The 1,153,433-nt window shown below is 42.3% G+C and overlaps 1 protein-coding gene across 4 annotated transcripts; it reads right to left on the minus strand.

Annotated features, from left to right (window-relative positions):
• Positions 1-168,023: 168,023 nt before the first annotated feature.
• On the minus strand, positions 168,024-971,569 carry LOC126412724 (uncharacterized). 4 transcript variants are annotated; one of them, XM_050082449.1, is made up of 4 exons: positions 971,424-971,569; positions 971,208-971,303; positions 443,509-443,610; positions 168,024-171,137 (listed from the first exon to the last, which is right to left on the minus strand). In XM_050082449.1, the coding sequence occupies exon 4, from the start codon at positions 171,112-171,114 to the stop codon at positions 168,583-168,585; it is 2,532 nt and encodes an 843-aa protein (XP_049938406.1). In that variant the 5' UTR covers positions 171,115-171,137; positions 443,509-443,610; positions 971,208-971,303; positions 971,424-971,569; the 3' UTR covers positions 168,024-168,582. The 4 variants fall into 4 exon arrangements, with proteins under 4 accessions (XP_049938406.1, XP_049938408.1, XP_049938409.1 ...); XM_050082451.1 differs by lacking the exons at positions 971,208-971,303; positions 971,424-971,569 and adding an exon at positions 654,058-654,188; XM_050082452.1 differs by lacking the exons at positions 443,509-443,610; positions 971,208-971,303; positions 971,424-971,569 and adding an exon at positions 246,573-246,632.
• Positions 971,570-1,153,433: the final 181,864 nt, after the last annotated feature.

The following is a 1,153,433-nucleotide window of genomic DNA, read 5'->3' on the forward strand; positions in this document are numbered from 1 at the left end:
GCAACACCTCTAATACCAGCCGGAGGAACACCCCGCAGCTGACGTACTGGGCCTATTAGTTTAGTGAGAAAAAAGGTTGTCGGGTTTTGCAGCGTTCAGCTGCTGCCCAACAGACGCGCCTTCTCGTGGAACAACTGCGTGACCGTACTGCTTGGCTGCGCTCCGTCAGATGCCCACACCCGCGAAGTCGCCGCTGGCTGGTGAAGGCTCCACGAAAACTCGCGTTGACTTCCGAAGGACTCTTGATGTTTTGTTTCGTACCTGTGTGCCTTAGTTGCACACAAGTCCTGTTTGTAAGGTCGCCACGGTGTAGTGTAACGACGTATTAGTTTTCGTTTGATATATGTATGACCATGTGCAGACTTCGTCACCTACGTCAGTTACAACCCACTTCAAAAATGATTCATATTCTTTTAAATTGTCATAGGATGGTTCTTGAACGAAACTGTAAAACATCCGTTGAGTCGTGTGCAAAGAATTACATCACTTGGGCCAATTGGTTTTTGTAACTTTTCCGAATTTAAATTTCGTTTGTTTCTCCTCAGAAATTATATTGACACACGTTATCTTGATCTAATCGATATCAGAATCACACATTAAATAAACTTTTTAGATTCAAAGTTTCGGCGAACGCCGTAAGAATCACGAATCTTGTCAAATATATTATTAATCCGTTGACATAATTCTTCATAAATAAATCTTCAAGACACGTGTTTCAACTTTAGTAGCATACACTATTTTATTAGCTTCCTACACATACAGATGTGAACTTGAGCGTTGAGAGTTAGTGACTGACATTTCAATAAGATTAAGCTCTATATGACGTCATTGTTGTACAAAAAGAGTATAAAACTTCATTTTTAATTTTAGAAGCACGACGCAACAACTCGGTTCCAGGATCTTCTGTTGCTCCTTGGCTGTCGACCCGCGACGTATAGCGGCCAGCAATTTCCTCTCTGGTCGCGGCAACGAAGATGCTGTCCCCGTTCGTTGCGCCGCCCTCTCCGTACATGAAACACATAAAAAAATACAAAACTTTTAGATAATTCACATCTATTACAAATAATAAGAAAACACATAAACAAAACTAAATTAAACTTATAGTCACCTGCAAACTGGGCTGACTTTGGTGGATGGGTGACGCTTAATTTCGTCCCACTACACTGTGTGAACGAAGTGTTGCGTTCCCACATCATCCGTGTTAGCGGCAGTCGTAGTTGTTTTGATATACTGCTTGGACCACACTGTAGAAATGACGTTGTGTCAACAGCGTGCTTTTAGTCTCAGTCCGTGGCAAGGCATAAAAAACGAAGACATGTGGTAGTAGAATTCACAATACGCTCACTATTAATTCTTAAGCGCTCTTTCTTTCTTGTTTTTGTGTTTGATCAGCTTTTGTGCCCACTCTGTTCCTCTACCCTTGGTGGGGCCCTGTCTCGCCATGCCCTCAGTACGACCTAAGGATGGGAAAAAACGAGAAATTTTAACCGATACTGGTATTTCAGTTCTGAATAACCTAAATATTAATTAGCCATAGGAGCAGTGCTAAAATGTTTTGTTTTTGAATAAACCATTTTTTTTAAAAAATCAGTCACTGACATCTGTAAAATTTCCATTGCTTTGAAATATTCTGTTATTGTATAAAATGGTAAAACCGACCAGAGCTATTTCAATAACAATGCCTGTAGTGTTGACAGATTGCCAACACTACGCACATTATTTAAGGTAGGCGGCCATTAAGCAAGCAGGCGGACTTGATGGTCTGAAACAGGATACTTCATAAATGCTATAAAGAAAAGTATGTTGCTTTGGGAATACTTAACTTTAATCCATCCTTGTTGTATACGTCGCAGTTGAGTCGCATAGTGCTCAGAGCCATTTGAACCATTGTATACATCGTTCTTGTTGAGACATGCTTTAGACGATAATTATCAATTGCTATGTAAGGCTAATGGCGCCTTGCTAGGTCGTAGCCATGGACTTAGCTGAAGGCTATTCTAACTATCTGCTCGGCTAATGAGCGATGCTTTGTCAGTTTAGTCGCTAGCAATGTCGTCCGTACAACTGGGGCGAGTGCTCGTCCGTATCTCGAGACCTGCCTTGTGGTGGCGCTCGGTCTGCGATCACACAGTGGCGACACGCGGGTCCGACATGTACTAAATGGACCGCGGCCGATTTAAACTACCACCTAGCAAGTGTGGTGTCTGGCGGTGACACCACAATGCCCTCGGAAACAGGCAACAATCACATGGCAGAGTAAGGCTGCTTCGGCCGGCTTGTCGTGAGTTTTTGTCGTGATATTTCACAAGGACATGCTGAACCACTTAATAATACAGCCACAACAGTGTCTAAATCATTCACAATGCGTTACGCTTTCCTAAACCGCCAATGTACTTGTTTACTGTAATGTCAGCGCGTATTTCCGATAGCGGCCACGGGACGCCAGTTACAACAATATCGTAGTCGGGTAGTACAGCACTGCTGAGACAGTTATACAACTATATCTGTTACCATGTGGCGTGACCTACTGGATGTTTCGTGTGCACATGCAGTGTGTGAGGCTCACCCCATCTAATCTATATGGTGCTTTCTTGCCGTTGTCCTCGGACATTAGTTGCATTATGTAATGGTACCATCCCTAATCTGGAAGTATTTTATGAAGCATGGTATCAATGAGGTACGTTGCCCTATTTGCTTTAAGAGATTAGAAGGAGGGAGCCACAAAAATCTTGCGACATCATATAAGGAGAAAATTTAAACAAATCATGCATTCATTCATAGCTTACAATAAAAACAAATATATGTTGCCTGAGTCTAATATGCATTTATCTGCTGGTACCTTTTGAAAACGGACAAATTAATATGAAAAACAGAGTTCTTCAACGTTAGTTTTCACCTTTAAGCCCAAATAGTGATATTGACTGAGGCGTGGCTCCTTTATATCGCTCCTGTCTGGAGCCTGTTTACCGGGAGGGTGACTCATGCGTGCACGGGGGTGAAGCGGGTTCAGTCGAGTACGCTTTTCTAATTTTCTTCCACCAGAGTATAGTAGCGGACAGAGACATTAAGAAACAGGTCAAGAGAATGTCTTTGTGGATTGTTTTGTTTACTTCTTGAAGGCTTTTTTGTTTATTTATGTTTGTACAGTTTTGTTTATGTCTTTTAGTAGTGTGAATGATGCGTGAATGTGTTCTAAGGTAAACGTGTAGATTATTGTTATACTGACAAACGCTGTACTCACTAGCGTGAGAAGCGTTTAAGACAGTGTGAATGCAGACGATGGGGAATTTTCTATCATAATATGTTAAGTAAGTTTATGGTAAAAGGAAATCTAATTCGAGTGCAAATCAAAATAGTTAATAAAGTATAAATGAAATATCGGCATTCTAAATATTTATTTCGGAAAAAAGCACCATTCGAAAGAGTGTTATTTGTTGATTGGTTAGTCATGAAAAGCGTGGACTAACCAGGGAGAATAATATTTTTCTATTGGTCTTAAAGAAAACTGACCGATAAGAACGGAGTATTCTTCGCGCGTCTTTTCTCTTGGAGATAGAGAATGCTTACAGCGGTCTAAAGTAGTCGGAGCCCAGCCTCTCAATGGTACGGTCGTGCGTAGTATGAGCTCGGAAAGAAGTTATAGTCTGCCAGTTTTAGTTGTGCTACCTTCCTCAAAAGTGCTTTATACTGAAGACATATATATTCCGATGTGTTTTTTTAAGTAAGTGCGGATTTTTTAAGTAATTTTGCGTGTGAGAAAATATAGTAATTCCGCGTGGCATTTTGAGCAGATCGGTAACTTAAAACTTGAGTGAATTAGACACTGATAAACTGAATAGTATGGCAAGCATTTTCATTTAAGAACAATCCGTACTTAGTAGCTGCTCAGATTTCAGGAAATACGATAGCATAAACTTTGCTAACGATAATGAAAGTGTTTATGCATGACTATGTTTGGATTAGGACGGGCTTGGCAGTGAACTTGTAATTCTAAACTTCACAATATACCGAAGTTTTTCCAGTTATTCCATGTTTCATTCAAAATGAAGACCTTTTCCCGATTATTGGAATAGCTACGTTGTACGCAGCCTGGTGCGAATCCAAATACGGTAGGTTTCTGCTCGGCTTTCCTACCGGCGATCTGCTGCTTCACAGGTAGGTGCTGGTAAAAACACAAAAAGGAACCGCGCCGCGTCTTCTGTGGAAACATGATTTTTGAGCAGTGTTTCAAAAAATTTGCATTAAAAGGAGAATACTGGTGATTTTTTTGTAGTATTCAGCCACTTACCACTCGTCGAGAAAAGCAGCGAACGGTGGATGGACTGAGTTTTCTTATATTTGTCTAATTTAATATACTGACTCTATGTGTCTTGAAATCAAGGGAGCCAAAATTTTTCATTCTTTGCCCGATTTCTACGTTTATTACTTGAAATAACAGCGAAAAACAGAAAATGGTTATTACAGAAACAGTTTATTTTGAGATGTTTTAATACTCAGGTTAAACTGACATTGAAAAAAATTACGTTTAACAGAAAACCCGTTGTTTCAGCGGTAACTCCCATGCATATACGGCCCTGAAGTTGACAAGGGAGGGAGGAGCGGTGTGCTGATTCCACGCCCCTACACGCCATATGCAAATGACGCCGTACGGCAAAGGATGATACGGCTCATGGTCTCCTCACGAAGTTCTCTGGGCCTGATAGCCGGATTACGGTTAGAGATTTTGTGATTGACTGGAACTGTCAGATCATCTTCTGTCGTTCTCCGGGTTTTTTCGATATATCTTTCGGTCGAGCTGTTCTATATTAAGTTATTTCACTCACTTATGATCAAGTACTACTAAATTTATTACAGGCCTCACCCTCGATCTTTATTTTCGGTCTAAACAAGAGAGATCAAATGAAATAATAACGCTTCGGTCCGTTATCTTTGCTTCCTTACCTCATATTTCAGATTCTGGCGCAATTAAAATCGTCTGATTGTAGGGAACTGTAAAATTTAATTACAGTACGCGAGAAAACAATCCTACTTCCTCAAGATGAACATTTTTTCTGGACTGAATACTAATACACAGATATTGATCTTGAACTGTACACCAGTTTCGTTAACATGTCAGTCTTCTTCATAATATGTTCGTAAATCTTACGTTTAAGTACGTTCACTCTGCAGATATAACAAGTTCTAATGTTAGTTCACAGATAACTACCTTCCCAATATCACCCGACAGAGAACCCTGCAATTACTGAACACTTCTAACAGCGCACCCGGATTTTCCATTGGCGGCACTCCAGTCGAGGGAAACGGCGAGAGAAAGTTAGCAGACGCCCGTAACTTCTCCGCCCACGTTGTTAGCTTTGGCGGTTGTCAACTCCGTCGGTCGATGAGAAAGTCCCGCCAACATCGGAGGCGTTTCGCTCTAAATACGTGTCGGCCAACGCCTAGTTGGTTTAGCGCCGGTACTCTCTCTCGGTGAGCTGGACCCAAAAGTGGCACTTGCGTAAACCCTGCACTCTCGTCATTCTGGCGTATTCAACTATTTTTCTCAGAATGTCTTTCTGTAGATGTGGCGTGCCTTTCATGCTGAAACAACTGAAATTTCATTTTAAGAAGCGATGTTGAGCAAACCTGTAAACAATCTTTAAGCTGACGAATTGAATCGGCAGGAATTACTAATTGACGGAAGTTTCAGTTTTTTCCATAAATGTGTCCTTAACACTTGATAAAGTGTTCTTGCGCTGCTAGTATTTCGAATATTACCATACACTCATGAGGAAGACGGTATGGAGACTACGACAAAACGATTCCGAGAGAAATTTTTCAGTACTGCTTCAATTCTGACGTTGTCAGTTGGTACTATTAGTCTGCCTCTGACAGTTATGCATGTAACATGCAACTTCAATTCATCTGTACAACTCGATGTATCCGATGGTAGGTTATCCCAAAACGCGTAATATTAAAGTCATTCATTGATCGGTTGGTGACATTTTACTAAATGACCTGTTCAGGACTTGTACAGTACTGTTCAAATTGTGTAACCTGGTCGCACACTTCCTGCACGGCTTCTTGCAGCTTCTCCAAATACTATTGAGAGATTCTATTGTCGTTTCCGTGACCAATTCCAAGGTTGAAAACTATCACCATCATTACAGCATAGCTGTTACATCTTGTATCTTCAACCACCTGCCTTACATACTCTCTTCAGTTAATTCTCTCCATCATTTCCCCATCATTACAGCATAGCTGCCTTACATAGCCTCTTCAGTTAATTCTCTACAACTCTTCTCACGTTGACTCGTCACAGGACACTTTCACTCCTTCCTCAATAAATCTCTCTCATTTTCAGTTGATTCCTACAATATTGCTCTTCTCTCACCTCTTCTCGCTTGACTTATGTCCATCCTGACGCTCACATTCCTTATCCGTTCAGTAATGCGTACTAAAGAGATTCTCAAGGATCTAGGTTCCGGCGTGAGCTGTACAACATTTCGACGTATAATACACATAAACCGCAGTAAGTATACCTTTAACAGCTGAGTTTCCGCCTTCCATTCCAGCTAATTAATACACAGGGTGTCCGGTGAGGAATGGATAAAACGACAGGAATGATCATTCGGAGCAAAAAAAGTCTAGTAAACATGAGCTGTAAAATGCATATCTTAAGACTTATGAGCAGTTCTTCATCTCGATTCTGTGAAACAAATCTCTTCGACAGCAAGCTTCTTGCTTTCCATTGCAAGGTGGATAGATCATTTGGTTTTTTATGTCTTAGATGTGAACATCAGAGAGAGAGCAAGTTACGTTACTGTTAACAAATCTTTGGTCATGTCGCGGGGCAGTCTTTGCCTCTGCTCGGTCTCATACATTCTTAGTTGAAATGTGGTAGGCGATTGACGTATTCAGTAGTGCTATGTTAAAGTTTAGTTGTAGCTGCTAGATCAAGAATACTGTAAAATTCAGCAAGGATGAATACGAAAACTAGAAAACTAGAAAGTGAAGAGAATTTAAATTTTGAATAATGGTGTTTTTCGAAGAGAAGGAGTTTGAGGTACAACTGCAGCACTGCGCAGCTGGGGATGATTACTGTTAGCTAGTTAACTTGCTCAGAGTTGAGAGAAAGACTACTCCAGTTCCCTGAGTCATGCATTAACATAGTCATTGATTAAGCTGTTTGATTTTTATATAAATTCTCTGTTACCATTCTACCCTTTTTTAATCAGTGTTCACTCTGCTAAGCAAAGTACAGTATTGTTCTGGGCAATAATATATGTGAAGAACGCATGAAGTTTTACTCTGTCTTCTTTAATACATACTTCAATCCAAAATCGTTCTCTTGGGATATCATTTCACAGCTATAGTTGTAAGTAGGCTGTTTAGGTTCTATATTGGTAACGCCACGTAGCGCTCTGTATGAAAATCACTGGCTGTGGTGTGTGCAGTCTGTGGCTGGTTGGCATTGTTGTGATACTCGCCATTGTAGCGTTGGGCAGTTGGCTGTTAACAGCGCGTAGCGTTGCGTGGTTGGAGGTGAGCCGCCAGCAGTGGTGGATGTGGAGAGAGAGATGGCGGAATTTTGAGAGCGGACGATGTGGACGTGTGTCCATCAGAAAGAGTAAATTTGTAATATTGGATATCATGGACTGATATATATATAGTAGTAGTAGTAGTTAGTGCCTTCAGTAGTTGTAATCTTTTATTTAGCTGGCAGTAGTGGCGCTCGCGTAATTGCAGTAGTTCGAGTAACGAAGATTTTTATGAGGTAAGTGATTTGTGAAACGTATAGGTTAATTTAGTCAGGGCCATTCTCTTGTAGGGATTATTGAAAGTCAGACTGCGTTGCGCTAAAAAATATTGTGTATCAGTTTAAGCACAGTCATGTATGATTTTTCTAAGGGTACGTTTCATAGTTACTCTCTCCACACCATTGTTTATCATAATGCATTACCACATGCAACAGTTTGAATACTATGTATTTAGAATCAAAACCTACCTAGGTCGTTACATGCTTGCTGTATGGTTTTGTGCTTTCCGCCGGCAGAGTCCGCAATCCACTTCCACGTACTACTGCACACCAGATTTAAATTATTTGGTGACTCACAAGTTGTCTAGATTTTGAATATTATTTACACACCTGAATTGGCTCCTCGATATTTACGCCACTGAAGATTGTATTTCTTTCCAGACAAACCAGCGAGCTGGATCCGGTAATGCGGATGCCTCAGCTCGTTAAGGTCGTGCCCTAATCATAGGCAAATCTGTTTTAATTAACAGCGAGAAATAATATATCCGATTTAGGTAACATAGAGTTTCATTTGCAAAACTGTTTGGTTACGGACAAAACGCCGCGTAATTAAATGTCAGTTTGCCTTTTAGGCAGTGTCTTTAGTTTATTGGCAACACACGTCGATACCGAACAGAAGAAAACAATGAATTCTGAAAACAAATATTTACTTACTACCTCTCTGGCGAGTCTGCAAACTGCGGATGTAATAAAGTCTGTGGTTGGACTCACCATTAGCCACTGCCCCATTTCTTTGTAAGACAGTGATGAATGGCACATATCACTGTTTTAAAACACTCGTTCAACATTAATTCTGCCTGACTCCACAGCACTCACACAGTTCACACTCCTTCTGCTATGTCCACTGGTCAAGGACAGAAAAAAGAAGTTCCAAGTCACTTACAAAGATTTCATTAAAAATCTAACTGCCGACCACAAATTTTCCTCAGACGCACAAAGTAACCATTCTACTAGTCTGTTCTGAGTCCCTCAGTAAAGAAGTTAAATTTAAAAATTGTTCCAGTTCAAACACAAGCTACACCACTACGCAAGTCGTAAATTCGACCTTGCCGTAAAAGTTAATCAATAAAACAGCTACTCGAGTAAGCCTGGATGAGCACCTTCGGAGATTGCTTAACCGTCTGGGATACCGATGATGTGATGACTTTCAGGGGCCTACAGTTCGGCGATCTGCGGACTGGGGACGGCTGCTGCAAGGAGTGGCTCACTTGATGTGAACACCTCCAGTGCCTCAGCACTGGCCTGTGCGCGGAAGGAAGTTGAACCGTAGACGCAGCCACCTCAATGGCGCTAGTGAGGCCGTCTAAAGGCCGCCGGTGAGAGTTGGATCGGCAAAGCTAACACCTACTCGGTCCGGGCCCCGCTTTACAGGTCAGTTCCACGGGCTGTCAGTGTTGCAGGTGCTCGGCGTAGACACACTACTTTCAACGTTAGGAATCCTTAAAAGCAAAAGGCGCAGTACAATTAAAGGGCTACTCTTCCGAAATAACTGTCTCCCACTGCGATACAAAAGTTTGACATTTGGCTCAAAGGTGCCGACAACTTTCATCATTAAACGTGCAAAACCATGCCACCCTGCGACGTCACCTTTTGGTGGGGCGACACTTCAGACAGCTAGGAGTCGACACAAAGCTCAGAAGTTTATAAGAGGTATAAGTTGGTTTAACGATGTCACATTGACACCAAATTTCACCATAATTCTGTCCAGCGCCACTGTCGACGGGTCATACGATGGGAAGATCGTGACAACCCCTATTACTCCCAGTCCACCCCTTCTTTTGACGTCTTTGACGTATTTAGAATCGCAACACCCAGAGCTGAAGTCCTTTGGGTGGCCAAGGACATCACGTCAGGCACCCCGGCGCTCAGAATCGCCACGGGAAGTCCTCGGTGGGTGGCATGAAGGGCGTCAACGAAACCACTCCTTCCCTTGAAATGTCGATTCACACAAATTTCGAGGTGGAAAACGAAACTTCACAGTGCGACGAGCAAGTGTATGACGTTCTTGACCTCCTCGGACACTGCTGACACCACATGGACAATTCAAAGCTTCTCTAAGAACATCATGAGCCTCTAACTCCATTGAACATGATGTCACTCCTTTGCAGTGTAGTGTGACCGCAGTTCTTGCTCCAGTGTACAGGTCGGAACCATTAGGGAGCGTTCAGAACCATTCGAAGAATTTTGAATGTGATCCGAAGTAGCAAAGGATGTTTATGCTTCTCCAGCCTTCCTATTTAACCCTCACGTCGCGTTTTCACATGTCTAGGTGACAATGACGCATGCTTGAAAAAGACAGCAAAAAGAACCCTTGGGACCTCCCAGTTTGGGAACACCGTCGGTACCACCCGCGAACCTTTGAGCACTTCAAAAACGCACATGTACGTAGACAGCCAGTCACTGATTCCTAGTAGGCACTTTGACAGACAACAATTACCACACTCTTCCTACAAGATTTTAAGTTCGGTTTTTCAACTTCCTGCATACGATCGACCATTAATCCACATGGTGGCTTTGTTTAATATTTTTAAGTGTGAAGGGTACACGTGGTCTAGGGGTAGCGTCTTTGATTCATACTCAAAACGTCTTCGGTCCCGGGTTCGATCACCGCAACTGGCTAATTTTTGATAAATAATCAGCATTGGCGGCCGAAGACTTCCGGCATAAGAAGTCACCCTCATTCTGCCAACGGCCTTGTCAAAGAGGGCGGAGGAGCGGATAGAGGTTCAGGGCACTCTCTTGTCCTAGGGGTGGGAAATTGCCCCTAAAGGCGGAAGAATCAGCAATGATCAACGACATGAGGATGCAGAAGGCAATGGAAACCACTGCATTAAAGACACGTAACGTATATCCACAGCACATATGGCCTGTATTTGCAGAAGTGTCATGACGATCTCTCCATTGGCAAAAGATGCCGGAATAGTCCCCCATTCGGATCTCCGGGAGGGGACTTCCAAGGGGGACGTTACCATGAGAAAAAGATTGAATAATCAACGAAAGGATAACGTTCTACGAGTCGGGGCGTGGAACGTCAGAATCTTGAACGTGGTAGGGAAACTAGAAAATCTGAAAAGGGAAATGCAAAGGCTCAATCAAGACATAGTAGGGGTCAGTGAAGTGAAGTGGAAGGAAGACATGGATTTCTGGTCAGATGAGTATCGGGTAATATCAATAGCAGCAGCAAATGGTATAACAGGTGTAGGATTCGTTATGAATAGGAAGGTAGGGCAGCGGGTGTGTTACTGTGAACAGTTCAGCGACCGGGTTGTTCTAATCATAATCGACAGCAGACCAACACCGACAACGATAGTTCAGGTATACATGCCGACGTCTCAAGCTGAAGATGAACAGATAGAGAAAGTGTATGAGGATACTGAAAGGGTAATGCAGTATGTAAAGGGGGACGAAAATCTAATAGTCATGGGCGACTGGAATGCAGTTATAGGGGAAGGAGTAGAAGAAAATGTTACAGGAGAATATGTGCTTGGGACAAGGAATGAAAGAAGAGAAAGACTAATTGAGTTCTGTAACAAGTTTCAGCTAGTAATAGCGAATACCCTGTTCAAGAATCACAAGAGGTGGAGGTATAGTTGGAAAAGGCCGGGAGATACGGGAAGATTTCAATTAGATTACATCATGGTCAGACAGAGATTCCGAAATCAGATACTGGATTGTAAGGCGTACCCAGGAGCAGATATAGACTCAGATCACAATATGGTAGTGATGAAGAGTAGGCCGAAGTTCAAGACATTAGTGAGGAAGAATCAATACGCAAAGGAATGACGAGATACGTTTGAAGTTCTCTAACGATATAGATACAGCAATAAGGAATAGCGCAGTAGGATAGTACAGTTGAAGGGGAATGGACATCTTTAAAAAGGGCCATCACAGAAGTTGGGAAGGAAAACGTAGGTACAAAGAAGGCAGCTGCGAAGAAACCATGGGTAACAGAAGAAATACTTCAGTTGATTGATGAAATGAGGAAGTACAAATATCTTCCGGGAAAATCAGGAATACAGAAATACAAGTCGCTGGGGAGTGAAATAAACAGGAAGTGCAGGGAAGCTAAGACGAAATGGCTGCAGGAAAAATGTAAAGACATCGAAAAAGATATGATTGTCGGAAGGACAGACTCAGCATACAGGAAAGTCAAAACAACCTTTGGTGACATTAAAAGCAACGGTGGTAACATTAAGAGTGCAATGGGAATTCCACTGTTAAATGCAGAGGAGAGAGGAGATAGGTGGAAAGAATACATTGAAAGCCTCTATGAGGGTGAAGATTTGTCTGATGTGATAGAAGAAGAAACAGGAGTCGATTTAGAAGAGATAGGGGATCCAGTATTAGAATCGGAATTTAAAAGAGCTTTGGAGGACTTACGGTCAAATAAATCAGAGAGGATAGATGACATTCCGTCAGAATTTCTAAAATCATTGGGGTAAGTGGCAACAAAACGACTATTCACGTTGGTGTGTAGAATATATGAGTCTGGCGATATACCATCTGACTTTCGGAAAAGCATCATCCACACAATTCCGAAGACGGCAAGAGCTAACAAGTGCGAGAATTATCGCACAATCAGCTTAACATTTCATGCATCGAAGCTGCTTACAAGAATAATATACTGAAGAATGGAAAAGAAAATTGAGAATGCGCTAGGTGACGCTCAGTTTGGCTTTAGGAAAAGTAAAGGGACGAGAGAGGCAAATTCTGACGTTAGGCTAATAATGGAAGCATGGCTAAAGAAAAATCAAGACATTTTCATAGGATTTGTCGACCTGGAAAAAGCGTTCGAGAATATAAAATGGTGCAAGCTGTTCGAGATTCTGAAAAAAGTAGGGGTAAGCTATAGGGAGAGACGGGTCATGTACAATATGTACAACAACCAAGAGGGAATAATGAGAGTGGACCATCAAGAACGAAGTGCTCGTATTAAGAAGGTTGTAAGGCAAGGCTGTAGCCTTTCGCCTCTACTCTTCAATCTGTACATCGTGGAAGCAATGATGGAAATAAAAGAAAGGTTCAGGAGTGGAATTAAAATACAAGGTGAAAGGATATCAGTGATACGATTCGCTGATGGCATTGCTATCCTGAGTGAAAGTGAAGAAGAATTAAATGATCTGCTGAATGGAATGAACAGTCTAATGAGTACACAGTATGGTTTGAGAATAAATCGGAGAAAGACGAAGGTAATGAGAAATTGTAGAAATGAGAACAGCGAGAAATTTAACATCAGGATTCATGGTCACGAAGTCAATGAAGTTAAGGAATTCTGCTACCTAGGCAGTAAAATAACCAATTCCAGAGTGAGATTTTCACTCTGCAGCGGAGTGTGCGCTGATATGAAACTTCCTGGCAGATTAAAACTGTGTGCCCGACCGAGACTCAAAAGCAGACTCGCTATGGCAAAAAAGGCATTTCTGGCCAAGAGAAGTCTTCTAATATCAAATACCAGCCTTAATTTGAGGCAGAAATTTCTGAGGATGTACGTCTGGAGTACAGCATTGTATGGTAGTGAAACATGGGACAGTGGGAAAACCGGAACAGAAGAGAATCGAAGCATTTGTGATGTGGTGCTATAGACGAATGTTGAAAATTAGGTGGACTTATAAGGTAAGGAATGAGGAGGTTCTACGCAGAATCGGAGAGGAAATGAATATGTGGAAAACACTGATAAGGAGAAGGGACAGGATGATAGGACATCTGAAAAGACATAAGGGAATGACTTCCATGGTACTAGAGGGAGCTGTAGAGGGCAAAAACTGTAGAGGAAGACAGAGAATTCGTGGTGGGCCGCATCAAACCAGTCAGTAGACTGATGACAAAAAAAAAAAAAAAGTTTTTTAGTATTTGACAGTTATTGTATGAAATATAGACTACAACACCCTTGTTTCACTCGTTTTCTGGATACGAGGGTCGTACCTAAGTCATGGCAACAATGGTATATCGTGCATTACCTAACCGCAGTAAATACATTCTAAATCCCGCGGCAAACAGAGCCGAATTCTAACGATAGATTGCGACCACATACGAGGACGACTCATACAGCAGCGCCTAAAACATTCCGTGTGAACTAGGCCGCGCTAGAAGATGAATGTAATCAGAGTGGAACAGCGGGCATATGTGAATATTACCTTTCTCATTGCCAGAAATGCTTCTGTCACGGGGTACTGCGAGCAACAATGGGTGAAAGGACTGTCTGTCAAACAGTTGCACGCTGGGTGCAGGCTTTCCGACGCGGACGCGCAGCAACGACAAACCTGTGCATGGCTGTTACTGAACAGAGTTTAACCTCAGTCCTTCCGACTTCGACTTCATTCCACAACTGAAGAAAACATTTTGTGGAAGACACATCAAAAACAGGGCGGATATCCTGACGGTATGCCGCCGGGCAGGTGACATTCATTCATGGAAATGCCAATGGCACTCATCTCCTTCCCCACCGCTGGCAACGCTGTGTGGATGCACTGAGGGACTATTTAGAAGGACAGTGGTAGATTATGATTCATATTTGTTCCATTTGCACTCGTGCACAACAAATTTACTTGATTCAATCTCTCCTACAATTTTTACCGTCCACACTTCCCTCCATACCGAACTGACAGTATTCGCAGATGCTCACGATCGACTCGAAGAATCTTGTGTTCCACAGCCATTCTCTCCCCATTTCGTTTCAGTACCTCTTTTTATATTGAATCCATTTCAAACCAAGACAGTCCTGTTGCAGCGGGAATTGCCTATATTTTAATGACAGCCACCCCAATTAGTGTACCATATACTGAAACTCTCTCCCCTACTTTTAGATAATACAAAATGTGCTGTCCTTGTTTCTATCTGATGTGAATCCAACACCACACAGCAGTACTCAAAGAAAGGGCAGACAAACATAGTGTAATCAGTCCCTTTAGTAGACCTGTCGCATTTTCCAAGTGTTCTTCCAGTTAATGCCCGTCTTCGGTTAGCTTTCCCCACAACATGATTACATTATTCGTAATTGTAAACCCTAAGTATTTAGTTGAATTTACAGCCTTTAGATTTGTGTAGTTTTTTGTGAAACCGAATATTAGCAGATACTTTTTAGCACTCATGTGAATGACTTCACTCTTTCAATTATTTAAAGACAATTGCCACTTTTCCATCATACAGATATCTTTTCCAAATAATTTTGCAATTCGTTTTGAACATCTGATGACTTTACTAGAACGTAAGTGACAGCATCATTTGCAAACAATCTAAGGGGGCTGCTGAGAATGTCTCCTAAATAGTATATGTAGGTGAGAAACACCAGAGGGCCTATAACACTTATTTGTGGAACGGAGGACATTACTTCACTTGTACTTGACGACTTTCCTGTACGTTTCTGACGGGTAATCACAAATTCACTCACTCAACTGAGACGACACACCACTGGCACGAAATGTGATTAGAAGTTGCTGTGAAGAATCGATGTCAAAAGCTTTCTGAAAATCGAAAAACATGAAATCAATGTGACAACTTCTGTCGATAGCATTAATCAGTTCGTGAGTAAGCCGGTGGCCGAGCGGTTCTAGGAGCTTCAGTCCGGAACCGCGCGACTGCTACGGTCGCAGGTTCTAATCCTGCCTCGGGCATGGATGTGTGTGATGTCCTTAGGTTAGTTAGGTTTAAGTAGTTCTAAGTTCTAGGGGACTGATGACCTCAGATATTAAGTCTCATAGTGCTCAGAGCAATTTGAACCATTTTTTGAAGTTCGTGAGTAAAACGAGTTAGTTGTGTTTCACGAGAAAGCTTTTTCTTAATCCGTGCCGGCTTTTTGGCAGTAAATCATTTCCTTCAAGGTAATTCATAACGTTCGAACACATTCGTTAGTTTTCTAAAGTCTAACCATTCTCTCGTTTGAGGCTGCGCTTTCTCTGTATTTATTTACTATTGCCTGCTTCTTTCTCTGCAATGTTTAAAACTACACTAACCAAATGCGAGTTAACATCCCAGAGATGTTCGGGCTCACATGCGGTTCCTCTTTATCGAAATGTCTTGGCTCAAACTCGTCTAGGAGTTGAATCGCACGTGTCACATTACACGCCCTAAATTAGGGACTTGTGACCCTTTGGTTAAATTGTCTGGCTGATGGCAAGTTTGTGAAATGTTATGAAACATACAAAGTTAATATAACATACAACAACAGTAGTAATAACATCGGGAGCTAAATTAACGACCAATAAATGATGTGGGTCACACAGTTGCAATTTAGTTAGAATAATGTTTAATCAGAAAGCAAACAAATAGTGAAAGTGGTCGTATTTAGAGTTACTGTTACACTCGAGTGCATATCCATTTGACACAGTTCGATCATTGACAGGCTCATAGCGAAATACAAGTCCAATACTCCACCTCGTTATCCACGCGAAAAGTTAAGAGTTCACACCAGGCGGTCAGCTGCTCACCGCTCAGAGACTAAGTCCGCGATACGACACAACGCGAAATTTTCTAAGTTGTTTCACTTTCTAGCTATCTAAAGGCCGACTGTCGGCTTTCACATCTCAACCCGAGCTGTACCCTTTGGTGTGTAGACCAGAACTGTCCGCTTTGTGTTTCCAACCGAACTGTCCGCTTTCGAGTCTCCACCAGCACTGTTCCTCTGCCCGTCTCTGTCCGCATCTCCCGTGTGCCGAACATCGTCACTCAACTGACTAGTGCAGTTCCCTTCCCAGAAGCCGTCGATGTGATTGGCTACAGCTTATTCTTTATTATTTTAAATTTTAACATATTTAAAAAATCAGAGCTTGACCTCCTTCACGTTCTAAATAAAGTAACAATAACATCCATTATATAATAAAGGCTAAATTATATTGCACAAAACCAATACAATTTCCTTCTTAATTTTGAATGTCACATCAAGTAACCTTGCACCAATATGCTTTCTGATGAATAAATAAAGAACAAAAGCAACTATTGTGCACTAAACGTTACAACAAATATTCTATTACTTAATGATTCGAGCGGTTCTAGGCGCTTCAGTCTGGAACCACGCGGCTGCTGCGGTCACAGGTTCGAATCCTGCCTCGGGCATGGATGTGTGTGAAGCCCTTAGGTTTCAGTAGTTCTAAGTCTAGGAGACTGATGACCTCCGATGCTGTCCCATAGTGCCTAGAGCCATTTGAACCTAATGATTCAATAAGGTGTTATGCTGTCATCGTTCAATGTGTTTTATGCGGAGAAAATGATGATCTGATGCTTAACTGAAATTACTGATAGTTTAAATTTACTATATCCTTTAAACAAATGAATTTACGGAGTTGATATTTACAACATTTGTCATTTTAATGATGCGCTTTTATATGAAATGTCTATCGTTAAGATCGACCAAAGCGTTCAGATTTTAGCATTCAAGTCTTTGTTACTACACTTGTTAATATCACTTTGACAGTAAATCCTAGATATATATATATATATATATATATATATATATATATATATATATATATATATATATGAGATCAGTATTCAAGTTGTATTGGGATCACAACGAAAATTTAAGATAGATGGTAGATTAAAATTAGTGGCTTCATTCCCTGAATTACTACAGAATTAAATAGTATTTATAAATGATTCCCTTTATCGCCGACCTTACGTCCGCCATGTTAAACACAGGTACACCTCCTTGGGCACAAACACCTCCTACGGTGTTTCTCTATGACATAGGTTCTCGTCTGTCTCACTTGCACGCTACAGCGCTTAGGCCTGATTAGCCTGGCCCTATTCAGCACAATAGACGGTTGTGAATTTTCCCATCACGTGGCGAATCTGTCCTCTTTGTGGCACGTGGTCCTGAACGAAAGGATTCGTTTCACAATTCCCGGAAGGCTGTCTCTTTCGGTCATATTCTTAAATGAGAGCGAAATGCACGTTAACTCACACAGAGAATGATTACTCCGCTTAAAGAGTAGAGGTGGCAGGAGGTTCACTGATTTTTAAGTGAGCAACCACTTTCTTGCTTGAGGCTTTACTTTATTCCAGCTTTCTCACCACCTAATCACTTCACTGTCGTATCCAAAACGACGGTGTCTATGGAACGATCCCTCTGTTTAATAAGTAGAGGTCTGACGAATCATTTGCTTTGAAACTTCCACCGAAATCCCGTGCCTGTTTTCGCGCGTTCCCTTCTCTGTCTTTATGGTACGTTAATTTTTAAACACCCACACAATCATTCATGGGACACAGAATAAAGGAGATAAATAACAGCATCCATAGAAATAAATGAAATTAAAAATTTACAATAAAATGTTTAGCTCGGTGCGACCTTTCCCCAGAAGATTTAATGCCTATTTCCGTTCCCTCCACTTGCCCGTTATACTGTCATTGACTACAATGTTTCAACCGTTGTTTTCCAGTTTTTTACGTTTAAATTCACAGTATTTTTTCTGATTCATTTATGTGGTTAATTAGTTTATTTCCAATTATCTGCCACCCACAGACATCATGCTGTACCTCGACTATAAATTTACCTCAGTTCATGTGAGCCTTTCTGGTTATTTTCTTGGGAGTTGTTGTTTTCGCTACTCGTAGGATATATATGTTTTATTTTGTAAATATGTGTTGTAAGCTTTCAGTTTCCTTCAGTTACTTGCTTTATTTCTGTGTTTTGTATTCTCAAACCCTTTATACATCATATCTTTATCCTCTTTCCTAAAATTTCATATGCAGTTTTATAGATTGCATGTATTATATTTTCTGTTCTTACGTCTTCTTCTTTTGGTTTTTCCGTTACGTATTTTATAAGCATGTAATCTACATCTACATAGATATTCCGCAAGCCACTGTACGGTGCATGGCGGAGAGTACCCTGTACCGCTAGTAGTTTTCCATTCCTGTTCCACTCGCAAACAGGGCGAGGGAAAAGCGTCTATTTATATGCGTCCATAACAGCCCTAATTTCTGGTATCTTCTCTTCGTGGTCTTTACAGACAATGTACGTTGGTGGCATAGGAGTCGCTCGGCTCCCAATGCCTGTTCTCTAAATTTTCTTAATAGTGTTCCCCGAAAAGAACTCTGCCTTCCCTCCCGTGATTCCCATTTGAGCTCCCAAAGCATCTCCATAACACTTACGTTTTGTTCGGACCTAACTGTAACAAATCTGGCAGCCCTTCTTTGAATTTCTTCGTTGTCTTCTTTCAATCGGACCTGGTACGGATCTCAAACACTAGAGCAGTACTCAAGATAGGTCGCACCAGCAGCCTGTATGCGGTCTCCTTTACAGGTGAACCACTCTTTCCTAAAATTCTTCCATTTAATAGAAGCAGATCATTTACCTTCGATACCATTGTTTTCACATGCTCGTTCCACCTCACATTGCATTGAAACGTTATTCTCTGATATTTAAACATCTTAACTGTGCTAAACTGGACACTAGTAATACTGTATCCTAACATTTAAAGGGTTTGTCTTCCTACTCATATGAATTAATTTACGTTTTTCCACATTGAGAGATAGCTGACATTCATCACACCAACTGGATATTTTGTTCAAGTCGTCTTGCGTCATCTTGCAGCCGCTCAACTTCGACACCTTACGGCACACCACGGCATCATCAACAAAAAAAGATAGATTCTGCCCTCCCTGTCAGCCAAATCATTTATGTATATAGAGAACAACAGCGCTCCTATCACCCTTCCCTGGGGCACTCCTGACTATACCCTTGTCTCTGATGAACACTCGCCGTCGAGGGCAACATACTGGTTTCTCTGCTATTTGAGAATCGTCGAGTCACCCACGTCTCTGTGAACTTAATCCACAGGCTCGTACCTTCGGTAACGGCCTTTGTTATATACTGGAGTCATCTTCGCTTTTTGCCAGTCGCTTGGGACTTCGTACTATGCGAGAGATTCGCGATGCAATCTTGGTAAACGATAAATTCCGTAGAATACACCTTGTAAAATCGAACTAGGTTTCACTCCGGACCTGATGGTTCACTTGTTTTCAAATCTTTCAGTTGTTTCTCTACGCCTGGTATGCTTATTACTATGTCGTCCACATGGGAGACTGTCCGGTGGTCACATGAAGGTATGTTCGTACGATTCTCCCGTGTGAATGATTTCTTGAACGTAAAATTTAAAACCTCGGCTTTCGTTATGCTACCTTCAACTGCCGCTCCAGACTGGTCAGCAAGGCACTGCTTAGCGATTTTACGTACGACCATAATTTTCTCGGGTTGTTTACAGATATTTTACTTAGGTATTACGGTATAGTTGTTGTATGCTTTAGATCTTTTCGCAGACACACGAATCTCTGCTACCCTTCGCTTGTCGTCATTTATGCGTTTCCTTTTGAACCGAGAGAGCAAAGTTATTAAATCTTGAACAGTCACAACGGAATCAGATGGCCGATAAAAACATCCGACAATTAACGTTGTTTCTCCCACACCTGTTATACGCGACCAGATAATTTCACTGTGAAATTCAATTTCGTCCTAAATAAAGAAAATATTTTTGTTAACTGCAACGAACTCTCCCTCTCCTATGGTCTCTAATCTGTCTTTCCGAAATCCGTTCCACTACTCGTTAAACATTTCAGAGATTTCCACTTCGGCTTTCACCCAGATCTCGGTCCCAAAAATAATTTGAGCGTGAGCACCTTCCTGGAGAGTAATAAATTCGGGAACTTTATTACGAATACTTTGACCTTTTACTGATAAAATTGTGACAGTAAAATTGTCTTTATTCCGAACGCGATTTTGACTTCCCTTGCTGCATACCAACTGGTGAGTGTTCATCAGAGCACCTCAAGGTACTGCCTAGCCTAAAATACCTTCATGTGCACTCCACAAGTACTCTGCTACCCAAATAGTTGCTTCCTTTGTTTAGTGCACCCCTGACTTATCACGGAGAATCCCACACATCCCCATACGACAACGCAGGTCTAGAAATCTGCAGACAAGGCAGTCACATAATCGACGAAGCCTTTGGTTGCGACAGATCACACGGCTCCAAACGAAAGGAACACTATCGACTTGGAAACGATGCTGCAATTTACGAGCTCTACCTGCAACCCGCGGGCGAGGCCAGCAGTCTCTGCCACCTCCGCCAGCCGCCTGTACGAACTGAGGGTCACCTCAGAACCAACGCAACAGGCGTCGGGAGCAACAACATGCAATCGACTGCACCCTGCACGCTCTATAGCCACAGGCAAGGTCGCCACCATGTCTCGGATGAGCGCCCTCGGCAGACATACCGAGTGCACATTGGCTTTCTTTTCAGCCCTGAACGTTGCCTGCCTAGGGGGCTCCATAACGCGCTTAACATTGGAGCTCCCTAAAACAACTAAACCCCTCCCACCCTTGTGCCTGCTGCGACTTTGCTAAGGGAGCAGCCACCAGTACCCTCACAGGGTGAATGGGCGAGGCCAGGTGGCTAGTCCCCACATTGGACCTGTACCTCGAGCGACGAGTACGCGATACCACCCGCCACTACCCTTACACCTTACATCTTCATATTCTTGTTTGTTGTTTTTTTTCTTCTCCATTTTTTTTATTATTCTTTTCTTTTAATTAACAGAGAATAAATTATATACGAGGGTTGCGACATAAATAGTGGCAACTATTTATCCACAGCCGATACAAAGGAATTACATGTTTGCACCTGTTGCTGTCCTCCAAAGTAGTCACCAGCATTGTGTAGAACCCGTTTCCAGCGATGTGGAAGGCTTAGTATAACTTTAGCAGAGCCTGTTCTGCTGACGGTGCGAATGGAGCTGTCTGCTGCCTGTCGAATCTTTGGAACAGATCTGAGGTGAATGCCGCGAAGTGGTTCCTTCATCTTCGGAATCAAATCAATGTCACAAGGACTTAAGTCCGGGGAGTATGGTGGATGGTTCAGTACTTCCCAGTCCCATCGACCGAACAGAGCAGCCGCAGCTTGTTATCCTAACGCCTTACGTTCCTCCACGGCAGATCGTCAGTGCACAGTATTACTGCCCGTTTTTGGAGCATCACCTGCGACCAGCTTTGCGAAAGAAACGGCGACACCTTCTGCGCAACCCACCCATCATTTTGCACGACAATGCGCGGGCGCATACAGCGCAAGCTGTGGCTGCTCTGTTCGGTCGATAGGACTGGGAAGCACTGTACCATCCACCATACTCCCCAGACTTCAGTCCTCGTGAGTCTGATTTGGTTCCGAAGATGAAAGAACTACTTCGTGGCATTCGCTTCAGAACTGTTCCAGATATTCGACAGGCAGTAGACCACTCCATTCGCACCATCAACAGAACAGGCTTTGCTAGCGGTATACTACGCCTTCCACATCGCTGGCAACGGTTTCTACACAACGCTGGTGACTACTTTGAAGGACAGTAACAGGTGCATACATGTAACTCTTTTGTATCGGTTTTGAATAAATAGTTGCCACTATTTACGTTCCAACCCTCGTAGCTGCGTAGGATTCCGCGGCTCTTGTGTTGGTGATTAAAATCCTTGTGTGTGTTTTACAGCATCATTGTATAAAATACTTCAGCTTTAAACTTAAAGTTTCAAGCTGTATGTGAGATCTTCCAAACAACTTTTAAAAATAAAGTTGTTAAGGAAACGAAAATGAAACTTTATGAAAGTAGTGACTTTACCTAAACTGTTTTACGGCATGAAAGCCTGGGAACGACTCAAAAGCAACTGGGGTTACACACAGTACAGTCGGCAGTAATGAGACTTTTAAAGAGTGGTAAAGGATGTACAAGGATGGATATGGTACGAAATAAAGATACTAGGAAAGAATTAAATATAGAAGCAGTAGATAATAAAATATTAATTAATAAGCAGTGCTGAATCTATCACTTGCGAAGAATGAAAAATTAAAGACATATATGCGGAGGAGAAGAGATCGAGCATCACCCAGGATATGCTAAACTGTGAAGCAGGAACGGGCAAGACTGCCCAATCCATGAAGTCTAGAAGAAGAAAAAGAAAAAGGAGGAGGCGAAGGAGAAGACTGTTTCGAGAAGAATCGTACGACTGGTTTGTGTGACTAGTTCTAGACAACATAAATTTTGATATCTGCTTCCTGTCAGCTTTCCCATCGTTACTGCTGTCATGTTCCAGTAGCTTCAGTTGCCGGTCTTGGTCTCTTATTATTAACGGGTCGTTGATGTATTTAACAGAAGACATTATGTAGTTACGAGGGGCGTTCAGAAAGTAAGCTCCGATCGGTCGCGAAATGGAAACGACTATGAAAATCCGATAAAGCTTTGCACAGATGTGTTGGGTAGTGTCTCTAGCATAACCCCAGTTAGCATGACGTCGCTCTTCTCATTTCTGAGCTCGCAGTGAGTGCGTAAGGATGTCTAGAAAATAGTGTCTGCCGGCAAGTACGAGGGCCTGGTGAGAAATTTCGCCTGAAGCTATGCAGCTAACATTACATAACTGTCGTGCTGTTTCTTCTTCAAGACAATTCTCAGCCGCATTCTGCAGGGGCAATGAAGATGCCCCTGCATCGTTTTCAAATGGAAATGTGAGATTACCCACAATACAGTCCGCAATTGTCTCCCCCTGAGTTTCATCTCTGGTCACATGAACCGCTGTCTTCGAAGACAACATTTTGACACAGACAACGAGGTGTAGGCCAGCGTGGAGAATTGGCGGAAAGCACTGGCGGCTGCCTTCTATGATGAGGCTATTGAAAAGTTGGTACAACGCTATGACAAAAGTCTAAGTCAGAACGGCGACTACGTAGAGAAGTAGCTGAAAGGTGTAGCTAATTGTTACAAGTAAAACATTTCTGATGTTCACTGTGGTTTCAATTTGGCAATCAATCGGAGCTTACATTCTGAACAGGCCTCGTACAAGTAACGGTAATATACTCCTAAGAGACAAATATGGTTAGGTTAAATATCTATCCATAGTACTACTACAATACAGAATGAGAGGACTGTGTCTTTACTTCTTACTTTACGGCTATCAAATGGAGTGTGGAAGCAGTCACCTGTCAACATAGGCTCCGTTTAAGAGTCGTGCCTATCTTGAATCCTGTTGAGAGCACGGGAATTTACCCTGGCGTGCATGTTAACGGCGAGCTCTCGGACTAACTTTAAATGGTGGGCCATTTGGTGGTGGAGCTTTCGGATGTGATTGCTATGTGAAGCCACTTTGATTTTGGCTAGTCATTCTGTAAATCACTTGGGCGAGGGGCCTGGGGCCGGGTTACTTGGTATTGCAAGTCCATGTAACTGCGCTGTGTCCTGGTTCAGTTGCATTAGAAGTGCGTCCGTCCGCCCCGACAGCTGAGTGGTCAGCGTGATGGATTGCCGTCATACGGCCCCTGGTTCGATTCCCGGCTGGGTCGGGGAATTTCTCCGCTCAGGGACTGGGTGTTGTGTTGTCTTGATCCTCATTTCATCCCCATCCGGCCCGCAGGTCGCCCAATGTGGCGTAGAATGTGATAAGACCTGCACCAAGGCGGCCGGACCTGCCACGTAAGGGCCCTACCGGCCAATGACGCCAAACGCGCATTTCCACAAGTGTGGCCGATATTTGGCGATTCCTTTTTTTGCTATTACTGTTAATACGTTAAGTGACCAATTTTATGAATCAATGTTTATTCTCTGTATAAAACTTTACCTGCCAATTTAAATTGGATCTACCGACTTCTTTCTTGTTGGCAGCTATAGTACCAACGATTTTGCGGCGACAGACAGTGCTTTGGTATTTAAGGTTGTGTGCGGATTGTCTAGTCATTATCACCCTGAGCTAGTTGTGGTTTATAAATTTATCAAGTGAAATTTCACGTCATTCTCAGTCCGGAACCGGGGGACTGCTACGGTCGCAGGTTCGAATCCTACCTCGGGCATGGATGTGTGTGATGTCCTTAGGTTAGTTAGGTTTAAGTAGTTCTAACTTCTAGGGGACTGATGACCACAGATGTTAAGTCCCATAGTGCTCAGAGCCATTTGAACCATTTGAACCATTTCACGTCATTGGAGATTGTTTCATGAACTATTGCTTTAATAGTAACTGCGGTTGTCACACTATGACGTTTAACATCTCTTCCTGCATTTGGCGCTACCCAGTGCTTGGTTGTTGGTTTAAGTATTTTAGTGAACTGTGTATCAATACTGGGTTTGTGTGTTATTGGTGTGTGCAGGACTTCCTGCCTGTTGTCGTCATTTGAGCTCTCGAGCACGGAATTCAGACCCGCCACCGACGTGAAAGCCAAACTTCGAGTATGTGCTGATTGCTGCGTACATCTTTCAGGCTATCATAACATCATATTGCCGAATGTTTCCATACTAGTAAATTCACATATTTATGAGATCCTGCTATTTGAGCATTTTTTTAGCCTAATGGCATATACAAATTGCTATTTTTCATATTCACTATATCCGACAATTGACTAGTGGGTTCAGTTATATTAAAGTTATATTTACGTACAGTAATTATTTATGAGTTTAAAGTTTCTGCAATTTTGGAATACTAATACTAATTAATCATTGTGTTGTTACCAGTCCTCTGTTTAATTAACGTGGTAAAAATACTTTTTTATCCTCAAATGGGTTCACCTTTCCATTCCAGCAGCCCATGTGCCCTACTTACCAACCCTATACTTTACCACATATCTGCCGTAGAGAAACAACTGAAAGATTTGAAAGCAAAACATCACCAGGTCCGGATGGAACGATGATTCAATTTTACGAAGATTAATCTACGGAATTGATCCCTTACCTACCTTTCACCGTGAATCTCTCGCCCAGCACGAAGTCACAAGCGACTGGCAAAAAGCGCAGATGATGCCAGTATATAAGAAATACAGTTACCGAAGGTACGAGCCTGTGGAATAAGTTCACAGATACGTGGGTGACTCGAAGTTTCTCAAATAAGAAACCCAGAATGTTGTCCTCGATGGCGAGTGTTCAACAGAGAAACGGTATCGTCACGAGTGCTCCATACAATTGTGACACAACCGCTGTTATTCTGTGTGTATACATAAATGACTTGGCTGACAGGGTGGGCAGCAATATAAGGTTGTTTGCTGATGATTCCGAGGTGTACCGTAAGGTGTTGAAGTTGACTGACTGTAGGAAGATGCAAGACAATTTGGACAAAATTTCCAGTTAGTGCGATGAATGTCAGCTAGCCCTAAATGTGGAGAACCGTAAGTTAATGTGGATGAGTAGAAAGACCAAACCCGGAATTTTCGGATACAGTATTACTAGTGTCCAGTTTGACGCAGCCAAGATGTTTAAATATCGGAGTATATCGTTTCAGTGCGATATGAGGTGGCACAAGCGTGTGAAATCAGTGATAGCGAAGGTAAATGGTCGACTTCGGTTAACTGGGAAAATTTTAGGAAAGAGTTGTTCACCTGTAGAGGAGAACACATATAGGCCGCTGGAGCGACCTATTCTTGAGTGCTGCTCGAGTGTCTGGGATCCGTACCAGGTCGGGTTGAAGGGGTACATCGAAACAATTCAAAGGAGAGCTGCTATATTTGTTACAGGGAAGTTCTAACTAAACTAAGTGCTCTGGAGATGCTTTGGGAACTCAAATTGGAATCCCTGCACGGAAGGCGGCGTTCGTTTCGGGAAACACTATCAGGAAAATTTAGAGCACAGGTAATTAAAGCCGAACTATTCCACTGCCACCAACGTACATTGTTTGTAAGGACCACGAAAAGAAGATACGAGAAATGAGGGCTGCTATGGAAGCATATAGATAGTACTTTTTCTCTCGCTCTGTTTACTAGTGGAACAGGAAAGGAAAATTACTACCGGTACAGGATACCCTCCGCCACGCACCTGACGGTGGATTGCGGAATCTCCATGTAGCTGTAGAATATGTGCTCATAAAATACCTCAAGAAAAAATCAACAGATAAAGTCATAAGAATAGAAAATATAATACATGCAATTTATAAAACTGAAAATGAAATTTTACGTAAGAAGAGAGAGATATGATATATAAAATGTTTGAGAATAGAAAACACAGAAATAAAACAAGCAGGTGAAGAAAATGGAATGCTTGCAAGACATATTTACAAAATAAAACAGATATATCCTATGAGTAGCGAAAACCAAAGCTTCCAAGAAAATAACCAGAAAGTGTCGCAGGAACTGGGGTAAATTTATTGTCGAGGTACAGCATTGGGGGGGGGGGGGGGGCAGCTAATTCTAAATAAACTAATTAACTACATAAATGAATCAGAAATAGATACTGCGACATCAGACCTAAAAACCGGAAAACAACGGATGAAACATTACAATCAATGACGGCACAACCAGAAAGTGAAGGGAACAGAAATAGACACTAAATCCTCTGTGGAAAGGCCCCACCAAGCTAAATATTTTATTCTAAACTTTTTATTTCATGTATTCCTACGGATATCGATATTCATCTCCTTCATTCTGTGTTCCAGTGACAGTTGTTGACTGATTGTGTAGGAGTTTGAAAATTAATGTAGCATGAAGAGAGAGAGGAGAACACGTGAAAACAGGCACCGAACTTCGGTGGGAGTTTCAAAAGAAATGAATCGTCACACCTCTACTTATTAAACAGAGGGCACGTTCCATAGTCACCGCCGTTTTAGACACGACAGTTAAGGGAACAGGTGGAGGGAAAAATGCAATAAGGCAGAACTTCAAGCGAGAAAATCGTTGCTTACTTCAAACACAACGAACCTCCCCCACCTCTACTTTTTAAACGAAGGAACCATTTTCTGATAAAAAATGTTTTAGACACTACAGAGAAACAAAAAGGTAATAAGAACTACAAAGAAAACGTTGCCTCATGGGAGAGAATGTTGGGACACTACAAAACTAACGAATTTGTTCGATTATTATGAATAACCTTTAAGGAAACGATTTATTGACAAATAGCCAACACGGATTAAGAATATCGTTCTTATGAAACACAACTAGCTCTTTATATTCACAAATGAATGAATGCTACCGACACGGAATGTCAAATTTATTTCATGTTTTTAGATTTCCAGAAGGCTTTTAACATCGTTCCTCGCAGTGACTTCTAATCACATACGTGCCAACGATGTGTCGTCTCATTTGTGTGAGTGAATTTGTGGTTTAGTTTCAGAAAGGCACAGTTCGTAATAATTGAGGGAAAGTCATCAAATAAAACTAAAGTAATATGCGGCCTTTTTCAAGAAACTGTTATAGGTCCTCTGCTGTTTCTGACCTACATAAACGATTTAGGAGGCAATCTCAGCAGCCCCCTTAGATTATTTGCAGATGATGCTGTCATTTATCTTCTTCTAAAGTCTTCAGATGTTCAAAACCAATTGAAAACTTATTTAGAAAAGATATCTGTATGGTGGAAAAGCGAAAACTTACTAGCCGGCCGCTATGTTCGAGCGGTTCTAGGGGCTTCCGTCCCGCAACTGCACTGCTGCTACGGTCGCATGTTCGAATCCTGCTCGGGCATGGATGTGTGTGATGTCGTTAGGTGGGTTCTAAGTCTAGGGGACTGAAGACCTCAGAAATTAAATCCCATAGTGCTTAGAGCCATTTTAACCATTTGAAAATTGACTCTAAATAATTAAAAGTGGGAAGTCATCCACATGAGTGCTAGAAGGAATCTGCTAAATTTCGATTACAGGATAAACCATACAAAGCTAAAGGCTGTAAATTCAACTAATTACTTATTATTTACTTCAAAGAATCTCTCCGTCCACTCTTAAGGACAATGGAGACTTGACTAGCTACGGTGATTTCGAAACACTTTTGGCTGAATTGGGTAAGTCAGTGGACGTGCTCGTCATATCATATCTGTCTGGTGTTAAGAGAAAGGTATCAGAATGTGTTAGTTTTATGATTCATCGTTTCCAATTGCGTTTACCTTAGTTCAGTTATAATAGGGGCATATTTTGTGTTATTGTCACGTCTCACAGTGGTTTTTAGATTTAATAAAAGTTTCGTACGCTCTCAGTTGTGCGTTAGGCAGTGACACTGCCCTATTCTGAAACCAGTATTTCAAAATTATTAACGTTAATTAAAGACATGCTTTCCACGTGCATCTGTAAGAAATGCAATTAAGTAATATTTAACATTTATTACTAAAGGCTACCTCAGTTCCTCTACAAATGAGTGCATCTTTGAATCTTAAACTGTTGCCTATTAGGGGACCTCTTGTAACGTCCTGATTTTGATTCCTGAAAACTCACGTTGAACCACTTAGCTTTGTCTTGAGAAATAAAAGATTGTCATTGCAAATTATGAAATTATGGAAGCACGTCCCCATTTATGGAAAGAGAACCCGAACATTACCGAGGTTTTCGCGACACCATACCTTGAGTGATGAGAAAATGTAAGGGAAACCTTTCAGTGTTGCATCACGTCGGAATTAAATTATATAGGCCGTATCAGAATGCTATAAGCGCTCCTTCCAGCTCACTTTTCAACCTCTATTTGCTAATAAGTTGCTATTCCGTTAGGCAATATTACATCATTGTTTACAGGACCGTAATTTAATTGTTTCATCCTAATTACTGAAAAACAGGCAAGAAAGCTGACGCGAGGGAGAAAAGTAAAAGAAAGGAATGATGGTTTATGAGTTTAGGAACCTTCGTACAAGCGGTATTCTCTCAAGAAAATAAACATAGAACAATTAGGCTACACCGAGAAGCAAATCTGCGCGTTGTTCGATGTGTACAAGCGAGATGTGGGCCATAACACGGTAGGGTTAGAGAAGCCTCGAGCTACCGACATGGATTTATACGATGGTGCTGTGTCCAACAGGATCGGCCGCACTATTGCGAACCCTCAGATGTGATGAATATTCAGCCCATCAGCCAAATTTAAATCACTCCTGAACAGCGTAAAACACAATTTGTGTCTGTGCTAGTCACACAGCAGTTTTGCGGTCACCGATACTGGCTCAGATCGGAACTTTCCACGAATTTTGTCCGCCAACTTCTAAGATTCGTGAAATAATTCACTTAATTGAAACAGAAGTTACAGTGAGAGTTTTTATGTAAAATTTGCTAGTGATACCTACAATAATGAGTCGAAAAATTATGAACACCTGATTAACATCGAGTTGGTCCACTTTTGAAAAAAAAAGTGTAGTGGTGGTTCTGAATGGCATGAATTTGATAAATTCTTGGTAGTTTCCAGAAGGTATGCTGTTTAATCAAAAGCATCCGGACACCTGGCTGAAAATGACTTAAAACTTCCCTTAACCCTCCATCGGTAGCGCTGGAATTCAATTGGTGTTGGCCCAGCATTACCCTTGATGAAAGCTTCCACTCACGCAGGCATACGTTCAATCAAGTGCTGAAAGATTTCTTGAGGAACGGCAACCCATTCTTCACGGAGTACTGCACTTAGGAGAGGTATCGATGTCGGTCGGTGAGGCCTGCTCGAAGTCGACGTTCCAAAACGTCCCAAAGGTGTTCTCTAGGATTCACGTCAGGGATGTTATTGTTGTGTAACCACACCGCCACGGGCCGTCCCTTATAAATAGGTGTTCGATCGAACTGAAAGATGCAATCGCCATCCCCGAATTGGTCTTCAACAGTGGCAAGCAAGAAGGTGCTAACCATCAATGTAGGCCTGTGTTGTGATAGTGCCAAGCAAACCAACAAGGGATCCAAGCCCCCTCCATGAAAAACACGACCACACCATAACACCACAACCTCCGAATTTTACTGTTGACACTACACATGCTGGCAGATGACTTTCACCGAGCATTCGCAATACGCACACCCTGCCATCGGATCGCCACATTGTGTACCGTGATTCTCCAAACAACATTTTTTCATTGCCCAGTGGTGCAATGGTTACGCTCCTTACACTAAGCGAGGCGCCAGCGTGATGTGTGGCTTATGAGCAGCCGCTCGACCATGGAATCCAAGTTTTCTCACCTCCCACCTAACTGTCATAGTTACTTACAGTGGATCCTGAGGCAGTTTGTAATTCCTGTGTAATGGTTTGGATGAATGTCAGCCCCTACTACACATTACGACCCTCTTCAACTTTCAGCGGTCTGCCAGCCAACAGACGAGGTCGGCCTGTACTCTTTTGTGCTGTACGTGTCACTTTTCCACTTCGCTATCACATCGGAAACAGTGCACCTAGGGATGTTTAGGAGCTTAAAAATCTCGCGTACAGACGTGTGACACAAGGACACCCAATCACCTGACCACGTTCGCAGACCGTGAGCTCCGTGGATCGCCCCATTCTGCCCTCTGACGATGTTAAATGACTACTGATGTCGCTGATACGGAGTACCTAGCAGTAGGTGGCAGCACAAAGCACTTAATATCAGAAAGTATGTTTTTTGGGGTGTCCAGTACTTTCGATCGCATATTGTGTGTGGTACCAGCTGCCTAGGGGCATATTTTGGAGTTCCCCGTAAATTACGTGCCAGTGGTTTTTGGGTGCGGAGTTGGCGCCAGACAGCATCTCAGTTCTGCTCATGTTAGGCGAATCTGGTGGCCAAGGCGGCAACGTGAGTTGCTTACCACATTCCTGAAACCACTCTAGCACGATTCGTGCCTTGTGACGTGGACAACTATCCTACTCGAAGATATCATCGCCTTCCGGGAACACATCAAACATGAAGAGATCCAAGTGATCCGCAATAACCTTCACATAGTTCACAGATTTTCGATTAAAACCACGTTTCCCATGGAGGCCCAGGTGAATGTCCCGCGTAGCAGTGAATATTTTCAGTAGCAGTTCGCCGGGCACGTCCATCGACCTGACGTAGTAAGAAATGTGATTCATCCGACTAAGCTACAGGTTTTATTTATCCACCGTCCAACACCGAAGATCCTGAAACTACTAAATCGTAGTTCGTGACGCCTTTCGGTCAACATGAGTACACACAGGGATTGTCTACTGAGAAGCTCGTCGTTCAACAGTATTCGCTGCATTGTGTTCTCCGAAATACTTACGCCTTCATCAGAATTGTACCCAGTCATCATATCTGCCAAGGATCGTCACCTAACCTGTTCTAAAGAATGGAAAAGCGCCCATCCTTCATGTTCTTTGATGTGGCGTGAATGTCCAACACCTGGTCAACTATGCCAGGGTTCACCGCCCCTCGACAGTTTTACACAGCATAGCACACGAACAGACGACCAGCTTGGCTGTTTCCCGATGTTCGATCCTAGGCAGCAGGTCAGAATAATCCGCCCCTTGCGACAGTCGCTTATGTTAGTGGATTTACCCGTTTACATCTCGCATCTTTGCTAGCATGATTCCGCGTTTGTCTCTGGTCTCCTTATTTTACTATCTGTACCGGCTAAATGTCAAAATCACCAGGCGGCTTCACTTTCACTTTGCGTGGTGATCACAATGTTTTGCCTCATCAGTAGTTGCCTCTTGTGAACAGACACCAAAATATTTAAGAGGAAACATGAAGCGTAAATTGCTTAAATGTGGTAGCAGTAAGAACCTCAAAAAAATTGACTTCCGCCACCATAATCGCTCTAGAGGAAGTACGTACGACGTAAGAACATAATCGTTGACATTCACAAACTCATGAAGCGTCTTTCATGTTCGTTACCAAGTAATGATGAGTACAGGTAATATACATTGACTAAATAATGAATAAATCATAGAGCTATTGGCACATTAAAAAGTTATGTGCCTTTTATCATTAATCTAAGCCAATGTGTTTGAACATACAGCATGCGATAACAGAAAGCGCAAAGTTCAGGAAAATGATTTTGCTTCGAAATTAAACTAAGTTAGGAATCAAAACGGGAAGGGTGCCACATGTGTCTCGTAGGAAGAGGAAACCATTCTTGTGGCCCAGCGTCTGTCTGTGGGTCTTGGAAGTGGACACTGCTGCAGGAGTGTATCCGAACCTGAAGAATGTTGCCACTCTGACACGTCTGCAATTCTGCAACGATAAACAGCTGGGCGAGTTCCCAGTCGTCCTAGTGGCAGGCGTTAGAGTCTCCTCGGGGAGAACTTCAAGCTCTTCATGCGATGGAGAGAGGGAGTGACAGAAGCGGATTACAGACTCTAATATTAAGATATTGAACGTGAGTCAGAAACTTACTTATAGACGTCACAACAAAGGAGGTAGCGTAGCGCAACGTTGTCACATTCAGAAGGAGCCTAGTTGAGAACCCAGTCAGTCCATACAGATGTTGTTCCGTTGAAGAAGATACGAAAGCATTTACAATGGTGATAACACCAGCGTCATTCTTGATGACCGAAAATCTCATCCAGTAAACAACAATCAGTCAAATGCGTGTTAGACCAACGAATTCGTATAATAATAATAATAACAATAACAATAAAACTGTATGTAGCCTTATAGTAACCTTTACGGAGTTACTATTGTGTCGTGCTGTCAGTTAATTCATTGATCTGTTTCGAAGTGAGTAATAAAGCCATTTCTGGACTACTGCAGGTACTATCTACAACTTGGGGATAACATTTTCTTGAGACATTCAGTATTTGTTACATATATGTCTCACTTTTATCATCAGTGATGTACGGGACAAAGCACAACCTATATACATAAAGGGTGGGCTATGTGATGAACCTGTAATCTCCACTGCGTTAATGCTACTAACTGAGAAAATATTATCATGGATAACTTCTGTAATCAGTATTAGTGTCTTACAAACCATAATGATCTTCTGAAAATAATTTAGTTCGTGACTGAAAAAGAATCTAATCTCTTAGTTTTTACCTCTCAGAAAATTTCATTTTACCCCTCAGGGTGTAATCACCGTCAAGTTAGGGAACTACTAGTCTCGACGTTGCTTCCACTTGACGATGACGATGACGATGGTCATAATGATGATGATGATAATGGAGACAATTATGCTGAAAAGTTGTCGTAAGGCACTGGTGCACTCAGCAGTTCTGTACATTTGCAATTTTTCAGTGCTGCTAGTAGAATCAAATATTAATAAAAAAAATACGCTACCTTACCTGTATCATGATATTTCAACTGGTCTTGTTGTTAGTAGTAGATTCTGTAGCTGTGCGTGAGAGGAGGTGATCCTAATTCACATCTGACGAGTTGTTTTGTTAAAAAGGCCTAAGGTCCTTCTTTCCCCTATGCCTGTCCAACTAAACTAGTAGTCAGAGAAAAATGCTCGCGAATAACGGAACCCTTTCTACTTTTTTATAGAATCCTGCATTTCGTATTCCTCCTTGTATTATTTTTACTAGTAGTGCTCGTCTTTCTTGAGTCGATGTGGATGCTAGGTAAAATATGGCAAACATACAGAGAGAAGAAAAGCAACAAACAGACAACACTACACAAATTAATGAGTTCTTCAACAACAAAACAGAGAGAGACTCTTTGAAAACTGAAACGTAAAGGCTAGATACTGAGGTGAATATACCATTTAGTTCGTGACTGAAAAAGAATCTAATCTCTTAGTTTTTACCTCTCAGAAAATTTCATTTTACCCCTCAGGGTGTAATCACCGTCAAGTTAGGGAACTACTATCTAAACCACTTTGACTTGTTGACTTCCTTCCACACCAAAACTCAACAGCGGAACTCTCTCTCTCTCTCTCTCTCTCTCTCTCTCTCTATATATATATATATATATATATATATATATATATATATATATATATATATATATATATTGCTCTCACTCTCTCTCTCTGCGCCGAAAGAAAAAGGGGCTCGATTCTCGACAGGATACCAAGTGTTATATTTTATGAACCACAATGGAGCACCTGATGTGAGTCGTAAAATACTTATGGAGAGAACATAGGTTGTAAAGTTTTATAGCGCCACGTGCCACTATCCCCCTACACTCAGCCACCGGTATGACGGGATGGAACAAAGTTCTACCACCACAGAGAGGACGAAAAATACAAGTATAAGAAATATATTTAAAACGATGTGCGGAATGCATTCAAGCAGTTGCTACTGGCAGGCACCTGAAGTAAGAATAGAGTTTAGCAAATATTTGAAGCGATAGAACTAGACGAACACAAGCTGCACATACAGAATGTGACGTCCATAGAAAACCCCTCAATGCGTCACTGTAGCCACTGCACTCTAATCCACTAACATAGTTTGTCGACTAAGCAATCTTGACTCACTTGCTGTCTGAGATCAATTTCACCTTGATAGAAATGCATAGTACTCGCTTGTCAGTATGACCACGAAACAACTTGACAGATTAAAACTGTGGGCCTCGAACCTAGGATCCTTGATTTCGTGGGTAAGAGCTTTACCTACTGAGCTACCCAGGCAAGATTCACGACCTGAGAAGTTTGGAAAGTACGTGATGAAGTACTGGGGAAATTAAAACTATGAAGACAGGTCGTGGGTCATGCATGAGTAGCTCAGTGGGTAAAACACGTACCTGCGGAAGGCAAAGGTCGCGGATTCGAGTCACGGTCCGACACACAGTTTCAATCGGTCATGAAGTTTCATATCAGCGCACACTCAACAGCAGAGGAAAAACTACATTCTGGTAACTGACGAAGTGACGAAGCCCAGCCCCCCCCCCCCCTTAGTTCTCTAGGGTACCGTAAGTTAGATGAAAACAGCATTCCTAGACAAAATATTTCCGAGGGCAACGGCCTTGCCGCAGTGGATACACCGGTTCCCGTCAGTCTTCTGACAGGTTTGATGAGGCCCGACACCAATTCCTCTCCTGTGCCAACCTTTTCTTCTCAGAGTAGTACTTCCAACGTATGTTCTCAATCATATGCTACATGTATTCCAATCTCCGTCTTCGTTTAAATATTTTACCCTCTACAAGCCCAGATAGTACCATGGTAATTGTTCCCTGATGTCTTAACAGTTGCCCTATCACCCTGTCCCTTCTTCTTGTTAGTTTTTTCCACATACTCCTTTACTTGTGGATTCCGCCAAGAACCTCCTCATCCCTTATCTTACCAGACCACTTAATTTTCAGCATGCTTCTAAATTGTATGCGTAAAACGGAATCAACAACTCAGTTAAAGACCTGGAATTATACTATTAGGAAACACATGTATAGGCGAAGTATATCGATTCTGCTACCTCGGAAATAAAATAAAGCAAGATGAACGATGCAAGGATAACGTAATACAGAAGAAGACCAACAAAAGCAATTCCATAATACCTATTTTAAAAAAAAGAAAACCTGTTGGTACAAAATACAGGTATGAACTTTAGAAACAAGTTTCTGAAAGTGATGTTTGCCTGGCTGCGAATAATGGACTCTGGGAACACTAGAAAAAAAGAGAATCGATGCTTTTGAGAGTTGAGGTAACAGGACGTTACTAATCAAGTGAACCAATGAGAAATTTGGAGGTTCCCTTCAGAATCGACACAGAACGAGATGTGTCGAAAACACTGTAAGGTGGCAGTATAAATGAAGGTCAGACTCGCACCTTACATGAGAGCTTTATACATGGCAATGGAAAAGTGAGTATGACACCAAACTTAATTTGGTGGTAATGAGCAAAGTTTCTTATAGGTATGTAATGCAAAAAGGGATGACACTCAATCGACAGTAATTAACACTCTGTTCCTGTTATGCATGTTTGAGTGGAAGGTGAAACAAGGAGTGACTGGCGTTTTAGTTTGGAATTCAGAGGAACGAGCGCAGAGGCAAGGCTGCGGTGCAGGGGGTACCACAGAAAGCACTTAAAGGGGTGTCCCAGGCAGAAAATCAACGAACGATCAGGTGACTCGGACGGGCAGAGCGAGTATAATTGCCCATCTGAGGGAGGACAAGAAAGAAAGCGTTTAGAAAACTGCATTTCGGAATTCCAAAAGGATACGAAACGAAACCAGTGACGTATTTTTGATCACGTATCTAGCGAGTGGTACACACGTGAGAGAGTCAACGTTTACATTTAGGCGTCTGTAACGGGCACAAAACGTCCGATTGGCGGAAACGGATAGAGCCAAAGTTTCGACGCAATTTAATGATAGGTACCTTGCGATGGTTAGAGCGAGTTTTCACAAAATAAGAGAAATGCTCCTATTGGTCGAAGAAAGCCATGGCATGAAAAACGAAAGAACTCTGGTGGGGAGACAGTTCGGCTATGAGTAACACAAGACGGAAATTTTGTGGACTCTCCCCTGAACTGGCGTCAAGTGCAGAATGGAGCGCATAATGCTCTGTACGATGCAGAGGAGTAATTTGTGTGAACACTGCATTCACGACGGCTAATATCCCGCTTGAAATTAGCTGTAGCACCGTTTAGCTCCAACTGTGGAGAACCAGGCAATTAGTTAATAGTCCTTGTGAGAACTGAGAGAGAATTATAATATGCACGCTGCTCCAACCATGCATGTGTATATCGCCACATTCTAAGACTAGGGATGAGTACATGTTCTCTCGCATAACGAGAAACATAGGGAAAGTTTCTGCTGGAAAATTCAGCACAGGTGTAATTAGTTTTATAGGAATTTCAGCGGAAGAGAGTGGCCTGGCAGACGACAGCTCATCGCAGCTTAAGGTAAATACCGTGTGCAGAGGTGTAAACCTGTTGGTTCACCAGCTTGCATCCACTGTAAACTCGCGCGACCTTGGGTAATCTTTTGCTCAATTTGTTACATAACTAATCATCCACCGTACACTTGATTGTCATCCTAAAAATAGTACCGAACATCGAACCAGAATCGGTCAATTTTTGTAGTACTGACCAACATCATAACGTAAGTGTAGGAACAATTTTGTAGAGGAACTTCTAGTTAAACTTTAATATTGTCGTGTTTAGGATAATTTAACCTTCTAAGAGTTAATATTTATTATTTTTGTGTTTAGGATTATTTCACTTTTTGATGTTGACGAGATGTGTTATCCTGATAATGGTTTTTTGCTGTCACATTGAAAACTGTGTAAAACCGTGTATTTTTGTGTTAATATTGCGACATTAAACACGTCATTTCAACTTACACAGTTGTCTTCAATCCTAGAATAAGGAAACCAAAAAAATTGGACCTTACAACACTAACACGATGACGAATGGCACTGCAGGTGTTAAGACATCAGGTAAAAAGATTCATCTTCTGGAGGTAACCATGAGGGGAAAGAATTGTCGGTAAGTCGAAGACTGGAAAATGTTTATGATAAATCGCTTACTACGGTGGCTGTTCGTGCTGCTCTTCTTTAGAGAGACTGGCGCAGGACATACACTGATGGAAATAAAAATCTCAGCTCCAAGGAGGAGTTGTGAGTTATACACAAAAGTTAGTAGGCGTGTTCCTACATGTGACAAATGATGTATTTTCACATTTCTTGCCAGTAGCATAAGACTTTTGCTAGCAACACCACTATGAGGATGCATTCCAGGTTTACTTTAAACACACGCTGTGACGATCCTGAACATTAGATATCTTTCAGACGGGACGTGCTGAATTGATGTTAATCCAGAATGTATTTAAGGCGACAAAGACGCCATTATCAATACCTCACTGAATTTAAATGAGGTGATGTAGCAGAGTTACGACAGGCTAGAATATCCTGCAGCGATATTGCAGAAAGACGTGGCAGGAATTTAATCACTTCATATGAGTGTTGGCAGCGATGGTCACGATGATGTACGGTGGAAACAAGCCGGGCTCCCGAGAGGAAAGTCCGTCGTGTTCAACCTATGGCTCTGGCACGTCTTACTTCATCCGCAGCAGCAATCTGAGTAGCAGTTGGTACCACAGTGACAAAACAAACTGTTACACATCGGTTACTTCCAGGACAGCTGCGTGCCAGACTCCCTGTAGTATGCATTCCACTGACTCCAAACCACTACCATTTGCGACTTCAGTGGTGTCAAGCGGAAGGGCAAGGTGCAGATCTGATGAAAGCTGTTTCTGCCTCGGTGCCAGTGATAGGCTTAAATTTGCTACAATAAGGTCAGTTAAGGACCAGCAATCAACCTTTCTGCGTGCTGTGAAACACTGGACTCGCAGCTGGAGTTATGGTCTAGGGTGCGATTCTTTATGACAGTCGTTACCCCATGCACCCTGACTGCAGAAGTGTACACGGTCTGGTGTTTCGATCTATTTTGCTGCCATTCATGAACAGCATTTCAGGGGCTGCTTTCCAACATGATAAATTTCGTACACATGCCTCTGTTGTAACCCAACATGCTCTAAAGATTGTCGATGTGTTGCCTTGGGCTGCTCGATCACCAGATCTGTCTCCAGCGCAACACGTATGGGACATAATCGGACGACAACCCACCAAGTGCAACAGGTATAGAACTCCATCCCACAAACTGACATACAACACCTGTACAACACAATCCATTCACGCTTTCATGCTTGCAAGCAACATTCTGGCGGTTACACCAGTTATTAATGAACCAGCATTTCACATTGGCATTGGCTTATCTCGCTCTTTCATTAAGCTGTGATCTTGCAGTGTTAATCACTTTCACATATTATCTAGAAAAATATATTCCATGTTAATTATTTTTTGGTGTTGTGATTTCTCTGCCGTCAGTGTATTACGCTACCTGTTACCTGTTATGTGAAAATGTTAGAATACGTTCCTTGTTACAAATAGTTTGCTTAGAACGTGGTCAAAACTACGAAGGCTAGTCATTATTTTTTAGGGTCCAGTGCCTCAATCGGCAAAAACGGAACCGTTATAACACCATTTTATTGTCTGCCTGCCTATCTGTTTGTCCGACTCTGAAAGACACTTCTTCTCAGGTACGGCTGACGTATCAAGTTGAAACATATATAATATACTGACATTTACGGTCGCTTGGTGGTGTAAAAAAAATTAATATTTTGCGTCAACGCAATCAAAAGATACTAGCATTTATGTCACATTTTTTATATTCGCAAACCGAATCATCAAAACCTATAAGGTTAACGCAAGATGCAATTTTTATAGCACAATTAAAGGAACAATCTGAAAATTGTTAATTTTTAATTATATCACAAGATTTTTTAACAAAATTTCTGACTGTCTCGAAACCTTTTTGTCGGGAATTGATAGACGTATCTAGTTGAAATTTATGTCACGTACTAAAGTGTGAAATTTAACCTAAGTCAGTATGTCACCTATTTCGATACTAGGAAACTCACTCATCAAACGTAGAGTAAATAAAAGGCCGTAACAAGGTTTTACAATGCAATCAGGGTGAAAAATCCGAAAATGCTCAATTTATAATCATATAATACCTAAAAATATTTTTTTCTGTCATTTATTTTCCGAGTGCCTGTCTGTCCATATATCAAGACCAATTTTCCTCACGAATGGGTAGAAGTATATCTTCCCCATATCCATATCGATAACAGGGAAAAATCGTCTAGATTCTCGATTCCAAGAAAGGAAGAACCATGTGTATACGTAAATACGTTTATACAGAACTTTCGGTGCAAGAGACCTGATAGCCGTTATCTGGATTTTTTCAATTATCACCTCAAAAACATCAAGCTGAGACCATGAATCTACATTAAGGTTTTACTCCTTCTCTGCACATCGACATTTTTCTTACGTGGGCCTTGGTTGCAGAAACCCACATTTTGGCTGTTCAGGACATGTTCTAAGTCGCAAATCTCTTCGTCCACCTTCTGGAAATGGATGCCGTGAAGTGGTTTCTTCACCTGAGGAAAGTGGAAGCGGACACAGTGTGACCCCATATCAGGAGAATGCGGCCGTGGGGTGTGGAGTGATAAAACAATTTGATAGCTCACACGTGCTGCGTTATTGCCCTAAATTTGTTGGAACGTTGGTTCCCCTCAAGCCTAGAAAACGAACTGCCGTCCAGCACATCTCTTTACCTGTAGGCTGCTACATTCTCTTTTTGGTTCTACTACCACCCTGCTATGGGACTGGGGTTTGGGGTTTAAGTATGTACCAGGAGTACAAGCAAGTACCTGTGAATGAACGTACAACTTATTTAACTTAGCTTTTCTAGGTGATAATTAACTTGATTAACACCCTCGTAATCAGCTGCTGCCGCAAGTGCTAGAATGTACTTCTGCAGAATAGTCAAAAATATTTTCGGTTGGTTGACTTTAGGTTAAAAGTCCACAGGTTCACAATTTAAAGATTACTATTCTCTGGTTATCAAGTCGTTAATTTAAGGAACAGTCAGCTCACTACTTTTTTAGTTTCGCAGATATGTATTCATTTTCAGTACAAGCCAACATAAGAAACATGGTTCAATTTGAAATTAGTTACAAATAAGACGTAGCAGACAAACGTTTAGTTCATTAAAGGGCTTACAAAGGACACATGGCCTGTCTGAAGCGTCATGTATTACTACTCAAGAGGATATTTGCCTAATATTATTGTTGGCTAAACATCGTATACAGACCTATTTCTTGAAAAAAACATCAATTAAAATCAGAAAAGAAATTTTATTTCTTTACCGGTGTCAGACACATACTGTCCTTCTTCAGAATGCTGTACAGAAAAATATACCACAAATAAGCAGAAGTCAGATAAGAATATTAAAATTTAAGAACGAAAAATTTTAAAATTCAAAGATAAAAAATGGTAAATCTTTATTATTATCACATTATTTGCGAGCGTCAAAAGTAAGCTGTATAAAGCATATTGTGCCATCCTAGAAAATACACAGACAATATCTAATACAATAATTGACTCATTAATGCAAAACAGTTCATAATTGCTTTCATGTGTTCCATAGAGCGTGTACAAAAATGGTCGAAGGAAACCAAACAAGTTCTGATATCATGCCATAACTGAAGGTAATCAGTTAATGACATGCATAACTTGATGTTGGTCTCAGAGCGAGGATAAAGATACGATAAAATAACAAAACATAAAGTTACGTAACTGTAGTTGCAGATCAGCATCAACGAAAATATACGTGCGCGTAAGCAGTGTAGTAAGTACTATATAAAAACCTAATGATCAATAAAATAAATTAATACAAACGACAAGTGGCGCTATGGATGTGAAATTTGGGAACTAATCTCCGAAGCAGCTGTAGTGCAGTCAGAGTGGCATGCAAGTAAGGGACCTTACAACCCCATCAGCGGAGTACATTTTAAAGCGGGATCGTAGATACTTTGAATGTCAGATGCACACCCTGGCTCGCTACTGACTACAACAAAATTCCGATTCTGCCTGCTTCCGCCCAGTGGCGTGACGTCACATGTTTTGAATACGCGAGCGCAATTGGCCGTTATCGACAGCCGTCGTCCGCTGTTGCTATCATCCCATGGTGGAAGACTGGTACACATCTTCTTCAGCAACGGAATCGAGATGTCATTCAATTCCATGCCCTCCTCCTTCCTACTGAAATTTCAATCACGTTCTACAAGCCGTTGGCCTCTCTGTAAAACCTTCCATGCTATCCACTTGTGACTGCCACTAGCAGAACCATAGTGAATAAATTTTCCTTTCCCTATCCACCAACATTTTTATGATACCTCGCTTTTGTTTTGGATGGTGGTTCGAATCCCGGCGTGGGTAACGGTCTGTGTGCGTGGATTTTCGGTAAACAGTGTGGCCCAAGCTACCATCTTCCGCCTCCTATCAGAATGAATGTGGTGGTCTCCTGGCTGCAAAGCATGTTCCGCAACAGCTGAACTGTCAGTTCCCCTTCTTCTGCAATGGCACGTGTGCTGTTCTAGTCGTTTTTTGAGCATTCTATTTGTGATACCCACGCACACCTCCCCACAACTACATGGAATGCCATAAATTCCTGATTTTTTTCAGCAGTTTGCAAGCACCCATGCCCGATTTTAAGTGACGTTGTACCTTCTGGGTGCTTTTTCAAGATTTTTTTTTCCTGTACGGTTGTTAACGTCCTGAATGAAAGGCAGGAAAACTTTCGATTTCACCGGAGCTTGAGCGCTACTATGATTTGTACGCGGTGGTCTTAACTCTCTTTTCACCATTCTTGAGCAATGCTTTGGTGAGATGCTTTCATCCTGCGTCAAGCTCTGGTTCGCTGTTTTCCTTGCTCTATCCGCCAACGTTTTTATGATGCCTCGCTTTTTTTGTGGGTGGTGATTCGATTCCTAGTGCGGGTAACGGTCTGTGTGCGTTGGTTTCCGGTAAACCGTGTGACCTAAGCTACCAACATTTTTCTTGAAATCTAGCACATTAATTCGGCACATTTTATCAGTAAATTTAATTGTATGGTGGTACAGGGAGTGAACATATTAGTTAGTTTTATGTGGGTATCGCTGTTCGCTTAGTTCCGCTCAGTGAAGTGTTGCACCAGTTGAACCAGGTTTTTCCTCCCGAAGTTGCAGAACTGTTTAAATATTGCCTCAAAGCCTCGTATTTCAAAAGTAAAGATGAGTTCTATGAACAGACGGATGGTACCGCTATGGGGAGCTCCTTAATCCCGGTTATAGAGAACTCCTTTATGGAAAAATTAGAGGAGCAGGCACTGAAAACCACAAGCAAGATACCGAATATTTGGTTGCAGTACGTTGATGATATGTTTGTTTTGTGGGCGCATGGCAGGGAGTAACTGGATCGTTTTCAAGAAAATTTCAGCCTGATGAGCCAGAGGATTCAGTTTACCATGGAGGATGAGGCAAGGGAAAGGTTAAATTTTCTTGATGTCCTAGTTTTCAAGAAAGATGATGGTAGCTTGGGCCACAGGGTTGCCGAAAACCCAAGCACACAGACTGTTATCTACACCGGGATTCGAACCAAAGTCCAAAACTAAAGCGAGACATCATAAAAATGTTGACGGATAAAGCAAGGGAAATTTGCGAACCACAGCTGCTTGACGCAGGATTAAAACACCTCACCATCATATTGCTCACCGAATTGTTATTCGTTCGCTGAGGTGTAAAGAGGGTACAAACCATACTGATGCTGAAGCTCCTGTGAAATCGAAAGTTTCTGCCATTCATTCAGGATGTAAACGAAAAATATCTGGAAGTTTGTTGTAAGCTTTTGTGGCACCAAACTGCTTAGGTCATCGGTCCCTTGGCTTAAACACTACTTAACCTAACTTACGCTAAGGACAACACGCATACCCGTGCCCGAAACCCGAAGGAAGACTCGAACCTCCGATGGGGGCATCAGCACGAACCGTGGCAAGGCGCCCAAGACCGCGCGTCTACCCCGCGCTGCAGCCGTATAGGAAAAATCTTGAAAAAGAGTAACATCGTGGAAATATAAAAACCATCCGGAAGATAAAAGATCACCTAAAATCGGGCAATGATGCTTCCCAACCGCTGGAAAAGCGGAAATCTATAAGATTCCTTGTAGTTGTGGAGAGGTGTACGTAGGTACTACATAAAGAGCGGTCATAAAACGACTAGAAGAGCACAAGGGAAACTGCAGAAGAGGGGAGAATGACAGATGAGCTGTTGCGGAACATGCTTTGCAGCCAGGAGACCACCATATTCATTCTGTTAGGACTCAAGTAAGCCACAAGCGGATACCACGAAAGGATATGCAGGTAGGCGACAGAGATTGTAAAACTTCCTGGGAATTTCAGTAGAAAGGAGGAGGGCAAGGAATTGAACGACGTCTGAATTCCGGTGCTGAAGAAAATTTGTACTAGTCTTCAACCATGGGGTGATAGCAACAGCGGACGACGGCAGTCGACAACATCCAATTGTACTGGCCCATTCAAAACATGTGACGTCACGCCATTGGGCGCAAAAAGGAAGAAGCGGGATTTTGTTGAATCAGGTGGAAGCCAGGGTGTGAATCTGATATTCAAAGAAGCTAAGATCACCCTTGAAAACGTCCTCCACAGTTAGGAACGAATCGGTGGGTTCTAATGTGAAATCCATTCTACCGCGGTATAATAGTGCGGAACCTTTTATTAATTGTGACTCCTCCGGCCGTGAAAGTTTACATTTTACTGGTAGAAAACCTATTGACAAAAACAACGTATGAAGCTCATTATGGGGCTGGAACCTGCATCTTCGTTCAGTGCAGAGGCAATTTACAATCGGAGGCTAATATTAAATGTCAGAAAGTACGTACGGAGGAAAGGAAGACTGGGCAATGTATTATTCTGTTGCAATGATGAAATAGTGACCGTACATATGCTGATCGAAAATACAATTCGTGAAAGAACTGTAACTAGTTGCTTTCGTACCAATTTTATGCTACCGTAAATTTTAAAATATATCACTGAACTGGTGCACAGAAGTGTTCAGCAGGACACGCGGCCGCACATACAGCGCGTGATATGCACCAGGAGGGACCAGCAATAACGGGAGTAAGTGGAGAAGTATGTCCTAGTCAGTAGTCAAAACGAAGGATCAAAGGAAACTTCGGCATCGATGTATACTTATATTACAGTACAATAACTAGTTCAGCCGGCCGCGGTGGTCGTGCGGTTCTAGGCGCTGCAGTCCGGAACCGCGGGACTGCTACAGTCGCAGGTTCGAATCCTGCCTCGGGCATGGATGTGTGTGATGTCCTTAGGTTAGTTAGGTTTAAGTAGTTCTAAGTTCTAGAGGACTGATGACCTGAGATGTTAAGTCCCATAGCGCTCAGAGCCATTTCAACCAATAACTAACTAGTTCAGAAATGTATACGAAGTCCTAAATAGTCTTCGTGAACTGAATGTAACTAGCGAATTCGTATTAATTGCACAAAATAACTTCATTAGGTTTCACTGCCTGACCCTTAATGTCTAAAAGTGTTTATTACCCGTAAACGCCTCGTACTTGTAACTGTAAAGTAGAGCATCTGTAACCTTAAGAATAAAATGTCTATAGGCTATTCAAAAATGGTTCAAATGGCTATGAGCACTATGGGACTTAACATCTGAGGTTATCAGTCCCGTAGAACTTAGAACTACTTAAACCTAACTAACCTAAGGACAGCATACACGTCCACGTCCGAGGCAGGATTGAAACATGCGACCGTAGCGGTCGCGCGGTTCCAGACTGAAGTGCCTAGAACCGCTCGGCTACTGCGGCCGGCTGTAAGCTATTGTTTAGGTAGCTAAATGAATCACCACCTGTAAATTGTAAATGGCGTCGCTAACCACTCACAACTGAAAATGCTTCACTACTTGTAACTCTGTATGACAAACAACCTGTCACTATAATTGATCATCTTATTAAGAAGCTGTGTAATAAAGATAATGAGAAACCTGTCTGTACGTAACGAATGTAACAAATGGCAAACGGTTGACTAATTGCAGCTGTGAGCAACTGTTTAAATGTCACCATTTAGTGCTAACTAACAGCGATTAAACGCAACATTGTATGGAAAAGCTCTTTTTTTAGATTAATAAATTCATTATTGCATTGTATCTCTTCTTGCATTGTCTAGGAACACAGAAATATGCCGCAATCATCTTACTTTTAACTCTCTACAATAATACAATGGTTATACACTCCTGGAAATGGAAAAAAGAACACATTGACACCGGTGTGTCAGACCCACCATACTTGCTCCGGACACTGCGAGAGGGCTGTACAAGCAATGATCACACGCACGGCACAGCGGACACACCAGGAACCGCGGTGTTGGCCGTCGAATGGCGCTAGCTGCGCAGCATTTGTGCACCGCCGCCGTCAGTGTCAGCCAGATTGCCGTGGCATACGGAGCTCCATCGCAGTCTTTAACACTGGTAGCATGCCGCGACAGCGTGGACGTGAACCGTATGTGCAGTTGACGGACTCTGAGCGAGGGCGTATAGTGGGCATGCGGGAGGCCGGGTGGACGTACCGCCGAATTGCTCAACACGTGGGGCGTGAAGTCTCCACAGTACATCGATGTTGTCGCCAGTGGTCGGCGGAAGGTTCACGTGCCCGTCGACCTGGGACCGGACCGCAGCGAAGCACGGATGCACGCCAAGACCGTAGGATCCTACGCAGTGCCGTAGGGGACCGCACCGCCACTTCCCAGCAAATTAGGGACACTGTTGCTCCTGGGGTATCGGCGAGGACCATTCGCAACCGTCTCCATGAAGCTGGGCTACGGTCCCGTACACCGTTAGGCCGTCTTCCGCTCACGCCCCAACATCGTGCAGCCCGCCACCAGTGGTGTCGCGACAGGCGTGAATGGAGGGACGAATGGAGACGTGTCGTCTTCAGCGATGAGAGTCGCTTCTGCCTTGGTGCCAATGATGGTCGTATGCGTGTTTGGCGCCGTGCAGGTGAGCGCCACAATCAGGACTGCATACGACCGAGGCACACAGGGCCAACACCCGGCATCATGGTGTGAGGAGCGATCTCCTACACTGGCCGTACACCACTGGTGATCGTCGAGGGGACACTGAATAGTGCACGGTACATCCAAACCGTCATCGAACACATCGTTCTACCATTCCTAGACCGGCAAGGGAACTTGCTGTTCCAACAGGACAATGCACGTCCGCATGTATCCCGTGCCACCCAACGTGCTCTAGAAGGTGTAAGTCAACTACCCTGGCCAGCAAGATCTCCGGATCTGTCCCCAATTTAGCATGTTTGGGACTGGATGAAGCGTCGTCTCACGCGGTCTGCACGTCCAGCACGAACGCTGGTCCAACTGAGGCGCCAGGTGGAAATGGCATGGCAAGCCGTTCCAAAGGACTACATTTAGCATCTCTACGATCGTCTCCATGGGAGAATAGCAGCCTGCATTGCTGCGAAAGGTGGATATACACTGTACTAGTGCCGACATTGTGCATGCTCTGTTGCCTGTGTCTATGTGCCTGTGGTTCTGTCAGTGTGATCATGTGATGTATCTGACGCCAGGAATGTGTCAATAAAGTTTCCCCTTCCTGGGACAATGAATTCACGGTGTTCTTATTTCAATTTCCAGGAGTGTATATACCATTTTTATATTTACATTTTTTTTAAATTTTGGTCCTTAAATTTAAATATTATTATCTAACTTCTACTTATTTGTGATATATTTTTCTGTACAGCGTTCGGAAGAAGGGCACTAGGTGCCTGAAACCGGTAAAGGAATAAAACTTCTTTTGTGCAATTGGTTGCTCATATTTCAAGAAATAGAAATACAGTTGCTAGTAATGGAAAATGTACTAGATTCAGACATAATAAATAGACCGGTTTTCAGTTTTTCATGCTGAATGCTAAAGTTTGTTATGTTTCATCTCACTACTTATTATTACTTCACCCAACTAGGTTTTTCCAGAAGATATGCGTGTCACATATTAATAATAAAGATAACTACTTCTTATCTAAAATTTAAGATACTAAAACATACACCCACTCACGGATCTTGCCGTAAGTCCATTCCGAGTGGTCGACTGCTGCTTACAAGACATTACGAGCAGCCATCTATGATGGTGGGACATGTGATTAGCATGCTGCAGACCCCGTCAGCCATTATCACCAGCAGATGAAGCTTGATGATGCCGCTCCTTCCTTATCCAAGCAGCTCCTCATCTCAGCTCATGACGCTGAGTGATCCCCCGTCCCAGACCTAGTTACCTCATAAAATTCGAGGAGGTACCAGGAATCTAACCTGGGTCTTCTGTACCGAAGATATCTAAATTACCCATTCGGCTACTGTATAAATGATAAACCGAACCCTGCCATTCACTTGCATTCTGCGTTTGAAGTTCGTTTGTGACATCGTCTGTGATAAATGTTCGTGAGGTAATTAATGTTTCACTGTGACAAATTAATTAAGTCAGCTGTATTTAGACTACAGCCATGTACTGGCATACCGTGGTAGTTTGACAGCCCGTGTCGTCTGTAATAGTCCTCTCTCTGATATGAGATGAAATCAGAGTGATACAGTGCGATCTACGGAAATAATAATCTTACTCGTGTGGTGCTTCACTTTCATGAAGCAGTCCCCACATAGTCTACGGTATCCTGTCTCCCATTAATTGCATGATAATTTGAATTGTACGCAGAAAAATAAAACTGGTCAGGTATTTTGGATTCACTCACCGACGTTCGTACGAGAAAATGTGTTTACTTTGTCTGATTTCAAATAAAACTGAAAATTACAGGCAAACCTGACATGGTGTGGGAATCTGATGCGTGCAACTGATATTTAACCGATGTGCTACATCAATCTAGTAAGCCGAGGACATCCCACTCTGTCGTATCAGTCACTTATCCTAATGTTATTTTCAGTAGGTAGGTACCTCGGGTTACATCACAATATGTACAGGTTTTCTCGATCTGTATAATTAGTAGAATGTTTAAGAAATCATGTCAGTCGTGGTGAAAGTCAGTCATACAAAAATTTATTTTGCAGTTTTTCATCTCACACGCACTTAGAATATTCGAATTGAAATCATTGTTTTGAATGACAGGAGAAAAGAAGCCTGAAAGCACACTGTGTCTGCTATGTGAATGAAGCCATCTTTACAGAATGAACACCCTTAAGCGACGCACACAAACGAATGTAGCCTTTCCATTTGTTGTGCCGATAGTGCAAGTACACGAAATAAGACGACAAACAGATCCTCTTGAAGAACAATTTCTGGGTCCTGTAGCCTGCTCAGGTTTCAATGCAGTTCTGTAATCGTAAGCGAGTATGATGCCAAACGTTTCAAATGAAGTCTTTGGGGACACTGTAAAATGCTACTTCCACAGTTTGTCAGTACTGGTCCACACATGTCACCAGTAATAAAGGCTAGCTGTCATCAGCAGTTCTCAGACATGATAAACAGAGGAGAGGCCTGGTTTTTGTACTATCCAGAGGTGATTCATCAGCTTTTTACTGAGCATTTTGGATGATGAACACTCAAAAACAGAACACCTTGAACGACTAATGATAGGACGTTCATACGCACAGGACATGCACATTAATACGTTCTACAGGAATGATTAGTTCTTCAATCACTCAGTTGCCTAGTAGGCACAGGGTCCGCCTTGAGTCCTGATAACTTGTTTCATGCCTGGGGGAATCGAGACCTGTACGTCGCGATGTCTTCCTGCTGTATAACCATTCACGCTGCATTCGGCTGGTTCCACAGTGGTGGTTGCACTGGGTCACAGCGCTGCGCTCCTAGTATTGCCATATCCCACACACTTTCGATTGACAAAAAGTCTGGTTGTATGGTGGGATAAGGCAAAAGGCTGACATCCTGTAACACACTGAAAATACGAGTTCGTGCAGAAACATATGGTCGTGCATTGTCTTGCTAAAAATGGCGTCTGGGGTGTTGTGCAGAAAGAGTACGGCTACGGATCGCACGATGTAACTCACATAGGTCACACTGGTCTCAGTGCCCTGGACACGCACCAACTGTGATTTCTGGTTATACCCAACAGCACCCCACACCATGAGACCTTCAATTGGCGTTATTTTTCTTGTGCGAATGCTGTCACTGTGATGCCTCTCCCCCTGTCTGCGGCGAATCAAAATGCAGCCGTCATTTTGAAACAGACAGAACTTGACATCGTCCAAAACACACCATCTGATGCCATTCCTGTTCCCTGTGACCTCGTTTCATACACCATTGCCTCTATCATTTTTCTGCACATTCGTAAAAGATAGGGAGAGAAGTGGGCGACTCGCATGTAACCCACGTCGTAATAAACGGCGATGGACTGTGTCACCCCTGATAGTGTACAATGTGTTACAATGTTCCACTTTGCGCCAGAGACGAGGAGAACGCAGATCTGTCCTACAATGGCGTTTGGATGAGTTGTCGATCTTCTCGGGGTGGGTTTGTGTCGTGCGATCTGACCCATCTCATCGTGTTTTATGGCCGTCCGTGAATCATTCGGCACACACCTGTTCCACTACCGAAACACATCGTCCCACACGAGCAGCAATTTCCCGGATGACTGCATCACATTCTCTCACGCCAGTAAAGCGCCCTCTTTCAAACCTGTTTGACAGTAAGGTTCGCGCATACCTGTGCTCAGGTCACACTGATCCATTACCTACTGTCTATAGTGACAAGGAGAGGCACATTTTACCGGTAGGTGGTGTTTTGCAGCGATATCTATATTGACCTTGAATCCGCCGGCCGACATAGTAAAAATGCTAATCATTTCTGCAGAACATACTAATGTGCATGTCCTGTGAATATGAATGACCTATCTCTAGTCGTCCAGGGTGTATAGTCTCCAAGCCGGTTTGTGGTGTGTCGTGGGGGGTACATCGGGTACGAATGTAGCCTCCTCCATTTGCTGTACGAATCGCGAATATCGCGTGAAGAAGAACGACCGTTGGTAAACCTTCATGTGAGCATGAACCTCCCGTCATTTCACCATCAGGGGTACTTTTGCGGTATATATATACAGGGTGGTCCATTGATCGTGACCGGGCAATATATCTCTTGAAATAACTACAAAGAACGAAACTCGTCTAGCGTGAAGGTGGAGCCTAGATGGCGCTATGGTTGGCCCGCTAGGTCTCGTTGCCATAGGTCAAACGGATATCAACTGCGTTTATTAATAGAAACCCCCATTTTTATTGCATATTCGTGTAGTACGTAAAGAAATATGAGTGTTTTAGTTGGACCACTTTTCTCGCTATGTGATAGATGGCGCTGTAAAAGTCACAAACATTTGGCTCACAATTTTAGACGAACAACTGGTAACAGGTGGGCTTTTTAAATTAAAATACAGAACGTAGGTACGTTTGAACATTTTATTTCAGTTGATCCAACGTGATACAGATACCTTTGTGAACTTATCATTTCTGAGAACGCATGCTGTTACAGCGTGATTACCTGTAAATACCACATTAATGCAATACATGCTCAAAATGATGTCCGTCAACCACAATGCATTTTGCAGTGCGTGTAATGACATTCCTCTCAACAGTAAGTAGTTCGCCTTGACAATGCTCTGACGCATGTTGTCGGCCGTTATCGGCGGATCACGAAAGCAAATATCCTTCAACTTTCCCCACAGAAAGAAATCCGGGGACGTCAGATCCGGTGAACGTGCGGGCCATGGTATGGTGCTTCGACGACCAATCCACCTGTCATGAAATATGCTACTCAGTACCGCTTCAATTGCTCGCGAGCTATGTGCCGGACATCCATCATGCTGGAAGAACATCACCATTCTGTCATGCAGTGAAACATCTTGTAGTAACATCGGTAGAACATTACGTAGGAAATCAGCATACATTGCACCATTTAGATTGCCATCGATAAAATGGGGGCCAATTATCCTTCCTCCCATAATGCCGCACCATACATTAAACCGCCAAGGTCGCTGATGTTCCACTTGTCGCAACTACCGTAGATTTTCCGTTGCCCAATAGCGCATATTACGCCGGCTTACATTACCGCTGTAGGTGAATGACGCTTCGTCGCTAAATAGAACGCGTGCAAAAAATCTGTCATCGTCCCGTAATTTCTCTTGTGCGCAGTGGCAGAACTGTATACGACGTTCAAAGTCGTCGCCATGCAATTCCTAGAGCACAGAAATATGGTACGGGTGTAATCGATGTTGATGTAGCATTCTCAACACCGACGTTTTTGTGATTTCCGGTTCTCGCGCAGTTTGTCTGCTACTGATGTGCAGATTAGCCGCGACAGCAGCTAAAACACCTACTTCAGCATCACCATTTGTTGCAGGATGTGGTTGACGTTTCGCATGTGACTGAACACTTCCTGTTTCCTTAAATAACGTAACTATCCGGCGATCGGTCCGGACACTTGGATGATGTCGTCCAGGATACCGAGCAGCATACATGGCACACGCCCGTTGGGCATTTTGATCACAATAACCATACATCAACACGATATCCCCTTTTTCCGCTATTGGTAAACGGTCCATTTTAACAAGGGTAATGTATCACGAAACAAATACCGTCCGCACTGGTGGAATGTTACGTGATACCACGTACTTATACGTTTGTGACTATTAAATCGCCATCTGTCACAAAGCGAAAAAAGTGGTCCAACTAAAACATTCATATTTCTTTCCGTACTACACGAATATGTAATAAAAATGAGGTTCCTATTTAAGAAAACGCAGTTGATATCCGTTTGTCATATGGCAGCGCCATCTAACGAGCGAACCATAGCGCCATTTGGGTTCCCCCTTCAAGCGAGACGAGTTTTGTTCTTTGTAGCTTTTTAGTTTGATGCTTATTTCGCGAGATATTTGACCCGGTCACTATCAGTGGACCACAATATGGGGAAGTAAAGTATTTGACGATTCTTTTAGAAACGTATTCTGTCGGAATTTCAACAGTTAACCTCCCACATAGCACGACAGTCGTGCAGCGTCTGGCACAGGAGTTCGATGAGTAACATCTGAAGTATTCGCGCTTACTGCGTGCAACAGCGATGAAATGCGTTGCTCTTCTTTGGACCGTCTCTATAAGTCCTAACTGACAAGTGTCCTAATAGAGGTGCAATATTCAATATCACAAAGACTAGCAAGCTCTTGTAAGCTTCTTCCTCCGCGTGTGAATTGCACTTCCTAAGGTATCTCAGCCAGGTGTCTGCCTTTCCTACGTTCGTATTAAATCGCTTTTTTCGCATACTCCTGGTTATTTAATGGATATGTCTGTTTCCAGTGACTGTTCGTTAGCCGTTACGCGAAAACGGTTACATTTTGTTTAGAATCGTCAGAGCGTTTGCATGCCATGCAAATGACCCAAATTCAGTTTCTGGTATTATCAAGGATTTTCTCTGGAATGGAAGGGAGGGAGGGGATGGGTTTGAGAGGATTGCAATGTTGTACACTCAGCTTCGTGAGGCTATTTGAGTACTGAGCTGAACCAGAAGAGAGAGAAAGAGAGAGAGTTGAAACTGTTTCGTTTTATTGTTGATTATTCATTGTTGTTGTTATACTTTCGTGTATATCTGTGTTGTAATGTAACCTGAAGAATGCAAGTGATGTGCTTACATAAACGTTGTCTGAGGAAATGAGTCGACAAATCCATCTGCGGTGTGTAACTGTATTCTAATTAATCTTTACTAGAAATAATTAGAGAAGTTAAAACTCTATACTAAAGGCGCTGTCCTACGAAATTCCATACTGTGCAGTGGAGTGACAAGTCCTAGAAAGTGTGGTGTTACACAACGTGTCTGACAGTTCTAACATACAGAAATAACAGAGCAAAAATTTTGCATAAATTTAGGAGGTGAACTTCGAAATAATGAATGTCTGAAATGCTTCTGAGAAAATTTCCGGCAAATTTACGACGCAGACTGGCTAAATAAGTTTCCGAACATTAAATGCTATGGCCTATATGTTGTGATAACTGAAAGACCGTGCTGCTCGAAATTGATGAAGCACATCAGTAAACGAGCTAAAGAAAAACAAACCTTGCCCAAGTGCAATGCAAGGAAATGCAGCTATGCTAAGCCTATTATACTTTTCTGTAAGCAGTTGTGTTCCGCTCAGAGGCAGTGCCATGACACACAATTTAAAAAAAAAAATTAGCGAGGGGTCTGTGGAAGGACCTTAACTCACTGAATAATTTATAAGAGACTAAAATTCGAAACTGTATTATGAAGATCTGATTCCTCAACAATTACAACAATTTCTGCAAAATACACTTCTTGCTAAAATACGCTATTATGCTGTGAGACAAGTTCAAAGAATGGTAAAGAAGTGCTGAATTTGTAACTCTGAGTATGAGCCATGTGAACAGGCATATAAATTTGATGTCTTCTGGAAAATCAAACTGACTGACCTGAACCAATAAGGAGAAATCGTGATTAAAATTTACTTTTTATCAAACCCATAATAATCTGTGCGTGAGCGAGCAATGCAGCTACAACATTACCTTAATAATATCACACTTCTCAAATCAGTCTTAACGAAATCTTATTTCCAAAAATTGACATTGTCTGCATTTACATCTTAGTGCTCTGCTAGCTACATCCAGATCGCTCTACAGTGTAACCAACAACCGATCTTCGCACTTGCTTTTCTCTGAATGCTGCATTGGCAGTGACAATACTACTGACAAACAAATATAACATTTCTTGTACTCAGAACCACAGTGGTGCAACGTATCGACTATTCATGAATTCTGTTTGAAAAATATCCTACATACAAATATGAAATAGAGCACATCAAATAAAAAGACAGCTCACATCACTTTCATTGAATATCAAAAACAAGCTAGTAACCATACAGTGTGCGCGTGTGTGTGTAGGTGTCTGTGTGTGTGAACAGTAATTGTCCTACAGTTTGAGGTACGCCCGGAGCTATTGAAATGTGTCTCCGTTATGAATGGCATTTTGTGGTCTGTTTACTAGGAACTCTTGAATCCATTCCCAAAAATGATCTCATAGTCTGTGTGTTCCTATTCTGTTCGTTAGACGACAGGACAGAATGATAAATAACGATTTTAAAGCTGTGACTTCCCACGCTTTGTAACTTGGACTTAGTCACGTACGTCGCTGTCTCAGACAGTAGCGTAGAAGCTGCTCTGATCTGCGCAACACAGCCACTGCTAACGCAAAAGCAGAACATAATCCCATCACTAAGCATATCTTGATGACAGTCTCGACTTACACTATGCTATGCAGGGCTGTACAGTCATTAGGTTTTACACGAAACGGGGCGAGCGACCAATAAATTATGATGGTGCTAGTTGGCACTGTGCGTACAGTACTGGCGGTAATTTGGCTTCCACGTATTGGAGGAAACGTTCAGGCTCCTTGCTCGGGTGCCTACAATTATACTGAAGAGCCAAAGAAACTGGTACAGCCGACCGTTGTGACCGAGAGGTTCTAGGCGCTTGATGCCGGAACCACGCTGCTGCTACGGTCGTAGGTTCGAATCCTGCCTCGGGCTTGAATGTGTGTGATGTCCTTAGGTTGGTTAGGTTTAAGTAGTTCTAAGTAAAGGGGACTAATGACCTCAGATGTTAAGTCCCATAGTCCTTAGAGCCATTTGAACTATTTTTTAACATACACCTTCCTACTATCGTGTAATGCACCCGCGACCACACAACGTGGCATGTCTGAAATAGGGCTGGAGGGAATTGACACCAGTAATCCTGCAGGACTGTCCATGAATCCGTAGTAATACGAGGGGGCCGGAGATATCTTCTGAACAGCACGTTGCCAGGTATCCGAGATATGCTCAATGTCTGTCTGGGGAGTTTAGATGCCAGCAGAAGTGTTTAAACTCACAAGACTGAGTTGCTTTACTTATCGAACCACACTTGTAATACACAAACACGAAGTGTGTTCAAAAGTTATACGAGAGACTGTCGAAAGCTACACAGGGCAACAGTCTGTTACACCAAACTTTTTGCAAACGGGAATGAGATGCGCATTCCTCAAACAGCTAGGAACACTTCGACGTTCCGGTGAGCTACGATGGACTGCTGCCAGAAGAAAATACTATTCAGTCTGACGGCGACAGGCGTAACAGCAACTCAAAACTAGTGGAAGCTTCCGTTTTAAATAATAGATCACATAGCTCACGCATATGCTGCAGGCTAGGCATGGCGATTGATAGTCTTTATACCAGTAGGTGCTCGATGTTTCTGACAGATCAACGCAGAGAAATCTCTTTGCCTGCGTACGAGCTGCGCATTCAGTTTGTGACAGGGTACATCAGCTGTGATTTTACAGGGACGTCACACGGCTACGCGGTGGCAGGTCTCGCGCGGCTGTCCACCTGTTCCGTGCTGTGCCGACGGCGGCCTGGGCGTGGCCGTGTTAGTGGTCGTGGTCGCTGCGGCCGCACCTCGCGGGTCAGCCGCCGGAGCCGCGCTTCCCCCGTGAGTGCTTCAATGCAGCGAAATTAAAGTGTAGCCTAGCGTAAAATGAACGAAACCTGTTCAATAACAGCTCGCTGCACGTGAAAAGCCGAGTTTCACGCTGGCGTCGGGTTCGTTATTACCGAACACAGCCAGTTAGCACCAGTTAAAGTCCGAGAACAATAGTCCCGCGCGTCGTACAGTTTACGTCAAACGGGATATTTCTGTCGTTGCAGGGACTTCCAACTGCAGACGGGTTGAAACTTTTTAGAAGATGGTGTCGTACAGCGGATAATATAGGAAATAAGGAAACTGTGCTGTACAGATATGTGGCCAGAAATATTCCTTAAGAGAGTCATCAAGCCAAACGGAAGAGAGAGCAAATATTACAAAGGTCCTAGCCTCATCTTTCATAAGCCAAGCCTGCCTAAGTTATTAAATGTATAAAACGGTAAAATGGAAGACAATATTGAGAACAACATGTCAGAGGATCAGTTTGAATTCAGGGGATGAAAGAGAACAAGACACGGCATTTTCTATGCTATGAAGTTGACGTAAAGCATTATAAATGTTATCAGAGACATTCTTCGTTTCCTCGTTTATACATTTGATCTATGTAACTTTGATTCTGTAGCAGAGGTTAACGAAATACTACACACACCAAAAAAAGTTTTGCATCATTCCGGTTCCCAGAACTCCTGAAGACAGACGTTGACTCTGAATATTGTATCATAGACACACTCCCTTTAATTGTTCAGACATGTCACTAAACCCGCCAAACATGTAAACAATAACGCATGAGCACCGCCTATTAGAAGGAGGGGTCCGTCAGCCGATCAGTTCCAGTCATTCCATCGGGAAGGAGGTACACGGCTCGTGTTGTCTGTAGTTCAACCATGCCTAGAAGGTCAATACCGTGGTTCGGCGTCCGCAATGTCACTTTGTGCCAGCAAGGGCTCTCAACAAGGGAAATGTACAGGCATCTCGGAGTGAACCAAAGCGATGTTGTTCGGACATGGAGACACAGAGAGACGGAACTGTCGATGACATGCCTCGCTCAGGCCGCCCAAGGGCTACCACTGTAATAGATGACCGCTACCCACGGAGTATGGCTCGGAGGTACCCTGACAGCAACGCCACATGTTGAATAATGCTTTTCGTACAGCCACAGGACGTCGTGTTTCAACTCAAACTGTGCTTAATAGGCTGCATGATGCGCAGCTTCATTCCCGACGTCCATGGCTAGGTCCATCTTGGCAACCACGACACCATGCAGCGCGGTACAGATGGGCCCAACATCATGCCGAATGGAACGCTCAGGATTGGCATCACGTTCTGTTCACCGATGAGTGTGGCATATGCCTTCAACCAAACTATCGTCGGATACGTGTTTAGAGGTAACAGGTCAGGTTGAACGCCTTAGACATACTGTCCAGCGAGTGCAGCAATTTGGAGGTTCCCTGATGTTTTGCGGTCGCGTTATGTGGTGCCGACGTACGCCGCTGGCGGTCATGGAAGGCACAGTAATAGCAGTACGACAGGTGAATGCCATCCTCAGACCGATAGTGCAACCGTATCGGTAGCATAATGGCGAGGCATTCGTCTTCATGAACGGCAATTCGTGCACATCTTGTGAATGGCTTCCTAAAGGATAATGACAAGGCTCGACTAGAGTGGCCAACAAGCTCTCCAGACATGAACCCTATTGAACACGCCTGGGATAGATTGAAAGGGCTGTTTATGGACGACGTGACCCACCAACCACTCTGAGGGATCTACGCCGAATCTCCGTTGAGGAGTAGGACAATCTGGACCAACAGTGCGCTGATGAACTTGTGAATAGTGTTCCACGACGAATACAGGTACGCATCGGTGCAAGAGGAGGTGCTACGGGGTATTAGAGGTACCGGTGTGTACAGCAATCCGGACCACCATCTCTGAAGGTCTAGCTGTATGGTGGTACAACATGCCGTGGTTCAAATGGTTTTGAGCACTATGGGACTTAACTGCTGTGGTCATGAGTCCCCTAGAACTTGGAACTACTTAAACCCAACTAACGTAAGGACAGCACACACATCCATGCCCGAGGCAGGATTCGAACCTGCGACCGTAGCGATCGTGCGGTTCCAAACTGTAGCGCCTAGAACCGCTCGGCCACTTCGGCCGGCAACATGCCATGTGTTGTTTTCATGAGCAATAAAAAGGGCGGAAATGATGTCTGTGTTGATCCCTATTCCAATTTTCTGTACAGGTTCCGGAACTCACGGAGCCGAGGTGGTGCAAAACTTTTTTTGATGTGTATGTTATATTGACATACAGAGAATGGAGCAAGTCTTACCTCTGATCAGTTGGCCGCCAGATGTCCCAATTCATGTGCCAGTACGTTTTTACCCTCATACGTGCTACGTTATAGCCGGTCCAGACAAGCTTGTGTCAGTACCTTAATAGAGAAATAAAATGATGTGTTAAATTCGTTATCATATAATATTCCGATTCACTGTATGTCCATCTGTTTTCATTATGTCTAAATTCAATTTAACTTTTTGCATAGTACGCCAAGCTCCTTCGTGTTTACCATTACGTAATGTGATGAGCACTTGTATTCTAACCCAAATAGGCTTAATGCAAATGGAACCTGCACCAGAGAAATAAGAACCATAGCTTAAGAAAATGAACTCTTTATATAAAATCAAGGCTTACTATTAACAAGAGAAGTACGTGTGGATCTATGACAGAAGCATACAAGCTATTTTATTCAAAACGCACTTAAATTTGACTTGGGCATTAACGGAGAAGGAGTAGAAATGTTTGAAAGTTTTAAAATCTGGCTGTGCTCAACAATGGAAAAAAAAATTAAATAGATACACAGCGTAAGGAATGGTGATGTGTTGGAAACAGTAAAGGTAACAAGAAGTTCCGTGTAACATAACAGAAAAAGAAAGCAATCTATAGCGGAGACACACTAAGGAAAAATGATTTGCACGACTTAATTACTAACGGAGAACACAATAGAAAAATGCAAAGATACATGAGGATAAGTTAGCTTTGAGTCAAGGTAAACGCTTTTCAAGTATGAGAAAGCCATTAACAGGATAAAGACATAACTGAGCTGAAAGCCGTCAGCTGCCATATTTATGTATTACGCCGATGATGATGGAATTAGACACATGAAACACACTGACTTTTGCGCCGATAAGACTGGCCAGTATTAGCTTTGGGTGACTCTTAGTTGTGGGAAAACCTACTTGTTATTCTAGTTGGAACAGTTACGTGTGATGTTTCCCTTATATAACATAATGAGATACAGTTCTTAAATTACTATCATAAGTACTGAAAGGTATATAGGAAGGTTCTGATTACTGCAAGTCGTTCAGTGACGAAGTAATATAGATGTAGCACATAAAATTGCAGTATTCTAAGATGTCCCAAAAGACGAAACAGACAGAAACAAGCAAAAGCATAAAAACATACTGATAAGAGAGAGGTATAAAGTAATAAATGATCCACACCACTTAGCAAACTATGTGAAAGAGCCTATTCAAGTGTTGCGGAGAAGTTAGAGTAAAAATTCTCACAAACAAATATAACATGTGTAAGTAATTATGCATTCAGTAAAATTATGTTACTAACAACTGACGAGCAATGGTAAGTCATAAACTGGACAAAAACTAAACAACAGTAACTGAAGTACCAATGTCTATGCTGAAACAACACAAGAGAAGGTACAAGTCCTCTTATCAAACATAATAAACAAATTTTCTCATCAGGTATGTTCCAGAGTATTTAAAATAGTAATAGTTGTACTTCTGCTAAAGAAAGCTAATGCAGGGGACACAGCAAATTACTGCGTCATTTCCATGTTGTCACCATTCTCAAAAATAATGGAATTAATTGTGATAGACGGATGTTCATCGTTTCTCGTGACAGGAATGAGTGCATTACGTTCTTATTTTTAGATCTCTTTAAGGCTGTTGATACTGTTTTTACCATTATATTCTGTTAAATAGGCTAGAAGCACTAGTAGTAAGAGGTGTTGCTAATGACTGGTTCCGATCGCGCCTGACCGATAGGGTACACAGAGATAACACGTACCTCAATAAATCTAAACTTTTAGTAAAGCAATTCTCAGAGCTAAAATACATTGACATAGTAATTCCTCAGGATACCATTTTAGGGCCAATACTGTTCCTATCAGTGACTTTTCCAGAAGTGTCCGTCATGGAGGGAAAAATGTCCTTGGTGGTGAAACGAAATGAGTGTATGTCACTGTTGGCCGGGAGGCCCCATTCGGGGAAGTTCGGCCGCCGAGTGCAAGTCGACGACACACTGGGCAACTTGCGTGCCGGTGATGAGGATGAAATTGTGATGAGGACAACACAACACCCAGTCCACGAGCGGAGAAAATCCCCAACCCAACCAGGAATCGAACCGGGATGCGCTGCGTAGGAGGCAAGCACGTAACCACCCAGCTAAGCAGGCGGACACCTTGGTGATGGCAGCAATATTATAGTTGCTGAGAAACAAGACAACTCCTTTTACAAAAAGCAAATGAAATCCTCAAGAAAGTTTACAATTGGTCAACAATCAGCGAAATGTCATTGAACGTGAAGAACACAAATGCCGAGAGCTCCAGTTTGAAGAGGGAAAATGACATTTCCAAATTAAATGTAGATGGTACATCTATGGATTGTGTACTAAATGCAAGATTTCTGGGAATTAACATTGATTCTCAGCTGAAGTGGTGTGAACACTCAAGGATACTTGCAAGCAGAATGTCATAAGCATGCTATGCTTTTAGAGTCCTGTCACTGCTCTGCAACAGCCACACTGAACACTTATCTGTGGTATTCTTTTCCGGAAAACAAACGCACAAAATACGACCACAATTTTCATATAATAGAAAAGAGCCAAAAGAATGATAAACAAATATAGTAATCCATCTCAGTATAAAGATCAAAACACTGAGGATATTAACTGCAATTCATGAGTACATTTACCAATCAGTTGTACACATAAAAAATAATTTATCTAGAATGACATTACATTACATAAGACTCAAAACAGCATTTTCTGACAAGGAATAAAACTGCACAATAAATTACCAATCGAGAGTAAAGAGGTTTGATAAAACATGTAACATTAATAAATAACAATAATAAAACATCTAACATTCCACATAACAGTTTCACACCAAATTTTTCCTTATCTGGAAAAACTTATTCCCAACGCTACACAGTGTTTAATACTAACACCTCATAGTCTTCCTTAGCTCAACATCTCACTCGTTATAGAGCAATGCAGATTCAGTTTTTCTCGCCGGCAAATGGAAAGCTGCACTGCCCAAAATGGGCCTGACATGAGCTGATAGTGCGTGTAGTGTTACGAAGTAATATGTGTATAGTATGTGTAGTGCGTGAATTATTTGGGAGTGAGAAAGGAATTAACAGTGTATCATTTGTCTTTTTAATATTAAATAACTTATTTGTAAAACAGAATTTTACACTAGGATTACACCGTGGGAGGTCACGTTGATTTTAAGCAAAGTGGTTCTGTATTTGGGCGGCTGGTGGCTCCAGTGTTCATTCAGCCATACTGATTTACGTTTCCTGTGGTTTCCCTAAATTATTTCTGGCAAATGCCGAATTGGTTCCTATTATAAGGCCACGACCGACTACCTGTCCCGTCCTTGTCATACTGCATTGTAAGTTAGTAAATGTCTGTAAGTGTTAATTATTTTATTTTTGCTGTTCTTAATTTGTAATAACAAGAGAGGTCCAGTATCCTTGTAAAAGAAATCTACAGATGAGTAAAACTGTTTCTACTACAATTTTGTTCTGCTTCTGAATACTGTTTCTACATTCTTCTTCTTCTCCTTTCGAGCTGCAATGACAGCAGTAGCAATGATCTGCCACCATGTCTTACACTATTTCGAAAAATAGTAATATCTTAAGCATAAATTTACTTCTCCTCCTTTTGCAGCGATGTCCTCGAATGTTTGGCACAATATTTCTGACCTTGTTGAAACCTGGGGTGCATGCCAGGAGGCACAGTTGAACCCTTTGGCGAGTGTCCAACAAGGGTTCACCAGGGTGGCGGCACTTAATGGAGTATTAAAGAGCCAAGTAAGCTAATGGCGCTCCTCGCCGCACACTGAGGTGTCTCCGAAACCGCACTTAGTGGCAGCCGGTGGCTACTTCTCACGAAGCGAGCACTCGCCTCTGCTGCGCGAAGTCTTAGGTGTCCTGCGACCGGCTTAGACCGCTTGGTAACGTTGTCATGCTATGCGACTAATCTAGTAATAAAAGTAACTGCAGTTACTTACATTCATGGTAATGTATTAAGTTAAAATCGGGTGTGTAGGTGCACGCGCGCGCGCGTGTGTGTGTGTGTGTGTGTGTGTGTGTGTGTGTGTGTGTGTGTTGTAACTTAGCTCAGTATACTTAGAGTAATTTTCATCAAAACTGGTGCACATATGCAACACTACGGGGAAACAGATTGTGTCGCATTACTCATAGCTCCATCTACATACTGATGAACCAAACCTTTATGACTAATGCCCCCGCCGCCATATTGAATGCAGCTTGATGCCAAAGTGGGCACGTGGTGCGGTAAGGAAAGCATTCAAGATGATTTCGTGTTGATATTTAAAGTTTTCAGAGATAATGGACAAATGTAAATTTATCAGTTTGAGGTAAAGGACCCTGATCAGGAAACGATCGAGTTGAAAGTTATAAGCGAAAATCGTTTTGATAGACTGACACTGGATTACGTGCACCGGTACTTTGGTTGCTGAGTCTGTAGGTTAGGTAATTTCAGAGGTGGTAGGATGTACCAAAATAATTAAAATTGGCCAGTAAGTATGGGCTTTAAATGCATACCTTGAAAGTTGTGACCAGTTTTTCTTCTCCGATAGTACGAGTATTTAACACGTTTTTCTCTTCTGCAAGCTCTTTGGTTTCCATATTTTTGGCTCTAAAGCGCACACCTTATGTTGTGTGATCACTCGTTCATCTACTCTGGTCTGGAGCACATCCCTTCTACTGAAGTGTCCATAGCTCTTAAGGTATGCATTTTAGAGGCAATGATTACTAGACTTTTTTCCTTCTTTTATTCCATACTACTAACTCTAGAAGTTGTCTACCTTACAGTCTTAGAAACAACAATACCGGTATATGTATTCCACTATCAAAAGTATCAGAACCGTTTTCCCTTAGCCTTTCGACTAGATCGTTTACGTACCAGGGTCCCTTACCGCAAACTGATTCATTTACCCTTCTCCATCATCCCTAAATTTATCTTCTTTTTGGGTGAACATCACTACACTGATGTCATAGTCATTCTGTGGTCTGGAAAAACATTAACTTTGTTGCTCTGAATGTAGGAATTCCTTCTGGAATATGTATGCTAATTCTGTTCCATGTATATTGTCCCATTACAAGTGTCACTCAGCTACAGCAGTTTCAAAACCGTGTAAACGGAATTTCTGTTGTAGCAGCACCACTATGTCAGGCCACTGTCAGCGACACCGCCACGACACCAGCGCTGGTGCAAGTCGGCATGCTAAACCAGCTGGACATACTGGGTAGAACTGGGAGTGCGAGTGAGCGAGTAACACGAGAGGGAATCCTGGGGTGCTACCCACCAGCTAAACAACCGGATTTGAGTGGACACCTGGGTACCCGTGGTATAGTCAGTGGCCAATAAGAAGAATGTGCTGTCCGATCCGTGGAAATAAGGCACGGACAGTGCTGTTTGCTATGAAGCAACCTGTTCTTGGAAAATCCTGGAAAGCACGAATTAGGTTAGAATCTTGAGCTGTGTTAATGTGTTGTTATAGAGTGCTTCCCTCAATTCTGGAACGAGCTGTTGTTAACCCTCCCATTTTATGATCTATGTTGTTCTTATAGGAAAGACCAGACAGTGTTATTGCTCCATATATAAGTTCTTATTCAGTTTAAGGGTAATTATTGAAGACTGCGTGGCTGTTAAGCACTTTTGTAATCGATTTCCCATAATTGTGAGTTCTTACAATCACCTCAGACAGTTGTGCAGTAGTAGTCAGGGAATCACTGGGTTCTGTTATTGTATATTTCATTAGGTCATGTAAACACGCACAAGTAAAGCAAATTCTTGACATGTTTTGGTCCCTTTAATCCACTGTCGTCGTTACCACTGTGGTTCCTTTTGTAATGAATGAGTTATGGACCTAGTGTGTTCCTGTTAATGTTATTGTCTACAGTGCCTGTTTTAAATACAAGGACTAACGCTATTTTGGCAAGTTATCTGGAAACGTTCTCTCATCTTGCTGTATTTTTTAACAGTTTCGAAATTCTTACACCATGATATATTTCTGACTTCCTGTTACTGTGTTATTTGACAGACACTGTGGGCACGATAATTCAAAGCACATTTTCATACACACATGTTCACCCTGTTATAGTAAAACTTTACTGGAGGATCTGGTCCAAGTGCAGTCAGTAGTAGAGCTAGGAGAGAACGTGGGCATTTTGTCAGTGCGGGTTGCCTACATCAGGGGCAGGTATGCAATCAGGCGGACAACCTATTGTTCTACTTTAACAGGTCCTTAACCTGTTGTTCTGTTAAGTTAGTGCGGGTTGCCTACATCAGGGGCAGGAATGCACTCAGGTAGACAACCTATTGTTCTCCTTTCATTGACAGGTACTTAACCTATTGTTCTCCTTTGATTAACAGGTCCTTATCCTGTTTATCTGCTACATGGTGTTCCATTTCACCACACTTAACCACCCTTTCCCACTCCTCTCCCCCCTCAGTAATCCACCCCTCACCACTACAGGTACACTTTCAGGTCTGAGTTATTGTAATATCCCCTGTCACTACTATCAGTTTGATTGACTTTTTAATTAAGTTCATCAATTAATTAATCTCTCCCCTCTAATAAAGCCCATCCCCTCCCGCCCTCTCCTCTCTCCTTGGAAATGGTGGGAGAAAGACTTCGTTGTTCGGTCATTAGGAGGGAAATCGATTGCTCTGTATGGTATATTGTTAAACAATTTTGACAATATATGGAATATATGGAAACAGTATATTGTTTATTTATAAAAAAAATTCAGTTTGTGGGGGTTGTATTTCACTGGATCATCATTCTCTGGTGTTCGGAAACATCTAGGTTTTACAAGAAGCCATTATATGGAGCAAACATGTTGCATAGCCTAATGTTTGGCACTGTACTCTGGGTGTCTTAACCTAAGCTTTGGGTCTCTGTCGGCACTTAACCTATTGTTCTGGTAAGTGGTTTTTCATGTCACCTCCACTTCCATAAACTATTGTGGCAAGTTTGAAGCCAAATTAAGTGATTAGTTATCTCCTCCCACCATTTTCTGGTGCACTTTCCGAACTTCACATGCTTTTGAATGCAATTTCTCGCGCATTCTTCTCTGTCATCCACCCCTTAAACTATTGTACTGCATTTTACGTAAAAAATATTGAAATTAACTTAGTGTTATGCACTTAACCTGCTGTTCTGCTCCATTTCACCCACTCACACACAGCCCCCCTTAAATTTTGTACCGCTAATACCATGCTTATATATTTAAAAAATTATGAAAATTAATTAAATCTATATTCTTCACATGTGTGGGGTAGTTTTTTTTTTTAATTCCCATCATCCTATTGGTTTTATTGTATTGTTTGTCTGTATGGGGGCCCTTACCAGTTGGGACTGATTCAAGTGATTGAGAAGGTCCAAAGAAGAACTGCAAGATTCATGCCTGGTACATTTAGCCATAATGAGTGCATTACAAATCTCATTGAAAGTATGAAATGGGACACACTTGCAGATAGAGCTCTTACTGAACCGTTCAGAGAGTCGTTTTCCCCTCACACAATCTGCAAGTGGGGCAGAGGGGGGGAGTGGCGGCAGAAATATGACATTGGCGCGAGTATTGCACTCCACCACACACCGCCTGAGGGCTAACGGAGTATATATATACGTGTAGGTGGAATATAGTTTAAAATAAAGATCGCTAATAAAAGCACATCCCACCAGCCGACACTAACACTGGAGTCGGGTTGCATCGACAGTCCCCGCAAAGCTACAACGCGTCCGTTCGGGTCCTGCAAGGATGTGGCGCCGGAATCTGTTTCATACTTGACACCTGAGAAATTCCTGTCGAAATACATACTCATCCAGGTTCTGTTGCTGGCGCGATGACGCATAGGATCCAGTGTGGAAAGCGAGAGATGTCGCAATACACTTTAGAATAGCTCAGGGTGCATTCCTAATGGTACAGCCCCTCTGTCACTGAACTTACCCATCAAACTGCCACTGATACCGGTGTGGGAGCACCATACGCCCTTTTCTTTCGGCAGATGAGGCTTTCAGTGGCAAAATTATTTTGCACAGGTCGCTAGATTGCACCGACAGTTAAATCCGCAAAAGTTGGCTACAGGTCAGCAAATACATACAAGACTCACTAGAATATTGGAAGCCAGGAACATAATTAACAGTCCAACTACAATTAAATATTACGATTGCTGCTGCAGTCTGACACCGATCAATGTACAGGTAATGTCTCCTCTTGATTGCTGTGGTTCTGAAACCAGTCTCGGTATCTATAGTGCACGTAATTATGCACATAAAAAGAAATCTCTCTCATACCCTTGTGGTTATCGATGTCCTGAATCTTTACATCCCTCACGATAGGTCACACACTCACCTTCTCTGGTCATGCCACAACATAAGCCTCGGTAACCTTATACTGAAATATACAGGGTGTTACAAAAAGATACTGCCAAACTTTCAGGAAAAATTCCTCACACACAAAGAAGGAAAATATGTTACGTGGACATGTGTTCGGAAACGCTTACTTTCAATGTTAGAGCTCAATTTATTACTTCTCTTCAAATCACATTAATCATGGAATGGAAACACACAGCAACAGAACGTTCCAGCGTGACTTCAAACACTTTGTTACAGGAAATGTTCAACATGTCCTCCGTTAGCGAGGATACATGCATCCACCCTCCGTCGCATGGAATCCCTGATGCGCTGATGCAGCCCTGGAGAATGGCGTATTGTATCACAGCCGTCCACAATAAGAGCACAAAGAGTCTCTACATTTGTTACCGGGGTTGCGTAGACAAGAGCTTTCAAATGCCCCCATAAATGAAAGTCAAGAGGGTTGAGGTCAGGAGAGCGTGGAGTGGAGGCCATGGAATTGGTCCGCCTCTACCAATCCATCGGTCACCGAATCTGTTGTTGAGAAGCGTACGAACACTTCGACTGAAATGTGCAGGAGCTCCATCGTGCATGAACCACATGTTGTGTTGTACTTGTAAAGGCACATGTTCTAGCAGCACAGGTAGAGTATCCCGTATGAAATCATGATAACGTGCTCCATTGAGCGTAGGTGGAAGAACATGGAGCACAATCAAGATATCACCAACAATGCCTGCCCAAACGTTCACAGAAAATCTGTGTTGATGACGTGATTGCACAATTGCGTGCGGACTCTCGTCAGCCCACACATGTTGATTGTGAAAATTTACAATTTGATCACGTTGGAATGAAGCCTCATCCGTAAAGAGAACATTTGCACTGAAATGAGGATTGACACATTGTTGGATGAACCATTCGCAGAAGTGTGCCCATGGAGGCCAATCAGCTGCTGGTAGTGCCTCCACACGCTGTACATGGTACGGAAACAACTGGTTTTCCCGTAGCACTCTCCATACAGTGACGTGGTCAACGTTACCTTATGCAGCAGCAACTTCTCTGACGCTGACATTAGGGTTATCGTCAACTGCACGAAGAATTGCCTCGTCCATTGCAGGTGTCCTCGTCGTTCTAGGTCTTTCCCAGTCGCGATTCATAGGCTGGAATGTTCCGTGCTGCCTAAGACGCCGATCAATTGCTTCGAACGTCTTCCTGTCGGGACACCTTCGTTCTGGAAATCGGTCTCGATACAAACGTACCGCGCCACGGCTATTGCCCCGTACTGATCCATACATCAAATGGACATCTGCCAACTCCGCATTTGTAAACATTGCACTGACTGCAAAACCACGTTCGTGATGAACACTAACCTGTTGATGCTACGTACTGATGTGGTTGATGCTAGTACTGTAGAGCAATGGGACACATGTCAACACAAGCACCGTCCGCAGCTCGTGGTCGTGCGGTAGCGTTCTCGCTTCCCACGCCCGGGTTCCCGGGTTCGATTCCCGGCGGGGTCAGGGATTTTCTCTGCCTCGTGATGACTGGGTGTTGTGTGATGTCCTTAGATTAGTTAGGTTTAAGTAGTTCTAAGTTCTAGAGGAATGATGCTCATAGATGTTAAGTCCCATAGTGCTCAGAGCCATTTGAACTAACACAAGCACCGAAGTCAACATTACCTTCCTTCAATTGGGCCAACTGGCGGTGAATCGAGGAAGTACAGTACATACTAACGAAACTAAAATGAGCTCTAACATGGAAATTAAGCGTTTCCGGACACATGTCCCCATAACATCTTTTCTTTATTTGTGTGTGAGGAATGTTTCCTGAAAGTTTGGCCATGCCTTTTTGTAACCCGCTGTATACGTATTTTACACAAACGGTACAGTTATCTTTTATATCTGTACAGCACCCGAAAAAAACATGGTATACCTACACTCACACGGGCTATATGTCTCGATTCTCCTGAGTCCTAAGAAATTATCTGACAAAGTCGACGAATCAGCACTTCTGGAAGGTGCTGCATCCTGCCAAGATTCTGTCTGAAGGACAGGCGCCCGTTACTGTGTGATAATGAACACCGCACCCATGGATGTGATGCTTGGAAAGGCACACATAGCGGATCCACACTCAAACGCTAACTATGGTCTACTACGGGTCCTGGGAACCATCCACGATACATATATATACACAGACATACAGAAAACAGAGCAAATGTTCTCCAATGTGGAGGTGACTGGACACAATCTAGAACAGTTCTATACTACACCCCCCCCCCCCCCCCCAATCAGTGAATTTGTGCTAGATGTTGGCAGCTGTGCTATATTTACAAGCAATTTCAAAACAGAGAATGAGAGATTATGTCATGATCGCATGGATAGATCTGACATAAAATCGATAGAATTGCGAAAAATGATTAGGGAATAAGTATAAATTGATCGAATGTACACAGAAATGCGGGGAAATTGAGGAGGTTCTGATTCATGTAGAACAGTTAACACATGGGAACAAGTATGTGGTAGCAAGAAGAATCCGATAAAACGTCGCCATGGAAGCGAAGGGAATCAGAGAAGCAGTCAATTGTTCTCGATCGAGGTGGCATTATACTGTATGTCTATTGAGGTACCAGTGATACACGCGAGTTGACTACTGTATTTGCCGCTTTTCAGGAAGACAGAGAACCATCGGCCTCCATACTTACATACATGTGTGTTAAAGAATAACAGAGTCGACAGGGTGATCGATTGAGATGGAGCTGTAATGAGGTATGGTTTAATGGAAGTTGCTGGAAGTCAATTTTTCCACTGTTCTGACAGGATGCATCGGTCACGTGACATTGCCTGCACTCGACTCGTGTACAGTCATGTGTTCTGTGTGTGGTTTAACTCACTGTCTGCTTCTGATCATTAATTGTAAACCTGTCAGTCATCAGAAGACTTCCATCTCATTTGTGATGAAACGTGACTCAATCCTCTAAACGAACTATGATTTATGTGATTTACTCCATCCCCCTGTCGCATTTGGGGTGTAAAATAATGGTTCAAAAATGGCTCTGAGCACTATGGGACTTAACATCTATGGTCATCAGTCCCCTAGAACTTAGAACTACTTAAACCTAACTAACCTAGGGACAGTACACAACACCCAGTCATCACGAGGCAGAGAAAATCCCTGACCCCGCCGGGAATCGAACCCGGGAACCCGGGCGCGGGAAGCGAGAACGCTACCGCACGACCACGAGCTGCGGACTGTAAAATAATGACTTCAGCTTCTTAACTAACTTAGCGATGGGTGCTTGTGAGGCACTGCAATCCCCGTGTATACATTTAACTGACAGATCTGCTGTTGACAGAGTTAGTGACGGAATAACCTGTAATTTTCACATGTCAGACACTGCTGGTAGTGTTTATCTGTTTGCTTGTAAGAGGTGTTCCACATTACTAGTGATCATTTTATATAGGACTGAGGCATCCATAGTATAATTTCTGAACTGTGATCGGATGTGAACAGTGGATGCTATACATCTCTGAAAATCTATATTGTGCTCATATCACACAGAGCCGATGTTTTAAGGCAATAGTTTTTTTCGTTTTACGGTTCGATAACTTAGTTTATCGTAGAGAAATGGGGAAGAAGGGTGTATGTCATGCGCTTGAAATATATTTCTTACATTGTAATATTAACAGCGCCATATTCCATACGGCTGATAGGTCGGAATCGCAAGCAATCTAACATTATAGCCTTTTTTAAGTGCGGAACATTGTAGCCTTAGGAGTGCGTGTGTTTATGTTCTCTCTTACCAGTGCCTTCCAGGTACTGACCCTAGACTCTGGAATCATACTTTAAAATTGGTAACTTGGTTGATTTATGTAAAAATGCTTCAAACTCCATCCATCTGGAGCTTCATCACGCACAAAAATCACCAATTTCTTGTTCTTCTTCACCGTCTGCTATTATATCAAAACACTTTTAGATCTGTTACTATACACCAATAAGGAGTGTTAACCTCCTCGACATGGGCGCATCTCGAGAAATCTTGCACACTTGTATGGGTGATAACTCGGCAAGCTCCATTCCTTCTAGAGACGTGGAATGTAGCGGGCCACTTCAGGTCAGTTTCAGATTAAATCAGTAATGGTACTGCAGGGCTGGTTGGTTAATGACAGTGTGAGAGGGGTCTTTCAGTCTCTAATTTTACCTAAGGCTGACAGAATGCTCTGTGACTCCCATCAGCATTGAAATAGATCCTAAATTAAGCACTATGCTCGAGGTGTTAAGAATATGTGGAGTACTGTCTGATATACTTTGATGATGGATGTGCTCAATAATTAACAATGCACAGTTATCTATCCATATTCGCAATGATACTTGCAAAGTGGGGGAGAGGGTGGCTTAGCTATGATACTGATATTGAGAAACATGCCATCACATCTTTGTTCGGTGTTGAAATTACTGTTAAATTGGTAAAATTGTTCACACAATCAACTGCAATGCTTACTATTTCAGCACATTGGGGGTGTCTTTTCCATCCCATCCATCCATTGGTACACGGTTGTTTACTACCTAATGAATGACTGACATCGCTTGTTTGAGTAAGAGTTTTGGTGGAGGGAAAACTCCTTCTGGGGATGGACAGCACCGAAACAGTGATCGCATACATGACAGCAATATGGGGAATCAGTACAAATGGAACGCAGAGCTATCACCTATTCAGTCAATGTGACAGACGAGTTTAAATGCATTTTGGAAACCCACGCCAACGCTGTAAAACTCTTCCAGTTTCCTTACGTTGTAACTGTCTTGTATTTAAAATCAGCCAGTGTGTGCAGTGTGTTATGATAGGTGCAGTATTAACATGATTGGCACCGCATTATGTCTAATTTTCTGTGAGAGGCAACGGATCAGAGCGTGTTAACGTCAGTTTACAACATGATACTGACCTCGAAGTCGTGGCGGAAAGACAAAATGTATGCGAGTGTGCAAAGTGTGTCACAGAAGAAAAAAACAGTGTTTCAAACAATGACACAGGGCCACAGTTAGTGTCTCTTGCCACTTACAGTATAGTCTGTGCAATACAGTCATCCTCCTACAGTATAGGTGATGAAACGTTAAACTGGTCTGTGCAGTGGATCAGCACCTGTATATTTAATAGGATTGTCACATGTGCTCAAAGCCGGCACACATGCAGTATTTGTTTTCGATATATGTGAGGAGAGTGATGCGGTAAAAATCTTATTGAGTTCTCTACTGGATGAAGTTAGTGGAGCTTTTATAGTTCGAATTTTTTTCTGATGGATGGAACAGAACAAATATGATAGAATATTGGAGTGATAGATGTGAGTGGGCCGTGAGGGATGTGGATCTGTAGTACATGCTTGTAGTTTGGAGACGCGCCACAATGCAGCAGGAAAATCCATGTCCTTTCCCTACTTCCCGTACCATGTTTTATACTACGTCGTGTTGCAGGAGCAGGCTTCGTTTCTGTTGAATGGTCAAAACACAGTTCTGTCGCAGCAACTCAACTTCTACACGGGTTGCCAAAGGTGGTAGATATAGCTTTCTCCGACTTCTACTCAGTTCCGACATACATTGGAACAATCACATGCGCAAAGCTGTAGGGACGGTAGTGCAGAGTCTGAGGGGCAGTTGCATGTTGCATAGGGGCTACCTAAAACCATGTTGCAATTTTACTGTTGCAGAAAGGCTCGAGAAAGGTGGCTCGTTTCGAGATATGAGAATGACAGAAATATGATATGGCATCGAGACAAAATGCGTTGCAAATACTGGAGAAATATCTAGTCGCGGTGGCGTGAGGGGGTTGCAAATATCTGTTTCATACCACACTCCTTAGCCAAATAACTCTCAAAATTTGACAATTTTATTACGAGGGTGCACCGTCGGCGACCTGTAACCGCACTGCTGGTGTGATAATATACACTCCGGCGATCACTGTCTATATTCAATGTCATGGTATGTGTCTGGAAAAACCACGTCATTCATAGGTAATGCCACACGTGTGTTTATAAAGCAGGTATAGCTTTTAACATGAATACTTTCGTGAACCTGTAGAACCAAGACCGATTGTGATGGTAGTATGGTTGTCTTTTTTTTAACATATGGTGATTTGTAAGACGATTACGCCTCTCTTTCTAAGACACAGTGGTAGCACTAGGAAGAAAAACTAATGAGACATGTACACTGATCGTTGCTTTTCGGTCTGTATTATATTGTATCGTCTGCAATCATTTATTGGTGAAGTATTATAATAGTAGGTGGTGCATGGTAGGTTCGCCTTGAGCATCAGTCTTACAAAGTAGGTGTTTGCGTTCCGACATGTGTAAAGGAGCCGGCCGGGGTGGCCGAGCGGTTCTAGGCGCTTCAGTCTGGAACTGCGCGACCGCTACGGTCGCAGGTTCGTATCCTGCCTCGGGCATGGATGTGAGTGACGCCCTTAGGCTAGTTAGGTTTAAGTAGTTCTAAGTTCTAGGGGACTGAAGACCTCAGATGTTGAGCCCCATAGTGCTCAGAGCCATTTTTTTGTGTAAAGGAAATGACTATGTCCAGTCATAAGTAAGGTGCAGATATTTCTATTTCCAGAGCCACAGCAGACACCAGGATGTATTTCCGATATTTCGCTCATTGTCAAATTTCATTCAGCTGAAACCACAATCGCTACATTTAAATGTAAGTATAGCGATCAAATATATATGTGACCGATTTTGTAGAATGATTCCGTTTATGCGTGGCCTGTGGTGAGAATGATTCACGTTTCCGGCTAAAGGCAGAGGCCGTCTGAATGGAGACTGCTGAATAGCGAACTAACACTTAGTATGTGTTGGATAGCTTTCACGATCGCATGGAAATGTGAGAAGATTGAATTTGGTGGTCTGTTTGCGCTGGAGAGATATTCCCTCCGATGTAAATTATTCAGTTCATTGCTTCTGCATATTTCGCGCCTCTATTTAGTTGAGAGATGATCGATTGTGGTGTGTGCATCTAGCATGTGGAAGACACGTTTCTCGGTTCTCTAGACGTGAGAAACACATTAGTTGACTTTGTAAATTATAGGGATGATTTGGAATTTGCTTCATCACCGACATCGTTATTCGCGAGTGGAAACATGAGTTTTCTCCATTTTTTATCGAGTGCCTTGGCAGACTTGACTAGTTTTTAGTTAGTCGGTGGTTCACAGCTCGCCGCACCAAGCTAAATCTTCGGGTTTGTAGAGAAATAATTTCAAGTCTATATCTTCCAAATTATGTGGCGCGAGCAATCGGTAGGATACTGCTGTGTGCTTGATAAAGAGAAATACCGTGAAAATTGTATAATATTATGGTAAACCATGCGAAAATACATGTGTTCTTGTAATCCCAGAGTCTGGAGATGGGTGTAGAAGAGAAAGCAAGCAAGTATGTCTGGACCAGAAACAGTAACGCTTTTGTGCCGTGGGGGCAAGAGTCCAAATTTGTAGAACAGTTCTGGGAGTGACTTTGGTCCGCTGAGGGCGCTCTGGTCACCTGTCAGGGATGGATGACCGCCGATCTTGCAGAGAAATATCTAGTGCTGCGAGGAGTTATACGGTGCTGTCTGTCTTAGTGGTAAATGTACGAATCATGTAAAAGGACTGATTTTTTATGGCGTAGGATACGAATTGTATGTTTACTACGTCGACACGGTATCCAGTGATATGTTGCTGCGTTGCAGAACTGTTTCGTGATCTAATATTCAAGCTGCTGTCCTCAGTGGGAGAGCCATGTAACTGAGTAAGAGTCTTTCCGTATTTGATGATTTGTAGGGCATATTTGCAGGGTTTAATTGTCGGTGCAATATGGTTATCAGTGTAAAATGGTTTTTTGCCGCTGAAAGTCTTGTCTGCAGAAAAAAAAATTCGGTCGGTGCTTCCAAACCGGCGGCATCAGTAATTCGGCGGGTAAATTCGATAAGAGCCAGTCATTATCCGCTATTCATTCACAAGATAGCCTTTATGCTGTGATATACGAGTCTCTACATAGCGGTGAGAACGTTTGTGTATGTTGAAAGCAGGAAGGGTGACACGTGATGGACGGGGTGCCACGTTAGGACCGCGAGGAAAAACGAATTTTCCTTGTTGTTCTATCGATACTGATAATGGTTATAGTACACCAACCTGCGTTGGTGATCCCTTTCCAAGCATCATGTCTACGGGTACCGTATTCATAATCACACATAGTGCCAGACGCCTGTCCATCATAACACTCGTTAGAGAAAAACTTGGCGGGATGCAGCACGTTCCAGAAGCGCTTATTCGACGACTTTGTCGGATAATTTCCTAGGGATGAGGAGAATCGAGACAGAAAGCCTGTGTGAGTGTAGGTATATCATGATCTTTTCGGGTGCTGTACAGATACAAAAGATAACTGTACTGTTTGTATCAAATGTGTATATTTTGCAGTGTTAAGTTGCTGTGGCTTATGTTGCGGCATGACCAGAGAAGGTGAATGTGTGTTCTATCGTGAGGGAGTTAAGGATTCAGGACATCGATAACCACGAGGGTATGAGAGAGATTTCTTTTTACGTGGTAAACTACGTGCGTTACTGGTTCTGAGACTTGTTCCAGAACCACAGCCATCAAGAGGAGACATGACCTGTATTTTGCACGAGTATCTAGACTGCACTGACAGTTAAACCCGCAAAAGTCACCTTGAGATCATCAAATACATACAACACTCACGAAAATATTGGAGGCCCGGAACGTATTTCCCAGTCTAATTACAATTAAATATTACGATTGCTGCTGCAGTCTGACACATGACCGAAAGAACAGACACCATATCCATATAACTACACTACTGACCATTACAATTGCTACACCACGAAGATGACGTGCTACAGACGCGAAATTTAACCGACAGGAAGGAGATGCTGTGATACGCAAATGATTAGCTTTTCAGAGCATTCACACAAGGTTGGCGCTGGTGGCGACTCCTACAACGTACTGACATGAGGAAAGTTTCCAACCGATTTCTCATACACAAACAGCAGTTGATCGGCTTTGCTTGGTGAAACGTTGTTGTGATGCCTCGTGTAAGGAGCAGAAATGCGTAACATCACGTTTCCGATTTTGATAAAGGTCGGATTGTAGTCTATCGCGATTGCGGTTTATCGTACCGCCACATTGTTGTTCGCGTTGGTCGAGAACCAATGACTGTTGGCAGAATATGGAATCAGTGGGTTCATAACTGTAATACGGAACGCCGTGCTGGATCCCAACGGCTTCGTATCACTAGCAGTCGAGATGAAAGGTATCTTGTCCGCATGGCTGCCCTGAGTCAACAGATGGGGACGTTTGCAAGACAACAACCATCTGCACGAACAGTTCGACGACGTTTGCAGCAGCATGGACTATGGCTGCGGCTACCCTTGACACTGCACCACAGACCCTGCGAAGGTATACTCAATGACGAACCTGGGTGCACGAATGGCAAAACGTCATTTTTTCGGATGAATCCAGGTTCTGTTTACAGCATAATGATGGTCGCATCCGTGTTTGGCAACATCGCAGTGAACGCACATTGGAAGCGTATATTCGTCATCGCCATACTGGCGTATCACCTGGCATGATAGTATGGGATGCCATTGGTTACACGTCTCACTGACCTCTTGTACGCATTGACGCCACTTTGAACAGTGGACGTTACATTTCAGATGTGTTACGACCCGTGGCTCTACCCTTCATTCGATCCCTGCGAAACCCTACATTGCAGCAGCATAATGCATGAACCCATGTTGCAGGTCCTGTACGAGCCTCTCTGGATACAGAAAATGTTCGGCTGCTGCCCTGGCCAGCACATTCTCCAGATCTCTCACCAATTGAAAACATCTGGTCAATGATGGCCGAGCAACTGGCTCTTCACAATACGCTAGTCACTACTCCTGATGAACTGTGGTATGGTATTGAAGCTGCATGGGCAGCTGTTCCTGCACACGCCATCCAAGCTGTGTTTGACTCGATGCCGTTATTACGGCCAGAGGTTGTTGTTCTGGGTACTGATTTCTATGCACCAAAATTGCGTGAAAATGTAATCTCATGTCAATTCTAGTGTAACGTATTTGTCCGATGAATACCCGTTTATCATCTCCATTTCTTCTTGGTGTAGCAATTTTAATGGCCAATAGTGTATATCGTTCTGGCAATAGCGACCATGACCTTCTACTTCTGTGCGGATGCACACATATTCCCCAAACTCTTACGAGACTTGGTAAGAAGGTCTTCCACGAGGAATGAGTGTGTTGGGGTGGGACACTACGAATGTAGTGTGTTTACATACAATAGTGTATATCGTTCTGGCAATAGCGACCATGACCTTCTACTTCTGTGCGGATGCACACATATTCCCCAAACTCTTACGAGACTTGGTAAGAAGGTCTTCCACGAGTAATGAGTGTGTTGGGGTGGGACACTACGAATGTAGTGTGTGGACATACAAGGTGAGAATGCGGGTTTCGCGGGAGGCGTGCTCGAAATAGTCCCTGCAGTCTCGCTATCCTCTGTGCCCTCAGTGGCTCAGATGGATAGAGCATCTGCCATGTAAGCAGGAGATCCCGGTCGGGGCACACATATTCACCTGTCCCCGTTGATATATGTCAACGCCCGTCAACAGCTGAAGGTATTAATATAATTCTAATTTCGTTCTAGACAGCTGCAGGTCATCAATGGGTCTTTTCTTTCGGATATGTCCGAAAGAACAGAGACGATATCTACATAAGCGAAAGGATACAGGTGGGGGGACAGTTTTTGCTACGAAAGACAGAATACCGAGAACTTCAGGGACTCTCCTCTGAACCAGTGTCAAGTGTAGAACTGCGCACATCTTGCTCTGTATTACGCCGAAAGAGGAATTTTGTGTGAACACTGCTTTCACTTTGGCTGACATTCAGCTAAAAATTAGACAGAGTCGTTGAGCTCCAATAGCGGAGAAACGAAGCAGCCACGTAGTTAATTGTTCTTGCGAGAACTGAGATGGCGTTGAAGTATACACGCTGCTCCATCTATGCAAGTGTATATCGCCGTATTTTCGGGACTAGGGATGAGTGCATGTCTCTTCGCTAACGAGAAACATAGGGCAGTTTCAGCTGCTAAAATGAGTAAAGATTTTGATTAGCTTTTTATAGGATTTTCAGCATGCAGCCGACAATACATCAAAGCTAAAGGTAAATGACGCTGGCAGAAGCGTAAAATTATTGTATCACCTACTAGCGTCGATTGTAAACATGAGCAACCTTGAGTAATATTTTGCGTATATAGTCACAAAAGCTTACCAACCTCCATAGACTTGACTGTCATCCTAATTAGTACTAAACTAGCCGGCTGGAGTGGCCGAGCGGTTCTAGGCACTACAGTCTGGAGCCGCGCGACAGGTACGGTCACAGGTTCAAATCCTGCCTCGGGTATGGATGTGTGTGTTGTCCTTAGTCAGGTTTAAGTAGCTCTAAGATCTAGGGGACTGATGACCTCAGCAGTTAAGTCCCATAGTGCTCAGAACCATTTGAACCGTTTTTAGTACTGAACTCAGAATGGTAATCGGATGACTTGACGTAATTTTGGCCAACTCAGACAGTGCTTCACTGTTTAGATGTAAGAAAAATCTTGAAGAAAACTTTCTGTTTAAATTTGATATTGTTGTGTTCAGTGTTATTTCTACTAATCAGGACGTAATGCATTACCTTGGCAATTGTTCTGAAATTGTTGTGTCACAATCTTTGCAAGCCACTGTACTTCATTGACAATATTACGGAAATGAAACAAATTTTGTACAGCGAAACACCAATGTGCTCCGTCGTAGAATAAGGGTCCACTCCTACCCCCAGTAATTTATTCTAGTGACGCTAACGCACTCACACGGTGTTTTCACCGATGTCCGACGAATGTGAACAGAAGTGGAGTGTAAGAAGGGTGGGTACTGGTGTCACTGGACTTTATTGTTTAGCAGATGTCTTGCAACTGATGATGATGCGGATTCATGTCATGAAGTTGAGCTAAATTATAACATACAGTGAGGTGACATTAGTCATTCGGCACCTCATGATATCCTGTGGACCTAACTGCACGGATGTGGCATGGACTCAACAAGCCCCTATTTACAGAATCTTCTGCCAACTTCCCGCTTTTGAATCCACACTTTTGCGAATGCATTCCATAAAGAAATCTTTTCTCCTGTGATTTACAGCCTAGCAACTTTCCAGTATCTTCCCCAAGGTATCAATAAGGCAAATTGGTCTGTAAGATTTTGGAGCTAGGAGATCTTTGTCCTCAACCTTTTTCAAGATTATCACATTTGGTTTCTTCTGTGTATCTGGTATTCTTACTTGCAATAAACATGCATTGCAGAGTTGGCATAAATATGTCCAAAGGAAGGGCTTGTAGAACTTCAGCAGGGATGCCGTCAGAGCCAAGTGATTTCCCAAACTGGACAAATTATCCCATTTCCACAAGACGCTTCCTTGCTTTTATTTCGCAATTCTCTGTGTTCATCAGATTCATCCACTGCAATATCTTCTGGAATGAGAGTGTCGGTCAGTAGCTGTTCAGACTGCAGGCAGTTTTTTGTCTTGCTGCCGTTTGCTCGTTCTAGCGTTGATAACATTGTTGCAGATTTTATCTTTTGATGGGCGATTTTATATGGCGTACCCCATAGATCAAGATTTAAGTTCTGCTGCCACTAAACCGTTCCAGCATGTTCGTTAACTACTGTGAAGTCTATATTGGACTGCACGCCAGTCGCCACTTAATACTGTGAGATAACGGGCAAGTCATCGCGCCCTGAAAATATTCTAAGTTCCAAAGAAGCAGTGACCGCACGGGCCGCTCGCTTGGCGGGCGCGGGCCGCCCGGCAGCATGCACGTGTTGCCAAGCGTTAGCCGGACGAGAGGGGTAGCCCCAGCGCATGGTCCAGCCGCGTGGCTGGGAATTCCGCCGTGACGAGGACGGTGCTTTGTGTCGATGAAGGAGATGTCTATGCTGGGAGTGCCGAAGCTGGTGGACTTTGTGAAACCTTAATGGCAGACATTTCACAGTTCATCTAGAAAATAACAGTAGGCAGATGAATCATGATAACTCAAAAGGAAACATGTACATTACTACTTTCGCACGACGATCCTGATGGTGTAATCAGATTTTCAATATTTTTGTTAAAGTTTAGTATCTGACGGTAAATTATACAAGTAACAGCCAGCAACCCATTTCCAAAATATAAACACTTCATCCGATTTTATCGATCGCCTTGTCTTTAGAAAGCTATTAATGTAAACCTAAATTGGTATGAATTATAGGCATGTAACTTAAATAGTACATGAGTTACTGGAGGTCAAATTGGCCGATTACTAACGATCGCGTCAGGCCATAAGCACTCCACAGTTACCCGAGAAAACGGTAGTTGCATGCTTATAAATATACTGATTCATCTATGTCTTTGTTAATATCCGATAGATGCTATTCGTGAAGAAACTGGTTAAATATTTACTGTGTGTTAGAAAGCACAGAGACATTAGGCTATTGGCCTATCTTTTGTTTCTTTTCTTTTGATATATGTTTATTTAATTGTTTATGTATTCAATAATATGTGTTAGAGCGTCTTTATGGTCCAGCCGTAGGAATATTTATTTAATTTCTAGTAGTTAAATGTAAATCCAGTATTTCGTATATGCTTAAATAAGTGTGTGGTTGCGTTGGTTGAAGACGTGGTGAGAGCTCTCTAGCCAATCACAGCACTCGTAAATGGGGAGACTGGATGGGACCATCGCTTCCGGAGAGGACACGGGGATAGGCCTGAGAGAACGGCACTGGACACGGGGAGTCCTGGACAGGACGGGACAAGACAGGGAAAGTGACGCAGCACACGTGACAGTAGGGTTCGACGGACGCGCAGTCGCGGGAAAGACTTGGAGTGGAGCAGTTTGCGCGTGATCGCGAGAGACAGATAGAAATACTTCGGAGTGCCGACTTCTACTCTTGTGTGATTTCCGTGGCTTCTGTAGCGAGGACGTAGTGTGCGTTTAGAAGTGAATGTCTCACGAGCTATGTTGTTGTTCATAACTAATTACGTGCGGTCGGAATCTATTGTTTCCCTGTTATTCAGCTTATATTTTATTTAATTGCTGGACCCGACACGAATAAGTGTTTTGCAGAAATACGCAACACTCTCAGAAATACTACTACTATCGCACTCATCATTTAAAGTCGTTAATATAGTACCTGCAGATTTTATTTAATTGCAATCTTTCATTTATAAATTTGTATGTTACATTCATAATTCGTAATTGCAGAGTGATAGAAACCTTCAGCCACTCTAGTCATGTGTGTATTCTTATCGTATACTGTAGACCTAGCAGTACTTGGCCTGTAATGTGGCAACTACGTATCCCAGCCCCTAGACAACGAAACCAGCCAAAACTTTTAATATTGCAACGTTGAGTCGGAAGGTGCGTAGTTTTTTGAAAGCCCGCCATATGTGGATAAATTACCAGTTCTGTTTGCAACATCCATATTTCTTTCTGTTATGGCTTCCTATAGTATAATGCCTCTTTCATCCCACACTGAGCTGAACCATAAAGGTGACTTACCATTCGCGTCCATAGTGTAGACAAGAGGTTTCCTTTGGCCAAGGTGACACATGTCTTTGAATTGCTCAGCCTGCTCATCTTTAAATACATTGAGTCAAGAATCAAACTTCCCATGGCTGTCAGAACCTCGACACAAGTCACATGTTCATTACAGTATTTGGCTTTTTTTAAAGCTCAGATTTTTTGTGGAATAATACATGGCTGTCATCGGGTTTTGACCGTGTGTGATGACCTGTGGTGCGACCGGGATTCCAGGGATTTCTCCATTTTTTGCGTATGGTTCCTGTGGCCACAGAGTATCAAATTTCATTTCCTAAGCTACTTTTCTAATCTCATGCATGGTGTCCTCACTACCAGTACAGCTTAGCTGAGCTATTTTTGGACAACTTGTGTCCCTCTATGGGTAATATATACGACTATGAAAACAGCAGTTTGGCCATCGTTGCTGAAAGTCAAATCATACTGCTCCATGCCATGAAGCAAACTCGGTATCGTGCTCTGTATTTCACCTACCAGAACTTTAAGCACTAAGTTCTCCAGCAGCTCAGAATCAGTAGGCAGGTTCTCCGATCCCAGCATTTATATCAAAACGTTAGAAACAGTCAAAATCTAAATGCAGCAGCCCATTACAAACAGTATTGTAAGGTGCTTATAAATATTATTAGGAAGGCAAAAAGTATGTGGTATGCAGATAGAATAGTTAAGTCTGAAGATAAAATTAAAACCATATGGTCAGTCGTAAAGGAAGTGGCCGGTCTGCAGAGACCGGTCGAGGATATAGAATCAGTGCGTAGTGGGAGTGTACGTGTTACTGATAAGTCACATATATGCACAGTATTTAACAATCACTTTCTGAATGTAGCAGATGAACTAAATAGAAACCTACTCCCAACAGGGAACCATATAGCGCTCTTAGAAAAAAGTGTTCCGAGACTGTTACCTGAAATGCTCCTCCATGATACTGACAAGAGGGAGATTGAGTTAATAATTAAATCACTAAAGACCAAGAACTCTCATGGATATGACGGAGTATCAAGCAGAATACTGAAGTATTGTTATATGTATGTTAGCCCAGTACTTAGTTATATCTGTAACTTTTCCTTTAGGAGTGATCGGTTTCCTGACCGATTAAAGTCCTCGGTAGTGAGGTCACTTTATAAAAAGGGAGACAGGGATAATGTTGACAATTTTAGACCTATTTGTATGCCATCGGTGTTTGCTAAAGTTATACAGATGGTTGTATATACAAGGTTACTGGAGCATTTAAATTCACATAATTTGCTGTAAAATGTACAGTTTGGTTTTAGAAATGGTTTAACAACTGAAAATGCTATATTCTCTTTTCTCTGTGAGGTTTTGGACGGATTAAATAAAAGGTTGCGAACGGTAGGTGTATTCCTTGATTTAACGAAGGCTTTTGACTGTGTTGACCACAAAATATTACTGCAGAAGTTGGACCATTGTGGAGTAAGGGGAGTAGCTTACAATTGGTTCGCCTCTTACTTTAAGAACACAAACAGAAGGTAATTTTCCGCAATATTGAGAGTGGTAGTGATCTTCAGTCCCAATGGAGCACTGTTAAGTGGGGCGTTCCCAAAGGGTCGGTGCTGGGGCCACTGCTGTTTCTTATTTATATAAATGATATGCCTTCTAGTATTACAGGTGATTCAAAAAATATTTCTGTTTGCTGATGACACCACCTTAGTAGTGAAGGATCTTGTGTGTAATATTGAAACAGTATCAAATAATGTAGTTCATGAAATAAGTTCGGGGCTTGTGGAAAATAATTTGATGCTAAATCACAGTAAGACTCAGTTTTTACAGTTTCTATCTCACAATTCAACAAGAATCGATATTTTGATCAGACAGAATGGCTATATTATAAGCGAAACGGAACTGTTCAAGTTCCTAGGCGTTCGGATAGATAGTAAGCTGTTGTGGAAAGCCCATGTTCAGGATCTTGTTCAGAAACTAAATGCTGCTTTATTTACCTTTAGTACAGTAACTGAAATAAGTGACAGTTCAACACGAAAAGCAGTCTACTTCGCATATTTTCATACGCTTATGTCGTATGGTATTATTTTTGGGGTAATTCGTCTGATTCAAAATGGGTATTTTCGTCTCAAAAACGGGCTGTTAGAGCTATATGTAGTGTAAGTTCGAGAACCCCTTGTCGACCCCTAGTCAATAGTCTGGGAATTCTGACATTGCCCTCACAGTATATATTTTCTTTAATGTCGTTTGTTGTTAGCAATATTAGCTTATTCCCAGGAGTTAGCAGCTTTCACTCAGTTAATACCAGGTAGAAATCAAATCTGCATGTGGAGTGCACTTCCTTGACTCTTGTGCAGAAAGGCGTGCAGTATTTTGCTGCATCCATCTTCAATAAGCTAACACAAGAACTCAAAAATCTTAGCAGTAGCCCAAACACTTTTAAGTCTAAACTGAAGAGTTTCCTTATGGCTCACTCCTTCTATCGTGTCGAGGAGCTCCTGGAAGAGCTGAAAAATTACGCAAATTCCGGGTTGCATTGTTGATTTTCTTTATTTAAACTTACGACTTGTCGCCTGAATATGTTTCTTATATTTCATTTTATTTGTTTCTACTATCGTGTTATAATTTCATGTATTGACTCGTTCCGTGACCTTGGAGACTTCTCCTTAATTTGGTCCCACGGAACAATAAATAAATAAATAGACTCCACAGCGTCAGGTATAGGGAACGATATAGCTTCTCCCATGGGGTATTTGGCTCTTACCATATGCCTCAGCGTTGTTAGCAGGTTTGAAGCTTCTCCCAGTCTGGCAAGCCGCAGTGCATCTTCAAACCCTTCATATGTTTGTTGTGGGTTTATGCTTGTTTTGCTCTCCTTTAAAGATGTTCATAGATATATATCCTGTCTGAATGGTTGTCTTACAAACTCATTACTGTGCTCACACACGACATCTACTGAGTTTGATAATATTCGTTGTTGGTGGTTCTGTTTCTTTGTCGGTACTTGGATGCAATGGGATTGTGTTTTACGGTGCTTTCCCTCTTTAATAGTTGCGCTCGGCACCTCAATGTACTGGGTTTTGGTACCTTATTTTGTTGGCGTATTTAGAAAAATTAGAGTTTGGAAGCAGTCATATGAAATTTCTTAGACAAATTATGGTTAAATAAGAGATCGCACTTGATACAGAGAAAATCGAGGAAATTGGAGACTTCCCCATTCCTATGATGAGGGAGTAGGTTCGAAAATTTAATTGATGTTCACAGACGAAATGAGTTTAAATGTTTTGGTTCAAAATGGCTCTGAGCACTATGGGACGTAACATCTATTGTCATCAGTCCCCTAGAACTTAGAACTACTTAAACCTAACTAACCTAAGGACAGCACAGAACACCCAGCCATCACGAGGCAGAGAAAATCCCTGAGCCCGCCGGGAATCGAACCCGGGAACCCGGGCGTGGGAAGCGAGAACGCTACCGCACGACCACGAGATGCGGGCTTTAAATGTTTTGGATAGGCCACTACTGTGCGCATTTATTGGTAAGAAAACTCCTTGGAACTTGGATGTCCAAGTGCATGCAGAATTTGAGGTTATGAACTGGTTCTTTTTGAGGTTTCTGTCTTGCTTCATCCTAATTTAAGTGAAAAGTTTTACTTAACATCGGATCAAATACAATGTTCCAACTGCTCAAGATATTTGAGGTAGATCAGTAATTACGCGTCATACTGTTGTTTTTGCAAGCCACTTGTCCACTGAGTGTAAACGGAGCTACTCAGTCACTGAGTTGAGCTTGAAGTTCTAACTGTTGTGTGGGGTTTCCTGAGGTCCATGTGTTACCTGTTCGATAGGATGAGCAAAGACTGATGACAGAGCATTGGAAATTCTAATGAATGTAAAGCTGACTTATGGCCATTTATCCAGGTATGTGTAGTGCCTAGAATAATTCAACTTTACAGTATATATTCCTGTTAAAGGTAATTTCTCTCCTGATGCTCGTTTGAGGCTTTGTCTAGAGTTCAGCGATGAGACTGGAGATTATCTAAACCAGTGTCGTGTAATTGTAAATTGTAACATTCGAACATTTCATTACCACTTCACTTGAGTATATTGGCAAGTGGCAAGATAAAAATCTATCATAGAAGGCAGTGAAAGCGAAATGGTGTGATCAAAATAATGTAAAAATTGGGCAGTTTTATTTAGTCGAGGACGATGTTTTATTTAAGAAAAGAAATGGATATGAATCACAGTGGGTTGTCTGCAATCCTGGTGAATTAATCAATAATCTGATTTGGCATAATAACTTATGTTTTGCACACTTTTATGCAAAGAAGTGTTTTCACAAATTTAGTGAAGCATGCTATTTTCTAAATATGAAGAAGTTCATTCACAAGCTATTGGCTTCATGCAACCTTTGTTAAAAGCAGCGGTTGATTTCTTTGGTCCTCTTCCAAGAATGAATCAAGGTTACTCCTATGTGTATGTTGCTGCTCTCTTGACTTCCAAGTCTGTATCACTTACGCTATTAAGGAGAGTTACTAGTCATTTCGTTGTATGAGCATTGTTGAATCACTTTTTGAGGCTGGTTGGTCGTGTTGAGAAGGTAATGTCAGACAATGGTCCACAGTTCAGGTCAGTAGTCTGAAAACATGGTTATGTAATGGGGGGATAATGACGGTGTTTCTCTCACTATACCATCAAGATTCTAAGCTTCTGTGAGTGTCATAAAAGGGCCTGGTAACCTCTTTAAGTTGTTACTGTTAGCGATGACATAGATCTTGGGATTCACACGTACAAGTTTGAACAAGTAAGCAGTTAACCGCCAAATGATTCAACGTGTTTACCACCAGCTGTAGTATGCATAATCAGCTTACGTCAGATAAGATAACACGAAAACGTACCGTTCCCAAATGCCATTAGACTGAGGCATAGCAAAGTGATAAAACTGGCTTTAAAAGCATCTGTTCTTTCGGACAGTTCGAAAGAACAGATACCATCTTCATATATATATATATATGATGAGTCACCTAACATTACCGCTGGATATATTTCGTAAACCACATCAAATACTGACGAATCGATTCCACAGACCAAACGTGAGGAGAGGGACTAGTGTAATTGGTTAATACAAACCATACAAAAATGCACGGAAGTATGTTTTTTAACACAAACCTAAGTTTTTTTAAATGGAACCCCGTTAGTTTTAACAGCACATCTGAACATATAAACAAATACGTAATCAGTGCCGTTTGTTCCATTGTAAAATGTTAATTACATCCGCAGATATTGTAACCTAAAGTTGACGCTTTAGTACCACTCCTCCACTGTTCGATCGTGTATATCGGAGAGCACCGAATTAAGTAGGGATCCAAAGGGAACGGTGATGGACCTTAGGTACAGAAGAGACTGGAACAGCACATTACGTCCACATGCTAACACCTTTTTGTTGGTCTTTTTCACTGACGCACATATACATTACCATGAAGGGCGAGGTACACGTACACACGTGGTTTCCGTTTTCAATTACGGAGTGCAATAGAGTGTGTCCCGACATGTCAGGCCAATAGATGTTCAATGTGGTGGCCATCATTTGCTGCACACGGTTGCAATCTCTGGCGTAATGAATGTCGTACACGCCACAGTACATCTGGTGTAATGTCGCCGCAGGCTGCCACAATACGTTTCATATCCTCTGGGGTTGTAGGCACATCACGGTACACATTCTCCTTTAACGTACCCTCGGAAAGAAGTCCAGAGGTGTAAGATCAGGACAACGGGCTGGCCAATTTATGCGTCCTCCACGTCCTATGAAACGCCCGTCGAACATCCTGTCAAGGGTCAGCCTAGTGTTAATTGCGGAACGTGCAGGTGCACCATCATGCTGATACCATATACGTCGACGCGTTTCCAGTGGGACATTTTCGAGCAACGTTGGCAGATCATTCTGTAGAAACGCGATGTATGTTGCAGCTGTTTGGGCCCCTGCAATGAAGTGAGGACCAATGAGGTGGTCGCCAATGATTCCGCACCATACATTTACAGTCCACGGTCGCTGTCGCTCTACTTGTCTGAGCCAGCGAGGATTGTCCAGAGCCGGCCGAAGTGGCCGTGCGGTTAAAGGCGCTGCAGTCTGGAACCGCAAGACCGCTACGGTCGCAGGTTCGAATCCTGCCTCGGGCATGGATGTTTGTGATGTCCTTAGGTTAGTTAGGTTTAACTAGTTCTAAGTTCTAGGGGACTAATGACCTCAGCAGTTGAGTCCCATAGTGCTCAGAGCCATTTGAACCATTTTTGATTGTCCAGAAATGCATGTTCCGTAGATTCACTGCCCCGTGGTTTGTGAAACCCGCTCCATCGGTAAACAGGTAGAGCTGCAACGCATTCTCTGTTAATGTCCATTGACAGAATTGCACTCGATGATGAAAGTCATCACCATGTAATTGCTGATGTAGCGACACGTGAAACGGGTGAAAGCGGTGACGATGCAGTATGCGAATGACACTACTTTTACTCAGTCCACCGGCTCTCGCAATGTCCCGTGTACTCATGTGTGGGTTCACGGCGCCGGCCGCGGTGGCCGTGCGGTTCTGGCGCTGCAGTCCGGAACCGCGGGACTGCTACGGTCGCAGGTTCGAATCCTGCCTCGGGCATGGGTGTGTGTGATGTCCTTAGGTTAGTTAGGTTTAAGTAGTTCTAAGTTCTAGGGGACTTATGACCTAAGATGTTGAGTCCCATAGTGCTAAGAGCCATTTGAACCATTTTTTGGGTTCATGGCAACAGCAGCTAACACACCAACTGCACTCGCTTCTCCTGTGACAGGCCTGTTACGAACCCGTTTGCGTGCTACGACCATACCTGTTGCATACAGTTGGCGGTAGATGTTTTACAATGTGCGGCACGTTGGATGCTCTCTGTCCGGGTACCGATCTGCATACACCCTGCAGGCTTCAGCTGCATTTCGTCGACACTCGCCATAGATGAGTATCATAACCGCCTTTTCAGAGTTCGAATACACCATGGTCACAGTTCCTACAACACTACACTATCACAGACGTCGGATAACACGGTGTACTACAGTTGGTCTGCGTGCGGAGACGAATGCAGAATAACAATAGCAGCAAGCGCTACATGCGGGCACTGCGACAGCTAGACCAAACCACAACAGTGCACTACAGCCGCACTCTTAACACGGTCGTCATCGTAAACATGTCCCTGCAGATGCTGCTCGCCAACCGTGGCCCGTGTTTGTTACAACACGCAACTGAACGTCGGAGGTTTCAAGCGTCAACTTTGGCTCTGAGCACTATGCGACTTAACTTCTGAGGTCATCAGTCGCCTAGAACTTAACTAATTAAACCTAACTAACCTAAGGACATCACACACATCCATGCCCGAGGCAGGATTCGAATCTGCGACCGTAGCGGTCACGCGGTTCCAGACTGAAGCGCCTTTAACCGCAGCGTCAACTTTAGGTTACAATATCTCGGGATGTAGTTAACATTTTACAATGCAACAAACGGCACAGATGACGTATTTGTTTATATGTTCAGATGTGCTAACAAAACTAACGTGGTTCCATTTTAAAAAACGTAGGTTTGTGTTAAAAAACATACTTCCGTGCATTTTTGTATGGTTTGTATTAAACACACTATCCCCTCTCCTCACGTTCGGTCAGTGGAATCGTTTCGTCAGTATTTGATGTGGTTTACGAAATATATCTAGCGGTAACGTTAGTTATATATATATATATATATATATATATATATATATATATATATATATATATAAGGCTCACCGGCCATTTGACCATCTTCTGTGCGGATGCACAAACAGTGAGCAAACTCTTACGGGAATCGGCAGTAAAGCCGCGAGTAATGAGTGGAATGGGTATGGGAACTATGAAAGTAGTGCGGAACATTCAGCTGCGAATGTGGGTCTCACGGGAGGCGTGCCAGAGATAAGTCCATGCAGTCGCATTGTCCTCTGTGTCCTCGGTGGCTCAGATGGATAAAGCGTATGCCATGTCGGCAGGAGATCCCGGGTTCGAGTCCCGGTCGGGGACACATCTTCAACTGTCCAGGTTGACTTATATCAACGCCAGTATGCAGCTAGGGGTATTCATTTCATTGTAATTTCATTCTTACAAGCGGCATGGTCACCGATGGTATCAGTTCTTTCTGACTGTCCGAAAGAACAGATACCGTCTCCATATATATCTATTTATTTTCTCGATGTAGGCACCCGAGGGAAGAACACAATTCTCCCAACCAGAGACCAGTTTGTTGATACCGTCATTGTAGAAGGTTTGACGTTGTTGACGGAGCCATATGCTCGGCTCTGTTTGTGGCACTTCATTACTATCAAAGTGAAGCCCTCGAAGGCGCTATTTAAGTTTTCGAAACAGATGAAGTCGGGTGAGGCCAAGACGGGATAGTACGAAGGGTGATCGAAGTCAGTGAACACAAGGTGTCGGATTCTAGGAGATGTCACAGCCCCCATGTGTGGTCTTCCACTATCATGCTGAAGGAAAGAGTGCTCCATGTATGAAAAATCCCCTCGAATTCGAAATTCGAGTACATCACGCTGTTTCCCATGCACCGACATAGTTACGTTACACACCGCCATGTTATACGAAGTAACTCGGAAGCCTCCAGCGGTAGCGTCCTGCAGGTATGTAGACATACAGAATAAAGATGTAGAACGTTAATAATGTTCGTATTATTTAAAAAGCTTTGAGAGTTTTTACATAAAAAATTCTGAGGCCCTATTTTTCAGCACTCTCTCGGACTTTGGAGAGAAGGGTGCGAGATCACGATCCATCTCCATCATCGTTACATGAACTACGTTGCAGAAAGGATGGTACAATATTCCCTTGAGAACGATTATCCATTCCTAGACGACTAGAAGCTGTTCCAAATGCCAACTTTTTCCCAACACCTTTTTGCATGGTAATGTCGTGTAACAGGCGTTTTGCACAACCGATATACAGGGTGGTCCATTGATAGTGACCGGGCCAAATATCTCACGAAATAAGCATCGAACGAAAAATCTACAAATAACGATACTCGTCTAGCTTGAAGGGTGAAACCAGATGGCGCTATGGTTGGCCCGCTAGATGGAGCTGCTGTAGGTCAAACGGATATCAACTGCGTTTTTTAAAATAGGAACCCCCATTTTTATTACATATTCGTGTAGTACGTAAAGAAATAAGAATGTTTTAGGTGAACCACTTTTCTCGCTTTGTGATAGATGGCGCTGTAATAGTTACAAAAGTATAAGTACGTCGTATCACGTAACATTCCGCCAGTGCCAAAGGTATTTGCTTCGTGATACATTACCCGTGTTAAAGTGGACCGTTTACCAATTGCGGAAAAGTTCGATATCGTGTTGATGTATGGCTATTGTGATCATAATGCCCAACGGGTGTGTGCTATGTGTGCTGCTCTCTTTCCTGGATGACATCATCCAAGTGTCCGGACCGTTCGCCGGATAGTTACGTTATTTAAGGAACCAGGCAGTGTTCAGTCACATGTAATACGTCAACCACGACCTGCAACAAATGATGATGCCCAAGTAGGTGTTATAGCTGCTGTCGCGGCTAATCCGCACATCAGTAGCAGACAAACTGCGCGAAAATCTGGAATTTCACAAAACGTCGGTATTGAGAATGCTACATCAGCATCGATTGCACCCGTCCTATATTTCTATGCACCAGGAATTGCATGGCGACGACTTTAAACGTCGTGTACAGCTCTGCCACTGGGCGCGAGAGAAAATACGGGACGATGACAGATTTCGTGCACACCGTTCTATTTAGCGACGAAGCACCTTTCACCAACAGCGGTGACGTAATCCGGCGTAATATGCACTATTGGGCAACGGAAAATCCACGATGGCTGCGACAAGTGGAACATCAGCGACCTTGGCTGATTAATGTACGGTGTGGCACTGTGGGAGGAAATATAATTTACCCTCATTCTATTGATGGCCTTCTAAATGGTGCAATATATGCTGATTTCCTACGTAATGTTCTACCGATGTTACTACAAGAATTTTCACTGCATGACAGAATGGCGATGTACTTCCAACATGATGGATGTCCGGCACATAGCTCGCGTGCGGTTGAAGCGGTACTGAATAGCATGCGAAAGAACTTGCCCCCCTTCTAACAGCCGTGTACCGCAAGTCTCTTAGAGGAACGGAAGGTTCCAAATGATTGGAAAAGAGCGCAGGTAGTCCCAGTCTTCATATAGGGTCGTCGAGCAGATCCTCAAAACTATAGATCTATATCTCTGACGTCGATCTGATGTAGAATTTTAGAACGTGTTTTTTGTTCGAGTATCATGTCGTTTTTGGAAACCCAGATTCTACTCTGTAGGAATCAACATGGATTCCGGAAACAGCGATCGTGTGAGACCCAAGTCGCTTTATTTGTTCATGAGACCCAGAAAATATTAGATACAGGCTACCAGGTAGATGCTCTTTTCCTTGACTTCCGGAAGTCGTTCGATTCAGTTCCGCACTGTCGCCTGATAAAGGAAGAGCCTACGGAATGTCAGACCAGCTGTGTGGCTGGATTGAAGAGTTTTTAGCAAACAGAACACAGCATGTTGTTCTCAATGGAGAGACGTCTACAGACGTTAAAGTAACCTCTGGCGTGCCACAGGGGAGTGTTATCGGACCGTTGCTTTTCACAATATATATAAATGACCTAGTAGATAGTGTCGGAAGTTTCATGCGGCTTTTCGCGGATGATGCTGTAGTATACAGAGAAGTTGCAGCATCAGAAAATTGTAGCGAAATGCAGGAAGATCTGCAGCGGATAGGCACTTGGTGCAGGGAGTGGCAACTGACCCTTAACATAGACAAATGTAATGTATTGCGAATATATAGAAAGAAAGATCCTTTATGATTATAAGATAGCAGAACAAACACTGGTAGCAGTTACTTCTGTAAAATATCTGGGAATATGCGTGCGGAACGATTTGAAGTGGAATGATCATATAAAATTAATTGTTGGTATGGCGGGATTCGTTGGGAGAGTCCTTAGAAAATGCAGTCCAGCAACAAAGGAGGTGGCTTACAAAACACTCGTTCGACCTATACTTGAGTATTGCTCATCAGTGTGGGATCCGTACCAGATCGGGTTGACGAAGGAGATAGAGAGATCCAAAGAAGAGCGGCGCGTTTCATCACAGGGTTATTTGGTAACCGTGATAGCGTTACGGATATGTCTAGCAAACTCAAGTGACAAACTCTGCAAGAGAGGCGCTCTGCATCGCGGTGTAGCTTGCTCGCCAGGTTTCGAGAGGGTGCGTTTCTGGATGAGGTATCGAATATATTGCTTCCCCCTACTTATACCTCCCGAGGAGATCAAGAATGTAAAATTCGAGAGATTCGAGCGCGCACGGAGGCTTTCAGACAGTCGTTCTTCCCGCGAACCATACGCGACTGGACAAGAAAAGGGAGGTAATGACAGCGGCACGTAAAGTGCCCTCTGCCACACACCGTAGGCTGGCTTGCGGAGTATAAATGTAGATGTAGATGTAGATATTTCATGGCATGTGGATTGGTCGTCGAAGCACCATGCCATGGCCCGCACTTTCACCGGATCTGACGTCCCCAGATTTCTTACTGTGGGGAAAATTGAAGCATATTTGCTATCGTGATCCACCTACAACGCCTGACAACATGCGTCAGCGCATTGTCAATGCAAGTGTGAACACTACGGAATGCGAACTACTCGCTGTTGAGAGGAATGTTGTTATACACGTATTTTCAAATGCATTGAGGTTGACGGACACCTTTTTGATCATTTATTGCATTAATGTGCTATTTACAGGTAATCACGCAGTAACAGCATGCGTTCTCAGAAATGATAAGTTCACAAAGGTACATGTATCACATTGGAACAACCGAAATAAAATGTTCAAACGTACCTACGTTCTGTATTTTAATTTAAAAACCTTACCTGTTACCAGCTGTTCGTCTAAAATTCTGAGCCATATTTTAGTGACTATTACAGAGCCATCTATCACAAAGCGAAAAATGTGGTCCAACTGAAACGTTCATATTTCTTTACGTACTACACGAATATGTAATAAAAAATTGGGGTTTCTGTTTTAAAAAACGCAGTTGATATCCGTTTGACCTATGGCAGCGTCATCTAGCCGGCCAACCATAGCGCCATCTGGTTTCCCCCTTCAAGGTAGAGAAGTTTCGTTCTTTGTAGTTTTGTACTTTGACGCTTATTTCGTGAAATATTTGGCCCGTCACTATTAATGAACCATCCTGCATGTGTGTGAATTCCTAAGGGACTAAACTGTTGAGATCATCGATTCCTATACTTACACGCTACTTAAATTAACTTATTTTGAGAACAGCACACACACCCATGCCCGAGGGGGGACTCGAACCTCCGGAGGGAGGGGCTGCGCAATCCGTGACGTATCGTCTCAAACCGCGCGACCACTGTGTGATGCACAACCGATGTATCTCTTCAACGCAAGCTTCATCATCTTTATACCGCAAACAGCTTTGTCAGTATCGTTTTTTTTTTTTCACGCGTGAGATAGGTGAACATTCGGTTTGTTTTGTGAGGACGTACAAATGTTTTTTTATTAGTGGTTAGTGTAAATTACAGCACTTCGCCTATTGATCTGCGTGCCCAATAACTAGAGCAAGTAAAAGGTCGTTGAAACAGTTGCGTCCGCACTCGTTTAAAGCCGAAACGCTGGTAGTTAAACTTATGTGTATAACAGATTTGCATTTGGAGGGGGTCCGCCTTGTTCTAAATACAATTTTATTTTTCTTTCTATTTCCGAGACATGTTTCGATGATGTTACAGCATCACCAGTAGGCTTTTATTTTCTTTCCATCAAACTGAAAAATGAAACTTCCTGGCAGATTAAAACCGTGTGCTGGACCGAGACTCGAACTCGGGACCTTTGCATTTCGCGGGCAAGTGCTTTACCAACTGAGCTACCCAAGCACGACTCACACCCCGTCCTCACAGCTTTACTTCTGGCAGTACCTCGTCTCCTACCTTCTAAACTTTACGGAAGCTCTCCTGCGAACCTTGCAGAACTGGCACTCCTGAAAAATGCTCTTCAATACTTGTACAAAGACAGTACTTGCATATTTGAAGAACAGATAAAGTTTTGGTTATACCTTGTTGCCACATGCCGTGGTTCTCCTGGTTTGTTATGTTTTATTGTGCTTCTGTACTTTAACAGTTTGTCGTCTCCAACCTCAAAATGATTATGTCTATAACGATTTCATCATCTCAAAATGGTCAGTATTGTTACGAAACGTATCATCTGAAAATAGGTTGCATATTTACACTCATTAGTAATTTGTCATATAACTTTCTGAAATACGTCCTCAAGTAGACAGAATGCAGATCGAGGTGAGCAAATCGTTTTTACGAGCCAACCAAATCCTTAATTTTCACCGTTCACTTTCGTGGGAGGTAAAAGTCGTAGTAAGCACAGTGTACGCATCCCAATTTTATTTATTTCACATTCTTGGAGGGTAAAAGTCGTAGTAAATATAGTATACACATCCCGAGTTCACTTACGTTGGTGTAAGCTAGTAGCTCGGCTATTATGTGTATTAAATAATTGGAAGCAAACTGTAATCATTCAAACTGACATAAATAGTTTTCTTTCACATGTGCCTGTGTGTAAATTAGCCGTGCATCAAAGTGCCACACCATTCATGCAGTAGGCGATGATTCATTGAGAAAAGGACGAATTTCGACACAGAAGCGGAGGACCAGCTCATCAAAACTGGGAACTCTGAATCAATAATTGAAACAAAAAATAAATAAAAAAATTAAATTAAATGAAATCTGAGACCTTTAAAAGTTTACAAGAGAAAATAAATTGTTTTGAAGACATAGGAATGCTTTGAATTTCAGTGTTGATGAAGAAGGTATTCTGACTTTGACCGATCAATGGTTTAAATGAGGGCCAGTGTCTATGCATAGAAGCAATTACCATTTCTTTGAGAGAGACATGCTCTGGGCGAACAGAGGCAGCCGTGAATATCAGGGAGTGAAGTAAATATGGAATTCAAAAACTCAGTAAGTTGTGTTCTCAAGTTCTTGTAATACGAATTTTACTCCTTGCTGTTCCTGAAAATAAAAAATAAGTCTACTTCAAAACAGAGAGTAAATTCTATGTTTACAGTTGTTATGTCGACGTGCGAAAATGAGAAGGAAAAATGCATTAATTAGAGTTCATCCAATTAATCAAAGAAGAGGGGAGGCTGGATGCAGATTTCTACACTTTGTCCTAAACTTTGAGGAAAATGACACGAAATTCTTCAGTTACATTAAAATGTTGGTAATTTCCTTTGAAAGACTCCATGGGCTGTTGAAAGATAGCATTCACCGCAAAAATACCAAAATGAGGAGTTGTATTCAGGCTGCAGAAATTCGGCAATGATACTGGGGCCAGGGGAAGATAATCATTTTCAGAATACTTTAAAGGTAACAGTATTTTTACTACTACAGTTCTGTAAAAACATATAAAATAGGAACTTACTGAAGAACTTCTTTCACAGTCTTCTTCGACAAAATATTAAGCAAAATTTTTGTTATTTCAGCTGTTGTAGTTTCTTTTTTTTTCTTTTTTTTTCTCACTCAGGGCTTGGGAGGGCGGAGTAGCCAGTTCAGGTGGCGTAAAAACTGAGCGATTCGATGGTGGGTCGTAAAGTGGAGATGTGGAGGTTGTGAAGGAAACAAACCCAGAGGTTTGAATGTTCGATGAATTTGTCTTGGTTGGGATGGTGGAGTGGACAGTGCATTTTGAGTTGAAACTGTGGGAATCGTAGGTGAGGCATAAGGTGGGAGAGTGGAGATTTTGAATACTGCGAAGTCATAGGAATTGTGAAAAGTTGTTGTGGCGATAGTGGATGGATTTGTGTTTGGGGATGATACGTTGTTCATTGGCTCTGTTGCTGGAACTGGGAAACAGATTGTGGAATGTAGCCTAGAGAGTGAAAAGTTGTAACCTTTAGATTCTTAATATTGTAGATGACTGAAACCTTCAAAACTTAAGCCGCTCTTCACTATTAAAATTCTGTGTAAGCCAGCAGACGACGGTGCCAGAAGGACGTTTAGGACTTCGGTTTCTCAAATTCTGTTTTTCCAATGTTGCAAAAAAGAGATTCCCAGGCACACTTCACCCCTACAGTTCCCGACCCTTGAATAGGTTGATGGTTTTATCCCACAAAACTAATCTTTCTTGAAGTCATGAAATCAAAATTTCAATAACCATATCAAGACTACTCATCTTTGCAATACAATAGGAATTATGCGAGTACGACTCGCGCACTGAGGGCTCAGTACGAACATAGTTGTGACTACAGACACTTCGCCCATCCCGGGAAACCAGTCTCTTGACGATTTTAATCTGTTTTTGACAGTTACTTTCGCTACATCTTGCTCCTGCGAATTCCAAGACTTTCAATAATGTTTCAATTTTAAGTTTGAAGCGGGATATCACACGACAAAAGAAATATTTCTTTCGCGTGTGTAAGAACAAATTTAAAATTCCGGATATTGTCCTTTATTTGCACCCTGAAACCTTGTTTCTTCCAGATCTGATGGCTCTAGGTCGACCTGAAGTACATTTTGATGAGTGAGTAAGCGAGTACGAAAATATGTGACATAAATGGGACTGTCTTTTTAGTGCATTGACTTATAAGCTTAAGTTTTTACAGAGCCAAGGAAATATTGTCTTTAGTATGATATGTCCAATCGTTCCTGAGGAAAAGGGATCTTAATAAACGAACCATTACAGTCTCATAGCAACAAACAAAAATGTACTTTTCGTGTAATATAATTACAAATCAACGATTTTCGCTTTTTCTCCTTAGTTCTGAAAAACCTTGCTTGTTGTCAAATTTAGCGATGCTAGGTCAACGGGAAGTGCGCTATGGGTTTTAATGAGTGAGTTTGCGGGCAGCAGCTTACGTTTTTTTACACCACCAAGGGGGCATAAAGCTTACTACGCGACATAAATTTCAACTAAATAAGTCTACCAGTTCCTGAGAAAACTGGGTCTTAACAGAGGCACTAACAGGCAAACAGCCGAATAACAAACCACGAAAGTTTTTTTCATTTTATTTATTTTCAAATTAAGAAGTTTAGGATTTTTTTCTTTAGTTGTGTGAAACCTTGCTTCTTGCCTAATTTCATAATACCATATCAACAGGAAGTGCCTCACAAGTTTAAATGAGCGAGTTTTCGAGCGTCAAAATATGTGACGTACTGTGAATAGCCTTGTCTTTTGATTGCATCGTCTTAGAAGCTTACAGATTTTGCACTGCCAAGGGACCGTAGACCTTAGTACATGACATACACTGGAGCCGCAAAGAAGCTGGTGTAGGCATGCGTGTTCAAATATAGGGATATATAAACAGGCAGAATACGGCGCTACGGTCGGCAACACCTATATGTGACAACAGGTGTCTGGCCCAGTTGTTAGACCGGTTACTGCTGCTACATTGACAGGTTATCAAGATTTAAGTGAGTATGAACATGGTATTACAGTTGGCGCACGAGCGATGGGACACAGCTACTCCAAGGTAGCGATGAAGTGAGGATTTTCCCGTAAGACCATTTCACAAGGGCACCGCGAATATCAGGAGTCCGGTAAAACGCCAAATCTTCGAGATCGCTGCTGCCGGAAACAGATCCTGCAAGAACGGTACCAACGACGACTGGACAGAATGGTTCAACATGACAGAAGAGCAACCCTCCCACAAATTGCTGCAGATTTCAATGCTGGACCATCAACAATCTCAGCGTTCGAACCATTCAACGGACACGTCATCGATATGGGTTTTCTGAGCCGAAGGCCCACTCGTGTACCCCTGACGACTGCGCGACACAAAGGTTTATGCCTCGCCTGGGTCCGCCAACACCGACATTGGACTGTTTACGACTGGAAACATGTTGCCTGGTCGGACGAGTCTAGTTTCAAATCGTATCGAGCGGATGGACGTTTACGGATATGTAGACAACCTCATGAATCCATGGACCTGCATGTCAGTAGGAGCTGGTGGTGGTTCTGTAATGGTGTGGGGCGTGTGCAGTTATATTGATATGCAACCCCTGATATGTCTAGATACAACTCTGGCAGGTGATAGGTACATAAGTATCCTGTCTAAACGTCTGCATCCATTTATGTCGATTGTGCATTCCAAAGGACTTGGGCAATTCTAACGGGATAATGCGACACCCCACACGTCCAGAATTGGTACGGAATGGCTCTAGGAACACTCTTCTGAGTTTAAACGCTTCCACTGGCCACCAAATTCCCCAGACATGAACATTATTGTGCTTATCTGAGATGTCTTGCAACATGATGTTCAGGAGACATCTCCACTCCTCGTACTCTTACGGATTTATACACAGACCTGCTGGATTCATGGTATTTTCCTCGGGCACTACTTCAGAAATTAGTCGCGTCCACGCATCGTCGTTTTGCGGCACTCCTGCTTGCTCGTGAGGCCCTACACGATATTAGGCAGGTATATCAGTATCTCAGGCTCTTCAGTGTATATTCGAATTTGATACGCTTACTGGTTCCCGAGGAAAAGTGTTTTTAACACAGACGGACATACAGACGGTTAACGAAGAGATCCCGGTAGAGGTGCCATTTTTACCGATTGAGGTACGGAAAAGTAAAAACAGTTAATAACTGTTTACAGTCACGATGGCACAACTCACACTAAACAAAGAACTACTGACGATAGAAAAGTCGCTATGTGTCGTTTGGTCAAGTACGCCATAACTTGGGCTGTGACGGTAGGACTACCGTCGGTGCCAGTCGAAGCCAGTGACTGGACAGCTGCTGCTGGCGGCGAATTTAACGCTTTTGTTCTTTTTTCGCGTGATGGCCAAGATCCAGTTTACCTTAGAGCGCTACAGCTGGGGCAGCGAAGACTGACCGCAATGGAAAAATTCACCGTGTATGTAACCGGTCTAAAGCTTCCTAACCGTTAAAGCGAACAGAATAAAAAACGAAATATTCACGAATGGATATGTTTTGACAAGAAATGTTTTTGAAACAGGACTAAACATAGGAAATCCAACTCAAAAGTGTTTTTAAGGAAAAGACAATCTGCAGCAGCACTGGTGAGACAACAGATGTCTTGTAAAAGTTTGAAAATACTTGATCGGGAATTGTTAAATTCCTAACAGGAGTTCAGCTCGGTAAGAGAAAGCAACATCTGGATCACGTCGATGTGCCTCGCATCATCAAGGTTGTTGGAAATACTTTGAGTGAAGAGTAGCAAGGAAAGAATTATATCGAAATACATCGAGTGATCAGCAGCCTTGAAAGGATTATACTGTGTATTAATTGCGCTCTCTCTGGAAGCACCATGTTGCAGAGTATCTTTCTGTACTCCAGGGGCTGTTCGTCAAGTAGGTCGGATGGCAAAAGCTGCTTATTGCTTGAAAAAGTTTGTGTTCCATGATTAATTATCGCAACAAGAAAACTGGAAGTTCTTTCTCACTGTGTAGGCCGAAGTACAGGGTGTTTGAAAAAGAACTTACGGATTACAAAGTATTATTTTGTCGAAACTATCGGTCGCTGCGCCTCGGCTCAGCTATTGCAGAAACGAATTCATACCTCTAGTTTATATTAATACCCGCTAGATACAGTTGTTCTCTGTTTTGATTGGTAACTGTCATATGTATAAAATGGCTGCTCTGCAGCAGAAATCGTTTTGTGTTCTAGAGTTTGCGAAGTGCAATTCGGTGATTACAGTGCAAAGACGTTTTAGGTTGAGGTACCAAACTGATCCGCCGACTGGGTGGAACATTCGCAGATGGTATCGGTAGTTTCTAGATACAGGATGTGTATGTAAAGGAAAGAGTCCCGGCCGCCCTCGTGTTCCTGAAGAAAATGTTGCATGAATTAAAACTGCTTTCCAACGTAGTCCTTCAGAATCAACTCGTCGAGCCAGTGGGGAGTTACAGCTGCCTACAACAATAATTTAGCGTGGCTTGAGACTTCGGTTGGTTATGAAGCCGTACAGGTTACAACCGTTACAAGTTCTGCGTCCCGATGACAAATGCAAACGTGTGGCATTTTGTAACAAGATTCTTGATGCTATTGACAATGATAACACTTTTGCACAACGCATCGTGTTCAGTGATGAAGCGACTTTCCAAGTTAGTGATCAGATAAACAGACATAATGTTCCAATTTGGGGCCTACACACGTTCAAATGTGTGTGAAATCTTATGGGACTTAACTGCTAAGGTCATCAGTCCCTAATCTTACACACTACTTAACCTAAATTATCCTAAGGACAAACACACACACCCATGCCCGAGGGAGGAGGACTCGAACCTCCGCCAGGACCAGCCGCACAGTCCATGACTGCAGCCCCTTAGACCGCTCAGCTAATCCCACGCGGCTTGGGAGCTACAGAAACCACATGCAGCCACTGAAGATGTTCGAGATTCACCCAAAGTCATGTGTTTTGTGCGACATCCCGAGCATCTGTTTACGGCCCATTCTTCTTTGATGGAAACACGGTTAACGGTCGGTATTATCTCGCTGTGTTACAAAACTGGTTGTTTCCTAGGCTACACGAAGACAACATAATTTTCCAACAAGACGGGAAAAAAGGGTTTTTAACACAGACGGACAGACAGACGTACAACGAAGAGATCCTGTAAGAGTCTCATTTTTACTGATTGAGGTACAGAACCGTAAAAACACTGCAGTCACCAGTTGCGTGAATATCTGAATGAAACTCTACCGAACTGTTGGATTGGTCGTCAAGGAGCTGGCGACCTAGCATGTCTCAGCGGGGCTCCATGGGCACTGGATTTGACTCCCTCTGACTTCTTCCTGTGGGGTTTCGTTAAAGACAACGTTTATGTACCACCACTGCCACAGAACGTGGGAGAGTTGAAGAACCGGATCCGTACTGCCATAACATCACTCACGAAGGACATGCCTGCCCGAGTATGGGAGGAATTGGAGTATCGCTGTGATATTGTTCGTGTTGCTGATGGCGGACATGTAGAACATCTGTAATCTGAACTTGAGAGGTTCGTGAATGTCTGTGCAAAGTTTCATATTCGTATGAAGTAAAGGTATTATATAGACATAATAATGGTTACCGCGACCAGAACTTACAATGATGCCAACGATGAAAGTTACTCGCAGAGTCTTTGTTCTCATAACGATAATTAACAACGCAAAAGCATCTCCATTATTATACAGGGTGGTCCATTGATAGTGACCGGGCCAAATATCTCACGAAATAAGCATCAAACGAAAAAACTACAAAGTACGAAACCCGTCTAGCTTGAAGGGGGAAACCAGCTGACGCTATGGTTGGCCCGCTAGATGGCGCTGCCATAGGTCAAACGGATATCAACTGCGTTTTTTTAAAAAAAAATAACCCCCATTTTATTACATATTCGTGTAATACGTAAAGAAATATAAATGTTTTAGTTGGATCACCTTTTTCGCTTTGTGATAGATGGCGCTGTAACAGTCACAAACGTTTAAGTACGTGATATCACGTAACATTCCGCCAGTGCCAAAGGTATTTGCTTCGTGACACATTACCCGCGTTAAAATGGACCGTTTACCAATTGCGGAAAAGGTCGATATCGTGTTGATGTATGGCTATTGTGATCAAAATGCCCAACGGGCGTGTGCTATGTATGTTGCTCGGTATCTTGGACGACATAATCCAAGTGTCTGGACCGTTCGCCGTATAGTTACGTTATTTAAGGAAACAGGAACTGTTCAGTCACATGTGAAATGTCAATCACGACCTGCAACAAATGATGATGCCCAAGTAGGTGTTTTAGCTGCTGTCGTGGCTAATCCTCACATCAGTAATAGACGAATTGCGCTAGAATAGGGGATATTAAAAACGTCGGTGTTGGAAATGCTACATCAACATTGATTGCACCCGTACCATATTTCCAAGCACAAGGAATTGCATGGCGACGACTTTGAACGTCATGTACAGTTCTGCCACTGGGCACAAGAGAAATTACGGGACGATGACAGATTTTTTGCACGCGTTCTATTTAGCGACGAAGCGTCATTCACCAACAGCGGTAACGTAAACCGGTATAATATGCACTATTGGCCAACGGAAAATCGACGATGGCTGCGACAAGTGGAACATCAGCGACCTTCGCGGGTTAATGTATAGTGCGGCATTATGGGAGGAGGGATAATTGGTCCCCATTTTATCGATGGCTATCTAAATGGTGCAATGTATTCTGATTTCCTACGTAGTGTTCTACCGATGTTACTACAAGATGTTTCACTGCATGACAGAATGGCGATGTACTTCCAAAATGATGGATGTCTGGCACATAGCTCGCATGCGGTTGAAGCGGTATTGAATAGCATGTTTCATGACAGGTGGATTGGTCGTCGAAGCACCATACCATGGCCCGCACGTTTATCGGATCTGACGTCCCCGGATTTCTTTCTGTGGGGAAAGGTGAAGTATATTTGCCAATCGTGATCCACCGACAACGCCTGACAACATGCGTCAGCGCATTGTCAAATGGTTCAAATGGCTCTGAGCACTATGGGACTTAACATCTTAGGTCATCAGTCCCCTAGAACTTAGAACTACTTAAACCTAACTAACCTAAGGACATCACACAACACCCAGCCATCACGAAGCATTGTCAATGCATGAGCGAACATTACGGAAGGCGAACTACTCGCTGTTGAGAGGAATGTCGTTACACGTTGCCAAATGCATCGAGGATGACGGACATCATTTTGAGCATTTATTGCATTATTGTGGTATTTACAGATAATCACGCTGTAACAGCATGCGTTCTCAGGAATGATAAGTTCACAAAGGTACATGTATCACACTGGATCAACCGAAATAAAATGTTCAAACGTATCTACGTTCTGTATTTTAATTTAAAAACCCTACCTGTTACCAACTGTTCGTTTTGGTTTCCCCCTTTAAGCTAGACAAGTTTCGTTCTGTGTTGTTTTTTCGTTTGACGCTTATTTCGTGAGATATTTGGGCCGTCACGATCAATGGACTACCCTGTATAATATGTACCTCGATATACCTCGACCAACTAACTGAAATGAAGGCGTAATGGTACACGCAGATAACAATGTATATTGGAGTCACGGAAAGACGACAGAGGGTCTACAGCCAATGAACATGCAGTACATCAGCAAAGCAAAAATGTGGCTCAGACTGTGATTCACCCGATCTAAAGCGTAAAAAGGTCAACATGTGATCTTCAGACACAAAAGCTTTACAAGTAATAAACATTAAACACCAGAAGATGTAAAATTAAATATTTGGGGAGAAGAAACAATAGCAAAAACGAAAAGTAATTATCTCGGACTGAATATGGATACTATATCACGATGCATGGAAAAAAATTTGAAAATTTGTGGGAAGGTTTTATGGGACCAAACTGCTGGGGTCATCTGTTCCTAAGCTTACACACTGCTTAATCTAACTTAAGCTAACTTATGCTAAGGACGACACACATACCCATGCCCGAGGAAGAACTCGAAGCTCGGACGGGGGAATCCGCGCAGACCGTGACAAGACGCCCATCGACGCTATGATGAATGTCCACGTAGACAACATCATAGCAAAAGTAAGACGACGACCAGGACTTTTAAAACATGTTAAAGACTCATAAAAGGCGCTTCAATCGAAACATTATTTCATACGTACAAAACCTGTATGAGACCAGTTTTCGAATAGGCAGTGCCTATCTGAATGGCTAATCGAAACGAAACAAGAAGTCTATCCATCACATGAAGGAGGATCCTAGGAATAGCTGCACGACGTAGCGCAAATACACCAAACTATGCCACACACAAAAATATACATCCTTTAAAATAGTAACTCACTAGATCTGCTAGAGAAATCAGACTGGACACATTAACAGTAAGTACCAATGCCCTGACGGCGGAAATACTTAAGAATACAGTCACTGCTTTCAATTTTTCAACATTTTAATAGTTAACCAACACGTACAGCGGGCCAGTACTTAAAGAAAGCATATGAAGAACACAAAGAAATAGTAATGCACACGGAACTAGTCAGCAATGTCAACCACCTCTTGCAAGAAAGCGAAGAAAGTCAGACTGGAAATATAAGAGTCATATATACTGTCTACAAAATAATAACACATGAGGTTTTAGGGTGATTTCACTCACCTGCAAGGCGTCGAGATTATAATTTCCATCTCAAACCAAAATCAAAACCATAACCGAAATCATAAAAGTGTAAAGAAATACAATAAATTCAAATTTTCCCTTGCTACACATCTAAAAATAAATGGAGCGAAAACAGAAAGCCTTTGACCGTGTCGATTTAAACATTTTACTTCCCAAACTTACCTGCTTAAATTTATCGCCAATGTAGTGCATGGGTGTCACTCTTACCTGACGTCTTGCCAAACTGCGTTGTTTCCGCCCCGACAAAGTCACACTGGAGACAGACAGAATCAGCCGTCTCCGAGGGCTCGGTATTAGTTCCTATACTCTCTTCAATGTATTTCAGTGATGTGTCATCACTATTCCCCCATTGAAAATACCGTATGTAAGCTGTGACCGCCTGGTTGTATCAAAGTGCAAACCAAACAACCTGAAAACTGCCTTGCGTGTACTATCAAAATGGGAAGAGAATGTACGATTAAAGCTCAACTCATCCAAAATCCGAGCGTTAATAGTTAGTTAATCCAGTCTCATTAGCCGGAAATATCGGGGATCCCTATAATATTTAATCCTAAATGAGACAAACATCGACCTTTTTCCCTCAAGAAACAGCCTCGAAGTAATTACGGATGTAGAATCTAAATTGGACTGATCACCTAATTTCTATGTGCAAGAGGGCATCAGGATCTCTCAGTGCCCTAAGAAAACACAAAATCTCTTCCCTCTTAATATGAAAATAAAACTTGTAGAAACCCTTACACTTCCAATAATTGATTACGGCGATGTTATCCTACAACTACTTTTTCAGGGAAGCTCACGGTGGCCGCAACTGGCCACAAACGTCTCTCTTCGATTATGTCTCTGATGTTCGATTCTTTGATCATATTTCGTCATCGTAAACACAGCTATCCGCGCTGAGTGCAAACAAGCACAGAAATTTACACAAAATCTATTGTTTTATCAACGTACGCTATCCCTCACATCTCTCCTCGAGCTTAACGTTCAAAATTTACTTTACCCAGAACTCGTTATATTAGAAGGTATCTACTGTGTACACCTATGAATTACTTTCTCTCTGCCACTACCATTGTCATTATTATTATTATTATTGGAAGCAGCAGCAGCAGAAATACCCCTGCGTAAATTTTATTTAGCTCTCAGTCAGTAGCATTTATTTACTTTCTCTCCACAGACACTCCAATCGTTTTATCACTGTGTCGTATTGTAATTGTTATTTCTTAGCTCTCTGAGATGTTAAACAGGTGTTGTATGTGTGACACTGGTCCGATGTAATAGCGGGCTTCAAGGCCCTAATGTATCTCGTTAAATAACAAATGGTTCAAATGGCTCTGAGCACTATGGTACTTAACATCTGAGGTCATCAGTCCCCTAAAACTTAGAGCTACTTAAACCTAACTAACCTAAGGACATCATACACATCCATGCCCGAGGCAGGATTCGAACCTGCGACCGTAGCGGTCTCGCGGTTCCAGACTGTTAAATAACACACATACAACAAACACTCAAACAAACTTCATTTTTGTTTGGAACAATTGACAACGTTGTGGCGAAAATCGAATAGTCTCACTTCCCCGGTTCTGATCAAGGTTTTCGGGGTAGAGGGCGGGGGGGGGGGGCGGGGAGGGGGGAGGGGCTCATTTATTCCTCTTATTCCTCGGGCGAATGCCAATACTCCCAAATATGCTCAATTGGGACTGGCTCTGCCTCACATCCAGCCTTATGCAACAGCTGGCCGAAAAGAACCGCGACTCCTTCAGGGGCCGGATCTAAAATAACGCACTCTTCTCCTTGGAGTTGAGAGTGAGAAGTTGAAAATGAAAGAAGAAAAAAATCTGAGTGTCAAGTGGAGTGTGAAAGCGCTGATCGCAGTGGGCACCACTACATCTGTGTGATTCCATTTCTTCTACGACAGTCAGCTGCTCTCCTGATGAAGTCAATGTTGGTCTTTTAGCGAAGGCTCAGATTTTCTTTGTGAATTGAGGCGGCAAGTGTACCGGAAACAACTTGCACAATAAATCCGTCGCGAAAGATTGCCTGGTTATTACAGAAGCAATATGTGCTTCATGTTGTGTCTTTCCATGGTCTAATATGGGACTTCATGAAAGAGTCAAAGATTAATTTCTCATCTTGTTGCACGCATGACCATTGTAAATAGAACCTTTATGGATTGCAGGTTAGAAGTTAATATGGTAAAATTAATAACACAGTTGAAAGTAATAGTGTTATTGCTTAGGCAGCTACTTCTAAACAATATTTTTTTATAAAAAATTTTATGGGATTTTTCGTTCTTTCTTTCATCAGCAGAGGCCGGGGGCACATCCTTCTCTACTTCCTACTGTGCTCAAATTACACACACGAAGAAAAAAATCGAACTTGTAAAATAAAAGCCATCCTACAGCGCAAGCACTGACAAGTGTAATTCAGGTTACGCGGGTCAATACACGGAGCTCCATAACATGTTGGATAAAGGCAGTGACAAACCGCGTATGCTTGACCTTCCACATCACGTATAGCTAGCATCCCGACGATAATGCTTTGACGTTTGGAGTGCACTTGAAATTGTGAATATTACTGTCTCACTAGACAGCCATAACAGCAACACACAAGAGATACTGTAAGCGGCTCTTTCGCGGACACTGTGACTGTATCAGCGTCAAGACCAATGACGTCAAGCGACACTTGTCATGTCGGCCATGCTCTTCAAAACATGCTGCAGTCCACAGTCACTTGGTGGTACAGCTTTAATGCTGTACTCACTGATCGCTCGGCTGGATCTAATTTCACCATACCATACAGCACCTGCATTTCGTCTGTGGATGTCCTATGGAATGTTGTTGTAATTGCTGTTGACTGCTGCTTCCATTACCACAGCGTGCCAATTACCTTCGCTTACTTCGGCGTCCATATATCGGAGGACTCTTAGTACTGCGTGACACAATCAGTACTTAATGAATATAGACTTTGTCGTCCTGACTGCGTTTCTTCAATAAATAAGTAAATAGAAAAGTTATACAAATCTCAGAAGTGGCTAGTTAAAATAAATAACTATATTTCCAAAAATGAACAAACGATAATCTTGCTACAACGATACACATCTTTTTAAATAGCTTAGTCGTAAACCCAATACCACAAATAGGAAAGGAAAACGATCAGTCAAAACTGCAACATAATTACTTACGTGAATGTAACGCAGTGCTTGCTAACTGAAAGAGGATGACTAGGGAGGCTGTTCCAGTATGAGCCAAATATGATGTCCATTGTTCTCTTATGCAAACAAACCAACCAATTGCCCCAGCTACCATTATATAAACCAACTATTCAGTTTCGTCCTGTTTTGTTTGTTTAGGAGTTAATTAACGTGCAATAGTTGTAATTGTATCTACCATTAACGGCCCATAACAGTGATGACAGTTACCATAATTTGCAGCCAAGATAGCGGCGGAGTGGTGCACTTGTGACCATGTTTACCTAGATGTTAGTCAATGTTCAAATGCCTTTAACATAAATTGATAACGGTCAATCTAAAGATGGTAATTTATGGTCCAAAAATGGCATCTCCCCTTCCACACTGGTGCAGTGTGCTCCATCCCCACCATCACTGTTGCAATGTGCTCCTATTGGACCTACCCCCGCCACTGCCCCCACCTCCCTTAGCGTCTCCAGCATTCTCAGATCGACATTATTAGTCTCGCTCGAGCACCAGCACAGTGAAGCATCAAAGATCATCTATCGCGTCAGGACAGAATAAAGAGAAGAAAACTGTTTCATTCAAAAGTAAGAATTAATTCCTCTATCATTATTATTATTATTGTTTGTCATTTAGTAATGTAATCTTTCTCCTGCAGTGTAGAAAAACTCTTGATCATAATGCCTTCGACCAGCCTGATTTATGGAAATCATTGCACTAGGGGGGAAGGATAGATGTCAATTTCGGATCGTAAATAATCATCTCTATGACAACAGTTTAGAAATTAATAATACCTGGTTAACATGAACGCAAGTGCGCTGCTCGGCATCTTTCTTGGCTATAATGTATAGTAATTATCATGACAGTTACAGACAATTAATTTCAATCATAATAACAGTAACTTCCCATTAATTACATCCAAAATAAATAAAACAAGGGTCCAACTGAACGATATGTTTACATAACGGGAACTAGGGCCACTGGCCAGCTTATTACACTATTGGCCATAAAAATTGCTACACCACGAAGATGACGTGCTACAGACGCGAAATTTTACCGATAGGAAGAAGATGCTGTGATATGCAAATGATTACCTTTTCAGAGCATTCACACAAGGTTGGCACCGGTGGCGACACCTACACGTGCCAACATGAGGAAAGTTTCGTACCGACTTCTCTTACACAAACAGCAGTTGACCGGCGGTGCCTGGTGAAACGTTGTTGTGATGCCTCGTGTAAGGAGGAGAAATGCGTACCATCACGTTTCCGACTTTGATACAGGTCGGATTGTAGCCTATCGCGATTGCGGTTTATCGTATCGCGACATTGCTGCTCGCGTTGGTCGAGATCCAATGTCTGTTAGCAGAATATGGAATCGGTGGGTTCAGGAGCGTAAAACGGAACGCCGTGCTGTTTCCCAAAGGCCTCGTATCACTAGCAGTCGTGATGACAGGCATCTTATCCGTATGACTGTAACGAATCGTGCAGCCACGTCTCGATCCCTGAGTCAACAGATGGGGACGTTTGCAAGACAACAACCATATGCACGAACAGTTCGACGACGTTTGCAGAAGCATGGACAATGAGCTCTGAGACCATGGCCGCGGTTACCCTTGACGCTGCATCACAGACAGGAGCGCCTGCGATGGTGTACTCAACGACGAACCCGGGTGCACGAATGGCAAAACGTCATTTTCTCGGATGAATCCAGGTTATGTTTACAGCATCACGATGGTCGCATTCCTGTTTGGTGACATCGCGGTGAACGCACATTGGAGGCGTGTATTCATCATCGCGTATCACCCGGCGTGATGGTATGGGGTGCCATTGGTTACACGTCTCGGTCACCTCTTGGTCGCGTTGACGGCACTTTGAACAGTGGACGTTACATTTCAGATGTGTTACGACCCGTAGCTCCACCATTCATTCGATCCCTGCGAAACTCTACATTTCAGCAGGATAATGCACTCCCGCATGTTGCAGGTCCTGTACGGGCCTCTCTGGATACAGAAAATGTTCGACTGCTGCCCTAGCCAGCACATTTTCCAGATCTCTCACCAATTGAAAACGTCTGTTCAATGGTGGCCGAGCAACTGGCTCGTCACAATACGCCAGTCACTACTCTTGATGAACTGTGGTATCATGTTGAAGCTACATGGGCAGCTGTACTTGTACACGCCATCCAAACTCTGTTTGACTCAATGCCCAGGCGTATCAAGGCCGTTATTACGGCCAGAGGTGGTTGTTCTGTTTACTGATTTCTCAGGATCTATGCACCCAAATTGCGTGAAAATATTATCATAATTCATTTCTAGTATAACATATTTGTCCAATGAATACCCGTTTATCATCTGCATTTGTTCTTCGTGTAGCAATTTTAATGATGAGTAGGGCAATATATGTAAAGAATGTCCCCCATTTTGATCGTATTGGTACAGTCCCTCTATTAGGAGGAACTGGTGTGACACACTAGTAATTTTCTAGTACATCTGACAGCATAATCCGCATATAATGGTTTATTGTCACTAATTACGGAGTAACAGACAGTAAATCACCTCTAATGTATCCTCTGCCTCTGCCCAGCCGTTAAAGTGTCAGTTTTTCCAATTTCTTGTAGGTCCGTTTAGTCTACTGACAACAACGTCTACCTTGGTGGAATAAGGTTCATTGGTGGTCCCCATGAATCTAAAATCCCAAGTTACCAAGAGTTTGGATCGTAAATCGTCAGCGTTATTGGTCCAAGAAGCACAAAAGTAATTTATGTAGAAGGCGTTCCACCAAATGTGAAACGTAAGCGTATAGAAAGTTATGACCTTACCAGTATCGAGATTTCCTGGAAAGATCAGAAACACTGAAGGGGAGGATCACGAATGTTCAACTGGACAGCCATTGCACCTATATGGTGATGCCTCTTCTCCAGATTACAAGAACCCTTTCCAAATACTGGAAACGTAGACGTTTGATGAGTCTGATGTTGAAATAATACCTCTATGCAGACTCGAGGATTTCTGGATTTGAAGCTGTGATTGTCGTCATCTCACACCATGGCTATCTTTGTTTTTATTTGTTTCTGCTATAAGTGGTTTAAAATCTCATATAAGGTGAAACGATGTGTTGGCCAGTACGGAAGCCCCAATTCCACAATTCAATATTTTTGTTATTCGCACTGTTCTGGCACTCTGAGCAGATCCACCACTGAATTAGGTTTGTTTTCCTGTTATTCCGTTCAGCGCACGTGTCCTAGAGTAGGAAAATTAGGGTACGTTGCCGGCAGTAGCTCATAAAATAACTTGGATATGGAGTCAGGAAAAAATGGTACCTCTGTACCAAAGGCCAGGAGGAGTTGAGGTGTAGATTATCACACAAGTTATAGATCTCTTCTATTTACTCTTTCTGGTTTATTTAGCTCTTATTCCACCTTCGATATCGTTTTATGGACTTCTTCTCTTAGGGTATACATACGCTTCTCCGTATTTACTACGCAGGTCACTCTGCCATCCGTAGCGGAGGGTACATTTTACCGATATGATCGATTCTTTGTCCTCTTCCCATTCAGTACTGAGCGAGTCGAATATGTCCCAGAAAATAACTGGTAAAGCTTGAAACGCGTATGTATTCAGTACCAGCGATGGCGAGGCATGACAGAATCTCTGACCAGAGAGTTGTTTATCGTTGCTAGTCTGCGCTTGACTGCGCGAGAGTTCAGTTGCGAGTTGTACTCAGTCGGAAGTAGTGCGTGAGGAGTCGGCGGGCGTCGACATGGGTCTCTGGTCAAGGTTCGGGACGAGGTATATTGTTAAATAAGGTAATGAAGCAGCATTGCGCACATATGATAATGTAATGTATGTTAATTGTAATTAATTTGTTCAAGAAATGCCCCAATAATAATTTTGTTTTCAAAGCAATCGTTTAAAAAAAAAAAAAGGAATCATTCCAATTGAAACAATATTTCCTATGCTTTTCCTCCCAGAATCAATTTATCAGATTAATTATTGCACAGGGCCTAAGGTCAGCGCAGCTGCCCTTATAAAATTTATCAGGTTGATCTTAACGTTAATTTTGTGGGGACTTAACATTTTTGCACATTTTTATTATCATTGACTTTTATTACTGTGGGAAGCTAACATTTGGCACTATTTGCAATTCTATTCAATTCTTTTAATTTGCATAATACCAGGGGGAGGTTACACTTGGCGACATCCGGCCAGGATCGTATTTCTTTGCGAATCTTCTAAGAAACAGTCAGATATCTGCTCTTATTTTCTTAATATAATTAGCATTTGGCGCAACGCTTTTACTAATTTTGTGATTTTCTTCCACAGATCATCGGCAATTCGTTGCTCTCTGTTGTATTTGTGTTTGTTGCTTTTTGCATTGTGCTTATTTCATTTGTGAATAATTGTGACTATTGTAAAAATGCCGCGAAAGACTGTGAATAGTGCATCGCGAAGTATAATGAGTGAAATAACCGAATTAAACAACTTGACTGATAGTAATTGTGACACGCAATGTAATGATGACAATCCTCCATTTAGTAACGATCAGTACGTACCGACCACTAATAAGGATTTTGATCTTAGTGATGAACAGACGAATTCAATTGTGTCCTCTGTTAATTTGACAACAATTGATGACGCGGGGCGTTCTGTTGCAATGAGCGCTGCCCAGCTTAACGCAACCGGTTTGCAAAATTTAAGTAATGAACAGACAAACTAGTCTAATGAAAATGAACAGTGTAATCAGAGTACGACAGATTTATTTAATTCCGGTGCAGTGACTAACAATGCACATCTGATTAGCACACATTTTCAAGAATCACAAAATAACCAAATGGTTACAGAAAACGTGACAATTGCAGGTACGCCATTAAACAGCAAAAAGAATACAGTAGCGAATTTTGACATGGATCGAATCATAGCATTAATGATACAACTTAACGAGAACAATCTTAAACAACAAAGTGAGAATCTCAAACAACAACTTAATGAAAATTCTAAACAACAGAATGAAAATTCCAAGCAACTTAAAGAAGTTCTCAAACAACAGCTTAATGAAAGTAACGAAAATCTCAAACAACAGCTAAATGAAAAATTAGACAACAATTCCAGACAGTTAAATGAAAAATTAGACAACAATTCCAGACAGCTTAGTGAACAGATTAGAGCCGTTGCCGTGCAGTGTCATGATACTAAGGAACAATTACGTGTGGAAATTGAGGCTTGTTCAAGGAAAAGTAGCGAAGAAATTAGATCTGTTGCTCAAGAATTAAGGGATATGCAAACAGCTACAACAGAGGAAATTAGCGCAGTCGGTAAACAATGCTCTGAAAAGGCAACACAATTACGCGACGAGTTTAAATTAATGACAGCAGAATTTTCGCGCACAGTGGACGCAAAGATAGACGCGAAATTCGAACAACAGAACACTCAAATTGACGAGCGCTTCAATCATCACCTACAAAACAGTGATACGCCTTTCCGTAAATTTATACAGGAACAGAATAAAGTAAAACGACAAGTCATGGAAACAATCACTGCACAGAGACAGGAAGACAAACGTAAATTGTTTGCGAAAGCAAAAACTTATGTAGACAACAATATTGTTTCAGTGTCCGATGAAATTAATACCATCAAACAGTCGAACACAGAATCACGTAATGAAATTTCTGACCTTAAATCGAAAACAGACAAACACACGGCAGACTTTCAGACAGTGGCCGACAGACTCGAACAAATAGAATTAACACAGGATTCCAATGACATAAAAGCTGACGTTAAAAAACTGAACGAAACCACACGTAAAATGCTAAAACAGATTAATGCGTCTGACACTAAAACCGATGGTCAGGTAAAAATATTGACTGAAAAATGTGATGAATTGGCCAGTCGTATTGATATTATTGAAAGTAATAATGACAGCAAATCAGACGATACTGCACCGATTTTGTTTAACCAAACACCTGAATTCCAAAATTTACAGCAGACAATCAATGAGATCGATTCGTCTAATAACACACTGCGTAGAAAATTGTCAAGTTTACAGCAAGAGGTAACAGAGAAAAAAAATATTTCAGTTAATAACACATCACAGCAGACGCGACTTTGCGAACATTTGTCAGACTGACGCAGCGCGTATAATTTGAGCAATATACAGAGACTACGCGACTTAAAATCTGAAAAGCTACGCAACTTGAAATCCGAAATGACACAGACAAACAGATTCTCACACAAACCTGAACGTGTTCTCAAATTCAGTGACGAGAACGTAGATTATGAGCAATTTTTATCTGTAAGAAAATCTAAGGAATTTAATAATGACAGAGCACAGATACACGATTTGAACTGTATATGACAATTTATTTTTGTACTTTCACCGCTATTACCTGTAATGCAGAAACTAGCTTTGAACTGGATACGTCAATTTGCTATTGTATTTTCATCAGCATTGCTTATAATGCAGAAACTGGAATTAGCATGGGAACAACAATTTGCTTTTAGATTTTTACCGCCATTGCCTGCAACGAAAAAGCTAAGATTTATTTCCAGCGCGTAAATGACCTCAGGGGATTCATTACGCTTTAATGAATATGTGCCGTAGCGTGCATAGGGCCCCGAGCTGTAGTAGTGCTGTTTCATCTTTAGTTTTCTGCACTGCTGCCTTCCCTTCTACTATCCTTTATATCTATCAGATCAGCTCTTTAATTATTGCGCTATCTAGGATTAAGAATATGTAATAAAAACCTGATAAGACAAATTTTTACCGAAAGTGACAATTTTCATTAGGCACTCCACAACCACGAGAACTTTAATAACAGATAAAATTTTAATCATCAGTATGTGTAAAATTAGCAGCAACAGCGAATGCATTTTGGTAACAATAGATGTTTTTCTCCGCAACAGCATGAAAGTCATCCGGTTACCATACCTAACCAACAATGTAATGCACGAGGTCATCCAAGCTTTAATGTTTCGCCGCGTGCACGTATAGTCTCAGCTACAACAAATAGTAACGCACAGCAGCAAAGAAATAACTACGTACAGAAACACACTATTTCAATTCCTATCGCAAATGCACCGTATAGAAATGACTATCATGACACACGTAAAAATAATGAGCACAATTTTCAGCGTGTCGATCTTTTCAGCAGCAAGAACATCAGCAACAACATGTTATCATGAATGAACCAGACAATAGGTATCATCTATAGCGTAATACGTCAGGAAGAAATAACAGAGCAGTTCAAATAGTGGATATGCCACAGCATCCTCCCGTAAATAACAGCACGTACGATAGAATTTGACCAGATACAGTACAGGTTGCATATTCCAGTAACGTAAGCAATAATTTTGACACGCAGAATCTTGTTCACGAAAATGTTATTAATTTTGACGCCATCCGACACACGTTTGCATGAAAGACAAGACAGAATCACGTCGTACGTAGACGACATTCTTATTGCAGAAGCTAACTGGTCTGAACACAATCTGATTCTTGAACGACTGTTGCAAACTTTTCGTGCACAAGGACTCACAGTTAATCTCAGTAAATCGCATTTTGGTAAAACTTCTATAAATTTTCTTGGACTTGTAATTTCAGCAGAAGGCATTGCGCCTGATCCGGAAAAAACAACAACTACGCAGCTTTTTGGGTTTAATTAACTTTTTGCGTAAATTTATTCATCACTCTGCTTTAGACACACCTAGATTATGCCAATTGACAGGTAAAAACACTATTTGGTCCTGGGATAAGCAAGCACATTCTGAATTTATGAACCTGAAACATGCTCTGTTGAATGCACCACTTTTATCGCACCCAGATCTTACCAGAAATTTTTCCACTGCCACCGACAGTTCTAACACCGCTTTAGGCGTACATATTTTCCAGGAAATTGAAGAAGATGGCTCTACAATAATTAAAAATATCGCATTTGCAAGTCGCATTCTGTCACCTGCTGAACGAAATTATTCCGTCACAGAACTGGAAACATTATGTGTTGTTTGGGCTTTTGCGAGATTTCGGCACTTTCTTTATGGAAGACACACCACTGTTTACACAGACCACAGATCGATACAATTTTTACTTTCGGCTAAATTCACACACGACAGATTAAACAGATGGAAGCTTTATTTACAGGAATTTAATTTCACAATTGTTCACATTCCCGGCACACAAAATATTGTAGCAGACGCACTATCTCGTTCTCTCAGCAACAATCAGCAAGACATCGCAACCAACTTCTGCAAAGCAAATTTCTGCGTCATGTACATTCAACAAGTTGCATTTGAAAATTTTATTTCGTCGTCATTACAGGACATAGCAAAAGAGCAAAAGAAGGACAACGTGTGGAAAGAAATTAAACACCTTTGGCAAGATAGGAGTAATGTTACGATTAGAAACCATTACACTGTACGCTATGACATTCTGTTTCGCCGCTCTCATCCTGACAGCCACAATTGGTTATTATGCATTCCTGATGAACTGGTTAACAAATTAATCTGGTATACTCATTTAAGTTACGCACATTATGGAGCTAGAAAATGTTTTCTTATACTGAGACAGAACTGTTATTTTGCCAACATGGAGAAACGTATACGACGAGTTTTAGCGTCATGTAAAATCTGCCAGAAAGCTAAGTCAGACACAACTTCACATATTCCTCCATTATATCCCATTGTACCTGTTAAATTAAGACATAAGGCCGCTGTAGACATTTTTGGTCCGATTCCCAGAACTAATAGAGGTTTTTCCTACATCTTTGTCGCTGTTGAACTCACTTCAAAATTTGTTACCTTCACTCTGTTACGCAAAGCTACTGCTAAAACTGTTTCGAAAGCATTTGCAAAACATTTTCTATTTCATGTAGGGCATGTGTTGAAAGTAATTTCCGACAATGGATCACAGTTTCGATCTGCTATATGGACGCGTATGTTACGAGCTAGAAACATTTCTCCGATCTATATATCCAAGTACCATGCTTCTTCGAACCCTTGTGAACGATTAATGAAAGAAATTGGTAAACTGTGTAGAATATACTGCCACAAAAGACATATTGATTGGGACACACACATATCCTCATTCCAAGGTGTAATTAATTCCATTCCAAATGAATCCACTATGCTATCTCCGTCTGTTATACTGAAAAATGTTGAACCACCTAACAAAATTAAAGAATTAGGAACCTTTCCTACATCTCGTCGATTACGACACCACGAAATAATCGACATTGCGCTGAACAACATCAAACGTGCCGCAGAGCGCCGGAGAAGACAGCAAAAACAGGTTTGTACACGCCGTGACTTTCACATTGGACAGAAAATATTAGTACGTACACACTATTTATCCAACAAAGGAAAAGGTAGGTGCAGTAAATTTGAACTTCTATACGCAGGTCCATATCGGATTCGCAGCATTCCTCACCCCAATGTTGTACACGTCGAAACTTTCAGAACCATAAAATCCAAAGGCAACCACTATTGGTCAAACATCGAACCTTTTATTGAATGAAGACACTTTATGATTTAACATGGTATAATGCCATTTTGCTAATTTTATGATCACTTATGCAATTATATACACATGACTAATTACCAATGATTATCGGCTTTTTTTCTTGTCAAGTGCCCGGCAAGGTAAGGTTAGCAGGTCGCTCTTCTTATCGTTACACATCAGACCGTGCATATTTTTCCAGATGAATTTACACATTTTATGACCACTTATGCAATTATATTTATGTAACTACTTACTGATGATTATCGTATTTTTTCTTGGCAAGTGCCCGGCAAGGTAAGGTTAGCAGGTCGCTCTTCTTGTCGTTACATATCAGACTGTGCACATTTTTTCCAGAGAAACTTACGTATCTTATGAATAATTATGCAATGTTATCTAGTGACATATTAATTTTATTAAATTTTCTCTCCGTTAAAGTCTGTAATTCACGCCTCTATTGACTACACAACATACAAGCTGAACACAACGAACGTCACATTTTGTCTTTCTTAGGTATATACGATTGTTTCATGTTTTGTTTGTATGCACTATGAAATAGTTAAGATATAGCAAACACCAGTTGACTTTGACATTTTGCATTATGATATCTCAACATCGTGACTACTTTACTGTTACATTGTGATACACTGAGTACATTTTTCCTCTGAACACTATATAAGTTTTTCACATATTACGTTTTCTGTCGTGTTGCGCTGTATGCTTAATTATGTTACCATAAACCAGTCATTATTTAGTGAGTATATGATGTAAATGTATGATATTAATCTTTGTTCATCAATTTCAGAAAGAAATGATGCGTGAAAGAAGTAAATTAAACAAAATGGGAATTTCACCTTCGGAATGAACGAAAGAGAATGCAATACTTCGTGATGAAGAGTAAATGGATCAGAATTAACAAGCATTAACAAGAATATACTATACATATCGTAGAATAGCAGTCTTAACTAATTTTTTTTTCGGAATACAAGGCGATTGATGCAGGCTGTCAGACAGAACTACACATCTTAGTTTTACTGATGAAATATGATAGAAATAAGGAATAGTTATGTAATGAGTAATGAAGTGATTTTTTTTTTTGCAGATGATAATGAAAGCTGATGAATAATGATGAAGAATATGCTACTATGGATAATGAAGTTTTTCTTTACAGGTGATGATAATAATGGAGTTATGATAATGTAGATAATGAAGTGATGGATAATGAAGTTTTTTCTTTACAGATGAGGATAATGTGGAAGTTATGTATTCATGCTATGTAGTTATTTAAGTATTTGTTGCAGTTCGCTTTGACAGCAGATGTTATATTGCATAGTATAATGACTGAAGGTTTTGGAAAGGACAGCTATGGAACACATTTTTTATACACATTTCACTACCTGTTAATTCGAAGTTCACTACTTTTCAGCATAAAATGCGATTCTTCTTTCAGCTTAATAATCCATTTTTTATATATATTTTTGCAGGAGAAATTATTTATGAAATTAATGTGCTATAAGCAGTTGTTCATTAAATCTATGTCATTTATGAATGTGATTACATATACTCTACTTGTTTCATAACCTTGCTACAGCTGACTCATACTCATGACGTTACACATTTTCATTTACAGGAACAACCTAGAAGCAAATTTTTTTTTCTCTTCTTGCTTTCCCCTATAATTACCCAAAGCAATGCATTGCTAACAAAAAAATGTATTACCAGTCCCAAATAATGATTCCAGTTTAAGAGAGTTCTGAGTAATACTGATTAGCTCTGAATAGTATGTCACTTGAATAATGAATGCATAAATACTATGCGCATAATTTCATTACTGTTTTGAGATGACCAATGATTAATTAATAATGCTTTGTAACTGGGAAATGAATGCTACTGATTACTGTATTGAGATAACCAATGATTAATTAATAATGCTTTGTAACTGGGAAATGAATGCTACTGATTACTGTATTGAGATGACCAATGATTAATTAATAATGCTTTGTAACTGGGAAATGAATGCTACTGATTACTGTATTGGGATGACCAATGATTAATTATCAACATTATTCTGTAATACTATGTTATTGACTACCTCCTGTTTTAAGTAATGACTTCTGATGATTTGTAATTAGGCAATGAATTTCAATGTTCTCTGTAAAACGAATGACTTCGATGATTTGTAATTAGGCAATGAATGCCAATGTTCTCTGTAAAACAATTTATGAACATTTGTCTGTAATACTACATACATGGTACAGAAATGTTCAATAACTGGGCTATGACTGCCGTAAACTACTAATGTAATTCCCAATGAAGACTAGTATGTGACTTAATGTTCTTCACCTTCTGACCTAACTACGCTGAATTACTGCAATATCCATTTGTCCTGTATATCCTCTTGATCATGGAGCACTATATTTGGTTTTTGCACTAATTCTACGTTGGTGTGCCTTGTAAGAGCGTGGTGTTGACACGACATGCTGTCCACCACCGTGAGCGATGGAGACGTTATTATGGTACCACTGTTTGGTGTACCTGATGTACTGCCAAAATGATAACATGCAATATTACTACGACATTTCAGTGTCCCGGGTACGCTGATAAATACTTCTGGGAAAAGAACTTCAGATCGTCTCACTTGGTGTTGTACTTCTGTGGAAAGATATGGACTTTCAGTGCAGCTGCGTGCAACCTAAAGTGATACAACTATGATGCAATCCTTCCCTTTCATATCCTAATTCTTGTAACATAGTGAAAATCATTTTTTTTGCTAATATCATTTGTATTCATGGCTTATACATCTTTTTTATATATTCTGAACTACAGTGCGTGTGCACTTTTATCATTTTTCTAACATGATTTCTACTTATTGTATATACATTTTGTGATTTGCTGATATATTCTGAATTTCAGTGCGTGTGCACTTTTGTCATTTTTCTAACATGATTTCTACTTATCGTATATTCATTTTGTGATTTGCTGATATGTTCTGAACTACAGTGCATGTGCACTTATGTCACTTGTCAACATGATTTTTTTTTGCCATTATGTTTATTTGTTGTGAAAATACTAAAGAGTTTTTCAGTGCGTGATTGCCTAATATGTTTTGTACTCGGTGCATGTGCACCACATTTACTTCATGTTCTACATCTGAATATTCTGTGATTGTAAAGATAATTAATTAAGAAAAAATTTGTTGCTCATGGCAAGTCCAAATGACTCACCGTCGCTGACAAATTTTTGCCACCCCCCCCCCCCCCCCCAGTGGAGGGTTATGAAACGCGTATGTATTCAGTACCAGCGACGGCGAGGCATGACAGAATGTCTGACCAGAGAGTTGTTTATCGTTGCTAGTCTGCGCTTGACTGCGCGAGAGTTCAGTTGCGAGTTGTACTCAGTCGGAAGTAGTGTGTGAGGAGTCGGCGGGCGTCGACATGGGTCTCTGGTCAAGGTTCGGGACGAGGTATATTGTTAAATAAGGTAATGAAGCAGCATTGCGCACATATGATAATGTAATGTATGTTAATTGTAATTAATTTGTTCAAGAAATGCCCCAATAATAATTTTGTTTTCAAAGCAATCGTTTAAAAAAAAAAAGGAATCATTCCAATTGAAACAATATTTCCTATGCTTTTCCTCCCAGAATCAATTTATCAGATTAATTATTGCACAGGGCCTAAGGTCAGCGCAGCTGCCCTTATAAAATTTATCAGATTGATCTTAACATCTTTGCATATTTTTATTATCATTGACTTTTATTACTGTGGGAAGCTAACATTTGGCACTATTTGCAATTCTATTCAATTCTTTTCATTTTCATAATACCACGGGGAGGTTACAAGCTGTTATCAACCGGGAGGTTGGTTTGAACACAACAATGCTTTATTCGGTGTGGTCCAATCAGAGGTGCAATGCCGTTGCTTTCATGGGACCTTTGAACGGACTCATTCAGTTATAGGGGAACATACAGGTTAAAGTAGATTCCGACATTTTTCACATTAGTAAAAATTATCAGTGGAGAAAGAAGTGAAAAGTGACAGAAAAAATTCTAAAGCGTTCTTTTTCTCTTTTATCATGTGATTCTTATACAAGTCATGGTGGCAGCAATGGTGGCACAGTTTTCATTGAATACTGGTTCTTTAAATTTACGTATTAGGACATCGCGAAAACTTCGCGATCTTTCCTCGACCGATTCCTCTTTAAGTTTCTTGTCATTTCAGTGACACTTTATTATGGTCTACGTCGGGAGGAGCGTATTGTTAAAGTCGTTCGATACTTGTCACGTTTACTTCTTACGAACTTTAAACGCTGGGACAATCTACAGGGTGGTGAGAAACAGTGTTAAAAGCTTGTAAGGGCGTTGCAGATTATGTTGTGCTGAGAAATAACTGTTAGGAAAAAAGTTACGCACGGTGCACAGTTTTCAAATTAATTCAGCCATGCGGCATGATCTTTCTCCTCGAAATATGCTAACAAAATTAATGCATCGAAGCAATGCTAACAGTGTATCTCTCAACCTTTTGGAATCTTTCGAATGACCTTGAACCATGGTGACATCACATGTTGTCATTGACACTGAATCCACGAAGTCATCAGTGACCTTGACACGAGCACATTCAGTATATCATCAATGACAATGAATACATGACGTCGTTAAGATGGTGGACGGTGAGGAATATTAGTATGAAGTAACTTGTTTCTGACAAGATCGATAAGTGTTATTTCGAAGGTATTTATTTTATGTGATTGTGTTCTTCCTACATACTAAAGTGTGTAAAACTAAATTATGACGTCAACTAAACGTAAACATGTGATGCCTTCTTTAAAGGAATAACTGAAAGTGTTTGAAAAGTGAGTCTCTTCAAAAGGATGCGGGGAGGATAAGAGTTGGCGTAACAACTGTTAAAGATTGGAGAAAAAAATAGTAAAACTCTTGAAAGTCATACAATGACGACTGATGATGAGAAAAGACTGAAGATATGCAAAACCTTGAAGAAGCCTGAAAGTGAAATTCTAACTAATGCTCTCTGGGTGTGGTTTGAGCAGGAAAGAAGAACAGGATCTCCATGACCTGGACCAGTCACAAAAAACGAACTCTAATTTTGTATGAAAAATTAGAGAGATTCAATGAATAGAATAGTTTACAGTTGAAAAGGAACTAAAAAATGTTGTAATTTAATCTCAAAGACACAAGAAGAAAATTTGTTCGACTGTCATACCAGAGGAACAATCTGAAAAACTGTTGTATCCTTGATAGACAAAGGACTAATTTCGAGATTCTTTTATTACTTCTAGTATTAACTACCTTTTTGTTCTGATGTGCTGGCGTAAAGACGTGCTGTATAATTTCATGTCTATGTGTGTGTTAAATGAGGATGTTAAATGATGAAAAATGTGTTTTATAGTTTCTGTCAAGATCAAGCCTAAATCCCATACCAATGGAGTACAAAGTATTCTGTTAATTCAAGAAAGCGAATTTTAGATGGAGGCGACGATCTTCACGACAGCGCTGCTCAACAATAGAGGTACGTGATTGTGCTCACTACTTTCCTTTGGTGGCCGCTAAGATTAATTCCGATGTGTTTTTGCCGAGATATTCAGAACCTGCAGTCTTCCTTTTCGTTTAAAAATAGGAGTCCGATAGAAAAAGAAATATTCTTAAATTTAAATATTTGCAATTCTTTTACCCAGGCCACGGGGATTGATAGAACACACGTGCCTCTACCCTGATTGTACGTTCGCAATCTCCGAGTGTGTTTCGACGTAATTATTTTACGAAAGAAAATTAAGATAGATCTTTCTCATCAGATCGCAACCACTCGCACTCGAATGTACGTATCCTCTGAATATGTCTATCCAGTCATGCGCATTGTTCTAAAGCTTTTCTGTTAATATTCAGTGGATTGCATCTCCGAAATTAATTTTTATTTATGCCGCAAATTGCACTTCACGCGAAGTGTTTATTATGCAAGTTTCAGGCTCCATTTAATGTCAAAAATTCCGAAGTACGGCTGACTAAGCAAATTCGCTACAATAATTTCATATCTCTACAACTACAATAACATAAAACAAAAATAAAATAATAGAGAGGGTACTTTACACAGTGAGTGAAGGCCAGTTACATCTGTCGAAAAAACAACATGGATTTAGAAATGTAATTGTTTCCTGTGTGAAGGTTTTGGTGACAAAATAGCTGCCAATGTATTTGTTTGTAAATTTGAAAACTTAGTTTAAGAGCTTAAGCTGACCCCTGATCAAGTGCATAACAATGATAGCATGGCTTAAACCACAAAATTCCTCCCAACAATATGTCTTGCTACACAAAATGAGTCTCTCACGGGTAAAAAACGTGCAAAGTTAGAATAACTGTCGGTCTCTGCAGTAACGACAGTAGCTGTCAGAAGCTTCGTCTCTTCTGGCAGCGTAACATGTCTAATCCAGACCCGGATCAAGGAGTCATTGAGTGGCTGAAGGGGCGATGTCGTCGTAAGTACACTGAATCAGTTGTAGTGAAGGCACAAGAAGGCAGCAGCTTGTTTCATGCGATGAATCAATAAATACACATTAAAAATTGCAGTACCAAGAAGGAGTTGTGCGACATAAACGAAAGTTGGTAGCCGTGTTTGTACATCTGTAAGATAATGTCTATTGAGATTTCGCGCCAGTCGCATAGGAGTGGCACTACTAGAGCCACTATGACATCACAATTCAGTGAGCTGATGTTAGCCAAGAATGCCTTTAAGGAGACACCTCACTGGTTTTGAACAAGGTCGTGTAATGAAGGCTACGAGGAGCTGGGCGTTCCTTCTGCGGTACTGGAGAAAAACTTGGCAGGAATATCTACAACTACAATGCACATTATTGCTGGCAACTGCGGTGACGAGATTGTACGGCCGGAAGAAGACGGCGCTCCGTACAGCCACATGGCACTAGCGAGAGGGAGGTCCATCGTGTTCGACGCTTGGCTCTGTCGCCTCGTACTGCATCTGCAACAACAGTCTGCAGGAGCTGCCACAACAGTCACTCAACGAACTGTTGCAAATCGGTTACTTCAAGGACAACTCTGAGACAGACACCCTGTTGCAAGCATCACCGACCCCAAAACATCGCCGTTTGGATTTCAGTGGTGTGAAGCGAGATCTCATTGGAGGACATGGTGAAGGTCTGTTGTGTTTTCTGATCAAAGCCTGTTCCACTTCGGTGACAGTGATGGCGTGCGTTGATTAGAAGGAGACCAATTGAGCGCCTCCATCCATCCGACCAATGTGCGTGCAGACTCACTGGACATGCACCTGAGCTAAGATCTACAGTGCGATTTAGTATGATGACAGGAGCTCTCTCGTGGTTATACCAAGCACCCTGACTGCAAAAATGTATTCAGTCTGCTGATTCGACCTATTGTGCTGTCATTCACGAGTGGCATTGCGGAGGTGTTTTCCGACAAGATAACGCCCGCCCACATACCGCTGTTGTAACCCAACATGAACTACATATTGTCAACATGTGGCCTTAACTTGCTCGATCACCAGATCTGTGTCCAATTGAGCACATATGGGACATCATTGGACGACAATTCCAGCGTCATCCTCCAAAAGCAGTAAACGTCACTGTATTGGCCGACCAACATCCCACAAACTGACATCCGGCACCTGTTCAACAAAATGCATGCACGTTTGTATGCTTGCTGCCAACATTCTGACGGTTATGCCGTTTATTAATATACCAACATGTTAATCACTTAAATATATTACTTAGACAAACGTAGTCCCGAAATATCATTCGTCTACAGTAATTAATTTTTGCCTTTCCGATTTTTTTTCCGTCAATGTATACTGTGACCTTACGCTGGACATGTGGAGAGTATTTGGTATAATGTTATTACACAGTGGATGCGACAATCTATTAGTCTTAGGTAAGAATTATGCAGTCTCCACTTTCTTTCGATATGATGACTCGCCCAGTCATAATACGTGTTCATAATATAGATATATATATTTTAGATGGCTTTCAATTAATGATTTGTCGAGCTGTACAGTAAGACTGAGATATTCTTCTTGCACAAAATTTATAACATGTGCTCTACATGTTGGGGAATGTATATGAAAAGAAATAAAAGGTTTTCTTGTGGTGTGCGCGTACGTCGTGGAACTATTTTGTGTTGGTGGTTCGTGTCATAACATTTTTCCTTATATGAAGTTTTCTGTGTAATTACGGATCTGAAGTTGGCTAACAACATCGTCCGAAATTGATACTGTACAAAAATAGTCAACTGCTGTATTGAGCAATAAAGTATTTTCTCTGACTCCAGCAAATGTAAAGGCTTACAGATCGCGTATCTCCAGTTTGTCCATTTCAACTAATAACAAAAAAGCTACTTGATATTGATGATAGACTTTAGGACTATGTGTGCACGACTGTGCACTACTTTTAAAGCACTGAAAAGAATAGATCGTTGATTTAAATTTGCGTTTATTTCAGAAAGTTTGAAGAATCAATTCGTTGCAATTATACTTTCTTAAATCCCATTTATCGTATTACAAACTGCCACTACATTTTTATTTCCTTCAGAAAATTGATCACAGTGATTCCTTCACGTTATTAACAAAACTCGTTGAAAAATAGTATCTTAATATACGTAGAGTCTTCACACAACGTGACGTAGGCTGCTAAGCGAAACAGGTAACTGGAATATTCCAGAAAAGTAACAGCTATTGGTCTGAGTTAAGGTTAGTGATAATCCAGCACACTTAGTGTTACGTCTGCTAGCTATCTTGATCTATGTTACTTTCATTAATTTCCAGTTTAAACAGACTGCGCTTCTACGGGGCGTATGTCTACCATATTTCAGGCGTTAGTGTGTTTTCATACATTTTTTGTACTGTTGGACCCATTCGTGTAGTACTTCAGTTTGCTAATTCTCTCCCGCCGTATGTCACAATTACAGCCATTATGCCCAATGTAATTCAGGGTTTCTAAACCAGATTGTCGCGACATGTACCGTGTGCCGTGGGCACATCGAGAAATTTCGTCCTATTCTAAAGAATAAAGTATAAGTTTATAATATGACGAAATTACGTTTTCATATGACCCATATTTATTTATAACCAATTGAAATCCAATCTGTATACGTTAGTGCCTGAAACTGAGGGAAAACCTATTTGTCTGCTTGCTGCTTATTGGAACGATCTTAAGAATGTGGAACAGTGGCGACTTTTTCATCCTACTTGGTGAATACAAAATTAAAAATACTGTGGCAATTTGTCGAATTTTAGTATATACACTCCCTAAATAAGAAGCGGTCCAAATATTTTATTTCACCTTCACGACAGAGGTAATTATTATTCGTAAAAGACAAAGTGAATAAGGTATTCCACAACTGCAACAACGCTAGTGTACTGCAAATAATGTGAGAAAAATTGCGTTTATCTTCAGAATTTACAATCTCGGGGTGACATTTAACTATTTACTTGCCTCAATAGCAGTTTTCCGACGCTACAGACACAGAGCTAATAAATGTCAACTGTGACGGGTAGTTTTATATTTTCACTAACGTTTGTTTTTTGAGTTAAAGGACAGAAAATAAAATCGCATAGCCTTTGATAATACTTCAGTTAATTAAATAAAATTTACTAGACGTTTACATTTACGCTTGTCCGCCCCCGGTAGCTGAATGGTCAGCGTGACGGATTGTCAATCCTCTGGGCCCCGGTTCGATTCCCGGCTGGGTCGGGGAATTTTCTCGGCCCAGCGGCTGGGTGTTGTGCTGTCATCATCATCGTCCTCATCGACTGCAGGTCGCCGATCTGGCGTCAAATTGAAAGACCGGCACCAGGCGAATGGCCTGCCCGGCGGGGGGCCCAAGCTATACGATTAAATAAAAACCTTTAGATATTATATAGATGTCAAGTGTTACCGTTAAAGTATGTGGGCAAATATTACTGAAATGAGTTCTCTAGTTACTCGTTCCACGGATCTCGCATTACCTTTGTCAATGATCCAACATTATTGTCTCTATCTCTCGAACGTCTTGTATTGGCAACAAGGATAGATACCGAATAGGAACGGAAGCAGCGAAGGTTCAATAATCAGATCGAGAAAATAAGTGCCGCTTGCCAAACGGGCTGCTTTCGGAAGCGAAGAACATAAGGATGTGTAGGAACCTTAATGCCAAAGGTAACTGAAATTATGAGGTGTCATTCATGAATGTGAGCCGTGCGTGGCTCGTGTTCATGCCGTTTCTTGCTTGACAGCTTCCCTTTACGGAACTGTCGCCTCGTTTCTTATTCGATTTACTGGCGTCACTAAGTTGCTGGCTGGCCTGCCCGTGAGTGGCAGCAGCAACGCTTATCGATAAGAGCACTATCGTATTATCTTTGAAGCGACCGCTAGTATTTCCGGCTCGTCGTGTGTCGGGGGTTCAGTCGGGGCACAGCGCCAGAGACGTCCGGGCAGCCAGTACTCGCCGACCGCTTGCGACACACATGCACTGTCCGACGGTAGGAGATTGGAGCGGAAACGACCGTTGGTTGGTCGTTCGGTCGGTCATCTCATCGGACGACGTGTATTTGGTCTTTTGACCGTTTCTGAGCCTTGTGAGTTGGTCATCTTGCCGAACGTGGGTCGGTTCCTTCCTTGTGCAGAGACTGAAATTATGAGGTGTCATTCGTGAATCTGAGCCGTGCGTGGCTCGTGTTCATGCCGTTTCTTGCTTGACAGCTTCCCTTTACGGAACTGTCGCCTCGTTTCTTATTCGATTTACTGGCGTCACTAAGTTGCTGGCTGGCCTATGGGCAAGTGCTACCTCTGCATGGTTGGGTCCGAGTCAGTGTGACTGGGTCGCTGTGTCTCCGAGTTCCGAACGGACGTGGAGTTGAGTCGAGACGGAGCTGCAGTGTGGTCCGGACAGCCAAGACTCGCCCGACTGTTGCTGACTCACACGATTTGAGAGGGGGCGACCTTCGTTGCTGGTTCGTTCGGTCGTCTCATCGAACAACGTATATTTGGTCCGCGACCGCTTGGGGTTATCTGTGTGTGTCGGCTTGTCATTCGTCCTGGTTGTTCCACAGTGATTGCTATTACGATTGTTCGAGTTCTTGTGGAAGTGTTTTCGTGGAACTGTGTCTAGCTTGTGTAATATCGACTGAGCAGTTACGTTAATGCGGTCTGCGTACTGGAGTAAGCAGTCGGGCGGTTGGGACAGCGCAGCGAGGAAGTCTCCGCGGCGAGGGCATTAGCGTAGTTTTCCGGCAGCGTGTTTTTCCTCGCCGTGTTCATGCTGTCCGGCACGGCGTGTAGTTCGGCAGCCTTTGGTGTTATTCTTATTTTTGAATGGTTATTGTGTCTTGATTGTATTTAGACACCAATCTTCAAGACGTAGTGCTGCTGTTACCTTCGTACCTCCTGATTTTTCCGTTGTTGTGCTGTTGGTCGGGCGGAAGGGAATTGATTAGGTTGTTGGTCGGTCCTTCAGCCGTCCCTGCGTCGGGTTGCCATCCGATTATTTAGTATTACGTTTGGCTGCCTGCCTCACCTTAACTTATGTTAGAGTTACCTCCTCGGGCCAACCCTTGGAGCATTTCTGAGCACCACTGTTCTGTTGTTTCAAATTGTGATTTTCTTTTAGTCTCAAGTACTGTGCGAGGCCTTCATCCGTCTATTAGTTTTGTTTGTTTTAATGTTAAGATTAGGCCTTCATCCGAGTTAGATTAAAACCTTGACGATTTTAGCTTAATCTATTTTTTTTTAAAGGGATTTTGCCCATTGGAAACCCTTATTATTATCCAGGCCTTAAGCGTTGAGTTGTTCTCTCTTCATTATGTGGCCTTCAGCCGAGCTCAACGTGAAATATTTTAAGATAAGGCCTTTAGCCACCTTAAATTAAAATTTGAAAAATCACTTGCTTAAAACCTTTTAAAATTTTCTTTTCTATCCGAAACTCCTGTTATCCAGGCCTTAAGCCCTCAGTTCTTCTATCTCTAGTGTGTGGCCTTCAGCCGAGTTTTCATGTAAAATTTTGTAACTGAGGCTTTCAACCGTGTGTGTTCCTTAAGGCAATTTTAATAACTTGTGTTCAAGCCTTCAGTCGTACTGTTTTTGAATGCTTTTAATGGCATGTGCGATTAGGTGTTTCTTGGAAAATAAAGTTTGTATATTTTTTCCAACTGACAGTAACTGATTTTGGCCCCTTTCCACAACTGTAACATGATCCACTCTGTCCTGCAAAAGCAGATTTCAGAATCCTCAGTAGGTGAAAGTTGATGCGAGCAGAAGTAATTTATTGCATATAAAACAGTATAAGCTGTCCACTCATATTAATGTGACCACCATTAGAAGCTGGAACAAAGACCCTTTGTAGCGCAGACCGATGCGCGACGTGAAGGAAGAGAGTCAGTGAGGTTTTGGAGGGCACCGACAGGGATGTGGAACTTTTCCGGCACCAGTGCCGTGGTCTATTGCGCAAAGTACTTCGGTTGAGGATCCATTGCGCGAACTTCTCGATTGTGTTTAAATTCGGTGATTTTGGTGGCCAGGGGAGTGTAGTAAACTCATCCAGGTGCCCTTCGGCCGACACACGTGTAATGCGAGCTACGTCATACCTTGCATTGTCTTGCTGATAGATACCATCGTGCCGAGGTAAGACAAACTCTATGTAGTGGTGGAGTGTCGGGTGGAGAGTGTCCCCAAGGGTAGAGGCATGGTAAGATCGCTGAGGGAGTACCATCATTCCACAGACCATAACGCTCCCTCCTGGTTGCAGGGTATTTGCTTTCAGACGACGTTTCACGCTGTAGATGCTAACGGTCACCTCTCCAGTGGAGGATAAAACGGGATTCATCTGAAAAGGCCTCCTGTCGCCACTCAGTGGACGTCGAGTTTCGCTAGTGGCTTGCAGATTCCAGCTTTCTTCGCCGATGAACTGCAGCCAGCATCGGTGGATTAACCAGGCTCCTGTTGCGGAGACGCTGTTGGTAGCCCATTGGTTCACATGGGCGGTCGGTTCCTCCACAGTTGCACATCAATTCGCCCGTACACATCTCCACAGTCGCCGTTCACTCCTATCGTCTATGGCGGGTGGTACACGATACATGATACATGCCTCGGTGCCCTTTTTTGGACAGCACGATTTTGCCATGCAGGTACACTCTGAACACAACAGTGCGCGTACAGTTTACAAACTTAGACGTTGCCTAAATGTTTCCTTCATTGTCCCGAATACCAAAGATTACTACCTTTTGGACGTCAGATAAATCGCTCCGGCCGCGCAGGGTGGCAGCGTGGTCTAGGAACCGATGACCTCAGCAGTTTAGTCATATAGGAACTTAAATAAATAAATAACTAAGTAAATCGCTCCGTTTCCGATTGACGACGAATCCACTGTTTTCCGTGCCCCCTCCCGCAATACTTTTTATGTCATCAACTGCTAGTACTGCCGCCTGTCGTCTGTGAGTGGTTACTGGACGTTGGCATCATCCTTAGGAGCTAATCACATTAGTGTCACTGGGCAGTGTACTAACACGAACATAGTATATTTATTTATACCTATTTTAGGCACAGACGAGATCATGTTGGAACGTAACTATTGGTCCGTTTCCTACAGACTGACGAAATGAGTCATGTGTGTGTCATGCCGGTGGCGCCGTATAGAGCCTGCCATGCAGAATTCTTGCACTAAAGACTCCTGTAAGGGCAGTGGGACGTGCTGGGTGTTTTAGTTCATTTAAATTGGTCTAATATTTACTCTAGGTGCGACTGAGTTTGAGTGATTGTATATTCAGTTGGGAATTCACGGTTCGTAGTGACAGAGGAAGGAAGAGATCCAGGACGGACGGGTACGTCGCATTGGTTTCCTAATGTTAACGAAAATTTCTCCCTTCCCCCGACACTCATCCTTTCCGAAAGAGAAAGGGAGCGGTAACTGCATGATGGAGATTATAAAGCAGTAAACATAAAAAGGAGAGTCTTAGGCGTGTTTTGGACGTGAGAGAGAAGCACAGGACAGAAAAGGGACAGATAGACGAGTTGCCTCGAAAGGGTCATGATTGGGATGGTTCTTATCTAATGGACCCCTCCTCAAATTTTCCGAGAGCAAACGCCGTTGTGGGGTGGTTTGGAACAGTCAGGGGGTAAGAGTGACAGACGAAAGGCGAGAATGAAGCTATGGGACGATTGGACGTTTTTAAAATCTTGCGAGCTTTCACCTTTACTTTTGGCTGTGATAAAAGCACTCGCAAGACAGTGCATGTGCCGACTACACAGTAAGGCGTAGATTGAGATGAAGATGGGTAAATTGCGATTTGATGGAGAGAGTTTGAGTGACCATTTTCAAACTTAACGCGTTTTCCGTCCCCCCGCCACTTGGGACCATGAAATGACCTCATTTGCGCGAGTGCTGCAGAGGCAGTGCGAGCGAGCGCGGGGCAGTATGGGACCATGGAACACGACAAATGGACGGCGTCTGGTTGCTGGATTAAGTGCACTGTCGCTATTACGTGAGATCCCCTGGTGTCCCTGAGAGGACGGAATTTGGGCTATGTTAGATTGCATTTCTGCCATTTTCGCTTACGTTTGCTTGTTTAGTTAAGTCAAGGAGGCGTTTGGTGTCATTCTGATACATCATAATAATGCTGGATTCACAGGTTGCCCGTTCCTCGGACGGCCATTATCTTTCCTCACTTTGTCAGCAATGTTTTTTAATAGTGGTCGACAGCTAGCAGCGAAGCGTATTTCCCTGGTTTCTGCAACGTACGTGAGAGGACAATACTTTTTCTCAATGAAACTTCTCTTCCCACGAGCATATCTCCGATGTCTTTATAAAGCCCTTGTGTTATGGAGATCACTCAGCGTTTATGGTAAACATTTAGTGTTTGCGATTTTTTACTGGTGTTTTCATTTGTGTTTAACTAGCTGATTGTGTCTTAAGAAATAAGCAGCCTTTATAATTCTTGTAAAGCTTCCATCACTGATACTAGAGCAAACCGTCATTGTCCAAGTCACCTTCCGCCATCTGCTCTCTGTAAGTCACTGCCACTGCATGACATTCTATGATTACTACCTTTCTCGTCATCTGATCGCTCATGCTAATTTTTAAATCGGCAGGCAACGAAATTGGCGTGATGAGGAATGTAGAGGTTCAACATTTCATTAAACATATTCCATTAGAAACTGCTTTAAAAGCATTTGATAACTAACAGGAGACATTCAGTTAGTTTCCTTACCACTATGTGTAGTAAAGACATAACAGTAATCTTGCACTTGGTGACTCGGCCTAAGTATGTCGATTTCCCGTGAGTCACTTGTTTAGCGAGAGGATATTAGGATGATTAATAACACGAAATTCTGTTCAGGAGAAACGTTCTGATGGTGTCCATCAATTCGGTGTTATGCAACAGCGTTGTTACCGTCGTTTCGTATGTTCTTTCGGGGGTTCTCTGTTCAAAAATGTATATGCCGTATGAAGCTTAATTACTAAATGCTCACGTCAGTTCCTGACAAAAAATTGGAGTTTTATTCCTTTTTGTGTTGATTTACGGTATTAGAGTGAAGAAATGAGATCACATTATGATAGTTATCACTCAGGCTAAGACGAGACTATTGGACGTGCGAACAAGGAACGGCGAGCGGCGGCGCACATTCCAGTGCGCACGGTTGGAGATAATGACAGGGACAGCACTTATCAAATCGGGTTCAGAACTGTGGGCAGAGAGGTAGCAGATGCGTCAAGAATGTACTAGGATAACAATGAGATGCCGATCGTCTTTCGGACAAGAAGGAACTCAGGGAAGGCAGAAAACAAAAGAGCATTTGCAACTCAAAAAATGGGATTTATCGAAATAAACACCGCCGTTTCAATAAGGAGCTTAGAGCGTCTAAGGGTAGCGTGAAAAGTGATCAAAATTTCCTGCTTCTCGGTTATTACTCCGCCATTATTTGAATTTTGAATAAAAGTCACCAGTAGTGGTAGCAGAAGACTTCTGACATCAGAAGTTACTCTCGCCTTGCCAACGGCTTTGTCAAAGAGGACGGGGGAGTGAACAGAGGTTCAGGGAGTTCAGGGAACCTAATAAGAGACCCTTAAATAAAGTTAAATGATATACCGATGAGAAGAAGTGCAGCAATTAGATATCTATGGTATTTCTCGACGAACATCGTAACTTTGCACATTATGTAGAAGAATCAGAGGGAAGGTACCAATGTAATGAATAAAATTATAATCATTGCAAATAGGCAATTTCGGTTTCCCTTGAAAACAATTAGAGAATACCACCAATCAGTTGTAGGATATGGTACGGGCGTCTGGGTTCATGGACTGCAGTTAGTCAAGCCAGCCTCAATAGTGATCAAGAGTTAAACGAGACGAGTTACTAATATTAACGAGGGCCTACGGCACTACCCCGAAAGATGGATTGTAGTAATTATAGGAATATGCCCACTGGACTTGGAAATTAAGAAAAGGGAAGCCTTTTACTGGTTAAATAAACCCAATGAAATGGAAGTACGAAGGCTGCTTGGAATGGAGGCCAGTTCCAAAAAGGCAATGAAAGATCGCATATTACAACTGTTGCAAAATGAATGGAACACGTCAGGCACTGGCAGGAGAACATATGAATTTCTTCCTAACATCAGGGAGAGATTAAAAATGAGATTTCTTAACCCATCGAGTGGACTTATACACCTCCTGACTGGCCATGGCCCGTATGACACGTATCTATACAAAATCAGAATACAGATAAATGATAGCTGTGCCTGCGACAGTGTGGGCACAATAGATCACCCAATGTCGGATTGCGCGCTCTATGAAGATGCAGCGGGTAATGGACGTCAGGTGTAAAAGATGTCGGATCCCAAAGCAGTACTAAGAATCGAGTCGACCTGGCGCATATTGGACGATACTGCAGCCGCAGTATCCAGGAAGGCCAAGGAAGACTTCACGAGGCACTCGACCATAAGTCGTCAAGCGTGCGTCGAGGCTAGACAACATACTCTGCAGATAGAGAAAAGATGACCGAGGTTAGCGACCACCAAGTGAAATACTGTCCCAAGAATCTACAGGGTGGTCCATTGATAGTGACCAGGCCAAATATCTCACGAAATAAGCATCAAACGAAAAAACTACAAAGAACGAAACTCGTCTAGCTTGAAGGGGGAAACCAGATGGCGCTGTGGTTGGCCCGCTAGATGGCGCTGCCATAGGTCAAACGGATATCAACTGCGTTTTTCAAAATAGGAACTCCCGTTTTTTATTACATATTCGTGGAGTACATAAAGAAATATGTATATTTTAGTTACGCCACTTTTTTCGCTTTGTGATAGATGGCACTGTAATAGTCGCAAACGTATTAAGTACATGGTATCACGCAACATCCTGCCAGTACGGACGGTATTTACTTCGTGATACATTACCCGTTTTAAAATGGACCATTTACCAATTGCGGAAAAGGTCGATATCGTGTTGATGTGCGGCTATTGTGATCTAAATGCCCAACGGGCGTGTGCTATGTATGCTGCCCGGTATCCTGGACGACATAATCCAAGTGTCCGGACAGTTCGACAGATAGTTGCGTTATTTAAGGAAACAGGAATTGTTCAGCCACGTGAGAAACGTCAACTACGACTTGCAACAAATGATGATGCCCAAGTAGGTGTTTCAGCTACTGTGGTGGCTAATCCGCACATTAGTAGCACGCAAATTGCGCGAGAATCGGGAATCTCAAAAACGTCGGTGGTGAGAATGCCACATCAACATCGATTGCATCCGCACCAGGAATTGCATGGCGACGACTTTGAACGTCGTGTACAGTTCTGCCACTGGGCACAAGAGAAATTTCGGAATGATAACAGACTTTTTGCACGCGTTCTATTTAGCGACGATGCATCATTCACCAACAGCGGTAACGTAAACCGGCATAATATGCAGTATTGGCCAACGGAAAATCCACGATGGCTGCGACAAGTGGAACATCAGCGACCTTGTTGGATTAATGTATCGTGCGGAATTATGGGAGGAAGGATAACTGGCACCCATTTTATCGATGGCTATCTAAATGGTGCAATGTATGCTGATTTCCTACGTAATGTTCTACCGATGTTATTAAAAGATGTTTCACTGCATGAGAGAATGGTGATGTATTTCCAACATGATGGATGTCCGGCACATACCTCGTGTGCTGTTAAAGCGGTATTAAATAGAATATTTCATGACAGGTGAATTGGTCGTCGAAGCATCATACCACGCAGCGCACGTTCACCGGATCTGACGTCACCGGATTTCTTTATGTGGGGATATCTGATGGATATTTGCTATCGTGATCCACCGACAACGCCTGACAACATGCGTTATCGCATTGTGAATGAATGTGCGAACATTACGGAAGGCGAACTGCTCGTTGTTGAGAGGAATGTCGTTACACGTATTGCCAAATGCATTGCGGTTGACGGACATCATTTTCAGCATTTATTGCATTAATGTGGTATTTACACGTAATCATGCTGTAACAACATGCGTTCTCAGAAATGATAAGTTCACAAAGGTACAGGTATCACATTGGAACTACCGAAATAAAACGTTCAGATGTACTTACGTTCTGTAGTTTAATTTAAAAAACCTACCTGTTACCAACTGTTCATCTACAATTGTGAGCCACATGTTTGTGACTATTACAACGCAATCTATCACAAAGCGAAAAAAGTGGTCCAACTAAAACATTCATATTTCTTTACGTACTACACGAATATGTAATAAAAAATGGGGGTTCCTATTTTTAAAAAAACGCAGCTGATATCCTTATGACCTATGGCAGCGACATCTAGCGGGCTAACCATAGGCCCACCTAGTTTCGCCCTTCAAGCTAGACAAGTTTCGTTCTTTGTAGTTTTTTTTTTCGTTTGGCGCTTATTTCGTGAGGTATTTGGCCCGGTCACGGTCAACGGACCACCCTGTATATTTGGTTGGTGCAAGTGATCATGGGAGTGTGGACTTTTGTAGTTTTGTAATAGTAGAAGTAATTGTAGTTTTTTAATCTCCATTCACTCTTTCAAAAAGTTATTAAGTATCAGAAATAAATAATTAATACATAACTTATAACTATTCAAGGAAATGTGATTTGTATGACTTATTTTAGTTTTTAGATTAGATGTAATTATGAAGAATAAATACATAAATAAATAAAAGCACTCTGGCCCTTGGGGTCGGAAACTGCCACCATGGGGCGTAAGAATCAGAAATGACCAACGGCATGAGAATACGGAAAGCAACGGAGACCACTGTTTGAAACGCACATAAAGTGTATCCACAGGACATGTAGTCCGTAATTGAAAAAGTGGCATCATAATCTCTCCATTATCAAGCGTTTCCGGGTTAGTCCCGAATTCGCATCTCCGGCAACGGGCTGACAAGAAGAAAGTGACCAGCAGAAAAGATAACCAGCGAGGGATATCATTCTACTAGTGGGTGCATGAAATGTTAGGAGTGTGAATCCTGAAGTAAAACTAGAAAACTGGAAAGGGAAATGTAAAGGTTCGACCTTCATCTAGTGGGTGTCGATGTAGTGAAATGGAAGGAAGATAAAGATTTCTGGTCAGATGAATATGGGTAAAATCAACAAAAACAGCGAATGGTAAAAGGCACTATGAATTAAAAGGTAGGGCAGAGAGTGAGCTACTGTCAATAATTTAGTGACAGTGAGTCTCGACACCAAACCACCGCCGACAACGATAGTTGCTAAAGTCACAAGTAAAAGATGAAAAGATACAGGATATTGAAAGGCTAATTCAGTATGTAAAGGGAGATGAAAATCCCATAATTATTGGGGATTGGAACGCGGACGTATGGGTAGCAACAGAGGAAAGGATTATGGGAGGATTTGGGCTTGGTATAAAGGAGAAACACTAATTGAGTTGTACGATAAATTTCAGACAGTACTACAGCAAACTCTGTTTAAGAATCAGGAGGATACAGAGGAAGATTCTAGCAAGACGGCGTCATGGTCTGGGAGAGATTCCGAAAACAGGTATTGGATTGTAAGGCGTACGCAGGAGCAGATAGAGTTCAGACCACAATTTAGTAATGATAAGGAGTATGCTGAAGTTTAAGAGAATCGTCCGGAAGAATCAGTATGGTAGGAAGTTGGATCGTGAAATACTGAGGAATCATGTGACATGTTTGAAGTTCAAAAAAGATTCGGATATCGTGATAAGGAATACCAGAACCGGCAGTTCAATTGATGAGGAAAGGACATCTCTACGAAAAGGGCAGTCACAGATGTTGGACAGACACACATAGGGTCCTACAAGTAGTACTCCGAAATGAAGAGGTTAGCACCGGAGAGAAAATCGAAGCGGGCCGCATCAAACTAGTCAAAAGAATGATGACTACTAAAGTTAATTAGATCCAAGGAAATTACGAGGAACTGTTAAAAAGCGTTGGCAGCAGTCGGAAATGAACTGACAGTGAGATCGAAAGTGGCGAGTACTGACCACGATAGAGTTAAGGAGTCTTTATGGAAGTTTATGGGAACAACAACAGATTATCTAATGGATCCTGCCAGTGGCAAAGAGGAATGAACGAGGTGTAGCGCGAGTGAAAGACCAAATCAGCGTTGTAGGATTGCAGGACGCCGAAGCACTCACGGATGAAGTTCATAACAATTCTATGCTGATTTCCGATGTGTCGAAGTATACTTAATCTGCAAGCGTAGAGAGTGTGCGTGAGTCGGCCATCACTGAAAGCTGCGGCTCCGTGGATTTTCAGAATTAGGTTAAAGCAGGTACAGTAGTCTTTCACGTGACGAGCAAAAGGCGGATATAAAATAAAGTACAGAGAGAACCGCAGGGGAGAGGCATGCGCTCAGTCGGCAGTGTAGCTGAAAAGACGAACTTTAGCGTGTATAAGATTTAAGCAGTGTGTCGTGACACTGCAGAAGACAAGGACGCTGACGCGTGAAATCCGAAGCAGAACGGTTGAAATCTTCGATGTTTTGAGCCCGACCACAGTCAGCCACAGCTTGCCTTTCGTGGCACCTTGTAACGGTCCGAAGCCAAGCGCGGGCTCCATGTATATTTAGTATTGAAACATTCAACGAGGGTATTCTTGAGACCTCTACGCTATATCTGGTGGGAAAAAAGCAACAGACAAAGAGGCGGGAAAAGCGTCGAGTTCACGACAGAGGCGTGGGCGCAGGTCCTTTAATGGTGGCCGTTGTCATAATAAAAAGACGTCATATCCAAGAAGTGACGTGTTCGGAGAATACGAAGTCAGGCGTAGTCTCCGGCACTAAGAGGATGACTTTTGCGCAGTACAGATCAGTTGATGAGATAAATTTAGTGAATGAAGTAGACCTATGAGACGTGAGTCAGTGTAGCTTTTTAACTTTTTCTCTTCTTTTATGATTGCATAGGGGTAGATGTTTCAGAGACATGAAATACGTGCATAGACGTAAGAGATGAGTGCAGATAATGACATATTTTTGAGTGGGAGGCAATGAGGGTAGTGGTCTTTTCCGCTAGTCGACTTGATATGACATAGGTAGAAATATGTGCAGAAAGGAAGAGTCAGCCGTTAGCACAGAGTTAGGGCGTTGATGGTCACTATTAGCATACTTGTAAGAGTGCGTTAAAGCAGTTCTATTTGAGAGAGGTAGATGAATGTCAAAAAAATGTTCAAATGTGTGTGAATTCCGAAGGGACCAAACTGCTGAGGTCATCGGTCCCTAGACTTACACACTACACAAACTAACTTAATGCTAAGAGCAACACACATACACCCATGCCCGAGGGAGGACTCAAACCTCCGGTTTATCGATAGATTAAGTGGTATACGACTGCGACAGATGAATTCCCGGATTCTGGTTGGTTTATGTTGTTTATGGGACAGTAAGTGAGTTAATGATGATCAGTGGGTTCGCACAATTGGAGATGGCAAATGTGACATGTCTGTCCTAGTATTAGAGCCGGCAGTAGTTCAGAAGTTGATTTTGTGACTGACGTTGGCCCTAGGAAATTTATGACTTTTGTGGAAGCATTTTGCTTATGTAACGGTTATAACAGCCTATGTTGTAGATGTTGTTTGAGATTATTTCTGTTGAAGTATTCCATTGATCTTGTGCCTTGGTTGGCATTGACCCAACTAGCAGCCAAAATTGGCAGTAGTTCCGCATTCTGCCGTTAACCAGATCGTTGTCATGCACTGTACTGAATGGCATAGATAGTAAGAAATGTGATTGCCAGTTATTAATATTTTGCAGTTTTGCCCTTGTACACATATCGCTTGAAATGAATCGATATGCTCAGTGGCTGCCATATGTAGCAATGAGGGCTACACCAGTGCAGCACGCCGTAAACAAGGGAAGCTAACGTTGTATATATCCATACATTAACTTAAATGTACTGTATCTCTTAGAATATTATTTTGCCCAAATTAGTTCAAATGGTTCAAATGGCTCTGAGCACTATGGGACTTAACATCTGAGGTCATCAGTCCCCTAGAACTTAGAACTACTTAAACCTAACTAACCTAAGGACATCACACACATCCAGGCCCAAGGTAGGATTCGAACCTGCGACCGTAGCGGTCGCGCGGTTCCAGACTGCAGCGCCTAGAACCGCTTGGCCACACCGGCCGGCCCAAATTAGTTGGACGTGTTGATAATGTAGTCTTTTTGTGTGATTGTCTTAACAGTCACTAAACAACATCATTCCCTATTTTTTTAACTGTCGTACTGAAGGGGACTGTGTGAGAACAGTTTTTTCTCATTGATCGTAATTGTACTTTGCATATTTGCTGATTTTTAACCTTTTCAATTAAGTATTACTTGCCAGCCTATTTTAAATAACTAATGTAACGTTTCCTCGATAAAGTACTGGAAAACCTGCTTCAATAACTGAAAGGTCTGTTGGCTAATGCTGTCTTAATCGAATGTTACTTGCTAAGACGTAGAATAAATGGAGATTAATGTTTTCTTAATAGAGTGATAGTTATCAAATTATTGAAATAACTACGGCAGTATTGTTTCTCAAATAATCACCTTCGTCTTTGAAACACTGGTTGTTTATTAGTTAGTACTTAAGTGAGCTGTGAGTCCTTGTCGAATCGAATTTTCTTTGGTTGGATTATGGTCCTGTCAAATGTTATTAGTTATCAGTCAAAGTGATTATGCAATATGTGAAACGTCTAAGTAGCTTGAAAATGCCGAAAGTGACGAATTTGGCAAACAGCGAAAAATCATGAAATAAAGTATTTATTTCACCAAAATAAGAACAGTTTATACAAGACATTGACTTCCCTGAAGAAATTTGCAACGATTTAGAACCCATATTTACGGAAAAAATGGCTCTGAGCACTATGGGACTTAACATCTGTGGTCATCAGTCCCCCAGAACTCAGAATTGGGGAAGAGATGGAACGAGTCAAATAATTCCTTTTTTTATTTTTTTATTTTGGCAAAACAGCGACGACTGTACAATGTGTTTTGCCTAGGCAAAAGGCACATCTGCATTCACATTCGTTGTGCAATTTAGATTCTTGGGTATTTATTGTCCTCTTCCAGTACGTTGTGAAATAAGTGATGCGAAACTGTTCGTATATTTTATGTCTTCCTTCTCTCAAACTAATGTGGGTATGTTGTACATATTAGTTGAAGATCAAGTAGGTGGGTCTCTGTGTGAGACTATCTGAGTGTCCATTGGTGTGATGAATACTTCTACGGAGTTGAAACAGTGATGCTTTGATAGCGTTGTTTCGCACTTCTTTGTGTCTGGTTAATTCATGGTTGTCTATGCACTTATCTAGATTTGATCTAAATCCTCGTCTACATGCATACTCTGGTAATTACTCTTCATGTCTGGCAGAGGGTTCATCGAACCACCTGCACAATAATTCTCTATTACTTCACCCTCTAGCCGGCCGGAGTGGCCGTGCAGTTCTAGGCGCTACAGTCCGGAACCGACCGACCGCTACGGTCGCAGGTTCGAATCCTGCCTCGTGCATGGATGTGTGTGATGTCCTTAGGTTAGTTAGGTTTAATTAGTTCTAAGTTCTAGGCGACTGACGACCACAGAAGTTAAGTCGCATAGTGCTCAGAGCCATTGTTTTTCACCCTCTAACAGTGCACGGAAAAAAATTAACACCTATATCTTTCCGTGCGAGCTCTTATTCCCCTTATTTTCTTATGACGATCGTTTCTTCCTATGCAGGTCGGTCTCAAAAAAATATTTTCGCATTCGGAAGAGAAAGTTGATGATTGAAATTTCGTAAAAAGATTCCGCTGCAACGAGAAACACCATTCTTGATGTACTCTGTTAACCCTATCTGGTAAGAAACCCACACAGCGCAATAATACTCCAAAAGAGGATGAACAAGAGTAGTGTAAGGAGTCTTTTTAGTAGATCTGTTGCATCTTCTAGGTCTTCTGTCGATGAAACACAATCTCTGGATCGCCGTCCCCACTATATTTTCTGTGTGTTCTTTTGAATTTAAGTTGTTGGTAATTGTAATTCCTAGGTATTTAGTTGAACTTACGACCCTTAAATTTGTTTAATTTATCGTGGAACTTTAGTTTAACGGATTCCTTTCAGCGCTCATTTGGATGGTCTCAAACTTTTCATTATTTAGGGTCAATTTCCAATTTTCGCACCATACAGATATCTGTTGTAAATTATTTCGCAATTTGCTTTGATCTTCTGATCACTTTACTAGACGATAAATACAGTATCACTTGTAAAAAACCTAATACGGCTGCTCAGATTGTCTTCTAAACCGTTTTTATAGATAGGGAACAGCAACAGTCCGAAAACACTACCTCGGGGAACGTCAGGAACCACTTCTGTTTTACTCGATGACCTTACGTCATTTACTACGAACTGTTACCTCCCTGACAATAAATCAAGAATCCAGTCGCATAATAGAGGCGAAATTCCACAAGCACGAAATTTGATTACTTTCGTTTGTGAGGTACCGTGTCGAAAGCCTTCTGGTAATCTAGAAGAACAGAATTAATATTAAATTCTTTGTCAATAGCACTCCACACTTAGTGTGAGTAAAGTGCTAGTTGTGTTTCACCAGAATGATGTTTTCTAAATATGTGTTGATTGTGCGTCAATAGACTACCATTCCAGGTAATTCGTATTGTTTGAACACAATGCATATTCCTAAATCCTACTGTTTATCGACGTTAATGATATAGTCCTAAAATTTTGTGGATTATTCCTACTCCATTTCTCGAATATTGGTGTGACCTGTGCAACTCTCCAATCTCTGGGTACGAACCCCTTGTCGAATGAGCAGCTGTATATGAGTGATAAGTATGGAGCGCATACTCTGAAAGGGACCTAGCTGGCAGAAAGTCTGGACCAGAAGACTTACTTATATTAAGTGATTTAAGTTTCTTCACTGCTCTGAGGATATCTACTGAGTTATTAATATTGGCAGCTATTCCTGATTATAATTTTGGAATATTTACTTCGTCTTCTTTGCTGAAGAAATATCAGATGGCTGTTTTTAGTAGCTGTGTTTTGGTATTTATACTGCTATCGTACCGAGAAGGCACTGACTGTGTCTTGTCGCTGCTGTACTTCACATACGAGCAAAATCTTTTGGATTTTCTACCAGGTTTCGATACAACATTTTGCTGTGGAAATTATTGTAAGCATCTCGCGTGGAAGTCCGCGCTAAATTTCGAGATTTTGTAAAAGATGGTCAACCTTTGGATTTTGCATTCGGTTAAAGTGGGCATGGTTTTTTTCGTCGTTTCTGCAGTAGTGTTCTGATATGTTTTGTGCACCAATGGGGATCAGTTCCACCGTCTGTTAATTTATTTGATATACATCTCGTAATTGCTATCGATACTGTGGAGTGGAGCTGAGATGGCCTCTCAGGAAGGCGTCAAGCGAATTTTAATCTCCTTTTTTTGAATAGATATAGCTTTCGTTTATTTTCGGAGGATGTGGGAGTTATGGTATTCAATCCCGCTACGAAAGCCCTTTGTTCGCTCATCCATACATCCACTGTAATGCTCGTTATTAGCTCACGATTATTTGTTGCTAAGAGGTCAAGAGTGTTTTAACAACCGTTTACTATTCAAGTGGACGCATCAACTAATTGCTCGAATTAATTTTCAGAGAATGCGTTTGGCACAATTGCAGATGATATTTTGTGTGTACCTCCGGATTTAGACGTGTATTTTTGCCAACATATCGAGGGTTAATTGAAGTCACTACCAACTATAATTATATGAGTGGGATACATGTTTGAAATTAGCCTCGAATTTTCTGCGAACTTTTCAGGATCTGTATCATCTGAGCGGGAAATTGGTAAAAGGATCCAATTATTATTTTATTCCGTTTGCCAAGAATTACTTCTCCTCTTACTAACTCACATGAAGTATCTACTTTAGTTTCACTACAAGATGAACTATTTCTAACAGCAAAAAAGAAGCCTCGACCAACAATATTTAGCTTATCCTTTCTGAAAGCCGCTAGGTACTTCGCAGAACTCTCGGCTGAATGTATCTCCTGCTTGACCCAGCTCTCTGTGCCTGTAACAATTTGATCATCATGCTTTCTATTAGCGCTTGAAGCTCTGGTATTTTCCCAACACAGCTAAGACAATTTACAACTGTTATACCGATGGTTCCTAGACCTAAGATCCTCCTGCACCCTTTGAGACTGAAGCCGTCTTTGTGTTTCCCAGGGACCATATGACCTAAAAAGCCACTCAGAATACGCCACGCAGTCTCCGCTACCCGTGTAGCCACTTCCAGCGTGTAAGGAATTCCTGATCCATCGAGCAGAAACTGAAACCTCACCATCCTAGGTGCAAGTCGAGGAATCTGTAGCCTACACGGTCGCAGGTCTGAGCCTCTGGTTCAGAACCTCCATTCGGCTCTGTACAGAGGTCCGCAATCGGTTCTGTCGATTATGTTGTGGTGAGTTCCTCTTTCTTCTCTCAAGCAAGATTGGCAGCCTTTATCACTTCTGACAGCCGCTCGGAGCCAGACAGAATCTCTTCCGATCCAAAGCGATACACATCATTGGTACCGACACGAGGCGCACCTGCAGTTGGCTGCACCTTGTGCTCTGCATGGCATTCGGAAGGGCCCGTTCTACTTCTGGAACAACATCATGCGGTATGCCCACCGAATGCACACTTTCTTCCCCTTCCAACTACAAATAATCCCTTCCTCTGAGATTGCCGGGATCTTTCAGGCTGAGAAATTTCTTCTGAAACAGGACTAGCGACTGCATCTGGCTAAGTGACAGTGTCAGCCACTGGCAGCACTTGAAACCTGTTTATAAAACTACCCATGGAGGTCACGCCCCGAGGCGACTTCCCACCCGACCACGAGTGTGGGGTCACCTCAAAACGAGCAGTAACTGGGCTGGCCACCGGCGAGGACCTATCACCTGAGTCGTGGGTCATGCTGGACGTCCGCTGGATCCCCACTGCCGCCCCGTAACAGTGATGCCCATCCACTACAGCCTCAAGGTGTGTAACCGAAACCGACATAGCCTGGAGCTGAGAGCGAAGTGTCACCGACTAGGCCCGCATCCGCACGCAGCAATCACAGTCCCTGTCCATATTAAAGACCATCAAAAACTATACTACGCAGACAAAGAAAAGGTCTATCGACAAGTGCTTCGGAACTCTACTGTACATACAGACGAAAACGCAACAACTGTTTCTAATAAATCAGAGTAACAAGCGGAGATTCAACAACTAAAATATCAAATCACACTGGTGAAACTAAATAATTCGCTCCTGGTTAGGATCTTGTAAAAGTCACAAAATCGGTTTACTTTATGACAAACCAAAATGCAATTACTGTGTCTAGTTCATATTATATTAACATACAGCAGCCAGAAAACTAAATTACAAAAGCACACAGATGGAAATACATAATTCTCAACTAGTTTGTCACAAAATCTGTGCCGGCCGCTGTGGCCGAGCGGTTCTAGGCGCTTCAGTCTGGAACCGCGCGACCGATACGGTCGTAGCTTCGAATCCTGCCTCGGGCATGAATGTGTGTGATGTCCTTAGGTTAGTTAGATTTAAGTAGTTCTAAGTTCTAGGGGACTGATGACGTCAGATGTTAAGTTCCATATTGCTCAGAGCTATTTGAACCATTTGAATAAAATCTATTTTCCTTGTTCCTGTTGTTTGTCCGTATACCGCTTTTGCCTGACTGACTAATTTGATGTTTTGCAAGTGGAGTTGCTTTTGAAGATTGGTATGTATTTCTGTGGTGTTGTTATGTGTTTATCCTCGTGGCCATGATTCTACTCATCTTCCTCTTACGTTCCGAGGGACCTCTTTCTCTCTTGACGTGGTGGGTACGAATTAAGTAATTTGGAACTATGTACCCAGTGTGTGTATTAATTGACGGTACAGAGGTTGTTTCTGTGGACCTGTTACTGTGCTGAAAGTCTCTCCGTAAGAAGCATATTGTGGATTCTTGTTGTTTTGGGCCGTGGGACGGCCGAGATTTCGGATTTTTTCGTCCTAAAAGGACCCCATTTTAAGATTTTCCGCCATGGGTATTCCATGGGTCTCTGGCTGCGAAGAAGCACTGAGAATTTTTAAGGTAATATGGCAGACGATGTGTTTCGCTCGACTTGTGGTTGGAAGTTGCGTGCCGGCCGCGGTGGTCTCGCCGTTCTAGGCGCGCAGTCTGGAACCGTGCGACTGCTACGGTCGCAAGTTCGAATCCTGCGTCGGGCATGGATGTGTGTGATGTCCTTAGGTTGGTTAGGTTTAAGTAGTTCTAAGTTCTAGGGGACTGATGACCACAGATGTTAAGTCCCATAGTGCTCAGAGCCATTTGAACCATTTTTTGGAAGTTGCGTACTAGGTACCATAGAGAAGAAACCTTAAGAAATTTTTGATTCAGGGAAGCTGTGCACACCACAGCACTGCAGGAGCAGTTTGTTCAAGAGAGGAAAGCACAACAGGAAAGAGGGCCATGGCAAGATTCAACCAGGGCATTGAGCTCTCCAACGCAAAAAAGGTTGCTTTTGTAATTTTTTTGGACAATACATGTTACTGCTTTCCTTTTAGAAAATATTTCAGTGTCAGGTAAAAGGTAAATGTTTTGATGTGATTGCTTATACTTATTCAACAGACCTGGGAGATTACAAATGTGGAGATGTGTTCAGGCAGCGATTGGAACGGAGCAACTTGGAGAAAATGGAATCTTAAAGTGGGTAGGGCCAGCTGAAATTTTCAAAAGAAATTCTAGATGAAGAGACGTGTCCATAAAAATGTGATAACTAGACTCTTTCGCGTAAGGTCTGAGCATGTAGTGAGCTTGTTTATAAACATTTCATGTTTTCTAGTATTCTGTGCATATTTTATAATTTTGAACTGTCCCGTGGTTCATCACCTACCGATGAATCAGCAGTATTTTTTCTTGAATGTGAGCACCTCTGCAGATCTCTAAGACACCGGATGTGGCCGTTGGCTTACCTGGGAGAACAGATTCTGTAGTGATTCCACAACTTTAGGGAGTGTAAATCGACAGTATTGTAACCAGTTACCATGATTTTGTAAGAGTAAAATGTCATTTGACTGTGTATTGTTATATCTGTCTTCTGTATTATGTAGATGAATCACTCTCGTCACTATGGTTACTTTATTCAATCAAGTCAGAGAAGCGTTTGCTTCGATTATCGCATATTATAATGGCAAGAGTCATTTTAGCCAATGGTTGATAGTTAACAGAGAAGTATCTTTCACAAGTTTGTTCGCTGTGTATGTGAGGGGATAATACTTTCCTCTTCTTGAGCGTAGTGATTCCCGTATTTCCCTCTCCGCTTGAGTTTATTTCGGATATGTTTATAGCTATTGTATTAGGGGAAGACCATTCCAAGCTGTGTAACGTTTGTGATAGTGATTCGATGTTTTTAATTTTGTCTTCGTGTTTTCATGTGTGTTCAGCTAATTGATCGTGTCTTAAGAAATAAAGATTTTTGTCTCTGAGGTATACACGATTGATTGAAGTAAATGTGACAAGTATCGTGTCAGCTATCCGGCCGGTTTTTAATGTGAGTTTTAAGGGGTGTTTATAGCCTCGCAACAGGACTGCCTTGTAGCTACACTTAGCAGAAACTGGACTACTATGGGAAGCACTGTAACAGTACGTACATTTTGCAGAGAGAGCAAAAAGGATGTGTTTCAATGTATTCGAATTGCTTGAAGGTTATAAAGACAAAGAAACAGGAGCCAGCCAGAGTGCTCACTACCTACTTTGCTTTGTTTGACAATGTTTTACGTCATTCATCGAACGCCTCTCTTGTGTATGTCTTGCCTTGTCGTTACCTACTATAGAACTATAGACGGAATTACACATTTGTTTCATTTTCTTACGTGGATCGTGTTACCCTCGTGTTTGCGTGTCCTTCGTTGGCTATATGATATTATTAAGTGAGTAATACAATATTTTATGACCCTTTTCATGGGACGATAGTTCACGGGCTACGAGAGCTCCACTGGCCTTTAGATTCTTCCGACCACCTCTCGCTTACTCGTTATCCTAGCGGTTACGCCAACAGTGAGAGCTGGTTACTTACTTCAGTGTTTGTTTCATCAATTTAGCTCCTTTCCCTAGTTATTTTATCATTCTTATATTATTTTGTTACCTCGTTAAGTTTGTTCGCGTCTATGAACTCATAAATGTCACAGAAATATTTATTTTCACTTAACAATTCCGTTTAAAATAATTTAAAATTTAACTTCATTCACCTCTTTAATTTCTTACATTTTATTACAGTAACACATTTAAAAAAACGAGGACTATAAATAGCCTTTAGGACAGATAGTTCAATACAGATAAAATCGAGAGCAACCAGCACAAGCTCAGACAAACACAACACATCTGGTATTTACCAGCGGACATACCTAGACAGCAAATCAGTCTGTATAGGGCAGACAAGTAGAAACTTTAATGGAAATTCCGTGTGGCTAGGGCCTCCCACCTGGTGCATGTCTTTCGAGTTGACGCCACTTCGGTGACTTGCGTGTCGATGTGGATGAAATGATGAACAACAAAACACCCAGTCCCTGAGCGGAGAAAATCCCCGACCCAGCCGGGAAACGGACCCGGGCCGTTAGGTATGACATTCCGTCGCACTGACCACTCAGCTAACAGGGCGGACGGAAACTTTAAAACCAGATACAGAGAACACAGAAGAGTTAACAGCTGTCATTCCGCATTTGCTGAATACTTCATTGATATGAAACACAGCCCAACAAATATCAACGCTGACCTGAAAATTTTCAAATGCAGCAACAGCTTACCACAAAACCTGCTAACTGAAGAGAACAATCAAACACAAAAAGCTATAATTGAAGGGAAACAAGTTATAAATGATTACGCGATTCTCTGCAATGGAACTTTGTTCTCTGAACTCAAAGAACTATTAGACAATACCAACTCATTAACACCCCTAGTCCCCCTTCCAAATACAAACATAAATGAACGAATGAATGAATGAAAATAGCCTGTGTTATCCCATTGAGGGCAAAGGCCTCCTACAAGTAGGGGTAGCTGCTTTTAAACACTCTGCCGTGAATTAGTCCGCGTAAGAGGGTACCGCACTTAACGCGCACTACACATTGAATTACACTTGATCTCTTAGTTGTAGTTCTAGTTGTTTCCACTCCTTTCTGTTTCTGGCTATGCTGGCCCACTGTCTTCCTGCTTGTTTCTGAATAAGTCCGACCATTTGCGTCTTGGTGTTCCTGGGAGTCTCTGGCCGATGTAGGGTCCCATGTGGTAGCTCGTGTTCAGATAAAGAACACATTGAACGACTAGAGGTAGGACGTTCACATTCACAGGACATGTACATTAGTATGTTCTGCAGAAATTATTAGCACTTCATTCGCCTCAGTTGAGCACGTGTCCTGTTGCCTAGTAGGCACAGGCTTTGTCATGGACTCTGGTAACTAATCCACGCATGATGGCACCGACGCGTATAACGTGCGAATGGCGTCCTGGGGTCTAGCCATCCATGCTGCATTCACCTGGTTCCAAAGTTCATCCGTTGTGTGTGGCATTGGGTCAGAACACTGCACCGCTCATTCCACCATATACCACACATTTTCGATTGATGACAAGTCTGGTGATCTGGTGGCCAGGGCAAAAGGGTGACATCCTGAGACACCAAGAAGGCATGTGTTCTTGCAGCAAAGGCAAAAGGGTGACATCCTGGGACACCAAGAAGGCATGTGTTCTTGCAGCAACATGTAGTTGTGCATTGTTCTGCTGGAAAATGGTGTCTGTGGTGTTGTGCAGAAAGGGTATGGCTATGGGTCCCAGGATATCATTCACGCTGGTCACACTAGTCAAAGGGCCCTGCACATGCACCAATTATGATTTATGTTTAAACCCAATAGTACCCCACACCATAAGACCTGGAGTTGACACTGTGTGTCTTGTGCGAATGCAGTCACTGTGTGATGCTCACCCTGTCTACAGCGAATCAAATGCAGCCATCATTTTCAAACAAACAGAACCTGGATTCTTCCGAAAATAGTATCTGATGCCATTTCTGTCCCCAATGACGCCGTTCCATCCACCATTGCCGTCTAGCATGTTTCTGCACATTCGTCAAAGGTAGACGGAGAACTGGACGACGAGTACGTAAGAGATGCCGTAATAAACGCGACGGACTGTCACACCTAATAGTGTACGTGTTACAATGTTCCACTGCTGTCCTATAGAAAGGAAAACGCAGATCTTTCAATACCATTCAGTTGACGTGCTGATCTTCTCGGGGGTGGTCTGGATGGTGTGACCTGACCCATCATGTTCTACTCGTTCTGTGAACTGTTCTGCACACACTCGTTGCACTGCCGTATCATTTCGTCCCTCACGAGTAGCTGTTTCCAGGATGGCTGTATCACATTCTCTCATTCCAATGAAGCACACCTCTTTCAAACTCACTGATGTGAAGGTACGGTTCACGCATATGTCTTCAATGCATCCTGGACGTCTTCTCAAGTCATACTGCAAAAACGAGAGCCGCAGGCATATTTGACAGATAGGTGGTGTTGCGCCGTAATATCGATGCTGACCTTGAACCCGGGGGGCGACACGGTTCAAATGCTAATCATTTCAACAGAATATATTAATGTATATGTCCGATGGATATGAAGGTCCCATCTCTAGTCGTTCAAGGTCTTGTTTGTTTCTGAATAAGAGTGTGACTAAACAAAACTCACACACATTCACCAACAAACACACACACACACACACACACACACACACACTCACACACAATGACAGATACGCTCCACAAAGATTCAAAACTCCTACCCAGAAAGCACTCAACTCTTGATCTGTCTGCCATCTGTTTCTGTGACACGAGAAGTTACTTATTGCAGGCCTCCACAGTGAAAATAATGAAGAAACCGTCAAGAGTAATCAAACATGTTGCAGACACACACACACACACACGCGCGCACAATATTCCACACAGCATTAGTGAATGGAAGGCGTAAAGTTAGGCATGACTGGCGTGCATTTTCGAACTAAGTAACTGCTCTACAGTAAGTTGTATATGGTTCCAGGGTGATAAAAAACATCTACATTGAATTACATAAAATCCAGGAAATCCGCAGCATGTGGTAACAAGGTATATATATATATATATATATATATATATATATATATATATATATATATATATAAAATTTCATCCGTTTTCCAACTACGTAAATACTGAATTTATAAACTCAAATCTACATGTGTTTTAATATGCTTATTGCAACAGCATCGCTCTTTTTTCATTTACTAATGCCAGTTACACGTAATCCTCTCAGAAACCACACTTCATAAGCTTACAGCACGAAATCACGTCCAACTGTAAAGAAAGCGTTAGAAGATCTGCAGCAGGTAGGTGACTGTCTAAATGATTACTCAAGAGGCAAATTCAAGGAAGGACAAATGTCACGTTGGGTCTTTATGTAAAAGGGTTTTGCCATTAGCTCACTACAGACGAGTGAAATGACTTATACGAATTGTCAACCATAGGGACTAGCCTTACGATGAATGTTGCAATAGATGCTGTAATGGTTTACTACATAAATTGTTGAAAAACTCTTAAGTATGCATGAAAAATAAATAAATGTTGTCTTAGAACTTCTCCGCAGTTTCTGTCTTGAAAAGAGTGCATTCCTTAATTTCTTTTTCGGTGTCGATATTGCTTCAAAGTTCGTCATACACAATTAAAGGAACCCGCATCTACAATAAAGAAATGCAAGGGTATACTACGAAACGCTGGAAACAGTAGTCCAACAGTGCACAAGTTATAAAAGAAGGGATACATTTCTCCGTATTATAGAAGAGTGACTGAAAGCAACACATTTGAAAACGTCATAATTGTAAGCCTTTGTCGAACAGAAAATAGGGAACATCACTGATCAGCTAGAATGTTATGATCACCGACCTGCTATTGATATAAACACGTCACTCATCGACGAATTTCGGCTACTCAGACACGCGCACAGTGCACATAGTGTCAGTGGGCGTGTCGCCCGTGTGTAGTATGGAGAAAGCGCGCGCTCTGAGTTTGACCGAGGGCAGATTGTGATGGATGTCCCGGAGGCTCTGCACGAGCATTTCGGAAACTGCGCGACTGGTTGAGTGTTTGAGGTTTGCTATGGTGAGCGATTTCAACTGTGGTGAAACTAAGGTGAAACTACGTCTAGCTCTTGTGTTGGGTCGAACGTCGGGTCTGGGTGGAGTGGTAAAACAGGACGGCAGGCGAAATGTGGCGGAATAAACATCAGACTTTAATGCTGGGCAGAGTAAAGTGTGTCTAAACACATAGTGTACCGAACACCTCCGCAGTCGACGACCCATGCACGTGCCAATATTTACACCAAGACATCGGCAACTACAACTGAAATGGGCACGTGACTATCGGCACTGGACATTGGTGCAATAGCAGAGAATTGCATGGTCTGATTGACCCCAATACCTTATAGATCTTGCCGATGGGAGGGCGCAAATCCGTCGTCTTCCACAGAACAGCTCCTTGACACCTGTACGGCGGGACGGAGACAACCTTTCGGCAGCTCCGCTATGCTCAGGGGAACATTCACGTGGGTATCCATGGGACTAGTGAAGCTCGTGCAAGGCACCATGGTGGCAAAGTATGTTGTACACTGGTTGCATACCACGTACACCTTTCATGACGATCTTGTTCCACGACGGCAGTGGCATCTTTCAGCAAGATAATGTGCCAAGTCACAAACTCTGGAGTGTGACAGAGTGGTTTGAGAAACACAGTGGCGAGTTCCAATTGATGTGCTGGCCCCAAACTTGCCAGATATGACCCCGATTGAACACATCTGAAATGTGATTCAACATGGCGTCAGACCTCATCGCCCACCTCACCAGAGTTTACAAATGTGCAGATGTGGTGCTCCAGCTCCAGCGTCCTACAAAGGCCTCACTGCTTCCATGCCACGACATGTCGCCGCTGTTATCCGTGCCAGAGGCGGACATATCGCCTGTAAGGCAGGTGGTCATAATGTTCTGGCTGATCAATATAATCAGATATGAGTCCAGGAGTTGTCAACACTGCAACATAGACCACAGTACAAAAAATAGTAGCGGTAGGTCCAGGAGAAAATGAAAGTCTGGAGACAAAATCAGTTGTAGCGCAGGAGAGAATATTCAAATTCTTTAGAACAATTTTGGAAGCTATGTCCAAAAGAGTGAGTCATTTCATTGCCAGTTAATGCCAGTCAGCTCTAGCGAAGTAAGTATTCCACAGTAACAAGGGGTTTAAACTGAGCTGTACCTTCGTACTGCTTTGATTGCACATACTCACATTAACAAAACGAGATAATTAATATAAGGAGAAACAAACAGCGTAAATAGCAAACGTTGTGTTAACGTACATTGTTCTCCAGTGGTCAAGCTAAGGGTAGGTTTGCACCAGTGTTCTATTACAGCTCTCTCTCTCTTCATGTCGTAATTGCAGGAGTTTTTGTCCTGTATCACCTGGGAATTGTTCGTTATGTGATAATCTTGCTTGTGCTGTTCCTTCCAAGATGGCCTTTATCAGCCTTCATGTATTAGAATATGCCCAATCCACGTATTTGTAATTGCAGCGTACTTCAAGGGTTTCGCGTCTGCTTTCATACCCGGTCGTGTTAGTACATCAACGCTAGTTAACACTGTGCACCACTGATAGCCATACGTCTCTGTGGTAGTACCAAAAGCTAGAAATTTCGATTAAACCTGCCGGCTTTCGGCTACCATCTAGCGTTATGCTCCATACTGAAGTCTGTATTTATTCTTATGTTAATTCTAACGTTTCTTCGAACAATTAGGTGTCTCATCTCGTAAAAGCGATCTTGATGTTTAGGTTTGGGGCATCCTTGGTTGTCACACCATCAGTAGCGAGATTATTGTCGTATTAAAGTTTCGTCATTCTTTTTTAAACATATTGAAAAGACACATTTGCAAACGCTGACTTGTAAATTGACATTAATAGCAGTAGAGCTGATGAGGAACGGACATCTCTAAAAAAGGGAAATCACAGAAGTTGGAAACGAAAACGAACGGGCAGAGAAGGTAATTGTGAAGAAACTGTGGGAAATGCTTCAGTTGATCGATGAAGAAAGGTAGTATAAAAATGTTCAGGGAAATTCAGAAACACAAGCTGGTGAGGAATGAAAGAAATAGAGAGCGCTGGTAATATAGGACGAAACGTTAAAATTCATGGTGAAACCTTCATCTGTCACTTATTTTGCTAGCCAAGCTGGATAATCGTCACTGAACGAGACTAGTAGCTAATTGAGAAAAATAAGTGAGAGCTGAAGGTTTCTCCACGAACGTTAACGATTATTTGGTGCCTGAATATCTCCACCAGCAAACGTGCATACGTCGAACTGGCTGAATGAAAGATGTGAAGAAATCGAAAAACAAATTATTTTCGGAAGGAATGACTCAGCCTATAGAAAAGTCAAAACAACTTTCGGTGAAATTAAAAGCAAGGGTGGTAACATTAAGAGTGCAGCGGGAATTCCAGTGTTACATGCAGATGAGAGAACAGATAGGTGAAAGGTGTGCATTGAAGACCTCTATGAGGCAGAATATTTGGTGAAATAGAGGAACAAACTGGAGTCCATTTAGCAAAAATAGGTTATCCATTAGTGGACTTAGAATTTAAAAGAACTTCGTAAGACTTAGGATCAAATAAGACAGAATGAATAGATAGAATTTCATAGAATTTCTAAAATTATTGGGGAAAGTAACAACAAAATGACTATTCTCGTTGGAGTGTAGAATATATTACTCTGGCTGCATACCATCTAACTCTCGGAAAAATATCATCCACGCAATATCGGAGACTTCAAGAACTGACAAGTGCGAGAATTATCGCACAATCAGCTTGAAACCTCATGGATCCAAGTTGCTGACAAGAATATAATACAGAAGAATTAAAAAGTAAATTGAGGAGGTGTTAGATGACGATCAGTCTGGCTTTACGAAAGGTAAAGGCACCAGAGAGGAATTCTGAATTTGCGATTGATAATGGAAGCGAGATTAGAAAAATAAAGCCTCCTTCACAGGATATGTCGACCTGGAAAAAGCAATCGAAAATATAAAATCGTACAAGATGTTCGAAATACTCAGGAAAATAAGGGTAAGCTATAGGAAGACGGGTATTATACAACTTGAAGAAGACCCAAGAGAGAATAATAAGAGTAGACGACCATTGCAAATGGTGTAAGACAGGGATTTAGTCTTTCGCACATACTGTTCAATCTGTACATCGAAAAAACAATGATGAAAATAAAAGAAAATTTCAGCACCGGAACTAAAATTCAAATTTGGCTGAAGTCATTGCTATCCTGAGTGAAAATGAAGAAGAATTACATGATCTGCTGAATGGAATGAACTGTCTAATTAGTAGGGAATACGGATTGAGAGTAAATCGAAGAAAAACGAAAGTAATTAGAAATAATGGAAATGAGAACAGTAAGAAACTTAAACATCGGGATTGATGGTCACAAAGTAGATGAGGATAAGGAATTATGCGACTAAGGCAGCGAAATAACCATTAACGGATGGAGCAAGTAGGACATGAAAAGCAGATTAGCACTGACAAAATGGACATTCCTGGCCAAGTGAAGTCTGCTGGTGTCAAACATAGGCCTTAATTAGACGAAGAAATTTCTGAAAATGTACGTTTGGAGCACAGCATTGTTGGGAAGGGAAACATGGACAGTGGGAAAATCGGGAAAGAAGAGAGTCGAAGCATCTGAGGTGCGTTGCTACAGACGAATGTTGAAGATTAGGTGGACTGTTGAGGAGGATCTGCACAGAATCGGAGAGGGAAGGAATATGTAGAAAACACTGAAAGGATGGGACATAATGTCCAGACATCTGTTAAGACATCATGGAATAACTTACATGGTACTACAGGGAGCTGTAGAGGGTAGAAACTGTAGAGGAAGACAGAGATCGGCACAAATACAGCAAACAATTGCAGACATAGGTTGCAAAGGGCTACTCCGAGACGAAGAGGTTGCCACAGGAGAGTAATTCGTGGCAGGCCGTATGAAACCATTCAAAAGACTGATGAAACAAAAAAAAGACAGGCAGTTAACTATGACAGCAGAAAATCAGTACTATCTGCGACGAATGTAGTTATTATTGTGTTGGTCTGTCACATAATTCAAGGATCTAAAATATTAGATTCGCATTTGCATGTTTAAAGTAAACTCATCAAAAAAAGTTTTGCATCATCTCGGTTCAGAGAGTTTAGGAACATGTAAAGAAAATTGGAATAAAGATGAACATAGACATCATTTCCGATCTTCTTATTGCTCATGAAAACCACACATTGCATGTTGTACCACCATAAAACGAGTCCTTCAGAGGTGGTGGTCCAGATAGCTGTACACATCGGTACCTCTAACAACCAGCAGCATGGCCTCTTGCATTGGTACATGCCTGTATTCTTCGTGGAATACTATCCATAAGTTCATCAAAGCACTCTTAGTGCAGATTGTTCCACTCCTCAACGGCGATTCGGCGTAGACCCCTCAGTGTTTAGTGGGTGACGTCGTAGATAAGCATAAGCAGAACTTTTTAATTCATACCAGGCAAGTTCGATAGGGTTCATGTCTCGAGAATATGCTGACCACTCTAGTCGAGCGATGTCTTTATCCTGAAGGAAGTCATTCACAGGATGTTCACGATGGGGGCGCAAATTTTCGTCCATGAAGTCGAATGCCTCGCTAATATACTGCCAAAATGGCACTACTATCGGTCGGAGGATGGCATTCACGTACCGTACAGCCGTTACGGCAACTTCCATGACCACCAGTGGCATACGCCCATCCCCTTATAATGCCACCCCAAAACAGCAGGGAACTCCACCTCGCTGGGCAGTGTGTCTAAGGCGTTCAGCCTGACCGGGTTACCTCCAAACATGTCTCCGACGATTGTCTGGTTGAAGGCATATGCAACACTCATGAGTGAAGAGAACGTGATGCCTATCCTGAGCGGTCCATTCGGCATGTTGTTGGGCCCATCTGTACCGCGCTGCTTGCGGTCGTGGTTGCAAAGATGGACCTCGCCGTGGACATTGGGAGTGAAGTTGCGAATCATGCAGTCTATTGCGCACAGTTTGAGTCGTAACACGATTTTCTGTGGCTGTACGAAAAACATTAATCAACATGGTGGCGTTGCTGTCAAGGTTCCTCCGAACCATAGTCCGTAGGTAGCGATGACCCACTGCAGTAGTAGCTGTTTGGCGGGCTGGGCGAGGCATGTCATCGACAGTTCCTGTCTCTCTGTATCTCCTCCACCTCCGAACAACATCGCTTTGACGTCTAGACACTTCCCTTGTTGAGGGCCCTTGCTGACACAAAATAACATTGCGGGCTCGATCGAACCGCGGTATTGACCGTCTAGGCGAATTTTAACTACAGACGAGCCATGTACCTCCTTCCTAGACGAATGACTGGAACTGATCGTCTGTCGGACCCTCTCCGTCTAACAGGCGCTGATCATGCTTGGCTTTTTGTATATTTTTGCCGTTTTAGTGGTATCTCTGAACAGTCAAAGGGACTGTGTCTGTGATATAATATCCGCAGTCAACGTCTATCTTCAGGAGTTCTGGGAACCGGGGTGATGCAAAACTATTTTTGATGTGTATAGTACTACCAAACCGAATGAATTAGAGCATGGTAGTAGGTTTATTGCTTGAGTTGTAAGACGTATGCTTTGCCGGCGATGGGCGAGGCATGACAGAATCTCCGACCAGAGAGTAGTTTATCGTTAGTTGTTGCTTGTCGCTAGTCTGCGCTTGTCTGCGCGAGTGGACAGTAGCGAGTCGGTAGTAGTCTGATGTAGTCTGCGTGAGTCGGCAGGAGTCGGCATGCGTCGCCTGTGTGCTCTGCTCGCGACTCTGGTCAGGATTCTGGAGGATGAGTATTGTTGTAGAAGGTAAAGAAGCAGCCTTGCGCATATTTAATAATGTATGGTAATTGTAATTTAATTTTTTCAAAAAAAATGCCCCAATAATAATTTTTATAATATAAAGTAACTCTTTTAAAGAAAAGCATTCATTTCAATTTAAAGAATTTTTTTCAGTGCATTATAATTGCTTCCAAGAATAAAAAAAAATATACGCCAGCATTGCACGAAGCTGTGTCGAAAAATGACTAATTAAGAGCAGATATAATTGCAGTTTTATTGAGGTAAGAAATTCTTGCTTTTTTTATTCAGAATACAGGGCCGAAGGTCAGCGCTGCTGTCCTTATAAATTCATCAGGTTACAAAACTTTTTTATTATTTTTGGTGTTTAAGAATTTTTCTGTTTCGAACTTGACATTAAATGAGGAAAGAATTTTGTGGGAATATTAAGTGTGAATGCATTTCTGCGCACAGACTATAAATGGGAGCCAATTTTGTTCAGAGGTTACAATATTAGAAAAATTCATTTTAATTATTATTTGTTGTGTAGGGAGGTTACACTTGGCTCCATTTACATTTATTATTTGTCATTATCAATTGCTGTGGGGAGGTTACACTTGGCGACATCCGTCCAGGATCGTATTTCTTTGTGAATCTTCTGAGAAGTAGTCATATATCTGCTCTTATTTATTTAAACGTAGTTTGCTTCTGGCGCAACGCATTTACTAATTTGTTACTCTTTCTTTCACAGTTCATCGGCAATTTGTTGATCTCTGTTGTATTTGTGTTTGTTGCATTTTGCATTGTCCTTGTTTCATTTGTGCTTAATTTTGATTTTTTTGTGAAAAATGCCGCGAAAAACTGTTAACAGTACATCGCGATGTGCAATGAGTGAAACAGCCGACTCGAATAGTTTGACCGATAATACTTGCGACACTCAGTGTAATGATGATAATCCTCTATGTACAGACAATCAGTATCTACCGACCACTAGTAATGATTTTAATGCTAATGATGAGCAAATAAATTCAATTGTGTCCTTTGTTAATTTAACGACAATTGATGACGCGGGACATTCTGTTACAATGAACGCTGCCCAGCTTGACACAACCGGTTTGCAAAATTTACGTAACGAACAGACAAATTTTTCTAATGAAAATGAACAGTGTCATCAGAACACGTCAGATTTATTTAATTCCGGTGTAGTGACCAACAGTGCACATCCGATAGGCAAACCTTTTCAAGAATCACAGAATATCCAAATGGATACACAAAACGTGACAATTGCAGATACACCATCACACAGTACAGAGAATAGAGAATAGAGCCGCTAATTTCGGCTGGGATCAAGTTAAGGCATTATTGCTACAAATTAACGAACATAGTAAAAAACAAGACGAAAATTCCAAACAACAGAATGAAAGACAAGACAACCTTAATGAAAATTTCAAACAACTTAGTGAAAATCTCAAACAACTTAGTGAAAGTCTTAAACAGTCGAATGATAAGCAAGACAACAATCACAAACAACTTAATGAAAAACTAGACAACAATTTTAGACAGCTTAGTGAACAGATTACAGCCGTTGCCGCGCAGTGTCATGATACAAAAGAACAATTACGTGAGGAAATTAAGGCCTGTGCTAGGGAAAGTAGTGAAGAAATTAGATCTGTTGCACAAGAATTAAGGAATATGCAAACAGCTGCAACAGAATCACTTAGAGACGAAATTAGTGCAGTCGGTAAACAATGCTCTGAAAACGCAACACAGTTACGCGACGAGTTTAAGTTAATGTCAGCACACTGGATGCAAAAGTAGATGCAAAATTCGACCAACAGAACAGTCAAATTGACGAACGCTTTAATCACCACCTACAAAACAGTGAAACGCGTTACCGTAAATTCCTACAGGAGCAAAATAAAGTAAAACGACAAGTTATGGAAACAATTACCACACAGAGACAGGAAGATAAACGTAAATTGTTTACGAAAGCAAAAACATACGTAGACAATAATATTGCTACAGTATCAGATGAAATTAATACTATCAAACAGTTGAACACCGAAATGCGCGATGAAATTTCCGATCTTAAATCAAAAACAGATACACACACAGTAGACTTTCAGACAGTGACCGACAGACTTGAACAATTAGAACTAATACAGGATTACGATGCCATCAAAGCAGACGTTAAAAAATTGAGCGAAACCACACATAAAATACAAAAACAGATTAATGCTTGTGACACTAAAAACGATGATCAGGTAAAAATACTGACTGAAAAATATGATGAATTGGCCAGTCGTATTGACGTTATTGAGAGTAATAATGACAGCAAATCAGACGATACTTCACCGATTTCGTTTAATCAAACACCTGAATTCCAAAATTTACAGCAGACAATCAGTGAGATAGATTCGTCCAATAATACACAATGTAGAAAATTGTCAACTTTACAGCAAGAGGTAACAGAGATGAAAAATGTTTCAGCGTTTAATACATCACATCAGACGCCACGTTGTGAACATTTGTCAGACTCACACAGCCAGTATAATTTAGGTAATTTACAGAGAGTACGTGATTCCGAACAGACATAGACAAATAGATCCTCATACAATCGTGAACCTGTTCAGACATACAGAGACGATAATTTTGATTACAAATATTTTCTATCAGTGAGAAAATTTAAAGTATTTAAAAATGACAGAACACAGATCCACCCCTTGGATTGGATACAACAATTTAGCTTTGCTTTTCCACCGACTTGGCCTGTAACACATAAACTTGATTTTATTTGCAGTTTTTTGGAAGGCGAACCGGCAACTCATGTGAGACCGATCGCGAGGCAATGCTATTAGGTAGAAGGATTTCAGAATGCTTTTCTGTCAGCGTATTGGTCGAATTAGTTTACCGAGTTATGAGAACTCAAATTTTTCCACTGTCACGCAATTTTTTGAGCACATGGCCCAACAAAACCAGTACTTAAGTGAACCATACAGTGAATCTGCGCTTATACAACTATGCATTTCTAAATTACCACGGTCATTAAGAGTGTCACTTTTAACAGGTCAGCAGAAGGAAAATATTTCGGCATTCAGAGATCTGTTACAGCTTTTGGAAGTGCAGCAGTCGGATTATTCCTTTATAAACAAAAATTTTTCATATAGTAACCAAAGTCAACAAACATACAGCAATTACGATCAGCCACGCAATTTCAATAGTAAAGGTAATAGACGCTTCAGGAACGACAACCACCAGAACTTTAATAACAGACAAAATTTTAATTATCAGTATCGTCAAAATTATCAGCAACAGGAACCACATTTTGGTAACAATAGAGGTTTTTCTCCGCAACAACAACAAAACCAACCGGTTAGCATACCTAACCAACAATGTAATGTACAAGGTCAACCAAGCTTTAATGTTTCGCCGCGTATGCGTATAGCGTCGGTCCCAACAAATAGTAACTCACAGCAACAAGGAAATCAGTACGTACAGAAAACACACTATTTCAATTCCTATCGCAATGCACCGTATAGAAATGATTATCACGACAGACATAAAAACAATCAGCACAATTTTCAGCGTACATTTAATAACATTCGATCTTATCAGCAGCAAGAAGATCAGCAACAACATATTATCATGAATGAACCAGACAGTAGGCATCATCCAGAACGTAATACGTCTGGAAGAAATAACAGAACACTTCAAATAGTCGAAATGCCACAGCATCCTCCTGAAAATGATAACATGTCAGTTAGAATTTGACTAGATACAGTACAGGTTGTATATTCCAGTAACGTAAGCAATACTTCAGATACACAAAATCTTGTTCACGAAAAGGTTATTACTTTTGACGACATCCGAGACACTGTTTTGCAGGAAAGACCAATTGTTCAAAAAACCATTTCACACCCCGTCATCGAAGTTAAAATTGGATCATCGAAATTTTCAGCAGTAATCGATTCTGGATCACCTATGTCAGTTATAAATGAAGAAACTTTCAACGAGTGTAACAAAGAGAATACCTATCCTACGTTACCATTAGGCAAAACGAAAGTAAAAGGAGTAGTATCTAGTAAAGGATTAGATGTAAAATTACAGACACATTTATCATTTAGTATTGCAGGTCATACATTTCACTCAAATTTTTGGATTATTCCGTTATTGCCGACAGACATTATTTTAGGTACGAATTTTCTGGTACAACACGATGCCATTATTGACTTTCGAAATTCATATTTAATGTTGAAGGATGAAAATGTACAACTGGCTTTAGAATTTCAGCACACTTTATCGGCAGAAGAACAAACAGTTAATCGGACAGAGGTCATTTCCGCATCACGTAGCATAGACTGTAATTCCACATTGTTCACAGATACGTATGTACACACCTATAATACTCCAGACGAAGCCGACTATGACGTTATACAGATGATTTCTGATAAAGGTAAACAGAGCAGTGCAAATACAGACGAAGAACGCACGCAACTACACAAAATTCTTTTACAGCAAGCTCCAGTTTTTGACAACGTTCCTGGTACTATGTCCGGTTTTATGTATGAATTTCAAGTTAAACAGCACGACACATTTAAAGCCAAGCATTATACCATTCCGTATATTCATAGAGAACAAGTTAAGAAAGAATTGCAAGCTATGCTTGAGCAAGGAATTATTGAACCGGCAGTTAGTCCGTACATAAACCCGCTCCATATTGTTAAGAAAAAGGATGGTTCACTTCGCCTCGTACTGGATTCGCGTCACATCAATGACATAATTATTAATGAAACAGATCGCCCCCAGACACTAGAAGAACTTGTACAGAAATTTCATGGTACTGCTATTTATTCCACATAAGATTTGAAATCAGGATTTTGGCAAATTCAGCTCCATCTGAACTGCAGAAAGTACACAGCATTTCTCTGTTTTGGTGACTGTTATCAATTTTGTAAATTACCGTTCGGTTTAACTATTTCTTCAGCAGCTTTTATTCGCGGATTGAATACAATACTTCCGACAGAACTTAAAGACAGAATCACAACGTACGTAGACGACATTCTTATTGCAGAAGCTAACTGGTCTGAACACGTTCTGATTCTTGAACGACTGTTGCAAACTTTTCGTGCACAAGGACTCACAGTTAATCTCAGTAAATCGCACTTTGGTAAAACTTCTATAATATTTCTTGGACATGTAATATCAGCAGAGGGCATAACGCCTGACCCGGAAAACCTTCAAGCTTTACGTGACATTACTGTTCCTACGACGAAGAAAGAACTACGAAGTTTTTTGGGTTTAACTAACTTTTTTCGTAAATTTATTCATTACTCTGCTTTAGACACCCCTAGATTATGTCAATTGACAGGTAAAAACACTATTTGGTCCTGGGATAGGCAAGCACATTCTGAATTTGTGAACCTGAAAGAAGCCTTGTTGAATGCACGACTTTTATCGCACCCAGATCTTACCGACAGTTCTAACTCCGCTTTAGGCGTACATATTTTTCAGGAAATTGAAGAAGATGGCTGTACAGTAATTAAAAACATCGCTTTTGCAAGTCGCATTCTGTCACCTGCTGAACGAAATTATTCTGTTACAGAACTTGAAACATTATGTGTTGTATGGGCTTTTACCAGATTTAGGTATTTTCTTTATGGAAGACACATTACCGTTTATACAGACCATAGAGCGATTCAGTTTTTACTTTCCGCTAAATTTACACACGACAGATTAAGTAGATGGAAACTTTATTTACAGGAATTTAATTTTACAATTGTTCACATTCCCGGCACACAAAATATTGTAGCAGATGCACTATCCCGTTCTCTCAGCAATAATCAGCAAGACATCGCAACCAACTTCTGCAAAGCAAATTTCAGCGTCATGTACATTCAACAAGTTGCATTTGAAAATTTCATTTCGTCGTCATTACGAGGCATAGCACAAGAGCAGAGTAAAGACAATGTATGGAAAGAAATTAAACACCTTTGGCAAGATAAGAATAAAGTTACCATTAGAAACCATTACACTGTGCGCAATGACATTCTGTTTCGTCGCTGTCATCCTGATAGCAACAATTGGTTATTATGCATTCCTAACGAACTTGTGAACAAATTAATCTGGTATACTCATTTAAGTTATGCACATTACGGAGCCAGAAAATGTTTTTTTATACTGAGACAGATCTGTTATTTTACCAACATGGAGAAACGTATTCGACGAGTTTTAGCGTCATGTAAAATCTGCCAGAAAGCTAAATCAGACACGACTTCACATATTCCTCCATTACATCCCATTGTACCTGTTAAATTGAGACATATGGCCGCTGTGGACATTTTTGGTCCGATTCCCAGAACTAATAGAGGTTTTTGCTACATCTTTGTCGCTGTTGAACTCACTTCAAAATTTGTTACCTTCACTCCGATACGCAAAGCTACTGCTAAAACTGTTTCGAAAGCACTAGTAAAACATTTTCTATTTCATGTAGAGCATGTGTTGAAAGTAATTTCCGACAATGGACCACAGTTTCGATCTGCTATATGGACACGTATGTTACGAGCTAGAAACGTTTCTCCGATCTATATATCCAGGTACCATGCTTCTTCGAACCCTTGTGAACGATTAATGAAAGAAATTGGTAAAGTGTGTAGAATATACTGCCATAAAAAACATATTGATTGGGACACACACATACTCTCATTCCAAGATGTAATTAATTCCATACCAAATGAATCTACTATGCTATCTCCGTATGTTATACTGAAAAATGTTGAACCACCTAACAAAATTAAAGAATTAGTAACTTTTCCTACATCTCGTCGACTACGACACCATGAAATAATTGACATTGCGCTGAACAACATCAAACGTGCCGCAGAGCGCCGGAGAAGACAGCAAAAACAGGTTTGTACACGCCGTGACTTTCACATTGGACAGAAGATATTAGTACGTACACACTATTTATCCAATAGAGGAAAAGGTAGGTGCAGTAAATTTGAGCTTCTATACGCAGGTCCATATCGAATTCGCAGCATTCCTCACCCCAATGTAGTACACGTCGAAACTTTGAGAACCAGATAAACCAAAGGGAACCACCACATATCCAACATCAAACCTTTTATTGAATGAACATATTTTATGGTTCATCACACTGTAATGCCATTTCCTAATTTTTTTTGTGACCACTTATGCAATTATATTCACATGAACACTTACTGATAATTATCGTATTTTTTCTTGGCAAGTGCCCGGCAAGGTAAGGTTAGCAGGTCGCTTTTCTTGTCGTTACACATCAGACCGTGCATTTTTTTCAGATGAACCAACACATTTTGTATGACCACTTATGCAATTATATTTATGTGACTACTTACTGATGATTGTCGTATTTTTTCTTGGCAAGTGCCCGGCAAGGTAAGGTTAGCAGGTCGCTCTTCTTGTCGTTACACATCAGACCGTGCATATTTTCCATTTTTTTATGTATGTATGATCGTTTTCCTGTTTTGTTTGTATGCACTATGAAATAGTTAAGATATAACAAGCACCAGTTGACTTTAACATTTTTTTTATGTAAGACGTATGCTTTTCCGGCGATGAGCGAGGCATGACAGAATCTCCGACCAGAGAGTAGTTTATCGTTAGTTGTTGCTTGTCGCGATGGTCTGCGCGAGTGAACAGTTGCGAGTCGGTAGTAGTCTGGTGTAGTCTGCGTGAGTCGGCGGGCGTCGGCATGCGTCGGCTGTGCGCTCTGCTCGCGACTCTGGTCAGGATTCTGGAGGATGAGTATTGTTGTAGAAGGTGAAGAAGCAGCCTTGCGCATATTTAATAATGTATGTTAATTGTAATTTAATTTTTTAAAAAAAATGCCCCAATAATAATTTTTGTAATATAAAGTAACTCTTTTAAAGAAAAGCATTCATTTCAATTTAAAGAATTTTTTTCAGTGCATTATAATTGCTTCCAAGAATTAAAAAAAAATATACGCCAGCATTGCACGAAGCTGTGTCGAAAAATGACTAATTAAGAGCAGATATAATTGCAGTTTTATTGAGGTAAGAAATCTTTGCTTTTGTTATTCAGGATACAGGGCCGAAGGTCAGCGCTGCTGTCCTTAAAATTCATCAGGTTACAAAACTTTTTTTATTATTTTTGGTGTTTAGGAATTTTTCTGTTTCGAACTTGACATTAAATGAGGAAAGAATTTTGTGGGAATATTAAGTGTGAATGCATTTCTGCGCACAGACTATAAATGGGAGCCAATTTTGTTCAGAGGTTACAATATTAGAAAAATTCATTTTAATTATTATTTGTTGTGTAGGGGTTACACTTGGCTCCATTTACATTTTTATTTACTTAATTTTCGTGTGGGGAGGTTACACTTGGCACCATTTTCATTTATTATTTGTCATTATAAATTTCTGTGGGGAGGTTACAGAGTAAATCATGTTTTGAGTTAATGGAGTTTCTGAGACTGGCACTGAAGAGGAGTAAACGGTGTTCAGTTCGAATCAGTAGAACTATCTCTTACTTTTTTTTTTTTTTTGTTCGCAGATGCGTGAAATTATCAGTCTCTCAACGCTTACATTTACACGCATGTTTACAATTTGCAATATCTTGTATGCTGTCACTGAACACAGACAGGATAGCGGGAAATCCACTCATTTCTTCAGAACAGCGTTCCATGAATTGCACAGATGAAATAATTGCGTCCGTCTAACAACATCATTTTCGAAAAAAAAAAAATATTTTTCAGTTGTATACTAAACAAACTTGTTACAGAAAGAATTAAAATTAGCACGATTACCTGTCATGCTGGCTGCTTCATTCCAGGCCATGTCCTGGAAGCGATGTCATGGATGGCGAGATGGTGAAATATTACTGCTGACTATGGCTAAAAAGTACTTTTTCCAGAGCTGCTTAATGATACACAGAAAACAGCATACGCTCATTGAACTATCCCTTTCACAAAGGGGCCCATTTGTTTAAATGTCAGTTGATACTGAGATAATATTCTTTAAGAAATCCTTTACTTTTAATTCCTCCTTGCTTATTTGCGGCAGCTGTACAAGTATGTAATTCTGTGTACGTGTTTTCATATTGTTATTATGTTTAAAAATAATGCCGTAGTATATTCCGAAACTCTCAGGAATCGGTAAATAAATTAGCCAATACTCGTACCTCACGTTAGTAGCAACAAGAACGGGAAACATGAAAGTAAGTGTTGCATCCAATGACCCATTGTTCCGACTTGTTGATCTTACATATATATTTTTTAATTCGTAGCTCTTTCTTCAATTTCCTAGGACAAGATTCTTCAGCAGTACTCCAAAGTTAATAGAAATTAGGATCTGATTTCAGTGCCTGCAATTACTTGTCTACGAGCATAATGCAGATATGTCAGTTCCGTGATTGGAAGTCGCAAAATTTGAGGAATACTTATACAACACATTTGTTATGATACTGCGATGACAAACAACTTCGAAATAAGTGGAAGTAAACAAATAGTGCAAGGGCCACATAAGGGAAAAGGTCAAATTGAGAGCTCTCCCATACTCGAAGACAATCATTTAATATCTAACGCTATCTTTGTTCGTGAAATAATTACACCGTAAAATATGTAATGTACTAAAATAGTGAAATATGCAGAGTGTTGTGGTAGTGTATCTACCTGTCTTTACTTCTCGTCTACGCATACAACTAAATGTTTGATTGTTGTTTGTGAATCATGAAGACAATATACTGAACTATTGATTTCACACAGATGCAGAATAACGAAGCTTAGAATTAAAATGCAAGTACATGTTATTATCTAGACGATTTCTCGTAAAGCAGACGATATTAATTCCTTGTTTAACTGTCTTGACTGTAACAAATTGAGTCGTGTATGCCTGTAGCCTTAAAGCAACAAAAATAACTTACTATGAAGTTCATGATAGGGACTATACTTAATTGGGCCGTGCTGTTAAACAGAAGCATTACTAAAGGAAGTGATTAGTTAATAACGATTACGAGAAAGCGCCTGGTATTCTGTAGAGTCAATATGTCAAAGCTCCGTTGGTTTTAAATGGCTTTTGTGAACAAAGCCATTTGTCAAATGAACAAGGTGTGATAAAACACCAGCCAACTATTACATGGAGATATACAAATCGTTGTGGGTCGTGTGAAATATACTCTTTGCAGTTTTGCAAACCAAGTTAGGAAGAATAACTTAATCTTTTATTGTTTTATAAACTAAATACATCATAATCAACAAAGAATATGAAATACACTTTTCACATTTCCGTAATATACAATTTACAAGTATCTAACAGTTCACAGTCAGGCCATTATACATCAGTACAAACACATTTTTTAGGAATGAAAGTTATTGACCGTAGCCATTTCTCAGTCCATAGCACTGTACCAACAGATTTCACTTTGTAGATAAAGCTTCATACAAAAAGGTTGGGTTATCAGACACATTAGAAGGAAGCCATTTAAGAAAACATTCGGAATTTTTTTTCCACAATTTAACATCGTACTTTCTTGAAAAATTATGTTGGAAGGCACTGATAAAAAATTGTTACAACACCCGCACACATTCACATTCCTCTGTAATCGATTCGTTACCCTGTTTTAACGAGCTAGTTACAAAGTCTTGGTCCACGTAGCACCACTACTTCATTGCACACGTACGATGCACATTTAACAAAATATTCGGATCACATATATAAAAAAATGTTATAGGAGAAGGAATGAGGATGTTTTCTGCGACTAAACAGCAGTACCGTCTTCATTGTCGTAATGGTAAAGTGTCCTGGAAAGTGGATCTGCACTGATGATATTCGACTGGAAATGCTGCGCTGCAGGTAGTTTGTATTTTCTGGAACTGCGACCGCCGTTATCCCTGGAGAAAGACGGAGACAACGTGTCCAAGACACTAGGGGATTTCACAAATTCCTCGTGACCCCTGACGCTGGCCCCGTCGGGAGCGTGTCTCACGAAGTTTTCGTTTATTCTGAGTGGAGACGTCAAGCCTTCATTTATCCTCAGTGGCGACGTCTGGTTATGCCCTTCGTGGAAGGAATTTATCTGGACTAGGTCGGGGCTCAGGAGGGGAGACGACATGTTGCTCTTCGTCGAATGCCTGCGAACGAGGGTGGGCTTCCTCTCTGTGTAGAATGCGCTGGGGGGAAGTTCCTCGATGGGGGAATTGGAAGAATGGTGCGGAGGGAGAAATAGTCGTTTTGTCGTCGGCGAGAGGGGGAGACATTTCACAATGGTCGGCATCGTCCCGCTGCGCAAGTTTCTGTTGAGGGAGAGGGCCGCGTTACCGACCAGAGGCGAACCTGTGGAGAACGCGTCTCCGGGCTTCATGCTGAGGCAGTGAGAAGCCAGGGAGCCTTCCGTTATGCTGTTCCTGTGGACAAGATGAGGGTTTCTGGGGAGGGTGACGAAACCAGTTCGCTGTCCGCCAGCACCACTGTTTGCCTTATTCAACAGTGCTGTGGAAAGACTGGATTGCGAAAGTGAGTGGGGAAGGGTATCAAAGAGGTGTTGTGCTTGGTGTGAGAGGGGACTGGTCAGCGGCGACGACGCCACGTTCTGAGGCGAGGTCAACTGCGCATTCTTAAAAGTCCTGAAAGGGATATTGGCGTTCGGTACAATTTGGCTGGTGCGCGAAGGAAAGGAGAGTAGGTCCGGAGGGTATATCTTCCTGGTGGCTGTCTGCACGACGCCCTCGTTCGCGCTGTTCTGAAGGACCGTGCTGTCGCTGTTGCAGCCCGAAGACGTCGAGCTGACCTGCGTGCACTCGCTGCCCGCGACGCTGGGCGCCTGCTTGACGGAAGAGGTATCCAGCAGGGCCGTTTTGGCATCTGAGGTGTCACTGCTCGCCGAGACGATGGCCGCCGCAGCTTCCACGTTGCGAGGCGGCTTCTGAACCGGGTTCACCTTCTTGATGAGCGTCTTCTCCTGTTCCGTGGTGGCGACCGCCTCTTTGGCGACCTGCTTGCCGTTGCCGCCCGGGTTCTCGCGGCCGTTCTTCTTGGTGGGAACGTCCCCGGTGGCGACGTCGGTGCGGCAGAACCAGCAGAAGATCGCAACGATGATGCAGAGGATGAGCACCGAGCCGACGCCGAGGAGGAGTATCCAGGCGAGGGTGGTGCTGATGCCGGCCAGGGCGCCGCCGGCGTACGCCGCCACGACGACGAGCGTCACCCCGCGCTCGTCCAGCCCTCCGGAGCTCTTCGCGACGCAGGTGTACTCGCCGCGGTCCGCGTGGTGCAGGTCGTGCACCGTGAGGTTGAGCCAGCCGCCACCGGCGCGCAGGGTGTAGCCGCGGCCGTCGGAGCCGCCGCCGGGTCGTCGCGTGTCGTTGGAGACGACCCGGGAGTTGTAGACCCAGTGGACGGCCGGTGGCGGCTCGCCCTCGGCGCGGCACCTCAGCGTGACGTCACCGGTGGCCGCCGCCTCGAGTCGCGCGCCTACGCTGGGGTAGACGACGCGCGGGGCGCACGCCAGCTGATCGGGCGACAGATCGCTCCAGAGGCGGCCGCGCAGAGCCTCCGGCTCGCTGCAGGCGGTGGGCGGCGTGTAGAGGTTGCGCTCGCGCGTCCACGCGTGCAGCGCCGCCAGGCCGCAGTCGCAGCGCCAGGGATTGTTGTGCAGCACCAGGCTCTTGAGGCGGTCGAGCGGCAGCAGTGGCTCCGGCCGCAGGCTCGTCAACCGGTTCGAGTCGAGGCGCAGCGTCTGTAGGTTGGGCACAGCGGAGAAGGGGCGCTGCCCCAGGTGCGTCAGCTGGCAGTGACTCAGCTCGACCGTCTGCAGATGCGGCAGGTCGACGAAGACGTGGTCGGCGAGCCGGCGGATGGGGTTGTGGTTGGCGCTGACGACGCGGAGGCGCACGTTGTCGCGGAAGGTGCCCGGCGCGAGCTCGCGGATGCGGTTGCGCGACAGGTCCAGCTCGATGAGGATCTCGAGCCCGCGGAAGGCGTCGCGGTGCAGCTGCGCCACGCCGCAGTCGCGCACGAACAGCTTGTGCAAGTTGACGAGGTGCGCTCGCCGGAAGGCGTCGGCGGGCAGCGCGGCGATGGCGTTGCCCGACAGGTCGAGCGTCTGGATCTCGGGGCTGAGTCCCTGCGGCACGGCGGACAGGCTGCCGTTGCTGCACTCGGCCGTCTTGCGGCCCGAGAACCACTTGCACTTGCAGGGCGGCGCGCACGCCGACCAGTCGCCGTCGGCCGCCAGCGCCAGCGGCAGCAGCGCCAGCAGCAGCGCCGGACGCGCCACCGCTCGCCGCCGCATCCTCACCGCCGCATCACCTCCTCCTGCAACAACCAGACAGAGCAGGTGAAGTACAGGTCACTCAGAAGATCTGTGTGCAAAGTAAAGCACTACAAACCAGTAACTCGTAGAAGAAGGATACCAAAGCTGTACTTCTTCCTAAAAGCTCTACTATTCAAGCAACCAGTTTCGACGCTTCATCAGCTTCATCTTCAAGCTAATGAAGTTATTGAAACGGTGGATCTGGCTGCATCGAAAACAAAACTTTTGGGAAGAGTTGCGGCTGTTGGTACCTTTTTCCCTACGTCTCCCTTATGAACCTCAGTCCCGCATTCACTTCTATAGGCTGGATCTACAAAAACAAATCATCTAATTTACACATGGTTTCGGGGCGATCTAACATAATTTATAACATCAAAAGCCAAGATAACTTGATGTGAAATAGTTTATTTCAAGACCAGTTCCGACAATAACCAGCTCTCTTCCTCTGATTCTTATATACCCAAGAAATATAATTAAACATCAGTCTCTTCCACATACTGAGAACATGCTCCTGTTATAGTAATACAACTCCACACTAATTTGTCGAACACACAAAACTTGCTAAATAAAATATCGATAGCAATTTTTATATATTTGGCAAACTAGTCCGGAGCTGTATTATTATAACTGGAGCACGTTCTCAGAAAGCCGACGAGACGAATGTGTAATTACATCTCTGGGATATCGAAAACTGAGCACGACAGCTAGATATCTGAGAAACTGAGCATGACAGCTAGTTACTATAGACACTGGTCATGAAATGAACTTCTTCACATCTAACGATCTTGGCCTCTAATATTGTAAAACAAAACCAAGTCAATGATGTGAAACACTGCAAACTAATTAAGGCTGCACTTAACTGCCACGTATTCATACAAAGTACATGATCGATTTCAGTACGCATCATATCTAGAAACCCAGTCTACATGGGATCAGAACTCCACAAACTTTGCCAGCCGGAGTGGCCGAGCGGTTCTAGGCACTACAGTCTGGAACCTTGCAACCGCTACGGTCGCAGCTTCGAATCCAGCCTCGGGCATGGTTGTGTTTGATGTCGTTAGGTTAGTTAGGTTTCAGTAGTTCTCAGTTCTAGGGGACTGATGACCGTAGAAGTTAAGTCCCATAGTGCTCAGAGCCATTTGAACCATCCCACAAACTTTCAGAGGTTGTTCAAGGGTACATTCTGAGTGTTTTGGTATGGGAGACCCACGGACCCCGGCCGCTCGCTGCGGAGTTATTGCATTTATTTTTCTTTCTTACACCTAATAGCTTCGTATCTGCAATGCAATGAAATATCTGCAAAACGGTATAAATGTCGAAAGTATGCGCTGTGCTTCTGGCTTGTAAACAAACTAGTTCCATTGACTCACGGAACTTGCTGTTGACTTGAGTAATCTCTACTTTACACTTCGAACTCAAGCTTGCATTCAGTACAGCTCCATTCTGTATCGAGTTCATTTTTCCGGCATTGTGTGTTGCACAGTAGCAAAAACAAATGTTCCTTACTGCCGGAAATTTACTATTGAATGTAATTCTAGCTGACACAGTCCACGTTTGGACTGTGAGGGGCGGTATGTGCAATCTATCGCACCTGTGACCCCTGTAATAACGCAGCCCGTGTGCTGTGCGGCACTGCGAGAATTGTGCCGTCTCAGGATGGTTCGGAGGACAATAAAGTATTATTATAAGCTCCATATAGTTACACTAATGGAGCAGGGAATGAGACAGAGGGATGCCGCAGCGACTGTCACCGTGAGTCAAAGTAATGTTTCTATAGTTTCGAACACGTTTTTAAGGACAGGTCGTAGAGAGGCAACGCGGAAGTGGCTGCAGAGTAAAACCAGCAGGTGTTCAGGATGGATATCTACGTACAAAAGCTCGCAGAAACCTCAACACAATGCTACACGTCTACGGCGGCAGTTCCTAAGAACTATAGGAGTGCAGGCCTCAACACAAGCGATACGAAATAGGGCCCCCACGAACAGTGATCACGCGTCGGAAGACCTCTCAAGGCTGCTCCTAGATCAGATTCCGAGGGGCTCTTGTCGTATGGATACGAAACCACTGTTTTGGGGACTAGGAAACAGTGGGACACAACTCTCTTTACTGATGGGACCTGTATCAGTCTCCTCCCGGACAATACTGATATTCATATGTGGAGGCAATGTGGAAACCATTTAGGGCCTAATTGTCCGTAGACTGCCACATTTAAGGCTGTCCAGTCATCTACTGGGGTGGAATCATGTGTGGTCGCAGGGCACCGTTTGTGCGAATATATGGAAGGATGCATGAACGCATTGTGCCTCCATTTGGTGAATGTATTGGAGCAGGGTTCATGCCGATGCCCCATCGTCACTATTATCTGAGCACCTTCCTGGTTGAGCGCAGAAGCAGTCAAACAGAACGGCCTCCATATTCTCCAGATCTCAGCTGCATTGAGAACGCATGGGCCATGCTAGATTGAGTGGTTTTCAATCGCCCTATCCCGCCATAGGCCTTACAGAGCAAAAACTACTTTTCGCATACATTTTACACGACTGCATTAGTGTGTGTGTGTGTGTGTGTGTGTGTGTGTGTGTGTGTGTGTGAGTGTGTCAGAGATAGAGAGAGAGAGACAGACAGAGATTACAACCAATAACTGTCGTGATGGATATTATCACAAATTTGAGATTTAGTGCGATACACTAAGAAAGGTATGATACACTGTACCACGTGAAAAACTAATATCGGCTGCTGAGTTGACAAATAAAACATGCCGCACGACAGATTTGTCACCTCAAGGAGTTATGAAGATAATACTATGTTGCGATGACTCTAGACCCACGAATTGGCTCAATTCTACTTGGAAGGGAGTGCACAAGTTTCTTGACGTATGCCGCATTGAGGATGTGGGGCAGTCTGCATTATACCTTCAGATCGCGCAACTTCATTCACGCTGCGATCATGGGCAAGTGTACACACGACATCTAGTTTCTGACACTCCGTCACGTGTCATCATCGACCAGTCATTATGTTCTGATTCCATTAAGCCGACTGGCACACGCACACTATTTCTCTGTCATGACTTACATCATAGGTGAAGGGGCACATGAGGCATTGGAGTGAGAAAGAGAGAGAAAAACTACGATCTTCTTTCCTCTCTTAAATCACCAAGTCAACAGCTGCAGTGATAGCTGCACGTAAAATTTGTGTTATGGAAATGGACAACACAGAACACGAATCATTCATACTCATTATACTGCTAAGAGCTAACGCGGCCACAAAAAGTTTTTTAGAAGATTTTAATAGATTCTTTAAAAAAACATATTTTATTATGTATCTAAGCTATGGATGCTTAAACCGTGAAATTGTATGTCATTAAATTGAGTCTGAAAATAGTTTCGGTTCGAATTTTGATGTCCCACGCAGGGAAAGGAGTACCAATATTGATAACAACTAACACATGTGGGTATGAGTAGCCAAAAGGGCTTGATGCATAGTGGTTGATTACTGTGGGAAGGCATCCTAAAAATGCTTTTGAAGAGAAAGAAAACATCTACACTGAATAATTTTTATGAATTTATTAACAGACCAATTTGGAAGATTGAAAGCTCCATTATCAATGCTCTGCAAAGAAAAACGTCAAGTTTAATCTATAAGAGAGACATTGGCAAAAATCCCAAGTTTCAAAGCAAATTTGATCCATCCTGCACCCATGTTTCGAACAAGTGATGTGAAAAACATCCAGCATATTACTTTTATAAAAAGGAAAAGTAACTATCAACGCCATGTACATAATACATATCTGTAATTACACGACTGTGAGGTGGGAAACCACGCTCGTTCATTGTGTGCGTACCTTTGCTTATATAATGTGTACGAGAGAATGGGGTAGCCTCTGGCGCCGCTATAAAAAGGAAAGAACGTAACAGCGCTTGTGACAGAGTGTTCGGATTCCGGTCGCGCGCAGCACACGGGAACACAGGTACTGGAGATGTTATTTGCTCCGTTTCATGTACTTGAAATATTTCGAGGTGACGCGCTCTTGATCCCGGCTGACACCGGAGCTTTTTGCATATTTAGTTTGCGCAGTTGTGGCTTGGCGGCGCCGAAGCGTGACGCCCATCTCGGCTTTTGCATAACAAAAAGCTCGCTCAAACGGCGACGTGCCGTTGCACGGGACGCGCCTTCCTTTGCCAGCAGCCGCCGCAGACAAAACACAGCCACCTGGCGGCGCGCGATCAAACGCAAGCCCCCAAGGCCCGCGGGCCATCCATCACGCCGAAGCGTCCGAACACAGCACGCGCCCTAAATCAGGATTCCTCCCCTCGTTCGCTCTGTGGCCTCACACGCGTTATATTTTCGCTCCTCGAAACAATCCGTTAGTACCCTTTTTCCTGCCCTGTCTGACGAAAAAGAACTCTCGAATGACACACACTCTCGAGCAATTTATACTCAACGATTTATTTGATTCTCTGCCGTGCTGTGGATTGTGACTGGCCGCATTGCACTATTTGTAGACGACAATCTCTAATTCCCGCAAATCAAACCCGGTACGTCCCAGCACTTTTGCAACAGCCATTAAAAGATCAAACACTATTATTATATCACCGTTGCTTTCAGCAGAACAGACATGTTTGGCCGCTGTTGTTCCATCATAAATGGGATGGTTCATTACAGTAAAGTGTATGCCAAGCTAACAAACGTACGTAATGCAATGAACATCATTTGTGCTGAAAATTTACAACACAATTACACGTAGAGCAGATTTCTTGGCTACGTTAGAACAGGCGCCATTTGCCTACCGTTGTTATCTGCAATTTTTTAAAACTTTACTATTCTTATCCGCCACAATTTATGTTCAAGGGCGTTAAAGATAATGACTCCATGGAAACAAAATAAATACACAGACAATTTGGGTTTAGTCTAATTGGACAGGAAAGTTTAGAGTTGTACGAATAAATAGCATGAATGGTTCAAATAGCTCTGAGCACTATGGGACTTAACATCTGAGGTCATCAGTCCCCTAGAACTTAGAACTACTTAAACCTAACTAACCTAAGGACATCACACACATCCATGCTCGAGGCAAGATTCGAACCTGCGGACCGAAACGCCTAGAACCGCTCACCCACCGCTGCCGGCAGCATGAATGGATGAGTAAGGATTGATTAGCCTAAAAACACGATGAACACACGAAATGATGGTTAGCAGAAACAAAAAAGGAGGCCGGTCAAAAGCTTTTTACCCCCACCAACACAGATTATACAAGTTATTTTAAATTTGAAGTACATAGTGACCCAAAAGTCCGCTAACATCTGAAAATTCAATAGTTCATGGATTAATATAGGTATAGAGGTAAAAACTGACACACATGCTTGAAATGACATGGGGTTTTAATGGAACAAGAGAAGTGCACAAAATGATCATCAGATGGCGCTACACGTAATACAAAAGCAATTATTAGCCTAATAATTTATTTTTAGCGAAGCGGATGCTCTTTGTACGAAATGTTAATGTCGCCCTGCATTCATCAACAATAGCTGCAATAAAGGGACAATGTTGTGAACAGCACTGTACAGCATATCAGTAGGTATGGTGAGAAAGAGCCGTCGGGTGTTCTCTTTAGCATCCCTGGTGAGATCGGACAAGCGGGTTAGACTTGCAACTTCTGGTAACCCGTAACCAATAATCACAAGGTTCGAGGCCTGGGGACCTCGGAGGACACGCGTGACGTACTTGGCAGCTTGGCACGCGATCATCATCGAGCGGTGTGCGCAAGAGATGTTTCACAAGTATAGCAATATGGGGCGGAGCGCATCCTCCATTTATTTAAGGTCGTTCCTTCCACCCAGGCTAGGGATGATCTGACTCCCTCCCTAACTACGGCACACTTTATACACAATTCTGATGCGGCGTCACTTCGTGTTGCTATCCAGTGCAATATATTGGTAAGTTTTAACAATCCTTTCTGATTTAAATAAAACCCCATGTCATTTCGGGCATGTGCGTCGATTTTTACCTTTTTACTTAAATTATTCCATGAATTAGTGCATTCTCAAATGTTAACGGGCTTTTGGGTCACCCTATATTCGCGTCAGACTTCTAGGGGTGATAGATCACGGCTTGAGGAACGATTTTTGTTAGACGTAAGATGTTCGTTCGTGCTTCCCATGTACGCTAGGTCTCTTTTAGTATCGGTTATCCCGCTGAGGGGCGACAGGATGTAGGGGGCGTTCTCCTTCATTATGTGCTGCGTAGAATCCAGTCGCCTGCTTCTTACGACAGGAGGTACGCTGAGCTTCCAAAATATCTCCCTCCCCTTAAGAGACAAGGTTTTCGCATTGAGAATCTATTAATTTCCTGCGATAGGTTCTATGTAAATGCAGCGCACCTGATTGGTAGTCCCTGCCAATTCGATGAAATTTCGTCGTCGAAGAGCTGATAAGTTCAACAGAAAGACGTCTAGCATCTCAGACAAACAGCAGAGTCTCTAATAAAAGTTATTTCCCATGAGGTGATCTATTAAACCCCTAGACGTTTGATGCAAAGACACTGAAACGCCTTGCGTACACAGAAAATCGACTCTTGGCAATTTTCAAACAACTGAAAGAAGGTAATAGCATTCTGTCGTGCTTTCAATCGCAGAAAGTGGTAAAACATCAAGAATCTTTCCGATGGGTGCTTTGTGGCCTTTATCAAACAGTGAATGACAGCTATTTGATACTTGAGACAAAACTTTATTAGCAACTATCGATGCTACAACATGCATCCCTTCAACTGACAGAATGGAGTCTGATAGTCAAAAACGCTGGGACGCTATAAACGTGATAGCGCGAATTTCAACAGGATTTATAAAGATAAGCGACCCAAAAACTCTTCAAAAGGTAACCCAAATTTTGTAGTTGCCGTAACCTCGAGCAGCCAACCACACAGTGCGGTACCGCGGGTTGCCGTCTTTCAAGGCACCTGCAATATAACACCGGCACAGCACATCTCTAACAGTCCCTACGGCACTTAGTGGAAAATTGATCGTAGTATGAGGCACTGCTGTCGTCGCAACTAGCTCGCCCTTGTGAGTCACTTACCTCTATCACGATTTCTTGCTATTCTATCCCATGAAGGCTTTGTAGGACGCCGCCTAAACGTTCGTCAGTCAGTCCAGATTGGGAGTTCACCGCTACAGTTCTCTGGGCTTGACGCCGGCCACGCAAGCCGTCCTACAATCAGAGTTCCTTTCGCGAAGCGCACAGTACCCGCCGTTCAGACCCTACGGCCTTGCTTGCAGCGTTCAACTCGCAGAACTGTTCTGAGTGCATCGATCATGGACTAAGTTCACGCAGCGATGTTTCCCGGCTAAGTCAGCGTCCCTCTACTGCAGTGGGCAGATGGATGAAAATAGCCTGATGTGATTTTCACTACTATGTGAGTGAAACGGAGCATTTACATTCTGAGTCCATTATCGTTTAGACTTATCGTTGTATAACGGTGTAGAAATCAATCAAAAGCTGAGTATTACTTAGCGAATAACATGTTCGGTATTACTAGGACAACGGAACCGACTGGACTTGTAGAAGTCATTCTGCCTGTATTGAAATTCAAAACCAAGGACATTCGATACTGGTTTCCAAGAAATAAGAAATGACGAGACGAGGTCCTAATCGGAGGTGGTAAAAGACACTAGAAAGAAATGTGTTGAGGCGTACAGCTAAACACCAGGTTACGTGGAGAAGGGCTTTATCCAGCACGATTGTTTTACAGCAGGAAAAAGTTATAGCACCTATTTCAAATTAATTTTCGTCATTGTTTCGTATTAATAAGCTATTGCAATGTGTACAAGATTTTTATATGTTGTTACAAAGTTTACATTGCTTATTAGGTGCTAAGCTGCAGCAATAACTTGTTTTCTGTAAGCCAGGTGTAATCTTCGAAAAGTCTTCGCATCAGAGTTAGGTGAGTGTGAATTAGATAATAGGCTCACTGCCCATGGAGGCACCACGTTAATACCAGGCAATAACGCTTATGGCGTTGATAAAAGCCTTAGTTACGCGAATAAGAATGTGTGGATGTTAAGTGCTACTTTTCGGATGGTGTTACAAATTTTTAGGTTAAGTTTGGACGATTCAGAGGGCCAGTTGAGGTGCAATATGGTGCTTGAATGTTGTTCAAACTAGGAATGCATGTGTGCAGCGCTGACAACACAGCTGTTGTCATCTCGAAGGAAAGAGTGTTCGCAGCATATAAATCGTAATGATGTAGAAGAATGGACAACACTTGGTTGCTGAGAATGTTGATATAATCATACTTGTTCATGCTTATGGTAGCTTGAAACAGTGTGCCCAAGTCATGATATGAAAAACATCCCTTAAAACATTAGAGAACATCTCTGGACTGATCTACACTCCACACCACAGGTGGCCAAGAATTTTGCTTGCGATTCATGCCTTGGCACGAGTGCCATAGCACTCAGCTCGATTCATACTTTCTCCACCGCTGCTCCGTGCTATTTGAGAACGAGAAGGGGGTAGAGCGGGAAAATGCGAACGTGGCGCATTTATATGGCAGCACAGTCGCATTGCATACGACTTGGCTTTATGTTTCACATTTTCAGTATTATTTATTTTTGGCACACTGAAAACGTAATATTATTTTTACATTGTACAAACCGACGGCATATGGAGAGACGCTGACAATTTCACTCAGATTGCCACGTAATCATGACTTCGTGTTTCATGATTGGAACAAAAGCCCTTTCACACAAATGTGTCGATCGAACAGTTGCAGCACGTTAATATGGAGCCATGGAAACTGTACCTAACGAGACTAATATAGACGTCCTGGATAGCTATAACGTTAAGGGATTTGTCATTAAAACAGGAATTAACTTGCAGGTCCGTCAGTTACATTTGCAGAAGCACTGGAGCGCTTTCAACTGAAACGGCAAAAGGACTCGAAGACAGTTGTAAGATTGACAAGGTCCTCGATCAGGAAACGATCCTTGTAATGTTTTCTAGGCCACAATAAATTCTTTAAACCTCGCGTTTAATGGTAGTGAGCTTAGGGGACTGGACTGTGTTTGTAGGAATGTCCCTTCCATACCGCGATTTTCTTTTTAACTTCATTCCCATCAAATGAGAAAGAAGCTGTTTCTCACGCTGCAGTAACCTGCTGCGGACAGTGTGCATTCAAGTCCATTTAAAATGCGAGATCTACAACCCACTCCGGATGTTATAATTTTCATTCCTGCACTCAGTCTTGCTTCATAAATTCAACAACAGCGAGTTTTAAATCGAAAAATCGTTCCGGTCATCCGCCTTGAATTAACCGTTACATTAATATATAATAAAGTCTGAACATCCCGGCTCTACACGAACTGCAGATTGAGCACTTGTTTCGGCCGTCGGAGCACTCGACACCTTGCGTCACTTGAAAGGAGGCAAAACAGCTACGGCGCGGGCCACCCTACGCGTCTCCTGTCTGAAAATGTCCCGTTTCTGTGGTATCTGACTCACTGAAAACGTACGGCTGTATTTGCCACTGTGAGCAAAGGCCTTTCGTGAAGGAGCTGTCAATAGTTTGTTTATAATCAGTACAGTGTCCACAACAAACAGTGCACTCACGATACTTGCAACTTCTAGGCTGGAACGCCTAAGTGATCGGCAACTGATGGGTTTAAATGGGACAGTCAACTGAAAACGAGGTACACAGGGAAAAAATTTAATAAACTGTGCATTATTTCAAAAGTGATAGTCATAACTGTTTACACAGTTATCCCAGTGTCAGACATGATGGTCAATGCCTTCAAGGTAAAATGTCTACTTTTACCTAAGAAACCATGATTATACACAGGTGTGTACCTGTTTGCACAGAGCAAATCGACGGCTACGAATGTCTATCGTGAGCGCTCCAAAAATACGGATATGCCACAGGGAGAGATGGCGACTGTATGGAGAATTTGTAAGTGTTTCCGAGCGAAATTTCTGCAGCGTACTCCAAACAACCTTCGTAACATGTGGGCCCTCTGCATTCGAGGCCATCAATTTGCTTCAGACCAAGATGAGCACGGCTGGTGCCCACGATTCATAGGCAAAGTCAAACATTTTTCCATGAAGGCGTTGACTCTCTTGTCTCACAGTGGGCTAAATGTACGAGTATTAAGAGTTATTGTGATTATTTTTTAAATGACAAACAATTTACTTTAATTTTCCATCTGTTTCGTTTTCATTTGATTGCCCCTTGTGAATTAGTTCCAATGGTTGTTTGCGGAGACGTCGTAACTACATCGAAAAACAATGTTTTGTATCTGTGTCACACTGAAATGTAGTGCAGCATTCAATAAAAGTTACTTGTACTGTCATAATAATATGTATCTTTTTAACCTCCCCCAGTAGGAAGATTATAGTAAGGCCTGATTGTATTACTGGCGTGAAAAACCCGTCCTTACATTTTCGGAAATCGTGTGTTACAAGCTAAGGGTGTCCGAATATTACCTGCTGTTCAAGCGTGACATGACAGAAAGGCATTTTGGGTACTTCAGTTGTATCTGCAGATTTCGCTGTGAAGGAAGGCAAAAAGTCTGTAATGCCCAGCGTATTAAAATATCTCTGACTAGTAGGTAGATTTGACGGGTTGTGGAAGTGATTAGGAACTCCGACATTTTGTGTATGTGAATGTGTCTGTGTGTGTGTGTGTGTTTGTGTGTATGTGTGCCTGCGGCAGATTTGGGAGAGGGGGAAATGAAGATTCCGGCTATCAGTGTGCGCCTATGGGTGCGTGCCGCAGAATCCAACGCAGGCAGCAGATTGCTGCGTTCGCGCTTCGCCAGACTTAATTGACGTGCGGTGGCGGCGGCGCCGTGCTGTCTCCTAGCAACGCGTGCTGGGCTCACGCAGCTAAGAGGCGATGCCAGTGAGCAGCCAAGGGGCCTCGACCGCGCGGATTCGTTTACACGCAGGGGCGCTGAGCAACCCTTGTAACGGTGTCGGGCGGAGAGAGGTCACCCAGGGGGAACTTCGCAGCCGCAAAAGAGGCTGACATACGCCTCTCTTACACCATCAGTTTCACGCCCCCTGGATTGCAAGAACTAGTTTTATCTGTTGCAACTGCTCACACGAAAGAGGATTCACTATTTTAAACACGGCAGCTGGCAGAGCCTGTAAATAAACTTTAAATAAATGATGTATACAGACAATCGGATGCATAAAGGTTCTTGTAATAACACTTGACTCGGGTTCAGTGCCTCTGGGGTTATCCTCTTCAGAATGAATAAAGACACGTAACTTCCATTTCGTAAAAATTATAAGCATACATTGTGAGCTAAAACGCTCAGGTCAGATAGTAGAAGTCTTAGATTAAGTTCTCCGTGAAATTACAATAAACTGCACGTGTGGATATTCTTGCCGTTCTTCAAGGAGGACGAAATCTATTATTTCTGCTTCTTGACTTGAACGTTTTGGCTCAGAACATATGCTTATAATTTTAACATAACATTAGTTATGCGAGTTTATTCCTCCTCAAAAAGCTACCCCTAGTGATATTCAGACCTGGTGAAGGCTTATTACAATACACTTCGTGAACCGGTTAGATGTATACCTCATTTATTGGAAGATTAAAAGCATTTATAAACATGTAAGTCCTTCAGTTTATTATTTTCTCCTAATGCGCCAGCCCATGTCAGTGCAACCTACTGGGAAAGAATGGCGCAGATGACACAAAGCATAGAAAACCCTAAGAACAAGTGATTCACCTGTTTTACCTTTTAATTATGCTTATCTCGAGGCCACATAAAATAGGTTCAAATGGTTCAAATGGCTCTAAGCACTATCGGACTTAAAATCTGAGGTCATCAGTCCCTAGACTTAGAACTACTTAAACCTAACTACCCTAAGGACACCACACACATCATTGCCCGAGGCAGGATTCAAACCTGCGACCGCAGCAGCAGAAGTGCGGTTCCGGACTGAAGCCCTAGAAGCGATCGGTCACAGCGGTCGGCAGGTAAAATAGAAACACAGTGATGATTTCCACACATTTTTCACCTAACTTTTATCTTTCCAGTTGCTTTTATTTCTAACGCTCTGTCTATCCCTCTGCATAGTTAAGAAAAATATACAAAACTCGTCCATTCGACTTTGTTTCACTTCTTTCACTTAGTACTTCCCTCCTACCTTCCGTCAACTTCTTCGTCACCTCCTGAAAAACCCTTTTAGATATCTGAACGTATATAGTTTTGTGTCTTCTGTTACACTTCGTTTTCTCATATCTTAGTTGATTCTTCTCACTCAGTGACTGCCTCTTGAAATGTTACAATGACGGCTGAAAGTTCTTTAAACGAGTCCACTATTGCTGATCCTTATAACACGGTCAAGCAAACTATTTCGTCTTATTTTCGTAACAAGGACCGTTTTCCTTTCACATTTTTCATTCGAGGATTCCCATTACCAGATTGGCAAAATGAAACTCACTCAGAAAATATGTACGGTAACACTCGCGAGGGACTGACCCTTGCTAAAGAACTTCACGGTTTTCATTCGCTTTAGACCCCGTATTCCGCCACTTAGCCATTAAATTTTGCATCTCAGACTTTTTATCAGTCTTCTGACTGGTTTGGTGCGGCCCGCCTGAAATTCCTCTCCTGTGGCAAGCTCTTCATCTCAGAGTACACTAGAAATCTGGGTCCTCAATTATTTGCTGGATGTATTCCAATCTCTGTCTTCATCTACAGCTTTTGCCCTCTGCCGCTACTGTTATTTCCATGGAAGTCATTCCTGATGTCTAACAGATGCATTTGTAATATCATCCTGTCCCTTCTCCTGGTCAGTGTTTTCCTAGGTATTCCTTACCTCGACGATTCTGCACAGAATCTCCTCATTCCTTACCTTATCAGTCCACCTAATTTTCAACATTCATCCGTAGTACCTCATATCAAATACTTCTCTTGTGTTCCGGTTTTCCCACACTCCATGTTTCACTACCACACAATGCTGTGCTCCAAACGTACATTCTCAGAAATTTCTTCCTCAAATTAGGGATTATGCTTGATACTAGTAGACTTCTCTTGGTCAGGAACATCCGTTTTTGCTATTACTAGTCTGCTTTTGATGTCCTCCTTGCTCCGTCCGTCATAGGTTATTGTGCTGCCTTAACTTCATCTGCTGCGTGTCCACAAATCCTGATGTTAAGTTTCTCGCTTCTCTCATTTCTGCTACTTCTCATTATTTCCGCTATCTCCCATTTAATCTCAATCCATATTCTGTACTCATTAAACTGTTCATTCCATTCAGCATATCACGTAATTCATCTTCACTTCCACTCAGGATAGCAATGTCATCAATGAATCGTATCATTGACATCCGTTCATCTTGAACTTCAATTGCATTTCTGAATATTTCTTTTATTTTCACCACTGCTTCTTCGACGTACAGATTGAATAGCAGGGGGCAAAGACAATATCCCTGTCTCACACCGTTTTTAATCCGAGCACTTCGTTCTTGGTCGTCCACTCTTATTAATCCTTCTTGACTCTTGTATGTGTTGTATGTTACCCGTCTCTTCCTATAGATTACCACTATCTTTTCAGAATTTCGAACATCTTGTACCATTCTACGTTGTACAACGCTTTTTCCATGTCGACGAGTCCTATGAACGTGTTTTGATTTTTCTGTAGTCTTGCTTACATTATCAACCGCAACGTCAGAATTGCCTCTATGGTACCTTTACCTTTCCTAAAGCCAAACTGATCCTCATCTAACACATCCTCAATTTTCTTTTCCATTTCAGTCAGCAACTAGCACGCATGAGCTCTCAAGGTAATTGTGCATCATTCGCATACTTGTCAGCTCTTGCAGTTTTCGGAATTGTGTGAATGATGTTTTTGCGAAAATCAGCTGGTATGTCGCCAGATTCGCACATTTTACACACCAACGTGAATAGTCGTTTTGTTGCCACCTCCCCAAATGATTTTAGAAATTCCGATGGAATGTTATAAATCCGTTCAGCCCTATTTGATCTTAAGTCCTTCAAAGCTCTCTTAAATTCTGATTCTAATTCTCTTAGAGGCTTCAATTTACTGTTTACCTATCCGCTCTCTCCTCTGCATTTAACGGTGGAATTCCCGTTGCACTCTTAATTTTACCACCCTTGCTTTAAATTTCACCGAACGTTTGTTTGACTTTCCCATATGCTGAGTCAATCCTTCCGACAATTATTTCCATTTAGATTTCTCCACATTTTTCATGCAGTTTCTTTCTTCTTAGCTTCCCTGCACTCCCTGTTTATTTCCTTACTCAGCGACTTGTATTCCTGTATCCCAAGATTTCCCTTAACAGTTTTGTACTTCCATCTTCCATCGCTCAACTGAAGTATTTCTTCTTTTACCCATGGTTTCTTCGCAGTTATCTTCTTTTTACGTATGTGATTGCCCTTTTCAGAGAAGTCCATTCCTCTTCAACTGTACTGCCTACTGAGCTATTTGAACAACAAGCGTGTTTCCTCATTTCTCAGTACTTCAGTATCCCACTTCTTTGCGCAGTGAATATTCCTGGCTAAACTCTTAAACTTCAATCTACTCTTCATCACAAGTACATTGTGATCTGAATCTCTATCTGCTCCTGGGTACGCCTCACAATCCTGTATCTAATTTCTGAATCTCGGTCCGACCACAATGTAATCTAACGGAAATCTTCCGGTATCACACGGCCTTTTCCAAGTAGACCCCTGCCTTTTTTTGGTTCTTGAACAGAGTACTGGTTATTACTAGCTGAAATTGATCAAATAACTCACATTAGTCTTTGTTCTCTCTCATTCCATGTCCTAAGCCCATATTCTCCTCTAACTTTTCCTTCTACTCCCTCCCCTAAAACTGCATTCCAGTCCACCATGACTATCAGATTTTCATCTCCCATTACGTAATGTACTACCTATTCAATATCCTCATACACTTTCTCTACATCTTCAGCTTGCGACGTCGGCATGTATACCTGAACTATCGTTGACGGTGTTGGTTCGTAGCCGATTCTTATCACTGAACTGTTCACAGTAAAACACTCTCTGCCTTACATCACTATTCATAACGTGTCCTACTCCCATTATATAATTTTCTGCTGCTATTGATATTACTCTGTACTCACCTGACCAGAAATCCTTGTCTTCTTTTCATTTCACTTCACTGGCGCCTACTTTATTTAGATTGAGCGTCTGCAATTACCTTTTCACATTTTCTAACTTCCCTACCACGTTCAAACTTCTGACAGTCTACGCCTCCACTCGTAGAACGTTATCCTTTTATTGATTAATCAATTTTTTCTCATGGTCACCTTCCCATTAGGAGTCCCCTCCCGGGTATCCGAATGGTTTCCCACCCTAAGGGCAAGAGAGAAGTTCTGTCCGCTCCTCCTTCCTCTTCGACAAAACACTTACAGTCCTAAATTTTTCCACAGTCAGTTCCGCAGAAGTTTTCCACCAGTTGTGCTTCGGATAACAATCGAGAACGAACACGCTCTGTTTTATCGTGAGTAACATTTCATGTTTCTTTCAACTGGTCACTAAACACGTCTGTTGCTCTCACCCACTCTTACGTAATGACCCAGCGAAGTGCTCGGACCCGAGCAAGCGGAAGAGCCTCTAATACAGACTAGTGACAGCGGCCGACTTGTGCACCGAAATTACGGTTTCCAGTATTTTATGTGACGGGCAGTTCTCCCGTCATCAACAAGGGGCACCTCCACATAAGTATTATAAACATTTTTCGGGTCATTTTTTATTTTTTTCACCCTGTATTTTCTATCTTAATTCATCTGCTCTGCTCCTATTCGTATGCTTATAGTTTTTATGAGCTCCATTTCCATCATTTCAGTTTTCAGTTTTACTTCAAGCTGATGTTTATACGTATCCTTTGACATAAATACTTGTTGGTCCTTAATGCTGCATTACAGTGCATGATATCGTTATCGACGTGGTTGCGTTATTGACAAACTTTTTTTCTTGGTTATAATGATCTCTATTCAGTTACATTTTAGTTCTTTCCCTCTTATTACCTACTCTGTCTAATGAAACATATGGGACAACGAATATACATATTTTCGCGAAATTGCAGTCTCCAACGTTCTCCTCCGAATGCAAAAAAACTTTTTTCACGCCCACCTATATAGGGAGATGTGATCATTGTAGTAAAATAAGAGAAATCAGTTTTCATTTTTCCCGCACGCAATTAGAGAGTGGAAAGGCAGAGAAATAGCGTGAAAGTGGTTCGATGAATCCTCTGCCCGGCGCTTGAGAATTACAGGGTAATTATGTAGATGTAGATATAGATAATTGTACAGCTATTACAATCGCATTATCGGGCTGTGGCTGCTGTGATAATCGGCTACATAGTGAATACGTGAACTGATGAACATTTCAGAAAAATAACGACAGCCGGCCGGAGTGGCCGCGTGGTTAAAGGCGCTACAGTGTGGAACCGCACGACCGCTACGGTTGCAGGTTCGAATCCTGCCTCGGGCATGGATGTGTGTGATGTCCTTAGGTTAGTTAGGTTTAAGTAGTTCTAAGTTCTAGGGGACTTATGACCACAGCAGTTGAGTCCCATAGTGCTCAGAGCCAGCCAAATAACGACATCACGGCAGACTTTATCATCGGCACACAATATCTTGCTTCACATTTCTTTCAGCTTCGAAAGTGTACATAACTCGAAATTATGATCAATATTCGACCACCCTCATTCACTATTAACTAGCTGTCTGACGTGACGTGTACTTCATTATTATTTTATAAACCGTTCAAGATATCGTTTAGCAGCTTTCGGAACAACTGCAGTATGTCATTTGATTTCCAGTTAATATTGATACAATTATGGCTTCTTTCGTTTTCTTTCGTTCTTTCGTACCTAAAATCCTTTAAACTTCATACGACAACTCTTTATGTACCTGTGTAAGTAAAAGAAAGTGAAACTTTCAGCAAACTTCTTGAAGCCTTGTGATTCAGATTTGACATGTGATCCCACAAATTGCTAACATCAAGGTAGGAGCTTAAGAGAAATGGTTGTTGTTGCAATTACTTTGAGAGGCCTTGTTAAGAGCATAACTGTGAAGTGAGCTCAGATGAAAATGAAGCAGTTTTCTCGGACAAAATCGGAACAGACTATTACGTGAAGAAACAAAACATTCGATAGCCTGGAGCGAACAGTCCTCTGTCAATAGCAATAAAATATCAATAAAAATGTTATGGACGTTGTAGAAACACAAGAACTTGAATTTAGAAATATCTGTGAAAGCAGGGATGTGGTTCGGACTGATATGCTGTCAAAGATAATCAGTTTGTAAAGTCGTCAAACCGCATTGGTCTAGTTTCAATAACTACGAGATGTTAAAGATATTTTCGAACATTAGAACATGGTGAAATGAAGAGAATAAGTCTCACGAATCATTTCATGAAATGTGAGACAGACAATAGAACATTTAACTTGCTTCTACTGCAATATAATAGGACGCCGAAACATAGTTATCAACTATTAGCTACAGTTAAGAACATGTGTCATGTGAATTAAACGCGAAGACAAATGCGGCTTTCATCGTGCATCTTATATTTATCATTAGCACGCATGTTGTTGTTACATTCTCCTAGCCAGAAAGAACTGTAGTAACCACAAACGGCTACAACATTTAAGTAGAATCAGATTTAGGCTCATATGAAATTAATCTTCACTCCGTATACAAGACCATTTTAATCACTTGACTTTAAAGACCTTAAAACAACACGATTACTTTACTGTAGTGGCCTTAGAACAACAAGATGAACTATGTGCCTTAAACTGATGCGAATACCGACTGAATATTTGTGGAGTCCCTGCAAATAAACTATGGATCTTCTCAACGCGATTTCTTTAACTGGGAAGCTCTTACGTTTATCAAAACAAAGCAGCAACGTGTACTACACCATGTGCAACACAGAGGATTACTGTTACCCCTAAACAAGAAGATAATCCATCGTTTCACTAAGACAAAAGCCTTTCTTCCGAATCTTGATGAGGAACTGAGAGGATGCATTATCCGACTGTGTCATTTCGGTGTATAACTATCCACTGTAGTTCTTCATCTATCACCGGAAGACTTTGAAATTGAAATCTAGTTGAAGTATTTAACGAAACGATTGGCGAAGAAAGCTTGATACGTAATTTCCCGCTGATTACCCGATAGTATTCCCCAATAAATCACGGCATCAACCGTTCAAACTGCTTTCGAAGACACACGCAATGATAGGTTATGTATTTTACATGTAAGACTAACTCTATGTACACATTCGCAGCCCAGAGGAGCAGGGAATTTCTGTCGTAAAATGTGTGAATTTCACTACTATTGGATATGTACTTAGAATACATATCGACTGATCATGCTCGATCTACAAGTGTGACAACGAAGCATCCAGATAACTATTCGTAATTCCAAAGCCAGGATGATTAATGTGCTTAGTTATTCTTCCTTACTATCCGTGTGATCAGAAAATACGCGATTTTGAGCACCATGCGAATACTTTGTTCGTCAAAGTTTTGAGAAATGTTGATCACCGTCACTTAATCTTCGTTTACTGCTACTTTTTCCTACAAGTGGTTACTTGACACTTGTCATGTATGTTGGCCTCAAACTGCTATGCGACTGCGTTAGAAAATTAATTTATGAGTAAAAGTGCTACTTCAAATGGTTCAAATGGCTCTGAGCACTATGGGACTCAACTTCTGAGGTCATTACTCCTCTAGAACTTAGAACTAGTTAAACCTCACTAACCTAAGGACATCACACACATCCATGCCCGAGGCAGGATTCGAACCTGCGACCGTAGCGGTCTCGCGGTTCCAGACTGCAGCGCCTAGAACCGCACGGCCACTTCGGCCGGCAAAAGTGCTAGTGCACAACCTTCTGTTATCGTAACTGTTCGCTTGGTGATCATATCTGGTCAAATTTCTGTTTCGCAATTACCTCTCTCCCAAGTGTGATAGTCGCATTAGCCGCTAGATGGCGTGGAACATTGATACTGCACGACACGTACTTTCAGCGAAACCCTAAAATGTGTTCGGAATTTATGTGGAGGGTTCCTCGTGAAGGGCAAAATTTCGACTTCTAAACTCACGTCTCTCACTTCAAATCTCTTGTGGTCTCAGGGTATAGGATAGTCATCCAGCGAGCGCCACAGGCAGAGGAGCAAGTTCTAAATAGATCGTGAGGCCTCAGACAGCTTAGTTGTTAGGCCAAGAGGGACTGCCATCGGTGAGCCTGAAGAGACATTATCTGTCATACAGACCGTGAGTGCAATGTCTGCGAAGTGCAGAGATATCAGTTCGAATCCCACACCGGTAGACAATTCTGATCCATCAAAAGCCTCACTTCAGCGCGCTTTCCGCTGCCCGTTGAGAGACGCTTTCTGAACATAATCCGTGGTTTATAAGTGACTATTAGCCAAAAGAGCGACAGATACGAGCACGATGGATGGAGCTTTGATCCGCCAAGTGGCTGACTGGTTGCCAGCGCTGTGACGTCACAGGCGCTGCCGCTGTGCTCGCCCGCCCTTCCGCCACTGTCAGCGCTGTGTCGCCGCCGCCGGCGTGTATCAAAGGCACGCCGCCGCTTTCCGATCGGAAGCGGGGGCGGTATCGTGCCACCCCCAGCCGACGGCATCAGTGTTTACCCAGCGTGAAATTAGGTGCCCCATGTTTGTGTTTGCCTCCAGTTCATCCGTTCGCCGCTCCACGCGAGCATCGCCGCAGTAAAATCGTGTTTCCCACGAGCGCCTGCCCCCACCTTTCACCGCCACTCAGGAGGGAGGGGGTGGTAACGCACGCCCCATTCGGGCACTCCATTGCTCTCTCCTGTTGGGAGTCTCTCGGGCGATTTAGCAGAAACAACAAATTTTCGGTGGGTCATCAGATACCCTTTCCTGAAAGAGGCCAAGTGGATGGCGATATACTACTTTCTTTTTAAGCCTTCTTCATCTCACCCTACCTTTTCTCGGCGTATATTCTATTTCGCCATACTTAAATGAAACCACAAAAAAAAAAAACCAAAAAAAAATTGATCGCATTAACAGCAACTTTGCTGAACCGCTCGTACCAGTATCCTTTAAAGTAACTACACATCACAGTCAGAATAAGGCATTAATAATACCTGACATTATCCGGAAACGAGAAAAGTGACCTTGTAAATCCTTTAAATTTTTTAAATATTTTAATAATCATCGAGTCCACAAATAATATACAACAACTCGATCTTTAATTCTTACATGGTCCGAGTTCAGACCGGCGTGAGCCAGATAGGTTTTTATCCCTGTTTATTTATCGACATTTAGTTTTGGATGTTCATACAACCGAAACTAGTTATACGTTGTATATTATTTGACTGAAACTAGTTAGATGTTGTACATTATTTGCGGTCCAGACAATAATTTTGAAAAAGTGTATTTTTTTTATTTATAAAGATCTTATAACATCGCTTCTCTCGTTTCCTGATAATTTGATTCACCTCGTCAAACATTTGTAGATGTCAATAAGCTACTCAAAATAGCAGAGATGGTTATATGAACAACCGAAATTAGGAAAACACCTTGGCCGGCCGGAGTGGCCGAGCGGTTCTAGGCGCTTCAGTCTGGAACCGTGCGACCGCTACGATCGCAGGTTCGAATCCTGCCTCGGGCATGGATGTGTGTGATGTCCTTAGGTTAGTTAGGTTTAAGTAGTTCTAAGTTCTAGGGGACTGATGACCACAGATGTTAAGTCCCATAGTGCTCAGAGCCATCTGAACCATTTTTAGTAACACCTTGTATACTACCTGTAGTATAAATGGTATAAACATTTTTTTTCAATTTTTAAAAAATAACGCACGTTTCTCTACTCATTCAATATGGCTTCGGCAGAAACAGCTTGGTTTTTCCGTACTGGATACAGTCACACGCTGCCCGTTACCGTCCTATACTGGATTTGCTTAGTAGGTTGGTATCAGTCTACTTTCCTGTGTACTGTCTCAGGTCTTATTGTCGCATAAAATAAACACGCCGCATACATAAACAATATAAACCATTGTTACTTTACCGGCCGCAAGCTTGTCTTTAACTGGCAGTGGCAGCTGGCATTTCAGGTAGTAGAGCGACATGAGAACGGTAGACAGAACAGAAAGGGTGACTAAGCCCATTCCCTGACTGGTTGCTGCTACTACAGCTGCCATGTAAACAAGCAGCCATCAATCAGTTTGATATTCTGAGCCATTTATAGACTTCCTACTTCTAATTTAATGCTATTCACAGTACAAATTACGTCTTCATATTGGGCACCGCTTTAATTTTACGTTCCACCTCTTGTGTCCTCATTTGGTGACAGTGATTTCATTTCGTGTGCTTTTCTTCATTCTTTCTTTTTATTTCTTTTAAACAGGTATAATGCTTCGTGGTGGTTCGTATTATGTAGTGTAGCATCAATATGACTGTAACTGAGGACATTTAAAGCCGATATTGGCACTGAAATACACAACTGTCGATACGCATTCAGATTTAAACTTCCGATTTCAGTAGCGAATCGGAAACTTGTTATTTGCGATGTACTTATAGCTTTTCATATCTTATTATGGGATTTATTTAGCTTTGCTCATCAGACGCATCATATGACGTTCATTGCGCTCGCTTAAGGCGAGAGCGAGATGTTGGAGGTTCATAGCATCGCAGCAAAGTGCTGCGTTGAAGATGTTGCCGGATGGTGTCTTCAACCTATGACGTGTTGCCACCAGTGCTACGAAATTATTTTGATGTTCGTGTTAGCCGGCCGTGGTGACCGAGCGGTTCTAGGCGCTTCAGTCCGGAACCACGCGGCTGCTGCGGTCGCAGGTTCGAACCCTGCCACGGGCCGGTTAGTTAGGTTTAGGTAGTTCTAAGCCTTGGGGACTGAAGACCTCAGATGTTAAGTTTCATAGTGCTTAGAGCCATTTGAACAATTTTTTTTTTCGTGTTAGATGAGTGAAACTAGTGAAGTAAATCAAATAACATGCCTCCTCGGCTGTGTTCTGTTTAATAATTACAACTGTCGCTGGCTTCCCGACAGTCGGTGCCAACGTTTGAAAAGTTGAAAAGGCAAAATAACCCAAAAGTAGGTAAAAGAAGAAGTTTTAATAAATATTGTAGTCTGAATCGACTTCACACTCAAACGCAGAATATAGCAAAAATGTTTTCAACCCATTCAAAACGCTTCATCATTTTAAAACTGAAACGTCCTCACGACGAGGCGGTGAACACCTGCTGAAACGCGTCAGAGGTCGTCTAGTTGTGCCTACGCAAGAAATCCTAAAGGGATTTAAACGACACGTATGTTAACGCCGAGATAGATTTTTATCCTGTGGAAAAGAAAATTATGAGAGTCATTTCCGCAGAAAATATTAGAGCGCTAACGGAAAATGCAGTTGTATTGGTTGGCATTTAATAATCAGTCTGTTGCTGGCAGGACTTATGATATTAAATGTCGAAAACTAACACCAGTGACAGTGTACGATGACAGAAGCTAAAACATTTCAGTAAATATGGGTCAGCTATTGAGCGGTTCGCGAAACATTGATCTTGTTGCTTAGCTCCAAGCCCTTAGTTCACGTGATTTATGCCCTGGGAATGCCCTTGTTGCAAGGGGAAAACTAATCAGTTTTTACTATCTTGAATCTATGTTGTGTACAATAACAACCGATGTGAAGCTACTATTGGAATAAATTTCTGTGTTACATGAATAAAAAGATTACTCTGTAGATTGTAGTCCACATTATTATCCTAAGCGGTATTTTCTTAATGTTTTCCTGTAATTGTGCACTCGCCCTCTGGTGGTTAGGTAGCAACACATTTACGCTTGCTGTTGACTAATTTCATATTATTATTAACCGAGCTGCAGTCACGTTGCAGTATGAGAAACATAACAGAAAAATGTACGTTAGTAATCTTCTGAAAACTTTTATTTATTTGCCAATTACGCTAACACATTAGTGGGTTACTAGATTCGGTAATATAAATTGCCATCTACAGACGTATAAAAGAAAAATGACAAGGTTACAGGGTTAAGGCAATAAAAAGATACAGTAGGGAAAACACAAAAAGGTTTCTTGTAATTGTAGTTCCGCTAGCACCAATATCACAAGACACACGGGTATTTTTCCTTATCCAATAGGTTACACGCCTAGCTAATAATATCATACAATACACAGACAGAGTGCTTTACACCTTGGTATTTATTTTCTTATTGCTCACTTTGTCTTCACTATTATACGTAGGGTAAACGACATACTTTTGCTTTTTTGAGTATCAAACCAACGTTCTGCATTCTTCATGGATTTTCATCTTTACTATCATTACTCATCTGACATTTGATTTAGTACCTAGACTTCGAACTAAGGAGAGTCACTCCAATTTCGTCAGATCATTAGAATGCTACAAGATGATACTCATACACGATTGCATGTTATACCTTGGTATTAATAAAATATTCTGAATTTGTATATCGTATGTCTCAGGGCTTGTAAGAATAATAGTAACACAATAATTATAATAGTAGGTACAGATATGTATGTAACTTAGAAATCCAGAAGTAAATAACAGATAACGATAAAACTACTAATTAAAAATAATGATATTCCCTTCATGTCGACTAATTCAGGATGCGAAAAAAAGTAACACTACATTTGTATCGTATAGTCTGCCGATAAGAGAAGTTTCGGGTAACTTCCCTCATATAGCTAGCCACACTGTTTATTAACAGAAATGGTGTAAATCAAATACAGTTTTACTTATAAAGTGGTAGATCGTTGGTGTAAAGATGTAAATTTAATAAATAAAATTATATTTTATATGTATTCTGAGACTAGTAAATTTTTTAAAACACTTCTATGCAAGAAATGAATTTAATATTGCTATCGAACATTGGGTGATGGCTTGTTTTACAGTTTGTAATATCTCTTTATATTCGATGAATTATTCAGATACAATTCTACCCTTGAATGACGTTTACTAATTTTCTATCTTCATACTCGCAGAATCCATGCGAAAAGCAGTTCATACAATAGCTATGCCATGAGCGCATAAGTATTCTATGTAGTACTCTCTCTGGTGGTTGTTAGAAAAAAAAGAAAGGGAGCTTGCGAGATTGTCTTCGTGCCGATTCGCCTGTGCTTGGTTTGGATGAACTGTAATCTGATTATTGAGATTTATCACAGAAGATAACTGATACGAACTGTACGATTAAGAGGAAATATATATAGATTGCTCCTTCAAGTAAATGGTGTGTATTTTAAATTTGAGAATTAATGATATTTATCGATATATTGCGTAGTTGTTAATCAGAAGGGACTTCCGAAAGACTGGATACGAACCTGCACTTAATAATCCAAGAGCTCCATTGCTTCTTCGGAAGGTTAAACTTCATCAAAGCCAAATATCCGCTTGATCTGAGGTTTCCCGACTGATTATACAACGCTCCCAAAATTACGAGGCATTTTATTTGTGCAGATTAGCAGACTGCCGCAAAGCACGAGCCTGCAGAGAAGAAGAATCATCGCCTGATTTCATTCTAACAAGTAAAATTTCAGAATCATTTTGAGTGACTGAGCTATGACTGTATTTCCTATCATGAATGATTGATTGCTCGAACGAATTGAGAGCTACATAATTATATAGAAAAGATAAGGAAAAATTACAGTGGCGCCAGTGTGACAGGACTCTCTTGGATTGTTATATAATATATGTATATTTTGTTTCATGAAAACCAACGAGAACGAGAGGTAACTTATCTGAAGAGAGATTCGGTGCCCATAGTAAAAGATTGCTGATACCAAGAAACGATGTCAACTATTGGACAACACCGAGACTACAGAACAAGGCCAGAGAAATCTAATTTTTTTAATCCTGTAGTTAAAATAGTTTGAAATCAATTTAGAATGAACTTTTTTCCAGATAGTAGTTAGATTGTAGAACTGTATATTGTGTGATTTTCGTATCTGAGCAGTGAACTTTATACCATCTGTGAAGTAATTTGAAAGTTAAGTGTGTCTACGACAGTAAATTTGAAACCGTATTTAGTGATTAGAACCTGATATTGACAGTTATTTAATTGTATTGACTAGAGCGGCATTTAAAATGTCATTGAATCAGCAACGAGACGTGCAACAGCTTTCAGCTGTTTGCACAGAAGCAGAGGCCACGGATAGCAATTCTGAGACTGTTGTGGCTAGCGGTAGCAATATAAATAATCCCGCTAGTTCAGAAAACATTCATACAACAGCTGATCAGACTGTTGTTGACACATTAGTTGTTATTATGCAACAGTTGTCTCTATTAGCCGAAGGCCAAGCGGAGGTGAAACGAGACTTATCCGTTATACAAAATGAATTCAAAAATCAACTAGCCGAAAATCAAACAGAATTACAAAATCAGTTAAGAGCAACCTTTACCGAATTAGATCAGAGATTAAATACCCAGACACAGGAAATAAAGGAACGGGCAGAAAGGACCGAACAGAAACTTATTGCTCGAATTGAGCAGGTCCGCCAACAATGCCAAGAAAACAATAGTAAATTAAAAGCGGAACTAACCGAATATGTATCCGTCAAAATTGACACGATACAAAAACAAGTAGAACTGTTTCCTCAAGTAATACAAGCTCAAGAGGACATACAGTGTTCCGTATCTATGATACCAGAAATAACAGAATCCCAAGATAATTTAAAGAAGCAATTTGACGAAGTGAAGGAAAAACAGGAGACAGTGGAACATAGAGTGAATGTACTTGCGGGAAAGTTTTCAGAAATGACATTAGAGCGGCAAAATTCTCCTTCGGAAACGATAGAAGAAACTGTGAAAGTAGCTTTACAATCAATTTCAGTGAGTTGCGAGGATAATTTTTTTAATAAAGGGTTAAAGGAAGTTCGAGAACAACTTGGTGAAGAATTCTCGCGTTGGAAAGAAAATATCGAAAGATCACTAAATCTCTCGCAGCAGGATTTAGAAACAGCGAGAAGTAGGAAACAAAACTCTCAATCTGTGCGTGACATTCCGTCCACGTCAAGATCCGATGTAGACAGAACTGGAACGTCACAAGTAAGATTCGATATAACGGATAGCCACAGGGAAAAGTACGAACAGGATTATTTTTGGAAGCGTAGTACCGTTGAGGAAAAGGTGATTAAACAGAGACAATTTCAAATCTTTAACCCTGACAAAAAGAATGTTCATCCTGTAGTCTTTATTCGAAGTTTCAGAGGCCTATTTCCACGATCTTGGACAGAATGGCAAAAGATTAGTTTTGTATCTGGATATATACAAGGAACAGGAGTATTGTGGGCATCCGAACAAACATCTTCTTGTAAATGTTACAAAGAATTTGAGCAGGCTTTTCTAGCAAAATATTGGTCTGCTGGAACACAAGAAAGACTTAGGCAGGAAGTATTATATCCTGAGCCTTTCTCATTTTCTAGAGGATCTCTAAAGAGATATTTTGAGAAATACATTAATAAGTCTTTGTATTGGGATGTACCGATTCCTTTGCCGGATATACTTAGAATACTCAAGTCCAGACTACCCACCAGTATAAGGAATCAGCTGTTATATATAAATGATAAGGATATAGACTCATTTATGACTACGCTTGATCATATTGATATAATTGAGGAGGACAATAAAAGGGCAAGAGAAATGTCATATCAAAGAAAAGTAACAGAAGCGAATCCGAGCTGCAACTCGAATGGGAATGGCAGTAATGGTAGCAGTAACAATAATCATAACCAACTACACTCTCCGAGGAGACTTAGAAATGGACAAAAAGCAAACAATAATTATTACCATAATGGAAACTTTAGTAATGGTGCAGCGAGGGGCTATTTTAGTAACAGTAGGAATTTTAATCGATGTGATCCAATGTATGGCAACACAGGACTGTTCTACCAACACCAGCAGAACAACAACAATAATTACACGAATCAAGCAAGACAACATAGACAGAATTCACCACAACAACCAATAATCACTGAAGTAGCTGAAGAGATAAATACCAATCGGACCAATAATCAGTCAAACTAAACATGACCGCATCGTGCCCCGGAGGAGCGGTCAGGGGATCTGTTTGGGGCGAAACAGTAAAATTACAAATGTTAAGATATAATGATGGTGAGCTGTTGACTGAAGAGTTAACAAAGGATTTAATAACGTGTCATAATGACAGATCGAGTGTTCCGGTATCGGAAGTATGTGTTGAAATAGAGGAAGTTCCAACGAATGTGATATTGGACACCGCCGCTTCCGCCAATGTCATCTCAGGCGCTCTTTTTCGGAGAATTATTAGGAAGAAGAAGGTACCAATTTTGCCAGTACAGAACTGCAAAATCATCGGAGCTGTTGGAGCACGCTCTCCCAATGTCAAAATACAAACACAATTAGAGATGAAAATGGGAAATGTAGCAATAAAATGCACGTTCCTTGTAATGGAGAAGTTAGTAGTGGACTGTATTCTTGGTATTGGGAGTATGCAGGAGTACGATTGTCAGATAGATTTTTTGGAAGGAATAGTTAAATTTAGATTAAATGGAGAAGAGATAGCACTGGATTTAAATAGAAAGGAAACGGTGCATGAGAAATATTGTCGCGGTGCCATAATTCAATTAATTGACACTACAAACGGTCGTTGGAAGGAGCTTCAAAGGATTTGATACAACAGGAGGACTTTAACCAAACAACAATGATAAAAGCTAGTGAATCAAATCAGCTTACCGGAGAACAAAGGCAGCAGCTTCATTATTTGTTAGAGGCATATGAAGAGATTTTTGATGAGAAACCAGGAATTATTAAAGGGTATATTTGTCACCTACAAGTGAAGCCACATCAGACTTACTGTTACACGCACTACCCGATCCCCTGGCGTTTAAAACAATCTGTTCAAAGGGAGATAAATAGAATGTTAGAATGGAACTTGATTGAGCCATCAACTAGTCCATATTGTTCTCCGCTCTTAGTCGTCCCAAAACCTGGAGGTAACGTTAGATTAGTTCTGGATGCGAGAGAGATTAATAAAATAATAGTACCTGTAAGAACTCATCCGGAAAATATAGATGAATTAATTCAAAATTTCCAGGATGTTTCGTACTTAACTAGTGTTGATTTGAGAAGTTCGTACTGGCAGGTCCAAATGGATGAAGAATCTAGGAAATATACCGCATTTATCTATGCTGGGAGAAGTTACCAATTTAGAGTTGTCCCGTTCGGACTTAATATTAGTGCCGGGATATTTATTTCAGCGTTGGATTATGTTCTTGGACCAGAATTGCGTAGTCGTATAACTGTGTTTGTTGACGACTTATTAATAGCCACGAAAACATGGGAAGAGCATTTGCATATTTTGGAAAGGATTTTTGCTGTTTTCAAGAAAACCGGAATTACAGTAAACTTACAAAAGTCTCAATTTGCTTTACCACAAATCAAGTTCTTAGGACATATGATAGATACGAAAGGTATCCTGCCTACCGAGAAGAAGATAAGTGCAATTCGCAATTTTCCATCACCACGGAATAAAAGACAGCTGAAGGGATTTATAGGTATGGCATCGTTCTTCCGTCGTTTCATAAAGACTCAAGCCATGAATTCTGAGGCATTAAACCGGCTTCTACGGAAGGATGTGCCATGGCAATGGACTGAAGAATGTGAACTAGCTTTTCGAGACATTAAAGACCAACTAGTTAACGCATCCTTATTATATCACCCTGATATGAATTGTGAGTTCTGTCTGTCCACGGATTCATCGGATGTTGGATTAGGTGCTTGTCTCTTCCAAATAAGGAAAATGAAAGGGGTACCAACATTCTGTCCGATAGCATTTGCTAGTCGAGTGTTATCGCCCTGTGAAAGAGCTTATACGACCACAGAACTTGAAGCACTTGCGGTTATCTGGGCATTCAAGAAGTTTAACTATTATTTATATGGTTCGAAAACGATTGTGTATTGTGACCATCAATCACTAACCTTTTTGCAAACATGTAAATTATTACATCCTAGATTGTCACGTTGGACAATGACACTACAACAGTACCAATTTAAAATTATTCATGTTTCTGGCAAAGAAAATATTATTGCGGATGCGCTGTCAAGATCCCCAGAAGGTTTAACGCCGGAAATGGAATCAGTAAATACTTCGGATTTTCCAGTATTACTGTTGCAGGACAATATCTACAAGACTTATTATGTACATCTTTGTAGAGATATGGGAAATTTACAACGAAAAGACCGTCGATGGAAGAAGATAATTCAGCTAAAGGAACAACAAAATTCAAGGGCTAATTTAGATCATTATAAATTAGTAAATGGAGTATTATTCTTCAGACGTGGGAAGGACAACAATCCGCGGTGGTGTGTATGTATCCCGAAGGAATATGAGGAAAAATTAATTTGGTTTACCCACTTATCATGGGGACATTTTGGTGTAATTAAATGTGCCAATAAAATAGGAGCATACTGTTATTTTCCGAATATTCGGAGAAAAGTGAACCAAACAATACAAAACTGTTTACTCTGTCAAAAGGCAAAACCGGATAATAGAGGTAGTAAGCATGTTCTGCATTCAATTATTCCACAAGAGCCAAGGGCGTTAATTTCGTGTGATATCTGCGGCCCTCTCCCACGATCAAGAGGAGGAGTAAAATTCATTGTTGGATTCTTTGACGTCTTTACAAAATATGTAAAACTATATCCATTAAAGTGTGCTACTGCCAGAGCTGTTGTAGTGAGATTGGTGCGTGACTATCTTCCGCATGTAGGTTTACCGAAATCCATAATTACAGATAATGCCAGAATTTTTACTGGATTTAAATGGAAGCAAACACTAACACAACTTGGTATTCAACAAATTTTGACATCATGTTACCATCCACAAGGTAGTCCAATAGAACGAGTTTTTCGAGAATTAAACCGATTTATGCGTACATACTGTCACAGTAAACAAACATCATGGGCTGATTATTTGTCAGAATTTGAACAAATATTTAATAATCTGACACATACCTCAACTAACTTTACTCCAGCAGAGCTTATGTTTAGTCAGACTGAAAAGAACTTCTGGATAAACCATCTGCCAAAGTATGAAGACCAGAATTTAAAATGGGAGGAAAAGATTCGACTCGCACTTGTCAATTTAACTAAAAAGGCAATACAACGGAAATTGACATATGATAAACGGATTCACCGGATTCAGAAGTTTCATCTTGGAGAAAAGGTTTTATTGAGGCGACACATCCATTCCTCACAACTGATGAAGAACATAAAGAAATGGAATCTTATTTATACCGGACCATATGTTATTGTAAATATACCAAATCCTGGATCATACTTGTTGGCATATCCCGAATCGAAAAGGATAAAGGGATTATTCCCGCATAATGATATTAAGAAATTTAGTGAAGGATCGTAGATTTGTGATACCAAATATGGAGAAGAATTTAGTGTGGAATTTGACTATGAGTCGAATGTGTATATAAATATCAAGAAGTTTATGTTGTCTAGAGGTTAAGAGACAGTGAGATTACTCTTGTGGTAGGTTAAGAGACTCTTGTGGTAGGTTAAGAGACAGTGAGATTACTCCTGTGATAGGTTAAGAGACAGTGAGATTACTCCTGTGATAGGTTAAGAGACAGTGAGATTACTCCTGTGATAGTTTAGCACAAAATTTTTAAGATAGGTAGAAGAATTTGTTAATTACTAGTGTTTGTAAGTGTGGACTATGAGCAGAAGCCACGGTGATATACAATGAAAGTGCATCTACATTTCCTCAAGACACGGCACTTATGTGAGAATTGCGTGTGAAACTTGAACAGTGTGGGATATGTAAGTAAATACGCTGTGTGTATGATGTGCGCTGTTCGCGCAAGAAAACAAATGAACTGTGAAATGAAGCAACAGTCGATAATGTCACTGTTGCAAACAATTGAAGAAACTCTCTGGTTGCGCGAGAGAAAATTATTATAATTTTTAGATTTTTTAATTATGCCTTCTTTACCAGGAGAATTAATTTAAGAATTTTAACTAACATTTTAAGAATAGCAGTTTGTGTGTTTCATGTTATGGACATAATTGTTGAAATATATTTCCATAAATGTTCATGAGAGGATGAAGAAGATTCTGCGATTGGATGATTTGTTAAATGAACATACGTCATCATTAATGATATTTATTTGCAAGTGGATCTATAAATCAATTAATTATAAGAATAATGAAAATTTTTCAAATTATTCCTTTTTGGAGTCAGTGTCATATACCTATGTTTAAAATTTTTCATCAGGTGTAAACTTAAATTTTATCCATAATTTCGTAATTGAAAGCAAACCTCGGACAGATTCAATGCTCTACTTCCACCTGCACTATAACAAAACGAAGATTTGATTAAAAATTTTTTTGAGAGGAATACATTCGATATGAGCTACAACAAAATTTAAATGCCCACGGTCTATATGGCAATGTTTTGGACAATCAGCAGTTGTAATGCAAAACAACTTTGGTATTGAGGGCTACAAAAAAAAAAATTCGCGATTGTCAGGACTGATGGATGTTCCAGTCTAGTACAGATGGAAGAATATAAGGATCCACTCCGATTTTGAGTTCAGCGATGAAATATGGACTTCATTGCCTTAATCCACTCTCTTCCAGGGATTTATTCAGTCAGAACCTTTTCTTATTCCACTTTAAACCTGTTTCATGTTCACGTCCCGGACCATCTGTTCCTGAGATCATCTTCCTGTTTCTACGGCACGTTACCAGCTTCTATCCTGTACCATAAGCCATCGCCTGTCCTCCGTGCCGCGTCCAACAAACGCTGTACGTCGCCTACCCGGTGTCCGTACCCAGTGTTCCTGTTCCATCGACTTCACAACGAGATCGCCGGCTACATCGTCGAAAGAAGAATTTTGAAAATTTTTATTTGAGCAATATTGTAAAATGTTTTTTGGCTATGAGGCACTTTTCCTTCGGTCTAATCTATAGAGCTTCTATATATTTCAAAATTACTGGATTTAGGCTTTCCTATCTTCTTTAATACCTGAGCTGGGGTCTATTCTTCCGGGTTTTCCAGGGTTTCCCTGTGAAGGCCAGTTCCCAAATGGGTAGACCTTTTTCATAATTACACCTATCTACATCTTCCCTGGTTATGTACTCGGGATGCGGGTATACCCCGGTACATGTAAAAGCTACAGCTTAGGTATTCCCGTAACTTATTGTCTTAATATGTTACCCATACTCTCTACAGTAAAATTCTACTAATTCAAAATATTCCTCTTTTGAATAAACAACCCAACAAATTTTTTCTGTTAGCTCGCAAAGTGTATTATCATTAACTTTGCTCGCTGCGAGGGGCAATTGTAATATCTCTTTATATTCGATGAATTATTCAGATACAATTCTACCCTTGAATGACGTTTACTAATTTTCTATCTTCATACTCGCAGAATCCATGCGAAAAGCAGTTCATACAATAGCTATGCCATGAGCGCATAAGTATTCTATGTAGTACTCTCTCTGGTGGTTGTTAGAAAAAAAAGAAAGGGAGCTTGCGAGATTGTCTTCGTGCCGATTCGCCTGTGCTTGGTTTGGATGAACTGTAATCTGATTATTGAGATTTATCACAGAAGATAACTGATACGAACTGTACGATTAAGAGGAAATATATATAGATTGCTCCTTCAAGTAAATGGTGTGTATTTTAAATTTGAGAATTAATGATATTTATCGATATATTGCGTAGTTGTTAATCAGAAGGGACTTCCGAAAGACTGGATACGAACCTGCACTTAATAATCCAAGAGCTCCATTGCTTCTTCGGAAGGTTAAACTTCATCAAAGCCAAATATCCGCTTGATCTGAGGTTTCCCGACTGATTATACAACGCTCCCAAAATTACGAGGCATTTTATTTGTGCAGATTAGCAGACTGCCGCAAAGCACGAGCCTGCAGAGAAGAAGAATCATCGCCTGATTTCATTCTAACAAGTAAAATTTCAGAATCATTTTGAGTGACTGAGCTATGACTGTATTTCCTATCATGAATGATTGATTGCTCGAACGAATTGAGAGCTACATAATCACGTAGATAGGAGGAAAAATTACGAGTTTCCTGTTATATAACTGTCAATTTTTGTCATTCTCCTATTTGTCTTTTCTGTAAATTCTGACTGTGTAGTTTTCCTCTAGAGGCTATTCTATTATACATTTTTTATTACGCAAAAAATACTTTTTTCAGTCATTATTTCTATGCCTGTGTTTCCCTTATGTATAATTGTGTAGTTTTGCCGTTGTGATTACTTGGTGCATACTACTTAATGTTAAATTACGTTTGTCAACTCTATTTAATACAAAAGTGAGGCACTGCTATACTATTTCTAATTGACGTCATGCGTTGCCGACCGCCATCTGGTGTTACCCCCAGCACGTAGCTGTTACGTTGTACTCTAGCTCTAGTCGTCAGTTATTCTATCGCAGCAACCATGGCAGTAAACCACGAAACTACATCATGTAGTTTGTATTTGTTTTGATCATGCTATTCAAATTCTAAGATATAGAACATTCTGGTTGCACATTAGGTATGTTATTCTAATGCCTTGACTTTCTTGTGGTATGTTTTTATTTAATTTTGCTACCAGAAGTATTTCGACGCGCAAGTCGCCGAAGTGGCGTCAAATCGAAAGAGTTGCACCCGGCGAACGGTCTACCCGACGGGAGGCCCTAGTCCCACGACATTTACCTTATTTTATCAGAAGTATTTATTATGATATTTTGATTTTGGAATGAATTCGTCCCTGTCAATAGATGTTTATGCGATTTATTATCTTACAGCACAATCTATGTTCTTCTTGTGATAGAGTGGCTTAAATCACCCTATGATGCAATTAACACTATTGCGTTTTCCAGGCACTCAATTGTTTGAGTTTTCGCGTATGCCGAAATGTGCTTTTATACAGCTTTACGCCTGTAATCTCGGCGCATTTTCCTTTACAGATCTGAAGATGGCACCTTATGTTGGTGAAATTACACTACTGGCCATTAAAATTGCTACACCAAGAAGAAATGCAGATGATAAACGGGTATTCATTGGACAAATATATTATACTAGTACTGACATGTGATTACATTTTCACGCAATTTGGGTGCATAGGTCCTGAGAAATCAGTACTCAGAACAACCACCTCTGGCCGTAATAACGGCCTTGATACGCCTGGGTATTGAGTCAAACAGAGCTTGGATGCCGTCTACAGGTACAGCTGCCCATGCAGCTTCAACACGATACCGCAGTTCATCAAGAGTAGTGACTGGCGTATTGTGACGAGCCAGTTGCTCGGCCACCATTGACCAGACGTTTTCAGTTGGTTAGAGAACTGGAGATTGTGCTGGCCAGGGCAGCAGTTGAACATTTTCTGTATCCAGAAAGGCCCGTACAGGACCTGCAACATGCGGTCGTGCATTATCCTGCTGAAATGTAGGGTTTCGCAGGTATCGAATGAAGGGTAGACCCACGGCTCGTAACACATCTGAAATGTAGCGACCAATGCTCAAAGTGGCGTCAGTGCGAACAAGAGGTGACCGATGCGTGTAACCAATGGCACCCCATAACATCACGCCGTGTGATACGCCAGTATGGCGATGAAGAATACACGCTTCCAATGTGCGTTCACCGCGATGTCGTCAAAAACGCGTGCGGCCATCATGATGATGTAAACAAAACTTGGATTCATCCGAAAAAATTACGTTTTGCCATTCGTGCACCCAGATTCGTCGATGAGTACACCATCGCAGGTGCAGTGTTGTAGCGTCAAGGGTAACCGCAGCCATGGTCTCCGAGCTGATAGCCCATGCTGCTGCAAACGTCGTCGAACTGTTCGTGCAGATGGTTGCTGTCTTGCCAACGTCCCCATCTGTTGACTCAGGAATCGAGACGTGGCTGCACGATCCGTTACAGCCATGCGGTTAAGATGCCTGTCATCTCGACTGCTAGTGATACGAGGCCGTTGCGATCCAGCACGGCGTTCTGTATTACCCTCCTGAATCCACCGATTCCAGATTCTGCTAGTAGTCATTGAATCTCGACCAACGCGAGCAGCAATGTCGCGATACGATAAACCGCATTCGCGATAGGCTACAATCCGACCTTTATCAAAGTCGGAAACGTGATGGTAGGCATTTCTCCTCCTTACACGTGTCATTACAACAACGTTTCACCAGGCAACGCCGGTCAACTGCTGTTTGTGTATGAGAAATCGGTTGGAAAGGTTCCGCCAGCCGGAGTGGCCGTGCGGTTCTAGACGCTACAGTCTGGAACCGAGCGACCGCTACGGTCGCAGGTTCGAATCCTGCCTTGGGCATGGATGTGTGTGATGTCCTTAGGTTACTCAGATTTAATTACTTCTAAGTTCTAGGCGACTGATGACCTCAGAAGTTAAGTCGCATAGTGCTCAGAGCCATTTGAGCCATTTGGAAAGTTTCCTCATGTCAGCACGTTGTAGGTGTCGCCCCCGGCGTCAACCATGCGTGAATGCTCTGAGAAGCTACTCATTTGCATATCACAGCATCTTCTTCCTGTAGTTAAATTTCGCGTCTGTAGCACGCTATCTTCGTGGTGTAGCAATTTTAATGGCCAGTAGTGTAGTAATCCATTAATGTGTTATCATAGCGATCTTCATAAATAAATAAATTTTTACTTAAGAAGTCTCTACAGTGCAAACGTATGGTTCAGCTCCTGCATCAACGCTTCATGTCAGATAACCACAATAGTAGAAATCTTGGTAGATAAAATGGGAAATCCTACGAGAGGCTGGAAAACTGTTTCCTAGCTCCTTCAGTTCCAGGTCTGTACGTGCCACTACTACCTTGACACGGACACTGATGTCTTGCGTGAGTCCCTCGCAGCCTTTGCCGCTCATTTGAGGCGACAGCCGGCGGAGGGGTTGCACGAGCCAGCGGGCTGTCCGCCGCTCAAGATGGATCGTCTGGCCGTGGACGCCCCTGCCGCCGCCGCAACTTGGCGGATCCACGCCTGCATGGAGCCTCAGGAAATGCCAAGTAAAGCGCAGCAACCTGATCTCCGCAACGCGTCGAGCCTGCCACCGGATGTTCACACGTAACGCCTGACTCACTTTCACACCCCCACCAGCAGCAAATCGATGTGGAACGAATGCACGGATTGTACAAGACAATTTTAAGAGAAACATTTAAATAGAGAGCGAACAAAGAGCGAATATATTGGAAAAACTAGATAGGATACTGTTGACGATAAATGTGCAATGAAATGGTTCAAATGGCTCTGAGCACTATGGGACTTAACATCGGAGGTCATCAGTCCCCTAGAACGTAGAACTACTTAAACCTAACTAACCTAAGGACATCACACACATCCATACCTGAGGCAGGATTCAAACCTGCGACCGTAGCTGTCGCGCTGTTCCAGACTGAAGCGGCTAGAACCGCTCGGCCACAACGGCCGGCTGTGCAATGAAAGCCAAACAACCTAGAGTATGCTTTTAAAGAACTTGGGGCCACGCAACTCGTACACGTTTGAAGAATGTTATGATTCACCACCAAGAGCTGTTGGTAGAATTTCTCTACCAAAAACCAATTTAGGTACACAGACCATCCTCAGGTTCATACAAACATTCATTCTAGGCGATAAAAGCAATGGCGACAAATAGTAAAATCCATAGTTTTGTCACTGTATTTCATTATAATGTACAAACAAACACCGCGTAGGTCACTGCTTTTTATTTGCCGACGACAGGTTTCAGTCTGCGGCTGCAGGTTATCTTCAGGTCTATTTTATTCTTGTGATACAGTGCTTTAAATCACTCTATGATGCAATTACCACCGCCTAGCTCTACAGGTACGTAATTTTTTATCACTGAGTTTTGTGTAGGCCCTGCTACGCTATTATATAGCTTTAAACCTGTAACCTCGACGTATTTTCTTTTATAGATCTGAAGACAGCACTTCATATTGCCGAAATTAGTAAACCACTAATGTGTTCACCTAGCGACCTTGGTAAATAAATAAAAGATTTCATAAGAGACTCTGCAGTACAAATGTATAGATTGCCTCCTGCATCAACTGATCACTTCATATAACCACAATACGATAATGATTTTACTGAGGTGCGATATTACACGAGAACTTGTGTTATGCGTAGCAGAAATAACAACAAAATATGGTGAACTCACACGTATCTGTCCTCGTGAAGTGCAGTTAGTGAACGTTAGTGCGAAACTAACGTAAAAAACAAGGCTGCGATGGGGAAAAATATGGTCGCACGACACGTCTGTAAGTCATGAATGAGTACATTAAAAGAGTGTAAATCTACCTCTCCATTTACATAATTAAATAAAGAATGCGCTAATACAGCACATTTCAAGCACGCTGGATTTTTTCCTCGTGACATCCTTATTTTCACATTAGTTTCACACAACTGTTAGCAAACTGTGCTTTGCTGCAACAGGTATGAGTGAGTTCATATTTTGTTGTTGCTTCTAGTGAGACAATAGTTTGTAATACCGCATTACTGTAAAATCATTATTGATTTTGTCTTTATGTTCCAACGTAGGACTGAAGATAGTTTGCAGTGCAGATTTAGATCTATAGTAGGTAATTAAAAAGTTGTGATCTAGTCAGTGTTTATTTATTACAGAAACAAATACATACTCACTGTTTGACAATAGTGACAATTTCATGGATTTAATTCGTTGTAGTGACGTTACGAAAAATAACTAAACGAACTATGTTCACAACTCCACAGAAAGAGATAACGATTCTTACATTTACCTCCGTAGATAAATACTAGTTTCACTTATTATTTTGTAAGTTACTGAAAAAAATACCTTTTCTGAAATACCGTATATATTTTACACTATCTCTGTGTGTCACAGGAAATCGCTATAGATTCGTTAAAATATATTGACATATACCTTTCGTATGCTATTTGTGCTCTCAACCTTCGTCAGCTGCTAGTTTCATTTTTTACCCTTGTCTAAATGCAAAATATGAAAATGCTATTTTAAATGCAAGTGGCCCACTATTCCATCTAGATACTTTAGCCAATCCACGTTGATAACAAATCGGGCAGTTTCGTTCACAGTGTCTTCACGGGCATGTCACGATATCTCGTATCTATCTTTTTGTTACGTCTCCACGTTAACTCATCTTACCGCGCTAACACCTCGCATACGACTGCTCACACACACCACCCACTGTCGTGTCAGACGTCAGTGGTGGAGGATCGCACCACCGCCTAAATCAATTTCCACATAATCTACAGGGCTACAGAGCAGCCATATGCTCTAGCAGAAAAAATAAAAACGGCACACCACGAAGGAACTATCCGATTGTGAGGGAGAGCGGTAGATGTAATGTACATGTACAGATTCACAAATGATTACAGTTACAGAAAAATTGAATGATTTAGTCAAGAGGAGAAGCTTCACAAGTGAGCATGTCAATAAAGCGTTGGTCCAACTCTGGCCTTTACGCAAGCAGTTATTCTGTTTGGCATTCATTGATAGCGTTGTTGAATGTCCTCCTGAGATTTATTGTGCCAATTGACGCGTTAGATTGTCAAAATCCCGAACTGGTTGGAGGGCCTTTCCCATAATTCTCCAAATTTTATCGACTTTGGTGGGGAGGGGAGGGGTGGGGGAAGAATCCGGCGTCCTTACTGGCCAAGGCAGGATACGGCAAGCCCGAAGAAGTAGCAGACTCACCCTCGCCGTACGCGAGCGGATGATATCTTGCTGAAATGTACGCCAAAGATGGCTTGCTATGAAAGACAATACAGCGGGGCGTAGAATATCGTCGACGTCACTCTAAACTATAAGGGTGCCACGGACAACAATCAGTGACGTCCTACTATAAAATGAAAAGGTACCCAAGACCATCACTCCTAGATATCAGCCGCATAGCGGACTGCAGTAAGGTTTGCATCACACATCTGTCCAGGACGACTCCAGACACGTCTTTTCTGGTCATCTGGGCTCAGTTCGAAGCGGAGCTCATCACTGAAGACAATTCTGTCTCTGTCAATGAGATTCCAGGGCGAATGTGCGCAACAACACTGCAAGCGGCCTCTTTGTTGTACAGAAGTCAATGGTAGTCTGCGCAAGTGGCACCGTGTGTTCAGTCTCCTTTCCGTAAGCCGCCTATTAATGCTCCCTTTGGTTAATGAAGCATGAAATGCACGTCGGATCGAAGATAATCATGAATCCGATGCTCTGAGTGCCTCTTTGAGGCGATCCCTCGTTGTGTCGTCTCTCGAAGTCGACCAGCTACTTTTTGACGCTATGTTCGGTCATGGTTCACCCGTTCCTGCCAACGTTGTCGAACAGTGGCATCGCTGTGGGAACGAAGCTTTTTCGAGACAACACTTATATGTAAAACATTCTCGGTATTCTTGCCGCGTCAGTTCTGGATAAAATCTCGAGCTTCCGACGATTACCTCCATCGTCATCGTCACGAGCAACTGACTGTCTTCACTGCTGCTGTGGTAGCCGTTTTATTGCCCGTGGACGGCTTCTGATTGGTCGCCTTATTACTGAAGCCGTGCACGGGCTATAAAAAGGCTACCACAGCAGCAGTGAATACAGTCAGTTGCTCCTGACGATGACGTTGGAGGTAATCGTCGAAAGCTCGAGATTTTATCCAGAACCGACGCGTCAAGAATACCGAGATTGTTTTACATACAAGTGGCATCGCTCCTATTTAAGTGTCGAGCGATTCGCCGATTACTCCAGTCTGCTTCTTTGAGCCCAACTACGTATACGTACTCCGTTAAAAACTGAAGTCTGAGAATATTGTTCATGCTCCCGTCAGCGAGGCATAGTTGCTGTCCGGAAATATTGTTCATGCTCCTGTCAGCGAGGCATAGTTGCTGTCCAACTGAGTGCACGTAATGAGAAATTCACAGAGACTCCGATATGTCCCCTATTTACTATCCTTGCCAGTCGCACATGAAATTGCACTACAAGGTCTCACATTCAAAGTTTACAATTTTGAATTTTCTGTCGATACCTTTATGAGGGTCATATTGTGACCAATTTGCATAACTCCTTCGTTATGTAACTTTTTTTCTCTTAAAAGTGTATTTTTTTCAGTTAACTTAATATAAATCGTAATATAATATTGTATCCGGTACGTTCAATATTCCGTATGTTTTACAGAGGACACATCAGCCACGACAGAGGGCAGATTTTCAGACAGTAGGCAAATAGATACAGAGTCACGTGAGTGCAGGTGGCCTTAGGGTTATTTGCCGCGCCTGTGTCACCAGCGGCGGCGCCGCGACGCGGACGCCGGAAAGTCACCGCAGAAGCGTCGGCGTCGGTCGATGCCGGGCCAGGCAGGCTGGCATATTTACACGCCACCCCCACCACCACCACCCACCACCTGCTACCGCGCCTCGCCGCGCCGCGTGGCACTACCCGTATTTTTAGGTTTTCTTTCAGCCAGACGGGGGCGCCGACGTAACGCGTTGTTTGAGCTTTACTCGGGTGCGTAAATAAACGGCTAAGCTTTACTTCGTTACATACGAGCTCAAGCTCCGTATTACCCAGGCCCTGGAGGCGCGGTGCCGGCTCCGCCTCTTCAGTCGAGGCGTCAATCTGCAGCAAAGAGCCGCGCTAAGTGTATCAGACGAATCCCTTCCGAAAGCTCGCCCTTTTGATCTCAATGCTGCTACTACTGGCAGATGAAATTTCTGCTGAAAAGTCTTAGTGGCCCCTAGGGCCCGAGAGAAGCTGAGATTTACTTCTGCGTCTGCCGGTACTAGAAAGTGAGTTTCTTTCACATAGCGTAGCTGCTGTAAAATCTCCTCTTAAGACTGTTAAATTTTAGGGCTTTATAAATACCTACTGCGTATTTGCCGGCATGGGATGCGCAGAGTTTATACTGGCATTGTCAATTACGATGGCGGAAAATTTGAAATATGGATACTGTTCATTAGGGAACAATGTATTAATATGAGATGTGATAGAGACGCACAGAAAAACCAGTCATGCAAGAAAGATTTTAGTTTGTACTGGCATTGTCAATTACAATCGCGGAAAATTTAAATTTGAGTACCGATTCATTAGGTAGCAATTTATTAATGCGAACTGTGTCGTGCTCCAGAATCATTATGCATATGGTTTTTTGTTGTTTTTATATTCCATTTACACGTTACAATATTTTACACCAGGCAATTAATTTGGGTCTATGATGACAACATTAAAAGACTGAGAACACAGTTTTTTTGTAACATTTAACCCTACATCACTAATGCAGTAGGGGGTAAAACAGGAAATTATGTATATTAGTCCACTACTTGCGGAATTTTGAATGCTCTAGTTTTTACTATATTTTCCTGCCTCTAGTTCGGAAACATAATTCTCTTTGAATCTCATAGCTGTGTACTGCTGAAGTTACCTTTATGCAGATATGTTTTTGGATAATACGGCTCTCTATATAACTTTTCTATATTATTTTGTCTTTTACGTAATAATAATTTCTGTAAAGCCTAATAGATGGCTCTTAGTAATACTTCATCTGCTTGACTACTGCGTATTTTCAAAAATACACGAAGCTCGCTTACTTTATATTTTAATTTTTCATAATTAACTGTCTGTTTTCAATTACTTCTGCTACAATGTTTCAAATGGACACATGTCACTGTCCGCGCCCGATACGTGGTGCAACTTCTACTGTGTTCGTGGCAGCAATGTAAGCCACTGAGCCAATACGTGCCAAAGGCTGAACATGTTTTATTTTATATCTGACTTGAGCATATATGCTCGTAACTCTGACAATTGCCTTCTCGCAAGTAATTTTACGTAAGTAACTTCTGTACTTCATGACGATTGTCGTTTAGGTTTATGTGTTTTTATCATACTTAACTTCCTGTGTACTATTTTACAGGATTCCTCAAAATTTCATTCTGAAGAAGACATCGTTAGAGGTGTCGGAACCTAAGTCAATGTACCAAACAGTTATCTGCAACCGGTTGGCTGTATGATTTCTACGTTTGAAACTTTTATATCGTTCCTGAGGAACAGCCATGTTTAAAACTGTTGATTTGGTATGTAACATCTAGTACTTGTAATTAACTAATGAATTACCCATAAATAATGACTCTCTTTGAACAAAATGTGGGGTAGTTGACTTCAAGATGTTTTAGTAGCAATGTACCATTTTCTTCCGTTTAGTGATCTAGCGTTAAAAACGTCCCTTGTATGAGTCCTTGGTGAACAGTACCAAACTCCTCGTCTATATTCGTCCCACTTCGCCCTTCTTCCAGTTTCCAATGATTCTTCCTCGTGTGAAATCATCCAGATGTTGTCTCTGGGCCACGTTGTAATGAGGAACAGCACCACAGTGCACCAGAACTGCTCGCTGATTGACACAAACAGCCATTTTCCGGTCCTTCAGTTGTCTCGTGTTGCTATTGAGCGTTAGGGTGCTGCCACGCTGGCCTCAACCGTATGACGACCAGCTTTCAGCGAATGCCTACGAGACCTCTGACAAGACGCTCCCGCATTTTGATTCATTTTCACCGAGTTATAAAAATATTTTATACTACGTCATACGTCTCGTTCAAAAGTTTCATGGTGCGCAGGGTGGTCAGAAACAGTCTGAAACCCTCATAAGTATATTGCAGGGGGTACGTTGTGCTTAGAAATACTAGTAAGGGGAAAAAACTCAAAATGTTGAGCCGTTTCCTAGTTAATTAGCACTGAAGTTAGCCAATGAGGCAGTTCCGCAAGCAGATTCGAGAACCCCGCCAGGTACAATTAGTGTCAGTTGTTCTCATAGCGTAGATCAGGCTGTTCAGTTGTTATCAGAGCGTGTAGGCCCGTTCTGCAGGCGGCTAGGCAAGCACGAGCGCTCACGGTCAGTCACCGTCTGAGTAGAGAGCGCTTGCCATAAAATTAGGCTCTCGGATATCTTTAGCGCAAGGGAAGTGCAAACTATGCACTGTCTTCAGAGGAATGATAATATGTTAAGTCCGCCGCAGTCTTAAATGGAAGCGTATGTACTTAATGGTGCACTGCTTAAAGCGGAGAGTAGCTCTTTTAAAATCAATGAAAACCAGAATTATGGCCCGGTATGAACTTCAAAATGAAGGTCAAACAACCATTATCAATTTATAACACGTCAGTGAGGGATGCCTGACTACAGTCAGGACTTACAGACCCGCAGTGTGACGGGTAATTGAGTGATAAGTTTCACAATAAAATTAACTTTTTTTAACTCGTATATTAATTGTCATCAACATAAATTTCCACAACGTCACAAGATCGCAGCTGCGATTATGTTGCTGTTTGGACCTATATATTTGTGCGAGCAGCTTCTTTCCGCAAGTGACAGAACCAAATCCGCCCATAGAAGGTCGTTGCCAAACTTCAGTTTAAAGGCATACCTTCGAATTAGTGCACAGAAAATGGTAACAAACATTGATGCTTCGGTGAAAACCAAAATAAGTAGTATTCATTGACATGCAGTGTTTTTAGGTTCAGCGCGTGAATAAAACAGTCAGGAAATACATGTCGATGTCAATTTAAACTTCGTCTGAGAACAACATTCATCCAAGGCTGCATCATTCGTAACAAATATCGGGTTTCATACTTAGCTGCCCCACGTTCTTTGCCTCATCTTCTATGCAAGAGGTTTAGGAAATAAATATTCTACGAAAGGCATTAATTAGCCACTACGAAGTGACACATCTTCGTCGAACTACTGCTGGCCGTAGACAAGAGTCGTTAGCAACATCAAATGCATTCGCAGTTGCGAATACAAATAACCATCAACCGTATAAGGGACTGACGACAGTGAGAATTAGTGCCGTAAAGGGACTCGAACCCTGATTACCCGCTTTACGCCAGAGGCATTGTTACACTTTTTTGTTTTTTGCTTTTGTTTCTTTTATTCGTCAATGTTCGTTGTATTTGCTCGTAGCGGGCGTCACATGAGATCCGTTGTAGTTCGTTGTTGATCCTGTCACTCAGTTTTTTTTATTACAAAGGCCAGCTAGCTCTCTGACCCAACACGCTGAGCTGCCGCGCTGGCGGACCGTTTGGCTATCCGCGCGCGACTCACAGCTACAGCCAGTCTTCCATACATCGTCGTTCATCCGCCAAATTTGCTCTCGTACATATGATGTAATTCCCGTAGGAGGTGGGCGGTGACATCTTTAATTGAAAGCCGCTGCCTGGTATCGGGAGATAAATACGATATTGCAGTGCAATTATTGTTAAGAAGTACGATGCAGCCGGCCGCGGTGGTCTAGCGGTTCTAGGCGCTCAGTCCGGAACCGCGGGACTGCTACGGTGGCAGGTTCGAATCCTGCCTCGGGCATGGATGTGTGTGATGTCTTTAGGTTAGTTAGGTTTAAGTAGTTCTAAGTTCTAGGGGACTGATGACCACAGATGTTAAGTCCCATAGTGCTCAGAGCCATTTGAACCATTTTTGAAGTACGATGCAATGCCCCATCGGACATGCATGTGTGCACTGTACTTATTAACAAAAATTCCACTGCAATATCGCATAATTGACAACAGTTTCTCCTGCCGAGTTACCTTGTTCCGATTCCTCCTCCCCCCTCCTCTTCCCCTTCCATTACTCACCGCGAGCCGGCCGGTTGCTCACTGCTGTGGCGTGAGCGCGAGCCAGCTTGCACGGGCGTATCAGTCATCAGACCTCTTCGTACAGTCTAGGCCAACGAACAATAGAGACTGCTTTCGAACGAACGTTGGTCGCCACTCCATTGGCGTTCGGCTTCTCATCCACACCAAATGAAAGGTTCGGGGCCAAGGGATTTGGCCCTGTGGAATCGCAGTTGGCTGTGATAATTTGCTGATGTTGCTCACGTTTTGTTATTGTTATTAAGTAACTTTTTAATTAAAATTTCATGGGCCGATGTTACGTGGGAAGAAGAGGATTTAGCAGTCGTCGCATGCACAGCAAATAATTTACTGCAAGAATCTGATTGTCAGAAAAAGAATTCGAAGAAGAAAAGATGCCCGTGGACGATCTCTCGTTCAAAAAGTATACAGCCGTGTGGTATGATAAAATTAATATCTGACCATAAAGCTGAACTGGAAGACGAACTATTTCGTAAATTTTTCCGTAATGGAAGCTACAGATTCCCAACTGTTATTGAATTACGTAGGCCTAAAATCTCTACACATAACATGTCCTTTAGGAAATCTGTACCAGCAGCATTAAGTTAACAGTCATTCCCGGTTTTATTATTTTCTCTTTGTCGTTCACAATGTAGAGATGTAAGTAAAAAAAACAATTTTTTTCACATCGTGCATGTCACTGCTGACCGCTGTGGCCGAGCGGTTCTAGGCGCTCCAGTCTGGAACCGAGTGACCGCTACGGTCGCAGGTTCAAATCCTGCCTCGTGCATGGATGTGTGTGATGTCCATAGGTTAGTTAGGTTTAAGTAGTTCTAATTTCTAGGGGACTGATGACCTCCGATGTTAAGTCCCATAGTGCTCAGAGCCATTTGCATATCAATTGCTAATAGTTGAGTTCTTTCCCTTCAAGCCACGAGTCCTTTTACTTTGTTTTCATTATCGCAGTTCTTGGGGGCCCATAAACATTCTGGTTCACAATAAAACTCTGTCAGCTATAATGCTCTCTCCGTAATCCAATCTGTACCACAGTATTTTTAAGCACAAGATATACGGTGCCCCGCGGGATTAGCCGAGCGGTCTCAGGCGCTGCAGTCATGGACTGTGCGACTGGTCCCAGCGGAGGTTCAAGTCCTCCCTCGGGCATCGGTGTGTGTGTTTGTCCTTAGGATAATTTAGGTTAAGTCGTGTGTAAGCTTAGGGACTGATGACCTTAGCAGTTACGTCCCATAAGATTTCACACACATCTGAACATCTGAAGAAATACGGTACATACACTTACGAGACAGACGTTGCCTGCAGGTGAAACAACGATAGTTTAAATTAAGTTTTTGACGACAGCCACAAGCCGTACTCAGTATCTTTTACTGACTGGTTTCGCTTTTTAATTTAACAGCCAATCACTGAACTTCAAAACGTACATTCCAGAGTTCCCATGATGCTCTTGTTGAATTAAAGAGCGGAACCAGTCAATAAAACATACAGAAGTCTTACTTGTGGCTGCTCTGAAAAACTTACATACACATATTTCTACAGACAAAACAAATCGCTACTGAACCAACGAACATTCGACACGGTGTCCACACTAGGAGAGGGGTCCCAACGCCAACCAATCACCAACGCTTTGGTGGTACCACCAGCGGATCCAGCCACAACCAAGCTCCGCAACGCACCTCATTGGTTCCGATTTCCCGCCCGTACAAACTCGGCCAACGAAGTGGTTGACTGTTTTGCGTTGGCCCGGTCTGTACGTGCCTGCAGATGAGCGCACGTATGGCGGAACCAAAGCAGCCTTTCGTTTAGTTGCATAGGGGGACCACACATCCAAAAATATAGAATCGACAAAGGAAAGGCGGATGACATAAAAGATAACGAAAATTTCTTTGTAGGCCGAGAACTTCTAACGTTGCACGAACGAAAGGTACAACGTTGTCTGTTCGTCTAGAAACGTTTCACGTGGAATGGCTGGAGTGCAGGCGACAGGGAAATCAAACCCTGAGCGGCTCTCAGAGCTTAACGAGTACGTGGGCGTCCCTCTCCACTGCTCTCGGGACTTTGGCGGGACCGGCCGGAGCCGGCGCGCTCGCTGAAAGCGTTACATAATCGCCGCCACTGATTCGCGGGCGGTCGCCACAAGGACGCCGGCCCCGGCAGGTGGTCTGCAGTGAGGAGGACAAAGGGACCTTATCCTTTGTGTCGCACCGAACGTCCGCTCTTGATTAACGCCCGCCGTGTACAAACGGGATTATATTGTACATAGCTTCACGCGGCACGACCCAGTCAACGTTCACACAAGCTCCTCGTGGCGTAATGGTCTCCTGAAGATATGACGTCCATACGGTCACTAAACATTCCTTCCGATGTCTAAAATCACTTGGTGAGTAAGGCGAGCAGTGGAGAAGAGGGAGGGGGGTGGGGGGGGGGGGGGTTGGCGTGTCGGTTCGGTACTGCTAGCTGGTGTGTATAATCTGTGAGACTGGAGCCATACTGGTGGTTAGAATTAAAATCCAGCCACTAACGGACGTCCAGTGTAGTTTGTAATTACACAACTGGCCATTAAAATTGCTACACCACGAGGATGACGGGCTATAGACGCAAAATTTAACCCAGAGCATTCACACAAGGTTGGCGCCGGTGGCGACACCTACAACGTGCTCAAATGAGGAAAGTTTCCAACCGATTTCTCATACACAAACACCAGTTGACCGGCGTTGCCTGGTGAAACGTTATTGTGATGCCTCATGTAAGGAGGAGAAACGCGTACCATCACGTTTATGACTTTGATAAAGGTCGGATTGTAGCCTATCGCGATTGCGGTTTATCGTATCGCGACATTGCTGCTCGCGTTGGTCGAGATCCAATGACTGTTAGCAGAATATGGAATCGGTGGGTTCAGGAGGGTAATACGGATCGCCGTGCTACATCCCAACGGCCTCGTATGACTAGCAGTCGAGATGACAAGTATCTTATCCACATGGCTGTAACGGATCGTGCAACCTCTTCTCGATCCCTGAGTCAACAGATGGGACGTTTGCAAGACAACAACCATCTGCATGAACAGTTCGACGACGTTTGCAGCTGCAGTTACCCTTGACGCTGCATCAAAGACAGGAGCGCCTGTGATGGTGTACTCAATGACGAACCTGGGTGCACGAATGGCAAAACGTCATCTTTTAGGATGAATCCAGGTTGTGTTTGCAGCATCATGATGGTTGCATGCGTGTTTGGCGACATCGCAGTGAACGCACATTGGAAGCGTTTAGTCGTCATCGCCATACTGGCGTTTCACCCAGCGTGATGTTATGGAGTGCCATTGGTTACACGTTTCGGTCACCTCTTGTTCGCATTGACGGCACTTTGAACTGTGGACGTTACATTTCAGATGTGTTACGAACCATGACTCTACCCTTCATTCGATCCCTGTGAAAGCCTACATTTCAGCAGGATAATGCACGACCGCATGTTGCAGGTCCTCTACTTGCTTTTCTGGATACAGGAAATGTTCGACTGCTGCCCTGGCCAGCACATTCCCCAGATCTCTCACCAACTGAAAACGTCTGGCTTGTCACAATACGCCAGTCACTACTGTTGATGAACTGTGGTATCGCGTTGAAGCTGCATGGGCAGCTGTACCTGTATACGCCATCCAAGCTCTGTTTGACTCAATGCCCAGGCGTATCAAGGCCGTTATTACAGCCAGAGGTGGTTGTTCTGGTTACTGATTTCTCAGCATCTATGCACCCAAATTTCGTGAAAATGTAATCAAATGTCAGTTCTAGCATAATATATTTGTCCAACGAATACCCATTTATCATGTGCATTTCTTCTTGGTGTAGCAATTTTAATTGCCAGTAGTGTATCAGACGCAAGGAAACTGGGCAAATATGCTAATGCGTTAATCCATAACCGATTTACTGTGGAAAAAAGTTCTAGTTTTGGCCACCAAGTGCAAATCTGCCACTCTACACTGTTTGTATGACGGTATGACATCTACGCTGCCATTTGACAAGCCACGAAGTGAATGAACAGAATGGTTATCGAGAAGAGGGACAGTGCGATGTTTTATGCGAATGGCAGCGATTAAGTGCTGCATTGAGGGAGTATCTCCTACTGGTGGGTCTCAGGTGAGGCCCGATACCATTGAATGTTTTAAAGAATATGATAATGAAATTCGAAAACACAGATGAGCTTGGTGTGGCACCTAGAAGGGGATGGTGTCCTTTCCCAGTGGATGTTATTGACGAGGTTGCTGCCGCTGTAACTGACCATGCAGCATGTGCTTCCTCTACGTAGCGCTCGTTGCTGTGTCACAAGAATCGTCCCTCCCATGGTCAACAGTTCGGGAAGTTCTGCGGCCTTTCTTACACTGGCACCCCTACAAGATGCAAACCTTCTGAATTTGCTCTTCCTTTTCTAAAACGGACTGAAGTTCATACCACGTGGTCGGACAATATTCTATGGAGTGAGGAGGCACATTTTATACTACAGGTTGCAGTGAAGACACAGAACTATCGAATTCGTGGTAATGTTAAACTGCCTGTTAAACACAAAGAGTCACTGCGCCGGCCTATGTGACTGTGTGGCGTGGATTCACAAATCTTCATTCTCGGTCCGTTCTTCTCTGAAGAGAGTACACCCAGAGTGCCTGTCAGATCCACCGGCGCGTCTGCACATCATCGACACCTCCTTGTACAGCATGTGATTTCTGTTTACTCATGCCAGATGCGGCAACACTTCATGCTGATCGCCCAGTGAAACACCTGCTTGACGCAACCTTCCACGAACGTGCTATCTCAAAAGCTTTTCCTGGTGGATGGCCTGCACGATCATCTGATCTGAATCGATGTGAATTTTGGTTGTATTGACATCTAAAGGAACACGTTTACGAGGGACGCGTCCCGTCTCTACCTGATCTGAAGGCCATTTCACAGGATCACGTTCCCCAGATTCCACCGGAACTGCTTAGAGCAACTGTTGATCAAGTCGTTTTACAGGTGCATCTCGACGACGCCTCAGATGTTCATTTTGAACGAATCGTCTAAGCGGCGGTTAATAATAAAATCGTCATTATGGCTTTCCCACTTGTTTCAGCTTGCCTGACCACGTCCCCTTTCTAATCCATTACACATTTACAATGCCAGATTAGCACGTAGTGGGCAAAATTGTAGCTGTTTTTTCCAGCGTAAATCGGCCCAGCATTAACGCCATACGATGAAACGAAATGACCGTATGACAGTGTTGACGGGGAGGCCCCATCCGGGGAAATCCTACCGCCGAGTGCGAGTCTTATTTCAGTCGATGCTACATTAGGCGACTCGTGTGCCGGTGATGAAGATGAAGTGATGATCAGGACAACTCAACACCCAGTCCAGGAACGGAGAAAATCTCCAACCCGACCCGGAATCGAAACCGGGCCCACTGCATGGAAGGCAAGCACGTTACCATTCAGCTCAGCAGGTGGATAATTACAGCCCACACTGGATCTCCGTGAGTAGCTCCACTTTAATTATAACCACCCGCACCATCATAATTCCAGAAAAATATCAACACAATTCCGAAGAACCGAGCGAGGTGACGCAGTGGTTAGCACACTGGACTCGCATTCGGGAGGACGACGGTTCAATCCCGTCTCCGGCCATCCTGATTTAGGTTTTCCGTGATTTCCCTAAATCGTTTCAGGCAAATGCCGGGATGGTTCCTTTGAAAGGGGACGGCCGATTTCCTTCCCCATCCTTCCCTAACCCGAGCTTGCGCTCCGTCTCTAATGACCTCGTTGTCGACGGGACGTTAAACAACACTAACCTAACCAATTCCGAAGATAGTATGCCACTATCGCATATTTGCTTAACAGCTCATGCGTCAAACCCCGCTGACAATAATAATGTACAGAACAATGGAAAAGAAAATTAAGGGTGTCTTAGACGACGGTCAGTTTTGCATCAGGAAAGCTAATGGTAAAAGAGTGGTAGTTCTGACGTTATGCTCGACAATGGGACCAATAAAAATCAATACACCGTCACAAGATTTGTGGACGAAGAAAAAGCGTTCGACAATGTAAAACTCTGCAAGATGTTCGATAATCTCAGGGAAGTAGGTGCAAGCGTAGCGAAAGGCGGGTAATATACAATGTGTTCAAGAACCAAGAGGTTAAAATAAGAGAGGATGTCTACAGATGAAGTTCTCGGATTAGGAAAGTGTGAGGTAAGGAAACTAATTCCCCCCATATTGATGAAAGTAGGCATCTAAGAAGTCAATGGTGTAAATGAAAATAAGGTTCAGGAGTCGGAGAAAAATTCAGATGCAAGGAATATCAATGAGCGCTGGCGCCGTTGCTGTCCTCTGTTGAAGTGAAGAAGAATTACAAGCCCTCCTGATGGAATGGTCTACTGATCGTAGAACATGAGAGTAAACACAAAAAAAGGTAAAGTAACGAGATGTAACAGAAATGAACATAAATCGGAAGCAGTCAAAGTGAATGACTTCTGTTACCTCGGAAGCAAAATAACGCATAACGGACGAAGCAAGGTGGACATAAATAGCAGACTAGCAGAGGCAAGAGGGTGTTCCTAGTTGAAAGAAGCCAACTAGTTTTAAGCATTGACTAAATTTCAGGGTGAAAATTTCTGGAAATGTGCGTGCGGAACAGAGTTATGGAAAGTGAAAAAACTGGAAAAAATAGCCGAAGCGTTTGAAATGTGGTGCTATTGAAGGATGTTGAAAACTGGGTGGACTGGTAAGGTTCTCCACAGAATCTGCGATGGAAGAAATATGTGGAAAACACTGACAAGAAGAAGGGACAAAATGATAGAACATGTTTCAATACTTCAGGGAACAAGGCCCTTGGTAACTTCCTGGCAGATTAAAACTGTGTGCCGGACCGAGACTCGAATTCGAGACCCATGCCTTTCGCGGCCAAGTGCTCTACCACAGAGCTACCCAAGCACAACTCACGACCCGTCCCCACAGCTTCAATTCTGCCAATACCTCGTCTCCTACCTTCCAAACTTCACAGAAGCTCTTCTGCGAACCTTGCAGAACTAGCACTCCTACTGCTGCGGTCGCAGGTTCGAATCCTGCCTCGGGCATGGATGTGTGTGATGTCCTTAGGTTAGTTAAGTTTAAGTAGTTCTAAGTTCTAGGGGACTTATGACCACAGATGTTGAGTCCCATAGTGCTCAGAGCCATTTGAACCATTTTGAACTAGCTCTCCTGAAAGAAACTATATTGTGGAGACATGGCTTAGTCACAGCCTGGGGGATGTTCCCAGAATGATATTTTCACTCTGCAGTGGAGTGTGCGCTGATATGAAACAGGGCACTTGCCCGCGAAAAGCAAAGGTCCGGAGTTCGAGTCTCCCTCCCGCACACAGTTTTAATCTGCCAGGAAGTTTCATACCAGCGCAAATTCCACTGCAAAGCGAAAATCTCATTCTGGAAGGCTCTTGGTATTAGAGGGAGCTGTAGAGGGTAAAAGTGTAGTGGAAGAAGCTATTCGAATAAGATTAACAAGTAATTGAGGACGTAGTGTGCAATTGCTACTTTGAGATGAAGAGGCTGGCACAGGAGCAGAACTCATGGCGATCCATATTAGGTCAGTCAGAAGACTGATGACTCGAACATGAGCTTGGTCCCGCCTTGTGTTCATCGTTTTCATATTGCTATGCTACCTCAGGTGCCAACTGCCACAGTCAGTTGCGTAAGAGCCGGCCGGTGTGGCTGTGCGGTTCTAGGCGCTTGAGTCTGGAACCGCGTGACCGCTACGGTCGCAGGTTCGAATCCTGCCTAGGGCATGGGTGTGTGTGACGTCCTTAGGTTAGTTAGGTTTAAGTAGTTCTGAGTTCTAGGGGACTGCTGACCTCAGAAGTTAAGTTCCATAGTGCTCAGAGCCATTTTTATTGCACAAACGATTGAGGTTGCTACCGTAACAATAGTGATTAATTTTTGTCATTTACAGTATATCTATGTGCGGCGTGTTTGAATGAAGAGAAAGAGTGTTCTAAACGAGAAAGTGCACAGTAAACTATAAGACAACTAACACTTCGCTAAGCAAACAACTACGGCGCGTTAACGGGCAACGTATGAATGTATCCAAAATAGAAGGGCCTGGCTGTTGCTGCCGAAGCCAGACTGTGTGCGCAGACAAACGTGAACCGGCTCCGTTTCCAATTTCTGTTTGACATAATAGAAACATTTGTGACCTGTCGGAGCTGCATTTCATTCTCATAATCCTGATGCGTGTGTTAGTGCCGATACCTTTTCCATTAGCTTTTGTAAGATTTATTCTTTGCGATGGCATTCAGAGGTACGTGAGTTTCGCTCTATGAGGAATGACGTCGTAAATGTGCAGGGACAGTAGTATCGTCGATATCTTGGTTGTGTAGTGTGGCGCGGTAGTTCTGAAGTAACTGAAAACGTAGTTACGGCGGCGTGTGTCGGTTAGTGCTGAAGATGTATTCGTTTTGTTATGCTCACTTGTGTTTTTCGCAGGGCACACATTTTCGGCGACGTTACGAGTCCATACATCGGGAGTTACTGCCGGCGCCGGTGGCGTCATAAACGTTAGTGGGCCAGCGGTTCGATCGATGGTGACGACTCCCTGGTGCGGGACTGCCAGGCGAGAGGTAAGCCCTAGGGTGGAGCGACGCTGCAGGTAAATAGAGCCGGCGCAGCCTGCAGCATCCGATGTGGTGAGTACAGCCTGTCATCGCCGCTGCGCTAACCCGCAGCACGACACGTGCTGGCTGACCTTCTAACCTCGCGAGCTCTCGCGCCACCTGTCTACAAGCATACAGGCGGTAATAAAAAAAAATGGCTCTAAGCACTATGGGACTCAACTGCTGAGGTCATTAGTCCCCTAGAACTTAGAACTAGTTAAACCTAACTAACCTAAGGACATCACAAACATCCAAGCCCGAGGCAGGATTCGAACCTGCGACCGTAGCGGTCTTGCGGTTCCAGACTGCAGCGCCTTTAACCGCACGGCCACTTCGGCCGGCGCGGTAATCAAAACACGATAAACAGCACGTTTGTGGAGAATGCTTAGTAACGAAATGTAATGAATAAAAATTATCTTTTGTTCTCAGCTCAGCCCATATTACATTGTCTTTCCTCACAACAAATCTATACTAACATAAGAACGGGAAATGTTATCAAAAGGATCGAAAAGGTCTTGGTCGATTTATTCCACACTTCTACACTGTACTTCAGTACACTTCGAGCGGTTGAAAGCCTGAAGATTGGTGAACATTATTCAGAACCTACGCATTCCACTCAGCGCAGTGGAAGAAATGTACTGCAATCTTAATATAAATGACATCAGTGGAACCTTATGAACCGTATCACACAGAGGAGGTACGAAGGGAAAATTTTCGAGATAAGGGATTTATGACGCAAACGTAAATCGCTATCATCACCTCCCCCTCCCCGCTCCACCAATCACTCACTCTCTCTCCCTCTGTCTCTCTCACTTGCCGTAAACTGCGTTATACCGATTTCTAAAGCCAGCTAGTCCCTTGAATTATGTGGATGTTAATTATTGTAGTGGCTGTCGTGAACATTACAAACTCAATAAAAATTTAACTGTGAAAATTTGAGAGCAGCACTCTGAAATGACACATTAAACTACGCTAATTAATCTACATGTAAATACCTGCTTCCTGCGCTTGGTAGCTGCTGTGTCAGTGTTAACTATGCAGTACAGGTACGTAACCTCGGAGTGTTGTTTCCCTGCTGTCCAGATTGTGATAAAGTCACAGTGCGATGAATTGTGTATCCTTGAAGCGGCGTCACGAAAGCTGTCGAGGTTATCAGAGCTACCAGCGGAGATACAAGAACAAATGACCTGCCACTTCTTTGACTTAAGACTTTCTCGGCTAAGATTCTGATTCCAATAGGTTTCTGCTGTGTCACACAGTTCTCCTATTTACGTCTGTATATACTCCGAAAGCCACTGCAGAGCGCATGGCGGAGTGTTCTTCGCGCCAATATTATCGACTTTTCTGTCGTATTCCATTCGCTTAGGAAAAAAACATCTGTATGTGTCCTAATCTTTCACATCTCATTCTCACGACATATGCGCCAGGTATACAATAGCGATAACAGATCACTCGCACTCACTTTGTCGAACATTTTTTTCTCTAAATTCATCCAGGAGCAATTTGGGAGCACCACCTCTTCTTCCGCGGATTCCCACTTCTCTTAGACTGTCATTAGGGCTAATACCGCCCTGTTACCATCTTAGAGCACGTGTCTGAAATCGTTAGATATATGTATCTACAACCACATGCAAGTTACCGTACAGGGCATGGTGGAGAGTGCACTGTATTATTATTCATTTCCTTTCTTGTTCAGTCGCAAACAGAGCAATCGAAAAATAACTGTATATAAGTTCCTAATTTGCGACCTAGTGCAAATCCCAACCTCTTGACCAGCACTCAAGAAAGGGTCGTATTAGTGGTCTACATGCGGTCTACTTTGCTGCTGAACCACACACTTTCCTAAATTTTTCTAAATAAACCGAAGTGCTTTATGTACGACTTGTCCTTATACGGCGGCGAGACTTGCTCAAAAACTTCACGAATAATATGACTATCACGTACTCTCGTCTACTTTGTTATATGTTTGTCCTGTATTTATCCACATTCAAAGAGAGTCCCCATGCCTTACACAAGGTCGGAATTTTCTCCTTCTCTCTTTCGGTATCAGTGTTCGACGATGCTAAGCTCATCGAGCAAAATATTATACACCCTCGTAAAAGAGCACACTGTCGCCTTCGAGCCCTGTAGATGTGTGGAGTTGAGTGGTAAGTATAGACGGCTGCCGCGCAAAGGACCTGGATTTGTTCCCTGGTAGTACCAAATTTTTTTTTTTTATTTTTTTATTTTTTTTTTTTTTTTGTACAAATGTCACAGTGTGCACTCAGCCTCTTGGTGCCAATTTAGGAGCTACTTGACCAAACAGTGGCGGCTGCAAGGTCTGTAAAGTCTGCAAAACGGCCGGGAGACCGTGTACTAACCACACGCCCTTCGATACCACAGATTTCACCACACGTGAAAGCAGGATGTCAGGCATGAAAAACGCTCATGACTGACACAGGTCAGACTGCCAACATACCGGTCGATATCGGACTCTCAGTGAGGAATATGCCCTCCTCGGAGGTAATGCACATTTTGCACCTGTTATTCATGCTGGCTACAAAACTTTTGAGGAGTCGTTGAGAGATATAGCTCCACTCCTCTCTCAAGGCGGTTTCCGGTTCTTTCATGGTTCGCGGAGAGGGTGTTCGTCCCATGCATTCTCTGTACGGTTTACATCCGTTGAGTACGCAAGCTGCTTCATACCTTCAGTGCCTTCACATTTCAGTGTTTCCGACACCTCAGCTGCCTTGCGCGGCCGGGCATTGTCATCCATAAACTGGAAGTCAGAACCTACTGCAGGCCTAAACAGCTGGACATGTTCTAGAATAGACACCCGCAATTCCGCCGTGCTGCAACGGTAGATCGCGCAAAGATATGCGTCGGTGTTCGGCCACCGTGCAATATGCCTGCCCACGCCATGACATCTAGGCAACATCTATGACGTACACTAATATTCTGTGGTGTGTAACGTGTGCCCTTCTCTGCCCACGCTACCTGATGGCCAGAATAGCTTGGCACAGTGAAGCAGGATTCGTCGGAGAACGTCACTCTGGACCACTGTTGCTGACGTGTAACAAGCATGCTTCCTACATCAACGAACTCTTATCCGACGATAGCGTGATTGAAGTGGGATGCATTTTACGGGATCCCACGAATACAGACCAGCCCTATTTAATCACCGCGAAATGGTTCTGGAAGTGACTTGTGTACCGATAGCGGTTGCAAGGTCTTCAACAACCTGCCTCAGAATGAGATGTTTGTTCTCTTTCGCCACTAGGGCAAGTATCGATCATCTTGCAGTGTGGCGGTCCGTCCACGGCTTCTCTAATCGCGAGATGATACTTTTGGACACACCCATTACTGTGGTCACAGTAGTCACACGGTGGCCGGCATCGATCTGTCCAATAGCTCTTACACGTCTTTAAGCACTCACTTGATTTCTTGCAGACATGCAGACGGAATATGGTACAAATCATTTCCACTACAACCTTCACCAGACACCTTAATGCATGAACTATCGAATGCATACCGATCGTTCATGCAAAGGTTTCTCTGCAGTCAACACGTACCACTCTCTGCATTTCCTTTTGCGCTGTCGTTGGTTTGGGTTTCCTATAGTAATTATCGTTTCTCTGTAGCAACTTCCAGCTGTTCCTTAGCAAGTGTCAGTGGTTCCTTAACAACTGGCTAGCACTGCATAACATTCCTGTACTACGTAACTACAGTAATGATATTTTTTCAAATTACTTCGATTTTAACCGCAAAGTTTTGCTGATAAAATCTGGCTTCTCTTAAACACATACCAGATACTTCCCCAACTAGTACTTTGGAAAATTTGGAAATCTGTGCTATGATCCTATGGGACCAAACTGCTGAGGTCATTGGTCCTTAGACTTACACATTACTGAATCTAACTTAAAACAACTTACGCTAAGGACAATACACACACCCATGCCCGAGGGAGGACTCGAACCGCTGACGGGGAGAGCCACGCGAACCGTGACAAGGTGCCCAAGACCAGGCAGCTACCCCGATCGGCACACCGGTATTTCCTTAACCTCAAAAACACGGTTACTGGCTTGAAGGTCTCTGCCTTTCTCTGTAATGGAAGACCTCAAATAAGGTAAGTGCCATTTTGCATTCTACATAAATTTTACTTATAGTATTGGGGACAATATCTAAGACTGCACTGGAATGTGGTGGTCTCTCAGTCTTTCGTTCATAAAAGTTTCATCTCATGCTGCTACAGGCGATCTCTAAAGTGTTGATAGACCTAAGTCAAGGGTGCTCAATCCTTTTAAGCTTGATATCTGATTTGTCAGATCCAACATTACATTGTGTGAAAGGTGAGGATCAGTCAGTTTATTTGAGGAGCGCCGGAACAAAAACCGATAAATCTCCATTTGCTGTTAATATAGAAAGTAACAAATAGTGATCTCTAAATGGCTCCACAAGCCAAACACACTATAAAACACTTGATGTCGCGTTGTGCTGAAAATTATTTTGTGACAGCATGTACTACTCCCATACCTTCCCCTTACAGCTCAAACACGCGAATACAGCAAAAATGGATGTATCGGGTTTTCTTCCGGCGCTACTCATTTTTAGAGTTAGGTTTCACCACGTTCATCGTTGAAAACGCTGCCTCACGACGGTAAGGTGACAAAAAAATTAAAAAAACGTACGACGTTACTTTTACGGTGTTAGCGTAGGATTTTGCGCTGATTGCTTTCCAAAACTTACCTTCATTGTACTCTGACTTTAAGGACACGTAATTTTGAAATCGAATTACTTCCTTTTCAAGTTCCGTCTAATTGCAAGGGAAAAGAGTAATCATTTTACATGGAATATCTTCCACAACCACTGTTTGGGAAAGCTGAGCTATAAAAGCTAGAAGAGGCTCCATTGCCTTGAAATCAGAAAACCGGTCTTCAAACTGTGTTTTCAATGCTGTCAGGTTAACCGTATACTTCTTTGCAGCTTCTTGAGATAGTGCTTTTTGTTAATGTGACAATTCTGACTGTATTTGAGGGAAATGTTCCATTTTTAATTTCTGTAGCTGTGCTATGCAGAGGTCAAGTCCAGAAGCGAAGCCTCTGCGCTCTCCCCACTCAGCGCTAACCTCGCTCACAACCTGTCAACTTACAGTTCACAGCCGGCCGGAGTGGCCGAGCGGTTCTAGGCGCTACAGTCTGGAACCGCGCGACTGCTACGGTTGCAGGTTCGAATCCTGCCTCGGGCATGGATGTGTGTGACGTCCTTAGGTTAGTCAGGTTTAAGTAAAATGAGAATTTTACTCTGCCGCAGAGTGTGCGCTGATATGAAACTTCCTCGCAGATTAAAACTGTGTGCCGGACCGAGACTCGAACTCGGGACCTTTGCCTTTCGCGGGCAAGTGCTCTACCAACTGAGCTACCCAAGCACGACTCACGCCCCGTCCTCACAGCTTTACTTCTGCCAGTACCTCGTCTCCTACCTTCCATACTTAACAGAAGCTCTCCTGCGAACCTTGCAGAACTAGCACTCCTGAAAGAAAGGATATCGCGGAGACATGGCTTTGCCACACCCTTGGGGATGTTTCCAGAATGAGATTTTCACTCTGCAAGGGAGTGTGTGCTGATATGAAACTTCCTGGCAGATTAAAACTGTGTGCCGGACCGAGACTCGAACTCGGGACCTTTGCCTTTCGCGAGCAAGTGCTCTACCAATTGAGCTACCCAAGCACGACTCACGCCCCGTCCTCACAGTAGCCACTTGCCCGCGAAAGGCAAAGGTCCCGAGTTCGAGTCTCGGTCCGGCACACAGTTTTAATCTGCCAGGAAGTCTCAGAGGTTTAAGTAATTCTAAGTTCTACGGGACTGATGACCTCAGAATTTAAGTCCCATAGTGCTCAGAGCCATTTGAACCATTTTACAGTTCACGAGTAGTAAAGGAAGGACTATAGCTTGGCGCGAGCGTTACAGTCGGAGAAATGCATACTGGAGTGCAGACGAAAGAGGCAGAGACAGTGTTGTCTGATCTACACCTAGAAATAAGTGCGAAACGCTCGTTGTCAACAAACTGATATTTGGAAAGAGTTCATACACTCAGATCTCGGTCAAAGGTTTTGGAAGTTCGATACATAAGGTTATAGCGATCAATCAACCGATAGGGATCGACGGGTTGAGAAACCCTGTCATATCTGACATATCTGCCAGAGCCAAACCGAAAACCCGAGCGAGGTGACGCAGTTGTTAGCACAATGGGCGTACATTCGAAAAGTCATTGGTTCACATCATCGTCCGGCATTGGGATTTAGGGTTTCCTGCAGTTTACCTAAATCGCTCCAGGCAAATCCCGGAATGGTTCCTTTCAAAATGACACGGCCTATTTCTTTCAATGCGAGCATGCGCTACGCTCTAATGTCCGCGCTGTCGGCAGGACATTAGACTCGTAATCTCGCTTCCTTTGCCTTCGCACCGAAAGCTGCAGCTATCGCATTCCAACGAGCGTTGAGACCGATGCCGACAGCGGCGGAAACCGTGTCGTGTGCCGCGCCGAGCGTCGATCCCGGGATCGATGCGGTAAATGTGGACTGGCAACTGGAAACGGTGCATGCGCAATGTCACCCGCCGTGCGGGCGAATATGAGTGGAGCAGTGGGTCACAAGCGCAGAGGCGCGCTGCGACGACCGGGTCGATGAGGCAGGACGAAGGCTGGCAGCGGCGGTGGGTAGACACAGAAGCTCGCTTGCGGCCGCGCAACCGAGGGAATACAGCTGGCTGGAGGCGGCGCCAAGGCCACCGCTGCGGGCCGTGGTGTGGGGCCAGGTGGCGGATCGCATCTCTATGAGCGGCCGGCGGACGGGGGGGGGGGGGGGGGAGGGGAGAGGAGAGGGCTCCTTCCCTCTCCACGTCCCCCCACCCACAACCCGCCCACGCGACACTTCCTGTCTACCTGCGCGTGCGCCGAGTGCGTGCGCCTCACACAGACACAATCTCGTGGCACACGCGCACCGGGCCCCCTACAAAAACCTGTCCTGTGGAGTGATTGGGAAGGGAGGTGGGGTGGCGGAGGGGATGTTTCTTGAGGAGGAAACATCTGCCGCTGGCTGCGGCCGCGCCTGCCAGATGCTTCCTGCAAAGCCTCCCCGCCTGCCGGCCTACCTCACACAGATGGAGGCCCTGGCGGCAGCTGAAACGCGCTCCCGACAAAAACCAGTGTCAGGCACCACCTGCTCGCCTCCGTTCCACAAGGCGGAGTAGATCAGTTCACGGAGTGTTTCCTGGATGTTTTTTCATGGCTGTTCACTCTGAATTAGTTGCCATCCGTTTTCTTTCAACTATTTCCTTGCGTGTCTTTCGCTTGTGAGTGTAAGTTGTTCTGTCAACAAATAAGTAATGTAACACAAGCCGATCTCTATCGCTATGGTCTTCAAATGATACCGTCTGGTTCTCGTCTTATTTGTAATGATATGCCTGATTACATCCATTCATTCTCGAATATAGTTTACATGATTATTCTTGAATAAAAGTATTAAAAAAAATGATTTGCTGCTTCAGTCTCTTTAAACAGCAATGGATGTTTCGGCAATATGCTCTCATCATCAGTTGCACAAAATTATGCAGTTTTGGTTTGTGTGTGTAAGGTACAGGTTTGATGTAGTTCGTAAAATAACAACCGGCTTCAGTTACAATCGTCATATTGTTTCAATGCACGATTCATTTCGAACCCTGTGGGCTCATTTTAATCTGCTTTGTCAGTCTATATCACTCTTTCCAGATTTAGGTTAATTCTGGTCTTTTTGCAGGGATGGAATGTGAAAAAACGACGTAGACTGACAAAGCACCTGAAGATAAGCCGCCAGTGATCTAGATGCATCGTGCATTGATATAACCCGGCAGGGTGGCCGAGCGGTTCTAGGCGCTACAGTCTGGAACCGTGCGACCGCTGCGGTCGCAGATTCGAATCCGGTCTCGCTCATGGATGTCTGTGATGTTCTTAGGTTAGTTAGGTTTAAGTAGTTCTAAGTACTAGGGGACTGATGATCTTTAGAAGTTAAGTCCCACAGTGCTCAAAGCTATTTGAACCATTGAAATAAAATCACGATTGAGACTGAAGGCGGTTATTCTTTATTTTACGAAAGTGATACAGTCACGGAAGGAACGCTGTCAGCAGTGGATAAAATTAAGATATGTTTTTGTTGTTACATGTGCTATATGAACCGATCCAAAAGATAACGTTCGAAAGCTATACAGTCCAGAATCGGCATGCCACTCAGGCAAAATTGCCGTGGTCATTGAGGCAATCGTCCTCCTGACGCAACAGGTTGAAGATACAAGTTTGGTAAAACACTGTGCTCTGCTGCGTGTAGAAATCTGTGACTGCCCGCTGCACATCCTCGTCGGACAGGAATCTTCGATCCTTCAAGGCCTTTTCTTAAGGGAGCGAGAGCGTGATAATCGCACGGGGAGAGATCAGATCTACAAGACAGAAGCTCGAATGTCCTCCATCTGAATGAGGCGTGACATCTGCTTTACGGCGTCTACCCCTATTAGGTATCGTGTGTCGAATCGCGAACAGCACGGAGTTTGTCGCACCATTCCACAACGGTGGTATCCGACAGACATGCTGCCACATATACATTCTTCGTTTTCCGATCGATGTCTACCGGTGTTTGCTCTTGGTCTTGGTTGAACGCATTTGGTAATTACATCGCCATAATTCACATTTCCGCATTTACCTCACGCACGTTGGAAAGACACGAATGCAACACTAATCACTTGCATATATATTTCATGCTTATATACTAGCATTACAGGTGCACTTCATTGCGTATACGCTTCAGCAACGCTCTCATACGGAAACATTTTCATCGCCCCATATCGTTAGGTTAGGTGGCCTGAGGCTGTATTGAATTAATATACAGTTTCTGGCATGAAGATAACCGAACAAAAACAGTAAAGTTGCTTAAAGCTGCTATTAAACAGCAAGGAACAGCAAAATGTTGTGCTTGTAAAATTCACTAGACAGTCACAGACCTCGCCCTCACCATACAGCATTTTAGCTCAAATTTAATGATTCATTTACTACGTAACGGTTTAGAGCTCCGCAGGCTTAACATTAGTGGTTTATTTTCCATGTAGTTGAGTGCGGCGATTTGCATGTCAGGTGTCGTGGATATACCTCCTTCGTGGATATGATTGCGGTCAGTGTGTAGTGTCACAGAGAAGTACCGTGTCTCTGTTGTTTACGATTATGATTCAATAATGACATAAGTGGAAGGTAAAGCACGGCGCTAGTACACAGCAAGGCCTCTCTAATGGTACCATGGGGACCGACGCGCTGAATCTCCTTACCCAATCGACGGAACATCTCCCGTAGTGTCAACTATCTTGAGTCCATGAGGCACTGTGGCAAGGTTTTGAAATTCAACCCAGGACGCTTCAAAATGTAGTAATCACGGAGTTAAGGACACTAACAGCCTTCCCCTCGCTATAAGACTACCACGCTCCTACAAAATTTCGAACTGCCTTTCCTCGCTTTGATTGTCTCCAATGGTGATACATGATAGTTAAATCGCTTGACGCTTTATGCGTTCTTGTACGTTGACACGTTTATGGGAACACAGATTCCTTCATTTATTTATGGACACATAAAATTTTTAAACATGAAATAGATACAAAAACATCGAAATATTACCATTTTAGGTAACTAGGCCTATATCACAACTGTAAACCTGCTGGTGTTAATGAATACCCGAATAAATGTTGAAAAGGTATAGATTGCGAATTTTTTCGTTTAATAGAATGGCATAACGTTTCAAATCCCGACTATGGAGAATATATTATTCGGTAAGCCGGCCACTGTAGCCGAGCGGTTCTAAGCGCTACAGTCTGGAAACGCGCGACCGCTATGGTCGCAGGTTCGCATCCTGCCTCGGTCATGGATGTGTGTGATGTCCTTAGGTTAGTTAGGTTTAAGTAGTTCTAAGTTCTAGGAGACTGATGACCTCAGAAGTTAAGTCCCATAGTGCTCAGAGCCATTTGAACCATTGGTTTGAACCATTTGAACCAATGGTTCAAATGGCTCTGAGCACTATGGGACTTAACTTCTGAGGTCATCAGTCTCCTAGAACTTAGAACTACTTAAACCTAACTAACCTAAGGACATCACACACATCCATGCCCGAGGCAGGATTCGAACCTGCAACTGTAGCAGTCGTTCGGTTTGAACCATTATCCGGTAAGTTATTAACTGATATGTTTTCGCGGAAGCAACAAGGTGTATTGAGTTGGCATACATATAAATCAAGCTGATTAAGGAAAAATAATTTGTAGAGTTTAATGTACCGTCGACATTGTTGTTCGAGTCGATGCGCGGGCTTTCTTGAGTAGCTACAGGGCAGTAAAATTTTTGTAGCCTATTTCAACCAGTCACCACTGCATTCGTTGGGTGTAACTTTAAAGAAAGGAAACAAGTAGAAATTTTTTTTTTAGCCATTTCACCTTATACAGTAGTACAGTAAAGCGCGAGCGGTGCGGCGCATACTTCAGGACTGAGCTACCGATGAAGATGGGTTTGAAATGTATTTGAAATTGCCGAACCTACTCGCTGAAACTTCAAGCTGAATGAAAGTACAGCATGGAATGGACGCAATCCTAAAGAAATAAAGTACAAAAAACATGGAACTGAGGCATAAGAAAAAAAGAAAACATAGACAGCACTAATATCAAAGTTTAAAGTCCCATTGAAAAAAAGTTATTAAACAGTTAGGACTTGTAACTATGGGAATAGAAATCGGTGGAGTCTTCATCAAATAACCTCCACCACCACTTCAAGATCTCTGGAGAACAAGACAGCACAAAATCGCGATATGAACGAATTCCCTGGTAACTACACTGAGTGAATTTGGACAGGGAACAGAAGAGGGTGTCGTTATGTCGTTAGTACCGCAAGACACATTTTGTGGGAATTCATAGTATTCTTAGTGAGTAATACAGGCCGTTTCAAGAGAAACGGTGAAGTGTGCAGGATGTAACAGGAATGATCATTCTAAGCAAAAACGTCTGGTAAGCTTGGGCTCTAAACCCATACTTTAAGAGCTATGAGCACTTGTTCATCTTTGCTACTGTGAAACACATCTCTTTTACTGAACAACTACTCATAGCTCTTACGGTGAATATTTTAGAGCCATTGTTTACCAGACTTTTTCGTTCGAATAATCGTTCTTACATGTACCTGACCGTTCCTGCTGGGACGCTACCGAGGAGTGTTTCAATGTTACACAGAGCCTTATTCTCAGACAACGTTGTTACAACATAGCCACGGTCAGTTCTCTCGCGTAGCTTTACCCAGCAGGTTTACTGCTTCCCTTCCAATGACTCAATGTCATCGATATGCTAGATTGTAATATTTCTTCCTTCTTACTCAAGCTTACCGTCAATACGAATGACAGATTGGCGGCTCGACTGTATAACACGTCGTAACTGGATAAATGCTTCACCGAGGAAAATCAGAAAACTGATTGCACGAGGAAGTCTATCGGAGAGTTGTTTTTCTTTTATTATCTGCAGTGTTCTGCGTTTTGTATTCCCACCTCAATAGTCGTCTGGCAATACAGAGCAAAAGGACAGTTGTGACACGTCGGTACATAAATTTCAGTGTATGGCAACTCATTACACAAGAGCACAAAACTGGAAGGTTGGTTGCAGTCGTAAATTAGAACACACCTCTTTGCCTCCGTTCTGCTTCATTCTTTAGGACTAAAAGACCTCTTGTGACGAACAAGCGGAGCAACTACAGGGAAACGATTTGACAAGGAAATATACAAAAGAAGGAAGAAGAAAGCGGAGAGGAAGTAGGTACGCTAAATCCGCTTTGCGCTCCACGTTACCCATTCAGGACTGTAGCTTCCTCACATTTCACGGGACCAATTTCACGCGAGATGTTTTATTTTCCTCTGGCTCGCGACCACCCTCTCCTGCAGGATGAAATATACAATCCGGGCTTTTATAAGGCGCGCGGTAGCCACAAAACCGGACGCCTCTTCTTGCCGGCAGGATAATGGAAGTCGGCGACAGCTGCTGGGCCTTTCATTTCCTCTTCTTTGTGGCGCCGGCCGCCGCCGAGGTCAGCCAGATAAGATTGTCTACTGTCCGCTTGACGGCGCCGGGGTCAAAGGGCTGAGTCGCTTCCCTGGCCTTGGTTTTCCGTTCACTGTCCTCACAGCTTCAGGTACCGTTCTGCATACCTAACGCCCATTTCGAAAGAAAATAATTTACAGTTATTTAAACGATAACTAGCTATCTGTTTCTTTATTGACGACGCACTACTACTGTGGATTAAATTGGCGGTTTATGGAAGTACCATACTCAATCAGTTACTTTTGAATTTGATTCGATTTATTGCGTCATTAACTAGTTTCTGAGCTACTTCGGACTCGAATGGAGGTGTTACAGGAACGCAAGCCGGTGTGGCCGAGCGGTTCTAGGCGCTTCAGTCTGGAACCGTGCGACCGCTACGGTCGCAGGTTCGAAACCTGCCTCGGGCATGGATGTGTGTGATGTCCTTAGGTTAGTTAGGTTTCAGTAGTTCTCAGTTCTAGGGGACTGATGACCTCATAGTGCTAGGAGCCATTTGAACCATTTTTTTGTACAGGAACAACACTGCAAATTGGACCCAGTGCACGTAGACGCTAGACTGGTGGTGATCGGATTGCCTCGTGACGTCCACGAAAGGTTTATTCCGATGTAAGATTCCAGAAAAATTTTACAACAGAATTTATATATCACGTAGTTCATTAACCTTTTCAACTATTCACATATTGCTGACGTCGTCAGTCTTTTGGATTCACACAGGTCTCAATCCTAGTCTTTCCGGGGCTAACCTCTTCATCGCTGTAGTACAACCACAAACTAATTTCCCTTGAAGCTGCTTACAGCTGTCAAGCCTCCAAGCCTGGTCCTTGGTCTACAGATTTTAACCCCCCACCCAATTCCTTGCGTCATCAAAATGACTGTTCGTTGATGGTTCAGTACGTTTCCCATCAACCGGTCCCTTCTTTTAGTCAAGATGTAGCAACATTTCTTTCCTAACCAATGCGATTCAGTACCTCCTCATTAGTTACGCGATCCACCCATCTAATTTACAGCATTATTCTGTAACACCATATTTCAGTAGATTCTGTTCTCTTCGTGACTGTACTATCGTCCATTTTCCCTTCCATTTAAGACATTAACATATTTCTCTTTAATTAAAAACAGAAATATACACTACTAATGTTCTACAATAATGTTTACTTTACACCACGTACTGAACCGGCGTTCAGCTGTTTAGGCCATTTACTTTTTATCAGCAAAGACTCTGTTGTATTTCTTCTGTAACTCTGCCAACGCCAGTTATTTTTCTGCCCCAAAAGGGCTCATCTAATACTCGTTTCCTAAATTCAATTCCCTCTTAAACATTTGATTAATTCGACTATGATTCATTAACATTGTTTTACTTTTTAATGATCATCTCATAACATCTTACGGTGGTATTTAAGGTGGCTTTCTTCTCTTACTGTTCTCTGTATTTCTGAAAATATCATATTTCATTGAGGTTAGAATTCCAGCTGTAATCGTAGCAGGCCATCTGACCAGTGGGCTTCGCTTGTCCACAAGTTTGCGAACATTTACATTGAAGCATCAAGCTGTTGTATCAGATTTATGACTGGTAATTGATGTTCATAAAGCCTTTCATTTGCAACAAGAGATTATATGAAAAATGTTAATTTCTAATACATTGTAAACTCTTCAAATATATGCCACTGTCTTCCGCACTTCTGTTGTATTAGCTAGACTAAGACACGAAGAATTACATTTTTGTTAAACGCTTAACCAGGCAAATTCAGTGTCGGATGATGTCAGCAAACAAAGAAAGGAATGCGCCGCAGTTAGTAGAAAATGGCTCAGTGTGATACATTCGTTCGCAGATGTCATTTTCTGGACCAGAACATCGAGCGGCAATGTTTTATTCACTGTGACCGCCGAAGGTCATCTTTCGCCCTGGGGCACAATGAAGCCTGCCGTGACGGTTCGTTTAGCAGGCCATGAAATTTGCTTACAGTGGCCAGTAATTAAACGCGCCCTGTGTCCCCGAACGCTACACACGTCATTCACACGGGAGCCGCCGGCAAATGTCACATTTTATGCAGAGATGAAACTGGATATTCTCTTTTGTCGAATCCACGTGCGGTTACCCGTGAAACTCCCCTACAATGGCAACACACACACACACACACACACACACACACACACACTGAAAGAAGGAGAGGGGGGGGGGAGGAGAATTAGGGGAAGACGAGAAGGAGAGAAGAGGAGCAGGTTTGGAAATAGCGACATTCTATCTTTTTCCGAAAGTTCGAACCACAAAAGCAAACTCATTCTGCTCTGGAGCTCCTGCCGGATATTGTTACGACCGATTCTCCTCTAAAGGTGTGAGTGTTTACATGGACCATAAAATTTGCGGATTGACGACAATATATCCGACGATGTTGATGCAAGAAGAACAGCTGTATTAGATATTGGAGTTTGTACTGGGCTGAAAGGCTGAATTCCTATTGGTAGTCGTGATATTCCTAATTTAGTAGTACTCGTATATTCCATTCTTCTAGTCGGGCAACACTGTGGCTACACGGATTGCAGCTGCAAGAACTTTTATTTTATTTATTTCCTAGGTAAGGACATGGTTCCTGTTGTTATATAGCACGTCGTAAATTTTGTGATTTTACATGCTATATCATACAAATTCGGTTTTATTACTAGTGAAACTTCCTGGCAGATTAAAACTGTGTGCCGGGCCGAGACTAGAACTCAGTTGGTAGAGCACTTGCCCGCAAAGGCAATGGTCCCGAGTTCGAGTCTCGGCCCAGCACACAGCTTTAATCTGCCAGGAAGTTTCATATCAGCGCACACTCCGCTGCAGAGTGAAAATCTCATTACTAGTATTTTTTCTCCTGAGAATTTTACAAAAGGATAAATTTAAAAAATACATATAAGAGTATAAATATATAGGCCTATATACAATTTTGTTTAAACTTGCTGCTAACTTCAATATTGATAATAAATAAGATACATAATAGGATGTGGATGTATTTTAAATTTAAATTAAAAGTGTGTTTAATGGAAGAAATAAGAGATGACAATTTGACTGAGATACGTTGTGACAGTTCCTTATTTTATACCTTCATGTGTGTGGTTACATCTGTTATATATGTTGCCTTGACTGTAGTAATAATTAATAATGTATTGTATCATCTACATCTACAGGGATACTCTGAAAATCACACTTAAGTGCTTGGCAGAGGATTCATCGCACCACCTTCACAATAATTCTCTATTATTTCAATCTTGAACAACACATGGAAGAAACGAACACCTATATCTTTCCGTAGGAGCTCTGATTTCCCTTATTTTATTATGATGACCGTTTCTACCTATGTAGGTCGTCGTCAACAAGATATTTTCGCATTAGGTGGAGAACATTGTCGATTAAATTTCTTGAAAAGATACCGCCTCAAGAAAAAACGGCTTTCTTTTAGCGATGTCCACCCCAAAACCTGTATCATGTCAGTGACACTCTCACCCGTATTTCACGATAATACAAAACGTGTTGCTTTTACCTTGAACTTTCTCGATGTACTCCGTTAATAGTACCTGGTAAAGATCCCAGACTCAGCACACGTACTCCCAAAGAGGACGGACAAGCGTAGTGTAGGCACTAGTTACAATGTGTTTCCGAACTTAAGGTAATAATGGAGACTGGGAATTGATTTCATATGTCATAGTCAACTTCAGGTTAGAGGGCTCGAAATAACTTCGACCCAGTCACACCTGATGTAGCGAAAGAAGAAGAAACGTCACATCTTCAGAAGTGATGTTACATGCTACGAAATGGTATAACAGCCGACTACAGATAGAGTTACACTTTCAGATTGATTCGATTTAGTGATGGAGAACCTTAGCTTACATTTTCTATGTTTATATCTCTTCTTCACTTCCTGCGTGCGATGTACGTCAGTGGCTGCGTTTGTATCTATTTTGTTCACTATATGCTGCTGATCTGTCAGATGTGGAGCCTGTCTTATTCTATATAGTGTATGGTCTCTCCTGTTTGTATGCCACATGTAGTGCTCGCGATACTTCGTCTGCGATGTTGCTTATAGAGTTCCAGGCGTCTTGTCCGCGTGTTAACTGCCCTATGTCCTGATTCCATAAACCCGGTCTTATTTGTCCCAGGGTATCGTAGATGAGCGCTATGTGTTGTTCAGGTGTGCCATTCTCACCGTAGGCACAAGTGTGAGTCTGTTTTAGGCCATCTCTATAGATGCAGAGGAAACGGGCGTGGCCCGCGAGAAAGTGCACCATGCCGCGTGTTGGGTGGATTTACCTCAAATTCATCCGCTCTCGGATAATGGGAAAGAAAGAGTGGACCCGTCCCTTATCAGTTGCGGTCCATTTTTTGTCTGCGCTGTATCAATTCTCCACTTGTTTAATTTCAATTTGTGGGTTATGTCTTGTCCAGTTATTTCTCTTATTTTATCACGTCTTCCCCCCTTCAGCCAGAAGACCGCTGCTATGTTGCGAATTGTAATAACTATAGGGAAACCTCGTTGTGCGACACACAGAGCATCAACAGAAGTCGTGCAAAAAGCCTCTGAGGTTCTGAGTAGAACACTCCTCTGGCCGCGCCTCACAATGATTTTATGCGAACCTAAGCATAATCGATGTGTCCAAGCACTAGCCGCAAAACAAGTTATTGACTAATATACTGCATGTACTGCAACATTTGCGGCCATTGTTGTCGGGCAACGTTTGCTGAAATATATTCCCTTGGCCAGACGATTGCAACACTCAGCTGGAATGACTCAAGGAATTAATGAAAGTATTTTGCACACCAGAACAGAGAGAGATTTTATTACGTCAGGAAAGCGAAACATCAGCGATCAGGGTTATGGGGCATGAAAATTAATGTATTCAAACACCGATAACCGGAAATTTCTGCCCGTGAAACACAAATATTGAAGCTACTAAAAGTTTTAGACGTCTTAAGGACCAATGTAGAACAAAATTAGGGCTGTCAACTGCACATCTTCTACTAAAATGGAGGCAGCGAGAACCTCCTACAAATTTCGGTCTTTGAATGTATCATTTCGTGAGCTGCATAGCTCTGGCCGTAGATTTACGTATCACATTTACAGATACGTCTCGTTTGTCCACTTCTACATTTCTGTAGGAAAGAAACAAATCCAGTGCATCTATAAATGTACGCACTCCAACTTTCTGCAAACTGAAGCGAAATAATGTTTTACGTGACTTGTCACTGCAACGCCATCTGGATGAGAAAGAGGAAACAAGGCTGAGGGAAGAGACGGAGGCATTAAGGCACTAGCCGTCAACGCACCGTCACGTCATGTCACGTCCCGTTAACGTCAGCGTGTATTCACACTAGACGTCATGTCACGTCACATCAGTTCGCTTAGCTCAGTACCAACGGTGAAAGTGAGGTTATGAGAGGCTATACGTCATCCTAGAAGTCGGGCTATATGTCGGAATTGAGGAACTAACAACGATAAAGTTTATAAATGGTCAAAACAACCTCATATCATGTTCTTGATTAGTTTGTGTGGTAAATCGTTGATAAGCTGAAGAACATTTCGGAGTATCGGGATTTATTTGCTATCGAAGTAAGTAAGTGCAAACACATCAAAAAACAAAGGTAAAAATAGAGCCTGTTTACCTAAAACTTTAGGATTTTTTCCTGGTATGTAACTAGTAATGTTATAAATAAAACTGAATTTTTCTCTTTCATTAGAGCTAACTTGAACTTAAAAATGTCAGTTAAGGAAAAATGCTTCATCAACTTACGTTATTTTTATGCGCAGTGTAGGCATCAGCTCTGTTTTGTTAATGTATAGCCTAAATCATTTTCGCTTTAAGATATCTGACGTTTACGGAAGAACAGTCGATAGAAAAAATAGCCAAATCGTTAGTTTCGTATTCCATGGATCATTTGCACGACAAATCGTAGTGATTGCAGCATTAACAATTTGACATGAAAATAAATCAGTCTAATAAAATAAAGACTGAGAAGAAACAAAAGCACGAAACCCACTACTATGACATGCGTGGTCGCGGCGAAAGTACCGGGTGATCAAAAAGTCAGTATAAATTTGAAAACTTAATAAACCACAGAATAATGTGGATGGAGAGGTAAAAATTGACACCCATGCTTGGAATGACATGGGGTTTTATTAGAACAAAAAAAAGTATTGCTAGACGCGTGAAAGATCTTTAGCGCGCGTCGTTTGGTGATGATCGTGTGCTCAGCCGCCACTTCCGCCATGCTTGGCCTCCCAGGTCCCCAGACCTCAGTCCTTGCGATTATTGGCTTTGGGGCTACCTGAAGTTGCAAGTGTATCGTGATCGACCGACATCTCTAGGGATGCTGAAAGACAACATCCGACGCCAATGCCTCACCAAAACTCCGGACATGCTTTACAGTGCTGTTCACAACATTATTCCTCTACTACAGCTATTGTTGAGGAATGATGGTGAACATATGGAGCATTTCCTGTAAAGAACATCATCTTTGCTTTGTCTTACTTTGTTATGCTAATTATTGCTATTCTGATAAGATGGAGCGCCATCTGTCGGACATTTTCTGAACGTTTGTATTTTTTTGGTTCTAATAAAACCCCATGTCATTCCAAGCATGTGTGTCAATTTGTACCTCTGTATCTACATTATTCCGTGATTTATTCAGTTTTCAAATTTATACTGACGTTTTGATCACCCGGTACTTCCGACGTTGGCAGACGATGATACCATCAAAACTTTCCTACGGAGAAACCACGATGGTGACGTGATGTACGTGACTCTCCGCTAACAGCCTGAATGAAATACATGGCCTTTTCAGAAGCACTGTGGAAAGTTTCGACGTGAAATGTTGGCAAGTGTAATTTGGCCTTCATACACACAAGGACAGAGGCAGATACCGCTCAGACAAACCAAATATTCTCTACTCTTGGTGGAAAATACCGGCAACGTCTTTGTAATACACGAGCAACAGGTAATAAATGACTGCAATACAGATGGCATAACAAACCTTTAATTTTTTGTACTCATTAGATTATAGCAGATACATATCTCTTGGTGCTGACATCCTCCAAAACATTAGACAACATTTATTTCCTTCAATAACGCAAGGGAACCCAAAATGTATACAAAATTTAGCATAAAGGCCTTTGTAAGTAACCTAAGTATCCTGAGATGTAGCAACCTAGATACACTAGAGACCTCTCAGTAAATTATAAGATATTTTATAGCCTGAGAATCACTTGACTGATAATGATATTAAGGAAAGGAAAACGGCTTCACTCACGTGAAACAAAATAAAAGTAATTTTTTGACAAACGTCGGTATAAGATACACCACTTTTATCACTGGATACATGTGTAACCAGTTCTTCATATCCTTAAAGTAGCAGTTTGCCTGCCGTACTCATTTTTATCATAGGGAAGATGCTACTTGAAGGATGTGAAGAACTGGATATATTTATTTCATAGCTAAAAACGGTGGACTCACACTACTAAAATGATCTGCTGCAATTTCTACATTTTTTTTTAAAAAAAGAATAAAATCTATTTTAACGGGCAGTTTCCTCTGTAGTCATCAGGAACAACAGCCAATGCGGAAACACAGAAAGATATCAAAAACCACAAGAATAAACAGCTCGTTGGTTTATTAGCAACAACAACTCTCATTTGCTTCATTACCCGTAAAGCAACCGAGGGCCCTCTCGTCTTGAAAGTTTCAGAAATCGAAACAGCAGATTCTAGAGTCTGTGGCCACGAGAGAGCAACTCCGTATTCATATTACCAAGTTCCAAGAAACTTCGCGCACGGTTCCGCAAGACGAGGGCTGCGGAAATATTTCCGGCAATGTAATGTCTTTCCGTTGGACTGCCACGCAATTCATTTCAGCTGCTGCGCTGGACTCTTTTTAAACTGAATAGAAACTTGGGTCTCACGGTACACACTGTCGTGCTTTTCTTTAAGATGCTATCCATTACTTTTTTTTAAAAATAATATTGTTTACTTTTATTTTCTATTTAGTTAGCTGATTATAGAGACTGCCACGCCCATCTTTTTCAGTATATTACCAAAACCTTCCGATACTGAGTCGACACGACTATATTTCAATATTAGATCTATTGGGTGACATCACCGTGTACGCATACCAGCGACCCGTTATTTACGTGAATTACATGACCTGTGCGTGGACATCTAATGCCACATACCTCCAAAAACCTACGAACAAACTGTCGGATCCCTGATGAGCAGAATCATTGATGTGTTTCATTCTAAAGACGGACAAACAAGGTGTTAAGCGTGTGGTCACAATGTTTTGACTCACTAGTGTACACTGTGTCCATACGTACATTAGTCTTTTATCGAGAAAAGAGATACGTCACCGGCTTCAGAATTTGCTGAGTCCACGACTTCACACGCTCACAGACACAATACATTAACATGTCTGGAGCACGAGATCTGCTTTTGAGTTGGGAATTGGATGATATTTCTCGTTACCAACAGTTTGGTGTGGTATCGGTCCACTGCTATCAAGTAAAGGTGGAATCTACCAAAAACTTTCAACTTGCAACTAAAATTTTCTGACAGCTTTAAACTGTGACAGTTAGAAAATACCGCACGTTTGGAATATCGACTCATTTACTTTGTCAGACAAACTGTTCTAAACGTCACGCTATTTTAACAATGCCTCCAGTCTATAAACCCGAGAGCTTCTCATTAGCATTAAGCTGTAACTACTACGATGACCAGTCCTTAGTTGCCGACGCTGAAGGCAAGAGTTCGAATTCGTACAAGTAATTTTAATAAAATAATCGATCTTGATCATAAAAACATGTTTTATTTCACGTGACCATTTTTAGCCTCAAAAAACAATTTGGAGACCATACGGAAACGCCGGCCGGTGTGGCCGTGCGGTTCTAGGCGCTTCAGTCTGGAACCGCGTGACCGCTACAGTCGCAGGTTCGAATCCTGCCTTGGGCATGGATGTGTGTGATGTCCTTAGGTTAATTAGGTTTAAGCAGTTCTAAGTTATAGGGGACTGATGACCACAGATGTTAAGTCCCTTAGTGCTGAGAGCCATTTGAACCATACGGAATCACCACCAGTGACACGTGTAGACGCTGAGCGGCGCTGTAACCTATGCCAGACGACAACAGCCTACGACAGTGCCAATCCGCATACACTACAGCGCCGCTCAGCGTCTAAGCGGGTTGCTAATGTTGATTCCTTACATTCTGAAGACGGTCTTTCAAGTCAGAAACCAGTCACCATACATAACACATTTTTCTCCGATCAAGACTGATTGCTTATTATAATTAGATTTAGGTCGCCTAGTTTCCCACTAATGTTACCAAATATTATTTTCCTATAACTACGCCACAACTGTCTGGAGCGGTCAGTATTCGGGAGTCGTGATGCACCATGAGTAGTGTAGCTGACACGCAGATCGAATAAGGTGCATATAGCTTACATTCCATCTGTTAATCGATGGCAGTTTACCGTATGTGGAGAAAGAGAGTCACGCTTGTCAAGTGACTACTGTTTTCTAGACCCGCTTGCTCACTACGACAAGACATTCGGCAGAAAGCGGGAGTGCCATAACAGAAGTTCGCAGAAGAAAAACAGAAACGCGGCAAGGAGATTGCGAAAGTGTCTGCCCGCTGCCTGTACGGCCGAGGGGCGCGAACAGAGTGCCGCAGGCGACGGATCATAACTCAGACGGCTACTTACGTGCTAGCCGGCGACCTCGCTCCGGCGCCATGAATATTGCATCCACCGCTGCAGCGCAATTCCCGCACAACTGCACAACTACCACACGAGACGAGCAGAGGGCGAGACGGTCGAGTCTCGACTGGTTGCACACACGCGGGATGTCTGCGACCATATGCCGCGCCGCCCGATCCCCAGCCCCGAGTTCTCCCGCTGCCCCCTCCCAGCCACACACACACACACACACACACGCAATCACACACACACACACACACACACACACACACACACAATATGACGTAGACATACAATTCCACGGTACAGACGCCGGTGCTTCCTCTTACCATTCAGTGTACCTGCGAAGCCCCTCCGCTGCCCCCACCACTACCGGCTCGCAGCCTGCAGCCTGCTGCTGGAAGCCTGCTGGTCCTCACCTGCCGTCGCACCTGGCGTGCCCATCCAGCCAGAAGGTCATCGGGAACACGTGCCCCATTCGGGAGAAAAACCTCTGGCTGCACGCCCGCTATTATAACCGCCCAGTCTCGTGGGCGCTCTACAAGCACAGAATCTTCCTCGCCTTCTCGAATCTGGGCATCCACTAATGCGCAGGCAGCTGCGGGTTACATATCGGAGACTTCTTCGTACCAACATTATTTGACATAGTGAATTACCTCGAAGGTAAAAAAACTTTCTAAAGCCAAAATATTTCATTACTTGCAAACAAGGGGTTTCGACAGACTCTATAGATAAAATGAAGCACTTAATAATATAACGGTTTGTCATAAATAAAACACTTAAAATCACAAAGCATACTGTCCACTTTACCATGTCTATGTATTTAGCGCTCAACAAATGACTGTTAAGTCATACAAAACACAGTACAGACTAAAATTCACAGTATCACATCCGTTTACGTTACCTGGTCATGTTTTATCACTGATGATCTCCCTTATACGCCGTCTAAGGTGGCTCTTCAATGATTAGAACATGGCCAACTAACGTAAACAGATGTGCCACTGTGAAATTAATTCTGTATTGGGTTTTGTATGACGTAAGAGCCATCTTTTGAGCGCTACAGATGTGGACAAGGCGATGTCATGATGATGGTGATGATGATGTTTGGTTTGTGGGGCGTTCAACTGCGCGGTCATCAGCGCCCGTAAGAAGTCCCAAGTTTCATACAGTCCAATTCTTTTTTTTCACAGTCCAATCTGCTCGCTGTCACGAATGATGATGAGGATGATGAAATGATGAGGACAACACGAACATCCAGTCCCCGGGCAAAGAAAATCCCAAATCCGGCCGGGAATCGAACTCGGAACCCAGTGATTCAGAGGCAGCAACGCTAGCCACTAGACCACGAGCTGCGGACGCACGAAGTGATTTTAAAAAGTTTATTTAAGACAGACCTTTATATAATGTGTTACATTTTATCTACATCACAGCCTGGCGTGAGCTCCAACTCAAAACTATTGTATAGCAAAAGCTTTGAAGACCTGCAGATGACAGCAAAGTTGTCGAGACCGGTTGTTTGCAAGTAAAGAAATTTTTATGCGATCTGGGCCTTCTGATTTGTCAACACGAGAAAATTCTAATTACCTCGAAGACAACGATATATTGGCACGTGTGATGTGTGGCTATAAAATAACAGGATTACTGCTGTAACACATTTTACTTCAAAAACATGTGTGACCAGTTACTGTTACCTTCAATACTGTCTTCTGTCACTCCATACGAATTTCCCATTATTGGAAACAGGGCAAGAGTTCCTTGAAGATGCGTGCCGTTTTTCCTTTCACTGCTTCAACGGACTGAAATCTTGTTCCTTATAATGCATATTTACCTTGAGGAACAGATAAAACGTTGGTAAGTCACGCGAATGAAGTGTGTTGTCTAACACTGGGATACCACACTACACTAGAAACTTCTTAACAGACAATAGAGTGTGCGCCAGTGCGTTGTCTTTATGTAGAACCAATGGCTTGTTCTTCCACAATTCAGATCGTTACCTTTTCTTTTCTTTTCTTTTCTTTTTTTTTCACGGAGTTGAGCAACAACCTCAAGACCGCAACGCTGATCAATTGTTTCACCATCAAGAATCCAGTGAAAGTACACAATTCCACGAATATCGGGAAAAAAACATCACCGCTTTCAATCCTGATTTGTTCATTCGAGTTTTGTTCGTTCTCGGTGAAGTTGGGCCCTTCCAGTGCCTGAACTAAGGTTTAGTTTGTGGATCGTAAGTAAAAAACCAAGATACATCACACGTTATCGCTCTTCCCAAGAAAGTAGGATCGTATTCAGCGGTACTCAGTGTCACTGCAAACATTTTACGGACTTGTTTTTGCTCGATTATGAGACTTTTCGGCACCAGTTTCGCACACACCTCACGTAAAATTTGCCTTACGCTTTCTTTGTGAGTTCCTACTGCTTTAGCAGTCGATCAAATACTCAACCGACGGACAGATCGAATCAGAAGTGTTTCCCATCCGTGTTTGACGTTCAAGGTCATCTTCATCGTCGTCACGCCCACCACTCAAATAATCATAAACTGACTTCGCCTTAGAATTCTTTTAGTAAGAGACATCTTTCAGTTGCAGGTTTTCCAGGTCATATGTGACACTTCACGACAGTTCGTTGCTCTATTATTGCATTTATCATTTTTACGTCAATACAGAGTAACAGTTATTACAGAAACGACGATCTCGACCACACTGATTTGTCTATAGACACCAGAGATGGCGCATTTGACAGAGAAAGCCTCACACTCCATAGTTATTGGTCTATATTTTTCGTACATGTACTGATGGGCGCTGACAACCGCGCAGTTGAGCGACCCACAAACCAAATATCATCATCATCATCATGTCTGCTGGGAGCTGTTCAAGCTGGTGGAGGCTCTGTAATGATGTGGGACCTTTGAAGTTCGAGTGATTTGGGACTCCTGATACGCCTAGATACGACTCTGACAGGTGACATGTACGTAAGATCTTCTCTGATCACCTGCACCCATTTATGTCCATTGTGCATTCCACCGGACTTGGGCAATTCCAGCAGGACAATGCGATACCCCACGCATCCAGAATTGCTGCTGAGTGGCTCCAGGAACACTCTTAGGAATTTAAACACTTTCGCTGGCCACCAAACTCCCCAGATATGAACATTATTGAGAATAACTGTGAAGTCTTGCAACGTGCTGTTCCGAAGAGATCTCCACCCCCTCGTACTGTTAAGGATTTATGGACAGGCCTGCAGGATTTACTGTGTCAGTGCCCTCCAGCACTACTTCAGACGTCGAGTGCATGCCACCTCGTGTTGCGGCACTTTTGCGTGCTCGCGGGGGCCCTACATGATATTAGGCAGCTGTACCTGTCTCTTTGGTTTTCTTTGTACATATAGTACAAGTTTCTTCGAGCTACTTTACTTGACAGAGACACGTCATGCAAAAGTTAGATTCGTCCTCAAGCTTTGCACATCATTGTAGGTTAGACCGAGAAACAGCAGTAAAAAATCGGTCAAACGAGTGCTTTGTCGGTGTGGATTAATTACGTTTCCTTTCCTTTAGTGAATATGGCTCCATCATGTTCTTTTCCTGGAAATAGTTTTATTTCACTTTAGAATGGTCTTAGTTACTGTTGTTACGTTTTCATTGATGTATTGCTAATAGGAGATCTTTCTGCCTATGTATTCGCAAAACGTAACAGTTTTTTTCGCTGTGAGCAAACTGCCAGTCACTACAAGGGGTGTATACTTACCGTAGGTGATCCAGCATTTCTGCCACAGCTTTCTGGCATTCCCGGTTCCCACCATGCAAATTTATCCTATATGTATAGCCTCTTGCTGTGTGTCCCTACCGAAGTTATTTTGCAGTTGACAGACAGTTGTACCACCAATGATATGGTCTCACGTAGTACTGAGTCCAGGTTCGTCTTCAACTTCTTCTTCCATGAGCAGCGGTCTTAGATGATATTCAGCCAGTCGACTTCAACGATATTCCGCAGGACTTCGTCCAAGCCGGCCGCTGTGGCCAAGCGGTTCTAGGCGCTTCAGTCCGGAACCGCGCTGCTGTTACGGTAGTAGGTTCGAATCCTCTGCATGGATGTGTGTGATGTCCTTAGGTTAGGTAGGTTTAAGTAGTTTATTGGACTGATGATCTCAGATGTTAACTCTCATAGTGCTTAGAGTCATTTCAACCATTTGAACTTCGTCCTGTCGGTCTAGCTGTCTTCCTCATGGCCTGTCTCTTGGACTCCATTCTAGCACCGCCTTTTGTCCATCGGTCATCATTTCTACTGGAACATTGTCATTTCATAGTAGCTGTTCCTTCCAGAATGTCTTTCACGTTGGTAATTCAGCTGATGTCTTCTGTTTCATTTATGTCTTCGCTTATATATTCCAACACAGATATTTCCATTCCTAGCGGTGCTGTTCTACTTCTCCATCTTGTACATTCACGAAGCATCCAGCCAGGTCTCACAGCCGTAAGTCAACAGGGGGCAGGACACGCTGATCAAAAACTTTTATTTCCAGTTAACTGCCCTGTTGTTTCAGAACTATGTGATTAGTTCTATCTGCTAGGAAATACTAAATCCGTCCACAAAGCTGGCCCGATATATATAGACAGCTATATATTTTTTTTTCACCAAGCGCCAGTGTGCAAGTGCATGGAATTCCTACATGAGTCGATAAATATGTTATCAGCCTGAGCGCCTTTATCTACGCGCCTCTAGAACTCATAGACGAGCAGCGCTCCTAGCGATATGCGGTGCAAGAGATAAGCGACGAATTAAGATTCCGAATGATCCTACTATTGAGAAGTGTAGATACATTTCAGGAGCTGTCACGCTTCCGGGAGCTAAAAGCCAGTATCGATCATTCATTTACTACTAGTTTTCGGCCCACCCTCCTGGTCACAAAACACGTGATAACAGATCTATTAGGACAAAAGGATGAGTGTTTAACCACGTCTCCACATTTTTCAGAATGTAACGTGCTGGATTATGCCAAGCGCCTATTTCATCTTCCGTCAGACTATAGGAGCACTGTATCCATCCCATAACCTCTCAGCTCCTCTACACTATGCGTCATCTTTTCAGAAGCAGAAATAGAAAAGCGGTTTCTTACGGAGTTAAATGGAATATCCTCGTGAATATTTGAAAAATTTTGTTGTTAATTATAAGGCTAGCCTGATAGTGGAACTGTACCCAAGACAAAACGATGTAAGTTTTGCACTGGAGGAAACAGATAAGACAAGTGTTGTAAACGGTGTTAGACAAGTGTATTGTTTATAATGAACGATATTCAGTATCTATGCTGACATATTTTCTCATAATACATTTAAAAACAGGAGGCAGAAATGTAGGACAGCAGAGATAATCATTATCACCACCATCACAAGCAGCAGTAACAGACAATTGTTGCATCAAATGACGTGATCTCATCTACTACTGAGTTCAGGTTCATCTGCAGCTTCTTCTTTCATGAGCCGCAGTCTTATACGGTATCCAGCCAGTCAACTTCAGCGATATTTCGCAGGTCTTCGTCCCATCGGTCTGGCGGTCTTCCTCGTGGTCTATCTCCGTCTGTTGGACTCCATTCCAGCATCCCCTTTGTCCATCATTCATCATTTCTACTGATAATATGGCGGGCACATTATCATTTCGTAGTAACTGTTCTTTCCAGAATCTCTTTCAAGTCGATAATTTATTTGATGCCTTCTATTCTTTTCTTGTCTTCCCTTATAAATCCCAAAACAGATGTTTTCATTCCTTGCTATTCAGTTCTCATTTTCCGTCCTCTATATTCACGAGGCGCCTAGATCTCACAGCCGTAAATCAACAGGGGGTGGACTCACTGATCAAAAACTTTTATTTCCAGTTAACTGCCATGTTTGACCTGAAGATAGTTGAATGGCTTCCAAATGCTTGTCACTGTCGAGATCTTGTGCTTCCAGTCGTATTTACAAGCTGTCAAAGTTGAATGTAACCTCTGACGTTGTCCAATAATGTTTTTTTGAGTTTTACGTCTCCTACCGTGCTCCATTAGGCATAACTTTTGTCTTGGAAAGTTTATGTTTAGTCCCACTGCCTGATATGCAATGTCTGCAGTTATTCAATATCATTTGCCAGTAGCCAAATCCCAATCTCTGGTTGGTAAGTCTCTTCCAGTTGAATCTAATTTCTTTGTCTTCCCAATTCAGTTTCGACATTTCCATTTCCAGGATGGCAGGGAACACCTTGAGAGACATGGAATTTCCTTATTTCACTCCATTGTGATTTGGTAACTGTTGAATTTGTTCCTTGGTACTAACAAAAGCTGTAGAAGTTCCGTATATACGATGCAGGATTTTAATGTGGGTGACCTGTATCCCATGCTCACCAAACGCTTGTGCTGGGGCAGAACAGCTAACTCAATGAAAGGCCTTTTCAAAATTTACAAAATCTGTGTGTAGGGGCATGCGGGATTCGTTTTGCTCTGCTTATCACTCCCAGCTTGTTCTGTGTGTTGAAATACTGCGGAATCCAGCCCGATTAATGGGTTGAGCTGCGTCAAGGGAGGGACTGGTACGATTTAAATATCATTGTAAAAGCTTTGTACAAGGCGCAAATTATATTCCTGGAATGACAGTGTTGGTTTATGGATTGGAATCCAGCCCGATTAATGGGTTGAGCTGAATCCAGCCCGATTAATGGGTTGAGCTGCGTCAAGGGAGGGACTGATACGATTTAAATATCCTTGTAAAAGCTTTGTACAAGGTGCATATTATATTCCTGGAATGACAGTGTAGGTTTACGGATTGGAGGTGCACACATTTGAAGAATGTTCGGAAGTGATTTACAATAGCAGTTTTTTAAACCTTAGTCATGACATGAGTCATCGTACATGATACCTCTTGGTATCCAGAATGAGATTTTCACTCTGCAGCAGAGTGTGCGCTGATATGAAACTTCCTGGCAGATTAAAACTGTGTGCCGGACCGAGACTCGAACTCGGGACCTCTGCCCTTCCCGGGCAAGTGTTCCGCCAACTGAGCTACCCAAGCACGACTCACGACCCGTTCTCACAGCTTTAATTCCGCCAGTACCTTCAAAATTTCACAGAAGCTCTCCTGCATACCTTGCAGAACTAGCACTCCTGGGGGAAAGGAGCTTCTGTGAAGTTTGAAAGGTAGGAGACGATGTACTGGCGGAATGAAAGCTGTGAGAACGGGTCGTGAGTCATGCTTGGATAGCTCAGTTGGTAGAGCTCTTGCTTGCCCGCGAAAGGCAAAGGTCCCGAGTTCCAGTCTCACAAGGGGAAGGCCTCAGACACGGCCAACCGATTCAGCTCAAATTTGGCAGGTCGCTTGTGTATAACCTAAAACGAAGGAATCTAAGATATTTTGGGTCAACACCCCCAAAATTTTGAGAAATTCGCCCCTAAAGGTTATGACGAGCAATCGACTAAAAATTGGCGGGATCGATAGATAATTGTAAATAGAGCATTTTTCATTATCAGGTATAGGTTCCGAAAATGCATACTTTTCCAGAAATTGAGGTAAGAAACTTTTACAACTGCCGCTTCTGTACCCACATGGTAAACGCTTTTCGCCAATAGCACCGATATCGCAACGGCCGAGGTAAGTGGCTGGGACTTGCAGAACCCGGGTTCGAATCTCCAAGAAACCTAGCTGATGTTGTTCTTTTCGTTTGTATTTTTCCATATCTCAATTAATATGGATAGGAGGGTTAATAAGGTAAGTATTATTATCAGTCCTTATTGATTTACTTACCTTATTAACCCTGCTATCCCTATCAACTGAGATATGGGAAAATACAAACGAAAAGAATAACATGTCCTTATTGATTTACTTACCTTATTAACCCTGCTATCCCTATCAACTGAGATATGGGAAAATACAAACGAAAAGAATAACATGTCCTTATTGATTTACTTACATTATTAACCCTACTATCCCTATCAACTGAGATATGGAAAAATACAAACGAAAAGGATAACATCCGCTACGTTTCTTCGAGATTCGATCCCGGGTTTTCAGATTCCCAGCCAATTAACTTGGCTATTGCGCTATCGGCGCTGTCGGCGAAAGGCGTTTACCGTGTGGGTACAGAAGTGGCAGTTGTAAAAGTTTCTTTCCTCGATTTCTGGAAAATTTTGCGTTTGCGGACCCCATACCTGATGATGAAAAATGCTCTATTTACAATTATCTATCGATCCCGCCAATTTTGAGTCGATTGCTCGCCATAACCCTTAGGGGTGATTCTCTCAAAATTGCGGGGGGTGTTGACACAAAATAACTTAGAGTCCTTCGTTTTAGGTTGTACACAAGCGACCTGCCAAATTTGAGCCGAATCGGTTGGCCGTGTCTGAGGCCTTGCCCTTGTCAGTTCCGTAGACAGTTGTAATCTGCCAGGAAGTTTCATCTTTTAGTATACTTTCCACCGACTTCAACAGACTGCTGCCACATTACTGCCAACGTCATAATTGCCCACGGAACCACTGTTAAGGAATAGTATGCACCCACTCGTGGACAGCTAGCTCCATGCAGTTCTTCGTTGCTGCCGAACCCTTCACACCACTGCACTTGGTTCATATTATTGAATAAGGCGTAATCACATGGAGGGAGATCTGTCGTATGTGGTGGGTGCGCCACAACTATGAACCTCAGTGATGTCAACTTTGCTCATCATATCTTCTGGTAAACCTTGCTCATCATACTACTGCTGAGGCAATGATCCGCCCCGTAAACACCAGTTCCTTGACCACACACCGCAGTTAAATGTTTATGAAATCTGTTGTTTTGACTCTTCCCTTCCACAAAAACCGTGCAGCCCTCCTTTGTCCATTATCATCGCCTTCTATCTTGTCCATAGCTTTTACAACCTAACAACAAACAAGCGCTATTCTTTCTCTGTACACACTGTTCACAACTGCCATCTGGTAGCTTCCTGGTGAACGAGAATCAGTTCATCCTACCCGTAGTACGAGCGGTATTCGTAAAACAACGCCATTGTAGAAATCATTTCCGAATGCCCCCTGTAGATCTGTAGTGATCGTACCTGATACTTTTCTCGTTTATGTAGTTGGCAAGTCAACGTGAAAAAGATAACAGTAGAAATTGCAGATAACTACTCAGCAGAAAACGAGGGCGAGCACTGGACACTGTAGAAAGAAAAAGGGGCGGCTCGCCACTTCAAGGGTTGCGGCGAGAGTGCCGCCGGGGGCGCTGCGGTCCACCGCGCTACTGACGTCACGGGCCCCGGGCCGGGCCATGACAAACCCCCGCTACTCACAAGGGGAGGCCGCCAATTGTGAAATTCAGATTCGATTCATACTGCTCATAATAAAAGCTCATGGCCAGAGGTGTAATGTGGCAAAGCACCAAGATGCACTTCTCAGCCATTGTCGAGAAAATCGCCAGTTAAAAGAAACCGTTGCGGTGAAATACTCTCTACGATTAATAACTTTCTGCAGCGTCGTGGCGCAGCGGTAAGCTCTCGGGTTCGTAATCCGAAGGTCGCCGGATCGAATCTCGCGCCATGCAATTTTTTTTTTATTATTAGTTTTTTGTAATTCAAACATTAATGAATTGCTTATGCATGTTGGTGAAGGGGGATCGCTCTACAATTGTACCGCCTCCATTTTTCCGTTTGTTTAACAGGGTGTACCAAAGCTCTCACGTCCGCACTGATTTTCCACGATGTTATAAGTTGCGCTAGGGACCGCATCTACCTTCTTTCGAAGTTAGCAGGCAACTACGCTGTCATGCGGCGGCTCGTTTCGGCCCATTAAACATCTGTCCTTCAAGTGTAACGAGCGAGTAACGGAGTTTGTATTTCACACCTGCCACAGCAAATTTGTGTTCGTGGGGTCTCTATTCTAATTCGAATGTTTGACTTACGCTATACGTATTCGTTTCGGAATATCGTTTCTACGTCTTCCGTTAACTATATGTGGTTAACATTATGAAGACAATTAATAACATTTGTGAAATACAACTTTGTTTGCGGAAAACATAATGATGTTCGAAGTCGCCAATTTTTCCACGACAAACGACTTTCAACAACTTATTATATACATAATTGTTGCAACTGATTGCCGGGAATTTTTATATATATATATATATATATATATATATATATATATATATATATATATATATATATATATTGCCGCTGCGCCACGACGCTGTAGAAATTTCTTACTCGTAGAGAGTATTTCACCGCAACGGTTTCTTTTAACTGGCGATTTTCTCGACAACGGCTGAGAAATGCATCTTGGTGCTTTGCCACATTACACCTCTGGCCATCAGCTTTTATTATGCGCAGTATGAATCGAATCTGAATTTCACAATTGGCGGCCTCCCCTTGTCAGATCGGCTGCTGGGCTGGTCTTCCTCTTCTCTCACAAGTAGACCTCGCCAGCGCTACGACGCTGCACAGATTCAAGCAGTCAGTATCTGGTAATGAAGACGGTGACAGCTCTAGAAAGCCGGAGTAGGCTAGCTGGATAATAAAAGCCTGCAGATTGCAGGATGTCGAATCGAGAACATTTTTCCAGATAACCAAATGTCGGAAATTCGAAATTCATCGTTCTGGACCTGTGGCCAAAAAGCCATAAACAATCAGAGACGAGTCTTTGGAAGTTATCGGGTAAGGGGACTTGTTTGGGTGTGTTTAGCAGTACGCACAATTCGACTAAGCGGCTGATGTGTTGAACTGTGCTCTCTGTACATTAGCCAGAATTGAAACATGTAGTGTTTAGATTTCGTTGTTAATTCTTTGACTGTCATTGCAGCCGGCCTGAGTGGCCGTGCGGTTCTAGGCGCTACAGTCTGGAACCGAGCGACCTCTACGGTCGCAGGTTCGAATCCTACCTCGGGCATGGATGTGTGTGATGTCCTTAGGTTAGTTAGGTTTAATTAGTTCTCAGTTCTAGGCGACTGGTGACCTCAGAAGTTAAGCCGCAAAGTGCTCAGAACCATTTGAGCCATTTTGAACTGTCATTGGAACGGATGTGTTCCACTATCGGTTATCAGAAAACCAGTGGAAATTTCCTGCATGTTATTGCTATGTATGTATGTCTCACTGGTAAAGGAAAGGCTTCTAACGTTACAAATTTCTAATAATTACAGGTTGCAACCTTAGCTTATGGTGTCTTCAGGTCTCATTGTTAATCCTCTAATCCTTACTGTCGTATCGTTTTATTTTGCGTTTGCAGGTAGTCAACCCTATGGACAGAGAAACAAAGTGGACTGCCATTCCGCCTTCTTGGACAACTCATGTCAACAAATTGCAAGCGCTTGTCGACGTTGCCGCATCACAGACAGAGCCCGTATTGAGCACCGTTAACATAGTGACCTATCTGGAGAGACGCTCTATCCACTGATGTGCGTCCGTTTTCTGTATGTCTTGTTGTTTTTGCGCAGTCTTCTTCTGAAGCTCTGGAAGTACCTATGAATAACTCTTCACTCCCACAATTTCCGGCGTTAGAAGACGAAATGGCGGGGTGTATATTTTCACTATACAATGAAAGCTATCACGACCTTAAGTCATGGACACTGGGGAAACAACCGGCTTGTATCATAAAAACACGGGAGAACTACCGGATATCAGTAACGTCCTGCCACGATATTTCGGCGCACGATATTTCAGTTGAGTGCCACTGTAGTAGTACTACAGTGACACTCAACAGAAGATGGCCAGAAGACACTGCGCCGAAATATTGTGGCAGGACGTTACTGATATCCGGCAGTTCTCCCGTGTTTTTATGGAACAATCACTACGCCGGGAAAGCTTTAAAAGGGTCAAATGGCTCTGAGCACTATGGGGCTTAGCCGGCCGGAGTGGCCGTGCGGTTCTAGGCGCTACACTCTGGAACCGCGAGACCGCTACGTCGCAGGTTCAAATCCTGCCCCGGGCATGGATGTGTATGTTGTCCTTAGGTTAGTTAGGTTTAAGTAGTTCTAAGTTCTAGGGGACTGATGACCTCAGAAGTTGAGTCCCATATTGCTCAGAGCCATTTGAACTATGGGACTTCACATCTATGGTCATCAGTCCCCTAGAACTTAGAACTACTTAAACCGAACTAACCTAAGGACATCACACAACACCCAGTCATCACGAGGCAGAGAAAATCCCTGACCCCGCCGGGAATCGAACCCGGGCGCGGGAAGCGAGAACGCTACCACACGACCACGAGCTGCGGACAGGGAAAGCTTTAAACATCACAACCGGGTTGTATGGTTATGGTGCATGAAAATTTTCCATTTCTAACGTTTCTTCCACAGCTGCACTGGACGTCCTCCGCTGAGTACTGCGGACAAGGTTGCCAAATCCCAGACCCGGGATCATTCACCAACGGTTATCTTCTCTTTTTCATTTTATTACCGCTGACTATGTCATAAATAAAAACCAACTATACATTAGTGTCCTTCACTCACAAAAGTGGTAGTCAAAGAGTTCATAACATTGCACTTTACAGAATCAAAAATGGACTCATCATAGTGCTGTTTCTGCAGAAGAAATTATTATTTGAAAAAAATTAATGCAGTTACTGTAATTCAAACGTAGCTGATTTAATAGTCAGGCTTTACCCAAAAAACATCAGGAAATTGTCGTCTGACGATGGAGAAGAATTTAAGGTTTGCCTAGCTTTCATTGTTCAGCTGAAATCCATATCTTCAGCTAATTTCTTAGTAACTGCGCTCAGTAGTGCAGCAGATCTTGCCCGTCGCTGACTGGCTTTCGTTTCATGGCTGTAGTTCTACAAAGGGTAATTTCCGAACAGCCGCTGGATCATATTGCGCAGAGACATTATTTAACCATACGCGAAGTTAGACTTTCTCGGCGGATCTCGATAATAATTTCTTCTCGGGTTATCAGGCGAGAATCATTTACTTGGCTCATAGCCCGAGAAGACTTCATTATTTAACTACGTTAAAAATCAAGGGCAGTTTGAGATAACCATAGTTTACAGAGCAAAAGGTAAAGGTTGAGCTTAAAATTTATACGAATACTACATTCCCAAAGAGCGTTCAAGTTCCCAATAAAACTTCTACATTCACATCAGAAGTACCGATTCGGGGGAGATATGAATGTAATCTGAATCTGGTAAACGTGATTGCTTCGGAGACCGAATTTGACACCATACATGAGTTACTCGAAAATAACTTTTTTTGCACTCCAGCACACCACGGAGTAGCTTTCAATGAAGAGGTCACACAATTGGCAAAATTAAAAGAATTCTTTGACATGCAACCATTATTCGTCCGATCTTGGTAATGCTCATCCTTGGTTATGTGTAAAGATTCTCCTCCAATTATAACAGTTGTATTCTACAGATGTTCTGAATTTGAAGATGACGGTAAATGATTATCGTATCAATGGCAGAAAACATTGTCATTATTACTATTACTGTTATTATTATTATGACAAGTTTAATTAATACCAAGGTCAGTTAATACCAACATGTTATTGTATTCCTATTACCTTCTGTCAAGCCTTTCCGTTCAGGGCATCCTCGCTGTGTACACTGCGGTATTTTGTTGATGTGGTCTTTCCATGAATGTCTATCGCGTGTACGTCTGCGAGATGGTTTCCATTCCGAAAGTTTCTTTGGCCATCGATGATCGGTTATTGTCAGCAAATGCCTATGAGACTTTAATGATTTTTTTCAGTACTATCGATGTTTCATCTGCCTTCATTGTAGTCCATACTTCATCGTTATTTTTTTCTATATTTTCTTTTTTTTTTTTTAACTCTGGCGCTCCTTCATAAATAATTCATTCCAGCACCTACTGGGATCAGCGTTTAAAACGCATAGTACTGATCCATAGCATAGAACGGATTCTACCAATAATCGACACACCCATTTATTATTCTTGTTATAAATATTCTTGTCCCTCCGAAAAGAATTCATACACCCTATGGCTATTCTGCGTTGCTTTATTCTGTATTTTACTTCTGTATTACCCAATCCACTTTCGCCGATTCATGTCCTCCAGATGTATAAATGTTTTCTACGTGTCTCATAACTCTTCAGTTGTTGAAGTGTACTTTAAATCTTCCACATCTAGTGCCGCTATTCATTACCAGATACTTAGCTTTTGTAAGAGTCTTCTTAGTCTCAGTTCGTTGTATGCCTGATATAAAAGTCATACCATGTACTAAAGATCGTACTGATCTTGTGCTAGAAAGGCTTGATCATCAGCAAAACTCGATGTAAACATCTGTACATTATTAACAATGACTTAGTGTTGCGAGAATGAGATTTTCACTCTGCAGCGGAGTGCGCTGATATGAAACCTCCTGGCAGTTGGAAGGTAGGAGACGAGGTACTGGCAGAAGTACAGCTGTGAGGACGGGGCGTGAGTCGTGCTTGGGTAGCTCAGATGGTGGAGCACTTGCCGCGAAAGGCAAAGATCCCGATTTCGAGTCTTGGTCCGGCACACAGTTTCAACCTGCCAGGAGGTTTCAATGATTTAGTGTTGTTCTTCTACACTCCTGGAAATGGAAAAAAGAACACATTGACACCGGTGTGTCAGACCCACCATACTTGCTCCGGAGACTGCGAGAGGGCTGTACAAGCAATGATCACACGCACGGCACAGCGGACACACCAGGAACCGCGGTGTTGGCCGTCGAATGGCGCTAGCTGCGCAGCATTTGTGCACCGCCGCCGTCAGTGTCAGCCAGTTTGCCGTGGCATACGGAGCTCCATCGCAGTCTTTAACACTGGTAGCATGCCGCGACAGCGTGAACGTGAACCGTATGTGCAGTTGACGGACTTTGAGCGAGGGCGTATAGTGGGCATGCGGGATGCCGGGTGGACGTACCGCCGAATTGCTCAACATGTGGGGGGTGAGGTCTCCACAGTACATCGATGTTGTCGCCAGTGGTCGGCGGAAGGTGCACGTGCCCGTCGACCTGGGACCGGACCGCAGCGACGCACGGACGCACGCCAAGACCGTAGGATCCTACGCAGTGCCGTAGGGGACCGCACCGCCACTTCCCAGCAAATTAGGGACACTGTTGCTCCTGGGGTATCGGCGAGGACCATTCGCAACCGTCTCCATGAAGCTGGGCTACGGTCCCGCACACCGTTAGGCCGTCTTCCGCTCACGCCCCAACATCGTGCAGCCCGCCTCCAGTGGTGTCGCGACAGGCTTGAATGGAGGGACGAATGGAGACGTGTCGTCTTCAGCGATGAGAGTCGCTTCTGCCTTGGTGCCAATGATGGTCGTATGCGTGTTTGGCGCCGTGCAGGTGAGCGCCACAATCAGGACTGCATACGACCGAGGCACACAGGACCAACACCCGGCATCATGGTGTGGGGAGCGATCTCCTACACTGGCCGAACACCACTGGTGATCGTCGAGGGGACACTGAATAGTGCACGGTACATCCAAACCATCATCGAACCCATCGTTCTACCATTCCTAGACCGGCAAGGGAACTTGCTGTTCCAACAGGACAATGCACGTCCGCATGTATCCCGTGCCACCCAACGTGCTCTAGAAGGTGTACGTCAACTACCCTGGCCAGCAAGATCTCCGGATCTGTCCCCCATTGAGCATGTTTGGGACTGGATGAAGCGTCGTCTCACGCGGTCTGCACGTCCAGCACGAACGCTGGTCCAACAGGACTACATCCAGCATCTCTACGATCATTTCCATGGGAGAATAGCAGCCTGAATTGCTGCGAAAGGTGGATATACACTGTACTAGTGCCGACATTGTGCATGCTCTGTTGCCTGTGTCTATGTGCCTGTGGTTCTGTCAGTGTGATCATGTGATGTATCTGACCCCAGGAATGTGTCAATAAAGTTTCCCCTTCCTGGGACAATGAATTCACGGTGTTCTTATTTCAATTTCCAGGAGTGTATTTTCGGAGAGCCATTTCTACATGCAAACTGCACAAGATGTGTAACACACTGCACTTCTGTCCTAGTCATTTTGTAACATTAGTAGGTTCTCTTTAATGAAGAAGTAAGAAGTATAATAACCTCGCCGTAGGCCCTGAATTTCAAATGGAATGGACACTGTTACCTGTTACACATTTCGCAATTTGTCACTCTGTATATGTACAGGGTGATCCATTGGTCCTGAACGGGCCAAATATCTCACGAAATAAGCGTCAAACGAAAAAACGAAATTTGTCTAGCTTGAAGGGGGAAACCAGATGGCGCTATGGGTGGCCCGCTGCCAAAGGTCAAACGTTTTTTTAAATAGGAACCCCCATTTTTATTACATATTCGTGTAGTACGTAAAGAAATATGAATGTTTTAGTTGGACCACTTTTTTCGCTTTGTGACAGATGGCGCTGTAATAGTCACAAACATATGGCTCACAACTGTAGACGAACAGTTGGTAACAGGTAGTTTTTTAAATTGAAATGCAGAACGTAGTTACGTTAGAACATTTTATTTCGGTTGTTCCAGTGTGATACATGTACCTTTGTGAATTTATCATTTCTGAGAACGCATGCTGTTACTACAGCGTGATTACCTATTAATACCACATTAATGCAATAAATGCCCAAAATGATGTCCGTCAACCTCAATGCATTTTGCAATACGTGTAACGACATTCGTCTCAACAGCGAGTAGTTCGCCTTCTGTAATGTTCGCACATGCATTGACAAGGCGCTGACGCATGTTGTCAGGCGTTGTCGGTGGATCACGATAGCAAATATCCTTCAACTTTGCCCGCAGAAAGAAATCAGGGGACATTAGATCCGGTGAAATTGCGGGCCATGGTATGGTGCTTCGACGACCAATCCACCTGTCACGAAATATGCTTCTCAATACCGCTTCGGCCGCACGCGAGCTATGTGCCGGACAACCAACACGTTGGAAGTACACCGCCATTCTGTGATGCAGTGAAACGTAGTAACATCGGTAGAACATTACGCAGGAAATCAGTATACATTGCTCCATTTAGACTGCCATCGATAAAATAGGGGCCAATTATCCTTCCTCCCATAATGCCGCACCATAAATTAACCCGCCAAGGCCGCTCACGTTCCACTTGTCGCGGCCATAGTGGATTTTCCGTTGCCCAATAGGGCATATTATGCCGGTTTACGTTACGCTGTTGGTGAATGACGCTTCGTCGCTAAATAGAAAGCGTGCAAAATATCTGTCATCGTCCCGTAATATCTCTTGTGCCCAGTGGCAGAACTGTACACGACGTTCAAAGTCGTCGCCATGAAATTCCTGGTGCATAGAAATATGGTACGGGTGCCATCGATGTTGATGTAGCATTCTCAACACCGACGTTTTTTAGATTCCCGATTCTCACGCAATTTGTCTGCTACTGATGTGCGGGTTAGCCACGACAGCAGCTAAAACACCTATTTGGGCATCATCATTTGTTACAGGTCATGGTTGACGTTTCACATGTGGCTGAACATTTCCTGTTTCCTCAAATAACGTAACTATCCGGCGAACGATCTGGACACTTGGATGATGTCGTCCAGGATACCGAGCAGCATACATAGCAGACGCCCGTTGGGCATTTTGAACACAATAGCCATACATCAACACGACGTAGACCTTTTCTGCAAATTGGTAAACGGTCCATTTTAACACGGTTAATGTATCATGAAGCAAATACCGTCTGCACTGGAGAAATGTTACGTGATACCACGAACTTATACGTTTGTGATATTACAGCGGCATCTATCATAAAGCGAAAAGAGTGTTCCAACTAAAACATTCATATTTCTTTACGTACTACAGAATATGTAATAAAAAATGGGGATTCATACTTTTAAAAAAACGCAGTTGATATCCGTTTGACCTATGGCAACGCCATTTAGCGGTCCAACCATAGCGCCACCTGGTTTCCTCCTTCAAGCTAGTAGAATTTCGTTGTTTGTAGTTTTCTCGTTTGATGCTTATTTCATGGGATATTTGGTCCGGTCCCTCTCAATGGAAAACTATATATATATATATATATACAGGGTGTTACGAAAAGGTACGGCCAAACTTTCAGGAAACATTCCTCACACACAAATAAAGAAAAGATGTTATGTGGACATGTGTCCGTATACGCTTAATTTCCATGTTACAGCTCATTTTAGTTTCGTCAGTATGTTCTTCCACCTACGCTCAGTGGAGAACGTTATCATGATTTCATACGGGATACTCTACCTGTGCTGCTAGAACATGTGCGTTTACAAGTACGGCACAACATGTGGTTCATGCACGATGGAGCTCCTACACATTTCAGTCGAAATGTTCGTACGCTTCTCAACAACAGATTCGGTGACCGATGGATTGGTAGAGGCGGACCAATTCCATGGCCTCCACTCCACGCTCTCCTGACCGCAACCCTCTTGACTTTCATTTATGGGGGCGTTTGAAAGCTCTTGTCTACGCAACCCCGGTACCAAATGCAGAGACTCCTCGTGCTCGTATTGTGGACGACTGTGATAGAATACGCCATTCTCCAGGGGAGCATCAGCGCATCAGGGATTCCATGCGACGGAGAGTGGATGCATGTATCCTCGCTAACGGAGGACATTTTGAACATTTCCTGTAACAAATTGTTTGAAGTCACGCTGGTACGTTCTGTTGCTGTGTGTTTCCATTCCATGATTAATGTGATTTGAAGAGAAGTAATAAAATGAGCTCTAACATGGAAAGTAAGCGTTTCAGGACACATGTCCACATAACATATTTTTTTCTTTGTGTGTGAGGAATGTTTCCTGAAAGTTTGGCCGTACCTTTTTGTAACACCATATATATATATATATATATATATATATATATATATATATATATATATATGTGTGTGTGTGTGTGTGTGTGTGTGTGTGTGTGTGTGTGTACTGTATATTGACTACATATATTTGTATGGTACAAAAACTTTGTTTTGTGATACGTTGTGCATGAAGTATAACTGTATGATGTGAAAAATGCAAATCTGAAATGTGTGTCTAAGATATGACAAATGAAGTGTGTCATCGCTTTCAGAATTTTATAATTTGCAATCGTGGTTTCCACTCCATTCGATCGTAGGTACATTAACGTATTTGGAACAGCAGAGATTTTGAATTAATAACACCAGTGCTTTTTTATGGTACATGATATCTACTTTGGAAAGAGCTGAGATTTTGATAACGTTTCTAGTTAGCAATAGTTTGATGTTGGTTGGATTGGAAACTAGTAGCGATGAATTTTTTCGAAAATGTCACGAGAATGAAGTACATAATTGTGACGGCGTTGTTGAGACGTTAAAGACGAAAGACGGGAGGACGATTATTAAACGTCTGGAATGAAAATTATCAAGAGAAGGAGGAGCAAACAGAGTAGAACGAGAACAAAGACCATGTAACACGCTAAGGCGTGAGTGCACTAGAATAAATGAATGGCAGGTTTAGGTAGCGGTTGCCGAGAAGCCATTCCAGCGAGCGGAGAAACCACGGTTGAGTCCTCTGTATTTAGAAGAGACACCGTTATTCCCACAGGCGAAACAGAAGCTGCGGCAATCCAGGCGGAGTTTCCGTCAAAGAACTGTGCAAATACGCTGGTACACTCCAAGAGTCAAAATGCGGATATCCCAGACTCAAGTCGAGAAGCCCTCTCTGTAAGTCGCCAGATTCGCATACAAAAGACTGAAAACGGCTCCAGTCTGAGGAAGAACTGCGCTGTGTTCGCAGGAGCAGACGGGAATATCTCGCACAACAGCTGTAAAAGAAATATAAAGCAATCTTGGCGCTTTAACGCCAGCTTTGAACGTAGCTGCCATCGACTACTTCCAGCCACTGCTCTTCTGAGCAGCACAGACTCTGTTGCTTCAGCACGAAAATACCCCATCAACTTTTATTCGCACTACCCATTTTTACCCTTGTTCCCAAGTTTGTCCCTGCACTGTATGATAACTAGCATTCTCGAGATATCATTTCACAAGTGTGTGAAATGCTGCATTTTGCTAATTTTGTAACTTAATTATAGAAACTGAACATAATTGCGAGGAAACTCGATTTTATCTTATATCCCAGATGGCTTCAAAAAATGCCGATATTACTATGAAATTCGCATAACTATACAAAATACCGGATTTTGAGTGAGGATTAATTTTCGTAGTCTTATTTTCATCAGAGAGCACCCACAGCTTCTCCGCCTTCCATCTCCGTGTTCAGTATTGTGTTACACAAGGCAGTTCTAATGGTGAAAATCAATATTTCGGGTGTTGTAACAAAGGGAAGTGCGAGAAAGCAGTTTTTAAATGAGTTATTTCTGAAAGAGGACGTGTCACTCCGATATGTCAGTCCATATGATTAATAATGGTAGTTTTCAGCTTTCATTTTTGCGGTTTATCGAGAGGGGAATTCTGATCCACTACCGTCCTACGAAATATGCATTTTAATTATTAACTTATTTTCACGTTTATTGTTCATCCAACACAAACGGCCAGCAGACCAGACATTGTAATGCCTCACCTACTCTCACCAGTAAAACAGAATCTCAAATCGTCCACATTTTTGTACCTAAAAGTGATTTGGTCTTATTTCTATGTTACTCAAAACAAAATGTGTGCAGTTTGATGCCACTGGTATTTACAGAACAGGAATTATATGTAGGTTACAAATTATCGTGATGCGCATAAACCTTGCGGAATAAGACATCAGCATTATGACTACTATGAGTATTACTTTTAGCCCTTTAATTTCTAGAACAAAACAAAAAAATATTAACCCAACGTATCCATTCAACTGTAATGTGTGGTCCTAAAATGTCCCTTTTACAAGTCAGTGTCCAAATTAAAAATCTAGTTATCTACTTTTGTTGATAAAGCAATTGGTTGTCTGCAATATTTACGATAACCAGCTTTGGTCTATCTCGCTTATAGCCTCTTTGACATCACAGCCAAATAACATTATAGTGAGAAAGCGTAGCAACTTGAGTAATTAGTGAAAGAGTTCATCCTTAATTTTTGAACAAAATCCAGATTTCAAGAACTGTTTTCCTTTACCCACTTCTAAAATCACACTCTGACTGTACACAAATAGAATCAGCAATAGCTTTGCAGTCTAAAATAGTGAGTGACAACGACGTGCTAGGCATCCACCAGCTCTGTCACCACGCCCGTTAGCAAAAGTTTAGATCTAAAGTTCGTCAACCTTGAATGTTAGAGACCATTCTGACTTGAATTTCAATATGTTAAGAAAATTTATTAACTTTGTACCCGATTTCATGTACAGTATGTGGCACAATATCTTTAACTGAGTTGAGTGCATTTCTTCGTTATAGTTCGCATTCTCCTTCCCTGATTAACACACGATAGGGAGATCACAAATACTTCACACAAAATAATAAACCGAAACAAGTCCTTCCCGAAAAATCAATCCATTGCTGAAAAGTTCGTCCACTCGTAGTACACTCTGAGACAAACCACATGATACAGCACGAAGGGATTATTCGAATGGGACGGAAATAGATAGATGTGATCTACATGTACAGACAAACAAATAATTACAATTTCAGAACAAATGGATCACCTACTCAAGAGAAATTTAGAAAGTCAATAATGCGTTGGACAATCTCCGCCCGTTATGCAAGCAATTTTTCGGCTTCACAATGTTTGATGGAGTTGTTGGGTGTTCTCTTGAGGGATATCGTGCCAACGTCTGTCCAATTGGCGCGTTAGATCTTCAAAATCTCGAGCTGCTAGGAGGAGCCGGCCTACGATGCTCCAAACGTTAACAACAGGGGAGAGATCCGCCTATCTAGCTGGCCAGGGTAGGGTTTGGAAAGCACTAAGACAAGACAGTAGAGAATATCCGTGTGCGGAAGGGGCATCATTTTGGTACAATGTAAGCTCAGGACGGTTTGGCATGAAGGACAATAGTCTGTCAAAAAGGTCCGAGGTCTCAGACCTGTGTGGCGGCGTCTCGGACAGCGATGGGATTGTGGGATACTGTTCTGACTGTCGCCCACCATATGGCCAGACAGCCAGGTGTGACAGAATGGGGTATCATTTTCCTAATCATAGCTAGACCTCTTCAGCAGTCATCAACGACATCCTTGTAGCAGAGAGGTACCTCTCGTACTGTTGCCCTTCATGGCAAGCCATCCTGGGCTTACGTTTCAGCAAGATCATGCCTGCCCATGAGCGACGAGAGTATCTACTACTTGACCTCGTGCTTGTCAAACCCTGTCTTGGCCATCAAGGTCGCCAGAACTCTCCCTAGTTGACAACGTTTGGAGCATTGTGGGCAGAGTTCTCCTACATGGGTAGCATTTTGAGGATGTAACGCGCCAATTGGACGGAATAGGGCACGATATCCCTCAGGAGGATACCTGCTTGCGTAAGGGCCGGACGTGGTTCAGCGCGTTGTCGACTTGGTCAATTTGTGAATCTCTTTCTCTTGAATAAACAATCAAGTTTTTATGAAACTGTAAATATTCCAGAGTTCGCAGCTGGTGGTCTCCCGGTACCATTCTCTCTTTCCGAGCACGGGGTCTCGGATCCGATTCCCGGCGGGGTCAGGGATTTTCACTTGCCTGGAGATGACTGGGTGTTGTTGTGTCGTTCTCATCATAATCATTCATCCCCATTACGGTCGGAGGAAGTCAATGGCAATCCACCTCCACTAGGACCTTGCCTAATACTGCGACTCGGGTGTCCCGCGTTGTTTCCCTACGCTCTGTAAAGGAGTATGGGACTTAATCATAATCATCAAATATTCCAGAAACTGTAAATAAATCACAGTCGATGTTAAATTAACAAACAGATTTCGAAAGCCACAGCTATTTCAGTAATTTTGAAAATCATTTCTAAAGTTATTTTATGCATATGTCAATTGTTTCCTGCATATGTGAATTGTTTCCTGCATATGTCAATTGTTTAATAAGTACATCCCTAGCACTATGAAAAATTCATGTTTGACCACACCATGTACAAAAACATCTGTGAAGTATTTACAAACATGTGTGCGAATGTGCCTCTTGAATGAAGTGATATGTTTGAAAACGTTGGAGGTTTTCCGCGTCTGACTTACTAAATTCGTAACCTAACGTCAAATCTTTTCGTGGCAGGAATATGCACTTCATCTCATTCAAGAGAACAAATTAAACATGCATTAAGACGAATTACACCTGAAGATGTACCCACAGGGTCCGAAATGCATTGTGTACTGAATAAAACACGAAAAATTGTGACTGAAGGTGTTGTTTAATTCATACCTCGAGTGTACTGAGTACATTCACGTTTAAAACTGCAAAATATGGATAAAATTAAAAAAATATATTCATTTGTCTGTACATGTAAATCACATTGCTGATTTCAGTCCCTTTCGGATAATTCCTTGGTGGAGTGTCTTCTTTTATTTCTCCATCGTCTAATAGTATGTATAACACATACACACACCCTGGTCTTTCCCAGGCTAATAGACAACTTTGTTGTTAATTATTTACCGGTTTCTGTGAGTCCAAAAATAGCTTCATTGGGTTCTCCTTCCCAACGAAAATTTTCGCTACCAGTAAACACTGTTCCAACCGCTAGCCGCAAATATCCACTGGCACAAAACTATTTCGTCACCCCATATTATTGCAGGTTAGCTGTGTGCATGTTCTGCCAAAATATCCGAAGGCCTTAAGCTTTTGCTTTAGTTGCAACGAAGACTGATTCATTAACAGTGATTCGTATGTAAAAACTTGGAAAGCAGAGCTGGAAAACATGAAAGTATGGAAAAGTGTATTCTGTCATTTATCTGCGAAAGCTGTTTGTAACAACAAATCTTCGATTCGTAATTTTAAATGTAATGTTAAACAATATTCGATGTGCGACCTCCTTGCCCAAATTTATACTGCTGAGAATACAATTAATCCGTAGAACAAAAGAGTAGCAGAAATTTTTGGCTGATGTGTGTGGCTGCAATACCGATCAAAACGTAAAAGCTACTGCTACGTTAGCAGTGACGTCATTTTGTGTAAAAAAAACACAAAGGATTGTGTTCGAGTGAACTAATAAAATGCAAGTTCTGAGTACTGCCACAAGGGTTCCGATATTCTGCTACAAATTAATATATGAAATATGATTCTGGAAATATTGTTTCCATGTACACCTCGACTGAAAGTATTCAAACAAGAAAGACGAGACAGGCGCTAATAAATTTAATGGACAAAACTTTTAGTTTTATGTATTGTGTTGTATGTTTTATAATTTTTCAATCATGGAACGAACGAACTAAACTACAAGTTAGTGTATAATACACAACTGCTACATCTCTGAGTATGTCGTTACTCTACTGTCCCGTAAGTGTCTTTTGCTGATGTATTTTGTCTGCATTTAATGTGTCATTAATGTGTGAGATTGTAGAGCACAGAGCAGTATTTTCTATATATTATATCAATTACAGTATCCTCCGTTGCAATATTATTGATAAATCCCAGAAGATTTTTACCTAGACCGAATATGTATTTGGCGTGCTGTAATGTTGTTGACCTTCCAAGTCGTAATGCTGGCTACGACTTTTTTAATTCCCACAATCGTCGTCTGCTGCGAGCGAATAACAAAAGTTGAGATACCAGGTGTATTTATTAAGACTGAATTGTTAAGAAATTAATTTAAAATTACGTGGAAGGTTGGTAGAAACATAAGGCGTTGTTTTCTCGCATTTACACTTAACACTGAATCGAATATATTGCTTCCCCCTAATTATACCACCCGAGGAGATCACGAATGTAAAATTAGAGAAATTCGATCGCGCACGGAGGCTTTCCGGCAGTCGTTCTTCGCGCGAACCATACGCGACTGGAACAGGAAAGGGAGGTGATGACAGTGGCACGTAAAGTGCCCTCCGCGACACACCATTGGGTGGCTTGCGAAGTATAAATGTAGATGTAGATGTAGATTTATTTAGACTGGATATTTTTCGCATCTCTCTTTCTGATTGCTTTAGTGACTAACATGAAGAATACGTTGCTACTTATATCGATTTAGTCGTTCATTATCTTATTGGCCATTACAAGGGCTCTTTGCATGTGAACGCTTTTCTGTAATGGTAAGAGATTTTGTTGTGTTAGATCATCCTAACAACTTCCATTTCATGTTGTGCGTGAGATGGATCATGTCCATGTTTCATTAGCTGTCCAGCAAGGATAGAATGGCTATCCTGACAGTTCCATCGTCCTATGTGTTCTTCACATCTCGTTTTGAAATTTCTGCCTGCTATTGCCAGGTATGCTGTATTACAGGCAATTTAAGGTGCTTCACAAGTAAATAGAAGCGTAACTCATATGTCGCAATGAAAACAGCCTTTCATTTAGTTGGCACAGGCGAACCAGGTCCCTAGAACTGGGAAATAATACTTATGTTGAAAAATTTCATAGTTGTTTGGAAATATGATGTCCATGAACGGTTGCAAATCCAAGTAGCGAACATAACAATTTCCAGTCAATGATCGGCTCAGATGGACCAGAGCACTCAGTCAGTTCCACGTAAACGCCGGCTTGCACGGTGCCTTGTTCACAACTTGTGTCTATAGCTTGGTGCGGTCTACACCATACTCGAACCCTACCATCAGCTCTTGCCAACTGAAATCGAGACACATCTGACAAGGTCACGTCTAAGGTCCACCCGTAATGGTCACGAGCACAGGAGAAGCGCTATAGACGGTGTCGCGTTGTTAGCAAACACCCTCCTTGGGCAGTCAACTGCCATTGCCCATTAATTCCATATTACGGCGCACTTTCCTACCCGATAGGTTAGTCACACGTATCACATTGATATCTGCGGCTATTTCACGTAGTTTTTCTGGTCTGTTAGCACTGAATACCGTTGTTCTTGGTCGTTAAGTGAAGGGTATAGGCCACACCTTTGTCCTTGGTGACAGGTATTGGGAGAAACTTGGTATTCTCGGCATAATCTTGACACTGAGGATCTCGGATTATTGAATTCCCAAGCGAAATCCTACACTACTGGCCATTAAAATTGCTACACCAAGAAGAAATGCAGATGATAAACGGGCATTAATTGGACAGATATATTATACTAGAACTGACATGTGATTACATTTTCACGTAATTTGGGTGCATACATCCTGAGAAATCAGTACCCAGAACAACCAACTCTGGCCGTGATAACGGCTTCTTCAACACGATACCACAGTTCATCAGGAGTAGTGACTGGCGTATTGAGACGAGCCAGTTGCTCGGCCACCATTGACCAGACGTTTTCATTTGGTGAGAGATCTGGAGAATGTGCTGCGCAGGGCAGCAGTCGAACATTTTCTGTATCAAGAAAGGCCCGTACAGGGCCTGCAACATGCGGTCGTGGAATGGAGGGTAGAGCCAAAGGTCGTAACACATCTGAATGTAACGTCCACTGTTCAAAGTCCCGTCAATGCGAACGAGAGGTGACCGAGACGTGTAAGGAATGGCACCCCATACCATTACGGTGGGCGATACGCCAGTACGGCGGTTAAGAATACACGCTTCCAATGTGAGTTCACCGCGATGTCGCCAAACACGGATGCGACCATCAAGATGCTGTAAACAGAACCTGGATTCATCCGAAAAAATGACGTTTTGTCATTCGTGCACCCAGGTTCGTCGTTGAGTACACCATCGCAGGCACTCCTGTCTGTGATGCAGCGTCAAGGGTAACCGCAGCCATGGTCTCCGAGCTGATAGTCCATGCTGCAGCAAACGTCGTCGAACAGTTCGTGCAGATGGTTGTTGTCTTGCAAGCGTCACCATCTATTGACTCAGTGATCGAGGAGTGGCTGCACGGTCCGTTACAGTAATGAGGATAAGATACCTGTCATCTCAACTGCTAGTGATACGAGGCCGTTGGGATCCAGCACGGCGTTCCGTATTACCCTCCTAAAACCACCGATTCCGTATTCTGCTAACAATCATTGGATATCGACCAACGCGAGCAGCAATGTCGCGATACGATAAACCGCAATCGCGATAAGCTACAATCCGATCTTTATCAAAGTCGGAAACGTGATGGTGCGCATTTCTCCTCCTTACACGAGGCATCACAACAACATTTCACCAGGCAACGCCAGTGAACTGCTGTTTGTGTATGAGAAATCGGTTGGAAACCTTCCTCATGTCAGCACGTTGTAGGTGTCGCCACCGGGGCCAACCCTGTGTGAATGCTCTGAAAAGCTAATCATTTGCATATCACAGCAACGTCTTCCTGTCCGTTAAATTTCGCGTCTGTAGCACGCCATCTTCGTGGTTTTGCAATTTTAATGGCCAGTAGTGTAAATTCAATGTCTCATGCGTCTAGCTCCAATTACAATTCCGTATACAACGTCTGTTAATCCTTATCTTGCTGCCATAATGACGTCGGGAACCATTTCGCACGAATTACCGTAATTACAAATAACAACTCCGCAAATGTACCACCCATTTATACTTTGTGTACTCGACTTCTGTATAAGTGCATATCGTTATCCCATGAAACTGGTTACCTCAGAGTACATCGGGCGTGGGCCAAACAAAAAGACTATTCTCTGGCTGAAATTTCATTTGGCCCCCTCGTACATTTGTAGCCTTAAGTTTACACGTTGTTCGATATCGTGAGGACGATGAAACAAGCGCTGTTTCAGGAAAGGAGGTGCGTGCTGCTTACGTGGAAGTGTCGCATAGAAGGGCCACGAGAGTGAAATGTAGAATGGCAGGCCTTCCTCGCAGGATAATGAGTCCAGCAGCGTCTCGTGGCGCGGCGCCAGTTCCTCCTTCCGCTGGCGCCATGGGGGGCTGCAAAGAGGCCGCCAGTAAACACGGTTCTCCGCAGGCGGCACGCTCGCTGGGCTCTCAGCGAAATTAGTGGCAAACGCTTCATCTCTGCCGCGGCCCGCCACCGCGAGCGACCCTGCTGGTCTCGTCAGCCGACACGTTCTCTCCCTCTACATGCTCTCAACGTACAGTAAAACATCTAGGACGCCTGTTTAAGCACAAATTTCACACACAGAGTCTTACACTAGAAACTGGACAAAAGGCACAATGGATAGTTACCAGCGAAGGACGTATGGCTCTGACCTATAGGTATTCTTGCCACATAAAAATGTTTTACACAGTTGTTGGGTGATCTGATGTTGTAATTCATAATATTAGAAGCAAAGATCGCTTGGTGTGACACAGTTTATTTTTATATCATGACGAGTTTCGAAATAACTAGCTGTTATCTTCGCATTCTCAGATCTCCCAGTATTATAACCACACACAAGTCTCGTCGACATACACAAAACACGCTCCACATACGTGATTAATGTTATTTGAGAATGTTCTCAGTACGGCGATCTGATATGTACTAGAGATGGGGGATCCGCTCCTGAACTGATTCATAGAGATGAATCGCTCAAAGGAGTGAACAATCAGTGATTCAGAAAAAAAGAACGGTAGCTCGAAACGTTTCCCACAGCAGAGAGAGAGAGAGAGAGAGAGAGAGAGAAAGAAAGAGTCCGGGCAGATTAGCTGCTGGTCAGAGCACACTGCACTCCACACAACACAGCCAGCACTGGCCTGTGCCCTGCTTCTGCCTTGGCTGCTTGCATTGTGCAGTGCCCCATTGGATTTTGTGTTTCACATATGTCGTGCCCTCTCTGTGCTTCCTCTGCCGCGTGCAGTGTCTGGCGCACCTTAACTTAGCATCGCACGTCCTGCCCTCTGGGCAGTTGATGCGAGCAACAGGACACAGAGCCTCCTAGCGGAGAACATAAGAACTACTTGCAACAACCTGCTCGCAAGAGAACGGACGATTTGTCTCGGTGCGGGTGACTGGTGGCTGTTCACCGCTCCCCCCACCCTCGGAACTCGCCCGCTCAACGCTCACCCCGCTGTTCTCGACTCTAGCCAGAGCGTTGAGCAAAGCAACTCAGGCGTCACTCTGGTCTCTGCGGTCTTAGCTCACGCAGTAATACAGCTCGCGGCTCGACCTGCTTGACTCAGCGCCTCTACATAGGAGTTCGACTCTATTGGATATTGTTCTTCATAGCAATACCGGTATGTATATTACATAATTATGTTATGTATACATCATTTGTTTTTATTTTATTTTTTTTTGTTTAAACTGATCAGATTAGGTTCCTGACGACTCCTCTTCTACAGGATTTTTTATTATGGACACTCGAATTTACGCTTTAATTACGAGCAAACCGATAAACATATCGCAAAATGTGATACACCAATATTTTATGACTATTTCACCTTTGACCATGATAATGGCTACAAAGCCAAAACCACGATAGTGCAAAATAAATCAATAATCAAAAACTTTGTCATATCGTGGAAATTTCAATAAACAATACAAAATTCTTACTCATTATCTGTGTTACTTCAAAATAGGATCAAATAAGATCAAAATACAGGTACAGTACTGGAATAAACCAAGATTAAAGGGCGATGTGCCTTCCATTTATTTTCTATTGTGAATGAGTGGTGAGTCATGAAAAAGAGCTAGTTCATTTCAGGGAGTGAACAGTTCTGATCCGATCTCTGAAAAGAACAGTTTTGCCCATCTCTAATATGTACACACAACAACAAAAAAGTTTCGCATCACCCCAGTTCCCAGAACTCCTGAAGACAGGCGTTGACTTTGGATAGTGTATCAGAGACATTGTCACATTGACTGTTCAGAGATGTTACTAAACCCACCCAAAGATGTAAACAACCAAGCATGAGCAACACCTATTAGATGGAGGGGGTCCGACAGCCGACCAGTTCCAATCATTCTGCCAAGAAAGAGCTACACGGCTCGTGTAGTCTGTAGGTCAACCATGCCTAGACGGTCAATACCGCGGTTCGATCGCGTCCGCATTGTTAGTTTGTGCCAGGAAGGGCTCTCAACAAGGGAGGTGTCCAATCATCTCGGAGTGAGCCAAAGCGATGTTGTTTGGATGTGGAGGAGATACAGGAACTGTCGATGGCATGTCTCCCACAGGTTGCCCATGGACTACTACTGCAGTGGATGAGCGCTACCTTTGGATTACAGGTCGGAGGAAACATGAAAGCAACGCCATCATGTTAAATAATGCTGCGCAGTAGGCTGCACAGTAGGCTGCATGATGCGCAACTTCACTCCCAACGTCCAAGGCGAGGTTCATCTTTGCAACCACTACACCATGCAGCGCGGTACAGATGGGCCCAATAACATGCTGAATGGACCGCTGAGGATTGTCACCACGTTCTCTTTACCGATAAGTGTCGCATATGTCTTCAACCAGACAATCGTCGGAGACGTGTTTCGAGGCAACCCGGTCAGGCTGAACACTTTGGACACACTGCCCAGCGAGTGCAGTAAGGTGAAGGTTCCCTGCTGGTTTGGGGTAGCATTATGTGGGGCTGACGTAAGCCGCTGGTGGTCATGGAAGGTGCCGTAACAGCTGTATGATACATGAAAGCCATTCTCCGGCCGATAGTGCAACCATATCGAGGCATTCGTCTTCATGGGCGACAATTCGCGCCCCCCATCGTGTACATCTTGTGAATGACTTTTTTCTGGATAACGACATCGCTCGACTTGAGTATCCAGCATGTTCTCCAGACATGAACCCTATCGAACATGCTTGGGATAGTTTGAAAAGGGCTGTTTATGGTCAACGTGACCCATCAACCACTCTGAGGGTCTGTGCCGATTCGCTGTTGAGGAGTGGGACAATCTGGATCAACAGTGCCTTGATGAACTTGTGGATAGTATGCCATGACGGATGCATTGCAAGAGGACGTACTGATGGTTATTAGAGGTACCGGTGTGTACAGCAATCTGGACTAAGATCTCTGAATGTCTCGCTGTATGGTGGTACAACATACAATGTGTGGTTTTCATGAGCAATAAAAAGGGCGGAAATGACCTTCATGTTGATCTCCATTCCAATTTTCTGTACAGGTTCCGGAAGACTCGAAACCGAGGTGATGCAAAACTTTTTTTTTTGGTGTGTGTAGTTATATTTCTCTATTTGAAGATGACAGCTAGTTACCGTCGAAACTGGTCATAAATTGACGTTTTCTTTCCAGCCATACATGTTGGCGTTAAGTTTCACAAGGTCGCGTCCCCATTAACTGCTGCATGTTCTGCGTGTAGGAATTATGAGGGAGTATAGGCCTTCCTCATTTACTTAGGAAAGGTGAGGGGAAGGGAGAAGGTTGTTGCCAGACTAAGAAATATTCTTGGTTACAAACAGGTAATGATTGAATGGTTCAAAAATGTTTTTCCCGTATAGGGTGTGCGTTTTAGTTTGAGACAATTAAGTATCGCTATAATGATGCTTGGTACGAAAAAAAATGATAAGTTAAAATTAGTGAAGGCGACGTCTACTTTGCTACAACTGTCACTTCCTAACCGCGCCTCCTGCGTGGATTTGGTCAACTTCGTTTTTTCAAATGGTAACCCCCCATTTTTACTGCATATACGGATTCTACGACCAAAACTACTTACTATTTACTAAAATCATAGTCTGCCGTTCGTGGTAGATGGCTTTGTAATCGAAAAATACCAAGTACGACTATTTTCGCAATTAAGAATCGACGTATTCGATTCTACATTTCAATTACAACATGAATGCAAATATTTCTGTTCTAACAGTTGATATTTATAACCCAAATTTAGTGTTGCAAGTTTGATTGTGCGGTACAACTAATATGGCTAGACAACGACATTTTTGGCAAATGAGATACTTGTATGGTAACGTAGTTCTCTGTTGCGTACGAGGTTGCTTGTGATAAGTCCCAAACCCATTGGAATGCTTGATTTCGGTGGCCGCTCTCGAACCACGCCATCAGGGTGACTTAGTTGTTTGTTTTCATCCAGCCACCGTAACTCTCTTGGTTATTACTGCTGCTGCTGTGTTACTGGTTACTATGCGACAACCACCGGAATACAGAACACAACCATTTTAATAAAGCAAAGTGCCCATTAAGTGATAGTGATGGACGCAGCTGCCATGGATACCCACCGAAATCGAGCACCGCAGTGGTGAGAGGCAAAGGGTCTCACCGAAATCAAGCTCTCCAATAGTGGGAGACAAAGGTACTCACCAAAATCAAGCATCACGACGGGAACAGAAAAATCATTACGTCCACGTTGTAATACCTGGATCAACTAAACTTATTTTCTAAGTTGACACTCACACGGCTATCCATATTGTATTGTACAACCAAATGTACAATGTGCAACACAATAGTAAATTTCGAACGTATATATCAATTGTTAGAACAGAAAGGTTTATATTTACATCTCAAAAGAAATGTCGAATCAAATGCTTCGGAGATGAATTGCACTAAAAATGGGGATGGGTGTTCACATTTGAAAATACGAAGTTGACGCCGACCACGCAGGACCGATGTTTAGGATGTGGTCAGTTGTAACACAGACAGAAGTCCCCTTGCCTAACTAGAATCTTTTTTTTTTTTCGCACGGTGCATCGTTTTCGAGATATTTAGTTGTGTCGAGTTAAAACACAAAGCGTGTAATTACCTTATTGGGAGAGGTGTCCTACAGTGGCTTTATCTTTTAGCCTATCTCGCATGTCTCCTTATTGCTTTAAGAATATTGATTCCTAGCTGCCAGACACGAAACGCAGCTGTAACGACTCGTTCTGACACTTTACAGAACCACGTGTGTTATCTCCCTAATAGAGACAAATGCAGACTGTTCTTCTTCTTCTGTTGCCTCACACACACACAAAGACACTAGAAACTGCTGTTGATTTGTACTAATCTTAGTTGTTCTGTGAAATGCAACACAGACTTATTTGCTGAGTGCTTACTGCTCCACGGTACTCGGCTCTGTGATGCCGAGATTGCGATGGTGCTCCCCATATATCTTAGTGCACCTTCCGTCTGCGACTGTACTGCGATGGCTACTAACCGCTAATTGCTGATATTTCTCTAAGACACCTTTTTAAATCTTTGATGACAGGCTCGCTGTGTGTCTCATCACTTAGTTTCTACTTTCCCTTTGCGCTTTGCTAATTTCTGGAAACGTCTAACCTCGGTTGGAGTGATACTCAAACACGGGTGGCCTCGTAAACACTTTCGTGTTTCTTTGACTATCCCGCAGGCATCACAAACGTATTACCGCACTGCGGGGACGATGGCTGCGACTGAAACACATTTCTCTTTGCGTGCTGACGCCGCTGTTTTGGCGCGCTCGCTTTCTGCCAATCCTGAATAACACGCATTGTCGCGAGTGATGCTTACCTTTAGGAAATTTTAGCGACATTTCATCTAACATGTTAACAAAACTGGACCACTGTGGCACGTCATACATTAATAAAACTGGACAGCCGTGGCAACAATCATCAGTGGTTTTCGATGATGCAGAGCCATAGTTATGCAGTGCTGTTTAAAAGAGTAAACCTTCATTAGACTGTGTATTGCTATAGTTTTCTTTTGTACTAACTAGATTCAGTTTTTCAGAACTGCATCGTTTCCTTCGATTTCTATACTATTTTGTGTTCCGATTTGTTACCTTGGCGACGCATGGTTAATGTCTGGACGGTAAATGGCGATATCTGTTTCAGCTTTAGCAAAGTTGTTTTCTGTAATAGAGGAGCGGTCTGTGATACCCTGAAAAGTGGAAAACAGCCGAGGAATAGTGGGTAAGTGTTCTAAATCATCTGAGTAAAAAAAATGCTGTGCAAAAGCAATAACTAGGCCCTCACTATAGCGATTATTCTGCCTGAGCAATAGTTGCTTTTGTAATACATATATTTAGTTATATGAAATACAAGTTGATAGTATTTTCTCCTTAATCACTAGATTTGTCACCTTATGACTCATCTAAGGAAATTGTATTTAATAAAATACATGTCAGTATACACCATCAACTACTGTATAAACTTTACCCAATTGTATTTCTAGTTTCACCCTCTGTGGACCATCTACTGACGACGGAATAAAATGTTCTTTCTAACATCTTGATCTCTGATATTTGAGTAATTGCCTTGATGTGGGCATACTATGCAAATATCAATGTTTCTGGCTCTGAGCACTATGGGACTTAACATCTGAGGTCATCAGTCCCCTAGAACTTAGAACTACTTAAACCTAACTAACCTAAGGACATCACACACATCCATGCTCGAGGCAGGATTCGAACCAGCGGTAGCGCGGTGCCAGACTGAAGTGCCTAGAACCGCTCGGCCACACCGCCCGGCACTCAATGTTTCAACCATTTCAGTCAATATTATTGAAACTATGTTTAATAAATAAGATGCTAAAATGATCCATTGTGCACTGCCAGAAGATGATCGACATAGACCGAAAGTAGAAGCAGAATTCAATAAATTTTATACAATAGTTGGTGGTGTATACAAACATCTTTCATTAATATTATAGTTATGCAACACCAGCTTCCAAAAATATTTTATGAAGACCTTGTGGCCATAAAAGAATTGAGCGCGAAGAAGTGGGGTTGTACTATCAGTGGATGCATATTTTTCAGATCTTCAAGGACCGCTGTTCGAGGATGGAATGCACTCCTCATATGAACGTTGAATAATCATCTAACGACGAACTACGTGAAGAAATTAGCTCAGTTCGCACTTAAAGAAAACTTTATACTGAGAGACTGAAAATTTTATGATTTCCATCGTACCACGTCGCTCAGTTCTTTGCCTCATCTGTGACAGCGAAAGACTAGGTAGGTAGTGAAGTTGTGGATAGCGATGTTCACCAGCGTCAAATGACACTGAGTGGCATTCAGCGCCTCATCTCTCGCAGTCGTAACCTCTGACATTAGCTCTCGTGCCATAGTGACCTCGTCGCGGACTGTAAATGGCGTTATGGGAGAGTCAACATCCAATTGCCCAGAGTCAATGTTTCCTTTTATAAAGCGCTCGCTGCTGGTTAAAGTGCGCTATTTACATCGTCGGTCGTGCCTAGCCGTATTAATAATGGTCAGTTATTCTATTCACTGATGGCGATGGCCACCGAAATGACAACTGAGCGTGGCTTTATCAGTAACAACAGCAGGTACAGGAATTTTTTACAGAGTAGCACATACGAATTGATACTTTGCACTGTTGTTATTGTTAACATTTCTTTCTTCGACAATTTTTGTTTACTAGCCGCTTTCGTATGTACACGCAGTGGAACAATATTATTCATGCCTTTTACGCCACAATTCTCCTCTTCCAAATTACGTAGGATAGGGTAAAAGAAAGAAAATGACGGCCCACATTTCACTGTAATACCCTGTTTATATCTTTTACCTTATATGTATCCATTACGTGTCTCCGTCATGTGGATTGAAATCAGCCCTGTACGTTTTAAGTGGAATACCACCTAATGACTTGATAGTGTAAAGGTTTACGTTCTTAGATTTTAGAATATACATTAATTTTAACACCTTCTGGGAACTTACGCTTTAGTGGAGTAGGAGGGATTGCCAAATGAAAAGCTGTCTGAAACTCCTCTACGCTACTCACAATTAACAATCTTCGACACGTTGTTGAACACAAGTGCAGTCATGTACTTGATTGTTTTTCACATTGATGTTAATTCCATGAAGTATTAATGTGGATTCTCTTTCCAGTATTAGACATGCTTTCCACTTTACTTTTGCAAAAATGAAGTTATTGGAGGTGCAAGGGATTTTAATGAACAGACAACTGTCAAAAAAGAAGCTCCTTATATTTTTGGGAATCTTATTCTTCTGTCCTACAGCGATCGTGCGAGGCTAATGACAACTCCGGCAACGGTGTACCACGCCACATCCTTGGATGGAACAAGAAGAAATCTTAATTCAATCTACAATAAAAATTACACTCCGTCATGGTCTTTAAAGCAATTTGCAGAGTGTAATTGTATATGCTGATGTTTCGAAGAGATGTCTGTGGGATTGTCCATAACTAACGTCATAAGCAGGTGAAAAATGCGACTGAATAGATTAGAAATCTGCTCACCAAGCTGCGGAAAGAGAACACACACATAAAAAAGAGATTGAAATTTGCAATCTGTCGGAGCCGGTGGCTTCTCCTTCTGGCAGAAGGTTTGAAAGGGAAGAATGAAGGAGAAGGACTTTTAAGGTTTAGGACACGGGGAGAGTTTGGAAATGTCACCCTCGTGTAGGGGGACTCTTACCGGACGGGATAAGAAGGAATGACTGATTGTTGGAGACCTCTTGTTAACACTTGTCCTCACGATATTCGTCCGAATTTTTCCGATTTTCCGATCTTCTTGCTTGCATTTGTACATTTTTCTTTCTTTTTCCAAATCTGCTTCATTTTTCCCAACCCCACAATCTCTAGCATTTCAGACCCTCCTCTTTTTCCATGATGAATCCCATCAAATATTACATTCGGTCCTTTTAAATTTTTTCACTCTCCAAAAATCAGTTCTCCTTCTTATCCCGTCTGGTAAGTCTGCCCTGACCCGGGTATCTGGGCGACTTTTCAGGCCTCACGCCTTATCCTAAGTCTCAGCAGTCCTTTTCCTTCACCTCACCTCCCCCCCCCCCCTTCCTCGTTCTTCAACTCTTCTGCCAGAAGAAGGAAACATTGGCTCCGAATCCCTACAAATTTCAATACTTTCCCCTGTCACTGCTTGATGAATAGATTTTTATCTGTCCAATTGTATTATTTTCTTTTTTTCAAAATTGATTGTTTTTGTTATCATTTATAAGTCATACGACACAATTTTATATTGTCACAATAAGTTCATGCTCTTCTAAAACGTTGTTCTGTATATTGTTAACGACTGTAAATATGCGGACTAAGTAAATTCCATCCATTTAATCACTGCATGCATGTTGCATCTGAACTAAATCAATTCATTAGTTGACGAGTGTCAGTTTTCCAATTAAGGCTATGATTCATTTGTAACCCCAGTAACTGAACACTATCCACTTACAGTAGATGAAACGAAAGAGAAATTTAGTCAAAGAATTAAAGTTAAGATAACGGGAAAAAGCTTTGAGGTCTGCCGGTAACATAGTAATTCTGACATAGACGGCAAAATACTTGGAAAATCAGCTCCATGGAATGGACAGAATTTCGAAGAGAGTTTATGAGATGAACATGAACAAAAATAATACAAGGGTGATGGAATGAGGTCAAAATAAAACAGGTGACACAAAAGGAATTTATAAGGACATCAGTCGCTAAAAGTAGTAGATGAGTTCTGTTATTTGGACAGCAAAAAGATGATGACACAAATGCAGAGGCCATAAAATACAGACTGGCAATAGTAAGAACAGCGTTTCTACTAAAACGAATTTTATTAGCATCGAATATAAATTTAAGTGTCAGAAGATATATTCTGAAAGTACATGTACGAAGGGTATCTCTGTACGAAATTGAAACGTTGACGATGAACACTTCATACAAAAAGAGTATAGAAGCTTTCCAAATGTAGTGTTGCAGAAAATATATGTGATGTCTGCTTTTTCGGGCTTATCCGAGAGAGCAGACATCATTTTTGATCCAGCAGCCATTATGAATTCAGACACATACAAGTTACAGACATGGTCTGCGTTCTGACGTAACCACAAGCGCCGGAACGAGGAAGAAAAAAGCAAGACCAGAGAGACGGTGAGACGTCAGCAAATAGCACGCTGACCAGGCCACACCACGATAGGAGCGGCCACTACTGTAGACGAAGTGAATATGAGCGCCGCTCCTTCCAGCCTCGGCTGGACATCAGTGGACGGTATTCGCAGAGTATTAGCAGGGCCTAGGAGAGAGTGCTACGGAAACAGTTATTAGTGATGCACAGACTGTGTTTCAAACTTGCAGGAACATTGAATATAGCGAAGGACGAATTATATTGCCTGTCGCCCATCGTTTGCGACAACATTTAGTACACTTAAGTTCAGTGTTGTCAAATCTGCTTTGCTGAAATAAAACTATTAATGTTATTTGCTTGAATTGTTGAATAACATTCCGAGAACGCAGCATCCTATAGGCACGGTACAGGCAACGAATGGGCAGGACCTCAAAGGCTGGGAATGAGCACTGATGTAAATCAGTGATCTCTTCAGTGCGGATGAACACCACACTCGAACTCTTACGCGAATCGGCGAAATGCGGCGAGTAATGAGGATAATGTGAAAGGAACACTACATTCATAGTGTGTGGATAAGCTGAGAATTTGAGTCTGACGGGAGGCGTGCTAGGGTAGTCGTGCAGTTGCGATGGCCACTGAGTCCGGATGGCATAGTGGTCAGAGCGACAGCCGAGTAAGCAGAAGACTGGGATTCAAATACGAGTCCGGCACAAATTTTAAACTTTCCCAAATTGATTTAAATCAATGCCCACTAGCCCCAACGTCTGTAAATCACTTGTGTCTTATAGAACAATGGCGAAGATGAAATGGGTAGAATGGGTAACTAATGAAGTGACGCTAAATCGAATTGTAGAAAAACGAACTCTGTAGTATAAGTTAGCTAAATGACGGCATCGGTTGGCAGGACATATCGTGAGGCATAAGGAATAGTTAGTTTGGTAATGGAGAGCAGTGCAGAGAGTAAAGTCTGTGTGTAGGGGGTGGGAGGAGAGAGAGACCAAGTTATCCATACAGTAAGCAGATTCAGATGGATGGATGTTGCAGTAGCCATGCACAGACGCACAGGATAGACAATCTTGGTGAGCTGCCTCAGGCTACTTTTCAGACTGGAGGCCACATGAGTAACTTAGAAGTTATGCAGCTAGTCCACGACATAAGAAGAACGTTACTGCCCTTTCAATAGTGTTAAGCCAATACACCTTGTGCGTTTCTGTCCCTCTTGAGAACAAACAGACACGCTTGATGAAGCTTATGTATCAGTAAAGGAAAACTTTTAGGTACTAAAATATAGAAGGTGGCCCCATTGAATAAAAGGTGAATACAGGGTGTTGCAAAATGAATGACCTGTTTTTGGAGGGTAATAATTACGAAATATGGGACGTACCGGTTAGGAAATGTGTATTGTTCCGACTGGCGTGGCCTAGAGTTTCAAAAAGTCGCCGTTGGATGTCAGTCAGTGTGGCTTCTCAATTTGCAGTCACGCAGAAGTAAGATGGCGTTCGCTGAACAGAAGGCGTTTCGTGAGCTGCAGTGTACAAACAGTGAGCCAATGATTTCGGTTGAGCCTGCTTATCGTCGGCGTTTTGGCACGACTGATCCGTCTGCACCCAAACACATTCATCGTTGGTATATTCATTGTGAAGAGACAAGACGTTTGTGCAACGGTGAGAGTCCAAGTCGACCTTACACTTCTGATGACGTGGTGGAAAGAATTCGGCAAACATTCGAACGAGTCCACGAAAGTCTACTCGCCACGTGATCGGAGAACTGGCAAGCCTCGTACGAATGCCTGACAAGTGTTAAGGCGTCGTTTGGTCTGTACAAACTACAGTTAGTGCAAGCTCTTTGGCTTAGTCATGAAAGGAAACAGATTGACTTCAACGGTGCTCTGTTAGAAGTCGTCATATAAGACGATACATTTTTATTACGATTAATTATCACTGATGAACGAACATTTCATGTTAGCGGTAAAGTAAACCGTATGCCGGTTTGTGGGGTTCCAGAACCCTGATGACATTACTGAGCACGAAAGAGGCTGACTTGAAGTGAAAGTTTTTTGTGGCATGTCTCGTGGAAAAGTTAACGGTCCCTTCCTTTTTGAGGAAAACACAGTGACTAGAATGAGCTATCTTCAAATACTGCAAAATTGGCTTTTCCCAGAACTTCTGTAGGACTCCAATCACTTCGCTTTCCAACAAGATGTAGCTCCACCGCACTGGCACAACAACGTACGTCAGTTTCTCAATGACACTTTGCCTCAACACTGGATAGGGCCCACGGGACCCCGAGACATTGCCCTGCATTCTTGGCCTACAAGATCGCCAGAAATGACCAGATGCGACTTTTTCTTTTTGAGATATGTGAAGAAATGTTTGTTCATCTCCCCTTTACCTCGTGACAGAATAGCAGCCCCATAATGTCTGTGAAAGCAAGCGATTGTGTAAAGTTCATGACGAATGTAGCTGTAGTCTAGATATTGTTTGTACTGCTTCCGATGAACACGTAGAGCATTTGTGATAACATAGGTAAAACATAAAAATTTTGCGAATATTTTGTGAATCATCCCCTGTTTTTAGCATGTTGTTATCAATACATATTGAGTTTTGAAACGAGGTCATTCTTTTCTAAGCACCCAGTTTAGACAGTGTTTGAAACAGATGTGGATTCTGGGTTTCGTTCTAACGTTTGACTGCACAACAGCAACTAAGGTAACAGGTTCACAGAGAAACAGTTCTTGGTTCCGAACGGAGAGGCGGAGCCTCTTGTAATAGGAGCAGACTGTCCGGATGTAGCCAAGATATTATCTTATCGGCACATCCCGCTGGGAGTGGCGTCATTCTCTCTGGGGATCTAAATGAGCAGTCCAGTCCCCCTACATGACGTCAGAACTTGTAGCTGGCAGCTGCGCGCACTCAAGTCCAATACCACCGTCTGTTTCAAAGCATGGTCGACCCACTGTGGAGAACGAATTGCGTAGGGTGTGGTAGAAATAACTGCAACATCTGAGGAGATCCACATGAATTTTCTTATTTATTTCTAAAAGAATCACTGCTCAATACTGTTGTTAATGGTACACTTCTTAAGGCGCTCGTCGAAGCTTCCTGGCACTGCACACTTTCTCAAAGAAGCGACAGTGATTAAAAAAACCGCATGGAATTGGTAAACACAAAAATTTTCATAAATATTGTCTGTAGAACTTGTGTTACTTTACCCGAAGCATTCGAGCATAAAATGATTTGTGGGAGACTTCAAATTCCTAATCGAAAGTGTATATAGTTTGATCTTACTCTCAAATACATTTGTTTCTACTATACTATACAACCTGTTCCAGGAGAAATAGTACATATTTTAGTACATGGTAGTATACACTAATTCGGAGCCGCGCGGGATTAGCCGAGCGGTCTAGAGCGCTGCAGTCATGGGCTGTGCGGCTGGTCCCGGCGGAGGTGCCAGTCCTCCCTCGGGCATGGATGTGTGTGTTTGTCCTTAGGATAATTTAAGTTAAGTAGTGTGTAAGCTTAGGACTGATGACCTTAGCAGTTAACTCCCATAAGATTTCACACACATTTGAACTAATTCGAATTCAATATTCGACATTTTTCAAGTTTTTATTGGTTATGGAGATAAAGCTAAAGGTATGCAATCTTGGAAAGTAAACTGCCAACTGCTGTTCTTTTATCCTTTAATATTGCTGCCGGTCCCACAACATTAGATTTCCATCTTCAGGTACATATAAGAAATGAAGAAAAGCACATGGTGGAATTAAAGAATATATGAAATTTTTGGAAGGTCGCAAGAATCTATGGATATGACAGTATAACGTGAAATACAAAATACGTAACTGACAAAAGCAAATTTGAACATAGTAGTCAATTTATTTATTTTCAGATAATTTATAGGAAAAAGTTGAGCATTGCACGTTCCATCATTCCAAGTCAGATTATAATAAGTTCGTCAAAATAGTGAAGAAATTTTACAACAAGCAGAAAAAAGAAGACGCCCATAAAAGAACAACAGCCCTAAAAAGAGTGATGCACTTATAAAACGAGGAAAGGGGTGTCAAAGATAAATGACAATATTAAATAGTAGTCGCGATCAAAAAATGGGACGTGATGACCAACACCGCAAGAAGGGCCGTAAACTAAACTGGAATGGATAAAACGACGATTCCCCCTAGATTCTTGTCATTTCTAAAAAAAATCTTGTATTTTTTAGGCCACCCCCTCTCCCCCCCATCTGAAGATGCAAGTCTAACGTTGTGAGCCGCGCGTGATAGCCATTGGGTCTCAGGCACCTTGCCACGATTCGCGCGGCTCATCCCGCCGGAGGTTCGAGTCCTCCCTCGTGTGTGTGTGTGTGTGTGTGTGTGTGTGTGTGTGTGTGAGTGTGTGTGTGTGTGTGTTGTCGTTAGCGTTAAGTTAGATTAAGTAGTGTGTAAACCTAGTGACCGAAGACCTTAGCAGTTTGGTCCCACAGGAACTTACCACAAATTTCCAAATTTCTAACGTTGTGAAACTGGTAGTACTATTAAAAGACAATACAATAGCTGTTTGCGATTTATTTTTCAAGAATTTCAGACAGATGTTTAAGTTGAAAGTGGCTTTTCATAAATTCTATCTCCGATTTCGACGCACTTTAAAATTAACTTGACAATACCACATTCAGCTCTTCTAAGACGGCCCCATCACCTTCTGTTATAAGGCAACGCTATTCATAACAAGAACGATAAATTCGTCTCTTTTGTTCAGTTTTCCTTTGTAGATTCGCCTTTCAACCATTCTCGCAGGCTGAAAACCAAACATTAAGGTCCGGAGACATTAGTGGCCAAGAATCGTGACCATTTCTGCCAGTCCAGGTATCGGGGAATATTGAGTTTTGATGACGAGTCGCCTCATGACTAAACTATGCGGGGGCCTCGTCAGGCTGGAAGAAACCAGCCAAAGGAACTTCTTCCAGTACTGCTGACACCTCGTTTTCGAGAATGTTGTGACACGACAGTTATTTGTTGTCATTTGAAGCGAGAAATTTGATCGCGGGTCGCGCTGAAGGAACGCGCGCACGGCTGCTTGTGTGGTCGGCGGGGGAAGACGGCGGCAAGCGAGTGGTCAGCTGCAGATAACTCCACGTGGACCTCTGTCAGTTTCAAGTGGCCGGAGACTCCGTGTCGGCAAGAGGGTTAACCCCTTTACAGCACAAAGCTTTAGGACAATGTTATACCCACGTTTGTGTTGATTACATGCAAATGCAAATTACTACGACGAAGTACGATACGGCAAATGGAACTGGGATTTAGACGAATTAGCCGAGATGCTGTAACGATTTATAAGAATTTTACATCAAAAGATATTAAATAAGCAAATCTTTAACATGTGCAAGTTACTGAATAATTTATAATTTCTGAACCAGTGCAGGTACAGAATAGAGAAAATGCACATTTTAAAGGTCTCGTCGAAACGCAACGATTGATATACTTCCATAATTTTCATTGTTAATACTTCATTGGTAAAATAAAATTATTGTTAATTTGCTGCTAATAATTAATTAAAACAAATAACTCGAGACAGATACACGAACGGCAAATTAGTGCATGATAGCAGATGTCGTTATATATATATATATATATTTCACCATGATTAGTTTGTGATATCTGCAATTAATATGATATGTTGTCTTCCTTATTAATAATTTTTGCCTAGTCTTACCCATATTTGCTTAACCCTTGTATATTCATGGATTCGGATTAACACATCAGAAAGAGTGCTTGAAATTCGTTCGGATGTGGTGCCTTACAAAGAACTGTAATTTTAAATGCGAAAATTTTTTCTTAGGCATTACCGCGACTGTTATTGACATTAAATGAAACAACAAGTTTACTGTTACCAGTCACTACTTATTTATCTCCACGACGTGTTTCAAAGGTTTAAACTTCCGTCATCTGGTAAATTTACATTTGCTAGTATGACATGTGTCAGTGTGTAGCGTTACGATTTTTTGGTGGAAGTAGGGGCGTTGTGTAGAGGGAGAAACAAAACACTGTTTCTGAACATGGTTTTGGGTTTCTTTTGACAAGAAACTAAACGTATATCTAACGGTAAAAATAAAATAAGTAAAACAGACTACCTCCAGTGGTCAGACGTTCCTTTCGCTGTCGTAACACATCACTTGTATACTGTTATATTTTGTAAACCAATATGGCGTCTGGAAACTATTAGGTGCAAGATTCATATAGCAGAAGAGAAACATTTTCACAATGGATAAAGAGTATACATCCTAACAAAATGATAACAGAACAAATTTTAAAGGATTTTACAACATAAATTTTAAACGATTTCGGAGATCTTTGTTTTGAGGTGTTGAATAAATGTGTTGTAATACATATGGCAGGTGGTATATAAATTCGATTTTGGCAAGTTAATATAGCTTAAACTTTATCCTCGTTTATACAATCAGTGACACGTTGCAACCTATTAGTATAATAATTATGTTGGCTACAGTGGTAAAATTATACGCAAGTAACAGTTTTGGTTGAGATTTGCGGACAGAAATGAAAGGCTGGATGCAGAGCGAGAGGAAGAGAAAGCCGAAGTGAGAGGGAACACAGGGCAGCACTAAAAAACAAAAAGTACCGCACATCAGCATGAGCCACCCACCTGCATGAAACAAAACACCATCTTAACAACATAAGTTCAAATGGTTCAAATGGCTCTGAGCACTATGGGACTCAACTGCTGAGGTCATTAGTCCCCTAGAACTTAGAACTAGTCAAACCTAACTAACCTAAGGACATCACAAACATCCATGCCCGAGGCAGGATTCGAACCTGCGACCGTAGCGGTCTTGCGGTTCCAGACTGCAGCGCCTTTAACCGCACGGCCACTTCGGCCGGCAACAACATAAGTATCAGCATCCTACACATCCAATCTAAAGGCAAAGAACTAGACTTTCTCGAACGCTCCAAATATACAAACACCAATCAAAACATGCTGAATCCATCTCAAATGACAATATTTACAGTACTACAGTACTATCATCTCTATTTTCAGCAACTGCCTACGTTACTAAACTTGCAATGCACGCGCGCGCGCGCGCACACACACACACACACACACACACACACACACACACACACACACACACACGCACACAGACTTTAACATTTACCATGACTATTTAGTTATGTTATCATGACATCCCACAAATGTACAAGGGATTAACCTCATTTACAAATATATCATCACAGCAACAGCTTGTACCCCCTGTCAGCTTGAAACTACATGTACATAAGCTAATGGCACAAACTGTACATCCATCTGCATATTCAAAGCATTAACCAATGTATTACCCCAACCTTCAGGCAGTTATCACATATAACAGATACAATCCTAAGAACCCCTGCTTTGAAAGTTTGCTCTCATCCAAATACTTCTCCCACCCTCTCCACCCCCTCACTTTCTCTTTTTTCCTCTCGCTCTGCATCCAGCCTTTCATTTCTGGCCGTGCATCCCATCAAAACTGTTATCTAAGTATAATTTTACCACTGTAGCCAACATAATTATTGTACTAATAGGTTGCAACATATCACCTTATTTTATAAACGAGTATAAAGTTTAAGCTACATTAACTTGACAAATGTTGTTGTTGTTGTTGTTGTTGTTGTTGTTGTCTTCAGTCCTGAGACTGGTTTGATGCAGCTCTCCATGCTACTCTAACCTGTGCAAGCTTCTTCATCTCCTAGTACTTACTGCAACCTACATCCCTCTGAACCTGCTTAGTGTATTCATCTTTTGGTCTCCCTCTACGATTTTTACCCTCCACGCTGCCCTCCAATGCTAAATTTGTGATCCCTTGATGCCTCAGAACATGTCCTACCAACCGGTCGCTTCTTCTTGTCAAGTTGTCCCACAAACTCCTCTTCTCCCCAATCCTATTCAATAGCTCCTCATTAGTTATGTGATCTATCCATTTAATCTTCAGCAATCTTCTGTAGCATCACATTTCGAAAGCTTCTATTCTCTTCTTGTCCAAACTATTTATCGTCCATGTTTCACTTCCATACATGGCTACACTCCATACAAATACTTTCAGAAACGACTTCCTGACACTTAAATCTATACTCGAAGTTAACAAATTTCTCTTCTTCAGAAAAGCTTTCCTTGCCATTGCCAGTCTACATTTTATATCCTCTCTACTTCGACCATCATCAGTTATTTTGCTCCCCAAATAGCAAAACTCCTTTACTACTTTAAGTGTCTCATTTCCTAATCTAATTCCCTCAGCATCACCCGACTTAATTCGACTACATTACATTATCCGCGTTTTGCTTTTGTTGATGTTCATCTTATATCCTCCTTTCAAGACACTGTCCATTCCGTTAAACTGCTCTTCCAAGTCCTTTGCTGACTCTGACAGAATTACAATGTCATCGGCGAACCTCAAAGTTTTTATTTCTTCTCCATGGACTTGAATACCTACTCCGAATTTTTCTTTTGTTTCCTTTACTGCTTGCTCAGTATACTGATTGAATAACATCAGGGACTGGCTACAACCCTGTCTCACTCCCTTCCCAACCGCTGCTTCCCTTTCATGCCCCCCGACTCTTATAATTGCCATCTGGCTTCTGTACAAATTGTAAATATCCTTTCGCTCCCTGTATTTTACCCCTGCCACCTTTAGAATTTGAAAGAGAGTATTCCAGTCAACAACTTGACAAAAACTGGTTTATATACCACCAGAAATATTTATTACGACTCATGTATTCAACACTTCAAAACAAAGATTTCCAAAATTCTATAAAATTTATTCTGTAATAATGTTGTTATGATGTATATTGGTTCAAATGGCTCTGAGCACTATGGGACTCAACATCTTAGGTCATAAGTCCCCTAGAACTTAGAACTACTTAAACCGAACTAACCTAAGGACATCACACACACCCATGCCCGAGGCAGGATTCGAACCTGCGACCGTAGCAGCCTCGCGGTTCCGGACTGCAGCGCCAGAACCGCACGGCCACCGCGGCCGGCTATGATGTATATTCTTCGTAGTTTGTCACAATGTATTCTCTTCTGCTATACGAGCCTTGTACCCAATAGTTTCCAGACGCCATATTTGTTTACAAAATATGACAGTATACATGTGATGTGATACGACAGTAAAAGAAACCTGTGACCACTGGATGTACTCTATTTTACTTATTTTATTTTTACCGTTAGACATACGTTTAGTTTTTTGTCAAAAGAAACCCTAAACCATGTCCTGAAATAGTGTTTTGTTTTTCCCATCAGACAGTGCCACAAGTTCCTCCAAAAAATCAAAACACTTCGCACTGACACATATCATACTAACTAAATCCACCAGATGATGGAGGTTTAAACCTTTGAAACGCGTCGTGGAGATAAATAAACAGTGACAGGTAACAGTAAACTGTTGTTTCATTTAAGAACTGTAATGTCATTTATTATCACAAATGGACAACAACTATTTTGGTGATCTGCAAAGATAACTGCAAAACTTTAAAACATTAAATATGGGAAAATTATTTCAGCTACAAATTTGTGTAATACATGTTTTATGATGAGAAATTGAGCGCGCGTATAGTGGTGCTAACAGAATTGAGACCGCTCCTCAGTGTAAAAAGTTATGCAAAGAAGTGGAGGTCAATGAAAAGCAGTTACGTGACGTAGCTTAGGGAATTTCTGATCGAGGGTATTTAAGCGGAGCTGACACAAAGTTCTAGGACAGAGTTCTAAGCGCCTTTGCCGACGCCGGACCTGTGTTGCTCGACGCAACACTTTTATGATAGTTTTTGCGGTTCCAGAACCGCCGAATTTCACATGTGCGTGTAAACGGAAGATAGAATGTGAATATTTTAGGTGTGGAACACAGTAGGAATTTGGGTTTTTCACAAATTGTGTCTTTTGGTGATTGTTTTTCTAAGCAAACGGGACTTTGCTGAGAAATCGTAACTGTGCGACTCTGTACCGACACACTTAGCCGCTGAAGCGCTGCTGTGGAACTCTGTTTATTCGTAGCATTCTGAACTGTGTTTTGGTATACCAACGGCACTTAGTTTCTGATACGGTCAGGTTGGAGGTGACTGATTCTGAAGCAGTGGCGCTCGACTTTAACTGTGTTTAAACCAATCTGTACTTTGAATACTTCGTGGTATCTGACACTCAGGAATTCGATCTAGTATCGAGTAAACTTTAGATCATAGGGATTAGAACGTGTTTCAGCGAACTGACCGATCTGCTAAATATCAATCGATGTTCTTCAGCATTCAACAACTTTTATTAAAATTTATAGCGTGTTCAGTATCGATATTGAAGGCTCGAGCAATAACTAAAAGGGCACCTAACTGTTTGAACTGTATTCAGTTACGAATAAAAACTTGTGAACTCTAAGGAGCTTGGCACACGCACTAGATTCGACATTTGACATCAGCCTCCCACCCTGGTTAACATATGTGCTTGTCGGTCAACAGCATCGAGAGTATTTTTTTAATGCAGGTTAACACGTGTTAATTGCACGTGTCTGGCGGTAGAAAGGGTAGCAGATCATGCTCGGGTTAGACGAGTGCCAGCGAGCGAAAACATTTGCAGCCCCATTCATTCCGCCGACCGTCGCAACGTGTAGATAACGGGGCCCTTTAAGACGATGCGCTAACACAACACGCCCAATAAATTCTTTCTCTACCATACCACACGACAAATATACAAAGAAGTATTTTTGAAAATGTCTCTCCACAAAGGTTTGTGGATTTTCGTCCGACCACCGACGTAAATTACGGGTGTTGTGGATACCGTCACCTGCGAAAGGGACTTCAATAGTAAACAGTGTTAATGGGATTACTCGACGATCTGCAATTAGTCAACGACAAAATTTCAATCCTATACCTTCGCATCCTGCTTGAAGGCGTTGAATCGACTGAAAGTTCTAAGGGCAGAGGCCGTGAATGTGTAATGTCAGCCGTATTTTTGTACGTAAAACACCGAGATGAGTAGAAATTTTTTGTGCGCTTGCTTAATGACTACGTCCTGCCAGTTGAATAATGTCCTCTCCTTCATTCACACTCTGTTCATGTGCACATTCCGGTGGAATACTACTGATGGGCGCTGCACCGGTCTCACGTAGTTCAGTGAAAACCCGAACAAACGCTCCTGTATCTGGCACTCTGCGGTTAGGAAATTGTCTACCGCACACTCTGCAGTCAGCAGCAGCGATTCCATTACAAAATCCGTGCGCAAATAATACACCGGTATTATCAGCATTTGTAAATACGTTCGGCATGCTTACGCGTTACATTCGAATTAGCCAATAATTCACAATTGCAGTCGGAGAATTTATTTATGTACGCTCTGGTACATCTTCACAACTTGAACTTCAAAACAAAAATGACTGTCAGTGAACACACCAGTAGCAGTTGGAGTACAGACATGCGAAATGCAAATTTGGTTAGCAACTGCATCTCCGTAAGCAATAAAAATTGTACACATATTATTATGTTTAATTTGAATTATTCTTCGGTAACACCTCCCAAAATATATAATGTTTCTGTCGAAACGTCCAATATAAAATGTTAGACATAACTAAGCAGGTGTCGTTTGTCGGTCATGATTCTAAAGCACAATATTAAACATGAGGACGCTCGTGGAGGATAGGGGACTTTTCTCAAAGACTCACCACGGCGTCATGGAAGTTCACTGGCATGAAACAGAGCTCGTTTTCTTCACAGGCAATATCTGCAAACAGATTGGAAATTTGGAAATTTGTGGTAAGATCTACGGGACCAAACTGCCAAGGTCATCGGTCCCTAGGCTTACACACTACTTAATCTAACTCAAACTAACTTACGCTAAGGACAACACACACACCCCAAGGGAGGACTCGAGCCTCCGACGGGGGGAGCCGTGCGAACCGTGGCAAGGCGCCTGAGACCACACGGCTACCCCGCGTGGCCTGCAAACAGATGAGAGACGTTCTGTCTGTCTAGAGTTTCAAAGACGATCGGCACTATTCGATAAGTCGACAGATTAGCCAAGAAAAGGTCACAAATCGCTACAGGTACAGTATTTTTATAAATGAATGGTGCGATTTTAAAAATTAATAATAAATCGATTTATTATTTTATATAGGCAAACGTTACAGCATAAGCAGCGTCAACTGGTCAAGTTTTTGATGCATTAATTACAATCATTCAATATGTACATCGGTGGTCACACGACGTACCTCTACACGGTAACCAAATTGTTCCTATACTCGGAGTAACACGCGTCTACACGATGGTCTGCAGTGCAAGTGTTTTCCGATCACATACTTCCTCAGTGGACATGGGCATTGGCGGAACATAAACTCGGTGTTTCACAACCACCCACAGAAACATACCGCAGGGTGTTAAATCCGGCGAATGTTGGTGAGAAACACTGTTAAGAAGCTCTCATACGTCACTATGAAAATGATGCGGATTGCAGTCCAGTTGCAAAATGTGATCATCATAGCTGGTGTTATCTCTGGTTACAACAAGGTACCCAACATGTCTCGAAATGAGTTACCGGTCATGTTTGTTGTTCGAAGAACAAAAGGCCGTGCATTTTCTCGCGCGACACTGCATAGAAAACGTTCACTTTTGAAGAGTCACGCTGATGTTCTGTCAGCATATGTGGTTTACCGATTACCTACAAGCGGGCATACTTTGCGTTTGCTTTGCCACTTACATGAAAACTCGCTTTATCGCAAAAGATGGAGTCTTTCTTTAAAAAAAAGAAAAAACAGTTTCCTCCATTTTTAACTGCAGCACTTCACAGAAGTCACACGGGTTCAGTTTGTCTGCTGGTGTAGGGTCCTGCACTAGTCTCATGCTGCACAGTAACCAGTGATGGACACCTCAAAACAGAATACACTGAAAGCCTTTTCCTGTTGGTACGCCACCTTGGAAAGACACCACGTCGATTTATTATCAGTTTTTAAAACTACACCATTCATTTATATACATTCTATACTTCTATACAAACAACCCTGAAGTGAATGACAGAGGGTAGTTTAAACAGCACCCGCGTGGGGTACCCACATGGTCTACGGCACCTTGCCACGAATCGTGCGGCTCACCCCATAGGAGGTTCGAGTCCTCCCTCGGGCATGGGTGTGTGCGTTGTCTTTAGCGTAAGTTAGTTTAAGTTAGATTAAGTAGTGTGTACGCTTAGGAACCGATAACCTCAGCAGTTTGGTCCCATAGGGACTTACCGCAAATTTCCTAAATTTTTAAATAGTATCATGTTTGTTCCACCGATTCAGTATGGAACAAACAATTGCTTTCACGCGTCTTTGTGTCCTGATGTTAGGCTAATGTTATCTTCTTATTCTCTGAGCTATACATACATAGAAGGGTAACAAAGTATTTGTAATTTGTAATTTCAAAGACGCCTATTAAAATTGCTGAGGAGATTCTCGCGAGATGTACCACGCTTTTCTTACAGAATCTCAAATTTACGATTTTTCAGCATTTCTGTTACATTTTCTCACCAGTCAAACAAATCCGTGACCGTCCGTACTATTATCTTTTGCGTACGTCCGATATCCCTGGTAGTATGACTTCTTACGTCCCACATGCCCTTAAACTACATCAGTGATACGTATACAAGTATTTAGTACACAGTCCCTTTTGTAGATAAACTGCAATTTCCCTTTGTACTAGTAGTGAATCGTATCGACCCATTTACCTTATCTAGAAATGATCCTGTTGTTACCTAGAAAGAACTGCGTGACAAGGCTTCCTGTGACTCATTAATAGCGTGGACACACCACACGTCTGAGTTAACTGAAGTACATTTCCCTACATTAAGGGCTAGTTCCGCGTCTTTGCAGCAGGCTGACATTTTTTCGAGGTCAAGCAGGATATTAATGTATTTTATTTTTTTTCGAATAGAATTTTCTCATAAAGATTTGCGTCACTCATGATAAGCCTGAGCTCGCAACAAGTTCATCCTCTTATTTCAAATAATGTATCACGCGGAGAGAAGGGCCCTATTTGCCTCCTACGAGGCGAACGAAATACTACTTCCTGTATGTAGGTGGCTCTCCAGTTAGGATGATATGCTGCGTCCTGTCTGGCAGGAAATTTTAGATCCAGTCACAAACATGGTATGGTAACGTATAAGGAAGGATCCAAAAGGATCAGTTTGACGTAGTTCTGCAGCGTACATGCACCGTACCGCGACACTGATATGGGTGCTTAAGCACCGAAACATAGGCGAGGTGTTGGTGTGGCATTCTTGTCTTTCCGCAGTGTGTGCGGTAAATGTGGGAACGTCAACTATGGTGACGTTGTTACCAAAAGCGTCCAAACATGACCAACGTGCTGTTATCCCTTTTGTGGGTGCCGAAGGGCAAAAGCTGGTAGGCATCGATCTGAGAATGAAGAATGTGTACGGGTAGCATGTCTGTCGAAAACCATCGTTATAGAATCCTGTTCCAAGTTTCGTGCTAGTTGGGTTCGACGCAAGACGCCGGTCGATCTCTCAGGCTACCCCTACCCATTACGGATAATAACAAGCGGGCGGACCGGTGCATAGCCATTAGTGTGCCAGCAAAGGATACCGACAAAAGTTTCGGTAGCCTGCAACACAGTGCTCGACAGGAGTTAGGCTCCCTGAAAGGCCTTCAGCCCATGGATATCCCGGGCGCCGAATGCCGAACAAAAAGCAAACCGGATGACTATTTGCCTGAAACATCTCATGCGTTTCAATGGTGAAGGCAACTCGTTCCGCGAGGGCATTGAGCCGAAAGCATCGATGATGTAGTTGTGTCATCCATCATCCCAGCTTTCCAAGAAATTCAACAGCCAGTCATCAGCTGGAAAGGTGATAACCACCTTCTTCTTTGATTACCATGGCACATTGCTCACTGATTTCGAGGAACTTGGTATCTTCATACTGGGGAACGGTACAGTGCAACGCTGGAGAAATTGTGGCGGGCAGTTAAGGAGAAAAGTCCGGGAAATCTGTTCTACGGGTATCTGCTGATTCATGATAACATACATCCTTATATTGGTATTGCGTAAAGCGGAATTTACACCAACTCATGTGGGAGACAGGTGAGCATCCACTCTACAGTCCTGATCACTCCCCTCGCAATTATCACGCCCTCTGTGCCTTGAAAACGACCCTGAAGGGACGGACATTCCTCTCGGACTGAGATGTGCAGCAGACAGTTTCATACATCTTCATCCGGCAGGTTGTTGTTGTTGGTTTTTGGGGAAGGAGACCAGACAGCGAGGTCATCGGTCTCATCGGATTAGGGAAGGACGGGGAAGGAAGTCGGCCGTGCCCTTTGAAAGGAACCATCCCGGCATTTGCCTGGAGCGATTTAGGGAAATCACGGAAAACCTAAATCAGGATGGCCGGACGCGGGATTGAACCGTCGTCCTCCCGAATGCGAGTCCAGTGTTTAACCACTGCGCCACCTCGCTCGGTCATCCGGCAGGACACGATGTTTTACCAAAGGGGTAGATGCAAGCTGGTACGCTGGTGGAATAATTGCCTCACTGGTCAATTCTGCCTGATTGGCGTACGGTTTACAGAATATAGGACAACCAAACAGAAACTTTTTGATCGCCTCCCATATTTTCTGTCGAATGATTCGATATGGTGTTGTATGACAAACATCCCGAAATTTAAGAAATACCGAATAAACTTTAATCGCACAGTTTTCACAAATGAGTGATGGGCTCAAAGACTGAATAATAGAAATTTGGCCGTTATACAAATGACGAAAGGGAATCGAACTGATATGGGATTCGCCATATAAAAAGTGTAACAGGATCGTTTACGTTCTTATCGTAAATAAATGACTTACTCGATAGAGTGAGGAGCACTACAAGGTTGTTTACCGATAATGCTGTTGTGAACAAGAAAATACCGTCGATGGAAGACTCAGACATTATTTCTGTTTCGTACAGTGAATAGATTGTATCTTTAAATGCGAATCAGTACAAGATAATGATATAAGTGAACACAAATAACACGATAGTATCCGAATACAAGAGTAGTAGCAAACTAGACAGCCCATCAATTCGTTTAAGTACCTATGGACAGTACTACGGACGCATATGATGGGGGAGAAACTCATAACTACTTAATAGGTAATGGAAAAAGAAGACTCGGTTGAAGGTTTTCGAGAAAGTGCCTAGCATCTGTAAAAGAACCGCAGTAATCCTCAAGTTCCTTCTTTTTCTCTCTTTTTTTAAATTCATGTTACATGCCTGTATGTAACCTGAAGTTATGTCCTTAATGTATGCATTCTCCTGTGAATGCAGACTGGACACGAAAATTATATTTTAACCCTATCTGAATACAAATATTTTAAGGCAGAGATCAAAAGAGAGACAGGAGTAGTTTACTTTGAAATATGCTGCTGGTTCCAGCGTTGCGAAGTGTTCTTGCTGATAGTAATGTTTGCTCAGTGAGAATGGAAGTACCGCTGCGGGCACGAAACCTGCATCATTACGTAAGGTAATTCGATGCCGACAGCGCAGTGCATGCTCAATTATAGAGATACTAGAATTTTAAAGTAGTGACAAGGGTTCACGAATACACGTTCAGCTTCGGTCAAGAAAATATAATCACATTGCAAGCACGAATATGGCCACCATAATACACAAAACATTCGTGCATGGAACACGTGGAACAATAGGTCATTATAAAATACTGAAAAAGACTCATTAGAGAGTGTGACGAATCTAAACGCCCTAATATTCGGATCGACTAGTGTAAACCCGGCTCTGTGCTGTGCTTAAAAAACTGAACATTTCACCGAGTAACGAACGTATCTTTTTGGCGTACACAAGTGCTCGTTAACGATCTGAAATTGCTGAAAATACCACTACATCAAACCTTGCAACACGAAGTAGGCAACAGATTAGAGTTTATACACAGTACAATCACATTAATGTGACCGCCGCCTATGTACGACGTCAAAGTGCCATTACCATTCACGGACCCCAGATGGCAGCACTAGCAGTGGAGGCAATATAAACCTTGCTGGGTGGAGGGGGGGGGGGAGGGGGACACGCAAAACAATATAGTTGCTGCCGTAATGTGGAAACGGAACGATTTATCTGACGTCCAAAAGGGCAAAGTTATTGTATTTTAGGCCAAGGGTGGAATCATTTCCGAGACAGCTAAGTTGGTAAACTATTCTCGTGCTCTCCAAAACTGTCTCTGAGGCAACTGTGATGCACCACGGGCAATAGATGACAGGGGTGAATGACGATTTCGGTAATATGTACGGGCGAGTGTGTACTGTTGAGCAACTGACTGCCCTGATGAACCCAGGGGCTACCAACAGTGTCTCCTCAACTCCCGTTCAGTGAATGCCTCTGCTGCAGACGTCTGGTTCATGCGCCCATGGTGACTGCAGTACATCGGTGACAAAACCTGAAATTTTCATCCCAGTTCCGCAACTGGACGCCCATTGAGTACCCATAGGGTGTCTTTTCCAAAGAATTACGTTTCATGCTCCATCGGGCAGATGGCCATTGGCGTGTACGACGTGAAATATCTTAAAGCAAACACCCTGCAACAATCATCGGAAGTGTCCAGTACGGATAAGGGAGCATTATTGTTTGAAGAATATTTTCGTGATAGTCCCTGGGTGATCTCGTCATTCTCGAAGGCACAGTGGATCAACACATGAACGCGTCTATCCTTTGGTCCATGTCCACCGCTACATGCAGTTTGTTTTCCTCATCACGATGGCACCTTCCAGCAGAACAGTACATGGTGTCACGCAGTTCGCACTGTACTTTCGTGGTTCAAGGAACACCTGAATGAGTACACATACTCGCCTGCCCACCAGACTCACCGGGTCTAAACCCAGTCGAGAAACTATGCGCCCACCTCGATCGGGCTGTTAGTGCCATGGATCTTCAACCGAGAAACGTAGCGCAGCTTTCCACGGCTCTGAAGTTGGCATGGCTCTGCACCATCGTCGGTGCCTCCCAGAACTTCATTAACTCTTTTCGTGCTCGCCTCACAGCTATCCGCGCTGCAAAACGTGGTTAGTCAGACATTTAGGAGGTGGTCATATCAACGTAACTGGAAAATGTCGTACAAGATCTGAGAATGAGCAAAGGAAACCGACTTAAATTCTACATAACATCTTAATCATGGTAGCGTCTCTGCAAGCTATCCCAAGCGGCCGATAAAGATGAGCTATACCCGATTTGCAGCTTCAGACTGAATCTTTCCCAGCAGAAGATGTAAGTAGACTGTTTATTTTTTTATTGGTAACGCCACGTAGCGCTCTTAAAATCACTGGCTGTGCTGCGTGCAGTCTGTGGCTGGTTTGCATTGTTGTAATATTCGCCATTGTAGTGTTGGGCAGCTGGATGTTAACAGCGCGTAGCGTTGCGCAGTTGGAGGTGAGCCGCCAGCAGTGGTGGATGTGGGGAGAGAAATGGCGGAGTTTTGAAATTTGTAAGACTGGATGTCATATATTATGACCTTTGAACACTATTAAGGTAAATACATTGTTTCTTCTCCATCAAAATCTTTCATTTGCTAACAATGCCTATCAGTAGTTAGTGCCTTCAGTAGTTTGAATCTTTTATTTAGCTGGCAGTAGTGGCGCTCGCTGTATTGCAGTAGCTTGAGTAACGAAGATTTTTGTGAGGTAAGCGATTTGTGAAAGGTATAGGTTAATGTTAGTCAGGGCCATTCTTTTGTAGGGATTTCTGAAAGTCAGATTGCGTTGCGCTAAAAAAATATTGCGTGTCAGTTTAAGCACAGTCATGTATAATTTTACAAAAGGGGACGTTTCATATGTCGACCCTTAGCCGAGGATACCTCACTGGAAATTTCTGATTTTTTCTTGTAGTTTGTGCAATTAGTGCAGCCTTTGTTTATTGCTAGCGCGTAATTGTAGAGAGAATTTCCTTTGTAGTTGTAGTTTTTCATTGTTGTACAGTAAAACAGTTGTGACATGCTTGTAGATTTGCACCAAGTATTTCGCAGCTGCGCTTGCAATTAAGTTGTTATGTTAGTGTGTTATCTTATTTTGCTCTTCAAATTGTGCTTTTCTGCGTTATCGTGTGAAATATTGTGACAATTATGGCGTGTGAAAAACATAATACTAGGCTCCAAAGTAAACTGAGAAATGACAGTGAAGACGAAAGCAGTGTGTTAGCGCCACCGTGTAATGAATTAACTAATGTTCAACTTAGTAATTTGGTAATTGTGCATAGGGAAATGGAGCGGGCGGCAAACAATGGCATAGGCAGTGAAACAACTAGTGAACAGGGAAGCATTATCGATCGATCGCTCGGCAACAGCTCGCCTCAGGAATCCGAAATGACAGGACACAATTTAGCAAATACTGTAGATTCAGGTTTTGCGTCCTCACCGTTTTCTCAAATAAGTCAAGACACATTTTCTGCTTGTCAATATGTGAATGTTGCCGGTGCAAATGCACTGCCGAAAAGCATAGAGGAACAGATTCCAGACACTAATGCATTGTTATTACAGCTAATGCAACAAATGGAACAAAATCAGAGACAAACACAGCAAAAGCTTCAAAAGTTAGACACAATGGAACAAAATCAGAGACAAACACAGCAAAAGCTTCAAAAGTTAGACACCACACTTGAACAAACACGTGAAGATTTAACTACTGAGTTACATAACGTTGAATCGATATGTCAAAAAGTCTGTAACGCAGTAAAAACACAAATTTGTGAGCATTTTCGACCTATTTTTTCGCGGCATGAAAATGCATTACAGAATCACGAAGCAGCCATAAAAGAACTGCAAACCATTGTTCATGAAAATCACGACACCTTGCAAGCTAAAATTGACTCAGTTGCATCTACCGATTCGGTTACGCAACTTGCAAAAACTCAGGAAAACTTAAAGGACACAGTAGATACTCTGAAACTTGGTTCAGAAAAACACACTGAGGAAATAAGTACACTATCGGAGAAAGTAGCCGAACTTTCGTATCAATTCACTAACTTATCTACAAAGGTAGATGATGATCTGAATGACACAAGACCTGTAGCCATCACTGACATAGAAGAGTATGAACAAATTAAGAAATTCAAACAAAATCAGAATCAAATTAATACGCAACACAAAAGAGAAATCCGGGAAGTACAAGATCAGTTGGCACAAGTAATACAAAAATTACATATTTCAGAGGACACTCGCGCTCCAACACAGGAAGAGGGACTTAGAAATACGGAACAACCACAAAATAATAACACAGGACACTTCGGAAATTATGAAAGAAATTGGCAAGGCACACCGAATTTTGAGATGGAACCGCCGAAACGACGTAACAATGACCGACATGCGACTCGCCGACATGATGATTTTGACTATAAGCTGTTCATTACTATGCGTAAATTCAAAACATTTAAGAATTCTGCCAACGACATTCATCCACAGGCATGGCTCCATCAATTCTCTCATTGTTTTCCTCCGAACTGGTTGTTAGAATATAGATTAGAAATTATGTGTGGCTACTTAGAGACTGAACCAGCTGTAAGAATGCGATCGGTCATTCACGATTGTCACAGTGAAGGAGAATTTTATCATGCCTTCCTCTCAGCATATTGGTCTCAAGCTACACAAGACCGAGTAAAACATAGCATCATAATGATGAAACATTTTGAACAATCTGAATTTTCCAGTCTTGTGAAATATTTTGAAGACATATTGCACATGAATCAGTACCTGTCAAACCCATACAGCCCCTCAGAACTCATCCGCATTTGCTTAATCAAATTACCTGAACATTTACGACATATTATTTTGGCGGGACATTGCAAAGACGACATTGAAGCTTTTCAGGGACTCTTACAAGAATTAGAAATTGACAATGACAATTGCGGAACGTGAAAACAGGAACACAACAATTACAGGTCACATCCGTCGCAATTCCGTGATGAAAGAAATAATAACTGGACACAACGAGGCTATTCTCACAACACAAATCGTGATCAAAACAGACACCACCCGTATGACAACCGTTGGCACAAGAGTAATAGTTACAGAGAATGATCGCATTTCCGTAGTAATGAATATGACAGAGACAATCACAGAAACAGACAATATGGTAACCAGAACTATTATTATCAAGGGAGACAGAATAATTTCAGACACAACAGTTCAGCGCGCAGTTACGATTCAGGGAGAAGTTCTCCACCACGTGACGCACAAGGAAGAAACTACGGATTCTACCGACATGACGACAGACAATATAATCGTAACGACAGACTTGAGTTGCATCAGAACTGGCGAGATTCAAACAGAATAGGGCACTCTCGACAAGGTGAATTTGTAGAAGTTAGGCCTCCTAATCCCAATAACGACGCGCGCCAACAAAGGGACAGACATTGACTTGCACCGCAGGCAGCCACGTTCGCCGGCTGGCTGGGAGAAAAATAACATAGCTAACCTTGAGAAAAATTCCAGTATTCTTTACCGACGTATACCGCATGATAATTACGTTCAAGTTGAAACTCTGAGTACTGTGAAGAGTAAAGGATTGCACCACATTTCACATGTAAAACCGTTTATTGAAAGATAATATGCTTTTTAACTTTGTCTTTGCCATATAACTTTTCACTTTACGTTACTAGTATGCTTGTCAGACTTAGAATCTGTTAACATGCAACAATGTTTGAAGTTAAATATTCAGTCAAGAACCAAGAGAACTTATTGAAACAGAAATTACGAATGAATTGTTATAGTGAACAGACGTCACAGTGTTATTGTGTGTGTACATTCTTGCTTGATAGTTGCACGATTACGTAACGACTATAAGGCTTACATACTTAGAACATATACTGGTACTGCTAATGAGATTTTAATGCATCATTTCGGTTTACTTGAAAATACATTCTGGATTTAAAGTACTTTCTGTGAGATACCAGAGGACACAGTGGTTAAATTATGTGACAGCTACACGGTTTTATCACGACGCTACTAATGAGTGACAATTTACAATGTTGCTTTTCCGGTGTTTCTGTTTTATACCTGCACAGTTTTTCTGCATTGTTCTGGAAAGTAAAACATGTTTTAGTAGTAACTTTTGTGGTATAGCAACAATGAGACAGCCTTTTTCGTGGCACAACAATATGTTACTGTACAGTACTTTCTTCATCACGCCAATAAGCATAATAACTACGATATCTATATGCAAAGCATTTCACTTTTGTTTATCATGAGGTAAGTACAATGACTTCTGCAGAACTTTGCTTTCGGAGGGCGATAACTATGACACTTCCTCAGAGATTATGTTGCAACAAGACGCAAAGTTTAGCGCTACAGTACACGTATTAGAGTGATTAATTTTATACTTAAAACATTTATTTTTAAAGATTTTTGAATTACAAAGAAAGTTTTCCGTGATACATTTCATTCCATTGCTGTAATCTGTAACACCTGAGGGTATAATTAGATTAATCCTCGGGGGGGTATACGCTTACTTTGTGTACCATGTGTTTGGCAAGCACAAGGAGCCCTAGCTAATATGGTATTTGCTTATACAACTTTACACATAGGTACCATATTTCTCTAACACACAAATTACACAGCTATCTGATCATTTAACTGAGAGATAAACATTTTTTTACTACATCAGTGACACGTGTTTACGCAGTTACACAGTTGGGTAACTTCCCACTTATGAAATTGTATTTTATCTGTACTTTGTGAACTGTCCATATTTTTTCGGAACCATTGTGATACTATGAGAGCTTTGAATGATGTATTTGGTAAGGGAGCATGATTTAAAAGTACGTTTGAGGTAGATGACACTATTGAAATGAGCAGAGAATTTTTTTTAAGTTTTGAAATTATTGCAAAAAAGCTACGAGGTTTTTGAGATTTGACTGGGGTGTTATGACATTATTACGACGACGATATGTATTAGCGCTGTTGAGGTATGTTTATGATCAATAAGCTGATGCTATATGAGTTATTTGATTATGCTACATATCTGTTATGTTGAAATATTGAAGAAGTGTCGACGAATAAGGTAAGGAATACTGAGTAGTGGTTAGGGACTCTGATTTGTGGAAAAGGTTGTTGGAAACCAAGAATCGTACTTTAAGAGTTATGAAATGTATGTAAATGCGTGAGTGTATTACAATGCCGACGAAAATTTTTTGGACAGTGTTATATCAATAGGATTTTGTTTCTACACATTTGTAACGCAAATTCTCAACCTGTGAATTTTTTTATATGAGACTGCCACTGTAGCGGAAACTGCTGTGGTAAATATTTCAGTAAGAAAGGTAAGTGACCTTGATGTAATGCGTTTTGGGCGCCCAGCTGAGAGGTAGTTGTCTGGCAAAAGAAAGCCATTAGGTGCAAAAAAAAAAAAAAAAAAAAAAAAAAGAGGCCATTGTCCTCGCTATTGAGATTTCTTTGTCGAAAGCATCGCAAATACGACACGCTCAAACTTGAAAACATATGATAACACTGTGGTGCTCTTAATTTATCATATTTACTGAAATGTCTAATGAAATGATGAGAAATATTTTATGTCTATACACCTGATTATGATTACTGTCTTTCTAGTTGAGAGATTTTTTTTAATACCTTATGAAATGCCATATGGCTAATGAATGATGTTTCATGCCTTCCTTTGTACATATTTGCTCATTTTCTTTAATAACTAATTTCTAGCTGCACTGCAGCATTGGTTATTATAAAATTTAATAGATGTACTAATATCACTATTTTCTGTCTACGGACCCAGTAAAGAATACGTTTCTCATATACTTTCTTAGAAAAGAGAGCACAAATAGACATTTCCCTTCACAGGAATTGCATAAATAATTTTTTTAATGACTTGGTAACTTTCTTGCAGAGTAAGTTTTTGTGATGCATCACTGTAGTGTTAAGATGTGACATAGGTATTAGACATGGCCATGTTTAGTGTAATATTTTTTCTGCTTGAGCTATGTCATGTTTAGATATAAGTTATTGCATTTGCTGCTGCTGTGTGCCAGGCATAGTGCTACTAAATTTCACTTTGCATTACTCTGTTAAGCCAGTTTTACTACGAATTTATTTTTCTTGGTTGCTGCGCATTGCCTTATATTAGTTGTAATATAGCATTTGCTTTGCTAATTTATGCTGCTTGCTTTGCCATTTGTATTTTTTATCATTGCTGTTTGTGTTAATTGTTTTGTGCTGCTGCATTGCCTCGTTCCTTAGTTTAGCATCTGAGCTCAGTAGATTTAATGATGAGGTAAGATAATGGAAAATAAATAATGAGGTAAGATATATGTGAACATATAAATACAGAAAGCATGCTTGGATAGGATTTTTTTGGTGGAAACAAATGTTGAAATAAGACGAAAGATCTATGGAATGAAGTTTTTAGGTTGGACTGCAGTACCAAATGTTACACTGAAAACAAACCCTGCCCTTTCCTCTTGTATTATTCTGCTATGTCTTTGTGTACTCTTGTATATTTGTGTTTTTCCTGTCTTTATGTGTTTAGCTGATATGAGTTATGTTGTGGAATTTTTCTAGTAATATGTTATTTTCTTTGTAAAGATGTTTAGACATTATTTATTCTGTGTTATTTTAATGCTCATGTGTGAAGTTGATGTTTCAAAAGTTATTCTGATATTTTATATATTTACTTATGTCATAATTCCTGTAACACTGATGTATATGTTTATTTCTATTCTTTTGTAAAGTATGTGTTACTACAAATGTTATCTGTATTGTTATGTTCTTTAATGATGTATTTCGTAACTTTGTTATTGTATTCTTATGTTATAAAATTGTAATTGACACCAGTTCATCAAATTAAGTAACTTGTAAGTTATATTTCACTGCACATGTTTCTGTTGGTCATAGTATATGGACAATATGTGAGAAGTAGGGACTGATAGTGTTTGCACATGTGTTAATAATTCAGCAAACGACTGGATAACAGCATTGCTGGTTCTAAGGACATTTCAAACAAATTTTTTGTGAGTGGACATGTGTGGTTTATGGACTTGCTATATTCTCCGCAAGGCTTTCGATGGTGATTGTGCACCTGCACAGTCGCAACAGATGGCTGCTGGCCGTCTCTACAAGGACTACAGTGGGTCTGCACCTTTGATGGCCCACCAGTACCATTATTTCTACAAGGACTACAGTGGGTCTGCACGTTTGATGGCCCACCAATACCGTAATCTCTACCAGGACTACAGTGGATCTACTCTGTGATGACCTACCTACCAGTATTCTTCAAAACTACGACTGATTCTGCGGTGGGTTTGCTCTGTTGTGGCCCATTACCTGTCAGCATGTCGAGAGTCAGCACTGTCTTTCCGTTGGAAGGACAACACTACTTCTTCAAGACTGCATGGAAATCCACTACTTCCGTGTGCATTTTCTTTTACTGCTCAGACATTGAGAAAAACACTGCTATTTTACTGTGATGAATGATCAGGACTGTCTTTATGGACTGTGGGAAAATTTTAGCTTTTGACCAACATTGTATCAATGAGAGTGTGCACTTGATTTACTTGTTATTGTAATGATGAAAATTTTTTTCAAATCTGTATTGGCCACTGCCCAAAACAATTTGTAAAATTTTTTGTGGGGAGCATTGGGGCTATGTAAGTAGACTGTTTAGATTTTTTATTGGTAACGCCACGTAGCGCTCTTTATGAAAATCACTGGCTGTGCTGTGTGCAGTCTGTGGCTGGTTTGCATTGTTGTAATATTCGCCATTGTAGTGTTGGGCAGCTGGACGTTAACAGCGCGTAGCGTTGCGCAGTTGGAGGTGAGCCGCCAGCAGTGGTGGATGTGGGGAGAGAAATGGCGGAGTTTTGAAATTTGTAAGACTGGATGTCATATATTGTGACCTTTGAACACTATTAAGGTAAATACATTGTTTATTCTCTATCAAAATCTTTCATTTGCTAACTATGCCTATCAGTAGTTAGTGCCTTCAGTAGTTTGAATCTTTTATTTAGCTGGCAGTAGTGGCGCTCGCTGTATTGCAGTAGCTTTAGTAACGAATATTTTTGTGAGGTAAGCGATTTGTGAAAGGTATAGGTTAATGTTAGTTAGGGCCATTCTTTTGTAGGAATTTCTGAAAGTCAGATTGCGTTGCGCTAAAAAAATATTGTGTGTCAGTTTAATCACAGTCATGTATAATTTTACAAAAGGGGACGTTTCAAAGACACTGCATGTTCGTACCTTATTGGCCTCGTAACCGCCTCGTAGTAGTGTTTCCTCAGTACTGCAGTGTCGAAAACAGTTTTTCTTTCACAAATCGATTCCCGGCACTGAAAATATCTTTTCAGATTGTCTGCGATTTAGCGTACACAAAAGGGAAGTGAGTGCTGAAATTTGCAATAGCGAAAGCCGTGTTTCAATGCATACGAGACTCTAGAACGATAATTTCCATATTGGTACAGAGTTGGTAGTTTTTACGCTGAAATATATCTTTGTTATTCCTTATTCATGCAACAAGTTCTAAGAATAGGGCAAACCCGGCCTATTATACACTCATGTACAATAGTTTTAACGATAGTAATGAATAAATACATCATAATTTACGAGTCGTGATGACAGAAATCATCGACTTCATAGCCAGACTGGTGTTATTTTCACGAGTATAGATCAAAATAAAGCAAACTAAATTAAGATACTGAAGTAGTCTCTGGCAGAAGCGTGACATTATTCTTGCGAATCTGGTCACATTACCATTAGAGAATTGGCATTCTAAGGGAATAGATCGATAATTCTCCTCCAAAGGAATCTCGTTGGGTTCATGAGAAAACAAGGATTAGGGCGCGTACAAGAAGATGTAGACTGCGACATTTCCGTCGATCTATACCTGAGCAGAACAAAAACAAAGTTACAATGAAATGAATACCCCTAGCTGCATACAGGCGTTGATATAAGTCGACGGGGACAGTTGAAAATGAGTGCCCCGACGGAGAGTGGAACCCGGGATCTCCTGCTTACATTGCAGACCCTCTATCCATCATTGTTTTTCTTTTCTTTTTTTCATTTTGTTCGTTATTGTTTGTTGCGTTTGGTCTGATTTTCACAATCAACATGTGTGGGCTGACGAGAATCCGCACGCAATTGTGCAATCACGTCATCAACACAGATTTTCTGTGAACGTTTGGGCAGGCATTGTTGGTGATGTCTTGATTGGGCCCTATGTTCTTCCAACTACGCTCAATGGAGCTCGTTATCATGATTTCATACGGGATACTCCACCTGTGCTGCTAGAACATGTGCCTTTACAAGTACGACACAACATGTGGTTTATGCACGATGGACCTCCTGCACATTTCAGTCGAAGTGTTCGTACGCTTCGCAACAACAGATTCGGTGACCGATAGATTGGTAAAAGCGGACCAATACCATGGCCTCCACGCTCTGCTGACCTCAACACTCTTGACTTTCATTTATGGGGGCATTTGAAAGCTCTTGTCTACGCAACCCCGGTACCAAATGTAGAGACTCTTCGTGCTCGTATTGTGGACGGCTGTGATACAATACGCCATTCTTCAGGGCTGCATCAGCGCATCAGGGATTCCATGCGACGGAGGGTGGATGCATGTATCCTCGCTAACGGAGGACATTATGAACATTTCCTGTAACAAAGTGTTTGAAGTCACGCTGGTACGATCTGTTGCTGTGTATTTCCATTCCATGATTAACGTCATTTGAAGACAGGTAATAAAATGAGCTCTAACATGGAAAGTAAGCATTTCCGGACACATGTCCACATAAAAGTCATTTGAAGACAGGTAATAAAATGAGCTCTAACATGGAAAGTAAGCATTTCCGGACACATGTCCACATAACATATTTTCTTTCTTTGTGTGTGAAGAATGTATCCCGAAAGTTTGGCCGTAACTTTTTGTAACACCCTGTATATGAAGATGGCATCTGTTCTTTCGGACATGTCCGGAAGAACAGTTACCATCGGTGACCATGCAGCTTGTTAGAATGGAATTACAATGAAATGAATACCCCTAGCTGCATAAAGGGTTGATATAAGTCAACTGCGGTAGTTGCTAAAGTACTGCAAAGGACCGTCGGACATGCACTGCAGAATCGCTCGCCTTAGATATAACTAAGATTGCGCCATACCCGTGTGCTGCAGTAACATCGCTAATATGTTTGGGTACCTTCCATAGCTCTTATTTAAATTCTGTCCCGAAGATGGGCGAAAAACTTGATAATATTTGTACGAAGTATTCCCTGTCATGCGCAGTACGGTCGTTCTCGGTGTGTGCGTCCAGGGTGCTAAGAGAAGTATTCCATATTGTGATAGGCGGTAATATGGAATAAAATTGAAAAATATATGTCCAGTTCAAATGGTTCAAATGGCTCTGAGCACTATGCGACTTAACTTCTGAGGTCATCAGTCGCCTAGAACTTAGAACTAATTAAACCTAACTAGCCTAAGGACATCACACACATCCATGCCCGAGGCAGGATTCGAACCTGCGACCGTAGCGGTCGCTCGGTTCCAGACTAGCGCCTAGAACCGCACGGCCACTCCAGCCGGCGAGCGGTGAACTCTTGTTCGTCTAATCTTCTACTGCAATCTCTTTGGTGTTAATAACGACCCAGAGAACATAGTATAACAGAGTATACAGATGAGAACACATTACTCTGTTATTGGCCAGGGAAGCAGCATACTGTAAAAACCCGTTAGTGTTGTTACTGGGTAAATGCAGCACACACATTAGTTCTAATGGAACAAGATTGTGTTTTGATAAGTCTGTGAAATGCTTTAGCGGTCTAGATTTATCTTTGCACTTACGAACAATACTGAACCCTATTATTCCACACAGGAAACGGCAGATACAATCTTCTCTTATGGCCTGGCAAATGGAAGCAGATTACAAGCTCTGCTGTTTCAAAGTTACAGTCTCATTGGTTTACCTATTTATTCTGCATGTCCGCCCTACTAGCAAAGGACTTGCAGGAGAAGAGATGTGTTTCACGGTAGCGAAGATGAACACGTGCTCATAGCTCTTAAGTTATCCGTCTTACAGAACCCGTTTTTATCGACTTTCTTTCTTGTTTTAGTCCATACTACCACCTCTCAATAGGTGGAATATTATTTTAAAAACACTTTGCTGTTGTTATTCTTCTTCTTGTGTTCTTCATTCTGATGACTGGTTTGATGCAGCTCACCATGCTAGTCTATCCTGTGCACGACAGTTCGTCTTCGAACAACTGCTGCGACGTACATTCATATGAACCTGCGTACTGCATTAGCACGTAGCTGTCCCTTTACAATTTTTACCACTCCGTTACCAAACTGTCAATTCCTTGATGCCTTAGCGTGCGTCCAATCCATAATCACTTCTTTTAGTCAAGTTGTGCCACAGATTTCGACTTTACCGAATTTAGTTGAGGCGTATGTTGTATGGGCAGCTAAGTTTGCGCCACTTGTTCCTTACAGTAACTATGCGAATGTGGTTTGTCTGACTTCCATGGCCCTCTTTAAGAACTGCATCCATAAATGTGACCTACGACCTATCTGTCCCTCACATATCGCTTTTGCTTATATTATATCTTACACACATCTTTTGCTTATACTCTGTGTGTGTGTGTGTGTGTGTGTGTGTGTGTGTGTGTGTGTGTGTGTGTGAACGCCCTCGCAGAAAAAAGCGGACATTTTACAAGGATATCATGCCATATAAAGCAAGTCTATGAGAAGAGTAAATGTTGCTATGGGGCACTGCTTGTTTTTCTTTTTCTCCTCATACGTTTCTCTGGGAGATCACATCATGATCTCGTTTTCCCGGTGAATGACTCCGACTGTGTTCAGCACGGGGCCGAGAGACACGAAGCACCGCAGGCGACGGGTTGTGTTCGCGGGAGCAGCAGAATTTCGCGAGAGCACGATTACCACCGCAAGCAAAGCGTAGAGGAAGATGGGGGAAAGAGTCGAGAAAGGTATCTACTCGCAGGGCAGGTACCTTTACAAAACGTGGAACCGACCGCCGAGGAGCGGCGACAGCTTGCGGGCAGGCCCGTGGCGCCTCGCGAATTTATAGAGGGCGCTCTCGCGAACACTGTCCCCGAGGCGCGCAGAGGTCGCTGTGGCGAGAGAAACGAAGAGCGCTGTGGGCAGCTCTGAAACTTGCGACGCCGCCCAAAAATCCAGGCGCCGGCAGCGCCGCCTGGGCTTTCTCATTTCCCGGGGCACGCTCCTGCTCCAGCCGGTGGCCGGAAGTAACCCACTGGTGGGGCCGCTGGAGGAAGCCGCGTCCAGATGCGGCGCGCTGGGGCCCGAGCATCCGGCGCGCCACAAGATACGACGCGTCGGTGGGCTCCAGTTCCAAGGGGAAAGGCAGACAGACAGTGCGTGCTACCAACTGCAAACGCCAACGTTTGTGCTACTGTTGGCGACACAATGAACGGATACTCTACAAGAATTGGCATACTGTCTTTTACGGAGGAAATCAATCAGTTTGCAGCACTGATATGTTGTGCTGTATTTTACTACCTAGCCACAGAACATGTTGAGGCAAAGTAGAAACCAGTGCAGCCCTCTGACAAACAAAGAGTACCGTAGTAAAATGTAATCAATACCTCTGATAACCGTTTTGGCTTCGTCTTTAGATTACGAGTCAATTGATTCATGTAAAGGCAAATCGGTACATTAGTTCACAAGTAGAGTTCATTAATTGACGATTAAATCATTTCAAATGAACTTTACCCAGCAATTAGGGACTTCAGTAGGGTCTCCTAACAACATGGCTCCCGGCTCGTGCAGAGATTATAATTTTCTGACGCCTGTTTTATTTACCGCAGAACTGGTAGATTATGGCTTATTACTGAAAGGCTATAGTAGCTGTATGTTCGAATTTCAGTTCTTCTTCGCCGGCAGCTTAGGAACACACAACCCATCCACCGATTCTGCAGAAGATACAGCTGTGAGGACGCCGACACTGCCATCTCGAGCCGTATCGAAAATGCGAAGCGCACCTTTTAGGTTGGTCACGAAGCTCCTCTTCCTGTCGACGTAGGTAAAGTATTTGTTTGGTCTTGGATACAAAAGTGACGGGATGCGCTCTCGACACCAATGTCGAAGCCAGTTCTTAGTAGGTAGAAGGTCGTGACTATCTTCCGCGAGTGAGTTATACCATTATACACAGATGCGCATTCCGGTTGCATCGGTAGCGGCCCATTGATCGCGTGACACAATACACCATGGTCAGTAACCAGTTCCCGCGTGCCAATCGGTAATAATTTCGACGCGACCCGATAACGTGTACACCAGACGATGTGTGACGGAATCGTATCATGTTTACGTAATAGCAGTTTCAGCCAACCGTGCCAGGGCTGGTCTCGTTAGTTCTCACGACTATTAAAAAATGGTTCAAATGGATCTAAGCGCTACGGGACTTAATATATGAGGTCATCAGTCTCCTAGACTTAGAACTATTTGAACCTAACTAACCTAAGGACATCATACACATCCTCGTCCGAGGCAGGAATCGAACTTGCGACCGGAGCAGCAGCGCGGTTCCGGACTGAAGCGTCTAGAACCGCTCGGCCACAGCGGCCGGCTCATGACTACTAGTATTTAAACTATCTCTCGGCACACTCGCTCTTAATTCAGAGGTTGGACAATTCAATATCTTATCTGTAATTTGTACTATTTGATTATTAATTTTTGAGAACATATCTCTTAGAGAACAGCAGTTTTCTTTATTACTTAAAATTTTCATTGAATAGTCGCAACCACAAGAAAGTTCTTTTTCTTGACGTCACCGAATTCGGTCTGTTTTAGACCACCTGCAGATGGTAGTCGATGGCAGTGCTCGGTGCAGGCGCTTGACTCCACGAACGCTAACTGCTCAGCGTTCGTGGAGTCGTAGCGCCTGCTCCGTGCACTGCCATCTTCTACCATCATAGTACGAGGTCTGAGGATGGTCTAAAACAGATCGAAACTGGTAAACTCATAAGAAAAAAAGTTTCTTGCGATTGTGACTCTTCATGTTCATTTACTTGATTATTGTTGTGCCTTGAGCTGCAGAAGGATGAATCTCGCCAATTTCTTAACTCTGCTGGCGAACAGTAACCGTTACTCAAATGGTTCAAATGGCTCTGAGCACTATAGGACTTAACATCTGAGGTCATCAGTCCCCTAGAGTTAGAACTACTTATACCTAACTAACCTAAGGACATCACACACATCCATGCCCGAGGCAGGATTCGAACCTGCGACCGTAGCAGCAGCGCGGTTACGGACTGAAGCGCCTAGAACCACTCGGCCACACCGGCCAGCTAACCGTTACTCACGTGTATCAGGCTAAATCTCATTCAACATTTTGCTTTGAAACAATATATGCGATGTCATACCAGATCTGTCTGTTTCCTTTCTTGGTCTGTGGTTTTCCCCTGCTGCCTCTTTCTGTAGCATTTAGTTTCTGAAACCCAGTTAGACGTGTTGGTGGACTGGTGCTGGCCGCAGTCGGGAGAGCTGAATAAGCACAGGTGAGAAGATATCGCCGGTTCTTAGGGGAAGAAGAAAACCGAGCAGCTCCTGAAGTAAGCCATATGAAAACCAAAAGCCTTTGAAATGTCAGTAACAGGTTATATTCCGGCTATTCATTGATGACTATAGCAGTAATTATTCTGATGTATTAAATTTCGAATGGAAGTACAGACAACACGTAAGGCTGTCCTCTGACGATTGGGAGAGTTGAAAGAAACGATAACAGAAAAATGAGTGTCAGATAGGAATAGAGAACGATTCCCAGACCCGTGGTTTAATAGTCTGGTTTCCACCCATTAAGTCACGATGCAACAGAACATCTAGGATATTAAGTAATTCTACTGTGTTCACAGCGTAATTACAATGGAATATTTTGTATGCTGCCACTTTATTTTGAACAAGTCAGACTAAAAGCAACTCGTGTTCGATTGATCTTTTATAAGGCTGTGAATACATACAACATTTTTATCTTTTTTCAGCACACAAGCTTTAATACAAGGTCCATCCAGGTACGAAATTTCGTTGATATTTCTACTGCCGCAGCATTGCAATCGCAGACCCGCGCATGTGCGGTACTTGCTTTGAGTCAAAAAGAAGTAGGTAACACAATTTTGAGCTCTTTGTGTATCGGTTATGCAGTACAGTGCTTCTTTGGAATGGTGGAATTATTTGAAAATCCAGCGGCTTCCGAGAGTAGATCTGTAATTCGTTTCTGAAATTCAAAAAACGAAAAACCAGTCGACATGCATCTAGAGATTCCCGAAGTTTTCCTAGCAAATGCGATAAATGATCGATGGCACAATGATGGGCCCAACAGCCATCAAGCGCATATGACGAAAAAAATCGGCTTCCACATTTGGTTAATGAAGACCTGATTCGTACATCTGAAGAACTCTAAAGGAAAACCGCGAGTTTACGGTATCTGAACTTTCTAAGAACTTTCCGCAGATTTCAGGATCGCTTCTTCATTAAATCGTTCGTGAAACACTGATTAGGAAACTGCGCACTTGTTCGGTGCCGAAAGCTCTCACATACAAACGCAAAAGGCTGGGCTTCTTTTGGCACTTTACAACAGAGACAGTGATGATTTTCCAAGCAAGTTAGTGGCCACGGATGAGGCTTACGTTGAAGACGAATAACACTTCGTCACCAGCACAGACTGAAGCAAAGTAAATCTTGACTTCTGGAATAGCCATGCTCACAGTCTTTTGGGATAGGTACGGCATTCTACTGGTGCATTTTCATACAGCGAGATGAAACGATGAGCGCAAATGATTATTGCGAAACACTTATGAAACTGTGTCGCTTAGTGCATTGTAAACATCACAGGAAGCACACAGACGGTATTGTTTCCTAGCCGTGATAACACCCGATGCCACACACTGTAAAAAATGCATACAGGTCATATGTTACAGGACCATGGCTCGAGGCCATTTCATCACTCTTCGTATAGCTCTGATCATCGCCACTAGTGACTTCCGTTTTCTTTGGACCTGAGAACATTTCTTGGTGGTACGAAATTCAACATAAATGACAAGTTCAAAGATGTTACCACTTGATTTGCAACATAAGCTGCAACGCTTCAGGCCGGCCGGAGAGGCCGCGCGGTTAAACGCGCTCCAGTCTGGAACCGCACGACCGCTACGGTCGCAGGTTCGAATCCTGCCTTGGGCATGGATGTGTGAGATGTCCTTAGGTTAGTTAGGTTTAAGTAGTTCTAAGTTCTAGGGGACTTATGACCACAGCAGTTGAGTCCCATAGTGCTCAGAGCCATTTGCAACGCTTTAAAAAAATTGGTGCTATGCTCTGAAAAGTGCCTACGAAAGGATGGTAGTTATGCCGAAAGGTTTAAGGGGCCATCAGAAATACCAATCAGGCATATTCGCGGTGAGAATCGCACTGAAACACCAGGTTGAAGATATCCGTTTGGTAAAACACCATGTCCTACTGCAAGTCATTAACTGTCAGTTGAACATTCTCGTCCGACAGGACCTTTTTTAAAGGACCAGAGGCGTAATAATCGCATGGAGACAGATCTGGACAAAATGGCGGTTGCTCGGATGCCTCGCATTTGTACGTACTGGACGCGACTGGCCTCCCAGATCTACCGACATCCTATATCCAACAGCGACTAGAACAGAACTTGGAGCACCATTTAAGAATGGTGGTTCTAGACAGACGTGCTGCCCAATACGTATTCTTCATTCTCTGTTGGATGCCTACCCGTGTTTTTCCTTCGACACTCAAGAATAGGTTAGCAGCACATTGGTCCTGTTTGGACGCCTTTGGTAATAACGTCGCTATAGTTCACATTTCCGCATTTACCGTACGCACGTCATAAAGACATGAATCTTATATTAATCCCTTGCCCGTATGTCGGTGCTTATATACCACCATCCGAGGCTTTTCGGTATCAAAAATGGTTCAAATGGCTCTGAGCACTATGGGACTCAACTGCTGTGGTCATCAGTCCCCTAGAACTTAGAACTACTTAAACCTAACTAACCTAAGGACATCACACACATCCATGCCCGAGGCAGGATTCGAACCTGCGACCGTAGCAGTCGCACGGTTCCGGACTGCGCGCCTAGAACCGCGAGACCAACTTAATGTAGTTGGAGCTAGATGCGTGGGACATACCATTTCGTAAATCGTTAGAGATTTCATTATTACGAGATCCACAGTGTTAAGAGTGTGCAGAGAATACCAAATTTCGCCGCGCGGGATAAGCCGAGCGGTCTGAGGCGCTGCTGTCATGGACTGTGCGGCTGGTCCCGGCGGAGGTTCGAGTCCTCCCTTGGGCTTGGGTGTTTGTGTTTGTCCACGGATAATTTAGGATAAGCCGTGTGTAAGCTTTGGGACTGATGACCTTAGCAGTTAAGTCCCATAAGATTTCACACACATTTGAAAATTTTTTGTATACCAAATTTCAGGCGTTACCTCTCACCATGGGCAGCGCAGTGGCCGACAGCCTTCACTTAACGACTGAGAGCAGCGACGTTTGCGTAGATTTGTCAGTGCTAACAGACAAGCAATGCTGCATGAAATAACCACAGATATCAATGTGAGACTCGCGATCAACGTACCCGGTATGAAAATGCTCTGAAACATGGCGTTAATCGGCTATGGCAGTGTCTTTCTTAACAGCACGACATCACTTGCAGCACTTCTCCTGGGCCCGTAACCATTACAGCTGGACCTTAGACGACTGAAAAACCGTGGCCTGATCAGATTTGTCTCAATTTCATTTGGTAAGAACAGATGGTACAGTTTGTCTGTGGCGTAGACCGCACGAAGCCTTAGACCCAAGTTGTCAACAAGGAACTGTGCAAGGTGGTGGTGGTTCTTCAATGGTGTGGGATGTGTTTACTTAGAATGGACTGGGTCCTCTGGTCCAACTGAACCGATCTACTCGAAATGTTTACATTTGGCTACCTGGAGGCCATTGCAGCCCTTCCTCGTGACGTTCCCAAACAACGATGGAATTTTTATGGATGGCAATGCTCCATTTCAATGGTCCACAGTTGTTCGCGATTGGATTGAAGAACAGTCTGGCCACCCAGATCACCCGAAACGTATCCCATCGAACATTTGTAGGACACAATCGAGAGGTAAGTGCGCGCACAAAATCCTACACCGGCAAGAGTTTCGCAATTATGGATGGCTATAGAGGCAACATGGCTCAGTAATTCTGCAGGGGTTTCGAAGGACTCGATGAGTCCATGCCGCGTCGAGTTGGTGCAGTACGCCGGGCAAAAAGAGGTCCGACGCGGTATTAGCAGATTTCCCATGAGTTTTGTCACTTCAGTGTATTCAGAATCTTTGGACAGTCAAGAAACGGTAGGCGTCTTTTAATCTGAAGGACTATAGAAGCAAATATGGCATGTTCCCGTCTGTTCGCCAGCCAGTCACAGCACAGTGGAAACGGCTTGCCCGTTGACAGTACTAAAAGTAACGATTAATGAGTATTATGTAACTGGTAGATCGCTCGACAGCACGGAATACATGCGGGTCAGATTTAGGTGGTAACTTTTACAGGCCTAGTCCTGGACGGTGGGCGCTCGGCACACTGTGGTGGGGCCTGAGGAGTGTTCCCTGCCAGGCATCCTGCCGCGAAGGCCGCATCCGGGCCGCCTATCTACCCATGGCGGCGATTAGGTGGCGCATTGGTCCAATTTGCAACGCGACCGCGCTGTCACAATGCCGGCCGTGACGCATTATCTGCGTCCTGCGGGCCGGGCGCGCCAGTTAACAGCTATGCAAATACTCAATTCCAGCTTATCCAGCGCCGCGCGCCACTCGCCCATATTGAATTAGTTGTCAATTAGCAAAACGGCGGCCGGGATACCGGGCACCCGACCCACGCCGCGGCGCGCTGCTCGTTGCGTCCGCTCCGGCTGCAAAGTGCCCGTCTGATGGTATCGCTGCTCGGCCGTACGACAAGGCCGTAACAAGTACACACACACATACACACATACATACATCGAGCGCGTGCGAGAGAGAAAGTAGGTAGTAGGGTGCGGGTGTGGTAGGGAGAGAGTAGGAAAAGGGAAAATCCCTGTTCACTGTTGTGTAAAAACAGCGGAAATTGTTTTGTGTATTTGGTGCTCTGCATATACTGGATGGGTGAGAAGTTCCTATAACCCCTAGTAACAAATGCTAATTGGTGTGGTGTGCTTTAGCACAAATGGTTACTTACATATTAAGTTCAAAAATGTTGAAATGTGTGTGAAATCTTATGGGACTTAACTGCTAAGGTCATCAGTCCCTAAGCTTACACACTACTTAACCTAAATTATCCTAAGGACCAACACACACACCCATGTCCGAGGGAGGACTCGAACCTCCGCCGGGACCAGCCGTACAGTCCATGACTGCAGTGCCCTAGACCGCTCGGCTAATTCCGCGCGGCTTACATATTAAGTGTGCCGGCCGGTGTGGCCGTGCGGTTCTAGGCGCTTCAGTTTGGAACCGCGTGACCGCTACGGTCGCAGGTTCGAATCCTGCCTCGGGCATGGATGTGTGTGATGTCATTAGATTAGTTAGGTTTAAGTAGTTCTAACTTATAGGGGACTGATGACCACAGATGTTAAGTCCCATAGTTCTCAGAGCCATTTGAAGCATTTGAACATATTACGTGTCCAATATATTGTCGTGTTCCCCACCATGTTGTAAGCAAGACACACGGCACCATGTTCTTGTTGATAGACAGGGTGTTAAGGCCCCGACTTCATAATTCAATATGTGTTGATCATACTACAAACATGGACGAATTGCAAAATACAAAATATTTAAGTATTAATTGCTGCGTGTCCACCAGCAGCAGCAAGGGCAACCTCTAGACGTTGCTAAATCGCAATAAACTTTACATATTGTATCCGCTTTTACGGATCTAATGGCAGCTGTTATTCTGTTCTTCACTTCTTCTACATCACGGGGTAAAGGTGAGACAAACGCACTTTCCTTCACATAACCCTCCCCCCCCCCCCCCGCCAAAAAACAAAAAAAACAAAAATTAAAAAAATTGCATGAGGCCATGTCTGTCGATCTCGGCGGCCTAGAATGCGGGGTAGCGCCCCGGGGTACGATGCCTCCTATCTGGCGTTGAGGCAGAGTTTCATAGAGCTCTGGTTAGGGCGCACGGGACCCCGACACACTGTCCGGCATTCTTGTCCTCCAAGATCGCTCGATCTAACACCGTGCGGTTGTTTCTTCTGAGGATATGTGAAGGGAAGTGTTTTCACCTCTCCTCCAATTCGTGACATAGAAGAAATGAAGAACACAATAACAGCTGCCACAACTTCTGCAAAAGCAGATACATTCTATATTGTCTAGATGTTATTCGTGCTCCTGCTGATGGACACATGGAGCATTTGTAATAACGTACCTAAGACTATAAGATTTAGTGAGTATTTTTTAATTCATCCCAAGTTTGTAATACGTTTTTATCGGTAAATATAAAGTTTTTAATCAGGTCATTCTTTTTAAAAGACATTGTAATTTTGAGCAAAATCGGTGTTATAGTGCGAAATGCATCCCGAGCAGCGTTGCGCAGTTCTTCGTTTTTAGCGTAACTATGTGCAGATACATGCAGCTTAATGTCTCCCGATAGCGAGTTATCAGGTGTGGTGAAGTTAGGACTTATTGGTGGCCACTTCAAGGGAGCCGGTATCACTTATGAACCACGACCTATACACCGTCCTGGATAGCGTTCATTTAGGAACTCACGTACTTGCAAGAGCGTAGTGGGGAGGCGCTCTGTCTTGCTGCAAGCGTATCCGTTCTGTGAGGCCGCTTTCCTCAAGTTGAGCTATTATCAGTCTTTTTAACATACGTGCGCCATTTACAGCCTCTTACAAAAAGGACGGTCGAAGTGGATGTTGTGATGTTACCGCTGCTTATATCATTACGTGAGCTGGGTTCCTTTGTAACTTGACTGTGCAATGATGATTCTGTTTGGCCCAAACTACCACGTGAGCTGCGATAAGTAACACATTCATCTGAAAGCACAACTTTGGCATGGAAACACAACTTTGTCACGGTCCAATATATTTAGAAATACAATAGGACTGACCTTAAAGTCTTTTAATGTGATCTCGCATTGTTATCCCCGGAATTCCTAGTTTTTAAGCATGTTTAGGTGTTAACTTCATAGGCGATTGTTCAGTCGAAGAAGAGACTCCGGTACATGTTTCTTCTCCTGTCTCTTCCCTTCCACTCCGTGGCTCGTCGTTAACACAGACAATATAAAAAGAACACATTACCTAATCCGTGAGTGTTCTATATCGCGGTGGAATCTTACTATATCTTTCCTGGAATGCTCCCACAATCTGACTCATTGACTGCCCCGTGTGCTGCCGTTCGTTCAGCCACACACTTGTCACTAAGCGCTCCTCAATAGTGTGGTTATGACCGCTCACATGTTCCACCGCTATAAATTAAAACTCGAATAGCCGGCCTTGTGGCCGAGCGGTTCTAGGCGCTTCAGTCTGGATCCGCGCGACCGCTACGGTCACAGGTTCGAATCCTACCTCGGGCATGGATGTGGGTGATGTCCTTAGGTTAGTTAGGTTTAAGTAGTTGTAGGTCTAGGGGACTGATGGCCTCAGATGTTAAGTCCCATAGTGCTCAGAGCCATTTGAACCATTTTTTAAAACTCGACTGCGGCTGCGAAAACATGTAAACATGAAATACGACAATCGATAAGAAGTAACACAGCTACCAACCTGCATAACAACTTTTGATACTAAACAGGGTTTACAGGGTACAGGAGAATTCAATGATGATGTTACAAACCTCCATGAATGGTGGGGAAGGGTAAATGTAGAAATTTGAGGTAAGGGCTGAAAGGGATACCTCTGACAGTGGAATCCATGCATCGGTAGAGTTGTTTCTAAGATTCTAGGGTAGTAAACTTTCAGAAGTGGAACTGTGGACCAAAACAAGAAACATTGTCCCGTAAATACGGGCTTAAAACGCTTTCCTTAAGAGCGATGAATACTCGCTTCTGTGTAACATATCTGTTCTACTGAACAAGTAGCCCATAGCTCTTCAGGTATATGTTTTAGAACCCCTGCTTACTGGATATTTTTTCTTGTTTTAGTACGTACTACCAGCCAGGAAAGCCGCCTATCCTACCATCTTAGAAACAATGGTACTAGTATACGTACTCCACTGTCAGAGGTATCAAAACCATTTTGGCGTATAACTTTCGACTTGGGTAACAAGCAAGAACGTACCCACGTCAATCAACGGGTGCAATTGCAACAATACTTAGCGAGAGCAGGCATTTGCCTGCAGGGAAACAACACCCGGTAGAAATTAAAACTGCAGAACCTCCATAAGTCGCATGTAACTTTTTGTTTATGTTACATGTTTCACCAGACCAGCGCGAGCATCTTCAGAAGTTACATAGCCGAGGGTCATACGTTGTAAATATCGGTCTATGTATAGCGCCGCCGTCATACATAATATTTTACAACACTGCAAGGCACGCAGTCTCAAGATCCACAGTGGCTCGGCGACTACGTGGGAGGTCCCCTAGGCACCGGATTAGTGAGTAGTGGCGTCGTGTGCTCTTCTCGGATTCAGTGTGAGTGGTGATTCAGGACATACCCTCATTCGGCGAAAAGTGGAAACACCTAATGACTAAATTGAAGGAGGAGATGGAGGAGAAAGGAAAGGAAATGAGGAGGGACAGTTGATATCAGCCGCATCAGAATATTGTGCGGCATCATTGGTGACGAGTGAAAATGTGTGCCGGACCGGGATTCGAATCCGGGATCTCTTGTTTACTAGGTAGTTGCGTTAACCACTGCGCCACCTGGACACAGTTCTTACCACACTTGCACGGACTACCTCGGCACGCGTCTCGGCCAACCCATATGGCCATCCAGCGACCTGTCCGCATTCCCACTCCATGTCCTCCATTCCCGCTACATGGGAGTTCCCGCAGGAGGTCGGACGTAGATTTGTATCCGTACTGAATGTGATGGACTCATTTCCCGCCAGTTATATGAATGTGTGGCGTCTGTTGTTTCGAACACATCCGAAAGAACCCAAACCAAGCATTAATGTAAAATTGAAACCTTAGTATACGGCACGCTCACCGGTGCACGTTACTGTGCCATTGCATTCCATCCCAATGTTCATCTTTTCAGGGGTGCATTCGGCCCTGACGTCATTTTTATGCGCTTCGAACACAACAGGTGGACGAACTCTTAGAAAATGAAGATATTCGGCGAATAGTCTGGCCAATCCGCTCCCTCGACTTAAATCCCATCGAGCTCACTAGGGATGCGTTGGAGAGACGTATTGCAGCACGTCCACGTGCTCAAATGACCGACCAGCAGTTGTCAGCCACGCTGGTGTAGGAATGGAACGCCCTGCCACAAGAACGTAACGAATCTTATGATAAGGATTGGAGCAGGTTGCACAGCATGCACTGACTTCCGTGGTGATCACACACACTATTATGAAACGTGCGCTGCCTTTTGTCGTGTCCAGGAGGCCATCATAAATCGTGGTGACTTCCGTGTAATTATTGTCTTTCCATAAAAATGTCATTTCTGTACGTCTCATTGTGTATTTCTTTCAGGTACCTTCTGTACTACACTGTGGGTGTTCTGTCTATGTATGATCCAAGTTTCAACGAGCTATGTTATTTTGCACTGACACTCAGAAGAACATTTCTTTCGGCCTTACGTTTTGAACCCCAGTGTGTACTGACAAAAGCGGCAAAACAGAATGAAGTTTTCGTTTTATTATTTCACTTAGGGAGCCACACACATTCAAAGTTACGGGTGTGGATGCAACATGCTGTACATGCTCTGTATGATCAAAAGCATCCGAACACCCATATGTTATAAGGAAATGAACATTAAATCTCATGAGAGGCGATCCCGCCGGTGTGAAAGAAAAAAACAGTAATAGCAGAATGGGTCGGTCAGGACGTCTGGGTGACCCGTTGTATCAACCGAAATACTGAAGCCAATATCGTTTGTTTTACGTAACGATGTACGTTTAATAAAGGCATTCGAAGGTCTATCATTGTTTTTTAATCGAGAGCACATTAGAATAAGTGTTGTATGGACTCATGAAAGAACAATCATTACTACTCGCTGGAACTGTAGGTAATGCGATGGCCGACCATCTGCAAAGAAGGCAGCAAACTATCGACTAAAAGGTGTAATGTTATCAAGATTATCGGTCAGTTCAGCACTACAATATCAATCTATATCTACATTACATCTACATGGTTACTCTGCAATTCACACTTAATGCCTGGCAGAGGGTTCATTAAATCATTTTCATGCTACTTCTCTACCATTCCACTGGCGCGTTGGAAAAAGGAACACCTAAATCTTTCCCTTCGAGCTCTGATTTCTCTTATTTTGTTATGATGATCATTTCTCCCTACTTAGGTGGGAGCCAACAAAATATTTTCGTATTCGGAAGAGAAAGTTGGTGACTGAAATTTCGTAAATAGATATCGCCACAAAGAGAACCGCCTTTTTTTCAGTGACTGCCACCCCAATTCGCGTATCATATCAGTGACACTCTCACCCCTAATGCGCGATAACACGAATCGAGCTGCCCTCCTTTGCACTTTTTCGATGTCCTCCGTTAATCCTACCTGGTAAGGATCCCACACCGTATAGCAATATTCCAGCAGAGGTTAAAATGTCGAACTGACAGCCCTTAGATTTGTGTGATTTACCATATACCCAAAATTTATCGGATTTCTTTTAGTACCCATGTGGATAACCTCGCACTTTTCTTTGTTTAGTGCCAATAGCCGCTTTTCGCACCATACAGAAATTCTCTCTAGATAATTTTGTAATTGGAATTGATCGTCCGAAGATTTTACTAGACGGAAAATTACAGCGTCATCTGCAAACAGTCCAAGGGGGCTGCTCAGCTTATAACCAAGATTTTTTACCTAAATCAGGGACAGCAGAGGGCCTATGACACTACCTTGCCGAACGCCAGATATCACTTCTGTTCTACTCGATGATTTACCGTCTATCCCTACGAACTGTTTCTCTGAGAGGAAATCACGAATCCAGTCACACAAATGAGATAGTACTCCATATGCACGCATTTTGATTAATAGTCACTTACGAGGAACAGTATCAAAAGCCTTCTGGAAATCTAGGTATATGGAGTCGATCTAAGATCCATTGTCGACAGCACTCATTACTTCATGGGAATAAAGAGCTAGCTGTGTTGCACAGCAACGTCAAAACTGTCTCGCAAAGTGGAAAAATGTTATTTCCAAGTGAAGTTGTGCAATTCACGTGCGCGTTCGCGCGTTGTGTGTGTGTGTGTGTGTGTGTGTGTGTGTGTGTGTGTGTGTGTGTGTGTGTCAACAACACGACAGTGCAGATGAGTAAGGATTTTACAAAGCTATGAAGTTTTCACAATATCCAGTAACATACAGACGGTCCTACCTAATCCAATAATGTAAAATTAGGAACTGAATAAAGAATACTTATTGCAGTTGGTACAAAAGTGCTGAAACACATTTGGATTTTATAACAGTCGTTTGCGTAACAGGCGAACCATATATCCATAAAGAATTGCCAGTTTGGTGTTGGAGTGAAGCGTGGATATGCAACATATAGAAGAGAGAGACCAAGGGATGAATATAGTAAACAAGTTCAGATTGCAGCAGTTATTCAAAGATGTCTGCACAGGACAGACGAACGGGGAGAGCTGCAACGAACGGATATCCGGACTGGGGTCCACAACAACAGGTAAACAGACATAATTTTCACTGAAATCTGGGGAAGAGACAGCACTGACATCGGTCATCAGGTTTCACTGCTGTATGAATGACTTCTGATGTGTAGAAAAGCACTGCAGTTTATACTGAGCTTGAGGGAGAAATGCGAGGAACGTGCGGCGACTATGGAACTACAGGGAGTGTTTCCAGGACCATAGGGTGGCAGCAAGCGGACGTGTGTCGTAAACTTGCAAGCAGTGGACCTACTGATTGCGTAAAATACGAAGGCAATTTACGCCTCACTAACGAACAAAATTATCATTATTAAATCTTCCTACATCTCCACACCTAAAGTAAGTGTGTTCTTATCACAACACTTTCGTCAACATGGCGAGGTCTATTATAGTGGATACCGACTACACGGCTTGAACTTTAAAATATTGGTGCTCTGTACAGTCTAAAAAAAGATATTGTTGCGATTCATACTATTTCCTATCACCCGAGATGTATGACCCTACACGAAAACTGCATCGTTTTTACCAGTGAGTTCTGACGAAACTGTACTGATCCACTAAGTTGTTATTATTTAACTAGTCCTAACTACCAACTACGTCCCATCAGAGTTTTGCTTGCACCCACAGCATTCTCCTTCATGCTAAGACTAAGAGTAATTAAATTAAGGTCATCCAGAAATATGTATGTACCTAATGAATAATATTATCGAAATTCCGTTCCTTTCATCTGGGAAACAGAGCAAAATTGTAATGGTGCTATACCGGATGAAATAACACTCGTCGGTACAGTGATGCCGCGCGATGTGGGCGCGCGGTTAGAGGCGCCATGCCACAAATTGCGCTGCCCTTCCCGTCGGAGGTTCGAGTCCTCCCTCGGGCATGGGTGTCCTTAACATAAGTTAGTTTAAGTTAGTTTACATAGTGTGGAAGTCAAGGGACCGATGACCTCAGCAGTTTGGTCCCTTAGGATTTCACGTACATTTGGTACAGTGATTGATTCTTAGCTTTATTCCTGGAGGGGCCGAAATGATACTATAACACGTAAAATATTGGTTCGCTTTACCGTAACATGAACAATGTAGCAATCCATGTCCACAGGAATGTCATGAGTATTTACTACTGTCACTGAACATCAACGTATCACTTGGTACAGAACAAGATACCAGTCTCTTCTCACAGAGTACACTTGACTATAAAATTTTAAGCAGTGTTCTGTCTAATACAACTGTCGCACTGCTGGCTGGAGAGAAGGCGCCGCCGTCTTCGGCGATGATTGCTGACTGGGCAGAGCGGCACTGTGCTCAGACGCAAGCGCGCTTGAGTGGTAGCGTAAGGAAACTCTTGTGAGCGTGTTTATGCCATCGTCGCTCATACGTCGTTGCTCTCGCAGCGACTGTGTTTACGTCTTGTGATTTCGTTGCGAGAAACTTGGCCTTGGTATCTCGCTCTTCTTACGACAATACGTATGCGAATTTTATCACTTATTATTTTATAATTTATTCGCTAAACCATAACACTTCAGCTTAATCACGTGTCCACCTTATCGCATTAAAATATACACCACTTTGGTAGTCGCACTACAAACAGAAGGCACACAGAGGAAGCAGCCGTATTAATCCATTTTTCTGCTTTTTCACGACAACCTAGTTGTCTAATGCAGCATCAGAGCACAACAAATAATTCCAGTGCATGACCATACTCAAATGCTAAGACTCGAGATGTGGAGGTGACTATTTAGCTAGTAATGTAGCGTACAGTCGATAATGATGCTTTTTCTTCGTAGACCGGTACATAGTAAAAAAAGAAAAGAAAATATCTTCGTTACAACAATACTACTTGTCAGTTTTAACCCAATAGGGCATTTTCAGATGAGAGGATATGAGAGCCAAAATATTTTCGGTATGTTACCTCCCTTTAATCATTATCAGCCCCGATGCATTTCCAAAGTTACCCAAACTGCGAGGGAAAGCTATGTATTACAACTGTCTGTGCAGTCTGGGGTGAGCTGAGGTCATTGTGTGTTGGTGGTGGGGAGGGGAGGGGAGAATGGTCATTGTCAGGCGACATCAGGATGCATTTCTTAGGGCGAGGGCGGGCGCTATCCACATTCTTTCCGGGAGGATTTCAATGGCCTTGCAATGTTGGCACGAACGTTTAGATCTGAAGGCAGGCTCACCTCTGGCATGACCCAGACAGCGGTCAGAATTCGTTCTTTGGTTCTTGCGCCTATTGAAAAAGTATACGAGGGGTTATGAATTACATCAACCCGATCCTCATCTCAAAAGGGAAATTATATCCAGTAGCAGAATTATAATTCCTACGTGTTCATTCAACTATAAGCCAACAGTGATGTGTACGGGAAGTGGTGGGAGAATAGCTAAGCATTCATTGGTCAACTCAACAGCGTTATCTCTACAAAGAGATATGCTGACTCTGCCAACATTTCTCTTCACTAGGGCTTGGGCCTCAGTGAGCTCTGCATATTTGTATTTAGCTCAAGTGCTTCGTTATGGATAGGTAACTATGCTGCGAAAAGTGGAGCATGCATTGGAGTTGTAAGACTTGTTGGTTGACTAGACCGTGTCATGCTGTTAAGATAAATTTTTAGAAGCAGAGCCGTTTATTGAATAGCTGTGGACCAACGTGAACTACTGACTTATTGCCTCAGTGGCGAAAGAATGCATTACGGCATTAATGTGTATTATGCTGCGTTGGCTATATTCTCAGTACTAGTGGTTACTTACATTAAAAACTCAATAACTTCTACAGTGATTGTTTCATGGATACGCGATTTGTTATTGTTTGTAAACAACCATATTTGACAGTTTTATTAAAACACGGGGTAGAATTTATGTTGTTAAATTACCGGTTTCGACTACCTTAAACAGTCTTTTCCAGACAAATGGGTAATCCACCAAGACAGCGCACGGTGCAGCACATTTATCTAAATATCATCTTTTGTGTAACCCGAACCAATAACCTAAAAACATAAATGTAATTTTCCCATTTGTGTCATGTTTATTTAACCTCGGAGTCTTCCGCGGCGGCATGCCTGAATATAATCTTCTCGATTTTCAGTCCGCGTTATTTAGTGTAAAACACTCGAGTTTTATGTTCATTTGGTTGGTCACTCCTATCACGTGTACATTACAGGTTGAATAGTTTGTGGAGCCCCAATGTTTTTCATTTCGTTGACAACCTTTGGACGTACCAATAATTTTCTGTCCTTTGATTTCATTTTTTTTTTTTTTTTCGTTTGCTCATTGTGTATTACATGAAGAGTCATAATGTAATCGCCTAACGTTCTGAGTTCACTATTGTGGAGTAATTACGTTGGTCACCGCATCTGATACAAGCCATAAAACGCACAAGTCCAGTCAGTTAACATCTCGGAACAAGTGTGTTTAGTGACGGATCATACTTTTCATTGATGGATTGTATGAATCTGTCCTCCTCGAACATCGACTTCATAATTGCATCGATTGCGTGTGGAAGCCCGGTGAGGACAATTCACATTATAACCGACAGCAAATACTTCGTAAAACAAAGTTAACGATCGTCATCCATTATAATAACTGAGCAAATAACGTGTTCGCGTTCGCCAGAGAGGACAAATTGTCGCCGCTGTTTACGAAGGAATATACTGCACACAAAAAATTTAGTTGTACCGTTCACTGTCCTTCTAGCGTCAGTTTATGGCAGGTCATTCGAGCAACGAGGTAAAAAAGGCGCAGGTAATTTCCGTTTTCGAGAAGTGTTGTCAGACTATTGCATATTCTTTGATGTCAGTAATGGAACACGTTTTCTGACCGAGTGTTACAACCATTTTGGAGAACTAAAATCTCCTTTATAGGGAGACATTACAGACTCTGCAAACAGAATTGTGAAACTCAACTCATTTTATTTGCCAAGAGAGCGGCATATGGAGGTCCCCATATTGATTCCGTGTTATTTGAGCTACGGAAGGGATCTGCACTGTAGCGTACTGAACGAAACCCGAGCTTACGGAATATTGGAGCTGCTTTGCGACTGAATTCAGGACTTCCTAGCAAGATCAACACGTGATCTAAGCGAGATGTAATTGTTAACTATAAATGTAACATCTGGAGTACCGAAATGCATTTATTTCATGTTTTTATCCATTAATAGCAGAGATAACAAAAAGCCAAGTTTATTTTTTTATGTTACTTGCCTTTATTTGAAAACGGTCCAGGAACCTACAAACAAAACATTTCGAGAAAGAAACACTAGAAATATTATTAGAGTTAGAGACTTCGCACTCGTCGAGTTATGTATGACATAAATACTTTTCATGAAGATAGTAACTGTTCACGAAAGAACGGATACCATTGATGATCGTGCAGCTTCTCTAGAATAAATGATAATTAATCGAAACCCTCAGCTGCCGACAGGTGTTGTTGATATACCTCAATGCGGACAGCTGAAAATATATGTTCCGACCGGGACTTGTAGCCTGGATCTCCTGCTTACATGGCAGACGCTCATCCCATCTGAGCCACCGACTACACAGATGAATACTGGCTCTGCAGGGACTTATCCTTTGCATGCTTACCGTGAGACCCACATCTACATCCGTATTGTTCCTAATAGATATTTGCCCACCCACTCATTACTCGCGCACACTAAGGTGACGATTCCCGTAAGAGTTCGGGCACCCTGTGCGCATTTGCACAGACGAAGGTCAATGGCCGGGTAACCTTTAACTATATCTCATGCGAAGCGTGCAAGGGATAAGTCCGTGCAGTCCCGGTATTTGTCTTTGTCCTCGGTGGCTCAGATGGATAGAGCGTCCGCAATGTAAGCTTGAGATCCGGGGTTCGACTCCCGGTCGGGACACACATTTTCAGCTGTCCCTATTGAGGTATGTCAACAACACCTGTCGGCAGCTGAGGGTTTCAATTAATTATTATCCAAATTCTTTCCATTTATCGACATGTGGAGTAACTGGGGATACTTCATGTTATTGATGCTTAACCATCTTTAAATTTGTCGTTTTTTTAAATCGCTGTATTTTCTTTTCGTTTGTTAACATTATGATCCTTTATTATACTAGACGGAGTCTTGTACTTTATTTTAATACAATCATAATAATAATTATTTTTCCAGTTTTACAAGCTAACAGAGAAGCATTGTCTTGCCCTTTACTAGAGCGAGATGTGTTTGACCACGGGCCAAGGACGATTATACGAACAAAAGTTTAATACAATTTTAATCTTAGTAAATGACACTATATTAATTAATGAAATTTTAGCACATTAATTAACGAAATGTTGCTATATGTTTTTTTATTAAAGAGTGCACAATGAATTGAGTATTCTCTTGAAAGATTATGAAAACTCAAGATCGGTGTTTTTCATTCCCAAAAATTACGCACCAAAATTTCGTCCTTCAATGTTCGGAAAGCGTTGCATTTGCAACTCTTTGCCGGATATTCTGGTGGATGATAAGCGTATATGTCATCACTCTGTACTTCCTTTAAAAGATTTCCTCTTTTGCTTAAAACGTTCTTGTCCCCCTTCAGTACTTCTTTATCAACTGTCACCTGGTTCATAGGCCACCTCGTTAAAAAATTATCGCTCTGCGTACTGTGGCGTTTCCATTCTTTCCATGGTCTTTTTGTGCACAGTAATTCGAAATCAAAAATACTTCGAAGCTGTTTGTCGCAGCAGGAATATCCCTTGTTGAAGGTACGGATTCTTGTTTTTGCCCTGTGCTGCATCTTGAGCCGGAGCATTGTCTGCTCTGACGCGGCGAGGAACAAGTACAAGATCTGTGTTTTATGTCGCAACAAAATCTTGCTGGTTAAGCAAAAGGCGGTTATAAGACTCAATCCCACGATCTTTGAAGCCATTTTCTGCATTACCTACTGCATCTGCCCTGCAATAACAGATTCTCACAAGCTGTTGATAGGTGACGAGGCCGTCAACGTCTCCCCAGTCGACTGCTTTAAAATTCTTCGTTTTTTGGAACTGAATTAACAAGAATAGGACGTGAATTGTGGTTGCGAACGCCTGTTATGTGAAGTAGTCACGTGCAGCAAGGAATAATCAGATTTCTACCCAATTATTTGTTAAGAGCTTATGCTGAATGCCACGAAAATTGTAAGACAGGAAATGTATACTAGAACTACCTTACATATTCCTAAAGCCACTGTATGGCGCGTTGAGGAGTGTACCTTGTACCACTACTAGTCATTTACTTTGCTGTTACTCTCGTTGACAGAGCGGAGGATAAATGAAGGTCCGAAAGCACAATTAACTTTTAAGGACATACATATTCCACAGGCATCTCCTTAAAAGTTGTCTTCATTCTTTGTACCAAATAAAGTTCATTGTGCTTTCGGACTTTCGTTTATATGTTCATAAATTAAGTATAATGCTGATACGTGGTGAAACAACGCTCTGGTGGGCGGTTTGCGGGTTTAAATCACCTCGGGGTGTGACCATGCGGTGCATTTGACCTGCAGTCGTCGCATGGTGGTGCTGGCAGCAGTCCACATACGCAGAAGTGTGTTGTTGCGTTTCAGAATACGGTGCAGCGAGTAAGTGTGCAGACGTTTTCAGACGTGCTAATGGTGACTGTGTGTTGAAAATGGCTCAAAGAACACATATTGATAACGTTATGAGGGGTAGAATACCAGGGCGACCGGAGGCTGGTGAAACACGGCAGGTCGTAGCACGGGCCCTCTGTGTGCCACAAAGTGTGATCTCAAGATTATGGCAGCGATTCCAGCAGACAGGAAACGTGTCCAGGCGCTACAGTACTGGACCTCCACAGTGTACAACACCACAAGAAGACCGATATCTCTCCATCAGTGCCCGCAGACGGCCATGGAGTACTGCATATAGCCTTGCTCGGGACCTTACAACAGCCACTGGAACAGTTGCCTCCAGACACACAGTCTACAGACGACTGAAAAGATATGGTTTATTTCCATGGAGACCTGCAAGGTGCATTCCACTGACCCCTGGTCACAGGAGAGCCCGTAAAGCATGGTGTCAAGAACACAGTACATGGTCACTGGAACAGTGGTCCCAGGTCATGCTGACGGACGAATTCAGGTATAGTCTAAACAGTGATTCTCCCCGGGTTTTCACCTGGCGTGAACCAAGAAACGGATACGAACCCCTTAATGTCCTTGAAAGGGACCTGTATGGAGGTCGTGGTTTGATGTTGTGGAGTGGGATTATGATTGGTGTACGTACACCCCTGCATGTCTTTGACAGAGGAACTGTAACAGGTGAGGTGTATCAGGACATCATTTTGTACCAATCTGACCACCTTTTTATGAGTGCAGTGGGTCCCACCTTCCTCCTGATGGATGATAACGCACGGCCCCACCGAGCTGCCAACGTTGAGGAGTACCTTGAAACAGAAGACATCAGGCGAATGGAGTGGCATGTCTGTTCTCCAGACATAAACCCCATCGAGCACGTCTGGGATGCTCTCGGTAGACGTATCGCTGCACGTCTTCAAAGCCCTAGAACACTTCAGGAGCTCCGACAGGCACTGTAGCATGAATGGGAGACTATACCCCAGCAGCTGCTCGACCACCTGATCCAGAGGTGCCAACCCGGTGTGTGGCCTGTGTACGTGTGCATGGTGATCATATACCATATTGATGTCGGGGAACATGCGCAGGAAACAGTGGTGTTTTGTAGGACATGTGTTTCGGGACGATTTCTCAACTTATATCCAATACCGTGGACTTACAGATCTGTGTCGTGTGTGTTCCCTGTGCGCCTATGCTGTTAGCGCCAGTTTTGTGCAGTGCCACGTTGTGTGGCACCACATTCTGCAATTATCCTTAATTTATGAGCATGAGTGTCTCCCGTCATATCACCAAAGTCACCAAAGTTTAGTCCCTTCGGGGGTGGCCAGAATTTGCATGGGTGATCGTCCGCCTGCTGCTAACAATTTTCCTTTCCCTTTGGTTTTACGGAGAGGGCATGAGGACGGTGCCGTAAAGAACCTAATCACTTGTCTTTGCCATTATTCTGGATTCTGTTTCAAATATCATGTGTTTCATGAAGTGAGAGCATGTGAAACAGGCGTCGGTGATCCGCTGTCGGATGGGGACGTTAAGATCGTCGGCCCCTTGGTGCTACTGCAAAGAAGTACGCTGTATGCGGGCGTTTCTCAGCATTCCGAGCGCGAACATGACACTACACTGTCCTCGGAATCTTTAGCGGTGGCATGCTTTAGTAAAACCTTCTTCCTATACAAGCCAAGTTATTTCGAATAAAACACTCGAGCTTTTGACAGCTGTTCTGCCATCGTCATCAGGGGTTGAAGTTCTCAGTAATCCTGGTGACATGGCGGGGACAGTTATCGAAAACTCGAGTATTTTTTTCGAAATGACGTAGCTTGTAAACAGTAAAGATTTTATTAATGGCACAACACTCCAAACAAAGCATTATAGCCAACTGCACCACACAGATACTCTTACCCACACAGCTCTCATACTTCGCGAAGGAAATGAGTCTGCAGACGCAAAGGATAGAAAAAAGTTTTCTGTTTGGCGGCTGAACCTGTTCTTCGGGGTCTCCCAGCCATTCATGCCATACGACATTACTTTACTTTAAAATTACCATAACACAATGATCTGACGACACCAGCTCCTCTCTGGGAGTATACGGTGTGGCACCTTCTGAAGCGCTAGTGGTGTCCGCTTGGCGGTGCTACGTATGAAAGCCAAGCGATTAATCATCTTGCCTCGTTCGTTAACCTTGCCCTGCTCTCTCCGACATGTGACATGTACAGAGCTCGGCACGAATAACCGGTGCAGGAGCAGGAGGCGTACTGCCTTTGCGACTTTCACTGGCGCTGTCGTCCGCTCACAAAGCCGTAACGCTGGTAATGAGAGGCGGCGTCTCTCCGGCGTCGCGACGGCGGCGCCCGGCCGTCTGCCGGCTATCGAGCGCCGTGAGAACGCGCACGGCCGGCCTGCTTGTTATTCCAGAGCACGCCCGCCGACCAGAAAGCTGCCCCACAAACACACTGGCCAGCGCGCGGGCTCAGCGCTGTTCTGTCTGTCGCGGCCGACCTGTAGGCAGCTGCGCTAACGCAGTGCGTGCTGCGTTAATCTGCGCACGCCTGGATAAGCCTGATCCGCGCCAATCCGTGTGGCTTGCACGCTGCGCTTAAGCTCTCTGAAAGAGGTGGGTTCCCAAAAGAGAGTCCTACTGAGTCACTAAAATGTGTGGAGGCCACGCGTGACGCAATTTGGTACGCGTAATGAAATGCACACCTGTTTAAGCATGCAGCCATCAATTTTCTCACTGCATGAGCACTTACGAGAGGCATTCAGTAAATAATGCAACACATTATTTTCTCAGCCAGTTTCTGTAGAAAATCTGTGGAATTTGTTGTGGTACATGGAATATTCCTTTTCCGACGGGTGGCGGCGCCCATACGTAGTCTTCGAAATAGCGCCTGTAAAGGAGATGCGTTGTAAGCAGAGAGGTGTCACTGACTTTTTCTCGGCGGTAAACGGGAGCATCGCAGATATTCATAGGGTCTTGCAGAATGTCTTCGGATACCTAAAAGCGAGATGAGTCGTTGGGCGAGGCTCTGCCATCATAGCAAATAGGTCGTGCAAACCTGTCCGATTTCCCGCCTGGCGGTCTGCTAAATGCAGCAGCGACGTTTGCAATGTTGGAACGTGCGGACACTCTCATTCGAGGTTATCTATGGATCACAATCAGACATCTCGCAGCTCAGCTGGGCGTCTCTGATGGTAGTGCTGACACGTCCATCAGCTGGACTGTACTGCCTCATCCACCCTACAGCCCGGATCTCGCACCATCCGACTTCCATCTGTTTGGCCCAATAAAGGATGCCCTCCGCGTGGATGACGGAGAGCTTTGCAGCAAGACTTTCGCTAAGACGTCGACCAGTATGGTGGTACCACGTGGGCTTACAAACCCTCCCATGAAGGTGCCCTGATGCTGACTTGCTGAACGGAGATTATGTTGAAAAGCAGGGCTTTTTAACGAAAAAACTGGAGAACAGCACAGGGTATTGGAATCCTGAATAAAACCAACCTGATTTCAGAAAAAAGAATGTGTTGCATTACTTATTGAACGTTACTAGTACTATATAAATTAAGGGGCCATAAAAGTAAAAATGAACAAAAACTGCATTTTTGATGATCGATGAGAATAATCAGTTTCTTTGGATTTATATATGGTTTACTAACATTTGTATTAATTGTTTCCTCTTGAAAGCATTTTGAACGAAGTATTGAGCCGGATCACGTCCGCTTTTACATTGATTGATTTTGGAGGTGGGGACCAAACAGCGAAGTCATCGGTCCCAACGGACTAGGGAAGGATGGAGAAGGAAGTCGGCCGTGCCCTTTCAGGGGAACCGTCCCGGCATTTGCCCCAAGCAATCACGGAATTTTTTTTTGGTCATCAGTCTACTGACTGGTTTGATGCGGCCCGCCACGAATTCCTTTCCTGTGCTAACCTCTTCATCTCAGAGTAGCACTTGCAACCTACGTCCTCAATTATTTGCTTGACGTATTCCAATCTCTGTCTTCCTCTACAGTTTTTGCCCTCTATAGCTCCCTCTAGTACCATGGAAGTCATTCCCTCATGTCTTAGCAGATGTCCTATCATCCTGTACCTTCTCCTTATCACTGTTTTCCACATATTCCTTTCCTCTCCGATTCTGCGTAGAACCTCCTCATTCCTTACCTTATCAGTCCACCTAATTTTCAACATTCGTCTATAGCACCACATCTCAAATGCTTCGATTCTCTTCTGTTCCGGTTTTCCCACAGTCCATGTTTCACTACCATACAATGCTGTACTCCAGACGTACATCCTCAGAAATTTCTTCCTCAAAATAAGGCCGGTATTTGATGTTAGTAGACTTCTCTTGGCCAGAAATACCTTTCTTGCCATAGCGAGTCTGCTTTTGATGTCCTCCTTGCTCCGTCCGTCATTGGTTATTTTACTGCCTAGGTAGCAGAATTCCTTAACTTCATTGACTTCGTGACCATCAATCCTGATGTTAAGTTTCTCGCTGTTCTCATTTCTACTACTTCTCATTACCTTCGTCTTTCTCCGATTTACTCTCAAACCATACTGTGTACTCATTAGACTGTTCATTCCGTTCAGCAGATCATTTAATTCTTCTTCACTTTCACTCGGGATAGCAATGTCATCAGCGAATCGTATCATTGATATCCTTTCACCTTGTATTTTAATTCCACTCCTGAACCTTTCTTTTACTTCCATCATTGCTTCCTCGATGTACAGATTGAAGAGTAGGGCCGAAAGGCTACAGCCTTATCTTACACCCTTCTTAATACGAGCACTTCGTTCCTGATCGTCCACTCTTATTATTCCCTCTTGGTTGTTCTACATATTGTATATGACCCGTCTCTCCCTATAGCTTACCCCTACTTTTTTCAGAATCTCGAACAGCTTGCACCATTTTATATTGTCGAACGCTTTTTAGAGATCGACAAATCCTATGAAAGTGTCTTGATTTTTCTTTTGCCTTGCTTCCATTATTAGCCGTAACGTCAGAATTGCCTCTCTTGTCCCTTTACTTTTCCTAAAGCCAAACTGATCGTCACCTAGCGCATTCTCAATTTCCTTTTCCAGTCTTCTGTATATTATTCTTGTAAGCAGCTTCTATGCATGAGCTGTTAAGCTGATTGTGCGATAATTCTCGCACTTGTCAGCTCTTGCCGTCTTCGGAATTGTGCGGATGATGCTTTTCCGAAAGTCAGATGGTATATCGCCAGACTCATATATTTTACACACCAGCGTGAATAGTCGTTTTGTTGCCACTTCCCCCAATGATTTTAGAAATTCTGATGGAATATTGTCTATACCTTCTGCCTTATTTGACCGTAAGTCCTCCAAAGCTCTTTTAAATTCCGATTCTAATACTGGATCCCCTATCTCTTCTAAATCGACACCTGTTTCTTCTTCTATCACATCAGACAAATCTTCACCCTCATAGAGGCTTTCAATGTATTCTTTCCACATATCTGCTCACTCCTCTGCATTTAACAGTGGAATTCCCGTTGCACTCTTAATGGTACCACCGTTGCTTTTAATGTCACCAAAGGTTGTTTTGACTTTCCTGTGTGCTGAGTCTGTCCTTCCGACAATAATATATTTTTCGATGTCTTCACATTTTTCCTGCACCTATTCCGTCTTAGCTTCCCTGCACTTCCTATTTATTTCATTCCTCAGCGACTTGTATTTCTGTATTCCTGATTTTCCCGGAACATGTTTGCACTTGCTCCTTTCATCAATCAACTGAAGTATTTCTTCTCTTACCCATGGTTTCTTCGCAGCTACCTTCTTTGTACATATGTTTTCTTTCCCAATTTCTGTGATGGCCCTTTTTAGAGATGTCCATTCCTCTTCAACTGTACTGCCTACTGCGCTATTCCTTATTGCTGTATCTATAGCGTTAGAGAATTTCAAACTTTTCTCGTCATTCCTTAGTACTTCCGTATCCCACTTCTTTGCGTATTGATTCTTCCCGGCTAATGTCTTGAACATAAGCCTACTCTTCATCACTACTATATTGTGATCTGAGTCTATATCTGCTCCTGGGTATGCCTTACAACCCAGTATCTGATTTCGGAATCTCTGTCTAACCATGATGTAATCTAATTGAAATCTTCCTGTATCTCCCGGCCTTTTCCAAGTATACCTCCACCTCTTGTGATTCTTGAACAGGGTATTCGCTATTACTATCTGAAATTGTTACAGAACTCAATTAGTCTTTCTCCTCTTTCATTCCTTGTCCCAAGCCCATATTCTCCTGTAACCTTTTCTTCTACTCCTTCCCCTACAACTGCATTCCAGTCGCTCATGATTATTAGATTTTCGTCCCCCTTTACATACTGCATTACCCTTTCAATATCCTCATGCACTTTCTCTATCTATTCATCTTCAGCTTGCGACGTCGGCGTGTATACCTGAACTATAGTTGTCGGTGTTGGTCTGCTGTCGATTCTGATTAGAACAACCCGGTCACTGAACTGTTCACAGTAACACACCCTCTGCCCAACACCTGTTATACCATTTTCTGCTGCTGTTGATATTACCCGATACTCATCTGACCAGAAATCCTTGTCTTCTACATCTACATCTACATTTATACTCCGCAAGCCACCCAACGGTGTGTGGCGGAGGGCACTTTACGTGCCACTGTCATTACCTCCCTTTCCTGTACTCTTCAAGAATGCGCAAAACTACAGACCTATATCTCTGGCGTCGATCTGTTGTAGAATTTTAGAACATGTTTTTTGCTCGAGTATCATGTCGTTTTTGGAAACCCAGAATCTACTATGTAGGAATCAACATGGATTCCGGAAACAGCGATCGTGTGAGACCCAACTCGCTTTATTTGTTCATGAGACCCAGGAAATATTAGATACAGGCTCCCAGGTAGATGCTATTTTTCTTGACTTCCGGAAGGCGTTCGGTACAGTTCCGCACTGTCGCCTGATAAACAAAGTAAGAGCCTACGGAATATCAGACAAGCTGTGTGGCTGGATTGAAGAGTTTTTAGCAAACAGAACACAGCATGTTGTTATCAATGGAGAGACGTCTACAGACGTTAAAGTAACCTCTGGCGTGCCACAGGGGAGTGTTATGGGACCATTGCTTTTCACAATATATATAAATGACCTAGCAGATAGTGTCTGAAGTCCCATGCGGCTTTTCGCGGATGATGCTGTAGTATACAGAGAAGTTGCAGCATTAGAAAACTGTAGCGAACTGCAGGAAGATCTGCAGCGGATAGGCACTTGGTGCAGGGAGTGGCAACTGACCCTTAACATAGACAAATGTAATGTATTGCGAATACATAGAAAGAAGGATCCTTTATGATTATATGATAGCAGAACAAACACTGGTAGCAGTTACTTCTGTAAAATATCTGGGAGTATGTGTGCGGAACGATTTGAAGTGGAATGATCATATAAAATGAATTGTTGGTAAGGCGGGTACCAAGTTGAGATTCATTGGGAGAGTCCTTAGAAAATGTAGTACATCAATAAAGGAGGTGGCTTACAAAACACTCGTTCGACCTATACTTGAGTATTGCTCATCAGTGTGGGATCCGTACCAGATCGGGTTGACGGAGGAGATAGAGAAGATCCAAAGAAGAGCGGCGCGTTTCGTCACAGGGTTATTTGGTAACCGTGATAGCGTTACGGAGAAGTTTAGCAAACTCAAGTGGCAGACTCTGCAAGAGAGGCGCTCTGCATCGCGGTGTAGCTTGCTGTCCAGGTTTCGAGAGTGTGCGTTTCTGGATGAGGTATCGAATATATTGCTTCCCCCTACTTATACCTCCCGAGGAGATCACGAATGTAAAATTAGAGAGATTAGAGCGCGCACGGAGGCTTTCAGACAGTCGTTCTTCCCGCGAACCATACGCGGCTGGAACAGGAAAGGGAGGTAATGACAGTGGCACGTAAAGTGCCCTCCGCCACACACCGTTGGGTGGCTTGCGGAGTATAAATGTAGATGTAGATGTAGAAGACAAGGATTTCTGGTCAGATGAGTATCGGGTAATATCAACAGCAGTATCTTCCTTCCACTTCACTTCACTGACCCCTACTATATCTAGATTGAGCCTTTGCATTTCCCTTTTCAGATTTTCTAGTTTCCCTACCACGTTCAAGCCTCTGACATTCCACGCCCCGACTCGTAGAACGTTATCCTTTCGTTGATTATTCAATCTTTTTCTCATGGTAACCTCCTCCTTTTCACTCCCCTCCCGGAGATCCGAATGGGGGACTATTCCGGAATCTTTTGCCAATGGAGAGATTATCATGACACTTCTTCAATTACGGGCCACATGTCCTGTGGATGCACGTTACGTGTCTTTAATGCAGTGGTTTCCATTGCCTTCTGCATCCTCATGTCGTTGATCATTGCTGATTCTTCCGCCATTAGGGGCAATTTCCCACCCCTAGGACAAGAGAGTGCCCTGAACCTCTATCCGTTTCTCCGCCCTCTTTGACAAGGCCGTTGGCAGAATGTGGCTGACTTCTTATGCCGGAAGTCTTCGGCCGCCAATGCTGATGATTTATCAAAATTTAGGCAGTGGCGGGGATCGAAACCCGGGACCGAAGACGTTTTCATTATGAATCAAAGACGCTACCCTTAGAGCACAGGGAATACCTCAATCAGAATGGCCAGACGCTGATTTGAACCGTCGTCGTCCGGAATCTGATTCCAGTCTGCATCCACTGCGACACCTCGCTCGGTGTCCGCTTTTAGTCAAATGATAATGGTTATATTTGTGTGAAGTGTGGTAGTCAAATTATCAAAGAGTTTTCAGAGATACGTTTAAGAAAGCGTTGACCTGTAGCGAAGCTTACAAACACGTTAATTTGATCTTTACTGCCTCAAGGTTTAGTTGGTTGGTTGGTTGTTTTGGGGAAGGAGACCAGACAGCGTGGTCATCGGTCTCATCGGATTAGGGAAGGATGGGGAAGGAAGTCGGCCGTGCCCTTTCAGAGGAACCATCCCGGCATTTGCCTGGAGTGATTTAGGGAAATCACGGAAAACCTAAATCAGGATGGCCGGACGCGGGATTGAACCGTCGTCCTCCCGAATGCGAGTCCAGTGTCTAACCACTGCGCCACCTCGCTCGGTCTCAAGGTTTAGATGTGTACGTCTGTCTAGGGGTAATTTAATTTTTGCAGATTTATTTCTCACTTTGTGGTGTGATAACTTGGTCGTAGATCTCAGTTTTATAGCAATCAGTTAAAAGTTCCTGCGGTATCGAAGAATAATCAGCTGACAAGTGTTTCCAAACACAAACTTTCTTATGCATGGAGACTGTGACGCCCAGGCCTGTGTAATTAATGACAGCCCATGTGATTATATTAAAATACAAAGGTGAAGGTTACGAATTCTTTGTTAATAAAGTGTGTGTATCTTCATGTTATAATGTCCTTCAGACATGCGTGCATATCTGAAGGAGAAGATACTGTTCTGGCTATTACAGCTGTGGTAAATTATAACAAATTTGCTTCGCAGTTTGCGAATCTGGAATGACATCAGCAGTTTGCGACATGTGAGAATTTGTGCCGGACCGGGGGCGGTTCGCCTTAACCACTTCGGCTATCCGAGTACACTACAGAACAGATTCAGACTTTCATGCGTAATGGAGTGCACAACCCTTATGCTCGCACATATCGTGATTCCCGTACAGGTCTATTTTTCTTGACACTTTAGACCCTCTAGGCATGGATCCATTACTGATGTTTACAGTGTCTGTCTTTATAAGCAGGAAATCCGGGTTCGAGTCCGAGGCCGGCACAAATTTTCATTACTGCAAATAGCTGATGTCATCCATTTCGTACAAAACAGAAGAGATACTGGCAGGAGCGTATGGAAGCCAGGCTGACGAAACTATGTACGCACATTAGTGGATTTCGGATGACACGCGGAAGTAAAGACTCCATAGCATTTGAGTAATAGCGGGCAACATCTCTGCCAAAGAGGTTGGGCTGGAAGAGACTGTTAGTAGAACCTTTGCTTGTGAGTGGAGTGCAGTCTTGGAGAGAGAAAGGAGGGTTCGAGTTGTATCTCGTGATGAAGTAAGATGTGTTTAGGCTGCGCTGTGCGCCAACAAAAAAAATGGCTCTGAGGACTATGGGACTCAACTGCTGAGGTCATTAGTCCCCTAGAACTTAGAACTAGGTAAACCTAACTAACCTAAGGACATCACAAACATCCATGTCCGAGGCAGGATTCGAACCTGCGACCGTAGCGGTCTTGCGGTTCCAGACTGCAGCGCCTTTAACCGCACGGCCACTTCGGCCGGCATGCGCCAACAATAATTTTCTTATCCTATTTGTCATTTATGGAGAGATAGGCTATTTTGTGAATTCATTCAGAAGACTTCAAAAGATACTGTAATAACGAATTTGCCAAGACATCCACGCATAGTAATTAATTTGGTCAGGGATTAAGTTCAAATGGTTCAAATGGCTCTGAGCACTATGGGACTTAACATCTGTGGTCATCAGTCCCCTAGAACTTAGAACTACTTAAACCTAACTAACCTAAGGAGATCAGTCACATCCATGCCCGAGGCAGGATTCGAACCTGCGACCATAGCAGTCGCGCGGTTCCGGACTGAGCGCCTAGAATCGCGAGACCAACGCGGCCGGCAGGGATTAAGTATTGGAGATTTTATGATAACGTAACAACGTGTGATTTACTGATTTTTATTCAAAGGTGGATAACATACATGTTTGTAAGAAAGAAAATAGAGTTTCTTCAGGTTTTTCCACTATTAATGTAAAGTGAATTTTTAATATTACATGCGTTAAAATATTTTGTTTAGTGATGTAAAGTTTTATTCATACAGTTACTTTATTTTTTTCTATCAATCAACACTCGTCTCTTTTGAAGTTTCAAATATAAAATTTTGATTTCTCGAGTATCTCAGTATCAGAACTTTAACTGACGTTGATCATTGCAGTGATCAGACTTATTAGCCCAGAAGTATAGCAGATGTCTCTATAGTTTAAATCACACAGTGCACATTGCGTTGCTAGTAGCTTGAATTTTTAATTTTTCAACTAGCATAGCAGCAGCTGCTGCCACAGTAGTTTGGAGATAGTAGTAGCACAGCATTTACTCGTTATGCAAACTGGCAGTCCATTTATAATTTACATGTGATACAACTAACATTTCAACAGTGATTTATTTTTCAGACAGGTCATTTTGGTAGTTAATTATACTTCACATTTTTCTCGCAGTTGGATTGCTTATATTATTGGTAACAGGACAATTTTAACAGTGTAGAATCTCGCCACGAGTGTTGTGCTATACAGTTTAATGTTGCATTTTTGATTAATTTTTGCATTACTGACCACTTTTCAAGAATTACGAATTACATACGAACTTAAATACGAGCTTAGTGGTTTCTCTACTAACGAGTTCAACTTCTCATTACCACACAGACGAAATACCAGTAAATATAACTGTACATTACCATATAGCAAGTATTAATTATCCACCATTAACATCAGTGGCAGGAAATGGATGATAAATACGCCTATGAACGAAAACATTATGATCACACGCTTAACAGCCCGTTGGTCCACCTTTGGAACTCAACAAAGCAGCGATTCTGCGTAGTATAGGCTTCACAAGTCCTTGGTAGTTTTTCTGAGATATTTGGCATCATATATCTACAAAAGTTTCGTAAATTACGGACCGATAGTTTGTGGACGTTGAAATAGTGCTCGATAGTGTCCCGAATGTGTACCTTCGGGGTTCGGAACAGGCTAATTCTAGTGCCAAATGCCACGAGTGGCATTCAAGTCTTGCGGCAAGGACAATTATCTCAATGGAACCTGTCATCGCTTTCTGGGAAGTCATCGTTCATGTAGCGATACATCTAGTGCTCAACGGTGTTCACGTAGTCCACAGCTGTTCCGGTGTCTTCGATTACTGTCACAAGTCCTACGGACACTGAGCATAATACTGCCGCCACTGGCCTACGTGCGTGTCGTACTCCCATGTTTCGAGCAACTGTCCGCTTGGATGACGGCGTACCCGAACACGAACATCAACCTGGCGCAAAAAGAACAGACAAGGCAACACGTTTCAACTGATGCACGGTCCAGTCTCGATTAACCGTGCATGACTACGCTGTTAGGTCAAGATGAGAACACTTAGGGGTTGTCTGCTGCGGATCCCACGTTCAACAATGTGCGCTAATCTGTGTTCTTCGAAACATTTGTGCCTGCACCGGGATCATATCGTGTCGTCAGATTTGCACAGATCGCCGCCTATGCTTCTTTACGTAGTCGGAAAGACTCTTACGGTCGACATTGTTATCAGGATGACAGTCACACGTTCTCCTTATTACGATCACACTAAGAAATTTCAAACAAATGCTGGAATTAGCTAAGGTCAACCCGGTTTCCGTGGAGCAGTCACTCGTGTAAATTATTTTTCTCCTAAATGAGCTATAACAATATAATTTTAACATCACGCAGTTTAATCAACACATTGAAAGCTAAAATGAAAATGACGCTTTCACTCATGTATTCGTTGTAACACACGCATCCCCATACACGTATTCGACCACACAGAATTCTCGTCGTTTCGAGGGTTACAAATTTGAATGGCACTTTTAGTAGGTACTAATCACCTGGCCACTGATGTGCAATCGGATTTTAAAAAGGCAAACTATTGTTAAAGCTATATAAATTCAGTGGAGAGATAGTACTGAAAGAACCGATTAGGGGTTGCTATCAGTCGTAGAATGACAAAAGTACTGGAGAACCCAAAGATATTTATATCACAGAGTACAGGTGAGACATCGTTTAGTGATAACGTGATGGATCATGAATTTTCTGTCGTATCAGCACTGGTGAACACATATCATGAAAGATCAGGTACTGCCCTTTAATATATGCGAAATGATCGCGATTTAGAGGAAGCAACGGTGCCGATAAAGAGAACGAGGATATTATTGCGATGTCCAGTAGGTGCAATGTTGTCAATTGTCCAGTATGAAGAGGTCGCAGTGGCTAGTTTATTGTAATCATCAAGTAGTGTTGTGTGCTTTAAATTTTATTTGGCCTTCAGCGTGAGTATACTATTTAGTCATCAATAATTAAATTATTTAGACTTTAGTAATTACAAAAAAATGGTTCAAATGGTTCTGAGCACTATGGGACTTAACATCTGTGGTCATCAGTCCCCTAGAACTTAGAACTACTTAAACGTAACTAACCTAAGGACATCACACACATCCATGCCCGAGGCAGGATTCGAACCTGCGACCGTAGCAGTCGCGCGGTTCCGGACTGCGCGCCTAGTACCGCTAGACCATCGCGGCCGGCTTAGTAATTACACTATATAGCTATCAATAACTACAAAAACTGGCTTTCTTTAAATACATATAAATAAACTTATTACTTTAAGATAACAAAACAATATGTCTTCACTATTAGCAAGCAAAACTGAAATTTTCTTAATTTTAAACACAGAAGAAATAATTAAAGTTTTCTCGATAAAAATGTTGACAGACAGGTCCGATCAGTCAACACAGTGTGTGTGTGTGTGTGTGTGTGTGTGTGTGTGTGTATGTGTGTGTGTGTGTGTCTGTATGGTTGCATGCGCTCTTCTTTCTAGTTAATGCGGCGAATTAGCATTTCACGGTTGTTTTGAGGTCAATATATGTGACCTCTGTTTCCAGAGAACCAAATTATGCAGTACTTCGTTCACAGGATTGTTACTCCTTGGTTTATCAGTAGAGTGTAACGTTTGGTGAAGATGAGGAACCTAAACTTGAAACGCAGTCCATTGTATTATGTATACCAGTGATACTGAGGTTTAATACTTTGTGTTTTCCCATTATATAGAGCGAGCGGAAAAATTCACCTATCGGAGCACAAAAAAGGCGAATATGCTTCTGTTTATTAGGAGACTGACTGAAACGTGCGATACAAACTGTCTCGTTTTACATTCCTCAACTCCTTTAAACATTTTCTAAAAAATTTTGGCATGTGAACATATGAACAGATTTTATCTGTTCTTAGTTCTATTTGGTATCTGCTCCACACATTTTTTTAATATTTAGGGATGTGTCACATGAGTGTTTTATAAGCATTCTCCTTTTTAGATGTTACATTTTTTTCCGGTAATCAAATGAACCGGTCTTTCACCTGCCTTAATTACGATTGAGCTAATGGGATCATTCAATTCTCCACACTCTGATATTTGTATGGTGTGAGTGATTCCAGTCGTGCTTCATTATTACTGTGGTCATAGGATACTCGAATTTTTCGTTTTTTGAATAGCAAAATTTTCAATTTCTGCACTTTTAAAGCTAGCTGCCAATCTTTGCATTACTTCCCAATCTTTAATAAGACCTACTTGAAATATTTGCGATATATTTACACATACTACTTAATCATAGATAACTGCATCATCTACAAAAATACTGAGGTTATTGTTAATATTATCTTCAAGAACATTAACATACAGCACGAACTACAAGCGTCGCGGCACACTTCCTTAGGACACACGTGAAATTACATGTACATCTGTCACGAAACTGAGGAAGAGACTTCCCAGGTTTAAGCTATATAACTATCTTCAGCTGTAATAAACAGTACTTGAGTAATATCTCGTGTCTTCTGAGAGGCAGATCTATTCAAATAATAAAAATGTAAGATTATTGTGCTCTTAATCTATGTAGAAAGTGTTGTACACTACATATTAACATCATTTTGTGCAGAGGTTACTCGTGGAACTGCCTAGGGCTCTGCTTAGTCCATTTGTATGTCCAGCTGTTGTACATCACTGCTAATGATGTTACATTTACACTGGCGTGAGGAACTCATACGATAACCGTGGGATATCAACTAAAACAACAGAAGTCCACACATTCCCACTCTTATAATTCCTTCAGTTGAAAGAAAGCTAATTAGTATTATCTGATACTGAAAATATTCACACAAACATACATAGTACCTCGGACGTATGACCTAGTTACGATATTTTCTACTAGGGATTGTCGACAAAGGTCGTTTCTAATTTCATAAATTACTCAAATTCAAAAGGCCAGCGTGCTGTTAGCCTACCATTCCATAAATTTACGGCGGAGTCTCGTTTCTGCCACATTCTCAACAAATTCTATATGTGAACTTTTCTGGTAAGTGACAATTAGAAACGAGTAAATGAATAATTTCAGTGTTTGCAGTATAGAGTCAGCGCGAACATACGAGCCCTCAGAGAACAATTGCTCGGGTATTCAATACACCACGCTCCGCTCTTTCGCATCACTGAATTCACTGCTTCCATTAAGCCAGACAATAGATAGTGGTGGGCAGGGGATGGCGTAACGAGGGGAGGGGTGGATAGCTGGCCTGTTTGAGGGTTTCTGAGTCACTTCCCTGCCAAAGCCCATTGTGTGCTCTGCCAACATTTGTTTTAGTCAATTGTTGGTCCCAAGACAACGTCACTTTTTCGTGTTAACATTTCACAACAATTCTCCAGAGTGGATGCTGTCCCTGAGGCAACTGGTGCACTTCCTTTTTAAGTCAATCTATATTATTTAATACAACTTATATTTTTTTTTCTATCTGGTGCAGTCTGTTCACATCCGTATGTAATATGTTTGGGCGTCTTTCAATAAATAGTATATTTTGAAACTGAAAAATCTATATTATTTATTTTATTTTACCCACACATGTTCAGCCCAGTCATAGGTTCTATAATGTTATAATCTAATGCTACATTTTTGGGTACATATTGCAGTTGTAATAAATGCCAGCAGTAAACATGTCATGCCTAATGAGTAATTAATGTGCCCTTTCTGTGACTTATTATCTGAATTAGTATACTTTTGCCTGCTCCATATCTTTGGATATATTAATGAATTTCCTACAGCTGTACTGCTTTAACACAGGGTGCAATAATGCTATCTACGCCGTAGTTGCTCTTATTTTTAGGCTGTTAAATTGAGAATATGGTATGATAAATTTACTAATAGGACATGAATCACGCAAATATAAGAATTGCAGGGCCAAGATAATATTAGTACTTATATTTCGCGCGAGCGTGCGTGGTCGCCTGTGTGTGTGTGCGTGTGTAAGTTGTTCGCTACTGTTCACCATTACGATCTTACAAGTGGAGGCCGCCAATTGTGAAATTCAGATTCGATTCATAATGCGCATAATAAAAGCTCATGGCCAGAGGTGTAATGTGGCAAAGCACCAAGATGCACTTCTCAGCCGTTGTCGAGAAAATCGACAGTTAAAAGAAATCGTTGCGGTGAAATACTCTCTACGATTAATAAATTTCCTCAGCGTCGTGGCGCAGCGGTAAGCGCTCGGGTTCATAATCTTAAGGTCGCCGGATCGAACCTCGCGCCATGCACCCTTTTTTTTTTAGTATTTGTTTTTTGTAATTCTAATATATATATATATATATATATATATATATATATATATATATATATATATGTGTATATATAATTCCCGGCAATCAGTTGAAACAATTATGCATATAATAAGTTTTGAAAGTCGTTTGTCGTGGAAAAACTGGCGACTTCGAACATCATTATGTTTTCCGCAAACAAAGTTGTATTTCACAAATGTTATTAATTGCCTTCATAATGTTAACCTCGTATAGTTAACGGAAGACGTAGAAACGATATTCCGAAACGAACACGTATACCGTAAGTCAAACGTTCGAATTAGAATAGAGACTCCACGAACACAAATTTGCTGTGGCAGGTATGAAATATAAACTCCGTTACTCGCTCGTTACACTTGAAGAACAGACGTTGAATGGGCCGAAACGAGCCGCCGCATAACAGCGTAGTTGCCTGCTAACTTCGAAAGAAGGTAGATGCGGTCCCTAGCGCAACTTATAACATCGTCGAAAATCAGTGCGGACGGGAGAGCTTTGGTACACCCTGTTAAACAAACGGAAACATGGAGGCGGTACAATTGGAGAGCGATCCGCCTTCACCAAAATGCATAAGCAGTTCATTAATAGTTGATATATATATATATATTTGAATTACAAAAAACTAATAATTAAAAAAATGGCATGGCGCGAGATTCGATCCGGCGACCTTCGGAGTACGAACCCGAGCGCTTACCGCTGCGCCACGACGCTGTAAAAAATTATTAATCGTAGAGAGTATTTCACTGCAACGGTTTCTTTTAAATGTCGATTTTCTCGACAACGGCTGAGAAGTGCATCTTGGTGCTTTGCCACATTACACCTCTGGCCATGAGCTTTTATCGTGCACAGTATGAATCGAATCTGAATTTCACAATTGGCGGCCTCCCCTTGTTAGTTATGATACACACGTGTTATTAATTTCCAAAATTGGAATTAACTTTATTTTGCAAACTATTAAAAATTACTTAAAGATATCCACACAACAGACTCTATCAGAATTGTAGAAGATGCGCCAGATCGTGTGTAAAACGGTTTACGATACTTCAAATCGAGCGTAGTGGCGCAGTATGTACGATAGTGGACTCGCTTTTCTTAGGAACAGTGATGAAACACCTATTTTGCTGTCCGGTTTTAGAGCTGCCGCGCCGGTTTCTTTGAAAAGGACAAGGGTATGTAATTTTTACACCCTTATGCTTTCAGAGCATGAGGTCCATCCTTCTTCAAGTGATCGTCGTGGAGATGTTGAATCCTAATCCTCGCTACTTTATTGCCTTAATCGTAAATAGGCTACAGTTTTTAAGCAGAAGAACTATAGACATAACTGGATGTCTTGTGCTTTACATTCTACCTTTTAATGTGAGAACACTACACCGTGAGGATTAACCATAAGTGCTTGTTTGCGTTACATCTGCAACATCCGTCTGTTCAACTGCGTCATGCCTCATACGCCCACTTGTGGTTGTTGCGGACAAAAAAGTTAAGGCTGGTTTACTTCTGCGGCTCCTCAGTGTACATGCACCTCAGTACCTCGAATCACAGGCTGAGTATCTCTATATCATTAGAAATGAAACGAAAGATCTCTCTTAGTAACCGAGCTCTGTCGATTCACAAAACAAAAAACATTTGCAGATTGGTCTTCGGTTTCTGCCGTCCGCCTCAGGAAGAAGCTTCCCTGCTCTCTGCACACATTTCATTGCCCTGTTATTTCCGAAAAGAATATGAAGGAAGCCAGGCTGTCAGCCTCATTACGAGTCCCCAGAGGTTAATGTACATGGCTATGTTTCACAATGTCTAATAGGTCAGTTTTACCACTTACACGTCTTTCTCTTTTCATTTCTAAATCACTCACTTCGTATTCTTTCCCCTATCTTCATTAATTTTATCATATTCTTCTTTCTCTCCCATACTTACAGCTTAAATCTACCTTTCTGTAGTTTGTGCCTACTGCTATGCTTCTCATGAATGAATATAACCTGTGTCTGCACTTTCTTGTACATACTGATTTTAATGTAACTTACAACATTCCAGTGTAAAATACGTAAGATATCTCGTTACATCTAATGAATATAGCCATTCGAGGTTAAATAAATGAGTTCATAGCTAAAAAATCTATATATCCCCTGACAATGTCTCATAAGGTCAGCTGCTATCAGGTCATTTCCATCCTGAATGAGATTTTCACTTTGCAGTGGAGTGTGCGCTGATATGAAACTTCCTAGCAGATTAAAACTGTGTGAAACGTTCTGCTAAAAAAAAAAAAAACTGAATTTTCAGTTGTGGTGCTACCCATCAATACGCAATATTCTCGAAACACTGATAATTTTTCAAATTCTGAATGTTTCTTAGATATAAGTGGCTATGTAGCGTTACAGATCACAATGTTCGAAAATAAGTTACTGCATAAGAAGGAGTAATTTTACTAAACGTAAATGGTTTGGACGTCCCCTGTACATGCAAGGCGTAACTTCAAAGATTCGCTCAAATTTTTTTGATTAGATTGCCCATGAATAAATTTTTAGAGAAAAAGCAACAGATTTGTTTATCGGGGTGCAGTCTGAAGTCGTCTCGGGTTGCGGCACGCTAGCTTTCCCGGCCTCAGGGATGGCGTGGGTAGTGGGCGGGTGGAAAGGGGGGGCGGGGAGTTGGAAGAGGTTGTCGAATTAATAAAGCTCATTTTGATTTAGGCACAATTTGCGACCATGAGCGGAATAAACGTCAAAACTGACAATTATCACGATTTGTTGCGCCACCGCCCCTCATCCTAAATAATAGCGGCGATCGATCAACCGTAGGAAATGCACGAGTTAAATGATTTGTGAGGTTACTGTCGTCGCCCACCCAACCAGATGTTAAACGCTGTGAATTACGATTGCCGTTGCTAGTGTCCTGTGACGACCATTCTGACATGCGATCCGTCAGCCGAAAGCCGCTGGAAGTCAGCTTAGGTGTACGTGTGCAGATACAGAGCCGTACGTGGAGGTACCGACTGCTACTTACTTTAATAGACAAAGGTGGACAGGTGGATAATGTTTAATAAGGTCTGATTAACAAAACAAGTCCCAAATATGTGTTATTCGTCAGACAACACCATTACATTTTCAGAATTCCGCTATTCTTATTTACTAGTCTAATTACTTACTTTTTACCTTTGCCATTCCTGCGATTTATTGGACATGGCGGCATGGAGCAGTTCCAGTGCGCGATTCTAAATGTCGGCGTTGAACCACGACGTTACCTGTGACGTCATGAGTTTACGATACGAAGGATTTAAGTGACCTGATATTAAATGTTGTCTGTGATTGTCTTCGTCACTGACGTAAACTAGGATGTTTATTCCGAATATGTCACGATTTCCGGGGATGCAGTCAGGAAGGAATGTAAGAGCTCAAGTTAAATTCCTGCGAGTGAAACGAATAGAATTCATATTTATAATCTTAGTTCTCACAAATATTTAACTTTTTTCATCCCAACATAGCGCGATTTCTTTCAAATTTTCTTTTTTTTGTATGGCTCTGTCTATTTGAGCTACACAACTCATTCCCAGTTGTCTATTCCACGTTTCATTATTTTTGGCTGCTTCTTCTACTTGCCTCTGTTGCGTTTCCTATATTTTATTATTATTATGATTCTGAGGTTGTTGCGTAGATGTTAGTCCCTCCCCCCCCCCCCCCCCCCCGTCCTCCTCCGAAGAACACCACTTTTCCCCGCAGTAATTTTGATTTTTATTGTTAAGACTTCCCTCAATTCTATAGTTTGTGATTACATTTCGGTGCCATCGGAACGTTTACGAGATTTGCTTGCCATTTTGAAATCTTGTGTGTGTATGTAGCATCTTTGGCTTCGATATATCGTCACTCGTGAAAGAACACGGATGGAACCGGATGCTTGAATTTATTCTGGCATGAATACAACGTAGTTCAGGTTTATTCGATTGCAGAGACGATATCCTCCATATGAACGTAGAACTTGGAGTAAATTTTAACTTATGCATCAAATCAGAAATTTTTATTTTCCAAGGAATCACATGATTTTACAACCGTATATTTTTTACGTGGATGCACGTACGGCCTTGGCGTGCTTTCTACAATTAGAGAGGGTGGACAAAAATATGGAAGCACCAAGAACGCAAGACATTACTATGCTTAATACAGGGTAGGAAAACCAATAGCATTTAAAACAACATGAAGTCGTCTTGCAATAGATAAAAGAATATCCTGTATGGTTTTCAGGGGAATATTATACAATTATTCCTGCAAAGTTACGGCAAGCTCAGGTATCCGTGATGGAGGTAAACAGCGACCAGGAACTCTTGTCTCCAAAGTAAACCTGAGATCTGGTGACAGTGCTGTCCAGCGGTGACGCAACAGTTCATCCTCTTGCTGACAAATACGGCCATGGACGATGTGAGCTTTGTGAAGAGGGCCTATGTCGTCTTGGAACACAGCATCTACGTTGTTGAACAAATACTGGACCGTGGGATGTACCTGATCAGCCACAATGGTAAAACAACCTTTCGTAATAAAGCGACCTCGAAGAGTAACCATGGCGCCCATGGAATACCACGATGTTATATCTCCACTACATCCCTCAAAGTTCCACTCTTAGCAGCAAGCAGTCTGCATCTTAGGCATGGGACGCTGTACACCAGACGTAAACTCGGCCAGAAGTTGTAAACAGTGTGCAACGAGACTCATCCGACTATCTGGCTTTCTTCAGCGCTCCATAGTCCAGGTTTTGCAGCTTCCGCGCCACGTGTTCCTGTTACGGGCATATGCATCACTGGTGCGTAACTTTCGAATTCCAGCTTGCCCAATTGTTTTTAATGACCACCTTTCACGATCACTCAACACTCGCTTTCGTCCGCGTTGTGACGTAGCAAATGATGTTTCTCCACTTTCCCTGTATGGGATGTACATCTTCGACACGGTATGACTTCAACACCAAACACTTTGCCTTCCTTGATTAGAGAATTTGGCAACGTTCGAATTCACTTGCCTCCGACATACCGCACTGACAACTAGACAGTGCACAGTTCTGAGTATGACTGACGCTTGCAATTTACTGAGAGGATTGCACAGGTGTCGCTCGTGGTCTAATACAACAGCGCAACCTGCAGGCGTGGCTTGCATCTGCATATACGTTCAAGGAAGCATTTCTAGCCGTGTTTCCATATTTTTGTTCAATATCGGTAGGTTCAAGATCAAAGGTCCCTGATTTTCAGTGCATCCTTCATCGCACACATGATAAATATCCAGACCATAGTCAAGCTTGTTCCATATTTTGGGAGAATGTCTGTCGTTAATGCATTTGCTTCTGTTGCTGTGATGCGTCGAAGTTCACCCGCCCGCATCTCGTGGTCGTGCGGTAGCGTTCTCGCTTCCCACGCCCGGGTTCCCGGGTTCGATTCCCGGCGGGGTCAGGGATTTTCTCTGACTCGTGATGGCTGGGTGTTGTGTGATGTCCTTAGGTTAGTTAGGTTTAAATAGTTCTAAGTTCTGGGGGGCTGATGACCATAGATGTTAAGTCCCATAGTGCTCAGAGCCATTTGAACCATTTTTGAAGTTCACCCAAAGTTGCTGGAATGGGAGCCAGACAGACGAAGTCCTACTCTATAGGAGTTGCAATGCCGTATTCTCAATTTGAACCACGCTGCATAGCTGTGACTGAACTGCACATCTTGAAACGGTAAATGTTAACTGTCTTTTGTTACTTTGTTGTCGCCTTCTCGAACCGATTCACACTCGTTAACGCACAGCCAAACGAGCGAACTGGCTGCATGAATCAGAACCCAGCCGACAATGACATGGACCGGTAACTTACAGTGCGCGCCAAGTTAAACTTTCGTTTCGATGCGTGAGTTAAAATACACTCCTGGAAATTGAAATAAGAACACCGTGAATTCATTGTCCCAGGAAGGGGAAACTTTATTGACACATTCCTGGGGTCAGATACATCACATGATCACACTGACAGAACCACAGGCACATAGACACAGGCAACAGAGCATGCACAATGTCGGCACTAGTACAGTGTATATCCACCTTTCGCAGCAATGCAGGCTGCTATTCTCCCATGGAGACGATCGTAGAGATGCTGGATGTAGTCCTGTGGAACGGCTTGCCATGCCATTTCCACCTGGCGCCTCAGTTGGACCAGCGTTCGTGCTGGACGTGCAGACCGCGTGAGACGACGCTTCATCCAGTCCCAAACATGCTCAATGGGGGACAGATCCGGAGATCTTGCTGGCCAGGGTAGTTGACTTACACCTTCTAGAGCACGTTGGGTGGCACGGGATACATGCGGACGTGCATTGTCCTGTTGGAACAGCAAGTTCCCTTGCCTGTCTAGGAATGGTAGAACGATGGGTTCGATGACGGTTTGGATGTACCGTGCACTATTCAGTGTCCCCTCGACGATCACCAGTGGTGTACGGCCAGTGTAGGAGATCGCTCCCCACACCATGATGCCGGGTGTTGGCCCTGTGTGCCTCAGTCGTATGCAGTCCTGATTGTGGCGCTCACCTGCACGGCGCCAAACACGCATACGACCATCATTGGCGCCAAGGCAGAAGCGACTCTCATCGCTGAAGACGACACGTCTCCATTCGTCCCTCCATTCACGCCTGTCGCGACACCACTGGAGGCGGGCTGCAAGATGTTGGGGCGTGAGCGGAAGACGGCCTAACGGTGTGCGGGACCGTAGGCCAGCTTCATGGAGACGGTTGCGAATGGTCCTCGCCGATACCCCAGGAGCAACAGTGTCCCTAATTTGCTGGGAAGTGGCGGTGCGGTCCCCTACGGCACTGCGTAGGATCCTACGGTCTTGGCGTGCATCCGTGCGTCGCTGCGGTCCGGTCCCAGGTCGACGGGCACGTGCACGTTCCGCCGACCACTGGCGACAACATCGATGTACTGTGGAGACCTCACGCCCCACGTGTTGAGCAATTCGGCGGTACGTCCACCCGGCCTCCCGCATGCCCACTATACGCCCTCGCTCAAAGTCCGTCAACTGCACATACGGTTCACGTCCACGCTGTCGCGGCATGCTACCAGTGTTAAAGACTGCGATGGAGCTCCGTATGCCACGGCAAACTGGCTGACACCGACGGCGGCGGTGCACAAATGCTGCGCAGCTAGCGCCATTCGACGGCCAACACCGCGGTTCCTGGTGTGTCCGCTGTGCCGTGCGTGTGATCATTGCTTGTACAGCCCTCTCGCAGTGTCCGGAGCAAGTATGGTGGGTCTGACACACCGGTGTCAATGTGTTCTTTTTTCCATTTCCAGGAGTGTATACCCCAAGTGTCTGTCTCCATTCAAGGAGGTCGTAGGAGACAAAGTCTTTACCTGTTCGCTAAATCTCGTTCAAGTATCCTTTATACCTTTCTTTGCCTGAGATGCACTGAGATTCGTTGGGGTTACTAGTAAAAGTGTACCTCCTAATAAAGTGAAAGAAAAACACAGTGAACAAAAAAGTTTCATTAATTTGCTTTTGGTGCACCAAACACTTGGTGCAGGAAGTAGATTAACAAACTTAAAACTAGTGAATTATTCTCGAGGCGCAGTGCCATTTTTATTGGTGGAAAGCAAACGTCACATGTGGTGGTGATAGAACGATTTATCGCAAGGGAGCCTTGTTCATTCTGTGTATCTATCACCGTCCGAGACACAATGAATAACTCTATCGTCGTCCCGTTCGTGGCACTTGTACTCAGGCAACTACGCAACATTCTCTTATCCTCACTTTGACTATAGTCTAGAATACAGCATTGTTTTTCTTCTTATTTCTGCGTGTCTATGTGAAATAGGTCGGACTTCACAGTCCGTCCCATCGAAAGTGACGTCCCTAGTAGAGTGTGAAATATCCCTAGTAGAATATGATATACTTTTTGCAGAAGTGTATGTTGCAACCTACGATAAGCACAGACTGAGATTGGAATTCCAACTATATTCTCGCAGATATAATACAAACTAATGATACGTGACGGTGCGGTTCTAGGCGCTACAGTCTGGAGCCGAGCGACCGCTACGGTCGCAGGTTCGAATCCTGCCTCGGGCATGGATGTGTGTGATGTCCTTAGGTTACATAGGTTTAATTAGTTCTAAGTTCTAGATGACTGATGACCTCAGAAGTTAAATCCCATAGTGCTCAGAGCCATTTGAACCATTTCTGGCTGAGTTTACGTTCCAAGAGTGAAACACGGTGGAAATTCGTTAATAACTTTGGCAGCCACACCGTGGTATTCCATGGGCCCTGTGGTTACTCTACAAGTCCTCATTACTCCCGAGATTTATGTGTCCTTTCCGATTTACGAGGTCCATCCCATGCTACAAGGTTTGTTTCCGAATGGTGATGCTTTGTTTCAAGAAGACAGGAACCCTGTTCACCGAGCTCACATCGTCCACGACGAGCATGAGCACTAGCATGAGCTATCATTTTCCTTGGCCACCACAGTCACTAGTTCTTAATATTGTTTAGTCTCTGTTGCCTACTTAGAAGGGCGCGTCATCGCTTTCTACTACCATCATCGTTACCAGAACTTGCTGCTATTTTATATCAATAATGATCTAAGATTCCCTTGAACATCATAAAGGACCTGTATTTATCCATTCCGCGACGACTGGAAACTGTTTTTAGTGTTAACGGGTTTCCTACATCTCTTTAGCATTGATAATCGGTTTTGTTCTGTTGTTTCCATATTTTTGTCTAACCCTTGCATTTTTTCGTAATATTTCTTTATGTATGTAATTCAGATTCCAGTTTGTTTTTGTACTACACTGAAATTAAATTTACCATATGCTTATTCTTGTTAAAAAAACTAAACAAACTTCTGAGAAAGAACATCAGGACGAAGCCGAAACAAGTAAAGGATTTCGATAGCTCACAAGTGATACATTTTAACAGCAAATCCATCAACTAGACACGCCTCAGTTACAGAGAAATATAATTTCCAATTTTACTTTTGTGGGGGTCCACAGCCCTAACGTGTTTTGAGAATGAAAATACGGTCCGGATAAGCTGTATTCTTTTTGTTATCTGTGCGATTGGTAAGTTTCAACTCACGTGTCTTGTCCTAAACCCTATCATGAAGAAGAGCTGGGGGGGGGGGCGATTGGGGGGGGGGGGGAGGAAAGTAACACATTAACAGGCAGAAGCTGCCACTGCAAGTTTAGCAAATAATTGCAACATGTGTTAATCCATTCTTATTGTAGCTATGGGAACTACTTCTAGATTTAATCTTATTTCCATGTTAAGTTCCATGTCCGCCTCTACATTGCTGAGTGGTCAGTGTGGCTGCCATGCTGAGAGCTCGGGTTCAAAAACATGGTTCAAATGGCTCTAAGCACTATGGGACTCAACATCTGAGTTCATTAGTCCCTTAGAACTTAGAACTACTTAAACCTAAATAAACTAAGGACATCACACACTTCCATGCTCGAGGCAGGATTCGAATCTGCGACCGTAGCAGTCGCGCGGTTCTGGACTGAAGCGCCTAGAACCGATCGGCCACCGCAGCCGGAAACTCGGGTTCGATTCCCGGTATTGCGAGAGAATTTTCCTTGGTGAGAAGACTGGACCGGCGTGCACTCAGCCTCGTGAGGCCAACTGAGGAGCTACGTGATGAAGAAGTAGCTTATCCAAGGTCAAGAAACCGACAACGGTTGGGAGAGCTATGAAAAGCAACCACAACCCTCTATGCTGCATCCGATGACGCCGTTTGCTGAGGATGACACGGTTGTCCCAACGGCTCGTCGAGGCAAGAGCTAGGATTTTTTTTTAGCTTTGCATTACTTTCATTGGCTCGTGGAGGCCTTTATTTTGACCAGGACTTAATACTGCCAGGTGAAATATATGCATTCGTAATTAAACGACTAATCTGTTCTGAGAATATTGATCCTGATAGACACGTCATACTACTAGTGGCTAATTACAATTATAAAGCGGGTACATCTTCTATATTTTGAAAGGTTCAAGATATTGATAAAAGCTTTTCAACAATTATTTTTTCTATGTATGTAAAACTCTTAACTCATATATACATCGAGCTTTACCGTCAGATTTTCGGAAAGAACATCATCCAAACAATTTCGAAGATAGTTAGAGCCGATAATTGCGAGAATTATAGCGCAGTTAGCAACTTAATAGCTCATGAATCCAAGCTGCTTTCAAGAATAATGTATGGAATAATGAGAAAGAAAATTGAGGATCTTGTGGCAGTCGTTCCGGAGAAATGTGAACGGACCAGAGCTGCTCATTGCCAGGTCTGGTTAGCTGCGTCAGGTATTCTCCGGCGTGCATACTTACCGACAGACAAAATTCTGGAAACGTGTGCAGTGCACGAGAGGGTCAGCAAAAAGCAATGGCAGTGCGAACTGAGCCGCCGTAGAGTACAGACGCGTTTTTCCAGAGTGTGTAACTGTAATCCGCGGAGCACACGGATCGAGCTTAACGCGAGCTTCCCATTGACGCGTATTGAAGTTAGGTTACCGTTCGTTTCTGCTTTCGTTGCGTCGCGTTCGTAAAATACGCGGTGAAAAACGTTCGTTTTGTTTCGGACAGGTGTCCACTGTTCTCCCGTGGCCACGCGACCGGTCGACGCATTCGTTACTATGGAATGGAATTGCTGTGCACCACCATTACGGAAATCACCAGCTAATAGACACTGCAATCGGGATTTAATTTTCTTGTCTTTATTTACTTTTTCGTGTGGAATTAACACATTTACGGCAGACGTGTACATCATCAATTCCCCACTGCATAACTGACATGTAAGTGGCGATACCCACACGTTCCCTCTTCAGTCTGTTAGACGATCAGTTTGGCTTTAGGACAGGTAAAGGCACCACGTTGTGGGTGATAGTGGAAACAGGACTGAAGAAAAATCAAGTCAACTCCATAGAATTTGTACACACGGAAAAAGCGTTTTACATTATCCAGTGGTGCAAGACGTTCAAAATTCTCAGAAAAGTAAGGGTTAGCTATAAGGAAAAGCCGGTAATACATAGTAAGTACAAGAACCAAGAGGAAAAAATGAGAGTGAAGACCAAAAACGTTTAAATTAAAAAGGGAGTAAGAGAGAGACGTAGTCTTTCGCACCTCTTGTTCAATCTATACATCGAAGAAGTAATAACGGAAATGAAAGAAAGTTTCAAGAGTGTAATTAAAATGCAAGGTGAAAGCATACCACAATAGGATTCGCTGATATGATTGCTAGCATAAGTGAAAGTGAACGATCTGTTGAATGGAATGGTCTAATTACTACAGGATATGGTCCGATGGTAGATCAAAGGAAGACAAGAGTGACGAGCTGCAGCAGAAATGAGAACAGCGTGAAACATCACTGAGCCGAGTGCGGCTCGCGCTGGGGCCATTGGTATGTTGGCATCGTGTAATAGGGGTAGTGGCGTCTCGTTTTCTTCTTGTGTTTACTGGCGCCACGGCGTTTGCTAGCGTTGTTCAAAAATGGCTCTGAGCTCTATGAGACTTAACTTAGAGCTACTTAAACCTAACTAACTTAAGGACATCACATACATCCATGCCCCAGGCAGGATTCGAACCTGCGACCGTAACGGTCGCACGGTTCCAGACTGAAGCGCCTAGAACTGCTCGGCCACTCCGGTAGGCAGCTAGCGTTGTCTGTCCGCAAGTGGCAGCAGCAGCGTTATCGACATCTAATACTGTGGTACTATCTATGGTAGGACGCGAAGTGTTTTCTGGGTCGGGTGTGTTGGCAGTTCGGTTGGGACTGAGCAGAAGTGAGGTCCGGTAGCGCGTGGACATGCTGGGACAGCCACTGCGGGACCGAGGGGTTGTTTTTGCGAGAGCCACAACTTCGTTGTCCACCAGACCCAGGACGTTTGAGTTGAGTGAATATTAACCTAGTAGTGAAGCCTCGATTGTTTTGAGGTCACTCCGTTTGTTCGCACCTTGCTGCTCGAAGGGTCGTTGTGACGAAGAGCAGCAAGTGGAGTGTTTGGAGTTCGCGAAAATAATTAGCCATCCTACACTTCTTATTATTAATCATTGAATTCCTTGTGTTTATTGATGAAGTTGAACCAGCGGTATTTTTCCGCCTAGTGGCTGCTAACGCCGCAGTTACCTGCCATGGAGGTTAGGGTATTTTCGCGGCAGTGTACCAAATGTTCAAATGTGTGTGAAACCTTATGGGACTTAACAGCCAAGGTCATCAGTCCCTAAGCTTACACACAACTTAACCAAATCTATCCCAAGGACAAACACACACACCCGTGTCCGAGAGAGGACTCGAACCTCCGTCGGGACCGACAGTGTACCTTTCCTCACCTTGCCGCTGCTGTCCGGTAAGGTGTGTAGTTCGACAGTCTCCTTGATTGTGTTTCGGATTTTTTTTTCTTTTGGACTACCTTGGTCATAGTGGTTCCTATTGCTTCTGGATTATCTAAATACTGGATTCAGAAGACGTAGCGCTGTCTGGCGGTTCCGCCTTGCCTGGGTTACTCCATCGTTGTGTTGGTTATCAGACGTTAGGTAGATGTTGCAAGTGTGTTGGCCGGCGTTTAAGCTGTCACTAGTTTGAGCTGTCATCTGGTTAAGTGAATACAACTCTAGGCTGCCAGTCTCATTGTTTATGAAGTTGAGCGACTTTCCCAGATCGATCCTTGGAGCCCTGTCTGAGGCCCACTTCTCTCTTGGTTTCATCAGATTCTGATGATTGTCAATAAGGCCTTTAGCTGTAAATGAAATTTGTCTTAGGAAATTTTAATTACATATTTGGTCTTAATATGATCGTCCTTCTTTTTATAATATTTTAGTAAGAATTTGCTATCTAGGCCTTCAGCCGTCAAATTATTTTGAGTAATTACAATTGGGGCCTTCAGCCAACAAATAATTTGAATTCCTAGTCAATAAAGCCTTCAGCCGTAAATGCAATTTGTCGTAGGAAATTTTAATTAGATATTGCCTCTTCATAGTGAGATTTGATGATTGTTCCTTTTCTTAAAAAATATTTTAGTATATCTTGGAGGAGTTTGTTTTTGAGAAGCTGCTATCCAGGCCTTCAGCCGTCAATTTTTTTTTTTTTTTTTTTAGTTAATATTATTTCCGCCTTCAGCCGTGAGTGCAACTTGCTTTGGAATTTTTTATTAGACATTGTGTCTTAATAGTCAAACTTGATATTTGTTCCTTATTGTCAACCTCATTTGCAATTAATCCCAAATAAATTGTACGTGGTTAAAAAAAAAAAAACCAACAGAGCACCCAACGGTTACTGAGTAAGGCCACGTCCACACCTTTTCCTGCCTTCCCTAAGTCCCATGTTTCAATCACGATTGTGATCACTAAGTTGGAGGAGATAAGGAATTCTGATACCTAGGCAGCAAAGTAACACATGACGGACAGAGCAGGGAGGACATAAAATGCGGACTAGCTCTGGCATAAAGTGCATTCATGGCCAAGAGAAGTCAAATATTATCAAATAGTTTGAGGAAGAAATTTCTGAGAATGTACGTCTGGAGCACAACGTTGTATGGCAGTGAATCATGAACTGTAGCGAAAACAGAACAGAAGATATTCTAGATATTTGAATTGTAGTGCTACACTAAAAAGTTGAAAATCAGGTGAACAGGTAAGTTAAGGAATGAGGAGAGTCTTCGCAGAAACAGCGAGGAAGGGGATAAATGGAAAACACTGATGAGAAGATGGGACAGGAATCTTTTTTTAACATCAGCGAATAACTTCGTTGGTTCTGGAAGGAGCAGTAGAGAGTGAAAGCTACAGAAGAAGACCGATATTGGAATATATCCAACAAATAATTGCCGGCCTGTGTGACCGAGCGGTTCTAGGTGCTTCAGTCCGGAACCGCGCGACTGCTACGGTTGCAGGTTCGAATCCTGCCTCGGGCATGGATGTGTGTGATGTCCTTAGGTTAGTTAGGTTTAAGTAGTTCTAAGTTATAGGGGACAGTTGACCTCAGGTGTTGAATCCCATAGTACTCAGAGCCACTTGAATCAAGAAAAAATTAGGACGTAGTTTGTAAGTGCCACTCTGAGATGAAAATGTTACGTCTCGGGAGGAATTCTTGATGGGACTTTGTCAAACCAGTCGGAAGAGTCTGACTCGCAAAACGAAATATAGTGATGCAAGTATATTTCTGCTAAATGCAACCACGAATTTTTTTCAGCGGCATCTGAAAACTCTTCGAATGCTGAGTATAATGATATAAAAATTGTTAATCTTGCTGTAGAAACTTTTCACAAAAGCACCCAAGAAATATACTTAAGCTGGAGGCTAAGGCGGCCGCAATCAACTACTGTGTAAACTCCGCAAAGTGGGGATTTAATACCACGCCCCGCCCTTACAGGCAGGAAGAAGTTAGTTGTATTCTACTGAGAAAAATGGTATTCCATGTTGGATCTACTTTATACTACATAGATTCAGGGTGAGTTACGACTGTTATACGTAACCGGTACTATGTGCTAACTTCAGAACGTATTGGAATGACCTAACAAAAAACTATTTTACGTGCCTATACGTCCTTATGTTTAATTGAATAGATATTGTGGAAACAAGTAAACAGTCGAAAACCTCAACACACAATGGTAGGTCTATTTGGTGATTTATAAACGCCAAAAGCTGATTGGAGCTACCTTATTTTCCAATTTCAGCACATTTCTCCGACTTTTCTGCGATAATTTTTATGGCGCAGGAAATGATGGGTGTGGAAAGCGGTTGCGGGGTACATTGTGCCTCAGTATTTTACAGCCCTTAAGAACATATATTACGAAAAAGAACTCAATAAATCAGAGTGCATGAATAAGGGAATACAGAAGTAAAATGACCAGCATTAGCTTAATGTCTAATACTGAATAATCAATAAGAAAACAGGAATGCGAATAAGTTACTATGGACAATATAGTGAAAGCATTGTCGTAGCCAAGACAGACACGAAGCAAACATCCGCTACAGTAGTTAACAGAGACGAAAGTTTAATTCTGATGGGAGACCGTAATTCGACAGTAGGAAAAGGAAGAAAAGAAAAACAGTACATGAATATGGACACGAGGAAAGGGACAGAGAGGGCTGCTTGGTACATTTTTGCACAGAGCACAATTTAGGAATCGCTAACACTTGGTTTAAGAATCGTGAAAGAAGAGTGCGAATGTGGAACAGACATGAAGACACCGGAAGGTTTCAGACTGATTATACGTGTAACGTTAAGACAGAGATTCCGGAAGCAGATTTTAAATTGTATTACATTCTCAGGCGAATATGTGGACTCTGAAAACAATTTATTGCTTATGAACTGTTGATTAAGACTAAAGATCTGCAAAAATGTAAAAAAATAAGAAGATGGGACATAGGTAAGTTGAAAGGATCAGAGGTTGTAGTGAGATTCAGAGGGAGCAGGCAACGATTGACTAGAACAGGGGAAAGGAGTATAGTAGAAGCCGAATGGGTAGCTTCCAGAGATGAAATATCGAAGGCAGCAGACGAGCAAATACATAAAAACACTAGGCCTAGCAGAATTCCTTGGAATACAGGAAATACTGACTTTATCTGATGAATGGAGGAAATATGAAAACGCAGCAACTGAATCAGGAGACAGCGAACAATAGTGTCTACAAATGAGACTGACAGAAAGTGCGAAATGGTTATGTTCGAATGGCTGGAGGACAAACATAAGGATTTAGAGAAGCCTTTGGAGGAAAGAGAAGCAGCTTTTTGAATATCAAGAGCTCAGACGGAAAACCAGTCCTATGGAAAGAAGGGTAACCTGAAAGGTGGGAAGAGTATGTAGAGGATCTATAGAAGGGAGATGAAGGCTATTTTACAGAAATGGAAGAGGATGTAGATGAAGATAAGATGGGAGATATGATGCTGCGAGAAGAATTTGACAGAGACGAAATACGTAAGTCGAAACTAGGCTAGCAGCGGTATCGCCTAAATGACAATATAATAACTCGCAAAAATTATTCCGAAACAGTGCCAGACGCAGGTGTCTGCGCAAGCGTAGTTTCCCGCCGAACACAACCGGTGCATCACTCCTCTAGTCCACCGTCATTCCGGAGCACACCACCGCTAATACCTGCCCGTATCTTGTGAGCGCGACCGTGGCTGATGTCAAAACAGCCAAGCAGTGTCCCTTCGCCCGGAACAAAAACCTCGTGTTGAAATCTATCCGCCTCAAGCTCATACCGAGACTGCACCGTAGACTGGCGGCAGCAAGTTGCTGCCCCACCTCCTCAAGTGTTATCTCAATCTTGCACTTTCTCGCTGGCTGTCTGCTGAGGTTCCTCGCAGATGCAAGATGGCAGCACTCGCCGTCAGCCACCATTAGAAGCTAGCGGCACGCTCAGCTTACTGAGAACTGATGGCAATAACGTGTCACTTGGTGCGACATATTCCATGGAGATTTCGTCGTATTTTTCGCCAGTTTTGTATTACTCTCTCTACAGTGACACTACTGAAGTGCGGACTGCTGCGAGATGTGCAGGAAGAGCGTCAGTGAGAAACTGAAATGTACCGACAGAGATGTGAAGCCATGGTCACTCCAGTGCCGTGACCAACTGCATTATATTTCTCAGTTGAGAAACTATGGCGCGAACAGCTCGGTTGAGGTGGACATACAGAGGCTCGACCGCATTTAAATAAGGGGAGACTGCTGGGCAGAGGAGTACGGTAACTCATCCTGTTGCTCTTCGAACAATGCACGTACACTGTGAGCTGCGTGACACTTTGCATTGTCCAGCGAAGTAAATGCCATAATGTCGAGGAGAAAAAGAAAACTGCATGTACGGGTACGCATTGTCCCAAAGGATAGCTGCATACACGTGTTGATCCACTGGGCGCTCCAGAATACCACGGAAACGTTCCACAGACCATAACGCTCCCTTCTCCGACCTGGCTCCTTTGCTTTCAGATGTTCCATGCCGTACACGCGAACCACCATATGTCTGATAGAGCGTAAAATCGTGATTCATCAGAAAAGATCGCCTATCGTGGATGTCCAATTGCGGTATTTGCGTGAAAATTCGAGACTTCGCCGCCGACGAACAGCAGTCAGTATGGGTACACGAAACACGCGCCTGCTGTGGAGGTCCTTACGAAGCAGCGTTCGTTGAACAGTCATTGAGGTGACCTGTTGGTAGCTCCTTGATTCACCTGAGCAGGCAGCTGCTCAAAAGTTGCAAGTCTCTTCGCCCTCAAACATCTCCACATATCTCAGTTCTGTTGTCTATGGCTTGTTGTTCACCAGAGGTTCCTCAGTGGCGGTTTTGGATTACGCCATTTTGCCGTGCACAGTATAGTTTAACTACGGCGGCACACGAACAGTTCACAAACTTAGTCGTTTCTGAAGTGCTTCCGCCTTTGGCCCGCAAGCCAGTGATCGTGTTCTCTTGGACTCCATATAAATCGCTCTGTTTACGACAACGACTGCACTATTTTCCACGGCCGCCAGACGAGAACTACATACCCTTCACTGCTACCCTTCACTGCTAGTACTGCCACCTATCGCCTGTGAGTGGTTAGCCACCCTGACGTCGAACACAGATGATGGTTCATTAATGTGACTGGACTGTGCGCATTCCAGTATGCCGTCTCAAGACAACGATGCAATGAATATTTCTCATAAATAAATCACCCTTGGTACAGTTTCTTATAATTAAATGTCAGTTAATGACGCATTGGCATAAAGGCCTTCACGAGGCTAACATGAAGAACAAACGTGCAAGTCTTTGGTGTAGAATAGTTTTTAAGTAGGTTTTTATCTTGCTACAAACATATTTTTTCTTCCTTCTTAGAGCTTTTAACACTTTATGTGATATTCTTACTACTAAAGTACGGATGTGTTCTGCAGTATTCATGGTTATCTACGTACAAGAGCTCCCTCTCTCAGGAATGACCATGCTTGATTTTGTTACTTCTGGCTCATTAGAAAACGGAGGCTGTTACTGCTGCCTGTTAAACGACCAGTAATGACATGTGTATTCTTGCTTGTCATAAAAACAGTGAAGAGCCAAAGGAAGTGGTACACCTGCCTAATATCGTGTAGGGCCTCCGCAAGCATGCAGAAGTGCCGTAACATGACGTGGCATGAACTCGACTAAAGTCTGAAGTAGTGTTGTAGGGAATTGAGACCATGAATCTTGCAGGGCTGTCCATAAATCCATAATAATACAAGGGGCTGGAGACCTCTTCTGAACAGCACGTTGTAAGGCATCCCAGATATGACTAATAACCTTCATGTCTGGGGAATGTGGTACCCATCGGAAGTGTTTGAACTCAGAAGAGTGTTCCTGGAGCCACGCTGTACCAATTCTGAACGTGTGGGGTGTCGCATCGTCCTGCTGGAATTACCCTAGTCCGTCGGAATGCACAATGGATACGAATGGATGCAGGTGATCTGACAGAATGCTTACGTACGTGTCACCTGCAGAGTCGTATCTAGACGTATCAGGGGTCCCATATCACTCCAGCTGCACACGTCCCACCATTACAGAACCGCCGCCAGGTTGAACACTCCCCTGCTGACATGCAGGGTCCATGGATTCATGAACTTGTCTCGGTATCCGTACACGTCCATCCGTTGGATACAATTTGAAAGGAGACTCGTCCGACCAGGCAACATGTTTCCAGTCATCAACAGGCCCATATCGGTGTTGACGGGCCCAGGCGAGGCGTAAAACTTTGTGATCATCAGGATTACACGAGTAGGCCTTCGGGTACGAAAGCCCTTATCGATATTGTTTCGTTGAATGGTTCGGACGCTGACACTTGTTGATGGCCCAGCATTGAAATCTGCAGAAATTTGAGGAAGGGTTGCACTTCAGTCACGCTGAACGATTCTCTTCAGTCGTCGTTGGTACTGTTATTGCAGGATCTTTTTCCGGAGGTAGCGATGTCGGAGATTTGACGTTTTACTGGATGCTTGATATTCATGGTACACTCGTAAAAAGGTCGTGCGGGAAAATCCCCACCTTCACCGAAACCTCGGAGATGCTGTGTCCTATCGTTCGTGCGCCGTCTATAACACCATGTTCAAACTCACTTAAATCTTGATAACCTGTCCTTGTAGCAGTTATAACCGATCTAGCAACTGCGCCGGACACTTGTCTTATGTAGGCGTTGCAGACCGCTGCCTGTTTATACATATCTGCATTTGAATACGCATGCATCCTTTGGCCCTTCAGTGTATTTGGTTGTTTATGTCCGAATATGTCGCGGTTTCCGAGAGTGTGGTTTGGCTGGATTTTCGAGGATTCACTGGAGGAGATAGTGTTAGTGTCAGTCTCGGCTTACTCGAAATGTGCTTCATATTGACTTCATTTCGTGTAAACTGAACGTGTGAATGCTTCTTCCTAAGCCGCCACACTTCAGGATTCCTCTGCACGACCAGCTGACAATTTCACCTGCGGACACGCACCACCAGTGGGCAGGAATACAAGTGTGCCACTCCACATATAGAACGTCAAGCTTTGCAGGCTTTATACCACTGTACTCGTGTTTTCAAGAGCTCTAAAATGTGATCCAATAAAAGAAAAAATACTTGTTCCAAAATTTCGGTTGGTACAATTTATGTGCCCTCCTTTCTGAAACCTTGTTTCGATTTTGTGTTTCAGTTTACCATGTTATAATGGGTGTACCAATTTTTGGAATGATTAAGTATGACAACCTCGAAAATTAATCTGTGATTCAGCAAACAATACAAAATTAATTTCATTGTCAGCTTAATACAGCACGTACAAATTTAAGAAAGACCTTAACATTTCTGCCAGCACTCTGTCACGTATATTCAGTGGCCTAATGTAAGGGGCACAACTTAACATTGTTTAAATAATTATTCACACCTACGTCACAACCAAAACCTCTGAAGTTCATTTGCTTTTAGAAACATATTCAGTAACATCTGTGTCGTAATTATCCACATTATATACTGATTTGTATAAATCATCGCTGAAAAGAAATTTCCTGACAAGAATGTCGCACACCTTAACACAGGTGGCAGCCATGGTATTAGCGCTTACCCCTGTTTACATTCACACGTGCTGACAAACTTGTCATTAGTGAGAATTTGAAATGAAAGGTAGAGATGCTATTTATGTGATTATCATGGAATTATCAACTAACATGAATAAAGCACATCAGTACTATGTTTTAGACGCAATAATGCTGTTTCTCATCGACTGTTCCTTACCCCATTTTACATACAAGGTTTACAGTTCTGCACAGTATGCTTTCTTCCAGGGGTTCTAGTCCCGCGTGGTGTGCAGAAGAATTCCTATGAAGTTATCAGTCTAGGAGAAGATGTAGTGGCAGGAAGTGAAGCTGTGTGGGCTGGTCGTGAGTTGCACTTGGATAGTACCGGCCCGCGAAGGGCGAAATCCCAGATTCGACTACCAGTCCAGCCATTTGTTTTATTCTGCATTGATTTCGGCTAGAGGGTTGAATCCCAGACTGATGATCTTACCTCAGGCATGGGCAACCTCTGGTGAGCTGTGGGCCTGATTCAAACAGCAGAGCAAGCTCGCGGGCCGCCTCATCACGTAATGCGACAGCAGCACTCCTAGCGCATAAAGTCAAAACTTTAGTGTCCGTGTCTTTAATGTTTTTGGTAACGCACCGACGTCAATTGCCCACCTTTCCAAACAAGTCACGCGAGAAAATTATGTCTCAAAACATGCTTTTGAGAATATATTCATTTTATGTTAACCCATCTTCAGATGATTACATTTATTTACGCGTTTACATTGTTTCCTTATGACGTTCCACGATAACTGTGTTATAAAAGTCTATTTGAAAAAGTGGCTACACTGTTAGCAAAGAAACAGTGTTCATGACATGTAGATAAATGTTGGCTTCTGAAGATAGGATGCCGTGTACAGCGGGGTCCAAAATCATAGCAACAAACCGCTATTTCCCTCTTTTGTGTTTAATTCACGATATAATCAAACAGACTCTCAGCAGACGTCAATACGATCGTGTTCTGCACGGAAGTTGGCATTCCGGTTAGCGGAAACCGTGCCAATGATGACGTCAAGGCACCTATCAAACCCGGCAGTGTTCATCGGGAAGTCCCACATCCGCAGTCGCAATGTATACAGACACAGTCTGGTACAGCGCGCCGCGGAATTTGAATCCCCGCCAGACGTCATGGACGTCGAAGACCCATAGAGGTCTCTGTACCATCACGCCGTAGGCTGTGGAGGCGCGCGCATCCTGGCCCGCATTTAGAGTGAGGGCGCCACAGGGGAGCACGTGGTTGCAGCGGCCAATAGCGGCGTCTCCGACTTAGTACTTAAGCGCTTGCCTGTCGCTGACTCTGTTGGTTTCCTCCTTCCTCTCCACCCCCCGCCCGTTGCCGCGCCTCTATCGCTGTATCCCTCCCTCTCTCCACCACCCTCCATCTCCTTCATCAGGGCAATTTCCAACGCCTCCCCCTCCCGGATGACGAACTTCGCCGTGACATATACCCTTCCTTCCAACTATAACCCGGCCTTGTTCCCCCGCCCCCCTTCACAGGGCCCCCTTCTCCTCTTTCCTCCTTCTCCCAGAGCGGATTTTCCTCCATCCCCCCCTCCCCTGAGACCCTGCACCCCATACTTGCCTCTCTCCTTCCCACATCCCTCCCAACCTGACACTCTCCCGCGCGCCCCCATTCCGCTCCCCCATCTCTTCCCCTCCCTCCCTTCTTCAGGTCTCCCTCATCTCCTTGAACCTGGCAGATCCTCTGTATTGATCATCATCAGTGTGGCACATCAGTGTTGTGTTTAGTGCTGTTTCTCGTGTGCGTCAGGAGGTGTGATTTTAATTGTGTACTGCCTTGAGGTTCGCCGTCAGTGTTACGTTGTGTGCTATGCCATCCGTCAACACCTTTATGCTCCAGTTATACTGTGCCTTGTGTTCTTTTAATCGTCGCAGTGTGTGGCTTTTTGTGTGTGCTACCTTTCAACAGTTTTTTATCTCCATTTTACAGTCACCCCGTTTTTTTCTTTGTCTATTGCCTTCCATGATGTTCTCCCTTTTTATATCTATGTTCGCCTTCTTCTCTCCTTTGCTGTTTTTAAATGTCTTCTATTGTTTTGTTCTATGTCTTTCGGCTGAAGAGCAGCGCATATGCTGCTGCCAGCCCGCCCCGATGGGGAATTGAAATACAATAAAGAAAAAAAAAAAAAAAAAAGCTGACTCTGTTGTCTGTTCTTGTGGTGCCGTAAGGTCCTTCGTTGGTCGTGTCCGTCCTCTCTCGTTGTGTTGTTCGCGGGCCGCTCCGCGGGTCCTGCTGCGTTTCCGTCACTATAACCACGTGACCGTTCCGGTCGCCGTTACAACACACAGACCGTGCAGAATGGCACAGAGAAGACGCCTACCAGAGTCTCTGCAGTGTAAGGCCATAGGAAGAATGGAAAAAGGACATTCGCAAACTGATGTGGCCAGATAGCTTAATGTGAATCGTTCCGTTGTTTCTCGGATTTGGCGACATTTTATAGAGACCGAAGCTGTGTCCCGAAGACCTAGACAAGGCCGACCACGTGTAACATCAGAAAGAGTGGACCGTACTTTGGTCATAAGGGCACGACGGTACCACCTTAGCACTGCAAGGCAACTGGCATCTGACAGCAGCATCCACTGGACGTGTTGTATCCACCTGGACGGTGGAACTGTGGGTCAATTTTATTTCACGAATGAGTCCAGATGTCACCTCGAGAGTGATTCTCGAAGGATTCGCATCTGAAGGAACACGATTTCGGAACTCAAACATTGTAGAAAAAGACTGATATACAGGAGGATTCCTAATGGTGTGGAAACTCCTCTCCGTGGAATTGTATGGGTGAACTACTAAGGTTTAACTGCTGTCAGGTATTGTGACGAGATCTGCGGACCTCATGTGCCGTTGTCATGAGGTGCTGCGGGGCCAAAATTCATATTGTTGACGATAATGCTCGATCTCACAGAGCACTGGTAGTTGATGTTTTCATGAAAACGGTAGGTGCTGCACGCATGGCGTGGCCTGCTCTATCTCCTAATATGATTCCCACAGAGCATGTCTGGGATGCACTAGGGAGACGAGTTCCATCAAGTCATGATTCACGAACCATCCTCTAAGACTTGCGGGTAGTTCTGGAGAAAGAACAGGAGTTAATTGATGACATCATTCATGGTATTCCCCTTCACTGTCAAGCCTGTATCACTGCCGGAGGTGGTAACAACCCAACTGAGAACAACGTTAACAAGTTGTTAGAATTTGTGTACAAATCTGTTAAGTCACAAAAAAAAAAAAAAAAAAAAATAAACCGAAGAACGTTTCTGTCTACAGTTACGAAAATTATAATTGCTTACGTTCTGTATTCTTTGCATTGGTTCTACTTTACTATCACATGTTTATACTATTTTGTGGCAAAATAATCGAAACGTTGCAAAATTTCCGATTGTTGCTCTAATTTTGGACATCAGTGTATCATGTCATCGTCGAAAAGTAAACGCCCTGTTTTAAAGCATCTGGTTGCAGCTAGTTCATTATAAATTATCTTCAGTTCAATAGTCCCAGTGTTCCAAAATGCCCACCCGTTCTCTCCCACGAATTTTTCCCACGGGCTGAAGCCACCGGTTGTACACCTGTGCCGCAGGTGTCTAGTCTCCTTAAACGTATGTAATTTCGCCGATCAGAGATCGATATTAGTTGCTTATATTCTGGAAGAGTACCCGTTTAATATATCCGAGCCCAAAAAATCTGACCTTGGGACGACCGCGCGGGATTAGCCGAGTGGTCTCAGGCACTGCAGTCACGGACTGTGCGGCTGGTCCCGGCGAAGGTTCGAGTCCACCCTCGGGCATGGGTTTGTGTGTCCTTAGGATGATTTAGGTTAAGTAGTGTGTAAGCTTAGGGACTGATGACCTTAGCAGTTAAGTCGCATAAGATTTCACACACATTTGTACATTTTTTTTAACTTGGGACTAATGATACCTACGAGATATTTGCACAAAATTCCAACATGAAACCCTAATGATCACCGGGGTGGTATCCATGTCCTGTCTCCACAAACGTTTAGAAAACTACTTGGCCAATGTCTGCGTGAAAACTTTTTTATTCCTAGAACTTTTGTTTTAAACTTCACATCCTAAATTCGCTCCCATTTATAACCAGAAATTCCATTACAGCATCGCTGTTAAAACAACCGAGTCTGTGCTTTCTTAAGAAAGAAAATCAACATATTGCTTTCTCCTTCATGTAACTCACGCAACCGTTATGAAGAATCACAGGTATTGGAGACAACTGACAGTCGTTCCTCTCACGCACCACTTTTGAAGGAGTTAAGTGACAGTGGTAGAGGCCATATAGTAACTTGAGTGCGGTATTTAGATGTAGATATAGATGAAGACGTGTGGAGTAAATATATTGGCATTCCGAAGATCGTATTTGTTTGCCTTTTATGTTTCAGCTTCGTTTTGTGCCTGTAATAGAATATTATGTTATTATATAGCAGTAGATGCAATGCACTATTGGCGCCAAATGGAGTAAACCAGTTGCAGAGAAGCTAGCAAACGACTTTCATTACGACCTAGCGAGCAGTTCTAGAAACAGTGTAGAATGAAACAAACACTTTGATCGAAAATACTAGACGTGTCACAGAAGGAATCAGATACACTGAATCGGACTACTTCATTACACGGTTAATCAGTTCTGGAAGAGTTTTCATTATACGAAATTTGTTTTCCCTATTCGGAGCTCTACTTGTTCGCTCTCAAAGCGGAGCAGTAGGTCGTCACTCCCTTTCTTCATTTCGTTTTAAGTAATTAACTGCGCTTTGGCGCAGAGTCAGCAAAAACGGACGAGATGGGGTCGCCGGTCTTGATTAAGAGCGGACAGAGCAGCGATCGGGAGGAAAGAGTTATCTCCGGCCTGCTGGCCCGCCAGTACTGTGCGCAAACCCCCCCCCCCCCCCATCCCCCCACCACATCCGTCACCCCTCTGCGCTTCTCAACCCATCCTCCACACCGTGTCCCCAGCCTCGAGGCCATTCTTTTCGGAGGTCGCTGGGCACAGACAGGCGTTTCAGAATCTGGCCCCGTTCCTAGGTCACGGCAGATAATTGCTCCCTGACCGGTCGCCAATCTCGTGTCCATCCATTAACGGTATATTCCCCTTATTGCTCTCAACTTTGGCAAAGACTACACGCCAAAACGTCACTTCATTTGCCATCTGTTAGGTTAATATTAAAAGAGTGAATTGCTTTGCCAACCCCTTGTCACTGACGGCGTCCAGCAGCGCTACAGAGATTGCTCCGCCGTCCATTTCGATCACACATTTGCTGTCTCACACATAGAAACTGCGACAATGCCGAGTGTTTATTACGTCACGTTCACTTGGATATATAAACATAATATACAAATATTTAATGAATATTTTGGTATATCGAAGCAATCGTGACATAATTCATTATTATACAAACTTCTACGAAGGTCGCATATTTTCAATTAATTTTCATCTTCACAATAATCCTCTATTATTCCACTTTCGACCAGCGCGCGGAGAAACGAACACCTATATCTTTCCGTGCGAGCTCTTTTTCCTCCTTTTTATTATGATGATCGGTTCATCCTATGTAGGTTTGCATCAACAGAATATTTTCTCATTCCGGGGAAAAACAGAAACAGCGTGTGGCGTCATTGGCCGGGAGGCACCTTACGTGGCAGGGTCGGCTGCCTTGGTGCATGACGTATTACATTCGACGCCACATTGGACTACCTGCGCGCCGGATGGGGATGAAATGATGATAAAGACAACACAACACCCAGTCCCTGTCCGGATACCCGACCCACCAGGGAATCGAACCCGGGCCCCTTAGGACGGCAGTCCGTCACGATGACCATTCAGCTATCGCGGCGAGGAGTAAGCTGCTGACTGAAATTTCGTGAGAAGATCCTGCCGCAACGAAAAAGCTTTTGTTTAAATGATAACCACCCTAAATCCAGTATCATATCCATGACACTCTCTCCCCCGTTTCTCGGTAATACGAGGAGTGCTGCTCCTCTTTCAACTGCCGGCCGGAGTGGCCGTGCGGTTCTAGGCGCTACACTCTGGAACCGAGCAACCGTTACGGTCGCAGGTTCGAATCCTGCCTCGGGCATGGATGTGTGTGATGTCCTTAGGTTAGTTAGGGTTTAATTAGTTCTAAGTTCTAGGGAACTGATGACCTCAGAAGTTAAGTCGCATAGTGCTCAGACCCATTTGAACCATTTTTTGAACCTCTTTCAACTTTCTAGATGTACTCTGTTAACCATACTTGGTAAGGATACCATACCGCGCAGCAGTACTCCGAAAGAGAAGGACAAGCGTAGTGTAGGCAGTCTCTTTGGTTGCTCTGTTGCATTTTCTAAGTGTTCTGGCAATAAATGGCCTCCTTTGGGTCGCCTTCCATGCAACGCTTTCAATGTATTCTTCTCCATTTTCAGTTGTTCTTAATTGTAATTCCTAGGTATTAGTTGAATTTACGACTTTCAAATTTGATTGATTTTTTGTGTAACCGAAGTTTAACAGATTCCTTTCAGCACTCATGTGGATGATCTCATACTTTTCATTATTTAGGGTCAGCTGTCAATTTTCGAATCATACAGACATCTTTTCTAAATCATTTTGCAATTTGTTTTGATATAGATAAGGAACAGCAGAGTGCCTATAACAGTACCTTGGGGAACGCCAGAAATCACTTCTGTTTTATTCGATGACTTTCAGTCAATTAATGTAAACTGTGACTTTTTTGACAGAAATCACGACTCCAGTCGCATAACTAGGACGATATTCCATAAGCACACAATTGGATTACAAGCCGCTTGTGAGGTACAGTCTCAAAAGGCTTCTGGAAATCTAGAAATATGGAATCAATTTGAAATCCCTTATCAACACTTAATATGAGTAAAGAGCTAGTTGTATTTCACAAGAAAGATGTTTTCTAAATGCATGCTGAATGCATGTCAATAGACCATCCTCTTCGTGGTCTGCTTGTGTATGACAAGAAAACGTCCTTCTTACAGCTGGGAATGAAACTTTCTATCCGGTAACATGCCTTGCTCAATAATCAGGATGAGATTAATATCTGGAATGGGCTTCTGTGTGGTTAATAATCGATAGCTTTTCTGAAAGCCTTACTGATAGGGAGTGGAAACTGCCAAAGAAAAATTTATTTGCCAGAAATATCGCACAATATTTTATTGATAAATATTACAGAAATATTAACCAAGGATAGACAGGTTACCTTCTTAAAATTACAGAAGAAAAATCGAAAATGATAACAGGATAACAGGAAACGCAGTAGGCGTTTTAACACAGCTAAAACTTTTTAAGCAAAAGATCATTAGCTAGCCTTTTTTAAAATCACTGAAGAAAATTCAAAAACTGGAGAATTCTTAGAAGGCGATTAGGAATTACAAGGCAGTGCAATTTATATACAATCCGTATTTGGCAAGACTACGTACAAGGCGACTTATTGCATTTAGAGAATAATATACTTAAAAAAAATTTTAGTCAATGTGCATCCATAATAACAAAACAACTAACGAAACATGCTATAATAAAAAGAAAACACAAGGACTGATCAGCTGAAAGCTCTTAATTACATGGAAGGCATTACTCTTGAATTACACTATTGGCCATTAAAATTGCTACACCAAGAAGAAATGCAGATGATAAACGGGTATTCATTGGACAAATATATTATACTAGAACTGACATTTGATTACATCTTCACGCAATTTGGGTGCATAGATCCGGAGAAATCAGTACCCAGAACAACCACCTCTGACCGTAATAACGGCCTCGATAAGCCTGAGCATTGAGACAAATACAGCTTCGATGGCGTGTGCATGTACAGCTGCCCATGCAGCTCCAACGCGATACCACAGTTCATCAAGAGTAGTGACTGGCGTATTGTGACGAGCCAGTTGCTCGGCCACCATTGGCCAGACTTTTCAATTGGTGAGACATCTGGAGAAAGTGCTGGCCAAGGCAGCAGTCGAACATTTTTGTATCCAGAAAGGCCCATACAGGACTTGCAACATGCGGTCGTGCATTATCCTGCTGAAATGTAGAATTTCGCAGGGATCGAATGAATGGTAGAGCAACGGGTTGTAACACATCTGAAATGTAACGTCCACTGTTCAAAGTGCCGTCAATGCGAACAAGAGGTGACTGAGAAGTGTAACCAATGGCACCCCATACCCTCACGCCGGGTGAAACGCCAGTATGGCGATGACGAATACACGCTTGCAATGTGCGCTCACCGCGATGTCGCCAAACACGGATGCGACCATCATGATGCTGTAAACAGAATCTGGATTTATCCGAAAAAATGACGTTTTGCCATTCGTGCACCCAGGTTCGTTGTTGAGTACACCGTCGCAGGCGCTCCTGTCTGTGATGCAGCGTCAGGGGTAACCGCAGCCATGGTCTCCGAGCTGGTAGTCCATGCTGCTGCAAACGTCGTCGAACTGTTCGTGCAGATGGTTGTTGTCTTGCAAAGGTCCCCATCTGTTGACTAAGGGATCTAGACGTTGCAGCACGATCCGTTACAGCCATGCGGATATGATGCCTGTCATCTCGACTGCTAGTGATACAAGGCCGTTGGGATCCAGCACGGCGTTCCGTATTACCCTCCTGAACCCACCGATTCCATATTCTGTTAGCAGTCATTGGATCACAAAAACGCGAGCAGTACTGTCGCGATACGATAAACCGCAATCGCGATAGGCTACAATCCGACCTTTATCAAAGTCGGAAACGTGATTTCTCCCCCTTACACGAGGCATCACAACAACGTTTCACCAGGCAACGCCGGTCAACTGCTGTTCGTGTATGAGAAATCCGTTGGAAACGTCCCTCATGTCAGCACGTTATAGGTCTCGCCACTGGCGCCAACCTTGTGTGAATGCTCTGAGAAGTTAATTATTTGCATATCACAGCATCTTCTTCCTGTCGGTTAAATTTCGCGTCTGTAGCACTTCATCTGTGTGGTGTAGCAATTTTAATGGCCAGTAGTGTACAATTCTACAAGGAGTACCATTTTAATAGAAACATACATGTGAGGAAATTTGGCTGAAAAGCGAAACTACTCGAACTGCACCGAGGTCTACTTGCAGCGTTAAAAAACCATTTGATGAACATACGGAATAAAATGGAAATACCGAAGCTCGCTAAAGTTTCAGCGAACTGTAAGCTAAGCGCCTTACACAATCTTCGGCGATTACGAAAATCGTACTAAAATTAATTTTTAATTCAACTGCAATGACGTTGAAAGTCCATTCACCATAGATTGCTTCCGCTTACTGGTGACAATTCGAAATTTACGGTGAACTACCTGGTTCCGAGCCAGTAGCCTTTCACGAGCTTATCCGCTCTGCTAACATCATATTAACTGCGACTGAATGGCCGGCCAGCAAAACCCACAAAACAACAGTAACTACTGGCCAGACAACAGTAGTGGCCAGCACTACAACAGATAAAGCCCGATTAAACTCAGGCTTAAAATGAACACTGTTAAACTCTGTACAATTAAGACGGTAAATCCGGGAAAGCACATATTTACAGTTAGTACCGTAAGTCTTATTAACTCGACCCAGAAGAAAACAGCACAATCAGGACAGCTGAAAAGCCAGCATTATTTTTTGCTTTAGCAATTTATCCGCTTGATATTGACATTGAATCATCTATTATGTCGGTGACGGCAACTACAAATGTTTGACACACCGAACATTACAAATGAATCTCGTTAACCACCTTCGATAACACAGGGAGTAGAAAGTTCACAAATTGCTCATCATAGAATCTTTTCTTAGCGACAACAGTCCGCATTCGTTTCGGAAGTTGACCAACATTCATTAAGTTCAGGCTGTCTCCCTTTCTGAGCGACAGAAAGTCATAGAACCCTCTGAGGAAATATAGGCGAGCGTACAGACTATCGGGTCTTCCTCTGTGTTTCGACGGTGAATTATTTATGAAGTGTCCACGCCGTAATCTTCTATCACTAGCCAGCGTCGGAGCTGAGAAATCTTTCAATTTATGGCCGTTGCACGCTCTTGATACTGATCTACACGATTGACAAAAAATATTTGCAAGTGCTTAATGCGCCAAGTAGTTAAAATAGGCAGTTGAAGGCTGGTTCGCTCGTGACCAAACACATTTGGTGAAGCATTAGCCAAATTTACTTACAAGACAGTCATTGCAAATATTATGCTGGTCTGTGTAAATACAAATCTAAATGTTCGTTTCCAGAATGAGATTTGCACTCTGCAGCGAAGTGTGCGCTGATATGAAACTTCCTTTCATATCAGCGCACATTTCGCTGCAGAGTGAAAATCACATTCTGGAAACATCCCCCAGGCTGTGGCTAAGTCATGTCTCCACAATACCCTTTCTTTCGGGAGTGCTACTTCTGCAAGGTTCGTAGGGGAGCTTCTGTAAAGTCTGGAAGGTAGAAGACGAGGTACTGGCGGAAGTAAAAATGTGAGGATGGGGCGTGAGTCGTGCTTGGGTAGCTCAGATGGTAGAGCACTTGCCCGCGAAAGGCAAAGGTCCCGAGTTCGAGTCTCTGTCCGGCACGTAGTTTTAATCTGCCAGGAAGTTTTAAATGTTCGTTTGTCCATAATCTCTGAGGGTTTTCACCGATTGCTTTGAAATTTTGACACAATGTTGCATTCGAATACGAGCGTGTTTTTATACGCCTACGTTTTTAATCTATATAATATATCAATAAGTATGTAATATTCAAAGGGGAACATTAGTACCGAAAATCTTGAGAAGTTCTTGGCCGATTTACGAAGGCGACGTATTTCTAATATATGTCGTGGTGAAACGTTGTTAGGAAAGGTGTGTTTTTGGTTCCAGTGGCTCTGAGCACTATGGGACTTAACATCTGAGGTCATCAGTCCCCTAGAACTTAGAACTACTTAATCCTAACCAACCTAAGGACATCACACACATCCATGCCCGAGGCAGGATTCGAACCTGCGACCGTAGCGGTAGCGCGGTTCCAGACTGAAGCGCCTAGAACCTCTCGGCTGCACTGGCCGGCGGTGTGTTTTTGGGTTATCGTTTAATGACTAGTATACTACCACAGAATGTGAATATGCAATGACAATAAACAAGGGTGATGGTCAGAGAGAGGTGAAGAGGAGGGACAGAGGGGTGGGATAGCGGAAAGGAGGGTATGAACAGAGACAGGTGGCTGGAGATGGATAAAGGGGGAGATGGGTGGGGGGTGGCAAGAGAGAGGGGTGCGGGAGAGGAGGCAGGAGGAGCTGGAGAGACAGGCAGAGAAATGAGGGATAGAGGGAGGGGGAAGGAGGAAAAGATGGACGAAGAGAGAGATGAGAGGAGACAGTCAAAGACGGGGGGGGGGGGGGGGGGGGGAGAAGAAGAAGATTAGGACTCATATCCAATTACCATACATGCTAGAAACGTGTGCTTTCTGTTTCGTTTCTTTACAATTTAACCAGAATGTGGCAAGCAACGCATGGCCGAGAACAGATAGTTTAAACTAAAACTTAAATCATTGAAAATAGAAACAATATAACCATGGCTTCATAATAGGTAGTAAATCAAATTCTGTCTATCTTGGAACACATTGGGTTCAATAATGTATAATATTTAGAAATAACGCACACCTGAGGCGATAAAGCAAAATGGTGCGAGAAAGGATCTTAAAAGAACCCACAAACCAAGATGAAGAATAAGGTTAAAATCGTTTATTGCACTACTGTACAGATGACGAAAAGTGTCTGGCAAGCTATACAACTCTCGTAGAAATTCATAAATGATGCACCGAATACACTGTATGGCAACCGCGAGGATGCACTGTGCATGCATACGTAGATTCACTGCACGGTCCAGCCTTCCGTTGGTTCCTAGCTGCTTATTCGGTCCAGACCAAGAGGGACATACACCGCCGAGCTCCCGTTGCTCCTGACAGAAAAACAGTACCGTTTTCAAGCGCACCGTTGTCCACTCCCCAGTGATAGACTCCTCATTTTTCCCAACTCCCAAGCGCTGGCCAGCGGGAACAGTAGCACCGTGCAGCGAGCGGTTTAAAGTCGGCGAGCCGCAACTAATGATGAGCGAGCCGCATAAAGGCACACTGTTGATTTTTCTCTATCACACCGAGTGCGATTATTATTATTTTTCAAAGTATTAAAAAACGGAATTATGTTTAATTTCTTATCATTTATCAGGTAGCGGCAACTCCTCCCGAGATGTGTCCAGAAGCTAATATGCTTGTAGTTAAGAAAACAATATTTCATCTTCCGGGGATCCGTTTTTCTGTAGGAGGTACAAGGCACCACTCGTGGAAATATATAAAGATTACTCGTGACACACCTCGCCTCAGGAACCTGTATTAAAAGTTCGCCCTGTTCAATAGCCGGCCAGAGAAATGTCGGCCAGTATTTATAGGAAAACAAGCGGGGGCAATACCGTACTATGCGTACCGAGCGTATTGGATCACTGCCACTTCCAGCTTATCACAGGATTACTGTTAGTTCCCATGGAAAACTCCATCATTGGTCACGTAAATTTGAAACTTTTTTTTATTACTGCACACGAATTTCAGCCACAGAATGATCATCTTCAGTGCAGCATTAAGTCCAGTGGCCTCATATAATCATGCACAAAATATAACTCCAAACTTAGGAGTTCATAGTGAAGAACATGTCAGCTAGATGGTAAGGAGTTTGAATCTTATCTGCAAGCTGGCATGTTCTTCACTATAAACACCTACGTTTGAAGTTACATTTTCTGCAATATTATGTCAGTCCACTAGGGTTAATTTTGCACTGAAGATGACCACTCTGTGATCGAAATCGGTATGCAATAATAAAATCTGTTTCAAACTGATACGACCAATGCTTGAGTTTCCCTTGTTTGCCATATATGTTGTGTGGTCGTATTTGCAACAGAATTCTTGGTGAGCTTTATCTCCAGTGTTCGGCGATTAGCTGCTGTATATGCCGACAAGTTACCTCTACATCTCTGCTGCCAGTCTACGCCCGTTACCGTCTCTAATGTGACTAGGGACTCTACAGACATTTTTAGATTGGATGCTGTTTAGTCTGCCCACTGATCACGCCCAAGAGCTATTTAGTATTTAGTGAATCCCACAGTGTGTTGGACCGACAGTTGGTTGTTCAAGTGTGAGTATGAATTAACAACAACAAATCTAATCATGTGTGTCGCTCGACACCTCAAACGTCTGTACGGAGGCATGTGTGCAAATAACCACATTCTGACATTGTGTATCCTTTCATCAAAGTCACAGTTCAGTGTTGATTGCAGAGTTAGTAGCTGTATGGAACACTTCGTATACTTTCTGGGGGATCACCAGCGGAGATTCAGTCATTGCAAGGACTGTTTCCTGTACCCGAGAAGCAGCGGATGAGTCTCATGCGCCAATTGAACTCGACTCAGCTAAGTGCGTACTCTCTTCAGAATTTGAGCCTAGTACTCCGAGTTCATTTGCCTCTTACCTATTTGTGATGAGTAATGTCGAGACCTCCCATTTCCTTGTTGAGTTACAGTTCCAGAGTGTTAGTGTAAGTACGGTTATGATTGTCATGTAAGTATCGGCACAAGGCCAATAACTACAACACACGTATCAGGCGGTGCAGCTGTTCACAGAGGCTGTAATTATCGTGTGGCAGTGAAACATGGTAGGTACTGCATTAACGCATTTGCGTATCTACCAAGATTCGCTGCTACACGATAACTGCACTCACCACTGGACACCCGTGAGTGGCTGCACTTCAAGTATAGCCACCCGGTATAGTTTAACATACGAGGAGAGTGAAGACATTATGCGGCTAAAGTCCAAGAAGAATATCACGTAATTTCGTCGGGTAACCTCAGAAATTCTTAATGAGAGGACTACGTTCTGAGTTCGTTTTGCGTGTGAAAATCGATTTGGAGTCAAAATCTTGAATAGCGCAGTCAATAAAAAGCGACGAGCATCTGGAGACGACGTCACAGACACGAGATAGAAGGTGATCAAGCCGGTGAGCAGCTTGTGTAAGTTGACAACATGACTTGAATTTTAGTGTTGCGGTGGCGGTCTCATTTTGCTAGCATTACGCCCTAAATTGACACGCCCTCAGCACAGAAATTGGCCTGTGCTCTCGTGGCCACGTAGCCCCGCGACGAGTAGTCGTTCCCAGATTCATGAACGTCTCTCGTGTTGTGGTATTTTCGTCGCTATCACACACTCAACTCACAACTAGTCAAACATCGCCTGATGACAGAACTTCATATATCGATATAGCCTGTTTGTGGTATATCATTTTTCAGTCGTCTGATGCAAGATATGCAGAAAGACGGTTAATGCTGAACATGTTCGTCAACTGGAAGGTGTCAGGCAAATCCAACACCTTCCATGAAAACCCTGACATGATAAGCAAATGCAGTAGTATGTCACATAGCTCCGAATAAATCGTGACATTAAATTAACCAAAGTAATACGAGTAACGAGTGAGCAAATGGAATACCACAGACTAACACAAGAATGCCTAAATGCAAGTCATACCTTCCCACCGTGAGACAGACGCAGTTCCGAGGGGAGAAACAAGAACAGAAGCCGAGAGCAGAACCGTGTTAAGTGGAAGACCCTACGATAAGAGACGGACACCCGCGTCTCCAGCTAACCGCTAGGACCACCCCCCCAGCGCAAGTCGAAAGCTAGAGCCCTCCAGAAGAACAGTATAGGTCTTACAATAACACAAAAAGGGCCACCCCAGCCGCAAGGTTTAGCGTGAGAGTTTTTCGCGTCTCTGTTACGTTGCAAATTTTAAAAACATTGCCCCACCATGAAAAGTATAACGTTTCTCATTGGATAGACAAAATTTTTGTAGGCAGAGCTTAAGGTTAACATTGAGACCCTGACTGGTCAGATGAAAACACAGCCAGATAGTTTTTTTAAACCAACTTCGGTAAATTGTAGTAAGGAGAAGTTAGGAGGGAGTTGCTTCCAAGACGGTGAGGTGAGCGGAGCTTTGCTGTCCGCCGCTCCCTGACGAACACCGACAAGGTAATGAATGCACGCGATGCCGCATAACAGCGCATAAATCTTCACTCAGAACTACAGAAGTCTCATCTGTTACACTCCCTTTTTGCGTAATACTAGTGTCGATCGTCAATTAAAGCTCATGGTGTTCACATTTGCCACTTGAAGTAAAAATCTGAAACGCTATGATTTTTCTGTTATATAGTTATTGAGAAGCCACATCAGCCACTGTAATGTACGACAAGTTAGATAAGTAATTAAAGATAATTGAGGGTCACTGTAGACCAATTTGATAGTTTTCTCTTTTGAGAAACTTAATTTAAACCTAGATTATAGATGTGATATGGCATAGGTCATCCTTCGATCCATTGTAGAACTTGGAAACCCATTCAGGGAATATTCGTTCACATTTTTGTTGAACGCAGTTGGTTTTTACCATCCTGTTCAGATAATGGGATTGGTACATTCAACATGAGTGAATATCAGTTTTAAGAAATTATAAGATTCGCTGATGATACTGCTAACCTCATTGAAAATGTGAAAATAGTTATTTTTAAAAAAATGCCGGCGCACCACGAATTAGGTACGCAAATTTGTCACAGATTGATATCCACACAGGTACCGACGGCAAATACAAAATTGTACTCTTTGGTGGCCGATGTATTAATGAGTGGCGCTGCAGCAGAATTTCACCGCCCAACTCTCAAGGTTAGTAAACAGGGGACATGGCAACACCTTGGCGTACAGTCTTAGCAAATTTCATTCTGAGCTGGGCACTAACTATTCCTCGCAGTCAGGCGCTTGAGTTATATACACAGGCAAAAGCATATGAGAGAGGGGATACGTAGCTGGGCTCAAAGAAGTCGGTTGGAGTATCTGGCGAATCTCTCGACATTTGAACAGGAGCGATGCCACTGTTCGACGATATTGACCGAACTCGGCTTCGAGAAGGTAGTAGTCGAAGTACAGAATTGACAGAACGTGAGGATAGAGGAATCGTCAGTCAGAGCCGCGTATTCATCATTGTCATCGGTACGGCATGTAACTGGTGCTTTGGTGACCACAAGGTTCATTAATAGGCGGCTGACGGGAAGGGGGTGAGGTCATGGCGCGTCTTGTGCGGATTACCATTGACCTCTGCACAATAACAAGCTCGTCTACGTAATGTCCGGAACATTCGTCCTGGAATCCCATTGACTGGAGTAGAATTGTCTTCAGTGCTGAGTCCAGCTTGGAACTGAGGCCCAATGATCAGAGGTGGCGAGACATTAGCCCTTCGGTTGTCATCGGAGCACCCTTACAGTTCAGCAGCTTCTTTTTTTTTAATGCAGTTCACCAGGAATTCCTTTTCTGTGGCAACCTGACCATCAGAGATTGGCAGTAGCAACGTACGTCCTTCACTATTTGCTAGATGTGTTCCAGTCTTTGTCTTTCTTCACAGTTTCTACACTACATCGATGGTATTTTAGGACCTGTTTTGTTGTCTTTCGTGGCAAGCCATCATGGGGTTACATTTCAGCGAGATGACGCCCGCTCGCACACGGCGAGAGTTTTTACTGATTGTCTCCGCGCTTGCCAAATCCTAACTTGGCCAGCAAGTTTGCCGGATACGTCCCCAATTGGAAACGTTTGGAGCTTTATATGCTGGGTTACCTAACCACCTCGACGATCTAACTCTCCAGTTGGACAGAATTTGATATGTACCTCAGGAGCTCATCCAGCATTTCTATCAACCAGTGCCTAGTCTAATAACTGCTTGCTTAAGGGCCACTGGTGAACTAAAATATTGTTGACTTGATCCATTTCTGAAGCTCTTCCTCTTGAACAAATCATCCAGTTTTTCCAAAAGTGTAATCATTTGTTTGCACAGGTACATCACATCTACTGATTTCCGTCCGATTCGTATGATTCGTTTTTATATCTTAGAGTGTGTTATAGGACCTGTTAAATGAAGTTAATAGTTAAATGAATACACATTAGGGATTAATAGTAAAACAAAGAAAGACTAAAGTAACCGTTGGAGGAAATAATATTAGCGATGCATTTAACATCGAAATTGCTGATCGTGCAGTAGACGAAGTGAACTATGACGACGTAACTATAATGATCCCTTATTCTGCCTCAGTTACACAGTGCCAGCGACTGCTGTGCAAACACCGTTTTCACGTACGTGTACACCATAAGTACTCTATCACTCAAACATTTGGGGTTACACTCGTCTGGTATAAGAAGTTCCCGTGGGAGTCCATTGGGGCCCGAAGCGCACAATAATCCTGCGTTCGGTGTGGGGCGGAGGTGGGGTGGGTAGACTGCCTTGGCCTGTTGTGGGGTTGTGAACCACTGATGGCTACGGCGGGACGAAGCCTCTCCGTTGTTTCTAGGTCCCCAGTTTAATAAAATGCAATACAACCATGACGATCCAAACGAGGCAGATATAAGAGGCGGACCCGCAGCAGAAAGGATGGAACGCCTCGCTAAAATAAAGCTATTAACATGAAACACTCTCCGAAAAAAATTCTAGGAATGTACGTCTGGAGCGCAAGATTTTATGGAAATGAATCATGAACTGGGGGAAAATTGGAAAATATGAGAACCAAAGCCATTGAGATGTAGATAAGTGAACTGATAAGAAACGAGGAGGTTCTCAACGGAATAGAGAATATTTAGTTGTTGTTTTTAAAGTATTGCGGGTTGACTTATTTCCATGTCTTCTGTTGATCTGTATAAAAATAAAGGGTGATATTAAAATACTGAGAAACTAAATTACAAATTAAATTAACTTTTATATATAACCATACGTATTTGAATACATTGTTTAGTTAACAGAAGAGGCCCATTGATACACTCAAGCTGTAAACGTGACTGCGTTCTTATAGACTGAACGAAATGTTACATATATTTGTGTTTTAAGAGTTACCGTCATTGTATAATCATGTCGTCAGTTGCAGCCTTGAGTTCGAACAATCACAGTTATTATACGATTACGTGGTGAGAGCGTATCTGGAATTTCTCAGTTGACGATTTACAATCAAGCGCACCTGAAATAGTACGTTATGATTAGAACTTAATTTCATTTGTAATCGTGTTTCCTAATATTTTATAAATCCTTTTTTCTTTCTTTTTAAAGCAATTATCTGATGATGACCTGCTAGTAAGTCGAAATCGGTTTTGATTCCACTTGTGTGACGTGTGGGTGAAATCTATACGAAAAAAATTTGCAACACTGTCACTGTATTTACTTACAGCAGCACGCTAGGTCTGTGTATCTTAATGCGTTGTTAAAATCAGTACAATCAGATAGCGTATTTAGCGCTATCACGAAGGTATTTGTACCTTTAATACCCATCAGTACGTAATTAAATTTCGTAACTAATGTCACGTACATGAACGAAATTAATATGTTAACGAACACCACTACATTTCATTATAAGTTCTGGCATCTGTCAGACCAGTAGGAGACTAGTATACATATATAACATGTTCTACATTTGGTACGAGATCTGTTGAAACAGGGGAACAGGTCACACGAGAGCTTGGACACAATCACTGGTGCTTGCCGACATTTCCAGTGTGTTAGAACGCTGCGTTGTACGATTCTGGGGAAAAATACTGTATTTTTATTTCGCTTTTTTTCTTTACTTTGATCAATTCAAAGATTCTCACAGCCTCAGTGTTCGTGCAGCACATCCGAATACCTACCATTCAACTCGGTCTTCTTTTGTCCTCTCGGCACTGTCGAGGATTTACTGTCGCTACAGATTCGAAAGCGCGCACGTTTTATCAAGTGGATTTCGCAATTTTTTAAAGGTATTCACGGAATTTCGGCAGGGGATCATCTGGGACAGGTGGTATTTGCCTTGTTCCACGTTTCCGCATTTGTGGAGAGAGCATTGCTCTTCCCCGAACCTCATCAGTTGTCAGTGTATGAATTTTCAAATAATGAAAATATATGTCGACAAGGAAACATGGAGGACATATAGGTCTAATGTTATTTTTCTAATGAAATACGCGTTTTGTTCAGGTAGACGTTGTATCTTGCAGTGAAGCATATTTTTCTGCAATTACGTCATTCTTCATTGGTTATCCACGATATGTAGGTAAGGTCCAATGATGACGGAGCATACAGTTCGTAATTACAACTTACATACGTATGCTGAAACGATTTAAGATATGGGAAATTTCTTGATACACGGCTGTCAAATACATAATCATGCTGAATAACTGAGGGTTTTTCGGCGATGAAAAAGAAGCGAATACGGCATTTTCTGACATTAGCCCAACGAAGATGCGTCAAACCCACTAGCCTCCATGACGATAGTCTCAGGATGCATGCATGAAAATATACGGAGTAGGATACTTCTAACGGGGAAAGTTTCGCGTCGTGCACAGTTTATCATTACTGCTGCGGCAGCCTGACACAGAATGAGTACTCTAGTACAAGTACACCGTCAGCGGGAACACGGTGCTATCGACAGGTATAATTCATGCAGGTTGTTCACAAAATTTTTGGAAATTCATGACTCTTGGGTGCATTAGCACAATTTATTAATCTGATATCGGTTTCTGTCACTGGGAATCATGTGATACGAAAAATTGGCTATGGCATGTCACATGTCAATCATGCTGAACCAAACAATCGTATTAACTGCCAGTTTCGTGAGTGAAGAACAGCCTTCATCGTGTCTACATGATTGACATGTGACCTGCAGTAGCCCATTTTTCGTACCAGATGATGGTCAGTGAGCGTAACCGGGAACAAGTTAATAAATTGTTCTAATGCAGTTTCCTGAGTTTCCTGAAACATATACCCGCTGCCGGCAGCTACCTCAAGAAAACATTCTTGCGCCGGCCGCTGTGGCCGAATTGTTCTAAGCGCTTCAGTCCGGAGCCGTGCTGCTGCGGTAGCAGGTTCGAATCCTGCCTCGGGCATGGATGTATGTGATGTCCTTAGGTTAGTTAGGTTTAAGTAGTTCTAAGTCTAGGGAACTGATGACCTCAGATGTTAAGTCCCATAGTGCTTAGAGCCATTTGAAGAAAACATTTGAGGTGTTGCTCATAAAAGTAGCACGACAAATACTTTGTAAATAGAGTGTGATTACGGACTGGGTGCAGTTATGTAAGATCAATGTACCGGACGCATGGAGAACCATCGATCTTAGGACGATTCCATTGTGTGTATATTTATCTTCGCCGCAGAGAGGTAATAAACTTAACTAGACATTATTCTAGCCGAGGTAGATCACTCTCGATGGTTGTTATAATAGCACTAGTGGCCGTTTCTAGAATAGGACAGGCTAGTATTAGAAAGAGAAAGAATATTTGCCAAATGTCTATACTGGCTTTTCTTTTCTGCTTGCCACCAGGGAGCCCTTTCTGTAATTTATACCATTATTTACGATGCTTCATAGATACCTAGCAGAAAAAAAACCTAGACAATTTGCCTTGTTGTCTGAATGTGTAATTTAGGGTCTGTTGATAAATTTAGCTTGTCTGTTCTAATTACATAGAATCCAAAATTTTCCGTCTAGGCATAAAACTGAAAAAAATGCTTACTAATTTTTAATCAGGTCGGTTTTTATGACAATTTTTTCCAAAAATTGTACGTGACCTCGTACGGTGTAGAGGTCATCCCACTGATGAAGGCCAGGCGACACAGTGACACGTTGCGGACGCCAAAATGTTTTACGCAATGTCGGACTCATGCGCACGAACAAATTAAACTGAAAACAGCTGTGCACAATTACTGTGCGTATAAGAATGGGAGGTGACCCGTGCTCTGGCCTCTGTCACAAAAGAAACTGAGTGAGGTATGGAAGGGTGAACTTGAAGGGGTGTGATGTGACGTCCGCGCAGATCAAATGACGAGAACAATCGCTAACAGTATGAAACCAATGGGGGGTAGCGTCTTTGATGTCCTCGATCCAGGAATCGAAACTCGCTAATACTTAAATTTTGAATAAATATCATCATAAATGGCGGCCGTAGACTTCCCATTAAGGAGTGACCCTCGATCCGCCAACGGCCTCGTCAAAGTGGGCGGAGGAGCGGGCAGAAGATCAGAGTAGTCTCTTGTCCTTGGAGTGGGAAACTGCCCCTAAACGCGGAAGAATCAGTTATGACCAACGGCACGAGGATGCAGATGATAATGGAAACCACTGCATTAAAAGACACATAACGTTTATGATCTGTAATGGAGAAAGGTCATTATGATCTCTCCGTCGGTAAAAGATTCCGTAATAGTCCCCTATTCGGATTTCCGGGAGGTGACTGCACGAGGAGCTGACCATGGGAAAACGTTGATAACGAACGAAAGGACAACGTTCTGCGAGTTGGGGTGAAATGTCAGAAGTTCGAACACGATAGTGCAGTCAGAAAATTTGACAAGGGAAATGCAAGGATTCAATTTAGATATAGTAGGGGTCAGTAAAGTGAAATGGAAAGAAGACAAGGATTTCTGGTCAACCAGGTATAGGATCATATATCCAGTAGCAGAAAATGGTATAACATTAGGAGGATTCGTTATGAACGGGAAGGTAGGGCAGAGAGTAAGTTATTGTGAACAGTTAAATGAAAGGATTGTTCTCGTCAGAATCGACAACAAAACGACACTGACAACTATAGTTCAGGTATGCATGCCGACATCGCAAACAGAAGTGGAGAGAAAGAGAGAAAATATGTTCGTAACTCAGTACGTAAGGGGTGAGGAAGACCTAAGAGCCACTGGGGGATTGGACTGTGCTTGAGGGGAGACGTCGGAGACAAGGTTATGGGAGAAAATAGGCTTGGTAGAACGAGTGACAGAAGGGAAAGACTAATTGAGTTCTGCAGGTTTCAGATGGTAGTAGCGAATACTCTCCTGAAGAATCAGAAGAGGAGCATTTATACTTGGAAAAGGCAAGGAGGTAAAGGAAGATTTCAATTGGATTACGTCATGGTCAGATAGAGATTCATAAACCAGATATTGGATAGTATGGCATACCCAGAGACAGATATAGATTCAGTAAATTACTTAACAGTGATGAAGAGTAGGCTGAAGTTTAAGAGACTACTCAGGAAGAATCAGTGCGCAAGGAAATGGGATACAGAAGTACTAAGGAATGAAGTGACGTTTGAAGATCACTAAGGCTATAAAAACTGAGTAGGCATTTCAGTTGAAGAGAAATGGACGTCTCTAAAAAGGGCAATCACAGAAGCTGGAAAGAAAATTATAGGTACAAAGGAGATCTCTGAAGAAACCGTGGGTGACAGTAGAAATACTTCAGCGGATTGAGGACAGAAGAAAGTACAAATATGATGAGGGAAATTCGGGAATACAGAAATACAGAAATACAAGTCGCTGAAGAATGAAATAAATAGGAAGTGCAAGGAAGCTAAGGCGAAATGAGTACTGAATAATGTGAAGAAATAGGAAAAGGAATGATTATCGGAAAGATTGACCCAGCATACGGAAATGTCAAAACAGTTTTGTGTGAAATTAATAGCAGCGGCGGTAACATTAAGAGTGCAGAGGAGAGAGTGGAAGGTGGAAAGAGTACATTGTGATGGGGAGGACTTACCTAGTGACATGATAGGAGAAGAAACAGAAGGCGATTTAGAAGAGGTAGGGGATCCAGTATTAGCATCAGAATTCAGAAGAGCCTGCTAGGACTTGAAACAGAACAATGCAGAAGGGATGGGTAACATTCCATCGGAATTTGTAAAATCACTGGGCGAAGCGGCAACAATGCGTTTATTCATGGTGGTGTGTAGCATGTATGGGACTGTCGATATACCACCACGCTTCCGGAAAAACATCATCTACTCGGTTTCCAAGATTGTAAGCGCCGAGAAGTGTGAGAATTACCTCGCAATCAGCTTATCAGCTCATGCATCCAAGTAGCTGACAAGAATAATATACAGTAGAATGGAAAAGGAAATTGAGGATCTGTTAGGTGACATTCAGATGGGCTGTAGGAAAGGTAAAGGCACTAGAGAGGCAGTTCTGACGTTGTGGTTAATAACGGAAGCACGGCTAAATAAAGGTCAAGACACGTTCATAGGATTTGTCGACCTGGAAATGGAGTTCGAAAATGCCACACGGTGCAAGGTGAACCAAATCCTGAGAAAAATGGGAGTAGCTATGGGGAAATATGTATAATATACAATAGGTACAAGAACCTAGAGGGACTGATAAGAGTGGAAGACGAAGAACGAGTGCACGAATTAAAGAGGCTGTCAGGCTGGGGTAAAGTCTTTTATCCCTACTGACCAACATACACGACAAAGAAGCAATGACGAAAATAAAATAAAAGTTCAAGTGTGAAATTAAAATTCAAGGTAAAATGATATCAGTGTTAAGATTCACTGCTCACGTTGTCATCTTCAGTGACAGTTACAAAGAAGTACAAGCTCTGTTGAACGTAACAAGAAGTTTAATGAGTATAGAATATGGATTGGAAGTAAATCACAGAAAAGTGAAAGTTATGGGAAGTAACAGAAATGAGGACAGTGAGAATCTGTACATCAAAATTTGTGATCACGATATGGGTGAAGTTAAGAAAATCTGTTAACTAGGCAGCAAAATAACCTTTGACGGAAGGATCTAGAGGGACATGAAAAACAGACTAACTCTGGATAAAGGGACATTCCTGTCAAAGAGAAGCCTACTAGTATCAAACTTAGGTCTTCAGTTGAGAAAGAAGTTTCTGAGAACGTACGTTCGGAGGACACCATTGTATGATAGCGAAACATGCACTGTGAGAAAACCAGAACAGAAGAGAAGAGAAGCATTTGAGATGAGGTGCTCCAGAAGAATGTTGAAAATCAGGTGGACTGATAGGTTAAGTAATGAGGAGCTTCTCCGTAGAATCGGTAAGGAAAGCAACGTAGGGAGGACACTGACGAGGGGAAGGGACAGGGTGATAGTACACCTGTTACGACATCAGGGAATAACTTCCATGGTACTAGAGGGAGCAGTAGAGTGTAACAGCTATAGGGGAAGACAGAGACTAGAATACATCCAGCAGACAATTGCAAGTGCTACTGCCGTGCGGTGTAGCTGCGCACTCTAGGACGCCTTGTCACGGTTCGCGCGGCTCCCCACATAGGAGGTTCGAGTCATCCTTCGGGCATGGGTGTGTGTGTTGTACTTAGGGTAAGTTAGATTACGTTGTGTTTAGGCATAGCGACCGACGACTTCAGCAGTTTGGTACCATAGAACTTACCACAAATTTCCAAAAAATTTCCAAGTGCTACTCTCAGATGAAGAGGTTGGCTCAGGAGAGGAATTCGTGGCAGGTCAAAATAGACCAGTCAGATGACTGATGACAAAACAAAAAGAGACTGTGATTTGAATTCAGACATATTGTACTCGCCAAATACGCTTAGTGTGAAACATAAATATGTGGCAGGTAGATAACACCCTACCACCAAAAGCTCTTGCTGTGACGACGTGGTTTCCTTGTAAGCAGGAACTATAGAGCCTCGTAACAGGGCAAAGTAAGGTTAGGAAATATCTATGGAAAAAATGATGGAAATATAGATTAGCAACAAATTACAGCACTACCGCAAGTTTGAACACAGTCCCACGGAAATATGGCGCAGTTTTCAGATACGATTTCATATAGAAAAAGGATCCGATGCGAAAACAATTCCCAGGCTTTCGCAATTTCTTCGCCAAAAGCGAACGGACAGGCAGCGTTGCTGATGGTATAGCGGGGAATGTTGACCCCAGGATAATTGTAGTGACTCCGGAAAATGTTGACATGGTTTCTGGTTCAAATGGCTCCAAGCACTATGGGACTTAACATCTGAGGTCATCAGTCACCTATAATTTGAACCACTTAAACCTAACTAACTTAAGGACATCACATACATCCATGCTCGAGGCAGGATTCGAACCTACGACCGTAGCAGCTGCGCGGTCCCGGACTGAAGCGCCTAGAACCGCTCGGCCACATCGGCCAGCATGGTTTCTGGAACTATTCAGCAAAATGGGTCTGAAGAATTGCAGCTGAAACTTGTATGAAGTATTCCAGCATGCAGAAAATACCAAGACAGAGTCTATACATGTTTTCGTCCAAAACCCAAAGCCAGCAGGCCATACCTATACGGGCTGTACGACAGAGGGCTGACCTGAAGCAGTTTCTCACAATGATTGGTAATGAAGGGTTAGGTGTCAGCTGCATCTGGTGCACAGACGAACCCCACTCGTACCTTATGTTTCCAAACATCCCCATTTGCGTGAAGCGAAACCACTGTATTCCCCCTAAGTCCCTGTTTGGGATGCAGCATACAGCAGAGGCATAATTAGCCCTTTCTCATATGAGACACAAGTGAGTGAAGACAAGCCACTCTCTCACTATTTTCCATATTCAAGGCTACTCCTTAATACTGATTTTACACCCAATACATCGTTTTCTTGAGACGACAGCAACGTATCAGTACGAGCAGTCACTGATGGGAGCATGTAAGTTGTTAATGCATGTGGGCTCTTTATGATGGCTCTCCTTCGAATAGTATTTTCTGAAGTCGAGAAGAAGCAGGCAGTTTGGTCACTTAACAGTAAATCTTGCAGTGTATGTTTGGAGCTAGGAAGCCACGTTCAGCTATTAGGGAACGGAAGATCTCGAAGCACTTACTGGAGACAGAATGCTGGTCCCAAGAATTTCTCGCATCTGTGTGGAGACAATGCGTTCGGCTGAAGAGGCGGAAAAACTGTCTACCTGGACCTATCTGTTTGGCTCCTCTATCCACAGCAGCGGCGGGGGCGCCAGAGAAATCTAGCTCGCCCAGCCAATGCGTTTCGACAGTGTCGTGATCGGCTTTTGCGACCAGGGATGGTGGCCATGAAAATTCGCTAGTTTCCTTGTTCACTGTGGACTGGACGCTATCGAAGGACCCATCAGGTGGTGCCATCTCTCTGCCCGCAGAGTTTTTGGGAAGCCGCAGGTCTTCAAAACAATTTTAGAAGGAACACAACTTTTATGGCTGCTCTGAATTAATCTATGTTGGGACACAAAAGCATTTTAGTTTAGTCAAGGCTCCTGGTCGCACATGGTGTAATTTTTGGGCAGTCGAGATAATGATCTCTATGATAAACGTGTTGCTCACTTTTGAGCTATACAGAAACTCAAAATACGCTGCCTAAGGTCGGGAGCATAATGGTTTCTCTCTGTGCAGGAATTTGCAGGTGAGGGAATGACTGCTTCTCCTGAAAAGAGAAGAATATTGTTAACTTTGGTTAGGATTAGCCAGTGGGAAGAGCAGATGCGTTAGAGGTGAGACGTGGAGCTCATGGATTAGTCTTGTGATTGGCAAGAAACCCTTGTGGGGGTGGTTGCTGGAGTGATTTTGTGGAGTTTACCGAGAGTTGATGAAAAATGTGGAGAGGAGAAACTTGGTCTTACAATTCAGACTTAGGTCTGGACTGATCTTCTGATTCAGTCTCCGGTCTGCACAGGATACTGGTATTTATTTTTGTTATGTGTGGGTTGCACTTGGGGTGTTTGTCCTGAGCATGATTTTGCAGTAGGGCTGGTCTTGACTGGGGAGCCTGTGGTGAGGACTTAGCTGCACTTATTGTTTAGACCTTGGTCATCTCGTTGTGCCAAGAGCAATCTTATTTGTGACAGTTCTGCAACCCCAAACGTTTGTTCTTCTTCGGCGCACTGCCATATAAGTGAGTCAGATGGGCCCACGGTATGACCAGCCAACGGGAGTATCACATGCTGGAATCTGCCAAGATTTTAGGGCTCCGTTAGAGAGTAATTGCGATCTGTCTGGCAGATTGCCAGCTGCGGCCTTCCTTGTTTCATACCCGTGGCAGTGAATTACAGACGTCGCACATTCCTGTTCTGCAGACGCTTGAACCACTACCATCGCCTGAGACAGTTCTCCACATCGAGAAAGTGGTATTGTGTTACAACTCTGCTTTGTAGAGCCCGAGCACTTGTTCTCAGCTGCACCGAAGTAGTATAACTTCTGTGTAGAATAAATCCAACGATGCCTATTCACTGTTAGATAATTTCAGATTCCGTTATCCATGTTTTGAGCGAAGAGTGAATAGTTCAGTCAAACAAACCTTAGTCTTTTCCAACCAGTCGCCACCAGTCACGTTTTGTCATCACGCTAACACGTATTGTTTGTCCTATTATTTTAATCAATAAGTATGTGACATAACTTATAACAAATCAATACAATGTTGATATATTAACCACCCGTGAACCACTGACTAAAATAATGACAGGGTCACCATTTCATTAATAATATTTCAGCACCCAAACCCATATAGATTCTCATATATGTGATAACCTCAGATGCAGCTTAAGAACAACAAACACACTCAAAGGGAAAAATCAATTTAGCAGATGCATGGGTCCGGTAGTCAAGTGGAAGGCTTACTAGTTAAAGTTACAGCCGTCAGGGGTAAACTCATAGACGCCTGTAACCTTTCGAAACATCCCAGAAGTCCAGTGTAATCTTGCACTATCACTAGTGAACGGCCGGCCGAAGTGGCCGAGCGGTTAAAGGCGCTACAGTCTGGAACCGCATGACCGCTACGGTCGCAGGTTCGAATCCTGCCTCGGGCATGGATGTGTGTGATGTCCTTAGGTTAGTTAGGTTTAAGTAGTTCTAAGTTCTAGGGGACTTATGACCACGGCAGTTGAGTCCCATAGTGCTCAGAGCCATTTGAACCATTTGAACTAGTGAACGCTACGTTGCAATTTGGAATCATTTGTCGTCATGCTGCTAGTGGAGGAGGATCGACGACGAGTGTTTCACGTAAGATGGGGCCAGACCACACTACACGGAAAAAGTGATTCGCTTTCTTGATGAATACTTCGGGAATAGAGTCATTGCGTAAGATTGTTGCAAATTTACTGCCCGGCGATGGACTGGACTCCATGTTCTCCCGATCTGACTCCTTGTGACCACTTTTTGTGGAGCACATGGCCGGCCGGGGTAGGTGTAGGTTCTAGGCGATACGGTCAGGAACCGAGAGACCGCTTCGGTCGCATGTTCGAATCCTGCCTCGGGCATGGATGTGTGTGATGTCCTTAGGTTAGTTAGGTTTCAGTAGTTCTAAGTTTTGGGGGATGCTGACCTCAGAAGTTAAGTCCCATAGTGCTCAGAGCCATTTGAACCATTTGTGGAGCACATTAAAGACACTTTCTGCCAGAACCGTCCCACAACGCTGGACGGAACTGCATCGGCGTTCTGTGTCGCTTTCGAACCCATTACCCTTGGGATACTACGAGCATACGTGGAGAATTTCGTTGTTCGTTTGAGTCACCTCGGTATTGCGAGTCGTGGACATTTCGATATGATTGTGGTGTTATTGCAAAGACTGCTTGCTGAGAACTAATTTAACTATGCTTGCTGATACTGTACAAGATGCACAGTGTCCAGACCCATCTGTTAGCAGCTTTCAAACTATTCAGAAACTTGCAGCTTTCGCAATAAACATACCTTCCGTGGCACTCACCTATGTATCTCATTTTTTAGGATACTTAATTTTGAAGTAAGGGGGTCCTTCAGTGGTCACCCTTTTCTAAACTGTTGAATTCCTGGATGCAGTAAACGAGAACTTGCAGTGTCAAGTTTGGCACTTCTTGGCGGCGACTGTGGATACGGTCCTAATGGTGTCTTGACATACCGCTGATATTGTTACGATGCTGTGGACACTGCGTAAATACTAGGTGATGCTGTGTCTAAAGGTGCATGCGCACTAAGCCAACTAACGCCAACGAACTACATCCAACCGTTCGTCGCGCGAGATTTGCTTAGTGTGTGCAGGCGGAAAATCGGAGCCAAGAGAAACGACTGGCCTCGGCTGCGGTTCGGAATGCCATCGGTAACATCAAAGCATTGCAACTGGTTTAGCATTGGAACTCATCTCCTAGTATGGACGCCGGATCAAACGTGCGTTGTTTCAGTAGAGAATTGCTGTATATTTAGAACGGGTTTATATTTATAGTGTTCAAAAGTATTGGAGTATAACGAACTGCGATTATAGAAACAAACTGAAAAGATGAGACGTTCCGAAGAAAGTAAGTGAGCTGTTAGAAAGTAACTTGCATGATAGGAAAAAGAAAACGCCTTTATTGACATTTTTTCGCATGAACAACAAATGTAAACAAAGAAACCTGGGAGTAGTGCCAATTCCCAATAGCTAAATATCTCGATTAATATTTCAGATGCAGCCGCAGCTCTGCTAAAATAGATGTCAGTTTTGGTAATTTAGAGCCTATACTACTCGGTAGCAATTCGAAATCTGTAGTGGTAATTTAGAACCTACGCTATTCGGTAACAATACGAAATCTATAGCTTTCATTCGAAAAAAATATAAAGTAGCCCTTATTCCAGTTACTCTTTAACGCCAGACAGTTTGGTCACACCACAATGCTCCCACTTTTTAAACAAGTGGTCGTTCACCAGCGTTCTTTCTTCTTCTTCTTCTTCTTCTTCTTCTGGTGATCAACTTCCTGCAGTAAAATAAATGCTGTACATGCGACGACTGCTAAATCCTCGTCCTCCCTCGTAACATCGACCAGTGAATGTATAGTTAAAAGAGCGCGCTACAACAATAACGAAATGGGAGTAACCTAGACAAGCCCGCAGAGTCAATTGCGATTCCAGATGGCCGGATCCCTTGATCAAAAACCTCGTTTTTGTGAGGATAACATGCCGAAAGCCAGTGCGTTGGATTATCAACGTCCGAATCAATCGGCTTCGTTGGTATTTGTTGACAGAGTGTGTAACAGCCTTGAGAGGAGCCGTATGTCCCATTATATCAGGATGCGGTGGCTGAACGTTCGCTTGGAACCATGTGAGTGAAGAATATCTCGTCCCTACGTCTGTTGGACGCTAGCCTTAACTCTGTTACACCAGGGTTACTAGACTGCTAGGCGCTCTTCTGTGAATGGCTGAGTTCTGTATCTTCCAGAGGACATAGCACAGCACAGCACAAAACTCGTTGTGTTCAACAAGGTTTGATTCAACTATAGTACTTACTCAGTAGTTCAGGGGGTCACGAGTTCATACGTCGCCTGACATCATAATATTATGTTTCTGGTACGTTCAAGAGCCATGAGCTGTCGTCCAAGCAGGTAAGCTGAGGCCTAAAGTGCGCAGTGGTTAATTATACCCTGTATTAGCAGAAATATTCACTCAGTCCTAGTAGTATATTGCAAGCATTGTCGAGAGCCCTCTCAGAAACGTACACAGTCCGTGCAGAAGCATACGAAACATATGTTCTGTGTTTATTTAAGATTCTTATTTATCTCTCCATGTGGAGCTGAAGTCGATTCAGAACGGTTTTGCGGAGAAGGGAAGCCCGCAGAGACGCCAGCTAAGCGTGGCCCCCGGCTGCGCAAACATTATGGCCATTAGCGCTAGTGTGTAACGATTTAATGAAGCTGTTTTATGTTCAGAGGAAGTCAATTAGCTGTTCTGAGGGGCTCAGGGGCAGCGTGGTGTAGAAATTCGAGCGCTGCAGATCCGCGCCGCTGCATTTTCTGTGGAGGAAACGAACAGTGCGAAGAGTGCCCGAGCTTCAAAAAGGCTGAGAGTTAGCTGAAAAGGATTTGAGTAAATAAGGGAGGCATTTTTCGTGGGAAAAAGAGTAGCAGGAAACAGATGGAGAGAATTTGTTCTGAGGGAAAAATTCTGCGGCGAGACAAGTGCATACAGGACGTGCAGAGAACACAACGACGTACTGTAAGGTCAGTCGAAGTAAAAAAATAAATAAATAAATAAATAAATAAATAAAAATACTCAGTTGAATTACACGGCCCATGCGATATATTATTTAGCGATGCTTTCTACGGAAGTGGAAATTCGAGATTCCATTCTCGATAATTACACTATGTGATCAAAAGTATCCGGAGACCTGGATGAAAATGACTTAAAAGTTCGTGGTGCCCTCCTACCGTAACGTTGGAATTCAATATGGTGTTGGCCCACCCTTAGCCTTGATGATAGCTTCCACTCTCACATGCTTACGTTCTGCCAGGTGTTGGGAGGTTTCTTGGGGAATGGCAGCCCATTCTTCACGGAGTACTGCAGTAAGGAGAGGTATCGATGTCGGTCGGTGAGGCTTGGGACGAAGTCGGCGTTCCAAAACATCTCAAAGGTGTTCTATAGGATTCAGGTCAGGACTCTGTGCAGGACAGTGCATTACAGGGATGTTATTGTCGTGCAACCATTCCGCCACAGGCCGTGCATTATGAACAGGTGCTCGTTCGTGTTGAAAGATGCAATCATCATCCCCGAATTCCTCTTCAACAGCTGCAACCAAGAAGATGTTTCAAACATCAATGTAGACCTGTGCTGTGATAGCCCCACGCAAAGCAATAAGGGGTGCTATCCCCCTCCATGAAAAACACGAACACACCATAACACCACCGCCTCCGAATTTTACTGTTGGCACCACACACGCTGGCAGATGATGCTCACCGGGCATTCGCCACACCCACACACTGCTATCAGATCGCCACATTGTTTAACGTGATTAGTCTCTCCACACAACGTTTTTGCACTGTTCAGTCATGCAACGTTTACGCTCCTTACACCAAGCGAGGCGTCGTGTGGCATTTACTGGCGTGATTTGTGGCTTATGAGCAGCCGCTCGATCATAAAATCCTAATTTTCCCACCTCCTGCCTAACTGTCGTAGTACTTGCAGTGCATCCTGATGCGGTTTGGAATTCCTGTGTGATGGTCTGGATAGATGTCTGTCCATTACACATTACGACCCTCTTCAACTGTCGGCGGTCTCAGACAGTTGGGGTCGGCCTGTACGCTTTTGTGCTGTACGTGCCCCTTCACGTTTCCACTTCACTATCATTTTGGAAATAGTTGACAATGGGATGTTTAGGAGAGCGAAAATCTCGCCTACAGACGTATGACACAAGTGACACGCAATCACCTGACCACGTTCTAAGTCCTTGAGTTTCGCGGAGCGCCCCATGTTGCTCTCTCACGATTTCTAATGACTACTGAGGTCACTGATATGAGTACTTGGTAGTAGGTACAGTACAATACACCTAATATGAAATACCTAAGTTTTTGTGGGTGTCCGAATACTTCTAATCACATAGTGTATCTGGGACTGCAGATGATGTAGAACTATGTATAGTCAGCCCAGTATGGCCGGAATGAGAAGCTACTAGAATATATTTGCACCCAAGTCTATACCCTATTCGTCGAAATGTTGTTGAATCGAACGCCTTGCACAAATATCTGAAACGTACTAGGAAAAGAATAGGTGTTTGCGCCAGGTTTCACCCTCGTGCTTCCCTTCAACCACAGTGCCATGGAAAAAATCACAGTGTAGAAGGACTCATCACTGTCACCTAACAGAGGCATATACACTTTTGACAATTCACAAAAGATCGGAAAATCCACTTGTGATAGATCCTTGCCTGGAACAGTAATGTGGAATTTCTGCTTCTGTCCCAAACGCTAAATTACAGAGTATCAGACTGATTTCGACATCTTCACAGACGTACCACAAACCATAGGGAGTTACTAAATACTTCAGTCCATTTTACAAAATTATATTTTGTACTGGCTCGAGAACGTAAACCCGGTGTAAATTTTTGTTAGGTAGACACAGTTGTTATTTGCAAAAGTAACATCCAGTTCAAAATGGTTGAAATGGTTCTGAGCACTATGAGACTTAACATCTCAGGTCATCAGTCCCCTAGAACTTAGAACTACTTAAACCTAACTAACCTAAGGACATCACACACATCCATACCCGAGGCAGGATTCGAACCTGAGACCGTAGCGGTCGCGCGGTTCCAGACTGAAGCACCTAGAACCGCTCGGCCACCATTGGCCGGCTAACATCCAGTAAAAAGTTATATCATTTTACATCATGCAATTACAAACTTGGGGTACTTTTTACAATTTTGTTTAAGATCAAAGTGTTTACTCACCTTCCAATGCATTCTCCACTGTACGTACAACAAACATCCAGGCAATAGCCAAACGTGTCCTGTACTTTCTCGACTACGCATGAGTTACTGTGTGTTTTCTCTTGCTATGCGACGTCGCAGTTCACCCTCACCTGTTTGAGGTAGAAGCGCATGGTGTGAACAATAAAACAGTCACAAACAACGAGATGACGGGACCTTACAGGAAAATGGTTGAATGAGAAAGCTGTACACCTATCATGGTTGAGTTGTCTTTGAGGGAGTTCACTGTTAATAAATGATCGCTCACGAATGTGCCAGTACGGTGGACCTCTGTCCTGTTGAAAAATGGAACGGCATTTGTTGCTGCGTCATTGACATCTTGTGATTTCATAGTATTCGGGGGTGTCAAACTCTCTTCGCCTACTTTAGAATTTCCTTAACTAGAAATTAACAGGCCTCTGCTGCTAGGAGTAATATTCCAATATGAAGTAGTTAATTTTGACTATAATTTGTTGTTTTACGTGCGCTGCGAGTGCAGGCGAGATACCAGATGAACCGTAATGATACACAGAGCTATTGTCTATAATTTTTGTGGTCGTAATTGTAACTAATTCGAAACACAGCTATTAAAGCCAAGATGGGATTTTGCTTTGTAAGGAGACTTGCGTGCTAAGGGTTGCAATGTCCTTCGAGCGTGAACACACCAGAGCAGTTGTTCTGGCCGTTAGATGTCACTGGTGACTATAGGAGTGTACTACAACCCCCTACATATAACTACCATCGGGATCATGAGCACAAGATTAGATTAATTACAATGCAGAGGCATTTAAACAATCGTTCTTCCCGCGCTCCTCAGGTGATTGGAAAGGGAAAAATCTGTGATAACTGGTACATTGGGACGCACTCTCTGTCGTACTCTTGTTAGTGGTTAGCAGAATGTGTATGTATATGTAGACGTTAGTGCGTGCCAGTCTGACGTAATGGAGCAGCTTGCCCGTAACTGTGAAAACGTACATCGTTTAGTTGGCTATGAAAAACGGAGCCCACTGCGTTTTCTGTCATTTTCTTCGAAATATGAGGTTTTAAATAACCACCATAGCACGAATTAAGCATCACTGTTACCCTACTCCCTCTGTCGTTAAGGTACTTTCCATAGACTGTTACATTCTGTCTCCGGCCCACATGGTCTTACCTTTCAGGCACCAGAGGTTCAATAAAAGATTACTACGTAGTCGGAGAAACATTTAATGATCTCGTTTGTCGATAGTTGCTACAGTTAGATCACCCGGAATTACGATGACAACTTGTAATTAACACCAAACAGATTATCGTACCGCCCATGCAGCTCGGTAACGTAAACAGCGATGTCCTACTGCCATGTGTGACGATTAGACGGCATTTCCTCGGCTCGCGCTCAGTCACATGTTTCATTTTTTTAATTTCTTAATTGATCTCTAATTACTTAAATTTGAGATGTTTCTTAATGACAGCATTTTCTCATTGTCGACTGATAACAATCATCCAGCAACTTTTGCCACCTATTTCAATGTCTTTTATCTTGCTTAGGCGATGTTGAACAGCAAATACACATTTTAGAAAATTCTGAAGACTGTGCTGTTTGTGATATTTTTATTTATTCTTCCGCTGGTTTCAGTTATAAACCATCATCAGCAGCAGAAAAATTGTGTGTCAGAGCATGTCTGACATATGATACACCTCTGATAATTTGATGATGGTTTAGAGCCGAAACCAGTAGCCGAATAAATAACATTACCACAGACAGCACAGTGTTTTATATTTTGTAAAATCGTTGCCTTTTAATTGATATGAGCTGTCTGCCCCCGGTAGCTGAGTTGTCAGCGCGACAGAATGTCAATCCTAAGGGCCCGGGTTTGATTCCCGTCTGGGTCTGAGATTTTCTGTGCACAGGGAATGGGTGTTGTGTTGTCCTAATCATCATCATTTCATCCCCATCGATGCGCAAGTTGCCGAAGTGGCGTCAAATTGAAAGACTTGCACCCGGCGAACGGTCTACCCGACGGGAGGCCCTACACATGACTTTACATTTAATCGTATGAGCTCCACTTTAAATATATTTGCGGTATTTTTAACTAAATATACCTATTCAATTGAGTCAGTAGTCGACACGTATTTAAGTAGAGTTGTGCTCCCCACAAACACGCCCTTAATCTGTCATTACGGCCGCTGTACTGTGATCAGGCTGAGGTAGGAAGTAAATTTGATGCTTTGGGCACAGTCAAGGCAGTGAGTTGGATAGCAAGTCCTCATGTGCAAGGCACGCAGCTGATATCGCTACTGCACCTTTTCACAATTTCGACTCGTCGTACACTGGGAAATGAACTAGCGAGTGAATGAACAAGCTCGCTGTGTCCCGGAGCTCTACTGAAAATCACGTGAACCGCAACTTACAATTGGCGCAAAGGTAAACTTTTACATTCGATGCGTCAGTTAAAATTTAATCATGTAGGAGATGTCTGTGAGACCAGATGACCTTTTTCTGAAATCTTATAAATAGAAGAGACGTCAGTTCATATCGCATACGAACAACGGGTACGAGATCAGTTTGATTGACTTATCTTGGGATAGTGACGTTCTGGTACAGAGCTTAGACGCTCAAACCACGCGGTTAGGTCTGTGGAACCGTGCCGGCAGCAAATGTCATAATACGGCATAGCGGGCAATTCCTCTAACTTTTATCCCAATAATGCTAACATCTGGTACGGTACGCATTCAGATCTACATCAGTTCTCCACTAGCCACCTTACGGTGTATAGCGAAGGGTACTTCTGGTACCAGAGTCTATTACCCCTTCGCTGTTGCAGTTGCGAAAGGTGCCGGGGAAGAAAGACATTCGGTAAACTTCAGTATTAGCTGTAACTTCTCGGATCTGCTTGTTGTGATTATTTCGAGAGACATGTGGGAAATAATATGTGTCCCGACTCATGCAAGAAAGTATTCTCTCTCTCTCTCTTTCCCACAGTAAGCTGTTTTACGTCCTGTATGCTAGACTGACCACTGTTGACGTAATTCGGTATGCAGCGGGCGGAGTATCGTGTATGTAAGCATCAATTCCGTTGATCTCCTCAGCAGTAGACGTTCGTGGAACCACAACACCCGCTCCGCCGACTGGCATCACTTACCATCATGGGTATAATTTCTTCTTTTAATTTTGTTTGTGTATCATGCATATTTAAAGTCGCTACTATGAACAGACATTCCTCTAAATCCATTCTGTATTTATATTTTAGTACAGATGATCTAAGGATGGTCTAGTACTGATTGTAACCGGTTACAATTCAAATAAGTATTTCATTCTGGTTAAGAGTGTTTTTAACCCATTTTTAAAGTATTTTAGCTAAACCGCTGAAGGCCTCTACTAGAAACGTTCTCAAAATTTACTGCTCTCTCGTAGTTAGAGTGGTAACCCTCCTCGTGGTGTGTATCGTATGTCTTGTACCGTCTGCTAATGGAGTTTGTTTAACATCTCCGTAACCTTTCGCACCGATTAAAATATCTCATGACTCAAGTCGCCGCACTTCTTAGAAACTCGTCTATCTCTTTACTAATTCTGTTTGCTATGGGTCCCAGGGTGACGAGAAATAGTCAAGAGCCGGTCGAACGAGGTTTTTATAAGCTAAATTTTTTGTGAATGAATTGCATTTTCTAAACACTCTTCGAATTAATCTCAGCCTTGCATCTGCTTTTTCTACAATTATTTTAATTTGGCTATTCCACTTTAGGTCGCCCCAGATGGGTAACCTTAGTTTTCTACGTAATTACTGTTCATAGTGATCCGTAGCCAGTATTGTAATCGTACAGTATTGGATTTCTTCACCTCTTTATGCGCAGTGCGTTACATTAATTTACGCTTAGAGTCAAATGAGTATATTCGTGCCAGTAATCATGGACCCTCAGAAAGTCCTCCTGCAGTTCACTATAGTCTTCGCGCGTTGTTACCTTCGTATACTCTGTCGCGTCACTTTCGTAGCTTCGTATGAAACGATTAGCAAGGCGCTCCCTTACTTGGTATGATGGCATTGTACGGTATGTTATTGATTGCAGGATGGCTGTGAATAGCATGCATCGATAAAGGCAGCTTTCAAGTTTAATGGTATACAGGGGGTAAAGGCGGGTATAAGTCCAGATACATCTATTGGTTACTGAGGACGATGTATTGAACGACATTATATCAGTATTTACGTCATTTGCAAACTAATAATTACACATAGGACAATTATGGTTTTAGATTGGGTAGTACCGCCAAGTACATGCGGCAAGACAAGAGAAAGTCTTTAATGCATGTTTTCCCCTGGGCAGCAGGCCAAGTGTTGAAGTGTGGACGCATGGGTGCAAAACGTGTAATCTAAACTGATAGCCGGAGTCCACTTAATGGTGCAGTTATGACCGTGCGGAAAACATCACGTAGTAAATTATGAAACATTAGGTAGTAAATTATGTGGCATGTTTGTGGGACGACTTGACGCAAAGAGAAAACAATCAACACATTGATGTGAGTAGCCGGCCACGGTGGCCGAGCGGTTCTAGGCACTTCAGCCCGGAACAGCGGGACTGCTACGGTCACAGGTTCGAATTCTGCCTCGGGCATGGACGTTTGTGATGTCCTTAGGTTAGTTAGGTTTAAGTAGTTCTAAGTTATAGGGGACTGATGACCTTAGATGTTACGTCCCATAGTGCTCAGAGCCATTTCAACCATTTTTTTGATGTGAGTATATATTAAACTACCACATAAAAATATGTACAATTGTACCTGTTACATCCTAGAGAGAGAGAGATACGGAGAGAGAAAGATGAGCTGTGTGAGTTGTGCAGTTATAATCACAGAAAAGAGCAGCCTTGTACAACGCAAATTCACGTTGGTCAGCCCCGAAAAGTCGTCCTTTTGACTTTTATAAAGCTAAATGTCCGATCTAGCTTTAACAAAGCCATGCATTCAGAGGCAACAGGTGTGGCTCGAGAGACAGATGGGGCCGGGAAGCCGATTTACCAGTGGTGCAGCGACCCACGGGGACGGCCCGGCATAAAAGTCCTCTACATTATATCTGGTCGGTCTCACTCCCTTCGGGTAAACGGCTACTCTGCTCATACCGAAATTACTTCTCTGAACGCGTCTGCTTTTGGAAAGGTTCAGAGAGTGCCAAAGTGTGGTGGTTACTCAGACAGTTTACCACGGCCAAAAAGGCAATCATCGAGGACGCGAAGTTCTGTATAATCGGTAACAAGAGTTCTTACCAAAGGGCAACATCAACCCCAGTGGTTCCACCGAAAACCTGTCGGTATGTTTGTGCTTGTGTGGGTGGGTCGGGGCAGAGAGGTGGAAGAGGCGGTAGGTGGGGGAGAGGAGGAGGGAGGCGTTAGCAGCATACACAATATACTGTGGCTATTCGTTTATTAAAGTGCGATCGGTCACAAAAGAGAAAATCAAAAATTTGCAACGGTTAGCTGCACCTTCCATCTGCTTCTCTAAGAGTCACCGCTTCGTCCTAGACATTTGTCTTAGCGTTACTAATTTTCCAATATCATCGTCATAGAAGACGGCCGCTTGTACTCTCCGCCACTTCTTTGCGCTGGTCTGCAACTCGTTGCCTGTGCCATAATGTTGTCTCCATAGCCAGTGGCTCTTGTGAACAGAGAAGAAAGTCAGAGGGAGCCAAGTCCAGGCTGTATGCTAGCTGATATCACATACCATCGAAAACGTCGCTGCAGTTTCTTCATTGCCACTGCAGTGTGTGCCCAAAATTGAAGACTTTCCTCAGAGAAGGTTGTCGTATACCACAATTCCATACTATTTTTGGGAAGTAAAACTAATCGTTTACTTTTGATATTGCTTATTTATACGCTTTATTGTGTATGATCAAGTGACACGGCATGTACTGTAGAAGAGCAACATTATTTAGCGTATTTCACAATATTTACAAAGTTACCTTAATTTTTATGTAGCTTTCCTCGTAAGGATGTTGCATAGTCTGTAAAAGTATATTGTGGAATGAGGTTGAATATCAAGAAAATATTTATTTTTTCTTATAGTGGTAAAAGTGATAGAAAATATTAACAGAATATTATCTGATATACTGAAATAATATAATGCATTTCTTTAATTAACCTTATAACTAGGAAAGCTGGTTCTCTACAGGACATGAAAATATTAAACAGAGAAAAAATAAATTGAACTGTTCGCTAAGAAGGTAATTTCGCATAAAATTCCCTGTACTGTACGTCATGGCATTTACACATATTCAATGTGTCCTTCACTTTCTCTGCCAAGAGAGGAAGAAGCTTTTTATAGATGTACAGGAATGTTAACTTGAGGTTCATTCCCTCTTTTGTTTTTAGCAGAGCGATGTATCCAAAGATGAATAACAATACGACTAAGGTGCAATACTGTGAATTTTGATCGTCCGCATCGGTATTCAACCACGTAACTAGTAATTATCGAATTCGGGTCACACTTCATAATATCTTCCAGGACGTTGATAGCAACCAAATCATTCCGGTTCATTTCCTTTATAATGAAAGGTGTACTTGAACAAGCTTCAGATATTACATACTTTCATTCATGGGTAGTCTTGTCACCCACTACTGTTCTTTCATCCCGATTAACGCAAAAGTACTGTCCCAGGCCAGAAAAATATGTCCATAAGCAACCAACATTTGCTGTAGCGTTGTAACGTATCCTGTCAGTATCAAAGGACCATTGCCTCTTTGTTGTTTTGCCATAACCAAAGGACTGACCAAACAAACTGAAGATTTCGTAACAAAAACAACCCTTGTCAACAGTTTTTGTTTTCGCGATTTCAGCGCAGTCTTGTAGGCACCCCCGAGACTCACTATTCGTTATAACTAGATACATTGTCACCTTCGTAGCACTTGTTGGATTATTTCAGTTTTCTCTTTGGAAAGTGATTGTTCAGTGTCTGTAGTTGTGTAATGAATTCTAAACGCAGTGTTCAGTAGCCTAAAAAGCAGAAACATAGAGAAAGAAAGAAAAATGTACTAAAGAAGAAGATGCTAATGGGCAAGGAAAAAAAATGGTTCAAATGGCTCTGAACACTATGGGACTTAACATCTATGGTCATCAGTCCCCTAGGACTTAGAATTACTTAAACCTAACTAACCTAAGGACAGCACACAACACCCAGTCATCTGGGCAAAGAAAACATGAATGCCGTTGGCAGAAGTATTCCTGTCAAACGTGTTGGAGATGGCTGCAGGAAAGCACTGTTTAAGTTATTTATTTCTACCAGTAACTTTTTCCATGGCTAAGTATGTAAGTGACCTGACCTCCGCTACCTCTGGTTGCAGATGCAAAAAACTGTGGTGCTTCCAAACGACAACGGCTGAACAAAGGCAACAGTTTTTCTCGGTGTTCTATACAATGGAGTCAAAAAATGCACAAGACTCATCTGTGGCTGGTCTTATCACAGCTGATAATGTGAAACAAAGGAGTTCACGGGAAGAAGTGCGTGAAGACGGAGCAAGTGATGGTTATGGCACTGGGTCATAGTCCAGCATCCATTTTGCTTACATTTCTCTTTATTATAAATTCCGAGTGACTGCTGATGCTATTACAATAGAGTTACGTATTTGTAGAGAGGCGTTCAAAGTTTTTCACACGTAATCTCTCGAAGTCGACTACGCATTGTCCGGCAATCTCTGTTCTCAAACAATCGTTCTCCAAAGGATATGAGAGGCAAGCTCAGTAACAGACCTCGTGCAGTTCCTCGGCCATTCAGAGACCCTGTTGAACATCAAATAACTTCACTTAAACCAAAGGTTTCTCGTTACTCATTCCGTAAGAATTTGTCCCGAGGGTATCTGACTGAAAGAAAATACCGGAAATTTTTCTGGACGAATCTCGAATTAAAATGCCCTACAAACTCTATTGGCAAGTGTTCAGTGCCTTCAGTACATCATTTGGAAATCCTCCGTATGACATCTGTCCTAGCCAGGGGTGATTCTAGATGTCGGTCAAGAGTGGGTGGGGCTAATGGTGGGAGGGGGTATAGAATATCGCTTAACAGAAGGAGAGTTGGGGTCCTTCACTGACAAACTAGTAAAATTTGGTGTTGTTTGAAGTAGTTTTTGGTAACTGTTTTGGAGTTCAGTTTAAAAACGTGTCTACAGAATGTGTGTGCCAGGGAAAAATTATACGATTTGACCCAGATGTCCGATGATTTCGAATTATTTGTCTGGGGTCAGCAATTTAAGTGTTGGTACGCACACCCGGCATATTTAGCTTTCTTGATTATTGCAAGAAGTATGTGGTGTCACCGCCAGACACCACACTTGCTAGGTGGTAGCCTTTAAATCGGCCGCGGTCCGGTAGTATACGTCGGACCCGCGTGTCGCCACTATCAGTGATTGCAGACCGAGCGCCGCCACACGGCAGGTCTAGAGAGACGTCCTAGCACTCGCCCCCAGTTGTACAGCCGACTTTGCTAGCGATGGTTCACTGGCAAATTACGCTCTCATTTGCCGAGACGATAGTTAGCATAGCCTTCAGCTACGTCATTTGCTACGACCTAGCAAGGCGCCATTATCATTTGCTATTTATCTTGTGATGCATGTACCGTCAGACCGATGTTCACCAATTATGGATTAAAGTTAAGTATTCCAGCAGCTACGTACTTTTTTTGCTAGTATAATTACTTTACCCGTTGCAGACCTCACGCCAGCCTGCGTGAGCTTAAACGCGTGCCTTTCGGCTTCCTCCTAGTGGCTTGGCTGTCTTGCCAAGTCACAACAAAGTACTCGTACAAAAAATGGTTCAAATGGCTCTGAGCACTATGGGACTTAACATCTTAGGTCATCAGTCCCCTAGAACTTAGAACTACTTAAACCTAACTAACCTAAGGACATCACACACATCCATGCCCGAGGCAGGATTCGAACCTGCGACCGTAGCAGTCGCGCGGTTCCGGACTGACGCCCCTAGAACCGCGCGGCCACCGCGGCCGGCGCACTCGTACATAACATACACCCATTGTATATTAATAAATAATAAGACGCCCATTTCAAGTTAAGTCATACCTACCGGTTTAGATAGCAAGCTATTTGCCGCTCTAATTCTTTTGTTAAAAGGTGTTTGAAATACATTGCAACCTATATTGCTAAATAATTATAAAAAATTATTGAATCTATTGAAGTAATATATTCGCTGATTTCTGAAGTCATTTTATCAAGTGTAACATTATACTCTATTGGGGAGGATCTATAGTAGCCCCCCCCCCCCCGGCTTGCCCCCACTCCTGGTCCTATCTGTAACGCTTTAGAGAAACAGATATCTGCTGCTAGCGCCAGTGACAAATCTGGAACGATTGTTCAAAAAGAAGTAAGAAAATCGAAAGCCTTTTATGAACTAAAAGTGGCTTCAGTCAGAATGTTCGAGAGGGGTTTGTGACAGTTTTTCGAAACCTTCCTGTACCTCAGCTAAGAACTGATACAGTATTTTATGCGAGACAGCTATTGAGTTATATTTTTGGCGTTCGCGACCCTGCCACTGATTAGGTAGTAATGTTTGTATATCACAAAGGAGTTTCCAAGGGGAAGGGGGAGGGGGGCAGAACGAAGTTCAAAAAAATGGCTCTGAGCACTATGGGACTTAACATCTGAGGTCATCAGTCCCCTAGAACTTAGTACTACTTAAACCTAACTAACCTAAGAACAGCACACACATCCATGCCCGAGGTAGGATTCGAACCAGCGACCGTAGCGGTACCGTGTTTCCAGACTGAAGCGCCTAGAACCACTCAGCCACAACGGCCGGCCAAAACGAAGTGATATCTTTATTGTTTCATTACTTGAAAAAGGAGGTAACATCTAGGGGAGACTGAATTTGGATTGCAGATGAAAGCGCTGGTCAGGATAAAAAATTTGTCACGATATATTTTCTATGTATGCCACTGCACAGCCTGAAATTATTCAACAGTATAGCCTACATCTTTTCTGTAAGAGGCAATTTTTTTCGCTCAGTGATCAAGATTTCTCCTTAATTTTACGTAACATAAGAAACAGGGTCAGATTATTGAAGCACCTGATGAATGGCATTTAGTCATTACCTCGTCTCGAAAATATCCAACACCATTCCACATCTGCAAAGGAGACCAGCCAATGAAATTTAACATACAAGAAGCTGTTGACCACTACTTCAAATAATCTGTGAAAAAAAACCAGTAAAACTGAAAGGGCTAAAATTGAGACATCGACGAGGTACATTGTTGTGCAGGATGATTGTACAGGACTTTGACGTAAGATTGCACTTCGGGACAATGTGAAACTTCCACAACAGTTAACGTTCACTCAGATGCATTCAGAACTAACAAGTCGGAAGCTCAAGCCCTCAAGGCGCTTTTTCCTTATTTGAAGAGTGATATTATAACATTTCGAAAACACTAATATCCTGTGGAGAGGAAGAGAATGGCCCGAACTTGGATGTGACTGATCTGACGAGAGTAACGGAGATGAAGAGTGAAGGTTTATTTCATCAATTCTGCGCATTTTTAATCTAATTTAATTTTCAGTTTTGTCCAAAAATAGTATACTGTAAGATTTGTAAAGTATAATTAGCGCACATATCGAGTCATTCCTACACACTTCTAGCTGCATTTTCTGGCAAAAGTAGCCTATGTTTCTTTCTCTCTGTCTCTCTCTCTCTCTCTCTCTCTCTCCCTCTCTCTCTCTCTCTCTATATATATATATATATATATATATATATATATATATATACTCCTGGAAATTGAAATAAATTGAAATAAGAACACCGTGAATTCATTGTCCCAGGAAGGGGAAACTTTATTGTCACATTCCTGGGGTCAGATACATCACATGATCGCACTGACAGAACCACAGGCACATAGACACAGGCAACAGAGCATGCACAATGTCGGCACTAGTACAGTGTATATCCACCTTTCGCAGCAATGCAGGCTGCTATTCTCCCATGGAGACGATCGTAGAGATGCTGGATGTAGTCCTGTGGAACAGCTTGCCATGTCATTTCCACTTGGCGCCTCAGTTGGACCAGCGTTCGTGCTGGACGTGCAGACCGCGTGAGACGACGCTTCATCCAGTCCCAAACATGCTCAATGGGGGACAGATCCGGAGATGTTGCTGGCCAGGGTAGTTGACGTACACCTTCTAGAGCACGTTGGGTGGCACGGGATACATGCGGACGTGCATTGTCCTGTTGGAACAGCAAGTTCCCTTGCCGGTCTAGGAATGGTAGAACGATGGGTTCGATGACGGTTTGGATGTACCGTGCACTATTCAGTGTCCCCTCGACGATCACCAGTGGTGTACGGCCAGTGTAGGAGATCGCTCCCCACACCATGATGCCGGGTGTTGGCCCTGTGTGCCTCGGTCGTATGCAGTCCTGATTGTGGCGCTCACCTGCACGGCGCCAAAAACGCATACGACCATCATTGGCACCAAGGCAGAAGCGACTCTCATCGCTGAAGACGACACGTCTCCATTCGTCCCTCCATTCACGCCTGTCGCGACACCACTGGAGGCGGGCTGCACGATGTTGGGGCGTGAGCGGAAGACGGCCTAACGGTGTGCGGGACCGTAGCCCAGCTTCATGGAGACGGTTGCGAATGGTCCTCGCCGATACCCCAGGAGCAACAGTGTCCCTAATTTGCTGGGAAGTGACGGTGCGGTCCCCTACGGCACCGCGTAGGATCCTACGGTCTTGGTGTGCATCCGTGCGTCGCTGCGGTCCGGTCCCAGGTCGACGGGCACGTGCACCTTCCGCCGACCACTGGCGACAACATCGATGTACTGTGGAGACCTCACGCCCCACGTGTTGAGCAATTCGGCGGTACGTCCACCCGGCCTCCCGCATGCCCACTATACGCCCTCGCTCAAAGTCCGTCAACTGCACATACGGTTCACGTCCACGCTGTCGCGGCATGCTACCAGTGTTAAAGACTGCGATGGAGCTCCGTATGCCACGGCAAACTGGCTGACACTGACGGCGGCGGTGCACAAATGCTGCGCAGCTAGCGCCATTCGACGGCCAACACCGCGGTTCCTGGTGTGTCCGCTGTGCCGTGCGTGTGATCATTGCTTGTACAACCCTCTCGCAGTGTCCGGAGCAAGTATGGTGGGTCTGACACACCGGTGTCAATGTGTTCTTTTTTCCATTTCCAGGAGTGAATATATATATATAGCGAAGTGATGCAACTGACAGGGGATACTGGAGACACTGTCCAACACATATGTGCAAATCTTATATACATATATCACATGTGTGGTGGACAGTGTCTCTTGTACTCTAGTGTCTCCCGCCGAGTGTGGGGTCCTGGTGAGAGATTTCGCCTCATATTATGCAGCACACATTAGAGAACTGCCATACGGTTCCAACTTCGTGACAATTCTCTTTCGAAATCTGCAGGGGCAATGATGGGAATTGTTTAATCACCCGCACTACAGCCGGTAATTGACTCCCTCTGTGTTTCATTTCTGTTCACTGGCTGTGAAGACAACATTTTCGCACAGGCAACGAGCTATAGATGAGCTTAGAGAGTTGGTGGGAAGCACAGGCGGCTGCCTTCTATGACCAGGGTATTGGAGAGTTCGTACAAAGGTGCGACAGATGTCCTAGCTCGAGCGGCGACTATGTAGAGAAGTAGCTGGAAGGTGGAGCTGACTGTCGCAAATAAAACATTTCTGATTTTCAATGTAGTTTCCATTTCGCGACTGATAGGAACGTCCTTTATGGACAAATCTTGTATATATCTTATAAGCTACACTGATAGACGAGTTAGCACAGAGTTCCAAAAAGCTTTAGACGTTCCCAAGAAGTCACAAAAAAATTATAACCTGACAACAATGCTTAATACAACTATTTAGAACGTTTTATCGCTCTCCTGAAAAATGTAATTTTTTTTTACCAGATTCGTTTTTGTTATGAAGTCTTCAAATATTCCAGTGTGCAATTTTTACGTTTTTGTACGTACCGCATATGATGTAGGTTTTTGAAGCACGTCTTTATTACCTGGAGAAATATAAGTTTTTCCACTGTTTCTCCTTTGGACTGAAACTTAACATGAATCAGATCCGGCGTTTTCATTGATCTACAACGTTTTTTCCAGGATGGTCAAATTTGCAACTACAAATAGCTCAATTTGCAAACAGAGAAAATTCAACAAAAGCCGTGTAACTTAAGATATTATTTTCTTTTATTGTTAAGGCTAAGAGTTTCTGCATTTCATTATGCCATCTTCAGGGCCATGGCATAACGAATTGTTGAAACTGCTAGCCTTCACACTAAAAGAAAATAATATCTTAAGTTACACAGCTGTTGGTGAATTTCATTGACATTGACAATTACTTAACAAGACGATGTCTCCTGTCCATGATGGACCAACAGAGATCCATTGCTTAAGTAGCATGTCTCAAATGATGTACCACTTTATGACAGCGAAAACTCAATATTGCCACAAATACGGTATTCGATCTTCTTCAGTTGTCATAAAGAAGGAAATGCACAAAATCAGGCGAGATCCCTCAGCAGCCACTCATACTTTCACAGGAGACAATATTCTTTAGGCATCTTTACGTGCTCACTGTGCGCTCAGACTGAAAAGAGTGACGTGACGCTATTTACGGGCATATTAGAGACACTGCCCAACACATCTGCGAAAAACTTCATCGGATTTTCACTGCGATTTCCATTTCGTGACCGGTGGTGACAAGATCCCACTTGTGGGAATTGAACAAGCTTCCCTAGCCACTTACAGCTAGTCGAGAAACAGCATTCGAAAGGTGAATTCAGAGGCGTGAATGTGTTATAGACGGAAACGTGGAATAATATTTCTGATGTATGGTTGACTTTATCGCAGTGCAATCAAAATTAATTGAACTAGTATTATTGTGATAGTTATTGTCGTCATTATCGCTCATGCTAAGAAAGAACTGTGTTAGTTCAGTATACTGTGGATTCTGTCTTCCTAAAGATCTACAATCCTTGTTTTAAGGGACGTTTTAATTTCATCTTTCTGTTTGATTCTTTTGGACGCAGTTTAAACATTTGTTAACAAAACGGCAAGATAAATGATCAAGTTTAGTTTTGAATTAGGCTTATGAGAAACTATGCTACTAAAATGGACACAAATTACGTCGCAGTTATGCATCCACAGACAGGAAGAACAAGAACCAATAGAAGTTACAAGAATGAGATCAATGAAGCGCCAGTGAAGTGCCGCTTCAGTCTGGAAGCGCGTGACCGCTACGGTCGCAGGTTCGAATCCCGCCTCGGGCATAGATGTGTGTGATGTCCTTAGGTTAGTTAGGTTTAAGTAGTTCTAAGTTCTAGGGGACTGATGACCACAGATATTAAGTCCCATAGTGCTCAGAGCCATTTCAACCATTTTTTTCTAAATCACGTTATTGTATTTACTCCCTTCACATCTGAAATTTACCAACCCTGTTATATCAAACCCATTGCTTTCAAACGAAAGGCACAACGGTATTGTCATGAGGTATAGTGATAACAGGGGCACATCTGCTCGGACTCCTTTTCGGGATTTTTTAATTTTTTTGTATTGGATTTATAGCGCTTAGAACTGGTTAGTTTTATAACATGGTTATTAAGATAATCCTCTATAGGATCGATGCGTAAACGTGCCCTAGGAATGGGGAAAGTTTACACACCTATTGGGGCACGTTTACGCTTATAATAGAACACAATGACGAGTAAAAAAAAATGTTTATTTGCAGTCTTATTTATTCCATTTAACATGGTAAAACATAATAATTCTATTGGCACTCTATCACACTTGAGCATAATACATAGAAGTTTGAGTGATAACAGAAGGCGTATTCATCATCCTTGCACGAGTTACACAAAAAGTAATGTGTTTCATATGGTACAATCGTCTTGAGCCCACCTTTTCCATCCAAGACACTGGACCAATTTTTGTTTCATTTTGTTTTGATGTATCGTTCCAAGCAGTAAATATAAAGGTAATTTTCATGCGACATTCCTTGTGAGGAGAGTGATTGATAACAGACGCTTTGAAAGGACTTGATTCTGAGAGGAGATTGAAGAGATGGGGGAGATACGAGATGGCAGACGGCATAAAGGGAAGCGGAAATTTTTCAGACCTGAAGGGGATGCTAGAAGTCATCAGAGCGTCGACAGTTACACTGTGAAAACCTGCCTTTGGTAAGTAAGCCTACCCACACGTTCCTTCTCTACTTCGGCTTCGTTGCTTTGCTGCTCAAATTGGAAAACTAAACTACTACTTTCTGCGTTCTACAACTTTTAGTGTTTAATTTCCTAATCTAAACCTCTAAGCATCGCATGATTTAATTCGACTACATTCCATTACCTTTGTCTCACTTATGTTAATAATCTATAAAGTCTTTCCAAGACATTATCCGCTCCGTTCGAATAATCTTCCTAGTCCTTTTCCGTTTCTTACATAATTAAGGTGGCACCGGCAAACCTCAATGTTTTTACGGCTTGCCTCTGAATTTTAATTCAATTTCTCTCTGGTTTCTTCTACTGCTTGTTGAATTTACTGGTTGAATAACAAGGAGGATAGACTATAGCTTTGTCTCTATTCCTTCTCCGTTGCCGACACCTCAGCTACCACAACTGCAGTTTGTTTTCTGTACAAGGCGTAGATGGCCTTTCGCTCTCTGTGGGTTATCCATGCTACATTCAGGAGTTCAGAGAGTTTATTCCATAATCCAGTCAACTTCGTCAAAATTCTTTAAACCTACAAAAGATATTGTCGTAGGTTAATTTTCTATTGAGGAAAACAGGTTTTAGAATTATTTTTACTTCACGTGTTCTTACATTACTCTGGAAAACAAGTGTATCTTACCCGAGGTAGACATCTAACAGACTTCCATTTTTCTGCAAATAATAAATGTCAAACACGATATTTAGTCAGTTAATATTCTGAAGACCACGAAGCAGACGAAGGTAAAGAATTCTACTACCTCGGAAGGAAAACGACACATGACTAAGGAAGCATGGGCTGAATAAAAAGCAAATTAGCACAGGCAGAGAAGACATTCCTGGCCATGAGAAATCTGCTAATATGAAATATCGACCTTTGTCTGCCGAGTAAATTTTTGAGATTGTACGTTTGGAACAGTGCACTATATGGTACTGAGTCATAGACTATGAGAAAACCGAGGGAGACGAAAATCAAAGCGTGTGAAATGTGGAGCTGTAGAAGGATATTGAAAATTAGGTGGACTGATAAGACAAGGACAGAGGGGGTTCTCAACATCGACAGAATAGACGAAGGAAGGGACATACGGAGAACACTGAAAAGAAGACAAGACAGGATGATAGGACATGTATTGAGACATCGGGGAATAGCCTCCGTTGTTGTGGACAGATTTATGGAAGATAAGAACTGTAGAGGAAGCTAGAGGTTGGAATACATCCAACAAATGAGAACGTAGAGTGCACGTGCTAATTTGATATAGAATCATCACCAACTTGATCTCATACTTTAAGAAGAAGAAAACACACTAGCAAGATATCAGTTCCAGAAATCGATCCCGCTCGAAAAATTGGGCCATAATCTGTTCGCACGCAGTTATGACCTTCTGAATGTACAGCTCTTTAACTTCGCTCGCGCCGATTGTTCCTCACTCGCTCCGCTCCAGAGCAGCCGCTTAGTTTCATAACGCCAGTTACTGTACGGGGCAGTGAGCAAGAGGTTTGTTTTCATAATGTCGGTGAACCAACAGGCGATAGTGCTTTGTTCACTACGTCAAAGTGCGCGATTTCCAGTATGTAGCCCGTTGCTTTGAACACTTACAAGCTGCAGTGTAAATTATTGAAATGAATGAGTGTGACATTAAAGAAGCAGCATAGCGCTGCAAGCTGTTAAAATCACCGTTGTCCTTTACTTTCTTTGGGTTGAAAAGCTGACAGTGTTAAAGGGAAGGAGTTGCGTTAGTTCACAACGTGTCCGGCATGATTAAATTGTAAACAGAAAATCATTAACTCTAGTTCATAATAATTCTTCAATTGATTGTTGTTATTCATATTCATTTATATATGTGCATGAGGTCGACGCATTAACTACTCTTTCCGCGTGAAGCAACGTATCCTCGAACAAAGTTTCAAAACGCGTCACTGTGCCTCCTAATCTTCGCTCGCCTTCAACATCCCGCCAAGAGAATGACGCTGGTTGCCGCTCTGCTGTACGGTTCTTTGCACGGAGCGAGTGGACAACAACTGATGCGAGTGAAGTTTAAAAGATCCATGTCCTGAAGGTTACAGCTGCATATTATCAGAATTATGAAACAAATTTCCGCTTGGGATCAATCGCTGCAGCAGATATCTTGCTAGTGTGCGTTTTCCGCCTTAAAATAAGAACTTAAGTTGTTGATGTTTCCTGGTGAGTGTTCTTATCATACCACCTGATGGGCGTCGCTAAGTTTCCGTCAGACTGTGGCAGCGCTAGGGCGGGATCTGGGAGGCCCAATACCGCGCGCCCACTGCACCACGCCTCCAGCGGCTTCGTAGCGCGAGCGTCCTCAGATGCCGCGATATAGGACGGCCGGGGGCAACCATACACCTTTTGCACTAGGAATCTCTTCGCCTCGACACCATCAATCGTGCTTTAGTACAGAGAGTCTCTTCCTTGTACTCTACTTCTTTCTCATTAAATGTAATGAGCCTCTGTATACTTGGACAAATAGAAATGAAGTAAATGTTCTGTTTGTTGTATTAACTTGTTCGCTAATCATTTCACTTCCTGCCCAGCTTTCCTATGACAACAATTGCCTCACCATTCTGTAGGCCATCCGTTCTTACCACTGCGTACAAAGTCGTAGCAACAGCGAGATGGAGACGTTGGCACAACAGGAACTGGTGGTAGCCCGTATCAAACAGTCACAATACTCGTGACTCATCCCATCTCATTCCTTCCCCCCCCCCACCCCCCCCCCCACCAAAAAAAAAACAACCATAAATTTAAATTTTTTAAAGTGCGGAGGAGATGCCAGAATTCTGTTCGATTCGTCAGCTGTCAGAAGGAAGGGAAGCTAGGCGATGCTAAGTTTAATCAGCCAGCTTGTTGTCAAAACATGCCAGCTTATGGACTTGGACGACAATCGGCTTTCATTAGCGCTTCAGAGTTAAGCCAGTGTGTAACAAAAGCCGCTCCGGCCGGACGGCACCGGCACGGCTTGTGTAGCTAGCAATCAATAACACGTCTGTCCCGTATCCACGTCACGGCGGGGACGCCAATGTTCCCGGCTCAAAGGGAAACGGCAGCCCGTTTTATAATGGCGCGCGCATTTTTGTTTTCAACTTTCCCTTTACAGTTTTTTGTTAGACTTTATAGAGCATCAGCTCCGAATTCATTAGAGCGGGTTGCTTCCGTTGCCATACAGTTTCGAATAAAGTGCATTTCAGCTTACCGACACACATTATACGTTGATTGTACATGGCGAATACGCCGAATGCTACGGGGAAGAGCGTGCAGTAAAGACAATGTTCCTGGAAAGAGAGTGTCACTAAAGAGAAGTCAAGGATTTCATAGAGGAAATATGATTGTTAAATGGTGTGACGCACTGGCTCAGAGGGTGTGGCAGACTTCAGATCAAAAGCCGCGGTTCGAGCGTACCATATTCTGGTGGGGCGCAGTCCACGTTAAGTTGTGGGTTCCGTGATACTGCATTAGTTTATTCGGTGAGCCAAATAAGGCCTTAGTCCCAAATGAGACCCGCCCACTTTATTTTATAAACTTCCAATCAAATCTGTCAAATGGCAGGATCTACATGACCGGTTATAGTGATTTAAATACAAAAGAGAAGAAGCGGTATCATGAATAACGTTACTCAGCTACAGCCGTAAATCTTTGGTTTTCGGGTTTGCTTCGATACTAAGATAAGTTTTCCGACGATCTGGAGTAATTAATTTTTGTGGCCGCTTTGTCAGCTCGTAATTCTTCTCAAGCTTACTTATAGCAGATGTGAAACTTTGGAGTTGTTTTAAGATGAGCATTTTAAAAATGGCAGAAACATGTGCGGTAAAGCTGAAAAGTTGTGTGTAGACCAGTAACGCCACCCTCGCCTTATTAGGGCAAAACAATCCTAACTAGAGAATAACAGAAGTATCATTCAGAAATATTTTCTAAAATGTGTAGCCAAGAGACGTGATACGAAACAATGCAACTGCTGGGTTCCGGGTCACAGTGATTTACCACATTTGCCCAACGTCACCCCCCCCCCCCCTGATTTTTTTGCTCCCTGTGAAACAAATGTGGAAGAAAGCCCTGCACCTATACAAACAGCGACCGGAGACACAAGAACGAAGGTCATGGAGAATGGTGCGAAGAGTGGTGATAATGAAAACGCTCCTGACTTTCCTTAATTGATCTGAGACGCAATATGTGCTTACAATGGAACCTGATGGCACCAGTCTTACTTGATGGAGTGAAAGTCAACGAGCAAGGTTAATGTGAAACCCCTCTCGAAACGGAACCATCTTAGAAAGCCCATAAATCAAGAGTCGCACCCAGAGGTGAAAAAGTTTGAACTATGAGGGGACTAAAGTAACCCGAAGATTACTCCAAGAGAGACCTCGAATATCAACATTTGCATAACGGAAGCCATCGCCAAGAACTTCAAGGAAAGCCTCTCAAGCAGGCCCTATCACCTCAAAACTGGAAGCATCTACACACTGCTACTGTACGCACATTGTTACTTAAAAACATATAGCATATATCTCTCTCAATGCTTATTAGAGTATTGTACAAACATTTGTAGTGAGTCGGTAAAGATTTTTTTAACAACGTTTCCTCTTTACACTTACATATATATTTACGTACAATATATATTTACAAAATATATGGCCTGTCTCCTTTCGGCCATTTAGTAGAACACTGTGTAAAAATTTAAGGTAAATGGGTGACGAACTTTTCGAGATTTTTGGTAACAACGTAAAACTACAACTTGTCTTTACGTAGTAATATAGATACAGATTTAAATCCCGAATGCAGAATATATCGCAAGTAAGAAGTCAAATATGGGGCCTTCCCATTATTATTAGCATTGTACCGCACTTCTTGTGCACATACATCTTCATGGTTAGCTTCGATTAATTCATGTTCACGATTACCGGTTGATTCACTGTCGCACAAATAGCCTCTACTCACATCCTTCCAAGGCCACACAGTATGGCATCTCCTTCATTGGGGTACATTTGGTAGCGGAAGCAGTGGTAGGCGACCTGTAACGCCGTCGTCTTCCTGTAACTGGCTGAGGAAGTCAGTTCAACAGTTAGAGAAAGTCAAGACCATACCACTTCCAGTAAGACCATGCCTAGTGAAGGGCTGTGGTGTTCAAACTAACCTTCGACTTGGTGACAGCTTCATCTCTTACAAATTTTAGTGAAAGCATAACACGTTGCGTCCTTCAAGGATGCCACAGAACAATGCTCTTCTCTTGAGGTGAATGGAAGAATACGTCCGCATGTCTCGTTTGGAAGAGCTGGCTTGCGACGGACAACTAACAGTCTGAAAGGTCGTTCAGCACACACCTTCAATATATGAGGTATGTCACCATCATCGGGTTATGTACATTCGTGTGAATACTAAGCTTTTTGACTCACTGTGATTATTTTGATAATGTTTATCAATAATTGATAATTATTGTCAACGATAGAGATGTGCAAAACTTAAGGACGAAACTCACTGCCGCATGACATGTCACTGCAAAGTAAAATAACTCAACGGATTTTGGACCGTAAATAGAAATCTCTGTCGTAGTGCATTATTGAAAGGACTGCTACAGTGCAGTACTGGAAAAATTGTGGAAGGCGATGAGTAGAAATAACGATTTTGTTCAAAGACAATAATTAAATTGAAGTTACCGTAATTTATGATGGTTCCTGAACATTGCGAAAGGCGGGCCATGGTTCTCAATAGGATGTTTAATCACCACGGACAGGTATGCATGCCCTGCAAAGTGGTAGCACGCTGGTCAGAATGTTGCGGAGGAGTTATTGTGGTAGGGCGCTCCGTTCCACGCCAGCGCGAGTGACAACTGTTGGCTGGTCGTAGGTGCATGTGGACACGCTCCAATACGTCTCTTCAACGCATCCTATATCTGCTCGATAGGATTTAAGTAGGGGGGGGGGGGGGGGAGGCGGGACACGGACAGGCCATTCCTTTCGCCGAATATCCTCTCGTGCGCTGTTCGAAGTGATCGTACATTGTCATACGTAAAAAACGAATGCACCCCTGGAAAGACGCACATGGGGAAGGGGTGCAGTGTCACAACAACGGAGGCCAGAGAGTGTGTGGTGTTCAACGATTTGCTGGTCAGTATGTCCATGCAACATTGTGCCTCCCGACACCATAAAACCGGATCCACCAAAAAATCGTTCGACGTGGAGGAGGAGATTGGTGTTTAACGTCCCGTCGACGATGAGGTCATTAGAGGCGGAGCAAAAGCTCGGATTAGGAAAGGATGGGGAAGGAAAGCAATCATCCGTCATGTGCGACAATGTTCCTGAGTGAGGTACGTGTTATCACCTCCCGCTGTATGAGGATATGTCCAGAATCACTACTCAGTCTGAACCTGCTCTCATTCGAGAACAGTACGTGAACCTACTACTTTTTTTGTCCAGTCCATAAGCTCCTCACACGCTCGCAAACGGTGTTACCGATGTGCTGGTGTCAACGGGACACGGTGTCGTTGAGCAAAGAGACCATTCCGTGTGGTCGCCGTGCAACTGTGAAACCTGAGACTTGGTGCTTTGCAGTCTTGTTAGGTGTGACTGCGATTGCACCCGCTTTTTGACCTTAGTTCCTTCTTGCGTACTGCACAGCGTAGCTGTCATCTGTTGTTGAGTTGACCCTGGTCGATCATTTCCTCTCATTCGGGCAGCAGTGCCTTTGGTTCTCAACGCTCCCTTTGCACGTGAAACCATGCTGTGAGAAATACCAAATTCCTGAGCAACACTTCAGACGATTCTTCCTTGTTTGATGTTATCCAGATGTTGTCTCTAGACCACGTTGTAACAAAGAAAATCACCAGAGTGCACAGTAACTTCTCGGTGATAGGCTATTTTCGTATGTTAAAAATATGGTTCAAATGGTTCAAATGACTCTGAGCACTAAGGGACCTAACATCGGAGGTCATCAGTCGCCTAGAACTTAGAACTACTTAAACCTAACTAATCTATGGACATCATATGTATCCATGCCCAAGGCAGGATTCGAACCTGCGACCGTAGCAGTCACTCGGTTTAAGAATTTGGTTCAGACTTTTATACTGAGTGATGTAACATTCAACTCGCATTTACAGTCAGTATTCTCACAAAATATCTGTTATTTTTATGTAATTAAAGCTTAAAAATCATTAAATATCGAGATTTGGTCACGTGACGGAAAACGCGCTGTTGTCCGCTGAAGCTCTGGTGACGTCACAGACTAAGAGTGAGACGAAGCTATACGTGTGTTACAAGAATGTTAACAGAAGTTACTAGGTTTTTACGTATTTTTCTGCAAATGGTTTCGCCATTCAGGGATGAAAAACGCATTTACAACTTTCAAGTAACAATAGAAGGAATTTTGTGAACGCTGATAGCGGAAACCTTACGGAAGGTGATGTGTTTCTGATCCACTCATTTAGTGCGGTCGTATGTACAACAACAGACTTCTTTTCACTGCTCCCTGTACCATGATTACACTCGTTCCAGACTAAGTAACTGCAGAACATTTCGAAATGGTCCGTATCTTACATCTAGATGGTCGACTATTAGTCGTGAACTACGACCCAAAGAACAATAAAATTATTCTTGGCAAATCTTAGTGCTGAGTTCTGTTGTGCTTCCTGTAGCACGCTGTGCGCAGCATAACGTATAGCGCTTATGACTACGGATGAGAAGGACAGTTTCGAATGGTTGATGGGTAACGTTTTTTTAAAAGTTTTGCGTGAAATACGAAAATATCGTTAGCAAGAACTCAATGTAGCAGTTGTTTCAATGTGGTACGTATTATATATAGCTTCACATCAATGTTAGGCTGAGAAATGGACATTGGAGGATAAATGCATTTACTTTGCTCACAAACAATTACCTTCTTTGGAAAGCAGTGCTAGTAGTGAAGCTATCACCATACGCCCACAGTACAACGAGGTGCAGGACGATGAGGTTTTGTATGCAGAGAGATATGAAGCGTGTACAACATACAGGTAACGCAAAGTAAGGGCAATGCTGTTTGTGGGTGTAAACTAAGGTTAGTGTCTAAAGAAGAAAAAAAAATGGTTCAAATGGCTCTGAGCACTATGCGACTTAACTTCTGAGGTCCCTTAGTCGCCTAGAACTTACAACTAATTAAACCTAACTAACCTAAGGACATCACATACATCCATGCTCGAGGCAGGATTCGAACCTGCGACCGTAGCGATCGCTCGGCTCCAGACTATAGCGCCTAGAACCGCACGGCCACTCCGACCGGCTGTCTGAAGCAGACTTAACTCCTGCTTGTGTAGTTTGTAAAATGATTGAACTTCAAAGCTTAAACATTGACGATCCTAGCTGGACAGTACGAAAAAAAAACACTGTTTCTGGTAAAAGTACAAAGTGTGTGGTTACATAAACTTGAAAATATCCTTTCGAACTTCACGTGTGTGGACAGCTACTCCAAATGTAAGTGGATGCAAACGCCAAGAAAAAGGCAATAACACTCTGTTTCTAATCGGTGTGGTGAAGTTCTGTAATTGTGATTTGGTTTACAAATAAATTAACATAGTTCTACTGGCTGGACTCGAACCAGCGATCTAGGGAAATCATCTTCCGACCGAACTATCAAACGAGGTGTATTTTAATATCGGTGGAATATCTGCGACCATATCTAGGGTGCAACACTGATGGCTCAAGCGAGAAGCAAGGAGTTTAAGAAAGAAATAATTGAAAAATGTTCTGAAATTTTCACTGAATGTGTGTTTCTCACTGTTACTTAGCAGGTAATCGAAAATCTTTGCGGCGTAACTTCTACTTATAAAAACCCTTAATAACGTCAGAGGTTATTAAAAGTCGATGGCCATGAAATTCAAACCATTTACTATCTGCGAATATCAGTGAAAGAGTCACACATACATAAGCACATTTTTCGTTGAGCAGTAGTAGATTTCTGGGAACACTTCATCACTTCGACGGTTCCCATCTCTTGACAATCAGAGATTTAATTAACTAAATCAGCTGAGAATTCATCCTGTCACATTGAAATTAAATTGTCACAGTGCCAATTTAAATTCCAAGCTGGCCTTTATTTCCAAGCTGTAAGAGATAATAGCAAGTGCTAAACTGAAATGGAATCTTTTCTGAATGTTACCTATGTGTCATCAGCATATTCCTCTCGACCGTATCACAAATAACGTCCAAAGTACATCCTGTTCGTCGTATCGTCTTGTGTACACTGCCTGTTGCAAAACATTTTTCCACAAAGCAACGTATAATTGGGCGCCTGCCCCCTCCCTCTCTCCCCCGCACAAATATCTCAAACATTAGTTTCCTAGCCTTGGACACTTGGTAAGACCATTAAAAATTAACCTAAATCTAGTTATCCTAGAAATGGCTTTTCCTGTAAAATAAGCAGAGGAGAGTGTTGTACCTGGAGTATAGTGTGCCTAGGTACATAAGATGTTTCTTTGTCGGTGTTTCAATCTGGTTGCCGACTTTAGAATCACATGAAGAAACGCGCACCAGAAATTACTTCAAGCAGTTTCTACTGCTTTTATTTGTCTGAGACATGATTGGTTCAAATGGCTCTGAGCACTATGGGACTCAACTGCTGTGGTCATCAGTCCCCTAGAACTTAGAACTACTTAAACCTAACTAACCTAAGGACATCACACACATCCATGCCCGAGGCAGGATTCGAACCTGCGACCGTAGCAGTCGTACGGTTCCGGACTGCGCGCCTAGAACCGCGAGACCACCGCGGCCGGCTCTGAGACATGAGATTATGTGTTAGGTTAGGTTAGGGTTAGGTTATTTGGGGGAAGAGACCAAACAGCGAGGTCATTGGTCTCATCGGATTAGGGAAGGATGGGAAAGGAAGTCGGCCGTGCCCTTTCAAAGGAACCATCCCGGCATTTGCCTGGAGCGATTTAGGGAAATTACGGAAAACCTAAATCAGGATGGCCGAACGCGGGATTGAACCGTCGTCCTCCCGAATGCGAGTCCAGTGTGCTAACCACTGCGCCACCTCGCTCGGTGAGATTATGTTTTGAGAGCGTTTTTAGATATTAAGAGTTCTATATTTTAAATACTTTATAATATATTAAGGCTATTTTGAGGGATCCGTTAACTGACCGTACAATGTAGGTTTTCACTATCAGTACTGACGTCACACTTTCTACTTCCGAGCTGATAGGCCGTGGTCGATGCATAAAAGTCTGCCCTAACGTTTCATCTCCGACTGCGGGAGACATCTTCAGAGATAAAACGGCGAGCTGCAATCAAACCTCGAGGGAGCACTGAATATAAAATCAGTGCAGAGGGTACCACAGTCCATCACGTGATGTCGACTCGATTGACAAAAGCCCATCGTTATTCCTATGGTACATCGTTGAGATCCAAATTTTATCTAATTTAGAACCTATCTATTTCCTCTAAAGCTAACGGCCATGCCGAAGTGGTAACATCGGTTCCCGCCAGATCACCGAAGTTAAGCGTTGTCGGGCTGGGCTAGCACTTGGACGGCTGACCGTTCGGTCTGCCGAGCGCTGCGGTGTGCACTCAGCCCTTGTGAGGCAAACTGAGGAGCTACTTGATTGAGAGGTCGCGGCTCCGGTCTCGTAAACTGGCATACGGCCGGGAGAACGGTGTGATGAATACACGTCCCTCCACATCCGCAACCAGTCACGCCTGTGGGCTGGGGATGACACGGTGGCCAGTCAGTCCGTTGGGCCTCCCAAGGCCTGTTCGGACGGAGTTTAGTCATTTCCTCTGAAATTTATTGCGATATTTATAAATCTCAAAAGCCTCTCTACAGATGCGCACATGGTAACGCGATGTTTTCGATATTTTATTTCATGATCATCCTCTTGGTAAATGTGTTCCGCTACGTCCGATTTATCCGTATGTCCCAGGCGGCAACTCTTCTTGTATTCAACCGGACGGATGTTATCACTTTTTTTCGTGGTACCAGTATAAACCAGTGCACAACTAGAAGGAATTTTATATGTACTCGGTGCAGCCAAACGATGTCATATATCTTTTGCCGATCTTCCTGATGGGTGTGAAGATAGTTTCAATACTTGCTCAATATTTTCTCAATACTATCTGTAATCTTACTAATGAACGGAAGGGAAACTTGAGCGGCAGCTTCATTAAAGTAAAATTACCAAATAGAAAACAGGCGGGCCTTCAATGGTAACCGCTTCAGTTAAGTAAGATTACCAAAAAGGGAACAGGCAGATTTCCAATGAAATCACCTTGAGTTAAGTAGGATTACCAAACAGAAGTCCGCCCCCGGTAGCTGAGTGGTCAGCGCGAAGGATTGTCAATCCTAAGGGCCCAGGTTCGATTCCCGGCTGGGTCGGAGATTTTCTCTCATCAGGGACTGGGTGTTGTGTTGTCCTAATCATCATCATTTCATCCCCATCGACGCGCAAGTCGCCGAAGTGGCGTCAAATCGAAAGACTTGCACCAGGCGAACAGTCTACCCGACGGGAGGCCCTCGTCACACGACATTACATAATACCAAACAGAAAACACGCATGCCTTCACAAATAACAGTTTCAGTTAAGTAAAGTTACTAGATAGAAAACGGGCACACTTCGAAAATAACAGTTTCAGTTACGCAAAATTACCAAATAGTAAGCAGGCAGGCCTGTAAACATCGTATCTGCAAATGTGACTATTTGGCGTTTAATGTGCAACTTGTAGCAGAAAGACACGCTTTTGATAGATCACCACCGTGCTAAATTGTACAGTTTCGTAACACACAAGTTATAAAATTAAAAAAAGCAACTACAGGATGTCTTTACCTACCGATATTTATTTTCCTGTCAGTTTAACAAATCGTAGCTAAAATGACGCATTTTGGAGAGATCGTTAATCTGTTGATGCTCTGATTTAGCCGTACAGTATGTCGTCTTCTGTCTTCTGCTTGTAAATTATACGATGTCGCGTTTCACTGGTCACGTTTCTCTCAAAGAGGCGCCGTGGTGGGTTGCCAGTGAGTCGGCTGGGGTGTTGTCCAGTGGTCACGTTCAGGCTGTTGGCGTATCCTCGGTCCCAATCCGATTTCAACGAGAACCGTTAACGACCGATCAGCATTGTGCCTGCTGTTAGCAGTCGTTTGGTCGGTTGACCTCCTATCGACCTGGTAAATTTCAGCAACTGGAGGTCCATGAAACAGGACCTCCAGGAACGTGGATCCCAAGAGGCCCTACTGCTGGTTTCCACGTAGAAATTCACCACTGTAGTACGGACGTCTTTTTAACTTTTCAGGACAGCCACAAATCGAACTTCGTATGTTTCATTGGCCAGTTTCGCTCTTTAATGTAACAAGAGCATCTCCATAAACTATGAAATTTACAGTTTACAGCATAGTAGTTGGCTGTTGAATTAAAGAGAGAAACCAGTCAATAAAAAATATTGATTTTAAAAAATGAAGAAACCGCAGAATAGTTGCTCAGTTGACAATCTTTTATCGTGTACACGACCGGTTTCGGAACACTTATAGTTCCATCATCTAGTTTAAACTGTAATAATAAAACAAAATATACTGATGGCGACTTGTCGCTCTTCCCCTACTGGCAATGCCTTTTTTCGCTAGTAATGTATTTATTGTTTTTAAAAATACTGGAGCATGGAGTGGAATATGGAGATATCATTAAACATTTATTGAGTTTCATTGTGAATGGGAATGTCTATGGGCTCCTACGAACTGCGATTATAAGAACAAACTGAAAACACTAGACGCTTGGAGTGAAATAGCTGTTAAAAAGTGGTATGTGAAAAAGATAATACTGTCTTTATTGACATATTTTCACCTCGAACAATAAAGTGAAACAAACAAAACTGGGACTGATTACTAACTTTGTACAGCGTGTACAGCTCTCCTAAATGAGATGTTATCTCTGGAAGTTTTAGGGCCTACACAGTTCAACCTACACAATTCAATAAAGGTTCGAAATCTACAGCTTTCATTAAGGAAAAAAATATGCTATAGCTCACATACCAATTCAGCTTTACGTTCGGGCATTAATATTTCCCCACGACGCTACTTTTCACTTTTTAAAAGGGAGATCATCCACCAGCGTCGTTTTTTCTTCTTCTTTTACGATTATCACCTTCTAGCGGTAAAATAAATGCTGCACTTGCGGCAGTTCCTAAACTCCTTTTCTTTTCCCATAATATCGGTCGGTGAAATTGTAACTAAAACGCTAGATTATAACTATAACAAAACTTGAGCAACGTTAGCAAGTTATCTGTTCCAACTGCAATTCCACATGACCGTATCCTTTGGCCGCATATCCTTCACATAGTGTGAAGCCGAACACCTGTACAATGGCGACCAACGTTGCCCAAATCCAATCTCTGTCGTTTGTTGGCCTTCACTGTGCACCGGATATCTGTGAGCATGGGTGCCGTTATGGCGATAACGGCCGCGGGCTTCGGTACCAGCTTATGTGCGCTGAGTAGAAAACATTGACCTTCAGTCACTATCAGGCAGTAAAATTACTCCTTCCTGTTGTCCATCACCTTCACAGTGACAGTCACTGTAATCACTTGCGCTAGCGCTATCTATGCCACCTAAAAGTATTATTATTTTATCTGCTTCCTCGTGGAAAGAATTTTCCTGCTGTAGGTATTCTCGCACAATTTTTTAAGAGTGTTCGCACAACAGAATCCAATCTTCTTTAGTCACTGAATTAAATTTCTCCTGGTATTAATGTTCCAGAGACGTTATGTTGCAGAGAACATTTCTTTAAGCTACGCAACATTTCACAGAAGACCAAGTATTCTCTATTGGATTTAACTGCGAGTGGCAAGGAGGAAACAGTAAAGCAACGTGACCAACAGTTTGAAGACTCTTGTCGACGGAATACTTGACGGTCCTTGGATTTGTTCTTCGAACTAGCCCATACAGAAAAGGTTTCAGCATGTCATGCTTTGTTAGCCACTGTACGACGTGTCTTTAGTAGAATTAAACGTTGGAGCTTTATTTTACCTTCGTGTTATGGAACAATGTCGAAAATTAGTACAGAGTTAGGTTTTAAACTGGGATCACCTTTTCTGTAAACAGCTTTTGGTAATTTTGGTGGCTCATACCGTCGAGATAATCCCCTGTTGATTGATTCGATTTCCAAGTGAAAAGCGTATTAGGAGTAAGGCCATTCTCACATCCTGCGTGAGTTTTTATTAGGCGTTGCCCCTTTGATGTCGGTTTGAGGAGAGCTTTTACGTTATTATCACTCCAGTATTTCCTAATAATGTGTGACGATAAAATGATCGTTTCACGAACGTAAAAATGTTGTAAGTAATTCTCCTAACAACGGCCTGTTCAAAACTATCAGTGTCTATCAACGCCTATAACTGTTCTGCGTTTATATGTTTTATATAGAGCTACAAATTTCCTTCCTCAGCCAGATTCAATGGCTTGCCTTGCCTTTTAATTTTGTGGATACTGCGACGCTAAACTCCTGTGGCCACTTGAGCCGTCTGCTGAACTTTTGCACAGCAAAGTGCCTTACCTGGGAGAACCCATCTTCCATAACCACTAAAACGTTATCTTCAATCTCTCGAGACTGACCATTCAGTCTTCTACCTTTCATTTTTGAAGTACTAATACGCGACATAATTACAACTGCAGTTACAACGCACTAGTAATAAAAGCACGGTACAACGCAAGGCACGATAGAGCTGTTACTGAAATCACAAAGGACGCACATGGGAAAACTGTTGATAACCAAATGTATTAGCTCTGAACGGCCGCTCTCTGCGCAAGCGCAGTGGCCATGCGACAGATATATTGTGAGGGTCGTGAAGCTTCCACAGACAGAGAGTCCAAAAAGTATTCGTCTAGCTGCATATCTTTTAGAAAACAAAGCCTGTGTATCACGGAAAGAAATGTATACCAAATCTAAAGAGGCAGTCATGTAAGAAGTACCTCGGTTCAAATGGTTCAAATGGCTCTGAGCACTATGCGACTTAACTTCTGAGGTCATCAGTCGCCTAGAACTTAGAACTAATTAAACCTAACTAACCTAAGGACATCACACACATCCATGCCCGAGGTAGGATTCGAACCTGCGACCGTAGCGGTCTACCGGCTCCAGACTGTAGCGCCTAGAACCGCACGGCCACTCCGGCCGGTGAAGTACATCGGTATTTTGGTTGAAAAGCAATGAAAGAAACACATCCAAATCGGCAGCAAGGCTAACAAAATAGAAAATGTAATAGAAGAGCTAGTTCATAAAGTATTCGTCCACCAGACGAAGATGCCGAAATTCTGCGAGCAGTGATTAAACTATAACGCTGACCCACGGCACACACTATTGTTAACCGTGCGCGGCCCCACTCTATCGCCTGTTGTAGTTCTGAAAGGCGCCGATACAGTACAATTAGCGCCATGGGCCGTAAGGGTAGTGAGACGACGCTGATCGAAAGGAAACTTACTCTTAGAGTCTAGGGGAAAGAAGGTATGTGGCAACACAATCAGATATACCTAAAAAACGTATGGATATCACGGTAGGGTAGCGCACAAGAAATTTTAGGTCAGTGAACAGAATCGAAAGACACGTCTTTTTTTGCGATGGAACAGAGATTTAAAAAGGAAGATTTCTAAAATAGAGTAATATTTTCTGATGAGAGTAAATGTAACGTAATCTGGTCGGATGGCAGGCGAATGGTGTGGCGTAAGAAGACTGCGGAGATGTTGCCACGCAATGTTGTGCCAACAGTTAAACACAGTGGTGGCTCCCTGATGGTGTGGGGCTGTATGAGTGCCGCAGGTGTTGGAAAATTACATTTCATAGAAGGTACAATGGATCACCATATGTATATCAATAATTTAAAGAACAATCTAAATCCTAGTGCCGAAAAATTAGGTCTCCAAGAAAATTACATTTTTCAAAAAGATAACAACCCAAAGCATACGACTCTATATACAAGGCTGTGACTCGTGTGCAATACCCGAAAACAACTTAACACCCTTCCTCAGAGCCCAGACATTAATTCTATTGAACAACTTTGGAAAGTACTGGAATATAGCATCAGGAGAAGACACATTTATGACAAGAGAAACCTAAAAGAAGCACTTCAAGACGAATGGCATTGAAACAGAGGACGACACGCGTAAAGCTGAAATACTAAACACCTTTTTCCAAAGCTGTTTCACAGAGGAAGACCGCACTGCAGTTCCTTCTCTAAATCCTCGCACGAACAAAAAAATGGCTGACATCGAAATAAGTGTCCAAGGAATAGAAAGGCAACTGAAATTCCTCAACAGAGGAAAGGCGACTGAACCTGACGGGATACAAATTCGATTCTACACAGAGTACGCCAAAGAACTTGCGCCCTTTCTACCAGCCGTATACCGCAAGTCTCTAGAGGAACGGAAGGTTCCAAATGATTGGAAAAGAGCACAGGTAGTCCCAGTTTTCAAGAAGGGTTGTCGAGCAGATGCGCAAAACTATAGGCCTATATCTCTGACATCGATCTTTTGTAGAATTTTAGAACATGTTTTTTGCTCGCGTATCACGTCATTTCTGGAAAACCAGAATCTACTCTGTAGGAATCAACATAGATTCCGGAAACAGCGATCGTGTGAGACCCAACTCGCTTTATTTGTTCATGAGACCCAGAAAATATTAGATACAGGCTCCCAGGTAGATGCCATTTCCCTTGACTGCCGGAAGGCGTTCGATACAGTTACGCACTGTCGCCTGATAAACAAAATAAGAGCCTACGGAATATCAGACCAGCTGTGTGGCTGGATTGAAGAGCTCTTAGCAAACAGAACACCGCATGTTGTTCTCAATGGAGAGACGTCTACAGATGTTAAAGTAACCTCTGGCGTGCCACAAGAGAGTGTTATGGGACCATTGCTTTCCACAATATATATATAAATGACCTAGTAGATAGTGTCGGAAGTTCCATGCGGCTTTTCACGGATGATGCTGTAGTATACAGATACGTTGCAGCATAAGAAAATTGCAGCGAAATGCAGGAAGATCTGCAGCGGATAAGCACTTGGTGCAGGGAGTGCAACTGACCCTTAACATAGACAAATGTAATGTATTGCGAGTACATAGAAAGAAGGATCCTTTATTGTATGAATATATGATAGCGGAACAAACTCTGGTAGCAGTTACTTCCGTAAAATATCTGGGAGTATGCGTACGGAATGATTTGAAGTGAAATGATCATATAAAATTAATTGTTGGTAAGGCGGATCCCAGGTTGAGATTCATTGGGAGAGTCCTTAGAAAATGTAGTCCAGCAACAAAGGAGGTGGCTTACAAAACACTCGTTCGACCTATACTTCAGTATTGCTCATCAGAGTGGGATCCGTGCCAGGTCGGGTTGACAGAGGAGACAGAGAAGATCCAAACAAGAGCGGCGCGTTTCGTCACAGAGTTATTTGGTAAGCGTGATAGCGTTACGGAGAAGTTTAGCAAACTCAAGTGGCAGACTCTGCAAGAGAAGGGCTGTGCATCGCGGTGTAGCTTGCCGTCCAGGCTTCGAGAGGGTGCGTTTCTGGATGAGGTATCGAATATATTGCTTCCCCCTACTTGTACTTTCCGAGGAGATCACGAATGTAAAATTAGAGAGATTCGAGCGCGCACGGAGGCTTTCCGGCAGTCGTTCATCCCGTGAACCATACGCGACTGGAACAGGAGAGGGAGGTAATGACAGTGGCACTTAAAGTGCCCTCCGCCACACACCGTTGGGTAGCTTGCGGAGTACAAATGTAGATGTAGATGGGACAAAATTCCAGCCTCTCTGACGGCAAACTTGATCTTGTCGATGCCCAGACGACTACAAGCAGTAATAGCTACAAAGGGAAAACCCATTAAGTATTAAGTTTTGTAATTGAAATCATATTTTCAGACAGTAAATTAAAAAAAAAATGATGGCCCAATACTTTTTGAAATAGCCCTTGAATAAATTAACCATTTTGTCAAATTTGCTATCGCTATGGATGTATTTATTTCCTTGTCCATCAATAAAAATGACTTTCCAAGGTTCATTGCATGTGACTGGATGTTCACATTTTATGTTCCTTTCGCGTGACATATGCTTAAATTAAAAAAGAAAAAAATACAAGTACACGAATACTTTTTGGACTCACTGTAGCTGGCGCGGAGTGAACGCGCCATAACAAGTTTCTATGGCGCTGTTCCGAGGACTAACGACGAAAGAAGAGTATAAACGAAGCAGCCCCTTCAAGAAGACATTTCCGGGCTGTAAGTGCTCCGTGGACAGGACGGGGAATCAGCGGCGACGCCGCAGTGGCTCCGGTTGCTTCCGGTGAATCGGAGCGGAGGCGGTGGGCCAGGTGTTCGGCGAGCACGAGCTGCGCGCAGCATCCCATCCCGCGAGAGGTCGCCGACGACCGCGCAGGTAACTGTAGGAGAGCGTTGGCAGGGGGGGGGGGGGGGGGGGCACAGCTCACCGCAGCGACAGCTGCAGCCTCTGCCGCTGCCGTTGCAACCGGCTCCTTTGTGGCGTCAAGGCGTTCAGGTAGGCCTGGCACAAAGGCAGCAGCGCCAGGCGGCAGGTGTGGCCTGCATCCTGCTGGCCTGCCACGGCGCATTTCTTCAAGGTGGCCACCGACGATCTGCATAAACAGCACAGACTGCCCATGCCGCCGCCATATTTGAAGCCAATTGAAAACTTGGCCGCCATGTTTTGCACCTTAATTCGGGAAATACGAGGGAACCAATCAAGCCAATAAGAGGGATGTTCGGAAAGCAAGGTCCGATCGGTCGCGAAATGAAAACCATAGTGAACACCAAAAAATTTTTTGTTCTCAACAGTTGGCCACACCTTCCAGGTACCTCCCTAGTTGCTGCCCCACCTTAGATATTTGTCACAGCGTTGTACAAACTTTCCAGTACCCTCGTCACAGAAAGCAGCCGCCTGTGCTTTCCACCGGTTCTCTACGTTAGTCTGCCTTTCGTTGTTTGTACTAAAATGTTGTCTTTGTAGCTAGCGGTTCATGTAGCAGAGATGAACGACGGAGGGAGCCAATTAAGGGCTGTTTGTTGTTGATCAAACACTTTCCCTCGAAAACACTGCAAAATGCGGCTGAAATTTGTCTTGAAGAAAGAAACGCATGACATTTACGTTATGTGGGCTGCATAGCTTCAGGCGATATCTCTCGTCATATCCGCATACTTGGCAGGAGACACTGTTGTTCTAAGTATTGCTACGTGATCACTTTGTGTTCTGAACTGAAAGGAGCGACGAGAAGCAACCGACAGGCACACTAAAGACACGGCCGCCTGATCGGACCTTACTTTCCGAATACACCTTGTACTAGTCGTCTGCTAGCACGGTGTCATATGTTTGTTCTTGTGTGGCGAGCTCCGCGTATTTCGCCTTGCGGGGCACGTTAAGTTGGCAGCACATTTTTGCCAGGGGTTCGGAAATCACTGCTATAATCCTTTCATCGTAACATTAAACCTGATGTGAGCAAACACAAATGCGATGATAGATCAGAAGCCGTAGCACACATACAATGGCGTTGTTACGCTCTTGGAAGTAGGTCCTACTTATGTATTAGATATCTTATTACTAAGTTATTACTTATCTTATCTTATTACTAAGATGAACATCAACGAAAGCAAAACGATGATAATGGAATGTAGTCGAATTAAATCGGGTGATGCTGAGGGAATTAGATTAGGAAATGAGACCCTTAAAGTAGTAAATGAGTTTTGCTATTCTGGAAGCAAACTAACTGATGATGGTCGAAGTAGAGAGGATATAAAATGTAGACTAGCAATGGTAGGGAAAGCGTGTCTGAAGAAGAGAAATTTGTTAACATCTAGTATAGATTTAAGTGTCAGTAAGTCGTTTCTGAAAGTACTTGTATGGAGTGTAGCCATGTATGGAAGTGAAACGTGGACGATAAATAGTTTGGACAAGAAGAGAATAGAAGCTTTCGAATTGTAGTGCTACAGAAGAATGCTAAAGATTAGATGGGTAGATCACATAAGTAATAAGGAGGTATTGAATAGAATAAGTACTCACTCCGTCATCAGGGCACAACTGGCCCATCGGAACCATCCGACCGCCTTGTCATCCTCAGCTGAGGATGAGGATACGCACACCGCTCTCCCGGTTGTTACGATGGTTTTCTTTGACCGGAGCCGCCACTATTCGGTCGAGTAGCTCCTCAGTTGGCATCACGAGGCTGAGTGCACCCCGAAAAATGGCAATAGCACATGGCGGCCGGGTTTGTCACCCATCCAAGTGCCAGCCACGCCCGACAGCGCTTAACTTCGGTGATCTGACGGGAACCGGTGTATCCACTGCGGCAGGGCCGTTGCTGAATAGAATTAGGGAGAAGAGAAATTTGTGGCACACCTTGACTAGGAGAAGGGATCGGTTGGTAGGATATGTTCTGAGGCATCAAGGGATCACCTTTTTAGTGTTGGAGGACAACGTGGAGGGTAAAAAACGTAGAGGGAGACCAAGAGATGAATACACTACGCAGATTCAGAAGGATGTAGATTGCAGTAGGTACTGGGTGATGAAGAAGCTTGCACGTGGTAGAGCAGCATGGAGAGCTGCATCAAACCAGTCTCTGGACTGAAGACCACAAGAAAACAAAACATTGCTTAGTTACGTTAAATGGAACTTTAAAATATTCAAATGTGCGAGTATTAACAGCAATCAACGTTTTTCTTAATCACGCTTTAGCTACGTAGTTTTTATTTCAAACATCGTGTACAGTCACAGTCACGGCAGCGTTGTGCTCTGATTGTCGCGCTGTTAATGCGTAGTATGACAATGGCTGAGGCCGCTTTCTGTTCCCTAGACAAACACGCGCGTGGAACACGGTTAAAAAGTGCCGAGAAATAGGCTCTTCTTAATGTTTTTCATAAATTTACGGATATATTCGGCTCTGAAGTGATACAAGCGTTGTATATAATGCAGCTGATAAACTATGCCGCGTTGAACGTGTAGCGCAGTCGGTTGCGTAATAGAGTGTGAAGCAACGTTGGTTCAAATCTCCCCAGTAGCATTTTTTTTCTTAGTTCAATTTGAAATACCTACGTCTCGTAATTATAAAACTCATCATCATTTTTTATGAATAATGCAAGACTTCTTCTTTCTAATTACATCTTGAACGTAAAATTCCTGTTCCCATTTAAAATACAAATTCTTAATTATCGATGTTTTATGAAAGCCTGTTCAGTGTTTAAGTATACGGTGAGATCCTTCAATACTCTTTTACGTTATACACAGCTTATGCAAAAAATTTGCGGGTGGTTAAGTCAGGAATTTTCATCACTCTTGCTTTTACTTACAATAGTACGTTAGCTATAAACGATAATGTGTTACGGTTTTCGTCTAGTCGTCTAAGGAGCGTATTATGGGAGATTTGCATTGTAATACTTCATTCTGCTTAAAAATTAAATGACCCTCGAAGTTGTATTGCTCTTCTGCTCGTCTCTTTTTACGTGTGAACTGCAGCTGGCCAAGTCACTGCAGGCTAGCTGTACCAGCTGACCGGAAAGTGCTGCCCTAGGTAAAAGCGCCGGTAAAGCTGTTGCTCCGTATTATTGCTAAGTCGATGTGCGAGTAACGCACAGCTCAAAGCGTACCCTTGTTATCGTACTTGACAGTACTCGAGACAGCTTGGCTGCAGTCCCACGTGAAACGGAAATCCATTGAGGTTCTAACAAACGCGGAAGAATACATAGTGTAATGCTTACATCAGGTTTATTCTTACGGTGAACGGATTATAGTGGCTGCGGTTTTGTTGGGAGGTGGGGTTGAACGTTACTACAATTGAAACTATGTATCACAGCAGGTGCTGAAAATGTTTTCCCTTTTCTTGAATGCACATTTCAACACATTTACATTTATACGTATGCGAACACCTTTAACAGCTTTTCACGTGTAATGGTAAGCACATAATCAATCATCGCTCTCTTCAGTTGATCTATTGCCTTTGGGTTTTTTCATACACCATTTTTTTAGCCGGCCCCCTAAGGAAACAGTCGGACGGAGACAGATCTGGTGAGGCCAGAGACCTTTCATAATTTTCCAAAGATTTCTTCTAAAAGTCGTAGGGGCGGGTATGTCGTATGAGCAGTGCCGTTATCCTGTTGGAAAAGCGAATAATTGATCTCATTTTCACTCAGCAGGGCAATGAATGGATAAATTACCAGGGAACAATATATATCGGAAGTGACGGTATTATCGAAAAAGATCTCCGCTACAATTTGATGTCGCGTTGTGGTAAAACACACTCCGATTTTCTCTGCCTGCAGTGACGCTTCTCTTAAGCCATGTGGATTTTCTGATGACCAAATTGATGAATTTTGGGAATTAATAGGTGAAACAAAGCCTTATTAGTGAAAAAGGTTCGATATAAAAAACCAGCTCTACGGTGGTTGGCAAATATCTGAAACTATTCACAAAACGTTGTTCGTTTCGCATGCCATAACCTCCTCACTGATTTTGTTGGATTCCGCAACATGGGTTCCGAAATGTCGTCAAGTTTCCGTTCTGTTAAAATTGTAGGCCTACCAGTTCGTGGTGCATCATGAACTGAACCTGCTGTCTGGAATTTGAAAATAAAATCACGTACAATGTCACGATATGGGCACCTCGAAGCAGAAAAACGCAATCGAAGTTGTCACCTCACAAACTCCGTGAAGTTTCCTTCTGCACGGTAAATCTCTTCCACTAAAAACGCTCTCTCTGCAATGGTAAGCATTCTCATTACACTCAGTTTCCACAAGAACTGGACAATAACACCACTATCAACTGCAACGCACAGGCAACACTTCTGCATCCACCCTAACGCTACAGGTCCACGGAGCACGTGCAGGCGAGACTTGAGTGTGCCGCCAGCATTACGTGCCTCGCAAGGTAAGACACGGTAGGCTCGCCGCTACGGAGAGTTTGTGGGTGCACGGTACAATGGCATTTGGCTGTTGCAACTCACAGAAACGACACGTTTCGGGAAATGATGCTGACAATGAACTGCGTTCGTTATGTATCACGTCATCTTAACTGTGATATTTGCGTTGTGCGAGATTCTGCTAGACAATCTATCAGACAGTGACAAAATAGACGTAATCAAATCGAGAAACCACACCAGTTTCGGGTACCATTCGTATTAACAGTTTCTTCAGTATTAGACAAAGACATTTTGATATTTCGTATAGCAAAATGTTTGACTAACTTTGAGGTAATAGATTGTTTCACAGAAAGGAAAGCACGCCGTTTAAAACTGTAGCTACTAGATTAATGAGAAAAATATGCTGGGACCTAAGCATTGAAGAAATGTGTTCTGTCTTGCTTGTCTGTTAACTTTATTGGTGTTTTGTCTCCTGTATTTGATTTTATATCACACAAAAGAGAAAGTTATTAGCGAATAGGCAATAAAGAGTGCAAATTTTCTGAAGAGTTCTTGTTTCCCTGGTCATAGTTAATTCCATCAAGTATTACTTGTGAGTACTTTTTTAAGCGGGACCAGGAGAGACACCACGGGACATTTCAGTTCCCCCTGCCCCGACCATAGGTCTGATGGCTTCCGTTACAAAATATATACGTTTGAATTCCACAGACCGAAATACAGTGACTATAACCAGGAGAGGCACCACAGGACATTTTAATTTCCACTATCCTGAACATAGGTTTGGTGGCTTTCACTACAAAATATATGCGTTTGAATTCCACAGAGTGAAATACAGTGACGTGTATAGAAGAATGCTGTATGAAGAGGCGTAGCACTGCACTTTAATACACTTAACACAGAACAACATGTCTTATATTTCACCGAACATATATGTTCTATACATCAATATATGCGCTATAAAATGAACATATTTTTGAAAGATCTTTTTTCTTAATTTTTAGCGTCCTATATCAAACGCTATTCTTATGCTGAAAACCTGCAAAATGGATTTTTGTGGTAAGTGCAGTGTTCAAATTACTATACGTCAAGGGCCCCTTGGCAAAGATAATATAGTAACAAAGACTGACTTTCACAGTGACGTGAGTAAGTTAAACCTCCCGTTTTCTTTAGATAAAAATTTTCCGTAATTTCACTCTGAATATCCAGGAAGGCGTGTTCCAATACTAAACTTTTCTATGTTGAATTTGGACCATGGTGCCAGGCGCAGACTACGTCGATGTGGTACTATCATTTCTCAAGTATGAATTTTAGACATCACAGGATCACTAGCAAATAGTATAAAATCATGTATCATACAACAGTCAGTCTCAGGCCAAAATTCTCTTTATTGTAGAAGTGACTGAAAGTCATAGTAGAGGCTTGTGACCGTTGTAATCACTCTGATGAAAACGGCTTTAATGTAACTGGTTGGTCGAAAAGTAGCAGTGAGAAGACCCATTTTATCATTCGTTACGCGTTTCGAGCTCTGCCTATCTTCAATTGACCTTTTGAGAAATTGGCAGCAGAATTTTTTTTACAATCTCGCAAATTTATTCAAGTGTCTTAAAATAGGATCTATTTTAAAACATGACTGAAGAACAAAAGTATTTAAAATGATATTTAAATTCAAATATCTTCTTAGTTCAATTTGTTTTTCAATGATATTTTAGACAGCAGGGCTCTTATTTGCTTCTTATAAAACGTAAAATTTGTTTCTGTTTACAGATCAGTCGATAGCACCACCTTTAATGTGGGTGCCGCGACACGAACTTTGACCTCACTTTCTTCAAAACGAAACATATAACTTTTTGCATTCCTTGTGTAATTTAGTATGTGTATAATAAAAATTCCTGTGGCGCAAGGATTTTTCTCGGCAGATTAATGTAGCAAATATTGAAAATCTCTTGGAATGCAACTAATTTAAGCATAAGACATCAAGAAACAATTTTTAATAAAATATTTCAATAACGGTGCAAGATCTTTTACCTCTCACAAAGTACGCATAGGCATGTTAACAGATGGAAAAGCGGCTTTTAAGTTACCGTAGGTCAGGACTGGATTCTTCAGCAGGCAATTGCGAGGACTGAGCGACAAAGAGCCTCTGGTACCGACTCTCTTCACTCGTTCACGGCGTGTTTCGGCACCTGGAAGTAGGAAGATAACAGAGCAGTTAGACAAGAAAAAAAGAGGTTACAAAACAGAAAGAATTCCAGTGTTCGTGCTAAGAAATAATTAGTTAGTCCAAGAGTCATCTCGGTAATACACTAAAACACCACTTTGAGAGTGGCCTCTGTTCGGAGAGGAAAGTCAGCAAGTTTCTACAGATAAGCTACATCAGGCTTAAACGTCTCCTTAATGAGTAGACCCTGTAGTGCTAGCAAACTGCGGGGTTAGAATGGGCTAGTCGAGGTGCTGCGTGATGTGTGAATGTTTGTCATACTAGGAAGGGATGTGTGCAGCCCTATGAACACGGCTATTGTCGTCTTGGAATACGGTAGTATTTACGGCACACTTATCATAAAAGCGGTCACAGAAATTGTTGTAATAAAACGCTCCGGTTCATGTTGATGGTAACCTGAATGAGCAGGTCCACGTCATGGTACGGAAACAGGGTTTGTAGTACCGAAGGCTACCAAAGGCTGTTACAAGCAAGCGTAGACTAGTTTTGCTGCTCGCATCTCGCGGTCGTGCGGTAGCGTTCTCGCTTCCCACGCCCGGGTTCCCGGGTTCGATTTCCGGCGGGGTCAGGGATTTTCTCTGCCTCGTGATGGCTGGGTGTTGTGTGCTGTCCTTAGGTTAGTTAGGTTTAAGTTGTTCTAAGTTCTAGGGGACTGATGACCATAGATGTTAAGTCCCGTAGTGCTCAGAGCCATTTTGAACCATTTTTTGAACTAGTTTTGCTAATTGGCTTGGTCAGTTAGGAGCAGAACTGCATTACCTGTAGGTTAGGTGTGTTGCTAACCTATTCAGCGTTACCGCGTTTCGATGCGTATGCAATGAGTGCCATACTAGTTTCCCCTAGAATGCGCAAGCAGTGAACTACCTAGAAACTGAGTGAGGATACGGAAATTGCCGCGTAACCTATAGAATATTTTGTTCTAAATAGTTGACCTGTTTGCTACTTAAAAATAAACAGCATTTGCAGCAAATTGAAACTGTCAGTGTTTAACTTATGTTTTATTCGGAAATTGTCGATCTGGACCGTGAAAGAGAGGGACGCCGTAATAAAAATATAAAAAAATACCGATTGATCATATAGCACTAAAAATGCAATTTTCTCACAAAGAAACGCCAAATGAACCAAATATATAAAACATCGCTTCAGTACTTAGTGGAGCTTTTATAAAACATGTGTCGATATTCAAAAGCTGCTTCCCTTGATCTTGATGAAGAACTTTACATTGAGTACAAAGGAACAACAATTATCATTTAGATTTCTTATGTTTGTGCAGGTAAACTGTACTAGCATCAAATATAATTAAAATGCAATTTATATTAGGAGAAGGCGGGGTAAGACGGGGAGGTGAGGTAAGACGGGGAAGGGCTATAAGCTACAGTTAGAGTGCTGCCGTCTGTGGATAGCTACGCCAACTTCATCAATGCACAGCTCCCAGTATGTTGACATTGCTGAACCTTAGTTTCGCGGCGGTTTTTGTGAGCAAGTTACGTACAATTGTTATACTGATTTGCAATGTTTTACACCTTTCGAGGTCCTAAAACATGTGTTTCGTGAACATTTGTCCAGACTCTATATATAGCACTGAATAGTACGTCTTATTAACAGTAAACTGCTGTGTCAGTAGTCAATGTTCACTAAATAGTGTTCATGTAGGCGTAACATAACCTGACAGCATGGTAGGGGGCAAGACGGGGTGGTGCAAGATGGGGAGCTTCCCCGTCTTGCCCCTACTATTTGTCCAACCATTACGTTCTTATCGTCTCATGTGATTACCTCGCTGCGGGTTTTGAACACATACATTATACGTTGAATACAATTGTAAATAGAATGGTATTGGTTATTCCAATGTTTCCTAATTAATTACAAATTATGCTTTAGGCTATATGGTGAATAAAAATACACAAAACGTGCAAAGTCAGTATTCTTGCTATGCTTTAACGACTGACTATTGGGAACATGGTATTTATTATATAATATAGATTACCAGGAATGATCTGACTCAATAGTACGTTCCACGTGTTTTATTTCAGATGGTTTGCAAGTATCGGCGACAAACGTCTAGACAAGATTGGTCATTGGAGTCAATGGAAGGCGCTGTAAATGCTGTTGTAGAAGGTCATATGGGTTCTTTCAGGGAAGCTCGACAATTCAACGTGCCACAGACAACGATTGAACGACATCTGGCAAAGAAACGTGCTAATCCTGGCTATACAGTTGTGAAAAGGTTAGGACCAACCACTAGTGTGTTTACCACAGGACAAGAGGCAGAACTTTACTTAACACAGATGTAAGGACAGTATTTTGGCCTAACACTTAAAGAACTTTGTGAGCTTGCTTTTCAGCCAGCTGAACGAAACAACATCAAACATCCATTTAATACTGCAGCCAAATCTGCTGGAAGAGATTGGTTAAATGGGTTTCTTGCACGAAATCCTACCTTAACAATATGAAAACCAGAGGCCACATCAATCGCACGAGCAATGGGGTTGAATCGAGTTGCTGTAGATCGGTTTTTCGATCTGTTACAAAGTGTATTATGTGAAAGTAAGAGGCCTAAATAAAACGTAATACCTGATTCTTCAATTCGCTGAACCATGTTTCGAAACGTTATCGCCACATGATTTCGTTATTCCTGTCCTTATTTAAGCTTCAGAGATGAATTCATGCTAGTTCCCCATGTTACCCCGCGTATGGGGTAAGACGGGGAAATGCTAGTTTATGTTTCAAATCGAGATATTTCTAACTAAATGTGACAAGTTAGCAGGTTTCATTGCATGCCATTGTAATTCAATGGTTAAGTAAACAAATGATAGGTAAACCTACTTGAATTTGTTTATTTTTGTCCCTTTTGTGAGGGTTTAAAGTTAGCTTCCCCATCTTGCCCCGCCTTCCCCTACATATGGGTGTAACTATGCAATAGACTAAAAATGAACGATGTACTGTTTTAATTGTGTACCCAATATATACAAAAAGAAAACAAAAAACAAAACAGGGAAGACGTCGGTTTCCGATTTCTCCTTCACTAATTGGTTAAAGTTTCTCTCCCTACCAATGCTACCAGTATTATCAGTAATCAAACCTTTTCATATGCTATTTATGCAGTGTAACAAAGTACTGAACTGTAATTTCTGTAGAACGCAACTCCACGCCGCAACACCTCGTAAACATCAGAGAATCATCTCTGTCTTGAATCAGAGCCTCCAGAGGCTGCGAGATAAACGCCGAAGTTGGCCGTCGGGCCAGTCGACGCCTTGCATCACCTGGTGTGAGACAAAGTCCTGACTAACTGGATCGCAACGCACACCTCCAGTCAGCTACTGCGCAGTTTCTGTGTTTTCCGACTCAATGAAGACTTGCAGGCTTATGTGCCGCTTCGAGCAATGACATTTTCTGAGGCGCCTTACTGCCACTGCATGCTGAAAGCGGTTCCATTCACACTAACCATAGCAGTTCCTGTTGAGTTTGATATGAGTTGTCATGACTTCGCTGCCAGTGGTACAGTATTACTTGTAGACCTGTTAGGCAATCCGCGTGGACACATCAACAAACTGGACAACTTCATTCATGTTTATGGACACTTCCAGACACGATAGCTCTTTCTCCGGTATTCATTTGCGTCTCAACGTTGATCCACTTAACTGCGCTCGTTCAATACGATCGATTGGATCATACAGGGTGTTTCAAAAATGACCGGTATATTTGAAACGGCAATAAAAACTAAACGAGCAGCGATAGAAATACACCGTTTGTTGCAATATGCTTGGGACAACAGTACATTTTCAGGCAGACAAACTTTCGAAATTACAGTAGTTACAATTTTCAACAACAGATGGCGCTGCAAGTCATGTGAAAGATATAGAAGACAACGCAGTCTGTGGGTGCGCCATTCTGTACGTCGTCTTTCTGCTGTAAGCGTGTGCTGTTCACAACGTGCAAGTGTGCTGTAGACAACATGGTTTACTCCTTAGAACAGTGGATTTTTCTGGTGTTGGAATTCCACCGCCTAGAACACAGTGTTGTTGCAACAAGACGAAGTTTTCAACGGAGGTTTAATGTAACCAAAGGACCGAAAAGCGATACAATAAGGAATCTGTTTGAAAAATTTCAACGGACTGGGAACGTGACAGATGAACGTGCTGGAAAGGTAGGGCGACCACGTACGGCAACTACAGAGGGCAACGCGCAGCTAGTGCAGCAGGTGATCCAACAGCGGCCTCGGGTTTCCGTTCGCCGTGTTGCAGCTGCGGTCCAAATGACGCCAACGTCCACGTATCGCCTCATGCACCAGAGTTTACACCTCTATCCATACAAAATTCAAACGTGGCAACCCCTCAGCGCCACTACCACTGCTGCACGAGAAACATTCGCTAACGATATAGTGCACAGGATTGATGACGGCGATATACATGTGGGCAGCATTTGGTTTACTGACGAAGCTTATTTTTACCTGGACGGCTTCGTCAATAAACAGAACTGGCACATATGGGGAACCGAAAAGCCCCATGTTGCAGTCCCATCGTCCCTGCATCCTCAAAAAGTACTGGTCTGCGCCGCCATTTCTTCCAAAGGAATCATTGGCCCGAAACGATTACTGCATCACGCTATCTGGACATTCTTCGTGCATTTGTGGCGGTACAAACTGCGTTAGACGACACTGCGAACACCTCGTGGTTTATGCAAGATGGTGTCCGGCCACATCGCACGGCCGACGTCTTTAATTTCCTGAATGAATATTTCGTTGATCGTGTGATTGCTTTGGGCTATCCGAAACATGCAGGAGGCGGCGTGGATTGGCCTCCCTATTCGCCAGACATGAACCCCTGTGACTTCTTTCTGTGGGGACACTTGAAAGACCAGGTGTACCGCCAGAATCCAGAAACAATTGAACAGCTGAAGCAGTACATCTCATCTGCATGTGAAGCCATTCCGCCAGACACGTTTCAAAGGTTTCGGGTAATTTCATTCAGAGACTACGCCATATTATTGCTACGCATGGTGGATATGTGGAAAATATCGTACTATAGAGTTTCCCAGACTGCAGCGCCATCTGTTGTTGAAAATTGTAACTACTGTAATTTCGAAAGTTTGTCTGCCTGAAAATGTACTGTTGTCCCAAGCATATTGCAACAAACGGTGTATTTCTATCGCTGCTCGTTTAGTTTTTATTGCCGTTTCAAATATACCGGTCATTTTTGAAACACCCTGTACATACACACCAGTTCACTGCCTCGACTCTTGTCTGTGGAGGAGGCCCACATGAGACCCTGGTCCCACTTCTACTCTATCTGCAGTGCTTAGAAAATACCAGCGTGCTCTTTTGAGAAGATGATGGACAGTATCCGGTGAGCTAATCCGCAGATTTTTTTTTTTTTTTTTTTTTTTTTTTTTTTTTTTTTTTTTTTTTTTTTTTTTTTTTTTTGGGAGAGGGGGCGAGGACTCGGGAGGTGTAGAGTTCGAGGGTTCATATAAACACAGGCGATCTTTAATGTAATTAAGATATAGCCATCCACTACACTTCCAGCTAATAATAGACCTCGTACCTAAAGTCCTGTTTTGCGTGGGAAAGGTATCCATTCCCACAAATAAAAAGAATAAATGAAATCATTGAAATGTAGGTGCAGTTATAACCGAATCGCCAAAGCCGTGTCCTTGCAGCATGCAAGACAAGAAGCGAAAACTCCGATAAGGTTAAATGAGTATAAAATTTGGCTGGATGGAAGTACAGGAGACAGTTAAATTTGGGAAACGCTGTAAGTTTAGTTAAAGAAAATTAACGGTAGACATCCCACTACGTTAACAAAATTACTGTCATTATAATCACTGTCTGTTAACAGTGAAAAACGCACGTAAGAATGCTTGGTTTTGTTGCAAGATGAAAACAGCACAAAACTGGTAAATACTGCTCTAACGTGTTTTCAAATGGATATGTCACAGTGAACAAATACTTTCAGCTAGGCAGCAGCTCATGAAAATCAATTGGTAATAATGAAATAACAACAAAATCTCATCAGTTATAGATCTTTAGGTAAATACAAAAATTTCGTGACGTCACTCACTGCAATTGTTACTGTCCTTAGTTTTGCTCGAGAGGTTACTTATGCTTATTCATTTCTGAATGCTATCATTTAGCTTGAAACCTATCGTGATGAGATAACGTCATTCAATAATCACTTTCCTGTGAGCTACAGTTTCGTAGTTTGCGAAGTATAAATTTCGACTGTAAAAGAATGTCAAAGTTCGTGGTATGGTTTTACTGACTAATTTGTCTCTTGCACCTTCAACTCTTATTACTCTTCATTAACAATTGGTGTTAATCTTTATTGCAATTGCCACTATTGTTGGCTCAAGACGGTAAAACACATTTCTGACTGACTGCGGTTGCGTAAAATGAAAGCGTATTTATAGATGAAAACATACACAAAAAATGTGTTTAACTGAATTTGCTGAGCACAGTCTCGGAAATTACTGAATACTAGACTTGAGTACTTCTGTTATTTGTTGTCTCGCAAATTATTGAATTTTAATTACTCTTATTTTTGTCGTGGAACACTGCAGTAGTTTCTCAACCATTCTGATTTTTGGTATTATAAATAGTGGGTAGAGTGGATCCTACTTTGTTAAATGAAATGATCGTGTTGCATTGATGGCCGGGAGGCTCCTTCCGGGGAAGTTCAGACACTGGGTGCAAGTCTTATTTCAAGTGACGCCACACTGGACGACTTGCACGTCGGTGATGAGGAGATGACGATGAAGACAGCACAACATCCAGTTCACGAGCGGAGAAAATCTCTAACCCGGCCGGGAAACGAACCCGGACCCGCTGCAATGCAGGCACACACATTATCACTCAGCTAAGAATGCCCTCGCTGCATATGTATTTAGCCTCAGGTAAAATTAATAGCTGGCATTTGGAATAACTCGATATTATTCAAACACAAAAATGAACACACGTCACCACTTAGCTAAGCATGCGCGCCCTACTTAGGTATTTAGCCTCAGGCAAAATTAATAGTCAGCACTTGGAATAACTCGATATTATTCAAACACAAAAATGAACTACGACGCTGGTTAGCTGTATACAAGTCTGACCAAGTAACTGGTTGGATCTTACTTCAGATTGTGATGTTGTCGATCCAATGTAAGACATTGTTTGTTTACTACGCGTGGCACAGGCTCTTCCTCTTGTACCTCCGTAACAAATTCAATTGAGCCCACACTACTCTTCATGTTAATTAACATCGGCTTGTGATATTGTAGTTTGTCCACTTAATGACATATATTTCGCCCGTCCACACCAGATATTCGTCGAGCCATTACGTACTTCAGCACCATGCATTATGACTATTTATCAATACAAGAGTGGCAGCGCGACTCTTCCTCTTGTACCTCCGTAACAAATTCAATTGAGCCCACACGTTCTGCTCTGCGCTGTTCTCAACTGATGGTGCGCTGGCGAGCCCAGCGGTATTGCAACTGCGACTTCCCTGTACTGCCTGACAATATGGCATTTCCCTTACTAAGCCTGCGGTTTTACTTACGACTAGCTTACAACTAACATTTATTTAACTTTGAAATCCAGTTTCATCATACAAACATTAGTACACTTATTTACAAACTCTGATTCACAGAAAAAGGTACATCGAAAAGTAATAGCCCACAGATTGGTTGAGTTACAAAGACATTGCCAAGTATCACCTAACAATGTCGTTTTCCATATTTAACGTTGATTTCAAGTTCCTACTTTCCTTTTATTTCGAAAACATTTTAATACGTTTAATAATAATTTCTATTACTTTTGGGCATGAAATTCATAGTTGACTAGAAAAACAAAAGAAACTTAAGAAAAGGATGATAACAGTGCCTATATAGATAAATGTGCGCATGTTCACGCTTTCTCGTTCATGTCGCGCTGGATTAAAAGCCTGACGGGTTCAGCGACTTTCTGAGCCGCAAGTAGATGACATGCAATGATCGTATCATGGCAGCGTCACGTGAAAACCTGCATATGGCCTCCGAAGCTTTTCTCCGTGTCTGAACTTTTGTTACCACCTTTCACCTTTTAGTGAGTGCATTCTAATGTGCGCGCATACACACACACACACACACACACACACACACACACAGACGGAGGGAGGGAGAGAGGGGAGAGACAGAGAGTTAAGCGGAGAGGGAGAGAGACAGAAAGAAAGAGAACCAGAAATACGAGGAAGACTGTCGCTTAGCATCCAGGTAAGAATACGGGACTTACAGAAGAAGGTCAAATAATGATGTATGAGGCTGAGATAGAAAATTCACAGAGGTATTTTCGAAGCAGCAATTGTGCATTTTTATTAGGTTCACAGAAGTCATAGGAAACCAAAATCGGAATATTTCGAAAGACAACAATCTGCCACATCGTCTGCCATCAGGTGCATTTGAATAAAATTATAATAAGCAGTTTTCATCGCTCCCACAGTGATAGAATGTAGTGGGTGGCCTAGTTTGTAAAAAAGTTAGACAATCGAAGTACAAAGTGATTGACATCCGGTAAGAAATAACATAATATAGTGAAATGTCTTCCCAACATGATCCGAAATGTTTCTTGAACAACTGTGACGTAATAATGAGTAAGCAACGTCATGCTCAGTGTGCAACAGGAAAGGTTAGGTGTTCTGACATGTGTAAGTTTAACGTACTATCAATTCAGTACTGCATGTATCAAGTGCAGAAGAATCGATGGACACAGAAGAAGAATAGAAAAATACAAACCACTGAAAATGCCTGTTATGAATAGGTGAAATGTGTTTGGCTAGAAGCAAAGTAAATATGCGGGAGCAGAAGACGGATTTATTGTCATCTGCATGGTAAACATTGAATTACAGTAATCTATACTCACCAAGGAATGTGGTCTTGTGCTGGTACAAAAGGCAAAAACTGACAGAATAAATATCATTTCTTCATTTTTGCGGAACGTAGACCGTATGTTGCCGTTCAGGTTTATTTCTGCCTAACTGGCAGCAGGGTGTCAGGTATTTCAGTGTGTTATCTTACATCACAACTGTTTAGGAAACATTTTGCATCATGTTGTTGAAGTCTAGTAATGTGGAAAACTATTTTATTATCTGTTGTTATTTATTACTGGGTGCCAAGAATTTTTAACTCTATTTTTCTTACATGTTTGCAAACTAGGCCAAGCCAGTGAAATTAACAATTTACGACCAACGGAAATTTGTACTGTAAACAAAACCAGCAGAAGAGACAGCAAATTAGTCGGTTTCAGGACACACCGTCCTAATATCGTGTAACACTACCTCAATCCTTTCTAACGGTTTCGGTCTTGCGGGGACGTTTTTCAGGTATGCCATATACAGTTGAAGCCACTCACTGATGCCGCGCGGGATCAGCCGAGCGGTCTATGGCGCTGCAGTCATGGACTGCGCGGCTGGTCCCGGCGGAGGTTCGAGTCCTCCCTCGGGCATGGATGTGTGTGTTTGTCCTTAGGATAATTTAGGTTAAGTAGTGTGTAAGCTTAGGGACTGATGACCTTAGCAGTTAAGTCCCATAAGATTTCACACACATTTGAACCACTCACTGACGGTCAGATCTCGCAGAGCTACCATACAGTAAGTAACTGACCGCTATGTAAGGTCATTTGATCAAACAGTTCAAGACAGTTTCTGTGGGATTTAGATTGGGCGGTTTAGTGGGCAAGTCCAGGTGCACTAGCATGCCTGAGGGTTTGTCAAACCAGGGACGAATGCATGCAGATTTAGACACACGGCTGTTATTATCTTGGAAGTATCCACAACATTCAAATCAAGAACATACGCGAGAAAGCGTAACACTCGTCTACCGAGAACGTTGAAGCATCAACCTGGTTCACGACAACGGTAACCTGAATGACTGGATTCAAATTATGGTTCGAGAAACACCATCTAATCATTAGAGAACCACCTCCTCTTTGAACTACTGAAGTTTAATAAACACAAGAGATACACATAATAGAGACTTCAGACATCAGTGCTTATTCTCCCTCACTATTTACAACGATCTGTCAATGCTGGGGCAACTTTTCGATTCTGATTCTGTAAAAATCACGTCGTTTTGTTGCGAAAATTTTTTCAGCCATATTCGGTCAAAGAATGTTTCTTGACGGATTGTTCGATAGAGAGCGCAAAAGATGAAAATCTGAGAGCACAAGGTCAGATAAATAAGTTGAGTGCATGATTTCCCAACCCAATACCTATACAGTGGTTTTTGTTTGTATAGCAGAATAGAGGCGAGCGTTATCGTGAAGTAACATCACTTCACGCAGTCTTTATGGTCACTGTTTTTCGACTTCAAGAGGACTGAGCTGTTGACGTTAAATGTCAGCAGCGATGATTACACCACGGGGAAGGAATACGTAATACGTTACACCGTCGCTTTTCCGCCAGATGTACAACATTATCTTGTATGGAGGCCCGCAGGTGTTTGTACGGGGAGTTGCTGCTTTTATTGTTCTCAATCACTGCTTTTTTTTCTTTACGTTAGGATAAAGACACCATTTATCGTCAACAGTAACAACACGGGGTACGATTGGTAGGTGTTGTTCGCGAGTCAACTGATGAGGAGCAAGCACAGATGCACGTACGGCCACCAGCTGATTTTTGTAATTTTTGGCTTTGTGCATGTGGTACCCATACACTGGATTATTTAACTTTCCCCATTGCATGAAACTGTCGCACGATGGTGAAATGATCACAGTTCATCATATTTGCCGGTTCTCGAGCTCACTGACGTTGATCCATATGGATTAATGCGTTTAAACGATCTTCGTCGAATACTGAAGGTCTTCCTGAACGGAGAGGGTCACTAATGTCAAAACGAACCTCCTTAAAACGAGAAAACCATTTTGTTGCCGTGCTCTGTTCAATGTGTTTTCCCCACACCCGTCGTCAGTGTTTCTGGCTGCCTCCGCTGCTGTCACCTCTCCAATGAATTCAAATAGAAGAATATGTCGGAAATGGCCCCATTTCTCCACTCCATTTAATAGCGCTTACAAACCCACTCACTCGCTCCAAATGGGAAAATGGTAACATGTAGAATCAAATAGCAACTGTGAAATCCAAATAAAAAATAACGATAAACTTGCAAAAGAAAAACGCTGCGAACTCATACATCGTTCACGCACTGCGGACTCAACACCTTAACCAGTCGTCTGTGTCAGCGACGTCTCAAATCGTTTCGAAAGATGCAGAATGGAGACTTGTTGAGCCACAGTCCCCTACTGTCCTATTTAATTTCTATTTGATACACTGACGACTTACACCTTGATGTGCTGCTGTGTCCAATGGCATTTTGCGAAGTACCTGACTAAGAATGTCTGTTGGATTCTATTACTTCCGAAATTTTCGCGCAGAAACTGGTTTCGACATACCTGAATGCATTGCCACAGCAAGTTCTGTTGTTGAAATTCGTGGTAAAACCTTCAGCTGTCATTTATTTTGCACAATTCGCTCCTAGCTAACCTTGATAATGGTCACTGACCAAAACTAGTAGCGAACTGTGCAAAATGAATGGCAGCTGGAAGTTTCACCATGAATTTTAACAGTTATTTGTTGGCTGAATATCCCGACATGAAAACATACATCAGTTATGTAGTATTTTAAACCAACTGTCGTGGTCAAGAGGCCTCTCGGTTAGGATCTTTTTACGACTGTTGTTCCCCCAACGTGTTGAGTATTTGAGAGAGGTACACCATTTCTTATAGACACGTTGGGCTGTTGGCGCTGATAACAAATCGTCTAATTTATTCAAGGTGTAGTCATGAGCATCTACAAACACGACGTCATGACTAACCGTCCTTATTGCGCTAGCTCCATACAAGTGAATCTCACGGACACGTAACATCACTGCGGTGGAGGGTTATAGGACAACCTGTTACCACACTTACAACACTTCGCCGCTCCAATGCGATCAGTGGGTACTTTTATTAAAGGGATGTCTATTGTATAAGGGGCAACCAAAAATTTTCCATTACAGGGCTTTGCTGCGGCGTATATGCTATGTAGCATGACTCTATCGCAGTATAGAAGCACCAATTTGTAGGCAAGGGATTGGCGTAGCATTCGTCCCTTTCCGATGTGCGAGCAGTAAATGCCGAAACGTGAAGTATGGCGACGTTTTTACCAAACGCATCAAAACGTGACCAAGATACTTTTATTCTTTTCATGGCTGCCGAAGGACAAACACCGGTAGACATCCATCTGTATGTGCGTGGAGCAGCGTGTCTGCCGAAAACCACCGTTGAGCGAGAATGGGTGTTACTGCTTCATGTTAACGTGCGTCCCAATTTCGCAAATTTCATAATGCAGAAGATACACCTACTCAAGTGGGAGTAACTCTAGCACTCGCCCTAGAGCTCTGATGTTTCCCCTTGTGATTATCATGGCTCTGGTCCCTTAAAAAAAGGCCACGAAGGGCCTACGATTCCTGTCGGATGTGGATATGCAGCAGGACATTCTGTTGTACCAAATGGATATCTTCAACCTGGTGCGTCGGTGGGGTGATCGCCTCAACGCTCAAGGCGATTTTTCCTGATTGGCATACTGATTGTGATATATACGACTTTCAAATGGTAACTTTTTGTTCGCCATTTATATTTTTTCAGATGGTATTATGCCTGTTTCAGTGGTTGTGCTGTGTAACTCCTCCTTTTATGACATGTCTCCTCGTTCGTCGGTCGAGCTTCCTGTGTGGCAAAATGCCGTTAAATCAGAATCGAATAACGAGACTAATAATGCGAAAACAATGGTTGATCCTACAACGTATAGTTCATTTCTGTACATGTTTGTGGCGCAGTATTTCGTTTTGCGTGTGTAAGTTCCCCACTATGTGTTTCTGTATGAGATTTAGCCCACATTTATCTCCAACTCTATAAAAAGTATACGTATAACCGAAACTATTGACCCAAAAACTGTTATCCAGCTTAAAGTCTTATGAGAATCTTTGGCTAAAGAGAACCTAATCTGAACTGAACTGTAACTGGCCTGAATACAACTTTTCTTTATACTAAAAGCGTAACAGTTATGTGGTCCTAATCAAATTTCCACTTGCTTCGCGTCGTGATAACATTTTTGCAGACTTCTCGAAAGCACAACAGCAAGCAGACAGTGACTAAGCTAGATTTCTGTTTTTAAATAAAATTTCCAAACAGTTTTCAAACTGCTGCATACCACGTGGTGCAATGCGGTAATGCGTAATGATAGACCTTCTTTAAACAGTGGGATGGGGAGAGTAACTATTCCTAGGAAATGGTATTCCAAGACAACGATTTTATAATGAAATATGTATTCAGAAAGCAGTAAATGAAGCACGCAAAAGGGAATACAAGCGTCTCAAAAATGAGATCGACAGGAAGTGCAAAATGGCTAAGCAGGCATGGCTAGAGGACAAATGCAAGGATATAGAGGCACATATCACTAGGGGTAAGATAGATACCGCCTACAGGAAAATTAAAGAGACCTTTGGAGAAAAGAGAGCCACTTGTATGAATATGAAGAGCTCAGATGGAAACCCAGTTGTAAGCAAAGAAGGGAAAGCAGAAAGGTGGAAGGAATATATAGAGGGTCTATACAAGGGCGATGTACTTGAGGACAATATTATGAAATGGAAGAGGATGTAGATGAAGATGAAATGGGAGATACGATACTGCGTGAAGAGTTTGACAGAGCACTGAAAGACCTGAGTCGAAACAAGGCCCCGGGAGTAGACAACTTTCCATTGGAACTACTGAAGGCCTTGGGAGAGCCAGTCCTGACAAAAGTCTACCATCTGGTGAGCAAGATGTATGAGACAGGCGAAGTACTCTCAGACTTCAAGAAGAATATAATAATTCCAATCCCAAAGAAAGCAGGTGTTGACAGATGTGAAAATTACCGAACTATCAGTTTAATAAGTCACAGCTGCAAAATACTAACACGAATTCTTTACAGACGAATGGAAAAACTGGTAGAAGCCGACCTTGGCGAAGATCAGTTTGGATTCCGCAGAAATGTTGGAACACGTGAGGCAATACTGACCCTACGACTTATCTTAGAAAATAGATTAAGGAAAGGCAAACCTACATTTCTAGCATTTGTAGACTTAGAGAAAGCTTTTGACAATGTTGACTGGAATACTCTCTTTCAAATTCTAAAGGTGGCAGGGGTAAATACAGTGAGCGAAAGGCTATTTACAATTTGTACAGAAACCAGATGGCAGTTGTAAGAGTCGAGGGGCATGAAAGGGAAGCAGCGGTTGGGAAGGGAGTGAGACATGGTTGTAGCCTCTCCCCGATGTTATTCAATCTGTATATAGAGCAAGCAGTAAAGGAAACAAAAGAAAATTTCGGAGTAGGTATTAAAGTCCATGGAGACGATATAAAAACGTTGAGGTTCGCCGATGACATTGCAATTCTGTCGGAGACGGCAAAGGACTAGGAAGAGCAGTTGAACGGAATGGACAGTGTCTTGAAAGGAGGATATAAGATGAAGATCAACAAAATCAAAACAGGGATAATGGTATGTAGTCGAATTAAGTCGGGTGATGCTGAGGGAATTAGATTAGAAAATGAGACACTTAAAGTAGTAAAGGAGTTTTGCTATTTGGGAAGCAAAATAACTGATGATGGTCGAAGTAGAGAGTATATATAATGTAGACTGGCAATGGCAAGGAAAGCGTTTCTAAAGAAGAGAAATTTGTTAACATCGAGTATAGATTTAAGTGTCAGGAAGTCGTTTCTGAAAGTATTTGTATGGAGTGTAGCCATGTATGGAAGTGAAACATTGACGATAAGTAGTTTGGACAAGAAGAGAATAGAAGCTTTCGAAATGTGGAGCTACAGAAGAATGCTGAAGATTAGATGGGTATATCACATAACTAATGAGGAGGTACTGAATAGAATTGGGGAGAATAGGAGCTTGTGGGACAACGTGACAAGAAGAAGGGACCGGTTGGTAGGACATGCTCAGAGGCATCAAGGGATCACAAATTTAGCATTGGAGGACAGCGTGGAGGGTAAAAATCGTAGAGGGAGACCAAGAGATGAATACACTAGGCAGATTCAGAAGGATGTAGGTTGCAGTAAGTACTGGGAGATGAAGAAGCTTGCACAGGATAGAGTAGCATGGAGAGCTGCATCAAACCAGTCTCACGACTGAAGACAACAACAACTACATGTATTCAGAAAGACGGAGTAAAACTTCTCGTGATCTTCACACATAACATGGGTCTGAACAATACTAGGCTGAACGAAGTGAACAATGATATAAAAAGAGTATAATGTTAACAAAGTATTTCTATAAAAAGCAAGCAGCTTAATCAGTTGATATCTTACTGCATGACTCACGGGAAGTGGGATGGTCTTTCTCTCACTTCTAAGCAAGTTAACTAGCTGACAGTAATCACTACAACAAACTAGATGCGCAATGTTGCAGTCTTACCTCAGACTTCTTCCCTCCAAAAATAACATTAAAAGTTTATATGCTTTTCACCTTCCTGTATGTATCATATTCATCCTTTACAACAAAACTTTCTTCATCTAACAGATAAAATCACAAGACACCAATGAAAATCTCCATCACCTACCACACATCAACTAAGAATGTATCAGACTGCGAAGAGGCAAAGACTATACCATGACAAGTCCAAAGATAGTTTAACAGTAACGAAGATTTCTCTCTTTCTGACGTGCACATTGAGAATTTACAAAAATCAAAAAGAGATGCCCACCTTACGCTTTGACGTCATCGTACTACCGCAGGCGGATGCGTTTGTTGTTAGGAATATTAGCTTTGAGTAAAGTAGCATGGAAGCGCGTTTAGATAGGACACTGATTCTGGTGTCAATGGGGAAAGATTACGGAGCACTACTAGTACCCAAAGAGACAAAAATACTCGGCGGCCTGTAGGTGAAAATCGATACTTAACTGAAAATTACAAAATAATGAAAGATGTCGTCGTTTCATGTAACTCGTAAATGTGATCGGAATTATGGAACATGCTAGTCAGAGAAAACGCGCCTCAAAGTGAATCCAAAAAGTTTAAAAAGCCCAGTGTAGAATGAATGCGAGAATTACGACAGCGTCGAAAAAAAGAAAAAACGGAGCAAAGAGATTACGTAGTTACCCCATCTGGCATACAGCGGTCAGCGACAGTCCAAATTTGTGCTTTATCTATTCTGCAACCATTATATTACTCTGGATAACGAATGTATTGAAGGGATTGATAGTAAAATTACATATTAATACGACACGATTATGATTTTATACCGACCTTTTAAGGAAAAGTTGCAGGGTGGACCCAACCTACACACACAAAAAGTTTATTATACTGTTTTCGTCGAACATTCAATGGTTATTTTATATTAGTATTTTGACTATTTGTTACAACTGGTGTTACAGTCACTTGGAAATGGCCACAGATACGAAACTGAGCTGTATTGGAGAAATCAGAGTAAGAGGAATATTTTAACCAATTTAAAATAAGTCATGGCAGCAGAATGTCTTCGAGAAAATTTGTACGTAGTCCGACGTTAATTTTCACTAGTGGAAGATAGAGGGCGTCACTATGAAAGGCTATCAAGGACAATTAATATAAGTTTATTTTCATAAGTTTATTTGGGTCATTCATTTTACTGAGGTGGAAGTAAAACATTCTCACTGATGAATTATTCGTTCTTTTTCGTGCCAGAGCGAAGTTAAGTTGCAAAGAGGGTTATTAATTCGTCACGTGCACCTTTATGCGTTTGTTCTCGCATTACTGTTCATCAGGCAAACCGACTGTATCGATTGCGGATGCGTTCGATAGAATGAGCTTCCCGCTTGATGCCATATCAACGTGAAACGGTACAGAACCAACCACGAGACACAGCGGCCTTTCAGGCTGCCTAATTACCAAATTGAAGGCGCATCGATTCAGAAAGTGTAAGCTGTTTGTCCTAGTATGAGACCGATCTCCAACTTCCACTCTCTTTCGCACAAACATGCGAGGACATGTTTGCACAACGGGTTATTAGCCAACAACGTTTGTAGCTTTCGATCCAGTTTCCTGCGTTAATCTGAAACTGTCCTGGGTGCCTCGATTGATTTTCTCCCATTTTAACAATTCTGGCTTGATCCAACTGCGGCTACGTCATTTCTACATTATGAAGTAAAATTACTGGTGCCTGGCACAATTATTGGCTGAGTCGGTGTTTTTCTTACATGATGTTGAGAAAAGGTACAGACCTGCCTAATAGTCTTCGTGCTGTAGGCATGTCACATGTGTAGCAAGAACACGTGTGTGGCTCGTGTTATGCGGTCTTCAGCCAGAAATGTTAAAATAGTAGAAAAACCTTGTTAAAGTAGTCGGAGATAAATGTGATCAAAACAGTTAAAATTAAAAGTGCATGAAATAATTTAAACAGAAAATTACAACAAACTGCCTCATATTTACTCATGTTCACTTACTCAGTAATATCCAGTCAAGGAGAATGTAAAATCGTCATCTTTAACAATGTTAATATGTGCTATTGAAATTCTAACAGAATTAGAGAATAATGGCTAGAAATATAACTTGGGAAGGTGTGGCTGCATGATTACTGGAAAAATATGGATATGACTCAGTCAGCCTAATAACACATCAAATATTATTACTAATAGTGTAACACCCCACCCGTCACTTAGCTGGTTTTGGCGTGTGTTCACCCCAACTAATTGACTAACAGATCAACAGAGAGTGCAAAACTGCCGCAATATCGGATAATGCAAAAAAGTAATATGGCCCTGTGACTCCTGATTGAACTCCGATGACAGTGTTGACATTATTTTATTCAGAATTGATCACTTTTAATTAAAAAGGCGTGCACATTGATGTTATATTCAGCTATTGAACACCAGATGCAAATGTTGAACATAAAATTAATTAAGAAAGTGATCTGGGATTTCAACTACTTGATTGAAAACAGATGCAGTCGATTAGCACAAATTTATTTTAACTCCCGACCTTCAATCATCACATTACAAGACTCTCCTATCAGGCAGTGGTAATAAATTGCGTTTGCGTGGAGTAAAGCGTGATAACTCAAAAGTAATTCCTATCGACTGACTCAGGCATAATGCGAAGTGCGAGAAGAATTCTGCACTACACGGCCCATGAAACCCTCGTGGAAACTTTGCCGACGTGATCCAACAAATTAATCAGTTGCCGGAGCGGGCGCAATATCACCAAATACAGCGTGGCGGAGTGGCGTCGTTGTGTGGATGTCGGCCGACCTCGTGGTGCTGCAAGGCTGCACTCGTCTATTCACTCCTAGCTATCTTGCTCAGTACATAGCTGAACCAAAACTTTCTATCTCGAAGCTCAATCGCTCCATTTGCTAAGTCCTAAACTGCAGAGATGCTCACTTTTTCTCAAGCAAGCTGAGTAATGAACGCCACGTCCACACTCTAGAGAAGCTGGGAACGGAAGACCTCTATGGAGGCTTCTCACAGTCCGCTCTTCGCCTCCGTTTTCCCCTCCAGCAAAATCACTTATGCCAATTGCAGCACAAGTCACGTTAATTATGCATTGCTTCCCAGTGCCGACCAATGCCTGCCCTGGGAAGTGAACAAATTCCCCCAAAATTTCCCTTCCTCTCAACTTCTATTTTGCTCCTCCCAGGCCTCCCATCAAGGTTAGCGTCTGCACAAACACCAAGTTTTCTGGAATTCTGACTCCCAGGAGAGTACTTCTAATTCCTTGGTCCTACGTTCCCATCGGAGGCCGGCGTGTTTCATTCTGTCACTCTTCACCTGATTTGCTTCAGACTCTGCAGACCGTGAATTCAGTGTGAAGTTGCTATAGTCACGAACACGCATATTTTGACCTTTGTTGACTGCTCCACCATAGCTTTGCGCAGCTTTCTCGCATGTTTCACAGAAAATTGGACGATGGACATTTATCAACAGGCGTACAAGTTCTCCGTCTGTTTCCCGGTACATCAGCATGGAGTCGGGGTCAACCACCCACTCACTGTCACTCATCTTAAGGCACCAGGAGGCCGTGCACTGTTACCACTTTCTCAGAGCTTGAGCCGCCCTAAGCTGCCTATTGTCGCTTCCCTTAGCCACACCCCCGGCGGCCATGGTCAATTCTGAGTACTTCCCTGGGGTAAACTAGCCTCTAGTAAATCGACGCGTTTCCACAAAGTTTTTATGCCGTGTGATTACTTTAAAACCATCACCCGACATTAATTATTCCAATATGTCCATACTATACCCTCTACAAGATGCATTGTGCCTTGTCAGTCATTTTTGTTCAGCCCTACTGTTCGCTCAACGTGAGTTAGGTGATCTTTAATGACTTCATGTAAGGGGCATTGTTCTTGCCATCTAACCATAGTTTAGGGAACAAGTTAGTCATTCCACACAATCTTAAAAGTCGTACAACATTCATCTAATCGGTTTATGAAACAAAGACCAGATCATCTGGTAAACTAACACATGCTCTCTTGTCTGAATACAGAGTACTTTCAGTTAAAGTGTGGTACTCGGAAATCAATACAATGTATGTATGCAGACTGAAGTGACGAATGAAGATTTGTACCAAGGCCAGGATTCAAACTCGGGTGTCCTGCTCACTAGGCAAATGTGCTAACCGCAACGTCATCCTGGCACAATGGCTCTGCGTGACTGTACAGAGCCGGCCGAAGTGGCCGTGCGGTTAAAGGCGCTGCAGTCTGGAACCGCAAGACCGCTACGGTCGCAGGTTCGAATCCTGCCTCGGGCATGGATGTTTGTGATGTCCTTAGGTTAGTTAGGTTTAATTAGTTCTCAGTTCTAGGGGACTAATGACCTCAGCAGTTGAGTCCCATAGTGCTCAGAGCCATTTGACTGTACAGACTACCCTAGCACGGCTTCCTCTTGAATCTACATCTACATCTAGAACATACTCTGCAAGCCACCTAATGGCGCGTGGCGGAGGGTACTTTCTGTAACACTATGTGATCCCTCCAACCCTGTTCCACTGGCGAATGGTGCTTGCAAAGAATTACTCTCGGTAAGCCTCTGTATTGCCCCTAGTTTCTCGCATCTTGTCCTCGTGGTCAATACGGGAAATATATGTAGGGGGAAGTAATATGTTGTCCCACTCCTCCTGTAAAGTGCTGCCCCCAAATTTCAATAGTAAATCTCTCCTTGATGCACAACGCCTCTCTTGTAACGTCCGCCAGTGGAGTTTGTTTAGAATCTCCGTAACGCTCTCTCGCCAGCTAAACGACCCCATGACTATGTAAGTAGGCTGTTTATGTTTTCTTATTGGCAACGTTACGTTTCAGTCATTTTACGTCCAGGTCCCCTTTAACATCAGTCTGTCCAACGTGCGCTTTATTACATTCGTTGAATTCGTTTTCTTTGTTGTTGTTGTTGTTGTGGTCTTCAGTCCTGAGACTGGTTTGATGCAGCTCTCCATGCTACTCTATCCTGTGCAAGCTTCTTCATCTCCCAGTACCTACTGCAACCTACATCCTTCTGAATCTGCTTAGCGTATTGATCTCTTGGTCTCCCCCTACGATTTTTACCCTCCACACTGCCCTCCAATGCTAAATTTGTGATCCCTTGATGCCTCAAAACATGTCCTACCAACCGATCCCTTCTTCTAGTCAAGTTGTGCCACAAACCTCTCTTCTCCCCAATCCTATTCAATACCTCCTCATTAGTAACGTGATCTGCCCACCTTATCTTCAGCATTCTTCTGTAGCACCACATTTCGAAAGCTTCTATTCTCTTCTTGTCCCAACTGGTTATCGTCCATGTTTCACTTCCATACATGGCTACACTCCATACAAATACTTTCAGAAACGACTTCCTGACACTTAAATCTATACTCGATGTTAACAAATTTCTCTTCTTCAGAAACGATTCCCTTGCCATTGCCAGTCTACATTTTATATCCTATCTACTTCGACCATCATCAGTTATTTTACTCCCTAAATAGCAAAACTCCTTTACTACTTTAAGTGTCTCATTTCCTAACCTAATCCCCTCAGCATCACCCGATTTAATTTGACTACATTCCATTATCCTCGTTTTGCTTTTGTTGATGTTCATCTTATATCCTCCTATCAAGACACTGTCCATTCCGTTCAACTGCTCTTCCAAGTCCTTTGCTGTCTCTGACAGAATTACAATGTCATCGGCGAACCTCAAAGTTTTTACTTCTTCTCCATGAATTTCAATACCTACTCCGAATTTTTCTTTTGTTTCCTTTACTGCTTGCTCAATATACAGATTGAATAACATCGGGGAGAGGCTACAACCCTGTCTCACTCCTTTCCCAACCACTGCTTCCCTTTCATGCCCCTCGACTCATAACTGCCATCTGGTTTCTGTACAAATTGTAAATAGCCTTTCGCTCCCTGTATTTTACCCCTGCCACCTTCAGAATTTTAAAGGGAGTATTCCAGTTAACGTTGTCAAAAGCTTTCTCTAAGTCTACAAATGCTAGAAACGTAGGTTTGCCTTTTCTTAATCTTTCTTCTAAGATAAGTCGTAAGGTTAGTATTGCCTCACGTGTTCCAACATTTCTACGGAATCCAAACTGATCTTCCCCGAGGTCCGCTTCTACCAGTTTTTCCATTCGTCTGTAAAGAATTCGCGTTAGTATTTTGCAGCTGTGACTTATTAAACTGATAGTTCGGTAATTTTCGCATCTGTCAACACCTGCTTTCTTTGGGATTGGAATTATTATATTCTTCTTGAAGTCTGTGGGTATTTCGCCTGTCTCATACATCTTGCTCACCAGATGGTGGAGCTTTGTCAGGACTGGCTCTCCCAAGGCCATCAGTAGTTCTAATGGAATGTTGTCTACTCCGGGGGCCTTGTTTCGACTCAGGTCTTTCAGTGCTCTGTTAAACTCTTCACGCATTATCGTATCTCCCATTTCATCTTCATCTACATCCTCTTCCATTTCCATAATATTGTCCTCAAGTACATCGCCCTTGTATAAACCCTCTAAATACTCCTTCCACCTTTCTGCCTTCCCTTCTTTGCTTAGAACTGGGTTTCCATCTGAGCTCTTGATATTCATACAAGTGGTTCTCTTCTCTCCAAAGGTCTCTTTAATTTTCCTGTAGGAAATATCTATCTTACCCCTAGTGAGACAAGCCTCTACATCCTTACATTTGTCCTGTAGCCATCCCTGCTTAGCCATTTTGCACTTCCTGTCGATCTCATTTTTGAGACGTTTGTATTCCTTTTTGCCTGCTTCATTTACTGCATTTTTGTATTTTCTCCTTTCATCAATTAAATTCAATATGTCTTCTGTTACCCAAGGATTTCTATTAGCCCTCGTCCTTTTACCTACTTGATCCTCTGCTGCCTTCACTACTTCATCCCTCAGAGCTACCCATTCTTCTTCTACTGTATTTCTTTCCCCCATTCCTGTCAATTGTTCCCTTATGCTCTCCCTGAAACTCTGTACAACCTCTGGTTCTTTTAGTTTATCCAGGTCCCATCTCCTTAAATTCCCGCCTTTTTGCAGTTTCTTCAGTTTCAATCTGCAGTTCATAACCAATAGATTGTGGTCAGAATTCACATCTGCCCCTGGAAATGTCTTACAATTTAAAACCTGGTTCCTAAATCTCTGTCTTACCATTATGTAATCTATCTGATACCTTTTAGTATCTCCAGGATTCTTCCAGGTATACAACCTTCTTTCATGATTCTTGAACCAAGTGTTAGCTATGATTAAGTTATGCTCTGTGCAAAATTCTACAAGGCGGCTTCCTCTTTCATTTCTTCCCCCCAATCCATATTCACCTACTATGTTTCCTTCTCTCCCTTTTCCTACTGGCGAATTCCAGTCACCCATGACTATTAAATTTTCGTCTCCCTTCACTACCTGAATAATTTCTTTTATCTCGTCATACATTTCATCAATTTCTTCATCATCTGCAGAGCTAGGTGGCATATAAACTAGTACTACTGTAGTAGGCATGGGCTTTGTGTCTATCTTGGCCACAATAATGCGTTCACTATGCTGTTTGTAGTAGCTAACCCGTACTCCTATTTTTTTATTCATTATTAAACCTACTCCTGCATTACCCCTATTTGATTTTGTATTTATAACCCTGTAATCACCTGACCAAAAGTCTTGTTCCTCCTGCCACCGAACTTCACTAATTCCCACTATATCTAACTTTAACCTATCCATTTCCCTTTTTAAATTTTCTAACCTTCCTGCCCGATTAAGGGATCTGACATTCCACGCTCCGATCCGTAGAACGCCAGTTTTCTTTCTCCTGATAACGACGTCCTCTTGAGTAGTCCCCGCCCGGAGATCCGAATGGGGGACTATTTTACCTCCGGAATATTTTACCCAAGAGGACGTCATCATCATTTAATCATACAGTAAAGCTGCATGTCCTCGGGAGAAATTACGGCTGGAGTTTCCCCTTGCTTTCAGCCGTTTGCAGTACCAGCACAGCAAGGCCGTTTTGGTTAATGTTACAAGGCCAGATCAGTCAATCATCCAGACTGTTGCCCCTGCAACTACTGAAAAGGCTGCTGCCCCTCTTCAGGAACCACATGTTTGTTTTCTTTAGCTGCCATAATAGTTATATCGTCTTGTTTTGGCTTCTCTACAAATAATGTTGGTGTCGAGTGTGTTTCTGTCAAAATTGCGATAATGCCTGCAATAAATAGGCCAGGCTCCAATGAGAACAAATTGTCGATAGTATATAAAATATCGTTGTCATGTGGATCACACCATGCTGGGTAATGAAGGTACCACAATTAACTATATACGTATATATTGCACATACATTAACAAAATATGGTACAGTAAGGTGTAAATACAATAGTGACATCTTCGAACGCGGATCTGAGATACATTCAAGTGTGGTGACAAATAAAACTGTCCACAACAAACACATCCTAAATACAAAATACGTAAATAGTTACTATATGAACCATATTATTTATGATACCTTTATTATCTACAATCAACGCATCCACTCGCAACATATTTTGTTCTGTGTCTAGCTGTTTGTCATCAGTGTTGTAGCTCTACAGTAATGGATTTCTTTTCCTATGTATGCGCAATATGTTACATTTATTGACGTTTAGGGTCAACTGCCACAGCCTGCACCATTCATCAATTCTCTGTAGGTCGTTCTGGAAATTCTTACTATCTTCTGGCGTTGCTACTTTGGTATCGACAACTGCATCATCTGCGAATAGCCTTAAAGAGCATCCGACGCTTCCTACTAGATCATTTGTATGTACTGTAAACAGCAACGGTACTTTCACATTTCCCTATGGTACTCTGTCGATTTTGTTGCGTTACGACCGACGTATTGAGGTCTACCTACAAGGAAGTCTTGAATTCAGTCGTAAGTCTGCTCCGATACTCCCAAGCTCGTAGTTTTATCATGAAACAATGCAGGACGGTGTCAAATGCCTTACTGAAATGGAGGAAAACGGCGTCAATCTGAGCGCCGTTCTCCACTGCGCTGTGGATTTCATGGAGGAACAGAGAGAGAGAGAGAGAGCTGAGTTTCGCAGGATTTCTGTTTGCGGAATCCATGTTGATTTTTATGGAAGAGATGTTCATTTTTAAAAAAACGTCATAATTCATTAGCACCAAACGCCTTCCATATTTCTACAACAGGTTGACGTCAACGATATGGGCCTATAATTTTGTGGATCTGTCTTACGTCTTTTCTTGAGAACTTCGTTAGGTGCCTTTCATTGCTCAAGTGATCTGCGATAAACTACTGCTAGAAGAGGAGCAAGTTCTTTCGCGTAATCTGTATAGAATCTTATAGGTATCTCATTTGGTCCTGACGCCTTGCCACAATTAAGCAATTGTAGCTGCTTTTCAATTCCGCGATTGATTTTCTCAATTTCTGCCGTTTCGACGTTCTTACAACGGTTGAAAGGAGGGACAGTGTTACGATCTTCCGCGGTGAAACAACTTCGGAAGACCGAATTCAGTATTTCGGCCTTGCCTCTGTTATCTTCCGTTTCGGTGCCGGCGTGGTCGCTGAGAGAATGAATAGATGATTTTGTACTACTTACTGATTTTTACTACCAAAATCTATTAGGGCTTTCACTCAGGTCGGTTGACAACGTCTTATTTTCAAAATCATTGAACTCTTCTCTCATCGCTCTCCTTACGCTCATTTTCACTTCTTTCAGCTTTTGTTTGTCAGCTATGTTTTTACTTCTCTTTAATCTGAGATGAAGTGCTCTTGGTTTACGTAGCGCTTTTCTGAGACGGTTATTAAACCATGGTGGATCTTTCCCATCCCTTAAAACCTTACTCGGAACGATGCCTTTGAATTTTTTTCCGTGTGTTCTCTTCATCGTCGTCCTCATTATCGAATATTTGGTGCTGACTGATGAGATATTCTGGAATTTGTATCCTGTCACCCATGCTGAGGAAATGTATCCTCCTACCTTTCTTAACATTCCTTGTAGAACCCATCGTCAAAGATGCTGTCACAGCTTTATGATTGATTTATTCCTCTGTGTTAACTGATTCGGTAAGTTCGCTTGTGTTTGTTGCCAAGAGGTTTAAGACGTAACCCTCACACGTTGGTTCTCTACCTGTCTGCTCAAGGTAATCAAGACATCCAGAACAATGCCACACGAATCCCCGTCTCCAGAAGCAGTTTTGATGGCGTATCACTTCCAGTCTACACCTGGCAAGTTGAAATCACGCCCTATTACAACTGCACGATCAGGAAAATTGCTGATGATGTTCTGCAAGTTCTGTCTGAAGCGCTCTATAACTACAGATCCTGACCCACGTGGTCTATGAAAGCATCCGATCACCATTCCTGACCGGTGTTTCAAACTCAATATCGCCCAGATTATATCACATTCGGAATCCTTGATACCCTCGCTAGATTTTATCGAATTTCTTACTGCAATAAACATGCCGCCACTACTGGCGACTAACCTATACTTAGGATAAACATTCCAACCTGAGCTTAGGATTTCGTAGCCATTGATGTCTCCTTTCAACCAGCCTTCTGTTCCCAATACTGTCTGTGCGTTATAACCTTCAGTAAGCGATACTAATTCTGGGACCCTACCTTGGATTCTTCTGTAGTTTTCTTAAATCATATTTTTCTTTTCTATCTTTGGTATGCGAAGATCAAGAATCTCTTAGGTCACTGTGGCCAATTTAATAGGCAAATCTTTGATCCCAAGAAGGGGTGCTCTAACGTAAAAAAAGTTCCATGTGCACACCACTCGTACTCCGCTATCCTAGTAGCTGCTTCCTTCGTGAAGTGCATGCCTGATCTATTAAGGGAACGATACGATTCTGCGCCCGATAGTGGAGGTCGAGAAATTCGCATTCAATACCGGCTGAGTCTCTGGTTTAGGTCTTCCACTCTGCTCCAAACCAGAAGACCGCAATCAACCCTGGGTACGATGGTAAAAATAGACAGCTTAGCCTGCACACCATGTGCGTTGCTAGTTGCCTTCACCAAATCAGCCAGCCACCGAAAGGAGCCGAGAACGGACTCAGAACCCAAACTGCACGCGCCATTCGTTCCGACATGTGCCTCTACATGTAGCCGGATGCACCCAGTGCGCTCGATAACCGCCGGCAGGACCTCCTCCACATCACGGTTGAGACCTCCCAGCAAACACACCGAATGCACACTGGAATTCTTTCCCGCCTTGCCTGCTACCTTCCTGACTGGCTCCACCAACTAACATTGGAGCTCCCTATGACAAGCTTACCCACCCTCTGTAGTTGTCCGGACTGGGCAGGAAAATCCACCGCTGGCCCAGCAGGAGAGGTATCCCGTACTGGCTCAGAGTTTTCATCAACACTAGGTAGCGCCTCAGCACCTCGTACCTGTTGCTCCTCAGCCAACATGGTTTCCATCTACATTTGAACGGCACTGCTGTACTGGGAAAACATCCCTGCATCGAACGAAATGGAGGATACTGCCTGAAACAGAGGCTTAGGTGCTCTAATCACATGAAGCTATGTGGTTCCATAGACTTGTTGAAGTGACTAATGACAAATGGGTGTGAAATCTTATGGGACTTGACTAATAAGGTCATCAGTCCCTAAGCTTACACACTACTTAACCTAAATTATCCTAAGGACGAACACACACACACACACACCCGAGGGAGGACTCGAACCTCCTTCGGGACTAGCCGCACAGTCCACGACTGCAGCGTCTAGACCGCTCGGCTAATCCCGCTCGGCTGGTTCAAGTCTTAAACATCTTGTGATGTATGTATGCAGACTGAAGCTATGAATGAATATTTGTACCAAGGACGGGATTCAAACCCTGGTCTCGTGCTCGCTAGCCAGATGTGCTAACATCTACGCCACACTGGGATAGTGGCTTGGCGTAATATCACCGACTACCCTGTTGTTTCATCACCCATACCACCCCAAGAGCGTTATAGCAACGGCAATGCAAGTTTCTGTTGGACATCGACTGCGGTCGCGTGGGATCTGTGGACCCAGTGGAGCACGCCTGCTGAGCCACGCCTACAGAAGCTCCATACCTTGAGCGACCTCTTCCGCCGCAATGTAGGACGGCCAGCGGCCACCAGATTTGCCACTTGCACTTGGAGTGTCTCCACTATGACACCATCGTTCGTGCTTAGTTATCCTTGAAGACATTGTGACAGGTGGATTCTGTTTCTTGCACCTTTATTTCTAGTGAGTCTTTGCACGCTTAGAGAAACACATGTTAAGTAAATCTTCTGTTTACAGTATTGTCTGCTGATCATTTCTGCTCGTGCTCAGCTTTCCGACGACAACAGTGCCCCCCAGTTCTGTAGCCCACCTCTCCTTACTCTTGTGTATGAACTCAAACACAACAAACCTTTGCATGTCTCCTTCCTCTGTCCAAACGTTTACGCTAATCGAATACATTTGGAGAGCTCTGTTACGCTGATAGAATTTAGAATGAATGCCAACTGGAGTGAGACATGAATGGGAACTTGTATCGAGAAGGGAGGCATGCCAGGATAGTCCCTGCAGTTGTGCAAATCCACTGTGCCATGGCGATGTAGTGGTTGATGCATCTGCCTAAAGTATGGGAGATCCAGGTTCAAATCCAAAGCTTCGTACAAATTTTCATTCGTAGTTTCATTCTGCATACATACTTCATAAATATTTAAGACCTGAAGGGGTCTCTGGAGCCATATACACTGAAGAGCCAAAGAAACCGGTACATCTGCCTAATATCGTGCAGGGATCCCGCGAGCACACAGGAGTGCCGCAACACGACGTGGGGTGGACTCGGCTCATGTCTGAAGTAGTGCTGGAGGGAACTGACACCATTAATTCTGCAGGGATGACCATAAATCCATAACAGCGTGAGGTAATGGATAGCCCTTTGGTCTGCAAAATGTCCCCGGAGCCATTCTGCAGCAATTCTGGACGCGTCGGGTGTCACGATGTCCTGATGGTATTGCCCAAGTCCGTGAGAAAGCAAAATAGACGTGAATGGATACACGTGAAAACACGGGATGCTTACGTAAGTGTCACCTGTCAGAGTCGTATCTTGAAGTATCAGGGGTCCCATATCATTCCAACTGCACAGGCCCCCACACCATTACAGAGCCTCCATCTGCTTGAACAGTATCATGCTGACAAGCAGGGTCCATGGATTCATGAGGTTATCTCCATATCAGTACAGTCCATCCGCTCGTTACAATTTGAAACGAGACTCGTCCGACCAGGCAACATGTTTCCAGTCATCAACACTCCAATGTCGATGTTGACGGGCCCAGACGAGGCGAAAATCTTTGTGCCGTGCAGTCATCAAGGCTACACGAGTGTGCCTTCGGCTCCGAAAGCCCGTATCGATAATGTGTCGTAGGATGGTTCGCACACTGACGCTTGTTGTTGGCCCAGCGTTGAAATCTGCAGCGATTTGCACAAAGGTTGCACTTCTGTCACATCAGTCGTCGTTGATCCAGTTCTTGCAAGATCTTTCTCCGGCCGCAGTGATGTCGGAGATTTAATGTTTCACCGGCTTTCTGATATTCACGGTACACTCGCGAAGTGATCGTACAGGAAAATCCCCACTTGAACTCTACCTCGGAGAAGCTGTGTCCCATCGCTCGTGCGCCGACTATAACACCACGTTCAAACTCACTTAAGTCTTGATAGCCTGCCATTGTAGCAGCAGTAACCGATCTAACAACTGCGCCAGACACTTGTTGTCTTACAGTACATAGGCGCTGCCGACAGCAGCGCCATATTCTGCCTGTTTACATATCCCTGTATTTGAATACTCATGCTTATACCAGTCTCTCTGGCGCTTCAGTGTAATTTTACGTTGAGACCAATATGTCACAAGCACCATAATTGCAGGATCCTCCTGCCTAAGCCTGAAGTCACGTGCCATCGGACTGTATCCTGTCCAAAAGCGAGTGTGAAGTATTTCATGTCGCCACAATCACCAGAAGGAGGTACGCCGCAGCTGGGTTGTTGGTTTTATGAACTTATGAACTGGCGCTTATTATACGAGACGTCCATCCATTCTTCTTCCCATCGATTCAGGCCATTGTACCTTTCGAGGCAGAAATTGGGAACTGTTAGATTTTATATAATATGAAACTGTGTGCTTGTTGCGCCAGCCTCTTCGGTATGTAAACAAATGTGCAAACTGAATGTTACAAAAACCTTTCATCCTTCTATTATACCTTGTACAGATTACTTAGTCTCTGATCTCTTTTTTTATTACGTTCACTGGATGAGTCCCCTGGAGACCACTTGCAGCTCTATGCGGCATTTTAATTCGTCACCAGACGCATTATTAAAAAAAGAGCGGCTGTTATCTAGTATGGATGTACTTTTGACGCATAACACTACTCTGCCCAGCGTGATCCATGATTTATTAAGCTCACTGCAGAGATTTTACAAAAATCTCTGGAATGCCCATAAATAATGCAGAGTTTCATCTGCTTGCCGGGCAGATTGTGGAGCTGCGACTGCGGATATTACACAAAATGGACGCTGCTACCCGTCGTAATAAAGCTGTTACAAAATGAACGCGGTCGCTGGCACTTTCATCCCGCCTTGTTATTGTGTGCACAATAATTTTAATACAAGACTTCCGCAGTGCACTTCGTGGGAACCCTGTCTGCATATTTCTACATATTCACAGCGTCATTCATGCTGCTTCTGCGTATCCTAAATGTAATGGCCGACATTGTCGTGTTATCCAGTTGGATTTAGTTTAATCTCCAAAATATTTTCTGCTTACTATTTGTTCTCATAGAGGTAGAAAACGCCATATGGAGGTAATTGTTCCGCTACCGACGTTGTTGTGGACGGGAAAGACCATTAGACGATTGTAAGACAATGGAGAGATACATGAACAAAGTTTACACTTCTTGTGATGAATGGTAGTCTGCTACGCAAGTGAATGATCAGTATAGATGACTGCCATACGGAGAACCACGATTCGATTCCCGTTACTGCCAAGAATGTTTCGTGGCGAGAACACTCGAACAGGCACTCTCAGCCTCGTGATGCCAATTGAGGAGTTACTTAAATGAGAAGTTGCGGATCCACGATCTGGAATGTCGTCAGAGCGGAGTGACTCCCTATCGCCGTCAATTCCTGGAATAGCTGTTCGTAATGGATGGTAGCTATGAAACTTCCTGGTAAATTGAAACTGTGTGCCATGCCGAAACCTGAAACAGAGGTCTGTGCGATTCATGGGCAACTGCCCTACCAACTGAGCTACCCAAAGACGACTCACGACCCTCGCAAACATCTTTACTTCCGCCAGTGCCTCATCTCCGACTTTCCAAACATCATAGAAGATCTCCTGCGAAACATGCAAGACTAACACTCATGGAAGAGAGGATACTGCAGGGACATGGCTTAGCATGGCTTACCCTCAGCCTGAGCGATCTTTCCAGAATGAAATTATCACTCTGCAGGGTAGTGTGCGGTGGTGTGAAACTTCCTAAGAAAATAAAACTGTGTGCCGGGCCAATACTCGAACTCGGTACCTGATTTTAATTTTTCAGGAAGTTTCATATCAGCGCACACTCCCCTACAGAGTGCAAATTTCATTCCGGCAATGGAAGCTATATTTAAATGCAGATAAAGATAAGGTAGCATAAATGAGAACAGCGAGAAACTTAACATCAGGATTGATGATCACGAAGTAGATGAAGCTAAGGAATTTTGCTACCTAGGCAGCAAAGTAACCAGTGCCGGACGGAGCAAGGAGGACATCAAAAGCAGACTAGCACTGGCAAAAAAAGCATTCTGGCCAAGAGAAGTTTATTAGCATCAATCAGAGGCCATAATAAATTTCTGAGGATGTACGTGTGGAGCACAGCATTGCATGGTAGTGAAACATGGATTGTGGGAAAACCGAAACAGAAAAGAATCGAAGCATCTGAGATGTGGTGCTACAGACGAATGTTGAAAATTAGGCCGACTGATAAGGTAAGGAGTGACGTGGTTCTGTGCAGACTCGGAGGGGAAAGGAATATATGGGAAACACTGACAAGGAGAAGGGACATCAGGGAAAGACTTCCATGGTACTAGAGGGAGTCATAGAGGTCAAAAACTGTAGAGAGAGACAGAGGTAGAATTACGTTCAGCACAGATGACAGTTTACGAAGCTAATGATGAAGATCCGCAGCAAATCACATTATTTAAATACTTGGGGTTAGTAATGAGAGGCCATATGAAGTTCAATGAACGGAGGAGAATTGATGAAGGAAGTGTTTTGGGGAAGTCTATTGTACTTGCAAAGGAAGGGCATACATGACAATAAACACCCAATTCAGTCAACCTCTGTTAGGAACTTAACAGCTCGTAGAAGCTCATGTGAAAGTAAAAGGAAAAGTCTGTAATTGGGGGACGCTGTGCTCGTGAAAACGTGTTGGTTAAATGAGTATCTCTGTTCAAGGAAGAATGTGGGACAAATCTCGCGTAATGATTATGAGGAAAGAGTAGGAGTAATTGGGCCACGTACTAAGACAAACAGTCCTTCGCTCAGCACGTAAATGGAACAGAACACAAGACGGTTAATATTAGTGTGAAGTAGTAACTACAACGCATTTTGTGCGGACGTCTGCAGCTTGTATGATGTATATGAAGAAGTACATGTTATTTAACACGTTATTAAATTGTTAAAAAGATTATCAGTGCGCTGTTAAGCTATTTTGTCGTTGTATTTCCTGTCCCATATCTTTACGTGTCATCACATGGTCTGCAGCTGATTGAAATTTTTGTATATGCCGTATGCCTTAACTCATTATTGTAAGGAGTAGCAGCAGAGGATGATTATTCAATCGAATTTGGAGAAATCAGAATTGGCGTACTGAAAAAATTGTGAGGTAAATGATCACGTCCTGGCATCTCTCTCTCTCTCTCTCTCTCTCTCTCTCTCTCTCAAATTAAACGGTGTATGTCCATAATAGTCGTTTTCCATGATAGGACCCGTGCAAGTGAGAGAAACAAACCTGTTTCTTCATGTCCAAGAAATGTGATAAAAAAGGTTAGGTACACAATTTGATCCGCAATCTCGTTTTCCTTGTCTGTTCATGCAAACTGTATGGATTATAATGAGCTGAAGTCCATCGCCGCTGTGAAAACAGAGCCTTTACCACCTAATGTTACAACCACCACAACTCTAGGGCTGCAGAGCTGCGAAGTCTGACTGAATTCTGTATGGGTCGTACTGGTTTTAACCTAGCATTCAACCCTCAATTATGGGGAGATTCGCCAGAGACGAAACGTAGTTAAGATTCCACGTTCCCTTTTCCTCAATTGGATAACTGGTTAGGGTCACGCAAACCGCCGAAGTGACATCCTGCCGATTTCAGTAGTTTCAGAACAACTGAACAGTAAAAGACCATGAGAATTCAAAATTTATGGTTTTCATTTTTTATGCAAAATGTAAATATTTTCCAAAAACTACTTCAGTGTGGAGTACAGCTTTGTTTCATTTACACAAAGGAGCACAGCACAGCACATGATTCAAGTTTCAGCTTTCTGTTTTCCTGGAATCAAACGTAGATGCTAACGCGTTTCTTTACGGGGTAGGGCGACAAAATCTGTTATATAAGGTCGCGACAAAGTATTCCATCATGAGACTGAACAATGTCCGCCCCTGGTAGCTGAGTGGTCAGCGCGACGGAATGTCATGCCTAACGGCCGGCGTTCGATTCCCGGTTGAGTCGGAGATTTTCTCGGCTTGGGGACTGGGTGTTGTGTTGTCTTTATCATTATCATTTCATCCCCATCGACACGCAAGTCACCGAAGTAGCGTCAACTCGAAAGACTTGCACCAGGCGAACGGTCTACCGCCGGCTGCTGTGGCCGAGCGGTTCTAGGCGCTTCAGTCCGGAACCGCGCGGCTGCTACGGTCGCAGGTTCGAATCCTGCATCGCGCATGGATGTGTGTGATGTCCTTAGGGTAGTTAGGTTTAAGTGGTTCTAAGTTCAAGGGGACTGATGACGTCAGATGTTATGTCCCATAGTGCTCAGAGCCATTTGAACCATTTGAATCCGCATACTTGACGACCAAAACCTAACTGTCTGCCTTACCCTTTCCAATGCCGGGCTGCTGCCGCATCTATGCCAACAAGTCCCTCCATCTCTCTACCTCCACAGGGTTCATACCCTGTCCGAAGGCAACCTTCTGACAAAGAAATCCGTGCTCAAATATATCCTTCTTACCAGCTATAGCGCTAGTTCCAACACTTCTCCCAGCCTCCTGGCCCACTCTCTTGCCTTCCACACCGGCATCAGTTTATTCATTCCACTTACCAGATTAACATCATACCATCACTCCCAGACATAACGACCCATTTGCTTGTATTGTCTACCGTCCAAACATCAGTCCTTCGTTCCTATCAACACGGTACCTACTGGAAGACGTCCTGGAGGGGCCTGCTGCACGTGTCACAACCATCATAACCATCGTAACTTTCATCGTCATCGTCGCCGCACCGTAACTGTCATCGTCTAAACGCCAGCCAAATTACAGTCGTGTGTTATCGTAAGCATCTACAGGGAACGTATTTACGGCATTTAAACCTGTGATTTTAATCTTTTAGCCGTGAAAAAAGTACTGTATGTACATATTTTAACGTCATTCAGTTAAGGAGCAGCAACATACGTGCTGCCAGCCCAGCTATAGGAGGGAATTAAATGATCAATAAAGGGAAAAAAAAGATACAGGAACCTGTTTTCGGCTGTTTCGCCATCAGCAGGTACAAACGTTAGTATGTGGTGGAGTGAAATTTTATTGGATCAAAGATTTTAAAGTAGTGCGTCTACAGAGTATCTACATTTTTAGAGATTAAAAATGTTCATGTTAGAATTAAGAATAAAACATGAGGGATTATTACGGTGTAAATGCGGTGTAACATTATTTATCTAAGATACAGTATGTGACACAATAACTAATGAACTATAGACAAATTACAAACAGTCGTTGTACATATAAGAAAGTAATTGAACAACAAACTTTGGTAACATATTCCAAGGATGTGCCTGAGCAAAATAATCTTGTCTTTAGTAGGTCCTAGATTTTAAACAGATAAGACATAACAATAATATTAAGCAGGAGATTGAAGAAGCTGTGATTATACAAAACAATTTTCTTAACACAACCATAGAAATTACAGTAACTGAAATAAAGGAAAATGGGGTATGTGAGTAAAGAGGGGTATTTTACAACATGGTCTGGATGGGATTATGGGTAGTATCTGCAGTTACAAGTGGTGAGTGAGGGAACTGTGTTCTCATCCAGTACTAAGCTTGGACTGATGGACATTTGTTTATTAATTTACATTATTTGAAGCTGGTTCATCTTCCTTCCTTTATGTGTATGACGTAGTACTCCATATTTCACATTGTAACTATGCCCTTCTTTAAGCAGGTGGTCTGCAAAAGTAGAGCCTCCTTTGATAGATATCCAACATCTGTAGTGTTCCTTCAAGCGGGTATGCAACCGTTCGCCCTCCCAGACTGAGCTACATAGAATTTGCCACAGTTACAAGTAACTCTCCCAAAGCTGGAATGCTGTGCGTAGCATCGGGTGGAATGTGTGCAACAGTGTTGTCAACATAAAATGACGTTTATGCATTCCTGGATCTAACCTTCCAGGTTCATCTACATCTACATCTACATCTACATGATTACTCTGAAATTCACATTTAAATGCTTGGCAGAGGGTTCATCGAACCACAATCATACTATCTCCCTACCATTCCACTCCCGAACAGCGCGCAGGAAAAACGAACAACTAAACCTTTCTGTTCGAGCTCTGATTTCTCTTATTTTATTTTGATGATCATTCCTACCTATGTAGGTTGGGCTCAACAAAATATTTTCACATTCGGAAGAGAAAGTTGGTGACTGAAATTTCGTAAATAGATCCCGCCGCGACGAGAAACGTCTTTGCTTTAATGACTTCCATCCCAACTTGCGTATCATATCTGCCACACTCTCTCCCCTATTACGTGATAATACAAAACGAGCTGCCCTTTTTTATGCCCTTTCGATGTCTTCCGTCAATCCCTCCTGGTAAGGATCCCACACCGCGCAGCAATATTCTAACAGAGGACGAACGAGTGCAGTGTAAGCTGTCTCTTTTGTGGACTTGTTGCATCTTCTAAGTGTCCTGCCGATGAAACGCAACCTTTGGCTCGCCTTCCCCACAATATTGTCTATCTGGTCTTTCCAACTGAAGTTGTTCGTAATTTTTACACCCAGGTACTTAGTTGAATTGACAGCCTTGAGAATTGTACTATTTATCGAGTAATCGAATTCCAACGAATTTCTTTTAGAACTCATGTGGATCACCTCACACTTTACGTTATTTAGCGTCAACTGCCACCTGCCACACCATACAGCAATCTTTTCTACTTCGCTTTGCAACTGATACTGGTCTTCGGATGACCTTACTAGACGGTAAATTACAGCATCACCTGCGAACAACCTAAGAGAACTGCTCAGATTATCACCCAGGTCATTTATATAGATCAGGAACAGCAGAGGTCCTAGGACGCTTCCCTGGGGAACACCTGATACCACTTCAGTTTCACTCGATGATTTGCCGTCTATTACTACGAACTGCGACCTTCCTGACAGGAAATCATGAATCCCGTCGCACAACTGTGACGATACCCCATAGGCCCGCAGCTTGATTAGAAGTCGCTTGTGAGGAACGGTGTCAAAAGCTTTCCGGAAATCTAGAAATACGGAATCAACTTGAGATCCCCTGTTGATAGTGGCCATTACTTCGTGCGAAAAAAGAGCTAGCTGCGTTGCACAAGAACGATCTTTTCTGAAGCCATGCTGATTACGTATCAATAGATCGTTCCCTTCGAGGTCATTCATAATGTTTGAATACAGTATATGCTCCAAAACCCTACTGCAAACCGACGTCAATGATATAGGTCTATAGTTCGATGGATTACTCCTACTACCCTTCTTAAACACTGGTGCGACCTGCGCAATTTTCCAATCTGCAGGTACAGATCTATCGGTAAGCAAGCGGTTGTATATGATTTCTAAGTAGGGAGCTATTGTATCAGCGTAATCTGAAAGGAACCTAATCGGTATACATTCTGGACCTGAAGACTTGCCGGTATCAAGCGATCTGAGTTGCTTCGCAACCCCTGAGGTATCTACTTCTAAGAAACTCATGCTAGCAGCTGTTCGTGTTTCAAATTCTGGAATATTCCATTCGTCTTCCCTGGTGAAGGAATTTCGGAAAACTACGTTCTATAACTCCGGTTTAGCGGCACAGTCGTCGGTAACAGTACCATCGGCACTGCGCAGCGAAGGTATTGACTGCGCCTTGCCGCTTGTGTACTTTACATACGACCAGAATTTCTTCCGATTTTCTACAAAATTTCGAGGAAATGTTTCGTTGTGGAACCTATTAAAGGCATCTCGCATTGAAGTCCGTGCCAAATTTTGAGCGTCTGTAAATTTTAGCCAATCTTCGGGATTTCGCGTTCTTCTGAACTTCGCATGCTTTTTCCGCTGCCTCTGCAACAGCGTTCGGACCTGTTTTGTGTACCGTGGGGGATCAGTTCCATATCTTACCAATTTATGAGGTATGAATCTCTCAATTGCTGTTGCTACTATATCTTTGAATTTGAGTCACATCTCGTCTACATTTGCACAGTCAGTGAGGAAGGAATGGAGATTGTCTCTTAGGAAGGCTTCTAGTGACACTTTATCCGCTTTTTTAAATAAAATTATTTTGCGTTTGTTTCTGGTGGATTTGGAAGAAACGGTATTTAGCGTAGCTACAACGACCTTGTGATCACTAATCCCTGTATCAGTCATGATGCTATTAGCTCTGGATTGTTTGTGGCTAAGAGGTCAATTGTGTTTTCACAACCATTTACAATTCGCGTGGGTTCGTGGGCTAATTGCTCGAAATAATTTTCGGAGAAAGCATTTAGGACAATCTCGGAGGATGTTTTCTGCCCACCACCGGTTTTGATCAAGTATTTTTGCCAACATATCAAGGGAAGGTTGAAGTCCCCACCAACTATAGCCGTATGAGTGGGGTATTTATTTTTGTTAGGAGACTCAAGTTTTCTCTGAACTGTTCAGCAACTATATCATCGGAGTCTGGGGGTCGGTAGAAGGAGCCAATTATTAACTTAGTTCGGCTGTTAAGTATAACCTCCACCCATACCAATTCGCACAGAGTATCCGTGACACTTTCCCTAATATGGAATTGTGCGTCATGATGATGGCGTAACTACCGTATGGCGGTTCGTGTAACAAACAGTATATATATTGTAGAATATTACGCCAGTTTTGTGTGTGTTTCAGTCATAATGTGTAAAATATTCTGTCAAGAACCGACGGAACAGTTAATCGATGCAAAAAAGTGTTCGAATGAAAACACTATAGCAATCACTCTCAATTCAAAAATACGACAGTCATAATTTAGAACATGAGTCATCCGTATATGCTCTACGTTTATTTCTTGTTTCTTAACAAACGTTGATTCCATAAGGAACTGTGGTGCTTAGGAACTGTAGGTTATAAGGAAAGAGAGGCACACTGCAAATCAGTCGCAATCCAATTAGTTTTTATTACTCTTGCATATCTAGATTTCGGCCATAAATAGTTATCTTCAGTGCATTTGAGTTACGGTCCACCTGTAAGATCGTGTGGTGACATGTACTGCCGCTATTTTGCTGGATTGTAGCTCGGCTGCACTGAAGAAGGCTATTTATAGCGTAAATCTAGATATGCAAGAGTAATAAAAACCAATGGGATGGCGACTGATTGCTGTGTGCCTTTCCTTCCTTCTTTTCTTTCTATCTTCATTCCTTCCCCCTCGACGTTCTACGTCCCTCAGCTTCACTCCCTTAACGCATTTGAAGCTAACATTCGTAGCTTGTTCCGTCCTTCTTTTTTGTATGCAGTGGTGCCGCGTTTCGTGCGATTTCAGCGACACGCCGACACAACACTGCATGGATCTGCTTTTGGCTATCGCTGTGGCGTGGCCTGTTTGACACAACAGCCAAGTCTTGCTATATTGGCGGCCACACTACATGCCTGCTAATGGCACGGCTGCAGCTCTCTCTCTCTCTCTCTCTCTCTCTTTCTTACACACACACACACACACACACACACACACACATACATACATACACACGCAGGCACGGACACACGTTAACTGAATGTGTGACCGCTAATGGCTTCAGGTGTGAGTTTCTCAGGCATGTCCGTCATAATCGCGCTCAAATGCCTGTACTCTGTTCCACGTACTGCGGAATTCAAGGGAAGCCATCAAGCAGGTTTCTAGTGAATGTGCTGGACGCGACGGAATATCAGCTACTCTAGTCTCCTTGCTAATGTAGACAGTGCACCAGGATGGCCTCGAAGTTCGATATTGAAAAGAGACTTGGTCCAACTTTCCCGTATTCATGTTCAGACTCCCCATACTTAAACTTGAACTTAAATGTGTTGTTGACGTTATAGTTCCTTTACAGTAATATATTAATCATTAGGTGGTGAGGTAGAGGTTAGGGTGGCGTGAAATTATTTGATACAATTTTTGTTTCTAGCTGACGCAGTCTGTGCTTCGATGAAATTTCTCAATTATTGTGAAAAAATTGGTTATGTAAGTCTATAACACCAAAAAGGTGCGGAGAGTCACGTAGGCGAAATTTATTCCACCTTTGCTCATCACGTAACACAAATTGCGACTACAGAAACGAAGGTTCTACAAGAAATGTGTGTCGTAATACGATTAATATGGCGTACCCGTTGTCTAGGGGATGCCGGTATGGTAGCTCAGCTTGTTCGGTCAGTGTACTGGTTGCACTCAGTAATAAAACACTGAGTAAAGGGATCAACTTGAGTGGATGTCATGTGACGTGCGCCCAATCCAAACCCAATGAACAGTACCAACCAAAATGAAGAGACGCGGGAAAAAAGAAGAGCAGTATCTTTGATTACTGCTCTGAACGTCCTATGTCCAGGGTACGAAACACGCCACCGCTTAAATTTTGATTAATATACAGCACTGGTGGAAAAACACATCCTGAATAAGAAGTTACCCTCACACTGCCCTGCCAAAGACGGGGAGGAGGGGACGGAGGTTTAGGGCATTCTTTTGTTATTTTAAACTTTTTTTGGCTCTGCGCTCAGCAACCGTGTAGCAAATGTGTATTTGTAGTAGCTAGGGCCCCTTGAGCTGTGTATGTGCCTTTCTTCGCTGGCTACGGCAGTTAACTTGTGCCGCCGTTTGCAACGACGGTAACTGTCTGTCGTTTTTATTATGGGCTGTATTCTTGACACATGGAACAAAACCACGTCCTTTGACGATGGCACTGTCGCTGAAAATTTAAAAGTTGTCATGTGAGTTCATGTAACTTTTACCACTCCGATGAAGGTATTATTATAGCTATCGAAATCTGGTCAATGTGTTTTTACGAAAACTCGTGTGCAATCGGTTGGCTGACGGTTATATTTTATTTATTTGCACTCTTTTGTACGTAGGGTGGGAAACTTCTGCGAAAGGTGGAAGAATCAACTATGATCATTGAGATGACGATGCAGAAGGCAATGGAAACCACTGTATTAAAGACATATAACGTGTACCTACAGGACAAGTGGCCCGTTGTTGAAAAGGCGTCATGATGATTCTCTATTGGCAAAAGATTCATGAACTGTCCACCATTCGGATCTCCGGCAGGGGACTGCCAAGGGAGAGCTTACCATAAGAAAGAGACTGAAAAACTAACGGAAGGATAACGTTCTAAGAATCGAGGCGTGGAATGTCAAAAGCTTGAACTTGTTAGAGAAGCTGTACAATCTGAAGAGGGAAATGAAAAGACTCAATCTTAATTACGTAGGGGTCAGTGAAGTGAAACGGAAGAAGACAATTTTTTTTGGTCCGATGCGTATAGCGTAAGGAAACAACAGCAAAAATGGTGTAATTGGAGTAGGATGCAAAATGTACAAGAGCCAAGAGGGAACAATAAGAGTGGACGACCTAGAAAGGGTATAATACAGGGATGTAGTCTTTAGCCCCCTATTTTTTAATCTGTTCATCGAAGAAGCAATGATGGAAATAAAAGAAAGGTTCAGGAGTGGAATTAAAATTCATGGTGAAAGGATATCAGTGATACGATTCGCTAATAGCATTGCTATCTTGAGTGAAAGTGACGAAGAATTACTTGGTCTGCTGAATGGAATGAACAGTCTAATGAGTGCATAATAGACTGAAAGTAGCTCGAAGAAGTAGCAGAATTGAGAACAGCGAGAAACATAACATCTTGGTTGATGGTCACGAAGTAGATGAAGTTAAGAAATTATACTATCTAGGCAGCAAAATAACCAATGACGGACAGAGCAAGGAGGACCAAAAAGCAGACTAGTACTGGAAAAAAGGACATTCCTGGCCAAAAGAAATGTACCAGTATCAAACAGATGCCTTAAAACGAAGAATAAACTTCTGAGAATGTACGTTTGGAGCACAGGATTGCATAATAGTGAAACATGAACTGTGGGATAATCGGACCAGAAGAGAAACGAAGCATTTAAGATGTGGTGCAACAGACGAATGTTGAAAATTAGGTGGCCTGATAAAGTAAGAATAAGGAGGTTCTGCATAGAATCGGAGAGGAAAGGAATATGTGGGAAAGACTGACAAGGAGCAGGGAGAGGATGACCGGATATCTGTTAAGGCATCAGGGAATGACTTCCATGGTACTAGAGGGATTTGTAGGGGGCAAAAAACTGTAGAAAATGACAGAGACAAATAATTGAGGAAGTGGGTTACAAGTGCAGCGCCGGCTGGTGTGGCCGAGCGGTTCTAAGCGCTACAGTCTGGAACCTCGTGACCGCTCCGGTCGCAGGTTCGAATCCTGCCTCGGGCATGGATGTGTGTGATGTCCTTAGGTTAAGTTCGGTTTCAGTAGTTCTAAGTTATAGGGGACTGATGACCTCAGATGTTAAGTCCTATAGTGCTCAGAGCCATTTGAACCATTTTTTTTTCCAAGTGCTGTTCTGAGATGATGAGATTGCAACAGGAGAGGAAATCGTAGCTGGCCGCATCAAATCAGTCAAAAGACTACAGAAGTCTGATGACCAAAAACAAAACAAACAAAAAATGTAAAAGGGACAACAGGGGACACAGAAGGTCTAAAGAAATGGCGGCACGAATGGTCACAGATTTGTTTGACCCACAGGAGAGCGTCACCGAGATCCTGAAAATCCTTTCGCAGGTAGAGAGGTTAAAATTATTCAGTGAAACACCAACAAAGAATCAACTTTAAGTGAAAAATCTCTGAATAAACTACGATCTCCGACGTATCACTCCCGTTGGGATTGCGAAGACTACGTCACGGTGATTTAAGTTCGTGGGCATGAATGGGTGGTGCCATTTGGGATGAAATAATTGTGGGTATTTGGCAGCGACACTGTAACTACTAAAACAGCTAAACTGCCAACGTTTCGACCGACGTGCTGCGGTCCTCTTCACGGCGCTTCACTCTAATTACAGTGCACGCAGAGGCGTTTAAGAAGTCATTACTCTCGGGCTCCATACGCGACTAGAACGGGAAGAGGCCCTAATAGGCTAACAGGTACAATAGGAAGTGATTAGGCGAGCGGTGTAAGGCGCTGCAGTCATGGACTGTACGGCTGGTCCCGGTGGAGGTTCGAGTCCTCTCTCGGGCATAGCTGTGTGTGTTTGTCCTTAGGATAATTTAGGTTAAGTAGTGTGTAAGCTTAGGGACTGCTGACCTTAGCAGTTAAGTCCCATAAGATTTCACACACACAATGCAATAGGAAGTACCTCTGCCACGCACTTCACAGTGATTCGCAGAGTATAGATCTAGATTCCAGACAGATAAATGAGCAAACTCTGGTTGCGTGAAGTAAACCTTCCGATGCTACACAACTGTGATGGCTCGTGTATTGGTTTCGCTGCTTATTTGATAGCACGAGTCTCACTTACAAAGCTGTTCACTATAGAAACATACAAGGAGATTACCGGTAATCGAACACTGGGCCATAATGTCCGTAGCTAGCGACGCTAATGACAAGATCACGGCGGCGGCGAGCTACTGTATTGATGATGAAAGATGATGAAACGATGTTATGGTTCAAAATAATGATCAGCACTGGACATACCACATAGAGTAGTAGTTCCAAACTCGGGGTAATTATCGCCTGAGGGGTACAATGAAATTTTCTGAGGGGTAGTAACTAAACGATTTGATTCCATTTCAGTCACGAATCGAAATTATTTTCAGATGATCATTACTATTACCACAATTTTGTAAAAGTCTAATATTGTTTATATAAGTTATCAATAATTACTTTTTCTCAATTAGTAACGTTAATGCGATGGAGGTTACTGGTCCCTCACATTGTCTATCGCTACACACAAACGTTATGTTTTGTCCCGAACACCCCTGACGGTAAAAGTGAGACAAGTACGTAACAAATGCTAAATATCTCAGGAAATCGTCTTCTCCAGATTGTACATAGTAGTTGCAGTAGCCCTGAAATTGCTTCATTACATGCTTCAAAACACATAAATCAATCAATTGACAGCACGACACAGTAATAACTACATAAGAGTTACCATTATGCTACACACAGTATCATTACTATTACTATTGAAACTTCCTGGCAGATTAAAACTGTGTGCCCGACCGAGACTCGAACTCGGGACCTTTGCCTTTCGCGGGAAAGTGCTCTACCAACTGAGCTACCGAAGCACGACTCACGCCCGGTACTCACAGCTTTACTTCTGTCAGTACCTCGTCTCCTACCTTCCAAACTTTACAGAAGCTCTCCTGCGAACCTTGCAGAACTAGCACTCCTGAAAGAAAGGATATTGCGGAGACATGGCTTAGCCACAGCCTGGGGGATGTTTCCAGAATGAGATTTTCACTCTGCAGCGGAGTGTGCGCTGATATGAAACTTCCTGGCAGATTAAAACTGTGTGCCCGACCGAGACTCGAACTCGGGACCTTTGCCTTTCGCGGGCAAGTGCTCTACCAACTGAGCTACCGAAGCACGACTCACGCCCGGTACTCGCAGCTTTACTTCTGCCAGTACCTAGTCACCTACCTTCCAAATTTTACAGAAGCTCTCCTGTGAACGTTGCAGAACTAGCACTCCTGAAAGAAAGGATATTGCGGACACATGGCTTAGCCACAGCCTGGGGGATGTTTCCAGAATGAGATTTCCACTCTGCAGCGGAGTGTGCGCTGATATGAAACTTCCTGGCAGATTAAAACTGTGTGCCCGACCGAGACTCGAACTCGGGACCTTTGCCTTTCGCGGGAAAGTGCTCTACCAACTGAGCTACCGAAGCACGACTCACGCCCGGTACTCACAGCTTTACTTCTGCCAGTACCTCGTCTCCTACCTTCCAAACTTTACAGAAGCTCTCCTGCGAACCTTGCAGAACTAGCACTCCTGAAAGAAAGGGTATTGCGGAGACATGGCTTAGCCACAGCCTGGGGGATGTTTCCAGAATGAGATTTCCACTCTGCAGCGGAGTGTGCGCTGATATGAAACTTCCTGGCAGATTAAAACTGTGTGCCCGACCGAGACTCGAACTCGGGACCTTTGCCTTTCGCGGGCAAGTGCTCTACCAACTGAGCTACCGAATACGACTCACGCCCGGTACTCACAGCTTTACTTCTGCCAGTACCTCGTCTCCTACCTTCCAAACTTTACAGAAGCTCTCCTGCGAACCTTGCAGAACTAGCACTCCTGAAAGAAAGGATATTGCGGAGACATGGCTTAGCCACAGCCTGGGGGATGTTTCCAGAATGAGATTTTCACTCTGCAGCGGAGTCGTGATCAGATGCAAAGCATTAACAGCCTGAAGTCTTCCGATTTCTGCCAGTTCAGAAGTATGGAGCGAAGCAATCATGTGAATTACGAACAGTAAGTATAGTCCACACATTGTAAATTGGTTTATAGTAAACAGGGTTGCACTTGCAGGTCAAGCAACTGTCGCAGTAGACAAGTATAATGCAGGGGAAGTATGTTTTGTAACAAATGTCTACCCTCAATGTGGATAGCTAGCTTTATTATCTGAGAAGGAGTTGTGAGTAGCAGTTGCGATGCACCACGAATTCTTTCATCATTAATTCCAAAACACACACACACACACACACACACACACACACACACACACGGGCATACACACACATGTTGTTGTTGTTGTGGTCTTCAGTCCTGAGACTGGTTTGATGCAGCTCTCCATGCCACTCTATCCTGTGCAAGCTTCTTCATCTCCCAGTACGTACTGCAGCCTACATCCTTCTGAATCTGCTTAGTGTATTCATCTCTTGGTCTCCCTCTACGATTTTTACCCTCCACGCTGCCCTCCATTTCTAAATTGGTCATCCCTTGATGCCTCAGAACATGTCCTACCAACCGATCCCTTCTTCTAGTCAAGTTGTGCCACAAACTCCTCTTCTCCCCAACCCTATTCAATACCTCCTCATTAGTTATGTGATCTACCCATCTAATATTCAGCATTCTTCTGTAGCACCACATTTCGAAAGCTTCTATTCTCTTCTTGTCCAAACTACACTCCTGGAAATGGAAAAAAGAACACATTGACACCGGTGTGTCAGACCCACCATACTTGCTCCGGACACTGCGAGAGGGCTGTACAAGCAATGATCACACGCACGGCACAGCGGACACACCAGGAACCGCGGTGTTGGCCGTCGAATGGCGCTAGCTGCGCAGCATTTGTGCACCGCCGCCGTCAGTGTCAGCCAGTTTGCCGTGGCATACGGAGCTCCATCGCAGTCTTTAACACTGGTAGCATGCCGCGACAGCGTGGACGTGAACCGTATGTGCAGTTGACGGACTCTGAGCGAGGGCGTATAGTGGGCATGCGGGAGGCCGGGTGGACGTACCGCCGAATTGCTCAACACGTGGGGCGTGAGGTCTCCACAGTACATCGATGTTGTCGCCAGTGGTCGGCGGAAGGTGCACGTGCCCGTCGACCTGGGACCGGACCGCAGCGACGCACGGATGCACGCCAAGACCGTAGGATCCTACGCAGTGCCGTAGGGGACCGCACCGCCACTTCCCAGCAAATTAGGGACACTGTTGCTCCTGGGGTATCGGCGAGGACCATTCGCAACCGTCTCCATGAAGCTGGGCTACGGTCCCGCACACCGTTAGGCCGTCTTCCGCTCACGCCCCACCATCGTGCAGCCCGCCTCCAGTGGTGTCGCGACAGGCGTGAATGGAGGGACGAATGGAGACGTGTCGTCTTCAGCGATGAGAGTCGCTTCTGCCTTGGTGCCAATGATGGTCGTATGCATGTTTGGCGCCGTGCAGGTGAGCGCCACAATCAGGACTGCATACGACCGAGGCACACAGGGCCAACACCCGGCATCATGGTGTGGGGAGCGATCTCCTACACTGGCCGTACACCACTGGTGATCGTCGAGGGGACACTAAATAGTGCACGGTACATCCAAACCGTCATCGAACCCATCGTTCTACCATTCCTAGACCGGCAAGGGAACTTGCTGTTCCAACAGGACAATGCACGTCCGCATGTCTCCCGTGCCACCCAACGTGCTCTAGAAGGTGTAAGTCAACTACCCTGGCCAGCAAGATCCCCGGATCTGTCCCCCATTGAGCATGTTTGGGACTGGATGAAGCGTCGTCTCACGCGGTCTGCACGTCCAGCACGAACGCTGGTCCAACTGAGGCGCCAGGTGGAAATGGCATGGCAAGCCGTTCCACAGGACTACATCCAGCATCTCTACGATCGTCTCCATGGGAGAATAGCAGCCTGCATTGCTGCGAAAGGTGGATATACACTGTACTAGTGCCGACATTGTGCATGCTCTGTTGCCTGTGTCTATGTGCCTGTGGTTCTGTCAGTGTGATCATGTGATGTATCCGACCCCAGGAATGTGTCAATAAAGTTTCCCCTTCCTGGGACAATGAATTCACGGTGTTCTTATTTCAATTTCCAGGAGTGTATTTATCGTCCATGTTTCACTTCCATACATGGTTACACTCCATACAAATACTTTCAGAAACGACTTCCTGGCACTTAAATCTTCTTCTTTAGAAAAGCTTTCCTTGCCATTGCCAGTCTACATTTTATGTCCTCTCTACTTCGACCATCATCAGTTATTTTGCTCCCCAAATAGCAAGACTCCTTTACTACTTTCTTTTATTCCAAGAAAAGTCTTTCATTCTACATTTTAGTTAGGTGACAAAGCTGGTTATAATGTGGGGGGATGGGCAACATATCGGGAAGGGAGATGGGGGGAGGGGAAGGGGTGGGCTGGTACTAGTCAATGTCTCACTGAACTCAGGGTAATTGTCTAAGAAAGGTTAGGAATCACTGATGTAGAGGACTTTTTCAACTTGCCTTTGTTTGAAAAGTATTGTATTTTACAAGACTACATTAAGTAATAGAGCTTTGTTCTTTGCACTACCCTTAATACAAAACCGGACGATGTTTTCCATCAGTTCGTCCAAATAATTGCTATGATAATAAGGACGGACAATGTGTCGGTACGTGAATATGATTTTTGCAGTCCACGACACATGGCGTCACAGCTGTTTTCTCGTAACGACGACTAATCTGCGTACCAGATATCAAGATACAACAGTCTCTATCTCTCTCTCTGTTCACGAACGATATTTACACTGCTAAAATCGGAGCTTCCTGAGCTTAATGAGGTCGTAATACATTGAGGTGACAAAAGTCATGGGACAGCTATATGCAAATAAACAGATGGTGGTAGTACCGCGTATAAAAGGTATAAAAGGACGATGTATTGGGGGAGCTGTCTTTTGTATTCAAATGATTCTTGTGAAAATGTTTCCGATGTGATTATGGCCTGATGACGGGAATTAACGCACTGGAATGTAAGTTGGAGCTAGACACATGGGACATTACATTTAGGAGATCATTCGGAATTTAATATCCCGAGATCCACAGTGTCAAGAGTTTGCCGAGAACATCAGGTTTCAGACATTGCCTCTCACCACGGAAAACGCTGTGGCGAACGGCCTTCATTTGACGATTAAGAGCGTTTGACAAGAGCACGACATCGCCTGCAAAGCCTCTTCTGGGCTCGTGAATATATCGGTTAGGCCATAGACGACTGGAAACGACAGGGCCTGGTCGAGCTAATAGTAGGGTTCGAGTGGGGCCCAGACCCCACGAAACCGTGGACCCAAGTTATCAACAAACACAGTGGAAAGCGGTGGTGGCTCCATAATGGTGTGGACTGTGTTTACATCGAATGGATTGAGTCATCTGGTCCAAGTGAACTACCTGAGGAGTATTTGCAGACGTTTATGGTCTTCATGTTCCCAAACAACGACGGCATTTTCGTGGATGACTGTGATCCGTGTCACTGGGCCACAGTTCCTTTAGACTGATGTGAAGAACATTCTGCGTAGTTCGTGCGAATGATTTGGCCACCCAGATTCCCCTATACGAGCCTCATCGAACATTTATGAGGAATTATCGAGGGGCTTCTTCGTACACAAAATCCTTCACCAGCAGCATCTTGGCAATAGACTACAGAGGCAGCATGGCTCAGAATTTCTGCAGGCCACTTCCAACGACTTGCTGAGTCGGCACTACATCCAGCTGCTGTGCTACGTGGGGCACCTCACTTCAGTGTATGTAGCCACGACGACATTACTATTGCACAACGCTATTTTTCTTTTGAACTTCCTGCAAATGTGATTTAAGAGTTCTTGTTAACTCTTCACTAAGTACGACGCTTGAGGAACCTTGGCAGTTGACCAAAAGTGATCTTTATGTGCATTTGTTTGACGAGTTGCTTTTGCGATTGGTTACTGACTTATTTATTTCTCATTAACTCGCACTTCCTCAATTTTTTGTGTTTAACAGGAATTTAGCATTTTGTCTTTTGTTTAACTTTAGTAATGATGAGTCATAGGAGTCGATATTTGTATACTATTGTAAGACGGCCTAGCATGATCGAGATGACTGAAGAAAGTGTTTCTTACAACACTTGGAAACATTGCTAGATTAGAAAGAGTTTCATTCAACAACTTTAATACATCAGGTAAATTTCGATTTGCAAGTTACTTGAATTATAACTATTACATTAAATTAAATCAATAAATTACTGCCATTACCTATTTACAGTTATAATGAATGCTGATAATTTGTCCGGAAAATGGGAAAAACTGCAGAACTGACTGAGCAGGCAATGATGTCATAGTCCATTAGTTTTGGCAAACAAGTTGTTCATGTATATTTTTACTTGGCTAATACGACTTGTTCGAAGATTAGCAAAAATGTCACCCTGCCTCTTGCTTCTAATTCTCCTCGTTTCCATTTTTTCAGATGCTGTAGAACCATATCGATGGACTGCAGCAACTGTTACTGAAGATGAATATAGGAGACATGTAGTATCTTGTACTACTTCCCCGCTTCTCTCAGTACCTTTTCCTTTCTGGCTTCTTGGTGTAACTCCACGAAAGCTTCATCTAGCCTCCAAGCTTCATTTCTTAATGCCCAGGTCTTGTACGTCAGTTTCAACGTCCGTCAGTAGTCATTTCACAATTAAGTCTTCTTGACAGATGAAAAGCACTCCTCCCTCTAGCGACTGTATTTGAAAGGCACTTACCCCTCTGCAGCTGTAGAGGTACAGCAGCACAAATAATGCTCTGCTCTTCAAGACCATCTCCTTTGGTAGTGTTACTTAAGTGGGGAAGTTTCAGTCACTTCCGTTTGCCCACTACATCAACTTAACATACAAGGCAATAAGCATGCAGACTGCATAGGACCGATCTGCTGTGTCACCTTCCACTTCTTACTTTCTCCCCACTTCTTTTGGGACTGATGCCAATAACCAACTGAGCTATTTTTGTATGAGCAGTAAGCTGTAGCTCCATTTTCCGCAGCGATGTCATCTCAATCACTTGATGTGGACCTTGATAATAGGTGATGAATTTCATTTTTTCCTTGGGAATGTAGGGGCTCGTTATTATCAATAACTGTCTGACATAGTATTCAGATAACCTTGCATCTCATTGCTTCATCTCTTTCCGACTTTTCGGGTTCTACGTATTTGCTTTTCATACTTGACTCAATAACTTTTGTAAAGTTCTTTCAAAATTCCGTGTCAGTTCCTCATTCTTGCCTACTTTAGGCTCTGCTACCTCAAATGGTGGGCATTTTTCCAGCCATATACCATCTTATACATCTTCTTGGCTTGCTATTTTGCATATCCATCATTCCATCATAGTGCAGAAGTGATCTGTTATTGTCAGTGCATAGAAACGCCCATCTGGCATTTGCCTAAAAGGTGATAAGATGTCCATACCAATCATTACAAATAGCTTAAGGCCTTTGCTAATCTTTGTAGTGGAATTGCTGATGGTTCATTTCAGCCCTCTGTGCATGTGGTATGGTATTGCTCCACAACCTGCTCTCATATGCACCACTGCTATTGTTTGGCCCCATGACATTCTATGGTTCTTCAACCCCCAGGGCCTAACAAATGATTATGTGACTGTCTCAATACTTCCTCCCACAGAATGGTTCGAACCACCATACAGGCTTTGAGCTTTGTTTTCTAGCATAGCACTTCATCATGAATAATGAACTATAGCTGCATTGAACATAGCTTACCATCTCAATCAGCTGCTTGCTCTTTATGCTACTCTGCAACATCGAAACCCTCTCTTCGTAACACACCGACCTTCCGACTATGGCTTTCTCTATTCCCATGTTTATTGCAAGATAGATTGATTACCTCAAAACGAACTCACGAAATTTCATTGCCCAACACATTAATCTGCTTGATGTATTTTCAACTGTAAATGTCACTCAGATGCTGCACAATATGTTGTAACTTAATATTTCCCACTATTTAATTAACATCAGAAATATTTTACTGCATATTTGAGTCTCTGCATTTCGTTCCCTTAGTAGGATATTTTTTTTTTTTTTAACCGACATAAGTCATAGGCCACTGAATACTAGAGCCCATCTGCTTATTGACTCAATAAAGAGCTAAACATATGACTGCCAGCATTGTACGGCACTGTGAATGCCACGTAACTTTAGGCAAAGCGTGACATTCACCTTCAGTATAGGCCCTGCCTTTATGCCTCCTGATACACTGTAGACGTTAACATGAAGTTCAATTACACCTTTGTTATTGGTACCACCATGACGTTTTTTCATAATGAACGTCTTTGAACTGGAACGTTTGTGTCCATACAAAGATCTGTACTTCATATTATAATTCCATATTAACAGTGGTTACAGGATCGTCAGATGTTTGCAATATGGTATTGGCAGTGACAGTAACGACAGTCTTACCTGAGAAAATAAGACTGTATTTCGCCAATGGTTAAACAATGTAAGAGATTGTGGCTGTATTTTGGTGATGAAATAACGATGCCGATGTGAGCTGTTCCACGATTATTGCACAGTTATAACGACTGTGGAAGTGGACTCTAAATTCTTTGGTCAGTAGGCGTCTTTGCAATTTGAACCACTGCTTCTGATAATCTTTGACATAGAATAGGGAACATTAACGTCCATAGTACGAACAGTAGCTAACCCCTCGCTGTGAATTTGTTTCTTCATTAATATGGATAAATAGTATCATAGATCTTTACAGATGTAGTGTTGTAATATGACTGGCATTATTCCTTCGATCACATGATGCATTATCGCAAGATATGTCGTTCTGTTAACGGTTAACAGATGTCTGGTAACCATTATACCTATTGTTACGAAGGATTGTCATGGTTATCCGTCTTATATATGGGAATTTGGCTTTAGATTGTGTCGAATCTCGTATATTTGGATTGATTCTCCTGGTGTGAAGATTTGTCCGTTTAGTATTGACTACAAGACGGGTAGTCCATTTTTCTGTACTCGTTTGTATGTACTACGGAGGTCACCATGTTGTCACTTCGGTGAAAGAAGAACTCTTCCTAAGACAGAACCTATACTTAGACACATTAGCATCTTTTATTATACGACTCAGTGCTATAATCCAGTTTCATCCTAATCATTTGATGAACCTCTTATTCAGTATAGTTTTACCCCCCTCCCCACCCTCATGATCGTTCTCGTAAATCAGTGGATAGTCAATATATTTAAAATAGTAATTTTATACAAGAACAGGTTTATAAAGATAGGTGAAATAAGTGAGTACCTATGGCGTAGTGATGATATAAATGTTAGACTTTAGTCGTCCACGTAAGTGGGTGAATAGGCATTTCAATGATTGTTGTTAAATTATGTCAGCCCTTGACTGGATTACATATAACAATACGAGAGTTATACTTTGTGTACCTTACTGTGTACTCTTCTTTAGTAATTAGTTATTAGAGAAACTGCAAGTATTTTACATAAGTGACGAACTGTTTTGACTGAAAACACCCTTTTTACTTCTATTTGGTACATTGCTATGTACTTGACTGTTCTTTTACTAATGCAGGCATCTTAGAATTAGATTACCTTAGACATGGGTCATGACCTTAAATGAGGCATCGACATTGAAATGGTACATTTTTGTGGCCTGTTTGCTTACATTTCTCTTGTGGAAATGAGTAGATCAATAAATTAAATCATATGCATTTATTTTACACCATTGACTAACTTTTAATATATTAACTGGGTTCCATACCGTTCTTCCAGTTCCTCCTCAATTGTGTTTCGTATGGTTATGAATGATGTTGTTTCAGTAACTTGTTTCACTCACGTTGTTACTTTATAGTGATGATGACACAGTGCTATACAAACGTAAATCCTTTCCACCTTTCCCACCGTTCACTATTTGTAAACAATGGAATCATACTTTACATATGTCTGATTGGCAATGCATGTTTTCAATCCTGTTAGTTACACTGGACACACAAAGAAGAGTTTTTAGGGTATTATTATTCGTTTTAACACGATTTTAGTACGGTTTTATTCCTATATTATTATCTCTAAGAGTAATGGCATGTCACCTAGACTTATACATACCCCAACTTTCATTCTAATGTCTGGTATTGATCTATAACAGAAATAACCTTCAATATTTAACATCATTTACACTTGTTTGTACCATAAAAATCGTTAATGTCAAGGTAAATTGCATCTTAATGAAAATGAACGAAATGTAACTATTTTTAATGAAGTCATCCTATGTATAATACGTCTATAATATATTTATTTTGTACACTAGCTCCCCGACTACTGATGTCTCACATTGCTTATTTTATGAATGGTGTTGTTATATAGGGCCTGTAGATCGCGTTGTTGCAATGTCGAAACTAGTAGCCAAGTAAATATAAAATCTTATGTAACTGGGTAAACTCTTTTGATGCTAGTCAGTTGTCAGGATGAGCTTTACTACAAAGGGCATTTGATTCTAAAGCATTATACCAGGGTGAAAAACATTAAACAAATTACTTTTTCTCTCTTAACAACATATGGGCAGGGTGGATTCTTCCTTGGCTCGGGTATGAGGTAGAATGAAACAGCATTTTTACATAAGATAACTTTTATTGAAAGATTTGTACAATGGTTTTCTTACTGGATTGTTCTGGCTGAGAGAGCTGCAGTGTGAGTGGCGGCGTCTGATTACGCGAGGCGGTGTGTATCTCGTATCGCTGTTTCGCCCAGTTGACTGGAGATGCGCATCATGAGGTGGTCCATTTAATTATCGAGAACGATGTGAATCATATGGTGATACCTCGGATGTGGTGTTCCAGTATTTCTCTTCAATATGCAGCCACGTATGTTGTGCGTTGGCCAGCGGAGCGGCGCGGCTGGGTAAGGCCAGTGTCTCGGGCTCGATCAACGGACTCCAGCTGGCCAGCCTTCGGCTGACAGATCTTCATAACCAGCTCACAGGTGGCTGCTGATGTGAGGCCGTCTCCTTCCTGTCCTCACAAGTCAGCCGGGTACGTAAAAATCAGTCGTCAAATACCTTCTAACTTCTGTCTTCTGGCGGCGAAACTGCTGCTTGCTATTCCATTACAGCGGCGGACTTGGTACCTGTGTGTACAATGTAGTCTCTTCCTGCATGAAGGTCTTCAGCACCAACTGTACTGGAACTGAACTCGAACCGAAACTGAACTGAAAACTACTACTGTCGGGTCCACTGCGTCTCACGTATTTATTCACTTCAGTTCACTGGAGGTGAACGACTTCACGGTCATTGCCCGTTCTGTCACGTTGAAAAGCTTCTCGAAGAATCTTCTTAACGTCGGTCATTGGCTCTTGGAATGTAGGCGAGGGCCTTTGATCATATGTGACAGTTGAGAAACACGTGAGCCGGTTGGGAGATGCCCTGACGGCTGAATCGGCAGCTTCCGCTTATGTGGGGAGGGCGATGGCTTCTCCTGAATGTGCTGACTTGCAAGCGCCGGCCGTTGCCACTGGTGCTCTGCCCGCTGTTTGCCAGTATGTGACTCCTCTAAACTAAGTTTTTCATTTATTTTCTAATATATGCTTCACTTCACATTCATTTCACTAATTTATTTACCTATCTTAAGTACCACTCAACACTTAAGTACGCCGGCCGCGGTGGTCTAGTGGTTCTAGGCGCTCAGTCTGGAACGGCGCGACTGCTACGGTCGCAGGTTCGAATCCTGCCTCGGGCATGGATGTGTGTGATGTCCTTAGGTTAGGTAGGTTTAAGTAGTTCTAAGTTCTAGGGGACTGATGACCACAGATGTTAAGTCCCATAGTGCTCAGAGCCATTTGAACCATTTGAACCAACACTTAAATACAGCTGGTGGTGCTTCATTTTTAATAAAAAACATGTATTAGCAGTCACAGTGAGTACTTTTCAAATAATAAACATTTCCGTTTGAGGGTCCTTTATCATTATCCAGATATGTTGGTAAATACGTTACGGCGTTTACTAACCTGGGACCTGTCCAGACTCAATAAGGATTAGTCATATGTTCTAAATATCGTACACCATTGTAGCGTGAAGTGAAAATCCTCTCTACTGAGTGTTAGGTGCACTGTGTTTCCATCATCAAAGCACATGTTCCTCCATTTCCTTTGCAAAGACAGTTATGACATCCAAATATAGCGCACACTGCCTTCGTTTTAACGGTTACAAAACTCTGTCCAACCAACGCTGAAATGTTGCTGGTACATTCCATAACCCAAATAGTATGTGACAATATTGGCCAAGAAGGAACGGTAAGTGCTATTTTTGGCTGGTTCTCCACTGCTGCTGCTAACTAATAAAGCTACTGACTCCCCCCAAATTATTCACAGTTTCTCTCATGTTTGGGATCGCATAAACATCTGCTGTTGTGTGACTTTTCCAGTATTTGAAATCACAATAAAGCCAATAATGGTTTCATGCCATCCGTACACTTTTTTGGAATGATCATCAAGGATTAGTACTTTCCCCAATAATAGCATCGTGTAATTGTTGTTTAATAAACTCCTCCATCCCCAGGTGCTGGTGATGAGGTATGCGGTGTGGTCAATGAAACACAGGTGTATTGTCAGTTAGGATTCTGTGCTGTATCACCAGAACCAGTGGCAAAGTCTCATGAGGATAAAACAGGTTCTCATATTCTAATAACAAATCCACCACTGCTATTTTCTCTGGTTCTTCCAAATGTTCCACTTTTTCTCGCAATGCAGCTACACCGGCAGCTTGTTTATCTTAGGGTCCGAATTTATCCTGTCCAGATCGTCTTCCTTCAAAATCTCAAAATTGGCATCGAACAGCCCTTTTGTCATGCCCACGTTTTCTTTTCAAAAGTTACCTATTCTGACAGGCAGTATCTCTCACTGTCTGTATTCTGTATGCACACAACACTCCTGTGTAGAAAACACCGTGGTTTGTCTAACTAAGCATTTTCTTTCTGCGGATCAACCATACGCAACTAATTTATCGGGAAATCAGTTTCTGTGCTCCTCTGTAGCAGTTTCCTCGTTTTGCGGTACATTGCCACTCAAATTAGCCTATAGCGGTGAGGGTGTTTTCATTGATCGGAAACATGAATCTGTAAGACACTCATACAACAGAGATAGCTGACAGTAGCTCCGTGACATGAGTAGTCATCCCAACACAACACAACACACAGCAGCGTGCTTGGCTCATGGCAGTACGAGTGCTCTGGTGAGTAGGATAGCGGCAGCTGGTGTGGCCCTGCAGAAGCAAAACTGTTACCTGCTATCCAGTAAGCAGTGGTGAATATCAGGCTCCCAGATGCTCCCAGCAGTCGCACAGGCTAACGTACATACAGAAGCAAAGCTGTGGACCTTTAGGAGACACACAGTGTGCTGGATGAGGACACCCAGCGCATATATAGTCCTGGGTTGTAGACCAGCGACTGGCTGATGACGCTGTTTGATGTTTAAAAATGAACAGTCGAGATCGCAACAATATTTCTTTGCTAATCGGTTTCGGCTTATCTACAAGCCATCTTCACCTTTTTTTTTTGCCCCCTATGTCTGGTCCTAGCGGCTCCTCGGATTATTTCGTGATACCACGATCGTAACAACGAAATGTTATTGCTATCTCGAGTGTTCATTTTTAAATATAGAATTTGGTTGCAGCTCTCCGTGGACTATGTTACCACAATTTATGAACGCTGTCATATGTACTTCAAGCAGCTTTGTCCACATGGGACCGATGGCTGGCGTGTAATTTGTCACGGTATCGGCAGCAGGCGAAGATAAGATCCTTGTAGAGTCTCAACAACGCTTCAGAAATACTCGTTATCAACAAAGTAAAATCCACTGTGTACTAATACGCAACACTGCCTTGTTCTAGAAATCATTTTCCGTATCAGTAACACGAATTCGGAACAATATTCCTCAAAATATTAGAGAATTAAGAAGTCTTTCAAACTTCACAAGAGGGATACAGGGCAACACCTTCTATCACAACATCTATAACTTCTGCAGTTCACTCTCGGCAATCCTCCATTTCTCCACCGCTTTTCCCTGAGCTGTCTCTCTTCTTTCCTAGCAGCCATTGTCATTTTCCCTTCAACTTTCTCCTCTTTCATTATCCCTTCCACTTCATCTAAACTGGTAATCTATTCAGTGTCATTCTTAATGCCTCCATTGGATTTTTATTATTCTTGTTGATTTTTATTATAATTGTCAGTCATTACTTTTCTTTAATAAAGCAAATTATTGTTATTGCGTTTGTATGTAGTAAATAATGCTCCACTATTTTATCATAATTATTAATGTTTCTATTATTATTGCCAATTATTTTATTATTGTTATTATTATTATTGTTTTTCTATACTGCCGATTTTTAATTTCCACGATAATTCACATTATTATTATTGAGTTTGCTACGAAATATCTGATCGAAATAATTCTTAATTACAAACTTTATATTACAGCCATTATTAATGTTACTATTATTATTGCTATTTTTATTATTCTCAAATGTTTTTTTGTTAATAACGCAAATTATTATTATTGTGATTGTCATGTAATATATTCCTGTATGTATCAGTCCTGGTCACATGTAAGAGAGTGGCTAAAGACCCTCCTCGATGAGGTTAAATAAGCAATAAACTAATAAACAAATAAGCATTTATAGTTTTTCGTTCCAGCATTGTTGTGACAGGGCTCTGCCCCTGCCTCTGCCGCACAGCGTTAGTCACGGCATGTGGAAATTCAGAACAATACTGGAACATATTTGTGTCTTGCACCTCCCTGTGCCATTAATATTCCGTAATCCGGCAGCACTACTAGTATTCCGTAAGTAGCTCATCTGACCCTTCTAAACTGGATGGGAAGTCTCGACGGAGGGTGTTGCAGCAATATTTCTTAGAAAATTCTGTTTTGGTTGTAATGTTTATTCTTTCTTGGTAAATATAAGTTTGGTCTCGACCCCGTTCCAAGCGCAGAACTGTTTATTCAGCAATTATCAAAGTTATTTTTGATGTGGCTTGGGGACTATAGAAGCAGCAGTAGATGTCGAACTTGACAAGCTAGTGCACATATCTGAAGCGAATAGACGCAGCCGTGATAGCAGGAAAAGAAGTAATAGCCCTTTCTGTGCAGTCGATAATATATTCGACAGAAAACATCGTTTGATTTATAGCATCGAGTACCTCTTGGCTGCTATTTGCTTTCACACTCTCATTGCAGGCAACTCATCGATCGGCCAATAACAAGGAACGCGTATGTTTTGCGCGGTCATTTGTCTGACGATGCGAGTGACCTCATTCTCGTCTTTTGAGGCCCCCGTGTACGGGCGGGCCTCTAGACTGGCGGCCGATTAATCAGCTCGCAGAATGTTGGCCCCTGCCATTATTCAGTAGGGCGCCTGTGTTTCCAGCGCTTTATTCCACCACCCTGCACCCAGCTGCAAAGGTACCAGCGCCAAACACTCACAGTCGACAAACACTGAGTTGCTGTTAAACTCACTTTAGACCCATTGGGGTTGGTCCTGTGCCAACAAATTTACTGGTGGCTCTCGGAACTGTGTTAGCTGCGCGGTCGGTCGTCCGTAAAGTGCGTGGGAAGCGCACTGTATCTAATTCCGGATAATCCTGCCTGACCAGAATGCTAGTGACGGGAACAACTCGCGTCCTCACGCATGTCGCCGAGTGTCGGACTCTATTTTCGATCTACCACAGGTTATCTAACATCACCGCGAGAAACCAGATTATTCGCTATAGTATGCCTGTTAAAGTAATCATAATCACTCTACTCCATGACTACCACTTGAAATATGGCATCCCGGCTATTACACAAGTTGAAAATATGGTCACTATTTTTTTATAAACTTAAATTTGCCATATTTCGTGACAGTACCTTTTCCATTAGACGTTTGCAAGCAAATATAAGTCTTGACTTCAGTTGTCTAAGTATGATTCCACAATGCATCGTTATCGGCTGCAGAAAATGACGTGGTTCAGCGTGTTTCTCTCATTTTGGTGTTTCAAATACAGTTTCTTCCAATGTAGTTTCTTCTTTTTAGATAATACAAAAATAATAGTTAACGTAATTCAAAATTGTTTATGACTGCGACCTTCACATTGTTCTTCCGTCAGCACACACCAAGAGTTAGGTTCGGACTCGGACTGACTATAGTCAAAGACTACTCCAACGTCAAAGATATTTTACACAATCAGTTTCTTTGCTATTCTTCGATACATTTTCTAATAGTAATCAATATGCTTTTACTCTCAAAAACAGAAGTAAATTAACATATAATAAGACAAATTATAATAAATTGTGACAAAAATATAAGAAAACATTTTCAATTCAGTATCGACAAATACGGTAAAGAAATAACATCTCCCAGATCCATTACAACTGCTCCCCAGGGCTTTGTTGTTATGGACATATACAACAAAATCCCGACAACACTCAGTGATGGATCTGTATTACACAATTAGTACATTAATGATGCAGTCTGATAACCTCTTCCAAATTTGGACTCTTTGAATCTGTGGACTTGTTTCTGGCTGTTGTTGCAATGATACTTCCCCATCAATCCCATACACAAAAATTTCAAGTAAAGAAATTATTTGACATGACAAATATACATGGTATAAAACATACATGAGAAATATTCTAACATACAGCAAACAGACTGAAAATAATAGAAAGGTAAAACTCATTTCCTAGAATAAGATTTAATTTTAATTTTTTTTATGTTAATGTTAATTTCATTATGCTTACATATTGTAACAGTAAAAATGATACTGGACATACATAGTGTAATGTGTTTTTCTCTATATTTACCTTTTATATATATATATATATATATATATATATTTTAACTTCTGATTATTTTTTTTAATTTTTATATTTTTTTATTAGTCATGGGTTTTTTGTTTTTGTATATATTTTTTTATGATTTTGTTTTTAAATTTTTTTTACTCATGTTTTTTTGTATTTTTTTATGATTTTCTTCTTTTAGTACAGCTAAAGATACATCAGTATTATATAAATTTTTTGCAATTATTTATGTACACTTTCCTCTCTACTACAATATTACTACAAGTCACATTCTTGTGAAGAGTACTTTTGCTCCCCACAACATCAGTATAAACAACAATAAACTGCTCATATATCATGAGGCTTTATCTAAAATTGGTTTTGAAACTTATACCTTTGCATGCATGTCCTCACATGCATGCCTTCACCCACAGGGAAGACTTAGCTTCCAAAATTAGAAAATTTCAGAAATGCTCACTAGGGAGACTTTTTTTTGTAAAAAAGTAAAAATAAATCTTTCTCTCATTCTTTGTTACATCAGTGTTTTTTTTTCATCAGTTTCAATTAACATGTGACTTCAAATTATTAATTTATACATGCAAATATACATACTTGGTTGTACAGGTAGTTTTGTTCTAACAAGCGTATTCCAGTGGAGGACTTTTGTTTTAGATGATAATAAGTTATTTAAATTTTTGAAATTATAATTTCTGTCTATACAGTTTTAAAGAGACAACATTCCTAAGACCAAATAATTTCTTTGACTTAGGATACACCAAACGATAAGCATTAGGGTGTGGATTTTCTACGACTTTTCTCATGCTTGAGCAACATTCTGCTTGCAAATGCTATGGTACAATGTATCTCTACTCTTTCTTGAAATAACTCTGCTCCAAGCCCATAATTACTGCTATCAGTGTTCAAACAAAATGGTAAATTAAAATCAGGTCTGTGTAATAAATGTTGCTTCCTCAACTCTTGCTTAATTTTATCAAACTCTTCCTGACAACTTTTATCCCAAACCCAAACAGTGTTTTTCTTAAGTAACTGACTTAAACATGGTGCATTCAGACTCTGATCACTTATATGTTTTTGGTAATAACCGCATAACCCAAAGAATGACTTTAATTGTTTTTTAGTCTTAGGAATAGGAATTTCTGAAATTGCTTTAATTTTTTCTGGATCTGCCAAAATTCCCTTGTCTGTGACAACATGACCCAAAAATTTTAATTCAGAAACTGCAAATTTACATTTCTCTAATTTCAATGTCATCCCCCATTTTCTAAGTTTTTCGCAAACTGACTTCAAAATCAAAAAATGTTCCTCCCAATTTTGCCCTGTAACCAAAATATCATCTACATAAATTATCAGTTTAGACGCAAGTTCTTGCCCCAGTACATGATCCAAAGCTCTTATAAATTCGGAAACAGAAGAATTTAACCCAAATGGCACAACACAATATTGGTAACTCTTACCATTGTACATGAAAGCAGTATATTTTCTAGAATTAACCGAAAGTGGTACTTGATGAAAACCCGAAGTTAGATCCAAACTTGACTTATATTTTATATCTGTAAATTTATAGAGTAACTCATCAATATTTTCAGGATGGTCTGTCTGTCTGAACAAAATTTTGTTTAAGTGTCTAGAGTCCAAAACCAATCTTACTCCACTATCTTTTTTCGAAACTACTACTAGAGGATTATTATATGCACTGATACTTCTTTCTATTATATTACATCCTTCCATCTTTTTCAGCTCTTTCTCAACAGCAGGTCTTTTTGATATTGCAATACTGTATGGTTTTATGAAAAATGGTTCATGAGATTTTACCTGAAGCTCACACTAATAACCCTTTACTCTTCCAGGTATGTCACTGAAAGTATCACTATATTCCCACAGCAGATTTTCTAACTGTTGTTTTTGCTCCCCAGATAAATTTAGTGTTTCTGAAATTTTCAAATTACTAAATTCCCAAATTCAACTTCATCAGTATCAAATCTATGAATTTCAATATTCTCCAATCTATTTTCTTTTAGTAAATTAATACTGTCAAAATTTCCATTACTCTGATCACCAAGTGTGTTCACAAAATTTGTCTGAATGTATTCCCTTTCACTAGTTTCTATCAAAAGTTTTCTTCCAACCCAATCAAATGCTGTATTTACTTTTACTATCCAATTCATACCCAAAAGAAAATCCTCATTAAATTCCTGAATTACAAAACATCTATGTGCGAACAACTTGCCTTCAATTAAAAATGTCACTAAAGCCTGGCTTTTTACCAATTTACTGCTCTTCCCAGTAGCACCTTTTATCTTTACCCCAACAACTGGTATTTCAACATAATCTTTCCCCACTTTCAATTTTTTGCTTAATCTTTCAGATATTCCCGAGATCTCACTTCCTGTATCAATTAAACATTTACCAATCCATGACCCAATTTGAACTTTTATATAAGGATTGCAAAATTGATCACTTTTCTCAGAACCTGTATTCTCATGTAATAAATCACTTTCAATTTCCCCAAACCTATACTTATCAGAATCATATGGTATACCATTATATGTATTATTTGTCACAGTTATAAAATTTGCACAAGATACAAAATTGTCATTAGTACTCTCTATTATCTCAAATAGCCAAGAATTTTCATCCAAATCACATTGTATACTATTGAAGTACTTATCCTTCAGCTTTTCAAAAATAAAATATCTCATCTTTTTCCACCACTCAGGACATACAGTTTCACATACATTAATAAGCATCTTTCTAAAGTTCTTGTCAAAAGAAATAGTTTCACTGTTCAGGCATATATTCATAAGAAATGTGTGTGTATCATTAGTATCTATAAAAGTTTCACTTAGGTAAGAAGTTATACTTGTGTCATCGTTATTTGCGTAGTCAGATTCTTTACCAGCAACATCTAAATTCACACTTTCACATACACCCAAATTGCGAGTATTATTCATCCTGGTAACATCCCTGGGAATTTCTATAATATTCTCACTATTTAATCCATTTTCAACCATGTGTATACCCAACTTCCTATTTAAACTAATGAAATACCTTTCCATAACATCATCATCAATACCATTACCATCATTATCAACTTTATCAACAACATCATTATCATTACACATATTCAGGTCATACACATTCAAATTATCCCCCAAAATATTATTTCCCCTTTCTAAAGTTACCAGATCCCTTTCACCAACATTTTCATTCTCACAGCATGCATTCTCTCTTTCATTCATACACATCTCTGAACTACTGCAAATTACATCATCCGACAAAGTGTTTTTCTTTTCTGCCCAAGTGTAAAACTCTGTTAAATTAAATGAATCACAATTACTTTTATCTACTGTATGTTCTTGTGTATTGAAAATCATTATTATTTTCCTCTTGAAATTTCTTCAATAAGTAACAACTAATGACCTCATATGATAGCTTAGGTTTGGAACTGTCCTGTTTGGGTTTATGATAGTCACATCCATTGGTCCTTTCATCATGCTCACCTTCTGCCTCAACCTTGCGGACCTTCAAGGGGCGTCTACTCGTTTTTTATTTCCGGTTCCTGTTTGAACTGCTGATTATGGTTCTGCCAATGTCTCTGATCAACATTTCTGATCCCATTCCTATGCCAAACATTACCTGATTGTTGGTAGTTTCTATTGTACTGACCTCTATCAAAATTTCTGTGATTTTGATCCCTAAAGTGTTCTCTATTTTGTTGATTATTAACGCAAAAATGTTGTTCTTGTTCTGGATAAAAATTATGGTCCTTCTTTTTAAAATTGTTATATCCCCCTGAATTTTGACTGACACTATGATAATTGTTTAGTTCCCTTTTTTGAAAGTTGTCATTTCCCCAATTTTAACCATTACCTTTCTGAGTAAACCCACTGTGTGTTCTTGTTGTTACCCTATCCAACTTTTCAATATAATTGAGAAACTGCTCTACATTACTATCAGGACAATGAACTAAACTCAACTGCATTGCTGATGGCAATCTTCTCATTAAGATATCAATTTTGATCAAGTCATCCAAAGGTTTTGTTAAATGAATAAGTTTTTGAAGTTCACTTTTGCAAAATTGTTTCATGTTCCCATCTGATTCCCTATAGTTTCGCCCATTCAAAAATTCACTTTTGATTCTAGTTTGTTTAAGATCATCCCAAAATTTTTCCAAAAATTTTGATTCAAATTCTGAAAAGGTCATCCCCAAAGTTACAATCTGGTTTGCCCAAGTCAAAGCTTCCCCTTCCAAGAATTTTTTCACAAATTTAATTTTTATTTCATCTGGTGAGTGAGGTAAAAAACAATCCTTACAATACTGCATAAAATCAACGGGATGTAAGGGTCCATCTACCAAAAAGTGCTTCACTGGAATATTAGATATAAGATTACACGTGTTGACATTGTAATTTTTGCTTTGAAATTCAATGTCAAAACTTTCAATTTTTTCGCAAAGTTCTTTGACAGATTTTTTGTTTTCCAAATCATAGCATTCTACTTTTTCTTCTAGAGTAATCAAACGATTGTCAGTTTCTTGTTGTACATTTGTAACTAAAACTTTTGTATTCTCATCCAAATTTTTAATTTCCCCTTTTATCTCATTAAAATCAATTAAATTTCTTTCCCTATCTACCAGTAACTCATTTTTTACAGTATTAATTTCACCGCTCAATTTAACATCAATTTCATTTACTTTTGCTTCCACAGATTCAATTTTTTCCTCAACACTGCCAACTCTGTTAGAAAGCTCACCCACTTGGGTATTGACTGCTTGGACTTGCAACAAAATGTTATCAATTTTTTCATCCAAGTATCTCTTATTGTCATCAACTGATTGTTTAATTTCTTTCGTGAAATTTACAAGAAAACTTTTTAGATCAAATTGATCGATTCTTTGTGTTTCATTTGACCTGTCCTGATGTTCGAAGTCTATTAAATTATTACTTTCTACTTTAGGCACAATACTCTCGAAAATCTCATAAGTCGTTGTAAAGAACAAAAATTTATACACAACAATACAAAACAAGATAAAAATATTGTTTTAACAAAATACGAGGGTTTCGTGACTTATCTGGAACACACTTCTACTGTTGCAAAACCACGTTTTCCATCCATGTGATTGTTGTCCAAAATTCTTGAAGTATTTTCTTCTGTCGAAAATTATATTTTTTGCCGAAACATTTCTTCTCCAAAACTTTTACTTCCCGTTGAACACACATTCTGAAGAAACTGGTATTAACACACAAAAATTTTCTTCCTCGTAGCACTGTTGAAGATCTCGTGAACACAATATCCCGGCTGAGCCCCCAGTTGAAATATGGCATCCCGGCTATTACACAAGTTGAAAATATGGTCACTATTTTTTTATAAACTTAAATTTGCCATATTTCGTGACAGTCCCTTTTCCATTAGACGTTTGCAAGCAAATATAAGTCTTGGCTTCAGTTGTCTAAGTATGATTCCACAATGCATCGTTGTCGGCTGCAGAAAATGACGTGGTTCAGCGTGTTTCTCTCATTTTGGTGTTTCAAATACAGTTTCTTCCAATGTAGTTTCTTCTTTTCAGATAATACAAAAATAATAGTTAACATAATTCAAAATTATTTATGACTGCGACCTTCACATTGTTCTTCCGTCAACACACACCAAGAGTTAGCTTCGGACTCGGACTGACTATAGTCAAAGACTACTCCAACGTCAAAGATATTTTACACAATCAGTTTCTTTGCTATTCTTCGATACATTTTCTAATAGTAATCAATATGCTTTTACTCTCAAAAACAGAAGTAAATTAACATATAATAAGACAAATTATAATAAATTCTGTCAAAAATATAAGAAAACATTTTCAATTCAGTATCGACAAATACGGTAAAAAAAATAACACCTCCCAGATCCATTACACACTCTTAATCACAATCACGTTTGGTACCTAGCTTCCGAGTGGGAAGAATTTTATCGGCGATGTAATGAAGCATTGACAGTGGCCGTATGGCTGTTACCTCCTAGTTCTATGAGACTCATTACTTTCTACTCCGTGGTTATGATAAGCAAGAATTTTATCTGAAAACTCAGCACATTGTGCAGAATTTTATGAGTTGAAATTTCTACCTCTTACCACCCCCTGAAACACAAATCGGGCCCTGTGCTCCGTAGATCAATCAGGGTATGTCTTCCTCTTGTTAGTTTTAATTTATTCATTTATTACTGCCTTTAATAGTAATTTGCACTTACACTGTCTTATGATGCTTAGAAAAGGCGAAATTCGTCACACGTGAAGCTTAAATGAACGAATCTTTTGGAAACAAGACGGTTTTAGCTGTTTTAAAGTAATCGATTAATCAAGTTTTTAAAGGACGTCATAGTCACAACTGAGTGTAGAAGCTGTCCATTCTAGTTTTTTCAATATCGGCCTTTGACCATTCCAAGTGACATGCGGGAAAAATTCACGTGATAATGGCCTTAAGACCGAAATTTATATAGTGGTAAATAAATAATCTCTACTGTCGATGACGACTCTAACTTCTTTTAAAACTTTCTTTAAAATTGAAATGAAATGTCGTGTGGCTAAGGCCTCCCGTCGGGTAGACCATTCGCCTGGTGCAAGTCTTTCGATTTGACGCCACTTCGGCGACCTGCGCGTGGATGGGGATGAAATTATGATGATTAGGACCACACAACACCCAGTCCCCGAGCGGAGAAAATCTCCGACCCAACCGGGAATCGAACCCGGGACCTTAGGATTGACATTCCGCCACGCTGACCACTCAGCTACCGGGGCCGGACACTTTCTTTAAAGATACCGGGTGATCAAAAAGTCAGTATAATTTGAAAACTTAATAAACCACGGAGTAATGTAGATAGAGAGGCAAAAATTGACACACATGCTTGGGATGACGTGGGGTTTTATTAGAACAAAAAAAAAAAAAAAAAAAACACGCGTGAAAGATCTCTTGCGCGCGTCGTTTGGTGAAGCGCGCGTCGTTTCGTGATGATCGTGAGCTCAGCCACCACATTCGTCATGCTTCGCCTCCCAGGTCCCCCGACCTCAGTCCGTGCGATTATTGGCTTTGTGGTTACCTGAAGTCGCAAGTGTATCGTGATCGACTGACATCTGTAGGGATGCTGAAAGACAACATCCGACGCCAATGCCTCACCATAACTCCGGACATGATTAACAGTGCTGTTCACAATATTATTCCTCGACTACAGCTATTGTTGAGGAATGATGGTGGACATATTGAGCATTTCCTGTAAAGAACATCATCTTTGCCTTGTCTTACTTTGTAATGCTAATTGTTGCTATTCTGATCAGATGAAGCGCCATCTGTCAGACATTTTTTGAACTTTTGTATTTTTTTGGTTCTCATAAAACCCCATGTCATTCCAAGCATATGTGTCAGTTTGTACCTCTCTATCTACATTATTCCGTGATTTATTCAGTTTTTAAATTTATACTGACTTTTTGATCACCCAGTATCTAAGTGTAACTTTCTTTAATAAAAATAACCTTGGGTTATCCAAATTTTTGAGCAAATGGTGTGCTTAATCAAGTTTACTGTAATTCAAAGAAAAATTAAACCATTTAATCTGGAAAACCATTATGTAATGCCTATAACGAAATCAATCCCTCTGATGTTTACTCAGTCTCGTGAGCACCGAGTTCTATGGCCCTGTGGAATAAACTGATACTATTCCCTATGCAAATAAACAATGAAATATATTATCCTAGCTCTTGAGTCGCAACGGATGTAATCTTGGTATTCTGTTGAGTACGTATACAAAATATTCAGTCTTGGCCCGCCGTAAAATAGCTTCATACAAATAATGTCAGAGATTCGTTGATAAATGAATAGCATTGCAAATCTTCGATGATAATTTTGGATATTGGCTAGGCGCTGTGCAATGCTGTCCGCATTGAAACTGTTACAAACATTAACACTTTTTTGATTCTGGCACATCAATATTTTTCTGACTCTGATTGAAAAATCATTCCCTTTAAAATATACTTATTGGGTTTAAACAAAGACGACATGGAAGATGGTGAGGTACTGATAACGGGATATGCTAAGACCGAATGCTTCAGTTCGAAAACTGTATTCAAAATAAAGTTTCTCCTTCATAAAATCTAATAGGAAACACTTTACATTAATTTAAAAAATCATTCAACTTCTAAATTGTTCTGCAGTTCTCACTCACTGACGTAATTAAACGCACTTGGATTGCTCCATGACAAAAAGTCTAACATCGTTTAACAAAACAGATTCCAAACATGTTTGCATCAGACACAAAATATTACTAATTGGGTATACCTAATCAACCTATACATAAAATCCGATGGCAAATACTTTGTTCCTAAATTCAAGGGAGAACTAGTAAAATCCACATTGCGTTGCTGCGTACTTGAAGTTAAATATGGAAAATTTCATTACTTTACAAAACATTAATATGTTGCGTCCATAGGCCAACAGCAAAATTATCATAGCTAGCCACTAGCTTCAAGTCATACAGCCTACCTTTAAGAGAGAGGAACGACAACTGATACTGAGCTCTGCACTACCGATTCTGCCACTCAGGCAACATCTTTGGTTCAGTGGTGTCAAAGATACAATCTCTTCTACATGTGATAATCATTTCATGTCTTCTTCATGAAATATGTTACAAAATCGGGCTCCACGTGCAAGTGGACCCCTCACAAATTTTACATGACTGTGAACCTAGAGCATGAGAAGTTATTAAATTAATCAAGTGTTGTTGGCTGATTCGCAAGCCCTCTCTGTGCTTATTCCAAGCACAATTATTGCTGACTCAAAAAAAAAAAAAAAAAAAAAAAAAAAAAAAAAAAATATTAGGGAAATGTTTAAATGTGTGTGATATCTTATGGTACTTAATAGTTAAGGTCATCAACATTGGTTACGAAAGCACTCACCATACAAGCACCAATAATTCGCTCACATTCGAATAACTTAGCTCCGACTTAGAGCACTCACACCTACAAAGACCATTCTTCTGATCACGACTGAATCGGGCACTGTGACCGAGCGATTCTAGGCGCTTCAATCCGGAACCACGCTGCTACTACGGTAGCAGGTTCGAATCCTGACTCGGGCAAGGATGTGTGTGCTGCCCTTAGGTTAGTTGGGTTTAAGTAGTTCTACGTCTAGGGGAGAGATGCCCTCAGATGTTAAGTCCCATAGTGCTTAGAGCCATTTGAACCGTTTTTGACCACGACTGACTCTTACAGCGTATTGAGGACAATGCTTAGATGCCATCCGTGGTAACGTACAACAGTGCATCTTGAAAGCTTGCCCAGATCTGCATTTAAGTTCAAGCAAGCATTTTTCGCAGCGTTTCCATACTTTCGTGCAACCATTATTCTTACAAAACAAAGCAAGGGCATGGCGCTTGAGATAGAGGCTGGCGACTGTTGTCTACCATTCCGAAAAAGTCAATCACAAACCTATTTGAATCTAAATATATAGTCACAGTGCAGGACGAAACTGACATGTACAAGCCAGTGATGCTATAACCTGTCTGAGGTGGCATATGTCCTTAGCAGATAACGACGTAGGACAACTGGGGCTGTGACAATGAGACAAGGCAATCCAGCAGACATTTCACTGAAATGTATCAATGCCTCAGAGACAGGAAAATCCGTGCAATCATTATTTGGAAAGGATTCGTGGCTCCTTTATGTAGGATTGCAGACGTCCCTTGTTGATATAATTATCTGTCGAGTTCTGAACTCGTTGTCTCATATAGAGTTTTCTGTTTCTACTTCATGGCTTTAGTATTTTCACGCTACAGTGAGTAACTACATGTGCAATGTTCACACTTTTGAGCCGTTCGCGGCACATGTTCACTCCGTTTATTGTTCGTCATCTTCTCCTTACGGTACTGCCGCCTCGTTTTCTTCTTCGATTTACTGGCGTCACTAAGTTCCTGACTTACCTCCCCGTGAGTGGCAGCAGCAGCGCTTATAGATAAGCACTGTAGTGTTATCTTTGAAGTGGCCGCTATGTTTTCCGGTTCGTCGTCTGTTGGTGGTTGAGTCGGGAGGACGAAGCAGTCAGTCGGGGAGGGGGGGGGGGGGGGGGGTGGAGCGCTAGTGATCGGACGACGTGTATTTGGTCGCCGACAGCTTGTGGAATCACTCTGTGTGTGACTTGTCATTTATTCTTGTTGTTCCACGGTGATCGGCTTTTGGATTGTCGGAGTTCTTGGTGCAAATGTTTACGTGGAACTGGCTGTAGCTTCTGTGATTTCCACTGAGCGAATGAATGCTGTCTGCCTACTGGAGTACCCAGTCGTTCAGTTGCGACAGAGTAGCGAGTGTGTGTTTCCTCGGAGTGTTGATGCTATCCGGCATGGCGTGTAGTTCGACAGCTTTGATGTTGTTCTCCTGTTCTTTGAGTGGTTATTGTGCCTCGACTGTGTTTAGATGACAATTATCAAGACGTAGCGCTGCTGCGACCTTCGTCCTCGCTGATATTTTCGGTTGTGTGCCATTGGTGAGGTGGCATGGAATTCACTAGGTTATTGGTTGGTTCTGCAGCCGTCCTTACGTCGTGCTGCCACCCGATTATTTTGTGTTACGCTTGGCTGCCTGTCTCACCTAAACTGTTTTTAGAGTTTTCTCCCCAGGCCGACCCTTGGAACGCTTCTGAACACCACTGTTTTGTTCTTTGTGATTGTAATTTTTCTTTGTTACAGGTCTTTAGCCATGTATTAATTTTGTCTAAGTTCACTATATGGTCTTCAGCCGAAACTCATATGAAGTATTTTAAGAGTAGGCGTTCAGCCGTGTTTTATTTAAAATTCTTGTTTGCTCTTTAGGCCTTCAGCCGAGTTTGACTTAAAATCTGTGGCTTTCAGACGTGATGTGTAAATTCCTGTCTGTAAGGTTTCTCTTCAATTATCTTGAACTCTTTAAGATGGCCTTCAACCATACTGTGTAAATGCTTATCTTAAGGTTTGTCTTCAGTTATTTTGAATAATTGTTTGGGCCTTCAGGCGTCAAGATATTTCAAGTTTTCTTGAGATGGTTTTCTGTTGTACTGTGTAAATGTTTGTCTTTAAAGGTGGCATTTTATTATGATGAAAAATTGTTGGGCTTTCAGCCGAGGAATTAATTTAAATTTTCCTCAATATGGCATTTAGCCGAGATTTGTAAATGTTTGCCTTTTAAAGAATTTCCTTTGCTGATCTGCAATGTTATTTGGGCCTTTAGCCGAGAAGATATTTTAATTTTACTTAAGTAAAGCCTTCAGCCATTTGTCTGAATTCTGGTGCTTTAAAAGGAATTATTTAAGGATATTTTAATTTTACTTAAGTAAGGCCTTCAGCCGTTACTCTAAATCCTTGTGTTTTAAAAGTAATTATTTAAAATTTATTATTGAGAAGTTACTTGGGACCTCAGCCGTGAATTGATCCTTGTTGTTTTAAAGAGAAAACTGTGCCTTGGTTTTCGAGGAATAAAGTTGTGTGTTCTTGTGTAACTAACAGTAACTGATCTTGGCCTCTTTCCACAACCTGATCCGCTTTCTCCTGCGAAACCAGAGCAAAATAATGATAACTGAGTCCCGTATTTGAGCTTGAGCCTTGTATGATCTTTTGTTTAGGCAACGTACTTAAAAAATATTGGATATTACGGTACTGAATTGTACTTAATTCATATAAATAAAAACATCGTCTGTTTGAATCGACCTACTCTGATCTCCAGTATCAACAGAAATCACTTAATGTCCTCAAGAGAAGGACTACAGTCCAATGACGGAGGGCATTTGTAACAGGCTTGTTGAGATCAAGTCATGGGAAGCTCTTCCCATGACCTCATGAAAGATATTGTTTGAGTGAGAATGAAAACTGATTCTGTCAAGTAGGCACTATTTCCTGGTATGAAGGGTGGATATACTGAAAATGATAAACATGAAAAGAGAAGGAAACTTCAAACAATTTTAAGTTGCTGTCAAAAGTGTGTTGCGATACATCAGAACTTATAACATTCGGAAATTTAAGTTAGAGAAACAAGCAGATTTCAATCAGTAAACAATGTATCAGATATTGATTCAGAGCTTGCTACCGATCTTTTTGAAGGTCACGAGCTGACAAGACAATTTAAATTCATGTCGGTAATGCACCTGAGTCCGTAGAGTAACACCACATGTTCCACATGCTTTTTAAATACGATCCTGCAGGCAAGATGCTTCCAATTAACAGTAAATACTTAAGTGACGAATTTATTGAGCAGATTTTTCTCAACTAGAAACTGATTAGCTTCAAGCAATTATTAAAAGTCGAAGTGATTTCAGAAGATATCAGAGGGCTTGTCATCTTTAACAGAGAGAAATTTTACATTCTGTCACGTGTAGTATGAATGTTAGATTTACAAAATGACGAGTTTGGTGCATCTCGTATCTAAACTCACGCAAATAACACAAGGGTGCAGGGACGAATAAATTGAAACTGTTGTAATGATTGTAACCATCCTAAAGTTAATGATACACTCCTGGAAATGGAAAAAAGAACACATTGACACCGGTGTGTCAGACCCACCATACTTGCTCCGGACACTGCGAGAGGGCTGTACAAGCAATGATCACACGCACAGCACAGCGGACACACCAGGAACCGCGGTGTTGGCCGTCGAATGGCGCTAGCTGCGCAGCATTTGTGCACCGCCGCCGTCAGTGTCAGCCAGTTTGCCGTGGCATACGGAGCTCCATCGCAGTCTTTAACACTGGTAGCATGCCGCGACAGCGTGGACGTGAACCGTATGTGCAGCTGACGGACTTTGAGCGAGGGCGTATAGTGGGCATGCGGGAGGCCGGGTGGACGTACCGCCGAATTGCTCAACACGTGGGGCGTGAGGTCTCCACAGTACATCGATGTTGTCACCAGTGGTCGGCGGAAGGTGCACGTGCCCGTCGACCTGGGACCGGACCGAAGCGACGCACGGATGCACGCCAAGACCGTAGGATCCTACGCAGTGCCGTAGGGGACCGCACCGCCACTTCCCAGCAAATTAGGGACACTGTTGCTCCTGGGGTATCGGCGAGGACCATTCGCAACCGTCTCCATGAAGCTGGGCTACGGTCTCGCACACCGTTAGGTCGTCTTCCGCTCACGCCCCAACATCGTGCAGCCCGCCTCCAGTGGTGTCGCGACAGGCGTGAATGGAGGGACGAATGGAGACGTGTCGTCTTCAGCGATGAGAGTCGCTTCTGCCTTGGCGCCAATGATGGTCGTATGCGTGTTTGGCGCCGTGCAGGTGAGCGCCACAATCAGGACTGCATACGACCGAGGCACACAGGGCCAACACCCGGCATCATGGTGTGGGGAGCGATCTCCTACACTGGCCGTACACCACTGGTGATCGTCGAGGGGACACTGAATAGTGCACGGTACATCCAAACTGTCATCGAACCCATCGTTCTACCATTCCTAGACCGGCAAGGGAACTTGCTGTTCCAACAGGACAATGCACGTCCGCATGTATCCCGTGCCACCCAACGTGCTCTAGAAGGTGTAAGTCAACTACCCTGGCCAGCAAGATCTCCGGATCTGTCCCCCATTGAGCATGTTTGGGACTGGATGAAGCGTCGTCTCACGCAGTCTGCACGTCCAGCACGAACGCGGGTCCAACTGAGGCGCCAGGTGGAAATGGCATGGCAAGCCGTTCCACAGGACTACATCCAGCATCTCTACGATCGTCTCCATGGGAGAATAGCAGCCTGCATTGCTGCGAAAGGTTGATATACACTGTACTAGTGCCGACATTGTGCATGGTCTGTTGCCTGTGTCTATGTGCCTGTGGTTCTGTCAGTGTGATCATGTGATGTATCTGACCCCAGGAATGTGTCAATAAAGTTTCCCCTTCCTGGGACAATGAATTCACGGTGTTCTTATTTCAATTTACAGGAGTGTATATCAGACGCAAACTGTGTGACATAGAAACTGAATTATGGACGCCGTGAGATAATGTCATCAATAGACAATATAAACTAAAACAATTACGGCACCTACGCAAATTATACGTGAATCATTAACATCGGACTGCAAGAATACATTAAGAGGAACGTGATGTGTGTAACCTACGATTTTCGTCTCGGCTGTTGAGGGAGCTATGAAAGCAGTGACGTGGAACGTTAAAAGTCAAATGTAATTATAAAGAGAAGCTTAAGGGGCTCCGGAAAGGCTCAAAATCATGAAAAGTTCAATTTTTACTTTTTTGCGTTTTCTGAATCTGCAGACTATTACCTTTTAATAGATATATAATTTATTCAATTCCGAAGACTACAACTATTTTTAATTTTTTTTTGAAATGTGTTCCACATGGGCGTGACCCGCTGTGGCGCTGTTAAACTGCTGTCAAATGGTGTTATTATTAACGTCCGTGTTCATCAGGTACATTTTAGTGATGTGAGATAAAGTATGTGTTGTGGCTAACCTGTGATGGTTCAATATATATCGCTGGTGTGACTGTCGATTGTTTCATGTATATTTACTCTTTCATTGTCTCGAAAATATTCGTGATTAATTCTGTTTCTTGAGTCTCTGTTTTGTTGAAGTATAATAATGAGTAAAGGTAAAGTTATTAGAAATCCTCTGAAGGCTTTTAAGAAAAGGAGAAATGTTGGAAAGCCAAAGGTATGTGTTATTACTGTAAACAATAAAGACGATAACCAAGTGAGTGAACCTAACCTCTCAAGTACACCTGCCCATAGCAGTCAAAGTGGGAAAGAAAATACTTCACAGAAGAAGCTTGCTTCAATGAGTGAAAACTATGAATGTTTTATGGGCGAATCGGATGTGAATGAAATATTTGATATGTCGGTTCTCAAAGGAATTTTTTCAAACTGTGTAAGATGTATTCATTGTAGTGAAGTTGGTCTGGAACTCCCCATAATAAAGCACGTAGGACTTGCTAGTGAAATACAACTGAAATGTGAGAAGTGTTCATACATGACCACCTTTTGGAACAGTGCTGCAGTAACTGCAACTGAAGAAAATGGTAGCAAAAACTACGAACACAACAACGAGCGATGCTTGCTTTAGACAAGGAACGCCTTCGGGCTGCAGACAGGGCAGTAAAGAGTCTAGAAATACAAGCAAGAGTAAACAGAAGGAGGAACAAGAGGAAGCTGGAGGAGGAGTTTGCCGAGGATGAAGATAATCCATCCTATGGAGCTGGAATGCACTAAAAAGTTAATCCAATCTTTGTCGCTCGATTCCCAAAACTTTTATTTTCTCATACTAATTACATGTTTTCTAAGGATCTTCCAAACATATTTGTTTCAAACTTTCAGTAAATGTTACACAGTACCTTCTGCATAATTTAACACAGCCTTTTTCCAAAAAACTGTATATTTTTGAATATATAAATAAAAAATTGCAAAAAAATGTTGTGAATTTTCATTACAATTGAAAAAAAATCATCTTTAATAACTGAACTAAAATTTTGCAAAATCCCTGCGTTAAGTTGTAGCCCATATTCCAATAAATAATCTGTAAAAAGTTCAACTTTCTACCTCAAATACTTTGTGAGGAAAGATGTAATTTATAAGCGTTATTTTAACATTGCAAGTATAGGGCGTTCCGGAGCCCGTTAAGGGATTACACGTATTCCAAACTGAAATAATGGACGCAGGGAAACATAAATAAAGTGTATATCCTACTTAAGTAAGCTTTAAGTCTCAAATCGGGAAAACAACAATTTCGGAAAGAACTGCAAAGTAAAATAAATCAGAAATGTGAAGGAAAGATGGAAAGGGACAAAAGGAGGTCAGACAGCAGAACAGTGCAGACGTCAGAACATTACGTTGTGCGTGATTAATGGGTTCTGCTCGTACAGCAGAATACATTATATATGGATGTCAGCGATAAATGTTGGTCTGCACTTCACTAATTATCATATGAATTTATGCGTTTTCTGCAGGGCGCTATATGAACATGAATCTTGAATAGCAGCAGTCACGCAAATTTGTAGAATCTGAAATTTTTGGCTCGTAATGACCATTAAAAATGTAGGAAGCAGGCGAATTTCGAAGTGAAATACGTGTCAAAATAATAGAGGCAAAACAAGTACGGAAATAATTGTACCACAACATGATCCTGGTTGGTGGCCTTTTTTATCTCGAACGTGTGGCCATGAAAATAATCTGAGAGTAAAATTCACAGTGGAGAACCGAGCTCACAATGCATATTATGGAATAGTAAGAGCATTGGAGATAGCTGAGCTAGAGATACTCAAGAAAGGCAGAAAACAAAAGCAGGTTTTTTTTAAAAAAAGTGTTAGATCAGTATTTTATTATCAATATCAGAATGGAGATCATTGATTCTTAGTTAAATTTTGGGGAATAATATGAGAGCGCGATGATCCTAGACTGATTAATGGTTACGGTTTATGTGATGAACTTTAGGAAAGTACAGAAGTTCAAATTGTTATGATTCCATTGTTGGAAAACTGTTCAGCAGTAGGTTCTCATTTACGATCTCCTTGTACGTTACTCATTGTTTCATCACAGTGACACTAATTGTGCTTGTAAAAATTGCACAACGAAATTATTACAACGATTTCGCACAATTACACTCAAGACTTTTCATAAAATGAAGTAAGATAAAGTTTTAATGTGTCATCAGTGGTGAAAACATTAGCAACGGCTCACAAAGTCAGAGTCACGATCGGCGCTGATACTATGAAAGCAATATGGTAACAACAATATAAGTAATTAACTTTGTGTGCCACATCTTATTGTTAGCAGAAGGTCAGTAGCTTTCAGACCACAAGAAAAACATCGTCATGTCCTGGATGAAGGATCACAGAGGAAATAAAACGTCTGAGAGGTAGCAAAAATGTTCTGAAATGATTATTACAATTTTTCCTCACCAGCTCCTTACAACTTGTACTGTAAAATTGAGGGATTCTGGAACAGACAACTTCGCAAAAGTCCAGCATATAACCACATAAATAATTTTCATCTTTATATATACAGCTAAATAACTAACTTTATCAGTGGCATACGAGAAACTACCACCGTATGACATACCCTGAAATAAAAAGATGCAAGTCAGGGGTAACTGGAATGACAAGCAATACTAGTAAAATTGTGACACAAATTCCTCTTCTTCCCGATTATATTCAGTGCCTCCTCGTTAGTTACGTGATCAAGCGATCTAATCTTAAGTATTCTTCTGTAGCACCACATTTCGAAAGTTTCTATTCTCTTCTGTCTGCACTGCTTATTGTCCATGTTTCACATCCAGGCATGGCTACACCCCATACAGATTCTTTCAAAGACGACTTCCTGACACCTAAATCGATACCTGATGTTAACAAATTCTCCTCTTTAGAAACGCTTTCCCTGCCACAGCCAGTCTACATTTTATATCCCCTCTACTTCGATCATCATCACTCTGTAGTCGAGCCGTTCTAGGCGCTTCCGTCTGGAACCGCGCAACCGCTACGGTCACAGGTTCGAATCCTGCCTCGGGAATTGATGTATGTGATGCCATTAGGTTAGTTAGGTTTAAGTAGTTTTAATTTCTAGGGGACTGATGACCTCAGATGTTAAGTCACATAGTGCTCAGTGCCATTTGAACCATTTTTAGATGGAGGGGGTCCGTCAGCTGATAAGTTTCAGTCATTCCACCAGGAAGGAGGTACACGGCTCATGTTGTCTGTAGTTTAACCATGCCTAGACCGTCAATACCGCTGTTCGATCGCGTCCGCATTGTTACTTTCTACCAGGAAGGACTCCCAACAAGAGAAATGGCCAGGCGTCTCGGAGTGAATCAAAGCGATCTTGTTCGGACATGGAGGAGATACAGAGAGACAGCAGCTGTCGATGACACGCCTAGCTCAGGCCACCAAAGGGCTACTACTGCAGTGGATGAACGCTACCTACAGATAATGGCTCCGAGGAACCCTGACAGCAACGCTACCATGTTGAATAATGCTTTTCGTGCAGCCACAGGCGTCTTGTTACGCCTCAAACTTTGCGGAATAGGCTGCATGATGCGCAACTTCACTCCCGAAGTCCATGCCGAGGTCATTTTTGCAACCACTACACCATTTAGCGTGGGAAGATGGGCCCAAAAACATTCCGCATCGACCGCTCAGGATTGGCATCACGTTCTCTTCACCGGTCGCATATGCCTTCAACCAGACGGTCGACGGAGACATGTTTTGAGGCAACCCGGTCAGGCTGAACGCCATAGACACACTGTCCAGCGAGCGTAGCAAGGTCGAGGTTCGCTGCTCTTTTGGGGTGGCATTATGCGGGGCCAACGTACACCGCTGGTGGTCATAGAAAGCGCTGTAACGGCTGTACGATACATGAATGTCATCTTCCGACCGATAGTGCAACTATATCGGCAGCATATTGGAAAGACATTCGTCTTCATGGACGACGATTCGCGCCTCCATCGAGCACACCTTGTGAATGACCTCCTTCACGATAACGACATCGCTCGACTAGAGTGGCCAGCATGTTCTCCAGACATGAACCCTATCGAACGTGCCTGGGATACATAGAAAAGAGCTGTTTATGGACGTGACCAATTAACGACTCTGAGTGATCTACACCCAATCGCCTTTGAGGAGTGGGACAATCTGGACCAACAGTGCCTTGATGTACTTGTGGGTAGTATGCCACGGCGAATACAGACGTATATCAAAGCAAGAGGACGTGCTGCTGGGTATTAGAGGTACAGCAATCTGGACCACCACCTCTGAAGGTCTCGCTGTATGGTGGTACAACATGCAATGTGTGGTTTTCATGAGCAATAAATGGGGCGGAAATGATGTTTATGTTGATCTCTATTCAAATTTTCTGTACAGGTTCCGGATCACTCGGAAGCGATGTAATGCAAAACGTTTTTTGATGTGTGTGTTTGGGTGCTTTATTAACATACTTTTATCACTGACAAAGATCACAGCTTTTGGACCGCTTTCCATTTTCTTCTGTAAATCATCGATCTCAGGAGTAGATCAAGTATCAAACCTCCTGCGAAACGACAGTGATACAATATTTCACATGAACTGCAAAATTATTGGAATAAATGAGTAGCATGTTTTACCTGAGGGGCATGAGGATGACGTAACAGAGATTAGTTTTTGGACAGATACACGGGCACGATTCTTTTGTCATCGCTATAAACGCAAATGAAACAGTGTGTAGGCCACCCTGAGTGTACAGCACTTTGTGGAGTACGGGCAGTGGTGCAGAAGTAGAGTTGCTAAAATGAGAGGCGAGGTATTCAAAAGGACTCGATTTACATTACCGTAAGATATCGGAATATGGGCTGTTAGTAACCAGCACAGTATACGCCGATGATGCATGAAATGAGGTACCATAAAAGTTGTCGTTAACTACGTATATACGGCCTGTGCCATGAGGGACCAGTGTGCATACCGCCAGGCGGCCTTATCGACTTCACAATAGGACTGCAGGGGATGAGACACTAAGTTGCAGGAAAGAGGCACGGCTGGGCGCGACGTCATTTCTGGAAAGTGTGTTGAAACATGCGAACCAACTTAATAATGTACATCTGACATGCGACCGTAACCCCACTGTCCGTCTGACGCCATATTTCTTATTTCGGAGCGCGGCAATATTCGCTACGCCACTGCGGCAGTTGCAGCAAAAAGGTGGAACTTTGTAATCACACTTTTATCGGCAGCACGGTAATAGTGTTTGCACGGTGCCTTTTTGTGTGATAGAGGAATGGCCACTTCACACATCTTAATTACAATATTTCCAGTGATCTCTATGTGCCGGCAGGATGATCAACTTTTGAACACACTCGTACACACACACACACACACACACACACACACACACACACACACACACACGCCCGCAGAGAGAGAGAGAGAGAGAGAGAGAGAGAGAGAGAGAACTGGGATTTCTTTAGCCATTTGATTAGTCTCGAATGAAAGTCAATGTGTAATTCCTGCGAAAACTTCCTAATTCCGTTCTGGAAGACACTCAGTGGCGTCGTGCGCAACCAGAACCTGGTCATACAACAAAAACTTGCCATTGGACACGACAGTAAAATTCTTGGTGCTCTGTCAGGTCTGTATGGTAGGTATCTGGGGTCAGATCCCGCAGTAGATCACAGCAGCTGTTAACTAACTGTCCACTGTTTGATTATTAGGAGCGTAATGAATCATCAATGAAGTCTCGTATCCCAAAAATCTGCCAGCATTCACTTCCGTGCAGAATCTTGATTTTTGAACTTTTGTTACTGTACACGGTCCGTCCAAAATGTTCCAATACTAATTTTGTTGGTGTTGTATATGCGACGTCAGTTTAGTAACTATGGTGCAGCTTGAACTAACAACAGTATGCAACAGACGTGCACTCAACCAGCCAGCTGTGAACGGGCAGTATTAAGTAATGGACACCCGAGCAGTGCGCAGAGATATGTGTACACGGAATTTTGCGGACACCGGAGATTTGCGCAAGCAACCAGTTCACAGAAAGATTTACCTGGCTGAACAGATGGATACCTGTTCCTTCCACCTGTCGGTACTTTGCCCCTTCCCCATCCCTCAAGAGCTTTGTGGACACCACGCTGTTGGGAACACAAATTTCTGTGCTGTCTTTGCTTCCGAAGAAAGGGTAAAAAATGATGATATTTAACACAAAGACAAATTTTTCAAATAATAACTGTCCATGTTTTCCTTTCTACAAACAAACTGGCACTGGCAGCATTGTTTGGCCTCAGCGTCTGCCTGAAACAGAAGTACATATATCCATGTATGTATTCTTACTGAACATTTGAAACACACATAAACCTGGATTTAATTTTTTGTCTAGTATTTTATCCAATTTCTTCGGGAGCGTAAGTTGATGCAATAATAATTACATTTAACATTTCTGAATGTGGTGTACAAACGATTCTGTCGGAAATTGCTTTCATATTAAATACTGAAACACATTTTTAGCTTGTTGAACTAAATCATAGCATAATTACACATTTCGGCTATGGGCAACTGTTTCCACTTTGGTCACTTGGACAACAAATGGTAGTCTGTAAAATGCACATCAGTCACACGAAATGATTAAAGAATCAGTGCATTAAGCCATAGCACTACTTCGTTACGTACTAATCAAAATCTAAATCAGTATTTATTTAAGGCTTTTATACCTCTTTGTTTATATATGCATGTTACTCTACACTAGCATTGATCTCATGCACCACGAAATAATAATCACAAAAAAACAACGAAAACTGTTTCTTTACCATACAATTTTACAGGATGATTATACGCTAGTGTTTTTTGGTATTACAAGACCTCTCTAATGATCTTCCTGCTGCATCGTAATCTTTTTAGACTGTAATTTCTTCTCTAATTACAATGTTCTTTTCTCTATTCTATCCCGTGACATGGTAGATTCAGTATACTGAAGGACTTAAAATGCAATGTTGCTAATGAATACTGAACGTACAGAGGTCCTGTAATTGTCGAGACTGGGTGGCCTCTATAATGGCTGGGGGAAATGAGATGGTAGCGTCAGGAGCCGGCAGTGCGCCGCCCTCACCGGGCTAGCAGTGGGGCGACGGATAGTTGTCTCGTTGCTGCAGACAGACGAACCGTCAAGGAAACATCACTGATTAAACATATATTTTATCAGAATGAAAAATGCTCTTACCGTAGCACAAAAAAATGCGAGTAGGTCTTGGGTAGGGTTAGGAATGTAAAAGATGGCGACTTCTCTGGCAGCTCGAAAACCATTTAAATCCGAACGTCTTGACATATTCACGCTTTTTTACTTATTACTAATATAAGGCACCCTGTCAAATAAAGTAATATGACTCATGATGTCATGTCGTATAACATGGCACATGCCATCATGGCTTTCAACATGAAATTTGTCATGTTGCGCAACATGACACACCGTGTCGTTAAAAGTTTAGGATGCATGCGCCGCACTCTGGGGTACTTCCCGTTTTAGATGCAAACCTACTCTTGGATACTTCCTATTGTAGATGCATCCCACTCTATAGGAGGACATAAATCTAATTTTTTCTTACACTCCTCACCATATATGTACATAACGAGGGTCAGTATAGGAGAGCTCAATGCGCTGGGAAAGTACGTTTAACTCGTTAAAAGCGTGAATACGTAAAGATGTTTTAATTTAAATGTCTTTGAAGCTGCTAGATAAGTGGAAAATCTAGTTCCCTTCTTTTAAACACTAGATCTGTTAGGACATACCCGCCATTTTTGTGCTACGGCAAGAGAATTTTTTGCTCTGGTTCTCACCTTTTACACTACCATAATTTTGACAGCAGACCGCCATAGATAGGCAACGGATGTAAATTGTAGTTCGCTCGGGCAACGATTGATACGGTATAGGTTCTTTAGTGTCTTTCGAAACATTTTGCTTACATAGTGGCACCAGATAAAGCTTTTCGCTAAATAAAAGAGTTTTCGTAAGCGCCCATACAAAAACTTGTATTTTGCACGTAAAATCGGAATGACACTATATTTTTGAAAGCAAGTTTTCAGTTTTCTCAGAAGAATGCATTTTTTGTTGATCGCATTCACTTTAGCTCGTTCCGGGGCATGTACTTCACGTAAGACCCAATTTTGTATGCTACATTTAGCTCGACTTTAAACCATAGTATCTCGACAAGGATAAAGATTACTGGATTAAAAAACTGGTTTTCTCTTTATAAACGTATCTACATTCGTGTTAAGTTTTCAATAGATTCGACAAGATAAAGTATATACAAGGTGCACTTCAAAAACAACCCAGAAAAAGTGATGTTTGCACGTAATATCCAAATGAAGTAAGTAAGTTTTGTCTGCTAAAACTTATCTTAGATCAAGGTCTGCTTCACCTTTGGACCAAATTTTGATCAGCAATGTCACTCCAGTCCTGAGTTATTTAAGGGTGACTGTTTCTGCACCTGACATCCGAATGAGGGCGATTGCTCCCTCACGTAAAAACAGAACGATCCACATACTAACTGTGCCACTAATTAAGCCTCAATTTCAGCCCAATTAAAATCTTTTGCAAAAAGAATGAATCGATTCACACAATTTTCCTGGACGCCAGCTCAGTTCGCCGTTCAAATACACTATAATATAGCTACAGTAAGACAGATTTTCGAATGGCTATAAGAATGGCCGCTGGACCAGACAAAACCCAAAAGATTTTACATCAGGTTTCGAACTATTCTGACAGAACCGGGCACCAAACCGTCCCTCCGCCCCCTGACTGCGATTTTGCGTGTGCTCTTTCCAGACGTATCTGTTATAGTGCGGAGCTTGATGCGGCCCACCACAATTCCTCTCCGATACCAACCTCTTCGTCTCCGAGTAGCACTTGCAACTGCACCTTCAATTACTTGCTGGATGTATTCCAATCCCTATCTTTCTCTACAGATTTTCCCCTCTATAGCTTCTTCTAGTATCATGGAAGTTATTCAATGCTGTCTTAAAATATGTCCTACCATACTGTTCCTTCTTCTTGTTAGTGTTTTCCATATATACCTTTTTCGCCGAGCCCCCAAGAACTTCCTCAGTCCTCCTAATTTTTAACTTCATTCTGTAGCATCACATTTGAAATGCTTCTGTTCTACTGTGTTCTGGTTTTCCCACAATCCAAGTTTCACTACCATACAATGCTGTGCTCCTAACTCACATTCTCAGAAATTTATTCCATGAATTGAGGCCTATGTTTGACACTAGGAGACATCTCTTGTGCAGTGCTAGTCCTTTTTATGTCCTCCTTGCTCCGACGGTCATGGGTTATTTTGGTCCTAGGTACTGTAGCAGAATTTCTTATCTGCATCGTGATCACCAATCCTGATGTTAAGTTTCTGGTTGTTCTCATTTCTGCTATTTTACATCACTTTCTTGTTTCATCGATGTACTATCAATCCATATTCCGTACTCCATTAGATCGTTCATCCCATTCAGCAGATCCTGTAATTACTCTTCGCTTTCACTTAGGATTGCAATGTCACCATCATACCATTGATATACTTTCACTTTGAATTTTAATTCCACTCTTCAACTTTTCTTTATCTCTGTCATTGTTTTTCCTCCCTTTATAATTCCAGCACTTCGTTCTTGGTCTTCCATTTGTAGTCTTCCCTCTTTGCTCTTGTACATATTGTATATTAGTCATCTTTCCCTAGTGCTTACCCTTATTTTTGTCAGAATTTCAAATATTGGACACTGTCAAACTTTTTGTCCAGGTCGACCAGTGCTATGAACATGTCTCGATTTTTCTTTACTCTTGTTTCCATTACCAGCTGCAATGTCAAATCGGCCTCCCTGGTGAGTTTACATTTCCTAAAACCAAATTCACCGTCATCTAACACATCTTCAGTTTTATTTTCCATTCTTGTGTATATTATAGTCAGCAACTAGGATCCATGAGCTACTAAGCTTGTTGGCTTTTGCAGTCTTGAGAATTGTGCAGATTGTGTTTTTCTCAAAATCTGATGGTATATCATTACACTCATGCATTGTACACACTAACGTTAATGGTCGTTTAGTTGCCACTCCCCCACTGATTTTAGAAATTCCAATAAAAAGTTACCTATCCCTTCTACCTTATTCGATCTTAAGTCTTCTAGATCTCTTTTAAATTCTGATTCTCATACTGGATATTTTCTATATCGCCTCCTGTTTCTTCTTCTATTACGTTATTATACACGGCTTTCCCCTCATAGAAGCCTTCAATGTACTCTTTAAACCGGGCCGCTCTCTCTTCTGCATATAGCAGGGAGATTCCCATTCCACTCTTAATCTTAGGACGCTCGCTTTTAATTTCACCTAAAGTTTTTATGACTTTCCTACATGCTGAGTCCGCCCTTCCGACAATGATTTCTTTTTCGATTTCTTCACATTTTTCATCCGGCTATTTCGTCATAGCTTCCCTGCACTTCCTAATTATTTCACTCCTCAGCGAATTTTATTTCTGTATTCCTGAATTTCCCTGAACATTTTTGTACTTCCTTCTTTCATCGATCAGTTGAAGTATTGCTTCTGTTACCCACGGTTTCTTCGCAGTTACCTTCCTTGTACTTAGGTATTTCTTTCCAACATCCATGATTTCCGCTTTTAGATAATTCCATTCCTCTTCATCTGAACTGCCTACTGAACTAATCCTTATCTCGGTGGCTACAGAATCAGAGAACTTCAACTGCCTCTCATTATTCCTTAGTACTTTCCTATCCCACTTCTTTGCACAGTGATTCATATTGAATAGGCTCTTTAACTTCAGCCTACTTTTCATCACTACTGAATTATGAGTTTGGCTAAATAAGTTCCTGGCTACTTTTTGCAATAGAGTTTCTGCTTTCGGTATCTCTGTCTTCCGTATCTGCCGGCCTTTTCCAAGAATACCTCCTCCTCTAGTCGCTACTACTAACTGAAATTTATTGTGGAACTCAGTCTTTATCCACTCATTCCAATACCAAGCCCATATTCTCCCGTTACTCCATCACGTACAACCGCATTCCAATTGCCCATGACTATTAAATTTTCATCTCCCTTTACGAACTGAATTACCCGTTGAATATCCTCATTTACTTTCTCTGTCATATCTAACTTGGCGTCGGCATGCATACCTGATCTATCGTTGTCGGTGTTGGTGTGCTGTCGATTCTGATGAAAAGAATCCTACCACTGAACTGTTTACGGTAACTCACTCTCTGTCCTACCTTTCTGTTCGTAACGAAACCTACTCCCATTACACAATGTTGAGCTGCTGTTGGCAGTAATCTGCACTCATTTGACCAGAAATCCTTGTGTTCTTTCCATTTCACTTCACTGACCCCTGCTATATCTAGATTGAGCTTTAGCATTCCTCTTTTCAGATTTTCTAGTTGCCCGCCACGTTCAAACTTCTGACACTCCACACCTCGTCGCGACAAACGTTATCCTTTAGTTGTCTTTCAGTCTTTTCCTCATGGTCAAATTCCCTTTGGCACTCTCCTCCCGGAGATCCAAATGAGCGACTGGTCCTGTATTTTTGGCAGTGGACACATCATCATGACACTTTTTCAACCACAGGCCACATGTCCTGTGGATGCACGTTATGTGGTTTCCACTGCCTTCTGCATCCTTATGCCGTTGATCATTGCTGACTCTTCCGCCTTTAGGGGTAGTATTGCAGCCAAAGGGCAAGACAGTGCCCTCGACCTCTGTCCACTCGCCAACTGTGACAAGAATGTTGGCTGACGGAGGCCGCCCGTGCTGATCATTAATCAAAATTTAAGCGGTGACGGGGTTCGAACCCGGGACCGAAGATCGCTAATCGAAGACACTACTACATACCACGAGCACCTCTGCATTCTGCAGCAATCGCAATGAATTCTGCTATGGCAACGCCATCCAAGGCGACTGCTGAAGATGGTGGGTATGTGGTATGTCGTGACAGACATGACATGCATTTGTAGGTGCGAATATGGACAACCATAAGCTGGCAAATAAAATGACGACAATGAACATTTTTTGCCGGACCGGGACTCCAACCCAGATTTCCCGCCTGTCGCGAGCGATCTCCTTATTACCGTTGTCCGAAGACGACTCACGATCATACGGAAAATTTCATATGTCTTCAGCCATGTTTGCACAACCTCGTACAAAAAAATGGTCAAATGGCTCTGAGCACTATGGGACTGAACTTCTAAGAGCATCAGTCCCCTAGAACTTAGAACTACTTGAACCTAACTAACCTAAGGATATCACACACATCCATGCCCGAGGCAGGATTCGAACCTGCGACCGTAGCGGCTAAAACCGCTCGCTCATCCCGGCCGGCCAACCTCGTACATTCATTATTTATATTTCCATACAGGAGAGACATTTTAATTATAAGTAACTTGCCCGGTGTCGACGGATAAATACGATATTACAGAGCTTGTGATACAGTGTCCCGTCGGATGTGAAGAATATTGCATCGTGCTTCTGAACAACACAGGGACTGCAATATCGTAACCTATGGTGACAACAGTGGCTCAGCGGAAACGCTGAAGCGAGGTACTTGTGGCTGTGTGTGCACCAAATGGACGCAGCTTCGCACCGGAAGACACAGAACGCTTCCATACACACCATGGACTAAGACAGCTCCCAGATGTTGTGCATACCTTGCAGACAGAGGTGGACAGCCATAGTATTCCCACACTGTTGAAGGTGGATGCTCAGCTGCACGGCTCCAGTGTCAAGCAGTAGCATTCCTGGTAGTGAATATAAGTAGGCCAGGAGGCGACATACTTACTGGAAGGTGCTATGTCCACAACATCGGACACATAGCCAGCAGAAGGTCTGCAGTTACCTGAGGCCAAGTTGGCAACTTGCAGATTCATTTCGACTGGTGTGGATCTCTTGTCTAAGCTTGCGGAAGTTAGGCTGCCTCACTCTATGTAAGAAATGGTTCAAATGGCTCGGAGCACTATGGGACTTAACATCTGAGGTCATCAGTCCCCTAGAACTTAGAAGTGCTTAAACCTAACTAACCTAAGGACATCACACACATCCATGCCCGAGGCAGGATTCGAACCTGCGACCGTAGCAGTCGCGCGGTTCCAGACTGAAGCGCCTAGAACCGCTCGGCCACCACGGCCGGCTCTATGTAAGAATGAAGGGTATTCAGACTGGCTTGATGCATTCTTGTTTTCACTGTAACGTACCCCAGCAGAGCCTATCACTGGCTGGCCCAGCGATGCGGTACTCGCCCGACGTCAAAGTGGCGTTTCTGCCAAATCAGCTGGACTGTGGTTATTGCGTATTGTTGGAGCCGGTTTTCAGGCCAAAACCTCTTTCATAGCCTCTTGCATTAGCCGTGGCAACGTCGTTATTTTATTCAGTTGCACCAAATGATAGTGGTGGCGCTACACTGCACATCTACTGATACAGACATAACGGCTTAAAAGTGGAGCTTTGCGGACAGTGACAGCTTGAGAAAAGCCTTTCCCCCTCCCAAGGGATAGGTGCCCAAAGTACCGGGTAAAGTTGGTGCCCGGAGATCTCAAGAAAACCTTGCAGTCTGCATTCCCTGAGTCCGCTTCCCTCCAATAGTTGTGCAACCGTAGCGCGTCAACACTATTGTATCACAAACCACAGCAGACCAATATCTCTAAATCAAGTGTTCAAGGCATTCGCTAAAATGTATTAACGAAGAGAAAAGTGAGTACAAAGTTCGTCACACACACCTTGACTCCCAAACAAAAACTGTACATGAAAGCCATGTGGTGTTTCGATATGAACTGGAGAGCATGAGGACCTAAGCAACAGCCTCGTTCGTGTGCCGCCTGGGGACACGTATGCTGTAATTTGCGCCAGCTTAATGGCGCTGGACATGAGCTCGCTGCCAGTCGTTTACCACTGAGAACTGCGGGATGGCCATCCAAGGACAATTACAGTCGGTCATGAAACACGTGGATGTTACTAGCATTTTCCAGAGTTGAGTACGAATTCGAGTGGGAGTGTATTTCGCTGTTTCCCGGAAAACACATCGCTTCCATTTGGTGGAAGACGCTCTTGGAAACGCTGAAGCGAGGTACTTGTGGCTGCGTGTGCACCGAATGGACACAGTTTCGCGCCGGAAGACACAGAACGCTTTCATAGACACCATGGACTAAGACAGCTCCCAGAAGTTGTGCATACCTTGCAGACAGAGGTGGACAGCCATAGATTCCCTCACAGGCGAAGGTGGATGCTCAGCTGCACGGCACCGGTCTTGGTACCAAGGAAAAAGTACTATATCCTTCATTTTCCTTGCTACCAAGGGAAAATTCTCTCGGAATCGGGAACTAGAGCTTTTTCTAAATTTTTTACTGGAACGGCAAGTTGCAGACAGATATATGAGATGCAGTTTTTCATATGATGACGTGGTTGGAGTCCGTGGCTGTTATTTGAAAACAAATGTTGGTGGTGTTAAGACAGCAACCACCTAGAAATTTATTTTAAGTTCTTTTATTAAAATGTACCATTACCGGTTTCGAATCATTACAATTCATCATCAGACGGCTTTCATGCTTTCATTAGAACATATGGTGCACTATCAATCAATAAAACTTACGCACCACACGTTCTAATGAAAGCATGGAAGACATCTGACGATGAATTGCAATGACTCGAAACCGGTGATGGTACTTTTTGAATAAAGGAACTTAAAATAAATTTGTGGCTGGTTGCTCTCTCACCGCCATCAAGATATACGAGAGTCGAGAGTGTGCGTGTAGTGGCAATAATTGTGTGTGACAGTTAGGTTACAGACTTGCTCAACATGTGTTGTACGGTTTGCTTTTTTTTTTTCGCACTGAACTTTGGGAAATGCCAAATTCGAGTGTCAATTTTATTATTTTTATACAGTGAGAATTATTTGATGCAATGCATCAATGTATAAATCTGTCCTGTAAAGTAAAAAAGAGAATTTAACAAAAGGAAATATTGTGAACTATGTCTATGGGCAAAGATGGTTAAGCTGTTACTGTCAAGACTCAAAATATTACCTTTTGTAGCGGATGTTGAAATGCTGTAGTAAATTTTATGAATTGCATGATACACAGTCATTCAGCTAGATGTAGACCTTCATTTAACAACTAGTTTAAATCTTGCATTGATAGATAGATAATGTGTATAGAAAACGAGATTGTCGTCGCATTGATACTTGAAACAGAGGATGAACATTAATCATACTTAAGTAACTCTGCTGAATACGTAAGTGGAGAACGGAAATGTTGTGTAGAACACATGTCTGTAATTAAATGTGTGCAACGCAAGTGTTGATGTTTCAAGTTTCCCGCGATTCACGAAGTAACATTTTCTACATAGTTACGTATATTGGAATGTGATCGGTGTCCTACAGCCAGTTTTATTTTATGTTGTGCTGCGGGCGTTTGTTTTGCACTTTCACTGTTTTCATTGCTGCTTTTAGTTGCCAGTAAACAGCGCTGTAAATTGGATTAACACTGCATTAGTGAGCTTTTATGATTAGGATAAACAAGAACAATCCTATTGCTAACTATCATTAGCCGTTTTACATTAAGTATCCCAATACATTTTTAAATGCTACAGCGTGCTAGCTGAGGCAAGGTACGTAAACAAAGACCAATGTAAGAAACGTTAAGTTTGCTACCAATGTATCTGAATGCTGTGTGGTACTGAACAAACAATAGATAAAACTTCATTGTTCGTATGAAATGCGCTTCATGTACTTATCCCGAACGCATACGAAAATTTCTTATTTCATTTTCAAGGACTTAGACTAAGCAAATACCTCAGTATAACAATCAAGATTTCTAGGTATCGAGTTTATAATGTAAGGGACAGTCTAATGATAACGATTTACGCTGGAAAAAGGTTAGCTCTAGTTTTAGCCTTCAGATGCAAATATGGAGCTTTACACTGTTTATATGAAGGTACGATATTCATACTGTCATTTTACTGGAGACACAGTGATGTTCCCGTGTTGCGTAGGGGCCGAATGCTGTTGCAGTTTAATGTGGTATTATTGTTGTTACACATACATGAAACAGCCGTTGCTCCATTATCCATTGTAAGACGGGTGTACGGAAACATTATTGATCTGATTTTGGGAGGTATTAATAATGCGGGGTGAAGGCCGAACGTGTCTTTGGCAAAAGCGTTCCTTTAAATATCACCAGTGCCAAAGGTACATTTATTTAAATCAGGTCATCGTGCAAGTCATGTATCTCGAAAACCTATGGAAAGTTGCATTGGGCAGATCTTTCACTGGGCGAGCGACGTGAAGTGTTGACCCCACTTTGCATGAAAACAGTGGTTTCCACACAGTTGCCCTCTCCAAAGCAGGGATCATAATTATGCCCTACAAAGGGGTCTTGAAAACGAGCAGACGTCACGTTACACATGACAGGCTCCGTGGATGTATTCTCTTCCGAGAAGATCGGCCCAGTAATGAAGGTGCAACTGAATCCACACCACACGGTCACCTGCAACAGAGCCATGTCTCTTCGTGTATTTTTTTTTCTTTTTGAGTCATTAGTTTCCTGACTGGTTTGATGCGTCCCGCCACGAATTCCTCTCCTGTGCCAACCTCTTCAACTCAGAGTAGCACTTGCAACCTACGTCCTCAACCATTTGCTGGATGTATTCCTGCCTCTGTCTTCCTCCACAGCTTTTGCCCTCTACAGCTCCCTCTAGTACCATGGAAGTCATTACCTGAACTCTCAAAAGATGTGCTGTCATCATGCCCCTTCTCCTTATCCCGTAGCGCCACATCTCGAATGCTTGGATTCTCTTCCGTTTTGGTTTTCCCACAGTCCATGTTTCACTACCATACAATGCTGTGTTCCAAATGTACAGTCCCAGAAATTTCTTCCTCAAATTAAGACCTACGTTTGATACTAGTAGACTTCTCTTGGCTGGAAATACTGTTCTCATTTCTGCTACTTCTCATTACTTTCGTCCTTCTTCGATTTATTCGCAGTCCATATTATGTACTCATTAGATTGTTAATTCCAGTCAGCAGATCAGGTAATTCTTCTCCACTTTCATTCAGGATAGCAATGTCAATTCCTTCACCTCGAATTTTAATTCCACTTCTGAACCTTTTTTTTTTTTTTTAAATTTCCTCCATTGTTTCTTTGATGTACAGATTGAACAGTGGGGGCGAAAGACCACATCCCTGTCTTACACCCTTTTTAATATGAGCATTTCTTTCTTGGTCGTCCACTCTTATTATTCCCTCTTGGCTCTTGTACATATTGTAATTATCCGTCTCTCTCAATAGCTTACCTCTATTTTTCTCAGCATTCCGAACATCTTGCACCGTTTTACTTTGTCGAACGCTTTTCCCAGATCGACAAATCCTATGAACGTGTCTTGATTTTTCTTCAGTCTTGTTGTCATTATCAATCGCAACGCCAGAATTGCCTCTCTGGTGACTTTCCTCTCCCTGAAGTCAAACCGATCATCTTCTACTACATCCTTAATTTTCTTTTCCATTCTTCCCTGTGTTACTGTTGTCAGAAAATTGGATCCATGAGATGTTAAGCTGATTGTGCGATAATTCTCGCACTTGTCGGCTGTTGCCATCTTCGGAATTGTGTGATGATGCTTTTCCATAAGTCAGACGTTATGTCACCAAACTCATGCAATCTATACACAAAAGTGAATAGTCGTTTTTCGATACTTCCTCCAATGATTAGAAGTTCTGATGGAATGTTATCTGTCCCTTCTGCCTTGCTTGATCTTTAGTCCTCCAAAGCCCTCCTCTAAATCTACTCCTGCTTCTTCTTCTATCACATCAGACAAATATTTCCTCTCATACAGGCCTACAGTGCAATTTCTCCACCTATCCTCTCTCTCCTCTGCATTTAACAATGCAGTTACCATTGTATTTTTAATGCTACCACCCTTGGTTTCAGTTTCACCGAAGGTTGTTTTGACTTTCTTATATGCTGAGTCAATCCTTCCGAGAAGTCATTTCATTTTTAATTTCTTCACATTTTACACACGCTGTTTAAAAGTATCCAAAACTCGGCAGGTCTGTGTACTCACTGTACTCTGTAGTGCAAAGTGCGCCTCGTCATTCCACTGTATACTGCTCTGCCACATGTCATTATCTTCGATCCGTGCTAGAAAGCAAGAGCAAATTCAGAACGTTGCTGCTGATAATGAGGTTACGGTTGCTGCACCCTCTGTATCTCGTACGGTAACAGTGTAAAATAGAGCCCAAAACTTTCCATGATGTTGACCATCGGACCGACGTATCGTTACACACATTAAATTTATTCGCAGTTTCACTTACAAAGCACCATCAGCTGCAGAAGGGAGTGACAACAATGAAAATTTATGCCGGACAGCGACTCTAATCCGGATTTTTTACACGGGCGGTGGTCTTAAACGCTTTTGGCTATCTGTGTACGACTTACACCCAGACCCAAACTTCCATTTGTCGTTATTCCTCCGTCACCACATGTACTCGTGCACACATTACGTAATTCCCGTACAGGGGAGGACATTCAAATTGGAAGTATCCGTGGACCAATACGACACTGCAGTAGCTGCATGTCTGAAGGAACATTTCATCGTTCTTCTTAACAAGACAAGCGCTGCAGTAACATAAATTTAGTGACACTGCACGATCACTAGCACTACCAAACGCACGTGCTGCATGCTCAGTTATAGCAATGGAAACCGCGTCAGTAACTGCCACCGGGATAGAACGCCTTCCTCTTCCAGGTGCAAAATCAAGCTCACTCGTGTTTTGGAATCCATTTGTCATCTTTTTTAAACTATTTAATGTCATCGGGCTTCTCCTCACACCTTACACTCGGTGATATTCTCAATGCAGCGATGTAATTGCTGCCGTTCGCACAAAACAGCTTCACTAACAGCGTGTGGTCTCTCTTCTCGATAGCTGTACTGGTCATTCAAGTTATAGCTTGTCAAATAACAGCGTTGGTGTCGTACAGTCATACAAACGGTGTACACAGTCAGATCTGCACCTGGTGCAGCAAATGAAACTAATGTGTTTTTCAGTGCACATCTCGTCCCCCTTAACGCATAAGCGTACCTACCAAGTCTCGCTCCTATACGACGATTACATTCCATACCGAACCTCTGTTAACAGCTGCAATGTAATTATAACCACCCGGTACATTTATTGCACTGTAAGGCAAGTCTGTCAACGCCCTCATGGAAAAATTTCTGCGGTTGCTACGGAAACATGGCTACCACGCACGGCCAAGACTGTCTTTCTGGAAAATCGCCTGGGGAGAAATCAGGACTCTATGAAGGATGTGTAAGGGCTTCCCAGCGAAACTTCTGTAGCGTACTAGAAACAACATTGAATTCGTGTGGACGGACCACTATCTGTCACAGCGCGGCTTAGGCCGGCACTTCGGACGTGTGACAAGCTCGCCCATATTTTATGTAAGTGGCCAGCCAATGAGAATTTACTGTGGCATTCTTGTTGCTACGTTTTCCGTTACCTTACGTTTTCCTTTCTTGTGTAGCATTTTCCTTCTTTTCCTGCTTTCTTTGCGTGTGTGCTACAGTTTTATTAGGTCTGCCCACATTCGCTCCCTTTAATGCGTGTCAAGGCGCTGATGACCTCGACGTTGAGCGCCCATAAGCCCCAACAGACACACACATGGAGGGGCAGGTCGGGGTAGAAAGAGGTGACAGACGAAAGTTTACCGCTTTAGGATTCTGTTGTTGTTGTCGAGTGCATTAGGAACTGATAGAGAGCAAACTACGTATCCTCGGTACCAATATAGCCCGGTAACTACTTAAGATATATTTTTCAACAGTTCGCGCCCTACAGTTTGTCGAAAACCATATTGTACAACACTGAGCTGATGTGAAACGCTTTGTTATTGCCTACCAGTTTCGATTGTTACATCATTTAAGACACAGGATGTTTTTCAGTAATAGTATCGTAAAGTCATGTTTGTATCCCCCTATGTGTGCTGCATGACATGTCTTCTACTGGCATGCAGCAGGCACTGTTCGGTCGCTCCTAGAATAATGCTTGGTTTCCGTATTTTACTGTCCCTGTTAAAACATATCTTAAACCGAATATCGGCACCGCTCTAGTGAATGCGCACACGAAATTCCACAATGAAAAACTTGTTAAGAACGTGGAAGAAGCCGGCCGCTGTGGTCAAGAGGTTCTAGGCGCTTCAGTCCGGAAATGCGCTGCTGCTACGGTCGCAGGTTTGAATCCTGCCTCGGGCTAGGATGTGTGTGATGTCCTTAGGTTAGTTAGGTTTAAGTAGTTCTAAGTCTAGGGGACTGATGACCTCAGATGTTAAGTCCTGTAGTGCTTAGACCCATTTGAACCATTTTGAACGTGGAAGAAACCGACTTCCATTTCGACGTTGAGCATCGAATGCAACACGTGATGAGTAGTATTTGTTTGGGCTGACGCATTCTAAACGCAATAAAAGCTAGATTGAAAATCCCTGCGGAAACACAGTACATAGGTATCATGGAGAGCGTGGAGGAATTAAATAATAAATGCAGTTACCAAAGGAGATGTGGAACTACTTGGTACGAGAGAAGAAGAAGAGAAAAAAATGAAATAAAATTCTTTTGACAAAATGTAGTCCTTTTGCATATTATGGGAAAATTTCACCAAAGGCAGCGAACATATTTCAATCACACTAATTTTCTCAAATTTTCAAGCTAATGATGTAGTAGGATTTGTGATGAATGGAAACACTGCTCACAGCTTGTAAGCTTTCTATAAAAATTGTCTGTATCTGAGAAAACGGAATATAATGATTTCTTTTTATGTAACCAGTACTTTACATATCGTATTCCATTTCTGAGAAAACTGACTGTTGGTTCACTCTGTGTTGCACATGTGAGCAGTGCCGTAAAATGAAACTTAAACTTCATGAAATGCAAGACTTGAAAAGAAAAGAAAAAAAAAAAGGTTTTAATCTGATGTCCAAAGAAAAAAAGTGTGTGCGCAGTGAGAACTACATAACTAAAACACAGTATCCAAGTATGTTATCAACGTTGCTTGATGTGAAGTGCAATTTTCGATTGGGAATATCCACAAAAATAAATTACTGGTCTACTCGGAAGAAAATAACTGTCTGAAATTACAACACTGTTCACTGAAAATCAATCTGCTGACTTGCACGATACCAGACAATCACGACGACATACTGTTTGCTCAAGAATGCAAGGTGAGATCTGCCCTGAAATAAAAGAGACTTACCTCTTGTTCACCGTGCTGTGTTTGTGCCAGGAGTACTGACGTTCTCGAAGGCAAATTCATATCAGCAGATGCAGCAGCTAAAGGAAAATTTCTTTCTTTTTGTTTGTCAGAAACAATCTGTAGCTACGTATGGCGTAAGGTTCAATGCACACACCATGAAATGTGCAAAACATTACTAAGAATCATGGAGATGGGTTTTAATTTAAAGAAAATCTTCTTGAAAAATTGATCTATGATAGTTGACAGAAAGGACTGTGTAACATAAGAAAAATCTAACAACTGCGAAATCCTCTCTTTACAAAGATTACAGACATCTCAAAAAATTGCATAATTTGTAACAATATGTAAACAAAGATATCAAATTAACACTAATTATAAATGCTTTTAGTTACCTCAGAGACAAACACTTCCTCTGGTTAATAATTCTGACATACAAACATTTCATTCTTTCGTATGCCTTCGTTACCTATAAAATTCTTCCAAAATCTTCTTCATCAATGTAAAGAACGAGGAAGAATTATAAATGAGTTTTCATCATCATACTAAAGTACACCAGATAATTTCTCCCACATTCACAAATAACAGATCTCATTCTCTGAAAAGCTCAACTGCTCCTAGCAAGTCAGCCACAGATAAAACTAAACACAAAGTCATGCATGTTTCTTAGTACTCATGAAGTGAATTCAATCATGTTTGTCCCAGAACAGAATGGAGAATTATTTACACCAGTATAAAATATATGGAGCCTTGCAAGCGTATCTCCAGGTGCAGCCTACATATTTGAGAATCGGAATATCATTATAAAGTGTACTACAAATTCATGCTATTATACAAGGTGAGTCACGTAAGACGTTACACCTCCATTTTTTCGTGAATTGTTAGACACATCGATGTCGGTTTTAGGCAAATGTTACAGCGTCTAGGATCACGTATTTTCTTTTATTAACTTTTTAGTGCTGGTATCAACCGAGATATTGAAGCAAGTATCTTCTTTAAAAAGGAACTATTTACGTCCTGTAACTCCATTCGATAGCTCTTGAGAAGTCAATGACATAGCGTTTGCTAATGTTGACGTGGAAACCTCTCGTAAGAATGTTCTAGAATTTGAGAGCACGGTGGCCGGAATCGGCATTAGCGGTGCAACACTGCCAACCAGAGTTCTCATGCTACGCTGTGTCAGAGTGTCAACACATTTCCTTGTTTCCTTGTCTGCACTGCAGGCCGCTCATTCCTGCTTCAACATTCGTTGCATGCCGACAGGTACACCAGTGAGATGTTGAATATACTGCATTCATATAGTGAATGTAGAAGAAATGCAGTAAAAACAGTACAATGGCATAGGACTATCTCTCCGAAAAGTCAATGTCCGACGTGCCAGGCAATTTCACGAATTACTAAAACGCTAGTGCGAAAAGGCTGCTTGAAAGTTAAATGGTTCAAATGGCTCTAAGCACTATGCGACTTAACATCTGAGGTCATCACTCCCCTAGACTTAGAACTACTTAAATCTAACTAACCGAAGAACATCACACACATCCATGCCCGCAGCAGGAGTCGAATCTGCGACCGTAGCAGCAGCGCGGTTCCGGACTGAAGAGCCTAGAGCCGCTCGGCCACAGCGGCCGGCTTGAAAGTTAAAAAGAAGACAAGAAACAAGACTGCAACTGACAGAGAACACGAAGAAGCTGCTCTGGCTATGACGCTAATAAAACTGCACGGTGGTACGAGACATATTGTCAAGAAATTGTGGAACCAGCCAGACGAGTGTCATTCGCATTCTGCAGCGACAGAATTTTCATCCCTATCATCTGTCAAACATCAGTCACTTGACGACAATGAATTCGAACTTCGTACAGAATATTGCCGGTTTGCCCTTCAGCAATTAAGAGACGACCCTACGAGTTTCCAGCCTGTCCTCTTTGCCGATGAAGCAACATCTAGTAACCATGCTAATGCAAATCTGTATGACATATAATACTGGGCACCTGAAAATCCACTCTGGCTTCGTCAGGTGCAACATCAACGGCCAGAGAAGGCTAAGGGTATGGTGCGGCATCATAGGAAATTACATTGTGGAACCTCACTTCATCTGAGACGCTGTAAATGCCGGTTCTTCTAGAAGGCGTACCACTAGATATTCGACAGTGTAAGTGGCTGCAGTAAGACGGTTTTACAGCTCACTCGTCCCGTGTTGCAACGAAGATACTGAATGAGAACTTCCCTGGGCGCTGGACGGGACGAAATTCTGTTGTCAAATGTTCTGCGAGGTCCCCCAGTTTGACTCCTCTTGATTTCATTTTTTGAGGAACACTCGAAGACACAGTGTGTAACGAAACCCTATCTACGCCAGACAATATGTGTCGCCGAATCCCCAGTGCATGCTCTACAATATCATTCACAGTAATGATATCTGTTCATAGTTCTTTCGAACGGCGATTGGAAATGTACTTTACAGTCGATGGCGAACCGTTTGAACACATATTTAAATGAAGGATAAATCCATTTCTTCGGAATACAAAATTTATGTTACATGGTTACCAAATAATTGTTATTAAATTGTTTATTTCTTTTACTTTTGAACGAAACTGCATTGGAATGTCAAATAAGTCGGCAGCGTGTACAAGCACGTAGATGGTAATACTGTCATTACTTGCTTACGATAACCATGAAATGACGTTTCGTTAAGAAGACTATTTACTTTGCGGTGTACAGGTGGTCACCAAAGTATTTTAAATAAAATATTTAGTTTAACGAATGTATCCCATATAATATAATTTAGAGCATTGTAGGTAGAGACAGTTGTCCGATAGCATGTACTTTACCTCGGAGAAGCACACAGCCACATACAGGAAATGGTAGGTCAAATCTTCCTTCTACCATTCAGACATTTAATTTTTGTAGCATGTAAAACCTCTTAATTTTTTAAGAACAAACAGTTGATTTGTCTGTTTCAGCTCACGTAAATCTGGGAGGATACACAAATGTAAAGTGCTTTTTCCATGCTCTTTGTGAAGCCCTAGCTTCTAGCCTGCCTCGAATTTCCATATATAACATTCGTAGTTGAACCTCTATGTAGATTATAAGTTGGTTCATACTGCTTTATCCTCGTGGTGCACATCTACCTCACTGCGTACAACAACACAGCCTGGTCCAGACGCCTGCTTGGCAATATTTTCAGCGCAAATGCTGTTTCCGGTCACCGTGCTCTCTAGAACATTTCTCGAATTTTTTACGACAGGTAAAGAGCTATCGAATGCAGTTATAAAAATTATACAATTCCATATCTCCGTTGATACCAGCGCTAAAAACATTAACCAAACAAAAACTTACGTTCCCCCGACGCAGTAACGTTTGCCGAAAACCGGGTTTCGACACGTGTAACAGATCACGAAATAAAAGAGGTCTTATGTTCTACGTGACTCATCTTGTATAAAGATGGTATGCGGACTTCTACTCACAAAATATATTACGTTAATCTATCATAGATGAAAACAACGTTCTCAATCAAAGTATTGCCATTCTGAGAATCTTGCCAACATTTAAAAAGTCTAGAAGGACGAAGACTACTTGGGTAGGTGGTCGATGTAATATCCTCTACTAATGTTGCAGGATGGATCGAACTGATGTACCCGCTATTCATTGCATGTGCGACTATCTATAAGAAAAAGAAACAGTGCTGAAGGCTAAAACCGATTTCGAAGTTAATAGCTCATAGTTAATGGCGGAAATAATGCAAGACTGTAGGTACAAAGTGGAATATTATTTCAGTCAGTATTCAACGTGCTCCACACTGAAGACCCAAGGAAACTGGTACACCTGCCTATCATCTAGGTCCCTGCGAGCACCCAGGAGTGCCGCAGCACGATGTGGCATGGACTCGACTAATGTCTACTGGAGGGAATAATCCTTCTGGGCTGTTCATTAATCTGCTAGAATATGAGGAGGTCAAGATCTCTTCTGAACAGCACGTTGCAAGGCATCCCAGATAGGCTCAATAATGCTCATGCCTGGGGAGTCTGGTGGCCAGCGGAAATGTTTAAATTCAGAAAAGTGTTGCTGGAGCCACTCTGTAGCAATTATGGACGTTTAGGGTGTCGCATTGTCATGCTAGAATATCCCAAGTCCATCGGAAGGCACAATGGACATGAAGGCATGCAGGTGATCAGACAGGATGCTTACGTACGTGCCACCTGTCAGAGTCGTATCTAGACGTATTAGGGGTCCCATAACACTCGAACTGCACACGCCACATACCCTTACAGAGCCTCCACCTACTTGAACAGCGCCCTGCTAACATGCAGGGTCCATAGATTCATAAGGTTGTCTCCAAACCCGTACGCGTCCATCCGCTCGATGCAACTTGAAACGAGACTCGTCCGACCAGGCGACATGTTTCCAGTCATTAACAGTCCAACGTCGCTGTTGACGCGCCCAGGCGAGGCGTAAAGCTTTGTGCCATGGAAATTGTCGAGGGTACACTACTGGATCTTGGACTCCGAAAGCGCATATCGATTATGTTTCGTTGAATGGTTCGCACGCTGACACTTTTTGAGAGCCTAGCATTGATAGCTGCAGTAGTTTGCGGAATGATTGCACTTCTGTCACGTTGAACGAATCTCTTCAGTCTTCGTTAGTCCCGTCCTTGCAGGATTTTTCCCGGGCGCAGCGATGTTGTAGATTTGATGTTTTACCGTATTCGTGATATTCACGGTACATTCGTGACATTGTCGTACTGGAAAATCACCGCTTCATCCCTACCTCGACGCTGTGTTCCATCGCTTGTGCGCCGGCTATAACATCACATTCAAACTGACTTAAATCTCGAGAACCTGCCATTGTAGGACCAGTAACCCATCTAACAACTGCGCGAGACACTTTTTATCTCATATAGGCGTTGCCGACGGCAGCGCCGTATTCTCCCTGGTTACGTATCTTTGTATTTGAATACGCGTGCCTGTACCATTTTCTTTGTCCTAATACTTTGGAAAAATATGTTCTGTATACTAATATTTTGGCAAGTTTTGATTATTTTTATGTTTAACTATATTGTAAAGGATGACCCTGCGCTCTTAATCACTTGTCCATTGCGACACAGCGTCGACGTGACAGTTATTATTTACATGGGGAGTTAGAGTTTCTAGTGGCTGGTGAAGGCAAGACCTACTCTGGCAAACTGCGCCTTCCGTGTCTGGTTTGAGACTGTAAGGAAGCGGACTGCCTAGTTTGTTCTATTTTGTACCCACAATCTTGCACTATTTCTATAATTATTTACGTTATGAGCTGTTACCTCCGAAATCGGCTTTAGACTGCAGCACATTGCACATGCGATGAAAGGCCTGTATGTAAGTTCTGTTCAATCGGCAACATTAGTAGCGTACATTACGTGGACCCTCTTCCTTGGCAGCATTTGTTCTTCTAGACTTTTTAAAAACTGACAACATTCTCAGAATGGCAATACCTTGACTAAGGACTTCAGGTTAGTCTATGATGGCTTAATGCAATAATTTTTGTGAGTACAAGTCTGCAAATAATGTTTATATAATGGCATAAAATTGCAGTACAATTTATAATTCATCGTGACGTTCAACAGCTGCAGGTGCTGTGCATAGGAAACTGTTTACAGTAGAATGTAATTCTGGATGCGTGTATGGAAAAGAAGAAGTAAATGTGGTATATAGGATGCAATATAATGATGTTCGTCTTACGATTCCTCATACATAAGACGGAGAGGACCGTAGTGAAGCAAGTGTAATGAGCATGAGAACGCATTCTGGTTCGGGAATTATGCCGGCAACAGGTCACACCTGGAATAAAATCGAAGACGACTTGGAAATTTTACACACGCAATGGAAGGAAACTTGATTTGTTTATCCCAGCAAAACATCTGACAGTACTATTGACGAGAAGACCAGAAAACATTTGTGTGTGTGTGTGTGTTGTGTGTGTGTGTGTGTGTGTGTGTGTGTGTGTATGTGTGAGTGTGTGTGTGTGTGTTCGTAAGCCTGGAACGATGTAGTACTTTACAACTACATGAAAACAATGATGATTATTTCAATTTCAATTGACAGTTTACGATAAAGTGAAGGCCATCAGTCAGTAAGTACACATAATTTTAAGGGCAGATTGCAGATGTTGGAAAATTCACGCTTTACTATGAAATATGTGAGTACTTTTTGCATTCAGCATTGTATGTAGCGGCTTTTACTCCCTCCAAAATTTTTAGTGTTCCGAAGTTTTGAGGAGAGAGACAGCCTTTTTGACTTCGATCTTCTTTGTAACAAACATCAAAGAGTACGTGACTGAAAAACTGCGTTGTGGCTGAGTTGTGTGACATCAGACGTATGGGGACAAACTAATGATACCATAACGGTGTAAATCAAAATTATGCTTTTGAAATCCCGACTTAAACTTTCGACAAACATTAAATGGAACAGATACGTTTCAAAGCAAGAGCCCTTGTTTATATGCACGTCTGTCTGTTTTGATGCCAGACTTCTGATAATGTGATAAAATGCTGGCAACTTTGCTTCGATTATTGACAATGTTATTCTGTCAGTTATTTAAGTGTGACTGAATGCTACAACATTATTAGTTAGATATTTGCCACCTATACCCGATGTCTTCACAATGGATAACATTTGGGCACTAAAACGTCAGACATCGTTATTCCGACTGAATCATATGATGCCTCCAACAAGTCAAACCTGTACCGTTGCAGAGATACAAAGATGATTTCAGAATGTAGCGTAGATAATTGGAGGTTAACAGAAACTTTGATAAAGTTATCGCGCTGTCCTGTGGTAAAATTATGTCACAATTCTCTACTGTTGTTTCCCTACGCTATTTTTCATAATCCTTTTTTGTCTTGGTGTTCGAAAGGAATGCCAGAGAAAGGCGTACTCACAGATAGGCAGCCGGCGGGATTTGACTGATGTTTACGGACACCGTCTTTGTCAGGTCCTTAGGAACGGAACCTTCCCAAGCTAGTTGTGTCCGCAAATTCCCACTTTCAAGCAGTCGTATATGCATATATCCCGACAGTGGTCTCCACACATTCAATACTATAATGCCATTCCATCAATATATTGAAGCTACTGTCGCGACATCAGTGGTTATGTAACTATTTTCGTCTGGTAACGCGATTTCAAGAAATCAAGGTGTAAAAGAGCGATTGAACATTTGCTAGTCTTTATTAACTACGGCTGTTAAAAAAGAGCAGATGCGTGAATGGTTGAGAAGGGAGAGGACAATTTCATGATAGATTGCTTTCTGAAAATGTATTACTCTTGTGGCTTATGAAAAATTGTTGATGATGTCATGGGACAGAACAGAAAAAGAAAACAAGATAATTAGAGAGGAAGTTGCCATCGTAATATGAAGAACCTCCAACTGTACAGTTGCCATTAAATCTTTGAAAGCGAGTACATATGCCACACATTAATATTTTTAGTTAATTAAAAAAGGCACAGAAATAAATTTTGCTTTTTGTGACTATTATTTCACGTGGCATGAAGATAAGAGCTAGTGTAGAATAAAACGCAAATATAAAAGAAATATGGATAAAAGTGTTAAACACCTAAATATTTAGTTTTGATTGGCATGTAACTAAGTACTGTTGTAACTCGATCTCCAGATTCCTTAATCTTTTGTAATAATTTTGGGGCTGACATGTATTTTACAGACTACCAATTATTGTATAAATTCGACGAACTCTTCAAAGTGGAAGCAGTTTTCCGCAGTTGCAGTATGGAATACTGCTGTGATTTTATTCGACGAGCTGTAAATGTGCTTTATTATTGAAAATGCATGCAATGTGCCGAAGAACCCATATTAAACCCATTTTAAAGTGTTAAATTCAATCACTATTTCCAGAATGAGATTTTCACTCTGCAGCGGAGTGTGCGCTGATATGAAACTTCGTGGCAGACTAAAACTGTGTGCCCGACCGAGACTCGAACTCGGGACCTTTGCCTTTCGCGGGCAAGTGCTCTACCATCTGAGCTACCGAAGTTTGGAAGGTAGGAGACGAGATACTGGCAGAAGTAAAGCTGTGAGGACCGGGCGTGAGTCGTGCTTCGGTAGCTCAGATGGTAGAGCACTTGCCCGTGAAAGGCAAACGTCCCGAGTTCGAGTCTCGGTGGGGCACACAGTTTTAATCTGCCAGGAAGTTTCATAATCACTATTGCATAGGTTGAAGTTCTCTGATGCCATAGGTACTACGATAATGAGAGCTCAGTAGACAGCTCAATTGAAGAGATATGAACACATCTATAAGGGCAACCACTGAAGAAATACACGGATACGAGGAAGGTAACTGTGTGGAAACTATGGGTAACAGAAGAAGTAGCCTAATTGAATGAAGAAAGAAGTAAGTACATAAAAGTTCAGAGAAATTCAGGAACAAAAGATTACAAGTCACTTAGGAACGAAATACGTAGGACGTGCTGGGAAGCTAAGACGAAGTGGCTACATGAAAAATGTGGGGAAAGGGATGAAGAAATGATAGAAGGATTGACTCAGCTTACAGAAAATTCAAAATAGGCTTCGGTAAAATTAAAAGCGAGGGCAGTAATATTATGAGTGCAATGAAGAGGCCGCTGCTGAACGCAGAGCAGAGAGCGGGTTGGTGGAAATAGTGCACTGGAGGCCTTGATGAGTAGGAAGAATTATCTGACGACGTGATAGACGGAGAAACAAGAGTCATGAGGAGAAGATAGGGGTATCCACTATCAGAATCAGAATTTAAAAGAGCGATGGAAAACTCAAGGGCAAATATTGCAGAAGGGATAAATAATATTCAATCGGAATTTCTAAAACCATTGTGGGAAGTGGCGACAAAAAGGCGATCCCCGTTTGTGTCTGGAATGTATGAGACTGACGATATACCATCAGATTTTCGGAAAAAAAACATTATCCACACAACTACGAAGAATGCAAGAGCTGCCTGGTGCGAGAATTATAGCAAAATTAGCTTGAACAGCCCAGGCATCCAAGTTGCCGACAAAAATACTACACAGGAGGGAAAAAAAATAGAGAATCAGGTAACGATCCGTTTGGCTTTACGAAAGGTAAAGGTTCCAGGGGGGCAGTTTTGTTGTTGCTGTTGATGATGGAAGCAAGACGAAAGAAAAAACGGGGCATTTAAACAAGATTTGTCGACCTGGAAAAAGTGTTCGACTTTGTAAATTGGTGCAAGATGTTCAAAATTCTGAGACACATAGGGTTAAGCTGGAGGGAATGACACATGATATACAATACGTACAAGAACCATGAGGGAACAATAACAGTGGACGATCAAGAACGAGGTGCTCGGATTACTCGTAAAAAAAAAAGGTGTAAGACAGGAATGTAGCCTTCCGCCCATGTTGTTTAAACTATACATCGAAGAAACAATGACGGACATAATGAAAAGTTTCAAGAGTGAAATTAAAATTGAAGGTGAGAGGATATAAATGATAAGATTCACTGATGACACTACTATCCTCAGTGAAAAGAAGAATTGCAGGACCTGCTGAATACAGTGAACAGTCTAACGAGTACAGAATATGGACTTAGAGCAAATCGAAGAAAGACTAAAGTAGTGAGAAGCAACAGAAATGAGAACAGCGGGAAACTTAATATCAGGATTAGTGATCACGAAATAGATGAAGTTACGAAATTCTGCTACCTCCGCAGCAAAATAACCCACAAAGCACGGAGCGAGGAAGACATAAAAAAGCAGACGAGCACAGGCAAAGAAATATTTCCTAGCCAAGAGAAGTCTGTTACTATTAAACACATGCCATAATCTGAAGAAGAAATTTCTGAAAATGTACGTTTGGAGCACAGCATTCTATGGAATGAAAGCGCGGACTGTGGGAAATCCGACAGAGATGTGATGCTACAGAATAGTGTTGCAAATAAGCTGGAGTGACAAGGTAAGGAATGAAGCGGTTGTCCGCAGAATCGGCGAGGAAAGTAATATGTGGAAAACACTGAGAAGGAGAAGAGACAGGATGACAGGACATCCTTTAAGGCATCAGGGAATAACTTCCATGGTATTAGAGGGAACTGTAGAGGGTAAAAACTATAGACATAGTTTGGAATACATCCAACAGTTAATTGAGGGCATAGATTGCTGTTGCTACTCTGAGATGAAGAGGTTGGTGCCGGAGAGGAATTCGAGGTGCGCTGCACAAATCGGTCAGAAAACTAATGACTCGAAAAAAAAGTGTTATCCTACCTAAGAATACTGCACTAAGACGTTTTTAAAAACAATCAGAGGAATTGGATTTTTATTTTCTTTTAAATGTGTAGGAGGAAGACATGCACGGGTGCGTGTACTGCTATTCCACATATGTTCTGTAGCCAAACATCGCTTTCTGCTTGCTTATAGACTATGAAACATGGACTACTATTCGAACTATTTGTGATTTTCACTGGAATTTGTGATACCAGTTTCATGGTGGTAATGATTCTCTTGTCTTAACCTACCATGGTAGATAAGAATGCTGTTTCAGAGAACTGCTCATAAGTAACAACTATTGTTGTCTAGCGGCTGAAAGGAGGGGGAAAGTACAAGGTTTGTTTTAGCAAATCTCCGTTGTCCGCAAATGTCCTGTGTCCCCATATCTCCCGTGTCCACTCAGAAGGTAGACAACATCCTCGAATTAAGTATCCTGCGAAATAATTCTCAGAAAAATGTTTCGTCCAGCAGAAACGTACACTTAAACGCCCCAGAAGCGCTTCCACCATGTTACGTAATAGCATTAACTTTATTTTTTTTTCGGAATTGGACACTCTTGCGCGCTTTTCAGTGCTTCGCGCTGCGTTCTCGAAAACAAAAAAAGAAACGAAAAACATATGTCTTAGAATGAGGACTTAAATATTCAGTTTTTCGAATAATGCTGTCTAGAGTGCTACTCTATTTTAGCTACAACGTCCCGGCAACCGATATATCCAGATCTCCTTTCAAGATTAAAGTTACACACAGATGTGAAGTATTAAGAACACATTAGCAGTCCAAAAAAGCAAAAATTAAAATTTCAGCAGAAAACTGTAGAATTGATATAATAAAGCTGAGTCTCAATTATTATAAGACTTATGCCTTAACGTTAGCTACCAACTCGGCTCACAAATTTATAGAAATACAAGTGGTAGCCGAGAGGTGCTGCTAGTAGGGAATACGTTCCCTTCTCGTTGTATAAATGAAAATACTTTGAACTGGTCTTTGTCAAACTATTTTGTTCAAGAACGAACACTCACATTGTGTGGCTTCACCTCGGCTCGCATATGTACTGACTTTATTATTAACTGGTGAGGTACATAAATTAGTATGTTTGGAGCCCCCAACAGTCTAGTCCTTGTATGGATGTAAGTTAGCACCATTTAGAATACTTCGTTTCGACTGTTCCTTTTCATTTCTCTGCCAACCTTAGCGATTCCAAATTTGTGACACTGTAACGACCTAGCGAATTGTTGTTGGATGATTAATAGATTAATAACACTAATTATATTTAAACGCATTACGCAGCATGAGACACGATCGAAAATGTTAACTAAATGTTTCGAATGTTATTTTCCTCCTACTCATTACGATGTATTACAACAGCTGTAATTAAATTTTATATTTCTTGCTACAAATACAGCGTGATTCCCTGATGATATTACAAACTTTGTCAAGGATGATGGCAAAGGGTAACTGTATCAGTTTGAGAATAGAGATTCGTCCGGAAAAGACCGAGTCGAAATTTACTAGTGAAAATCGTTCTGATATCTCTACCGGTACTATCGTCGCTAAGACTGTAGGGTTAGGCAGCTTTCAAAAGTGGGAGTATGAATCGAAACATTTAAAAATATATCCAGTAAACATGGGCTATAAAACGTGTACCTTAAGAGCTCTGAGCAGTTTTTCGTCTTCGATACTTTGAAACACATCCCCACTACAGCACATCCTTTACTTTCTAAGTTACTTGAGTAGGTAGTTTAGAGCAGCACGATGAAAGAATGTCCAGTTATATGGGATCTAAAACGCATATCTTAAAAGCAATAGGCACTTGATCATCCTCGCTATTGTGAAATATATCTGTTCTACTGAACAAGTGCCAACCCCACAATCTTAACAACAACAACAACAGTATTAGTACACGTGGTCTACTGTCAGAGGTTTAACATTATATATATATAAGATTAAATTTTCGACTCCATTGTTTCCGAACCGGGATTCATTATCTCATATTCATACAGTTACCTTCTCCATCACTCCTGAAAGCTTGTATCATCACACGCAATCATCTCATGTACCACACTAGAAGATGTCCTTCTCCATAATCTACCTTCACGAATCTATGTTACTTCCAATTGAAATTTATACCATATCCCGTGAGTTTTCAGTACTGGAAGACACACGATAACACATTGTACGTCTCACATCCTCTAACAGCGCAGTGGCCGCGTTATTTATTCCTGTGCCCCGGAGATAAGCAGCCGAATTCATCAATGTCAGTTGAAATTAAGCACATCTTAAAATATTGGTGTCTCTGTAAGTATTTTTCTTTGTTACTAAGCATGCAAACTACACTCTTAAGACGCACTTATAGGTAGCTGACCTTTTTGAATTCGGCTGCTATTTGGTAGACGTGTATTACTATAAAATATTTCTGAGAACCGCGGGCCACATTGATACTTGAGTCGTGCCACCCGCAGTTTGATCACCACTGATTTAAACGATCTGTACGGCATTATTCCTAAAATTTCGTGATGTCCGCAGTCGCACTCAAGGAATTAAAAATGTTCTACTGCTACTATAGTAGTAGAATTTTAGTGTCGACGACTTCATAGCTGAATTATCGTTGAATATATTTTTCTCAAATAACACATTCCGTTAGTAGTTCTCACACGTTTGCGAGGAGATGCTTTAGACTTCGAAACAGATGTTGAATTTGCTCTTTAGAGAAAAAAAATACTTCACGTAGGTGCCGAACAGGTTGGTAAAAGGCCCTCATATCGTGTTTTAGAGTTCACATTTGTTAGTGGTGTCGGACAGCTTTAGATGAGAATAATTTTTGTTCAGAAACCATTTTCCGCGCAACGACTTGCCCCTTCATTACATTTGGAATGAAAATTATTTTGTGTTTTGCATCTCATTTTCATTTCATATCGTGTAAAAACGAAACTTAACGACTTTAATGTATGCTAACTTTGCGTGCATAAATTAACGTTTATAATAAGCGTATCGCTCAATTGTTGATGTAATTACAACGTGGTCTCGTCGCTAAAAGCCATTTCATTTCAGAACAGAATAAATGGCACCCACAGACGATATTTAACGGTAATAAATGTGTTGAAATATCTTAGTAAGGCTTAGATATGTGCAGAGATTAGATAGCAAATGAAACGCATTTCGTTTGTAGCTTTTTCTGTTGTTATTATTATTGTTTCATAGATTAAATGAAACATATGAATTTTACGTAAACTGCGTGTAATGTTTGTAGAGGAAATTCATTCCATAAAACTGACATTGCAGCCGTGGCAGTAACGTCGGTTTTATCCGGTACTGACAGTTATCATTCATGTCGCGGTATACAAGCAAAAAACTTTAAAACTGTAAGAGATAAGATTTTCGCGATGCGTTTCCGTCTCGCTGTGATCAGGTACTCGAAAGCGAAGAGAGATAGAACTGACGACTAATATTGTTTATTTTGTTTCTGTACAATTTCTGTGAATGGAGGTTACAGTGAAAGACTTGCGTCGCAAGCTTATTCAGCCGTGTCATCCACTACAGTGACAAGTTGTTACCGTCTCATAGTTGAAAACATACTAGTGCCTCTGGCCACTGACAACTTACGTGCTATAAAAGATTAATGTTTTTTTAATTGATTTTCTGCTTCATTTACGAAATAATAAATATTTTTGTACTTCACAAGCGTTAGTGAAATACACTCGTATGAAGACAACTGATCAATGGTAAAATAAGTGTAAACAGGGATAAGCAACAATGTCTTCACGTGAAATAGTCTCCAAGTTGCAACTCATTGGTTCAAATGGCTCTGAGCACTAAGGGACTTGACGGCTATGGTCATCAGTCCCCTAGAACTTAAAACTACTTAAACCTAACTAACACACAACACCCAGTCATCACGAGGCAGAGAAAATCCCTGACCCCGCCGGGAATCAAACCCGGGAACCTGGGCGCGGGGGAATCGAAAACGCTACCGCACGACCACGAGATGCGGACGCAACTCATTCCACTGAAAATTAAAATATACAAATTTAGTACTCCATCCATAACAAGCATATATTTCCATTGCCGACGGTTCTTATAGTTGGCACTTTCTTGGATACGTAACAGTTTTCCACTAATTCTAATGTTTTGCTCTTGTCGAACTTCATTCGAGTTTCCAAATTTCTCTCGAGTTTTCAATTCACTAATATTTACTTAGTATAATTATTCTTCTTCAGAGGAGGACTGTGTTTTCTCTTCAGCTACAGTTATGGTGAATATATCTGGTACGCTGAATAAAGTAAATACTGCATTCAATAGAAGTTTCCTAATTAACGCGTTCATAAACTGATTTCTTTCGAAGTGTAATGAACAAAACTTTGCTTTATTGTGTGGATATATTCTTCATCCTACAATTAATTGTGTCTTCTGTTGTTAACTATTCCTTGTTCTTACAGAAAAAAGGAGGTCATTCTTCAATAAAAATCTGCAGGTACATGAAAATCGTAACTATAAAGTCCTATAATGTGCTGTTTCATACCTGTAGTTGACAAATTTGGCTTATTCTTTTTCTTATAGCTACAGTTTATTTCCCTACGTACACTCCCTTTTGTACAAAACATGTTACCAGTCAGAATAGATGATACTATTTGCATTCAGCAAGAGTCTCAAAACTACACACGTTAGACAGTGCTGGTCTCGAGTGTAGGACAGCCAGAGAGGTGAAATTTTGATTGTGACATGGCGAATCCTACGGTTGTGTGCTTCATTTATTTATTTATGATTTTTTCTTCTCACATATGATCTGCAACCTAGAATCAACTACAGTCCTTGTTCGGCAGTTATTCTTATCATCAAAATCCATATCACATTACTAAAATAGTTTCCTTCGTTCATAAATAGTTATCTGTACAGCTCCAAAATCCAACACCAAATTTCGCTACTGAAATAAAAAGAAGAAAAAGAATAAACGAAAAGAAAGTGATGCAGAAAGGTAGAAACAGAGTGCATATCACACCTTGATTATGGCTACTGACTGATCTAGAAAGAAGCCAAAGGTCGAAGGTAAGTTGAAAATTGATTTTGGTCGTGAGCCGGTGAGGCCACACAACGAGATGTCTTAGGAGGAATTATTTTTTAATTGTAGGTAGTTTAGAATTTTACTGTTACGACTCTTCTTTAGTTTCCCACTATCGTGCTGGTAACATGATTTTCGCGTGCCGCACGATAAATACTATGATTTCAACTAATAGATGCGTTCCTTGTCTACAGATTAACATCGTTTGTACATTTTGGGAAGGCGCAACGATATCAACCGACCGCCGTGTCATCCTCAGTCGACTGGCGTCACTGGATGTGGATACGGAGGGGCACTTGGTCACCATACCGCTCTCCCGGCCGTTGTCAACTATCGTGACAGGAATCTAGATAACCTAACTAGATAACATAAACGCTTCCGACATTTTGCTTAAGTTTTATCAACAATAACATATCTAATTAGAGATTTTCTTACACTTACATCACTCTTCATGCCTTACCCGACATTCAGTGCGAGGTACACTGTTCAATATCCGACGCTATAATGAACCCACTTCTTCAGGTTACCGAAACTTCCGATACCATCTCATTCTCGGCCATGGTTATACCTATTTTCGGATATGTAAGTTTTGATTCATGTTTTTGGATATTACGACGGTGCTGTAGCAAGAAGTCTGGCAAAGTTTTGCCGTGCACAAAGCAAATCGAGTTTATATCGATATTTTACACGTTGTCGGAGTATATTCCGAAAATTCCTCTTACTAAAAAAATATTTGTGGTATATATCGAAACAAAATATAAAGTACAGCCTTGCTCTATATTTTATTTTATAATTTCAAAATATCGTCTTTATCAGCAATGTCAAATTTGTTTAATTTACCAAACTATATTATGCTAATTTCATGACGTGGATCATCAGTATTTTTTAAAAGAAGTAAAGTTATTTTTTCGCTTTCATGAATATCTTTTATTTCCACAATATTTTCAAAGTATTTCCATCTCTGATAAACAATGACTTACATTGATTTGTGTTAAATATTAAAAACGTAAGTTTATACAGCACGAATCTGAATGTTTCTAGTACTGAAATTAATATACACTGTAAATTGGCGCCAAGGACGCCACCACTTTGTCACTAGTGTTTCGACTATTCTCGACTACAGTTCACTAGACTCTTTGCTATGAATGATGTGAACAAAGAGATACTACGCACTATGTTTTGTTGGGCAAACTGTGACTTATGACTGTATGTGAAATGTGTACTGAACTGGAAGAACTGAAAAAAAGGAGGACATGAAAGACTTTACGAATTACAGTTTAATCACCACTGAAGGACAACCTTGGACGAACTTGTAACACTTTCATTAGGTTTATCGACCAGACAAGAACCCTAGACGCTGACTCAAACTGCTAGATAAGTAAATTCAACTTCCATATAAAGTTCTCCTGTTAAAACGTTTCTACAAATATTGCATTAACAGTGTTGTTCACTTATTTGCAACGAATTTAGACTTCTAATGTACAACATTTAATGTTAAAGAGAAATTTTATAACCGCACTATCGAGTTCATATCATCTGTCGCACTACAGAGAGCTGAAATTAGGGTTGGATGCCCTCAATCGAAATAACTTAGAGGTTCGCACGTGTGATTCCTCGGGAAGCCATCACAAAGAAAAAAAACCTCAGAAATTTAAAATAAATACATGTATTCGAGGATCACAATCTCATTTTTAATTACGGAATAACTAGTGAATCTTTCGACGTCGAAAAATTTTATATCGAAGTTCTACAAACATTTCATGTAAATTTTCCTCGTGCATCAAAATTCACAGGGTAGGTAGATCGTAGCATACAAATACCTGGCATATTGAGGAAGAGTATGCCGCAGTTCAAATTCGGATGAGTTCATAGCGAGATACAAAACTTCATTCGGCTGTTCTTTTTCCTGCAGGGGGCGCAGTGCTACAAAACGACTTTGTTTCGACAGTGGGCGTCTAGAGACGTTGGAAAATATCAGCGGATAAAAGGCGTTGTCCGGTCGAAACAGGTAGTCCTTAACCACTGCTCCTCCCTGCAGCTGATACTGGCCCTGTTTTTTCAGGTCCGAAGTGGTGATTCGAAAGACATCTCCGAAAGGACACCACACATTCAAATAATTTGATAGGCCTAGCTGGGCAATGAATCCACAGACTTCATTGTAGATGCACACACACGTCCGACCTCCTTTGGGGATCTCGGAAGAGTGAATGTGGAGGAAATGGAAGGGGGTGCGGAAAGGTGGCGGTCCATGGGAGTGTGGATCGGCTGTGACGCGAGCCGAGGTAGTCCCTGCAGTTGCGATAACCCAGCGTCCCGGATTGCGTGGTGGTTACCTCACCTGCCTAGTAAGCAGAGTATCCCAGGTTCGAATCCCATTCCGGTACATATTTTTACTCGTCGCTGCCGATTCCGCGCAATGTCCAAATGCAGATGACAGCAGTGATCCCTTCTCTTTCCTTTCCTTTCTCCCCTGTCCACCTTCAATGTACATATAACATGAAACTCAGGTAGCAGCTGCCACAGCCGAAGTTTTCCGGATTCTCTACGAACCAAAGATTGTAGCGAATCTGGCCCTCATAACCTTGAGCAGAAGGCAGAAAGTTGTTTCGTGTCCTACGTATGTGTCACTATTTAAAATCGGGGAGCGCAACTAAGTCTCAGTGTTGTAGCGAGATAACACCCTCCACTATGCGGTAAGCCGACACCGCAACAACCCCTCCTTGTCACCTCGATCACTTTCCCATGGGTTCGCCTCCCTCTGTAGTATGTTATGATCCTCACACGGATTCATCTCTTTTCAGCACTTTATAAACCAGGGTTCATTTCTTTTGATGATTACGTAAGCTAATTCTTGCAGTCATTGATCATTATCTTTGTATGTCTTCTCAGTGAAGGCTGTTCTCGGCTATTTATTTGTAAATTCTGGTAAATGTGTCCCACTGATAAACTTTGATCTTTTTTCATTATTGTTTCCCCTGACCGACGCTCCTCAGTCTCCTGATTAACTGGAAACCTCTCAAAATAGGGCTATGTTGACTGCTTTCCGCAGTCGGGACTGAGATCTCAATTAAATTCCTAGCGGTTTGCAGATTTCCGATCCAAGATGTGAGACCAGTTGCTACAGTCAGAGAACACAGTGGCGATTCGTTTACGATCGGCGGCACCTCTTTGAAAGGATACAGCAGGGTCGCTGTACTTTGAAAACCGTAACTTCCCGACACACACGAGATGCAACTAAGAAGTGAGGAAAAGGAACATCAGGTTGCAGCATTTATTTGTTACAAACTTTATTAAACTGGGCGTATTCCTGAATTTTTATGTGCAAACAGAAAAATCCAGTACTTTCAGCCATGGAAGACCTGTGTACCGACCATGAACGACAAATGAAGAAAGGACTCATAAAAGATTAGTCCACAGCTGATTTTGTTTCTGTCAAAAACGGATTTTGTCAGTGCTGCTCACAGCGCACTTACTACTAGGGGAGTTCCAATAGTTAATCACACATTATGAGGGCTTGCCAGGTAACTTTTATAGAAAGTCGCAATGCACTTCAAAGTGACACTGATTCATGATATTAATCTGCAGCATAGTCACCAAGTCACCGTAATCAACGGTCGGAACGTCCTATAATCATTTAATTGATGGACTACAGCCCTTTCAGACCCTCTGGCTAAAACGGTGCGCATTAATTTTACTGTGTCTGGTATTTTGCCTGTGGAAACCTGAGGTGAACATTTATGAACTTTTAGTCTTTTCATCATGCGCAAGTGCTGTCCACAGACGGGCATCACTATGAAAACATCAGCAAGTCAATGCAGCAGTAGCTCGTGACCACCAAATACACGGATGTGGATTGTTTGTTATATTCTATTATATAACTGAATATTGTTATTGTTATTTTCCATGACAGTTATTGAATTTTGCTATTTTTTACAATAGGGAAGTTTTCGTTATTATATATTTTAGTCCCTAAAATGACGACAAGTGTACAAAGTATGTTTTGAAAACGGGTACATATTTTTGTATGAGTTTCTCATCTAAAATCATTAAAAATCACGTGAGAGAATTACCACAAAAACAAAAATTTTCCTTCTTCTAGAAAAATATCAGGCCTGAAAGGGATAGAATCAGCTCCTTGTTACGAAACCTCCCGAGAACCGCTGTGTGAAAGTTCGAATCGTTGGAAGGTTTGCAATTGCTGATTCATTCTCGACTGCCTGGACATTAATCACTGTTTGTGCTCGACGTTGATGGCCCTCCTTCCCTACCAGCATCGCCCACTTCCGTGCGGCTGGGGTCAAATTGCTGGCATGGTTTCCCTACGATTGGCCGGGACGACAAAATTACACGGTGAATCTGTGTGCAACTTAGTTGCGTTGCCAATGATAATCGATTGACCCCCGCACTCCGACACCGGAGTGCGTTTCCTGTTGCCACGCCATTTCACTCCCATACTGCGATGCATCTGTCATCCGCACCGTAGCAAAACTGTGTATGCAGGAAATTCGTAACACATACTTTCTTATGACAACTCGTCACTCTTGTTGCGCGATGGTTTTAGCGTGGGACGACGTATATAACTTGCTTTTTGACGTCTACATCTAAATTATTCAAAAACGTCTAAACGTTGTCGACACGCAACTTCTTTGATTTCACTTCTTAAGTATGCTAACAGCTAAATTCGATCTAATCCTATGTTTCCCACTTTGCGATTGCCTGATAAAGGTACCCCTTCTCTTCCCGCCGTCGAACTTGGCGAGCGCAGCATCCAGTATGACTAGGACAGAGTCGATGTTGCGCCAGGAGGACTACCTTACAAGGGGAGGCCACGACATTAAGATGACAGATTTAATTCAAAGTTTGTGCACCTTTAGTAGGCCATTAAAACAACATAAAGTGCACGTAGTAGGGTGCGCTACTTTGGCAATCCCGAGAAAACTGAAAGAGAAGTTATGTAACTCTTGTATCTGTGCGTAAGTGCCATACGTTAGAGTTCGCGGTAGTCCAGTGGTTGGCGTTCGAAATCCATGAGACGAATGTGTATGAAGCGACGGCTCGACTCCTGCTCAAACTTAATTTTTAATCTACCGGGTGATCAAAAAGTCAGTATGAATTTGAAAACATAATAAACCACGGAAAAATGTAGATAAAGATGTAAAAAATGACACACATGCTTGGAATGACAAGGGCTTTTATTAGAACCAAAAAAGTTATGCTAGAAGCGTGAAAGATCTCTTGCGCGCGTCGTTTGGTGATGATCGTGTGCTCAGCCGCCACTTTCGTCATGCTTGGCCTCCCAGGTCCCCAGACCTCAGTCCATGCAATTATTGGCTTTGTGGTTACTTGAAGTCACAAGTGTATCGTGATCGACCGACTTCTCTAGGGATGCTGAAAGACAACATCTGACGCCAATGCCATAACTCGGGACATGCTTTTGCAGTGCTGTTCACAACATTATTCCTCGACTACAGCTATTGTTTAGGAATTACGGTGGGCATATTGAGCATTTCCTGTACAGAACATCATCTTTGCTTTGTCTTACTTTGTTATGCTAATTATTGCTATTCTGATCAGGCGAAGCGCCATCTGTCGGATATTTTTTGAACGTTTGCATTGTTTTGGTTCTAATAAAGCCCCATGTCATTCCAAGCATGTGTGTGTAAATTTGTCCCTCTCGATCTACATTATTCCGTGACTTATTCAGTTTTCAAATTTATACTGACTTTTTGATCACCCGGTATATTACTTCATCCGTGGTCATATACTTAATTTATATGACATTTGAGAAGTAATATAAATAAAAAACATGTGTATTTGCATGAAGTTTTAATGAATTTCACATTATTGGCTACTTACTATTTTTAATTAAATTCAGTTATTAGAACAAAGTTATTTTCCACAAATTAATGAAGAAACGCGTAGAGTTTTCGTGAAAATGTATGCCTGTCGTGATTTGGGAAATCCCTTAAACATGCAATCTGGTAAGATAGCAGGAGCTACTTGCATGGGGGCTTAATTAAATAAAAATGCAAATAATTTTACTGTCTGTCCGGTTACGCAGTCTCGTAAACGGTTGGCCCTGATTAGTATTTGTACGCAATCTGACTGCATAGAACAACAACAAAGAATGAAAGAAAATTTCCGTTAACACAATTAATTAATTAAGTCCCCAGCAACTATAAAACCTAGGAAACAACAAAACTCAAGTGTAGCTGTTCTGTGTGTGGAAGTGTGATTCAACGTACACATCTGGCACGGCTCTTCCTCAATAAGACCAGATAATTTAAACACCATTTATACTGAAGTAATTAAAAAAAACCTGAAATACTATAATTGCATATAGAAACCAGAAATACAGTCTAATACAAGAACACGAGCCAGATGCTTTGTTGACTGAACCTGTGACCAAGAGGCATTATTGTTTAAGACATTGAAATAACAAAAAAAAAGGAATTTTTTTACCTTTATATACATTGACGAAAAGCACACTCTGATCACTACAGCATCCGCAATCCAACAACAACTGGTGTCCAGCCCATCAAAACAATACTACAACTTCTGAACAAGCACTCACTACTGCATCTTCTCAACAACGACTCACCACTGCAACATCTCAACAAGCACTGCCTACTGCTACTTCTCAATAAGCACTGCCAGTGGAGGCGGCTGAATAATACTCTTTGGCGCAATCTCTGGCACTGTGACTCAGTGTAGCCACCTTTCATACTTTGCACTTCAATACTTCGAATTGCGGACACAGGCCCCACCTGTCAATTAACCTGCTTAGCGATGTGACGTAGTTAATGCAGCAAGAACGAATAGTGTAGGTACAAAGATTTTACATACCACAGAATTTACACTTGCACTACAAAAGTAAAGGTTTGAGCATGACTTGAAGCGTCTCCTCATCCGTATTCGTCTTATCAAACCCGAACGCTTGACCGCCATAAATTCTAACGTCCGGCACCTGTGCACAGATACATCAGTTACATAATGGACGCGTAAAACTTCTCTTGCGATTTTCTCGGAATTGCCACAGCAGTGCAGCTTACTGCTTTCAAATTATGTTGTTTTAATGACCTACTAAAGGAGTACAAAGAGTGAAGTAAATCCGAGATCCCAACGTCGTGGCCTCCCCTTGTTAAGCACCTGAATTCCGCAGTTCCGGAAGCCATTCATCATGTTTCCCCATCCTCCCACCTACATGAAATACGGAAACCTGGTTAGTGATCTGCAGTGTCCACAGAACGTTCTTCAGTATTACCCTCTCCTTTTGAATCATGCATTCTGTGATTGGATGTTGGAGGTACGGATCCCTAGAGCGAGTAAAGCAAAACGGGTGAAAGAGAAAACCTTCGTCTCAGTTCAACTGAACCGTTTATCGTACGTGCCAAACACATTATTGCTGTTTTCTCACCCGGGTATTCATTACAAATACCTGCCGTTGTGAAATACTCTTCTACCATACGCGCCTCCGAAGCCGTATAGGTAGCGGTCCGCCTTCCGTGCGGAAGGACCCGTGTTCGATTCCTAGTGACTCCTCGGATTTTTCTGATATCGAACTCCTGAGTGGGGTCCACAAAGCCCCGTGAGGCTAGATTAGGAGGTGTTTGAATAAGGTAGCAGCGGCACGATCAGGATTTATTGGGACTGGCGACATTCATTTTGGGGAGCAGTCGGTATAGGCCTAATCCCTTAACAGTGTTTACTCGTGTATCTTATTCTTCAAGGAAACACTCGCAGGACATGCACTTCTGTTTTGAAAATTTTTCACTTGCGAGCAGTCTACCACACAGCCACACTATCTGTTACAAACATCAATCTTACTTGAAGGCATTAAGGCCACTCAGAAAACTTCGAAGTTGATGTTGTCAAAAACTCTTGCGAGTTGCATCTAATTGCTTTGGGACAGTGATATTTGAGTTCTGAATTATACTACCATATATGAGTGACATGTCGTCTCCTTGTGGAACATTGATTTCCGTTGCCTCGTTTACCGTCACTGAAGTGTGCAGGAGTGTCTAACTTACTATACGGTCTTGCAGTTGTAAAGTAGAACTGACAAGGCGTAATGACCGGTTAACGACATCAGGTGGTCTTTAACGAAACTCTGTTTTGTGAGGCTACAGAGTGTGTACGACGAACTTTAAGTGATCCATTGTATACAATAGAAAATGTGTTCGATTAGAGGGGGAGTGAAGTCTGGAATAAGTTCCATGTTACAGTCTACACTTCATGCGATAAACATACAAATTTCGTACAACAAAGACAAAGTTATTGTATTCTTACTTATTCCACCTCCAGCATGGCAAAACGTCAGTGCTGCCCTGACCGAAAACTGGCCACACAATAGCGTCACTATGCCTACATGACCAGAAAGTACGCTCTTATTTTTCTGGTCATGGCTACTCGCGTTTATGGACAAGCAGAAAGTTGTGCAGCCTATTCATTTCTGTAGCTTTTTTGAAGACTGATGTAAACTTAACTTAACAACCAGTCACGATCTAGAGAGGGCAGTTCACCTTAGTGTCATGTTTTATTGTAATGTCGTCAGAGACTTGACATCGCCCCGAAAAAGTATGTATACAGACATTCTCTGAATAGATATACAATAATAAATTAATTTATAGCTGCCTTTGCCGGAAAAAAAATTGTACAGTCTTCAAATGGTTCAAATGGCTCTAAGCACTATGGGACTTAACATCTGAGGTCATCATCCCCCTAGATTTAGAACTACTTAAACCTAACTAATCCCAATACATCACACACATTGAGGCCCAAGGCATGTTTCCAGTTCATTCAGTATTTATTGTTGGAACAGTGCATATGGAGTACATCAAATGACTGCATTTATAGATCAATAGCACAAGCGATTCATAGGTACCAGGTATCGATACACGTTCAGACACCCGTATTAGTACGTGGTGTAGCATCCACAGGTAGCAATGCAGGCGCAAGCTCTGGCATCCAGCCGATCACACAGATGGCGAACACTGTCCTGTGGTACGTCATGCCGGCTCGACCTGTTCACATATTTCTGCATGAGTTGCTGGTTTATGAGTGGAACGAGTAGCTTCTCTTCCTATCATATTCCACACGGCCTTGATTGGAGACATGTCTGGATATCGTGCTGGCCAGGGAAGTTGCTGCACGTCTTACAGAGCACGTTGAGTTTCACGGGAAGAGCTTACCCTGTTGGAACAACGCATCACCTTCCACTGCAGGAACGGCAGAAGAACAGGTCTAAACCCATTCTGCTCGTACGGAGCGCTGGGTAGCGCTCCGACCAGAAACACCGAAGGTGATCGCAAAAATGGGACTCAACAAAAAAATGGTTCAAATGGCTCTGAACACTATGGGACTTAACATCTGAGGTCATCAGTACCCTAGAACTTAGAACTACTTAAACCTAACTAACCTAAGGACATCACACACATCCATGCCCGAGGCAGGATTCGAACCTGCGACCGTAGCAGCAGCGCGGTTCGGACTGAAGAGCCTAGAACCGCTCGGCAACAGCGGCCGGCTAGGTGATCGCGTCCTAGACCGTAAGACCTGGCGTTGGACCAGTGTGTTTTAGAAGAATGCACTCTACGAGAAAGCGCTCATCAGGTCTAAGTCGTCGAGCAAACGACGATCATTTGCGTGCAGGCAGAATGTAACTGCATCACTGCAGGCCACGGCGTGCCCGTACGTCTTCCAAGTGATCTTCTGACGGCACTAGCCGAACCGTGCACTTCGGTGCTGTGGCGTGAGTGGAAGATGGGCGATAGGTGTGCGTGAGCGTAGTCCCCCTGCTAATAAACGGTTCGCAACAGTTCGTGTTGACACGTGTGGGCTATCTGCCACTGCTAACCTTACAATACGACGATCCTGGCTGGTATCTGTGCTGCGTGGACGTCCACAGTCTCGTCTTCAGGCGTGAGAACGTTCACCTGACCACTGATACCAGCATCGTTGCACAAGTGACGCAGCACGTTCAACTTACATGGCAATTCTCTGGAAGGACCATCCTGCCACTCGGAAGGCCACAATCTGACCCCTTTCAAACTCGTTCAGTGGCCATAGTGGCCATAGGAAGCACGAGAACGTCTCCGTGAACATGATTACCTTCTTGTTTCAAACGTTTGCACCACATTCGGCTTTCTGGCTGTGAGCATTTCTTATTACAGGGTAGACACTGATGGCGCTTTGGTAGCTATGCCACTAAACTGTTGACAGACGACGTTGAAATCATTAATCAGAACGTTTAATATTCACCAGGTCGGCTTTCCAAGTGTACTAATTTTTTCTGGTAGTTTAATTAGTGTTAATTGTTCTTATGGCATAGGTGATGGCGCGCGAGACTGCCATCTCTTGCCAAATTTTTGTATCGCTCTATTGTTCAGTTTAAGGAAACCATACGAAAAACACGTATGGCGACACTGTCTCTGAGGGATCGCCTTAATTTGCGAGCACAACTTTCTGATTGGTTAGCTTCAAAATGCAGCGTATATAATTTTTTCTTTATTATTATTTCTCAGGACAACGTAATCAGTCTCACTCTTTCAGTCTTTTCTGATTGTTTCCGTCTACCCTGTATACGTACATTGAACACATATAAACGCATACATAAAAAGACACACATGAAGTCCCATGCCTCTTGGCAGAGCGTAGGGGAGCGATACGGGAGACCTGCACGCACTAGGCAGTGTCCTAATGGAGGTGGTTTGCCGTTGCCTTCCTCTGACTGATGGTGTTGAAGACACAACGACACCCAGTCATCTCGGGGCAGGAGAAAATCCCTGACCCCGCCGGGAATCGAACCCGGCACCCCGTGCTCGGGAAGTGAGAACGCTACCGTGAGACCACGAGCTGCGGATAGGATAAATCTCTAATTGACCATATGAAGTCGGTGAGTTCGGAGATTCCCTGGCGAGTTTAGAGCGAGAATAGGCAGCTCATTTCTACTATCTACCTTTAAACCGGCGAAGGTAGGGAAATAAAGGTTTTCTAAAAGTATTTCCGTCTGGATTTGGATTCCTTCGACAATACTTAATTGAACAACGGCCAACAATGACAACAGCATCCGTCAAGCACAAAATAAAAATTCATAACAATAAAGCGTAAAACCGCTTATCTCAGGAGACGGTACTTTCCTATTAATTAATATAGACACCCGCGAGCACGCTTCGAAAGGCAACATTGAAAATTACAGCATTTTTGTATTTCGTTATACAGAAAGGTTGAACTCTTCCATCCAACAATCAGTGTAATGTACGAGATGGTTGCTGCTGCCATTTATTAGGACGCAACCTCACTCTTATGACTCAGTCATAACCGATTTCGGCCATACAATGACCATCTTCAGACTCTAAAACCGGCATACCTGTGTTCAGTGTTTGCCGCTTTTAGAATCTGAAGATGCTCATTGTATGGCCGAAGCCGGTTATGACTGTGTCATAAGAATATGATTGCGTCTGTAAATAAACAAAAAATTAAAAAAAAAATCAATCATTCACTCACTCCATGGACAAAATGCCGTTTTTTCTAAAACTGATCAGGACTTAATTCCCTTGTCTCTTCTTGAGGATCGTAGCTAACAGTTCAAGTCAGATATCTCATAATATTCCGTTGTGACCATTTATGGATTGTAGTGTACCTAATCTGTCGTATAAAATTTAGTTCACTGATGTGTAATATTTCTTGTGCTAGAATTTTCGCAAAACGCTAGAGATGATACCAAAAGATGTTAACGGGGGTCCGTAAACTTCAGACAATATCTGAGAAAGCAGTATCCTCATCTACTAAGCGTAAACAATGTTTGAGAAAATTTTCCGAATATCAATGTACATGCGAATTACCTCGGCGTAAGCGTAAACCAGTGCAGTTTATTGTGGCCTACGGATGGGGAAGGCCGTCTTGTCAACAGCTGCTGCCACTAATGAAATGGTGAACACTTACAGTTGCAGCGAAGCCCACGGGGAGCCTTGGTGAGTTGCAGGTGTGCGCGCCAGCGCTCCGTCCTGACAGCAACTTCGCTCCTGACTCTAGCAGTAATTATGGCCGACCGAGTTTGGCTGAAAGCGGAAGTGCGTGAATTATTCAGGAAGGTGCGTGTGTTATGGCTACTGAATTAACTAATTGCTACCGATGCATTCACGTGATTAAATTCTGTTTACTAGTCTCGCCTTACCGTCCCACCGGGGACTGGGAGTGGAACCGATCGACTGCGGTAGGTATAAAAATGCACGATTCGTTCAGTAAAATAAACTACCCTGCAACTATCGTAACGGTAATAGCTTTAGTTCGCTGAACGAACAGTGTGTATTTCTCATTTTTCATTAACCATACAGGAAGGTTCACGGAAAGAGCCATTATGTTAATCGAGATCAGTAATCGCGTCTATGCGTTTACTGTATACCAGTATTTGCAGTGCATGTAACGCAGAATCAGACTAGAAGTCAAATTAACTTTAACATAGTTGTAATTATACGTTTCAATTATGTTTTAATAACGTTTCAGATATTACTACAGAAAGAAATATTATCGAAATATTTTAGGATGCAAACGAAGTTTTCGTATCCAGCAAGAGAAACTGAAGTGGCTATGATTCCATTTTTCCGTTGACCGAGCGAGGTGGCGCATAGCTTTGTAAGCGAACTTGGCTTGCTTTCGCGAGGCAGACAGTTCAATGATCCGTCTGGTGATCCAGTTTTTCGTTTTTCCCTGATTCGCTTAACAGCTCCTTGCAAACACCCGGATGATTCCTCTGAAAAGGGCACGGCGGATTTCCTTCCCTATCCTTTTGGAATCAGAGCAACTGCCTTGTCTCTAATGATTAAGCTGTCGACGGGACTTTAATCATCCCATATTTTCCGTTATTTTATGCTTTACAAGTAGAATGATTTTGAATGAAGCTGTATCGCACTGAATCATTGCAAGCAGTAAAGAGGCTATGGAATGAAGCTTAGGTTACAAGTTTCGTTAGGATTTACTAATCTAGAGGAAGTTTTCGGTTCAGTTCATGTAGAATGTGGTACCGATACTTCAGGAACAAGGGTGTGTACAGAAATCAACTTAATCAGTAAATCTAGAGCTATTGCCTCAACACACTACACGAGGACTGGAAAATTTGTAATTCAAATATAGTTTAGGTAAGGTAACTCCTTCTTATCAAACAGTTTATCTACCTTGGCTAGGGGTGATAAATCAGTCAAATAAGTTCAAGACGGTATGGACATCAACGGGTCTTATCTGATAAATTTTTTGTGTGGAATTATTAAAATCCTCTTTTTTCGAATTTTTATGCATCATGGAACTGCTGAAAGCCTGATACTGAAAAAACGACAGTTATGCCTGTCATAAAATAAGATTTGCTGCTGTTAGTAATTTTTCGCTATTTTCGGCACGGCGCCTGTCGGAAAATACTTCCCGTTGTCAAGCACGTTTTTTATATACTGTGATTTCCTTGGGCGTCATCATTGTGATGTAGTAGCTACTTTGTAAATTTGACGTTACCATACGTAATTTTGTGATCACTGATCTGCTTTCGGGTGTAGATAATTGTGAATTTGGAAGAACCTTTTATTTACGTATTTTTTGTTGACCTATTATTATTGAACAAAATATTGCACATCACTTACGTACTTCACAGTGCACACTACACATTACAAACAAGAACACACAAAAAAAGCTACAAAAATGTCTGATATTCTGTCCACAAAGATATAACGTTACAGGTCGGCAGTAGAGTACGTGTGCTATACTGTAGTGTAACAGAGCAGATTTCAGCATAACTTAAAACCGTTATTTGCTTATAGATTACGTGAAGGGATATTTATTTCTGTATATCAGTTACGCAAAGGTTTTATTGAAGATGGCATCGATCTTCCTTTTACGAGTTCTGATTGTCAATGTGATGGAGGCAGTAGCCGAGATGGCATAGTGTTTACCACTCCCGCTACGGCACTAGCAGAGATTCGTATTCTGTATTCGAAGAGAAATTCTTTTACTCTATCAAGAGCTTCTGTAAGATTTTGCATTTACATATGAAAACTGAATATCTCACTACGGAAATTTAAGATGACTCTAAGTACCTGCATGCTATCGCTTGACGATGGCCACTATTTTTTAGCGGTAGCTGACAAGGGTAAAAGCATTCGTAACACAGCAGCTTAGGCAAAATGCTGTCTTCTCGAAGTACGAGGCTGTTCACCGAGACCGATTAGTTAGAGGCTTCAGAAGAAGCACCAAAGAGATGGATGGTCGGAGCGCAATTTGCGTCTCCGGTAATCTCCTGCCTAGGGCCCCTCATTTCGCCCCAAATGACAGATGGCCTAATCGAAGCAAAGCCGATGATCGAGTTCATATTACAGTACCACTCATCCAGAAGAAAAAGTGCTCAAATTAATAGTTGGATGAAAGTTCAATTACTTCACCGTTCTTTCTTATTCTACTTAATAGCAAAAGAGTATATAACTTCAAGAAAATCATTTTTACAGGTATTTAGATTTTACTTACTCGAGTTGCAAATATAAAATAAAGTTTTTCAGAGAAGTAGCTAATAGTGTAAACTGTTCACTGACGTTGAGCTCGTTACAGAAATGAGCTTTGGCTCCTTTTAGTGTGGACTCAGCCATTTAGAGAATGGGCGAGCACATTAATCCGTGGGAGTCTTGCCAGATCAAAGCTGTGTGCTGCATAAATCTGGAACCCATGCCCTTGCAACTCACAGAACCCAGTGCCTTGCCCTGTTGTATTTAAAAGCTCAACCACTTCATTTCGGCAACTTCATAACTAAAAAATTAACACATATGACCAGTCGTCAGTGGCTACTCCACCTCCGCAGGTGAGTGGTCAGCGCTGTTGACTGTCATAGGAGGGCGAGTTCGATTCCCAGTGCTTCCAGCGATTTTTTCGTGTTGAGTGGAATAGAACGGCGTTCACTCGAGGTGCCAGCCGAGGAGCTGCGTCACCGAACAGTGGCGGGACCAGTTATGTGAAACCGAGAACGGCGGGGAGTGCAATGTGCTCAAACCCACCCGTCCATACCGCATTCAAATGACGCAGTTGGTTGATGATGACATGGCGGTCGGTCGGTCCCGATTGGCCAGTCTATGACCAGAACGACAGTGCTTATATTATGTCTTTGTCAAAAACTAAAATAAACTATACAATCTTCTACCAGGTACGCTCCTTTCTCTTTTCGTTTCTGAAAAGCCTCTGTGGTTCCTACGTAGACCGCGTTGCCAGGACAAAATTGGCAACGTGAATCGATGTCACAGACGTTAAAGAAGACTCGCTGCAATGCGTAACGATACGTGGGAGGCGCTCCTGAATAGCACGCCTCCTCTATCAGCTCTGCAGTGCCCCCACCGTGAGGTCAAGAACTCTGGCCATTTCGTGGCCTCATGTGATTCAGTCGACATCGTAGTATACAACCAACGTGATAGTTGAACTTGATGATGGATTTGCCAGTCCGAATGTGGAACGTTGTAAAAATGTGTTTATCTGTGCATCAGGTGATGCTTTAGTAGTCAATAATAATATATAGTGGTGTATCCGTAATTGGAGAAACAACAAATAACGATTGGCGTGAGTTCCAAATTCTGTTTATTGCAACAGTTCCACAACATCAACACAACTTGGTGCTCGATCAAGAGCAGCGTCTGGGCTGCAGAGTCCAATTCCGGTATGGCACACAGTCGTAGTGTAGAGTCGTTCCTGGGTGCGACGTCGACGTAGCACGTAGGTAGCCCAACACCAGACTGCCATGCGTGGCGGCGTATGCGGCTATATAGGGCGAGTGGCGGAGGAATATGCTCGCCGTACCCGAGTCCGCTTGTCATGTCCTGTTACGATTGGCGGCGCGGCCTCACGGGAGGACGCCGGCCGAGGTTGCCCTGACAGCGCGGAGGCACTCAGTGTGTGAGGCCCGCGCCTGCGCTGTACAGCTGTGCAGAGCTGCGCATAAGCGGGGCGTGCCGGCCGTTGGCTGTATGACGTAAAGACCGCGGCCACGCAGCTGCAGGCGCCATGGTGTGGGCATTGACTGTACCACATATAGTAAATAGCTCATCAAGCTATCCTGTGGCGAATATGTGTGTCCATGTTAAATAAATATTTTATTAGTTTATGTAATGAAATGAAATGAGCGTATGGCATTTCTAGCCGGGAGACCCCGTCCGGAGAAGTTCGACCGCCGAGTGCAAGTCTCATTGCAGTCGACTTCACACTGGGCGACTGGCTTGCCTGTGATGAAGTGATGATGAGCACAGCACAACACCCAGTCCACGAGCGGAGAAAATCTCCAACCAGGCAGGGAATCGAACCCGGGCCCGCTGCATGGGAGGCAAGAAAGTTACCATCCGGCTAAGCAGGCGGAATGTTTATGTAACAAAGTGAACATGTAATGTCGTCTAGTTTAATGTGCCACCTCACCGAACAACCAAAGAACCCACAGCTGTGGCTGGACGACTATAGTTTGGTCTGGTCACAGCAGCTTCTTTCTTCTCTCTTCATTTCTTGTGTTCAGTTGCGTTCCTCTTATTCTCTTTCTTCCTCTTCCACACATTCTCTTTGTCCACTGCTGCCAGTGCTCTCAATTTAGACGTACTTGCCATTATTCGTCTTTGTTCCTCCACTTTCAAAGAACGAATATGAGCTGTGTCTACTATTTATGACTAAATTATTTATCGACGTTGAACTCCAAATTAGATCTTTTATAATATGAGTCCCGAAACTAATGTAACGTGAAATATGTAAATGCCTGGTTAGATATAAGAGGGGATCTCATGGTCCTAATCTTGGGAGGATAAATGAATAAACATATAATCTGTAATTGGGGAATAATTACTGTTCCATCAACGCTTAGCAAAGAAAAACTGAGTTGTACTTTCACAATACGATCGATTACGATCTTTTCCAAGCGCAAAAATTGAAAAAAAAAAGAAAACGCGATCGAATGTAAGTATGTAAAGAAGAGATACCAATGATCAGGTTAGCCGAAAATTGTAAATATTAGCAAAACGTAAAATTTTCATAACGCTTAGCACAGAATATATTTGTAATAAAAGCAAAAATGAAACGGAGAAAATAATAGAACAGAAAACAGTGACTCGGCTTACATCAGTACCAGGTATCACACAGTCGAGGAACGATAACGGATTCTCTTAATGAAGCAAAATTACAGTGAATGACAGAAGAAATAAAGATATCAGAACTATGTTTTGTAAAATCACCGCCGCAGTTCATGGTTACTTTACTTAAAAAGCTAGACTTGTTTCGTAACATTAATTACATCTTCAAGAGCAGTCAGTTACAGCTGATATTAAACTTTCTCCCCGATTCGTACAACTCAACTCCATTCTAAGAACCAGCGCAGCATGACCTTGCAGGCAGCCGCGGCGTTGCGCTGTACTCCACTCGTCTGACCCACTAGTACATGGTTCCGGCTACCAGTCCCTTCCTACGTTAATCTATCATGGCAAGCGACATGATTTCTAGAATGGGCTGAAATTCTAGGAATCGGGAGAAAGAGGGAGGGGGGGGGGGGCAGTTGATTACTTTCTGCTCAAATGGTTCAAATGGCTCTGAGCACTATGGGACTCAACTGCTGAGGTCATTAGTCTCCTAGAACTTAGAACTAGTTAAACCTAACTAACCTAAGGACTTCACAAACATCCATGCCCGAGGCAGGATTCGAACCTGCGACCGTAGCGGTCTTGCGATTCCAGACTGCAGCGCCTTTAACCGCACGGCCACGATTACTTTCTGTATTCTTTACATTGTTTCTACTTTACTGTCACCTATTTATACTGTTTTTTGGAAAAATAAACACAACCTTGCAAACATTTCCGTTTTCTGGTTTAACTCTGGTCACCAGTGTATTCTGATTTAAACATCCCCTTAGAAAAATTATAAATGACTGTGCTGGTAAACCCCACACGTTATTTGATTTTCAAACAGCTGAGCAAAACTGAATGTACTCAGACATTTCACTCTTAATTTATTGTGATCATCACTAAACTGACACACAATATTTTTTTAGCGCAACGCAATCTGACTTCAATAATCCCTACAAAAGAATGGCCCTGACTAACAATAACCTATACCTTTCATGAATCACTTACCTCACCAAAATCTTCGTTACTCAAACTACTGCAGTACTGCGCTTTTCACATCCAACTGCCCAACACTACAATAGAGAATATTCCAACAATGCCTGCTATCCACAGACTGCACACAGCAGCCGGCCGCGGTGGCCGAGTGGTTCTAGGCGCTTCAGTCCGGAACCGCGTGACTGCTACGCTCGCAGGTTCCTGTCTCGGGCATGGATGTGTGTGATGTCCTAAGGTTAGTTAGGTTTAAGTAGTTCTAAGTTCTAGGGGACTGATGGCCTCAGATGTTAAGTCTCATAGTGCTCAGAGCCTTTTGAACCATTTTTTTGCACACAGCACAGTCAGTGATTTTCATTCCGAGCGCTATATGGCGTTACCAACATAAAAACCTAAACAGCCTACTTACATTATTATTCCATATTTATCTTTTTCTTAAGTGCAATAGCGGGATCACACCCTAATCTTGAGAAACACCACCATACCATGTCACTACCTTTACCGTTCTTCATTAATGACATTAGGTATGATGACAGAAATTTACTAAACTCTAACCTTTCGATCGGATTTCCGGTTCATCACTCGTTTCCAGTCACGGACTGCCCATTGTCGTTGCTCTCTACATCACCCCTAGCGTCGCCTAGCATTGACTAGAGAAATGTGCGGCATTTGAAGAGTTGCACGACCGTTATACCCCACTCTTCCTAACCTCTCATTGTGCTGCTGTTATCATTTTGGAACTCACGAATGATCCCTTGTGCTGATTTTATGCGATTCTTTACACCCACCCTCCGCACTGTTCGACGGTCGCTGCCCATCAGAACATGAAGCCTGCCTATTTAGCTGTGGTTGTTCCTTCGTGTTTCCACTTCATGGTGACATCATCAACAGCTTCAGAATAGTTGAAATGGATTTGTCAGTGAGGTGGTATCCTGTGACAAGTCGACAGCTTCTTTACTAACAACATAATACTCCCCGCCTTCTTTTGTAGTGGCAGGTCTTTCTCCCTTGCCCGCATCTCGTGGTCGTGCGGTAGCGTTCTCGCTTCCCACGCCCGGGTTCCCGGGTTCGATTCCCGGCGGGGTCAGGGATTTTCTCTGCCTCGTGATCGCTGGGTGTTGTGTGCTGTCCTTAGGTTAGTTAGGTTTAATTAGTTCTAAGTTCTAGGCGACTAATGACCTCAGCAGTTGAGTCGCATAGTGCTCAGAGCCATTTGAACCATTTCTTTCTCCCTTGAGATCTAGTGGCAGTTTCCGAATTACTTATAGGTGTTTGGATACTTTTGATCACGTAATGGCCAGTAGTTACAGAGGATGGCATGTGGGACAGTTACACACGGAGGAAAGGATTAGCGCAAGATAGGAAAAGATGGCACCCGGAAGAAAAGATAAAAAAACAACAACTTTAAATAGCTTCTGTAGAAGCTTCCCGTAAACACATTCAGAAAGAAGAGGCGGATCTGGAAAGCTCAATGGGCAAGGACCACTATTATTTCCAAGAAGCCCATGCGTTTAACAGGCAACCAGGGATGCAGTAGCGGGAAATTTGAGAAGTTACTGAAGTAATGTAACACCTCAACGGCAGGAACCGAGAGGATGGCTTCAGGTTGTCAATGACCTGGCAGGGGTTGAATGTGTTAATGTGTTACCATCCAACAGCTCCTGAGCAAACGAGTTCACCAGAAAAAACAAGCGGCCACAAGAGAATTGCCGAGTGGCACCAACGTCTTGCCGTCACGTGATGGAGTTACGACCATCCACGCTTAGGCATCCTCACTTTCTCCTGAACAGCGCAGTTTCAGCGACTGAGGTCTAATGACTGTTCTGGACATAGTCAACTTTATCTGACGGTGGTGTTCTGAAGAGACTAGGCCGAAACCTGTCACTTCAAATAAAGTAACGGTCGCGACCTAGACGGTTTTTTCATTAATTTCATACAACTTGCAAGAACGCTGTTTCCCAAACATATTACCAAAATTTTTGAATGAATTAAATTTACTATACTTCACTCACGTTTTCCATTGCACGATCTTCGTGAGTTAGAATAAAATGGTTCAAATGGTTCTGAGCACTATGGGACTTAACTTCTGTGGTCATCAATCCCCTAGAACTTAGAACTAATTAAACCTAACTAACCTAAGGACATTACACACATTCATGCCCGAGGCAGGATTGGAACCTGCGACCATAGCGGTCGCGCGGTTCCAGACTGGAGCGCCTAGAACCGCTCGGCCCATGAGTTAGACCTCGCTGTCAGGATCTGATAACGATTTCGCTTGATTGCGTAAGAACCACTTAAGATATGCTTCAGTGGTTTATATCAACATGATTTTTATAAGTTGCAGTTGTTGGTCCCAGTTTTACTCAATCTTGATGTCACCACTTCACATTTAAGTGGCATTTATCCATCCGATATATCTCCTTTATCTCTAAGAATAGACAGACTGACATACAAAATGTCCGATGTTAACATGTGCGAATCAACAATTATTCAGAGACGAAGTGACCAGCGTAATTGAAATATGTTGTTACTACATAATTATTATACGTATCTAACGAGAATTATATATATGAAACGACAATACTTTATGAAGTTTATATGGCAATGCTCTTAAAATTACAATACTATACTTTTAATAATTTCAGTATTCAAATTTGAAATAAACATTACTTCTCACATTTTGAAACGTCATCTTGTAACCCTTTTCAATATATTTGCACATAGGTGAAATAATTTTCTATGCTCTATCCAGTCATAACAAAGAAAACTAAAATATAAACGATATCTGAGGTGTTTCTGTATGTTAGGTACTCGGTTTCTCTGAACCTATCAAGTACTCCAAGTGTCTAAGTATGGAGTAATCTGACATGTGATGGAAATAGGATCATTGATCAGTTCAATTACAACGTGACACCTTAAATAGGACGTTTTATAACACTGATTATGCCCACAAACCTGCAGTATAACCGCCCTGAAGAGAACTTCTGTAAAGAGGGTCGAAAAGTCGATTTTTATAACTGCTTTCCAAGTAACGAGACCTGGCGTGCAAAACTGTTCTATTAAAACTGACGCCTTGCAGCCCATAACTTGCCCATCATAATCTCCGTTCCAGGGAAGAGTGGCTTCAGAAAACTCGTAAAATTAGAGAACGAAATTCAACTCGATCGCTGATTCGTAGTTGTTGGTTGCCTACCAGGTGTAGAAATACGAGTATGAAACCGGAATTTCGTTGCAATAATTACGCGTCTGTTATTGGAAACTAATAAACAATATTTTATTCAAATTATCTCCGTCACTATTTATACATTTCTCCCACCTCTAGGCTATTGTTGATTCGCCAACAAAGCAGTTCTTCTTTTGGAGCGAACTAGTAAGCGAGCTATTGTCGTACGTTTTCATACGAATTGAATAATTGTTCAGCGAGAGCGTGTGCCAGTGATGCAAACAGATGATAATCGGACGGAACCAAGTCTGGAGAATAAGCCACATGCCCTAGTATTTCCCAACTGAAGGGCTTGATCGTTTCCCTGACCCGTTTTGCTGTGTGTGATGGTGCGTTATTATGAAGCAATATGAATTTCCGCTGTTTCTGCTGCCTTTTCCATATTCCGGTCGTTTTTCCCGTAACGTTCGATTTAAATCGATAATTTGCTGTTGTTAGCTATCAGTGTCAACGGTTTCACCAGGTTTTAGCAAGTCATGGTAGATGACACCCTTCTGATCCCACTAAACACAAAGCGATTTGGTCTTGCAGTGGATGTCGATAGTTTTCCTGGCTTCACCCATGGTTTACGACGCTCACGATTCTCCAAATATGTCCATTTTTCATCACCTGTCACTATTCTATGAGGAAACGACATTCTTTTGTATCTGGGGGCAGCATTTCACAAGTGGTCTTTTGATTTAACTCCTGTCTTTCATTCACTTCATGCGGAACCCATTTTCCCCCGTATATTGACGGCAAGCACCGTCTTTGGGACAGTAGTGAGGAAGTTAAAACGGATTTTTTGAAAAACGAAGAGCCATTGTCTGTCGTAAGTTTGCTTTGAACCCTAAACTACATTACTGGCCAGTGCACCTTGCAAACTGGTGACTCAAGGTATCTTGCAGACTACTGAGCCCAGATGAACCTAGAATCCGCATACTATATAACTAATCGTTATTAACAAGTAAAGATGCCTGCTTTGAGCGACTATGGCAGGTATCGAAACTAGACCGTTGAATTTTGCAGTCCGATAGTAATCCAATGAAGTGTATTAATCTTCTCTTAATTCATTTTATACTCGTAATACGCTTCATTATTTTTTGTAAATCCTTAAAAGAATTCAGATATCAGGAGATTTTTTTTTTCGTGGTTACTTCCACCTACAATAATAAGTTTATCGAATAATTTTCAGTATAAAAACTTTCTGTCTAGTGTCGATGTGTACAGATTCTCACAAGCGGTGGAGTGATGACTGTGATTTTGATATCTAATTCATAATCCTGTAAAGAATAGAAAGATCACTGAAGGGGCTATTGTATTCAGTAGTCAGTTCAATTAAATTTGAATTCAATAAATTTTCATATAGACTTTTTCCTATACGGTTTCTGGGAATAAGCTCATTGGGGTCGATTTCAATTGATTTATTAGGTCATTAATCAATCCGTGAAAACTAAGCTACATATATACAAGAGCAGACACGTGTGTCAGTCTCATCACTGATAATACTTCTGGAATTCTTTAGGAGCGAGAAAAGTGGTATATTTTCTGTGCTGAGAACAGCATTGGATTCCTTTGAATTAAAATTTCCATCGTCACAGCATGTGTACTTATTGCGATAGAACGAACAGAGAAGACACATCGTCTCTCGAAAACGTCAGCTAGAGCGACGATGACCTGCTTAGTGCAGTTTAAAAGTGGAGATAATTAAGGTGATTCTAAAGAAATTTTTATGAGAAATTTATAAACAGAGTATCAATCGTAGAAGAAAAACACAGACAAGATGTGATGGATTTAAAACCGAGTAAGGCTTGGATATGTGTCGTCACGCACCGTGTTGTAATTGCTCTTCAGCCCTATTAATCGTTTTCTCTCGAGCACCTGTTGTTTGCCGCTTAATAATCGGTGGGAGATTTCTCCGGTGGTAGCGGGTGTTACCTCAGAAGAAAACAGATTTTCAATTATTCGCTGCGGTTTTAATCCACGACCCGTGCGAGATCGTGGAAAACAGCTTCCGACCTGAGAAATTGGGTTCTACCTGAATCAAGTTATCGACGTCGCTATAAATACTTAATCGACTGCAAGCAGATCCATCAAAAAACGGGACACAGTGGGAACGGTATTAGCCTTTCTGCTTTATTCGTGAATTGTGTCAAGATGTACACAGTTCTACTCAAGTGTATTCCGTAGTTAAATAATTATTCGCACATTTCGTTAACGGTCGTAGTTATTGTGGTAGTTTACAGTTAATTAACACACTGAGCAAAATTAGAAAATTTTGCAATGAAAAATAGGGTCGCTATGATGTAGCGTTTGGTGCGTATTACATTTTGAACTTTTCTTGTTTTGTTTTGTATCCTTTTGGCTTGGAAGAAGTTCTTTGTTTGTCGTCAATGCTGAGAAAACAGATTTTTTGTAGCCCTCTCGTTTGGGAACGTGCCCCTCAGTAACAGGGTTAGAATGAAATATTCGTAACAGCTCTCATAGTCATTAAAGGTTGGAGATGTGGAAACGAGATTTTAGCAAATGATAGCACATAAAGAAGAGAGTATTTTGCCGTATAGTTCATTTGCGAAGCCTCGTTGTCTACCATGCTATTAAAGTAACTATAAATGTTTTCAATGAAACAATGTAATTTTTGAGGGCCATCTGTAGCTGGAGCAACGAGAATTGTTGTGAGTTTTGTAACAACATAAGTGAAGACATTATGCGTTTCTTTGTGTATCTATGATACACTGTGTCTGTCATATGCTTTTTCACCTAACGTCCGCAGTTCAACAGACCACAGTAGCAGGATCTTGTCGGAGATGCGTCTGCATAACATGATAGTGCGGTGACATTGTGTAAACTCTGCTGTGTTTTGGCAAGAAAAGCAAATGTTAACATGGCCACGAAAGAAATGTAGATTTCATTCAAAATTCGCCATCGATGACGCTTCTCTGAAGGTAAAAACGGTTAATATGTGAGGCGAAAATAAATCGCTACTTTTGTTCCATTTTCAGCAGTATTCTGTAACAAAGTGTAATTTTAATAGTGAGCAGCTGGTAGAAAAATTTGACAAAGCATTTTCCTTCTACACAACAATGCTGTGAGAAAAACGAAAACAGTACAGAGTACTTGGTGCACATCTTTTTGTCCCTGTCCCCATTCATAGCGAATTCTTCCACTGTTTCACCTCAAATAGCATTTCCTGTGTGAAGGATATAATCTGTTTTCGTCTTGAACAGCAGTTACAAGCAGCTCATAAAAGGAAGTAGCCATGTTTTTCTGAATAGAATTATTCTCGTTTTTGGCATTGGAATAGTAGTTCTTGTAACTCTGAAGCAGTTATCACACTGACAGCTTACTGAATCGTGCCGACTACTTGTCTGGAGAAACCTGGAGAATAAGTGTCTTTGACATACTAAAGGATATTTGAGGTGAATAAGTTCAGTTCTTCAGGACTAAAACGATGGCGTGCTGTTTGGTGTGAATTTCTGCGTATTTCTGCGATCGATGAGATCTAGAAAGAAATTTCTTTTCTTAGAGTCATTGCCAACAGTTCGTTACTACAAACGCAATAGGTTACAGGATTTCACTGACACTGCAAGAGCGATTTAATTATTTTATACTTATTACCCTTTTTTTCGCGAAAAAACGTCATCACAACTGAAGTTTGACTAAAAACGGACTTCTTACCCATTTTTTCAAAGGAACATCTTCAGAGGTGTAGTTTCATTCACTATAAACTTAAATTTCTCTTGTTGCCACTTTAAAATCCGCTTTTTTCCGTGCTGAAACAGTTGCGACAGAATACCGAACAGTTGGGGACCGAGGACAAGTCAGGTCAATAGCTTATGAAAAACAGCATCCTCAGTACAAAAATAAACAAGCAATGCTTTTGCAAAACACACGGCAATTCTCTTTTCAGCAGTTATGAGCATCGATGACCCTTCAGAATTACACTGTTTCGTTGAAAACATCAGTAGTTACTTGAATAATGCGGTAGATAATGCAGGTTCGCAAATGTGTACACTACATAAAATCAGGTTACTCGAGATGGGTGTATATAGAGGGTCTATACAAGGGCAATGTACTTGAGGACAATATTATGGAAATGGAAGAGGATGTAGATGAAGATGAAATGGGAGATAAGATACTGCGTGAAGAGGTTGACAGAGCACTGAAAGACCTGAGACGGAACAAGGCCCCGGGAGTAGACAACATTCCATTAGAACTATTGACGGCCTTGGGAGAGTCAGTCATGACAAAACTCTACCATCTGGTGAGCAATATGTATGAGACAGGCGAAATACCCTCAGACTTCAAGAAGAATATAATAATTCCAATCCCAAAGGAACCAGGTGTTGACAGATGTGAAAATTACTGAACTATCAGTTTAATAAGTCATGGCTGCAAAATACTAACGCGAATTCTTTACAGACGAATGGAAAAACTAGTAGAAGCCGACCTAGGGGAAGATCAGTTTGGATTCCGTAGAAATATTGGAACACGTGAGGCAATAGTGACCATATGACATCTTAGAAGCTAGATTGAGGACGTTTCTAGCATTTGTAGACTTAGAGAAAGCTTTGACAATGTTGACTGGAATACTCTCTCTCAAATTCTGAAGGTAGCAGTGGTAAAATATAGTGAGCGAAAGGCTGTTTACAATTTGTATAGAAACCAAATGGCAGTTATAAGAGTTGAGGGGCATGAAAGGGAGGCAGTGTTTGGGAAGGGAGTGAGACAGGGTTGTAGCCTCTCCCCGATTTTATTTATTCTGTATATTGAGCTAGCAGTGAAGGAAACAAAAGAAAAATTCGGAGTAGGTATTAAAATCCATGGAGAAGAAATAAAAACTTTGAAGTTCGCCGATGACATTGTAATTCTGTCAGAGACAGCAAAGGACTTGGAAGAGCAGTTGAATGGAATGGATGGTGTCTTGAAGGGAGAATATAAGATGAACATCAACAAAAGCAAAACGAGGATAATGGAATGTAGTCGAATTAAGTCGAGTGATGTTAAGGGTATTAGATAAGGAAATGAGACACTTAAAGTGGTAAAGGAGTTTTGCTATTTGGGGAGCAAAATAACTGATGATGGTCGAAGTAGAGAGGATATAAAATGTAGGGTGGCAATGGCAAGGAAAGCGTTTCTGAAGAAGAGAAATTTGTTAACATCGAGTATAGATTTAAGTGTCAGGAAATCGTTTCTGAAAGTATTTGTAAGGAGTGTAGCCATGTATGGAAGTGAAACATGGACGATATATAGTTTAGACAAGAAGAGAATAGAAGCTTTCGAAATGTGGTGCTACAAAAGAATGCTGAAGATTAGATGGGCAGATGAGGAGGTGTTGAAGAGGATTGGGGAGACGTTTGTGGCACAACTTGACTAGAAGAAGGGATCGGTTGGTAGGACATGTTCTGAGGCATCAAGGAATCACCAATTTAGAATTGGAAGGCAGCGTGGAGGGTAAAAATCGTAGAGGGAGACCAAGAGATGAATACACCAAGCAGATTCAGAAGGATTTAGGTTGCAGTAGGTACTGGGAGATGAAGAAGCTTGCACAGGATAGAGTAGCATGGAGAGCTGCATCAAACCAGTCTCAGGACTGAAGACCACAACAAAAACAACAACAGTTTCGATATAATAGTGTGATAAAAACTGCACAGCTAACTGAGGGCGTGTGAAGTCCTGCTCGTAACAGCACTACTAAGAGCTAGCCAGCGTGCTGTGTGTGCAGCTGTAGGCGCATATTATATTAAGTTCCCTGGACAAAGCGACGAGTCGGTAAGCAGGTTACCCTCTTTCCCGTTGCATTCATCGTCCAGCATCTGCTGCAACAAACTCAGCATATAGTTCCATTAACAAGAGTTACATTAACATATAACAGAGCCAAGAGAAAATACGTTTCATCTTCGCAGCGCAGGTCAATGTTCTTGCTGCATACAACGCTGACGATTGGCCTAAGAGGCATGTTTGGCGGTGTCTACACCGTAATGCTGATTATGGTCGCCTTTCCTTTCAGTTTCAATACATCTTTCGGATACGTTCCGGAAAAGTTGCAATTTTGGCATTAACAAGCGTTTTGTCATTGTAGAGAGTTTCAAGAGCTTTCGAATGCCTTTAGAAATCATATCGTCCCATAAAAAATAAAAAAAATAAAAATTAGTCACTACAGTACCTCGGTCGACATAACAATTAAAGAAAAGTGAACGTACAACTAAATAAAGTGCCCCACTGTCAAACAGATGTGTATCCACAATAAATAATTTTTCGTATTTTGTAGAGAATCTTCTATAAGTATTCGACAACATTTCCAAATTTCCCTGATTCAATCCTACGTAGATCCTAGGATGTTTTTACTGTTATTGCTTCTTTCACAATGGTTTCTGAATGTGAAGAATACCAATTTGTCCCATGTTCTACGTTCATGTTAAACTGCAAAGACAGAGGGTAGTATACATTTCGTATAATACGACCGTGTCTAGTGCCGGATTGCAGCGTTCACATTAACCTTCTTCAGTGTATTCACGTAGTGCGTAAATGACAGATATGTTATTTAAAAACCGCTTATTTGTCGAAACAGTCTCACATATTTATGACAATAAACTTCTGGTTACATCCCACAGTGGACATCTTCTCATAATAAGAATGAACAGTTGTTTACTCCCAAGTACTTTGAAGAAACCAGTTTGTTTGTAGGTTTCTTGTTCAAATTCTAACTGGTTGCAACAGAAAACAAACAGTTAAAAATAAGTTCTGTAATCAGTAACATGTCTACCACTCCACTTCTCATCGCATTTTACGAGCACTAAATAACAACAGGGCATCAGCATTTTCTGTGACCTAACTAAGGCATTTGTCTGTGTGAACCACAACATTCTCGTGGATAAACTGAGGTATTAAGGAATTCATGGTACAGCAGAACAATGCATAGTGTAACGCTACGATAAATGTAGCACATGGTGGGGAAATAATAGCTAGGGACGACATGTTGCAAATTTTAGGTTCCCATGTAGATGAAAATTTAAACTAGAAAAAACGCATTTAGGAACTCCTAAAACAAATCAGTTCAGCCACCTTTGTGCTTCAAGTCATTGCAAATCTTGGGGAGAGACAGATCAGTAAGTTGGCATATTTTGCGTATTTTCATTCAACAAATGTAAGGAGAGCAGAGACTTCTGGTTGGGGAGAAATTACTTTTGGAGTTCCACAAAGCTCAATTATAGGTCTAGTATTGTTTATCATATATGTAAACGACTTTCTATCTAACATACAACAAGCAGAATTTGTTCTTTTTGCGGATAGCACTAGTACTGTAATCAGCCCAAATATACATACAGCAACAGAAGGAATGACAAATAATGTTCTTAAAAGCATTACTGAGTGGTTTTCTGCGAATGTTCTCTCTTTCAACTTAAAAAAGACACAAAATATTCAGATCTGTACATCTAGAGGTGCTACTGCAGTGATAAGTATAGCACATGGCGAGGGAATAATAACTAGGGTGGAACGTCACAGGTTTTTCGAGTCCATAATGATGAGAATTTAAACTGAAAAAAAAACCCTCACTTTGTAACTTCGAAAACTTAGTTCAGCTACCTTTGAGCTTCAAGTCATTGCAGGCCTTGGTGAGAGACAAATCAGTAAGTTGACATATTTTGCATATTTTCAATGACAAATGTTATATCGAATAATGTTTTTGAGTAGCTCGACTTCAAGAAAGAAAGTGTTGATTCCTCAAAAGCGAGCTGTAAGAAGAGTAAGTGGCGCTCTCCCATAATCATCTTCTAGACACATGTTTAAGTTAGGCATATTGACTGACAGGTACGCAGTATTTTTATTCAGTCATGAAGTTAGTTGTAAATAATCCTCTGCAGTTCAAAAGGAACAATAATTTACATAATTACAATCCCAGAAAAATGGCATTCATTGCTTCACATTAAGGCTGTCTTTGAGACAGAAAGGGGTTCATAATGTCGCCACAACAATTTTTGGTCACTTGCTCAGTGATATAAAATATCTGACAGACAGCAAATATAGTTGTAGTTCGAAAAGTGTAAAACAATTAATTTGCTCGCTGTATTCAGAAGTCGACTTATTTGACATGACAGCTGTCTGTACAAGTTACAACATGTCTCTATGCATCCGACTACCCAGATGAACATGACTATCTGATTATAGGTATCTCACGAGACGCGTCAAATAAAGTCATTGGATTTTTAATTAGCGGCATTTCATTTAGCGACCAATGTAGAGATTTTGCAGCACACTTATCATATTGTAGTGTGGTTGCATTCTTCTTGTGTGACTTTATGTAACAATTACAATGAGTACAATTAGCACATTAAAATAAGTATCGTTAATAATATCACCGACCTTCGTCCACTGACGCAGAAGTTCGTGGTAAAGTTAATAACTGAAAGCAGTTATACTTCGCGCCATTAGTTCCTACCTCCAAGTTACTGCACAAAATTTTGAACATCTAAACTGCTGGGGTTCCTTACTTCTGATGTCTTCCGTAACTTAACGTTTTAGAAGATTTTCATCATAGTTTTATTTGATGCTCGCAATCGGATGATAATTAACATGCCTGTCAAATCCATTTCTTTCAGGTCAAGAGCAACGGATAAAGAAAATCTAAATTCCTATACTTTCCAACAAAACATTTACCGCTGAAACTTTCTAAGACACCAGTATTCGAATCTAGACCATTGGGCCAGACCACAATGCCGTTACCTAATAATGGTCACAAACAAATTCTTAACCTCTCTCACAGCTTTCGTTTGGCAGTACCTTTCTATGACATTCCCAACAGAAACTTTTCATTCCTTGATGTCTGAAACGACGCTGTTGGGAATGACTTAGCCCCGTCATAGGATTTGTTACCAGGACTGCCGACATAACTACTGTACTGGTTGTTGTTTCTGTTTCATTCTTTCATTGTGTCATCTATAAAAAGTGTAAACGGAACAGTCACCTCTCTACGTAGTTACCACTTTACCATTTTACGCATGATTGCCTTTTTGATTTTGCCCTCCTTTCGTTCTTTGTTACACATGTTACTCTTTCCGTGTACTGGGAATTGCGTGGGCGTGACGGTGGTGCGGTCGACTTTGTGTCTCATTGTCTCGGAAATTACATGGCACCTTGCGCCGAATAGGCCTGTGTGGTTTCCTGTGTGCGTACCAAGCGAGACCGCGCTTTCTCTTTCCCGCGTGCATAAGAAAGGCTGCGCAACTGCCTTGTACTGCAGATTTATAAAAGACGCGAACTCAAAGGCATAATCCAGAGAGGTCGTTGCTGCCACGCCATAAAGCACGCGGCCGACTTTTGATGTTCTGCTGTTTGATATTCCGTCCGTGTTTCATCTTTGCCGCCGCGCCAGTCGCTTGTTCGGTCTGGCGAGGTTTATATCTCCGGACTCCTCGGGCGCGCTGCGTATTTGCAGAACAGTCGTGCACTACGAAATATTCTTCTATTTCGCCCATCTTACTTTTATTCATCATGACACGAGTGCCTTACTACGTTCCGATGCCTTTCGCTATCATGTAAGACATGCAAAAGGTTTTTCGGTGATTTCTTGTATAGTCGGTCGTGCTGTCAAGGTGTACGAGAATAACACAGCACAAGAAGGATATGCATTTCATCACTCAAGACTACAATGAGTGGAGGGAAACGAAGTCAATTTAATATTTAACGTGTCGCCGACATCGACAATGATTGAGTGGGATTTGAGCAGAGCTCCACATAGCAAAAAAAAAAAAAAAAAAAAAAAAACCCTCTCTTGGCAAATTGTTTTGGAAATAATATGAATACGATATCCAAGTAAGTTGTGTCAATTCCCCATGCTATTCTGGTGCTACTAATAAAGAATCCATAAATATTGTTGTTGAGTCTAGGCAAGACAGCCTAGACACAATGAGAGGAAGCCGAAAGGCACGCGCTAAGCTAAAGCCGGATGCGTGAGGTCTGAAACAGGATACGTAATGAAGGCTATAAAGAAAAGTACGTAGCTTCGGGAATACTTAACTTTAATCCATCCTTTTGGTACATCTGGAGATTGTGGCGATACAAGTGAGACTCTTTAGATACATGCTAGGTTACTAATGGCGCCTTGCTAGGTCGTAGCCATTGACTTAGCTGAAGGCTATTCTAACTATCTGCTCGGCAAAGGAGCGAGGCGTCGTCAGTGTAGTCGCTAGCAAAGTCGTCCGTACAACTGGGGCGAGTGCTAGTCCGTATCTCGAGACCTGCCTTGTGGTGGCGCTCGGTCTGCGATCACACAGTGGCGACACGCGGGTCCGACATGTACTAATGGACCGCGGCCGATTTAAAGCTACCACCTAGCAAGTGTGGTGTCTGGCGGTGGCACCACAATTGTAACAATGGATGTATGTGTGATTGTATGCACCACATCTCCTAAATCACTGGACCGATTTCAACCGAAATTGGTACATGTATCTCTTACTGTGCCCGTCCGGCTAGCCACGCGGTTTAACACGCTGCTTCCCGAGCGGAAAGGTGGGCCACTCCCCAGCACAAATCCGCCTGGCGGATTAGTGTCGAGGTCCGTTGTGCCGGTTAGCCTGTGGATGGTTTATAAGGCAGTTTTCCATCTGCCTCGGCGAATGTGGGCTGGTTCCCCTTATTCCGCCTCAGTTACACTATGCGCAAACACTGTCTCCACGTACGCGTACACCATAATTGTGGAGTTGTGAACCACTGAGGGCGACGGCAGGGCGAGTCCCTTCCGTCGTTTCTAGGTCCCCAGTTCAATACACAATACACACAATCCCTTACTATCAGGCAACAAACGCTGTGGGGGCAAGAACCACCTACCTATCACAGTTCAGGAGATCTGACGTCATAAACAACGAGATGCGTGAAAAACTGTTACAAAATGCGTAACGTCTGAATGTATTACTTGTGTGCCACTAACTATATTTGCAATAATTTTTGCAGACTGTATCCACATATGCCACAAAATGCCCCTACAAAATTATTTCATTCTCCTGCCATACTATCCATTCTTGTCATTGCATATTTCTATCCCCGTCGATTTTAAGGAGAACTTCCTTGTTTCTGGTCTTATTAATCCATATCATCTTCAGTATCCTTATATAGCACTGCATTTCAAACTCTTCGCTTATCTTCTCCTCAGCTTCCACTACAGTCCATATTTCGCTTCCAGGACAATTCTGTACTCCAGACGAATTTTCTCAATACTTATTCCTCATATTTAATCCAATATTTGAGACTAAGGAACTTCTTTTGGCAGGAATTCCCTCTTTTCCACTACTCATGTTTTTTTTTTTCCTCTCTGCATCGCTCGTCATCCGCTATTCTGATTCCAAGGTAGGAGAATTCCTACATTTCGTCTATTTAGTTCTCCTCAGTTTCGATGTTAACTTTACAACTAATCTGTCTCTGTTACTTCTCATCACTTCTGTCTTCCTTCGGTTTGCTCTCAATCCATATTCTGTGCTCAATACACCATTCATTTCGTTCAGTATATTCCGTAATAATTTCTCTCTTCCATTGGGGATAGCATTGTTATTAGCGACTCATATCGTGATATTCCTTCATCCTGAATTTTAATCCCACTTCTAAATCCATATTTTATTTCTGTCTTTGCTTCTTAGATGTACAGACTGAACAGCAGCGGAGAAAGTCTACATCTTTGCCTTATACCCTTTTTAAACCGAGCACTTTGTTCTTGGGATTTCATTGTTATTGTTTACTTCTTGAATCTAACATACAGGTATATTGTTCGAGGTACGTATTCTTTTGAAGTAAGAGCCGTTTTGAAATAAAAGTATAAAAGCAGACTTATTTTAGCAAGTCTATTTTTACATGATAGCCTGTACTTCATTCTGCTTTTCTACGTAATTCCCACCAATATTAAGTCACTTATCATAACGCACAACAAGCTTTTGAATATCACTCTCGTAGAAATATGCGGCCTGCGCTTAACTTTCGATAATTTAAATTTTCAGTAATAACTACATGAAGCACACATCGTGATTCTTATGACGGATGGGATGTTACGGAAATGGATGAAAGCTTTTGAAAATAGCCGCACGAGTGTGCATAACGAACTAAATTGGTGACCTTCAGCCATTACTGACAATTTGGTGTAGGAAGTAGGTGAAAACGTGAGAGAGACACTGTACGATTTCGACGTTCATGATGAGTTTTATGAAGTGTCAAGAAGTGTGCTTTATGCAGTTCTTTCAGAACGTTTACATTATCTAAATTTATGCTCTGGAGATTTGTATGTGGATGTTATTCAGGACTGGTTGTACGACTCAAGAAGTGCCTTAATATTAGTGGGAATTATGTAGAACAGTAGATTAAAGTACAAACTTCCAAATAAAAGTAAAATTGCTAAGAAAAGAGTACTTGTTTTCTTTGTATTTCTAAACGGTACTTAAAAAACACACCTCGTTCATTAACCGTCAGCTTCTTAGTTTTTCAATTTCTCTGAGAATTCCGAACATTTTGCAACATATTACGTTGTCGATCTTTTTTGTAGATGGACAAAACCTACGAATGTGTATTGACTCTTTTTAAGGCTCGCTTCCATTATCAAATGTAACGTCAGAACTCCCTCTCTGGTGCCTTTACATTTCCTAAACAGAAAATGATCGTCGTATAACAGACCTATGTAAAAGATGGTGTGGATGATGTTTTACCGAATGTCTGATGACACGTCTCCAGTCTCATGTACTCTGTACACCAGGCTGAACAGTCATTTGTTTGCCACTCCACCAATGATTTCAGAAATTCCGAAGGAATGTTATCTACCACATGCCTCTTTCTGGTCACAAGTCTTGTAAGGCTCTGCTAAACTCTGAGTGTATAGTGCATGATCCATGTCAACCATACCGACGCCCATTTTTTCTTCTATCACGACTTCAGTTTCTTCCCCTCCTACCCGCCTTGCATGCACTCTTTTCACATATATGCTCACTTCCCCGTATTTTGCAGTGGAAATACTCGTGCGGTATTAGTGTTGACTCTTTTGCTTTTAATACTGCATACAGTAGAGAGTATATAACGGGCCTTATATACGCTGAGGACAATGTTAACGGGAAGAGGGTACAGTAGGTGATGATCCAGGATGTCCGCCGGCGCACGAGTCGTAGAGTAGATGTGTTGGCTGACTGAATAACTGCCGTGCTGGGACGATGCGCCTAAAACAACTCCTCACTGTGAAACGTCTATGGGGAGGTGAGAATCCGGTTGTATCTGCACCAAAAAGAGAGTAATTCCCAGAAACGGGGAGCACGTTATGTGGTAGATTTTCTCTGTCAGTTACATTTCGCAGTCCATCGAGGTCTGGGAATGGCAATGGTAGACCGTCAAAAGAAGGTATTGCTGAAAAGTATAACGATGGACTGGGTAAAAGCTGAAGATATCAAACAAATGATGAAAATAGGTTCAGAATTGTTACAGTGGGCGGGCAGGAAAAAGCGGGAACTGCGAGCCGATATGAGATGAATGGATGGTGAAAGAACATCTAACAAATTGTAGCGGGGCGGAAATAGGAGTAGAAGTGAAAGGACTGGGATTCAGGAACTGCAGTGGTCGTGCAGGAAGATATTTACGTGGATAAAGAAACATAGAGGCTTGGTTGCGATAAGCAGCAAATGATGTTGAAAACCACCGTTGCAATTTCCAGGGAGTTAGGGGTACAAGTGCAGATATTTCTGCTGATGACTGAGGACAGTGTACGGAACAGCATTACATCAGTATTTAATTCACTTGCAGCTGTAGCTATTACGAGCAGTATGTAGAATTAGGATGGTTAATACTTCCAAGTCCGCGTGGTCCAAGCAAGCTATTAAACATTAATAACGTTTAACTTCTCCTGGGTAGCAGTTTCAGGCTTTTAATTATGGACGCAAGGACACAAAACTGATAGGCCATACTGAAAGGCACTGTTCACTTCGTGGTGCCGTTAGGACCGTACAGAAAACGCCAGGTAGCAAATTACAAGATGTGTTGGCAGGAAGACTGTTATAAACGCAGATAAAACAACTAACGCACTAGAGTACATATTAAACCACCAACGATCACACTATACCCCTAACATATGGCATATATACAGGGTATTTCAGAAGAAATAGTGAATATTTTAGAATATGCTAATATGGACCATACTGCATGTAACACGTGTCCAGTTTTTATTGCTTACAGAGATACAGTTGTGCAAATGCAAACACATACACAAAGTGTTAAGTCATCGTTTTTCATAAAATGCACCTCTAACTCCTATGTGGTTTACAATTCTTTTGGCAACAGCAAGTGCGTGTCTTCTGAGATGGTCTTTGTGGACTTTTATGAGGGCGGCTCTATTCATAGTAAGGATGACCAATTCGTGTGTAGTTTTTCTTTGTAGATTTCGCCTTTCAACTGTCCCTAAAGGGAGAAATCTAAGAGGTAAAGTGTAGAGGCCTTGATGGCTAAGAAACGTGACCATTTTGCTGTTGCATCTTCCGAGGGTATCAGGTTTAGGTGATCTGTCACCCGACGTCTAGAATGAGTGCGTCATACTGTAAGAGCAAAGCCATCCTTGTAACCAGATGAACGTCTTCGATAATATGGGAAGATAGTTTTCAAGGAAGCTTAAATAGTGGGAAGCAGGCGGTAACACAAGAGACCAAATCAACTATCACATTGCACCGCACAGTTGCAGAGAAGCATTCTACACAATATATCCCCCCAAGGCTTGCAGATTTTCGTCGAACCACCGACGTGAGTTAACGAGTGTTACTGAAACCGTTGCCGGTGGAAGTGGCTCCACTAGTGAAGAATATTAACGGGATTGCTGTGCGATAGGTAATTAGCGAAAGACAAAATTCCGATCGTCTACCTTCAGCCTTTCCAAGGTGAAGAATCCGCTGTAAATGATGAGGACAGGGGCCGCGCATCTACATCTACATAGGTGCTCAGAAAGCTACTGTTCGGTGTGTGTGTGTGGAGGACGGCAGCTCGTATCGTTACTAGTAACTTCCTTTCCTGTTCCGCTCACAAACGAAGCGGGAGAAGGGACTGCCTACACGCCTTCGCAAAAGCCCTAATTTCTCTTATGTTCGTGGTCGTTAAGCGAAATGTAGCTAGCAGCAGAAGAATCGTACTGAACGCAGCTTGAAATGCAGGTTCTATGAATTTTCTCAAGAGCGTTCCGCAAAAAGAACGCCATTATTCCTCCAGGGATTCCCATTTGAGTTCATGAACCATCTCCGTAATACCGGAATCAAATCTGGCAATCCGCCTTGGAAAGTCATAAAAATTTTCCTTTATTCCGACCTGGTGAGGATCCCAAACACTAAAACAGTACTCAAAATTGGGTCGCGCTAGTGTTCTACAAGGAACTTCTCGTTACGCGCTCGTTCCATTTCTTATTGCTTTGTAACGTTACGCCCACGTATTTAATCGTCGTGAGTGTATCAAGCAATACACTACTAATGACGCTTTCGAAAATTAAGGGATTGCTTTTCCCACTCATCTGTATTAACTTACACTTTTTCTACAATTAGTGCAAGCTGCCATTCATCACACCCACTAGAATGTTTTTCTAGGTCATCTTGTATCCTTATGAAGTCATTCAACGACGACACTTTCCCGTACACTACAGAATCAACGAATGCCACTTGCTGCTTTTTCATCCTCCAGATCATCTCTGTGTTATACACAGAGAATAAGAGCGGTCCTATCACACTTCCCTGGGGCACTCCCGACGATACCCAAATCTCTGATGAACATCCGCAGTCGAGAAAAACACACAACGGGTTCCGTTTTTGAAGAAGCCTTCGAGCCATTTGCATAATTGTGAAACTATTCCATATGCTCGTAACTTCGTCAACAGTATGCAGTGGGGTACCGTGTCAAACGCCTTTCGGAAATCTAGAAATATGCCATCTGCCTGTTCTGAGAAGAGAGAAAAAGAAGTGGCAAGAATCCCTAAATTCTGTGGGGTTCATAGTTGAACATATTCGGATGAAAGAAAGATGTGACTGATCAAATTACTTAGTTTTGACCTTTCCACATATGTATGATTTTTCACTGTAAATATTTCAGGCAGTGTATAATGACTGACCTTAGGGTAATTTGTAACGCTCCACGATGCTGATAGTTACACGGACAGATTGTAAGTGGAGAACAGAGCAGTGACCGGTACGGCAATGTACGTAACCGCCACAGGTGTTCTAACAGAGGCTTCCCCGGAACAAACGATTTCCGCCCGCCGCAGCGCTCATTGTAGAGTGGACCAGTCGGACTCAGAGTGGCCGCATCCTAAAGAGCTTGGCGATTAGCGCACACGGAAGTGACAATGGCGCGCCACGCTGCGGGAACCCGCGACCGGCGGATCGCTTCAGTTTGCTCTGGGCCGCACAGCCGCGCTCCCGCGCATTTGCCACTGCGATAGCACTGCGCCGGCCACACGACAATGCCGGCCCAGCGAACGGTTCGCGTTTTGTATGCACTCGCTGTTTGCAGCCTATACCCCACCGTTTGTTTCTCTAAGGCCAGCAGGACCAAGCGGACAGAGACTGTTAGCTTGCGTGTGCAGCACAAGAATTGTCGAAGGGATATTTTCAGCTTTTCAGTTTTCTTGTAATGTAGAGTACCCACAGAAATTAGAATTTCATTCAGTTGCACTACGTGCTGTCCTTCACACGATAATATGATCGCACAGAAACGGGTTCTATCAAATGTTTCACAGAAGAACGCTACATAAGCTGCATGTGAAGTAATTAGGTTCGATTGTGAGTCATGCGTATCTGCAGTATGCAACGGGTTTTTAATACTAATTGTGCAGTGCTCCCGCTCTTAATTTCGCGTAATTACAGCGGATTTGCAATCCCTCTGGCTGCAAGAGCGCATGGAGCGTTACTGTCGCCGGTAGAGGGCAGATCGAGATCGGAGAAGAAGGTAGTTTAAGGGCTGCGGTGACCTAGAGAAAGGGGAGTGTGACACTGGCGGCGAAGTGCGCAAGTGAGGCTGCGTGTTGTGGCCAAGCGTCTGCCGTGGCCCGTTGGCAAGAGTGGTGCTCACTGCGGCTTTGGCGGGGCCGAATGATGGTCGCAGCCGTGAACATTGTTCGTTAAAAGCTACTTCGGTGGGACGCACAGTATTTGTCGTGTCCTCTGGTATTGAAGTTGCAACCAGTTTGTGTCCATTGTGGTGCCGGGTTGGAGTCCGGTCTATCTTTTGCAAGTACTGGACGCGGTGGCGTCTGCTGGATGATTCCCGTGAGTTTCCGGCTGCGAGTACTCTTCGTTACATCGTTCTCTCGGCGCTCTCTAGGCAAGCGTTTGTCAACGGGCGCTGGATTTTACCAGAAATGGCGGTGTGCGTCCGTTTACTGTGCACGTCACTTGGTGTCGCGTGGTGTGTATTTTGACTCCGTATTCTAGTTGCCAGTTGTTATATATATATATATATATATATATATATATATATATATATATATATATATATATATATATATATATGTTATTTATGAAGGTTTTACCTCGTACTGCTTGAGTTCAGTTCCGTCAATGTGTGTGGGCTTGTGGCTCTCACTACTCCAAACTGTTTTTAAAATCTAAGGGTATAGAAAGCAGATATAATTTTTTGGTTTACGAATTGTACTTTATAGTTGGTTGGTTGGTTTATTTCGGGGAAAGAGACCAAACAGCGAGGTCATCGGTCTCATAGGATTAGGGAGGGATGGGGAAGGACGTCGGCCGTGCCCTGTCAAAGGAACCAATGTACTTTATAGTCAGTGAAAATTGTTTAATCCAACTATTTTATTTCTGAGGCATGTCTATAGTTGCCTGTTGCCTAGTATCACAAGCTCGAGCCGTTTACTAAATTGTCTGCATCTACAGAAAAAGAAAAAAAAAGAACTAAAGAAAAATTTTATGCCTCAGTAGTAAAGTCTAAGTTTCCTGCATATCGTTCGTACTTTCCTGCGTTTGTAGTATGTTTAATTTTTTCTAATTCATTAACCAATTGTCTCTGTGTTACAGGGTTGGTGATTGCCTCTCTTGTTACCTGTGGTCTAGTTAAAGATACCTGTGTACCATGGCTGAAATTCTTAATGAAGGTTTCCAGTACTGTGGTAGCGACGACCGCCGTCGTATGTTAGAAGAGAAGGGGGAATTATTGCTACTGGCGTCGCCTCTGCCACCGCCTCTGTCATCATTGCCTTGAATCTAATTTGTCAGTCATTTTGGCTGATTCGAAGGCAATGGCGTTTGATGATTACTGGCAGTATCCGATGGTTTATATCTGTGACACATTCATTTGTTCATATGTTTTGCTGTTTGTAATGTATTTTTACTTCATTTAACATCCTTTGCTAAAAGGAAGTGGTTCTACTCTGCTGCCGTTTTGTGGAGTTTACTATTACTTGTATTACTGAAATTTAGTCTTTTCAGTTCTGGAGGAAATTTGTTAGTGTTAGTTTTGGATTTCCGCTTTTTGAAAAGAAATTCATTAATGTTTTTAAAAACGTTAATAAATTCCTTATGGCTCAGCAGCTTTCCACTCGACACTAGCTCCATACCGCGTTTCACTAATGAATTTATTTTCCTAAGTTATTGTTCACTAGAAATTACAGCAACAGCCACTTACTGGTTCCCATCACTTCTTGAATTGTAAATAGGAAGAGATAAAATAACATAGCCTTCAGATAAAATTATCGTCAGGGCAAGAAACGTACAAGTAATTTAGGCATCGTAGGGAAATATGCAGGGCTGAACAAAAATACGGAAACACGGATGCATCACGAGAAGCGCGTGCTTGAAAATAAATGCAGATGCTAGGCAAGTCTACGGACTGTACTGTTGTATTTGACCACGACCGGCACCTGAGCAATATCGTAAGTACGCTGCAAATGTCAGTTTTGGTCAGAACAGTGTCCCATGTGAGTGCACGATTTCAAAGTTAAGTTGCTAATTATTAGTATATGTATGGTGACTGCTTGTAACCAAGATCGCCGGTGTGTTTGGTATTTCAAGAGACATCATATCGAAGATTTATACAGCATACAGAGGAAGCGAAAAAAACATCATCCGCTAAGTTAAGGGGTCCATATTTCTAGGAGTCGAAGCTGGGACCAGTTTTATAAATACCCAGTCCTCGTAACGCAATAACGCTCTACAACTGTTATACATTATTACAGCTTACAACAAAGTGAATAGTAGGCATCAGGAGATAACATAACAAACATAACCGAAAACAGAGGAACACTCATAGTTACTGTAAAATTATAGTACACTTAAATCTTTAAAGTTGGTAAACAGGACACAGCAGTTGCTTAGGAAACTACACACAGTTTTCAACACTCTGGTGTTCATGTCCCCATTCTCCTGTGATAAATGAATTTGATTCAGAAAATATTTGCTTCCATTTAAGTTTAAGAAGTCAAACAATTCCGTACAAGCTTCAGTATTGGTTTCAAAGGCTGTACTTTCATTTGAGTTTTCACAGATGGCCATACCTTATTCATCAAGGAAAAGACGCGTGCAATTGCTGCATTTGTACCGATAAGACATAACACAAATTCTAAAATGTGAGAAATATTGTAGTAAAATATATGCTGGACCTGAAGTGCTAGAACATTCGAATCCAACGCAAATCAGTGACAGTTTCACCTGTGCTCGTTTTCTCTGTTTCCTTAGATGTGACAAACTGCTGCATATTAAGGCACACTTGGGAGAAGTCGTTGTAGTTAATTTTGCAGTTTGTTAACCAATTTGTAAGAGATTCGTAGCACGTTTGTATCTCGTCTCATGTAGATGCATAGTTCAGAAGAACCCATTTGTAGTCTGAAAAGATGTTAAAATTGCCCGTCCACTGCTCAAAGTGTACTAATATTGAAATGAAGCATAGATAATTTCTCAAGGGTAGAAATACAAAAAGTTATATATTGAATACGTACATCATCTATAATTTGATTTAATTTAAAAAAAAACGGACATTTATCCTCCTCGGAAGAACCCGCTGCAGAGAAGGGACTGGTCAGCAAAAATCGGAACTGTGCCGGCTACATTGGGACATCTGGTCACTTTACTAAGTTACAACGCGGACGAAAATGTGTGTCGTGTAATCTTGAAAGACGATCATGGAAGTGGATTGTGCCAAAAAATAAGAGGACGACACCTGCAAAAGTCACTGCAGAACTGAATATCAATCCCACGCCTGCTTTCAACTGCAAAACCACATGGACGAATTGTAGGGCGATCTGGAATTCCAAAACCGTTCATCAAAGATACAGATGCCGACAACAGGAAAATGTGTTGCCGAAGCCATAAAATCTGGACAGTGGAGCAATGGAAGGAAGTCATTTAATCGGATGAGACTTGTTTCGCATTGTTTCCAACTTCTGGCACGGTTTACGTCCGAAGAGTGAAAAAATGGTAGGTAGCCATATCGTGATATATTCCATGGACCTCATGGTTACTCTGCAAGGCTGCGTTACTGCCAACGGTTCAAAGCTTATGTGAAAATTTTGACTGTTGTGGTCTATCTCATGATACGACCCGCTACGGTTGCAGGTTCGAATCCTGCCTCGGGCATGGTTGTGTGTGATGTCCTTAGGTTAGTTAGGTTTAATTAGTTCTAAGTTATAGGCGACTGTTGCCTTAGAAGTTAAGTCGCATAGTGCGCAGAGCCATGGTACGATGTGTTCCCCAGTGGTGATACTGTGTTCCAGGAAGGGCCCCTGTTCAAACAGCCAGCATCGTCCAGCGCCAATTTTGAGGAAACTAGGATGAACTGTTGCATTTCCTCTCGCCACGACACTCACCAAATCTCAACGTTATTTGGTCTTTGTGATCTAATTTGGAGAGAAGTGTGCGTGATCCACTAATTTGCACGAAGAATGGTATAGGATATCCCTGGAAACCATACGGGACCAGTATTTATCCGTTCCGAGACGAGAGGAAGCTGTTCTGAATGCCAAAGGTTCTGCTTCACCGTATTAGGCTTAGTAATGTGTTTCTAATGTTTTCATGTTTTGCCCACCACCTTTACAAGATTAAATGATGCAAAATTGCAATGTGTTAGGAAATGGAAGTTACGCAAAGACAAAATAAATGTGTAGTTATATAATAAATGTGTGTATACGCACTGTAGACGATGTTGTAGGTACGAAAGATACAAAAGAGTATTTCAGCTAAAGAGATTAAGGAAGAAATAAAGGATATGGCAGGGATCAGACGTAAATAAAGACAGCAACATTACAATTAATGCTGAACGAAAAAATAAAGCTGCTGACAGAGTATTAGAAAGTACATGAAGCAACTGAAGCCAAAAAACTGGCAAAAAGAACGCACAAATTTATCTTCAGCACATGACAATTGTCATTAAATGGCAGAAAGTTCAATAAATGACAGAGAATTTGTACAAATGTTTCAAGTATCCCGGAAACGACCGTATAGATTAAGAGATAATTATTAATAAAAATAACATCCCGACATAACGGCGGACATCCATTCAAGATATGAAGAAAGGAAAGTGCCTGGCTATGATGGAGTTTCAGTGGGGGCTATTTTAACTCATTAAGGAAAAAGAAATGAGCACAAAACATAAAAGCGTGATAATTTCAACCCAAAGACAGAAAATAATACTCTTCAAATAGATTCCTTAGAATTTGTGACAAACACAACGTTATAGAAAATGAGTATTTATTATCAGTTTAAATGAAGTGTACACACAAAGATAGTGCAGCAGGAAAGAGAACCTAAATACTACCATCAGTATGCAGCAGCCAGTGTCTTTCCGTCGTATACCAACAAGTAGATGTAGACTCCTACGTACATTCAGTATAGTGTTGCCATAATTTCTGTATGACAGACCGGGACATTTTCCTTAAACTGACTAAAAACGGATGAAATTTCTAAAGCAGAAACCGGAAGTAGTCGGGACACTTTCCTTAAGCTTACAAAAGCTGTAGAAATTACAAACTAAAGGAGTTTTGTAAGATCATCGCATAGTTGCTTGCCAGGGACGCGCTGTCACTAATTTTGCAGTTGCTGCTGATTTCGTCGTGCCCAGCCCACATTTTGTGTTGCTTTAGAATTATGGAAATGTTTTTACCTCAGCATAGAAGTAAATTACAATGATTTCAAAGATATTTGATGTTTAACGTTATGTCAGTAGATTGCAAATTCCGCTGTTGTTACTAAATTGCCCTGTTTAAATGTACTTGAAACAAAATAACATCTTTAACCGCTTTCAGAGTACATCTTTCATTTATGCTTTACACTAACTAAATGATCCTTATTGTCTGCTCTCCCCCCATGTGCAACACAAATTACTCTCTCTACTTCATAGTCACTTCTTCTTCACTTCATGAAGAACCATTCTTATGAATATTTTTTCTTAGAATGAACACTTCCTCCCTGACATTTTGAGATCACTTGAAATAATCAGACACTTTGGTAACAATTTAGCTGTGATAGGACCCAGACAGGAAAACTTAAACTGAAGGAACTATAATGCAAGCTCGGTGGCTTTCACGCACGGCAATACCCCTTAACAGATTCAGTCACTTGTGGTAAAAAAGACTTTCGTTATTTAGCTAATCAGTGCGAGCTGAAATATAGGTCCATGCAAGAATTAGGAGAAAGAATAGGTAGCATATCTCCAAAATCCGAGACAAACTGCTGGGTCCATCAGATTTCTTTAAACTGAAACCGTGGGTGATCCGGAAAGCCAGTACATCTGACAACCCTAGTCTCAATACTTGATTATCGATCGAGGTGGCGCAGTGTTTGAAACACTGGACACCCATTTACGTTTATGTTTCCTATGATTTTCCTAAATTTCTTGAGGCAAATACTGGGATCGGACGGTCCCTAGTTTCTTCTCCATCCCTCTCCAACATATGCTTGCACTCTGTTTCACCGACTGAACTTTATGAACTAATCTTCGTTCTTCTTTGGAATTTTGAACGTACATGCATTTACAAGGAAGGTAAGTTGCAGAACGATAGTGGAAAACTCATGAAAAATTGTGCAAATCAATGCTACGAAGATAGAAAGTTTCGTCGCTTTTGAATGGGACCAGCACCGAATTGTACACTCGTTTTGCAATTACATAAAGGACTTAAGAATTAATAACTGAAACAATGATAAAGGTGATTTGCAAGGACCTGGTTTGGAATAGGTCAGTCTCGGTACACCATTTACGTACACTGGTTGAACAGTAGGAATCTCAACAAGTCATTACTTTTTATTACATTTGCAACCATTTGTTTTAATGTCACAAGAGCCAGTTATAGTTCACATTTACCTAAGAAATGCACAAGGAAGTAAAGACTGCATTTTTCAGTTGTGATATTATTACATAATAAAATGTTAAAAAAAGGTAAGAAGGTACTAAAACCAACATAATTAAAAAACATCGAAAAATAATCTCCTCTCGTCTACATCAGCTGAGCAGATTATTCATTAGGGAAGGACACCATTCAGATTTCCTGGACAAACGGTTCAAATAAAATGGCTCTGAGCACTACGGGACTCAACATCTGACGTCATGAGTCCCCTAGACTTAGAACTACTTAAACCGAACTAACATAAGAACATCACACACATCAATGCCCGAGGCAGAATTCGAACTTTCGACCGTAGCGGTCCCGCGGTTCCAGACTGAAGCTCCTAGAACCCCTCGGCCGCACCGGCTGGCCAAAACGACAACTTTTATTGCAGATTATCGTAATTCACTTGGGTTGTGGGACATCACCAAATTTAGTACACTTTTTGTAATAGCCTGCTACTGGCAGTCACAGTGACCCACAAAAATAGTATGTTTAGTTTACACAGAAGACAAACATAAAAGTGTTGTAGTTCTTAGATTCCATTTAGTTGAATTATAAGAATTCGTGCTTCTTGTTCTTGTGCACATGTGCTTCATGTGACATACAGTACCTCGTAACCTCATCCGGCACTTCTTTTTCTTCTGAAGCTGGCCTTCGTGATATGCGTTGCAAATTCTCCACGCCAGTCTCCTTCGGGATTACACACCTCCATAGTGCTTCTGAGGTGGTGCTTGTACCCAATAATTTCTGAAGTTGAACGCATGTTGTAGTAACAATTTCTGCATTTCCCGGAGACAGCAACAGTGGTTTTATAAAAACACGAAACAGATGCCAACAACCCAAAACTGTTCTCCACTTCTCTACGAGTGTATGAGTGCCTGTAGTCGTACTGACTTCTACAGTAACCTCTTCCATGGTGATCTGAAAATGGTTTCATAATAATGCATCATCGCTATTAATAATACGATGACACATTATCGCTCACCAAATATGATTCCGTACTACTGCAAGATCATCATTGAGTTTTTTTCTAAACCAGTGTTTCGTTCTGTAATCTACCTGTCCTCTTTTACGAAATTCCAGTTATATTTAGGTATACAATATGTCACCCTTACCGTTGTGGGCAAGTTTTCAAAGTTACAGCGTTTCCATTCCGTGTTAATAGCATTTTCCCCACTTTTTGCTCACGAGGTACCCTCTTGCTCAGCTCTAGTCTAAAATTCATATTCTCGCGAATGTAGCGAAGTGTTTTCTATGTTTTGTTAATTTTCATTACTTCATTCAGAATGACGTTCGTTAATTAGCTAACGAAGAGACAGAGGTCGACATGAGCAATAAGTGATGATCAGTAAAGGACAGCAGGACAGAGGTAGTCCTGTCTGACGACGCTGCTGCACAGAGCGAAGGTTATATGATGTGATAGGAACTTATAGGTGGAGCTAAATCCCTGCAATACACTTATGTTTCCAGTGGCAACAGATATGAAGAAATTAACTCAGAGTTAGTGGCACGTTGACGCAACGACAAGAGGGAAGATGGAGGACTCAATGAGAGAGAGCTGAAGCCTGCGTTACTGGCACACGAAGATGCAGGTTCCACCACAATAAGCCGGGCTCTGTCTACGAAAGGTATCGAGCCTGTGTTTCCACCACGTGCAAAAATAAGGAACCTGCTGGACAGTGTGAAGGATAACCTGGGACTTCGTGCACCTGGGCTCCCTCACATTACTTGCGAAATCGGAAAATGCCGCTGTGAAATTAAATTTTTCATATTTACAAAACTTTAAAATTCAACGTTGTCATCCAGAAACATTTTATGATACCACTACACTGGTTTGTTTCTAATGTAATTCTAGCGGAAACAGTCAATGTTTGTACCGTGAGGGCGCAGTATGTGCACTTTATGGCAGTACTTGTGCTGCGTATCATCACGAGAGCTGTATTGCTGCAGGATGGTATGGACAACAATAACGTATGGTGAGAGGATCCATACTTTCTATAGTCACGGCAGTGCGGCAGGTAATGAGACAGGCCGACATCGCAGTGAATGTTTCTGAGACTCAAAGCAATGTGTCTAGTATCTGGATCAAGTTTCTAGCGACATGATTAGTTGAGAACCGTCGCAGCAGTAGCCGCGCTAGAAAAAGGGACAGAAGTTCAGGACCGATGTGTGCATGTAACAACAGCAAGTAGTAACCCTCAACAGAATGTGACACGTCTACGACGGCAGTTGAAAACAGCTACAGGAGTGCAGGTGTGAACACAAATGTTACGATATAGGCTCCATGAGCAGAAATTGTTTGCCAGAAGACTTCTCAAAGTTCCTTTTCTACATAGAGCTCGGAGTGTGACTCGTATATTTTGGGCACGAAACTAATCTTTGTGGGCTAGGCGGCAGTGGCACAAAACACTCTTTACTGACGAGGCCTATATCAGTCCCCACCCTAACGATAATGACATTCATGTGTGGAGGCAACAAGGACTGTGTTTACACCTCAGCTGCATCGCAGACCGCCATTTTTGTCAAGGCGATTCAGTCATGTTTTGGAGTGGAAGCATGTATGGCCGCAGGACATCCCTTGAGTCAACACACGGAAAGATAGCTGGATGTGAAATATCGGAACGACGCTTGCATGTACTGTGGCTTAATGGAGTGGAGTGGAATGAACGCTGATGGACAATCATGTACGCCCCCACCATCACAATCTTGTGAACACCTCTTTAGCGCAGCACAAAAAAGTCGGATGAAATGGTCCCCATTTTCTCCAGGTCTCTGCTGCATTGAAAAAGCACGAGCCACGCTAAAATTAGCGCCTGGAAATCGTCACGTCTCACCAGCGATCATATAGATGCCGCTGTGGAGGAATCGGACAATATCCCACAGGCTTAAAGGCTTATCTGGACAATTTGAAAAGGAATATGCCTAACAACATTCAAAAATGTCTCCATTTACGAGGAAGGCCGGTTGTCTATGGGCTATGCAAGGTGACACAGAGAAGGAACTGTAGTGTCTGCAGTGGAATCTTATGCAAATGATCTCTCTCCTTTTTTTTTTTTTTTACTTGTGTGTATCAAGTGGAAATGTGTTTATCGTCTTCATTTTAGTTTTCTTGTGTCTGTATCTGACAGAACAATACCAATTTTTGTTTGTTCTGCTTGTGGTTGCTGGATCAGCACTATTAAGGAGGCAATAGAGATACGAATGTCGCCCAACGAATCTTGTTAACCGAGAGGTGGGTTTTGCCCTCAGCAAACCTTGGCAAGCAGCCTAAGAGTAATAAGACGGCAGTGGTGGATAGGGGACGCGAGTTGCCAGCTGTGTGTGTAAACAATCGGCCGGACTGCTGTTAAACTGTTGTGCTGCGACCGCCCGCCGCCTCGCTGATACTTGTATTCGGTCACAGTTCGTGACACACCGGCACTTCACTGGAAGATACGTAGAAGACTTCCGAATCATTGTGCTCACACAGCGACCTTAATCGGCAAGAAATCTATGAAAAGATTATTCCAGTTCAAATATTCCTTATTGAGCCGTGGTGCGCCTTTTCTGGCACACGAGCTCTTTGGACCGCTGTCGATTCCCCGGCTATACTACGATCTTTGCCCCTGTTGTGATGTGGCGGCGGGTATTTGCGGTTGGGAAGTTGGTCGTGGGCCTCACTACGAGGCGCTAGGACGTGCTTGAGGGGACGAAGGAGCAAAACACTCGGGCTCGGCCAGCAGCGGCGCGGACGGTCTACCTTGCAGGACCGTCGCGAGTTTGTGGTGCACCTGCCTGATGTCAACTCCGGGCGCTGCTCGTCGCCTTGCTTTGGTACTTGTTTTCTCGGACAGACCATTTCTTCATGACCATCTCGAGAAACGCTTTCCATCGGAGGTGTAAGTGGTTTTTGTGCCTTCGTTTCGTGGAACTATTTGCGTCGTAGCGACTGTCACTTGTTGGTTGGTTGCCCTAATGTATGTGTTGTTAAAGTAAGAGCAGCGGGCAAGGTGTGTGATCGCAAGGACACCAACAGTCACTACTTCGTTTAAGGAAATCAGCGTCCCCAAAAGAGGTAGTAACTGTCAGCCACTGAAGGTATTAGGTCATACTCTAGTTGTAATTTTCTGCGTACCAAGCTTAGACTATTGGCAGTAAACTGTGGATCTACGCAAGGAAATTAAAGTGCACGAAACCTAGTTTGTGCTGAAGTTGTGCATTTGAATAACGTAATATTATCTTGAAATTATTTCCATTTCAGGTTTTCACACATTGTCGGCCTTAATGATATGTGCAAATATTCTTAGTCTAACTACGAGAGGACAAAAATCTGATATTTTAGTCGTTTTGTTGAAAGCACTCATTGGTTTTCTTAAAATTATATTATTATTTATTGGTTCTTAACTTATATTAATTGATGTTCGCCGTGTTTCCTGCGGTCTGTTTGTGTTACAGTTTTTCTGCGAGTTTGGGTGTGTGGGAGCGGCGCCACGTTCCGCTTCGGTGCACAGAAGCTGTGACGTGTCGTCTAATGGGAAGTGACTCCCGGTTGGGCCCCGGGGTTTAGGTGTTGTTTTGGACGGCTGGTCTGCTGCTTCCGGTATTTTAAGTTAAGTCACCTTCTGCCCAGGGCAGCCTGGCGTCACTGCCCATTTGATAAAAATTTGACATCTCTCATGTATTTAAAATGTGCTGAAAACATTTTATCTTAGCCACCCTATTAAATTACTTCAGATTTATTGCTCATTAAGCAGTTGCAATTTGCTGCTTGCTTGGGAGGGAATCCATCAGTCAGTTTTGAGATTGTTTTAGACGGCCACGTGTTGGTTGTACAGGGTGATTCAAAAAGAATACCACAACTTTAGGAATTTAAAACTCTGCAACGACAAAACGCAGAGCTAAGCACTATCTGTCGGCGAATTAAGGGAGCTATAAAGTTTCATTTAGTTGTACATTTGTTCGCTTGAGGCGCTGTTGACTAGGCGTCAGCGTCAGTTGATGCTAAGATGGCGACCGCTCAACAGAAAGCTTTTTGTGTTATTGAGCACGGCAGAAGTGAATCGACGACAGTTGTTCAACGTGCATTTCGAACGAAGTATGGTGTTAAACCTCCTGATAGGTGGTGTCTTAAACGTTGGTATAAACAGTTTACAGAGAATGGGTGTTTGTGCAAAGGGAAAAGTTCTGGACGGCCGAGAACGAGTGATGAAAATGTAGCACGCATCCAGCAAGCATTTGTTCGCAGCCCAGGAAAATCGACTCGCAGAGCTAGTAGAGAGTTGCAAATTCCGCAATCAACTGTATGAAGAGTCCTACGAAAAAAGTTTGTTATGAAACCTGAACGTCAACTACCCGAGGCGATGTATCGGCCGCCAGGCAGCCCGTGACAGAGCACTTCATCACTGGCCTCCAAGAAGCCCTGATCTTACCCCCTGCGATTTATTCTTATGGGGGTATGTTAAGGTTATGGTGTTTCGGCCACTTCTCCCAGCCACCATTGATGATTTGAAACGAGAAATAACAGCAGCTATCCAAACTGTTACGCCTGATATGCTACAGAGAGTGTGGAACGAGTTGGAGTATCGGATTGATATTGCTCGAGTGTCTGGAGGGGGCCATATTGAACATCTCTGAACTTGTTTTTGAGTGAAAAAAAACCTTTGTAAATACTCTTTTCAAAATGGTTCAAATGGCTCTGAGCACTATGGGACTCAACTGCTGAGGTCATTAGTCCCCTAGAACTTAGAACTAGTTAAACCTAACTAACCTAAGGACATCACAAACATCCATGCCCGAGGCAGGATTCGAACCTGCGACCGTAGCGGTCTTGCGGTTCCAGACTGCAGCGCCTTTAACCGCACGGCCACTACGGCCGGCTAAATACTCTTTGTAATGGTGTATAACAGAAGGTTATATTATGTTTCTTTCATTAAATACACATTTTTAAAGTTGTGGTATTCTTTTTGAATCACCCTGTATGTTAGCTGTTTTTATAAATGTGGTCTTGAATAAATTATTGATCTAGTAGTTGTTGTGCTTAAGGAGTGACATTATAGGGGTCTTGACCGTCCATGCTAATCCCGACTTCCTAAGTCAGACTTATAGTCCAAATAATAATTACATGTGTATGTGAGTTAGACTTTAATAATGTTTACTGTATATTGTGATTATAAAAAGAGGTTGTATGTGTAAAACACCGATGAAAAATAATCGCAACACCAAAAAATAATTAATGTCGAGTAATGAAGCAAGCACGTAAATGTGCGTGCATTGTGTTGTACAGGAAATGGATGTCAGTTTGTGGATTGGAGTTTCATGCCTGTTGCACATGATCGGGCAGTGCAGTACTTTTTGTGGATGACGCTGGAGTTGTCCAATATGCCCTCGGTTGGAGACAGATCGGGCGATCGAGCAGGCTAAACGCAACATCTCGACACTCTGTAGAATGGTATGTGGACGGCAGTTATCCTGTTGGAAAACACTCCCTGGAATACTATTCATGAACGACAGCAGAACTGGGGGGTATCACTAGGTTGAGTACAGTTTTGCAGTCAGGGTGCGTGGGATGACCACCAGAGTGCTCCTGCTGTAATATGAAAACACACCCAAGATAATAACTCCAGATGTGTTTAGCACACAGAAATGTGTTGCAGGCCCTCAATTGGTTTACTTCTAACCAACACACGGCCATCATTGGCACCGAGGCAAAAGCAGCTTTTGTCAGAAAACACAACAGACCTTCACTCTGCCCTTCAATGAGCTCTCGCTTGACATCACTTAAGTGGAAAACGACGGTGGTTTGGGGTCAGTGTAAAGCACGATATAGGGCGTCTGCCTTGGAGCTGTCCTTGAAGTAAACGTACAAGTACTGGTTAGATTGCCGCTGCAGATGCAGTACGATAACTGTGGTTATTGCCACGTGGCCGTCCGGAGTCCTGTCTTCTTGTTGCCGTACATTCTCGTGATCATCGCTTCCAGCAGTCACGTGCAGTGGCTACATGCCTGCCAACTCTTACTGCAGTATCGCAGAAGGAAAACGCAACTTCTTATAGCTCTATTACACAACATCGTTCAAACTCAGTGAAGCGTTGACTAAGGTCAACCTACCACGTCCACAAAGGTAACTAACGATCACGACTGTTATAGCGTGTATTTAAAGCAAATCTGATTTGTATCTGCATAAGCACTAGCACCACTCTTATGCGACTGGCACGAAATATATCAGATGTTCAAAATGTTCAAATGTGTGTGAAATCTTATGGGACTTAACTGCTAAGGTCATCAGTCCCTAATCTTACACACTACTTAACCTAAATTATCCTAAGGACAAACACACATACCCATGCCCGCGGGAGGACTCGAACCTCCGTCGGGACCAGCTCTATCAGATGTAGAAACACGCCTGCCAGCTTTCGTTTATGTCGCACAACTCCTTCTTGCTGTTGCAATTTTTTCCCATCAGTGTATTTTTCTGTTTCAAACTCGTGGCAGCAGTTGTTAATTGTTGGATGCAAAACACAAGAATGCTCTTTCCCTCATCTTCTATTTGCTTAGTTAAATAGCTTATAGCTACTGTTCCTACGTTGAATTTATAATCATATTTTAACTTCACTGCACATCACGAAGATACTTTCCCACATACCGTAACTTCACTTTAGTGTAGTGACAGTCCGCTCAACATTCCGTTCCTATTCCTCCTCTTAAACCGTCGGCGGCTTATGCGTTTATCCCACGTGCGCGTAGCCTAACACGTGTCCAACCTCGACAACAGACACCACACGTTTCCTATCACAGCTCAACTATCGTCGGGAACTCTTCAGTACACATGAATGCTCCTGCTGCCAAATTTATTTTAAGAAAGATAGTCTTTTACTTTAATTAACATTTAGCTAACGTTTAGTACTCAGTATTTCGTCGGAAACGGATATATGTTTTCACTTCCCAGAAATTAATTCCTTTTGATTAACCGCTAACTGAATATATTTCCAGGTTTTCCAATTGTGTTGGAACATAGTGAACAAAATGTAGTTAGTATTGCTGACAGAATTTTGGAAAAAAATGAAATTCCAACTACAAGAACTCAGGTTCCAGTTCCTAAAATACTTTTCAGGAATTGAGGAAGATGGTAACACATAGGAATGAATTACAAATCAGTTTTGCCTTCAATTCCTCTGACAGTCACGTAAAATTAAAAGAAAATGTTCTGGAAATGTCCCTTGACAGTCCCTGAAAATAAAAGTCGAGAACACGCCAGTTCGTGATTTCTGGTGTTGCGCGCGCGAAGAGTTCACAGAACTTAGTGACATTTCCATTGCACACATTCTTCCATTCCTCTCTACTTGTTAGCAGAGTTTTTCAAGATCGACAGTAATCAAAACGAAACAGACAAATTTCTTGAATCCGGTATCACCACTAATCCTCGCACTAACGAAGATTCACTCTCGAATAAAGGAGCTGGTGCCCATAAAACAAGCTCACCGGTTTCATTAACGTGTCAGAAACACATGGAAGTACATACTTGTATATTTGTTTTCTTTGACCTATTTGTAGCGTTGTTCCTGTATTTATTTCACACATTTAAAGCATAATCAGACGCTTTTTAGCACTTCATTAGTTATAAATTTTATAATCTATTTTAGATATGGTTACGTGTAATATGAATTTTGGAGAACTCTAGGCAGGTTGAAAAAAATCACAAGCTGCAAAAGAAATGTTTATTAGCCCTTGACCTAGCTTTCGATATTTCTAAAAATATTTTCTTCAGGAGGAGTGGGTGTTATATTACTTTAGCTGAAGCTTAGCGGCTCTTGTCATATATATAATACAAACGTAGGTCAAGGGCTAATAAACCTTCGTTTTGCAATTGGTTGCCTGACTTTTTCAACCACTTCAAATTTATACAGTTGCTTATTCGCAGCCGTGTGTAAGATTGGTGTGAAAATTTAGCTGCACAAAACGGCATTTATCTCGTCAAGATACATTGCTTCCCAGGCATCGTGATTCGAACTTACCAATGAAAAATAACTGTGTTCCTCGTTTACATATTTAGATTTACATACGTAGAGCAACAGTTATTCACCAGTTTTGTAACCAGAATATAAAAGCGTAAAAATAAAGTTTATGTCATCTCAAAGTATCGTTCTTAGCGCAACATGTTAACTAACAGTGTTATACGTAAGTCATTAACAATTCCGGTTTGATGTTGTCGGCGTGTGTAGTAGGCTATGCTCGATTAATTTTCAGAGAAAATTCTGAAAAAAGTCACACAGTAGAGAGAATGAGCGTGTGGAATATGTGCACGTATTAAATGCGGACGTAAGCCCGCCGCGAGCAGTAGCAACCAGTTCCTACATTCGCCCGCGGTTCGCGGTTACTGGCGCCAAAGCCATCACAGTCGTGCACATCAATTTGTAACAAGTGTTGTGGCAGCGATACACGAGAAGGAAGTCCTGACCTACGCGTACTAATGCTTTATTGCGTTTTCTTAAAAAAAATTGTCTTTCGATTCTGATCATTACAGTAGTAGCGTCGATTTGGTGAATATCAGAGTTCATCCTTTTTTTTCCTTTATTCAGCCGGACGGTATTCATTGATTTTATTTATCCGATTATCGGTTTCAGGCAGCTGTATGTTACGCGAAAGTATTAAAAACTTCGTTAATTTATCACTGAAAGTTCTAGTACTAACACTTTGCTACATTAAACTACTACCTACGATGTACTTAACTATTATTTGGTGTGAGACATTACTTTGTAAAGATATATGAGACTATACACACGCACACACACACACACACACACACACACACACACACACACACACACCTATTTAGTAGTTTTTGAGAGTGACTGCTAACACGAGGAAAAACATCGTAGACCGAACGTAACGGTGTACTGGAAGCTTTAGAACCCAGGCACATCTAGTATTTTCATTTGCAGGTAGAACAGCGGTCAACATCAAAACATCACACAGTCTTCTTCAGATTAATATATCAATGTTAGGTCTGTTTGTGCTTGTATACGTGTGTGTGTGTACGTGTGTGCGTGTTCGTGCGTGCATTTCCATGTGTGTTTTTTGGGGGGAGTGATCTTCGATCTCGCTTTGGGAAGATTTTTTTTTATTTTTATTTTTTTTTATTAATGCGATTGGGAGTGCCGCTTTCATATGGCACTCGTTCGGTACGACCTTGTCGTACAACACTTGATCTGGAGGTGGCTGTATACTGCAGCTAAAGCCGGTAATAAATAATGGCTACTATAAAGTTTTCATTCGTTTTAGAAGGACTACATTTTCCAAAGCATTACATCTACAAATATGACCAATACATGAATAGAACCGTGAATTTCGAGTTTGCATTATACCCACTTTTGGTGTTAAGAGTGCAGTGCCTTAACAAACTGGCGACAAAGCAAGAAAAGACTTTTTGTATTTTGGAATATGCGAGATGTTTGCCAGCTACAACAGCGCAGCGTGCATTCAGAACGAATTATGGAAAAGAACCGCCGTGTAAACAGAGCATTGTGCCTTGATACCGATAGGTCAGGGCCACTAGTTGTCTATGTAAACATAATAAATGTAGCTAGATGCAACAGTGGAGAGTGTCAGGAAAAATCTGTAAGCTTCGTACAACAGTATTTAAATTGGATGATGGTGGGACATCAGCTGGTATATTTTTTGTTAAAAATGAAACTCATCCAGCTGTACTTAAGATTTCATATTTATTTGGCTACTAGTTTCGACGTTGCGCCAACGCCATCTTCAGGCCAATACACTTTCGTGATATCAATTGTGTGTGGCTGAGTACTAGTGAACGCAAGTTTGAATAAAAACTGTTTGCTAGTTGAAATTCGATTTACGGTAATCTGTCACACGATTGGTGAAAATTTTGAAATGGAGTTGGAGCAAATTGAGCTGCGACTTCCATTTTGGCCGTACAAATGTGCTGGCCTTTCAGCCGCCTGGCAGTCTGAATCTTGGCGTGTATGGAGAGTGGTGCCGTTTGTGTGGCGTCAGTCTCGCGCAGCAGCGTCCTGTGTTGCCGTGTGAGCACCCAGGGCTTTGGCGGCGGGCTCGGCCGGCGCGCAGTGGCGCATTTGTACCGAAATCTTGACCAAAATTGTAAAAAAATAATTTATAGTGACGAACTGGTGGGTTCATAACTCAGTTTTCAGGGGCCTGAGACAAGACTGTCAGCCTCCAGCAAGAGTTAAAGAAGAGCTTTTCCTGGTGGGGAAACGTTTTTCTTGATTAATATATTAGGCTGATTCTAATTTTTTGTGACTTCAGTAAATAATTGTTTTAAACTGAGGCAGATCTAACTATTCAAGTATTGAAATGGCTTGTATTTAAAATATGGACTAATATCATTACTTATATCTGTAACACAATAATACACTGAAAAGTATTACTAAGCAATATTTTAGTTCGCCTGTCATATTCTTTAGCAGTTTCTTTAGCGTGTCGTACCTACTCTGAACTCATGATAAACAATTCCCCAAATTATCCCTACATATATAAAAGATTTTTTAAAATAATATGCTGTTTCTTTTTATCTTTTAGAAAACTTCATGTGTGTTTAAATTACAAACGACCTTAGAATCAAATATGTAATTGTACGACCTGTTGCGGGTCGTGAGCGTACGTTCTGGGTGTTCACAAATATTTAGATTCGGATAAATATGAGAGTGTAAAATTAATAGCATCTTTTGTGTAATGGTTATGCTTATCAACATATTTACACAACTACATCCACTGCCAATAATAGTAATAATAATAAAAGTAATAATAATGAAATAAGAATACCAGTAACTTGTCTTAAGAAAATAAAGATCTGTTTTTGGGTAATTTTGTTATTTTGCACACAATTAGATACAGTTAAGGGCAAGAATGAAAAATCGTGTAAGCTTTCGTTACTCTCCGTTTCGCATTTTGTTTTTGTAAGGGGAAGTTCTCGTGCGTTTTTTCCTGTTTTGTGGCAATTGTAAAGATCCATAACGCAATTATTAGCTAATTAATTAACTTCTGGGCGGAAAATCAGACATTATTATGTTGCACCCTCACAACAAACTAATTATAAACCACTCTGTTCGCTTGTAGTCACGCTTATTTGATTGTGTCACTTTCTCAGTCAATGGATCTGGTCTGGGAGGCCATAATTCCTCTGAAGCTAAATCCTCCTAGAAATTTTCTTCTCTCCATCAAGCTCTCTCTGACGTATTAGGACATATACTGAATCCACGAAATAGTGTATTGATAATGGATAGGCACTTGCCGAAATCTAGATCTGCTTTAATAAAGCCTGAAAGGAAAGTATGACTGATTGCTGTGCTCCATCATTTTGAAAGATTTTATTTTCTGATAGCACATAAAGAGATTCAAAAGAGTTCATGTTGACATTACACACGAAAGCAGATTCCAGCTAGAGAAACAATCAACCCCAAGCAGAAACATCATTTTGTGGAAATGATTAAATTAATGTAGTACTGTCTACCAACCAGAACAGGAATGATGTCCTGAGTACCACAAGGGCCAAAAGCACACTGTCGTCGATCCCACATTTAACTCAATATCGTAGAAACCAGTCAAACAGCTTTTTATGAATATTCATGTACACAATGTTGGCCTAAAGCACAGATAAATTTCATACACAGTAAGATCAACAGATATCAGAAGCATGAATAAATTATACAGTCTCACAATCGATGATGATGTACTTTATGGTTCTCAGCGCCACGAATGTATTACTGTATGATAAAATCCAAAGCTTAATATATTCTCTCTCATTCATAATACCTTAAAAAAGGTTTTTCTGTCAGTAGAACTATAACATGTATTGATGTCCGATCTAATTTTACAGTATAGTGAGCGAATTGGCATATGAGAGGAGTGTGCTAACATCTAGCGTGATTTAAGCGAAGCGAACATAAATAAAAGTCTGCTTCAGTGTGCTATCAAAATGGTTAAAATGGCTCTGAGCACTATGGGACTTAACATCTATGGTCATCAGTCCCCTAGAACTTAGAACTACTTAAACCTAACTAACCTAAGGACATCACACAACACTCAGTCATCAGTGAGCTATCACCTGGTGACATTGACGTAAGCTTGTAGTTGAGTAGTAAGTGCTAGCAGTGCACACCGTGAACCGTATACGTTCTTTATCAGAACCATTCTTTTTTGGCCCGTAAGGCAATTACGTCACGCCAGTTGTGCACGTGTAAAAACTCCTTAAAACACGAACAACTGAAGGCGTTCTCGCGACTCTGTTGCCAGTTTCAGGCAGTCTAGAGGAGGAGCAATGTAATAGAACGCGATCGATTTAGGGTCGTGTATTTCAGATTATAGAATATACGTTACGCTTAATAGAATTCAAAGAAAAATAATCAGTAACTCCGAAAGGTGTGAAAACTTAGGGTGTGCACACGCTATTTTGCTCTTACACAACAGCCGCCAGTTTGTATGACTCTTGTGGAGCTGAAAATTTTTTTGTGTACATTTGATGATTTTTCAATCAAAAGTCAGTATTCTTTAATAAAAAAAAAGAGAAAAATCCTACAGGTTTTCTTCATACCTTCTCTTCCAAAGTATCACGATCTTAGTTGTAAAGAAAGTCACGAGCTGAAGTGGAAAATACTTGGCTAGAACCTGGGGCAATCTGCAGTCGTGATCGGGATCATTAGACAAATGGACGTAACAGTCATGCCAACCTAGACCACTCATGCTAATATATACACCTCAATGCCCATATACTTGACAAAGTATATGAAATACCATAGTACATATAGCTAGCAATACAACTATACTTTGCATAATATATTTAAAAAAATAAATTATTGTCAGAAATAATGCCAAATCATCTACTTACGGAAAACTCACGTTACGTCATAAGGCATTTGGCTACCCGATTCCTGTCATCGTATCACCACCAAAATCTTTACAGTAAATTAATAGTATCTCATGGGTCTACGTTGAATTTTAAAGTCAAGGCTAGAGACATAGGCCTAGAGCTCCCTATAAAGGACAAGGACGAAAAGCAATACAATAAGTAATACAAATTTCTTTATCCCCACCTCGATGCAGTAACTTCTCACTGGTTGTTCAATCGACCTATCTAATTTTCAACATCTTTCTGTAGTACCAAATTTGAAGCCTATTTTTGTAAAGTCCGCAATTTTATATTTCTGAACATTTAAAGTAAGTTTCTCATCTTTGCACGACTTTAAATAGCTTTTATCACACAGTACTTCGTTATAGATAATTGCATCATCTACGAAAAGTTTGGGATTACTACTAATATTCTCTACAAATTCATTAACGTGCAATACGAGTAGTGAGGGTGCCAACAGACTTCCCTGGGACTCACCCGAAGTTAATATGAGAGTGTAAAAAATTATTTTAACTGTTTCTTTTGTAAAGTGTGTTATTTTTGTACTGACGAAAAGCAACACTGTACAAGGTGTGACTCAAGACTGTTTTTTGTTTCACGTCACAGTAAGAACGTTGCCATGTTGGCATTGTAGGTAAAACAATGTTGTGACACATTTAGATAAGCGGCTCCTGGTGGTTTCTAAATATTACCTTTCTTTTCTCTTCTTCTTAGGCGTTTCTCCATAACAGTTAGTTCTTTTCGAGCTCTACAGGCCTCTTTGGTTCGAGTCACCTGGTCCTAGCTTTGCGACTTCGTTTGCTTCCTGTATACATGTTTTCCAACTTACAACTGGCCTTCCTCTCCTTCTTCATCTGGGCGGCTCCCGCTTTAAAATGTTCCTTCGTCACCTGTGTTTGAGCGTTCTCTGTAAGTGCCTGTACCGCTGAACCGCTCTGTTCTCCGAACGTCTATCATGGAGCACGCTAAATCTATATACTTCCCTACCTCCTCATTTTATATCCTAGCTGCTTCGTTAACTGCAGACATCATTTCCATGGTTATAATTTTCTCCCTAACTTTAAAGCCACATCTCAGCTCCACATAACACTATGCTCTCCACCATACTGTCTCTTCTTAGTGTCCTGCTGAGTCTTATTATTTCATATTATCACATGCGAAGCTGTAGTAGCTCTCTTCCTCATTCCACCTATGGGACTAACATCGTTGACGCAGGTATCAAAGCTGTCTATTATTCTTACCAAATATTGATAGCTTCTGTAGGATTTTATTTCTCCTTTCTCTGTGACAATTTTCACTAATGCTGCCCCATACGTATGCTCTCTGTCTTGTCTAGATTTATTCCCAAATACCATTTGCTACACTCCTTAAGTTTTCTAAGCGTGCATTCCATATCGCCTTATTCTTGAGAGAATATCACCTGGTTATCCGTAAATAAAGGATGTGAAGATTATCACCAGCACCCTATATTCTCGTGCCTGACCATTTTCTGTGCAGCGACGCAGTACCTGTTCCCAATAAACGTTAAGCAAAATATGTGACATTCCACAAGCTTGTTTTAAAACATTGTCAAACAAAATAGTAAGTTTCCTCATTTTAATCATTACTTTCGTGTTCTTATACAACTTTTTAACAAGGCTAATCCATTTTTCTCTCACATAAACCCTTTTCATTGCTTCCTATAATTTTATTCCGGGGACATTGTCATCCGCTTCCTATAGGTCCACAAAGATCATGATTACTAGTAGACTTCTCTTGTCCGGGAATGCCTTTTTTGCCGTTGCTATTCTGCTTTTTATATCCCCCTTGCCCCATCCGTCATGGGTTACTTTGCTGCCTAGGTAACAAAATTCCTAATTATAATGTTAAATTTTGTCGCTGTTCTCATTTCTGCTGCTTCTCAATACGTCAGTTGACTACGGGTCTTTAAACCCTAATCTTCTTTCTTGTGAAACCAAAATCTCGCCTTCGTGTCACAGAAAGTATTCCATCTTTCAAAATTTTAGGAAGCATTCTGTGGTGTCACCGCCAGACACCACACTTGCTAGGTGATACCCTTTAAATCAGCCGCGGTCCGTTAGTATACGCCGGACCCGCGTGTCGCCACTATCAGTGATTGCAAACCGAGCGCCGCCACACGGCAGGTCTAGTTTAGAGAGACTCCCTAGCACTCCCCCAAGTTGTACAGCCGACTTTGATAGCGATGGTTCACTGTCTACATACACTCTCATTTGGCGAGACGACAGTTTAGCATAGCCTTCAGCTACGTCATTTGCTACGAGCTAGCAAGGCGCCATATTCAGTTACTATTCTGAACAGATAATATTGTGAATCATGTACCACCAAGACCGTCGTTCCTGATTAATGGATTAAAGTTAAGTATCCAACTATTACGTCCGCTTTCTGAATTCTAATTCCTTGTCATGTTCCAGACCTCACGTCAGTATAGTCCTTCCCGCCTCACGCCAGCCTGCGTGCATTTCGGCCTCCAATAGTAACACGGTGTTGGCTCTTCAGCCAACACAACACATTCTGTCAGTGGAGCGTAAACAGCGAACAATAGCGATTGCAACAGAAGTTTATTTGGATTGGAAACCGGTTTCGGTCTATAGCTTAATTATCATCAAGCTGATGGTAGCTGCCGGTGGAGATGGACAGAGCAATCTCCGTAGAGCACGGACGTCAACAGCTTCGGCCAGATAAAACGCAGAAGAATGCCGGCTGTCGTGACAAGCCACGCCGCCCCCAGCTCCGACAGGTCCAGCAAACGGAGACGACTGCCCTGTGGCCACTCGAGGTTCTGGAGCGTCCGGCCGGCCGCTTCCTCTCCAGCTGGATCCGAGACCCGCCCTGTCCCAAGTTTCCGGCCTTCAATTTAAAAGTTTATCGAGAAGTTTGGTCTCGCTGCGGCAGGGGAGGCGGGCCCTGAGAAGAGGATTGAGGATGAGACGGAACTTTACTGGAGTCTCGTGAGTTATTTAACTTGCAATATGTAGCGCAGAATCAATGAGCGGCGCGTGGGCTCGAACTGGGCGCCGGTGGCGGCGCAGCCTGGCCTAGGGGGGGAGGCGAGGCAGCGAGCAGCGGGGCGGCGCGCGGAGTAGCCGGCCTGCGAGCGGCCGCGATGCGTTATTCATACAGACGGCTTCACCAGACTCGGCTCCAGCCCGTATTGATTCGTGTCGCTGCCACCGGACCGCGGCGGCGCTGCCGTCGCCTTGCTTCGCGCCGCCCTCGCTGTGTCGCGATGGTCGTTAGCACGCCGCCCCTGCTCAGGCACGACGCAACACCGACACAGGCAGACGTCTGTCCGCTGCGCTACTTGCCCCCCCCCCCCCCCCCCCCACGATCCCAAACACCCATTCGGCAGCCGTATTCCGAGCACGAGAGACAGAGATAACCTTTCTTTCTGATAGATAATTAAAAGAAAACACTGTTCCGTGTACACTTCGAGGGAAAGGTGACGTGGCTCCGTTAGCTGACATGGAAGCTGGCGACCAACAGAACCACTAGGCCAAAAGGAAGAAAAAGGTAAATTGAAAACATTGTAGATCTAACAAAAGTGTGCTTTACTAAGAGGGTAAAGGCGTACTGCGATCTCACTTCCAACTGTAAGAGCGTCATCCTAAAAGAACGTTTGTTCCTCCACACTTTTATTCAAGGGAATGGAAGAAAATTTACTATTCAAGGTGGGACTGAATGAAACATTTCGCTTTTTTGGGGCTCCAAAGGGGCAGTAAATATTTCATTACGTATGTTAAATTGTAATGGTGAATAGATCATAGTTATACCCAAAGAGGTATTAAATATTATGTTACACATGTTAAATTGTAATGGTGAACATATCCTCGGTATTAGTTCTGTTTGATAAAGATACATTGCCTCAAGACCTGTTCTTCCTTTTTGTAAATAGCAAAATTTAACATGTTTAAACTGCGGTATCGCGTATTGATACCACCACACGGGCGTCGCGAAGTTGGCAATGGAATTGCAGGTTTCCATTAGTCGCCGACAGCGGACGTCCGGGATCTGACAGACCCAATGGTGCGCGCCCGCTGAGCCAAGCGTCCAGCAGCTCCTGGCTACGAGCGCCCTCTGCTGCTGCGATATAGGACGGCCAGCGGCAGTGACACAGCCTGCTGGCACCTGGAGATCCTACAACGAGACACCATTGTTCGCACTTAGTTCAGTGAGCCTAATCATTGTTGCTGTTGTAATAGCTGGAAAGCTAAAAGGCACTGTGAGAACCTCTTCCCTTGCATTGTGTTACTCTGTTGGAGAATACGCAAGCCCAGTGTGGTTCAATTGCCATGTCAAAACAGTAGATATCGCTCTTAATGATACTTGTCGTATCATCACCGGGTACCTGAAACCTACTCCTCCGGATAAACTGTACTGCCTCGCGGGAATTGCACCCCCCCCCCCCCCCCCCCCCGACATCCGCTGAGAGGTAGCAGCAAAAAGTGTGAAGAAAAAATCAGAAAGTTCTGAAGCTCACCCACTATATGCCTATCACCCAGCAAACTCACGACTCTAAATCCAGAAAGAGCTACCTCAGATCTACGGAGGCTCTAGTTGGGGCACCACAGCAATGCCGAATCGAACTATGGCGTGCAAGGCTTACCAGTACGGTGGGATGGATTACACCAAGCGAAAGACTACCAACCGGCTACACAGAGAATTGGAATACGTGGAGATCTCTCAACAGACTACGCTATTTTCAATTTTGAGCGCACAGTGTGCACGTAAAGACGCCTAGAAAAAAGTGCCTCCCGCCAAGTGTGAGTGTCTGGTGAGAGATTACGTCTGAATCTATTCAACCCACATAATACGACTGTCATGCGTTTCCTTCTTCATGACATTTCTCGCCCGCCCTTTGTAGGCGAAATGAAGATGCTCCTGCAACGTTTTCGATGGGAAGTGTTTGATTACCAATGATACAGCCCGTAATTGGCTCCCACTGAGTTTCGTTTCTGCTCACATGAAGCGTTGGCTATAAAGACATTTTGGCACAGATAACGAGCTGAAGACGAGGGTAGAGATTTGACGGAGACCACAGGCGGCTGCCTTCTATGACGAGGACATTAGAAAGTTGGTACAACGCTATGAAAAATGTCTAAGTCTGAGCGGCGACAATGTAGAGACGTAGAAGGAAGCTCTAACTGTTTCAAATAAAACGCTTTTGAACTTCACAGTGGTTTCCATTTCACGACCGATCGGACCTTACTTTCCGAATAGCCCTCATAACATATAAAACACGCATGACTAAGTTTCCGCTGTGGCATAAAAAAATACACTGCTGACCATTAAAATTGCTACACCACGGAGATGACGTGTTACTGATGCGAAATTTAGCCGACAGGAAGAAGATGCTGTGATATGCAAAAGATTAGCTTTTCAGAGCATTCACGTAAGGTTGGCGCCGGTGGCGACACCTACAACGTGCTGACATGACGAAAGTTTTCAACACATTTCTCATACACAAACAGCAGTTGACCGGCGTTGCCTGGGGAAACGTTGTTGTGATGCCTCGTGTAAGGAGGAGAAATGCGTACCATCACGTTTCCGACTTCGATAAAGGTCAGATTGTAGCCTATCGCGATTACGGTTTATCGTATCGCGACATTTCTGCTCGCGTTGGTCGAGATCCAATGACTGTTAGCAGAATATGGAATCGGTGGGTTCAGAAGGGTAATACGGAACGCCGTGCAGGATCCCAATGGCCTCGTATCACTAGCAATAGAGATGACAGGCATCTTATCCGCATGACTGTAACGGATCGTGGAGCCACGTCTCGATCCCTGAGTCAGCAGATGGGGACGTTTGCAAGACAACAACCATTTGCACGAACAGTTCGACGACGTTTGCTGCAGCATGGACTATCAGCTCGGAGACCATGGCTGCGGTTACACTTGACGCTGCATCACAAACAGGAGCGCCTGCGATGGTGTACTCGACGACGAACCTGGGTGCACGAAAGGCCAAACTTCATTTTTCCGGATGAATCCAGGTTCTGTTTACAGCATCATGATGGTCGCATCCGTGTTTGGTGACATCGCGGTGAACGCACATTGGAAGTGTGTATTCGTCATCGCCATACTGGCGTATCAGCCGGCGTGATGGTATGGGATGCCATTGGTTACACGTCTCGGTCACCTCTTGTTCGCATTGACGGCACTATGAACGGTGGACGTTACATTTCAAATGTGTTACGACCCGTGGCTCTACCCTTCATTCGATCCCTGCGAAACCCTACATTTCAGCAGGATAATACACGACCGCATGTTGCAGGTCCTGTACGGGCCTTTCTGGATGCAGAAAATGTTCGACTGCTGCCCTGGCCAGCACATTCTCCAGATCTCTCACCAATTGAAAACGTCTGGTCTATGGTGGCCGAGCAACTTGCTCCCCACAATACGCCAGTCACTACTGTTGATGAACTGCGGTATTTTGTTGAAGCTGCATGGGCAGCTGTACCTGTACACGCCATCCAAGCTCTGACTCAATGCCCAGGTGTATCAAGGCCGTTACTACGGCCAGAGCTGGTTTTTCATGGGTACTGATTTCTCAGGATCTATGCACCCAAATTGCGTGAAAATGTAATCACATGTCAGTTCTAGTATAATATATTAATCCAATGAACACCCGTTTATCATCTGCATTTCTTCTTTTAATGCCTAGTAGTGTAAAAGCCATCCTTAGTCACTGCCGTCAATAGAGAAATTAATTATATGGCAGAAATAAAATCGTATAACGATAATTGCATTTGTACATTTATACGGCACTTTACAATGAGCGGAAAACACAGCACCAAAATGTACCTCCTGCAACAACTAGTGTGAAAGCATTCCTCCCAGATATTCCGTCCAAAAAGCTCTGAGAGTAATTTTATACCCAGTGCATAAGCGAGATCTGTGCAGCAGCTAGGGTGACAGCTGTAATCAACTACTGTAAAGAGAAGATGTGCAGTTGACTAATAAACTGTCAGAAAAGTTTGTCCCGAATGGGAAACAATGACGGGTGGACGCCTGCCACGAAATGATGGAAATAAGAAACGTGGACAATTCTTTTTGGATAAAATCAGTATGGGTGAAGAGATTTGTCGTAATTAATAGGAATCTAACACAAATCCACAGAGAACAGAATGGGTCCTTGATGGTTCGTTTACACCGAAGATTGTGCGAATGTGACGCGTGAGTGCAACGAATTTTCAAAGAGAGTTTTGTGACAGTTTCACACGATTGCATGAGGTATGGTGAGCTGTACGTATGTGCGCTGTAAAACGTGTGACTCGTATAAGAACACTGAGGCCCCAGACTCGCCGCTAAAGCACCGCGTGCACACCCACGTGACAGGAGAGCGAGCACGTCAGTGCGTCGACAGTCCACTGCACTCAGTAGTGCGGAAATCCGGGAAATGGAGACCTTAGCTGAAATGAAAAGGGGTGATGAGAGTTTTCATATAGCGCTAGGAATGTGGGGAACGGAATTTCATCGTAGGATGGCTCAAGTGTACAAAGACCATAGCGAGTCCGTTGCAACGGTCGCGGAGCGCACGTTTTCCCGCAGGCGGTGACGTTAATATCTGTTCAGCGGTTTTCACTTTATGAGTTTCATCCAAATGAAACCTGGTCATTGCGTCCACCTTTACCCTACACGTAAGGTGGCACCAGCTAACTGCGGGTATGGTGTTACCATTTATTGGTAGAGAGACTGACACGTGCGCAGCGTTTGATGTTGCATAGCGCCAGTGTGGTTACACGCCGAAGAGATGGTGGTCACACAAGTTATCGCCCACTACCGAACATGTAGGCGAGTAATCAGGAACAATGAGGAGTGATTGGATTTTTTGCGGCGGAGGGAGTTGGAGGCCGTGAATTATATCTGTACGGTAAATACACTCTGAGTCGTTCAAGTGTTGTGGAATGGCGCAAACAATTCCTTGTGGGCCTTAATCACTAGAAAACGATGCTCGTCCTGGGTAGGCACATCGTGTCATCACACAGAAATGGTTGCGGAAGTGAATGCTTTAGTCTTGGACAACCGCAGAAGAACCTGAGACGAGCCATTGTGTCGAAACGCCGATGCATGTCGTCCAGTTGCGTTATCCTCCTGCATGATAATTCCCACCCACACAAGGCGAATGCGATGAAGACGATATTGCAGTAGTTTCGATGGAAAACGCTGGAACATGCACTGAACAGTCCCAGCCTTTCACCGTGTGACTTTCATGTGTTTGGACCCCTAAAACTAGCTATTCGCGGGCATCGATTCGCAACGGATGACGAAATGTGTAAACGGATCCATCCTTGATCCGATAGCAGCCTCCTAGCTTCTTCAAGGATGGAATCGCCCGCATAGTGTCGCAATCGTATAAATGTGCCAACAGTTTTGGCGACTATTTTTGAGTATGTGTACAGTGTATACCTAAATTAGTGAGTTAGTAAAGTCATTACCGTTACTATACACTAGTGACCGAGTTTCATTTGAATCTGTGCTGCTAGCCCTGGCGGAGGTTCGTGTCCTCCCTCGGACATGGGTGTGTGTGTTTGTCCTTAGGATAATTTAGGTTAAGTAGTGTGTAAGCCTTGGGGCTGATGACCTTAGCAGTTAAGTCCCATAAGATTTCACACACATTTGTACATTTTTTTTTCATTTTAATGCCCCTTGTACACCCTCCGGCTCGTTTATTTTTGAATCCACCTTATTTACAATATATGTGAAAATAAGCCTGCAGTTGCTCTGAAGATAACTGACAGCTATTACAGAAGGATGATGAATCCAGTAAATATTTGCGATTTTCCTTGTGTCCTTGTATCACAAACAGAGTTGCAATCTAACAAAACTGCGCTTCTATAGCTTTTGTATACTACAAAAATTACCAAAAAAATGATAGGATTACTGGTAAAATTCGTAACATTGGTAGGGAAAGAAACATTAGCGAACCGGGAACCGACGACTTCTCTTTGTTTTTCTTTTTTGTTTGTTTATTGGACATTATCAGAACCGCACATCGTTCATTGTTTCTTCATAGTGTTTTTATATCCTTACATAACATACATTACATTTTATAAGTGATAAAAATTAGTTAAGCACATGCTTTCTGCGTTTTCACGTAATCAAAGCATTCACTTTTCGGTCGCAGGTTCGATTCCTGCCTTGGGCATGGATGTGTGTGATGTCTTTAGGTTAGTTAGGTTTAAGTAGTTCTAAGTCTCTGGGACTGATGACCTCAGATGTTAAGTCCCAGCCGGCCGCTGTGACGAGCAGTTCTAGGCACTTTAGTCCGTTACCGCGCGACTGCTACGGTCGCAGGTTCGAATTCTGTCTTGGGCATGGATGTGTGTGATGTCCTTAGGTTAGCGAGGTTTAAGTAGTTCTAAGCTCTAGGGTACTTCTGACAACAGATGTAAAGTGCCATAGTGCTCAGAGCCATTTGAGCCATTTGTTAAGTCCCATAGTGCTTAGAGCCATTCGAAGCATTTTGATGCAAGTACAGTATACATGCACATTTGTACTCAATATTGATAAGTGGGAAAGTTGTTTATGAATATCAGAGACCTGTTTTGTATAAACTTGGTGAAGTACTGAGGCGATGTTTTATAGGTATTTTATTTTGATTTTCCTTTTCTGTGAGGAAAATGCGTTTTGTAGCTCTTTAGACAAATCTGTATTTAAAAAAAAATTCTATAACATACCTCTGTTTCACGTTACAGATCAACAATTTGCTAATAAAACCTGAATTAAATACTGACCGTTTTAAGTTTGGTAAACATACTGTTTATTTTTAAGTAACATACAGTAGGTTAACTAAGTAGAACCAAATTGTTCTGTGGGTTACGCAGTCCTTTATTTATGCTCGCTCAGTATCTTGACAGTTCACCGCTTCCGTTGTCTAGGGGAATCTAGTAAGATAATCATCGCATACGCAAACAAAACGACTGCAATGACGTAACATCCAGTAGGTGTGCAATACTTCTAACGCACGGGCAACACGGTTACGATCTTAAATGACCAAGGCTACTAGGAAGACTACTGTAGCCTACACTTACTTATGGTGGTGTATAACAGACCACGGCAGTTTTAAACTCTAGTCACAGCTATCCGGGAAGAATCACTTTAAGACGATACTTGCTTGCCTTGTTGATAAATTTATGAAAAGGACTGATGGCTTCCTCGCCACAGACAGGCTTAATTATAACAAAGTGTATTTTATCTATAAGGCTAAAAATGATGATTTAAGAGCTTTATCACTCTGGTACATTAGTTTTAGTGAGTACGTTTCCACTTCAGTTCCCTTTGTACGACATTCCTTCTGACCGCTCCCAACCAATGTGTTTTCTCTTCCCTTTGTTCACGGAGCGTCTTCACGCCTCCTCCCGCGTTATCATTTGTGCTTTCGCCTCCTGCTCACTTTTCCTCCCGAAGCTTTGAAATGGCATCGTTACTCAGACTATAATGCAGAAACGACGCGTCACGTTATATCCGGGCCTTTGTGGACTGCTCGCTGATCGTTAATCCGGATATTAAGCCGGCCGCCGGTGAATAAGGATCTCCGCCGCAGCCGCTGCGAAATGAGGCGCGGAGTTTTTCCTCTGCTCAGAGTCCCAGCCACCTGGCGACCCAGTTCCCTGCTTCTGCTGGTATCTGAAATCGAACTGCATGCGTTCTGTTTTTCCGGATGCCCTTAGAAAATATCTAACGTTGTTAACTGTCAGAAATACAAAACACAACCATATCGGAATCACTTCAGTGTGCACGGCAGCGGGTATTTCGTTATTAGACTTACTCGTAAATCTATATTACGACAACCACCATTAGGCGATACGAGGAGGATATCACAATAATTTACAGACTTTTCCTGTTTTCATAGCGAATGGTGGACAGGAACAACAGCTTTCGGTAATCCTGCGCTTGAAGATTTCTCTGATTTCATGATAGGCATAAACGAAAAGCACAAAACTGTGTATGTTCTACAAGATTAATTTATTTAAATAAACGGTTTCCGGCTTATAATGCCATCATCAGGCTTCAACTGACTATTCTCAAAGAAGTTAAAATATTTGTAAACAACATTGCATCAGATGTTACTCATCTAGACTGAGGCACAACTACACTTTAAATATCTTTGATAGTGCAGTGGTAATGAAATTAAAAAGATGGGAAGTTGAGCGGTAAATAAATATAAACGGAGAAGGCCAGGAGAACCATTAACACTGAAATCGGAAAGCAGTCTCTATAAAAATTAAAATTCAGTTGACAATCCCTATTACAAATAGTACCTGACAAGACTACTAAACGATAGTTTGCAGATGTATTAAATAAAGTGAATCGGTGGAAGATGGTTATACGGGTAAGGTGGATAATTTCTGGTAGTTTCACATTTAGCCAACAGAAAGCGCCAAGCATAGGTATACGTCGCCAAAGAGTTAACTGGTATCGCGAAAGATATGGATACCACACATGGTCAATTTTTAATGTTGTTGGAAAACCGAAATATGTACTCGTATGCCTGAAACTGAGAATGTCTATTATCGTAGAATGTAGATCGAGATTGAAAGTTTCCACTGCTATCAACAACTGGCGTTCTTAGGTTTGATCACGAGACGCCTCTAGGCGTCTCACCTCAGTACTGAGAGAAGGTGCAGACTATACCGGAAGAAGCTTTCGCAATTTCAGAAGCTGTGACGACAATTGCTACTAGTAGTTCCGCTGTAGATGCTAGGACGTCCGAAAGAGGAAGTCTCCACAGCGCCTGCAGCGTGTAAGAACAGAAATATGGGAGAATAGCGACATCCGCTCTAGGTTCAAGTTAATCTTGCACTGAATCATCATTTTAAGACAATATACCTGTGACAGTTCTGACTCCAGCAAAACTACAGTAAGGAAGTAGCACCATACTTACAAACACACTGCATGAAGCTTTATTTTTATATGCCGAAATACTGTTTCTAAATATGATGAAAAATATGAAACTTCTTTTAAAAACATAAAGAAATATTTTAATCGTTGCTGAAATATTGATAAAAGTAAAAAGTAAGGCGTCTCCCTGCGATCCACCATATGGAAAGTGAATCAGAAATCGTGTAAGAGATATATTTGACCGTTGTAACAACAGAATATGTGAATTATATAAGCAATCACAGTGAAGTAAAAATGAAGGAGAAACGGAGGAAGAAATAGGATAGACAGTTTTGGAGAAAATTGGAAAACTGAGAGAATTAAATGAAATTTAAAACTAAATCAGGAATGTGGGCCAAATGTTTGTTGACTTCCAGGCCTTCCGACAGAGTTAGTTCTTTACTTGTTTCTCTTTATTTGCTAAGTGAAGGACTTGGGACTTTGGCTGGTAGATGTGGCCCTTACTCAGTAAACGCTTAGCAAATATGGAGTCATAACTATGCACCCTCCAGCTGCGTTCATGTTCATCGGGCATAGTTGCAAAGTCTCTGCCTCATTGACCAAAACTTTTCAGTCAGTCAAAAATTTTTGTATACACCACCGCAAGCTATTAATTTGGTTTATCTTTGTTACTGAAAATATACTGCGCTTTGCTGTTTTTAACAAAGTAAGAAAATCTATAGTCATTTTCTGAGAAGTACGTGGAAGGAAGTTATGTGTTTCCCGACACTTCGTACATTGTAGGCTTCTGGAAATTAACAGCAAATCTCCACGTGGTACTCAGTACCTCTCTTAGAGAGTTGACCATCACCAACCACTTTCACACTCACTAGAACCCATGTTGAAAAGTGTTGCTCCTCATTCTACGTTGTTACTGATAATCTCCAAGGAACGATTAATATTCAAAACTCAGTCGAACTGTAATTTCGTAGGCTACCATTTTGTGTAGATGTACGACTCATTCTCAATATTCTTACATCGAAAAATTCCAGCTAGGATCAAGTTGGAAGAAGCAAACAATAAAAAATAAAAATAAAGATAAAAAAAAATTAAATGAACACCAGTTGCAGATGTGACCTTAAGCAATCTATATCAAAACACACTCACGCAGCTGCACGATCAAATTCCTACTAGTTGATTCATAAATGGAGTGTTATTTAATATACAAAAATGCTTTTAAATGGTTTTTTAGTAAAGTGCTAGATGAAAGAACGTAGAACAAAGCGGAATAGAGATTTTAAAATTTGGAACGAAGACGTGTAAAAAGCCATGAACGATAAACAGAAAGTGTGTAATGAGTACTTTTAGTACAAATCATTAGAAGCTAAGGAAATACGCTGAAGCGCCATAGAAACTAGTATACGCATGGGTAATCAAATGCAGAGATATGTAAAAAGGCAGAACCGGCGCTCCGGTAGTCAGCGCGTATATGAGGCAACAAGTGTCTGGCGCAGTTGTTAGATCGGTTACTGCTGGCAGGTTACCAAGATTTAAGTGAGTTTGAACGTGGAGCTATAGTCGGCGCACAAGCGATGGGACACAGCATCACCTAGGTAGAGATGAAGCGGGGATTTTCCCGTACGACGATTGCACGAGTGTACCATGAATAACAGGAATACGGTAAAACATCAGATCTCCGACATCGCTGCGGCCGGAAAAAGATTCTGCAAGAACAGGACCAACGACGACTTAAGGGAATTGTTCAACGTGACGGAAGTGCAACCCTCCCACTAATTGCTGCAGAGTTCAATCTGGGCCATCAACAAGTGTCAGCGTGCGAACCATTCAACAAAAAATCATCGATATGGGCTTTTGAAGGCTCACCCGTGTACGCTTGACTTCTCACGACACAAAGCCTTATGCCTCTCTTGGGCACGTCAACCCTGACATTGGACTGTTGATGACTGGAAACATGTTGCCTGGTCGCACGAGTTTCGTTTTAAATTGTATCGAGCGGAGGGAAGTGTACCGGTATGGAGACAACCTCATGAATCCATGGACACTGCCTGTCAGCAGGGGACTGTTCAAGCTGTTGGAGGTCCTGTAACGGTGTGGGACGTGTGCAGTTGGAGTGGTATGGAACACCTGATACGTCTAGACACGACTCTGACAGGTGACACGTATATAAGCATCTTGTATAATGACCTGGATCTTTTCATGTGGATTCCGACGGACTTAGACAATTACAGCAGGGCAATGCGACACCCCACACGTCTAGAATTCCTACAGAATGGCTCCAGGAACATTCCGCTGTCCACCAGACTCCCCAGACATTATCGAGCATATCTCGGACGCCTTGCAACGTCTTGATCAGATCTCCATCCCCTCGACCTCTGACGGACTTATGGACAGCCCTCCAAGATTCATGGTGTCAATGCCCTCCAGCACTACTTGGAGACATTAGTGGAGTCTACGCCACGTCGTGTTGCGGTATTTCTGCGTGTTCGCGAAGGCTCTAGACGATATTAGGCACGTATGCCAGTGTTTTTGGCACTTCAGTGTAGAATCGTATTGATTTAAATAGGTGATATGAACTGATCGAATGTGATGGTACGCAACCGAATGTGAAACAGTCTTTTGAGGAAGTTAAACTGGCTATCCTTTAAGGCGTAGCTGCAGATAGTGCTGTAATATGTTTTATGGGCGCGGAAACGACAAACATCCAGAGGCTGAATTTGGCCAGTTGTTCCAGGTGGTTAGAACTGCAATGTCACACGCTTTTCAGGAGGGGTAGATTGCTGTATAGAAATATGATTTGTATAAGCAGACTAGGAATCAAGTAAGACCTAGTTTATTTGAGGAGTTATTGTTCAGAAGCAGTCCTGATACCATAGCTGTAGTTCTCTTACGCCCATTTTCCCACTCTTGCTTATTGGAGCGTAAATATTCGCTCCAGCCTTTGCAAGATCACGCACACGAGAAAAATCATAGAGAGCAGAGCACCTCTAGCTTCTTGCATCACAGTAAATAACTTTCTTTCCTATTTGCCGTCGAGGTTAACAGTCGGCATAAACGTATACGAATGCATTAAGGCGCTGAAGTTAGCTGATCTTGATACAACCTTCTCACTGTCTAATTTTCAGGGTTCCTTTCATATGCATTTCCTCTTCAAATCCCTATTGGCCGGAGTTGGAAACAAATTCCCGGAGTCGAAAACAAATTCCTTACTGAACGAAGGAGTAAGTTAGTTTATCTTATCTGCAAATTTTCGGGCCGATGCCACAGTTTTCTTCGTATCGTCAAGTTGACTCTTTGTTTGAAATTTCGTTATCTTACGTCTTCCAGTTCTGTGGCACTGTCTGAGTTTATGCAACCGTCCAATGCTTTCTTTGAAATCACTGTAATCTATGTCGCAAGCAATTTGATGCTTATAACGTAGTATGAAACAACTATGCACATATTGTAAACGCACGAACACCAGTTTTTGTTACAAGTAGTGTTTCGTATGCACTACATGGTCTTATTGCTGCGCATGTATTCGAAATCTGTCCCAAGTTGCTTTTTACTTTGCAGCGGATGATCTTCCAAGTACTTTACTATGTTTTCGTACCCGCTCCTTAGACGAGGATTGTCCTTACCACGTTTCACTGGAGACGCGGTTTGTGACTACCTGTCGGAAAAGGATGGTGGACAACATGGCACGACACCTGTTTCACTATCACCTTCACTTGTTCAGCACATATCGTCATCATTGTACGCCTTATGTACGTTGTCCTCACAGTCCAGCGTAAGACAACACATTCGACTGATTCGTCATGTAGAAAGGCTAGTACATCATTAGCCATTTATTTCTTACACTGTGAAATCCCTTGCTTTCCTTTCTGACGAAATGTCAACGTCGGCAACTGTTGTTGTAGATGTATTGCAGTATTTGGTTTGCTTATCTTTGTCATTGCTCTGCTTTGTATAAACACCATTAGCATTATAGCACTCTTGTGAGTTCCTCGTCGGCTAAAGCAGTTCATCTACGTTCCGTTGCCTCATGCTGAGCTCACAACTGGATGACTTCAGTCGCGCTCCATGTTGCCATTGCTCAGCCAATATTGTCGTTGCATGGTAGACAATACGTGGGGCGTCGCATGACGTAAACATCAGTGGCCGTTTGTGACCTCGCATTCAACGGCTTCGTTGTGGGTATTCGTGGTATGTTTTGGGTATCCAATGAGAAATACGATCTCCAAAATTAAAATAAACTCTGCCAACATTATACACTGAGAAAAATGTAAGGAAAATGTGTTTCTTTCTGGATCGTAAATGGTCATTTAAGTTTTTTGTTAACGAAAAGTCGTATGTTTTGGAATATAATACCTTTATAGATTAAAGATTATAAATTTTCTTCATTTCGTTCTTATGAATGGAGAGCCGTAGGTCACGTAAAATATTATAGTGACTATCTCTGAGGACAAGTTTCAAAACTTACGTAATTAACTGAATAGGGTAATGAGAGCAGCTGAAGCCAAAATTCTGAAGCTGTATTTCTTATAATTTCTTTCTGTGGTAGCAATACTTAAATATTAAAGGAGAATGTCAGTAGATATAACTGGAGCTAATGCGATACATGTTATCATTAGGAGTACATGTACTTACAAACAAAATCTCTTGTCGAAACTGAACAACAAGGAACTGGCAGCATATCGACTGTCATCAGGACAAAGGAAGTGTGAACTACTCTCAAACGAAGAGTACGCAGCGTGTTTCACATTCGGTAACCATCGGTTCAACTCTGATCACAGGAATGCCACCACGTCATATTTCGACGAGTTTCAACTCTTTTTACCTAAAAGTGTGTGTGGAGGCACTGAGGGGACATAATGTTGCCAGATTGTGTTATACATCGTCATAAAAGCCCAAACGTTGCGTAAACAACACGATAACCTCTGATTCGCATAGCCGGTTAGTAGAACAGTAGCCATTACATTTTTGACGTGTTACATCTTGTGACTGTGTTCTGTCTTCGAGACCTGAGACGTCTTTGAACAAGATTACACAGGACCACATGTTGACCGTGCAATTCATATCTGCCTCTCTACGGAAGATGTTCAACTATCGTCCTGACCAGTGCATTCTCCAGTTTTTTCACTGACCGAAAACATTTGGAAGCAAAACAGAACGTCGAACATGTTCATAACTGTTATCGAAACTCAGGTCAACGGCAAGCCCAGCCAGGTTAGGGCCATTGTTGCTGTGTGACGCGTCAGCTCCGCTTGTTTAATTTCGCACCCTGTAGACCTTCAAACCACTACGCATTAAATTTCGCACTCTGTTTACCCCCAAACCACCTCCAAATTGAATGTAGTTTTCTTCATTCTATATTTTCTATCCACAGCAAGTAAAATCTTGTTATTTACTGTCCTTCCTTGTTTTATGTTGATGACGAGCATAATATTTAAATGACCTATTTCTAAAGAGAATGTGGTGAATCACACATCGAACCACACTAGTATATATCAACCATCTTTGATCGAAGCTACTAAAACTGCAATACCGTGAAGCATGCAACGAACATTAAACTGTCGTGACGTGTCTTACATGCTTCGGTACGCAAATTTTAGAATTTCAACGGAACTGCAGGAAGTAGGTAAGAGAAATTTAGGCTACTTGTGTTTTGCCGACGACATATTTGGGTTTATATATATATGTACTTGCCATATGCGGCGGTTCTGGGTCACCCGTTGTAAATGTAAGAAGCGTTGTCGTAGGTAGTGGTGTACTTCAACTTTCTTTTAGACATGAAAACCATGGCTTCTAATTTTATAGCACAATGTCACTCTTTTGGTGTGTAGTAAAAATCTCATTTTCCGATGCTCCTAAACTTCTGTTGCCATACTGCCTTAATATCCACATACAATTTCAAATGTCGCTGCAGATATATAGACTCTGTTTTGCAGTGTGATTTGAAGAACTTTCGTCAAGTGCCTGTTCAGTTTGTTGTATTCATGCCTACTGTCATCTACGCCAACTTTAAACATATTATCAGTAATATTACAACTTAATATTATGTCTTCATTATACATTGTTTTAGCCATCTGTAACAATTTACGTCGCATAGCCATCGTTTTAGACTTTCCGGTAGTTGTTTTCGTGTGTCATGATACAGCTTTTTTATTAATTTCTATTACATTCCGTTGAAAATAATTCTCACTGTTAGGTCCTGGTTGATTGTGGACAACGTTAGTTTATTATAATTACTGTTCCTCAATTATATTCCTTTTGATTTCGTCTTTTGTGACTCCTGTAGAATATTGTCAATGGACACCTCATAATTACAAAGAAAATAGGGTCTAATGATTTTTAGAAATCTTAATATAGTTTGTAGACTGCGAGATTACATTTTATGAGTTTCTGCAATATCTTTTAATTGTGTAGGTTCCATCCACGCACGATTTTTCTTTTCAGTTTGCTACCTGTTTCTTGAAACATTTAATGTGTGATCCATATTTACATACGTCATGATGCTGCTCCACGACAACTAGACGTTTACTTTATTGATATTCTTCCAGTATTTCCATTATTTTCAGAACCACAGGCAATTGAAGTCTGCGTGTTATACTTAGCACAGTATGTATCAACTTTTTTTTATCTGCGGTAAAACATGTTTCGGCGTAACGATTGAAACAGCTGTCACAGGCAATCAGATGAAACTATGTGACGACGTACCTAGTCTAGTTTCCGTTTGAAGTATTACCTAAATTTACATTATTTTTAGCAAGAATTTCCATTTGTTTCTGTTCGTAACTCTAAATATAGTAGATGAGTCACGGTACTTAATGCAACAAAACAACTGATGGTGACTGAACTAGGGAAGATATCAAATTCAGACTGGCAACAGGAAAAAAAGCTTTTCTGTAAAAGATGAATTTGTTACAGTTTAATTTAAAACAGTTACGATGTCCTTTCTGAAGGTATTGGGAATGTAGCCTGGTATGGAAGTGAACAGAGCACGACAGGGAATTCAGGCAAGAAGAAGCTTGAAGCTTTTGAAATGTGATGCTGTAGAAGAAGATTAGGAGGGTAGATTGAATACTGAAGAAGAAGGTACTGAATGGCACCAGGGAGAAAAGAAATTTAGGGCTCAACTTGACTATAATAAAGGATCAGCTGATAATTGACGTATGGTTGCGGCAGTTATCAGAGATGAAGAGGCTTGCACAGGATAGGCAAGCGTAAACAGATGTATCCAATTTTCTTCCGACTAAAGACAACAAGAACAACAACAACAACAACGATATTCGATGTCAGATCTATGTGGTCATTAATGGATCGTTACATACATAGGTTACAGCATGTTGGCTAGAAACGACAAATAGTAAGTACGAGACATTTCAGGGCGTTTATTGGAGCTCACTGGGATAACAGAACTCTTGTCTAGAATCGCACATATTTTGTCCTGCACAGACGCAGATTTGAGAATTAATGAAATCATCTCTGCTTAGCGTGTTCGATGAAACAACGATGTTAGCTTACAGTCAGTCTGGTGATATCTACAGGAATGTCAGAGTCCGGCCTGCAGTCAAGTAGATGATGTAACATTTGTTACTAGAGCATGAATGGCACAGTATTCATACCTAACGCTTACGTACGGTGTCTCCTGTTTCAGTTTTCGATGGTTCACATAATGTCCCACTATTGCCAGATCGACAAGCCCTAGACACAGATATTACTATAGCTAATTGCTTGCAGTTATGATAGTCAACTGTACACGAACTTTTATTCAAAATTACACTTACAAAATGTTTAATGCCAAATGGAAACACTACAAATATGAATGTTACATTATTGAGAAAGGATACAATTTAACAATAAGGAAATGCCTGTGGGAACCATTCCACTTAGATTTAAAAGTTTCAGGCATACTGCATGTGGTTTAATTATAGTTTCCTTTAATCTATGGAACATGCTACGACAGTGCATAATTTTCAATGGTTTGATGAGGAAAGTATATACTGGAAGATTAAATTTTGTTTATGTTGAACTAAAGGTGCAGTTTCCTTTAGGGGGTGCTTGTCATCAACAAAACCCACTATAGGATACTATACAAATAAGGATGGTAGTGTAAGAAATCTTAGAATTCATGACTGGTGAGTGGCAGTAGATATAAAATTCAAATTCAGTAAGTGAGATCACGGAATAATAATTTCGTTAACCCTTTCTTAGGAATCGAACTGATCAACTCAAAATTTAGTAGTTGAGAGTATTCTGAAATTGATAACATATATATATATATATATATATATATATATATATATATATATATATATATATATATATATATGAGTAAAATGTTCTCTGGAAGATTTGACAAAGAGGTGGAACTATGTTGGAAACAATATTTTGCGGTACCACTTCCATACAAAGTAGGAATTTATATGCATAATTTTCAGGCAAGTACTTTGTAACCGAATCAGAAGTACTGGATTTTTCAACTGTGCAGACATTCCATATTACATTAGTAGTTGTAGTAGTAGCAGTTTTATTCATCCATAGATCACTTATACAACGACATTGGACGTGTTGTCATGGTAAATCAATATAAGAGCAACGAAAATAACCTCTCATATATACAGGCATTTACATCATCACAGGTGTAGTTGGAAAGGACGGGACAGGTAGTCGGCCGTAGCCTTATTGTACGAACCATTCCGGCAACCGTCTGAAGTAATTTAGGGAAACCACGGAGAAACTAAATGAGGGTGGCCGGATGAAAGATGGAGCCTCTATCTCCCCCCCCCCCCCCCCACCCCTACCCAAACCCGCGTATAACATCACTCTGTTTAAAACACAGCTAGGGTGGAGAGTGGCACAGATGTGACACGCCACTTGGGGTGACAATCATTAAAACAAAGGCGTTTTCGTAGTGGCAAGGTACTTTCACGAAATTTCAATCATCAACTTTCTCCCCTGACTGTGAAAATGTTTTGTGTCACCTACCTATGTACAGCGAAATGATCATAGTAATAAAAAAAGAGAAATGAGAGCTCGTACAGAAAGATTTAAGTGTTCATTAAACCTAACGCTCTTAGAGAGTGGAACGGTAGAGAAATTGTCTAAAGGTGGTTCTTCGAAGTTTCACGTAAGTATGAACTCTAGAGTAGTTATGCAGGTATACCTCATTCGTTTTACCCCTAGTATACAGTCCTGTTTGACGAAAAAATTGTTTAATAATTTAAGAAATATTGGTAAACAGTTCATTCATTTCTCACTTCTAGGCACTGCTCACGCCATACACACACTACACAAACATTGTTTCGCAATATATAAAACATTGTCGGCTGAATATCTCTCTCTATTCTCTGCATCTAGAACTCGCTTCCATGCAAATCTAAGATTATATCCGCTGTTGCGGTTGAAGTTCTTCTCATACGTTCTCATTTTTGCAGCCTTAATTACAGAATCCCAGTACGTAGGAGACTGGAACAAAAATTTGCTTCATCATTCAATATTTTGTGTTTGTTTGTAAGGTATTGCTCAGAAACTGCAGGTTTCTCCAGTTCTCGATTTTTTATATGTCGTTTGTGTTCTGCATAGGGGACGGAGGCGGTGTGAATGGACTGATCTATATAACTGCTTCCGCACTCACACTGGATGGTATACATCCATTTATCCCGAGGCCGAGATTGTCCTTGACAGCGTCTAGAAAGAAACCCGGGAATGTTTCGTACAACGGTAGCGTCGCGAAAGACTTCATTCTGAAAGTTTCAAATTTCACGTCACCGACACCATCAGCTGATGTCAGGACCATGGCGACGGTTTGGATCCCGTTTTGCGTATCGCAACTTCCCATTTACTAGCCCGAAAAACTGAGTTAGCGTCCCTCTGTAAAGACTGAGATACTGAGGTCAGAAAGAGGATGATGTGCAACATTATACACACATAAAAAAAAGTTTTGCATCACCTCGGTTCCGAGAGTTCCGGAACCTGTACGGAAAATTGGAATGGAGATCAACATACAAGTCATTTCCGCCCTTTTTATTGCTAATGAAAACCACACATTGGGTGTTGTACCACCACACAGCGAGACCTTCAGGAGTGATAGTGCAGATTTCTGTACACACCGGTGCCTCTAATACCCAGCATCGCGTCCTCTTGCATTAATGCATGCCTGTATTCGTCGTGGCATACTATCCTTAAGTTCAGCAAGGCACTGTTGATCCAAATTGTACCACTCTTCAACAGCGATTCGGAGTAGATTCCTCTCAATGGTTGGTGGGTCATGTCGTCCATAAACAGCCCTTTTTAATCTATCACACCCATGTACGGTGGGTTCATGTCTGGAGAACATGCTGGCCACACCAGTCGAGCGATGTCATTATCCTGAAGGAAGCCATTCACAAGTTGTGCATGATGGAGGCGTGAATCGTCGTCCATGTGCTGCCGATATGGTTGCACTATCGGCCGGAGGATGGCATTCACGTATCGTACAGCCGTTACGGCATCTTCCATGACCAAAAGCAGCGTACAATGGGCCCACATAACGCCTCCTCAAAACATCAGGGGACCACCATCCTGCTTCACTTGCTGGGCAGTGTGCCTAAGGTATTCAGCCTGACCGGGTGGCCTCCAAACACGTCTCCGACGATTGTCTGGTTGAGATATATGCGACACTAAACGTTGAAGAGAACGTGATGCTAATTCTGAATGGTAAATTCGGCATGTTATTGGGCCCATGTGTACTGCGCTGCATGGTGTCGTGGTTGCAAAGATGGACCTCGCCATGTACCATGGACGTCGGGATTGAAGTTGCGCATCATGCAGCCTATTGCGCACAGCTTGAGTCGTAACACGACGTTCTGTGGCTGCACGAGAAGCATTATTCAACATGGTGGCATTGCTGTCAGGGTTTCTCTGAGCCATAATCCGTGGGTAGCGGCCATCCACTGCAATAGTAGCCCTTGAGATGCCTGAGCGAGGCATGTCATCGATAGTTCCCGCGACTCTGTATCTCCTCCATGTCCGAACAACATAGCTTTGATTCAGTCCGAGACGCCTGGACACTTTCCTTGTCGAGAGCCCTCCCTGGCACAAAGTATCAAAGCGCACGCTATCGAACCGCGGTATTGACCGTCTAGGCAATGTTGAACTACAGACAACACGAGCCGTGTACCTCCTTCCTGGTGGAATGACTGGAGCTGATCGCCTGTCGGATCCCCTCTGTCTAATAGGCGCTGCGCATGCATGGTTGTTTACATCCTTGGGCGGGTTTAGTGACATCTCTCAGCAGTCAACGTCACAGTGTCTGTGATACAATGTCCAATGTCTGTCTTCAGGATTTATAGGAACCATGGTGATGAAAAACTTCTTTTGATGTGTGTACATTTGATAGCTTTCAAAATGAGTTTTTTTAAAAAAGAAAAAAAAAGAAAAGAAGGAAGAACCTAGTGTCAATGTGTAAGTGACATGATTTATGTGATGATGGCAACATGGTCGATTGCCGAAACATTGTGTCCTATGCACACTCATACCAGTCTGTTCACCCGAGATTTATTTCGTCGAAATGATTTATGTTTTATTATCGTTACTTTGATTTATATGTGTTACAGTTTTTAATAAATCCCTGCTCTGTATTGTCTAAGTAATCCTTTAATATGTAGAACGTGTTGCTTCTCTGGTACTTTTTAAACCTCTTTAAATAAATTAGCTTCATTGATCTCCTTAATCTATTAGAGCAATTTATTATGAAGTTTCATTCCTTGGTAGAAAATTCTGTGTTAATTTTTGTCTTTATTCTTCATGTAAGCTCATTTTAACTCTTATTCCATGGTCATGGACAGGATTGTTTGTGCAGTAGTTGTCTACGTTATTTTCGGGATTACAATTGATTAGTATATGTACTCACATGGTGCTTTAAGCAGATATTTAGGATCATCTCGGTAATCGTTTTTGGTTAGTAGTCTTGTGGCCTTTTGTTTGAAAATTGTTCGCATCTTGAGCATTTTTTCTCCTAGAAAAGAATTACATAGCAAAGAACTGAGTGTACATGCAAACAGTATGCAACTAAAAGACACGTCTGTTTCACGCTGATGACAGGACTAACGGCATAACATGCAGGTGACATTCTGTTTGCAGGTACCTTTGTGTGTTCATGCCACTTCAGCTGAGAATCAATATTCATTTCTAGAAATTATGTGTTTGCTGGGTAGTCTATAGATGTGCTACCTACATTTTATTTAACAATGTCGTTTTCCATCTTCAAACAGAAATTCACTGCATTTGTTTCTGTAGCTTCAACGTCATTTTATTGCGTACTGGCGGACTATATTTACGAACTATGAGGTTTCATTTGCTTTCCCTCGAAGGAGTTATCTTATTTTCTCTGTAGCTGTAATATTGCTGTCATCAGCAAAGAGAATCTCTTTCCAGTGTTGGGTAAGTCACTGACGTGTATCAGGAAAAGTATTGGCTCTAGTATGCTACGCTGAGCAACTAATATATTAAAGTATTATGTTTTCTGATGTTTTTTACTATTTACTAAAAGTTTGAGTTATTTGAGGTATATGTTATCTCTGCTCTTTGTACTCTGTTTGTTAGGTATGATAGGAACCGTTTATTAGTTACACGTCTTATTCCTGATGCTTCCAGTGTATTTAGTACAACATTATGGTCATCAGTATCAAATGCCTTCGACAGATATAAAAATGTCTGTGACACACCTATCTTTGACAAGGGCCTCAGGCATTGCTTTTGTGAATTCTATTACGGCTGTTTCCGTATTTCTGCTACTTCAGAAACCAAACTGTGGTTCACTCAAAAACTTGTATTTATGCAAGTAATTCATTAATCTTTCTTTCATAATCAGTTCTATTATTTTTGAGAATGGTGACAGCAGGGAAATGGGCTGATAGATTTCCACGTTTTCTGTTTCCCTTTCCTTAACAGAAGTACCACTATTTCCTGCTTTAATTACTATGGAAATTTGCCTGGTATGATTGGTTCATTTAGTATGTTTGTTAAGCGAGTCTGTATACTCTGTATGCGTTGTTTCAGGACACACACTGCTACTTCGTCTTCTTGACCTTTCATTTTTTGGGTTTTGTAGAGTTTTATTGACTGCATGCTCTGGTAGGCAGGAGCTTTGTGGTGCTTAATACATGATTATTTCGCGTCCGTCACACCTCATTATTCACACATGCGCACTTTTTGTCCAAGGATGGTGAACGAAGTACACACTAAGTGGCCACCGATTAACAGACCGTGTGAACAGCAACAGGTCAGGAGCTAGCGCTGAAGCTGTAGATAGACTGATTGACCTGCACATCATCTCAGCTCGTGGCAAAGGAGTGATAGGAATGCATTTTAGAGCCGAAGATAACTATACATTTTTTCCTTGATTGGCTTCAAGCTACCATATCTGAACGCTGTCTATCCTACAGTATTGGCAACAACAGTATGTTTTCTATTGTCATTGATATCAGGTCGATTTTTGCTTATAAACTGCAACTCATTCATTTCCGGACCAGCGTCCCTTACTTTAGATTGATACAGCTATCCTTCTTCATCATACCTGTAAGTTTGTAACAATATCACGGAATCACCAAAAGTATTTATTTACCTGCACTCACTACGTCAGATTCCATTCTTCCGTAATTAAGGTAGTTTAAGGATACTTATAAACGGTGGCAAAATCCAAAATTTTTTTATGACGTTATTAAATTCTAAAGTCTTTCCTGATTACACTACATATGCATTATACGGTTTCAAATGTAAAACGACCTATATTACCAAATTTGAAAATCATGGTCATGTATGCTGCAACGCCCCTTTTTTCTGTTACAGAAACCAGTATTACTTCGAACAAAGTTGTGAACTTTCTGTTTCCAGCGATTATACATATGATGCATTTTATATATTGGTAACAGCGCAGGTTTCTAGTGTCTAAATGATTATCTACGTTAGTACTTACTTCTGTTTCGCTGAAGCAGTTTGTTTGTGTGTTACTGAATGTTTCTAGCCCAAGGGCTACATGTATTTGTTAAAGTGATCCTTTAGTGGGTGACAAATACGAACTATGCCAAGCATTAAGAAATCCAATAAAAGGAAATTCCGTGGTAACCAGTTCAGAAATAAAGCAAGCCACACTGTTGAAAGTAATCTATGTATCAGTTCTTCAGGGAAGCAACTCCCACATGGTACGCCTCGTGGTGATTCAAATTTTTGCGTTAACAATGACTCTGTTTCTAGTGGATTTATTGTTGTTGATGTGAGTATCTTATTTTCGTTAATAAAGAAAGTGGCGCAATATAAACAATGTGATGGTGTAGGCTGTCTGGAAATAACTGAATAACGATGATTCGGTTTGCCATCAAAGTTAGTTGTTCTGTGTAGATTCTGCAATAAATCTACCTCGAAAATGACTTCGAACATTGAGCATAATTCATATGATGTGAATTTGAAGTTAGTGTATGCAGTGCTTGCAAAAGGAAAAGGAAAAAGAGTGCTCAAAAGTTTTGTTGTTTGATGGACGTTCCTCCTTCTTCCAGTAGGTTCAGCAAGTACATAAAAATACTTTTAGGTGTCTTTACAGTTGTGTCTAAAGCATCTACGAAATGTGCAGTAGAAGAAACTGTAACTATTAGTGGAACCAGGGACATTGCTGTTGCACTTGAAGGGACATGGCAACGTCGAGGACATCGTTCCTTGAATGGCGTTGTAAGTGTTACTTCTCTGGGGAATGGAAAAGTTGTTAATGTTGAGTGCTTATCTAAGTGCTGCCACACCTGCCATGGTAACATTGAAGGACTTATTGAACATCAGTGTTCTAAGAATTTTGATGGTTACAGTGGAGGTATGGAGTGTGATGGAGCTTTCAAATTATTTCAAAGGTCGCTGCCCGTTTATAACGTTAGAAATACGAAGTACCTAGGCAATGGGGACTCTAAAGCTTTCAATAAAATTAATGAGTTCAATGTTCATAGTGATATCTTGGTAACAAGACTGGAGTGTTATGGACACGTGCAAAAGATGGTGGGTGCTAGATTCAGGAAGATACGAAGAGAAATGAAAGGAAAGCTGCTATCTGATGGAAAATCTCTGTCTGGCCGAGGCAGATTGACAGATGGACAAATTCTTCAGTTATTATGGACTGGCCATTAGACGAACTGCACCTCTGAATGATGGTGCAGCAATGAAAAAAGGTGTATGGTCTCCTACTTTGATAAGTTATGCACAGATGACCACTCTATTAACGGACTTTGCTCAAAAGGAGCACATTCTTGGTGTGGTTACCAATAAGCAAAGGAAAGTGGTCAGATATACCATCATATGCATTCTCTTCCTGAGCCTGTTATTAATGAAATAAAACTAATTTTTAGAGACTGAGTGACACTGTTTTGCTTAGTGAGTGTCTTCATGGGGGCACTCAACCATTGCATATGGGGAAGATCACCCAAGAATATTTTGGTAGGACTAAATTCATTAAAGTTGGTGTACTATATGAAGTGATATGTTTCAATGATGGAGTGATAGGATGGTTGGAAGTACTGAGAAATTTAGACATAAAATGTGGCTCTAATATGGAAGATCAATTGCTTGCGTGTGACAGACAACGCGTGCATGAAGCTGAAAGATTCGCTCTTCAAGTAACCAAAGAAGCATGAAGTGCTAAAAGGAATGCCAAGAGGAAGCTTGACGATGAATAAATGCTGCAGGATGAAGACTATGCTTAAGGAATGTCCTGAGGCACAGTTTAATTACACTCATATCTTTATTCATAACTTCCTGCAAGTCGTATTTTTCAGAATTCAGGTACAAATATTTCCTAAAGTTTATAAAGCTTTGCTCTAACTTTTTCCGGTAGCTTGCAGTAGTCCATACTTGTCTATTATACCTATGCTTTATTGCAGAATCTACTAAATTACAGAAAAAATAACATTTTTAGTATGAAAAAAAATTATAAAATTAAAATGTAAGGTGCGATATTTTTTATTTTTGTAATATACATAATAGGTGGAATTAAATAGGTCTATTACCTCAGCCCATGTCATACATATCTGCTAAAAATTTGATCTCCTTCAAATGTATAACACTGGATTAAATGGTACCTAAATTTGAGGAAAAATTTTGAAAAAAAAATGCATCAATTTCTCTTTAGTTTCTTAGACAAAAAAAGCAGGTTCAAAAGTATTCAAAATACTTCTAATTTGTTTAGAAAGTGTTCTGAATTACCTCATATCAACAAAAAAATCTGTATAACACAGACATTATAAACAGTGCCAGAAAGAAATAGATGTTGATTTTTAGACAATATTGAGCCGAAGAGTACGCTGTATCCTTAAAGAACTTTTTACTTCACTGCAGCAGTAACTTTTATGAACGTATTTGACAAAGCAAACCAAATATGATTCAAATGTGTCGCTGTGAAAACATGTGAAACATATAAGTTATTCGACATAGCATCTGAATGTCAACAAACATTTCATAACAATGAGGTTGTTAACACTTAGCCTTTGTGGCCGCAATCAATCTTTTTCCAAGCTAACATAAGAATTTTTTCAGCATTTACAAATGGCCACAGAAAAGACAAAAAACAGTAGAATAAATCAAAAGTAAAAGCAGTATCAAGTATTAAAAATACAAAATAGAATGAAGAGAACTCGTAACTGCGTATCATGCAGCTTCGAGGTCTGCTGGACAGCTTTGTTTCTCATTGGAAAATCTTTTCAGTAGTGTTAAGTAAAACCAGAGATTGTTGTGATCAACTCATAACTTCCGTGGAATTTAGTTATGACGAGTATATGGGCAGCCGGGTGACGCTGTTGACAACCGCCGACATTTACTTATTAGCTGTAGTTTTAGCCTTGAAAATGGCACGGTGGTCACATACCGAAATATCGGGGGCTGCCGACGACGTCATCCGGCTATTGCCGTGAATTGTTTGAATACTATCTACACTGCGAGAAACTCAGGTCTCACAAATCCTATCTTAACTGACACAGTTCATGTCACAAAGCAAGTCACGCAAGGATTTTAGACGATGAGACGCAAAAAATTCCCGCTACGCAATATATACTCATCATTCGTGCTCTACTGTTCTACGTGATGGTTCAAGTCATTTGCACCTGTGTCTAATGTACGTCGTTGCCGAGCGCTACCACGACGGAGTACCGAGATCGTATCCAGGTTCTCGAAGTAACTGAAATTGCAAGGCGATTAAAAATAGAACGTAACTATTCTTGCCACCAGATAATATTTCATGGATGGGTTGTATATCAAACTCTTCCAAAAAGCCTCATGAAATGTGGCTGTGTGACGTTGCCAATGAAGATCCGAACGTCTCTGTATTTCAGTCAGCTCCTTTAACATCAGTACTTACATGGAATGTGCTGGACAAACACTGTTCAGATAGACACACTACTGATAAGACGGCGTCCGGCAGAAGAACTTCTTCCAGGATGTTGGTTGCATGAACTTCCTGTAACTGCAAGGTGCTATGAGAAAACGCTTTGCATAGGTCGAGGAGAGCTAGAGATTATTCTCAGGTCCTCTGTAAGCCACACAATATGAAACTTTTGCTACAGCGCTGTGTACGTGATTGCCATCTTTTACAACGGCATACGATTTTATTTCAACCACGACGCAGACATTTTGTTTTTGCTTGTGATAGAATTAAGTTGTCATTTTTGCCTTCCAGTTTCCCCCTGCCCCCGTCCTCCTAGCCTTGCGAATTATTGGTCAACATGTTTGGAAGCACAGTGACAAAGTTTATGGGCAGATTTGGACAAACAATAAGTAATAAATGGATGCCTACGTTACTTAAATCACACATAATTATCTTCCTTCATTTGTCAAAATGTGTTCATCAAGACAGAAATATGAAAACATTGGAGTGTAATGGTACCTCAAATAAGTGTGAAGTAAAGACGTTGGAGGCATAGGCACAGCCTGTATGTACGTCAACAATTAACACAATTCACACTTGAGAATTAAGGAACAGAAAACACAAGTCTCACACTATATATCTTTCGAACTGCGTAGCATTATGCGATCACATACTATGTGAGATTCTATTTATAGAGCGAGAAACGTGCAACCTTGATGCTGGTTAAGCCGTCATAGCAGCTCACACAAGACGTTAAATAAGGTCATAAAATGTGTTAAAATCTAAGGTCTTATGACATGATCGATGTCTTAAAATCAAACGGCGTAAACTTCTACTAGCTCAGTAACAGGAACGCATTGTCAAAGGTATTATAAGAAATTTTACATTTCTACCAAATAAATTTTATATCCAGTGAAATTATGTAGTATGAGTAGTTAAACTTATCTAAGTGGTCAATATGGAGTCATGTAGGGTAATAAATCTTTTTAAAGAAGCGTTTGTAGATGTTGTTCACTTGCATGTTTGAAAATGCAAACGTATGACAGTAAATTTTAAGATGAACCAAGTATCTAGTCGTGCATTTTGCCGCTCCGTTTTTTTTTAAATAGGAATTTTAATACGCTGTTAAAGAACCACATAATACAGTTTAAGCAGGATTTTACGAATATTTGAAGGTGAAGGAAAGACAGTAGCGACATTGTGGTCAGTGTGTACTACTTTAATTATGCCCTCAGTGATGTTAGAGATAAAACATATGTTCGGACATTAACGATCGGCATGAATAACTTCAAAGTACCTTATCATAAAACATGAAAATACGAATAAATGAAGCTTTTACGAGACGCTAGTGATACCAATGGCGTCACATCGGAGCGAAAGACACAAAACTAAAGAATTTGAATCTGTTATATTCTGTGCAGTTGGTGGGCAACAGCTTGTGAGTTTATGAAGAACATGGTTCTTAAATACGACTATTTCCATGTAGTGTCAGCTGAGAGAACCACATGAAACAACGCTGCAACATTTTCTTTCCCGGAATGCCGTGAATTGTTAACACACAAGTACTCCGAGTGAAGGGCGTCCGGTATAAATACAGTTACGGAAACAAGCTGTATAACGAAAATATGAAGGTGCAGATCATGAAGTAAATACCTTCCTGTTAAACTGGAATACACCGTTCCTTATTCAATAAAACGATCTCCATATTAGTATCTCGCTTGAAATAAGGCGAAATTCTGCTCGTTGACGTAATGGAAGGAGGAGTGGTCATTGTCGGAATTGCGAGGATCTGCACGTCTTTGTAATCCCAAAACTGTAGAGTAAGCAGTAACTGTAGGTGATTCGTGTGCTATAAATGTTTTGATGTAGAGAACTGAAACCTGTCATGGTAAATAAGAAAGTTTGTGAAGCATTCTGTGAGAAAACTGTTACAAATTATAAATCTCACGGATTACAAGATATTGTGACAGTTTCTTTTTAAATTTTTAAATACACGTGGCAAATAAGGTGGATTTTCCTTCGATGGTCTTTTAAACTTAGACTTTATTAAGTAAATTGAACTACTCGGGGGAGGGAGAGGGGAGGGGGTAGAGGGGAGAGAGTTATGTGTGTAAGTCCTAACGATCAGAAATGATATATCGGCATCAAGTAGACAGAAGACGTATCGAAATGTTTATGCTAATCAAGAAAAAGACTCGCTCTTGTATCCGACGCCGAAGAATGCCCGATTGGCCTATCACCTTTAGTTCTCGCGTCGGATCGAAACAGAGTATTGTAGCGCTGAATTATTCATCGGGTGACGACAATCGGAAACTTTCAGTGAGTAGTGGCCTTTCCCCTTGACTGCCAATGGGGGCTAAACAGGCGGCAAGCAGAGAGACGGACGTCTCGCGCCGTGCGTGGTACATCGCCTCCCATTAAGTGAGCAAGCAGTGACGCTTGTAACTGCCGTGCGACTCGCTAGTCCACTACCTGGCGCCAGTGGACACAGCTGCGTGTATTCTCTAGTCGCTTACAGACACTTACTTCATTATCCTTGAATGAAATGAATTACATAGCAAAGCCGATTATTTATATATGTTTTATGATGTAGATGGTGTACTATAGATAATAACCTAAAAAAGACACTGGTGAAGTCACACAACAATAGAAGCAGAAACTTTCCAATAAATGTGGGTTACGTGCCGCCTCTTATTTGAATACTAAATATTGCCCTAGTTAGTACGAATGTAACTTAAAAGTAAACTTTTTGGATACGTCACCGTCAAATTGAACTCAGATTTCATCCATGACCTTCCTGAACGACAAATACATGCTTCAGGTTGTTACAATTGCCGTACACACATACGTGTTACAGGACGAAATAAGCGTGTCATCCGCACATTTGGAAGCAGTTAGCTAATGCATTAGTCTCTGCAGTCAGTTAAGAATTCTTCCGTACATCTTCGGGCAAGACGCAACCACGTCCCCCCGAGATTATTCTACACTGCACTTTTCAGATGACTCCAGAAGGAAAAATCGGACAAGCGCGTGGAGGACTCGCGCACTAAGGGTTCTGATTTAATTACTTGTATAGACAGTATATTCACTTTGGGAACCAAAGAATCTAAGATTATCGTTAAGTTACAGACAAGATATCGTTCCCCGAAATTCCGGTGTGTGATAATTTCACAGTTGATATTGTAATTTTACATTTACTTAGTTAATTGTGGAGTTACATTAACATCTTACGCTGATCGACAATTGCAGATGCGTTGATATTTTCTGCTGTAGTCCCTGTTGCGATTACTGCTAAGATTTGAGGGAAGTCTCCAGAGAAGAAAATGGTACAGCCGGCCAAGGGGTTACTGTTGTTATTCAATGTTGAACTGTTTTGTGGAATGCTTCAGCAGGAATTTTATCCGTCAGTTACGAGTATTACTTAGATCCGAAACATTACAGATGCTGTACTCGTCATAGGCACAGACTCTCAGTGAAGGTTTGTAAGTAAAGTCAACACCTCTTAAGTGAGGTGCGATGCTAGTGCCGGCATGGCGCGATAGTCGGGTGGCGTTACGCCTATCAAGCGCAAAGGGAACTTTTCGCAAAGGCAGGTGACTTCACGTCGTCGTAGCTCAGCCAGTTGGCAAGAAGTATTTGTAAATTATGTACAAAAATCTTTCTCGTGAATTTCTACCTACTACCGAAAACTTGACCAAAATTCCTATGTAGTTCCTGAGATTTACGACGGATTACTAACGCAATCTTGACGATGTCTGTAATCGCAAAAAATAGCTTTTATGTGATACTAGCTATTTCCTGCCATATATTGCTGTGGCTCAGTCTGGTTACCTGGAAATGGAACAAAGTAGAAAAAACACATTTCTGACATCCATGAGAATTGAAAATCCGTCGTAATATCATTCTCCCCTCCTGCCTCTATCCATGTCCTCCTCCTCCTCCGCCCTCTCTCTGTCCATCAGCTCCTCTCTTTGTCCATCTCCTCCTCCTCTCTCTCCAACCCCTCCTGCTCCCACTCTCTGTCTATCTCTATTTCCCCCGCCCCTGTGACCAGCTCCTCTTCTCTCTCACTCTGTTCTTGAGCCTTGTTTATTGTTATTGAATTTTCAGTATCTGCAGTAGTAATTTTCTAGATGTAAGCCGATAAGGCATGAATATAACTTTTATGTTTCTTAACGTTTCGTCGAATAATTATTACTTATATAGTTATTTATTAATGTGACACACTAGCACGGACATAAAAACACGCGTGTATTCGAATGTAATCTTGTGTCAAAACTTCAAAGCAATCGATAAAAACTTTCTGAGATTTACGATTTCACTTACGTTGAACATGCTGGACGGCAATAGGCAGTAACTTACTATCAATGAATAAAGTAACAAAACCATCAAAGTTGCACCGAAGTTTGTTAGTCTTTAAATGACGATCAGTTTTAGGCCTACATAGTTTAAATTTTAAATTAAAAAAAAAAATTTAAATTTCACGAACCTCCAAAGGTTTGAAAATTGTAGTTATTTAAACAAAAACAAACTTCTGTGCAACTACAACGCTTTTGTAGTGTTAACGAGTTATGATTTTGTACAAACGAACAGTTACAGTTTTATTTATATAGACAATTACACATTAAGTACTTTTGGATTTTTTTCGGTTGCATGTACTGTGAAACCTTCTTTCTTCCAAAATTTTGAGATTCTAGGTTAACGGGAAGTACCCCAGGTTTTGATAAGTAAGTTTACAAGTATCAAAAAATGGACGATCTTTTGATTGTATTGCCTTAACAGTTTAAATATTTTTATGCCACCTCAGGAACGTAATATGTGACACAAATTTCTGTTTGCTACGTCTACCTGTTCTTGCGAAAAATGGGTCTTAAGAATCGGACTGACAGACAGACAAATAAGTGATCATATACGCGTTCCGTTTTTATCGACTGAGGTACGGAATCCTAAAAATCGACGAGTAAGGTGATCTCGTCTGCCAAGGTACGAACCCTAACCGGCCCATCCATCCTGGAACGTAATGGTGCTTTACAAGGCCTTGTACATCAACAGCAAAATGTGTCGATGCCTGTCATATATGTACGACACTCCCCAAGGAGTCCCAAGGAGAAGTCTCTTAAACATTCGTGTAAGATCCCATGGTCCATAAACTTTTCTTGGAGGAGTGTATAAGACAATGAGACGATTACCCCGTACCCATACTTACTGTTTTAATGAGAAACGTTGGTGATGTGGTACCTCCTGAACAGCACGTGTCTTTACGCCAAACTGACGCCCAGTTATATTAGGGGCTACTGGAAAAGTACATATCAAAGACATTTATAGTGACTAGGGCAACCTGTCATACTGCAGTCTGTAGCGCCTCTTAACGATAAATTCGTTTGCGGGACCATATTTACTCGAAAGATTTTGCTTTTGGTGTGTTCTTTCACTCGCGTCAGTTCACAATGTTGATTACGATATACCGTATATAAAATGTGCAGTGCTATGGGGCAGTGGTAAGATGCCTCACTTGGACTCAGATTTTGAGTGTATTCCGTACATTGTTTAGAGTGATATCTGGGATCTTAGCGTTGAAAATCACGAGACCAAATTTCTACATTTCATCATAAGCTTCGTCTTTAATGACCTCATCATTGACAGGATATTAAATCATATTGCTTCCTTTCATCTGAATGAATGCCAAAGTCAACAACCAAGCGAAAATCGGCCCGTGCTCAGTGTACAAGGTACCACGGATAGAAAGAGAATTAGGTTGATTGGGTGCGTCTGGTTTTGATTCAGTACCACACTACAAAGAATTATGTGCCCGCAGGATAGCAAATCAGTTTGGCGAAGGGATGTGCAAATGTGCTGACAAGCAACGTATGTTATCCTGGCCAAAGAGTACTCTAAGAGTATTGAAATGTCCATTGTGCCGCAGAGGCGTGCAGTAAAACCACTGGCGTTCATTTTACACATGAATGAATATACAGACGCTATTCATCCCATTCTCAGACTTTTCGTAAATGATGCGGTTATCTGTGAGAAAATTCTATGCAGTGAGAACTGCAGTAAGACAGGAATGCTACTATTCAGTCTACATACCGATGAAACAATGACTGAAATAGTGTGCATCTATTCACCAGTGACAGTGCTATTCTCAGTGAAAGTGAAGAAGAACTGCATGATATATGAAAATGAGTGAGTAGATTAATGAGCACAGAGCATTTATTGACAGTAAGCAGAAGAAGGAGGAATTTAATACAAAAATTTGCCGACCATGAAGTAGACGAAGTTAAGAAATACTGTTACTTTAGAAGCAAAATAATACATAACGAACGACGCTAGAAGGACACAAAAGTAGATAAGCGTTGGCAAAGAAGGCATTCCTGGCCAAGAATCAAATATCGTCCTTAATCTTAGGAAGACATTTCTGAGGACTTAGGCTTAAAGCAGAACACTGTGTGGCAATGAATCGCTGACTATGGGAAAAGGGGTACAGAAGAGACTCGAAGTGATTTACATGTGTTGCTATAGGAGGATGATGAAAATTAGGTCGACTGATAAGGAGTGAGAAAGTTTTAAGAAGAATCGGTGAAGAAAGAAACGTGGAAAACGCCGACAAGAAGAAGCGCCGGGATGATAGGACGCATCTTAAGACATCAGGGAATAGCTTCAGTGGTACTAGAGGAAACTGCAGAGGATAAAAACTACAGGGGAAGGCAGAAATTGAAATACAACCAACTAATAATTAACGACGTAAGTTGCAAGTGCTAGTCTGATATGAAGAGGTTGAAGCAAGAGAGGAACAAACTCATGGCGGACCACATCTAATCAGTAGAAAGACTGACAAAAAAAAAAAAAAGAAAAAAAAACTCTCATTGCGTTTTCAGTGGAGAAATTTGTGTCCTCTGGTAATGCAGACTGCAATCTACGATCCATTGACAGGACACTGAGAAGCTACAACTTATGTTCAAGGAAGAGAGCTTGAAAAATACTGCCACCTCCCATACGGTTGTGTGTTCCAGTTGTGCAACATGCGTATGACAACATCGAGCATAGAAAAAACGGCTACGCGATGACTGGTGACATCGAGACAGGAATGTTGAAAATGGTAACTGACAGACGCATGAAGAAAGATCAGCCGAGAAACTGCTTGGAAAACGTTCCAGCTCACAAATTATAAATATTCTTTAGTCCATACATGTTTATCGCGTTGAAATCGTGCAGATAAAATGCTAAAGAGTCATTCTCCCCACTTTCCATTCTTGAATGTTAGAAGATGTTACCATAATGTGTGATACAATGAAAACTACCCTCTGGCATACACAGATTTGCAGACTATAAATGTAGGTGAAGGTAGTTTCATCTCCAAGACACACATACACACATGATTATCTTTTAGTGTCATGCAGAATAGGACCCTATCTCAGTATTTAAGAAGCGAAATATGCGTTCCTAAAAATGTATGATGTTAGGAGATGGGGACTACTGACTGTCGAACTTTCGTGCCACACACCTGCGTGGGCAGAAATATGATATTAGCACGACGGTTGGCATTTCTCCGGTATTAAGTATATCAGTAAGAATCAATTATACATGTAAAACAATTTCATTGATAACTAAAAAGCTCAAAAGAGAAAAAGTGCTATGCTGTAAACCATTTCGGCTGTCTCGACTAGGAAAGGAACTGCTAAAGAGAACAGAAGTATAGTTAACACTTATCGAGATATTAACAGATCCCATCGATAACGTAAGTATCTATAAAACCAAACGAAGAGTTCTTTTCAGATCCTCAAATTATGCTCTATGACAATAATAAATCAGTATTTGTGCGATTCCATGAATGAAAAATCAAGGAAAAGTATAGGTTGTAATGTTAAAAATTTCCTTTAGTCATTAATCTTAGTTTAGAGTTATGCTTTAAGACTTCAGAAGAAAAAAAAGGGAAACGTGGGTCATAGTGGATGCTGAGGTTTCTCTGTATAGGGAATATCAAACCATCATTCATTACGTTATGTGAAACTTATGAATATTCCCCTGCATACTGTGTCATATATACGCAGCATAGAAAGTTAAAATATTAGGTGCCACAGTGGTTCACAATGAAATCGTTAGCTACACGCCAAGGATTTAAGATAACGTTTTGATGTACATAGTGTAGTGTTACAATAACAACAGCTTTAAATGTTAAATACAAGTACGCACATAGGAGCATTATTTCGTAAATATTGCACAGATACGATAACAAAAAGCACATCAACTGTATATAACGTAAAAATATAGTTTGTGTCAGGAGATCATCTATTTACAGAGCTTAATATGTTTCACACGCTTAAGAGGCAACAGAGTTACAAAGCAAAACGAGTATGACAATGTAAATCATATCATTTACGTTTGTCATCGCTTCAAATCAACATCTTAGTGTTATCTGTAAATAAAGCTTAGACAATTAATTTACTGCAAATGTTTAAGTAAATTTTCCTACGTTTCCCTTGTTTCTTTCAGAACCCTATAACTGTCAAACAAACGCCATTGTAGGAGTGGGTAAAATATTCCTCTGGCACATGATGCATGCCTTTTGCCCTCCGAGACAAAGTAACAACTTTCTAAACAAAAACCCCAAAGAAGGTATTACTAGCTACAATGTAGTCGTCCGTAAACTACCTGCACTGACCATTTCTTTGGAAATAGAAATAAAAAATCATTTGATACAAAAAGTACATCACTCATATCAAACATAGAACCTACGTTATCCTAAGTTATCACACACCCAAAGAGTTATTCAGGTTTGTAATAATATCTGACGGAAATATTCCTATTGTCTGAAAAGCATGTCTTATTGGTCCTTCCTTTAATGAAATAGGGGTGAATATAAATAGTCGTTAAAAATTTTTACGCAGAATTGTCTGAAACTTGTACCTGGAAACCTATAGGTCCTTAAGTGGCAACCTGAGCTGGGAATATTTATGGTTACCTGTTACTGGCATGTGATTACGATGAGAGCTGACCAAACCCGTCCTGCTCGTAACCAACAGCTGTCAGGCTTCTAGCTAGTAGAAAGTTATCAGTCCTCGAAAAAGTTAAGTTTGAATGTTTATTGCTTGGGAACATTAGTGATTTTCTAAGACTTCGATCAGATCGTAGGGTATAATCAGGTAGCTAACTGAAAGTACACTTTACTCGAAGAGCAAGCGTTCAGATATCAGTCTCTCTCCAGCGCACAGAATTACATTGACAGAAATGTAAAAATAGCTGAAACTCACGTTTCCGTTTGTGTATGAGAAAAGTGGATTTTGCTGCACATAAGGACATTTTGTTGGGTCAACTGACCAGAACCTTTCCACGCCTTAGATTAAGACTCACATATAACAACAGATACAACCACATCACTTATACCCTTCCCTAAATCCAATCTGCATCATCAGCCACCATACAGGACACTGATTAGGTGTCCTAGGACTCATACATTTTCATGTATCAACCTTTTTAGTGAAGATTCACTACTTTTTCTAAATCTTTTAATTATGGGATTTGTATGTGGATATGAAGCTCATTCTTGGTTAGGCAGCAGAACACATTTAACCAACTAAACGAACTACTAATGCAGAACGTGTGTTCCGTCGACGTGAAATCGCTAACCCCGGTTGATGTTGGAAGTGATCTAGGTAACTCGCGCTTAACCTAAATCGGTATTGAGGACGGGAGACTTCATCTGAATTTATTTAGACAAACCAACGGAAACTTAATAAGTGTTGTGGAACGAGAGTACAATTCCGTGTGCTCTAAGATTTGAGTACAATGCCTGAAACCCAGACCACCGGACTTCGTATCTGGTTCTGAGACTTGGAAGACGTACAATACGTGGTCATATGATTGAAATTAAATTTATTAACTCTAGAAATATAAGAAACTTAGTTCTGAAATTTATGTTCTGGTATCGCGAGCGAGCTCTATCGCTAAGTGGCAGTAGCGCAAAGCAAAGTGCCCGAGGACCGAGATTTAGACGGAACCACAGAGTACGAGCTAATCTCGTACGAAGATGTAAAGAGAGAAAGAAAAAAGATACTGCCAGTTCTTCACCTCTCTAGAAGTTACACATTTTATGACCCTTGCCATAGGAAACTGCATCATCACGCAGAGTAAGAACAACAACAAGTAATTCTGGAGCTAGTCGCTCTGAAACTGCGACATTACATTTATGTTTTCCTTTACACGATTTCTTTCTTTCCGAATACCGGGATGTTTCCTTTGATGAGGACATGGATCCCAAGTCCTTCACTATTCCAAGATTGTGAACCGTCAGTAACGGTCTGATCATCGCCAGAACGTTAAATTTGAATCTTCCTTCTTCATACTTTTCGGCAGTTTTCTAAATTAGTATCAACCGAGAATTTATGTAAATATTTGAATCAGATTTAGATGTCAAAGGCGTTTCCCACACTTGCTTGGGGGGTGTACGTACATTTTGTCTCTGAAAGATCAAGGAACAATCCTTGTATAAATTGGCGAAAGACACATTTCGTAACCGCAATACTTACGGCTGTATCCGCACTAATAGCCGACCGCTCAGAACTATGGAAGTTAGAAACCTCTTGAAGCAAAATTCTGCCACTTTAGGAAGCGCAGTGGCAGATTAAGTTCCCAATGCCAATAGATCGACAAAAAGATGACGCCCAAGATCAAATTAACCACACAGTCAACAGTTTACAAGAAATGTGGGTGAGGTCCACAGCACAGAATAATAGACTCAGTTTCGTTTTGCTTCAGTTTAAACATGAAAATTTGATGTTACTGTGACCTTCGAGTTCCGAATGAATATTTCAAAACTTGAGACTGACTTACTTTTTCACAGCTTTACATGTTTGAAGGAACGTCATGCCTCGAAATGGTTCTTCAGGCCAACTCCCTGCTTTTTCGCAAAGACCGATTTGTTCACGTTGGTAAGTTTCGGAATTTCTTAAGCTACTGTAAGAAAGTTCTTCATTGTACCAAGTTTTTTGAGTGGTGTTTAGGTTATTATTCTCCAAGTGCCGTAGAAAGACGAATAGGCAACGAGCTGAAAAATTTTGGCGTCGTTTGCGCAAACCCGACGAATTTGTGAGTAGTTTTAAATCAACAGTACGATAAATTCATTGTTCTCACTTGTCCGAATCACATTTTCCACTAAATTGTGCGCCAGATGTATGAGGGACGTTAAGCGTGAACAACTCAGTAAACAGATGGTATGTTTCTAAATACTGTAAAATTTCGTTAGTCACTGTAGCCTTTAGATTCGCAACGAACAAGAACAGAGATCTCGAAAAGCTTTTTTGTAGGCACCTTTAAAGCTGGTAAGTGCTGTGTAAAGAGGTTTCCATGTCCGATGCGTGTAGTATGTGTCGTTTCCCACTTTTGTATAGAGCATAACAGAAATATAGATCTGGATCAGATGACTTGTTCAATCTTTCTGGAATACTACAGTGCTGAAAGCCTTTTTTATTCGTTGCTTCCATTTTCTAGCAATCAAAGTATTTTAATGGCAAAATTTTCGAAACTAGAATGCATGTAATTTTCTTTTCTGATGAGAAACTCTTGAAATGTGCTGATTTAAGATTGTAAAATTTCATACTCTACAAATTTCTTAACTAGTAACTACAGACTCAATAATACTCCTGCTGTTCCATATTTTTTTTGCCTCCGTTTGGAAGAATATATAAGCGTAATATAGTACAAATGAATGTATTAACAAGAAAAGCCATTTTCTGTGTTCAAATGACCACTGTACCATAGTGTTACCAAATGGTTGTGAATTCAAGTTGGAAAGACAACAGAAGTTGTTGCAAAACCTGTCTTCGTTCATAGTAGCACTGATCGCTTGACATTACTCCGGTAGTAGACATCAACAGTTGGCAGCTGGCGCGCTAATCACTTTCATTTCAGTAGCGATTTTGGTGTTAACATCTTACTGAAGACAATATGCTACAATGAGTGCTTTGTAGTACCACAAGTAAATCACGAAATTTTGTTATAATTTCCTCAGAAATAGCCTGCATTGTTTGCCACAAGTATATATCGCTGGCGTACAGCACTTAATATCACTGTGTTAAAAATATGTTGAGGAACGTAGCACTCTGTGCTACATCAGTGCATGAGAAAATGCTAAATGTCATGATAGTACGTTCTAATCCCAATGTAATACAGTAACGAAATAAAAACACGTGTAGTAATCGCTTCTGTAAATTAACTTAGTTGAGTGCAACTGTTTTAAAAAAAGTAGGAATACAAGGGCTGCGCAGTCGATTTCATACGTCCAGTGTAGCGACCAAAGGTATCAAGCAGTACACCACCTTATCTTAAGAAAAGGACATAAACAATTTGTGTGAGAAATCCTTTATTCACTATTAGCATCAAATGCAGTTCCACGAAGAAACTACTGACTTCTTTGGCATTGGCAGATAGCAACGCAAGTCTTTCGGTAAGGAACCAGTAATGAATGGGACTGATACGAACGGATGCCAGCACAGTGGCTTTGACATCGCAGAGTAGTATCTGCGGTGACATCGCTGGTGGCTGTCGGGCTCACCTGCCACAACTCGTGTCCAGGCGGCTACGCGCGCCAACTACGACGTCTGCGCTGGCGCCAGTCGCACGCCGCGGCTGGCGAGACAGGTGGAGGCGGGACGAGGCGAGACGACGCGTTCCGCGGCCGGGCGCGCACTGGCGCAGAGCACGCGGCGCCGCGCCGCCGGCCGACGCTGCTGCCACCAGCGGCCGAAGGCGCCAACGAGCGCGGCTGCCCGCCACGCGGGGCAGGGCGGCGGGCTGGCCGGAGGCTCGGCGCTGCTCGTCCTCTTTCATGATTGCCATCGATTCCGTTCACAAGTGTGCTCCGAAAACCCACTGTTCCACGACCGGAGAAAGATTACAACACTTTCCATTCCGTTTTTGATGGAATGAAAAAAAGAAAGGTCCGGTCTGGCCGACTCGTAACGCCATTCCCGTGGTGCACATAGCCTCCACGCTGTACAGCAGTTTCAATTGGGTCACTTGTTCAGCTATCTGTTGAGCCTGCGTCTAGTGGCGAGAAGACGTCCGACTAAAGCTGTAAGTCAGGTCTGGTCAATAGACTTCCGCAGCCGTACGTTGGATCATCTGCCATGGCAGAAATAGTGTGGCTTGATATCATTTTGTCTGCATGGTATTAATGCGGGCTCTACGGCGCGACGGGGAATTCGACTGGAGAGTCAGTCGCGGGATCTACTTCCGAAGTCGGCTACCAACCTAGTTACAATGGGCCTGCAACCACTTCTCGACGGCCGCCACTTCTTCAGTTACTCAGTTCACGTTTGAATTTTGAGGTGCCTACCAACGTTATAGGGTTTCTTAGTATTATGCTCTCTGGAAAAGGAAGAAGAAATCAATGGTCCTCTTTATGGAAACGTTGATCCCATTACCTTAGAGGACTTAGAAACAGCATTATCAGAAATGAAAAATTGGAAGGCTACAGGAGAGGATTGTATACTATGTGATCAAAAGTGTCCGGACAACCCCAGAAACATACGTTTTTCATATTACGTGCATTTTGCTGCCACCTACTGCCACACACTCCATATCAGCAATCTTAGTTGTCATTAGACATCGTGAGAGAGCAGAATGAGGATCACCTCAGAACTCACGGACTTCTAACGTGGTCAGGGAATTAGGTGTCACTTGTGCCATACGTCTGTATGCGACATTTCCACACTCCTAAAAATCCCTAGATCCACTGCTTCCGATGTGATAGTGAAAGTAAAAACGTGAAGGGACACGCCCAGCACAGAAGTGTACAGGCCAACATCGTCTGTTGACTGACAAAGGCCACCGATTGTTGAAGAGGTTCGTAATGTGTAATAGGGAGACATATATCCAGGCCATCACACAGGAATTCCAAACTGCATCGGGATCCACTGCAAGTACTATGACAGTAAGGTGTGAGGTGAGAAAACTAACATTTCATGGTCGAGCAGCCGCTCATAAACCACAAACGACTTCTCGCTTTGTGCAAGGAGCGTAAAATGGTTCAAATGACTCGGAGCATTATGGGACCTAACAGCTGAGGTCATCAGTCCCCTAGAACCTATCTAACCTAAGGACATCACACACATCCATGCCCGAGGCAGGATGCAAACCTGCGACTGCAGCGGTCGCGCGGTTCCAAACTGTAGCGCCTAGAACCTCTCGGCCACCTCGGCCGGCGGAGCGTAAACATTGGACGACTGAACAGTGGATAAAGTTGTGTAATGACGAATCACGGTACACAATGTTGCGATCCGATGGCAGGGTGTGGATATGGTGAATGCCCTGTGAACGTCACCTGTCAGCGTGTGTAGTGCCATCAGTAAAATTCGGAGGCTGTGGTGTTATGGTGTGGTCGTGTGTTTCGTGGAGGGGACTTGCACCCCATATTGTTTTGCGTGGCACTATCACAGCACCGGCCTACATTGATGTTTTAAGCACCTTCTTACTTCCCACTGTTGAAGAGCGTTCGGGGATGGCGATTGCATCTTTCAACATGATCGAGCACTTGTTCATAATGCGTGGCCTGTGGCGGATTGGTTAATTGAGAATAACATCCCTGTAATAGACCGGCATGCACAGAATCGTGACCTGAATCCTATAGAGACAATTGGGATGTTTTGTAACGCCGGCTTCGTGCCAGGCCTCACCGACCGTCATCGATACTTCTCCTCAGTGCAGTGCTCCGTGAACAATGGGCTGCCATTCCTCACGAAACCTTCCAGCACTCGACTGAACGTATGCATGCTTGAGTGGAAACTGTCATCAAGGCTAGGGGTGGACCAACACCATATTGAATTCCAGCATTGCCGATGGAGGGCGCCACGAACATGTAAGTCATTTTCAGTCAGGTGTCCGGATACTTTTGATCACGTAGTGTAGTTCAGTGAATTATGGAGATATGGGGATGTTGTAGTCGAGCATAAGGAAGCAGGCCGGCCCGGTCATTCAGTTTACAGGAAATTCATGCATACTGACCAGTACTTGAACGCCAACAGTTTTTACCGCCATTTAAGCAAGAAAACGGCCATGAACACGTTAGGACACACGCCAAGGGCTGTTTCGGACGATGATCGCCTAACGTCTGCATTTCAGCATTTGATGCGCGCGTTTTCAGAGATGATGGTTACAGCTAAGTAGAAATTGTAAAAGTTTTCAGATACCACCGACGAAAGGTGCCTAGTGAATCGGCGGGAGAGGCCAAGTCAGCTGGATTTCTTACGTACCTGCAAAACAGGACAGTGTTGAAGAGACGTGGACGTAGTCCAATGTTCCGGCCCACTTCTAAGATGAGAGATACGTTACACCTCGTTACAAACAACATAGGTATTCGAGTTCCTAGAGTGTATGCTATCCCTTGTGAATGTGGTAGCATTTAATTAGGTCACTGCTACGGAGAGTTGGGCAGAGCATTCATGACATGTCAGACAAAAGTAACTTGAGAAGCAGGTCTAGGTTGAACATTGCTGAGGAAACGGGTATGAAATACAATTTGAAAGGACGAGAGTTTTGGCTCAAACGCCACCATATTGGGATTGTTTCAGAAAGGGAGTGGCCAAAATTAGAACAAACACCAAAGATTTTAACAGACATCAATGGTACACACATAGTGGGGCATGGGGGCGGGCTTGGGCACTGAGCGAAAACAAAGACGTAGGCTTAACGCTTGCAAGGACGCGGGAGCGGCTGTTTCAAACTTAGCGCCGGCCGCTCGCGCCACTTGGCATAACCCGGTCCCGCGGCGGGGCCGCTCTGTTAGGAGCTGTCCAAGTAAGTGGATCTCCTGCCGCTCTCTGGGAGGTTCCAGACACTGCCATTACATCGATATAAGGACAACACAAAGCCAACCCTGGTAGTCAGTAATTTTAACTCCAGATGTCGATGGCGGAGACGCTGTCGAAAACTCAACTGTTTTATTCGAAGGGACGCAGGGTGTAGATCGATAAAACTTTTTTTTAAAGCATGAAACCACGAAAGAATCCTAGAATATTTCTGAAACTAATTAACAGATGTTGAAATGGACGCTAAATTCCATCCTGCTCACATTCCTAATTTATGCCTATATTTAAAAGAAGGCGCTAGAAACACGTGTGAATGTGGGAATAAGTGTTCTGAATACAGGATATAAAATATATGTAAGAACACTAAATAGAAGAAAGTGACGGCCTGTACATATGTCACACTGCTAAGAGGATAGTTTAAAAGAAAAGGAATTATAGCCTCGAAGCTCACACAGCTTTTATTGATAACAAAAAAAAAAAGACATAACGGACTACATGTCTAATGCAATGTGTGGGAAAGTCCGCCTTCTGTGGGAGGCTAGCATTAGAATTAGGGGCGTTTCATAGGACGTGGAGGCCGCATAAATTGGCCAGCCCGTTCTCCTGATCTTACACCTCTGGACTTCTTTCTGTGGGGTACGTTAAAGGAGAATGTGTACCGTGATGTGCCTACAACCGCAGAGGATATGAAACAACGTATTGTGGCAGCCTGCGACGACATTACACCAGATGTACTGCGGCGTGTACGACATTCATTACGCCAGAGATTGCAATTGTGTGCAGCAAATGATGGCCACCACATTGAACATCTACTGGCCTGACATGTCGGGACACACTCTATTCCACTCCGTAATTGAAAACGGAAACCACGTGTGTACATGTACCTCACCCCTCATGGTAATGTACATGTGCGTCAGTGAAAAAGACCAATAAAAAGGTGTTAGCATGTGTACGTAATGTGCTGTTCCAGTCTCTTCTGTACCTAAGGTCCATCACCGTTCCCTTTGGATCCCTACGTAATTCTGTGCTCTCCGATACACACGATCGAACAGCGGAGGAGTGGTACTCAAGCGTCAACTTTAGGTTACAATATCTCCGGATGTAATTAACATTTTACAATGCAACAAACGGCACTGATTACGTATTTGTTTATATGTTCAGATGTGCTAACAAAACTAACGGGGTTCCTTTTAAAAAGCGTAGGTTTCTGTTAAAAAACATACTTCTGTGCATTTTTTTATGGTTTGTATTAACCAATGACACTAGCCCCTCTCCTCACGTTCGGTCAGTGGAATCGATTCGTCAGTATTTGATGTGGTTTACAAAATATATCCAGCGGTAACGTTAGGTGACTCACCCTGTATATGTGGAACGTAATTCATGAACCTTGGAAAAACTAAAGAAGATAGCCTAAGAATCTGAAATGTGTTGCTACTGAAGAATTTTGAAAATCTGCTGGCCTGATAAGCTAAGGAATGAGGTTCTCCGCACCATAGTCGAAGAAAGGAACATTTGGAAGCCACTGATAAGAAGAGGGAATAGTGTTATAGGACGTTCGTTAAGACACCAAGGAATAACTCGCTTAGTGCTAGAGGGAGCTGTAGAGAGTAAAAACTGTGGAGGAGTAGATCCAACAAATAACTGAGGACGTAGATTGCAAGCGCTACTGCGAGACGAAGAAGTTGGCACAAGAGAGGAGCTTTTGCCACGCTGTATCAAACCAGTCACAAGACAGCATGTGTATAAATTTGGTCTTAAAACTTCGGGACACTGTGTATTAGCGAAAAGTAGTACTGTGTTTCAGGCAGTAACTATGCTGACAAATCAGGCTTCGAGTGGAAACAGACACTTAGGTACATAATGATAACTTAAATTAAAGCTTCAGCAGTAATATTTCAGAGTGGAATATGATCACAGAATGTTAACACAGGAAACCTTCACATTGCCGGGAGTGCTAAGGTACATGGTCTGCTACCGAAGGTACGAACTGCAGGTGGAGAGTGTAATAAAACTAATCAGCTACATTCAGCAGCCAGTGCCGCGGTTGCGACGGAAAACGGCGTGAGGACGGATGCTGCAGTGGAAAGCGACCAGCTAGGTGTCACAGGGGTTTTAAGAGGCACAGAAACTCTTTGAGAAAGGATGTGCAACGTTGGCTTCCATTGACTAGGCAGCAAGAGACAAAACCGTGCCGTTGATCGGGACACGAGGCAATAGTGAAGCCAGCCTTTTTGCAACTAAAAAAATTGTGGAATACGCTAAGAAACGGAATCAGTGAATCACAGCTGCGTGTTAAAATTGTTTCTATCCTGCTCAATGTATAATTTATTTTCTGTCTATGGGCACATAGGCAAAGAGGTCTTGTCTCCCATCAAGCAATTTGGAAGGATGAATAAATTTTCAGAGCCGCAGTCACTAAGAAATGACATTAAAAGCTAGCGTACATTGAAGGTGGGTACCGGAAGTTGACTGCCCGGCACAAAAATTCATTGTGCGTTCTAATCTGGAGACGATACCGTTCAAAAAAGACATTTGTTATCCTGAACACTCGTGAACGGCAGACCAACAGGACTTTCTTCAACACTCTGACATCCAGCTTTATAACGTGGACAGCCACAGCTGCCGGAATTCGCGGTAAATTGAACCTGATTAAGACCGCAATCCGCTGTTAATTGATGATATGTTCACATGACCGGTTCGCTCTGTTGTTAAAACAGCATCTTCAGGTGTTATATGGAAAGGGAAGCAGTTTTATAATCTATATAACTAAAAAATTCAGGACAACCAATACAATTAATCTAGTATTTTTCATTTTCATTTATTTTTATTGTCTGTCCTTAATGTTTCCTCAGTTGTGTAGACTATAAGGGTGCTTTTCTTTCCATGTAGTATCACTTGAAATTGCTGCTTTAAAGCTGCGAAATCGGTCGTGTGAATAAATCTTCAGTTAACAGCTGATTTCAGAGTATAGTTGAGTACAAAATTGGTGAGATGTTCTGTATCAGTTACCTTGCTCCATAACCAAACTGGAATCGCTTTCGGGAGGGCGACAGTTCGAATCCATGTTCCGTCGTCCCGATTTGGGTCTTGAGTGATTGTCTTTACTCGCTTAAGGTAAATGGTGGGATCATTGCTTCGAAAATGTCACGGCTGATTTCCTTTCTTATCCTTCCGTAATCCGAGCTAGTGACCTCGTTGTCGACGGGCCGTTGAAGTCTAAACGTCGTTCTTTCATTCCTTACTCCAATGACACTGGTTTCCCATAGTCAGGAATAATTTGTGGACTGTCCACTTTGCCATAAATAATAAGTAGCATCAGATACAAATAGTACTTCCCTAAAGCAAATCGGTAACGTTTTCATACATCCATCTTGTAATGGGTAATGGAAGAGCGGCTATTTTATTTATATGTAGCAACAATAACATCATCAGCTGTGTTTACTACGTTTGTTTAATTGCGACCGTTCTCGGCTCCACTGGGACCTAGAGTAACCAACGGGGATCATCACAGTATCTCCAATAAAAAGGGCAGAAGCGTCGGCGTTTGCAGAAATCATAAATGTTATTGTTTATGGTGCCTTTTGCTGCAGCACATAAACTCAGCGAAGCGCACAATGAACGATAAGGTTTTTACAGCTCCGTGGACGACGACGGTTTCTGCTCATTTTACTAGAGATGATGTGCGTTGAAAGCGTGGTCATCCATTGCTACAGAGGTACGTAATGATGGTGGATTATATTACCGAAACTGACTGCGGTTAGCTAAAATTAATACAAACAGCTTATGGTGTTTTTGTTGATACGCAAATCAATAATGTGTTTCAGTTGGGATTCGGTTATTCTAATAACTCTGACCTAGCTTCGTTTACTCCGAACTGGGAAACCGTAGGCGATATTGGCATTTTTCTGATGATGTTGTTTCAGATGCTGTATGCAGAGTGTTGGGTGTATCAGTCGTTCTACATGGCACAGAAGTGAGGGTGTCATTAAAAGTTAGTTGTGCTTGAGCAGTACTAAGCAAGTCTCGCTCCAGCCCATTCGCCAGTTAACGGATCAGCATGAGCAAGCATAATACAACAGCATTTAAACTCTCAAATACTTCAGATTTTGATGACCCGGAAAATGCGTCCCACAATGTAAAATGGTGCAAGATGTTCGAAATACTAAAGAAAATATGGGTAACCTATAGAGAGAGACGGGTAATATACAACGCGTGCAAGAGCCAAGAGGTAATATAATAAGAGTGGAAGACCAACAACGAAGTGCTTGGATTAAAAAGGGTGTAAGGCAGGGATGTAATCTTTCGCTCTACTGTTCAATGTATATATCGAAGGAGTAATGATGGACATAAAAGAAAGTTTCAAGTGTGGAATTAAAATTAAAGGTGAGAGGATATGAGCGATAAGATTCTCTAATGACATTGCAATCCTTAGCGCAAATGAAGAAGAAAGAAAGGGTCAAGAGTGAAGATAAACTCAAGACGAAAGGATATCAATCATAAGATTCGCTGATGAGATTGCTAACCTCAGTGAAAGTAAAGAATTGTACGATCTTCTGAATGGAATGAACAGTCTGGATTGAGAGTAAATCAAAGAAAGACTGAAGTAATCAGAAGTAGCAGAAATGAGAACACCAGGAAACTTAGCATCAGGATCGACGTTCACGAATCAGATGAAGTTAAGGAATTCTGCTACCTATGCAGCAAAATAATCCAAGAAAGAGGGAGCAAGGAGGACATGAAAAGCAGAACAACACTGACAAAAAGGGCATACCTGGCCAAGAGAAGTCTACTGCTACTAAATATTGGCCTTAATTTGAGAAACAAATTTCTGAGGTTGTACGTTTAGAGCACAGCATTGTATGGTAGTGAAACACGAACTGTAAGAAGAGCGGAGATGTGGTACCACAGACGAATGTTGAAAATTAGGTGGACTGATACGCTAGTGAATGAGAAGATTTTGCGCAGAATCGGCGGGGAAAGGAATATTTGTCAAACACTGACAAGAGGAAGGGACAGAATGACAGGAAATACGTTCAGACATCAGGCATTGACGTACATGGTCGTAGAGAGATATGTACAGGGCAAAAGCTATAGATTAAGACGGAGATTGGAATATATCTAGCAAATAACAGAGGCCGTAGGGTGAAAATGCTAATTTGAGGTGAAGAGGTTGGCACAGGAGAGGAATTTGTGGCGGGCAGCATTAAAACCAGTCGGAACACAGACTGATGAAAAAAAGCTTTCATGCAGTTTCACTCGTTTTAAGATACCACGTAGTTGCACATCAGTGCATTTGAGCCAATCGAAGAAATAGAGGAGACTTACAGGGCTATGGAACAGCAGCGAGAAATGCTTGCCTGAAGATAAATGCAGATTATAACCAAGCCTTCATGTGGCGCTGTTCTGTTTGACCACGAACGACAGCTGTGTAATGCTCTCGATATGTTGCAAGTGTTGTACCATCCCATGGTACAATACCTGCTCTCCAACGGTGATGCGGCGTTCAAAGACGACAGGCCCCCCCAATCACACAGCTTGCATCGTCCGCGGTTGATTTTGCGAGCTCGGGGATGAATGATCGTATATGGCCTGGTCACCACAGTCACTACATCTCATAGTTATTGGAGAGACAGGTGCTTGATAACTACCCACCTCCATCATCGTTACCAGAACGTGCAACTATTTCGCACAAAGAATGGTATAAGATCATCTTGAACACTTAACAGGATAGTATTTATCGTTTTCGAGAATACTGCAAGCTATTTGAATGCCATCTGTTTTACTGTACCGCTTGAGGCATTGTAATGTGATTGTGGAGTTTCCATATGTTTGTACATTCCCTGTATGTCTGTCCTCCGTCCGAACCGGCCTTGGAAGGCCCAACGGTACCGACGAGCCGCCGTGTCATCCTCACACACAGGCGTCACTGGATGCGGAATCACTACTTCTCAATCAAGCAGCTCCTCAGTTTGCCTCTTTGGTGATCTGACGGGAACCGATGTTACCACTGCAGCAGGCACGTTGGCCTCTAAGTCTTTCACCTCTCCAGTTGTCATCTTTGCAATAAAAACTGAAAGTTTGAAACATCTGTCTTAGCAAACCAATAGTGACAAATGATAAAACTATAAACCTATTCACCTACCTCAAAGCGGGTTAGAGAGAAGGTGACTCCAATAGCGTTATATGGAACTATACCTTCCGGTAACTAAGAATAGAAAGAAACCGACACGCAATTCTGCAATTTAGACATCGCATGTGAAGTGCACTACAGCTCTTGTTAGCGTCACCGAAGAATGTTGTCACCAGATCGTTTCGCTGCTGGTGACATCATAAAGAGACGTAATGCATCAACGTATTAATGCTCGAAGATAATGCCAGTGACACACAGTTCACTGTTCAAACACTGATGCGATTTTCACGAGGAGCACCAATGCAAAGAAAGTGTGCTCCAAGGAGGACGCGTGGAACATGGAGAAGCGACACGCAACTCGTTTGGGACGTTGTTTCGAGATGGAAGTATTCCATTCTTAGTGATATATTAGATATCTCAGGCATCGATTGGAATACTGACATGGTTGCCCTGATAGGAGGGGAGGGGGGCAGGTATCGACTGTCAATGCACGAGAGGGGTTAGACACTTTCTCTTTTCCAACAATTAAGAGAATTCATTAACACGCATTTGCGCACACTGTTATTGATACATGTATGTGTGCCACTCGACATATATTTCTTCCGGTGTATTCTTTGAAGTGTATATTTCTCGTGTAACTTGACAGAAATTTGTTCTCCCCACAGAATGAGAGAGATAAAGAGAGAACGAGCGAGAGAGAGAGAGAGAGAGAGAGAGAGAGAGAGAGAAAGAGAGAGAGAGAGAGAGAGAGCTCTAAAATCCGAAGGATGAACCAATATTCGACGACTTCCCAACACATGTCGCACTGCTCACAAATAGCTAGCTCAAGACATTTGTTGTGCTAAAAGGGTCCATCCGGTGGCATGCATGAATAAAATCGTCTCGGTTGTCGAGACTCTTCATTTCGAATGAAACCATTGAGCTTTTGACACCTGTCTCCGGTTTCGTCGTTAGGAGTAAAACCTTCGAGTTTTGACTTGATGATGATGGAGGAGGCAGGTATCGAAACCATCGGGTTGGTAGCCTACCTCAGGTTTGGGCGTCTCCAACACGTCTTCGGGCTGGGGTAGAATGTGATGAGTCCCACTTCGAACTGGGCCTCGATGACCACCGAGAACATGTTTGGCACGGTCCAGACAGAGGCACCATATGGGTCGACAACAAGGAGTGGTGGTATGGGCGTCATTTAATTTCATAGGAGGACGCCCTAGAGAGTCATCCGCGGCACCCTCACACAGGGGTTCGTCGACGATATTCTACGCTGTATTAAGTAATGGAATTTGTGTGGGATTGAAAGGTGGGATTCCTATTGATGGTCGTAGTATTCCTAATTCAATTGTTGTCTTTCATTGCAAGCCACCCTGGGATCATGCTTCAGCAATATTGTGCCCGCCCACACACGGCGAGAGTTACTACTGGTTGTTTTGTTGTTTGCCGAACCCTACCTTGGCCAGCAAGGTCCCCGAATCTATCCCCAGTTGAGAAAGTTCGGAGCAAAATCGGCACGGCCCTCCAACCAGCTCGGGATTTTGGCAACACGCTAATTGAACAGAATTTGGAACGGTATCCCTCAGTAGATCATCAATCAACTGTATTAATCAATAAATTTACTTTACTTCATGTCAATGGTCACTAATTTTTTTGTCATCAGACTACCGTTTTCGATCTATAATGACCGTCATTAGATCTCTTTTATAAAAATGTATCCTAATATACTAGAGCCGTAGTGGCATTGTCAAATGTTAAAAGCACAATCGGTACCAGCATCGTCAAATTAATATAAATATTAGTAAATGGAAGAGACATCTTATCAGCAGCAGTAGTGACAAGATGACTTTTCCATTTGCTGTTATTTATATTTACTTGGCGATGTTGGTGCTGATTTTAACATTCGATGATGCCACTACTGCTCTAGTATATTAGGACGTGTTTACAAAACAGAACTGATGATGGTCTTTATAGACCGAAACCGGTAGCCTGATGACAAAAAAATTAACGACCATAGACGTGAAGTAAGGGAAATTTATTTCGTAATCGGGTCACTGTTTTATTCGCTACCATGTCGCAGCTTATGTGTTAATCAGTGCCCAGCCGAATAGCTGCTTCTTTAAAGACCAGAGGTGGAGCAGCGCGTTATTGACTTGCTCATTCCGACAATTCCTTCTTATTGCGTCGGTTTCTTTCTCTTGGAGTGCATTGTTGTTTGCAACGTTAAATATGTACTCCAGAATTAATTTAAGGTTTTGTGTGCGTCTGTTAGGGCTCCTTTTTCTCAGGAACGGCTAGACGTATCAAGTTGAGGTCTACACTCTTTCGGCGGTGTAAAAAAAATTAGGTTTCAGTTCAATGCAGTCAAAAGATGCAACTGGCAAATGTTTTGATTCTCGCAAACTCGCTCAAGTAATCTGTGGATGAGCTATCTATCTACGGTATCCTTAGAGAACGAGTCCTAATCGCATTTACCTGGTTCTTCTATTATTACTATTCCTTACAGTTGTAAGTCAATTAGATATAGATATGCTGATTGATTCGGTGTGCTCATTTTATTGTAAGGTAATATTCATTGTGTTGATCAAGTTCCCGCAAAATGGGGATTTGTTTTAAGATGCCCTATCGCCTTAGAAAAACAATATTTGGGCTTATGATTTTGTCGATTGATGTTTTCGGAATTTGAGCACAAGAATTTTCAGTCCAATTTATTCTAAGGCGCTCTTATTTATTGTGTCACTAATAAATTAGGAGACAAAGGAATTAATGATATTAGCTAACACTGTGCATTGATTTAAATCAATGGGGTAAGGTGAAAGTTTGTCCTGAACCTGGGTTTACCGCTTACTAGGCAAATACGCTGAGCTCTACACCATCCGGACACAGTGGTTGTCATAACTTACTAGACTGGGACGCCTCCCATCAGAACCACATTTACAAGATGTCCAAACAATGCTGGTGTAGTGTCTCTTGTCCACTATCCTCATTACAGTGACTTTTCGTCTGTCCTGTAAGAGATAGAGAGTGGTGTAGATTCCGCACTCAAGTAATTATTGGCCGTCGTCGCCTAAACTATATATGTGGTGCCTGTTGTTTCAGACATGTCGGAAAGAAGAGACACCATGAAGTATCTGCGCTCGCTATCAAAATAGAAATGCGGAAAACACAAGTCCGAAAACAATTTCTTAGACTCCTCAAAAAGGAAACTATAATACAATCTCCAAAAGAAGAACAGACTCCATCCCATCTGCCGATCGACATCAATACACAAAAACAAATAATGATAGAAAAGACCCGACTATTCACGGAGAGAGATCAAACAATTCAACAATGTCAAGATGTTCATCGATTATACCAAGTTCATCTGCAAGAGATCGGCCAGCTAGAAGAGGCGTCTGGCCATGGCTGCCGGGGCGGCAGCTCTGTAGACTTTCAAGCGGTGTGTCGAACTGTCCTTCTCCGGCAGTGCAGCTCCCTGTAAAGCCCGTTTGACGGATGTATCTGCCGGAACTGTCTGCGATGTTGTGCCTGGCGTAGCAAAGTGGTTCCTGGGCTACCTACGACCTCTGGTGAAGCTGTTCTACAGGCCCGCAAACGGGTACCGGTCTATGGCGGCCATTGGTGGAGACCTGGTATTGTGTTGTGTTGTGGCCGGCGGCAAATATTTGTGTTGACGACACAGACGATGTAGGTTTCCCTGTGATACAGGCATCCCGTGTTGGTTAGACGTGAAGTGGGATGCCGATGCAAGAGGCGCTACGTCTGAAGTGGGCTGCCACAGCACACCATGTATATAATTGAGAAATAATATTTGCGCTCCCACGACTCGCAGCCACCTATCATTCCCATCCTCTCCTGCGCCACAGTGTACAGGTAAACCGCTGCGGTATCGATAGGTCGCGCTACGGTCTCTAGAAGAACTTCTTTGCCTTTGGCGCATGCGGTTCGCGCGGAGATACGAGGCGCGAGGACAGTGAGTCTGTGAAACTGAAACAGTCTACACGGGGTGTCGTGGCCAAGTTGAATACTGGGGGCGAGGCGAGTGGTGCACTAGCACTTGATGGCTAGTACAAGTTCGGCAATTCACAGTCACCGTCTCCGAGTGTAGCAGCGATAGCGGGAATAGACACTCAGGCGAGCTCTTGCACTGCAAACCGTTATTACCTTGCTTGCTGCCGACGTGTGGAGCGCATTCCGCGGCAAGGAGCGTGTTGTGTGCTCCAGCGATAGACCGGACAAGGAGGCTGACGTGGGCCGTGCATATTGAAGTCGTTTGTCGGAACCACGCTGTCCTTCCTGGATCGTTGTACGGATATGTATGGCGAGCTTCCAGCTTTTTATGTTGGGTGCAGAGCACCGACAGTAACCATAATTCCCATCTACGTTGCCAGTACTGCGAGTGTTTAGTTAGGTTTCTGGTCGTTTGTTCGAGGTTCATTTCCAGATCCATATCAGACATCTGGTTATTGACCCCTCTTCTGTCTCTAGACAGGAAAGTTGTGTGTGCACTCCTATAATCGGTCTCAGCTTTCTACCTGGCAGCTGTAAGGCGACGGATTTCGGCAGCGCGCACTTCCATTTGAAGTGGGTTCATTTCAGGTGCCACGTCCTGCGTACACGATTACTGGAGCGCACATTTTCTTCAGTTGCCTTATTGGGTGTTTACACTACTAGCTTTGGCTTTGCTTTTTTTTTATTGTTTGCAAGGTTGGAGCCTCTCAATCTTACTTAAAATGGTTCAATGCTCTGAGCACTATGGGTCTTAACATCTGAGGTCATCAGTCCCCTAGAACTTAGAACTAATTCAACCTAACTGACCTAAGGACATCACACACATCCATGCTCGAGGCAGGATTCGAACCTGCGACCGTAGCAGTCCCGCAGTTCCAGACTGAAGCGCCTAGAACCGCTCGGCCACACCGGCCGGCAATCTTACTTATTAAGTCTCTCTCAGTGAAGACTTTATTTCGCGTTTGTTACTTCTATCTTATACGTGGCTGCAATATTATTGAAAAGATTATGTTCTATCTGCAGTTAGTGAAGGATTCGTAAGACAACCGAGCGTTTTAGACTGTGGCTTAGTGCTCCGCTGCGCCTGGCGGTTATGTTAACCCCTCACCCACATTGCGTGCGTTTGAAATAATTTGTGATTGGCAGCCGCGCGGGATTAGTCGAGCGGTCTAAGGCGCTGCAGTCATGGACTGTGCAGCTGGTCCCGGTGGAGATTCGAGTCCTCCCTCGGGTATGGGTATGTGTGTTTGTTCTTAGGATAATTTAGGTTAAGTAGTGCGTAAGCTTTGGGACTGATGACCTTAGCAGTTAAGTCCCATAAGATTTCACACACATTTTTTGTGGTAGGCAGTCGAGCTTCCTGCTCGGTAATTATGTTAGGAGCTGTGCTTAGATTTTGGTCACCTCACGAATTTCATTGATTCGATTCCGTTAACTCTTTGCAGAATTATTTACTTATTTTTCTTGTTGCTGTAATTTGGACTTTTGTGCATCGGCGTTCGGTCTGTACTAGAGACCTGGGCCAATTCATTTATTAAATTCTGTATCTCTATGTTAATTAGGCTACCACTTGTGATTATTTTTGTGGGACTTGGGTGAAACCTGCGTGGTTTTTGGGGCAGGTGCAACGCCCGAAAGCAGAACCAAGCCCGCCATCGACTGCACGAGCAGGTAAGTGCAGGCGGTTCTGCACCACTTTATCTTTCCGAGCTCAGTACGTCTTGCCAAGACAGGGTTGACTAGTAAGTCGATGTATTTATCTGTATCTTAATCACTGTGATGCTACTGCAGCTTTTAATACTGTTTTATTTCAAGCTCATGCTTATTCACCAACTGAGTAATTACTAGATTTATTTACTTAAATGTGGTATGGAAGTGTGGCTCGGCCACTTGAATGGTTACGAATCATACTCTTTGTATGAACTGTTGTTTAGGGAAGTGGGCAAACACCAGGAGATTTAAGATACGTTAATTTCATAAACTGAGTACCTTTACGCAATAATTAGCATAAATAATGTCTGGTCATCTGAGTTGCGTGCTTTGCGCAACTCCGCTATCCGGCAGCGTAGTAATTTTCTCACACTATGATGGATATTTGCGGAGAATACATCTATTTTGGATTGTAAGTATTACAGTTTCCTTCGAAAAAGCATTATTAGCCCTTTTATTGTACTGGCACTTTTTTTATTATTGCATTTCATTTGTTTTCTATACGTCAATCTGGTACCGTTTTATGATTGTAAATTCTGTTTCTTACTAGTCAGTGTCACTGGCGATGTTTCTTCAATAGATGTTTAATAGATCTTAGTGTGTTCTGTTAAAATAAAAAGAAATTTCACAACACGAAGGATGTTCAGTCTCCCTTTGTCACTATTTGGCCGTGTCCTTCCTACCACAGACAGCCTGACACAGGTATTGCGTACCAGTAGGCAGTGGTGAGACTCCGTGATATTTCTTTTTCTCCTACAAGTGTCAATAAAATCACGCACATAAAATTGCCTATGTGGCAGCTGAACGGAATTTTTTTACATCTGGCCCATATAGAAAATTACGAGCAGCACAGTTGTAGTACAGTACAGCTTTAGGCTGTAACAGTGTACATCAAGTAAGGAAGAGAGATGGGTGAACCATTTTAATCCTATTCCCGTCGTTTCCTGTATCACTTCTTGTGAATTCCGGGTTTTTCCCCATCTCTTACGATCTGTGGTGGTCCTTTTGGAATTTGTAGGCAGTATTCTGTAATTAGAGGAATTACAGGTCCTTAGGCCGTGGGGGAATCTAAGGGGCCAGTTAGGCTCTTATAGGTAGTCGTAAGCACTCAAGAACGTTCTCTGCCTCAGAAATAGAACGTGAAATGGTTTGGGGTTTCCGGGCTTACATTTTGATGACCCGGAAAAAAACCAAATACCATAATGGAAAGATATGCTCACTAGAAAAGGGCTGTGACTCACACATCAGCCTTATGACGACGGATTCACATCGACAGCCAGTGTCATCCACTTGAATGCTTCTCCGTCGATGCACTTGTGAAAAGGTGAGGAAGACGAAGGAGCACTGTTTAATATCGATCATTCAACAAAAGGGCACGTGGGTTGTCTGCCATCTCAGCACCTTATCTGTCCAGGAGACAGGTATTACAGCACTGCAGGTGTGCGGCCGGTTCGTGTGATCTTTACCCAGCCGCGTTGCGAGAGAGAGAGTGATAATTAACTTCACACGGCTTGAGGAATATGTCTTAGGTGAGCGATATGACTTTGCTTGTTAGGTGTGTCTGTCCACGCGGTTATCATGCTGTTGTGCCAGCACGCTCGCTGATTATGAGGTCATTGTATGTGTAGGCACGAGCAATTGTTTTACTTACCGATAAGCATCGAACTGCATTGTGAGCGACATTGAGGTGACAAGGTCGATAGCGACACGCGCATACACAGATGGCGGTAATGTGGCGCAGACATAGTAGAAAATGGCAGTGCATTGGCAGAGCTATCATTTGTACTCGGGTGATTCATGTGAAAAGATTTCCAGCATGATTATGACAGCACGACGTGAGTTAACAGACTTCGAACGCGGGATTGTAGTTGGAGCTAGACGCATTGGTTAGGGAATTCAGTATTCTGTGATCCGCAGTGTCAAGAGTGTGCTGAGAATACCAAACTTCAGTCATTACCTATCACCACGGAAAACGTGGTGGCTGACGGCCGTCGCTTAAAAACAGAAAGTTGCGGCGTTTGTAAAGAGTTGTCAAAGCTAAAAGACGAGCAACACTGAGTGGAATAACAGCAGAAATCAATGTGGGACGTCCGACGATCATACCCGTTAGTACCGTGTGGCGAAATCTGGCGTTAACTCGCTATGGCAAAAGGCGACTATCTGGAGAACCTTTTTCTATTAGCACGACATCGCCTCTCCTGATCTTGTTGTGACAGTATCGGTTGACCCTAGACGACTAGAGAACCGTGTCTTGGTCAGTTGGTCAGTTGCTAAGAGCTGATGGTAGGTTGCGGCGCTGATCCCACGAAGCCATGGACAAAAGTTGTCAGCAAGGTACTGTGCAAGTGGAGGCGACTACATAATGGTGTGGGCTGTGTTCACATGGAACGCACTGGGTCCCTTGGATGTTCGGCTACTTGGACAACATTTGCACCCATTCGTGGACGCCAAGTTTCCAAACTATGACAGAATTTTTGTGGCTGAAACAGGGCAACAGTTGCTCGCGACTGGTTTGAAGAACATTGTGGACAGCACTAACGAAAGAAAGGTTTGGCCACCTCTGCATGTACCCTACCGAATATTTATGGGACGTAATCGAGAGGTAAGGTTGTGCAAAAAATCCTACAGAAGCAATACTTCCGCAGCTATAAATGGCTATAGAGGCAGCATGCGTCATTATTTCGGTTTGTTGAACCTATGCCATGTCGAGTTGCTGTATTACACTGGTCAAAAGGCATGGTACTGCGAGGTATCCCACGACTTTGTCACCTGAATGCAACTAGGCACCGTCTTTACTCATCTGCATGGCTAGCCATGTGTCTATTTGATCGTACTTGGCGGTAGCTAGCCCGTGCGAAAAATGGGGGAACTGTCGGCGAGATGAAGACAACCAGCATGAAAATACAGTGATGGGGAACGAGAACCGCTCACGCTGTTTCGTCCGATGAATGCAGTGCTGTACTCTGCGCAACACCCCTTGGCTGAATGCTCATGTGCCTTGCTCAGCCGACCCTAGTTGAGAAATGGAACGAGATACTAATGTCTAGGTTTGACATCTCAAACACTAGCCATTGTGCCACTCTTGACTTTCAACCCTCCTCTCCCTTCCCATTCCAAACAATACACAGATGGTCACGAGACTTCCACGTTCAATCTCGAGTGGTACACCATGATGACACCGCTGACTGATGATGGGATCACTATGACCAGTGTGCCCACCTCTCATACCTTCCTAAACCTTAATGGTTGCGGCAGCGAAAATTTTTCAAGGTCATTAACGAATCACTGTTAAGACTATAAAAATATGCCAGCACACATTGCTGCAGCCACGGTATAACTGTCACCAAAAGGCCTGTGTTTGAATAACTGCAGAAAACGTTACAAATAAACAACTTGATGTCAACACACAGGTTACACCATGACATCAACCCACAGGATTCATCATATGCCTGAACATGCATTTCAAGTTAACTCAACTTAAATTTCCGTACAGCTATCCAGATTTAGGTCCCATGCATATTTTTAAATCGCTAAACACAAAAACCAAAGTAATATCTATGGGAAGGCAAACCCACTGCATTTTCATATCCTTCTCTATACAGAAACTGCACTCCGTCTCTAATGACCTTCATAATGGTAAGACATCTCAAAGAACAACTCCAGTGATTACCTGATACCCATTTTCTCCTGGCTTTCACAGTTTTATGATTTGTAGAACGACATCTTCTGTCAGTGATTCTCTTCAGAGAACTTGTTTTTGTGGAAGCTCCTAACTGAGATTAAATCGTGAACCCAACTTGTCGATCGCCGTTTTTCTGGTCTTTAATGAACACATACTTTGTGCCACGGTTTCCGCTACCGTTGGCGTCCATATGCGTTCGATTCGTCCAGTCGCAGCCACAATTTCTCATACTACACAAGGACGTTTCATAAACTGCTTTGCGCTAACGCACATCCTTTCGTTGCGCCCTTGGCAGAGGGAGAAGGAAGGGATTAATTATCGCGAAAACGTTTTGTTTCGTGAGTGCCTCTAAAATATATTTCCGCTGTGATCGATCCCAGTAGTGTTCATTTAGTAATGGTTGAAGCACGCCTCTCGCTCACACAGTGGCTATTTGACAAGCTGCGGGAAGAATGTAAACGGAGCACTTCCAAAAATTACCGCAACGCATTGACAAAGCTTCCTTCTAATTAACGGGATGCATGATTCGTTGAAAAGAGGGAACATTAACACGTTAGCGGCTCTTCCAATTAACATAACGGAGTTCCTTTCAGGACTCAGTAATTACCATTAATCATATGGGTCTATGCTTAGGTACATTGGAAGCACTGGGACACACCAAAATTACACCTTGTATTCACAGCACTTATTGTAACGAACTGTGGATAAAATGTACTTCGTGATACGCTTCTGAAACAGCACTGTTATAACACTCCCCATGATTGACATTCGGAACAAAAGCAATGTGAAGCGAATTACAAAGCAGTTCAGATGAGCTGAGTAGAATTATGACGTTATAACATCTGCAAATATTAATCCCAATAATTATGACACTTGCCTGTTAAGCTCTTCTTTAGCATTCGGAATATTAAAGTTTTGTTATCTGTGTTTTAAGGACAAAATTTGGTGAAAAACGTGCGGACTATGAAATAGATTGCAGCAGTGCTAGGCGCAAGCGGTCGCGGGTGTTAAGCTTTACAAAATACAACACAGCCGTTGCAATGTTGCGAAACGATCCGGCCTGGAGAGGCATCCACGTTTCATAACAGAATTTGTGGACGGTGCCAAACTATTGACACAGTTACTGCAGAAAATTTTCAAAGTTTGTTTGGTAAGAGGATTATGGAAGTACATTTGAGAAGCTGAAAGAAGCTTTGACAGGGAGTCCAAATTTCAATAGGAATTCATTCTGTAATGCAATGCTCCAAACCATGCACTTGTCTGGCTGTATAGAAATAGCAAGGGGCAAGCAAAAATTACTCTTTGCATTCTCTGCACTTATTATAATTAACCATGGATAAAATATACTCCATCACATACTTCTGAAACTGAATAATTATAATACAACTTTTCCATCTTTGACATTCCCATGAGAAGAAACGTGAAGCATATTAGAAAGTACTTCAGATGGCCTGAGTACAATTAAGCTATGGTAACATTTGTCAATTAATCCCTGCAATTTTGCCATCTGCCTGTTACAATATTTTGAGCATTAGAAAATTAAAGTTCGATTACATCTGTAATGAACGAACCATATTTGACCAGAAATGTGCACCGGATAAACTACATCGCCATAACGCCAGCCGCTGGCGACCATTAGTGTTCTGCCATACATAATTCACAACAGCTGTTGCGGTGTTGCAAGGCGACGTGGCCTGGCGAGGTGTGAAACCAGCTGACACAGCAATACGTAAAGGGATGAAGGTGGAAGTCTTTCCACAACGCCACTAAAGACACTTGTGTTAGTATCGCAGCTCTACTACCATGGAGCTGTGACACTTGGGGCGTTATCCAGAATGCTCTTTGTGGACCGCAGTTCGATTCTGCATCAGGGCAGTCTGTCCTGAAACCAAGGGAGCTGAAGCTGCCTCCACATCTGGCCAACACGGGCCATGTGAAACAGATTGCTGGCCATCGACAGGGGACAGTGGGTCACTGTCATTATGTCACATGCTTGTTACCTGCTGAATAGTGCTGGGGGATGAGTCATCCACAGCAGGCAGCGCCGTAGTTAGCTGAAGCCGCCAGGACCTGAGCAAATGCTGACATAGGTGCATGCATCGTGAAACACGCTGCGTTTTGCCAGTTTCTCTGCATGACAACAAACAGGAGGCTGCTTGATGCTTCAGCCACACCACTGCTTCTTCTTTTAAGCAGCAGAGAGAAGCTATACTAAAGCAACAAGGGAGCTTATGGCTGTTTTACTGGCGCCACAGGTCCCGATTTCGTGTCTCTGTCCAGCACACAGGTTTAATCTGCCAGGAAGTTTCATATCAGCGCACAATCCGCTTCTTTGTGAACATTTCATTCTCTGGCTAAGCCATGTCTCCGTAATACACTTTCTTCCAGGAGCGCTAGTTCTGTGAGGTTCACAGGATAGCTCCTGTAAGGTTTGGAAGGTACGAGAGGAGATACTGGCAGTATTGGAGAGTGAGGGCGGGTGCTGAGTCGTGCTTGGGTAGCTCAGTCGGTAGAGGACTTACGCTCGTAAAGCTAATGTCCCGAGTTTTAGTCTCGGCCCGGCACACAGTTTTAATCTGCCAGAAAGTTTCGTATCAGTGCACACTCCGCAGCAGAGTTAATATTTCTTTCTGGGGGACATTACATTGTTACTTCGCTAACCGCCTGCTGTCATCACAACAACAGGTGACTTTTTACAATCCTGTATTGCTTACGTGCCCGGGTTCCCGGGTTCGATTCCCGGCGGGGTCATGGATTTTCTCTGCTTCGTGATGACTGGGTGTTGTGTGATGTCCTTAGGAAAGTTAGGTTTAAGTAGTTCTAAGTTCTAGGGGACTGATAACCATAGATGTTAAGTCCCATAGTGCTCAGAGCCATTTGAACCATTTTCTATAGCTTACGAAATATTACGTACTTTGACTGAAAATACGGCACACACTCATTTTAGCAAGTCGGACAAACAACCCGTTTTACGAATAAATATTTTTATCCATTCCGCCAAGCGCAAAAATTTGTTGCTCTCCACGTGTCAGCTTATAGCACGCTATGTGCTTAGTGGAAAATGAACTACCGATATCGGTTAGAGGACGATGTACCGTAGCGAAAAAATGTCAGTGGGCTTCTGAGATTTTATTTAATGTACCAAATTCTGTAGTTCTGAACGCTAGGATATGGTAGTTGTTAGAGAATGAAACATTTAAACTGAGACTGTTATTTAGAAGTTGGCTAGTCGACAGGCTACGAACAGAAAACTTTTCTATCGCTTTCAACGTTACCTACATCCCTTTCGTCATGAGATCATCATCATCATATCATCGTCATTAGCAAATTTACATCCACTGAGGCATTAAATGTCTCCCGTGCTTTAGTCATCCGCTATAAGCATATACTCACCTTCAGAATATTTTCTAATATCTTCTCCAGTATTTCATTTTGCTCGTTTCTTATATCTCGGAATCCAACAAAGAGCTTCCTTTGTCGAGTATGTTACCCCCACTATCGACCATTATTTCTATTTCAGTAAGATTACAAGTACGTTTTCTATTGTAGTCTGCTCCCTTACCCATTACTTTTCCTGTTTCGTACAGTAATTTCCATTAAGCATCCGTTGCTCGCTGAGCAGCACTCAGATTTTCAGCGGATTTCGACATTAAAGTCAGTAAGTAATAGTCGTGAGACAATATTAGTGCAGAACACTGTGTACTTTCCTCTTCGGATTCATAGGCAAGTTAGTTTCGAAAAACAGTAAATATTATCTGGAATAAATTAAACTTAACCTTACACAACGATTTTAAAACATAATTAGGACCAAAATCATTTAATGGAACCGGAATTACTACAGTTTATGTTTACTCTATTCGTCAGGTGCCAAAGTACAAAATCCCATTCACCGCAATTATCATTTGTTGGTTACATATTATTTTAGACTTGGAAAGAGTGTAAAAAGCAACCAACCAGTTGGATATTAGAAACGATGACGTAAGTTTCGACAAACATAAAATGATTTGTTCATAATGAGATTTTCACGCATAGAGATTACACATTGGTTAAAGAAGTTTCAAGTAAAACAGAAACAGCAAATGAAGATTAACTACTAGAAGCCAACAGTACACACTTATTACATATTGTGTTGAAAAGATACATTAAAATATGGTCCTTTGGGTCTTGTCATGTAAAAATTAACGTCAAAAACAGAAAAAATAAAAAGTCATGGTAATCAGATAACATCAGTGCAAACCTCACAGATAAAACTTGTCGTGCAAACTTCAGAGATAAAACTTGACAACTGACTAACGTATTAGACTCTTACGACAATTTACGTGTAGACTGCTGTAAGTGTGTGCGCGTAAGTGATGCCCAAGTAAGCATGCTGAGTTGATTGCATAAAATCAGTTGACAAATAAAAACTGCATGTGATTAGGCGCGAATAATCGTGCTGAGTAGCTTATGTATAATAACTGACAAATAAAAATAGTGCGTGGGTATCGAACACTATAAGCCTAACTTTAACAGTGCAGTCCATTACATCAAATATTTTGCTATAATCAAATGATACCAATAACAATTATTTGAAAATCAATGTCAAAGAACTCATTGTACCAGATACTTTCTATAAAAACATGACGTCGTTAAACAACTACAGTCACAATGGATAAATCTTCCTTGTCGAACAACACAGACTGTTACTTTAAGTAGATGAAATGCAGTAGCCTATAAACAGTAATGTTCGATAATCGGGCACCCTTTTTATTTGTCAACCAAAGACGTAATCTATTTAATAAAATTATTTGCGCCAAACCAGTGCAACTTTTATTTATCATCCGATATTATGTAGGCCACTCAGCATGCTCAATTACGCATTTGTCATTCGCGCACACTTAATGCCCTCTATAAGTAAGCTATCGTAAGAGCCTAGTACGATAGTCAGTTAACTAATTTTTTTTTCCGCGGAGTTCGCCTTTTGTATTCTGAGTGCCATGACTTCCTATTTCATTTTGTTTTAAGGTGACTTATTACTTGACAAGAGCCAAACGGCTTTATTTTAGCGTATCTTTTCAACACAGTATGTAACAAGCAAGTTTGTACTCTTAGGTTCTAGTATTTTTTTGGCATCAGTTATTTCTGTTTCGCTTGAACCTTTTGTGATCAGTGTGTAATTTTTAAGAAGATAATTTTAGAATTATCGAAACCTATGTGAAAGGTTCTATAAATCTATTCTACTCAACTGGTTGGCTGACTTTTTTCATCGATTCCAAGACTACAGCTCTTCAGGTGCTGTTTACAGCCGTATTCAACATTATTTTAGACCTACTGCAACTGATAATCAAGCCCATTTTCACAAAAAATTGCGCTATTACGTTCCGCAGTTAGAGCATCATGTAATAATTGATAGGTGAAGAAGATGAGCAGACACGACTTTCAATACTGCCTGAGGTCATGGAAGGAAGCGTGGTTGTCTCGAAAACCGTTTCTGTGACATTACAATTCCGTCACGTCATCGAGCCGTTTGAACACCTGCCGAACGACTGCCGCGCGTCCTTTGTGCGACGCCGGGTAGCATACACGCTGGGCGCAGCTGGTGGGAGCGCTCTGGGGTCTACTTCGTCGGCTCGGCTTTCCCAATGTGGCCTTACCTGTAGGGCTACCAGTAAAGAAACATCACCAGTCATCGCACCGGCAGTGTTTGAGTGTAGTGTGCCAGTTGCTTCTACCTGGTGAGAAACTGCACTCCTCAACTTGATTCGATAGTAGCCAGTTAATTCAAGCTTTCGAATAATGTTCTCCAAACCCGATGTGGAAAGAGAATTTCTGTTTTTCTTTAATACATCGGCACTCACAAAGAGCGGGAAATATCACTGCTGTTGTTTCGATAAAACAGCTTTAGGGTCAAAGCCATCTGCAATTGTAATGCATTCTGATGCCTGTGTTTCAACCCTACGTCACCGTACCAGTACCGGCGCGTAACTGCAAGTAATGACACTATACTAACAAAAAAAAACCTGAAGCGCACGATCTTAACATCGTTTCTAAAAGATGGGTACAAATACGGTAAATAGTATTCCGTCTACACTAGCTCAGGTAGAGTAAGTCTAATTACAGTCGCCCTGCACTGTTAGCAGCACGTCTAGCCATTGTGAGAATGTAGGCTTTTGTGGGGCGATTTGGCAACGAATCAGCGAATTTCTTACAGGTCATCTACAGGTGGAGTAGCCGTAGACGTAGAAGTAGCAGCTGGATACTGTAGTGATACATAGGAGTAGTGGTGTCTCGTTGAGAGGAGTACAACACATTTAGGTCCAAGCAACGTCTTCATGAACGACATAAGATTTCAACTGACAGATCAGAATCAAGAGGCGCACCCCACCCTTCACATTATTCAGTAGCACAACTTACTGTGATCAATGAATGACCATTAAAAAGAATACACGGAAGTTCATGTATTCTAGAAGAAATTTACAAAATTTAATTCTCACAGTACCTAGTGGCCAACGCCACAATTAAAAGAAACACTCTAAAGCAGGGCCGGCCACGGCCTGGCAAACTATACGCAGGCTCAGTGCACGGACCGCGTGCAGGTCCCGCCTCTGGCTACCTCCGCTTCGCTCATTCCTTCCCGAAGCACTCGTTTCAGAGCAACGCTTCATTTACTTCTGCTGTGTGGCATTTTTCGGTTGACGCAGCTCGCTTCAGCTCGGCAACATCGTTGTGTTAGTGCTGTTTACCCTTTGGTATTTGTTTGTGGCATGACGGACGTTCACAGATGTTTGGACAAAAAGAGGCGGCGTAGTGATCAGTCGTCACAACTCTTTAATAATGTATGGAAAGTCAGAAGAGAGGGACGAAAATCCTGTGTATCTAATACACAGTCGGGTAAGCAATGCGTACTGCAAATTAACTTTGAAACGACATTACAGTACCATGCAGAAGTATTTAAGGAATTAGTTGACAATGAAAGAGCAAAAAGTTGCAACGATCGACGGACGGGATTCATTGTTCAGTAGGTCAAGAAGCAGTTTGTGCTAAATTTGCAGACATGAAGCATGTGAAGAAAATTTTGTGGTATGAATAGCAAAATTTTTGAAGTCTCGTGCATTACTGCACTGTCGGTGGAAGTGAATGAAGCGTATGACGAATTTATGTAGTACTGATGTACAACTATTACTGAAAAGTACGTTTTTTAAGTCAGGGGTCATGCCTGGAACGATTTTTCGAATTAAAACTCGTTACCGTTTAATTTTTTCACGGAAAAGGACTGCAGGAACGAAACTTAGGACATCCAGAACGGAATGTGGACCTCACGTTTTAAGTACACGACTGCATGCTGCGCACAGTAAGACATTACAAGGTGGGGACGCTTTTAAAAAGAAAATCGCTTTATGGACGGGACACATTCTGACAAACACAATCCAGTTCCCTAAGATTACTGCCATTAAAAAAGACGTGAGGTCTAATAATTCATTATGGCCTTGAAAGTATTACAAGGATAATAGCCTAAACATTTTGAGGAGAATTAATAAAATATTCCGGGCTATTATGCCATGGTCGAAAGGATTTTCGTCTCCGTCTGCGGAGGATATTTTCAAGGCGATCATAGCTTTGTTGAATGTTCGATTCACACTCTGGTTTGCTATCGACATTTTACATTTTACGTTTTGAAGACACTGCCAGTCTTATATTTGTTTACGACACTGTTTGCCGTCCCTGTTCATGTGCAAATGTAAATGATTGGCCGCCAAGGTGATTTCTGTCTAAATGACTAATCTTTTTATGTTAAAAGTGTCAAGGGTGTCTACATCGCTCGCCTTAGACATAGTTTGCAAGTATATATAACAAGGTTGCGGAAATGCTACAACATTTCGATCGATATACTTGTGTGAAAAATCTTTTTTCGATTACGAAACTTAATAAATCGCGATTACGTGGCAAAATGAGTGCAAAAATTGTCTGTTTCTGTGTGTATGCCGATAGTTTGTTCCAGATAAAAATTACTTTCTTCAGCGCACCAAAAATAATGAAATACTACTGAAAATTTCTTTTATTTCCTATCTATGTTGTGGAAAAATCCGCAATATGAAACCATGTCGTAAGCAGTTCAACCGCACAGCCATTTAAATAAGCGCGTTTGCTGTTTCAACCCTCCCTCTACTTCGCCCGCCGCACTCCAGCCCCGCCTCAAAATGCTTAGACAGTGTGGCGTGGCGGCGTGGAAATGTGCATCTAGGCTGAGCGATATGACATTGGCGTCAAGGGACGGCCTGCTTTAAAGGTTTTTGCTCTATGACCACAGATTTAAATTTCTATTGAAACAATTACAGGTATTAATACACCCCCAAAGTCTTTGTTGCTCCAGTGATTCAGACCATTATAATTTTAAATCCAGATTGGCTCTCCGAGAAAATCATTCCCAAACAGTAATCACCACAAGTTTGAAGAAACGCTCTTTAGACTGTTTAGACTAAATCGGACCTCCTAAAATAAGCAATAACCAAAACATTAGCAATAAAGATGGGAAGCAGTTATGACTGATGCCCCTGGTGAAAACGGCAACTGCCATTAAATCGGCAATGTGGAGTAACAACAGGAGCTATGACTACTAGCCAGTAGCGAATAGAAAATCATGTGTACAGATTAACAAAAACGCAGTTATGTATGAGGTACGAGCCTGACAATTGTACCCGCACAGTTGTGCACCATTTTCACATTACTTCCTTTACCCACCTTTCAATACAATTTACAGGACGTCCGTAGCCCAAATCCACTGTCACACAACGAGTTGGGTTCCTAGGGAGCCAAGAATGCAATAGTTCGTTTTATAGAATTCATCGCCCCTTGATACAAGCCGAACTGTCCCAATGACCAATCGCTCCACAAATTGCTGAGAATGCTGGACGTAATGCGCGATTTTCAAGCAGTGCACGATCTGTGGCACGACAACGGAACATTGCATGGTCCATCTTTGTAAAATGCTGCCAAAAATCTTTAGTGCGGCTTCACACTGTCGTGGATTCTGAAGGCGGTCAGACTGAGCAGCATTTGCCACTCACAACGTAAACGTAGTAGGCAGTTAACAAACGTTACCCCCTCACGTGGAAATTAAGATATGTTTATTTTTTTGGTTTATTTATTACTTGTATTCCATATGTCCTTACAAATGTTTCCACAAAATCTCATTCTCATACGATACTCGTTTTTCATGCCACCCCCCCCCCCCCCCCCCTACGTAGCGAAAGTTTACTTATGGTAACCAGCCTGCACGTGAATTTATAATAGCATTTGATTACCACTTCACATAGTAGATCAGATAGATTTGTAATACTGCTCAGCAGCGTTTTACGGAGAAGATCTAGTGTGTTCCTAAGAGAATTTCGGTGCTGGGCATTTGCATAACGGAATAAATAACTTCACAGTTCAAATGGCTCTGAGCACTATTGGACTCAACTTCTGAGGTCATCAGTCCCCTAGAACTTAGAACTACTTAAACCTAACTAACCTAAGGACGCCACACACATCCATGCCCGAGGCAGGATTCGAACCTGCGACAGTTTCGGTCGCACGGTTCCAGACTGTAGCGCCTAGAACCGCTCGTCCACTCCGGCTGGCGACTTCACAGTATCCGACTGAATGTTAACGAACGTGGTGATTCATATAGTTGCTTGTATTAGTCAGGTAACTGACTTTATACCGACGTTGTTATTTTCCGTTAGTGTTTGCTTTAGGCCGGTGACGTATACGACATTTAAGTTGCAAATACGGTTGCGATCTCTATGTTCCCACAGAGATCACGATTGATATCTGTCGCCCTGCGATTTACAAGATCGGTTGGTATAGTTTTGAGATGTTATCGGTGTCCTTAGAGATAAAGGAGTAAATCTGTGTACCTCTTATAATTGTTACGCGCTTTTCAAAATTGTGAATAGAATCTACTGTCTTGCAGGGATAGCTCAGTCAGACAGTATTACCAAAGAATGCGTCTGTGGATACCCTCCAAGCACATCATTTAAACACGTTAACAGTTTTAAACAAAACTCAGATTCCTTAGCAGAATGAAGGAGTGCTTCTTGGAAAATGAATAATTACTTTGCTGCAACGAAATACAATAACAAATTCTCTTCGTAGCTGAAAGACACTGTAACAGACACTTCAAACGAGACAACTTACAGGTCCCAAATTCATGTAAAGAGAGTTTTCGTAGTCTGAGTATAGTTAATGATTCTGAATGAATAGTAACTGATTGAGAATTGCGAGATATTGCATATTGCTATCGATATCATTTAATTGGGATTTCGAAGGATTGAGAGAGTACAGTTTTCATTTCACTGAATCCCCTGATAAACAGATGCTCGTTTAATACTGTTGTATTTTTAGTTATCTGTCTGTGAAATCGCTGCGTTACGGTCAATTGTGTTTTGCCTGCTATAGAATCGCTCTCTAGGGAATAAAAATGGAAAATGAAATCGAAAGATTATGTTGCAATTTGGAGGCTCATCTGGGATTTTCTCGCTGTCATAAAGAGAGGTGTGGGCTTTCTGCACATGCTGATACTGTGCCAGAGATTCACTCACAACATACGTACATACAAACACACTCATATACAAACTTTTAGTTTTTATTTCGATGAATGGACAAGATTGTGTTCCTAATAAATTCGAATAGTTCCGATGGTCTTTCAGTTGCAAAACGTTCTTCCTTACTGGCATACTACTGCGACATTTGCCTTAAACTAATGATAGCCTGCAGCAGCCGGCCCAACCGCATCTTCTCCTTTCATTTATCCTTGTAGCAGTGGTAATATACACTGAGTTGACATGCGGTAGGATAGTGACATGCACTTATACAGATGGCGGTAGTGTCGCGTACACAAGCTATAAATGTGCAGCGAACTAGCGGAGCTGTCGCTTTTATTCTAGTGCTTCATATGAAAACCTTTCCCACGTGTTTAAGTCCACGCGACGGAAGTTAACTGACTTTGAACGTTGAATAGTAGTTGGAGCTGAACGCATGGAAATCGTTAGGGATTCATTATTTCGAGATCCATTATGTCAAGAGTGTGCCAAGAACATAGAATTTCAGGCATTACCTCTCACCACGAACAATGCAGCGGCCAACGGCCTTAACGACCGAGGGCAGCGGCGTTTGCGTACAGTTGCCAATGCTAACAGACAAGCAACACTGCTCTAAACACGTTTAGTATTCGTATGTTTGCCTATAAAGTTTTGTGTCATATATTTACATTCATAGCATATACTACTCATTATAAGTAACGACTAATGCGATGTGGTGGTTTAAACAATTTTAACCCTTCATCCATGAAGATAGTTGAAGACCGAAACCGGTAGACGTTTGGGTGTAAAACAAAAACAGCTGATGGTGCAAACATGAGTTTTATGAATTACTTAACGGCTGTTGACAGTAACCTTCCAAAATTACATAAATAAACTCTTGCTAGCAGATGATCAAATAACTTTTGCTGAGTTAGATGATAATTTACAAACAACAATTTGGTCCTTGCAGAAGGTAGCAGACGGTTGTAATATGAAAATATCGAGAGACAGAAGTAAGATAAATTCATCCCATGACAATGAGAACTTAAGAGAAAAACCAGTAACTGGTGATAAACCACTACAAAAAATAAATACTTTTAATTCTTGGCTTGTGAGATCTCTTGTATTACATGAAATGATCAAAAATACCAACTGGAAAAAACCAACAGTTGATAGGTGCTATAAATTGCACTCTTCCCAAAAAGTAAGGAAAGAGACAATAATAAAATTTAATGACGAGGTGGCAGTACCATCATTAATATATGTGTCAGAGACTTGGACTCTAACCGCGAGACAAAGGAGGGAGACTGAAGCGGCAGAGTTGAGTCTTCTAAGACCTCTAATTGTTTACAAACACATAGCTCAGTTAAAGAATAGCGAACTCAAAAATGAAATGGGAGTCGAAGGCATACTTCAGAAAATAGAAGAGTACAGAAAGTACCGGCATAAACACATTTAAAGGGTTTCAGGTGAATGAGTACCTAAATTAATATACAAATATACCTTTCAACGGAAAAGAAACGTTGGGCGTCCAAAGATGAGATGGAAGATTAGCGGAAGTATACTTAAAATTGGAGCAGGCAAGGATGATTGAAGCAGACAAGGATGCCAAAACCAAAACTGGATATGATGATGATTATTCGATCTTATTGGTATTATGTAATAATACCAATATGTAGCAATGTGGAATTGAAATTTGTGTAACAATTTCTCTTGCGCTGAATCCATTAGGTCATCTTAATTTCAGATCTGAATCCGTAATGAGTGCCTTTCAGTGCAATCTCTGGGATCTCATAAATTCTGGTACTTTTTTCTGTAACTGCTTTTTTGTGTTTCGCTGTTTGAGTAAGTAGCGGTAGCTCTTTGTCATATCGCTATTGTAATGTGATAGTCCTTGTTACTTCATTATGACTCTTTTTAAATCGTATTTCGATGTGAGTTACTTCTTGGTGAACCTTAGCTCCACGTTCGTTACGGTAGTGTTCCAGTTATTTTATTGGTGAAATTTTTTTTCGGGACTGTCATCGGAAAGGAGGTGGTGGCGATAGGATAGCTGCCTATTTGATATTTCATTCACTTACTTTGTTACCCAGGTAGGATTCTCGAGGTCTCGCAAACTGTTTCCCCGGTGGTGGGAGTGCGTGGGCGGCGATGGAGTATTTTCCAGTTGCATCACTTGCACTGCTACCAAGAGAAACCTCCCAAAGTTCTTGGTCTGAGGCTGGAGCTATTTCTAACTGGTTTCCTGGATAAAGCGTAGAAAATATAAAAATTTGAATGCCTAGTAGATGTGATGGAATACAGGCGATGTGATGGTCTACTTGTAGTATGGTTCAAATGGCTCTGAGCACTATGGGACTTAACATCTGAGGTCATCAGTGCCCTAGAACTTAGAACTACTTAAACCTATGTAACCTAAGGACGTCACACACATCCATGTCCGAGGCAGGATTCGAACCTGCGACGGTAGCAGTCACGCGGTTTCCGACTGAAGCGCCTAGAACCGCTTGGCCACAACGGCCGGCCTACTTGTAGTACAATAGATGCAAATGTGTGTATAAAAGGAGTCGGGGAGTATTGTCTGGTCGACAGAGAAGCAGTAACAGTAAAATTGGTGCGTCAGGAGAGCTCAGTGAATTCGAACGTGGACTAGTCGTTGGAAGCCACATAACAAATCCATCGGGGACATTTAAACCTTTCTGAAGGTGTCGGTGATGTGATTGTGAAGTGGAAACACGAAGGAGCGACCACAGCGAAACCAAAACCTGGCAGACACCATGTATTGCTTGTACTGACGGACAGGAAGCGTCCAGCTCCGCGGATGCTGGTTGTAAAAAATTGCATGACATCGGGGAAAGGAATAGCATGTCAGTCCCAAAGTTCTACCAGTGTCCAGCTAGCACAATGACTGTGCGTAGCGAGTTTAAAAGAGGGTATATAATGGTCGAGCAGCACCTCGTAAGCCACACACAGCTGTAATCAGTGGTAAGCGACGCTTGAAGTGGTGTAAGAGCGACGCCACTGGACGGTGGATGACTGTTCAAAAATGGTTCAAACGGCTCTGAGCACTATGGGACTTAACTGCTGCGGTTATCAGTCCCCTAGAACTTAGAACTACTTAAACCTAACTAACCTAAGGACATCACACACATCCATGCCCGAGGCAGGATTCGAACCTGCGACCGTAGCAGTCTCGCGGTTCCGGACTGAAGCGCCTAGAACCGCAAGGCCACCGCGGCCGGCGGATGACTGTAGACAAGCGATTTGAAGTATCAGTACAACGGAAGGGTTCTAGTTTCGTGAATGCCTGGAAAATGCTACCTGCGACCGTATGTGTTCTGGTGCAACCACGGAACAAAGCGGAAGAACGCAAGACCAGAGACGGCGGTGAGGCGACGTCAGCCAATAGCCCGCTGACAAGGACCGTGCCACGACAGGAGCGACATCTGCAGCCAGTGAATATAAGCGCCGCTCCGGCCAGCATCGACCGAACATTAGTGGAGTATTAGCACGGCCTAGCAGAGAGTGCTGCGACATCCGTTATTAGTGATCCATATCCACTGCATGTTTGGACTTTGTCTATAGGCAAGAACATTACTGTTTGCATGTCATCCATCGTTTGCCACACTTGTTCTAAATACAGAGTCAAGTATTGTTAGTAAGCTTTAATGAAGTAATACTATTTAAGCTTTAATGAAATAATACTATTAATTTTATTTGTTTGAATTGCTGTATAGCGGTCTAAGACGTTGCAGTCATGGAGTGTGCGGCGGATGCCGGCGGAGGTTCGAGTCCTCCTTCGGGCGTGGGTGTATGTGTTTGTCCTTAGGATAATTTAGGTTAAGTAGTGTGTAAGCTTAGGGACTGATGACCTTAGCAGTTAAGTGCAGTATGATTTCACAAGCATTTCAACATCTGAATTGTTGTATAGCATTCCGAGAACGCAGCATCCTTTAGGTACCCTATAAGCGGCAAGTGGGTAAAATCACACAATATATATTTCCAAAAGTGGAGAACGGAGGAGATGGTGTTATGGTATGGGCGTGTTTTTCGTGGTTTGGGCGTGGGCCCTTTATTGCGCTAAAGAAAGTGATAAAGGGATACGAAATTTTTTTACTTCATTCTGCATCGTGACATTCCTATAAACAGTTCGGATATTAGGTTTTTATCAACATGACAATGCACTCTGTCACAAAGCAGCATCTATGAGGCAATGGTTGGTTGACAATGACATTCCTGAAATCAACTGACCTGGTCGGAGTCACGATCTGAACGCGATGGAACACATTTCAGATGAACTGTAATACCGAGTTAACTCCAAATCACAGGGTCCAACATCTCTACCTTTTTTGGTTTCGCTTGTTGAGGAAGAATAAGCTGCCGTTCCCACACATATAAATAGACACCTCATTGCAAATGTCTCCAGCCGTGTCAGTGATAAAGGCGAAGAGTGCATCCAGCCCATATTAATGTCTACTAATAGGTATTCGGCTTCTTTTGATCGATGTATGTACTTGTAGACAGAGCGCAAACGTACTATGCATGGGGGCTTAATTAAATAAAAGATTGAAAATGATTTTTCTTTTTAGTAGCTGTATGTCCGATTACGCTGTGTCTCGTAATCGGTTGGCCCTGACTAGTATTATTACGCTATCTGACTGCAACAAACAATGTAAGAAAATTTCCGTAAACACAGTTAATTAATTAAGTCCCCAGCAACTATAAAACCTACAAAACCAATTAGCACAAGAGTAACTGTTCTGTATGTGGGAGTGTGACTCAACGCCCACATCTGGCACGGTTCTTTTCCAACAAGACAAGAATTTTTAAATACCAACTATACTGACGTGACAAAAGAAATTTAGAAAAACTATAATTACGCAAGAAAATCACAATTACACTCTAATCCAAGAACACAAGCCAGATGCTTTGTTGACTGAACCTGTAATGACGCATTATTTCAGATACACAAATAATAAAAGAACATTGTGGTTTTTACCTTCATATATATTGACGAAATGCACACAATAACATCTGCTATCTCTCCCATCAAATAACTGCATAAAACATGGAACAACACTCTTTACTACAACGTCTCGCTCCAACTTCACGACAACCACGAGCTCTGCCCACGCACACACTGCTACGAGCTCTCGACAAACACTCTCTATGAGTTCTCAACACACACTGTCCTCTACGAGCTCTCTGCTAGCACTGAGTGCTACGAACTCCCGACAATCACTGTCTTCCATGAACTCTCAACAACCACCGACTGCTACGATCTCTTAACACGCACTGTGGAGGCGGCTTAATAGTACTCTTTGGCGCACTCTCTGGCGCAGTGGCACAGTGTAGCCACCTTTCATATGCCCCTCCTCCACAGGCCAGAATTTGATGGTATTTTTGTCAGCATTGGTGGTGAAAATACCACCAAATTCGTCCAGAAAAATACAGACAAAAATAAAAGATAATATTAATACCTAAATATCACATATTTAGTTAAAAATTTTGGCTTTGCACTGACCTTTCACTAACCTAACATATGAAATACAGTAAGCAATACAACTTCTTTTCATACATGTGACTTTACATAATAGTTTACACAATATACAAAAAAATCAGTTTATACAAATGTTCACATAAAATGCTTTCAATGATTAGTTTATACAAAAAAAAACACTAACAGGTGACATCTTTTCAGTAGAAGCAGTTCATCAGTTGCACCCAGTAAAGTTTAGCAGGTACACCCAGCAACAAGTCACATTAGTTCAGTAGAAGCAATCCATCAGTTGCACCCAGCAATGTTAAGCAGGTGCAGACACCAACAAGTGACATCATTTCAGTAGAAGCAGTCCATCAGTTGCACCCAGCAATGTTGAGCAGGTGCAGACAGCAACAAGTGACATTATTTCAGTAGAAGCAGTTCCATCTGTGGCACCCAGTAAAGTTCAAGAGGTACACACAGCAACAAGTCACATTAGTTCAGTAGAAGCAGTCCATCAGAGGCACCCAGCAATGTTAAGCAGGTGCAGACACCAACAAGTGACACTATTTCAGTAGAAGCAGTCCATTAGAGGCATCAGCAATGTTGATCAGGTGCACACAGCAACAGGGGACATTTTTTCAGTAGAAGCAGTCCATTAGTGGCATCAGCAATGTTGATCAGGTGCACACAGCAACAGGGGACATTTTTTCAGTAGAAGCAGTCCATTAGTGGCACCCAGCACTATTGAGTAGGTGCAGACAGCAAAAAGTCACATCTCTCAGCAGAAGCAGTTCCATCAAATTCACTAGCACTGATCACACTGTTTATCAGAGTTTATGAGCAGAAATTAGTGGCACCAATCATGTAGAAAAGGTGCAAGTAACAGTCCATGATTTTTTTTACAGTCACTGATCACACAGTTCATCAGCAGAAATTAAACACGACCAAATGTCACACATCATGTTGAAAAGTGCAGGTAACAGTTCAGAATATTTATCTTCACTAATCAGACAGTTCAGGCATGAACAATAGTTTGAATGCACATACAAATGCTTTTACAGTAACATACAAATCATAACAAACACACAAATGATATCAGATAATTGTCCTATTAACTATTACAATACACAAATACCAGTAAACCTATAATATTTATGGGTGTCAGTGCAAGCCACTACCAACAAATAAAATAATATTTAGGAGATAGGTGGGTAGGATTAGGAAAGGAAAACACACAAAACACACTCACTCATCTCTCATCCACATTAAGTACTACTGTGTAATTGAATAGTGTTAACTGTGTAAATGCAATTCTGTCAAAATCTGATGTTCATCATGTGTATCAACTAGTAGTGGCAGCAATGTATAACAGTCAATAATAGTTAAGTCAACGTCATAGTCATCATGTCAAGACGAATGTTTGCCAAGCCAGATCAAAATGTATTGTTGTTGAACAACTGTCAGTGAGCCAAGATATGCAATTACTTCCTTTTTAAAAAAAAAGTACATACTGCTTAGTGATTTAACAAAGTGTGTGTATAGACTATCTTCCTTCTATTTTAGTGTTCTAGTCTGCTATCTTCATCCTCCTTGTTCCATAAGACCAACAAAAAAAATATGCTCCTCACTTACTTTACCTCTTATATACCAAAACTCCAATAATCATCAACTTAATCTCAATACGTCACTAATACTTCTTCAATACGTCGATACATATAACTCTTATCATCAATATCATTTACCTTTCCTCTTGTCTACAAAAACTCCAATAATCATCTACTTCACATACTCTCAATACCTCAATAATACGCCGCTACATATAAACCTCAGCACCAATATCATTACACTTCCATAACAACTCTTTCCTCTAGTCAGTCTCCTTGAACAAGTACAGATAAAATCCTAATGCAACCTCAATTCAGCATCCCATACAATCCGAAGACACAGTGTCCACACACAACCTCTGTGTAATCCATCTGACCCAAGTTTTCTACTCATTATAAATTATAAGATACATTTTGGTTCCTTGTCCATCATTAAATAAAAGAAATGCATACCTGACCTCTAACAGACTTAGTTCGAATAACTCTCAGTAATTAAGTAAGATTACGGAGTGTGAATGATCATAATATTTCACAGTGTGTACACCACTTCAAGAATCATAGCAGAAGCAAACATGTGGAGTATTTTTGTGTCAAGTGTCACTTCCTATTTCAATTGCTCACGAAAAATGCAGTGTAATAACTGTTAATGGTCTAAACATAGTTTTGGTATGTCATGTGGTTAGCTTCCTTTCTATTAGCATACATTTATACAGCTTTCATAAAACCTCCAGCTCATGTGATACTAATGTCGTTCGTCGAATTATAGCAGTTAATTTTCTTATCTTAAAAATGTAAGGCACTGAGCGTAAGCAAAACAAGCAATAGCGAGTAAATATACCAGTAGAGAACACAATGTCAACAAGTGGATGCACCTCAAATCCTACAACGAGGCTCTACCAAGCGAACAATCTATAATTATTACAGTAGCGTGACCTAAACTCTATGTTTATACACTGTACATCAGCATTGCTATACACCAAATTAAAGAGCAGTTGTGACGACAAACAGAAATGTATAAATATGCAATACATACGCATAGCAGCAAACAGGTCATTAGCGTCATATCAGCATAAGCAAATAAATGTCCATATGTCATCCTAATAAGTAAACATGAAGGCGCAAGCAGATAAATCACAAAGTATAACCTACATACATAACCACAGTCAGCACAATTAATCAGGTTACAATTATAATTTAAATAAATAAGCTTAGCAGGCACATAATTAAAAAAAAAATGACATCAGTGAAAAAGCAGTGCAGCCAAGCGATGCATAATATACACAAGTTACAACCCAGTTCATTAATAATCATTGTCAAATTCAGTTAACGTACGCAAGCACGTCGCTTCACACGTAAATTCATAGAACATGAAATTTAGCACAAAGTATGAATCACGTAATCGCGAGCAGCAAATTACGTCTAAAGTACGTACCTAAGTGGAAATATGTTACCTGAAAAATGAACTCAATTAACAGTTACCTTTTTTTAGTTTATTAGTTTCTTCTTCGAAATTACATTCTTCCTGAAAATCTCTCGATAGCAAGTCCTCTTAACGTCGGACACGCACAGAATTTACCTGAAGTTCTTAAATATTTTATAGAACCGTATCCTGAAAAATACTGAATGTTAATAACAGAATTCATCAAGTCACTACAGCTTTATACTGAATTTAGTCGGAGAAATTAGACTGTGTATTTGTTTACGTCTGTCAGTGCATTCGCACTGAGCGCTCGATCAGCTGTCGGCGCGTGACGTAGGAAGCTATTGTTCGCGGTCAACGACTGCCTTGTGCGGCGCGCAGACTTGACTGTTGCTTTGAGTATGTGCCGCCGCCAAAACACAGCGCGGTATCCTTGTACTCTCTGCGTGTTTACATGTAGCTGTTAGTTTCTCACAAGTATGTCATTCCACAAAAATTTTAACGTTTGATATATGATGTATTCCTTTAGAGCGTCGAGATTTAAGAGTTTCTACTTCAACAGTGTTATCACGTATAATTTTGCGAATTCTATATGGACCGTTATAAAGCAGAAAAAATTTGCGACACAAGCCTTTTCCTTTGTGAGACAAACGGTGGGACTTAATTAATACCTTCTGACCAACTGACAAAATTTTTAAACGACCAGGACGTTTTGCTGATTTCTCTCTTCTAGCAGCCGCAGATGCAATATTTCGTAGAGCCAGGTTGACAACTTCAGAATGCCGCAGTTTCCGTGAAGGCGGAAAAGGAACGATTTCAGAAATGCGATTTGTCGGTGCTTTATTTTTTAATATCATTATAGGCGGTAAAGAAGTTGAATCATTAGGGAGTTCATTCAGAATGTTTTGAAAAATACGAAGATACTGATCCCAAGTTCTGTGATTCTGATGACAATAAAGACGGCACAATTTATTGATTTCCTTCATCCATCTCTCTGATGCGTTAGATTGGGGGTGAAAAAGTGAAATGAAGATTGGTTTAATTTTACGACGCTGAAGAGTACGAAGCCAAATTTTAGAACGAAACTGTGATCCATTATCTGATATAACCTTATCAACATGACCAACTTCTTTAAGAAAATGTTTGATAAAAGCGTTAGATATTGAACGAGCTGTTGCTTTGCGTAAAGGTGTAAAACACACATATTTTGATGTCAGTTCCACTGCTACGAAAATGTACGCAAAACCATTAGTAGAACGAACCACTGGACCAAACAAATCGACTGCAGCCATCTCCTTTAATTTCGCTGGAATGATGGGAAACAACGGTGCTCTGTGAGAAACTGTTGGTGGCTTAGCCTTTTGACATAATTTGCATTTGGCAAGAACAGATCGAATACGTTTTTCCATATAACTGAAGTAGCAATTTTCTCGTAATTTATGAAAGCATTTTCTGGGATCAAAGTGTGCATAACTGAAATGCGTATACCAAATCGGCTTATTAACCCACTCATCAGGAATACAAACTAACCAAACAGAGTTGTCGACCGATTTTCGTGTAAAAAGAATAGCATCTAGTTTCTCTGGATCAGGAAGAATACCTTCTGTAGAAATAACGTGACCGAGAAATTTCACTTGAGAACGACAAAATTCAGATTTTTCCAAGTTCACAGTAATGCCAACTCTCACAAAGATACGCAATAATGAATCCAAAATTTTGTTGTGCTCACTCCAAGAACGTTTAGCAATAAGAAAGTCGTCAACATACGAAGTAATATTGTCACAAAGATAAACAGGTAAAATTTCGTTTAAACTACAAATGAATGCTGCAGAAAATATAGTAAGTCCAAACGGTAAATTCTAAAGTCACTTTTGGGTAAAACAGTCATATCCGGTTAATGTTTACTTACTCTCTAGATAGATTGATAGTCGAAGAGTTGTTTTGACAGATGCAAAGAATAGTAAAAGAGTAGGCAGCGGTACAGAAAACTAAAAGAGAAATAGCACCACTACAGCTCGGGGCCCTATGCTCGCTACGGCACATATTCACTTTAGAGTAGTGAATCCCCTGAGGACATTAATAGCTGCACATAATTTCTAGTTTGTGACCTTGTGGCACATCTGGCGGAAGTGCGTACGTAAATTGATCTAGCCATGCACATGGATGTATGTCATTCTTAGAGTTTCGGAAGATCTTAAATTTCCGGACAGTCAAAAAGTGTTTAGAGTCAAGGTTTTCGCCTCGTGGCGACAAAGACCTACCGCGTCTGTCCCAGTCCGAATATCGATTATTGTAAAGTTCGCGCGCCTGGCGCTCTCTTGTTGCATCCCGTAAATGAAACAAATTATTTTCTTCAAACCCCTCTGCAAAACTAAGACTTGTCAATTTATCTGAGATCTCCTCGACTCTTTCCGATGAGTCACTTAACTGTTCTTTCACTTTATTTACGTCTTCTGTAAATGTCGCGACTCGTGTTTCGGTGTTGTCACATTTAGTAGTTAACTGTTCATATTGTCGTGTTAGATTATTTATTCTGTCATTTGGTACGGATTCCTCGATTCTTTCAAATATTTCTTCCTTATCCTTTGCACGTTGTAAATTTAACTCTGAAAATTTCTGTACTATCACGCGATCTCTTTCTTCCTGTTCCCTGCCCTGTTCCTCTTGTCTGATTTCTGTTGAAATTAAATTATTATTGTGAGCATTCAAAATCGGTTGTACTTCTCTAATTTCTTTCTTTGATTCATCATTCGTATTTTTGAAACATGTCCTTATTCGTGAGCATAACCGTGTTGTCATTGCTTCCATCTCAGTTTTAATTGTTCCTATCTCTGTTTTTAATTCAGATTGAAAATTTAATATTACACTCATCAACTGCTTTATCTCTTCTGTCGTTAATCTCGTAATCTGTGGATTTTCTGATTGAGAAACATTTTGAACTGTTACCGGACTATTTTCCTTGCTTATTAAATTGTTTTCCACTACATTACTCATGACACTGTTTTCCTCTGTTGGCGAGTTCGCCATGTTAACAATTTCGTTATTCTGACTATTCATCATTTTTGCCTGTTTCATTGACCGCGTAATCATTTACACAACATAAAAAAAAAAAAAATTCGTCACTGTTCGAAAATCACACACGGTGACTCTTTATCTCAACAATACCATTCAAATACAATGACTCCCTCAAACACGATCAATCGAACAATTGAAATAATTGCACTAAATCGTCACACGCGTAGACAAGACAACAAAAATTAAATTTTGAACAATACCATTAGAAGAATGCCAATTACCAAATCTACACATGCAATATAGATTACAATTACTAACTACAAATTACTACAACAATACTACAGTCTACAATTTTCACAATCAGAAGAATCCAAGGGACGATCCTGGCAGGGTCGCCACGTGCATGGGGGCTTAATTAAATAAAAGATTGAAAATGATTTTTCTTTTTAGTAGCTGTATGTCCGATTACGCTGTGTCTCGTAATCGGTTGGCCCTGACTAGTATTATTACGCTATCTGACTGCAACAAACAATGTAAGAAAATTTCCATAAACACAGTTAATTAATTAAGTCCCCAGCAACTATAAAACCTACAAAACCAATTAGCACAAGAGTAACTGTTCTGTATGTGGGAGTGTGACTCAACGCCCACATCTGGCACGGTTCTTTTCCAACAAGACAAGAATTTTTAAATACCAACTATACTGACGTGACAAAAGAAATTTAGAAAAACTATAATTACGCAAGAAAATCACAATTACACTCTAATCCAAGAACACAAGCCAGATGCTTTGTTGACTGAACCTGTAATGACGCATTATTTCAGATACACAAATAATAAAAGAACATTGTGGTTTTTACCTTCATATATATTGACGAAATGCACACAATAACATCTGCTATCTCTCCCATCAAATAACTGCATAAAACATGGAACAACACTCTTTACTACAACGTCTCGCTCCAACTTCACGACAACCACGAGCTCTGCCCACGCACACACTGCTACGAGCTCTCGACAAACACTCTCTATGAGTTCTCAACACACACTGTCCTCTACGAGCTCTCTGCTAGCACTGAGTGCTACGAACTCCCGACAATCACTGTCTTCCATGAACTCTCAACAACCACCGGCTGCTACGATCTCTTAACACGCACTGTGGAGGCGGCTTAATAGTACTCTTTGGCGCACTCTCTGGCGCAGTGGCACAGTGTAGCCACCTTTCAACTATAATCTCATAAATCAAACAGGATAAAAATTGGAAATGATCCCTGAAGCAGAGCATTCTTCAGGAGTTATGACCTAGCATTTATTTCAGAATTTCCTCCTCTATCGTATCGTAAGCTGAAATCATCGAAAAGGAGGGAAAATAAGACACCTATGGGTCACTTTTTGTGTTTATTCAGATTTACGGTTTCCATTCTTGCCACATGTCTCCCACAGATACACATCTAATATCTCCGATTCGTAGAAAGTAAATTCTGATCTGAAGATAACCTGTGACAAGAGTGTAGGCCGCAATTCCGAATAAACCAAAAAGGTGAGTGATACAGATGTAGTCTTTTTTCCTGATATTAAAAGCAGTCACAGTTCCCATAGGCGCTATGTCCTCAATTACCTCTGGAGGCGTTGTTAGAGATCCCCAGAGAAGTGTTGAAACAACAGTAATTTGTCTCTCAGTCAATGGTGAAACACAAGGAAATTATTCCACGAAGTTGCTGCAAAACGATGTTTCACGTAGTTCTTCTGCAGCCTTTCTAGCGGCTCGCTGATCAGACTGTATGTAGCTAAGTAATTTTGGCATCACTATGTATAGAGATAAGCGCAAAAACAGGCTACAGGGACAGTATCTGATTTGCAGCTATTAAGACTGAAACGAGCGTGATGAGGCACAGGACTAATGATTGATGGTACGGTAGCAATGTAAAGACTTGACTCTCTACCGAACACGGTTAATCTCTGCGACAGTTTTAGTCACGAAAATCCGTCAGTGCCAGCCGGGCACTCCACAGTGCAAACAAAGTGCTTGTGACGTGAATTATTTATTGACGGTACGCAGTGGGCCGTCACCAACCCTGGTTTGGAAATGTACGCGCGTCAGGGGCTAGGGACGAGTGCTTGCAATAATTCAGGCGGGCCAGAGAGACATCCACTGTTCTCCCCTACGAGTACGCACACGGTTCGACGGTTCGCCTTCTCCCGATATTTAGCTCCCCACTCTGAAAATCAAACCATCTGCAAGAACTGTGTGCGTGTGCTTGCGTGCGTGCGTGCGTGTGTGTGTATGCGTGTGTGTGTGTGTGTGTGTGTGTGTGTGTGTGTGTGTGTGTGTATGTGTGTGTGTGCGCGAGACTGCCGTTCTTCTTCATCAAATTATGAACGACGCGAAATTCGGGATAGTTTCCCTGCTGCATAACTTGTTCGTCCAATAATAATAAAGTAATGGAAAAATGTTGCAAGTGAAAGATAGAATTGCAAGATGAATATGTATAGATGTTAGGGTTAGCAGACGAAATAGCTCTTTTCGTTGGCAACGACCTACTGCATTATATGATCACACCTCTAAGAGCAGGTCACGGATTAAAGACAAACCCCAGTACAGAATGATGCGCCAGAGTGGTTGAACTGAAGAAAACGGCGAATTGTTGTTGTTGTGGTCTTCAGTCCTGAGACAGGTTTGATGCAGCTCTCCATGCTACTCTATCCTGTGCAAGCTTCTTCATCTCCCAGTACCTACTGCAACCTACATCTTTCTGAATCTGCTTAGTGTGTTCATCTCTTGGTCTCCCTCTACGATTTTTACCCTCCACGCTGCACTCCAATACTAAATTGGTGATCCCTAGATGCCTCAACACATGTCCTACTAACCGATCCCTTCTTCTAGTCAAGTTGTGCCACAAACTTCTCTTCTCCCCAATCCTATTCAATCCTTCCTCATTAGTTATGTGATCTACCCATCTAATCTTCAGCATTCTTCTGTAGCACCACATTTCAAAAGTTTCTATTCTCTTCTTGTCCAAACTACACTCCTGGAAATTGAAATAAGAACACCGTGAATTCATTGTCCCAGGAAGAGGAATCTTTATTGACACATTCCTGGGGTCAGATACATCACATGATCACACTGACAGAACCACAAGCACATAGACACAGGCAACAGAGCATGCACAATGTCGGCACTAGTACAGTGTATATCCACCTTTCGCAGCAATGCAAGCTGCTATTCTCCCATGGAGACGATCGTAGAGATGCTGGATGTAGTCCTGCGGAACGGCTTGCCATGCCATTTCCACCTGGCGCCTCAGTTGGACCAGCGTTCGTGCTGTACGTGCAGACCGCGTGAGACGACGCTTCATCCAGTCCCAAACATGCTCAATGGGGGACAGATCCGGAGATCTTGCTGGCCAGGGTAGTTGATTTACACCTTCTAGAGCACGTTGGGTGGCACGGGATACATGCGGACGTGCATTGTCCTGTTGGAACAGCAAGTTACCTTGCCGGTCTAGGAATGGTAGAACGATGGGTTCGATGACGGTTTGAATGTACCGTGCACTATTCAGTGTCCCCTCGACGATCACCAGTGGTGTACGGCCAGTGTAGGAGATCGCTCCCCACACCATGATGCCGGGTGTTGGCCCTGTGTGCCTCGGTCGTATGCAGTCCTGATTGTGGCGCTCACCTGCACGGCGCCAAACACGCATACGACCATCATTGGCACCAAGGCAGAAGCGACTCTCACCGCTGAAGACGACACGTCTCCATTCGTCCCTCCATTCACGCCTGTCGCGACACCACTGGAGGCGGGCTGCACGATGTTGGGGCGTGAGCGGAAGACGGCCTAACGGTGTGCGGGACCGTAGCCCAGCTTCATGGAGACGGTTGCGAATGGTCCTCGCCGATACCCCAGGAGCAACAGTGTCCCTAATTTGCTGGGAAGTGGCGGTGCGGTCCCCTACGGCACTGCGTAGGATCCTACGGTCTTGGCGTGCATCCGTGCGTCGCTGCGGTCCGGTCCCAGGTCGACGGGCACGTGCACCTTCCGCCGACCACTGGCGACAACATCGATATACTGTGGAGACCTCACGCCCCACGTGTTGAGCAATTCGGCGGTACGTCCACCCGGCCTCCCGCATGCCCACTATACGCCCTCGCTCAAAGTCCGTCAACTGCACATACGGTTCACGTCCACGCTGTCGCGGCATGCTACCAGTGTTAAAGACTGCGATGGAGCTCCGAATGCCACGGCAAACTGGCTGACACTGACGGCGGCGGTGCACAAATGCTGCGCAGCTAGCGCCATTCGACGGCCAACACCGCGGTTCCTGGTGTGTCCGCTGTGCCGTGCGTGTGATCATTGCTTGTACAGCCCTCTCGCAGTGTCCGGAGCAAGTATGGTGGGTCAGACACACCGGTGTCAATGTGTTCTTTTTTCCATTTCCAGGAGTGTATTTATCGTCCATGTTTCACTTCCGTACATGGCTACAGTCCATACAAATACTTTCAGAAATGACTTCCTGACACTTAAATCTACACTCGATGTTAACAAATTTCTCTTCTTCAGAAACGCTTTCTTTGCCATTGCCAGTCTACATTTTATATCCTCTCTACTTCGACCATTATCAGTTATTTTGCTCCCCAAATAGCAAATCTCCTTTACTACTTTAAGTGTCTCATTTCCTAATCTAATTCCCTCAGAATCACCAGACCTAATTCGACTACATTCCATTATCCTCGTTTTGCTTTTGTTGATGTTCATCTTATACCCGCCTTTCAAGACACTATCCATTCCATTCAACTGCTCTTTTAAGTCCTTTGCTGTCTCTGACAGAATTAGAATGTCATCGGCGAACCTCAAAGTTTTTAATTCTTCTCCACGGATTTTAAAATCCACTCCGAATTTTTCTTTTGTTTCCTCACAGCTTGCTCAATATACAGATCGAATAACATCGGGGAGAGACTACAACCCCGTCTCGCTCCCTTCCCAACCACTGCTTCCCTTTCATGTCCCTCGACTCTTATAACTGACATCTGGTTTCTGTACAAATTGTAAATAGCCTTTCGCTCCCTGTATTTTACCCCTGCCACCTTCAGAATTTGAAAGAGCGTATTCCAGTCAACATTGTCAAAAGCTTTCTCTAAGTCTACAAATGCTAGAAACATAGGTTTGTCTTTCCTTAATCTAGCTTCTAAGATAAGTCGTAGGGTCAGTATTGGCTCACGTGTTCCAACATTTCTACGGAATCCAAATTGATCTTCCGCGAGGTCGGCTTCTACTAGTTTTTCCATTCGTCTGTAAAGAATTCGCGTTAGTATTTTGCAGCTGTGACTTATTAAACTGATAGTTCGGTAATTTTCACATCTGTCAACACCTGCTTTCTTTGGGATTGGAATTATTATATTCTTCTTGAAGTCTGAGGGTATTTCGCCTGTTTCATACATCTTGTTCACCAGATGGTAGAGTTTCGTCAGGACTGGCTCTCCCAAGGCTGTCAGTAGTTCTAATGGAATGTTGTCTACCCCCAGGGTCTTGTTTCGCCTCAGGTCTTTCAGTGCTCTGTCAAACTCTTCACTCAGTATCAAATCTCCCATTTCATCTTCATCTACATCCTCTTCCATTTTCATAATATTGTCCTCAAGTACATCGCCCTTGTATAGACCCTCTATATACTCCTTCCACCTTTCTGCTTTCCCTTCTTTGCTTAGAACTGGGTTTCCATCTGGGCTTTTGATATTCATACAAATGGTTATCTTTTCACTCAAGCTCTCTTTAATTTTCCTGTAGGCTGTATCTATCTTACCCCTAGTGAGACAAGCCTCTACATCCTTACATTTGTCCTCTAGCCATTGCCTGCTTAGCCATTTTGCACTTCCTGTCGATCTCATTTTTGAGACGTTTGTATTCCTTTTTGCCTGCTTCATTTACTGCATTTTTGTATTTTCTCCTTTCCTCAATTGAATTCAATATTTCTTCTGTTAGCCAAGGATTTCTACTAGCCCTCGTCTTTTTACCTACTTGATCCTCTGCTACCTTCACTACTTCATCCCTCAGAGCTACCCACTCTTCTTCTACTGTATTTCTTTCCCCCATTCCTGTTAATTGCTCCCTTATGTTCTCCCTGAAACTCTGTACAACCTCTGGTTCTTACAGTTTATCCAGGTCCCATCTCCTTAAATTCCCACCTTTTTGCAGTTTCTTCAGTTTTAATCTACAGGTCATAACCAATAGATTGTGGTGAGAGTCCACATCTGCCCCTGGAAATCTCTTACAACTTAAACCTGGTTCCTAAATCTCTGTCTTACCATTATTTAATCTATCTGATACCTTCTAGTATCTCCAGGATTCTTCCATGTATACAACCTTCTTTCATGATTCATGAACCAAGTGTTAGCTATGATTAAGTTGTGCTCTGTGCAAAATTCTGCCAGGTGGCTTCCTCTTTCATTTCTTACCCTCAATCCATATTCACCTACTACGTTTCTTTCTCTCTCTTTTCCTACTGTCGAATTCCAGTCACCCATGACTATTAAATTTTCGTCTCACTGCACAATTTGAATAATTTCTTTTATTTCATCATACATTTCTTCAATTTCTTCGTCGTCAGCAGAGCTAGTTGGCATATAAACTTGTACTACTGTAGTAGGCGTGGGCTTCGTATCTATCTTGGCCACAATAATGCGTTCACTATGCTGTTTGTAGTAGCTTACCCGCATTCCTATTTTCCTATTCATTATTAAACCTACTCCTGCATTACCCCTACTTGATTTTGTGTTTATAGCCCTATAGTCACCTGACCAGAAGTCTTGTTCCTCCTTCCACCGAACTTCACTAATTCCCACTATATCTAACTTTAACCTATCCATTTCCCTTTTTAAATTTTCTAACCTACCTGCCCGATTAAGGGATCTGACATTCCACGCTCCGATCCGTAGAACGCCAGTTTTCTTTCTCCTGATAACGACATCCTCTTGAGTAATCTCCGCCCGGAGATCCGAATGGGGGACTATTTCACCTCCGGAATACTTTATCCAAGAGGAATACATCATCATTTAACCATACAGTAAAGCTGCATGCCCTGGGGAAAAATTACGACCGTAGTTTCCCCTTGCTTTCAGCCGTTCGCAGTACCAGCACAGCAAGGACGTTTTGGCTAGTATTACAAGGCCAGATCAGTCAATCATCCAGACTGTTGCCCTTGCAACTACTGAAAAGGCTGCTGCCCCTCTTCAGGAACCACACGTTTGCGAATTGTATAGCATCTAGGGAGCACACAAAAACGGAAGATTCTACGAATTTTAGCGACATGAAAACACGGTTAAAACAATAATCACATGAGAAAGAAAGAATTAGACTGGCACTGGAGAACAAATCTTTCCCTGACGGAAGAGAACAACTGACAACAAATATTTAGGTGGAAATCGTAAAAGTATTTCTACAAAAGTGCGTTTGCGGCAGAGATTTTTATGGGAATGAACAATTGAGAAGGAAAAAAAAAATGAGAAGAAAAATTTGGAAATATTTGAATGTTTATACAATTGAAGAACAGTAAAAATTAAGGTCAGAGAACGTACAGAACGAAGAGGTACTGGAAGGAATAGCTGAAAAAAATATGAGTAAATCTCTCCTTGATTCGCAGTGACGAATTTCCGGTGATTAATGGGTAGCGTCTTTGATTCATAATCAAAACGTCATCGGTCCCGGGTTCGATCCCCACCACTGCCTAAATTTTGATAAATAATCAGCATTGGCGGCCGAAGACTTCCGGCATAAGAAGTCAGCCTCATTCTGCCAACGGCCTTGTCAAAGAGGGCGGAGGAGCGGATAGAGGTTCAGGGCACTCTCTTGTCCTAGGGGTGGGAAATTGCCCCTAAAAGCGGAAGAATCAACAATGATCAACGACATGAGGATGCAGAAGGCAATGGAAACCACTGCATTAAAGACACGTAACATGTATCCACGGGACACGTGGCCTGTAATTGAAGAAGTGTCATGATGATCTCTCCATTGGCAAAAGATTCCGGAATAGTCCCCCATTCGGATCTCCGGGAGGGGACTGCCAAAGGGGAGGTTACCATGAGAAAAAGATTGAATAATCTACGAAAGGATAACGTTCTACGAGTCGGGGCGTGGAATGTCAGAGGCTTGAACGTGGTAGGGAAACTAGAAAATCTGAAAAGGGAAATGCAAAGGCTCAATCTAGATATAGTAGGGGTCAGTGAAGTGAAGTGGAAGGAAGACAAGGACTTCTGGTCAGATGAGTATCGGGTAATATCAACAGCAGCAGAAAATGGTATAACAGGTGTAGGATTCGTTATGAATTGGAAGGTAGGGCAGAGGGTGTGTTACTGTGAACAGTTCAGTGACCGGGTTGTTCTAATCAGAATCGACAGCAGACCAACACCGACAACGTTAGTTCAGGTATACATGCCGACGTCGCAAGCTGAAGATGAACGGATAGAGAAAGTTTATGAGGATATTGAAAGGGTAATGTATGTAAAGGGGGACGAAAATCTATTAGTCATGGGCGACTGGAATGCAGTTGTAGGGAAAGGAGTAGAAGAAAAGGTTACAGGAGAATATGGGCTTGGGACAAGGAATGAAAGAGGAGAATGACTAATTGAGTTCTGTAACAAGTTTCAGCTAGTAATAGCGAATACCCTGTTGAAGAATCACAAGAGGAGGAGGTATACTTGGAAAAGGCCGGGAGATACGGGAAGATTTCAATTAGATTACATCACGGTCAGACAGAGATTCCGAAATCAGATACTGGATTGTAAGGCGTACCCAGGAGCAGATATAGACTCAGATCACAATACATTAGTGATGAAGAGTAGGCTGAAGTTCAAGACATTTGTCAGGAAGAATCAATACGCAAAGAAGTGGGATACGGAAGTACTAAGGAATGACGAGATACGTTTGAAGTTATCTAACGCTATAGATACAGCAATAAGGAATAGCGCAGTAGGCAGTACAGTTGAAGAGGAACAGACATCTCTAAAAAGGGCCATCACAGAAGTTGGGAAGGAAAACATAGGTACAAAGAAGGTAGCTGCGAAGAAACCACGGGTAACAGAAGAAATACTTCAGGTGATTGATGAAAGGAGGAAGTACAAACACGTTCCGGGAAAATCAGGAATACAGAAATACAAGTCGCTGAGGAATGAAATAAATAGGAAGTGCAGGGAAGCTAAGACGAAATGGCTGCAGGAAAAGTGTGAAGACATCGAAAAAGATATGACTGTCGGAAGGACAGACTCAGCATACAGGAAAGTCAAAACAACCTTTGGTGACATTAAAAGCAACGGTGGAAACATTAAGCGTGCAACGGGAATTCCACTGTTAAATGCAGAGGAGAGAGCAGATAGGTGGAAAGAATACACTGAAAGCCTCTATGAGGCTGAATATTTGTCTGATGTGATAGATGAAGAAACAGGAGTCGATTTAGAAAAGATAGGGGATCCAGTATTAGAATCGGAATTTAAAAGAGCTTTGGAGGACTTACGGTCAAATAAGGCAGAAGGGATAGATAACATTCCATCAGAATTTCTAAAATTATTGGGGGAAGTGGCAACAAAACGACTATTCACGTTGGTGTTGTGAATATATGAATCTGGCGATATATCATCTGACTTTCGGAAAAGCATCATCCACACAGTTCCGAAGACGGCAAGAGCTGACAAGTGCGAGAATTATCGCACAATCAGCTTAACAGCTCATACATCGAAGCTGCTTACAAGAATAATATACAGAAGAATGGAAAAGAAAATTGAGAATGCGCTAGGTGACGATCAGTTTGGCTTGAGGAAAAGTTAAGGGAGACGAAGGTAATGAGAAGTAGTAGAAATGGGAACAGCGAGAAACTAAACATCAGGATTGATGGTCACGAAATAAAAGAAGTTAAGGAATTCTGCTACCTAGGCAGTAAAATAACCAATGACGGAGGGAGCAAGGAGGACATCAAAAGCAGACTCGCTATGTCAAAAAAGTCATTTCTGGCCAATAGAAGTCTACTAATATCAAATACCGGCCTTAATTTGAGGAAGAAATTTTTGAGGATGTACGTCTGGAGTACAGCATTGTATGGTAGTGAAACATGGGACAGTGGGAAAACCGGAACAGAAGAGAATCGAAGCATTTGAGATGTGGTGCTATAGACGAATGTTGAAAATTAGGTGGACTGATAAGGTAAGGAATGAGGAGGTTCTACGCAGAATCGGAGAGGAAAGGAATATGTGGAAAACACTGATAGGGAGAAGGGACAGGATGATAGGACATGTGCTAGGACATGAGGGAATGACTTCCACGGTACTAGAGGGAGCTGTAGAGGTCAAAAACTGTAGAGGAAGACAGAGATTGGAATACGTCAAGCAAATAATTGAGGACGTAGGTTGCAAGTGCTACTCTGAGATGAAGAGGTTAGCACAGGAAAGGAATTCGTGGCGGGCCGCATCAAACCAATGACCAAAAAAAAAAAAAAAAAAAGTGGCTGATCTAATCGTTTCTTATGCAGTGCCCAGTTCTGAAACAACCATGTGAAGATGTTCGTCTATCCTACTGATTTGATTTGTGGGTGTCACACGGATTCAGCTTCCAAGCAGGTACTACATGAGTGTAGAGCAGGCCTGAAATGTTATGGAAGCTGTACAGTTCTCCACCAGAGAGTTCAGATATCTAGGTCGTGGTTGATCACAGAAGCCATCCACTCGGATCTAGCCACTAGACGATAGTACACTGACGCGCCAAAGAAACTGGTGTAAGCATGCTCATTCAAATAGAGGGATATGTAAACAGGCAGAAATGGCGCGGCGGTCAGCAACTTCTGTATGAGACAACAAGTGCCTGGTGCAGCTTTTAGATCGGTTACTGCTGCTGCAATCGCAGGTTATCAAGATTTAAGTGAGTTTGAACGTGGTGTTAAAGTCGGCGCACGAGCGATGGCACACACCTTCGAGGTAGCGATGAAGTGGGGCTTTTCCCGTACGACCATTTTACGATTGTACCATGAAAACGAGAAATCCGGTAAAATATCGAATCTCCGACATCGCTGCGGCCGGAAAAATATCCTGCAAGAACGGGGCCAATGACGACTGAAGAGAATCGTTCAACGTGGAACATTTCCTCAAATTGCTGCAGATTTCAGTGCTGGGCCACCAACAAGTGTCAGCGTGCGAACTATTCAACGACACGTCATCGATATGGGCTTTCGTAGCCGAAGGCCCACTCGTCTACACTTTATTACTGCACGACACAAAGCTATACGCCTTGCCTGGGCCCGTCGACACCGACATTGGACAGCTGAAGACTCGAAACATGTTGCCTGGCCGGACGAGTCTCGTTTGAAATTGTATCGAGCGGATGGATGTGTATGTGTATGTTGTTGTAGTGTTCAACCACTTACCACTTTTCGAGAAAAGCAGTGAACTTTGGACGGACTAACTTCCCTTTTATTTTCGTATTTAATTAAACATTTTGATTCTAGTTATTTTGAAACAGAGAATCAATATCTTTCAAACTCTGTTCGATTTGGGTGATTATTACAAGAAATAATAGGAATGAAAAATCGAAAATATGTAATTTCAGCAACCGGTTGTTTTGAGCACTTTGAACCGTCCGATTAAACTGGCCTCAAAAAGAAAAAAAAATGCGATATAACCGGAAACAGGGTGTTTCAGCGATAATCGCCGTCCCTAGTTTCCGGCTATGAGATGTGGGCACTCTGAAATATGTTCAGTACAGCCTAGCGCAACAATGTAGGTGATATGAGATTAACAATATGCAGTTTGGAAATCCTGCCTTCGTCTCAACAAATCTTCAGCTGAGGCCCACGAAATGTTACACGAGGCCTATGAAGCACAAAATAGTTTTGGTTAAAGAGAGGGGAGCATTAGTTTCAAAGGAAGACGGACCAGCCGCCCCAGTTACTGCTGTTACAGAAGAAAACATCAACCCCACTGCTGTCATTGTGAGAGAGGATCGACAAATAACATGAAACTGAATTACTTAAAATTTCATTCGGTGCCACCCACAAGTTGGTGACAGCACATTTACACATGACGTTAGACGAAGACCTCGAGTTTCTTTCGAAGGTAATCGCTGCTGATGAAACATGGCTACTTCATTTTGATCGTGAGAGCCACAGCAAAGCACAGTGTGGAAGTCTCTTTCATCGCCAACCCCCAGAAAAGTAAAAGCAGTTGTTTCTTTTGTGTTATGGTCATCTCATTTTTTAGTATTTACGTTACGGTTTATCATCATCTGTTGTGCTGGACGAAATTCATCACCAGTTCAACGGTGAGTTCTCTGGTAGCTATCGGAGGAGAAAAAAATGGTTCAAATGGCTCTGAGCACTATGGGGCTTAACATCTCAGGTCATCAGTCCCCTAGAACTTAGAACTACTTAAACCTAACTAACCTATGGACATCACACACATCCATGCCCGAGGCAGGATTCGAACCTGCGACCGTAGCGGTCGCGCGGTTCCAGACTGAAGCGCCTAGAACGCTCGGCTACCAGCGGCCGGCTCGGAGGAGATTGCGTGGAACTGCAGGACAAAAAATACTAGTTCACTTTATTACAATGTAGATGTGAAGATAACTTCGTGCAATCCATTTCCACAGGAATTTTCTCAGTGTTTACAACTTTCTCTGAATATTGAAGTAGCACTCGCCACTTGAAGTATAAATGACATAATATTCGGGGCTGGGCGTTTCACTGTTCAGACATGAATAGAGCATCGATTGCGGTGGCGTAGCGAAGCTGTAGGAGCCGTGGACAAGCCGAAATTGCTCGTTCGCGGGTATGGGAGGCAGTGACTATCAAATTCTGTGGTTTTGTTGAGAGGTGCCGACCTAGCTTTGGAACCCCATCCTTCGACCGAAATGACAACATGCTGTACCTGCACACATGTCAATAACAGGGCACCGCTGCAGGGATGTTCTAAAGACTTTGCAGTTCCACATCAGGATCACATATCTGTGTAACAGGCTTGATACTGCATCGGCATCTACATCTACGTCATACTCCCTAAGCCACCTAATGGTGTGTGGCAGAGAGTATTCTTTTAACCACGAACTGAGCCCCCATCCCTGTTTCATTCACGAATAGCGCGTGAGAAGGTTGATTGTCGGTAAGCTACCGTATTGGCTCCGACTTCTCGAATATTCTATTCGTTGTTATTATGCGAAACGCCTGTGGAGAAAGTAATATTTTGTCCGACTCTTACTGGAAAGTGCTCTCTCGATATTTCAATAAAAAATCGTGATGCACAACGCGTTTCTTGTAACGATTGTTGAGCATCTCTGTAACGCTCTCGCACAGGCTAAACGATCCTTTGACAAAACGCGCAGCTCTTCTTTAGATCATCTCTTCTATCACTCCTACCATGTAGGAACCCAAATAGATGAATAATACTCAAGACTCGGTCGAACAAGTGCCCTGTAAACCACTTCCTTCGTGGATGAGTTACATTTTTTTTAACATTTTTCCTAAGAATCTGAGTCTGACATCTGTTATTATTCCGCCGCCTCCACTGGGCAGCAGTAGTATTTCAGAGGATGTCGAGCACAGTTGTTGTTCTGTTGGGCGAGAGAGTAGACGCTGTTCGGTTGGTGTAATGTATAGATGGAAGAAGTTACAATTTTCAGAATATAATTGAGAAAGGAGATGGGCTTTTGATTTATGATGTTGGTGTAATGGAATGTTTTCGTCAATATATAGTGAGGTAAAAAGGTATTACAGTTTTCTATAATGACAATCCCTCTTGCTCACAGGTACAGTCAGCATAGCATCTGGCTCGTGTTCATTTATTAGACTTGTAATTCTGGTTTCTATGTGCAATTATAGTATTTCTGGTTTTTCAATTAGTTAATTGTAAATGGAGTTTAAAATATTTTGTCGTATTGAGAAAGAACCAAGCCACATACATGTACGTTGAGTCACACTACCACACACGGAATAGTTACACTTGTTCTTTGTTGTTTCGTAGCTTTTATAGTTGAAGGGGACTTAATTAATCAATTGTGTTAATGGAAATTCCTTGTCATTCTTCATTTTTATTTTATGCAGTCAGACTGCGTGCTAATAATAGTCAGGGCTAACCGGTTACGAGACTTGGTAACCGGTCACACAGCTACTAAAATTATTGCATATATTCATTAATATTAGTCTTTTCCTTTAATTAAGCCCCCATCCAACGTGCTGAGTTCCGTCTGCAAGAAAGTCTTGAATACAATTACAAATCTGCTCTGATACCAGATAAGCGCGTATTTTTTTCAATTAACGGCAGTGCGGAACTGTGTAAAGCGCCCTGATGAAGTCAAGGAACACGACGTTAAGCTGAGCGTTGTTGTCTACAGCGCTGTGGAACTCATGGAGGAACAGATCGAGCTGAGTTTAGAAGAATCTCTGTTTTTCCATCATCCATATTGATTTTTATGCAAGAGATTTTCACTCTCAAACGTCACAATTCTGCGCCGCGTTTTGCAAATTGCAAACGTTATTAGTGGCTAGCTTGCCAAAATCAGCGTGGAGCGCATCCCTTTCTCTACAGAATGAATTTAGTCCTGTGTGACTTTTGTCTATTCGTCAACCTGTAGAAGCACCATCGTGGGAGGCATCTTTCCTCATCAGAAGCAGTAGTGAAGGCTATGGAGACATTTCTGAAGGACCTTTCAAAAATGGTTTTCAGCATGTCTTTGCGGAATTTCCCAAACGCAGGGACAGACACTCCTTATCTCGATCGAGATTCCATCGTAAAGTCCATCTCTGACTAACAAAGGAACATTCCCAGCTGTAGATAAACGATCTTAGCAAAATAAAGCAATACGTATTTTTTTCGTTTATGTTGATTTGCACTGTTGTGCAAAATACCATCCCGAAAGATAATTTGGCATATTAGATTTAGAGGGAACACCTTCGAAGCCATGCTATATGAAAAATTTGTTTCATATAAATGTTGTGACGTATTTAACGTTCTTGAAAACTGTACTGATTTGAAATTTTGCAAAATACTCAACCACTACTAAATAATTTTGAAAAATAAAACTTTTGTTACAACATTGCAAAACATAACTACGTAGGCTTCCGCGGTCGGTGTTAAGACGATTAAAACTATTCTGGGTATTATACCACGTCATTGTGTAAAATACTTTAATTATAAATCGCAAAAACCGACGTTCCTATCGTTACGACACTGGGGAACTACACTAAACGCAGTATTATTAGAAAACAAGCCAACAGGAATAAAATGAGAGAAGGAGGGAAGGTAGAGAAGCTCCATTAGTGCACTTTCCGTATGTGAAGGCGTTAGTGAAAGGATATGCAAAATCCACCGCAAACGTGATTTCGGATCGATTTTCAGCGGTAGCCACAGAATCTAAGGTATGATAGGTTCCACGAAGGATGTTGTGAATAGACTAAATACTGCAGGAGTACATGAACCACGTTGCGAGTGCGGAGCTGCCTACATAGATGAGACAGGGAGACCAGGCATCACCCAAATAGCAGAACAAAAACGCTACGCGCAATTTGCATAGCCTGATAAATCGTCGATAGCGGAACACACCGCGACTGTGGACAACCTATCTTGTTCCAGTAAGTCCTCATGCAAGATGTGCAAACGCGAAATACGAGAGGTGAGGGCGTGTGTGTGTGAAATCTTATGGGACTTAACTGCTAAGGTCATCAGTCCCTAATCTTACACACTACTTAACCTAATCTATCCTAAGGACAAACGCACACACCCATGCCCGAAGGAGGACTCGAACCTCCGCCGCGATCACCCGCACAGTCCATGACTGCAGCGCCTCAGACCGCTAGGCTAATCCCGCGCGGCACGAGAGGTGACTGAAACTATTAAGCAGTTTGGTATCATCAACAGAGTCGATGGTTACAAACTTCTCACGTCGTCCGGCACGGTAGGTGGGCCACCTGCGGCTGCGGATTGCTAACCGAAGGGGCCCGGGGTTCGATTCCCGACCAGGTCGGAGATTACGTTCGTATCGTAAGAAATGAGATTCCGCTGTTGAGGTAGCTGTGCGAACATGTCACGAAAGCCAATAAATAGGTAAAAAACATCCGGCGTCCTGGCTGCAGGCTGTTCCTGTCCAACAGTCGCGAGCAGTCGCGGGACAGTAGGCTGACAGGACACGGACCCGACAGCCTGAAGAAACGACTGTAGAGGTATTGTCAGGTACATTTCCATGCACACCAGAAAGTAAAACATAGTTAGCATAAAGAAAGCGCTGATTTTCTGATCGTCGCCAATCACAAGGTGTGTAGTCCACGAACGGCTTCTTTCTTACACTCTCCTTTTCGCCATGAGCAGACTGCTATATTTTAGGGCCGATAAAGGTGGCGTGTTGACACAGATCGTCTGCAATATGCAGAGGCACCTTTCATCTTCCAAAATCAGTCTGAGGAAGGCCGTTGTAATAGAGTCGATATGTTGGTTTTACAGTTTAAAATGTTGTTTACGACGCATTGCAACACCTAGAAGCCGGCCGGGGTGGCCGAGTGATTCTAGGCGCTACAGTCTGGAACCGCGCGACCGCTACGGCCGCAGGTTCGAATCCTGTCGCAGGCATGGATGTGTGTGATGTCCATAGGTTGGTTTGGTTTAAGTAGTTCTAAGTTCTAGGGGACTGATGACCCTAGAATTTAAGTCCCATAGTGCTCAGAGTCGAGCCAACACCTAGAAAAAGTTTAATCTTTGTAAATTAAAAAAGCTTTCACTCCCCGTCCAGCCATGTGCAAGGAAACTGGTTTCGGTGATAGAGATTATTGGCGTCATCAGTCGCGACATTTGGAATATTTTATGCGGCTCAGGACTGTGATTTATTTCTGACAGCAGTTCGGCGTAACTTGTTTTGCGCGTGAAGTTGTTTGACCCTCTGAATCTGTGCACTGAATCTAGACTGTAACACACTTTACTAATTAAGTACTTAGAATATTTTATGCTACCTATCGATGCTTGCACTGGTGTATTGTATGTCGTTTAGAAACTGGTTGGACGTTACTATGATATTTAGCATTAGTTGACTTTTAGATGTGTACACTGTGTTTTCCAACCGTTTTCTTAATTTATTTATTTTTATATTGTGAGTTCGCTAACAACTATATTGGGCCCTCAAACTATTTCCAAATCAGTCGCATAGTTGCTTTCACTAACCTTGCAACGACAATAAATTTTTGTAAGTTGGAATTTAAACATCTTAGATTCAGCTCATTATTTAACATTAATTACACCTATTTACAGTCTAGTAATCAATTGTGTGGCTTATTAATTACATCAGTGGCTAATTAATTAATTTTATTTTAAAAGGCCACAATAGGGAGGCAAAGGTGAAATAATGTCCCCATATAAGCAACGAGAGCTGTCGTCTTCGTTTTTAGTTCGTTTTTTAGCCCCTTTTAGTCGAAAGAGGGTGGGGCTATGGAGTGTTATACCCAAGACCGTTCCAAACTTCTATCTGAATAAACATACATAATGCTTTTCTCTTTTATGTACATTCACAGAGTTTAAAGTAACGTCTACCGAGGATAAAGAAAAGCTGTTGCCGAAGTTCCAAGTGTAGATGTAGATGTTGCAGGCGATTACACCGCTCAAAAATTCTTTCCCAGCAGCGGGAATGAGCTGCTGCCTAATTTACGCTCCGCCTGTACCACCGCGATGCGATATTTACGAGTGGGTGTGCTCAGAAAAGTGATTGCGGCCGGCCAACTCTCTGGTGGGTAGAGCCACGTGTTGCACAAAGGGACCGCAGCCCGGCGAGAACCTCTCCGGGCAAATTTAGTTTGCCCCCAATGGACCTGCAGCGTTTTAGCGCAAAAATTGTCCGAGTGCTTTCAGCCGATTTCGATCGGCCAACGGGATGGGGAGAAAAGCGGATTCATTAACCACACCAACGGGCCATTTCGCTGTTCACTTAACCGTAGCGCTTTGTGGTGACGGGGATGACATGCTGACCTATCACGGTTATACGGCTGCCAAAAGAATGATTGTTTCAGTTTATGATTGGCTATGCAACATTACATTTTCTCGAAAATTAGTTATATTACTGGAGTAAGTTGCTCACTAACACAGCCACTACTATTGATGGTTAATTTTGTAAAAGTAAATTTTAATAAATTTCAAGTCTTTTAAATTATTGAGAACAATATGGCCTCGAATATTCTCATAAATTCCGACATCTGATGGTGGCAAGACATTTTTTCCGGTTATGAACATTATGAAGCATCAAGTATCTTCTAGGTACAGTTCATGTGATTGTTGAATTTCATATGTTATTGTCATTAACAAAGACTGAAAAGGGATAACCAGAGAATCAGGACATTTAAAAACCATGTGACTACTACTGCAAACAATAAATAATTTTTCGGACTTGTCTCAGTTTTGTAAAAATTACAGTCACGGTGTGATAGTATGTAGTAGTCATGTGTAATCATAACAGGGCCAGGATCAGCCTACAGTACAAAAATGATGTAGACTCATCAAACAGCTGAAGATGAGCCTCCAGGGTTGGAAAGGCATCGTGCATTGAAGTAAAAAATCATGTTTTGTTACTGCAGGCAGGTTTTTTTTCTTTTTATTCTTTTTATCTGATGAATGTAAGACAGCCACGGAAGCAACATTGACAGCAATGGATAAAATTAAGTAAAGAAAACTGTTGTCAACATTTCATGATATTATGGACAACGAATAATTCCTCAGTAAGGTTCATTCATGTCACTAACCTAGCACTTAGTACAGAAATAGTGAACGAAATAGAAGCTGCAGCAGTATTTCTTGTTTTTCCGATCCATCATTAGAAATTTACCACGATTTACAGTAAGATCTGCAGATATTCTGTGGTTAGTGGTAAGTCTGGAGACAAACATCAGGAGGAAAGGTACCAAGAATATGATTTACGGACATATCTACGAAAATTTCAGCAGAGAATTGCCACTAGTTCATGTCAGAAAAGCAAGGGTGGTGTTAGGATCTGAGGGGGGGGGGGGGGGGGGAGAGATAGATGGGAACCGTCTGTTATTCCTGTGATTCATGATTCATGGAAATCATGGAACACACCAGTTAGGATGATCTGAACCCAAATTCTCCTGAATGCGTACTCTGAGTCTTAATGACGTAGTGCTCATGAATAAGCTATTAAACACGATATCATTTTATTACACTCTCCTCGAGCGGTCACTGCAACCAACTACAAACATCAAAATCGTACTTTTGTCCATTCACAATGATGTGGGTTCCAACGCTTACAAAAATATAATTATGTCAGGTGCAGATCCAGGTTGTGCTGGTGGTAGTGATGGTGGTGGCGATGATGAGGATGGGAAGGGTAGTGGTTGTGTGGGTCAAGAATCCCCAAAAAACGTATACTAAAAGCGTTAGCATTTTTGTATAAGTTTCAACAGTAATAATTCCTACTAGTAATAAAACGGTAAAACCACCGCATCTGCCTGTTTAAACATACTCTTCATCAAAACCAATGAATAAATTTTCATGAGGTTTTCACAACCCACTTCAGCATAGCTTGGGGTAATTTGGAGGCTTTATTTTATAAAAATTGGATCAGGAAAAAAGGTACCGTGATTTCAAGTTGTATCTGAAATTGTCGTTCCTGTCTGAACATGCGAACACACAAATCTCCAATACTCCTTGGCAGTTTTTCTCGTGTTTTCACAAAAAATTTGAGCGTAGCTTGGAGCAACTTCTAGCTTTATTTTGTCAAAATTGGATCACTGAAAAACGAGATCGCGATGCAAACTTTTATCTAAAATCGTCGTATATATGTCTGTCTGTTTGAAGAAGCTATTCTCCAAAACTACTATACGAATTTTCATGCGGTTTTCATTGGTGACTTGAGCATAGCATGGGGTAACGTATAGACTTTATTTCATTAAAATCAGGTGAAGGAAAACATATGTAATTTAAATATAATGCAACATAGCAACACACATTTGCTATTCGAAAAAGCTGTTTACTCTTTAATGTTTGTGTGCGGCCTCTCCCGCCAGAGATTCGAGTCCTCTCTCGGGCATGGATGTGTGTGTTGTCCTTAGCGTAAGTTAGTTTAAGTAGTGTGTAAGTCTAGGGACCGATGACCTCAGCAGTTTGGTCCCATAGAATTCACACACATTTGAACATCTCCGCTGTTTGAACTGTATCATTTTTGTGAAAATGCTTTTATTGACTGGTGTGTTTTATACAGTATGATGCAATGAAATCAATACAATGCTTATGCAGTCCTCAATTGGTTTAATGCACCCTTTCACACTAATAACATTTATTGTGGAACTAACTCAGTCTGTTACATTTTCACTGCTAAACTGTTGAAAGGTTTCGATGAAATGTACACTACTGGCCATTAAAATTGCTACAGTAAGAAGAAATGCAGATAATAAACGAGTATTCATTGGACAAATATATTATACTAGAAGTGACAGGTGATTACATTTTCGCGCATTTTGACTGCATAGATCCTGAGAAATCAGTACCCAGATCAACCACCTCTGGCCGTAATAACGGCCTTGATACGCCTGGGCATTGAGTCAAACAAAGCTTGGATGGCCTGTACAGGTACAGCTGCCCATGCAGCTTCAACACGATACCACAGTTCATCAGAAGCAGTGACTGGCGTATTGTGACAAGCCAGTTACTCGACCACCATTGACCAGACGTTTTCAATTGGTGAGAGATCTGGAGAATGTCCTGGCCAGGCAGCAGTCGAACGTTTTCTGTATCCAGAAAGGCCCGTACAGGACCTGCAACATGCGGTCGTGTATTCCTTCTGAAACGTAGAGTTTCGCAGGAATCGAATGAAGGATAGAGCCAAGGGTCGTAACACATCTGAAATGTAACGTCCACTGTTCAAAGTGCCGTCAATGTGAACAAGAGGTGACCGAGTCGTGTAACCAATGGCACCCCATGCCATCACGCCGGGTGATACGCCAATATGGCGATGAGGAATACACGCTTCCAATGTACGTTCACCGCGATGTCGCCAAACACGGATGTGACCACATGATGCTGTAAACAGAACCTGGATTCATCCGAAAAAATCACGTTTTGCCATTCGCGCACCCAGGTTCGTTGTTGAGTACACCATCGCAGGCGGTCCCATCTGTGATGCAGCGTCAAGGGTAACCGCAGCCATGGCCTCCGAGCTGATAGTCCATGCTGTTGGAAACGTCGTCGAACTGTTGGTGCAGATGGTTGTTGTCTTGCAAACGTCCCCATCTGTTGACTCAGGAATCGAGACGTGGCTGCACGACCCGTTACAGCCATGCGGATAAGATGCCTGTCATCTCTACTGCTAGTGATATGAGGCCGTTGTGATCCAGCACGGCGTTCCATATTACCCTCGAGGACCCACCGATTCCATATTCTGCCAACAGTCATTGGATCTCGACCAAAGCGAGCAGCAATGTCGCGATACGATAAACCGCAATCGCGATAGGATACAATCCGACCTTTATCAACGTCAGAAACGTGATGGTACGCATTTCTCCTGCTTACACGAGGCATCACAACAACGTTTCATCAGGAAACGCCGGTCAATTGCTGTTTGTGTATGAGAAAGCGGTTGGAAACTTTCCTAATGTCGGCACGTTGTAGGTGTAGCCACCGATGCCAACCTTGTGTGAATGCGCTGAAAAGCTAATCATCTGCATATCACAGCATTTCTTCCTGTCGTTAAATTTCACGTCTGTAGCACGTTATCTTCGTGGTGTAGCAATTTTGATGGCCAGTAGTGTAGTATGAAGATGCGTGAAGCCTGAGGAGAAACGTGGGCTACTTCAGCGAGTGAAAGAATCGACTCCTAAGTGAGTGAAGTACGGAATGAAATACCTTTTTTTTACCTCTGTGGAGATACACTAGATTAAAATATTATTAAGTTTGTTGTGTAATGTCCACATTACATAATATATAATTACTTCCGAAACATGATACATAGAAGCACGCTCCTACTTGCGCCCCTCCGTGTACATTGTTTGGCAGTGATGCAGTGCATCCTACTGCTATGTCATGAATTGCAGAAGTGGAACGTTGGTTGTAGGGGGGGGGGGGGTGAGGGGGGTAGAAGTGTGACATCCTTCGCTCGAAGAAAACGGTCTATTGACACACAGTCAACATTCGTTTAGAAAACATCGTTCCTGTGAAACACAACTAGCTCTTTATTCACATGAAGTGTTGAGTTCTATTGACAAGGGGTTTCAGATCTAGTCCGTAATTCTGGATTTCTGGAGGGGCTTTTGACACAGTACCACACAAGCGGCTCGTGGTGAAGTTGCGTGCTTATGGAATATCGTCTCAGCTATGTGGCTGGATTTGTGATTTCCTGTCAGAGAGGTTACAGTTCGCAGTAATTGACGGAAAGTCATCGAGTAAAACAGAAGTGATTTCTGGCGTTCCCCAAGGTGGTGTTATAGTCTCTTTGCTGTTCCTTAGCTATATAAACGATCTGGGAGACGATCTGAGCAGCCGTCTTCGGTTGTTTGCAGATGACGATGTCGCTTATTGACTAATAAAATCATCAGAAGATCAAAACAAACTGCAAAACCATTTAGAAAAAGGTATCTGAATGGTGCGAAAAGTGGTAGCAGACCCTAATTAAAGAAAAGTGTGAGGTCATCCACATGAGTGCTAAAATAAACTCGTTAACCTTCGGTTATACGATAAATCAGTATAATCTAAAAGCCGTAAATTCAACTAAATACCTAGGTATTACAATTACGAAGAACTTAAATTGGAAGCAACACATAGAAAATGTTGTGCTCAAGGCTAACCAAAGGCTGTGTTTTATTGGTAGGACAATGTAACAGACCTACTAAGGAGACTGCCGACACTACGCTCTTGTCCGTCCTCTTTCATAATACTGCTGCGCGGTGTGGGTTCCTTACCAGATAGGACTCACGGAGTACATCGGAAAAGTTGAAAGAGAGGCAGCACGTTTTGTAATACCGCGAAATATGGGAGAGAGTGTCACGGAAATGATACAGGATTTGGGCTGGACATCATTAAAAGAAAGGCGTTTTTCCTTGCGACGGAATCTTCTCACGAAATTCGTCCGAATGCGAAACTATTTTTTTGACACCGACCTACATAGGTAGGAACGATCACCAGGATGAAATAAGGGAAATAAGAGGTTGTACGGAAAGATGTAGGTGTTCATTCTTTCCGCACGCTAGACGAGATTCGAATAATAGAGAATTGTGAAGATGGTTCGATGAACGCTGTGCCACACATTTGAATGTGATTTACAGACCATCCATGCAGTTGTAGTTGTAGCTATGCTTACGGGAATAGGCATACGCGTGAGTGCTGCTGACAGTATTGTGCGTTCAATAACTTACTTACTCGTCATCATAACAAAACTGTTGATATGCGAGTGCAGACACAGGTAACGGCTAGTTTTTAATAGTATTGAATAACATTATTTTTGGAACATAAAGTAGTGTCAAATCAGTCAAAATTCAAGCAAATTAGAAACTATATTTAAGACAGGAGACTTCCTAGTTGCCTGCTGGAGGACTAGCACACATGGATGCACCCATTTACTGACAGGCTGTGTTGGTTACTCCAGCCAATTAAAAGCGCTCATCCACATGAAGACTGTACCAGCTGTTAACAGCAATCAGACACGATTCTTGTGACAGCTTGAAAAGACAAATCACAGGAAGCTAAGGCAACTGTGCTTTGTCGAACGTCACGGCCCCTTTCCGGCACCAGCGACCATGTTCTCTGACGTGTACCACTGGAGCCGCGGGAGCGCGGCCGACGTTGAACGTGGGATAGCCTGGAGCGTCTCCGTCTCGCAGGTAGGAGAAGGTGATGGAGTCAGACCCAGAAGCGTCACAAGGCTGGTTTGCGAGGAGTCAAGTTCAAGGGGCCGAGCGATACCGGACGACTACAGTCCGCAAGAATTGTGGTCACGTAGGTAGGAAATTCGTGGAGCAGGTGCTGCCTTCTCAGTCACGTGCACATTACTGCACTGAAGGCGAGGAACGGCTTCAGCAGTTTACAAGCAGCACAGTCAGGGTGCTCTAGGAGTTAATGTTGGTGTCCTGCTGGCCTTGTTTTCAAGTCGAGGCACAGTGTTGTGTACAACTCTGCATTAAGTGCTATCAATGGAGAATCGGGAACATCTTGTAACGAGTTGTCCGTGCGTGTTATGTCACTAAGCAAATCTGTGAATTTAGCATACGCTCGGTGCTCAACTGTTCTGAATAAATGGGAATCGAAATTGTTTCTATTACAGCAGTGGTTAAGTCCTGTGGTATAGTTTAGATGTTATCGAAGCAATAGTTCACTAAAGATTAGTGAAAATAGCTGTATTGTCTTGTGTGACTAATTTATCATATGTGTAACTGTATTACTGATCATTTAGACATAGAGGTGGAAAGTGTTCTTAGTAGATTATGTCTTAGTGATTGGGTATAGTCAGTGGGAGGACGTACTGAAAAGTAATGACCCGAATGTTTTATGAGAAATGTCTTAAGCTTTTTTTGAGTAAGACAAAAGTTATTAACTTTCTAAATTTTTATTCTTCATTAACACATACTTGTAGCCGTCTGCCGCTACAGGACTTCAAATTGGAGCGTGTAACGTGGCTGTGTGTAACGTAACTATGTGTGCATGAGAAGCAACTCGCTGTAACCGAGTTTCGATTTCGAAGAGTTCGTCCACACGTGAACACCCTGTCCTTCAGTATGACAACGCAAGACCACGTGCTGCGCCGTATGCAACAATGCAGCGCCTTGGATTCACTATCAGCGGTCATCCTCCGTAAGTTACCGATTTTCCCCCCGTCATATTTTCATCTATTTCCAGAACTTTAAGAACACGTTTGGGGATATCACTTTGACAGTGATAAAGTGGTGCAAACAGAGGTGAGGTTGCGGCTAGGTCAAGAATGTCACTTATTCTACAGTGACGTATCAACAAACAAGAGAAATGTGTTCATCACCACGATGACTATGTTGAGAAATAAATACGTCGACATGAAGGATGAAAATGTAGAATGTTAATAACGTTTGTTTTGTTGAAAAAGCTTTAAGACTTTTTACATTAAAAGAAATCGGTAGCATTACTTTTCAGCACGCCATTTAATTGCAGAGCAAAGAGTTGTTATGGCTAATTTACTTAGTCTCTACTCTTGATAAGTTCAGTACTTTCTAGAATAAAGACTTGTTAGTGTCACAACCACTGCGGACTGTGCTCCATACACGTATTAAGTTGCCCATTGTAGGGACAGGTTATCAGTTCTGTGTTGGATATTGTTTTATTAAAGAAGATATTTTGTGTTACTGTTTGAACACTGCTAGCGTTAATATTGTAAAAAAAAAATAGTTTTCCCATAGTGATTTATTTTTTCTGTATTGATATGCTGCATGTTAAATAAATAGTTGTTAAAACTGAGCCCACGTCTACACAGACCCTACTCAGAATCACAGTCCACCTAAATGCCGCATCACAAGAGAGAAACGGAGCGTTCCTTCACTAAGGGAAAAAATGAGAGAAATACTGGCATTACAAACCGCGGGCGGAATCGACTCAAAAAACAGCATTTCTGTCCTCAAGCCTGTGTACAAAATAGCAGTGTTAGGTGGAATACTGATAAGATGAGTGCGTACTGTGATTTTATATCGTGTAAATTATTATTTTGCAAGTTACGGTAACGAAATTGGAAGATATCGGCTGCTAGGCACCTATTTAATGTCAGGTGTTCATGCACACACTGATAGGCACCTGTCTGTCTCCAAGAGTCTCAGTCGCTTATACGTCTGCTAGAATAGATTATTTTGGATGCAAGCTGCGAGGCACGTCTTAAGCAAGTCTGCTGAGCACTGAGGTGAGACAGCCGACGGAAATGCTTGGTGAGTAAAATAGGTTAGCGAGGACCGAACGGTCACCCTACAATGTTACACTCTCCGTTCCTCCTCTTCCTGCTATGAGAAAGCGACGATCTGTACATTTCCTGAATCTCGACGATGACCATTTTGTGCAGTGCAATACATACACCCCATAGAAAGTTAATCTCTATCCCTCACGGATAGACATTTTCTGTCACCCTCCTGATGCACATTGCGAGTCGCTAGCACCTAACACTCTTCCTGTCATAATTGTTCAGATGATACTTTCAAATGAGTCTTACTAAAGATGGAACTTCCGAACTCGCACTCAAGTGGTTCCTTATTAGAGGCGTGACAGTGTCCTGTCATGCTGCGCAGTTCTCGATGTGGTGTGAATCTTAAGTCTCTGTAATTTCTATACGTGTACCACGCTTTGACAGGGCTCTCCCAGTAAATTTAAGCTCTCCAGTACTTCTTCCCTTTCATCGTGGTATTCTTCTACTTCTTCCCTTTCATCGTGGTATTCTTCTTATCACTTGATAATGAACGTGAAGAGTCATGAGATTTCTCGCCAAAGACATGTTAATCATTCATATATTATGGCATCCTTACATATTTCTTTTTCCGAAGGTTGACACCTTGGTTACAATTGACATTATTACGTTCGTTAAGTTCCGGTTCACCTTGTAGTCTTCCTTCAACTTTCGTGCCTGTGACGCACGTACCAGAAGCAGAAGGACAAAGGAAAGTTCCTCGTGAACATCTGAACAGTAAGTGTGTGAATCCGGGAAATGCAGTAGACATGATACTATGTAAAAATAGCCTGAAATGTAACTAAAGCAAACGCGTGGTTGGAGAGAAACAAGAACTAAAATCGTAGCATTATTACGTATGGAATTATAAAACTGAAGGCTTAAGCTCCAAATTACGTTACTAGGCTTGTTGCTAATGGAGAATGCACGCTGGTGCAAGTCCTGACGTGTGAGGGGGCGTGTCTGTTCTGAGAAAGGCAGTACTGCACCTTGATGGGACCTCTCAGACAATTTTCAAGCACGATATTGTTCGTCAGGAAATGGCAACAGAACCAACTAACGGATTTTAAATTCATTTCAAATGAATTCATTTCGTGTGCAGGATAATCCGCTTGCTCTTTTCCCATATACATGGAAGCTTAAGTGTCTTCACTATCCTCGTTTTATCTCCCATCTTCGATGATTATAAACGCAGCAACATGTTTTCGTAACACGTTTACAGGTAACCTATATAAATAACCAACTCAGCCCTTTTGTTAACTATTTTATAATATATGATGCAATGTGGTTTCATATATTTGAGAGATTTATGTCTATTTTTGAGTCACGTTTGCATGATAGTAGTCATGTAATTGTCCCTAATACAAAGACATAGTCGTTAATGGTACGATGTAAATGGTTAATACTAGTGGAAACAGTAAATTCTTTTTTAGTTTATTAGTTAATAATTTTCTTGTTTAATACCATTTGGTGGTATAACAGGAAGTGCATCGAAATGGATGTTTTAAAGTACAAGGTGTTGTGATATTACACCGATTTTCTGGGTTGTTGTAGCAGGTGTGTGAGCTCATTTATGCCATTTTCAAGTTTTCCCACAGCTTGTGCATGATGGTGTTCAAATCACCTCTTGTTACAAACCACCTGGTAACTCTGGAGTATAGTATTAACAAAGTAACCATTGAACAAGCGGGTCGCCACTAAGCCTTTGTCACTTAGAAAAATAAATGAAAGAAATTCAGATAACCTTCACTTCAAAGTCCGAACCGTTAAGCTGCACATCCAATAACGTGTTATGATGCTGGCTGTACCGTGCTGCACAGTAAACATTTGTTACTCCTGAACAAAATCCATTTTTATTACTGTAAGAGCACAGAACATCGAAGAAAGTTCCCTGTTACGATTATCCTTATTCATTCACAATTACTCACATTCTAAGTATGTGTACTGGCGGCATCAACCTATTAATAATTCACTTCCAAACAAATAGTTACTTATGCGTATGTGCTGCCGTACTTCCATGAAACACATTTCTCATATTACTCAGCCCTTGGAACATATCTGTGGTCTATCAAGAGGTAGGTAAGAGTGAAGTCCTGTTCCATGGTTTTTCCTAGACTAGCGTCCGTGTGGCACTCAAATGCTCGATCTAAAATTGAGCCTATAGGCGATCGCCAAATCCTCTACCACAAGCCACGCCTCTTCCTCTTGTTGCAAAACAGTTCCAAGAATGGACTTACAATACAAGCCAAAAGGAGAGAGTCGTGGGACCGCCAGTTAAAAGATGGAGATGAGATCAGTAACAGGCCGATAGGCTTAATATGTGGAACGCAGGTAAGAAGATGACGAAAGGGAGAAGAAGAGGCCAATGAAACAAACAAGTATTCCTAATAAACATAAGTCCGTATGCAAGGGTTTCCCGGATACGCTGTATTACGACTGAGTACATAAACACCTTATAACACAGTCTCGGAGGATGCAAGCTGCAGATATGGTCTTGAGGTGAAACACATTGCTACAAGTTTTCGACGTGGCCACCGTTTATATAAAGGCTGGCTTCAGCACTTCTTCTTATTAAGGCTTGTACACGTTCAAAAATCCTAGGCTGTTCCCAACGCGTTGACAACCACCCACAATGCGCTTCTGGAGTTCGTGCACACTATAAACACGGCTAAAATATACGAAAGCTTTTAAGTATTCCCAACACAAAAATAAAAATTTCAATGCCATGAATTATGGAGTAGCACGGACGACATGCTATTGGCCAACCACGATCTGTGCTCTCGTCAAAACGCAATTTACGAGTACGTAGGTATCCGGAATAATAATAAAATCGAATGAGGTCACATCTTGTAATTTACATGTGACTTGCGATGTTTCGAAATAAATATAGCCTTATATATTAACAACGATTTAACATAGGTATGCTTGCTTTTGTTTATACGTCATAAGAGGGAAATCACTGGTTCCCGGAGCTATGTTCATCAAGATTATTTACTCGTGTCTTATCGTCCTCTACTCACTCTCTTTTGTTTGTATCAAAATTTGCAACCGAAATGAATTTTAACTCTTCTGCCGAGGGTACACTGTTTTGAAGCTTCCTGGCAGATTAAAACTGTGTGCCGAAACAGCAATCGAACCAGAGGTATTTGCCTTTGGCGGGCAAGTGCTCTACCAACAGAGCAATACAAACACAACTGACGACTCCCACCCCACCTCACTCCTTTACTTCAGTAGTCCTCTTCTACCTTCCGAACTTCACAGAAATTCTACTGCGTAGCTTGCTTGATTAGCACTGGATATTGGAAAAAATGGCTCAGCTACAGCTCAGAGGACAGAAGTTGGCGAAAGGCAATGGCACCAAGTGCAAATCTCAGTCCGGTTTTAATCTGCCAATAAGTTTCCAAATATTTATGTATCTCATTAACTGCAGTGTTTAAAAATCTGTTACCTGTATTTGGAACTGCTTGCTAAATGATCATTATTTCAATGTGAACTTGAAGCTCACTTTTAATTCAACCTGTCGATATAGGTAGCGAAGAATTTTAGTAGCTGTCCTGTTGATGTGCTTTCACTCTGATTTAAAGGCGCTTTAGAAGACCCATTGTCGGTTCAAACTCCAGTAACGAGCTCTTTCAGGGCTGAAGATGCTGTACGCCAGTGCACACGCAACTTATCAATTTTGAGGGCGGGGAACCACTTAGTGTGGAAAGAGCGAAGGCGGGGCGAAATGTTCCCGACGCCGCAATGGCATTACACCGAAATTACGCCTGATAGCGGCGCCGCTGAGGTGGTAACTGCATCCCGGGCCTAGAATGAGCAAGCCGCGAGCAAGCAAGCGCTCCTTCCACTCAGCACCGCCCGCGGCCGCGCAACTTGGTGTCGTTAAGAAACACTGGAGAGGGGGCACGTGTCAGCCAACCCGCAAATTGTAATTTAGGGCCGTTGTATGGCCCCTCTGCGGCCGCCCGGCTTTGAGCGCTAAACGCTAGATCCCAAATGAGCTCCTGGTTTTGAAGGATGTTACGTTCATCTCACGAGCGTTCCACATGTAGCGCGTTGCTTCTAGTAAATACGATTCATCAGTTACTGTCATAATTTTGTAATGATTTGACAGGATAACTCGGACATAATTTCTATTTGGTATTATTCGGGGGTCATTTCAAAAGTCCTACACGTTGAGTATAGCTACCGTTATGTGGTGTAATGAAGTTGAAATTCATGTCAGTTATGACCTTGAATTTGTGAGCGACGTTCTGGATCCGCCATCTTCAATAAATTTGGCAACAAGGCAGAGTGAGGTGAAGCTCTCTTTGCTCTACTAATGACAAGATTTTCAAACGTTTTTAATCGACCAATCTCCATATGTTATGTCATATATTCAAGTTGCACTAAACACCTCACACATAGAAGAAATACATCGAGGTTTACAAATGATTTTAAAGCGATATAGATAAGAGTTTTTTTGGTACAAACAAGAACAAAGTTTTTCAGTAGTATATAACAGTTTGCGTTCGCATGGCTGTGTCGTGAGTAAATCTGTTTTAAAATGGAAATTAAAACCGAGTCAGGTCGGATTACATGTAGTGACCACTGTTCCTGCATCAAAATCGAAATACCAACATGGAAAAAGTCCAACGCGAGTTTTCAACGTTTTGTGAGAGGTGTGTGGGAATAGCGTAGCGGATCATGCCTCAGTATCACAGTGGTTCGCTCGTTTCTGTGAATGTCAGGTAAGCTCTGAGAACAACCCAAGAAGTGAAAGCCCATCAACAGCGTCAGATTATACCACTCAGGTTATTGTTAACGATATTTTGCGAGGATCAACGGAAATCATGTGAGAAAATCACATGTGAGACCAGAATGTCTGGCACAGCAGTTTACAGAATCACAATTGAAAAGCTAATGACAGGAAAAATTACTGTCAGATAGGTCCCGCATGACCCGAGTGAGGAGCAGAAAGAGAGTCGTAAAAGAATCGCAGAAGAATTGCTTCAAAGTTATAGAACAGGAGAACAGTTTACGAAACGGCTAGTTGCAATTGATGAAACCTGGAAAAGAGAATTTGAAAGAACAAGTCCGTGGAGAACGTTTTGATTCAGCTGATGAAGCTGCTAGTGAGGTGAATCCTAGTAAACCCGCTTTATACATCATGGACTCTGATCCTGCAGGACGCCGACTATGAGGCTGACACCATTGCTACTGACATCACCCCTGCACAACGGACGGCGGAGAGGGCGATGTACTTCTGACAGTCCTCTGCAGCGGCCAGTGATCAACAGGAAGGTTCCAGTGCAGGGTGCGAAGCCGCTCGGTCCCTCCCTGTCAATCACCACGAGCTTGTGCAACATGAACAGCCTTCCACGCTCACATCGTGAGTCGAGGACATCGAAACTGAGCAGGACTCTCCGAAACGGGTCCACTGAGATCTGAACAACATCGGAAGGGACGCTGTCGATGAGGTGTGAGGTCGGTTCCTCCCCTCCTCCACTATGGGTAACCATGCTCAACTAGCGCAGTGCCAGGGTTAGCGAATGGTCACAATAAATATCAACATGGTTAGGTGTCCCGCCATCATCCAACTTCTGACAGACACAATACGAGCCACAGAAGACGATTTTGTAGTCCTGCAAGAAATGTGAACGATCCCACTGCCGTCGACAAGTCGCCACAACGCGGACCAACTGTGTTCGATCACACTCCCGCTACCACTCGGTCTTCGCGTGGTGGCATCTCTGCACCAAACCGGCGATTCGTAAGACGCTTATGCAATTTGGCAGGGTCACGGCAGCGTATCACCAGTAGACCCGGGACTTTTACTGTGCGTCAAATAGAGACCTCGACGCTCTAGCGCCATCACCGGACAGTCAACTAGAACAACACCAAATCATCAACGAAGGGCCGCTTAGAAGGCGCCGTAGTCCACTCGCTACGACAAGATCAAATAGCTGAAGAAGTCCCCACCATGCACCACACTGTGACGGGCATGTGCCAACACCGCCAACAATTGATCACACGCCTTACGAAGTACGAAATGACCCAAACAACCACAGTGAAAGCCATGGAAGATCAATTTCGTCATCTCTACCAGGAAACAGCCATAGACGACGACACCACTGCGGGGACACGCACTATCGACAGGGCAACAGCTACGATCTTAACGGAGAAAATCTCGTCTGAGGAGGTGTGTGACGCCTTGGACAAAGGTGCGGTCAGTAAGGCTCCACGGCCTGACGAATCACCAGTCGAGTTTTCGGCGACCGCGGAGACGCAATAGCGATCACCTCGGCACGCCGCCTGCGAGCAACGATCGTCTCCGTCGATTTCAGTCGAGGCTTACATAGAGTGCGCCATAACTTCATCCTATAACTGTGGGACCTTATGCGATCCCCCCCCGTGGCCCCCCCTCCTAGGCTTATCGACACCCTGCAGCGCCTTCTGGCAGCAACCAGCTCTCTGGTTAGGGTCGACAGACGGACGATAGACCCAATATCCATTGAGAGATCTCTACGATAATGTTGTCCCCCTTCTGTCTGGCTGTATGTAATCGCGCTCGAAACGCTCCATGCTGGTCTCGACGACAGGCGATCTGGTATTACCATGTGGGACATCACCTTCCACTGTAGGGTGTAGGCTGACGACATGGTACAGCTGTTTAGTTTCCCCAGTGAAGACCGCAGCTTACAAAAGTTCATCAAGCGAAATGGGACGGGGTGCGGGCAGTCTTCTGAACACGAACAAGTTGGCAGCGTTTGATATCGGGCGCAGTCTCTGGCTAGGTGCTGTGGGCCCCTACCGCCAGTTATTGAACTGACATATTTAGGGTCCACTTAAAGTCGGATGTACTCGGAACCGCGGCGCAAACTATCGACGGTTACTGCAGCTTGTATGCGTAATGGTGCGCCAGCTACAGCATGTGGAGTACCTGAACGTGGCACGTGTCCTCTACCTACTAAAGGTGATAGGTCGCACACTTCAGGCGGCGTTCATGTCCACAGGACACGTATTTAAAGTAGTATATGACTCAGTATTCCGCTACCTGATGGAGGCCCGGAACTGGTTTACGTCCGAGCACCGGTAGCTGGCCCCTCCTCCTTTTTATCGAGTCATCAGTCTTCTCACTAGTTCGATGCGGCCCGACACAAACTCGCCTGTGTCAGCCTCTTCATTTCGGAGTAGCAAATGTAACCTATGTCCTCAGCTATTTGCTGGGTGCGTTCCAATCTCTGTTTCCTTACAGTTTTAACTTTCTCAAGCTCGCTCCAGTACCATGGAAGTTATTGCCTGATGTCTTAACTGATGTCCTACCATCCTGTCCCTTCGTAGTGTTAGTGTTCTCCATATATTCCCTTCCTCACCGATTTTGCGGACAGCCTCCTCATGCCATACTTTATCAGTCAACCTAATTTTCAACATTCTTCTGTAACACCGCATTTCAAATCGATTTTCTTCTTCTCTTGTTTCTCCCACCGTTCATATTTCACTACCATTCAACGTCTCCCTCACGGGTTGTCTGCTGAAAGTCCTGAAGGCGGTCTCTCATGTCGCCACAGTGTCGGTGGCGCACGTCGTGGCACAGCTCTCCTACGTATCGACACTCATTCTAAATACATATATGTGCCCTCGAGTCTCACCATACCCCTATCGGCGACGGTGAAAGATTTTTGCACCTCCCTCCTGCGGGCACTGACGCTTAAAGTGGTAGAAACAAAGTAGTCTATTCTCAGCTGGCCGCGAATGTGGAAAATGATATACCACCACTTTCTGCCATCCACCTTGCGCGCTACGTGGTATCAGTGCACGTACAAAAGAATGAGCTACTGGACACCGGCTCCATGGTATCGAATTAACGAACTCCTCATTTTGCCCCGACTGTCACCTCGTGGTCGCTGATGAATATCGATTCAAGTGCGTGTCGTCGTCCGGCGTTTGCCGACTGACGCAGAAGATCTTGTTTTGTTAACTCCGTGTCGCACCTATCCTGATCAAACCTCGAACCCTTCCTTGTCCTAATGACTATCAATTTCCCCTCCCAAAATATCATGCGCACAATGGTTCAAGGGAATGACATCAACTAAATATTCAGCGAAATGGTGAAAGTGGAACTTGATTACTGATGGTATGTGCAAAACACCCAAAGAAATGGTTCAAATGGCACTGAGCACTATGGGACTTCTGAGGTGAGGTCATTAGTTCCCTAGAACTTAGAACTACTTAAACCTAACTAACCTAAGGAGATCACACACATCCATGCCCGAGGCAGGATTCGAACTTGCGACCGTAGCGGTCGTGTGGTTCCAGACTGTAGCGCCTAAAACCGCTCGGCCACTTCGGCCGGTGCGAAACACTCATAACGCTCTTGAACGCACGCCGACGTGTCGTACGTTCTTCCCCTAGTTAGGAGTGTCAGGCTCAATGTAACTGACCGCGCAGCATCACATCGAAGACAGAATGACCTGAACTGCAAGCATTGAGAGAGTAAAGCAGGTGGCTGGTTGGAGTAACGCTGCATTCACTATGGCATTGGCAATGTAGAATGAGTCTGTTGTAGATATTTTAGGCGCCATTGTTGGAGACAGACAAAACAAGTGGTAGTAGACAAGAAAACTACAGTTGTACCATTTCTTGAAGAACAATTCTTTATACAAAGTTATTTCAATTTATGCTTTGAATAACATTTTTATTGCAGTATTCTGTTTCCAATATTTCGTTTGTACACATTTACTAATTATAATCATGAAATTAAAAATAAACAAATAAGCAAAATTAAATTGCAGACCCGTGGAGTCTATCGCCTTGGCGAAATTTTTTGGAATAGTTGGCGGGAACACCTGAAGAGGGATAGTTCATTCCTTTTCTTTAGGTAGGTTTACAGTGTCAGTGACAAGTAGGGGCAGATTTCATTTTCGTTTCTTTTATTTTTGGAGATTTAACTAAGTCAGGTAAGGAGATGGGTCAAAGGACCCACCCTCCATCCCCCCTCCACCTCCCCCCCCCCCCAGCCCCAGAAAAGGTCGTCAACGCACGCTTTTGTCCGGTAACTCTAGACCCGTGGGGAAAGCCGGTTCGAATCCTTGTGGTGGAAAAAAATTTCAATGTCAATATTTGCTCAACAAGGGGACGAGAGGTGGTGGCGCACGGTTCCTGATCACCAGGGCCACTGTCCTGGTTTAAATACGAAACCTCTCTCCAGGGTCTTAAGAACTGAGTGTATATGACACTGCTGATTGTTATCTGTGCGTCGGAGGTGTGTGTTAAGCCTAGCGGCCACCTTGGTACTATTCGCAAGGAGTTTCACTTTTTCCCATCATTATCATCATAATCATCGCCATTAAACAACACACACACACACACACACACACACACACACGCACACACACACAAAAGACATACATACAATATTACAAATACTGTAATGGAGCATATTGTAAATAAATAAATAAAAAACAAAAAAATCTTGACAATCATGGTCAATACCGACTCCACGGTTTCCATGTCTGGACTTTTGCTGCATCGCTAATGACATCGATTTTTACTGGATGAAAAACACTTCATTTGCTTGACAGACATAACGTGAGGTTAGGCTGAAAGCCGCTGGTTGTGGCGCATTTAGTCGCAAGGAACTCGGTAAGATTTAGTGGGGTTGTTATAGATTGTAAAGGTTTAGTAATCCGGATGAAGGTATGGAACTGAGATAGTTCACATATGATAACCTTATTTTATGGACCACTGACATCAGGAGAGGTAGTGGTAGTAGAATGATTCGGAGACAACTTGGAGAATACCACTTGTAAATTTTCTGTGCAGTAGTGAAAGGGGAACTTTCTGGCTGCAGGTTTTCAATGGGAGTCTTGCATGATTAAAGCAGATGCCTGTAACCAGGATTCGTGAAAGGTATTTTATCAATGGCTCGCCTCGGGATGAAAAAATCAGTAATCACTAAGTATCAGCTACAGATTTAGTGCGAAGAACCAGAATTTATAGAATCAGTTAATTACAGATAAGGGTAACTATGATCCGTGACTGTTGCTATGGGTGTTGTAAGGAATGTTAAGAATGGCTACAAAATGTATTTGGTTAGAAAAGTGACAGGATACAAACTGCAATGTATCTGACTAGGCAACGTGAAAAATTCTGCTGAGGATGAAGATTCAAATGGATTTTCCAAGACGCCCTCAGTGGAAGTATGTGCCGAGCAAGCTTTTAAGGGACGAGAAAGACCCATGGTATTTCAAAAGCCGTTTTAGCTCGCAATGAAAGAATACACGTGTAACAAAGTTTGCTACGAAAGCAAAGAGAGCTTGATCACAAAATTACGAGAAATCAGAGCCTTACTGATAAAAAAAAAGGCCAAACGAAGCAAAAACGAGCGAAGGGAGAGCAATGGAAGAAGTCATACAATGAGTGTTAAAATAAAAGGTAGGACATGTTCTGAGGCATCAAGGGATCACCAATTTAGTATTGGAGGGCAGCGTGGAGGGTAAAAATCGTAGAGGGAGACCAAGAGATGAATACACTAAGCAGATTCAGAAGGATGTAGGTTGCGGTAGGTACTGGCAGATGAAGAAGCTTGCACGGGGTAGAGTAGCATGGAGAGCTGCATCAAACCAGTCTCAGGACTGAAGACCACAACAACAACATTAGTATCTGACTAAAATCATGAGAAATACTAAAATTACGCAAACTCAGTATGCAGATCGAAATCATCTGTTCAGTGCTCTGTGCCCATACTGGTACCGAAAAGGAAGGTAACAGATAAGAGTTCGAAACACTGAATTAGGTCTACTGAAACTGTTTTAGCACGGAAGATCGTAGTACGGTTACTCCTTACAATCAATGTTCGATCTCCGAAATAGCAGATACTGAGATAAGTGATCACGGAAAAGCAAGTACAATCCCTTAAAAGGTCATAACGTCTGTACCGGAAGGATCCCTGAGACATTTTGCATGGAATATGTGCAACAACTTGCTTTCCTTCTGGCAGTAGAACACTGAAGCGCCAAATAAACTGTTATAGGCACGTATATTCAAATACAGAGATATGAATACGGTGCAGGGGTCGGCAACGCCTATATATGACAATAAGCGTATGGCGCAGTTGGTAGATTGGCAATGGGAAGGTTATCAAAATTTAACACACATGCAATGCGAACAAGGACCTGGTCATCGATAGGCTACAAAGGATATTAGATGACACAGAAAATTGGAAAGGTTAATCGCCGAAATATCGTCGGACTTCAACGATCGCATCCGTCTGGACACCCGAGAGGCTTGGAGACAATAGATACGCAGGGAAAGCCTCAGATCAATTGCTACATTCTGCATGACCCGCTGAAATGTCGGAATATCGATGCTACCCTGAATTGCTGTTTTCAGCTCTGCAATGGTTTTGGGATTATTGCTGTACACCTTGTGTTTAATATAGCACCACAGATATGAGTCGTATGTCTTCTTATCCGGAGATTATGGCGGCCGATCTAGGTCCATGTCAGTGGCCCCAGAGTACCCCAGAACCAGAATGCTGTCCCCAGAGTGCTCTCTCAGGATATAAAAAACACTTCTGCTTCGAAGTGGTCGACCTCCATCTTGCATGTACCATATCTTGTCGAAATCAGGGTCACTTTGGATAATGTGGGTGATATCATCTTCCAAAACGTTCACGTGTCGTTCTGCCGTCACCATTCCATTGACGAATATCGCACCGATTTTTACACGGCTGGACACTGCATACCACAGTCACTCGTTGAGGGTGCAGAGACTTCCCGATCGCGAGATGTGGTTTCCCAGCCCCCATATGCGCCAATTTTGCTTATTGTCGAACCCATCCAAATGAAAGTGGGCTTCATGGGCAAACCAAACCATATTCACGTCAAAGTCCTGTTCGTCATTTCTGGGGACAATACTGTTGTCGAAACACAACCGTTGTTCCATGGCCCTGGGGTTTAATGGCTGATGGGTTTTAATTTTGTGTGGAGAGAGATGCAGGTCTTCAAAAACTTATCGCAGTCTTCTCGTAGATTCCCACCTGTTGTGCAGCTCGTCTGGGGCTGCTTTAATACACAGCGCATGTCTTCTGAATGTTTTCAGGTGTTTTCACTCGTTTTGGGCAACGGACATTGCCAAAACTATCATCACGAAACTGACCCGTTCTCTCGAACATGCGAACCAAATTCTTGATTGTTAGCACACTTGGACAGGCTGTTACCAGCCTGAACTCAGTCGCTAATTCCTTTGAGCCACAGCTGGGCTTTTATTGGTCGCATAGTAGGCCTTCAAAAGCGCTATATGCTCGGATTGTGACATTTTCACGTGCAAATGGCCGACAACAACAAGCCGCGTGCGCATGCGCATACTATTTCCCGTCATGCCCCGCGGCCAAATGTGCAGTTTGAATGTCCTAATGCAAACCGTTCGGAAGCTATATCGATTTTATTTCATATAGCTCAATAATTGTCACCTGTACAACCTGGCTGCTCCTTAACTGGAAATAACGAAAGTATTTTAGTTTGAAAGGGTCATTCCAGTCTTAAAAGTTTTTTTAAATAGAGTGTTCGTGAAACCACGCCAAATTAAGCAACAGAATGACATTTGGTTGGTATTCTGCTCTTCGTCACGTGCACAGAGCGGGCATGGTGTATGACCAGTGGGCTGGAGACGTATCCTGAAGTGGTCGTGAGCGTGTCTCTGGCAAGCAGTGTTGCTTCTGAAGCTCCTCGGCGATCGGCAGTATCCATACCAGTGACGCTCGACTTCATACGCGCGTGATCTTTCCCTTACTTCTGGAGGAGTCTTCGCGAGCTTTGTTGCACACTTGTACTTCTAAATTCATACTCTGCTCGTTTTATTCTGATTTGTATCGGATATCGTTGATTACATGTTGCACAGGTACAGTACTCGTAATACAGGAAAAGTCAAGTGGAATAACACAGAATTAGATGAGAACTTTAGATATCGTACACAGGGTGAAACTGGGTAAGTGCAGATATTTTTTATATGTCACATCTTAATATGTACACACAACAGTTCGTTGTTTTTTTTTCTGTGTCGAACAGTCCTACCAGAAACACGTCTCATAATTTACTACCTGATGTTTTCTGCACGGTCGCAAATTGCACTATTAAATAGACTACGCCTGTCAGTATAGACTAACAGTTTTGATTCCGCCTGTCTAGCTGCTCAGGGAAAAATAAGCATTATTGCAGTGCTCTTGCCACATGTATTTAGAGGTACCACCCAACCTAAAAATATACAACCTGTAATAGCTATAATTCTTAGTCTGACAGTGACGTAAATACTATGTAATGTCATTGAAAGTTGAGAGTCCGCTTACGCTGTACTAAAAATCTTTATTGTCTACATATCACGTTTGCAATTTAGATATTTTGTTATCATCAGATAGGCTGGGAGCGATCAGTCCCCAAAAAATTACAGGAAGTTTACAAATTAGATCATAAATAAAAATTATAGTGGGACCATATCTAAGAGTACACAGTTAAGGAATAACCTTAAAAAGTGATTGAAATAGCTCTAAGCACTATGGGACTTAACATCAGAGGTCATAAGTCACCGAGACAGAACTACTTAAACCTAACTAACCTAAGGACATCACACACATCCATGCCCGAGGCAGGGTACGAACCTGCGACCGTAGCAGCAGTGCAGTTCCCGACTGACGCGTCTAGAAACGCTCGGCCACATCGGCCAGCTAATAACTTTAAATATCTGGGTTAATATCAATATAAAAACAAAATAACTCTAGGTTTATATTTATCAACACAAAATCTACATGTTCACAAAACTACGGCAGAAGAGAGGTAATACTTTTATTGAACTTTTCAAAAATACCTGCGCTTAAGAGCACGCAAAGTACGCCCAAAGAATACGTATTTATCAAATGTCACAAATGAACGCAATATCACCCTTAAATTAAGAGCACGGTTCGAGCCACTATCTCCCACACTTAATGCACTGGATCCCATTCTCTGGAAACACTAAAATCTATGTTCTGACGGCTTTGCAGCACGGAGTGGCCGAGCGGTTTGAGGCGCCGTGTCACGAATTGCGCGGCCACTCCCACCGGAGGTTTGAGTCCTCCCTTAGGCATGGGTGTATAAGTTGTTCTTAGAATAAGTTAGTTCAGGTAGTGCGTAAGTCTAGGGACCGATGACCTCAGCAGTTTGGTCCCTTAGGAATTCACACACACAGCTTTCTGTCTTTTCATTCAAACAGATTCCTTCGTACCAAGAGCAGCGGCAATATAATTTGAAGTCATTTAGAAACAAAACCTATGCTTCGTACTCCACAACACACTCAAGATGTACAAATTTGCAGTTCTGCTTTAAAGAGAACGCACGCACTCTTTTTGGACGTTATAAGTGCGCTCTTTGGTACATGAACAAAGATTCCAAGCGAGTCCACATATGACAGCACATGTCCTGTTTGCAGAATATGTGGATGAGTATGGTAAACTGCAAGCCACCCTTTCAAAATGCAATCAGTGATTAAAGGCTACTGTTCGTGGATTCTGTATACAACTTATGCAAAAGAGTACCAGAACTATACTAAGAAAGCTGAAAGGTGATTCTTACCTGTTTCACTTCGATAACAAAGGATTTCTTCACACAGCTTCTACGAGGTGTTTCTGATGTCACTCTGAACAGAACTACGTGAGTAGTGAGCTTATAGATTAGTCAACTGTCAGGAACATAAGCTGCACTCTCTTTGGGAATGCGCACTCTTTTGTACATTTACCCTATGTAGAATTACTAGGGTCAGGTAGTGGTTCCCACTTAACAACTTGAAGTTGTCATGTGCAGGAGCACTCTACCAAAGATTATAGATCAACGGCATCTAGTGGTATAAATCCTTCCGGACATCGTGTGAAAACACATATTACCACAGGTTAAAAAGTATAAACACTTGATACATTGATCAAAACTATGTTCACAATGAACACGTCTTTAAGTCCCACGCAACCATCATTTTTTTGATTGGAGAGTAACGTTGCTGTTTGACGTGGCAGCCATGGTAGATGCATATCTACTTATGTGCTTAGTTTTTGCCTTATTTTTATTGAAATGACAGTGCTGTCTATCATCTCTATTTAATTTAGTATGATTTTTGACTTTTTCCGTTCCTTTCTCTGTACATGTTGATCTAATAGTCAACGTAGATGCATATGTACTTACGTGCTTAGGTTTTACTTACTTTTATTCACGTGCTAGTGATATCTATCGTCTCTATTTTATTTAATACATTTCTTCGTCATTTCTGTTCCTTTCTGTGTACACGTTCATGAACATATGATATTTTTGTCACTTTCCTGCCATTTGTGTTTCTTACACAATGCTGGTTACTTGGGACTTGTCTTATGTGCTTATGGTGAACATAGTTTTTATCATTATGTCAGATGTTTGTACGTTTTAATCTTTGATAATATTTCTTGCTTGGTGTTCGTAAGAATGGACGAATTTATATGTTGTTGATTTTATCGTGTTTGGTATCATGTTGCTAAGTGCCGACGTAAGTAATTCTACTTTCTTATTTTTCTTTACGATCTGATTTGTAAATTTTGTGTAACTTTTGGGGGACTAACTGCTTCCAGACCACCTTGTGATGACAAAATGTTGGTTACTGCAGTTGTGACATCTAAACAATAAATATTTTTGACACAGCGTAAGCTTAATGACAACTTCCAGTCACCCTACCAAGGCTCTGGATCGAGTCCTTATCAAAATTGGGATGCAATGTTGCGTAGTAGACAGTCCTCAGTCATCAATATAAATACCTACATGTATACGCATTATGACCTATATATACCATTTTAAATATTTTTAAGACTAATTAATTGTATATAATATTGGAAACTGCATCTTAATGATGTAAGTTTAAGTGAGTGCTTAAAATTGTACAACAAATGAAAGGACACAATTTTTGGTAATGACTTAAATAAATAAAAAATACATTTTATCTTTATAATTTAAATTAAAATACAGAATATTTGACTTCATGTCACAAGAAAAAGAGTAAAGAATGTTTACAAATGCAGAATAAACAAAACCAAAGAATTATATCCTAATTAGATAAATAATTTTGCATTTTATCGTAAGAATTTAAATTAAAATACAAATTTTGTCTTAATGACACTAACAAAAGCATCACATTTTTTTATGAAGGTGGTTTAACTTATTTGGTTCCTCTATTCTTACACTAAACTCTAAGATTTCATTCACTTCATAAAATATTTGATTTGTGTAGATGGTCTTTAGTTCCCTTTTGAATATCTGTACATTATTGATTTCCTTTTTATATTTACGGCGAGCTTATTAAATACTTTTTATACCTGACTCAGTAACTACCTTGCGTACACTCGTGAGATTTGCAGAGTATTGGTGAAATTTTGCCACCTGTCTTGACTCTCGGCTGTGTATGTCAGAGTTTGTCTTAAAGAATCTCCTGTGATTAGTTACAAACATCATCAGTGAGTATTCATGTACTGACCTGACGATAAATATCCTTAGAGACTTGAAGAGACCCTGCGGGGTTTTCTGTTAGCGATCCTATACCAGGAAATCAGTTTCAAAATTCAGTAAAAAGAGAACCACTGCTAAGAGCAACGTCAAATTTTAATAACATACTACTGACGGAGAGGAAACGTCACGGAACAAAAAATTACTTAACGAACATATTACCAACATATGAATCACGATACGACGGCTTTGGTTTGTGTTGCACATTACACGATCAGCATTGCATGTGCATGACTGAAAATTTGGGCAGTCAACACTTGTGGCACTGTTAGTTAGGTTAACCCAACCACCATGGCAAGGTCGTACCATATCAATGGTAAAAGTCGGTTTTTAACTGTTCTGAGTCCAAAAACAGCATAAAAAGCAAAATGACTTCGATTTCTATTTGCCCTGGGACCAGAAACCGTATAAAAAGCAAAATGAATCGGTTTTGAATCATCCTGGTCTTAGGTGGAGATTTCAATTTACCAGATATAGACTGGGACAGTCAGATGTTTAGGACGGGTGGTAGGGACAGAGCATCGAGTGACATTATACTGAGTGCACTATCCGAAAATTACCTCGAGCAATTAAACAGAGAACCGACTCGTGGAGATAACATCTTGGACCTACTGATAACAAACAGACCCGAACTTTTCGACTCTTTAAGTGCAGAACAGGGAATCAGTGATCATAAGGCCGTTGCAGCATCCCTGAATATGGAAGTTAACAGGAATATAAAAAAAGGGAGGAAGGTTTATCTGTTTAGCAAGAGTAATAGAAGGCAGATTTCACTACCTAACAGATCAAAACGAAAATTTCTGCTCCGACACTGACAATGTTGAGTGTTTATGGAAAAAGTTCAAGGTAATCGTAAAATGCGTTTTAGACAGGTACGTGCCGAGTAAAACTGTGAGGGACGGGAAAAACCCACCGTGGTACAACAACAAAGTTAGGAAACTACTGCGAAAGCAAAGAGAGCTTCACTCTAAGTTTATACGCAGCCAAAACCTCTCAGACAAACAGAAGCTAAACGATGTCAAAGTTAGCGTAAGGAGGGCTATGCGTGAAGCGTTCAGTGAATTCGAAAGCAAAATTCTATGTACCGACTTGACAGAAAATCCTAGGAACTTCTGGTCTTACGTTAAATCAGTAAGTGGCTCGAAACAGCATATCCAGACACTCCGGGATGATGATGGCATTGAAACAGAGGATGACACGCGTAAAGCTGAAATACTAAACACCTTTTTCCAAAGCTGTTTCTCAGATGAAGACCGACTGCAGTTCCTTCTCTAAATCCTCGAACAAACGAAAAATTGGCTGACATCGAAATAAGTGTCCAACGAATAGAAAAGCAACTGGAATCCCTCAATAGAGGAAAGTCCACTGGACCTGACGGGATACCAATTCGATTCTACACAGAGTACGCGAAAGAACTTGCCCCCCTTCTAACAGCCGTGTGCCGCAAGTCCCTAGAGGAACGGAGGGTTCCAAATGAGTGGAAAAGAGCACAGATAGTCCCAGTCTTCAAGAAGGGTCGTCGAGCAGATGCGCAAAACTATAGACCTATATCTCTGACGTCGATCTGTTGTAGAATTTTAGAACATGTTTTTTGCTCGAGTATCATGTCGTTTTTGGAAACCCAGAATCTACTATGTAGGAATCAACATGGATTCCGGAAACAGCGATCGTGTGAGACCCAACTCGCTTTATTTGTTCATGAGACCCAGAAAATATTAGATACAGGCTCCCAGGTAGATGCTATTTTTCTTGACTTCCGGAAGGCGTTCGATACAGTTCCGCACTGTCGCCTGATAAACAAAGTAAGAGCCTACGGAATATCAAACCAGCTGTGTGGCTGGATTGAAGAGTTTTTAGCAAACAGAACACAGCATGTTGTTATCAATGGAGAGACGTCTACAGACGTTAAAGTAACCTCTGGCGTGCCACAGGGGAGTGTTATGGGACCATTGCTTTTCACAATATATATAAATGACCTAGTAGATAGTGTCGGAAGTTCCATGCGGCTTTTCGCGGATGATGCTGTAGTATACAGAGAAGTAGCAGCATTAGAAAATTGTAGCGAAATGCAGGAAGATCTGCAGCGGATAGGCACTTGGTGCAGGGAGTGGCAACTGTCCCTTAACATAGAAAATGTAATGTATTGCGAATACATAAAAAGAAGGATCCTTTATTGTATGATTATATGATAGCTGAACAAACACTGGTAGCAGTTACTTCTGTAAAATATCTGGGAGTATGCGTGCGGAACGATTTGAAGTGGAATGATCATATAAAATTAATTGTTGGTAAGGCGGGTACCAGGTTGAGATTCATTGGGAGAGTGCTTAGAAAATGTAGTCCATCAACAAAGGAGGTGGCTTACAAAACACTCGTTCGACCTATACTTGAGTATTGCTCATCAGTGTGGGATCCGTACCAGATCGGTTTGACGGAGGAGATAGAGAAGATCCAAAGAAGAGCGGCGCGTTCCGTCACAGGGTTATTTGGTAACCGTGATAGCGTTACGGAGATGTTTAATAAACTCAAGTGGCAGATTCTGCAAGAGAGGGGCTCTGCATCGCGGTGTAGATTGCTCGCCAGGTTTCGAGACATTGCGTTTCTGGATGAGGTATCGAATAGATTGCTTCCCCCTGCTTATACCTCCCGAGGAGATCACGAATGTAAAATTAGAGAGATTAGAGCGTGCACGGAGGCTTTCAGACAGTCGTTCTTCCCGCGAACCACACGCGACTGGAACAGGAAAGGGAGGTAATGACAGTGGCACGTGAAGTACCCTCCGCCACACACCGTTGGGTGGCTTGCGGAGTATAAATGTAGATGTAGATGTAGAAAAAACATAAAAATCAAAATGACCTCGTTTTCTAATTGTAGTGATACTGGCGCAAGGCATATTCAGTATGCTGTCCACCATTTTGTGCACAGGTTGCAATCGAAAAGCAGCATGTTCCATAACAAATATGAAAGTCACAGGGGTCACGCTCATAATACGTTCGGTAGTGCGTGTCTTCAATTCAGCAGCGTTCGAAAGTGGCTCACTGTACACATCTTTAAGATAACCCAACAGCCAGAAGTCACACGTATTAAGATGAGATGATGTGGCCGGTCAGGTTGTTGGGAAACGACGGCTGATAAAATTCTAGCATTTCCGAATTGCCTCTGCAGCAGGTGCTTCATTGGCTGTACAATGTGCAGAGGAGGCCCATTCTGCTTAAAAATAATTCTACGCACACATCCACACCTGAAGTATTGGAATGACGTTGATGAGCAAAAAGCTCTCTTACCGTTTACCAATTACGGTACATGTAACAGGACCGCGGGACTCACCTATTATAAACGATGTCATCAACCCGCACCTCACATTCTCCTTTGCAGAATTAGGTGGTCTGGTTGAGAGACATGTCGATTTTCCGTTGCCCATGTTGTGCAGTTCTGCTTTTTGACATGTCCTTGGAGTGTGTCTACAGAATGTTTCATGGCCATTCATTGTCCACTTCCATGAGAGCGAACTTTTGTCTTGCTGGCAGGTCAGCAGTACGCAACTCCTGAACATTGGTGCTTTAAATGGGTAACAATGCAGGATGTCTCATTAGATTTTATGCACCTTGCTCGTTGGCATGTCCAACGTTCAGGTAGTTCCCCGTGCACAGCATTTTCGACACCACCACCAGAGTTCTTCTGCAGTGCTATGCCACATATCCGGCAAAAGCTGCATCAGCTACTTCCATCCCTCTGCGTCACTGCGCTTCCAAATTACCTGTCTTTTTGAATTTTGTAATCATTTTCTCCAGATACGCAGCAGACATGCGGCCAATGCCTTTTTTCGTTCCCTTGAGTATCCGGAGCTTGTGCAGGGCTAACTGCGCACAGTCACCGTTCTTGTAAAAGAGCTTTACCAGCAGCGCACGATACGTCATGGAGGCAGTCATTCTGAGCGTCTCTGACGCAAACTGAGGAACAGTTGCGTGCAGCGCTGTCTGGTTCTGACACTTACAACGCGATCTGCTGCTCAAATTTTCCTTAAATTTTTGTTCCCTGGTGTTTTCCCCTGCGTCAATAACATGTTGTTAAAATCTGACGACATTGAGCAGTGTGCACCAGGGAGGCCATTGATGTGTCCGCAGTGTACAGACTGTACAAAACGGACCCCGGGACCAATTCCAGTGGCACCCCGACATGAATACTCTTTTTGGTGGAGGTGGTGGTTTCTACTTCTACAGCGGAAGTTCTATCTGTGAGATAGCTTTTAATTTGCTCAACTTTGTCCTCAGGGAACCCTTGTGTCTACAACTTATGACATACTGAGTCGAAGGTTTTGGCTACGACTACTAGCACTATTCCGCAGTAGCCTTTGTGGTTGAAGTCCTCTGTGCTGGCCGGGGTGGCCGAGCGGTTCAAGGCGCTTCAGTCTGGAACCGCGAGACCACTACGGTCGCAGGTTCGAATCCTGTTCGGGCATGGATGTGAGTGATATCCTTGGGTGAGTTAGGTTTACGTAACTCTAAGTTCTAGGGGACTGATGACCACAGATGTTGAGTCCCATAGTGCTCATAGCCAGTTCTGAAGTCCTCTGTGGCTGCTTCAACCACTCTCATGATCTGTTGTGGGGCAGGGTAGTTCTGCTGGAACCAGAATTGGAAATCTGTCAGAATTGCCGTCTGAAAATATATTCCCGTATGTCTTGCTGAGAGTTGGCAAGAGGCTAATCGGCCTGTAGTGCTGCGGGAATAGAGGGTCTTTCCCTGGTTTGTGTATCACGACCACTTCTGAGTGTTTCCAGCAAGCTGGGAAATCGTGCGAACAAGTAATCTCGTGTCCTGCCACCATTTTTGTAGGGAGAGGCCTAATTACTTTTGCCACGACTTCTGGGGCAAAAGCATTGAGGAAGATAGGCGTTTGACGACGGACTACCTCTTCATCCTTGGGTTCTGCCGCTGGAAACTGCTTGGGGTTGGGTTGGGTTGAGTTGTTTGGGGGAGGAGACCAGACTGCGAGGACATTGGTCGCTTCGGATTAGGAAAGGACGGGGTGGAAGTCTGCCATGCCATTTTATAGGACAATCCCTGCATTTGCCTGGAGACGTTTTGTGAAATCACGGAAAACCTAAATCGGGAAGGCCACACGCGGCATAGAACCGCCGTCCTCCCAAATGCGAATCTAGTGTGCCACGTCCCATGGTTTTGAAACTGTTTCTCGAAGGAATCGGCGATGGCGTTGAGCATTTCAGCACGGCTGTAGGGCAGACGCCGCTCGCCGTGCAGTGGCGGCACTCTAGCGCGTCTTTTTGTGAATTGGTTGGTTGCTTGGCGTAGTGTGTGATCGTCTACTTTGAGAGCTGTGAGACGGTTTTGCCAATGCTGGTTTCTATGCTCACTGAGCACTACCTTCAGATGTCTCTCTCTGTAGACGATTGTGCAGCCTGCTGCTGGCCTGATTTCTGGTGATCTTCCACCCTGTTCTTGTGTCGAATTTGAGCTATCAAATGTTCCGGGAGCTGTACCTGCGGTAGCGTCCCGTCCCTTTGTGGAGGGGATGGGGAAAGGGTTGGGGGGGGGGGGATCTCTTACGCGAGAGCAATATCCGATGTCACAGTTTCTCAATATCGCTCGCTGTCTGTGCGTTTGTGGGATGACTGTTACCGCGAGAGTGTTACCCACTCTCCCACATCGACCTCGAAGATGACAGGATGGTAGTCGAAATTCCGTCGACTGTCCTCGTAGCCGCAAACCCTGTGATATTTGGGGAAGAGAGTAGGCTCGACTGGACTCCGCGTTTCAAAGTGGTGGTTTCGCGCTGGTTGTTGCAGTTTGGCGCCTGCTCTGGAGGTTACTCTTGGGTTCCAGTCCGGGTGCTTGGCACTGAAGTCGCCTCGGCTTAGGAGTTTGCCTTCAATTTGGCCTAAAGCTGCTATAGCTCCCTCAACGATCTCATCATTTGGGGGGCGGTAGATTACTAGTACTGTTGGGGGTCTGGTGTCAGTGGTTACTTCTACTGCCACAGCTTCTGGTTTTTGGATCAGGTGGAGGGTTGTGTCTAGGTGGTGGGTTTGGGGAGGATATCGATCCGCTGACGGGTTGTCTGCTTGCCTTTACTCTGCTATGTAATTTGTGAGGTTTGTCGTGGCATTGGCAAGCAGGAGCAGACTTATGATAAGAGGAGGATGGGTGGGATCATAAGAACTGACTATGTATGGTGATCGTAGTATGAAAGCTTTCACGACCGGATGACAAATTTTCTGGCAAACCTTCCGGGATGTAAGGTCGTGGTCCATCAAACTCTTCAGCTCCTAACGTTAGGAGCTGAAGAGTTTCATGGACCACGACCTTACATCCCGGAAGGTTTGCCAGAAGATATGTATGGTGATTTTGGTGTTTTGTGTATTACTGCATTATGGGTGTTTGTGCTAATGTCCAGAGAGGAAAAGGGGGCTGCTGCCAGGGGGGTGCCGGTTACAACCATCGTTGGCACCGTTAGTTTAACTGGTTGCATTGCTGGCCCTATTGCGCTGGAGGATGTGGAGGTCTGAACGGTTGCGACGGAAACCTTCTCGTAGTTTCCGCAGCTGCCTTCCAGGTTTTGGCCCATAATTTCCCTAACCCTGTGGGGGGGTGGGGGGTGGGGGGGGGGGAGAGCAGAGCCTCACTCTGCGACAGCTGGAATGCTCAAAACGGTAGTCGACGCTGCCCGCGGCAACAACGAGATGGGCCTTTTGTCGACAGCAAAAGACCGCTGCCATCCTTAAGGGACCACCAGTGCAAGACATAGTGAAGTGGGGAAAGTCACAACAATTTCGCTTTCAATGCTTCCGAAGGTTGCTTCGCCGTCAAATGATCTTCCTGAGGGCCAAACCGTATTTTAACAAAAACACAATTGGTCGCTCCTGCGTCCTCGGTATGCTAAAGTTTGAAAGCTTTGCACAGTCTCGAGACGTAACCCACAGCAGGTCCCTATGGCTAGATGTATTATTGTACATACTCCCACAGCTCCGCACGCGATCTGCACAGTACGAATGTCACCGAGCGACTGATGGTCGTCTGCCTCGTACTCTCATCTGGTACTTTCCCCTGTTTGGGGAAGTGTGTAGGCCTTTTGGCTTTAACTCCTCCTGTTTACTTGTCTGTGTGATTATTTCTGTGATTTTTGGGTTCCCGTGTAATGTGATGAATGTTCTGTGTGTGTCTGGTATTTGCATGAGGTTGGCGAGATGATTGATATTACAGGAGAAGGAGCAAGATTATGGATTGGATATAGGGAAATTCCCTTCGGCTTTGTCGTCGAAGATCGTCTTAGAGTGTTTGTGCTAGTCGCGGGACATGACATGCCGACGTAGGAAGTGTATGCGATCATTTACTGATCTGGAACAGCTTTCATAGATGGCTCTTTCCTGATCTTGGAAACGTTCTTTCAGAACTGGGATTTCAGCTTCGGGGTGCAGACCGTCGATAGGGAATCGCAGTTGTAGAAGCAATGGTCTCCTGAGGGCGTGGTTCTGGAGACTCTGGTGTTTTCCAGTTGCTGTTTCCACACGTATCCACAGACAGGGCGTGCATACTCCATTACTGGACGTATAAGGGCCTGTTAAACATTCACTCCAACAGAGCTGGGAAGTGAACTGGTTGTGTTGAGGACTGGGTATGGGATGGATATTCTGGCATAGACCTTCCCGTGGACCTCTTCTATGTGGGTTTTCCATGGTAGGAGTAGAGACCAAGGTTAAGCCAAAATACTTGGCGGTCCTGCGCCAGGCAGTTTGGTTCCGTTTAGGTGAAGGTGGGCGGGGGGGGGGGGGGGGGGGGGCGTTGAGGTGGTCCGCGCCTTCTGAGACTCCGGATGATCAGCATAGTCTGCGTCCTCTCATAATTGATGGTGATGCGCCAGCGACAGGCCCAAGCATCTGTGTCATCTGAAATCATTTGTAGCCTACAGATGCCCAGGTCCTTTTTTGCATTCCGTGCGTAGAAGGCAGTGGCACCTGCATATTCTGCGTTGGTGTGTCAGCAGCGTACAGACTATACAATATGGGCCCCGCAGGACCGATCCCTGTGTCACACTAGTACGAATACGCGTTTTGGTGGAGGTGGCGGCTTCTACATTAACAGAGAATGTTCTGTCTGTGAGATAGTTTTAATCTTCTTAGCTATGCTCCCGGAGAACCCTTGTGTGTACAATTTGTAGAGTAAACCTCTATGCCATACTAAGGCTTTGTCTACGTCTAGTAGCACTATCCCGCAGTAGCCTCTGAGGTTGAAGTATTCTGTGGCCGCTTCAAACATTCTCTTGATCTGTTGTTGGGCAGAGTGGTTATGCCGAAATCCGAAATGGAAAACCGGCAGAAGTTGCCTCTGGTAATATGCTCGTTTGTGTGTATCAGCAGGAGGCTCTCATAGATCATGCTGAGGATTGGAATGAGGCTGCTCATTGTCAGTGTTATTTATGTCCGTCAGTCAGGCTTACATTCCCTACACTAACGGCCCGGTTACGGCGGCCGACCATTCGACTGCGAGCGCTGATGCTTCGATTGCGGCCGCCGACAGTCTATTTGCGGGCGCCTACCCAGGTCCGCGCCAGGGTCCGCCCCATCCCTGGTGTCGCGCCGGGTTATGGAAGATCCAGAATCCCGTGGAGTGTCGCCGTCGGCCGCCGTGGAGGGATCTTGTGTCCGCTTGAGGCGTGTGTCCTTGATGGAGCTAAGTAATAGTTTTCATGCCTTGCTGAGATGAAAATCTTTGTCTCAGTTTATGAGGGATTCTATGCTCACTGAGAGACATAAATAAAACTGACAATGAGCAGACGACCACTCTCTGAGTGACAGTCGAGCTTGGAGCGTCGTTCGACTGACTTGATCACATACAGCCACAGACTCCCACTTGTACGGGCGTAAAAACAAGAGTCTCTTCCGGCTTTGCTTTTATTAAAGCATTGGCGGGTGCTCACGTCGATGCCTGCATTATAGCAATTATAGGGAGCACGATACGTTGCTCGGCACCGCCCGACAGCAGAATTATCGTGCCTTTTTGTCGTTTTGATGGAATGTCGACCTCGAGTGGTGCCTTGGCTCTGCAGTGGTCTACCGCTGTCGACAAAACGCGTGTCTTTCCAGATCTCCGCGTCCACCAGCGCAATAGGGACAGCAATGCAACTGGGTAAACTAACGGCGCCAACGATGGTTTTAACTGGAACACCCTGGCAGCAGCCCCCTTTCCCGCTCTGGACATTCGCACAAACACACGTAATGCAGTAATACAAAAACACACCAAAATCATCATACATAGTCAGTTCTTGCGATCCCACCCATCGTTCCCTTGTCATAGGTCCGCTCCTACTTGCCAATGTCACGACCATCCTCACAAATTACATAGCATCCATGAGTAAAGGCAGGCAGAAAACACGTCTACCGATCGATATCCTCCCCAAACCCACGACCTCGACACAACCCTCCACCTGATCCAAAACCCTTAAGTCCGACCCACACAAATCCACTTCATCCAAACAATGGCGTGCAAAGGAGTGCAAGGATAAACCCTCCAAGAGCAAGAAAATGTCTGCCACCCTACCCCAACCACTCCCTCACCCTCTGAGGAGCCTGCGCCCCCGACATCATCTGTTGTCGCCCAGGAAGGGAACCAGGAAACCATCGCCCTGGAAGGGAACTGTGTAACAGGTCAGGATTCGGATGGTTTCGTGTCAGCGAAGAAGACCTTTCGCGAGCAGAAGCTTCCTGCCGCACGGGGAGTAGAACTCATCTCCAATAGGTATCAGGCGGTGGCTGATAACCCAGAGGCAACACAAAACAACACAACAGTATGAAAAACACAGAAACACGTCATCCACCATCTCCCTCCGATTGTCGCAGAGTTTTCATGAAATTACGGGGACCTCTTCGAGCTATTAGAAACGGAAATCGGGGGAGACAGTTTCAAGGCAAAACCTGCTAGTTCTGACAAAATAAAAACATCTCTACGAGCATTGGAAGACGCCGAGCGCAAAGTTGAATCAAAGTGGCCTTCATTCCACGTCACACTGCCAGATATCCTCTCGAACTAAAGGGGGATAAAAATGGTCCTGATTTTGCATGTCACACACGGTGCAGTGCTTTAGGTGTCAGGGACTAAATCTCATCGCCACACACTGCACCATGGCGTTAAAACTCAGGAAGTGCTCCGAGGCCCACGACACAAGGTCCTGTACACTGAAACCCACGGACCCACAAATAAGGTGCACACTGTGTGACAAAAACCACGAAGGTTGTGAAGTCCGTAGAAGACACACATCAGGCAAAAGATGCAAAATGTGATAATCAAATGATCAAATTCAAATAATTCATGAAGGAATTGTCAATCGATATATGCATGATGGTGGAAACCCACTTCAAGACGGGAATCGAAGTGACAGTTTCCAGTTACAATAGTTACTGTGTAGATAGGCCAACCCAGTGTGGAGGAGTGGCCATGTATATAAAAAGAGGGATTCCCCATCACCAGGTATACATACCAGCTACCAATAAAATTGGAGCAGTGGCCGTAGAAATAACGACAGCCACCGGACCGCTAACAGCACTAGCAATCTACCGACCCCCAAATAGCGAGAATGATGAGATAGATATAGCAGCTTTAGGCCGAATTCCAGGCAAGCTCCTAATCGGCGGTGACTTCAATGCCAAGCACCCAGACTGGCACTCGAGAGCAGGCACCAAACTGCAACAACTGGCGCCTAACCACCAATTTGAAACATAGGATCCAGTCGAGAGCACTCACTTTTCTAAAAATGAAGCTTTGCCCGACGTATTAGACATAGCTCTTACTGGGAGGATCCCAGGATTGGTTGCTGCGAGGACTACCAACAGAATGCCTTCCGACCACAGTAATGTCAACTTCAAGGTCGATGTGGGAGAGTGGGTAGCACTCCCGTAGTACCAGTCATCCCACAAACGCAGAGACTGGGAGCAAAACCGAGTTACTGTCAACTCGAATATCTCTCGCTCTCCGCGCTCCGCCACCTCCTGCCGAAAGCGTAGAAGAGGCGCTAGAAGACCTAACAGGCATCATACTGCAGCTAGCAGAAGACCGCCGCCGCAAGTACAACTCCCGGAACATTTGCTAGCCCAAATACGAAACAAGAACAGGGTGGAAAAAGAGTGGAAGATCACCAGAAATCATGCCACCAGGAGGCTGCTCAAGCTAAAGTTAGCGCTCAATGAGCACAGCCACCAGCAAAGGTAAAACCGCCTCACAGCTCTCAAAGTAGACGATCACACACTACGACAAGCAACCAAGCAGTTCACCAAAAGACGCCCTACGGTGCCGCCACTATACGGCGAGCGGGATCTGTCCTACGGCCATGCTGGAAAGGGCAATGCCCTCGCCGACTCGTTCGAGATGCAATTACAAGCGGCAGTATCCAAGGATGAAGAACATGAAGAGGTAATCCGTCGTCAACTCTCTGTCTTTCTCAATGCTGAGGAGGACCCAGAGGACGAACCCCCAATTTTCACCTCCAAAGATGTGGCAAATGTAAATATGTCCTTCCCCACAAAAAAAGCGCCAAGACATGACACCTGTCACCAATCAGTTAAGTGAAAACCTCTCATCCTCGGCGATCACACACCTCTTGGACGTCTTGAACGAGAATACTCGTTCCTGCGAATTTCCAGGTTGCTGGAAGCACGCGGAAGTGGTCGCGATACACAAGCAGGGGAAAGACCCTCTATTCCCGCAGTACTACAGGCCGATTAGCCTCTTGCCAACTCTCAGCAAGATCTTCGAACGCCTCCTGCTAATACTCACACAGGAACATATTACTAAAGAGCAACATCTGCCGGATTTCAATTCGTATTCCGGCAGAACTACTCTGCCACACAACAGATCAAGAGAGAGGTTGAAGAAGCCACAGAGGGCTTCAACGATAAAGGTTAATGCGGGATAGTGCTACTAGACGTAGCAAAAGCATTTGACTCAGTATGGCTTAGAGGGCTTCTCTATAAGTCGTACTCATACGGGTTCCCCGAGAGCATAGTTAAGCCGATCAAAAGCTATCTCTCACATAAATCTTCGTTAAAGGAGAATCGTCCGCCTCCAGCAAAAGGCATATTCGTGCTGCATGGTTCAGTTCTGCGGCCCGTATTGTACAACTTGTACACTAAGGACGTAACAACGGCCCCCTGGCGCACACCGCACACTATGCAGATGACACAGCTTTCTACACACGTAATGAGAACAAGAACTTGGTCATTCGTAGGCTACAAGGGGTTTTAGATGACACAGAATCTTATGGCAGTTGCTGGCACATCACCATCCACTCTGAAATGACGCAGGCTATGCTGATCACCTGAAGACTCGAAAGGCGCACACCTCCTCAACCCCCCCCCCCCCCCTCTCAACCATCACCTAAACGGAATCCAACTCCCCTGGCGCAGAACCGCCAAGTATCTTGGCGTAACCTTGGACTCTCGTCTTATGTGGAAACCCCACATAGCCAATCCTTAATTCTTAAAATACTCAACATCTCGCCAACCTCAGTCAACTATAAGATACCACCAGAACACCACCACAATACACAGACAGCCAAAACTATCCAAGGCAACCACACACACGCAACATACATTGTGAAGTAAAAGCCAAAAGGCTATAAACTTCTCCACACACTTCCCCAAGGAGGGAAAGTAAAAGGAGAGAGAGAAACAGGCGTCCATCCAAATAAACCTTACACGTAATTGCAAAGATTTACGAAACTCTTTCTAAATCGCGCCTCAGGCCAAATGATGAAAGGAAAATAGGTTATTGCTTATTACATTTTCGCTATTTATGTAGAGTCAGCATCGGGCATGACGTTTTAATCTGTTACATATTTACTACCTACGCTATTCACAACACAGTTTGCAGACAGTATCCACATGTATTACTGCATGTACCTGCAAAATTACATCACTGTGCAACACATATTTCAGAAGACATTACGTCATAAATATTGAGATGCGTGAAAACCTAACTTTCCCTTAAAATAGAGGTCATATTACACGATAATATTCATCCACTGGTTCTTTTTGAGGGTACTTGTTGACTTACAACGAATTTTAAACATAATTCCAAACATTTTCTAATTTTTTCCTCCTTCTCGTGCTTATAGTCAAATATTTAACACATGAAATCAGGTGCAAAGTAATCAGACTTTAAAGCTGTTTTATAAGTGGGCGTTCGATTCTGTAAAAAACTGGAGGTTTGCAGGTTACCTTCTATTTAGTGCACTCCATAATTATTTAGATCAAGTTAATTCTTCTAATATAATAAATCATCAGAAAAATATCAAATTGCGTATATTGTTCAGGCTGGACATAACTTTGGCTGCGAAGAAAACAGTAAATCAACATCGAAATCTTAAAATTGACTGGACGAGACATTTCTTCTTCATCTCAGATCCTCATGATTCCTCAAACCCGGTACACCAATAGAAACGGAAGCACGGGAACCCTGTCGATGACCAGAGAATGGCAATACTTATAGACCAAAAAGAAAAAAGAAAAAGGTGACAAAGCCTTCTTTTTAATGATAAAGAAATGCACAATTTAACGATAAAGAAATGCACGATCATAGTACGGGAAACTTAGTAATGATCCACTTGATGGTTACGGAAGGACTGTTAAAAACTGACGGACACTACTTCGCTACTGTGAGAAAGCTTCATTTTCTGGCTTAAGAGAATTAATTCAACCATTGTGAATAACATGAGAATCCAACCTCAGTTTGGTGAAACAATAGCAGAGTAAACATGAAATGGCATCAGATGGAACCTATAAATATTTAAAATGTGCAACTGAAGTTTTATCCAATGGAGGGGATCCATCAGGTGACATACCCTGTGAACTTAGAAACCTTACCGAGGACGGACGTGCTGTATCCTTCAACGATACAGAGAGCCGTTGGTGCAATCACAACCTAGGGGTACCTGTAGACAGGCCAGACTAACCAGTGGTTCCTAATGAGTGGGATCATCAACACTATGTGTTCTGTAACACTCTGGCGGTGCACGTTGCGAACTTTCAGAAGATACAGTAGAGGACATCAGACAAATGCTTCGCAGAAGCTCACGTAAGTCAGTTCGTCAAGCATCTAGGTAACTTGATGTACCTCGATCAACATTGCATCGTGTAGTTCACCAGCATCTTCGTATGTGTGCTTACGAAGTGCAAATTCTGCAACATCTGACGCCGAACGACAAACCATGCCGACAAGAATTTGCTGCGGATATGCTTCAGCGTATTGATATGGATGCCAGTTTCGTGAAAAGATGTTTATTCTCAGATGAAGCAACCTTCCATCTATCAGGAAGGGGGAATAGGTATAACGTTCGGATTTGGGTTTCGCAAAATCCGCACGTGTCAGTGAACATGTTCGTGATAGCCCTAAACTAAACGTCTAGTGCGGGCTAATGCACGACAGGATTGTTGGACCGTTCTTCTTTGCGGAACAAACAGTGAGTGGGTCATTGTATCCGGACATATTGGAGCAATTTGTATACCCTCGGATACAAGACTTGCAACCTAACATTTTTCAACAAGATGGAGCTCCGCCGCATTGGTCAACGGATGTTCACAAGTTCATGGATAGGAAATTTCCCATTCGTTCTATCGGACGCGGAGGACCCATTGCCTGGACACCACGTTCAACCTACATTACGCCCCTTGAGTCCTTCATATGGGGATTTGTGAAGGACTGCGTGTATGCGACCAAAGCGAACGATATTCCTACCTTGCGACATCGTATCACTAATGAGATTGCAACAGTAACAGAGGTAATGTTACAAAGAACTTGACAAGTAATTGAATGTAGACTCGATATTCTTCGTCCTACAGATGGTTCACATGGAGTGGTGTATTGATGATAAATAAATAAATTCTTTGACATGCCCTACAATGTGGTGCATTTTCCATTGTCGTATCTACTGTGTGTGTGTTATTTGTTTCCTGGGTCTTTGAAATCAGGGAAGTTTGGGTGGGACACCCTGTATTTACTCTCCTGTCAGTTTAGAACAGTGTCGTGAACGCATGTGGTTCGCATTAAATTATGTTTTGAATCAGTAGCTATTGCGCGTACTGTTTAGCGTATAATTCCCTTTCCTCGCAACGAGTGAAGTGACCCAATGGTCAGTTCCGCTTCGAGCGCCGACAGGGAAGGTTCTTGTTTACTTCACTTGCCGCAGCGTCCCTTGTGTGTTTTCCTCGTTAGTATTGTACTGTCTGCCGAGTGCGTCGTAGTGTCTTCGCTCCGCCTTTTACTGTCTGTTTGCGTTCGTCTGCTTGCAGCACCGTCGGGCTTTCCGCTATGACTACCATGGTTTCCACTAGTGTTCCACGAAAAGGTACTGTGAGCTATACTTTCGATAAAACAACGTGACACGTACAGTCCGGGTCTCTAGAAATCCACGATTGGCTTGTCGATACAATTAATGTGAATTCTGATCAGGTCCACACTGCTTATTTTGATGCCGAAGAGTACGTGTTTATGTGAAATTTATGAATCCCCTTCAGGTTGAAAGATTACTGTGGCGACATGGTTCTCAAGTTTTGTTCAAGCATCGTGATAATTCCTTTAGTGTGGTGTCCCTCGCAGATGCTGAAATCGAATATACCAATGTTCGAGTGTTCAACCTCCCGCCGGATGTTGATGATAATTTTCTAAAGGACGAATTGACTACTTATGCTAACGTGAAAAACGTCCTCCGTGAACGCTGGTCTACTCAACACAGATTACAGTGGAATTCGTACCGTGAAAATGAGTGTCAAACGCAAATTCCATCACATTTACAAGTGTGTGGTTACCGCGTCCGTGTCATGTATACTGGCGAAGAGGGAACGTGATTCCTTATGTAATGAAATTGGACACTTTCGGTCTAATTGTCCGCGGAGGGTTTTTGTATTAAAGCCGTCATTAGTGCAGGGTCGCAAATTGACGGTTGCTGATCTTGTTCCTTCTACTCCCATCGTCGGCCCTACTTCTGCTTCGGATTATAATGAAGAAACAGTCAGTTCTTATAATCATGTCAATGAATTTCCGCCTTTACTTCCGCGACAGGTTCAGAATCCTGTTGACCACAGGATAGAACTTAAAATGGCGAGGGCGTGGATGTGTGTGACGTCCTTAGCTTAGTTAGGTTTAATTAGTTCTAAGTTCTAGAGGACTGATGACCATAGATGTTAAGTCCCATAGTGCTCAGAGCCATTTGAACCATTTTTTGACCCTCCTGCTCGTGAAGTGGCTTCTTCTGAGCTGCCTGTGAGTGAAGTGGGAGCGGAGTGTCCCCCCACCCCCTTTCGTCATTGTGTCCTCCGTTACAGTCTGTGACGATGGAAGATGCAATGCCCTCTCGTTCATTCGTCTTCAGCTGCCCACGGTTTCCTGCATTTGCCGCCTACAGCAACTCCAGAGGAGATTAAAACTAGCTACCGAGTATCACCTGTTGTATTGGTAGATCCACAGCGTGCTACCGCTTTAGTGACTGGAAATGCATTACATGACCCTAGTTCTGAAGGGGAAGACGCTGTGCCTATGACACCTCCCACGCCTCCGTCTGCAGAGGCCGCCGTCCCACGTAGCCGACAGAAACAGTGTAGACAACCTGACCGTGCGGTGGCACGTAAGAAATGTAAGAAAGAAAGGTTGCGATGTCGAGGCCTCTGGGTCCCCGATGTCTGATTCCTCTGTCGATCCCTCAATGGAAAATAGTTCAAATGGCTCTAAGCACTATGGGACTCAACACCTGAGGTCATCAGTCCCCTAGAACTTAGAGCTACTTAAATCTAACTAACCTAAGGACATCACACACATCCATGCCTGAGGCAGGATTCGAACGTGCGACCGTAGCGCGGCTGCAGACTGTAGCTCCCAGAACCGCTCGGCCACACCGGCCGGCTCCTCAATGGACCTTGACTCTCTGCTGTCTACCTAAATCTACTCGGAGTTTCCGTGCATCCCAGTCCAGCTGTGATCAGTTCCTTGCCGTTCCTTTCCTTAAACGTTAATCGTGCTGAATCAGAATTGCGATTCGCTTCGCTGGGTCAGTTATGAGGTCTTACATAAAGTGTTATTTAGTAATTTCTCCTTACCTGGTTTTCGTATGATCTTTAATTTAGCACTCGAATATTCTACGGAGAACGCATTATACTTTCGCGAAGTCATTCCTATTGCTGCAGTGGGAATGGTGGACTTTTGCAGGGGCATAGGTTGTCAACTTTTTAATCTTACCTTGGTTCTGCCCCTTCTGGCACTGGTCGCGCAGTGGATCGTTCGCGCTTTTATAAAGAGGATATTGTTTATCTGTTGCATAAGTGCCCCCCGGTTATTCTGTTGGGTGGTGATTTTAACTGTGTATTGGGTCCTGCGGATCAATCTCCAAATTTTAATTTCTGTCGTGAATTACATGAATTGGTCATTTCCTTACGCCTAAAAAACGTCTAAATATGTAAATACCCGACGTTAGTTAAATTTACCTACTTTATTGCGACTTATAGTAGCAGGTTAGATAGATCTTACTTATCGGACTGCCTAAGCGATAGTATTCATAATGTTGAAGTTATCCCAGGTTCCTTTACGGATCACTGTGCTGTGGTCACAACTCTCAATCTCGACCGTCAACCAGTCAAATTGCCTCGCCCTCCGTGGATGCTAAACGTCGCTCACCTAGCTGACCCCTCTCTCGATGACGTGGTGCGAGTCGTGTGGAAGCGTACTCTACGGTCCAATGGGAAATACTCTTTCACCCTTGGCTGGTGGACACAGCTAGCAAAACCGAGGCTCCGGCAAACTTTGATACGTTTCTGTGCTACCAAAGCGCGAGACTTTCGGAGAACTTACGGCTCAGATGGCTCTAAGCACTATGGCACTTAACAAGTGAGGTCATCAGTCCCCTTGACAGTCATCAGTCCTCTTGACATAGAACTACTTAAACCTAACTAACCTAAGGACATCACACACATCCATGCAGGAGGCAGGATTCGAACCTGCGACCGAGAACTTACGAATATTACTATTCGACCCTGCATGAATTTTATGTTGCTTCGGATCACGCCCCTCTGCGACTAGCGGATGTTATGCGCGTGAAGGCAAAATTGTTAACCTAGAAGAGAATACAAATGGAAGGTTTGAAAATCCGATCGAAGCCGCGTTCATTGGTGACGGAAGAACTAACTTCCTTAGCCGGCTGCGGTGGCCGAGCGGTTCTAGGTGCTTCAGTCCGAAACCGCGCGAATGCTATGGTTGCAGGTTCGAATCCTGCCTAGGGCATTGATGTATGTGATGACCTTAGGTTAGTTAGGTTTAAGTAGTTCTAAGTTGTAGGGGACTGATGACCTCAGATGTTAAGTCCCGTAGTGCTCAGAGCTATTTGGACCATTTGAACCTAACTTCCTTGTATAATTTGCTTCAGCATCAGACCCGTTGCTGACGCGTTTGTATTTATTGTCTCGAGACACATGATGTAGGCCCTACGTATCGTAATGGCTCACGTTTATATAGTGCGTATCTTACACCAGTACTATGTAGACATCTACGGTATCGATGAGCCCCCGGGTCTAGATGGACTTCCAAAGTAATTTTACGTGCGCTTTTGGCCGTTGCAACCTTTATCTCGTTTTTCAGTTGAGTGTTACTGGGTAGAGTAGTGCCGCCCTCGTTCAAAGAGGGAAAATTTTTTTAAATCCCGAAACGCACTGGGCCGGCTGCCCAGCCGGCCGAAGTGGCCGTGCGGTTAAAGGCGCTGCAGTCTGGAACCGCAAGACCGCTACGGTCGCAGGTTCGAATCCTGCCTCGGGCATGGATGTTTGTGATGTACTTAGATTAGTTAGGTTTAACTAGTTCTAAGTTCTAGGGGACTACTGACCTCAGCAGTTGAGTCCCATAGTGCTCAGAGCCATGATCACTTTCGCTCACTTACTTTGTTAAACTTTGATTATAAAACTGTGGCGAGGGCAGTTAATAGTTGGATGTTGGTTCTGACGGATACGATTGTTGCAAAACATCATCAGAGCTGTGTACCTGGTCGTACCATTCTTATCCCTACGTGGTTTCGGTTGCTGCTGTAACGTCCGTGTCTTGTGACCTTTATTTGATCGTTTTTATCACGACTCTCTGCTTCGGATTCTGGAGGCAGTTGGTTTCACTGTTGACACACGGCGAGTGCTCTCAAATCTGTTTGCGGGTATTTCAGCTTCTGTGGTTGTTTATGGCCAACTGACACCCCCACTAAATTTCAGTAGGGGAGTGCCTCAAGGAAACCCCCTGTCAATGTCTTTGTTTGTGTTGTCTCTGGAGCCCGTACTTCGGATGCTGACAGGTTGGACGCTTTCCAATGGCACTATAGCTGTACGTGCCTACGCGGATGACGTGATGGTTTTTCTTCGCAATTCTGATGAGAGGCTGTCATCGATGATTTTTATCGGGTTTGAGGTGCAAAACTTAATGAAGGTAAATGCAAGCTTATTTCCTTGCCGGCGGCGTCAGGGATTTTCTCTGCCTCGTGATGACTGGGTGTTGTGTGATGTCCTTAGGTTAGTTAGGTTTAAGTAGTTCTAAGTTCTAGGGGACTGATGACCATAGATGTTTAGTCCCATAGTGCTCAGAGCCATTTGCACCATTTCCTTGGGAGGTGGCTGTTCCATGGGATACTGCGGTGGATGGGCATACGTCTCTGAGTGTCATTATTGATCGCTGTCCACTCAAAATGGCGGCTCTCAACTGGAAGACTGTAACGGAAAAAATTCAGCAAGCGATGTCATAGCATGAAAGGCGTTCTCTTACTCTCCTCCAGAAGTCCGATAACAGGATACGTATCTCTTATGCAAAGCTTATTACGTGGCCCAAGTTTACCCGCTTTCCTCGATGATGGCCAAAAAACTGCAATTGTCTTGTTGCTTCTTATGGAAAAGACATGTCTTTCACTTACGGTATGAGGTGATCACGAAGCCTCGCTCCTTTGGGAGAAGGGGGGGGGGGGGGGGGTGAACTGACTGATACACGAAGGAAGTCGCAGATGCTATACCTGCGTCGTACTATTTTGACGATGACTCTCAAAACTCACACATTCACGTCTCATTTATTTTTCAGTGTCCGCCCTGCTAGTTTTGAACCCCCCCTATCACATAAATTGTAAGTTAAAACACATTAACGACGTCTGTTCAAATGGTTCAAATGGCTCTGAGCACTATGGGACTTAACATCTGAGGTGATCAGTCCCCTAGAACTTAGAACTACGTAAACCTAACTAACCTAAGGACATCATACAAATCCATGCCCGAGACAGGATTCGAACCTTAGACCGTGGCAGCCACTCGGTTCCGGACTGAAGCGCCTAGAACCGCTGGGCACGATAGCATGAACTGTATGCAGTACATGATCACGGCGTATTGGACATGCTTGCGAATGCCTCGATATCGCGATCTCTTCGCCAAAATGTTCAATCTTGTTTTCCGTCGGCAAGGTGTTGGTTAATTTAATTTATTATGATGATAATTGTTTTTCTTTGTTACGTATGTTCCCACCTGATATGCTTCGGCTTGTCTTGTCCTTGTTTATCTGTTCGTTATGTTTTGTGTTTTGACTCAGCATCGCTCCAGTTCTATTGTCAAATGTGTATCGATGAAATATCGATACACGTGAGCGTATACATTCCTTGCACTCATCTTGTGATTTTTCTTAGTTTTCTGATTTCAAATGTACTTTGGTTTCGTTTTCCTTCTATTTTACATTCAGTTACGAGCTATAAAAATATATAAAAACAGAAAATAAAAAAAAAATTAAAATATTACTAAAAGCCATATAAAAATAATTGTTGATACATACCTAGTGAGCTTGGTGGTGGTTTGTCGGCTACGTTCTCGTTTTATTTTTCTTTTATTTATTATTCTGTTATCATAATTAATTTTTTCTCCCATTTTCAGTCTTTATTACATGATGTTTTGACTATGGTCTACTGAAGTGTCATGATAGGTGATAGTACCAAGCCATTCTAATAATAGTAAAAAAAAAAAAAAACGGTGGTTACCACACTGGACTCGCATCCGATAAGACGGCGGTTCAAACCCGCGTTCGGCCCTACAAATTTAGGTTTTCCGTCATTTTCCTAAATCACTCAGGGAAAATGCCGAGATGGTTCCTTTGAAAGAGCACGGCCGACTTCCCTAATCCTATGGGGAAGATGACCTCGCTGTTCGGACCTCTTCCCTCAAACCAACCAACGAACCTTCCCTTGCGTTTTATATATGTTGGTTGCTTGTGATAACAAATTTATGTTTCAAGTATTTCTATCCAAATGTTCTGCTCTGTTTAATGCACAGTACAGGCCACATTTATGACCGATGTTTTACGAAATTCGGGCTCTTAAGCAGTCTAATTTTTTTTCATTTATCATTCTGTTGTACGTTACTCAGTTGCAGTTATTACTTAGCTATTTAAGTTCTGTGTACTGTGAGGGCTGCTGGTTAGAGAAATTTTATACTTCCCAGACAATCATCACTGCCTTTTAAACTATTGGATTTAATAGAGTGCCTTGTAACACAGTAAATGTGATTCTATAGGTAGCCGCCATCTTGTAACGCTGCTTGCCTGTGGTTAATGTTATTCGGTTTGAGTACTTAGGCTTTAAATTTTAAGAGATATTCATTAACTGAAGTTAAGTAATTACTTTTTTAAAAATCTGCTCACTACATTGAACCTTGGCATACAATGTTGTAGGTTCGTAAAGATAATTACATAGCTCAACTCAGGGTTTAATTTGTGTATCAAGAGGATCTATCGTTTTGTAGTTGCTCCTTAAAGTCTTTTAAGTTAATTTGTGATCTAACACCTTCTCTTTTCGTGAGATGCGGCCAGTGTGTAAAATTTGTGGTTTCAGCTTGGTTCAATGTGGATAATCATCAGACTGTTAGACAGTTATTTCTTGTTGAGTGATGTCATCAGAAATTGTAATACGAAGTGCAGAGCATGTTTTATTCATCATATGAAAATTAAAACAAGGTTTTATGGTCGTAATATTGAAATTTGATGTGTGACAAATTATTTGCCGCAAAATGACTAATGTAATTACGGCCTAGTACCTAACCATTTCCTCCCCTCTAGCACCAGTTCACTGACATCTACCGATCCGTTCCCACGACCCACCACGTCCGCAGATCGTGATCTAGTGGATGGCATTGCAGCCTCTGGATCACGAGGTCCCAGGTTCAATTCCAGGCTGGGTCGCGGATTTTCTCCGCTCGGGATCTGGATGTTTGTGTTGTTCTCATCCTCTCATCATCATGCCGAGACTGGAAATGGAAATATCTGGACCTTGTACGGGCACCGATGACCACGATGTTGACCGCCCGATAAACCAACATCATCATCACCCCTTACCATAGGGAACGGCCACCCCAGCTTCTGGAAGGAGTAGCGCGACGGTGTAATGAAGCTTATATGCAAATTCTGGGTTTCAGCGTTTGCAGGGTGAGTTTCAGTGCTGAGGTGGTTCTGTGATGTTTTAGGGTATTTTCGTACCATGACTTTGGCGTAGACAAGTTACCATAAAATTGTACGATTTTTCAATTTATTCGGGATGAATGTACATTGGACACTTCCGTCTTCCAAGATGACAACACCCAAGTTCACAGTCTGTATAAATACCTTCCTGGTGCGACTAACACCCAGGCAACGTAACGCACCTCAACCAGCACCGTGAATTACCCCATTTTAACGCCATTGAAAATATCAGGGACTGTATGGAACATTCCTGTAGTTTGACAGCTCTGTAGGATCTAACCATAAATGAATGTCTTCACTTGCAGAGGGCACACTTGAAAGAATTTGTGGACTATCTAATCCGCGAATTGAGACCTAATCGGGCTAGGGGCGGTATTGGCGTGTTGGGTACTAAGGGTGGCTGATTCTCTTTTATCCAGTGAACTTATTTCGTACACAGGTCTTCAATAATTTCATTCTTTTGGATGTTAGTTTAACAACATGCAAATTTGGACTTTCCTTCCTCGGATAATAAGGCATACTAAAATGTCGCATGAACAAAAATTACCGTCGTTACTGTAATAGAAGTGAAAACACAACCTACGTCAATTTTTTGACTGTGACTGTGTTATACTGCACGACATCGAGGAGGATTCCGATAAGCATTTACTTGTACCAGGATAACATACAAACAAGAAAGTGCAACTCTGAGTTTATAAACGAATTTGTAACGGTATTAAGAATTGGCTACCGAGAACAATACGTGATTTACGAAATCCACTGATGAACTTCTCCCCTTACCAATTTATTCTACGATACATTAAACCGAGCAGTGGCTATTGTGCGATACGAATTGAGAAAAACAGTCTCGAAAATACCAGAGGTAAGTTCTATTGCGTTATGGTGAAAATAGCACAAACACGCAACGATTTCGTTATATATCATTCATATTTGTGGCAAAGTGTTTCCTGTGGGTTCGATAACGGTGAGAGAAATTGTCGGCAGTTGCACGATATTGGCGTTTGGAAGGTCGCGGAATTGGTTTCTATTCTGAGCGCACCACCCCGCTATGGATGTTGCATTAGTGGAATGAAGCTGGCGTCCTCGCTACAGGAAAAGAAGGGAATGGACATCGATGTCAAGTCTAGAGAAACTGTTTCATCTGCAGTCGCGTCGAGTTTAACTTTGCTGATGACGAATGTGTCAATGAAGAATGGTGAGGTAATTTCTGTTGATGCTTCAGGAGTAAAGAAATGTGTGTGAGAGAGAGACAGAAGGAGAGGGAGAGGGAGGGAGGGAGAGAGGGAGAGAGGGAGAGAGGGAGAGAGGGAGAGAGGGAGAGAGAGAGAGAGAGAGAGAGAGAGAGAGAGAGAGAGAGAGAGAGAGAGACCGGGCTGGAGGAGATGAAATGAAGGTAGGGTAGGAGATGGAGAGAGAACGGGAGATGAGAGGACCGTATGTTTCCACATGAAAGTTACATATGTTGTCAGGCACAAATGGTAGTTCGCGTAATGACGACCATGCTCAATATTGATGTTAACTGGCCCATTGTATCAGCTGCGCAGCCCGACCATGACAATAGCGGCATCGGCAGGTAACCAAATGCTGTGGTGCAGGCGTATCTCTTGAGTTTGCAGCCATCGTTATGAAATGGGATCCATTCACTAATGACTGTTTTCGACGTTGCTACCTGTAGTGAACGCGCTCGTGCTGTAGGCACCGCATATTGACATGCGCTATTGCGTGCCACTGTGTTCTTAAGCCACTACTCAGAAACATTGTCGGTGTGCAAACACTGAGTTTGCATGTGTCCGATCGTATTTACAGAGAGAAGCGAGTGTTTTGGAATTACTTCAGATACGTAGACGGAGTAGAGGATACTGATTGCTGTTTCTAGGGGTCTAAAAGTGAAAAGACGGGCCACCGGCTACTTCGAAAATGTTGCAGGAGTACTTATACACTTTTTGCCGATTGAAAAGGAGGGTGTTCCAGCCATTAACCGTTATCCGGGAGTAATGGTGTTCATAGAATCGACCGGACATGCTGATATGTGTTTTTATTTATTTATTTACCAAAATGAGGAACATGTCTTCACTTTCACGGAACGGTTCAGAACACGGAATTAACGCAAATAGAATATGCAGACTACTCCGAAGCATATGACAAACTGCGAATATATATTACCACATATTACCATAATCAACGACGTAACACAGAAACTAGCTTAAGTTTCTTAACTTTTTTTCCCAGGAACCCCCGACAGAATAGAAGGAATGATGCAAACTGCATTTCAGCCCAGTCTTAATTGAGTGGAAGCCATTAATTCTTGGGAATAAGGTAATATTGTTATTAACAAACAACATTAAAGAAAACTGATGTTGACAGGTCAATGTTAGAATTCCCAATATTTCAGGACAAGCTTTGACAAGAGATTCGCCAACCATATGTTGCTCGAACTGCCGTTTCTGAGCCATTAAGAATCTTTATCTGTGGGAACAGTTACTCTAGTATATAATGCCGTATGTGAGAAGGGAATGAAGATAGCCAAATTAGATTAATTTTCGTGTTTCACTCTCACTTATTGCAGACATTGTTGTAATGTTAGGTATAGCAGCATTCAGTTCTTGAATGCCCATTCTACCTAATCAAAATGAGAGTTTTAGATTAATTTGTCTCTGAAACAGTAAAACACTGAATCCTACTATGATTTAGCATCAATTTATTTTCTACAGGCCGTGACCTTACGTCTTGAACTGTGGTATTTGATACATTGCCTACCTTTTTAACCGTGCTCCAATCAGACGCTACGTCAGAACCTGTCTAATTACCGTGGAGAATAACTTTTTCTGTGTGTTTTTAAAGGATGAGAGGGATCACTTTGAAGTACTTCTCTTTTTTCATAAGGGGGCAATTTCTGCAGTAATATTTTGTGATCCACACGACCAAACGCCATAGTTAAATCAAAGGAGGTATCCAGTGTTTGTAACTTTTTCTTCAATTCATCCAGTGCCTCAGCGAGAAAAGGGGGTATGGCGTTTTTAGTTGTTAACGTCCTCTGAAACCAAACTGAATGCCTGATAGCAAATAATGTGAACTGAAGTGATCCAACTCCCTTATACACAAAACCTTTCCAATAACTTTTCCAAACGCCGATGGCATAGAAAAAGATCTACAAAGGTCTATATCACCCTTTTCTCCTCTTTTAAAGAGCGATTTTACTCTCTTGTACCTTTAACGTTCAGGTTGCTGACCATTAAGAATAGAAAAATTACAAATGGGGCCATATACAGGGCTAAGATACGTAGCGGAGTGCTTTAGTACCCTGATAAGTATCCCATCTTATCCATGAGAATCCTTAGTCTTTGGCGATTTGTTGACTTAATCTCTCCCTCGTGAGTATCGCGGAGGTGTATTTCAGACAGGTGCCCTGGGAAGCTGTTTTGTAAGAGAGTCACATGATTCACCGTAGAAACTAAGTTTTGTCTAATTCACCCGCTGTTTCGAAAAAGTTCTGTAGGAGCGCTGAGTCTATTCAGGCGAAGCTCACAAGATTTCGAAAAAAATCTAGGATTGTTTCCCACTCTCCCTAACCATGCCACATCCCTCGTAGAACAGCAGTGCTGGTGGTCTGAAATGATCTCCATATTAGTAAAACAAGATGTGACTTCATAGGCCTACGTTTCTTTTTATTCGAACTAGGAAGTTGAGGTCCGTTTTCTCAGGTCTTCATAGGAAATCCCGATATAGTTGCTAGGCTTGTCTTTCTTAGTTTTGATGATTACTTATCTGTGTAGGTCACCGTGATGAATCCATCTCGCACGTCGTGATTTAACTGGCACAAAGGAAAAGGAGACGAGTGATAAGTTCTGCCGCATAATAATGTAGTTTGTATTCTGTGCAAAGAGTGGCATTCTAGCAACGTATCTGTTAAGTGTAGCAAATGGATAATGGATACTTTTGCAGTATGGTGTCACGTGTGTGTTGACTGATGATGAGAGAAGGGAGTGGGCGAAACCCCGTGCGGGCGCTTGACCTATCACGTTCGAACAGCACAAACTGAACAGCGGGGCAAAACGTCGTCCCCCCCCCCCCCCCCCCCCCCCCCACGCCCCCGCCCCCCCGGCCGATTGGTGACCGTAAAGTGTCACGTGTCATTCTGTACGACGTTTGCAATTATGTCTAGGACAAGGTGCAAAGTCTGGTGATAAGAAATATTACAGCACGCTTCTCCTTTCTTTGCCGGCCGCCGGCCGCGGTGATCTAGCGGTTCTAGGCGCTCAGTCCGGAGCCGCGCGACTGCTACGGTCACAGGTTCGAATCCTGCTTCGGGCACCGATGTGTGTGATGTCCTTAGGTTAGTTAGGTTTAAGTAGTTCTAAGTGCTAGGGGACTGATGACCATAGATGTTAAGTCCCATAGTGCTCAGAGCCATTTTTTCTTTGCCGGCCAGATAATGGCAGTGGTCCGCCTCCTTAACTGAGTGGACAGTGCGTTTGTCTGCCGTTCAGTGCGCCGAGGTTTTTTTCTAGGCCGGTTCTGAGATTTTCTCCGCTTGGGGGCCGGGCGTTCATCTTCACCGACAAGCAAGTCGCTTATTGTAGCACCAACTGAAAAGACTTGGACATTGGCGGCCGAACTTTGACAGATGGCGCTCCCGGCCATCAATTCATTTCATGGGCACTATGACTTAGTTGCACCAGCAGGACTCCCGAAGAGGCTACCCACGAACCGAACGCCACCACGTAGGCCTGCGCTACGGATCTCAGCTAAGATGATGAGTTTATTGTTATGAAGAGATACCGAATCGAAAGGAAGGAGACAGAGTACCATCCTGTGACAGGACACAAACTGAAAAATGTCTGAGGAGTAGAACTCAAAAATTCAGCAACGAGGATGAAGATATAGAACACTAATGAGTAAAATTCGAAAGCTCTATAAAACATGGTTTGGCCAAGTATGTGCCAGTCAAGGCTTACCGTGCCTTAATAGTCGAGTTAGAAAGTTGCTTCAAGAAAAGCAGCTCTGCTTCACAGACTTTTCTTGCTCTATCCGCCAGCGTTTTTATGGCGCTTCGCTTTTGGATGGAGCAAGAAAAATTTCTGAACCAGAGCTGGTTGACACAGAATTAAAACATCTCATCACTGCATTGCTCAAGAAAGGTTATTCGTTCGCTGAGGGAAAAATAGGGTTAAGACCATCGCGTAGAAATCATAGTGATGCTCAACCGCCGGTGAAATCGGAAGTTTTCCTGCCATTCATTAAGGACGTGACTGGCCGCATAGGATAAATCTTGAGAAAGCGGAATATCGCGGTAATGTCCACACCCACATGGAAGATATAATATTCTCTAAAACGGGCCAAGGATTCTCACCTACCTCTGGAAAAGCTGGAATTCATAGGATTCCGTTAGCTGTGGGGAGGTGTACGTGGATACTACAAAAAAGGTATCAAAAAACGACTCGAAGAGCACAGGGGCAATTGCAGAAGAGGGGAGATTGAGAGATCAGCGGTTGCGAAATATGCTTCACAGCCTGGAGACGACCACATTCATTTTGACCGGACTCAGGTACTGGAAGCTTTAACACCCCAATTACAGAAACTCTGATAAACAACCCTCTGCTGTAAGAGAAATAGGAAAATTTAGTCATCCTGACGGTAGCGGCAGCTACTGACGACAAAATTTAGGCTTGTGATAATTTGATCAACAGGAAAGTCATGTGAATAATAATATTTATCATGAAATAGCGACTGAATGAAAGAATATGATAGGATACGCAACAAAGCATCAAAGAAAGAATTGCAAAATAATTAATAATGAAGGTTAAAGCCCATGTGGTAAATTGGCCAAAGATGACATTTACCATAGAAGAAAGTTGTAGCCGCATCGAAAAGGAAGTTCGATGTGACTACAATGTAACTCGGGAACGGAAATGTAAGCTTCAGTTGCTATCTTATCTAGTCGCTCTCTAGTAGTATTGCGATAGTAGCATGCATGTAAGCGCTACTAGATTGTTTTAAGCTAATCGGAAGTTTGAATGTTTTGCGATATAGACTGAAGTATTATTCAGAAGTAATAGTAAAAGAAAATCATCTTTACCGTTAGCAAGATAACCGGATACGGAGGTTCGCGACGAAATTAAATCGTGTGAGATTTGTGATGTGATTTAGCCTTCCTGATACTGAATAAGCACGAACATTCAAGGACACTGAAAAAGATAGATCGCTAACTGTAAAACAATTATTAGTCTCGAGTAGGTAACAGACATACGCAAACAGGAAGAACGTACAACTGCGCCGAGTTGTCAGAAGCTGTCGTCAACAACAGGATTACTGATGCAAACGGAAGCAATTCCCTGAGTGAGATATTGGGGTGCGTGCTTAGCGTAGGGACAATTAAGTACAAGCAACAATAAAATTGGATTCAAGCGTTAGTTCTTCGTGTCGGCTACATAACTGAATAGACATTAACATGTGTATTAGTGACAATTAATTGGCTATTAGAATATTATGAAGTGGAAAGTAAATTCATGGTTATTTAACAGCGAACAGTCATCGATTTGTCCCAAGATTACAAAGCGTTCTGAACATTGCTTAAGTAAATGTTATCTCTGGAATTACGTCGTGCAGTATTGAACACGCGACATAGCGACGTCTTGACGACGGAATAACAATTTATTAACTTAACATTCTCGCAATTACGTAATGTGGCCAAGACTTGGGTGATGGATTGAAGATTCAAGACGTCGTATTATTAATATTCAACAACCATTATCTAACCAGGCATAATGAAAAGAAGAACTACAGTTAGCCAGTTCGCGCAAGCTGAAAAGCCTGTTGCGGACTCACAGAAAAAGAAAACTGATGGTCATCATCTAAGGTCGAGGGAGAGATCGCGTCATCAAGTGGTGCAATTGCCGCGTTTATCAGTGAAGAAGCATAAGTGGCTTACACATTCTGACACGCTGCTCTGTCGAAATATTGACATTAATCACGAAAGACGGTATCTGAAATATGACCAAACCACGCGAGTAGATTGTGTTTTTCTACTAGTTACAGGATGGCGTCGTCGTGAGGGACGGACGTCGTTCCACTTCATACCGACTGGGACAACCATCACCGCCGAGTCGTGTCAGCTCTAAGGAGACCCGACGGCACGCAGCCACAAACGGATACCACGAAAGGCTGTACAGAGGGGCCATGGAGACTGTGAAGCACTCCGGGGATTTTAGTAGGAAAGATGAAGTCTTGAAATTGAATGAAATTTGGATTCCGCTGCTGAAGAAAATGTGTACCAGTATTCCACCATGGGATGATGGTAACAGCGGACGACGGCAGTCGACAACGGCCAGTTGCACTCGCATATTCAAAACATTTGAACATGTGACGTCATGCCACTGCGCGGAAGCTCGCGGAAGCGGAATTTAGCTCTAGTCAGTAGCGAGCCAGGGTGTGAATCGACATTCAGCGAAATGTCGTCCGCAGATGGGGACAGACCGTCGGGTTCTGAAGTGAAATCTCTTAGGGCAAGTAATAGCTCGGAATATTTTATTAATTGTGATAATTCCGGCCGTGAAAGATACATTTTACAATTATGGCTAACTGCTTAATATCCGGTATGTCCACTTTTGGCACAGATAATAGCGGCGACGTGTCTTGGAGTGGAAGCAATGAAGCCTTGGTAGGTCGTTGAAGGAGGTTGGTAAAGGTTCTGCACGCAAAAGTCACCTAATTTCCGTAAATTTTTGGGTGAGTTTGGGGGGGGGGGGATCATGAGCTCCGACACTATGTTCAACACACCACAGATGTTTTCGATAGAATTAGATGTAGTGAGTCGGGGGACCTGCACATCAATTGGAACTCGCCACTGTGTTCCTCGAACCAATCAAACTCCTGGCCTTGTGGCAGGGCGCATTATCTTGTTAAAAAATATCACTACCGTCGGGAAACATGATCGTCATCAAGGGGTCTACATGGTCTGCAACCATTGTACGATACTCCTTGGCCGTCATTGTGCCTTTCACCAGGTCCAGTGGCTCCATGGATGCCCAGGTGAATGTTCGCCAGAGCACAATGGAGCCGCTGTTAGACTGTCTCTGTCCCGTAATACAGGTGTCAAAGAGCTGTTCCCCTGGAAGCTGACGGATTCGTACCCTCGCGCCTTTGGCGTGATGGAAAAGGTATCGGGATTCATCAGACCATGCAACGCGCTGCCACTGTCCCAATGTCCGGAGTGGCCGTGCGGTTCTGGGCGCTACAGTCTGGAACCGAGCGACTGCTACGGTCGCAGGTTCGAATCCTGCCTCAGGCATGGATGTGTGTGATGTCCTTCGGTTAGTTAGGTTTTATTAGTTCGAAGTTCTAGGCGACTGATGGCCTCAGAAGTTAAGTCGCATAGTGCTCAGAGCCATTTGAACCATTTGAACCCAATGTCCGATGCAGATGGTCACGTGCCTATTTCGCTCGTAGTTGGCTATGGCGCGGTATTAACACTGGCAACTGCATGGGTCGTCGGATGCTATTTGAAAGTGCAGAGACCAATTCAAGCGCCCTAACATTATGTTTAGGAAACACGAAACACCTGCGTGGATCAAGATTGAAGTGGCACGTGGTCGGAGCGCACAATGATTTCAGGCGCTGCGTGACACGTGTAGTGATGCAGCATTGCCGTACAATATGGCGATGATATGGCTGAAAGTGTTTCGAGATGGCAGGGATGTCATTCCAGATTGGCTCAATGAATATAAACGCCCTGTTTCCCCCAGTCCACAGAACGTGCGCCGAGAACCAATTGGTAGAAAACAAGCGTTATTGTGGCTTACTGTTTCCACGGCTTAATCTTGTATCACTTTGTACCGCAGAGGCAGTGTGACACTCGAGCTTACTTCTGCTTTCTCTTGCAGCATCATCTTCGTCCAACACTGAGAAGTAATCGACGGCATCTTCTGGCACGACCAGTTTGCCAAAATGTTGGAACTACTTAATGGCGCGCAGTACGAGACAAGAGAAGACATCAACCGTGCCTCGGGACTGTCCTTGAAACTCGTCAATGGAGATGGCCGTGCTGCAGATGTACTACGCCTTGTATCAGTGTGGCGGAAGATGAATGAGATGCGGGGCATTATACTGAGGGCATGTAATACGGCGAATGTGTGTCAATAAAGTCTGGTATGAATATTGACAGTGTTGCCATTACGTTTTATCCAACTAACGTAAATCTGTAAGGTGTAAGGAATATTGTTACACTTTCTTAGTGGCTCGGTTCCTCTGTTCGGCGTACAGATTGTCGTCTACGCCGTCCGCAGCATACTAAGGGACACTGAGAAGGTGAAATTAGTACGTCCCACTTTCAGTTGGCTGAAAGCTGCTTTACTTGCGCTTTGAGTTTCTAAGTACAGGCTCAATCAAAACACGTTGGGAGTAAGGCAACGAACTATCAGCAACGAGATGAACTCTGATTCACCCTGCCTAACGGGAAATTCTGCATCGCACATGTTTGCATTGGGAGCGCGGTACGCCAGAAGGTGTGCGAACGGCGACACATGTTAGCGGGGAAGATAGTGACTGGGTCGGTGATGTAGGTGGAGCGTGGCGGACTGACCTCGAAGCAGACAATGTGCGGCCCGCCTCTGACGGCCACTTTATTAAATACGGCACGAGCGCCAGCCAGCCAGCAGCCGGCAGCCTGCTATCTCCGTTAATCAGATTGTCCGATAACGGTATTACAGGCCTCAGCAAGCCACGTCCTCTTCCGTTGTTCCATGGCCCTGTAATGAAACTCAACTCGCCGAACTAGCGCGATGCCTGTCTTGTGACACAGTTTACTAGTACACGTGGAACTGTGTGTACTTGTGTGTGTGTGTGTGTGTGTGTGTGTGTGTGTGTGTGTGTGTGTGTGTGTGTTTGTGCGTGTGTGTGTGTGTGAGTGTGCATGTGGGTGTGTGCGTGCGTGTGTTTGATATGTTATGTGCTCGCTCGGTTTCATACGTACAAAAGAAGTCGATAGCGCTGCGGGTTTTTACAAAAAATGTAACTAAAGGTCTCTCTCTCTCCTTCCTTGCGTTTGTTCCGTCGCATGGGACGCCCTGTTGTGATGACTTGACGAACTTGTTTCATTTTAATTTTGTGGTCAAATATCCCTCAGTCTGCCACAGTCGTCAGCTAACGTAAACGAAAAAGTAGTGTGCCCCACGTGAATGTACCGCTGTGAACTTTAGCTATCGTAATCAATGCTTGTGACATCCTCGTATAGCGATGTGTGCAGCGAACTGTCTCGCGAAGCAGGGAGGTGAGCCACATCCGAATCGAATCCTCTCGGTGGGATCCATGGGTGTTTGTGCCCTGCCGCAAGTAAAACTGTTTCATTAGTTTCCCCTGTAAGATGTTTCCTTCGTTTCCTTTTGCCTGTCTGTACGCTGCCATCAGACATAAAGGCGTTCACAACCTTGTAAAAGAACGAACGAGAGTGAGCTTGCTCTGGAAAAAGCTCGGCATACAAGGCAACATTTCTCCATAAATCAGGATGATTTCCATTTTCTTTTCTGTAGTTGCAACACTCATCGTCCACTTGCACGTGTGGTCCCCCCCCCCCCCCTCAAATGTTACGTAGGTGCGCAGAGAATAAACACAGAAAAAGTATTATAACGTTTAGAGCCGCTGTCAATTTAAGTCGGCACGATACGTGACCTCCACACACAGGGCTGCTGCCTGTTATGACACATCGTAGTTCGATACACGGCCACGGTGGCGCGTCGTGTAGTTCCCTGTTCGATATGTCGGAGGAAAACAATATTGCGAATGGGTTTTCTGTTCCTCCGATTAAAGCGCTTTCTGTGGTGAAGGAAAGAAAAAGCATCAGACAAAACTTCTGTATAAACAATCCTGTCGGAGGAACATCGGAAACTGAGCACTGTACGAGAGGTTGAAAATACCGCTACAGTTGTAAGGTTCATTTATTTTAAACACACCGATCTTCAGGTGTTGTACTGAAAATAGCAAGAAACGGGAGATAAATTTTAAACGCAGCTATAAACTTAAAAACGTGTCCTGGTATTCTTTGCATTTTTATTTACCCAGGCAGTCGTCCGTAATACTGTCTGGCTTCACATCGTCATTGACTTACGTTTTATAGCACCTAGCCTCTGGGAAAACGTATGTAGATTTTACCTTTGATTCATGATCTCCAATAAAAGAAAAAAACGGGGTTTCTCAAAGAATATTTCAAAGTTGACCCCCGCCACTTATGCACGGTGTGGAGTGGTGGTGGTGGTGGTGGCGGGGCGGAGGGCTCGAGTTTGGTATAATTGGATGCTTCCGTCCAAGATAAACAAATTAGAAATATAATTTTTTTGGTCTGATGCGAAATATTTAAACGTCTTCATTTAAAATGAACTCACAATATGTTTCTAGCCTCTGCCTCTGTACAGATACAATCGCTACGTATTTGTGAGGGCTCAAATAACAGTCCTCTGATTTATGTAAATGTTAATTGCGCACTGTTTCTTGTGTAGTGGCTCGTTCCTTGTTGTGATCTCGTGCGGTTAAGCGGGTTCACTGATGTGTTAACTACAAGTTGATGTCTTATTCTGGAACATTTGTTAACTGAAATGTTTTTCTGTCTGTTGCAGTAGTACGTGAACTCATACTGTGCTTTATTGAATTCATTTGGAGAAAAAATTACATGGGTGAGCTGTACGTGTACACAATGTCACGTTTTGAAATCTCAAGTTAGTATTAAGTATTTATTCAAGATTTCTTGGATTGCTATCCGAATCTGAGTTGGTCAAATTCCAAGTGTTAAAAAATCGTAATAATAGTTTGCACATATCAGTTTCTCTTTTTTTTGTGGCCTGACACCTTATCACTCAAAGCACCTTGCATGCTGTTGTTTTCACATTCTGGCAAAAAATCGTTTTCGTTGAAAAGTAGGGATCTGTGCCAGTAGAATTGAGAATACAATCGCTCCCGTTTGAGTCGATTGTTGTCGTTCTGGGACGTAGTGCAATAAAATGTCAATAAATCAGTAGCTGGTATCCCAGTGTTCGTTTAACCATCGACGTTAGGTCGGTGAATCGTATGTTATTAATGGTTATCTATCAAGTCGTAAACAGCTGGGACATCATACACTATAGAGATCAAAACCATCGTTAAATTGTCCTGTCACCATACAAAAAAGTTAAAATACTTTGACAACTCCCTCTAGATTGTTGCTGCAACACAACTGAAACAATGATTATTGAGTCAAATGGCTCAAATGGCTCTGAGCACTATGAGACTTATCAGGGCATCAGTTCCCTAGAACGTAGAACTACTTAAACATAACTAACCTAAGGATATCACACACATCCATGCCCGAGGCAGGATTCGAACCTGCGACCGTAGCGGTCGCGCGTTTCTAGACTATAGAGCCTAGAACCGCTCGGCCACTCCGGCCGGCAAACAACAATTATTCTGGTATTTTAAGTTCGATATTCAGTCCGAGGAGTTGGGAATGGAAGTTACTAGGCCAAGAGAATATTTATCCCAAGGAACCTAAAAACCTTATCTTTAAAGCCAGTAGTCCACCATAGTAATAAAATATTATTGCCTGAGCCTTGCCAAGAAACACGAGTAACTAAATACAGGCCATACTACTCTTGTGTCATCAAATTATTGAACTGTACATTGCAGTTGGTTATGTGCCAAAAGAATTAACATTGATATTATTATCTAATACAGATTAAGTATAAGACAACACAAAAATTATCCCAACCAAAATACCAGTTTCCTCCAAATCCTGCTCTGCAAAAAACAATGCTCTTAATGTCATTGTACATTTATCTTTAGTCATTACGGAAAATTGTTGATAACCTAACAGTTTCTGTACTGTAACGTACAATACGATGTCATTAAAAGGACGATCACAGTATGGTGACAATAAATACGACGTCCTTTGGATATACTAAGAAGTAGAAAGTAAGTTATTTCGAAAGGACAATAATAATATGTCTCCTATTAACAGCATATTCTCTGCGTCTTTCCGTGCTTTAAATTTCAATATCAAAATAATATACCAACATGACATTACGATTTTATTTTAATTTTAAAATCTCTTGACATTGTCTACAAACCAGAAATTGCAATATTGTACCCAGAAGGAAAGAAATTACCAGCCAAATGGAGAAAGCGTTATCATTTACAGAATATTGTAGATTAGTTTCTTCAAACACTGATCAGAACGGAAGTTAGTGATGAGGTTTACTGTGAAATACGTACAACATTAGCACTGCGTCCGGTGCGAGTGCTGGAGTGCGATGCGAACGGGCCATTATCCTGGTAACCGGACCCCGCAGCTGACTCAGACTCGGTCGTATGCGGGATCAGCACCGGCCACCCCAAGCCTCATAAATATAATATTATGCGGCCCGTTACCAGCGTCACGCACGCCCGCCCGCACGCACGTAGAGCGGCAAGTCTTGCTTACGATTATTCCGTGTTTCCCACTCCTGGCCGCGCCTCCATTCATCTTGCCAGTGGCGCGGCCCGCCGCTGGTTCGGACGCGACTTCCGCGCTCGTGGGAGGTCCACCGGCTGGCCGCCTATCAAATGGGGTCCACACGCAAACGCAATGCTAATTGGTGCGGCCGCATGGGAGAGCTAGCGGCTGGGATACGCGCTCCGTGCGCGCCGAGGACGCAGTTTGCATCTCGATTGCCGCCACCGCAGTGCTGCCAACTGTACCATTTCGGATCATGTGGTAATATTCACGGTTTGTTTTGGAACTGCAGAGGAGAACGCTACGCATTCGCAGAATGCACCATCTATCCGACAATGTCAGCATAGAACAAAGTATGCTCGCTAAAGAAACAGTTAAGCACCTACAAGCAAAGAGCAAGTGAAGGCAGAGTGGTTTTCATTCAGTGATCAAAATGTTTAGTAAAACGAGCAACAAAGTAGAGGAAGTGATTGTGCGAGCTCACAGCTCGTCAAAAGGATAATGCACCGCTTTGGGCATGGATTATCTCCGTAACTATTACAGATACATTTGTCTTATGTTACAAATGTTACATCTTTGTATACTGCACCTGTTGAACCACCGAATCGACCTCGAGAAGGCCTACGACCGTGTCTGGCATCCCGGTCTCTGTTTAAACTCCAAACCTACGCCCTTCCTGTCAACTACATCCGTCTGATGGCTTCATTCCTCTCCCGCCGCCCCTCCTATGTTACCATCCATAATACCAGTTCCCACACCCTCTACCCCTCTGCAGGTGTGCCCCTGGGGCTCTGTCCTCTCCCCTCTCCTCTACCTCCTGTACACGACAGATATGCCCCAACCCCCCCCCCCCCCACCCTCCAGTACACCTCTTGCAATATGACAATGACACCGCATTCCTCGCCCTCGCTCCTACCCTCCAACGGTCCCAACGCCTTCTCCAGCATCACCTTGACCTTCTTGCTGAATGGTGTAACCAGTGGCTCCTGAAAATCAATCCTTCCAAGACCCAGGCAATCATCGTAGGACGTACTACTCGCTCGTTCCGGTTCCTGGATTTCTCCCTTACTGTCTGCGCCCGTCCTTTCTGCCTCACCCCCACTCTCACCTACCTTGGCCTCACGATTGACCGTCACCTAACCTGGGTTCCTCATCTCCGCTCCATCCAATCCAAAGCCCACATCCGCCTCTCTGGCCGGACATGGGGGCTGCACCCCTCTACCATCCTCCACACCTACAAATCCTTAATCCGTCCCATCCTCTGTTATGCCAGTCCCGCCTGGATATCTGCACACGGATCCTCTATGACCTCATTCCTTTCCCCCATCTGCTCCTATTACGCAAACATATCTACACCTCCCGCCACCTTGATCCCCCACACCCCCTGGTTGCTCCTCTCCTCTCCCATCCACGCCCCCTGCCACGTCTTCCCTGTTGTGTCCCCCCTACCCTCCATCTCTACACCCTTCATCTCCTTTCCCAAGGTGGCTTCCATCAACTCCACCTCCCGAATGATGCCCTCTCTCCCTCCATTTATCCCTCCTATCAACTCTGATCCTCACTCCCACCTCCTTTCCTCTGTCCTTTTCCCGGGCACCCTCTCCCCCCCTTCCGCCCTCTTTTTTTCCCCACCTACCCTATCTCTGCCCCAATTCTCTCCCCTGAGTCCTTTTGCACTTTGCTCCTCTGCCTCTTCCCATTCCCTCTCGTGTCTGCCCTGCCCCTCTCCCCCTTATGAGTCCTCTCCCTCCTTTGATTCCCCCCCTCCCTTTTCGTTTTTTGCTCTCCTCCCTCCTTGTTCTCCCCCTCATGTGTCCAGGTCCCCCCCCCATTCTGCCTGTGGCTAGTGAGTGTCATCGTTGTGCCGACATTTTCGTGCAGTGTTTTACAGTGAGTGTTAAGTGTTGTGTGTCTTTTGCAAAGTGTTGTGAACGGACATCATACTGTCGCTGGGTGTGATTTTTTTCTCTCTTGCGAACAGAAACCAGACTGTCGCCATGTTTTTTTAAATTGTGTGTCTACTATTTTACTTGTCTGCTTCCTGTGTATTTTATTAGCCTTGCCGATCTCTTTGCTTTATGTTTTAACTTTCCACAATTTTCCGCCGTTTAAGAATTTAAGTCACCGTTTTATCGCCTGCTTTTATTGTTTCTTTTCTTCTTACGGTTTTAAAAATTCTGTAGGCTGTGGAGCAGCGTACTAAGCTGCTGCCAGCTTATATTCAAAATTCAAACAAATTCAATAAAGGAAAAAAAATCACCGAAACCATCTCTATTTTTAACGGTTTTTACTTACAGAAGGAACAGGGAACTTTTTTAAAAAATTGAACATAATTTTTGAAAAATCATTACTAACTAATTATTTGCCTGTATATTTTGATCGTGGTTCGGTAATCAGAAAATGAGAGTAACTATACTTCCTAAAAATTTAATCTCTCTATCTCTTAAAGGTTCTGAGATAATGGGTAATGAATATTGCAAATTTAATACTAGCTGTAGGATGTAAGTACTCCTCTTAACGTAGAAATATCTGTCATTACAACTGGAATCACCTTGCAGGTTAGTCAGTTACATTTTCACGTACGCAGGGTCACTTTCAACTGGAACGGCAAATGGCCTCGAAAACAGCTTGAAAAAAGGAGGGAAGATTGGTAATGTCCTTGTAATGTTTTCCAAGACACAATGAACTCTTCAAACTTCACGTTGTCTTTAACGCCAGTGATCTTAGGGAACTGGACGATCTTTGTCAGAATGTGTCCCTTGTACTACGCGGGTTCGTTTTGAAATGCATTCCCATCACATCAGAAAGAAATTACCTTGATATTTCCTACTGTGTGCAGTGTGCAATGAAATCTATTTAAAATGCGAAGTTTGCAATCCATTGCAGATGTTCTAATTTTCGCTGCTAAACTCCTTTTCCCTTCATAAATTCAACAATAGCTAGCTTTAAATAGAAAGACCGGTCCATGCGTGCTTCATGACTTAATCTACGTATTTAACAGTAATATATGAAGTCACCATATTTTTAGTTCAGTTGCACTGAAAACTGTTAGAAATGACAACATAATAATGAGTGTGATAAGAGATATTACTATTTGTACCAGCAGTTTCTTCACGTCCTCCATGCCTGCAAATTTAGTACGAAGTGCAGAACAATGAATCCTGAAGATCGATCGTTTTAATTTTTTGCTCTTTCATTGCCATCTAAATCTTTAAAATTCTTCCTGCATGGTACTGTAATGACGTTTCACAGTAAATTTGCACCACCCGTCCCTTATGTCGAACTGAGAAATCGCACTCCTCGCTTCTGTCATTCCGATTCATTTCAAGGATAGTGACGATAGGACCTTAGAGTGCTTCCGTTTGTTCTAACAGCCACTGCACCTGTGAACGTCCTTCATGCCAGGAACTAACAGCGGATGGCAAATAACGAGGACACCACGATTCTCCAGAACTCAGGGTTAGCTAACCGAAACGTGCCGTGCCGCACCGCAAAGCTAGCTGAAATATCACGCTACTCCGTGTAATTCCGAGGAGGACTGAGCAAATCCGAGAGCGAGACTGGGCCTTGACCCGCACATGGCCCACACGCGTGGGGTTGGCACACCGCGGCGGGCACTGATCTACATCTAATCTATATATAAATTTTAATTAAAACAACAGTCGATATCGCAATAACATTTGTTTGTTATTACCGGTTCCGGCTTATGTTAAAGCCAACCTTTGAATTTTTAGACCCCCTGTGGCTGGTGCTTGCGGCTCTTCGGTTCTTGACGTGATATCACGACCGTACACTCCTACTGTGGTAAGGTCTAAAAAATCTGAGGATGGCTTCAACATAAGCCGGAACCGGTAATAATAAACAAATGTTATTGCGATATCGACTGTCGTTTTAATTAAAGGTAGCACCAGATCGCTGCGCTCCAGAGACAATGTTGTCTAAATTTACGAGGGAGACTCCAAAAGAAATGCATGCTATTTTTTCTAAATCCATCTTTTATTCTACATGTTTGAAAGTTTTACAGTGTGAAGATACATCCTTTAGGAACAATATTTTAATTTCTCCACATAATTTCCATCCCTTTCAACTGCCTTACGCCATCTTGGAACCAGCGCCTGTATACCCGCACGGTAAGATTCTTGACCAACCTCTTGGAGCCACTGTTTGGCAGCGTCCACAAGGGAGTCATCATCTTCAAACCTTGTTCCACGAAGAGAGTCTTTCAGTTTCCCAAAGAGATGATAGTCACATGGAGCCTGGTCAGGACTGTAAGGCAGGTATTTCAGCGTTGTCCATCCGAGTTTTGTTATCGCTTCCATGGTTTATTGACCAACATGTGGCCGTGCATTGTCGTGCAACAGCAAAACATCCTGCTTTTGCCGATGTGGTCGAACGCGACTCAGTCGGGCTTGAAGTTTCTTCAGTGTCGTCTCATATGCGTCAGAATTTATGGTGGTTCCGTTTGTCATGATGTCCACAAGCAAGTGTCCTTCGGAATCGAAAAACACCGTAGCCATAACTTTTCCAGCAGAAGGTGTGGTTTTGGATTTTTTTTTCTTGGGTGAATTTGTATGATACCACTCCATTAATTGCCTGTTCCTTTCTGGTGAAAAATGATGGAGCCATGTTTCATCACCTGTCACAATTCCTCCAAGAAATTCATCTCCATTACTCTCGTACTGTTCCAAAAGTTCGCTGCATACCGTTTTTCTTGTTTCTTTGAGAGCCATTGTCAACATCCTGGGAACCCAGATGGCACAAACCTTTTTTAACGCCAACACTTTCAGTTTTCTGCAAACACTTCCTTCCCCTATCCCAACCTAGTTTAACAATTCGTTCACTGTGATGCGTCTGCCAGCAGTCACCAATTCGTTAACTCTCTGCACATTGTCTGCAGTGTGTACAGTACGAGGCCTGCCGCTGCGAGGACAATCCTCAATATTGCCGTGCCCGCTTTCATAATGTAACCTGCTTACCCACCGACTAACTGTACTGCGATCGAGAGCAGCATCTCCATACACCTTTTTCAACCTCTTGTGGATGTTTCCCACCGTCTCGTTTTCACAGCACAGGAGTTCTATGATATCACGTTGCTTCTAACGAACGTCAAGTGTAGCAGCCGTCTTGGAGACATGCTGCGAGGCGCCACTCAGGGGAACAGGTTGAATTAAGTTTGAAAACAAGTCGGAAGGATGTATCTACACACTGTAAAACTTTCACACATGAGGAATGAAAACTGTATTTGTACAAAAATAGTGTACACTTCTTTTGGAGTGACCCTCGTATAATATACATCTACATGATTGTTCTGTAATTCACACTTAAGTGTTACGCAGAGGGTCCTTGGAATCACTTTTAGGCTGTTTCTCGAGCGTGGCACATTCGAAAAACAGATGTGAAAAAGGAACATATACATCTTCCCACCCGAGCTCCAACACCTCTTGTTTTATATCGATAGTTATTCGTGATTGTAATTGTGAGAGTGCGTTTTGCCTACGACTGGGCAACACGTTTCGTTATGAAGTAAGGGGGCTATTCGGAAAGTAAGGTCCGATCGGTTGCGAAATGGCAATCACAGTGAAAATCAAAAGTTAATTACACCTTTCAACTACTTCTCTACATAGTCATCGCTCAGACTGAGACATCTGCCGCAGAACTGTATCAACAATCCAATACCATCATGACAGAAGGCAACCGCCTGTGCTTTCTGCCAGTTCTCTACACTGATCTGCAGTTTGTTGATTGTGGCTAAATGTTGTTCATCCTGTGAGCAGAGATGAGATTCAAAGGTAGCAAAGTCCGGGCTGTATGGTGGGTGATCAAACACTTCCCATTTAAAACGCTGCAGGAGTGTCCTCATTGCCCCTAACTGTGCGGCCGTCAAGCATGACAGTTACGGTGTGTAGTCTGCATGAATTCAGGCGAAATCTCTCACAGGCTGTCGGTGGAAGCATCTGCACGTGCTCACTGTGTGCTCAGAACTGAAAAGAGCGACGTGACGCAATCGACGAGCATACTGGAGAATCTGTCCAACACGTCTACGCAAGACTTCATCGGATTTTCACGGTGGTTTGCATTTCTCAATCGATCAAACCTTAAATGCCGAAAAGCCTTCGTATTTGGCAGGTTGACCGTTGTGAAACGGCGACGTGATCTGGCTATGATGTTAAGAATCCCCTGTGTCAAGGTAAAGGACTGGCAGTTGGATTGCAATTAAAAACATTAGAAGCGTTTAACAAATAAATTTATTTCTGAAGTTTTAAAATCTCAGTTTATCTGCCGTGGCTGTCTTAATACAGAGATGGTGACTATCAGCGTTCCGATTGCTCTGTGTGTTCGTGTTAAAGACGAACACACAGAATCCCACACTACAGTGCCGTGAGATCCGGCTGCTGTCTTCCAGCAGCGACCTCTATCACTTCCCGCCGTCTGCCTGCAGCTTTATTGTGACAGCTAACTTGACCGTTACTCTTCTCTGCTGGTTTCTGCCTACCTTCTCTGCTTAACTTCTCTCGGAGCCTCCTGCGCCCTTGTTTCATTCGCCCATCCCCTTCGTTCTCACCGGCGCTTGCCACGATGTAACGTCGATGAGTTCTCGCATACCTTGCCGGCCAGTGTGGCCGAGCGGTTCTAGGCGCTTCAGTGTGGAAACGCGCGACCGCTACGGCCGCAGGTTCGAATCCTGCCTCGGGCATGGATGTGTGTGATGTCCTTAGGTTACTTAGGTTTAAGTAGTTCTATGTTATAGGGGACTGATGATCTCAGATGTTAAGTCCCATAGTGCTCAGAGCCATTTCTCGCATACCTTATTGATTCTGTTTATGCGTTATTCTTCAGCAGTTCTTCAGAGGCTGGGTGGAAGGTTAGAGGTGACTCTCTTAATATCGGCACACGCTACGTCCAAAAGCCTGCGTTGACTTTCTCTTCCTACGCTTCTCTGTCTAACCAGTACTGCTGACCCTACTATGACTCTATCGTTACGTGTGCTGTGTGCACTTGGCGCCTATCAGTGTGTCGCTGTCAGTAATGACCTGACACACTCTGTGTGCTTATACCTTGTAGCTCTATCGTGCGCCTCGACGCTGCAAACTGGATTGTGGCCAGTCAGCTCTGTGTCGGTCAACTTGCTACCCTCTTACTTTGCTTACCACGCCCGAAGACAACTTTATTCTTACTCTGCATATAATATCAATAAGAGACTTGGTTTTTGCTGTGGACAAGACAAGATTGTCTTGTCGCAAGTTAAAACGCCTTCTTTAATGACCGCCATCCCAACTCACTTATTATGTTTGTGAAGCATGGTGCTCTATTTCAAGACGCTACACAACGAGTTCCCCTTCACGGAACCTTTAACCGAGCGAGGTGGCGCAGTGGTTAGCACACTGGACTCGCATTCGGGAGGACGACGGTTCAATCCCGCGTCCGGCCATCCTGATTTAGGTTTTCCGTGATTTTCCTAAATCGATCCAAGCAAATCCTGGGATGGTACCTTTGAAAGGGCACGGCCGACTTCCTTCCCCATCCTTCCCTCATCCGATGAGACCGATGACCTCGCTGTTTGGTTTCTTCCCTCCAAACAAACAACAACAACAAACGGAACCTTTTCGATGTCCCACTTCAGTACTAAATGTTAAGGATTCCACTCCGTAGGCAGTTTCGTTAGCATCTTCTTTCTAATAATGAAAAGCAGTCCTTGGTTACCCTACCCTTTCTATGTGTTACTCCCAAATAAAGTTGTTCACATTTTATATCTTTGATTATTTAACTGAATGGATAACTAAAGTAATTCATATTATATCGTGGAAACAAAATTTATCAGATTTTTTAAATTTACTCAAGGAAAGACCTTTTTTATTGTTTAGGGCCAACTTCCAGCTTTCGCAGCTGCACGCATGTGGTATATGTAATTTTGGAATTCATTTGGATATTATGATGACTTAGTAGTGACGCGACGTGACGTTAAAAGCAGAGGGCAATATTCATGAACTGATACAGGGACGACGTGTTGCAGGTGAACGGTATATGGCTGGCATGTTGGTAGGTGAGTGCAGGGCCCGAGGCGTAGGCTAAGACCGAGCTGTTGCAGCAAGCTGAACGGGGACCTGAGGAGGTACTTGCTCCCCCATTCAGCGGATGTGACCTGGGATTTCCCACGATGGGATAGGACTGAACCAGGAGACCGCATGACCATGGAAACTAACAGCTTGACGAGGTTCTGGTTGTATTTTTAACTAAAACATTTCTACATTCACCAAAAACACTAACATTATTTCCAAAATAGACTTGAAATCGGAATAAAAATACAACTAATATAAATTAATGAAGTTCCAACATACTGACGAAGAATAGAACAAGATTCTTAAGTATTAATTTTTTAGGTTTTCTTCCAGTATCCGTCACTCTTTCGATAACAGTCGTTTCTCTGCCGTGATTAGTTCAGACAGTCAGGTTCAATTTCAAACTCTGGCCTTAGACGTAAGTTTACTGCACAATGTCCCACCAACGTACATGTAACCAAATATTCGTTATCTTCGCTAGTAATAATTGCATAGATGCATAGTCACAAACTACTCATGCCAACTCTGTTATTTTTTATTTACATAATGATTAATAGAGAAAAATAATTAATATCTGGTTAATTGTATCTTGGTGACATTGTATGATTATAATTAGGGTAGCGTGGAGATTTCTGAATTGGAATATAATATGTATTATTTCTTCTAAATAAAATGATTCGTGTAGCCTAATTATATAAAACAACTCCACAGCCTCTATTACAACATTAGCTTTGGTAAAATTTTCGACGGCTCCAGAACACCTAGAGCTAATTTAGGAAATGTTGTGAAGGGATTTTAAGGCACGGAAGTATTTTCCTTCAATCCCAGAAAAATACCATCACTCGATTTCCTTCCTTCGTCAACATCCCAGAACCATGAGTCTCATTATGTTACCACATAATTAGAAATAGACCGATTCTTGCAAACCCTTCTAATCTACCACGAAATTCGAAGGCAGAGCTCAGCAATATCATTTCATTAGTTTCTTCTGTTTCGCTAACTGGCATTTTAAAACACCCAAAGAAAGAAGGCAAACGGTTGCAAAAATGCACTGGGTGCCCAGGGAGACCTTCAAATCCAGAAGAGGATTCATCTTCGTAATCACCTGAAGTTGAATCGGAGGAAGAAAACGTACCTTGTTGTTTCTGCAACATCAAATATTACGACCCTAGAGCTGTGAAGAAAGGGACATGGATGACGAGTGATAAGTGCAAGGTATAGTTTCACGAATATTGTGTGGGAGATACTGATCGTAAACAGTTCCGCTGTGGGAAATGATTGTAACAGTTACTGGAATACTTAAAAAGTGTAATCTTCCACATCTCGTTTTTACAGTGATTCACGGAGTCACAGTTACAATTCAAATAACTCCACATTTTTTCATTTTTCCATTGTTTCAAAATTTTGAATTTGCCTCTTTATAATGAAAAACACTGGATCTTGAAGCAATATACCTTTATCACAGAAAACTTATAATTATGATCTCTTCGCCATATTAATTTAACTTGCGTCATAAAATATTTCCCCCCCATGAACCATGGACCTTGCCGTTGGTGGGGAGGCTTGCGTGCCTCAGCGATACAGATGGCCGTACCGTAGGTGCAACCACAACGGAAGGGTATCTGTTGAGAGGCCAGACAAACATGTGGTTCCTGAAGAGGGGCAGCAGCCTTTTCAGTAGTTGCAGGGGCAACAGTCTGGATGATTGACTGATCTGGCCTTGTAACATTAACCAAAGCGGCCTTGCTGTGCTGGTACTGCGAACGGCTGAAAGCAAGGGGAAACTACAGCCGTAATTTTTCCCGAGGACATGCAGCTTTACTCTATGATTAAATGATGATGGCGTCCTCTTGGGTAAAATATTCCGGAGGTAAAATAGTCCCCCGTTCGGATCTCCGGGCGGGGACTACTCAAGTGGACGTCGTTATCAGCAGAAAGAAAACGGGCGTTCTACGGATCGGAGCGTGGAATGTCAGATCCCTTAATCGGGCAGGTAGGTTAGAAAATTTAAAAAGGGAAATGGGTAGGTTAAAGTTATAGTGGGAATTAGTGAAGTTCGGTGGCAGGAGGAACAAGACTTTTGGTCATGTGAATACAGGGTTATAAATACAAAATCAAATAGGGGTAATCCAGGAGTAAGTTTAATAATGAATGAAAAAATAGGAGTGCGGGTTAGCTACTACAAACAGCATAGTGAACGCATTATTGTGGCCAAGATAGACACAAAGCCCATGCCTACTACAGTAGTACAAGTTTATATGCCAACTAGCTCTGCAAATGATGAAGAAATTGATGAAATGTATGACGAGATAAAAGAAATTATTGAGGTAGTGAAGGGACACGAAAATTTAATAGTCATGGGTGACTGGAATTCGTCAGTAGGAAAAGGGAGAGAAGGAAACATAGTAGGTGAATATGGATTGGGGGGAAGAAATGAAAGAGGAAGCCGCCTTGTAGAATTTTGCACAGAGCATAACTTAATCATAGCTAACACTTGGTTCAAGAATCATAAAAGAAGGTTGCATACCTGGAAGAATCCTAGAGATACTAAATGGTATCAAATAGATTATATAATGGTAAGACAGAGATTTAGGAACCAGGTTTTAAATTGTAAGACATTTCCAGTGGCAGATATGGATTCTAACCACAATATCTTGGTTATGAACTGCAGATTGAAACTGAAGAAACTGCAAAAAGGCGGGAATTTAAGGAGATGGGACCTGGATAAACTGAAATAACTAGAGGTTGTAGAGAGTTTTAGGGAGAGCATAAGGGAACAATTGACAGGAATGGGGGAAAGAAATACAGTAGTAGAAGAATGGGTAGCTCTGAGGGATGAAGCAGTGAAAGCAGCAGACGATCAAGTAGGTAAAAAGACGAGGGCTAATAGAAATCCTTGGGTAACAGAAGAAATATTGAATTTTAATTGATGAAAGGAGAAAATATAAAAATGTAGTAAATGAAGCAGGCAAAAAGGAATACAAACGTCTCAAAATTGAGATCGACAGGAAGTGCAAAATGGCTAAGCAGGGATGTCTAGAGGACAAATGTAAGGATGTAGAGGCTTGTCTCACTAGGGGTAAGATAGATACTGCCTACAGGAAAATTAAAAAGACCTTTGTAGAGAAGAGAACCACTTGTATGAATATCAAGAGCTCAGATGGCAACCCAGTTCTAAGCAAAGAAGGGAAGGCAGAAAGGTGGAAGGAGTATATAGAGGGTTTATACAAGGCGATGTACTTGAGGACAATATTATGGAAATGGAAGAGGATGTAGATGAAGATGAAATGGGAGATACGATACTGCGTGAAGAGTTTGACAGAGCACTGAAAGACCTGAGTCGAAACAAGGCCCCGGGAGTAGACAACATTCCATTAGAACTACTGACCGCCTTGGGAGAGCCAGTCCTGACAAAACTCTACCATCTGGTGAGCAAGATGTATGAGACAGGTGAAATACCCTCAGACTTCAAGAAGAATATAATAATTTCAATCCCTAAGAAAGCAGGTGTTGACAGATGTGAAAATTACCGAACTATCAGTTTAATAAGTCACAGGTGCAAAATACTAACGCAAATTCTTTACAGACGAATGGAGAAACTGATAGAAGCGGACCTCGGGGAAGATCAGTTTGGATTCCGTAGAAATGTTGGAACACGTGAGGCAATACTAACCTTACGACTTATCTTAGAAGAAAGATTAAGAAAAGGCAAACCTACGTTTCTAGCATTTGTAGACTTAGAGAAAGCTTTTGACAATGTTGACTGGAATACTCTCTTTCACATTCTAAAGGTGGCATTGGTAAAATACAGGGAGCGAAAGGCTATTTACAATTTGTACAGAAACCAGATGGCAGTTATAAGAGTCAAGGGGCATGAAAGGGAAGCAGTGGCTAGGAAAGGAATGAGACAGGGTTGTAGTCTCTCCCCGATGTTATTCAATCTGTATATTGAGCAAGCAGTAAAGGAAACAAGAGAAAAATTCGGAGTAGGTATTAAAATTCATGGAGAAGAAGTAAAAACTTTGAGGTTCGCCGATGACATTGTAATTCTGTCAGAGACAGCAAAGGACTTGGAAGAGCAGTTGAATGGAATGGACAGTGTCTTGAAAGGAGGATATAAGATGAACATCAACAAAAGAAAACGAGGATAATGGAATGTAGTCAAATTTAATCGGGTGATGCTGAGGGAATTAGATTAGGAAATGAGACACTTAAAGTAGTAAAGGAGTTTTGCTATTTAGGGAGTAAAATAACTGATGATGGTCCAAGTAGAGAGGATATAAAATGTAGACTGGCAATGGCAAAGAAATCGTTTCTGAAGAAGAGAAACTTGTTAACATCGAGTACAGATTTAAGTGTCAGGAAGTCGTTTCTGAAAGTATTTGTATGGAGTGTAGCCATGTATGGAAGTGAAACATGGACAATAAATAGTTTGAACAAGAAGAGAATTGAAGCTTTCGAAATGTGGTGCTACAGAAGAATGTTGACGATTAGGTGGGTAGATCACATAACTAATGAGGACGTATTGAATAGGATTGGGGAGAAGAGAAGTTTGTGGCACAACTTGACTAGAAGAAGGGATCGGTTGGTAGGACAAGTTTTGAGGCATCAAGGGATCACAAATTTAGCATTGGAGGGCAGCGTGGAGGGTAAAAATCGTAGAGGGAGACCAAGAGATGAATACACTAAGCAGATTCAGAAGGATGTAGGTTGCAGTAGGTACTGGGAGATGAAGAAGCTTGCACAGGATAGAGTAGCATGGAGAACTGCATCAAACCAGTCTCAGGACTGAAGAACAGAACAAGAACAACAACATAAAATATTAAGTGCCCCTGGTGCCCAAAACGTTGAAATGAATTACTATGCCCCGCCTTACCCTACGTTTAAGGTCACAGTTTGAAAACGAACCTGACTGTCCGGAACTACTCACCACAAAAAATGGCTGCCGTCACAACTGTGAAGGATATTGGAAGAAAATTGAGAAAAAAATTCTATAAAATTATCACCATGTCTGTAACACTTTTACCATGTAAGTTATTATCGTCTACATACGAACTCATTTATCACAACAATAACAGCACATGCAAGTATGGTACCAGTGCACACGGCACACTGTCTGTTAGAACATGAAACCCGCAATGGGATGAATATATCTGACATAAGGGTAAAATAAACAACATATTTATTTTAAGAAAACTCACAGATTTGTACTACCATGGGCAAAAATAGAGCTCTCCACAGATACATTTAACTGTTAGTCTGCGCATGAATAGTTTACAAAATTTTTTAATGGTATGTGCTCATATAAATGAGGGGATTTTATGTTTATATTTGTGGGGAAAATGTTTTGGGTAATGTAATGCAGAACTGTGATTCCTCAATTTCTCCAGGCGTATTTTATGACGAAATAAATCTCGGGTGAACAGCGCACCTGATGATGGCAACGTGGTCGATTGCCGAAATATTGTGTCCTATGCACGCTCATACCAAGCATAATGCAGAACTGTCAAGGATAAAGAGAGGAGATCAGCTAAAATTCAACTCCTGCTCCGGCTCATATCAAATACAAAATGCACGGTAATGTTAATAATTTAACAAGGTGTAATTAAAGAGAAGCAATAGTTAAATGATACGAGGCAGACATATAAATTGGCATCGAACAAGTGAAAACTTATATAAAGGTAGATTTTGAGTGGTGGTCAGACATGTAGTAAACATTTAAACTGGGGAAGATTGAAACGTGACATAGCTGTGCAGGGAGCAAGTAGGCATGGTGTCGTGGTCTTTCAGTGACTATCCTTAGCCATGTAAAGTAATATGATCTTATGCAACGTATAAGTCGCTTTCCTGATAAAGTGTTAGCGTGGACAGCAGCTAGTTAGGGGCTTAGTTAATTCAGTACATCGGCTGATAGTTTGATGTTGTTGTATTTATTGTCATTTAATATAGATTCTTGAGACGACGTGGGTGGCGGTGAACTGATATTCAGATAGACTCGGAGAAAACATTTAAAGTTGGAAATTTGTGCAGGAGGACGTATAGGTACGCTGCACGGTGACATTGGAACATGTTAAACTTTACATTATATGTTCTGCGTCCTCTGAAAGTACTGCTATTTCAAATCGTGTTTGGTTTACTGAGCGGACTTTAGCTTCTGTAAGACCACAATTTTAAGTCATATGGTAACTTTGGGTACGTAAAAATCAGTTTGTCTGGGTACATTAGTATCCAAACGGACTGTTTCTTGCTAAATCACTTTATTTATTGTTACGTTTTGTTCGTTCTATACGTTAACTGTTCCATAGGCTGGGTCTTCATTACGTCGAGTGCAGTGGCGCACAGCCAGACATTTAAAGACATTTAATCGGTTTGTGGCTGTGTGATTGCCCTTCAGTAGTCGGAGAGCCACAAATCAATTTCGTTTAACGGTGAATTTCACTTTATAGTTTTGTTATCATAATTCCACTCCGGTATGTTCCAGTATAGGTTGATCTCATACGGGAGTAGAAAAGCTGAAGCACTTTAACTTTCAAAACATCTACATCTACATCTACATTTATACTCCGCAAGCCACCCAACGGTGTGTGGCGGAGGGCACTTTACGTGCCACTGTCATTACCTCCCTTTCCTGTTCCAGTCGCGTATGGTTCGCGGGAAGAACGACTGTCTGAAAGCCTCCGTGCGCGCTCCAATCTCTCTACTTTTACATTCGTGATCTCCTCGGGAGGTATAAGTAGGGGGAAGCAATATATTCGATACCTCATCCAGAAACGCACCCTCTCGAAACCTGGCGAGCAAGCTACACCGCGATGCAGAGCGCCTCTCTTGCAGAGTATGCCACTTGAGTTTATTAAACATCTCCGTAACGCTATCACGGATACCAAATAACTCTGTGACGAAGAGTTTTTAGCAAACAGAACACAGCATGTTGTTATCAATGGAGAGACGTCTACAGACGTTAAAGTAACCTCTGGCGTGCCACAGGGGAGTGTTATGGGACCATTGCTTTTCACAATATATATAAATGACTTAGTAGATAGTGTCGGAAGTTCCATGCGGCTTTTCGCGGATGATGCTGTAGTATACAGAGAAGTTGCTGCATTAGAAAATTGTAGCGAAATACAGGAAGATCTGCAGCGGATAGGCACTTGGTGCAGGGAGTGGCAACTGACCCTTAACATAGGCAAATGTAATGTATTGCGAATACATAGAAAGAAGGATCCTTTATTGTATGATTATATGATAGCGGAACAAACACTGGTAGCAGTTACTTCTGTAAAATATCTGGGAGTATGCGTACGGAACGATTTGAAGTGGAATGATCATATAAAACTAATTGTTGGTAAGGCGGGTACCAGGTTGAGATTCATTGGGAGAGTGCTTAGAAAATGTAGTCCATCAACGAAGGAGGTGGCTTACAAAACACTCGTTCGACCTATACTTGAGTATTGCTCATCAGTGTGGGATCCGTACCAGGTCGGGTTGACGGAGGAGATAGAGAAGATCCAAAGAAGAGCGGCGCGTTTCGTCACTGGGTTATTTGGTAACCGTGATAGCGTTACGGAGATGTTTAATAAACTCAATTGGCAGACTCTGCAAGAGAGGCGCTCTGCATCGCGGTGTAGCTTGCTCGCCAGGTTTCGAGAGGGTGCGTTTCTGGATGAGGTATCGAATATATTGCTTCCCCCTACTTATACTTCCCGAGGAGATCACGAATGTAAAATTAGAGAGATTAGAGCGCGCACGGAGGCTTTCAGACAGTCGTTCTTCCCGCGAACCATACGCGACTGGAACAGGAAAGGGAGGTAATGACAGTGGCACGTATAGGTGCCCTCCGCCACACACCGTTGGGTGGCTTGCGGAGTATCAATGTAGATGTAGATGTAGATGAAACGCGCTGCTCTGCTTTGGATCTTCTCTATCTCCTCCGTCAAACGGATCTGGTACGGATCCCACACTGATGAGCAATACTCAACTATAGGTCGAACGAGTGTTTTGTAAGCCACCTCCTTTGTTGATGGACTACATTTTCTAAGCACTCTCCCAATGAATCTCAACCTGGTACCCGCCTTACCAACAATTAATTTTATATGATCATTCCACTTCAAATCGTTCCGCACGCATACTCCCAGATATTTTACAGAAGTAACTGCTACCAGTGTTTGTTCCGCTATCATATAATCATACAATAAAGGATCCTTCTTTCTATGTATTCGCAATACATTACATTTGTCTATGTTGAGGGTCAGTTGCCACTCCCTGCACCAAGTGCCTATCCGCTGCAGATCTTCCTGCATTTCGCTACAATTTTCTAATGCTGCAACTTCTCTGTATACTACAGCATCATCCGCGAAAAGCCGCATGGAACTTCCGACACTATCTACTAGGTCATTTATATATATTGTGAAAAGCGATGGTCCCATAACACTCCCCTGTGGCACGCCAGAGGTTACTTTAACGTCTGTAGACGTCTCTCCATTGATAACAACATGCTGTGTTCTGTTTGCTAAAAACTCTTCAATCCAGCCACACAGCTGGTCTGATATTCCGTAGGCTCTTATTTTGTTTATCAGGCGACAGTGCGGAACTGTATCGAACGCCTTCCGGAAGTCAAGAAAAATAGCCTCTACCTGGGAGCCTGTATCTAATATTTTCTGGGTCTCATGAACAAATAAAGCGAGTTGGGTCTCACACGATCGCTGTTTCCGGAACCCATGTTGATTCCTACATAGTAGATTCTGGGTTTCCAAAAACGACATGATACTCGAGCAAAAAACATGTTCTAAAATTCTACAACAGATCGACGTCAGAGATATAGGTCTATAGTTTTGCGCATCTGCTCGACGACCCTTCTTGAAGACTGGGACTATCTGTGCTCTTTTCCAATCATTTGGAACCCTCCGTTCCTCTAGAGACTTGCGGTACACGGCTGTTAGAAGGGGGGCAAGTTCTTTCGCGTACTCTGTGTAGAATCGAATTGGTATCCCGTCAGGTCCAGTGGACTTTCCTCTATTGAGTGATTCCAGTTGCTTTTCTATTCCTTGGACACTTATTTCGATGTCAGCCATTTTTTCGTTTGTGCGAGGATTTAGAGAAGGAACTGCAGTGCGGTCTTCCTCTGTGAAACAGCTTTGGAAAAAGGTGTTTAGTATTTCAGATTTACCCGTGTCATCCTCTGTTTCAATGCCATCATCATCCCGTAGTGTCTGGATATGCTGTTTCGAGCCACTTACTGATTTAACGTAAGACCAGAACTTCCTAGGATTTTCTGTCAAGTCGGTACATAGAATTTTACTTTCGAATTCACTGAACGCTTCACGCATAGCCCTCCTTACGCTAACTTTGACATCGTTTAGCTTCTGTTTGTCTGAGAGGTTTTGGCTGCGTTTAGACTTGGAGTGGAGCTCTCTTTGCTTTCGCAGTAGTTTCCTAACTTTGTTGTTGTACCACGGTGGGTTTTTCCCGTCCCTCACAGTTTTACTCGGCACGTACCTGTCTAAAACGCATTTTACGATTGCCTTGAACTTTTTCCATAAACACTCAACATTGTCAGTGTCGGAACAGAAATTTTCGTTTTGATCTGTTAGGTAGTCTGAAATCTGCCTTGTATTACTCTTGCTAAACAGATAAACCTTCCTCCCTTTTTTTATATTCCTATTAACTTCCATATTCAGGGATGCTGCAACGGCCTTATGATCACTGATTCCCTGTTCTGCAATACAGCGTCGAAAAGTTCGGGTCTGTTTGTTATCAGTAGGTCCAAGATGTTATCTCCACGAGTCGGTTCTCTGTTTAAACGCTCGAGGTAATTTTCGGATAGTGCACTCAGTATAATGTCACTCGATGCTCTGTCCCTACCACCCATCCTAAACATCTGAGTGTCCCAGTCTATATCTGGTAAATTGAAATCCCCACCTAAGACTATAACATGCTGAGAAAATTTATGTGAAATGTATTCCAAATTTTCTCTCAGTTGTTCTGCCACTAATGCTGCTGAGTCTGGAGGTCGGTAAAAGGAGCCAATTATTAACCTAGTTCGGTTGTTGAGTGTAACCTCCACCCATAATAATTCACAGGAACTATCCACTTCTACTTCACTACAGGATAAACTACTACTAACAGCGACGAACACTCCACCACCGGTTGCATGCAATCTATCCTTTCTAAACACCGTCTGTACCTTATCTGCAAACTGTCTAAGAGGGCTGCTCAGATTGTTTCCTAAATCGTTTATATATGTACCAGAAACAGCAGAGGGCATGTAACGCCGAGGAGCACTGGATACCTCTTCGCTTTCACTAGGTGACTTCCCATCAGTTACTATGAAGTGTGACCTTTCCCGCAGGAAATAATTGTACCAGTCGCTCAGTTGAGAGGATACTCGTAGGGGCTCAGTCAGATTAGCAGCTTTTGAGGAACGATGTGAAAAGCTTTCTGGAAATCTAGAATTGAGAATCAACTTGAGATCCCATGCTGTTTATGTGTCAGTGTATCATTTTCTTTGAGGTATTTCATAATTTTGGTACACAGTTTATGTTCCAAAATTTTACTACTAATCGAAGCCGATGATATGGGTAAGTTACTTATGGAATTACTTCGGTATCCTTTCTCCTGTATTAATGTGACCTAAGCAACGTCTTTATTTAATTCACGGGGTTGCTTTGCTGATATATGGTGGGAATACACACTTACGGCTCTTACGTTACGGTTGGATTTTGTTTTTAGTTCCTTATTGTTCTTTCTTGCCTCTTCATTTTCTGGCAACATGGACAGAAGTTTGAAAAAAAGTGAGTTTCCTAAGAACACATTGTCTTCAACCTACACTTAGCTGATAAATGTGTACTATTCTATTTAAATTGCACCGGTGACAAAAAATAATACAGTTTTCAAATGAAATATTGACAGTCAAACAAAAAAATCAGTACTTAAGTTAAATATTGAGTGTCAAACTCTGACACTTACAATAGCGTTAATTTGAAGATCTGTTACAGCAAATCATTATTCTTTATTTTTTTCCGTTTAACTTCAATTACTTATTCCTTCTTAATCCAGATAAAATAAACACCATTGAAAATGCACTGATAGGCATATTCATACCTACCTTTTCTGCGTAATACCTGAAAGGAATAAAACACAAAATTAAGAACGAAGCGAAAATTAAATTGTCATTTAATAGCACAGAAATTGACAGATATTGATACTCAGATATGAGAGAGGTAATACTGAGAGCGGTCACAAAAACATTTCCTATTCCTTTTTTTAAAAAGTTATATCTAGAGACCATAACTAATGTTTCTTCTACGCATACTAACATTAATCAACCAAACAGATCAGTAAATGCTTTGTTTTTAACAGCTCAAAGTTATTCTTCATTAAATGCATGATTATTAGTACCTGAGGGCATGCTAGCTTGAATATTTTGCTTAATTATATGATGTACCTCTATCGAGTAGCATATTCTCACTGAAAACATTTCACACGCACCAAATTCTATTCGATTGTTCGACAGTGAGTCAGTGCTAGTTTCTGAAAGAACAGAACAGCATCCAAAGAGTTAATATGTTAGGTATGCTTCCCATTTTTGAATCCACTATCAGCTGGAAACAAATTGTAACTGAGAGATCATAATTGACCCTTTACGTTATAATGGCACCACTACATTCTGACGTAACATCTTTTCCTAAAATGTTATCAGATATTCGGCATTACTGTTGAATGATACAAGGATGGATACTTTTGAGTCTTTTACACCACAAATAAAGATATAGTGGAGTTGGAACATTTCTGGCTTTGCAGCTATCATATTCGGCTACAAGAAGCTCTTTTCTAGAACAGTTGAGAAGGCAGCTGTGGCAAGATGACGTAATTTGGTGTGAGGTTTGTTCGGTGTAGGTATCGTGAGAAAGACCGCCTAAATTGTGGTCCTTCTCCGCGAATGGCTGCTGCTGCTTTCGGTAGCTGCCCGCCAAAATGGTAATCTTCTATTATTAATATTTAAAAATTTCAAAAGCGTACTTATTTGAATTTATAATTAAGGCATCACTCAATAGCTTGCTATCATTCCATTATTTCACAAGCATTAATAACCATAGCAATTACAAACAAAGAAAAGGAAGATGAAGGACTTCGGAGATCTTCGGATCGCGCCTAAATTCGATGGCGGGCGAAGTGGTTCGGCTGTAAGATCCGAGCTGATTCGGCTGTCTCGGAGACAGAACAATTTGTCTGACACGGTATCAGTTAAGATTTAATTTGCAGTTTCTAGTTTGTGAATAGAGCTCGTCCGGCAGTCTCGGAGGACGGATACGCCGTCCGCCGCGGTATCGGTTAAGACATAGTTAGCAACTGTCAGTGTGTAAATCAGAGCTGGTTCGGTTGTGTCAGAAGACAGATGTTGAGTCTGCCGCGGTCGGTATCTGTTAAGACTTTATTAGAAATATATGGTTATTTGGACATGTAGTTAAGAACAGTGTGATACTAATTACAGAAATATGCACTTCATTAATTTGTTAAGGAATAAAAACCATTTTCGACTCTAAAAATGAACGTAATTGTAGAGTTTCTCGAGTTCTACCAATAAAATGCGAGTGGCATCCCATACAAAAAAATTTGATTGATTATTTAATTATTTCTGAAACAACAGTTCCTCGCTAAGAGTTTCTTACAGCCTCAGGATTACAGATTCACGACCTACGTGCTGTTTTCTGCGCAGGGGCAACAACTATAGAAGACTGCATGTTGGTGAACGTTTACTAGAACTTATGCAGTCCTAGGATGACCAGATACAATTGTTTAAAAAGACAGCTTCAAAAAGGAGGAATAAGGAAGAAAAAAGAGAACACATCAAACAGGTCAACTGCAGATGAGGATATCACCCGTCAGCTTTGGACAACTCACGTGACTGCCGGGAAATTGCAGGTAAAACTAGTAGTTAATTATTACTGATGGTCAGGTGGTGGTTAACTGAGCAATATAGAGAAATTAAAAACATTGATTCTGCTGACAGTGTGGCGTCAATTGTTTTGTTATGTCAACAACACGGAATTGTTTACAAAGCGAACAGCCGGCCGCGGTGGCCATGCGGTCCTAGGCGCTGTAGTCCGGAAGCGCGCGACTGCTGCGGTCGCAGGTTCGAACCCTGCCTCGGGCATGGATGTGTGTGATGTCCTTAGGTTAGTTAGGTTTAAGTAGTTCTAAGTTCTAGGGGACTGATGACCTCAGATGTTAAGTCCCATAGTGCTCAGAGCCATTTGAACCATTTTTGAACAAAGCGAAAAACGTAAGACCATTCACCTCCCTTCATTCGATGCACCGCTACCAACATCTACAATTCAAGCAGCAGCTGACGACATGTAAAGTGCACTTTAAACTTCCGAATACAAATAAATTGAACGATTATGACGCAATGAAATAAAACCATGAAAGGTAATCTGTCGAGTTACTTGTTACCTTTATTGGCCACTGAGACGTACGTACCAGATCCACATTTATTACATTCCGTTTCAAATTCATTCCTCCCTTTCTTGAAAGCCGCATATTTGCAAGAAAGAATATCAGAAAATGTGCACTTTCGTTTAGGCATAGCCAAATATTTTACGTAACTCACTCGGTTAAAAATTACACTCAAAAATCACACGTGTACTACAGGAAGCCACGCCAATACAAAGCGAAGATACGAAACGAAAATTTTAAATAAGCGATATTTGCATTCGCTTATTGGTCGATCAGCGATAACATCGACGATCCTGGTGCCACCTACGGACACCACCTTCGTTCATGTTTATCACGAAGGCTCTGCCAATAGTTAAAGTATTTAAGAAAAGAGCAACAGAACGGGACGAATTGTAAATTTAACTGTACTACGCTCAGCTTTGCGAAAAAGCCGGACACTTTAAACATCCGCCCGGACCCCGAACAAAGAGCTAAAAAGGAGGACATGTCCGGATTAATCCGGACGTCTGGTCACCCTATGCATTCCACTCAGGGCAGTGGATGCACCTCACGTGTACTGCAATCTTAGTACAAATTCGATCAGTGACACGTCATCTGTGGTAACACAGAGGAGGTATGAAGAAGATGAATATTTTTGAGTGACGGGATTTATCATACGCACATATCACCCTCTCTCTAACTTCTCTCTCTCTCTTTATCGAGTTGCCGTAGGGTGAACGTCACTGAGTTCAGACTGTACGCCAGTCACCTCTTACACTGGTAAATTTATTACTAATGTTTTATTTTAGATAAAGATTCTAACTAATGAACTTACTTTTCTGAACCATCCAAAGCTCTAAATTACTGACATAGAAAGTAGTGGTATGAATTTAGCAAGATTTATTGTGCGACGAGTCAGGTTTACCAAACGTGAGGAACAGCGAAGAAGGCTAAAGAGAGTGAAGGTGGTGGCCGTTGCTGCCGAAACTGTTTCCAAAGACGAGGAATATGTCGTTTATGATTGCAGCGTAATGGGAACAGGGAATGCTACCTGTCTATGTAGAACCCACTTTTTCCGGACAATAATTTTTGCTTTAACAATACCAATGTTATAAAATGTAACATGACCAAATACCATTACTAAGACGAAGTCTAATAGCCGAAAAATGTTGTAAACTGAAGAAAAAGGAAATTTTTATGGTAACAAGTGATTGGCGCATTGCAGGTCACAATTCAGAAATCCTAAGTGTTAACAAGCGTTGCAGTGGCTCCGAATATGATGAGAAAAGTTTGAAAAATCTTTGCTATTAAGAACCACTTACAATAAAATGCAATTCATGGTTTTTAACTTAGATAACAGAATCGAGAGCAATGGCAGACAGAAATGTTGCAGATGACGAATGGGAAGGCATGGCGTTACCTGAAGATGGGAGAGGAGGCAGAGGCAGGTTACGAAGTAGGTACAGTAAAAACTGAAAAGCGTAAAAGTCAACATGATAAGTGGAGTTAATTTATATATATATTACAAGATATGAAACAACCGAATACAGAATTTAAAGCATATACCAGAAGCTGAATATGAACGAAAAATCGAAGCGAAGAAGATTAGTGCAGCTCGTCAAGAAATGTAAAAAAATGTTCAAGTAAATTAGTTTCAGTGGTAAATTAGATAAGTTTAAGGATACAATAACACAGAGATGCGAATAGGTTAAGGGAAAAGTAAGTGGGGATAATTAGTAGTGGAACTTATCTAAAGGCCACGGATTGCATATCTAAGCTTAGGTACAAGAAGAGTGAGAAAATTCGATACGTATTCAGGAGGGAATACAAGGAAAGGTTTACTATCATGAAAAGAGAACTATCCAAAGGGCAGATACATTTCATGCTGCAGTAGTCGGTTTTATAGCAATAAAATGTTCGGTCTCATAGGTGAATGTATTTAATTTGTAGTGACGAATGTAAGGAAATGCTATCCAACGCAATATTAGAGAAAGATCGTCTTAACAGAGCAGCTGTTTTCACGGGGTACATGAGGATAGACTATTGAAGCCTTAGATGAATGGCAAGCGTTGAAGAATTTGTCGCCAAATTCACGGCGCAATATTGATCATAACAAAAGCACATGGACGTAAAAAGAGAATACACTGAAATCCCAAACCATTAATTCCCGGGAGACGACGAAGGCTTTTTGCGAACATAAACGTAAATTAAGATATTTACATTTACCGGTTGAAGAAGAGGACATTATACACGAACTAAATCGTAGATTACCCAGGGAATTTAAGAAAAACCTAATTATCTTTCATAATAGCTTAATAGTGGAGTAGGTGAAGTGGACTTTTTGCATTGATCCGAAACAAATGAATTACATAGGTTTCATAATCGTACACACGGGTCCCCCGTTATGAAACACTACGGGAACAGAAAGAGTTCGCGTTGTAGGCGAGAAAAAAGACAACACCGTAGATGGTCTCATGCCAGTCTACCTGTACAGAATCAGAGAAGCGTCAATCTGAAGTGCGATGGAAAAAGTGACGCTATGTAGATTGGCACCCCCGAATTAACGTGTTATCCAACAAAATGCTAAACAGAGACCCTGCACCCTGTTAAGGCTAGAGAGGGGAAGTCCGATACAGGATCATACATACAAGAAAAAGATGCTAGTTGCAAGCCAATATCGCTAGTAATCGCAGTTGGATATCAAGGATAACTTTTCTATCGGAAAAGGAAGTCTGACTGGCCAACGTATTTTGATGCAAGATTTTCCAATGTATGCAAGAAGTCCGGAAATTAACCTAATCTGCACTTACCCGAAAAAGTTTTATACTTCCTGAAGGGGATGCGATGAAACTTCATGAGTTAATGAAGGACAAAAATGTTCATAATTCATGCATAAACAATGGAGAACAGGAAGTATTTTACTTAGGCAAGAATTACTAAGGTACAAGAAGGAGCGGGGTATACATATTGACTACTGGCCATTAAAATTGCTACACCAAGAAGAAATGCAGATGAAAAACGGGTATTCATTGGACAAATATATTATACTAGAACTGACATGTGATTACATTTTCACGCAATTTGGGTGCATAGATCCTGAGAAATCAGTATCCAGAACAACCACCTATGTCCTCAATAACGGCCTTGATACGCCTGGGCATTGAGTCAAACAGAACTTGGATGGCGTGTACAGGTACAGCTGCTCATGCAGCTTCAACACGATACGACAGTTCATCAAGAGTAGTGACTGGCGTATTGAGACGAGCCAGTTGCACGGCCACCATTGACAAGACGTTTTCAATTGGTGTGAGATCTGGAGAATGTGCTGGCCAGGGCAGCAGTGGAAAATCTTCTGTATCCAGAAAGACCCGTACAGGACCAGCAAAATGCGGTCGTGCATTATCCTGCTGAAATGTAGGGTTTCGCAGGGATCGAATGAAGGGTAGAGCCACGGGTCGTAACACATCTGAAATGTAACGTCCACTGTTCAAAGTGCCGTCAATGCGAACTAGCGGTGACCGAGACGTGTAACCAATGGCACCCCATACCATCACGTCGGGTGATACGCCAGTATGGCGATGACGAATACACGCTTCCAATGTGCGTTCACTGCGATGTCGCCAAACACGGAAGCGACCATCAAGATGCTGTAAACAGAACCTGGATTCATCCGAAAAAATAACGTTTTGCCATTCGTGCACCAGGGTTCGTCGCAGGCGCTCCTGTCTGTGATGCAGCGTCGTCGAACTGTTCTTGCAGATGGTTGTTGTCTTGCAAACGTCCCCATCTGTTGACCCAGGGATCGAGACGTGGCTGCACGATCCGCTACAGCCATGTGGATAAGATGCCTGTAATCGCGACTGCTAGTGATACGAGGCCGTTGGAATCCAGCACGGCGTTCCGTATTACCCTCCTGAACCCACCGATTCCATATTCTGCTAACAGTCATTGGATCTCGATCATCGCGAGCAGCAATGTCGCGATACGATAAACCACAATCGCGACAGGCTACAATCCGACATTTATCAAAGTCGGGAACGTGATGGTACGCATTTCTCCTCCTTACACGAGGCATAACAACAACTCTTCACCAGGCAAAGCCGATCAACTGCTGTTTGTGTGTGAGAAATCGGTTGGAAACTTTCCTCATGTCAGCCTGTTGTAGGTGTCGCCACCCGCTCCAACCTTGTGTGAATGCTCTGAAAAGCTAATCATTTGCATATCACAGCATCTTCTTCCTGTCGGTTAAATTTCGCGTCTGTAGTACGTCATCTTCGTGGTTTAGCAATTTAAAGGCCAGGAAGAGAGAAATTCCAACATAGAAAAAGGGGAAGTAGGTAGCAAAGGCAATAATGCTTGAGAACATGAGGAGGAAACACAAGACTCGTTAGAGAACTTTTCTGAGGAGGAAGTATATTTTAATCAAAATGTGAGTGTTACGCTTTATTAATACACGGAACCCACGAAGATAGCCAATTTGGCTGAAGATACTGATGAGGAAGAGGTTAACAGAAGGTCAGAATTTTGTCAAGGTAGATGGTTGTTGCGAGGTAGAGAGACAGTATTCTATGTGATTGATGGAACCAGATAAGTAGTTTCTACAGGATAAGGGGAGTACCAAATGGCAAAATGAGCGTAATAAAAAGAAAAAATAGGAAGATAAGTAAGTGAATTGATTTTAAAAAGAAAAAAGGGAGACCGTGGAGAGAAATATGGGAGCAGACTTGAAAGGTAGTCTAGGAACCATGATGGAGTAATATGAGGATGTAAAGAAGACGAAACCGAGAATTATATGCTTTAAAAGAAATCTTTGATATATAAAATTTTTGCCAAGAAAAAGAACGAATGAGAAGCTAGTAAAACTGAAATAGAATACAGTGAAAAGAGATGCTACAAAGATAAGACTGTCTACTGTTCAGTCGGAAAATAAGGTTTTGGTCGAATCAGGGGAGCCAGAAAGGAGAAAGATAAGGAGTCACAGAGTACACCGCTAAAGTGAACACGTGTCTACTGTACAAGGCTTCCCAAGTTATCGGCAGTTTTTTTTTCATTTTCCTTTTTGAAGCTACATTCTGATAAACTTCAGACAATTCCATAAATGTATTAGTTATCTTAAACTGTAGATACGTCAGAGGATCTGACGAAAGAAAGACAAGAGATGGAGTAGTTACTACTCTCAGGAGTAATGATGTAAGACACGAGGAAAGAGAAGAGTTGATGGAGTTTTACACTGACAAAGTAAAATGGCTGTGAAGTAGATTCTGTGTTGAATTAGGAAGCCTAGAAAACCAGTAATGGTTTCAATCGAAGGTAAAGTTGTGGCATGGAATGAAGAACAGAAGTGAGAAAGAAAGCGGGAAGGATATTTGAAATAAGAATAGTTAAAGGTGAATCTCTCCTAAGAAATAAAAATCCTAGTGCATAAAATACTGCAGAATGGATCACAATCCGAGAACGCAAAGAAATATGCTGAGGAAGAAAAATAATGATCCTCAAAAGAATTTCAGTGTGGAAGATAAGGAATAAGGGAAGATAAATGAAGAAGAAGAAGAAGAAGAAGAAAGGAGTTTCTCTTGAAGGAATTGTGTCACATGTAGCGTCCTTCCCCGTCCAGGTATCCGCGTTAGCTCTATTATCGTGCTAACGCTTTTTTAGGAGGAGCGGTACAAGTTATTTTTAGCGCTGAGACTTGATGAAACAGAGCGTACTAGAGCGTGCAGTCAGCTGATCTGCTTCGAACAGGGTACATCTCCCAGAGGCTAGCTCTACGGCGGCAGTCGGATAGCCTGTGGAGCGTCATCAACAGTCAGCGCAGGGCACAGAGAGACGGCCATGAGGTTCTAGGCGCTGTAGTCCGGAACCACGCGACCGCTACGGTCGCAGGTTCGAATCCTGCCTCGGGCATGGATGTGTGTGATGTCCTTAGGTTAGTTAGGTTTAAGTAAGAGGGCAGTTCAATAAGCAACGCAACACATTTTTTTCTGAAACAGGGGTTGTTTTATTCAACATTGAAATACACCAGGTTATTCCCTAATCTTTTAGCTACACAACACTATTTTTCAACGTAATCTCCATTCAATGCTACGGCCTTACGCCACCTTGAAATGAGGGCCTGTGTGCCTGCACGGTACCATTCCACTGGTCGATGTCGAAGCCAACGTCGTACTGCATCAATAACTTCTTCATCATCCGCGTAGTGCCTCCCACGGATTGCGTCCTTCATTGGGCCAAACATATGGAAATCCGACGGTGCGAGATCGGGGCTGTAGGGTGCATGAGGAAGAACAGTCCACTGAAGTTTTGTGAACTACTCTCGGGTGCGAAGACTTGTGTGAGGTCTTGCGTTGTCATGAAGAAGGAGAAGTTCGTTCAGATTTTTGTGCCTACGAACACGCTGAAGTCGTTTCTTCAATTTCTGAAGAGTAGCACAATACACTTCAGAGTTGATCGTTTGACCATGGGGAAGGACATCGAACAGAATAACCCCTTCAGCGTCCCAGAAGACTGTAATCATGACTTTACCGGCTGAGGGTATGGCTTTAAACTTTTTCTTGGTAGGGGAGTGAGTGTGGCGCCACTCCACTGATTGACGCTTTGTTTCAGGTTCGAAGTGATGAACCCATGTTTCATCGCCTATAACAATCTTTGACAAGAAATTGTCACCCTCAGCCACATGACGAGCAAGCAATTCCGCACAGATGGTTCTCCTTTGCTCTTTATGGTGTTCGGTTAGACAATGAGGGACCCAGCGGGAACAAACCTTTGAATATCCCAACTGGTGAACAATTGTGACAGCACTACCAACAGAGATGTCAAGTTGAGCACTGAGTTGTTTGATGGTGATCCGTCGATCATCTCGAACGAGTGTGTTCGCACGCTCCGTCATTGCAGGAGTCACAGCTGTGCACGGCCGGCCCGCACGCGGGAGATCAGACAGTCTTGCTTGACCTTGCGGCGATGATGACACACGCTTTGCCCAACGACTCACCGTGCTTTTGTCCACTGCCAGATCACCGTAGACATTCTGCAAGCGCCTATGAATATCTGAGATGCCCTGGTTTTCCGCCAAAGGAAACTCGATCACTGCCCGTTGTTTGCAACGCACATCCGTTACAGACGCCATTTTAACAGCTCCGTACAGCGCTGCCTCCTGTCGGAAGTCAATGAAACTATACGAGACGGAGCGGGAATGTTTAAAAATATTCCACAAGAAATTTCCGGTTTTTTCAACCAAAACTGGCCGAGAAAAAGAATGTGTTGCATTACTTATTGAACTGCCCTCGTAGTTCTAAGTTCTAGGGGACTGACGACCTCAGAAGTTATGTCCCATAGTGCTCAGAGCCATTTGAACCACTGATGTTGCTGACAAGAATAAAATACAAAAGACTAGAAAAGAAAATTGAGGATGTGTCAGATGACTTCAGGAAAGGTAAAGGCACAAGAGCGGCAGTTCTAACGTTGCGGTTGATGACAGGCGAGATTAAAGAAAAATCAAGACATGTCCACAGGGTTTGTCAACCTGGAAAACGCGTTCGACAATAACAAGTGGTGTAAGAGGTTGGAATTTTTGCGGAAAATAGCGGTAAGCTGTAGGGTACGACGGGTAACACAGAATATCTACAGGAGCCAAGAGGGAACAATGAGAATAGAAGCCCAAGTACGAAGTGCTTATATTAAAAAGTCTGCAACACAGGGCTGAAGTCTTTCACCGCTATAGTTCGATCTATACATCGAAGAAGCAACGATGGAAATAAAAAGAAACTTCAAAAGTGAGATAAAATTCAAGGTGAAAGAATGTCAATGATAAGCTTTACTGACTGCATTGCTGTTCCCAGTCTAAATGGAAAGGATTTAAGGATCGAATTGAGAGTAAATCGAAGAAAAACGAAAGTAATGAGAAGTAGCAGAAACGAGAAGAGGGAGAAACTAAACATATATTCCTGATCATGAAGTGGGTGCAGCTGAGGAGTTCAGCTATCAAGGCACAAAAATAACCCCATGAAAAGCAAATTAGCACTGGCGAAAAGGGCACTCATTGCAAAGAGACGTCTACTGTTATCAAATATAGTCCTTAATTTAAGGAAGAAATTTCTGAGAATGAACATTTGGAGCACAGCACTGTATGATAGTGAAACATGGACTGTGGATAAACCAGTAAAGAAGAGAATTGAAGTATTGGGAATGTGGTGTTACCAAAAGAAGTTGAAAATTAGGTGGCCTGATAAGGTAAGGAATTTGAAGGTTCTCTGGAGAATCGACGAGGAAAGGAATACAGTGACAAAAACAAGGAACAAGATAGTAAGACATCAGTTAAGACATCAGGGAATAACTTTCATAGTGCTAGAGAGAGCTATATAGTGTAAAATGTGTAGAGGAAAACAGAGACTGGAAAATATCCAGTAAATAATTGAGGACGTAGGTTGCAAGTGCTGCACTTGCAACTCTGAGATGAATATAGTGGCGCAGGAGAAGTATTCGTGGCGGGCCGCATCAAACCGGTCAGAAGACTGATGACTCAAAAAATTATCACCTCGCACCCATGCATTTTAAGGATTTTATTTACTGATGTGGTGAGCCTTGGTTTTAACTATCTTATTTGATTGTCAGAGTTCCCCCACAGTTAAACTGTGTATTTTACTATTTGTAAAGAGTTCAACTGCTTTTTGATATAAACTACTGTTTAAGCATACACAATTTTGTTAACTAGCATTTTACCGCTCTTCAACCAACTCCCTACCACCGCAGTTTCTACGAGAAGGATCACAAGAAGCGGTACTTCTAAATTAATAAAATAGTAACTAGGACTGGAACCTCAAAGTGTGCTTTTAGTTAGAATCTGAAGTTTAATGGTTTGAAATGGTGACTCACATGGAAACGGATAAATTCAAGAAGAAGCTACATACATATTTGGGACTGCATGCAACCAGCACTATTAATTTGTGAAAATGTTATACCTAATTTCAAATTGCATTATGCGTCTTAACTAACGTTTCTGTTTCAGTGCTTTCAGGTAACAGGTCTGGAATTAATGTCCGTACCGCGCGACCGCTACGGTTGCAGGTACGAATCCTGCCTCGGGCATGGACGTATGTGATGTCCTTCGGTTAGTTAGGTTTAAGTAGTTCTGAATTCTAGGGGACTGATGACCTCAGATGTTAAGTCCCATAGTGCTCAGAGTCATTTGAACCATTTGATTATCTTAACCATATGGATAGGCATTATTATTCATTTGCAACTTTGCAGATGCACCTTGAGATGGGACATGTGCCCTGAAACCGGGTAGTGTTGACTTCTTTAGTAATAAATAATTTTTACACTTGTAGCGGATTTCATAATCGACGATAAATGACAGTTATGAAAGTCCCGTCAAGAGAAACCTTAGTAATGTGTATATGACTCCAACCATTCATGGTTTGAAGAAGCCGCACACGGTGAGCAGCATGTACATAACGATAAAAACCAACTTACAAAATAGCTATTCGATTTTCCCGCGTTTCGTAGTTAAAAAGTGAGACTAATTTATTGTGATTTTAGTCTTTACTTGGTTTGCAACCAACGAAATTACATAATAAACATTCAGTGCACTAGGGACTGTTGTGAAAATGTATTGGGACAACAAACGTAACCCGCGAGTACTGTATGTTTCATGTGTACCAGATGTTCTCATACCGGTTCTGAAAACACGTATTAAGTTAACTCCTCTACGTCGAAGAGGCGCTGAACCACTTTAGCCTCATGTTAACAGACATTTAGTTTTAACTTCTCTGAAGTACCTTCATGTGTATCCCTCTTTAACACATATCAGTGGATTTTTCTGCAGAGACATGACGCGTATGTTACGGCTCTGTGGTTTGTGCTTAGTTATCGGTGTGTTCCTGGACATTCGCCTGTTAGCAAATACGTGTCGGATTCTGTAACGTGAATGCTGACAATTGACGTAAAAATTTGCGATGTAAAATGCTTTCCTTCTTCTCACTGAAGACTCTTACCGTATTCGTCTTGTCAGGAAAATAATACGCCAGACACTTTTATTGATGGATACCACAGAAGTAATTGCTTTGGTGGCTTATAACTTTGTAGACTACGTGAACAAGGCCGAGGGAGAAGGAAAACTCAAACTTAGAGAAGCTAGCGCTCACTCTAATGAATAATAAAGACTGTAATTATATTTTGTTCTCCTACAAAAGATCAAAGTTGTGTTAGTACTTCATGCCCTTTAGTCCAATTCATTTAGGTTATTCAATTAACGCCAAACGAAACCCTGTGAAGTTAATGTAATTAAAATTTCATTTATTTAATTACGCCGGATGGCTGTACTGATGCATCAGTTAGCTCGACCACGTTTCATGCCCAATGGGTATCGCGATTATTCAGGAGCCTGCGCTGTTACCGTGATCAAAATGAAATAAAGGAAACCAAAGTAATCACTTTCCCAATGACGCACGATTGTAGAATTCCGTTCTTATAAAAGAAAATGCACCCTTTATCTTCTTGTTTTTTTTTAATTTAAAAAGAATTATTTTTTGTATTTCTCCTCATAAGCCATCATTTTGCTGGCAGATTATAACAGATGTAGCTTGCCGTAATCTAAAGGTATTTCTTGCTATAAATATGTTGTTGTTGTAGTTGTTGTTGTTGTTGTGGTCTTCAGTCCTGAGACTGGTTTGATGCAGCTCTCCATGCTACTCTATCCTGTGCAAGCCTCTTCATCTCCCAGTACCTACTGCAACCTACATCCTTCTGAATCTGCTTAGTGTATTCATCTCTTGGTCTCCCTCTACGATTTTTACCCTCCACGCTGCCCTCCAATGCTAAATTTGTGATCCCTTGATGCCTCAAAACATGTCCTACCAAACGATCCCTTCTTCTAGTCAAGTTGTGCCACAAACTTCTGTTCTCCCCAATTCTATTCAGTACCTCCTCATTAGTCACGTGATCTACCCACCTTATCTTCAGCATTCTTCTGTAGCACCACATTTCGAAAGCTTCTATTCTCTTCTTGTCCAAACTGGTTATCGTCCATGTTTCACATCCATACATGGCTACACTCCATACAAATACTTTCAGAAACGACTTCCTGACACTTAAATCTATACTCGATGTTAACAAATTTCTCTTCTTCAGAAACGATTTCTTTGCCATTGCCAGTCTACATTTTATATCCTCTCTACTTCGACCATCATCAGTTATTTTACTCCCTAAATAGCAAAACTCCTTTACCACATTAAGTGTCTCATTTCCTAATCTAATCCCCTCAGCATCACCCGATTTAATTTGACTACACTCCATTATCCTCGTTTTGCTTTTGTTGATGTTCATCTTATATCCTCCTTTCAAGACACTGTCCATTCCGTTCAACTGCTCTTCCAAGTCCTTTGCTGTCTCTGACAGAATTACAACGCCATCGGCGAACCTCAAAGTTTTTACTTCTTCTCCATGAATTTTAATACCTACTCCGAATTTTTCTTTTGTTTCCTTTACTGCTTGCTCAATATACAGATTGAATAACAACGGGGAGAGGCTACAACCCTGTCTCACTCCTTTCCCAACCACTGCTTCCCTTTCATGCCCCTCGACTCTTACAACTGCCATCTGGTTTCTGTACAAATTGCAAATAGCCTTTGGCTCCCTGTATTTTACCCCTGCCACCTTCAGAATTTGAAAGAGAGTATTCCAGTTAACGTTGTCAAAAGCTTTCTCTAAGTCTACAAATGCTAGAAACGTAGGTTTGCCTTTTCTTAATCTTTCTTCTAAGATAAGTCGTAAGGTTAGTTTTGCCTCACGTGTTCCAACATTTCTACGGAATCCAAACTGATCTTCCCCGAGGTCCGCTTCTACCAGTTTTTCCATTCGTCTGTAAAGAATTCGCGTTAGTACTTTGCAACTGTGACTTATTAAACTGATAGTTCGGTAATTTTCACATCTGTCAACACCTGCTTTCTTTGGGATTGGAATTATTATATTCTTCTTGAAGTCTGAGGGTATTTCGCCTGTCTCATACATCTTGCTCACCAGATGGTAGAGTTTTGTCATGAGTGGCCCTCCCAAGGCCATCAGTAGTTCTAATGGAACGTTCTCTACTCCCGGGGCCTTGTTTCGACTCAGGTCTTTCAGTGCTCTGTCAAACTCTTGACGCAGTATCTTATCTCCCATTTCTTCTTCATCTACATCCTCTTCCATTTCCATAATATTGTCCTTAAGTACATCGCCCTTGTATAAACCCTCTATATACTCCTTCCACCTTTCTGCCTTCCCTTCTTTGCTTAGAACTGGTTTGCCATCTGAGATTTTGATATTCATACAAGTGGTTCTCTTCTCTCCAAAGGTCTCTTTAATTTTCCTGTAGGCAGTATCTATCTTACCCCTAGTGAGATAAGCCTCTACATCCTTACATTTGTCCTCTAGCCATGCCTGCTTAGCCATTTTGCACTTCCTGTCGATCTCATTTTTGAGACGTTTGTATTCCTTTTTGCCTGCTTCATTTACTGCATTTTTATATTTTCTCCTTTCGTCAATTAAATTCAATATTTCTTCTGTTACCCAAGGATTTCTATTAGCCCTCGTCCTTTTACCTACTTGATCGTCTGCTGCCTTCACTACTTCATCCCTCAAAGCTACCCATTTTTCTTCTACTGTATTTCTTTCCCCCATTCCTGTCAATTGTTCCCTTATGCTCTCCCTGAAACTCTCTACAACCTCTGGTTCTTTCAGTTTATCCAGGTCCCATCTCCTTAAATTCCCGCCTTTTTGCAGTTTCTTCAGTTTCAATCTGCAGTTCCTAACCAAGAGATTGTGGTCAGAATCCACATCTGCCCCTGGAAATGTCTTAAAATTTAAATCCTGGTTCCTAAATCTCTGTCTTACCATTATGTAATCTATCTGATACCTTTTAGTATCTCCAGGATTCTTCCAGGTATACAACCTTCTTTCATGATTCTTGAACCAAGTGTTAGCTATGATTAAGTTATACTCTGTGCAAAATTCTACAAGGCGGCTTCCTCTTTAATTTCTTCCCCTCAATCCATATTCACCTACTATGTTTCCTTCTCTCCCTTTTCCTACTGACGAATTCCAGTCACCCATGACTATTAAATTTTCGTCTCCCTTCACTACCTGAATTATTTCTTTTATCTCGTCATACATTTCATCAATTTCTTCATCATCTGCAGAGCTAGTTGGCATATAAACTTGTACTACTGTAGTAGGCATGGGCTTTGTGTCTATCTTGGCCACAATAATGCGTTCACTATGCTGTTTGTAGTAGCTAACCCGCACTCCTATTGTTTTATTCATTATTAAACCTACTCCTGCATTACCCCCATTTGATTTTGTATTTATAACCCTGTATTCACATGACCAAAAGTCTTCTTCCTCCTGCCACCGAACTTCACTAATTCCCACTATATCTAACTTTAACCTATCCATTTCCCTTTTTAAATTTTCTAACCTACCTGCCCGATTAAGGGATCTGACATTCCACGCTCCGATCCGTAGAATGCCAATTTTCTTTCTCCTGATAACGACGTCCTCTTGAGTAGTCCCCGCCCGGAGATCCGAATGGGGGACTATTTTACCTCCGGAATATTTTACCCAAGAGGACGCCATCATTTAATCATAGAGTAAAGCTGCATGTCCTCGGGAAAAATTACGGCTGTAGTTTCCCCTTGCTTTCAGCCGTTCGCAGTACCAGCACAGCAAGGCCGTTTTGGTTAATGTTACAAGGCCAGATCAGTCAATTATCCAGACTGTTGTCCCTGCAACTACTGAAAAGGCTGCTGCCCCTCTTCAGGAACCACATGTTTGTCTGGCCTCTCAACAGATACCCCTCCGTTGTGGTTGCAGCTACGGTACGGCCATCTGTATCGCTGAGGCACGCAAGCCTCTCCACCAACGGCAAGGTCCATGGTTCATGGGGGGAGGGCAAATATGTTAGGTAGATGATAAAAGATGTACGTTATAGCAGTAGAAGAGAAACAACGGAAATAGCTAATATTTCGTCCAGTAAATGATAAGTAGCCGTCGTTTTCCACATTTCCTATTAGAGGTAATCGTATTAGGCCTTCTTAATGTCATCAGTATGAAAGGGTGTAGGAAAATACACATACGGTCAGATTATGATAAGGGCCTCTGAAGCGAATAAAATGTGTCAGAGAAATAAAGGTTGGAAAGACTGTCTTACAGTAAACCATGATAAATGCTATTATTGAGTTACGCCGACATAAGGGCTTCAAATCAGGACGATTGTGCCGTTTCAAATACCTGTGGGGTCCTGTCACAAGAAATTTTTGTTAATGCAACATCAATCGCATTAGGTAAGAAATTTTCGAGAAGCAAAGCAACGTCCCTCCCAGATCCTGACGTAGTTTATGTCGCCAAACGTATGTGATTCACTTATGGCCTATTCCTATTGCCAAGTGCCGGCCATGCCCGACAGCGCTTAACTTCGGTGATCTGACGGGAACCGATGTATCCATTGCGGCAAGGCCGTTGCCAAAAAAAGTGAAACATGTAAGTAAATGCAATCAAAAGACACGGCCATTTAGCTCACATGTTTTTATATATGCAAGCACAATTATTAAAACCTACTGGGTACCTCCCCTTAATGTTTTGTAATTTATTATCAGACTGCCTCTCCGACCGTTTATCTGTTACCGCCTTTTTTCTCAGAAACAGCTTTACGTATTAAGTTATATGTCACATACTGAGATGCATAGTCCTTTGGTGGTGTAAAAATGTTACGCTTTGAGGTCAATGCAGTCAAAAATATAGCTATTTGTGTCTCACATTTTGATACTCCCTAACTCAGTTTTCAAAACCCATATGGTTCTTCCCGTTGAAGTAGAATCATGTAATTTTGCAAGAAGAAAGGTTTCACAGTACAAGTAAAGGAAAATGCAGAAAATCGTTAATTTATAATTATATAACAAAAGTATTTTGTTTGTTATTTGTTATCTGACTTTAAACTTGAAATAAAATTTTTTCGAAAAGTCCTAGAATTCGTGGGACTAACATTTTTCCGGTATCCATGGTGATCTGAGGAAAAACTCGTCAAGATCTTCATTCTCGAATGTATCAACTGTCTGTATACATAATTACGTCTCAGCGAAACCTCAGTCCGCGACTCCAACTCGCATCTGACAATTTTTTTGAAATTTTTCATAATGTAGGTCTACAGTCATATTAATATATTTCTTTAAAGTCAGTACCGCCATTAGACTGTTGTTTATTTACAGTGTTACATTTACACTTACACAATCATGATTTCGGCTTCAAAGTAATTTGTAACTCGTGAAACACTTGTTAATGGCACTTTGAAGCTGAAATCATGATTGTGTAAGTGTAAATGTAACACTGTAAATAAACAATAGTCTAATGGCTGTACTGACTTTAAAGATAATTTTTAGAAGTTGTTTACGTTTGTTTGACTAGATGACAAGCGTAGGCACTATATTTTTCCCCGAGTTATAATACGGTAAGAAGAAATAGTCTTGAAGAACATTCTTCTAAATGTACATCTATGTTCGACAAGCCATCTTCTGGAACGTGGCAGAGGGTGCTTGTGGAAGCATCAACAGTTCACCACTCTTTGGAAGTGTGACGGTCGACAAACCTCCGTCACGCTAATTTCGCGAGTCGTATGTGAGGGAAAGCAACGTGTTGGCTTACTCTCGACGTACGCTGTAGGAATATCGACAGCATGACTCACTGTGTACATAAGTATATAACCTGTCTTGTAGCCTCTGTCACTAGAATTTCTTGTGAATCTCCGTCATGCTCTCATACTTGCGGAACAAACCCGTGACGAAAGGCACCGCTTTTCGTTTGATCTTTCCAGTATTTGTTTTAGTTTAACATTGTAAGGGTGCTATACTTATGATTAATACAAAAGAATCGAAAATGAAATTTTCACTCTGCAGTGGAGTGTGAAACTTCCTTGTGTGCGGCACCGAGACTCGAATTCGGGACATTTGCCTTTCACGGGAAAGTGCTCTACCGTCTGAGCTTCGCAAGCACGAAACACACCCCGCCCTCAAACGTTCAGTCCTGCCAGTATCTCTTCTCCTACCTTCCAAACTTGCCGGAAGCTATCCTACGAACCTTGCAAAACTAGCACTCCTGAAATAAAGGTCCGGCACACAGTTTTAATCTGCCACGAAGTTACAAAAGAATCGGCCTCGCAAGAGTTTGGTAAGCCACTTCCCTCGTGAGTGATTCACATTTCCACAATATATCTCAGTGAATTTCAGACTGGCATCTGCGTTACCTACAGTTATTTTTATGCGGTCATTCGACTTTGGGTCGCTTGGGGTTTTTATTTCGAGTTGTCTTATGGCTGTTAATGTTTTCAGTAATTTATCGCCAGTAGCATTATAGAAAAGTAGAGCACAATACTACATATTTACTGACGCTAAGGTTCATCTGTCACTTCCTACACTAATTATTGTTTCTCTGCAAGTATTCCAGGATTTCGCTGCGGTTTTCTGGATTTGCAACCTTCCTGTAGATAACAACATTGTTCTCGAATACCTTCATTATAAATACTAGCACACTCCATTGGAGTACTTCCGAAAGTACCTAATATTCAACGATTTGGCTCTGTTAAGAATAACATGTTGATTTCTGAGTTTTCCAGTCAACCACAAATCTGATCCGGTACTCTATAAACTCGTATATTGTACATTAGACGACAGTACAGAACTGTACTGAATGTCTTCTGGAAATCAAGGAACATAGCATTAACATTTGTCTACGGCTGTATGTATCTCACGGACGAACAGAGCGAGATGAGTTTCACAAGATCTCTGTTTGCGGAATCATGGTGATTTTTGTAGAGGACATTTTCGTTCTCCAGAAACATCATAATGCATGAGTATAAAACCTGTTCCATAAGTCCACAACTGGTGACGTTAGCCATGTAGGCCTATAATTACGCTCGTCTGTTAGACAGCCTTTCTTGGAAACGGGACTGATCTATGATATTCATCCAGTGACCTGCATTAAACCAATGCTAGCAGGAGGGTAAGTTCTTTCTTCTTGTTCTTTGTAGAATCTGTAGAATGATCCAGCTGCCCTTCCACTCTTGAAGAGTTTTAGTTGATTTAATATTTAACGTTCGCTTATCCCCAATGTCTATCATTACGGCATTAGAGTTCGTGGGTGACACAATTTCGAAAGACCTATGTTTTGCTTGCTTCTCACTGCCATCTTGTGGTCACAGTGGGACTGAAATGATGATTTCCTCTTGAGACGTGTCAGTGAGCTGTCATGTGTGGCCGCTCTAGCTGATAATCCACAATTCAAAACACAATGAATACAAGGTTTGACTATAAAATAACTAGACTATTGCAGCCAAAATTTTATTTCGAAAATAAACGTTTTGAGTTCCTGTCATCCACATCATAGTCCACTTCCCTATACCTACAACGATCCATTGGTAGAAACAGTGCTTGAACTGTGAGTTGATGACGCTTGTCGATTTTTCTTCCACTCGTTCAACGAACTGATATATTGTTCCTTTTAATGCATATGTGAACTGGGAGTTCATAAAAGTCACGTGGTGCTATGTTAGGCGAATATGGTGGGTCGTCTAACATAGAGATGCTGTACTTCGCTAAAAACATCTTAACAGACAATGCGATATGCGTCGGGGAGTTACCTTGATGTGGAACACAGGACATGTTCTTCACAATCTGCGTCGTTTGTTTCATATTTTTATGCAGAGTTAAGGAAGAACCTAAAAGTAGTAACGTTGATTAATAGCCCGATCTACAGGAACCTAGTGAAGATACACAATTCCGTGAGCATCGAAAAAAAGATACCAATGATCATCACTTCGAATCTTCATCTGCCCATTCGAGCTTTTTTCGCTCTCGGTAATGTTAGACCTTCGCAATGCATGGATTGACTCTTAGTTTTTGGGTCAAAAGTGAAGGAAATCGAGTTTCCTTACATGTTAGCACTCATTCCAAGAGAGAGGATCATTTTTGATGACATTCAAATTATCAGTGCAGACATGTTCAAAAGCTTCTTTTTGTTGGATCGTGGGAATTTTCGACACTAGTTTTGAACACTCTTTTCTTGTGTTAAATTCGTTCCGTAAATTTTTCCTTACTCATTCATTGTAAATTCCAACAGTTTCAGCACTCGACCGAACACTTAATCGACGGTCAGATCGAATCAGTTTACCTACTTTTTCGATAGTTTCAACCGTTTTGGATGTTGAAGGGCATCCTGTGCGTCAGTCACGTTCAACATCTTCTCGGCCATGTTGGAAACGCTTGGACCACTCAAAAACCAGCGTTCGTTATGGTCATCGCCAAAGTTTTCTTTTAGTAAAATATAGGTTTCAGTAGCAGTCTATTCAAGTTTCGTGTGTAACTTCACGGCACCTCGTTGCTCTATTATTACATTTTCCATTCTTCCGGCGAGACACAATAACAGCTCATACAAAGGATGGCCGCAATAACGCTGATTTGTCTACAGAATTGACGCATTCGACTGAGAAGACTACACGTTTCAAACCGTTCATCTTTGACGCATGACAGCATCAGTCCATTTAGTTTGGAGACCCACTTCATAATTATTCAGAAACGTGCGTAGTTGGAATACCTGATAAATATTGCAGGATGGTATTACAATAAGAACTGTAAAACTAGCATAACGATCGAAATATATACAGTGGAGATATTTATGTTTTAATTAAGAGAGCCTCTGAGAATTCACACAGAGGTAGGTTTGAGTATGGGAGGCCGGAAAATGCGTTGGGAGGCAGGTGCGTGCGATTGCCCCCAGTATCGTCAGTCGTCATGACGGGTGCGGCCAGCGGGCTTGGACAGGGTAGAAGCCAGCGCAGAGGTGCAGTCGAGGGACAAAACGTAAAGGGTAAGACGCTGTTCTCGAGAGCAGACATCCCTTCACTTCAGACGAGTTCATCAACAGACCCAACCGGAAAGAAAATAGGCCACCTTATATTTTGAGTACAAAGAGAAACCAGTACTAAGTTGCAAATTTTACTTCTTTGTCTCTCGTCGACTAGTTTCGGCCCGAGACCAATTTTCAAATCATCCTGCAGGGCAAAAAAAACAAAATTTACAATCATGTATAATATAGATTTTTTTATAATTTTTACTTGCCAACATGGCATACAAATATGTAATACGCACCGCATGTGTCGCTGCTTTGTTTTACTGTTCAGTGATATTAAGTATTTGACTGTTTGTCGCAATAGGTTTTAAAAGTGTTAATTTCACTATTGAATTGTACGATTATTGTATTAATTATTGTATTCGTGATGATTAGAGCCCGCATCTCGCGGTCGTGCGGTAGCGTTCTCGCTTCCCACGCCCGGGTTCCCGGGTTCGATTCCTCGCGGGGTCAGGGCTGTTCTCTGCCTCGTGATGGCTGGGTGTTGTGTGCTGTCCTTAGGTTAGTTAGGTTTAAGTAGTTCTAAGCTCTAGGGGACTGATGACCATAGATGTTAAGTCCCGTAGTGCTCAGAGCCATTTGATGATCAGAGAACACTGCAATAAATAAAAAGGTTCCTATATCCTTATAGGGCGACCTGTTTCCGAGATTTACTTACGCCAGCTGATGGAATAGACTGCCAGTTATCTGTATGCGCTGTAACTGTTCGCTGCACATTTTTTGCACATCTTCGGAAATACCATTTTTGACTAAGCGTATGTTACGTAAGTGTTGAAACGATATGTTCTGTGCTTTTGGCATATGAGTAAAAAATTGGTAATACCTATATTATACATGAGTGTAAATTTCATTTTCTGCTCTGCAGAATGATTTGCAAATTGGTCTCGGCCCGAAATTAGTCACCGAGTGAATAAAAAAAAGGAAAATTTGAAACTTTGGACAGGTTTCTCGTTGTACTGAATAACAGAAGACGCTAACCCTCAGCTACTCCAGCATGCTGGGAAATCGTATCTTACATTTTATTGTGGCGGAAAGGGGAGAAGTTGCCGTATTTATGAACACGTTGTTGAAAGTTTGTTTCCAGGTAGGTAAACCAGAGGGAATGATATAATTGCCGTCAGAGATAATATTTCACAAACGACGGAGTGTGACGTCACTGCCACCAGTAATCGTGAGCATGGTTTGGGGAGACACGCCTCTTCGATGGAACAGGGCGGGATGGGCGTGACGCGCAACCTTACCGAAGCAGCAGAAGCTTTGTTTGTACGCATACTGCGCTAGAAATACCAACTAAAGTAAAGTCACGCGGGCGCTGAACTTCAGTAATGTGCTTGAAGTATATTTCTGAAGATGACAAACTGCTGAGGCTTAGACAACAATAATTCATGGCGTGTGCGAAGCACCAGCCCGATGTGTGAAGGCAGGTGAGAGCGGCGTACCCTCATCATCTGTTGTGTTACTGTCGCCTATGACCCTTTGGTCTCGACTCATGATAGGATTTGTTGACTTGGAGAACTCAAGCCAGCTGGTGTGGCCGAGCGGTTTTATGCGCTTCAATCTCGAACTGCGCGACCGCTACGGTCGCAGGTTCGAATCCTGCCTCGGCCATGGATGTGTGTGCTGTGCTAAGGTTAGTTAGGTTAAAGTAGTTCTAAGTTCTAGGGGACTGATGACCTCAGATGTTGAGTCCCGTAGTGCTCAGAGCCACTTGAACCATTTTTTTGAGAATCTCAGATTATGTATTTACGGCTTTCCTAACTACCCTGGTAAAATGTGTGAAGTCCCGCGTGTCAAGGAGCGTTAATTACGTTGATTAATTGTCCTGTGGTATTTACGTGAGTGAAGTTTCATCTTTGGGCTTTTGACCACTGGTAACGGAACACTCGCGTTTGAGCAAGATCTGTGAATTGTAAGAGGAATCATCTTTGATTGTGAAACTTCCTGGCAGATTAAAACTGTGTGCCCGACGGAGACTCGACCTCGGGACATTTGCCTTTCGCGGGCAAGTTCTCTACCAACTGAGCTACCGAAGCACGACTCACGCCCGGTACTCACAGCTTTACTTCTGCCAGTACCTCGTCTCCTACCCTCAAAACTTTACAGAAGCTCTCCTGCGAACCTTGCAGAACTAGCACTCCTGAAAGAAAGGATATTGCGGAGACATGGCTTAGCCAGAGCCTGGGGGATGTTTCCAGAATGAATCTTTGATTGTGTTTCGATGTAATGACGAATGTACAACCACCGGCCAGCTGGGTTCCAGAATTGAGTTAAATACTGCCAGAACTGATTTACCTCCACTGATATTTGTATTCAGAATCCCCAAGTGTGCAAAAATGGAAATGTGTGTGAAATCTTATGGGACTTAACTGCTAAGGTCATCAGTCCCTAAGCTTACACACTACTTAACCTGAATTATCCTAAGGACAAACACACACACTCATGCCCGAGGGAGGACTCGAACCTCCGCCGGGGCCAGCCGCGCAGACCATGACTGCACCGCCTTAGACAGCCCCAAGTGTGATGCGTTGAAAGATTCAGTAGGCAGAATTTACATGTTGGAGAGCATCGTACGGGTAACTGCACGAGAGATAAGGCAGGTGAGTTTCACAGATTGGATCTGCTCTGCTGGCCGACTTAGACGCTGTACTGAGTGTCATGCACAGTTACTTTCAAATGTACGTTGTCAGGTAGTATTTGTCATTACATATTCTCTCCGAGAAGGCTGATATACTTCTGTTGTGTTCTTCACGTACACATCAGTGCCATTCACAGTAGAAAGTAATTCGACCGCGAGAAGGTATAGGAAATGTTACACTCTTGCTGACTGGACCAAAACCTCTAAGGATTTTGGGAAGATCGTTTGGCAAAACTTTACTTTGAAAAGCATTGAATGCTTCTCTATTCACTCTCGTCGTATCAATTTTGGTTTCATTCAGTACCTTTTTCTCTACCAGCTGGGGCTTTTATTTCGCAGTATCTTTCAAACGCTTTTCTGATCCACAGTGTATCTTTTCGATTGCTCACAATCTTGTGCGGCATCTACGTGTCTATGGCATGATGGTGTTTTGTTCTTTGTACCCATCGCTGCTTTTGATATTGAAAGTTGGACGTTAATATTTCTTTGGAAAGTTGGGTACTGATTCTGCTGTGGTGTCCATACACATACTCTGAGTCTGAGATCTTATTATCGCGAGTAGTAGCGAGCGAACAGTTGTTGAATGGTGACGGGAGTCTCGGAAGCAGCGGGAGGAGGAGAGAAGCCGTGCGACATGAGAGGTAGCAGCATGTTGTGACCGCGCCAGTAGCACCGGACTAGACTTCGGTATTAATTGAGGATTTTTGGTAATCTGCCTTTTTTTTTGCTGCACCAAGTCGCTTGCTTGAGGACTGTAGGGATTTTGTTAGATTTGTGTATGTATACATTGAGAGTAATATTCGTTTCTTTGTTGTGACCAGATAGGTGATTATTGTTTGTAGACATTTTGGAATAATTAAACTTGTGCTGTTCATGCATCGGAACAAAAGGAAAGGCCTGTGTAAAGTTCGTCAGTGTTTAGACCATCAGTTTTCTGAATATATTAAATTAAAAGATTTTATTGGTTTCTTCTATTTTTTACACTGGTTAAGGCTTGTTGTCCAAACCGCTCCTGATCATTGAATTCATATAAAAAAATATGGCAGTAGTAGCATCAGTGGTTCTGACCATTCATCGCACATTGCATGGATTGCAGTGCTGCTTTTGAATAGTATTTTAGTATGTTGCTGATCACGTAGTTGCAGCAGTAAAACGAGGTAAGTTGTCTGTTGCGTGCAGGAGCATTGCAGTATAGTTGTTAGAATACGTTAGACAACTTTTTAAATCTCGCAGTCATGTACTAGAGAACTGACATTTTCATGACTTTTAGGAAGAGTAATTAATTTCTGTTTTTTTTTCCCCTCAGTCATAATACTTGTATTGTCAGAGATGGAACTTCGCACATTTTAGTACGTGTTCCACCAGAACAAATAATAAATACGCAAATACACTGGTATCCAAAATTAAAGCAACAAACCACTATTTACCTATCCTGTGCTTAAATCAGGACAGAATCGTAGAAACTGTCAACAGACGCCCGTACAGTCGTGGCTGCACGGAAGATAGCACTCTTGTCAACGGACAACCACGCCAACGATGACGTCAGGGCACCTATCAAACGTAATAGCGTTTTCCAGGTAGCCCCACATTCACAGTCGCTGTGTACGTACACTGTCAGGTGCAGTATGGCGCAGAGACGACGCCTACCAGGGTCTGTGGGATGCACAGCCATGGGCGGAATTGAAGCAGGACAGTCGTAAACTGATGTGGCCTGATGGCTTAATGTGAATCGTTTTGTTGTTTTTCGGATGTGGCGACAATTTATAGAAATGGAAACTGTGCCTAAGACAGAGCGGGGCCGACCACGTGTAACATCAGAAAGAGAGAACCGTGATTTGGCTGTAAGGGCACGACGGTACCGTCTTAGTACTGCACGGCAACTGGCATCTGAACTCGCAGCATCCAGTAGACGAGTTATAGCGAGGCAAACGTGTACAGAAGGCTTCGTCAGAGTGGCCTTTATTGTCGGAGATCGGCTGTATGTGTACCTCTGAAGCGGCTTCTCAGAAGGAAACGCCTTGAGCGGAGCCGTCAACATGCCACCTGGACGGTCGAACAGTGGTATAGATTTATTCCACAAATGAGTCCCGATTTGCTCTGGACAGTGATTCTCGATGGATTCATATCTGCAGGGAACGTGTAACACGATTTCGATACCCAAAGACTGTGAAAGAGACTGATCTCGAGGATGATCCCTAATTTGTGGGTAGACCACTAGAGCTCCTCTTCATGAAATTGCGCGGTTAAATCGGCAAGGTTTTACTGCTGTGAGGTATCGTGACGAGACCTTGGGACCTCAAGTGGGGTTCTTGCGAGGTGCTGTCGGCCCAGAGTTCGTATTTCTGGACAGTAATGCTCGACCCCGTAGAGCACGCGTGGTTGATGTTTTCTTGGAAACGGGAGATTTTGCATGCGTGGTGTGGCCTGCTCGCTCTCCCGATTTGAATCCCACAGAACATGTCTGAGATGCACTAGGGACGCGGGTTGCATCACGTCAGCAACGACCAACCACTCTCGAAGACTTGTTTTCTGTTTCATGTGTGAATGTAACCACAGTTTCTTCCTGTTTAGTGACTCTGTCGGACAATGTCTCAAATAGCTGGCTGAGCTGTTGAGTGGTGTTATTTAATTCTGTCATCTGTTTTGTCGTTCGTTCAGCGCTGCAGAAAGAATGGGCGGTATTGCTTCCAGATGCCCCGTGTTTGTCAGGCGTCTTTTGCTGCCAGAGGTGGTCACACCCCAAGCTGAACGATTAACCAGTTGTCGGAATGTGTGTTTAAATTCGTTAAGTTGTAAGAAAACGAAGAACATTTTTGTCTACCGTTATGCATATTGCATTTGTTTACGTTCTGAATTCCTTATACTGTCACTACTTTACTGAGTATACTGTTTTGTGCCAAAATAAACGCAACATTGCTAAATTTCTGTTTTTTGCTTTAATTTTGGACACCAGTGTATATTAATGATTAATAGAATATCAGCTGATAAATGGGAGGTTCCAGCGCTTCTTTCTAATTATTGTACGGGGTATAATCGAAGCCTTCAGTGTCTTCACTATCACGAAGAATCGTCTTGGAGCCTGTAACGTTATCTTCTATTTCGTTCATATTCATTGTAAACAGTTCGTTCGGGTACTCCGGAAACTACTTCAACACCCAAAAATTTCGCTACCTTCAGGGCAAGTCTGCTAGGATGCCCTGAATCTGAACATGGTTTGATACTAGATACGCTCGTGTTTTGTTCACGAAACAAAATTCTTTAGTGTTCTTCAACATTTAGCTCCAGTTATTTTATGTCACATAACGATGGATCATCGGCAGAGAACCTCGCAAGCTGTCGGTGACGTCAGCAGCGGTGTCGGGACGGTGAAGGAGTGGGCGAGCGCGCGGGTAACCTACGGCTTCATCAGCGCGGCTGCCGGACGCGCCCGGAGGCGTTTCCCTACCGGCAAAGAAAACGCGACTCTTTGTCGGGATGAGACGGCCGTCGGAAAATTCCTCCGGACCGCTGTCTGGTGTTTTCATAAGCCGGTGCCCGGAAAAAGGTCTTTAATTCCGCTAAGAGAATAAAGACGCCCTGCTGGGCGGCAGGAAATGAGATTCGTGTCAAATTAAGGACGAGTCATCAGAGTAGAGTTACTTAAAACGAAGTAATGAGATCCCAACGTCCTGGAATGGACAGGCTGTTTACCTGCCGCGTCTGCCCTGTTTTAATATTAAAATGAAGTAAGAACGAAATAAAAAAGAGCCGCCCACCAGTGTCGCAGCACACGTGTGCGAAGTGCTCGTGGGAGTGCACCAAGTATTCTGCAAACATTTGCGTCGCGACGGTTCTTCTGCATTTTTATTGGAACAACGTAGCGTGTTGGGCAGACTCAAGCACAAAATTCGCGCTCTGGAAGGTTATATAACTACAGCCACTAGTTTTATAAACTCAGGATGGCTTGGTTTCAAAAATTAGCTTTCAGTAGGACAGAGTACAAAGGGTAGTGGTACATTATTAAATGTAATATGTCACGTAACAAACCCATTGCACACTGCCAACAGGTCTCTTAAAAGCGTAGTTCGAGGTATTCACTAATAAAAGTCTGTCTTGGACTGCTCCTCTAGGCGGTTGTAAAATCGAAGACTGATTCGTCAGAGGGAGGACGAAATGAGGAGTGGCTGGACGTGTCGAGGAATAGTGAGCGGCGTTGATCCCTGCTCATAACTGACCTCTGATCAGGGTACTGCCGTTACACTCATAGATTCCTTCTCCGGCTGCAGGATCGCCTACCGCGCATTGTAAACGTAGACTTCCGCGGCCGTTGACACAGTCAATAAAATTCTTCTTGGTTTGCGGCCGCATTGACAACTATAAAACTCCGACGTTTCTGCGACTGTTGCAAGACGCTTTCCTCAGGCTGTATTGCTAACTGCTCAATACACCCTGAGGAAGGCGGCTTGCAGCAGTGTCCGAAACGTTGGAATTTTATAGTTGACAACTGCGGCCTCAAACCTAGAAGAATTTTATTTACCGTGCATTTTGTGCGTGATTCTTCTTGTTTACACGACAATGTATGGACCACGGTCAGAACTGGAAATTGTCATCTACTTTTAATGACGCAAGAATCGTACCGCGTGACTTCCAAAAACTTTCGCTGATCATTTGTTAATCACAGGGCACAATCCTAAAGATGTAAAAGACGTCCAGATCTTGCACTCAGGGAAAAATGGCTGTAGGCTTAACATCTTAGAAGAGCTAGAAATTTTAAACACCTGTCTCTGAAGGACGGCCACATTCTTAGCAGACAGGTGCAACTACGCAACAAAAACTTTTTTTAAGGTATATAGCCGCTAATTAAAATTTTCTGAATGGTGATACTCTCCTCAATGTAGTCTCCTGAACATCGTTTTTCCTCCGATGTTAGGTTTTCTCTGTACGTCTCATGAAATGTATTTTCTTTTCTAAAAATCACTACTTCGTTATGTTGTAACTTTCATACACCAATTCCTGTTTGTTACCAATAATATTTAAAATTGTCCTTTGCAATGCCTCATTTGCTCTTCCAGACCACATTTCCGTGAAGCAGGCTGGATGCTGCACCCCGATAATACGCGGCCGCATATTGCCAATGTTGTTGCTGAATATCTTGCAAACATCCCTATAGTCCAGATTTACCCCATGTGGCATTTTTATATTCCATAACATGAAGAAACGCCATCGTGGGAGACATTATCAATTATCAGAAGCAGCGGTGAAGGCTGCGGAGGCGATTTTGAAGGACCTCTCAAAAAATGGTTTCCAGCATTTATTTGAAGACTGGCAGAAATGCTGGGACAAGTGCATCGCATTCAAGGGAGACTACTTTCAGAAGGACCATCAAAATTATGAGGATGAGTACAGTTGTCAAAAGAAATTATGATCATTTTCTATTGAACAGCCATCGAATATTCTCGGTGTGATAGTATCTTTTTATATAAATATTTAAATATTGAAACTTTTTGCTTAAAATAATTTTTAACGCCATTTATTTATCGTTTTCCATTAGTTACCTACTTTTATGTAGCCATTAAATCAATATCAAAGCTCTCGTAGCGATCATTTTTCTACTTAAACGAAATATTGTAGCCAGTCTATCCGTTTAATCAAGTAGTATCCAATTGTTTCTGGGAGTCGGTAACGTCATGAGAATCCGCCGGAATTGCAACAGCTTTCTGATACGTCGCAGCTACTCTCAGTGATCCATTACGAGCAGAAACTTGTGTGTAGAAAGCGGCAATCCATCGGCCTAGCAAAGTATCTACACTAATGCACCGCTCTACGCCGTGAATAATTGGTGTGCGCTCGTGACCACTCTAGAAGTTCAGGATGTAGCCCAAAATAGAAAACGTTCCAGTGAGATAAACAGTCATACAGTTATTCAGGATAAAGTTACTACAAAAACCAGTCTCGCAAGTAAAGTAACAGGTCGTGTTTCTCCATGTAGAAGTTCATACTATTTGTGGGAAAAATTCATTACTGTATTCGTAAAACCTCTCATGAAAGGCGTGTTCAAGTTATAAACAACGAATGTAAGACAAATAACTGTATTCCTCAGTACTTTTATACTGAAATTAAATGTACAGTGCTATCAAACTGCATACAATGTGAGCCGGAAAAATAATGCACTCGAATCACCGTGAAACTAAGAGCACGTTTAATAATACAACGTCTTTCGGTAAGAATAGGCTCAAGGTAAAGATAATAAATGCACTCACCGTCACTCAGTACACTCAGATGTGTAGACTAAGCACAATTCAGGATCTTCCGTTTTTACTTATTCGTTTATTGTACTTCAACCAAGTGTTCTTTTAGAGAAGTATCGGAAAAATTGGAGGAGCAGGAAATACTGTCAAAGCTTTAATCAGCTGATGCCGTCACCAAGATAATAATCAGTAAAGGGAAAAAAACTGTTATTGAACTTCTAACACTTGTCAAAGTTACTATTTACCGAAGATCCTTCAGAACATTTATCTGCATGGAGCGACTTGCGAAATACTATCTGTCACTCACCGTTATTAATGCCTCAGATATTGGCATATCACCAACTAGCGCCGCTGACACGAGTGATGTAACAAATTTTTTGGGCCAAGTCAGTTAAAGACGCTGCCGGGGAAAAGAGTAGCAAAACCCGGAAAGCGTTGTGCAAGATAAATGAGAGTTGGTGTGCGTGTTTCTACATCTGAAAGATGATGTCTATTCCAACTCCATGCCAGTCGCATATAGGTGGCGTTAGTAGCGCCACAACGAGGATGCAAATCAGGTTTTCTTTAAATGTACACCGTAACCGTCATGAGCGTTAGTTACCTTTGAGACTGCGCGTGGTCAAGTGATGTTGGTCAAGAATGCCTTTGAGGGGACAAAGACGCCACTATCAGTACCTCACTGAGTTTGAAAGAGGCGGTGTTATAGGGCTACGAGACGCTGGATGTTCCTTCTCCGCTATTTTAGAAACATTTGGCAGGAACGTAGCCACTATACATGACTGCTGGCTGTGGTGATCACGGGAAAGTACGGTCGCATGTAAACCGGGCTCTGGACGGCCACGTGGCACCAGCGAGAGGGAAGGCCATCGTGTTCGGCGTATGACTCTGGCGCATCATACTGCATCTGCAGCAAAAACCTGAGCACTAGATGTCACCACAGCGACACAACAAACTGTTAAAATCGTTTACTTCGACAGCTCTGAACCAGACGACCTCTAGCGTGCATTCTACTGACGCAAAACCACACAGACTTCAGTGGTGTCAAGGGAGAGCTTACCGGCTGGCTGGGTGGGTGGGACAACTGGTTCTGCCTCAGTGTCAGTGATGGCCGTGTGTCGGTTACAAGAAGGCTAGTTGAATGCGCTCAACTAACCTGTCTATTTTATAGAAACTTGAGTTATGGTCTGGTCTGCGATTTCATATGACAACTGGAATTATCTGGTGGTTATCCCACGCACACTGACTGCAAATTTGTACGCCAGTCCGATGATTCTATCTGTTGTGCTGACATTCACGATCTGAATTCCAGGAGGTGTTTTCGAACACGATAACGCTTGCCCACTTACCGCTGTTGTAACCCAACATGCTCTACATAGCGTCGACATGTTGCCTCAGCCTGCTCGATCCCAAAATAATGGACGACTCAGGTAACGATTCCTATTTTTAATCCTAAAGCAATTGCTGAAGTGTTTGCATCACACAGACCCATCCCATTATCCTCGTGTGCTGGAACACTGCTGATGCATTTATTAATGCTATTGTAAAATAATGACTGAAATCCGAAAATTTAATTTCGGGAAGTCGTTCCAATTTATGAAAACGTGAATGAAACCTTGACAGTATTTCTGTCTTTCTCTCTGAAATTCTTCGAGATTTCAGTAATTAGCACCACATGACAGTAGAATTTGTTGATACTGAGAGAAGATACGACGTGTTCACATTCTGATTTCATAAAAAGAGTAAACGGTGTAGGCATTCGATAGAAATTTGTATTTAACATCCAAACTTTCCTGGCGGAAAGACAAACATTTTTACCATTCCATAACACACCGCTGCGTCCTCGTGCAGCGCCAGTCTCATTTCTTATCCTTTTTTTTTTTTTTTTTTTTTTTTGTTAACATGTGGAATATAGACATCTTTTCACTCGGCTTTAAAACTCTACAGTAAAAACATGACCCTGTTTTGTATAAATAAGGTTCCTGAATCTTTTTGTCTCGTTTTAGGGGGGTGGGAGGGGAGGGGGGCAATAGTATACTAATCATATGGCTTGATAACATCTGAACAATTTAAACGGATACAGTCGCAGAAGGATATGATCGACCAGCTAAGGCATTTCATTACGATTTCTCTTCTTCTTGCTAGTAACAAAGTGAAATTCCTAGGGATGATAATTTACATAATGCTTAAAACACCATTAACGCCAAAGATCCGTCACTGCAGCTTGATGAGCTGTGAACAGTTATTTTTCTTTTGACCATGTATTTGAGTTTTGTCCTCTTTCTGATGGTTTATGGCAGCTTCATACGTCACAACGCTGCAAACGTAAACTCCAGAATCTTCATAAATTCCGAAACCTGCAGATGAGCCTTCGTCGCATGCAAACAATATTGACGAGAGCCTCACAAGTAGAAGTTGTTAGACCTAGGTCGACCGTTTGACATAGCAACTATGCAAGCAATCTATTCGTCATAAAACTATTACAATATTAGTTACTCCCTCCTTACCCCTCCTTTTACAAGCTCACATCGGAAACGCGCACTGTACAGATGACAACCAAAGTTGAAGAATGGGAAAGAGCAAAACATTGTACTGAAGCGGCGCCATGGTCCTCATAGCAGTCTAAAATACTTGTTTATATATGTGCATATGAGGATACGTATATAAGTAGTGCATCTGATATGTTATGGATGAACAAAAGTTTTAACGTTCTCAGTATTGTTTGGAAAGTTTCTGAAATGAACAGATCAAATCCTTATCACACCATCATGATTGCCAGTTTCCTGTGGTGTGGATGAATGGCGGGATGTATACTTTAGACATGTGTCTGTCCCTTCCCTCATAAAACTTTTTTCCTTCCTTCTCGCACCCCACGTTTGGATCTGCAGGCGAGCTTTATCTTCTCAGGTACAGTATGCAAAGAATACTCATGTAAATTCCGTGTCCGTTCCTATACAAGGAAAGGAAGAGGTCGAAAACATGCAAAGCATATCCCCGAGATTGCTGTGAGTCAGGATATTTATGACAGTGTGGGTTTTCTTTTCTCGCGGTGTGTTCCCTCCTCTGTTATTCATGGTGAGCCTGTGAGAATGCACGGTAAATATAATTAATCTTTTACCTTTTAATTATGCGGCCAGAGATAATGGCGGAGGCGAGGCGGTGTAGTGCTAGCAGCCGGCCCCGCCCACCGGCAGCTGTGCCTCGAGCGTGGCGTGGCCATTGCGTGGCGTTGCACGTGGCCTTAATTCGCGCGGTTTTTAATTATGGAGGGACGCTCCGTAGAGGCGGTAGAGGCGGCCGACAAGCAACCACTGTCAAATCGTCAGTGGAGGGGGAGGGAGAGGGAGAGGGAGAGAGAGAGAGAGAGAGAGAGAGAGAGAGAGAGAGGCGAGAGTGCAAAGCGCTATCCAGCGATGAGGGCCAGGGTGTCGCTCGCCGCGGTGCCGCGTCACTGCCACTCCGACAGTGTCGTGTCCAATGTGTAATGAGGCGCATCGATCGCGCCGAAGGGGCGGAGAACAGGGGGTGAGTGGGATCGAGAGTGGATGGGCGGGGAGCGGGAACGGACAGGGGGCGGGAGAGGGGGAGGAGGAGCACGGGAGGCTCAGAGGGAGCCGGTGGTACCGGCGCCAGGCTTGCTGCTTCATTATCCCCGCTCTCTCGGACGGCGGGCGGCAGCGTGCAAAATTCATGGCCCACCTTGTTAGGAATACCGTGCGTGTCGTGGGGCCGTTTTTATTTATGGATGCCGTGATCCAGAAGAGTGCCCGCTTTTTGCGGCGCCCGCTCCGCCCGATCGATAGGTTAATTTTTCGGAAACTGGGATGTGCTTCAGAGCGATGGTACCTCCACCTCATCGTCGTGAATTGCCTCACCTCCACGTCCCGATGGTCCGAAAAGACGGCGACACAGACGTTCAGAGGTCGAGCGGTCGGTAGACGCCTCTTCGAAATCTAGACAGCGCGCTCTCTCTCTGTCCCAGACGCACTCCAGCACACAACTTGGACAGACACTTACACAGAGCCAGCACGTCTCCGCTTGTTGACGAGTATGAGGGTTCTTGTTAATAATACCTTTCATCCTGCTGACACAATATTTTCTAATATTTCATTTACTGCTCATGTAAATATTTTGCCTTCTTCGCAGTAACATTCACCAACAGCAAAACATGTTACATACGCAAATACTTAGTCTGTTGTAATTTCAGGAAGTTATCACTGGCAGTTTCTCTATTAATGAGCGCTATCCCGACTCGAGTTGTTCAACAGCAGAATGGTGAGCAACTAAGCGATGGAAGCGTTGAAACAACAAAGATTACGTGGCGTAGGTGAACCAAGAGAGATACAAGAACTTTATTTTCACAGGCAAACAGATGAAATACATCGATATAATTATGAGGAAGAAGTTCTTGAGAGCATAATTGCCGAGCGGTCTAAGTCGCGGCAGTTATGGACCGTGCGGCTGATCCCGGCGGAGGTTCGACCACCCCCCCCCCCCTTTCTGGGCAGGGGTGTGTGTGTGTTCGTGTTTAGGATAGTTTAGGTTAAGTAGTGCGTAAGCCTAGGGACTGATGATCTTAGCAGTTAAGTCCCATACGATTTCACACACATTTGAACGTTTGATAGCATAATTCTGGAACACAGCATTGTACAGGTATGAAACGTCTTCTATCCGAAATCTGGGAAAGCAAAAGCAACAAATATTACAAATTGAGTGAACTGATACAATAAGAAATGTACTAAACAGAATAATGAGGATAGAGATCTGTGTCAAACACTCGCCGGAACAAGGGACACGGTAATGAGTCACCACCTTGCAATGGGAAGATCATAAGGAGAAGGAAGATTGGGGATAACGTCCCATGGGAGGAGGAGCAAACTAGAAAAATATTTGAGACAATGGCTAGGTCAGTATACGAAACAGACTATACATGATAATCTGCGTAATAGCTAACTTGAAATAAAGTTGGGCATCATGAAAACAATCTATACAATGGTGACATCCATTAACACCAGTCGAATGTGGAGAGCATTTATGAAACACAGAATCAACAGTTTCATCCATAATTCATAATAATGAGGTACAAGAAAAAAGGGAATCACTAGCCGGAGGAACTTTCTCTGGGAAAAAATTAGAACACACGCAATGTTAACAGTAAGAACAACTGAATCCGAATGAATGTTACATGTCTTACCCTATTTAAGTTAACAGAAACACAATTACGGTCACAGTCCGGCTACTCTACAGACTTCCGTACTGACATAGCTGGCAGATGCTGGCGTCTTCTTCTGTGCTTGCTTAACACAGAATAAGTCTGTTAATGCGTAGTCAGTGGAAATCAGGTGTCCATTGATTTCGGAATGGGAGACCATGCACACGTTAGCGATGTGGAATGTGAATGTGAATGTGAAATCTAATTGATTCTGAATAATTCATGAATCAGACACACACTTTAGATTCTGTGCTCAATTCGATGTACGCAGCGGATTTACTATCACTTACACTGAGGTGACAAAGGTCATGGGAATCCCCCGTATATCGTGTCGGAAAACCTCTATAGGAGAACCTCCTGTCCAGCGTAGTGCAGCCACTTGACGTGGCATGTACTCAAAACTTTGGGAGTCCCATGTAGAAATACTGAGCCATGTTGCCTGTATAGCTGTCCATAATTCCGAAAATGTTGCCAATGCAGGATTTTGTACACGAACTGATGTCTCGTTTATGTCCCATAGTGTTCCATGAGACTTATTGTCACGCGATTTGGGTCGCAAAATAAAAAAAATTCCATTATTGTTTGGGAACAGGAAGTCCATGAATGGCTGAAATTGATCTCCAAGTACACACACCATTATAGCCACCACCAACTTGCACAGTAACTTGTTGACAAATTGTGTCCGTTGTTTCGTCAGGTCTGGACTACACTCGAACCCTACCATCAGCTCTTACAAACTGAAAGAGAGACTCATCTGACCAGGTCACGGTTTTGCAGTCGTCTTGGGTCCAACCGATATGGTCACGAGCCCAGAAGAGGCGCTGCTGTCGTGTTGTTAGAGAAGGCACTCGAGTCGTTCGGCTGCTGAAATAGGCCATTAACGCCATATTTCGCCTCGTAGTCCTAACGAATACGTTCGTCTTTCGCTTCACGTTGGTTTCTGCGTTTATTTTTCGCATTGATGCTTATCTGTTAACACTGACAGTTTTACGCAAACGGGACATGCTTGAAGTTCTTTGGGGTTATAGATACTGCGATAATAAATAGCTGAGTAGGCAGCTTCCCAGAAGAGGAATGAACATATCACAGAAGTTGGAGAGGAAAACATACGTTCAAGTAAGGTAACTGCGAGTGGAAATACAGAAATGTTCAGGGAAATTCAGAAATACAGAAATACAAGTCACTTAGTAATGAAATAAACCGCAAGTGCAGAGAAGCTAAGGAGAGATGTCTACATGAAAAATATGATGGATTCAATAATGTGATTGTCCTAAGAAAAGTCCAATCAACCTTCGGTAATATTAAAAGCAGGAACGGTAATACTGAGAGTTCATGGGGATTCCACAGTTAAAGGCATAGAAGAGAGCGGATAGGAGGTAAAAGTATACTGAGCGCTTCTATGACCGGTAGGGCTTGTCTCATGACGAACCGCGCGACTGCTACGGTCGCAGGTTAGAATCCTGCCTCGGGCATGGATGTGTGTGATGTCCTTAGGTTAGTTACGTTTAAGTAGTTCTATGTTCTAGGGACTGATGACCTCAGATGTTAAGTCGAGCCATTTGACCCATTCTTTCTTTTTTTTCTTTTTTTTTTTTTTTTTTGACTAGTCGTATTGGTGTGCACAATGTATGAGATTGGCATTATAAGATAATATTTTCGGAAACATCAAGACAGATCCGAAGATTGCAAGAGGCGACAAGTACGAGATTTGTCGCACAAGCAGCTTAACAGCTCATACATCCCAGTTGCTGACAAGAAAAATATGTATAAGAATGGAAAAGAATGTTGACGATGAGTTAGATGACGATCAGTCTGGCTTTAGGAATGGTGAAGGCACCAGGGAAGCAACTCTGGCGTTGTGGTTGATAATGCAAGAAAGACTGAAGAGAAATCAAGACACGTTCATAGAATCTGTAGACCTGGAGAAAAAGTTCGACAATGTAAAATGATGTAAGATGTTTGGGATTCTGAGAAAAACAGTGGTAAGCTATAGGGAAAGACGCGTACTATACAATATGTACAACAACCAAGAGGGAACAATAGCAGTCGAGTATGACCGAAGAGCTCATATTATCAAGGATGTAAGACTGGGATGTTATCTTTCGCTCCTAATTTCAATCTATGTCTTGAAGAAACAATGACGGAAATAAATGAAGGGTTCAACAATGGGATTAAAATTTGTGGTGAAAAGATGTCAGTGATAAGATTCGCTGACGACATCGTTATCCTAGTGAGAGTGAAGAAGAATTACAGAATCTGCTAGACCGAATGAAGAGTCTGATGATTAAAGAGTATCGATTGAGAATGAATCGAAGAAAGAAGGTAATGGGGAGTAGAATAAATGAGAACAGTAAGAAACTTAACGTCATCTTTGGTAATCACGGTGTTTGAAGTTAAGGATTTCAACTATTAAGGGATTAAAATACTTAGGCAGCAAAATAACCAATGACAGAATGCACTGTCACGCTGATAAAACAGTAATCGTATCCGAACAGTTCCTACAACGAAACTTCCAGGCACGTTAAAGCTGTGTGCCGGACCGAGAGTCGAACTCGGGACCTTTGCCTTTGAAGGGGAAAGCATTTGCCAGCGAAAGGAGAAGTCCCGAGTTCGAGTCTCGGTCCGGCAGACAGTTTTAACCTACGAGGAAGTTTAATATCAGCGCACACTCCGCTGTGGAGTGAAAATTTCATTCTAGTTCTTACAGTGCACGCGGTGCACAATGATGAAAAATTTTGTCCTTATACCTCTAGCATTTTCTTGAGTGCAGTAAGGGGTCCACGCCCTAACCAAGGAAAACACGCCCAAAGAAACACCACCTCCTCCACACTTCTGTTGGCATTCCATATGGTGACAGGTAACGTTTTCCAGGCATTCGCCAAACCCAAGTCTTTCCATTGGACAGCTACAGTGTACAGCGTAAGTCAACACCTCAGACCGCTCGTCTACAGTCATCTACTGTCCAGTGATGTCGCTCTTTAGACCACTTCAAACGTCGCTTAGCACTGACTGTAGCTACGTGTGACTTATGAGGAGCTCATCGACCGCTGTATCCCCTCTTTTCAACTCCTAATTAGACAGCAAAGTAACCAATGACGGACGGAGCAAGACGGTGGCCAAAAGCAGGCTAGCACCGGCGAGAGTGGCATTCTGTGCCAGGATGTCGGCTAGTATCAAACATATACCATAATTGGTGGAAGAAGTTCCTGGGAATGTACATTTGGAGCACAGCGTTGTATGGTAGAGAAACGTGGAACCGGGAAAACTGAAACAGATGAGAATCGAAGTACCTGAGATGTGGTAGTACAGAAGAATGCTGAAAATCAGATGGGAAGATAATGTAACAAATGAAATTCTCAACAGAATCGGCGATGAAAGAGAAATATGTGTAAGAAGAAGGAGGGACAGGATGATAGATAATTTGTTATGACATGAGAGAATAATCTCTATAGTGGTAGAGCGAGCTGTAGGGAAGCAATTCGCGTTGTGCCTCATCAAGCAAGTCAGAAGACTGATGATGTACGTAAAATTTCAGTTTCAGTACACTCAGTTACTGGGCCATGTTACCTTGCTTCCCCACGCATGTGGCGGCAGTTCATATGGCACTTTACTAGTCGCCGACTTGCCGAAACCTGCCGATCAGCCGCCGGCTGCTCCCTGCTCCCTGCAGTAGTCTGGGTGTTCTTCCGAGTGCCAAGTGTCTCTTAGCTGCCCCATCCACATTATGGTAACTTGCCAGCCACACACCGCTTAACCATGTACTCGCATTCTGCGTATACAGGGTGGTCATAATTAAACTTTAGCTATTTGATTTAGTGCAGAAAAATTGCTTATAACGTATACGAGTACACAGATTGTGTGCTACAGGATTTGCGTTGTTGGTAGTGCTAATCTCGTGATTCGTCGCTAGGCGCCGGTGCTGCTACGGCGAAGTAAGATTGAAACACAAGCATCAGCGTGCTTTACAGTTGCAGACAACAATGAGTCTGGGGAAGGTGAGCAGGGTTTTACTTGTTAAGCTTTCTTGTCAAAAAAACAGCAATACTGCTGCTGCACTTCATGGGTATCGAATCGTTAAGGAAATACGGAGAGGTCCTATTTCTGCACCTGCGTCAAAGGACTCTAAGAACTCAAAGAACGAAGAACTCGAAGAACTTGATACGCACTGACAGAGGTGGCGCAGTGGTTAGCAAACTGGACTAGCATTCGAAAGGATGACGGTTCTAACCTATGTGCGGCTATCCTGATTTAGGTTTCCTGTGATTTTCCTAAATCTGTTCAGGCAAACGGTGGTATGGTTCCTTTGAAAGGGCACCACCGACGCCTTTCCTCATCCTTCCCTAAGCCAATGAGACCGATGACCTCGCTGTTTGGTCCCCTCCCCCAAGTCAACTAACCAACGAACTTAATATGGAAGTATACTCGAAGACGACACACATCTGTTGCTTGGCCTTTCTCCAAGCAAAAATTTGGGAGTGGCTTGCATTTGACTTGAATTTCTTGTTAGAAGCACTAGAAGTACTCTTGTGTATGGAAGATAACTGGGAAGTGTTACTCGGAGGTGTGGCTGCTGCCAAGTGATATAGATACATTGTGGTTGGAGTCAGTTAACTGAATACTTCTCCGTCGTTTGGATGATCGTCGAGAGGTGGTCAGCTGAAACCTTCAACTGATATGCCGATTTAATCTCTTCCCTTGGCAATCTCAAGTAAGAACTACGTAACGTCATATAGTTGCGTAGACTTTCACGGTTGGAGTAAGTTGATATAAAAATTTTCTAAGTACCGTACAACTCAATATTGTAAAAAACTATAGTGTAGAAATCAACGTTTCGGGTACGGCTACAGTGGACTTCCTCTGGGTCAGTAGACTCAGAAGAAGGCTACTGTAACCGTGGACGAAACGTTTTGACCAAGAAAAATGTCAATGTAACCGTTCCCGATACTTTGGTTCCACAGTACAGTGTCTCACTTTTCGACGCTGTGCAATAATCATAAAAAGTTTGTATCTACTTAGCGTATGTCTCGACCAATTTCTTTGCCTCGTGGAGCCCTTGCCGTGAGGTGGTATCAACCGAAGACTGTAAATTGGTTGAGTATTTCTTGGTAGGTGGTACACGGCACATTATCTTGTATATGAAGTCATCGACTCAAATCACACCACGGAGGACTCTAAATGATCATTTTATATATAAACGACTTCGCCACGATATTAATAATGATCCTAACTCCTTTACAGATGATACAGTTACCTATAAAAAAACCGTCCGCATAAATATGCAGCGAGATACTGGAATTTCAGAATGGTGTAACGATTTTAAAATTGCTTTAAATGTTTAAAAGGTAAACTCGTACACTTAAAAAAACCAAAACATGAATCAAAATTCAAGTAATTCAATTAATAATTGGATGTAACAGCTGGTGGGAACGGCAGGATCACGTAGTTTCAATTGTAAGTAAAGAAGCTGGCAGACTAGGTTTTATCGACAAGTTGTGTAGGAAATGCAACAAAGAAAGTGGACTGCTTCCGAAACTCTCTGGTGACCAAGGACTAAAAGGAAATGTTGAACACATGGAAAGAAGGTCGGCACGAATGGTTATCTATTTATTTCACAGCGTCGCACTGAAAGGTGAACACCTATCCCTGTAATACTACTTAAAAGCTTCCGAGAATCGGAAGTAAATAAGGAACCTAACAAAATAACAAAATGCCTCTTACGTAATGGCCACGAAGGGACCACGAAAACATCATTATACTAATCACAGCATCCGCATGTGCCTTCTAACAGTCATTCCCCCAGTGCCCACAAGTGAATGGGAAAGGAGTGGAATCTTAATATACGACACAAAAAAATCACTATGTCCTCTTTGTCAGTGCTAGTCTACCAGGTTACTGACTTTAATTGAGTTGCATATAAGCGGTGGAATAACATGTCTAATACGCCCTTTATGAAGAGTAACACAGCTATAGAGACAAGGAAAGAAATCTACACACACCACTCAGAAATACCAGGAACTGTTGGACAAGATTTCTATTTGGTGTAAAATTTATAAATACAAGATAAAACCCATAAGAAACAAAAAGTGCGCTGTAGTATCCGATTACAATCGCCATAATGAATAAATATCTAGGGATAACCCTAAGAGGCGATATGAAGTGGAACGAGTACTTAAAATCTCTGTCAGATATTGCAAATAGAAGATAGAATTGTTTTACAGGATCGGAGATAGTGTCAAGAATCTGTTAAGGAGTGACAAACACGTAAGTACTATTAGAACGGTTTTGGAGATCATCATCAAATAGACGTGATAGTAGACACATACCGAAGTAGACATTGTGCTAGAATTGTAAATTTATTTATAGCCCACATGAAAAAGTAAAAGTTATTTCTAGAGGAAAAATGAGAATACTGGGTAAATTTATAAAACCCTTATAGTAGGAAAACTGTGACAATTCTGCTACCACCACCGTATATGCCACTTAGAAATCTGGAGAATAAGACAAAGAGAAACTGCGAGCTTTCGAGTCCGTTGTCATTGATGAAAAAATCTGACACTTTATGTCACGACATATTCATCATAACACTTCTTAAATGCTCGATATTTCGCTCATTCTGCTGGGGAACCGTCGAAGGGCAGTGTTGCATTCACTTAGAAAGGCAAATAGTTTCAGGTCATATTTTCTAACACCAATACCTTTGTAATATAATATTATTTAATTGTAGGACCTCTTTTTCTTCTAATAGCCTGCGATTTATATCTTTCATCTTTATATCTGTCATAGTCAGTTATTTCTGTTTCCAAGTCCGCCCCCGTTAGCTGAGTGGTCGGCGTGGCGGAATGCCACGCCAAGGGGCCCGCGTTCGATTCCCGGCTGAAGCAGGAGATTTTCTCCATTCAGCGACTGGGTGTTGTGTTGGCCTCATCATCATGTAATCCCAATCTCCTACGCGAAAGTTGCCCAATGTGGCGTCGAATGCAATATGTACGTGCCCTCGGCGGCCGAACTTCCCCCAGTGGGGGACTCCCGGCCCACAATACCTTACGCTCACTTCCATTTCTGTCTCCAAATAGCACTATTCGTCTACTACTTTCTATCTCATTGTTCCTTCACAGTTTCATCCGTATACAGTCTGTTTCCATTGTTTTAATTTTGATATTTGTCAGATCCAAGTAAAATGTATGGAATTTGCATACACATAAGAGTCCTTTCTTGGAGTAACCAAAACGATGATGTAGTAAGAAATGTTTTAAAAGGCAGTAAAGATTTCAAAATGATTTGTTTTACATTTTTAAGCTTTCACTGCACTATGTTTCGTTCTAGTAACGATTTGAAGAGTTTATTTGGTGTATCATAAATATTTCGCCCAATCAAAAAAGTATTCGTAGTAAGATTGAATTAAAAGGATTTAAATAAAAAATAATACGAATAATGATCCAATTTTAATCCCAACTAACCCATTTTCAAAATGCTCCGTGAACTGGTAACTTTTCCTCTGGGAAGAAATCTTTCTTCGGGCCTTTCTTGTTAGGTTTTAATTAAAATAAATAATAAAGTTATAGTAGGCCCACTGTAAAGTCTAGAAATGATTCTGGAAGCAGCAGCCAGATCTGTAGCTGAAATTAACAAACCTCTTTATGAGAGCGTTGAATCAATGTTGCCCTGTCTGTGGCTCTTTGCGTTTCTATTTCTGTTGCAATTGTGTCGGCATTCTGAATTCAATGCGGCTTCCCGCAATCGCAATTGTGGCTAAATATGCTATCAGAATTCCTCATTTCTATACCTCAGGAACATAAGTGGAATATCATCGCTTGAAAATCGATACATCATAGGGTCGTGCAACTATTCGCTCGGCATTTTTGGTAACCGGTGCGGTAGCATGGACATTTCCAGGCTTCTCTGGATTGTTTATAGGCTTCCCGTATACAATTACGACTTCTCTGGAAAAATACGTATGCGTTGTTTACGTATTTCTTACTTTTACTTGCTTCAGATTCGTTTGGGTAAACAGATATGGTAACATATGGTTACGTATCTCTGCTAACAGAATAATAACCCATTAGATCTGTACAAAGGAAGAAATGAAGAGAATGCCGGCCCCTGGAGCATGACGAATGCATCACTTCCGTAATGCATTTGGAAAGCAGGCATCTTAAAGAGGCGTTACATTCACATGTTTCATGCGTGTAAGAGTAGGCTTCCGCAGCAACTGTCACATTCGATAAAATTGTTCTGAATTTTTGACCGCATTGACAATGTGTAAAACTTCCGACATTCCAGCCACTGTTGCAAATGTGCTTCCTTGGAGTGTTAATTTTTCGTAACTGAAGAAGAAACGCCCTGAGGAGCGCAACTTGCATTAGCGGCCGAAACGTCGGAAGTTTTACACGTTTACAGTGCGGCCAGAGACCCAGAAGATTTTAATTGATTGGATTTCTCTTGCAGTGGAGCTCACTTATTCTTATAGCTTGTATGATATAATTAAATTCGCTGCGCATTTATTATATTCGAAATCGATTGTGACCAACCGGTTTCTTCCAAATATGAAAACTGTCTTGTTCGTCATAACCTAAATTCTACGTAATTAAAATTCGTTCTGGGGTAACTTAAGAAATATTTTCGACTGTTATATAAAATTACCTGAAATTGTCCATCACTTTCATAAAATTTTTTTACTTAGTTTTACTTTGTCAGTTTTCTTTGGGTGCTTGAAGCTGTCGAACTTGATTCTCCAGCTTTCCTAATATGTATTGTAACGCAGAAGTATTACTTATTCCTAGTAGCGTAATAGATTAGCCTCCACCAAGTAATCTTGTAAAGTCTGATATGACAAGACTGCTAGTCGCAATGTTAACACTTTTTCAAAAACGCTGCTTAAAGCAACTGATGTGCTTCAATCGTGGAACGAAGTCAACATAGCTTAATTATGATAAATAATTTTACTTAAAAGTCGATGTTTTTATTCCTATTAATTGATTATGAATAGCTATTACCATACGTAAATAACTTTCGTAATACTTTTCCAAGACTGTGTCCAATTTCAATTTCGTAATCAACTGATCAAAGGGAATTGATTGGCATATAATATTCCGATTTTTATTTTGAAATTTTGCTACTGATTTTAAATGTTTTATGATTTTAGCGCTTTCCACCACTTTCAACCCGTTTCAGTCACTGTATTATAAAGATGTGATACACTGTGCGAGTACCGATTATCAGTGAGAGTATTATCTGGCTGCTCTGCATTGTCTGTAATATTGGCTGTCAGTATACTGTAGCTTGAAACTACACGATACTGGATTTTAGTCACGAGACACTCGTAGTTCGGACGTAGGCCTTATCTGATGCCATGGAAACGACGCCACGGCTCACTATAATGGAAACAATAGCATCAGTGAAGTGTGTCACTTCGCATTTGGCTCTTTGTCAGTTATGGTACACGATATCGACGATTGTAGCTAACGGACGCTTTACGGCTACAGATGTAGGTATATTTCCAAGATAGTGCTGTACTGGATTTCATTGGGGCTTATATGGCAACTCTGAGGCAGTAAGATACTTCAGTGTGTTGTTCTCATGTTATTGCTTTTGTCCACACAATAACAGACATTATTCGAACGCTGCTGCTACGGTCGCAGGTTCGAATCCTGCCTCGGGCATGGATGTGTGTGATACCTTTAGGTTAGTTAAATTTATTGAGTTCTAAGTCTAGGAGTCTGATGACCACAGATGTTAAGTCCCATAGTGCTTAGAGCCATTTGAACCTTTATTCGAAGTTTTTGTTCGTCATTTATAAAGTTAAAGAGAACTGAATCAACATATGAGGCCGTGGACCTGCAGGCCTGGACAAGAAATGACTGCATGGTAAGAGAATCCACAGGAAATGTTGATTTGAGAATCTTCGTTGTTAGTGGAGGTTCGAATTAAAGCTCCTTGTTGTACAAGCAGGGATGGCCCCTGAACATTCGGCCATCGTCTCATGGACGTGCTTCATGGGCCAAGCACTGGGTCTTTATTATCTTAGGAGGTTACGAGATTCTGTGAGCTGTTACTACCGTCTCCTGCAGCCACCGCAGCGTTTGTAGACGCAAGCCGCGCCGATATGTGGCTCGCAGGTCGTGGCAGTCATAAAACACACAGTCCCATCTTCGACACACTGTCTATATCTTCAGCCGAATGTTGTAGTGACTGAATTCACCTGTTACAGTAACCGTTGTTTATTATGCGTGAATTAAACTCAGTACAGCTTTAGAGGAGTAGAGGCCAAACCTCGGTACAACTTGATGGCATATAGCGTGCGCCCATTATGATGAAGTCCCATATCGTCGGCCATGTTAGTGTGTCGGGACGTGCCGAGGATGATAAGTAGCACAGTACCACGCGGCCGTGAGCTTGTGAGCCGAGCCCGAGAACGATTGACACTGGGTAGCAGCAGCGGCAGTGGCAATCGTTGTGGTCTACTCAAAAGCGTAGAGGCGGCTGGTGGTCGCTCTGGAGCTCGGAGGCTAATCAAGCAGCTCTGGAGTCCAGACCGTAAATAGTTGTCTAGGTGCACTCTATGTTAACTACACTGAAGCACCAAACACACTGGTATAGGCATGCGTGATTAAATACAAAGATTTGTAAACAGGCAGAAGTCGCCACTGCGGTCGGCAACTCTTGTATAAGACAACAAGTGACTGGCGCAGTTGTTAGATCGGTTAGTGCTGCTACAATGGCACGTTATCAAGATGCAAATGAGTTTGATAGTGGCATTATAGTCGGTGCTCGAGAGATGGGACACAGTATCTTCGAGGTAGACATGTAGTGGGTAATATCCTGTATGACCACATCAAGAGTGGACTGTATCAGTAATCCGGCAAAACGTGAAATCTCCGACATCGCTGCGGCCGGTAAAAAGATCCTGCAAAAATGGTACCAACGATGACTGAAGAGAATGGTTCAACGTGACAGAAGTGCAGCCCGTCCCAAAATTGATGCAAATTTCAATGCTAGGACATCAACAAGTATCAGCGTGCGAACCATTCAACGAAACATCGATGCGGGCTTTCGGAGCCGAGCACCCACTCGCGTACCCTTGATGACCCAACGACACAAAACTTTAGGCCTCGTGTTGAGGCCATCAACACCGACACTGGACTGTAGATGACTGGAAACATGTTCCCTGGTCGGAGGAGTCTCATTTCAAATTGTATCGAGCGGATGGACGTATACGGGTATTGAGGCAACCTTATGAATCCGTGAACACCGCATGTCAGCTGGGGACTGTTCAAGCTGCTGGATGCTCTGTAATGAGGTGGTGTGCGTGCATTTAGAGTGATATGGGACCCCAGATACGTCTAGATACGACTCTGACAGATGACACGTACGTAAGCATCCTGTCTCGTCACCTGCATCCATTAATATTCATTGTGCATTATGCTGACTTGGGCAGATCCAACAGGACACTGCATCACTCCACAGGTCTAGAATTGCTACAGAATAGCTCCAGGAACACCCTTCTCAGTTTAAACACTTCCGCAGGCCACCAAATTCCCCAGGCATAAACATTTTTGAGCATACATGGGATGCCTTGTAACGTGCTGTTCAGGAGAACCTCTACCCCTCGTAGTGTTACGGTTTTATGGACAGTCCTACAGGATTCATAGCGTCAGTTCCCTTCAGGACTACTTCAGACATTAGTCTAGTTCATGCCACGTCGTGTTGCAGCATGTCTGGTGCACCTGCCTATTATCGTGTAGAGTCCCCCCGACTCTACACGATAATAGGCAGGTGTGTTCCTTTGGCTCTTCACTCTTACGTCTTTCATATGAAGAGGAATTTGTAAATGAGTGTCTTTCACTGAATTCACTCTTATGCGTAAGCTTCTCAGTTTGTTCATGGTCGGCTCTTCGGGCGGTGTGTATAGTTTATGGAGTAGCGTGGGGTTCAAGCAACAGGTCATTAGTTGGTATGCCACGTTCAGCCCAGTCACAGCAAATGGCGAGCTGTAGTAGTAGACAAAAAAGACGTGAAAGGGCACGACAGTGTGAAATGTGTCGTGTTAATCCACATTTAGAAGACTGTTGGGAGATTGGTATGTCGCGCGGCTGGCGCCAGTATCTTTTTATTGTAGTGTCATCTTTGCCTGATTTCGCTTTGGCCGGCCGCGAATCAGTTATTCATCGCGGGTTCGGCTACTTAAGTCTGCAGCGTCGAGGCAGCAGTCTCACTGTGTGATCTGTCGGTTGTGTTTACAACACGGTCGGGAGGTTGGCCCTTACTTGGTGTTCATAATCATTGCGGGTGGTATTACTGGAGTGCTGCGGTCGGAGACGGCGGAAAGGTTTTGCGTTCCGGCAAGAGGGGTGGTGTTTGGCTTTTCTCGCAGCGCAGTACTTGATGAGAAAAACAGCTTGCCTGATCTTCACCTGGCATCAACCGTTCGCCTGGGCAGACTATGTGTGCTTCATTTAAAGAGGTGCAATTGTGTGATGTCTGTATTTGTTACTGGTTAACTAACGTTGTCTTTAGTTTGAATTTGGTGACTAGTCTGATATGTCAAAGTTATGTCACACGTGGCATGACAACGGTGGTTGGGCTTTCTATCTTATTTTGCTACCACTGGATGAAGGTTCTGCAGCTATATGTAAGGAAGCCCGGTGAGCTCCTCATTATTGAGTGGTGATATATCTAAAATTTTAGTAACCTTGGTGATTAAGTACCAAAATCTGACTTGTAATACTATGCTGTTACATCAGATTCCATGAAATTGTAGTTCTGGGGGACTCTTGCCTGTTTAAAATAATACTCAACTGTTACCATCACGTTTCAAGGAACAATCTAATTTACTCGTGCCTTGTAGTGTTCGGCTCAAAAATGGCTCTGAACACTATGGGACTTAACTGCTCAGGTCATCAGTCCCCTAGAACTTAGAACTACTTAAACCTAACCAACCTAAGGACATCAAACACATCAATGCCCGAGGCAGGATTCGAACCTGCGGCCGTAGCGGTCACGCGGTTCCAGACTGTTGCCCCTAGAACCGCGGCCGGCCCTTGTAGTGTTTAAATGAGTTAAGAAAAATTTGGTGCGCTTTCCAGTTCCGTGTTATGTTTTATTGTTTTATGTAATATGAATCAGCAGTTGCAAGTGTACTGTTGTATTTGATTTATATTTCAGTTGTGAGGAGCGCAGTGTATTTCTTCCGATAGAGTGCTGCGTGGTCACGGGGCTTGATTACTTGGTCCGTGTTGCTAGCCTTCTGTCTCGATCTCGCGCTTAAGTTGAGTATTGCTGTTTTCTTTGTTCCTGGCTCTGTCAGATCGTTAAGCTTTCTAACTCGTTCCTCCGCAGCTTTGGGCGAATCCACCTTTCGCTCGAAATGTGAATTTAAACCTGTAATACTAGGATTCACTCTGTAACTGGTGCCCGATCGGATTGCTGGAGACTCGGCTTTATTAATTCTGTATTCCCTTATCAGCCATTTGTTTATGATATTTGTACTTTGTATGCTGGTTGTGTTTAATTTTTCGAAAGGATGGTTTCATGTGCCTTTGTTCTCAGAGAATGTTTAGATGCTGAGCTGCTGTTTTCTATTCAAAATGTTCAAACATGTGTGAAATCGTATGGGTCTTAGCTGCTAAGGTCATCAGTCCCTAAGCTTACACACTACTTAACCTAAATTATCCTAAGGACAAACACACACACCCATGCCCGAGGGAGGACTCGAACCTCCGTCGGGACCACCCGCACAGTCCACGACTGCAGCGCCTTAGACAGCTGTTTTCTATTAATGGTGTGTTATTTAATTAGTGCCACCCTGTAATGGCATCAACTGGATTATCTCTTAGTCAGAAGTTCGTGTTCCCGATGTCTTCATTGCCGAGAGTTGAAGTTTAAGAATTAGCTTTTATTATTAGTTGTGTGCCTTATCTTAAGCCTTAATGTTATACCTTGGTATGAATTTATACTGCGAAAGAGATATCTTTGTACAGGATAGCCTTACGGGTCCAGAGTTTGGCAAGCTTTGATTGTATTAATTATTTACACGAACAGGAATTTTGTTAACGTTGTATGCATTTGTCATGCAGATTGTAACAGGGGTTTAAGAAAAATTTTTGTTGCTCTTGCGAGGATGTTAAATTTATCTGTTGTATTGCATTTAAATTGTGCAAGGTAATAAACATTGTTTAACACAAACTGTGTATGTTTGGTAATTATGGGCCTACCACTTCCTGTCGTATTATTGGACGCAAGTAGCACGTTCCAGAGGTCAACGAAACACAACAAACATACCTGATATAAAACAGTCGTACTTGCTGATATGTGTCAAGTTTGATTGCACAGCAACCGGTAGGGTACTCAAATATGATGTTATTGGCTTAAATTGACCTCAGGTAATGTATAGATTAGGATTGCATGGGGGAATCGTGTCTCCTCTTGGAGAAGCACTGAGCCTGGCGTGTGATTCTCAGCATCTTCGGTCTAGCTGTTTGCTAGTTTTGTGAGTAGGTTATTTCTTGCTACGAATTTATGACGATTCTTCTAGCAGTCGTTTGTTCATTAATGACAGAACTAGAATGACACCGAGGTACGTCGGATTTATCTATATTCCAGGGTGTTTGCAAATCACATTACATTCCACTTTCAGGTATCTTGTTATGAACGCAGATGGAAGGAGCTGCCTTATGACTTCGGGGGATTTGGTTTAAGGAACTTATTTGATACGGCAGTATTTCGAAACGGCGTTTAGTGCGCTTTTCAGGTTTTATTCAACATTCTCTGCACATTGCGGTTAGGTAATGATGGCCATGTCATCGTTGCGCTGGAAGTAGGTCACATACTCAGGTTTTGGTTAGTCATAAGTACACAGGATGAGTACATGAGGGGTCTACATTAGTCTAGGGGGCCCCTTTTTATGCTGCACCTGCCCTCCAGCGTGATTGGTGTTTTTGTTTTAAAAACTAAAGGATAAATAAAGCAAAGACGAAGGCGATGAAGAGTAACACTCTGAAGAATAAACGCTGCTTTATCAGAACTGGGAGCGCTTTAGTAAGGGAAGAAATAAAAGGGTTCTGTTAGCTAAAGCGAGATTGCATAGGACGGCCAAAGTATCTGAAGTAGATCGGCTCAGACGAGGAGCGCTTTACAAAAAAATGATAAAATAGTGTCACATGTTTCCAGAAAGGGCAATAAACAAGCAGGACGATCAGCTGGAGCTGGCCGTTTCAGCACTATGCCGGCACGCACCGCTTCCGTGGCTACGCAGGCACCGCATTCCTCGTCACAGATGCTACCAACGGGCTGTGGATACTCCCAGAAGTCACTGACAATTGCAAGCCGTGCCTCTCCTTGCCCAAGATAAATAGGACCGTCGACCTGCTCAAAAGAAGCAGGTGTTGATGCCCCTCCGCTGAGGTGGAATCGGCCTGATGAACTAGCACTTGTAGAATTTGAAGTGTATGGGTAGACAAGTTATTAGTCTCTCTGTTGATCTGCTGTAAGATGGGACAGCGACTGGTCAAGTATTTAACAATGAAATTCGTCATCAGCTCTACAATTGAGATGTTATTTTATTTTATTTTATTTTAAATACCAGTTTTCGCATCTTAAAAAAAAAAAAAAAAAAACATTGGCATACTGGGGCCATATGTTTCTGGTTGTCGTGAATTCTAAGCCGTATTCCAAGTGCTTCCTTCAAAAAGTTGATTGAAATCAATTCATCATTAAAAAAATTAATTACTTGTCTGGTCTTATATTGTATACTGTACTCAATAAATGTATTGAAGTCGTCTCAGTTATGTGCTGGTCTTTGTCCAGAAAACTTGGTACTCAGCCCAGCTGAGTTCACATGTGGAAAAAATAGGTGAAACTGCAGTCGCAGCCACAGGCAATGTTTAAGTCGCAACTATAGACAGGGTCCATAAACGTCGGAATCACACATAGCTCTCTGCATCTAGGTGTTGCTGTCTAAGCTTCCACATCACAAAAAACAAAACCCGTGACAATTAATAATACGTGTTTTTGACGTGTTTGTCTGGACGACTGCATGAAGCATCTGAAACCGCTAGAAATGATGAGATGAAGTTGAAGAAGTAGTTCTTGACTAAGCTGTCCACAAACCTTTATTTTCTTTTGCAGAGAATGGTACGATACGTTCATGTCCTTTCTACATGAGCCGCAGTTTCTACAAGAGTTTTTACATCTGTGGTCACTGTCCAAAACATCACATCCACGATGGAGATAGAACAACCAATTTCCATTCCTGTACGAGAAAGGAAAGTGAATATGTCGGATAAAAGATGCTGCTACAGCTAAAAAAGTAAAAGAAAATACCATTCCGCACAATTAAGGCGAAGTACACAAAGCTTACGAAGGGTATGTGTACGTGTAAAAATATGTGCTGCATCCCACTGCGCAAGAGGCTCCACGCGGTACAGAGGTGTCATTTAGGTTGCCTGCTGCGCAGGCTGTACGCGGCGGGACGACACACGGCCAACTCCACCGATCCCCTCTGGCTTACAGGTGTGACACCTTTGTCGCCTGCCACATGAACGGAAATAGAGCGTTGCTCGATATCATTCAGCCTGTCGCGTGTTTATGTGGACTGCACATTCCAACAAGCAGTATCAGCTGGCGCGTGCATTGCTGGTGCCGACACCATGTCTTCTAGTTAAAACGAACGCCAGCGGACAATAGCCAACAACCAGTATTCGACGTCCACCGGTAATCCACTACTTGAACGCTACGTGACTGGATTTTCTTGGAAATTTTAGGAAGTGTCTTCCAATCAGTTTAGGACCTTCATTGAGAGTGATACTCGCCACGCACTGACCCTTAGATCGGATCTCTTGCAAATGACACATAAGTGCAATTAATACTGCTATGGGAAATGTGAACGTAGAACGTCAGTAGTTACGTCAGGCGTATTGACCTTGGTAGAACTACTCAGTCTTACACGTTTAAGTCAACGAGTTCTTTGAGGCCTAGCAAACCTGGCTGCTAAAGTGTACCTTACAACAGTGCACAATATAACAACAAATGAACGATGCAAAGGTCGGACGCCTGTGTATGCTTGCAGAAGAAGTAGTTAATGCCAAACAAATCACCACCAAAGTTGCCATAAGTAAAGCGAAACATGTCTCCTACAAATGCTGCTGATGCAATACAGGAATAGCCCACATACTGCCTGTAAAATTACGGTTGTGGAAGGAAGGCTTCAGTAAACAAAGAAGATAACACGTGGGACACAGCATTTACGTCAAATCAGTGCACCCAAATTTTTACTTGCTTGTCTCCAGATTTCATGCCCCCTTCACAAATGAAATGTGTTTTCAGCTAATGGCGCACAGGGAACTCGATATGACCGACCAAGACCAGTTAGCAGCAGTGTCGCACCAACTACAGACAGTTTACCGGAAGAAAGGTTACAGATAATGCGAGATAAAGTGTCCCGTAATGCCGAAGTAGCTTACGCCCCATCCTGAAAAGTAAGAAGAGAAACCTGTCGCGACAGCTTTTATCCTTTACCTCGGCAATACACCCGCAAAAACTGGGAGAAGACACCAGAAATACAACGTAATCTGTGTACTCTATCAGATACTAAGGCGAAAGTCGTGTTGAAGTCTGTTAAAGACGACGTAGGAGTCCGGAAACTAACAGAACACAGCATTTTATGCCAATGCGGAAACATGCGCGTAGGTCAAAGAATCCTGATGCTTCAGAGCAAATGTGCTGACCGTGAGTGTCACACACATAAGTAGCAACCAACAACAGAGACACCTGTCGCACAGTTCTGCATCTCCAAAGACATAGCTTAAACTATGGGGACACCAAGTTATTAAAAGATGATAACATATTCAAAGACTGATTTTTGAAACAATCTGCAGACACCCACTGCTGAGCAGATTATTGAAGGCAGCGATCGTCAACTAACTATGACTGTACCTTGAGCGTGATCAAACCGCAATGGATATTTCTGCGAAGGTCTGCTTACATTACGCCAAGGCCTGCGGTGGTGACATGAAATCCCGGAACGTGACTGTCTCCTGACAATGCATTTCTCCCTCTACCACGCCAACAGAGCTGCGACCAGGCACCTTGGAGCTTGTGGGCGGGAGGAGGGAGAGGACGGAGTGGTGGTGGGGGGGGGGGGGGGGAGGAAGCGGGCGGAATATATAAAACACAAAACACGGTGTCTAGGAGAGATAATCAGAACAGTCATCAAAACAGCTGAATACGGCGCCGTTTGATTGCCATAATGCACCATTTTGAAGTTGCCATCAAGCTGAATATCCTAGAACATTTTAAAAACATCGAGCTGGAAAAGCCAAAAATAACGTTTGAAATTTAAAGCTACTGAAGAACTAGATAAAGTATCTCTAAAAATTACAGTTTGGAATCATAGTCCGTGAAAGGCTGTTGAAAGGAATGATTAGTGGAATATTTGCTGCAGTATCTAGGAATGATTAATACTTAACATTGGCGTTTAGGGGAAAAATAGAAGGCGCAGAAAAGAACTAGAACAGTCAGAAATGAGTAGCATTAAAGAATTTATTACGAGAGTAGTGCTAAAGAGGTTACTATTAGATAGAAAAGAAGAAGATAGACTCTTTCAGCCGAAACAATTATACGTGTAGCTCACAATCATTTAGGGACGTTTCCAAACATTAAGAGAAAACAGAAAGTTTCATTGTAATATCTAAGAAGTTATGAGTATTAAATCTGAAGATTTTTCATTATATATTCAAGTCACTCCTGTTTTTGTTAAAAATGATAATTACTTTATTACTTGTTAGATAAGTTGTTTACATCTTCTTTCCAAAAGTAGGTGATCTTGACACTAATCTTAAAGCTGTCAACAAATTTGAAACCTTTCGCAGTCATTACTCGAGGGAGCTTCATTTTCCCTATGTTCCACACATTTGTCATGAACCACATCTTTTCTATTTTCCAGTACATAGAACGGAATGTTCAATATAATTAACTGCATAAGGCAAGCCACCATACATTTCACAATAGCTGTCAGGGTTCTTGTCCTCGTGTGACCAGATGTGTCAACGCTATCCACTGTTATTCGTCGTTTTGACCGATGGCAATTCCTTGTCGCGTACGTAACAGATCTTACGCCTGTGACCATAAAAAGAGAGCCCTATGAAACTATCTGGAAAAGATGGTCACTGATCATCAGAGTCTCCGTTGCGTGTCAAATGCCTGTTATCATCCAAGATCATTATTTCTTAGCAAAATGAATCGTTTCGCAGCTGCAACCGATGGCATCCCATTTCCGTTAATATGTTTTACTGACGCAGCACTACATTCTAGCCGCGGGGGATAGCCGTGCGGTCTTGGGCGCCTTGTCACGATTCGCGCGTTTGCTCCCGTCGGAGGTTCGAGTCCTTCCTCGGGCATGTGTGTGTGTCGTCTTTAGCGTAAGTTAGTTGAAGTTAGATTAAGTAGTGTGTAAGCTTAGGGAGCTATGACATCAGCAGTTTGGCCCCATAGGACTTACCACAAATTAAATTATTAAATTTAACTACATTCTACAAACATTTGTCATTTCATATCGTTACTTTTATATTTCAGATGAATCGTTAGTGAAATGAGAGACTGTACAACGTAAGCGGAAGTTGACAGGTGTCAGGATCTCACGAAAATGGAGTACAGACCACTCTTGATTACAACAGTTCACGATAATTGTCTCTACCACCACGTTAAAACTTTTTCCCGTGTGCTGTAACAGTTCAAGTCAAGAATTCATAGATACGTGTCGATCTGGAAATACCAGAACAAACGTATTTTAAAATGCGATACATAACTTTGCAAATATTACATTTCAGCATGTGAAGTCTATACTCAGCTCTTCTACACCAATTAAATTACGTTTCCCAGTTAAAATTCCATTCTAAACCACTACGTTTTCGACGTTCCAGAAATGTAGTATGGTGTAGCATCACTTTTTTCCGCCAAATGGCCCGTTGACAGTGACTCACTGTTTCATAAATGTGCTGAGATCTCCCAATTACCAAGTTATACATAAACGACCTTAATAAATAAAACACGTGAAATTCAATCAGTTATTTGTGCTTGCTTGTTTTGTGCCACTGACACTAGGTCCGACTATCAGAACAGGTCCCAAAAGTCGCAAGGTACCCTATTGGCGAAAGATTGCCAGAAAGCTGTCCAGCCGTATCTTTCAGTGAACGAAATGGGGAAAGATTTCAGAGACAGCAAAAATAAGACTGTTGCGAAAGCCGTCACTAATTCGGACATAGCCTATAGGTAACCGCTCAAGATCTGTAAAACTAAGAATAACAGATTTGTGGACACAATAAAACCAAAAGTGTTTCTATAGGCCAAAATGTTGCAGACGAAATTTGGGAGTTTAGGATGGCATGCGATCAGTGGACACTCTGGTGCAAATAGTAATGCTGTGAAGAACTGTAGGTCAGTGGTGAAGAGGAAAACGAAGGAATTGGTGGTTGGCTGCATGGGAGATGACACCACAATATCATCGGAAGAACTAAGGAACAGAACAGCGTCCACGAATGTCAGCAGATATCGGAAACGGCTTAATGGATAAAACAACGAGAAAAACAGACTTCTTGATCAGTTAAAACATTAAATGTAAAATATTCGTGAATACGTGTATAAATGGTCATGATGTAGTAACAAAAGTCATAATATTTCTTGACACCTTCTTAAAAAATGGCTCTAAGCTCTACGGGACTTAACATCTGAGGTCACTAGTCCCTAGACTTAGAATTACTTAAACTAACCTAAGGACATCACACACCTACAAGCCCGAGGCAAGATTCGAACCTGCGACCGTAGCACCAGGGCGGTCACAACGGCCGACTGACACCTCATTTTCCTATTTTCTGAATGTGAAAATGAAATGTTTGTTCCAAGCTCGATCTAGCTCACGTCTACATGCTGATTCTTATAATACAGGCTCTTAGACAACTATCAGGCAAATAGTAAATGGAAATCTCTTCTCAGCAACATAACCGAGAAGAACTTTTGCTTTGGCAGGAATGGGGCGGATCTGAATATTAAGGCAGGAATGCCCAGGAGAACTGTGGCTCGAATTCGCGGATTCTAGCTTGCAAACAAAGCGCCCCCAGCCATCTTAGAGAAACTTGAACGAAGTTGCTGCGGAAGCCGAGACCTGCTTCGGTTTACTCCGAGGACACAGGTATTATAAACTCCTCGCTCCATACAGGGAGGTTCCAAAAGAGGTGGCTGCCACGGGGGTGCATCCTTAACTGTCAGAGTAGAGCCCGAGATACCTCCAATTGTTTTCCACACGCTACATTTTCGCCGCAGAAGTAATTTCCGAAATTATCTCTAGAGGTAAGAATTTATGTCTCAAATGAGAATGGAAAATCTGCTGCCTGTAGTTACAGCTTTCCGTTGCCCTCCCTTTCGTATTAACCGAGGTAACGAAAATTATATAATTACAAACAAGTCCCAAGCTTCTACAGTGACATATTAGGAAACAAATAGGCTATGGTGTCGTAGAGGGAACCACTCCCATAATCACCTGTTTGTGAAGTGTTGTAGGGATATATGAAAACGATATTCATGGACGGATATGTAAACCGGACTATTTTCGACTAACAGTACCGCTTCTTAAAAACCAAATCAGATCATTAGCTCGTTTGACAGGACTATTGTTTCCCTCAAGAAAATAGTTCTGCTTTCATCACCAAAGGTATGTCTGTATCTGGAAATTCTATTGTGCGAACAGAGATTTCCCTATGATATTCGACTAGGTCTTTTTTTTAATATTTTGTGCCTTGCCCAACGGTGCAAGCTGGGCTGATTTATAATTTATTGTTTTACTTAGCCATATCCCAGGTATATGTATTTGATGGTGTCAGAAGCATCAAAATACCGTATATAACAGCGAACAATTGATAAAATTTGTGCAGGAAAAATCTGAAAAACTAAAAACTGTGTGTAAACATACATGTAACATTTAATGATATCGACCTAAGAAATTTTCGACCAAAAGTTGGCCACCCCTATACCATCAGGGTAACTTTCAAGCGCTCAACAGCACAATTGCTTGGACGGCATGTGTATGTGTATGGTATCTGTTGTCGCTTTGTGGATCGGATCGTCTACTAATTGTCCTCTGTTCATGTTGCGTTTGGTTCTTGCAACCCGGAAACGTGCCAACTGGATATGAGTGAGGCAGCAGGTTACCGAATTGGGAATATCTGGTAGGGGGTGGCTAGTTCCCCTCCGCCACACACCGTAAGGTGGCTTGCGGAGTATGGATGTAGATGTAGATGTATCAGATACCAGAAGAAAACACCTGAAAATAATACCGCGGAATTGACACCCACAGTCAGTGGCTGTGTGTGTGTGTGTGTGTGTGTGTGTGTGTGTGTGTGTGTGTATGCGTACGGGCGCGAGCGCGTTTTGAGCCATCCGCATGAAGTGTACATAAGTTGTCGATGCATGAAACCTGAGCAGCATGGAAACAGCTGTGAAGCAAGTGGTAGTAACTTCATGAAAGCGTAAATCACTGCAGTCTCTCAGCACCAGACAGACGGCACAGATGGTTAAACGTCTTCATTTAAGAGCTACATCACATAAATTCTAAAGAGATATTCGTTATCAAAGGTGGTCACTAATTCAGTAATTTTGAAAAAAAAGTAGAACGTATGTATCTGATACCTTCAGAATGTAACGATAGATGTACATCAGATTGACGCAACATGTTCTACTGTTTGGACAAGTCTCTCGGCAATGAAGTTAACCGATATTACTCTCATTACCTGACACTAAACACAAAAGGAATGTCTTTTATTTTTGAGAAGAAATGTGAGTTATATAGATCTCTCATGATTGTCTTTCTTAAGATTTCTTATGACTAAGTTTAATACTAAAACAACGTAACTGAAATTGGAGCACAAAAATATACATTACTCTAAGGAAATATGGACGAAATTTGTGGGCAAAGAGGAACTATAATTTAAATTTTTGCGTAATGAAATAAAGGTAGGTGCTTCAAAAGAGGCAACTTTCAGGTTTCACGATATTTCATCGCCAAACTCCTCAGCTTATTAACTTGAAACTTGACCTGCCTTTAAAATAGCTCCTGAGCTATTGAGGTGAAAAATCTGGTTATTTAAACGAGTTGAAGTATGTTCTAAATTGGAATTTCAGAAACGTAGTAAACTGCCTTTTTGTGCTAAGCAGGGTGCTTAGTAAAGCCTCCCCATGTATTCCTATAAGGCTTTGTCTACGAAAGGATGGGTTTGGAGTCAGTGAAATGCTGTATCAACAGTCAACAATGTTTATTACATTTTAATAGGAAAGCAGCAAAAAATTTTCAGATTTTCAGACTAGGGACTGAGCTACTGTTTCACACTAGGGACAGTAATAGAACTATTTGAACCCCTAGTGCGAAATCAATGTCTCTTTTGTCGATCCTGCCACAAAACTCGTGAACGTACAGTACATAAAGTGGACAGAGAATCATATCTTCTAACAAGTTGTCGGTGTAGAATAAAGAATATCAAGGTGTAGATGCATCCGGTTTTGAGGTGCTGTGGCCTGTTTGAGAGACTTTTTCCTCAAGTGGCCTTTTTGGTCTATACACAGTGTCGACCATTTCTAAAAAGACCCATGTCAAAATAACTTAGCAGTTTCAGATTTACTATAAATATGTTTCAAAAGAATCAACATTCAAAATTCTGTTGTTGCAGTCGAGGCAGAAAATGAAATAAGATTACGCTGTACAATATGACTACCTTGTTCTTTGTAAAAAACATTCTCGAACTTCTTGTCACGTCAATTCGGGGTGAAACCTTCAGTTTTCAACATTTACTTGCATCGTTCTCGTCAGTAGCAAATGGCAAAATTGCTGCTTTGGTAGTCTTATATAGCCCATTGACAGCTTTTGATTGGTCAGTAATTACGAAATGCTGTCGCAGATGGTGTTAGCGTGTGGGCTGATTGGACCACCGCTCCCATCGTAGCGTAAACTTTGAGACGAATATCTCTGGCTATGTATCGATTGCTCGCTTCCGTTTTCCGCTAAGATTACAGCCGTCGTCACGGTTAAAGTTCTCCTAGCACATTCCTATTTCTACGAGCTCTTTAATTACAGAACCACAGTCTGCACGTGGTCTGGGACAAAACTTTTATTTCGTCAAACAATTTTTTGTGTTTGTGATGTTCTGCTCAGCAACCGTAGATTTCGCCAGTTCTCGATGTTTAGTAAGCCGTTGATGGTCGTCTCAATGTTTACGCTTCGACGGGGTCGGCGGCGCCACCAGCGCTGACGTTAACACCATCTGCGACAGCATTACGTAATTACCAACCAGTCAGAAGCCATCGATGGGGCCACCACAGCAGCAGTTTTGAGAATCCGTTGCTCCTGACGAAGACGATGGAGGCAATCGGGCAGTCGACGAAAGCTCGAGATTTTATCCTGGAGTGACGTGGTCAGAAGTCCGAGAATGTTTCTGTACAACAGTGCCATCGAGAAAGACTTCTTCTCATACTCTTTCCTCCGTGTCCCAAAGACTTCAGTAGTTTGTGTTCCATCGTTTGCTGATAAATACTTAGGTTGCTGCCTGTGTGTTATGTTCGGCTCTGACCGCACAAGTGGATCACATATTTCTTCAGCCATCTCATTCTCGTCCTGTTCTACTAATCTTTGAGAGCTAACAAATATCGATGTTGTTGACGAAATTTAAAGAAAATTACATTTTTTGTGCAAACATGTAATAAAGAAAGATGAAATTTCCTCTAAATGTTGTTATTTTTTTAAAATTATGTTTTTACAGGGAATAGCAGAAACACCATGCTTATACCAAACCAGTCAACATGCACATCCTTTGGGCTTTCGGGCAACAAATGCCTAAAGTCCGTGATTTGAGGAAGTTCATTCTGTAACTGACTTCGGTATGCATCCTGCAACGGTGATAATCTTAGTTAGCTCGAGCAGAATCTCACTGATAGTTTAGCACAACAAATTTAAAGATAAGTAGCCCCCATTAGCAAAATTCTTAGCTCTAATAGATGATCCGTTCGATTTTAGCTCAAACAATGTAGTTAATGTACAATACAGACATGCATATTAGATGTACGAAAAGACCCTTGTCTTCACTGCATTTGCAGTTCTTAAGATATTTGCAGCAGATGAATAGGTCTTTTCGGAACACGAATCATGGGTACAAGATAGGTCATGTGTCTGTACATAACTGACTGCACGGCTTGCGAGGGGAAAGTGAAAGCTATCTTGTGGTGTACGCTCGGCGGGTGGGTAAGAAACATACTGTTTTCCTTTACCAACTTCTCCCGCTTTGGATGAAAATTTTAAGAGTATTTTTCGGCGAAGGCTCGGTTTTTCTGCCAGAGGGCGCCATCCGACTTCTCAGGGCAAAGCGTCTCCGCTGGGAGGCGACTGCGCTGCGTGGACTGCACCAGAGTAAACATCACGGGAGGTGACGGCTGACTCGTATACGGAGAAAAATCTTCTCCAGAGATGCTTTCGGCACAGAAAAATGGCAAAGTTCTTCTTGCTCCGTGAAAAAGAACTTATACCTCCACGTGAAAAATCTTCTACAGTGACTGATGAATATTACAAACACACATTAAGGAATTATACATAAAAAGTCTCCTGTACCACTCTATCTGTATAGTAGTAAACAAAGCAGTGATTTGTAAGTACTTACTTCTAAATTTCTGTTACCTTCAGCAAATGAGCCGTTGCATAGTTTTCAGAATATTTGTCATTTATGTAATTAAATCAAAACTTTTTTCTTAAAAATAAAACAAACCTTTCTTGTGCAATAAAGTACACTCGAAATTTAGAGGGAATGATGTCTTGATTTTCTAAAGGGTATTACTTTTTTCTATAACCTATTCATTTGTATTACATCACGGTGAAATAAGCACACCAGACAAGAAATTAGTAACCCCGTCGAGACATTACGGCAATCTTTTGTAAGGCCTATTCTGACTTTGACTTTTTTTTATTTTTATGAATCATCAGTCTTCTGACTTGTTTGTTGAGGTTCTCCAGGAATTACTTTCCTGTGCCAACTTTCATCTCAGAGTACGATTTGCAACCTCCGTCCTCATTTACTTGCCGAATGTGCCACAGTCTCGATCTTCCTCTACAGATGTAAACTTCTACAGTTCCGTCCTGTACCATGGAAGTTATCCCCTGATGTCTTAAGGGGGGTAGGACGTCAAACGGGCCGACTTGGTGCATGAGAGGCACCACAGGACATTTTAATTTCCACTGTCTATGCTTTTACATAACAAAATAATTTTTTTAAGTGTGAAATTTCATCATTTTTCAGTTACTATTGGCTGAATTTGTTGATATAGGTACACTTTTCTTCATAAGTAAGAGAAACTGTTCGATGAATTTTGCACAGCATACAAACCATACTTACAGGTGTCTGAAACTCTAGAATCTATTTAATGTAAGAAAAATGAATGAGCTGTTACGTTTTAAACTTTATGTCTAGAAAAAAAAATTCCAATTTTGTAGTTAATTATCTCAATTTTTACCGCAGTTTTTAAAAGATTTTGAAAATTCTAGAGTTTCATACACCTGTAAGTATGGTTTGTATGCTGTGCAAAATTCATCAAAGAAGCTCTCTTACTTGTGAAGAAAAATGTACCTATAGCAACAAATGCAGCCAATAGTAAACGAAAAAATGATGAAATTTCACATGTAAAAATTTTATTTCGTTATGATTTTGAACTTCCACTGCTATGAATGTGAACCCTGAATGCTTCCTGGCCATGCTGACCAAGTTTTATGATTTTATTTGCAAAAGTATAGACAGTGGAAATTAAAATGTCCTGTGGTGCCTCCCCTGCTCCAAGTCGGCCCATTTGACGTCCTACCTCCCCTTAATAGAAGTCATGCCTTGCTGTCCCTTCTGCTTGTCAGTGCTTTCCATAGATAAGTTTCCTCGCCGATTCTGCGAACAGTATCTCCTCAACTACTGTTCAGCGGACACTGCTGTGTGTGGACTTCCGCAGCAGGCGCCTGGCTCATGAACCCATGCTGACTGCTGTTCGTTCGTGACGGAGGCTAAAATTTGCACCCTGATACCGGAACTGGATGTCCACTGAGTGGCGAAAGATAGCCGTTTCGGATGAATCTTATTTTATGCTCCATTGCACAGATGGCCGTTGGCGTGTAAAGCCTGAAACGTCTGGAACCAAACACCCTGCAACAATCGTCTGCATCTACATACATACTCCGAACACCACCGCAGTCGTTTGCCTTGCTGCCCCACTCGCAGACAGAGCGAGAGGAAAACGACTGTCTCTTTGCCTTAATTTCTCGTATCTTATCTTCGTGGTCCCTAAGCGGAAATTATGTTGGCGGCAGTAGGATCGTTTTACAGTCAGCTTCAGATACGGAATCTCTAAATTTTCTCAATAGCGTTACCCGAAAAGAACGTCACCTTCCTTCTTGGCGTTCCCATCTGAGTTCCCGAAACATCTCCGCAACACTTGTGTCTAGTTCGAACCTACCTCAAACTGTTTGGATGTTTTCCTACAGTTCGACCTGAGGCGAATCCTAAACGCTAGAGCAGTACTCAAGAGTGGGTCGCATTAACGTCCTACGTGCGGTCTCCTTAACAGATGAACCACACTTCCCTACAATTCTCCCAGTAAACCCGCCGTCGACCTTTAGCCTTCTCTACAACCGTCCTTACGAGCTCGTTCCATTTCATATCACTTTTCAGTGTTACCCCTGTTATTTAATCGACGTTACTGTAATGAGTAGTACACTTCTAATGCTGTATTCTAACATTACGGGATTCCTCTTCCTGCTCATCTGCATTAACTAACATTTTTCTGCAAGGAGCCCATCACCACTCGAACTGGAGATTTCGTCTGCATTGGATCCTGCTAGAATTACTCAACGAGTACACTTTCCCGTACTCTGCAGCGTCATCAGCATACAGGCGCACATGATTTGTGTATATAGAGAAAAGAACAATCTTGTCACACTTCTATGGGGCATTCCTGAGATACCTTTGTCTCGGATCAACACTAGTCGTATAATACTGGGTTCTGTTACGAATTACCCGAGTCAACACGTATCTGGGAACCTATCTGTGCTCGTACCTCTGTTAACAGTCTGCAGTAGTGAATTGTGTCAAACGCTTTTCTGAAATCTAGAAATATGGAATCTATCACTTACTTTTTATCCGCAGTTCACATTACACCGCGTGAGAAAAGGGCATGCTGAATTGCACATTGTCGGAAGGGTCCAGGCCGAAGGAATGAGCGTTATGGTCTCAGGAATGTTTTCTTACCATTCTTTGAGTGATGTCGTCACTCTATAAGGCTCAATGGATCAACACAATTATGCATCTAACTTGGGGCAGCATATCCGCCCCTACCTGCAGCTCCATTTTTCTCGGTACAATGGCATCTACCAGCAGCATAATGCAATGCGCCACGCAGCTTGCAGTGAATTTGCGTGGTTCGAAAAGCACCAAGTTTACCGTAATCTCCTGGCCACAAAATTCCACGAATTTAAATCCAGTCGAGAATCTATGCTACCACCGTAGTCGAGCTGTTCGCGCCACAGATCGTCAACCGCAGGCGGGTACCACAGCTGGTCATGGCACAGGAGCCAGCATGGCAAAATTGCTGTCGGTAATTTTACTTGTAGCAACCTCAGTGAATCTCTTCCTGCATGTATCAGCCATCTGCGTCGGAGAAGATGGTTACTCGAGCTTCTGGCAGGTGGTCACATTAATAAGACTCTTCATTTAATTAACCATCACAACATTTGCCTTGAACACTGTTTTATTAAAATATAAAAACCAATAAAGATAGCTAGCAAGTATGACGAGATAGGAGCAAGGCAGGAAATCTACAAAGTTATGTAATATAAAGCACCTCTCGAACACAACTCTAGCAATACAGGTTGTTCAGTAACATGGCGGTTAGACACAAATCACAAATACGTGCTTCATATAAAAAGGAGCACCTTCAACTCATAACACCAGGTTGGAATAATAACACAAGTATCAGGAAGGCACGAAAAGACCCGGCATGCAATTGTTCACAAGTATGTTAACAACAGAATTAATGCCTGTTAACAGAAGGCCTCGCCATGCTCCACAATATCGGCAGTGAAGTAGTTCGATGAGCAGGACCTTCCTTCAGTGGTCGAGTACCTCACAGGTAAACTCCCAACCAGAGTGAAGGGGCGGATAACAATATCCACGGGCGGGGCCGCCACCTCTCTGCTATGTTCTGCTCTTAAAAGCACTCAGGTGTTTTCGGTAAACGCAGACCAATCTCCCACTGCTGCCTGAAAGTCAGTTCCCCGTTGCTAGCCAAGCACGTCCCTATATCTGCATCCGCTACTGCTTACGTGCGCCCACTCGCTGCCAAGCGTCCTCTTGTCTCCTAGCAATGGGCCGGAGACGAACACAGGCTAGACAGAAGACACGCGCGTGGTACAAAATCCTAAGTGACAGGGACCACACCCGAGTATCACGTTTTGTCATGACAATCAGTTTCAAACACAACAGTACTTGTACATCTCCATCATTGCAGATGTATCTCAGTATCTCAACCAGTTTTCGGACGAACAAGTAAAAAGGATCGGCATGAAATGGAAATTTTGTTGGGTAGGTCACAGAAGGCGATTATCTCCTGTGGCACTTATGGCTGAACGTCTCAATGGGTCAGGTAGCACACTGGACAGTAGCGTGACTGGAGGTGACAGAACGTGTTGTGATTTTTCCTGTTTTCAAATTATGCTAGACATCGAGTACTCCAACGAACCAATAGGGATATAGTTCAGGATGAAGGTGACTCTGCGCAGTTATGGGAGTGTTTTCTTCTCGTGGCTTTTGCCCCCTGATTCAGACCTGGTAACACGAACCAGGACACTTATTTCAAATTCCCATCGACCGAATACTGCCCTTTCTCCCATATCTTCATGACATCTGTTTGAGATGACAACGTTCCTGGTTTGAGGAACACTCGGCCGCCCTAGCGGACCTGCAATGGCTCATTATATCACCCAAAATTAATCACATAGAAAATATCTGGAACTATTTGGAACAGTGTGTGAAAAACGTTAGTAAACACTCCCGAATCTGATAGCTCCATGGAATAGAACCATTAACGTGTCTGACTTGATGTAGATTTGAACTCGTGAACATTCTTCCTCGCCAAATTGATGCCATTATCGACGTCACAGTATTGTATGGCAGTGAGACATGGACTGTCCGAAAACCGGAACAGAAGAAAATCGAAGCATTTGAGATGTGGTGCTACAGGAGAATGTTGAAAATTTGTTGGACTATAAGCTAAAGAAAGAGGAGCTCAACAGTTGCACGTTTATTCACCCGTACACATCTCCGCAGCCGTCATTCAGCCCTGTGGTCTATGGCCCGTGAAGCACCACAATAGCCTCCGAACCAGTGTTGGATAGCACCGTTTTGCCATTCAACCACGGCAGCTTGCAATCAATTTCCAAACTTAGCTGATTTCGAAACGCCTCCACCCCCCCGTCCGAAAACCTATGATCATGCCGGACGTCAGATAAATCTTTCCGTTTCCACATACAACGACCGCGCTAATTTCCGCATCCCCCTGACCATTAATGTGTGCTGCTGGTGATGCCCCATGCCGTCTGTGAGTAGTTATTTCACGTTGACGTCGAACATAGGCGGTGGTCATACTAATGTGACTGAACGGTTTACCTGCCGTACATATTATTTAGCATTTGGCGTTTTATGAAAATAGTTTTTATTTAATGTTCATTACCCTTTTGATGGCTTTGGCAGAACGTTATAGTACTGTTTGGTGCTTAGTGCTTGGCCAATTGGCTTTATTTTGTTATTGTACTGTTAAATGTTTTCAGTTCTTCTTAGAACTATTTTATATGCACTGGTTTTACATATAAGTAGTATAGTGTTTAATTCCACTTATATGCTTGTGTTACAGAACAGAGTACTTATTATTTACCGATTATTTGTCAGGGACCTAGAGTAACACTTTAATCCATTAGGTGGCACTCACCAAACAGATTATTTAAAATTAAGTTGTAAAAATGTGTTTACTTTGGAAGGCAGCTCTCAGCTGATTAGATCACGTCCGTTATACTACGGATTTGCTATATTTCAAACTAACTGCCTGTGCGGTAGTTATTTTGATATTCGTTTATTTACCAAGTTGACCGGTATTCCTCACCCATTCTGTCTTTATATTTGATAGTCTACTGCCGTTGGTTACTTACCTGTTACCCCTAAGGTTAAGCCACTGCTTCACCGTTTTTCAGTTATTTAAATAGTATGTGGTTTGATGTAAAGCGTTTCTCCTAATTTCCCCCCCCCCCCCCTTAAGCAAACTAAAGTAACGAATGTGACGCGGGTGGAGTCACTGCGTGTAAATCCACGTTCTGCTACTCTGCGGATCGTGACATGAAGAAACTGGCATGTTCAAATATTTGAGTCGTAGAGAGGAAAGTGGGCAGTGGAAGGCGACATATTTTTCCTCATAAACACAATATAGGAATTATTTAATAACGTTTGGTTGGTTTTCTTCCTCATAGAGAGAATAGTATGAATATAAGCTGTTTCAGAGCATAAGAAAATTGAGGTTGTTTCGAAAACGCGTTGTTTTAGCTAAGATTTGTTACAATAAAATGGCAGGAAACTTCATATGTGACGTAAAGGATTCGTGTAGTTAATGTTTCTAGTATCATTACTTGTGTGCTATGAAAGTATTTTGTTTCATGCTACGGCACACTGTTGGTATACAAAAGGCGAGCCTTTTTGATATAGTTTGCATAATAGATATGAAATTTCTAGATAGAATCTTTAGACAATATGGAGATATGGTTTGAACATCGAAGTTACAGGTACAGATAACTGACTGCAATGCCCAGGGTATTGCGTAGTTAATAGCATAGTGAGGTCTGAGCTAAACAAAAGGAAGGCGTGAGGTTCGCGCCCACTTCCACCAAATTTTCTTTCATCTTTTGCTTTAGAAATGATTTGGGATCTTTCTTATTCATTTAGTAGGAGCATTACCTCAAAAGTCGATGTTTTTCATCATAAATAATATATTTACTACAATTATTGTTGCAAAGGCCAATGACTGATTTGTTTTCCTCCCAACTGGGCACAAATCGTAGCATGACTGCTAGTCTATGTCAGAAAGTATACAACACATACCGGAAGATTTTCTTCTTTCTATATCTTTTGTAACACATCCTTCTATTTTATCACTAAATATATTTTTCAGTCATGGTGAGCAGCCTCAGCAGACTCTACTCTTCTATTATGAAACGAATCTCGAACTTGAAATCTATCTGAATACATACGTCATTTTAGAGTCTTTGTAGCCAATGCTACAGCGGGAATACGGAGATTATGCATGCACAGACTGACATTCTGTATATTAACTACACTGAAGCGCCAAACAAACTGGTGTAATATCCTGCGAGAACGGGACAAACGACGACTGAAGAAAACCGTTCAACGTGACAGAAGTGCAACCTTCAGCAATTTGCTGCTTATTTCAGTGCAGGGCCATCAACAGGTGTCAGCGTGCGAATCACTCAACGAAACATCATCGACATGGGCTTTGCGAGCCGAAGGCCCATTCATGTACCGTTGATGACTGCTAGACACAAGACTTTACGCCTCGCCTGGGCCCGCCAATACCGACATGTGACTGTTGATGACTGGAAATATGTTGCCTGGGCCGCGGAGTCTCATAAATCCCTGATCCCTGTGTGTCAACAGGGGACTGTTCAACCTGGTCGAGCCTCTGTAAAGATGAGGGACGTGTGCCGTTGGAGTGATGTGGGACAGGTATGTAAGTATCCTGTCTGATCGTCTGCATACAGTCATGTCCGTTGTGCATTCTGTCGGACTTGGACAATTCCAGCATGACAATTCGACACCACATATGTCCAGGATTGCTATACAGTGGCTCCAGGAACCCTCTTCTGATTTTAAACAATTCAAATGGTTCAAATGGCTCTATGCACTATGGGACTTAACATCTGAGGTCATCAGTCCCCTAGACATACAATTACCTAAACCTAACTAACCTAAGGACATCACACACAACCATGCCCGAGGCAGGATTCGAACCTGCGACCGTAGCAGCAGCTCGGTTCCGGACTGCATTGCTTAGAACCACTCGGCCACAGCGGACGACTTAAAAATTTCCTCTGGCCACCAATCTCACCAGATGTGAATATTACTGAGCATATCTGGGGTGCCTTGCAATGTGCTGTATTTTGAAGAGATCTCCACCTCTCGGACTCATCCGGATTTATGGACAGCCCTGCAGGATTCATGGTGTCAGTACCCTCCAACACTACTTCAGGCATTCGTCGAGTCCATGCCATGTCGTTTTGCGACACTTCTGTGTGCTTGTGGGGGCACTACACAACAGGTGTACCAGTTTCTTGGCTGTCGAGCGTATATTCAATCGATAATCGAAAATGAATTGAAAATTCCGTTGAGTTAACGGATAACTTCCGCTAGTATGTGTCTCAGGCAGTTGCACAGCGTTATTCCTCTACCAGAAATTTGTTGCTCAATCCATCGGCAAGTCGATGGCGGGATGATTTAGCAACCAGTGTTAAATAACAGTCTTCGCCGAAAAACATTTTTTATTATTTCATATTTTGCCAGTAAAGCGTTTCGTTTGGCTTAAGGCATCTTCAGATGGACGGCGCAACAGGTGCTGAATGAGTAGACTGCCGTCCATATGTTTCACCAGGCAAAGACCGGTGTCAGTATTTTAAGAACTTTGTTATGCACTGTTTTGCAGTCAAGACTGTTTACCTCTTCGAAATAATTTTAAGATAAGTATTGACCTCTAGTCGAAGCTTAGTGCCTGCCCTACGAAAACTGAGTTACGTGTTCTGGGCCTCATATTAGGTGCACACAATAACTGGTACTGTTCATGCTTACTTTCAGTAGCACTACTGATTTTCGATGTTCGCTTTACCTTAGATCACTTTATGTAATCCACTATTTTGGTTGAGCTGAACTGCCACAATCATACCTGAAGATAAAATTGTGTAATTTAGAAATCGATTAAGTCCATCAAGTATCACCAAATTTATAAATTGAATGCATTGCCGAATATCACTGAAGAGACAGTACTTTTGTATACCTCGCCACTAGTGTTCGTTTAAGTGAGGGTACTGTATCTATTGACAGGTAAAACTATTTATACAGTCAGAGATATTCTGTTCCAGAAAATTACATTTTTCATTTCAGTTTTACTACCTCTTACATCTGCTGCCTGTATCAACAAAGACTATCTTAAATAAAATCATGTTTTACGTTCAACATTTTATACTTTTCTTCTGTAATAGGTTTAATTCCCTCTGTGGTTATATTTAATATTGATGAGATAGATGTTTTAAGAATTTAACATATTTTTGTATACACCACGGTTATTATACACATAAAAACATTTGAATAAACTAATGTATTCACTATCTTGTTTGACGTTAAAGAGTTTCTTCTGCTACTTTGAGTGGTGTACAGAAATTTATAGTTCCTCCGTTTTACCCATTTCATGCGACATCCAGAAGTTTGTAAATGGATGGTAGGTGTCCTTTTTGGGGCTTATTTTTTGAACTGGTTATGTGTGAAGAGTAACTGAGTCCAAATGAACTGTAACCTGAACTTTCATATATTTTACAAATTTCAGTTATGCGTTCTTTTCTCCGTCTCCTTTTCTTCATTTTACTTTGCTCTGTCTTTCATCTTTCTTCTTTCATATAGTTCTAGTTCTTACGTATATATACTACATATTGCCGCAGCTGTTGAATATAATCTTGTGTTTTCATTTAAAAATGGAGGGGGGGGGGGGTGTCTTATACTATGTATGAGTGGACTTGAATTTTAAACTGCCCAAGATAAATAAATTAAAAAATAAAACACGAAGACAACAAAAGCTGTCTCCTGGTTTCGGGATTTCAATTCTCATTTTTAATATTAAATTCATAATTTTAAATGAAATTATAAAACTAGACATCATAGTTTTGTTTCTGTACGGTATAACTGATGTTAACGGTTAATGGCGCCTTGCTAGGTCGTAGCCATGGACTTAGCTGAAGGCTATTCTAACTGTCTCTCGGCAAATGAGAGAAAGGCTTCGTCAGTGGAGTCGCTAGCAAAGTCGTCGTACAACTGGGCGAGTGCTCGTCCGTATCTCGAGACCTGCCTTGTGGTGGCGCTCGGTCTGCGATCACACAGTGGCGACACGCGGGTCCGACATGTACTAAATGGACCGCGGCCGATTTAAGCTACCACCTAGCAAGTGTGGTGTCTGGCGGTGACACCACAATAACTACAATGTAACTCTGTATTTTTGGATGAGAAAGTAATTCAACGTATAGAGTTGTATTCGTTTATTTTATTTAACATACCAAAAAAAGCACGTTCAGCTGCACTTCATCGCCGTTATTTAAATTTTTGCGGTCCAACAAAACGATCATGCAAAACAGGAGAATGAAAATTAAAATTCAGAAACTTGTGAACGAAATAAATAACTCTAACATTGTGAAAAATGATTCACTGTATCCAGGAATTATTCCAACTCTGGGCCTTCAGAAGAGTTCATGCGATGAACGCAACAAAGTAAAAGATATAAATTAAATACTCGATGGTTCCAGTACAGACACAACATGGTATAGACAAGTATTTGTTGTTGCTGCTCACTCACCGGATAATGACTATACGACACGCCAGTACAGATCCGCACGGTTCCATCGATCGCTCGACATCGTCCATTCACTGCGGACAGATCCCATTAATACTATTTTAGGGACCTACGTCATTCCCATAGTTCATAAGTGACTTTCAAGTCATATTATATGAATTGTTTGTGTGTTTGGCCGAGTTATATGAGATTGATGAACACTGCTGTCTACACTCAGCTTTAAGTGCATCAGCGCATTCTGTTTCGTCACTTTCACAGATTTACGAGAACGTGATGCTTGACCAGTCTGTGGAAGCTAATTTATTCCATCGTTGCTAACAACTGGGATAACTTAGCAGTGTTACATTGTATAGTGTCTCGCTGTTACTTGTAATCGTTGTTAGCATGATGTATGTAACTACCACAAATAATGTGCGTATGCACTGATGGGCCCAATGCGAGACTGATAAAGGCCTGATGACGTTGTTGGTACATAAAGCGGTTAGGTAAGTGAATGAGCGGGATTAACTTTACCAACAACACGGACTGAAAATTGCAAAAGTCGCTGACATAAGTGACTTTAACATGGGGTAGACCTGTGGTCAACGTGTAAGCCGATACGGTAGCTCAACGTGTTCGGTCAAGAGGGTTGGCTGCCTTCTGTAATAAAAAAAACTGAGTGAAGGTATTAACGACGAACTTGAGCGGGTGTCGTGGGACGTCCGCCCCAAACCGATGAAACGAACAAAGGCGAACAAATCGAGATAAAGGAAAAAAGGGTTAGCGTCTTTGATTAGTTATCAAACCATCCTCTGTCCCGAGCTCGACGCCCGATATCGCTTAAATTTTTATTAAAAATCAGCAGTGACGGCCGAAGATTTCCAGCATAAGAAGTCACTATCATTCCGCAAAAAGCCTTGTCAAAGATGACGGAGGTGAAGACAGAGGTTCAGGGAAGTCTCTTGTCCTTGGGATTGGAAACTGCCCCTACAGGCGGAAGAATCAGCGGTGATCAACGGCATGAGGATTCAGAAAGTAATGGACTGCATTAAAGACACGTTACGTGTATGCACAGGACATGATGCCTTAATTGAATCAGTGTCATGATGATCCTTCCACTGGCAAAAAATTCGGGAATAATCCATCATTTAGATCTCCGAGAGGGGTCTGCTGAGAGGACGTGACCACAAGAAAAGGAGACAACAACCAACCGAAGTATAACGTTCTGCGAGTCGGGGCTTGGGATGTCAGAAGCTAGAAAATCTGAAAAGGAAAATGCAGAGGCATAATCTAAATTTAACAGGGGCCACGTGGGTATAGATGGTTCCAATGGCTCTGAGCACTATGGGTCTTAACATCTGAGGTCATCAGTCCCCTAGAACTTAGAACTACTTAAACCTAACTAACCTAAGGACATCACACACATCCATGCCCGAGGCAGGATTAGAACCTGCGACATAAGCGGTCGCGTGGTTCCAGACTGAAACGCCTAGAACAACTCGGCCACACGGCCGGCCCATATGAGTATAGAGTAATATCAACAGCAGCAGAAAATGATACAAGGGGAGAAGGATTCTTTAGGAATAGAAAAGTAGGGCGGAATGTGTGTTGCTGTGATCGGTTCAGTGATACAGTTGTTGATATCAGAATCGACAGCAGATAAACACCGATAACGATAATTGAGATATACATTTCGACGTCGTAAACTGAAGACGAAGAGATAGAGGAAGGAAGTTTATGAAGATATTTGAAAGGGTAGTACAGTAAATACAGTCTAATTGCCATGGGTAACTGGAATGTAGTTGTAGGGGAAAGAGTAGATGAAAAGATTACAGGATAATATGGGCTTGGGACAAGGAATGAGAAAGGAAAAAGACTAATTGAGTTCTGAAATAAGTTTCAACTGGTAATAGCGAATACTCTGTTCAAGTATCACAAGAGAAGGAGGTATACTTGGAATAGGCCGAGTGATAAGGGAAGATTTGAGTTACATTACATCAACGTCAGGCAGAGATTTCGAAATCAGATACTACATTGTAAGGCGTTCCCAGGAGCAGATATAGACTCAGATCACAATGTAGTTCTGATGAAAACCAGGCTGAAGTTCAAGAGATTTATCAGGAAGAATCAATACGTAATGAAGTGGGAAACGGGAGTAGTAAGAAATGACTTAATACGTTCAAAGTTCTCTAAGACTATAGATACAGCAATAAGGAACAGTTCAGAAGGCAGTACAGTTAAAGAGGAGTGGATATCTCTCAAAAGGTCAATCACAAAAACTGGAAAGGAAAACTTGAGTACAAATAAACTATGAGTAACAGAAGAAATACAACTGATCGATGAAAGAAGAAAGTACAAAAATGTTCAGGGAAATTCGAGGAAACACATATATGAAATCAAATAAAATATGAATGAAACAAATAGGGAGTAGAGGGAAGCTAAGGTGACAAGGCTGCATGAAAATTACGAAGAAATCGGGAAAGACATGATTGTTGGAAGGACTACCTCAGCTTATAGGAAAATGATAGCAACATTCGGTGAATTTAAAAGCAATTGTGGTAACTTTAAGAGTGCAATGGGAATTCGACTGTTAAATGCCGAGAAGGGAGAAGATAGGCGGAAAGAGTACGTTGAAGGCCTTTGTGAGGGAGGAAGGTTTCTCTTATGTGATTGAAGAAGAAGCGGTAGTTGAATTAGAAGAGATAGGGGATCCAGTATTAGAATGAGAATTTGATAGAGATTTGCAGGGCTTAAGATCAAATAAGGCAGAAGAGATGGACAACATTCCATCCTGAGTGACAGTGAAGAAGAATTACATGATCTCATGAATGGAATGAACAGTCAACTGAGTACAGGATATGGACTGAAAGTAAATGGAAGAAGCCGGTAGCAGGTTCGAACCCTGCTTCGGGCATGGATGAGTTTGATGTCCTTAGGTTAGTTAGGTTTAAGTAGTTCTAAGTTCTAGGGGACTGATGGCCTCAGATGTTAAGTCCCATAGTGCTCAGAGCCATTTGAACCATTTTGAAGAAGCCGGCCCGACTAGCCACGCCGTCTAACGCGCTGCTTCCCGAGCGCGAAGGCGTGCCGGTCCCTGCACGAATCCTCCCGGCGGATTAGTGTCGAGGTCCGATGTGCCGGCCAGCCTGTGGATGGTTTTTAAGGCGGTGTTCTATCTGCCTGGGAGAATGGAGGCTGGTTCCCCTTATTCCGCCTCAGTTACACTACGCCGGTAATTGCTGAGCAAACACTGTCTCCATGTACGCGAATACCATAATTGCTCTACCACGCAAACACTTGGGGCTACTCTAGTCTGGTATGAGACATTCGCGGGAGGGGAAGGGGCGGCGGTCCATTGGGGGTCGACCCGCAGCGATGTTCCTGGGTTCGGTGTGGAGCGGCGGTGACTTGGGTGGACCACTGTGCTGTTGAGGGATTGTGAACCCCTGAGGGCTACGGCAGGACATAGCCTCTCTGTCATTTCTGGGTCCCCGGCTTAATACACAATACACAAATGAAAGGAAAACGAAAGGAGTGAGTAGTCGCAGAAATGAGAACAGCGAGAAACTTAGCATCAGGACTGACGGCCACGAACTTGATGAAGTTAAGGAATTATTCTACCTAGACGTACGGAGCAGGGAGGACATTAAAAGCATACTAGCACTGGCAAAAAGGGTATTCCTGGCCAAAAGAAGTCTACTATTATCAAACAAAGGCCTTGGTTTGAGGAAGAAATTTCTGAGAATGTACGCGTGGAGCACAGCATTCTGTGGTAGTGAAATATGGACCGTGGGAAAACTAGAAGAGAATCGAGGCAGTTGAGATCTGGTGCTACAGACGAATGTTGAAAACTAGGTGGACTGACAAGGTAAGGAATAAAGGGGCTTCGCGCAAAATCGGAGAGGAGAGGAATATGTGGAAAACACTGAGAAGGAGAAGAGAAAGAATGTTGGGATGTCTGTTAAAACATGAGGGAATGACTTCCATGGCGATACAGGGAACTGTCGAGGGCAAAAACTACAGGGGAAGGCAGAGATTGGAAAAAATCTAGCAAATAATTGTCCTTCAAGGACGTTGAAGGTACGAGCAAGCGAGGAGTGATGCACATTCACGCCTCATCACAGAACGCGCCAGGTCAGACGTTTTTCCACGGCCCAAAGCAAAACACAGGCGATGTGTCGCAAATCAGATGACAGAGTACAGCGTTCGTGCAGGGGCCGTTCAGCGAACGATGAACACGGAGCTCTGTAACAGACGAACCCTGCTTGTTCCCACGTTGAACAAATGACATCGTCAATTGCTATTGTAGTGGGCAAGGGATCATTGTGATTAGACCATGGATCAATGGAAACGTGTCGCTTAGTTGGATGAATCACGTTTCCTGTTACATCTAGTCGTTTCCTGTTACATCTAGTCGATGTTCACCTCATATAGACGAATGGCTACTCCAAACACGCACCGCACCACTGCTGCAGACCTGTGGGGTAGTATTACGCTATGAGGAACATTAATCGTGGATAAAGTGGGACTTATGGTGCTAACGGAAAGAATCATGACACCTGTGGGCTGCATGAACATTATTGCGAACCAGCTGGATTCCTTCTAGCTTGATCTCTTCCCCGTCTGCAATGACAGTTTCCAGCACGATAAGTGGCCGTGTCACAATTCCAGGATCATGCCGTGTTACATTGCCTTAAGGGCTCTGAAGTTCCCTTCTTGAACACGGAAGTCTTCTTATCAGACCACGATGAAGGAGATCTGAAAGATGTCTGACGCCAGCTTCGCGCTTCCATTATTTACGTGAATTATTTGACCTTGGTGTTTTAGTCCTAAATTATTTTCTCCCTACATAGTTGAATTAATGTGTCTTATGTTCTTCGTCGATTCACTCGGAAAGGAGTGCTGTTCCGCTATTGCTTCTCTTGTCACGGGTAGTCTTTATATTGAATGTCAATACTTCCTCTGACCCCCTCACTGCTCTTCCATTCACTCTTCCCACATAAAAAAAGGATTTCCGCCATTCAATGTGGTACTTATCTTTATTTCGCTTAACAAGAATTTCTTTGTAAGAGCTGCAGTGTGTTACGATTGCCTCCATCGTTGTCCCCTACACAGCACCTTAACAACTGACCACGAACAGCTATCACTTTAATGGGCTCAGTTGTTTGGACGTGGGCGTCAGAAGCAGTGCCGTTTGAAATTAACTACCAGTAAACATTTTGTGCCTTAAGTAAAGTAGCGAAACGGCCGGTTCCAAGCGATGAGCCGGTATGCCTGTTCAATTTATCGACGTGTAGTTTAAAGGGGAACTTCGCTGTTCAGTTCAGCACGCTCATTCAGCCTGGCTCCGTTTTTGTGCAGCTGAGTAGTCTGTGGTATAGAGTGACGTTAGCGTAAGTAACTTTGAACGTCTTTTACACTTAATGTCATTGTTATGACTTTCCTTTCAAACTTAGGTTTCTCTTGCTTATGGTTAACATATATTCAGCTTCAGTTCTTTCCCTTACGTGACAGTGAATCGGCCGCAACTCAGTGTCCTCCTTTACTAAGCAAACACGAAAACTTGAATCATCATTACTTCGTCCTTTATAGTGGGATCTTATCCAAGTTTCTAGCACATCGAATCATGTGCCCTCAGTTAACGATATAATTACTTAACTCGACCACAAATAAAAGTTAAGAGTCGACAGTCTTGTCAGAACGAATGTCTCTGTCGCCACAAATGTTAAATACCTGACTGTTCGCGATTCTACATCTACATCTACATACATACTCCGCAATTCACCATACGGTGCGTGGCGCAGGGTACCTCGTACCACAACTAGCATCTTCTCTCCCTGTTCCACTCCCAAACAGAACGGGGGAAAAATGACTGCCTATATGCCTCTGTACGAGCCCTAATCTCTCTTATCTTATCTTTGTGGTCTTTCCGCGAAATATAAGTTGGCGACAGTAAAACTGTACTGCAATCAGACTCAAATGCTGGTTCTCTAAATTTCCTCAGTAGCGATTCACGAAAAGAACGCCTCCTTTCCTCTGGAGACTCCCGACCGAGTTCCTGAAGCATTTCCGTAACACTCGCGTGATGATCAAACCTACCTGTAACAAATCTAGCAGCCCGGCTCTGAATAGCTTCTACGTCTTCCCTCAATCCCCAAACGCTCGAGCAGTAGTCAAGAATAGGTCGTATTAGTGTTTTATAAGCAGTCTCCTCTACAGATGAACCACATCTTCCCAAAATTCTACCAATGAACCGAAGACGACTATCCGCCTTCCCCAAAACTGCCATTACATGGTTGTCCCACTTCGTATCGCTCTGCAATGTTACGCCCAAATATTTAATCCACGTGACTGTGTCGAGCGCTAAACTATTAATGGAGTGTTCAAACATTACAGGATTCTTTTTCATATTCATCTGCATTAATTTACATTTATCTATATTTAGAGTTAGCTGTCATTCTCTACACCAATCAAAAATCCTGTCCACGTCATCTTGTATCCTCCTACACTCATTCAACGACGACACCTTTCCATACACCACAGCATCATAAGAAAACAGCCGCACATTGCTATCCACCCTATCCAAAAGATCATTTATGTAGATAGAAAGCGACAGCGGACCTACCACACTTCCCTGGGGCACTCCGGATGGTACCGTCATCTCCGATGAACACTCACCATCGAGGACAGCGTACTGGGTTCTGTTACTTAGGAAGGAACCAATAAACAATGAGCAGCGCCGCGCGGGATTAGCCGAGCGGTCTCAAAGCGCTGCAGTCATGGACTGTACGGATGGTCCCGGCGGAGGTTCGAGTCCTCCGTCGGGCATGGATGTGTGTGTGTTTGTCCTTAGGATAGCCTAGGTTAAGAAGTGTGTAAGCTTAGGAACTGATGACCTTAGCATTTAAGTCCCATTAGATTTCGCAAAGAAAAGAAAGAAAGTGCAGCCAAAACATTATAACTGTTCCCATCGCGACCTGGTGGCGTTCCAGTCATTTGACGTGTTAGCAGATACAAGCAGAGCAGACATGTACGAGGGATCACCCTAGCAAGGATGTGGGCAGCAAATGCGAGATTCCCTCTGATAAGCGACTGTTACAAAGGGCAGACTGCTATTACGCAGAGCCTACGAACGAGTATCTCGAAAACGACGAAGCTGGTCGTATGTTTATGTGCCACTGTCGTGTGCATCATTGGAAAGAGCTAGTAGGACAGTGAAACTACCACCAAACGGTTGAACGTCCACAGATCTTCACCGACCGTGGAGTCCGGAGGCTTATCTGATCTGTACAGGAGGATAGATGATGAGATGTGGCATCTCTGCCGTAAGAGCACAGTGCTGGGGAACGCACAAGTGTCTCGGAGCACGCTTTTCATCGCACATTCTTCAACATGGAGGTTCGTTGCAAGAACACCACTATGTGTTCACTTGTTGACCCAAAGACTTCGTCAGTTACATTGCAGCGGGCATGATACCAACGGGATTAAGTTCTTTTATCGACGGAAACGTGTCGGCTCTTCGGGTGAATCACATTTTTGCTACACTAGATCGATGGTTGTCTCGAGGTGACGGCTGCTCGAAACGTGCAGCGCACAGCGGACGTTGGCTCATGGGAGCAGTGTTATTCTGTGGGAGACATTCTCGTACGCTTGCATAGGACCTGTGGGAGTAATCGAAAACATACTGACAGCAGCGAACAATCTGCATCCCTTCAAGGTTGGTTGGTTTATTTGAAGGAGGGGAGAAAATAGCGAGGTCATCGATCCCATCGGATTAGGGAACGATGGGGAAGGAAGTTGGCCGTCCCTTGCAAATGAACCATCCCGGAATTTGCGTGAAGCGATTTAGAGAAATGATGCAAAACATAAATCAGGCTGGCCCGGACGCGGGTTTGAACTGTCGTCCTCCCGAATGCGACTCCAGTGTGCTAACCCTGCGGCACCTACTCGGTATCCCATCATGCTTGATGCCTTCCCCCACGGCGATTCATCTTTCAGCAGCATACTTAGCTGATACACAGAATCAGTGATATTTCGTTCCAAAGACGGACGAACGAGCTATGAAGGAAGTGGTCATAATGTTTTGGCTCATCAGTGTACACATAGTAAGTGCTGCTGCATACCATCGTGAAGAGTGCATTTGTGCTACACTTATGCAAACGATCACGAACGGTAGCCCACTGGGCCATTTTCAAGTCAGTGGTACCGATAATCTAGCTAAACTTTTGAACACGGCCATTTAAGCCAAGACGAGATATTATGATTACCTGACATAATCATTCAGTGCAGGAGGCGATCTATAAATTTGTACTGTAGCCTTCTTGAGAAAATTAATTTATCTAAGAACGCCACTTTAACACAATTACTGATGATGATGATGATGTTTGGTTTGTGGGGTGATCAACTACGCGGTTATCAGCGCCAGTACAAATTCAAAATCTTCGCTCACTCCAATCTCGCCACTGTCATGAATGAGGATGCAATGATGAGGACAACACAAACACAATTACTGGATTGCTAGTTGCGGTAATATGTATTGTCAACTTCAGATCCATAAGACTTGGAAGTGATAATTCACACCACACATTGCTTAAGCCACTCTGTCGCATTAGCAGAGTGATTTAGGGGTTGTATGATATAACTACCACAGCTCAGTTTTGTGGTTCTGAAGATGACAATACATACTGCCGAAACTTACTAACCCAGTTATTGTATTGACCTAGCGCTCTTGGAAATTAAATTGGCTTTCAGAAGACGACCACAGTACAAAACGACCTATAATGAATATTTTACTCTAATTAGAAAAATGTTTCATTCATTAGGATCTAACTTGGTGCCATCAACAGAGTTTTTAGCAGAAAGAAAAGGAATATCTCGACTTAACGTCCCCTTGATGGTGCACGACGGCAAGAATGGGATAGGAACTAGTCTGTATTCTTTGTGGAGCTAACATCCCAGCATACGCCTAACGCGATACAGAGAAAAGCCAAGAAATCTATAATTGGGTCACTGAATCTGATTTTTGGGAGGAAGAGGAAGGATGAGTGAGAGCGTCCAGTGTCTCCCAGCCGCGCCTCCACGGTCAGCAGCAAAATTTGCACGAAGCCACGCAGCTATCTTCCCTTTTCTTCTAGAGCAGGTTGTAGAGCAGAGCCACAAACTCTGAAGTCCCAGCGCTTCTAAGGCTGTAGTATCCTTAATATTGAGTAGGTCATGAAATTACGTAAATTGGTGCAGTGGTTAGGTTGTAACATGTTTTAGTTGATCAATTTCCATCGATCATTATAATAATAGATTTTGTATACTTAAATGTAATATGAAATTAACATAATAGGTAATTTGTAACCATTTTGGAAAAAGAAGCTCGTGATAAAACAGTAATTAATTAATAAGTGAAATATTTATTGATCATTTAGAACTTGAAAACCTGGGTATAATTGTTGGATAGTAGAACAAATACGACGTTTTTGTGGGACTGTTTGATGTAAGTGCGTAATTGTTTGGAGAAACTACGATTTGAATATCGGACGTCGCAGATCTGTTATAGTACTCCCTTACAGCTGTGGAATCGTGACTAGAAAAAGAGAATACGCTTCCAGATTAATAATGGAGATCCAGGGGCCTCTAAGATCGCTGTGTTGTAGTTGCGGGAACGTCCTCACGCATTTGTTACCTACACATGTCCCCGATAGTGTACAGTGGGCAAACCAGAGGTTTGTCCGTGTACCATAGAACATTACGACTCGATGTAACATGAAGTAATGCAATACCGCAAATTCTAGGAGAGATACCGGCAAACTAATCATCAGGCTGGAATACCTTATGAGAAAAAATCTTTTTGACAAGTGTATGTATTTTACCTGTGGATTGAGGACTGTACTCAAGAATGACGGAAGTTTATAACAAATGACTTGAGGAACCCGAGACATGCAAATAAATTTTGCAGAACGCTGGGGGAGAAAGGGGACTCGATGTAGTTACGACTATCAGTCCAAGTCAATGTTGATCGACGCCTACTTCAGTCTTTAATTGTTGCTGACACAAACACACACATACAGGATACAAATTAGCTGGCTGTTTTTCAGGGAGTTCCTTGCGGGGTGAGGGAGTGGCCATGTGTGTAAAAAACAGTACTCCATTTGAGTCCATAGACGCATCACGGCGCTGCACTGAACAGATATTTGAATGTTGTGGAGGAGCAGTTGAATTTAGGGAAATTAACTTCTAATATCTCCGGGAGGGAACTACCAAGGGGGAGGTTACCATGAGAAAAAGATTGAATAATCAACGAAAGGATAACGTTCTACGAGTCAGGGCGTGCAATGTCAGAAGCTTGAACGTGGTAGGGAAACTACAAAATCTGAAAAGGGAAATGCAAAGGCTCAATGTAGATATAGTAGGGGTCAGTGAAGTGAAGTGGAAGGAAGACAAGGATTTCTGGTCAGATGAGTATCGGGTAATATCAACAGCAGCAGAAAATGGTATAACAGGCGTAGGATTCGTTATGAATAGGAAGGCAGGGCAGAGGGTGTGTTACTGTGAACAGTTCAATGACCGGGTTGTTCTAATCAGAATCGACAGCAGACCAACACCGACAACGATAGTTCAGGTATACATGCCGACGTCGCAAGCTGAAGATGAAGAGATAGAGAAAGTGTATGAGGATATTGAAAGGGTAATTCAGTATGTAAAGGGGGACGAAAATCTAATAGTCATGGGCGACGGGAATGCAGTTGTAGGGGAAGGAGTAGAAGAAAAGGTTACAGGAGAATATGGGCTTGGGACAAGGAATGAAAGAGGAGAAAGACTAATTGAGTTCTGTAACAAGTTTCAACTAGTAATAGCGAATACCCTGTTCAAGAATCACAAGAGGAGGAGGTATACTTGGAAAAGGCCGGGAGATACGGGAAGATTTCAATTAAATTACATCGTGGTCAGACAGAGATTCCGAAATCAGATACTGGATTGTAAGGCGTACCCAGGAGCAGATATAGACTCAGCTCACAATATGGTTGTGATGAAGAGTAGGCTGAAGTTCAAGACATTAGTCAGGAAGAATCAATACGCTAAGAAGTGGGATACGAAAGTACTAAGGAATTACGAGATACGTTTGAAGTTCTCTAACGCTATAGATACAGCAATAAGGAATAGTGCATTAGGCAGTACAGTTGAAGAGGAATGGACATCTCTAAAAAGGGCCATCACAGAAGTTGGGAAGGAAAATATAGGTACAAAGAAGGTAGCTGCGAAGAAACCGTGGGTAACAGAAGAAATACTTCAGTTGATTGATGAAAGAAGCAACTACAAACATGTTCCGGGAAAATCGGGAATACAGAAATACAAGTCGCTGAGGAATGGAATAAATAGGAAGTGCAGGGAAGCTAAGACGAAATGGCTGTAGGAAGAATGTGAAGACATCGAAAAAGATATGATTGTCGGAAGGACAGACTCAGCATACAGGAAAGTCAAAACAACATTTGGTGACATTAAGAGCAACGGTGGTAACATTAAGAGTGCAACGGGAATTCCACTGTTAAATGCAGAGGAGAGAGCAGATAGGTGGAAAGAATACATTGAAAGTCTCTATGAGGGTGAAGATTTGTCTGATGTGATAGATGAAGAAACAGGAGTCGATTTGGAAGAGATAGGGGATCCAGTATTAGAATCGGAATTTAAAAGAGCTTTGGAGGACTTACGGTCAAATAAGGCAGAAGGGATAGATAACATTCCATCAGAATTTCTAAAATCATTGGGTGAAGTGGCAACAAAACGACTATTCACGTTGGTGTGTAGAATGTATGTGTCTGGCGACATACCATCTGACTTTCGGAAAAGCATCATCCACACAATTCCGAAGACGGCAAGAGCTGACATGTGCGAGAATTTTCGCACAATCAACTCAACAGCTCATGCATCGAAGCTGCTTACAAGAATAATATACAGAAGAATGGAAAAGAAAGCTGAGAATGTGCTAGGTGACGATCAGTTTGGCTTTAGGAAAAGTAAACGGACAAGAGAGGCAATTCTGACGTTACGGCTAATAATGGAAGCAAGGCTAAAGAAAAATCAAGACACTTTCATAGGATTTGTCGACCTGGAAAAAGCGTTCGACAATATAAAATGGTGCAAGCTGTTCGAGATTCTGAAAAAAGTAGGGTTAAGCTATGCAAAATGTATAACAACCAAGAGGGAATAATAAGAGTGGACGATCATGAACGAAGTGATCGTATTAAGAAGGGTGTAAGACAAGGCTGTAGCCTTTCGCCCCTACTCTTCAATCTGTACATCGAGGGAGCAATGATCGAAATAAAAGAAAGGTTCGGGAGTGGAAAAAAATACAAGGTGAAAGGCATCAATGATACGATTCGCTGATGACATTGCTGAGTGAATGTGAAGAAGAATTAAATGATCTGCTGAACGGAATGAACAGTCTAATGAGTACACAGTACGGTTTGAGAGTAAATCGGAGAAAGACGAAGGTAATGTGAAGTAGTAGAAATGAGAACAGCGAGAAACTTAACATCGGGATTGATGGTCACGAAGTCAAAGAAGTTAAGGAATTCTGCTACCTAGGCAGTAAAATAACCAATGACGGACGGAGCAAGGAGGACATCAAAAGCAGACTCGCTATGGCAAAAAAGGCATTTCTGGCCAAGAGAAGTCTACTAATATCAAAAATCGGCCTTAATTTGGGAAAGAAATTTCTGAGGATGTACGTCTGGAGAACAGAATTCTATGGTAGTGAAACATGGACTGTGGGAAAACCGGAACAGAAGAGAATCGAAGCATTTCAGATGTGGTGCTATAGACGAATGTTGAAAAATAGGTGGACTAATAAGGTAAGGAATGAGGAGGTTCTACGCAGAATCGGAGAGGAAAGGAATATGTGGAAAACACTGATAAGGAGAAGGGACAGGATGATAGGACATCTGCTGAGGGAATGACTTCCATCGTACTAGAGGGAGCTGTAGAGGGCAAAAACTGTAGAGGAAGACAGAGATTGGAATACGTCAAGCAAATAATTGAGGACGTAGGTTGCAAGTGCTACTCTGATGACGAAAAAAAAAACTTCTAATTGTTGTTTATAGGTCCCCTAACTCTGTCTTCAGAGAATTTCTGCTCAAGGTAGAGAGGTGCCTAGATTCACTTTGTACGAAATACCAGAAATTAGTTATATGCGGTAACTTCAAATATAAATTTAGTGTATGATGATGCAAGAAAAAGGGTGTTGGTAGATCTCCTAAATTCATATGATCTCATGCAGACTGTGTTTTTCCCAACTAGGGTGCAGGGGAAAAGTTACACAGCCATATACAATATTTTTATTCACTCTTCATTACTATATGGGTATTCTGTTAGTAAAAGGGTGAGTGGCCTTTCATATCACGATGCACAAATTTTAACACTAAGAGGCTTTTGTACTCAAAAGAAGCATATATAATTTCATATTACGTAGGAAAGTTAATCCAACAGCAACAGAGAATTTCTTAAACCACGTCAAGAAACAAGAGTGGCATGATGTTTATAGTGCCGATAGCACAGATAACAATATAATGCTTTTCTTAACACATTTCTCATGCTCTTTTAGAGTTTCTTTCTATTAGAACTTTCTAAACAGGGTACTAGCAGTAAAAGGCAGCCTGGGTGACTGACTTGTGGGACAAGGATATCATATAGAACAAAGCGAGAAAATACCAAAATGTTACAAGTAGTCACAATCAAGTTACTGTATGCCATTACAAACAGTACTGTAAGATGCTTAAAATGTTATTATGAAGGCAAAGAGTATGTGGTAAGCAAATAGAACAGCTAATTTACAGGGTAAAATTAAAACCATATGGGCAGTTGTGAACGTGTCTGACCAGCAGTGCAACGTCGACGATATAACGTCTGTTCGTAGTAAAAACATATCTGTTACTGATAAATCAGATATATGTACAGTATTTAAAAACCATTTTCTGAGCATTGCTGATGAATTAAATAAAAATTTAGTTTGTACAGGGAATCATATAACTCTCTTGGTAAATGCCATTCCGGAATGATGTCTGAAATATTGCTATGTGATACAGACAAGGGAAAGTTTGGTTCAATAATTAAATCACTGAAGACTAAAGACTCTCATCGATATGATGGAGAGCCTAGCATAATATTACTGTGTAGCACATGTTAGCCCTGTATTTAGCTAAATTCGTAATTTTTCCTTTGGGAATGGTCAGTTTCCTGAACAATTAAAGTACTCAGTAATATATCCGCTTTATAAAAAGAGAGGAAGGGATAACGTAGACAATTTTAGACCTATTTCTATGCCATCAGTGTTTGCTAAAGCTACTGAAAAGGCTGTGTATGTAAGGGTGATTGAACATTTTATGTCACACGATTTGCTGTCAGTTGTACAGTTTGGTTTTAGAAGTCGTTTAACAATTCTCTTTTCCCTGTGAGGTACTGGATGGGTTGAACAAAAGGTTTCGAACGCTAGGCATTTTTTTATTTAACTAAGACGTTTGATTGTGTTGATCACAAAATATTGCTCCAGAAGTTGGGCCACTACGAAATAATGGGAGTAGCTCACAATTGGTTCTCCTCTCGTCTTAGCAACCGACAGCAAAAGGTCATTATTCACAGTGTTGAGAGTGGCTGCGATGTGGGGTCTGAGTGGAGTATGGTCAAGTGGAGGGTGCCCCAGGGATCAGTGTTGGGACCACTCCTGTTCCTTATTTATATAAAAGATATGCCCTCTAGGATTAAAGGTAACGCTAAAATATTTCTGTTTGCTGATGACAATAGCTTGGCAGTAAGGGATGTTGTGTGCAATATTGGTTCGTTTTCAAATAGTGCAGTTCATGACATAAGTTCATGGCTTGTAGAAAATAAACTAACGCTAAGTCACAGTAAGACTCAGTTTTTACAGTTTCTAACTACAATTGAACAAAAACTGTCTTTTTAATTTCACAGAATGGTTCAAAAAATGGTTCAAATGGCTCTGAGCACTATGGGACTTAACTTCTGAGGTCATCAGTCCCCTAGAACTTAGAACTACTTAAACCTAACTAACCTAAGGACATCACACACATCCATACCCGAGGCAGGATTCAAACCTGCGACTGTAGCGGTCGCGCGATTCCTGAGTGTAGCGCCTAGAACCGCTCGGCCACACTGGCCGGCTCACAGAATGGGCGTATAATTAGTGAAACTGAACAGTTCTAATTTTTAGGCGTGAGATGGATAGTAAACTGTTGTGGAAAGCCCACGTTTAGGATCTTTTTCAAAGACTTAATGCTGCCATTTTTACTATCCGAACAGTATCTGAAGTGAGTGATATTTCGACACATAAACTGGTCTACTTTCTTTATTTCCAATCGCTTATGTCGTATGGTATTATGTGGTATTATATTTTCAGGTAACTTTTCCCACTCTTAAAGGATATTTTTGGCTAAGAAACGGGTGGTTCGGACAGTAAGTGGTGTAAGTTCACGAGGCTCCTGTCGACCCTTGCTCACGAGACCCCTTACTGTCATTTCTAGTTAGCAATATTAGCTTATTCCCAAGAATAAGAAGCTTTCACTCAGTTACTACTCTGCGGAAATGAATCATGCATTTGGATCGTACTTCCTCAACTCTTGTGCAGAAAGGTGTACAGTATACTGCTGCATCCATTTTCAGTTAGCTACCACAAGAATTCAAAAATCTTAGCAGTAATCCACTCGTTTTCAATTCTAAACTGAAGAGTTTCGCCATGGGTCACTCTTTAGACTCTGTGGAGAAGTTCTTTGAAAAATTAAATTGTTTCTTATTGTATTGTTAATTGTGTTTACTTACACTTATGGACTGACTTTTTTGGGGTTTATAATATTTTTTCTTTTATCTGTTATTACTTTTACGTTGTAATTTTATGTACTGATACGTTCCATGTGCTTCGAGATTCGCTTCTCAATTTGGTCCTAAGGAACTTGACGTGTGTGCTGCCTGTAGTGCGCGCCAATCCATGCGACCACGGAGGTGGTTAGTGTAAAGGTACTAGCATACTCACATAATTTTCGATCTGTCACAGTTCTGTGCACCTCATAGTCATTTACAAGGTGTCCCAGCAAAGGTGTTACAACATGGAGAGGTTGTAGACGTTGTTTTGAGGAACAGTTGGATGATAGGAACACGTGTCCAAAAAGGTTATCCAACAACGCTACAGAGCTCGAAATTGTAGGTGCGCAACGTGCGACTAGTCCATCCCTTCGGCAGCAAACGTAACTCTTAACGCTGTTGGACCGTAGGCGAAACATCTTTCAATGTTGTTTGTCATTCACCGGTCGCGACTATTTGCCACGATCGACATTAGAGAAGATGGAGCTACCTGCCACAGACCTTGTATCCTACGAATACGGTGCTTTTTCGTCTCGATGGATGACGGTTTCAGGCAAGGGTTTCCATTTGCAATTTTTTTTTCTTCTGGAAACCTCTTAGAGCTGGAGTGATTTTCCGTATATGGAAGAAAAACTGCATATGGAGACCTGTGTCCGAAACGGTCATCCATCAGGGCAACAAAGGATCTGATTCATAGGAGACAAGGCCTACGCAGCAGTTAGCTCCACCTTCTCCGCTAGCAATCGTGGCAATCAATCTAGGTCACTGAATAACGAACACCGACAACAGTGTGAGACGCTTCGTCTTTGGTCCGTCAGCGCACGAGGTCACGTTTGCTACTGGAGTGGCGGCCTTGTGGCAGAAGCCAGCGCCTATAACTTCTACGCTCTGTAGAGTCGTTGGATGACGTTTTCGGACACGTGTTCTTACCCCCGATTTTCTCTTCAAGACATCCTCTACTATTTCTCGAAAATTGTCGCAATATTTCTTCGATACACTATATATCACTGTGCAGACTGACCCTCAGATTTAATTGAAGGACTATACAAATAATTGTTTTTAAATATTGCTTCATAAATTCAGAGATGTGATATTTTTCCTGCTTGTCTTCTAAATGGCATAAATAAATAATTTTTCTGCTGCAACGAAAGCAATTCATGTACAAATAATTTAATTTCAGTAATGCAGTTTCAAAGCAAACTGTTTTTATTATTACTATTATTATTGTCACAGCTGCCAAATACTAACACGAATTCTTTACAGACGAATGGAAAAACTAGTAGAAGCCAACCTCGGGGAAGATCAGTTTGGATTCCGTAGAAACACTGGAACACGTGAGGCAATACTGACCTTACGACTTATCTTAGAAGAAAGATTAAGGAAAGGCAAACCTACGTTTCTAGCATTTGTAGACTTAGAGAAAGCTTTTGACAATGTTGACTGGAATACTCTCTTTCAAATTCTAAAGGTGGCAGGGGTAAAATACAGGGAGCGAAAGGCTATTTACAATTTGTACAGAAACCAGATGGCAGTTATAAGAGTCGAGGGACATGAAAGGGAGTAAGACAGGGTTGTAGCCTCTCCCCGATGTTGTTCAATCTGTATATTGAGCAAGCAGTAAAGGAAACAAAAGAAAAATTCGGAGTAGGTATTAAAATTCATGGAGAAGAAATAAAAACTTTGAGGTTCGCCGATGACATTGTAATTCTGTCAGAGACAGCAAAGGACTTGGAAGAGCAGTTGAATGGAATGGACAGTGTCTTGAAAGGAGGATATAAGATGAACATCAACAAAAGCAAAACAAGGATAATGGAATGTAGTGTAATTAAGTCGGGTGATGCTGAGGGAATTAGATTAGGAAATGAGGCACTTAAAGTAGTAAAGGAGTTTTGCTATTTGGGGAGCAAAATAACTGATGATGGTCGAAGTAGAGAGGATATAAAATGTAGGCTGGCAATGGCAAGGAAAGCGTTTCTGAAGAAGAGAAATTTGTTAACATCCAGTATTGATTTAAGTGTCAGGAAGTCATTTCTGAAAGTATTTGTATGGAGTGTAGCCATGTATGAAAGTGAAACATGGACGATAAATAGTTTGGACAAGAAGAGAATAGAAGCTTTCGAAATGTGGTGCTACAGAAGAATGCTGAAGATTAGATGGGTAGATCACGTAACTAATGAGGAAGTATTGAATAGGATTGGGGAGAAGAGAAGTTTGTGGCACAACTTGACCAGAAGAAGGGATCGGTTGGTAGGACATGTTCTGAGGCATCAAGGGATCACCAATTTAGTATTGGAGGGCAGCGTGGAGGGTAAAAATCGTAGGGGGAGACCAAGAGATGAATACAATAAGCAGATTCAGAAGGATGTAGGTTGCAGTAGGTACTGGGAGATGAAAAAGCTCGCACAGGATAGAGTAGCATGGAGAGCTGCATCAAACCAGTCTCAGGGCTGAAGACCACAACAACAACAACAACAACATTATTATTGTTATTGATGTGCCTCTTTGTGCATGTCACAGCCAACATCCACAGGTGCAGGCTTTAGTCATTAGTGGATTCTATGTTTATTTACTAATCTCTAGCTATAATGTGAATATATGCTAAATGCTGAGGTGTGTTATGCTTCAAAGTCCACGTAATGCTACAGTGTTAATGTAACAGGCTGTGTAGGTCAATTCCTATCATTTACTGTGAATAGTGTTGATTTCTAAACCTGTATTCTGACTGCGGGCCAACTTTAATTAGAGTGTACAACAATAAAATTAATGACATACTTCAGTCCCTTTGATTACAGTTTACAACAGATTCATAATTTATAAGTAACAAATGTCATTAGCGTAATTTGGTTAAGCACATTGTGTTCAACTGTTTCAAATGGCTCTGAGCACTATGGGACTTAACATCTGAGGTCATCTGTCCCCTCGAACTTAGAACTACTTAAACCTAACTAACCTAAGAACATCACACACATTCATGCCCGAGGCAGGATTCGAACCTGCCACCGTAGCTGTCGCACGTTTCCAGACTGATGCGCCTAGAACCGCTCGGCCCTGCGGCCGGCGGCACATTGTATCAATTAGCAAAAAAATACAATTCATATGTAAGATTATCCAAATCGACATAATAAAATACTCTACAAGTAGTAATATAAATTGTGCATTGAGATATTTGAAAAAATCATACACTCTATGTTAGCAGCAATATCATGTCCGTTCTAACAAACATCTTGCAATGTTTTGCATTCGTAGTTAAATACCGTATCATATGACACAGAAAAGAAGCAGAGGAGTAAGAACGATTTGTAGCTTAACTTTGCAAGGGCACTAAAATGCGACAGCGTGTAGCTGAAACCACTGTCCTTCTCAGTATTCAGAGAGTTCTGGTGGCGGTGCCAGAGCAGTAGAACGCCTGCAGAATTTACGTCAGAGACATGCTTCACAGACAGAAATAATGCGTGCATTTACAGCGTCTGCGTTCACTCGCTGCAAACGAGATACGCTGATAACCGCAAATGTCAGCTGCGGTGATGTAATTTATGTAATGAGATGTATTGTGTAATGAGTTCACGTGGCGTACGCTGAAAGCCGAGAGTTCGACAGACTGTAGTAACTGGGCAGACATCCCTGCCCTATAATGAACTTTGAGCAATAGAGGGTCGATTATTTACGTACGTCGACAGCAGAAATTGTAAGATAAATCTGATGTGAGATCTGCATTACATTGTTGGAGCTTTTTCTGTATTTACTTGCAGCAAAGAATAGAAGATATACGTGTATGCACATTAAAAAGTAGAATAAGCATGTTCTCTTATGTAGTTCCCTTCCCATCCCGAACATATAACGATACTGAACGATTCTTTCTGCATCTTCCTCTTTACTTTCTTTTATCTGTCCATTACATGCGTCGACGTCCATCTTGACGCATTAGCTCAAATGAAGACATGGAGCAATAGAGCGTATGGCCATATAATCACTTGTGTTTTTGTTTAGGAGATTGTTTTTGCATTCATCCGATGTGAATTTTAAAAATACGAAGGTTATAAATATAAGCAGACATCAATTCTCGCTCCTCTCAAATGTGACTCCAGTTTGCCAACAATTGTGTCCCTTCGTTCGCTTACGAACTGACACACGATTCATTCGCTTTGCAGTTGAAATTTTTTTTGTGTTAAACTATCAAGTACCGAATGACGACAACGTTCATAGTGTCTCAGGTATTACGAAAAATGGTCTGTCAGCACATTATTATTTTGCTTGTTATATAAAAACGTTGTGGAGAGTCACACTTAATGCTATTCTAGCCAGAAAGTCACTTGAATCAGTCAAACCCGTTAAAAATCTACGGGTGCCTTTCTGGATTGACAAAGTGGGATGACCACACGAATTTAGTTGCACGGAAGGCACATGATAGACAGCTAGTGGCAGATATACGATATCATAAGAGTATGAGAAAATATGTAAAAAAAAAAAAAAAAAAAAAAAAACCTAGGTCCCTCACTTCTATTTCGAATTTTAGGTGAAATTTTGTTTAAGAATCACCCTCATTTTGTTTTTAATTTCATTAATAAAATCGAAAATGATGGAAATAGTCGATAACGGAAGTTAACATAGCGTAAAGTGCTCTGACAATCGCAAATTTAGTAAAGTATATCTGCATGACCGGACGAGGGTTCAAACCGCCGTTCCCGTGAATATAATTGTTTGACCATGCGACACTTCCCACGGTTCTTAAACCTCAGTGTACTTAAAACTCAGCACAAATCAACCTAGAAAAAAATTATCTCACTGGTAGGTAATGACTTCAATCCGGTAATTACGAACGTACAAGTGCGAGAGCAAGATAAAGTAACATTGTCTCGAAACCTGGCAGAAAATCCAAAGAGAGACTGGTCATATTTAAAGTACGCTAACGGCAAGATACAATCAATGCCTTCTCTGTGCGATAGCAATGGAAACACTATCGATGGCAATGTTGCCAAATCAGTGTCACCAATCACCGCCTTCCGAAATTACTTCACCGAAGGAGACGAAGGAAATATTCAAGAATTCGAATCAAGAACAGCTCCCAACATTAGTACTTAGAAGAAGGTATCCTCAGGGCAGTGAAGCAACTTGAATCAATAAAAGCAAGTCTCCCGATCCAGACTGTTTACCAGTTAGGTTTCTTTCAGAGTACGCTAATGTAATAGCTCCTTACTTAACTATCTTATGCAACCGCTCGCTCGACTAAAGACCCGTACCCAAAGACTGGAAAGTTGCACAGGTCACATAAATATTCAAGAAAAGCAGTAGGAGTAATCAACTAAATCACATGCCCATATCATGAACGTCGGCATGTGGCAGAATTGTGGAACATACATTGTGTTCGAACGTCATGAATTACCTCGAAGAGAACGGTCTAGTGACACGCACTCAACACGGATTTAGAAAACATTGTTCATCTGGAACACAACTAGTTCTTTAGTCTCACGAGGTGTTGAGTGCTATTTCAAATTGATACCTTATTTCTAGATTTGGAGAAGGCTTTCGACTATGTACCAGATAAGCGGATTGTAGCGAAATTGCGTGCTTATGGAATATCGTCCGTTATGTGACTGGATTGATGATTTCCCGTCAGACAGGTCACAGTTCGTGGTAATACACGGGAAGTAATCTGGAGTAATGCTGCCCTATGTGTGGGATCCTAACCAGGTTTGGTTAACGGAGTACATCGAGAAAGTTCAAAGAAGAGCAGCACGGTTTGTACTGTCGCGATATAAGGGGGAAAGAGTCACGGACATGATAAAGGATTTGGGGTGGACATCATTAAAACAAGGGCGTTTTTCGTCGCTTCGGAATCTTCTAAAGAAATTTTAATCACCAAATTTCTCCTCCTAACACGAAAATGTTACATAGGGAGAAAGTTATGCGCTGAAATTACAATGAAATGAATACCCTTAGCTATATACAGGCGTTGATATAAGTCAACGAGGACTCGATCCCGGGATCTCTTGATTACTTGGCAGACGCTCTATCCATCTGAGCCACCGAGGACACAGAGGACAGTGCGACTGCAGGGACTTACCTCTGGCACGCCTCCCATGAGGCCCACATTCGCAGCTTATTGTCCCGTACTATATTCATTGTGGCCCTGCCCATCACACTCATTACTCACGGCTTTACTGCCGATTCCCGTAAGAGTTCGCGCACTGTTGGTGCATCCGCACAAAAGAAGATGGTCAAATGGCCGGTGAGCCTTATATATATATATATATATATTTATGTTCGGACATGTCCGAAAAAACAGATACCATCTTCATATATATATATATATATATATATATATATATATATATATATATATATATATGAAGATGGTATCTGTTCTTTCGGACATGTCCGAACATAAAGATATAGGCGTTCGTTTCTTCTGTGCGATGTTCGGGATTGGAATAATATAGAATTATTGTGAAGGTGTTCGACGAAGCCTCTGCCAGGCACTTAAGTGTGATTTGCGGAGCATCCCTTTAGACATGGATGACATTTTGATCGTAGCGTAAATGTTAGTTTTTAATGACTTTAAAGTAAGATACTGGTGATGAGCTACGCCTAGTAAAAAATGTCCTAATGAATATGTCCTTAACGGTCAATGTACCGAAATGGAGCTGTAATTTAACTTCACAGATTTGCAGTGCGGCTTCCTGTAAATGCACTGAAGTAATGTGATGTTAATGCTCGTAAATTATTTTATGAAAAATTAATCCCTTGAGGATCCTGTCATCGTGTACCATCAGAGGTGGCTTCGCCGGCAGCTGTTGCGAAGAATGAGTCCTTAACAGGCAAGTTCGCCTCGCGAAGTTCTGCCAAGAGGGCGGTTTTAAGCAGAGGGCAGTAATCGTTCCAGGGCCTAACACCTCCTCGTGCAGTTTGGCCGCGCGAACATTAGCACTTTTGGCGGCAAGTCGTTTCCATCGCACTCTGCCTTCTACGCCTGCAGCGATGGAGTTTAAAGCCGTAAAGCCAACTAGTTAAGAAGATTAAAAGAAGCTTTCTTGCCATTTTCTCTTTCTTACTATTTCTGATCTGCCTTGAAGAGCGCAGGGACTTCGTAGAAGTCTGTTTTAAAACGTGTGTTCTTCCTGTTAGATGAGCCATTTGTATTCAGATCGCATCAAAGTTTCGTAACAATCATTCGACCAAATAAAGAAAATACTTCCTAACAACGAACAAGTTTTATTAGAAATGACGTCATATAGATGCATAAGCCGATGTTATATTCTCATTGAGGGAACGATTTCGGTTAAACTGTTTTTCAGTACCTGTGGTACAACCGTCAAGAAAACAGAGAATGCAAAACTGTGGCACAAACATTAGCAGTGGTTACAGTTTGGATCAACATCAAGAGTTAGATAACAACACAAAGATTTAAAAATAATAAGGAACATTTGAAAAAAAGAGAGTAAACTGGACAAGGATGCAGAAGTCCGCAGGCCGAGAATGACTCATGTGAATATGAGATTAGCGATATTAATCTATTTTACATGATCGGTATCATGAGTGAAATTTCTGAAATGAATGGAATGTAAGTGGTAACATGACGCAACAGCTAACGTACGCTCGTGATGTACAGTCACCACTAGAACACAATTGTGTCACGTGCTGGGTCGGTGCCCTCCGTTTCGTAGGGGAAGTTGACGATTGCTCATCGTTTCAAATCGGATAAATTACCTCTTTTGGAGATGTCAGCAGTGAGAGTGTTAGACAGTCGCTACATAATTGTCTGCGATCGATGTGTCATTGGAGTTTTTATGTTTGCTGTTTTTCTTTCATACTGTGGCGCGACTTTGTTTTAAAAGTAGTTCATAAAAAGCATTCATAACATTTCCATGCATAAAACGGAACTGAACACTTGGGAACATTTGTAGTGATACACCAACATAGGGGAAGATTTAACATACTTGTGCGGCCAAAGTACAAGAACTGACAGTTACATACAAATTTCTTCTGACAAGTATTTTATTCGTTAAGTAGCGCTGAGCTTTACATGGGAACTGCTGTGTGTTCTCGAGGCGGGAGAAAAAATTTGATCATGATATTCATTAGGTGAAAACATTTATAATTTATAGTTTTAATTGTAATATGTTGTGTGTTTCAATTTACAATTTGTAATTTTAATGGTGATAGTAGAGACGGGTAGACAGAGGCCTTTGCCATCATGGAGGACACCATGAACGCAAGGATACCCTTGTTGTGAGGTGGTTGACTTTGAGGACCAGCCACGTAACGGAAAATGAACAGAAAACTGACCTAGTTTTTAAGAAAGATCGTTAATATGGCAACCACGAGAGTGTGCAGTTGACTTACTGGGAAAATTCCTTAAATACGACGCAGCAATAATCTCACATTTTCTGAAGCAACCATCAACGAACGTTCGCGTGGTTACCTAGAGTCTATGACTGTTCTCGTCGTGCTAGGTCCGCCTGAGTGGTTAAAAAAAATAAAAAATAAAATAAAATAAAATAAAAGTGGTCAGCGAGACAGACTGTCAGTCCAAATGGCCCGGGTTCGATTCTCGGCTGGGTCGGAGATTTTCTCCGCTCAGGGACTGGGTGTTGTGTTGTTCTAATCATCATCCTTACATCCCCATCGACGCGCAAGTCGCCGAAGTGGCGTCAAATCAAAGGATTTTCACCAGGCGAACGGTCTACCCGACGGGAGGCCCTCGTCACACGACATTACTGTTTACCTCGTGCTAGGCGCAATGTTGGCGGGGGTCTGGCACGGGAATTCATGTGCCGAGAATTCCTTTTCTGTAACAGCCTCGTCATCTCAGAGTAGCACTTGTACCCAGTGTTCTCAATGATCTCTTTGATATACATTCTGATCTCTTTCTTCAGCTATAGCTTTTTCCCTCCACAGCACCACAAATTACTGTAGATGTTACTCCTTAATGAGTTAACACACATCCTATAATCTTATGGCTACTCCCTGTCAATGTCTTACACAGTTCCTCTGCAGATGCACACTATAGGAAATTTTTGCTCAAATTAAGGCCAATGCTTGTGACTGGTAGACTTCCAGGGGTGTGTATAAGAGTTTCCAGAGTTATTACGCAGTGCAGATGGAAGGGAATCAGACCTTACTACTACCGTGTGTCACAACCATTATCTGGGGTGCTCGAGGAGAGCTACGTTCCAGAAGACAGGGCGCCGCTCATAATACATTTCCACACCGAGCCGAGCCGTAATCAAGAAGTGAAAACGGCACAGTATGACAGTGTCTAATACATCATTCTGTGAACCTTGCAAACGTCGCCACCCCACGGCTTCCAAACACAGACGAGAAGTGCAAAGGAAAGGGGAATTAACAATAACTGAGATACCACGTTGCGGACAAGTCCACTGACTCTTCCTGATCATGGGAACAGGTAATGATACTACGGTGTTCGAGTCCCTCATGATAATAGGATTTTCATCCCCCTTACATACTGATTGACATGTGCACGCCCGGGTTCCCGGGTTCGATTCCCGGCGGGGTCAGGGATTTTCTCTGCCTCGTGATGACTGGGTGTTGTGTGATGTCCTTAGGGTAGTTAGGTTTAAGTAGTTCTAAGTTCTAGGGAACTGATGACCATAGATGTTAAGTCCCATAGTGCTCAGAGCCATTTCAACCATTTTTTTTGACATGTGCAGTATTCATCGTTTCTTTCTGTATCTCATCCGCAGCTCGTGGTCTAGTGGATAGTGCTGCTGTCTCTGGATCTTTGGGTCCCGGGTCCGATTTCCGGTCGGATTGGGGATTTTCTCTGCTCGGGGACTGGATGTTTGTGTTGTCCTCATCATTTCATCATCTTTTTCATCATTCGTGACAGTAGCTAGATTCGACTGCGTAAAAAAAGTTGGACTGTGTAAAAACTGGGACTTTGTACGGGCGCTAATGACCGCGCAGTTGAGCGCCCCACAAACCACACATCATCATCATCATATTTCTCTATCTCAGAAACTACTGCTAGAGATGTCCACACCTAAAATATAACCGTTGTCGTCGGCTTTGGTAGTACCCATATCATTTCATTTCGTGTGAGCCTTTGCATTTGCCTATTAATGTTTTCTAGCTCCGCTACCACTTTCAGGTTCCAGATATTCGGCTCGGCTCGTAGATGGTTTTCCTTTCGTTGTTTGTAGATCTTCTCATTAAATAATCTTGAACATTTTGAGCTCCATATGCGATTGGTGATGAATTAGAACCAACATCGCTGTACTGAAACGCAGTAGTTGTGTCACGACCAGTTTCGATCGTCAGAGCATTGTCGGGCTGCGTACACAATTCTCATTATCTCCTTCGGGAGATTGGAATGGGGAATTAATCAGGAGTGCTTTGTCTATGAACACACATTGATTACCTTCAGTGTCGTGTTTCACATCACCTTCTTCATCCTCATTCCCTTGATCACTCGTGATACTTTCGCGTTTTTAGACTCGCGAATTTACCGCTCTCGAAACGTAAATTAACTTCGTAATTTACGCGACCGGAAGATGAAGCGCCTTCTCACAGTGACATATCCGAATAGTGCCACCCACTGGATGCGATGCACCCTATGTTGTTCCACTGACGCTCCTCATTATTCGCAGATGTCTCTCTAGCTCTTTTCATCCACATAGTTGTTTTGCATACAAGATTTAACAAATATGAGTGCAGATAATCTTATCGATCAGTATTATAATGTATGACGTGTAGTATTCCTATGCAACATTCGAAGCAAATTCTGGAAATTATAATCACACAAAGATTCTGCTGACCTACAAAACTAGACCATTATTTACATTATTTCCAGACTAAAAGTTTTAGTTGTTAAGAGTAGTATGTTTTAAGTTTCAATAGCATATCCAACAACAAGGGGTAAAAATAAGTGTTTAATACTAGTTTTCTCCTGGATAGGAAGTTAGGTCTTGAACTGTGGACACATAGACACAAAATGGTTAGCCTATACTGAGAGGCGTAGCCCACATAGTGGTGCAGGTATGACTGTGCAAAGGACATCATGTAGTAAACTATATGACGCGTTTGTGGGAAAACTATTCATTTCAGTAAAAATGAAACAGCACAATGATGTGTGTGCATATTGAGGTACCACATATAAAAATATCCTCATTTGTACCCTTTACTCCCTCGATATAAAGACGTATTTATTTTTAACATGATACATGGTGATCAAGTCTGGCTCATGATTTTGTTTTCAGTCACAGAGTTAGTTTTAGAGTCAAACTTGTGGTGGTCACTTCTGCATTTTAGAAACTGTATTTCATTACGAACCTCGCACTTAACGTAAATTTTAAAATTGCACAAATGAGCAGTACAAGACCATTTCCACTTGCCGTCAGACTTATCTTGCACCGAATTCTATGACACGGCAGCGAAGTTGCGGAATGAAATGCGAGAGTCATCAGATGAAAACTTGGTTTACTTTCAGAACGAGCAAAATGCTAGAGGAATAACAGAAGGCTTGCATTTCCATAGGTAAAGTGCTACGAGCAAGGTGAATGATGACCACACTAATCAACAGAAAATCCTTGTACACCCTACCTCCGGCACAAAAAGTATCTCCCAATAGCCTAAATACCAAGTTGGAACTTACTTGTGTCAAGATGCACATTGTGAGTAATCCATGTTGTTGTTGTTGTTGTGGTCTTCAGTCCCGAGACTGGTTTGATGCAGCTCTCCATGTTACTCTATCCTGTGGAAACTTCTTCATCTCCCAGTACTTACTTTCTGAATCTGCTTAGTGTATTCATCTCTTCGTCTCCCTCTACGATTTTTACCCTCCACGCTGCCCTCCAATGCTAAATTTGTGATCCCTTGATGCCTCAGAACATGTCCTACCAACCGGTCCCTTCTTCTTGTCAAGTTGCGCCACAAACTCCTCTTCTCCCCAATTCTATTCAATACCTCCTCATTAGTTATGTGACCTACCCATCTAATCTTCAGCATTCTTCTGTAGCATCACATTTCGAAAGCTTCTATTCTCTTCTTGTCCAAACTATTTATCGTCCATGTTTCACTTCCATACATGGCTATACTCCATACAAATACTTTCAGAAACGACTTTCTGATACTTAAATCTATACTCGATGTTAACAAATTTCTCTTCTTCAGAAACGTTTTCCTTGCCATTGCCAGCCTACATTTTATATCCTCTCTACTTCGACCATCATCAGTTATTTTGCTCCACAAATAGCAAAACTCCTTTACTACTTTAAGTGTCTAATTTTCTACTCTAATTCTTTCAGCATCACCCGACTTAATTCGACTACATTCCATCATCCTGGTTTTGCTTTTGTTGATGTTCATCTTATATTCTCCTTTCAAGACACTATCCATTCCGTTCAACTGCTCTTTCAAGTCCTTTGCTGTCTGTGACAGAATTACAATGACATCGGCAAAGCTCAAACTTTTTATTTCTTCTCCATGGATTTTAATACCTACTCCGAATATTTCTTTTGTTTCCTTTACTGCTTGCTCAATATACAGATTGAATAACATCGGGGAGAGGCTACAACCCTGTCTCACTCCCTTCCCAACCCTTCATGACCTTCGACTCTTATAACTGCCATCTGGTTTCTGTACAAATTGTAAATAGCCTTTCACTCCCTGTATTTTACCCCTGCCACCTTTAGAATTTGAAAGATGAATCCATAATAAGCCATTATTCTGATGTGAAAGTCGCAAGTCAAAATGTGGGCAGACAGCCTGTTAGCCGTTACTTATATAGGATCTTAACCAACAGTACATGTGACGTGACGTATGCAATATAATGTACGCGATCAACGTGATGAGTTAATACAGCGCTGCCTACCCTGGGGGCTGAGGTAGAACGACCCCTGCAGCTAAGAACTGGCCTACAGTGCAACCATTTGGGCTGCAGTGTCACTCCGCCTGACGGTAAAAGTCGGCGTCAATAGCACCCGGTCTGCGTGCCACGAGCGCACGCTCAGCCGCGCGTAAGAATGGACTGTGTCATTTTGCCGTCTGCTTTCGAAGGCGTGGGGTGGGAGGCGGCCGGGAAGCGGCAAAAAAGGCTGGCGCGGGGGCGAGTGGCGGTGAGGCGGCGCTGCTGCGCTGCGCTGGCAGCTGTCCACTCCGTCCCACACTTCATCCCCTACGGTCGACTTGTTCCGAGCTAAAAGGCCTGCTTAAACAGCGGACAATTCTCGCGCGATCGCGCCGCTGGCTCGGCTCGGCTCGCCTCGGCCGCTAAGCCGGGCGCCGAACAAAAGCGGCCGTCCGTCCGTCGCAGGGCGTGGCCGCAGCGGCGCGCCCCCACGCCTAGCCGCGCCCGGCCCAGCTTAGCGTAGGTACCGCACCGCAGGCCCGCCGGGATTAGTCGGATCAGCGGGCTCCCGGCTACAGTAGCGCCTCCGTCGGTTTGCTTTGCTCACTGCGCAGAAAGAGCGTGGATGGGGCGCGGCGACGGGGTGGGTACACCTGACGCCGACGTAACGCGCGGCGTGCCTCCACCCCGTTGCCCGGCGCTGTGAAGCCCAGACAGGGTGACACTCGGCACTGACACAGAGGCACAATTTGCTCTTCATCGCGGGTATCAGTGATGTTACGAATATAAGGTTTCAACTCTGTCTAGAATACTGCTACACACTCCTACTGGGCTGCCAGGTAAAAGATTACTACCCAAAATGAAAACAGATTAAACAGTTACTCTAGAGTCTGCACCAGTTTCCATTTAATAAACTTTTCGCCCCCTAACTGCTTTCACGTGCTAAGTAGTGAAAAGAAATTCGTAAAGAATAGTTGCTACATTTAAGGTATTAATCAAGGAAGCAGGATGTTACATCTGAGTTCATTAATACGTTATTTTTCTTGCTCTTCCCCAAATACATTAAGAATGTGGAATGCAACTGCAAAGTAGTCGTATTCACTCTGCAACATATGTTCCCAATGATTTATTAAATAACAAGCTGAGTAGGTAGCGTTGACCAGGTATGCATTGATTCGGATCTTCCTGTTGACTTTTTCGTTCCCCATCTCTCTGTCACATCCTCCATCCCCTTTTCTGTTCATCTCCTCCATCCTGCCTTTCTGTCCACTTCCCCTGCCCCTCTCTCTGTGCCTCTGCTCCCACCCCTCTCTTTGCCCGTCGGCTTCACCCCCTCTCTTTGTCCACTTGCTCCTTCCACCTCTGTCAGTCTGCTCATTCCCTCTCTGTCCTTCTTCCCCCACTCTCTATCCATGCCCTCCTCTCCCTCCCTGTCTCCAGCTTCTTCTCACCTCATCATGTCTGCCTCCTCCCCCTGTGCCTCACTCCATTTATCTCTTCCTCCCTCCTCTTTGCTTTACCTGCCAATCTCCCACTCACCCCCTTTTCTGTCTCTCTGCTCTCTTTTTCTGTCCATTTCCTCCACCCCATCATTTCTTCCTCCCGCTCTCTTTGCCAGTCTTATCCTCCCCCCTGTCTCAGTCAATTTTCTCCCCTCCCTTTCTCTTTACATCCTCCCTATCTCTCTGTTCATTTCTCCTGCCCCCCGCCCTCCTTCTCGGTCCATCTTGCCTCCCCCCCCCCCCCGCCTATCTGTGGCATAAAACATGCAGAGAAAAACCCCAATATAATTCAGAAAAATCATTAAAAATTTCTCGATCACCTACAACAATTATATTTTACGGTCCTGATCAGGTATACAAACACGCTGCTGTAAAATAATGTGAACTGATTGCTACACAGACAGCTGCAGGAATTCAAGTAAGGCCTCGTTTCAAATTTTCTCTCCCAGTCCTGATAAAGAGACATGTGTAAACATATAAAGACTAAGCGCCTCTGTTATTCTCATAGAGCGCCACTGGTGATTACCACAACAACAATGACGTGCCTTTAACTTGGACCGTTCCATTCGAATAGGCCTTACTTGAATTCCTGCAGCTGTCTGTGTAGCAATCAGTTCACATTATTTTACAGCAGCGTGTTTGTATACCTGATCAGGACCGTAAAATATAACCTCCTCATGGGACGGAAGCAGGAGACTCGAATTGGAAAACGTGCTGTGTTTACAACGGTGTCTGAGCTGTGGCGGGACTGGCGCCAGTGGTATCTCTGACATGAGTACGATCGATTTCCTAATGCAGAGGCTTGTCTTTGGGCTTGGGCCGGCTGGAGATATAAGGGTGTGCCGACCGCGAGTAGGAGAGAGGAGACAACGCTTTGAGAACGTTATGCCACGGTCCGCGAGTCGGCGATTGGCTGGCGGACAGAACCGAAGACGGCATGCCGGTAGCCGGGCGGCGGTTATCACGTGGTTGTAGAAGAGTCGGCGGGAGTTGGCCGGCGCTGTGCATTCTCCGGCAACCTCGTGAGCTGTGGATATGCCCGCTTCCTTGGAGGAACACGCTGTTGAGGTCTTCCGAAGCGATGGTTTGACATCTTCGCAAAATCGCCCCAGCATCAAGACACCAAGTTAAGCACGCTATTTACTAAGAGCGCTTAGTTAACTGTCATTCTGATCGCTCTTCGTACAGTAAGACGTTGCAAGACGTGTGATGTTATGTTTGTTTGATTTCATTTGTGACCTCTCACTAAGCGTGTGCTCTGCTTCCGCATAATATCGATGTATTTGCAGATGTGCGTCCTTAAGTTCTAGTTAGTGTCGGTTCTCATGAGCCAGTTCATTTCCCACTCTTAGTGTTTATCAGTACTGTTTCACTTGAAGGACATGCAAGTGAAATTGTTTGTTGTTTAGCCTTGATTTTATAGAGTTAATTTACTGGTCTACCTTAGATGTTAAAGTTAAGAAAAGTTTCCTGCCTCCTGTTGTCGGGAGTGGTCTGTGTTTCAGTGGGCTGGGTCTGTGTTTCAGCGGACAACCGAAGTACAGAGCTTCCCTTTAGATTACATGTTTGACTTACGGGCGGTGGACTTCGCCTGAGCTTTTGTGTTTCTCTTCGGTAGCGTTTGCTTGGTTCACATTTTGGTGGCCTACTCGACGTGGGGTTGCAAACGGAGCCACATCTTAGTTAAGAGTTAAGTATTACTTCTCTCAGTCGGTTCCACCGATCATGGTTGAACTTCGGCCTTGCAAGCTTGGGCCTTGCTTCGGTTGGCACTCACTTTCTGTTCTGTCTTGACGAGAGTGGATTTGTTAAAGTTATGGTCATAGTTTGCCTGAGTGGCGATTCTTAATGTTTGGCTAATGATTTATTAACTTGCTTTTGATTTTATGAAATGAAAATTTCTTAAATATTTTGCCTGAGTGGCGGTTCTCAATGTTTGGCTAGTGATTTATTAACTTGCTTATGATTTTATGTAACGTAAGTCTGTTAAATAATCTTGCGCGAATAGCGCCTGTCAAATATTATGTGATTCTTTTGGGTAGCTAATAAACCCATTGGAATTGAAATGTTCACTTTATTGGGTAAGCGCTTCCAGTTGTTAACTAATATCCGTACCAGTGTCCAATATTAAAGCAAATAACCGGTATTCCTCCTCCTGGATCTAAGTCACGATGTAATCTTACCAACTGTCATCAGACGTCCCTACAGTCGGGTTCTGCGTGAAAGATGGCATCCCGTCAACTGAAAACCACGCCAGTGATGACGTCAGGGCACCCATCAGACGGGGTATTTGTCGGGAAGTCCCACGTCTACATTCACTGTGTACACAGTCACAGACGGTGCGGTATGGCACAGAGAAGACGTCTACCAGACTCTCTGCTGTGGAGAGCCGTACGAAGAATGTAAGCAGGACAGCCGCAAACTGATGTGGCCCGATGGCTTAGTGTGAATCGTTCTTTTGTTTGTCGGATGCCGAGAGAGTCTGTAGAAACCGAAACGGAATCCCAAAGAGCAGAGCATAGCCGACCACGTTTGACATAGGAAGAGAGGACATTTAGCTGTAACGGCACGGCGGTACCACGTTACTACTACACAGTAACTGGCATCTGGTTCCGCAGCATCAACTGGACGTGTTGTATCGAGGCAAACGGTGTGCAGACGGCTTTCGGCAGAGCGGCATTTATTATCAGAGACTTACTGTATGTGTACTTCTGACGCGTCTTCACAGAAGGGAACGTCTCGAATGGAGTCTTCAACGTGCCACCTGGACAGTCGAACAGTGGGCCATCGCTCTTCTCAGACATGAGTCCCAATTTGGTATGAAGGGTGATTTTCGGCAGAGTCGCCTCTGGGGTTAACGTGGAATTTTCGGGATCCAAACATTGTGGAATGAGACCGATATCGAGGAGGATGCCCAATGGTGTGGGCAGGCATTATGTAGACCACTTAAAAGAGCTCTTCATGAAATTGTACCGGTATCGTGACAAGATCTTGGGACCTCATGTGAGGCGCTGTGGGTCCAGACTTTATACTGATGGCCAATAATGCTCGATCTCATAGAGAATCTGTGTTCGGTTTTCTCTGGGAAAAGGAAGATTTTGCACGCATGGCGTTGCCTGCTCGCTCCTCCACTTTGAATCCGATTGAGCATGTCTGGAAGGCACTGTGGAAACACGTTGCATCACGTCAGCATCTACGAACGTGCTCCAAGACTCACGAGCAGCTCTGCGGGAAGAATGGGAGTTGTCCCCTCAAGATGAGATTGACGACATCATTTACTGCATGGCACATCGTTGTCAGGCCTATGTTACTGCCAGACGTGGTCACACCCATACTGAGCATATTAATCAGTTGTCGGAATGTGTGTGCAGATCTGTTAAATTGGAAAAAACTAAGAACTTTTTTATCTACAGTTATGCATGTTGCAGTTGCTTACGTTCAGCATTCTTTACATTGTTTCTACTTTACAGTCACCTGTTTATACTGTTCTGTGGCAAAGCAGACGAACGTTACATAATTTCCGTTTGTTGCTTTAATTTTGAACACTAGTGTAGCTCTGCATCAGGAAGATTATTCTAGTAGCACAATAGCAACGGCCGAACGGTTCATTGCGCATCAGCTGTTCAGGTTCATCTTTCTAATGGATCACGTGTTGTTTAACATTTTACTTGCTGACGCGCTTCGGGCGATACCCATCATCAGAACTTCTGACGAATGAAACACAATTGCTATGAAAGTAGAAGCACGACGTACAAGTGCCATTAAGAGTAAAAAAAAAATATTAAAAAACATTCGCAACTAACTTTAGGTCTCGCTACGGTCGCAGGTTAGAATCCTGCCTCGGGCATGGATGTGTGTGATGTCCTTAGGTTGGTTAGGTTTAAGTAGTTCTAAGTTCTAGGGGACTGATAACCTCAGCAGTTGAGTCCCATAGTGCTCAGAGCCATTTGAACCACAATAGCTATGATCTACATTATAGTGAATTGTATTTAATAATAGAGAGAGAAAATATTTATTTTGTTGGTTTATTTCACATGTATGACGCGTTTGTACACTGAATAAAGTACTTGTATATATATTTTGTCATGGGTGATAGGAAACTTTTGACCGGAAAGCTGAAGGCAGAGGCACAAGTTGGAAAATTAATGGAGGGGCGACTTGAAGAAGATCGAGTTGCACAAAAGGTGTAAGTCCACTAAGCTATACAATTCCCAAACCAAGAAATAATTTGTCTATGCAAACAGCCTTTTCTCACTACAGACTGCTCCACTGATCGATAGGGCACTGTAGTCTGGTTGATAACACCCAGGCTTACCGACCACTGTGAGCCACACTTTATTAGAGCGTATTTTATTTTCAAACGAGAGGGCAGCGGCAGTGTTGCCAACACATGTACCCTCTATTTTAGGTGACATTCAAACCAATGAGCTTAGAGTTTTAAGGTTCTGGCGTACGTCCAAGTGGTTTTCTAAAGTTTTAGAGAGATCTTCTTAATGTCTTAACAGGATGACAGGATGACCCATATTTTTTGTTCACTGGTTAACCAGTCACATTTCCCCGTGTTGTTATGTTAGCTTCTCCGTCGTTTTCGTTATGTTTTAATCCAAAGTTTAGCTTGTTTCACCTTTCCTTCGTTGTCTTATGGCGTCTGAGATGGAGTGATTCTGTGGGACAACGCGGGTGGGAGTCATTGACTGAGTGTCATTTTGTGGGTTTCCTCTTCACGGAGTGAATACATTCTTTAGCCCTTTTATCCACATCCGTTTCTTCCAATATCTATAAGGACGCTAGTAATCTCGCCGTTGAGCGGCTGTAAACTCCGAACAAACCCACCCAACCACCAACCCACCCACCCACCCACCCATCTACCCACCCACCCACCCACCCACCCACTCACCCACCCACCCACCCACACACACACACACACACACACACACACACACACACACACTTCTCACAATGAAAACTGTACCAGATTCACCGGGGTTCTGTGCTTCCAGTGGCCACCAGTGGCCACGGAGGGAGGGTGAGGTTCGAAGCCGGACCAGAGGCTGCGCTTGGATCTCCGTGTCGTCATTCCGGACGCCTTTCGCCTTCTCCATAGTGCTGGGCGCGCTATCATCGTATTGCCCTTAACACGCGATTCAGTGCCGAAGTAAGATGATAACCTTCGTCCAGATTGACGAAGTTCCAATGGATCCTCGATCCTACCGATGCTGTGGCAATAGCTGGTCGCTCGATACAGCAACGCGGTGTTCTCAGAGCTAAAATTGTGATCGATTATGCTGAGCTCTGCCACTGTTGATTTCTCTGTGGCTTAAAATACATACACCTGATGTGTTACTCGCAGTTCTGTAAAATACAGAGCTACGTTTGGTCACTTGAGGTGCTTAAAATGCCTGTGGCGTTGACTTCTGGTGGATCTGTGCCAGAGCTATGGATCTCTCTCTTAGGTGATTGTTGACAGGTGCTGTTAATGATGGGGTTCCTAAGCGGGCTCGCAACTTGAGCTGAGAGCGGATTCAAGTAAGGAATAACGGCGAGTAACTGGTCTGCTTACTCCGCTTTCCTCTTCTCTGCACGTCATTTTGTTTCTTGAATTCATCACTGGTGGAAGTTATTGGCACCGCAAATCTCGACAATTCACCAGATGATTATGAATGTGAATGATACTATACATCTTAACACTACCACCCGGCTGTTCCTTATCCCATTTGCATGTCTGCGGCTGTGTAGACGAGTCGTCTTCTTACACATTCTTCCACTGATCACTGATGGCGGTAGTTGCCGCAGAGTTGCAAGTCTTTTAGTTGACGCTACATTGGGCGACTATGTGTCGATGATGATGAAATGACGATAACAACACAGCGTCCGAGCGGAGAAGATTTGGTCGGGAATCGAGCGTGGTCCCGCTGACATTCATACACACTGACCACTCAGCTAATGAGGCGGACAGAGTGCATGTACGGATGCTCGATCGATTTCCTCCTCGATAAGAAATGAGGCTAATACATCCTTTCTTGGTGCGCCGATGGTTAAGTTGTGCTTGCTTTGCGCCTCGTCAGGAAGCTGCAGCTGGATAGCGATGTCCTTTACTGTTCGCCTGCTGGAGCTTGATTGAGTTCCTCCACCAGACGAAAAAATTCAGTCTGCAGTTGGTCTGTAAGTAAATTGCGAAGCATTTACTTCATTCATGGTTCACAAGCGTGATGGTGTCACACCTGCTCCAAGTCGTATCATGTGATTATCTCTAAACGATGGCGTGAACCTGACGGCAGCGTGATACACCATAAAACAGCTTTTTATTAAAGTTTTTATGTGTCCAACCATTTATTTAGGCAGATAGCTAACGTGGATTGAGTTTTCAAAATGGTTGAAATGGCTCTGAGAACTATGGGACTTAACATCTATGGTCATCAGTCCCCTAGAACTTAGAACTACTTAAACCTAACTAACCTAAGGACAGCACACAACACCCAGTCATCACGAGGCAGAGAAAATCACTGACCCCACCGGGAATCGAACCCGGGCGTGGGAAGCGAGAACGCTACCGCACGACCGCGAGCTGCTGAGTTTTCCGCTTAGGTTCAGCAAGCTGGTACTTTAGTTTTAATACTCCTACGGATCTTTTTCTAACACACCAGTATAGATCTTTGGCACATCTAATTTGTCTTAATTCTGTGATGGGACCACTTCTGTCGCATTTTAAACGTACCTACAGTAATTATTTCTCCAGCGTATAAACGCTGATTTGCAACCTTGTAATATGCTGTGGTTTACACGACTTGATCGATCAGTGGAGAAGGCGATCTATAATTTTGTATTGTAGTCTTTTTCTGAAAACCAGTATATTTGCTATGATTTCCTTAATATGTATTGCCATCCTCAGATCCGTAAAACCTGGCAGTTGTAGCTACATCATACAAGGCTGATACCCTTCTGTCACAAAGGGCTCTGAGCACTATGGGACTTAACATCTATGGTCATCAGTCCCCTAGAACTTAGAACTACTTAAACCTAACTAACCTAAGGACAGCATACAACACCCAGCCATCACGAGGCAGAGAAAATCCCTGACCCCGCCGGGAATCGAACCCGGGAACTCGGGCGTGGGAAGCGAGAACGCTACCGCACGACCACGAGATGCGGGCACCCTTCTGTCACGTGAAGAGTATACAGATGCCTCGACACTTTTATGCATGTTGTATAGTCCTCATGTGACAGAGTGATACGAGAAGCATACCACACCACAGTTTCGGAAACTGAATTATATCGGACTAGAGCTGTTTCTAAACGCTAGCACTAGTGTAAGTACCTGCTCGCTGCTGCAGTCGGCTATGGAGGAACAGAGCCACACACGTGAATTTGTACCAAAACAACACCACTTTTAAACAACAGTGCGTTTCAGAGTGCAACTACTTACCTGAGTTCTCGTTCCGCGAACTTAGCTTTGGACTGTTGGGCATTGCTTGTAAGTAAGAAATATGACCTTAGTCTCTCATCTTTAGTTACAATTAATATTTCTATGTTGCAGGCTGTCATAACGTCTAGCCCAAGTAATAGTAATAGAACTCTTTAAACGACCACAGCTGTACGTTCGGTTTGTGTCGGACAAAGCAAGTTCCGGTTGTCTCGCAAAAACGCAGGTAGCATAACATCTTAAATTTTTACGGACTGTTTTCTTTGCAAGAGAATGCGGAGAAGTAACAACACAAATGGAATGAATATAACTCCAAGGAAGCCGTAGAAATGTGAGACTTCTTCAAATAACAATCAGGGTGAGGAGTGAGAAACATTCAGATCCGAGACGTACATTAGGTGATAAACATAAAGCTTTCCAGGAAAATAAACAAGTAGGCCAAGGTACTTATTTTAGGAAATAACAAGTCTGTTTTACCGAGAATATTCATTAATGAACAGAAAACAACATTTTTGAGCAAGTTCGTATATTATGGAACACCATTTGCTTTTCTGGTTGTACCTCCAAACTGAATCCATTCTCAGATCTCAAACGATTTTATCATACCATAGTTGGCAATAAGTATTTGCAATTCTCTTGGTAAAATTTAAAAAAACGTCCCCCCGAGAGAACAGTTTTAGCAAAGGTACACTTGGAGGTTTACATGGAATAGTCGGGAAACATGGAATAGGACGGTAAAAATAAGAATAATAATGTAAACGAGAGAAAACATATTTAATGCTCACAGAACACAATTCTGATATTGTTGTTCACTTAAATTTTTAAAATAATTACTCATGAGTGACAGAAAAAGTAACCTGATTCGGTAGTAAATAAAGTAAGTAAGTTTATAAACACAATTCTGAAATAATTGTCTATGATTCGTTGACTTTCATCCATTTTCAGAAGTTACAAACGGAATCTCCGTTCTCAGCACCTTCTACCAAGTATTCCACAGGGCCGACACATCAATTTGGATTCAACAAAATAAAAACTCAACCAATTGTCGAGCAACACATAACTACCTGCTACTGTTGTACTTAGTGGATTGCGTAATTTTAATCGTCAGTGTATTTTTTCAATAATTACTACATATGTTTCAAAACTTACCTCAAAAAATTTGTCTAACGTCAACAAAAATGTTTTCTTGCACCGTTCCCACAGGGTGTCTGGAGATGAACTGGTCTCTCCACAGAGCATGACGGAAATATTTTTAGTAGTTCAAGCGTATTCCGCTTATGAGCACCAGTCGACACATGAGAATCCACGGTATTCCGTGTTGTCTGACTGTTCCACCATACCTAAGATTCATCTGCTGCTAATGAAACCCTTGAAGAAGAGTGAATTCGGTGCCACTTTCCTAATGACTGGGTACATGAGGTCAGCCTATACAGCATTGCACAATCTTTACAATACATGTTTTACTAAAGCTAAAAGTACTATTTATTTAGCCGTATTCTTTTTTCCAGATGTGGGAAGTTAGTATATACTGTACTTACATCAGTTCCATTTTTATATCCTTTTACGGTCGAGTTAAAATTTTTTTTAGCAAGAATGTCGTTTTCTTACGCTACAATTTTATGGTCGATAAATCCCTCCAACAATTTTAAATGACCAAAATGCAGAGGTGGAAAAAACATTGAACAAATCTATGGACATACACCTTTTTAGCCTATTGATTTTTATAAATTTATTTAACAACGTATGATAGTATAGTTTGGACAACGTTCCAATACAACCTATACGAAAAATGGTAATTTCTAAAGTGTTATATGTCCGGTATTCTAGTACCTTTCCCCATACGCGCTACATGATCGAGCGTGCAGGCACCTAACATCAGACTTAACATCAGACAATCACCGAAAGTCAGCATATATAAGAACAAAACCTAGTGTGTTTGGAGGACTCTGAGGGCTACGTGTCACTTTTATCTGGACCATCACTCTCTGTTTCTGAAAACCTCCTTCCGAACATTTCACTCCAGTTACCACCCAAGTTCACTAGTAAGTTTCATAGATGACCGAAAGAGGAATAGACAGAACGAAATTTCACCTGGTTGTAGTTGTTAACTAGAATTGCACAGAAAAGCAAAGAAACTTCTGTGACTGGCGACAGCGTACGCAGTTCAGTGTCAGGCACAAGGCGCAAAATACGATGCACAATAAATCACATCGTCGGCGCGCAGCCCTCGACGCCAATTATCGGAAGCCTGGCATCCGGTAGCTACCAAGTACGCGCCACGCGCACTTGATTAATTGACTATAATCCCGCATTAAATTTGTTATACGATGTCCAATAAACCACGATCCGCGATCCGCTTATTGGTAGTGATCTGTTGTTAGCTAAAGAAAAATTAACAACCAACCTGGCGGATGATCTAGCGCACTACACCGCATGTTAGGCAGTGTATATGCGTACTGTAAACATTAACAAGAAACGGCGAAACAGAGCACTTGTGACAACAGTCATGACATCTTAAGTATTCATGTCTCCCAACGGTAATACTACAAGAAATATTAGGCATCAAGTGTACTCAATTCAGAACCAGTACGACTTCTTTTTACTTTTTCAAGCTAACTGATGGTGTAAGAATTGTTTGACTTATTTCGTATGCTGACATAATTACCATGAATACGTCGCTTTCAACATTCAAAGATCTATAGCATCCGATGGGTATCAGATTAATTGCTTCTCAGTACAATCTCTTTGCTTTTTCTAACGCAAAATTTTTTAAAGTTAACAGCTACTTTAGTTGTATCTGAATATTTCCGTCAAATTTCCGTGATTGTCATATTTGGAGGCAGCCATTCAAGTAAACTACGTGTGGTGGTATTCATTATCAAAGTATTTCCAGCCTTAGAGAACTTCTGGTACATCTTATCATTCAATAACCCACCTCATTCCGCATTCCTTTTTCTGGACGGTTCTCTTTAACTTCAGAATACTATTCATCATTACAAACTTACGATCTGCTACTGGAATTGCCTTACAAACGAGTACCTGATTTCAGAATCTCTGGCTGACTATGATGTAATCCAGCTGCGCTCTTCTCGTGTCTCCAGGTCTGTTCCATGTAATTACTCCTCACATGGTTTTTAAACAGTTTATTCACAAATACTAGATGAAATTTATTGCAGAGCTCAAGTAGTGTTTCCTCTCTCGCATTCCTATTACCCAGCACGTATTTTCCTGTAACTGAGTCTTCTGTTTTCTTCCGTTCTACAGCGTTGAAATCCTCCATGATTATTAGACTTTCATCTTCTTTACATACTGAACTAACTTTTCATGATCCTCATACACTTTTGCTACCTCCATCCCTGTCTTGCGATATTGTCTTGTACATCTGAACTATTATTGATTTGGTTTGCTGTCGATTCCCATGAGAATAATCATTGCGTCGTTGGCATGTACACCTGAACTATAACTTCCTTCGGTTTGCTGTCGATTCTGAAGAGAGTAATCCTGTTACTGAACTGTAGTAGTAGTTTCTACACCGCCTGCCTGTTCATAACGAATCCTACTCCTGTAGGGGTGAAGAACAGTGTAAATCTCAAAGGCGAGGGAATGAACAGGAAGAGAAATTGAAGCATAACTCTGGAACACCTGGAGCAACTTCAACCAAATTTCTTTCATAGATAACTTACTGTTTGTGTAAGAATACACTACTGTTAGAATAAAATTCCCCAATACCCAATACTACTAGGCATGGGAGCGTGGATGATTAAGGGTGAAGTAACAATGATCGAGAACGACATGCTGGTATATCTCATATACTTATTTGACTTGGAATACATTTAAAAGCATGAAGTGCAATCTGTCTCTTTGCCGTACAGCGTGTCAACCAGATCATGGGAAGGAGCACTGCAGCGAGAAAATAATTTTGCGAACGTCTTTCGGAACCTAACGTCGATCTACACGGCTAGATATCACAGATGAAGTTAACACTATCTCTGGAGTGCTGTGTACAACAGCAGAAAATCGGTAATGCTTGCAACATATGTCACACCCATATTTTCAGTATATCTTTGTAAGTCCCTGGAACGAATTGAACCAAACTGAGATGAGGAGAGGGTGTGGGTGGGGTTGGGAATAGGGGTAGTGATAAAGGAGTGATGGACATAAAAATGGATGGAGGAGAAGGTCGACAGAGAGATAGGGATGACGAGATGAACAGACAGAGCAAGGGAGGGAGTAGGAGGATGGGGAGAAGTCGATACACAGATGGAGGAATGGGAGAGGGACAGATAGAGGGAATGGAAGTGAACAGAAAGTGGGGGAGGAGGTGATGGGCGGAAGAGAAGTGAGGAGGAAGGATGTAACGGAAAGAGAGAGGGGCTAGAAGAGATGGGGAGAGAGAGAGAGATGGACAGAGACTGATGGATAGAAAGAAAGGGGGAGGATGAGGTGGACCGAGAGAGGGTGCACGAGGAAATTGACAGAGAGAGTGGGGAAGAGGAGAAAGACAAAGACAGGTGGGAGGATGTGGAGTAATAGAAGATTGGAATAAATAAATACCCGGATAATGCCACCTTTCTGAGCTAGATACCCTATATCTTTCCACAGTTCCTTACCTTCTTTCAGTTTCACTCCAGTGGCCTCCACTATATCTAGACTGAGAATTTGCATTTCTTGTTCAGGTTTCTGGTTTCCTCTACACATTTAGACTTCTGATTTCCACGTTCACAATCATAGTATATTTAGGTTTCCTTTGTTATTCAATTTTTATTTCTTTTTGCCACGGTCACATCATTTTTGCAGTACAATCCCAGAGATTCGAGTGGGGGACCGTACCATGACCTTTTGCTAATGGAGAGGCCATTATGACACTTTTTCAGTGCAGGGCTCCTGCACTTCCTTTACGCAATATGTTATTTTGATGCAATGATTTTCATTTCCCTTCTGCATCCTAATGCTGTTGGACGTCGCTGTTTCTTCCTTCTTTCAGAAGCAAAGCTACGATATGACGGCAAAAGACTACCCCTCCGGCATAGTTGACAAGACCATTAGCAGAAAGAGGATAACTCCTTGTACAGGAATATTCGTAACATATTAATGCGGAATTTTGTGATGTTGATTAGAAAATGAGGTAAAGAAAGCGTTAATTATAAAACGCCGTGTCGCGTGGTGGTAATCCTGCAGACTGGAACATGGAAGCCGCGGAGCCGCCAGCAGTCGCTGGATGATCATTTATGCGTGTCCCGGCGTAATGAGGCGGCCACATCAAGGGCAGCGGCCGGTCTGCGGGCGCGTAGCCGGATCCGGCCGAATCTGCGGTCCCGCCTCCCTCCCCCCGTCATGCCCTCTAAATCCTGCCATCCCACGCTCCGCGCCGGTACAAAGAGCCCGTCCATTTCATTCCCGTCGCCACCTGTCGCTCACTCAAAAACGATTGTTTCTTCATCCTGAAAGATGTTGGAGGTAGAACTACGTTTAACGTTTCAGGTCTCCTATATACTTAGGTGACAAAAAGTCGTGGAGTAGCGATAAACACATATACTGATGGCATTAGTATCGCGTACGCAACACATAACAGAGCAGTGTATTGGCGGATCTGTCATTTGTACTTTGGTGATTCATGTGAAAAGGTATCCGACGTGATTATGGCCGCGCAACGGGAATTAACAGACTTTCAACCCTGGGTCACTCCATTTCGGAAATCATTAGAGAATTCAGTATTTTGATGTCCACAGCGTAAAGAATGTGCCTGGAGTACAGAATTTCAGGCATTATTTCGCACCACGGACAACGCAGTGGACGACGGACTTAACTACCGAGAGCAGCGGCGTTTCCATAGATTTGTCAGCGTTAACAGACCAGAAACACTGCGTGAAATGACAGCAGAAATCATTGTGGGACGTAAAACGAACGTATGCGTCAGGATAGCGTCGTGTAATTGGGCGTTAATGGGGTGTGGCGGCAGAGAACCGACGCGAGTGCCTTTGCTGACACCACATCATCGCCTGCAGCGTCTTTCTCGGGCTCGGGACTAGTGTGGCGCACATCCCACGAAGACATGAACGCAAGTTGTCAAACACGCACTATGCAAGCTCGTAGTAGCCTCGTAATGATGTGAGCCATGTTTACAAGGAATGGGCTGGGTCCTCTGGTCCGACTGAACCTATCACTGACTGCAAATGATAGTATTTGGTTACCTGGAGACCGTTTCCTGCCATTCATGGACTTTATGCTCCCAAACAAGGATGCACCATGTCACCGTGCCACAATTCTTCGTGATTGGTTTGAAGAACATTCTAGACAGTTCGAGCGGATGATCTGGCCACCCAGATAGCCCGACATAAGACTCGTCGTACATTTGTGGGACCTAATCTAGAGGTCAGTTCGTGAACAAAATCCTACACGGCAACGCCTTCGCTATTATAGGTGGTTTGAGAGGCAGAATGGCTCACTATTTTTTGCAGGGAACTTACAACGAATTGTAGAGTTCATTCTACGTCGAGTTTCTGCACTACAACGGGCAGAAGGAGGTCCGACACGGTATTAGGAGGTATACCATGACTTTTGTCACCTCACTGTAAGTAGGTGCTAAACGGGAGATTTTATTTAAAAGCAACGTCTATTTTTTTGAGCTTCTCTCTTTCTGTCTTATTTCACTTAACTAATTTATTAACATTTTGACGTTCGACTCAATATCTATTAATCATTTTTATACTTTTTACAGTTCCGTAATTCAGTCGGTAAAAAGAGAACCCTTATAGGATCACCTTGTTGTCCTCTGTCTGCCCGTCTGTCCGCTGTTTGGACCCCTTTCGTCCAGCAACAGGCAGATATAACGGTGTCACATATGCCTAAGATCCCTTGTAAAAATAATTTAGCTTTTAAGTGAATGCAATCAAAATACACGGCCATTTCATCGCATATTTAGATTTTTACGAACTTGCAGCTTGCTGGAGGCGAAAAATAATTCCTTAACTTGATTTATAATTGAAGTAAATGGTCGTAGCTCCGTTGTAAGTTACATTGAGAAGTATCTTTCTTATCTCTTGATGGTGACTAGTCTCGGACAACTGTGTCCATTTTCAAACCATCTGTATCATATGTGTGACAAATACAGGCAGTAGCCACATACAAAAACTGCTGCTGCAGTTATGACCAAAGTGGTACTATGGTCGACTCAGCAATAGTGAATAGACCACATAGGACGGACATTATAGAACTAAATTTCTCTTTTGTTCGTCCTATGTGGTCTACTTGCTGTTACTGAATGAAAAAAATGTTGACAGAAAGCAAGAAGTGGAACTGAGTAGCAGGTATCGGGGTTCTCAGAGCAATTTTGATATTAAATTGATACGCAAATTAATTAAATCAATCATTTAATCACCCCCAATCCCTATCCAACCCTGCCCCTGACCACGCCCACCCACACCCCCAGATGATGTCACGTGTTTTTCTCAGCTGCCCATGTGCCCCAGCCTCTTCATTACCTTCGCCCCGGGCCTGTACCCCCCTCCCCACGCCGCCACCAATTTCAGAAACAGTGCATGTGGAAAGTGTTGAACTTTCCAAAATATATACTCTTGAAAAAAATTAAATCTAATGACTGGGGTCAAGTGCTGGTCACACTTGTCTACAACATGTGGAGCAAAAGTATTCCACAAAAAGTGCCGATGTCAATTACATCTTACTGTTGTAGAATCTTAGAGTGAGTTCTAACAAAACATTTGGGATGGAGTGATCTTCTTCTTGACAAAAATGACGGATTTTGAAAAAGTCGAGCTTTCCTCACACGACTTTCTGATAACCAAGGATCGAGATAATGAGACAAATGTAGTGTTTCGAGACTGTTGAAAAGCATTTGGCTACAAAAGAGACTATTTAAAAAACTTTCGTTCCACCCTTAATAGTGCTGAATTAGGTGGAATCCATATTAGGTTTGAGTGATGGGGTATACTAAATCACAACAGTTTTTTATTAACCTACGTAAGGTAGAACGAGGTTCCATACGAAATTTGTAGCGGGATTGAGGATCTGTTGATAGGGAGGACGCAACCCCGTTTAATAGTGGATGGGGAGTCATTGGAGAAGTAGAAGAAGCTACAAGCCTGCCCCAGGGAAGTTGTCAGAGACCATTATTGTTAATGTTGGATATTGACAAACCAGAAGACAAAATTAATACTAACGTCAGATTTCTTGTAACTGATACTGTATCTATAAAGTAGTACTATCTGTAAAAGTTCACAAACATGCAGTCATACTTGATACGATTTCAAATTAGTTCAATGATTGTCAACTCCCATTTAATGAATACAAATTTCGAACTGCGCACTTCATAAAAACACTACCACTACAGAATCAATGAGTCACAATTACAATCCGTCAACTCACGTGAAAGATACAACAATTTGTAAGGATGTGAAATACAATGATCACATTGGCTCAGTCATAGGTGAAACAAATGCCAATACCTCCTGATAGGCGACTGGAAAAGTGCAGTCAGTCGGTCTTCTGTGGTGATTTCTTACAAACCTCCCGTGTGAGCCGTCCTAGAGAATTTCTCAGGCTTGTATATTCATACCAAGTAAAACGATCGGGCCCAATTGGAATTTCACAAAAATGAGGAGGTTTGACACGATAGAGTGTCAGCGAAGTATCCTTAAACATGAACTGGCAGACGCTTGAGGATAGACGTCGCCTATCCAGAAAACCCCATTTGCATTGGTTCAAAACAAATATTGATTATCTAGTTAGACAGTGCAAGCCACTACGTATCGCATTCGTAGCCTACACTGACAGGATTGGGCACAGAGGCAGTTAAGCAGACATACAAATGTGGATGGAACTGGAAGCAACCCCAATCTATGGGACACTAGTGGGCGATACCATCTGCCATACACATCAAAACTGGCCTATGTATATTGATGAAGACATAAAATACTACACAGAAATGTAACTGCATAAATAGTTACACATTACCCACCAATTCCGTAATGCGTGCGTTCTATCACTTTAGCTGATTATCACTGTGTCACTTTAGTTGATTCCCTGACGTTGCGTACTCTGATATATAAAATTTGAAACAGTGTTCTGAGGCATTTATCTGCCAATTTAGAAGGTACACCGAAACGTTTTTACTGCCACAAAATTCACAGTGAACGTCTTTGGTTTCGTTGGTTTCACAAAAATTTGGGCGAGCAGATGCTCATTAATATCGAAGCGAACTCACCTGATGAATGTCTGACACAGAAAGAAATATTGTACGATGGCTCTTTTAATAAATCAAAGACCCTTGTTTTTCCATTCACTCTGTAGCGGAGATCTTATTACAGTGCAGACAGAGCTGTTATTAAAATTTTAAAGGGTGTATTTCATTTTACAACACATGCACCTCGCGTAGTGCAATATCAATTTACTCTTCCCATGACTTAATAAACTTTTTCAGAGATTCTTCTGAAAGAATAACGCCACTGAGTTCATAAAGAAAAAATCGGTATTCGGCGGTCGATCCAATATTTAGGATCTATACACGTCAGTTTTACAGCTGTTCTTTCACTGCTAACTGTCATACGAAATTTCGTTTCCACAGCACCAGGAAATGATCATTTGTTAACTTGATGTTACGTGTTGAATTTCAGTTCGTGATGTCACTGATAAATCCCTGCGTGTGCGTGTGTGTGTGTGTGTGTGAGTGTGTGTGTGTGTGTGTGTGTGTGTGTGTGTGTGTGTGTGTATGTGCTATTTTCTTTCCGTTTGATTGGGTGCGTACGCAAACTTTCCTTCAACCTCCTGTGTGTGTGTGTGTGTGTGTGTGTGTGTTTGTATGTGCGTGAGTGATTATGTACTTGTTTTAACATGGCTTTATGTAAGAAAGGCCTTTTTAAGTTCTGATTATGACAGTGTTCCTACACTGGTATAGGCATTTATTGCAGCTGTTTGATCTCATGATTTTCTTGTCTTGTTCTAAGTTGACAAGATGATGTTTGTGATGTGTTAGGTGATCTGAAAACGTGGAATGGTCTTTTTTCGTATTTCCAGCACCTGATGTGTTCTTTCTACCGTGTTTTAAGGCTCCTGAAAGTTAATGCCTATATACACTGCATAAAAACATTGACATTCAGGTTTGCGTACTCCTTGTCCACGGTAATGGCTTTATTGATTGTTGGTTAGCTGAAGTTTGTTTGGAGAGTTTGCACAGTTTCATATGCTATGTGGATGCCATGTTTCTATAGTGTTTGTCACTGTGTATGTTAATTTATGTGTGTAAGACTCAGTGTAGCAAGTGCTTTGTTTCTGTGGGTTGTGTACCTTTTTGGGCCTGGACTTGTGAGTTTTCCTGGATTCAGGATATGCTGGATGCGTTGCGTTGCGTTTCCTTTGTATTTGTGTTCTAATTTTTTGATTGAGTCTGTGTACTGTAAGCGTATGGTACCCATTGTTCCTAGCCGTTGTATGGCTGTATTTATTTCTTTTCCATAGTTCTCTTATAACGTGAAATCCTGTTATTAATAATGAAATTTGTCTTAATGCATTGAGCTTCTGCTTGTGAGTTAAAATGACTCAGATGGCTCTAAGCACTATGACACTTAACGTCTGAGGTCATTAGTCCGATAGAACTTCGAACTACTTAAATCTAACTAACCTAAGGACATCATACACATCCAAGCCCGAGGCAGGATTCGAATATGCGACCGTAGCGGTCGCGCGGTTCCAGACTGAAGCGCCTAGAACCGCTCGGCCAATCTGGCCGGCTACTTGTGAGTATGACTGGTTGTGGAGTGTGTAATTGAGTGTGTGGCATATTGCTGTATAACTGTTATTTCAAGAACATTTATTTGATCTTCTTCTTCTTTCTCATGTGTGAACTTCATCTACTGTTGTGCTTTGTTGATTTCTGAATGCAGTTAACCAATTTTTTTTCCTTGGGTCATCTACCAGGCAAGTAATGGCATCATGTAGCAACCACATATTCCGTTTGCACCGATGATTCGCTGTCACCATAACATGGGGTTTCTGCATACTATCCCACAGATGACCGTTATGAGAGTTGAAGCTAACACTCTGCATAAAGGAATAGAATAGATGACGCAAATCGCGGAATCGTGTTTGCCTGTTGAAGAAACCAATGACAAAACTACTCCCGATGTGGAATGTCTGTTGCTAGTAAGCCCTGCACACGCAGAATGTGATAAGGTTCAAATGGTTCTGAGCACTATGGGACTTAACATCTATGGTTCAAAAAATGGCTCTGAGCACTATGGGACTTAACATCTATGGTCATCAGTCTCCTAGAACTTAGAACTACTTAAACCTAACTAACCTAAGGACATCACGCAACACTCAGTCATCACGAGGCAGAGAAAATCACAGTCCCCGCCGGGAATCGAACCCGGGAACCCGGGCGTGGGAAGCGAGAACGCTACTTCACGACCACGAGCTGCGGACAAAGTGATAAGGGTAGTAACAATTGGCATGGAGAATGGTCCACACTGTCGTCTGGCTTACTCTGTACTGACGGGCCAACTGCCTGGTACTGACACGACGGTCTCTTTCCACAGCGATAATTACATTTTCCTCCAAATCTAGTGTCCGAGCATTTTGGGTATTCCCTTCATGATTTCCTGCTTTCTAAAACGGTTCTGTCTCATACAAACGGCGAGACACTGTTGCAAACGTTGAATGCGGTGGTTGTTATCGGCGGGGATAGGTGTCCTGATACAACCTTGCTGCCGCCGCTCGTTGCCATTTGCCATTCTGTAAGTAAACACCATGTCGGCAAGCTCTCGATTCGAATGCGGGATCACTGTGTACAACGCTGTATCACATCCACTACGAAGTGAGCCAGCAAGAGAAATAAATCGGACACAACATTAAGAATTACTATGGCAGGAGAGGGTGCTAAGGCATGGCGTAGGAGGATACGATGCGAATTATAATTGTGGCTGCATGGTGCAGAGTCTATTAGCCCGCAGCCTCTGTAACAAAGTCTGATTGAATAAATAGTCTCTAGCAAGAAAATCACGAATTTCTACAAGTAAGTTTCTTAAAAGTTTTTTATTCCATATCCTCTCATCGATCGGCCCTAGAATTGGAACACATTTGAAAACGAGATTACAATAAAATCAATACCATTAGCTGCTGACAGGAGTTGATATACATCAACGGGGAAAGTTGAAAATGCATACCCCAACAGGGACTCGAAACCGGGATCTCGTGCTTACAAGGCAGACACTCTGTCCATCTGAGCCACCGAGGGCACTGAGGATAGTGCAACTGCAGGGACTTATCGTTAAGGCTAACCAGCTGATGACCACCTTCAGTGTGGATGCACACGAATTGCCTGAACTCTTACGGGACTCGCAGGGTTGTCTGCCAAAAGTGATGGGTACTACGGCAGGGACACTACGAATGTTGTGTGTGAACTAAGAGATGAGAATGTGGGTCTCACGGCTAAAAGTCCCTGCAGTCGCACTATCCTCTGTGCCTACGGTGGCTCAGATGGATAGAGCGTCTGCCGTGTATGTAGGAGATCCCGAGTTTGAGTCCCAGTCGGGGTACACATTTTCAACTGTCTCCGTTGATGTATGTCAACGCTCGTCAGCTACTAATGGTGTTGATGTAACCGTAATTTGATTCTAGAGATCAGAACGGACATCAAAGGCATCTGTTCTTTCGAACATGTCCAAAAGAACAGATGGCATATTCATACATTTCAAAATAGTCACCCAATATGCGATATTAAATCTTTCAACAGTGACTTTCTGGTTTTCTGACTGAATGACAGAAACGTTGACTAACGTTTCTGAGACTAGGAGTCGCATGGGTAGTGTTTTACTATGCAGATGATGTTCATCCTCAAATTTGAAGCATCTTGGTAACTTTTAATCGCATGAAACGTTTAAGTTGCGGAGAGAGACTAGTAAGAAATACACGACGGTCTTCCCCATAGAACTGACTAAGTTAGGTAACGAAGTTGCATACTTTAACACTTCAAATCACTTTTACTTCTGCTTATCCACTAAAAGTTTTAATCATTTTACGTACTACTATTTAATAAAAGTTTACGAAATAATTCGCCTTTAACATACTCTCGTACTCGTGTCAAAATCATTACTTGAGGACACTACAATGAGTTAACAACTGTAAAATGTCACAGAGATCAATCATGCAAAATAAGCGGACCAATTCCAGCGTTGCCATCAATGGGACAGAGATAATACACTACCGTTCATTAATAAACTCACATTGTTGATGTTTGTCCACAGGGCTTCATAGCGCCGTATTTACTACACTGGATTCATTATGGGGTACAAATCCATTTTTAGCATCTTCGCAGAAACCCTACATACCTCCGGTGAACGACATGAGGTACAGGTCAATGTATTATCCTCCATTCCTTCTCCATCCCTTTACAATCACAGCCCCATGTTCCTGCACTGTATGTACGGGACGTTAGTTCGAATATGAATTGCTTCCATCCTTGTATTTTTACTTACTGCCACTGTTGATCTACTGTGAAATGGACATATGGCCGTGCGAATAGAAAACGATAAACCCAATAAGCAATACACTTCATTACATCTCCAAGGAAACAACGATGGGTTAATCAGGATGCCAAGACAATTTCTACATCTACATCTACACAGATACTTCATCCATAGTATATCATGTGAGAAAAGGGAAAGCGGAGTTTCATGCTAGCGATGCTTTCTAAAACCACACTGATTACTGGACAAAAGTTTCTCAGTCTGAAGAAAGTTTATCACATTCGGACTGAGAATATGTTTATGCACCAAACAGAAGTTAGGGACGATGGTCTACAATTCTGGGAGTCCTTTCTTCTACCGTTCTTATATACAGGAGTCACCTGCGCTTTTTTCCAGTCTCATGGGACTCTGTGCTGGGCGAGAGATTCACGATAACTGTGGGATAGGTGAAGTACACTTCGTAAAACCGAATTGGGATTTCACCCAGACCTGGTGATTTACTTGCCTCCAAATCTTTCAGCTGTTTTCTACGCCAAGGACGGCTCTTACTATGTCGTTGATAGGGGAGCTGACCGATGGTCAAATAACAGCATGTTTGTTCGATTTCTTGAACGTGATTTTGCTTCTGTCCTTCCGATACAGTGGTATCTTTTCTTTACGGCTTGTGAATGTTGGATGTCAGGTCCATACTTAATTCATTATTATGATCGTTAATCATTTTGTATAACCTCCATCACGAAGAATAACATTTATGCTTGTGAAACTAGATAAATGTAAATTAATACAGGGACTAAGGAGTCAGAAACTAATAAACTAATTCCAAGCCGCTTTATCTGTAAACTCCTTATTCAAAACAGTGTATCATGTCACTGTAGGTAGCTGTGGTAAACGTGTTCTTTTTGCTACTTTGAAGAGTGTGAGACAGATCTCCTGCTTCGCTGCAGTAGTACCGTGAGTACGAGTTCCGATCAGGAGGTCGGAACACACGTAAGAGTGCAACTTGCCCTCACCTCGCAAGGAGTTGAACATATGTCTGACATTTACAGAGAATTATAACCAAGTAATGATAACTCAAAATCACCAGGCGACTAAAGGGCGATCGCCATATTACTCGCAGTATCTAAAGCTGTGGTTTTCACTCATTTTCGCTCTGGAACGGGTACTGACGTCGTAGGGCCGCATATGAATCGATTTATTTTATTAACTGGTTACCCACACAGATTAGTATGTTACGAGCTCCTAATATAATAGCTACACATACATACACCGCAGCCATAGCACGATGCGTGGTGAAGGTTACTCCGTACCACTAACACTTATTTCCTTTCCTGTTCCACTCGCAAACAGAATGAGGGAGTAGCGACTGTCTATATGCTTTCGAGTGCTTTCTAATTTCTCGTATCCTATCTTCGTAGTCCTTACGCAAAATATACATTGGTAGCAGTAGCATCGTTCTGTTGTAAGCTTCAAATGCCAATTCTCTAAATTTTATGGATAGTGTTATCCGAAAAGGGCGTCGACATCTCTCCAGGTTTCGCATTTGAGTTTCGAAGTGTCTCCGAAATACTTGCGTGTTGTTCGATCCTACCGGTAACAAACCTAGCAGTCCGCCACTGAACTGCTTCATGTTTTCCTTTAATCCGACCTGGTGCGGATCCCGGACACTTCGGCGGTAGTCAAGAATAGGTCACACCAGCGTCCTATGCCCAGTCTCCTTTGAAGATGAACCACACTTTCCTATAATTCTTCCAATAAACCGAAGTCGACGAGTCACATTCCCCACCGCAATTCTCACATACCCATTCAATTTCATATCGCTTTGCAATGTTACTTTCAGATATTTGAACGACGTGACTGTATCAAGTATCAGGAAGAAGACTACTAAAACTGCATTCGAACAGTGCGCCTTTGTTTTTCCATTCATCTTCATTAACTTACACTTTCCCACATTTAGAACTAGCTGCCATTCATCACACCAGCTAGGAATTTTGTCTGACGTCTTGTATCCTCATACAGTCACTGAACGACGGCCCCTTCTCGTAAACTACAGCGTCATCAGAAAACAACCACAGATTGCTGCCCACCCTGTGCAACAGGTCATTTATATATATAAAGGTAAAATTGGTCCCGTCACTCTTCCCTAGCGCACTCCTGACGATACCCCTGCCGCTGATGAACACTCGCCGTCCAGAACAAGGTACTGAGCTATATTTATTTATTAAGAATTGTTTGGAGTATTCACATATCTAGGAACGTATTCCATGTCCTCGTACTTTCCTTGACAGTCTGCAGAGGGACATGGTGTGAAATTCCTTCCGGAAATCTAGATATATGGTCTCTGCTTGTTGTCCTTCATTCATAGCTCGCACCACATCATGTGAGAAAAGTACAATCTGGGTTTCGCACGAGCTATACTTCCTACAACCGTGCTTATTCACGCACAGAATTTATTAGATCATAACTGAAAATACTTTCAAGAATTTTACAGCAAACCGAGGCTAAGGATATTGGTGTGTACTATTGCGAGTCAGACTTGTAGACTTAGAGAAACATTTTGACAATGTTGACTGGAATACCCTCTTTCAAATTCTAAAGGTGGCAGGGGTAAAATATAGGGAGCGAAAGGATATTTACAATTTGTACGGAAACCAGATGGCAGTTATAAAAGTCGAGGGACATGAAAGGGCAGCAGTGTTTGGGAAGGGAGTGAGACAGGGTTGTAGCCTCTCCCCGATGTTATTCAATCTGTATATTGAGCAAGCAGTAAAGGAAACCATGGAGAAGAAATAAAAACTTTGAGGTTCGCCGATGACATTGTAATTCTGTCAGAGACAGCAAAGGACTTGGAAGAGCAGTTGAACGGAATGGACAGCGTCTTGAAAGGAGGATATAAGCTGAACATCAACAAAAGCAAAACGAGGGTTATGGAATGTAATCGAATTACGTCGGGTGATGCTAAGGGAATTAGATTAGGAAATGACACATTTAAAGTAATAAAGGAGCAAAATAACTGATGATGGTCGAAGTAGAGAGGATATAAAATGTAGACTGGCAAGGGCAAGGAAAGCTTTTCTGAAGAAGAGGAATTTGTTAACATCGAGTATTGATTTAAGTGTCAGGAAGTCGTTTCTGAAAGTATTTGTATGGAGTGTAACCATGTATGGAAGTGAAACATGGACGATAAATAGTCTGGAGAAGAAGAGAGTAAAAGCTTTGGAAATGTGGTGCTACAGAAGAATGCTGAAGATTAGATGGGTAGATCACATAACTAATGAGGAGGTATTGAATAGAATTGGGGAGAAGAGGAGTTTATGGTACAACTTGACAAGAAGAAGGGACCGGTTGGTAGGACATGTTCTGAGGGATCAAGGGATCACAAATTTAGCATTGGAGGGCAGTGTGGAGGGTGAAAATCGTAGAGGGAGACCAAGAGATGAATACATTAAGCAGATTCAGAAGGATGTAGGTTGCAGTAAGTACTGGGAGATGAAGAAGCTTGCACAGGATAGAGCGTATCAAACCAGTCTCAAGACTGAAGACCACAACAACAACAACATTGCGAGTCAGTGCCTTTACTCTTCTTATACCGGGTGAGTCAAGAGAAAAGGTAAATGCTTTGAGGAGTGGTAGTATTATATAAGAGTCACTTGCAACTTTTTCAGTAGCTTGGGACTTTGCGCTGAGCGAGAGATTCGCGATAAATGCAAGTTAAGTAAAGGGCCTGTGCCGTTCCCAGGCTTTTTATTACTGCATAACACTTGATGTTATAGGAAACCTGGGTGTGCCACTGTTGTCTGTTTACTTTTTTTATCATGGGTTGGGGGAGTGTTGGTGCACAGAGTTAAGCGACGAATGACGCAGGGGTGATGAACGCTCCGTAGGGGGATGGAGGGGAGGGGTGGCGGGTGGGGAGGGGCTTTGTAATTTCCTGCATCTTCTTCATTATTGACAACAAACATTCAGTTCTTGTTTTCTGCCGCTTAGCTGCTATGTGTGCTAGAAAAGTGACACACCCAAGTAATAAAGGCTCGTAATGAGGTTTTCAGAGTCGTTCATGTTCACAAGTGGTATTTGAAGAGCGAAATACGTGAAACCTTGTACTTGTAACAACAGCGTTTTTTCAAACTGGAAGACATGTCGACAGTTCTCCATTTTACCGTATTTCTTAAACCGCTTATTCCCTCAAAACTGCTCGCACCATGCCAATAGCCAAGGGCAAAAAGAGACACTCATTAGTTTTATGAGGCTGTCCTTCCTCTGCAACTCTCAAACTAGCCAGGTAAGAGGCTTTCATCAAATCAGTATCAGTGTTAACAAAATTTGCTGTGCAACTGGATTCTTTTTTACAAAACGCAGATTTCCTCTGAAATATGTCAATAGGTTTACTAACTAACTCACACTGGTGAGAAATTGGATGACTTTTTAATAAAGAAGGCTTCCTTCTTCGATTTGAAAGCATTCCTATCCATAGAAAGCATTGAGGAATTGAGTTATCACAGGTTTCTATAAAGGCGGAATTGTAAGTAGCTTTCATCATACTTGCTGTTAAGTGTTGGTTTGTTTTTTAAACGCATTCTTAGAGATAGAAGGAGCTTCCTAGCTTCAAATTCGCTTCATGGTTAAATTAAAACACATTCACGTAGAAGTCACACAATTCAGTTAAATTTCAGACCACAATTCAGTATTATAGTAGTCGAAAACCAGTTCGTTGTAATACCCGCATTCCGGTTCCAGACGAAAGTTTTCTTCGTATCACAATGGCATTTAAGGTAACACCCAACAAGGCTAGAATAACAATTAATCGTTCACTGCGTAGTGACTACTGCAACGTGACACACTGGTACATCCCATAAGTTGGTAGCTGCTGCAAAGGGGCAGAAAACTTTCGAATAACCACCGACAAGACTCGATCAAAACATCGTCAACGTGAAGAGAGTATGAAACATTTCTGGCCAAGGCAGCGATACAGGGAGGAGGAGAAGTTACCCTCCCGTGTACTGCTTACAGTCTGAAATAAACATTCTGTCGTAAATCCATTTCACGAACATTATACAGACGTTAATTCCACAAATCAAGTATCTTGAGAGAATATTTAACTTACATCAGTACATGATTTGTTTATTTGCAAGGGTACCAAATGAAATGTTCTTGCGTGCCACATGTGATACGCGTACCACCGTGGGAACGTCTGCCATAGAGTACTCTTTGTAAAACCGAATTGGGATACCACGCAGACCTGGCGATTTACTTTTTTTCAACTCTTTCATTTGTCCCTCCACGCCAAGAATGCCTGTTACTCTATCGATCATACGGGAGTCTGTGCGATGGTCTAACGACGGTGTGTTTCTACGATACCCCTGTGTGAACGATTACATAAACGCGGTATTTAAAACTGTCTTTCCTTTTGCTATCATGTACTGCACCACCAGAATGGTCAACGCTTAGCGATTTTGTAGGACCACAATTTTCTCGTGTTCTCGACCATATCTTTTGCTGATGCATGACGATGGCAGTTGTTGTATGCTTCGCGCGTAGGCCTTTTTACAGTCACACCAATGTCTACTAACCTTTGACTGTCACCATTTGCGCGTTCTCCGCTCATGGCCTCACACTGTATGTTACGGGCGCGGAGCTTAGTGTCAGGTGTTTTCTGCACAATCAGCTCTATGTGGCCCTCTTCCGTCTTAGTGAAGCTCTTTAATCACGTCCCAATCACACTTCTACAAACGTTGTGTAGAAAGAAGTCAAAAATACATTCTATGTGTAAGAAGTCTTGAGCCTAGCTATAAATAAATACATGCGGAATGCCAGGTTTCTCGGCTAGTAAATAAGTAAAATGAAAGATTGGCGCACAGTCTGATAACTTAAAACTGAACAATTTCAACTTTCCTTCCCTCGAAACCAACAGGACTAACATTTTTTTTTCGATCAGAAGTATACAAAGAGGACTGTTACCTATATATTCTGTGCAATAATCCCATTAATATTGGAGTATGCTGCATATATAAGACAAAAGGTATAGGTAGTATTACACATACTAAAATAACACATGTAAAGTTGTACATATTTTCACCTCTCTAATGTCAACGGTAACGAATATAGCAGTTATGATAATGGATACGGTGTGTTGTTGTATGGCTAACCTGTCGTAGGCTTTCGTATTTGACTGTCATACGTGTCCGTAGCTCACACATCATTATGTAGCATCTATATCGTAAGCACTGGAGTCACTGAAATACCTAAGTATTAAGTTTGTTTGCGTGACCATCTTCCGCAGCAAGCACAGAAATACTTGTTTTGTAAGTATTTTGTAAGTAATTTATCTTTCCCAGACGCGTTTCGCCTTTTTCTTGCTCTACAGTATCGTCAGTGGAACCTGTAACAATATAATTTTGTTATTTTTAGATTATCAAACAGGTCACGTCGGTAATAAAGTAATAAAGTGGTAGTGCGACCTCCAGACCAGATAAGAAGAAACGCAGGTCACAGCGAACGGTAAGTAATTACTCATTTACATAAAAAATCGCGACGTGAACTGTTTGATAATCTAAAAATAACAAAACTCTATCGTTATAGATGCAATCGATAATGCTTTAGAGCAAGAAAGAAGGCGAACCGCGTCTAGGAAAAATAATTTAAGTTTCTGCACGAAAAGGTGGTTTTATTTACAAAACAAGAAGTTAGGAGGCTGTCTGCATACTATACTGTATCGTTTTACAGCTCTTTGTAAACAGAAATAAAGTGTCAATTTCGCTAGTGTGAAGAGTGCGCGCCACACAGGATCATTGAACCCGAATGCAGATGATGTACAGACAGTGACTGATAGTGTAAATGTTAATGCATTAGACAATTTGCAGCATGTGTTGCTGTAAAAACGTATTGTATGAAATATTTCTTTTTTGATCAAGAAAACTGCCACTTTTATTATTTTTATTATTTATCTTAGTTGCAGCGATGCAGGATAGCGGTTTTGTTTTTTGAATCCACGTTAAGAAAGATGCCCTAAAGGCTGATTTAATTGAGGTACCCATATCAAGAAGGGTATGACGTCGCCCTGCTATTACTAAATCTTCGGCACACACAAAAAGAAAAGATGACGACAAAATCATCTGTATCCAATGGGATTTTTCGCAGCACGCTTGAACAACGCCAGTACGTGATGGAACATCTGCTTACTCGGATGCAAGCTTGTATCTGTCGTGACATACCATCGGTGATGTCATTACATCAGGCTGGTCCAGATTCTCTCACTCCTCAATGGCGATTCTGCGTAAGTCGCGCTTAAGACGTTATTGTTGACGGCGTATAAAAACTGTTCGTTCCAAACGATTCCACGCATGTTCGCTTGGATTCGTGATCAAGGACCAGGCAGGCCAATCCATTCTCCTCATACTGGCATGCTGAAGGGACGTCTTCGCTTGAACACCAAGATAAACACGCAAGTTATTATCAGTGAGCATTAAATTGCCACTAAAATATTGGCGATATGGTCCCCTACTCGTTGCAGAAACTCGTCCCTGTAACGCAGGTCAGTGAGATTGCTCTCAACAACCACAAGATGTGTACAGTGGCCGTATAAAACGCCATCACAGGCATAATTCCACCATCACTTTGTTACATATGTGGGGCACAGGTGCGTTCGATATTACCGCGTCGTCTCCAAACATAATCAGGGTACAAAGAGATAAGAGTTACGTCCGTAAGCAACTCCTGACGCCGATTCTGGGGCGTCTATTCTGCATGATTTCTTGCCCACCTGTAACGGAGTCGAAGGTGTTGCGACGTACGACGTGGTGTTCACTACTGTCGTCCCATGTCATACAATCGTCTCCTAACAGTTTGATGCGAGACGTGATGTCCTGTAGCCTCTTCGAACGACGTATTCTATTCTGCAGCACTTAGCCCACGACTCCTTTGACCCAAAGATGTAGGTATCGATTATTCTGTGCATCAGTCGAACGTGGACGGCCTTTTCGATTTAAGTCCCCAATATTACCTGTCAACTGAAGCTGATTCTGTGTCCCCACCACATCACTTTGTCCGGTGCATACTTCGAGCAACTTTCTTGATTGACATGCCATCTTCGCTTAATGTGATTGTGCGGACCTGATCATTAGTTCAAATTCTCCTTCGTGGTAAGATGCATGTTCACTCGACTGCTCCGTCTCTAATGCGTCCCCACTTGTGTTTTACTTTCAACTGAATTGCTGAATGCGGCACCCTGCCCATATATAGCACTCACGGTAACTGTGTGTATGTTTACAAACAACGATGACCTTCCGCTTGGTATGTGAACAGTCACAATAGCATAACACGTGTACAACATATCGGATGATAGAAAACTTTTGTTTATTTGTGCATGTGAGAATAAAGAAAATTTTGCGAGCCTGTCCATCAGATATCATTCTGCCGATAAATAATGATCGGTTGAATTCATCTGCAAATGAATAAAGACTTAGTTCTTCAGTAGCTCTTATTGTACATAAATACGAGTTTCTTCAGAGGTTCACTACAGGCAACTACTGGGCTAAGTGCTACTAAACTGACGTAAGTTAGTAGCCTCGGCAATGCAGAAAAATACGTCTATGACAGAATGCTTAGTGCATTACTACTAGTTTTATAGGAAAACTTCGTTTATACTAACAGAAAGATGTCAAACTGCATTGAGGCCTATCCAGAAGATTTGTTTCTGGAATTAATTTGTCAAATCCATTTACGATATATAAGCTGGATACTCAGAAATAATATTTTCGTCAGCGTCAAAAGTTTCTTTAAATAATTCGAGTAAGGGAAGTAATATTTGTTTGGTCTTTTACAGAGAGTTTGCTCATCTAATGATAATCGTTACTGTAACAGAGGAGAGGAAAAATAATAATTGGCGACATTTGAGATAGTTCACTCAAAAATGTTCAAATGTGTGTGAATTCCTAAGGTACCAAAGTGCTGAGGAAATCGGTCCCTAGACTTACACACTACTTAAACTAACTTTAATTTATGCTGAGAACAACACAGACACCCATGCCCGAGGGAGGACTCCAACCTCCGGCCGGAGTAGTTGACTCATGGAACACACAAACAGACACACGCTCATGTCTTCGGCGAGTAATACTCAGTGACACAGTAAGGCAAACTGTAATGTCCATCACAAAATCTTTGTTTCACCCACGTGCCAAGAACTGTTAAAAATCTTACAGTAGTTAGGAAAAAATGAATAGAATTTAGACTGCTGTAAAACATTACATGCAACACTGCAGAGCAAATACTGATACATCGAATCGGAACTTAAAGTTTAAGAATTATGAGAATAAAAGTAGTTAGAGATGGAGCATTAACTGTGTTTGCGCAGCAAAAGGTTTCTATTTGCCTCTTTATGTCAGTTTTTTTTCTGATGTAAAGAATTTAAACGAATGTTACGACGACTATAATATGTTCTAACAGTGATGAAGATACAGCTGCTTTACTAATGAATCTTACACCTCCATAGCAAATATTATAAATCCTTTATTTTGCCGTTAGCGAAGTTCTTTCTTCTGATTCCTTTTCGTGTTGTAGGAAGGACAGCCGTTGGGGAAACAATCTGTTTCGCCGTTATTACGGTATAAACGTATCTGGTCCAGTGTTTTTCTCGTCATTTCAAAGAAAATTTCAAACAAACCACTGATAAAATCAGTAGCGACAAGAAGAGTGCAACTTTTAATTTCGGCAGTAGTAAACTTTCAGGAGACTACGTGGCAGATCTCCCGTAATACGTCACCAAAACTGAAGGCAATGAACAACAAATGATTGTTTTCCACAGCCCGCTTAATCATCTCGCTGCAAGAAACAATTTCCAATACATACATCCGTTCATCAAAATGTGTTATTTAGTCAGACGCTTGGAAACAGTCCCATTAAACAGTGCAATCAAAAACGGAATATTAAAAGCATTGAAAGAATATGGCATGTGAGGAAAAATAAAACTCACCTCCACAGTACATTAGCGTTCGGATTTGCATACAGTCGAAGGAGGAGGAATAACCTGAAGCTTGAGTTTTCGGAATCCCGTTTCTGTGTTTTACAAATTAGACGACGATGAGGGGTAACAGTTCCAATTCTTTCACCATGCATTGCTCCTTTACTTCTCCGATGCTTAAACTTGCTTGTTGCGGCTGTGTATGGCATTCAGTCCAAAAGCCAAAAATTTTAAAATGTGAATGTAACTTCTGAATGAGTTTTTCAGTCTGCATCGGAGTATGCGCTGATATGAAACTTCCTGGCAGATTAAAACTGTGTGCCTTACCGAGACTCGAACTCGGGGCCTTTGCCTTTCGCCGGCAAGTGCTCTACCAGAGCAAACGTAACTTGTTTTTATTACGATGTCATACGATAAAACTCTAATGTACATGTATAATTAATCTATGTATTCAGAATTACTGCCTCCTCCTAGAACCGCAGTCCTATAAAGTATTTCCGAAGTTCCACAAGACATCAAACTATGATATGAACTAGCGTATCAAACATTTCCGCTATGGATAGGGACCTGACAATATACGAATGATACCCGTGTATGAAATATCTATTAATCTGAAAGACTTGTAAGTATTTATTGTGGTATAAAATCACAATACATTATATTGTAATATAAAATCACGTTAATGTGGTGTTATTGTATTTCAACTTAGATATTTCAGCAGTTGAATAATTCTTAGCCCGTGCTGTTCTCCCTGGAAAATCGTGGCTTCTTTTCATACAGTCTGTTTACACAACACATATCTAATAAAAGGTATGAAAAAGATTTAGTGTTAGCCATGTACAGAACGGATGAAATCTGCCCCTCGTATTTTTCAGGGCATTTCTATTACGATAACTATTGACAGAAGAGAGGGATCTGCTTGTATTGTCACTTAACATGGCAGAGAAATTTCGTATGAGACACCGGAACATAAATACTTCAGATATTCTATTTCCGTCTGTACAGCAAACTTTTGTTGGAAGGTTATGTCGTATACTAAGGTTAAAAAAGTGCTAAGTCAGCTGGATATTGTATATAGAATAGATTTAAGTATGGATTCCATTGGACACTGGAACTCTATTCAGTTTTAACAATGCAGCTGTTTCATAAGATCAGTGACACTAATACTTGTTACATTCATTACTGCCCGCATCTCGTGGTCGTGCGGTAGCGTTCACGCTTCCCACGCCCGGGTTCCCGGGTTCGATTCCCGGCGGGGTCAGCGATTTTCTCTGCCTCGTGATGGCTGGGTGTTGTGTGCTGTCCTTAGGTTAGTTAGGTTTACGTAGTTCTAAGTTCTAGGGGACTGATGACCATAGATGTTAAGTCCCATAGTGCTCAGAGCCATTTGAACCATTTGAACCACATTCATTACTGAAGTGATGCTATAATTAAAGTACTTCTGGATTTTGCTTTGTAAAGACGCCTCTGAGGAGTGGATATGGAAAACGTTCCAAATGCCACTTTTTCACAATAGCCTTTGTCCAGTCGCTAAACATCGGAGAAAGTTTTTCAAACATACGTTAGTTGATAGCGGATGGTAGTTCTGCCTAGCTGCGCTTCTCTCTGGAGTTCCAGAATATAAAATAGATAAGGAGTGTTATTTTTTGATTACAGTTCTACGAATTTAAAACTTTGTTCTCTATTTATGTACTTGTGTGATCACAAATAAGGAATAATGTAGTACTATTAACGGCATTTAGTACAAACACGTTCATCCTGCTATTTTGTCGAAATATATTTGAAGCATCTACTTGGGAACCAATCCTAACGACTGCACGCCAGGATGGCCTGAGATGGATCAATGTATGTAAACCGGTAGCTACTAGAGAAAACAAAAATTGCGACTATATACTAAAACAAATATTAATTCTCCATACTTCACGAGAGTAGATTAAAACTGAAGAAAGTGCGAAAAGGTAGGAATTTAAGAATATGGGATTTGGACAAACTGAAAGAACCAGAGGTTGTAGATAGTTTCAGAGAGAGCATTAGGGAACGATTGACAAGAACGGGGGAAAGAAATACAGTAGAAGAAGAATGGGTAGCTTTAAGATATGAAATAGTAAACTCAGCAGAGGATCAAGTAGATAAAAAGGCTAGGGCTAGTAGAAATCCTTTGGTAACAGAAGATATAGTGAACTTCATTGATGAAAAGAGAAAATATAAAAATGCAGTAAATGAAGTATGCAAAAAGCAATACAAACATCTCAAAAGTGAGATGGAGGGGAAGTGCAAAATGGCTAAGCAGGGATGGCTAGAGAACACATGTAAGGATGTAGAGACAATATCACTAGGGGTAAGGTAGATACTGTCAACGAGAAAATTAAAGGGACCTTTGGAGAAAAGCGAACCACTTGTATGAAAATCAAAATCTCAGATGTGAAACCAGATCTAAGCAAAGAAGGGAAAGAAAAAAGATGGAAGGAGTATACAGAGGGTCTATACAAGGCGATGTACTTGAGGGTGATGTCACGGAAATGGACGTGAACATAGACGAAGATGAAGTGGGAGTGTGGTGTCACCGCCAGACACCACACTTGCTAGGTGGTAGCCTTTAAATCGGCCGCGGTCCATTAGTATAAGTCGGACCGGCGTGTCGTCACTGTCAGTGATAGCAGACCGAGCGCCACCACACGGCAGGTCTAGAGAGACGTACTGGCACTCGCCCCAGTTGTACAGCCGACGTTCATAGCAATGGTTCACTGACAAATACGCTCTCATTTGCCGAGACGATAGTTAGCGTAGCCTTCAGCTACAATTGCTACGACCTAGCAAGGCGCCGTATTCAATTGATATTGAGATTCTATTAATGTATCATCAAGAGCGATGTTCTACAAATGTGGATTAAAGTTAAGTATTCCAGAAGCTACGTACTTTTCTTTATAGCATTCATTACGTATCCTATTTCAGACCTCACGCCAGCCTGCGTGATTTTAAGCGCGTGCCTTTCGGCTTCCTCTCATTGTGTCTAGGCTGTCTTGTCTAGACACAACAGGGAGATACTAAACTTCGTGAAGGATTTGAAAGAACACCGAAAGACCCATATTCCATTAGAACTAGTGATAGCCTTGGGAGAGCCAGCCCTGACATAACTCTACCACCAGGTGAGCAAAGGCGAAATATCCTAAGACTTCAGGAAGAATATAATAATTCCAATCCAAAAGAAAGCAGGTGTTGACAGGTGTGAAAATTACCGAACTATCAGTTTAATAAGCCACGGCTGCAAAATACTAACACGAACTCTTAGCAGTCGAATGGAAAAACTGATAGAAGCCGACCTGGGGAGGATCTGTTAAGAACACGTGTTGGAACACATGAGGCATTACTGACCCTACGACTTATCTTAGAAGATAGATTAATGAAAGGCAAACCTACGTTTCTAGCATTTGTAGACTTAGAGAAGATTTTTGACAATGTTGACTGGAATACTCCCAAATTCTGAAGGCGGCAGGGGTAAAATACAGGGACCGAAAGGCTATTTACAATTTTTACAGAAACCATTGCCATTTATAAGAGTCGAGGGTCATGAAAGAGAAGCAGTGGTTGGGAAGGGAGTCAGACAGGTTAGTAGACTATCCTCGATGTTATTCAATCTGTATATTGAGCAAGCAGTAAAGGAAACAAAAGAAAAACTTGTAGTACGAATTAAAATCCATGGAGGGGAACAAAAAATTTAGGGGTTTGCCGATGACACTGTAATTCTTTCAGACCTGGAAGGACAGTTGAATGGAATGGACAGTGCCTTGAAAGGATGATATGAGATGAACATCAACAAAAGCAACACGAGGATAATGGAACGTAGTCGAATTAAATCAGGTGATGCTGAGGGTGTTAGATTAGAAAATGAGAAAAGTAGTAGAAGAGTTCTGCTATTTGGGGAGCAAAAGCCGAAGTAGAGAGGATATGAAATGTAGACTGGCAATGGCAATGATAAAATTTCTGAAGAGGAGAATATTTTTAACATCGAGTGTAGATTTGAGTGTCAGAAAGTCATTTCTGACAGTATTTGTATGGAGTGCAGCCATGTATGTAAGTGAAACATGAATGATAACTAATGTAGACAAGAAGAGAATAGAAGCTTTCGAAATGTGGTGCTAAAGAAGAATGCTGAAAATTAGATGGGTAGATCACATAACTAATGAGGAAGTATTGAAAAGAATTGGGGAGAAGAGGAGTTTTTGGCACGACTTGACTAGAAGAACGGATCGGTTGGTAGGACATGCTCTGAGACATCGAGGGATCACCAATTTAGTATTGGAGGGCAGAGTGGAGGGTAAAAACCATAGACGGGGACCAAGACATGAATACACTAAGCAGATTCAGAAGGATTTAGGTTGGTTGCAGTAGTTACTTGGAAATGAAGAAGCTTGCGCAGGATAGAGTAGCATGAAGGGCTGCATCAAACCAGTCTCTGGACTGAAGACCACAAGAACAACAACTTCGTGAGAGGCTTTTCAATAACATTTTGCAACGGTATTCGATGAAGGTTTCAAACATTCCCATACTGATAGGTTAACGCGTCTCATTTATTTATCTGTAGCTACACGCTCTGTTTCACACCTACCATGTATATTATTTCTCAATTCTGCACCCCTTAGCACATACTAATCGTACGTGGATGAATGATGTGTCGTTAAAAAGGTTTGTTTAACCGGCTTTTGTCTTTGCTACCGACTTTTCATCAAAAGTTACTATTTGTGGAAAATTTACCATAAAAGAGACTTTTAAATATCATAGGTAGAAGAACATCATAGTTGTCCAGCATTATACTTTTATGTTACGATAAGAACTTCTTAATCTCGAAAAAGTGACTTCCTCTTCATTTCATCTTATTGCAAGTACTATTTTATTTGTTTCAAGGTGCATATTAACTGGATATTTTGTATACAGCATTGTCACAAGTAATAACCGTGACCACTGCGGTAACCCTGTTATCCCTGACCGCCGTACAAGTTGACTTTTCTAAACGAATATACTTTCCAAAACGACAAACATATTTGTCATTGGCAAATTAAAACTGTGTGCCGGACCGAGACTCGAACTCGGGACCTTTACCTTTCGCGGGCATGTGCTCTAACAACTGAGCTAGCCAAGCACGACTCACGACCCGTCCTCACAGCTTCAATTCTGCCAGTACCTCGTCTCCTACCTTCCGAACTTCACAGAAGCTCTTCTGCGAGCCTTGCAGAACTAGCACTCCTGGAAGAAAGGGTACTGTCACCTTGAATTGTGATTTACCTGTCGCTACAGCAACCTGACGTACTTACTGTAACTGAAAATTTGTGTCGAATTAAAGTTATAGATGTGTCCTTGATCAATGTAAATTTTAGAAGTGGGTAGAAAAATTCCGAATGGAAAAAATATTTCCGGGCACTTGTACACACGAATACGTATTTGTAATTGATGCTTCTATACTGCGCTTATATATTTCTATTACAGCATAGAGTACATAGTGCAACTGAAGTCTTAAAACAAAGTTAGCGTTTACTCCGGCCTTAGTAATATACCAGTGACAATACGAAGACTAGATTGTAACATATATATTTCGGTGAATATTTACTTCTTTGCGTTTTATGTTCCTATCTATCACCAAACTTCTGTTCGGCAAGAAGGAAATATAAGTATTGCCGTCGAAACTTAAAAATTGCAAGCAACTGACGACAGTCAAATATTGTCATGAGTAATAAATTACGTTCCTTTACTTCTTTTTAAAAAAATGGTTCAAATGGCTCTGAGCACTATGGGACTCAACTGCTGAGGTCATTAGTCCCCTAGAACATAGAACTAGTTAAACCTAACTAACCTAAGGACATCACAAACATCCATGCCCGAGGCAGGATTCGAACCTGCGACCGTAGCGGTCTTGCGGTTCCAGACTGCAGCGCCTTTAACCGCACGGCCACTTCGGCCGGCTTACTTCTTTTAATTTTTGTTTATATTTACATATTAATTATGAGCTACTATCAACAACAGGGTGGTGTACGTACTACTGTCACAAACAATAAATGGCATGTTTACGATGCCAATGAAAAGAACATTAGATGTTAGTGGGAAGCGTCGCTACAAAACGGTTTGTGCAGCTCCAGTATCTGCTCAGACTGTGCGTGGAAGTTTGTACTGACGCTACAAAAAAGCGATATTCACATCTACAGATGGTGGTAGTGTCGCGTAGACAAGGTGTAAAAGGGCAGTGCATTGGCACAGCTGTTATTTGTACTCAAGTGTGGAGAGGTTTCCAACCAGATTCTGGCCTCTTGGTGGGAATTAACAGAATTAAACGTGGAGCTAGGAGCATGGAACATAACATTTCGGAAATCGTTAGGAACTTCAATATTACGCGATCCACAGTGTCAAGGATGTGCCGAGAATGGCACATTTCAGGCGTTATCTCTCACCACGGAGAGAGCGCTAGTCGACGGCCTTCACTTAACGACGAGACCAGCGGCGTTTGGGTAGAGTTGTCAGTGTAAGGAGATCAGAAGCACTGTATGAAATAACCACAGAAATAAATATAGGACGTGTGACGAATTTATCCGTTAGGGCATTAAGGTGAAGTTAAAGTTACTGGGCTATGACAGCAGACGACCGACGCGAGTGCCTTTGATAACAATATAACTTCGTCTGCAGCGCCTCTTCTGGGCTGGTGACAATGTCGGTTGGACCGTAGACGACTATATAACTGAGCCTTGCTGCGGCTAGGGTTGGTGCCGTTCCTAAGTTGCCACCGTTTAGTTGGTATAGTTACGGTTGTCGTCTACTTCTTGTATTCATTGGCGCCACTCCGTTTGCAAGCGATGTCTGTCCGCTGGTGGCAACAGCGGTGGTTATCGATATCTAATAAAGGTGGTACTATTTTTGGGGCGACGGTGTGGTGTTTCCGTGTCGTGTGAGTCGGCAGTTCAATTGGGGATGCACGAGCAGCCAGGTCCTTGCAGGGCTAGAGCACGCCGGAACCACTGGCGGATGCATGCACTGCCGAATGGAAGGGATGTATTCACAAGGGGTACAACCTCGTTAGCAACCGGACCCAGGAAGTTTGAGTGGACCTTAATTCAAGTATTGAAACCTCCATCATTGTGAGATCTCGCCATTTGCTTGCGTGCCGAGAATTACTTTGAATTTGTTGCCTTTAAGGTGTTGCCTAAAAAATTTTAACTGGTCAATTGTAATTGTTCTTTTAAAAATATTTTAATTACTGTAATTGCAAGTTGTAGAAATTTATCGGGTTCTTAAGATTGCTATTCAGGCCTTCAGCCGTGAAACAGCTTTTAAATTATCGCTATTGGGTCCTTCACCAAGAAATAGATTAGGATTTGTTGTCATTAAGGCCTTCAGCCGTAGAACAGTTCTTAATTTATTGTCACCTTTTATTTGTTATTGTTTCCAAACAACAGTAATTGTTTACGGCCCCGTCCACAATCCAACCCAATCATGCCTTCCTTGGTACCAGGTCTCAATAACCTTGGTGTCTTCAGAGGAGTCAGGATACCAGTTGGTAAAAAGCTGATGGCTGGGTTGGAGTGTGGCGCCGACACCACGAACCATGGACCCAATCTGTCAGCATAGCAGTGTGCAAACTTGTGGTGATTCCACAGTGGCCGGCCGGGGTGGACGAGCGGTTCTAGGCGCGACAGTCTGGAACCGCGCGACCGCTACGGTCGCAGGTTCGAATCCTGCTTCGGGCATGGATGTGTGTGATGTCCTTAGGTTAGGTTAGGTTTAAATAGTTCTATGGGACTGATGACCTTAGAAGTTAAGCCACATAGTGCTCAGAGCCATTTGAACCATTTGAACCATTCCACAGTGGCGTGGACTGAGTTTACATGTAATGGGCTGGTTCCTCTGGATTTTCGACTACTTGAAGAACATTTGGAGCCATTCATTGACGTTTCTTCGTAAAGAGTGTTGGAACATTTATAAATGACAACGCGCCATGTTACTGGGCCACAGTCGTTCACGATTGGTTTTAGGTACATTGAAGACAGTTCGAGCGAATTGTTTGGCCATCCATATCGCCGGAAACGAATACCATCGAAAATTAATGGGACTTAATCGAGAGGCTCGTTCACGCCCAAAATCCTACACGGGCGACCCTTTCACAATTATGAACGACTATACAGTCAGCACGGCTCTATATTTCTACAGGGGATTTCGGACGAGTTGTTGAGTTCACGCCACTTCGAGTTTCTTCACTGCGCCAGGCGAAATGAGGTCGGACACGATATTAGGAGGTAATAACCCATGTCTTCTGTCACCTGAATACACACGGCGTAGAAGGGTGAATCACAAATTCAAAATTATTATTTTACGTCGTTTGGTTCAATTTTAATTACTCCAAATACTGCAATTATTTTTAACTAAGAAAGTGTAGAAGTTTCTCGTGGGTCCTTTGGTTGTACAATAACTGCAGTTTCTAAGAAGTTTTAGTATGTGGCTACCAGTTAAGGGATTCACTTAATAAGGTTATTTACGGGGCAAACCGCGAGCAATGTCAAATATAGGAATGGAAATATTTGCATAAAACTGCTTTCCTACGTTTCGAATGTAACTGACGAGGGTACTGCGTTACCTTCGCAGATCTCTGACGCCGTATGCGCACTCACGCGGCCGGTTTTGCAAAATGGCGGAGACGTGACCGCGACTGAAATTGGCGCACGCGGCGGCTTCATCACTCACGGCGCGCAGACGTTTAGCGCTGCCGGCAAATTGCGGGCCCATTCGTCTCGTCCGGCGGTGACTGGCGACTTCCGGGCCGTGTCGCAGCCCGCCGGCCGCCCATTTGAGTGTAATGACTCACCGAGCGGCCGCTCTTCCACGCGCAGTTTCCGTCACCGGGCCGCAGGCAAACCCCGCCACGTGTAATTTCGGTCGCCCGACCTCAGATCCTTAACTGCCGTTCAGTACTCTGCTGTCCGGCACGCCTTAATTGCATCGAGAAACCTGCTCAGAGCTTCTGGCGCTGGAAATGAACTATCGTCACTGTCAAGTCATGCAGAGTTCGAATTTTTTTTTTCACTTGTGCTCCGAAGCTTTGTTAAAATGCTTACTATACTGTAGACCTCCAGATAAGGTGCCATAAAATTTTACATGGATCAAGATGGTTTCAAGTAACTCGTAATAATGTGGCAGACTTCACAGCTTTGGATCAGGGTCAGCCACAGCTTGCTAATCTTCACGATTGTTCAGTGTGCTGTCCACGTGCGGGCCGAGTCTCGGGCTGAGTAATGGCTCTCGGTAGCAGCACTTACTATGTACCTACGTGTTTAGTTTGACGTTGATACCACATCAGAATATTTAATGATCTGAAGATGGCAGTCGCCGAAACCGGTCATAGTGAAATGAAAAAATTTATGTGATCAAGACGGACCTGTAAAATAAAGTGCCAAGAATATGATCACAGACTCATTTTCTGACTTTATGTCTTCAGTTGATATGATCGGTATGAATTGGCTTCGCTCGGTTGTTCCCGGTTTCGCACGACATTTTACTTTGATGCGACATTTTCTTCCAGCATCAGGTGCAGCTTGTTCTGGTATTCACGACTTACAAGGGAAACTTCTCCAACCATACCCGTCAAATTTAGTGGTAAAATGGTCATGATGGAAGACTGTCAAAAGCTGACCACATATCAAACTTCAAAACAAGAAGAATGAGTACTTAACTGTGAAAAAAGAAGAAAAATGAAAACAGCGAACGGTCCAAGATTCAGATGTGCAACATGGATTGAATTCGCGCGTGACGGCGTCGTGGCTGTGTGGTCACGCTGTTGGACTGTTCTTGTTGTGGTTTTCAGCCCTGAGACTGGTTTGATCCAGCTCTCCATGCTACTCTATCCTGGGCAAGCTTCTTCATTTCCAAGTAACTACGGCAGCCTGCATCCTTCTGAATCTGCTTAGTGTACTCGTCCCTTGGTCTCCCTCGACGAATTTTACCCTACACCCTGCCCTCCAATACTAAATTGGTGATCCCTGATGCCTCAGAACATGTCCTACCAACCGATCCCTTCTTCTAGTCAAGTTGTGCCAAAAACTCCTCTTCTCCCCAATTCTATTCAATAGCTCCTCATTAGTTATGTGATCGACCCACCTAATCTTCAGCATTCTTCTGTAGCACCACATTTCAAAAGCTTCTATTCTCTTCTTGTCAAAACTGTTTATCGTCCATGTTTCACTTCCACACATGGCTACACTCCATACAAATACTTTCAGAAACGACTTCCTAACACTTAAATCTACACCCGACGTTAGCAAATTTCACTTCTTCAGAAACGCTTTCCTTGTCATTGCCAATCTACAGTTTATATCCTCTCTACTTCGACCATCATCAGTTAGTTTGCTCCCCAAATAGCAAAACTCATTTACTACTTTAAGTGTCCCATTTCCGGTTCGAATACCCTCAGCATCCCCTGATTTAATTTGACTACATTCCATTGTCCTCGATCCGCTTTTGTTGATGTTCATCTTATATCCTCCTTTCAAGACACTGTTCATTCCTATCAACTGCTCTTCCAAGTCCTTTGTTGTCTCTGACAGAATTACAATGTCATCACCGAACGTCAAAGTTTTTATATGTTCTCCATGGATTTTGATACCTATTCCGAATTTTTCTTTTGTTTCCTTTACTGCTTGCTCAATATACAGATTGAATAACATCGAGGAGAGGCTACAACCCTGTCTCACTCTCATCCCAACCACTGCTTCCCTTTCATGTCCCTCGACTCTTATAACTGCCATGTGGTTTCTGAACAAATTGTAAATAGACTTTCGCTCCCTGTATTTTACGCCTGCCACATTTAGAATTTGAAACAGAGTATTCCAGTCAACATTGTCAAAAGCTTTCTCGAAGTCTACAAATGATAGAAATGTAGGTTTGCCTTTCCTTAATCTATTTTCTAAGATAAGTCGTAGGATCAGTATTGCCTCACGTGTTCCAACATTTCTGCGGAATCCAAACTGATCTTCGCCGGGGTCGGCTTCTACCAGTTTTTCCATTCGTCTGTAAAGAATTCGCGTTAGTATTTTGCAGCTGTGACTTATTAAACTGATAGTTTGGTAATTTTCACAGTGTCAACACCTGCTTTCTTTGGGATTGGAATTATTATATTCTTCTTGAAGTCTGAGGGTGTTTCGCCTGTCTCATACATCTTGCTCACCAGATGGTAGAGTTTTGCCAGGACTGGCTCTCCCAAGGCCGTCAGTAGTTCCAATGGAATGTTGTCTACTCCTGGGGCCTTGTTTCGACTCAGGTCTTTCAGTGCTCTGTCAAACTCTTCACGCAGTATCGTATCTCCCATTTCCATAATATTCCTCAAGTACATCGCCCTCGTATAGACCGTCCATATACTCCTTCCCCCTTTCTGCTTTCCCTTCTTTGCTTAGAACTGGGTTTCCATCTGAGCTCTTGATATTCATACAGGTGGGTCTCTTTTCTCCAAAGTTCTCTTTAACGTTCCTGTAGGCAGTATTTATCTTACCCCTAGTGAGATAAGCCTCTACAACCTTAAATTTGTTCTCTAGCCATCCCTGCTTAGCCATTTTGCACTTCCAGTCAATATCATTTTTGAGAAGTTTGTATTCCTTTTTGCCTGCTTCATTTACTGCATATTTATATTATCTCCTTTCATCAATTAAATTCAACATCTCTTGTGTTACCAAAGGATTTCTACGAGCCATCGTCTTTTTATGTACTTGATCCTCTGCTGCTTTCAATATTTCATCTCTCAAAGCTACCCATTCTTCTTCTACTGTATATCTTTCCCCCATTCGTGTTAATCGATACCTAATGCTCTCCTTGAAACTCTCTACAGCCTCTGGTTCTTTCAATTTATCCAGGTCCCATCTCCTTATATTCCCATCTTTTTGCAAAAATCGTTCAAATGGCTCTGAGCAATATGGGACTTAACATCTGTGGTCATCAGTCCCCTAGAACGCATAACTACTTAAACCTAACTAACCTAGGGACATCTCACACATCCATGCCCGAGGCAGGATTCGAACCTGCGACCGTAATGGTCTCGCGGTTCCAGACTGAAGCGCCTAGAACCGCACGGCCACACCGGCCGGCTCATCTTTTTGCAGTTTCTTTAGTGTCAATCTACAGTTCATAGCCAATAGATAGTGGTCAGAGTCCACATCTGCCCCCGCAAATCTCTTACAACTTAAAACCTGGTTCCTGATTCTCTGTCTTACCATTATAAAAAACTATCTGATACCTTTTAGTATCTCCAGGCTACTTCCATGTATACAACCTTCTTTCATGATTCATGAACCAAATACTACCAGGCGGCTTGCTCTTTCATTTCTTCTCCACAATCCATATTCAGCTACTACGTTTCCTTCTCTCTCTTTTCCTACTATCGAATTCCAGTCACCTACGACTATTAAATTTTCGTCTCCCTTCACTATCTCATTAATTTCTTTTATCTCATCTTACATTTAATCAACTTCTTCCTCATCTTCAGAGCTAGTTTGCATATCAACTTGTACTACTGTAGTAGGCGTGGGCTTCGTAGACATGATAACGCGTTCGCTATGCTCTTTGTAGTTGCTTACCTGCAGTCCTATTTGTTATTGATTATTAATCCTACTCCTGCATTATCCCTAATTGATTTTGTTTTTATAACCCTGTATTGACCTGACCAAAGGTCTTGTCCATTCACCGAACGTCACTAATTCCCACTAAATCTAATTTTAACCTATCAATTTCCCTTTTTTTAATTTTCTAACCTACCTGCCCGATTAAGGGATCTGACATTCCACGCTCCGATCCGTAGAACCCCAATTTTATTTCTCCTGACAACGACGTCCTCTTCAGTAGTCCCCGCCCAGAGATCCGAATGGGAGACTATTTTACCTCCAGAATATTTAACCCAAGAGGATGCCATCATCATTTAATCATACAGTAAAGCTGCATGCCTTCGGGAAAATTACGGGTGTAGCTTCCCATAGCTTTCAGCCTTTCGCAGTACCAGCACAGAGAATTCGTTTTGATTAGTGTTACAAGGCCAGATCAGTCAATCATCCAGACTGCTGCCCTCTTCAGGAACCACACGTTTGTCTGGTCTCTCAACAGATACCCCTCCATTAGACTACAAAGCGGGAAGTCTGCGTTCAAATCACTGTCGTGCTCCATTTCCCTTTCCCCCCCAACCATTGACGTGTGTGTTCTATTGTAGTCTCGGCAGTTGTTATTCTATACATTGGATATGGGATATGAGTCATGTGGTAGTAATATATTACCGTCGTAAGGAAATGTGATGAGTAAAGAGAGCTGGCGAGATGTGCAATAGATCTCTCACAGAAATGAAAACATCAAATAAAAGTGTGTGAACTACGTTACAACATGGAATTCAAGAATCAAAATTTCCAATATTGAACGATACAGTCATAACACGTGGTATGTGTGCAGAGAAAGCAGGAGATATTTACTTCTGGAGATTGCTTCCTTATTTCTGACTCTTACAAACGAGACAGAAACAAGTTTGAATACAGCGAACAGACACGTCAAAGACCGGACGGAATGTTCATAATATTGTATGAAAAAAAAAAAAATACTGGAACACGGGGAAGATCTGAACACGGATATCCAGTTTCCCCGTCCATGACGGACACTACATGCACGCGACCTCTTGCTCGTTAAACTTCCCTCGATGTTGGTCTTTTCACTGTTTTGATTTTGCTTCGTTTTTTCAGAGTGTAGTACACCCTCGACCTGTTTTCATGCTTGATCTGTGTTCGGTTTTTGACGAGCTATCCACTGCACCATCTTACCACTAAATCTGAGGGGCATGCAATGCTGATTTTCCCTTATTAATTCTGCAGAATCGTGGTGTAAGATCGTTGCTATATATTCGTGATATAAAGGAAGTTTGCAGGTCCAGTGGCTGTTTCGGCAAAAAGAGGTAGTCTGCATGTAATACTCTAACGTTGCTTGTTGCGTACATTATAAATTTAGGCGTTAGCTGGCTTTCTTCATTTTCCCTGTAGTTCTAGGAATACGACGAGTCTGGCGAGGAAAACTCACCAGTGCACGTAACTCGGATGTAATGGTAAGAGGGCCCAGTGGACAGCCCATTAAAAAATGAACACAGATCAAGCATGAAAACACGAAGAAGGTGTACTGAACGGTGAAAAAAAAGCGAAATATAAATAGTGAACGGTCCAAGCTTATGAAGTAACAGTGAGCGATGGCAGTGCTGGCCTAGACGCCGCCGCGTGCGGAGTTCGCCGCGAGTGCGGCACGTCTTCGGCCGGGTGTCCCTGTGGCTTGTGAGTACAACATAGCCATCCAGCTATGGAAGCTCAGATTAGGAACTCGATGTTGAAATTTTCGTTCCCATTCGGATATGACAGACCGAAAGTTTATGTAATCGATGACTGGTTGTTTGGAAAGATAGGTTTACAAGATGATCTTTATGGGTTGTCGTATCATTTCCTTGATAATACAGTGTATGTTTAAGTGCGAGACGTTGAAGGGGTTACCCAAATTATGACAAAAACAGGCGGTTTGGAGGACTTCCTTCATTATAATGGTGAATAAAGTTCAATTGCAATCAGATACGATGGTTGACGATTGCGATCTGCACGCGCATTCAACAGCCCGTTTGCACTGAAGTTCGATCTCATCAAACAAGAGTTGACGCCTTATGGATCGGTTTTGCAGGTTTTTCATGAGAAATGGACGAGCAACAAACATCTCAATGTAGCAACGGGGTGCCAAATGTTACAATTGATCTTTATAAGCATATCCCGGCGTATATTATGGTGCAAAGTTTCAAAGCCTTACTCGTTTATGATGGCCAACCAAGGAACTGCGCCGGCCGCTGTGGCCGAGTGGTTCTAGGCGCTTCAGTCTGGAACCGCGTGACTGCTACGGTCGCAGGTTCGAATCCTGCCTCGGGTATGAATGTGTGTGCTGTCCTTAGGTTAGTTCGGTTTAAGTAGTTCTAAGTTCTAGGGGACTGATGACCATATATGTTAAGTCCCATAGTGCTCAGAGCCATTTGAACCATTTTTGAGATCTTGTCAGGCCCATTACAGGAAACCGGGAATGGGCAGGGCCTTGACGTACAATGTCAGGGAGAAAATGAAGGGAATCAGGATTCATCTGCACGTAGAATATTGACAAATGAACAGAGATCAACCGTGACTCTCTAGGAGAGACTAATCCCCAGACCTTAGACGGTAGCAAGACATCTGGAAAAGAAATTACTGTGCCCGTTAAACATCCCGAGGTACCACTAGGTTGCATCGCCGATGACGTTCCAGTGCCATCAGTAGGTAGTAATATGCTACTTGACGAGGACACAAACCCAATGAAACCTACATTAAGCAACCGGTTTGATCACCCAGTATCATGTATGGATAATTCAAGAAAGTCTTTTAAGTAAACCAACCGGTCTCCTAAAATACATAGTCAGCTAGAGACACAGGATTTAGTAAGGAAAGGAACATGCACAAGAGAAATACTTAAGAAATCTCAGACAGGGGAAACGGCGGTGGTTGATGCAACAGGGGTAACAAGGGTAATAGCTCCCATTCGGAATGAGGGCATTCAGGTGGAGTTAGATAACCACGTGAATACAACCGCGTTAGCATCTTCCGGATCTCTTCCGGTTGCGAGCTTGCTTTGGTCGGAAGATACTGAACAGTAGTAAACAGTTAACTGTGGACTTAAAAGTTGGCTACAATCAATGTCTCTCGGATACGTTCGGCGGTAAAGTTACAGTGCTTGAAAGATTATCTTTATGCCGCTGACATAGATGTCGCCACGATGCAAGAGGTTGCAGCAACTAAAGAAGCGGACATAACAGGTTATGAAGCCATCATCAACATCGGAAATGAAGGATGAACGACGGTACAAAAAATGGTTCAAATGGCTCTGAGCACTATGGGACTTAACATCTTAGGTCATCAGTCCCCTAGAACTTAGAACTACTTAAAACTAACTAACCTAAGGACATCACACACATCCATGCCCCAGGCAGGATTCGAACCTGCGACCGTAGCAGTCCCGCGGTTCCGGACTGCCGCGCCTAGAGCCCCACGGCCACCGCGGACGACGGTACAGAATGTGGCGATCCGATGGTAGGGTGTGGTCATGACGAATGCCCGGTGAACGTCTCCGGCAAGCGTGTGTAGTGACAAAAGTGAAATTCGGAGGCGGTGGTGTTATGGTGTTGCGCTATCACAGCACAAACCTACATTGATGTTTGAAGCTTCCCATGTTGACGAGAAATTCGGCGATGGCGACTGCATCTTTCAACATTGTCGAGCACCTGTTCATGTTGCACGGCCTGTGACGGAATGTTTACACTAGCATAGAATCCTTGTAATGGACTGGCCTACACGGAGTCCTGACCTGAAACCTGTAGAACACGTTTGGGAAGTTTTGGAAAGCCGACTTCGTGCCAGCCTCACCGACCGACATCGATACCTCTCCTCAGGGTACCACTCCGCGAAGAACTGGCTGCCATTCCCTAAGAAACCTTCCAGCACCTGATTGAACGTATGCCTGCGAGAGCGGAAGCTTTCATCGAGGCTAACGGTGGGCCAACATCATATTGAAATCCAGCATTACCGATGGAGGGTTCCTCAAACTTCTAAGCCATTTTCAGCCAGGTGTCCGGGTACTTTTGATAACGTAGTGTAGAATCTATGTTACTAAAGAATTCAAGCGCAGTGTTGATGATTGTGAGATATGGCCTATAAATTTCTCCGACCATTGTGCATACCATATTTTATTCAGGTATACCCGAAAAAAACAAACTTTTCGTGGCCGTTGTGTGTGACAGCTTAACCTCTCACTATTGCAGGCTGCTGTACTTAGGCAACAGATTAGACAGACTTGGCACAAATGCTTACGCTACCAAACGAGGTATCGGGAGCGGATCATTTGGTGGGCCGAATATGCAAAACTCGCACTTCGTAAATCCATTATACAGTATGCAAAAGCCCAAGCATATTGGCGTAAACAAATGGCGGAATATTACTTCCCCTGTTAAGAGACCTTTATCGACAACCAGATAGACTTTCGGCTAGCATAATCAGACTGAAACGCTGTAAGTCGAAAATAACCGCCCTAGCCCGGCAGCGTCTGGACGGGGTGCGTACGCGAGCTCGAGGCACGGACTATCTTATGCAGGAACGTACATCCTTATACCATGTACATTAAGGGAGATACGTAGAGGGAAGGAGAGGATAATGACCGCAATATCGGACGATGACGAAGTGTAGTAAACTACTCAGACCGCAATAAAACAATATGTGGCGAAGTATTATAGCGATCTCTAAGCGTGAACGGCAGTAGATAGACTGGACGGTGAAGAAATTTTAGCAAACGTTACGACGAGAATACGCGAGGATGATAATGCAGGTCTAATTGATCATACAACTCAGGACGAAATAAAACCTTAATTAACGACGCTCTGAGAAAAGGGTCAGCTGGACCCAATGGGGTTTCGGTCGAATTTTATGTACGCATGTGGGACATAATAGGGAATGAGCTCACAGATATTTTCAATGAGTTATTAACTGACCAGGATTTCCTTCCTATATTTACGGAGGGAATGATTGTACTAATTCCGATAAAACAAAGCAACAAGAGGATTTCCGATTTACGACCGCTTACTTTACTCAACGCTGACTTTAAAATTCCCACTCAAATCCTGAACAGAGGGATGAAGCCACTCCTGCAACATGTCATTGGTCCTTATCAAATGAGTGCAATAAAGGGAAGATCAGTGCTAGATACCTTATGCGAGTATATGGATGTCATAAACCTCACTGGGATAAGTGACAATGCTCTTTCTTTACTGTTTTTAGATTTTTATTAAGCCTTGGATAAGATCTTATAGCTTCTTATTCAGCACCATGCAGAAAATGGGTTTCAACGACCATTTTATAAGTGTCATACGTGAATTTATCAGTGGATTCTTTTTCCAGAATTAAAATCTGGACAAGTGACTGAAAAATTTCTAGTTCAACAGTCAGTACGTCAAGGGTATCAACTGTCTATGCCTTTACATACGATCGCGGTTGAACCTTTGCATTCGACAATGCACCAGAAATTGAGAGGACTACTGATCTTCAGTATTACGATAGTTTGTCACGGTTACGCCGACGACATAAGCGATATTGCAAATTCGAGTTATGTGGTCACGTTCCTCTGGCGAAAAACTGAATCTTCAAAAAAATGGTTTAAATGGCTCTGAGTACTGTGGGACTTAACATCTGAGGTCATCAGTCCCCTAAACTTAGAACTACTCAAACCTAACTAACCTAAGGAGTACACACACATCCATGCCCGAGGCAGGATTCGTATCTGCGACCGCAGCAACAGCGCGGCTCCGGACTGAAGCACCTAGAACCGCTCGGGCACAGCGGCCGGCTCTGAATCTTCAAAAATCGAAAATAATACATCTCGGTTCTTACAATAGTGCAATAGTAGCGGACTATTTAGATGTAACTGAAGAGAGACTCCAACTCGGATTGTGATTAAGAGCGAATCCAAAGCTCATTGCTACGAAGAATTGGGAGCGGAAACTTAATGTGATCAGAGCGTTCCGAAGGACCATAACATGCGATCGTTAGACCGATTGCAGAAAGTTCAGTTTATAAATACATACATACTTGGCAAAATATGTCATGTCGCAGCAGTCTTACCGATACCGCAAGTCACCGCACATACAATACTAGCTGCAGCGAGTTGGTATGTGTGGAGACAAAAAATTTTCAAAGCATCCTTCCATACGGAGACTTTGGAGAGGCACAACGGGGGACTTGCAACTAAAGACGATAAATGTAGATGTGACTCACTGTTTCTAACTCGTGCTTTTAAACTAATACGTGCCACTAAGACAGGCGTTACGGAACTTCTGTTCCTCTCGTTGGATCCTGAGCACAGAAACGCTCCTGTTAATATAGCACATGTGTAGCACATATAGGTGTGAAAAAATGAATAGTAATTTACAATATATTTATGTGGCGAGAATGTCACGATTCTATGTACTTGCTCTCCATTCTGAACGAGTCCCCTTGCACCCAGGAACAATAGCAAATGACAATGTGCAACAGCGAAGACTCACTAGTCGCGTCTACGAACACACAGAGAGTGGAGGACGAGAAGTAGAAAGAGAGGGTATGGAGCTCATTTCTGATATCTATTAGCGAACTGTCGTCGAAATCCTTAAAAAATGAATGAGAATCACAGAGGAGAAGAATGGGAAATCTCATTACCTGTTATGCAGTCGCAGAATCGACGGGTACTGCACATCTTCTGTGGAACGGTGTTACAAAAGGAAAAGGAATTTAAAGATTTAATTCACGATAAAAGAGATAAAAATGAAAACGATTAACAGACGATTTGTATGGGAATAATTATCTGTACATCAAGAGGCACTTTGTGTTAAATATGCAGCTATGGAACACGTGATGGAATTGATAGTGCCAATAGTAAATTTTCTAAATCACAAACATTATTACTTCACCAGTTGCAGTATTTATTGATGGAACTGAATGAAGAGTAGCCAGACGTTAAATACAACAGTCAAGTTTATATTATTTATGTGAAAATACTATTGTTGAATTTCCGAAGGAAAAAGGAAAGCAAGAACGAAAGTTAGAGGAACTAGAATTTACTGCAGACCTTGCAGTTTAAATAAAGTTGACTGTAGACAGGCCCCAGTAATATACTGCATGGAGAGAAGAAATTTATTTCTGATATCAAGGCGGACTGTGTGCATTAAAAAGGAAATCGTTTCGTGGAAAGCCAACTTCTGACCAGGAACACCATCCATCTCCCTAATCTCACTGGCGCTAAGCAAAATGCGAAATCTGAAAGAATCATTCTGGCGTCGAAGTCATTATTGGAATAGCTCGAGTACACTGCCAGTTCCCACATTTGTTTTTGGATTCTTTTCCATTTCAGTTGAAAGAGTCTCCCTCTGCATCACCCGTTGTAACTGGTCGACATGCAGTGTGATTACCCGTTTACAAGACAAATTCTTTTAGACTACATACCCAGCAGTTCTAAGTTATTTTCCAGGGTATGAGTTTGCAAAAGTGATATCAATGTTTCGATCAACATATGTGCGTGAATGGCTTTTTTCGGTTACGAAACAAAATAAGCACGATTATGTAGCAACATCACAGACGAAAATGTGCGGAACTCTGTGTGTCTGAACGTATGATGTGCAGAATATAAGCTTCATTATGATTTTAGTGTCGCAAAGTGATTAAATGTTGGAGTGGGAAAAAGGTATGTACACTGTTTATTCTATAAAAAATAATCACTATTCATCCCACCGTGAGACAAGATGAAAAATATGTTTGTGGTTTTCTGCAGAACTGTCGTGGTAATCAGGCATGTACCTCTTCGATGCTAGCAAACCAACTTGTATTACTCTGCATTGGAGTTGGCGGACACGCGATATGCTTTTTGATGTAGAAAATAACCAAAGTTGTGAAATTCATTTTATTTAACTGATGAGTAGTTTCGTGTTACCGGGAATAAGTAAAATACTGAATTTCGCAACTTTTAAGGTGGCAGGATAATTTTTACTACCTAACATCATCGATTCCTCGTTAGGTCTATTATACTCGTTAAGCCGCTTCCTTTGCTATGTCACAAGCCGTACTCCGAAGACGTAGTACAAAGTGTAATAAGAACATATCGGGCTTGCTTGTACACAGTAGTAACAATTCCTACCTCATCAGCATAAAAATAAATACGTAATATTTCAGTATTAACGTTAAACTGAAGTGAAAGACGTTTGCCATTTGACAACGCGGAACTGCGGCAGGGAAATACACGGAACAGAACGAGCCTTACAGCAACGTGGTCAGTTAGTAGGCAATGGGCTCGACCCCAAGATTTGTGCGAGACGAAAGCACAAATTGCGATACTACCGTGGATAGTGTGTGTACTTAACATGTTGAACATCTGGCCTCATGGAGTTTTCAACGCAAGGGGGATTCCCGGATACTGATTTGCCAGGAGGAATCCATCATATGTGGGAGATTGTTTCCGAAGTTTCGTATTGGTCGAGTAAGCGGCTGTGGACAGGAACAAGCACACCCATTGGCTGACAACTGTCGTGGAAGGAAGTGAAGCTGCAGTACAGTAGGGGAAGTTAGTGATGATATAGTCAATTACGTAGGGATAATTAAGGCCACTCTCTTTCTGGAACTGTCGTGTGCTGCGTGGAGCACTTAATGCTCCATGATGATGCAGTGAGAGATGTTTTTCTGTGAAAACTTTGTTGGTTTACGAAAGTCTGTTTCAGCCGAATTTGTGCTGGATTTCTCGTATGTCTCTATAGCGAAGAACACGAGAAGGGCTTAGTTAACTTTCCTGCGAGAAGTTTTGAGGGCAAAATTGTGCACGTTCTCTGGCCTTGGCGGGTGTACAAAGCCATTTATCATAGCTAGAGATGCATACAGTTTTCCGCTTCACGGAGACATAGGGAACATGTTTAATTCAGACAGCAGTGCAGTTTTTGACAGGTCAACAGGTACGAGATGTGATGCATGCAACATTCGACTGCCAACAAGATTATTCCTGCGTTCTGCGAAAGGTAGATGACTCATTGGTCACGGGCTCGATGTTGAAGTCACCAGCGTGAGCTCACTTCAATTCTGCATTAGACTGGAGTAACTATACGCATTCCCTCGGGTCAGGCAGGTCACGGTTTCGACAGATCGCGGTGCACATACAATTACTAATTAACTGATACGTGAGTGACAGTGACTTAACAGTTTGGGAAATATGCACCCTTAGTGAAAGTTTTGCTATTTGGGGAGCAAAATAACTGATGATGGTCGAAGTAGAGAGGATATAAAATGTAGACTGGCATTGGCAAGGAAAGCGTTTCTGAAGAAGAGAAATTTGTTAACATCGAGTATAGATTTAAGTGTCAGGAAGTCGTTTCTGAAAGTATTTGTATGGAGTGTAGCCATGTATGGAAGTGAAACATGGACGAGAAGACAACAGAAGCTTTCGAAATGTGGTTCTACAGAAGAATGATGAAGATTAGATGGGTAGATCACATAACAAATGAGGAGGTATTGAATAGAATCGGGGAGAAGAGGATTTTATGGCACAACTTGACAAGAAGAAGAGACCGGTTCGTAGGACATGTTCTGACGCATCAAGGAATCACAAATTTAGCATTGGAGGGCAGCATGGAGGGTAAAAGTCGTAGAGGGAGATCAAGAGATGAATACACTAAGCAGATTGAAAAGGATGTAGGTTGCAGTAGGTAGTGGGAGATGAAGAATCTTGCACAGGGTAGGGTAGCATGGAGAGCTGCATCAAACCAGTTTCAGGACTGAAGACCACAACAACAACAGTGAAAGTAATGTTGATTAGCTCCAGGAACAACTTAGTTCGACTTTTGACAATAGCATAAGGTTAGAGTGATGTTGCGTAAGAAATGTAGAAAGCCATTTATAGGCACTGGATGTTGAATTTCGTTGAAGGAATGATCTCTAAAATACTTTCAGAAGTTTGGTACCGGAAAACAATTACAGAACGCAGTTTATACAAAAATTGTTTTCTTCAGAGATGGCTAATGCAACATAGGAATATACGAAAAGTAGGTACAGATATATGTTATCGGAACAGAATAAATCACCTAAAACTTGCACCGCAAGTATTACAGAAGTGGAAAGTGCTATTGACGTGTGATTTTCACGGAATGGATTGGTAGTCAGGGGCTCTTACTGTTAGCCTATCAACTGATTGTAACAATGCTTAGATAGTACTTTTCTTGTACAAACATATACCTTTTTAAATGGAACAGTTACCATTGTCATTAAAAAAACTAAAACTGGGGTAAATCAGAATATCAGTGGTCTCTGTTTCAGGAGTCTAATGCGAGTCGTTTTATGTCCACTTTCCTCACCGGCACCCATTTGTGCCATTCAACCTAGGTAGTAGGGGTACACTGAATGTGCACAAGTATCGCAGCCTCCTAGCAGACCATGTTCCACGGATGCTAGAAGATGTCTCTCTGTAGACTAGGAGGAACTTGTGGTACCAGCATCATAGCTCTCTGGCCCACAGTGCACGAAGTATTACAGCACGTCATCGTAAAATGTTTCAAAATCGCTGGATTGGACTCAGAAGACCTACACCTTGACTGGGCCGTTCCCTGGATTTAACTCCTATAGACATTTTTTCGTGGGGAAAGCTGATTGACGCTGTCAACAAGGACATGCAAACTACAACCACTGATATGCAACGACGTGTTACTGCAGCCTGCTCATACATGTCCTCTTAAATGTTAGCACATATGCAGCAGTCATTGCATACCAGACTGGAAGCGTGTGTTGCCGCTGCCGATGGTCATTCTGAACCCAACCTGTGATGGTCAGCTTTCTAGTTTCTGGTAAGAATTCACGTAGCTAGTGTATGCACTTGTGATTGTTCTTTAGAGTGTGCTACCACAGGGACTGAAGTGACGGTGCGGAAACTTTTCAACGTACAATATCTCATATACGACTCGCAGTAGAATCCCGCAAAGAACATCACTGATGCTCAATTTTACCTTATTTATAGTTCCTTAATGTCAATGGACATTACCCCATTTAAAAAGTGTATTACACAAAATATACACTTTCAAAGTATTATTACAATCTGTAGATTGGCTAACAACACGAGGCCCTCACTACTAACTCATTCTGTGAAAACCGCACATCAACAGCCCTTTGCACTTCCGCAATAAGTTTTAGGTAATTGACTCTGTATAATAAAGCATCAAGCTCTGGAGGATAACGAAAGGGCCAGAATAAATGGTAACACTAATTTATGAGCGCTATTCCATAAACAGACTAATAAGAAGTTCATATATATTTTACAGTTACTGAAATATATTTCTTATACTAGGAAGTTACGGGAAATGCCACTCTGCTAAATTTCAGTTTTACCAGCCTGGAAATAAAGCGCTTGTAATTTTACTAGATTTGCAGCACTGTGTGAGTGTACCGGCGAATAATGTCATAAACTTTCACTCTGCAGTAGAATGTGCCCCGCTGTGGAATTTTCTGACAGATTAAAACTGAGGTGTGTAACAGAGCTCAAGTGCGGAATCGTTGATATCCTGCTCCGGCTCACAGTTTTAACAGACTATACTTCACAGTGGAAGATTCATTCTGGACACAACCCCTAGGCTGTGACTAAACCATTTCTCTGAAGTACCTTCTCTTCCATGGAGTGCTATCATAGCAGTGCATGCAGGTGAGCTTCTGTGAAACCTACATACAGACAGACAAGTAAAAACAAGTTGAAAGTGTAAGGAAAGGGCGCCAGTACTGCGGGGTTAGCTTCAGTGCTGTTCACGAGAGGCAGAAAAAAGGTAGTCTGTCAGGAATTAGTTGAATCTTCTCGGGTCGCGTAAGGTGATTAAAATCCCACCAACTTTCGATCCAGTTCTCTTCGGCCATTGTCAAGTGGGAAACGACTGACATGTCGCCGTGGCCTCGTATTTATATAGCCGCACTTCTGTCTGAGACATAACTGGGGTTCTTTTCCTACCCAAATTCGGTAATGTTTCCGGCTCGAATCCGACACACCCGCTTCAACTTCGCAATGGCTGGTCTTAGGTTGTGCTGAGCTGCAAACCGTCTTCCAATTGATGGTATTTTCAGACGTATTTATTAATGTAGCTGCTTCTGTAACACTATCCCAAAACCCATCCGTACTCGTAACAGAGATGTTTCGTCGAACCGAATTCAGTATCGATTTTCTGAATGGTGTTATACCACTGAAGGTTTTTCAGGATAGTGAAGGCATAAGCAACTGTTGTGCTCCATCTGGCATTGATCCACGGTGAGTACTGTTTAGCCTACGTGGTATCAGTATCTGTATCGATGTAGTCTCGGTGACAGTGATAAGGGAACTTGTACATTCCAAACTTTATAAGCTCTAGATCGTCCCTCACAGGCCTCATGAGCTGTTGCATTTCTGCTGATGAAGTGTTGTATCTCCTCAGTAGGCGGCTAATCTTTCCCGATACTGTGACAAAGAAAGGAAAAAAAGCAAGTTTCTTGCTCTCTTCTTCGGTCATGTTTTCCTGTGATACAGGGTGGTGATTGTAGCTATTTTTCCGGAAGACTTTTCGGAGACTACTTCTAGTATCAGATTTTAAGCGTCTGAGATCACTTTAGAACAATGGAAAAGAGCGGTCAGAACGCTACATTTATGTGGCAAGATATAGTTGGTTCCGCAATCTATCGATTCTGCAGCCATTCCAGCCAACACCTGAAATAATGAAGTGAAATCATGCTGCAACCGCAAGATGAGGTGTAGACAAATTGAAGGCCCATTTTCATAGTTCAATTACTTCAAGCTTCATTTTGAAGGCTTGCATTCTTACAGTAACGAAAGAATTCGCCCAAAGGTGTGTGACACACTCCCTCTTATAGTAAAATCTATTTCCGTTAACCTTACGACAGTCACTAGGCATTCCGTGATTATTAGTAATTTTCCTGTGTGATTATTATCATCTTCTGCCCCACCCCTCCTCCTGTCAGATATTTCGTGCATTTAATGTTTCCAAAGATTTATCTATGAGTCTACCATGGTGAAATTGTCGTAGGTTGCGACTTGTTTAGTAATGGTTTTTATTCTAATACATTAAGAAACAGTTACAGGCATGCGTATTCAAGTGCAGAGATATGTAAACAGGCAGAATACGGCTCTGTTAGATGGGTTACTGCTGCTACAATAGCACGTCATCAAGATATACTTTATGGAGACAACCTCATGAATCCATGAATCCTGCATGTAACCAGGGGACTGTTCAATCAGGTGTAGGCTCTGTGATGGTGTGGGGCTTGTGCAGGTAGAGTAATATTGGACCCCTGATATGTCTGTATACTACCCTGACAGGTGACACGCACGTGAGCATCCTGACTGATCACCTGCATTTATTCTTGTCAACTGTGCTTTCCGATTGATTTGGGCAATTCCAGCAGGACAATACGACATACCAAACGTTGAGAATTGTTACAGAGTGGCTTCAGGGACTCTCTTCTGAGTTTAAACAGTTCCGCTGGGCACCACACTCCTCAGACATGAACATTATTGAGCATATCAGGGATGCCTTGCAACATGCTGTTCCGAAGGGATCTCTACCCCCTCGTACTCTTACGGATTTATGGACAGCCCTGCAGGACTCATGGTGTTAATTCGCTCCATCACTACTTCAGACATTAACCGAGTCCATGCCACGTCGTGCTGAGGGAATTCTGCGTGCTCGAGTGGCGGAGGGGGGGGGGGGGGGGGAGGGGGGCTTCACGATATTATGCAGGGTGTAACATTTTCTTTGGCTCTTCGGTGTAAATCAACGTCATTATAACCCGTGTTTCATTTAATAGTCGTAAGCTTACCCATTCACAATTTTCGAGGGTCCATTTCCGTGTGTTTAACTACGGCTCCGATAGTTATCCTCCGTTTTAAAACCGGTTCACCATCACCCTTTTAGCGATGTATGTCAGGATTCAAATCACTAACCTGGAGTGTTCGATCTACAAACAGCAGCGCCCATCGACACTTAGCCTTTTAAACGATAACATTACATCCCTTCAACCTTAATATAACAGGCAGCTAACTGCACATGTATATACGCATGGTACCTGTGTGTCAAAATGTAGCTTCTTATAACTGCGCAATGTCTTTGCTAATGACGGTACTTACCGATTCCCAAATCGATCCCTTGGTTACTGGCTTTTGTCCTTCCTTCCAACTGGGTCCCACAACAGCTCTGACTGATGGCGGAACATATCTAGTCACTTTTCGTTTCCTTCGTTACCAGTCGGCCTCTATCAACCTATCGGCTATGCTTGCACCAACCATAGGACGCTACAAAAGGCATCTTAGGTTTGAATGAGCAATGTCATTGAATAATTACTTTGCATAATGCACATCTTTTACATTATATTTAAAATATCCTTAGCTGTTTACTATATGACCATACGTCTAATAATAATATAATAGATTCCGCTGAATGCAAACGTGTCTCACAACCATTGGCTAACAGTAAAGTTATGTCGGATGGGTGTGCGTGATTATCAGGGACGTTATGCCGGAGGGATGGGGGGATTATTTGCAGTTAATCTGCTAGCACCTGAGCGTTATTCAGGAGTGTTCTTTACGCCTGTCCAGAGCAGCCTGCTCCTCGCCACCGTCTTCTGCTGCCACCAGGTGTATGTCAGTCATACATTTATGTTATTCGTAGACTGTATGCTAGTCCTGTGAGCTAAAAATTTTGGAAAGTTTTTATAATTAATTTCCAGAGAGTAAAGTGATGATGATCCTATAAGATATTGAAACTGGTTACCGAACGAAATAAATAACTTACATGCGATGAAGATTGCTGCTATTGAAATAATTTTATTATCATTTTATCGATCTCCGTTTTTCCAAGAAAAATATTCCATAAAATTCCTGTTTCACTAATCTGCACTATAGCGAGTCGTGCGAGATACAGGAATATTGAAACCACGAATTCTTTAGCACGGTATGGTACTGTAAAGGACGCTAATTCAACCTGTCTCGTCGACGCGGTGACAAGTCTCTAATTTTTTAAAACACTGTTCAGTTTTTACATGAGTCATTAGAAGGATGACGAGAGTACACAAAATGAAATTTTATATTACAACTGCCTTCAGCCGAACATATCACCGTCGCAGGGTTAAAGTTCTCATTGCGATGTAAAATATTGTCAATGCCCCCGTTTGGGAGCTGCAGGTCAAGTGGTCGCTTTCACACGTCGTTTATTGCGCAAATCAGGTCTCTTTGAAAGTTGTAACCGCACGTTCGAATGGCCAGGATGTCTTTGGAGATATTTAGTGTTTGATGAGAAGTTTTGAATTCGTATAGCTGATTCATGAATCTGTAATCTCCCATGGTTGACTTTCTACATTGGTGCTCTTAAGTTTCTCTTGAGCTTTAGTCATTTTTAGTCAAAAATATTCATCGGTCTGTATTTTCGCCCTCTAAATACCTCATATCTTTGTGAACATTATCTGACACTTCTCCTGAAGCGTCAGTATTTTCATATTGTGTGTTTCTACATGAAGTTCGCATCGTGCAAACATTTAAAGAAATCTTCAGTGGGTTGTAAAATCTTCTCTGTTATTAGCTATTGTGCCATATTTACTACTGAAAATTGGTATATAGTCAATATAAATTTCTGAATACTTTTCTTGACATTTTCATATTCTGTGGCATTCCTGTTATCGTTGACTTGGCACTCTCGCCTCTGCTTTGTTAGATATGAGATTTTTTTTTTTAAATTACACTATCCCTGCAAAATGTTTTGCCGCCAGTCCACTTCTGAATGAATTTTATTTCCAAAGAAGCTGAAGTTTCCGCTGAATATAATTTAGTACACTTTCCTAAACTCCAATAAATCCTGGTAATCTAAAATCTTTATTTTCTGCCCAATGAGTCCGTTTGGTTGTAGCTTGAAGTATGTTTTAAATTGGGATCTAATGAGACTATGACCACTCGAAATACTTAAATGATTTAATACATTCATGTTCGATAGTATTTCTTTATTCTTCATTAAATATAATCAGTTTTGCCTTCAGTATCATTTAGATTTTTATGTGTCCAATTCCTATTCATTCCACGATAAAGAAAGTTAGAATGTTGGTAGAGGTGTAGGTAAATAAAACCATACATCACTAGAAAGGTTCTTTTACGGAAATGTTGTGGATGTACTAGGTTTACAGGATATGTAAACATGATTAGTGTTCACACTAACGAACTGACGAATGGTGGCAAACGCTGTTCACTAATTCACTTTTGTGCAATCAATATGTCCTCTCTGAGTGTTGAGTTACCACAGGAAATTATTGCAAGAAACCTTATTGAGTAAAAGTATGCAAAATACATTTCGTTTTTTCCTAAAATTGCAAAAGAAACTGAACTAAATTGTTTGAACAGCTCAGTATTAAGATTCTTACATATCAAGTTCACTGATATGTATACACAGTTATTCTCTGTTTTCTCAAATTTAGGGGAGTCAGTTTTTAGGAAAGACTTAATTCCTTGGAAAACTCATTAACAGACACTCTGTTACTTTCCCTCTAGTGGAATTTCGTACAACACTATTATAATCAGCATAAAGTAAAAGTTAATTTAAGGTTTATACACATGTATAAGGAAGAGGAGTAGACTCAAAATTGAACCTTGTGATACTCCATTTGTAATTCTTCCCTGTCAGTTTTTCCCTCTTTACAACATTAATTGAATTACGCAGCACAACTTTTTGGATTATGTTTCATTATGTATGATTAAACCAGTTAGGTGTGAAGCATTTAATTTGAAAAAAAAGGTGTGAGTTTTCTAAATCATTAATAATCACAAACAAACCACCTGGCAATATTGTGCTATTTGACAATTGTAATATTTTGTGAATGAATGTGGAAATATGATTTTCAGGTGAGCAACTCTTCTGGAATGCAAAGTGTGATTTGCTAAGGTAATTGCTTCCACTTAAATGTGAGGTTACTCTTAAGTATATTATTTTTTTTCAATATTTCGGAAAAAAATGTCAGTAAGAAACCTGACTGATAATTATTTTAAAGCTTTCTTGGCTTCTTTTTTATAAGAAGGTTTAACAGTTGCTTATATTAAACTGTCAGGAAGAATTCCATATATCACTGATGCATTTCGTGTATCACTAAGGACATCAGTTATCAACTTAGAACATATCTCAACTCCATTTAAAATTCCATCAAAAACACATGAACTTTATTTTATATATATATTTTTCAAATTTGTTGATTTTGCTGCAATTTCTACTTGCTTAAAGTTCTCTGTGATGACAGTTCTAATATATTGTCCTGCTTCTGTAGCTGAATCATTTAATGCTACTTTTACAGCGACATTTAGAAAGCAGTTATTAAAAATACTCACTATCACTGAATCAACAGTCACAACATTTTTATTTAACTGAATTGTTATGGTATTTTGTACACTGACTAGTTCTCTTGTCTCCCATTTCAAAAACCCAAATCTTATTACCTGCATTACGTTAGAAAATACATGCACACCTCGGAATCTTCTTAAAATATGTCCAAATGTCAGATATTGACTTATTCTGGTCTTTAACTAAATTTTAGATTTTAATCCTTTTAGTTATCCATGGCTTACTTTCTTTAAAGTACTACCTGGACAACCATGTCTTATGTAACTAGGTTTGGACATAAAAAGAGGTTGGAGTGCCCAATGGCGTGCATCCATTGGCAAAGTTTATCTGTCCACAGTTCCCATCGTTTTTCATTTTGACCAGAATACTGATGTTGCATCACCCCTTACATGTCAGTATGTTGTCAGTATGCCATCTAACAATGACATCCATAGTGCATAAGTACAAATGCAGATGAGATTGGCGATCTGTGCATAACTCTCAACTCAATTGTGTGTGTCCACAGCGGTCTTAGTCCAGACCTGACAGCTGATTCTGAGAGCCCAGAGTCAGCAAGATCAATATGCAAGCTGATCACTTGCTACAAAGGTACCAAGTATCAAGTAAATGTCAGCTTCTGTCATTGTCTGTGTGACTCATTATACATTGAAATACAGCTTCATTAGGCAATATATATTAATGGTTATTTTTTAGGTATAAACAACAGCATACTGTGGATCTCAAGATGATATTTGGAAGTTGGTAAGTAATTTTATGAATATTATTGTGAATCTGTAGAAATTCTTGTGATTTGTACACAAGCTTAATACAGAAACTTACAGTTTTGGATGACACAAACACAATGCAACTACCGAGTGAGGTGGCGCAGCGGTTAGCACACTGGACTCGCATTTAAAAGGACGACAGTTCAATCCCGTGTCCGGCCATCCTGATTTAATCACTGCAGGCAAATGCAGGGATGGTTCCTTTCAAACGCACAGCCAACTTCCTTCCCCATCCTCCATAATCTGATGAGACCAATGACCTCTCTGTCTGGTCTCTTCCCCCCAAAGCAACCAACCAACCATAATGCAACTACCTTAAAAATTTGTGAATTAACTATTTCCCAAATCAAATTGATAACTGCTTACAGCATCTGTCTGTTGACAGATATAGAATTTCCCCCTTGCTCACTGGATTAGTAATAGTCTGAAGGCAAACTGAATTGCTACATTTCCATAAAATTAGTTTTTTCTTCGTATTTCGTATAAGATTCATTGTGAATTTTAAAATTATATTTCATTTAGAGATAATGCTTGAAAAGACTTTTTCAGTGTGTCACACAAGGAAGAGTAGAAAGTCAGATCAGATAGTGAAGCTGTGAGAGTAGGTCACAAGTAATACTTCCACTGGTAAGTCATTGACAGACAGTTTCCGCCTCCCAGAAGGTTACACAGGTGAGTTAGGTTTTCATGTAAGCCTGATAAACACTTTCTAGTTTTCCTTGTGTGACACACTATAAAATTATTGTGATTTTCATGGCGTATTGATAACACAATTTTGAAAATTAATCGTTCGACTGCAGGAACTGACAAAGGATTACTAGCTGAACGGTTGGACCACTGTCATATGATTTACAGGGATATAGAATTTAGTCCATTTTCCACAGACTGATAAGTTTTGTTGATAGGGTAATAATTGATATTTGGGTGGGTTAAGGAAATTCACCAATTACTCACATAATATGACATTGCTCTTGTCTTAGCTCAGTTCTTACTCTCCACGAATAATTCTGTGGCATGGGTACCATATTTATGTATCATATAAAGTAATATATGTTATATGTAAAAATGAATAGTTGTAATTTTCAAATAGTATTATATCATTCTATCTCAGTTATATGCTTCTGACACATGTATTATATTTTGTATTTAGTTTCCTAACGGAAGTTTCAAGATACTGTTCTACAAACCGGTCATATATAATGACTACAGCAGAACCGCACTTTAACTGTTCCTACAGCCACTGAAAAAGGCTTCTCAGGCAAAATCTCTAAATTAAATATAATTTGAAAATTCACAATGAATCTTACACAAAATACAGAGAAAAAACTCATTTTATGGAAATGTAGCCATTCAGTTTGCCTTCAGTCTGTTACTAATCCAGTGAGCAAGGGGGAAATTCTATATCTGTGAACAGACAGATGCTGTAAGCAGTTATCAATTTGATTTGGGAAATAGTTAATTCACAAATTTTTAAGGTAGTTGCATTGTGGTTGGTTGGTTGCTTTGGGGGGAGGAGACCAAAGAGCGAGGTCATCGGTCTCATCGGATTAGGGAAGGATGGGGAAGGAAATCGGCTGTGCGTTTGAAAGGAACCATCCCTGCATTTGCCTGGAGCGATTTATGGAAATCACGGAAAACCTAAATCAGGACGGCCGGACGCGGGACTGAACCGCCGTCCTTTCGAATGAGAGTCCAATGTGCTAACTACTGCGCCACCTCACTCGGTAGTTGCATTGTGTTTGTGTTATCCAAAACTGTAAGTTTCTGTATTAAGCTTGTGTAAAATGCTTAATATATGATGTTAGAAACTTAGCCACAGTTTGTGATTCAATACACTAATTCAAAGTGAAGGATAGGAATGCACTGCATGGAAAAATTAAGTTTAGGTCGTTGCGGGAAAATCTTACTATCGTATGATAATTGATATCATAGGTTGTGTAATTCGCTGTTCGTTTCCCACCAATTCATGCTATCTGAACGCCATTCTATCTTCTACTTGAATATCACAACTAGACAAACGAAAACGTTTATTAAAAACTAAATGGTGTAACATGAGCTCCAAAAAGTGAAGCATATAATTTCGAATACCGATAAAAATGGAAAGATGAATTACTAGTCTGCTAACCTGTTTGTGACTGCTTATCATCTGATTAAAAATTTAGCCAGTCTACCCCAACTATCCGAAACCGTACCAAAATAAAATTTAGGAATTTCTACATTACCGTTCTTCCGAGAACTAGTCGTTTCCACAGCGGACGTAACAGGTCATGAATAGCGTATCTTCTGTAATACTTCCGAAAATACTCTTCTCAAAACCACACACATAGAACAGAAGTATGGCCACATAGATGTTGATTTGGTCGTTTAACACTACGTCTTGTATTTCACCTATATGTGTACGAAATTCTACACCGTTTTTACTGTATTCGTCTGTCTGTACTCAACATCTACATGATTTTTCAGCAGATGAGAATTAAGTGTCTCGCAGACGTTTCGTCGAACGATCTTCAAGCTGTTACTCTAATATTCCACTCTATAGTAGTATGCGTGAAAAACGAAAACATAAATCTTTCTGTGGGAGCTCTCATTTCTCTTATTTAATTACGATGAGTATTTCTCCCTATGTAGTTGGGCACCAACAAAATATTTTCGCATTCGGATTGGAAAGTTGGTGACTCAAATTTCGTGAAAAAATCTCGCCGCAGCGAACCTTCGTTTTAATTGCTGTCACCCCAAATTGCCTATCATATCCGTGACACTGTCTCTCTTATTTCGCTATAATATAAGACGAGCTGCCACAGTAGCACCTTTTTCGATGTCCTCTGTCAGCTCTTTCTTAAACTGATCCAATAAAGTGTAAATGAGGTCGGACAAGTGTAGGCAGTCTTCAGCTGATCTCTTGCATGTTCTAAATGTACCCCACTACATTATCTGTGTGATACATCCAGTTTAAGTTATTCATAATTTTAATCTCTAAGTATTTAGTTGATTTGATTGCCTTTAGATTTGTGTGGTTCATCGTGTAAACGAAATTTAACGGGATTTCTTTCAGTGCTTATGTCGATGTTTTCACACTTTTCATAAATTCAGTTGCCAGTTCCTGCATCATAGATAGATTGTCTGAAACCTTTTGCACTTGGTTTTGATTCTGGTCACTTTAGTAGACGGGAAATGGCATCATCATCTGCAAACAGTTCATGAGGCCTACTCAGATCGTCTCTTACATCGTTAATATGAATTAGGAACAGCAGAGGGCCTACAACACTTCCTTCGGAAACACCTGATATCACTTGCGTTTCACTCCATGCCTCTCCGTCAATTACGACTACGAACTACGACCTGTGACCTACGAACTGTGACCTTTCTGGGAGGAAATTACGAATTCAAACAGCTGAAGCGATACTGCATAGGCACGCAATTTGTGTAGATGGCGTTTGTGAGCAAAGATGTTGAAAGTCTTCTGGAAATCTAGAAATTTGGAATCAGTGAGATCCCCTATCGGTGGTAGTCGTCACTTCATGTGAATAAAGAAGTAGTTACGTCTAAAGAAAACTGTATTTTCTGAATCCTTGCTGACTATTGGGATATAGATCATTTCTTTCGAGGTAATTTCTGACGTTCGGACAATGTATACGTTCCAGAATCCTATTGCAAATCGGCGTCATTGAAATCGATCTAAATTTCAGTGGATTATTCTTTACGGTGTATCTCCTTACTTTTAACATTAGTCTCAAATCTTCATTCTGATTGGAGTTGGACCTCTAGAGCCTGTAAATGACAGCATTCGTATCGAAAAAGTTATGTAATTGCATAAATAATATTCCGTAGATTTCACGGAGAGGAATCTGTAATATTAGCAAAGAATATAAAGGGTGGTCACATACAGTCTTAAAATTCTGTAAGGATGCTGCAAGGTAGGTTGCACCAAAAAGTAACCGTTAAGAACAAAATTCATTACGCTGCGCCGTTTCGGAGTTAATTAGCGTTGAAGATAGCCAATCCGACCGCTTAACGGGAAAATTCAGGCTGCCCGCTAGAGACAGTGGCGCCTAACGTGTTCTTCGTTTGGTTTCCTAAAACCGAACAAGAGAGCGATACAAAAATTGGACATGGGGCGCTAGTAAAGACCGAACCCGAAAGAAAGGCTGAGCAGTATCGTGCGCTATCATCTCCGCAATGAGAACATCTGACACCAATAATATCCCACGGGCCGTTCGAATTTCAATGGTAATTAACTGGGAAATGGCGCAACGTATCAAAGTTTTTTCTTAACAGTCATTTCTCAGCACAATCTTCCCTCCAACAACCTTAAGGCTTTTCGGACTGTTTTTGACCACCTAGCATTTGAACGCACATTTGAGCGTATGTTGCTGGCTAATAGCAATTCTTTAATTAGCCACATCTCATAAACTGTGGCTTGCTTTATTTCTAGGCATACAATGTATCTGATTTTTACAGAACAGTGGTATCAATGAATTACAAATGTTCAAATGGCTCTGAGCACTATGGGACTTAACTTCCTAGGTCATCAGTACCCTAGAACTTAGAACTACTTAAACCTAACTAACCTAAGGACATCACACACATCCATGCCCGAGGCAGGATTCGAACCTGCGACTGTAGCGGTCGCGCAGTTCCTGACTGTAGCGCCTAGAACCGCTCGGCCACTCCTATGAATTACATTACTTGCTTGCAATGGATTCGTTAGTTCTCACCACTGAAGTTGTTCATCCTGATTCTGGATTATTGAAATAAAAAGGCGTACTAATGAACGAACCAATTAGAGAGGGAAGTAATTTGTGAGCTTAAAGAATGGCTGCTTTACCTCATTAATGAAAGCTGTGGGGGCTCACTCAGAAACAGTACATGTTGGAATCCTCGTATTTCGAGTGTAATGTGTTCGACTCGGTCGAACAGAGCTTTCCGGTTCTGAAGTCCTTAGCTTATTATCCTGCACATAATTCATAACGGCCGACTGATAATGGTATTGTGGCCGTCCCGTGTAGCGTGAGCGGAGGTCTGGCGCGGACGCTGTGTGGAGATAAGGAGTGACACAGGCTGACGGAGTGCCGCGGCGATGCGTGACGGGAGCTAAATGAATTTCTCGGCCGCAAGTACGGCTGCAGATAACAACTCGCACAAACTGGTAACCCTGATAACCGGTTAAGGGACAACGATAAACACTCTGATGGTGTAATCATAACCGAAACTCTGGAACGTTCTTGCCATGACGTGGTGCCACACTCAGGAGGTACTTCAACCGAAAGTGACTCTGATATAAACAGTCGAATATCGCAGAGAAACATTTTCACAGACGATCTAGTACGTAGAAAGTAAGGTAAGCGTGTTTCACTAAATTGGTCCACGCCATTACTTTGCTATGACATGAAAATCTTACATCCCTATTGATTAAATTATGTATGTGATAGAACTGGCAGTTTGTAAAGGTCTACCTGAAAAGAAAACAATAACCTTTTTCTTCTAATAAATAAAACATTAATTATAGTTGTGTTTTAACTTTGAAATAAATATCAGCTACTCCGTGTTTTATTATGTGTCATCCAACGAAGACTGGCAGCGATTACGTTTCACAGAAGAATTCGAGAATGACGAGAGACGAGACATTTGTTACGTACCTCGTTCAGACGAAATCATGATACTATAAAGTTTCACAATCACTCACGCGTCACGCTGTTAGCATCAGTTCTAGATATTTCTGGTGCTGTGGAAATATCAATTCTCTTATCGAAAGGCCATTTCAGACCTTTGCTGATCAGACCGATTTAAAATTTATGAAGGCAAAGGGGAACCGTAGTGTTAAATTAACCGCTACAGATCATCGCTCACAATGAATTGCAGCGTTCTTCAGCATACAAATGTTTAGGTAAGAGAGTAAGGGAATTTTATATTCTGATGTAAAATTTAACTGAAACTAATGACAACGCACAAGAGTCGAAGCTCACTGAGGCATTCTTATCAGGAGTTACATTGAGTGTAATGTGGAGTGAACCTTTTCCACGGTTCTGTGGTACATATTACCAGTAAAAGGACTGTCACTAAACCGGTCAAAACTAAAAATATGATGATTATTCTTGGAAAGAGAAGCTTTCCTTGAGCGACGAGTATTCCTTAAGGAAATAGCGATAGTGTTTACCACAGCCTGATCTCCACACAGAAAAGTCAGTGGGCGCTGACAGAAGAGTTCTGCAAGAAAAGCGGATACGATGTCTGTCGATGTACCGCTAGGGTGTACCATCATAGAAACAACAAGAACATGCAGGTACGTGACAAGTTCGTAGCGTTAGTAACTAATGAAGCTCAGAACGTTGTTCTAATTGGGGTACGATTATCGGTTAACCTCAGACTCAGAGGACCATTTTAATTTTATTGCTGACGTCGCCTTATACGGAAACTGCCAACGATGAATAACAATAAAGAATTCAGTAACTAATAGAGAAAGTTGGTTAAGTCAATCAAACTTGCCTCAAATAAGGATAAGTAAGAAGTGATACTGCATTTGACAATAGAAGAAACTGGATCCTTAAAGCAATAGCAACGTTAGAGACAAACTTCGCATTCTGTCAGCTTGGTAAGATATATAATGGTACTCCTATGAAAGTGATATTACAATGATCTCGAGAAAATGGCCTAATGGAGCAGACACAAGACAAGATTTCGCTACGACACACTGATCTAATAGTGAAATCATTACACATTTCTAATTGGGACTGTAGAAAGAGACCAAACGTTAATGTTGGGAGAAAATCGACTATTTAAGGTATTACGGATGTTACGGGAGTCGTAGAGATGTATAGAGATCTGAATGGTAGTGGAAGAAAGAAGACTTTCTACTCGTGAAGAAGCACTGTTTTGCTTTTAAAGAAATTATTTGGAATTGACTTTCTGCATCGCAAATCGCTCATACGAATTGAGAGCACAAGGTACGACAGACAACCAATTATCTAGGTAGAGAATAACAGATTCAGGTAAGCTAAATTACGTGCTTTCTGGATGTTTTCTAGCGAAACCACAGGCTTTATCCATAATTATTATAAACTCTGAGGGTTTGAAATAGTTACCGAGTTAGATGTTTTTCTCAATGGGACTTAATATTCGGTACGTAGCTTATCTATACTACAGGAAAGAAATAGGGAAAAATATTGTAATCTATATCACGCTATCGGCTGGAAGAGCTGCATCACCGAATACAGCGCTGTTTTCAGCGTATATGATAGATTAATTAACATATTAAATACCTATATAATTACGAGACAAACGAAACGGATTATACTGTCACAATCTCCACTTGACATTCGTCTTACATTTAGTGTTAGTATAGATTTTTCGCTTCTACAACAAGGGTTATAGGCGCGTATTATCCACACGTAATTTCGATGTAAGAGATGTCACCAAAAATGGGACAGAGGAATAATTTAAATCCTGTATAGAGAAATCCGTTTCCTATAAAAACTTTCGCAATTTATAACTGTGTGCGGGGCACAGATAATGTGAACGTTAGAGTGCAGCACAGTCCTTCAGGTCTGATGTAAGGAAAACTTCAAAGATCTGTTAACATGAATGGGCAGTATACCTATTACAGAACAAATTAAAGTTGAAGATGATGAATCGTAGTAAAAGAATAAAGCACATTTACTAAATGTAACAACTGGAAGCGACAGAATAGCGGAAAGAGTGAGAGAATTCTCCTATACACGAAACAAGAATGTATAGAATAGCCGAAGATGGAGACTGACACAGATGAAAAAGACTTCTTTTCAGCAAGAGAACTGCACTGATAACTGACATTAATAACCGCAATGAGAAAGAACTTAAAATATAGGTCTTGAATACAGTACTGTATCGAAATGGATCACTTAAAATCCGGAGAAAAAGGCATTGGAAGCACTTAAAATTTGGTGCTAATGAAGATGTCAAAAATTAATTGGACAGCTATAGTGCAATGCGAAAAAGTTCTAAAAAGGATAAGTGAGGAGAAAATTCAGTGGAAGACACTTATTAGAGAAGTGACAATGGATGGACATTTGCAACGGCACCCAAGAACAGCTGGGATGTCGCTGGAAAGGGCAGTAGCTAGGAGAGACAGTGGATGTAGAACAAGACTAGAGTATGCAGAACGTATTACATAGGATATTGTATTTAATAGTTACTTAGATATTGAAAGAGTAGTATAAGATAGTAACAGCATCGATCCAGTCAAAGACTGGTGACATAAAACTGTAAATATGTTTATAGGTACGTTAAGGCAACTGGACAAGTAATATTACTTACAACAGAAATACAGATCCAGCTCAAAAAAGGTTAATTAATATTTAACTTTTCATCGATGTCTGGGTGATTTGAGACGTCATACAAGATGAAGGGGAAAAAGTATGTAGAAAATAAACCCTAACCCTTTTGCAGACAGGTTATCGGCTTTTACAAGTGGTTAAGAGAAACCACGGAAAACTGAAATGTCGGTTACCATAGGGGAATTGAATTCCGCTTCTTACGAATGCGATCAACTGCCTTCCGAACTCCGTAATAGTTAACTCTATAGGCTGGAAATAGTCCGTAATTTTGCTAGGTGATACGGATTTAAGTAAAGTCAACTGCATCCCAAACTTTACAAGAGGAAACAGCAGATTTCAGTTACCTTTGTTTTAACACACTGTTCTTCCAAATACATCCATGTGCACACATATGTCATGAAACTAGAGACTTAGTCTGTGGAGCATATCATCCAGTATTTACAAATATTTATATTGGGACCGCCTTTATAGCAGAAATCAGTAATAGTTCACCGGTTTCAACTATTAACCATTCGTCATCAGAACCGAAAGAGAAACGACGGAATGCGAATAGTTACTGCAACACATGAAATAAATAAAGTGCATACATATAGAAGAAAATATACCTATTCAGCTACTTACAGAACAACGTGTCACAGTAATGGTCACAATACAAAAACTTTGTCCGTAAGTTGGTCTTCTTGATCACATAGAACATGCAGTCTACAATAACCGGCTTCGGCGTACATTCATCAGTAGATCTATTACAAAATACAAAAACAATTATGTGACAAAAATAAGTTCAATGGGGTAAGAGCTAAAGTAAAGAAAAACTGGAAATGCTCAGTAAACATAACGTGGCTGACATCCATACATACCACTAATAGTATTGTGTTACAACCATGAACGTCAACCATTCTGTCGTGTATGTACATAAAAATTCTATTAATAAACCCTTATGTTCTTAACAATATTTACAAGTTTTATTTCTGTACATTGTACTTTATTTTATGTCAGGCACTCACTTTTAAATGTGAAATCAGTAAAATTAACAAATACGTATATTATTTATTAAGCTAATGAATTTGTGATGTTTATCATTTATTACCTCAGCGCTAGTGGCCTCTACTGGCTACAACTGCGTATAGGAGTCTCCCAGCCCATCACCAGCACGTAGCACATTCTTACGTGTGCAGAATAACGTTGACACTTGCATCAGAATACCTTTAATGATATGTATGGCTCTCACCCGTGTATTCCTAGATATTTTGTACTTTGAGCGCTCAGCCAATTAAAATTACTTTTGTCACTTAGTGTTTTTTTCTGTTATGCAACAGATCTGGTGATGGCAATAAGCCGATATCGGTCACTGTTATTCTGTAATATATGTGATCAAGACTTGTTTACAATTGATAAAATACGAGCCGTCTTTCATGCTTCTTTGTCATGTTTATGATATGAGTAGCGAAAGATACACTATATTAGCACTACATGAAGCATTGATGTGAAAATAAAATGTCAATAAAAATAATTATCTGAGATTCGCCTGCAGTACTTGATCTAAAATCCAGTCGAGTTTGTTTCTGGCAGGAGAAATATATGATACATATCATGAGGAAACACCCTGACTGTGTTCTTCACGAATATATTGAGTTTAATCGAAACTTTTAAATCGAGATCTTTGAAGAGTTGATTTCTTGACAAAACGTCAGGAGCGAAAGTGCGTTGTATTTAAAACATGGAAGAGACATGTTGGCTGAGCTATTAATTTGATTTAGTGGATACGTCGGGGGAATTCTATTTGTCTCGGCCGTGCGCTGTCGTGGTAACATACTGACTCAATTCAGTAACAAGTAAACTAGAGTGCACGTGGAAATTTGCGGCCTCTACAGGCCACAATGCCAAACTATCATCATGTCCTAAGATTCTATAGGTTGTCTTATACGATTTCTTTTGCTTGTAACTATTTATGTTTTAATCTTAATAACCTCATCCATTCCTAAATTATATTATTACTAGTATGGGTTACGAAATTTTTCTGTGACATACATCTACTTGTCATACTATTTCTCCTATTAAAAACAAAAGCTTGTGGATTGTAATTTAGGGGTTGTGACTTTTAGGTAATGAGTTTTCTGCGTTTTATGTACACATCTCTGTTTGATATTTGATTCTTCTAACTTATGTAAGATGAGGATACTTCAGTGAAACATACGAAACAGTTTATTTTGCTGTTATAAGCGTGATGCAGAAGCACGAAAGGCTGTTCGTGTTTTGTGAGCCTTACTGTGACGTCTGACAATCTTGATGAGTATGTTTCCTATAATATGTATGCACTTTTTTATTTCATATTTTATGGCAACTATTTAGACTGTGTCTTTTGTTTTCTTTCTTAGTTCAAATGATGCCAGCTTAAGAGTTTAAAGCTTTAACCTTGTTATTAACTTCTACCATAAAAACAATCTCTACAAGAAAACATCTCTAGGAAGTGGTTGATATACAGTGCTACAAGAAGCTCCGGACAACCCGTCGGAAAATTTTTCCACGTAAATGGTCCAGAGAGTCTCCGTTTGCATTTGAGAACTCATTTGCCACAACACTTGACAGCACATGCGTCGTGAGAAATACACAGGATCAGAACGTACCACATGATTTACATAAAACTCTTTCGTTCCTGAAATATTCAAAATGCCATCCTTTACTTGCATGAAGCTGCCATCGCTTTAAATCCCTGGTGCTGTGCTAAATCCATGGTTTACTCTGAATGGTTTCGGAGTCGTGCACAATAAGACACGACACCGTTGAAAATGTGTTTCTACTGGCAAGTAGAATGCTGTGCAGCGATCTTTCGTTTCATCTGTGCCTTGAACGTAACTGGGCGTTCGTGTGGCTAAATATAGCCAGATGTCGCGGACGTTAGTCTTCTGCATTCCCAGAAGTTATTTGAACACTCTTGACATCTTCTGTCGAGGCTCGATACACATGAAATTTGAAATACCCCTATCAATAAATGCGTCCAAAGAGTATGGAATTGAGGGAACCAGCCCATCTCTTTATAATAATCTGTCGCGGAGACTGATTAACGCAAGAAATACATCGTAATCAGACTAGCCAACAGGGCATTTTGAACAATCCATGCAAAAGAGAATTTCATGTTTTAAGCCATCAAGATCTGTTGTGTATTTCCCGTGGTTAATGCACACTCAAGACTTGTGGAAATGAGCATTTCAGGGGCCATGTATGTGTAACTTTCACATGGTGAGCTGCAGTACACAGACAAAATTTCAGATGTTCTTCACGGATGTTTTCTGAGTATTTCGAGACAAAGTAATAACGAAATTATGATGTCTTCTGTTGGTTGCCCCAGTGAAATTCGCTTCTGTGAAACTAACCAACAGTGGAACGCCCTTGTACAGGTGCACAGGTACAGTGTTTTGGTTGCTGTCCCTGCGCGAACAGCACACTATAGCGCCGTTGTGACGCTTTTCAATTACATTCAGTGGACCCGTGCACGGTTTCAAATCTGCTAGCTCTTCATCGGGAAGCCTATTCACACTTTTGTGAATCATTGCTAACGTGCAATTGACAAGACAAACACACCCTAGGTAGAAGCCGGCAGTACTGGATATAAGCATGTGGGCGAGGAGCAAAGTGGGCGCTGCAGTTCAAAAATGGGTCTGAGCACTATGGGACTTAACTGCTGTGGTCATCAGTCCCCTAGAACTTAGAAGTACTTAAACCTAACCAACCTAAGGACATCACACAAATCCGGTCACTCAGGCCGGTGGCGCGGCAGTTCACGACAACAAGTACCGTGAGTAAAAGGAACATCGTCACTGACACTGTTTCACAAATAGTTTCATTAAAATCCAGAGGTAAATTACGGTAGGAAGCAAACAGAAATTAATGGTTCAACACACGCTACGAGTCAATTATAACAAAATACTCAGGAAATCAACATGAACAAACTCCGAAATTTTGTCGATGTATTTTCGGTTCGCCCTGAATACAGGAGAAGCTGAACTTTTCCGACAACACTCGGTGCTGGATAAATTTCCTGAGTATTTCGTTTTGTATCTTTATTGCATTGAAAACAGTGCTCACTAGTGCACGTGCAGACGATGTACGCTACGTCCCTTGATTCCATTCTGTTGCGGTGTCTGCTGTTAACAACTGTAGTGCGCAGTTTACTGCTCGGTTCTGCTTGGGTTTCTTTTTCCGGTGATGTTACCAGTGAATGTTAGCTGTGTGGGTAGCTTTACTAATGAAAAGTTGGCCAATCTGCACCTTAGTACCTAACGTATGTGTTCACTGAATGCAACGGAAGAGAGAGACATGTGCAAAGCTATTCCCGGAGGAAGGGCAACGGCTGTTGCATTGCTCTGTGTTGTGTCGTTCATAATTTGGGTTTTGTATATTTCAGACTACTTCACTGTTTTGAAGGGAACAGAAGCAAGGGTGACTGCGGTAGCAATCCGAATAAATCATAATTACACTTTTACTCTGTAAGGAGTCGCCGTAGACCGTGGGTCTCTTATACAAAAATACTCGGATGGTATCCTTGAACAACCAAAGAAACTTTCTCGTTCGAGTTCCGATTAACTTCGCATGTAAGGTATCCCTAAAGTTTGGTCATTATTTTTATGTTACGTTCTGTGTTTTGAAAAATCTCATTCCTGACGTGAATTAAGGATAACAGAAAACACTATACCTACAACTTCCGTTACGGCGCTAGTTCAGTGCGTAAGTAGATTCTGCTTTGTTCCAAGTTATTAGAGGTAATTCGGGCGACTGTTTTTCCACTGTGCGACGGTTAACGAAGCGCCCTTTGTCGCCTAGTGTTCTCATTAGAAGTTGACGCGTTACACAGTTTCGACATTCGCCGCGAAGCCGCACCAGAGAGCAAAACCTCGGCAGCTTCCGCCCCCTTATTCGCCGATAATAGCGTTTCCAGTTTATCGGCTTTACACGGGCCGGGTTATGAGCGGACGTGTTCCAATTATGCGGTTATTGATTCAACAAGAATGTAAAACAATTGGACGCTATCCTTGCCGCAAATTACGCATCTACACGCCGGACGAGGAAGTTATGCAAACGCTGCACCAACAGAGGGAAAAGAGCGTAAATGATTCTGTACTCGCTCTCAAACGCAAATTGCTAATCTGGAACAGAATTTTGTACAAATACATATAGTCTAAATTAAAACAATAATGGTGCGGTAGATACCACTTCATTCGATACGCTATGCATTTAGATGATTACACAATTATTATTAGATGGATTAATTTCTGTTTTACATTTGCAGGCAATTAGTACCGTGCACATATTGTCCTTTTTTGTAACCAGTAATATGGGGAAAATACTTAACGTGAATGCCCCACTAAACCCCTCGCTGCCGTTGACTCATTTACATCAGGGCGAGATCTCTGTAGATAAAGAAAGTGTCGTTGAAGTGTGGTAATCTATACTTCGGCTACGTTCACTTGGAGATCTTGATATAATTTGAGATGCTTAGACATGTAACATCGAAACAATTATTTCTTATCGTTGTCGATGTACCAATCTCTTTTCAAGGCTGGTCTGGTGTTTTGTTTTACCTGCTTTAGAGGTACATTCTTAGGTATATCCATTTAAAAGTCAATGTTCTTCCTTATAGCTCGGTCTTTCTGTAAGGAATGTCGTACCATCATTTTTAAAATATGTTGAGTATATCTTGGAAATGTGGTGACGTTCACGAGAACTGTAACGTGAATATTCCACACTACAAACTACTGTGACCAGTCACAACCATTATACTTTTCACTACGCGTTTTGGAGAATTATACTCCCAGTATAAAGTAGATTTATGTCAGTTAATAATGCATGTATGTATTATACTTGCGGCTTTTCAGTAACGTGTAACACTGTCTTCCATTGGTCACAGGCTTATTTTCCAATCGTGTTCAACATCATTTTCCGTGAACCGAAGTGGTCCAGGATGGAGTTCCATCATAGTTGCTATGTTCAGTTTATACAAATCGTTAGTGATGTTCAAAATGACTGGGTAATCAGCTCGTGACCACTAGAAGACGGCGTCACATATTGCCAGATCGTCCTACTTACAGTACATACATGCCTAATTACAAAAATCCACCTAACGATAGAGATGTTCTATTGTTGTTGCTGCTGCATTCTTCAGTTTGTATACTGGTTTGAGGCAACAATCCACGATAGCCTATTCTGCGCAAGCATCTTCATCTCTGAGTAAGTCCTGACACCAACCTCCATTTTAACTTCCTGATGGCAGCGAAGTCTAGGTCTCGAACTACAATTATTATCACCCACACATCCCTCCATTACTAACTTTACGATACCTTCTTGCCTCATGAAGTGTCAAATCGACCGCTTACCCTCTTTTGTGATGTTGTACTATAATTTTTTCTTCAGTTCCTTACCGCACGTCCTTGTCAGTTACTCTGTCTACCCTTCTTATTCTACATACTCGTGGTCCTCTAATACGCATAGTGGAAAGTCTAATAAATGTGGGTAGTTAAAGTAATATCTAGGTTCGACTCATATTCATGACGGCTACCCCCAAGCCTAATCTAAAATGAAAACTTATTATATAAATTGGTTTTACAAATTTAAACGCCTGTTTCTTTCTGCACTGTAATTTTACTTACATTCCAGACGATTTTCACGTTTAATGTTAAAGGCATATGGAGTAATACGGATTTGCTTTTACGTTTATTGATTTGAATGAGCCCACATCATAACTTTTACGTGAATTAATTGTTTCTAAGTGTTACTATTTAACTGTGAAATTATACCGGTTTTTCATGAGTGACGTTGTGCCTCGTACCCTATGAAACCCATATTTCAGCCAGACTAGTGAGTAACTGCAAGTAACAATTTATTTGTTTGAAAATAGGGTTAGAATGTTTCGAATCTGTTACTTATAATCCGCCTTGATTGCAAAACTTTTATTCATATGACCGGTTTCGGTTCATCTAGAATCATCTTCAGATCTGTAACGATAACGATACTAATTTACTATTGCGCGAATGCAAATCTTTTTCAACCTGTCTAATCAACATCAAATGTATCAGAACGTTCCTGACATTTCGGTTACAGGAGTAACCCGTACAAATCCAGCAACTTTCACATGCTGCGTCACATAAAATTGGTTAGCAGAATGCACGTCCTTAATATTAATTAAAACACTAAATAACAGAAATGACGTTCATTCTGCCAACCAATTTTATGTGACGCAGCATGTGAAAGTTGCTGGATTTGGACGGGTTGCTCCTGTAACCGAAATATCATGTAAGTTCTAGTACATTTGATGTTGATCAGATAGGATGAAAAAGATTTGCATTTGTCAAATAGTAAATTAGTATCATTATCGTTACAGATCTGAAGATGGTTCTAGATAAACAGGTCATATGAATAAAAATTTTGCAATCAAGACGGATTATAAGTAACATTGTAAAATCACTGATTGCTGCTTTCCTACCAGACATTACGTCTATTTTTGCAAAATTTCGAATCAGTTACAGTCAAATCTAAAAACGAAACTCTATTATAACGTGTTAAAAACACTGAACATGCAGTTCATATAAAAGGCGAAACGCGTCTCAATATAAATAATAAGGTAAGATAGCAGCATGAGAAGAAATCTAGAATGTCCGCATTTACATATTACAGTAGATGCAGCGTGAGAAAAATTATAAGAGCTGTTTGATACTTACTCGAAGATCAAATGTCCGTCCCTGAAGACGGAGACAGTACAAAACCAACTCCTTGACAGCACGAGGAGATGACGACTGGTCGAAATCTCTCCAAAACTGGAAGAAGACAGAGAAAGCATTGAAAGATATCGTAATATACATTACGTAGCTGCAAACGGAAATCTAGTGTGCTGCGGATGGACGAGCAGTAGATGTCAGTACGAAAGAAAGGTTTACCTGCAACAGTATACACACGCCTCCCGCGGCGATGACAAATAAGCACACGCGTCGCGCACACGGACACCGGCAGCGCGGGTTGCCGGCCTTTAGGGGCAGCGGCGGGCGCTAAGCCACACCAGCAGCGGAAGACGACAGCGCCGGGCGGCGAGCGCAGCGGGACTGCGCCGAGCCGCGCCTGACGGGGCGCAGACGTCGGCTGCCGACGCCGCCGCTACTACCCGTTCAGCAGACATCGTCCTGAGCGACGCGCCTCTCTGTTCGCACGGCCGAGTGCCTGTTATCCTGAGGATGGTGCGTAGGCAAACAGTGAAACACTCGGCTTGATTAACGGGCGCTGTGGAATGTGCAACACGGGGGTAAAGTGTATAACAAAATACACACATACCAGTTTACTTTCCTTCAGGTAGCTATTACTCGGCAAGGCGAAATGATTACCCGCCTGTTGCATGTACTAACATTGTCACGTGAAGAGGAACTGTCACGCTCCAATTCAAAGTAGCGCACATTGTTTTCTCGCACTGCTTGCACATAAAGTGATAAACGTGAAATACGAGGGCTCTTCGGAAAGTAAGGGACGATAGGTTGCGAAATAGAAACCACAATGAAAATCGAAACTGTTTTATTTGCAATAGTTAGCTACAACTTCCAGCTACTTATTTCAATAGTCACTGATCCGCCTTAGACGTTTGTCGTAGCGTTATACCTACTTTCCAACACCCTGGTTCTAGAAGGCAGCCGCCAATGCTTTCCTCCAATTCTCTACGCTGGCCTGCAGCTCGTTGTTTGTGCCAAAATGTTGTCTTCATAGCCAGCGGTTCATGTGAGCAGAGATGAAACTCAGAGGGAGACAATTACGAGCTGTGTTGTGGGTAATCAAATATTTCCAATTGAAAGCGAAGTAGGAGCATCTTCATTTCCCCTGAAGAATGCGGCTGAGAATTGTTTTGAAGAAGAAACCGCACAACAGTTATGTAATGTTGGCTGCATAGCTTCAGGCGAAATTTCTACCAGGCCCTCGTACTTGGTGGGAGACACTATCCATACAATGTAGGCTTTCAGCTCAGTGTAGAAATGACAACTAATAAGCAGAAGAGGAAATTCGATGGCCTACAGAAAGGTAGAAGTGAAACATGAGTCGCTGGCAACTCTCGAACTGTGATTAACATGTCTATGAGAGAATTAACAAAAGAGGATCATTCAGTTCTATCGAAAGGAGGCAACTTTGCAGTCACGCCACTAAAGGTTCCTACGGAGGACATTATAGCGAATGTGGACTTAGGAATCCGTTTGTTATCATCGCATTCCGCGGATGAAAGAAGGAGTGAAACAGCCAGAATATTTCGCCAAGCGAAACCACCTACCAGCAATTTGTCTCAAGAGGAAAGGAGGGCATTGAGGGAGGTCAATGCGGATAAGAGCATTATTGTACTTGCAGCTGACAAAGGAAATGCTACGGTTTTGCTGTACACCGAAGATTATCACAAGAATATTAGTGACCTTTTGGATCCCACTACGTATAAAAAGCTTCAGAAGGATCCTACAACCAAAATTTTGAGAAATGCCAATCAACTGATAAAACAATCATCTCTTTCTTAGGATGATAAAAAACAACTCTGCAAAACGGAAGCTTATCCACCCAGACTATATGGACTCCGAAAGGTACCTAAACCACAGATCCCGTTGAGACTGATTGTGAGTGCCATAGGATTTCCAACACAAGAAGTGACCAGATATCTCGCCTGCTTGCTGCAAACATACATTGGCAGAACGGACAGTTACATTAAAAGCTTGGCGCATTTTATTGAAAAACTGAGGGAGATTAACGTTAGCTCAAGTGATATTCTTGTGAGCTTCGATGTAGTGTCATTGTTTACCTTGGTGCCTGTAAACGAAGCTATTTCATATATAGCATATATATTTTTCCGACTGACATAGTGGCTTTATTTAAACACTTCCTGCCGACAACTTATTTCTAGTACAACAACGAGTTTTACGGACAGATTGACGGGGTGGCAATGGGAAGCCCTCTCAGCACAGCTGTTGCCAATTTATTTATGGAGATCTACGGACAGCGAGTGCTGCAGACTGCCAGTAAAAAGTCGGCTAAATGTTACCGCTATGTTGATGACACATTTGTAATTTGGACTAATGTTGAAGACGAGCTGGATGTCTTCTTGGAGCACCTGAATAGCACTAACCCGAAAATACGGTTTATGATGGAGGAAGAGAGCAACGGTCAACTCAATTTCCTAGATGTGTCGGTAATTAAACGGGTGGATTGGGCGCTGGACCACAAGGTATATAGAAAGAACACTTATACGGATCGATACCTTCATAAGGAATCAAACCATCATCCTGGGCAAAAAAGTGGTGTCATGAAAACGTTGGTGGACAGGTCCATCAAAATCTGCGAGCCGTCTTACTTACAAGATGAACTAAATCACTTACGGTCAGCCTCCATGAAAAATGGATGTACCAGCAAGGAAATTGAGCGAGCCCTCCACAAAAAAAAAAAAAAAAAAAAAGGCCAGAACTCCAGAGCAACAACGGTCACCTACTGGAAATGTTTTCCTACGTTCATTAATAAAGTCACGGACCGTATCGGGAAAGTTCTGGCCAAGTATGGGGTCGAAACAATCCTCAGACCCACCAAGATGATTAAGGAATATTTAAGAACTGCAAAAGATGTCCGACACCCCCTAGCAACAGCGGGGGTATACAAAATTCTATGCAGTTGTGGCCAAGTATGTATTGGAACAACAAAAAGAAGCGTAAACACCAGCTTAGCCGAACATAAAAGAAATTGTCACTTAGGACACATCAAAAATCGCCCGTAGCTGAGCATGTTTTTCTAGATGGAAACCACGAAATGAAATTTAATGAGACAAGCGTTCTAGCACGAATATCCCATTATTATGCGCGCATGTATAGGGAAGCAATAGAGATTCACAAACACCATAACAATTTTAATAGAAAAGAGGATGTTTTAAAGTTAGACAAATAATGGATGTCGAAGATGTGCCAGCAGAATGACAATCGATTACTCTTAATCGAGAATCATGACGCCTTCCAAAGATAGGCATACCGTCGGCTTCACGTGACGAATGGTGGTGCCCCCTATGTTGTTGTTGTTGTGGTCTTCAGTCCTGAGATTGGTTTGATGCAGCTCTCCATGCTACTCTATCCTGTGCCTTCATCTCCCAGTACGTACTGCAACGTACATCCTTCTGAATCAGCTTGGTCTCCCTCAACGATTTTTACCCTCCACGCTGCTCTCCAATGCTAAATTTGTGATCCCTTGATGCCTCAGGACATGTCCTACCAACCGATCCCTTCTTCTAGTCAAGTTGTGCCACAAACTTCTCTTCTCCCCAATCCTATTCAATACCTCCTCATTAGTTACGTGATCTACCCACCTAATCTTCAACATTCTTCTGTAGCACCACATTTCAAAAGCTTCCGTTCTCTTCTTGTACAAACTATTTATTTTCCATGTTTCACTTCCATACATGGCTACACTCCATACAAATACTTTCAGACACTGACACTTAAATCTATACTCGATGTTAAGAAATTTCTCTTCTTCAGAAACGCTTTCCTTGCCATTGCCAGTCTACATTTTATATCCTCTCTACTTCGACCATCATCAGTTATTTTGCTCCCCAAATAGCAAAACTCCTTTACTACTTTAAGTGTCTCATTTCCTAATCTAATTCCATAAGCATCAACCGACTTAATTCGACTACATTCTATTATCCTCGTTTTGCTTTTGTTGATGTTCATCTTATACCCTCTTTTCAAGACACTGTCCATTCTGTTCAACTGCTCTTCCAAGTTCTGTGCTGTCTCTGACAGAATTACAATGTCATCGGCGAACCTCAAAGTTTTTATTTCTTCTCCCTGGATTTTAATACCTACACCGAACTTTCCCTTTGTTTCCTTTACTGCTTGCTCAATATACAGATTGAATAACATCGGGGAGAGGCTACAACCCTGTCTCACGCCCTTCTCAACCACTGCTTCCCTCTCATGCCCCTCGACTCTTATAACTGCCATCTGGTTTCTGTACAAATTGTAAATAGCCTTTCGCTCCCTGTATTTTACCCCTGCCACCTTTAGAATTTGAAAGAGAGTATTCCAGTCATCATTGTCAAAAGCTTTCTCTAAGTCTACAAATGCTAGAAACGTAGGTTTGCCCTTCCTTAATCTTTCTTCTAAGATAAGTCGTAGAGTCAGTATTGCCTCACGTGTTCCAACATTTCTACGGAATCTAAACTGATCTTCCCCGAGGTCGGCTTCTGCTAGTTTTTCCATTCGTCTGCTAAGAATTTGCGTTAGTATTTTGCAGCTGTGACTTATTAAACTGATAGTTCGGTAACTGTCACATCTGTCAACACCTGCTTTCTTTGGGATTGGAATTATTATATTCTTCTTGAAGTCTGAGGGAATTTCGCCAGTCTCATACATCTTGCTCCCCAGATGGTAGGGTTTTGTCAGGACTGGCTCTCCCAATGCTGTCAGTAGTTCTAATGGAATGTTGTCTACTCCCGGGGCCTTGTTTCAACTTAGGTCTGTCAGTGCTCTGTCAAACTCTTCACGCAGTATCGTATCTCCCAATTTATCTCCATCTACATCCTCCCCCATTTCCATAATATTGTCCTCAAGTACAGTGCCCTTGAATAGACCCTCTATATACTCCTTCAACCTTTCTGCTTTCCCCTCTTTGCTTAGAACTGGGTTTCCATCTGAGCTCTTGATATTCATACAAGTGGCTCTCTTTTCTCCAAAGTTCTCTTTAATTTTCGTGTAGGCAGTATCTATCTTACCCCTAGTGAGATAAGCCTCTACATCCTTACATTTGTCCTCTAGCCATCCCTGCTTAGCTATTTTGCACTTCCTGTCGATCTCATTTTTGAGACGTTTGTATTCCTTTTTGCCTGATTCATTTTCTGCATTTTTATATTTTCTCCTTTCATCAATTAAATTCAATATTTCATCCGTTACCCAAGGATTTCTACTAGCCCTCGTCTTTTTACCTACCTGATCCTCAGCTGCCTTCACTACTTCATCCCTCAGAGCTACCCATTCGTCTTCTGCTGTATTTCTTTCCCCCATTCCTGTCAGTTGTTCCCTGATGCTGTGTCTGAAACTCTGTACAACTTCTGGTTTAGTTAGTTTATCCAGGTCCCATCTCCTTAAATTCCCACCTTTTTGCAGTTTCTTCAGTTTTAATCTACAGTTCATAACCAACAGATTGTGGAGTCCACATCTGCCCCTGGAAATGTCCTACAATTTAAAACCTGGTTCCTAAATCTCTGTCTTACCGTTATATAATTTATCTGATACATCTCGTGAATTCTTCCATGTATACAACTTTCTTTTATGGTTCTTGAACCAAGTGTTAGCTATGATTATGTGATCCTCTGTGCAAAATTCTAACAGACAGCTTCCTCGTTCATTTCTTTCCCCCAATCCATATTCACCTACTATGTTTCCTTCTCTCCCTTTTCCTACTGTCGAATTCCAGTCACCCATGACTATTAAATTTTCGTCTCCCTTCACTACTTGAATAATTTCTTTTATCTCATCATACACTTCTTCAATTTTTTCGTCATCTGCAGAGCTAGTTGGCATATAAACTTGTACTACTATAGTAGGCATGGGCTTCGTGTCTATCTTGGCCACTATAATACGTTCACTATACTGTTTGTAGTAGCCTACCCCCACTCCTATTTTTTATTCATTATTAAACCTACTCCTGCATTTCCCCTCTTTCAAAAAATGGCTCTGAGCACTATGGGACTTAACTTCTGTGGTCATCAGTCCCCTAGAACTTAGAACTACTTAAACCTAACTAACCTAAGGACATCACACACATCCATGCCCGAGGCAGGATTCGAACCTGCGACCGTAGCTACCCCTGTTTGATTTTGTATTTATAACCGTGTATTCACCTGACCAGAAGTCTTGTTCCTCCTGCCACCGAACTTCACTAATTCCCACTATATCTAACCCCCTATGCGCTCTATAAATGCGAGAGTACCTGGAGCCTCAGTGGCAGTAGCCGGACGACCTCAGAAGACGTCTTTCGCAGATGGAGACGAAACGTTAGGAGGAAATTTAATACATCGACCACGGCCTGTTAGCCCGGAAGTTTCAACTCAGGGAGACACTACTGTTCTAGGTATCTTTATGTGCTCCCTTTGTGCTCAGAACTAAAAAGAACGCCGGCCGAAGTGGCCGTGCGGTTAAAGGCGCTGCAGTCTGGAACCGCAAGACCGCTACGGTCGCAGGTTCGAATCCTGCCTCGGGCATGGATGTTTGTGATGTCCTTAGGTTAGTTAGGTTTAACTAGTTCTAAGTTCTAGGGGACTAATGACCTCAGCAGTTGAGTCCCGTAGTGCTCAGAGCCATTTGAACCATTTTTTAAAAAGAACGACGTAACGCAATCGACGGGCGTGCTAGAGAGACAGCCCAACACACCTGTGCAAAGCTTCATCGGATTTTCAATGTGGTTTCCACTTCGCGACCTATCGTTCCTTACTTTCCGAATAACCCTCGCACTTTCACGGGAGGCCACGATAACTTGCCATTAACTTTAGTAGTTTTACTGACAGTGGGAATGAGAAAGGTGTGATAGCACCGACTGACGAGGTTACGAAAGGTGTAAGCAACTGCCAGCAAGAAAAACTTATTTAAGTCAGCGGTCTGCAAATTGCGGAAGAGACACGATACAGCGTGGTGCGGGATTTAAATATCCGCCGAAACGCAGAATAAGTAAAATGGGCACAATAAATATATCGTTGATGATATAAATAAATGTGGTCGTTATTAGTTAATTTCAGCGTTTTTATGAACATTTTAAGGAAATACGTTTTTATTGTTGTGGTCTCCAGTCCAGAGACTGGTTTGATGCAGCTCTCCGTGCTACTCTATCCTGTGCAAGCTTCTTCATATCCCAGTACGTACTGCAACCTACATCCTTCTGAATCTGCTTAGTGTACTCATCTCTTGGTTTTCTTCTACGATTCTTACCCTCCAAGCTGCCATCCAATACTAAATTGGTGGTCCTTTGATGCCTCAGAATATGTCCTACCAACCGATCCCTTCTTCTAGTCGTGCCACAAATTTCTCTTCTCCCCAGTTCTGTTCAGTACCTCCTTATTAACTGTGTGATCTATCTATCTAACCTTCGGTATTCTTCTGTAGCACCACATTTCAAAAGCTTCTGTTCTCTTCTTGTATCATCCATGTTTAACTTCCATACATGGCTACACTCCATACAAATACTTTCAGAATAGATTTCCTGACACCTAAATCTATTCTCGATTGTGACAAATTTCTCTTATTCAGATACACTTTCCTTTTCATTGCTAGTCTACATTTTATATTTTCTCTACTTCGACCATCATCAGTTATTTTTCTCTCCAAATAGCAGAACTCATCAACTACTTTACGTGTCTCATTTCCTAACCTAATTTATTTTTTTAGGGAAATACGATATTTACAAAAAGCTCACACCGTTTGTCGCACAGAACTGAAATTGTAGATTAACAAAGAAACTCTGAGAAAAAGCTGTTGCACCCATGGGATTCCATTTTAGAATGTCCCAGAATTATGAGTCGTGATGTGTGGACGAAAGAACATACTCGCAAAAACTAAATTTCTTGCGGATAAAATGAAGTAACAGAATTTAAGCAGCCAGTACCTTAGTTAGATGACCCATGGTTTCAGACTACCTGTAAACTACGCTGTGAATAGAAGTTGCTTTGTGACTGCATGGGAAGAGGATTGCCAAATACCAGTGCCAGTCAACGTTTCATTCCTGCAGATGCAGATTTCAGTTTTTTGTTGACATCTCCTATGTGGATGTAACAGCCTAATTAAAGATCACCAACATCCTAACAAAAGTTGCAAGTAAAAGGTACCCTTCCTAATTCTGCGCCTAAGTCCAACACAAGTCTGCAGCCTAACAAAGAATAAGAACCTTAGTAAGACGTCAAGTGTCTCTTTCCTTAACACCAAAAGATAACGACTAATACGATTTGTGCTAATAAATATGTGTCGTTGGTCACCCAACCTTTTCGCGTAAGTCACTACTTCCATTAACCTATGCGTCAACTTCGTTGCTTTTGTATTCAGGCGGCTTTTCAGTTGGCACAAGGCTGAGAGGTCTCCTAGCAGACCACCCAACCACGGAAAAGTTTCTGGTGGTCACCAGCAATCAAACACAAGCGTTGTTTGTCACCTTGTTTTAAAAATTGTTTTTAAACATCTGAAAATGCCAGGACTGATACTGAATTGAACTTTACCACTTTTTAAGGTCCTCCTGTCTCTGCTACAGTCTTTCCCTTCGCATTTCAGATTGATCTCATTCAGCGTTGGCTTCATGCACCGTGAAAATAATTTTATTGCCACCTGTTTGACTAGGTGATGTCCTTCTTGTCTTGGATTACGGTGCTTTCCGTCCGAAGTTTCAACGATGAACTAAAAATGTAGAGTCGAAATCATCTACATACAAAACGAATAAAAATATTCTTGTAATCAGTTTTGTGCTTCAGCTGGGTCTTAAAAGATTAATCCACATTTTTTGGAGTATGGAGGTACACATTAATTTTATATCAGATTTTTTTATATAAATCAGCTGGTATCTTTATCGTGATTAACAAGCTTAAATAAGAGTAGCTTTGTTTGCAAATGATAAGAAACGGACATTTCTTTTCAATAACCGTTGTCGCTGCCTTTAGGTCTCTTATCCACGAAGCATAAAAGCCCTTCTTTTGCTTTCATTAGAGTATTTCCTAACACTTGCTGTTTCTTATTAAATACTTACTTAAATGAAGCTAACACTAAAGAAAAAAATGTATTATTTAAATTTCTCTAAGTGATAGAAAATTCCCGTTCATTTGATAGTGAAATGTGTCTTTGAGACACCATGACCACTGTAACGTGTTTCTAAAGAGAAAAATTAAAAAAGAAACAAATGCCCTTCATTTAAAAGTCTGCTTGAAAAATGAAATTCTTCTTTAAAACTGAACTTCTTGTTTTGGACTAAAAGTTTTCTTCACAGATGAGACCTGTGTTAGAGAAACTGAAATTCTTCTTTAAATCTAAATTTCGTCTTTAAAGCTCTGCTTTTAACGGGTAATATATCATTTCTCTTCGTGATGGGGTGGCGTTCTTGTCCTCGGTATAGAAATCCCGCCGGTGTTACAGTTCTGGGCGATGTTCTTTGAATACTTACTATTATTTCCTGAAGGGCAGCCATAAGTTGTCTGCATTCCGGCATATTAATTTCTGTTCTTCAGCGTCAGTAAGACTGCAAGAAGCGCACAATGGAGAATCTGCCAAATGAATGGAGTGTCGTCTTAGTACCATCCTGGCCTTACGTTAGTAGGTAAAAGAAGATCTAGCATAATCTTCTAGATTTTGTACCAACTCTGAACCTATTTCTAGCAAGTATCTAAAGCCACGTCGTATAGTACTTTTCTGTCATGGCATTGCTAATATTACCTGCCTGACTTCAAGTATAATTTACAAACAATAGTCAAGCAAAGCCTAAATATTAACTCAGACTGTAGCTCTCGAACTGATGCCTGGTGTGTGTGCGACTATGTGTGTGTGTGTGTGTGTGTGTGTGTGTGTGTGTGTGTGTGTGAAAGGGGGGGGGGGGTTGAGCGGAGTTGTGGGAGTGGTGAGAGGTGGAGTGGAAGAAGGGGGTCTGCTTGTTGTCTTGTATCAGAATTGTACTTATTTAAGGATTTTATTTGTTAGGGGGCATACCTAGAGTCAATAAAATTATCGCAGTGCTGGAGGGCATCAATAATTAATAAAGAGTACATAATAAATTGGAACATTCAGTAACAGATAGTAGTATGCGCTGCTGAAGCATTGATGCAATCATGGCAAGCTTGGTAGCTGATACAGGAGTTGGATGAAAATGAGGGCACACCAAAAACAGAACACAATACCTTGCCTAATATGGTGTAGGAAAGCCACTGGCTTTCAAAACAGCTTACCGTTGTGTCAGACTGGGTAGTAACCGGCTCTATTACCATGGGTATATTGTACCATCCTTCCTGCAAAACAGTGGCAAGTTCAGGTAACGATGATGGAAGGATGTAGTGATCGCACACTTCCCTCCAAATTAGATCGGAAAGGTTCGGTAATATTTATATTACGTGACTGTGGTGGCCTGGGGAGGCACGCCAGCCGGGGTGGCCGAGCGGCTCTAGGCGCTACAGTCTGGAACCGCGCGACCGCTACGGTTAGTTAGGTTTAAGTAGTTCTAAGTTCTAGGGGACAGGTGAACTTAGCAGTTAAGTCCCATCGTGCTCAGAGCCATTTGAACCATTTGGGGAGGCTCGACAATTAATCCTCGTTCTTACAAGACAAACCCTCGACAATGCGAGCTTTGTAAACAGGGACCTTGTCGTCTTGTAACGCAGCATCACCATTTGGGAACAAGCATTGTACCATGGGACAGAACTTATCAACCAAAATCGTCGCGTAATCCTTGGCAGTATGGCGACCTCGCATAGTACCGGTGGGGATCAAGGAATATCTTGATATGGCTGCCCAAATCGTTAACGAAGCCCCTGTTCCATTTGAAATCTTGGCAGGAGTGGGAAACTGAGTGAAACAGAACTCAATCGATCAAGTGACCTTCTTACATTGTTCCATTCTCCACATTTTAAGCCTTCGGCACCACGTTTTCCTGATACGGGCGCTTGGGTCACTGATATGTGGTTTAGGTTTTGGAATTGCAGTTCGCTCTGCAATTCCCTTCTTATGGAGCTCCATTCATGTTGTTTTGGTGCTGACAGGCTTCGCGAGTACGTCATTCAGTTCTGCAGTGATTTTTACAGCTGTTGCTGTCTTATTTTTCGTTACAATCAAATGACAGACTGTCATGATGACTCAACACACTTGCATCCGTTTTGTGACTTAGTGGATGACGTTTTGGCGCTTTCTGTGTAAGCAGTATAAAACTTCTGTACGTTGCCTTTTGAAACATCAAACACTTCGGCTCCCTTGATTCTCGAAACGTACGAGTACCAAAAATTTCCCCACGTCCGAATTCACTTAGCTCCAATATTATGCACCCAAGAGTACACAAAACACTGTACTGGCCACGAATGACACTTCCAACTACACTGCACAGGTGTCGTTCGTGGTGAAGTATAGCAGCGCCACCTGAACGCATAGCTACCATCACCATTTATGTTTACGCATGAAATTCTAGCGGTGGTTCCATATTTTTATCCTATCCCTATCCCTGTATGTAACACATTATGCCGCATGTCACTATATGTTACGACGATGACAGCTTCAGTACTGAGCTTGATCCACATGCCTTACAGAATATTTCATTGCGGCATTACTTAAGTGTAATTAGAGTGACAGGGGGGGCGGGGGAGAATGATGCTGAAATCAGAAGCACTTTCTATCAGTTAACTGAAAGTGGTTTATGAGGTATATTTATAGAAGTAATAAGAAGAAATCTTTACTCAAGCTCCTAAACCCTTCTTATTATATTTCAGTGGAGTATGAAAAGTAAATGGAAATTTGATGGTTAAAACATAAATACGTTACGCATTTTCTTCCGTCAGGAACATTCAAAAACCGTCGCCAAGGGTATTCAGTTCATTCTCTTGAGCTATTTGTTGTAATTTTCACTTTTATTCACATCAGAACTTTAGTTTTTAAGGAATTAATCTGTATGGATAGTCCAAAGTTTATTAACCTGAGAAGGACCATTTCAGTAAGAGCTCCAAAATGAGAAATGGAGATAAAATTGTCAGTCAGTATTAAAAAGAGTTAATCCAAGTGATATACTAGAGGTGCTTAATCTATTTATTTCAGATTCGTTATGTTAAGGAAACGTTTCGTGGTCTCCCTTGTTTTTATTCTTTTACTTCAATTAGCGTGCGCAGGATAATTTGATGATGGCGTGTGATCTTTGTCCCAAGCGCTAAAAACTGCGAGTTCCTCTATTGCTAAGTTTATTATGTATTACCTCGTGCACTATGTGGCGAATAACACGTTAAATTCATTGTTATTGTAACTAATGAAATTTTCTGTCTGATGTTTTTACTTTTGTCTATTAGATTCCCTTGTCTTGATTGAATAGTTTCCCACTAGTGTTTCTATGAATGTTGTAGAGTGCGAAATTATGCACCCACTGAGTAAGTCTAGGAGCGGAATACATATTTATTTTTCGATTATTAAAAAACTGTTGGGACCATGCAACCTGACACAATGCTGTTTTCTGCCCTCTATGTCCGCCTCTTGCTTGCATTGATGGGAGCAGACTGGAGTAATAAACGTTGTCCACTATCGCACAGTGTGAAAGTATATGACTCAAATAATGCTTGTTCCATCCATTTTGTACCTTTAAAGTCTCAAACGTGAGCCTGATAACACGTCCAATAGAACAATTGTTTCTATCACATTCCATTTTGACGTGTGTTACTGGCTCCTTTACTTAACGAACAGATATAAAGTAGAAACGAAAATTAAACTGCATGACTCTTTTTGTGTTAGGAATATTCTGTATGGTAAATGAGATATCGAATACACGACATCGGCAATTCGATGTTTGGTTAAATTGTAACCATGTATCATCAAAGAATCTTTTATTCTCATTAGATGATTTTTATACCATACTTCCTCATTTCTGGCCTGTCACAAATGTCTACCCAGGAAAATGAAACGTACACGTGTCTTGAAAGTAATTAGGGTTTAGGCAAAGCGATGTGCCATGAAATAAATCTGAAAGTAATTTTGGTTACGCCACCTTCCACTAGATACGTAACCAAATAGAAGTAATCTATTGTACATAATCATTAATTATCTTCTTTGTCGGACAATATATAAGTATGTAAAGTCATTATTTAGTAAATATGATACGTAAAGAAAAGTGATGTATCGAAAATACAAGATAGCCCCGAATTTATGCATGATGGTGCGATAGATGTAATCTATAAGGACACAAAAATTTTATTAAACAACCAGTTTTTATGTGACGTTCCAACTCATGATACATTTTCAGAAACATACAGACCCCTTTTCTCTGGCCACACTGCGCGGAAACTATTATCGCTGTGGTAGAGGTACAATTTTTTCAACCTTTTATCTGGCGAGCCCTGTCATTCAGATTTGCATCTGCGAAAATTTTCTTTTAAATAACAGACAGTAGGATCTGCATTAATCCATACTTTTGCTAGACTTCATAAAATTTTGTTTGTGTTGTTTCAGCGTTAAACAACTGTACCGTTTTCAACTCGTTATCAATGTATCTTTGAGGGAAATTTATTTGTTTGTATATGCCACTATGAACAACATTTTCAAGAGTTTGTTAATTTTTAGTTAGTTATTAGTAGCAACACTAAACCATTTTTATTCAGTGTTTTGTGAGACCGTGCTTAAGCAACTAGTATTGCTATAGCCTGCTGGAACACGCCTAAGCGACCTTGAGCCAACGGGAGAGGCAGAACTAACGGGAGCTGGGTTAACAGGTATTCCGGTCGGTCCACTGAACAATACAGTTACTCTTAGGAGACGAGGTACTGGCAGAATTTAAGCTGTGAGGACGGGTCGTGAATCGTGCTTGGATAGCTCTGATGGTAGAACACTTGCCCGCCAAAGGCAAAGGTCCCGAGTTCGAGTCTCAGTCCAGCACACAGTTTTAATCTGCCAGGAACTTTCAATACAGTTACAGCTGATCCCAATTTGGAAGCTCCTGAGTAGACTCTGAATGCGGAAACACGTGTATGAGGACATTAGCGGTAACTGTAAGTAGAAGGTGGTTGGCTCGCATCGACGTAACAGAAACATGTGCTGATCTGACTGCAGATTGATATTCTTGTGCTGGTTTTGCAGAGTCTGAAGGACTAGGAAGACAGCTCTGAGAAAAGATATGATAATTAAGAGAAAAGGTTTGCTGGAAAGAAGGTGGGTCAGTAATAACACAATAGAAAATTTCAAGTACAAAGTCAAAACTTAGATAATCAAAGACTCGATTAATAGAGGTCCAGGTTATTTTAGGTGGCCATGGAAAGCCAGGAGACTATTGGACAAGAAGTTGCTGAAATAAGACAAGAGGTTGGTGGATTAAAGCGATGGGAAAAGAAGTATCAGGGAGAATTAACGAAGTTTAGGAAGATTAACAGGAATTAACTAAGCGACCTGAAATCCTCGTGCTGACGGTAGAGTATGACTTGACATTGCAGTCCAATGAGACTGTCGCCGATTCTGCATAGATCAAAGAAACGGTAACCAGGATTGTGTCTGTCAGCAGGTACTGCACCAAAGTGAAGTTCAGGTCAGTAAAAAAAGAGAAAAACTACGTAGAATCACAGTCGCTGTCAAAGAAATTTGTTTGAAGAACGAAGGCGAATGAGACAGCACATAACTGGTTGCAGTCTACAAGAGTGATGACGTGCCAGTCAATGACGCATTTCAAGCCCATTCAGCTTCAGATCAATAGAGTCAATTGTAAAATGTAGCTCAGCTGAGCAAGCCCATTTGGCTAAAGAGGAAAAGCATGTAGATGGAGCTCCAGAACACGTATGCATTGACGAAAGTAATAAAAGCGAATACGGACAGAGTCACAAGAGTAACGTAATCTGAAAAGAAGCTGCGCAATGTTTGCTGATCGACAGTATTCGTGACACCTACTACTCATAACGAAACCATGCACAGTTATTCTTTATTTCTGCTTGTGGCCAATAAACAACACCTGGAGATGTGGCTGAATCAGTTCGCATATGCTTTACAGATTTAGTGGGGACAATTTTTAAAGTGAATTTCATTTCTAGCTACCTGTAGGAAGAGGCAGCAGCATTAATGCCGATTTTAATGATCAGTTGTAAAACAGGTGCTGAGTTTTGTAGAACAAATCTCAGTGAACGTTGCTTCTCAAGTATAGCAGGTAAAATAAAGCTGAGCATCCTCATGACCGAGAATTACTGTAACATAGTTCATTCAAACACTATCACGTACGTTAAGGAGATGGTAAAGCGCAATCAGTACTTATATTCGCCCTATGATCTGCCAGAAATGATCTAATTTATCTAACAAAATTATCCCTTCAATTGCAATAGGAGACGTTTGTAGCAAGATGGAATGTGCAAGAACGAAACCACTGCAAGAGTCGGGTGAAGTGTGAGATTCAGATAAATCTGACTTAATAATACCATCAGGAAGAGAGACCCCTCCAAGTACTAAGAAATATGAACGAAAAAATTGCCTGATGAACTAAAACTGAAACATTAATAATTGGAGATGCAACACGAATTGTGGATGTGCTTTGTGAGGTCCACATCTGTATGTTCAAACTGGCGCCACTTTAATCGAAATACAGAACCCATGAGAAATATATCTCTTCCACATCTTGTAGAAATTCTATCAGACAATTTACGCAACAGTGAGTGTAATGGAGGAGAGGTTGGGAACCCACAGTAACGGCTATCAAAAATTACAGCATGTTACGAGACTGAAAATTGGGAAAAAAATAGAAGTAAGGAGTGTTGTAAATAGACAGTCATGATGTTAGTGATATATTGTTTGAGGAAAATGAGTAAATGTCGGCAGTATCATTATCCAAAAGCTGAACTGTAAACAGAGCAACCCGGTATTTTCACTGCAAAAGAATAAGGTCCAAAGGGCGGTTAATGGTGAAGGCATGGAAGTCAAATTGTAAATGCACCTAGATTTTCTTTATCGATTGCACTCACATAATGCAAATGTTCTAATTATTCTAATGCTTTCTGTGGAGGCAGTTCTAGGACTACACTTTTCGAATAATTATGAGGCTGAAATATTTCTTAAGAGAAAGCTGTGCCACATTAAAAGTGGACAGGCATATGATCATGCTGACGATCGACAATTGTTTCAATAAAGACGACCCAGTGAGTGAGTTACTTCAAATGATAGTAGACGCGAATGCATGAGTGAGGTGTAAATTAGACTCCACTGTTGCATTGATACGGGAAATTTAGATAATCAAACAGCTGACTAAAATGATAATAGAAGAAGTACATCACATAGAAGCACCAGCTGAGCGAGAAGAGTGAGGTAGGATGTTGCAGGCTAACAGGAGTGTCTTATCTAGTTTGCTTGTAGGGACCAAAAACTTTATGCACATATTTCCAGTGTAGGAACTTTTTAATATTTTCATATGGCCCTATCCTATAATATGTATAAATATATGGGGAAAAAGTTGAAAAAATTCAGTTAAATACATGAAATGTATTCACAGTTGCGACATGGACTACCATCATCTGTATAATGGAATGGCAATGAAAATTTGTTCTGGGAGGGGGCTCGAACCCGGATTTCCTGCTTATCACAAGAGGTCACCTTACTATTAGGCTATTCCAGCATGCATTACAGATAGACCCAAACTCCCATATGTCATCAACCATGTGTCTACAACCTACACTCGCAGACTGATTATGTTTATTTCCATGCAGGGAGACAATTTAATTGTAAGTTGCTTGCCCTGTGTCAGCGGATAAATAGGACACCGAAGTTTGTAGTTTATTCATAAGAACATTGCAAGAGAGGCACTGCTGTATTGTATTTATCCACTGACAACAGGAAAGTGACTTTCAGTTAAAATGTTTCATTCATTTCCTAACAGCTGTAATCGCTGCAGTGCCTGTTGCTTTAGAAATGTCTGGAGGAACATTGCACCACACTTCTGAATAACATAGGCACTTCAGTATAGTCGATTCAGTGATCTTTAGGGCAGGGTGTTATAGAGTTGTCATTGAGCTCATTAATGGTCTCAGGCACGTATTGTGAAAGACTCAAGCCTAGTCAATACTATCACTGTAACTGAAATGGACCAACCAGTGACTTTAGATCAGCTGCTCCAAAGATTTCACAGAGTTAAGATGTTAAATGTTGTAGATCCAAGTGCGTGTTACTGGTAAGTATAATTACACTCCTCGCTAGGACTAAACACCTTTTGTATGTTAAGAGAAATATTTTCAGTTCAGGATGCTATATTTTGGAATGAACATGCTGTAGTCAGCATTTATTCGTGGACTAAACACTGCAGTCCTCAAGAAACCTCATATGAAAGCACATTCTAACTTGATGATGTGCTTATCATCGAAAAACCATGAGTAGAGTACATCTGAACACTAGATACCTTGCTGCAAGAAGTTCACATGCAGTGTCAGGTAGATCTTCTGGACTATGAACAAAGACATTCATGAGCCAAGGTCTTAACGAAGCACAGAAAAATTACTCAGTCGTCAAGCTCATGGTACTAGCCATAGTGTGGGGTTTAACCAAAATCACATATTATATTTTTCGGCACATAACTAAAGTATATTCAGACCAGAGAGCATTTCAGTATCTAACGTACTGTAGCCACAATAGCTTTCTGCAAAAGAACGCTGTCTTCCCTTGAGGAACTCCAGCTTTCGTCCAAGAAGCATCTCCATAATACTTGTGCAATGATAGAACCTACCATTTACAAATGTTATAGCCCATCTCTGAGTCGCTTCAATTTCTGTATTGTGGGGTATCTCAGACACTCAAGCATTACTCGAGTACTGCCCAACACATGGTCTTCTTTAAAGATGAACCACACTTTTCCAAAAATCTCCCAATAAAGCAAAGTCGACCATCCACCTTCCTTGTTACCATTCTTACATCCTCGTTCCATCTCAGATTGCTGTACAGTGTTACTCCAAGATATTTAATCGACGTGACTGTGTAAAGCTCTACACTGCTAATGCAGCATTCGAACTTCCTGGGATTGTTTTTCCTATATATATGTCTTAACTTAATTTTCTGTAGATTTAAGGGAATCTGCTACTTATCACACGAACTAGAAATTTCATCTAAGTCGTCTTGTAACCTTCTATAGTCACTCCCTAATGACTGCCTTCCATACACCTTGGCATTATCGGCAAACAGCTGCAGATTTACGTATGTAGAGAATAAAAACTCCTGTCACACTTCCATGGGGCACTCGCGACGATACTCTTCTCTCTTATGAACAGTCGCCATTGACAAAAACAAACTGTGTTCTATTACTAAAAAGCCTTTGAGCCACTCACATATGTGGGGCTCTGTTCCACATGCTTGTACCTTCGTTAATAGTTTGCAGTGGCGCACCATGTCAAATGGTTTCCCAAAATCTAGGCATATGAAATCTACAAATATGGCATGTTTAGAAAGTTATCTCTGATAATGGAACGCAATTTTGGTTGCAACGATGGCACACTATCCTTAGGCAGTGATAAATGAAAAGAGTCTTCAATTTTTACTACCATCCAGCGTTAAACACAGTACCTCTCATTCTGAAGGAGTTATGAAAGTTGTGTCGAGTGTATTGTAGTACTGAACACCATAGTTGAGACTTAATCTTAATTTGGTTTCGAAGATTAATGAATCAGTTACCTTATGAATCGAATGGAATGTCCCCCATAACTGCCTTGTAAAACAACATACTGCCTGGACGAATAAAAGAATTTGAGTATTTTCCACTCACCAGAAGACACAGACGCACTGAAATTGTTCTGCTCGTGAACGACCGTATAAAAAACGAGGCAGAAGGGTACAGAAGAAAGAAAACGCAGGCAGAAGTGACGACTGAGTCAGGAGAGTTATAAAATAAGGACTAAGTGTTGATATGATCTCATCGACTGTCGAAGAAGCAAAGATTCCAGGTTAATAAATTTTTTACTATGGATGGTGGTCCTGTTCACATCAGGAGAGTTGTGCATAAAACTGCCTTTGGGTCTGACACCTTTCAACACTCTTAGAAGTTACATGAACTGCACCATGTCCCTAATCTTAAAATTTTCGGAGATTAAATGGTTGTGTATAAATCTTTTGGGAATGGTTTCTACCGAATTACAGTCATTTTCCATCGAGGTAGCAATTACTGTGTCATCATGTTTTGTTGGACTGTAAGATACCTAAGACAAATATTGTATATATTTTCCATTAGTGATTGAATGGTTAGCCTGTAGCTGATTGAACTATTATGGACGTACACTCTGAAATATGTGAGTCTGCTTCGCAAGAAATTTTGTAGATGGGAGCGATGACCCGTGAAAATGTTTACAACATATAGCTCCGCAGGAAGCTTATAGAATTCTGCAGAGTAATGGATGGTTTAATTGGATGTTGTGGCTGATTAGTAGCTGTGTCAATGGAGTGCTGACAGTACGTCGATAGCGAGGAACACCAATGAAGTTCATTTTGGCGTTTGTCAAGAAAGTACCCGAGATTTGTGTAGCAAATGATGTTGCAGAACATATGATCTGTTTGAGTAGTCTGTGCGAATTGCGGAATAGGACCCCAGAAGAAAAATCTTTAATGGACTTTGTTTCAGAGAGAGTATTGCTGCCTTTACTGAAGCTGGCTACTAATGCGTAGTCCATGTAGGAAGAGGGCAGGTCACAGAAGATTATGTTCCTAATGAACGAGAGGAAAATGAAGAGAAGTCAATGGCTGCCCTCAGGAAAATTGTATATCGTCCTATCGGTAATTTACTATGCAGTAACTTGTGTGATTCATTGTTTGTTTCTTCCGAGTAGAGAATTCAGGTGAGAAGAAGAAATAACTTGGAAATTGATGAACAACAACACCTCAGATTATGTAAGGTAGATTGTAAGATGTAATTACGTAAGTTTTCTCGATAAATCCGAAATTCCAGTAGACCAGAACCTTAGAAAATACGTTTTGAAAATGGTGAACGACATGTCCTTTGATCCAGATTTGGTTCAAGGAACCCATTTAGTAGGCGTATTTGTTAAAACGGAAGGTTGAGACTGGAAAATCCTTAGTACTGCTTGTGGGTTATTATCATTACGAAAGGGAATGTCTGAGCAAGAGAATTGTTGGAAGAACTTTTAAAGTGAGAAATCGACATGGACCTTGATTATTTCCGTCGTTTCGAGTTTTAAACCAGGTCACTGAGTGACGACCCTACATATCAATATAGACTGAACCACCGGGGTTAACAGACCACTCAGTGCAGTGATTATTTTGTTGCATGGAATGCGTTGTTCATCGTATTGTTCTTCATACAACTATCCCTCTCACTGTGAAACCAAGAAAGGAGAGATGATGTTATTATGTTTATTATGTTATGAGCTGCTTACAGTTACTTGGACCAGCGGAACACAGTCGTCATTGAAAAGAAGAAGTAGCGATCTTGATTCGAGTTACAGTAGTGGCAATAGCAGATTAAATTAGCATTTCATTGTAAATAGTCATATTGTCATTTTGATAAGTGACACTGACGTATACTGATGTGACAGAAATGAAGATATAGAGATATGCACATACACAGATGGCTGTAGTGTCGCGTGCACTAGGTATAGAAGGGCAGGGCATTGGCAGAGCTGTCATTTGTGCTCAGGTGATTAATGTGAAATGTCTCTGACTAGATTATGGCCGCACGACGGAATTAACAGACTTTGAACGCGGAATGGTAGTTGGAGGTAGACGCATGGAACATTCCATTTCGAAAATCGTTAGAGATTCCGAGACACACAGAGTCAAAAATGTGCCGAAAATAACATATTTCAGGCATTCCCTCTCATCACGGGCAAGGCAGTGGCCGACGGCCTTCACTTAACGATCGTCAGCAGCGGCGATTGCTAAGTGTACTGACCTATAGGCAACACTGTGTGGAATAACCTCAGAAAACAATGAAGGATATACGAAGAACGTATTCGTTATGACATTGCGGCGAAATTTAGCGTTAATGGGCAGCAGCTAGTGACGTGAGAGCCATTCCTAACAGCACGACATCGACTGCAGCGCCTCTGCTATATTATTTGGACCCTAGAGGACTGGAAAACTGTGACCTGATTAGGTGAGTCCCGATTTCAATTTTGTAAATACAGATGGCAGGGTTCGCCTGCAGTGCAAACACCCCGAAACCATAGAATCAATTTGTCAAGAAGAAACTGTGAAAACTGGTGGTGGCTCCATAATCGTGTGGGCTGTGTTATGTACAATGGATAGCGTCCTGTGGTCCTAATGAACTGGCCATGGCTAGTTTTAGACCATTTGCAATCATCCATTGACCTTATGTTCTCAATCAACGCACACTGTCACTGGGCAACAGGTGTTCTAGATTGATTTGAAGAACATTTTGGACCATTCGAGCGAATTATTTGGCCACTTAGATCACCTGACATGAATTCCATCGAACATCTGTGTGACATAACCGAGAGGTCTATTAGTGCACAGAATCCTGTACCGGCAACACTTCCGCAGTTATGGACAGTTATGGTGACAGCATGGATCAGTATTTCTGCAGTGGGTTCCAACGACTTGTTGCGTCCATTACACGTCTAGTTGCTGCACTACTCCGAGAAAATGGAGGTAAGGCACGATATTAGGAGGAATTGCTTCACTTTTGTCAGCTCAGAGGGTGTATATAGAACGATGTAAAATTTGTATGTGTAGTTTGTAATTATTTTGTGAATGTGGTAATAGAGGATAGGGATAGTGCTAGCTGAACCTTTCCCCCATTCTTCATAACTGTCCATGTGAGGCCAGCTGCAGTGGCCGAGCGGTTCTAGGCGCTTCAGTCCGGAACCGCGTGACCGCTACGGTCGTAGGTTCGAATCCGGCGTCGGGCATGGATGTGTGTGATGTCCTTAGGTTAGTTAGGTTTAAGTAGTTCTAAGTTCTAGGGGACTGATGATCTCAGCAGTTAAGTCCCATAGCGCTCAGAGCCATTTTTTTTTGCCCATGTGAAACTACTTACTGTTAAAGAATACTTTAAAAACTTTTGATTTTTACTAGTCATTAAAACATTATATTTAATAAGTAATGCAACGCATTCGGATTTCTGGCAGCATGTTGGTTTTATTCAAGATTCCAATACACCACATTATTCCCCACTCTTTTTGCAACAAAACCTTATTTTTCAATACCATTTCGATGCGACAGTAAACCAACTTACTGGGAGGGCCTGTATAGCCGCATGGTACCACTATACTAGTCGACATCAGAGTCAACGTTTTGCTGCATCATTTATCTCTCTATCATCAACGTAGTGGCTTCCGTGTGGTACATCCTTCATTGGTCGAACAGATAAAAGAGAAAGGCCCTAAGTCAGGGCTGTATGGTTTACTGCTACGAAGATACGGAATACAATTGGTTTTGGCACCGTTGCACACAGCTCTATTGGTTGCACATGCGTTTATGCTTAGTAAGTTGTACTGCTTCCATTTGAAGATTCCGCTGCGGTTTGCACTTTTAATGCAGATTACACTTCAGGCCTGAAGATGGATCTTTTTGACACCAAAATTGGTAGCATTTTTAATAAACGCTGTTGGATTATAACACAGCTGTTGGTTTTAATTATCATTACTCAAGTAACTCAGGTCCAGACACTGTCCCACTGTCTTCGATTGATTACCAGATTCTATAATCGTTTTATTTCCAGTTAGAAGTGATGAATCCATGTGTCGTAGCGACGCCCGGCCGAAATATTCACGATAAGCCACGTGACCCGCAAGCAATTTCGCACAGAAGGTCCTTCGTTGCTCTTTATGTTCTTCTGTCAGGCTACGAGGAAAACAGTGGGCACAGACCTTTGAGTAGCCTAAATGTGGACGAATGTGTCAGCACTAGTAACAGAGACGTCCAGTTGTGCAGCGAGATGTTTGACTAGCATCCATATATCACCTCGAATGAGAGTGTCTGCACGTTCCAGCACTGCAGGAGTCACGGCTGTGTGCGGCCCGTCGGCACGCGGGAAGTCACACGGGTGTGAGCGACCTTGTTACGATGCACCTCGTACAACGACTCACCGTGCTTCTATTCACTGCCAGGTGTCCGTAGACAGTCTGCTAGCGCCTATGAGTATGAGCGATGATATGGTTTCCCGCAAAAAGAACAGAAGAAGTTAACTTTCCTTTGATTTGCGTCTATGGTCACAATCTTTTCTGTTTAACAGATTACCGGTTTCGGTCTTTTATGACCGTCATCAGATCTGTCTCATGATGGACATTAAAGACCGAAACCGGTAATCTGTTAAACAGAAAAGATTGTGACCATATACGTAAATTAAAGGAAACTTAATTACATATATGGGTCACTGTGTTTTTTCGCGACGATGTCGCAGCTTGTGAAAAGAAGAAAGACATCTCTCTGCTTGGAACGCCCCTCTGTTAAATGTTGTTAATTTTGAATACTACGTAGAGTACTGCCACATATCGGAACTGTATGGAACTGTTGGGGCTAAATCGGCAGTATTCCAAGACATCTCACACCAAATTCCGAATTTTTGCAACTGACACTGGCCAAGAGGAAATGTGTTGTATTACTTACTGAACGCCTCTTGTACGTTGAAGTTTCATACGGTTACCTTCAAAACCGCGGCCTGTTCAAAAATGACTGAATGTACCATATATTTGTGTACTGCAATATCTTGCTAATACAGTTACTTGACACCTGTTAAGTGGCTTGTTCCTAACACTGAGAAGCGGCCTTCAGCCACGGGCAGTCCTCCCCCTTACCTCCCCCCCCCCCCCCCCCGTGGCTTTTTTTAAGTTGTTTTTTGCTGGCACTAACCGAATGGCGGCAAGCGGCCTTTGGAATGCAGTTCTTCGTCCGGCAATACAGGCCGTCTGTCAGACAAACTCACCCCTTCCACTCACAATACTGCTGCTTTCTAAGACTTTGGAGCCCGCTTCACTGATGTCACAAGGTTTACCACGAGGGCGGAGACAGTTGAGTGGCTAATACCCAACTGGACTGACGTCATTGCTCCACTGCTCGAGGAGTCCTCAACCCAAACTGAATGACGCAGGACTATGGCCCATCTATAACAGCTCTCGAGCAGAGTGAACACAAACGTGCCCCGACTTGGACGCAGTGCTGCCATACAATGTGGAAACAACATCCGCGCACGCAATTCAACGCGGCAGCTGCTATGGGCTCCAACGGCAGCCTCTCAAGCGGAAGAAGAAATGGTTCAAATGGCTCTGAGCAGTATGGGACAATTTCGCATGTCATCAGTCCCGTAGAACTTAGAACTACATAAACGTAACTAACCTAAGGACATCACACGCGTTTTTGTCTATCTCTTTAAGAGTACTAGAATATTGTTGGTCGTAAGTCTAGCCAACAGCTGATTTTAAGAACATCATCAATTAGGCACACGACCACCTCATGCTTGTTGGGCTCGCTCGATTTGTCTGTCCTGACGAGGCATTCTGACTTCCCACGATCCACTGGAGTCGGGTCTGACAAATCACAAATGAAGTCTACTATCCATGCATCAGAAGAGGACTGGTAGAAACTAGCACCCTCAAAATTTGATGCAAGGGATGGAAGGTCAGGCTGTTCTTGAGGAACAATGTCTTGTCAAGGAGAACAACTGATAAAGTTTTCCCTCCCAGTCAACCCTCCAACTCTCTTAAGGGAGAATATCCTCCATCACAATTGGCTAGGAAACAGGCCTTGTGCTGCAGTGTCAGTATTTAGTGACGTATGTACGAAATAACCCCCTGAGCGCTGCAGACGCGAAATCCCGCCGCACTCCATCTTTCCGCAGGGGCTGCGGACGTCGTTAGCCGCTGCAGTGTTGTTTTCCATTGGCGCTGCAGTTGTCATCCACCGTCGCGGCATGTTTCAAATGGCTCTGAGCATTATGAGACGTAACATCTGAGGTCATTAGTCCCGTAGAACTTAGAACTACATAAACCTAACTAACCTAAGGACATCACACACAACCATGCCCGAGGCAGGATTCGAACCTGCGACCGAAGCGGTCGCGTGGATCCAGACTGAAGCGTCTAGAGCCGCTCTACCACACCGGCCGGCACCGTCGTGGCCTGGCCGGTATACAGGTCCTAATGACGGCTTTTACCGTCGGTTTGTTCCGCTACCTGTGTTCCTGCGGACGTCTGTAGCCGCACAGCGGTATTTTCGTAGGTTTTTACAGTTGCTGTTTGACATTCACGCTAGCTACTTCGTGCGATCATCAGCATTCTGCTTCTGTGGTGTCATTTAGCTTTCTGCCTATTCATCAGGATTTTTAGAATGCCGTTACAAATGGCACATGGGCGTGGTCGTACTGAGTGCATATACTCACGAGGAGTGACAGTGACAGGGAATGTAGCATGTTCAATGGCTGTGGTGATGATAAGGACTCTTCAGAAGAAACTCGTAAATACTTCACGTAGTAGAGCTCACCAGGATAGTTCTTCAGATTCTGAATGTGAAGACGAATCGATACGCCGAAGTCCATGCCTTAGTGAAAGATCTGATCGGCAAAAGCGTGACTTCATTCCAGCACTGCATACACCTTCAGGACATAATTTCCAACTAGCGCCTAATTCAAGCGTTGTATCCCTTTTCGTGCTATTTCAGTTAGAAGATCTGATGAAATTTATAGCACTCGAAACGAACCGATTTTATGCTTTCACCATGGCAAATACGATGGATTCAGTTCATTCTCTACTGTCCACCTGGAAAGATACTGGTTTTGAGTAATTGTATTACTTCATTGGTATTTGGATTCTCAAGGCCCGTGGTACAAAATTGAGAATAAGCGAATATTGGTCCTGAGATGTACTTCGGAGCACTAAAGTTTTCGGCGAAGTTTGTCCCGTGACCGTTTAATGTTGCAATTTAGTTAGAACTCTGTCAATCGTAGAGGTGACAGTTTGTGTAAAATTAGGAAAATAACTGATGCAGTACGTATGGCATTCCGCAGTGCGTTTAATCCATACAAAAAGCTCTGTGTCGATGAAAGCCTATTATTGTTAGAAGGTCCCTTATCTTTTAAACAATTTATTCCTTCAAAACGAAGTAGAATTAGAATTGAATGGTAACCAGGTGGTGACTGTTAAAATTATAGATTGTGTTATGACAATATTTACTTTTTCTAAAAAAAAGATATAAACTATGCTAAACAAGTTATTGATTCAATACCATAAATAACTAACATGTAGTTTAAGACTAAACTGGACAAGGATCCTGGGTTAGCAAAAATGTTTTAACTCTGGCGCTAAAAATGTGGATCACGCAATCTGAATTGATCTGACGTTGAGGAGACTTTGATTAATCAAATCTACTGAAGTTTCCCTGTATAGGTGCAGCAAAGATCACATGGCGATTGAGATCTGTATGCCCTGACAATGCCGTAGCAGCAGTATGTTACCCTGTTTGCTTCATGCGGCGATGTAAATTGCAGCTACCGAGAGGAGGCGGCACCTGTGAATCGATCGCGGCCACAAAAGAAATGCAAAAATCTGGACTAGTGCTCAGGCAGACGGACCGCAGTTTACTCCCTACCAGAGCCCTGAAATTACAGTAGATTCTAGTATGTGACACACTCGTTCGCTGGACGTATCAAGGACCAATTTGGCTCAATTATACGACAGTGCGCACAAAGATACCAAACGTCAAGACTGGTGAAGAAAACGAATAAGTGTGCTCTCGGCAAACTAGCAGTCTGAGTTGTTTCAAATCACACTGTTGGTACAGTGAGAACTTCACCACTAGTTCCCCAGTTTAAGCTACTTGCAAGTGAAGTTAGTCTCAGGACAGGTCCCAAGAACCAACCACACATGCCAGAACTTGGACTATAAATGATACCAGACCAAAGTCCCTCACCTGAGTGCTTTGCACCATTCCAGAAAAAAAAATTCCGTTTACTGCAAAGTGCATGAAGACCACCGCCTTCACGCCATCTTGAGCTTATCACAGGGCGCTAAATCTGTCCTCCCACACGACAGCACAAACTCATGTCGAACCAGGGCAGGAGTTAAGAAACCCTCGTCTCTGAAAAAAATGCAAACCACAAATTACTGGCTTTTCTGAGTTTTCAAAGGGGAGAAAGATGATTTTCTGTAAAGTCATGTTGCTTCTCACAGCAGTAAGCTAGCAGATCCAATCTTAAAGATTTTTTTCTAAATCTCCTGTGCCTCAGAGCTTGTTAGTCTTAGCTATGAGGTGTAATAGGGATCCCATATCTAAATGTGTCTCAGATGCTGGAGTTTCTTATACAACTGAGGCATCTGATGGAAATGGTTCACACGCCTATTTCCAGTATTGGCGAACATGTAAGTTGTGACCAGAATGAGATTTCCACTCTGCAGCGGAGTGTGCGCTGATATGAAACTTCCTGACAGATTAAAACTGTGTGCCCGACCGAGACTCGAACTCGGGACCTTTGCCTTTCGCGGGCAAGTGCTCTACCATTTGAATTTTTATTGCGTGTGGCTCTGCATACGATGCCTAGTATACAACTCCACTGTGGAAATGCGTTCCTTCAGTCCGTCGCCCCAGCCCAGGCTTCGGCTGGCGCCTTGGCAAGTATTATGACATTGTTCTGCTGGAGACCTGTCTGGACATAAGGCTGCCCTGTCTGCCCTATACGGCTGTGGTCCTGTCTGGCAAGATTTACTGAGGGATTGGCTCCCCGCAAATTGCTTTCACCTCCTAACATGCCGTTCCTATGAGCTATAAAACCATAAAAATACATCATGCTTTTAGCGCCCTACCAGGCTCCATCAAAATCTGCGCAGGCCATTAACTTTCTAGAGTCTCGCTCAAGGTGTGTCAGGTTGTAACTACATCTTTTTCTGTATACAGAAATAGATGAGAGAGTAACTTGTCCTCTCTCAGAATCAAGATATTTGTGTTGTGCGCCTGTAAAACTCCATACATCATGGAATTCATTGCATACACAGGCACAATAACAGAAATTGAAGTCCATAATTTGGGGAAATCCGGCGGTATAGTGTCAACATTAATGAAGCCATACTGGGAAAGTGGAAATTCCCTGTATGTCGACGATTGTTATACAAGTTCAGACTTGTTCCTCTAGCTTCACAAACATAGAGCAGCGGAAGCTAGAAAAGAAATTTAGAACTAGGAGAAGTTGAATGTATGTCAACACAATGCATGCCATGAAGTGGTGCCACAAGAGAGAAGCATTGATGATGACTACCTGTAACACTACAGAAATGCATGACACAGAGAAGAGGAATAAGAAGATTGGCGAGAAAGTAATGAAGCCACAATGTGTTGTAGACTACGATGCAAGGATGGGCGCAGTAGCTGGCTCTGGCATGCTGTTAAGCTCAGCTAAATCTGTGCGTAAAGCTGCTCAATTGTACAAAAAGTTTATTTTCATGTTGTGGACCTTACTGTTTCCAATGTCCACTCTCATCACAGGGAGAAAAATACCATTAGCAGATTTTCATTACGTCTAGTGTGAAAACTTGGGGAGAAATTTGCTACAGAGCGGAGAAGATATAGCAAAGGAAGACTATCTGATGACGAGAATCCTCTGCACTTTACCTGAAAACACTTTCCAAATGTCATTCCATATAACCAGTCGAAGAAATACGAACTACGGCGTAGATGTGCAGTCTGCTCGAAACAGAAGGTGCGCCGAGATACGAAATAAGAATGCAAAACATGCAACTTATCCTAATGTGTTGAACCATGTTTTGAAACATACCACGCAAAGAAGAACTTTTAGCCAAGTTGTTGCATCTGGAAGATGAAACTAAGCCCTTAACTCTGAAAAAGAAATATTTAAAAACTAAAAAACAATAATGAAACTAAGTACTAAAAGAAAAGCAGTATTTTTAACTTCTCCGCCGCCGGTCCAAAGCCTGGATGAGATAAATAAATAAATAAAAATATAAGTAAATAAATAAAAACACAGACTTAAATGAGCTTAAAGGGCTTCAACAGATGAATTACTGTGCTGACAAACAACTCACGAACGAACATGTGAAACATCCAGTCTGTGCTGATAAACAGAGACTGAATGCTTGAAGTCCAAGACCATAGTGAACTAAACAAAAAAAGAATTGTTCATATCGTTCGTTCCAAACGTGAATAACGAAAATAGTGAAAATTCCATAGAAAAGAGCTCTTTCAGTGTTTCCAGAATTTCCAAATTTTCTGTGCAACTTTTCTTTCAGATAAAACCTTGCATTTAGAATTACGTATTATAAGAAGCCTTGTGTAGCATAAAATGAATTAACATATATAATTAGACGCAACGAAAATCATGTTACAGGTTTCACACATGAAACAATTTAGCAAATTCAAATTTGACAAATGAGACAGGACGTATCAAACCCAAATAGGCTCTCCAGTAGTACTAGACAGCTTTATTTCATACCGACTGGTTTCGTTGGAGGCCATAATTATTACACAACCAATAGTCATAAAATTTATGAAGAGGACAAACAGAGATTACCTATATATGCATCACCTTTTCCACAATGTGAACGAAACTTATTATACAAGGGAAATGATTCTGTTCCTTGAAAGTTATGACTTAAGCTGCTAGCAGCAGCTGTAGTTGTAGAATAGAAATAACGTCGCTGAAGTTTAATGTATGGGTGTTGTGATCACGCTTAGAGAGATGACTGAACAGTTTAAATAATTCATTTGGCAAGTTCGAGGTTTCAGAAGGAAAATTAAAGCGTCCGCCGTGATCGCTGATTCGCCAGTGCGTCGGAGGAGGGCCATGATGCGTTGCGCCAGCCGCCAGACATCCTTTGACTCACCGCACTGCAGGGAATGTTCGTCGGTGTTGTGCATGCCACATATAAGGCAGAGCGGGGAATCTACCATGCGAATGTCGCACAATCGTTGGCGGTTGACTGTCTTGCGGTTGATTAGTGTATACCATGACGATCGCGCTGCTGTGGTGAGGAGAGGTGTATGGACAGCTCTCCAAATCTGTCGCCAGTTTCGTGTTGGGTATTTAAGTTCGACAACATTGCTGCAATGATGACGACGCAAGTATCGATATATCTCACGGGTAGTGGGGATTCTTGTAGAAGGTATCTGTAACGGAACATAACTAAAATCAACAAAAAATCGCGCGACGTGAGAAAAAGAGGGCGAGATTGTGCCTACCGCCACCGGTGGTTCAAAGGACGTGGGAAGAAGCACATCCAGGATGGCCGACGTGATGGCGTGTTGCCGTTGGTTCCAAGTGCGCAGCGTCGCTCGCACGTATAGAGTTAGAGCCTTGTTCCGCACATCCGTGAGGTTAAGTCCTCCAGAATGGTGTGGGAGAGTTAAAGTCTTGTATTTGACCTTAAACAACATTCCTTGGCTGACATAGTATCCAAAGGCCGCCAGTAATCTGTCCGCAATACCATGTGGCATTGGCAGTACCTGTGACAGGCGCGGCAGTCGCGAGGCCAGATGAACATTAGTGTAGTCCACCCTTTGGAGCAGGTCGTGCGTTCGGAGTGAATTGTTGCGTATGTGCAGTCGGACGTTCTGGAGGAGACGTCGATAGCTCGCCGCCGCTGATTGCCGTAGCGATCGGGTGAACAATACACCTAAGCATCGCAAGACGTCCACCGTCGTAAACGGACTGTGCAGAGCGTCCAGCCCTCGACCGATGGGCATGATCTTGGTTTTATTCATGTTGACCCTGCTTCCCGCAGCTACTCCGTACGTAGTAAGAAGGGTAACCACCTGACTTACTTAGTTCTCCGACCGGACGAGTATCATCAAGTCGCCGGCATATGCACGACACGTGAAGGAGCTCGCACGGAGTCGGACGCCTGTTAGAGTCTGCATCAATGGTTCGAGCGCTATTGTAAACAGTATCATCGACAAGAGATATCATTGCCTAACTGAGCTGCAAACAGGAATCGTTCCTACCTCCCTGCCATCGACTCTCACCGTCGAAGAAGCGCCGCGAAGGAGGTGCATGAGGACGGTAATAAAATACTGTGGTATCGCCATGCGTCGCATGGTCGAGTCAAGGAAATCATGGTTTATCCTGTCAAAGGCACGATCAAAATCCACCGATACGAACGCCGCTCGCATGCGACAAGCTTCCGTCAGGGAAATTACGTCACGGTATTCGCCGAGGATAGAATGTATGTTGCTCCGAACCCCTAGACAAGCCTGGTCTGGTGGTATTGTCTGGGATATTACAGTCTTGAGCCTTGCCCCCAACATTCGCGCAAAGATCTTATAATCAGTATTGAGCATCGTGAGCGGTCTAAATTGATGGGCGCTGACACTCGCTGTCGATTTCGGTATTGGTATAAATATTCCCGCCATGAACTGCGACGGAACGTCCGTGGCAGGGCTCAATAACTCATTATACATCAATACCAACTGGGACATCATTAAATCCGCAAATGCGCGGTAAAATTCGAGTGTCAACCCATCCGGCCCAGGGGATTTATGCACCGCACCCTTCGCGAGTGCGCCCCGGATGTCTTCTTCCGTTAGGGGTTCCAATAGCGCCTCTGCATCCGGACCATCCACCTCCGTTTGCATCTGTCGCAAAATTTCTTCTCCTGTCCGATTGTCCGTCGGCGTCCCAGTGAAAAGGAGGCGGTAATGCTCCAGAAACTCAGCAGCAATGTCCTGTTGTGACGTCAAGGGCCGACCATCGTCATCATGGAGGACTGTGATTAGGGATCGGCGATTACGCGCATGTCCCTTGGACACATGATGGATGCCAATACGTTCTCCATCGACGTTGTCCAAGCACCGAGCACGGATCGAAAGTCCCTCCAGTCGACGTCTCGTGAACGATAAAATGCAGGCCTGAATGCGATGGACTTCCGCTTGACGCTCGGGCGATGGGGCCCTGGAGGACAGGTCGCGGAGCACCATGTAGTAATAATCAAGTGTATCTCGGAGCCATTTCGCTTTTTCCTTGCCATACGTGATGAGAGCTCTTCGTATCGCCGGTTTTGCACACTGCAGCCACCACGAAAGAACCGTATGGTGCAGCGGCAGACGGCGAGTGCAAGTCTGCCATGTTTCTTCGATCCGCTGGCGACATTCGAGATCCACCAATAAGGATGAATTAAGTTTCCAGGAACTACGACTCCGCCAGATCCTCTGCCTTGGGAGGGTTATCGTGCATAAATATGCAAGGTGATCCGTAAAAGCCGTGGGCCAACGTTCAGCAGCCAACACGTGATCTCTTAATCCGTCAGAAACATAAATCCGATCCAGCCTGCTCGCCGAGTGGCTAGTAAAATACGTGTAGCCCTCTCGCTGCCCATGGATCTTTTCTCACGTGTCCATAAGAACCATGTCCCGGCAGATCGTGTTCAATGCGTGGCAGGAGCTGAAATTAGGAGTTTGATCCTTCGGTGTGAGTACACAGTTAAAATCCCCCCCCCCTACCAAGATGTGGTCATTCCTCCCATGGAAGAGGGGGGCAATCTCCTCCGAGTAGAATCGTGCACGCGCCTGTCGATTGTCAGATCCGGAGGGTGCATAGATGTTGACGGTGCGGATGCCGTTCACGGTCATAGCCAAACCCCGAGCCGAAGGAAGGTAATCGAGGTCACACATCGGAATCCCTTCCCGGACTAGTATCGCTGTGCCACGTCCTCCATCGGGAGTCGGCGCTAGGTAAGTGTTGTATCCATGCACGTCGGGAAAAGTAGAATTGCAGGTTTCTTGCATCAGCAAAATATCAATGTCAGTGGCGTAAATCATGTCCCGGAGTAGTTGCATCTTTGCAAGCGAACGTGCGGTGTTAATGTTCACTGTGCCTACCTTACATGCTTGGTCCGCCGTCGTTGTCATGCTCATGTCACGTCATTGAGAACTCCAAGGGCTTTAGTCCACTATTCGTGCTCAGAGGGGTGCCCGCCAACGGGCTGCCCTCCTTTGTTTTCGTTCAGTGGTGTGCATCCTGTAGGTGAGTGGTCATCATCAGGGGGTGGCAATTCCTGTGTGTCTTCGACTGGTTCCGCCCAGTCGCAGTGGTCATCCATCCGAGAAACGTCCTCTAATGTATTTCGACGTGGCTGCTGGGACATTGGTATCCCTGACTCCTTCGTCGGCAGCGCTAGGTCAGTCGGTATCAATGAAGAGGGACCATCTGAAAGGCAGGGCATCCGGTCACCATCTGACGGAATCCTGTCAGAGTCCTCTAAAGGCACACGTTCTGTGTCAGACAGGTCTTCGCCTAGGATACCTTCCGTGTCCCCTAGGCTAGGGGGCGACGCGTCACCCGAACTATGGCGACGCTTTTTGCTACGCTTCGGCGATCGCTGTTTGCGTGCCCTACCCTCTGCTGCCTCACTGTGTTCGTCGATCGTTCGTTGGGCCGTTGCCGGCGCCACTGTCTCGACCTCTACTTCCACGCCGCGTGCTTCATGTGAGTTTTCGGAAGGTTCCTCCCTCAACTGACGTGATGTGGGTGTAGGGACATTCTCCGAATCACCTCCATGCTCCCGTAACTCGGTCTGCTCTTGCATAAACACGTCCTTGTCACGCTCCGAATTGGGCAACACCTCCCGGCGAGCCACCGACACGTACGTCATCGGCAGTTGCGTGGTAACTTCTCGCAGTGACGCTTCCCCATGTGGCAGTTGCACGACGCGGCGTTGTATGCACTCCGAGCGGATATGTCCTTCTTCACCACAGCCAGAACGGGTGCGTGGCTGGCCATCGTAGATCACAATAGCTCGACATCCACCAATGTATAAATAAGACGGGATATGTTTAGTAAGGACGATCCGCACCTGTCGCACGCCGTTAAGCACAGGATATGTACTAAAACTTGCCCAGCGTTCAGGCGTATGACTAAGTACCGTTCCATATGGTCGCAGCAATTCAGTAACCATCGATTCTGGCACCTCAAACGGCAATTCAAAGATCCGAATGACCCTCACACCCAATCCGGAAGGAGCTACTGTTACATCGCTGATATGACCATCAGAGTGTCGAAATTTAAATCCTCTTTGAGCAGCGGAGAGAGTTCTTTCACACGCAGCGTCATCGGTCATCTTTACGTACATTGTACTGCTTACAATGGAGAGGTGTATTCCAATTATGTCTGCAGCAGGTAAACGAACTTCTTCCCTCAAAAAACGCTCTATTTAGAAAGCTTTGGGTCTGGAAAATTCATTGTCGAACGTAAATTGGAGCGTAGTCTTTCGAAAATTGTGTGGCATGGCGATCGAGTCAGACAACAACACGCGCGAGTACCGGCGGTGTGAACACTTCCTCGTCCACGCGCGCCCGCGGCCGGGACAGCTGCCACTCAGCTACCGGGGGCGGACACTTCTCTCCATTGAGAATGACATGCTGCGTTCTGTTATCTAGGAACTCTTCAATCCAATCACACAATTAGTCTGATAGTCCACATGCTCTTACTTTGTTCATTAAACGACTGTGGGGAACTGTATCGAACGCCTTGCGGAAGTCAAGAAACACGGTATCTACCTGTGAACCCGTGTCTATGGCCCTCTGAGTCTCGTGGACGAATAGCGCGAGCTGGGTTTCACACGACCGTCTTTTTCGAAACCCATGCTGATTCCTACAGAGTAGATTTCTAGTCTCCAGAAAAGCCATTATACTCGAACATAATACGTGTTCCAAAATTCTACAACTGATCGACGTTAGAGATATAGGTCTATAGTTCTGCATCTTTTCGACGTCCCTTCTTGAAAACGAGGATAACCTGTACCCTTTTCCAATCCTTTGGAACGCTACGCTGCAAGAAGGTACACTGCTGCAAGAAGGAGGGCAAGTTCCTTCGCGTACTCTGTGTAAAATCTAACTGGTATCCCATCAGGTCCAGCAGCCTTTCCCCTTCTGAGCGATTTTAATTGTTTCTCTATCCCTCTCTCGTCTACTTCGATATCTACCATTTTGTCATCTGTGCGACAATCTAGAGAAGGAACTACAGTGCAGTCTTCCTCTGTGAAACAGGTTTGGAAAAAGACATTTAGTATTTCGGCCTTTAGTCTGTCATCCTCTGTTTCAGTACCATTTTGGTCACAGAGTGTCTGGACGTTTTGTTTTGATCCACCTACCGCTTTGACATAAGACCAAAATTTCTTAGGATTTTCTGCCGAGTCAGTACATAGAACTTTACTTTCGAATTCATTGAACGCCTCTCGCATAGCCCTCCTCACACTACATTTCGCTTCGCGTAGTTTTTGTTTGTCTGCAAGGCTTTGGCTCTGTTTATGTTTACTGTGAAGTTCCCTTTGCTTCCGCAGCAGTTTTCCAACTCGGTTGTTGTACCACGGTGGCTCTTTTCCATCTCTTACGATCTTGCTTGGCACATACTTATCTAACGCATATTGTACGATGGTTTTGAACTTTGTCCACTGATCCTCAACACTGTACTTGAGACAAAACTTTTGTGTTGAGTCGTCAGGTACTCTGCAATCTGCTTTTTGTCACTTTTTCTACACAGAAAAATATTCCTACCTTTTTTACTATTTCTGTTTACGGCTGAATCATCGATGCAGTAACCGCTCTATGATCGCTGATTCCCTGTTCTGCGTTAACTGTTTCAAATAGTTCGGGTCTGTTTGTCACCAGAAGGTCTAATATGTTATCGCCGCGAGTCGGTTCCCTGTTTAACTGCTCAAGGTAGTTTTCAGATAAAGCTCTTCAAAAAATTTCACTGGATTCTTTGTCCCTGCCACCAGGTATGAACGTTTGAGTCTCCCAGTCTATATCCAGCAAATTAAAATCCCCACCCAGAACTATAACATGGTGGGGAAATCTACTAGAAATATTTTCCAAATTATCCTTCAGGTGCTCAGCCACAACAGCTGCTGAGCCAGGGGGCCTATAGAGACATCCAATTACCATGTCTGAGCCTGCTTGAACCGTGACCTTCACCCAAATTATTTCACATTTCGGATCTCCGTCAATTTCATTCGATACTATTGCACTTCTTATCGCTATAAGCACGCCTCCCCCTTCACCGTCCAGCCTGTCTCTGCGGTATACATTCCAATATTCAGGAATATAGAAATTAAAGTCACTTAGAAACTAAATAAATAGGAAGTACAGGGAAGCTAATGCGAAACGACTGAATGAAAAGTGTGAAGAAATCGAAATGGAGCTGATTGTTGGATGGACTGACACGGGATACAGATTAGTACAAATGATCTTCGGTAAAACTAAAAGCAAGGATAGTAACATTAAGAATGCAATGGAAATTCGACTTTTGCATGCAGAGGACCGAGCGAATCGATGGATAAAGTATACAGAGGGCATCTATGAAGGAGAGGACTTACGTGATGACATGATGGCAAAGAAGCAAGAGATGGGGGTTCAAGTATTAGAATCAGAGATTTAAGGACCTTTGGATGACTTAAGGTCAAATAAGGCAGAATGGATGGATAATGTTCCACCAGAACTTCTAAAATCAGCGGGGAAAGTGACAAAACAACTGCTATTCTCGTCGGTGTGCAGGATGTGTGAGACTGCTGATATACCCAACTAGCCGAGAAGTGCGAAAATCATAGCAAAATCAGCTTAACAACTCATGCAGAGAAGTTGCTGATAGAAATAATATGCAGAAGAAATGAAAAAAAATGACGTTCTGTTAGATGACGATTAGTTTGGCCTTTCGAAAGGTAAAGGTGTCAGTGAGCCACTTGATAATGGAAGCAAGACTGAAGAAAATGAAAACAAGACTGAAGAGAACTACAAACAAGCTCAGAGAATATGTCGACCTGAAGAAAAGCATTCGACAAGGCGAAATGGTGCAACATGGTACAGTAAAACTGGAAGACTAAGAACAAAGTGCTCGGTGTAAATAAGTGTAAGATAGGAATATAGCCTTTCGCACGAACTCTTTAGCCTATGCATAGAAGAAGCAATGACGGAAATAAAAGGAAGTTTCAACAGTGGGATTAAAATTCAAGGAGAAAGGATATCAATGATAAGAATAGCTGATGAGACTGCAATCCTGAGTCCATGTGAGGAATAATTTCAGCGACTATTGAGTGGAATGAGCAATCTAATGAGTCAAAAATATGGATTGAGAGGAAATCTAAGAAAGGTGAAATAAATCAGGTAGAAGAAATGTTAACAAAGAGAAGGTTATCATCAGAAATTGAGATCACAAAGTAGAGGAAGTTAAGGAACTTTGCTACCTTGGAAGCAAAATAACCCATGATGGACGGAGGAAGGAGGAAATAAAAAGGGCATTCCTAGCCAAGACGTTTCTAATTGTTTCAAACATAGGTTTTAATTTGAGGCAGAAATTTATACGGATGTGAGTTTGGAATACAGCTGTGTATCGTAGTGAGAAATGGAGTGTGGGAAACAGGAACAGAAGAGTTTCGAAGCATTTGAGATGTGGTGTCATAGAGGAATTTTGAAAAGTTGGTGGACTGATGAGGTATAGAATGGGAAGTTTCTCCGGAGAATGGCCGAGGAAAGGATTATATGGAAAACAATGACGAGAAGAGGGAACAGTATGGTACGACATTTCTTAAGACTTCAAGGGATAACTTCTATAATATTAGAGGGAGCTGTAGACGTTATGAATTTCAAATAATTGAAGACGTAGCTTGGAAGTGCTGCTCTGAGATGAAGGGATTGGCGCCGGAGAGAAATGCCTGTCAGGAGGATGATGAAAAAAAAATAAAAAAGATGAGTAGGATGCGTGCATGTTGTGTGCGAATGGAGCAGGAGCGGCCACAGCTTGTGAAATCTGAGTATGGTGTTGGCTGACATCAGCCGAATGCAACTGCACAGAATCTGACGCATCGCATGGGACATCTCAGATGTAGCTTGTTTCGCCTACGTGTTCTGCTAGGAAGGCATATTACAAGCTACCTGCCCACCCGTCTACAGTATCGCTCAAAAGTATTTTGTAGTTGAACTAGAATGTTTTTAGGCATGCTTATCTATACGCGGAATCAAAAGAGACCAGTTGTTGAGACAGAAGTCTGCTTGACCTCCCCGTAGTTACATGTACTGATTGCTGAGTGCAGGTAAGCATGGACTTTAGCCACAAACAGTGTTTCCAAGGGTAATTTTTTACAGAGGGAAGACTACAACAAACATAGCTACACAAAGTAAATCTAATTGTTATATTTTTATTTGCTTAAAGCAATGCCTGAAACTATTTCGTTGCGAAGGTGTTTGGCATCTCATAACAGCTTGTGAATGGTCTTGAGGCTTCAGAAAAGAAGGGTAACGATAGAGAACAATGCACAAAGTTTTTGGAAGCGGAAAACAAATCCAAAAATGATAGGATCAGCTCAAGGCAATCGATGGCTTACCCAAAACAGTGGACCCGGGCAGTTGTGATTATCTACAAGTAAAACACGGGATGAAGGTCCATGTGTCGACAGTTAAACGTCGCTTAGCAGATACAGATTTGAATGGCAGATGACCTTGTCGAAAATCTATGATAAGCGCGAAAAACAGGGAGGCCAGACTACAGTTTGCTAAGAAATACACATCAGGGACCGATGAAAACCGGTAAAAACTTTTATGGAGTGATGAGAGTAAGTTTTATCTCTTCTTCTACATCTACATCTACATCTATACTCCGCGAGCCACCTTACGGTGTGTGGCGGAGGGTACTTATTGTACCACTATCTGATCCCCCCTTCCCTGTTCCATTCACGAATTGTGCGTGGGAAGAACGACTGCTTGTAAGTCTCCGTATTTGCTCTAATTTCTCGGATCTTTTCGTTGTGATCATTACGCGAGATATATGTGGGCGGTAGTAATATGTTGCCCATCTCCTCCCGGAATGTGCTCTCTCGTAATTTCGATAATAAACCTCTCCGTATTGCGTAACGCCTTTCTTGAAGTGTCCGCCACTGGAGCTTGTTCAGCATCTCCGTAACGCTCTCGCGCTGACTAAATGTCCCCATGACGAATCGCGCTGCTTTTCGCTGGATCATGTCTATCTCTTCTATTAATCCAACCTGGTAAGGGTCCCATACTGATGAGCAATACTCAAGAATCGGACGAACAAGCGTTTTGTAAGCTACTTCTTTCGTCGATGAGTCACATTTTCTTAGAATTCTTCCTATGAATCTCAACCTGGCGCCTGCTTTTCCCACTATTTGTACAGTAAAATCAATGGCAGAAAAACGATAGGAATGGCAGAAAATAGCAAGTGCATATCTTGAAGCACGAAGGAGGAAGTGCTATGGTCTGTGTCTGTTTTCCACGAAGTAGTTTAGGTCCTCCCTTAAAAATTAGTGTCCGCAGCTCGTGGTCTCGCGGTCGCGTTCTCGCTTCCCGAACACGGGGTCCCGGGTTCGTTTCCCGACGGGGTCAGGGATTTTCACCTGCCTCGAGATGACTGTGTGTTTATCTTGTCCTCACCATTTCATCATCATTCATGAATGTGGCGAGTTTGGACTGAACAGAGGTTGAGAATTTGAACTGGCGCTGATAACCACGCAGTTGAGCGCCCCAAAAAACCAATCATCATCATCACATCATCGAAATTCATGAGGAAATGAATCGCCTGAAGTATGGTGAAATGTTAACAGACCACTTGACACTTCACGGAATAAGAAGTATGCCTCGCAGTTGACAATTCCAGCATGACAACGATGCGAAGCACACTCTGGCCATTTGAAGATAGTTCTGAAGCAGCTCATTGTAAAGGTATTCAAACGGCCAAGCCTGAGTCCTGACTTAAGCCTCCCAGAAAGTGATTGGGGCGAGATGGATAGGTGTTCGTCAACAAAACTGCACCAACAGGCAGCAATGGAAGAAGATTCCTTGGGCGCAGTTGGCCATTGTCGTGGATTATATGCTACCCTGGTGAGCTGCAGTTATAAATGCAAAAGGCTATGCAGCCAAGTATCAAGCCACGGGTCAAGAAACTGTATTCTGTTTAGTTTTAACAAAACAGGTTTGAGCCTGTTCAATTTGTGTTTTGTTATTGATGAAAGACTGAAAATGTGTAACTCCTGTAAGAAAATAGGGTACATCTCATAAAAATTTGTAATGAACGTCTTTCAATTAAAATTCCTCCTAAAGAAATTGTTTTTCGAATATACTAAGGCTATTGTGTTTGCCATTCTTTTATGTGAACTAAAGGTGCACGAGTTTGAGATATTTGCACTCATACATCACTTGCTTGGAGCCCAGGTGAATTATGTGCTAAAGTAGATTCCCGCTACTGAAACTTTGATCATAGCGAATTTCTATGGTTAACGCATATTTTCCTCGCTTCGTAATAAGATTCAGGAGTCTAGAGTTCTGAAATTGTCCCTCAATGTTTGTGAAGATAGAAACGTGTCAGTTTCTCATATGTACCTATCCTCTGTTAATTGTGTATATGACTGCTCTGACACGGCGCGTTGGAACTGCTGTTAGTCTTAAAAAAGTCGGTCAACGGGGGTTAATTTGGTCACGAAACCAGTGCATCACAACTAGGTTGCTGGCGGGAGTGAAAGTAGTTGTTAGTATCAAATGTTCATTCTCAATAGCCATAGGCAAATAAGCACATCTATTGGCTCGAGTTACTGTTTCGCTTTTTTTCGTTTTTTAAGAGTTTTCGGAACCGTTCATGGCTGGCTCTTCCCTGAGATGATAACCATTTGGCATAATCAGGAGGTGTGTGTGATTTATGGAATTTCACGGCAGTGCCGAACATTATCCACGTTCGAGGCTACCAGATGACAGGAAAAAGGTTTTAATAGGACCTGTTATGCCAGCATAATGGTGGTGGTGAGGGTGTGCGGAAGGATGGGCGGTGGCGGTTGACGTGAGGATGGGGGAGGGGGGAGGGCTAGGAGTGGTTGTGGAAGGAAGTAGTGAAACTAAGAGCAATAGACTTTAGGCCAATCTTGAGGTTAAATAAGAAACCTCTGTACAACATCAACTAGAAAGAGGGCATAGGACACTGTTGATGGCAATCTATCCATGGAGTGAAGTCATTAAGCTAGGCATCACGAGTAGACTGTACAGCAACACTGAGTTTGATCATTACTCGTCGTTATATCAACATCAGCACTATCTTCATCATTGTCAATAACAACTACACTACGTACTCATCAACTGCACACCTCGTGACCTAGTGGCTAGCGTTGCTGCCTCTGGATCACGGGCTCCCGAGTTCGATTCCCGGTCAGGTTGGGGATTTTTTCTGCCCGGGGACTGGATGTTTGTGTTATCCTCTCCACTTCATTATCATTGTCATCATCATTCGTGACAGTGGATAGATTGGACTGTATAAGAAATTAGGATTTTGTACGGGCTCTGATGGCCCCTGTTGAGAGCCCCTCAAATCAGATATCATCATCATCAACTGCAGGACACCTGTTACCCAAGTAGTCTACACTGACGGAAACAACACCAAGAAAGGGCTGTGCTACACTAAAGAAGGTTGGTTGGCGAGTACGTACATCTGGAAAATGACGTCCATTCTTATTTCGCACCTGGTGCATAAGAGGAGCGATAGAAGTGCCAATATGAAGATGGATATCAGCTTTGATTTAAATACATGCTGTAACGATTGTGAACGTTAGTTATCTCTGAGATTGGACGTGGTTAGTAGATGTTAGCCAAGACTGCCTTTAAGGCGACAAAGACGTCATTATCAACACTGCAATGAGTTCGAAAGAGGTCGTGTAATAGGGCTACGAGAAATGGGATGTTCCTTCTGCAATATTCCAGAAAGACGTGAAAAGAATGTAACTAATGTCAATGATTGCTGGCAGTGGTGTGCACGATAATATACGGCCTCAAGGAAACCAATCTCCGGATGGGCACTTGGCACTACCGATAGGGAAGACCATCGTGTTCGGTGTATGAATTTGGAGCGTCGAACTGCATCTGCAGCATCAATTTGAGCAGCAGTTGGCGCTACAGTGACGCAACGAACTAAAACTTCAAGCACAGCTCCGAGCCAGACGCCGTGCAGCGTTCATTGTACTGACCCCGAACCAGCGCCGTTGGCGGCTTCAGTGGTGTCAAGTTAGAATTCACTGGAGGACAGATTGGAGGTCTGTTGTGCTTTCTGATGAAAACTGCTGCTGGCTCTGTGCCAATGCCGTGTGCTAGTTAGGAGGAGACCAGTTGAGGTCCTGCAACCAACCTCTCTGCGTGCTAATCACCCTGCATCCACACCTAGAATTACGGTCCGGGGTGCGATTTCGCATGACAACAGGAGCAATCTCGTGGTTATGCCACTCACCCTGACTGCAAATTTGTACATCCATCTGGTGATTCGACCTGTTCTGCTTCCATTCATGAACAGCATTCCAGGTGGTCCATAAATTTAGACAAAGTAGTCTATGGAGAACAGCGACCTGATGCTGCATTTAAAGGTAACAGCTAAGATCGCAATAATATTTTATCATTAACCGGTTTCGGCTTATGTACTCCATCCTCAGAATTTTTGTCCCCCTGGAGATGGCTTTCACATAAGCCGAAGCCGGTTAATGAACAAATATTATTGCGATCTTGACTGTTCATTTTAACTTAAATATTACAGAGGGTGTTTACCAACAGAATAACTCTCGCCCACATACTGCTGTTGTAACTCAACATGCTTTACAGAGTGTCGATATGTTGCGTTAGGTTGTTCGATCACCAGAATCGTCTCCAGTGGATCACCCATGAGACATCTTCGCACACCTCCAACGTCATCCAACGACCAGTATTAGCTGATCCTATATTGACCGACTAAATGCTACAGGCACAAACTGACAACCAGCGCCAGCATGACACAATGCATGCACGTTTGCATGCTTGAATTCAGCAGCCTGGGGGTTACACCTGTTATTAATTTACCAGCATTTCACTTTTTCAGCGGCTTACCTCATACTTAGATTGACCTGTGAAGTTGCAATGTTAATCACTTTAATGTGTAACTTCATTACTCTACGTTAATTATTTCTTGGTGCTGAATTCCTTTCCGTCAGTGTAGAATGACTTGACACAGGCCGTGTAAAAAGAAAAGAAATGAAACACGCGGCGACTCCAGAAAGTGTGTTACATATGTCGTTCCAGACCTACGCGTAATAAGTGTGGCTCATTATCAGAAGAGAGAACCTGACCCTTTTTCTCCGAAGTTGAATTACATGGGAGCGTATGATTCTTATGGAGAAAACGTCTAAACTGCACAAAAATTCACCATAACTTTCTGGCTGTATGCGGACCAAATGCAACATCGCGTCCAACCGCGGAAAACTGCTGCCAACACCTTCATCAACGCCGCACAGACGTGAGCGATGCTAATCGGGAAGTACAGATCTAGCACCAAAGGATTTCCATCTTCTGGAAGAGCTGAAAGAAAGTCTAGGGGCTGGGGGATAAGATATTTTCCACCGATGAGGACGTTCACACAGTAATTCTTGAATGGTTTCATGAAAAAGGTGCAGATTTCTGTTGTCAAGGAGTTGAACAAGGGGTTGGACCTTCCGAACGTTGTTTACAAAGACTTTTTAACTATGTCAAAAAAATAGTGTCGTATATCTATCTCACTTTGAAGTGCAGTAAATGTTCAATAAAAGTTACCTGGCGCACCACAACAATGTGTAGCTTACATTTTGAAGCCCCCTCGTAAGAGAAAGACTATTTTTGGGTCATATATCGTTTATTTTCCTGACATACGACGGAATGTTCTGCACGAAACCGTCATCTCCACAGCTCAAAATATTCCAAACTAATGAAGTTTCAAGAGTTAGTACAGTTGTTTAAGGACAAGTTGGTGTGTATTGCGTTACTTTTATTGTTTACTTAATATTTTCAGTATTAGTTTTAGATTGAATTTGTTACCACGCGAAATTTAAAACGTTAGACATTCGTCAATGCGGGAAAATATTCTACACTTCCAAATGCACTGTTTATTTAGTAACCCTACTCTGCCATTTCACATGATGAATCGAACAAGAAATGAAATTAGCGTGTCGAATTTATGAACTTATTTCACGACCAATCCTCTTTCACACATGCAGGAAATTCGTTTTTGCAGTAGACTCTGGAATTAAATAGCATCGAGTTTCAGAGCTTTGTACCACTGTGTTTCAGAGTGTATAAAATTGGCAAAAACGTGAATAAGCAGTAATTAAAAGGAGCAACTGTGTTTGTCACTCTAGGGCCCTTTTTCATGTCTCTAAGTCCATGCGTCAATACCTTTTACTTTCGTCTCGCCTTCTCCTCTTTCAGTTTCTCCCTCGGTGCCTGTAACGCTCGTTACCTTCACTTACTCCCTCGTCCTCCCACGCTCTCTGTCACCACCTTCTTTCTCTCTGCCCAACACAGACACACGCACACACACACACACACACACACACACACACACACACCCTTCTCTTGCTCCTTTGTCTCTCCTTCACATACCGTTACTCACACATTGTAACCACAGATTCAGAACGTTGCAACGTAAGAACACAAGAGTCAAACGTGAATGAGTAAGTACGATATTCCCACCCACGACAAAAGGCGGTTTACACAATGGCCGCGTTTTGTCATTCCCGTCGTTCTGTAAAGGCACTCACGGCAATGCGAGCTCCTTCATTCCTTACGCTTTTGTGACTGTTGGACTGTTTTCAGCTTTTTATTTCGAGTAGAGGTTTACTTGTACTTCATATATAGCACGTTTCGCAGAGAATTCTACAGGTTCTGAAGCCTGCAGCAAAAATGTGCAGATGGTTTCGTGAGCATCGGAAAATGGACGCCAAGACCAGTGATCAAAACACTTTGAAGGGACTACAAAGCACAGTTTATCTACATTAGAGGCTAGAAACTGTGAAAGCCTGCCGTAAGTGTAACGTTTTCGTGTTAGACTGCAGTCTTCATACACATATGCTATCATACCCAAAAGTATCCGGACGACTGGAATTGCGTTTTGCCTGATTAACATACAGTCTGCATAACGTAGCTCTCTTGCAGGCCCTCAAATCTCCTTCCGGTATAGTCTTTTGAATATGCAAATTGGATACCACAAGAGATCACCAGAGAACTCTGTTCTTTACGGTAATCAGTCCACATGTGAATCAATACCACATTGTTTCACATATTAGGACACACGTCATTAAAGATAAGACAGCCATTAACGCTTGTAAATTCAATTTTATTACGGTAAGTGACATTTCGAATTTACTTCCACACTCATCAGCATTTGATTCACTTACTCCATCACATTAGTCATTCCAACAATCTGTAGCCAAAATGAAATAATTTTTGAACAAGAGATTTTGAGACATTATCTGCACTCCTAAAGTTCTATGAAAATTCTAAGTATTTTAGTTCTTTAAAAGGCTTTCCTACACCTGTGAACTGTCGTTCAAAAACTCTGTGTTGAACTAGCCAGTTAAAAGTTGCGTGATTAACAGCGGCAACCGCTCTGTGGAAACGTCAAACCTTTCCGGAGTGGTCGAGCGGTTCTAGGCGCTGGAGTCTGGAACCGCGCGACCTCTACGGTCGCAGGTTCGAATCCTGCCTCGGGCATGGGTGTGTGTGATGTCCTTAGGTTAGTTAGGTTTAAGCAGTTGTAAGTTATAGGGGACTGATGACCTCAGAAATTAAGTCGCATTGTCATTTGAAACCTCAAAATTAACAAAGGTATCACCAGAAATTTCTCTGTACTAATAGTTGAGCAATTGTTTGCGCACATGATTGAACTTCAAACAACATGATGAACTTTTTGTTTTGGAATCGGAGCGAAATCAAGTACCTACACCCATTGTAACTAACCAAAGCTTTCGTGCCTGACCGAGACTCGATCACAGCGACGTTCGTCACAGGTGATCAGGCAAGAGTCGTGAAGTATCGAAGAACTCATCAGTATCAATTAACAAATCTGAACTTCAAAACGTTTTTGCTCTACCTGGAATCCTCTCAAAACGCTTATCTCCCTGTTAACTAACCACAAAAAATGTTTGATATAGTTTCAGGAAACAAAGTTTTCACGTGTTTAAAACGAAGTGCTATGATGCGAAGTTTTGAGACACGAACTCTAACCGAGCACGTGATCAGATTGATAACTAAACCACTGTTAGATACCGAATTTTTTCACCAGCAGCGAGGTAGTTGAATTAGAAATTAGGAAACCTTTTCTGCCTGACTGGGAATCGAACCTGGCATCTGCCGCCTTTGGGTTCTGTCCACGAACAGATTGCTCACCAGCGGAGAGATGTGTCCATGTTTGACTAAAAATAACGGCACCCATGATTATTGCTGACAACTACTGAAGAGACATTAAGAACAATTATTTATCAGTAGTTGTTCGGTTTGTATATGATACGGCTTGAAACGAAAATGATGGAAGGAAGATCACGTTTAAGGTCCCATCGACATCGAGGTCATGAGACGATTGAAAGGAAACCATGAATATGTTTGTGCTGGACCAGGATTTGAACCCATATACGTACATTTATTGGAGAATGAGAAGAGTTTGTAATCTTGGAGAGTGACGAAATGGTCTAACTACATCGTTCCGTATGAGTCAGATACCGTGAAAGAGAAGATCCGAATTCAAGTCTTAGTCCAGTACCAAAGTTTTCAACATCTTAAGCTGAGACAAAATGAAAGTCCCACGACCTTAAACAATCATTAGCTCATTAAATAAAATAAAGTTTCAAATGTAAGAAAGCTCAGTGGTGAAAGAGTTAATGTTAGCCGCGATCTCCATCTGCGCTATGACCCAACAAAAACCCGATCTGTTCCAGTCGGGGGCATAAGAATGTGATGTGTATAATTGGGATTCTGAATTAAGGTGTAATCTGAACTTTTTAACTTGGCTTTATTAGAAGTGAAGGATGCCTCTTCGTGTGTTTTTAAAATAAAGGTCGGAAATCAATCGAGCGCATACCACGCAATTAAGAAGCTGGAATCAACCCAGCAGACCTGTAAGGCCCTCATATGCAAGGCTCATGATTGTGTCGTAACGTATGATGCGCTTAGCTTAAAAATATGACATGGTGAAAAAATTCAGTTCTTTATTAACTGGTTAGTTATCAACAGGCTTGTGACACGGAAATTATGCTACTCTCATATCAGCGGGGTATAAAGTCTCTTTTAGGCATCATACGACCGTTTAGAAGCCACTTGGAAATTTTCATTATTTAAAGAAACTTGTTAGATGGACAAATACCGTTACAGAGTGTGAAGTTATCAAATACGTCGATTATTACAGCTGTTGTCACTATTAACTTTTTCGTTCTGATGTTGCTACACGCGTACTTGAGGAAAGCCTTTATGCTTCTTGGTCATTTTTAGAAGCAATCGCCCAAAAAAAGTTAAATACTTGGTTGCAAGAAAATGGTTGCGGTGTTCTATGGCATCTGGACAAGAACAAGAGGTTATTTAGTTCTTTCCATGTCTAGAGAATACTATGCAAGTTAACATCGGGCATCTCCACTTATTCGTAGATTGCAAAAACTAAATGAACAGATAAAGACATTACTTTGCTTAGAAATTACGCTACATTGCTTCATTTACTTGCGCTTAGCAACGACGCTTGTAAAATGGTAAAACTGACGGTGAACGCCACTTTCAAAGCCACAGGATACTAATGTCTTTTGTAATATGATATGACCTTTCTCTCCGGATGACTTGGTCGACGTCACCTGTTTTACCTAGAACAAGGAAGAAAATATTGCAGAATGTTAACTGTTTTCCGTTGCAATAAACTCATTCCACGTAGTGAGAATTTCATATTTTAGTAGTAGTAGTTGTAGTAAGAGTAGAAGTAGCTTTACTCTTCCGTAGATCTCTTTTTACAGGGATATAGAGCATGTCAAAGTACTTACAACTTTATATTTAAAAACAAAGATGATGTGACTTACCATACGAAAGCGCTGGCAGGTCGATAGAAACACAAACAGACACATACATACACACAAAATTCAAGCTTTCGCAACAAACTGTTGCCTCATCAGGAAAGAGGGAAGGAGAGGGAAAAACGAAAGGAAGTGGGTTTTAAGGGAGAGGGTAAGGAGTCATTCCAATCCCGGGAGCAGAAAGACTTACCTTGGGGGAAAAAAGGACGGGTATTCAATCGCACACACACACATATACAGACACAAGCAGACATGACTCCTTACCCTCTCCCTTAAAACCCACTTCCTTTCGTTTTTCCCTCTCCTTCCCTCTTTCCTGATGAGGCAACAGTTTGTTGCGAAAGCTTAAATTTTGTGTGTATGTATGTGTCTGTTTGGCCGGCCGAAGTGCCCGTGCGGTTAAAGGCGCTGCAGTCTGGAACCGCAAGACCGCTACGGTCGCAGGTTCGAATCCTGCCTCGGGCATGGATGTTTGTGATGTCCTTAGGTTAGTTAGGTTTAACTAGTTCTAAGTTCTAGTTGACTAATGACCTCAGCAGTTGAGTCCCATAGTGCTCAGAGCCATTTTTTTATGTGTCTGTTTGTGTTTCTATCGACCTGCCAGCGCTTTCGTATGGTAAGTCACATCATCTTTGTTTTTAAATATATTTTTCCCGCGTGGAATGTTTCCCTCTATTATTTACAACTTTAGATCAATTTAAAATAAGCTAATTGGTATACACATACATTACAGACTTCTAGTTACAATCATTAGCGTTACTCCTGATATACAATTTTTTTTTTTACAAATAGCTTACTTAATAATGTAATGCTACACGGTTCACTCATATCTCAACTATCAGTCACGGCACATGCTATACACACATTGTTTCAACACACTCCACTCACTACACACAGAAACACACACACACACACACACACACATTTTCGTGGAATTAATCTAACTGTAGTATCCACTTCAACCGTGTGGAAAAATATTTCAACGTTGAAAAATTCACATTCGACTCAGTGGTCTTACGCATAGTCGCCAACTAGAAATTCTAACTCTGTGGAACACAAGTTTCAGTAAACTTATGAGGCGAAGACAGTTTAACTCTGCTGTTTCTCACCGGAGAATATGCACTTGACATATTGCGCTCTAGAACTATACTGCAATAGGAATTTCGTGAGCAAGCAGTGCTTACGAATAGGGGAATTTAATAGTGCCGTGGCTTCCGGTTCTGTGTATACCTGACGTTGACTGGATCTGCATCATTTCAGGCGACGTCATACTGTCACCAACAGCATCATACTGTCAACTTCATTGTTCTCTCCACTTGATTTTGTAGTCACTGAAATAGAAATCGCATGAACTCCCCACACGAAAGGTTTCAGTTCATTCTTCCTTTCCTTCTGGAAGATTTTATTTCTGTTCAGTAAGATTTTTCCCTTATAACCGACGAAATGTGGCAAAATTCAGCCAATAATCACTTTACAAGCCGCTATTTAGTGCTGATAAGAAGATTTCTTCTAATTTTGTCGTGAGCAAAGCAGTTCACTTTAATCTCAAAAAACCTTAAACGGTAACGTCACAAATTTACAGAATAAGGAATGCTTATCGTCCAGCTAGGAAAAAATTTAAAACCAAAATCTGCAGAGACTCGGGAATGTCGATCTTTTCGTTTGATAGCACTGCATTTTAGTCTGCCTAAAAGGCAAACTGTTACATAAATTCTTTGCAGCCTTTATAAATGATATCGACTTGTAGATAGATGTTACGCAAGCATGCTGAATATCTGTGTAAATGTAATTGATAAAGACCACAAAGAATTTATGTAACAGCGTGTAGTGCGTGGTGGAGGATAGCCCGTAACACTACTCGTTTTCCCTCTTGTACCACTCGCCAATAGAGCGAGGGAGAAACGACTGTCTGTACGCCTCCGTATGAGCCCTAGCGTGTCGCATCGTATCTTCGTGGGCCGTAAGCGCAATTTACATTGGCAACACTAGAATCGTTGGGCAGTCCGTTTCAAACGCCAGTACTCTAAATTTTGTAGACATTGTTTCTCACAAAGAAAGTCGCCTTCACTCCAGGGATTCCCATTTGAGTTGCCGAAGCATCTCCGTAGCAACTTCGTGTTGTTCGAACCTACTGGTAGCAAATCTAGCAGCCCGCCTCTGAATTGGCTTCCATGTCTTTCTTCAGTCCGATTTGGTACTGATTCTTAAGACTTTAGTAGTGGTCAAGAACAGGTCGCACCAGCGTCCTGTATGCGGTTTCCTTTACAGGTGAACCACTCTTTCCTAAAATTCTCTCAATAAACCGATGTCGACCATTCGCCTTCCCTGCCACAGTCCACACACGCTCGTTCCACCTCATATCGCCTTGCAACGTTATGCCCAGATATTTAAATGACTTGACTGTGTCAAGCAGGACGCTATCAATATCGAATACGAACATTACGCGTTTGATCTTCCTGCTCATCAGCATTACATTTTTCCACATTTATTGTTATCTACTATTAATTAAACCAACTGCATACCTTGTCTAAGTGGTCTTGTATCTTCCTACACTCACTCAGCTTCGACACCTTACCGTACAATGAGGCATCATCAGCAAACAACAGCAGACTGCTACCCATCCTGTCCGTCAAATCATTTGTGTGTATACAGAACAACAGCGGTTCTATCACACTTACCTGTGGCACTCCTGACGATACCCTTCTCTCTAATGAACGCTCGCCGTTGAGAACAACATACTGGATTCTACACTCCTGGAAATTGAAATAAGAACACCGTGAATTCATTGTCCCAGGAAGGGGAAACTTTATTGACACATTCCTGGGGTCAGATACATCACATGATCACACTGACAGAACCACAGGCACATAGACACAGGCAACAGAGCATGCACAATGTCGGCACTAGTACAGTGTATATCCACCTTTCGCAGCAATGCAGGCTGCTATTCTCCCATGGAGACGATCGTAGAGATGCTGGATGTAGTCCTGTGGAACGGCTTGCCATGCCATTTCCACCTGGCGCCTCAGTTGGACCAGCGTTCGTGCTGGACGTGCAGACCGCGTGAGACGACGCTTCATCCAGTCCCAAACATGCTCAATGGGGGACAGATCCGGAGATCTTGCTGGCCAGGGTAGTTGACTTACACCTTCTAGAGCACGTTGGGTGGCACGGGATACATGCGGACGTGCATTGTCCTGTTGGAACAGCAAGTTCCCTTGCCGGTCTAGGAATGGTAGAACGATGGGTTCGATGACGGTTTGGATGTACCGTGCACTATTCAGTATCCCCTCGACGATCACCAGTGGTGTACGGCCAGTGTAGGAGATCGCTCCCCACACCATGATGCCGGGTGTTGGCCCTGTGTGCCTCGGTCGTATGGAGTCCTGATTGTGGCGCTCGCCTGCACGGCGCCAAACACGCATACGACCATCATTGGCACCAAGGCAGAAGCGACTCTCATCGCTGAAGACGACACGTCTCCATTCGTCCCTCCATTCACGCCTGTCGCGACACCACTGGAGGCGGGCTGCACGATGTTGGGGCGTGAGCGGAAGACGGCCTAACGGTGTGCGGGACCGCAGCCCAGCTTCATGGAGACGGTTGCGAATGGTCCTCGCCGATACCCCAGGAGCAACAGTGTCCCTAATTTGCTGGGAAGTGGCGGTGCGGTCTCCTACAGCACTGCGTAGGATCCTACGGTCTTGGCGCGCAACCGTGCGTCGCTGCGGTCCGGTCCCAGGTCGACGGGCACGTGCACCTTCCGCCGACCACTGGCTATAACATCGATGTACTGTGGAGACCTCACGCCCCACGTGTGGAGCAATTCGGCGGTACGTCCACCCGGCCTCCCGCATGCCCACTATACGCCCTCGCTCAAAGTCCGTCAACTGCACATTCGGTTCACGTCCACGCTGTCGCGGCATGCTACCAGTGTTAAAGACTACGATGGAGCTCCGTATGCCACGGCAAACTGGCTGACACTGACGGCGGCGGTGCACAAATGCTGCGCAGCTAGCGCCATTCGACGGCCAACACCGCGGTTCCTGGTGTGTCCGCTGTGCCGTGCGTGTGATCATTGCTTGTACAGCCCTCTCGCCGTGTCCGGAGCAAGTATGGTGGGTCTGACACACCGGTGTCAATGTGTTCTTTTTTCCATTTCCAGGAGTGTATTATTTAAGAAGTCTTCGAGCCACTCACACACCTATGAACTTAATCCACATGCTTGTGTATTCGCTGACAGCCTGCAATGAGAAACCTTGTCAAATGCTTTCCGGAAATCTAGAAATATGGAATCTGCCTGGTGCCCTTTATCCATTATTCGCGGTGAGAAAAGAGCAAACTGAGTTTCGCACGAGTGATGCTCTCTAAGACAATGCTCATCCGTGTACAAAAGCTTCTCTGTGTCAAAAACACATATTATATTCGAACTGAGAAAATGTACAACGCATCTGCAGTAAACAGAAGTTAGGGATACTGATATGTAATTTGGCGGATCCGTTCTTGCAACGTTCTTATAGTCTGGAGTCAGCTGCGCTTTTTTTAATCGCTTGGAACTTCGTGCTGGGCGAGAGATTCACGATCAATGCAAGCTAGGTAAGGGACCGATTCCGTAAAGTACTCTTTGTAAAATCTAACTAGGATTCCAACCCGACCTGGCGATTTATTTGCTTTGAAATCTTTCAGTTGTTTCTCTACGCAAGGTATTCTTATTACTATGTCGTCCATACGGGATTCTGTCTAATGGACAAATGACGGTATGTTTGTACGATTCTCTTGCGTGAACGAGCGACCTTAAAATTTAAAGCTTCACCTGTCTTTAGCTACCATCAACTGCCACACCAGACTGGTCAGCAGGAAACTGATTGGAAGCCTCGGATCCACTTAGCGATTTTACGTACGACCACAATTTTTCCGGGTTCTCCGCCAAGTCTTTGGCTAAGATTTGGCGGTGGTAACTGTTGGAAGCATTTCTACTAAACTTCGCTTGTCATCATTTATGCGTTCCGTTTTGAACCGAGAGCGCAACAGCCTCTGCTTCGTCAGCATCCGCCGAATTCCGTTATTGAACCATACTGGAGATAGATGAGGTCGCAGGTTCGAATCCTGCCGCGGGCATGGATGTTTGTGATGTCCTTAGGTTAGTTAGGTTTAACTAGTTCTAAGTTCTAGGGGACTAATGACCTCAGCAGTTGAGTCCCATAGTGCTCAGAGCCATTTGAACCATTTTTTGAAGGAAAAGTCTGACTTTAACCATAATATAACAGTGGGACTTGAGAGCCTGTGCCTACAGTGGTAGTACCAATTAGCTACTGTGGAATCAAGAATGTTAACATTATATCGTTAGCGTAGTATAGACTGAGGCAGAGAGAAGCAATTTAATTGTTTATTTTACATTTATTTCAACATATTGCAACTCATTTCAGGCATATTTTGCTCACCATCAAGCGCTTTTGAGATTCAAAATTGTTACATAAAGATAAATCATCTTGATCTAACTTAATATAGAGCTGATTTGTTCGCTGCCAGAGTGGGTATTGGACTATATGGAGGATGGGGTGTCACTGGTTGGCCAGAAATAGACGTCCAGTGAGGTCTTTTAATCATAACGAATATATGATATGTATCTTTCTTATAGTATATATCGGATGCAGTACAATTTTACTCAAGAATAAGTTATTCTAGACATTACTCTCAGTGTTCTGTTTTCCTTGCTCCTCTTTCTGATAACAACTGCTTCTCCTTTCTCTTTATCAGAAGCTGGAATCGAAGTTGTGCTGCATACGTTCGTTAGTTTAATTTTCAACGGAATTTTGAGCCTGCATTTTCCGTCATATTTAATGGTTTCCTGCGTAGCAGCATTTCTTGATTGGGAATCTCACGTTATTCGCAGCTTAGGAAGTCTCCCTGTGGATGTCACGTTTCGCAATCAGTACTGGGTTGTTGATTTCATTTTCGTACCTGTCTTGCATGGATAGTGCCTTAGACATCGATTCCAAGAAAAATATTTTCCAAGTCTGTTATTATAAAGAAGAAGATATGGTGCTGCTAGTAATGTTTACAGAATAACTACTGTAGATGATTAAAAATGTGAAACATGTCTGGTGATGAGCACCTTAGTTTCAGTACATTTAAGACAGAAAAACACGAATATTTGTGATGATTGATAATCTGTGTTGTTTAGCTTGTAGTCGGCGCATCTGGGCATTATTACTGATGACGCTCTAATACCCAAACTCAGTTACAGAAGCGCAAATAAGGCTCACTGAAATATGCTTGGGGTATTTGGGCGCTCGGCAGCCGCGTCTTTGAGACACGAAATGTAGTCACTTAACATTCGAGCCACCAGACCGATAACTTCAGCTGATATCCTATACGTGATTTAAAGAAAATTGCGAATGGAGTGGATTCGACCGCGTTACTTTATGTATATAGTGTGGTATATTCGTCGCCAATGTAGAATCTTAAACCAAGGAGGCAAGAGAGAGGGTTTATTATGGGTGGCTGGTATCCTCTTTCTGCACAAATGCACACGTAGATTAATACGGTTCTTTAGTTACAAGAACTGGCACATTCACTTATCTTGAACTGAGTCCGCGTGTTGTCGTACAAGCTCATTTGTAATACTCTTCTTGCAGACAATATCGTTACTCTTCCTATAACACTTGTCTGGACGCTATGTACCGGTGTAGCCTATTCTGAACTATGTCGTTCTGCAAATGACTGGCAGACGCCAATTTGGTAGTGAGTCGAGTCAGTGAGTCAGTGTTTGAGGGATCGAGCCCTCCAGTCAGCGGAGAGGGTGTTGGCGGCATATTGCTTGTGAGTCTGTCTCTGGCCTCTCTCATGACAGACGCGTTCATCGAGCGTCCACTACTGATCTTCGTGCTACTTCTTTGGAGACCAGTGTCCTGGTGACAGCATGCGCCAGCACATAGAAAGCATGAAGCTTACCTCCTTCCTTTTGCTGTCAAGCCTCCTACCTGCCATTCATCCTTTCCTTATGCTCACCAATATTCAGCCTTCTCTAACTGGCAACATTGCCTTCAATGTTCTTCTCTGGAACAGTAAAATAATACGTTAACTTCTTCAGTCTTGAAACCGAAAATCAGTACATTAATTAATAAATCTTATTTTCTTACCAAAATAATTCAACGTCCTTAATACGAAGTAAATCAAATACTTCTTAGATAAGTATCTCATTCGTTGTATTTATTCTTCTGCCTTGTGGCTTTTGCAGAAGTGAGAGTTCTTCTGAGGCACCATGACTTGTCAACAACACAAATTTTTTGTGCCAAATTAATTAAAATGATGCACATTTCGTAGCATGCCTCTTAATCAAAGTGCGCCAATAAAAAATTACCTCTAAATAAAGTAAAGTGTGAGGTAGGAAATCTTGAATCAATGATTGTACTTAGGACTCTTTTTTTTTCAGACCGTGGTGCCCTTACATTACATGCTGTGTATACTCACATATACTCGCAGTTTTGGTCGTAGTTGCAAAATATGTATACTGGCTTCCTGCACTAGCAATTGCATGATAAGTACCTTTGCCATCACTGTATCGAAGCCGCGCGGGCTTAGCCTAGCGGTCGCAGGCGCTGCAGTCATGGACTCTGCGGCTGATCACGGCGGAGGTTCGAGTCCTCCCTCGGGCATGGGTGTGTGTGTTTGTCCTTAGGATAATTTAGGTTAAGTAGTGTGTAAGCTTAGGGACTGATAACTTTAGCAGTTAAGTCCCATAAGATTTCACGTACATTAAATAACTGTATCGAAATTTTAAGACGCCTTAGCAGCTATTAGATTGCAACATTCTCCCACATACAGCGTCTCCGAAATAAGTAGTTCTAATAGAACCTAGCAGACTACCTAATGCGTAACTTTCAATGAGCTTATGTTCGTAAGAACTCCATTCCTGGAGTTCAAAGTCAGATAGACTGTCTGCATTTCCCTTAAAGACGGAGTGCGCCACTTTCACTCGGTATATTATTTCCTTTTCATAGAAAACGTATGGATTAAAAAACCATATCATACCGTTTCGTAAACGAAACGCAAGCCATTGCCAGAATGGTATCGTGGTTAAAGCGGCCATTTTCTAATGTGGTCTCACATGCTCGGATTTATGTCTACGCCGCCTTTCTTGCATTACTTTCTCTCTTTTTATGTTGTCATTAAAAGAAAATGATATCTCTTTTGTCTTCCTGTTTTCTTCTAAATAAAGAGAACACAAATGCTTTCACTCGGAGCAAAAAAGGTACTTTCTCCTTGATGCCTTCATCGGCATTAACCTCATGCAGCACGTGACAAAATACTTTGTTTTAAGTTTGTGTCAGTTTTCTGGATCAATGATCATAAAATAATTTCCGATCAAGAGTCTATTAAACGACTGAAAAGAATTAAGTAGACAGTATAGTTTCTATGTCACATCAGCTCGTATTTCTTTTTTTTTTTTTTAGTGTGGTAGGACAAACGCATTTTCCTCTTCTTCGAGGGAAAACGAAACGATTATTGCCTTAAAAAAATTTCTAACAGTACGATAATTCAGTAACGTGTCCAGTTGTCGTTCTTTTCTACAACTGCAACTAGCCGCCGGGGAACAGAGGCAACAACTTTCCAGATGGTTTTGTTATTCTATGCAACTATTCCCATGCGTCATAAACTGCTTCGGACAGCTCTGGCTTGATTGTCGGTGCTGGTTTTCTACACCAAATAGTTTTCTTCATGTCTGCCCATACGGGCCAGTCCAACAGCTCATAGTCTCTCTCCAGTTGAATTTAATGTTTTATACAGTTCTCTGTGCGGACAGAAGAACGGTCAAGGTGGATGATTATTCTTCCTCCCAAAAATCTCTGACGAACCGAGGGAAGCATTCTCCAGTATTTCGCAATAATAATGAATAACAAAACGAACTCTACAGTTGCCACAGAACGCCGCGCCAACTTGCTCATATCCATCCCCGAACTGTGACAGCGATTCGGCCACACCTTCGCCTCTGATGGACATATTTGTTGTCGACTCTCGATCCGCTTCCTCGACACGCATATTCCGAAACATTTGGTGCAGCAGATGTAAGGGTTCTCCTTCTGAACGCAAGTGTAATGCTTAATCTGGCAGCCCTCTGCTGCTTCCACAAGCCGCCGATTTTCATCCTTAACTTACTTTCTCGTTAAGACGGCGACGAATGGTCAACTTGCTCACACTTATCTTTGAGATGTTCCAATGTCTTTGCCAGTCCTGAGAGGTTCTTCACCACCGCAGTGGAGCGCACAGCTCTCTTGACAATCACGCTAGTCCGTGGACGTCTAGAATGACGACGCCGGTTAACGTGGCCTTTTCCGCCATCCTCTTCATCCGGAGATGTATCGTACGATTTGCTGTTTGCTATGGCACGGGAAATAACACTAATACCGTATAAACGTTCTTAAAGTGCAAAAATGTGACCTTTATCAAATGCCTTGAGCAGTGATATTTCGCAAGTAAGACCATATTTACTGGGCAGGAGGAAACGAAGAGCGATACCAGGTGGAGCGCATTTCCTTCGCCTTAAAAGTCAAATTCATCACCGATTACATGTTTGGAAAAGAGGTAGTCCCCTGTGATATACCACATCTCATACGACAGCAGTCTGTGACAACGCTTCATACAAAAAATGGCTCTGAGCACTATGGGACTTAACATCTATGGTCATCAGTCCCCTAGAACTTAGAACTACTTAAACCTAACTAACCTAAGGACAGCACACAACACCCAGTCATCACGAGGCAGAGAAAATCCCTGACTCCGCCGGGAATCAAACCCGGGAACCCGGGCGTGGGAAGCAAGAACGCTACCGCACGACCACGAGCTGCGGACACGCTTTATACAAGTGGTAGCATAGTGGAATAGCTTAAGCGGTGAGTTTGTACTCTTTTGCTATCGGATTCGAATCCTGTCGCTTCTATCATTCTTAAGTCGTTGTAAACAAAGACTTGTTAGTTTAGAAGGACAAAGTCAATTCTAACGATCAGAGTACTCGTAGTATTATAAAAATTTGTATGTGCTAATTCGAATACTCGTTGGAGGCAGCCAAGGTCATATGAATTAATTCATAGGTATGTGAGAGGCTCGAAGACTTCTTAAATAATAGACTCCTATATGTTGTTTTCAACGGCGAGTGTTCATTAGAGACAAGGGTATCGTCAGGAGTACTTCAGCTAAGTGTGATAGGACCGGTGTTATTCTGTACACACACAAATGATTTGGCGGACAGTATGGACAGCAGTCTGCGTTTGTTTGCTGATGATGCCGTATTGTACGGTAAGGTGTCGAAGCTGAGTGAGTGTAGGAAGATACAAGACGACTTAGAAAAGTTAACAGTTGGTGTGATGAACGGCAGATAACCCTAAATGTGGAAAAGTGTAAGTTAATGAAGATGAGCAGGAAGATCAAACCCGTAATGTTCGGATACATTATTGCTAATGTCCTGGTTCACACAGTCAAGTAATTTAAATATCTTGGTATAACGTTTCAAAGCGATATGAGGTGGAATTAGCAGGTGGGAACTGTGGTAGGGAAGGAAAATGGTCGACTTCGGTTTATTGAGAGAATTTTAGGAAATAGTGGTTCACCGGTAAGGCAGACTGCATATACGACGCTTTTTTTTTTTATCATCAGTCTACTGACTGGTTCGATGCGGCCCGCCACGAATTCCTTTCCTGTGGTAACCTCTTCATCTCAGAGTAGCACTTGCCACCTACGTCCTCAATTATTTGCTTGGCGTATTCCAATCTCTGTCTTCCTCTACACTTTTTGCCCTCTACAGCTCCCTCTAGTACCATGGAAGTCATTCCCTCATGTCTTAGCAGATGTCCTGTCATCCTGTCCCTTCTCCTTATCAGTGTTTTCCGCATATTACTTTCCTCTCCGATTCTGCGTAGAACCTCCTCATTCCTTACCTTATCAGTCCACCTAATTTTCAACATTCGTCTATAGCACCACATCTCAAATGCTTCGATTCTCTTCTGTTCCGGTTTTCCCACAGTCCATGTTTCACTACCATACAATTCTGTACTCCAGACGTACATCCTCAGAAATTTCTTTCTCAAATTAAGGCCGGTATTTGATATTAGTAGACTTCTCTTGGCCAGAAATGCCTTTTTTGCCATAGCGAGTCTGCTTTTGATGTCCTCCTTGCTCCGTCCGTCATTGGTTATTTTACTGCCTAGGTAGCAGAATTCCTTAACTTCATTGACTTCGTGACCATCAATCCTGATGTTAAGTTTCTCGCTGTTCTCATTTCTACTGCTTCTCATTACCTTCCTCATTCTCCGATTTACTCTCAAACCATACTGTGTACTCATTAGACTGTTCATTCCGTTCAGCAGATCATTTAATTCTTCTTCACTTTCATTCAGGATAGCAATGTCATCAAGGAATCGTATCATTGATATCCTTTCACCTTGTATTTTAATTCCACTCCAGAACCTTTCTTTTATTTCCATCATTGCTTCCTCGATGTACAGATTGAAGAGTAGGGGCGAAAGGCTACAGCCTTGTCTTACACCCTTCTTATTACGAGCACTTCGTTCTTGATCGTCCACTCTTATTATTCCCTCTTGGTTGTTGTACATATTGTATATGACCCGTCTCTCCCTATAGCTTACCCCTACTTTTTTCAGAATCTCGAACTGCTTGCACCATTTTATATTGTCGAACGCTTTTTCCAGGTCGACAAATCCTATGAAAGTGTCTTGATTTTTCTTTAGCCTTGCTTCCATTATAAGCCGTAACGTCAGAATTGCCTCTCTCGTCCCTTTAATTTTCCTAAAGCTAAACTGATCGTCACCTAGCGCATTCTCAATTTTCTTTTCCATTCTTCTGTATATTATTCTTGTAAGCAGCTTCGATGCATGAGCTTTTAAGCTGATTGTGCGATAATTCTCGCACTTGTCAGCTCTTGCCGTCTTCGGAATTGGGTGGATGATGCTTTTCCGAAAGTCAGGGGGTATATCGCCAGACTCATATATTCTACACACCAACGTGAATAGTCGTTTTGTTGCCACTTCCCCCAATGATTCTAGAAATTCTGATGGAATGTTATCTATCCCTTCTGCCTTATTTGACCGTAAGTCCTCCAAAGCTCTTTTAAATTCCGATTCTAATACTGGATCCCCTATCTCTTCTAAATCGACTCCTGTTTCTTCATCTATCACATCAAACAAATCTTCACCATCATAGAGGCTTTCAATGTATTCTTTCCACCTATCTGCTCTCTCCTCTGCATTTAACAGTGGAATTCCCGTTGCACTCTTAATGTCACCACCGTTGCTTTTAATGTTACCAAAGGTTGTTTTGACTTTCCTGTATGCTGAGTCTGTCCTTCCGACTATCATATCTTTTTCGATGTCTTCACATTTTTCCTGCAGCCATTTCGTCTTAGCTTCCCTGCGCTTGCTATTTATTTCATTCCTCAGCGACTTGTATTTCTGTATTCCTGATTTTCCCGGAACATGTTTGTACTTCCTTCTTTCATCAATCAACTGAAGTACTTCTTCTTATACCCATGGTTTCTTCGCAGCTACCTTCTTTGTACCTATGTTTTCCTTCCCAACTTCTGTGATGGCCCTTTTTAGAGATGTCCATTCCTCTTCAACTGTACTGCCTACTGCGCTATTCCTTATTGCTGTATCTATAGCGTTAGAGAACTTCAAACGTATCTCGTCATTCCTTAGTACTTCCGTATCCCACTTCTTTGCATATTGATTCTTCCTGACTAATGTCTTGAACTTCAGCCTACTCTTCATCACTACTATATTGTGATCTGAGTCTATATCTGCTCCTGGGTACGCCTTACAATCCAGTGTCTGATTTCGGAATCTCTATATGACAAGGATGTAATCTAATTGAAATCTTCCCGTATCTCCCGGCCTTTTCCAAGTATAGCTCCTCCTCTTGTGATTCTTGAACAGGGTATTCGCTATCACTAGCTGAAACTTGTTACAGAACTCAATTAGTCTTTCTCCTCTTTCATTCCTTATCCCAAGCCCATATTCTCCTGTAACCTTTTCTTCTACTCCTTCCCCTAAAACTGCATTCCAGTCGCCCATGACTATTAGATTTTCGTCCCCTTTACATACTGCATTACCCTTTCAATATCCTCATACGCTTTCTCTATCTGTTCATCTTCAGCTTGCGACGTCGGCATGTATACCTGAACTATCGTTGTCGGTGTTGGTCTGCTGTCGATTCTGATTAGATCAACCCAGTCACTGAACTGTTCACAGTAACACACCCTCTGCCCTACCTTCCCATTCACAACGAATCCTACACATGTTATACCATTTTCTGCTGCTGTTGTTATTACCCGATACTCATCTGACCAGAAATCCTTGTCTTCCTTCCACTTCACTTCACTGACCCCTACTATATCTAGATTGAGCCTTTGCATTTCCCTTTTCAGATTTTCTAGTTTCCCTACCACGTTCAAGCTTCTGACATTCCACGCCCCGACTCGTAGAACGTTATCCTTTCGTTGATTATTCAATCTTCTTCTCATGGTAACCTCCCCCTTGGCAGTCCCCTCCCGGAGATCCGAATGGGGGACTATTCCGGAATCTTTTGCCACTGCAGAGATCATCATGACACTTCTTCAAATACAGGCCACATGTCCTGTGGATACACGTTACGTGTCTTTAATGCGGTGGTTTCCATTGCCTTCTGCATCCTCATGTCGTTGATCATTGCTGATTCTTCCGCCTTTAGGGGAAATTTCCCACCCCTAGGACAAGAGAGTGTCCTGAACATCTATCCGCTCCTCCGCCCTCTTTGACAAGACCGTTCCAGAATGAGGCTGACTTCTTATGCCGGAAGTCTTCGGCCGCCAATGCTGATTATTTATCAAAATTTAGGCAGCGGCGGGGATCGCACCCGGGACCGAAGACGTTTTGATTATGAATCAAAGACGCTACCCCTATAGCACGGGTACAATACGACGCTAGTGCGACGTATTCTTGACCACTGCTATAGTCTTGGGAATGAGTACCAGGTCGAAGGAAGACATGGAAGCAATTCAGAGGCGAGCTGGTAGATGTGCCACCGGTAGGTTCGAACAACACGAAGGTGCTACGGAGATGCTTCGGCAACTCAAATGGGAATATCTGGAGTGAAGACGACGTTCTTTTCGAGAAACAATATTTGAAAAATTTAGAGAACTGGTATTTGAAACTTACTGTCGAACGATGATACTGCAACCAATATAAACTGCGCGTAAGTATCATGAAGATATGATGCGAGACATTAGGGCTAATACGGAGGCGTACAGGCAGTCGTTTTTCCCTCGCCTTATTTGCGAGTGGTATAAGAGGGAAAATGACTAGTGTTGCAGACTATCCTCCGCCACGCACCGTACGGTGTTACATAAATTCTTTGCGGTCTTAATTAGTTACATTTACACAGGTATTCCTCATTCTTGCAGAACTCTATGTACATGTAGATATCATTGGTAAAGACATCAAAGAATTTATGTAACTGATTCCTACGATACTCTTACGCTTATGCTGCAGTGCTACGTAGGCAAAAAAATTAGTTTTCCATAATCACTGATGATTGATGGAGTGCAAAATTTTACTAATTATTATTTCTTAATTTATAGGTGGTTTTCTGCCGCCTATTTTCAAAATGTTTCGCTTAATACACCTAGAAGAATGGAAAAATTTGACGAACGCCATACAGAATATTCGTATCTACCTTAAGTATTTCTCTTCAGAGCGACGGGGGAATACACAATCAGGAAAGTTGATAAGAAACTGGTTGATTTAGGTTAAACTTGCGTTTGGCATCATAATTTATCATCCACAGTGTGTGTGGCGGGTGGAGGGAGAGACTGGGCGTGAACGATGGAGTGGTAGACTATAACACTTGTATTGCCCCGGTTACGTGATGGTAGTACTGCAATAGAAACTGAGTCATTGGCAGTATTGTGCAAACATAGATCACTTCGCAGCGATTAATTGGCACACACTGGGACTATCTTGTATGCATAGTGAGGGGTTAGTTGTGCTGATGCTATTCACCAACTGCTGAGCAATTCTGTCACAGGTCACTTGTTGAACTGCACAAATAATAAAATATAGACTGCCACAATTAGTAATCAGAAGTGGAGGAAGGCTAATTAGTGTCGCTTTCCCCAAACGCTCCATTCACTTCTCTTCGTCTGGGCGACACTGCGAGCAGCAACTCGCAAGCAAATGGCGAGACTTCATAAAGGTGGTTGTTTCACAACTTAAACTTCCTGGGTCCGGTTGACAACGAGGTTGTACCCCTCGCGACTACAGCCCTTCCACCCGGCAGTGCATGCATGCTTGCCGCCAGTGGTCCCGGCGTGTTCTAGCGCTGTGCGGATCTGGCTGCTCGTACGTCCCCAACCGAACTGCCGACTCACACGACACGGAAACACCACAATGTCGCCTCAAAGATAGTACCACAGTTACTAGACATCGATAACCGCCGCTGCTGCCAGTAGCGGACAGACAACGCTTGCATATGGAGTTGCGCCAATCAACACAAGAAGGATACGTCAACCGTAACTATACCAACTAAACGATGCCAACCTAGCAACGGCACCAACGCGAGCAGGAGCACGGCACACTGTTATCAGAGATTAAAGGAAAAATTTAGATTCAGGTTATGATGCAGGTCATGTTGATCCGGCTGTCATATTTTAGTCACCAGTGTTAACCCACATATCACGCTTCAGCAGTCTGTAACATCGCTTCATACAAGTGGTAGCACAGTGGACTAAATTAAGAGGTGAGTTTACACTCTCTTGTTATCGGATTCGAATCCTGCAACTTCTACCAACCTTAACTCGTTGTAAACTAAGAACTCTTAATATAGGAGGACAACGTCAGTTCTAACGTTCAAAGTGGTCGTAGTACTATAAACACTTGTGTATATGACTTCAAATGCTCGCTGGAGGCGGTGGAGAACAAACAGTCTCCTCTGGTTTCCCTATTATAATTACTCCTTAGTTTTAAACATTTTAATATTTTGTTGAAGTGCATACTAGAGGTAGGTGTTAAACTCGGTTTCAAGTAATGACTTACATATCTACAGGAATATAATATATGATACCTCTTAGACCAACTATAATGCAGTGCTATCTCAGGAAAAGATGGACTTTTCCAGGACACTGCAGATTTCAGCTTTAAATTTTTCCCTACCTGAACAATAAGCATTTCTTATTCCGTAAATGAGTGTCGCTGCCTTTTAAGGTGTTTTAAGATTAAGCTAAATTGCTTCGCTTATGACAACATTATAAGTAATCTTCTTAAGATCATTAAACAGCGGTTTGTGAAGAGATTACTGGCTGAATTTTGCCGCATTTCGATGATTATAAGGGAGAAATCATACGGACCGGAAATATAATCTCCCAGACGGAAAGGAAGAAGTAATTGAATCCTCTCAAGAGGGTAGTTCATGTGACTTTCATTTCATTGTTTACATAATCTTGTAGAACGAACAGTAAAGTTCGTAGAATGATAGTATTGGTGTCAGTATGTCGTTGCAATGCCTGGTGCCTGAAGTGATGCTGAGCCAGTTAAGGTCAGGTATACACAGCACCGGAAGCCGCGGCATTATTAGACTAAATTACACAATTCGTAAGCAATTATCGCCCATGAAAATACTATTGCAGTACAGCTGTTGAGCGCAATAAGTCAATTGTGTATTTTCGGTGAGAAAGACAAAATTATGGTTCTGAGCACTATGGGACTCAACTGCTGTGGTCATAAGTCCCCTAGAACTTAGAACGACTTAAACCTAACTAACCTAAGGACATCACACATATCCATGCCCGAGGCAGGATTCGAACCTGCGACCGTAGCGGTCGTGCGGTTCCAGACTGTAGCGCCTTTAACCGCTCGGCCACTCCGGCCGGCTGAGAGAAAGACAATGGTTAACATTCTTTACCACATCAGTTTACTGAAATTAGTGTTCCACAGAGGTAGAATTTCTGATTGGCGACTCGATGTAAGGCCTCTGAGTCGAATGCAAGTTTTGCAACACTGAAACATTTTTATACACTGTTGAACTGCATACTACATTTAGAGTAATCCGCACAATCTGAACAACGCCGAATGGCTTAACTGCAACAGAACACAGTTGATATTCTGCATTTTTTTCTTTGTGCTAATGTCGACCATGTCCTCTGCAAGAATGATCGTTCCATTTAAAAGAAGACATTAACATCCTCTGGCTTTGAAAGTGGCGTTTACCGCCAGTTTTATCATTTTACAAGCGTTATAGCTGAGCGCAAGTAAATTATGTAATCCAACGCAATTTCTGTTATGACGTATTTTCACGGCATTAAATATTTGGCCTGTTTTGAGCAATTGCTTCTAAAAACGACCGAGAAGCATAAATGCCTTCCTCAAGCACCCGTCTGGCAGCAGCAATACGACGAAGAAGTTAATAGTGATAATGGTAGTAATAAACGAGGTAATTGGTAACTTTACACTCTGCAACAGTATTTCTCGATCTAACAAATTTATTTAAATGATGAAAATTGGAAAACAGCTTCGAATCGAGGCCATGACGGCAAAAAGCGTCTTTAAATCTCACCGAAATGTGACTAGCATAATTTCTGTGTCAGACCTCTGCTGATAACCAATCAGATATTGGAGGACTGAATTTCTTTCACCGTGTGTAATTTCTATGCTTAGCGCAACATACGTAAAGACACAATCATGAGAGTAGCATGTGCTTCAGAGGTCTGGTGGATTGATCCTAGTTTCTCAATTGCGAGGTGGAATTCGGGTCATCTTTCGTGGTGTCCGATCCATACGGAACGATGTAGTTCGATCATTTCCTTCTTTTCCCCAATACTGCAAACTCTTTAGGTATCCACGAAAGTCAGAGACGTGGGTTCGAATCCTGGTCCAGTACAGAAATATTCAACATTTCGTTTCAAGTCTTACCATATTTATACCGAACCATTAGTGATAAATCATTTATATTTTTAATGTCGCTTCATGTGTTGTCAACAATACAGTTAGTGACCTTTATTTCTAGCCAAACATGCACATATTTTACTGCTGTTGAACAAACAATTCGTGGATGGAAAAAAAAAATTCAGTACATGCCGCATTCGATTCCCGGGCAGCAAAAAATCTGTATCCTCATTGAAATTCGGACATTTCGCTGCCACTGAAGAAATTTGATATGTAACGTCTGATTTCACTTTGTTAACAACAATCGAATAACGCGCTGGCCTCGAGTCCACGTCACAAAAGCCTACATCAAAGCACTTCGTTTTAAACATGTCCGAACTTTGTAATTTTAAATTTCATTAAATGTTTTTGTGGCTAGGTAACAGGAATAGAAGGGTATTGACAGGATTCCAGACAGAGCAAAAACATTTTCAATTTCAGATTTGATAACCGATACTGATGAAAAGTTCGATACTAGTCACCAATTAACGAGTCTCGATCAGGCACGAAAGCTTTGGTTAATTACAATGGCTATAGGTGCTTGGTTTCCATCCAATCCAAAAGGAGTTCGATTAGCACATTTGAACTGTTCTGTTACTCTCTTATGCTCCCATCCTGGGAGTATAAAAGAATACCAGTGGATTTAATTTGCTATGGCCCCGTTTCTGGGAGCTACGAATCCATCCAGTTACCCAGTATCCTTGTCTGTTATTCCTAAATCTATTATTTCTAAACATTGCACGTGCGATAGGGATGGCGAAAATCAACTATCCTCGACACATCGCGGGTATAATTTACTGAATGAAATCGTCTGTTCGATACGAGTTTGCTACCTAACAGTGAGAAGACAGATTGAATAGCATTTCGTGTTGTATACAGTGAACAGCAAAAGCCCAAGTTGCGTTACTTAGTAAAATAACGTTCACGCCATTCGCTGTAAAATAAATGTTCTTACTTAAGGCACTTGAGAAAGTTTGGAAAGTCCTGCGCGGGTGGACGACTCTACAGAAATTTTCCAACACGCTCCAGTTCATAAAATATTACCTAGATAGCAAACAATCGGAAATCAGGCAACCCATCGCTCGAAAATTTTCAAACATTTAGAGGAAGCGATTTCTCGCCCGCACATAAGCTAATCTCCAGTAGCTTTACTCTGGCCCATCATCGTCAACAGCTCTACTCCAGCTGCCACGACCAACAGGGCAACATCCCTTTTATAACGTTTAACTGGCCATGGACAAAATTTCTTAACTGCATTTATTGTCCTAATTACTGCGTTTATTGTCTTAATTACAATCAAGAATAATTTTTCTAACTGCATCAGATAAGTTGTGTCGACTCGCTGATTCCATTTATTATCTTAAAGTGTGCCATTTTATTTTAGATTTTGCTCTGTTGTTTTTCTTCTCTGCGAGATCTCTAGACCACGCGGCGTCTCTCGCATCCAAGTTTCCATCTAGTTTTATCCTGCCTTTATGCATGGCCCCTTGCTGCATCGCCTCACTCCATAGTTCGAATGTAACAGGAGTCTTCCTCTTTTTCTGTGTCTTTGAAGTCACCAGTGTCGTATTTTAGAGGGCCGTCTTTCATCTGACATTCTTCTAAGATGTCCATAAGATGTTAGCCGTTTATTGTCAATTGTGTCTACAAAATTTTTGTAACTTGAGTCCGTTCTCATGGCGCTTGATTTCTTATTTTGCCTCTCCTTGCTGCTTTACAACTTTGTCTTTAAAACTGCGCTTCGATTAACTTTAATCTCTTGTCATTGACCATGGAGGTTTCTTGCAGTTAACACCATGCAGAGCAATTCTCTCAACTATAGTTTCATATTACCTTCTTTTCAAAATTAATGACGTCGTTTTATTGCAAATAATGGAGTGTCATTGCTTAGTTGTCACTTTTACCTTCACTATTCTGAGCTTTGTTTCCTCATTGCTTTATCCTTTATCCGTAATAATTATGCCTATATAGTAATTGAACGGTTACACTTTACTATAGACCCATCGTCCATAAAAAGATCCTTCCCTATACTTAGAACAACCGAGTATTCAGTCTTTGTAAAGTTAATTTTCTTACCCCAGTGCTCATACACTTTTGTAAGCTTTTCTAAAAATGTAAAAGAACAACCTCTTCTTTCTCGACAAAGAAGACCGGATGTCCAGCTAAATTTAGGGGGTAGGATAAGATCATCTACTATAGATCTCACGTTTTTGCACTTCCCTTTCCAGTTTTTCAGTGTTTCGTCAGGAAATATTTTAAAGAGGGTAGGCGCTAACAGCATCCTGATACCGGTTACAATTAGCCAAAAGTTTCTGTGATGTTAATTTCCCATCTTTAACTCGACAAGAATCATCTGACTACAGATATCTAACCATACATAACATGTGTCAATGTTCTGTTTTTCATCGCATCCCATATTCTAACAAATCGTATACTGTTCTGGGCCTTCTGTAAGTCTATAAAAATCATTTATGTCTCCAAGTTTTGTTCCAGTCTGTTGTCAGTCACCTGTCTAATGCCGTAGATTTTATCGATACAATGTCTTTCTGCCTGAAAGCCACTCTGTTCTCCTACTTCCTAAATTTCTCTCTCAATTCTATTTGTAAATAACTTACCATACAATCTTGGTATAGAACTGAGACTGCAGTGCCTCGATACTTTGCGCAATCATACTTTTTAAATGTATTTGTAATGAACCCTTCTTTAAAATCAACAGGTACTTCCTCTCCACTAAAATAGCGAGGTGTTCAACTCACACGCTTGTCCTGTCCATGTTTATATAGCTCCTCACCTTGGTGCTTTTTTTGAATTGCTTAACCGCCTCCTGTACTTTCGTTGTCGTTATCTCCTGAAATTCAGATCGATCTTTTATAAACAGTTTTTCATAGTATGTCTCCTATCTATCTAGGATGATCAGCTGTTAGCTTATATTACTTCTGTCATTTGTTCTCAGCTGTTTCAGCTGTTCTATCACTTTCCGTGCTCCTTTGGACTTTGAACTACCTATGCAGTTTTCAATTTCTTATCATTTAAAGACCCACATAGCATTTTCTGATCTAATCATTGGTTTCTTTGCCTCTTCCTCAGCCTTATATTAGCTTCTATCACCAGCGTTATTACTCATAAGCCATCTGCTATAGGCCTACTTTCTGTCCTTCACGTTTGCAGCAATATCATCATTTCACCAGTCACTATTAAATTGGTCAGACATGCTCTCAACTACTTCGAGACTTTCAAAGGCAGCCTCACGAATATCTCTCATAGTTGTCTTATACGCTACTTTCACTGTTGTATCATTAGTCTGATGTGGCTTCCGAGTCAGTCTAAGCTTATACAAGAAGGCAACTGAAAGATCCTGCAGGAAACGTTACTTTTATTGTGCTTGGTCCTGTTTCTATCCATTCTCGTTACTATTCTTTCAACCCCTACTAATTTTCGGAAAGGGAAACCAAAGTCCACACCGAAGTAGGAAATAGCGAGGAGCACATCCTGATCCTCTATAGCCTCTGCAGTCCTCCACCTTTATACAGTTACTTTCTTTCCCTACAGCATAATCAGTTATACATCGTTACTTCCTTGTACGCTTTATTCAGTTTTATTTATGGATCTCTTTGTGTTGATAACGGCCGTTCCACATCTTAAGATTGTACTGTCCACAAACCTCTAGCAGCCTCTCTCCACTATCATTAAAAGATACAGCTCCTTCCTATTGCCAATGCCATGTAGGAGGATTGTGAGATCATTAAACAAGTTGTTCTTCTCAGTCTCAGTAGCATTATTTGTGGGTACATATGCTATAATGATCGCTGCATCGTATCCTTTTAGCTTCACATATGCATGCATCACACATTCGTTTACACAGTCCCATTCCTTAATGCAACTTTTCCACTTTTATGTAACGTAGAAGATATCTCGTCCTTTGTCCGACGGTCTTTGTTCGCTCCACTGTAATTATGGTCATAATCATCTATTTACTCTACTCATTCGCCTTTCCTTTTTTTCCCTTTCAGTGCTATTATGTCTACATTGTTTGTTTTGAGAACTTCGGTTTAGTTACCATTCCCTAAACGTTCCATGTATCAAGATTCATATACCATTTTCGTTTGCTGGGTCGATTCCGATCTCGTTTCTAGGCTTTACACATAGTTTCTTTTGCAGACTGAAGTTTCCCAAGTGATGGCGAGCAGGACGAATAACCCAGCCCACAACTTGGACAACTGGGTTATTTTAATAAATGATTTCTTTCTTTGCACTGATTGTCCTTCTGCACTTAAGGGCTAGTTTCACCCTGCGTTTTAATCAAAATTTCACCGGTCCGTTTGTGCTGATGTCCATCCTCTCCAGTATCGCCACCGTTGAACGTAGAACAGAAAAATGAGATACTCTCCGGTCTCGAAACCCAATACTGTTGGGCTCGAAAAAATAGTAGTTGGCCAAGGGAAGCCGCTAGACAAAGCAACAGAAGAAGCCTGACACAGTGAAGTGGATGTAGCGTCAGACTTAGCTAAGGAGGGGAGGAGGAGGAGATTAGTGTTTAACGTCCCGTCGACAACGAGGTCAATAGAGACGGAGCGCAAGCTCGGGTTAGGGAAGGATTTGGAAGGAAATCGGCCGTGCCCTTTCAAAGGAACCATCCCGGCATTTGCCTGAAGCGATTTTACTTAGCTAAGGGCCCATGTGGTTGCCACCCAGGTTGCACAGTTCCTGACAGCTAAGCTTACTGGATCGCTGAGACACACAGACCTCCCTACCACAGTTAAGGTGGTAGTCCACGGGGAGGGGTGGGGGTGGGGGTTCTCCCTTAGATAACCTTTTAATTATTGGTTGAGAACTCTCCCACATCAGGCATTGGTCTCGAGGTGAGACTCATGAAGACAATTCTACTATAGTCATGGATATTACAGGCCGAAGGCGTGTCTGCATACTCCCATGGAGAGTGGTGTGATTCCAACTAGACTGTCGCCCTTCACACAGTCCGATAACCAGTAGCAATGGTCTAGGGTGCAATTTGTTTTCGTATCACAACCCTTTCGGTTGTCATCCGCAGCAACCTTACAGTGCAGCGGTAAGTCGACAATATTCTGCGTCCCGTTTGGTTGCCGTTAATGGCAAGCGACCTTGGGCTTACACTTCAGGAAGACAATGCTCGCCCAAATACGGCGTGAGTGTCTTCATACTTCCCATACCCTATCTTGGCTAGCAAGCGTGCCGGATCTCTCCGCGCTTGACAACGTTTGGAGCATTTTGGACATGGCCCTTCAGACAGATCGCCTTTCGGCGATCTAATATGCCACCTGGATAGTTTGGCTCCATATCCCTCTGGAGGTCCAACAACGCTCTCAGTTAATGCCATACAGAATAATTACTATTGTAAGGGTTAGCGGAGGACGGAAGCGTTATCGGTTTGCTCAATTTGTGAAGCTTTTTCTCGTCAAACAATAATTCTTTTTTCTGATATTGTAATCTGCTTTTTGTCTGTACATGCACATCACATCCACTGACTTCCTTCCGATTCGGATAATTCCCTCGTGGTGCACCGATCTGTTTATTGTTCTCTCTTTTTGTCTTAGGGTGTATTCATTAGTTAATGGTCATCGGAGACGTCGTTCTGGATTAGATTTATAAACGTATTTATTTCGTAACGACGTATCTTACTCAGACCTACACATTTAATCGCCATTCATTAATAAATTAATCCATATACATACATGTGTACACAAATATGCGTGCGCTTACGAACATACACACACACACACACACTCACACATACACACACACACACACACACACACACACACACACACACACACACACACTTCTATCCAGTAATGTGTCAAATTATTCGGTGCGCTGACTTCCTGGAGTGACGTGTGACATCGGGTGAGTTTGTGTGTGTGTGTGTGTGTTTTTTTTTAAGTAAAAATATTAATTTATTATAGTGAAATAAGTAAATGAAACTATATATACTTGTGTTTATTTTTCATCAAGGGATGCCATCGAGCGACAGCAGAGTTAAGCAGCGTCTGTACTTTCCTTTTATCTACTCCGGTCTTGAAAACATAGCAGCAGACCGCCAGCCTGCAGAAGAAGATGCCGCTGGAGTCGTCTGGGTCGCTGGTGTTTAATTTTTGTGCGTTCTCAAGAAAAAATAATTGTTTTGTAATAGGCCGAAAAATTGATAGTCTATGTTTATCTGCCAACTTGTCAAACCTGTCATAATCTGTATTATATTTGGTAACATGTGAAGTGAATAACTAATCAGATTCACAAACATATCCCATGTGCGTGAATTTTACTTGCTCAAACTAAACATTGTTAAGGAATGAACTTCGACGAAATATTTTTCTAGTTAATGATAAAAGGAGGTGGTAAAACTTTTAGCTGGAAAGCAGAGCTGTCAGTTTAAAGGAAATTATTTACGCAATTCTGAATGTTGCATATTTAAAGCTGTCAGTTTAAAGGAAATTATTTACGTAATTCTGAATGGTGCATATTTAAAGTGAATTTTGCTGCGAGTAAACCAATTTTAACTACGGATAGGAAGTGCATATTCCAAGGTACGCTTTTTGTCAAAAATATTACAAACATGGTGGTAGGGTTTATAAATCTAACTTTTTACACTTATAACAAACAGAAAATTTGCAATAATACGTCCGCCGAAATACTATATGAATTGTTGACTAGCAGAAGCAAGAGAATCACCGTCTGTTTCCATAGCTACAAAAAACTCAAAACAAGAACGACAGAATTTTTAACAAGAAATTTCTCCGCCCATTATCTTAATTCAACGACACCCTAGCAAGAACATTTGAAAGTGGATAAACAGATTAGATTACAGATATACCGATCCAGGAATGCAATGCAAAATTATCCTTAAATATTGACCACTTCCACCTTGTGGAATGAATGCGACGACTTGTGTTGGTCCCCTTATCCATTGCCCACGGCCGCTAGTTGCTGCGGCGGGACCGAAACACTGCAGATCGCAACACTGTAACGTCAACAACACACACACACACACACACACACACACACACACACAAACATACATACCTGATTAAGCACCCAAATGACGTCCTTAAAAAGTTTTCGTTACTTGAGCCAATGTAGAATGAAATCCTTTTACTTTACAAGAAAGACGTTCAGACGACGCGCTACAGGTTTGTATCCTCTTATTCCTTTCTTCGGTTTTCGCCATCTGTGGACCACGTAGAATAACTTTCTCGTGATTTTGTCAACTTCCGCGATTTTTAATGTTTCATCTGTTCATACCACGACACGCTTTCTGACCGTTTCCTGAAAACTTCCGAACTTCCTAATCTTGTTCTGGAAAGGTAAACTGTGTTTAATTTTTGCTTTTATAACGTTTCTGCTAAATCACTTTTTACTTCAGTGAACTCACTGATTTGCGTTTTGGGATTTTTGCCGACAGCGAAAAAATCTTTTTGGTCAATGTTTCCGGGATTATTACAACAAAGAGACCATAAATTGAAATTCTCTTTTTCCTGTGACGATCAGAAGTTTTTTCCCGTTTGTATGTTCAATGGACCGAGTGTTTTCCGTACTACTTTCCTCACCTCTTTCTCCAACTCTTCAATATCTCGCTTTGTGTGAGGACTGAACATTTCACTGCGTAGTGCCACTGCGGTTTTGTTACAGTGTTGTAGTAACAGTGTTTTCTTTTTACTGAGAGTGAATTTTCATTGAAATAATTTACTAGACTTTATTTTTATTTGCTTCCTTATCTCGACCATTTGGCTGCGTCATTTCCCACACATAAATTCATTATCTCTGTGGCTTTTGCAATTTCTGGCGTTTAGGAATTTTGGAGAGTTATTGATGTTCGTTATAAATTCTGCCTTCTCAGAGGAAATTTGAAATCCAGCGGCTTATTTCATCTTTTGATTTTATGACATATTTATCAATGTTTTCAGAAAAACATTACTAAATCATATGCGAAGCCCTTACACTTGACATTCGAGTTTTTACATACCCGTCTGATTTCTCGGCTGCCTCTTTCTTGAAGTCCAAGATTCCATTCCCTTATTACCTTTTCCAAAACGCATTTGAAGGGCCACGGCAAGAGGACATTATCTTACCGTACAGAAGCTTTTATTTCAGATGGTTCTGAAATTGTTCACTGAATTTTGTTTTCTGATGTTGTTTCTTTAATTAAGGCCAGAGCTTTTTGTTTGCGCCGGATATTTCTAGCGTACTGTAGAGTGTTTCTCTGTCTACAAAGTCGCAGACTTCTCGAAATCTAGAAAGATAACCCTTCCCCCTTCCACCTTCCCCCTTTCCCCTTTCCCCTTCCTCCCTTCCCCCTTCCCCATCCCCTTCCCCCTTCCCCTTTCCCCTTTCCCCTTCCCCCCATCCCCCTCCCTTCCTCTCCACCTCCCCCCTCCCCCTCCCCACCCCTCCCCCTGCCACTCCCCTCCCCTTCTCATCCCCTGACCTCTCCTCCCCTCCCCCTTGCCCTCCCCTGCCCTCCCCTCTCCTCCCCTCCCCTCCCCTCTCCTCCCCTCCCCTCCCCTCCCCTCCCCTCCTCTTCCTTTCCCTTCCCATCACTTCCCTTCCCTTCGATAAATATTCCGATAAATAGATTTGTTATTTTTTATTATTTTCTCTAGCAGGTTTTATAATTACAATAAATAGATTTGTTATTTCTTATTATTTTCTCTACCAGGTTTTATAATTGTATTAATTTTTTCTATTCAACATAACCCGATAATTTAAGTGTAATGGCAGTCATAAAGTCAGGTTCCTTAGTAGTGGATGTGAGTTGGCGGTGAATGACTTATTCTATAAATTTAAACATTTCGGCGTTTTACACCTTCTGGGCATTGAATATGTCTATGTGGGTGGCCACAATGATCTCAACAACGATTCATTTCTCTTTCGTCTCTAATTGTTTCTTGTCCTTTTGCATCAGTGGCGTTTTGTCCAGTGTTAGAGACAACTGTGATTGAACAGGTGCCGTCGCTCGCTTTCTTATAGAGAAGTGTTAAACATTTAAAAGAATCTACGGACTGTGAAATTGAATTTGGAGATAGTGATGAAGTACTGAGTGAAACTGAAGAGAAATATGTCGTATGCAAGAATGTCGACAGTCATGACATACAAGTAGACTCCGAAAGTGAACTCAAGGTGCGGTATCGGCCCTTATCCGGTCGGCCGCACTTTCAAATACACGCGCCGCCAGTTACGCCGCTGCGATTAATATACAGCCGTGGCACGAGGTCTCTGCCATAAACGATTACGCCGCTACCAAGAGATACAAGCATCCCCTCTCCGTACATCAAGCGGAGGGTGTATGATCGTTCATGAACTGACCCTATTTTGTGTCTTTGTCAGTTGAATAACATTTACAAACGTTCATAAAAGCCATGTCTCGTCATTTACTGAATAGTCATAGTTCTGAATACTGTATGAACTGTAAACCAATTATACCGATATATATTTCAATAATCAAAACTACTGACGCTACAACAGTAACAACAAAGCTAAGTATTATTCTTTACTATTTCATAATAGATGTTGAATAAATAAATATCTGAATTCTTTGCTTGCGAACAACATTTTTTCGTCGCTGCTGAATCCACTAAAGAACCACACAGCGTGCAAGGATGACACAACACTGGGAACTACAGCGGATGACGATGACGATTATGCAGCTGGTGAGGTTAGTGAGAAATATTTTAAGACCGCTTCAAAATTTTTTACTTCCAAACCTCATATCACGAGGCGAGTAGCATAAAATGTATAGAAGGAACGAGAAGGCACAAGAAATTAAGGTAAACCAGAAACAATAAGAGAATCATTTGAAGGATATTTTTTCCAGGAATTGTTAACGTCATAATAAAGCCTGCCAATGAAGAAGCATTGAGGCAGAATTTATCCAAAGCAGACATTCTTGAGTTGATGACATGTACGTGGTTACTTATTATTATGGGGAAGGAGGGTAATAGTAAATCACCTATTCCCGATTTATGTTTCAACCCTTCAGGAAGGTTTGTTTATACCGCTACTATGAGTAGAAATAGATTCTGTCAGATTTGATGACAGAGAGACACTAAATGAGCTAAGAGAATATGACAGTTTTGCTGCAATACGAGAAATATTGTTAAAATTAATGAATTACTATCGACATATTACTCTGCTGGTATGATGAAATGTTGAAGAAATGTTGTTATTGTTCCGTGACGGGTGTCCATTCAAGGTCTTCACGAAGGAAAAACCTGGAAAGTATGATATACGAATGCTTACAAACTGTAAAAACAGATATCTTCTCAGCATGGAGCCGTATGCAAGGAGCAAAAATCGTAGTCCACAACAAACAAGCTAAACTGTATGTGCAGTGAAACGACTGGTTATTTCTATACATATTACAGACTACAATGTCACCGTAGGTAGATATTAAACTTCAATAGGGTTTGGCTATGGTTTGTAGAGGAGACACAAGCAAACTTCCAAGGGAACATTAGACGCTACTAGGAAGCATATACCTCAAGAGCTCAAAGATATCTCAAGAAGAGAATTCTATTCCCACAAATTTGTTTTTTAGTGATTGTAGTACCAGAAACAACCGAGGCACAATTGTTTCTTATTTCTCCCGTGAAAAGCCCAAGAAAAGACACCATTTGTAGCTGTCGATTCAACATCATGACGCTGCAGTTGGTTGCCCCTCTGACACTAAGAAGAAAACAGTCATAAATCTATATTAAAAAGTGACGAAAGGCGGCGTTGAGACGATTGTGAGCGTGGCTGGCTGTTGTTATGCGATGGATTAAACCTTGATTGCTATTCTGTGTTTAGTCTCCCGCGGTTATCGCGATTACGCTGTTATCCTCTCTCTCCGCGAGTCGCAGCAGCGGTGTGTATCGATATTCGCACCTTGTACTGTCTATGGCCTGGCGCTTATAGCTTCCGGCTGTGATGAGTGCGAGCAGTTGGCTGGTTGGCGTTGAGCAGCGAGGAAATCGCGGTGCGTAGTTTGGCCGAGGCCGCTGGCGGTGTCCACGCGCTGTCGGAGGGTGTGGTGCTATTCCCTTCGCTACGAGGTCCGTGGCACACCGATACTGAACACGAAACTTGAGTTTTGAGTTAATCTATCAGCAAGTCACTACTGTTTACATTGTGTCGTTTGGATTTCGTTGTCGGCTGTTGAGACATTCCCACGACTCATAACGTATGTTTTCAAGTTGGCAAATTTCAGCCACCCTCCGGTGGAGTTTAACTGTGCTTGGTTATTTTGAATTGAAGGGCCCAAACGGAATCTTCAGCCTTGTGGCCGTTAACGTTCCGGTTATCTGACATGGCCGTTGACGTACATTCAGGCAGTGTATTTTCCTCATCGTGTTATTGCTGTCTAGCACTTTGTGTAGTTTGACAGCTCAATGTATAATTGGTTGAACTTGTCTGTTGTTCCACTGAACTCCCTGTTCTGTGCTGGTCGGTGAGTCCGTTGACTGTCGGTCGGTTGGGTTGTCGTTTGATCGAGAATGGTTAGACCTACTGCCTGCCTCACCAAAGCGAGCGTTAGTGTTTCAATTCGAGGCCGACCCTCGGAAACTTCTGAGCGCCGTTGGGTGTAGTGCCTTTCCTTATTTCTTCTGGTTGTCTGTATTTTTATGGCTTCTAGCCGATTTTCAAATTAAGGTTGTTTAGTCCTTAAGGTGTAAGATTGTTTGGGCCTTCATCTTAATTTAAATAACTGTTTCAAGGTAAGGCCTTTGGCCTATTAAAATTTATTTTGGTTTGAGTCTTAAGTGATGGACCTTCAGCCGACTTTTAATTTAAAGTTGACTTGCTCTTAAGGTGTCAGATTGTTTGGGCTTTGTGCTTAATTAAAGAACTGTTTTGAGATTAGGCCTTTTGCGTTTTAAAAATTAAAATTTCGTTTTGGTCTTGAGAGATGGGCCTTCAGCCGACTTTTTTATTAAATTAAAGTTGTTTTGCTCTTAAGGTGTGAGATTGTTTGACGTTCATTCTAATTGAAAGAACATTTAAGATAAGGCCTTCTGCCTTTTTAATTTCTCATTTTGGTTTGAGTCTTAAGTTATTGTCTTTCAGCCGATTTCAAATTAAAGTGATCTTGCCCTTAAGCCATGGGATTGTATGGCGCATTCGTACAGAAATTAAGTTCCTATAATTAATGCTGTTTTTTTTTAAATATTCTTGGCTCTTGTAATGTTTGGTCAAATAAATAAAGTTGCATATTCGAGTGTAACTAACAGCCCCTTATTTTGGCCCCTTTCCACAATTTAAACTATCCGTCCTGTCCTGCGGATTTAGCAGGGCGTCTCAAATTGATCACTTCGTGAGAAAGATTTTCAACTAAGTGGGCTTTCTGTTTTCTGTACTCTTGAACACATAGTAGCATTAAACGTTTATGCATTGTTACTGCTCAACTTCCGAGAGCGGATTAAATCAAAATATAATAATCGGCGGCTTTTCCTTCAAGAACTGTTACTACAGTTCACGTAACCATACGTTGAACTAAGGGATACTAAAATTAGCCGACTCTAGAAATATGTGGTTTCAGCCTTGGAGGTATTGTCGGACAGAATATCAAGAAATTCGCTGCAAAGGAAGCTGAAGGAAGAAGGTGAAGATATTGTTTGTGTTCTGAAAGCTAGTCGAAAGTTGAGACTTACAGTAAAGAGAACAAGACAACAGTGGTCTGTAACAACTGTAAACCATGCGCATACAGTAAACACAGCAAGGAATCCGTTATATGTTCCAAGTGTGAAGATGTTTCCGAAGAAAGTGATGAATAAGCGATCCCAGGCACTATGTAATGTAATCTGCTGTATTTCAACTAACATATATGTAATATATTTGAATTGTAATGAAGTGTTCTTCAGTAACTCTGTAATGACTTTTACTACCAATATGAAAAGATAATAAGACTAAATAAACATAAATGACGGAGAAAGGGAAAAATACTAAATTCGATTTTTGAGGCAGTACTAAAAAATTTATGAGTTTAGGACATTTATTACCCAACAGTAGCTCTTAATATAGTGTTTTATTAATAAAGGTCAACAAAAATTAAAGAAATTCGAATTATAAAGAAACTTTTGTGGGGGCACAAAATACGCCCTCCCTCTCAGCCTCTGGTACCGCGTGTTACGAAAAATACGTTGGTAGTGTGGTAGTGTAAGGGTTAGTTGAAAGCTTTCCACAGACTGGTCAATCTTTCACCATTTCTGTTAGTTCTTTTGTTTGCTGGGTAGTCTCAGGAGATTTTGCAGAAGGCTTTATCTCTTCCAATCTCATCGTATAAATCTCATCTAGATCTTTTGATATTTTTATCTGTGATTTTGGGTATTTCAGTTCAAAAGTATTTCAAAAATTTTCGAAGTTGTCAGTGTGCTAGTTACTGTCTACATTTATAGGAGCATGACAGTTAACAAGACTGTAATTTTTACTTCCTCAGTAGAGGAAACAGTCTTTGTGATGCAGAATAAAAAACTGGTACGGAGTCCACCAATTTAAAAATGATGGCCTCGTTTAAGATTATTTCTTAAATTTCCTCTAAAGATGTAGTAGTTCTCATATTTTCTTCTGTTTTCGATCAGGAACCATCCTAGGCCCACACAATGTGTTATCATGCATTTCTTCAAGTGATATTCAAAAGGGGGAAATGAATTTCTTCATTTCATTATTGAAACAGGAATTTTATTTTAAGAGTTTCAGGGAGTGTTTGGTCCGTGAGAGTCCGCTGGCGAGCCTGTGGGGACCACCGTATGTGCTACCAGAATCGCGCCCCGTGGGAATCTCCCACCATTCGCGCCGCTACGACAGCGCAGTAGGTGTTTTATATCTTTATTTTTTTTTTTTACTTTTATCACTGCGGTAGCGGATCTCAGGCAACGCTCTGTCTGGAGACAGCTAGTGCCTGAGAAAGAACCACTTGCACTAACCGCTCAGTCTACCTGCAGCATCACAAATGGTTCAAATGGCTCTGAGCGCTGTGGGACTTAACATCTGAGGTCATCAGTCCCCTAGAACTCGGAACTACTTAAACGTAACTAACCCAAGAACATCACACACATTCATGCCCGAGGCAGGAATCGAACCTGCGTCTTTAGCGGTCAAGCGGTTCCAGACCGAAGCGCCTAGAGCCGCACGGCCACACGGCCGGCACCTACAGCATCCTAACTGACATTAGTAGGTAATTCGGACTCTCTAGCCATGACAGTAACACCGAATGTCAACTGCTATGACCTGACCGTTCGAGAGGTGACGCCTTCCGGAATTCAGCACTCCTGCCTCCCGACTAGAGTTGTGAAACAGCCGTACCCTATCGTGATTAACTGTTCAACATCGTCGATTTCTTAGTAGCATTGGCCAGTTTAGATGGTATTTGAATTACTGTACGTTAGGTGTGCTGCATACATATCGGGCACTACCAAATAACGAACGCTTTCGTTAGGTATACGGTCAGTGTCTTATTGAATTCCACTAAAAAGTGGAAACAGTGCATTGTCTAGAAACTAAGTGAGGATATATAAGGAACCCGGTAAATTACGGAAAATTTATTTCCTACATAGTTATCCTCCTGTCTGTTACTTTGAAACAGGCAGTATTTATAGCAAAGTAGAAATTGCCAATGTTTCATTCAAGTTTTATTGGAAAACGGTTGAATTGTAGCTTGAAACAGAGGAAAGTTGCAATAAAAATAAAGAAAACAAGATGGATTCGTTATATAGCGATAGAAAACGCTATTTTCTCAACAAAAAGGTAAAATATAAAAAAAGACGTAAAAAATAAACAAAACCGCTTCAATTTCCTGACGAACGTGTATAAAACACGTTTCTGGTATTCATAAACAAAATTACCAGGAAGCTCTTGCCTTTGGTCATGATGAAGGACGCTCTATTGACTACAAAATAACAACTGTATGTATTTTTATGTTTGTGCATGTAAATTGTACTTGCATCAAAAGTAATTGCTTTGGCTACAAAAAGGAGAGGAAGGTGGGTGATAAAGTAAGTTTTATTACAAATACACAATGGACTAACTTCGATGGTGTAAACGTAGGCCTCCGGGCCGTCGTCACAGTCAATAAAATTCTTCTCGGTTTGAGGCCGCATTGTCAACTATAAAATTCCGACGTTTCGGCGACTGTTGCAAGACGCTATCTTCAGGGTGTACTGCTAACGGTTAGCGGTACACCTTGAGGAAGGCGTCTTGCAACAGTCACCGAAACATCGGAATTTTATAGTTAACAATGGAGCTTCAAACCTAGAAGAATTATATTCCCTAACGTCGACGGTGTTTGGTGCTAAGTATGATGTGTAGAACAGACAACCAAACACACACACACAAAAAAAAGCAGAGAGAAATCGTCTGTTGCCCGTTTCTCTCTTACACATTTATTTATGTTTCTTACCGTACCAATGTCCGCCCTTGGTAGCTGAGTGGTCAGTGTGACGGACTGTCATACGTAACGGCCCGGGATCGATTCCCGGCTGGGTCGGAGATTTTCTCCGCTCAGGGTCTGGGTTTTGTGTTGTCGTTGTTGTTGTTGTTGTGGTCTTCAGTCCTGAGACTGGTTTGATGCACCTCTCCATGCTATTATATCCTGTGCAAGTACCCTCACATCCCAGTACCCACTGCAGCCTACATCCTTCTGAATCTGCTTAGTATATTCATCTCTTGGTCTCCCTCTACGATTTTTACCCTCCTCGCTGCCCTCCAATACTAAATTGGTGATCCTTCGATGTCTCAGAACATGTCCTACCAACCTACCCCTTCTTCTAGTCAACTTGTGCCACAAGCTCCTCTTCTACCAATTTCTACTCAATACCTCCTCATTTGTTATGTGATCTACTCATCTAATCTTCAGCATTCTTCTGTAGCACCACATTTCGAAAGCTTCTATTCTCTTCTTGTCTAAACTATTAATCGTCCACGTTTCACTTCCATACATGGCTACACTCCATACAAATACTTTCAGAAACGACTTCCTGTCACTTAAATCTATACTCGATGTTAACAAATTTTTCTTCTTCAGAAACGCTTTCCTTGCCATTGCCAGTCTACATTTTATATCCTCTCTGCTTCGACCATCATCAGTTATTTTGTTCCCCAAATAGCAAAACTCTTTCACTACTTGAATTGTCTCATTTCCAGATCTAATTCCTTCAGCATCACCCGACTTAATTCGACTACATTCCATTATCCTCGTTTAGCTTTTGTTGATGTTCATCTTATACCCTCCTTTCAAGACACTGTTCATTCCGTTCAACTGCTCTTCCAAGTCCTTTGCTGTCTCTGACAGAATTACAATGTCATCTGCGAACCTCAAAATTTTTATTTCTTCTCCATGGATTTTAATGCCTACTCCGAACTTTTCTTTTGTTTCCTTTACTGCTTGCTCAATATATAGTTTGAATGACATCTGGGATAGGCTACAACCCTGTTAAACTCCCTTCCCAACCACTGCTTTTCTTTCATGCCCCCCGACTCTTATAACTGCCATCTGGTTTCTGTACAAACTGTAAATAGCCTGTCGAACCCCGTATTTTATCCCTGCCACCTTCAGAACTTGAAAGAGAGTCTTCCAATCAACATTGTCGGAAGCTTTCTCTAAGTGTACAAATGCTGGAAACGTAGGTTTTTCTTTCCTTAATCTATTCTAAGATAAATCGTAGGGTCAGTATTGCCTCACGTGTTCCAACATTTCTACGGAATCCAAACTGATCTTCCCCGAGGTCGGCTTCTATCAGTATTTCCGTTCGTCCGTAAGGAATTCGCGTTAGTATTTTGCAGCTGTGACTTATTAAACTGATAGTTAGGTAATTTTCACATCTGTCAACACCTGCTTTCTTTGGGATTGGAATTATTATATTCTTCTTGAAGTCTGAGGCTATTTCGCCTGTCACATACATGTTGCTCACCAAATGGTAGAGTTTTGTCAGGACTGGCTCTCCCAAGGCTGTCAGTAGCTCTAATGGAATGTTGTCTACTCTGGGGACCTTGTTTCCATTCAGGTCTTTCAGTGCTCTGTCAAACTCTTTACGCGGTATCGTATCTCTCATTTCATATTCATCTACATTCTCTTCCATTTCCATAATATTGTCCTCAAGTACATCGCCCTTGTATAGACCTTCTATATACTCCTTCCACCTTTCTGCTTTCCCTTCTTTGCTTAGAACTGGGTTTCCATCTGAGCTCTTGATGTTCATGCAAGTGGTTCTCTTATCTCCATAGGTCTCTTTAATTTTTCTGTAGGCAGTATCTATCTTATCCCTAGTGAGATAAGCCTCTACATCCTTACATTTGTCCTCTATCCATCCCTAAATAGCCACTTTGCACTTCCTGTCGATCTTATTTTTGACACGTTTGTATTCCTTTTTGCCTGCTTCATTTACTGCATTTTTATATTTCCTCCTTTCATCAAATAAATTCAACATTTCTTCTGTTACCCAAGGGTTTCTACTAGCCCTCGTCTTTTTACCTATTTGATCCTTTGTTGCCTTCACTATTTCATCCCTCAAAGTTACTCATTCTTCTTCTACTGTATTTCTTTCCGTCATTCCTCTCAATTGTTCCCTTATTCTCTCCCTGAAATTCTGTACAATCTCTGGTTCTTATAGTTTGTTCAGGTCCCATCTCGTTAAATTTCCACCCTTTGGCAGTTTCTTCAATTTTAACCTACGTGTTGTACTTATCATCATCATCATCATTTCATCCCCATCGACACGCAAATCGCCGAAGTGGTGTCAACTCCAAATAGTTGTACCAAGCGAACGGTCCACCCGACGGGAGGCCCTAGCCACACGTCATTTCCATTTAGCCGACCAATCCTACAGATCATCCTATCGTTTACTAGATCATTAAGTAGTGTTATGTGCTGACACTACCGACGACGAGGGAAGGGAAGGGAAGGGAAGTGGTGCTCTACCAAAACTACAGTTCTCTAGTTCTGCTAGTCTGTGATTATGCTTCTATCTGTGTACTCCGTCGTCTGTCGCTTCGGCTGTCCCAGTCACCTCACGATATCTAAGACGCTTCACACTAACTTAACGGACCCATGACGAAATAAAAAACTCCTTTTTTGATCAACTGTGTGTCCTCTATTAATCCTAACTCCTATATACCGAGTGACCAAAAATCAGTATAAATTTGAAAAGTGAATAAATCACGGAATAATGTGGATAGAGAGGTAAAAATTGACACAAATGCTTGGAATGACATAGGGGTTTATTAGAACAAAAAAAAACAACACAAAATGTCCGACATTTGGTACTGGACAGCAAAACGTCAGTGACTGCGCATAAGAATCGTGTATAAAAGGAACTGTAATGAGAGAGAGAATCAGATGCGCTAGCAGTCGCAGCATGTTGAAGTTACCTGAAAAGGCGCTTTTAGTGAAGCTGTATTATCAGAATGTAGAATGTGCTAGTTCAGCGTTACAATACCATCGCTATAGGAAGGGGATTCGAACAGGTAAAGGTCCGTTGACAAATGCAGCTGTGGCGAGAATGATTTCGAAATCGAAGCCACGGGTTGTTTAGACAATAGACGCCGTAGAGGCCGACCGAGCACAAGGCGTAATGCTGCTGAGACAGTTCAGGAAGAAATGGAGACTACAGCGGGTTCGTCCATGCACGGAGAAGTCAGCGCTCGTGCAGTCGAATGTCGCACCGGCATTTCATACACTACTGTTTGGTTGGCACTTAGGTGTACCCTCCGATGCTATCTGAACAAAATCCATCGACATAATGAACCGTTACCTGGCGATTTACTGAAGCGGAGGGCATAAGTGGTGTGGGCGTTTCAAAATATTGCGGAAGGTGACGACTGGTTGAGTAACGTGTTGTGGACCAACGAAGCTCATTTCACGCTACGAGGGTCTGTCAACGCCAACAAATGCAGAATTTGGGCTAAGGAAAATCCCAGAACTGTAGTGGATATTCCATTGCACGAGGAGAAATTCACGGTATGGGTTGGGTTTACCACGTCTACCATTATCGGGCATTTTTTCTTCGAGGAAATGCGTGATTCTGGTTTTGTAACTGCTACCGTGACGGGTGGGAGGTACGCCGATATGTTACAGAATCGCATCATCCCCAGCCTGGCCGATAAACACCTGCTGGAACGTACGATGCAGGATGGCGCTCCACCCAATGTTGCTAGACGCGTGAAAGTTCTCTTGCAAGCGTCGTTTGGTGATGATCGTGAGGTCAGCCGCCACTTTCGTCATGCTTTGCCTGCCGGGTCCCTAGACCTCAGTCGGTGCGATTATTGGCTTTGGGATTACCTGAAGTCGCAAGTGTATCGTGATCGACCGACATCTCTAGGGATGCTGAAAGACAACATCCGACGCCAATGACTCACCATAAATCCGGACATGCTTTACAGTGCTGTTCACAACATTATTCCTCGACTACAGCTACTGTTGAGGAATTATGGTGGACATATTGAGCATTTCCTGTAAATAACATCTCATCATTGCTTTGTCTTACTTTGTTATGCTAATTATTGTTATTATGATCAGATGAAGCGCCATCTGTCGATTTTTTGATGTTTTGTATTTTTTTGGTTCTAATAAAACCCCTTGTCATTCAAGAATGGGTGTCAATTTGTACCTCTCTATCTACATTATTCCGTGATTTATTTAGTTTTCAAATTTATACTGAATTTTTGGCACCCGGTATATGGAGTGGATAAAAGATGGAAACACCAAACATGCAACACATTACGATGCTTAACACGGCGTACGAAAACCGTTGGGATTCTAGTTGTCTCGGAATGGATACATACTGCTGCTGTTTGGTTTTTAATCAGTTCGTATTGTATTCCTCCTGAAAAACAATGCCAAGTCAGGTAAATACAATGGCGACATGATAGGTGTGTGTTGATTAAGCACCCTTTATTTCGATTTCGTATCTTCGCATATCTATCACGGAAGAGTTATTTCGCATAGTTTCCGACCTCTCGCTGGTCGATTTCAATATCCTTGTGCTACACGGGAAATACGTAGGTTTCACTGGAGGGTTTTGGGACCAGTATCTCAGTCAACGAATGCCTAAGGCGTGGAATTGTCACGTGAGCGCTTTCTATTTGAAGGAAGGAAAGGAGGAAGCTGCAGCGTGGCAGTTGTAAACAGACAGTTATATGGAAACAGTTGTATTAAGGTAGACAGCCTGTTGCTGTTGTTGCATCTGCGCAGTCGTAAGTGGGCTTTCCATGAGAGCAGTGCGTGCAATACCGGTTCTGAGAGAGCAAGCTATGCTTTTTTTAATATTCCTTTTACCAAACACGTGTTGCATCATTCTTTGCATTCTGCTCAGCGATCCGAGGCATTTTTCTTACGGCTTGGCTTGTATCTAGTGACAGTGCGACATTAGGTTTCCTGATGGCAGAGTGACGATTAGGCTGAACTCAATATTCAGCATTGGTTGCGTTTGGGTCAAATATTTAATCCGCGTTTTCGTTTTCAAACAGCTGGAAAATATTTCCGTATTTTCTTAATGTTACTAATTCATCAATTGAGCGAAATGTAGCTGTATTAGGAGAAGCAGATGGTACGTGTTACATTAATTTATGTTAGGGTTTGTTGTAAAAATTGTTCTAGTAAACCAAAAATTTATTTCAATTCTCCAATCTCTTTACCTCTGTCAGACTAATGTAGATTATTAACTTTTGCTGCCTCTGTACCATGTCTGTGAGGAGTCACAATTGTTTGTTGAGGTCTGATTTATACAAACACGACGAAGCAGCACCTTTCGAGTTCTTATCTTATTTTTTTCAGGCAGTGTGGCGCTGTTATTTATTGCAAGAGTAATAGTATCTGTGATTTAATTTTCCACTCTCAAATGTAAGGATAGAACTTGGCCATCAGTAGCTTCCAGAGGTTATTAATAAATCTAGCCGTACCAGATCATCTCTAAAATACCGATAGTTTATACTGTTGGACAGTAAATGCATTGGTGCCTGTTGAACCGTGCTTGAATTTATTTAGTCAGATTCTCATAATCGATGTGGATATTCTCCTGAACATAAGACGTACAGGTGGACAGAGATCACTCACGCGTTTTTCCAAACTAGATCACAAGGACTCATTATTATTGAGATCTGGTGAATGTGCTGACAAGGGCAGATGGGGCAGTTCAGTCTTGTGCTCAAAAAACCAGTCTTGGGTAAGTCGCGCCGTGTGAACGGGAGCCCTATCATCTTGTAACGCTGCATCAACATTGTACCATGGCATGGGTCTGACCAGAGAAAACTGTTACGTATTTCTTGGTAATAATGCGACCTTGCAAAGGAACTAAAGGGATACTACGATGTGACAGTCTAAATAGTAACCGAACCGACGTTATGCCTCACTCTTTGAACCAGAAGTTTGAAACATTGTGAAACATAATTCATCCGACCAAATTACTGTCTTTCATTGCTCCATAATGCAGACTTCGGTAACCTTGGTTACGGAAACACACATCTGTTAGCTCTCATTGGAATTCACTTCGCTGTCATTTTGTACACTCACAGCTACACAAAAAAAAACTGCTCTGACCACGACTGACATTTCAAATCTGTTGAGGACACTGCACAGGTGCCGACCGTTGTCAAATACAATAGCGAAACTTGCAGGCTTGGCTAGCATTTACACTAATGTTTAAGCACACATTTCTAGCGGTGTTTCCGTATTTTCGTCGAACCCCTGTAGTAAAGGGTTGCATACTTTTTTACCAAATTTAAACTTTCTTTACTTTTTATCCTGCCACTAACAGAGGAACGTTATACAACGTGTCTTTCGGAGATTTCGACTATCTGACTTTTTTATGTTCAAGGGTCAATCTGTTGAAAGTCTGTCTGCATTTGGCTTTATTAGTGGGACAAAGTGACTTTCCTATGTATTATGATGCGCAGACAGTGTCAAGGTGTTTCCGACGCTGTTCTCCAGTTAGTTTACATACACGGTGATTCAGTTGAGCTACGGTCACAGGTTCGAATCCTGCCTCGGGCATGGATGTGTGTGATGTCTTTAGGTTAGTTACGTTTAAGTAGTTCTAAGTTCTGGGGGACTGATGACCTCAGCTATTAAGTCCCATATTGCTCAGAGCCATTTGAACCATTTGATTCAGCTAAACCGTTCACAAATATTTCTGAAATCGTTTAACAGTCTGTAGTGCAGGCTTTATTCAGAAGAATCATGAGGGGGCCTCACCAAACGACATATAGTCTCTTTGCATGCCTATATTAAATATAGAGATATAGGTACCAACGTCGGTTCTTCAAACGGAAATGTATTAATGTCTGCTGTCGGAATCTTCATTCGATTAGAGACAATTTCAATGGATTTTCACCTTCAAAATCCAGATGGTAGATTCGAAATAAGTATTATATTCAGAAGTCAGGATTTATCTGTTTTCAACAAAAATACTTTGTGCTGTCTTATTCGGAAGATTTTGATTTTACACTCAGGTAACGAAGGAAGTCTCATCGGATAAAGAGAAAATTATGTGCTGTGTTCACCCTTCCAGATTCAGTCCCTGGTTCGCTCTTACTTGTGACAAATTTGCCTAATCGATTAGGGCTTCTAACGATTCCTTAATTTGATAAAGTTAAGACCGTGTCGCCGCTAATCACAAGTGGTCGAATAACACTGGAATCCGTGCTTTCACTGCAAACAAGCAATTTCTCTTCCGCATCAGAGTTATATCTTCTTCAGATTAGTAGTCTGAAGTTCCATTTTACGAATCAAAAGCAAAAAGAGAAAGTCCTGTACGTTGGACGTAAAATACGTGTTAAGACTCGTAGATTGTATTTGTGTTTGATTTGAACGCAATAGAAGCTGTTAATTGATCACAGCCCCTCTGTTAATGTCTGTGGTTCCATCGACATGTACTTATATATATATATATATATATATATATAATTGATTCCACTTACATCCGACACTTTCTTATGGGACAGTATGGAAAAAATGGTCATATAAAACTGCTACCATTTATAATGATGTCTTCATGAAACATAGGAGATTGCTGAACTCTGTCTTTATGACCTCTGCACGTTTCGGAATTTTGCACCCAACAGTCTTTAAACTTTACCTGACCATTCTGCCATTTCATCACCTGAGAAATACAAAGCTATCACACAGTAATCTTTGACCATATTTGAGGCATACACTATTTCAAATTATTTCTTAGTTGGGCAGTGTATCGAGCTCCCTACGATAATAAATACTCCATTAACATTATTATTCAGCTTATGCTTAGTTTATAAGTTGCACGTTTGACTGCTGTTCACTTTTGCCTTCAGTCAGTTTTCTTGCTTAACGTTTCACGATTAGTGTAAATAAATTAGACTAATCGTCGAACCTTACCATGGAAGCATTTGCAGTTAACTAATGCCGCATTACACTTTTCCTTTCGCAGATACGCTCAGAGAATTGTTCACATACATATTTAATACTCCTCACTCCGAATACAGCACGCAGTTTAGCATCAGTACTGGGAGAGGGCTTCTCTGGGTTAATAAAATGGACTGTGCACGCCCTGCACACATACTGTGTGTAGTACCAGCATGGCCTCTTATGAAGGGGAAGGGGCTGTAGAATTATCCCTCAAAGCGGAAGTCAACAAATCCGAATACTTGATCGTTGCAGAAGTGTCTTTACCAATTTCTTTTACTACGTTTGTCATGCATTGATTCACAGCTCCGATGAAACTTGTAAATGATGAAACCATTTTAAAAACAGCCCTAGGCAGACAGTTTTATTTTGAGTCGTCAGTCTTTTTACTGGTTTGATACGGCTCTCCACGCATTTTCCTCTTGTGCCAAGGTTTCCTTCTCAGAGCAGCGCTTGAAACCCACGTACACAATTATATTCTGGATGCGTTCCAATTTCTGTCTTCCTTTACAGATTTTACCCTCTATGTCTCCTCTAGTACGTGGAAGTTATTCTCTGATGTTTTAACGGACGTACTGTCATCCTGTCCCTACTTCTTGTCGGTGTTACATATATCCCATTCATCATCGATTCTACGGACAAGCCTCCTCATATGTTAACTTATCAGATCACCTAATATTCAACATCCTTCGATATCATCACATCTCAAATTATACTATTCTTTTCTGCTCCACTTTTCCTAAAGCCCATGTCTCACTACCATAAAATGTTGTCTTCCACACGTACATTCTCAGAAATTTCGTACCGTAATTGAGGCCTGTGTATGATACTAGTAGATATCTTTTGGCTAGGAAAGCCCTTTTTTAAGAGTGCTGATCTCCTTTTATACCCCCCTCGCTCTCTCCTCCAGGGATTATTTTACTGCCCAGATAGGACAGTTCCTTAACTTCATCTACTTTGTGATCGCCAGTTCTGATGTTAAGTTTCTCTCTGTTCCCTGTTTTCTTCTACATCTAATTGCTTTCGTATTTATCCGATTTACTGTCAGTCCTTATTCTGTACTCTTTACGTTCCTCATTCCATTCAACACATATCTTAACTATTCCCCGCCTTCACCGAGAATGGAAATGTCATCAAGGAATCGTATCATTGATAACCTTTCACTTTGAATATTACTCTCGCTCTTGAACCTTTCTTTTGTTTCCATCAATACTTCTTCGACATATCAAATGAACAGTAGAGACGAGCGAATACACCCTTTTCATACATCCGTTTTAATCCGAGCAATTCGTTCCTGGTCTTCCACTCTCGTTGTTCCCATTTTGTTCTTGTACATATTGTATACTACCTGTGTTTCCCTATAGCCAGCACCTACTTTCCTCAAGATTTCGAACACCCTGCTCCATTTGGCATTTGTCGAACGCTTTTTCCAGGTCGACAAATCGTATGAAAATCTCTAAATTTTTCTTCAGTCTACTTCCATTATCAATTACAACGTGACAACAGCCTCTCCAGTGGCTCAGCTTTCCTTAAAGCCAAACTAATCGTTATCTGACAGATTCTCAATTTCCTATTCTATTGTTATGTCTATTGTTGTTGTTAGAAACTTGGATGCAAGAGCTATTACGCTGATCGTGAGATAATTCTTGCAATTGCCTACTCTTGGACTCCTAAGAACTGTGTGGGTGATGTTATTCCGAAATTGTAATAATAAATCACCAATCTCATAATTTTACACACCGACGTGAATGACGTTTAGTTTCCACTTCGCTCCAATGATTTTAGAGTTTCCCATTCAGTATCATCCATTCCTTCTTCACTATGTGATCAAAAGTAGCCGGACACCCACAAAAAGATATGTTTTTCGTGATAGGGGCATTGCGTTGCCACCTGCTGCCTGGTAGTCCATACCAGCGACATCAGTAGTCATAAGACATCGTGAGAGAGCAGAATGGGACGCTCCGCGGAACTCAGGAACCTCGAACGTGGTCAGGTGATTGGGAGTCACTTGTGCCACACGTCTGTACGCGAGATTTCCACACTCCTAAACATCTCTAGGTCCACTGTTTCCAATGTGATATAGAACTGGAAACGTGAAGGGACACGTACAGCACAAAAGCCTACAGGCGGACATCGTCTGTTGACTTACAGAGACCGCCGACAGTTGGAGAGGGTCGTAATGTGTAATAGGCTGAGATCTTCACAGACCAACACACAGGAATTTCAAACGGTATCAGGATCGAGTGAAAGCTATGTCACTTACAGGGGGGTGAGAAAACATGGATTTCATGCTCAATAGCCACACAGCACGCCGGTAAATGCCAAACAACGCCTCTCTTGCAGAAAGGAGCATAAACATTGGACGATTGAACAGTGGAAGAACGTTGTGTGGAGTGACGAATCACAGTAAACAATGTGGCTGTCCGATGGCAGGGTGTGGATATGGCGAATGACCGGTGAACGTCATCTGCCAGCGTGTGTAGTGCCAATAGTAAAATTCAGAGGCGATGGTTTCATGGTGTGGTCGTGGTTTTCTTGGAGGGGAATTGCACCCCTTGTTGTTTTTCGTGGCACTATCACAGCATATTCTACATTCATGTTTTATGGATCTAATGGCTCTGAGCACTGAGGGGCTTAACTTCTGAGGTCATCAGTCCCATAGAACTTAGAACTTCTTAAACCTAACTAACCTAAGGACATCACACATTCCCATGCCCGAGGCAGGATTCGAACCTGCGACCGTAGCGGTCGCGTGGTTCCAGACTGTAGCGTCTAGAACCGCTCGGCCACACTGGCCGGCATTCATGTTTTAAGCACCTTCTTGCTTTCCACTGTTGAAGAGCGATTCGGGGATGGCGATTGCATCTTTCAACGCGATCGAGCACCTGTTCATAATGCATGGCCTGTGACAGAGTGGTTACACGACAATATCTTCCCTGTAATAGACTGGCCTGCACAGAGTCCTGACCTGAATCCCGTAGAACACCTTTGGGATGTTTTGGAGCGCCGAATTCGTGCCAGGCCTCACTGATCGACACCGATACCTCTCCTCAGTGCAGCACTCCGTGAAGTATGGGCTAGCCGGCCGGTGAGGCCGAGCGATTCTAGGCTCTTCAGTCTGCAACCACACGACCGCTACGGTCGCGGGTTCGAATCTTGCCTCGGGCATGGACGTGTGTGATGTCCTTCGGTTAGTTAGGTTTAAGTAGTTCTAAGTTCTAGGGGACTGATGACCTCAAATGTTAAGTCCCATAGTGCTCAGAGCCATTTGAAGAATGGGCTGCCATTCCCCAAGAAACTTTCCAGCACTTGATTGAACCTATGCCTGCTAGAGTGGAAGCTGTCATTAAGGCTAAGAGTGGGCCAACACCATATTGAATTCCAACCTACCGATGGCGGGAGGGCGGGGGGGGGGGGGGGGGGGGTTGCCACGAGCTTGTAAGCCATTTTCAGATTTTCAGCCAGGTGTCCGGATACCTTTGATCATATAGTGTACCTTATTTGATCTTAAGTCTTCCAAAGCTCTTCTACAGTCTGTTTCTGACACTGTATTTCCTACCTCTTCCCTATCGGTTCCTATTTCTTCTTCTAAGACGTCATCAGAAGTATCCTCCCACTCATAGATGCCCCATGTGTACCTTCACTGTTTTTTTAGTTCCTTCTTTCGTCGATAAACTGAAGTATTTTGTCTGTTACCAGTGGATTTTAGCAGTTACCTCCTTGTACTACGTGTTTCTCTCCAAATTCTGTGGTTGTTCTGTTTAAATATGTACATTGTTTTTCAACTGAACTGCCTGCTATGCTATTCATTATACATTTATAGCCTCAACAGACTGCAAGCGTATCTTTTCTTTCATTTGTACTTCTATGTCCCACGTCTTTTGGCACTGATTTTTCCTGACTAGGGTCTTAACAGTCAGCCTGATCTTCATGATTGATAAACAGAGATCTGAGCCTATATCTGCCCCTCGGTACGCCTTAAAATCCAATCTCTGCTTTCAGGATCTCTGCCTGACGATTATGTAATATAATTGATGTCATTCTATATCTCCCAGCCCTTTAGAAGAATACCTCATTATGAGTTTTGAACAGAGGACTCATTATTATCATTTGAAATTTGTTGCGGAACTCAGTAACTGTCTCCTGTCTCCCATTCCTGCTATCATGACCATATTCTCGAGTAATCCTTTTTTCTATTTCTTCCCTACAACCGTATTCCAATCCTCCATGTCTGTAAATTTTCATCTCCCTTCATCTCCCTGAATTACTCGTTGGATATTATCACATACTTCATCTATGTCTTCATCTTCTGCTTGCTACGTTGGTGTGCATACCTGACCTGTTGTTGTAGTGTTCATTTGCTGTAGATTCTGATGAAAACAACGATGTCAGGTGCTGCTCACAGCATCTCACACTCTCTTCTACCTTTCTATTGGTAGCGAATCTATTTATAAGGGCTCGAGCTCCTCTTATACCGTTTCCTGCTGCTGTTGATATTACCTTATTCTCATCTGCCCAGAAATCCTTGTCTTCCGTTTCACTTCACTTTCGCCCGTTGTATATAGACCGGGGTTTGGTACTTTCCTTTTCAGATTTTCTAGCTTCCCTACCACTTTAATATTTTGAACATTCCAGCCCCCGACTCCTAGAACGTTATGCTTTCGTTGGTTATTCTGCATTTTTCTTATGGTCACGTCCCCCTACGTAGTCTCCTCCCGGAGATCTGAATGGGAATCAGTCATGAATCTTTTGCCGATGGGGAGAACGTCATGATGCTTTTTCAGCTACAGGCCACATGTGATATGTATCTTTAAAGCAGTGATTTCCATTGCCTTGTCTTCTGCATCCTCATGACATTGATCTCAGGTGATTCTCCCGCTTTCCAGGGGCAGCTTCACACCTCAACGCCAGTAAAGTGCCCTGAACGAGTCTCCGTTATTCCGCGTTTATTGGCATGGTCGTTGGCGAAATGAGGGTGACTTCTTATACCAGAAGTCTCTGTCGTCATTGTTGATGATTTTTATTCAAAATCAAGCAGTGTCGGGATTAGAACCCCGGCCCGTGGACGTTCCGTTTGTTAATCAGTAACACTATTACTTGACCACGGATATACGAACAGCGCAGTTTCGGCCCTTGGCACTTTTCGGTTTATGGCGAGTCGCTAAAAGAGGTCGTCACGAGGTCGAAGATACCGGGCCCGCAACTCGTGGTCGTGCGGTAGCGTTCTCGCTTCCCACGCCCGGGTTCCCGGGTTCGATTCCCGGCGGGGTCAGGGATTTTCTCTGCCTCGTGATGGCTGGGTGTTGTGTGCTGTCCTTAGGTTAGTTAGGTTTAAGTAGTTCTAAGTTCTAGGGGACTTACGACCACAGCAGTTGAGTCCCATAGTGCTCAGAGCCATTTGAACCATTTTTTGAAGATACCGGAGTACGTCACCGGAGTCAGGGTCGAGTGCAAGCAGCAGGCCGACATCCCGACGGTTGGTTCGCAACATTCGTGTCGGACGACCGCTCGTGGCGTGGCTGCCCTCTTCTACCTGGCTTTCATCGGCATCACTCAGTAACCGCAGCGACGCACCGTGGATCCATGGAATTGGTTACTGGAAAGGGGGAGAAACATTGTGTAATCCTCGTGGTGATTTGTTTTATTGTCTACCTGCTCTCCTTATTATTTTCTGATTCGTACCCGACCCCCACAGTTCTACTCGGTCGGCTCTTTGTCGTAAATATACGCAGTAGTTGTCGTTCGAAAAGTTGTCCCGCCATTATATTGCCTTTCCTTTCTGGTTTGTACCCGATCATTAATGTTCTAATTAATCAGCTCTTGGTCTTAAATACAGTCTGAAAATGGCTCTGAGCACTATGGGACTCAACTGCTGTGGTCATAAGTCCCCTAGAACTTAGAACTACTTAAACCTAACTAACCTAAGGACATCACACACATCCATGCCCGAGGCAGGATTCGAAACTGCGACCGTAGCGGTCGTGAGGTTCCAGACTGTAGCGCCTTTAACCGCTCGGCCACTCCGGCCGGCAAATATACAATTACACTAATCCACAGGTTGCAGTTAAACAAAAGTGGGACTTTGTGTTTAGATTTAGCTGCTAACCGGTTCAGTTATTTGATTGTAATTGTATTTCAAATGGTTCAAATGGCTCTGAGCACTATGGGACTCAACATCTTAGGTCATAAGTCCACTAGAACTTAGAACTACTTAAACCTAACTAACCTAAGGACATCACACACACCCATGCCCGAGGCAGGATTCGAACCTGCGACCGTTGCAGTCCCGCGGTTCCGGACTGCAGCGCCAGAACCGCTAGACCACCGCGGCCGGCGTAATTGTATTTCTCAGTCATTAGTTATATCGTGAACAACATGTTGTACTAAACGGTTAGTTTCATTGTTTGGTCTTTATTGGTGTATTGTAGCTGGATCTTTTGGTTCCGTCGATTCACTTCTCTTGTTATAAGTGTTCACAAGCGATGTTTTTCAAGGCGTTCGTTCAGAGCGGTCTTAGTAACTGACAATCAGTTTAAGCTTGAAAATATTAGCAGCCAACTGTCACCAAGGCTTTAGTCATTTGTTTGAGTAATTGAATCGCTATTGTCATCAATGGTGCTTATGTACTGTAGTTTACATGTGTTGCAGAAGGGCATTTAATAAGGCAGATTGTGTCCAGCGCATTAGCAAACACTTCAGTTTCACCCGATAACGGGCTGGCTGCAGGTCCGGCCGTCTTGTAATCATTGTCATGTTTTGCAATATAGCACTTCATATTTCTTTTGGAAACACTAAAAGCTTATTCAATTTAAGATTTAAGGTCAAAAGAGTTTTGCAAATTTGTTCATTTTATTAAAGAAAATTGTATGGTTAAGTGCTTCGATTATCTGCAAAGCGCAGTTTATTAATTGTTAAATAAACAGCTTGTGTGAAAAGAAAGTTACTTTTTCCTTAATACCAGTAAACACCAAGTATTAGTAATCTATTTTGTACTTGAAGGTTTGGCTAGAGTGGTGATTACAAATAAGGAGCCACAGTTTATGAATCAGGACTTTGAACACTTTTGTACAGCCAATGGTATTACTCTTCTTGACAGTGATCCGTTTCATCCTCAGTTGAACGGAGAAGCTGAATGATTCTGCGCACGTTCAAGCAACAGATAAACAAACTACATGTCTCCTACACGCGGGAGGAAGCGCTGCTGCTCACCTCACAACGTACCGCTCTCGGCACCGCCTTCGCCGACGGAGGTTCTGCATGGCCGGTGACACTGCATGCTGCTTCAGTTACTGCACTCACCGCAGCGCACTGCGCCTCCCACGCTCCGCAAGTATCGCTCTGTGACAAATGATTCCATTCTTTTTTGTGTAGGTCAAAATAGGCGCTGGGAGAGAGCAACTATTTTTCGACATTTTGGAGCTTGCATGTACTTAATTCAAGGTCCTTCTATGTCGCTGCATCCCCATCAGAATCAGATTCGTTCTTGTCATCTGCGAGATTATTCTGCAACTTTTCTGTCCCCAGATTCGGATCCTACCAGAATCTTGCGGCCGCCCCTGGGTGCCTCTTCGGAACCACCTTCGGAACCGATGGAGCGGGAACCATTGCCTTCAGGAAGAGTGTGGGCGCGTTTTCGGGTGTTATTCGAACGACGTTCGTCTCGGAGCGCAGGACGGACCTAGGGGCGTAGGCCTTGACTCGCGTCAGTCCCATTGCCCCCCCCCCCCCCCCTCCCACCGGCGTTGTTGTAAGATGACAGATCACTCCCTACACGACAACGGTGGGGCATTTTGGGGAGGAATTCCGTCAGTCCAAAAGAGTCGACTGTACACCGACTAGTGCAGAGCGGCGAAACGGAAGCAAGAAGGCGTAGACCTGCGCGCTAATGGAAAGAGCGGGCAGCGCCACACCCCAGGAAGACAGAGTAGAGCGCATTCTATCAAAGCACACTCAACCGGCCGATCATCGCTGATCAGCACTAGTTCTGTTGCACTCTTCGGGGGGATCAGTACTAAGCAATAGGAAGTCAATAATTAGCATGCGTTCTGCGAGTAGTAATAGTGTAGAAAAGTGATTGCGTGTTGGAGGCGCAGAAAGCACATGAATCGACTTCATAACGAGGACTTAGGTGACGTTTCTTTACTTTTTTGAAACAAATTGTTCTTTAAATTTGAAAGAGTATGTACTTATAATTCTGGATTCCTGTCATTGGCGATCGCAACTTCTCTTCTTCCTGCTTTGTGTCGGTGCTGATCCCCACAGTAGGCGACAAAACCACTGGGGAAGTTGCAACAAAACGACTGTTCACGTCAGTGAGTAGACAGCGTGGAACTGCATACATACCATCTGAGTTTCAGGAAAACATCATTCACACTGTTCTGGAAACTGGAAGATCAGACAATTTCGAGAATTAGCGTACAATAAGTCTAACAGCCCATGCATCCAAGTTTCCGACAAGAATAATACGCAGAAGAACCGAAAAGATAACTGGCGATGTGTCAGATGACGATCAAATTGGGTTTAGGAAAGGTAAAGGCACCACATAGGCAGTTCTCACGTTGTGGTTCATCACAATACTTTCACAGGACTCATCGACCTAGTTAATGTGTTGTACAATGTCAAATAGTGCAAGACATCCAAAAATCTGAGAGAAATGGCGATATGCTATAGGGAATAACTAGTAACATACAATATGAACAAGAGCCAAGAGGGCACAATAAAAGCTGAAGACCGAGAACAAAGTGCTCTGAGTGAAAAGGGTGAAAGAAAGGGATGTAGCCTTTCACTCCCACTATTCAATCTGTACATCGAATAAGCAGTGACGGAAATTAAGAAAAGGTTCGAGATTGGGATTACTTCTGATATGATACCTCTGATAAGATTCACTGATAACACTGACGCGCTTGGTGAGAGTGAAGAAAAATTACAGTTTCTGCTGAATGGAATGAAAGCGTAATGGATACACATTATGGATTAAGAGTAAATACAAGAAATAGGAAAGAAATTTGAAGTAGCAGAATGAGAGCAGCGAGAAATTTTGCATTACGATTGATGATCACGAAGTTATTAAGTTAAGGAACTGTGCTCCCTAGATAGCAAATTAACCCTTGACGAAGGGAGCGAGGAGGATATAAAAAGCAGACTAGCAGCGACAAAAGGTGCATTTGTGGCCAAAAAAGATCTACCAGTATCAAATACAGGACTTAATTTGAGTAAGAACTTTCTGAGAATGTACGTTTGGAGCAAAGTATTGAGACATGACTGTGGGAAAACCGGAACAGAGGAGGACAGAAGCATTTGAGATGGGGTGCTACGGAAGAATGTTGAATATGAGATGGACTAATAAGATAAGGTATTGAGAAGGTTCTCCGTAGAATCGGCGTGGAAAGGACTGTATAAATAACACTGACAAGAGGAAGGGACAGGACGATTGGACATATGTTAAGAGGTCAGACAATAACTTCCATGATACTAGCGGGAGCTGTTGAGGGTATAAACTGTACAGGAAGACGAAGGTGGGAATACATCCACCATAATTGAGGACGTAGGTTGCAGGAAGTGCTCTGAGATGAAGAGGTTGGTCAGGAGAGGCATTGGTGGCGGTCTGCGTCAAACCAGACAGAAGACTAATGACAAAAAAGAAAAAGAATCAGTGTGTCATCATAGGGAAAAAACATTTCAGTGAAACTACGATATACGATAATAGAGAGGAAAGCATTTCAGTAACGTAAGTCCGCAAACGAGCCATTTGCGGGATGATTACAGACATACAGCTACGAGGGGTCAGTGCCTTCAGTTTGATATATTGTCCTAGTTAGTAGAAATTCACTTTTTCACGATAAGATCCGTTTAAAAATGAAGTCAAATTTAGCCCATGGCACTTGGCTGAAGAAAATGATAGCTGCAACATTAGACACCGACTCACACACAAAGTGAAAGAAAAACAAGAAACCGAACCATGAAGAAATAATTACTAGTTGGATGATTTATTCAAGAGTATATGCTACATAAACTGAGTAAGTCAGTAGTTCATTGGTCTACCTCTGGCTGTTATGCAAACAATTACTCGGTTTGGCTTTAGTTGACAGTTATTTTGGGTGTCTTTCTGAGCGATATCGTGTCACAATCTTTCCAAATGGCGTCTAAGATCGACAAAATCCCAAGATAGTTAGAGGGCCGGGTGCATACTTCTCCAAACGTTCTCCATCCGGGAGAGATCCAGCGAATTTACTGGCCAAGGTGAGGATTGGCATACACGAAGGCATGTAGTCGAAACTCTCGCAGTGTGTTGGCGGACGTTATCTTGCTGAAATGTAGGCCCAGATTGGCTTGCCATGAAGGACAACGGTACTGGGCGTAGAACATCGTCGACGTTCCGTTGTGCAAGGGAAGGTGCCCAGGACAACGAAAAGGTCCTACTATGAAAAGAAAAGGAGCCCCAGACCGGCACTCCTGTTTGTTGGGGCGTATGGTGGGCAATAATGAGGTTGGTATCCCATTGCTGTCTGGTACATCTCCAGCTGCGTCTTCGGCCTGGAATCTCATTGAATGGAGATAGAATTATCTTCAGCGATGAGTCCCACTTAGAACTGAGATCCGATGACCAGTGCGGACTGCGCTCAGATATCAGCCTGAATGTCGCACATCCAGGAGTTATGGTCTGGGGTGACATTTCATTTCAAAGCACGACCGCTTTGGTTGTGATTTGCGGCACCCTTACAGCAGAGCGTTAAGTCGACAATATTGTACGTCCCGTTCTGTTATCCTTACTGGCAAGCCATCTTGGGTTCCCATTTCTGCAAGATAATGCCCACCCGCACGCTGCGAGAGCTTCTACTGCCAATCATCACGCTTGCCAAACCATACCTTGACCAGAAAGGTCGACGGATCTCTCTCCAATGGAGAATGTCTTGAGTATTCCTGCCAGCTGAAGTGGCCGTGCGGTTCTAGGCGCTGCAGTCTGGAACCGCGAGACCGCAAGTTCGAATCCTGCCTCGGGCATGGATGTGTATGATGTTCTTAGTTTAGTTAGGTTTAACTAATTCTAAGTTCTAGGGGACTAATGACTTCAGAGGTTGTGTCCCATAGCGCTCAGAGCCATTTGAACCATTTCTTTTGAGCATTCCTCCAATCACGTCGGGATTTTGAATATCTAACAAGCCAGTCGGACGGAATTTGGCACGTTATTCCACAGCAGAACATCCTACAACTGTGTGCAATAGTGCCAAGACGAGTAATAGTGTACAACAGAGGTGGACCTACGCCTTACTGACTTGATCAATTTGTGAAGATCTTTCTCTTGAATAAATCGTTCAGATTTCATGAAATTATAATCATTTATTTGTCTGTACACGTAAATCATGTCTGTCGATTTCCATCCCGTTGGCTTAGTTGTTTCGTTGTGATTCACTCTCTTTTCTTTGTCTAAGAGTATTTTGCTGTTGATTTAAGCCGATATTATACAAGGGGCATAGTACGAGCAGGTCCTGTACCTTGGCCTCCAGGATTATTTCACCTCAGTCATTCTGACTGCTTTTTTTAGGGTCTTCTGAAAAGTAAAGTGCTGAGCAGTTCCTGCTGGTGCGGTGGAAAAACTGGAAAAGCGATTTGTACAGTTCGATCAAGCTTTGTGATATGCGCCGGAGATGTGCGGAAGGATTCGTATCTCGCTGCAGTATTGCACCTGAATGCTAGTCACATGTTTTAATTGGCACCAGTGAACAGTATACAGCAGCACGTGACGAGCTGGAACGGTATTACATCACTCGTTAAGAGAAACGATGGATGATTTTCGAACCAAGTTAGATGGGCTTTTAATCGAAAAGTTTATGTTGAAACTTTCATAAGTTATATAATAGTAAACTTTAATTGTGAAGTGGGTAAATAACTTACAGAAATATTTAATACAGCAGTTTAAGCAGTACGTATTCATTACCCACCTTTTAATTCCCAGCATTCCCACTAGGTGGCATGCGCGAGTGAGTTATTGCAAAGGTCATCGTGGAGTCGTATACGGTGCACAGCTTGTGCAGTGCTGTTTATGGTTTCATGAATCCAAATCCGATGCTGCAGTTCAGAGATAATTCAGGGCTAAATAACGCAAACTACCATCTCAATCAGAAACTGTTATTAATTAGTACAATCGTTTTACCGAAACTGGCTGTGTATCACGTAGGACATTGGGTCAGGGTCGGTCAGCAGTCTGACGCAGCAGTTGAACAAGTTTGGCAGTCTTGCATTCGTAGTCCTGCTAAATCAACGATACGTATCAGCTTAGAATTGAATACTCTACAGTGTGGAAGGTTTTATGGAATCACCTGTCATTGAAACCCTGCAAATCTTCTTGAAGTTGTCGAATATCTCCGTAGGAATATGTCAACTTGGATTAGATGTGACGGAACAATGTCGTCTCCGCTACGATTACCTGATTTAATCCCAGTGGACTTCTTTGTACGGTGTTACACTGAAGACAGAGTACATTAAATCAAATCTCAGTAAAGAATTAAGTCAACCATCAGCTGTAGAATGGAATGACGACAATGAAAATTTGTGCCTGACCGGGATACGAAACTGCGTTTGCCGCTTGTCGCAAGCAGTCGCCTAAAAATTTGGCTATCCATACATGACTCACGGCCACATACAAAGCTCCATATGTTTTGAACTGTGCGTCTACGACCTGTACTCGTACATCCATTACATATATTCTCGTACAGGGCAAACGTTGTACATTGTCGTCATTCCATTCTACAGCTGACACTGGTCTTTATTCGTGCCTGTTCCTTTCGACATTGATGCGTGTCCAAACAAACTTTATATCGTAAACAGAATAACACAGGCACTGCATTATTGTATGAAGACGGAGTGTTCGTTTCTTCGCTTCCGGGAAACGTTGATGAGCTACGGCAACGTATAACACAAACAGATACCACCATGCATCAAGACTTCCTTCATAGGATTTGGCAGGGAATTGACTAAAGTTGGGACATTTGTCTTGTTACCACAGGCAGCCAAATGAAGCAACGATAAAAACTTGAAGATATACTGCATTCATTGCTGCCTCATACATTTCTGTAAGTTATTAACCTGTCTCACAGTTAAATGGCACTTCTGGATAACTAATTTATAAACATCCTGTACGTTGTACTTACTAGGATAATATCTCACATTAAACGCAGCAGCGATTCGCAAGCAAATATTCACAGGAATCTCTCTGTCGGTTCATTCTTGAACTTACGATTACTGTAATGTTTTTGCTACTATCACCGTTTAAATTCACTTGTGTCAGTATTCGATGGTAATTGTGAGGCACCCCGTGTATTCTCTATAGTTCAAAAGGATTCAGGTAGTGGAAAAAACTGGGTTAGTTTGCGCTACGGTCTTCTCTTCTGTCCGTAAGTGATTCAGTTTGTAAGCGGATTTTGATGCTTCGTACCTTGTTTAGCTCACTTCTGGTAGTTCAAATGGCTCTGAGCACTGGGACTTAACATCTGAGGTCATCAGTCCTCTAGAACTTAGAACTACTTAAACCTAACTAACCTAAGGATATCACACACATCCACGCCCGAGGCAGGATTCGAAACTGCGGCCGTAGCAGCAGCGCGGTTCCAGACTGAAGCGCCTAGAACCGCTCGGCCACAGCGGCCGGCAATTCTGTTAGTATAAGAAGCAATGGAATTCCGGCGCTCAGCTAAAAAGTTGTAAAATGAAGATTGACTGTGTTCGGGCGTGGAGGGTGAGGTTTTAGCTTCTCAGGATTGGTGTACAACGTGAAGCACGCCTTCAAAATTATTATTGCTACTAGGTACGTGGCGCCATGGGGTCAGCGTAAAGAGGTTCGCCCACGGTGCACCGGCATCAATTTGGTGTGTAGCGCGCTATCGCTGGTGAGGCGGCACTGGCGTTTCAGCCCACGCTCACTTCGGACGCGGGACACGAGACACGATGTGGCGAGACAGACGAGACGGGAAACGGAACGCAGCCCGAGGTCCGGGGTGGCATCGACCGGCTACCAACCCCGCCCCCGGCGCATCCTCTCCGCCCCCCACGCCCACCCCCGGCGTCACTCAGCGGCCCTGCTGCCTCTCGGCCACAAAGGGAGAGTCAGTCGTACCCAGCCGGCGGATTAGTCAGCTGTTTGGCTCGCTCCGAGGGTACGTCACGGCGCACCATCAGCGTTATTTCCACAAAAGAGCTCGCAGAGAATCTGCGAAAGGGGGAGGGAGCGGGGGCGCTTCCCACCCGCCCGCCTCTCGCTGTCTGTGTTCTTCCACTCAGCTTTTCTAGAATCCTGTGCCTCGGGTACAGCTACCTCCGCGATAACCTGTACTCCGCGGACTTCCATTACCGGTGGCTAACAAAGTTCCAGAGCAGGGCTAAAAGTACAAGAGGAACGAATCAAAAGCCAATGCTACGAATCGTGGGCGATACGGATATTTGGCTTTGCTAGCGTCCTCAGTCACTCGACTCGTGTAGCTTTCTGTCACTGTTTACCATCACGTATGCACCACATTTTGCTCTATAGAGGGTGTCCCATTTATGTTGACCACTACAAATAATAGTACCAAGCAGACTTAGTTTTGCTTCAAGTGGGACATTAACCAGCATGACCAACCTTCTTGTATCTTTGTTCATTACAACTATGTGAGCAAATTATCACAACGTACCATTCACGTGAACGTGATGTTAATAAACATGCTGCACGACACTGACTTTGGCTTTCCTGCACTAGCACAAAGAAATGATATCGGGGCCAACGTAACTTAGTCGTTCACTGTAGTTGACACTAAACAAATGAGAACGCAAGAAGATATACACCGGTCATTTACTCAACAGCCTTCAGCTGAACGCACCAGTGGGTACAACGTGCAAGAGACGGCAGATTACACTTAAGATAGATTTCAATGAAGGACTGGCTATACTGTACACAGCGTATAGATTGAGGGTACTACATTACTGGACTATAGGCATTACTGGACTATAGGTATACAAGAAAACATTATGAAGCTAATGTATTCTCCGCAGATGTGTGGAATTTCTACCCTCTCTTCGTTGGTGTACATGTTACTCAGACAAACCTTCGTCTGGGGAGGGCTGATTAGAGCTGTGCTCTACCAAAACTACCGTTTGGTAATTTTTATACACTATGATGTTGTTGCTGTGGTCTTCAGACCTGAGACTAGTTTGATGCAGCTCTCCATGCTGCTCTATCCTGTGCAAGCTTCTTCATCTCACAGTACTTACTGCAACCTACATCCTTCTCAATCTACTTAGTTTATTCATCTCTTTGGCTCCCTCTACGATTTTTACCCTCCACGCTGCCCTCCAATGCTAAATTTGTGATCCCCTGATGATTCAGAACATGTCCTACCAACCGGTCCCTTCTTCTTGTCAAGTAGTGCCACAAACTCCTTTTCTCCCCAATTCTATTCAAAACCTCCTCATTAGTTATGTGATCCACCCATCTAACCTTCAGCATTCTTCTGTACCGCCACATTTCGAAAGCTTCTATTCTCTTCTTGTCCAAACTATTTATCGCCCATGATTCACTTCCATACATGCCTACACTCCATACAAATACTTTCAGAAACGACTTCCTGACACTTAAATCTATACTCGATGTTAACAAATTTCTCTTCTTCAGAAACACTTTCCTTGCCATTGCCAGTCTACATTTTATATCCTCTCTACTTCGACTATCATCAGTTATTTTGTTCCCCAAATAGCAAAACTCCTTTACTACTTTAAATGTCTCATTTCCTAATCTAATTCCCTCAGCATCACCCGACTTAATTCGACTACATTCCATTATGCTTGATTTGCTTTTGTTGATGTTCATCTTATACCCTCCTTTCAAGACACTGTCCATTCCGTTAAACTGCTCTTCCAAGTCCTTTGCCGTCTCCGACAGAATTACAATGTCATCGGCGAACCTCAACGTATTTATTTCTTCTCCATAGATTTTAATACCTACTCCGAACTTTTCTTTTGTTTCCTTTACTGCTTGCTCAATATACAGGTTGAATAACATCGGAGATAGGCTACAACCCTGTCTCACTCCCTACCCAACTACTATATAAATGGCATAGTATTGTATTGGATCAGCGGATCTGGGGACCTAGAAACAACGGAGGGGCTTCCTCGCCGCCGTAGCCCTCAGTGGTTCACAATCCCACAACAGGCTACAGCAGTCCACTCACCCCACCGCCGCGCCACACCGAACTCAGGGTTATTGTGCGGTTCGGCCCCCATGGACACCCTAACGAGTGTAACCCCAATGTTTGCGTAGTGGGGTAATTATGGTGTACGCGTACGTGCAGAAAGTGTTTACGCAGCAATAGCCGACGTAGTGTAACTGAGGCGGAATAAGGGGAACCAGCCCGCATTCTCCGAGGCAGATTGAAAACCTCATTGAAACCATCCATAGACTTCCCGGCACACCGGACCTCGACACTAACGCACCGGACGGATTAGTGCCGGGGACCGGCACACCTTCCCGCCCGGAAAGCAGTGTGTTAGACGGCACGACAAACCGGGCGTGCCAAGAAATAGTAAGTGGTAGGGTTACTGGTAGTACTGATAGCGTTGGTAGGAAAAGAAACGCTAATGAATTTTAACATAGAAATTGGGAACCGACGACTTCTCTTTGTTTGTTTGTTTGCTTGGTTGTTTGTTTTCACATAATTAAAGCTCCACGACGTCCAGTATTAGTCCATTGTGCATTTTATATCCTTATAGAATATATATTGCATTTTATCAGTAATAAATATTAGCTGATCGAGTAACTACGCCGTTTTATGTGACCAAAGCAATTGTTCTTGATGTAAGTACACTTTTTTTTTTTTCACTAGCTGCTTATATTTTATGACCCACCGTCTAATTTCTTATGGTGGGTCGTATATTGCCACTTAGCCGCTGTGACTGGGTCCGGGGTCCGCAGTGACTTAAAGTAACACCACACCGGCTCCCGTCCCCACTCACACCGTTGCCCGTGTCCCGCCACGTGGAGGCGGGCTCTGTTTAGATCCATTTGTTATCTTTTTTTTTTGTGCAGCATTAGAAAAACTTATAACTAATACAAAATAAAGTAAGATATTAATAAACAAAACGAAATTAAATATTTAGAAAGAAGGAAGGAAGAGAACTGAATAGAGAAGTTATAGGTATAATATGGCCCGTCACCTGGTTGTGGGCGGCGGCCCGGGTCTTGGAATGACCCTCAAGACGCTGGCCGTTGCTCACCATGCCTTTAACATCTACCATCCTAAAAACTACCTTAACTAGAAGAGATTAGGGTACGTTAAAGCTAGAAACTAAGACTAAGACCTCCATGTCCAGCCTGCTAAACTATTTACGATATACAATAGAGAGGTAACTGATTTTGTGCTTGGCTCAAAGTTGCTAATGAAAGGGTACTCGTGGTAAAAGTAATAAGGTAATGACGCTAACGGTTTGTGTTGAGCCTGCAAGGCTCCTAGTAGAGTACATCAGGCGCAAGCACCTCCCGGCCCCGCCGACAACACGACCTGAACGGTGGTTTTCCCCGATCTGCCATAGGTATCCGTCGGGTTGGGCTCAAAAGAGAGGAACCACAACTAAGATCCTTCCATCCAGGACGTGCGCCGCCTCTTACCAGGGGGGCGTAGGTCCCTTGAAGAGGTGCCCAACTTTAAGCTTCAGATGAGAGGTTCTTAGTATAGTGGAGGTTGAGGTATAGGCTGTGTAGGTTGGTTGTACAAACAGTTCACACTGAGCCGATGAGACTTACAATGATACGTGGTGTGGCAGTTAGCACCTTCCGGCCCCGCCAGCAACACAGCCTGAGCGGTGGTTTTCCCCGATCTACCATAGGTATCCGTCGGGTTGGGCTCAAAAGAGAGGGACCACAATTAAGATCCTTCCATACAGACTGTGCGCTGCCTCTTAACGGGAGGTGTAGGTCCCTTGAAGAGGTACCTAGCTTCAAGCTCTTATTGGACATGGAGATGCTGTAAACTATTTATATATACGGTGCAATCTGTTTTTAGGATTGTGTGTGACTTGTGCACCTCTTGTCGGTTGTTCCACTCTGTTCTTTGAATTTGACTTGGTTGACACTATGGATCATCCGCGCTGGACGCTTCAATATCTGTGTTGGTGCCCTGGTCTGTATCTGTTTCTTCTTCATCACTCGTGGTGCTAATCATATCTGTATCCCCCTGGGCATCGTGACGTCTGTTTGGACCGACTTGCCTTGGGTTGGGTCTGTTGCGCAAGTATTCTGTTTGTTGGATCTTCGAGATTTCGTCCGTTAGTTTGTTGAGTTCAGTCCACCTTTCCGGGTCGCGTATTATGGCATGTAGTTCGTTCTGTGTGTTCAGGCGATTTATGTGCACTGTGTGTCTTATGTTCGTGCGTTGTCCGCAGAAACAGACAGTATGTTCAGGGGAACCTTCTTCCCCGCATGTGCATCTATTAGTCTGCTGCAGACTCACGCGGTACAGGTGCGTGGGATAAGGGCCATGTCCTGTGTTGAAATGTACCATACCGCGGCTGGGATCAATATGTTTTAGTTTTAGTCTTTCCCGGATGTCAGGGAAGAAGTTGTAGACACGGCGGCCCTTATCGCTGTTGGCCCACTCGCTCTGCCAGGTATCCACTCGCCATGCTCTGAGTTGGCGTGTTGTCTCAATCGGTACACCAGTGATCTGCCGAACCTGGTCTATTCTCCCCATCCCAAGCCAGTACATTGCTGCGCGGTACCTGATGGTGATATCTATGGGGAAAATTCCCATGACGACACATAGTGCGTCATTTGATGTTGTGTTGAATGCCCCTGTTAGTCGAAGTAGAACACTTCTTTGGCCTCGACGTACAATGGTTCTGTTGGTTGAGAGATTTAACCTGTGGGCCCACGTACCTGCAGCAAAGCATAGTACTGACTCGAAGAGAGCGCAATGGTATGTTCGTGTCACTGACAGGGGTAGTCTGAACTGTTCCGAATTTAGCCTAGCCAGTTTGTGTAGTATCTTTTCTGCTTTGTTTGTGCATATTCGCATGTGTTCGTGGAAGTTCAATCGTTCATCAATGTATACTCCTAGATAGCGTGTGACTGCTAGTCTTTTTATGTTTGTGTCCCCAATTTTGACTATTGGGTTCCTGCGCAGGATACCCTTTAGCAATGTATAAGTTGTTTTGTTTCCTGCTATCTTTAATTTATTATCTGTGCACCATTGGGTTATTGTCCTAAGTGTTCCATTGGCTCTTTCTTCTAGCTGGGCACGGTTATTTGCTGAAACTACGACGAGTAGATCATCAGCTTAAGCGACAGCTCCATCTGTCAAGATGTGCTCCTCTAGTAACTGTAGGAGCGGTTCTATAACTATGTCCCAGAAGATGGGGCCGCAGATCGACCCTTGTGGACAGCCTTTTGTAATTCGTTTAATCACTTTCTGGTTGTCCATTTGCCAAACGACCGTTCTGTCTCTGCAGTAGTCCATGAAACTATTATACAGAGACTCCGGTACCTGCAGGTGTCTGAGCCTCTTGAACAAGGCCGGCCACCAGAGGTTGTCGAAGGCACCTGAGATGTCTATCATAATTGCAAGTGTGTATTTGGAGGGTGTGTCGTGTACTATTTGGAGTGCTCTGTTAATTGCGTCGTCTATAGATTTCCCTTCCCTGAAGCCGTATTGGTGTGGTGTCAGTCCCCGTAGTGTTCGGTGTGCTTGTAGTCTTTTGCAGAGTAGTTTTTCTTGTACTTTACCGAGTGTATTGATAAGGCAAATTGGTCTGTATGACTTGGGGTCTGATGGGTCTTTGTCTGGAGCCTTTTTGATGATAACCGCCTTCGAGGTCTTCCACACTGCAGGCACACGGCCCAGCCTTAAGCCTTAATGCATCGTTTAACAACGTTGTGAGAAACGGGGTGATCTGCGGTGCAATTTGTTTCAGTACCTCAGAGTGGATATCATCCGGTCCAGGCGCCATTTTGTTTTTGAGTTCTGAGATCGCTGTCGCCACTTCTTCCTGCGCAAATGGACAGGTGACGTTTGGTGTGGTGTATACTGTGTCTACTTCGCGTCTCAGTGCTGCATGTTGTGGTGTGTCTGTGTCTGCGATGTCGTCGGGCAGGAGTTTGCTCAGCAGGAACTCCGCTGTGCGTCTCCAGCCCTTAGTCATCTCACCATCCTCCTGTCGCAGCGTTCCCAGAACCAGTGGGCTCTTAATTTTCTCTGTCACGGTTTTGTATGGTTCCCCCCAAATGTTTAGTTGTGTTTGTGCTGCTACATGGCTGTTCCAATGGTGTTTCCTGGTCTTATTCAGCTCAAGTTTATATTTATCCTTGGCAAGCCGGTAGTCGTGTAGTCGTAATTGTCTTTCTCTATCTGAAATTGCTCGTTGGTAAAGTTTACGTTTACGTTTTGAGTCTTGTTTGAGTCGTGTTAATTGTGTAGTCCAGGGAATATTTTGGTGTTTTGTCATTCTTTGTGTGGGTATGCAGGTGTTCTGTGTGTGTGTAATGATATCTGTCAGCATGTGTGCTCTGTAATCAACACTGCCGGTGATGTCTTGCGGTATGTGCTCATGTATTTTTTGTCTGACCCTGTCCCAGTCTGTTTTGTCAAATAATAGTCTTTTTGGTAGTGTTTCTGTGTTGACGTTTGGTGTGCCACTTAAGGTTAGTGTGATGATGTTGTGGTCGCTAGCAGTGATCTGGTCATGTACGGTCCAATCTCGTACGTGGTTGATGGCGGCATTATTAACGAGGGTGATGTCTATGTTTGATGAATGACCGTTGTGTCCGATGTGAGTCGGGTGATGTCCTTCCTTGTTGAGTACGTGTAATCTGTTTTCTTGGATGATGTCATTTATTATTCTACCTCTGTCGTCAGTTCTGTCCGAATGCCACAGGGTTGATCTGGCATTTATGTCTGCACAGATGAGAAGTTTTTTGTTGCCAGCGTATTGCGCAACATCTCTGATGAGGTCTGCGTATGGTTTGATGCAATGACAGAATTGGGCGTACAGCGACGCGATAGTCCAAGTATCCCCCATGTGTGTGACTTCAACTGTAACTAGGTGCTCGGAACAGAGTTCTGTAATTTTGACTGGATGTATTTCTTTGTTTAGGATTATGACAGATGCCATGCAGCCTGTCCCCTCCGCAACTGTCACCGCACTTGGAGGAAAGTTGGGGATATGCCCTTGTCTAGTGTAGGGCTCCTGTATGCACAGAATGTCACTTTTTAGTTCACGTAGGACCCGTGGGAGCTCCGAATTTACAAGTATACTCCGCATAGCATTAAGCTGTGCTATTAGTAGTTTGGGTGTTTAACTGTGGCGTAGCACTTGCTGCCAGTTTGACTGTAATCGAAGTATGTTCTCCCATGAGCCCTTACGTGATCCTTGTAAAGCTTGTCCATATCGAATGGTTCCTCCCTGCGGGCGCACACCTGCATGAGCAGGTCTAGTAGGCTGTTTGGATCTGTTGGAATATTCTCCGTTTTGAGAATCAGTCTATCGGTTTGCTCTGATGTACGGAAACAAACAGATTGGCCGTACGGGTGTAGGGTTCGGATGAGCATCCGCTGTGCCGTCTCTAAGATGTCTCTTTTTTCTAGCCTCCTTAATTTTACATTTATATCTAGCTTGTCGTAACTAAAACTATCGGTGTCGATGGCGTGTTTTGGCATGTACAATGTACATGTACCCAAACACAGAAATGTATGCAATTATGCAATTATTGTTCTTCTTTTGTACTGAATACAACGTTCATCATCATGGCCAGTTGTTCTGATAATTGCGAAAGGTTTTTATGAATAAAATTAAGACTTTTTACGTAAGTTCGACAAAGTACTGAAGCGATTTAGCGCTTTTTTCTTTAATTTACATTTATCTTGCTGAAATTGTGTAATTTAGCACTATATTATAAATCTCTATTGTAATCTTTGTTTTTAATACATCATCCCTCTGTTTCACTTTGTAAATCAACAATGTTGGAATAAAACCTGAGATAAACATTGACAGTTTCAATTTTACTATAGAATTTTTTTTACTTGTAATTATAGTTATAATACAGCACATACGCGACGTTATAAGAAAGCTGGATCAATGAAAATGACAGATGAAATGGTACAGATACTGGATCTGAGTGTGGTAAGGTGCCGGTCATACAAGATTGAAATATATGTATTTCTAATATTATTATTTTTATTTGCAATTCAAAAACGGTAAACATTAAATAACTTAGAATGAGATTTTCACTCTGCAGCGGAGTGTGCGCTGTGTGCGGGCACACAGTTTTAATCTGCCAGGAAGTTTCATTAAATAACTTACTCTGCAGGTACGTAATAATGTAAATAATTTAAAATAATTAATTTTGAGTGACAGTTTTAAAAAATTCGGAAAAATAAAACGAAGACACATGTAAAAGACAAACCACTAAAGAGCCAAATATCGTCGACAACTGCTCAAAATTTCGAAAGACAAGCACAAGGATCTTGTAATAAGGGCGTTAAACTAACTATAACTGAAATAAAAAAAATGTTTTAGAACACAAAATATTTTACTCAGGCAGTGCTATAAATTCACTACGCAACAAATTAAAAATAAGTGCTATGATGAACAGAGTCTCTGCGCAGTTGAGAGAGCGACCTGATATTTAACTAATGAAGGCAAGAACCGCCGTAAGCTCAGGCCACGGCTAGTTGAGCACAGATTATAAAACACAACGGTCGCTTTAAAATAACATAGCTGATACACATTACAGATAGAATTTCGGGGCTTGTACTCCGAACAAGGAAACTGTGGCCGTTTAGTCCACAAAATCATAGACAGTTGAACATAAAAATATTTTATAAAATTTGATAACCTGATCGTTGACTGTGAAACGCAAGTACAATTCTAAACAATCAACGCACGAATGCTTTAAATACAAAAGCTATTGCAAAACTGGAGGCCTTGAGTATTGAAAATAATCACATGTACAGATTTTAAAGAAAAAAGTCGGTACATAATTAGGTATTAATGGAATTAGAGTCGGCCACGTTCCGATTACCAGAGATCTGATCCACTATTAAACTCCAGGCGAAATAACAATTCTTAGAGGAAGCCATACACCGCTATATGTTTGAACAGAAAATCAGGCCTGAGGTAGGAGGGTTCAGCAAAACAGAGCTGTCCGCAAATTGCATCCAGCACTTTATCACACGGACTTGCGGTTATCAATATTTATTTATATGCCGGTCCAAGAAAGCTCAAAGAATGCTGGCAGGACCACATCTATTCACCAAGGCACTAAAAATGGGAAGCAGACCATTCAGAAGACAGAACCCGCGTCCGCGAAGGCAGAGGAAGCAACGAAACTCCAAAAGGCGTCTGCACACTCTCCACAGTAAACAGTCGCTAACCATAACATGGCGATCGTCTCCTCCGTTCTCGTCGAGCGAGCTTTCATAGTTTGCGGAACAGACAACAAGATCAGCCTCCACAGGGAGCCGTGTACGCCTATAAAATGGCTTCAAGGAGCCACAAGACGGCCGCGTAGTGACACGAGAGGAAGGCTATCACTAGGGAACGAACCCAGATAATTAGAGAATGTGGTGGGACTCGACATGAGTTCATGTACAGCTCAATATAATTACTAGCAGTCTCTCTGGTGTGCGTGCAATCAGATAGAAAACCACATGTGCCCGACATACTACTTCATTGTTTCTCAAAACCTATCAGTCACAGGCTGAAAAAGTAATACATATAATCTAGATCGAAATAGCAAACAGTCAATAAACTGCGGAAAATAACTTTCTGGAGGAAATACATTTATTTACACATAGTTATCTTGAATTCTTGTTTATTTTAGTTGTAAGGAAAATGAGATTTTAGAAAATTTCAGTGCTACAAGTCTCCTATTGTTGCCTCTCAAAATAATTCTGAGATAAAGTATGTTCATTCAAGATAGCACAGCTAAGATTGGTCAAGACAGTTTTTTTAATAAATGTACCGTTAAATAATTATCTGAAGATGGAGGTGGCAGACAGAAAGATAGTTTGTATCGTATTTACATTGCGAATAGATGGTAATTCAGGACGACTCGGTTTTCCAGCCTATGGCTTTTATGCAACCCGCAACACCTTCAAAAACCCCACAAGATATTTTCATAGCCTTTCATTCGCTACACTCAAAATAGTCCTGTCGAATAATGGGGGTGGTTAAGTTAAAGGTAGGAGTTTTGCAGTAATGAAGTTAGTTAACATGTGCAGGAATATTGGGAACCAGAAGCCATACGTGTGTTACATTCTGTTACGTCATTCAGTACTATGGTGTAATTGGTTTGTTGGAGTAGAAAAATGGTTCAAATGGCTCTGAGAACTATGGGACTTAACATCTGAGGTCATGAGTCCCCTAGAACTTAGAACTACTTAAACCTAACTAACCTAATGACATCACACACATTCATGCCCGAGGGAGGATTTGAAACTCCGACCGTAGGAGTCGCGCGGTTACGGACTTAAACGCCTAGAACGTCTTGGCCACCGTGGCCGGATGTTGGAGCACCGAGTTAAGCAGCACGCTGTGTAACCGGCCAGCAGAAGACGTGACAAGAAGCACCTTGCCGCATACCAGGGTGTCAGAATCGAGGGCGGCAATCGGATCATTTACGCCAGCTAAGCAACACCATTATTCCAGCACCTACTGGGGAAGAAGAACCACAGAAATCAGCGGCATAAAGCCGTATTTAAGGACCAGAAGTCCGCTCGACAACATTGTCAGCCGTGAAGGGTTAAGAGCGACGCAGAGGGTGTGTCACTAGCCGCCGACATCGGTGCAGAGACGTCACTGCCATTACAGTCACCGTAATAGTCACCGTAATAATGCAGGTCGCTGTCTAGGAGGCGCCAGAGGTACTCCGCCGCCGCTGTAACTATCGTCGGACGCCGTCAATAGGTAGGCAGCCGCCTGTCATGGGGTCATTGCTTAGTGTGAGTTGTGGTAATGCACTGAACCAATCGTCCATAGATCCTACCTCCACAAACGACGTGACCGGGGTCCGGCAGTGGACCTTGGATCGCCGACGCCAGACAGCCACAGCAGGAGATGAACGCTGAGACTGGGCACTAACCTGTCCCGCTGCTACACCCAAGGCCGACGCTACCGCAGAGTCCGGCGGCACGTGGTTCCAGCCGCCACAGTAAGTCCCTGTAAGGTGGTAGCGCGGCCGCAGAGGCAGCAGATTCGAGTTATGCCAGCGCAGCTATGGACGCAGCAGCGGGTGCCCGGGTAAGCGTCCATCGCACACCTCCGTCACCACTGAGAATATTAGGAGCGGAAGCAAACCTCGCCCAGAGGACCGACAATCAGTGTACTGCTGTGGATAAATAAATGTTGTTATTCTGTCATCAGCAGCCGTCCGTGGACACACTCCTACCATCCTCTTCCTCAAACCCGGCAGAGAACTCACGTAAGAATCTGGCGACTGGCGGTGAAATCCTGTGCCTGTAAAACGGCCCTATCACACTGGTATCAGATGTGGGCATTTACAGTCCTACAGGAAAACTGAACAGGTCCTTTATGTAGGATGTTTAATGTAATTAAATTTTGTACTGGGATACGATTTCGCCTGCCGCTGTGGCCGAGCGGTTGTAGGCGCTTCAGTCCTAAACCGAGAGACTGCAACGGTGGCAGGTTCGAATCCTGCCTGGGGCACAGATGTGTGTGATGCCCTTAGGTTAGTTAGGTTTAATTAGTTCTAAGTCTAGGGGACTGATGACCTCAGATGTATAGTCCCATAGTGCCTACAGCCATTTGAATTATTTGATACGTTTTCGAGCTATTCCGGAAAAACGCGCTCCAATTTCACTTTCGTAGGAATTTCTCAAATAATTGTAAAACTATCCCAGTACAGATTTTAGGGTAATTTCCAGAAATGATTGCCTATCGAAGTCGCGGTGTCCAAACGATACACATCGAACGTGCGATCGTAAATCGATCATGCGACTATGGTGGCGGGCATTATGAGTATGTTTACTGTGGTCGCTACAGAAACGACCAAAGAAGAGCGTTACAGAAATACTTGTAATTGCTAAGGAGGCGAATTACCTTACTTTTATCGGTGCTGTCATCATGCGAAAGTCCATTACTGTGGTCTGGATGGATAATTTGGAAGAGTCGAACCATGCTTCTTCCTGATACTCGTTCGTTTTCCACACTTCCGCAATGAAATTTTAAACGCTATTCCAGTGTCGCAACTGTTATTACTAAGTTTTACACACTTCGTACCACTACATTCTACATAGTCCCTTCTTTCCTCGCCCGGTGGTACTCCATATTTGCCGCGCGGGGGAGCCGTGCGGTCAGAGGCTTCTTGTCACGGCCCGCGCGGCTTTCCCCGTCGGAGGTTTGAGTCCTCCCTCGGGCATGGGTGTGTGTTATCCTCAGCGTAATTTAGTTGAAGTTATATTAAGTAGTGTCTACGCTTATGGAACAATGACCTCACTAGTTTGGTCCCATAAGACCTTATCACAAATTTCAAAAAAATTACTCCATATTTGCGACAAAAAGATGAACAATTTTCTACGCTGGATAAACATGGAATTAGATTTCTTCAAGTGAGAGAATCTGCCGAAGAAACGTTAAGAACACCAGAAATCCCACTCACTAACGACATAAATCGTCTGGGATTCCCTAGCAACTCACAAATAATTCACTGAGGTATGTAATTTAGAGCATGTAAGGGAACGCCGGTAAACAGATAAAAATGACGATTGGAAATAATTGATCACAACGCCCACCACCAGATTCGCATGGCTGATTTGCGATTTCACATTCGATATGTGTCGTTTGGGCACCGCGACTTCGATAGGCAATCATTCTTGGAACTTACCGATTTTAGTTACACTGAAATTCCTACGAAAAGTTCCTGCTTTTTTTTTCCCCTCCAGGACTAAGGGGTTTGTGAATAGCGACAAAGGGAACGAGAGTATCTCGCTTGTGGTTTTGAGAGTGTTGCAGGTTGCATAAAATCCATAGGTAGGGGCAGCTGAGTTACCGTGGAGGCTTTTCATACGACTAGAAGAATTTAGTTAGACCACAATCTTTATATTAGTGTATGCTGCTACCAGTATCCGCCTGTATCAGTTATGTGTGTTTCCTCCAATGTCAGTATAATTGTTTCGTCTGAAACTGTGCTATACAGTAATAATGTTTTGCAACTGTCTGCCCTAATAAATTACGAATTATGGACGACAATGCAAGACTCGTGGCATCTGTCTTCGTTTACATTTGCAGGTTTTGTTTATGACCTTGGCTCTCACCTAAGAAAGTAATTGTCCTGTATGATATTCTCTCGAGAATCTGTTAGGAAGGATATATTGGGGGCATATAAACTAGAATGAGGAAACTATATTAAGATATCGAGAAAGAGAGCTTCTGTCATACTATTTGGGTTCATAGAGGCCAAAAATTGTAACGCGGCACCTAATCGAGGACGATTGTTATAGGTGATATTGTGAGGTGAAATGACTGCCATAGGAAACGGAATCGTGACGAGCTACGTTAAAGTTACGTCTGATGACCCAAAAACAAAAGAAAAAGAATATGGTGCACTTATTGAAACTGGTACTGTGTTGCTAGTGAGTGTGGCTTAAAAGCAAAGCACTTGACAACCCCTTCTCCTGACCGTTGCTGAATGCTTCCAGTTCTTTTCGCACAGCCTGCAAATTTCTTCTTGGCGTCACGCTTCCACTGGTGGTGGCGGTCAGCTATGATTTAAAATAAGAGTAGTCGACTACAGTCTCATCGAATCAAATATAATAAACGGTTAAGTCACCGGCAGACAACGCTCAATCAATAAAAAAAGCACTCTCGGTCGATAAAAGACCGTGTACAAGGAATCATGGAATATGTCGAATACCGAAGTGGAACATGCGAATGTGAGGGCAAGCTGGAGAGTTTGTTTGGTACATGGCTTTAGGGCGACGAAGATTATCTTAGAAATGGCATAAAGGCGTCGTTTGTTCGGATACGGTCATCGTTGAAAAGTGCCGTCGTACTGCCGATGTACCATTTGTCGTGACTTGCAAGTAAAGGCACTGTAAATTATTTTAGTATACAATTAAAGTGCACAGCTTCCCGAAGACTTCTGAGGGCTTGGCGTTGTGTCAAAGACGTAATTCTGCGTGGAATGGAGGCTGACTGCACTTACCGTGGCAGATTAAACGAGTGTTGTCTACCGAAGCTCATCTATGTAAGCGAGTGAGAGCGATTGCGTTCGGTAGTATTTAAAAACTTTGGTGAGAATCTATGTTAATACCCGGCGACATAACTTCCTAGGTACTATAGAGGATCGGAAGCAACAGAAATTGTAGCGGAAAGGAGCGTACTTGTCCATTTGTGCTCTATTTGCCCTTGTGCTTAATTTCCTTGTTTCCAATTGACGCGTCACGCATAGGACTCGGAACCTCAGTCTGTCTTTAGTCCAGTATGTACATACATCCACAAACATCCTAAAGCTTTCTGGAGAAGATCACGTAAACATTTATAGCTGTTGAGAAGAAATGACCAATCAGAATTATACATTATGCAAAACATTTCGTAACAAATAGATTCTCAGTGACCTACGCGGTCGTATAACAGAAAATTAAACCAAAGAAAATAATTTATTCGGAATAACAAGATTACATTCAGCTGCTAAAAACCCCTAACTTCACTCCTCCATTCTGAATCTAACTTTACTTTTGCATACTATATTAACCATCGCAATGGGCATAAATTTCCATTGTGAAAACGTTTTAATTTAGTTCATTTTCATCGGCTATTCAAGAGGCATTTGCCTCGTTATTATTTCTGTGTGGGTTGTTGTTGTTGTGGTCTTCAGTCCTGAGTCTGGTTTGATGTAGCTCTCCATGCTACTGTATCCTGTGCAAGCATCTTCATCTCCCAGTAAATTTCTGTGTGGGTACCGAATGGAAACTGTATAATTTCAATTGTTATACATGTCAACATTTCGTTTGTAAGTAAAGTGTTTCTTTCTCGCAGTTTGGTGTATCTTTCATTAACCTATTTCCTATAAATTTTTCATTTCACTAAAATCCACCGATCTCGCGAACTCAGTTTAAAGCTTCCTCAAAGTAAAGCAAAATTAATTCTCTGCAGAAATCCTTTTATACATCTGCGCCCGTAGAATAATCTTTATATTATGTAGTCCTCTTGTATTAGTCACCACAGCAGCAGGGTAGCTCTTGTTTTACATGTAGATCGTTGCATACCACCCCTGTAGCGATATGCTACGCTTGTTATAATGGAACCAATCTGTTAGTCGTGATTTAGAGACAGTACGTTCTTTGTGGACCTACATAGAAGATGAACGTTTTGTCAACTGACGGTTCAGTTCGTACGATAGTACAACGAGATTGCCTTTCCGAGTAAAATCAAAGGAACATGAGGCACTACTGCTGTCGTTCACTGTAATTGATTCACTGGTTCATTTGATACAAATAAATTTTGAACTCATTGAATAAGACTAAAAGAACAGCCTATAGACATCCTTTAATACGTTCTGCTAATTATGTGCACGTACACTCAGCAGGGTGGTAATATTACGCAGATTTCAAATTGATTTTTTCCGTGAATTGTATGAATCTGTGGTTTCCAAGTTACGTTCATAAAACTTAAGATTCGTGCCTGAAACCAACATCCAGGTTCCTTGCTGCAGGTATTGGTTACGTTTCTTGAATCGCTACATTCCTATTACATATAGTTCTTTAGAGAATACCACAGGCAATTATCACTCAAATTCTTCATCCATTGTTTCCCAAGTTGACACTCAGTTCGTCTCTAACGACAAAAAAAAAAAAAAAAAAAAAAAATCCATGCTGCATTGAGACTGCACTCTCTTTCCGAGGATACTGACATTCAGGTCATTTGTTTTTTAATTAAAGATGTGGAAATGGAAATCGCAAAAATTACAACTTGAATTATTCACATTCTCAGCTGTGAATGGTGGCAAGTTATTGCAAGATATTTGCTTGAGACAGTTTTAAAAACTTTTTCTTCGTGTGACATGCCACGTTGTTGCTTATCTACAGCGAAACGCCACCGTCTGTCATCTAGCGGAATTTAATTTGTACCCAGAGCCGTGCGTTTGACGTAGCTTTGCGGATTATATTGAACCAGAGACGCATTGATTGCTGAATACCTCTGCCATCTCGCAATATCTCCCTGGAATTAAATATCGTTATTAATTCTTCTACGGACGGAACCTCTTGGCTAGGCAACGAATTCAGAGGTATTTTTAAAAGGTTGCTAAGTTTATCTTGCAAAAGGGAAGTAATAATAGACGGAGTGGTATGCCGAGCTGTAACATTAATAGTTCAGTTCCCGAAGCGAGTGTTACATTTTGATTGAGTTTGTTTCCCAGTGGAACATGGAAGAAAATAGAAAGTTGAGTCAGAAAGACACCCGGAAGTGCAACCATACCACAAAGAAAGTCACTCAAGCTCAATTTGGTTGAAAGGTAGCGTAGGTTACGGATGGAGTGGAGTTTGAGCCCGGAGTCCTGCAGCCGTGAGCTTATTTCAGAAAAAAAAACAGCATTATTAAACTCTATGTTTTCTCGAACGAACTACTATAAGAGCGAATTAAGAAAAAGATACCACAAATATTTTGCGCACCTATAGTTCTTGATCAATTGGGGGCCAAAATATCACAAACACTTTAAAATCGCTTCCAACATATTCTTGAAACGAATCCATATTAAACAGTGCCTCAGACGACGCCCAAAAGAGGCAGTAGTAACAATAACTTATAAATTACATTACTCGACCTCTTGGACAACAAAATCACAGCTACTAGTAGAAACAGAATTATCTCCCAATCAGAACAAAGCAATGCAGGCATTAAAATCAGCCTTCACTTCGCACACTTCACACTTACATTCACACACAGTAAATTTGCCTGCTATTACCAGTACTACTGCCAGAGAGCTGGAATTTTACCTACAGTGAAGTTATAGTATGACACACAAATCTTAGTGCGAATGGAAATAAATCGCTGCACCAAACAATAATTAATGTTGACTAATTAAATTTCGGGAATACATTTCTCCGCATATGTATGAGATTAACATTGCAAGATCACATGTTAGTGTGAGCGCGAGATACGCTATTGCAAATGTGAGATGCTGATACATTAGTAGCCGATGTAACCGCCAGCGTGTTTCCAAAATTATTTAGTGGTGGTGGGGTCCTATGCGAAATTTCAAATTATTAGCAAAGTTGGTTATACAGTTCTCAAGAACGTTAATTACGTAAAAAATTGCTAAAAAACTTTCTTATAGCACCGTTTCGACGACATCCCTCTAAAAATAATATACCAAATTATCTTTTGTGGGGTGTTTCATTCCTTAAGATTTGATCTGGGTACAAACAAGAAAAGGTATTGGATCACTTTCCCTTCTCTATACGCCCTACAAGTTTCATCAAGGACGTTTATTTACACTTGGAAATTTTCTCTTGCTAGTGGATGAGGTTTTTTTGCTTTCCTCGCTCGCAGCGTAAATCATCGGTACGGTGCCTCTTGAAACATCAACAACGTCGGTTACCATGGTCACGGAAGCAACCAGGAATGGGCAACAAAGATTTGCGCACGGTCGCATTCACTTACCTCCGACTTCGGTCAAACTTCTGAACTATTAAAATCAGATGACATGAGGGTGTTAAAAGAGTCAATACAAGAAATGTGGGTATCTTAAGATTATTGATTTTCTGTGAACTCAGCGCTACATTGTCAGTAGATAATTAATAAGCTGCGTACCCAGAACAAGTGGTAACGTTTAATATTTCAAGTAGGCTTTCTCGCTCAAAGGATATAATCTTTGCAAGATGAAGACAGGAATTTGTAGGAATTTGTTAGACCATAAAAGACCTAAGTCGATAAAAGGCGCCGGAAGAAGATGACATTGTGACAAAACTCTTCCATCTAGTGTGCAAGATGTATGAAACAAGCGAAGAACCCTGAGACACAGAAGATGTAATAATTCTAATACCAAAGAAATCAGGTGGTGAGAGGTGTGCATATTACCCAAATATCACCTTAGCAGATCATAGTTGCAAAACAGTAACACAAATGTTTTACAGAAGAATGGAAATACAGGTAAAAACCGACCTCGGGGAAGATCAATTAGTATTCCAGAAAACACGGGAAGCCGCGAGGCAATACTGACCCTACGGATTATCTTACTAGGTAGGTTAAAGAAAAGCAAACCTGCGTTTGTAGCATTTGTGGATTCAGGGAGCATTCGATAATGATCACTGGAATACTCTTTTTGACATTCTGAATTCAGTGTGGGTAAAATACAAAGAGCGGCACTTAAACGAGTCTAGGATCATGAAAGGGAAGCCGTGGTGGAGAAGAGATCGACACAGGGTTGTAGCGTAGCCCCAAAGTCATTGAACCTTTACATAGAGCAAGCAGTAACGGAAACCAAAGAAAAATGTGCAGTAGGAAGTAAGGTTCAGGGAGAAGAACCAAAGACTTTGATGTTTCCGACGGCATTGTAATTCTGTCAGAAACAGAAAAAGATCTTGAAAGAGCAGTTGAACGGACTGGATAGTGTCCTGAAACGAAGGCTTAGGCAGCACAAGGACAAGTGAATGTAGTCGGATTACATGAGGCTATGCTGAGGGAATTAGATTAGAAAACGAGACAGTTAAAGTTGTAGAAGGGTTTTGTTGTCTGAGCAGCAAAATAACAGATGATAGCCGAATAGAGAGGACATAAAATGTAGACTGGCAAGAAAAGAGTTTTTGAGGAAGAGGAATTTCTTTACATATAATTTAGATCTAACTGTTAAGAAGTCTTTTCTGAAAGCATTTGTATGGAGTGTAGCAGTGTATGAAAGTGAAACGTGGGCGATAAACAGTTTAGACAAGAAGAGAATAGAAGTTTCTGAAATGTGGTGCTACGAAGGACACTGAAGATTTGATGGGTCCATGACGCAACTTATGAGAAGGTACTGCTTATAATTTGAAAGAAAACTTTTTGTGGCACAAACTTTATTATAATAAGGGATTGGTTAGTAGGACACATTCTGAGATGTCAAGGGATCAAACATTTACAGTTGGAGGGAAGTGTGTTGGGTAAAATTCGTTGAAGGAGATTAAGAGATAAATACAGCTAGTAGATTCAGAAGGGTGCATGTTGCAGTTGTTATTCGGCGACGAAGAGGTTTGTATAGGATAGAGTAGCATGAACAGATGCATCAAACCTGTCTTCGGACTGAAGACCACAACAACAACCACAACTGATTGGCGACTCCATGGAGTGCTGTGTGCACAACGACCATATATGTTAAATTAAAAGGCCGTAATATTGATGGTTTATTGATAGCAAAATCGATTTTCAATCACATAGTGAGCATCTTCAGTGCTGTGGTGCACAAAAAAATGGTTCAAATGACACTGAGTACTGTGCGACTTAACTTCTGAGGTCATCAGTCGCCTAGAACTTAGAACTTATTAAACATAACTAACCTAAGGACATCACACACATCCATGCCCGAGGCAGGATTCGAACCTGCGACCGTTCTCGGTTCGAGACTGTAGCGCCTAGAACCGCACGGCCACTCCGGCCGGCCTGTGGTGTACATATTAAACTCATAGGCACTGATATCAAGTTATTACCAGTAACCCAAACTGAGTTATTGTGATCGTTTTTCAGTTTGGGTTCCTGCTAATGACTTGATACCAGTGCCTATGAGTTTAATTTGTACACCACAGCACTGAAGATAATCACTATGTGACTCAAAATCGATTTTGCTATCAATCAACCAACAATATTACGGCCAACGCTGACTTTCGTTTCAATTTTACAACCACTATGTTGGCAAAAGTTCAAAGGAAAAGTAGCTTGCGAGTTTCACTATTTACCTCATAGGCGTGTAGGTGGAGTTGGTAATTGTGGTTGTCACCGCCAAACACCACAGTTGCTAGGTGGTAGCCATTAAATCAGCCGCGGTCCGTTAGTATACGTCGCACCCCCGTGTCGCCACTATCAGCGATTGCACACCGAGCGCCGCCACACGGCAGGTCTAGTCTAGAGAGACTCTCTAGCACTCGCCCCAGTTGCACAGCCGACTTTGCTAGCGATGCTTCACTGTCTGCATACGCTCTAATTTGCAGAGACGACAGTTTGGCATAGGCTTCAGCTATGTCATTTGCTACGACCTAGCAAGGCGCCATATTCAGTTACTATAATTTGAATAGATAATATTGTGAATCATGTACCGTCAAGAGCGACGTTCATCTTTAGTGGATTAAGTTAAGTATCAAACTAGTTACGTCCGCTTTCTGAATTCTAATTCCTTGTCATGTTCCAGACCTCACGTCAGTATAGTCCTCTCCTCCTCACGCCAGCCTACGTGAGCTAAAACGCGTGCATATCGGCCTCCGCTAATAACTCGGTATTGGCTCTTCAGCCAACACAGCAGTGATAGCTATGTGATTTCACATATATGCCACACGACACTGCCGCAGATAAGACATTATGCCCATGAATCTGAGAGCATTGGAGAATTGGTGAGAATATTTCGAAGAAATGTATTTAAAATTGTGGACTGACGTCAAGGAAGCAGCCACCATCACGAGTGTCCTTTTATTTTGCGACGTCTCTCCCGGGCTCATGCTTATTGAAGTGAAGGAATTCGGCGGTGTGCAAATGTTTGCCAAGGAGCAAAGTAGCAGCTGAATACTCAAAGAAAAAACTGTTTACAAACCACTTCATCGGGCGGGAAGGCCACCGTTGCTGTACGCTACACGCATTCTGTTTTAGCAGAAGTAGGACGTGACAAGAAGGGCGTGAGAGGGAGCAGGATGTACACCGCTCAACCCGACACCGCGACGGGCCTGTAAAGCCACGAGACAAGCTCGCTTACTCACGTCCAGAGAGTCGAGACGGACCGATGCGGAGCGTCTCCGGATGCAAGGCAACCGAGGGTTGGCCGAGGGACGAGAACGGCGCCGTTTCAGAGGAAGGAAACAAACAAAGATCAGTGTGTTAATACCCACGGGGCTCCGTAAATCCTGGATTTATTCGTTTTCTGATAAGATACGCCACCCCGCAGAGTTCGATAATGAATCTTTAACCAGTGCGCGAAGGAGAGGGTCGGCTGGGGAAGAGGAGCGAGGCGGTTCGCCGGCTGGTTGCGCGAGCGGCGCCTGCAGGTGATCTGCACGCGAGCTAAATCATCCCGCTCGTTTAATTACACTGCTAGGCGGGCTCGGGCCGGCAGACACGATCCGCGGGGTCTGGGGTGCGGGGGCGGGTCGCGTGAGCAGGCCGCGCCCGCGTCCGCCCCCTGCTGGAATTAATTCCGCGCCCTGCAGAGAGATATCAGCAGGTAGGCCGCCACGCCGGCCACGCGCTTCGAGAACTGAACTGCCACCCGAACCGGACTGCAGTCTCGCGTAATTGTGGTGTCGTTTGTAGTAGCAGCGCAGCGGCCACGTACTCCTCCTCTGTCAGATGTTTCTCTCCCTCCCTCTGTCTCACTCTCTCTCTCTCTCTCTCTCTCTCTCTCTCTCTCTCTCTCTCTCTCTCTCACACACACACACACACACACACACACACACACACAACCACTACGAGAGATTAAAATTAGAAACTTTCCACCTACAATTGTTACCACTATGTCCACAGTACGGCCTCATTCCAGTTGAGACTGCAGTCCATGTGGGGGCCGCAGTTGGATTTTAGCGCATCGGAAAACGTCGCAGTATTTCGTAAATTAACCTGGGGTCTTCGAGTTGCAACGTAATCTTCCAGTACTGGTGGTGGTATAAGTCCACCTAAGTAGGTAGATTACCGCTTTGACCTGTCCTACCGCTCCTGCAAGCAACAGTCTGTAGTAAATGGTTTCTTACATTCGTGTGGTCCACGAAATTACTGGCCCCTGCGAGTTATTGCTGCGTATTAATATTTTCTAGCGGAAGGTATTAACGAACCGGTAGAAATTTGAACGCAACGGATAACGCATTTTTTTTGAACCACTATGGAAGGGACCTATACATGGCTTGATAGGCATTACATAACTTTTATTTGCTTTCATAACCCAGAATTAGACTGTGGTAATGACTGCCACCTATTCTTTATGATGGAAGGAGTATATAATCAGTAGAGGGTAGAGATTAATTGATATTTATTCAGTACCGATGGTATTTCAACAACTAGTCGTGTTTCTCTTGCAATGTACATCATCAAAATCGGTCTCTAGTTAACATGGTTTTGTTTCGCCACGTAATTATGGAATGGGACAGAGGAGCGCAGACCTGGCTTCAGTGTAATTCTATACAACCGCACAATTATATCTAAACCCTCGGTTATTACATTCAGTTGCTATAGATTACTCAGAACAAGTTCCGCAAAGACAATACAAGCAAAACTAGATCAGGGTGGAAGAGTATTTCGCCAATATTTATCAAATGAGTGGGCATTAAAATCCGATGCTTTTCCTAGTGGCACGAGTATTTTACTTGACGCACAACATCGCCAACAAATCAGCTCGTTATGGGGGTGCACAAGAAACATCACTTCAATGCTGTTCAACCCACATGGCCAAGTTTCAGTAGCCAACAGAAACCCAGAGAAATATGGACACACACGATTATTCCTTCCCTATTTTACACTCGCTCACTATCGTATGATTATTCAAAAAAATGGTTCCAATGGCTCTGAGCCCTATGGGACTTAACATCTGTGATCATCAGTCCCCTAGAACTTAGAACTACTTAAACCTAACTAACCTAAGCACATCACACACATCCATGCATGAGGCAGGATTCGAACCTGCGACCGTAGCAGTCGCGCGGCTCCGGACTGAGCGCCTAGAACCGCGAGACGACCGCGGTCGGCTATGATTATTCATCGTGTACAATATATTTTCAGACCAAAACTACAATTTATCAATGCGGCGGTTGCTTCAACCGTCCACGTGGCGCGAAAGCAAGTTCACAAAGAAAACATATGGAAAATAAATAAAAATCCCCTAAATATTACTGTAAATGTAAGAGCAGATTAAAATACATTGAAGGAGTGAATTTCCGTTAAGCACAGAGCAATAACGTGACCGTGAGCTTAGGGCACATGGTGCGTTGCCAAAACAAGGCACTAACGCAAGGTCTACTGAAATTCGAGTAAATTAGGAAAATCCATTCCCTTATGGGGTTTAGTGGTAATTTTGCACCACATTTCAACATCTTGACTGCGTTACAGAGCAGATTTCAAACAATCTAATACCTACGTTAACATTATCAAAACGAGAGCTGCGTCTCCATGTCTGTCCAGCACCACGACCCAGGAACAAGTGCTCCTCTAACCGAATTCGCCTAACCGTTGCGCTTACAAACGTGGTGGGGTGGCGCGCCAACCTGACAGAGACAATAAGCGCGCCTTCGTGTCATCTATGCCCTGACCTGCAAACTTGGTCTCTGCTAAACTTGTTCACGCTTGGGGGGTTGGTACTACCCTACCCCAGAACGACCATTCATGCAGTGTCACAATCTGTGTCTAAAGCTTTCTGCTAGTTAACACACTCATTTATACCTTCCAGGCCGCCCAAAAGAAAGGAAAATGGGAAACGTGGTACACAACATAAAAAATACAATAAATAACACTGTTTAGTCCATTCTCTCATTTGGACACCAGCTGAGGTATTACCTGCAAGAGAAGAAACTCTTGCTAATAATTTCAGCGTGCTAGCAGTTTAATAAAACATTGGAACGGTACAACAAGTTCCGTTTCAAAGTAGCGTGTCATATCGCAGTGATAGTCCAGGAGTCAACGCTTGATGAGGTGCTGCTGTCTAAAATGTACGAGAGAATGCAAGACGTAGTTTCTTGAAAACAGGTTAGTTTTATTCAGAATATCAATGCACCGTAATACTTCCCACTGTTTTCGCTATAAAACCCCGTTTTTCAGTATAATCACCATTCAATGCGACAGCCATACGCCACCTCACTGGAAGGCCCCGGGATTCAGAAAAGTATCGTTCTTGGAAAACAAAAGTAGCTCTTTGTTCTGACGAAGTAGCGCTGTCGACCGGGGATATCAAATCAGTTCCATATTTTTAGGTTTGCAGAAGACTTTTAACATCGTTCGTCACAAGAGCCTCCTAATCAAATTACATGCCTACGGAGTATCGCCTCAGTTGTGCGACTGGATTTATGAGTTCCTGCCAGAAAAGCCACAGTTTATGCTGACGGAACGTCATCTAATCTTGGCGTTCCCCAAGGTAGTGCTATAGACTCTCTCCTGTTTATGATATAGATAAACGACATAGGAGATAATCTGAGCAGACCTTTTAAATTGTTGTAGATGATGCTGTAATTTACCGTTTGATAAAGTCATCAGGTGATCAAAACCTGTTGCAAAGTCATATGGACTAGATATCTGGACGACGCGAAAAAGTGGTAATTGAGTCTACGTAATGAAAAGTGTGAATTCATTTAAATGAATATTAAAAGAAATCGATTAAATTTCCGTTACACGATAAATCACACAAATGTAAGGTCCGTAAATTCAGCTAAATACTTACGATAACTATTGCTAACTTAAATTGGAACGATCACATAATTAATGTTGTGCTATTTATTGGCAAAACACTTAGAAAATGTAGCAGGTCAACCAAAGATCCTGCTTACATCAGGCCTGTTGACACCCTTCTGGAACACTGTTATGCGGTGTGGGATGTACATCAGATGGGACTGAAGGATTAAATTGATAAGGTTCAAACAGGGGCAGCTGATTCTTTGTTATCGTCAAGTAGGGGAGAGAGTGGGATGGCAATCATTGGAACAAAAGCGTTTTCCATTATTGCAGGATCTTCCCGTGTAATTTCAGTTAATAAGTTTCTTTTTCTTTTTCTTTAAGACAACATAGTTGTTTGGAGATAACAGAGATTGATTTACTTATAATCAATTATTCAAAAGGACAGTCACAATAGCATTATTTATTTTGCCGCCAACCGAACTGGCGATGGAGTCGTCTGCAGGGCAATTTACACCATCTGGCCGCACGCTGGAGTAGTCACGCTGTCTGTGCACGGTAACCAACCATGAACAGGCAGGGTGACGACTCCAGCGAGCGACCAGATGGGATAAATTGCCCTGCAGACGACCCCATCGCGAGTTAAAACCGGTTGGCGACAAAATAAATAATGCTATTGTAACTGTCCTTTTGAATAATTGATAATAAGTTTCTCCTCAGACTACGAAAATAATCTATTAGTGCTCACCTACATAGGGAGAAATAATCATCACGATAAAACAAGAGAAATCAGAGGTCCCTCAAAAATGTTTAAGTGCTTGATTCCACCCACGGCTATTCGAGATTGGTACGGTAGAGAAATAGGTTGAAGGGAGTTTGATGAACACTCTGCCAGGCACATAACTGTGAATTACAGATTAATCACGCGGATGTAGATACTTGTACACTCCTGGAAATTGAAATAAGAACACCGTGAATTCATTGTCCCAGGAAGGGGAAACTTTATTGACACATTCCTGGGGTCAGATACATCACATGATCACACTGACAGAACCACAGGCACATAGACACAGGCAACAGAGCATGCACAATGTCGGCACTAGTACAGTGTATATCCACCTTTCGCAGCAATGCAGGCTGCTATTCTCCCATGGAGACGATCGTAGAGATGCTGGATGTAGTCCTGTGGAACGGCTTGCCATGCCATTTCCACCTGGCGCCTCAGTTGGACCAGCGTTCGTGCTGGACGTGCAGACCGCGTGAGACGACGCTTCATACAGTCCCAAACATGCTCAATGGGGGACAGATCCGGAGATCTTGCTGGCCAGGGTAGTTGACTTACACCTTCTAGAGCACGTTGGGTGGCACGGGATACATGCGGACGTGCATTGTCCTGTTGGAACAGCAAGTTCCCTTGCCGGTCTAGGAATGGTAGAACGATGGGTTCGATGACGGTTTGGATGTACCGTGCACTATTCAGTGTCCCCTCGACGATCACCAGTGGTGTACGGCCAGTGTAGGAGATCGCTCCCCACACCATGATGCCGGGTGTTGGCCCTGTGTGCCTCGGTCGTATGCAGTGCTGATTGTGGCGCTCACCTGCACGGCGCCAAACACGCATACGACCATCATTGGCACCAAGGCAGAAGCGACTCTCATCGCTGAAGACGACACGTCTCCATTCGTCCCTCCATTCACGCCTGTCGCGACACCACTGGAGGCGGGCTGCACGATGTTGGGGCGTGAGCGGAAGACGGCCTAACGGTGTGCGGGACCGTAGCCCAGCTTCATGGAGACGGTTGCGAATGGTCCTCGCCGATACTCCAGGAGCAACAGTGTCCCTAATTTGCAGGGAAGTGGCGGTGCGGTCCCCTACGGCACTGCGTAGGATCCTACGGTCTTGGCGTGCATCCGTGCGTCGCTGCGGTCCGGTCCCAGGTCGACGGGCACGTGCACCTTCCGCCGACCACTGGCGACAACATCGATGTACTGTGGAGACCTCACGCCCCACGTGTTGAGCAATTCGGCGGTACGTCCACCCGGCCTCCCGCATGCCCACTATACGCCCTCGCTCAAAGTCCGTCAACTGCACATACGGTTCACGTCCACGCTGTCGCGGCATGCTACCAGTGTTAAAGACTGCGATGGAGCTCCGTATGCCACGGCAAACTGGCTGACACTGACGGCGGCGGTGCACAAATGCTGCGCAGCTAGCGCCATTCGACGGCCAACACCGCGGTTCCTGGTGTGTCCGCTGTGCCGTGCGTGTGATCATTGCTTGTACAGCCCTCTCGCAGTGTCCGGAGCAAGTATGGTGGGTCTGACTCACCGGTGTCAATGTGTTCTTTTTTCCATTTCCAGGAGTGTAATTAAACCTAACTAACCTAAGGACATTACACACATCTATGCCCGAGGCAGGATTCGAACCTGCGACCGTAGCGGTTGCGCGATTCCAGAGTGTAGCGCCTAGAACCGCTCGGTCACTACGGCCGCCTGGAAGGAGGTAGTAAATACCAAAAATAAGAAAATATTGTCTCCTTAAATAGCATACTTTAGATGAATGAGCCTTTGTTCAATATAAGATACAACAAAGATGAACAATGCTCATATATCTTATGGTGTGCCCTTTACAGCAGATGTATATTGGAAATATTTTTGCTGTTTTGGTCCATACTACCTACTTCCAACATGAGGAAAGCAAAGAGCATGCTGTAGAAGAAGTACATTGTTAGAAGTACTAAAAGGGTTTCTCTTTTAACTTTCGACCCTCTCGTTTCTGGTGCAGGGTATACTGTCTCAGACTGATACACTTACCGTCCTCCACCACCCCTGGAAGTTTGTAACATCATCACAGAATCAGTCTTATTTAGACTGGGCGTTGTGTGCAACGGCTGACAAGCAACGAGACAAAGTTCGCTGAAAGTATGGTTGCTACGCTAGCCAAGAACGAAAGTGAAGTACCCAGAAAATATGGTCGGATGTCAATGTAACTTCGTATACATAGACACCATCCGCGGGTATGTAATGGTTAGAGTTGTAAAAAAAAACCAAAGCCAAGATCGCAAAAAAGACCTCTTTATTCAACACAATCGGTTTCAATAGACTTTACTGTCACCTTCACGTCTTAAAATATTTTTGTTGTAAAACATGTTCATTTTACGCTGAATGTCACGCACAATATGTCCAGTGGATAAAAATCAGGATACTATAGAAGATTTGTCATTGCTAAAATACTTAAGGACATAAAATGCCTTGTGCAAAAGGCCAATTCTGTGTGGCAAGCCGATCAGCCACCAGACTGCTTATTGCTGTTCCTATTTATGATGTTGTGGAGGACACAGAGTAGCTCTGTATCTCATATTGTACAGCATTCTCAGCACTTAACAGAGTCTGAACATGACCTAGTTGTAGGTCTTCATTTTACTGTCTGGTCGAATTGTGTGATATCGAGATTTGAGGGTCATTCGGATGTGACTTAGCCCTATGCTGGACTGTTTGAGAAGATGAAGGCACGCACACTGGTCGACGTTCCAAAGGAGGAACTGTAGGACGAGTGGGCTCAGTAAGGGATTTCAGACGTGCAAAATATATTGGAAAGGGTGGATAGGCATCCCTTCATCCTTACCTCTAATGGCACAAAACTCCCAAAGCATAGCAAGGCAGGTTTTCTTCATCTATGTGTACTTATATATGTCCCTAACCCAATGCGCTAGTTTTCTTCACCTATGCGTACTGCTGTATGTCCCTAACCAAATACGCTGTTTTAAATACCAGTGCTTTGGGTACACCACCTTAGGATGTAAGGGTGAGGCCACTTGCGGTAAACGTGGCAAGGCTGTTCATAATGGCGTAGGCTGCTCCTTCCCTCCAAAGTGTGTAAAGTGCTCAAGGGGTCATCCTGTCTGAAATAGGGACTGCAGCGTCTTCCTTGAAGGACAGAAGATACAGGAAATTAAGAAATTGACGTAAATAGCATATGGGAGAGGCCAATAAGATCTATAAGGCCCTGTAGCCTCCTACATTTACTACATGTTTGCTTCAGCCTTTAAAGAGCTTGTTCAACAGCCAATTCATCTACACAAACGGAGGTTGCCGATATCAGTCAGCTGGCTGTGCATGAACGTCGCAACAGTGTCCAGAATTGGTGGAGCATATCGTATGAGTGATACATCATGTGCCGTTGACCTAGCCACCCCAAAATCCTCTGTTGACCTTAGGGGGCAATCTGTACCTTGGTGGACAGACGAGCGCCGTTCAGCAATCCGTGCCAGGCGTGCACCTCTTCGACAATTTAAACACCGGCGATCAGAGGACAACCTCAGGGCCTTTCGAGTCGTGAGGGCCAAAAGGTTTCACACGTCATTAGGGAGAGCAAGGAATGGTCATGGATAGTGCTCCTGGACTCTCTCGCTTGTTTTACTATAGTAAGGGAAGCCATTCGACGGATTTCCGGTAAACACAGTCGATTACCAACAGCAGCGGCGTTCAAACAGCTGTCTCAAAAGAAAGCCCAGAGACATCACTCAGACACGGATTGAGCATTTTTCAAACACTACTGCCAATGCAGAAAAGGAACCAGCGTTTAGTCCCTACCATGTGACTGTCGAGAGGGGCAAGTTTTACTTCAGATCCAACGGTTATGAGTCCTACAACTCCTCTTTCTCACTGTGGAAGTTGGAATCGGCACTATCCGGGACTCGTGACACTGCATTCGTTGACCAGCAAGTCCAGTACTGCGTGCTTCAACCTTGCCACTGGCATCACAGGAAATCCTCCTCGAATGTTTTAATCGTGTATGGTAGACAGTCCACTTCACCAACTTGTGGAGGGAAGCAATTTTAGTACCTCTCCTCAAGCCAGGGAAGGACAGCATGTGTCCCAGTAGTTACAGGAGTATCACCTTAACGACCATGTATTGAATGGTTAGCCGTCGTCTGATCTAGTTGTTAAAGACCAGGCAACCACTTAGCCGCAATTGTTGTGGCTGCTGGAGATTTCGTTCAACCGTCAACAACCTGACCCTACTAGAGGCGACTATTCAGCAGGTTTTCCTATTAATCATCAATTTCTCGCTTATTCTTTAATATCGGCAGGACATACGGCTCTATTTGGAGACCCAGTATTCTCGAACAATTCTGGGAATAGTGCTTTCGAGGCCACCTACATGTCTTCATACATTTCTTCTTATTTAAGCCTTTTTTAGGTCCCGAGCTGGTGACATGCTGTCGGATCGCTTTCACCAGAAGAATGCTGTTTCTTTAGGGCAGTGTTTTAAGTTTGATCCTCTTTGCCATAGTCATATACAGTATCATTTCTTTGTATCAGTGGTGAGGCCAAAGAACCCTCACTCACCATCTGGCGGAAGCTCCTCGTGGTGCGTGAGGCAAGTAAGTTCCTCGCAGTTCCGACTTCATCTGCATACCATACTGTTTCTCGTCACGTCTGAAACGCCCTTTCTCCAACCGTCCACGGGTCACAATGTTATTTGGTGTCCGCATGCGACGCGTGCTGGAGTTATTCGGTGTGGAGCAAGTACGACTGCAAATCCAGGGTTTTAATCGTCTGCCGCCCTGGTTACTGCAGAGGCCCAAGATAATTTTAGATTTGGTGCAATACAGGAAAGACTGCATTACTGCTTGTATTTTTGATGCGAAACGTTCTACCGTTTTGTATGAGCACCACAACTATGTAGCTGTCATTAAGGATGGGTCTACATAGTCCCCTTGTTTAGACCCTTTCTAGGAGTTATGAATTATCAGCAATCGGGCGATGGTGCAACATCTGAATTGGCTACTCTTTTGCGCGACGCCATTGGGATAGCCTTGAACATCAGCCTCGGTCCTACTGGTGTCCTCAACGCCCGACTGCCTCAAGAGTTTAGCCTTCGATACCAAATCAGATGCGATCTTGCGGGCCTGGAGCAGATCAGAAGTTCTTCCAGTGCTAAATTTCATGTTCGTTTCGATTCTCTGTTTGCCTTTACTCTCTCCATTATTTGTACTCAGCAGATAAAGTGTTCCAGAATATGCAGAATATCCTTCTCCAGCCACAGCGATTGGGGAAGGAGGTGTTTTTCTGCTGGGTACCAGGCAACGTGGGTACAACTGGAAACGAATGGGTGGATCCAGCAGCCAGAAAGGCTCAGTGATTTCAGTGTGCCATCCCACTGCATGCTCTTACCACGCTGCTGAGGTACAATGTCATGCATCGGTGGGAAGACGAGTGGCTGGAAGTGACGGACAATATGCTCTGTAAAGCCCACAACTCGGCCGTGGCGTACCTCCTTCCAGCCATTTCGACAGGGCGAGGTCCTCTTCACTCGTCTTGGCATAGGCCACAGCACTGTAACGTATGGCTTCTTGCTCTGGCAGGAGGACCCTCCAATGTGTGGTGCTTATGGTGTAAAGATCGCTATGCGCCACGGGTTATTGGACTGTGTTTTATATTCCGACCAGCTGGCTGTGTTAGATTTGCCGCAGGATGTGCCCTCTATTTTAAGTAACGTTCAAACGAATGTGGTTCGCTTTTTAAAGTTTGGTGAATGGTCAAACATTTTTCCCAAATTTTAGGGAAATGATTTTAATGTGTTAATTGGGTGACTGGCTCATCAAGGGTTTTTGTGAATGGTCTGCCAGTCACATAGCTCTGTGTATTTCTTCCGTGTTTTGTTTTCTCTAAGTTTTAATTACGGGTACAGCAGCTGTCCCTCTTCCTGAGCTGTTTCAGCGCATGCGAGATCGAGTGACTGTACAGTCATTTCGAGTGCTTGAGTGTGCAACAATTTTAGAAATTACCTCCACATTCTTTTGTTTTAATGAGTGTAAGGGAGCTGACGACCTCGCTGTTGAGTTTCCATAAGACCCAAACACACACTCTCAATCTCTCTCTCTCTCTTTTTCTCTCTCTCTCTCTCTCTCTCTCTCACACACACACACACACACACACACATACACAGGAATTTTAATTTGGTCTTAACCACATCACCTTCAACTGCTTGCAGCCACAGAGCTAGCACAGCAGTGTGGATTTCATCAGTGTACATATGGAAGATCTCGTGCTAGTATTGCACACACCAAAAATGCTTGCGCTCCAACTCATGTCTCATCAGGGGTGAAAACGTCAGTTTAATAGTGCGTTGTCGTGTCCTTCACTCTGTATAATTTCTGACAAAATCCTGCTTAGATCCGCGTGGACTGACGGATAAAGAATCTGATGAACAATGGCATGTGAAATGCACATTGCATCAGCATGAAATTCAAACAGAAGTGTTAACTATAATACAGATTCAACGAATTGAACCAGCTCGATGGAAAGCTCCTTAATCCATTTTGGTAGATACAAAATGGGATCAGACTCCTTACCAAAATAAGTAGAAGAGATCAAATTTATTGGTCCCTCGGTTTTCTGCCCACTCTCCTGACGGTGCGGGTTTTCACCTACACCCTCCCTCTCGCTTGTACTAGTTACGTCATCTGACATGAGAAGACTCATATCCACCCATAGCTCCCTAAACTGACTGCCGGTGTGGCCGAGCGATTCTAGGCGCTTCAATCTGGAACCGCGCGACCGCTACGGTGCTCAGAACCATTTGAACTAATAAAGATATCAAAGGCAGCACTTCCGTCGGGCTTCAGCGATACCTACCCTAAATCTCCAAGACGTTTTACCCAACTTGTGACATGCGCTTGAATCCTATACACTTTTCTGTTACACGCAGACTGACTGTCCCGTAAGAAGTTGACATATTCCCGCAGTCCTCCTGATGCCACCGAACCATCGCTAAGCACGGCCTCGTCTCACAAGTGTATCCGAGGCTGAGGTCCACGGCGTCACGAAAAAGAGCAGCCAATTGAGGCATTGCGCCCTCTCCCGATTGCTGCTAATTCGTAACTCGTACAAAGGGCTCTCTTCTTGAGGTGGGTTATCCATTGACACGACGTGGCTTCCATGCTGACGATTGCTACACGTACGTAGGGAACCCAGTACTGTTCACACTTAATGTAAGGTAGTAAATGAAAACACTGTTACAAGAAGGGTAAGGATGGTCACTGCGCCCCTGCCACTCTGGGTCTTTCCAGAAAAAAGAAAAGTTACAGTGCTGTGAATTACCAGTTAATAACTAGGGATTCAGGTGAATAGCTTTGGAATCGGAACACCGTAGCGGAAGGACTTGGGTCCCTACATAACTGTTTCACTGCTAATCTTTAATATATACCTTGGATTTATTAAAGTCAAATGAGTTTTAAAGACAATAAACAGTTAAACTGACAGAGCAGATTTTAGAAAAGTAAAGAGCTGCCACTAATTATGAGCCACCAGTCATTAAGTATGCGCCAAAAGAATACAACCGTGAAAAAATTAAAAATAGTCAGCAAAATTCACTGAGCAGTTTTTTAACTACATGCCTTTTAAATAGCAGTCATCAATTATGAACTCACTGTTACCCACTATCGAGCAAAGGTACAGGATATTAAAAAAAAACAATGAACAGTCATTGAATATTTAGCAACAGTTATCCAAAATTCTCTGATGAGATTTTAAGCAAATGATTTTTAAACAGTTGTTATAAATTAGGATCCAACTGCCATTCAGTAGAGAGCAAAATACAGATTTTTATTGTCAGTTAACAGTCACTGAATAAGCAGCTTCAGTTATCTAAATTTCGTGATTTGTTTTAAGCAAATGATTTTTAAACAGCTACTGTTCATCCGTGGTCTAGGGGCAGCGTCTTTGATTGCCAACCCCAACATCCTTACTCCCTGGTTCGAACCTCACCACTGCTTCAATTTTGCAATAAAAATCATCAGCAATGGTGGCCGAAGACTTCCGGGTATGTAGTTAACCTCATTCTGCTAACAGCCTTGTCAAAGAGGGTGAAAGAACAGAAAGAAGTTCAGGGTACTCTCTTGCTCTTGGGGGTGGGAAACTGTTCCGAAAGTCGGAAGAACCAGTAATGATCAACGGCATGAGAATGAAGAAGGCAATGGAAACGACAGCATTAAAGACACATAATGTGTATCCACAGGACATGTTGCCAGTATTTAAAAAAAAAAAGTGTTATGTTGAACTCTCCACTGGCAAAAGATTCCGGACTAGAATCCATTTGGATCACCGAGAGGGGACGGCCAATTTGGAGGTAACCATGAGAAAATGATTGAATCACCAAGGAAAGGATATCGCTTTATGAGCATGGGCGTAGCAAGGAAACTAGAAGCTCTGAAAGTAAATGCTATAACTCAGCCTAGACAAAGTGGGGGTCAGTGAAGTGAAATGGAAAGGAGATGAGGATTTATGGAGTTCAGGTTGATATCAACATCAGCAGCAAAATGTAAAATGGGAGTAGGATTTGTTATGAAAAGAAAGGTAGAACAGAGGATGGGTTACTGTGAATAGTTCAGTGATGGAGTTGTTCTCTTCAGAATCGTTAGCAAACCAACACCAACAATAGTAGATCAGGTATACACGCAAATACCAGAAAACAAAGATGAAGAAATGGAGAAAGTGTGTGAGATATTGAGGGGGGAGATTCAGTAATTAAAGGAAGATGAAAATCTAATAGTTATGAGGGATTGGAATACGACTGTGTGAGAAGGAGTAAAAGAAAGCGTTATGGCATAATATGAGCTTTATACTAGCAATGTGAAAGGAGAAAGCCCAATTGCGTTCTGCAATAAATTTCAGTTAGTAACAGCGAATGCTTTGTTCAAGACTCACAAGATGGGGGAATATACGTGGAAAAGTCCTTGAGATACGGGGAGATTTCACTCAGATTACATCTAGGTTAGGTAGAAATTCCGAAATCAGATACTGTATCATAAGTCGTGCCCAGGAGTAAATATAGACTTAGATCACAGTTTAGTATTGATTAAGAAAAGGTTAAAGTTTAAGAGATTAGTCAGGAAGAATCAATGCTCAAAAAAGGTGGTGTACAGAAGTAGAAAGGAATGAGGAAATGCGTTTCATGTTCTCTGAGGGTATAGATACTGCGATGAGGAGTAGCTCAGAAGGCTGTACATCGAAGATGCAGTTGGGGAAATAATAAAAAGCTTGAAGAGAGGAATTAAAGCTGAATGTGAAAGGGTATCATGATAAGATTCGTTGATGAAATTGCTGTCCGCAGTAAAAGTTATGAAGAATTACATGACCAGTTGAGTGGGATGATCGGTCTAAGGAGTAAAGAATTTACAGGTTTGACTCAGTGGAATGAACAGTCCAAGAATAGAGAATATGGATTAAGAGCAAGTCACAGAAAGACGAAAGTAATGAGAAGTAGTAGAAATGAGAACAGCGAGAAACTTAAAATCAGAAATGGTGATCACAAAGTAGATGAAGCGAAGGAATTCTGCTACGTAACGAGCAAAATTATCCATTACAGTCGGAGTAAGAGGGACATCAAAATTAGAATAGCACTGTCGAAATGGACATCCCTGGCCGAGAGAAGTCTGCTGGTATCAAACGTAGGCCTTGATTTGTGGAAGAAATTTCTGAGAAAGTGTGAGTGGAGTACAGCATTGTAGGGTACTGAAACATGGAGTGTGGGAAAAACAGAAAAAAAAGAATCGAAGCATTTGATACACGGTGTTACAGAAGAATATTGAAAATTAGGTGGACTTTAAAGAGAAGAAATAGGGATGTTCTCCGGAGAATTTGCGAGGAAAGGGATATATGGAAAACACTGATCACATTTTACGAAAATAACTTTTAAATAGTTCATATTAATTACGAGTGGTGGTTGCCACCAGGGTAAGAGCGAGTGGTAAGGACGTACACGGAAGTTACCCACCTTGGACAGGATGCCCACCTTCCTGCCACTCCCTATGCCTGCAAGAAATCGGACCGCCTTCACGAGCGTCGGACGGGTCAAACAACCTGCACGCCGCTGCTGTGTTTTCCAAAATATCGTGCTCACTCACGGAAACTATTTCGCAATGCAGGCGGTAACCGACAAGGAAAACCAGGCTCGGCCCCTTCTCGGGAGACCGTTTTTCTCTTGTATACCATCCACAACTCCAAACGTGTAGCGCGCCCGGCCGACTCGCTCCACAAGCAACACACACTCATTGACAAAAACCTTTCTGCTTTTCGGCTTTCGTCCCCAACGATAGCTTCATCGGTGTAACTCCAGAGTTATCCAGAAAAAGACAGAAGGTCGAGTCTGCACTGCTCAACTGGCCTGAAAGAAGATTTATCAACTGTTTCTGATAGTTCGAGTCACGTTTCGAATGTCATAATGTTGTGCCTTAATTGTGATGTAATGTTCCGAAAAATTGCAAATAAGCAAATACAAAACAAAAAAATACTTTACATTTGACTGAGATTAAAAATATTTACCAACTGATCAAAGAACAAGAGCTCCCATGCCTTCTATCACGGATACACAAGAGACATGTGTTGTACAGGATTGTTTTAAGTAAAGGGTTAGCCCCTCCCGAAACACTGTATTATTTTGTGTTCTCCATATAATGGCGCGTGTAGTAGCTAACGTTGTGCATTTTGACTGTCATGCTGTACTGACAACTAGGAAGATAATTCTCAATACTCAGTCTCATAGGTTCCATATTTTATACCTATGCCTTTGCTGTAGGTTGTTCGGCGCAGCTAGAAGTATACCCCATATAAGGAAAACGCACCGCTTGTTCTCACATCGACGAGAACACAGTGTGCGATACAAAGAATTACGATACATTACTTCATACTTAAGCTGGATACAATCGAATAACGTAAATAGATTGTTGAGAATACAAGTCCGTCAGACTCCGCCTCGTCTGATCTGTCTGTCTTCCTCCCTTGGTTTTCTTCACATGTCAAGAGAAGACGTCGTCCTGACGAAAGAAGATGTGTTTATACACGATTTATCCAGCAACAACACATTTATTCGGCGCTGAGAGTTACTTAGTCGTTTGTAATATGTTCTGTAGATCATTTGAAATATCCTTTTATCGGAACGTTTTGGATCAAGTCAGTTTACATGATATCTACACTTCAACAGTGTTAACGTTAATGAAACGATTATCATTTTATTCCTGCTGATTCAACTATGCTTAAAAACAATTTCTTTGATGGCTATCAGTTTTTAAGTAAAAATTCTTCAATAGGTAGGAGCTGTCCATGGAAATAAGCTATATATTGAACTCATCTCTGAGTCACTGACAGCCTTAACGATGGGTAGGAAGGGTCATTTTTCTCTATAATTTTGTACTTCACTGTTCTTCTCAAATTGTTATGGATTATTTTATTAGCGAAAATATGTATTGTGACGGCACAGTTTAAATGCCTTGGTCCTTGAAGAAACACCTCGTGTATGACATCCGTGTGTTAACTTCACATACAGAGTGAGGCAAATGGAAGTGTCCCAGAGGAGAGGATACGATTGGACGTGAATGCATTCATGTAACCACACTCAGTGACCCGGACACCGCAGGTACGGGTTTATCAGGGTGACTGGAGCAATGCAAAGGGGACGATTGTTCTCACATAGGAGCAGCGGGTGTTCACTGTCGAAAGTTACGTGACAACATAGTCGTGGAAACATTATGGTCGAGTGTTCGATGAGAAGTTTAATAGTGTTACAGCGCCATCAAAGAGTGCCATGCAACGCTTAAAGCGAAAATGGCCTCAGACCGGACCTGTTTAGAACAAGCAGCAATTCCAGGAGTCCAGCTTCGATGCGCCTTCAGCAGCTTGCTGATCACGAGCCGAAAGTGCTAAGAGATGAATAGTGGTCGCTTTGTGCATCTGTTATCGTTAGGTTAGTACTGTATTTCTTTTCCTCTGGTGTGTTTCTTTGTGGACTGGAACTCTGTTCTCTGGGCCACTTTTATTTGCCCCACCCTGTATTATTCTGATTGCCTATTTTTTTGTGCAATTAATCGTTTCTTTACTTGATGATTTACCCCAAAAAATTATACCATATGACATTATTGAGTGGAAATACGAAATATATGTCTGGGGGTTGATACGTTGGTTTTCAAGATTAGCAATATACGATGAGGAAATATTTCTGAACCTAATTGTTTGAGAGGCTCAGTATGCATCCGAGAAAGCCTACTTGGTAAGTTTCCAAGAATAAGGTTTAAATGATGATTATAGGAATACACCACAGCCCCCATCGTACCGCTCCCGTGCCGATGGTGAGGACAAGATTCGATTAATTAGAGCATGTACAGAGTCATTTAAACAGTCATTCTTCCCGTACTCATTTACGCGAATGGAACGTGACTAGCTCCTAATAACGGGGGCAACGGGAAGCACCCTCTTCCGTTCCCGTCACAGTGGTCTGCAGAATATGGATGTAGATTTATATTCAGGACATAAATACATAACCCAGTATCACAAGCTTTCCCTTTTCGTCTCCTATTAGCACCCCAGACTGATCGAGAATTGGCTAGATATGTGCCTTCGACTCACTTAATGGTTTCACGTATGACCAGAGGTGGGCAAGATCTTTCGTTAAGGTGTGACATTTAAAGTTGTATACTTCGCGAACTGATATTCTAACGGGTGCACGAATGTCTACTAACTTTTGTTGTCAACATTTGTACGGTCTTTTCTTTTTTAACCGAGAGCGCTACGTTCTTTATTTCCTTAGAATTTTCAGAATTTGATTATTAAACCACGATAGGTCCATTCCATCCTTAATCCACTTACATAACGCATATGTCTCCAGAGCATTATTTAGCATCAGTTTAGACTTTGCCCATAGTTCCTCTACGGGCGTCACATTGGCTCTAAATGCCGTCCATTCATTGCCTAAGTGGTATGTTAACAATTGCTTCCCTGATTTTTCTAGAATAAATACTCTCGTGCCCTTTGTGAGATATTTATCAATCGTAACTTTGTTTTATAATTTGACTCGGGTGCACCACTGTATTATCGGCTCTAATTAAATATCCCGTGGGGAAACTACTTTATCCAGCATAGAAGTCATAAGCTGAGCCCTTAAATTAACATCAGAGGTATGAAAAATATTCCGCGCTCCGATGCCACTAATAAAACATTTGAACCCAGAATAGCAATTCCAAGCGCTAAATCATTCGTGCGACGGTTTAAAAATTGCGTACTACACAAGTGACTGAAAATAAAATGTACATGTTTTTCTATGTGTTCAATGTGAAATAAAGGGATTGATGACTGAATTGAAAGCACATTAGATTATTCCAGTGTAATTCCACTCGCTGTGCCTCGTAGAATTAAGTTCCGTAATAGCTTGGACATGATAGTCCTGGCCCGGTGCATTACAGTATTTATCTTAATTCGTCAGAAAATCACGGCTGTCACTGGATGGAGTGCTTCTTGTGCTTAGATCATTATTCCACGCCACAACCACTTCCACCTAAGAGCTCCACTCCCTACAATGTGATGATGAGTAACATCTTGGACGTTTCTGCCAGTAATAACATTAAACAGATTTTTAGACACATATTAATAAAAGTAGTTTCTCCCATTTCCCCCCGTTCTCTCATTACTTTGCACCATACAATATTCATTATATTCCCTTCTGCGTAATAATACTTTGAGCCATAACAAAAGCGTATGTAAATGGAAAGTTACAAGAAAATTACAAAGCAAAATCTTAGTTACCTTATTCATGAATAGCCGGCCGCTGTGGCCGAGTGGTTGTAGGCGCTTCAGTCCAGTACCGCGCTGTTGCTACGGACGCATGTTGGAATCCTGCCTCGGGGATGGATGTGTGTGATGTCCTTAGGTAAGTTAGGTTTAAGTAGTTCTGAGTGTAGGAGCCTGGAGACCTCAGATTTTAAGTCCCATAGTGATTAGAGCCATTAGAACCATAGTCATGAATAACAGTTACTGAGGGGGCTATGCTGAACTATTCCACTAAATTAACTTTAGCAAAGATTCCTTGTTTCACCTGAAAGTATGAACAGTTCCGCATTTGCAGTGAAACGCGTCACGCAGGAGCCACTCCATCGTTTCATATTTTATTACTATTATTCTCTCATCTTTCGGGCAGAAAATAGATTCATTCTTCTTTTCCTTGCTCAAGTAATCGAAGAGATTATTCAAATGGGATCCATACTATAGCAGACGTCATAACATCCCTCTAATAACGTAGTTCCCATTAACTGTTTATTGGGTCTGCATATTGTACAAGGCTAGTAAATTATCAGTCTCAGAAACTCTTCTCAGCATTGTGATTGCTGTTAGCTGGAGGGTCGAGGCTCCGTATGATCAGACAGCGACCGACTCTCCCGAGGCACAGCCGTGTCGCAACCACAGGAATCTCGCCCACCCACAGAACCTAGGCCCAACGGTGAGCCACCGCTGTGCTGAACACTGTGGACTGGCGCCAAATTGGTGAAGCAGCGCGACTTCTTCAAAGGAACTGGACACCTGCGTGGCACTCGTTGCTCGCACTTGTCTGCGCCATAACTTTTTTCGAGAATGAGTGTCCCATACGAAACTAATAGTAGTTTGAATATTTATGGAAGATTAAAGCTGTGTGCCAGACGGAGACTCGAAATGGGTACCTTTGCCTGTCATGGGCAAGTGCGCTACCGGCTGAGCTACCTAACCACGACTCACCACACCTCCTCAAAGCCTTATTTAGGCAGTACATCGTCTCCTGCCTTTGAGTTCGATTCACGGTACGCATGCAGTTTTCATTTGCCTGAAAGTCTTATTTGAGCCACAGTCGGCTGCATAGTGAAAATTTCATTCTGTTAGTTATTTGCTTAACTTGGACAAAATAAAGATTAGCTAAATAAAGAATGGTTAACTTGGTAAAGGAATTTTTTGGAGGAGAGTGGGGGGGGGGGGGGGGGGTTGTTACGTAGCTCTACGCTGGAAGAACATCTAACAAACCTTCTGACTGGAAAATTGGCGGTTTTGGCTGGTTATCCGCAGGGAACTTGGAGGATCGTCACTTTTGGGGCATTCATCATTTCGGATCCATAGGAACGTTACCCGATTCATCTAAATGAGTTCATTTCAAAACTTCTGCGTGGGGCCCCATGTCTTGCGACTCACCTTCGCTGGTCTTCCACCACGAATCTTTCTTCCCTGGGGCACCTGTGAAGAACAACTTCCGTTTCTGTGACTGCTACAGCAATCCACCTTTTCATGGAGCAGCATTAAGTTCATGCCTAGGAGAATGCGAAATGAAAGTAACTTCAGGCGTGATGTACATACTCTATCAGGTTTATCGGTACCTTGTGAGAAATTACATTTTCTTCGAGGGCTCGCTCATGATTCATGCACTTCTGATTCCTGCATGTACTCATCATGTTCGGTATGAAATCTTGAACTTGATTTATTTCGGTGGAGTGTGGGTTACTTACCAGATCCTTTCCTCTACCCCTTCCTTGTGGATTTTTCCGCTTAGTTACTTTTAATGGCATTTATTGTAAGTGTTTTGTGTTACAAATGTCTTTTATCTCAACTCTTTTGGAGAAGTTACTGTTTTATTTATAAATGAGGTATTTGTTTCCCTTTTACATTGTTACAACAATAAACTACGTTCAGAGTAGACTCATCTTTGATTTCAGTAGACTGATGAGCCCCACTCCTCCATTCATTACTATAGATTTTGGAAAGAATAACACACACGAATAATTTGTTATAGCCATAGATACCAAATTGTTTCCATTGCTCAGTGTGCCACATCACATCTGAGCCAGAGGGGGATAATCAGCACCTCGAGAGTTAGTTCGATGCAGATCAGAGGCAATGTTAAATTTACCTGTAGTCCGGTTGCTTCTTGCAGGGGTACGTGGTGCATTGCACACTACCTGATCAAAAGTACAGGTACAGCCCTATGTGATGAAAAATCTACTGCCAGTTGTGATGAGAAGACGACCTGACGGCTTAAAAAGAGATTTGGGGTATTGTGCTGTCAATAGAAAAGCAGTAACAACACAATGGTTAGGACATTAGAAGTCAGTAACTATGAACGTGGACTAGTCATTGCTTGTCACCAGAATAAGTTCATCAAGGACATTTCAATCCTTCTAGAGCTCCCAAAATCGACTGTTGGTTATGTGGTTGAGGCAGACCTCATGTACTAACGGGCAAGGACCACCGAGTGAAAAACTGTAAAATACCGAACTAAATCAGTGGAAGGAATCACTCTTGGGTGCCACCTGAGATCTGCCTGCTGTCCACCTGCTACAGCGACTGTGTATAGGGGGTTAACAGAATGGAGTACATTGATCGAGCAGCTCGTAACAAACCACACAATTCTGTAGCCATTGCAGAGGGGTGCTTGTATTCGTGTAAAGAGTGACGCCACTGAGTAGTGAGTGACTGGAAAGGAGTGACAGCGGTTCAGTTGAATGTATCCATTCCTAGGGTCTCCGAATTCGTGGTTCAATTTATAAGAGTTGGCTACGCTAAATCCTAGGGGCCAACCAAACACACGTATTGCATTTACCATAAAATCTAGTGATAAACTTGAAATGAGTGCAGGCAGGAATTTATGGTGAAAAATAATGTACACTAACCACAGTACTTTATAAATTTAATAAAACAGCATTTAGCCCCTTTTCTTCAACATTTATCACAACTAAATATTTTTTTGTTGATGAAATAATGAATGTTTGAGTGAGATCATAAGAATTCTTCGTAATCAGCCAATGATGAGAATGCAGCCGATAAAAACCCTCAATCTTTCTTAGATTGCTAATACTATCGGATACAAATGTCTCCTTAATATAATTATGCAGTTCGTGGTTATAGTACTAAAAAATGAGTGAACCAAGTAAGAACGCAGTGGTTCCTAACGATTAACACCACCAGACTATTAATCTAAAGTTTCCTGAAATATTTAAGTAATGCTGCTGGACATACAGAGTCAACTCTGAGTAAGTTCGCCCTTACAACACGGAATAGATTTTCGATATGACATTTCTTTGTGCAAATACGTGTAGTTTTGTGATTAAAAAATTTCGGAATACACATTCAGTTGGAGTGATTAAACAAATGTTCAAACGTGTGTGAAATCTTTTGGGACTTAATTGCTAATGTCATCAGTCCGTAAGCTTACACACTACTTAACCTAAATCATCCGAAGGATAAACACGCACACCCATGCCGGAGGGAGGACTCGAACCTCCGCCGGGACCAGCCGCACAGTCCATGACTGTAAGGCCTTAGACCACTCGGCTAATCCCGCACGGCAAGTGATTAAACATTTCTTAATATTGCAGCACACTTACAACTTCTTTACCGTGAGAGTGTCAAGAGCCGCTTGTTAGACGTTTTTCTCCTTTCTATACCAACTGCAGTTATTGCGGCGAAGTCTTACCCAGAATTTAGAACAAGTACATCACCTCTATCGCTGTCTATGACCAAGGGAGGCTTGAAACAAACTTCAGTCACGTAATAACCAAAGAAGTGAAGCTTCGTGGCAGATTAAAACTGTGTGCCGAGCCGAGACTCAAAATCGGGACCTTTGCCTTTCACGGGCAAGTGCTCTGCAAGGTTCGCAGGAGAGCTTCTGTAAAGTTTGGAAGGTAGGAGACGAGGTACTGGCAGAAGTAAAGCTGTGAGGACGGGGCGTGAGTCGTGCTTGGGTAGCTCAGTTGGTAGAGCACTTTCCCGTGAAAGGTAAAGATCCCGAGTTCGAGTCAAGGCTCGGCACACGGTTTCAGTCTGCCAGAAAGTTTCATATTAGCGCACACTCCACTGCAGAGTGAAAATCTCATTCTGGAACCAAAAAAGTGTTAAGAGAAATCAAGTGACCTTTTAATGTAAAAGATTTTACTGCAAATGTGATTTCAGAAGTGAAGTTGAAGTGAAATCACAACGAATTATTTTCCAAAGACTACAACAGAATTGATCATTTCTCAATTTTTGCTGAAGAAATTGTGAGCTGGAAGTCATACATCGAAGTCATGATTTAAGACGAAATCAGGAGCACTCTGCAAGTGTTGAACGTATTTCCTTGAGCGTCATAATGGTACATCTCCGTAAATGAAATAAAGTTTATGTTGATATGTTAAGAAAAAGCAGCTGTTATGAAAACTAAGTTAAAAGAAACAAAAAGTACATTCGTTTAAATAAATGACAAATAATTGAAGCTATAATGCAGAGGACTTAAATTTATCTATTATTCTAAGAACTTTTTATTCGCAGATGATAAGTAAGTGTTTTTATTCGTGTAAGTCAATAATGTTTCGTGTAGTATTTGTTATTCGCAAATAACGAATAGAAATTTATATCTGTGTTCGTTGTTAACCATTCGCCTAAATTTCACCCAGTTCTGCAGCTAAGCGAAGCTCATCGCGCATGTGCACATCGTACATTCGCAGCCTGTGTGCAACTGAGTACACTCACGTGGCTCACGCGGCTGTGCCAGACGCATGTACAAGCGTTCACGCATCGGTAATCTTCGGCAACTTCCGCCAACGTTCGCGAAGCGTGTTAACGCTTTCACTCGCCCCCAACAACCGCGTGCGAACTACGCGAATAGGCCACACAGTTACAGCGCTCTGCCCTGCACTATTTGGGTATCTACCGCACCTAGTGCATCGTGGGTTGTGGTGCTGTTTTCACTGTGTTTCTTTACTAATAGTCTGATGTGCCTTTCAAAAGAGTTCGCTTTACATCTATTAGTTTTAAAGTTAATTATCACCCCTCTCTTTTACAATTTCCAAATGCATACCGCAGAACCAAACTTCATTTGGATACAGACGAGACCAAAGGCGTCCGACAATATCGAATAACGCACGTGGCTCGGCATTGCACAGTCACGTTGCAGTCACAGCGCATTGCTACTTCTGTGTTTTCATAGCGTCTGCTGAATTTGATAGTCAAAGCACAAATATACGTTACTGAACAGTACGCCCAGATGGAAAAGTGTTGATAAATAACATATTCCAGTTCATTTGAGAAGAAAAACGGAAATGCTTGTTTCGTTGTAAAAAAAAATGTGAAAACGGGTCACTTCTAGTTGAGGAGGAGGATTGGACCAACGAAAGAAAACGAGAAATTTGCGAAGAAACCAGCAACTGTGACGTGAATACCTTCTCCAGTTGTAAGATCCTAAGTCAACAGCTTTGTTTTGAAATCATACACTTCTCTCGAGAAGAATATTTTCGTGGCAAATGTACACTGAAGCACCAAAGAAACTGGTATAGGCATGCGTATTCAAATAGAGAGGTATGTAAACAGGCAGAAAAAGGTGCTGCGGTCGGAAACGCCTGTATAACACAACAAGGGCTTGGCGCAGCTTTTAGATCGGCTATTGCTGCTACAGTGGCAGGTCATCACGATTAAACTGAGTTTGAACGTGGTGCTATAGACGGCGCACGAGCGATGGGATACAGCAGCTCATAGACAGCGATGAAGTGGGAATTTTCCAGTACGACCATTTCACGAGTGTGCCATGAATATAAGGAATCTGGTAAAACAACAAATATCCGATATTGCTGCGACCGGAAAAATATCCTGCAAGAACAGGACCAACGACGACTGTAGAGAATGTTCAACGTGACAGAAGCGCAATTCTTCCGCAAATTGCTGCAGCTTTCAGTGCTGAGCCATCAATTAGTGTCAGCGTGTGAACTATTCAACGAAACATCATCGATGTGGGCTTTCGGAGCCGACGGCCCACTCGTGTACCCTTCATGACGGCACGACACAAACCTTTACGCATCGCATGGGTCCGTCAACACCGACATTGGACTGTTGATGATTAGAAACACGTTGCCTGGTCGGATTGTATCAAGCGGATGGACATGAACGGGTATGGAGATAAATTCATGAATCCAAGGACCCTGCATCTCAGAAGGGGACTGTTCAAGCTGGTGGAGGTTCTGTGATGGTGTGGGGCGTGTGCATTTGGAGTGGTATGGAACCCCTGATAACTCTAGATAGATAGGTGAAACGTACATAAGCATCCTGTCTGATCACCTGCATCCATTCATGTCCATTGTGCATTCGGACGAACTTGGGCAATTTCAGCTGGACAATACGACGCCCCACGCGTTCAGAATTGCTACATGGTGGCTCTAGGAACACTATTCTGAGTTTAAACACTTCCGCTACCCACCAAACCCCTCAGACACGACCATTATTGACTATGTGCATTTTCAACTTCTCGCGGTGTAATGAATAGTCCATTAAATTTCGGACATGCAGCCGCGCAAATAAAATTTCCTCCACTGATATTTCGGCCGCACATCGTCCGGCCAGCTTTCAGTTGTTCTAAGTCGTCACCGCTGTCGCCTTGTGCTGAGTTTTATTTTGCCTGTTGACACGCAGACTCGATAACTTCGTGCATTTGCACTTCAACTTCCCCAGTTGTATTATCTAACCAAGCAGAAAACTCATTTTCAGTTTTACTTGATTCCTTACTAAGATATTCGTCAATATACTCTTGTCCCTTTGCCTGTAGATTTTCCACTCGCTCGGCTATTTGATTGACCTCTTCGACTACCTTCGACTGATAAACATGCATTTCCTTGACTTCACTCTCAAAAGTGGTTACAGAATCCTGTAAAATATCGCTTCTCTCCTCAGATGCTTATAGTTGTATAGTTAACTGATGTAATTTTGAAACGAAAAATTCCACTCTTTGCTTAATTCTACCCGCTAAGTCATGAATAGCTTTCGTAAGGATATTTTTATTAGCTTCAAAAATATCCTCCTTGAATTTCTGTTCACTGAGCTAACGCTGTTTATTAGCTTCCTGTTCTCTAAGATCCCGTTGTCTATTAGCTTCCTGTTCTCTAATATCCCGTTGTCTATTACCTTCTAGTATATCTTCTATGAATTTCAGATCTGAATATTTCGACTGTACCAGAAAGTCAAATAACATCTCTAGGCTTATGTTACCGCATAACCTATTAAATTTGCCGCTCGGTTCAATAGATTCCTCCGCTCTTCCTACGGTCTCTACCACATCACTGCCTGATGCTTCGTGTTTATCTACTTGGTTAGGTTCGGTCATCATTGTCCCATTTACTTCTAACAAATAATCAAGTGCATTATTATCTAAATTCTCAACGTGATTATCGTTATCAGTACTTATTCCTTCCATGTCTGCAGTATCAATATTAGCTACTGTTCTAGACTTTAACATATAAACTTTCTTAGGCATAATAATCACACTTGGAACCTCCCAACCAAATCTATTAACATATCGTCTATAACACCAGAAAAATAATACACTGCAATAGAAAATACAAAGTTCCGAACTTGATTCATTTATCCACCACTTATATTAGTTATTTTAAAACATAATGTGTACTGTCCAATATTTACTTCAACCATTGATTTCAGGCAAATTTGGAATTCACACTATATCAATAATGTGTCTTACCTCCTCTGTACGCTCTCTTGCGTATCATGGGTTCGTACCTCTGTCGATCAGTCTCTCGTAGTTTTCGATCCGAAGTTGTGCTTTCCTGCATTAATCGTAGTGTTCCACGTGCGTAATTGTGTACATGAAACATACAGTTCAATGCGGACAATTGATTGTTCAGTCAATTAATACTAATAATCACACTTCACAATGCAATAGTCAATTTTATGTAATTTTATTTATCTTTTCGGGCCCCACGTTGGGCGCCATCTATAACTGCCCCCTTTGTGTTGTGCCGACTCCATTGTAGCTTGAATGTATTTTTAAGTTTGTTTTATATGCCCGACTTCTAATTTCACCACCCAGGTCTCCAGGGTTGAGCAGTTATTACCCGATGACGACGCGCGATGCAGTTTGTTAAAGCGGAGTTCGCCGTTATTAATTATGTTTTTAGATTTAATTTTATTACTCGTACGGAGACTCAACGTTCCTTTGTTTAACAGCGTGTCGTCAAAATAAGTATGAAATGCTAATGTCTTTGCAATACATAATGTCGACTATTGAGTTAAAGTTCGTACCTGTTTTGCCATTTTAGAGAAGAGGAACCTTAAGCGCTTCTGCTTCTATAGTCTCAGTATCAAATGTTCGCTAATTTCAATTTACTTCCTATCTCAGTTCAGTATTTAACACAAAGTATATATCAATGACATTTCAGAGATATTACGTCGGTTCCACACTAACGGAATAACACGTAATTGTCTTTTAACATCACTTTCATTAATAATCCTATTTCTTATAACGTAAATGTTGATGAATGATCACTATCTAGGAGGAAAGAGAGATTGATCCTAATCGTGAGATAATAGCTTTTAATTAGCCCGCAATCGTTAATTAAATAAAAGTTACGTTCAAGGATGATATGCGAACAACTTTCGTTACGTCCGTTTTCGCGTATGTGTCAAAACTAATCGTGTCGCCCACAATTCAAATTAACACTGACGTTAACCCCTTTTGTCGGAACATCGAATCGTAAGTATTATGTGAAAGTTTATTCTAGTCCCCGATTTAATTCCTTTCAGATACGCACACGACCGAACAGCAGAACGGAACACAAACGACTTGTTTTAATAACCGAACTACGCAATGGCGTTACATTACGACAATGTCCTCCCAAAGAACATCTCTTTGACTTTATCTTCTCTACTCTGCTTAGTTAAATTATTCCTAATTACAATTTATGCAGCTATTTAACGGAAACATCTAACAAAAAATAAAATAAATTTATCCCAACGTAAAAGATCCGTTATACAATCAAGTAGCGGAGATTCTCCAATATATATCTAACGTATTTTCTCGTGAATGGAAAGAGGTGTGACTCTATTCGATATGTTACCTACTCTTCGTAAGCAATAATCGTCTTCATAAAATGCATTAAACATAAAATGGGCAGCGACTACATTTTTCACAACAAACTTTCCAAAATGGGCGTACTTTACACCAAAGAGTGACAATAATTGTGGCCCATATCGAAAAGAAGATAGGTTCATTCTCAAGTTTCATTGTGTGACTAGAAGATGCGGAAAACTAATATTGTCTGAACAAACAGTTTCCTCAAAATCAAATGAGAAAAAATACATATCGGACAACATGCGCACATCACAAAACATTTATTTTTATTTTTTCACGCGATATGTTAAAGCTTAACTGAGAAACTGACTATGGAAACGGGAGTGACTTTGTTACATCTCCAGAAAACATTTTTTGAGACAAATGGGATGACGTAAAATTTCGCTCCCCCCATATCGTGCAGTAGGTGTTGTGTGGAGTGAACAACACCTCAGTGGTTGTGGATATCCAGATGGGAATCTTGACACCCCTCAAGGCCTCTCTGTAACATTTACTCCTATGCTCTGTGGCCTGGCATGATCCTTCGTGAGTGTGTGAGTGGGACGTCCGCAATTTCTGATGGAGGCTGGGTCTGTGCCGGTTTTATGGCCCCCCAAGCGTGTCCCCTCACCCACAGCCAAGTGGAGCCTGCTTTCATAGTCGCATCTCAGTAAGGTGTACATGCAGTTAACATAGGAAATTGTAATGTAGGCAGTTAAGTATTGGGAATCAATGATACTGATTCGTATTTCATTTTTTGTTGGAGATTAATTTATTCTGAACTGATTTGACTGTTTATTATTGGCCTTACATCAATTATGGAACATTTTGGAAAAATCTGCGGCATAACAGTGTGCAGTAGCATAATAATGTAACTGGTAGACTATTAAATCCGGTACTGACAATATTTTCTCGAACGCTATACTTCATAATTTCAATAGAATATTAGTTACTAGGCATATGCACTTGCGGTATCATGGAACATGTTTTCGCAATTTGAACACCCTTAATTTTATAGAGCAGTTTTTTAGTTTCAGAAAAAGACTCCAGAGCACAAAAAATTATTTCTATCATTTTTGGAAGGAAGAAGAAATTATATTAAACTTCTACTATAGGTTTGGTTAGAGGGGAAAGTCTGACAAGTGTATCAGGAAAACGCTTCCCCTTGATTTACTGCATGGATATTCTTTAACGTATGTTAATTGCTTTCCATACATTTACTGATATTACATGCCCAACAAAGATTGTGCCTTACAAACCGCTTGCCAAAATTTTTTTGGTACGTTGAAGACAGTAGATATTTCTTAGTAGTAGCTAGTTGTAAAATGGTATCTCCTAGAAATTGTAAAACACTAATAACCTAGGAAGCGTCAAGTTACCATGCTCAGAATTACTATATCCGTTGACATTTTTGATGCGTAATTTCTCCGAATGTTGCTATCAGTAACACAACGTTCTTATACGAGACATCGCATCTGGCGCTTGCTCATGAGACAGGAGGAGGAACTAGATCGGGATGAAATGATTTGTGATAACCACCAAACAGATGGTGACCAAAATAGGGCTGAATACAGGTAATTATCTTGTAAGAGGTCCATGATTAAAGAATATGTTGCTAGCGCACTCGAGCAGATGTAATTTCGATGGATTGCTCACAGAAAAATCAGTTGTTTCTTTTTATACATGACAAATCTATCGGCCACAGCCCAGTGCAATGCTGGCCGATAGATTTGTCATGTATAAAAAGAAACAACTGATTTTTCTTTGCACTAATCGGGATGACGATAGATTGGAGAAATCAGTAAATTCTTTAAATTGAGATGAATAATTGTCAAAAGTTAATTTTTATAAAAAGATTATTATTAGGAGATTTTTAAAAAAACATTTACATGGGACTTGATATAAAAATAGTACATATGCGCGAAGCTGCTTTTACCTTATACTACAACGCTCAGGCTCCGCCATCGCTCCCCATGACAGGCCCAACCAACTCCACACAAACGACACTGCTATCTACTACTACTACAACTGCTACACAGTTCCTACTGCATACAACACTGCTCTCTGGTCTGAGATTCTCTAGAGCTTACATATCGCAGGCAGCGCGTGAGAAATCCATCGAAATTACATCTGCTCGAGTGCGCTAGCAACAAATTCTCTAATCATGGACCTCTTACAATGTCAGATTCCGACTAGTTCCTAATTCGCATACGAGGAGTACAACGTATGAACAGGTAAACCAAAATACCACACACACCAAATTTAAACCATTAAAAGTCAGATGGTGTGCACAATATTCCTGCACTTGGATTGGAATGCTTTTGGGAAGGCAGAAATGGTAACAAAAAAGATCATGGCCATGAAGTACAAATTCTTATCTGGTTAAAGCTCTGTCTGTATATACCAGGACATCTAAAGTACAGCCCCGGACAGTCATCTTCAAAGCAATTTGTAGGAATGTCTTTTTTCTTGATTTCTCTGAGTGAAATAAGTGTAGTATGTAACTCTTAGCCCGTGCTTAGAATCATCACTTGCAGATCCAGTCAATTTTAAGTAACCAGCTGACAAGTTATTCACTTACAGGCCAAATTTCACACAATATTAGAACTACCCCATCACTTCCTGTTTGATCCTACGTGGAAATGTTTATCGCGTGATCCTGAAACTGTTTCCGGATAGTCTTTTAATCTAGGGAATTGCCACGCCACCATACAGTTCTTACTGTCACAGATGATAACGAAAATGCATGTAAGGAATTGATGGCTCCATGAACTTAAATGCAAACAGAAATTTGATTCCATCTTTCTTCTTCTCCCCCTCCCCCTCTCTCTCTCCATCTCTCTCTCGCTCTGTTTGTATGGCGGTGAGAGGGGGGGGGGAGGGGAGGAGGAGCCACATTCGCACGTGGTTTTGTTACTGTACGTGTATGTGTGTGTATGTGTGTGTGTGTGTGTGTGTGTGTATGTGTGTGTGTGTGTTCAAATGGCTCTGAGCACTATGGGACTTAACATCTCAGGTCATCAGTCCCCTAGAACTTAGAACTACTTAAACCTAACTAACCTAAGGACATCACACACATCCATGCCCGAGGCAGGATTCGAACCTGCGACCGTAGCGGTCGTGCGGTTCCAGACTGTAGCGCCTTTAACCGCTTGGCCACCCCGGCCGGCTGTGTGTGTGTGTGTGTGTGTGTGTGTGTGTGTGTGTGTGTGTGTGTGCGCGCGCGCGCGCGCGCGCGCGTGCGTGTGCATTTTCTTCTCTTTTCTTTTCTCCGCTATTTCAAGTTAAAATCCATTGTTGTTATGACAGTGTTCTTTGTAGTTGCTGGCATCACTTTCCTGCCACCAAGACTGTATTTCGTTGTAACACAATGAACTACTTCTTACTTCACAAAATCTTGGAACATTTTATTAGTAACATGACACTGCAGCTCATGCTGTGAGCCTTTTAAAGCCCGTGTCTTTCGGTGAAGTCGCGCAGTGATGAGACGAAGTATTTCAGAAGCCATCTCGTCTTATTCATTATTAAAAGTTTTTCGTTGTGTGGAACGATAATATTTGTTCGTAGAGGGTAATGAAACAATTTACTATCAAACCCTTAAGGGAAATGAGTGCCAAATATTTAGAGAAGGCAGCAGGGGAGAATTGTGTTAAGTTTCCAGTGGACAACGAGGTCGTTAGAGACGGAGCATAAGCTCGGATTAGGGAAGGATGGGGAAGGAAATTGGCGGTGCCCTTTAAAAGAAACACCCAGACATTTGTCTATAGCGATTTAGGGAACACACGGAAAACTTATATCTGGATACTTAGACGGTGATTCCGACAGCCATCTTCCAGAGTGCGAGTTCAATGTGCCAATCACTTCGTCATTCACTCGGTAAAACCTGAGAGCAAATGGAAAATAATTATTAGCTACTCTTCGTTAGGTGGCAGTTTGTGCGTTGCATCCTACAACCGTAGGATTGTGACACGTCTCACAACTTTACCCCGATAGCCTCCAGTAAACAGGTTATCGCTGTGTGTCATCTTGTTTTGTGAGTCGGGATGCTACCTCTACTTACAGATATAATCACACCATAATCTCAAAATACAACAACTGTAGTTAATTTGACAAGGTGTTCCTTGAAACTAGATCCGCATTTGGTACTGCTAAGCTTATATGTATTCGAGTTCATAATAGGTTTTTCTATTATTGCATCTCGTTTACTCAGCCAAATTAATCAATCTTTCAGCAATTCTACAGTCGTATCGAATAACCAAAACAAGTATTTGGTCCATAAGGAATAATTTCCTTCCATATTATACTTCATCATCGGTCGTGCAATAGGGCTTATGTGAAGAGTGACATTTTGTAATGCAGATTGAATCCGTTTCGTATCAACTGGAACAGAAAAGTTGTGAAATATTCTTGTCATTCGAAGATGATTTTTCAGCTATACGCCAGTCATAATTCACATCTACACGTGTCACACAACACCTACAAATGTCAGTTAAAATTTTTGCTTTAGTTTGTGTCCAGATCAAATGAGCGCAGTGTTATAACTTTTAGCTCGGTAGTTCCCTGGACACCCTTCTGTTATCCCATGTTGTAATCTAACCACTTCATATAATGGCCATCTCGGGCCACTCAGAATCGTCTGAGAAGAGCTGTATCATCCGTTAGCAAAGGCGTCATTAGAATTTATTACATCTGCTGTGGTACAACACGCTCTTTATAACGCAGGAAACATGGATACTCTATAATTACCTGATAGTTCACAATTTCAGTCCACGCTGGGTCACACCAAGAGAATTATCCAAATGGTCCAGTGCGAAAAAAGTAAGACGACAATTCATAGAACAGAAATACATTACGTAGTGTGGATGGAAACTAGTGAACAGCCAAGTCACGGAAGTACGGCGCAAGCTAGATGGAGCCTTCAGCACCGAACTTTTCGAAGCGACTTAACAGCGCGGTCGCGTTTCATTTCCAACCTGAGATCAACGGGTAGGCCCATGTGACTATTCGCTCGTGCGTCTTGCCTGCCGCTGGAGATCTCACTAGTAGCAGACATCACAAGGTATCGAACTCACTGTCGGATGACAGGACCGAGTGTGCCCCGTTGGTATCGTGACCGCCGTACTTCTAGAGTAAGTATCAGTAGGCCTGTCAACCGCTCTCAACCTCAACGTTTGGTATTGCTGTGTCCTCTGCTTGCAGCGTGATCATCGTCCTGAGACGTGTCAGCTGGATTTGGATTTCCAGTCTCCAGGTTTATACCGGGAATTAGAGGTGCTGGAGCTGGGAAAGGGGAGCATTACTTGGGGATGCAGATCTGACCGCCCTGAATCTGGAAATGTTGATTTTCCATTCGTCTGAAATTGTATCGAGCCATCTCCAGGGGCAGTCGAGGTAATCTCGAAGTGGAAGCCACTAAGCGTCTGTGCAGTTGTTTGGAGTGTCGTGCGTGCATGGCGCCGTTGGCATCCTCTGTATTTGTCGTACCCAGGTGGCTGGTATCAATCCTGGGAACCTCTCTAAAGCGTGAGAACAATCCTCTGTGATTAGTGATCAGTGAACTGTGAGGGAGATGGCTGGGCTGACGTGGACATGTTTTAGGACACAGGACACCACAGAGGGGTAGTATCCCCGGCCATTCAACAGTTCCATTGGAGTAACCCCCTGGATCGGGTTTTCCTATAGGAGGCCAGAAACTGGGTCACGATATTTACTCTGGTATGTCTGACAGCATCTTCCACATATGCAAACTAAAGGTACGAACAAGCAACTCGGTTTCACGATTGGAGTGTGTGTGTTCTGAGAGCGGAAATCCAGAAACATATTGGATGAAAGTAGAGGGTCATTATCCTAAGTAATTGAATCTGGGGCTCCTGGAATGGCGAATATTTTCTGAAATATCTGTGTTAACTGACATTCGAAATACACCAGGAAACTTGGAAAATGAGTCCCTGTCTACGAGCCACGTCTCAATGAAGGAGGGGTTGGCGAAGTCCACATGTGCACGTTCCCGTGGTCGCCGTGGCGTTGGCCAGGTGAGAAATTGTTGCAAGGTTGCTGACTGAGTTGAGTGCAGGTCTCACAGAGGTGAATGCTCTCCATGTTTTGCACGATGCTGGGCCAGTAGGCATGTCGCCTTGCTACTGCATTCACAGGTGACACCCTCGAGTGGTAAACTTGTAGGACGATAATGAAATGCTGACTCAGTGGTGGCGAGATGACCAACTGGCAGATGTCATCGTCCATTTTCAGTACTAATGCTCCTCATATCATCTGGATTCTATTTTTAGGGAAAAAAGTTTGTGGGTGCGAGCTGTTCTGGCCAAACCTGCCAAGTACATTTTATAACTTGTATGTGGATAATGTCGTCAACTGTATCCTTCACAATTAAGGATGTAGCGACACCGTTTTCTAACGTGTCGTCGTTTCTTCTGTTTGCAAGCCGAAGGCAAATTGCGGGATTTCGTGCCATAGATGTTCATCATAGGACAGTGGCGTTACCACATTGTGCTGTCGGCTAACAGGGAACTGAATTCTTGTAATTGCTAAATAAGAGGGCCCAGCAGTACAGACATTGTGCTTTTCTCTTCTGGAAAGGAATTCTTAGGGCCAAACAAGGAAATTAATGATTTATGGTAAGTAATGACGTGTAACTGTAGGCGGCAGTGAAATGTATGACATTTTTGGATTGCAAATATGATAGGCTGTGTTTCCTTTTCTATTTGTAAGTAATATATGTGGGCTGGATCTTGCGCTTTAGAAGCTTATGTGACTTCCTGTTTACTTCCATCAACCTACTGTGAGAAAGAATTGCCCCAATACCACGTTCAGATGCATCGGTGCTCAGGATGAGGCGTATCAATGGGCCTTATGATGTCTGAGAAGGAGTAGAGTTTAAAATTTTAATCTTTGAAGTTATAGCTTGTGGAAGGTATCCTGACATTGTTGTGATAAATCGTACTCTTAATCTTTCTTGCATAACGTATTAAAGGTCCTGGCGACCAGTGTAGCATTTGTCATAAACTTCACATAATAATTTATTTCTTCGAGCAAAGACTGTAGTTTTTAACGGATGTCAGAATTTGGAATTTTTCTATAGATTTCACCCGTTGCTGAACCCTTTACAACATAGTGTATGACCTAAGTAGTCGAACTGCTCCTGAAAGATTTTATACTTTTATATGTTGTACTTTACTGCGGATTAGTGTCCGGAGGAAGACACCCACTTGTTGCTGTCTTGTAGCGCTAGGTATTAACTAATCGCTTAAGTAATTGACTGTTGGGAAAGCTTCAGATCATCTACTCCAGAGAACGTTATGAAAATGCTGGTCTACTATCAATTCCTAAAGTTCACCTTTCGCATCCGTATAGTCAGATACGAGTGCTCATACTCATGAAATGTCCGGACTCTTTGTCTAGCGGAAAATGTTATTAAGTTTCGGATATTTCAGTTGTACAGGAGTTTTGTCCACTTGATAATCATGGCATTTGATGTTCTGAACATGGAATATGATGAATTTACAGTTGATTTAAAGTGACCAACACACAGAGACGCATTCGGTTCTCGTGTTGCCCATTGACTGAATGCGACAGGCGCGCGGATTTTTGGTTGCATCAAATGACTAATCCGAACATGAGGTCATTTCACAAATGTAACTGTCACTGGCCTAGCTCTAATGCAGCAGAGTGTTGCAAAATAATGTAGGTAAATGCGACCTTCATAATTATCTGTACACCACAACCCTGGTGAAAACAGGGCTGAAAGTTCGGTGCATAGTGAATAAATGGTATAGCTACTGACAGTTTTGATATCATCTGCTGTTATAAACCCACAGAGGAAAAGCGTCCACCCCAAAAATGTTTTGTGCCTGACGTGATACCACAACTAAGTAAATAATCACACGGAAGACGTTTATCGACAACAGCGTTTGTGTGCATTTAATGCGGGAACGTACGCCTCGTTTGTTTCAGAACTGTAACAATGTCGACTGAAGAGACTGAGCGTCGTTTTTAACTGAGAAACGATTTTTTATAGCACTCCCCTGTAAGAAAAATTTTGTTCATGAACTTAATTTTTATAGAAAACGAATTTTTGAACATTATTTTATTTTTTCAACACAGTCGTGGCACCAGCTTTTGGATACCGTCGTCACAGAACTCTGCTGCCATTCCATTTAAGCTATCAACGACAGTCGTCGTCCACTAAGAAATTCTGAAAAATGTGAAAGGACGCCATTACAGGATTGAAGGGCGGAAGATCCAATTATTCAAACCTGTACTTGTCCAGTTGAGCATTTTTCCTTGCAGTAATATTAGGCCGAGCGTTGTCGTGAAGCGAGATGGCAGTGCACCTGAACTTTAACGACAGTTCACGGTAATTCTCAGAATTTATTGTCACTCCTCATGGCAGGAAGTCTGTCAATAGAAACCTTTCGGTCTTAGCAAACTATGGCTATGATTTTCTGAGTTGACACGTGCCAATTGAATTTATTTGATTTTACCCAAGAATTTGATTGATGGCACCCAATGGCTTATCGTTTAGCATCTGAATACAGTTAACCAATGCACGTTTCATCGTATGGCCCAGTGTGAATCAACAACTCACCACCATCCTTGGCGTAGCACTTCAAAAGCGACAAAGTATTTACCAAACGCATTGTTCGGTGTTCGTCCGCCAACATTCTTGTGCCACATCTTGCACACAATTTTTTGTACTGAAATTTGTCAGCTGGCGTAAATTACTTGAGCCTGAAACTTGAGGGAAATATTGACACAGATTCTAAATGGCGAAGCGCCTGTTTTTCAGGAAATTTCTTAAAAACATTTCGTGTCAGTTGCTTGCAATGACAGCAGGCCGTTCGATCCGCATCATTGACATTATTCCTTTCTTAATGGAGGAGTGTCAAACACTTATGCAAATTTCTACCATTCATCACACCCTCATCCACTACAACCAAGGACGTAGCCAAAGGGGAGGGAGGGAGGGGACGGTGTGGTCCAGAACCTCCATATCACTCAAATGAAACTATACACGACCTATATGCCCTGTAGTGAAACTGAGAGATATTTTGATTTTCGGCTGTACGATGAAAAAGGGCCGGTCGTGGTGGCCGAGCGGTTCTAGGCGCTTTAGTCTGGAACCACGCGGCTGCTACGGTCACAGGTTCGAATCCTGCTTCGGGCAATGATGTGTGTGATGTCCTTAGGTTAGTTAGATTTAAGTAGATGTAAGTCTTGAGGACTGATGACCTCAGATGTTAAGTCCCATAGTACATAGAGCCATTTGAAACATTTTTGATGAAAACGGGACTATTGATAGTCAAAAGGTCATCTGTCAGTTTAGTATTTACTTGCATTTATTTCAGGTGTGCTGTCTTTACTGTTTTTGTACTGTGTACCGTAGTCACAGATTGTAATTACCGGCAGTCTGTAAAAAGAAAGAAGATGAATACTTATGATCTTTTAGTGGTTGTCTTCATGCATGCGAAACCCTACATTGGACAGCAAGTTCGCCGAACCTCTCCCCAGACGAGAAAGTTTGGAAAATTATGGGAAAAACCTCCAATTAGATCCACATTTTGACGATCTAACGTGCCAGTTACACAGAATTTGGCATGCTTTCACTAAGGAGGATATCCAACAACTCTAAATCAATGCCAAGTCGAATAAATGTCTGCATAAGGTCCGGAGGTGGGTCGATGTGTTATTGACTTTCTCAGTTTTTGCAGTTCTTTCCCTTACAGAAGTCATCCTATTTCTCTGATATTGTAATCATTTGTTTGTCTGTACATGTACATCACGTCTACCGATTTCCGTCTTACTGTTAGAGTATATTTTTGGCTAGATTGGTTATAGTTTGCCCATTGTTGTCATGTAAAGATAAAGGATATATAAGACGTTCACATAACGAATAGTGCGACTGGACTATGTATTAAATATTTCTTTCATCAATTTAAAAATATTCAAAATTATTATTTTTAGTCATGGCATTTTGTTTAGTAGTTGGTATTATCTTCCAGGCGGACAATGCCATGTAATGTTTCTCGTATTTGGTACACAATTGTCCTATGTCTTTCCATACGTTGTATTGAGTGTCTCATGTTAGCACTCACTGCCGGCTACCTAATAATCAAATACCTCAGGCCGACTTAGAAGGAAAAGTACGTACGCTTAGAAAGTCCTTTAATGTAACATACCATACTTAATACGGTATTTAAATTTGGAAATTACTAATGACATAAAAATATGAAAATAAACCATTATTATTAATTACATCACTAAAAAAAAACGAACAAGAGCGTGCAGGGCTAGCGCTCTGAGGGTTCCGTACAAAACACAGTTATGTATATATAGATAGTTCATCTACTGGTTTTAATGAGTGAGTTTGCTACTAACAAAATACGTGATATAAATGTCCGTGTCTTTGATTGCACTGAATTAGAACCCTTTTTTCGTTTAGACACCAAGTCTTCAGTATTTCAGTATTTGACATACTCTTAAACCTGATACTTCTCTATGTTCCTGAGGAAAAGGTATCTTAGAAGACAAAAAGACAGACGGATTACCATGCGATCCTATATGTGTTCCGGTGTAACCGCATGATGTACAGAACACTGAAAAGTAGTAGCAATTCGTCATTCCGAATTAGAAAAACTACGAAATGTACGAACGTTTTCTTGCTTGTTGATTAATTATGTAGGTAAATTACAAAATTATGCGATTACAGTTTCAGTGAACTCTGGTGCTCAGCTTATTTTCAGTGATGTATGCACAATTAATTATAGTCATATTACAACCAGTGGAATGTATCAATACACCAGTACTCGTGTGGCTAATCATCCACTGCGAAAGTACAGTAGACCAGCAGTAACAGGAAGTCCGAAGAACTAAACGAAGCCCATACTCTTTCCATAACGACTTTCGAGGCTTCAGAACACTTCGAAATATTCGCTAATACAGAAGCTCTCAAATTATAATTGGTAATCATACGAAAACTTCGCTGCAGGTTATTAATATTTATTTATTTAGATAATGCAGCGGATGAAATTCAAAGCGAAACACGCAGAGCTGGCTTTAAGGCGGTATCGGAAGATGCTTGCAGATTAACGTCAGAAACAGAAGAATAATTAGGACCCAATCCTTAAGATTGTAAACGCAAAGTAACCGAGGCAGCAACCAAGCACCAGGAGGTTTGCTTGCGAATAAAGTAAATCTAAGGGTTATAAAGCGAGTGGAAGGATGAGAAAACTCGGCTATGAGCAGGATGTTTTCAAATTATGTTCAGTACTCAGCGAAACGACAGGAATAAACAGTCGAAACCAAAAAGTCAAATGAGCGTAGTTTCTAAAACGCATACCTAAGAGCTGTGAGTGATTCTTGATCGATACTCAGAAACAATCTGTTCTACTGCAAGCTGATTGCTTACCATATTGTAGGAAGTGGTAGCATGCACCAAAATAGGGGAAAAATGTTCAGCAAACATCTGCTCTAAAATGTATACCCTGAAAGTTATAAGCATTTTTTCTTCAGATGACCTGTGTTTCAAAGTAGCGAAGATGCGCAAGTGCTTATAGCTCTTAAGGTACGCATTGCAGAGCACGTGTTTACTGATATTATTTTCTTGTTTTGGTCTATATTACCACTTACCAAAGTATGGAAAGCAAAGAGCTTGTAATAGAAGAGATTTGTTTCACAGTATCGAAGATCAAGAATTGCTCATAGCTCTTAAGGTATGCGTTTTAGAACCCACGTTTACTCGGCTTTTTTGTTTTGAATGATCATATCTATCATATACCTGAATAATGAGCATAACTTATGAACACCCTGTATATTGTGGAACCATCAGTTTTGCAATACTTTGATGATACTGAGAAAATTCCAAGTAAGAGTTACCAGCAAATACAATATATGGCCCCTGGCCTAGTTCTTATCTACGAATATTACTAATGTGGACTCAATGTAAGTTCACGGGTTATTGAAATCGACAAACGGCCTCACGAAACAAACCGTGCATTATTAGAATTCAGGTGTACCCTTGCCCACAATATTCTTATTTTTTATGTAATTTTACTGGGATTTGATTTGCATGCGCTACAGTCAGCACCTTACGATGGCCGATGCAAATAGAAAGTTTAATTTTCTTTGACACTGAGCGCATTGTATTTGATAATTATTTGCGGAGATAACAATTTATTAAAAGTTCAATATCTGTTGTAGACGATTTTGTATTTTGTAATACGAGGGTGTCGATGATGTTAGTATGAAACTGAATTTCCAGTTTCTCTAGTTTGTCGCCCAAAATTTCCCGCTGATCGCCAGTGATTTAAAATACTTTCTAATATTGGGTCACCTTTTCTGGAGGTGACTTGTTTAATTACTGTGAGGGAAACACATTGTTATTATTTCCATTATACATATCTACAATCAGTAAATCAGATGTGGAGCTGGTTTTGCATTACAATACTCACTTCCCCTCCAGCTTCGTGTCTGTTTCCGGTCTTCTTTTAATCATTTATACGGCCTCCATTCAGGGGTGTGGTCATATACATTGAAACTGGGGCTGCTAGTATCCTGCCGGCCGCGGTAGCTGTGCGATTCTAGGCGCTGCAGTCCGGAACCGCGGGACTGCTACGGTCGCCGGTTCGAATCCTGCCTCGGGCATGGATGTGTGTGATGACCTTAGGTTAGTTAGGTTTAAGTAGTTCTAAGTTCTAGGGGACTGATGACCTGAGATGTTAAGTCTCATAGTGCTCAGAGCCACCTGAACCATTTTTGGCTAGTATCCTTTTGTTCATGACCTCCTTTGCTAAGATGTCTACTCATTCGTTTCATTGGAGGCAGTGTTGTGATGTGATCTTGAGAAAGTTTCGTTCCTCGCTGCAGCTGTATCACTTCTACCGTTAGTTCATAAGACGAACGTGGCAGTCATTTCTTTTTTTATCATGCCAAGGGCTATTAGTACACACAATGAGTTAGAAAAAATCAAGATCTAGTCTATTTCTAACAGCTTGCCTGACCGAAGTGACTGGAAAATGCCATGAACCCCGTGGCTAGACATTAACATATGTAATAACAACAAATGTGAGCTCGTCGGAATAGTGCAAAGAAAGAAAACTTCCGTTGATTATACGATATTAAGCTTTGAAAAACATTTTGAAGTAGTAAATGAGGAAGACGAGAAAAATAAAGCGAGCTGTTCTCAGCAAGATTTTCTCGTTCTGGCTATAAATTAGGTGGTAAAACCCTGTGTGTATAGAGCAATCTGTGTCGGAATTAACTGTTGGACAGATTCACAATTAAGAAGCAGCGTTGGATTAAATGTGCACAACGAATTAAGTTAGCGCTTTAGAAATTTTTGACCCTAGCAATGAGGCCCAAGGTGAGGTGTCCACAACACTTATATTCAGAAACCATTCATCATGATAGACAGTTCGCTAACTATTTTAATCCAAATCGTGATGTGTGTGACTCCAAATTTATTGGAAATGTTTATATGCATAAGATATGAAAAAGACATGACATGAAATTGCTTGACACACATTTAAATCTTTCCAAAGAATGAACTTGAAACAAAATAATTAATTGTTGGTGATGTTAATTGTTGGGAGAGGGGTAGGTTAGACATCATCTCCTATCAAAATGAATTTCATGCAGTCTGTCTATATATCAATAATAGTGACGGTACGGCTTGAAAGGAAACCTTAAATGATCCGTATAGCTGTGGCCGTAGAGTCTGTAAGTTCTGTTTGTCCTAACACGCCGATGCTGCAAGCTACTCTCACCATATTCATCAATGCAACGTGAGCAGACTGCGAATAGCCTAACCGGCTGCCATCAGATGCGCACCAAGGATTCCGCTGCTGTGCTCTCAAACATAGAACTGCTCGAGACTCCAATGCCGAGGAGAATGGACTTCCACATCTGCCATTCCACATCCGCGAAGTTGGGTAGCTCAGTGCAAGAAGATGAGAGTGAAAGTTAAGTGACCAGAGCCAAATGGCAAGTCCTCATTTTCGGAAGCTAGAACTAAGCCTCCTTGTATTCCAGGCCTAGAGAATTTCATCAACCAATCCCTAAAACGTTACAATTTCTCCACCAATGGCGAATTCGTTTTGTTTTAAAAATCCCCCACCTGAGACCAGTAATATGTGAAATCCATTCAGCTTCTTTTTCCACCCTTCTGCTCTTGAAAAAGTCTGCTCAAACGTTGTGCCAGACTGATGTTATACTACAGCCACGGATTAATTGTCTTCTTTAGCTGTCCACGTTGTTTCTCCTGCTCATGGAAAAACTTCTTTCTCTGAGACAGTCCACTGGCCATGTGCAGCTTAAAATTCTGTAGATGCTTGTTTCACAGTATTTTAGGATGGCCGAGAGAGGGTTCTCTGGCGGAATGTTCTTCTTTGACAGACTTCCAACTCCCGCCTGCTGCTTACCAAAATTTTTTACTGCAGACCCAGAGGTTTCAATGCGCCCTTCTCTAAAGGAACATAGGTTGCAGAAAAGTACCATAAGCCAGCTGGACCTCGCCTTTTGCTACGTTTTCCACCTTTGCTCATGTTGTTCCAGATTGACTCTCTCTGTGTTGCAGGCGGCACTGTCCAGACGCCCAATCCTCTGTTCCCCTACTGATAACACAAGTTGTCACCTCTCTTTTTACCTGAACGGCCCTCGCCATTTCTCAGAACACCTTGTCTTTTATCTGCAAGATTCCATTCATTTACGTTTCTCCCTGAGTGTCCTGTTCCCAGCATGCCACAGCCTGTAAGTTCTCACAAAGAAGTTATTACAGCAGCAGGCACTAGGCTCATTGTATATAGTGAAGAAAAGGGAATGTAATTGCCTTTATTAATTATCATAACGAAAAATGTATTTGCAGAACCCAAAAAAGTTAAATTACATTAAGTCTAATCTGCACATCAACTGAATGAAATGTGGCCAGGCGAAATATCTTGGTACTAACCAGCAATTTTTTATTGTCTACTCCCAGTTTTATCAAACTATGTCAACTATCATCACAATATCATCATCTGAAATGAATACAGGTGTCAAATGGGTATCTTTGCCTACAAAGAACACGAAATGCAAATCAAAAATTTCAACACACAATTGAGTAGGGAAGCCACCTAATTCAGTTACTTTTAAGGATGACTTTGTTACTGAATACTAAGTATTGACGCAGTTAATTACAGTAGGGTTCCTACTAGCAACTTCAACAACTGTATTATAGAAAGAAAATACGCTCAACGTGACAGAATATTAATTCCTTTAAAAAGAGAAGAGTAGAAATTTTATCCACTGTACAAGCTGGTTACTTTGCCCTCGTGCAAAGTGAGGTTAAGTGAATAACCTTTATTGTAAATGACGAAAGAAAAACTTGGCATAAAGTTCATTTACAACAAATATGTACATCTGTCAGTTCATTTTGTTCTTCAAAACATTTAAACATGGAAAATTGTTTGAAAATAAATATATAAAATCGTCTTGTAGACACCAAGGCTTAGCCGAAAGTACCACTAGATTGATTTTTATGATACAAATAGTATAAGATACACTAAAGCGTATCTCTATGACAATAAAAAGATCACATGCATGTTCTGCTTACATGAAACGGAAAAATGTACATGGACATATGTACAACAGTGTCATTTTGAGTTTAACTTGATCAGTTATCATTACTGTAGCAACCATCACAAAAATACCATTAATTACAAAAAATATGTTCTCTCATATTAAGATTTTAGTGTTCATCAGAATGTAACTGCAAGCCTTAAATATTTCTACACAAGCAAGTTTCATTTTAAATCATCCACGCGACGTGAACTACTAGCGATCGTCTGTAGACATCTTGTGAATGTCAGACGTCGAAAGAATAAAATAAGCAAAAATATAACTGTTTAAATTACTTGACTGACCTAACTGTGCTCAGTGATCGTTAAAGTGTAAAAAATAAACCTGTCCATTATTAGTGGTCCTTCAGCTTAATTATTAACACATGTGGAAGTTTGTTAACCTACAGTAAATGTTTTATCGTCAGTGTTCAGTGCACATGGTACATGAATGAGATATACAGGTGTACAGGAACACTTTCAATTATTTATTGCACAAGATCGAAACATTGTACAGATGTCATACATACTGCATTTTGAAGAGAAACTCTGAATTTTTTTTACAAACATTCTATTTGCGAACCATGAGTGACCCGGCAGATGTCAATACGGTAATCGAATTCTTGCCATACCCGAGCCAGCATGGCATCGTCGACTGTGGCAGTCGCTTCCCGTATTCTCTCCCGGAGCTCTGCTGCTTCAGATGGTAGAGGCGGTACTTACACCAGATCTTTAATGTGTCGCCACAGAAAAAAGTCACACCGAGTGAGATCTGGTGGTCAGGGTACTCCAAGACAGAGAAAACTCGCTCCGCACCAGAAATCACCGTGTTTGTGACCAGCGCTTGTCTGTCGGCAAATTATCAAACTACGCTGTGGCGGTATACAAGGAAAAAAAGAACTTCCGGAGTTTCTCTTCAAAATGACGTATGTATGATATCTGTACAATATTTGGTTCTTGTGTAATAAATACAAACTCACACATAGTGTTTTTGTTCTTTAGGGACCGCAGTGAAAAATATGTCTTTCAGTGACATGATTATCCATGAACAATAGCCAGGTACACTGCTATAAGTTGTTTATGTTTTATCTCATTCACAATGAGGCCATTTCGGCAAATTGGCAGCGTCAGGTAACGCAGTTGTTGTCATGTCCTGTCTGTTTTGGAATTATTACTTTCTCCCAGGTGTACGGTGGAGATGTATAACAGACAGGACATGACAGCAACGATGTTACATGTAAGAGCACCTGACGCTGGCAGTTTGCCGAAATGGGCTCATTGTGAATGAGATAAAAGATAAACAACTTACATAGCAGTGTAGCTGGCTATTATTCATAAATAATCATATAAAATATATACAAATGGATCATGTGTTCTCTGAAAGAGATCAACAAATGTAATAAAGGCACTGTTCTCCCAACAATAAAGAGTAACTTTAATGTCACCCAAGGAATGTGCTGCCTTTCACATAGTAACACAGGTGAGATAGGTGGTACTGTCACATAAGGTTTAGAAGTCTCAAGTGGTTCCTTTTGGTGGGTGGACCATGCTTTCGTAGCTTATCGTGGGTGGACGGCGCATCTGTTAGGTTTATCACCGAGTGCAGCTCAGCTGGTTGTCCTCCTACTTTCAGGGCTGAGATCGTCATGCTTAGCGACCTTGTGGCAGCAGGTGTCCAATAATGATGTGAAACCATGTTCCTTTTTCTCTTCAACCTCTATTGTGACTTTTAATTTTCTTATGATTTTTGCCAAAGTGAAAGTATATCAGCAGTTGCCCCAGATTTTGACGTTGTTATATACTGAAGGGCCTAGAGAGTTTGCTTCTGTATTGTGTGGTGAAATGGGAGTGGCTCCACCAATAGCAGAGCTATAATCAGTTGTGGAGCAGCATAAACAGGTGCATTATTGAAACTTCCTGGCAGATTAAAACTGTGTGCCCGACCGAGACTCGAACTCGGGACCTTTGCCTTTCGCGGGCAAGTGCTCTACCATCTGAGCTACCGAAGCACGACTCACGCCCGGTACTCACAGCTTTACTTCTGCCAGTAACTCGTCTCCTACCTTCCAATCTTTACAGAATCTCTTCTGCGAACCTTACAGAACTAGCACTCCTGAAAGAAAGGATATAGCGGAGACATGGCTTAGCCACAGCCTGGGGGATGTTTCTCATTCTGGAAACATCCCCCAGGCTGTGGCTAAGCCATGTCTCCGCTGTATCCTTTCTTTCAGGAGTGCTAGTTCTGCTAGGTTCGCAAGAGAGCGTCTGTAAAGTTTGGAAGGTAGGAGACGAGATACTGGCAGAAGTAAAGCTGTGAGTACCGGCCGTGAGTCGTGCTTCGGTAGCTCAGATGGTAGAGCACTTTCCCGCGACAGGCAAAGGTCCCGAGTTCGAGTCTCGGTCGGGCACACAGTTTTAATCTGCCAGGAAGTTTCATATCAGCGCACACTCCGCTGAAGAGTGAAAATCTCATTCAGGTGCATTATTGCTATCCATAGGATTTGGTCGATATGAAATTGCTGAGCTGTACTGTTTTACATGGCTTATGCTATCAGGATGTTGTCAACAAGAGGAAAATGTATCGTTTTTCATAAACTGGGCATGGTATTGTCATCCGAAGGAGCAAGGATACTTGATTCTTTTGCATAATGTTATCCTTCAGGATATGCAGGCTAACAGTGCAAGGTCAATTCCTGTCTTAATGCAAACAGCAATGGTTCACATAATGCGTCGTCATCGTCGTAGCGAGGATTAGTTGTGTATTGACAGCAAAAGCCGCCAGTGTCTTGCCGGGTGAGACTCACTCCAACTGTGCAGTGCTTTGTCTGCTAACGCCTCTGAGGACGACCTCACAGACTGCCAGACATCAAGCTTCTCACCCTGTCTGCTCAGTCGACTGTGACGGGCCTTGAGCTACCGACTAGCAGGTCAGCTACCCACCACTGCGTCTGCACCAAACCTGCTGCGCAATGCTCTCAGCTGCTATGCCCAGTCTGGTTGCTTGTGTTGTTTACATGCTTTCACAAATCATTCGTTATAGCATTTCGCCAATTCCTCGCATTAACAAAACTGCGCTAATTATTTTTTACATATAAAGTATTTTCTTTATTATGACAAGCATATGTATGCTATTATCACCTGACTAGCTTAACGCCCAATGCCTCGCTTGCGTAGACTGTATGGGCTGAAGAGATTTTGACGTTGTTATGTACTGAAGGGCCTAGTGAATTTGCTTCTGTATTGAATGGTGAAATGCGTTTAATCGAATTTTTAGTTGTTATCAAACTGCAACAGCTTCAAAGCCTTACACGCTGATTAAGCCCATATGAGCACGTTCTTTTCACAATGTACCTCTGACCAAAAAGCGATTCATTTAGCTGGAGTCCAAAGCTTTCGGTCATCATGACTTTTCCTTTCTTGTGGAAATATTTCAGTAGCAACTTTGATCCCTTAATGAATATTTCTTTGCACCTAACAGAGAGGTGAAATACAAGTTTCCATAAATGTAGCTTTAAAATGCTTTTAACGTAACGAAATATTTTCTTAAACGTTTTCATCCACTATTGCAATACCTTAGGGGTTCAGTTTCCAAAGCACTGAAACACGTATTATTAATTTGTAATTGAGAAAACAAATACATATTTTCACAGATGTAGCTTTGAAAATAATTTCTTTACTAGTGATATATTTTCAGAAAAAGGTTTCACCGAATATTTCAGATCCATACACTCAAATTTTCAAAAATGCTGGAGCAAGTATATTTATGACATAGAAATCAAACACCAATGTTCATAGATCTAGTTTCAAAATTGCCTTAATAGCGACATTTATTTCCAAAAAAAATCCTTCATCTCCATTTTCACACCCATAGAGTTGGAATTTGTGAAAATCCCTTCTTAACCGATGCCTTCATTGTAAGACCCACACCTTTTGTAACTTTATAATTTCTATCCTTAGCGTTTGGGATGGGCAATGTGAGTCAGTTACTCAGGAAATTGCGTTTTATGTATTGATTTTAGTGGTTATGCAGGTTGTTTTGTCAATTAACATGCTCTACCAACACTTTATTTCCTTTACGTACTGATTACTTATAAATGTTTTCTTATTATCAGGCTGGCAATTTGCTCGTTCGTAGTGACACCTGTGCCTTAATAGAATTAAGAGAAAAAATTATCGCCAGCAGTGTTGAACTCAACTGCGCTATCAAACTTCATCGTCTCCTCTGAACAGTATCACACTTCACACGTGTATGGTAAACAGTAGGTACTTACTTCAGTATTCTCATATTGGAATTCAACACATACCTACCTTCGAGTTATTGTACTCTCGCGTTTCTCATTTAGTCTGTCTTATTGCCTCTTAGTTTCTTCTCTTGGCCACACTCCCACCGAGCGCCACCAATCTGTAGATAGGTAAGGATAAGTGGCGCTCTGTGGCAGTGTGGATCGGCCGTGAGGCAAAGCGAGACATTCCGTGGAGTTGCGATCACGACGACTCTCGGATGACCCAGTAGTTAACGCACCTGCCTTGTAAGCAGGAGATCCTGAAATTAGAATCCTGGTCCGGTACACATTTTCGCTCCTCTTCACTGATTCCGCTAACGTCCCACTGCCGCTGATAGTAGTGATCCCTCTTGCATTGAACATAGTGTTTTTCGCAAAAACTAGATCTTCGTGGTGTCTGTTCTTTCGAGCAAACAGACACCACACATTCATTTACGAGGGTGTTGGTACTTAAATAGTGGCAACTATTTAGTCACAAACATTACAAACGAGTTAAATGTTTGCAACTGTTTCTGTCCTTTAAAGTAGTCACCGGCGTTGTGCAGAACCCGTTGCCAGCGATGTGCAAGGTGTAGTATACCGTGAGCAGAGCCAGTTCAGTTGATGGTGCGAATGCAGAGGTCTAAAGATATGGTGATTCTCTTGTACGACTGTGATGGTGTTATCCTAACGCATTATGTTCCTCCACGGCAGACCGTCAATGCACAGTATTACGTTTCGTTTTTGGAGCATTACCTGCGACCAGCTTTGCGAAAGAAGTGGCGACACTTTCTACGCAACCCACTCATCATTTTTCACGACAATGCTCGGGCGCATACAGCGTAAGCTGTGGCTGCTCTGTTCGGTTGATGGTACTGGGAAGTACTGTACCATCCACCATACTCCCTGGATTTAAGTCCTTGTGACTTTGATTTGATTCCGAAGGTGAAGGAACCACTTCGTGGCATTCGCTTCAGAACTATTACAGAGATTCGACAAGCAGTAGACCTCTCCATTCGCACCGTCAACAGATCAGGCTCTGCTGACGGTATACTACGCCTTTCACATCGCTGTCAACGGATTCTACACAACGCTGGCGACTACTTTAAAGGACAGTAACAGGTGCAAAACATCTAACTCTTTTGTATCGGTTGTGAATGAATAGTTGCGACCATGTAAATTCCAACCCTCGTATTTGATATCTTACTGTTTCGTGAAGTGTGAGGGGAAAGTTGCTGCCCAATTGCATTTTTTCCACTTAATGATGTTTTCGTTGCACACTATCGAAGTAAGTGTTTTATTCGTTTGTATTTTGGAGGAATAGTAATTGTGAAGGAAAATTGTATAAGTTAGTATTTCACGTGCCGTAGGCAGTATGAGGGATACTGATGACATTAGTTTTGCAATCCCTACTCTGAAATTAGTTTCAACCGGCATTAAAAGCCCACTTCCGCAACAGAAATCTGAAAAAATAAGGAATTCTAAATTAAATCTAATTGAATACTTCAAATAAAGGTAATTTGGAAGGTGACATTAGAAACTGTCAGGAGAGAACGTTGCATAAAAGCCAAACGGGCTCGCGCTTGGCTTCTGAGAGCCTGAGTAAGACAAGTACGACAACCGCTTCCCTGCATAACTGCCCCTGGCGCAGCTAACGTTTGACAACATGTTTGTCAAAATTGTGCAAACCTGTGACACTGCATTACTTCCGAATGTGGTCCTGTATTCTCCGGCTAAATTCATTTCGCATTTCGCTCCGATTTCCATAACAAGCTATATAGTCCTATTGTAATATGACACACTGAGAGAGAAAATTTTCTTTTTGGAGTCAAGGAATGCCGTACCTCACATAAGTAACAATTGTTCGCTTCTTCAATGTTGCGTTCTGAGGATCAGCGACCAGATGACAGAAAGGCCGGATCCCAGCAGCGTCTCGTTACTTCACTGGTTCCAAACATTTCATTTAATATAAGACCGAAGTGAGTTCTCAGTGTTAATTGATTTGCAGACCAGTGCACCTTAGGTTCTTATTTTCCGTTTTACTTAGTGGAGTTGCAGATTGCTAAAAGAAATTCTTTCAAAAATCTGAAGAAATTCATTACGCGTTATGTCTTTTTCACAAGCTCGACTCAATAAGCTGTGTAAAGGGCAAAACAGGTCAGCTTTGTAAAAGTCACACTTCTTGACTACAAACTGTAGTGACAAAAGTCATGGGATATCTGCTGATATCGTGTGGGACCTCCTTCTGCCCGCCGTAGTACAGCAGCTCGAAGTGGCACGGACTCAACTGTAGAATTACTGAGCCGTGCTGCCTCTATAGCCGTGCAGTATTGGATAAATGTTCCCGGTGCAGGATTTTGTGCACGAACTGAACTCTCGATTACGCACATAAATGTTCGATGGGATTCACGTCGGGCGATCTGGGCGGCTAAATTATTCACACAAATTGTCCATAATGTTCTTCAAACCAATTGCGAACGATTGTGGCCATATGAAAAGGTGCATTGTCATTCAAAAAAATTCCATTGTTGTTTGGGTACATAACGTACACTAAAGATTGCAAATGCTCTCGAAGTACTCCGAACATAGCCACTTCCAATTAATGATGCATCTAAACACATACCACATCGCTATGCAGCCACCAAACGTTTCCACAATGCGTTGGTGGCAGATTGTATCCATGGCTTCGTCGATCTGTACGACACTCGAACTCCACCATCAGCTCATATCTATGGAAGTCTAGACTTATCCGAACAAGCCGCGGGTTTTCAGTCGTATAGGGTCCAACCGATTTGATCACGAGCACAGGAAAGCCTCGTGGTGTTAGCAACGGCAGTCTCGTCGGTCGTCAGCTGCTATAGCCTACCATCGCCATATATCGCCGCACTGTCTTGACGGATGCCTTCGTCTTACGTCTCACATTGATACCTGCCTTTATTTAACACGGTGTTGCTTGGCTGCTAATCCTGATAACTCTACGAATGCCGCAGCTCTCGGTCGTTAACTGAAGGCCGTCGGCCACTGCGTTGTCCGTGGCGAGAGATAATGCCTGAGACTTGATATTCTCGACACACTCTTAACATTGCGAATCTCGGAATAATGAATTCCCCATCGATTTCCGAAACGCAATGTCCCATGAGTCTATCTCCAATTACCATTTTGCGTTCATAAATTTCCATTGTGCGGCCATAATCACTTCGAAAACCTTTTGACTTGTATAATCTGAGAACAAATGTCACCCACACCAAAGCACTCCCCTTTTACACCTCGTGTATGGGATACAACCACGATCTGTATATGAACGTATCGGTAGCACAAGACTTTGTCACCTCGGTGTACTACACTCTCTGAAGAATTTGACTTGACCGTGAACGACTCTAATTTAGGTTCTAGTCGTCATGGAGTACCCATATGTACGGGGAAAAACTGCGAAGTGAATATAGTTCCTTTATGCTAGATCTGTGTAAAAGCATTTACGCATACCTGGAGACGTTCGTTGACGTCGGCGTTAGCAATGTCCTTCCCATCTGGGTAGCCTGAAAATGAAAAATTTTCTTGTTGGTAATCTGATTCAGTACTTTACATATCACCTTAAATATCTATTTCGGTTAGTATTGAGTTGTTCATGAATTCTTACGTGGACCTCAGAATGTCGAGTGTCCCTGCGTTACTATAAAGCATGAACTGCAAGCTATTCCCATAGTTTACCACATACGTTCACGATAAGAAATCAAAGTAAACAGTAACAAAAACTCATTACATCATGGTAAAAACATACCATTTCTTGACAAAAGCGTTTCATCAAGAATCGCGTCTAAAAGGAGGAGAACGAGATATAAAGCGTTAATCACGTTACACAACGAGGTGAGTATTCGCATTGGATCATAAAACACAAAATTAATTTCGAGCCATACTCATGTTTTGCATCTTATTGTAATATAGTGCTCAGCATATGCACTGTCGGGAATGAAATCGTGGCACAAAGTTGATGACGTGCTGCATAAACTAAAGTAGGTAGGGGTGATTTTACATCTGAAAGGTGACACCTATTCAAATTACGCGCCAGTCGCATAAGAGTGACGCTAGTAACGCCACTGTGAGTACGCAAATCAGGTTTGCTTTAATACACGTCGTAACGGTCGTAAGGGTTAGTTATCTTTGAGATTGGACGTGATGAGTTGATGGTAGTCACGAATGCCTTTAAGGCGAGGTAGATACCATTGGCAACAACTTCCCTTGCCTGTGGGATCGCTGCTAATACTTCCTGACGGAGGGGCTGTCCGCAAATGTGTGCAGTCGCAACTGTTCGGCATTCGTCGAAAGTGGATGAAATATGGTGAAACCATTAGTAGGCTGCAAACTGTTGGATGTCAATTCATCATCGGAGAACATGGAAGCATTCACGCACGAATTTCTCTTGTTGAGTTCAGGATTATGTGGATCATACTTTCCGTATGTCAGACGGTATATTTTTTGTGTCATTTAATCTGCAAATTAAACCTGAATAGTCGTTATTTGGTTGCCATTTCCTCCAATGATTTTAGGAATTCCGAACGCGTGTTTCCATCCCATCTCCATTATTTGACCGAAAATCTTCTATAGCTCTGTTAAACACTGACCCTAATAAAAGGTCCCTTATTTCTCTCATGTCGACCCCCATCTTTTGTTCTACCACGTCATCAGTCAGATCCTCCTCTCTTAAAGGCCTCTTTACTTCTATCATATCTCTGTACTGCGTTTAACACTGGAAACCCCACTGTAGTCTTAATGTCAGCGTTATTGACTTTAGTTCCACCGGATATTGTTTTGTTTTCCTCTACAAAAAATCAGTCCTTCCGACCACCCTTTTCTTTCCGACCTCTTCACAGTTTTGCTGCAGACATTTCGCCTTATATTTTTGCTGTAGCCGGTATAATATTAGTATAATGATTAAAGTTGGTGTCTCCAAAAATGGTCGCATTTGAAGTCACAGTTCCCACATTTATGACCGGCGCTATTGTGAACCAAAAGGAATGTATTTTGCCCCCTTATTTGTCGTTTCTACACATTGTTCTCCCTAGATATGGTTTTCGCATAAAGGGCGGCATTGCATTTTAACAATTTTAGACAGCTACCATTGATCCGAGAAAGAAAACTAGCATTCTACGGATCGGAGCGTGGAATGTCAGATCCCTTAATCGGGCAGGTAGGTTAGAAAATTTAAAAAGGGAAATGGATAGGTTAAAGTTAGATATAGTGGGAATTAGTGAAGTCCGGTGGCAGGAGGAACAAGACTTTTGGTCAGGTGATTACAGGGCTATAAATACAAAATCAAATAAGGGTAATGCAGGAGTAGGTTTAATAATGAATAAAATAATAGGAGTGCGGGTTAGCTACTACAAACAGCATAGTGAACGCATTATTGTGGCCAAGATAGACACAAAGCCCATGCCTACTACAGTAGTACAAGTTTATATGACAACTAGCTCTGCAGATGATGAAGAAATTGATGAAATGTATGACGAGATAAAAGAAATTATTCAGGTAGTGAAGGGAGACGAAATTTTAATAGTCATGGGTGACTGGAATTCGTCAGTAGGAAAAGGGAGAGAAGGAAACATAGTAGGTGAATATGGATTGGGGGGAAGAAATCAAAGAGGAAGCCGCCTTGTAGAATTTTGCACAGAGCATAACTTAATCATAGCTAACACTTGGTTCAAGAATCATGAAAGAAGGTTGTATACCTGGAAGAATCCTGGAGATACTAAAAGGTATCAGATAGATTACATAATGGTAAGACAGAGATTTAGGAACCAGGTTTTAAATTGTAAGACATTTCCAGGGGCAGGTGTGGATTCTGACCACAATCTATTGGTTATGAACTGCAGATTGAAACTTAAGAAACTGCAAAAAGGCGGGAATTTAAGGAGATGCGACTTGGATAAACTGAAAGAACCAGAGGTTGTAGAGAGTTTCAGGGAGAGCATAAGGGAACAATTGACAGGAATGGGGGAAAGAAATACGGTAGAAGAAGAATGGGTAGCTCTGAGGGATGAAATAGTGAATGCAGCAGAGGATCAAGTAGGTAAAAAGACGAGGGCTAATAGAAATCCTTGGGTAACAGAAGAAATATTGAATTTAATTGATGAAAGGAGAAAATATAAAAATGCAGTAAATGAAGCAGGCAAAAAGGAATACAAACGTCTCAAAAATGAGATCGACAGGAAGTGCAAAATGGCTAAGCAGGGATGGCTAGAGGACAAATGTAAGGATGTAGAGGCCTGTCTCACTAGGGGTAAGATAGATACTGCCTACAGGAAAATTAAAGAGACCTTTGGAGAGAAGAGAACCACTTGTATGAATATCAAGAGCTCAGATGGAAACCCAGTTCTAAGCAAAGAAGGGAAGGCAGAAAGGTGGAAGAAGTATATAGAGGGTGTATACAAGGGCAATGTACTTGAGGACAATATTATGGAAATGGAAGAGGATGTAGATGAAGACGAAATGGGAGATAAGATACTGCGTGAAGAGTTTGACAGAGCACTGAAAGACCTGAGTCGAAACAAGGCCCCGGGAGTAGACAACATTCCATTAGAACTACTGATGGCCTTGGGAGAGCCAGTCATGACAGAACTCTACCATCTGGTGAGAAAGATGTATGAGACAGGCGAAATACCCATAGACTTCAAGAAGAATATAATAATTCCAATCCCAAAGAAAGCAGGTGTTGACAGATGTGAAAATTACAGAACTATCAGTTTAATAAGTCACAGCTGCAAAATACTAACGCGAATTCTTTACAAACGAATGGAAAAACTGGTAGAAGCGGACCTCGGGGAGGATCATTTTGGATTCCGTAGAAATGTTGGAACACGTGAGGCAATACTAACCTTACGACTTATCTTAGAATAAAGATTAAGAAAAGGCAAACCTACGTTTCTAGCATTTGTAGACTTAGAGAAAGCTTTTGACAATAACTGGAATACTCTCTTTCAAATTCTAAAGGTGGCAGGGGTAAAATACAGGGAGCGAAAGGCTATTTACAATTTGTACAGAAACCAGATGGCAGTTATAAGAGTCGAGGGGCATGAAAGGGAAGCAGTGGTTGGGAAAGGAGTGAGACAGGGTTGTAGCCTCTCCCCGATGTTATTCAATCTGTATATTGAGCAAGCAGTAAAGGAAACAAAAGAAAAATTCGGAGTAGGTATTAAAATTCATGGAGAGGAAGTAAAAACTTTGAGGTTTGCCGATGACATTGTAATTCTGTCAGAGACAGCAAAAGACTTGGAAGAGCAGTTGAAGGGAATGGACAGTGTCTTGAAAGGAGGATACAAGATGAACATCAACAAAAACAAAACGAGGATAATGGAATGTAGTCAAATTAAATCGGGTGATGCTGAGGGAATTAGATTAGGAAATGAGACACTTAAAGTAGTAAAGGAGTTTTGCTGTTTAGGGAGTAAAATAACTGATGATGGTCGAAGTAGAGAGGATATAAAATGTAGACTGGCAATGGCAAGGAAATCGTTTTTGAAGAAGAGAAATTTGTTAACATTGTGTATAGATTTAAGTGTCAGGAAGTCGTTTCTGAAAGTATTTGTATGGAGTGTAGCCCTGTATGGAAGTGAAACATGGACGATAACCAGTTTGGACAAGAAGAGAATAAAAGCTTTCGAAATGTGGTGCTACAGAAGAATGATGAAGATAAGGTGGGTAGATCATGTAACTAATGAGGAGGTATTGAATAGGATTGGGGAGAAGAGAAGTTTGTGGCACAACTTGACTAGAAGAAGGGATCGGTTGGTAGGACATGTTCTGAGGCATCAAGGGATCACAAATTTAGCATTGGAGGGCAGCGTGGAGGGTAAAAATCGTAGAGGGAGACCAAGAGATCAATACACTAAGCAGATTCAGAAGGATGTAGGTTGCAGTAGGTACTGGGAGATGAAGAAGCTTGCACAGGATAGAGTAGCATGGAGAGCTGCATCAAACCAGTCTCAGGACTGAAGACAACAACAACCATTGATCCGGTTTTTTTTAGTGTCTCGTAAGTAGCACCAGTTCCCTAGCACTTCATATGGGTTCAGTCAGTACAATGTGTTCCACCGATGGCTATTGTTCGTCGAGAATAACATGCGCACTATTGTACGATAGGTATTCTTCGATCAAAACTATCGAGTGATGTGAAGCTGTGGTAAGGGACTGTCTTCGCGCTGAGGAGGGTGTCTGTTCAAAACATTGTCTGCCCAAACTGTTTCGGTTATCTAATCTTTTGCCTAAACTATTTAAGACAAATGCCAGTACAGGTTCCATAAAAAGGACAAGTACGGTTTGCTTTTCCATCATTCACAGTCCGAAAGCGATGCATCTCTGATGCCATCGTCATCAACGGCAACTAAACGGTAATCTCCCTTTCCTCTTACATATTTAATTTGATATTGCAATTCGTTGCACTTCGCGCATCAAGCGATGTATCTATAAATCTATAAATAATTCTGAAGTGAATCGCGCTGTTCTGATTAATAACAAGAACACACATCCAGATTTTGTCACAGGGAGAGGAGCAGCTAACTCAAAAATAGTTATTTATTTTAGTTTGAATCGAGTCCAAAAATTATGAAGCAATATCTCAACAAATGTTGTAAGAGGTCCATGACTAAGGAATTTGTTGCTAGCGCACTCGAGGAGATGTAATTTCGATGGATTGCTCACGCGCTGCTTGCGATATGTAAGCTATAAGAGAACCTCAGACCAGAGAGCAGTGTTGTACGCAGTACTAACTGTGTAACAATAGCAGTAAGTAGTTGCTAGCAGTTTGGTGTATGGAGTTGGCTGGGCCGGTCGTGTGGGGCGATGGCGGTGCCTGAGCGTTGTAGTATAAGGTAAAAACAGGCTCGTGCATATGTAATATTGTCATATCAAGTCCCATGTAAATGCTTTTAAAAAGAAATCTCTTAATAATAATCTTTCTTATAAAAATTAACTTTTTACAATCATTCAACTCAATTTAAAGATTTTACTAATTTCTCCAATCCATGGTCGTCCTGATTATTGTAAAGAAAAATCAGTTGTTTCTTTTCTTTACACGACAAATTCATCGGCCAGCATTGCACTGAGCTGTGCCAGAAAAATTTCTTATAGAAGCAGATATATACGCGTTATCCGGCGACCTTATTGAGGTAAGAATTTTCATTTTTTTTATTTTGAATGATCTTTCAGGGCCTTGACGCAGCGCTGCTGACGTCCAAAATTTACCAGTTTAAATTCACAGTCAGTTATTGAAAGGTTATAAGTGAGGCACAATTATATTGAGAGATTAGTCACATTGCATTATTGGTAGGTTACGGAATTCATTTATTGGGAGGTAACACTGAATGTGAATTATAAATAATTATATTTTTATTATTGGTAGGTTACGGAATTTATCTGTTGGGAGCTTACACTGAATGTGAATGATATAAATAATTATATTTTTTAATGTTGGGAGGTTTCGGAATTTATCTGTTGGGAGCTTACACTGAATATGAATTATAAATAATTATATTTTCATTATTGATAGGTTACGGAATTTATTTATTGGGAGGTTACACTTGGTGACTACCGGCCATGATCGTATTGTTGTGACGTTCTGAGAAGTAGTCATATATCTACTCTTATTTACGCTATTGTTAAATGTAGTTTGCATCTGGCGCAACGCATTTACTAATTTGTCACTCTTTCTTTCACAGATCATCGTCAATATTTGTTGTCACTGTATTTGTTCCATTGTTGCTTTGTCGTTGTTTGATTTTGTGCTTATCTTTGACTTGTGAAAACGCCGCGAAAAACTGCTAACAGTACATCGCGATCCGTAATGAGTGAAAAAGCCGACTTGAATAATTTGACTGATAATACTAGCGACACTCAGTGTCTTAATGATAATCCTCCAGTTACAGACAATCAGTGCGTGGCGACCACCATTAATGATTCTAATCTAAATGATGAGCAAACAAATTCAATCATGTCCACACTTATTTTAACGACAATTGATGACACGACACGTTCCGTTACGGTGAACGCTGCCCAGTTTGACACACATGATTTGCAAAATTTACACAGTGAACAGACAAATGTTTCTAACGAAGATGAACATTGTACGCAAAGTAGGTCAGATTTATTTGATTCCGACGTAGTGACCAACAGTGCACTTCCAATTAGCAAACCTTTTCGTGAATCAGATAATGAGCAAATAGTTACACAAAACGTGACACATTCAGATACACCATCACACAGCACAGAAAGTAGAATAGCTAATTTTGGCTTGGATTAAGTTATGGCATTATTACCACAAATCAAAGAAAGAAACGAAAAATACGACAACCATTTCAAACAACTTAATAAAAATTTCAAACAGTTGAATGAAAGACATGACAACCTTAATAAATGGAACAAACAACTTAATGAAAATCCCAAATAGTCGAATGAAAAATAAGACAACGATTACAAACAACTTAACGAATATCTCAAACAGATTAGTGAAAAACTTGACACCTCTACTGAACAGCTTACTGAACAGATTATAGCCGTTGCCGAGCAATGTAACGAAACTAAAAAACAGTTACGTGAGGAAATTAAGGCTGGTGCTAGGAATTGTAGTGTAGAAATTAGACCCGTTGCACAAGAAATATGTAGCACACATGCAGCCACAACGAAATTACTTAGAGATGAAATTTGTGCAGTTGCTAAACAATGTTCAGAAAACGCAACAAGCTACGCGACGAATGTAAATTAATGTCAGCAGAACTTTCACGCACAGTGGATGCGAAAGTAGACAAGAAATTCGAACAACAGAACAGTCAAATTGACGAAAGTTTTAATCACCACCTACAGAGCAGTGAAATGCGTTACCGTAAATTTATACAGGAACAGAATAAGCCGGCCGTAGTGGCCGTGCGGTTCTAGGCGCTACAGTCTGGACCCGCGAGACCGCTACGGTCGCAGGTTCGAATTCTGCCTGAGGCATCGATGTGTGTGATGTCCTTAGGTTAGTTAGGTTTAAGTAGTTCTAAGTTCTAGGGGACTGATGACCTCAGAAGATGAGTCCCATAGTGCTCAGAGCCATTTGAACCATTTTTTTGAGCAGAATAAAGTAAAGAAACAAGTTATGGAAA

The sequence above is a fragment of the Schistocerca serialis genome, chromosome 7 (assembly GCF_023864345.2).
Source record: "Schistocerca serialis cubense isolate TAMUIC-IGC-003099 chromosome 7, iqSchSeri2.2, whole genome shotgun sequence".
Taxonomy (NCBI): domain Eukaryota; kingdom Metazoa; phylum Arthropoda; class Insecta; order Orthoptera; family Acrididae; genus Schistocerca; species Schistocerca serialis.

Bases quoted from the DNA above. Each gene is read 5' to 3' on its own strand.
- LOC126412724 (XM_050082448.1), bottom strand. From the start codon at position 246,280: ATGGCGCCGGAGCGAGGTCGCCGGCTAGCAC. The intron at 171,138-246,249 runs GTAAGTAGCCGT...TGGTTGTTGCAG, and splicing joins GCGAGGTCGCCGGCTAGCAC to GAGGAGGTGATGCGGCGGTG.